This window comes from Dendrobates tinctorius, unplaced genomic scaffold, assembly GCF_039654945.1.
Source record: "Dendrobates tinctorius isolate UK_male_01 unplaced genomic scaffold, ASM3965494v1 ptg000111l, whole genome shotgun sequence".
In the NCBI taxonomy this organism is placed as follows: Eukaryota; Metazoa; Chordata; class Amphibia; order Anura; family Dendrobatidae; genus Dendrobates; species Dendrobates tinctorius.
Genome location: NW_027361779.1, coordinates 5,956,023 through 7,015,205, shown reverse-complemented (window position 1 = coordinate 7,015,205; position 1,059,183 = coordinate 5,956,023). Strand labels below are relative to the sequence as shown.

The window sequence follows — 1,059,183 nt, the reverse complement described above, 5'->3', positions numbered from 1 at the left end:
CATGGACGTAAAATATATAAATTATAGATTGATAACAGGCAATAAGTATAGAGAGACTAGAGATAAATATAGATAAAATAATAAGTCATAGACATTAGACATATAGATAGATTAGAAATAAATAGGTTAAATAAATTATAAACTCATTATACATAGTTTCTAAAAATGTAATTACCAGATAGATAAATAGATAGATATGGGATAGATAGATATTGGATAGATAGATAGATAGATAGAAAGATATGGGATAGATAGATATTGGATAGATAGATATGGGATAGATAGATAGATAGATAGATAGATATGGGATAGATAGATAGATAGATGATAGATATGGGATAGATAGATAGATAGATAAATATTGGATAAATAGATAGATATGGGATAGAAAGATATTGGATAGATAGATAGATAGATAGATAGAAAGATATGGGATAGATAGATATTGGATAGATAGATATGGGATAGATAGATAGATATGGGATAGATAGATAGATAGATGATAGATATGGGATAGATAGATAGATAGATAAATATTGGATAAATAGATAGATATGGGATAGAAAGATAGATAGATAGATAGATAGATAGATATGGGATAGATAGATAGATATGGGATAGATAAATACTGGATAAATAGATAGATAGATAGCTAGATAGATATGGGATAAATAGATAGATAGATATGGGATAGATAGATATGGGATAAATAGATAGATAGACAGATAGATAATGAATAGATAAATAATAAATAGAATAGATGTATAAAAGATAATAGATAGAAAAACATATAATAGGTGGATGAACAGATAATAAATAACTAATAAATAGATAATAAATAGAATAGATAGATTGTGTGGCTAACAGATAGGAGCGGTATGATGTGTTGGTCAGTGCCCAGCACCCAGTGAGAGGTGGTCTGGAGAGAATGACGGCGCCTGGCTGGCAGTGCCCCTGCCCTACGTCAGTGTGCGCTGTACACAGGTGTCCCTCGCCTCAGGTAGACACCTGCCCTCCCCCGATACGCGGAGGACTCACCTGCTGCTCGGTGCCCGGTGGGGAGCGGGGCGGTCGCGGATATTTGGAGCTCAGGAAGCCATTAACTTGTTCCTGTCTCCGCGCTGGACTTAGTATAACTTTATCCCCGGCCGCTCGGTGTATCCTCACTAACTGCCACTCACAGCGTCTAATGCAGCCCATTGGACAGCAAACTCTGTTAGCCGTGTTCTGATTGGCTGTGGACAGAAGTGACGTCAGCAAAGCGGTACACTGCTAGGGGTCCTGGAACGTGACCCGGTGACCTGTCCTTGTAGTATCCAGCGGGCAGGAGAACGGCGTCACACACGGGGGCGGCGGCGAGGAGTGACCCACTACTGAAGGAACTGTTCCCGGGACTCGGGATACAAATGGATTCTCTGACTTTGCCTTGTTTCCTCATTACTGTATCTTCTCATTGACTGAGATAAAGAGATAGATAAATAGATAGATATTTAAATAGATAGATAGATAGCTATGGGATAGATAATAGATAGATAGATAGATAGATAGATAAATAGATAGATAGATAGATATGGGATAGATAATAGATAGATAGATAGATAGATAGATAGATAGATATGGGATAGATAATAGATAGATAGATAGATATGGGATAGATAATAGATAGATAGATAGATATGGGATAGATAATAGATAAATAGATAGATATGGGATAGATAGATAGATAGATAGATAGATATGGGATAGATAATAGATAAATAGATAGATATGGGATAGATAGATAGATAGATAGATAGATATAAGATAGATAGATATGGGATAGATAATAGATAGATAGATAGATAGATAGATAGATAAATAGATAGATATGGGATAGATAGATAGATAGATAGATAGATAGATAGATATGGGATAGATAGATAGATAGATAGATATAAGATAGATAGATATGGGATAGATAATAGATAGATAGATAGATAGATAGATATGGGATAGATAGATAGATATAGGATAGATAGATAGATAGATAGATAGATATGGGATAGATAATAGATAGATAGATAGATAGATAAATAGATAGATATGGGATAGATAATAGATAGATAGATAGATAGATATGGGATAGATAGATAGATAGATTGATAGATAGATAGATAGATATGGGAAAGATAGATAGATAGATAGATATGGGATAGAAAGATAGATATGGGATAGATAGATAGATAGATAGATTTCCAGACAGTGGGTAAATCCTATGATATATGACAGTGATTACTTCCTATCACATTAGTAGTAAATCTTTCCCCTATAGGTAGAGATCTCACATCTCATTACTGACCATTCCATGATCTACTATCATATTGTCTTCTCCTTGTATGTTCAGAGAGTGAATGTTCAGGGATGCATTGCTTCAGGATATATGTTGGAGGAAAATGGCAAACTATTGTGCTTCAGGATGTATTTTGGGGGAGAGATTGCAATACATTGATCCAGATTCAGGCTAGCAGCAATGGCAATAGGTATTGCTTCCAGGAATACTTTGGAAGAGATATGGCAATGTGTTGCTTCAGGGTAAATATTAGGAGAGATGGAGCCATATATATGGATTAAATACAGAGGGAAGACGCATCTGCGGCTTCTACAGAAGGCGACACGAGTGTGCGGGAGACAGAGACAATGATGGAAATCTAGAAGAGAGAAGGACACTATATTAGAATAAAAAGCTAATGAAGTGATAGATAATGAAGAAAGAGAAAAAGAAATAATATAGAGATGAAACTTACAGGTTAAAGATAAATTAGAGATTAAGACAGAGGAGAAAGAGCGGCAGAGAAAGGAAGGCTAGATAATGGAGAGGTATACACACATATATATGTCATAGACAATAGAGCAAAACGTGCCGGATTACCGGAGAGACAGTGGGGCTGAGGCTAATAATGACAGATTCACTATAGATAGCCCCCAGGAATGAGTGGGGTGCAGCCGTGGCCGCAGGCGGGTGACATCTGTGGTCGCAGCTATAACTGTGGAAATGTCGCACGTGTGAGGCAGTAACTGGCGCAGAGCGGCATTGGGGGTCTCTGGCTTCTGGTGGCCGGTGGGGATTACACAGGATGGCGGCTCCTGCAGTCATTCTCCTCCAGTGGGGACACAGCTCACTACCGCTAGCAGGCTGCAGGTGGCGCCAGTTCTCACCCGCCGCAGACGGTCAGTACCGCTGCTACCTCACACACATCACTGAGTCTTATTGGAGATGAGTGAGAGGGACATCAAGGGGGAAGATTCCGGCATGAAATCCGCTCTGTGAGCAAATAATAATGTACTGCCCGAGGATCGCCATCATGAGCCTGTTCACACATGTCTGCAATCCAGCCACGAGAGGAGGATCACATAGAGGAGGCGACTGATGGTAGAGCGACACTGTCAGCCTGATGATGGGAGGAGAGGGCCACTGTCAGCCTGACCATAGGAGGAGAGGGCCACCGTCAGCCTGATGATGGGAGGAGAGGACCACCGTCAGCCTGACCATAGGAGGAGAGGGCCACTGTCAGCATGATGATGGGAGGAGAGGGCCACTGTCAGTCTGATGATGGGAGGAGAGGGCCACTGTCAGCCTGACCATAGGAGGAGAGGACCACCGTCAGCCTGATGATTAGAGTAGAGGACCACCCACAGCCTGATGATTAGAGTAGAGGACCACCGTCAGCCTGATGATGGGAGGAGAGGGCCACTATCAGCCTGATAATGGGAGGAGAGGACCACCATCAGCCTGATGTTGGGAGAGAGGAAGGGCCGCTGTCAGCCTGATAATGGGAGGAGAGGGCCACCGTCAGCCTGATGATGGGAGGAGAGGGCCACCGTCAGCCTGATGATGGGAGGAGAGGGCCACCATAAGCCTGATGTTGGGAGAGAGGAGAGGGCCACTGTCAGCCTGATCATAGGAGGAGAGGGCCACTGTCAGCCTGATCATAGGAGGAGAGGGCCACTATCAGCCTGATCATAGGACGAGAGGACCACCGTCAGCCTGATGATTAGAGTAGAGGGCCACTGTCAGCCTGATGATGGGAGGGCCACTATCAGCCTGATGATTGGAGGAAAGGGCTATGGTCAGTCTAAAAATGGAAGAAGAGGGCCACTATCAGCCTGATAATGGGAGGAGAGGGCCACCATAAGCCTGATGATGGAAGGAGAGGGCCACCGTCAGCCTGATCATGGAAGGAGAGGGCCACCATAAGCCTGATGTTGGGAGAGAGGAGAGAGCCGCTGTCAGCTTGATCATATCATGGGAGGTGAGGGCCACCGTCAGCCTGATCATGGGAGGAGAGGGTCACTGTCAGCCTGATGATGGGAGGAGAGGGCCACTATCAGCCTGATGATTGGAGGAAAGGGCTATGGTCAGCCTAAAAATGGGAGGAGAGGGTCACTATCAGCCTGACCATAGCAGGAGAGGACCACCGTCAGCCTGATGATTGGAGTAGAGGGCCACTGTCAGCCTGATGATGGGAGGAGAGGACCACCGTCAGCCTGATGATTGGAGTAGAGGGCCACTGTCAGCCTGATGATGGGAGGAGAGGGCCACCATCAGAATGATCATGGGAGGAGAGGGCCACTATCAGCCTGATGATTGGAGGAAAGGGCGATGGTCAGTCTAAAAATGGAAGAAGAGGACCACTATCAGCCTGATAATGGGAGGAGAGGGCCACCATAAGCCTGATGATGGAAGGAGAGGGCCACCGTCAGCCTGATCATGGAAGGAGAGGGCCACCATAAGCCTGATGTTGGGAGAGAGGAGAGAGCCGCTGTCAGCTTGATCATGGGAGGAGAGGGCTATGGTCAGTCTAAAAATGAGAGGAGAGGGCCACTATCAGCCTGATAATGGGAGGAGAGGACCACCATCAGCCTGATGATGGGAGGAGAGGGCCACCGTCAGCCTGATCATGGGAGGAGAGGGCCACCATAAGCCTGATGTTGGGAGAGAGGAAGGGCCGCTGTCAGCCTGATAATGGGAGGAGAGCGCCACCGTCAGCCTGATGATGGGAGGAGAGGGCCACCATAAGCCTGACGTTGGGAGAGAGGAGAGGGCCACTGTCAGCCTGATCATAGGAGGAGAGGGCCACTGTCAGCCTGATCATAGGAGGAGAGGGCCACTATCAGCCTGATCATAGGAGGAGAGGATCACCGTCAGCCTGATGATTAGAGTAGAGGGCCACTGTCAGCCTGATGATGGGAGGAGAGGGCCACTATCAGCCTGATGATGGGAGGAGAGGGCCACCGTCAGCATGATCATGGGAGGAGAGGGCCACTATCAGCCTGATGATGGGAGGAGAGGGCCACCGTCAGCATTATCATGGGAGGAGAGGGCCACTATCAGCCTGATGATTGGAGGAAAGGGCTATGGTCAGTCTAAAAATGGAAGAAGAGGGCCACTATCAGCCTGATAATGGGAGGAGAGGGCCACCATAAGCCTGATGATGGAAGGAGAGGGCCACCGTCAGCCTGATAATGGGAAGAGAGGGCCACCATCAGCCTGATGATGGGAGGTGAGGACCACCGTCAGCCTGATGATTGGAGGAAAGGGCTATGGTCAGTCTAAAAATGGAAGAAGAGGGCCACTATCAGCCTGATAATGGGAGGAGAGGGCCACCATAAGCCTGATGATGGAAGGAGAGGGCCACCGTCAGCCTGATCATGGAAGGAGAGGGCCACCATAAGCCTGATGTTGGGAGAGAGGAGAGAGCCGCTGTCAGCTTGATCATGGGAGGAGAGGGCTATAGTCAGTCTAAAAATGAGAGGAGAGGGCCACTATCAGCCTGATAATGGGAAGAGAGGGCCACCATCAGCCTGATGATGGGAGGTGAGGACCACCGTCAGCCTGATCATGGGAGGAGAGGGCCACCGTCAGCCTGATGATGGCACAATCCTTGCCGCTAATATGAGCCATTATTCCAACAATTACAATGGATGGCTGCATTTTTCTTATTTTTAAAGGTCTCCTTACATGGAATGAAATGAGCCAAGACAAAGGTTTATATCAGGACACATATAACAACTCAATTGTGGATTATCTGTTTTTTTTATACTATGCATCCCTATGTATTATATCACAAGATTACAGCACAGAATGATAGCACCATATAACCATACTTTATTATGACGAATATCATAATAAAATAGCACAGTCCAATATTACAAAATATTATCTTAGTAATATAATCTCGCTCTAATCTTCAATTACTGCAATCTATGACTACAATATTATGCCACCAGATTAAAGAAGAAATATTACATTATTGCAATAAAGTACATTACAGTATAACAATATGTTACAAATGACATTCTATCCAGCCTGGCCATATAGCACAAGATTCACACTGCATGAGCAGGTATATGACAGTATGTTGTCCTACAGTGTCCTATACAGTACCACACATACAGCATATTATACAGCGGTATATAACAACAATAGTCCAAAGGGGGTTAATAGGGCACTTCAACAATATACTGTATATACAACTAGTCCCTCATAACACTATGCAAGACAAAGAAGAGATCCCACTATAAAGATCAATTAAAAGGTATATACTTTATTGAAAAAATTACTAAAACCAATGTGAAATAGCAGCAAGATAGCCATGATAGAGGACACCAAATCCCTTAATTATATTGGGCTATAACATCATACAATATGGCATGTTTATATGTAAACACACATGAGCACATGAGATATACAGAACAATACACTATTATTGTAAACAATCACGGGCTCTAAAATAGAGTAATCCCCTAGCACAATGGCTATAATAAACATATTAAATCCTATGCTACATGAATGCGGCGTACCATACAAATGCTGATAAAGCCCTAAAAATGCTGAAAGGCCACAACATAAGACAATCAGATGACTCAGCTCCATTACTAAGGACCATAAATACGGTCTATATTAAACCAAATGAAAAATAAATAATAAAATGGAGCTAAAATAGATATCGACCTGTGGCAAAAGGTGTCCCCATACCCCGACGCGCGTTTCGCCGCCAGCTTCTTCCAGTGGCACAAGGTCCATAAAGCATATTATACAGTGGCACAAGGCCCATACAGCATATTATACAGTGGTACAAGGTCCATACAGCATATTATACAGCGGTACAAGTTTCATACAGCATATTATATAGCAGTACAAGGTCCATACAGCATATTATACAGCGGTACAAGGTCCATGCATCATATTATACAGCAGTACAAGGTCCATACAGCATATTATACAGCGGTACAAGGGCCATACAGCATATTATACAGCAGTACAAGGTCCATACACCATATTATACAGTGGTACAAGGTCCATACAGCATATTATACAGCAGTACAAGGTCCATACAGCATATTATACAGAAGTACAAGGTCCATACAGCATATTATACAGAAGTACAAGGTCCATGCATCATATTATACAGTAGTACAAGGTCCATGCAACATATTATACAGCAGTGCAAGGTCCATACAGCATATTACAAGGTCCATACAGCATATATACAACTAACAGAATGGTTTTTAACAGGGAAAAATGCAAATTACTACATCTGGGCAATAAAAATGAAAAAAAGCATATACAGAATGGGAGGAATAGGGCTAAGCAACAGCACATGTGAAAAAGACTTGGGTATACTAATAGATCACTGTTATGATTGAGTCACCATAGGAGGCAAAAACAGAAATGCTAGCTAAGTCCAGAAAACCAGAGAAGTTGGCAGCTATCGGATTGCAGACCCCTGAACCTATCAACACAACTAGCAGTAGCCGTGGGGGGCTCCTACGATGCCCTAGGCCCCTCGATCACAGCCGGAGGACTACATAGCCTAAAGACAGAAAGGGAAATCTAAACTGCCCCAGAGCAGACCCCAAAGCAAAAGGCAGCCCCCCACATATAATGATGGTGAAACAAGAAGAAAGAACAAAACACAGACAGAAAGATAGACTGAGCAAAGATGGGGCCCAAGCTAGCTTAGATAGGAAAGGACAGGAAGGCTGCTGTCTGCAATCCGTGAAAAACCCTATGAAAATAAGAGCCAACAAACTGACAGTAAAAGAGACCCTGAAGACGCTAGGCTTCAAAAAAGGCTATGTCAGTACTCAGGAATATTCTGAAGACAGAGCAACAGGCAAAAGGAGATTCGGCTCACCCCAGCAGGGAATGGCAGAATCCAGAAAAGCAAGGAAAACAAAACACTAATGCAAAAAGGCAAAGCAGAAATCTTAGCTTTAGATGAGCAGGAATCAGACTGGTTTCCTAGAAGTCCACAGAGAAATCACCCGCAGGCCAGAAGGGCGTCGGCAGCCTTATATCCAGTCATTAACTCCACTCAGCCAGTCATCATCCTCTGTTGTGAGTTCATTTTCCCCTTCATTACTGAGGCCCGAGGAACTCCTTCTTCTGGTTAAGAAAGGTAGTGAGCCTGATTGTCAAACACCTGAGGCTGATGATGAGGACTGGCTGAGTGAAGTTACGGACTGGGTATAAGGTTGCCGACGCCCTTCTGCCCTGCGGGTGATTTCTCTATGGGATCCTTGGAGACCAGTTTGAATTCCTGCTCCTCCAAAGCTAAGTTTGCTGCTCGGCCTTTTGCTTTTGTGCTTTGACTTTGTTTTTGCTTTGTTTTTCTGGATTTCTGCCATTCCCTGCTGGGGTGTGCTGAATTCATTTAGCTCTGTCTTCTGAAAATACCTGAGTGCTGATTCAGTTTTTGAAGCCAAGCTGCTTCAGGGCCTTTTTCATATCAGCTGATTGGCTTATGTCTTTGATAGGGTTTTGGCAGATTGCAGACAGCAGCCTTCCTGTCCTTTCCTATCTAGGTAGTTTTGGGGCCCCGTCTTTGCTCAGTCTATCTTTCTGTCTGTGTTTGTATTTTCATCTTGCTTCACCGTCATTATATGTTGGGGGCTGCCTATTGCTTTGGGGTCTGCTCTGGGGCAGTTTAGATTTCCCCTTTCTTTCTTTAGGCCTATGTATTTCTCGGGCTGTGATCGAGGGGTCTAGGGCATCGTAGGAACCCCCCACGGCTACTGCTAGTTGTGTTGATAGGTTCAGGGGTCTGCAATCTGATAGTTGCCAACTTCTCTGGTTTTCTGGACTTAGCTTGTATTTCTGCTTTTGCCTCCTACGGTGACTCATTCATAACAGAATCACCCGCCTTACCGCAGATTCTAGGGTACTCAATAGCAGGAAAGAATTGTTAAAAAAAAAAAGGGTGTGTATATTTTTTCCTCTATATCTCTGAGGCCGTAGGGGGAATTTTTTTTTTTTCTTTCAATGGAAATAAAGCAATTGTCTGATCGTGTGGAGCAGCTCGCTGCGGAAGTGCGGGGAATTTCCGCCTACCTTGCTCATTCACATGCTGCTGAACCAAAGAATCCTACACCTGATGTATTCTTTGGGGATCGGTCTAAATTTTTGAATTTCAAAAATAATTGTAAATTATTTTTTGCCTTGAAGCCTAACTCGTCAGGGAGCTCCACGCAGCAGGTTAAAATTGTCATCTCTTTGCTGCGTGGCGATCCCCAGGATTGGGCGTTTTCTTTGAAACCAGATGATCCTATTCTGACTAATGTGAACGCATTCTTTCAAGCTTTGGGGTTGTTGTATAACGAACCTAATGCCATTGATCAGGCTGAAAAGACCCTGCTGGCATTGAGCCAGGGTCGTGATTCTGCAGAATTGTACTGTCAAAAATTCCGAAAGTGGGCAGTACTTACTACCTGGAATGATAATGCCTTGGCTGCTCTCTTTCGGAAGGGGTTGTCAGAAGCCGTAAAAGATACTATGGTGGGATTTCCTGTTCCCTCTGGTCTTGCCGATTCTATGTCATTAGCCATTCAGGTTGATCGGCGTTTGCGCGAACGCAAAGCTGTATGAGAGGTGTTGCCACCTGTTGAACAAATGTCTGAACCTATGCAATGTGATAGAGTTTTTTCCAGAGAGCAGCGTAAGGAGTTCAGAAGGCGTAATAAGTTATGTTTTTTCTGTGGAGATGCCTCGCATATTATTTCTGTCTGTCCCAAACGAGCGAAACGCTTTGCACACACATTTTCTGTTGGTGGTGTTCAACCTAAGTTTCTTCTGGCTATTACTCTGATCTGCTCCCTGTCCACATTTTCCGCCAAGGCTTTTGTGGATTCGGGAGCAGCCCTAAACCTAATGGACTTGGATTTTGCTAAACGTTGTGGATTTCCGATGACACCTCTGCAGACGCCTATCCCTTTGAGGGGAATTGATGCTACTCCTTTGGCTAAAAATAAACCCCAGTTTTGGACCCAGGTGGTAATGCGGGTCGCCCCAGACCATCAAGAAAATTGCAGATTTCTGGTGTTGCATAATCTGCATGATACTATTGTTCTGGGGTTTCCCTGGTTACAGATTCATAATCCAGTTTTGGATTGGAAATCTGTGTCTGTGGTGAGTTGGGGTTGTCGGTGTGCCCTTAGTGAGGCTCCGGTGTTTTCCACCTCTCCTCAGTCGCATGATGTTCCTGATTATTTGGCGGACTTTTATGATGTATTTAGTGAGAATGAGTCTGCGTCTCTGCCTCCTCATAGGAGTTATGACTGTGCAATTGAACTGAGCCCGGGGTGTAAATTTCCCAAGGGTCGGCTCTTCAATTTATCTGTACCCAAGCACGAGGCTATGCGATCCTATATTAAGGAGGCGTTGGAGAAGGGTCATATTAGACCATCCTCGTCACCCTTAGGTGCCGGTTTTTTTTTGTAGCCAAAAAGGATGGATCATTAAGACCTGGTATTGATTATCGTGCCCTCAACAAAATTACTGTTAAATATCAGTATCCGTTACCCCTGATTTCTGATCTATTCTCCACAGATAAAGGTGCTTGCTGGTCTACCAAGCTTGACCTCAGGGGGGCGTATAATCTTATTCGCATTAAGCATGGGGATGAATGGAAGACGGCGTTTAATACTCCGAGGGACATTTTGAGTACCTGGTGATGCCTTTTGGGCTCACTAATGCCCCTTCTGTCTTCCAGTGCTTCATGAACGATATTTTCCGAGATTTTGTCGATAAATTTTTGATTATCTATCTGGATGATATTTTGATCTTCTCCAAGGATTGGGATTCTCATGTGGAACATATTCGGACTGTGTTCCGGATCTTGAGGGAGAATTCCCTGTATGTCAAGGGATCTAAATGCCTTTTTGGAGTACAGAGGATTTCTTTTTTGGGATTTATTTTGTCGCCGTCAACTATTGAAATGGACCCGGCCAAGGTACAGGCAATTCACGATTGGGTTCAGCCCACTTCTTTGAAGGCCCTCCAGAAGTTTTTGGGTTTTGCTAATTTTTATAGGAAATTTATAGCAAAATTTTTAGTATTGCCAAGCCATTGACTGATTTGACTAAGAAGGGTGCTGATGTGTTAAATTGGTCTCCGGAGGCTGTTTCTTCCTTTCAGGAGCTGAAGCGAAGATTCACCTCCGCCCCGGTTTTGCGGCAACCTGATGTCTCACTTCCGTTCCAGGTAGAGGTGGATGCTTCTGAGATTGGTGCAGGAGCTGTTTTGTCCCAAAAGGATCCTGTAACATCTAAAATGAATCCCTGTGCTTTCTTTTCCCGAAAGTTCTCTCCATCTGAACGTAACTATGATGTGGGGAATAGGGAACTGTTGGCCATGAAATGGGCATTTGAGGAGTGGAGACATTGGTTGGAGGGAGCTAAGCATCAAGTCGTGGTCCTCACTGACCACAAGAATTTGATTTACCTAGAGTTGGCTAAGCGCTTGAACCCTAGACAGGCTAGTTGGGCCTTGTTTTTTACACGTTTTGATTTTGTGGTTTCTTTTCTTCCTGGAACAAAGAATGTCAAGGCAGACACCCTCTCTAGGAGCTTCCTTGCTGATTCTCCTGTGGTGACCAAGCCTGATACCATCTTAGGCGAAGGGGTAGTTCTTTCTGCCATCTCGCCCGATTTGAGATGTGCTCTGGAAGAGTTCCAGGAGGACAAACCTGAGCGTTGTCCCAGTGGAAAGTTGTAGGTTCCTGACCAGTGGAAGAAGAGAGTGATGTCTGAAGTTCATTGCTCTGCTTTGGCTGGTCATCCAGGTATTTTTGGTACTAGAGATCTGGTGAGTCGTTTTTTTTGGTGGCCCTCCTTGTCTCGTGATGTCAGGAATTTTGTGCAGTCCTGTGGGACGTGCTCCCGGTCTAAATCGTGTTCTCGCTCTAGTGGGTTGTTGATGCCTTTGCCTGTCCCCAAAAGGCCATGGACCCATATTTCAATGGATTTCATCTCTGATATGCCTGTCTCTCAGAGGATGACTGTTATTTGGGTGATTTGTGATAGGTTCTCTAAGATGGTTCATCTTGTACCACTCCCTAAGTTGCCGTCTTCCTCTGAGTTGGTGCCCCTGTTTTTACAACAGGTGGTTCGTTTGCACGGGATTCCTGAGAACATTGTATCTGACAGAGGAGTCCAGTTTGTGTCTAGATTTTGGAGAACTTTCTGTTCCAGACTGGGAATTCAGTTGTCCTTCTCCTCTGCTTTTCACCCTCAGACCAATGGGCAGACAGAAAGAACAAACCAGACCTTGGAGTCATATTTAAGATGTTTTATTTCTGCTGATCAGGATGATTGGGTTTCATTTTTGCCCTTGGCCGAATTTGCTTTGAATAATAGAGCTAGTTCTGCCACTTTGATGTCACCTTTTTTTTTGTAACTTTGGGTTTCATCCTCGATTTTCTTCAGGGCACGTGGAGCCCTCTGTCTGCCCAGGTGTTGACACTGTGGTGGAGAGAATGCACCAGATCTGGGACCAAGTGGTGGATAAGTTATCTCTCTCCCAGGAGAAGGTCCAGCGGTTTTCCAACCGACATAGGACCATTGGTCCCCAGTTTAAGGTTGGTGATATGGTGTGGTTATCATCAAAAAATATTGCTATGAAGGTGGCTTCTCCTAAGTTTAAGCCTAGATTTATTGGACCTTACAAGATTGTGGAGATTGTTAATCCGGTCTCTTTTCGTTTGGCTCTTCCTGTCACATTTAAAATCCATAATGTGTTCCATAAATCTTTGTTGAAGAGGTTTGTTGAACCTGTTGTTCCGGGGGTGGCACCTCCAGACCCTGTATTGGTTGAAGGTAACATGGAGTATGAGGTAGAGAAAGTACTGGATTCCCGTCTGGCTAGACGGAGACTCCAGTATTTGGTTAAGTGGAAGGGTTATGGTCAGGAGGATAATTCCTGGGTCTCTGCCTCTGATATTCATGCCAAACGATTGGTGCGTGCCTTTCATCGGGCTCACCCTGATCGCCCTGGTGGCCTAGTTGAGGGTTCGGTGACCCCTCCTCAAGGGGGAGGTATTGTTGTGAGTTCATTTTCCCCTTCATTACTGAGGCCCGAGGAACTCCCTCTTCTGGTTAAGAAAGGTAGTGAGCCTGATTGTCAAACACCTGAGGCTGATGATGAGGACTGGCTGAGTGGAGTTACGGACTGGATATAAGGTTGCCGACGCCCTTCTAACCCTGCGGGTGATTTCTCTGTGGGATCCTTGGAGACCAGTCTGAATTCCTGCTCCTCCAAAGCTAAGTTTGCTGCTCGGCCTTTTGCTTTTGTGCTTTGACTTTGTTTTTGCTTTGTTTTTCTGGATTTCTGCCATTCCCTGCTGGGGTGTGCTGAATTCATTTAGCTCTGTCTTCTGAAAATACCTGAGTGCTGATTCAGTTTTTGAAGCCTAGCTGCTTCAGGGCCTTTTTCATATCAGCTGGTTGGCTTATGTCTTTGATAGGGTTTTGGCAGATTGCAGACAGCAGCCTTCCTGTCCTTTCCTATCTAGGTAGTTTTGGGGCCCCGTCTTTGCTCAGTCTATCTTTCTGTTTGTGTTTGTATTTTCATCTTGCTTCACCGTCATTATATGTTGGGGGCTGCCTATTGCTTTGGGGTCTCCTCTGGGGCAGTTTAGATTTCCCCTTTCTTTCTTTAGGCCTATGTATTTCTCCGGCTGTGATCGAGGGGTCTAGGGCATCGTAGGAACCCCCCACGGCTACTGCTAGTTGTGTTGATAGGTTCAGGGGTCTGCAATCTGATAGTTGCCAACTTCTCTGGTTTTCTGGACTTAGCTTGTATTTCTGCTTTTGCCTCCTACGGTGACTCATTCATAACAATCCTCATCCCCAGGTGTTTGACAATCAGGCTCACTACCTTTCTTCACCAGAAGAGGGAGTTCCTCGGGCCTCAGTAGTGAAGGGGAAAATGAACTCACAACAGTACCTCCCCCTTGAGGAGGGATCACCGAACCCTCAACCACGCCACCAGGGCGATCAGGGTGAGCCCGATGAAAGGCACGCACCAATCTTTTGGCATGAATATCAGAGGCAGAGACCCAGGAATTATCCTCCTGACCATAACCCTTCCACTTAACCAAATACTGGAGTCTCCGTCTAGCCAGACGGGAATCCAGTACTTTCTCTACCTCATATTCCATGTTAGCTTCAACCAATACAGGGTCTGGAGGTGCAACCCCCGGAACAACAGGTTCAACAAACCTCTTCAACAAAGATTTATGGAACACATTATGGATTTTAAATGTGACAGGAAGAGCCAAACGAAAAGAGACCGGATTAATAATCTCCAAACTCTTGTAAGGTCCAATAAATCTAGGCTTAAACTTAGGAGAAGCCACCTTCATAGCAATATTTTTTGATGCTAACCACACCATATCACCAACCTTAAACTGGGGACCAATGGTCCTATGTCGGTTGGAAAACCGCTGGGCATTTTCCTGGGAGAGAGATAACTTATCCACCACTTGGTCCCAGATCTGGTGCATTCTCTCCACCACAGTGTCAACACCTGGGCAGGCAGAGGGCTCCACCTGCCCTGAAGAAAATCGAGGATGAAACCCAAAGTTACAAAAAAAGGTGACATCAAAGTGGCAGAACTAGCTCTATTATTTAAAGCAAATTCGGCCAAGGGCAAAAATGAAACCCAATCATCCTGATCAGCAGAAATAAAACATCTCAAATATGACTCCAAGGTCTGGTTTGTTCTCTCTGTCTGCCCATTGGTCTGAGGGTGAAAAGCAGAGGAGAAGGACAACTGAATTCCCAGCTTGGAACAGAAAGTTCTCCAAAATCTAGACACAAACTGGACTCCTCTGTCAGATACAATGTTCTCAGGAATCCCGTGCAAGCGAACCACCTGTTGTAAAAACAGGGGCACCAATTCAGAGGAAGACGGCAACTTAGGGAGTGGTACAAGATGAACCATCTTAGAGAACCTATCACAAATCACCCAAATAACAGTCATCCTTTGAGAGACAGGCATATCAGAGATGAAATCCATTGAAATATGGGTCCATGGCCTCTTGGGGACAGGCAAAGGCATCAACAACCCACTAGAGCGAGAACACGATTTAGACCGGGAGCACGTCCCACAGGACTGCACAAAATTCCTGACATCACGAGACAAGGAGGGCCACCAAAAAGACCGACTCACCAGATCTCTAGTACCAAAAATACCTGGATGACCAGCCAAAGCAGAGCAATGAACTTCAGACATCACTCTCCTCTTCCACTGGTCAGGAACATACAACTTTCCACTGGGACAACGCTCAGGTTTGTCCTCCTGGAACTCTTCCAGAGCACGTCTCAAATCGGGCGAGATGGCAGAAAGAACTACCCCTTTGCCTAAGATGGTAGCAGGCTTGGTCACCACAGGAGAATCAGCAAAGAAGCTCCTAGAGAGGGCGTCAGCCTTGACATTCTTAGTTCCAGGAAGAAAAGAAACCACAAAATCAAAACGTGTAAAAAACAAGGCCCACCTAGCCTGTCTAGGGTTCAAGCGCTAAGCCGACTCTAGGTAAATCAAATTCTTGTGGTCAGTGAGGACCAAGACTTGATGCTTAGCTCCCTCCATCCAATGTCTCCACTCCTCAAATGCCCATTTCATGGCTAACAGTTCCCGATTCCCCACATCATAGTTACGTTCAGATGGAGAGAACTTTCGGGAAAAGAAAGCACAGGGATTCATTTTAGATGTTACAGGATCCTTTTGGGACAAAACAGCTCCTGCACCAATCTCAGAAGCATCCACCTCTACCTGGAACGGAAGTGAGACATCAGGTTGCCGCAAAACCGGTGCGGAGGTGAATCTTCGCTTCAGCTCCTGAAAGGAAGAAACAGCCTCCGGAGACCAATTTAACACATTAGCACCCTTCTTAGTCAAATAAGTCAATGGCTTGGCAATACTAGAAAATTTTGCTATAAATTTCCGATAAAAATTAGCAAAACCCAAAAACTTCTGGAGGGCCTTCAAAGAAGTGGGCTGAACCCAATCGTAAATGGCCTGTACCTTGGCCGGGTCCATTTCAATAGTTGACGGGGACAAAATAAATCCCAAAAAAGAAATCCTCTGTACTCCAAAAAGGCATTTAGATCCTTTGACATACAGGGAATTCTCCCTCAAGATCCGGAACACAGTCTGAATATGTTCCACATGAGAATTCCAATCCTTGGAGAAGATCAAAATATCATCCAGATAGATAATCAAAAATTTATCGACAAAATCTCGGAAAATATCGTTCATGAAGCACTGGAAGACAGAAGGGGCATTAGTGAGCCCAAAAGGCATCACCAGGTACTCAAAATGTCCCTCCGGAGTATTAAACGCCGTCTTCCATTCATCCCCATGCTTAATGCGAATAAGATTATACGCCCCCCTGAGGTCAAGCTTGGTAAACCAGCAAGCACCTTTAACTCTGGAGAATAGATCAGAAATCAGGGGTAACGGATACTGATATTTAACAGTAATTTTGTTGAGAGCACGATAATCAATACAAGGTCTTAATGATCCATCCTTTTTGGCTACAAAAAAAAACCCGGCACCTAAGGGTGACGAGGATGGTCTAATATGACCCTTCTCCAACGCCTCCTTAATATAGGGTCGCATAGCCTCGTGCTCGGGTACAGATAAATTGAAGAGCCGACCCTTGGGAAATTTACACCCCGGGCTCAGTTCAATTGCACAGTCATAACTCCTATGAGGAGGTAGAGACGCAGACTCATTCTCACTAAATACATCATAAAAGTCCGCCAAATAATCAGGAACATCATGCGACTGAGGAGAGATGGAAAACACCGGAGCCTCACTAAGGGCACACCGACAACCCCAACTCACCACAGACACAGATTTCCAATCCAAAACTGGATTATGAATTTGTAACCAGGGAAACCCCAGAACAATAGTATCATGCAGATTATGTAACACCAAAAACCTGCAATTTTCTTTATGGTCTGGGGCGACCCGCATTACCACCTGGGTCCAAAACTGAGGTTTATTTTTAGCCAAAGGAGTAGCATCAATCCCCCTCAAAGGGATAGGCGTCTGCAGAGGTCTCATCAGAAATCCACAACGTTTAGCAAAATCCAAGTCCATTAGGTTTAGAGCTGCTCCCGAATCCACAAAAGCCTTGGCGGAAAATGTGGACAGGGAGCAGATCAGAGTAATAGCCAGAAGAAACTTAGGTTGAACACCAACAACAGAAAACATGTGTGCAAAGCGTTTTTCGCGTTTAGGACAGACAGAAATAATATGCGAGGCATCTCCACAGAAAAAACACAACTTATTACGCCTTCTGAACTCCTGACGCTGCTCTCTGGAAAAAACTCTATCACATTGCATAGGTTCAGACATCTGTTCAACAGGTGGCAACACCTCTCGTGCAACTCTGCGTTCGCGCAAACGCCGATCAACCTGAATGGCTAAAGACATAGAATCGTCAAGACCAGAGGGAACAGGAAATCCCACCATAGTATCTTTTACAGCTTCTGACAACCCCTTCCGAAAGAGAGCAGCCAAGGCATTATCATTCCAGGTAGTAAGTACTGCCCACTTTCGGAATTTTTGACAGTACAATTCTGCAGAATCACGACCCTGGTTCAATGCCAGCAGGGTCTTTTCAGCCTGATCAATGGCATTAGGTTCGTCATACAACAACCCCAAGGCCTGAAAAAATGCGTTCACATTAGTCAGAATAGGATCATCTGGTTTCAAAGAAAACGCCCAATCCTGGGGATCGCCACGCAGCAAAGAGATGACAATTTTAACCTGCTGCGCGGAGTTCCCTGACGAGTTAGGCTTCAAGGCAAAAAATAATTTACAATTATTTTTGAAATTCAAAAATTTAGACCAATCCCCAAAAAATACATCAGGTGTAGGAATCTTTGGTTCAGCAGTATGTGAATGAGAAGGTAGGCGGAAATTCCCCGCACTTCCGCAGCGAGCTGCTCCATACGATCAGACAATTGCTTTATCTCCATTGAGAGAAAAAAAAAATTCCCCCTACGGCCTCAGAGATATAGAGGAAAAAATATACACACTTTTTTTTTTTTTAATACAATTCTTTCCTGCAATTGAGTACCCTAGGATCTGCGGTATGGCGGGTGATTCTGTTATGATTGAGTCACCATAGGAGGCAAAAACAGAAATGCTAGCTAAGTCCAGAAAACCAGAGAAGTTGGCAGCTATCGGATTGCAGACCCCTGAACCTATCAACACAACTAGCAGTAGCCGTGGGGGGCTCCTACGATGCCCTAGGCCCCTCGATCACAGCCGGAGGACTACATAGCCTAAAGACAGAAAGGGACATCTAAACTGCCCCAGAGCAGACCCCAAAGCAAAAGGCAGCCCCCCACATATAATGACGGTGAAGCAAGAAGAAAGAACAAAACACAGACAGAAAGATAGACTGAGCAAAGATGGCGCCCAAGCTAGCTTAGATAGGAAAGGACAGGAAGGCTGCTGTCTGCAATCCGTGAAAAACCCTATGAAAATAAGAGCCAACAAACTGACAGTAAAAGAGACCCTGAAGACGCTAGGCTTCAAAAAAGGCTATGTCAGTACTCAGGAATATTCTGAAGACAGAGCAACAGGCAAAAGGAGATTCGGCTCACCCCAGCAGGGAATGGCAGAATCCAGAAAAGCAAGGAAAACAAAACACTAATGCAAAAAGGCAAAGCAGAAATCTTAGCTTTAGATGAGCAGGAATCAGACTGGTTTCCTAGAAGTCCACAGAGAAATCACCCGCAGGCCAGAAGGGCGTCGGCAGCCTTGTATCCAGTCATTAACTCCACTCAGCCAGTCATCATCCTCAGCCCCAGGTGTTTGACAATCAGGCTCACTACCTTTCTTCATCAGAAGAGGGAGTTCCTTGGGCCTCAGTAGTGAAGGGGAAAATGAACTCCCAACAGATCACAGACTGAATATGAGTCAACAGTGTGATGCAGCAGCAAAAAAGGCAAATACAATTCTAGGATGTATTAACAGAAGTATACAGTCTAGATCACGTGAAGTCATTATTGCCCTCTACTCCTCTTTGGTCAGACCTCATCTGGAATACTGTGTCCAGTTTTGAGCGCCACATTTTAAAAAAGACATCAACAAACTGGAGCAAGTTCAGAAAAGAGTGACCAGAATGGTGACCGGTCTGCAAACCCTGTCTTATGACCAAAGGTTGCATGATTTGGGAATGTTTAGCTTGCAAAAGAGAAGACTGAGAGGAGACTTAATAGCTGTCTACAAATATCTCAAGGGCTGTCACATTGTAGAAGGATCATCTTTATTCTCATTTGCACAAGGAAAGACTAGAAGCAATGGGATGAAACTGAATGGGAGGAGACACAGATTAGATATTAGAAAAAACTTTTTGACAGTTAGAGTGATCAATGAGTGGAACAGGCTGCCACGAGAAGTGGTGAGTTCTCCTTCAATGGAAGTCTTCAAACAGAAGCTGACAGACATCTGTCTGGGATGATTTAGTGAATCCTGCTTTGAGCAGGGGGGTTGGACCAGGAGGTCCCTTCCAACTCTACGATTCTATTATACAGCGGCACAAGGCCCATAAAGCACATTATACAGTGGTACAGGCCCATACAGCATATTATACAGCAGTACAAGGTCCATGCAACATATTATAAAGTAGTACAAGGTCCATACAGCATATTATACAGTAGTACAAGGTCCGTGCATCATATTATACAGTAGTACAAGGTCCATGCATCATATTATACAGTAGAACAAGGTCCATACAGCACATTATACAGTGGTACAAGGTCCATACAGCATAGTATAGAGCGGCACAAGGTCCATACATCATATTATACAGCGGCACAAGGTCCCTTCAGATTATACAGCAGTACAAAGTCCATATATCATATTATACAGCGGCACAAGGTCTATACATCATATTATACAGCGGCACAAGGTCTATACATCATATTATACAGTTGCACAAGGTCCATACAGCATATTATACAGCAGTACAAGGTCCATACAGCATATTATACAACTTGCAAAAGAGAAGACTGAGAGGAGACTTAATAGCTGTCTACAAATATCTCAAGGGCTGTCACATTGTTGAAGGATCATCTTTATTCTCATTTGCACAAGGAAAGACTAAAAGCAATGGGATGAAACTGAATGGGAGGAGACATAAATTAGATATTAAAAAAAACTTTTTGACAGAGTGATCAATGAGTGGAACAGGCTGCCACGAGAAGTGGGGAGTTCTCCTTCAATGGAAGTCTTCAAACAGAGGCTGGACAGACATCTGTCTGGGATGATTTAGCGAATCCTGCTTTGAGCAGGGCGTTGGACCAGATGGCCCAGGAGGTCCCTTCCAACTCTACAATTCTATGATTCAGTACAAGGTCCATACAGCATATTATACAGTAGCACAAGGTCAATACATCAAATTATACAGTAGTACAAGGTCCATGCATCATATTATACAGTAGTACAAGGTGCATACATCATATTATACAGTAGTACAAGGTCCATGCATCATATTATACAGTAGTACAAGGTCCATGCATCATATTATACAGTAACATACTGCGCCTGCGCAGTCTGGCTCCAGACAGAATGAGGCATCCAGCGGTGAGGAGTGTGTATGCCGCCGGAAATGGCGGTACACGTACACACTGCATACCGCTATTTCCAGCGTCATACTTACTTGCTTACCTGACCAGGAGGAGCGTTGCCGCGGCGCTTCTCTTCGGCCGGAGACCGTGGAAGGAGTTCGGCCGGAATCGCGCATGCAGATTTGCAGTGTGTCTTCAGCAATATGGCGCTGGACAGCGCTATGGGCATGCGCGTACTCCGGCACCACACTCTTTCCCCGACCTCCAGCAGAACGTGACAGCACTGGAGCACGGGAAAGAAAGATGAGTATAAATGTTTTTTTTGTATGTGTGTAGTTTAATAGGGGTGAAGGGGACCTTACATATCAGGATAAGGGGGGTGAGGGAACCATGCATACCAGGATAGGGGGTGAGGGGACCATGTATACCAGGATTTGGGGGTGAGGGGACAATGCATACCATGAAAGGGTGGTGGGGGGACCATGCATACCAGGATAGGGGGTGAGGGGACCATGCATACCACGAAAGGGGGTGAGAGGACCATGCATACCACGAAAGGGGGGTGAGGGGACCAGACATACCAGGAAAGGGGGGTGAGGGGACCAGACATACCACGAAAGGGGGGTGAGAAGACCATGCATACCACGAAAGGGGGGTGAGGGGACCAGACATACCACGAAAGGGGGGTGAGAAGACCATGCATACCACGAAAGGGGGGTGAGGGGACCAGACATACCACGAAAGGGGGGTGAGGGGACCATGCATACCAGGAAAAGGGAGTGAGGGTACCATGCATACCACGAAAGGGGAGTGAGGGGACCATGCATACCACGAAAGGGGGGTGACGGGACCATGCATACCACGAAAGGGGGGTGAGGGGACCATGCATACCACGAAAGGGGGGTGAGGGGACCATGCAAACCATGAAAGGGGAGTGAGGGGACCATGCATACCACGAAAGGCGGGTGAGGGGACCATGCATACCATAAAAGGGGGTGAGGGAACCATGCATACCATGAAAAGGGGGGCGAGGGGACCATGCATACCAGGATTGGGGGGTGAGGGGACCATGCATACCAGGATAGGGGGTGAGGGGACCATGCAAACCAGGATTGGGGTGTGAGAGGACCATGCATACCAGGATTTGGGGGGTGAGCGGTAGCATGCATACCAGGAATGAGGAGTGAGGGGACCATGCATACCAGGATTGGGGGATAAGAAGACCATGCATACCAGGATTAGGGGGTGAGGACCATGCAAACCAGGATAGGGGGGTGAGAGGACCATGCATACCAGGATAGGGGGGTGAGAGGACCATGCATACCAGGATTGGGGGGTCAGAGGACCATGCATACCAGGAATGGGGGTGAGAGGACCATGCATACCAGGATTGGGGGGTGAGAGGACCATGCATACCAGGATTGAGGGTTGAGGGGGCCATGCATACCAGGATTGGGGGATGAGGGGTACCATGCATACCAGGATAGGGGGGTGAGGGGACCATACATACCAGGATAGGGATAAGGGGGTACCATGCATACCAGGATAGGGATGAGTGGGTACCATGCATACCAGGATTGGGGGGTGAGGGACCATGCATACCAGGATGAGGAATAGGGTGCTATGCATACCAGGATTGGGGGGTGAGGGCACCATGCATACCAGGATAGGGATGAGGGGTGCGATGCATACCAGGATAGGAGGGGGGCAGCACCATACCAGGATAGGGATGAGGGGTGCGATGCATACCAGGATAGGAGGGGGGCAGCACATACCAGGATGGGAGACCATATACCAATAAAAAAGCTCATCACCCGGGCATAGAATGGGTTCATAGCTAGTTATTTATATTCCTGGTGATTGGGGAATTTATTTGTGTTAAGCAGTACAAGGTCCATACAGCATGTTGTACATTAGTACAAGGTCCATACAGCATATTATACAGCAGTACAAGGTCCATACAGCACATTATACAGCAATACAAGGGCCATACAGCATATTATGCAGTGGTACAAGGTCCATACAACATATTATAGAGGAGTACAAGGTCTATACAGCATATTATACAGCGGTACAAGGCCCATACAGCATATTATACAGTAGTACAAGGTCCATACATCATATTATACAGCAGTACAAGGTCCATCCAGCAGATTATACAGCGGTACAAGGGTCATACATCATATTATACAGTAGTACAAAGTCCATACAGCATATTATACAGCAGTACAAGGGCCATACAGCATACTATACAGTAGTACAAGGTCCATACATCATATTATACAGCAGTACAAGGTCCATACATCATATTATACAGCAGTACAAGGTCCATACAGCATTGTTATGAATAGGTCACTGAGGAGCATGGCAGGAACAGGCTAAGCCACCAGAAAACCAGAGAGGTTGGTAACTAAGCGGATTGCAGACCCCTGATCCTATTCACACAACTAGCAGTAGCCGTGGAGCGTACCAACGATGCCCTAGATGCCTCGGCACAGCTGGAGAGTTAACTAAACCTAAAGCAAGAAAGGTGAAATCTAACTACCCCGGAGCAGACCCCAAAAGGAATAGATAGCCCCCAAACATATATTGTCAGTGAGATAAGATGAAACACAAACGCAGGCAGAAAAATAGACTGAGCAAATGATGGGGCCCAAACTGATTAGATAGGATAGGAAAGGAAAGACACTGTCTGCAATCATGCAAAAACCCTGAAAAATCCAACACATCGATGTACAAAAAAACACTGAATTCACACGACTTCGCCCCCACTATATCAGCACTCTGGTATGAACTAGAAGCAAAGCACAAGAGACCAATATAACAGGGGAATGAACAAACTGACACAGTCTGTAACATATGGAGTGATGGTCCAGCGCAGCCCCCAGAGGAGCCAGCTGAACCCGCACAACAAGCAGAGAGAGACAAAAACAGATCAGATGCAAAGGATTAGCAAATGAGCACTTAGCTGAAAAATGCAGGATCATGGCAGGAGACATCAGACCTCAGAATGCACAGGAAGGCAATCACCAGCAGGGATTGAAGAAGTCTGCAGACTTAAATACTGCAATCAGTAACCCCAGACCTCCAATCATCATCATCATCATCATCATCATCATCATCATCAGGTGGCAGACCTCTGTCAATCTGGCAAGCTCCACTACCTCCAGTAACCACCGGAGAGAGCAGGAGGAGCTTTGGATCAGAAGTCTGAGCCAGGGAATTCACAACAGTACCCTCCCTTGAGGAGGGGTCACTGAACCCTCATCCACGCCACCAGACCGATCAGGATGGGCCCGGTGAAAGGCACGAATCAATCTCTTGGCATGGATGTCAGCAGCAGAGACCCATGAATTATCCTCCTAGCCATAACCCTTCCACTTGACCAAGTACTGAAGCCTCCGTCTAGCCAGACGAGAATCCAATATCTTCTCTACCTCATACTCCAAGTTACCCTTAACCAGTACAGGGTCAGTGGGCGCCACCATGGGAACTACTGGCTCCACAAACCTTTTCAACAAAGATTTATGAAAAACGCTATGAATCTTAAACGTAACTGGAAGAGCCAAACGGAAAGAAACGGGGTTAAGGATTTCCAAAATCTTATAAGGTCCAATAAACCTTGGCTTGAATTTTGGAGATGCAACCTTCATGGCAATATTTTTTGAGGACAACCAAACCATATCACCCACTTTAAACCGGGGACCAATGGTCCTATGCTGGTTGGAAAACAGTTGGGCCATTTCCTGAGAGTGGGACAACTTATCCACTACTTGGTCCCAAATCTGCTGTGTGGCGCCCCCCTGGGGTATGGTCGCCACAGTGGCTTTGCCTTCCTCCAGGGGAGGGTAATGCCAGGCTTGGAGGCAATGATGGGTCTCTCTCGCAGTCAATCTATGCATGCAACACAGTTCCACTCCAGGCCAGCAGGGGGAACTCTGAACCGGGATTAAGGGGAGGAGTGCTCTCTGAGGGCCAAGAGGAAGGAGTAATTAGTTAGTCTGCAGAGGGTGAAGTGTGCAGACGTGTGGAAGGAGCGCTGAGATAGAGCGTAGAGGACATGCTCATCTCTGGAGAGAGCGCATGAACTGGAGCCCGGTCTCCACGGTTGTACGGATACTAACGGTCCTGCAACAGACACCAGAGGAGTAGGAGGCTGTAAATGCCCTACTCCCACCTCAGACTTGAGGGCACAACAGCAGCTTGGATAGAGAGCCGGGACTTAGGAGAGAGGAGTCCCCAAGATAGGCTACAGCTGTCTGCCGTGCAAGTGAGGTTCTTGAGAACATCTGTCCGGAGGAACTCCAGTGTAACTCATACTAGGAGATCTTCATATTAAAAGGCGTTAGTAAGGAGACTGCACAGCCCATCTGCTGAGAGAGAATCCCTGAATTGCTTCCAGGCTAGCCTGCTCCAATTCCATCTGTAATCAGGACCTGGACTGCAGTTATCAAGTAAAGGTACAGAAATTGCACCCTGCTGTGTCTTGTCTGCTTCCTACCTTTTCGGCACTGCTACATCTCCGTGCCAACCACATCTACACTGCCCTGGGACTATAGCTTCACCTGTGGGGATCTTTTACATCTTTGCTGCACCATACCATCGTCCAGCGGATCTGCATGCAGCGTCGGCTTAACACCTCCCTTGCCGAGCACCACAGGTGGAGTCACGAACTATTCATCTAACTACATCCCACCATTCACATCTTCCTATTACTTAGGCGCCCAGGGCCACGATCTGGGTCACCGCTGCTGTGACACATCCCACTGATACCGGCCCAGTACCGAGTACCCCACAGCCCTGGGAGGGCGACCCAACTTGGCGTCACAAACAGGATTACGGAACCCGGTACCCCCCCGGGTCCTGTGTGCCATAGACTGTGTTTGTATAAAAGACTGTGTGTGAAATTGGTGCCAATTGCCGCCATTGCCGCGCTGTTTGGCGCGCGCGGGAAGAAGGGGCAGGCCTTCATGGGCGGAGCCTGCCACAGGGCGCGAAGAAGTGAAGTGCCATGCGGGAAAAGAGGACAGCGTGCAAGAAGAGGAGGAGCTGAGGCCTACAGCCTGGAGCATCGGGCCTGCGAAGCGGCCGCCGGTGAGCTCACACAACCCCCGGCCCTGGCTAACGTTAACTAGGGGGGGAAGAGAATGTCCGCGCCGAGCAACAATGCAGCGGCGGATGCCATCGCCAACCCCGCAGCGCCGCAAGGAGGAGCGCCCGCTGCAGCGGTCCCCATAATGCCGCTGTCTATGCCCTACATACCGGGAGCAGCCTGGCAACTGCAGTATTCGGATGAGTCACATACCCTGAGTGAATTTAAAGAGAGACTGTGCAGTTTGTTTAAAGTCTACCCTCTGTCTGAGAACCAGAAAGTGAATATCCTGATTGGACAGCTAATGGGTGCAGCGCAGAGAGAAGTGAAAGCCTGGCAGGACACTGATAAAGAGACTGTTGCAAAGATCCTGGCCAAGTTGAGAAGCACCTTTGACACCCGCAGCTGAAATCAAGATGAGGTTCTTTGGCTGTAAACAGAAGGCGCAGGACAGTATAAGGGATTATGCTCTCAACCTGCAGGAGGCTCTGCGAGCAGTTAAGCAAGTTGACCCTGACAGTGTGAAGGAGGAGGATAAGCTGTTAAAGGAGCAGTTCATTGAAGGACTCCTATCCAGTACCTACAGAGGACAGTTGCGTATCATAACCCTGCAAAACCCTGATCTGGACTTTGCTGATTTTAAGGACAGGGCTATTTGGGTACTGCAGGAATCAACTGACAGCCGCCCAGCGCCCCCTAGGCGCCCAGCGATCACCTAGCATCAGGAAGCAACATCTTTTACTTCCATCCCTGTAGAGGCTGATGCACAGACTCTGGACAAAGATCCAACTGAGGAGCTGCGTCTTCAGGTCCAGGAGTTGACCAAAGGGATGGCTGCACTTACCAAAACTGTGCAGTCCCTGCAGGTGTCCTGCAAGGAAAAGATCCAGCTTGCTTCCAGTCCAGAGGATGTCCCGTGGCTCCGGAGGAGGAGAGCCCCGCCACTTTGAGGGAGGAACAACGATCGCTATGACCAGGACGGACGTCCCATCTGTCGTCGCTGCTACAAGGCTGGTCATCTTGCAAGATTTTGTCCTTTAAACGAGCAACCCCTGGGGCAGAGGGCCAACCCCCAGGAGTAGGATCACAAGGCCCAAGGAACTGGCGAGCCAAGTATGTGGGAGGGAGACCCATCCTTCCTGTGGTGATTGACGGCATCCCCATGAACGCTTTGCTGGACACTGGTTCCCAGGTGACCACTATGCCGTACATTCTTTACAAGAGGTATTGGGCTGATTCAGAGCTTACCCGTGGCCCAACAGATGAATTGACAGTAGTTGCCAGTAATGGTCAGTCTTTACCGCAGATTGGATGTAAAGAAATTACTGTTAAAGTGGGTCGGGTAGAGCTAAAGTCTCAAGGTCTGATAGTTGTTGATATTGATCGACGTGAATGTAACCCCATGATGACTCTTGGTACAAATGTAATTGAAAACTGTCTGTCCGAGGTTATTGTCTTGTTTCAACAGGTGGCTGAGACTGCTGGTTCCAGTGAACAACGAGTCCTGCAGAAGGAGATCCGAGCCCTGATGCAAAGACAACAGGTAGAACTCTCTGGTGGAGAAATTGCTAGTGTCAGAGTGAGTGATCCCTTCCCCATTGCAATACCCCCCAGATGTGAAATGTTGGTTTGGTGTCAGGCAGCTATAGGTCTCAGAGGGAAGGATTACCAGGCATTGGTAGAGCTTGTATATTCTGATAGCCGGCCCACTGTCCTGACAGCCAGAAGGGTGGATGACGTACAAAAGGGGAGAGTACCTGTACGCCTATTGAATTGTGGGGAGGAGGAGGCCACGATACCTCGGTACGCCACAGTTGCTAAGCTGCTCACTGTCAATAACAAGTCTTTGCAGGCAGCAGAGCCCTTGGTCTCATCCGATCAGGTGGGGGACAATGGCTCTGTGAAGCAGATGGAGGAGTGGTGCCAGCAACTGCAGGTGGGAACTGACTCTACGCCCTCCTACCAGAAAAATGGGGTTTACAGAGTGACACAAGAGCATGAGCGGGTATTCAGCAAACACCCACTAGATTTTGGGCAGGCAAAAGGGGTTCAACATCATATCCCCACTGGAGACCATCCACCCATAAAGGAGAAGTACAGACCTATACCCCCAACATAATACCAATGTGCTAAGAGTATGTTGAGAGAGATGAAGGAAGGTGGGGTTATCAGAGACAGTTGAAGCCCATGGGCAGCTCCCATAGTTTTTGTAAAGAAAAAGGATGGTACCATGAGAATGTGTGTTGATTACAGGAAAATTAACAGCATTACACATAAAGATGCCTACCCACTACATAGAATTGAGGAATAATTAGCTGCACTTAAAACTGCTAACTACTTTTCCACCTTAGATCTCACTAGTGGGTATTGGCAGGTTCCTGTGGCAGAGGCAGACAAGGAGAAAGCAGCATTTACCACTCCAGTGGGTCTCTGTGAGTTCAATTATATGCCATTTGGGCTCTGCACAGCCCCAGGAACATTTCAACGGCTGATGGAGTGCTACCTGGGACACATGAACTTTGAGACGGTCCTGTTGTACCTGGATGGTATCATTGTTTTTTCCAAAACCTATGAAGATCATCGGGAACACCTGGCTGAAGTGTTTGAAGCTTTGTCCAATTTTGGCCTGAAGGTGAAGCCCTCCAAGTGCCACCTCCTGAAGCCCAAGGTGCAGTACCTCGGTCATGTGGTCAGTGCAGAAGGTGTGGCACCAGATCCTGATAAGGTCACAGTCATCCGGGACTGGGCGAAGCCCAGCAACCTCCATGAAGTACGCCAATTCCTGGGACTGGTAGGCTACTACCGAAGATTCATCAAAGGCTTTACTGAAAAAGCCACCCCTATGCAAAATCTTCTGGTGGGGCAGTCCAAGAAGACCAAACAGAAAAATTCCACCTTTGAATGGACTGAAGAGTTGGAAAGGTCCTTCACCAGAATGAAGATGGCTCTCACAGGAGATGAAGTTCTGGCCTACCCAGATTATGACAAACCCTTTGTGCTGTACACTGATGCCAGCAACGTGGGACTAGGAGCAGTACTGTAGCAGGTACAGAATGGGAAAGAAATAGTGATCTCCTAAGCCAGCAGGAAGCTGCGCCCCACTGAAAGGAACCCTGACAACTACAGTTCTTTCAAGCTGGAGTTCCTTGCCATAGTCTGGGCTGTCACCGAAAGGTTCAAACATTACCTAGCCTCCGCCAAGTTCACTATCTTCACGGACAATAATCCGTTGACGCACTTGGACACTGCAAAACTAGGTGCACTGGATCAGCGATGGATGGCTCGGCTATCTATGAGTTTACCATCAAGTACCGGGCAGGGCACAAGAATGCCAATGCTGATGTGCTATCCAGAATGCCTAACCTACCCGATGCAGGAGAAGACCCTGAGGCTCTTGAAGAAGTAGAGTTACCTCCCTTCCACCGGCCACTTGCGGCCCAGCGTGCTCAAGGAGTGAGAAACAGACAGTCTGGCTTGAAGGAGGTCACCCTGAATCCATTGCCCCATCATGACTGGGCAGAAACACAAGATAGTGACCCTGCAGTCCACCTGGTGAAGGAGCTACTGTCACAAGCTGACTCACGCCCAGAGTCGGATGCTCCTGAAGAAACCCAGCAGTTGTGGAAGGAGAGAGGCCAGCTGTTCATCTATGAAGGAAAACTGTGTCGGAGGAGTATCAATGCCCGCACTCATGAGCTGGTCTGGCAGGTGATAGTCCCAAAGAGAGAGGCATCAATGGTCCTGGAAGCATACCACAATGGAGCTGGACACTTCGGATGGAAGAAGTTGGAAGCCTTGCTCCGGGAGAGGTTCTACTGGGCTGGTATGAGGAAAGCCATTGAGAGGTGGTGCCGGGAGTGTGGACAATGTAACCTGTGCAGAAAGGATTGAAACAGTCAGAGAGCTCCTCTCCAGCCAATTATCACCAAACAGCCCCTTGAGTTGGTAGACCTGGACCATGTGAAGCTGGTTCCAAGCCGGTCTGGCTACATCTATGCTCTTACCATGGTGGACCATTACTCAAGATTCCTGGTAGTTGTGCCTGTCAAAGATCAGACAGCCAGGACAGCAGCCAGAGCATTCCAACAGCACTTCTGTAGACCACATGGATATCCTGAAAGAGTACTTGCAGATCAAGGTCCAGCTGTCGAGGCAGAAGTGTTCCAGGAATTCTGTAACTTGTGTGGTTGTAAGAAGATCCGGACAACACCTTACCACCCACAGACCAATGGCATGTGTGAGAAGATGAACCAGGTAGTGATTGACCTACTGAAGACTTTGCCCTTGGAGGAGAGGAATCTGTGGCTAGAGAAGTTGCCAGATCTGGTAGACCTCTACAACCATATTCCAGTGAACTCCACCAACTGTACCCCAGCCTACTTAATGAGAGCAAGACCTGGTAAACTGCCTATTGATTTGGACATGGGAGTCCTTACGCCCTAAGTAACATCACCAGATGCTGACTGGGATACAGAAAGACAACAACAGTACAGAAGAGTTCAAGAATGCGTGGAAAAGAGTCTAGCCCAGGCAAGACAAAAGCAGGAAAAGCTTTACAATCAAAATGCACCTGCCGTTCCTTTGTCGCCGGGAGAAAGTCTTAAAAAGGAAGAGAAGATTGCACAAATTGCATAATCAATGGGAAGCTGAACCTTATACCATCCTGCCCTCAAACTTTGATAATACCAAGGTATGCCTTATTAGCAAAGATGAAGGAGAAATCTCAGCAGCAATATCAAGAGATCACATGAAACTATGTCCTGACCTTCTGAAGGAAAGAGTGGAAGAAACAGATAACATCCAACCCATAGAGGAAGAAGAGAAGGTCAGCACAATACTTGGGGAATTCCCTGCGAATTGGACTAAAGTAAATGATGCTATAGTGGTGCCGGTGTTGACGTTTCCCCAATTGGTAGCACAGGAAGACGTGACTCAAGGAAATCCTGAGGATCAGGAAAATCAGGCAGCAGATGCCTGACCAGCAGTGGATCCAGAGAACCTTCGCCCTGCCAGTGGTGAACCTGTTGTGCCCCTGGTGAGTCTAAGAGTTCGTAGACAATCTAGGATCCCTGTGCCATGCAAAACCCCCAGTAGTGTATCCAGTACATTACCCACTACACCAGTATTACGCAGGTCTACCCGCATTACACAAGGGATACCACCCATTAGATATCGTATATAGATAAATGTAAATGTTGAAATTGTATGTGTATATATGTAACTGTTTTTCAAGTTTTGTGCCTACAGGTAACCTGTAAGAGTTTCCTTTACAGTTGCCAATTTTGTTTTATGGACATTGTACCACAGGACTTGTTTGGTCAAAAACTTTCCTGTATATAGTTCACCATTTGCCCAGGAATGGACCATGGACATTGATGCTTGGACTTATCATCATAGGACCATTTTTGAATCTCTTAGTTTTTGTAACTTTTTTATTTTTAACTCTTGTACAATTATTATTGTCTAACTGTTTATATGTTTCATGTTTTTGTTCAGCCCAGGAGTGCTGACTTGCACTAGGGGAGAGTGTGGCGTCCCCCTGGGGTATGGTCGCCACAGTGGCTTTGCCTTCCTCCAGGGGAGGATAATGCCAGGCTTGGAGGCAATGATGGGTCTCTCTCGCAGTCAATCTATGCATGCAACACAGTTCCACTCCAGGCCAGCAGGGGGAACTCTGAACCGGGATTAAGGGGAGGAGTGCTCTCTGAGGGCCAAGAGGAAGGAGTAGTTAGTTAGTCTGCGGACGGTGAAGTGTGCAGATGTGTGGAAGGAGCGCTGAGATAGAGCGTAGAGGACGAGCTCATCTCTGGAGAGAGCGCATGAACTGGAGCCTGGTCTCCACGGTTGTACGGATACTAACGGTCCTGCAACAGACACCAGAGGAGTAGGAGGCTGTAAATGCCCTACTCCCACCTCAGACTTGAGGGCACAACAGCAGCTTGGATGGAGAGCCTGGACTTAGGAGAGAGGAGTCCCCAAGATAGGCTACAGCTGTCTGCCTTGCAAGTGAGGTTCTTGAGAACATCTGTCCGGAGGAACTCCAGTGTAACTCAGTACTAGGAAATCTTCATACTAAAAGGCGCTAGTAAGGAGACTGCACAGCCCATCTGCTGAGAGAGAATCCCTGAATTGCTTCCATGCTAGCCTGCTCCAATTCCATCTGTAATCAGGACCTGGATTACAGTTATCAAGTAAAGGTACAGAAATTGCACCCCGCTGTGTCTTGTCTGCTTCCTACCTTTTCGGCACTGCTACATCTCCGTGCCAACCACATCTACACTGCCCTGGGACTATAGCTTCACCTGTGGGGAGCTTTTACATCTTTGCTGCACCATACCATCAGTCCCAGCGGATCTGCATGCAGCGTCGGCTTAACACCTCCCTTGCCGAGCACCACAGTTGGCGTCACAAACTATTCATCTAACTACATCCCACCATTCACATCTTCCTATTACTTCGGCGCCCAGGGCCACGGTCCAGGTCACCGCTGCTGTGACACATCCCACTGATACCGGCCTGGTACCGAGTACCCCACAGCCCTGGGAGGGCAACCCAGCTGCATTATCTCTACCACAGAATTCACACCTGGGCAGGCAGAAGCTTCCACCTGCCCCGAAGAAAATCGAGGATGAAACTCAAAATTACAAAAGAAAGGAGACATTAAAGTGGCAGAACTAGCCCTATTGTTTAGTGCGAATTAGGCAAATTGCAAAAATGAGACCCAATCATCCTGATCAGCAGATATGAAACATCTCAAATAGGACTCCAAAGTCTGGTTTGTTCTCTCAGTCTGCCCATTGGTCTGAGGATGAAATGCAGAGGAGAAAGACAGCTGAATTCCCAGTTTGGAACAAAAAGCTCTCCAAAATCTGGAAACAAACTGGACTCCTCTGTCCGACTCAATGTTCTCAGGAATCCCGTGCAGACGAATCACTTGATGTAAAAACACGGGCACCAACTCAGAAGAAGATGGCAACTTTGGGAGTTGTACAAGATGGACCATCTTAGAAAATCTATCACAGATCACCCAAATAGTCATTCTCTGAGAGACAGGGAGATCAGAGATAAAATCCATTGAGATATGGGTCCACGGCCTCCTGGGCACTGGCAGGGGCATCAACAAACTACTAGCACGAGAACAGGAGGAGGTGTCGCATTGTATGTTAGAAACGCGTATATCTGCACAGAGATTGAAGCTTCAGAGACTGGAAGTTCTGTGGAAACTGTTTGGGTCAGAATACAAGGACAGAACAATGGAAAGGATACCATTGTAGGCATTTACTACAGGACGCCTGTGCAAGCTGAAGATATGGATGAACTCTTTATGTATCAAATGGCCAAGTTCTCCAAAAAATATGACATAGTTGTAATGGGAGATTTCAACTATCCTGACATTTGTTGGGAATCTCTCTCAGGCAAAACTAACAGGTCAAGGAAATTCTTATCCTCTCTTGCTGACAATTTTATCTTCCAAAAGGTAGGGGAGAAAACAAGGGGAACTGCTACCTTGGATCTAATCCTTATAAGCAGGGAGGAAATGGTTGAGGAGGTAAAAGTGGCTTGGACCATAGGAGGTAGCGACCATGCTATTTTAGAATTTTGGATAACTAGAGGAGGAAGACCTGTGAAGACTCAGACGTCAAGGTTAGATTTCAGAAAGGCAGATTTTGAAGGATTCAGAAAGAGAATTGGAGGGATCCAATGGCTGGATATCCTTAAGGACAAAAATGTCCAGAAAGGATGGGAAATATTGAAAAATTAAATTCTCAAAGCACAATTGTTAACAATTCCGAAAAGAGGGAAGAAAAGGAAGCATTTAAGGAAACCAGGAAGGATGAACACAGAACTTAAGCACATGCTAAAAAGGAAGAAAGAAATGTTTATAAAATGGAAAGAGGGAGGCATATCTAAAGAAGAATATAATACTGTCTGCAGAACTTGCAGGGCACAAATCAGATTATCTAAAGATGACAATGAATTGAGGCTTGCAAGAGATGTCAAAAGCAATAATAAAGGATTTTGGGGATATGTCAAAAGTAAAAGAAAAGTCATATAGGATTTTTACAGGATGAAAATGATGAAATGGTAAGACAGGATGTTGAGAAGGCTGAACTTTTAAATTCCTATTTTGCTTTTTTTTCTCTCAGAAAGGAAATGTAACATCAATTGTTCTTCCCTGTCCTATTAAGGGAATAGAAGAATCCAGGATATCTATAAACAGAAATATAGTGAGGAAACACTTAGCTAACCTAAATGAATTCAAGTCTCTAGGGTCCAGATGAATTACACCCCATAGTACTGAAGGAGATAGCAGAAGAAATTTTTGAACCCCTCTCCGTAATCTTTGAAAATTCTTGGAGACCAGGAGAATTCCCAGAAGACTGGAGAAGAGCAAATGTTGCTCCTACCTTCAAAAAAGGGGAAGAAGGTGGACCCAGGCAACTATAGGCAGACTTCTATACCAGGAAAGATCTTTGAACAAATTATTAAACAACATGTATGCAAGTACCTGGATAAGAATGAAGTGATTAAACAGAGTCAGCATGGGTTTGTAACTAATAAGTCATGTCAGACTGACTTAATTTCCGTCTATGACAGAATCACTGATTGGATGGATCAGGGAAATGCTGTAGATATAGTATATCTTGACTTTAGCAAAGCATTTGACAAAAGTATTTCACACAATCCTTATTGAAAAAATGGCTACGTATGGAATGGACAAGGCAACTGTTAGGTGGATCCATAACTGGCTTAGTGATCGGACCCAGAGTGGTCGTAAATGGCTGCACATCCAGTTGGATGAATGTCTCAAGTGGGGTACCACAGGGCTCTGTCCTGGGCCCTGTATTGTTCAACATCTTTATCAATGATTTAGATGAAGGAATTGAGGGTAAACTGATTAAATTTGCTGATGACACAAAGCTAGGAGGGATAGCTAATACTAGAGAAGAGAGAGAGAGAGGATTCAAAAAGATATAAATAAACTGGAGCAGTGGGCAGCAACTAACAGAATGGTTTTTAACAGGAAAAAATGCAAAGTACTACATCTGGGCAATAAAAATGAAAAAAGCATATACAGAATGGGAGGAATAAGGCTAAGCAACAGCACATGTGAAAAAGACTTGGGTATACTAATAGATCATAAACTAAACATGAGTCAGCATTGTGATGCAGCAGCAAAAAACTCAAATGCAATTCTAGGATGTATTAACAGAAGCATACAGTCTAGATCACGTGAAGTCATTATTGCCCTCCTACTCCTCCTGTGTCCAGTTTTGGGTGCCACATTTTAAAAAAGACATCAACAAACTGGATCAAGTTCAGAAAAGAGCGACCAGAATGGTGACTGGTCTGCAAACCCTGTCTTATGAGTAAAGGTTGCAGGATTTGGGAATGTTTAGCTTTCAGAAGAGAAGACTGAGAGGAGACTTAATAGCTGTCTACAAATATCTCAAGGGCTGTCACATCATAGAAGGATCATCTTTATTCGCATTTGCACAAGAAAAGACTAGGAGCAATGGGATGAAACTGAATGAGAGGAGACACAGATTAGATATTAGGAAAAACTTTTTGACAGTTAGAGTGATCAATGAGTGGAACAGGCTGCCACGAGAGGTGGTGAGTTCTCCTTCAATAGAAGTCTTCAAACAGAGGCTGGACAGACATCTGTCTGGGATGATTTAGCGAATCCTGCTTTGAGCAGGGGGTTGGACCAGATGGCCCAGGAGGTCCCTTCCAACTCTTCGATTCTATGATTCTATGAATAGTTCTTGGACCGAGAACAAGTCCCATAGGACTGCACAAAATTCTTGACATCACGAGATAAGGCAGGCCACCAAAAAGACCGACTCACCAAATCTCTGGTACCAAAGATACCTGGATGACCATCCTATGTGGAGCAATGAATTTCATACATTACTCTTTTCCTCCACTGGTCAGGGACATACAATTTTCCCATAGGGCATCGTTCAGGTTTATCCTCCTGAAATTACTCCAGGGCACGTCTCAAATCAGGAGAGATGGCGGAAAGAACTACACCCTCATTTAGAATGGTAGTAGGCTCGGTCACATCAAGAGAAACCGGAAAGAAACTCCTGGAAAGGGCGTCCACCTTAACATTCTTAGTGCCCGGAAGAAAGGAGACCACAAAATTAAAACACATGAAAAACAAGGCCCACCTAGCCTGTCTATGATTCAAGTGTTTTGCTGATTCAAGATAAATCAAATTCATGTGGTTGGTGAGGACCACAACTTGATGTCTAGCTACCTCCAACCAATGTCTCCACTCTTCAAATGCCCATTTCATGGCCAACAATTCCCGATTCCCCACGTCATAGTTAAGTTCAGATGGGGAAAATTTTCGAGAAAAGAAGGCACAGGAATTCATCTTAGAAGTTACCGGATCTCTTTGGGACAAAATGGCTCCTGCACCAATCTCACAAGCATCTATCTCCACCTGAAATGGGAGTGAGACATCAGGTTGCCGTAGAACCGGAGCAGAAGTGAATCTCTGCTTAAGCTCCTGAAATGCCGAGACTGCCTCTGGAGACCAATTCACCACATCGGCGCCTTTTTTGGTCAAATTAGTCAGTGGTTTAACCATACCAGAAAAATTATAAATTTACGGCAGAAATTAGCAAAACCCAAAAACTTCTGGAGAGCCTTAAAAAGAAGTGGGCTGAACCCAATCATAAATGGCCTGTACCTTGGCAGGGTCCATTTCAATAGCAGACGGGGACAAAATGAATTCCAAAAACAAAATCCTCTGTACACTAAAGAGACACTTCGGTCCCTTAACATACAGAGTATTTACCGTCAAAATCAGGAACACAGTCCGGATATGTTCCACATGAGAATCACAATCACTGGAAAAGATCAAAATATCATCCAGATAAATGATCAAAAACTTATCCACAAAGTCCCGGAAAATATCGTTCATAAAAGATTGGAAGACGGAAGGGGCATTAGTTAGCCCAAAAGGCATCATCAGGTACTCAAAATGTCCCTCCGGGGTATTAAACGCCGTCTTCCATTCATCCCCGTGCTTGATGCGAATAAGATTATACGCCCCCCCTGAGGTCAAGTTTGGTAAACCAACAGGCACTTTTAGCTCTGGAAAATAAATAAAAAATCAGGGGTAACGGGTACTGATATTTAACAGTGATTTTGTTAAGGGAACGATAGTCAATACAAAGCCTTAATGAGCCATCTTTCTTGGCAACAAAAAAAACCCCAGCACATAAAGGTGAAGAGGATGGTCAGATATGACCCTTCTCCAACGACTCCTTGATATAAGATCGCATAGCATCATGTTGACGTACCGATAAGTTGAAAAGCCGACCCTTGGGAAATCTACACCCGGGCATTAACTCCTATGAGGAGCAAAGACACAGACTTACTCTCACTAAATACATCAGAAAAATCAGCCAAATAGTCAGGAATATCATGAGACTGGGGAGAGGTGGAGAAAACAGGAGTGTCACTAAGAACACATTGATAACCCCAACTCACCACAGACACAGGTTTCTAATCCAAAACAGAATTACGGGTTTGCAACCAAGGAAAACCCAGAACAATAGTATCATGCAAATTGTCCAACACTAAAAAATTACAATTCTCTTGGTGGTCCGGGGTGACCCGCATTATCACCTGGGTCCAAAACTGGGGTTTATTCTCTGCCAAAGGAGTAGCATCAGTAGCCCTCAAAGGGATAGGAGTCCGCAGGGGTATCATGGGAAAACCACAACGCTTGGCAAAGTCAAAATCCATCAGATTCAAAGCTGCTCCTGAATCCACAAAAGCCTTAGTAGAAAATGTAGACAAGGAGCAGATCAAGGTAATCGCCAAAAGGAACTTAGGCTGTATACTGCCCACCGCAAATGCGTGAGCAAAACGCTTTTCTCGTTTAGGCCAGACAGAAATAGTATGAGAGGTGTCCACACAAAAAAACACAGCTTATTACGCCCTCTAAACTCCTGATGTTGTGCCCTAGACAAAACCCTATCACATTGCATGGGTTCAGAAGTTCGTTCGAAAGGCGGCACCGCCTCTTGTGTATTTTACGTTCATGTAAACGCCAATCAATTAGAATGGCCAATGACATAGAGTTGTCGAGACCAGAGGGGACAGGAACTCCCACCATAACATCCTTTACGGTTTCTGCCAGACCCTTCCGAAAGAGAGCTGCTAGGGCATCATCATTCCATTTAGTAAGGACCGCCCACTTTTGGAAATTTTGACAATATACCGTAACTCTGCAGAATCCTGTCCCTGGTTCAATGCCAATAAGGTTTTCTCAGCTTCATCAATAGCATTAGGTTCATCATACAACAACCCCAGGGCTTGAAAAAACGCATCCACATTAGCCAGAATAGGGTCTCCGGGTGTCAAAGAAAAAGCCCAATCCTGGGGATCGCCGCACAGCAAGGAGATGACAATTTTAACCAGCTGCACAGAGCTCCCCAATGAGTTAGGTTTCAAAGCAAAAAATAGTTTACAATTATTCTTAAAATTCAAAAATTTAGACCGATCCCCAGAAAACACATCAGGAGTAGGGATTTTTGGTTGAACAGTAGATGATTGAGCGAGATAGGCAGAAATTCCCCGCACTTCAGCAGCGAGCTGCTCAACACGATCGGACAATTGCTTAGTCTCCATTTAGACAAAAAATCCTCCTACGGCCCCACAGAAAAAGAGGAAAAAATATACAAAAAAAATTCTGACACTTTTTTTTTTTTTTTACAATTCTTTCCTTCTTTGGAGTACCCTAGAGTCTACAGTAAGGCTGGTGATTCTGTTATGATTGGGTCACCGAGGAGGATGGCAGGAACAGGCTAAGCCACCAGAAAACCAGAGAAGTTGGTAACTAAGCGGATTGCAGACCCCTGATCCTATCCACACAACTAGCAGTAGCCGTGGAGCGTACCAGTGATGCCCTAGATGCCTCGGCACAGCTGGAGAGCTAACTAAACCTCAAGCAAGAAAGGTGAAATCTAACTGCCCCGGAGCAGACCCCAAAAGGAATAGATAGCCCCCAAACATATATTGTCGGTGAGATAAGATGAAACACAAATGCAGGCAGAAAAATAGACTGAGCAAATGATGGGGCCCAAAGTGACAAGATAGGGTAGGAAAGGAAAGACACTGTCTGCAAGCACACAAAAACCCTGAAAAATCCAACACGTCTGATGTACAAAAAAACACTGAATTCAGAGGACGTCGCCCCTACTATATCAGCACTCTGGTATGAACTAGAAAGCAAAAGAGACCAATATAACAAGGGACTGAACAAACTGACACAGGCTGTAACATATGGAGCGGTGGTCCAGCACAACCCCCAGAGGAGCAAGCTGAACCCGCACAACAAGCAGAGAGAGGCAAAAACAGACCAGATGCAAAGGATTAGTAAATGAGCACTTAGCTGAACAATGAAGGATCAGGGCAGGAGACATCAGACCTCAGTATGCACAGGAAGGCAATCACCAGTAGGGATTGAAGGAAGTCTGCAGACTTAAATACTCCAATCAGTAACCCCAGACCTCCAATCGTCATCATCATCAGGTGGCAGACCTCTGTCAATCTGGCCAGCTCCACGACCTCCAGTAACCACCGGAGGGAGCAGGGGGAGCTTTGGCTCAGAAGTCAGAGCCAAGGAATTCACAACACAGCATTATACAGTAGTACAAGGATGATACAGCATATTATACAGCAGTACAAGGTCCATACAGCATATTATACAGCAGTACAAGGTCCATACATCATATTATACAGTAGTACAAGGTCCATACATCATATTATACAACAGTACAAGGTCCATACAGCAGATTATACAGCGGTACAAGGGCCATACATCATATTATACAGTAGTACAAGGTCCATACATCATATTATACAGCAGTGCAAGGTCCATAAAGCATATTATACAGTAGTACAAGGTACATACAGCGTATTATACAGCAGTATAAGGTCCATACAACATATTATAGAGGAGTACAAGGTCCATACAGCATATTATACAGCAGTACAAGGTCCATACATCATATTATACAGCAGTACAAGGTCCATACAGCAGATTATACAGCGGTACAAGGGCCATACATCATATTATACAGTAGTACAAGGTTCATACAGCATATTTTACAGTAGTACAAGGTCCATACAGCATATTATACAGCAGTACAAGGGCCAAACAGCATATCATACAGTGGTACAAGGTCCATACAACATATTATAGAGGAGTACAAGGTCCATACAGCATATTATACAGCAGTACAAGATCCATACAGCATATTATACAGCAGTACAAGGTCCATACAGCATATTATACAGTGGTACAAGGTCCATACATCATATTATACAGTAGTACAAGGTTCATACAGCATATTATACAGCAGTACAAGGTCCATACAGCATATTTTACAGTTGTACAAGGTCCATACAGCATATTATACAGCAGTATAAGGTCCATACAGCATATTATACAGCAGTACAAGAGCCAAACAGCATATCATACAGTGGTACAAGGTCCATACAGCATATTATACAGCAGTACAAGATCCATACAGCATATTATACAGCAGTACAAGGTCCATACAGCATATTATACAGTGGTACAAGGTCCATACATCATATTATACAGTAGTACAAGGCTCATACAGCATATTATACAGCAGTACAAGGTCCATACATCATATTATACAGCAGTACAAGGTCCATACAGCATATTATACAGTAGTACAAGGTCCATACATCATATTATACAGCAGTACAAGGTCCATACAGCAGATTATACAGCGGTACAAGGGCCATACATCATATTATACAGTAGTACAAGGTTCATACAGCATATTTTACAGTAGTACAAGGTCCATACAGCATATTATACAGCAGTACAAGGGCCAAACAGCATATCATACAGTGGTACAAGGTCCATACAACATATTATAGAGGAGTACAAGGTCCATACAGCATATTATACAGCAGTACAAGATCCATACAGCATATTATACAGCAGTACAAGGTCCATACAGCATATTATACAGTGGTACAAGGTCCATACATCATATTATACAGTAGTACAAGGTTCATACAGCATATTATACAGCAGTACAAGGTCCATACAGCATATTTTACAGTTGTACAAGGTCCATACAGCATATTATACAGCAGTATAAGGTCCATACAGCATATTATACAGCAGTACAAGAGCCAAACAGCATATCATACAGTGGTACAAGGTCCATACAGCATATTATACAGCAGTACAAGATCCATACAGCATATTATACAGCAGTACAAGGTCCATACAGCATATTATACAGTGGTACAAGGTCCATACATCATATTATACAGTAGTACAAGGCTCATACATCATATTATACAGCAGTACAAGGTCCATACATCATATTAGGCCCATACAGTAAAGAATGTAAGCAAAAAAGACCATGACATATAACCAGCACACACTTGTATATCCATCAACATATTATTTTATTAGCATCACAAAAAAGCACTCAAGGGTTAAAAACAATTAAAACCAACAATCCATGCCCATGTCCAATTGGGGACAGCTGTAAATATTAACCTAAGTGCAAAGAATACATATATATAGAATACATTGTCTGGTATACACCTCTCAATTAGAAAATAGCCATGTTTCTATGTATATACACACACATTGCTGTTGAGGGCATCCCCAGAGATAGCAGCAGGTTGGAGTGTGTTTATACTGAGCAGTCGGTTACGTATCCCCACACCTCTCTTTTCCTTCCCGACATCTCTTTTGCACTTTAAGCACGTATATGATGCCTGATTGGCTGTTGATTAATTTTCAGTTTTGACATTTATATTTATTTGTCTCATGATTTTGTCTTATGTTCAGAATATCGTGTGTTCGAGATATGTCGTTTACTTATTGTATATGATACACATTTGTTGCAGTACTTAATGAAGGTCTACTCTGGGACTGAAACGCTGTTTATTTTGGACTGCATTAAAATTTTCATAATCATCAAAAGTTGAGTGCTAAGTTTTCTCTTGATATCGCTCATGGGTTGGGATCCTACTTAGGCACCACTCACAGCAGTGCCACGTTGTATCTTCTATACTGTTCATCCATACTTGTGCAAGCTGTCACCATGTCTTCCGTAACTTTTCCAATCATCCTGATGAGACGAGTCCACTTGGTAGTGACAGGGACAGTCACACTAGTTTGTTACGCACCTTGCCACTGCAGGGCCTGTGGACTTAACGGATAGCACTAATTCTGTATATCCTTTCCTACTGCTTTATATCTATTTGACTCCCCTGATGAATTCCCACCATTGGGGAAGACACGCGTAGGGAGCTTCTGTCTATTTTTCCCCTTATCAGTGGGGGTGTCCACTACAGGATCCACTTGGGGCCTGTCCTTGTTAGGACAGGAGTAACGCTGGGGGGACGACAGGGAGTGTAGGGGAATACTTTACATTAACATTGGTTTTCCCATGTCTCAGCTCCCCATGAGTGGATCGTCTGCCCAGCAGGATATGCCCTGATGCTGGAATGCTATATCTAATACCAATGGTGAGACCAAACCATTTTTTATTGAGCACTGGTTCGCATGAGCACTTTTTTGTAATGTTTTTGTGTGTTATGTCCTTTTAATGGTTCATTAAAGGTTATGTTTTAATTGACTTTATGTGGGATACTCTCTAGGCTGTGTGCAACATTTGACCCCTGAGGGTTTTTTTTGGAATAGTGTCAAAAAGCTCACACTATAGCTGAGTGCATAAGTTACATCTCCCCAGCGATTTCCTAACCCCCCCCCCCCCCCGAGGGAAGCCAGGTGGATGGACCTGGAGAGAGAGTTGTGTCATCAAATCAGCTATGAACTACATTATGTCACATTAACCGAGTACCTTTGTATCAACAGGATACCTCGTGGCTTGAGGGTTTCACTTCGCCCCACCTTGTTCTGTGACTCAGTTGAATATTGTCAGAAATTTGAACACATATTGAATAAGTGTTCATTTGACGTTATGACCTTGACTGTGGAACACTTACAACGGGCAATAGCATCAGCTAAGGACAGGATTGTCAGTATAGAGAACCAATAGGCATCTGCCGGTACAACTGATGAACTTAATTCGTTAAGGGAAAGGATAAAATCCACTACTGACCAGCATAAACGTGATACTGAGACAAGAAAGGGAATCAAGTTCCAGAGGGACTTGGAGGATTATGACAATACCCGGGTTTATCAATGGCAAAATAGGTCTAATCCAAGGTCATATAATCTGAGTTCTGACTTTTCTATCGATCCCTCCACATCAGGTTCGGAATCTGACCGACGGGACCTTCAGAACAGACCAGGACATTTTTTTTTTCCAAAATCATATTTATTGAAATTTTACATAGTTAAACATGAAAACACATCAATTCCGCAAACAGTGCAGAGTAGATTAATAATACATCAAGAAAACAGACATACAAACGTAGGAGGCAAGGAATAAGGGGGGAAAAGGGGGTAGGTACACCTAAGTATACGACTATAAATTACTTAAATCAAACGTCTTAACAGAAACTGATCTGCTAAAGTGCAGGTTCCTGAATATCAAAGTGGCATATAAGCTAGACACATAGCAGGGTTCATCGCGGGCAGGGAATATCAGACCCTGAATCGAAGTAGCACAAGCATCATCACGGTGGATTGAAGGAGAGACTGCTACCAAGCCATGGTTCCCAAATCTGGGACTTTTTCTTTTTAGATGATGCAGATAATACCAGAGCCCTTTCGTTTTGGCAATGAAGGTTCATCTTGTCAATCACAAATTGTATGGTCGGAGTGCTGGCCACTCTCCATTTGGATGCAACTGCCAGTCTAGCGGCTATAAACAAATGTGAGAACACTCCTCTCAACACATACGGGATCTCATCCAAACCGATATACAATAAAACGATACTGGGTTGTAAGGCCATCCGGATCCCAGTTACCTCAGCTATAATGTCCTCTAGGCTAGCCCAAAAATTTAGCAATTTCGGGCACGACCACCACAAGTGGCTAAGTGTCCCCAACATACCGCAGCCTCTCCAACACAATGGGGAGCACTGATGGCCAAAGTGAGCAACTTTAACTGTGTAATAGTACCAGCGTAAGTGGACTTTTTTCAATTGTTCCAGATGGTTTAAACAAGAGGAAACTCTCCAAACCTCTAACACCGCCTCCCGCCACCTATCAGGCGCTAGGGTGACCTGCAAGTCATCCTCCCATTGTCTCATGAATTGCAGTTTAACCTCTGGGTCAGGATCATTCAGGGCTCTATACAAGATAGATACATTGTGAGTACTAGGTCCGAGCACCAGGAAGAGGCCATTTACTGTACAGTCTAGGTTAGAATTAAAGAAGTACGACGGTTGTGTAGTGTGTATAAGATGTCTTAGTTGCAAAAACTGATAAAATCTATGTCGAATATCTGGGTGTTTTGCAACTAGGCGGTGAAACGGCTTAATCGCTGTGCCGTCACACAGCTGATGAAGTGATTTTACCCCAGCCAGTACCCATGGCTGTAAATCTATATACGGGATATGTAATTCTAGCGCCTTCAGTGACACTTCAGTTAACGGGATTTTAATAAGAGTCGGGACCGTCTGTCTCCAAAAATGCAGTGCAGTAGACATGGTTGGTAGAGGGAAATTACAAGGCCGCTGCCCAAAGGCTTCAACCTCTAACATAAATCGGGTGGAGCCTCTAGTCGCATAGAAATTTTCGATTTGCAACCATCTATGATCCTTATCTAACTGCCACCAATCCCGCAGCCCCGCTACCACTGAGGCCTTATAATACGCCATCAAATTTGGCAATCCCATTCCCCCCAGATCATAAGGGTAATACAAAAGGGACTTGGCCACTCGAGGAGTTTTCTGGGCCCATATGTGTTTGTTAAGCGCTGAAGGTTTGTTATAATTTTGCTTGGGACCCTCAAAGGGAGACATCTGAAATAATATAATATCTTGGGGAGAATTTTCATCTTGAAAATATTAATTCTAGCCACCCAGGAGGTCATAAACAGATGTAAGGTGTCCAGCTCAGTCTTTATCTGTCTGAATAAAGCAGTATAGTTCGCCTCTATGATATGTTGAGAGTGTGTAAGCTTTATACCAAGGTAAGGGATACCCTGATAAGTCCAACGAAAGGGAAACTTATTTTCTAATTCAGCTTTGGTGACCAAAGGGACCGCGACAGGGAATACCAGTGATTTGGATGCATTCAATTTGTAATAGGATACTGACGCAAACTCCTCTAGTCTAACAATGACGGCCGAAAACGACCGCTCCAGGTCCACACATTCTATGATGACGTCGTCCGCGTAAAGACTGATCTTGTGAGCAGCCGGGCCCACCATCAAACCTGAGGTATCAGAGTTAAGACGGATTTTCTCCACCAGTGGCTCCATGCATAATGCAAATATAATGGGGGATAGTGGGCATCCCTGTCGCGTCTCGTTAGTGATCAAAAAGGGGGTAGATACAAACCCAGAGGCTAGGACTCTGGCAAATGGGGTGGAATATATGGCTAAAATCGCCGAAAGGATGGGGCCCTCCAAACCAAACTTCCTAAGAACACTTCCCAAATATCCCCAGTGCACTCTATCAAAGGCCTTCTCAGCGTCCAAGGACAGGAATGCACTGGGAAGGCACGACAGTTCCGCCGCCCTAATGAGAGTCAACATTCGGCGGGTACCATCCTTGGTTTCCCGGCCAGCCACAAAACCGACCTGGTCAGGAGAGACAAGAGAGGGGATTATCAAATGAAGGCTGGAGGCTAGCAATTTGGTATATATCTTTAAATCACAATTCAATAAAGCAATGGGTCTAAAATTCCCAGGACTATCAGGGGTCTTACCTGGCTTAGGGAGAGTGGTAATAGTAGCTTCCAAATTAGGGGCAGCAACTTTGCCTGAATCCCGCCAACTTGAAAACAACCTCAATAGATATGGGGCCAGAAGTTCCTGAAAAGTGCGATAATATTCATTTGAAAGTCCATCCGGACCAGGCGCGGTGTGTAGCTTACTGCTTTTAATAGTTTTTTTGATCTCCTCTTTTGTAAATGGGGCGTTTAACAATAATAATTGTTCTTGGGATACACGCGGTAAATTAACTGATTGCAGATATGAATCGATTGCTACCTGAGTAGGTTGACGGGTCTGCGGGTCAGAATTTAAGTTATATAAATGGGAGTAGTACTTTACAAATGTTTCCGCGATGTCAATCGGATTCCTAACCAGACACCCATTCTGATCTTGTAAACCATCTATTCTGGATTTAGCCTCTCGTTTACGTACCCTACGTGCCAGTATTGCTCCCGCCCTATCTCCAGTGGCGTAAAAGTGAGTTTTAAGCTTACGTAAATTACGGGCATAGCCAGAAAGCAAAACCTCCCGCAACTGAAAGCGAACCCCGTATATCTCATCCGACACCGCCTGCGAGGGTGAAGTTTTATTCAGTGATTCCAACTGGTCAAATCTAGCTAAGAGGTCATCCCGAATCCCTCTATTACACTTCAGTATGGAGGCTTGTTGTATGAGATATCCCCGTATAACCACTTTATGCGCAGCCCATAGCGTTTCATCTGAAACTTCCCCATTATCGTTAACATGGAAGTAGTGAGTCAACTCAGTAGAGATACCACACATCACCTTCTCATTTAGTAAAAGAGACGGGTTCAGACGCCACCGAAAAGCAGGGTTCGCATGATGTTTTAACGCTAACTGTAACACAATGGGAGCATGGTCAGACCAGGTAATTAATCCTATGCTGGAGGAGACGCACCTTAGAAGAACCGAAGTATCCACCAGAATATGGTCTATCCCAGTATATGTACGGTGTCGGAAGGAATAAAAGGTATAATCTTTTTCACTGGCGTGGGAGTACCTCCAGAAATCGTGTAGATGATATTCTTTGGCTATGCCTTTCAACTCCCCCTAGGCCGAATGCCACCTCGTGAGCAGTCTAGATCCCTGTCCATGGGAACATTAAAGTCTCCACAGTATATCTTTTCACCCTGCGCCAGACCATCCACTCTATGTAGTACTTTGCGGATAAATGTCTGTTGTGAATGATTTGGGGCGTAGATGACTGTGATAGTGTGCAACTCGCCATTCAATGTGCATATGAGGGACAGAAATCTGCCCGCAGGATCCGCTACCTTCCGAATACAATTGATAGCTAATGTATTTTTAAAGATGATGCATACCCCAGCCTTTTTAGTGTTATTATTAGCAAAGTAAATATTAGAGAACTGTGGGTGACGCAGCCTAAAATTATCAGCTTCTATCAGATGCGTCTCCTGCAGGCAGATAATCTCTGCACCTGATTTTTTCACCTCTTTCCCTAGGATGGACCTCTTACAGGGGGAATTCAACCCCCTAACATTTAAAGACATAATGGTAACACTCATAATTATACATTATAAAACTCGCTATCACACATACATCTTCATTAACCCACATCATCCGCATCTGGGCTCGTGTGTTGGCAACATAGAGAACCACAGTAACCACATTAAAAAGACCCATCTCGGAGGTGCACCTAAAAAACAGGAGACGGGAAACAAAACACAGAGAAAAGTAAAAAAAACTCTAAACACAAAGTCATGCAGCCACTAGGCCAAAGGCCAGGCCAGTCAGGCAGTGAAACGCCTGAATGGTCAGTCCTAGACCGCAGGTAAGTGCCAGCTCAGGGCAGTTCCAAGGTTCACTCCCAAAAAGATGGAAAATAACCGAGAGTTATCTTGGACGGGGTGCAGGAGCAAAAATAAAAAAAGAAAATGGTGACAAAATCCGTAGCACCCTCACAGCAGAGTCCTGCATCCGGACAGCATCTCATCCTCCTCCTCAAGTTTGAATCCAGTCCTGAACAATTTTCTTTCCCATCGGGTTCTGGCGGGGAGCAAAGGAAATCTTCCAATCGGTTAGCTTGTTCTCAGCCTGTTTGGGAGATTGGCAGACCACACCACGACCTTCATAAGATATTATCAGCCTGACAGGATTGAATCCCCATTTGTATCGGATATGAACATCACGTAGTGCTTTACAAACGTGAGCGAATTCTCGCCTCCTTGCCAGCGTGGACGCTGATAAATCGGGGAACACCTGTAACCCTTGGTGTTCAGCAGGGAGCTCAGGGGGTTTCCTCATCCCCTGCATGAAGGCGTCTTTGGTATGTGATAAAACACTCCGGGATCGCCTTTGCTGGGGTCAAAGGTCACGTGCATTCAACATGAAACTCAGGCGCAGAGCTGGGATTCGGGTTTAACTGACCCTGGGTCAGGTTTATTAACGGTGAAAGCAATGCAAAAGGAAATAAAACATAAAACAAATCCTTGCCTGTCCGGCACTAACTAAACAATGGACAACCTAACTACCAACTGGCGGGCTTCTCCCGTCCAGCCAAACCACAGTTGCAGTGGGCACTGCTTCCACTCACGTGTGTCTCTCACACAGACAGGCTCTCTGTGTTCCCAGGCTGAGACACTCACACAACCACCTTGCATCCTTTTATATCCACCTCCCATTATCCATTAGTAAGCAGGTGCGATACTGACCAGACTAGGCCACATAGGAAAGGAATCTGGGCGAGATATACCTGCCCTCATCCACTATTCCCACATGATTCTCACATATCCCTCCCCTCTGCTCAGACCACTCCGGTCGAGCAATGACACCCGCCAAACAGTGCACTTGGGACAGGGCATCTGCGTTTCCCATCTGTACTCCTGGGCGGTGCTCCACCGTAAAAGTGTAGGCCTGCAGGGCAAGGAACCACCGGGTCACCTGGCTATTCCGTTCCTTGTTCAAGTGCATCCACTTGAGAGGGGCATGGTCAGTGATCAGCCTGAACTTTCGGCCCACCAGGTAATATTTGAGGGCCTCTAGAGCCCACTTAATGGCGAGGCACTCTTTTTCTACGACTGCATACCTTTGCTCGTGTTTATTCAGCTTCCTGCTGAGATAGAGGACTGGGTGTTCCACTCTGTCCCTCACTTGTGAGAGTACGGCCCCGATACCGGTATCAGAGGCATCCGTTTGTACCACAAACTCGCTGCGGAAGTCCGGAGTCACCAGTACGGGCTGAGAGCAAAGTGCCCGTTTTAGGCTATGGAAGGCTTCTTCAGCCGCTAAACTCCATTTAATCATGACGGAGTCTTTCCCTTTTGTAAGATCCGTCAGGGGGGTAGCGATGGCTGCAAAATTGGGTATGAACCGGCGATAATAGCCAGCGATCCCCAGGAAGGCTTGCACCTGCTTCTTGTTGACAGGTTGTGGCCAGTCCTGAACCGCCTGAATCTTATCAACCTGGGGTTTAACAACACCCCTCCCAATTACATACCCCAAATACCGGGCTTCTTCTAGCCCGATGTGACATTTCTTGGGGTTCGCGGTTAGACCTGCCTCCCACAGGTCGTCAATCACAGCTTGTACTTTTTGGAGATGAGTCTCCCAGTCCAAGCTGTAAATGGCAATGTCGTCCAAATAGGCCGAAGCGTACTGCCTATGTGGCCTCAGGACTCGATCCATCAGTCTCTGGAAGGTCGCCGGTGCTCCGTGCAGTCCAAACGGCATATAAACATACTGAAATAAACCTTCCGGCGTAGCAAATGCCGTCTTTTCTCTGGCAGCCTCCGCCAGAGGGATCTGCCAATACCCCTTTGTTAGGTCTAGGGTCGTAATATACCGGGCTTTTCCTAACCGATCTATCAACTCGTCGACCCGGGGCATGGGGTACGCATCAAATTTTGAGACCGCATTCAGTTTCCTGAAGTCATTGCAGAACCGGATGGTGCCGTCCGGTTTAGGAATTAGCACAATCGGGCTGGACCAAGCACTGTGCGATTCCTCAATGACACCTAACTCTAACATTGCCTTCACTTCTCGGGAAACGGCTTCACGGCGCGCTTCCGGGATTTGGTAGGGCTTTACGTGAACTGTGACACCAGGTTCCGTTACGATGTCATGTTTTATTAGCGTAGTCTGCCCGGGTTTTTCTGAGAAAAACTTTTGGTTGTGAAGTAGAAACTGCCTGACCTCAGTCTTTTGCCGCTCCGAGAGAGTCTCTGCAACCCGTACCTCCGGTACGGTATGCGAGCAGACAGGACAGGCCAGCTCCGCTGACAAGGCAGACCGATCCTTCCAGGGCTTTATCAGATTTACATGATAAATCTGTTCAGGTTTCCGTTTACCTGCCTGGTATACTTTGTAGTTTACTTCACCAACTCTTTCCTTGATCTCAAAGGGGCCCTGCCACTTTGCCAGGAACTTACTGTCCACTGTGGGGACCAGGATCAACACCCTATCTCCGGGTGCAAACGTGCGGATCTTGGCGCCCCTATCATAGATTCTTTTTTGGGCTCCTTGAGCCTGTATCATGTGTTCTTTGACGATAGGCATAACAGCCGCAATACGGTCCTGCATTTGTGTGACGTGATCTATCACTGTTTTAAACGGAGTGACCTGACCCTCCCAGGTTTCCTTTGCAACGTCTAACAGTCCGCGAGGACGTCGGGCGTACAATAACTCGAAAGGCGAGAATCCCGTGGAAGACTGGGGTACTTCCCTGATGGCAAAAAGCAAATACGGAAGTAAATAGTCCCAGTTCTTCCCATCCTTGTCTATCACCTTTCTCAGCATCTGCTTCAGAGTTTTATTGAACCGTTCGACCAACCCATCTGTTTGAGGGTGATACACGGATGTGCGTAACGGTTCGATTTGTAACAATCGGCAGAGCTCCTTCATTACCCTGGACATAAAGGGGGTCCCCTGGTTGGTGAGTATCTGTTTTGGTATACCGACCCGACTAAACACATGCACCAGTTCCTTGGCAATCGTCTTGGTGGCCGTGTTACGCAAAGGGATGGCCTCCGGGTAACGAGTGGCATAATCCAAGATGAACAGGATATGTTGGTGTCCACGTGCAGACCGTGGAAGGGGCCCAACTAAATCCATCCCAATCCTCTCAAACGGGACTTCAATAATAGGTAGGGGTACCAAAGGGCTACAGAACAGGGGCTTAGGTGCAGAGGCTTGGCAGTCAGGACAAGACTCACAATATACACGGATATCGTGATGCATGCCTGGCCAAACAAAACAGTGTAATATCCTTTCGGTGGTTTTCTGGACTCCCAGGTGACCCCCCATTACATGTCCGTGGGCCAGGTCCAGCACCTGCCGCCGGTAGGGTTTTGGCACGACTAATAGTTGCACCGTATCTTCCCCCTTTTTCTCTATCTGATAGAGTAAATCATTCTCCAGAACCATGTAAGGATATGCCAGCCTAGAGCCAGGTTCTACGGGTACCCCATTTATCACTTTTACATTTGTCCTAGCCTGAGAAAGGGTAGGATCCTTTATTTGCTCACTTTGGAAGTCATCTTTCTGAACTTCTAAATCCGGCAAACGGGGAGGTGGACGGCTGTCAGCCTCCTCCTCTTCCCCGGTCTCCTCCGTATCACCCGCCATGACTGAAAACGGGAACTGCAGACTCTTCCCCCGAGTCTTCCGGGGAGACCTCTTCCCGGGGTTCGGGACCCACACGCGCCCTGGGAGAAGAATCATGTACACTATTACCCGAAGGCATCAACTGATTCTCCCACAATTGCCAGAAGTGGGGAAAATCCCGGCCCAGGATAACATCATGCAATAACGCCGGGACGAGTCCCACTTTATGTTGCACAGACCCATAGGAAGTTGTAATGCATATGACCGTGGTGAGGTACGAACAGGTGTCTCCATGCACACACATTACAGAAAATTTGTCTGATGGTCCAGTCGGGGCTGACACCAGACTGGCCTTTACCAGAGTCACCACACTTCCCGAGTCTAACAATGCCACCACATTTTTGCCATCAACAGTTAAATCACACAAGTGTCTTTCCACATCCTTTTGACCGGCATTCACACTCACTACCCGTGCAACCATAGACATGCGGTTTTTAGAGTCTGTGACGTCGCACTGCATGGGTTCAGTAGTGACCGGACAGTTCGCAGCAATATGTCCCATCTCTTGGCAGCGGAAACACCTAACGGGCCCCTTGCTTAGACCATAGTTCGTTACTCTCGGTCTCGCAGTGCGGGCAGTCCCGTTTTCCTCCCCCACTGTCTTAGTGATTTTTCCATCTCCCCTACTCCCTGGAACAGTCTTACCGGTTCCACGTGGAGATTATGAAGAACGAGGTGGGGTAGCGTCGTCTCGGAGTCCTTCCGCCACGGAGTAACGTTCAACCAGACCCACCAGTTGATCTGCCGTCGTAGGATTTCCATGGCTTACCCACTTCCTCAGGGCTGGCGGTAGAGCTCTCAGGTACTTGTCCATGACGACTCTCTGGATTATCTCTGGCACTGTCAGCACCTCCGGTTGTAGCCACTTCTTCGTCACGTGGATCAGGTCGAACATCTGTGACCGCGGTGGTTTATCCGGCTGATAAGTCCATTGATGCACTCTCTGTGCACGGACAGCGGTCGTCACTCCCAGCCGGGCCAAGATCTTGGCTTTCAGTTTGTCAAAGTCCTGCGCAGCTTCAGGCTCTAAGTCATAATAAGCCTTTTGGGCCTCACCGGAAAGAAACGGGGCAATCAGGCCGGCCGATCTTGGCTTCGGCCATTTTTCTCGCAACGCCGTCCGTTCAAACGTAGTCAGGTATGCCTCGACGTCATCTTCTGTCGTCATCTTCTGCCAGTACGGACTCACGTGAATCACTCTCGACTCGGCTTCCAGGTTAACCTCAGGTAAGCTTGCCAAGCGCTGCGCCACCTGCTGGAGAAGCGAACGATCGGTAACTGTCATGTCCACCAACTCCTTCAGCTGGGCCATCATCACCCGATTAGCTTCTTGCTGGACGGCGGTGGACTGTACCAGTGCTTTCACCACGTCCTCCATGCTCATGCTTGCAACGTGATGCCCGCGTTCTCCACCACAATGTGATAAAACACTCCGGGATTGCCTTTGCTGGGGTCAAAGGTCACGTGCATTCAACATGAAACTCAGGCGCAGAGCTGGGATTCGGGTGTAACTGACCCTGGGTCAGGTTTATTGACGGTGAAAGCAATGCAAAAGGAAATAAAACATAAAACAAATCCTTGCCTGTCCGGCACTAACTAAACAATGGATAACCTAACTACCAACTGGCGGGCTTCTCCCGTCCAGCCAAACCACAGTTGCAGTGGGCACTGCTTCCACTCACGTGTGTCTCTCACACAGACAGGCTCTCTGTGTTCCCAGGCTGAGACACTCACACAACCACCTTGCATTCTTTTATATCCACCTCCCATTATCCATTAGTAAGCAGGTGCGATACTGACCAGACTAGGCCACATAGGAAAGGAACCTGGGCGAGATATACCTGCCCTCATCCACTATTCCCACATGATTCTCACAGGTAGTATAGACGTGGATGCGCGCCAGTGTCTCTGGGCAAGGCTGGGTCCACATGCCGGGCTTTGGGGAGTCTATGTATCCTGTCAATCTGGAAATCCCTGGGGAGCAAGGTTGGGAGTACAGTTTGCATGAATTTAAGCAAAAAGTCAGCCAGATTCTTATCTGGAATGTCCTCCGGTATGCCCCTGACACGCACATTATTACTCCGTGATCTATCTTCCAGATCATACATCTTATCCTGGACCACAGCCATATCCTGTCTCAAAGCTTCGTTCTCATCCACTAGTGCATTTATAGTCTTGGCATATTCAGCCATCTTGCTCTCGACATGAGCAGTTCTCTCCCCCAGGGACAAGACTTCCCCTCTTATCTCCTGCAGTATGTACTGCATGTCTTCCTTTAGGGAAGCACGAATGGAGGCCAAAAAGTCTCTCTTGTCTCCTTTAGTAATAGGAGACAGGAGACAGGTTGCTATGAGTCTCAGAGGCCCCCCTCCCCCCAGAGCCACCAGATGAGTGTGAGGAAGCTGAAGGGGAAGCTGCAGCCATTTTACCTGCAGCATTTGCAGTTTGTCCTCGGGGGAAGAAGTCCGGGAGCTTCGGCGGGGAACTGCGTTTCTGCGCTCTCCCTCGGGTCATCATGTGCCCAGGACCTTCCAGGAGCCGTTACTGTGCACAGGGAGGAGGAGAGGTAATATACAGTGCTGTTATTAGCCGGTTTAAGTCCGGAGAAGCAGGAGCCTGTGAGTTATGTGGCCTCTCTGGTGTGCATGCAGGCCACGCCCCCCACCAGGACATTTTTTAGGACAAAGAAGACGTCGCCCCAGAAGAAGAGGACCCTCCGAGGTCGGCGATTGAAGGGACATAGATCTACCCAGAATGACACGTTCTCAGGTAATAACCCGTTAGTCATCAATATTTCATCTCGGACTCTAAGTATCACAGAACATAGCTTATTACAAAAAGGTTTATCCTATTGTCCCTCCTATAAATTCGATACCTTCACCATGGAATGGACTTACATCGCTTCTATCGGCGTCTAAGGTTATCTATACATTTTTTCATCTACCCCTGACATCATACCATCTGATGCCTCCACTGACCCACCTCAAATTACTATCACTGAACTAGGTTTGCGTAACAAAAGCACCTACAAAAGGGATCACATGCATTACAGAAATTGAGATATGACATGGAAAGTGGTAGGCTACATTATCAATCTAATTTGACTCTATTAGATTTTCAGGCCCTCCAATCCCTTCGCCAAGACGATCGTATTATTATTAAACCCGCAGACAAAGGGGAGCGATCGTTGTTATGGATAAGATAGCCTATACCAATGAGGTTTTTGTCAACTAAATGATAACACGATCTACACCGTATTATCCAGCAACCACACAAATGGGATTAGGGACCTGATCAACTTGACCTTAAGGAATTTTCTATCCAGGGGAGTCACTGACCAGAAAACACAGGAATTTCTAACCAAAAAAGACCCCATAGTTGCTGTATTTTATATACTACTTAAAATTCACAAGAATTTGGAAAACCCCCCTGGTAGACCTATAGTGGCCTCCACTGAGTCTATTCTCTCACCACTGTCTATATTCTTAGAGAAGGTTCTCACTCCATTGACACGTCGAGTACCATCCTTTCTCCTTGACACAGGGGATTTCCTACAAACTATCCATAACCTCGGCCAAATACCCACCACTTCTATACTCGTTTCCTTTGATGTGAAGGATTTATACACGTCTATCCTACATCAACAAAGTATAGCCTGTGTACGACATCTTCTCCTTAGCTCTAACAAAAGCCCTGATGTGATTGAACTATGGTTAGAGCTCCTTACAAAAGTTCTCACCCATAATTACTTCATGTTTGAAGACACCTTCTGTTTACAGACAAGGGGCACCGCGATGGGATTGATTGCAGCACCACCTTACTCAAATAGCTACATGTCTGCGTTTGAGGAGGAAATGGTATATACTGACCCCATCTATAAATCCCATTGTCTTCTTTGGAGAAGATTTATTGACGACATCTTCTGTATTTGGACCGGTACTTTGGATTCTCTGAATCTATTCTTTTCTAAACTCAATTCATCCTGGGCAGGCCTATCTTTCACAATGACCCATAACAATGAATAAGTGAGCTTTCTTGATACCCTTGTACTCAAGGACAAACATGGCAGAATTAGCACTGATTTATACACCAAACCTACCGATCGAAATAGCCTTCTGCACTATAACAGTCTCCACCCTCTATCCATAAAAATATCCATTCCTAGGTCACAGTTCAGACAAGTACAGAGAATTGTCACTGACCCCACTAAGAGTGCACAGAGGATTAATGAGATGCAGATTAAATTTGTAGATCGTGGCTATCCTCCAACACTGCTAGCAGAGGCCAAGAAAGCCTCGGATACACCACGGCGATCGGTCGAGAAACGCATTCCACTGGTACACACATACCATCCTTATGTGCACATTTTACACCGCACGATACGTAAACACTGGAACCTTCCACAGACAGCATATCCCAATGTCAGTGAGTTTCACAAACCCTTTTTTCCATGCTACAAACGTCCCGCCAACATCCAGGACTCACTAGTGCATGCAGATGTTGGCACTCGGACATGACTATCCAAACAGAGGTTCCTCCACACGCCTAAGTTAGGCACGTACCCCTGCCTGCATTGTAATCAGTGCAATAATGTATTAAAGGGAATCTGTCACTTTTTTTGGCTTGCAGCTGCTGGCATAGACATCGGGGCTTATCTACAGCATTACAGAATGCTGTAGATAAGCCTCCGATGTAACCTGAAAGATAAGAAAAACATGTTAGATTATACTCACCGAGGTGGGTGGTCCGGTGGGTGTTGCGGTCCGGTGCCTCCCTTCTTCATGCGATGACGTCCTCTTCTCCCATCCTGTAATGGCTGCGGCACAAGCGCACTGTTCTGCCCTGTTGAGGGCAGACAGAGTCCTGCAGTGCGCAGGCGTCGGGAGAGGTCGGCGCCTGCGCACTGCAGAATTCTGCTCTGCCCTCAACAGAGCAGAGCAGTGTGCTTGCGCCGCAGCCATTACAGGATGGGAGAAGAGGACGTCATTGCATGAAGAAGGGAGGCTTCGGACCGGACTGCAACACCCACCGGACCACCCACCTCGGTGAGTATAATCTAACGTGTTTTTCTTATCTTTCAGGTTACATCGGAGGCTTATATACAGCATTACAGAATGCTGTAGATAAGCCCCCGATGTCTATGCTGGCAGCTGCAAGCCAAAAAAAAGGGTGACAGAGTCCCTTTAAAGGGTGACGCTTTTTACCATCACCACTCAGACAAAAAATATACAGTAAAAGATTATTCCACATGTGACTCATTCTTCGTGATTTATCTAATAAAATGCCCCTGTGGGCTATTATATGTAGGCGAGACAACACAACCTATAAAGGACCGCATCTCAAAACATAAATCTACCATCCGCTCAAAGAATATGTTATCACTGGTTCCGCTTCATTTTATCACCAAGGGGCATACCATAGCCCAATTGACATTTTAGGTGATTGAGCACATTCCTACTCCCAGAAGAGGGGGCACCCGGATCCTAACATTGAAGAGGAGAGAGTCCTATTGGATCCATCAATTACAGACCCTGTCTCCCAAGGGGTTAAATAGAGAGTACGATTTACATTCTTTTATGTGATTTTTTTTCTGCACTGTATCCTCAACATATACCTCTGAGAACCATTGTGGATATCTGAAGTCAATTAATTCCGCATTTGCATACTGTTCCAAAAAATATATATAATATATATCTTTATATGACATGTTCTTTCATTAACTGTATTTATGGGCATTGTATTAATACCTATATCTTTTTCCATACAGAGCCATCTTTACTGAACACACCTTGAAAACTCTCTAACCTGATTCATCACTCTGGACCTCTGGATTCCTACTCCCTGCTCAACTGCTATATAGATTACTAGTTTCTAGGTACATAGCGCTTAATTCTTGTTTTCATATACTGATTTAGCTTACATCTAATCAAATATGGCTGCTGGAACACAAGCCTAACAAATGACATCACTTCTTGTGACACTTCCTGTATGAGCACACAAAAGTCCTGCCCCTTTCCCATTTATGCAGCGTCTCAGAGACACTTCAGTTCACCACAGCAAGCGCTGATGAGCCTTTCACACCGCGTACTGAACTACCACTGGTAAGATACATTGCACTTCTGAATACACTTAACCCTATAATGTTTTCCACTAGTAGCAGTAATAGGCCATATTATTTTCTTAGGGCTGATGCTAATACTGCCTGGGGACACAGTGAGTCTATACATAAGTAAGTATATCTTTGGTTCCAGTTCCCCCATATGTTTTTGTTTTCTCTTACATTAATTGGTCACATTTTTTCTTATATTTTTCGGACATAATATCATTATAGGTAAAGGCTTTACCCTATATGAGAGATTTAAACAATTTCCCATTATCCTATTAGAGGACGTTTTCCTCCTGAATACATCTGGCCATATTTAAGTGCCTTATGCATGAATTTAAGCACCACTGATTTTTACTAATTTTGAGTGCTCTTTATTATCTCCATGCTCATATATATTTCTTCCTTTTACAGATTTTTTATACCCATGTGTTTTGAACACCTTTGACCTGGCATCTGAGTGTGGGCTCCCTCTGGTGGTTACTGCTGGTAATGGAGCTGGTCTGGCTGACAGAAGTCAATCACCTGAGGATGATGATTGGAGGTCAGGTGTTACAGACTGGAGAGATTTAAGTGAGCAACCTTCCCTCAGTTGTTGCCGGTGATTTGGTTTGCTTCCTGAGCATTTTGGAAGTCTGCTTGCCTCCTGCTCCGTCTTGCATCTTTTTTGTCTGCTTGAATCTTTTTTGCATTTTGATTCATTTTCGCTGTTCTCTGATTTTTGCAAGGCTGGTGTGAGTTCAGCCGGGTTTCCTGTTGGGACCTGTGCTGGACTCTGTTTCATATGCTACAGCTTGTGTCAGTCTTTTCTGTATGGCCGGAGTCATGCTGGCGAGGAATACGGGCGAGTGAGAGGCGCTAAAAGCACGCATTAGACACGGACAAATGATTCTCTATGGGGTCACTCACACCAGGCGTATATTTCTCATCCGTATCCTACGTTCCGTGCCAATTGCAGCATGCTGCGATTGTCAGCGTACTACTCCCGTAGTACGCCAATGCAAGTCTATGGGTGCGCAAAAAATACGGATTACACACGGAACACACGTGTGACCTGCGAGCAATACGCAGGTCTTTTGGCTGGTGACAGGAAATGGGCCAATCCATCATCAGGAAGCCTAGACATGCAAATGAGCTCAAAAAGCGCTCCAGACATCCAGGAAGTACGCCTCCACGGAGTACAGCAGCAGCATGGCGTCCACGTACATAAATGTGGAGATGCTCATTGTCCTGGTGCAGGAGCGTCCCGAAATATGGGACACACGCGATGCAAATTATGCTTACCGGACAAGAAAGGAGGCATCATGGAGGCGCATCTGTTGCCAGATGTACCATGACTTTGGTGACAGACCACGTGATGAGTGGCATAAAATTCGTAAGTGCAACCATAAAAACATCATAAACCTTAGTTCGCAAAAAAAAAAGAATCTAGAATCAGCACCCCCCTTCCTGTGCATGTACTTTTAGCCTCATGAGGCTGTTACATTTGGATGGGACACGTGCCTTCACACAGCCATAATTTGGGGTTAGGCCACAAGCTCATCCTCCTAGCCAAAAAAATTAGTTTAAGTGTAGCTAATGAGACCCTGTGTATCTGCCCAATTACATATGCCACCATGGGTAGAACGCACACCCCAGAAGGCCCCATGCCTAGACTACTGTTAGAAAATGTGACCTCTCAAATATGTACATTTGACAATATTTCCTGTCACATTGCAGTAGAAGATGTGATGAAACGCTGGCGAAGCATCCGGGACCAGTTCCGCCGGGAACGCCAGCAGCGGTCCAGGAGTGGGGATGCTGGATATGTCAAAAGAAAGTACATATACTATGACCGGCTGTCCTTCCTCGCCCCAATTCTGGATCTGAGACCGTAAGTACATACCTCACACCACATTACACAAATACATTACACAAATACTTTACAGGTACAAAAATATTGATGTATTTTTGCCTCTGTTCTATTTCATAACAGAACTCAATCCAACCTTACGGATCGAGGAACGGCCTCAGAGGCAGAGCCCATTATAGATCCTGTAGGGGATGAGGTGGCTGGCCCATCTTCTCCCCCTACAAGAAGGATGGCTGAAGATGAGGCATCACAGGACAACACAATGGCTGGCCTACACACAACACCACCAGGACGGTCTGCTGCTGCCACATCACCCATCCTGGAAGAGCCGGGCAACTTGAGCAGCAGCCCAACTGCCCAGATCAGGTCCTCCCCACAGGATGCTCTTACATCACGGCGAACAAGGAGAAGGCGCCAGGTCACTATTCAAGAGAGCAGGACCAATGTGGACACAGGGGTGCTCAATTATTTGTCTAGAGTAACTACAGATGATGGGGAGGAGGCCTATGCACGTAGCCTCACCCTTTATCTCCGTGCCCTTACCCGTGAGGTCCGGCTCCGTATTAGGGGATGTATTCAGATCCTGCTTGATGCAAGCACCCCCCCCCAATACCCCATATGAGGTTTTTGAATTTCTGGAGAGGTGGCAGCTCTCACCACGAAATCTAATGTGCATGAGACCATCCACACAGATGCTTGCTCAAGCAGGGTCCGAACAGCCCCTAATACGTGGGCCAACACCTCAACCCCTTCCTCCCCCTACCCAACCTTCTATTCCGCAGCCCCAAATGTCATCCTCAAGCCAACCCCACCAATATGGCCACTTGTACCCACCCAGTGTTGGAGGCTGGTCCCAACCTGGTTGGGGACGATCTGGCTATCTTGGTGGGTATGAGCCACGTGCCTACCACAGCCAACAAGAAGCCCCTCACCATCATCATTACTCTGGCCAGTATCCCCAACAGTCCCAGGAGGCTGGACAATTCCAGCATCGTGGGCAACAGTATGGCCCCACACAGGGCGATGTTGGCCACAGTGTCCAGCAGCACCCACAGGCTGTTCTTCCACGTTCCCCTTCTCCAACCTATGAGGATTTATGATTCTGATGGGGGGAGATGTCTAGTGAGTTTTAACTGGTGCTCCTAATAAAAAGGAAAAAACAGGTGTTCTCCATCACCAACATAATTTAACATTCACATTTTTAAACAATGTTTTCCAAACATATGAAACAATCCATTATGACAGGCAACGCTACCTCACGTCTTTCAGACAGATATTACATGTGTGTACAAAATAGAATATTTAAACGCGCTATACTGTAAAATGAAAGGATGAAAATACACTACTCACTTGCTAAGGCCTAGGAAAGGCATGCTGGCCTTAGTGAAGTAGTCACCTTTTTTGCTAGTAATCGCTATTAAAAAAATTCAAGGCGACCAGCATTCAGAATATCACGCTCTCTCTATGTCTTAACAAGTGACTTTTGTATTTTCATCCTTTCCAGTATAGCATGCTTAAATATTCTCTGTTCTACAGACAGGTAATATCTGTGTGAAAGCTGTGAGGTAGCCTTGCCTGTCATGGTGGAATCTTTCTATGATTGGAAAACATTATGAGGAAATGTGAGTGTTATCTTGTAGCCTTTATTTTGGTGATGGAGCTCACCTTTTGTTGGCAAATCTAGTTTAATCTAGTCATGCAGCAATGTTGTTATTGCCTAATCTTTGTTGGTGTTTTGCTATGTAATGTTAATTTTAAAAAAAGTTAAAGAAGGCACAAAGGGTCATTTTGCCCATTGCCAAAATTTTCTTATGGCAATATTATGTTTGCCTTTAAGCAAACAAAAAAAAAAAGGAAAAACTAAAAATTTGTCTACTCTAGTTAACGTCTCTGTGTGATTTTTCACTATCCCTCACAACATACTAACAGACACAAACCAATGCAATGAAACACTCATAGAATCATAAGGGCTTGAGTAATATATATTTAGACACAATTAAAGAAACAAATTATAACATAGACACAGCATGCTCTTGCCAAGAAGTTGCCCCCTCTGGTGAGATAAAGTAATTAGTGAAAATATCACGCACTTTTAGGCCAGAGAGCGGTCTACGTTGAGGGTTCATAGGTGGTCTCACCCTGCTCACATTGTCCGGCCTACGCACAACACCATCAGAGGAGGAACAATCATGTATCCTGGTGAAGTTATGCAGAACAACACAGGCTTTCACAACTTCATTCACATTTTGCTCACTCAACTGAATGGCAGACTGGAGTACCCGCCATTTGGCACAAAGAATCCCAAAGGAACACTCCACCAGTCGCCTAGCACGTGATAGGCGCAAGTTAAAAATTCTGCGCCTGTGGTCAAGGTTGCGCCGGGCATATGGCCTCATGACATTGCGCGATAACTGAAAGGCCTCATCTGCCACAAGGACATAAGGGACTGATTCTTTGGGGGAGCCTGGTAGCTGGCGTGGTGGTGGTAGATCCAACTGGTTGGTGTGTAGCCGCCGAGCCATTATGGAAGTATTGAAGACTCTAGAGTCTCCCGTCCTTCCATAGGCCCCAATGTCAACAATTATAAACTTGTATTGAGGGTCTACCAGAGCCAACAATACAACAGAAAAGTATTGTTTATAATTGAAGAATTGGGAGCCAGAGTTCGGTGACTTACGCACCCTGATATGTTTGCCATCCAGGGCCTCAATACAATTTGGAAACTGGCAGTCCTCCTCAAAGTCCCTTGATATCCTTAACCAGTCTTCCATCCTGGGCTCGGGCATGACCACTTGATTGAGTCTTGTCCAGATTTCTGTACATGTAGACCTCACTATGCCTGAAATGGTTGACTTTCCAATGAGAAACTCATGGTGGAGGGTGGCATAAGACAGGCCAGTGGACAGGAAGCTGTAGAACAACAGAAATATTTAAGTTTAGAATGGCTAAAGCAAAAAAAAAATCAGTTACATGCTGACCAAACTTGGTAGGAATTGAGAGAGAATAACACACACATATTTGGTGGCACAATGATATGCAGGACATATTAGATGTAACATTCTGGTGTGTCAGTTGAAACATATTTGGAGTAAGATGAGGGCATTAAACTTTGTCCAAGAAGGCCTAAAAACATAATTTAGCACACACATTATGAACATAGAGAATGTGGTTGTGTAGTACATACCGTATTGTGAGAAGTCGCTCCTCTGCAGATATCGCTTTGCGCATCCTTGTGTCCTGAAAGGTTATCCCAGGGCGCACTGTCTCCAAGACTCGATCAAATGTGGAAATGCTCATGCGACATTACTGGTAAAATTTCTCCGGATGCTCCCGCAGAGAAGAATAGAGGCGGTGAAAATGACCTCTTGTGAGTCGTTGCCTCAAAAGTGGATGGACCCACATGCGTCTCCTCCTCCGCGGATCCACTATCACTGGGTATGGTTGCCCAAAGCGCCGTGACAAAAGCCAGGTAAAGAGAACCTGCTCAGTTGTATTGAATCTCAGACCCTCTGCCATGCTGCACAAAGAACACCAATACACCTCGTGAAAGCAAGGTGACAAATGGACAGAATGGAGGCAGCCACCTGTTTCTGAGTGTCTAAATAGGGTGCAGGCTAATGATTTAAATTGTTTGCAGGCCTCAAAACCGTTAAATGTCCATTTTGCAAGGCTGCGAGAAAATCTCGCCATATGGATTGCATACGGATGCCACACGGATTACATACGGATGCAGACATGCGCAAAATACGTGACCTCACCTTGCTTACGGATGGCCTACGAAGCACTATTTAGGGGTCATTCATCCGTATTACGCATGTAAACTACGGACCGTATTTTGCACAGGTTAGTGTGACTCCAGCCTATCTCTAATCCCCTGTTATATCTGTATCTTTGTTTAGCATCCAGTTCACACCAGAGTTCTGATCTAGTGGGGGAGAGGTCGTGTGGCCTCAGTATTTTTGCATATCAGACGTGTTGGATTTTTCTTAGGGTTTTTTGCATTATTGCAGACAGTATCCTTTTCTGTCCTGTTCTATCTAGACAGTTTGGGCCCCATCATTTGCTTACTCTATTTTCTGCCTGTGTTTTGTGCCTCATCTTGTCTCACCGGCAATATATGTTTGGGGGCTATCTATTCCTTTGGGGTTCTACTCCGGGGCAGTTTAGCTTTCCTATTTGTCTCTTTAGGATTAGTTAATTCTTTGGCTGTGCCGAGGTGTCTAGGGTCGTAGGTACGTCCCACGGCTAATTCTAGTTGTGTTGTCAGCTTTGGGGTCTGCAATCCGCTAAGCTACCATCCTCTCTGGTTATCTGGTTACCTAGCCTATTCACGTGCTATCCTCGGTTACCTAATCATAACACCCATGGTAGTGAATGCTCATTAGATGTAATTAATTCAAAGAAGCAATTTGGTTGGTATCATTGCTTTGAAATGATTACTGACACATATCCCTCACACTCAATATGATATCTCCATCGGGTCAATATACCCACTGATCATTTCACTATACCTTATGAAGGTGTACCACAGTCTACACGGTACATTCACTTACCTGAGATACTTCAATCTAGTATTCATGAGCACTCAGGTTATTTAATATTTTCAGGCTGGTTTCTATCCCTACATATTGGAGTGTGTTTATACTGAGCAGGTATCCCCATACCTCTCTTTTCCTTCCCAACTTCTCTTTCGCGCTTTAAGCACGCATATGATGCCTGATTGGTTGTTGATTAATTTTCAGTTTAGACATTTATATTTATTTGTCTCATGATTTTGTCTTATGTTCAGAGTATCATGTGTTCGAGATATGCCATTTACTTATTGTATATGATATGCATTTGTTGCAGTACTTGATGAAGGTCTACTCTGGGACTGAAACGTTGTTTATTTTGAACTGCATTAAAATTTTCATAATCATCAAAAGTTGAGTGCCAAGTTTTCTCTTGATATTAGGCCCATACAGACCTATTTCACAAACCTAGTATCTTCATTATTCCACAACCCAAAACAACTGTTCATCACATTTAACTCTCTCCTCCGCCCACCACTGCCACTTCCCCTCATCTCTGCCGAGGACTTTGCCACCTACTTCAAAAACAAGATCGAACAAGCAAGGCAAACCTTTACTGTTGCACCACCCCAACCACTCCACATACCAGACTTCTGCCCTTCCCTAATAACCTCCCTCTCCAACATCACTGAAGGAGAGCTTACTCATCTCCCTTCCAAATCACACCTCACCACCTGTGCACATGACCCCATCCCTTCCCACCTGCTCCCCAACCTCATTAGCACGCTCATCCCAGCCCAAACCCATCTATTCAACCTATCACTATCTTGTGGTACCTTCCCATCTGCCTTCAAACATGCCACCATCACACCCATCCTCAAAAAAACAAACCTTGACCCAACTGCTATGCCCAGCTATCGCCCCATATCACTGTTCCTGTTTGCTTCCAAACTCCTTGAACAGCATGTCCATGCTCAACTTTCCTCCCACCTCTCATCTAACTCCCTCCTTGACAACCTCCAATCTGGCTTCCGCCCCCACCACGCCACTGAAACTGCCCTGACCAAAATTACTAATGACTTACTCACAGCTAAAGCTAACAGACAGATCTCCATCCTCCTCCTTCTCGACCTGTCCTCTGCCTTCGACACAGTCGACCACTGCCTACTACTACAGATTCTTACTTCCCTTGGCATCAAAGCCCTTGCCCTGTCCTGGATTGCCTCATACTTTTCTGACCGCACATTTAGTGATTCCCACTCCCACACTACCTTCTCATCCTACTTTCTCTCTGTTGGAGTCCCCCAAGGCTCTGTCCTGGGGCCCCTACTTTTTTCCATCTATACCCTTGGCCTAGGACAACTCATAAAGTTCCATGGCTTCCAGTACCACCTGTATGCAGACGACACTCAGATCTACCTCTCTGGTCCAGATGTCACCTCTCTGCTGTCCAGAATCCTGGAGCGTCTATCAGCCGTATCCTCCTTTTTCACCTCTCGCTTTGTAAAACTCAATATAGACAAAACTGAACTCACTATCTTCCCTACCCGATCTATCTGTTATGGTAAACGGCATCATGCTCTCTCCTGCACCTGAAATCCGCTGCCTCGGAGTAACTCTCGACTCTGCCCTGTCCTTCAAACAACACGTCCAAACTCTTATAAAAAAAATGTCCAAGATGTATTAATACCACCTCAAAAATTATTCATAAACCATATCTACCATTAGTAAATGGCAGAAAAAAAGGCAAAAAGCATGATAATAAAATTTCTTCAAAATGTATTATTTACCCAATACATAAAATAAACAAGGGAATATTCACAAAATGCCATGATAATATACAGACCAGAAACCATATCAGAAAATATGACAGGAAAACACCATAAAACTCATGTAATCAAAAACTTATTGTTTGATAGATAGCAAAAATTATAATAAAATGCTTGATGTAATAGACAGATTATGTGCAAAATTCACAATAAAAAAGTGCTACATGCAAGGAGGTGCCAATAATTGTCTGCTGCAGATAAAATGCTAGCTACCCTATTGAAAAAAGCACAGCCTTTTATTAAATGCACAAAAATCCACTGCTGAGAAAATGGTGTATAGTGCCGAACGAGCATTCACTTATTTCATAGATTTCATATAAATTCCAGTCACCTTTACCTCAGAAAAATAAAGTGGTTAATGCAATAAAATTGATTTTGTGTGCAAAATACGCAGGAAAAGTGCATAAAAAAAGTGCCAATAGTTGCCTGCTGCAAATAAATGCTAGGCACCGTATTGAAAAAGCACAGTCCCATATTCAGTGCACCTACCAAGTCACAACTGAGAGAAAAAAAAAGGTGATTCAGTTTCATTAGGAATGTTCATTCACTTGCTGCATGAAAAACTGCTAGCCACTTAAATCTCATTATGTTGCTGCATATAAAACGCTAGTCATCTAATGATCTCCTGAACTTACATATGTTACAGGTACTGGTCTGGTCTATCACAGCCACCCCGCCAGCGCCGTTTCGCCTCACAGGCTTCTTCAATCAGGGGCATGTTTTATGGTGTTTTCCTGTCATATTTTCTGATATGGTTTTTGGTCTGTGTATTATCATGGCATTTTGTGCATATTCCCTTGTTTATTTTATGTATTGAGAAAATAATAAATTTTGAAGAAATTTTATTATCATGCTTTTTGCCTTTTTTTCTGCCATTTACTAATGGTAGTTATGGTTTACGTCCAAACTCTTGCCACCTCCTTTTGCCTCCAACTCAAAAATATTTCCAGAATCCGTCCCTTACTCTTGTACATGCCCTCATCATCTCCCACCTTGACTACTGCAACACTCTCCTCCGTGGCCTCCCTGCTAACTCTCTTGCACCACTCCAGTCTGTCCTCAACTCTGCTGCCTGGCTAATCCACCTCTCTCCTCGCTACAGCCCTGTCTCTCCCCTCTGCAAATCCCTCCACTGGCTCCCAATTCCCCAAAGAATCCAGTTAAAACTACTAACACTGACCTACAAAGCCATCCACAATCTTTCTCCTCCCTATATCTCTGAACTAATCTCCCAATATCTTCCCTCACGTAACCTTCAATCCTCCCAAGACCTCCTACTCTCCTCCACACTTATTCATTCCTCACACAACCGCCTCCAAGATTTCTCCCGAATGTCCCCAATCCTCTGGAACTCCATGCCTCAACACGTCCGGTTATCAACCACCCTCAAATCCTTCAAACGGAATGTGAAAACCCATCTTTTCAAGAAAGCTTACAGCCTGCAATAACCTTTCTGCCGTCTCACCACCACCCGAGCAGCCGCCTCATCACCACCAGAGCTGCTGCACTCCCTGACCTTCTGTCTCTTCCCCACTATCCCATAGAATATAAGTCCGCAAGGACAGGGTCCTCTCTCTTCTGCACCAGTCTGTCATTGTAAATTGTTTACTGTTAACGATATGTATAATTTTGCATGTAATCCCCTTCCGATGTACAGCACCATGGAATTAATGGTGCTATATAAATAAATAATAATAATATTATACAGCGGTGCAAGGTCCATACAGCATATTATACATTAGTACAAGGACCATACAGCATATTATACAGTAGTACAAGGTCCATACAGCATACTCTACAGCAGTACAAGGTCCAAACATCATATTACACAGCGGTACAAGGTCCATACAGCATATTATACAGCGGTATAAGGTCCATACAGCATATTATACAGCAGTACAAGGTCCATCCATCATATTATACTGTAGTAAAAGGTCCATTCAGCATATTATACAATGGTACAAGGTCCATACAACATATTATAGAGGAGTACAAGGTCCATACAGCATATTATACAGCGATACAAGGTCCATACATCAAATTATACAGTAGTACAAGATCCATAATCATATTATACAGTGGTACAAGGCCCATACAGCATATTATACAGCAGTACTGTCATGATCCCAGTGCAGTTTTTTGATCTGCATGTCAGGGGTTAATGTCTGGAGCTCAGTGCAGGTTTTGACCTGCACACCTCGGGTTAATGATTGTGGCCTCTTTTTGGTTCTGGGAGAGCTTCTTAAACCCCTGGGAAGCTCCAATCCCTGTCAGTTATACTTTTTCCTTTGGCCGAGGGTGGTGACCTCCGTGTGCCTGTTCGTTGATATAGCTTGTTTATATGGTTCTGACCCGGTTCTGTTCCCCGTTGTGAGTTTGCCTGTTGATTTGGTACTGTGCTATCCTCTCTGTGTATGACTCGTTGACTGTTATCTGACTACTCTCTGCTCGCCCCTCTTGTACCTCGCAGCTATCTCTGTGTATGACTCATTGGCTACGTCCTGACTATCCTCCCCTGTCTATGCCCCTTGGTAACTTTGTCTCGCAGTTACCCTGCTAGGAGTTCTCTGGCAGCTCCTAGCTCTCTGGAGCTTAGGCCATGCCCCCAGCAGTCACATGCTTCAGGTCCTGCTGTTCTGAAGTACGCACCTACTCGGTTGCTGTCCGCTCCACAGGTATCTTTGAGCACAGTTCCCTTTACTCAGGACACGTGCACTGGCTCAGTGAGCAAGTTCAGTGCGGTGTTCCTGACATTATAACTGACCTTGAATTTTTTTTCTCTCCTCACTTCTGCAGCATGGACACAATGGGTGCTTTATCTGAGCAGGTGAAATGCTTGACTCAGTTGCTGCAGAAGCTTAGTTTGGAACACCAAGCTCTGGCTCAGTCCCAAAGACAGGTTGAGGACTGAGTTCAGGGGGTGCTTTCCACAGGCTTTCAGCAGGTGGGGAATAGAGATGTCATTTTAGTCCCACCCGAATCCCCGGTTAAATTGCCAGATACGTTTGCTGGTAACAAAGATGAATTCAGAGCATTTAAGGAGGACTGTAAGCTATTTTTCTCTTTGAGACCCCGCTCCTCTGGGCATGAGAAACAGAAGGTGGGGGTGGTTATGTCCCTGCTTAGGGGGTCCCCACAAGCCTGGGCATTTTCGCTTTCCTCTTCTGCCCCAGAGAGAATGTCTGTGGATGCGTTTTTTGAAGCCTTACGGCTTATTTATGATCAGCCTGATAGAGTGCATTTGGCTGAGGACAAGGTGATGAGTGTCTGTCAGGGGGAGCACTCGGCTGAATGGTTCTGTATGGAAATCAGACATTGGGCAGCCGAGATTTCTTGGAGTGATGCCGCCCTTCGAGGGCTGTTCCATAGAGGCCTGTGTGAATGTCTGAAAGATGCCTTGGCACTCCATCCTCCATCTGACTCCCTGGAGGATGCCATGACCCAAGCGGTTCGCATGGATCGCAGACTACAGGCTAGAGTTGTTATGCAACAGGAGACACCATTATTCTTCAGTGGAGATGAGACCCGGACTCTTCCTGTGGCTATGGAGGTGAGCGCTGTCACCTGTGAGAAGGAAAGAAGACGCCGCCGGGAGAAGCAGTTGTGCTTCTATTGTGGGGAATCTGGACACTGGAAGAAGGACTGCCCCTCCTGTCCGTCATCCTCCAAGATGGCGGGAAACGACTAGGTCTGGGTAGTAGTCGAGGAGGCTACCCAGACCTTCAGGTGCAATTTTCCTCACGTGCAAAAATGGTGCTGCAGGTGGAACTGGAACTTGGTAATGGTCTGGTTCAGACTACTGCTTTTGTTGATTGTGGTTCTGCTGTGAACCTGATTGATACCAAAATTATGACTCTTAATAAGATAGGGACAGTCAGGCTTCAGGATCCTGTTAAACTTGTGGCAATTGACTCGTCCCCTCTTACCCAGGACGGTATCTGTTGCAAGTCTGAACTTTTTTCTCTAAAAGTGGGTTCCACTCATGTGGAAAAACTAAGTTGTCTTGTGCTAGATAACTTGCCTGCAGGACTGGTACTGGGGATGCATTGGCTTCAACGCCATAATCCTACCATTGTTTGGGTTACAGGGGAGATCACTCAATGGGGATGCAAGGATAAATGCGGTAACCTGGGACACCTTGTTAACGCTGTTAAATCCGTATCTGTGTCGTCTGTCGGTCTGGAAGGTATTCCAGAGCACCTGAAGGATTTCGAAGACGTTTTTTCCGAAAGTGAGGCTGAGGCACTGCCACCACATAGACCCTGTGTTTGTGCCATTGATTTAATACCCGGAGCCAAGTTACCTAAGGCTCGATTGTTCAATTTGTCTGGGCCTGAGTGCCAAGCCATGAAGGAGTACATAGCTGAGAGTCTCCGCAAAGGGCATATCAGGCCTTCTGTGTCACCTGTGGCAGCAGGATTATTCTTTGTGAAGAAGAAAGATGGTGGTTTACGGCCGTGCCTCGACTTTCGGGAACTGAACAAGATAACGGTTAGGAACACTTACCCGCTTCCCCTCATCCCAGACTTATGTAACCAGTTATCTGGGGTCCAATGGTTCTCCAAGTTAGATCTCCGGGGGGGCCAATAATCTGATAAGGGTTCAGGAAGGGGACGAGTGGAAAACTGCGTTCCTCACATCAGAAGGACTCTTTGAAAACCTGGTAATGCCGTTCGGGTTAACTAATGTGCCCGCTATTTTCCAGAATTTCATCAATGTGGTGTGTTCTGACCTGATAGGCCGTTTTGTTATTATTTATTTGGATGACATGTTGGTGTATTCCCCGGACAGCCAATCTCACTTGCAACATCTACAGACAGTTCTCCAGAAACTCAGGGAGAACCAATTGTTCGCTAAATTGGAAAAATGTTCATTTTTTTGTACAGGAACTGTCTTTTTTGGGGTTGATTGTGTCCTGTGAGGGGTTTCGTATGGATCCTAAGAAGGTGCTGGCGATCGCTGACTGGGTTCACCCTCGAGATCTCAAGGGGCTCCAGCGCTTCTTAGGATTTGCGAACTATTATCGAAGATTCATTAAAGGTTTCTCACAAGTGGTTAAACCACTCACGGATCTTACCCGGAAGGGTGCTGATGTAAAAAATTGGTCTGTACTCGCTAAGGAGTCCTTCTCCTAACATTACCCCCCCTCATAGGGCCCCCTCCTCCCTGAACCCTCCGATCCACCAGCCTGTGCCCGACAGCAGCACAGGTCTCAGACTCGTCAAAAGGCGAGCCTGATCTCCCGGTAGGTGAAACCGAGAACCGGGAGATGCGGACGGTATCAGGGGAGACCAGATCACCAGGTCTCAGGAGGGACACCCGGGAGACAAAGGGAGTTTTAGGAGAAGGCCGCCGTGTATCGGCGGGCGCAGCCACTCTCCATTCGGGAAGGCTATCCCGAGCACATAGGGTGCATGCCGAATGAATTTTTTTACATCCCGAGCCCTGTGTGGCCACCAATAAGAACCGGCCAGTGACTTTGTGGTCTGCATATAGCCACGATGGCCGTCCGCATTGGGCACGTGTGCCCACACGAGAACTTTAGGCCGCTGGCGAGGAGGGACAAAAGTCTCGCCTACCGATTCGCAATCAGACCATTGCGGGGCGCTGTCTTCTTGAGAAGCAGCAGGCAGATGGTGACAACCGCACATGGTCTCTTGCGCCGGACATGTCTCCGAAATGGCGAGAGACACCTTCATGGACTCGGGGGGTAGAACCTCTGGCTCGGGCAGATCCAAAGGCTCAAAAAATTTGGGAGCCGGAGTACCTCTACGTTTGGTGTGAGCACGCTCCAAACCACGCTCCGAAAAACGGAGGTCGATACAGGAGGAGATGGAGATTAGCTCCTCCAGAGTGGAAGGGATCTCTCTAGTGGAGAGAGCATCCTTCACGTGCTCGGCTAGTCCTCTCCAAAAAACTGGGATGAGTGCCTTGTCAGACCAAAGAGGCGTTGCCCATTCCAGCGCCTTGCCCGACAGTAGGGATATAATAAAGGCCACCTTGGCCCGTTCTGTAGGGAATTGCGCAGCCAGCAACTCCAGATGGATTGAGCACTGGCTGATAAAACCCTTTCAGGAGGCGCCATCCCCAGAGTATTTCTCGGGTAACAGGAGGCGGGTAACTGTCGGCGCAAGGGCGGACATGGGCATACGTCCCACCACGTCCGTAAGTGCCTGGACAGCAGCATCCGTGGCCTGTGAAGCTGCAAGGGCCCTCTCAAGGGTAGTCAAGTGAGCCTTGAGTTGTCGCACACATTGCAACAGTTGCTGCTGATCTGCCATTTTTAGCCAGACCCTGGCGTTAGTATTATGTTACGGTGGTGGAACACGTTTAAAAAAATATAAATAAAGCGTGGTCGCCGCCGGGGGTCCAGCGTGTGGCAGGTGTAATAGCCGCTGCTAAATAGGCAGAGCACAAGGACAGTAATGTGCACAGGGAAGAACTGTTAAAACTCACAGAGCTGTACCCAAAACACAAATACAAAAAACGCTGAGTCTGTATTAACTTCACAGACACTCAGCGGCACATGTGCGGTAGCCAGAGCCGGAGTAGTTAAGAACGGCACTACAACCGAATGGACTTACCGTAAGTAGGCGTGTGCACGGCATCGCAACTGCGAACACCAAAAGCGGGCTGCAAGCGCGATATAGCAGGCGCGAAGCAGAACGCTGGCTGCTGCAACAGGTGGAGCTTGAGCGCGCTGGCGCTAGCGCGGACACTGGCTGTATCCCAATCACTCACACAAACGTAATTTCAGAGGGAAGGGGTTTCTTAATAAGTCATTCACCAGTCCAAGCATCCGTCACCATACATACAGCAGCAAGTATAGAAAATACAAGCGCATGGCAGAACAGCCATGCACACTTTTTATAGCGTGCGGGACCTTCCGAAAATCTCCAGAGTCCCGAGCATAACCAATGAAATCAGGAGCAGGACCTGAGCACCTGACTCATGAACTCCAATGAGGGCTCGTCCCGTGAGCATGCTCAGAAGCAGGGAAAAAGGACTTAGCCTCTGGAGACAAATGTGAGAATCTGGGTTGCAGCATAAGCATAGAATGACCCAGATTCCTAGCACTTCTCAGCTATTAAGAAATGTTTCATGTCCGCCCCGGTGTTGGTCCAACCAGACCCATCCAAACCATTCATTGTGGAGGTGGATGCTTCTGAAGTAGGGGTGGGGGCAGTGCTGTCCCAGGGTCCAGCCACCCTTACCAATCTCAGACCCTGTGCCTTCTTCTCCAAAAAGTTCTCTTCAGCCGAGACAAACTATGATGTAGGCAATAGAGAACTTCTTGCGGTCAAGCTGGCGTTTGAAGAATGGAGGCACTTTTTGGAAGGGACGTCTCACCCTATCACGGTTGTCACGGATCACGAAAATTTGGCTTACCTTGAATCTAAGAGCCTTACTCCTAGACAAGCCCATTGGTCACTTTTTTTCAAGATTTCAGCTCTCCATTACTTTTCGACCAGGGTCCAAAAATGTTAAAGCGGATGCCCTGTCCAGAAGTTTTGACCCGGTGTCTCCCCCCGAGCAACCATCCTCCATTCTTCCCCCAGGGGTGGTAGTGGCGGGGGTCTTGTCTGAGTTGGAACAAGAAGTTCTAAGGGCTCAGTCCCTAGCTCCGGCAACCAGGCCAGGGGATAAATTGTTGGTTCCAGAGTTATTGCGGCCTAGACTTCTGCAGGAGTTTCATGAGTCTAGGCTGAGTGCTCATCCAGGTATCACGGCCACTAGAGAGGCAGTAGCCAGGGGTTTTTGGTGGCCTTCACTAAGGTCCGATGTCAAGAAATTTGTTTCTGCTTGTGGAGTGTGCGCCCGTTGCAAAAGCTCACATAACCGGCCGGCTGGGGAACTCATACCTTTACCTGTTCCTGATAGGCCATGGACTCATCTTTCCATGGATTTTATTACCGGCCTTCCACCTTCCAGGGGCAATACCATGATCTGGGTGGTGGTGGATAGGTTTTCTAAACAGGCCCATTTCATTCCCTTGGCAGCATTACCCTCAGCAGAAACATTGTCAAGGTTGTTTGTGCAGCATGTGGTCCGATTGCATGGGGTACCCCTGAATGTGGTGTCTGACAGAGGTGTGCATTTTGTGGCCAAATTTTGGAGGCCGTTCTGTATGAAATTCGGCATCTCACTCTCCTTCTCATCGGCATATCACCCGGAGAGTAATGGTCAGACAGAACGCACCAATCAATCTCTGGAACAAATTCTCAGGTGTCTGACCTCCACCAGACAGGAGCATTGGTGTGATGCGTTACCGTTGGCGGAATTCGCTTTTAACAACCGGGTGAGTCAGTCCACCAACATGTCCCCATTCCTGATTAACTATGGGGTTAATCCGCATTTTGGGGAGTTTTCATGGGTGGATTCCGGTTGTCCAGGGGTAGATGGGTCCGTTCAACGGTTAAAAAACCTCTGGGCTGAAGTCCAGCGTAATATCTCTCGGGCCCAGGGGAGGTACAAATATTTTGCTGACAAAAAGAGAGCCTCGGGAGACATGTTTCAGGTGGGAGAGAAAGTTTAGCTTTCCATACGTAACATCAACTTAAAGGTACCATCAGCTAAGTTGGGACCAAAGTTCATTGGTCCGTACGAGATTATGGAGATAGTCAACCCAGTGGCATATTGGTTGCGTCTCCCCGCCTCCTTAAAAATATCCAATGTGTTCCATAAATCTCTGTTGAAATCCATAGGTTCTGTCAAAGAGGACTCCCAGCCTGTTGTTCCTCCAGTGCTGGTGGAGGGTCAATTGGAGTATGAGGTCGGACATATTGTGGACTCTCGGCAAGTGCGCCGCTCTTTGCAGTATCTGGTCCACTGGAAGGGATATGGACCAGAGGAGCGCTCATGGGTCCCTGCTCGCTCTGTACATGCAAATCGCCTGGTTCGGGCTTTCCATGCCAAGTACCCATGGAAGCTTGGGGGTCCAGAGGCCCCCCGTTGAGAGGGGGGTACTGTCATGATCCCAGTGCATGTTTTTGAGTTGCACGTCAGGGGTTAATGTCTGGAGCTCAGTGCAGTTTTTGACCTGCACACCTCGGGTTAATGATTGTGGCCTCTTTTTGGTTCTGGGAGAGCTTCTTAAACCCCTAGGAAGCTCCAATCCCTGTCAGTTATACTTTTGCCTTTGGCCGAGTGTGGTGACCTCCGTGTGCCTGTGCCTGTTCGTTGTTATAGCTTGTTTATATGGTTCTGACCCGGTTCTTTTCCCCGTTGTGAGTTTGCCTGTTGATTCGGTACTGCGCTATCCTCTCTGTGTATGACTCGTTGCCTGTTATCTGACTACTCTCTGCTCGCCACTCTTGTACCTCGCAGCTATCTCTATGTATGACTCATTGGCTACGTCCTGACTATCCTCCCTGTCTATGCCCCTTGATAACTTTGTCTCGCAGTTACCCTGCTAGGAGTTCTCTGGCAGCTCCTAGCTCTCAGGAGCTTAGGCCACGCCCCCAGCAGTCACGTGCTTCAGGTCCTGCTGTTCTGAAGTACGCACCTACTCGGCTGCTGCCCGCCCCACAGGTATCTTTGAGCACAATTCCCTTTACCCAGGACACGCGCACTGGCTCAGTGAGCAAATTCAGTGCGGTGTTCCTGACATTATAACTGACCTTGAATTTTTTTTTTCTCTCCCCACTTCTGCAGCATGGACACAATGGGTGCTTTATCTGAGCAGGTGAAATGCTTGACTCAGTTGCTGCAGAAGCTTAGTTTGGAACACCAAGCTCTGGCTCAGTCCCAAAGGCAGGTTGAGGACTGAGTTCAGGGGGTGCTTTCCACAGGCTTTCAGCAGGTGGGGAATAGAGATGTCATTTTAGTCCCACCCGAATCCCCGGTTAAATTGCCAGATACGTTTGCTGGTAACAAAGATGAATTCAGAGCATTTAAGGAGGGCTGTAAGCTATTTTTCTCTTTGAGACCCCGCTCCTCTGGGCATGAGAAACAGAAGGTGGGGGTGGTTATGTCCCTGCTTAGGGGGTCCCCACAAGCCTGGGCATTTTCGCTTTCCTCTTCTGCCCCAGAGAGAATGTCTGTGGATGCGTTTTTTGAAGCCTTACGGCTTATTTATAATCAGCCTGATAGAGTGCATTTGGCTGAGGACAAGGTGATGAGTGTCTGTCAGGGGGAGCACTCGGTTGAATGGTTCTGTATGGAATTCAGACATTGGGCAGTCGAAATTTCTTGGAGTGATGCCGCCCTTCGGGGGCTGTTCCATAGAGGCCTGTGTGAATGTCTGAAAGATGCCTTGGCACTCCATCCTCCATCTGACTCCCTGGAGGATGCCATGACCCAAGCGGTTCGTATGGATCACAGACTACAGGCTAGAGGTGTTATGCAACAGGAGACACCATTATTCTTCAGTGGAGATGAGACCCGGACTCTTCCTGTGGCTATGGAGGTGAGCGCTGTCACCTGTGAGAAGGAAAGAAGACGCCGCCGGGAGAAGCAGTTGTGCTTCTATTGTGGGGAATCTGGACACTGGAAGAAGGACTGCCCCTCCTGTCCGTCATCCTCCAAGATGGCGGGAAATGACTAGGTCTGGGTAGTAGTCAAGGAGGCTACCCAGATCTTCAGGTACAATTTTCCTCACGTGCAAAAATGGTGCTGCAGGTGGAACTGGAACTTGGTAATGGTCCGGTTCAGATTACTGCTTTTTTTGATTGTGGTTCTGCTGTGAACCTGATTGATACCAAAATTATGACTCTTAATAAGATAGGGACAGTCAGGCTTCAGGATCCTGTTAAACTTGTGGCAATTGATTCATCCCCTCTTACCCAGGACGGTATCTGTTGCAGGTCTGAACTTTTTTCTCTAAAAGTGGGTTCCACTCATGTGGAAAAACTAAGTTGTCTTGTGCTAGATAACTTGCCTGCAGGACTGGTACTGGGGATGCATTGGCTTCAACGCCATAATCCTACCATTGATTGGGTTACAGGGGAGATCACTCAATGGGGATGCAAGGATAAATGCGGTAACCTGGGACACCTTGTTAACGCTGTTAAATCCGTATCTGTGTCATCTGTCGGTCTGGAAGGTATTCCGGAGTACCTGAAGGATTTCGAAGACGTTTTTTCCGAAAGTGAGGCTGAGGCGCTGCCACCACATAGACCCTGTGTTTGTGCCATTGATTTAATACCCGGAGCCAAGTTACCTAAGGCTCGATTGTTCAATTTGTCTGGGCCTGAGTGCCAAGCCATGAAGGAGTACATAGCTGAGAGTCTCCGCAAAGGGCATATCAGGCCTTCTGTGTCACCTGTGGCAGCAGGATTCTTCTTTGTGAAGAAAGATGGTGGTTTACGGCTGTGCCTCGACTTTCGGGAACTGAACAAGATAACGGTTAGGAACACTTACCCGCTTCCCCTCATCCCAGACTTATGTAACCAGTTATCTGGGGTCCAATGGTTCTCCAAGTTAGATCTCCGGGGGGGCCTATAATCTAATAAGTGTTCTGGAAGGGGACGAGTGGGAAACTGCGTTCCTCACATCAGAAGGACTCTTTGAAAACCTGGTAATGCCGTTCGGGTTAACTAATGCGCCCGCTATTTTCCAGAATTTCATCAATGTGGTGTGTTCTGACCTGATAGGCCGTTTTGTTATTATTTATTTGGATGACATGTTGGTGTATTCCCCGGACAGCCAATCTCACTTGCAACATCTACAGACAGTTCTCCAGAAACTCAGGGAGAACCAATTGTTCGCTAAATTGGAAAAATGTTCATTTTTTTGTACAGGAACTGTCTTTTTTGGGGTTGATTGTGTCCTGTGAGGGGTTTTGTATGGATCCTAAGAAGGTGCTGGCGATCGCTGACTGGGTTCACCCTCGAGATCTCAAGGGGCTCCAGCGCTTCTTAGGATTTGCGAACTATTATCGGAGATTCATTAAAGGTTTCTCACAAGTGGTTAAACCACTCACGGATCTTACCCGGAAGGGCACTGATGTAAAAAATTGGTCTGTACTCGCTAAGGAGTCCTTCTCCTAACATTACCCCCCCCCCTAGGGCCCCCTCCTTCCTGAACCCTCCGATCCACCAGCCTGTGCCCGACAGCAGCACAGGTCTCAGACTCGTCAAAAGGTGAGCCCGATCTCCCGGTAGGTGAAACCGAAGATCGGGAGATGCGGACGGTATCGGGGGAGACCAGATCACCAGGTCTCAGGAGGGACACCCGGGAGACAATGGGAGTTTTAGGAGAAGGCCGCCGTGTATCGGCGGGCGTAGCTACTCTCCATTCGGGAAGGCTATCCCAAGCACATAGGGTGCATGCCCGAATGAATTTTTTTACATCCCGAGCCCTGTGCGGCCACCAATAAGAACCGGCCAGTGACTTTGTGGTCTGCATATAGCCACGATGGCCGTCCGCATTGGGCACGTGTGCCCACGCGAGAACTTTAGGCCGCTGGCGAGGAGGGACAAAAGTCTCGCCTACCGATTCGCAATCAGACCATTGCGGGGCGCTGTCTTCTTGAGAAGCAGCAGGCAGATGGTGACAACCGCACATGGTCTCTTGCGCCGGACATGTCTCTGAATTGGCGCGAGACACCTCCATGGGCTCGGGGGTTAGAACATCTGGCTCGGGCAGATCCAAAGGCTCAAAAAATTTGGGAGCCGGAGTACCTCTACGTTTGGTGTGAGCACGCTCCAAACCACGCTCCGAAAAACGGAGGTCGATACGGGAGGAGATGGAGATTAGCTCCTCCAGAGTGGAAGGGATCTCTATAGTGGAGAGAGCATCCTTCTCCAAAAAACTGGGATGAGTGCCTTGTCAGACCAAACAGGCGTTGCCCATTCCAGCGCCTTGCCCGACAGTAGGGATATAATAAAGGCCACCTTGGCCCGTTCTGTAGGGAATTGCGCAGCCAGCAGCTCCAGATGGATTGAGCACTGGCTGATAAAACCCCTGCAGGAGGCGCCATCCCCAGAGTATTTCTCAGGTAACGGGAGGCGGGTAACTGTCGGCACAAGGGTGGACATGGGCATACGTCCCACCGCGTCCGTAAGTGCCTGGACAGCAGCATCCTGCGAAGCTGCGAGGGCCCTCTCAAGGGTAGTCAAGTGAGCCTCGAGCTGTCGCACGCATTGCAACAGTTAATCATAGAATCATAGAATCATAGAATCGTAGAGTTGGAAGAGACCTCCTGGGCCATCTGGTCCAACCCCCTGCTCAAAGCAGGATTCGCTAAATCATCCCAGTCAGATGTCTGTCCAGCCTCTGTTTGAAGACTTCCATTGAAGGAGAACTCACCACTTCTCGTGGCAGCCTGTTCCACTCATTGATCACTCTAACTGTCAAAAAGTTTTTTCTAATATCTAATCTGTGTCTCCTCCCATTCAGTTTCATCCCATTGCTTCTAGTCTTTCCTTGTGCAAATGAGAATAAAGTTGATCCTTCTACAATGTGACAGCCCTTTAGATATTTGTAGACAGCTATTAAGTCTCCTCTCAGTCTTCTCTTTTGCAAACTAAACATTCCCAAATCCTGCAACCTTTCCTCATAAGACAGGGTTTGCAGACCGGTCACCATTCTGGTCGCTCTTTTCTGAACTTGCTCCAGTTTGTTGATGTCTTTTTTAAAATGTGGTGCCCAAAACTGGACACAATATTCCAGATGAGGTCTGACCAAAGAGGAGTAGAGGGAAATAATGAGTTCACGTGATCTAGACTGTATGCTTCTGTTAATACATCCTAGAATTGCATTTGCCTTTTTTGCTGCTGCATCACACTGTTGACTCATATTCAGTCTGTGATCTATTAGTATACCCAAGTCTTTTTCACATGTGCTGTCACTTAGCCCTATTCCTCCCATTCTATATATGCTTTTTTCATTTTTATTGCCCAGATGTAGTACTTTGCATTTCTCCCTGTTAAAAACCATTCTGTTAGTTGCTGCCCACTTCTCCAGTTTATTTAAATCTTTTTGAATCCTCTCTCTCTCTTCTCTAGTATTAGCTATCCCTCCTAGCTTTGTGTCATCAGCAAATTTAATCAGTTTACCCTCAATTCCTTCATCTAAATCGTTGATAAAGATGTTGAACAATACAGGGCCCAGGACAGAGCCCTGTGGTACCCCACTTGAGACATTCTTCCAACTGGATGTGCAGTTGCTGCTGATCTGCCATTTTTAGCCAGACCCTGGCGTTAGTATTATGTTACGGCGGCGGAACACGTTTAAAAAAATATAAATAAAGCGTGTTCGCCGCCGGGGGTCCACTGTGCGGCAGGTGTAATAACCGCTGCTAAATGGGCAGAGCACAAGGACGGTAATGTGCACAGGGAAGAACTGCACCTGGTGCACGAAAGCAAGCTCTATTAAAACTCACAGAGCTGTACCCAAAACACAAATACAAAAAACGCTGAGTCTGTATTAACTTCACAGACACTCAGCGGCACATGTGCGGTAGCCAGAGCCGGAGTAGTTAAGAACGGCACTACAACCGAATGGACTTACCGTAAGTAGGCGTGTGCACGGCGTCGCAACTGTGAACGCCAAAAGCGGGCTGCAAGCGCGATATAGCAGGCGCGAAGCAGAACGCTGGCTGCTGCAACAGGTGGAGCTTGAGCGCGCTGGCGCTAGCGCGGACACTGGCTGTATCCCAATCACTCACACAAACGTAATTTCAGAGGGAAGGGGTTTCTTAATAAGTCATTCACCAGTCCAAGCATCCGTCACCATACATACAGCAGCAAGTATAGAAAATACAAGCGCATGGCAGAACAGCCATGCACACTTTTTATAGCGTGCAGGACCTTCCGAAAATCTCCAGAGTCCCGAGCATAACCAATGAAATCAGGAGCAGGACCTGAGCACCTGACTCATGAACTCCAATGAGGGCTCGTCCCATGAGCATGCTCAGAAGCAGGGAAAAAGGACTTAGCGTCTGGAGACAAATGTGAGAATCTGGGTTGCAGCATAAGCTTAGAATGACCCAGATTCCTAGCACTTCTCAGCTATTAAGAAATGTTTCATGTCCGCCCCGGTGTTGGTCCAACCAGACCCATCCAAACCATTCATTGTGGAGGTGGATGCTTCTGAAGTAGGGGTGGGGGCAGTGCTGTCCCAGGATCCGGCCACCCTTACCAATCTCAGACCCTGTGCCTTCTTCTCCAAAAAGTTCTCTTCAGCCGAGAGAAACTATGATGTAGGCAATAGAGAACTTCTTGCGGTCAAGCTGGCGTTTGAGGAATGGAGGCACTTTTTGGAAGGGGCATCTCACCCTATCACGGTTGTCACGGATCACAAAAATGTGGCTTACCTTGAATCTGCTAAGAGCCTTACTCCTAGACAAGCCCATTGGTCACTTTTTTTCATGATTTCAATTCTCCATTACTTTTCGACCGGGGTCCAAAAATGTTAAAGCGGATGCCCTGTCAAGAAGTTTTGACCCGGTGTCTCCCCCCGAGCAGCCATCCTCCATTCTTCCCCCAGGGGTGGTAGTGGCGGGGGTCTTGTCTGAGTTGGAACAAGAAATTCTAAGGGCTCAGTCCCTAGCTCCGGCAACCAGGCCAGGGGATAAATTGTTGGTTCCAGAGTTATTGCGGCCTAGACTTCTGCAGGAGTTTCATGAGTCTAGGCTGAGTGCTCATCCAGGTATCACGGCCACTAGAGAGGCAGTAGCCAGGGGTTTTTGGTGGCCTTCACTAAGGTCCGATGTCAAGAAATTTGTTTCTGCTTGTGGTGTGTGTGCCCGTTGCAAAAGCTGGCATAACCGTCCGGCTGGGGAACTCATACCTTTACCTGTTCCTGATAGGCCATGGACTCATCTTTCCATGGATTTTATTACCGGCCTTCCACCTTCCAGGGGCAATACCATGATCTGGGTGGTGGTGGATAGGTTTTCTAAACAGGCCCATTTCATTCCCTTGGCAGCATTACCCTCAGCAGAAACATTGTCAAGGTTGTTTGTACAGCATGTGGTCCGATTGCATGGGGTACCCCTGAATGTGGTGTCTGACAGAGGTGTGCAGTTTGTGGCCAAATTTTGGAGGCCATTCTGTATGAAATTGGGCATCTCACTCCCCTTCTCGTCGGCATATCACCCGGAGAGTAATGGTCAGACAGAACACACCAATCAATCCCTGGAACAAATTCTCAGGTGTCTGACCTCCACCAGACAGGAGCATTGGTGTGATGCGTTACCGTTGGCGGAATTCGCTTTTAACAACCGGGTGAGTCAGTCCACCAATATGTCCCCATTCCTGATTAACTATGGGGTTAATCCGCATTTTGGGGAGTTTTCATGGGTGGATTCCGGTTGTCCAGGGGTAGAGGGCTCCATTCAACGGTTAAAAAACCTCTGGGCTGAAGTCCAGCATAATATCTCTCGGGCCCAGGGGAGGTACAAATATTTTGCTGACAAAAAGAGAGCCTCGGGAGACATGTTTCAGGTGGGAGAGAAAGTTTGGCTTTCCATACGTAACATCAACTTAAAGGTACCATCAGCTAAGTTGGGACCAAAGTTCATTGGTCCGTACGAGATTATGGAGATAGTCAACCCAGTGGCATATAGGTTGCGTCTCCCCGCCTCCTTAAAAATATCCAATGTGTTCCATAAATCTCTGTTGAAATCCATAGGTTCTGTCAAAGAGGACTCCCAGCCTGTTGTTCCTCCAGTGCTGGTCGAGGGTCAACTGGAGTATGAGGTCGGACATATTGTGGACTCTCGGCGGGTGCGCCGCTCTTTGCAGTATCTGGTCCACTGGAAGGGATATGGACCAGGGGAGCGCTCATGGGTCCCTGCTCGCTCTGTACGTGCAGATCGCCTGGTTCGGGCTTTCCATGCCAAGTACCCACGGAAGCTTGGGGGTCCAGATGCCCCCCGTTGAGAGCGGGGTACTGTCATGATCCCAGTGCAGGTTTTTGAGTTGCACGTCAGGGGTTAATGTCTGGAGCTCAGTGCAGTTTTTGACCTGAACACCTCGGGTTAATGATTGTGGCCTCTTTTTGGTTCTGGGAGAGCTTCTTAAACCCCTAGGAAGCTCCAATCCCTGTCAGTTATACTTTTGCCTTTGGCCGAGTGTGGTGACCTCCGTGTGCCTGTGCCTGTTCGTTGTTATAGCTTGTTTATATGGTCTTGACCCGGTTCTGTTCCCCATTGTGAGTTTGCCTGTTGATTCGGTACTGCGCTATCCTCTCTGTGTATGACTCGTTGACTGTTATCTGACTACTCTCTGCTCGCCCCTCTTGTACCTCGCAGCTATCTCTATGTATGACTCATTGGCTACGTCCTGACTATCCTCCCTGTCTATGCCCCTTGGTAACTTTGTCTCGCAGTTACCCTGCTAGGAGTTCTCTTGCAGCTGCTAGCTCTCTGGAGCTTAGGCCACGCCCCCAGCAGTCATGTGCTTCAGGTCCTGCTGTTCTGAAGTACGAACCTACTTGGCTGCTGCCCGCTCCACAGGTATCTTTGAGCACAGTTCCCTTTACTCAGGACATGCGCACTGGCTCAGTGAGCAAGTTCAGTGCGGTGCTCCTGACAAGTACAAGGTCCAAACATCATATTACACATTAGTACAAGGCCCATGCAGGATATTATACAGTGGTACAAGGCCCATACAGCTGTATGTGTCTCGGCTGTTTCACAGTAACAACACATGTGTAGGGAGTGGACTGATCTATGGACCTGTCTGCTAAAGAGGGAAATGTAAGAAGATGATGTATACAATCTTTTATTCTGACTTGAATGTATATGTGTGGGACAACAGCTAGAAATAGGGAAAGATGGTGTAGAACTGGGCTTTGGCCACAAGATGGGGACATAGAGTAGTGAGAAATGGACTCAATAGAAAGCCTTAGGCTAGGGAAACTGCATAGTCATGGTGGGCAGAGTTACCGGACTGGGAAGGGGATTTCCAGAAGGAGAAGATATAAGGAAGGAGAGTCCCAGGGTTAGGGCAGACACCCAGGAGGAAGAGAGAAGCAGGAAGAGCTCAGGAGAGGATGGAGGAAGGAGAAGCTCAGGAAAGGCAGAAGAGAAAGAGATGTTTACCCAGAGAGGGGGGTGGCTCTGAGAGGACAGCTGCAGGACGGGACGGCAGTGACTAACGGAGGTCTGGGGTACAGGACGGCTGGACACTGAAGAGTAAGTGTTACAGCGGGAAGACTCAGTCTGGGGAAGTGCTGTGGCCGTGGGCCTGATGGCAGCCACAATGAGGGAACCTAGGGGTCTTCGCCAAACAACAGCAGAAAGAAGGTGACAGGTACCCAGGCCATGGAGCAGAAGCTGTTGTGTCTGCTGTGTATGTCAAGCGAACACCCAATAAAGTTTGGACCTGATTGAATGGATTTCTGCGTCTGTCTCCCGCCTGTTCCGCAGCCAAAAGGTACCACCCCCAGTCGGCACACGTGCTACAAAGTGGCGTAGTCGGCAGGATCATCACCGCCTAACAAACCAACGCCAGTGGTGAAACCGTGCCGAAGATTCAAAGGACCTGAGCTGAACAGGTTGAAGATTTACCGGAGTGGATTACAAATTAAGACCTGAGCTGAACAGGTTAAAGATTGTGCCTGAGTGGATTACAATTTGTGATTGGAATTGCCGGATTTAATTAGAAGAACTCTGAACAAAAGAACTTTGTGCCCCTGCAGAAATGGCTGTGGCACTTAAGCGCCTGAAAGAACCGGAGGTGTTTGGTGCCACATTGTACTACCGGGGGCAGCTATGCCAAGCCCGCCCCTGGGGGGAGCGGTTTACATCCAGTGACAGCCGCTCCTTCCCACTAAACTCTGAAAAAATGGGTGGAGGGGCCTGCCCATGCTCCTCCCAGGAACGGGAGTGACACCACTTATCAGGCTGGGTGCAGCTGCTTTGCACCACTGAGACTCAGAAGAACGGACATGATGAGATGTTGCAGCTGCCGTGGCAGGGTGGAATGGCAATGGCAGCAGGAAGTCGAGGCCCACCGCATCACCTGTGCCTGGGAATCACAGCCAGCGTACCGGACACTTACCAAGAACGAAGATCCTCGGTCTGAGCTGGAGCTGCTGACACCTGGACCTGCGGAGTGGAGGAAGGAGGCGTGTCCACCTGCAGCACCGGCCGTGCCGAAGCGGCCATTGGAGAAACCGCCGCTGACTTGTCTTGCGAAACCATTGGGCCTGGAGGCCGGTCCTGCCAGATGGCGGGATGAAGAGCAGCAGCGGACACCAGGTGACAGGACCGGAAGCAGCAGAGGACTGGCGGGACCCTTCCCGCGGGTGACGGCTGACGACATCGAGCTAGTCCAGCGTGAGGAGGCCGACGGCATCGTGGAAGCTCCGGTCGCTTGGGCGCCCGAGTCCCCGCAGGAGCTGCACTGCAGCCAGAAAGAGGCCGCGAAGCTGGGGAAGGTGAGCGACTCCCTGCTCTGGCTGGCGGCACCGCAGGCAGCCCCCGCCTCCCCACCCCATCTGGACGCTGGGCCCAAAGTCCCCAATATCGATTCCAAACCTCCCCGCACCGGCCCCGCCCTGTCATACTTTACCAGCCCAAGGTGGTGCGAGGCCTAAGGCCCGCACGCCTGAGTCTCAGCCTCTCTGCCCGGCCTCCGCTCACTCACCGACATCGGCGCCTGACGAATCTGCGGTCTATGCTGGGCCAGCTGACGTCCGCGCCATTGATCACTGTCCTCCTCACCTGGCTTCTCCCCATCCCGCGTCACTGGCGTGGAGCTGGCCTGCAGCCTACACGGGGCTGTCTGTCTGGATTGCCGATATCATCACCCAGAAAAAGAACAAGGAGCGGGAGATTTGGGTGACCCTCCATGAGAAGGGGGAAACTGCCATGTCTGTTCCCCGGAGCCACGGGTGGCTCGTATATATACCAACATTGAGCGGGGCTTCGGATTGATTAAGGAGGCAGAGAATGGCCACAAAATCTACCGTAATGCAGCCTCCATTAAACATGGGAGGTCTCTGCAGATGGGGGACTGGGTGTCCTTCTATAAGGAGTACTGCCCCCTGTGGCTACTATGCGGTAGCTGTGATTGTGTACCCCGAGGAATACGGAACCCCATGAAGGGGAGGTGGACTCCAGGGTCTGGGGTGATAAGGACACTCGTGGCCCAGGGACTGCGAGACATCCCGGGGGCCCCACGGCTGTGGGGTGCCCCTCTGCAGGCGAAGAACATCGGCCGTCAGGAGATGGACCGGAGCACCGTTGATGTTCACGGACTACCAGGACTGCTGCGCACCGTTGCGCAGCTTAGGGTCCTGTTCCGCATCCCCTCGGGGTAAGAACCACTGTTCCTGATGCAGCCGGGATGTGGTGGGGGGTACTTTCCACAAAGGAAGGGGGAGCTCTTGTGATTACAAATATTTTCGTAATAGTTGATAATGTCTACATAAATATTTGGGGTTATTATTATGTCGAGGGTATTAGCAGAAATGCTGAATAGTTAAAAAGGAAAGAGTTAATAGGGATGGTGAAATAAATATTTAAAAGTAGAGGTAATGAGTGTATGCAACGGAAATAATTTGAATGTTGTCAGAAGAGTTGGTTAAATTATTATACTAGAAAATATGTTCAAGAAGAAGGTCCCAAAATGTGAAGAAGTGGAAAATGCTTGCCATGACTAAATTATAAAAGAAGGAGTAAGAGAGTGTGTAATTTGGAACAGACAGCCGTCCACAGGTCAGGTGGAAAAATACCAGGAATGAAGAAAAAGGGAAGGCGGTGACCTGGTAGGCCAGAACCTTGGTCATCCCGCCCTAGAGTGGAACGCAGTTCTGGAATGTGAGAACAGTGGGAGGAGAGCAACCGTTAAGGAGTCCGGGTGCTCCTACCCCAATGAACGAAAATTGCACCTGCGAGTAGCCATCAGCTACTTGGAGTTTGACTACTCCCGGCTCTGCCCAGCACCCCATGTTGAGCTAGAGGGCTCCAGGCGCTGCTTGGGCAAACCTGCCACATGGGCAAAAGAAAGTGGGAAAGGAAAAACGAAGGATACGGGATTGTTGGGGATGACAATGGTCAAAGGAAGGGGGTATATAGGGAGTGGACTGACCTATGGACCTGTCTGATAAAGAGGGAAATGTAAGAAGATGATGTATACAATGTTTTATTCTGACTTGTATGTATGTATGTGGGACAACAGCTAGAATTAGGGAAAGATGGTGTAGTACCGGGTTTTGGCCACAAGATGGGGACATAGAGTAGTGAGAAACAGACTCAATAGCAAGCCTTAGGCTAGGGAAACTGCATAGTCAGTGGAGGGCGGAGTTACGGGACTGGGAAGGGGATTTCCAGAAGGAGGAGATACAAGGAAGGAGCGTCCCAGGGGAAGGGCAGACACCCAGGAGGAAGAGAGAAGCGGGAAGAGTTCAGGAGAGGACGGAGGAAGGAGAATCTCAGGAAAGGCAGAAGAGAAGAGACAATTACTCGGAGAGGGGGGTGGCCCTGAGAGGACAGCTGCAGGACGGGAAGGAAGTGACTAACGGAGGCCTGGGATACAGGACGGCTGGACACTGAAGATTGAGTAAGTGTTACAGCGGGAAGACTTGGTCTGGGGAAGCGCTGTGGCCATGGACCTGACGGCAGCCACAATGAGGGAACCTAGGGGTCTTCGCCGAGCAACAGCAGAAGGAAGGTGACAGCTACCCAGGCCAGGGAGCAAAAGCTGTTGTGTCTGCTGTGGATGTCAAGAGGACACCCAATAAAGTTTGGACTTGATTGAACGGATTTCTGCGTCTGTCTCCCATCTGTTCCCCAGCCGAAAGGGACCAACCTCAGTTGGCACACGTGCTACACATGCATGGAGAGCCTTTTTGTTGTGACTGTCACACAGCCACGACAAATGCATCTGCGGCACCGGACAGCTGATTATCGTGAGCGCTCCAGGTATCCAGGTTACAGAAGCAGCTATTCGGTAAGTGCTAAAACTATTCGGATAACCTCTGATTTGAAGCTATTCGATCAAACCTAACAGCAAAACAAGGTCGATACATCATATTATACAGTAGTGCAAGATAAATACACCATATTATACAGTAGTACAAGGTCCATACACCATATTATACAGTAGTACAAGGTCCATACGTCATATTATAGAGGAGTACAAGGTCCATACACCATACTATACAGTAGTACAAGGTCCATACAGCATATTATACAGCGGTACAAGGTCCATACACCATAGTATACAGTAGTACAAGGTCCACACGTTATATTATACAGCGGTACAAGGTCCATACATCATGTTATACAGTAGTACAAGGTCCATACATTATATTATACAGCGGTAAAAGGTCCATACATCATGTTATACAGTAGTACAAGGTCCATACATTATATTATACAGCGGTACAAGGTCCATACATCATATTATACAGTAGTACAAGGTCCAAACAGCATATTACAGAGCGGTACAAGGTCCATACAGCATATTATACAGTAGTACAAGGGCCATACAGCATAGACTGCAGAGAACTGTGTGTCATAAGCAGTGCCTTCCTGCCTCCCACCAATCTCGTAATAACAAAACACCGACAAGCATGGATGGGTTGAACAGGTCAGTCACAGTTTATTAATAAGCAGAGAGAGGCAAGCACAATTCGCAACGGACTCATAGCTGGAAGCCCCGCCACTGACCGCTGAACAAGGAAGCTGATGAGAGGTTACGAACCTTGCCCCCCTCTACACTACCACTGTGACATAATAACAATAACAACGTGAATCATAACTTTGCACAAAACAAATTTTTTTAATTTTTTTTTTATAAATTTACATTTTAAACAATGGACGTGCTGCCCATCTACAAATCTATATGGGAGGGAGGGTGGGACAAAAGCTTCTAAGGGTCAGTCAGGGAGAAAGAGGAAGTCCCTGACCCTGGAACCTGAATTTTACACCCTTTCCTCCATTTTCCAGTTGGTCAGTTGGGCGTCCTAATTATGGCATCACCTGGGTGGAGTAGTGAAAAGGGGAGGCAGCACTGCACAGAGTTCTTTTCTAACTTAATTACATGGGGGCTCTGCAGTCAGATGCACGTTCCCTATGCAGTACCGTGCCTGCCAGACTGCAGAGACCTATGTGTCATAAGCAGTGCCTTCCCGCCTCCCACCAATCCCGTAATAACAAAACACTGACAAGCATGGATGGGTTGAACAGGTTGGTCACAGTTTATTAATAAGCAGAGAGAGGCAAGTACAATTTGCAACGGACTCATAGCTGGAAGCCCTGTCACTGACCGCTGGGTAAGGAAGCTGATGAGAGGTTACGAACCTTGCCCCCCTCTACACTACCGCCACGGAGGATCATGTGTATGACCTACACAGGACTCCAACCCCCACACAACATCATTAAGGCCTGTTCAACGCCATCCTGCAAATTAGATAAAAATATATCTAGCCCGATATCCATGAGATGAACGCCGTCCGGTATCAGGAAGATTGAGATGTCTTTTTCCAGATTGTGGTGGCGAACTACGATGCCATAGTTTTCTTTGACAAATTTTGCCATCTTTGAGTTGAACTTTCTCCTTGATTTATTGATGATTTTGGGGTCTTTAGCTCCATGCCAGACCGCTCATGGTATTATATACCCAAAATAGACCACTTAAAAATCAATCTTACCAAGATATTGTTAAATTGAAAATTTTTTTTATTATTATTAGTTGGAGACACCAACAAAAAATATAAAAGACAATTTTATTAAAAAAAGCATATAAGAGGAAACAGGCCAACATACACTATTAAATTGTAATAACCATGACCAGGCAATATAGTTTCTCCAAAAAAATCCAATGCTCATGTGCAAACTATTATAAACATACTATACCAATAATATATCAAGTGTCATTATATACTGATTATAAACAATTCCATAAAGTGCATAGTGCATTTCTAAGTATAAAGTAAATCTAAATCATAATAATAACATAAGATAAGTCTCAATCATGATAAGCAAGAGTTACTTTAACCAACCTGGATTCATGTTCTGTATGTGGACGCTGTGACCCCACACTCCAACGCGCGTTTCACACGTTTGCTTCCTCAGGGAGTGAGTATTATGTCCGACGACACCACCACATCTGGTATAAAACAAACAAACCGCTCTATGTCCGTAGACATTATCGTGTAGAGCTAGGCGCCTTTCCTCTTGCCAAAATCATTACCACCAGTATGTAACACCAATATCACCGGCACTTTGGCCGTCTTAGCAATTTTGACCATTTCAGGGAAGATCTGACGCCACCGGAGCCCTCTGATGCCTCACCAGTTGACCTCAAGTTGCGGGAAGTAAAAATTTATTCCACCGGGACGTATTTTGGCTCTTTTGCACGCCCTATAAACAAAAGAATGTCCCAATACCCATACTGTGGGCTTATGACTGCCTGTAAGAGACAAGATGTGTTAGAGCAGGTCTGGTCTTATGTATCTTGCAAAGCATGCAGATTTCCAGCGGCCTAATCTCTGTACTTCGACTTTCACTACACCGGCCCTAGCTGCCTCGGTGGCCGCTGCTATTGTAAATTAATGCATCCCGGAATGTATAATAATAATAATAGTATTCCTTTGGGTTTACGCCAATAGCTTATAGATATTGTTTAAAAATTGGGTGAAACTGATATTTAGTAAGCGGGGACCCGTCTGTGTGTGAGAGAAAGAATCTACTCACGTGTCTTATAACCGTATAGCGTCTGACTATTTTTACTAGGCATATGGGGCAATCTAGCACCTTGACCAAGACCCATGTCCCTCTACCTGTGGGATTACATTTGGATTTTTGCACCCTAATGCGCAAAGCCACGCTACTAATGACATACTGATAGGGAATTTAGATTGTGAGCCCCATCGGGGACAGCGATTATAATGTGTGCAAACTGTAAAGCGCTGCGGAACATATCAGTGCTATATAAAGATAATTTATTATTATTATTGTTATTATTATTATAATGACGAGATGTTCGTAGATTAACCCGCCTACTGATGCTGTTTTTTACTGTGGCACTAGTTCGCTAATGTGTAGCGCCCCGGAAAATGCGATTTCAAACGCTGTAGATATTAGGGCTGACTCGTATTGTGACTTGCATCTCGTTTTGGAGATTGAGATATATCATGCAACAGACTTAAAGAAACTGGGCGACTACATTTCTGACTAGGTTGAAGCCTTTTCCAGCCTTTAAAGGCTTGCTTGATGAAAAAATATTTAGTTATGTCTGCCCATCCCAAAAGCTGAAAGAAAAAGGCTATTTCTGATAAATGCCGTTGTGATAGTGTACCTGACGCGCCTCTACTCTTGAGCTGGTTCAGGAGTTCTACTACCACATCGCATCTTGCCCGATTACATGTATCGACTGATCTTCCTTTAATTAACGAGCACCATTCTTCCCATGCCTTACCATAAACCTGCTAGGTAGCCGGTGTCACTGAGGCGCGGATTAAGAGCATCAGTGATGGCTGTGAGTCGGGGAGGAAGACTTTGAAGGCCTGCCAATCGGAAGATAACAAAGAGTTAGCAATCTTATCATCCACAATAGACGTAACTCTGGCGCGGCACCAGATGTTGTGTCTAAGGCATAATAGTGCTAGGTGGAACAACAGCGCGAGAACCGGTGGGGAAGAAGAGGACATGCTGTTCAAGCGTTTTTCGGTTCCCGTGTGTTTGGTTAAAATTATGATGTTTGTATTTCTTAATTTGTTACCCCAAAGTTTGACTGATGTTACTATAGAAAAAATCTCCAACAGATCTGGGTTGCGGCCCCAGGTGGCTGAGGACCATAGGTCCGGCCAGCTGTTTTGGCACCATTGGTCCTTGTAGATTGCGACAAAACCATTTATGAAATCGCCACCCACCGCCAGACCTAGATCAGTGCTTGGCGTTTCCTGTGACATGACACATGTATGCCCATTGTAGGATTCCAAGAATGACCTCCAGACCAACAAATCCACCTTCAGGGAGCGGTTGAGTCAGATTCAGTGACTTTTTTCGCTTCGAGGAAACTTTCAACCATCTGCATTGTTTTTTGTAATTTATCCGCCAGTAAACGAAAAACCATTTCATTGGTATCTATTTCAATGCCGAGGAAAGGGAGCGCATTACACGGACCAATCATATTTTCGGGCGATAGTGGAACGCCGAAACGCCGAGATATAAACTTAAACTTTTGGAGAAGGAAGGAACAGAGTTTAGAGTCGATGAGTCCAACAGACAAAAACTCATCGATGTAGTGGATTGTTGAATTGCTGCCTGTTTCATGATGCAATACAGAGTCTAGGATGGTACTGAATAGCTCGAAATAGTGACAGGAAATGGAGCAGCCCATCGGTAGGCACCTGTCGAAATAAAACGGCTGGCCCACCTTACAGCCCAACAAGAGAAGGGGTCGGGAGGCGGAAAGCTAATTCTGTCGGATTTTGCCAGCATGGCACCAGGCCCCGCTGTGCGCATGAGTTCAACTGCTCTGTCAAATGAAGCGTAGGTTACGGATGTGTCTTCTGGGGGTATCACATTGTTAACCGAACTGCTTTTTGGGTAAGAAAGATGATGTATTAGCCTATAATTTCAGTGTTCTATTTTGGGGAACAAAGTTTACTTTCAATTGGGCTAGAATTCACATTTGCTGCTCCATAAGCCCAAGCATTTAACCTCTCAGCCATTAGCTTAACTGGTAACAATATCTAAAGGCGAGGTTCTGAAATTTTTGAAAGGCAATGATTTAACTGATTTTTTATGTAAAATCTCGGGAAATTCGCATGTTCTACTTGATGCAAAACATTATAGTACGTATAATACATCATATTATACATTAGTACAAGGTCCATACATCATATTATACAGGAATACAAGGTCCATACAGCATATTAAACAGCGGTACAAGGTCCAGACATCATATTATACAGTAGTACAATGTTAGGAACGGCGGAATGCACTAAATAAATAAATAATAAAGTGCGTTCGCCGCTCGGGGTCCACCGTGCAGTAGGTGTTAAAACCGCTGCTAGACAATGGCAGACGCGCTATATGGTGGTATAAAGCGCATGGGTTCAACGTCACCCAATGTGCGCTGAGCGGACTCTGTTAACTCACAGAGGCGCCGTAACATAAACATAAACACCGAGCCTGTTAGACTCACAGGTCTCAGCGAAATTGCACGCACGGTATCAGGTCACAGGACAGGGTCCAAGACAGGGGACGGTGTCCGTCTAGACCTACCGTGCGTGGTCACAACTGCGTACACCGGTAAGTGCTGCTGAATGCAGCGTGGTGGCAGACACAGCCGCTATGCGATAGTGCCGTGAGAGACGTGACACCACCGGACGCTAGTGTAGAGGTGCGGTGTGCACAGTGGCCTATGGCTTGCCACTGACTGGCACTAACTCTTTCTATAGTTCCCTATCCACATGCGTAATATCAGAGGGAGGGGAATCTTAATAATCAGTCACCAGAATCATACATCCATCACCATTCACACATCAAGCAAGAAGAGTCTATACTTGCGCATGGCCGAGCGGCCATGCGGGCCTTTTATAGCCGTGCACTGCCGGGACCATCCAGATCTCTGAGATGGACCGATCAGATCGGGAGAAGAACCTGAGCATGTGACTCCCGACCTCCAATGGGAGATCGTCTCGTGAGCATGCTCAGTGGAGCGGCAGAGGAACTTAGCCTCAGGAATGACTTGCTGCAGAGCAGCATGTGAGGCTCTGGATCCCTGTTGTGTAGCTGCAGGAATCCGACGTCTAACAGTACAAGGTCTATACATCATACTATAAGGCTATTCAAGGTCCATACATCATATTATAGAGGAGTACAAGGTCCATATGGGTCACCCTCCCAGGGCTGTGGGGTACTCGGTACCGGGCCCGTGTCAGGGAGATGTGTCACAGCAGCGGTGACCCGGTCCGTGGCCCTGGGCGCCCAAATCAATGGTGGTTTGTAGTATAGTTTAGGTGAATAGTTTGTGACGCCACCTGTGGTGTTCGGCAAGTAAAATGTTAAGCCAACGCTGCGTGCAGATCCGCTGGGACTGATGGTGTGATGCAGCAAAGATGGTGTAGCTCCCCACAGGTGGAGCTGTAGTCCCAGGGCAGTGTAGGTGCAATGGATCTGGAGAAGTGCAGGATGGTGTGGATGCTGGAACCCAGAAGTAGCGGTGCTGAAGATGTTAGCACACAAATCAATGGAGGACACCAGAGCTGCAGTTTCAAAACTTTACTCACAGTTCGTGGTACACACTGGTGCCTGCCTCCGTGCCGTGTCCTCCGGGGTAAAGACTCAATCAACCTCCCGGGCAAGTCAGGGCTCTCCTCTCCAACACTCCGCCAACATGTGCCTTTCCTGAATGACTCCGCCAATGCGCCTTGTGGTGTGAAGCACTCCAGTACTAAGTTACCCTGGAATACCTCCTGTCTAGATGTTCCTAGAACTCTACTTGTATCACAGACAGCTGTAACCTGCTCGAGGATGCTCCTGGATCCCGGCTCTCTATCCGTGTTGCTGTTGTGTCCCAAGTCTTGGATGGGAGTAGTGCATTTACAGCCAACTACTCCACCGGTGTCTGCTGCAGAACCATAAGTGTCCATACAACCTCGGGGACCGGGCCCCGGCCTTGCGCTGAGAACCTATAGGAAGGGTTCCAATCCAACCCACTCCTCCTCTCTGTTCTCTTCTCCTTCGTTCCGTACTTGTCTCTCCTTTGTATGGATGCTTAGGTTACAGTTCTATGTCTCTGTTAGCGTGGGTGGTCTGGAGCAGGAACCTCCGGGAGTGGACCCTCTGGACCATGGCACCGAGGGTCCCCGGGCGAGCTGCCAGGTGGAACCGACCCCTATACAGGGACCGTTAGGAGCAGGCCCAGGGGTTCGAGTACCACGGTAGCCGGTACCGAGAGGGGCGGCTCAGGATGGACCAGAGTAAGACTGAGACTGGAGTAGGACGGCAGGAACACTGAAGGCAGGACTGGAGTAGGACAGCAGGAACACTGAAGGCAGGACTGGAGTAGGACAGCAGGAACACTGAAGGCAGGACTGGAGTAGGATGGCAGGAACACTGGAGGCTGTACTGGAGTAGGACGGCAGGAACACTGAAAGCAGGACTGGAGTAGGATGGCAGGAACACTGAAGGCAGGACTGGAGTAGGACAGCAGGAACACTGAAGACAGAACTGTGGAAGAGAACAAGGAACACGGGTAGCAGGACTGAGAAGCTGCTGCGAGGAGCAGCCGACACTGGAACTGCAGGAGCAGAGTGCACATGATGAAGCGAGGCCAGAGTGTTAGGAACACAACGATCAGGCGCCTCCCTCAGGGGGAAGCGGCCTGATATGGCCCTGTCTGGTCAGCCATTGGTCCAAAGGTGCTTCCGGGTCAGGGCACAGCCGAAGCATAAGAAGCAGGAGGGAGGCGTGGCCATGGCCTATGGCGCATAGCATGCAGGGAAGGCATTGGTCGCGAGCCCATCTCAGGTGACCGCCGCGGCCTTCGAGTGGAGAGAGGCTGCGGCGTGGGAGCGGAGGCCGACTGCGGCGTGGGAGCGGAGGCCGGGTGAGTATGGCGGAGCAGTGTTACAGTACCCCCCTAAGCCGCCCTCCCCGGAGGTTAGCAAGAAACCTCCTGAGGATACGGGGAGTATTGATATTCTCCCGAGGCTCCCGGGATCTCTCCTCAGGACCAAAACCCTTCCAATCAACAAGAAAGAAAGCCCTACCTCTAACTAGAGTTGAGCGAAACGGGTCGAAAAATTTCAAAAGTCGCCGACTTTTGGCAAAGTCGGGTTTCATGAAACGAAACCCGACCCTAGGATGAGGTCGGCCACGAGGTCGGCGACTTACGCGCCAAAGTCGCATTTCAAAAGTTTGTTTTGTGCTCTTTTTCAGCCAATCAGGATCCACGGACACTGTGGGCAACGTGATGACATAGGCAGGGGTCACCTCCATCTTTCAGAAGGGCATGCAAGTGATTGGCTTGCTTTGGTGGGCGTCACAGGGGGTATAAAAGGGCGTGCACGCCGACCACCATCTTACTTCTGTCGATCTCAGTATAGGGAGAGGTTGCTGCTGATTCTGTAGGGAGAGCGTTAGGCAGGGAAGAAGACAAAAAAACTGCTTCTGCTGCTAGCGATTTGGCCTGCACAACACACCAGTCACTGTGTGTGCAGTGCAAGGGGAGGCTATATAGTGGTGTATCAGTGGTGTTGGTTGTTGGGCTGCCTTCTAAGGCTTCCTGACATTCCTGCATTGCTGTTTACCCACTGCTCCGCAAACTGCTTTTTTAAAAGCAATCCCAATTTTTTTTTTTTGTCCTCCTGAGAAGAAAAAAAAACTGCTTCTGCTGCTAGCAATTTGGCCTGCACAACACACCAGTCACTGTGTGTGCAGTGCAAGGGGAGGCTATATTATGGTGTATCAGTGGTGTTGGTTGTTGGGCTGCCTTTTAAGGCTTCCTGACAGGCTGGCATTGCTGTTTACCCACTGCTCTGCAAACTGCTTTTTTAAAAGCAATCCAATCTCCCTTATCCTCTAGTCACTTTGGTCACAGCTGTGCCATCGAGCCTGTCACATAGCGCTCAGATATTCATTGGGCCTCACACAATCCAAAAGTGTCCAGTGTCCAAAAGTGTGTGCAGAGATTCAAAATCTCCCTTATCCTATAGTCACTTTGGTCACAGCTGTGCCATCGAGCCTGTCACATAGCGCTCAGATATTCATTGGGCCTCACACAATCCAAAAGTGTCCAGTGTCCAAAAGTGTGTGCAGAGATTCAAAATCTCCCTTATCCTCTAGTCACTTTGGTCACAGCTGTGCCATCGAGCCTGTCACATAGCGCTCAGATATTCATTGGGCCTCACACAATCCAAAAGTGTCCAGTGTCCAAAAGTGTGTGCAGAGATTCAAAATCTCCCTTATCCTCTAGTCACTTTGGTCACAGCTGTGCCATCGAGCCTGTCACATAGCGCTCAGATATTCATTGGGCCTCACACAATCCAAAAGTGTCCAGTGTCCAAAAGTGTGTGCAGAGATTCAAAATCTCCCTTATCCTCTAGTCACTTTGGTCACAGCTGTGCCATCGAGCCTGTCACATAGCGCTCAGATATTCATTGGGCCTCACACAATCCAAAAGTGTCCAGTGTCCAAAAGTGTGTGCAGAGATTCAAAATCTCCCTTATCCTATAGTCACTTTGGTCACAGCTGTGCCATCGAGCCTGTCACATAGCGCTCAGATATTCATTGGGCCTCACACAATCCAAAAGTGTCCAGTGTCCAAAAGTGTGTGCAGAGATTCAAAATCTCCCTTATCCTCTAGTCACTTTGGTCACAGCTGTGCCATCGAGCCTGTCACATAGCGCTCAGATATTCATTGGGCCTCACACAATCCAAAAGTGTCCAGTGTCCAAAAGTGTGTGCAGAGATTCAAAATCTCCCTTATCCTCTAGTCACTTTGGTCACAGCTGTGCCATCGAGCCTGTCACATAGCGCTCAGATATTCATTGGGCCTCACACAATCCAAAAGTGTCCAGTGTCCAAAAGTGTGTGCAGAGATTCAAAATCTCCCTTATCCTCTAGTCACTTTGGTCACAGCTGTGCCATCGAGCCTGTCACATAGCGCTCAGATATTCATTGGGCCTCACACAATCCAAAAGTGTCCAGTGTCCAAAAGTGTGTGCAGAGATTCAAAATCTCCCTTATCCTCTAGTCACTTTGGTCACAGCTGTGCCATCGAGCCTGTCACATAGCGCTCAGATATTCATTGGGCCTCACACAATCCAAAAGTGTCCAGTGTCCAAAAGTGTGTGCAGAGATTCAAAATCTCCCTTATCCTCTAGTCACTTTGGTCACAGCTGTGCCATCGAGCCTGTCACATAGCGCTCAGATATTCATTGGGCCTCACACAATCCAAATGTGTCCAGTGTCCACAAGTGTCTGCAGAAATTCAAAATCTCCCTTATCCTCTAGTCACTTTGGTCACAGCTGTGCCATCGAGCCTGTCACATAGCGCTCAGATATTCATTGGGCCTCACACAATCCAAAAGTGTCCAGTGTCCAAAAGTGTGTGCAGAGATTCAAAATCTCCCTTATCCTCTAGTCACTTTGGTCACAGCTGTGCCATCGAGCCTGTCACATAGCGCTCAGATATTCATTGGGCCTCACACAATCCAAAAGTGTCCAGTGTCCAAAAGTGTGTGCAGAGATTCAAAATCTCCCTTATCCTCTAGTCACTTTGGTCACAGCTGTGCCATCGAGCCTGTCACATAGCGCTCAGATATTCATTGGGCCTCACACAATCCAAAAGTGTCCAGTGTCCAAAAGTGTGTGCAGAAATTCAAAATCTCCCCTGTCCTATAGACACCTTGTTTTACATTACTATATAGTTTGTTGGATTTTGTCTACATTTCTACCAAAAATGAGGAAGGCTGGTGGAAGAGGCCGTGGAATTTGGCGGGGGTTGGCAGCTGGTAATGATGGTGTTGGTGGTGGATCTGATGGTAGTGGCAAGAGCAAAATAGGACCGAATGCAGGAGGTGTTGAGCCTGCGTCGTCTGGCTACATAAGGCCTCGAACGCTTAGTTTTCTAGGAGTTGGCAAACCGCTTTTAAAGCCAGAGCATCAGGAAAAAGTTTTGTCTTACATTGCTGACTCAGCCTCCAGCTCTATCGCCGCCTCTTCTTCAGTTGTAAAAAGTAAAAGCACTGAGTCGTCATTGGAGGCTCATGTTCATGAACCACACCTTTCCTTGTGTCCTTCACCCCAACCAAGATTGAAGGATGACGCAGGCCATACTACTGATTACTCCATGGAGCTGTTTTCACATACCATGCCTGGATTATCAAGTGAAATGGTGAATTACCCAGGCCAAGATGAATCTGACATGGAGTGCACTGATGCACAGCCGCTGATGGATGATTCTGCTGGTACATTCACTCAGAGCACTACATTGTCCTCGCAGTGTACAGAGCCAGATTCTGACCCTGATGAGACTCAGGTGCCCCTTCCCGCACACTATACCACCATACACGGTGACACAGAGGAAGGTGCACATGACATAGAAGAGGAGGTGATGGATGACCCAGTTGTTGACCCAGATTGGCATCCATTGGGGGAAGAGGGTGCTGCTTCCAATAGCTCAGATGAGGAGCATCCACAGCAGACATCGACATCGCAACAGCTGTTATCTGGCAGGCCCGGAGCACTCCAAAGACAGGTTCCAAACATCAAAAGAGTTGCTGGACAGCTTGTCCAGAGGGTCAAAAGATCACAGCGTGCTAGGCCGCAAAATGTCTGCCAAAGTAGGAAGAGTGCAGTGTGGCACTTTTTTGAACAAAATCCTCATGATCAGGCCAAGGTTATCTGTAAGAAGTGCGCAAAGACCTTTAGCCGAGGGAAAAATCTGAAAAATTTGAATACCAGTTGCATGCTTAGACATTTAACCAGCATGCACTTGCAAGCGTGGACACAACACCAAACCTCAAGTGCCACATGTGCAACTGATCACAACGAAGGTAGTCAGCAACGCTACATTGTTTCCCCCACTGTAAGCCCACCGGTTAGCACAGCAGCAAATGTTGAGGTGTCATTGCAATGCCACAGCAGTCAGGGAATCCCACTGTTATATCAACGAAAGACTGATTCTAGGCCATCAGAAAGAACACCAACTCCATCACCATCATCAACCCTCTCTCAGTCCGCCCTGTCCACCGCTACTTCCACCATATGCAGCTCTCAAGTCCAGCTCACCCTCCCAGACACTATGAGTAGGTCAAGAAAGTACTCAGTCTCTCATCCGCGTACACTGGTTTTGAACGCCCACATTGCCAAACTAATCTCGTTTGAGATGATGCCCTTTCGGTTGGTGGAAAGCGCAGCTTTCCGCGAACTCATGGCCTATGCAGTACCACGCTATGACCTACCCAGTTGCCACTTCTTCTCTCGCAAAGCCATCCCAGCCCTCCACCATCATGTGAAAGACCGCATTGTCCATGCACTCAAGCAGTCAGTGAGCGGAAAGGTGCACCTCACAACTGATGCATGGTCCAGTCGGCATGGCCAGGGCCGTTACGTGTCCATCACTGCGCACTGGGTTAATGTGGTGGATGCAGGGTCTACAGGGGACAGCGGTGGTGGGACAGTGCTGCCTAGCCCACGGTATAGGAAACAGTTGGCTGTAGGCGTTCGACCCTCCTCCTCCTCCAGAAGCGAAAGCTCGTCCACAGAGCGCAGTCGTATGAGCACTCCATCTGCAGCTGCCACTGTTGCACACGATGTGTCCCCCTATCGAGCAGCTAGTGGAAAGCGTCAGCAGGCTGTGTTGCAGATGATGTGTTTGGGCGACAGACACACCGCCGAGGTGCTGGCCGAGTACTTTCAGCGACAAACTGAGTCATGGCTGGGCAGTGTACATCTTGAGGCAGGCAAGGTAGTTAGTGATAACGGCCGTAATTTTGTGGCAGCCATAGCCCTTTCAAAACTCAGCCACATACCTTGCTTGGCTCACACCTTGAACCTGGTGGTGCAGTGCTTCCTCAAAAATTATCCGGAGTTAACAGCCCTGCTCCAGAAGGTGCGAAGACTGTGCGCGCACATCCGCCGGTCGTCTGTACACTCCGTTCGTATGCAGAAGCTGCAGCGATTGCTCCACCTTCCCAACCACCGCCTCATTATCGACATTGCAACAAGGTGGAACTCCACCCTGCACATGGTGGAGCGGCTGTGTGAGCAGAGGCAGGCCATAATGCATTTGTGGGAGGATACACGGCCAGGCACTTTGAGAGCAGACATGGAGTTGACAGGTGTGCAGTGGTCGAAGCTGAAAGACCTCTGTAAAGTCCTTCAGTGTTTTGAGGAATGCACACGGCTGGTAAGCGCAGATGACGCCATCCTAAGCATGAGCATCCCACTTATGCGTCTGCTCATGCAAACTTTGACGCACCTTAAGGAGCAGGCTTCTGCAGCCAATGTTGATGAGGAGGAAGAGGAGGAGGGATTCCTTGATGACATTCAGCCATTGTCTGCTCAGGGACCTCTCCTGGAGGAGGTGGAGGAAGAAGAGGAGGAGGAGGATGATGGGGATGATTACTTAGGGGAGGAGGATGCATCTCGTGGGGCAAGTGAAAATGTTGGCGTGGCAAGGTCTGGTACAGGGTTTGTGCGTGACTGGAGGGATGTGGATTTGCCAGAAAGTGCTCCTCCAACCAGCACTCGCACTGCATCACTGACACCGGGAACATTGGCCCACATGTCAGATTATGCCTTGCAGATCCTAAAAAGGGACCCACTCATTGACAAAATGATGAACGATGACGACTACTGGTTGGCCAGCATCCTGGATCCACGCTATAAAGGCAAATTACAAAACATCATGCCACAGGAGAACCTTGACCTAATATTGGCTAATAAACAAGCAACTCTGGTAAATCGGTTGCTTGAGGCATTCCCAGCACACAGCAGCGGTGATGGTTCTCACATGAGCCGTACGGGCCGGGGGCAGCTTGGCAGAGGTGTTCGTGGTGCACACAGCAGAAGTGGCGTTGGAGACAGGGGTTTCATGACAATGTTGTGGACTGATTTTTCAAATACCGCTCACACAACTGGTAATACTGCATCGATGGAAAGTGACAGGAGACAGCAGTTGTCAACTATGGTTACAAACTACTTTTCCTCCCATATCGATGTTCTCCCACACAGGTCATTCCCCTTTGACTATTGGGCTAAACTGGACACCTGGCCTGAATTGGCACAATATGCCTTACAGGAGCTCGCTTGCCCAGCTGCAAGTGTGCTATCGGAAAGAGTCTTCAGTGCAGCTGGATTAATCCTGACAGAAAAAAGGACCCGTCTGTCAACCCAAAATGTGGATGATCTAACCTTCATTAAAATGAACCATGCATGGGTTTCCAAGGATTTTGTCCCACCTTCCCCTGATGACACACAGGGTGACAGAAAAATGGCTTGCTTTGGTCCACCTCTTCCTGGGACTTCACCTATTTCGCCTTTTGCATCAGCTGAATGTCCAACATCAACATATGCCACTTTCTAAAACTCCCTAACTGTGCTGCCTCCCCCCCCATGGCCGGGGTCACCACCTAGCGCACGACACCGTGCGAGAGCCGTTGCCCTAGACAGGTGGGTAGGCCGACTCTTGGGCGCGGGCACTGGCACAGGGTCCCTCATAGTGCAATCAAGTGTCTCTGACGGTGGTGGTGCACACCCGCCGTCAGACACACCGCTGTACTATGAGGGACCCAGTGCCAGTACCGACGCCCACGAGTGGGCCCCCCTTGCTTGGTCAGGGCCCCAGCATTTGCAATCTTTACCTCTCCCTGCTCCTCCGCTGTGTAATCTGGGCCGTCAAATCCATACTGTGCCTGACACCGTCTGAGCCTGCCTCCTGATGTATAGACATATATTTTGAATGTGTACGCTATCCATACATGTTATCTGGGGATACGGTACCCTTTCTAACCTTTGTGCAATCACGTGCAATCCATACTGGGCCTAACACCGTCTGAGCCTGCCTCCTGAGACATATATTTTGAATGTGTACGCTATCCATACATGTTATCCGGGGAAACGGTACCCTTTCTAACCTTTGTGCAATCACGTGCAATCCATACTGGGCCTAACACCGTCTGAGCCTGCCTCCTGAGACATATATTTTGAATGTGTACGCTATCCATACATGTTATCCGGGGATACGGTACCCTTTCTAACCTTTGTGCAATCACGTGCAATCCATACTGGGCCTAACACCGTCTGAGCCTGCCTCCTGATGTATAGACATATATTTTGAATGTGTACGCTATCCATACATGTTATCTGGGGATATGGTACCCTTTCTAACCTTTGTGCAATCACGTGCAATCCATACTGGGCCTAACACCGTCTGAGCCTGCCTCCTGAGACATATATTTTGAATGTGTACGCTATCCATACATGTTATCTGGGGATACGGTACCCTTTCTAACCTTTGTGCAATCACGTGCAATCCATACTGGGCCTAACACCGTCTGAGCCTGCCTCCTGAGACATATATTTTGAATGTGTACGCTATCCATACATGTTATCCGGGGAAACGGTACCCTTTCTAACCTTTGTGCAATCACGTGCAATCCATACTGGGCCTAACACCGTCTGAGCCTGCCTCCTGAGACATATATTTTGAATGTGTACGCTATCCATACATGTTATCCGGGGATACGGTACCCTTTCTAACCTTTGTGCAATCACGTGCAATCCATACTGGGCCTAACACCGTCTGAGCCTGCCTCCTGAGACATACACTCACTGGCCACTTTATTAGGTACACCTGTCCAACTGTGTGTTAAGACTTAATTTCTAATCAGCCAATTACATGGCGGCAACTCAGTGCATTTAGGCATGTAGACATGGTCAAGACAATCTCCTGCAGTTCAAACCGAGCATCAGTATGGGGAAGAAAGGTGATTTGAGTGCCTTTGAACGTGGCATGATTGTTGGTGCCAGAAGGGCTGGTCTGAGTATTTCAGAAACTGCTGATCTACTGGGATTTTCACGCACAACCATCTCTAGGGTTTACAGAGAATGGTCCGAAAAAGAAAAAAAATCCAGTGAGCGGCAGTTCTGTGGCCGGAAATGCCTTGTTGATGCCAGAGGTCAGAGGAGAATGGGCATACTGGTTCGAGCTGATAGAAAGGCAACAGTGACTCAAATTGCCACCCGTTACAACCAAGGTAGGCAGAAGAGCATCTCTGAACGCACAGTGCGTCGAACTTTGAGGCAGATGGGCTACAGCAGCAGAAGACCACACTGGGTACCCACTCCTCTCAGCTAAGAACAGGCATCTGATGGCTACTTTCAGCAGGATAATGCGCCATGTCATAAAGCTCGAATCATCTCAGATTGGTTTCTTGAACATGACAATGAGTTCACTGTACTCAAATGGCCTCCTCAGTCACCAGATCTCAATCCAATAGAGCATCTTTGGGATGTGGTGGAACGGGAGATTCGCATCAGGGATGTGCAGCCGACAAATCTGCGCCAACTGTGTGATGCCATCATGTCAATATGGTCCAAAATCTCTGAGGAATGCTTCCAGCACCTTGTTGAATCTCTGCCACGAAGAATTGAGGCAGTTCTGAAGGCAAAAGGGGGTCCAACCCGTTACTAGCATGGTGTACCTAATAAAGTGGCCAGTGAGTGTATATTTTGAATGTGTACGCTATCCATACATGTTATCCGGGGATACGGTACCCTTTCTAACCTTTGTGCAATCACGTGCAATCCATACTGGGCCTAACACCGTCTGAGCCTGCCTCCTGAGACATATATTTTGAATGTGTACGCTATCCATACATGTTATCCGGGGAAACGGTACCCTTTCTAACCTTTGTGCAATCACGTGCAATCCATACTGGGCCTAACACCGTCTGAGCCTGCCTCCTGAGACATATATTTTGAATGTGTACGCTATCCATACATGTTATCCGGGGATACGGTACCCTTTCTAACCTTTGTGCAATCACGTGCAATCCATACTGGGCCTAACACCGTCTGAGCCTGCCTTCTGATGTATAGACATATATTTTGAATGTGTACGCTATCCATACATGTTGTCCGGGGAAACGGTACCCTTTCTAACCTTTGTGCAATCACGTGCAATCCATACTGGGCCTAACACCGTCTGAGCCTGCCTTCTGATGTATAGACATATATTTTGAATGTGTACGCTATCCATACATGTTATCCGGGGAAACGGTACCCTTTCTAACCTTTGTGCAATCACGTGCAATCCATACTGGGCCTAACACCGTCTGAGCCTGCCTCCTGAGACATATATTTTGAATGTGTACGCTATCCATACATGTTATCCGGGGATACGGTACCCTTTCTAACCTTTGTGCAATCACGTGCAATCCATACTGGGCTTAACACCGTCTGAGCCTGCCTCCTGAGACATATATTTTGAATGTGTACGCTATCCATACATGTTATCCGGGGATACGGTACCCTTTCTAACCTTTGTGCAATCACGTGCAATCCATACTGGGCCTAACACCGTCTGAGCCTGCCTCCTGAGACATATATTTTGAATGTGTACGCTATCCATACATGTTATCCGGGGAAACGGTACCCTTTCTAACCTTTGTGCAATCACGTGCAATCCATACTGGGCCTAACACCGTCTGAGCCTGCCTCCTGAGACATATATTTTGAATGTGTACGCTATCCATACATGTTATCTGGGGATACGGTACCCTTTCTAACCTTTGTGCAATCACGTGCAATCCATACTGGGCCTAACACCGTCTGAGCCTGCCTTCTGATGTATAGACATATATTTTGAATGTGTACGCTATCCATACATGTTGTCCGGGGAAACGGTACCCTTTCTAACCTTTGTGCAATCACGTGCAATCCATACTGGGCCTAACACCGTCTGAGCTTGCCTCCTGATGTATAGACATATATTTTGAATGTGTACGCTATCCATACATGTTATCCAGGGATACGGTACCCTTTCTAACCTTTGTGCAATCACGTGCAATCCATACTGGGCCTAACACCGTCTGAGCCTGCCTACTGATGTATAGACATATATTTTGAATGTGTACGCTATCCATACATGTTATCTGGGGATATGGTACCCTTTCTAACCTTTGTGCAATCACGTGCAATCCATACTGGGCCTAACACCGTCTGAGCCTGCCTCCTGAGACATATATTTTGAATGTGTACGCTATCCATACATGTTATCTGGGGATACGGTACCCTTTCTAACCTTTGTGCAATCACGTGCAATCCATACTGGGCCTAACACCGTCTGAGCCTGCCTCCTGAGACATATATTTTGAATGTGTACGCTATCCATACATGTTATCCGGGGAAACGGTACCCTTTCTAACCTTTGTGCAATCACGTGCAATCCATACTGGGCCTAACACCATCTGAGCCTGCCTCCTGAGACATATATTTTGAATGTGTGTGCTATCCATACATGTTATCCGGGGATACGGTACCCTTTCTAACCTTTGTGCAATCACGTGCAATCCATACTGGGCCTAACACCGTCTGAGCCTGCCTCCTGATGTATAGACATATATTTTGAATGTGTATGCTATCCATACATGTTATCTGGGGATTCGGTACCCTTTCTCACCTTTGTGCAATCACGTGTAATCCATACTGGGCGTGAGAACGGCTGGCGAGCTGTTAAGCAAGCTACAGCACGTGGGGTTTGCACACGTAAGTTTTTCATTTTTTCAGGAATGACGGTTAGGCCTAATTCCGGAACTGCGGTTGACCTGCACTTACTGGGAAATCATTGTTCACGGGTAATAATTGTAATCAGTGATCCCCATCACTAACGTTGTCCAGCGGGTTATCTGCACCTGTAAGCGACAAACGCTGGCCTTTTCAGTGTAGCGCACATGCAGCCACGGACATGTAAGGGCATGACACACCAGTTATTGGCCAATCTCATGTGCCAGAGCCTCACGTGTCCCTCTAGTAAGCCGGACTCAGACCACGGGGCATGACAGAGTCTCGTTCGTTAACGGAATTAAGCTTGCAATGTGTGCATCTGTTCTGTAGCTGGCATGGTTGAGGTTTCCCAGGTGGAGTCGAATTTAACCGTAGGCTCCACTCCTGGTGGTGCCCTTCTGGACATTCCTTTAAGGTTTAAGGTTCAGCTTTGCAACCATACTGCCCACGTAAAACAAACACTTTGCCTTCATGAACGCTGTTTGGAGGGTCATGACTCGTGGGAATAACGCCGCCCAATCAGTTAACCTGCTAGAGAGATCCTTCGTTGCTCCCAAGCATGACATCACATTCCCTAGGAAGAAGGTAATGCCACTGTGGCGACCGTACTCCTGGGGGCGACACAAGTGCACTGATGCCCAGCCACTGCTCGATGAATCTGCTGGTACATTGACCCAGACCACTACATTCCCCTCGCACGCTACACGACCTGAATCTGACCCTGATGAAACTCAGGTTACCCTTCCCATATACAGTTCCATCTTACACGGTGACAAAGAGGAAGCTGCAGATGAAAGTGCAGGTTCGGCCCACCCGCCATCAGACACACCACCGTACTATCAGGGGCCCTGTGCCAGTGCCGTCGCCAACGAGTGGGCCCCCCCTGCTTGCCCAGGATCACAGCACTTGCAAAGTTGAAATACTGTGCAGTGAGATGGAAGATGGGGACGACAAGGAATCCAGACAAGTACAGGGATTCCCTAGCGAGGAGACTTATTTGATTGTTTTCAATGTTGGGACAGCAATTTTTGGGGAGCACTATACTCTGGAGAATGATAGATGGGGCCCACCATACACTGGAACATTCCAAAGGTGGACATCAGACACTGGAGCAGCATTTACAGGGCCCATTATACACTAGAGCATTAGAAATGGGGCCCATTATGTTTGGAGAATTATTTGGGCCCCTAAGACAGTGGAGCTTCATCCATGGGGACCAACACATACTGTAGCATTATGTGGAGCTCATCATATACTGTTTCAAACATTATATGGGACCAATGATTCTGTATGGAGAAATAGATGGGCCTCGTCATGAGATGTAAAAAGTGAGGTATTTTTCATTGTACTATACCGCTATTTCTCTGCCGTATCGGAGCATGATGAGTTGTGGTATGTGTTAAAGGGGCGCTCTTTCGCCCAGGGCACATGAAAACCTGCAGCCAGCCCTCCCCCCCACAACTTTAGCCAAATAACCCCCATTTTTCAGTGCGTAACTTGTATTATGAAGTTAATTAAGGTTGACAAGCTTAAGTAAGAAGAATTGATGCTTTTGGCATTCAAATGGGCACTGTAGGTGTGTTTCCTGTCCTCCTCTCACTGCCGACTTTTATTCCCCATTGACTTACATTGGGTTTCGTGTTTCGGGACGACCCCGACTTTTCCCTATAATCGGACGATCTTGCTCGACCCGACTTTTGGAAAAGTCGGGTTTCACGAAACGAAACGTGACCCTAAAAAACCAAAAGTCGCTCAACTCTACCTCTAACCCTTTTACAGAGAGAATGTCCTGCACTTCAAAAACGTCGTCTGCACCCACCGGCTGAGGACCAGGATCAAGCGAGGAATGGAAGCGATTCAGCACCACAGGTTTCAGGAGAGAGACATGGAAGGTGTTCGGGACCCGGAGCAAAGCAGGTAACCTCAATAGGCGACTTCGTTGATACGTCCAAGAATTTCAAACGGACCAATGCAGCCTGGCCCCAACTTGTAGGAGGGCAGTTTCAACTGGATGAATTTGGATGAGAGCCAGACCTTGTCCCCAACACAATAGGGTGGAGGATCCAATCTCTTCTTGTCGGCAAAATTCTTCATCCGATCAGCGGACTTCTTGAGTGACGTGTTGGTCTCGGCCCAGATCTTGGAAAACTCGGAGGACAAAGCATTGGCCGCGGGTACCTCGGAGGCAGGAGTTATCGGAAGAGGAACACCAGGATGTTTGCCAAAAACAATGAAAATGGAGACTTGGCCGAAGACTCACCAGCATGGTTGTTATAAGCGAACTCTGCCCAGGGGAGTAAGTTGACCCAATCATTCTGGTGGGCGTTGGAGAAGTGCCGTAAGTACCCCGTAAGCGTCTGGTTGGTACGCTCTACCTGTCCATTGGACTGTGGATGGTAGGCCGAGGAGAAGTCGAGGGAAACGTTCATGAGCTTACAAAACGAACGCCAGAACTTGGAGGTAAACTGAACCCCTCGGTCAGACACAATGCGTCGAGGTAATCCGTGAAGTCTGAAGATTTGACGAATGAAGATTTTGGCCAGCTCCGGCGCTGAGGGAAGACCAGGCAAAGGGACGAAGTGAGCCATCTTGGAAAAACGATCCACCACCACCAGGATGACTGTGCCGCCCACAGAGCAGGGTAGGTCGGTGATGAAATCTATGGCGATGTTCTCCCAAGGAACCGTAGGGACGAGCAATGGAAGCAACAAGCCGGACGGAGGTCTCCGTGGCACTTTGTTTCTTGCACAGGATGGAATGGACAAGAAGCCACAAAGTCGAGTACATCTTGGTGAAGCGTGGACCACCAGTAGTGACGCGTGATAAGATCTTCAGGGTCTTCTTAGTTTCGGCATGGCCGGCCAGTTTGGAGGAGTGCCCCCATAGAAGAACCTTTTGCTTGAGATTCTCTGGCACAAGCGTCTTGCCAGGTGGGGGAGTAAGCCAGTTCACCGGAGCCACGGTGATGATCCTAGTAGGATCAATGATGTGCGAAGGTTCCTCCGTGGATTCGTGTGGCTGGAAGACCCTGGACAGGGCGTCGGCTTTGGAATTCTTGTTGCCAGGACGGAATCGGAGCTCGAAATCAAATCGGGCGAAAAATAGGGACCATCTGGCCTGGCGAGGGTTAAGTCTCTGGGCAGACTGGAGATATGCCAGATTCTTGTGGTCCGAGAAGATGACAAAAGGATGGACAGCTCCTTCCAGGAGGTGGCGCCATTCCTCCAAGGCCAACTTGATGGCCAAAAGTTCCCGGTCGCCGATCGAGTAGTTACACTCGGATGGAGAAAAGGCCTTCGAGAAGAAGCCACAAGGGTGCAGGCGACCGGAGGCGGTTCTCTGGGACAGTACCGCCCCGGCACCCGTCGAGGAAGCGTCCACCTCGAGTACAAAAGGTCGATCGCTCTCAGGGCGATGCAGGACCGGAGCTGTGGAGAAAGCCCGTTTTAGGGTCAGAAAGACCTCCTCTGCCTCAGGAGACCAATCCTTGGAAGTAGACCCTTTACAGGTGAGCGCAGAAATGGGTCTTGTGATCACGGAGAAGTGGGAGACAAATTGCCGGTAATAGTTGGCGAACCCGAGGAATCGTTGTATCGTCTTTAATCCGACGGGGCAAGGCCATTTGAGGATGGCAGACAACTTCCCGGGATCCATCCTTAGACCAGCGCCAGAGATAATGAATCCCAGAAACGGCAGAGAGGTCTGTTCAAAGAGACATTTCTCGATCTTCGCATACAGGCGGTTCTCCCAAAGACGCTGAAGCACCAGGCGGACACTCTTTCTGTGGGACGAGAGGTCCGGCGAGAAGACGAGGATGTCGTCTAAGTACACGACCACACAGGAGTACAAGGGATCCTGGAAGATCTCATTGACGAACTCTTGAAAGACTGCAGGAGCATTGCAAAGACCGAAGGGCATGACCAGGTACTCGTAATGGCCATCTCGAGTGTTGAAAGCAGTCTTCCACTCGTCACCTGCACGGATACGGACCAGGTTGTAGGCTCCTCTGAGGTCCAGCTTGGAAAAGACCCGAGCCCCTCTGAGACGGTCAAACAGCTCCGGAATGAGTGGAAGAGGGTACCTGTTCTTGATGGTAATCTCATTCAAGCCCCTATAGTCAATGCATGGCCGTAGAGTTCCGTCCTTCTTTTTGACGAAGAAGAACCCGGCTCCCGCGGGTGAAGAGGATTTCCATATAAAGCCTTTGGCGAGGTTCTCTCGGACGTACTCAGACATGGCGGTGGTCTCTGCGGGAGACAGAGGGTAGATTCTGCCCCTTGGAGGGGTTGAACCGGGAACAAGTTCAATTGGGCAGTCAAACGGGCGGTGTGGGGGGAGGAACTCTGCTTCCTTCTTATCAAAAACATCGGCGTAGGAGCTGTAAGCTGGAGGAAGACCCGGGAGGTCTGGAGGTGACCGAGGAGCGGCCGCCAGGCGGACAGGAGTCAGACAGCGAGCTTGGGACCAGTGCCCCCAGCGGATATCTGCCCAGAAGACCAGTCGAGAACAGGCTGATGAGTCCTTAACCATGGAAGACCGAGTAGAATGGCGTGAGAGAGCTTAGGTAAAACGTAAAAGGCTATCTTCTCTCGATGTAAGGCTCTGACTTGCAACTCCACCCCTTCAGTGACCAAGGTGACGGTCACCTGTAGTGGTTTGCCATCCACAGTGGCAATCTGAATTGGGTTAGATAGAGTGACTACAGGAATTTGGTATTTGTCCACCTCTTCCGGCCGAATGAAGTTACCCGCTGAGCCCGAATCCACGTAGGCCACCTCGGAACCACGCCTCCCTCCTGAAACCAAAAGCACAGAAATCGTAAGGGGTTGAGAGGGATCATCATCACCTAGGAAGGCCTCTCTTACCTGACCTAGGTGGAGTCGTTTCCCTGTCTCTTAGGACAGGTGCGGATATAGTGTGACGAATCACCGCAATAGAGGCACAGACCTTGTGCCCGTCTCTCTCTCTCTGACGCAACTTGGCCAACCTGAGACAATCTATCTGCATGGGCTCACCCGAAGAGAAGGAAGAGGACCCGACCGAACGGGAGCTGGCAGACCGGGTGAAAGGAGAAACTGACCTGGAGGACCGCCTGTCTCTCGCTGACTCCCGAGCTCGCTCCAGAAAGCGCAGACCAATGCGGGTAGCCAGCGAGATAAGGTCCTCTAAGGTGGATGGGGTATCTCGACCTGCAAGTTCATCCTTTATTCTACTAGAAAGACCGCGCCAGAATGCCCCCACCAAAGCCGCGTTATTCCAGCCGAGCTTGGAGGAGATAGTGCGAAAGCGAATAGCGTACTGTCCGACCGTGAGAGAGAGCCATGGTGTAAGTTAAAGAGTGACTCAGTGCGAGAGGCTAACCGACCTGGCTAATCGAAAACCTTACAAAACGTATCCAGGAAAACCGGGAGACTCGAGACGACCGTGTCGTCACGTTCCCAGAGCAGGTTTAACCAAGACAGGGCCTCTCCCTCCAGATGGGACATGATGAAGGCCACTTTGGCCCGATCCGAGGGATATTGCTGCGGCAGCCATTCAAAGTGGAGACTACACTGATTTAAGAACTCCCTACAGAGCTTGGGATCCCCGGTGAAACGAGGCGGCTTGGCGAGGCGGGGCGTCGGGAGAGCAGTAGACGCAGGACGAGGAGTCGGCACTGCAGTGGCAGCCTGGAGGGCCGACAAGCGACTATCAAAGGAGGCCATGTAGGACAAAATGTGGGCTTGAGTATCTTGCTGCTGACCCAGCTCCTGTTGGAGACTGGCCAGCTGAGTGGCATTTCCAGGATCGGCCACCTGTAAAGTCGACAAACGGGTGTCCATCGACTTCATGACTGACATAATGCACTCCTGATTCTCCCGTAGGAATAGCAACTCTTTCTGGGTAGCAGCCGTAGTACAGGCGGGGTCCATGGCCTGATCATACTGTTAGCGTGGGTGGTCTGGAGCAGGAACCTCCGGGAGTGGACCCTCTGGACCGTGGCACCGAGGGTCCCCGGGCGAGCTGCCAGGTGGAACCGACCCCTATACAGGGACCGTTAGGAGCAGGCTCAGGGGTTCGAGTACCACGGTAGCCGGTACCGAGAGGGGCGGCTCAGGATGGACCGGAGTAAGACTGAGACTGGAGTAGGACGGCAGGAACACTGAAGGCAGGACTGGAGTAGGACAGCAGGAACACTGAAGGCAGGACTGGAGTAGGACAGCAGGAACACTGAAGGCAGGACTGGAGTAGGACAACAGGAACACTGGAGGCTGGACTGGAGTAGGACAGCAGGAACACTGAAAGCAGGACTGGAGTAGGATGGCAGGAACACTGAAGGCAGGACTGGAGGAGGACGGCAGGAACACTGAAGGCAGGACTGGAGGAGGACGGCAGGAACACTGAAGACAGAACTGCGGAAGAGAACAAGGAACACGGGTAGCAGGACTGAGAAGCTGCTGCGAGGAGCAGTCGACACTGGAACTGCAGGAGCAGAGTGCACACGATGAAGCGAGGCCAGAGTGTTAGGAAACACAACGATCAGGCGCCTCCCTCAGGGGGAAGCGGTCTGATATGGCCCCGTCTGGTCAGCCATTAGTCCAAAGGTGCTTCCGGGTCAGGGCACAGCCGGAGCATAAGAAGCAGGAGGGAGGCGCGGCAGCGGCCTATGGCGTATGCGCATTGCATGCAGGGAAGGCATCGGTCGCGAGCCCATCTCAGGTGACCGCCGCGGCCTTCGGGTGGAGAGAGGCTGCGGCGTGGGAGCGGAGGCCGACTGCGGCGTGGGAGCGGAGGCCGGGTGAGTATGGCGGAGCGGTGTAACAGTCTCTCTCCTGCTCCTCGGACCCGTCCTCAGACTCTCCTGACTGACTGTCCTTCTCTCCTCTGGGACTCACCCCAGACTGACCTTCTGCCAGACTGAACCTGTAATCCTAAACCTTCCCAATCTTTTATATGAATCTAAACTCCACCCACCTCCCAGCACATCTCGTGTTACAAAGCAAGGACCCAGGAAAGGTGCTCTGCTACCCTCTAAGCATGGAGCTGCAATCTGGTCCTTTGCTGAACTATTCTGTGTGCGGGGGCAGATGTTGGAGTGTGGAAAGGAGTTCCCAACTTACCAGGATGGTGGGGCACTACCCCTTAGGAGAAGGTGCAGTACCTCTGTGGCGACTGAGCCTCAGGGGAGCCACTTACCCCCCCGTTAAACACAGCACCTCTGCGGGCTGCAAGGTAAACACAGCAAACAGCAAAGAAACATACAAAATTTTGCAATGCATAACAAATTTTTCTTATACTAGACTTCCTAGTATAGGAGGTACTCATCTTGAATATTACCAACAATTCTTATTTAACTATCTAAAATTTGTAATTCTAAGTGCAGTTCTCAATTTCAAAGTGCTATTCTCTATAATACATTCCTGTCTCATCTTTCTTTTCTCTCTCTTTCTTCTAGACGTAAGACGCTGACCGCAGATACCTGGTCCGTCACCTGACACTTTCAATTCTTTATTTAAATTACTTATCTCTATATCAGACATTCCAAATTCTTCTATAAAAGGCTATCTCTCAATTTCTAATACTCTTATAAAACACATTATCAAATACTTTTCAAGAAAACAGTGCAAAGATTCTTGTAAGTGCTGGACACCACTCCCAGACGGGATTTCTTGCAGTGTCCATTGAGGTAGACATCATTCTTCGAAAAGTGTCCATGCAGAACATCATCTTCGCAAAGTGTCTATATATGCAAAACCAAGAAAGGGCGCCTAAAGAGGTGCAAACTATGTACAACAAAGTTTTGGATCATACAGCGTCCATGATCTCCTCAGTTCCAATGCAAAGGCTGCCAATCAAAAACTAGGCAACAAAAAGTGCTACCAGCAAAAATAGAACATGATGAACAAAAAGGCACCACTGGTGCAAACTAACCCTCATGGGTAATGAGAATTTTGAGGAGATTTTCTAATTGTGGTCCCCTTCTGGAAGCTGAACTGGAACTGCTACCAGAGGAAAGGTATTCATTGGCAATCTTCAGGTATTGTTCCTCACAAGGGGTCAAGTTATGGAACTTTGATGTAGGCTTCTGGGCTGGTGCTGATGTAGGAGTAGCTGGGTTCCTAGGAGCCGGTACCGGAACAGTCTGGTTGGCAACGGTGGGTAGAGGGGCAGCAATAGGTCGCTTCGGCTTATACATCTCAATAAGCTCCTCTGGAATACAACGTACATTCAGGGCATACCACCCCCTTAGCCCCTCATGCCGGGTAAAGGTTACGTAGTCTCCAGGCCGCAGGTCTCTATCGGGGTGTGCTTTCCTCAGATGCGACTCCACATCCCGCCGACTGAAGAAGAGGTCACTGATTCTCTTGGGGTCTGCAATGAACCCGAAACCTCTCTCCTGGTTCACATTAAGAGCTTGCCCCCATCCCGCTGCATCCAGGGGACCAAAGTGACCAGCACGGGCTCTCTCTTTGTGGTCTAAGTCAGGGCCCAGCACAGCCATCCTTCTCTGCTCCCTCTCCCGGTATTCAGCTGCCAGCTGCCGTAGGGTAGCCCTACAATGGGCCTCGGTCTCTTCTTCCTCCTCCCGGGACCTGCTCTCACCCACTGGGGCCCGCGGTACCACCGTAAGGGGTTCAGATGTCTCCCCCTTGGGACTAGCATCCCGGTCCCAGACGAGGTCCAACATGACCTGTCCCACCGCCACTACGGGCACGCACCCCAGGGCCTTCCCAGATGCAGGGGCTGCAGTCATACCTGGGACCTCCTGGCGGTGCTCCGGTACAGGTCCAAGGCGGTGGGGCATTGCGGGGACATCCACCGGAATGGCAGGTCCGGGTGCTGGCGGTGGTGGAGCAGATGGCGGCTCCGGATCTGCATGGGCTTCAGTAGGGACCTGCATGGCCGCGACAGGTCCTGGCGGGAGCACAGTCTCAGCTCCCGGGGTCTTTGATGGCTTTTCCGGGCGAGCAACACTCATCTGCATGGACAGCGTGGAGGTGTAAACCAACGCTGCCTGAGGACAGTCCGGTGCAGTGGTAGCAGGTACCAGTGGAATGGGTACCGCAGGTGTAGGCCCTGCCGGGGTGTACTGCCGTCTCAGCTTCTCCAAGGCCTCCTGCCTCAGCTGCAGATGGGTGGTCAGTTCGGTGATTTCGTCTTCTAATTGCTGGCAGTTCATTCCGGAGTCAGGGTTGGAGCCATCAGCCATGGCGCCGGGGATATGCACTTCCCCGCGCTCTGCAGGCCTCCTTCCCTCTCTTTCCAAAATGGCTTTCTTCCCCCTGCCTCGGCCCCTTTCCCGCCAAGCCAGTATACGAACCCCTCTGGGGTGTGGGCCATGTAGCCGTCACATCGTAATTCAGGCAGGCGAGGCCCAAGACTCTTCGCGGTCTTTTCCTAGGACCTCCCATCTCTTCACGCCCTTCTTCTCCGCGCCAGCGGCCATTTCTAATGTCCATGTTACAGTCTATCAAATCAGGTCTTCTGCACATTTTCAAAAGCGTAAAGTTCAATTAATCTCAGGCGCACAGAACCCGATGGTGTCGGGTCTCGTCATCCTGTTCGTGACGCCAAGTTGGGTCGCCCTCCCAGGGCTGTGGGGTACTCGGTACCGGGCCGGTGTCAGGGGGATGTGTCACAGCAGTGGTGACCGGGTCCGTGGCCCTGGGCACCCAAATCAATGGTGATTTGTAGTATAGTTTAGGTGAATAGTTCGGGACGCCACCTGTGGTGTTTAGCAAGTAAGATGTTAAGCCAACGCTGCGAGCAGATCCGCTGGGACTGATGGTGTGATGCAGCAAAGATGGTGTAGCTCCCCACAGGTGGAGCTGTAGTCCCAGGGCAGTGTAGGTGCAATGGATCTGGAGAAGTGCAGGATGGTGTGGATGCTGGTACCCAGATGTAGCGGTTCTGAAGGTGTTAGCCCACAATTCAATGGAGGACACCAGAGCTGCAGTTTCAAAGCTTTACTCACAGTTCGAGGTACACACTGGTGCCTGCCTCCGTGCCGTGTCCTCCGGGGTAAAGACTCAATCAACCTAATGGGCAAGTCAGGGCTCTCCTCTCCAACACTCCACCAACATGTGCCTTTCCTGAACGACTCCGCCAATGCACCTTGTGGTGTGAAGCACTCCAGTACTTAGTTACTCTGGAATACCTCCTGTCTAGATGTTCCTAGAACTCTACTTGTATGACAGACAGCTGTAGCCTGCTCGGGGATGCTCCTGGATCCCAGCTCTCTATCCATGTTGCTGTTGTGTCCCAAGTCTTCGATGGGAGTAGTGCATTTACAGCCATCTACTCCACCGGTGTCTGCTGCGGAGCCATAAGTGTCCATACAACCTCGGGGACCGGGCCCCGGCCTTGCACTGGGAACCTATAGGCAGTGTTCCTATCCAACCCACTCCTCCTCTCTGTTCTCTTTTCCTTCGTTCCGTACTTGTCTCTCCTTCATATGGATGCTTAGGTTACAGTTCTACGTCTCTCTCCTTCTCCTCGGACCCATCCTCAGACTCTCCTGACTGACTGTCCTTCTCTCCTCTGGGACTCACCCCAGACTGACCTTCTGTCAGACTGAACCTGTAATTCTAAACCTTCCCAATCTTTTATATGAATCTAAACTCCACCCACCTACCAGCACATCTCGTGTTACGAAGCAAGGACCCACGAAAGGTGCTCTGCTACCCTCTAAGCATGGAGCAGCAATCTGGTCCTTTGCTGAACTATTCTGTGTGTGGGTGCAGGTGTTGGAGTGTGGAAAGGAGTTCCCAACTTACCAGGATGGTGGGGCACTACCCCTTAGGAGAAGGTGCAGTACCTCTGTGTCGACTGAGCCTCAGGGGCGCCACACATACACCATAATATACAGCGGTACAAGGTCCATACATTAAATTTTACAGCGGTACAAGGTCCATACGTCTTATTATACAGCAGTACAAGGTCTATACATCATAATATACAGTAGTACAAGGTCCATACATCATACTGTACAGTAGTACAAGGTCTATACAGCATATTATACAGAAGTACAAGGTCCATTCAGCATATTATACAGCAGTACAAAGTCCATACAGCATATTATACAGCAGTACAAGGTCCATACAGCATATTAAACAGCGGTACAAAGTCCAAACATCATATTATACAGTAGTACAAGGTCCATACATCATACTATACAGTAGTGCAAGGTCCATACATCATATTATAGAGGACTACAAGGTCCATACACCATAGTATACAGTGGTACAAGGTCCATACATCATATTTTACAGCGGTGCAAGGTCCATACATCATATTATACAGTAGTACAAGGTCCATACATCAGGCTATTCAATTCTCCGGCTGTGATCGAGGGGTCTAGGGCATCGTAGGAACCCCCCACGGCTACTGCTAGTTGTGTTGATAGGTTCAGGGGTCTGCAATCCAATAGCTGCCAACCTCTCTGGTTTTCTGGACTTAGCTAGCATTTCTGTTTTTGCCTCCTATGGTGACTCAATCATAACAGAATCACCCGCCATACCGCAGATCCTAGGGTACTCAATAGCAGGAAAGAATTGTGTTTAAAAAAAAAAAAAAAAGTGTGTATATTCTTTCCTCTATATCTCTGAGGCCGTAGGGGGAATTTTTTTTTCTCTCAATGGAGATAAAGCAATTGTCTGATCGTGTGGAGGAGCTCGTTGCGGAAGTGCGGGGAATTTTCGCCTACCTTGCTCGTTCGCATGCTGTTGAACCAAAGATCCCTACGCCTGATGTATTTTTTGGGGATCGATCTAAATTTTTGAGTTTCAAAAATAATTGTAAATTATTTTTTGCCTTGAAGCCTAACTCGTCAGGGAGTTCCGCGCAGCAGGTTAAAATTGTCATCTCTTTGCTGCGTGGCGATCCCCAGGATTGGGCGTTTTCTTTGAAACCAGATGATCCTATTCTGACTAATGTGAACGCATTCTTTCAAGCCTTGGGGTTGTTGTATGACGAACCTAATGCTATTGATCAGGCTGAAAAGACCCTGTTGGCATTAAACCAGGGTCGAGATTCTGCAGAGTTGTACTGTCAAAAGTTCCGAAAGTGGGCGGTCCTTACTACCTGGAATGATAATGCCTTGGCTGCTCTCTTTCGGAAGGGTTTGTCAGAAGCCGTAAAAGATACTATGGTGGGATTTCCTGTTCCCTCTGGTCTGGACGATTCTATGTCATTAGCCATTCAGGTTGATCGGCGTTTACGTGAACGCACGATTGCACGAGAGGTGTTGCCACTGGTAGAACAGACGTCTGAACCTATGCAATGTGATAGAGTTTTGGCTAAGGCGCAATGTCAGAAGTTCAGAAGGCGTAATAAGCTGTGTTTTTTCTGTGGAGATGCCTCGCATATTATTTCTGTTTGTCCTAAACGAGAGAAACGCTTGAACCCTAGACAGGCTAGGTGGGCCTTGTTTTTTACACGTTTTGATTTTGTGGTCTCTTTTCTTCCTGGAACTAAGAATGTCAAGGCAGACGCCCTCTCTAGGAGCTTCTTTGCTGATTCTCCTGTGGTGACCAAGCCTGCTACCATCTTAGGCGAAGGGGTAGTTCTTTCTGCCATCTTGCCTGATTTGAGACTTGCTCTGCAAGAGTTCCAGGAGGACAAACCTGAGCGTTGTCCCAGTGGAAAGTTGTATGTTCCTGACCAGTGGAAGAAGAGAGTGATGTCTGAAGTTCATTGCTCTGCGTTGGCTGGTCATCCAGGTATTTTTGGTACTAGAGATCTGGTGAGTCGCTCTTTTTGGTGGCCCACCTTGTCTCATGATGTCAGGAATTTTGTGCAGTCCTGTGGGACTTGCTCCCGGTCTAAATCTTGTTCTCGCTCTAGTGGGTTGTTGATGCCTTTGCCGGTCCCCAGGAGGCCATGGACCCATATTTCAATGGATTTCATCTCTGATATGCCGGTCTCTCAAAGAATGACTGTTATTTGGGTGATTTGTGATAGGTTCTCTAAGATGGTTCATCTTATACCACTCCCTAAGTTGCCGTCTTCATCTGAGTTGGTGCCCCTGTTTTTGCAACAGGTGGTTCGCTTGCACGGGATTCCTGAGAACATTGTATCTGACAGAGGAGTTCAGTTTGTGTCTAGATTTTGGAGGACTTTCTGTTCCAAGCTGGGAATTCAGTTGTCCTTCTCCTCTGCTTTTCACCCTCAGACCAATGGGCAGACAGAGAGAACAAACCAGACCTTGGAGTCGTATTTGAGATGTTTTATTTCCGTTGATCAGGATGATTGGGTTTCATTGTTGCCCTTGGCCGAATTTGCTTTAAATAATAGAGCTAGTTCTGCCACTTTGATGTCACCTTTTTTTTGTAACTTTGGGTTTCATCCTCGATTTTCTTCAGGGCAGGTGGAGCCTTCTGCCTGCCCAGGTGTTGACACTGTGGTGGAGAGAATGCACCAAATCTGGGACCAAGTGGTGGATAAGTTATCTCTCTCCCAGGAAAAGGCCCAGCGGTTTTCCAATCGACATAGGACCATTGGTCCCCAGTTTAAGATTGGTGATATGGTGTGGTTATCATTAAAAAATATTGCTATGAAGGTGGCTTCTCCTAAGTTTAAGCCTAGATTTATTGGACCTTACAAGATTTGGGAGATTATTAATCCGGTCTCTTTTCGTTTGGCTCTTCCTGTCACATTTAAAATCCATAATGTGTTCCATAAGTCCTTGTTGAAGAGGTTTGTTGAACCAGTTGTTCCTGGGGTGGCACCTCCGGACCCTGTATTGGTTGAAGGTAACATGGAATATGAGGTAGAGAAAATACTGGATTCCTGTCTGGCTAGACGGAGACTCCAGTATTTGGTTAAGTGGAAGGGTTATGGTCAGGAGGATAATTCCTGGGTCTCTGCCTCTGATATTCATGCCAAAAGATTGGTGCGTGCCTTTCATCGGGCTCACCCTGATCGCCCTGGTGGCGTGGTTGAGGGTTCGGTGACCCCTCCTCAAGGGGGAGGTACTGTTGTGAGTTCATTTTCCCCTTCGTCACTGAGGTCTGGTGAACTCCCTATTCTGGTAAAGGAAGGTAATGAGCCTGATTATCAGGCACCTGAGTCTAATGATGATGACTGTCTGAGTGGAGTCACGGACTGGATATAAGGCTGCCGACACCCTTCTGCCCTGCGGGTGATTTCTCTGTGGACTTCTAGGAAACCAGTCTGATTCCTGCTCCTCTAAAGCTAAGTTTTCTGCTTTGCCTTTTAGCATTTGTGTTTTGTTTTTGTTTGCCTTGCTTTTCTGGATTCTGCCATTCCCTGCTGGGGTGAGCTGATTCTCCTTTTGCCGGTTGCTCTGTCTTCAGAATATTCCTGAGTACTGACATAGTCTTTTTGAAGCCTAGCGTCTTCAGGGCCTTTTTCACTCTCAGTCTGTTGGCACTTATTTTCATAGGGTTTTTCACGGATTGCAGACAGCAGCCTTCCTGTCCTTTCCTATCTAGTTAGCTTGGGCCCCGTCTTTGCTCAGTCTATCTTTCTGTCTGTGTTGTGTTCTTTCTTCTTGCTTCACCATCATTATATGTGGGGGCTGCCTTTTGCTTTGGGGTCTGCTCTGGGGCAGTTTAGATTTCCCTTTCTGTCTTTAGGCTATTTAATTCTCCGGCTGTGATCGAGGGGTCTAGGGCATCGTAGGAACCCCCCATGGCTACTGCTAGTTGTGTTGATAGGTTCAGGGGTCTGCAATCCGATAGCTGCCAACCTCTCTGGTTTTCTGGACTTAGCTAGCATTTCTGTTTTTGCCTCCTACGGTGACTCAATCATAACAATACAGTGTGTGGTGTAGTGACCACTGTGTCAGCTAGGGGGCGCTGTGTGGGTGTCCCAGGACAGCCGTATAAGCGTTTCCATTGTCCTAATAGGTGTAGGATACTGAATGATCATAATGATCAGCAGAGGTACTGATGACGGTTCCGTTACAATGTGTCAGGGAAGCCTGTGTGTGGCTGTGTGCAATAGGACCTTTAGTGAGGTCATAGCCATGTGATCACCTGTGGGTGTGGTTATGGACCATATAAGGTACCTAGGTCTGGTCACATGATGGTGAATGCAGAGACCTGATTGGTCCGTTTGGAAGGTCTTGTGTGGCTTCCTGCTTGACAGCACGTCTGGACGCTGTGACTAATGGCGATGTGTGCCTGACAATTCCCTGGGAGAAAGGGATGGACATTTGCAGGGTAGAGCAGCATGCAAGGTAACCCCGAGATGGAACTGCAACTGAGAGACTGTATGGCCTGTTGGTTAGATGAAGCACAGCCTTGTGGACCTTGTAGCACTGTATAATATGCTGTATGGACCTTGGACTACTGTATAATATGATGTATGGACCTTGTACCGCTGTTTAATATGCTGTATGGACCTTGTATTCCTGTATAATATGATGTATGGACCTTATACTACTGTTTAATATGATGCATCGACATCATATTAAACAGTAGTATACGTTCCATACATCATATTATACAGGAATACAAGGTCCTTATAGCGTATTAAACAGCGGTAGAAGGTCCATACATCATATTATACAGTAGTCCAAGTGTAAGGACGTGGCCTGCTTATCCGTTTCTCTGAAATCCTTGCCTTATGTCTGTCGCTCAGTTTCTGCAGATGGAGTCACGAGCCTCAACGGGGGCCATCTTATTTCCTGTGTTGATCTCTCTTGTTCCTGTCTGCTCGGTATATAAGGATGCTCTGTATGATTTCTCATTGCTTGAGTATACTTGTTCTTGGACTTGTTATCAAGCTGGAAGGACTGCTACCTAGCTCGTCTCTTCGTTACCTTGGGATACCCCGCTTGCCTGTGAATCTTGGTCTCACTGTAAAGACTTGTTTCTTGGATCAGCTCTGCACCCACCTCCACTTCAAGGACTGTTTCCTGCTAGCAGGCCTGGCCTGCTCTCCAGGTCTCCGGATCTGGCAACTTGGACTTCATACGTCTCCACGGTCTGTACGTTTGCTCACTGCATTATTATCTTCATCTGCTTTTACCCTGCTGTGTCTTATCTGTAAACCTGCTTGATTCTGATAAATACTACGGAACTGAAAACCTATGAGCTTAGGCCTCTTTTCTGATCCACGTCACCGACCTCCATTGCACGGAGTATATAAAGTTATAACAGAATACTCAAGCCATCAAAGATGGAGATCTCTGGGTCAGATTCTATGGCGGTACGAATGAAGAAACTTTGCTCATTTGTTTCTGGACTTCATGGGGAGCTGCAGGCTATTAAAACAAAGCTGGGGACCTTAGAATCGCAAACCAATCATAACGCGAATGTGGCCGATACGTCTATTCAGGCCTTAGCATCTCGACTTTCAAAAGTAGAGACTGCAGCTGTGGTTGCTGCCCCGGCTCCAATTCCAGCTCCGGGTCCGGGTTTCCCTAAACTCCCACCATTCAGGTTCGGTGGTGAAAGAGAAATTTCGGGGATTTTTGAATCAATGTCAGCTGTATTTCTCTGCACGTGCGGCCCAGTTTTTAACTGATCGAGATAAAGTATTGACTATGATTATGTTGCTAACAATCAAAGCGTTAGCCTGGGCTAATCCGTTAATTGAGACTAATGTATGCCTGAATTCTTTGAATGACTTTACTGCCGCAATGTCTCAAATGTTTGATGACCCCAACCGAAGTTTAACAGCAGAAACCGCATTACTGACACTTCGTCAAGGGAAGCGTCCGGTGGTGGAATATGCAATGGAGTTCCGGAGGTGGGTGCTGGATACTACATGGTGCGATTCTTCAAAGTATGCAGTGTTCAGGAGAGGTTTGTCTGCTTCAATTAAGGATGAACTGGCTCGAGGAGAATCACCTACTAATCTAGCTGACTTTATACATCATTGTATTCGGATTGACATTCGTCTCACTGAACGTCGACAGGAAAAATGGGCTGAGGCTAATCGTAATAACCTCATGTCTTTCCCTTCCTCCACCAGGGAGGCGTCGAGCAAGACTTTATCCCAGACAGAGTCTGAACCTATGCAGGTCGACGCAGTACGGAGAAAACTCATTGATACAAGTAAGGAATATCGTTTCAAGGAAAACTTGTGTTTTTATTGCGGAAAGTTGGGTCATTATATATCGGAGTGCCCTGGGAAAAATCGCAAGTCCGCAGCTGCAGTGACCGAACTTGACTTTTCAGATATTTCTTCGGTAGGTTCTCATTCACACAGTCAGGAAATAATGGCTGCAAATTTTGATTTCCCTGATGATTCATCGGAGGCCTCATCACCTGTGGATATTGCCATACTTTCTGCGAGTTCTACCACAGCCAGGAGAGATTCGCTCTGTTGCATTTCTATCAAGATCTGGGTACATTCCCGCTGGATCACGTGCTCCGCCATGATAGACTCTGGAGCTTGCAGCAATCTCATGGACACTTCCTTTGCTGAGAAACATGGCATTCTTTCACGAAAGAAGGACTCTCCGGTGTTTATGGAGACCGTGGACGGGTCTCCATTGATATCTGGGCCTGTGAAACTCGAAACAGTCCCACTAAAGATCCATATGGGGGCAGATCATTTGGAAAAAATGTCTTTTTTACTGATTTCCTCTCCTAATTTTCCTATTATTTTAGGTCTGCCTTGGTTACGGCTGCGTAATCCTACGATCAATTGGACAACAAAGGAGTTACAATTTCCAAATGAATCAGCAGCGTCCGGAGAGCTGGCTCCAGTGAAAACAGCAGCCGCGGTCGACTCGACACTACCAGTAGAGTATCGGGATTTTAGTGATGTGTGTGACAAGAAAAATGCGGATAAATTACCGCCACATCGGCCATATGATTGCCCCTGGTGCCGCAATTCCATTCGGGAGTATTTATCCACTGTCTGGTCCGGAATTAAAAGCTCTTAAAGAGTACATTGACAAAAATTTAGCTAAAGGGTTTATACGACCATCTTCCTCCCCAGCAGGTGCCCCAATCTTCTTTGTCAAAAAGAAAGATGGTACACTTCGTCCATGCATTGCCTACCGGGAGCTCAACAAAATCACAATCAGGAACTCTTACCCACTTCCACTAATTCCCGAGTTACTTGAGAGAGTTCGACAAGCCAAAATCTTCACTAAATTAGATCTTCATGGAGCATACAATTTAGTACGGATTCGTCCTGGCGACGAGTGGAAAACGGCATTTCGATCACGTTATGGACATTTTGAGTACCTAGTTATGTCTTTTGGCCTCCGTAATGCTCCAGCTACGTTCCAGCACTTGGCAAATGATGTTTTCAGAGACATACTTGATATTTTTGTTGTGATTTACTTGGATGACATTTTAATTTTTTCCAGCAATATCGAGGATCATCAGCGACACGTGAAAATGGTTTTGGATCGTCTACGGCAAAATCATTTATACATTAAACTTGAGAAATGTGAGTTTCACAAAACAGAAATTCAATTTTTGGGATATGTTATTTCTCCCCAGGGTCTCAGCATGGATGTAAGCAAGACGCAAGCCATTCAGGAGTGGCCAACTCCCAAATCAGTGAAGGAGGTACAGCGATTCATTGGATTCGCTAATTTCTACAGACGATTCATTAAAACATTTTCAGCAATCGTTGCACCCATCACTCACTTAACCTGGAAGAAAACACCATTTGTCTGGTCACCTCAAGCTCAAACAGCATTTTCCACATTAAAGTCTAAATTTACGACAGCTCCCGTTCTCGTTTATCCTGACCCAGACAAGGCCTTCATAGTGGAAGTGGACGCCTCGGACTGTGCGGTAGGGGCCATACTCTCGCAAAGGACAGGTGAGAAAGATCTCTTGCATCCGTGTGCCTTTCTCTCTCAAAAGTTATCACCTGCCAAAAGGAATTACGACGTTGGCAACAAAGAACTGTTAGCCATTATAACCGCATTTAAAGAATGGAGACATCTGTTACAAGGAGCATCCCAACAGATTGTTATACTCACGGATCACCGGAATCTCGAATTTATGAGGTCGGCAAGATGTCTAAAACCCAGACAGGCTCGGTGGAATCTTTTCCTTAACCAGTTTGATTTTGTCATCTCCTATAGGCCGGGCTCTCGCAATGGAAAGGCTGATGCACTGTCCAGGATTCATTCAGATGAAGCAACTCCGGCTTCGCCTCCAAGGACCATTCTATCTGAGAAGAACTTTGTAAGTGTCCTACATAATCAAGATCTTTTAACGGAGATAAAGGAGGCTTATGCTGCAGATTCGCTTTTGGGCCTACCCCCCACCCAGGTAAATCTAACTTTCAAGAATGGACTTTGGTTTCAAGGACAGCGTTTGTATGTTCCAGAAACAGTAAAACTGAGTGTCTTAAAACTAATGCATGACTCAAAGTTTGCTGGCCATAGGGGAGTTCAGAAGACTCAGGAATTTCTGTCTCGTTTTTTTTTTGGTGGCCAACCTTTCGGAAAGATGTGCTTCAGTATGTGTTGTCATGTGAGGTATGTGCCAGGTCAAAAGTTCCTCGCTCCTCACCGACAGGACTCTTGCAACCTCTGCCTGTTCCATCTCGTCCTTGGGGGTCTATTTCAATGGACTTTAATGTTGAGTTGCCTCTGTCACAGGGGAAAAACAAAATTCTAGTAGTAGTTGACCGGCTGACTAAAGCTGCTCATTTCATTCCCTGTGCTGGTGTACCAACGGCTAAACAAACAGTGGATCTTGTTGTACAAAATGTTTTTCGTTTGCACGGAGCTCCGGATGAAGTAATATCGGATCGTGGGGTTCAATTTACCTCACGGTTTTGGCAAAGCTTCTGTGCTGCTCTGGACATCAAAGTAAAATTGTCATCTGCTTTTCATCCACAGTCTAACGGCCAAACTGAACGGACCAATCAGACCTTGGAACAATATCTGCGTTGCTATGTGTGCCACCTACAGGACGATTGGGTGAGTTTGCTTCCGTTGGCTGAATTCACATATAATAATTCTCAGAATGCTTCCACCAAATTGTCTCCGTTCTTTGCCAACAAGGGATACCACCCCAGTATTCTTCCTCGACTTCCAATAGACATGTCTGTGCCTGCGGTACCTGACCGCATTTCGTCCTTGCAACACAATTTGGAAGTTCTTAAAGACACTTTAGGTTCAGCACAGGAAAGATACAAGAAGGCAGCAGACAAATTCCGTAAGCCAGCTCCAATGTACAAGGTAGGAGACATGGTTTGGCTCTCAACTAAGAACTTGAAGCTCAGGATCCCAACATCTAAACTGGGGCAAAAATATGATGGCCCATATAAGATCAGCAGTATAGTGAATTCTGTAGCCTGTCGACTCAAGTTGCCTAACTCATTGAAAATTCATCCTGTCTTTCATGTCTCTTTGTTAAAGCCGGCAGTGCCTAACCCTTTTCCCGGACGCACCTCTGCTCCTCCTGACCCAGTTCTCGTTGACGGGTAAGGGGAATTCATCGTGGAAAGGATCTTGGATTCACGGGTTCATAGGAGACGTCTCCAATACTTGGTAAAATGGCAAGGATATTCGGCTGAAGAGAATTCCTGGGAATCAGTGGAGAATGTCCATGCTCCTCACTTAATCAGACTGTTCCACAGCGGATATCCCAATAAGCCAAACTTAAGATCGTCCAGAGGACGTCTTTTAAGGGGAGAGTAATGTAAGGACGTGGCCTGCATATCCGTTTCTCTGAAATCCTTGCCTTATGTCTGTCGCTCAGTTTCTGCTTTGCCCTTAGTTTAGTTCATTTTTGCCCTCATCCAAGATGGAGTCACGAGCCTCAACGGGGGCCATCTTATTTCCTGTGTTGATCTCTCTTGTTCCTGTCTGCTTGGTATATAAGGATGCTCTGTATGATTTCTCATTGCTTGAGTATACTTGTTCTTGGACTTGTTATCAAGCTGGAAGGACTGCTACCTAGCTCGTCTCTTCCTTACCTTGGGATACCCCGCTTGCCTGTGAATCTTAGTCTCACTGTAAAGACTTGTTTCTTGAATCAGCTCTGCACCCACCTCCACTTCAAGAACTGTTTCCTGCTAGCAGGCCTGGCCTGCTCTCCAGGTCTCTGGATCTGGCAACTGGGACTTCATATGTCTCCACGGTCTGTACGTTTGCTCACTGCATTATTATCTTCATCTGCTTTTACCCTGCTGTGTCTTATCTGTAAACCTGCTTGATTCTGATAAATACTATGGAACTGAAAACCTATGAGCTTAGGCCTCTTTTCTGATCCACGTCACCGACCTCCATTGCACGGAGTATATAAAGTTATAACACCAAGGTCCATACAGCATATTATATGGTAGTACAAGGTCTATACAGCATATTATAGAGTGGTACAAGGTCCATTCATCATGTTATACAGTAGTACAAGGTTTAAACAGCATATTATACAGTAGTACAAGGTCCATGCAGTATATTATACAGCGGTATTAGGTCCATACATCATATTATACAGTAGTACAAGGTCCATACATTATATTATACAGTGGTACAAGGTCCATAAAGCATATTATACAGCAGTACAAGGTCCATACAGCATATTATACAGCGGTATAAGGTCCATACATCATATTACTGGGTCCTGCTGTCTCAATTTAGTTTGATTAATGAGAAGAGAGAAAAAAAAAAACACAAAACAATCCTTAGCCTCCTATATATTCAGACATAGCTTGGGGAAGGCATTTATGCAGGGGGCATTTATGCACATGTAATCGAAGTACATGTATGAAAGTACTGGCAGTTATAACATGGCAGTTAGACAGGGCAGGAGACAGGTAAGACATTTATATATATATCTACTCCCTGTACATTTGGAATACAACAAATATATACCATATGCATTTGTGCAAATTATATCCTGGCCGCTGCATTCACACACATCCACCGCCCTGGCATTAACTCTCTACACTCCATCCATATCAGCCCCTCGTTTCTTTCCTCTCCTATGTATAGCACTCACGCTCTTTTCACATTGTTAAATTGCACAGATCCAGTCATTCCCACCATTCAACATAAGAGACGCTCTCACAAATCACTTAACCATCTGCTCAGTCTTTCTGTCCTCCTTCTCCTAGTCGCAGGAGACATTGCTCCCAACCCTGGACCCCATGTTATAGAAAGTCAAACTCCCCAACTGCTACACTCAGAAACCCCTCTAATCTTATTAATATTCCCTGCATGCCATCTGTCTCTCTTAATTGTGCACTTTGTTACACACTGAGCGAGAATTCCAAACTCTCCTTCATTCATGACTTTTTCCTTTCTAATTCTCTTAACCTACTCGCTCTTACTGAAACCTGGATCCAGCAGTCAGACACTACCGCTGCTGCTGCTCTTTCATATGGGGGACAACACTTCTCTCATACCCCAAGATCAGACAATAGAGCAGGTGGAGGCATTGGTCTGCTTCTATCACCAAAATGTACCTTTCAGGTTATCCCTCAACTATCCTCACTAGTCTTCCCTTCTTTTGAGGTCCACGCTGTCAAACTCTACACCCCCTTCTCCATGCGAGTGGCGGTGGTGTATCGTCCTCCCGGCCCCTCCCATCAGTTCCTGGATCGTTTTGCCACTTGGCTTCCACATTTTCTCTCCTGTGACATCCCTACCCTCATCATGGGAGATTTCAACATCCCCATTGCTCTTCCCCTCTCCCCATCTGCTACTCACCTTTTATCTCTAACCTCCTCGTTTGAACTTTTGCAGCTTACTAATTCTCCAATGCATGAAGATGGAAACTTCCTCGACTTGGTCTTCTCTCGGCTTTGTGCAGTGGATGATTTTGCAAACTACCCTCTACCGCTCTCTGTCCACAATCTTCTTTCATTCTCTATCAAGAACTGCCAGACTGCTCAGGTCACCCCCACTGTCCATACTTATAGAAACATACAGGCCATTAACACCCAGAAACTTATGAAGAACTTGCAGTCTTCATTGGCCCCTATCTCCTCCCTCTCATGTCCTGATTATGCACTGAAGCATTACAATGAAACACTTCAAAGTGCCCTGGATGCATTTGCACCCGCTATAAATAGAACACCACAACACAGACGGCGACAACCCTGGCACACCCTACAAACACGTTTCCTGCAGCGGTGCTCCAGGTGTGCCGAACGTCTGTGGAGAAAATCCAATCTACACGAAGATTTCATCCATTATAAGTTTATGCTTAGAACATACAACACTGCCCTTCACCTCTCCAAACAAACCTATTTCAACAACCTCATCACCTCACTGTCCAATAACCCGAAACGTCTCTTTGACACTTTTCATTCTCTACTCAACCCAAGAGTACAGGCCCCAACCACGGAGCTCCGAGCTGACGATCTGGCCAATTACTTCAAAGAAAAAATTGACTAGATCCGACAGGAAATTATCTCACAATCACCTCATACCATGCACTGTCCTCCCTCCCCCACTGCATCTAGCTCACTCTCTGATTTTGAACCTGTCACAGAAGAAGTAAGCGGGCTCCTTGCATCTTCTCGCCCAACCACTTGCATCAGTGACCCATTTCCGTCACATCTCCTCCAGTCCCTTTCCCCTGCTGTCACCCCTCACCTAACTAAAATATTTAACCTCTCTCTCTCTTCTGGTATCTTTCCCTCCTCATTTAAGCATGCCATCATACATCCACTACTTAAAAAACCATCCCTTGACCAAAACTGTGCCGCTAACTATAGACCTGTCTCTAATCTTCCCTTCATCTCTAAACTCCTGGAACGCCTGGTCCACTCCTGTCTTATCCGCTATCTCTCTGATAGCTCTCTTCTCGACCCTCTCCAATCCGGTTTCCGCCCCTTACACTCTACTGAAACTGCCCTCACTAAAGTCTCTAATGATCTACTAACAGCTAAATCAAATGGTCATTACTCCATGCTAATTCTCTTGGATCTCTCTGCAGCATTCGACACTGTGGATCATCAGCTCCTCCTCACTATACTCCGCACCATTGGCCTCAAGGACACCGTTCTCTCTTGGTTCTCCTCCTATCTCTCTGACCGCTCCTTTACTGTATCTTTTGCCAGTTCCTCCTCCTCTCACCTCACCTTCCCCTTACGATTAGTCCCCAATCCCCACAATTTTAAGCATGCCCTGAAAACGCATTTATTCAGACTGGCCTATCGCCTCAACACATTAACCTAATCTATCCCTGTGTGGCACAGCCAAAAGTTTTACCATAACCAGGTTCCCCCGGTACAAGGTGCATACATCATATTATACAGCAGCACAAGGGCCATACAGCATATTATTCAGCAGTGCAAGGTCCATACATCATATTATACAGCAGTACAAGGGCCATACATCATATTACACAGTAGTACAGGGTCCATACATATTATACAGTGGTACAAGGTCAATACATCATATTAAACAGTAGTACAAGGTCCATTTATCATATTATACAGCAGTACAAGGGCCATACAGCATATTATACAGGAGTACAAGGGCCATACAGCATATTATACAGTAGTACAAGGTCCATATATCATATTATACAGTAGTATAAGGTCCATACATCATATTATACAGGAATACAAGGTCCATACAGCATATTACAGTGCTACAAGGTCAATGCATAATATTGTACAGAAGTACAAGGTCCATACATCATATTATACGGTAGTACAAGGTCTATACAGCATATTATACAGCGGTACAAGGTCCATTCATCATGTTATACAGTAGTACAAGGTCTAACCAGCCTATTATACAGTAGTACAAGGTCCATATAGTATATTATACAGCGGTATAAGGTCCATACATCATATTATACAGTAGTACAAGGTCCATACATTATATTATACAGTGGTACAAGGTCCATACATCAAATTATACAGTAGTACAAGATCCATAATCATATTATACAGTAGTACAAGGTCCATACAGCATATTATACAGCGGTACAAGGTCCATACAGCATATTATACAGTAGCACAAAGTCCATACATCAAATTATACAGTAGTACAAGATCCATAATCATATTATACAGTAGTAAAAGTTCCATACAGCATATTATACAGCAGTACAAGGTCCATACACCATATTATACAGTAGTACAAGGTCCATACATTATATTATACAGTAGTAAAAGTTCCATACAGCATATTATACAGCAGTACAAGGTCCATACACCATATTATACAGTAGTACAAGGTCCATACATCATATTATACAGCAGTACAAGGTGCATACATCATATTATATAGTAGTACAGGGTCCATACACAGGGCCGGACTGGGACTAAAATTCAGCCCTGGCATTTGAAGTTACACAGGCCCACTAGTCACATGGTGACTATATAATATCTTTGTACACTTGTAGTTTACAAGAAGTGAGAGGAGATTAACACGACTATATAACATGTAGTCATAGCTGTGCCCAGTATTTCAGCTCAGTCCTATTTATTGCTTTTAGGTACAGTACTCCTCCCAAATCTCTGTCCCCTTTTGTATGCATGATTACAGAATTCCTGGCAGAACTGCTCTCTATTGGGCAACCAGACCCCCTGGTCATAGCCGCCCCTATTATACCTCCCAACTTTTGAAGAAGGGAAAGATGGATAAAGACTGCGGCGCGCTGGGCGCGCCGCTGCAAATTTTGGCCACGCCCAGCCACACCCATTTCACAAATAGTCACACCCATGTCCACACCTAATCGCACCCATTTAGCACTGCTGATCACACTGACTGGTACTGAGGGCACAGTGGCTGGCATTATGGGCACCTGACTGGCACTAAGGAAGAGAGAAAACAGAGAGAGAGAGAAAAAAGAAAACAGAGAGAGCGAGAAAGAAAGGGGAAAGAAAGAAAGAACAGTGAGAGACAAAGAAAGAACAGTGAGAGACAGAGAAAGAACAGAGAGAGAAAGAAAGAGGGGAAAGAAAGAAAGAACAGAGAGAGACAGAGAAAGAACAGAGAAAGAAAGAAGTAAAGAAAAGAAAGAAAGAACAGAGAGAAAGAGAGGAAAGAAAAAGAAAGAAAGAGGGGAAGAAAGAACAGAGAGAGAAAGAAAGAACAGAGAGAGAAAGAAAAAGAGAGAAAGAAAGAAAGATTCTACAAAGATACTATAGCAGCCCGGCTCCCATTGTAGTGCCCACCTGAGCCTCCCGATGCAGGACCTATCATGATCCGCTCACATGGCCGGCATCCCCGATTCCAAGGCGATCCTGCTGTCTGCGCTGTCGGAGGAGGACACGGTGATGGATCTGAAGCATTCCTGGTTCCGTCACAATCTCCTCAAGAAATTATCTCATTTCCGGTCAGCTTCCAGCACATCACTTCAGGTGGAACGTCATGTGTGTGTTTTAAAATGCTCCTCGGGGCTCCGCCGTGTACTCCTGTGTCCGTGGGAAAAGCACGCTTCGTATGCTTTGTACACACTTGGCTCCACTCCGTACATCCCGTACACATATGGCTCCACTCCATACACACACGGCTCCGCTCCGTACACCTCGTACACGTGTGGCTCCTCTCCGTACATCTCGTACACACAGGGCTCCGCTCCGTACACCTCGTATACACACGGCTCCTCTCTGTACACCTCGTACACACGGCTCCTCTCTGTCCACCTCGTACACGTGTGGCTCCTCTCTGTCCACCTCGTACACACAGGGCTCCGCTCCGTACACCTCATACACACACGGCTCCTCTCCGTACACCTCGTACACGCGCGGCTCCACCTCGTACACACACACGGCTCCGCTCCGTACACCTCGTACACACGGCTCCTCTCCGTACACCTCGTACACACGGCTCCTCTCCGTACACCCGCGGCTCCACTCCGTACACCTCGTACACACACGGCTCCACTCCGTACACCTCGTACACACACGGCTCCACTCCGTACACCTCGTACACACACGGCTCCACTCCGTACACCTCGTACACACGCGGCTCCACTCCGTACACCTCGTACACACGCGGCTCCTCTCCGTACACCTCGTACACACACGGCTCCACTCCGTACACCTCGTACACACGGCTCCTCTCCGTACACCTGATACACACGGCTCCTCTCCGTACACCTCGTACACACGGCTCCACTCCGTACACCTCGTACACACACGGCACCGCTCCGTACACCTCATACACACACGGCTCCGCTCCGTACACCTCGTACACACGCGGCTCCTCTCCGTACACCTCGTACACACACGGCTCCACTCCGTACACCTCGTACACACGGCTCCTCTCCGTACACCTGATACACACGGCTCCTCTCTGTACACCTCGTACACACGGCTCCACTCCGTACACCTCGTACACACACGGCACCGCTCCGTACACCTCGTACACACACGGCACCGCTCCGTACACCTCATACACACACGGCTCCGCTCCGTACACCTCGCACACACACGGCTCCGCTCCGTACACCTCGTACACACTGCTCCGCTCTGTACAACTCGTACACCCATGGCTCCGCTCCGTACACCTCGTACACCCATGGCTCCGCTCCGTACACCTCTTACACACACGGCTCCACTCCGTACACCTCGTACACACACGGCTCCGCTCCATACACCTCGTACACACACGGCTCCGCTCCGTACACCTCGTACACACGGCTCCGCTCTGTACACCTCGTACACACACGGCACCGCTCCGTACACCTCATACACACACGGCACCGCTCCGTACACCTCATACACACACGGCTCTGCTCCGTACACCTCGCACACACGCGGCTCCGCTCCGTACACCTCATACACACGCGGCCCCGCTCCGTACACCTCGTACACCCACGGCTCCGCTCCGTACACCTCATACACACACGGCTCCGCTCCGTACACCTCATACACACACAGCTCTGCTACATCCACACTGTAAATCCTGACCCCACACATACTTACCTCAACCAGCACCATGACAACAGCAAAGCAGAGTCTTGCAGACGGTAGAGGCAAGGCTGAGCGCACAGGACCTGTGATGAGGTCACAGGAGGGGCGGAGTCAGGGGTGACATGATCGGGGGTCTGGACAAAGGCTCCTGATCATGTGACCCCCTGACTCCTCCCCTCCTGTGACCTCATCACAGGTCCTGCGAACAGAGCGAGCAGGCAAGCAAGTGCGATGCTGTGAGTGGCTGCGGGGGGGAGGGGATCTCATGCTAAGGCGAGGATGGGGTGCGAGGGGGGGGCGTGGCGGCTTATCTCCCTGCAGTGCGGGAGGAACTTGTAAACTATCACCGCCGTGCCTGCAGAGGGCCGGCGGCAGGAGCAACAGTGGCCGCAGCAGCTGGCAAGCGGCCCGATGACGGCCCACATGACAGCGGCCCAGCGGGAAAATGCCCGGTTGGTTATATTGCCAATCCGGGCCTGTCCATACATCATATTAAACAGTAGTACAAGGTCCATACAGCATATTATACACTTTGCTTGGCATTTTTACATGTGCCTATCGTCTTGGGCTCATGTTAGGACTAATAATATCTATACGGATACGATGCTATTGATTGATGTATGGGGTGTCCTATTATCATCATTGACTCCTTGAGTCCTGTTATTTGGGGCATATCCATTCCATTTAATGGATCGTTAGGAAGTTGGCTGGCATATACTAATTAACCTCCATATCATGGAGTAGTATCCATGGTTTTTATATACATATAAAAAGGCCTTTTTCTTATGTCTCTTAATAATCAGTAGATTAGGTTCTGGATATGGTTGGCTACTATGTTCCCTTTCTTTCCCTTTTGGATCCGTTGGCTTTGCATCTTGATGATCTTTTTACCATACCATTATGCAGCCTACAATTCTTCATTGTCTTTCATGTTGTAATCCCCTCCTTGTGTGTCTGTGCATGTGGTGTTGTTATGTCTGTCCTTTATGTATTGCACTCCCGGGAGCATTGCGCGCCTTATATTATTATTATTGCCTTGCAGATCTTGTGGGCGAGTCTAAATGGGCTGATCGCTTTATGCGCCGCTGTGGATGGACATGGATAGTGCAGCATGCCAATATATGGCGGCTGCGCTCCATGGGAGAGATCCATGCGTTCCACTGGACGCATGCGTGGTGGAGCTTTTTGTCGCTGGGACAGAGCTTTTTATACAGCGCATAGCGCATGCGTGGCGGCCATGTTTTTTCATGTGACCGGGACGCCAGTCTTTTTTTCACTGATTGGATTTGCCAGATGTTAGTGTTTGCTATGATTGCACGTGTTTATCCACCGGGACCTCGGTTAGGTATTTAAAGCGCTGGTACCGTGGTCAGTTACCCTCCCTGACGAAGCCGCACGGGTTGTGGCGATACGCGTGGGGTATGGTCCGCACCCACTTTATAATTCTTTTTGCAGCCTCATTTTCCCATAGTGTTTTGGAGACTGTCTGATGGGGCATTACTGAACATTGGGTTGGTTGTTTTGGCCATTCCTTGCTGTGTGGCCTATTATGGCTTATATGCCTAAACCAGGCAGTATTTAGTACTTTATGCATTTATATGCGGTTATTGCGCAATATTAGGGCCTTGGTCTCCATGAGCCGAGCTATAGGGTGTTGGCTGCGATATTGTGCAGTAGGGTAGGATCACATATGGATTACACATGGGTCATTATATTAGGTTTCATATGTTGTATATGCCATATTCTACTGTTATGTACTATGGGATGCTCACCATGTTTTTATTATGTTTTTAACATGTAACTCTTTTGTACCAATAAATATTTCTTTCCAATTGGTTTAGTGTGCGCTTGTTGCAGTGGTGTCTTTTTCTCTTTTTTCCTTGTACAAAGAAGAGATGGCGGTTCTGGGCCCAAGCATCTTTCAGGAGTATAAGGAGCAGGCTGCTCGCCGAGCACAGTGGAGACAAGAAGCGATGGAGATCGAAAGAGGAAGTAATGCAATGTGGAGTGTAAACCCCACGATCCGGGAGCCTGTACGGATCACCCGGACAGACTTTAAGCCGTTTGATGAGGCTTCCGGAGATGTGGAGGGATTCTTCAAGGACTTTGAGCAGCAGTGTGCTGTAATGGAGGTACCCCATTCTGGCTGGATGTGTTTATTAATGGGACTCCTGAACGGAAGTGCAGCGGAGGTTTACCAAACCATTGACTCCCAGTGGAATCGGGATTATAAGATTGTAAAGTGGACTATTCTGGATTATCATGCTATCACCCCAGAATCACATAGGGCCCAGTTCTGATACCTCCCATGCACCACGGAGGGGGGGTGATTTAGGATGCATGCCCATAAGATGCTCTAGGCACATCGAGATGGCTGGAAGCAGAAAATGTCTTTACTGTGGAAGATGTTATACAGGCTTTCCTTATAGAACAATTTTTTGCCAAGTGCCCTGCAGAATTATGGGAATGGTTGCGGGAGCGGGCACCATGCACCGTGGACAGCGCTGCAGCCCTGGCCGATTAGGCCCTTACTATCCGACTGCAATGGAGGAGGCTTATGGATAATAAACCAAAGCCTGCTCCCATGCCCTGGCCCTCTCAGACTATATCTGTCCTTCCACCAAGACATAGGCTTATGACAATCATGCCTCACAATCCTGGGCACCCACAGTTCTGACCACGACCTGGGGGTATCACCGAGAGGAGATGTTATTGGTGTGGGAAACCTGGGCATTTGCAATCCAGCTGTCCCTCAAGGATTCGGAGGGTGCCCCACACAGCCCCACCTTGTCCAGTGCATCTTGTGCACTCCATCTTGCCTGAGGAAGAGTTACCACCACCCCCACCTGAGATGACCACCGACCCGAGCACCAAAGATACTCCTCCTGGGGTGTACGGACTCTGGCGTTTGTCCCTCAGAAATACAGAGCAATGGCAATGCCACCTGCAGGATGTTTAATTGATGGATACAAAGTGTCGGGATTTAAAGACATGGGGACATTTCTGACTATCACTGACCACCGTGTGGTTCGACCCAAGGCAAATCACCCGGGCAGCATTCCAATAATTGCCAAATGCAAGTGGACTTTATTAGCCCATGTGGCGTGGCGACATTTCGGTTCAAGTGAACCTTTCTCAAGCAGTGGAATAAGTGTACATGGGAAGTATATACAGGAAAATTTCATCATTGTGTAATTTATAAATCATATACAAATTGAGGATAAAACAATACATTTTGAGTTGAGCAAAAGATGCAAATATTAATTTGATAAAAAATGTAAGTGTTACAAAAAAGTGCATAAGAGAAATATACTGTACATATATGATTGTATTGTGCAAATATACACAAGTGATATGATTGAATCAAGAGTTTGTTCCAATTAAATGTGACTCACTCACATATGAATTGTCACAGTGTTTTATTTTCATAAACCACGCCGACATCGGCACCTATGTGGCACTATTGCGCATGTCCTGTCACGTGATCGCCAAACAGCCAATCATACCCCAGCTGGGTCAAAGCACAATCGCGCATGCGCAGTACCCCTCGAATATTTGTGATCTCCATTTTTAAAAAGGGAAAAGTGTAATGGCATACTTGCATATGCGCAGTATCACTTCTCTGTATGTGAGCACCATTTTTACTCTGGGACATAGATTCTGATTTACAATGTAACATTTTCACTATGTCACCAGACTTACCTATCTTTTATTATGTCTATCTATTTTTTGTCAAATTCAAAGAAGCTTTATTGGCATGAATAAATACACATTAGGTTTGCTAAAGCAAGTGTCCATTAGGGAATAGAGACTGTGGGGAGAATGGGAAGGGACTATAGGAAAGCTGGATGGGGTCAAATCCAGGGTGAGGACTATAGAAGTCTATGGCATATCATAGTTCTCTTTCTCCCAGCCACACATACTGCGCTGCTATCTCCAACACACTCTCTTCTTCCCCCAGCAGGATCTATGTTTTCTCTTCCTCCTTCATGGAGCTGAAATCTGGGAAGAGATCGTAGAGTCTCCTAAACTGAGTGTCCCTCACTGCTGAGTATTTGGTGTAATGTAGCAGGTGTTGGCTCTCATCCTCCAAGGCATCCAAGTCACAGTGTGGGCACAGTTGGTCCTCCCTAGGCTTCTAGCTCTCTCTGTGCTTGCCAGATTCAATGGCGAAATTGTGGGCATAGAGTCTATACTTGCTCAGGATCTGGCCTTCTCTGGGGTCTGAGAGTTTCTCCAGATATGGGGCCAGTTTCTAGTCTCTCTGTAGACTCCAGTACATATTCAGCTTCTGTGAGATGATAATATCATTCCCCCATTAATGGACATACCTCTTCTGGCCCTTGTCTATCATCTTCCTAATTCTGGCTTTTGTCAGGCTGCTGCAATTGTTGTTTTGGTCTGGTTTGGTGTGGGCGAGCTGTTCCAGGGGTCCTGGTTTGTGTTGACCACCTATAGGTAGCACGGCTTTATGATGATGGGAGCTTGGCTTGCTACTATGCAAATGAGCCCAGAATGACAGCCCCTGCTTCAGAATTGCTTGGTATAGTGGAAATCTGCCCAGCTCAGCCTGACAGTCACTGTTGGAGGTGCGCCGTTGGTCCTGGAGAAAGTGCTTATAGAATTCTAGATGGAATATTTCTTTAGGGCTGGCATCCCACCATGATCAGTCTGAGTATGTGTGAGGGTGCTCTGCAGAGAGGATTGAGGCAATGATGGCATTGAAGATTTTTAGCCAGACTCTCACTGGCAGCTTTAGATGGTAGTTTCCTTTGTATTGCACAGAAGGTTCTACAGGCCTTGTCTGTTTGAAGCTACCTGGATTTTGAATTCCCAGGCACAGGTAGGTGTATTTGTCCATTCCTGTAAGAGTGTAGTTGTTTAGCATAAATGAAGGGTACAGCTCATATCTTGTCTTTCTCTTTTGGAACACCGTGATGTTGGTTTTCTTTGGGTTGATCAGTAGTGCCCATGTGGAGCTGAATTTCTCAAAGATTTTCAGGCTGTCTTGGAGGACTTTCTCAGTTCATGATAGCAATAATAGGTCATCTGCATATAGCAAGAATTTCACCTGGGTTACCTGGTGTTGTGGAAGCTTCCAGAGCGGTGGCCAGTTCATTCAAGTAAATGTTGAAGAGCTTTGGACTGAGGCTGCAGCCTTGTCTGACTATGTGGCTTTGCTGGAAATTAGCCATTCTTCTACCGCTTACACTCATGCTGCCTCGGTTCTCAGTGTAGGAGCTTTTGATGACATCATAAGTCTTTCCTTCTATTCTGCTCTCCAGCAGTTTCAGGAACAGGCCTGAGTCAAAGGCCTTTTTAAAGTCCACAAAACAGACACATATCTTCCTGTGCTTTGTGTTGCAAACGCGGCTCTGAATGACACTGTGCAGGATGTAGATGTAGTCAGTAGTGCTGTGGTTTGCCTGAACCCTGCTTGGCTTTTGCTGAGGATGTTGTGCTTGGTGAGGAATCTGAGGATACTTTTGTTTAGGATGCTGTTGAACAGTTTTCCAAAGTTGCTGCTGACTCACATGCCTCTGTAGTTGGCAGAGTCGTATCTGTCCTCACTCTTAAGGATGGGTGTAATGAGGCCTTTGATCCAGGTATGAGGGAAGTAGCTGGCACTCCGCACAATATTAAACAATTTAACCAGTGCAGTCTGGATTTCTGGTGAACTGTTACTTCAGCATTTCTGATGGGATTCCATGCAGGCCACGGGCTTTTCTACACCTTATGGAAGAAATTCTTTTTGTAACATAGCGTAATGTAATTGGTGTATCTGGCGGTAGTATGTAGGTGGTGCAGAGGAAGACATTAGACTGAGAGGTAAGGGTACCGTCACATTTAGCGATGCACCTGCGATCCCGACAACGATATGACCCGGTCAGGATTGCTGGTGCATCGCTAAATGGTCGCTAGTGAGCTGCCAAACAGGCAGATCTCACCAGCGATGCAGCAGCAGTCGGCAATCGTTACTTACCTGTCAGACGTGGCAATGAAGACGTCCTCCCGCCCACGTCCACGTGTCGCGTCGGCACCAGCAGGAAGCCCAGCAGGAAGCGGCCGACGAGAAATTGCCCAGGATGTTCTCGTGTGATCAGCGATAGACAGCGGGGGAGCCAGTCGGAGGTATCACACATAGCGATATCGCTAGCAATATCGCTGCTGCATCACAAAATCGGTGACGCTTAAGCAATATCGCTAGTGATCTCGCTTAGTAGGACGGGGCCTTAAGGATGGAGCTGCTGATTTTGATCCACATGTGACTGTCTCCACTCTTCACTGGTTTGATGTACTGGTGGAGCTTCACTTTATAGCAGATCAATATTCCTCCTGAACAGCGGCACTGTTTGATGTTTTTATTTTTCAGGGCAAGGGACAGAGATTTCCCTGTATCAGATAGGTACCAGGGATTTGTTTTTAGTTCAGGTCCATGTTTCCAAGAGGATTTGAGGATTTGAATGTCTATTATGACAGATAGAAGCTGCACTATTGATTTAGAATCATCCAGCAACAATCGTGGTTAAAATGGATATAGCAGACATAAGGTACTGCCACACTAAGTCTGATACTTACCTACGACCCGCTCCCCCGCTGGTTATCGCTGATCACACGAGAACATCCTGGACCACTTCTCGTCATCAGCTTCCTGCTGGGCTTCCTGTGGAGAGACGAGTGACGCGTGGACGCGGGCGGGAGGACGCAGGATCGCCTAGTGTGACAGGTAAGTAGCGACCCCCATCCCCAGCGATGTCGCTGGTGAGATCTGCCTGTGTGGCAGCTCACTAGCGACCACTTAGCGATGTACCAGCGATCCTGACCGCGTCATATCGCTGGTCGGGATCGCTGGTACATCCCTAAGTGTGACAGTACCTATAGAGTGGTTATCTCAGACCTAAGGGACACTGGGAAAGTTGTTATTGTGTCCAGGAGATCAAAGAGTAAGATGTGTTAAGGTACCGTCACACTTAGCGATGCAACAGCGATCCCGACCAGCGATATGACGCGGTCAAGATCGCTGGTGCATCGCTAAGTGGTCACTAGTGAGCTGCCACACAGGTAGATCTCACCAGCGACATAGCAGGGGTCGGGGGTCGCTACTTACCTGTCAGACGAGGCGATCCTGATGTCCTCCCGCCCGTGTCCACGTGTCGCTCGTCTCCACAGCAGGAAGCTGACGATGAGAAACGGCCCAGGACGTTCTCGCACGATCAGCGATAACCAGCGGGGGAGCGGTCGGAGGTAAGTATCAGTCATAGCGATATCTCTAGCAATATCGCTATAACATCACAAAAACCAGTGACGTTATAGAGATATTGCTAGCGTTATCGCTTAGTGTGACAGGCCCTTTAGAGAGTCTCCTGACAGACTAGAATCAGACAAACTTTATAGACTAGCTCTTCCTGGAAACAAGTGCTGTAATCATCAAAGCAGTCAGGACAGCCAGGAGCAATCTTTATTACCTCAAGATAGAAGTGAGAGAGCTACAGCACCACACTCATCCCCCTGCCAACACCTCACTGCATGAGCAAAGTACAGTTCTGCTTAGGTTAAGACACTGTGTGTGAAGAGAAGTTATCTGGGAAGAGATGTTATATGTAAAGAGACTTTTATATATGTTGATGGAGCATTGAATGAAGAGAAGTGATTCTGTGTGATGAAAAGAAGCTTGAATAAAACCCCTGTGATCAACTTCAGCTCAGAACTGTGTCATATCTGTGAGCCTGTAAATCCTTACCATCTCTACTGTGAAGAATTATAATTAATCGTCACCTCAAATAAGATTTTGGAATTCAGAAAGAACTCATACTTTCTTTGTACCTCCTTTATTTACTGAGTGGTGTACAGGCAACATTGGTGACCCGTACAGGGAATCCTGAGAGGGAATAAGACTGTAATTGAGCAGAAGCACAGCAATTGAAACATACAGCAGCACAGCACCTCAACTCAACTCTGCTATACTAATTAAAAAAATCCAGCATAGTAAAAGCACAATAGCAGAACCAGAAGCTTGGGATGTGTAAACATAGAATAACAGTGTCAGTGCGTAGCTTCTGCAGCTAATCTATGAGGAATTGAGTGTGGAAGCAGGACATGTAAAGATGGAAGAACAGATCTCTAAGGCAAGCAACCACATACATCTCTTAACAGCCATTAACAAAAGGATGTGTTAGGAGAGAGAGAAGATGAAGACGTTAAAGGGACAAACCTTCAGGAATTAACCAGTTTATAACTGGTTTGAGGATGAAGGATGGAGGGGAGGTGCCAATCATCAAGAGCGGGAAACTCCTTCCACAGACAGAACTACAGGAATTGAAAGAACAATTCATCGCTTTGAGAGCAGCCGTGCAGGAATCTGCCAAAATTCCTGAATTAGTGGCAGACGATTATAGAACCTCTAGACCACCTAGGTTAGGTAAACCAGGAAGGCAGACATCTCTAACATCGCAAATCACTATAAGGAAATATTTTAAGATCCTTGGACAGATTAGGGAACTTGAACAGAAGTAGAAACTGTCGTATACTAATTTGTTGCACCAGATTGACACAGGATTGCAGAAAGGCTACCGGCCAGACAAGATCGTCGAGGGGATGGTGCAAACTATCAGCCAAGGATTGAACTTGCAAAATTTGCTAGAAATGAAAAGTCACTTGACATTACCATAACTGGAGACGGACTCAGAGTTTGAACAAAATTGAAGAAAGGCTCTGCTACTAAAACTACCAAAATGAATCAGCTGAACTTGTAGACCCCTAGCTGTCAGTCCAAAGATCATCCTGGAAACTCTCTAACATCACTACCGAGAGCAAACCCCAAATTGCCAGCAAAAGAGAAAGCAGCCAGTACTGACTGGGAAGAAGTAATCGGAGAACTCCGAGCTGAGTTGACAAAGGTGAAAAAGTTGATTCGCACCAGGCCAGAGTCTGGACCATTTAGACCCAAGGGTGGGTTCCAAAATAGAAGATATCCTGCTTGTGAGGCTTGCCGGGCATTAAATCACAGTGCTACCTGTGTCTATTGTCTAAGGTATGGTGAAGAAGGACATTATGCCAATGAATGTCAAGTGTCACGATTCTGGGTGTTAAAAGGCAGAAATTTTGCCAGTTTGGGGCAAACTGTAACCATGATATGGGTGAAGCCCCAGAAGCAAACACAAACATCACCAACGCCCAGAACAGCTTTTGAGATAAAATGGCTGCATCAGCACTATCCCCAGGTGTGTGACAGTCTTCAACAGCTGCAAGAGAGAGACAGGGACATCAACTACTTAATGCCCCGTCCAGAAGTCAGACTATGGTTTCCTGGAAAAAGAGGATTCCTCGGTCAGTAAGGATAGCCTCATCAACCTAATTGATGAGAGGTGTTTCATGCAGTGAAAGTTAGATGGACTCCTGGTGAAAGCAATGTGAGACACAGGTTTCCAAGCAAGCTTCCTAAATGAAGAATGGAGAACGTGCCATATGCCACACACCTGCCTTCGTCCATGAACACAACTCTTAGGACCTGTAGCCACATCTCTGGCCGTACCCAAGGTCATGGCTGAAAACATGATTTGTGGAAAAAGTATGGCACAGAACACAATGGACATGAAATAGCTAAAGGTGCGCCTGTGTCCAGCAATCATCCCTACAAACAGAATGGTGTGAGTGAGGTGTGGAGTTTGAGTGGAACCGGGAAGAAAACTCCAGATGAGACTGTTCTGAGAGACTCATCAGAACTTTCCGGGGACTCATCCATGGTGAGACTGTGCTTATGATCCCTACTGGTGGTTTTGTCCAAGTGACAGTGCTGGTGATGAATATGATGGAGCATGAAGTTAGATTGAACCTTAAGACTGTTCTAGGCCACATTGAAACCAATAAGACAATGTATCCAGCCAGTGTGATGCCAGTCCAGGTTGCTACAGTGAATTTTGTTTCCGAACGAAGGATCAAAGTATGCCCCGGGGAGAGAATCACACAACCAACCTCAGGAGTTTGAGACCCTCCAGTACCCCTTGAACACCTCAGTGCCGAAGATCTTGCGTAGCGAAACAGATGTTAAGGGAAGAGTGTCACACGTTTTCATCGAATCCGATTGGATTGGCTTGTAAGAAAGCAAACTGCATATTCCACATGGTAGTCCAGCTATAAGGCATCTGCTTTTCAACTTGAATGATCGTTTTACTATTGGTTCTTGTCCGTTGGAGTGAAGATCGGGTTCTTCTCTTTTTTCCTCCTTTTTTTGAAAGTTGTAATCTAGATTTGGTACCTAGAATTGAAAAATTATTGCCATGATCCAGGACGGGGTTTCGCTTTGGCCCGTCCTGGTCTGACTGGGGGTTAATTGTTCTGCCTCTCCCTGGCAGAGGGCGGCTATTTAATGCTCACTGGACCTAGGTCCGGTGTCAGTTATACTCCTGCCCTCGGCTGAGTTAGTTGACCTTGTGCATACGTGTGTCTTGTGCCTGATATCTTGCTTGCTTGTTTGGTTTTGATCCAGTTCTGCCCCTTGTTACGAGTTCTGCCTGTCCCTCTTGTACTGCGCTACCTCTCGTGTATGACTCTCTGCTTGAGACCCGACTTCTCTCTGCTCGTCCCCTTGGTACCGTGTCGCCCTCTTGTGTATGACCTTTGGCTTTGTCTGACCTCCCATCTGTTTACCCCTCCTGTACCTCGCTGTCCATACTGTCAAGGACCTCCGTTTTGCCCGACTCTGAGTTTTCTGTCTTCTCTGGAGCAGGATGCTAAGCCCCGCCCCCTTGCAGTCACATGACCATAGGTCCTGTGCCGGCTTGCTAAACTTTATCACTCAGGTCCTGTGCACCTATACTTTCTGGCTATCCTGGTCCCCAGGGGTCCCTACAGTGTGGGTGAGTCCCTGCTCAGCGGAGGCTGTACGCTGGCGCTGTCTGGATCCTGATCATTATTAATGATAATAATTGTTGTTCTGGAAGATTTTTTTCATTTTACACATCTCTGTAGTGCAACCTATTGGATCTGTTAACCCCGTGATGTCATTGAACTTTGACATTGTGTCATCTGATCTCTTGTCGCTCATTTTTTGAAATTCAGCGTCCTCTTATAACTATATATACTTGTGATGCCTGTACATCTGTGTGGTATTTCCTGAAAAAGGGGGCATGAGACCCCTGAAACGCGTTGAATAAAGCCACTGTGAATTCAAGATTTCTCTCTCCTGGAATTTATCACTGCGGCAGCGCGGAGTTTTATCTACAAATTCCCACTGAACACGATTTCTTTTCATCCTTGAGAACTTGTGGATCTGCAGCAGCCGCCTGACTATATGCTCTTATCTCATCCTAACCAGGTGAGCAAGTTTCTTGTTATATTTTGTCCTTTGTAACATGGATAAGACCCTATTGCGCTTTTTTGTCTCCCCATTCCTTTGCAATAGGCAGGCACACAGCAGACCAAGCCAGGAAGTACAACAATAATCAGGCACCTCCCATAGGAAGAGGTAGCCTGATATAGCACCTGAGTCCTAGAACTTCCAGGTCAAGTCCTCCAGTATCATAGAGAGGACAACACCAAAGACACAGCTGGGCAGAGCGCGCGTGTGCAGCTAGGAGCGAGAGGTGCACGTGCGCACCCGACGGGACCCTCAGAGTGGCTGCGACACCGGAAGTGGTGACGACGAACCCGGGGGCCCGCCCCCAGGTGTGAGCGGCGTGACAGGTGGTGTGACACATGTCTGTGCCTAAGCCATTGCACTGAGAAGTGAAAGAATATCTGCAAGACCTAATTAAAAGAGGTTGGGTCTAAAAATCGAAGTCTTCCTGTTCCTCTCCTATTGTCTGTGTCAGGAAGAAGGACGGCAAATTGAGGCTTTGTCGTGATTATCGGGAATATAACAGGAAGTCAATTCCTGATTGGCACCCGATACCTAAGATTTAAGACATGCTGGATAGTTTGTCAGGAAGTACCCGGTTCTCTGTCCTTGACCAGAGTAAGGAGTACATCAAGGTTTTGTTGAAGAATCTAGTAGACCCGTGACAGCCTTCATCACACCATGGAGATTTCACTAGTGGATCCATATATCATTTTGGCTCAGATCTGCTCCAGCAGAATTCCAGAGACATAAGGAAGCATGATTAGAGAGGTTAAAGTACTATATCTTCCAACCGTACTTAGATGACAATGTAGTACACAGCAAGACCTTAGCCGAGCATGTTGAAAACGTGAGGTCCATACTCTACTTTTATCATCAACATAGAGTAAAGATAACTCCAAAGAAGTGAGAACTGTTCAAAAGACAATTTCTATGCCTGGGAAAAATAATGTCCAGAGATGGATACATCATGGACCCAGCAGGGGTAATGGTCTTAAAAGACAAACGCCCGTCTAATTTGGAGGAGCCTAGGAAAATGTTTGGATTCCTTTGCTATTACAGAACTTACATAAAGAACTTTTGCCGTATTGCCGCTCTGTTATAACACCTCTTGGAGGGAATAACAAATCCACCCACATCATTGATTCAGAAAAGGAACACGGGAAGGATTTGTGCTAAAGGAAGAAACACAATTTCTGCTCAGCAACCAATTTTCTGGATGTCAGACCACCATTAAGATCCCATCACACACAGCAATCTCGCCAGAGAGATCGCTGATTTTGTGACGCACCAGCGATATCGCTGTGTGTGACAAGGATCAGCGACTGGCCCCCCTGCTGGGTATCGCTGATCATGCTCCATCGTCATGGGCCGTTTTTTGATCATTGGTCTCCCGCTGGCCAGCGCGCATCGCTGCGAGTGGCAGCGAGAGACCAGCGATCAGCGACGCTGGTTTCCAATGTAAACAGTGGGTATCTAAGAGCCGCGCGGCTCTTAGTTACCCGCTGTTTACCTTGGAAACCAGCGTGCACGCTGGTTTCCAGGGTAAACAGCGGGTATCCAAGAGCCGCGCGGCTCTTAGATACCCGCTGTTTAGATTGGAAGCCAGCTTGCGCGCTGGTTCTGATCGCTGGAGGGGCTGTCTAACGATGTCCCAGCGATCCCATCCATGTCGGATCGTTGGTGGGATCGCTGGGACAACGTTATGTATAATGGGGCCCTTACTTGGTAAAACCACCCATAATGGGATATCCTGGTTTCAACCAACCATTTGTCCTGCATTATGAAGTGGGACTTTGAGCTGCCCTGTATCAGCATCAAGATGGTAAATTGAGAGTCATCGACTACAGTTCCAGAACACTGACAGACGCTGAGACAAATTACCTTTTCTGTTCTGCAAAACTGAAGTTCCTGGCATTGAAATGGGCTGTGAACGATTTCAAGATTATCTCTATTACAGGAAAGAGTTTAAAATATACACTGACAACAACCCTCTGATCTACGTCCTCACTACAGCCAAACTGTATGCTACAGGTTACTGATGGGTAGTTGAGCTATCTCACTGTAACTTCAGTATCAAGTACAGTCCAGGAAAATGCAATGCGTATGCAGATGGATTGTTGAGAATGCCGCTAGAGCCTGAAGAGTTCATGCAATAGTGCTCCAAAGAAGTCTGTCTAGAAGCTATTGTGAGCATCACCCAAGCCTTTCAAATCCAGCATGAGGAATGCACATCACTGTGGTGTCTGTTGATGGTGGCAACTACCGTGAAAGTACAGGAACCTGATCACCCCATGTCCATTCAACAGTTATCAAAAGAAGCTATTCGGAATGCACAATGGGAAGATCAATTAATTGGCAAAATTCTACTTTATGTGAAACAAAATCGATTCCCGAGGAAGTGAGAGAGAGTTAAGGAATCACCAGCAGTAATTGTCTTAAAAAATCAACGAAGCTCTACTTCAGTGCAGACAATATCCTTTATTGCAAAAGAAGACAGAGACAACAGATGGTACTACCCGGAAGATATTATTGGTTGATCTTCAAAGATTTCTATGAAGACAATGGAAATCTAGGAATAGAAAGGACTACGAATCCGGTTCATGAACATTTCTTCTGGCTGTATATGCAGAGAGACATCGAGAACACACCTACCCAAGCACCTATGGGCAACATCCAAACAACCTACCCATTTGAGCTGGTTTAAATAGATTTTCTGAATCTTGAGATGTGGAAAGGTGGATATGACTACATCTTAGAGTAAAATGGTCCATCATCACTATTTTGTCAAGTATATGCTACCACCAATAAGTTTGGTAAGACAGCGGCAGAGAAGATTTTTAATGATTTTGCTCTAAAATTTGGGCTCCCAATGACACTACACCATGACCAGAGAAGAGAATTTGATAACTAGCTCTTTGCCAAGTTAGGGAACTATTGTAGGACCAGAGATCTCATACTGCACCCTATGATTCCAAATGCAATGGACAAGTGGAACAATTCCACCATACGTTAATGTTTATGTTTAGAACTTTAACAGCCAAGAAGGATTGGAAGAGTTCTGTATTAAAAGTGGTGCATACTTACAATTGTACGAAGAGCGAAGCAACTGGTTATTCACCATTCTTCCTGTTGTTTGGTCGATCTCCAAGACTACCAATTTATATAATGTTTAATACTCCCAGTTTCAGAGATTTACAAGACGTACCCCTGACTGTTTGGAGATGGAAAGAACGTATGACAGAAGCATACAATATAGCATCAAAGTAGTCACAGAAGGGCAAAACAAGAGCAAAGAATATTATGATCGGAAAGGTCATGGGGGGAACTGACACCTGGAAGTTGTGTGCTAGTGAAAAATGTACGTGAGAAAGGTGGTCTACGAAAACTTTGTTCGTACTGGGAAAACAAGGTGTATGTGATCATCAAGACGAAGTTTATGAAATCAGACTGGAAATCGGAGACAACAAAACAAGAATAGTACATTGGGTTGCTTCTACCCTGTGATTACCTCCCACCACAGTACATGCTGGAAGTGGATCAACGTCAACCAAAACCAACTGAGAGACTACCACAGATTGAAGCTTCTGAGGTGGACAGTGAAATTGAGAGTCCAGATGAAGAAGACCAGAAGTTTGTACTTTGCTTATGGAAAAGAAGTGAAAATGACCATCCTCATTAAAGTGAACAAAGCCCTGAAGTTCCAGAGTTCATACCAAGAAACATAACTGAGGTTAATTTAAGATCTGATGATCAAACACCAGTTACCAAAGATATCGATAGGAACCTAGGGTTAGAGGAATCACCAGACTATACAGAAACGGATGAACTGGCAGAAGAACAAGACCCTACAGATGGCGTTCCAAGAACATTGGCGGAATTAATGGAAATTAATGAGGAAGAAACCCCTGTAACAGAAGAATCTGTAATATCAGAGGAACAACCCTGCAGGAGGACTTCGACAAGAGAAGTAAGATCAGTAATGTTGACCTATGATAAACTAGGTGAACCGAGTAGAGTACAAAGTACTGTCAAGTTGAAACAGGTGGCATCTCCCAGTGATGTACTTCACAAAGCTGCCTAGGGACTGAGTGAAAAGACACTTTGCCTGAACTTAAGCTAAAAGACTTTGTAATATCAAAGAATGATAAAAGTACTTGAAACTAGTTAGCCTTAGCTGGTTGAAGACAGATGAAAAGCTCCAGCTGAAGAGATGCTGATTGTTTAAGTTGTATTATTTCTTGCAGGAGATCTACAAGCAAGAGTTAAGGGGGCTTTACACATAGCGATATTGCTAGCAATATCGCTAAAGCGTCACCGATTTTGTGACGCAGCAGCGATATTGCTATCGATATCGCTACATGTGATACTTACCTCCGACCGGCTCCCCCGCTGGCTATCGCTGATTGCATGAAATCGGCCTGGTCCATTTCTCGTCGTCGGCTTCCTGCTGGCGCCGACGAGTGAGCCATGGACGCAGGCGGGAGACGGACACCATTGCCGCGTCTGAAAGGAAAGTGCGAATGCCGACCGCTGCTGCATCGCTAGTGAGATCTGCCTGTTTGGCAGCTCACTAGCGACCATTTAGCGATGCAACAGCGATCCTGACCGGGTGGTATCATGGTTGGGATCGCTGGTGCATCACTAAATGTAAAGGGGCCTTTAGTAAGGATAAGATTGTAGTTATTGTTTTAAATTGAATGCTAAATGAACAATGTTTAACATATACACAGTGTTACATGACTTTCATCACCTTTTCCAAAAGGACAGTTAATAGAGAATAACTCATAGGGTTGGTTATACCAACTAGAAAGAAGATGAATGACAGAGACGACATTAAACTAGGAGGGAAGAATGCGACAGAAGCTTCACTGTTGATTTAAAATCTTCCAGCAACTATAGATGTTAAAATGGTTATAGCAGAGGGGGCGTGTCTGGGAGCTGCACTGGATGGAAGCATAGAACTTCTGCTCCTGAGCCTGCCCTTATAGAGAGGATTACATGCCCAACTGACATACAAATTGGCTAAAAAGAGAGGGAGGACATCGGCCAGAGTTCCTCTGAAGATAGGGAGGATTCTGCATCATCTTACCTCCTTGAATCATCACGTGAAGAGGGAAGCACATGTCCCTGTGCTATTGAACAGACTCCGGCGCCATCTTGATAAGCTAGATAAACAGCCTGCACTTGTGCTCTCTGGCCTCTGCTGTGAAGAGTGTTGAAGAAGAAGGAGATCCAGGACTCTGATATTAGCTCAGGAGAACACCAGACAGGGGAGGTTAGTGTGGAGAGCTGTGTAAGGAGAAAACACTGACAAGCTGGTGCTGCAGCAACAGGGTCCGAATGCCTGCACTCTGGGGCTGCAAACATGTGCTGAGTTTTCTGCAGTACAGCTAAAGCGCAGAAATAAGGTGGATTCAGGGTTTACCAAAGTAAAATTATCTCCACACGCTGCCTGTTTCTACCCTGACAATCTAAATACACTTGCAGGGACTTTGCTGTGTGCACTATATCACATTTTCCTCTTTCTCCTGCACCTCAGCAAACTCGCTTAATAGACAGCATGCCTCCAAAATCACAAAGGCAGCCATCTGCTAGGGGAAACACAAAGGGTCAGGGGACATGGTCGGACACTCCTGAAGGGGACCTGAGGGGCGCTTCATCGTTCTCAGTGCTGGCCTCACTTAATGACACCGAGGGGGCTTCACAGGACCCTATGTTGGATGCTGATTCCGTAGATGCAGATCTCCAACTACACAACAAATCTCTGGAGCGATATCTCAGGCATCTTCCAACTAAAGAGGATTTCAAGTCCCTGGTGTCCAAGGTGAGGGATGCATGCAGGGCAGAGATTAAGTCCATGCGTCAGGATGTCGAGCTCCTTGCAGATAGAGTGGATGCTGTGGAAACAGAGGACAATGCTACTAGACAATATGTCTCAAAACTGCAGCGCCACATAATTTCATACACTAAAGTGCTGGGTGAGACAAATAAACATTTGGAAGACTTGGACAACAGAGGGCGCTGCAATAACATTAGGGTGAGAGGTATCCCTGAAGCAGCTGGTTCAGAAGATCTGTATACAGTGCTCGAATCCATCTTCAATTCAATACTGGGTCAGACTTCATCCCATAAAATAAAGCTGGATAGAGCACATAGGGCCCTCCGCCCCAAGGGAGCTCAATCTCAGCCCCGAGATGTGATATGCTGCGTCCATGACTTTCAAACAAAAGAGTCCATTATGTCCAAGGCTTGTGCTCTCCATAAACCTGAATTTAATGGAGCCTCTATCCAACTGTATCCTGACTTGTGGATCACCCTTCAAAAGAGAAGACATCTGAAGCCACTTCTCACCGTATTGAAAAATAAAAACCTACAGTATCGCTGGGGGTACCCCTTTTCTTTCATTGCTGTGAGAAATGGATAGTCAACTACCTTATGCTCCTTCAAGGACCTTCCAGCTTTCTGCTCTGATCTGGAGATACCACTCCCCGACCTGACGGACTGGGACTTGGTCATGCCTCCCCCCATATCACCTCCGCCAGTCTGGCAGAATGTTGAGTCCAAGAAGAGAAGCCCTTCTTCCCGGGAGATCACACAACTGGATCCATCTTGAGGAGTTGTGGGTTTTTTTTCTCTTTCCCTGACCTTTTGATTCTTGATGACTCCAATCATATATGCTTCCGCAACCTTTTTTTTCGGAAGCTGGGCTCTGACTGATCCTCCTTCTATATGTCAGTCTAAAGTTTATGGCTATACATCCTCTCTGACATTTTGGTAATTTCTTTTTAGCTGTTCTTCTGTTTTGGACGGTGGGTAAAGGACAGCATAGAATATTTTGTTCTTTAGTGTTTCGCACTTGCGGTGTTTTGGGTGTCTCTTACCACGACTTCCTCACAAAGGGGGGCAGTTCTTTTTTTTTTTTTACTCAGTTCCTTTCTAGAAAAATGACTAGGAAAGGTTGGGTATGCCCACCCTACCCACAGAGGGGAGAGATGAGGAGACAGACTAGCTCTTTCCCTCCTCTCCTCATTTTTTGGTAAAGCTATTGTTGTATTTTTTGGATTCTATCTGTAGTAAATTATTGTACTGTTTTGTCTTTGTCTCCCCTCTTTCCTTTTGTATCTCCTCCTACAGGTTTGTGGGGCATATGATGGTATTCTCTTGCTCTCTCAAAGAATTTTCAGAATTTGATGATCCTCAGATGAGAGAATCGTTCCATAGCATCCTGGGTAAAACGTTGTGTGCATTGTTCTTTTCTCTTTTCTACCAAGATAATGTCTAAAATATTAACACTAAATGTAAAGGGTCTCAACTCTAATACTAAGAGGCGAATGGTCCTCAATGAGTTACGGGTGCATGGTGCAGATATAGCTTTCTTGCAGGAAACCCATTTAAATCTTAGTGGAAATTGCAACTTTGCCAAACATTTATATCCCAAAATTTACTTAGCCTCTCAAGTCAAGAAAAAAGCAGGTGTGGCCATCCTAATTTCTAGAACATGCCCTATACAAATAACATCAGAGATATTGGATCCCCAGGGAAGATATATTATATTATAAGGCACATACAAGGATATACCAATTACGCTATGTAATATATATGTACCTAACACCTTACAAATTTCCTTCCTTAATCGAATATTTTTGAAATTATCCAGACTACCCCCGTCTGCCTGGGTTATTGGAGGGGATTTTAATGTTATTTTTTCAGACACATTAGATAGGCTCTCCATACATAGAATGCAGCCAAACAGATCTCAACGTAGATTATCTGAGGACTTTAGAAAACTAAAGCCCCCGTTACACACTGCGATATCGCTAGCAATATCGCTGTAAAGTCACCGATTTTGTGACGTTGCAGCGATATTGCTAGCGATATCACTGCATGTGATACCTCCGACCGGCTCCCCCGCTGGTTATCGCTGATCGCGCGAGAAGCTCCTGGATCATTTCTCGTCGGCCACTTCCTGCGGCGCTTCCTGCTGTGACGACGAGCGATGCGTGGAGCCGGGCGGGAGGACGCAGGATGGCCGCGTCTGACAGGTAAGTAGCGATTCCCGTCCCCTGCGATGTCGCTGGTGAGATCTGCCTGTGTGGCAGCTCACTAGCGACCACCTAGCGATGCACCAGCAATCCTGACCGCATCATATCGCTGGTCGGGATCGCTGGTGCATCGCTAGGTGTAACGGTACCCTTATACGCAGGTTTGGCCTTTTTGATCTTTGGCATATTAACCATCCCACACAGCAGACCTACACCTTTTTCTCCCCTCTGCACAGTACTTATACTAGAATAGACTTCTTTTTTGGCAATATACAAACACTCAGACTGACATTAGACACAGATATTGGGATAATATTGTGGTCGGATCATGCACCTGTAATGCTCACCCTCACTCAATCCTCAGCACAGACTAAAGTATGCCATTGGAGACCCTGCTTAAGAGACTGCAACATAGAGAGGAGTTGGGGGGGGAAGATAGCTGAATATTTTGACATTAATAAGGAGTCAGTTTCTGATTTTTCGACTGTGTGGGAAGCACGCAAAGGTGTTTTCCGGGGTGACTGTATATTAAAAAGGATTGAGTTCACCAGACGGGCTTGCTTGTTGCCCAGTTGAGGGATCTTGAGGCTAGGCTTGCCGCTACCCCATCCAAAAGAATCTTAAGGGATATTGTCTCTATGTGCTCCCAATTAAAAGACATTATTAACTACAAAGCTGAAAAAATGTTACTTTATAGTAGGCAAAATTACTATGAAAAAGGAAATAAGTCTCACACACTATTGGCGAGACAGCTCAGGGATGACAAAAGTCAGTCTTCAATATATGCTCTCAGAGATGAAAAGGGAGCAATAATATATGACCCTGTTAAAATTGCAAATATGTTCCAGGGATATTTATCTAAACTATACAACTTACCGAGCAATTTGCCACCGGACTCAGATGTGGGGAGGAGAGTTATGCAATCCTTTCTCCAAAAGTGCAATCTTCCTTCACTTACTATAGAAGCTTTGTCTTCTCTTAACGGGGATATCTCGCAGGAGGAGGTTTTGGATGTCCTTCCTCTTCTTCCCAATGGTAAATCCCCCGGTCCAGATGGACTAACGTATTTCTACTATAAAACATAGAGCACCATACTAACCCCGCACTTAGTCAAGTTATTTAACAAATTCTTGACAGGCTTGCCAATTCAACCCACCATGCTTCCCTCTTATATCACCCTTATTCCCAAACCAGGAAGGGACCCTTTAGAATGTATCAATTATAGGCCTATAGCCTTACTTAATGCAGACTTAAAATTTTTTACCAAATTGCTGGCTCTACGGTTGTCTACCCTGCTTCCCCATTTAATTCATAAAGACCAAGTGGGTTTTGTTACATGCAGACAGGGGGGAGATAACACAAGAAAGGTAATCGACCTTATTGAAGTGATCAATAAAACAGAGAAATCAGCACTTTTACTTAGCTTAGATGCTGAAAAGGCTTTTGATCGTCTTGGGTGGCCATTTATGTTTCAAACACTGGCTCATTTTGGCATTTCAGGACCTTTTATAACCACCCTAAAAAGTTTGTACACACCCATCGGCGGCTGTAAAGTTACCCCATGCACTGTCTCAGTCTTTTCCAATTTTTAATGGCACCCGTCAAGGTTGCCCACTCTCTCCATTACTCTTTGTTATGTGTATAGAACCACTAGCTGCGGCTATATGCCTTGACCCGAACATTGTGGGAGTGATGGTCAGAGAGAAAGAATTTAAACTGTCTTTATTTGCTGATGACGTGCTATTAACTCTGACCCAGCCACGTACAACCCTACCCAGTCTGCATTCACTTCTAAAACAGTTTGGCCAGCTCTCGGGTTATAAAATAAATAAAGCAAAAACGGAGGCTTTTCCCCTTAATATTCCAGACAGGTCATTAAGCTCCTTAAAAGGTAATTATAACAACAAATGGCAGGATACTGCCCTGAAATATTTGGGAGTGCAGCTGACCTCTAGATACAACTTATTATTCAAACATAATTACCCCCAATTGTTTTCAGAATGGAAACAAATACTTAATAAATGGAATAATTTACCACTATCCCTATTTGGGAGAATATCAGAGGTTAAAATGGCTATTCTCCATAAGCTACTATATTTATTTGAGACTCTCCCCATTGTGGTCCCTCCTGGAGACCTGAAGGGTATTCAGTCTTCTATCATCCACTTTATCTGGGCCCATAAAAGGCACAGGATCAAAAACCAAATTATGTTAGCTAGCAGAGATAGAGGAGGTTTGGGTGTTCCAGATATTACCAAATATTATTGGGCAACTCATTTGAGATGTATCCCAGCCTGGTCTGCACCTAGAGCATTCTCTAGGTGGATGGAGATTGAGAAGTTGTGCATGGCTCCAATCCACCCCAACTCTTATCTATGGGCAACTACCTCAAATAAACTCGACTCACACACGTTGGGACCAATAGCTTTCACTAAGAGGATTTGGAATACCTGTATGAAAAATTCTCACTGATGTCGAAATGCTCTCCACTAACCTCCTTTTTGTTTAATCCCAAATTACCAGACAGCTTTAGGGGGAACTTGATTAAGTTGTGGTTTGATAAGCGACTTTTTTGTTTTGCTGATATGGTTGATAGTCACTCTAGATCCTTGTTACCTTTTGATAAGATACAATCGGGCTTCAACTTACCTTCAAACTCTTTCTATCAGTATTTACAAATTAGGCATTATATGCAGTCTCTTTACTCTTCCTTAGTAGTCTCCAAACCAACCCGCTTTGAGAGACTCTGCAGGGCAGGAGTATCGACCAAGGGTCTTATATCTGATATCTATAGGATTTTATTAGACCCGTATCCGGAGGCGTCTCCAAGACACTCCTATATGGACAGGTGGAAGGGTTTCTTGGGGGAATCTCTCCAGGTGTGTGGCAGGGGGTCTGGAGAAGAGCAGCTAAGACTTCCACTTGTTATACGTATAAGGAAAACCAGTTTAAATTACTTATGTTTTGGTATCATACTCCTTCGTTATTGCATAAATTTAATCCTAATATATCTGGGCAATGTTGGAGATGCGGTTCTGATGATGGAGACCTAACCCATATTTTTTGGACTTGTTCAATTATACAAGGGTTTTGGAGTAGGGTCAAAACTTTAATCTTCGAAGTTACGGGTCTTCATATTCCATTAGACCCTAAATTCTACTTGCTCGATATCCCCCCATTCCAGATTGGAAGTAGGATTCAGCAGATTCTTTTACATCTGACCACAGCCGCAAGATATTTAATAGCAAGGAAGTAGAGGCTGGCTTATCCTCCGTCACTTAACGAGTTGCATTCCTGCATACAGGACATACGAAGTATGGAACATCTCACTGCTTTAATAAATAATACGTTTGAAAGTTTTGAAGCAATGTGGAATCTGTGGGACGTATACTGGGCTCGGAAGGCTTAGTATCGATATTTACTCAGCAAAATGTGCCATCTTTCCCTGGGATCTTTCCTCCTTCCCTCCCTCATGTTTCACTGTCTTGTCAATTATATTTGTCTCTATTATGTTTGTTAACTGTTTTGCATTGAATGATTACATGCATTGTATCTTGATGTGTTGTCATTCTGTAAATTTCTATTGGAAAATCAATAAATATCCAGTTATATAAAAAAAAATGGTTATAGCAGACAGGGAGCCGTTTTCGTAGCCCCAGTGGATACTGGGAAAGTTGTTATTGTGTCCGGGAGATCCATGAGTAAGATGTGTTAGAGAGTCTCCTGGCAGACTTAAATCAGACAAGCTGCATAGACCAGTTTTTCCTAGGAAGTGATTGCTGTAATCAAAGAATCAGTCAGGACATCCAGGAGCATCTCTATTACCTCAAGATAGAAGTGAAAGAGCTAAAGCAATGGACTCATCCCCATCCCACCCTCACTGCATGAGCAAGGTACAGTTCTGCTTAAGTTAAGACATTGTGTGAAGAGAAGTTATCTATGAAGAGAAGATAGCTGTGAGAAGAAGTTAGCTGTAAAGAGGCTTTCATGAATGTTGATGGAGCATTGAATGAAGAGAAGTGATTCTGTGTGATGAAAAGAAGCTTGGATTCAGCTCAGAACTGTGTTATAGCTGTGTGCCTGTAAACCGTTACCTCCCCTTTACTGTGAAGAATTATAATTAATGGTTACCCTGAGTAAGATTTCACCAGGATTCCAAAACAAAATTATGTTTCCTTTGCATTGCCTCCATATACTGAGTGGCGTACATGCAACACTATACTTTTGAGTCTTTGTATTTTTTTTTACATCCAAAGGTCGAGGTGCTCAGGCCTTGCACGTCACAGCTGCTGATTGTAAGTGAAGTTATATATACAGTTGAAATCAGAATAGACCTTTCCCTTTTTAGGCAAATTAGGATTACCATCATTATTAATATTTGCCAAATGCCAGAATAATGAGAGAGAGAATGTTTTAAGACATTTTTATTACTTACTGCAAAGTCAAAAGTTTGCATACACTTCATTAGTTTTTGGTACCATTGCCGTTAAATTGAATGACTTAGGTCAAATGTTTGGGGTATCCTTCCACAAGCTTCTCACAATAGTTGGTCAAAATTTGGGCTATTCCTCCTGTCAAAATTGGTGTAACATATCCAGGTTTGTAGGTCGCCTTGCTCGCACCTGCCTTTTCAGCTTTGCCCATAAATTTTCAATAGGATTGAGATCAGGGTTTTATGATGGCCACTCCAAAACATTGACTTTGCTATCCTAAAGCCACTTTGTTACCATTGTGGAGGTATGCCCCGGCTCATTTTCCATTTGGAAGACCCAAGCTTTAACTTCCTGGCTGATGTCTTGAGATGTTGTCACAATACATTTTTGGATCTGTCAGATTCTGGATTCTCTGAAATAAACTTTTTTCCTTTCAGGCCATAGGGGGTTAATATCAGTTTTTGCCCTCGGTGGCCGTTGGTGTTACTACATGTTTAGTCTGCTAGTGGAGACCTCTCCCGCTTTCCTATATAAGGTCACCTGGTACACCAGCTGACTGTTGGTAATAACTGGTCATTTGGAAGCCAACCGTGCTGAAGAGAGAAGCTATCTTGAGCACTGCTCTTTGCAGCTGATCTGGAGCAGTGGTTATCCTGCTGGAAGCGGTGTTTGGGTGCCTTACTCTGCGGTCTGGAGCATGACTGCAGAGCAAGCTAAGTGTTGTTGTTTTTCCCTGTCTGTTATTTTCCCTGGTGTCTTATTAGTACAGCGGTGGGACCAGTGTCCACACTTGCCATTTCCCTAGTAAGGGATAGGTGCAGGGCAAGTGAGGGACCTCGGTATCCTGGTTGGCGACAGGTTGAAAGAATCTGTATAGGGAACTTGAGGAGAGTTCAGGGCTCTTCTTTAGGAGAGTGCAGGAGGTGTCCACTTCCCCATTCCCTATTGAAGGGCCCACTGTTGTAATTCTGTCCTCCGGTGTCCCCTTGTTTTGTCTTGTTGTTTGGTGACCGACTGATCATCGGGTCGCATCACGCAGGGCCAGTTGCCCCGTTACAGATGTTGCTTCAGTATTGCCACAATCTTCTTTTCTCATTATGTCATCTATTTTGTGAAGTGCACAAGTCCCTCCTGCAGCAAAACAACCCCACAACATGATGCAGCCACCCTCGTGTTTCTCAGGTGGGATAGTTTTCTTAGGCTTCTAAGCTTTTCCTTTTTCTTCCAAACATAATGATGGTCATTACACCCAAAAAGTTAAATTTTAGTTTCATCAGGCCACAGGAAATGTCTCCAAAAATTAAGGTCTCTGTTCCTGTATGCATTTGCAAACATAAATCTGGCTTTTTATGTTTCTTTTGGAGTAATGGCTTCTTCCTGGCAGAGTGGCCTTTCAGCCCATGTTGATACAGTACTCGTTTCACTGTCGATATTGACACAATCTTACCAGCTTCCGCCATCATCTTCACAAGGTTTTTTGCTTTTGTCCATGGGTTGATATGCACGTCACACCAAAAGAACGCTCATCACTGGGACACAGAAACCGTCATCTTTCACTGGGACATAGAAACCATCTTCTTACTGAGCGGCATGGTGGCTGGACATTCCCATCTTGTTTGTACTTGCATATAATTGTTTGTACAGATGAACAAGGCACCTTCAAGTATCCTGAAATAGTACCCAAGGATGAGCCAGACTTGTGCAAGTCTACAATTCTCTTCCTGAAATCTTGGCTGATTTCTTGAGACTTTCCCATGATGCTACACAAAGAAGCAGTGTGTTTCAGGTGTGCATTAATATGCATCCACAGGTGTGTCTCTAATTAACTCAGATGTTGCCAAAAAAACAGAGACCAAAAAATCAGAAGCTTCCAAACACATGACGTCATCATATGGGCAGTCCAGAATTGTTTAAAGGCATAGTAATCTTAGCACATGTAAGCTTTTGACTTTGCAGTAAATAATAAAAATGCCTAAAAACATTCTCTCATTATTTGTCATTTTGCAAATATTAATAATTATGGTAATCCTCATTGACCTAAAACATGAAAGGTTTAGGCTGTGTGCCCACGATGCGATTTTTAAGCGTTTTTGCCTCGATTTTCGGCGCGAAAACGCTGCGAAAACGTTTAAAAATTTTGTACAGAACGCACCCCATGCATTCCTATGGCATTCCGCACATGCTGTGCTAATGCTGCACTTTTTTCCGCGGCGGAATCGCATCGCGGAAAAAATCGCAGCATGCTCATTCTTTTTTGCAGAATTGCCACGATTCCCCACCCATAGGAATGCATGTGAACCGCTTACTTCCCGCATGTGGCTATGCCCACAATGCGCGAAGTTAAGCGTCTCATATGTGGATGGTACCCACGGTGTGGAGGAGAGGAGACTGTCCTCCAGGCCCTGGGTACCATACCCCTGTAAAAAAAATAAAAAATAAAAAATCGGGGTATATTTACATTCCGGCGTCACGCGCTGCCTTCCCGGGCCTCAGCGTTCCCAGTAGTGCCTTGCGGCAAGGTCCTGTGATGACGTAGTCTCGCGTTACTCTAGCGGTCTCATGAGATCGCCATAGCAACGCGAGACCAACGTCATCACAGGTCTCGCAAGGCATCGCTGGGAGCGTCGCTGAGACTGCGCGGGATGTCGGAAGGTAAATATACCCCATTTTTTTATTATTTTTTATCTCTAGCAATATCGCTGCTGCGTCACAAAATCTGTGACACTTTAGCAATATTGCTAGCGATATCGCTATGTGTAAAACCCCCTTAAGAAGCTGAACTCTGTGCCAAGTGGGCAAATTAGCACCATCGTATGGACATTTCACTTTATGTTTCATTTTTTGCTGGACAAAGGCTACATTTAAGTTTTTCTATGAGGACTGCAATAAATCAGCTGGAATTTTAAATAGATTTGGTTCCTGTGATACCTCAGATCACTCCCAAGGGGTAGCATTGCTACATTTGGCGCTAGAAGTGCAGGCAGCATTCCCAGGGAATATGTGTGACTTCTACAGAAGTGCTGCATGTCTTGGGTGAAAGCGGCTATAAGCCAGGGAGCAACATCAGACAGCATGGAGGTCATGATTAAATACCTTGTACAAGCCCAGCAGCAGCACCAGCTGGCACAACAGGAGACAAGTGTGACGTCCGCCTGCGGGTCTGGGCTGCAGCCAGGCAACACCCCGAGAAACACTGATACCCTTTACCCCTATACAGGGATCTGGATTTATAGCAGAGCCCAGGAGGCGCTGTCTGAATAGGAGCAGTGACCAGAGCAGGACGGTCGCCAGAAAGGTGTTCCAATACAGGACACAAACGTGGAGATATGCGAGTCTAAACCAGTCAGGCAGCAATGGTACAAAAACGGTAGACAGAAGCAGAGTCAGATTCAGGCCGAGAGTCATAAACCAGGAGAGTAGCAGAGGTACAGAATCGTTAGGCAGAAGCAGAGTCAGATTCAGGCCGAGAGTCATAAACCAGGAGAGTAGCAGAGGTACAGAATCGTTAGGCAGAAGGAGAGTCAGATTCAGGCCGAGAGTCATAAACCAGGAGAGTAGCAGAGGTACAGAATCGTTAGGCAGAAGGAGAGTCAGAAGTCCAGGCCAAAGTCAGTCAGTCAGAAAGCAATTCACACAGTAACACACAGGGGAACCAAGAATATATCCGGCGGCTTGCAAGACCAGTCCCAAGGTATTTCAGGGATCAGGTCACCCCTCATAGGTTCCTGGACTGATGATGTCATCAGTACCGCCCCCAGGACCAGGCCAGATGGAGATGCAGTAACCTCTTGATGACTGACAGAGGGGTGGAGCCTGCGTCCACCAGATGCCTGCGCAGGTGCCCTTACTCTGTCAGCACCATAACTCCCGGGCGAGCCATGGCGCCTCCTAGTGACCGCGACAGGAGCAGCAGACCCAGAATTTAACGGCGACGTGACAGACCGGTGCCTCCTAGAGGCTAAAGCCGGGACAGTAGGCTCTGAGCCTGACGTGACAGAACCACGGCCCTGTCCAGTGGCCAAGGCAGGAACAGCCGTCCCTGAGTCTGACGATAAAGTGGCGGTCCGGCGCCTCCTAGAGGCCGCGACCGGAACAGCAGGCCCTAAGTCTGGCGGAAACGTGACAGTACCCCCCCTCCAAGAGGGGCCTCCGGACCCTCAAAACCCGGTTTATCAGGGTGAAGGAGGTGAAACCTTCTAATCAACCCCTTGGCATGAATGTCACTAGCGGGGACCCAGGACCTCTCCTCTGGGCCATAGCCTTTCCAATGAACTAAATATTGCACAGACTTTCTCACTAAACGGGAATCAAGGATGCCCTGGACTTCGTACTCCAAGGCACCCTTGACCAAAACTGGAGGAGGAGGGGACTGGACGGGATGAATTGGGGAGCGGTACACCTTGAGAAGGGATTTGTGGAAAACATTAGGAATTTTAAAAGACTGAGGGAGCCTTAAACGAAAGGCTACCGGGTTAATTACTTCTAATATCTCGTAGGGACCAATAAACCTGGGCCCCAGTTTGGCAGATGGCACCTTAAGCTTAATGTTTCTGGTAGACAGCCAAACTTTGTCCCCAACTCCTAGGTGCGGCCCCGTGGACCTCCGTTTATTTGCGGCCGAAGCCTGCCTGACCTGGGACCCTTTCAAGTTTGTGTTCACCTCCGACCAGATTGTCCTTAAGTGACGTATGGAATTCTCTACTCCCGGAAGCTCCGACATCTTGGCCGAAAATGAACCAAAACGTGGGTGCAAACCATGATTGCAGAAGAACGGGGTGGTTTTGATAGATTCCTGGTACTGGTTATTTAGAGCGAACTCAGCTAATGGGAGATGTTCCGCCCAATCAGACTGATGTTCCGAGACATAGCAGCGAAGATATTGCTCTAGAGCCTGGTTGGTACGCTCCGTTTGACCATTGGTCTCAGGGTGGTAAGCGGAGGAGAAGGATAATTCAATACCAATACGTTTGCAGAATGCTCTCCAGAATTTGGAAACAAACTGGGTACCTCGGTCGGACACGATATTCTCTGGAGCGCCATGCAGCCTTATTACATGAACAATAAACAACTTACTCAGAGTTTCTGAATTAGGTAATCCAGAGAGGGGAACGAAATGACATTGCTTACTGAACCTGTCCACCACCACCCAGATACATGTCTTCCCCTCTGAGGGTGGTAGGTCAGTAATGAAGTCCATGGAGATGTGGGTCCATGGACTCTCTGGAGCGGGCAAGGACTGGAGCCAGCCGGCAGGCCGATTGTGAGGGGACTTGGCGCGAGCACAGATTTCACAAGCTAGTACATAATCCTTGCAGTCCTTAACTACCGTTGGCCACCAAAAACTCCTAGTCACAAGCCTGGCGGTATTATTGACCCCAGGATGGCCTGCCAGGACGGAGTCGTGCGACTCCTTCAGAACTTGTAGGCGAAACGGCACTGGAACAAACAATTTCTGGGGGGGCGTCGAGTCAGGGGCTGGTTCTGGGGACCTACGGATCTCCTCCAGAAGGTCCAGAGACACAGCCGACACAACAATACCATTGGCCAGTATTGGAACTGGCTCCGAGTCCTCAGCCTGTGAGGGGCAGAAACTTCGAGAGAGAGCATCAGCCCTCACATTTTTGGTACCAGGACGAAAGGTTATTAAGAAATCAAACCTAGAGAAGAACAAGGCCCACCTCGCTTGTCTAGGATTTAATCTTTTAGCTGACTCCAGGTAAGTCAGATTCTTGTGATCTGTAATCACAGTGATCTTATGTTTGGCGCCTTCGAGGAAGTGGCGCCATTCCTCGAAGGCCCATTTGATCGCCAATAACTCCCGATTACCTATATCGTAATTCTACTCAGTGGCAGAGAATTTGCGGGAGAAAAAGGCACATGGGCGAAGCTGAGTGAGTGATGCAGTGCCTTGCGACAGCACTGCTCCAACTCCGACCTCAGAGGCGTCCACCTCTACAATAAAAGGGCGGTCCAGATCAGGCTGAACCAAAACTGGGTTGGCAACAAAGCACTCTTTTAACGTAGCAAAAGCCTGAATTGCCTCAGAGTTCCAATTGGTCACGTCTGCCCCTTTTCGGGTTAAATCCGTGAGTGGTTTAGCAATTTCGGAGAAACCCCTGATGAATTTTCGGTAATAATTTGCAAACCCTAAAAATCGCTGCAGCGCTTTTAGCGACTTGGGTTGCACCCAAGTTTTAATAGGTTGGATCTTGGCAGGATCCATACGGAAGCCTGTGCTTGAAACCACATATCCTAAAAATTGTACCTCCTCCGCAAAAAAAACACATTTCTCCAGTTTAGCAAACAGGGAGTGTTCTCGCAGTCTCTGCAGTACAGAGCGAACGTGCTGAGCATGTGTCACAGGGTCAGCAGAATAAATCAAAATGTCATCTAAATACACGACGACATACACCCCACAAATGTCCCTGAAAATGTCATTTACAAAGTGCTGGAACACGGCAGGTGCGTTACTGAGTCCGAAGGGCATTACCAGGTACTCAAAGTGGCCAAGAGGGGTATTAAAGGCTGTTTTCCACTCATCCCCGTCTCTTATGCGGACTAGATTGTATGCCTCCCGGAGGTCCAGTTTAGTAAACCAACGGGCTCCCATTAGCTGATTAAAAAGATCAGGGATGAGTGGAAGCGGGTACTGGTTCTTTACAGTGATTGCATTCAATTCCCGGTAGTCAATGCAGGGTCTGAGACCACCATCTTTCTTTTCTACAAAGAAGAAGCCAGCTCCAACTGGTGAAATGGACGGTCTAATTAACCCCTTTTTTAAGCTATCAGCTATGTACTCGTTCATAGCCTGACGCTCTGGACCTGAGAGATTAAATATTCTCCCTTTTGGGAGACGGGCATCTGGAATCAGATCTATAGGGCAATCATACTTTCTGTGAGGGGGTAGCTTTTCAGATTTTGCAATAGAAAAGACATCCTCAAAATCTCTGAAGGCAAACGGTATGTGGAGGGGTTTAACTTTAACTTGGTTTACTGTTAGCGACATGCAGTTTTCCTGACAGTGTGAACTCCAGCGTATAACATCGCCTAGGTGCCAGTCGATGACTGGGTTATGCTGGCGTAGCCATGGCATCCCCAAAATGACTGCAGCAGACAAATTATCCATCACAAAAAATGACATAACCTCGGTATGCAATGCTCCCACCGACATAGTGATTTTGTCAGTAACAAATTTAACCCCCTCCTGGACAATAGATGTGCCATTAATAGCCGTAGTTTTTATAGGGGCATTAAGTCTTAATAGGGATACACCGAGACTTTTAGCAACCAAAGAATCCATAAAATTCCCTTCAGATCCACAATCCACATATGCGTTCACACACTGGGATTTCTGACCAAAAGAAAGGGCAATAGGCAATAAAACTTTAGCCGCATCTGCGGGCAATACCTGTGCCCCTGGGCAACCATAGCCAGAGTTGCCCAGAGGCCGATGTCTCAGTAGTATGGATCTCTGACGCTCAGCTCTCTCTCTGAAGGCTCCAGACTGCAGCATTCTGGTGCAGGAAGATGAAAGTGCTCCTTCAGGCTGTGCACTGAACCAGGTGTTTAGGCCAGAAACCAGCTCAGTCAGAAGAAGGGAGAGAAAAAAAAAGTTCAGGGAGACTGCTTTTGTATATGCTGGATATATACACAAGAAGCAGTTTTTTTTTATATGGCCGGATATAATGTGACGTCCGCCTGCGGGTCTGGGCTGCAGCCAGGCAACACCCCGAGAAACACTGATACCCTTTACCCCTATACAGGGATCTGGATTTATAGCAGAGCCCAGGAGGCGCTGTCTGAATAGGAGCAGTGACCAGAGCAGGACGGTCGCCAGAAAGGTGTTCCAATACAGGACACAAACGTGGAGATATGCGAGTCTAAACCAGTCAGGCAGCAATGGTACAAAAACGGTAGACAGAAGCAGAGTCAGATTCAGGCCGAGAGTCATAAACCAGGAGAGTAGCAGAGGTACAGAATCGTTAGGCAGAAGGAGAGTCAGATTCAGGCCGAGAGTCATAAACCAGGAGAGTAGCAGAGGTACAGAATCGTTAGGCAGAAGGAGAGTCAGAAGTCCAGGCCAAAGTCAGTCAGTCAGAAAGCAATTCACACAGTAACACACAGGGGAACCAAGAATATATCCGGCGGCTTGCAAGACCAGTCCCAAGGTATTTCAGGGATCAGGTCACCCCTCATAGGTTCCTGGACTGATGATGTCATCAGTACCGCCCCCAGGACCAGGCCAGATGGAGATGCAGTAACCTCTTGATGACTGACAGAGGGGTGGAGCCTGCGTCCACCAGATGCCTGCGCAGGTGCCCTTACTCTGTCAGCACCATAACTCCCGGGCGAGCCATGGCGCCTCCTAGTGACCGCGACAGGAGCAGCAGACCCAGAATTTAACGGCGACGTGACAGACCGGTGCCTCCTAGAGGCTAAAGCCGGGACAGTAGGCTCTGAGCCTGACGTGACAGAACCACGGCCCTGTCCAGTGGCCAAGGCAGGAACAGCCGTCCCTGAGTCTGACGATAAAGTGGCGGTCCGGCGCCTCCTAGAGGCCGCGACCGGAACAGCAGGCCCTAAGTCTGGCGGAAACGTGACAACAAGTAAGCTGCCCATACAACAGTTCCAGCAGCAGCAGAACCAACAACAATAGAAGCATATTGAATTACTCACAGAGGTTGTTTGTGGCATGTCGGCAGCTCTGACTCCAAAGTCAGCTGATGATTTTTCTATTTGAAAGGCAGTGAGGAGGGCCTTGCAGAAAATGATCCCGAGAGACAACATAGAGGCTTTTTTAATTGTTTTTGAAAGGGTCGACAATAGGATGAAACTCCTGCCAGAGCAGTGGGTAGAAGTCTTTAATGGGGGAGCCACAAAAGGCCTACTATGATCTAGCATTTTAAGATGCCAAAGAATATGCAAAATTGAAAATGGAAATAATCGCACGCTTAGGGGTGACAATGTCTGCTTGATCTGCTGCACCTCATCCAAAAGTGTCAGAGTCATCTACCAAAGTGCAGATGGTAGAGTGAGTTGTAATGGACCGTTTTGTGCAATCCCTTCCAGACTTGGGTTGCCCAGGGAGATCTCCGGAATGTGAATGACTTGATCGGACTGGTCGAATGGCACCAGGGCATCAATGGTTCCTTGGGAAGGGGAACCCACTCCATACTGTGGGTCCCATCAGGGATGGAGGCTAAAAAGGGGGTGGGGCGCCCAAAGTCCAAGGGGGCGGCGGAGGTCATGCCGAGGGTCTCATTGGTGAATGTAATTTGTTGGAGATGTCACAGCCCAGGCCATATAGTTGCCTATTGTCCCCTAACCACTGAGCAAATGGACTGTAGGATGCTGGTGTTCATTTTTATTTAGCCATAGCGGTTTCCTCCCATTTCTAGCTTGTTTATTTCCACAGGGTATATATTGTGCACATGTCCTATTCAGGATGCTTATAAAAGAGTCATATACTGTATGCTTTGTGTACTATTATTTTATCTTAGTGGTTGGAAATTCACCTTCCTGAAATTGAGTATCCTTGTAGCTATACATCTTATTATTTTGTGTTCACTATTATCCAAGTGATCCCCCACCTGTACATTTGATACTCGTATGGTCTATTGGTTAAACTTAGGTCTAGAAGTGCCGACGTTTCTGCCTAGGTCATGTACCAGTTGTGAAAGATAATGTTTTTTTATTATTGCCAAAAAACTTTTTCCTCTGCTGTACCTGCAAATTTCTGCACCCCAATTTATATCAGGGTAGTTGAAGTCTCCCATAATAATAACTTCTCAATGTTTTGCTGCCTTATCTATTAGCTTTGTGAGGATATTTTCTACTTCTTACATTATATAGGGTGGGCCATTTATATGGATACACCTACTGTAAATAAAATGGTAATGGTTGGTGACCCAAATCGGTGCGCTGAATTTGCAGAATGGGCAAAACAAAAATTGGAACAGGACCCTCAGTTTACACAGAACATTATGTTCAGTGATGAGGCAAACTTTTTTGGGTGTGCCATTTATATGGATACACCTAAATAAAATGGGAATGGTGACAGTTTTCTTGCGTAGGATGTCTTGCATTGAAATCTGCTGCAATGACCTGGGTACTGCGTTCACCAGACATCAGCACAATTTCTATCTGCTCCTCATGTGTTAACCTCTGCAACATGTCAATAGCTGTAAACAAAGAGAAACTTGTAAATAAATCATGAAAGAATAAAGTTACGTTAAAACCAAGCACACCATTGTTTTTCTTGTGAAATTCTCAGTAAGTTTGATGTGTCACATGCCCCTCTTCCCATTGAAAAAAACAAAGATGGATCCAAAATGGCCAACTACAAAATGATCACCATGGTCACCACCCATCTTGAAAAGTTTTCCCCCTCCCATATACTAATGTGCCACAAACAGCAGATTGATATCATTAACCATTCCCATTTTATTTAGGTGCATCAATATAAATGGCTCACCCTGTACTTGGAGAATAACAAACCCCCATCAGTATTTTATTATTCAGTCTCCAACCCCTTATCTCCACCCATAGGGACTCTACATTTTTCATTGACCTCACATATATTAGTAGCCTGTATGGGTTTTAAGGATGATTTTCATATAAATAAAACCCCACCCTTGTTTATTTGTACAGTCATATCTGAAGAGACTACAGCCCCATAAAAAAACAGTAGTAACAATAGCTTGTTGAAAAGGTTGGCATAATTATTTATTAGAAAGTATCTATATAGAGTTGTCTCAAAAGATTATCTACAAATGCTAAGTAATGGACAATTGAAAGACTGATCGTCAAACAATCTATTCTATTATTTCTAAACAGTTTTTTCGGTGATTACCGTATATACGCCGAGATTTTCAGCCCATTTTTTGGGGCTGAAAGTCCCCCTCTCAGCTTATACTATGCGAGTCATATACACCAGGGGGTCGGCGGGGGAGTGGGGGTGTCAGATCATACTTATTCCCCCTGGCACGTCTCTACAGTCCCCCCCACTTCTCGCACGGTCTCCCTTCCTTCCTTCAGCGGTCACGTGGTACCGCTCATTAAAGTCATGAATATGTCATTTATTTTTATTTGCAGCAGCTGCAGCATATGGGGCATAATGTATGGGGCATCTTATGGGGGCATAATGTATGGAGTATCTTATGGGGGCATAATCTAAGGAGCATTTTATGGGGGCATAATCTATGAAGCACCTTATGGGGCATCTTATGGGGGCATAATCTATGGGGCAACTTATGGGGGCATAATATATGGAGCATTTTATGGGGGCATAATCTATGGGACATTTTATGGGGGAATAATCTATGGAGCATCTTATGAGGGCATAATCTATGGAGCATCTTAAGGGGGCATAATCTATGGAGTATCTTAAGGGGGCATTATCTATGGAGCATCTTATGAGGGCATAATTTATGGAGCAACTTCTGGAGCATTTTATGGGGGCATAATCTATGGAGCATCTTATGGGGGCATAATCTATGGGGCATTTTATGGGGGCATAATCTATGGAGCATTTTATGGGGCCATAACCTTTATGGTGCAGCATATGGGGCATATTATTCTATGTAGCATCTTATGGGGCCATTATTAACCTTTGTGCAGCATTATATGGGGTGCATTTGGAATGGAGCATCTTATGGGGCCATCATGAACTGTATGAAGCATTATGTGGGGCTCCTGATTCAATATTGATATTCAAAAACATTTAACCTACTGATGTCTCAATTAATTTTACTTGTATTGGTATCTATTTTTATTTTTGAAATTTACCAGTAGCTGCTGCATTTTCCACCTTAGGCTTATATGCGAGTCAATAAGTTTTCCCAATTTTTTGTGCCAAATTTAGGGGGGTCGTCTTATACTCGAGTCAGCTTATACACAAGTATATACGTTACTTTGTATCTCCGTTCATCCTGCACCCACACACACAAATGATACACCATTTGAAAGGTAAACTTTCAATCTTGAGCAAGAAAATAGCCAAACAAACCGCACATTCACGATTTGATCACAAAATACAGTTTAAACATTAATTTTCATAAACCGGCAGTAAGGAAAAATTACCTGCAGGTGGCACTACTCTAGCCCAAAGCACACTACCACATAGCTGCTTAGGCCTGTTTCGCACTTCAGCTTTCTGGCGTCAGTCAAAATCCGTCGTCTTGACGGAACGACGGATCCGTCAAAAAGTGTGAAAAACGGATGCAACGGATCAGTTTTTTTGACTGATCCGTCTAGTGGATCCTCCGAAAAATGGATCTGTTTAATCAGTTGCATACGTTTTTTTCATCCGTTTCTTCCGTTTTTTGACGGATCCGTCAAAACTGCAGATTTTAGAATTTAATGGGACACAATTCTGGAGAGAGAGAGAGAGATTTTTGGTGCCAGAAAGGCTTTTGGGGTTAAATTAAAGGAACAGAAATGAAAAAACGGAATCAGACGACAGATCCGTTTTTTGACGGACAGCGACAGATCCACCGCCCATAGGCGTCCATTCTAGCTGATGACAGACGACGACGGATCCGTCACCGTCCGCCTTTTCGACTGAGACAAAAAACGTTCTCAGGGACGTCTTTTTCGGCCGACGGACACCTATTTTCCGATGGATCCATTCCACAACGGACAAAACGGAAGGCCATCCGTCACAATTAGTCACTAATACAAGTCTATGGGGAAAAAAACGGATCCACCAGGCAAATCCGTCGGATTTGTTTTTTTCTGCTAATGATGGATTTTGACTGACGCCAGAAAACTGAAGTGTAAAACAGGCCTTACAGACATCACAAACAAATCAAAATATTTGCCTTGGGGGCTTTCCAGCTGCCAAACTGCTTGCCCAGCCTATTTCAGTCAAATTGGAGGATTGCACACTTCACTGCAGGTGAGTCACATATGCAAACACATTTGGAAACATGCACTGCCTGTTGAATTGCACACTTGCTCTGTTCATACTCCCCCCACACAAGCAAATAATACATCATTTGAAAGGTCAAATGACCTGCAGGTGGCAGCACACTACCCCAAAGCACACTACCACAAAGCTGCTTACAGACATCACAAACAAATCCAAACATTTGCTTTGGGGTCTTTCCAGCTTGCCCAACTGCTTGCCCAGCCTATTTCAGGCACATTGGAGGATTGCACACTTCACTGAAGGTGAGTCACATATGCAAACACATTTGTAAACATGCACTGCTTTTTCGGTGATTACTTCGCCCCATACACACAAATGGCGAGTCACATATGCAAACACATTCGTAAACATGCACTGCTTTTTCACTGATTAATTCACCCCACACACAAATGATACACCATTTGAAAGGTAAACTTGCCCTCTTCAGCAAGAAAAGAGCCAAACAAACCACACGTTCATGATTTTATCAATAAATACAGTTTAAACATTTATTTTCATAAATATGCAGAAACAATGACCTGCAGGTGGCACCTCAACCGAAAAACATTTTTTGGCCTCTACTTATCAAACCAATTTATTGTATTACCAAGCTACATATATAAATACCTGTCTGTGTTCATCATCTAATGAAATACACTTACATTTGACCAGCTTGTTCTTTTTGAAATTGCCTGCTACCGCGACGACCAATGTGCGGAAATTTCGCACGAGCCAAGCTAGTATGTCAAAAACAGAGAAAACGTAACAATCCACTAGTCTTTTTATGAAAATGCAATAATACTTTATTAGATAACAAGTAAAAAACAGGTAGGGAAATGGACATAGATGTGCAACATAGGCAAAAAATGGTCACACATTTGTACATCTCCCTTACTAATTTATACAATCTTCTGCATAAACTTTGTAAATTATTGGGCTACTAGGTAATCCTAACTAAGACAAAGACTATCACACAACATCCTCTTAACGCAATTACTAAGAAAGATGAAATTTCCATATTAATGGTGAAAATTATACCTTAATATCCAGTTATTTATGTGACCTCATCATACACACTTCTTTATATAGTCACAAATTTTCACCACTTTAGGAAAAATTTAGTAACCTGCCCTTCTTCCACTTCCTGCTCACTCGGAATTTCATGATGCCTGCCTATATTGGGGAAGTTTTCACAGACAATTTTCAGCTCATCATAAAAAAATACAGTCAAGACTAAATGATCAAACTCACACTGATCATTCGATCACTATGTTTACACTGAACTGTGACTGGAAACTTTGATGGACCAAAAAAACATGTACTTCTTTGTGGATGAAAACCGAATTATCACTAGGACAACGATCATACTGTCAGAGTGAGTTTCGCAGCAGTCAAATCATTGATCACACACTGTTAGATTTAGTTGATTCAATTTTTTTTATCTAAAAACACTTTGAAGATAGTACTGTGTATTAAAAACTAATTCTGAGCATTGTTATCAACATTATCCAGTGAAAACTGTTGACCCAGTATGCCACATATTCATAGAATTACTTTCATCCAATGATGAAGGTTTTCAACTTTTGATGTTTATTTCCCGACTGATATGAACACTTCCAAATTACTTTCTTCTACAGTCAGTAAAAGTATCCACAACTGGTCTCACAATTACTGTTTCACCCCCTTGATGACTAATTCTGTCTTTAGATCCATTTTTATTACAGTTTCCTTATCTTACCTCTTTATCTTTACCCTTTAATGAATCCTTCCTGTGGCCAGAAAAAAAATGTCCTTTACTTGTTTCTTCAACCTTAACAGTAAGCTTGACAGTACTTTTGGCTTAAATCACAGCAGTGTAAAGTACTGACACTGTAATTAATGCGTCACCACACACACAAAGCACGAGGGATTGCTGTGAAGTGATTTATTTTTTCAAACTTTAATATTATTACGATCTTCCTTTGCTAAATACTTCAACATACTGTTCAAAATGTTAACCTTAACTACAGGCTGACATTTTCACTGTATACATTCAGCTTTTAAAATCAGATACATCCTACTGTTGAGGAATAGACATATTTTTTAAAAAACAGACAACTGCATAATATTAATTACCCAAAACATACTATCTTAATTTTTTACTTTACAAGCAGGAGTGATATTATACTAAAGCTGGACATACATTAGGGGCTGTAAATGGTCCACTTTGAACGACTTGTTCATGATTGGTCTGCGTAGTTAACGTTTTGCATAAGAATGCAAAAAAACGACTAATTGCAACTCAATCTCTTACAATGATCTTACCCGTTTTTTTTTGTTTATGGGATGCAGATATGACATTTGGTTTGACAAAAGCATCTTTCACTGAAAGATAATTGTGAGCGAGCGTGCTTAACCCCTTAACGACCGCTGATACGCCTTTTAACGGCGGCAGTGATGGGTACTTATTTCTCAACGCCGCTATTTAACGGCGCTGAGAAATAAGGTTATAGCCCCCTCCAGCGTCGGAAAATCTCCATGGTCTCGGCTACTGGGGGTAGCTGAGACACCGGAGAACATGATTCCGGTCAGTTTTTACTGTCCCCAGTGTTGCGATCGCCGTTATTCACCGAATAATGGCGACTGCAAAAAAAATCCTATTTCCCATTTATTTCTCTCTTTTCTGATATGATCTAGCACATCAGAGGAGAGAGAAATGGGGTAACCCAAGCCCCCCCCAGTACCTGAAGTGTCTCCTGATCCCTCCAGCTCTGTCCCCCGGCCCTCGGCGTCTTCTTCCAGGAAGAAAATGAGAGAATGAGATCTTCCGGCCGGCACCCGGCAACAATAGGAGATTTCTCCTATTGGTTCATTTTAATCACTGTGAGAGACATTATCACAGTGATCAAAATAAAAAAAATAGTAAATCAAACCTCCCTTTATCACCCCCTGAGTTAGGTAAAAATAATAAAATAAAAAAATATTTATTTATATTTTTCCATTAGGGATAGGGTTGGGGTTGGGGCTATGGTTAGGGTTGGGGCTAGGAATGTGTTGGGGTTACGGTTGTGGTGTGGGGTTACAGTTATGTTGGGGTTATGGTTGGGGTGTTGGTGTTAGAGAGGTGTTGGAGTTGGGGTTAGGGTTGGGATTAGGGTTAGGGGTAGGAATGTGTTAGGTTTGGAATTAGAATTAGGGGGTTTCCACTGTTTAGGTACAGTTGTGGCCAAAAGTATTGACACCCCTGCAATTTTGTCAGATAATACTCAGTTTCTTCCTGAAAATTATTGCAAACACAAATTCTTTGTTATTATTATCTTCGTTTAATTTGTCTTGAAAGAAAAAACACAAAAAGAATTGTCCTAAAGCAAAATTGGATATAAATCCACACCAAACATAAAAAGAGTGTGGACAAAAGTATTGGCACTGTTCGAAAAATCATGTGATGCTTCTCTAATTTGTGTAATTAACAGCACCTGTAACTTACGTGTGGCACCTAACAGGTGTTGGCAATAACTAAATCACACTTGCAGCCAGTTGACATGGATTAAAGTTGACTTAACCTCTGTCCTGTGTCCTTGTGTGTACCACATTGAGCATGGAGAAAAGAAAGAAGACCAAAGAACTGTCTGAGGACTTGAGAAACCAAATTGTGAGGAAGCATGAGCAATCTCAAGGCTACAAGTCCATTTCCAAAGACCTGAATGTTCCTGTGTCTATCGTGCGCAGTATCATCAAGAAGTTTAAAGCCCATGGCACTGTGGCTAACCTCCCTAGATTTGGACGGAAAAGAAAAATTGACAAGAGATTTCAACGCAAGATTGTGCAGATGTTGGATAAAGAACCTCGACTAACATCCAAACAAGTTCAAGCTGCCCTGCAGTCCGAGGGTACAACAGTGTCAACCCATACTATCCGTCAGTGTCTGAATGAAAAGGGACTGTATGGTAGGAGACCCAGGAAGACCCCACTTCTTACCCTGAGACATAAAAAAGCCAGGCTGGAGTTTGCCAAAACTTACCTGAAAAAGCCTAAAACGTTTTGGAAGAATGTTCTCTGGTCAGATGAGACAAAAGTAGAGCTTTTGGGGCAAAGGCATCAACATAGAGTTCACAGGAGAAAAAAGAGGCATTCAAAGAAAAAAAACACGGTCCCTACAGTCAAACACGGCTGAGGTTCCCCGATGTTTTGGGGTTGCTTTGCTGCCTCTGGCACTGGACTGCTTGACCGTGTGCATGGCATTATGAAGTCTGAAGACTACCAACAAATTTTGCAGCATAATTTAGGGCCCAGTGTGAGAAAGCTAGGTCTCCCTCAGAGGTCATGAGTTTTCCAGCGCGACAATAACCCAAAACACACTTCAAAAAGCACTAGAAAATGGTTTGAGAGAAAGCACTGGAGACTTCTAAGGTGGCCAGCAATGAGTCCAGACCTGAATCCCATAGAAAAAACCTGTGGAGAGATCTAAAAATGGCAGTTTGGAGAAGGCACCCTTCTAATATCAGCAGTTTGCCAAAGAAGAATGGTCTAAAATTCCAGCAGAGCATTGTAAGAAACTCATTGGTGGTTACCGGAAGCGGTTGGTCGCAGTTATTTTCGCTAAAGGTTATGCAACCAAGTATTAGGCTGAGGGTGCCAATACTTTTGTCTGGCCCATTTTTGGAGTTTTGCGTGAAATTATCAATGTTTTGCTTTTTGCTTCATTCTCTTTTGTGTTTTTTCATTTAAGACAAATTAAATGAAGATAATAATACCAAAGAATTTGTGTTTGCAATCATTTTCAGGAAGAAACTGAGTATTATCTGACAGAATTGCAGGGGTGTCAATACTTTTGGCCACAACTGTACATCAGGGGGTCTCCAAACATGACATGGCGGCCGCCATTGATTCCAGCCAATTTTTCATTCAAAAATTCAAACAGTGCTCCCTCCCTTCTGAGCCCTGCCATGAGCCCACACAGTGGCTTTCCCCCACATATGGCATATCAGTGTACTCAGGAGAAATTGCAAAACAAATTTAGTGGTCCATTTTCTCTTGTCACCCTTGTGAAAATAAAAAAGTTTGGGTCTAAAGTAAATTTTTTGGGTGAAAAAAGTAAAATGTTTATTTTTTTTCCTTCCACATTGCTTTAGTTCTCATGAAGCACCTGAAGGGTTAATAAACTTCTAGAACATGGTTTTGAGCACCTTGAGGGGTGCAGTTTTTAGAATGGTGTCACTTTTGGGTATTTTCCGTCATATTGACCCCCCAAACTCACTTCAATTGGGAGGTGATCCCTAAAAAAATGGTTTTGTAAATTTTGTTGGAAAAACGAGAAATTGCTGGTAAACTTTTAACTCTTATAAAGAAAATTATGTTTCCAAAATTATGCTGATGTAAAGTAGACATGTGGGAAATATTATTTTTTAACTAATTTGTGCGATATAACACTGATTTAAGGGCACAAAAATTTTAATTTTGAAAATTGCAAAATTTAACATTTTTGCCAAATTTCCATTTTTTCATAAATAAATGCAAGTCATATCAAATAAATTTTACCACTAACATGAAGGAACATATGTCACAAAAAACTTTCTCAGAATCAGTGGGATACGTTGAAACGCTCCAGAGCTACAGCCTCATAAAATGACAGTGGTCAGAAATGGTTGGTCATTAAGTACAAAATTGGCTCTGTCACTAAGGGGTTAAAAACTCTTGTTTCACAGTTATGTTGCACTGTAAACAGTTGTTCGTCAGATGAAATGATCATTTGTGCAGCACAAAAAAATCATTGTTCTCGGCTGTGCATCATGCTGTGTGAATAGGACATACACTGCTGAAAATCAAGGCAGCCTATGTGCACTAAACAATGTGTTACAGACCGGTCACTGCACAAAGTTTACTGCGGTCTGTGTAAAGAGGCTATTAAATGACTACTGTTAGCTTTGTACTGGGCAAGGCGGACTTCCCGGAGTGGACCCTCTGGACCGTGACACCGAGGGACCCCGGACGAGCAACCAGGTGGAACCGACCCCTATACAGGGATCGTTAGGAGCAGATCCAGGGGTTCGAATGCCATGGCAGCCGGAACCAAGAGGGGCGGCTTGGAGTGGAGTGCGGGGACTAACACGGGAAGGCAGGTCTGGAGTAGAACAGTAGATACAAACACGGGTAGGCTGGACTGGAATAGGACTGCAGGTGCGGACACCGACAGGCAGGACTGGAGTAGGACTGCAAGTACAGACACGGGTAGGCTGGACTGGAACAGGACTGCAGGTGCGGACACAGACAGGCAGGACCGGAGTAGGACAGCAGGTACGGACACGGGTAGGCTGGACTGGAACAGGACTGTAGGTGCGGACACGGACAGGCAGGACCGGAGTAGGACAGCAGGTACTGACACGGGTAGGCTGGACTGGAACAGGACTGCAGGTGCAGACACGGACAGGCAGGACCGGAGTAGGACAGCAGGTACTGACACGGGTAGGCTGGACTGGAACAGGACTGCAGGTGCGGACACGGACAGGCAGGACCGGAGTAGGACAGCAGGTATGCAGGACTGCAAGGAAGCACAAGGCAGTGAGAGGGAGTGGAAGCTGCTAGGCAATCCACAGGACCTGGATGGATGTCAGAACAACAACGATCAGGCGCCTCCATTAAGGGAGGGCGGCCTGATATAGCTGCAGATGTTCCCCCATTGGTTCGGCGGTGCTACCGGGTCAGGGCACCGCCGGCAGATAAGATCATAGGCAGAGGGCCGGCCGTGGCCTATGGCGCATGCGCAGAGCACGCAATGATGTCACAGGCCGAGGGTCGGTCAGAGGAGGGCAGCGACGCTGGAGCAGGGGAGAGCAAGGCTGCGGCGCCAGGTAAGAATGAGCGCTCGCGACGGGGGGAGTGGCGCGGCGCATGGCTGGAGGCACGGGGGCCGTGACAACTACCAACCAATAGGTAAAGTTGTTTACCGATCAATGGGTGTTTAGTTCACAGTCTGTGTAAATGGACCCAAAATTTTTAGCTATAAAAGTCAACATACACCCAGCAGTAATCTGCTTTTGGTCAGCATCTGTCATGATGCTTTATGCTACAAATAGGTAAGGATCATCAGTAAATGGACTACTTCAGCCTTTATGCCAGACAAAATGTATAATGTATGACCAACTTAAAACAAGCTAGCCAAAAGAATATTAGATCAGGGACATGTTTAAACACAAAGTAAAGGGAAAAATCGCAGTCTCTTGGAGTTATATTGTAGTATTTGGGCTGTGTAAGGTGGCACCTGGACAGGTTGTGGAAGGGAGGTATGTGTCCTTGAGGTTCCAAGCCTCAATGATGTAGTACCTGGAAAAGCAGACTCCACTACACATAGTGCTGAGAGGTGTTTTAATGGGCCCGGATTATGGGTCCGGGCTTTACGAACAGCTGAGATAGATGGGACAAGGTCTCGGAATGTCTGATTTAAGGCAGCAGGTGCTGTCTCACTCTGCGTGTGCAAGGTGAGCAGGCCTTGTATGTACTATTCAGACCCTACTGGAGTCTGAGATTTAAAGGACTGACATTAAAACCTGTGAGCTGTTCTTTATATGGACTGGTTATTTTGCATTTTTGTTCTGTTATACCTTTTTGTACGAGGCTGTCTTTTTTTTGTTAAACCAGACAATTTATGAACATTTAATAAACCACCCATTTGTTTCACTTGACGAACTGAATCCTGTGTGTGATTGTCACCGCTGCTGTGCATGCCTCCACTGCTGCTGTGCCTGCCGCCGCTGCCCTTCAGTCACTTACCTGGCCCGCTGCGGGTAATGGTCCCTCTTGCTTCTCTCCCGGATCTCGGCGCACTGTTCCTGCACGGTCCCGCCACATCTCCCCTCTGCTTCCGGCCGCTCGCTCCTCCCGGCGTCTGCGCATGCGCCTGGTCCCTTAAAGGGCACCCACACCTTTCTCAAGCATTTTTTTTTTTTCGGATGCCTCAACTCTGTGAAACTCGGTAGCCAATCTGGGTTAGTCAGGGGCTATTTCTGGACACCTCCTCTATGGGGAGGTGCCTGGTTATTCAGTCCATATCCGCTCTATAACTCTGATCTGCGCCTGCTGCCTCATGCGCTCGCATTCTACAGTTTCCCTTTGTACTCTTGCGTTGCCCTGCTTGCTACCACACTCTTGTTCATTAGTGTTCTTCGAGCCCGCTATATACCCTTACTCTCTCCACAGCTACCTCACGCTGCAGCCATCCTGTAGTCCAGTCCTGATGTCCACTTCCAGAGTCCCTCCTGTACACGCCTGTGTCCTGGGATCCGTGTCTCAGGCTTCTGCTCTCTCGAAGCCGCCGCCCTCCCATGGCTCCACTCAGTCTTGCTCCCCATTCTCTGTGTGATCCGCCTCTCTTGGTATCAGCTGCTGTGGTTCTGTGACCTCTGGGCTGGCTCCTGATGATCCCTTTATAGGGGGTCGGCTTCCACTAGGTCTGCTCGCCCAGGGGTAGGTCCGATCCATGGTCCAGAGGGTCAACTCATGCGCTCGCTTCTTTGCAGCATCACAGAATAACCAGGCCATGGACCCCGCCGGTAGCACATTCTCTGCCCAGAAAGAGCTGGCTCACTTGCACAAGAATCAAAAATGCATCATGACTTTCATTCAGACCATGGACTCCCATCTAACCTGGTTACAGGCTTCTGACCTGGTTAATGCCACTCAGCTTGCTGGTCTCCAGCAGGAGCTCACTCAGCAACGGGACACACAGGTTCGCATGCTGAGTTATATGGCCTCAGTTCATGACCGGCTGTATAACCTGCAGACCGCTGCAGCAGTCCCAGCTCAAGCAGCTTCCAGTGACCTTAGCTCGACTTCCCAGTCCCATCCACCGCCGCATTTTGGTAGGTTAGCCAGGTTCAAAGGGGATCCCAAACTCTGCAGGGGTTTTTTTTTGAATCAGTGCCATCTCCTCTTTGAGCTCCTCCCCCAGCAATATCCCACCGATCGGGCCAAAGTAGCTTTTGTAGTATCCCATCTAGAGGGGGGAGGCTTTGGCTTGGGTTAATCCCCTGTGGGAACATGATGATCCCATAGTCTCCCAGTTGGCAGTATTCCTAGATACCTTCCATAGTGTCTTTGAGGAACCCGGACGGTTGCCATCTACGACTGAGTCCCTGTTTAATCTCAATCAGGGTTCCGTCGATGGGTCAGTACGCCATCTGCTTTCATACTCTAGCCTCAGAGTTAGGGTGGAATGAGGGCCTAGTTGGCGCTTTTTGGCGTGGATTGTCAGGCTGGATAAAGGATGAGCTCACAGGGAGTGATACTCCAACCTCCTTGGAGGAGTTAATCTCTTTGGCTACATGCATTGACCTGCGCTTCCAGGAAAGGTCCAGTGAGGAGGCCAGAGAGACCGGGAGACTCCTTCACCTAGGACAGGTAGGGGAGGCCTTCCTTTCTGATTCCTCTCCTCCCCTGACACTGTCTGTCTTACTGATCTTAGAGCAGAGATGCCATTCGGAGGTGGCCTACGTGGATTCGGGCGCGGTGGGCAGTTTCGTCAGTCTTGAGGCTGTTTGGAGACTTCGGATTCCGGTACGGACCCTGGACAGACCACGTTTGATTGAGGCAGTAGATGGGAGACCCCTGCAAGAGGCTGTTACCTTGGTGACCGAAGAAGTTGAATTACAGATTGAAGTGCTACATCAAGAACAGATTACTTTATATGTCTTTCTGAATCTCTTGCACGCTCTGTTGCTTTGGCTACCTTGGCTTAGGCTCCACGAGCCTACCCTCGACTTGCGCTCAGATGTGCTCCGCTGGGGATCTACTTGCCGGGATCGGTGTCTGTAATCCGTGTGTCCAGTTTACGTTCCTCAGCCTACTGCCGTTCCTGTGGGATTAACACAATCATATTGGGCCTATACAGACGTCTTTAATAAGAAGGGGGCTGAGTCTTCCTCCGCATTGCCCCTACGACTGCCCGATTGAACTTGTCCTGGCTCCACACCACCTAGGGGTAGGATTTACCCGCTGTCTCCTGTGGAGACTCGGAGATTCGGGCCACGTCAGAATATACCAAGGAGAACTTGGCCAGAGGATTCATTCGAAAGTCTTCATCCCCTGCAGGAGCAGGATTTTTCTTTGTGAAGAAAAAAGATGGCTCCCTTCGGCCTTGTATTGACTACAGGGTTCTGAATGACATCACAGTCAAGAATCGATACCCCTTGCCTCTAATCCCGGAGCTCTTTGATTGACTGAGGGGGGCTCGAATTTTCACTAAACTTGACCTCCAAGGCGCCTACAACTTGGTCCTAATCTGCTCCGGTGATGAGTGGAAGACCGCCTTTAACACCCGAGATGGTCACTACGAATACCTAGTCATGCCGCTCCTGCCAAGTTTCAAGAAATTGTCAATGACATTTTCTGCACTCTCCTGTACTCCTGTGTTGTGGTGTATCTGGATGACATCCTTGTCTTTTCTTCGGACCTCTCTACCCACAGAAGTGTTCTTCTAGTCTTGCAGTGTCTGAGGAAGAATCATCTGTATGCCAAGCTCAAGAAATGCCTCTTCAAATGAACCTCTCTACCCTTCCTGGGTTATATTATCTCAGACTCCGGTCTAAAGATGGATCCTGAGGTGTCTGCTATCCTCGACTGGCCGCGGCCCTGCAGAGTAAGAGCTATTCAAAGATTTCATGGATTTGCCAATTATTATAGGCAATTCATCCCTCATTTTTCTTCCGTGATCAAACCTATCTCTTCCCTTACCCATAAAGGTACAAGTCCCAAGTCTTAGATTCCGGAGGCAGAGGAGGCCTTCTTACTTCTAAAGCAGTCCTTCGCCTCAGCGCCAGTACTCCATCGTCCTGAGATTAACAAACTATTTATTCTAGAGGTGGACGCTTCTTCCATGGGTGTCGGAGCTGTACTCTCGCAGAGGACCTCCAAGGGTTGGTTGGTTCCTTGTGGATTCTTCTCTAAAATGTTTTCTGCAGCCGAACGCAATTATGCCATTGGGGACCGCGAGTTGCTGGCCATAAAACTAGCTCTGGAGGAATGGCAGTATCTCCTCGAGGGGGCCGTGCATCCATTTGTGATCTTTACTGATCATAAGAATCTGGCCTATCTCCGATCCACACAAAGACTCAATCTTCGAAATGCCAGGTGGTCCCTGTTTTTCATCCATTTTGATTTCAAACTTCACTTCCGGTCGGGCGACAGGAATGACAAAGCGGACGCATTATCGAGGTCATTTCGGCACGACGATATTGAAGAGGAACCAACGCATATTGTGAATCCTGCCAAGGTCATCACTGTGGCTCCTCTGGGTATGACCAGTCTGCCGACGGGAAAGACTTTCGTCGCTTAGGGCGACAGAGAGGGTTACTCTGGGAACATTCATCCAAGTTGGCCGGGCACGCCGGAGTTAAGAAGACTTTTCTTCTCATTGCCCGCTATTACTGTTGGCCCACTATGCATCTGGATGTCAAAGAATTTGTCGCCTCATGTCCATCTTGTGCTAGGAACAAAGTTCCTAGACAATTACCTTCTGGAACCCTGCTTCCTCTCCCAGTGCCATCTGCTCCTTGGCAGCATATAGCCGTGGACTTCATTACCGATCTTCCCAGTTCCTCTGGCTCTACCATCATCCTAGTGGTGGCAGATTGGTTCTCTAAGATGGCTCATTTTGTTCCCTTACCCGGTCTTCCATCCACCCCTGAGTTGGCCAAGATTTTTATTGGAAACATCTTCAGACTCCACGGGTTCCCTCTGCACATCATTTCCGACACAGGAGTTCAATTTACATCCCGCTTCTGGAGAGTTCTGTGCAAATTCATGAAGGTGACTTTGGACTTCTCCTCGGCCTACCACCCTCAGACTAATGGCCAAGTGGAGTGGACTAATCAAGTCTTAGCTACCTATATTCGACACTTTTCTAATACACACCAGGATGACTGGGTCGACCTGCTTCCTTGGGCTGAGTTCGCCTATAATAATCACTCCAGTGAGTCCTCCACCAAGACTCCTTTCTTCATTGTGTTCGGGCAACATCCGGGTATGCGCCTTCCTGTTTCTCTAGCTTCAGGAGTACCAGCGGCCGACTATTTGATTCAGGAATTCTCTCAGATCTGGGAAGGCATCAAAGAGGCGCTCAACAAAGCTTCTGGTAGGATGAAAAGACATGCCTATAAAAGGCGTCTGGATTCTCCTCTTTTCAGTCCCGGTGACAAGTTCAGGCTTTCTGCAAAGTACATTAGACTCAAGCTACCATCGCGCAAGTTGGGTCCTTGCTATATCGGTGCCTTCGAGCTGCTGAGACAAGTCAACCATGTGGTCTACAAGTTGAGATTGCCTGCCTCGCTCCGCATTTCCAATACCTTCCATATGTCTCTGCTCAAACCCGCTAACTTCAACCGCTTTCACTCTTCCTCTGGTGCTTCTTCCCAACCTGTGAGTGCCAAGAATGTATTTGAGGTGAAAGATATTTTGGCCATGAAAAAGATTTGCGGGAAACTCTGCCTCCACCGCTGCTGTGCCTGCCGCCGCTGCCCTTCAGTCACTTACCTGGCCCGCCGTGGGTAACGGTCCCTCTTGCTTCTCTCCCAGGTCTCGGCGACCTGTTCCTGCATGATCCCACCGCATCTCCCCTCTGCTTCTGGCCCCTCGCTCCTCCCAGCGTCTGCGCATACGCCAGGTCCCTTAAAGGGCAGCCGCACCTTTCTCAAGCATTGTTATTTCTTCGGATGCCTCAGTCCTGTGAAACTCGGTAGCCAATCCGGGTTAGTCAGGGGTTATTTCTGGGCACCTCCTCTATGGGGAGGTGCCTGGTTATTCAGTACATATCTGCTCTATAACTCTGGCCTGCGCCTGCTGCCTCGTGCACTCGCGTCACTACAGTTACTGCACTCTCGTTCATTAGTGTTCTTCGAGCCCGCTATATACCCTTACTCTCTCCACAGCTACCTCATGCTGCAGCCGTCCTGTAGTCCAGTCCAGATGTTCACTTCCGGAATCCCTCCTGTACCTGCCTGTGTCCTGGGATCCGTGTCTCTGGCTCCTGTTCTCTCGCAGCCATCACCCTCCTGTGGCTCCACTCAGTCTCGCTCCCCATTCTCTGCTTGAGCCACCCCTCTTAGTATCGGCTGCTGTGGTTCTGTGACCTTTGGGCTTGCTCCGATTCATGTATAGGGGTCGGCTTTCACTAGGTCCGCTCGTCCAGGGGTAGGTCCGTTCCACGGTCCAGAGGGTCCACTCTTGCGCTCGCTTCTTTGCAGCATCACAGTGATTTCTCAGGGGGATGATGTTGAGATGTTTCTGGCAGTGTTTGAGAGGGCGGCTGACTGTGAGAAACTACCATAGGTGCATTGGGCGGACGATCTAGCACCATATCCCCTTAGGGAGCCACAGAAGGCGTACTTTGATCTGGCCCTGCAAGATGACACAAATGTTTGACCTTATGCACCTGGTACAGAAGTGGCTGCAGCCAGAGACTTGTTCCCCAACCCAGATGTTCTAGAGAGTGGTCATGGATCGGTTTATACGCTCTCTTCCTTGGCAAACAGCTCGAGCTCAGTGAGGTTTGATGGAGATCGTTTGTGATGATGACCCTGGACTGCATCAACCCATGAAGACCCCTGCCATCCTCTGAAGTCTAAAGGGAGTTTGTAGCTATATTCCGCGCTGCCGCTTTAGACAAATTCCAGGAGAATGCTGTATGATTGCAGTGGTTTTATTCTACGCGTTTCAGGGGTCTCATGCCCCCTTCATCAGGAAATACCACAAATACATACAGGTATCACATCCTTACAAACCTATTTATGTCTGTGATACCTGTATGTATTTGTGGTATTTCCTGATGAAGGGGGCATGAGACCCCTGAAACGCGTAGAATAAAACCACTGCAATCATACAGCATTCTCCTGGAATTTGTCTAAAGCGGCAGCGCGGAATATAGCTACAAACTCCCTTTGGATTCATCATTTCTTTGGTCACTGAAGACCTGTGGATCTGCAGCAGCCGCTACCTACACGCTCTTATCTCATCCTAACCAGGTGAGCATATTTCATGATATACTGTCTTTTGTAACGTGGATAAGACCCTATTGCGCTTTTTTGTCTCCCCCTTTTTTTGCAATAGTTATCCTCTGAAGTCTGTGTGAGGTCGGTGTCTGATGTTCTCCTGCTGAGCCTGTGCTACGCCTGAGGCCTGAGGAAGAGGCCGCCCTACTATGCCCGTGCCAGACAACCCTGGACTGCATCAACCCGTGATGTCCTCCTTCCTTCGTCTGTTATCCTGAGACGTGTACTCTTCCTTGATGTGCGGAATCGGGAACCTGGCATTATGTTCTGTTTATGTACTTTGTTTTGACTTTGAGTAAACTTTATGTCTATACCTGAAGTTGTGCGGTGTCGTGTCGTTCTGCCTCCTTGTCCACATGCTCAGCTGCCACAGACCCCGGTCGCTACTCTTCCCTAGTCCGGGTAGGCCCGGGTCCCCCCTGTGGTCCAGTGGGTCCACATTCCGTCCCCACCTGGGACGCTCGCCCCACGTCGGCGTGGTCGGTCGACGTGGAGGCGCCGGCTCGGCCGCGAACGTGGTCAGAGTTATTAAAAATGGATACCACAGAGCTAAACATACTACACGTGACAAACTTCTCATTCCATCTAATAGCAATAAGAAAGGAGATCACAGGACCAGATTTATTAACTCCTTCAATTGTGAGTGACACACAATTCCTCAAATCTTAATAAAGCATTGATCAGTGCTTAAAACAGACCACATAATGACTAAAGATATCTCAGATACTCCCCTCATGACAGCCAGAAGGGGTAAAAACCTTAAGGACCACTTGGTGAAGAGCAAAAAACCCCTCTGGTTCTAAAAAAACAGATGGGGAGGTTTCCCATGTGGAAATTGCCTGGCGTGTAACTATACTAATCAAAGAAATAAAGGGAACACAAACAGCCTGTTGCAGTTGGAATAGTGTTCCCTTTATTTTTTGAGCAGTATATAATAATGTCAAACGAGCCAAGTCATTCTTTTCAGCTGATGGCACCCATGAGTTCACAATCACCCACTACATCTCGTGTGCTACCGGCTATGTAATCTACTATGCCCAATGCCCCTGTTCTAAAATATACGTAGGCCTCACATCTAGGGAGTTAAGTGTCAGAACGAGAGAGCATGTAAGGCCGGGGTCACACTTGCGAGTGTGGTGCGAGAGACACGCACGAGTCTCTTGCATCAATACCCGGCACTGCCGCTGGGCACCAAAGTGTGCGGCTGCATGTATTTCTATGCAGCTGCACTCTCCAGTCCCGAGTGCCGACAGCAGTGCCGGGTATTGCGCGAGTTTCTCACATTGTACTCGCAAGTCTGACCCTGGCTTTAGGGACATTCTTGCAGCAGGAGAGGTGGATGATCCTTCGCTATTGAAGGCAGTACCAAAGCATTTCAGATTATACCATAACTCTGATCCTCGGGGCTTCCATGTTAGAGGCATTGGCTGAGTACATGGTGGCATTAGAAGAGGAAATCTGAAACAAATCCTGGCATAACTCGAAGCCAGATGGATTATAGATTTGGACACTATGTCCCCTGACTTAATGAGAATCTAAGTATTGCTTAATTTTTGTACTCTATGCTTTTTAAATTTGTGTGTCTTTATGTTTCGCTGTATTAATTTTGTCTTTTCCAATTCTAGTAGCTCACTCATACTCATTCTTGTCCTTATGGTGCCTTGCGTCAGTGCTTGGGAATTTTGGAACCTTCCATTTGATGTGATCAATCAGGTGTCAGCATTTGGGAAGCAGGATCCTTCTATTGTGATGTGGGTTTTTACACACTATCCATTGGGTGAAGAATAGAAGACCGAACTTGACAAGCTGAAGAGTTTCCCTATCAAGTTTGGGACCTTATAATTAAGGGACTTTGCGTATTAAAATATTTTATGTTTCATACCTTCTGATATTATATCAATCGTTTATTATTATTCTTTATTATTTGACACTGTTATCCTTCTTTATTACTCTTATTTCTCATTTTTCATTATTTGTTTCTCATTTTTACCCCTTTTTTACATTCATTAGTTTTTATTCCCCTGCATTATATGGATATTATTATTCACCCCACTTAGTCCGTCAACCTGTAAAAGTCCTTAAGGGGGCTTCACACATAGCGATATCACTAGCAATATCGCTAAAGCCTCACCGATTTTGTGACGCAGCAGCGATATTGCTAGCGATATCGCTATGTGTGATACTTACCTCCGACCGGCTCCCCCGAGAACGTCAAGGACCGTTTCTCATCAGCTGCTTCCTGCTGGGCTTCCTGCTGGCGCCGACGAGCGACGTGGGCGGAGAATGTCTTCATCGCCGCGTCTGACAGGTAAGTAACGACCGCTGCTGCATCGCTGGTGAGATCTGCCTGTTTGGCAGCTCACTAGCGACCATTTAGCGATGCACCAGCGATCCTGACCGGGTCGTATCATGGTCGGGATCGCTGGTGCATCGCTAATTGTGACGGGACCCTTACACTCATACTCTGTTTTTAAAGGGAACCTGTCACCCCCCAGGGCATTTTTCAGTTAAAGAGCCACCTTCAGCAGCACTAAGGCTGCATTCTGTGAAGGTGGCTCTTCTTTTTCTGACCCCCAGTAATGCCAAAATATTGACTTTTATAATTAGCTCCTCATACCTATGTGTCCCACAGGTATGATGTGTAGGATTTCTGCAGAACCCTGACACCAAAGGAGAGGTCTGAGGAAGCACCCAGGTCTAGTCTAGAATGGTTATAAAAGGTGCTCGGAGAGCACCAGGTAGCTGCCTTACATATATGGTCGATCGAGACATCCGATCTCTCTGCCCACGAGGTTGCCATGGCCCTGGTGGAATGCACCCTCAGCTTGCCAGGAGCCGTTTTGCCCTTTGAGGTGTATGCTAATGAAATGGCCATCCTAATCCACCTCGCTAGCGAGCTTTTTGAAGCCCTAAGGCCCTTTCTGGTGCCCTGATAGGAGATAAACAAGGCATTATCCTTTTTCCTGGGGTCGGTAACCGCAAGGTACTCTAGCAGACATCTCCTAACGTCTAGAGTGTGTAGTTTCCTTTCCTTATCGTTCGTGGGATTAAGGAGGAAGGATGGAAGGACTATCTCCTGAGTTCTATGGAAACTGGAGGCTACTTTAGGCAGGTATGCTGGATCGGGTGTAAGAATTACCCTGTCGTCCCTGAATTGTATGTAGGGAGGAAGTCTAGATAACGCCTGGATGACACTTACTCTACGGGCTGATGTCAACGCTACCAGAAGAGCTACTTTAAGAGACAGGTTTTTTGTGGAGGCTGATGAGATAGGTTCAAACGGGGCCTCCGTCATGGCCGTGAGGACTAGGTTTAGATCCCACGGCATAAACTTATTTTTTACTACTGGTCTGGACCTGCCTGTTGCCTTAATAAACCTATTGATCCAATAGTTATTGGCGATGTAGCAGTTGAAAAGTGCCCCTAGAGCCGACACCTGTACTTTAAGGGTGCTGGTGGAGAGTCCCATGTCCAGACCTCTTTGTAAGAACTCTAAGATCTGTGCTATGGGAATGGACTGCCCAGCTACTACCCCTGATCCCTGAAGGAATCTTTCCAAATCCTGAAGTAGATTTTAGTTGTAATTGGCTTTCTGCTTTTGAGCAGGGTGTTAATTAGGGCTGGGGAGAAACCTTTCTCCTTTAGTAGTGCCCGTTCAAAATCCACGCCGTCAGATGTAGGCCAGCTACCTGAGGATGGTAAACTGGGCCCTGGGATAGGTCTGTGATGTTTGGAAGGACCCAAGGGTCGGACACCGACTTGGTCCTGAGGCATGAGAACCATGCCCTCCTGGGTCAAAACTGGGTGATACTATAATCCTCGCCTTGTCCTTCTTGATTTTCCTCATCACCAGGGGTAGTAGAGACAGGGGAGGGAAGGCGTACACTAGCCCGAAGTCTCATTTGATCAGAAGGGCATCTACTGCCAGAGGGGTCTCCCTGGGATTTAGAGAGCAGAACTGAGGCACCTTCCTGTTCTCTCTGGTGGCGAAGAGGACCACTTCTGGCTTCCCCCATTTTTTTACGATCAGGTCGAAGATGGAGGTTTTTAAGGACCATTCCCCTTGCTTTAGAATGTTGTGGCTTAGGAAGTCTGCTGCGGTGTTTTCTTTTCCATTTACCGTATATACTCGAGTATAAGTCGATCCGAGTATAAGTCGACCCCCCTAATTTTGCCACAAAAAACTGGGAGAACTTATTGACTCGAGTATAAGTCTAGGGTGGGAAATGCTCCATAGATTATTCCCCCATATGCTGCCCCCACAAGAAGCTCCATAGATTGTTCCCCCATATGGTGTCCTCAGAAGAAGCTCCATAGATTATTCCCCCATATGCTGCCCCCACAAGAAGCTCCATAGATTGTTCCCCCATATGGTGTCCTCAGAAGAAGCTCCATAGATTATTCCCCCATATGCTGCCCCCACAAGAAGCTCCATAGATTGTTCCCTCATATGCTGCCCCCACAAGAAGCTCCATATTGTTCCCCCATATGCTGCCCCCATAAGAAGCTCCTTAGATTATTCCCCCATGTGCTGCCGCTGCTGCATGTAAAAATAAAAAAATGACATACTCACCTCTCCGTCGCTGGGTGTCAGATTCTCACCTGTCCTGCGTCCATGGCTGCTCACCGCTATCTGCCACGTCATCAGTCAGTGACGTTCAGACTGCAGGGGGCGCGGCGCGCACTAACCACGTCACCGCGCCCTCTGCTGTCTGAAGTCACTGACCGATGACAGACAGCAGCAAGCAGCCATGGACGCAGGACAGGTGAGTATCGCTGTACTTACCCGTCCTGACGCTGTCTCTTGAGCCCCCAGCTTCTCCGCGCTCTCTCTTCCTGCCTTCAGCGGTCACGTGGTGCAGCTCATTAAAACTCATCAATATGCGCATATTGATGAGTTTTAATGAGCGGCACCACGTGACCGCTGAAGGCAGGAAGAGAGAGCACGGGGAGAAGCTGGGGGCTCAAGACAGCGTCAGGACGGGTAAGTATGACCTGACACATCCGCCCCCTCCGACCCCCTTTGTATATGACTCGAATATAAGTCGAGAGGGGGACTTTCAGCCCAATTTTTTGGGCTGAAAATCTCGACTTATATTCGAGTATATACGGTATGTGCAGAGCTGTTAAAGACAGGAGATGTTGCTCTGCCCATTGGAACAGCTGCTCTGCAATCTTCATCAGGGGCCTGGAACGAGTCCCACCTTGGTGGTTGATGTAAGCCACGGTGACCTGATTGTTGGAGAATATTTGAACATGGTGACCCTGTAGATACATGAAAAGGTTTTTGACTGCCTGCTCTATGGCTGTTAGCTCTTTCAGATTGGAGGACATTTCCAACTGATGGTATTCCCACAGGTCCTGGATCAAGATTTCCCCCATGTGGGCCCCCCAACCAGTAGGGCTTGCGTCTGTGGTGACTACCCGGGTTACGTTATATTCCCAGGGCACCCCTCTGGCTCTGTTTTCATCTAGCCACTACTCCAGGGATTTCAAAGTATGTTGGGACAGAGTCAACCGGCCTTCTAGATAACCGCCCAGGATCTTTTGATGGCGTAAAACCTCGCCCTGTAGGACCCTTGTATGGAACTGGGCCCACCGGACCGCGGGGATGCAGGATGAGAGAGAACCCAGGAGGGACATCGCCTAAGAGACATGGTAGGGCTATTGGAGGCATTCAAGACCTGCTGACGTAGGCGAACTAATTTTTCGGGTGGAAGACGACACTCCTGATTCTGCGAATCTAAGGTTAAGCCCAAGAACTGCTGGACTTTCATGGGCTGTAGACAGGACTTCTTAATGTTTAATAGCCACCCTAACCGTTCCAGAGCTGATTTTGCCTTTTGCAATTGCTCCAGACAATAGACTGCTGTTTTGCCTACAATAAGGAAGTCATCCAGGTAGGGGATTACTAGGATGACTACTTCCCGCAGATGGGCCATAACTTCCGCTATAACCTTAGTGAACACCCAGGGGGCAACTGTTATACCAAAGGGAAGGGCGAAATATTGAAAATGCTGTAACGACCCCTCTAAATCAACCGCCACTCTAAGGAAACGCTGATGAGACGCATAGATGGGTATATGGTAACAAGCGTCTTTTAAATCCAACACCACCATAAAACAATTTTCAAACAGTAATTTTATTGTAGAATTGATCGTTTCCATTTTGAAAGGTCGAATGACCAGGTATCTGTTGAGTGCCCTCAGATTGATTGTGGTCCTGTAAGAATTGTCCGTTTTACGGACCAAAAATAGGGAGGAGTAAAAGCCTTCGCCCTTCTCCGCCTCTGGTGCCTTTATCAGTACTCCCTTATGGCATAGGTCAAGAATTTCGGTCTCTAGGGCAGCCTGTTCCACCAGGGAAGACCTGAGCGGGGTGACCCTAAAACTGTTCCGGGGGACACAGGCAAATTCTAGCCTTAGGCCTGAGGGTACGAACCCCTAGATCCAGTCACTGTTTGAGATCTGCGACCAGGCCGATAGTCTACCTCCCACCGGGGCCTCTAGTCATTGGGGAGGTTTCTTGGTCTCATGGGATACTTCTTGGCGTCCCCCTCCAAACATAAACCTGGTACCTTTTTTCTTTTTATCTTCACATCTGCCCCGGTCCCTGGATGATCTCCTACGGAAAAATCTCTCCCTAGCAAAGGGACGCCTATAGGAAGGGGTGGGCAGGGAAGGGAATTTCTTTTTATCGTCGCCAGCTTTCTCCAGAAGTTCATCCAGGACTGGTCCGAATAGATATCCCCCCTCACACGGGATGAAGCAAAGCCGGGATCTGGCCTGGATATCCCCGGGCCAGCATTTCAGCCATATAGCCCGTCGGGCTGCATTTGATAGCCCTGTGTGTTGTGAGTTCATTTTCTGGTCTGCCAGTTGTGAGTTCTCCTTTCAGGCTCCCTCTGGTGGTAACAGGAGGTAGTGAGGCTGATTTAATCAGTGGAGATCTGCCACCTGATAAGGAGGTTGACGATTGGACCTCAGGAATCTCAGACTGGATTTAAGACAGCCGACGCCCTATTCTGGTGCTGGTGATTCCTTCTGGCTTGTCAGGTCTTGGTTCTCAGCTCTGTTCCAGTCAGCTCAAGCTAAGTTTTTCTGCTAATTTTCACTCTTGATTTTGTTGGTCTATTCAGTTTTTTGTGATCAGCCAGCCCCGGCTGGGGCTGTGCTGAATTTCCACTCTTATTTATCTGTATTTGCCAATTTGCTTTTTGTCCCTTATTAGATTGGCCTCTTTTTGCTCTGTCTCAGAATATTTCAGAGTGCTGATATAGTGGGAGAAGTCTAGTGACTTCAGGGATAATTTTATCAGAAGTGTTGGACATTATTTTTTTAGGGTTTTTGGCAGATTGCAGACAGTGTCTTTCCTTTCCTATCCTTTCTAGTTAGTTTGGGCCCCATCATTTGCTCAGCCTATTTTCCTGCCTGTGTTTGTGTTTTCATCTTGTTTCACCATCAATACATGTGTGGGGGCTGTCTTTCCTTTGGGGTCTGCCCTGGGGCAGTTAGTTTTCCCCTTTTCTTGCTTTAGGCTTATTTAGTCCTCCGGCTGTGACAAAGCGTCTAGGTTCATCGTAGGAATGCTCCACGGCTGCTGCTAGTTGTGTGGTTAGGATCAGGGATCTGCAATCTACATAGTTACCAACCTCTCTGGTTTTCTGTGACTTAACTTGTTTTGTTTTTCCCTTCTCGGTGACCCATTCATAACAGAATCACCAGCCATACCGCAGATTCTAGGGTACTCAAAAGCAGGAGAAAGTTGCTATAAAAGAAGAAAAAAAAGTGTCAGAATTTATTTTTTTTATGTATTTTTTCCTTTTTTTCTGGGGCCATAGGAGGATTTTTTTTTTCCTAATGGAGATTAAGCATTTGTCTGATCATGTGGAGCAACTTGCTGCTGAAGTGCAGGGAATTTCTACCTACCTCATTCAGTCACATGCTGCTGAACCTAACATCCCTACTCCTGATTTGTTTTCTGGGGATCGGTCTAAATTTCTGAATTTTAAGAATAATTGTAAATTATTTCTTGCCTTGAAGCCTAACTCATCGGGGAGCTCTGTGCAGCAGGTTAAAATTGTCATCTCCTTGTTGCGTTGCGATCCCCAGAATTGGGCTTTTTCTCTGACACCTGAAAATCCTATTCTGACTAATGTGGATGTATATTTTTAAGCCTTGGGGTTGTTGTATGATGAACCTAATGCTGTTGATCAAGCTGAGAGAACCCTGTTGGCATTAAACCAGGGTCAGGATTCCGCAGAGTTATACTGTCAAAAATTCCAAAAGTGGGCGGTCCTTACAACATGGAATGATAGTGCATTGGCAGCTCTGTTTCGGAAGGGTTTATCAGAGACCGTAAAAGATGTTATGGTGGGATTTCCTGTTCCCTCTGGTCTGGATGATTCTATGTCATTAGCCATTCAAGTTGATCGGTGTTTACGTGAACGTAAAACTACACAGGAGGCGCTGCCACCTTTTGAACAAACGTCTGAACCTATGCAATGTGATGGGGTTTTGTCTAGGGCGCAACGTCAGGCGTTTAGAAGGCATAATAAGCTGTGTTTTTTCTGTGGTGACGCCTCTCATACTATTTCTGTCTGCCCTAAACGAGAGAAACATTTTGCACACACATTTGCTGTGGGCAGTGTAAAAACTAAGTTCCTTTTGGCAATTACTCTGATCTGCTCCTTATCCACTAAGGCTTTTGTGGATTCAGGAGCAGCGCTGAATCTGATGGATTTGGACTTTGTTAAACGTTGTGGTTTTTCTATGACGCCTCTGTGGACGCCTATTCCTTTGAGGGGTATTGATGCTACTCCTTTGGCGGAGAATAAACCTCAGTTTTGGACCCAGGTGATAATGCGAGTTGCCCCAGACCACCAAGAAAATTGTAAATTTTTGGTGCTGCATGATACTATTGTCCTGGGTTTTCCCTGGTTGCAAACTCATAATCCAGTTTTGGATTGGAAATCTGGGACTGTGGTGAGTTGGGGTTGTCAGTGTGTTCTTAGGGACGCTCCTGTTTTCTCCACCTCTCCTCTTTCTCATGATATTCCTGATTATCTAGCCGATTTTTCTGATGTATTTTGTGACAGTAAGTCTGCGTCTTTGCCTCCTCATAGGAGTTATGACTGTGCAATTGAGTTGATGCCTGGGTGTAAATTTCCCAAGGGTCGGCTTTTCAACTTATCAGTACCCGAACATGATGCTATGTGATCCTATATTAAGGAGTCGTTGGAGAAAGGTCATATTAGACCATCCTCGTCACCTTTAGGTGCTGGGTTTTTTTTTGTGGCCAAGAAAGATGGTTCATTAAGACCGTGTATTGATTATCGTTCCCTTAACAAGATGACGGTTAGGCTGGTTTCACACTTGCGTTTTTTTGCGCTGTATTTTAGCGCTAAAAAACGCATGCGCTTTTTTCCCATATATTTTGCATGGGATGCGCTTATGTGCGCATACACATGCGTTTGTATGCGTTTTTACGCGCATGCGTTTTTTTGTGGTGTGCGCTCGGGCGCACAAAATGCATCCTGTTGCATTTTTTGGGCGTCCGACCTGCCTCAAAAAAACGCATGCGTGCGCAATGCGTTTTTTTTTACAGCAAGACACCCATTGTAAGTCTATGGGTGCGCATACGTGCGCATTGGCATGCTCATGTATGCGTTTTTTTGCGCATGCGTTTTTTGTTGACCATTGGTTAGACAATGGAAATTAGGGGTTTGGGTTAGAGTTAGGGTTAGTTAAGGGGGTTTAGGGTTAGGGTTAGTATGGTTTGGTTAAGGGTTAGGGTTTAGGGTTAGTTAGGGTTTAGGGTTAGTAGGGTTTGGTTAAGGGTTACGGTTAGGGTTAGTATGGTTTGGTTAAGGGTTAGGGTTAGTATGGTTTGGTTAAGGGTTAGGGTTAGTAAAGTCATGGTTTGGGTTAGTGTTAATCCTAACCCTATCTTGATTTTTTTGGGGAGGCCAACTAATGTTGAAAAAAAACGCAAACGCAGTAAAAACGCACTAAAAACGCATTCAAACGCATAAAAACGCTGCGTTTTTTTCATGCATGCGCATAAAAATGCTTGAAAAAACGCAGCATTTGTATGCGTTTTTTCCATGCGTTTTTTTTGCGGTTAAAACGCGCTGCAAAAAAAAGCAAGTGTGAAAGTAGCCTTAAATATCAGTACCCGTTACCTCTGATGTCTGATTTATTCTCCACAGTTAAGAGTGCCTGCTGGTTTACTAAGCTTGACCTCAGGGGGGCGTATAATCTTATTCGCATCAAGCACGGGGATGAATGGAAGACGGCGTTTAATACTCCGGAGGGACATTTTGAGTACCTGGTGATGCCTTTTGGGCTCACTAATGCCCCTTCTGTCTTCCAGTCCTTTATGAATGATATTTTCCGTGACTTTGTGGATAAGTTTTTGATCATCTATCTGGATGATATTTTGATCTTTTCTAGTGATTTGGATTCTCATGTGGAACACGTCTGGACTGTGTTCCAGATTTTGAGGGAAAATTCCCTGTTTGTTAAGGGATCGAAATGCCTCTTTGGTGTACAGAGGATTTCATTTTTGGGATTTATCTTGTCTCCGTCGACTATTGAAATGGACCTGGCCAAGGTACAGGCCATTTATGATTGGGTTCAGCCTACTTCTGTGAAGGCCCTCCAGAAGTTTTTGGGTTTTGCTAATTTCTATCGTAAATTTAAAGGTAATTTTTCTGGTATAGTCAAACCACTGACTGATCTGACCAAGAAGGGCGCTGATGTGCTGAATTGGTCTCCTGAGGCTGTCTCAGCATTTCAGGAGCTTAAGCGGAGATTTACTTCAGCTCCAGTTTTACGGCAACCTGATGTCTCACTTCCATTTCAGGTGGAGGTAGATGCTTCTGAGATTGGTGCAGGAGCTGTTTTGTCCCAAAAAGACCCTGTGACTTCTAAGATGAATCCCTGTGCCATCTTTTCTCGAAAGTTCTCCCCATCTGAACGCAACTATGACGTGGGGAATCGGGAATTGTTGGCCATGAAATGGGCGTTTGAATAGTGGAGACATTGGTGGAGGGAGCTAGACATCAAGTTGTGGTCCTCACCGATCACAAGAATTTGATTTATCTGGAGTCGGCCAAACGCTTGAATCCTAGACAGACTAGATGTCATGTCGGACGCTGTTCACACCACAGCATCCGGCAGGCAGAGGTAGTTCCACCTCCAGCCACTATAGCCTCAGTGGCGCCGGCCTGATCTTCAGGCTCTCGGGGGTTAATCCTGCTGGAGACCAGGTTGGATGGTTAGTCACGCCCACGGTCTTTAAATAGTCATGCTGGCCTATGGGCGTCGCCGATTATAGCTTGTGTTTCATACCAAGTGGTTCCGGTCTGGAGTGGAGGTGTTCGAGAGAGAGAGATTCATATCTGGTGTCGTATGATCCGTCGTTATCCTTTCTCCTTCCCATATTTGTGTTTAGTTGTGCCCTGTTCACATTACTGTTTATTCCTGTGTGTGTGCGGCGCAGTGCAGTTTAAGTTCTCCCTGTCTGTCATTATTTGTGTGGGAGCTTTGGTGGTGACTTCTCACTGGGAGGAGGGTGGAGGGTTAAGTGCAGGGCTGAGCAGGAGATAAGGAAAGGTCGGAGGCTCAGGCATTTGCACCTTCAGCAAAAACCCTGGGTTGAGGGTCAGACAGGGTTTCCCCTAGTAAAGGGACACCACAGGGGCCCCGGGTATTTCAGCCTTAGTTGAACTAAGCCCCCGTGACATTATAATCGGCCCACATTTTTTCAGGAGTCCATGGATCCATTAGATTCCATAACCCGCCAGTTGGCGGCGCTGTCCATACAGGTCTCCGAGTTGAATGGGGCAGTTCAGCAGCAGGGCCTGGTAGTAGCAAGGGTGCAAACGGCATCTGCAGGTATCGGTGCAGAGCCGAAGTTTCCGCTGCCAGAACGATTTTCAGGCGATCGCAGCAAATTTGTCGTATTTCGGGAGGCCTGCAAATTATACTTCCGCATGCGGCCAATATCCTCAGGTAATGAGGCCCAGCGAGTAGGGCTGGTGTTGTCATTACTGAGTGGTGACCCCCAAGCATGGGCATTTTCCTTACCACCTGACTCTGCTACATTTCATTCGGTCGATAATGTTTTTTCTGCCCTCGGGCTCATTTACGATGACCCTGACCGACTGGCTCTAGCGGAATCTAAAATCCGCGCCCTCCGCCAGGGGGAGCGCTTGGCAGAAGACTATTGTTCGGAATTTCGCCGCTGGGCTGTAGACACACAGTGGAATGACCCAGCACTGCAGAGCCAGTTTATTCATGGGGTATCAGGGAGGGTGAAACAAGCCCTCCTGATGTATGAGACTCCGGCATCATTGGAGTCTGCCATGAGTTTGGTGATACGTATTGATCGCCGTTTTCGTCAGGGGGCACAGGAGACGCTACCTCTGGGGGAAAACAGAGGTGCAGGTGTGGTTGAAGTAGATGAGTCCCCTGAACCTATGCAGATTGCTGGCGTGGCACAGGTTCAGCCTCGCGCTCCGGGAGTCCGGAAGTCCGGAGCATGTTTCTACTGTGGTAAAGGAGGTCATTATGTTAACGTTTGCCCGGTACTACCTAAGAGGGTCACACCGGCGGTAAACTGTTAAGCTCAGAGGGTATGGAGGAGACCCAACTGAGCGTATGCATATCCTCCATGATGGTATCTCAATGTATGCTCCCTGCCAAGGTTATTGTCGCCGGCAGAGAGCTACCTATATCAGTGTTTGTGGATAGCGGTTCCGCCACCAATCTCATAGATGAGGAGTTTGCACACACCGCCGGGTTTAAGATTGAAAAACTTCCTCACCCCATACAGGTGGTGACCATTAATGCTGTTCCCCTCCCTCAAGGGGAGATTACTGAGTTTGTGGCAGAGGTGAAACTCCACATTGGGGTCCTACATTTTGAGTCGGTTACATGTAGGGTCCTCCGTAATCTCCCAGCTCAAATGGTCCTGGGTTTTCCATGGCTGTCCAGGCACAACCCGGTAATTGATTGGAAAACTCAGGACATAGTACAATGGAGTGGTTTCTGCCAAGACAATTGCTTGGCCACATGTGTGTCCGCCGTGACGCCCAGCCTGCCGGAGGCTTTGCAGGATTTCGCGGATGTTTTCTCTGAGAAGGGTTGCTCAGAACTGCCTCCACATAGAGCCTATGACTGTGCTATTAGGTTAAAACCCGGGGCCAAATTACCTAAGGCCAGGATGTTTAATATTTCTGGTCCTGAGAGACAAGCTCTGAAAGACTACATCGCGGAGAGTCTGAGCAAAGGTCACATCCGGCCTTCGTCCTCGCCTGTAGCCGCGGGGTTTTTCTTCATTAAGAAGAAAGATGGGGGGTTACGCCCGTGTCTGGATTTCCGAGAGTTAAACCAGATTACTATCCGTGATCCCTACCCAATGCCGTTGATCCCGGATTTGTTCAACCAGGTAGCGGGGGCAAAATGGTTTTCCAAGCTGGACCTCAGGGGGGCGTATAACCTCATAAGGGTCCGTCAGGGGGATGAGTGGAAGACGGCGTTTAACACTCCTGAGGGTCATTTTGAGAGTCTGGTTATGCCGTTTGGGTTGACCACCGCGCCTGCCGTTTTCCAACATTTTATTAATGATGTCTTTGCTCATGTCCTGGGGAGATTTGTGATTGTATACCTGGATGATATCCTCATTTATTCTAGCGATCGGGACACTCATTTGCAGCATGTTAGGCAGGTGTTACAGTTGCTCCGGGAGAACCAGCTCTATGCTAAGCTGGAAAAATGTTTATTTTTTGTCCAGGAGTTGCCCTTTTTGGGATATATTGTGTCCGCAGCTGGTTTTAAAATGGACACCGCTAAGGTGCAAGCGGTGTTGCAATGGGAGAGGCCGGAGAGTCTGAAAGCACTCCAGCGGTTCCTTGGGTTTGCGAATTATTATAGGAAATTTATAAAACACTTTTCGACTGTCGCCAAACCGCTCACGGACATGACAAAAAAGGGTGCCGATCTGGCGAACTGGCCTGAGGTGGCTATACGTGCATTTGAGCGTCTGAAGAATAGTTTTGCTTCAGCCCCCATTCTGGTGCAACCAGACGTGTCTAAACCTTTTGTGGTAGAGGTTGATGCGTCGGAGGTGGGAGTGGGGGCAGTACTGTCTCAAGGCTCGTCCTTGAGCGAGATGCATCCATGCGCCTACTTCTCCAAGAAGTTGTCGCCGGCCGAACGGAATTATGATATCGGCAACAGGGAGTTGTTGGCCATCAAACTGGCTTTTGAGGAATGGCGACACTTCTTGGAGGGGGCGGCTCACCAGGTCACAGTTATCACCGACCATAAGAATCTGCTCTACCTGGAGTCGGCCAAGCGTCTGTCTCCTAGGCAGGCTCGCTGGGCATTGTTTTTTACTCGTTTCAATTTTCTTGTGACGTACCGTCCCGGGGCTAAAAACACCAAGGCGGATGCTTTGTCTAGGTGTTTTCCGGGGGGAGAACCTCGGGAAGAGCCGGTACCCATCCTCCAGAAAGGGGTAGTGGTCTCGGCTCTCACGACTGAGGTAGAGGCGGAGATTGCCGAGGCCCAAGAGGAGGTACCACCAGGACTTCCCGCCAACAAATCATTTGTACCCCTGCATCTTCGGCCTAAGGTGTTGAAGGAACACCACGATTCGGTACTGGCTGGTCACCCAGGGGTGAAGGGCACCTTAGAGCTGGTATCGCGTCGTTTCTGGTGGCCCAAAATCCGGCAGGACGTGGTCTCGTACGTGGCAGCTTGCATCACGTGCGCTAGGGCTAAGTCACCCCGAACCCGTCCTGCTGGCACGCTACAGCCTCTGGGGGTACCCAATAGGCCATGGACAGAAATCTCCATGGATTTTATCACTGACTTGCCAGCCTCGGCAGGGAACACGGTCATCCTGGTGGTGGTTGACCGTTTTTCAAAGATGGCGCATTTTGTGGCGTTGTCCTCTTTGCCCAATGCTAAGACGTTGGCTCAGGTATTTGTGAAGGAGGTGGTCAGACTCCACGGAGTACCGTCTGACATAGTATCTGATAGGGGTACGCAATTTGTGGCGAGGTTTTGGAAAGCTTTTTGCTCAAGGTTGGGGATCAAGTTGTCACATTCATCGGCGTTTCATCCACAGTCTAATGGACAAACTGAGCGCATGAACCAAAATATAGAACAGTATTTACGATGCTTTGTGTCCGACAACCAGGAGGAGTGGTCTACTTTCCTTCCTCTGGCCGAATTCGCATTAAATAATCACCGCCAAGAGTCATCAGGAGAGTCTCCATTCTTTTGTGTGTACGGTCAACATCCTCAGTTTTGTACCTTACGTCAGGGTGACTCCGGGGGTGTCCCGGAGGAGGATCACCTAGGAGCCCAATTGTCATCAGTCTGGAGGCGGGTGAAACAGCGTTTGTTGAGCATGAGTGCCAGGTACAAACGGGTGGCTGACAGTAGACGCGTGCCAGGTCCGGACCTGTGTGTGGGTGAATGGGTGTGGTTAGCTACGAAGAACATAAAACTCAAAATCCCTTCTTTAAAACTGGGTCCAAGGTTTATTGGGCCTTTTAGGATTTCTGCCATCATTAACCCAGTAGCTTATCGGTTGGAACTTCCCGCGGTGTACAAGATACACAACGTGTTTCACAGGGCTTTATTGAAAAAGGTGGTAGGCTTGGTGGACACGACGCCGATGCCACCTCCAGTCATGGTGGATGGCGAGTTAGAGTTCGAGGTCGCCAAGGTAGTGGACTCTCGAGTAGTACGCCGTACTCTTCAGTATTTGGTGCACTGGCGGGGGTATGGTCCAGAGGAGAGGTCTTGGGTTCCAGCCTCAGACATACATGCGGATCGGCTGGTCAGTTCTTTTCACCGTCGTCATCCGGACAAGCCGGGTCCTATGAGTCTTGAGGGCCCTGGGGTCCCTCGTAGAAGACGGGGTACTGTCATGTCGGACGCTGTTCACACCACAGCATCCGGCAGGCAGAGGTAGTTCCACCTCCAGCCACTATAGCCTCAGTGGCGCTGGCCTGATCTTCAGGCTCTCGGGGGTTAATCCTGCTGGAGACCAGGTTGGATGGTTAGTCACGCCCACGGTCTTTAAATAGTCATGCTGGCCTATGGGCGTCGCCGATTATAGCTTGTGTTTCATACCAAGTGGTTCCGGTCTGGAGTGGAGGTGTTCGAGAGAGAGAGATTCATATCTGGTGTCGTATGATCCGTCGTTATCCTTTCTCCTTCCCATATTTGTGTTTAGTTGTGCCCTGTTCACATTACTGTTTATTCCTGTGTGTGTGCGGCGCAGTGCAGTTTAAGTTCTCCCTGTCTGTCATTATTTGTGTGGGAGCTTTGGTGGTGACTTCTCACTGGGAGGAGGGTGGAGGGTTAAGTGCAGGGCTGAGCAGGAGATAAGGAAAGGTCGGAGGCTCAGGCATTTGCACCTTCAGCAAAAACCCTGGGTTGAGGGTCAGACAGGGTTTCCCCTAGTAAAGGGACACCACAGGGGCCCCGGGTATTTCAGCCTTAGTTGAACTAAGCCCCCGTGACACTAGATGGGCCTTGTTTTTCACGCGTTTTAATTTTGTGGTCTCTTTTCTTCCGGGCACTAAGAATGTTAAGGCAGACGCTCTTTCTCGGAGTTCCTTTGCCGATTCTCTTAATGTGACCGAGCCTACTACCATCCTAGGTGAGGGGGTAGTTCTTTCTGCTATTTCGCCCATTTGAGACGCGCCCTGGAGTAATTTCAGGAGGATAAACTTGAGCATTACCCTATGGGAAAATTGTATGTTCCTGACCAGTTGAGAAAGAGAGTGATGTCTGAAATTCATTGCTCCGCATTGGTTGGTCATCCAGGTATTATTGGTACCAGAGATTTGGTGAGTCGGTCTTTTTGGTGGCCCGCCTTATCTCGTGATGTCAGGAATTTTGTACAGTCCTGTGGGACTTGTTCTCGGTCTAAACCCTGCTCTCGTTCTAGTGGGTTGCTGGTGCCCAAGAGGCCATGGACCCATATCTCAATGGATTTTATTTCTGATCTTCCTGTCTCTCAAAGAATGACTGTTATCTGGGTGATTTTTGATAGATTTTCAAAGATGGTCCATCTTGTACCACTCCCAAAGTTGCCATCTTCCGCTGAGTCGGTACCCTTGTTTTTACAACAGGTGGTTCGGTTACATGGGATTCCTGAGAACATTGTGTCCGACAGAGGAGTCCAGTTTGTTTCCAGATTCTGAAAAGCCTTTTGTTCCAATCTGGGAATTCAGTTATCCTTCTCCTCCGCGTTTCATCCCCAGACCAATGGACAGACTGAGAGAACAAACCAGACCTTGGAGTCTTATTTAAGATGTTTTATATCTGCTGATCAGGATGATTGGGTCTCATTTTTGCCCTTGGCCAAATTTGCGCTGAACAATAGAGCTAGTTCTGCCACTTTGATGTCACCCTTTTTCTGTAATTTTGGGTTTCATCCTCGATTCTCTTCAGGGCAAGTGGAATCTTCGTCCTGCCCAGGTGTGGACACTGTGGTTGAGAGAATGCAGCAGATATGGGACCAAGTGGTGGATAAGTTGTAACTCTCTCAGGAAAAGGCCCAGCGATTTTCCAACCGGCATAGGACCATTGGTCCCCGGTTTAAAGTGGGTGATATGGTTTGGTTGTCATCTAAGAATATTCCTATGAAGGTTGCATCTCCAAACTTTAAGCCAAGATTTATTGTACCTTATAAGATTTTGGAGATTCTTAATCCTGTTTCTTTTCGATTGGCTCTTCCAGTTTGCCTGTGTTTGTGTTTTCATCTTGTTTCACCATCAATACATGTGTGGGGGCTGTCTTTCCTTTGGGGTCTGCTCTTGGGCAGTTAGTTTTCCCCTTTTCTTGCTTTAGGCTTATTTAGTCCTCCGGCTGTGACGAAGCATCTAGGTTCATCGTAGAAACGCTCCACGGCTGCTGCTAGTTGTGTGGTTAGGATCAGGGATCTGCAATCTGCATAGTTACCAACCTCACTGGTTTTCTGTGACTTTGCTTGTTTTGTTTTTTCCTCCTCGGTGACCCATTCATAACACCTGCGGCTTTGGCCGCCATCCTTGCGGAATCTGCTGAAGCGTCGGCTAAAAAGGCTGCTGCATCCTGGATGGTAGGTAGGGTTTTCAAGATAGACTCTCTCGAGGCTCTGTCCTCTGTGTTTCCAGCTGGTCCAGCCAGACCATCATAGATTTGGCTGTGCAGGTAGCTGCTACTGCCGGTCTCAGGGCGCCAGCTGACATTTCCCATGTCCCTTTCAAGTAGGAGTCCGCCTTTTTATCTAGTGGATCCTTTAAAGAGACCATGTCATCAAAAGGGATAGCGGATTATTTGTACGCCTTAACCACTGCTGCATCCAATTTCGGGGTTTTGTCCCATTTGTTCACCACGGGGTCCTCAAAGGGATATTGCCATTTAAAAGCTGGTGGTAGGGAACCTTTCCTTTCTGGTTTCTTCCATTCCCTATCGATCAGGTTTTGGACCTTGTCATTTAACGGGAACGACTTACGTTTCCTGGGGTCTAAACCCCCAAACCTTAGGTCCTGCGCTGACCGTTCTGGTTTTGTGTCTGTTACCCCCATGGTAGCCCTGACTGCCTTGAAATGACTGGAGTCTTCCTCTGAAGAGGACGCAGACGCGGAGGTGGAGGGCTCTGAGGAGTCATTTCCTCTAGGGTCAACTGAAGAGCCTGACCCTGAGAAACTTGCCCTCTTTCTTTTCCTAGATGACTCCCCCTGGGGTACGGACTTTAGGGCTTTAACCTCCATCCTGATAATTTCCCTTAGACTTTTAGCGAAGTCAGGGGTTTCTTCCGCCACTGTCTGCCGGATACATGACTAGCACAGCCTTTTAGGGTAGGCGTCCGGCAAGGGGCATTTGCAAAGGGCGCACTCCCTGTTTTTTGCCTTGTCAGCCCATTTCTTCCCCTATAGGAGGAAAACATAAGGGGAACACTGCATTAGGGCATATTCACGAAGATCTCTTACCATGAGCAGAAGGCGTAGGTACCGGATCACGGGGGGGGGCGAGCTGGATCCTTCGGCCTGGAGGAACTTATATGGCCGGATTATCCAGTTCGTTTTTTCTTTTGCTGGAAGCTGGTTTGGGACCTCTCTGAGGTACGTTCCTGCTCTCGGTCCAGCTGGGCCACGGGATCTTCCAGCTCGTTCATTTCTGCACCTGAGCTGAAACTGCTCTGCAGTGCTTCTGTGCCCTTTTATCTTCCCCCCGCAATCCGGGTTCACAGGTGTCATGGCGAGGGGCTAATTCTCCCCCCTTTCCCTCTCCCGACGTCCATGGATACTCCTCCCTGCGTGCAGCCCCCCGCTCATGCTGCTGCACCCGGTGACGCACCGGGGAGAAAAGCCGGCCGGCATCCGACTTCCGGCCCGGCGCTACTGGACCCGCCTCCCACCGACCGCGTCACTTCCGGTCTGAGTGAATGCGCGGGGACGCACAGGCCACCAGCACTATGGCGGTGCCCGACCCCACACAGCGCTCCACGCACGCCACCGAGGCACAGCCGCCCGCCCCCGACCGTGACCTGGACTGAAGGGAGACCACACCTGCAGGACCGGGGTCTGGGGGGATACATACTTACCCGCCGGCGCCGGCCTCGGGCATCCACTGGACCCCGCTCTCACCTGCTACGCACACTGACGTGGAACCCTACCCGGGCCCACCGTGGTACTTCCAGGGGACTCAGCACTGCCCGAGGTAGGAGACCTCCCTGCTACCTGAGTCGGACAGCCGGCCTGGGGATTCCTTCGTTCATGATGGTATGATCTGTAGGGAATCCTGTCCTCCAGGAACAGGAAACCAACTGATGCGTGGGAGAAGTGCCGCTCTTATGTATCTGTAGGATTTCCTGTTCCTGGAGGGCGGATTCCATCTCTCAGGTGGTGCTGTCCTGGACGACCGAATAAAGGCAGGATTTTCCATAAATCTGAAAAAATGTGCCATGGACATTATTCTGACTCATGGATATGTAGAACGTATGGTGCCTGGATAGACCTCTCTTTCTGGGCCCCTTCCGTATCGACCTGTACTCACGTTCATACCGATTAATCAGACAGCTTAACTCAGCCACGATCTCATGTAAGAAGACTCCAGGAAAAGAGGGATGCTTTAACTGAAATTCTTGTATTATGATGAAAGCAGCAGTTAAAAAGGAATATTCTTCAGAGGACATGTAAGAAGATGCATACAGATGGAGGGACGATCACAAAATGGAGAATAAGGGAGGGAACAAACATACATCACAGGACTACAGGGAGAGAGTTGGGACAAAATACAGGGAAAGGCAAACTTCTGCCTAGCAACAGATGATGCAACACAAACAATGCAAATATTAAATGATTTCCCAAGTCGTGGGACATGACACTCCCCGTCTGAAATCCCTGGATTTCACGATGTCCTTAATTCTTCAAAGTCGTTCGAACCTGAAAAACAAGAGAAAAAAAAAACATGTATGCAATAATAAACATCAAACATTTTTAAAGTCCAACTCGTTGTTGTTGACCCGTAGATCACACCGGAAGATAAGTCCAAGTCTATTAAACCCATCTTCGGATTGGGGAAGCCGCAAACATGCCAACTCTTCCACCAACCCAGCAATCCAATGGCAATATTCAAAGTTCAATCCAATGGAAAATGTCAATGTTCAATAAAACTGGGGGATGAGTAGGTATGCTCCCCGCCGTGAGCAACGTCCAGGAGCAATATTCAGTTCATGTGACGTCCTCCTTTGGTTGAAGCAGCACGAGATCAGTGACCGGACGGAAGAAGGTTCGGGTAGAGCCCCCTTTTGTCACCTTAACTTCTGTCTTATGAGTCTTTCCGTCCTCGCTGGGCATGACCTTGGTGATAAGACCCATTGGCGAGTCGTTACGATGAGCCTCTTTGTCTTTTACAACTTCAGCAATTTCTACTGCCAGTACTGCAGCGCAAAGTTCGAGTCTGGGTACAGAGTGTGCAGGCTTCGGAGTTAATTTGGCCTTACCCAGGATGAAACCACAATGCACCTTATTAGCTTCTAAGGTCTTCAGATAAGCTACTGCGGCTATGGCTTCTGTAGATGCATCACAGAAAATATGGACTTCTCTTCTGATTGCAGCCAAAGATGATCTTGGAGAATAACAACGTGGGACTTGGAGTTGCTCTAAGAACTTCAAGGATTTCTTCCATGTCTCCCACCTTTGCTGTTTCTGAGACGGCAGCGGGGTGTCCCAGTGTTCTCGGCAGTGAGCTGTCTTAACAGTATCTTGCCTTGAATAGTGATGGGTGCTACAAACCCGAGAGGATCGTAGATGCTGTTTATGACAGATAGGACTCCTCGTTTGGTAAAGGGTTTGTCACAGGGCGACACTTGGAAGGTGAAGGTGTCCTGTTTGATATCCCACAGTAGACCAAGGCTGCGCTGTGTGGGAGGAACATCAGAACCTAGGTTGAGGTCCTTTAGGTTCATGGCATGGTCCTCAGATGGAAACGCGCTCATTACCTCTTGACTGTTAGATGATCTTGTGGAGTCTGAGGTTTGATGTGGATAGCATTTCCTGTGTCCTGGAGAGTAGGTCAATTGCCTCTTCACTTGTGGGCAAGGACTTGAGCCCGTCGTCTACGTAGAAGTTCTTCTCTACGAATTGACGAGCATTGGATCCGTACTCTCTCTCACCTTCCTGGGCTGTCCGTCTCAGTCCGTATATCACCACAGCAGGTGAAGGACTGTTGCCGAAGACATGGACCTTCATCCGGTAATCTATGACTTGATTGTTGACATTGTTGTCTTTGTGCCATAGGAACCTAAGATAGTTTCTGCTGTCTTCCTTCATGATGAAGCAATGAAACATCTGCTGAATGTCGGCCATTATAGCAACAGGTTCTTGTCTGAAGCGGATCAATACTCCAAGGAGGCTGTTGTTCAGGTTGGGTCCAGTTAGTAGCAGGTTGTTGAGAGAGAGGCCTTCATACTGAGCACTGGAGTCAAACACCACTCTGATCTGGTTAGGCTTGTGAGGGTGATAGACACCAAAGGATGGAAGGTACCAACATTCTTCTCCTTCCTTCAGTGGTGGCGCAGGTTCAGCATGATCTCTGTCAAAGATGTTCTGCATAAAGTCAATGAAATGCTTCTCCATCTCTGGTTTCCTCTTTAGGGTACGTTTTAAGGATGAGAACCTTGCAGTTGCTTGCTGCAGGTTGTTTGGCAACCGCGCTCTTGGGAAACGAAAGGGTAAAGGAGCTACCCAACTGTTGGAGTCATCTTGAACAAATTCTTTGTCCATGACCTTTATGAATTCTTTATCTTCCCTTGTGGGTGCTAACTTGTTGTCTTCACTTGTGGAATCGAACACTGTTGACCCGAGGTTTTCGTCCCAGGGCTGGAGCATGTTCATGTTGTTGAAGGATTCCTGTTGCCTCTTGGTGTTGCTCACTTTCTCTTTCACCCAGTAATGATGTGAACATGGCTGAAAATGAGTGCTGCGACCATTGGGCAAGATGTGTGTTTTGTAAGAGGAGATGTTATTAGGTCTCTTCATCTTGAGTATGCAAACATTGCCTATAATTACCCAGCCTAGATCAAAGCGTTGGGCAAATGGTGCGTCGTGTGGTCCGTTAATTTGCTGACGTACCTTGTGCAGCCGGAGAATGTCTCTGCCAAGCAGAATCAGGATATCTGCGCTGTTGTTGAGGGCTGGTATCTTGTTTGCTATCCCCTTGAGATGTGGGTGATGAAGAGCAGCCTCTGGCGTTGGGATCTCTTCTCGATTGGATGGAATCTGGTTGCACTCGACAAGTGTAGGTAAGGGTATCTCTACGGTGTTTTCGAGGGATGTCGCTATAAGACCACTGGCCCTTCTCCCAGAGACCTCTGTAACACCGCTGCAGGTACTTAAGGTGTAAGGGTAAGCATTTCCCTTTAAGTTAAACATATCAAAGAGTTCTGACCTTGCAAGTGATCGGTTGCTCTGATCATCCAAGAGGACGTACACCTTCACGGCTTTCTCTGGGTGACCGTTGGGATATACGTTCACCAGACAAATCTTCGCACAGGACTTGTCCCAGAGACCTTCTCCGCAGACTTCTGTGCATGAAGAAGATATTGTGGTATGACTTGCAGTTTGAGCTGCGTCCTCCCCGCCATGGCTCGTGGTGAGGGAAGGAGTACGTGTAGAGTCTGGACGGTATGGGTGGAGTGCTTGTACGTGATCCTCACTGTCACACTCCATACACTTAATTGTAGTTTTACAGTCTTTAGCAAGGTGTTCAGTAGAAGCACAACATCTGTAGCATACCCCAAACTTCTTTAGAAGTTCCTTGCATTCTTGGAGCGGTTTCTTCCTGAAGCCGATGCACTTTTTTAAGGGATGTGGCTTCTTGTGGATGGGACACTCACGATTTGGGTTCTCTATCTTTTCACCCTTGTTGTTCTTGCCTGGGGATGATGTTGGTAAGGGAAGAATATCCGTCTTCTTCACTGAAACTGGACTCCTGCGGTTTCTGTCATTCGAGCGTGTGCTCACGTATTTAGAGGGAGGTGAAGCTGGGCCACTGGATTCTCCGTAGGAAAAGCTTGGGTCGTTCTTACGCTCTGCAATGTCTTTTATAAACTCACAGAAGTAGGAGAACGGAGGAAATGACACTTGATGGTCTTTCTTGTATTTTGACCCTATTGTAGTCCACTTCTCTTGTACGGTATCTTGTATGGTAGCTTGGAGATAATGGGGTTTACTCCACGAGCAGTGTCCAGGTAGCTAAGGCCAGGTAGGTGGGTGTCTGCCTTGGCCAGCTGGAGCTCTAACAGCAGGTCACTGAGCTCTAGGAACTTTGAACTGTCCTTGCTTGATATCTTTGGAAAACTCTGTAGTCGCTTGAACAGTGCATCCTCTATGGCTTCTGGACTGCCAAAGTTTCTCTCTAGTCTTTCCCATGCAGCCATGAGACCAGCCGTTGGATTACTGATATGTACAGATCTGAGTCTCTTGACACGCTCTGTGGATTGTGGTCCTAACCATCTGATCAGCAGGTCCAGGTCTTCCACAGCAGTGATGCCGAGGTCACTAGTTACGGTTCTAAAGGCACTTTTCCAACCTCTGTAATTTTCAGGTTGGTCGTCGAACCTTGTGAGACCGGTTTTAGTAAGTTCACGGCGAATCATGTACCTTGCGAAGTCGGACATGTCTGTTCTTTCTGACTTAGGATGCACAATTGTAGGCTGAGCGGTGTTGTACATAGAGGTGGAGACGTCTTGGCCTTGAAACATGGGGAAGTATGGAGTGGCATATGCATTTAGTCCAGCAACTGGTTTGGTGGGTATAGTTTCTGCTACATGTGGAGGTGGCACTGTGTGGTTGTCGAGGGTATAATGACCTGCCGGCATATTGGGTTGCATGTAGGTATTAGCCTGTGGAGTTTGGTGAGATGCAGGGTTTTGGCGCATACTGGAATATGAAGGAAGTTCAAGTTTGGGAGCATTGTACTGACCTTGAATGCAGGATTCTGTAAGTGGATCGGCATCCTGGTGCTCTGGAGAAGCGTCAACACCATCAGGAGTGTTAGTGATGATCTGCGGTTCGCCATCTTGGCTTAGCACGTAGTCTCTTGTGCGTTCGATAGGGTCTTCTGCCTCCATTTCACACAAACTGACGCTGTCTCGTTGACTCCCACTGATAGCCTGCTCGAGTACCTTTAATTCTGCCATGGCTGTTGCATGCTCACATTCCTTCTCTAGAGCTTCCATGCGTGCCGCTTCAGCATCCATTTCTGCTCTCTTTTGTGCAGCAGCTGCATCCATTTCTGCTCTCTTTTGTGCAGAGGCAGCTTGTACCTTAGTAGTTTCAGCCTTAGCACGTCCTCTTATAAGCTGCTCAGTAAGAGTAGAATATTTTGATGAACTTGACCTAGATGAACGTTTTGAGTGCTTACACGATTTGGATGTGCGAGTTGATGCATCTGGTGTTCGTGCGATTCTAGCCTCTATCTTGGCTTTAATGTCACGTACAGTGCAGTCTCTTTCAGAATTAAGCTGCTGGAAACCTTGCAATTCGTTTAAAGTCTCTGGGAGATTCAGTTTCTTCAGGAGAATAATATATTGGTCACTCTTCTCCATATACATTTGGTATGCTGTGCATAATCGTTCTAGGACTCCCTCTGGTGGTAACTCATGAGAAGCAGGCCTTGATGCAGTGTCTATATGACTCAGCACTTTCTTCCATACTGAAGACACATCACTATATAATTCACATTTTGCAGTCTCTAAGTTCTCCATGACTTTCCATGTGGGTTTGACTGTACGTTTTCCCCTTTCGCTAGATGGTGGATGGGGGTCTGGGTCTCATTCCTGTGCTTGTAAGTCTGGTAGGGACATTGTATTCCTTGCTTCAGACATGATTAGATTGCAGGCAGGAAGAGTTGATGATGGGGGTTATACTTCCCACTGTTCAGCAACAGGAAATACACAGACTCTGCACAGAGTTGATACTTTGTATCTAATGCTGGAGCAGCTGCAGGGTCTTGCGTAATGATGGGAGTTATATTCCTCTCTGTTCAGCTGCAGTGTGGCTTCTATGCACGCTGGGGTCTGGCTGGAACTGGGTTACAGTCTATCTGGAAAATGTCCTTTTCCACTGAGATTCAGCACAGACCTTGAGTTACTGTCTCTGAAGGCAGGTTATTCCTTTTTACTATTCTGACTCATGGATATGTAGAACGTATGGTGCCTGGATAGACCTCTCTTTCTGGGCCCCTTCCGTATCGACCTGTACTCACGTTCATACCGATTAATCAGACAGCTTAACTCAGCCACGATCTCATGTAAGAAGACTCCAGGAAAAGAGGGATGCTTTAACTGAAATTCTTGTATTATGATGAAAGCAGCAGGTAAAAAGGAATATTCTTCAGAGGACATGTAAGAAGATGCATACAGATGGAGGGACGATCACAAAATGGAGAATAAGGGAGGGAACAAACATACATCACAGGACTACAGGGAGAGAGTTGGGACAAAATACAGGGAAAGGCAAACTTCTGCCTAGCAACAGATGATGCAACACAAACAATGCAAATATTAAATGATTTCCCAAGTCGTGGGACATGACAGACATGGAGGAAGTTAAATACTTGGGCTATGAAGTAGGCATGGGGGAAATAAAGCCCCAGATAAAGTTGACGCATTCCAGAGTTGGTTACAACCTCTCTCAAAGAAGCAGGAAACCGTGTTCCTGGGCATCATAGGATACTACCGCTGGTTCATCCCTAACTTCACCATAATAGCTGCCCCTCTGACAAACCTCCTTAAATGGACAAAGTCGGCTATCGCTAAGTGGTCTCCAGAAGCTGGTCTTCCAGGGGCAGAAGCTATCACTGTGTAAACAGCCAGTCCTGGTGCCACCGGATTTCTCTAAGGAGTTTGTGGTCTAGAGAGACGTATCAGATGTTGGGCTGGACGATGTCTTATCACAAGAGGTGAATGGGGAAGAGCACCCCATAATGTATCTAAGTCGGAAGCTGTCATCCTGCGAGAATTACTCAAAACTGGAAAAGGAACGTATGGCCATCAAATGGGCTATGAACACGCTAAGGTACTACCTCTTAGTCAGGAAATTCAGGCTTGTTTCAGACCATGCCCCACTGAGGAGGGTGAGGGAGAAGTGGAACAAGCTAGACATTACAGAATTTTGGTGGGGCTATGGTGAACAACTTGTCATTAGTATTGTTATGTTGTAAAACGACATCCCACACATCAATTACAACTAATGCCAGCACAGCACATTGATCTCTGTCCTCTGTGACCTGGGTAAGAGCGGCAAGTGATGATGTGCTCACAGCAGTTGGTTGATGTCCACTGGAGACACCTATCATTTGTTATTAATGACTTTTCAATCATTCAGTTACAATTTTATGTTATCTCAATAAACAAGATCTTATTTTTTTCAACATTGAAGACTACAACTGAGAACTTGAGAAACTGAGTTCACATCAAAGAATGTAAATGTTAATGTATGAGTAGGTCTTTTATAGTTCTGTTGTTTGACGGTAGGAAAACATTTCTTTTGGACATTCCCACCAGCTTTGGAAAAAGGAGTGATTGTACCATTTCCCCCCAGTGACACTGTAAGAACATCCTTTGGGTTAATCTTTTGTCAAAAAAAAACAAGAAAAGACACAGAAAGCAGCTCAAATATGATTACTATTTATTTGCATAAAGTTCCTATGTCACACTCTCATAAATATGCATATTATTTTGGAATCAGCAAAAAAATACCTGGATACAATTTATTTAGGCTTGAGACATTCCCTATGTACTCTGTGCATAACTGCTGTGCTTCTGATTCTCTCAGGATGTGACAATCATGTGCTTTTAGGTATGTTCAACAATTCCAATCTTTTTGCATTCCCAGAACTCAGATATTTCCATACAAATGATGTGAAATTTACTCAAAGCACTAAGTTTGTTTACCCTTCATCCAACTTCAAACTTCTGCAACTGGGTGAACATAAGGTGGGGTTATTCAGAAAAGTGCTATTGTGTAAGGAAAGGAACAACTTGAGGCTTTGTGAAACAATTATAGGCAAAAGAAAGAAAATCAACATAATAAACTGATTAAATTTGTATGGACTTTTTTTCTTTTTTTTAAGAGAACTTGTCATACGGTCAAAAGTAGCCAGTCTTTGCTCTTATTTTAGTTTTCAGATTGTTTAAAATGGGTTATCTAGGACTATATTAGCTTTTTGATTCATAGTAAAAAAAAATCTATCCAACGTAAGCTCAGAACGGACATCAACCACTCCTGCAAGTAATTAAGCTGCTCCATGTCAACAGAGCAGCTCTTCTTTTTCTGGACTGTTCTGTCAATGGGGCGTGACTACCAGCATCATGCCGACTGACTGCTGGCTTTGCACAGTTCAGGCCCCTTCACACATAGTGACTCACCAGCGATCCCGACAACGATATCAACATGTCAGGATCGCTGGTGAGTCGCTACATGATCGCTGCTGAGCTGTCAGACAGACAGCTTCACCAGCGATCAGCACCAGCGACGCCCAGTGCACGGCGTCGCTGTGTACTTTCGTTACCAGCGCGATGATGCAGGGAGCTGGTAACTAAGGTACACATCGGGTTTCTAAGGGACGTGCGTCACTTAGAAACCTGATGTGTACCTTAGTTACCAGCTCCCTGCATCAGCGCGCTGGTAACTAAGGTACACAGAGGGTTTCTAAGCACAGCGCTGTGCTTAGAAACCCTGCATTTACCTTAGTTACCAGCTGATCGCTGGTCTCCCGCCTGTCACACGTAGCGATGCATGCTGGCCAGTGGGAGACCAGCGACCAAAAAAATGTCCAGGGCTTTTCTACAGCGATCAGTGATACCGGCAGGGGGGGCGGTCGCTGATCGCTGTCACACACAGCGATCTCGCTGGTGAGATCGCTGTTACATCACAAAACTTGTGACTCAGCAGCGATCTCGCTAGCGAGATCGCTATATGTGACGGAGCCCTAAGACAGCAAGGAGCCATCTGTTAATCACAACATTGGCAATTACACCCCATCAACAGAGCAGAGTGAAAGAGAAGCCACTGCCTTGATGATGTGACGTTAGCAGGAACTGCACAATTGCCAGTAGGACCGGTCTGTGACCTCTTTGTGCCAGGAGAGATCTCTGCTCTGCAAACCAGACAGGTAATTAGCAGCTACTTACTTATTAGTTCTTAGGCACATGGTAAAAAATTAGTATAGTCCTGAATAACCCCTTACCTGACATATGGTTCTAGAGAAATGGCTTTTTAATTTAGTGCTAATTTTTATAGTCTTTACTTTACTAAGAAGGCGTTGCTCCCACAGTAACCATGTAGAGCGGCCTGAAAACTCGCCCCCCCAAAGAATCCTGTAACACTTCATTCATAAAAATTAGCATTATATAAAAAGGCCTCAGTCTCTATAATCGGATAGTGGGTTAAAAATCAAAGCACAAAGAAAAAGAAAAACCGGCATAAGAGCAAGAGTTGCCCACTTGCCTGGTGACAGGTCCTCTTTACCAATAGCAACAAAGTAAATAAAAAGAAAAAGGCACAACCGATTTATATTACAGTAATTTGCATTGTCCAGGTCATTACGTAAACTGGCCAGATATGGTAACATTTTCAAGAAAATAAAACAAATATTTTCTCTAAATTCAATTTAAGAAATTAGACGATTTATCTATGAATGAAACTGACATAACAGTCAGTCATTGTAGTCGAACCTCCTAACAATCCTATTATTGTTATAACATCATAACCAAAATAGAATTTGTGTCAAAACTACAAAAAAAAAACCGCCTTTATAGATTTCAAGAGTTGGCAAATTAATATGACTTCATTATTGATATTAAATGAAGTCATCAGCAAAAAATGACCATTCAAAAAAAGAACAGCACTTAGTAAGGGGACACTATGGAAACTGCATATCTAGTATCTCAGATCATTGCTGTGTTTGCCAGAAATTATTCTTTATTCACATATACCGAGATGTTCGGTGCACCCTTGGTGTGGCTAAGCAGTTCCGTGCACCTCAACTTCCACTTGCTCTCCTCCCCATTGTCCTTGATTTGCGCTGACTTTAGAGTAGATACAGAAGGGTGAACAGATGGAACACTAGTAGGTGGGAAGGTGCACTGAACTAATTTGGTCAGGTGAAGGGAGCACTGGGCACCTTGTTAGCATGTTTTATGCTAAAAAACTTCCTTTGAAGATAAAATTTGCAATATCACTGTTATAAGAGAAACTGATGACCAATCTGATCTTATCACTTCTTTGCTGCGCTTCAGACCAGTGTAGAAAGTGGACGCTTTGTCATAATTATGTTGGGCAGTGGTACGGAAGAGGCAGCGGTCCAGCCATGGCCTCTGTCCCCTGTGTGCTTCTCACTAGCTGTGCTGCCGGATTTACCGGGGAAGACCTGGTGACACAAATCATTGGAGAAGAACAGCTTCCTGCACCGGTACAAGAAGCCTGGGAAGTGCGACAGTACCCATGGAGGATAGACAACAAGTATTACTCTGCCAATGTGAATATCTGCATTGTACCCAGCACAGCACATGTTACCACTCCGGTGGCAGAGTCCGTCCAGGTTTTCATTGTATACTTTGACAGCACAATGAAATCAGGTCTGGAGAAGGTGTTGTCTTGGCTTCCACTGCTGGAAGACTGGCTGCTGGATGTTATGATCTTGGTGTGTCCAACTCAAGCAAAAAAAACTCGATAATGAAATATGGGATCCAATCTTACAAACATGTAATCGTATGGTCTTGCTTAAAGAAAAGTTGGAGTAATGGTCATCTATTAAAATATCTACAAAACTCCAAAATTATTGTATTTGACAGAAGTTGGAAACTGCCAAAGATAAGATTGTTCAAAAATCATACCAAAGTGTGTGTTGTGTTTCCTATACAGAAGCAATAAGTCAATACTGTAAAGTATGGGAAGTGTACACACAGTTATTGTTGATAGGATCCACTACATAGTGTATTTGGCCACTCATAGTTTGGTAATCATTGAGGCACACATTATTTTAGCTTTTGGCAAGGCTTGGCTTAGAGGGTGTTGTGACCTTAAGAGGACCAGGAGACTGTAGGAATCTATTGCACGTTCTTATCATTGCTACGTAGAAAACTTCATTTGGTAATGTCTCTCCGTAAGATGTTAATAAGTATCTGTAATGCCACTGTAATAATGGCGATCAAAGATCAGTGCTGAAAACGCAGCTAATCAGAAATAGGTTTTTTTTGCTTGGTGATAAGCATCTCTCTAATGTAAACATTACCAGGAATGGTTGATTGCTGTGATTCTACTTGTAGAAGACTCCGTCCATATTAGCGTTATGGCTCCTGTTCATCACGGAGCTATGGCAGCTTTCACCAATCAGTTTGGAAATTGACCCTAATAAATTCCAGCAGATGTCACTGATTTAAAATGGCCGCTTCAAATTTCGTTTTTGAATACGGAAAGGCTAGTTTAGTTTTTATCTACAGAAATAATAGTTCTGGATATTGTGCTATTTTTTCTTTTATAAAAACATCTGAAAACTGGAAAAAGAGCCAATATGGACAGAGTCTAGTTTCTTCCTAAATCATACACTACTGCTGAGAATCATTTACACATAGTAAATAGGACCTAAGCTTCATTCATAGTCATATTATCCATTCCCTAAGTAGTATTAGGGGTAATTATTTATTACACTTTACAATGTACTATTAATGGAAAATAAACCTCGATGATTAAGACACAAAAGGCAACTTCAGTTAAGGCCAATGTGGCTCCGCAATTCCAGTGCGCCTCGATAGATGTACAAGCAGTTTGTGCCGAGATGGAAACTTGACTCCTCACCGGGAAACATCAAGCACTTTCCTTTACAGTTCAGAATGACTTAGCAGCTGTTTTTACACAAAAAAAAGTGTTCCCCTGGTAGAGTGGTAAAGGTCAGGTTACTTCATGACAAGGTCGTTGAGAGCAGCAGAGACCTCAGTGTTCACTTGGGATGACACGCTGGCTGGAATAATGCTGAGATGTAAGTCATACTGCTGGTCCATGCCCAGGTAGCTGTCGCTCATGAGATACAGCGTGTAGATACACCTGACAAAGAGAAGAAAAGGGAGAAGCAAGTCCATATAGCCCTAAGAACTGGTGGCCACGTAGTCTGCAATAGTCCCTGCCACTTACCTTCCAGTATTCTCTGGGGTGTAAAACGCGACGGACACTGTGCTTCTATTTCTCACATATCCCACTCTCTTAAGTGCAACAAGCTCTTTCTTGTCCACCTCTCCCAGGATCAAAAACCAGCCTTCATCCTTTGCCTTGGGGAACTTTGGAGCAATTGCTTTACTGTCTTGCTTGCCCTGAAATGACAGATGATGAATAAAATGAGAGGTTAATAATAAGAATTATTCCAGGTAAATTTCTGTTGAAGAGAAAGTGATCAAATGTTAAGGCCCCGTCACACACAGCGATCTCGCTAGCGAGATCACTGACTTTGTGACACATCAGCGATCTCTCCAGAGAGATCGCTGTGTGTGACGGGGATCAGCGACCGGCCCCCCTGCCGGTTATCGCTGATCGCGCTCGAGCAGCCTGGGCCGGTTTTCGATCGCTGGTCTCCCACTGCCCAGCGTGCATCGCTGCGTGTGGCAGCGAGAAACCACCGATCAGCGACGCTGGTTTCCAATGTAAACGTCGACGTTTACCCGACGTTTACATTAGAAACCAGCGTCGCTGGTCCTGATCGCTGGGGCTGTCTATGTGACAGCTCACCAGCGATCAGCCTAACGACGTCCCAGCGATCCCATCCATGTTGGATCGTTGGTGGGATCGCTGGGACATCGTTATGTGTGACGGGGGCTTAAGTCTCCTATCCTGCACCTCGGCCCCTGGTGGCAGCACCCGATGGACATAGAAGCCTTTAAAACTTACAGGGTGCAGGAATCATTAGGCACATTGCACCACTCACCTCGAGCTTGGCTGTTTAACCTTCTGTATATCTGACTTGAGATTTATGCCCATCTGAGAGCAGAACTACATAGGGGCAGAGACCTTGATTACAGTGATGTGCCACTTAAGGGGCATTTCCACTGAAATATAATTGTGAACGAGCATTGTTAAAAACACTTTTTTCACGATTATCTTGTTGTGTAAACAGGTTGCCAATCACAAGATGAAAGAGCAAAATGCTCGTTCATCAAGTGGAATGTTCTTTTATGCAGCATAAAAGTTTATCGATAGGCAGTCATATTGCATGGCTGGTCGGTCTGTGGAATCCGACCCTCACTGGGCTGCTCGCTGTAATTTTGATAAAATCACTGTTTTCCGTGCTGCAGATCTAACAGTTCTTTAAATGCTGAACTCTGCATAATCCCACCCATATCACTGTTGACAGCTTTCTATGTATACTGTGCATAGGCAGAAAGCTGCCAATCAGTGGTGGGGGCGGAGTTATACAGAGTTCATGAATATGGAGGACTACATGGTAGAAGGCTTAGTAGTCCTTTAATGATTATCTGCTAATGATAAAACAGTGATTTACCAAAACTAAAGCAAGCAGTCCAGTAAGTGACACAAAGCTGGAATCAGGGTCTCTGTCTGCTCAGATTAGGTGGCAAAAAAACTGGTAACAATTTCCCTTTAAATACATTCATTATGCCAAATAATAATTTCTTTTCACATTACAAAACACATACTATATAGACAATTTCCTTAGTATATTAAAAAAAAGATTACTCCAATTAAAGCAAATTTTCAAAATTAAGAAAACTCTACTTAATAGAATGGATTAGGATAAGGATGTGTCTGACGCACTGATGAGCATCGATGGCTCTGTACCTTTCTGTATCCAGCCCGAATCCTGTACAGAGTCACCTGCAGCACATACTCCTGATCCGCATGTAATGAAATCCATTTTTTCTCCTGTGCCCCCGGAATTACGATAGGTACGGCGCGCTCATCGTGTGCTTGTGCTGGTTCCTCCCACCATCCTTTAATGGTCATCTGGACGTCAATCACTGGGAGATTTGACACAAAGTTCCAAGCCTAGAATGAGGCAAGAAGACAGAATAGGAAGACGTTCTACCAGATAAGGACCAGAGACATCACACAGCGCTCATACAGATACTGTAGACTTCATGATCTACTGCGGTGGTGGAACCTTTGTAAGGATTTTCTTGTTTTACCACCATGGAGGTATAATGCCAATCATGTCCTGTATGGGAACACTGCACCTCCCGCTGCCGGTTTTTCACGAAGCAGTTTGCATGCAAGCAATTGTTTACATGCTGATGGAATAAAGCATCTCTAGACTACCCATGTACACACAGCCATATATGTGATATACACCGCTATCGGTGTACATCTTCTGCCAGACTGGGGGACTGTAGAGGGGCAGCGTATATGCTCACACTATTTTTGCAAGTACTAGGAACACCAGCCAAACATTTATCTGAGGATTAATCTTCATCTATTGAATCAGACAAGGACGCCACCATGCATACCATTATTTAATTAGCAGCCAAATCCTCTTCCAGTTAGCAGCCGTTGCAGGCATACTGATGTGGCAAAAGATGCAAATCTCGCAGTAGTACTACTTTTTCTCATTACTACTGCAATTAGCACTTAAATTGATGCTTTAAACCTGCTAATTTCTGGAATAATTCAGAATTTTGATGTTACCTGGGATCGCCTCACAGTAGAGTCGGCAGCAGATTGCAACGCAAATTGAAGTGCTTTTCAGCCAAATAACCATCATCGTATCAGACAGAGCCAATTTGCATTTGGTTTAAAAGATAACAGAATGACAATTTATGCAAATAAATTAGGTAAGTTTACTTCCCAGTTCTCCCCGAGCTAATTAGAACAATGTCCTGATCAGTTTTTTTTTTTATCGCATTCGAAACCTGTTGTGCCCGCAACTTCCATTATGGCAGAAAAGGCTTGCTCCAATTTGTACTAATTACCTTTACCCGGATTCTTTTACTTTTATAGTAATCAAGTTTCTCAAGTGGACAATAAATTTGTCATTAAAATGGTCCTAATTCACAACCAAGTTCAGACAAATCTGGCTTCAATGAATCGGATGACAGGGAAATGGAACAATCAATGGCAGAGTGCCAATATTAATGTCAATGACACATAACAAAACTTTAATTTGTTTTAATAGTTTTATCCAGCTTGGAAAAATATGAAACTTTTGAAATCACTTTATTAGGAGATTGGTCTTAATTCTTGTATACAAATTGCATGTAAATGGCTTCACCACATCTATTTTGTTGTGTTTAGCTGCACTGATATCAGAACATACTCATATGGAGTACAGGTGATGGCTGTGAAAGGGGCAGCACCTGAATCCTCAGAGTGTTGTGCTTATCAGAACAATCCCTTGCAGCAGGCTTATCCCAAGAGTTAATGAGACAAGGTTGATAAGCTGACCTTTCACTGCCATCATCTCTACTCCAGAACAATCCCATGCAGCAGGCTTATCCCAAGATATAGTGAGACACAGGTGCTAAGCTAACCGTTCACTGCCATCATCTGTACTCCAGAACAATCCCTTGCAGCAGGCTTATCCCAAGATATAGTGAGACACAGGTGTTAAGCTGATAATACAGGCAAATAGACTGGGAAAAACAGGGATGTAGAAGTCAGATGCTATTTTATTTTTACAACAATGAAGATAAATCCCTAAATAAAGTGATTTGTAAAGTTTCATATCTTTCTGTGCTGGATAAAATTATTAAATAAAAAAGAAAAGTTTAGTTACTCTTTAATTGTGTTGTCAATTGGAGGAATATAATATGATACCATACAGGGGTCCTATCAATGGCTACACAGAGCAGTTTCATAGACCTACTGTACAGGTTTCAGCCTGAAAAGTGATCCAAGTTGTAATAGTAATGATAGTCTATAACAGTTTAGCAAAATAAAATTATTAAATTGTAGCTTGATCTTCTCTAGATCCAGACACTTTAGCGTGTCATTTATTCTAACAACTGTATGCTTCAAGGACCAAGTGACCTAAAACATAACCATTATTCTGGAAATGTACATTTTTTTCATACACTAAACCATCTAGGAGACAATACTGAAGTGAGGATAGGTGGAAACAGTCATTAACAATTGATTGAAATGCTTCAACTGCATAAACACGTAAAAGGTGTACAATGTACTCCGACACTGAGCATTATACCATAAACACTCGAGGGACAAAGAGGGTCTGGATTAAAATGCTTGCTCCTAATGGAAAGCACATAATAGTCTGTGGAGAAAACATTTCCATGTGTAGGAACAACAGCTTAATGAGTAGAAGCAATATCATATTAAGCACCTAATGAAGTGGATAGCCATAAACCCAGTTCTTTGCTGGTTAACAAGTCTAGTTAAGTATGAATGTCATTTCCATTGGAAATTCAAAGAAATGCATTGGAAATTATTGTATTTCCATTCCAGGTTATTTATATTAGGTCTACCAAATGGAAATCACAGAAGGAGAGTCAAGTGATTTTTTTTCTAACTATGCATGTTCCAGTTTTGTGAGCCCATCTTTAGTTATCTATCAATAAAACAATTTAGACGCAAAAAAATTCATTGTTAGGCTTACTACTCTTTATGGCACATGGACATGGGCATATCATAGCGCCACACAACCTTCAAATTGTACAGAGCTCTACTACAGAACATACTCCGCTTCTGATTTTATAAGGTTACACACAGATTGGAAATGCTCCATGATATGCTTCCAGGAGAAAATCTATCCATAGTGTGGTAACATATGGAGGCTGCATACTTCAGAAGCTAAGCGCTGCGGTAATTTAGGATACCTGTTATTGTCACAGTAGTGTTATTACTCTAGAGAGCATACTTGTGATCTCTTTCTCCCACCGGATTCTAGATGAATAAAATACAAGATTTTTCAGGGAGGTACCCATATAAAACAGAACAGTAGGAGAGTCTAGGTAGGGAATGAAATACAGAGTATCCTGAGCACCCTTACATACATCTCACTTGAAGTGAAGACCATTTCCCTCTAACACTGAAATGGTATCACTTGTACATACACAAGTTTTTCATCATTTTTTTTAATAAGTTTTTTTATGTGCTTAGACCAGAAGTTGAGAGACACAAAAGCATCCCATACTAGTCATTATTATCCAGCTGAAATGTTGGGCCATTTTGACTTTCTGGCTTTTCAACTTTGTCAAAACACAAGATCAATTTGTCCCTGATCGGATGATTTTCCATCACATCCCGCAGATGCTTTCAAATGATATCTAGGGAATTGGGAGGTCACGTCTCTACGATTACTGCTGCCATGAAGTGGTGTACTTGGTCCACAACAATATTCAGATAGATGACATATGTCAAAATAAAATCCACATAAATGTCAGAACCCAAGAACTCCCAACAGGACACAGCCCTGAGCAATCATGGCTTGCATTTGTCCCATAGTGCATCCTGGTGCCATGTCTTCCCCAGTTAAGTGATGTACATGCACCCTGTGGTCCACACAATGTAAAAACAAACTTCTATCTACCAGCCCTAGGTGACCATTTTCATTCCTCCATTGTCCAGTTCTCATGCTCATATACTTATTGTAGGCCCTTTCGGTGGTGAACAGGGGTAATCATCTGCACCCTGACTGGTCTGCAACACATAGCCTCAATATATAGCACTGTGTATTCGTTCACTTTTCTATTCCATCATAGACAGCATTAACTTCTTTAACAATCTGTCCTCCAATATCTCTTCTGTAGGAAGGCTAGCCTACGCTGTCCACATGCATGAATTAGACGTGGACACCCTTGGCGATGTCAAAAGTTCATTAAATATCCTTACATGGACCACTGTTATTATTTTCAGTGGTGCAAACCACAGAATACCAGAAATACCCACAAAACCTGCCAAAGCCACTAAGATCTCTACACATGCCCATTTTTCCCACTTCTAAGATATCAACTTCAAGAACTGATTGTCCACTCGATGCTTAATATTTCCCACCTATCAACGGGTGCCAAAAACACATGATGATCAGCATTACTTTCTTCACCTGTCAATAGTTATTCTGTTATGGTCGATGAGTGACACCGTAAAATAATTACCTGTGAAATATGTGCAGCCGAGAGCTCTTTTTCAACTAAAGAAAAGAACATTTCTTCCTTGCCTCCGCATGCCGCCACCAGCTCTGGAAGACACTCAATAGATCCAGTAACCTCTTCAGAAGTTCTTATCCTTTTTCCTGTATTCCAGTTTCTTAGGGGAAAACATAGCAAATATAGGAAAATGAGCATTAAGAATTAAGTATGAGTATCCACACAGCATCGCTCTCTATCAATAAATACTACCATAAATGTAAGAGTTAAGCTCAAGTACGATAGCTTTCGCTACAATTAGGTAAACTTAGAAACCTATGCCATAAAACTATACTGATTGAGAAAAAACCCTGTAATATTCATGGTCACAAAATTAGGAGCAAAAATAGAGTCCTACAAGAATGAGACCAATAATATTTACAAGGTTTTACAGGCAAAATAATGACAAATGATAAGTGAGCTTTACATGTTAAGTTATATGTTCTATTAATAAGCTCAACCAGGTGAGGTGACCCATCCACAGGTAGTGATGCCGTTGGTACATGACCAGAGCGGTGTGTGAAAGGCGAAAGCTGGCTAATTACTTCAATAGCTAAGCCAGCCTACTTATTGGTCTATTCACTGGCTGTGACAAAGAAGCTCATGTGCACTAGCCCATTGACTCCCACTGGTCAAGGTTCTGTCCATTATAGAAAAGCACACACTAGCCAAAATCACATTAGCATTAATGCAGCTTTAGAGTCCAGACGCTTAAAAGCAGTGTATCAAAGGGGTTGGCTGCTACCTTTGTATAGATGCCCTATCCCTAAGATTGTAATATCTGATCGATGGGGAATGTGAAACCTAATACCCCTGTCGATCAGCTGTTATCGGCACTGGCCAGAATTTCTCGGAAGGCTGCTGGAACACCGCAGCATCGTAAATTCTATATATGCCGCGACTGTGTGCTGCAGATTCACCCACTATTCAAAAGAATAGGGGGTATACCCGGATGTGGCCACTATAGTTTTGATGGAGCAGCTGTGTTCCAGTGGCATCTGAGAACTTTCAGCTGCTGCTGGCAACAGCAGATTAATTGGGGTACATGCGACCCGTCGATCAGATCCTAAGGACAGGCCATCTATAAAAAAGAAGTGGCCAATATCTTCAACTATACTTTTAGCACATAAAAGCATATAGGGAAATGTTCTTTTTCTCATCATTTTTATTTTTTTCTTATTGTATATTTTTAAATGACATTTTGTGTACAGCATTATGGGGGCGAACAATTTGCCTGAGTTGCAAGAAACATTTAGAGGTATGCTTTACAGCAGCGGCATGAAACACAGGAAATAATAGACAGGAGATGTTCACTCATTTTTATAGAAGGGTTATGTTAGCGTGCTTTGTGACCTATGCAGAGGCCACGGGGCAGGGAGGAGGAAGACAATCACCGAATGTGCATGCGGTGATCCTGAATTAGCTAGAAATAAGTGATATTGTCTTTGAAGTTCTGCTTGTGATGACAATGTGACAACTGGCAGAAAAAGCTCCATACAACAGGAAATGTTAGTTTATAACTAGGCTTAGCAGCAAGGATAAAAAGTGCAACATTTCAGGATTTGTTTTTAATATAAAGACTGGAATATAGGGAGAAACATCACCAAAATTAATATTTTATGATTTTTAACATGATAAAAATGTAACCAGTAGGCAATTTTCTGTTGAGTTCTAGGCCATTGAGTTTCCACAAACTTTATTTCACATTCTTACTTAGGGTATGCTACTCCAGTATATTCATAAATATGCTCCATGTTCGCTCTCTTATGTATATAGTTGCTACTTTGCAAATAAAGTTGAAGCTGCAGCTTCAATCAAATGGCCTACTCTTTCCCTAAATGTAACTGCCAGACTATTGCTTTAAAAGTACATACCTGAACAGATAAAGATGGTGTTTCTCAATATTGGGTATAGTGAGGAAACCGGAATCATGTATCCAGCGAGCTTGGACTACCATTTGGACCAGATTTGTGATATTGAGTACTGTAACAAGCCAGCCATGATGAGCGGCAACATCCAACATAGCCTATGGAAAACGATCAATGTGTCTCATATTAAACCTCCACATAGCTATCATTGATTGCTAATATAGAGATTATAAATACATATACATATTTATTTCTAATCTCTATATTAGCAATGATAGTTATATAAATATATATACACACACAGTTGAAACTAGAATCATACATACACTATATAAAAAGACACACATACATGTTTTCATCAATATCTGACATGAAATCAGAATAGACCTTTCCCGTTTTAGGTAAATTAGAATTACCATAATTGTTAATATTTGCCAAATGCCAGAATAATAATCGAGAGAATGTTTTAAGGCATTTTATTACTTACTGCAAAGTCAAAAGTTTACATACATTTAATTAGTATTTGGTACCATTGCCCTTAAACTGAAAGACTTGGGTCAAACGTTTGGGATATCCTTCCACAAGCTTCTCACAATAGTTGTGTGGAATTTGGTCCCATTCCTCCTGACAAACTGGTGTAACTGATCCAGGTTTGTAGGTCATCTTGCTCACACCTGCCTTTTCAGCTTTGCCAATACATTTTCAATAGGTTTTGTGATGGCCACTCCAAAACATTGACTTTGTTATCCTTAAGCCACTTTGTAATTATTTTGGCAGTATGCTTCGGGTCATTGTCCATTTGGAAGACCCATTTCCGCCCAAGCTTCAACTTCCTGGCTGATGTTTTGAGATGTTGCTTCAGTATTGCCACATAATCTTTTCTTCGCATGATGCCATCTATTTTGTAAAGTGCACCGGCCCTTCCTGCAGAAAAGCAACCCCACAACATGATGTTGCCACCCCCGTTTTTCACAGTTGGGATGGTGTTCTTAGGGTTCCAAGATTCTCCCTTTTTCCTACAAACGTAACGATGGTCATTATGCCCAAAAAGTTCAATTTTAGTTTCATCAGACCACAGGACATGTCTCCAAAAATTAAGGTCTTTCTTCCTGTGTGCATTTCCAAACATTAATCTGGCTTTTTATGTTTCTTTTGGACTAATAGCTTCTTCCTGGCAGAGTGGCCTTTCAGCCCATGTTGATACAGTACTCGTTTCACAATCTTACCAACTTCCGCCATCATCTTCACAAGGTCTTTTGCTTTTGTCCTCGGGTTGATGTGCACGTCAACTCTGGGACACAGTACCCGTTACCTTCCTGAGCTGTATTGATGGTTGGACATTCCCATCTTGTTTGTACTTGCATATAATTGTTTGCACAGATGAACGAGACTCCTTCAGGCATCTTGAAATTGTACCCAAGGATGAACCAGACTTGTGCAAGTCCACAATTCTGTTCTTGATATCTTGGCTGATTTCTTTAGACTTTACCATGATGCTACACAAAGAAGCAGTGTGTTTCAGGTGTGCATTAGCCAAAGCTTCCAAACACATGACATCATCATAAAGGGCAGTCCAAAATTGTTTAAATTCATAGCAATATTAGTGTATGTAAACTTTTGACTTTGCAGTAAGTAATAAAAATGATTTAAAACATTCTCTCTCTCATTATTCTGGCATTTGGCAAATATTAATAATTATGGTAATCCTAATTGACCTAAAACAGGAAAGGTTGATTCTGATTCCTTGTGAGATATTGAGAAAAACATGCATATGTGTCTTTTAATATACTATAGTATATGTAAACTTCTAGTTTCAACCGTATATACATACAAATGTATGCATATGAAATATTAGATAGTTATGGAAAAAATGCAGCAGAGTAAGAACGCATTAAAAAACAGAAGTGGTAACAGCTTTTTTTTAACAATTAACAAAATGTAATCTAGATTAAATCAATATTTGGTGTAACCATCCTTTACCTTCAAAACAGCATTAATTCATCTAGGGACACATACACAAAGTTAGGCCGGGAACACACATGCAAGAAACTCGGAAGAGTCTCGCATGTTAATACCCGGCACTGCCGCCGGCACTCAGGAGCAGAGCGAGCGGCTGCATTTATAGCTATGCGGCCACACGCTCTGATCTGAGTGTCGGGTATTAACTTGCGAGACTCGTCCGAGTTTCTCGCGTGTGTGATCCCGGCCGTAGGGTGTTTGTAGGATTACAGTCAAGTGTATAACAAAACCGGTGATAATCATTTGACTATCATTTTGAAATGAAGGGTGAAACAGTCATTAAATTGCCACAGAAACAGCTGTAGGAGGCTAAACACTGGGTGAGGAACAAACTCTGCTACAAAGGTGAGGTTGTAGAAGAGAGTTTCATGTCACAGGTTATAAACCATGGTAGGACTGAGCACAGTGACAAATCACAAGTTATTCGCAAGTTATTCTGCATCTGAAAAAGTCTCCCCCATGCAAAGATTTCAAAGCAGAATGGGATTTCAAGATGCACTGCTAAAGTTCTTTTGCAAATAGAACAAAGGAAATTGGAAACATTGGGGGCTGTACAGTATATGCAGTGGTCAGCGATGAAATACATATTATGCTTATTGCCCTTCAAAATTGGAAGATGTAAAACTGCCATCATTGCAGAGCTGGCACCAACCAGTGGGACCCAGTCACATCCATCTACTGTTTGGAAAACTTTGGCCAAAACTAGTCTGCATGGAAAAAGTGAAGCCAAAAAATTATGTCTTCGAAAAAGGAAAAAAGGGCAAGTGACTCAACTATGCACAAAAAAATAGGAACTGGGGTGCAAAAAATGGTAGCCAGTGCTCTGAACTAATGAGTCATAATTAGAAATATTAGGCTGTAACAGAAGACAGTTTGGTTATTATTATATAATTAGTATTTATTTTCTATGTATTTTTTTCTTTTTTCTCAATTCACACCTTTTCATTTTTGAATCCTTATATTCATTACAATTTGGTTAGCCTGTATTAATATCAGCACTATACAGGCATTCTAAAATTGATTTTCAACGAAAGCACACCAGCCTCATCAGGTCTATTAGATCTTTTTAATACATGAAGTTTGTATTATGAAACCTGTTGACAAATCCAACGTCTAACAGCTGAAAGGATCGGTGTTAGAAAGCTTTACAAGGCACGAGTCATGTGACCACCGCAATGTTTGCAACTGTTATTTGCTTGCAGTATGTTGGCACTATTTACACACTGTGTGCCTCTGAAAGGCAATGCTACTTATGAGAGGCAGTGTATATGGCGGCAGTGCTGTGTGATATTATTTACACAATTGTATGGATATGTTGCCATGTTCGGTACGGTTATTTAAGCCTCATTGTATGTGATGGCTACACATTTGGATTGTGTAGTTACATGTACAGTACACTGAATAGTACAGCACACTACAGAGGGGAAGAGAAGCACTAAACTGGACCCTAACCAAGGAGCCCAAACCAAGGACCGTGCCCCTGCCAGGAGCTGATAGATAATTGGCCACAGACAGTAGACTCTCCTAAAGTGGACTTGTCCAGTCCATGGAGCGGCAGGAAAACTCATCCTCATGATGGCGATCATGATGTACATTGCCGCCTATCTGAAAAGGAGCTTTAGTGTTTAGCTGAGCTTTATACCATCTTAGTGAAGCGACAGAAATAAAATCTGGACTCTCCTTAAAGGAAACATAACATCTACAATATCATGTGAACACTATCTGCACAAATCCTCCTGACGATAAGGCAGACAGAACATAGCCATCCCCTGCGCTTTACTTCCCAGCGCTATTAATCGTAGCATTGAGTCCAATGTTTTACAGACAAGCACGAGGCTGTGGACTTAAGACAAACTAAACACCCAAAGCTTCTTCCAACAAAGGACGTGTTTACACACAGCTTCAATTAAATTAGAGAAATTCTCAAGAAGTGCAGAATTGGGGATGTAAAGGACGCACTACAACACCGATCAGCTCTCGCCGCCTTATTATTACTGCCGGAGAAATACATACAGAAGATAGTGGGAATACATAACATTAATAATCACAAATCTGATCATACACACTCGTGTATTAAAGCATTTAGCGAAAAAAGTGTGTGGGAGGGAACATTAAGTGGGTTGTGGAAGGAGCGAGCAATGGTAAACACAGCAGTAACGGAAGGTAAACTGGACTTTTCCATCCCCTCCACAGTATACACATTACATCATTAACATGCACTCTTCACAACATTACATTTTAGATTAGAAGTTTATATGTATTTTAGGCTCAGATTGTTTCTCTTTTTTACGTTCAGTCAGGACCACATTATTTATATTGGACCATCATAGATTTCAGTTAAAATTGTCATCCACCAATGCTAGAAATATGTAAAAAAATAGATGCAAAAAATAGCAAAATACATAAACTAAAGGATTAATCCTATCTTCTTAGATGGGTAAATATGCATAGTGCTGGTAAAAACGACTGTGCTCTCTGCTAAGAGGAGCAGCTATGGGCTGAACAGGCGCAGTCCTTACAGAATGTCTTCCACCCGAGGATGGCGATGGAGGGCGCTGTTGGCTCCTAGTCCCTCCCAGCCTCAGTACCATTGCGCTCCTTATGCTGCAGAGGCATAGCGCTCATACATAGCAACAATGGCATCATTCAGGTCTGCAGCATAATGACAGGTCACGCTGCTGGCCTGAACTGTCAATCACACAGTAGCGAATGGCCCCACAGCAAACAAATTGTCGGGAGGTTGGAGCATGACGTGTTCCTGAAGCAAGACAATTGGACCAACCCTTTAACAGCACCCACCTGCTCTTTCCCCTGTAAATCAAGCGCTGACGCTTAATAGTCATCCCTATCTTTGTTAAAAAGCTTATGCCACATGACCGCTGCAGCCAATCAGTGTCCTCAGCAGTGCGAATGTTATCATGGCTCTCACTGCTGAGCAATGACGTAATTAGCATGTCATGTGACCACAGTGACAACTTGATCTATGTTCTGGAACTTGTTGATAAAAAAGGCAATTTTATGTTATATATATCATAGTTTCATTATTTGAAGATAAACTATTAGCTCTCTGGATCTCTGTTTTATTAAATACTTGTATACCGCTTTAAAGCCACTGTCACACGTTCAGAATTTGGTCAGCATTTTATTTAAGTATTTGTAAGCCAAAACCAGGAGAGGAACAATTAGAGGAAAAGTATAATAGAACCACGTCCTCACTTCTGGATTTATCACCCAATCCTGATTTTGGCTTACAAATATTGATGTAAAATACCGACCAAATACTGATAGTGTGAACATGGGCTAAATAAAATCCCCACCCCCTTTTGCGTCTGCTCAATGGCCCCACGGTGAAACAATGTACGGTGCGGCACACATCTTGGCGCAGGGAGCTTTGCTGGTGCTGCACAGCTGTCAAAGCAGGATGGCTGCACAGCTCCAGGGATCCCTCCGCCTCTTCTGTGAGACACTGGTGACGGCACCTATGGGATGACATCATCACATACACATATCATGTACAAGGTGGGGGTTGCAGACAGCAAATAATAAATTGAAGTTGGAGGTATGGAGAACAAATAATGATGAATTGAGCGTCGGAGACAGCGAATTATAATGAATTGAGGGTGGGGCAAGTACCATAAATTATGATATATTGAGACTGGGGAACAACAAATGATGAGGAATTGAGGGTGGGGCAGCAAATAATGATAAATTGAGTGTTGGGGAGAGCAAATGATGCTGTATTGAGTGTGGGAGAGACCTAATGATGATGAATTGAGGGTGCGGGAGAGCAGTTGATAATGAATAGAGGATAGGGGTGGGAGAGAGAGGACATGACATAATGAATTGGGGCGGAGAGTGGAATGGAAGTATAATGAATTGGGGGAGCAGGAGGTACAAAATGGGGGTGCTGAAGATGCAGGTGTTTGACTCGTATTGAATTGGGGAAAGAGTACAGGTGCTAATTAATTTATATATTTATTGGGTGGGGAAAGTGGCTATTTATTGTTAGTGGGAGAGCAGTTATGGATTACAATTTATAATTGGAATGGTGGGTTGTATAATAACTAATTATAAAATAATGGTGAGTGCATGTCTGTATTCAGCTACGTAGTGTAGAAGTTGGGGAACAAGTGGGAATGTGCTCTAGATAACTGTGTGTTGTTTTCTGGAGAGACGAGTCCTCGCTGAAAGAACTGATGACGGTCTGCACTGGATGAAGAAGAATAGAGAAGATGAAAGGCTTCAACTAGAGATGTCACCGGTGAGTTGGTGTGTTACCTGTATACTGACACTATACACTATATACAGAGCTCCTGTGTATAATGGCACAAATGGTAATATTAGTGTTGTGTTTTTATATTTATGATTAGTATTGTAGTATTCAGTAACTAAGTGGTGATAATATGTGGTCTTGTCATGATGTGGTGGTATTTGTTCCTTGTATGTGGTATTATTCGGTTACTATGCCAATAATGTCTGTAAAGCGCTGTGGAATTAATGGTGCTATATAAATGAGTAAAATAAATATGTTGTGGTAATATGTGGTCTGGTCATGATGTGACAGTGTTTGTTCATTGTACGTGGTATTACACAGTTACTATGTGGTGGTAATATGTGGTCTGCTATCTCAGAATTTGAAATATCGGTCTTCACTGAATACTGATTTTACTGAGAGTGAAAGAGAAAAGAAAGTAGTAGACTTTTCTGATAAGATATATTACAAATTTGCTAACTTTCATGTGTTTTATTAATTTATGAAATAAAAATTATAAAGACAGTTACATTTTCAATATTCAGTGCCAATTAATGTATTAATAATAAATCTTTATAGCAGTCAGGGTTCCATTTTTTCCAACCCCTTACATATTTTGGCTGCCCGCAACCACCACTAGGGGGAGATGAGCAGACTATTGATTATTATTATTATTATTATTATTTATTGTTATAGCGCCATTTATTGATATGGAATCCCTTAATAAATGGCACACTGTAAGCTGATAATTTGCCTCTAAGGGTCTCGGTACATTTAGCGATGCACCAGTGATCCCGACAACGATACAACTTGGTCAGGATCGCTGGTGCAGATCTCACCAGCGACACAGCAACGATCGAGGCGATGCTCGGCGGTCGCTCCTGTCACACGACAGCGATGATGACGACTTCCGCCTGCGTCCATGCGCCGCTAGTCGGCACCAGCGGGACGCCAACAAGGAGAAAATGGCCTAGGATGTTCGAGCGTGATCAGCAATATCCAGCAGGGGGGGGGTCGTAGGTACGTGTCACATGTAGCGAGATCGCTAGCGATATCGCTGTTGCGTCACAAAATCGGTGACACTTTAGCGTTATCGCTAGCGATATCGCTATGTGTAAAAGGCCCTTTATGCTTCCCACCTTTGTGAGATGTACTTGGACCTCTGTATCAGAAGTCTTCGGGTTACTAGTTTTCTTTATATTTCATATACCATATGTAGAAATAAACAAATCCGGACCAGTCCTGTATCTAGGTGCCCACATTCGTTTGTGAACAGAGGTGCGGTTGGTGGTCACTTAAATTTCTACTGCCACGTGAAGCTACCTATTATTTTTTTCCCACACTTTGGACAAAAACATGCTAATTTCCAAATAGAGGGAAATTAAGTTCCTTGTATGCATTCTGCGGTCTATTAACGCCAGTCCGCCTGCAGCTGAGCCTTGCTCTCTGTGCAGCCTCCAGCTAGCCGGACAGTAGCAGGGAAGCTAATTGGGAATCAAACACAAGTTCACGACACTCCCCGCTGTTCATTAGGACACCGGCTGATACCAGAACTGATCAAGCCTCGCAGTAGTACATCAGCGGGTCTCCCTTGACAACTGAAATCAACAGTTTTTCTTAGGAATGAGGGTAACAACAGGCGAGTTATTTACAATGCATCAATGAACGAGCTGATGGGTTTTTTTTTTTACTTACCAGATAGTCTCTCCGTATAGAAACATATATTTTTATCCAAATCTAGCAAATTACATTTGAGCATTCTACTTTAATCTACAATTTTGGGCTCTTTCAATTTTCGATAGAATAAAGGTTACTTTTTACATATCTCATCCTAGCAGCAAATCCCTTATGTAATAGGTAATTCTCTTTCAGTGGCGGCTTTTGTTCTTAATTAACGTCGGTGGTAACAGAATCATTGGTGAGTAAGTCTCTTATAATGCCATAGGGCTAAGTTTATTAACCTGGGATTTCAGGCAGGGTTTTGGAGTGCTTTTAACCCTTCATCTAAATCTACCAGTTGCTACAAATTTACCAGCACATTTTGACTTATTCAAGAATGCAACATACAGAACTACCACGTAGTAAAAGATGAAGAACAGCACTGACTGTGCTTATTCTTCACAGATCCATTGGCAGCATCTCATCCAAACATTTCTATATGGAAAATATTTCAATATGAATTAAGCCGAGATGCCTAATTAGAACATTTGGCTGCTAGAATCAGACAGTAAGGGTGCCTTGTCTTAGAAGCGTTCAGACAGTTCAGGGGATGTATACTCCACTGTATCTGACCAATCACATAAAAGGGAAAGTATCATCCATACATTATTATTAATTGAAATTATATACTGGTTAATGGCATATGGAAATCCACAATACACTGGAGATGTCCATTGGAGACTGAGCTTCTTAACTATGCTCTGTGCAGAGGTCCTTGTGCAGAGAGGAGTGATGTGAGCTGTGCCCATCATCTATTGCTAAACACTACCAATCACCAGTTTGTGGGTGCCTATTTTAAGTAAAACCAACTTTGGCATCATGACTCCAGATATTCACCCATTATGGACTACCTTCCAATTCCTCCTGATGAAATAGTATGAATGGCGAAACACGTCGAGGTTACAGCACTTTTGTAGCTGAAGTGACAATTTCCATCACCCAATATTGGTTTGAGGACACAGGTGTATACCTATATGTTAGTTGGATTAAGCACAATTTGCACTTTATTTTATGCATGGACACTTCCTCCATTGTGTAGTTGTTTGAGCTCTTAGGAATATTGGGGGTTATACACTACCGTTCAAAAGTTTGGGGTCACCCAGACAATTTTGTGTTTTCCATGAAAACACATACTTTTATTAATCAAATGAGTTGCCAAATGAATTTAAAATCTAGTCTGTTATGAATGAGTCACCGAAGGAGGAAAAAACAAAAATACAAGCTAAGTCCAGAAAACCGGAGAGGTTGGTAGCTATCGGATTGCAGACCCCTGATCCTATCCACAACAACTAACAGTAGCCGTGGGGGGTTCCTACGATGCCCTAGACCCCTCGATCACAGCCGGAGAACTAAATAGGCCTAAAGAAAGAAAGGGGAAATCTAAACTGCCCCAGAGCAGACCCCAAAGCAATAGGCAGCCCCCAACATATAATGACGGTGAAGCAAGATGAAAACACTAACACAGATAGAAAGATAGGTTGAGCAAACGATGGGGCCCAAGCTAACTAAAGGACAGGATAGAAAAGCTGCTGTCTGCAATCCGTAAAAAACCCTACCAAAAAAATGTCCCAACCGTCTGATAGGAAAAACAGGCCCTGAAGTTGCTAGGACTTCAAAAAGACTATATCAGCACTCAGGTAAATTCTGAAGACAGAGCAAAGAGACAAACTGATCAGAGACAAAAATGGAACTCAGCACACCCCCGACCGGGGATGGCTGAACTCCAAAAAACAAGGTAAACAAAACAAAACGTAAGTTCAATAGCAGAGCAAAAACTTATCTTTGGGAAGCAGGAATCAGACTGGTCTCCAAGAATCCAGCAGAGAAATCACCAGCGACTGAGAAGGGAGTCGGCTGCCTTATATCCAGTCAGAATTTCCTGTTACCCAGTCATCATCTACCAGATCAGGTGTTTGGTAATCAGCCTCACTACCTTCCTTCACCAGAAGAGGGAGTTCATCAGACATCGATGGTGAAGGGGAAAATGAACTCACAACACTAGTCCAGACATTGACAAGATTAGAAAAAAAGATTTTTATTTGAAGTAATAATTTTCTCCTTCAAACTTTGCTTTCATCAAAGAATGCTCCCTTTGCAGCAATTACAGCATTGCAGACCTTTGGCATTCTAGCAGTTAATTTGCTGAGATAATCTGGAGAAATTTTACCCCATGCTTCCAGAAGCCCCTCCCACAAGTTGGTTTGGCTCGATGTGCACTTTTTGCATACTGTGCAATCAAGCTGCTCCCACAACAGCTCAATGGGGTTGAGATCTGGTGACTGTACTGCCCACTCCATTACAGATGGAATACCAGCTGCCTGCTTCTTCCCTAAATTGTTCTTGCATAATTTCGAAGTGTTCTTTGGGTCATTGTCTTGTTGTAGGATGAAATTGGCTCCAATCAAGCGCTGTCCACAGGGTATGGCATGGCATTGCAAAATGGAGTGATAGCCTTCCTTATTCAAAATCCCTTTTACCTTGTACAAATCTTCCTCTTTACCAGCACCAAAGCAACCCCAGAGCATCACATTACCTCCACCATGCTTGACAGATGGCGTCAGGCACTCTTCCAGCATCTTTTCAGTTGTTCTGCATCTCGCAAATGTTCGTCTGTGTGATCCAAACACCTCAAACTTGGATTTGTCTGTCCATAAAACTTTTTTCCAATCTTCCTCTGTCCAATGTCTGTGTTCTTTTTCCCATGTTAATCAGGTTTTTAGCTTCTCTTATCAGCCAAACTGTTTTCAGCTGTGCTAGCTTACTTGCACAAGGGTTTTCAAGGGTATTCTAACCATCCATTATCCTTCTTACACAGTTAGCAAACACAAAGTACCATAAAACACTGGAGTGATGGTTGTTGGAAAAGGGCCTATATACACCTATGAAGATATTCCATTACAAATGAGACATTTGCAGCTAGTATAGTCATTTATCACATTATTATTATTATTATTATTTATTGTTATAGCGCCATTTATTCCATGGCGCTTTACATGTGAGGAGGGGTATACATAAAAACAAGTACAATAATCTTAAACAATACAAGTCATAACTGGTACAGGAGGAGAGAGGACCCTGCCCGCGAGGGCTCACAATCTTCAAGGGATGGGTGGTAATACAGTAGGCGAGGGTAGAGCTGGTCGTGCAGCGGTTTGGTCGATCGGTGGTTACTGCAGGTTATAGGCTTGTCGGAAGAGGTGGGTCTTCAGGCTCTTTTTGAAGGTTTCGATGGTAGGTGAGAGTCTGATATGTTGTGGTAGAGAGTTCCAGAGTAGGGGTGATGCGCGAGAGAAATCTTGTATGCGATTGTGGGAAGAGGAGATAAGAGGGGAGTAGAGAAGGAGATCTTGTGAGGATCGGAGGTTGCGTGCAGGAAAGTACCGGGAGACGAGGTCACAGATGTATGGAGGAGACAAGTTGTGGATGGCTTTGTATGTCATGGTTAGGGTTTTGTAATGGAGTCTCTGGGCAATTGGGAGCCAGTGAAGGGATTGACAGAGGGGAGAAGCTGGGGAATAGCGGGGGGACAGGTGGATTAGTCAGGCAGCAGAGTTTAGAATAGATTGGAGGGGTGCGAGAGTGTTTGAGGGGAGGCCACAGAGCATGAGGTTGCAGTAGTCAAGGCGAGAGATGATGAGGGCATGGACTAGGGTTTTTGCAGATTCTTGGGTGAGGAATGAACGGATGCGTAAAATATTTTTGAGTTGAAGTCGGCATGAAGTGGAAAGGGTTTGGATATGTGGTTTGAAGGAGAGATCAGCGTCAAGGATTACTCCGAGGCAGCGAGCTTGTGGGACTGGGGAGAGTGGGCAGTCATTTACTGTAATTGATAGGTTCGTAGGGGGGGTCACGTGAGATGGGGGAAAGATGATGAATTCTGTTTTGTCCATGTTGAGTTTCAGATATCTAGTGGAGAAGAAGGATGAAATAGTGGACAGACATTGAGGGATTCTGGTTAGTAGGGAGGTGATATCTGGTCCAGAGATGTAGATCTGTGTGTCATCAGCATAAAGATGATACTGAAAGCCATGAGATTCTATGAGCTGTCCCAGGCCAAAGGTGTAAATAGAGAACAGCAGGGGCCCAAGGACTGAACCTTGTGGGACTCCGACAGATAGGGGGCGAGGTGAGGTGGTGTGTGAGTGGGAGACGCTGAATGTCCGGTCTGTTAGGTATGATGAGATCCAGGAGAGGGCCAAGTCTGTGATGCCGAGGGATGAGAGGGTCTGTAATAATAGGGAATGGTCCACTGTGTCAAAGGCAGCCGACAGGTCCAGGAGGAGGAGGACAGAGTAGTGTCGCTTGCTCTTGGCAGTTAAGAGGTCATTGGTGACCTTAGTAAGGGCTGTTTCAGTGGAGTGGTGTGACCGGAAGCCAGATTGTAAGCGGTCGAAGAGGGAGCAAGAAGAGAGATGGGAGGACAGTTCAAGGTAGACGTGTTGTTCCAGTAGCTTGGAGGCGTATGGGAGAAGTGATATAGGGCGATAGCTAGATACAGAGGATGGGTCAAGAGAGGGCTTTTTGAGGATAGGTGTGATGGAGGCATGTTTAAAGCTTGAGGGGAAAACACCAGTTGTTAGTGATAGGTTGAAGAGATGGGTTAGGGTTGGGATGAAGACTGTGGTGAGGTTTGGGATGAAGTGGGATGGGATCGGGTCGAGTGCACAGGTGGTGAGATGTGATCTTGAGAGTAGAGTGGAGACAATGTATTAACAATGTATGTAACAATTAACAATTAACAATGTATGGAGTGTATTTCTGAACCATTTAATGTTAACTTCATTGGAAAAAATTGTGCTTTTCTTTCAAAAATTACCCTAAACTTTTGAACAGTAGTATATATTTACCTGACTATATATTGGGCAGGACAGACATTGGCTTAATGTTGTTGGATGCTCTGCCATCTTTTTTCAGGTACACTGCCACTGGGTACTTATTTTAGTCAGGACTACCTAGGGGTGAGCAGGGGCGCCATAACTTGCATGATCTATTAAGGGTGCCAACTTCAGCGGTCAGGCAGGGCTCATCTTTAGGGTGTACCACTGATGGAAAATGTTAGGACACACATCCGCCTGATTTTGCTTTTAGCCATGTTTTCTATGTGAGGTATTAATTGGTCACCACATAGATATATGTATAAGTATCTGTTGGCTAGGAATTACTAAGTTTATTTCCTTTTTCTTTTAATAGTATTAATAAAGGTATAATTTGCATTAATAGGGATTTATTCATCTAGTTAGAAACTGACTGCAGATATAGTCATGGAGGGTTCTAAGATCCCAAACTCACAAATTCACACTTTCACTATAGAGTATGGATCCTTTAAAAGTATTTTAGGGACAGGTTATTTTTAGAGATGGGCGAAACCGAACAGTAAAGTTCAGCGACCGTGCCGAATACCTACTGTTCGGGTACGGACACCTGATACGCACTTCACCAGGAAGTCCGTGTTACTGTTCGGGTTCGGCTGCCCGAACACCGGGTGTTTGTCGTGCTGTCAAGTGTGGTAAACACCGTTTCTGATTGGCGGTGAAATTATCCCAGCCAGTCAGAGAGCCACTGTTCCCATGCTGTCAAAAGACAGTGTGAGTGCTCAGCTGTGATCGGAAGTATAAAGGTTACATCCAGTCACTGCCGTCAGCTGATGGGACTACTCCTCCCATCATCCGACACCTGCTACTACTAAATACAGTGAGAGTAGGAGCGGCGGATGTGAGTTTTCATTAGCCGCTCCTTCGCTGTAAATAATATAAAAAAAAGGCGTAGGTTTCCCTGTATTTTTTCTAACCAGCCAGACAAAACTCACAGCTGGGGGCTGCAACTTTCCCACTTGTCCTGTAACGGTGGCAAGTGGGGTTCATGTCACCTTTGTATTGTCAGGTGACATCAAGCCCACGGCTTAGTAATGGAGAGGCATCTATAAGACACCCATCCATTACTAATCCTATAGTTGTATGGTAAATAAAGACACAGCCAGAATAAAGTCCTTTATTAGAAATAAGACTAAACACAGTTTTCTATTTTTATTTAAATGCCTAATTCCTGCAAAGCCCTCGTTCTCCTGTAATAAAAGTAAAATAAAAAAACAACAATATACCATACCTGTCCGCCGTTCTGTCCCATGCCATAATCCATGTCTGGAGAATAAACCGTTTTCAACCTGGACGGTGCCAATATGTGACCGTCCAGGCTGAAAACCACTGGTGACTGAACTGATGCGAGTGCAGCCTCAGAGACCAGTGGTGACATCATTGAGGTTACGTCCGGTCACTGAGGCTCCATTGCCAGACAGGCTGAACTGCCATGACCTTGTGACATCCCCACTAGCACCTCAACGAGATCACCGCAGTTCAGCCCGGCTAGGAACACAGCTTCAGTGACGTCACCACCGGTCTCTGAGGCTACACTTGCAGCAGTTCAGTCACCAGTGGTTTTCAGCCTGGACAGTAGCATATTGGCACCGTCCAGGTTGAAAACTGTTTATCCCCGAGACATGGATTACTCCATGGGACAGAACGATGGACAGGTATGGCATATTGTTGTTTTTTTATTTTACTTTTATTACAGGAGAACGAGGGCTTTACTGGAATTAGGCGTTTAAATAAAAATGGAAAACTGTGTTTAGTGTTATTTCCAATGAAGGACTTTATTCTGGTTGTGTCTTTATTTACCATACAACTATAGGAATACAAATGGATGGGAGTCTTATAGATGCCTCTCCATTACTAAGCCGTGGCCTTGATGTCACCACTGACAATACAAAGGTGACATCAACCCCACAAATATGAACCCCACTTGCAACCGCTATAGGGCAAAAGGGAAGAGCCAGACAAGGCGCCATAATTGGCACATCTGCAGCTGCGGGCTGCTATTTTTAGGCTGGGGGGGCTATACACTGTGTTCCAAATTATTATGCAAATGATATTTTTCTTTGATTTTCCTAAATAGTCAGTACAAATGACAGTCAGTCTAATAAAAGTCATCACCCGTTAGAGTATACATCAAATTTTATTGAAGAAACCTCCCAATGATAACAGTATAATCTCCAAAATGAATAAAAACTCAAATTGCACTGTTCCAAATTATTAGGCACAGTAGAATTTCTAAACATTTGATCTGTTTTAAAGAACTGAAAATGTTCATTTGTGGAATTTGCAGCATTAGGAGGTCACATTCACTGAACAAAAAAGCTATTTAACTCCAAAACATCCTAACAGGCCAAGTTACATGCTATCATAGGAACCCTTCTGTGACATCACCTTCACAATTCTTGCATCCATTGAACTTGGGAGTTTTTGGAGAGTTTCTGCTTGGATTTCTTTGCATGAAGTCGTAATAGCCTCCCAGATTTGCTGTTTTGATGTGAACTGCCTCCCTCATAGATCTTTTGCTTGATGATACTCCAAAGGTTCTCTACAGGGTTGAGGTCAGGGGAAGATGGTGGCCACACCATGAGTTTATCTCCTTTTATGCCCATAGCAGTCAATGACTCAGAGGTATTCTTTGCAGCATGAGATGGTGCATTGTCATGCATGAAGATGATTTTGCTCCTGAAGGCACGTTTCTGCTTTTTATACCATGGAAGACAGCTGTCAGTCAGAAACTCTATATACAGTACTTTGTAGAGGTCATTTTCAAACCTTCAGGAACCTTAAAGAGCCCTACAAGCTGTTTCCCCATGATTCCGGCCCAAAACATGACTCCTCCTCCTCCTTGCTGAAGTCGCAGCCTTGTTGGGACATAGTGGCCATCCACCAACCATCCATCTGGACCATCCAGGGTTGCTCGACACTCATCAGTAAACAAGACTGTATGAAAAATAGTCTTCATGTATCTCTGGACCCACTGCTACAATTTCTGCTTGTGAACACTTTTTAGGGGTGGCCAAATAGTAGGTTTATGCACCACAGCAAGCCTTTGAAGGATCCTACACCATGAGGTTCGAGGGACTCCAGAGGCACCAGCAGCTTTAAATATCTGTTTGCTGGTTTGTAATGGCTTTTTAGCAGCTGCTCTCTTAATCCGATGAACTTGCCTGGCAGAAACCTTCCTCATTCTGCCTTTATCAGCACAAACATGTCTGTGCTCAGAATCAACCACAAATCTCTTAACAGTACGATGGTCACGTTTAAATTTTTGGGAAATATCTAATGTTTTCATCTCTTGACCAAGGCATTGCACTATTTGATGCTTTTCAGCAGCAGAGAGGTCCTTTTTCTTTCCTAAATTCCTTGAAACCTGTGCCCTGCTTAATAATGTGGAACATCATTCTTAAGTAGTTTTCCTTTAATTGGGCTCACCTGGTAAACTAATTATCACAGGAATTTGAGATTGATTTCAGTGATCCAAAGAGCCCTGATACACAATAACATCTATGAGTTTATTTGAAAAACAAAAAATTACATCTTTATGACACTTAAATCCAATTTGCATAATAATTTGGAACGCAGTGTATACATGGCCCTTTACTAGCCTGAGAATACCAGCCCCAAGTTGTCTGTTTTAGCGAGGTTGGTAGTCAAAAATGAAGGGGGGACCCCATGCCGTTTTGTTTATTTAAATAATTTAAAAAACAGCATGGGGACCCCTCTATTCTTGATAACTAGCCATGCTGAAGCTGACAGCTGTGGGTTGCAGCCCCCAGCTGTGAGTTTTATCTGGCTGGTTAGCAAAAATATGGGGGGAAACCCAAGCCGTTTTTTAAAATTATTTATTTACAGCGCAGGAGCGGCTGATGAATATTTCCATCGGCGCTCCTGCTCTCTATTTATAAAAGTGTTTACTATACGGTGACTCAACCTTGAAAGGAATTCTTAAAAGGGAAGGTTTACTGTTGAACATTATTCTGGTCTGCAGTAAATAGATTAAAGAGTACCCATCATTTTACTTACTTTCAGAAATCAATGAATATAAGTGAAAATAGAAAACTTTATAATATATCTTATTAGAGACATCTGCTTCTTTCTCCACCTGGACTGATCTTTCATTTAAAAATTCTCACTTTACGGGTAAAATGTATCTTCAGTGAATACATATTTCCCCATTATGGAGATAGGATATGACAGTTGGTGCTCACAAAGTTTTATGGAGAACTGTAACTGTTGCATTAATTTCTTAACTAAAATAGACCGCCACATACTAGTGATAGGTGCTCTTTAATGGTGGGTCATGTGCTATCTACAGGTAAGTGTAAACTTTAATTATAGTCACGTGGGGCTAAAGTAAAAACTGCATTTTTTTATACACATATAATGATGTAAAAAAAATAAACGAATAAAAGTCACCAAGATTTAATAAAAAAAAGTTTAACAAGCACCAGGATATTCCCTCATGACACATTCCCTGTAAAGTCTCATGCACATGGATATATTACAGTTCCATGTTGAATGCAGCTGTAATTCTCATTTGGGTGTGCCTCAGGGGAGAATATCTCTGGAATATGGCCTTGTTGGGGCACTATTAAGTAACACAGACCCTAGGGAGTTCCACACAGAGTCCTTGAACGTCCTGCCATGGCTACAGGAGGAATGCTAAATAAACTGATGCAATACTTAAAGGGATAGTCCACTATCTCTTTATTTAAAAACCATGTTGAGGACTTAATAAGTGGCCAGTCTCTTTAATTATGATAGTGAATACACAGTAGTCCTCTAAGTGGATACCTTTTATTACTAAAATCTAGTATTTTGTGTATACATCAGTACCATTATGCGTGACCATACCTTCAGGCCTATAGGGTTAATCTGTGGCAACATTTGCAGCATGTTCCTTTATGGCTCCATTCTAAATATGAAATGTCTTTGGGGGTCACAAGATAACATTAATCTTAGGCGGCAGCCTCCATAGTAAACGGCTCCAGTTATTGCTTTTGGACATGTTTGGCTCGGTATATTAGCATTTATCACTCACACCTTCGCAGTCCAATGCTTTGTGTTGCATGTATGTGTTTATCTAACTTACAAGCGATATTTTGATTTTCATTAATGAGGTTAATTATTAATGTGTTTGTGCAATTCATCTTCCAGGTTATTTTATAACCCGAGAGTCAAGTGTTTAAAATTACATCAGGTTTCCATCAGCAATCCGCCTGCATTTGTTTCCCTTGTATAGCTGGAGGGCATGACCAGAACATCATTTTCCTTTAAAGAGCTGCTGCTGGTTTGAGGCCTTTAAACTTTGTGTATCAGCGGAGATTTGCAAGATTTCACTTTTCAACAGTATGACTGCCAATGACAAATGGCTGAGCGGGGTTTGTTCTCCAGGGATTAATCTGGCCATTTATACTCCAACCATAAGATTAAAAATCAAAATTCCCCAACTTTATGTGAAGTGTAGTTGAAGGAGTCAAATCCTGTGAAAATGCAGCCACCAGCTACCACTGATTTGGCTAGCCAGGCATGTTTCTGCACAGCGATTACCGTAGGGTAGATTAAGTATGACATGGTGGACAGTCAGATGAATGGGTGACTAAGTAACAAAAGGACTGCAAGAACAACAGCTCTCCACTGTGACTCAAAGTGGGGTGTACGAAGAATTCTGTACCTTTTTGAGACAGCCCCTTTAAGTTCTCACAAGTTCCTAGTGATATCCTAATTTGGTAACAAACATCAAAAGGAGATTGTTTTCCCTTCTTTATGCCCCCAAAGTTTCAGAAAAAATTGTGATTCATCCTTATGCAATTGCCATTGTTGGATGCAGGATGCCTGGGAAGCTTCTGTATGCTACCATTCCCCATCGTTGACATATATATGGAGCTACAAGCAAAAATGTTCCTACATATAGTATCTGAAGGAGAATGCCAAAATTTCAGCTGGATCCCCCAGTAGGATGAAAGCTGCTTGACCAGCTTCTGTCAATACCACCATTCCCCATCTTAGACATATATATGGAGCTACGAGCAAAAATGTTCCTACATATAGTATCTGAAGGAAAATGCCAACATTTCAGCTGGATCGCCCTGTAGGAGATCAGAAACTTGCAAGTGCTTGAATGGGAGCCTAATTGTGACACTAACAACATTACCATGAGACCTTAGACAAAGCCTTCCAAACTAGACAATGAGTTGTGGCCACATCTTTACATCTACTGAGCTGCCATTTCATTGGCCCATATTAGATGAGAAGACTGAAGATCTATCAAATAGAAATTTGGGATAACTGTGCAGTAGGGAGCCATTCTTGCCATGGAAAAAGATTAATTTGTACATATTACATTCAAAGTAAATTGTAATTTTCATTCAATTTATGGTGGACCAACCTTAGATATGATCTGTTACCAAATGTCAAATGACAAGACTACGTAACCCCAGGGCCTGTGGAAATGTTTGATGTTTCCTATGGAGTGTGGGGGTGAGGCAGGATGCAGATTCTCTATCAGAAATTAGAAGGTCACTTTTTAAAAAAAATCATTGGAATTTAATTTAATTAACATAAAACATAAAATAATTCTGTCTAAAGTCTAGTACTACATTCTATGGATACTACATTTAAGGGTATGACCTACAAATTGTTCAGCTGTGATATACAGATGTAGCCATATTTAATTTAACAGATTACACAGCAGTGGTATTTCTGGATGCAAAAAAGTGTAATGTTACACCTAACCTGATATCAATCAATGGCTTGGGCAATGGTACATTATCTTACATGACCTTCTGGGAGCAAGTTTTCAAGATGGTGAGTTATTTGTCAAATTATATTTGACTCCATCTGTAGATAACTTGTGACTGTGTACAAACAAATAAGTGCAACAAATAATTCTACATAACTGTTATTGACTTTATTTAGCAAATCAAAAAAGAAAAAAAGAGAATGGCACTAAGAAACAGTCTACTTACAGGTGGAGTGGATGGACTCTGAGTCAGCGACACTTTGCAGGGTGAAAGCTCGATAGTGAAGGTGCTTGCTTGAAGATGCACACATGAGGCAATCAAAAAAATAAGAAAAAAAAGAAGCACACGCCGTTTACCGTATCATAAAAAACCTAAGCCCTTTATTTTAGAAAAGCATACATGGACAAGGTTTGTGAGGGCAGGATAAGTGCAGGCATGAAACAGGACTACGGGTCCATTGAAGCGTGTTTAACGCAAAACGGCCGTAGTCCTGTTTCTTGCCTGCATTTATCCTTCCCTCACAAACCTTGTCCATGTATGCTTTTCTAAAATAAAGGACTTAGGTTTTTTATGATATGGTAAACGGAGTGTGCTGCTTTTTTTTCTTGTTTTTTGGATTGACTTTATTTATATAGCAACAACATATAGTACAGTGATGTACACAGATTGCAATCACTTTCAGGAGCCCCTGTTAAATAGTATTTTACCCAATCCACTTTCTTAATAGATTAGACAGCTGATGTACAAAATCCATCCACAGTATAGAAAACAAGGCTGTGGCTATATGGGGGTGCAGAGGTAGCAGTCACACCCAGTCACTGGGGCATCAGGAGAAGCATAGGTCCCTTTGCCACATAACAAGACAGCAGTATTATAGATGAACCATGGCAGATGAGGTGCCCTAATAAGATATATCTATTTTTTTATTTAGCTAACTTAGCGCCAATTATTCCACAGCGCTTTACAGACACCATCATCGCTGTCTCCACTGGGGTTCGCAATCTTCATTACCCAGCAGTATGTTTCTGGGGTGTGTGAGAAACCCATGCAATCGTAGGAAGAACAAACCAACTGTAACGGGAATGGTGGAATCACTGTGCCATGGTCAGAGGGGAGCCTGGAGGGCCGTAAATAGGTGAACACCTGACTGTTCGCTAGAGCCCCTGATGGTGGGATTATACTTGACTCCAGATGTATACCAGGTGCTACATCAGGACAAACCTCGGATGCATGGCAGCTGACTTCCAAGGGGCAGGAAACTTGAACGGCCTAGAAGGGAAGATTCAGCTGGTACAGGAAGGCATGGCAGGAACACAGGAGCAGCATGTGCTGGTGGGCACAGCTGGTGCACAGGGAGGCACTGGCAGGTGCAAGCAGATGCGGCTGTAATACAGGTGGGCACGGCAAGTGAAGGCAAGTACGGGTGACATACAGGTGGGCATGGCAAGTGCAGGCAGGTACGGCTGATTTAAAGGACCGCATGACAGGTGCAGGCTGGTACGGCTGGAATACAGACAGGCAGGCAAATGCTGGCGGGCACAGCTGATATACTGGCAGGCAAGTGATGACGGACATGGATGAACTACAGGAACAAAAGGCAAGTATGGGCAGACAAATACAGGACAGGTAAAACTGACTGGCGGGAACAAGGGACCTTAGAACTAGCAAGCATGCAGTCATCTGACATTACATGTTGCTTAGGCACCTCCCATCAGGTCGATTTGCCTTAAATAATAAATGTCTACTGGTTGGGGACACTTTAGCACGGCGTGCGCTGTCCCCCTAATAAGAGGGGAGTGCGCGTGCCCTATGCACAGTGCTCAAGGATCTGCGAGCAATGTGCAGACCCAGGGCAGCAGCCAGAGGGGAAGAAGGTGCAAGATGGGTGTCATGGCGGTGAGTGAGTCTGCGTCTCTGCCAGGGAAGGGGAGAAACATGCAGGGATGCCAGCGCTACACAAACACCTTGTAGATGTTGTCCTTAGTGGGATTTGAACCTAGGACCAAAACGCTGAAAAAAACAGTGATAATCACTGAGCCTGTATATTAGTTGTGACTAGTCTGATGACATTGTGTGCACCTTGTACATCAGTCCCGCAGGCAGAGTTGTGCATCATACAGTAGTTTTATGTCTTGAGACACAACTGATGAATTTGGATTCCAATTTGGCTCCCAAGTGAAAACATAGAATCACTATTGGCATTAGTTTCCCTTTTATGTTACTGTATCACACAGATCAGTACACATACAGTGAAGAACAAAAGGATAACAATGTTTAGAACTTTTGACTTTCATGCTCCATATCTCACATCCACTACTGCTTTGATTGTGGAACTACCATTATTTTAAAGACAATCATCTTTGCTATCTCATACATAAATCTGACTTGCAACTATTTAGCATATGATTAGTTATGCAGATTCTTGTCATATCACTGCATTGTTACTGTTTGGCTCCTGGTGGTGGAAAAATATTTTTCTTCCTGAATATTACAAAATACAACCTGTTCTCACATTCACTAAAAGCTCAGTGTATTATTAGATTGATTTTCGTGTGAAAGGACATTGGTTTGAATCGAGGAGCAGCCATGAAGACGATTTCCCAAGAAAAGAATAACAGCATTATCCAGTTCATTGAAAGCAGTCTCCTGGCCAAGAGAATTGCCAAACTGCATCATGTGAGTTCCATGACAGTTGAAAGAATACAAAATGAAGTCCGCCCATCCATCCATTCAGAAGTCAAAAGATGGACGTCCAGGCAAAATATCGGAGTCAACAAATCGGATCATTCCAAGGTCTATCAGTTCTGGCGCAACAAACACGGCAGTGGAGGTGGTTCGTATGCCTCATAATAGTGAGATCACAGATATTGATGCAAGCACCGTGCAACGCACATTACACAAGTCAGGAATGGTGGCCCGAAAAAAAGATGAAGAAGTCTTAACTTCTATATTGTTATAAGGAGCGTCGGTTCGAGTTTGCAAACAAGTACAAAAAGTGGAGATTTAAAGATTTGAAACTGGTGATTTGGAGCGATGACACGAAAGTCAATAGACTAGGCTCTGATAGGTTCAAATGGGTGAGAAAAAAACAAGGGAAAAAGAGGCTATTGGATTGAGTAATTGAAAGAAAAGTCAAGTTCGGTGGAGGAAGCTTGATGATATGGGGTTATTTCACAGCTAAAGGCATTGGATACTTGGCCAGGATTGATGGTGGTCTCAATTCTCAAATATGTGACTATCCTACAAGATGAGTTACTTCATACACTAGAGTACTATGGGTATGAAAAGGAAGACACAGTGTTCCAACAGGACAACAAGAAGCATACGTCGAGACTGGCGAAGAAATAGTTTAGTGACAATTAATTAGGTGCTGGGATGGACTCACAGTCCTCAGACCTCAACCCAATCAAATACTTGTGGGTAGAATTGAATGAAAAACTGTATATATACTCAAGTGAGTCGACCAGTATTGTACCAACTTTGGGAACGTGTAGAAGAGACCTGAGATCAAATTTCGGTCTATACACGTTTGAATCAGATCAAGAGCATGCCCAGAATGATTCAGGCAGTGATGAAAGCCAAAGGTGAATTTGCAAAATAGTAACAAAATAATAAAAATTGAAATTTAGATCTTTAGGAGCAAAACAGTAACAATGCAGTGACATGATAAGCATCTGCATAACTAATCATATGCTAAATATTTGAAAGTTAAATTTAAGTACGATAAACAGAAGATGATTGTCTATAAAATGATGGCAGTCTCAAGTTCAAAGCAGAAGTGGATAATGAGATATGGAGCCTGAAAGTAAAAAGTTCAAGACATTGACACCCTTTTGCTCTTCACAGTATGTGAATGTAGCCTGAGGGTACCGTTACACATAACGATGTCCCAGCGATCCCACCAACGATCCGACGTGGATGGGATCGCTGGGACATAGTTAGCTGATCGCTGGTGAGCTGTCACATAGACAGCCCCTCCAGCGATCAGGACCAGCGAGCACGCTGGTCACCAAAGTAAACATTGGGTTTCTAAGGGCCCCGCGGCCCTTAGAAACCCGATGTTTACGTTGGTAACCAGCGTTCAACGTCGCTCATCGCTGGCTCCCGCTGCCACAAGCAGCGATGCGCGCTGGCCAGCGGGAGACCAGCGATGAAAAAACGGGCCAGAACGATCCAGCACGATCATCGATACCCCGCGGGGGGGCCGATCACTGCTGGATGTCACACACAGCGATCTCGCTGGAGTGTAATTGGCCCTTTACATGTGCTCTATGGCTCCCAAACACATCAGATTGCTGATGTGCAAACAATTGTTCGGCTGACACCTATATCTCTTGATTCCCCCATACACTGCATTTTTCATGAGAGTGCCGCTGTCTGAATAATCTGGTGGCAGCTTATCTCCAAGTGAACAAAATGATCGGCTGTTGGAAATCCAGCTCACTCCCAACATGATCTGTCATGGGAGAGTAAAAGGGCACCCATACACATTAGACTAATGGCAGCTCTGGGCACTAAACAAAATATCAGCAGAGCGACACAATAAAGTACAACGATGCATTGGCAATAAATCACAATGTAGTCAATGTCGGACATCAGTCAATAACGTCCTCTAGAAGTGAAAATCTACATCTCCCACTATATAACACAATATATGTTTCTATAATAATTTCCCGTGCAACAGTTGTTCCTAAGATCAGCTGTGGTGTAACAAACCTAATTAATGAAAAAGTCATTTCCAGGCGCTATGTGGGGCTGTAAGAGCTTCAAGTATACCAGCCAGTGCCGAGTTAATCAAAATGCTAATGCGGGATGAATTAAAGTTGTGATTAACATTTCCCAGCTAATGCTTAAGTGAAATGATCACACCAAATGGGTTAAGCACTAATCATGTTATCCACTCCCATACAACAAAAAGGTGGGTGGGTGGCGATGACTTGCTGCTTTCATGCCTCCTCTACTTGGATGTGCATCTTAATGCAGTTTAGTCAAAAGGCTTTAAAATATACACAATTTATGGGCATTTTACAGATCCAATGAATCCTCTGCAGACGCCGGCAGAGCCCAATACTAACTTGTAGTGAGATAAATAAAATAATGATCCTTGCTGGTCTACAACATCCCAACATTATAGTGAACTGCTAGCTGCTCATTTCCTCTGTTGCTCTGGGTTCACCCATCGGTCAGCGGAGGGGTGAGAGCAGAGATTTACTATAGCCTTAACTTCACAAAAATGTAACCTCTGCTCACCAACCGTAACTAATAAGCAAATTGCTTCAAGCAGGTATTAAATGAAACGCTTAGATAAATTATATAATTTAACAACTATTCCATAGCTTGTGCGTCTACACGTGTGCATTTGTCATGAGATGGACATTTATTATTGATACAGCCACGGTACATCAATGTGGTGGTCTGCCCTTTCTTCTATCTAGAACCATTGTGAAGGCTTTGGGGTACTTTTTCTGGGAGTATGTGGACTCAGAATCCATCTAGAAAAACATCACAAAGATTCAGTCTGTACTTTGGTAAATGGAACGTTGAAACTCTTTTAGATGTAAATGTTCAAGTCATTCTGCGGGGTAAACAAATAGCGGAGTACATGCCGTTCCACAGACTACCACATAGCGGATCAAAGGAATGAATGAGCAATCTCGCCTATCTCTCTACAGTGTCACGTTCTCTATTCAGGCTGTTACCGTAGCTTCCAAAGGAAAAAATAATTGCAATTTTTAGGTTTTAGTAGAAAACATAGCTTTAGTCCATGGTCCCTCATACAGAATATAATAAAAAAAATTGTGTTTAAATGTGTTTTTCCCTTTTGTTTTAAGGCTATGTTCCCAAGATGACTATTTCGTGAGTGTTTGCTGTTGCAGGTTTTCTGCACCAGTAAAGGTGCTTTCACATTGCATTCAGACTCCCGTTCAGTGGCCATGTTGGGTTTACATCTGAACCCTTCCTAAAACGGCATCTGGACATATGAGTAGATGAGGCCATAGACTATAATGGTGCCGACAGAGAGAACGTGTGGTCTTCACTTGCATCATTTTCAGGTGGACACACTGGAGGTTGACACTCAGACGTATCAGGATGTCCATCTCCAGTAGTTGTCCTTACTACCGAAAGTGATGCAACGCAGAGCGCATGTTCACTCTCCCCGGCACCAGCGCATGTTCACTCTGCCGACACCATTATAGTCTAAGGCCCCGTTGGCACATGAGTCTGAATCCCGTTTTGTAGGGGGTCGGAATTAAGCCCCGACGGCGCCAGTGAATAGGTGCCTGAGCGCAATGTGAATTTGGCAATTTGGTTATGAGAGAAACGCTAACAGAATCGTCTGGTGGCTTATCTGCCATTGAACAAAACGATTGGCATTTGGAAATTCAACTTCAATTCATTATGCTATTTGTGCCTTTTTTAAGTCTATTTGACATGTGTTCCCATGTTTTGGTTTTCTGCTTTGCAGAGTCTTGCAATTCCAGATGTTTTAGCTTGATACATCAATTTTGATTTTTGAAAAATTCGCTAAATTTGGTCCAACTCCACTCAGGACCTCCCCTTTTCTTTATTTGAGTATGTCAAAATTTCGATGCCATTTTTGTGACTTTTGGCACCAAAACACTTAATTAAAAAGTAGTTCAAGACAGAAGAAAGACTATTTTTACATTGTGCCGAATTCATGAATCACATGCTCCATTTTGATAACTCTGACACAAGAAACGGCAAGTAATACCACAATACAAAATAGGAAAGTGACTTAAAAAATGCAAATTATAAATTGGATCCCAAATGTTTTTTTGGCGCAGATTTGACCCTATGCAGATATATTTTAAATGAATTATTTCAGGCCCCCCAAGAAGCCTGTAGAGAAAAAGTTCACCAAAAGGGAGTGTTCACACATACCATACATGCTGCATTCTTACGTCTGCTTTTTATTTACATGCACTCTGCAGATGTTTGTACCAAACACACAATAACAGTCTATTTGGATTACTTCATTCTTTGTAAGCATTTTCCCTTTATTTGATGTGTGTTCGTGCAGATCTGAAGCAGCGCCTTTTTAATACATTTTTTTAGTACCGAAAATATTTAATTCTGTACTTAAAAAATGCAATTGCACTTTTACAGTAACAAGTATTTTTTTTAGATTCCGCATAGAAGTCTATAGAGAAAAAATGCCACAAAAAAAACCGCCTCCCCAAAAAACGCTCCATACCATGGTGTCTTGAGATGCCCTGTGGGCAGGAGTTTTCAGCAAATTACATCAACTTTGCTTGGACACTTAAAGGCAGTAGAGATTCTGCACAAAAGACGGAGGGGAAAGAACAGTATCATACATGTCTATGATGTAGTTCGCTCAGGTGAGGATTACCGTCGGTCAGGCCAGGTACTGCAATTTGAGCACAGCCGTGTTTCAAAGATGTATAAAACTGGCCTAAGGCCCACTAAAAAAAAATTCTACCAGCACCAATTAATGATAGGAGACTCCTAACCATGAATCTTTCTATCAATGTACGACAGTTGTGTGAAATAATTGTGCATTGCATGTTCAACCTTACTAATAATGCTGCACAGAAGGGTCAAGTGAAAAGACAGCCATGTGAATGTTTTTACCACTTCAGTGTCCATTGGCTTCCTGGACTGCGGGATTTTTTTGGCACTTCAAATTCAGGTTAATTGACACTGTTTCTACATAGTACAGTACCATAAACATGTTCTTCTTCTGAGTAATAATTCTCAAATCAGTAATTCTCCTTCAATAAATGTCAATACATTTTTATATTGCTGATTTTCCCTGCAACTGCAGCTGGTATATTTGCCCCATTCAAGGCTTATGCGCGCCGAGTTTGTCAGGATCAAGACATTTCAGGACATGCCAGTGTCTTTTAAGTTGTTATCCGAACACTTTTTGCAAACAAATGCACAGCAAGTCATTTTTAAATACGAATGTGTAAGTTCATTCTGGTGTAGTCGAGTGAAAAAATGTTGTCAGCACTTACCCTTACGGGGAAAATTCAGCCTGAGTCTGATAAGACCCAACACCTACTGCTCCCTCTGGGCACCCAGCCATCGCATGATCGCTTTCTCCAGAGTATGAAGTGTTGTTAGCATGTCCTATACTCTATACGCTTGTTCAGAACTGTGTATACAGAGCTCAGGAAGGCAGAAATGATAATAAACCACCTCTGTATTCTTTATGTGGAGTCTGGCTGTGCCTGACAGCAGGCTCCTGCAGCTCATCAATCACATGCAGCTCCTTATGTTATAATGACATTTAAAACATAAAAACTAAACGCACTCACATTTAGTATTTGCTTAACTGTACTAACCCTTAAAACATAAGTAAAATGTAATTGATGCTGCACTGATAAGTGATAACCATTGTGAAATTGCTGATTTCTTTGACTTGACATAATAATAATAATAATTGCATTTATATAGCGCTAACATAATTCTGCAGCACTTAACTATTAAGTGGGGGCATGTACATACAATAAAGACAAGGTAATACATAGTCCAACAGTTATGGGAGGAGTGAGGGCCCCGCTCGCAAGCTTAGTAAGAAACGATGCTGCTAGGCACCTGGTGGGACTGTTGCTGAAGCGCCCACCTGATGCTCACCATGTATCATGCAGATCTATTGCTAATACTAGCCGCATCATACCCTCCCCACTGCAACAGGCCCACATCAGGTCTTGGAGATCAGCTAAACAGATAGGCTGAGGACATCCCCTGTAATGCCAAAATAGGCTTGTTGCGTAAGGGGTTAAATGACTGAAAACTGATCACTTAATATTCACACGTACCTACTGAGCAGAGAGTAATGTATTCCGTATAAGAATTTATACATATTTGCCACATATCTGTGATTTAGCAGATATACGGTATGTATAATTTATATCCCATAATTCTGCTAGCATAGCAAAATAGGAAGATTTACCTTTATCTAGTGCACAAATTAAATCTAAGAAAAAAGGTACAGTAAAAAAATATCCCCCTACAAAGACAAAAATCTGCATCAGTTTGTACCATTAGGTGAAGCATGAGTCCAGGAAGCTTGGGTTTCAATAAAAGGTAATATTTTGCACAATAATTTTAAAATGTAAACTAATTTATACTGAGAAATCAAAATTTGTCAAACACCAAGGCTAAGTATTTTAAAGAAATACCTAGACTCAGATGACAGATACATCCCACATTATGTAATGTCTGTTAATGGGACATGAGAATGCATTTGTTCCACCCCGGATTAGGAAGAGTTCCTAATCACCAAGTGCTGAAATAATGAACACAAAAACGTAGGTTTACAGCATACAATCGTCAGCAGTGTGAACAGGCACTGATTTCCAGTGTAGAATATATTATAAGCCATAATTATACAATATGTAGCATTTCCTCTGAACTACAAAATAAATTGAAATTTGGTGTTAACATTTTTCTGACTTTGAGCTATAAGTTTTCTACAACTAGAAGTTAGTTTGATTTAATCTTATATTCTGACATATATGAGGTACCTTTGATATCAGAGGACATATCTATACCTACAGACACCTATATAGAAATGTTTGAGTTCACAATAGATGCAAAAAGAGAACACTTACCTGACACACTCTTATGGCTTGATCCAGGACCGTTTTGGTGTCCGTGGCGTAGTCCGGACAAGGTAATGCTGCCCTACTGAAATGGGCTTGTAGCAGCAGATGTGTTTTAGTGTGTGCGCTGTCCATGGAATGTGGGTTCACTTCAATTGGAAGATGTTTCGCCAGCTCGCTGTTCATCTGGTCTTCATTGTGTCTGACGGGTAGATCAGTGTACTCTTCAGCATCCTACAAAAGCAAAAAGTCAGGTAAATATGTGCCTTACTCAAAATATGCAGAGTTTACACTTATAGGCGTTTTACAGGAAGATTCAAATAATTACGAGCTGATCTACAATACCTGGAAGTGGCATCTAAATAGTGGGACAGATCTATGGCGTTCCGCTCTATACATTGCTTATATCCAAGTGCTGGTGGAACAGATATCAGCTGTTTGGTGGGGGGGTGCCGGACGTCTATTGATCTGATATTGGTGACTTATATGGTATGTGCACACAATGTCTTTTTTAGATGGACTCTACCTGGGACCTGAAAACACGCAAACCCCCCCCCCCCCCAAATAATGAACATGTTGTCCCGTCTTATGTAATTTCTGTTACCTGCTTCAGGCTTTGAAAGCTGTTGAAAAGCTTAGAATTCGCAACTATGTTATATAGGGAAATATAAAAAAAATGCCAACAGCAAAAAAATGTCCTAAAAGGCGTCTTCTGCGTTACAACCTGTGCGGGTACACCGGCGTCTATAAGATGCGGTGTGCACATGCTCTACCTCTTATATAAATCACAAGATTACAGTCAGGGATACTATTGTTATTATCAGAACCTACCTTTTAATTTGTATTCAGATACTGTAGATGCCATAATTATACTTCGGTTATTTATGTGTAGGTGCAAATGTCAGCAAGTTGTCATTGCCATCACTGTACTCAGCACCTGTCCTGTTTTCCTATAGTTCCCAATCCTTTGTGTCCTAGTAGCCTTTGGCTCAGTAGTGACTGCTACCTCCAGGCCCATAATGCCATGCTACCACCCTAGAGTATCCAGACAAAGAAGAATGCTACAGACTAACACAATGTTTTCCAGATTTTCTACCAAATGATGGTAAATAACAATCCATGCAGAATATGTAATTGCGTGTTTAAGTGATTAGCGATTGCTTGATGCTGTAAATATCAGGTATAAGAAGTCCAGTAGTACGCATGGCATGAAGATGGGTTATAAAGCATCAGCGCAGCAGCAGCGTTACAATGTGGTGCGTGATGGTAACATATCTTTTTTCTGTCAGTAGTAAACAGTTTTTCTCACACTTTACATTAAAGACTCCTCTGGGCATTAGTACCTAGCAGGAGGCTTGCTAAATGAGTTACTGAGTTGTACCACCATATGGCTGATTTTGTGCTCCATTGTGCACGGGATGAACTGGGAGCTCCCCACATTTCTCTATGAAATGACTACCTGCATTTATACAGACAGACAGGCAGAAGAACAGACATTGTAAATCTGTACACCCAATGAGGTGTCTATCGCAGCCATTCCTAATCTTGTCTATATTTTATCTTTATCATGTAGTCTGTAGCCAAATGTCCTCCATGTTTTATATTGTAATAAAAATAATAATAATCTTTATTTTTATATAGCGCTAACATATTCCGCAGCGCTTTACAGACATTATCACACAATCTAAATTCCCTATCAGTATGTCTTTGGAGTGTGGGAGGAAACCCACACAAACTCCTTACAGATGTTGTCCTTGGTGGGATTTGAACCCAGAATTCCAGTGTTGCCCCATATTATATAATCCTGCATTTACAGAAGATAGGCTAAATGTCTGTGTTAAAAGCAAAAACAATTGCTCCAATACTAATTTTGCATTGATTGCATTTGATACACTACCAATTTTGCAAGTTTTCCCAAAAACAAAGTATGTTTTTATCGTAAGTACTCTTCAACTGTGAGAGACAGAATCTAAAAATAAAAAACAGAAAATCACATTGTATAATTTTTAAATCGTTTAATTGCATTTTACTGCATGAAATAAGTATTTGATCACCCACAAACCATCAAGAATTGTGGCTCTCACAGACCTGTTAGTTTTCTTTTAAGAAGCCCTTCTACTCTGCACTAATTACCTGTACTAATTGCACTTGTTTGAACTCATTACCTGTATAAAAGACACCTGTCCACACAATCAATCAAACTCCATCCTCTCCACCATGGTCAAGACAAAAGATCTATCTAAGGCCACCAGGGACAAAATTGTAGACCTGCACAAGGCCGGGATGGGGTATAGGAAAATAGGCAAGCAGCTGGTGAGAAGGCAACAACTGTTGGCACAAAATGGAAGAAACACAAGATGACTGCCAATCTTCCTCGGTCTGGAGATCCATGCAAAATCTCGCCTTGTGGGGTGAGAATCATTATAGGAAAGGTCAGGAATCAGCCCAGAATTACATGGGAGGTCCTAGTAAGCAACCTGAAGAGAGCTGGGACCATAGTCTCAAATATTACCTTTAATAACACACTACAACTTTGTGGATTAAAATCCTGCAGGAAAAGGTCCCCTGCACATGTCAGCACATGTCCGGGCCCGTTGGAAGTTCACCAATGACCATCTGGATGATCCAGAGGAGGCATAGGAGAAGGTCATGTGGTCAGATGAGACCAAAATGGAACTTTTTGGTGTTAACTCCACTCACTGTGTTTGGAGGAAGAAGGATGAGTACAACCCCAAGAACACCATCTCAACCATGAAGCATGGTGGGAGAAGCATCATATTTTCTGCAAAGGGGACAGGTGCTTTTCTGCAGAGGGGACAGGATGACTGCATCGTATTGAAGGGAGGATGGTTGGGTCATCAGCAAGAGCATTGAAGATAGGTTGTGGCTGGGTCTTCCAGCATGACAATGACCTTGACCTGAAACCCACAGCCAGGGCAACTAAGGAGTGGCTGAATAAGAAGCATTTCAAAATCCTGGAGTGGCCTAGCCAGTCTCCAGACCTAAACCCAATAGAACATTTTTGGAGGGAGCTGAAACTCAATGAAAGATCTCGAGAAGATCTGTATGGAGGAGTGGGCCAAAATCCCTGCTGCCGTGTGTGCAAACTTGGTCGAAAACTTCAGGAAACATCTGACCACTGTAATTGCAAACAAAGGTTTCTGTACTAAATATTAGGTTCTGTTTTTCTATGGTATCAAATACTTATTTCAAACAATAAAATGAAAATTAATTATGCAAAAATCATACGACGTGATTTTCTGGATTTTTTAAATATTCTGTCACTCACAGTTGAAGTGTACCTACAATAAAAGTTACAGATCTCTCCATTCTTTGTAGGTGGGAAAACTTGCAAAATTGTAATTGTATTAAATACTTATTTCCCCCACTATATATACTTACATGGAAAAATATGAGCATTATAGATATATATGTACACCCTTTAAAGGGATTTTGTTAGCGCAGAATGGCTGTTTAAACCCAGTACAGCAGCTTGGTGCTTTATAGCGGGGCCAATCATTTATATACACCTTCTCACCTCTGCTTGGTTTTCATCTATGTACTCCATGGTCCAGATCTGATGCGAACATGCCACTACTAGACTCAGAAGACTATTTTGATATTGGACCATGGGCGGACCTACCGCCCGTGCAGCCTGTTCATTGCACGGGGGCCCCAGGTGAGAGGGGGCCCCTCCAGCACCGCATGGCTAATTCATGGCTCCCAAGTTCCAACCGTCCCGATTCCCGCACTGCACTGAGCTGCCACGCCCCCCCATCCACCGACGCCATGCTTGCCATCCCAGATAGATGCACCGCAGCCTGCAATGATGTGGCTTGGCTGTGTGTGTTCTGTGCGCAGAGGACATGTGAGAGGGGAGGAGTCAGGGGTCACATGATCAGGGGCCTCCATGTCTATGTGGCTCGGCTGTGTGTGTTCTGTGCACACAGGACCTGTGAGAGGGGAGGAGTCAGGGGTCACATGATCAGGGGCCTGTCTGCCTCTGTGTCTGTCTGCACTCTGCAGGACCCTGCTGTGCTGGTTGTCATGGTGCTGGCTGGATGAGGTAAAGTCTCTGTGTGGGGTAAGGAGGGTTTTACAGTGTGGCTGCAGCAGAGCCATGTGTGTTCTAGGTGTACGGAGCGGAGCCGTGTGTGTACGAGGTGTACGGAGCAGAGCCGCATGTGTATGAGGTGTACAGAGCGGAGTCGTGTGTGTACGAGGTGTACGAAACGGAGCCGCGTGTTTATGAGGTGTACAGAGCAGAGCTGCTTGTGTACAAGATGTACGGAGTGGAGCTGTGTGTGTGTACGAGGTGTACAGAGGAGCCGTGTGTTTATGAGGTGTACGGAGCGGAGCCATGTGTGTACAAGGTGTACGGAGCGGAGCCGTGTATGAGGTGTACGGATTGGAGCTGTGTGTGTACTAGGTGTATGGAGCAGAGCCACATGTGTATGAGGTGTACAGAGCGGAGCCGCGCGTGTAGGAGGTGTACGGAGTGGAGCCACGCGTGTACGGAGTGGAGCCGCACGTGTACGAGGTGTACGGAGTGGAACCGTGTGTACGAGGTGTACGGAGTGTAGCCGCGTGTGTATGAGGTGTACAGAGCGGAGCCACGTGTGTACGAGGTGTACGCAGCAGAATCGCATATGTACGAGGTGTATGGAGTGGAGTCGCATGTGTACGAGGTGTACGGAGTGGAGCTGCATGTGTACAAGGTGTACAGAGCGTAGCCGCATGTGTATGAGGTGTACAGAGCGGAGCAAGGCGTGTATGGGGCGTACGGAGCGGAGCCGCGTGTGTACAGGGCGTATGGAGCAGAGTCGCGTGTATACGGAGCGGAGCCACACGCGTACGAGGTGTACGGAGCTGAGTCGGGTGTGTACTTGGTGTACAGAGCGGAGCCGCATGTGTATGGGGTATGCGGAGCCGTGTGTGTATGGAGTGGAGCCATATGTGTACTGGATGTACGGAGAGGAGCCAAGTGTGTACGAGGCATACAAAGTGGGCTTTTCCCACAGACACAAGAGTACACGGCAGAGCCCCGAGGAACACTTTAAAACTCGCACATGACGTTCCACCGGAAGTGATGTGCTGGAAGCTGACCGGAAATTAGGTAATTTCATGAGGAGATTGTGACAGAACCAGGAATGCTTCAGATCCATCACCATGTCCTCCTCCGACAGCGCAGACAGCAGGGTCGCCTTGGAATAAGGGATGCCGGCCATGTGAGCGGATCATGATATGTCCTGCACCGGGAAGCTCAGGTGGACATTACAATGGGAGCCGGGCTGCTATAGTATCTTTACAGAATCTTCCTTTCTCTGTTCTTTCTTTCTCTCTGTTTCTTTCTCATTCTCTGTTCTGTCTTTCCCTCTCTGTTCTTTCTTTCTCTCTCTAATCTTTCTTTTTTTTCTTTCTCTCTCTCTATTCTTTCGTTCTCTTTCTGTTCTTTCTTTCCCCTCTTTCTTTATTTTTCTCTCTGTTCTTTCTTTCTTTTTTCCTCTCTTTCTTTTTCTTTCTCTCTCTCTATTCTTTCTTTCCCCTTTCTTTCTTTCGCTCTCCCTCTGTTCTTTTTTTCTGTCCCCTCTTTCTTTCTCTCTCTGTTCTTTCTTTCCCCTTTCTTTCTCTCTTTCTGTTCTTTTTTCTGTCCCCATTTTCTTTCTCTGTGTTCTTTATTTCTTTTTCTCTGTTTACCTGCGGATTAGGCTGCGGTTTCCATTTTACATAGAGTAAAATGGTACTGTACAACGCAGCAGATTCTGCGGCGGACCCACAGGGCCAGAAACACTGCAGATCTGCAGCAAAATCCGCAATATGTGCATATAGCCTTATCCGCTGGTAAACCGCAGGTCTTTTGACCTGAAATTTACCTGCGGATTTTACAAAATCCGCGGGGAGAAATCCGCAGCACCTAAAAACTACGTGTGCACATACCCTAAATGCTGCAGCTAAGGAATGTGCGGACAGTGGATGGATCCTCTTGGTCTGGCCTGCCCTGCCTGCTCCAGGTAAGAGTACCAGAGCTGAGCAGGACTGAGGGACTGGGACCAAGGTAGGCATGATTTTGGGGGGCTCCTGGTGGAGAACTGAATCATGGCAGGCATGATTTTTGGGGGCTCCGTCCTAGGGGAGAACTGAAGCATGACCTGGCTGCTCATGAATGGGGGGCCCCTGGCCTGGGGAGAAGGGAAGCATGGCCTGGCTGCTCATGAATGGGGGCCCCTGGCCTGGGGAGAAGGGAAGCATGGCCTGGCTGCTCATGAATGTGGGGGCCCCTGGCCTGGGGAGAACTTGTAGCATGGCCTGGCTGCTCATGAATGGGGGGGCCACTGACCTGGTGAGAAGCATGGTCTGGCTGCTCATGAATGGGGGGGCCCCTGGCCTGGGGAGAACTTGAAGCATGGCCTGGCTGCTCATGAATGGGGGGGCCCTGGCCTGGGGAGAAGCATGGTCTGGCTGCTCATGAATGGGGGGGCCCCTGGCCTGGGGAGAACTTGAAGCATGGCCTGGCTGCTCATGAATGGGGGGGCCCTGGCCTGGGGAGAAGCATGGCCTGGCTGCTCATGAATTGGGGGGCCCCTGGCCTGGGGAGAAGCATGGCCTTGGCTGCTCATGAATGGGGGGCCCCTGGGGAGAAGCATGACTGCTCATGGATGGGGGGCCCCTGGGGGAGATGCTTGGCTGCTCATGAATGGGGCAGCTAATGGGGGGAGAAGAAACATGAATCGGGTGGCCCACATAGGGAGAGAAGCAGCATAAACTGGGGGGGCACATGGGGAGAAGCAGCATTAACTGGGGGGGCACATAGGGAGAGAAGCACTATGCCAAAAGTAGACCGCATATGGGGGAGAGCATTATGAAACAAAGGGAAACGGGGGTGACTATATATATTACCTGGAGGCTGTCTTGAGCTACATGTGTTATTTAGAGGCTATGCTGGGCTGTATATATTACCTGGAGGCTGTGGTGGCCTGTATATATTACCTGAAGGTTGTGCTGGGCTGTATATATTAACTGGAGGCTGTGCTGGGCTGAATATATTACCTGGAGTGGAGGCTATGCTGGGCTGTATATATCACCTGGAGGCTGTGCTGGGCTGTATATATTACCTGGAGTCTGTGCTGGGCACGGTATATATTAGCTGAAGGCTGTTGCTGGACTGTATGTATTAACTGGAGCCTCTGCTGGGTTGTATATGTTATTTGGATGCTGTGCTGGGCTGTATATATTAACTGAAGGCTATGCTGGGCTGTATACCATATTTTATTTGGAGGCTGTGCTGGGCTGTATATATTAACAACTAGAGGCAATGCTGGGCTAGTGGGCTATAAATGTAATTTGGAGGCTGTGCTGGCCTGTATATATAATTTGGAGGCTGCAACTGGCAATTAATACAGCCCAGCAGCACCCTACAGATATTATATCCAGCCCTGCATAGCCTCAATATTAGATAACAAATAACTCTGTTGCCCTATGAAGGGCGGGGGGCCCGAAATATTTCTTGCACAGGGGCCCACTACAGTCTGTGTCCGCCCCTGTGTTGGACACCGGCACTATGTGCAGTCTGCGGCTGCACAGTGCTATATTCAGCAAGCTAAGGAATAGAGGGGCCTGACATCCTTCTAGCCTGTCTGTCATTAGACTTTTCAGAACTTCATTTTACAGTTGACCTTCTATAGCAGGGTTCCCCAACTCCAGTCCTCAAGGCCCACCAACAGATCATGTTTTCAGGATTTCCTTTGTATTGCACAGGTAAAGCAATTATCACCTGAGCAATACTAAGGAAATTCTGAAAACATGATCTGTAGGTGGGCCTTGAGGACTGGAGTTGGGGGAACCCTGTTCTATAGGATCGTTCCCCTCTTTAATCATTGAGCCTTAGGCAATCGCATCACTGTTTATGATTCACCATTTGAACTTTCTTAGACAACATTTGTTAGGCACTAAACATGCCAGTCATGCTACTGCAGTGCAGTACAGCGCAACCTCCTCCAGGGGGTGCTGGTGAGGGAAGGGAGGTTGCACAGACAGCGTAGCAACACTGAGCAGTAGAAAAAGAGCCACCAGGTGGCGAAAGAGTGGTCAGACGTGCCGTGTCAGAAACTGTCAGGAGCAGAGGAACCAGAGTTCACAGCAATACACGTGGTCAGAAACAAGCCAGGGGATCAGCAACGGTCAAAATCGGATAAGACAAAGACAAAAGACAGAAGAAGGTCCGAATGCAAGCCAAGTCAAAACCAGGGAGTCAATAAACTTACAAGGAAACACTGAGTCCGGACAGACAGAAGGAATAAACAGACACGTGGCAAGTCAGGGTATACCAGAGTCAGGTACACATGCCGAAGGCAGAACTATAGCTAACACCGCCTGCAGGATGCAGAGGAGCTAAATAGCAAACCTGATACCAGACTGAGGCTGAGAAAAGTTAACCCCTGAAATGGATCATGACAATGCCTTTATGTCACAATTTTGGTCCTTAGGAAGCTGCTCAAAGTACTATGCTTGTCCATTTTCTTGACAAAATACAGTAACTTTAATACCTGACAGTTCATTTGATGCCCCATATATTTCACCCTTCATAGGGAACTGGTCATCTTAAAAATGTTATTAACCTGTAGATATGTGGTTAATCTGCAGGTAAATAGCATTTTGTCCAGCGCCCCAACTTAAAGGGAACCTGTCACCTGTTTTGGCCGCTATAAGATGCGGTCACTGCCTTTCAGGGCTTATCTACAGCATTCTATATTGCTGTAGATAAGCCCCCAGTCCTACCTGCAAGATAAGAAAAATAAGTTTTATTATAATCACCCGTGGGGGTGGTCCGATGCGGTCCGGTCCAATGGGTGTTGCAGGTCCTTGACCAATGGCTCTCATCTTCTTGCGACGCCACCCTCCTGCTTGCTTCGTTTCCAGCATCGCGCTTCTGCGCAGGCGTACTTCTCTACCCTGTTGAGGGCAGAGCAAAGTACTGCAGTGCAAAGGCACAGAGAAAGGTCAGAAGGCCCAGCGCCTGTGCACTGCAGTACTTTACTCAGCCCTCAACAGGGAAGAGAAGTACGCCTGCGCAGAAGCACGATGCTGGTGAGTCATGAAGCAAGCAGGAGGGCGGCGTCGCAAGAAGATGAGAGGTGCTAAACCCTGACCTGCGACAAACATTGGACCGGACCGTATCGAACCACGCCCCCCGGGTGAGTATCTTTCAGATGGGATCTGGGGCTTAGCTACAGCATTATAGAATTAAGGAGATAAGCCCTGAAAGGCAGTGGCTGTATCTTATAGCGGCCAAAACAGGTTCCTTTTAAAGTAACACTGATGGAAGGAAATTATCTTAATTCCTACTGAAAGGCCCATTTTCCAGTCACAGGGTTGGTACAGACATGGCTTCAGTCACCACAGCACTGACTGACACGGGCTTTGCATTAGGGTTGGCTGTCATTCCCTATACACAGATCAGTGCTGGCACCACCCCGCTAAAACCCAAATGTTTCCGGGCAGAATAAAGTTCAACTCCTCCAGGCAGTGGGCCTCTAAGTGCGGGCAGCTGGGCAGGTTCAGAATGCTATTAGCCTGCAGATTAACCCCATTAATAGTGCCAGGTTCACTTTAAGGCAAGGATCACACAGGAGAGAAACACGTCCAAGTCTCGCATGTTAATACCCGGCACTGCCGCCGGCACTCGGATCAGAGCGTGCAGCCACATAGTAATACATGCAGCCCCACGCTCCGCTCCTGAGTGCTGGCGGCAGTGTCGGGGATTAACATGCGAGTCTCGGATGAGTTTCTCGCATATGTGATCCCGGCCTAACAAGTGTGATGCGATTGTCAAGATATAATGTTATTTATTTGAACTGTCAATAGTCTTAGGTTATGTGTACACAGTGCATTTTTGATGTTTTCGCTATGGAACCTAGCAGTGGTGCCATAAGAGAGATAACCGGAGCTGATCAGCTGATGAACGCCGGTGAACTCTCTCATGGCAGCTCAGTGATACACTGCAGGAGCGATCACCTCCTGTGAGTGTATTGCCGGCTATCTTTGAAAGCAGTCACATCAGTCACTGCTCTCATAGTGATCAGGATTGTTGCGGGACATTATGGATTATCTTCTCTGCAGACAGGTGAAAAATATTGTGGTTTATTATTTTATTGTTGTTGCAGAAAACATTGGCTTCGGTGGATTAGGCGTTAGGTGAGTATGGTTTAATTAAGGTTCATTAAAGGAGTCTGTGTTATTATTTCAAATAAAGGACTTTATTCTGGGTGCCTGTGTTTTAAACAATATCTCTATGGGGTTACTAATGAATAGGTGTCTTATAGACACCTTTCCATTACTAACCTGTGGGCTTGATATCACCAGACATTACAAAGGTGACATCAACCCCACAATCATGAACCCCACTTGCCACCTCTACAGGGAAAGCGGGAAGAGCGAGGCTAAGCGCCAGATTTGATGCATATTATAGATGCGCCTTTTCTGGTGCGGCTGAGAGCTGATATTTTTAGTCCAGGCTCAGGGCCAATAACCATGGCACCAGCCTAGGCTATTAATATCAGCCCATAGCTTTCTGCCTAGCCTATGCTGGTGAGATTTTATAGGGGAACCATATGTCATTTTTTTCTGGGGTCCCCCTGTAAACTAGCCAGTAAAGGCTAAGCAAACAGCTGTGACCAGATATTAGTAGCCTAGCCTGGGAACCTTTATGGCTATTGGCTCCTTCCCAGAATATAAACATCAGCCCTCAGCTTTCCCTCTGCTGGTTATTAAAATTACGTGGGAGCCCACGTAATTTTTTTTTTCATTTTTTTCTTCTTTAAAATTAACAGTTGCTGTCTGGTTACAGCCTATTTATATTCATTCTGTTAAGGCTCCTACATAGGCTGGTGACAATGTGTGTGTTTGTATGTGTGTTTATTTATCAGCTTAGTAATGAGGGTGTCGGGCTGACACCTTTTTCTTACTAAGCCTAGGTGATAGTGACAGCTGCTGACATGCCCTAATCCCATTACCCTAAAGCCCCCGTTACACACTGCGATATCGCTAGCAATATCGCTGTAAAGTCACCGATTTTGTGACGTAGCAGCGATATTGCTAGCGATATCGCTGCATGTGATACTTACCTCCGACCGGCTCCCCCGCTGGTTATCGCTGATTGCGCGAGAAGCTCCTGGACCATTCCTCGTCGGCCACTTCCTGCTGGGCTTCCTGTGGCGCCGACGAGCGAGGCGTGGAGCCGTGTGGGAGGACGCAGGATCGCCGCGTCTGACAGGTAAGTAGCGATCCCCGTCCCCAGTGATGTCGCTGGTGAGATCTGCCTGTGTGGCAGCTCACTAGCGACCACCTAGCGATGCACCAGCGATCCTGACCACGTCATATCGCTGGTCCATCGCTAGGTGTAACGGTACCCTAAAGGTACACTGCATCAGCATGAAAAAGGTGGAGTTGAACCAAGAAATTACATCACAAATTTTAAAAAAAAATATCTTTAGCTAAAAAGAAAGCCTTCATTATTGTACAGAAGCTCATGCAAAACCGCCTACAAAAATGCAGCAAAAACACGCGTTTTTGACGCAGCATTTTTCCTGCCAAGAGATGATAATAATAATAAATTTTATTTCTGTAGCGCCAACATATTCCGCACCACTTTACATTTCAGAGGGGACTTGTACAGACGATAGACATTACAGCATAACAATAATCACATAGATCATAAGAGATACCAAGAAGAATGAGAGCCCTGCTCGCAAGCTTACAATCTATGAGGAAAAAAGGGAGACACGAAAGGTGGGGGGGTAACAATTGCCCTGATTATTTGGACTATAATGTTAAGTGTGTAACAGTACAGACACAGAGGGCTAATAGATGCATAAAGCATGTGGGAACATGATGCAGGGAACCTGGTTATGGTAAAATTTTGACTGTGTCACACAGGGATAGTTAGGTTAATGTGATGAGGCGGTAGGCCAGTGTGAATAAAAACGTTTTTAGGGCACGCTTAAAATTGTAGGGATTCAGGACTAATCGTATTGACCTGGGGAGTGCATTTCAAAGAATTGGCGCAGCACGTGTATAGTCTTGGAGACGGGAGTGGGAGGTTCTGATTATTGAGGATGCTAACCTCAGGTCATCAGCAGAACGGAGGGCACGGGTAGGGTGGTAGACTGAAACGAGAGAGGAGATGTAGGGTGGTGCTGAGCCATGGAGAGCTTTGTGGGTAAGAGTAATAAGTTTGTACTGGATTCTGGAGTGGATGGGTAGCCAGTGTAAGGACTGACACAAGGTAGAGGCATCGGTGTAACGATTGGCGAGAAATATAATCCTGGCTGCGGCATTCAAGACAGATTGGAGGGGGGAGAGTTTGGTAAGAGGGAGACCGATTAGAAGAGAGTTACAATAGTCTAGACGAGAATGAATAAGAGAAACAGTAAGTTTTTGCGGAATCAAAAGTAAGACAAGGTCGAATTCTAGAAATGTTTTTGAGGTGCAGATAACAAGAGCGAGCCAGTGATTGGATGTGGGGGGCGAATCAAAGTTCGGAGTCAAGTATGACCCCAAGATAGCAGGCATGTTGCAGGGGAGTAATAGTGGAACCACACACAGAAATAGCAATGTCGGGTATAGGTACATTAGTAGAGGGAGGAAACACAAGGAGTTCAGTCTTTGACAGGTTCAGTTTCAGATATAGTGAGGACATGATGTTAGACACAGCATTTACACAATCGCTGGTGTTATCTAAAAAGGCAGGCATGATATCAGGAGAAGTGTATAATTGGGTCTCATCAGCATAGAGATGGTACTGGAACCCAAATCTACCGATTGTTTGACCAATAGGGGCAGTATACAAAGAGAAGAGGAGGGGGCCTAGGACTGATCCTTGAGGAACCCTAACAATAAGTGGAAGATGAGAGGAGGAGGAACCAGCAAAAGATACAGTAAAGGAGCGGTCAGAGAGATAGGAGGAAAACCCGGAGAGAACGGTGTCCTTGATGCCAATGGAGCGGGGCATGGTGAGGAGGAGCTGATGATCCACAGTGTCGAATGCTGCAGAGAGATCCAAGAGAATTAGCATGGAGTAGTGACCATTAGATTCAGCTGTTAGTAAATCATTAGAGACTTTAGTGAGGGCAGTTTCAGTAGAGTGTAGAGAGCGGAAACCGGATTGGAGAGGGTTGAGAAGCGAGTTATCAGAGAGATAGCGGCTCAGATGGGAGTGGACCAGGCGCTCCAGGAGTTTAGAGATGAAGGGAAAATTAGAGAAAGGTCTATAGTTAATGGCACAGTTGTGGTCGAGGGATGGTTTTTTTAAGTAGTGGATGTATGATGGCATGCTTAAATGAGGAGGGAAAGATAGCAGAAAAGAGGGGTTAAATATGTTAGTTAGGTGAGTGGTGACAGCAGAGGAAAGGGACTGGAGCAGATGTGATGGAAATGGGTCACTGGTGCAAGTGGTTGGGCGAGAAGATGCAAGGAGCCTGCTTACTTCTTCTGTGACTGGTTCAAAATCAGAGAGTGAGTTAGATGCAGTGGGGGAGGGAGGACAGTGCATGGTATGAGGTGATTGGGAGATAATTTCCTGTCGAATCTGGTCAATTTTTTCTTTGAAGTAATTGGCCAGATCGTCAGCTCGAAGCTCCGTGGTTGGGGCCTGCACTCTTAGGTTGAGCAGGGAATGAGAAGTGTCAAAGAGATGTTTAGGGTTATTGGATAGTGAGGTGATGAGGGTGTTGAAATAGGTTTGTTTGGAGAGGTGAAGGGCAGTGTTTTATGTTCTAAGCATAAACTTATAATGGATGAAATCTTCGTGTAGACAAGATTTTCTCCACAAACGTTTGGCGCACCTGGAGCACTGCTGCAGGAAACGTGTTTGCAGTGTGTGCCAGGGTTGTCGCTGTCTATGCCATGTTGGTCTGTGTGAAGGAGGTGCAAATGCATCCAGGGCACTTTGAAGTGTTTCATTGTAATGCTTCAGTGCAGAATCAGGACATGAGAGGGAGGAAATAGGGGCCAATGATGACTGCAAGTTCTTCATAAGTTTCTGGGCCTGTTAATGGCCTGTATGTTTCTATAAATATGGACAGTGGAGGTGACCTAAGCGGCCTGGCAGTTCTTGATAGAGAATGAAAGAAGGTTGTGGTCAGAGAGCTGGAGAGGGGAGTTTGTGAAATCATCCACTGCACAAAGTCGAGAGAAGACCAAGTCGAGGGAGTTTCCGTCTTCATGCGTTGGAGAACTAGTAAGCTGTGAAAGGCCAAACGAGGAGGTTAGAGATAAAAGATGAGTAGCAGATGGGGAGAGGGGAAGAGCAATGGGGATGTTGAAATCGCCCATGATGATGGTGGGGATGTCACAGGAGAGAAAATGTGGAAGCCAAGTGGCAAAATGATCCAGGAACTGATGGGAGGAGCTGGGAGGACGATACACCACCGCCACTCGCATGGAGAAGGGGGTGTAAAGTCTGACGGCATGGACCTCAAAAGAAGGGAAGACAAGTGAGGGTAGTTGAGGGATAACCTGAAAGGTACATTTTGGTGATAGGAGCAGACCAACGCCTCCACCTGCTCTTTTGTCTGATCTTGGGGTATGAGAAAAGTGTAGTCCCCCATATGAAAGAGCAGCAGCAGCGGTAGTGTCTGACTGCTGGATCCAGGTTTCAGTAAGAGCCAGAAGGTTCAGAGAATTTGAAAGGAAGAAGTCATGGATGAAGGAGAGTTTATTACACACAGAGAGAATTCCAAAGGGCACAATTAAGAGAGACAGAAGGCATGCAGGGAATATTAATAAGATTAGAGGGGTTTCTGAGTGTAGCAGTTGGGGATTTGACTTTCTATAACATGGGGGACCAGGGTTGGGAGCAATATCTCCTGCGAATAGGAGGAGGATAGAAAGAGTGAGCAGATGGTTAAGTGATTTGTGAGAGCGTCTCTGATGTTGAATGGTGGGACTTATTGGATCTGTGCAATTTATCAATGTGAAAAGAGCATGAGTGATATACATAGGAGAGGAAAGGAGTGAGGGGCTGATATGGATGGAGTGTAGAGAGTTAATGCTAGGGCGGTGGATGTGTGTGAATGCAGCGGCCAGGATATAAATTACACAAATACATATGGTATATATTTATTGTAATCCAGAAGTACAGGGAATAGATGTATATAAATGTCTTACCTGTCTCCTGCCATGTTATAACTGCCTCATACTTTGATAAAATGTACTTCAATTAAATGTGCATAAATGCCTTCCCCAAGGTATGTCTGAATATATAGGAGGCCGAGGCTTAGATCTTTTTTTTTCTCTCTCTTCTCGTTAATCAAACTAAACTAAGATAGTAGGGCCCAGTAAATATAGTGGTCAGATAACCAGTGTCCTGGCCTACATGCATCATAAACCACTTTGAAAAGTTTCTTGACCTCACAACATAAGGGGACAAGCTGATTAAGTTGAAATAACTATATACCAGATATAAGCTTGCATACTTGAAAATACATATATAGCATTCAGGATTAAATGCTTGCTGACATTGAATGGAGTGGAGGCACACAGGAGTTGATTCACAGCAGAGATTGAAAAAGCAGGTTACCAGATATAAGCTTGCATAGTTGAAAAGACATATATAGCATTCAGGATTAAATGCTTGCTGACATTGAATGGAGTGGAGGCACACAGGAGTTGATTCACAGCAGAGATTGAAAAAGCAGGTTACCAGATTTAAGCTTGCATAGTTGAAAAGACATATATAGCATTCAGGATTAAATGCTTGCTGACATTGAATGGAGTGGAGGCACACAGGAGTTGATTCACAGCAGATGCAGAGATGCAGAAACCTTGCAAAAATTTCTGCAAGCAAATACTCAACGTACGCACATAGACTTAGGTTGCTTTCACACCTTGCAAAATCATTGTGACTCTACATAGTTTTTGCTGCTTTTCTGAAATCATGAAGGCTTAATGTTACAGCTGACCGATGCTCATATCAGAATAAAGACAAAAGCATATTATGCTAATCAGTCAATTGACAATGTAGTTGCTCTGAACTTTATGGCTGTTATACAGTCATATGTTAAAGTTTGGGCACCCCTATTAATGTTAACCTTTTTTCTTTATAACAATTTTGTTTTTTGCAACAGCTATTTCAGTTTCACATATCTAATAACTGATGGACTCAGTTATATTTCTGGATTCAAATGAGGTTTATTGTACTAACAGAAAATGTGCAATCTGCATTTAAACAAAATTTAACCGGTGCAAAAGTATCGGCACCTCAACATAAAAGTGACATTAATATCTCGTAGATCCTCCTTTTGCAAAAATAACAGCCTCTAGTCACTTCCTGTAGCTATTAATGAGTTCCTGGATCCTGGATGAAGATATTTGTGACCATTCCTGTTTACAAAACAATTCCAGTTCAGTTAAGTTTGATGGTCGCCGAGGATGGACAGCCAGCTTCAAATCATCCCACAGATGTTCAATGATATTCAGGTCTGGGGACTGGGATGGCCATTCCAGAACATTGTAATTGTTCCTCTGCATGAATGCCTGAGTAGATTTGGAGCGGTGTTTTGGATCATTGTCTTGCTGAAATATCCATCCCCTGCGTAACTTCATCACTGATTCTTGCACATTATTGTCAAGAATCTGCTGATACTGAGTGGAATCCATGCGACCCTCAACTTTACCAAGATTCCCGATGCCGACATTGGCCACACAGCCCCAAAGCATGATGAAACCTCCACCAAATTTTACTGTGGGTAGCAAGTGTTTTTCTTGGAATGCTGTGTTTTTTAGCCTCCATGCATAACGCCTTTTTGTATGACCAAACAACTCAATCTTTGTTTCATCAGTCCACAGGACCTTCTTCCAAAATTTAACTGGCTTGTCCAAATGTGCTTTTGCATACCTCAGGCGACTCTGTTTGTGGCGTGCTTGCAGAAACGGCTTCTTTCGCATCACTCTCCCATACAGCTTCTCCTTGTGCAAAGTGCGCTGTAAGTGCTGTTACTAGTGGTTCAGCCGCTCGACCCTTATTCACATTCACGCCACTTGGCAAGTGAAAAAGTTTTAAATACTAGAGTAGAGACTGTCCCACAAGGGTTGCCGTGACGTGGCGGGATGGCTTGTACATTATTTTGATCAAAATTATGTTTACTAAATACCCTTATTATTATTACCTTTATGCATTATTTGCAGTATATTTTTTACTTTTAGTTCAGGATATTTGTGTTTTTTGCTTTTTGTTTTCTCTGGTTAATGGTCATGTGTTAATATGCACTTACATTGTGCATACACATTAACTTACTTTTCTCAGTTCAGATTTGTTTTTTATACAGTGACACCATCTGCAGCAAGATGATGCTGCAGGTCTTTGGAGGTGGTCTGTGGATTGTCCTTGACTGTTCTCACCATTCTTCTCTGCCTTTCTGATATTTTTCTTGGCCTGCCACTTGTGGGCTTAACAAGAACTGTTAGACACAAATGCCTCAGTGACATCCTACGTGTCACAAAAACAGAGATAAACTGTGCTCCCCCTAGAAGAAGAGACACCCACTCCAACAGATATGCATGCAAGACAAACTCCGAGTCAACAGGTGAATGAAGTAAAAAATCTTACAATATTTATTCAAATATGTAGAAAAACATCATATCAAAAATATGTTAAATAAAATGACAGCAACACGAGGTAGACACAGCTCAACCCAGGGTAATACCTATTCCCAAGATGCCTTATATAACAGAGAATCCATGCGGTGTATACATAGGTATATAAATAGCAAGTGCAGTTATAAACCGACATGTCACATAAGAGCAATGCCCAAGAAGACACCATAAGGTATGGATGGATAGCGATCGCGTAAAGACAGCATGTATAAGCGCGATGTCTTATCGAAATGTAGGCAGGAGCGGGATGACCCCAGGGCCAGGTGAGGGAAAGCCCGATGCGCGTTTCGCGTGAAGAGACCACGCTTTCTCAAGGGAAGTCAAGAAAGCGTGGGTATTACCCTGGGTTGAGCTGTGTCTACCTCGTGGTGCTGTCATTTTATTTACCATATTTTTGATATGATGTTTTTCTACATATTTGAATAAAGATTGTAAGATTTTTTACTTCATTCACCTGTTGAATCGGAGTTTCTCTTGCATGCTTAACAAGAACTGTACCTGTGTTCTTCCATTTCCTTACTATGTTCCTCACAGTGGAAACTGACAGGTTAAATCTCTGAGACAACTTTTTGTATCCTTCCCCTGAAAAGCTATGTTGAATAATCTTTGTTTTCAGATCATTTGAGAGTTGTTTTGAGGAGCCCATGATGCCACTCTTCATAGGAGAATCAAATAGGAGAACTACTTGCAAGTGACCACCTTAAATACCTTTTCTCATGATTTGATACACCTGGCTATGAAGTTCAAAGATCAATGAGGTTACAAAACCAATTTAGTGCTTCAGGAAGTCAGTAAAAAGTAGTTAGGAGTGTTCATATCAAGAAAATGATAAGGGTGCCCATACTTTTGCACTGGTCAAATTTTGTTTAAATGCAGATTGCACATTTTCTGTTAGTACAATAAACCTCATTTGAATCCTGAAATATAACTGAGTCCATCAGTTATTAGATTTATGAAACTGAAATAGCTGTTGCAAAAACCAAAATTGTTATAAAGAAAAAAGGTTAACATTAATAGGGGTGCCCAAACTTTAACATATGACTGTATATATATATATATATATATATATATATATATATTTTCACTGCTCAAAAAAATAAGGAGAACACTAAAATACCACATCTTAGATATCTCTGAATGAAATATTACCGTTGCAAATTTTTATTCATTGCAAAGTGGAATGTGTTCAGGCCAATAAAACATAACAATTATCAATGTAAATCAAAATGAATATCCATGGAGGTCTGGATTTGGAACGATACTCAAAGTCAAAGTGGAAAATCAAATTACAGGCTGATCCAACTTCAGTGGAAATGCCTTATGACTGGAGATGAGCGAATTTGTTCGGCTTTGGTTCTAAATACAAACGGCATCGAATATTGTTTTTGCAATATTGACGAACACAGCCGAACGTCATTAGAGTCAATGGGAGTAGAAATTAGCAAATATCTTCGGATCCTATCATTAAACATACATTTTGCACGAATAGTGTTTGAATATGGCTCGAATCTGTCAAAATCAAATTCAGGGACAACGCCTGGGCATGCTCAAATGAAGCTGCAGATGGTCTCCTTAGGGATCTTCTCCTAGACCTGGATTAAAGCATCAGTGTGTGGCCTCCACGTACCTGTATGACCTCCCTACTGTAAAACACCTGGGCATGCTCCTGATGAGGCGGCGGATGGTCTGCTGAAGGATCTCCTCCCAGGCCTGGACTAAAGCATCCGCCAACTCCTGGACAGTCTGTGATGCAACGTGACATTGGTGGACGGAGCGAGATATGATGTTCCAGATGTGCTCAATTGGATTCAGGTCTGGGGAACAGGCGGGCCAGTCCATAGTTTCAATACCTTCATCTTGCAGCAATTGCTGACACACTCCAGCCACATGAGGTCTGGCATTGTCCTGCATTAGGAGGAACCCAGGGCCAACCGCACCAGCATATGGTCTCAAAAAGGGTCTGAAGATCTCATCTCGGTACTTAATGGCAGTCAGGCTACCTCTGGCGAGCACATGGAGGGCTGTGCGGCCCTCCAAAAAAATGCTACCCCACACCATTACTGACCCACTGCAAAACCGGTCATGCTGAAGGATGTTGCAGGCAACAGATCGCTCTCCATGGCCTCTCCAGACTCTGTCATGTCTGTCACATGTGCTCAGTGTGAACGTTTCATCGGTGAAGAGCACAGGGCGCCAGTGGCGAATTTGCTAATCCTGGTGTTCTGTGGCAAATGCCAAGCATCCTGCACGGTGTTGGGCTGTGAGCACAACCCCAATCTGTGGACGTTGGGCCCTCAGACCATCCTCATGGAGTCGGTTTCTAACCGTTTGTGCAGACAAATGCACATTTGTGGTCTGTTGGAGGTCATTTTCCAGGGCTCTGGCAGTGCTCCTCCTCCGCGGAGGTAGCGGTCCTGCTCCTGGGTTGTTGCCCTCCTACGGCCCCCTCCACATCTCCTGGTGTACTGGCCTGTCTCCTGGTAGCGTCTCCAGCCTCGGGACACTATGCTGACAGACACAACAAACCTTCTTGCCACAGCTCGCATTGATGTGTCATCCTGGATGAGCTCCACTGCCTGAGCCACTTGTGTGGCTTGTAGAGTCCGTCTCATGCTACAAGTGTGAAAGCACAACCAACATTCAAAAGTGCCCAAAACATCAGCCAGAAAGCATTGGTACTCTGATGTGGTCTGTGGTCCCCACCTGCAGAACCACTCCTTTATTGAGGGTATCTTGATAATTGCCAATAATTTCCATCTGTTGTCTATTTCATTTGCACAACAGCATGTGAAATTGATTGTCAATTAGTGTTGCTTCCTAAGTGGACAGTTTGATTTACTTGGAGTTGTATTCTGTTGTTGTAAGCATTCCCTTTATTTTTTGAGCAGTGTTATATATATATATATATATATATATATATAAAACATATAAGCAACATATAAGCAAGATAATGGAGACAGGACACAAGCTGAAAAAGGGAAAAATTTGTGGTTTTAATAGCTCATAAGGGTGATGTTTTGGTTAATGATGAGAACATCTTTTTATATAGTGCATGTGAACTTCTGGTTTCAACTGTATACACACACACACTCTTCAACATTAAAATTGCAACATCAAGAAGGAAAAGTCATGGAAGTATGGCGATCACAAGATCCATAACCATGTTAATATTATGCAGATGATGAAAACTTTTAAAACATCTTGATTGGTTTAGTGCAGAAATACACATGCTTGCATACTTTAGATAGATGGAAAACAAGTATGTGGGAAGGTGTATATAAATGATTGGTCACGCTTTTGGGTACTGAGCCCCTGTACTTGGGTTGAACAGTGATTTTGTACTGACAGAGTCCTTTTAAAGATATACAGATGGGAAATTTAGATTGTGAACCAAATTGGAACAGTGGTGATGTGTTTAAAGTGCTGTGGGAATAATGGTGCTATATTAGTAAGTAAAATAAATAAAATATATTTTCAACCCCAATTATTCAACACTTGTAAAAAATTAGGTAACAAGAAATGATATGTAGGTAGGTACACGTACAGAAAGAAACATGTGGAATCAGACTGCTGTATTGGTAAAGAATGTGTGGTTGTCAAATTGGACTAGTAAAACAAGTGTGCAAAAATAGACATGATGAGTTAAAGGTCTACATTTTCTCTATTTGTTTTTTCATCAAACATTCATGCCACTTTCCAAAAATGATGTAATAAGAACTGCTAAGTAGGTACACTTTCAAAAAGCCAGGACCCACAACAGCGCTCTGTATTGGTGTGACTTAACTGATCTAAAACTTGACTAGTAAAATAGTTGTGCAAAAAAAATGTGTCGCGCACATCTTATGAGGTAGACAATCGGAATAAACGTCTTGATTTCGGGGAATTTTCATTCAGATTTTAAAAAACTGTTTTCCCCAATAACAAAAAGAATTGCATAAAAAAACTAAAATTCAGTACTGTCACTTGTGACAAGTATGTACACTCCAACTAACATTGATTTCAGATATTTCTGTAAGAACTATTGTACTGGCTTGCTAATGCATTAAGGAAAAAAATGAATACCATAATTGTAATTCCAATGCAACAGGAAAGATGTTACTTACACCATATCTCTAATCAATCACGCCGATTCTGGCATTGCTGCTGCTGGCATTCATCTTCACTGCTGGAGTTGCACAACACATTACTGTCTGGAGTATTTATCTAATGATTTAGGGGTATATATATATATATATATATATATATATATATTTATTTCTGAGCTGTAATATCTCATATCCTCTCACCATCCTAAATCACTTTAAAATATCTGCTGCATTCCCTGCCTCAGCTTTTATACATAATATGATACACCCTTCTGATTGGCTGCGCTATGCTATGTGATATCTATAAGGCATTATGCGGAAGCCCTCATAGTTGTGCGTGTGGTCATATGAATCTTCTGTGGTGAATGCAACATTCTGTCATGTGTAGAAAGCTGGTGGACAGTTTTTTGTTGATCCACATCGAATTGCAACTAGATAAAATTCGGCGGCAACAGTAAATTTTATTCAAATCTACACAAATTTTATTCGCTTTGAACTGGTTGGCTAATTCCAAATATATATATATATTTATTATTCGCACTTATATAGTTCTATATTATTCTGCAGCGCTTTACATACATTATCATACATATATAATATATGGGATTGCTCTTTAATTCTATAAACTACTGACAACATGTTTTCGAATGTCCAAGCAATACATTTTGTATTTACTTTCAGAAAATTAGAAATGGCCAAACTAACAAAAAATTGCAGTGCTTGCAGACCTCAAATAATGCTAAGAAAACAAGTTCATAATCACTTAGAAACAACTATACTAATGTTTTAACTCAGGAAGAGTTCAGAAATCAATATTTTGTGGAATAACCATGATCTTTAATCACAGCTTTCATGCATCTTGGTATGCTTTCCACCAGTCTTTCACACTGCTTTTGGTTGACCTTATTCCACTCCTGGTGAAAAAAATGTAAGCAGCTCTTTGGTTTGTTTTGTTATATACACACACACCTATATATACAGTGAGGAAAAAAGTATTTAGTCAGCCACCAATTGTGCAAGTTCTCCCACTTAAAAAGATGAGAGAGGCCTGTAATTGACATTACAGGTAGACTACAACTATGAGAGTCAAATGAGAAAACAAATCCAGAAAATCACATTGTCTCATTTGGCAAAATTTATTTTGCAAATTATGGTGGAAAATAAGTATTTGGTCATTAACAAAGTTTCATCTCAATATTTTGTTATATATCCTTTGTTGGCAATGACAGAGATCAAACGATTTCTGTAAGTCTTCACAAGGTTGGCACACACTGTTGGTGGTATGTTGGCCCATTCTTCCTTGCACATCTCCTCTAGAGCAGTGATGTTTTGGGCCTGTCGCTGGGCAACACAGACTTTCAAATGCCTCAAAGGTTTTCTATGGGGTTGAGATCTAGAGACAAACTAGGCCACTCCAGGACCTTCATATGCTTCTTACGAAGCCATTCCTTCGTTGCGCTGGTGGTGTGCTTGGGATCATTATCATACTGAAAGACCGATCCACGTTTCATCGTTAATGCCCTTGCTGATGGAAGGAGGTTGGAACTCAAAATCTCACGATACGTGGCTCCATTCATTCTTTCAGGAGAGCAAGCCTCCTATATATATATATATATATATATATATATATATATACACAGTGGGGAAAAAAAGTATTTAGTCAGTCAGCAATAGTGCAAGTTCCACCACTTAAAAAGATGAGAGGCGTCTGTAATTTACATCATAGGTAGACCTCAACTATGGGAGACAAACTGAGAAAAAAAAATCCAGAAAATCACATTGTCTGTTTTTTTTTTCATTTTATTTGCATATTATGGTGGAAAATAAGTATTTGGTCAGAAACAAGCAATCAAGATTTCTGGCTCTCACAGACCTGTAACTTCTTCTTTAAGAGTCTCCTCTTTCCTCCACTCATTACCTGTAGTAATGGCACCTGTTTAAACTTGTTATCAGTATAAAAAGACACCTGTGCACACCCTCAAACAGTCTGACTCCAAACTCCACTATGGTGAAGACCAAAGAGCTGTCAAAGGACACCAGAAACAAAATTGTAGCCCTGCACCAGGCTGGGAAGACTGAATCTGCAATAGCCAACCAGCTTGGAGTGAAGAAATCAACTGTGGGAGCAATAATTAGAAAATGGAAGACATACAAGACCACTGATAATCTCCCTCGATCTGGTGCTCCACGCAAAATCCCACCCCGTGGGGTCAGAATGATCACAAGAACGGTGAGCAAAAATCCCAGAACCACGAGGGGGGACCTAGTGAATGAACTGCAGAGAGCTGGGACCAATGTAACAAGGCCTACCATAAGTAACACACTACGCCACCATGGACTCAGATCCTGCAGTGCCAGACGTGTCCCACTGCTTAAGCCTGTACATGTCCGGGCCCGTCTGAAGTTTGCTAGAGAGCATTTGGATGATCCAGAGGAGTTTTGGGAGAATGACCTATGGTCTGATGAAACCAAACTGGAACTGTTTGGTAGAAACACAACTTGTCGTGTTGGAGGAAAAAGAATACTGAGTTGCATCCATCAAACACCATACCTACTGTAAAGCATGGTGGTGGAAACATCATGCTTTGGGGCTGTTTCTCTGCAAAGGGGCCAGGACGACTGATCCGGGTACATGAAAGAATGAATGGGGCCATGTATCGTGAGATTTTGAGTGCAAACCTCCTTCCATCAGCGAGGGCATTGAAGATGAAACGTGGCTGGGTCTTTCAACATGACAATGATCCAAAGCACACCGCCAGGGCAACGAAGGAGTGGCTTCGTAAGAAGCATTTCAAGGTCCTGGAGTGGCCTAGCCAGTCTCCAGATCTCAACCCTATAGAAAACCTTTGGAGGGAGTTGAAAGTCCGTGTTGCCAAGCGAAAAGCCAAAAACATCACTGCTCTAGAGGAGATCTGCATGGAGGAACAACAGTGTGTGGCAACCTTGTGAAGACTTACAGAAAATGTTTGACCTCTGTCATTGCCAACAAAGGATATATCACAAAGTATTGAGATGAAATTTTGTTTCTGACCAAATACTTATTTTCCACCATAATATGCAAATAAAATGAAAAAAAAAACAGACAATGTGATTTTCTGGATCTTTTTTTCTCAGTTTGTCTCCCATAGTTGAGGTCTACCTATGATGTAAATTACAGACGCCTCTCATCTTTTTAAGTGGTGGAACTTGCACTATTGCTTACTGACTAAATACTTTTTTTCCCCACTGTATATATAACGCAAGAAGACGGAAATTCCCTTGATTTGGTCTTCTCTCGGCTTTGTGCAGTGGATGATTTTGCAAACTCCCCTCTCCCGCTCTCTGACCACAACCTTCTTTCATTCTCTATCAAGAACTGCCAGGCTGCTCAGGTCACCACCACTGTCCAGACTTATAGAAACATACAGGCCATTAACACCCAGAAACTTATGAAGAACTTGCAGTCTTCATTGGCCCCAATCTCCTCCCTCTCATGTCCTGATTCTGCATTGAAGCATTACAATGAAACACTTCAAAGTGCCCTGGATGAATTTGCTCCTCCTATAAATAGAACACCACAACGCAGACGGCGACAACCCTGGCACACTGTGCAAACATGTTTCCTGCAGCGCTGCTCCAGGTGCGCCGAACGTCTGTGGAAAAAATCCAATCTACACGAAGATTTCATCCATTTTAAGTTTATGCTTAGAACATACAACACTGCCCTTCACCTCTCCAAACAAGCCTATTTCAACACCCTCATCACGTCACTATCCAATAACCCTAAACGTCTCTTTGATACTTTTCATTCTCTACTCAACCCAAGAGTACAGGCCCCAACCACGGAGCTCCGAGCTGACGATCTGGCCAATTACTTCAAAGAAAAAATTGACCAGATTCGACAGGAAATTATCTCCCAATCACCTCATACCATGCACTGTCCTCCCTCCCCCACTGCATCTAACTCACTCTCTGATTTTGAACCAGTCACAGAAGAAGTAAGCAGGCTCCTTGCATCTTCTCGCCCAACCACTTGCACCAGTGACCCATTTCCATCACATCTGCTCCAGTCCCTTTCCCCTGCTGTCACCCCTCACCTAACTAAAATATTTAACCTCTCTCTCTCTTCTGGTATTTTTCCCTCATCATTTAAGCATGCTATCATACATCCACTACTTAAAAAACCATCCCTCGACCAAAACTGTGCCGCTAACTATAGACCTGTCTCTAATCTTCCCTTCATCTCTAAACTCCTGGAACGCCTGGTCCACTCCTGTCTGATCCGCTATCTCTCTGATAACTCTCTTCTCGACCCTCTCCAATCTGGTTTCCGCTCTTTACACTCTACTGAAACTGCCCTCACTAAAGTCTCTAATGATCTACTAACAGTTAAATCAAATGGTTATTACTCCATGCTAAATTCTCTTGGATCTCTCTGCAGCATTCGACACTGTGGATCATCAACTCCTCCTCACTATGCTCCGTTCCATTGGCCTCAAGGACACCGTTCTCTCATGGTTCTCCTCCTATCTCTCCGACCGCTCCTTTACGGTATCTTTTGCCGGTTCCTCCTCCTCTCACCTTCCCCTTACTGTTGGGGTTCCTCAAGGATCGGTTCTAGGCCCCCTCCTCTTCTCCTTGTACACTGCCCCTATTGGTCAAACAATCAGTAGATTTGGTTTCCAGTACCATCTCTATGCTGACGACACCCAATTATACGCTTCTTCTCCTGACATCACGCCAGCCTTTCTAGAAAACACCGGCGATTGTCTAAACGCTGTGTCTAATATCATGTCCTCACTATATCTGAAACTGAACCTGTCAAAGACTGAACTCCTGGTGTTTCCTCCCTCTTCTAATGTACCTATACCCGACATTGCCATTTCTGTGTGTGGTTCCACTATTACTCCCCAGCAACAGGCCCGCTGTCTTGGGGTCATACTTGATTCCGAGCTTTCCTTTGCCCCCCACATTCGATCACTGGCTCGCTCTTGTCATCTGCACCTCAAAAACATTTCTAGAATCCGACCTTTTCTTACTTTTGACTCTGCAAAAACTCTTACTGTTTCTCTTATTCACTCTCGTCTCGACTATTGTAACTCTCTTCTAATCGGTCTCCCTCTTACCAAACTCTCCCCTCTCCAATCTGTCTTGAATGCTGCAGCCAGGATCATATTCCTCACCAATCGTTACACCGATGCCTCTACCTTGTGCCAGTCATTACACTGGCTACCCATCCACTCCAGAATCCAGTACAAACTTATTGCCCTCACCCACAAAGCCCTCCATAGCTCAGCACCACCTTACATCTCCTCCCTTGTTTCAGTATACCACCCTACCCGCACCCTCCATTCTGCTGATGACCTGAGGTTAGCATCCTCAATAGTCAGAACCTCCCACTCCCGTCTCCAAGACTTTACACGTGCTGCGCCAATTCTTTGGAATGCACTTCCCAGGTCAATACGATTAGTCCCCAATCCCCACTATTTTAAGCGTGCCCTGAAAACGCATTTATTCAGACTGGCCTATCGCCTCAACATATTAACCTAATCTATCCCTGTGTGGCACAGCCAAAAGTTTTACCATAACCAGGTTCCCCGCATCATGTTCCCACATGCTTTATGCATCCATCAGCCCTCTGTGTCTGTACTGTTACACACTTAACATTATGGCTGGTCCAAACAATCAGGGCAACTGTTACCACCCACCTTTCGTGTCTCCCTTTTTCCCTCATAGACTGTAAGCTTGCGAGCAGGGCCCTCATTCCTCTTGGTATTTTGTTATAATCTACTGTATGTGATTATTGTTATGCTGTAATGTCTATTGTCTGTACAAATCCCCTCTGAAATGTAAAGTGCTGCGGAATATGTCGGCGCTATAGAAATAAAATTTATTATTATTATATTCAGACATAGCCTGGGGAGGCATTTATACAGGGGTGACGTTTATGTACATTTATTCTAAGTACATTTTTTCAAAGTACTTCTTGCAGTTAAACAAACCTATTCCCAGTACATTTGGATTGCAACAAATATTCACCATATGCATTTGTATAATTTATATCCTGGTTGCTGCATTCACTCACATCCACCGTCCTTGCACTAACTCTTTACACTCCATTCATATCGGCCCCTCTGTCCTCTCCAATGTATAGCACTCACACTCTTTTCACATTGCTAAATAGCACAGATCCATTCAGTCCCACCATCCAACACAAGAGACGCTCTCACAAATCACTTAACCATCTGCTCTCTCTCTCTATCCTCCTTCTCCTAGTCGCAGGAGATATCTCTCCCAACCCCGGCCCCTCATGTTATAGCAGGTCGAACCTCCAAACTGCTACACTCAGAAACCCCTCTAATCTTATTACTATTCCCTGCATGTCTTCTGTCTCTCTTAATTGTGCCCGTTGGAATTCTTGCTCAGTGTGTAATAAACTCTCCTTCATCCATGACTTCTTCCTTTCTAATTGTCTTAACCTTCTGGCTCTTACTGAAACCTGGATCCAGCAGTCAGACACCACCGCTGCTGCTGCTCTTTCATATAGTGGACTACACTTCTCTCATACCCCAAGATCGGACAACAGAGCAGGTGGAGGAATTGGTCTGCTTCCATCAACCAAATGTACCTTTCAGGCTATACCTCAAGTACCTTCACATGTCTTCCCTTCTTTTGAGGTCCATGCTGTCAGACTCCTTCTCCATGTGAGTGGTGGTGGTGTCATTGGCCCCTACCTCCTCCCTCATGTCCTGATTCTGCACTGAAGTATCATAATGAAACACTGCAAAGTGCCCTGGATGAAGCTGCATCTCCTATACATAAAACAACTCTGCACAGATGGTGACAACCCTGGCACATGCTTAAACACGTTTCCTACAGAGGTGCTCCAGGTGCGCCGAATGCCTGTGGAGAAAATCCAATCTACCCGAAGATTTCATCCATTATAAGTTTATGCTTTAAACATACAAAACTGCCCTTCACCTCTCCAAACAAACCTATTTCAACACCCTCATCACCTCACTATCCAATAACCCTAAACATCTCTTTGACACTTTTCATTCCTTACTCAATCCAAGAGTGCAGGCCCCAACCACGGATCTACGAACTGATGATCTAGCCAATTACTTCAAAGAAAAAATTGACCATATCCAACAGGAAATTTTCTCTCAATTCCCTCATACCATGCACTGTCCTCCCTCCCCCACTGCATCTAGCTCAATCTCTGATTTTGAACCAGTCACAGAAGAAGTGATCAGGCTCCTTGCATCTTCTCGCCTTACTACTTGCGCCAGTGACCCTATTCCCTCACACCTCCTCCAGTCCCTTTCCCCTGCTGTTACCACTCACCTAACAAAAATTTTCAACCTTTCGCTCTCTCTTGTTATCTTTCCCTCCTTATTTAAGTTTCAGCTTTGCAACCATACTCCTCCAGAACCCAAAGACTTTGGTTTCCTGGACGCTGCTCGGCGGGTCATGGGAATAACGCTGCCGAATCGTCAGTAGGCATCATTTATGGTCGGAACTACGACGGTATCTGATCATCTTCGAACCTCTGACTTTCGTTATTGATTAATGAAAACATTCTTGGCAATTGCTTTCGCTTTGGTTCGTCTTGTGCCGATCCAAGAACTTCACCTATAGCGGCGCAATACAAATACCCCTGGCCGTCTCTGTTAATCATGGCCCCAGTTCTGACAACAAAATAGAACCGGAGTCCTATTCCATTATTCCTAGCTGGAGTAGTCAGGCGTGCCTGCCTGCTTTGAACACTCTAATTTTTTCTAAGTAAACTCTTCGGGCCCCCGGGACACTTAATCAAGAGCATCAGGGAGGCAGCCCAAGGCAAAGGGGCTGGGACTGGCGGTAGCATGACTTGCGGTGGACCGCCAGCTTGATCTCAAGATCCAACTACAAGCTTTTTAACTGCAGCACCTTTAGTGTACGCTACTGGAGCTGGAATTACCATGGCTGCTGGCAGCAGACTTGCCCTCCAATAGATCCCCGTTAAGCATGCTATCATACATCCATTACTCAAAAAATCATTCCTCAACCAAAACTGTGCTGCTAACTATAGACCTATCTGTAATCATCCCTTCATCTGTAAACTTTGATTGTCCCCTTACCATTGGAGTTCCTCAAGGATCAGTCCTAGGCCCCCTCCTCTTCTCTTTGTATACTGCCCCTATTGGACAATCAGCAGATTTGGTTTTATGTACAATCTCTATACTGATGACACCCAAATATACACCTCTTCTCCTGACATCACGCCTGCCTTTTTAGAAAACACCAGTGATTGTCTTACCGCTGTCTCCATCATCATGTCCTCCCTCTATCTGAAACTGAACCTGTCAAAAACTGAACTCCTTGTGTTTCCTCCCTCTACTAACCTACCTATGCCTGACATTGCCATTTCCGTGTGTGGTTCTACCATTACTCCCCAGCAACACGCCCGCTGTCTTGGGGTCATACCTGATTCACAGCTTTCATTCGCCCACATCTGATCACTGGCTCGCTCTTGTCATCTGAACCTCAAAATCCTTTCTAGAATTCAACCCTTTCTTACTTTCGACTCTTCAAAAATTCTTACTGCTTCTCTTATTCATTCTCATCTGGACTATTGTAATTCTCTACTAATCGGTCTTCCTCTCACCAAACTCTCCCCTCTCCAATCTGTCGAATGTTGCAGCCAGGATCACATTCCTCACCAAACGTTACAACAATGCCTCTATCTTGTGCCAGTCATTACACTGGTTACCCACTCCAGAATTCAGTATAAAGTTATTACCCTCCCCCACAAAGCAGTCCACGGCTCAGCACCACCTTACATCTCCTCCCACGTCTCAGTCTACCACTCTACCCGTGCCCTCCATTCTGCTAATGACCTGAGGTTAACATTCTCAATAATCAGAACCTCCCACTCCTGTCTCCAAGACCTTTCATGTGCTGCGCCAATTTTTTGGAATGCACTATCCAGGTTAATTCAATTAATCCCACATACTCACAGTTTTAAGCGTGCCCAAAAAATGTATTTCTTCAGACTGGCCTACCGCCCCAACACATTAATCTAACAATCCCTGTGTTTCCCATTCAAAATTTTTACCATAACCAGGTTCCTTGCATCATGTTCTCATACACCTTATGCATTTAATAGCCCTCTGTGTCTGTACTTTTACGTATTCTGGCTGATAACAGGTTCATGCAGCATTACATGAACACCCGATTTCCTACATTATGGCTGGTTCGAACAACGAAAGCAATTGTTACCTTCCATGTCTCCCCTATTTCCTCATAGATTTTTAGCTTGCGAGCAGTGTCTTCATTCCTCTTAGTATCTGTTGATCTATGTGTTTATTGTTATGCTTAATGTCTACTGTCTGTACATGTCCCCTCTAAAATGTAAAGTGCTGCGGAATATGTTGGTGCTATAGAAATAAAATTATTATTATTATTAATAATAATTTGTGTACACAGATCAGTCGTCCTGGTCCCTTTGCAGAGAAACAGCCCCAAAGCATGATGTTGCCACCCCCATGCTTAACAGTAGGTATGGTGTTCTTTGGATGCAACTCAACATTCTGTCCCCTCCAAACACGAGTTTTGTTTCTACCAAACAGTTCTACTTTGGTTTCATCAGACCATATGACATTTTCTCAATACTCTTCTGGATAATCCGAATGCTCTCTAGCAAACTTCAGACTGGACGGATATGTACTGGCTTAAGCAGGGGGACATATCTGGCACTGCAGGATCTGAGTCCCTGGCGGCGTAGTGTGTTACTGATGGTAGCCTTTGTTACGGTGGTCCCAGATCTATGCAGGTCATTCACTAGGTACCCCCGTGTGGTTCTGGGATTTTTGCTCACCGTTCTTTTGATCATTTTGACTCCACGGGGTGAAATCTTGTGTGGAGCCCCAGATCCAGGGAGATTATTAGTAGTCTTGTATGTCTTCCATTTTCTTATTATTGCTCCCATAGATGATTTCATCACACCAAGCTGCTTGCCTATTGCAGATTCAATCTTCCTAGCCTGGTGCAGGGCTATAATTTTGTTTCTGGTGTCCTTCGTCAGATCTTCGGTCTTCACCATAGTGGAGTTTGGAGTGTGACTGTTTGAGGTTGTGGTCAGGTGTTTTTTATACTTATAAGTTCAAACAGGTGCCATTACTATAGGTAATGAGTGGAGGACAAAGGAGCCTCTTAAAGAATAAGTTACAGGTCTGTGAGAGCCAGAAATCGTGCATATTTTTAGGTGACCAAATACTTGTTTTCCACCATAATTTGCTAAATAAATCTTGCCAAATTAGACAAGGTGATTTTCTGGATTTGCTTTCTCATTTTGACTCTCATAGCTGTGGTTTACCTATGATGTCAATTACAGGCCTCTCTCATCTTTTTAAGTGAAAGAACTTGCACAATTGGCGGCTAACTACTTTTTCCCCCCGCTGTATTGTGAGGCAGTGAGGGGCATTGTATGTGAGGGTTGATATGTATCCCCCAGAATGCACATAGAAGCATTTTGAGCAGCTGGAGTGTATTGCAGTCACAGAAATAGCTGTGGTTGCAGGGCAGGATAAAAGTAAGTTTGGTCCTGGATAAGCTATTTGCCCAAGGTAGATTTAAGAAAACCCAGCATGTGCTTTCATTTTTGGAGTGAACTACAGGATGGCAGTGGGGCAGTTCACTCCCTCCAGCGGGGTCTCAAAAGTGGCCCTTGGCCAAAGATCCCATTAAAAAACCTGCGGCAAAGGTTTGGGTGTGTCAGTATTTGTTTGCAAGCTACAGAGCAGATGGCTCTGCAAATCTGGCTTGTGTGAAGTGAACACAGGGCCAAGGTAAGAAAGACGCCTGGCACCCCTCAGCGTGACATGGCATTGCAGTCGACCACGCAAATAGTCTCGGATACGGACTGTCTTGACACCCCGGCTGCAATCCGGAGGATATCGTTTGCTTTTTATATGTGAGTTGTTTTGGACAGTAACCCCTTCACGACCTTCGCCATATTAGTAATTGCGTATGTGGTGTCTCCCCCTTTGATTTGGGCTCTAGCACTGATCCCACATCTTTTCTGGCATGTCAGCTGTTTTGAACAGCTGACATGTGCCCGGAACAGTCACGGGTGGAATCGCAATCCACCCGCGGCTGTTAACCCATTAAATGCCAGTGTCAAACTCTGACAGCGTCATTTAGAGCGTGCTTACAGCAATGGAGCCAGAAATCCATCCTTCAGTGACCCCATCACGTGATCGCGAGTCACCAATGGGTCGGCATGACAACCAGAGGTTTCCTGCAGACCTCTATGGTTGTCAATGCCAGAGTGCAATGAGCGCCGATTATCGTCTGTATGTAGCAGAGCCAATCAGGTTATGGCAGCTTCTAGTCTCCCATGGAGATTATTGACGCATACCAAAAGTAAAAAAAATGTTTTTAAAAATATTTAAAAAAAAACATAAAAGTTCAAATCACTCCCCTTTTGCCCCATTCAAAATAAAACAGTAGAAAAAAATCAAATATACACACATATCGCTGTGTTCAGAATCGCCTGATCTATCAATATAAAAAAAAAAATTAACCTGATTGCTAAAAGGCGTAACGAGAAAAAAAATTTATAACGTCAGAATTACGTTTTTTTTGGTCGCCACAACATTGCATTAAAATGCAATAACTGGTGATGAAAAGATCGTAATTGCACCAAAATGGTATCATTAAAACCATCAGCATGACATGCAAAAAGTAAGCCCTCACCCAACCTGAGATCACAAAAAGTGGAGATGCTAGCTACAGGTCTCGGAAAATGACACATTTTTTTTTCTTAACAAACTTTGGATTTTTGTTCACCACTTAAAAAAAAGAACCTAGACATGTTTGGTGTCTATGAACTCGTAGTGACCTGGAGAATCATAATGACAGGTCATTTTTAGTATTTAGTGAACATGGTAAAAAAAAAAAAAAAAAACAAACAGTGGTAGAATTGCACTTTTTTGCAATTTCACCACACTTGGAATTTTTTTCCCTGTTTTTGAGTACACGATATGGTGAAACCAATGGTCTCATTCAAAAGTACAACTCGTCCTGCAAAAACAAGCCCTCACATGGACATATTGACGGAAAGATAAAAAAGTTATGGATCTGGGTAGAAGGGGAGCGAAAATCAGAAATGCAAAAACGAAAAAGGGCTGAGGTGCGAAGGGGTTAAAGATACTTGCTTTGAACTTTACTTTATATATATATATATATATATACACTCACTGGCCACTTTATTAGGTACACCATGCTAGTAAGGGGTTGGACCCCCTTTTGCCTTCAGAACTGCCTCAATTCTTCGTGGCAGAGATTCAACAAGGTGCTGGAAGCATTCCTCAGAGATTTTGGACCATATTGACATGATGGCATCACACAGTTGGCGCAGATTTGTCGGCTGCACATCCCTGATGCGAATCTCCCGTTCCACCACATCCCAAAGATGCTCTATTGGATTGAGATCTGGTGACTGAGGAGGCCATTTGAGTACAGTAAACTCATTGTCATGTTCAAGAAACCAATCTGAGATGATTCGAGCTTTATGACATGGCGCATTATCCTGCTGAAAGTAGCCATCAGATGTTGGGTACATTGTGGTCATAAAGGGATGGACATGGTCAGCAACAATACTCAGGTAGGCTGTGGCGTTGCAACGATGCTCAATTGGTACCAAGGGGCCCAAAGAGTGCCCAGAAAAAATTCCCCACACCATGACACCACCACCACCAGCCTGAACCGTTGATACAAGGCAGGATGGATCCATGCTTTCATGTTGTTTACGCCAAATTCTGACCCTACCATCCGAATGTCGCTGCAGAAATCGAGACTCATCAGACCAGGCAACGTTTTTCCAATCTTCTACTGGCCAATTTCGATGAGCTTGTGCAAATTGTAGCCTCAGTTTCCTGTTCTTAGCTGAGAGGAGTGGTACCCAGTGTGGTCTTCTGCTGCTGTAGCCCATCTGCCTCAAAGTTCGACGCACTGTGCGTTCAGAGATGCTCTTCTGCCTACCTTGGTTGTAACGGGTGGCAATTTGAGTCACTGTTGCCTTTCTATCAGCTCGAACCAGTCTGCCCATTCTCCTCTGACCTCTGGCATCAACATGGCATTTCCGGCCACAGAACTGCCGCTCACTGGATTTTTTTTCTTTTTCGGACCATTCTCTGTAAACCCTAGAGATGGTTGTGCGTGAAAATCCCAGTAGATCAGCAGTTTCTGAAATTCTCAGACCAGCCCTTCTGGCACCAACAATCATGCCACGTTCAAAGGCACTCAAATCACCTTTCTTCCCCATACTGATGCTCGGTTTGAACTGCAGGAGATTGTCTTGACCATGTCTACATGCCTAAATGCACTGAGTTGCCGCCATGTGATTGGCTGATTAGAAATTAAGTCTTAACACACAGTTGGACAGGTGTACCTAATAAAGTGGCCAGTGAGTGTATATATATATATACACAGTACAGACCAAAAGTTTGGCCACACCTTCTCATTCAAAGAGTTTTCTTTCTTTTGATGACTGACAATTGTAGATTCACTCTGAAGGTATCAAAACTATGAATTAAACACATGTGGAATTATATAATTAACAAAAAAGTGTGAAACAACTGAAAATATGTCTTATATTCTAGGTTCTTCAAAGTAGCCACCTTTTGCTTTGATTACTGCTTTGCACACTCTTGGCATTCTCTTGATGAGCTTTAAGAGGTAGTCACCGGAAATGGTCTTCCAACAGTCCTGAAGGAGTTCCCAGAGATGCTTAGCACTTGTTGGCCCTTTTGCCTTCACTCTGCGGTCCAGCTCACCCCAAACCATCTCGATTGGGTTCAGGTCTGGTGACTGTGGAGGCCAGGTCATCTGGCATAGCACATCACTCTCCTTCTTGGTCAAATAGCCCTTACACAGCCTGGAGGTTTGTTTGGGGTCATTGTCCTGTTGAAACATAAATGATGGTCCAACTAAACGCAAACCGGATGGAATAGCATGCCGCTGCAAGATGCTTTGGTAGCCATGGTGGTTCAGTATGCCTTCAATTTTGAATAAATCCCCAACAGTGTCACCAGCAAAGCCCCCCCACCATCACACCTTCTCCCTCCATACTTCACGGTGGGAACCAGGCATGTAGAGTCCATCCGTTCACCTTTTGTGCGTCGCACAAAGACATGGTGGTTGGAACCAATGATCTCAAATTTGGACTCATCAGACCAAAGCACAGATTTCCACTGGTCTAATGTCCATTCCTTGTGTTCTTTAGCCAAAACAAGTCTCTTCTGCTTGTTGCCTGTCCAGTTGTTTCCTAGCAGCTATTTTACCATGAAGGCCTGCTCCACAAAGTCTCCTCTTAACAGTTGTTGTAGAGATGTGTCTGCTGCTAGAACTCTGTGTGGCATTGACCTGGTCTCTAATCTGAGCTGCTGTTAACCTGCGATTTCTGAGGCTGGTGACTCGGATGAACTTATCCTCCGCAGCAGTGGTGACTCTTGGTCTTCCTTTCCTGGGGCGGTCCTCATGTGAGCCAGTTTCTTTGTAGCGCTTGATGGTTTTTGCCACTGCACTTGGGGACACTTTCAAAGTTTTCCCAATTTTTCAGACTGACTGACCTTCATTTCTTAAAGTAATGATGGCCAATCGTTTTTCTTTACTTAGCTGCTTTTTTCTTGCCATAATACAAATTCTAACAGTCTATTTAGTAGGACTATCAGCTGTGTATCCACCAGACTTCTGCACAGCACAATTGATGGTCCCAACCCCATTTATAAGGCAAGAAATCCCACTTATTAAGCCTGACAGGGCACACCTGTGAAGTGAAAACCATTTCCGGTGACAACCTCTTGAAGCTCATCAAGAGAATGCCAAGAGTGTGCCAAGCAGTAATCAAAGCAAAAGGTGGCTACTTTGAAGAACCCAGAATATAAGACATATTTTCAGTTGTTTCACAGTTTTTTGTTATTTATATAATTCGACAATCCACATGTGTAAATTCATAGTTTTGATGCCTTCAGAGTGAATCTACAATTGTCAGTCATGAAAATAAAGAAAACTCTTTGAATGAGAAGGAGTGTCCAAACTTTGGTCTGTACTGTATATATAGCAAACTTTGTTTATTTAGCTCCAACATATACACATCCATGTACATGTTATTTTCGAGAGGAGTACAACGTATAAATTTCAGACAGTCGCAATACAAGATACAATTCATTGGAATTCTACCACACAACGTAAAAAGACAATTGTTTTTTACACAAATCATTTGGTCACATTAACAAGCTCCGGCTTCTTCCGTTTAGTTAGTATTTTCACACTGAACCGAGTTTGGATTAATTTCCTGTTTGAGACTCTTAAATGCAAATTGTTAATTTTCTTATCTTCATGCACACAGCAATTAAGGGAAATTGAGAAAAGCAAGTGAAGCTTTGATTCAGCTTGGAGCGGAGATGAATGGAGGGCAGAGGGGTCAGCAGAGTCCATTATATTCTTATGTGAAATGCTGGTGCGACTGCCCCATCCTTGTTTGTTTAGTGGAGGCTGGATGGACTACTAACTGCAAATCTGTGCCTGTGATTTGACCAGGCGGCCCGGCATAAAGCTGTCTCCCCGTTGCAAATGTTAAATGACAGTGATTGACAATCTTACGATGAAGTCTGCCTGTAACCCCCTGCTACTGTTTTCAGATTGCAGCAGAAAAGACGGAATAAAGAAACATTCTTCATAATCACATCAAATGGGCCCTGCTGTTCACTCAATATTTTTCATTTTCGTTTCCCTTTTCATTACAAACTACAATCTGTTCTGCAAATGCCATGGACTCGACAGTAGCAGCAAAAAGAAGAATGAATTTATCTAAGCACATTCTGCCTGTGTGCCGTCTGTATAGATCCAATAAAACTGGACACAATATGCAACGTGTATATAAATAGCAAGGTAACAATGGCTACTCTCACATTATATTCTAGACACAAAAAAAATACTAAATAAGTAAGGCACAAAACAATGGCGCGTGATATTCTAATTAGTAGGGAAATATTTTGCTGAAAATCTGTGGGGAATACTTGCAAATGTACAGCAACTACAGACCTACAGATAGGTAATAATGACCCTAGTTTGAGGATATTCTTCAAAACGTGGCTGAAATGTCACTGAAATACAATGAAGCCAAAACTATTGTCGTGCTTAGAAAAAATTACCACTAATTAGGTGAGGTTGGCCACCATCGATACTGCTGCATACATCCAATGCTACAGGACTGGATACATGGCATGTTGTTATGGAAGAAGGAGGACCATAAGAGGTGCCATGAACATCTAACATCCTAGTATTACATACCCTTATAACTGATGCCAGGCTAAAGCTGGGCATACACGACACACTTGGCCCAAGATCGATGCGTGCCACTGCCACATCACAAAATACTGCAAGTGAATGGGGTCGCAATGTCCTCCAAGGAACTGCAGCCATGACAAGCAAGTCGCTAGAAGTCGGAACCAGTTGGATTTTTTTCAATATATAATATATTTTCCAATATTCACGTGCTACACTTATAAGGTGTTAAAGGGAACCTGTCAGTAGGATTGTGCTCAGCAACCTACAGACAGTGTCAGGTCGGCGTCGTTATAGTGATTAAAATGATACCTTTGTTGATTAAATCAGTCTTGTGGTTGTTGTTTAATCTATACTTTCAATTTTCAGTTACTGATATGCTCGTGCCCAGGGGCGGCCTGTGGGGGGGGTCTTCATGTGGTGCTCTGCTTAGGTATTCATAATAATATTCATAATGAAGACTTCTGACAGGTCACTGATGCCTTAGTGACCTGCCCCCTATTTTACATACTGTATATCTTATTGTTTGGGAAAAAAAATTACAATCAATCAGGCGGCGCCTGTGCTGTATCAATGTCGGATCTATACTATCCATATATTCATTTTATTTAGTAATATACATTTCTAGAGAAAAAAATCTTCCTCAAAATCACGCTGGCCACACCTACACAGTAGAACAATTCGGAACAAGATAGATTCTACTGCGCAGGAGCAAAGGGCACCATCTTGGTGGAGACCATTTTTTTTCCTCTATCGTGTTCCAAATTATGCTACTGCGCAGGTGTGGCCGGCGCCATTTGTATGAAGGCTTATTGTTTTGCATGACAAGCTGTAGTTTTCATGAGTGTCATTTTTAGGTGAATACAATTTATTGATCACTTTAAGGCCTCTTTCACACATTCAGTATGTTATCAGTATTTTACAGCAGTATCTGTAAGCCAAAACCAGGAGTGGAACAATTAGAGGAAAAGTATAATAGAAACACATCACCACTTCTGGATTTATCACCCACTCCTGGTTTTAACTTACTGATACTGATGGAAAATACTGACCAAATACAGAACTTGTGAATGTGGCCTTAAATTAATTGTTTGTTAGGATGGATAAACAAAATCCAGCAATTTACTACTTTTCAACAAGAAAATGACTTTTTTCTTACTTGCTTCTTATTCTGAGAGCTATAACTTTTTTATTCTTTAGTTTACAGAGCTGTATGAGGACATGTTTTTGCATAACAAGTTGTAATATTTATGGTACCATATTTGAATGCATAAAACTTTTTGATCACTTTTTATTAAGTTTTTTCTTTTGGCCTGATGAACAAAAATGAAAAAGTTGCCATTTTTTCTAATTTTTTTAATTGGTGTTCAAGGTGTGGGCTAAATAATGATATAGTGTTATAATATGTGTCATTGCGAACACAATGACACCAAGGATGTCATTTTTTTAGCTATGTTTATTTTTCTCCAGATGAAGACATTTTTGGAGGAAAAAATGTTGAATTTGGAGAGGGTGCTTCTGCCCGGTGAATCTCTGGAACTTTACAGGAAAAAAGTGCCCCAGTCCCGGCGTGCTGTACATCACACTCACTTGTAGGCCACAGGTCTCCAGGTATCCATCCTCAGGAGCCGATGCACACAATTTAGGGGACACCAAGTTCATTGCAACAAGTCAACGTTTACCAGTCAGTTCAAGTTCATCAGGGTTTAAAACCTGGTATAGGGAACAGCACTTCATGTTCCTTACTTTCTTAGCACAACACATCTTCAGCCCTACCATTCGTTCCTCCTTGAGCATCCCTTCGCCCACTGGCTCTGTTAGCCCCAGGGAAATCCCTTCCCATTCAGCAGTGCACCCGGAAATCCTTTACCTTCCGTCTTGACCAGTTCCTGTCCATCTTCGTCTCTACACCAAAGGACACGATGTGCTGCCCGACAGCCCCTATGCCAGACCTTGGGCTCCAGGCATGACAGGAGAGTCCACTTGGGATTCTAGTATGGCGTCCCACTGCCTTGAATGGTAGACACATGCTGACCCTAGCAGGCCACTGGACTTGAGCTTGGACTTGCCATTACATTTCTCTATCACCTGACACTAACAGGAAATGCCCACCTTTTATTACCACTAGTCCCCACCCTCTGAGCTAGTTCTATCCATTAAGTAAATTCTATCCTATAGACTAAACCTATTGCCCTTATCTTATCTACAATATTGCTAAGCCACATTACTATATTAACAGTACTCATTCTAACATTGTGCTAACCCTGTGCTTACGCTGTACTATGCACTACTCACATTATACATTAACATTTTACATTCTTAGACGCTGCACATTACCCTCACACAATATAGCAGACGCACCTCACCATTTATATTACATATAAAACCACATAACGCTGTACACATAGTGCGACTATTGTCTTCAGGGGTAGAAATGCAGCAGAAGAGTCCACTCCAGGACTGAGAATGCATCGCACTATCCTAGTCCATGTGCTGCATTTAATGTAGGGAAAAACTTAAGCAACTGGCACTATTTTAACTGCTACAAAGATAAGTTTCCACATCTGTTACACTCTGCTGTCAATGGTTCAATGAGCAGCAAGGAGATGACAGACTCTCTTTAAGAAATTAGCCTAACAGCAGAAAATGTTATGAAAGAAAAGAAAAAATAACCATTATTCACCTGTTAAGATCCGTGTCACTCCAGTGTTTCTAGTGGTGTAATAATGCTGAGCATTAAATCCATGGCAATTCAGCGGTTAATCAATGGCCCCATGTCTTGTGCCATAAATGCTGTCATCACAGCTGAGGCGAGTGATTAGTTGCAGTGGTCATAAGGCTGTACAGATCGTCATCGCTTCACGTAAACTGCGGGGACCAGAATGTTGTCCATGGAGCAGTTGTTATGTTTCTTGCTGTTAAGATCATTTTTATAAACTCCCACACCATCCCTCCTATATCACAGATATATGTTATATCTTAGTGTTTTCCTGCCAGGCAGCCTATTGGTAGTGCCTTAAAGAGGAATTGTCACCTATAGAAATATAGTCGATCCTGTTGTATCCGTTTTTATTAACTAAATTATTTAAAATGGTGGACGCCAACATGGTTTATGAATTTTACAAAATAAGCAAAAATACTTATTTTTATTCCTAACCTTTTCTACATCCTTTTATCACAAAAAATGCACATCCTGCCACAAAAATTGCAGGCGTACATAATTTCACTTCAGAGCTGACTGGAATACACTCAGGTCAATTTTGCAACGTTTTAAAAAGTCGCAACTGGTGAATCAACTAAAAATATCTCGAAACCTCAAACCCTGTCTAAAAAAAAACCCAAAGCAGGTGAACACATATAAAACAGTCGTTATAAAAGAATCAAATTAAAAGATTAATAATGCGCAACTTAAAAACTGGCAATACTAAAAATTAGACAAATTAAAAGAAGTCAAAGCAATTAGTTAATTAAGCCTGGTTTCTTTTTGTAGAGGTAAAACGTGCATGCCAGTCAAGGGGATTTCTACTGTAGGAGCCATATACAAACAGGAAGTCAACCAGGTCTTATCAATGCATTTGGAAATTGTCTAAGGGCCTATACAGCTAAACCTCATAACATTGTGCTAGTAAGTAACCTTTTAAAGACAGCATCATATATTTTAACATATAGAAGACCTGGTGGGGATGAGGCTTTTTTGGGCCTGACTGTCATGGAGTCCATTGTCTCTCTGCAATTGCATCGTGGGTATCGAGGCTTACAAAAAGGAGCTCCAATCCCATAATGATGGAGACTGCTCTCAGCAGAATTATTTGGCACTTTCTGATGGTGTCAGGGATTGTCCATGGAGCAGTGGTGAGTTGCAACTTTCTGCCACTCCAGGGACAACCTCTGACATCAATGCCTGCTGAAGGGCATAATATAACATGCAAATATTGTGTCTTTGACCCTTTATGGTGATGACTGAATTTTGCACATTCCTGAAAGTGAAAAAGAATTCTGATGAGATTTGTCTCCATCTTTATGTGTTTGGAAGTTTAATTGGACCAGGGACACTTTTGGTCTCTAAGAGATGAGACCCAACATTTGTAAGTGTGCTGTGACCTAAATCCTTGATAATTTACCAGGGGAGCACTGCCCCTCTGTTAAATTAGTACCCCAGTAGATTTCTATTATGGAATCTTATTTTTTTTGCAGCAGAGTGTGAACTGTATATTACAAGTGACCCTGTGGCAGATCGTGAGGTCACACCTTCTGGCCCATGAAATCCCTGCATTCACCTAAAGCGCTGTGCAAGAACTACATTCTGTCAGCACCATTACCATATGGTGCAGAGCAGAAGAACTTAAAGAGTAACAATCCTTTCATTTTAAAATATTGTCTGCGCAGATGAAAATAATCATTTGATAAATGAATTCCTCGTATGTGGTACAGAATTATTACTATGTGAAGTCAAGGTTACAGCAATGACAAAGTATGTTAACAAACTGTGGTCAAAAAAATGTTGGCCAAAATTTTGCAAAAATTGGGGCAATATAACCCCCTCAATGGTTTATTCTGGTAAGAATAAGCTATCACCTACAAACAGGATAGGTGATAATGTCTAGATGGACAGCGTGCATGCAGATCATTGCGCCATTAATTTTCATTAGGCAACCAACGATAGCAGAGAACAGCTCCTTCAACACTTGCACTAGAGACTCCTAATCCAGAGCCTCTATTGCCACTGATGTCAAATTGGACGGCAAGACTAGCACAGGAATAAAATAGACAGGTGACATTTTATGGTCCTTCTCACAGTGCTAAGCTTTGTAGCATGGCACAGGAATGAGCCTTCCAATCAATGGAAGCAGCACTAGTTTTTGAGCTCCCACCACAAGAATAGTTAAGAGTTATCCTCAGTATTAAGCACTGTTAGTTTTAGGATAATATGTATAACATAATATCTATTTTTCACGACAAATCTACAAATAGGGCCAAAATTCATCCAGTGCTGTTAAAGTCATATGCCACCTCCTCGCAAGTATAAACGTAACGGTAGGCTTTTTCCAAGGTCATGCATACATGCCGATGCCGTCATATTTTCCGTCCTTGCCTCATTGTCCACAGACTCGGCAGTGTGCATTGTTAGGTGACTTTGTGAAATCTCTGCTAGAAAACTCTCAGTTTAGATTTTAGTCCAGTTACAATCAAAAGAGCCAACACTTTCGCAGATGGCTTCATGGCATGTGCGCAGGGTTTACGCAAGCTCAGATTTATGTGGGGAAAACAAATAGGAGCATTGGGAAAGCTCTCTCCCCCACACAGGAGCAGAGCACATGGCGAACAGCTGGGAGTTAGAGCTCCTTAAATAACAGTAACCATACTTTGCTACATTTCTCAGTGGTAATAAAAACGGTAGCACAGAAGGTATTGGCACTAAGTAGTTTGGATTTTCTTACAATGGTGGATTTTGTGATTCAAAGTTCATATGAAACAATTAAAAGACAAATACAAGATAGAGCATTAGACTTGATAGAAGACAAATTTCTTTTACCATCATATTCTGGTCAACGGTGTACATAGTGTTTTACTATTGTGCTTCATTATCAGCGCTATATTTACAGTGACCAAATATTTAGCAAAGTGGAGAAAAAAGAGGAAAAAAAAATGTAGTTATAGAAGTGCTCACATGGCTTCATTTACATTCATATAGATAATATTCTCACTATCTATACAAGATAGATAGATAGATAGAGTTTTTCTCACTGTGCTAGTGTAAATCTCACCGAGGTCACGGCAGTTTAACCCGGCTGGGAATGCAGCCTCAGTGACCGGACGTAACCTCAATGACGTCACCGCCGGTCACTGAGGCTGTGCTCGCAAAAGCTCATTCACCAGTGGTTCTTGGCCTGGACAGTCGCATCTTGTCACCGTCCAGGTTGAAAACGGTTTATCCCCCAGACATGGATTACGGCGTGTGACAGAACGACGGATAGGTATGGTATATTGTTGTTTTTTCTTTTTGTTTTATTACAGAAGTCGAGGGCTTCAGTGGAATTAGGCGTTAGGTGAGTATAATTGTGCTTGTTATTTTAAAATTAAAAAGGTAAAGTGTGTTTTGTTTTATTTCAAATAAAATATTTTATTCTTCCTGTGTCTTTATTTACCATGTAACTATAGGATTAGTAATGGATACGTGTCTTACATGGGCTTGATGTCACCGGACAATACAAAGGTGACATCAACCCCACAAATCTTAACCCCACTTCCCATTGCTACAAAGCAAGTGAAAAGAGTCGGGAAAAGTACCAGAATTGGCAAATTTAAAAGATGTGCCTTTTCTTAGCAGCTGCGGGCTGCTATTTTTAAGCTGGGGGGCAATATCCATGGCCCCTTACCAGCTTGACAATACCAGCCCCCAGATGTCTGCTTTAGAAAGGCTGGTTGTCAAATATGAGGGGGACCCCCACACCATTTTTTTTTAAATTATACGGCGTGGGGACCCCTCTATTCTAGATAACCAGCCTTGCTGTAGCTGACAGCTGAGGGTTGCAACCCCCAGCTGTGAATTTTGTCTGGCTGGTTATCAAAAATACAGGGGAACCCATGCTGTTTTTTTTTTTTTTTTATTATATTTATTTACAGCGCAGGAGCTGGCTAATGAATACTCCAATCAGCCGCTCCTGCTCTCGCTGTTATTAGAGGCAGTAGGTGTCGGATGATGGGATTAGTAGTCCCATCAGCTGACACAAGTGACCGGAGATAAACATTATACCTCCAATTACAGCTGAGCGCTCATGCTGTCTTTTGACAGCGTGGAACCGCGGCTCTCTAACTGGTGGGGATGATTTTACCGCCGATCAGAAGTGGTGTTTGCTGCGCTGTCATGCACATGACTGCACGACAAACAAACACCCGGTGTTCAGTTAGACAAACTCGAACAGTAACACGGACTTCCTGGTGAAGTCCGTGTTCGGGCCCGAACAGTAGGTGTTTGGTACGGACGCCGAACATTACTGTTCGGGTTCGCCCATCTCTTTCTTATTATATTTAGAAAAAATTGGAAGCAGCACACCATCTCAAGTGAAAAAAGGGTATTGTTTAATACATGCATGCATGATGGGCTATTAAACAAAACCCCTTTTTTCACTTGAGATAGTGTGCTTCTCCCAATTTTTTCTAAATATAATAAGGATAGACAGATAGATAATTAGATAGATATGGAACGTAGGATAGGTATATAGACAGACAGATAGGTGATAGGTAGATAGATAACAGATACGAAACATAAGATAGATAGTATAGATAGATATGGGACATATGATAGATAGATAGATATGAGATAGATTGATATGAGATACAGTACATACCGTACGGTAGATAGATAGATATGAGATAGATAGATAGATATCGAACATAGGATAGATGGATAGATAGATAGATAGATATGGTATAGATAGATAGATAGATAGATAGATAGATATGGCAGTTTGGGTGTTTAGGAGCATGCACACTGGGATTGTGTTGGAAGGGAAGCTTTCCCAAAACCAAGATAGTGGACTTGAGTTCCTAAGCTGCCGAGAAACACTATTGATTCCCTCTTATTTTACAATGACTGGGAGGAGAGCAGACATGTTTTAACTAATTGAAAATGCTGTTTGCGAGGTTTACTTTTACATCGTGCTCGGTGAGCCATTATTTTAATATATTTAGCACTTGTGTACCATGTTAATGTACAATTGCACATTACTATGTGTGAAAATTTTGCACGGGCCAATCTAGTTGCACATTATTATGAATATACACAATATGTAAAAAATGGATTTACTGTAATAGCATATGCCACATGGGAGTCACAAACTGAATGAACGATAATGGAATTGTACGTAAGATTTGAAAATTTGAATGTACGGTGGCTTATGTACTAATTGGTCACTATATTTCTATGCACCTGATGATTGTATTCACTTGCTTGAGAAAGATCCTGTGATGAGACCAAAATGTCGCCACATGGACTAATTAAGTCCACACTTTTGCCTATTAATGGAGTGCTGCCTCTTTTTATCTTTATACATATGACGGATTATGGGATTGTTGGTCCAGGAGGCTTGCACCATGAATTTTTTTGCATGTTGTGCTACTTCCTTTATCTCTATGTACATGGATAGAAGTTATTTTGGAGTGTGGTACCTCAACAAAACACTTTCAAGCATGAAGAGAGCAGATCTTCATGCAAATATAAAATGAGCTACATTGATTAAAAAAGTAGTATAGGATACAATATTAGAAAACAATGTCCCACTAAATCAGTGCCTCACTTATCCACAGGTTGTATCTGCCAATAATAAACCTAAGCTGCAATACCAGATACCACACATGGAGAATAGAGCCTGTAAGGATTCACCTTGACACCACTATTTCTTGTAGTCCTAGCAACATATGAAATACACTCCTTAACATTGAGCTTACAAGACCAAAAAGGAAAAGTCATGGAAATCCCAGGATACACAGACATGTTAATGATAAACAAATGATAAAAAAAATAGAAACACAACGTTCAAAACGTCTCGAATTATTCAGTTTGAAGAATAAATGCCACACTGTATGTGATGTCAGGGAGCACATGGCACACGGTGTGAGCAGCCTGTGTGTCCTTAATGTACGGCTTCATGGGATTTCTCCCATCAAGCACATCAATGGCGTCATTGGTAGCAATTGCAAAGGGAGCAGTTAGCGGATCTTGATGAAGTGCATTCAGCGTGGCAGAACAGTCCTCAGACAATCTTTAATGGGGTTGTCCACTGCTCGGACAACTCTTTCTCAATTATTCTATTCCCCCATGGAAAATAAAAACAGCTTTGTACTCGCCTCCATTGCCAGCGTCATTCCAGCGATGCATCTCTGGAGGCTCACATGATGGGAAGTCACAAGCCTTGCAGCCAATCAGCAGCTGCTAATAGTCCACTTCAGTGTCACTTCCTATGGAAACTGATTGTAATGATCCATTTTTGGATTCGTGGCAGCTCTGGTTCCACTATGATTTAAATGTAGCTTTTTTCCTTTAAGACCAGCGGGGATTAATGTCAGTTTTCCTTGCTGGCAGCTTCCTAAAACTGAGTTGCTAGGTCAACTGATGTGGCTGGTGACCACTCCCACCATCCTTTGAATGGTCACCTGATGCATGAGCTGATTGTCGGTGATAGAGCATTCTATGTTGACCAAGCCTGGAGTAAGGAGCTCTCTGGTTGCAGTGGTGCTTCTGCTGGTTTCATGAGTTTGTGATCCCAGTGCCTTTCTTCTGCTGTGCGGTGCCTTGCAGCAGAGGAAGTTGTAAAGCTAAGTTGTGTTATTACCTCATCAGTCTTGTGTTAGTACAACATAGGGGACAGTGACAATCTGCAGTGGTGATGCTAGCGCCCTTGTCAGCCAGTGCACCAGCCAGGGCAGTGTGAGGTGACAGCGAGGGACGAGGTTCCTGATGATGGTGGGGTGAAGGACCCAATTAGGGTGTTATGGGAGTGCAGGGTCAGGCTCAGGTTTGAGCAGGAGGTGACTGTTCCTCATTTCCCTATTGGTAGGGCATTCCTCTCCCCTTTACCATCCCCGTTGTGTGTGTGTTGTCTGCTAACCAACCCCCAGTAGGGTTGATAGATATCATGATACTGATATCTGGAAGAAAAGCAAGCGGCTGCTTCTCTCTGTCTGACTTCCTCTAGATGTCAGTTTCATCTGGAAAAAGTGAGAGTGAAGTGGCCCATTAGCAAATGTCGATTGGCTGCAGGGTTCATGTGACATAAGATCATGCGAACTGCTGGAGGACTGGTGCTGATATAGAAGATATTTTATTGTACATGTGGAGATATAGCAACTGACAAGGGGTTGTGTGAGTAGTGGACAACTCCTTTAATAACCTTACTGGTAGCATGCAAAAAAAACGTGGAAGTGTGTGTATTTCTGTGCACGGCGCTCATACTCGATACTGAATAACATAGTAAATGCTTTGAACACTTGGTTTCTATTTTTTCCATCATTTGCCTATTAATAACATGTCTATTGATCCTGTAGTTTCCATAATTCCACAACTTTTCCGTCTTGGTGTCGGAATTTCAATCTTGAGGCGTATATATTATCTAGTTGAATTGATCAGAAAGATTCACATGACCCTTGTTCAGCCCATGGCCTCCTGCTTACCAATGGCATATTTTCTGATTAGCAGTTATGATGCGCTCAGAAGGAGATTCACATGGCTACCAACTTGGCCGCTGAGCCAGAGTCTTGAAAATCTTTAGCTCAATTCCATTATCTGATCATCCTTAATAGAACTACAACTGAAAAAGAGATGCTTGGTCAGGCTCAGAAGGTCCCATCCAGAACAGACCAACAGCTGGACAGGCCTGCTGTGGGGGTACAGTACATGTAAAGAGAGCTCACACTTCCTCAACCACTGTTTTATTACCATATAGGAGAAATGTTCTTCATTCAGAGTGACTCGTAAAAGAAATAGGCCGTGGATGGCAAGCGGTCACTGCTTCCACAGTAGGCTAGGCTTCAAGTTGCGGCTAGTACATTAATATTCAGTGGAAATGAGAAACCTGTGTACATAAACATATCAACACATCGCTCAGCCTGTAACAATAGCTCCAGTTGAAGAAATTATGCACGCTCTCATAGGCTTACATGCAACTTTCCTTTACATATTATGCTGCCATACAACATTCAGATGACATGGGAACCTCTGTTCTGACTATCAATAGCTGTATAATAGTACTAAACACTAATAATGCATAAAATATCAAACAATCGGAATCAAATGGTCTAAACTCCAACTGTTAATATCGAGCTTTCACAGCACCGGTTATGAAATATATTTTGTCTAAGACCATGTTCACATCTCTGTTCAATTTCTGATTTAAGAGATCCTTTTTTCGATGGAAAGTCATAAGAAAAACTATCACAAATAAAAACAAATCATCAAAAAGTTAAACCACTTGCTTCGAGTTGACATAGGCTATGCTCTGTTACCAAAGGATCCAACTATTTTAGAGAGCTCTATTTTCCTTCTGAGCACTTGAAGAGGTTGTCCCATATACAGCACTTATACAAAGGATAGATGTTAAATCTATGATTGAGGAGTTATGGCTGCTGAGACTCTCGTGGGAGTCTCTCGCATGAAAACCTGGCACTGCCGCCGGCACTCGGACCGGAGAATGCGGCTACATGTATTTCTATTTTCTAGCCGCACGTGTTTTCATGCGAGAGGCTCACACGAAAATCGTGAGTATGAGCCCTTAGATGGGTTTTTCCATGAACTAAAGTTAATTTTAATCAATAGATCTTGGAATAATAAAAAGTTCCACAAATGGATGTGTTTAAATAAAATGTGCTGTGCTCAGATAATCTTATAAATGTGCCCCTGCTGTGTACTGTGTAATGGCTGTGTCTGACTGTGAAGGAACATGGTCGAATCATACCACATCTCCTGGGCAGGAACAGAGTATACAAAGATAAAACATTTCCCTGCCTGTTTATAAACAGTATGTTACTTCAAAGAAAGAACCAGCTGTGTTCCCATGCTGTAGTGTCTGTGTGGTACTTGCAGGTACGCAGGATGCAGTGACGAGTCGCGAGACGGTTTGGTGCTTTTTATAATAACGTTTATAGGCCTAGAGGTAACTATCCTCAGTCACAGCCTGACCGACCAAAAGGGGTAACAGGGGTTGCCCTCGCAGGGGCTCTATACAAGCAAACACAAACGGGGTAGAACACCACTACATCCGGCAATAGCCGGTCACTATAAGGCCGCGGTATGGCCGACTACGGGTCCTTAATTATATAGTCAACTTAGCCGTCCAGACATCCCTCGCCATTCGGGATGGTGGTCTTTTGGCGTAGCAGTTGATGGGCCCAGTTGCTGAGGCGTTGACAAAGTCTTCGAGCGCTCCGGTGCTCTGATGACACTGGAGCACCACAGGCCCCGGCGGAGTCCTTGGACGGATGGGCCGCAGCCCCCAGACTAGGACAAGCGGCAGCGATGTGGGGTGGCGAGGGGCAGGCCACCTGCGCAGCTAACAGCTGCGACAGGGAATCCGCGGCAAGCAGAGGCTCGGCCCCTGCCGCGGACCGGAGCTGGACAGTGGTGGCTGCCGACGGCAATGGACTTGCCGCAACCACGGGTGAGGGCAGAGCGGCTGTGGGCGGCGGGAGACAGGCCGCAGCCGCGGGCTGGAGTGAGGCGGCAGCGGCCGCTGGGGTCCACGGGCAGGCTGCAGCCGCGGGCAGGAGCGAGACGGCAACGGCCGCTGGTGACCGCGGGCAGGCCGCAGGCAGGAGGAAGGTGGCGGCCGCTGGTCGTCGCGGGGCAGCGGTTCTCGGACGGTCGTCTCGGCGCCGTCCCACTGATGTCCAGGGGAAGTATCTCTCCTGTCTCTGGCGTCCATCCTGGCTCGGGTGAGTCGCTCTGGCTCTCAGTCGCTCCCACGATCTCCTGCTCCTTCTGTCTCGTTCTGTTGACTCACCGTGACTCGCGTTCCCTGCCCCTTTTATATTGGCTCCTCCCCCAGTCCACCTGTCAGTCTCCACGGTCCGTCCCTGAACTCTGTCCCCCGGAAACAGTTTCCCCCGGAACCCAGGTGACGGTCCCCTATGTTCCGACCCTTACACTCGATGGGGACCCTCTCTCCCACATCTTTATACTGTTTTGCATCCTCACCTGCCCAGTAGCTGTGCTATGATCAGACCATGTTCCTCCACTGTCAGATTCAGCCATCACACAGTACACAGCAAGGGCACATTTATAAGATTATCTCAGCACAGGAACATTTTAATGCATTCAGTTGTGGAATTTATTATTATTATAAGATCTATTGATTAAAATGTACAGTACTTTTGTTTGTGGAACTCCTTTAAGAATTAAAATGAAGCTTTAGTGAGCATGTGCGACCAAAGCTCCACTAAAGGAGTTGTCCAGTACATTCATATTGATGGCCTATTCTCTGGACAGGTCATCAATATTAGATCAATGGGTGTGTAACACTCAGCACCCCCACCAATAAGCTTTTTCCAATGTCGGCTGGATGTGATTAGTTGCAGAGTGGAACACAACAGCTTTGTTAACTACACAGTGGCTACAGGAGGTACTGCAAATTCACTCCCATTCATTCTTATGCGGCGGATGTGCAGTCTCCAATCACAGCCAAAATACAGTTTGCAGAGTTTTACTGGAAACCCCTAACAGTTTATTACCAATATAGGCACATAATTGACAGGTGTTGGAACAGTGCTTCACAGTAAAAGTATTCAGACCCTTTACTCAGACACTCTTATTTAAGTCACATGCTGTCCATTTGCTTGTGAACCTCCATGAGATGGTTCTACTCCTGCATTGGAGTCCAGCTGTGTTTAATTATACTGATAGGACTAGATTTTTAAAGGCACACACCTGTCTATATGAGACCTCACAGCTCACAGTGCATGTCAGACCAAATGAGAATCATGAGGGCAAAGGAACTGGCCAAGGAGGTCAGAGACAGAATTGTGGCAAGGCACAGATCTGGGCATGGTTACAAAAGAATTTCTGTAGTACTCAAGGTTTAGAGCACAGTGGACTCCATAATCCTTAAATGGAAGAAGTTTGGGACCACCAGAAGTCTTCCTAGACCTGGCCGTCCAGCCAAACTGAGCAATCATGGGAGAAGAACCTTGATGTGAGAGGTAAAAAAGAACCCCAAGATCACTGTGGCTGAGCTCCACAGATGCAGTAGGGAGATGGGAGAAAGTTCCACAAAGTCAACTATCACTGCAGCCCTCCAACACTTGGGCCTTTATGGCAGAGTGGCCCGACGGAAGCCTTTCCTCAGTGCAAGACATATGAAAGTCCACACAGAGTTTGCTAAAAAAACACATGAAGGAATTCCAGACTATGAGAAATAAGATTCTCTGCTCTGATAAGACGAAGATAGACCTTTTTGGTGAGAATTCTAAGCAGTATGTGTGGAGAAAACCCAGCACTGCTCATCTCCTGCCCAATACAATCCCAACAGTGAAACATAATAATGGCAGCATCATGCTATGGGGGTGTTTTTCAGCTGCAGGGACAAAACGATTGGTGGCCATTGATGGAAACATGAATCCGGCCAAGTACAGAGATATCCTGGATGTTAAACCTCTTCCAGAGTGCTCTGGACCTCAGACTTGGTCGAAGGTTCACCTTCCAACAAGACAATGACCCTAAGCACACAGTTAAAATAACAAAGGAGTGGCTTCAGAACAACTCTGTGACCATTCTTGACTGACCCAGCCAGAGCCCTGACCTAAACCAAATTGAGCATCTCTGGAGAGACCAGAAAATGGCTGTCCACCAACGTTCACCATGCAACCTGATGGAACTGGAGAGGATCTGCAAGGAAGAATGGCAGAGGATCCCCAAATCCAGGTGTGAAAAACTTGTTGCATCATTCCCAAGAAGACTCATGGCTGTACTAGCTCAAAAGGGTGCTTCTACTCAAAACTGAGCCAAGGGTCCGAATACTTATGTCCATGTCATATTTCAGTTTTCATTTTTTAATAAATTTGCAAACATTTCTACATTTCTGTTTTTTTCAGTCAAGATGGGGTGCAGAGTGTACATTAATGATAAAAATGAACTTTTTTTAATTTACCAAATGGCTGCAACAAAACAAAGTGAAAAATTTAAAGGGGTCTGAATACTTTCCATATCCACTGTATGTTGTTGAAGGGAATCTGTCAGCAGGTTTTTGCTATGTAATCCGAAGACAGGAGGAGATAGGGACTGAGACACAGATTTCAGGGATGTTTCACTTGTTAAAGTATGTGCTGTTGTTTACTAACTGTGAAAGAATTATCAATAAGAGATTAACATTGCTGGACTAGATGGCAACTAAGCACCTCATGGTCTAGGGACTTTGTACGTGGAGAGTCTGGTGTGGGCGGGGTTAGCCTTCTTAGCTCTGCTGCATTGCTTGATCTAAAAACTCTAATGGTGTGAGAATGGCTGTACCCAGAAATCTAAGTGATACATAGTTGGATTCAGCTTCTGTTTGCCAACATCAGGCTGCTCTCAGATGAAGTAACAAAAAGCTACTGACAAATTCCCTTTATTAGGACAGCCCTAAGCCCCGACGAGTTTGTCAGACAGAATAAATGAAGGATATAAATAAAGACATTCCTTTTGTATCTATCATGCCTTGACTTCAACATTAAGAAAAAAAAGTTTCTCTCCACCATCTTTCAGAAAAGATGAAAAACCTACTGAAAAAAGTCAATCTAAAGATAACTGAGATTGAAAATACCCATTGAAATCTGTATGTGCTTAAATAATAGCATTTTTAGCCATTTTTCTGCTTCACTGATGGTACAGAAAATTAAAAAGTACAACGCAAATGTGAATTGGTAATTTCTGGCCTCTGTAGGTCATCTGTTGGTATGGCATTATATTCAGTTCCACTATATACTCTCAGTAGCAAAATCTGAACCTAAAGGAAAACTTCATAGTTTGCTTGTGTACTGCAACTGACTCACCGGAAAGCTACAAGAATTCTGTTGATATTCCTACGGTAGATAAAGAGTGAGCGACATCAAGCAGCAGCAACGCAGCGGCTAAGGGAATGCCAGGGAATGGCACAATTCCCAATATAAAGGCAGTGAAACTCAAAAAGTGAAGATCATTTCACTAACATATAACATTACCAAACATGGCAATATATAGGAGTTTTATGAGCGACGGGTACGAAATTACATTTTTTTTTTAGCTTATTAGGTCCCTTTAAACCCAAATACACAAAAATTGTTGCTTTTGGCAAAGATAGGTTAGACCACATGCTGCATGAGATTCCTCTGTTACACAGTAGAGCCTATATGTCTGTTGTATTTCCCCATCCTCCATAGAGGACCCTTTATAGTGTGTTAAACCATCACTACCAATAAAAGGGTGGTATTCTACCAGCGGTTTGACCACAGAATGTTAGAACTGCTTTGTAAGATTAGTCTTATTTACCTATGAAGCCTCAGTGAGCATACAGACATAACCTAGTCAATATTTAGATTTTAGCAAATCACGGCATATTGTTCACGGCCTAACTTTAAAGAAACCCCCATTATTGTCCTGCTCCTGTGACTGTGCTGTATTTACTAACCCAAAGCCAACACGACGTGAAGGCAAAATGAATACAAATGACTTCCACTGGAACATGCAGGACTTTATTATCATTACAGCTTTTGTGAAAACAACACTTGATAACCAGTGTGAAACTCAGGTCAGGGGCAGTCAAACAGGTCAGTGATCACTTACAAATTGTGAAGGGCATAGGTTTCCCCAATTCACCTTTTTACTTAAATCACTATGGCAAACATAGTGGATGGCATTCTTGGCGATCAAGGGTCAAGAGCTCAGGGACCTTTGCCACTGTCTACAGAGTAATAAGAGGTCACTCGCTGCTACCAACACGCTGTGTGCAATTTCAATTATGATTAATGGGCCTTACAATTTATTTTATAATACTTGAAAATACACAAAATTAATCTAGAAAGAGCTCAACAAGTAGAAACAAAATCAGCACTCATAATGACCAGTAATTCACTTTCGTAGAAATAAATAAAAAGCTATAGCTCTATTCAGATGTCCATTTTTGCGTATCAGTGTTAGGCTACTTTTAGATTTGTGTTAGGAGGCGCAGCGCAGGGCCGCCGCTAAGCTCGGCCCCGGCCGTGCCTCCTCCGGTCAGCTCCTCCTATGGGTGCATACCCTATATTTAGCGCTGGGTATGCTGGCCGTGCGCTGGTATGATTTTGCCGGGGCGTGCGCCCTTTAGGCGCTGCGCCGACGTGCGCCAAACGCACCGTGTTGCATTTTTGTGCGCTCCGCGCAGCACCAAAAGGGTGCACGCACCGGCAAAATCATACCAGTGCACGGCCAGCGTACCCAACGCTAAATATAGGGTACGCTGGTTGCATGCAGCGTTATGCGCCCAGAGGAGGAGCTGACCGGAGGAGGCTCAGCCGGGGGGCGGAGCTTAGCGGCGGCCCTGCGCCTCCTAACGCAAGTCTGAAAGTAGCCTTATACGTGTTTTTCGCAGACACCACTTGTGCCTTTGACAGTCTACGGGCCATTCACATGTCTGTGATTTTCCATGGACTGAGTGGTCAGTGCATAATTGCAGAGACATGTCTGTTTTTGATCTGAGAGTTAGATCAGAATTGACAATGCAAGTGTATGGGTCTGTGAAAAAAAGCAGAAATTATTAATGTAATCATAGAAAATCATAGAACGTTAGGGTTGGACGGACCTCTGGGGTCATCGTGTCCAATGCCCTGCTCAATATGCAGCATAGGATTCGCTACATCAGCCTCTGTTTGAAGACTTCCATTGAAAGTGACCTCACCAAATGACATCTAAGTGCAGTCTGATTTTCAAAGTCTGTCAGTTCACGGTCTCCTCGTAGGTGTGAAAAACAGATGTCAGAATGAGGCATAACTCACCTTCTGCGGGTCCAACACCGTATGACCGCCACTTCCCCCTATGTCTGTAATTGTCAGTGCGGTCGTTACGTCCACACCGCTGAAGTCAATAACTAAGCTCTGTGGCTATCAGCATCTTGTGCTGGCAACTCAGGCACAGCCACTGAGCTCAGTTATTGGTTGCAGCGCTGGTAATATGACTGCAGCACTGTAGACACCGGCATCAGAAGGAGAAACTGAGTGGTGGACCGGGGAGGGAAAGGTGTTTTTCATTTTTTAAACCAACTGCAGTCGGGGATATGGAAAAACTCCTTTAATTGTTTGTATCTGGAATATGATTAACAATCACAAAAGTATTCTACAATATACAGTGGGGCAAAAAAGAATTTAGTCAGTCAGCAATAGTGCAAGTTCCACCACTTAAAAAGATGAGAGGCGTCTGTAATTTACTTCATAGGTAGACCTCAACTATGGGAGACAAACTGAGAAAAAAAAATCCAGAAAATCACATTGTCTGTTTTTTTTTTTCATTTTATTTGCATATTATGGTGGAAAATAAGTATTTGGTCAGAAACAAAATTTCATCTCAATACTTTGTGATATATCCTTTGTTGGCAATGACAGAGGTCAAACGTTTTCTGTAAGTCTTCACAAGGTTGCCACACACTGTTGTTGGTATGTTGGCCCATTCCTCCATGCAGATCTCCTCTAGAGCAGTGATGTTTTTGGCTTTTCGCTTGGCAACATGGACTTTCAACTCCCTCCAAAGGTTTTCTATAGGGTTGAGATCTGGACACTGGCTAGGCCACTCCAGGACCTTGAAATGCTTCTTACGAAGCCACTCCTTCGTTGCCCTGGCGGTGTGCTTTGGATCATTGTCATGTTGAAAGACCCAGCCACGTTTCATATTCAATGCCCTTGCTGATGGAAGGAGGTTTGCACTCAAAATCTCACGATACATGGCCCCATTCATTCTTTCATGTACCCGGATCAGTCGTCCTGGCCCCTTTGCAGAGAAACAGCCCCAAAGCATGATGTTTCCACCACCATGCTTTACAGTAGGTATGGTGTTTGATGGATGCAACTCAGTATTCTTTTTCCTCCAAACACGACAAGTTGTGTTTCTACCAAACAGTTCCAGTTTGGTTTCATCAGACCATAGGACATTCTCCCAAAACTCCTCTGGATCATCCAAATGCTCTCTAGCAAACTTCAGACGGGCCCGGACATGTACAGGCTTAAGCAGTGGGACACGTCTGGCACTGCAGGATCTGAGTCCATGGTGGCGTAGTGTGTTACTTATGGTAGGCCTTGTTACATTGGTCCCAGCTCTCTGCAGTTCATTCACTAGGTCCCCCCGCGTGGTTCTGGGATTTTTGCTCACCGTTCTTGTGATCATTCTGACCCCACGGGGTGGGATTTTGCGTGGAGCACCAGATCGAGCGAGATTATCAGTGGTCTTGTATGTCTTCCATTTTCTAATTATTGCTCCCACAGTTGATTTCTTCACTCCAAGCTGGTTGGCTATTGCAGATTCAGTCTTCCCAGCCTGGTGCAGGGCTACAATTTTGTTTCTGGTGTCCTTTGACAGCTCTTTGGTCTTCACCATAGTGGAGTTTGGAGTCAGACTGTTTGAGGGTGTGCACAGGTGTCTTTTTATACTGATAACAAGTTTAAACAGGTGCCATTACTACAGGTAATGAGTGGAGGAAAGAGGAGACTCTTAAAGAAGTTACAGGTCTGTGAGAGCCAGAAATCTTGATTGCTTGTTTCTGACCAAATACTTATTTTCCACCATAATATGCAAATAAAATGAAAAAAAAACAGACAATGTGATTTTCTGGATTTTTTTTTCTCAGTTTGTCTCCCATAGTTGAGGTCTACCTATGATGTAAATTACAGACGCCTCTCATCTTTTTAAGTGGTGGAACTTGCACTATTGCTGACTGACTAAATACTTTTTTGCCCCACTGTAAGTTATAGGATTATTTCATTAGCAAATGCCTATTATTTAAATATTTCTGTGAATTTCTTACAAGCAATTTTAGGCCTCGTAAGGAAATTTAGAGTATAGCATTTCAGCAACCAAAATGTACAGCAACAATCCATGGCAAATGATTACATGAAACGGCAGCACATAAAGGCCTTACAGTGCAATATTAAGGGCCCTTACAGCCTCCATATGTAGTCATACAGGCTGCCTTACGCTAAGCTCCCACAGTGAGATATTGACACAAATATCGCAACATCAGCAAAGTGGATGGGATTTGTAGTAATCTTATGACCACTGTGCTTTTTATTGCGTTTTGGAAATCCGCAACTTTAGTTTTTCTTGCGCGTACACTTAGTTTTATGTGTGGAATTTTCCCCATAGAATTGTATAAGATGCAGAAAATCTGCAGGTAAAAACGCAGATGTATTTTAAATGCGATTCCATTGCACTACAACACCTGTAATCTGAACATGACTTTCAAAGTCAAATACCAGAATATATCAAAAACAAAGAAGATTTATTTAAAACATGGCATATCAAAATGAGTTAAAATGTTAGAAAAACGCATATGCAATGGCATGTAAAAGTTTGGGAAAATGAAATGATCTCTAAAAGGCCTAATGTTAAAGATGAAACATTTCCTTTATATTTTAGGTAAAAAAAAGTATAGATATATTTTCATCTTTTACATTTTAAAAAATTATAAAATGGAAATGGGCAAAAGCAAAAGTTTGGGCATCCTGAATGGTTAGTACCTAGTAGCACCCCGGTTTGTATCACGGCTGGTAAACGCTTTTTGTAGCCAGCCAAGAGTCTTCCATTTCTTCTTGGAGGAATTTTCATCCATTCTTCCTTGGAAAATTTTTCCAGTTCTGTGAGATTCCTGCCTCATCTTGCATGCACTGCTATTTTGAGGTCTAGACACAGATTTTCAATGATTCAGCTTGGGCCTTTTGAGGTAGTCTATTGTGGATTTTGATGTGTGTTTAGGATCATTATTCATTTGTAGAAGCCATTCTCTTTTTGTGCTTGCATCAAGAATTTTTTGAAATTTCATTGAATCCATTCTTTCCTCTACCTGTGAAAAGTTCCCAGTGTCATTGGCTGCAACACAAACCCAAAGCATGATTGATCCACCCCATGCTTAATGGTTGACGAGTTGTTCCTGAAATTCTGTGCCCTTTTATTTCCACACATACCTTTGATCAATGTGGCCAAAGAGCCACCTCACTGATTGACAGGACTTGTTTTCAAAATGCTTGTTTAGATGTTCTTTTGCATATTTCTGACACTGAATTTTATGATGAGTACCCAGGAGAGGATTTCTTCTGATGACTCTTCCATGATGGTCATATTTGTGCTTGTATCTCTGTACTGTAGAACAATATACCACAACGTCAAAGTCTGCTAAATCTTTCTGAAGGTCTCTTGCAATCAAGTGGGGGTTCCGATTTGCCTCTCCATCAATTCTAAAGGCCCCGTCACATACAGCGATATCGCCAGCGAGATTGCTGATTTTGTGACGCCACAGCGATCTCGCCAGCGACATCGCTGTGTGTGACATGGATCAACGACTGGCCCCCCCTGCCGGGTATCGCTGATCGCGCTCCATCGTCCTGGGCTGTTTTTTAATCGTTGGTCTCCCGCTGGCCACTGCGCATTGCTGCGTGTGGCAGTGAGAGACCAGCGATCAGCAACGCTGGTTTCCAAGGTAAACAGCGGGTATCTAAGAGCCACGCGGCTCTTGGATACCCGTTGTTTACCCTGGAAACCAGCGTGCACGCTGGTTTCCAGGGTAAACAGCGGGTAACTAAGAGCCGCGCGGCTCTTAGATACCCGCTGTTTACATTGGAAACCAGATTGCTCGCTGGTCCTGATTGCTGGAGGGACTGTCTATGTGACAGCTCATAAGCGATCAGCTAACGATGTCCCAGCGATCCCATCCACGTTGGATCGTTGGTGGGATCGCTGGGACATTGATACGTGTAACGAGGCCTTAAGAGCAGCTATCACTGAAATTTTGCTTGGTCTTTTAGACCTTATCTTGACCTCCACTTTTCCTGTTAACTGCCATTTTTTAATTACATTTTGAACTGAGGAAAGGGCAACTTGAAAACGCTTTGCTATCTTCTTATGTCCATATCCTGAGCTTTATAGACCCCCTACCATTTTCATTTTCAGAGTGCTAGGCTGCTGCTTAGCAGAGCCCATGGCTGCTGTTTTTTGGCACAAAGTTAGAGGAGGAGGTTGGGTTTTTATAGAGCTGAGAAATTTGCATCATTTGGCCTTTCCCAATGAAGATAGTGAACAAGCCATAAACCTAACAGGTTAATTAAGGTATGAAACCTTGGTCAAAGTTCCCTGAGCACACAAATCTCCAAGGATGCCCAAACTTTTTCACTGACCCATTTTCCTTTTTGTAATTTTTAAAATGTAAAAGATGAATATATATATATATATATATACTGTATATATACACTCACTGGCCACTTTATTAGGTACACCTGTCCAACTGTGTGTTAAGACTTAATTTCTAATCAGCCAATCACATGGCGGCAACTCAGTGCATTTAGGCATGTAGACATGGTCAAGACAATCTCCTGCAGTTCAAACCGAGCATCAGTATGGGGAAGAAAGGTGATTTGAGTGCCTTTGAACGTGGCATGATTGTTGGTGCCAGAAGGGCTGGTCTGAGAATTTCAGAAACTGCTGATCTACTGGGATTTTCACACACAACCATCTCTAGGGTTTACAGAGAATGGTCCGAAAAAGAAAAAAAATCCAGTGAGCGGCAGTTCTGTGGCCGGAAATGCCATGTTGATGCCAGAGGTCAGAGGAGAATGGGCAGACTGGTTCGAGCTGATAGAAAGGCAACAGTGACTCAAATTGCCACCCGTTACAACCAAGGTAGGCAGAAGAGCATCTCTGAACGCACAGTGCGTCGAACTTTGAGGCAGATGGGCTACAGCAGCAGAAGACCACACTGGGTACCACTCCTCTCAGCTAAGAACAGGAAACTGAGGCTACAATTTGCACAAGCTCATCGAAATTGGACAGTAGAAGATTGGAAAAACGTTGCCTGGTCTGATGAGTCTCGATTTCTGCTGCGACATTCGGATGGTAGGGTCAGAATTTGGCGTAAACAACATGAAAGCATGGATCCATCCTGCCTTGTATCAACGGTTCAGGCTGGTGGTGGTGGTGTCATGGTGTGGGGAATTTTTTCTGGGCACTCTTTGGGCCCCTTGGTACCAATTGAGCATCGTTGCAACGCCACAGCCTACCTGAGTATTGTTGCTGACCATGTCCATCCCTTTATGACCACAATGTACCCAACATCTGATGGCTACTTTCAGCAGGATAATGCGCCATGTCATAAAGCTCGAATCATCTCAGATTGGTTTCTTGAACATGACAATGAGTTTACTGTACTCAAATGGCCTCCTCAGTCACCAGATCTCAATCCAATAGAGCATCTTTGGGATGTGGTGGAACGGGAGATTCGCAACAGGGATGTGCAGCCGACAAATCTGCGCCAACTGTGTGATGCCATCATGTCAATATGGTCCAAAATCTCTGAGGAATGCTTCCAGCACCTTGTTGAATCTCTGCCACGAAGAATTGAGGCAGTTCTGAAGGCAAAAGGGGGTCCAACCCCTTACTAGCATGGTGTACCTAATAAAGTGGCCAGTGAGTGTATATCCTATAATACAAAGGAAATGTGTCAGCTTTAACTTAGGGATCATTTCATCTTCAACTTGCTTAACTTTTCACAATAACAGTAATTTTGACCAGGGGAGCCCAAACTTTTACATAATACTGTAAATACAGCATTCAAAAATGCAAGTCACCTAAATTACCAAATACAGTGGGGAAAATAAGTGATACACTGCCGATTTTGCAAGTTTTCCCACCTACAAAGAATGGAGAGATCTGTAATTTTTAATCGTGGGTACAATTCAACTGTGAGAGACAGCATCTTAAAAAAATCCAGAAAATCACACAGTATGATTTTTACATAATTAGCATTTTATTGCTTGAAATAAGTATTTGATACAATAGAAAACATGGATTTTTGTGAGTATTCACCGTAAAATCCTTTTCTCCGAAACGCTCATTGGGGGACACAGGTACTGTGTATGCTACTGCCGTCTGGAGGCTGACACTAAGTATACAAAAAAAAGTTAGCTCCTCCTCCGCCGCATACACCCTCGCCCCGATTGCGGGTGGAAACCAGTTTAGTGCAATAGCAGTAGGAGAACACAAAAAACAATCTAGCCTTAAAGCAGAATACCATATGTCTGAAAAAAGGACCACCCTAATTTTTTTTTTAAAAAAGGAATCATACTAACTAAATAAACAAGAGCCAACTGGCTAATAGGGTGGGTGCTGTGTCCCCCAATGAGCGTCTCGGAGAAAAGGATTTTACGGTGAGTACTCACAGAAATCCATGTTTCTCCTTCGTCTCATTGGGGGACACAGGTACTGTGGGACGTCCCAAAGCAGTCCCTGGGTGGGAGATTGACTCACCGATCCAAGCCACATGCACCTCCTGCTAAAGGTGCGCCACTGCTGCTTGGAGAATTCTTCTACCCAGGCTCGCATCTGACGAAGCCTGAGTATGCACATTGTAATGTTTAGAAAAAGTGTGCAGGCTGGACCAGGTTGCTGCTTTGCATACCTGCTCTGCCGAAGCCTGGTGCCGAAGCGCCCAAGAGGCGCCCACTGCCCGAGTGGAGTGCGCTCTGATCCCTGCAGGAATTGGTGCGCCTCTAATCCGATAAGCCTCTTGAATAGTTAGGCGTATCCATCTGGCTATGGTCGACTTTGAAGCTGCGAGTCCCTTCCTGCGCCCTTCGGGGATACCAAACAGCGAGTCTGTCTGGCAAAAGGGTGCCGTCTGCGACACATATCTTCTGAGCGCTCTCACTAGGTCCAATGTGTGGAGTGCCCTTTTTACCTGATGTACTGGCGCTGGGCAAAATGAAGGCAGGACAATGTCCTCAATGTGACACGAGTGACAAAACCTTCAGCAGAAATGGGGGAGCTGGTCTAAGAACTGCTTTATCCTTGTAGAAGGTAAGAAACGGTGCTCTACAAGATAGGGCTGCCAACTCCGAGACCCGCCTAATAGAAGTTAAGGCTACCAAGAATGCGACCTTCCTGGAAAGGTATGACAACGAAATTTCTCATAACGGCTCAAAAGGAGCTTCCTGCAGGACACTCAGGACCAGTTTAAGGTCTCAGGAGTCCAGGGGCGCTCTATAGGGGGGTACCAAATGTGAGACCCCTTGAATGAATGTCTTGACCTGCATGTTGGTAGCGATTCTTCGCTGGAAAAGGACGGACAGGGCCGATATCTGTCTCTTAAGGGAGCTCAGGGCTAACCCTGAGTCTAGGCCTGACTGAAGAAAAACCAGGATGTTGGGAATCGAAAAAGACAGTGGAGCAACCTCGTGCTCTCGACACCAACCAAAGAAAACCTTCCAAGTGTGATGGTAAATTCTCGCCGAGGCAGGCTTCCGGGCGCTAACCATTGTAGAAACCACTTCACGCCCTATCCCCGCTTGGGTCAGGATCCAAGATTCAATGGCCACGCCGTCAAACACAGGGCTCCTGAGTTCGGATGGAAGATCGGCCCCTGAGACAGTAAGTCTGGCCATTCTGGCAGCCGCCAAGGAACGTCCGCGAGAAGCTGCACTAGATCCGCGTACCATGCCCGACGGGGCCAGTCTGGGGCCAGCAGAATTGCCAGAACCCTCTCTGTTTTGATCTTCCTGATGACCCTCGGATGTAGTGGCAGCGGGGGAAACAGGTACGGGAGGCGAAACTGGTTCCATGGTAGAACCAACGCACCCACTGAGATCGCTCGCTGGTCTTGAGACCGAGCGACAAACACAGCTACTTTGGCGTTTACCCTGGAGGCCATCAGATGCACGTCCGGTGTCCCCCACGGTTGGCAAATCTGCTGGAAGACCTCTGGGTGCAGGGACCATTCCTCGGACTTGACACCCTGCCGGCTTAGGAAGTCCGCTGCCCAATTTTCCACGCCTGGTATGTGGACTGCCGAAATCACCGAGTGATTCCCCTCGGCCCAGCGTAGTACATGCGCTATCTCGCGCATGGTTGCCCTGCTGCGCGTGCCCCCGATTATTCACGTACGCCACTGCTGTGGCGTTGTCCGACTGTATCCGGACAGGACGTCCTGCTAGGAAGTGCTGGAAATGTTGCAGTGCCAACCGTACTGCTCGTATCTCCAACAAGTTGATCGGGAGGCGTGCCTCCTGTTGCGACCATCGCTGCCGAGTCGTGTGATGGCGGAAAACTGCTCCCCAACCGAGGAGGCTCGCATCGGTTGTGATCACCAACCACTGATTAGGGGGAAAAGGCTTCCCCTGAAGAAGAGAGGAGTCGCGCGTCCACCACTGCAGTGACCGCTTGACTTGAGTGGACAACCTGCACTGATGATCGAGCGTGAATGGACTCTTGTCCCAGGATGCCAGGAGAGCATGCTGCATGGGACGAAGATGAAATTGGGCAAACGGAATTGCTTCCATTGCCGCCACCATCTTCCCTATGACCCTCATCCCGAACCGAGTGGTGTGATGGCCTGGCTGTTGAAGTTTCTGAACTCCCTGCCGGAGCGCTAGCGCCTTGTCCTGAGGGAGAACTACCAACCCTCGGGAGGTGTCGAAAAACATCCCTAGGAACGAAATCCTCTGAGCTGGAACAAGGGATGACTTCTTCTTGTTGACTAACCATCCCAGGCGGGATAGGGTATCCAGCGTGATGCTGACATTTTCCTCGCATGCCCGAAAAGACGGACCTTTCACCAAAAGGTCGTCCAAGTACGGCAAGACCACTATGCCCCGAGAGTGTAGAATGGACATGACGACTGCCATTACCTTCGTGAATACTCTGGGGGCGGTGGCCAACCCAAAGGGCAGAGCTACAAATTGGAAATGCCGACCCTCGTTTGCGAACCGTATGAACCTCTGATGCGGAGGAAAAATAGGGACGTGCAGGTAAGCATCCTGGACGTCGATCGAGGCCAAGTATTCTCCCTGCTCCATGGTCGATATAACTGAGCGGAGGGACTCCATTCGAAAGTGTCTGATTCTGATGAACCTGTTCAGGAGCTTTAGGTCCAGCACCGGCCTTACAGTCCCGTCCTTCTTGGGGACCGCGAACAGGTTGGAATAAAAATCTTGAGCTCTCTCGCACTCTGGTACAGGGACAATGACCCCGTTGTGGTGAAGTACCTCGATGGCCCCTAGTAATGCCTCTGCCCGGGATTCCGCTTTGGGAAGCCGGGAAAGAAAAAAATCGCCTTGGAGGATGACTGACAAATTCTATTTTGTACCCGGACGACACTAATTCCGCCACCCATGCGTCGCGTGCTACCGCGACCCAGACGTGGCAGAACCGGAGTGGACGGCCGCCCACTCTGACGTCTTCGGGTAACGGATGCCCCGAGTCATTTAGCTGAGGGCTTCTGGGACCTGGCCCCCCTTGATCTGGGCAGGCGGCCTCGCATCCTGCCCAGCGGGTTGGCTCTATACGTGACCTGACAATCCTTGTCTTGGTTGTAGCGCGCTGGGGCGGAGGAACTGGCCGCTGCCATCCACCCGGGGCTGCGAAATGCCCGAAAGCGTGCCTGCGGCTGACGAAATGGTAGTTTAACTTTCTGCTGTGGGAGAAAACTGCTTTTTCCCCCTGTAGCATCTGATATGAGCTTGTCTAATCTCTCCACAAATAGGCTGCTACCCTGATAAGGCAGGGAAGTCAAGGATTTTTTGGAAATCGAATCAGCCCGCCATAGCCTTAACCACAGGGCTCTCCTAATGGCGACTGCATTTGCCGCCGCTAGTGCTGCGCAATTAGCCGCATCTAAGGATGCATTGATTAAATAGTCACCCGCCATTGCGATCTAACCAGCTATTTCAGATACTTCCGTCGGCAGGTCCCTATCCTGCAGGACCTTATTTAAAGAATCTGACCAAGACATCATGGCCTTGGCTTACCCATGTTGCCGCGAAAGAAGGAGAGAGCGCTGATCCTGATGCTTCATATGCCGAGCGGGCCAAGCTCTCTATGAAGCGATCCGTGGGGTCCTTAATGGAAGAAACAATAGGCACTGACAACAAAGTCTTTGAAGCCAGGCGTGACACTGGGGGATCCACAACCGGAGATTCCGCCCATCTCTTACAGAGCTCTGGTGCAAACGGATATCTCGTTTCTAACGTTTTCTGGCCCGAGAAACGCTTGTCTGGACGTTCGCTGTGACGCTGCACTATGTCCTCGAACTCTGGGTGAGTGCTAAACACTCTATGCGGTCGCCTGGCCTTCTTAAAGGATACCTTATGACCTGAGCTTAGGGAGACGTCCTCCTCAATACCCAAAGTCTGATTGACAGCTTCGATGAGACTGTCTACTGTCTCCCGACACCCCGGGGTATCCAGGTCCAGGGATTCCTCCACGTCATAATCTGAGCTCTGCTCACTCCCAGAGGATGGTGACGGTGAACGAGACGCCGCACTCACGGATGCCAAAGCACAAGAGGGGCCCGGAGACGCAGTGTGGGTTCTCTTCCTATGCATCTGCCTAGAGAGAGTGCGGCCCCTGCAGGCCGGAGGCTCTTGTGAGGCGGATGAACCCTCCCAGACAGGCGAGCCGTCGTCTCTGCCCCTATCAGGGGTCTTGAAGGGTCTCGATCGCCTTTGTAAGTGGAGCCATGGACCGCGAGAGTGATAACGCCCATTCCGGGGGATCCAGGAGGGGCGGACTCCTGGGCGCGTTCGGAGTTACAGGCTGCACATAGCTTAACAGTCTGCGCGCGTTGGAACATAGCCCCACAGGAAACGCATGCGTCATAAAGGAACGTGTGCGTCTTTCCTTTTCCGGACACATTGCTGCTTGGGCCCAATCTATGAGATTCTGGAGATTCTGAGGGGAAAGGAGGAGGAGGAGGGTAACCTTTCATTGCTCGTAGCGTGGCCTCCAGGGACGGGGTCGCACTTACCCTGCTCCTGCGTCCCTCCGCGCTCCTGCCCTGCCTCTGCTGCGCTCTTCCACCTCTGAGTAGGCGGCGATGATGCTCTCCTGGTCGCGGCCTACCCTTTACTGACGCCGGGGCCTCAATTTGTCCGGCGCCCGCCCTAGCCACGGGGGGCGGCGCCGGATATGACGTCATGCCGGGGGGTGGAACTTCCACCCGCGGCCTAGGCCGAAGCCGCGGGCTAAATTAGCCACTGCCCGCCCGTGCACTGGTGGCCCCGCTATCCCGACGATCCCGTCGGCTCCCCCTTGAAGCGCTCTCCTTCACCACCGCTGGGGCATTTTCCTAACGCGGCCCTCCACGCAGGTATAGGGAGAGAGGAGAGGGGGAGGCGAGAAGGGGAGGCGAGGAGGAGAAGAGGAGGGAGAGGAATGGAGACTGCTGGATCACAGCCCTAGCCCAAAAACCTGCCACCTATGGCCGCACTGCTGACCTGGAGCCTCTCGCTGCCCAGGGGCCCTCCCCAGCCATCCTTACCTGCCATCAGCAGAGGCCATGAGGTAATCCATTTTGGACGGTGCAGGCACCCTAGCTCCATCCGCCTTGTAGGGGCGAGGAGAGGGACCGTCCGCCGCCATGCAGCACCGCCGTCGTGCGTTGGTGGAGCAGTGGGGGCCGCACAGACTAGTCTTGTGCCTCTGTGCAAGCCCATGGTTTCAATACCTAGAGGTGGACAGGGCTAAGTCTGGCATAATGTCCCACGATGCGGGAAAGGATAAGTGGAGGGACACTCACACGTGCTCGCCCGTTGATGGTTTGGGGAAATCGGATACTTTTAATAGGATGCGTTGCCCCTGTCTTATCTTCATAAAATAAAAAAGAAAAATAGGTGTCCGGGGTAAAGTCCCAGAGATGTCCCTCGGTGCGGGAAAGGATACACGGAGACGATACTCAACGCGTGCTCGCCCGTTGATGGTTTGGGGAGATCGGACCCTTTCAATAGGGTCCGTCGCCGCTGTCTTATCTTCATGGGAAAAAAGGGAAAAAAAAAAAAAAAAGGAGTCTGGAGAAACCCGGACATGTGTGCCTCCAAAGACACTAAGCATAAAACTGGTTTCTGCCCGCAATCGCGTGAGGGTGTATGCGGCGGAGGAGGAGCTAACTTTTTTTTTGTATACTTAGTGTCAACCTCCAGACGGCAGTAGCATACACAGTACCTGTGCCCCCCAATGAGACGAAGGAGAAAACAGAACTTAATATTTGGTACAGAAACCTTTGTTTGCAATTACAGTGATCACACGTTTCCTGTAGTTCTTGACCAAGTTCGCACACACAATGCAGCAGGGATTTTGGCCCACACCTCCATAAAGATCTCCTCCAGATCTTTCAGGTTTCGGGGCTGTCGCTGGGTTTGAGCTCCCTCCAAAGATTTTCTATTGGATTCAGGTCTGGAGACTGGTTAGGCCACTCCAGGACCTTGAAATGCTTCTTACGGAGCCACTCCTTATAGTTGCCCTGGTTGTGTGTTGCGGGTCATTGTTATGCTGGAAGACCCAGCCACGACTGATCTTCAATACTTTTACTGAGGAAAGGAGGTTGTTGGATAAAATCTCACTATACATGACCTCATCCATCCTCCATTCAATACGTTGTCCTGTAATCTTTGAGGAAAAGCACTCCAAAGTATGATGTTTTCCACACCATACTTCATTAGTTGGCATGGTGTTCTTGGGGTTTTACTCATCCTTCTTCTTCCTCCAAAGACAGCGAGTGGAGTTGATACCAAAAAGTTCTATTTTTGTTTCATCTTACAACATGACCTTCTCCAATGCCTCCTCTGGATCATCCAGATAGTCATTGGCAAACTTCAAACAGGCCTGGACATGTGCTGGCATGAGCAAGGGGACCTTGCGTGCCCTGCAGGATTTTAGTCCATGGCGGCATAGTGTGATACTAACGGTAATGTTTCAGACTGTGGTCCCAGCTATTTTCAGGTCATTGACTAGGTCATCCCATATAGTTCTGGGTTGATTCCTGACCTTTCTCAAAATCATCCTTACCCCACAAGGCGAGATCTTGCATGGAGCCCAGTCGGAGGAAAATTGGCAGTCATCTTGTGTTTCTTCCATTTTCTAATAATTGCGGCAACAGTTGTTACCTTCTCACCAGGCTGCTTGCCTATTGTTCTTTAGCCCATCCCAGCCTTGTGCAGGTCTACAGTTTTGTCCTTTGTGTCTTTAGATATCTCTTTTGTCTTGGCCATAGTTGAAAGGATGGAGTATCATTCATTGAGTGTGTCAACAAGTGTCTGTTTTACAGGTAATAAGTTCAAACACGTCCAAGTAATACAAGTGAATAGGAGGGCTTCTTAAAGAAAAACTAACAGGTCTGTGAGAGACACAATTCTTGCTGGTTGGTAGGTGATCAAATACCGCACTTATTTCATGCAATACAATGCAATTTAATTATATAAAAATCATACAATGTGATTTTCAGGTTTTTTTTTTTTATTTTTAGATTCTGTTTGTCACAGTTGAAGTGTACCTGTTACAGACCTCTCAATTCCATGTAGGTCAGAAAAATCGGCAGTGTATCAAATACCTATTTTCCCCACTGTATATATTTCCTATTAAATACATGTGTACATATATATAACATTATGGACTGTATGTCCAAGGGGTGAATAAACTTCATTTGGCCAATGTGTAAACTTTCAAAGACTTTTTTGCAGCAAGATTTTGGTGCCAGATGTTTTCCAAGATCCCATTTGGATTTTAGCTACTTAGATTTGCAATCATGTTTTTATACATCGAACTGAGCTTCTGTTTCCCCTGTAATCGGAAAATTAACTAGCTTTGTAGCATCTTCCTTGATCTGCCACCCGTGCCCCGAGGATTACAGACTCCACCTGAGCTTGTTTTACAAGCATAACAGAAAAAATTAATCTCTGCTGGCAGCGCTCCCACTGGGACCCTAATGAATAATGATATCCCTCTCTAGCTGCCCTCTCAGTCCGACAGAAAAGCCACTCTAACCTAGAAATGTAGGGGCTGCTGAAACCAATCCAGCTGTGGATTAGCAGTCCGTCAAGCATCCATCTGGTCTTCATGACAGGATACAAAAGGCAGGCTCACATAGCTGCATCCAGTACAATGCTATAACCAATGACATCATAAAACACGGAGTATGGTCGTGAAATCACAGATCAGCCTAACACAACACACGTATATAGAAAATCGGGTACTGCCTAGTTGGAACTGTGCCATCGATAAACGAGCCAAAAAGGTAATAATATTAGAATCATCGCGGGATGACATTTCCCACCTTTTCTGCCAAAGTGACTTTTTCCATATGCAACTAACAACTTACACTCTTTGCAGATAATGTTTAATAAGAATATTTAATTGACTATATCACATATGCCTGTGCCATGCATCAAGGTATATAAGCCAAATCAGAGGGGTAATCTGCAATTCTGTGGGTTGTTTGCACCCTTAGCGGCACTACAGTGGGTGAAGAATGCTCAATTTCAGGGGTCAGCAATCTGACACAAATCTGAAAACATTTTTTGACGCTCTATGAAACTGACCCTAATGTACGTGTTTGAAGGAAATGAGATTGTGTGAAAGATGGCAATGTCTGTGCAGCGCTGGGGAAGATGTTGGTGCCATATAAGCATGGAAATAAACGACATACTTGGGTGATCACTGTACTCAGCTTTAAATAACACATGACAATCTCTGCATACTCTGTACCCCGACGCGCTGGTGATGCTCGGCTAAGTGAAAAACTCTGATTTTTGTTTTATATTCCCAGCAGGGTTTCGATCAGGTTTTCTAAACTACAAAATTGCATGCGAAAACGTACTGTCTTATTTCATGGCTACAGTATACACAGAGAGCTCGTACATACATCCCATTTCATTTTCTGAATGTTCAGCTATATGTTATTTTTTTTACTAGTCACACCAAAATGTAAACTCTCTGCGTTTTACGCATTCCACAGATGAGTATAACGATGGCCTCTGATTAGCAACATGCTGCCTTTGGGTAGTTGTATACTAGCCTGCTTCCACAGGTCATTCTGCCTTCAGAACAATCTGCAATAGATAGTCAAAGTACACATAGGCTGCCATTGATCTCGGCAGCGCAGGTCCTATTTACACAACATGATGTGCTGCCGAAAAAGATGACCTGTTATGTAGCTAAAAAAGGTAATTTCACCCAATGAAGGAGCGTTTTACTAGTTCATCGGGTTATCAGCAGCCAGCACAGACTGCACAATAATGGTGAAACAAGTGATGTAAATGGCCTCTAATTATTTACAGCAGTGGATTCTAGGGGGGTGTATAACACAGTACAAGTACACAGAGGTCACTGGAATTACTAGTAGCTGTTTAGCTATTGGATTATTGTCATGGCCGGAAATACTGCTTATTTATACCTGGGTGCTCTCAGCGCCATTGGGACGTGATGTGGGGCACAGCGTAGGACACCCTAAGACTCATGCCATTAGGATTTAGTCTCTAGTGGTGATTGCCACAGAACCAAGGAGGGTAAAGGCCCTTTTACATTTAGCGATGCACCAGCGATCCGACCCGGTCAGGATCGCTGGTGCATCGCTAAATGATCGCTAGTGAGCTGCCATACAGACACACCTCACAGCGATGCAGCAGCGACGCAGCGCACGATACTCACCTTTCACACACAGCGATCCTGACGTCCTCCCGCCCGCCTCCACGCGTCGCTCGTCGTCACAGCAGGAAGCTGACGACGAGAAATGGAGCCGGACATTCTCGTGCGATCAGTGATGGACAGCGGGGGAGCGGTCGGAGGTAAGTATCACACATAGCGATATTGCTATAACGTCACAAAATCGGTGACGTTATAGCGATATCGCTAGCGATATCGCTATGTGTAAAACCCCCTTAAGTGTATGAAGTGGTCTGGATTGTGTCTGCATGTATTAACAAATCTCTAATCAGGGGTCTGAACAAATTTCGGGTTCTGGGATCTAATTAATTTAAGGCTCTACACCAAGTTCTTCTAGACTGCTCAACAGTTTTTTTAAGCTGGTTCTAAAATATTAAAAGAAAGCATATTGCCTTACTAACCGAACTGCCCCCGCTATTCTTCTATTATCCTAGGCTGAGCACACTGCTTCCTCATCCACATGACACCCAGTGGTGCAATTACTGCTCACAACAGAGACTGGCTGCAGCGGTCTCAGGGAGTGGAGGAAGCCCAGTGACAGGCTGAAGTGGAAGAGGAGCGGTGGTGGATCGGTAATGTGAGTATGACGTCTGTGATTTTAGAAGCTGCTGCATTTTTAATTTTTTTACATTTTTCAGGGGCGAAAAACATACAATGCTGGATTTAAAGGGGTTGTCCAGGCTTGGAACAATAGTCTGCCGTCATTCTATGTGACTTGCCGACTAGCGTCATTTGGCTCCTCTCAATTCACTTCCATAGAAAGAAGCTGAATGAGTCTAGTCGACACGTGACTGCAACAATGGAAACTGCATACATAAAGACATGTGACCGCCAACTAACATGGGGAAAAACAGTGAGCGCTTCGCATGCTGCATACTTTTGTCCCAATCCTGGACAAGCCCATTAAATACATTTTGGGGACTGGTGTTTGAATTAAACTGTGGACTAGGCTCTTGATTACCGTAACTCATAGCTTAAGTCAGACCTCTGATTTCACGAAAGGGTTAGCCTTAGGGTCTGAACTAGATTAGCGTTCTGGTCTGAATATTTTCCTTTGTCTGAGAATATGTTGGCACAATCTAAATAAAATAGTCACATTATTATTATCTGTGCCGGGTCTAAGTTCAGGTAGAGATCTAGACAGGGACTGTCTGTCTGCAGTCTCCAACATCATGTCTGCTCTCTATCTGAAACTCAACCTCTCCAAAACTGAACTTCTTCTGCTCCCGCCATCTACTAACCTCCCTAAATCTGACATTTCCCTCTCTGTGGGTGGCACCATAATAACACCCCGACAGCAGGCGCGATGTCTGGGTGTTATGTTTGACTCCGATCTCTCCTTCACCTCCCATATACAATCTCTTGCCCACTCGTGCAGCTTACACCTAAAGAACATCTCTAGAATCCGCCCTTTTCTCACAATGGGAACGACAAAAACTCTCACTGTCGCCCTGATCCACTCCCGCCTGGACTACTGTAATGCTCTATTAATTGGCCTCCCTCTCACTCGACTCTCCCCTCTCCAGTCTATCCTTAATGCAGCAGCCAGGGTTGTCCATCTGGCTAATCGTTACTCAGACGCGTCCGCTCTTCGCCAGTCGTTACACTGGCTGCCAATTCATTACAGGGTACAATTCAAAGTACTTGTTCTCACCCACAAAGCTCTCCACAGTGCGGCACCCCTTTACATCTCCTCCCTCATTTCTGTCTATCAGCCTAACCGACCGCTGCTCTCTGCAAATGACTTTCGACTAACCTCTGCCCTAATTCGTACCTCCCACTCCCGACTATAAGACTTCTCCCGTGCTGCGCCAATCCTCTGGAATGCTCTACCCCAAGATATTAGGACCATCCACAATTTGCATAGTTTTAGGCGCTCGCTCAAAACACATTTGTTCAGAGCGGCCTATCACATTCAGTAATCAAAGTCATTTTATGTTTGTGTGTGTGTAGCCCATTCACTATCTCCAAATAACCCCCACCCCCTGAAGATGGCTGGACCATCATTGTAAATACATCATTGTAAATACAAACCTGTGCTTTGTATCTCCCCCACCTCATTGTAGATTGTAAGCTCCCACAAGCAGGGTCGTCTTATTTCGCTTTAATTATTGTATTGTCAACGTTGTTACTTATGACTGTTGTGTTTGAAACTGTTCAACTGTAAAGCGCTGTGGAATATGATGGCGCTATAGAAATAAAGATTATTATTATTATTATTATTATTATTATTATATACTCAAGGATCTGAATTAATTTAGGGGTCTGGTAACTAAATAATTCTTTGGTCAAGTCTGGGTTTTTTAATTAATTTTGGGGTCAAAATGTATTTAGGGGTGAGTTTATGTACTAAGACTGCAGATAAGACAGGGGATAGAACAATGAATTAATTTTTCTATGTATCAATACTGGCAATAAAGACATTGCGCTCATATTTCTCTACTTTAATTTAAGAAAAGATCCATGCTCACTTTTTTGAAAGAGAAATGTGGATGTTCTGGATCAGAAATATGCAGTGTTACACGTCCTCCCATTGGAAGGGCAACCAGTTTCCACTTTCCATTTTGGAATACGCACAAGTTTACGGGTATAATGGGAATATTCACTGTGCATTGAACTGGCCAAGGGAGCTAAAGACGGAAAGCTGGAAAGGCAACAGCCAAGATTCAAGGCATCTGATGTGCCCCCTAGTGGCTACTACAGGCTATTACAGATAAGGCTTGACACATGCCAGCAGGATCACATATTTACATCTGCACCACAGCTGGAATTGGCATTGTGCACTTTCTTTAGTGCTTTAAGATAACACAGTACATTAACACGTAGATCTAAGGAAAAGCACAGATAAAATGTTGCTTTATCACAATGACTTATGCCAGTGACAAACAAAAATCTGGCAGACATCGTAAAACTGCAAATAAACCTTTACGACTTAAATATTACCATGCTCCAAAAAACTCATTTTTCTACATTTATGAGTGCTTAGCTAGCCTGTGAGATTTTATATTAGCACAGCCGTGAAAAAAACCCCTCTGTTTTAAGCTAAAATGGCAGAATCAAAAAATTATACAAAAAAACCCCAACAACCAATCAGCTGTTCTCAGCAACCGGACATAAACAGCGGGGGAGCTGACTTGCACAGCGCCATCAGCTGTTTAGTGGCCACTGCCAGGTACTGCACATTCAATTCCATAGGCGCTCATCTGCAACCCAGGCAGCAGCCACTAAACATTGTACAAAAACGTTCTATTTGGCTTTGAGAAAGGTTTACATCTGGCTATTGCTGAAAATATCTGATCAGTGAGGGATAACCTAAGGATATGTCATCAATGTCAAAGCATATAAGAGTCCACGTTATTCTCTTTTATTTTCTATTCATAACACATATCCACTATGCAGGGAGTTCCTTGTGCAGAAAATGTATGAGAGCCTGAAAAGAGCCACTGCAACCTGCAGAGCCTTTCCTGGGAGTGTGGTGAGGGTGCCGGCAGCTGGACTCACCAACTTAATGATTTGCTCTTACTCCTAGTGGAGCTGCTACCTGCAGCGCCCTCTGGGAACTGGAAACCAGTGGAATATAAGATCTATATCTTTATCTGAACAGAGATAACAGCATTAAATGATTACAATTATTATAAAAAAAACAACAACCTACTGTTTAAATCTGGCTATGTTAAATGTATTTTTAAAAATTGTTGGTGTTTTTTTTTTTAATTTTTCATATCATGATTTAAATATACAAAAAAACAATAAAAATGGAAATTTTTAATTTTCACAATGGCCACTGAGGCTACTCACACTTAATGTTGTTTCCGGAAAGTACATTAGCGGCAATATACTGACTCAGGACCTATCTTTTGCATTGAAGCATCTAATCAGCGTGTGCAAAGTTCATTGTGAAGGGAAGGGGAGCTGAGAAACCCCTTATGGTGAATGAAGGCTACCGTGATATCATCTGTATATAAAGGTGTTACATGACATTCTAATCCAGCCTAAGATGATATTGAGACTTCTGAAAAGTTTTCTCACACAGCCAAACCAGATCTCACACTTTGCACTGACTATGGGCAGTACCCTGAAACACAGTGTCTGCAAATTGAGATTTTGGTTTTGGCTTTTATCCTAAGACATGTGTCAAGGCTCGTTAAAGGGTCGACATTGACTTCTAGGGCTGCTACTTTCAATAGGTGGCAATAAAGCTCCAGTTCTCTTCCTCTCTGAGGAGACAATTTGCATATTTCCCAGAGGAGCATTGCAGCTTAAAAGTCTCCTCATCTTGGCATGCTTGACAATGTCCGCAAGGAGAAACAATATTCCTTGGATCCTGTACAGAACAGGAATTCTAAGCCTAAAATAGCCCCCCGTGGACAATGTAAAAATTGAGAAATTTCTTTTTTTTTTTTTAATGAAAACTACAGATTGTGATATGAAATATAAACAATTCCGAAAAATTTTTAACAATAAATTTGATACAGAAGCATAATTTAAATAATAGATTACTAGCTTGGCCCGTGCAAAATTTTCGCACATTGGTCGTCGGGGGCGCAGGCAATTTCAGAAAAAGCAAGCTGGTCAAATGTAAATGTATTTCATGAGCTGATGAACACAGACAGATATTTATATATGTAGATTGGTAATGCAATAAATTGGTTTGATAAGTAGAGGCCAAAAAATGTTTTCCGGTTGAGGTGCCACCTGCAGGTCATTGTGTCTTTCTGCAGGTTCATGAAAATGAATGTTTCAACTGTATTTAGTGATAAAATCGTGGATGTGTGGTTTGTTTGGCTGTTTTCTTGCTGAAGGGGGCAAGTTTACCTTTCAAATGGTGTATCATGTGTGGGTGGGGCGAAATAATCACAGGATCAACAATGCAGAACAGCTGCACTAAAAATAGGCTGAACTAGATGGACATAAGGTCTTCCTTCAGCCTTCAAAACTATGTTACTATGTAAAAAGAAGTGCATGTTTACAAATGTGTTGGTAGTGTGCTTTGGGGTACTGTGGTGCTACCTGCAGGTCATGTTTCCTTATTGCAGGTTTATAAAAATTAATGTTTAAACTGTATTTAGTGATAAAATCGTGGATGTGTGGTTTGTTTGCCTGTTTTCTTGCTGAAGGGGGCAAGTTTACCTTTCAAATGGTGTATCATGTGTGTTTGTGGGGCGAAGTAATCCCCGAAAAAGCAGTACATGTTTACAAATGTGTTGGTAGTGTGCTTTGGGGTACTGTGGTGCCACCTGCAGGTCATTTTTCCTTATTGCAGGTTTATGAAAATTAATGTTTAAACTGTATTTTGTGATCAAATTGTGGATGTGTGGTTTGTTTGGCTATTTTCTTGCTCAAGGGGGCAAATTTACCTTTCAAATGGTGTATCATTTGTGTGTGTGGGTGCAGTATGAACGGGGATACAAAGGAATCACCGACAAACAGTGTTTAGAAATAATAGAATACATTTTCTGATGATACCTTCCTTATAATGGTTAGTATAATATGCAGTTGTGCTCAAAAGTTTACATATCCCGGCAGAAGTTTTGCTTTCTTGGCCTTTTTTAAAGACAATATAAATGATAACACCAAAACTTTTCTCCATTCATGGTTAGAGGTTGGGTGAAGTAATTTATTGTCAAACTATTGACAACCCAAAACATCCAAATGACCCTGATCAAAGTTCATATAATAAAATACTTGAAGAGGTCATGTTGCCTTATGCTGAAGAGGATATTCTCTTAAAATGTGTGTTTCAACAAGACAACGACCCTAAACACATCAGTAAACTAGCAAAATCTTGGTTCCAGTCCACCAAAATTGAGGTTATGAGTAGCCAGCCCAATCCCCAGACCTTAATCGAACAGAACACTTGTGAAGTGTCATAAAAAATGCCATTTCTGAGCATTCAGAGGTAGGCGCAGTCGGGCGCAGCGCTCTGTAAAAAAAAGAATTAAAATAAAAAATAGTTATATACTCACCTTCCGACGTCCCGTGATCTCCACTCCATGCGCCCGGCCTCGCGGTCCCAGTAATGCTTTGTGCCTTAGACCGGAGATGACGTCACTCTCGTGAGAGCGCAACGTCATCAGCGGTGTTTCGCGCAATGCACTACTGGGACCGCGAGGCCGGGTGCGTGGAGTGGAGATCGCGGGCCGTCGGAAGGTGAGTATATAACTATTTTTTATTTTAACAGAGACCAGGCATACCAGGAAAGGGGGGTGATGGGACCATGCATACCAGGAAAGGGGGGTTAGGGTGACCATACATACCAGCAAAGGGGGGTGAGGGAACCATGCATACCAGCAAAGGGGGGAGGGGGACCATGCATACCAGCAAAGGGGGGGAGGGGGACCATGCATACCAGGATAGGGGGGTGAGGTTGACCATGCATAAAAGGATAGGGGGGTGATGTTGACCATGCATACCAGGAAAGGGGGGAGAGGGTGACCATGCATACCAGGATAGGGGGGTGAGGGTGACCATGCATACCAGGATAGGGGGGTGAGGTTGACCATGCATACTAGGATAGGGAGGGTGAGGGTGACCATGCATACCAGGATAGGGGGGTGAGGGTGACCATGCATACCAGGATAGGGGGGTGAGGGTGACCATGCAAACCAGGAAAGGGGGGTGAAGGGGACCATGCATACCAGGAAAGGGGGGTGAGGGGGACCATGCATACCAGGAAAGGGGGGTGAGGGGACCATGCTTACTAGGAAAGGGAGGTGAGGGGACCATGCATACCAGGAAAGGGAGGTGAGGGGACTATGCATACCAGGAAAGGGGGGTGAGGGGACCATGCATGCCAGAAAAGGGAGGTGAGAGGACCATGCATACCAGGAGGGGGGTGAGGGAGACCATGCATACCAGGAAAGGAGCGTGAGGGGACCATGCTTACCAGGAAAGAGGAGTGAGAGGACCATGAATACCAGGATTGGGGGGTGAGAGGACCATGCATTCCAGGATTGGAGGGTGAGGGGACCATGCTTACCAGGATAGAGGGTGAGGGGTACCATGCACATCAGGATTGAGGGGTGAGAGAGGACCATGCATATCAGGATTGGGGGGTGAGGGGACCATGCATACCAGGATAGAGGGGGAGGGGTACCATGCATATCAGGATTGGGGGGTGAGAGGACCATGCATATCAGGATTGGGGGGTGCATTATTGCATTATTATTAAAACTTCATAAATAAGCTACATACATATTCTAAAATACCCGATGCGTTAGAATCGGGCCACCATCTAATATACATATATATATATATATATATATATATACATACAGTGGGGCAAAAAAGTATTTAGTCAGTCAGCAATAGTGCAAGTTCCACCACTTAAAAAGATGAGAGGCGTCTGTAATTTACATCATAGGTAGACCTCAACTATGGGAGACAAACTGAGAAAAAAAAATCCAGAAAATCACATTGTCTGTTTTTTTTTTCATTTTATTTGCATATTATGGTGGAAAATAAGTATTTGGTCAGAAACAAAATTTCATCTCAATACTTTGTGATATATCCTTTGTTGGCAATGACAGAGGTCAAACGTTTTCTGTAAGTCTTCACAAGGTTGCCACACACTGTTGTTGGTATGTTGGCCCATTCCTCCATGCAGATCTCTTCTAGAGCAGTGATGTTTTTGGCTTTTCGCTTGGCAACACGGACTTTCAACTCCCTCCAAAGGTTTTCTATAGGGTTGAGATCTGGACACTGGCTAGGCCACTCCAGGACCTTGAAATGCTTCTTACGAAGCCACTCCTTCGTTGCCCTGGCGGTGTGCTTTGGATCATTGTCATGTTGAAAGACCCAGCCACGTTTCATCTTCAATGCCCTTGCTGATGGAAGGAGGTTTGCACTCAAAATCTCACGATACATGGCCCCATTCATTCTTTCATGTACCCGGATCAGTCGTCCTGGCCCCTTTGCAGAGAAACAGCCCCAAAGCATGATGCTTCCACCACCATGCTTTACAGTAGGTATGGTGTTTGATGGATGCAACTCAGTATTCTTTTTCCTCCAAACACGACAAGTTGTGTTTCTACCAAACAGTTCCAGTTTGGTTTCATCAGACCATAGGACATTCTCCCAAAACTCCTCTGGATCATCCAAATGCTCTCTAGCAAACTTCAGACGGACCCGGACATGTACAGGCTTAAGCAGTGGGACACGTCTGGCACTGCAGGATCTGAGTCCATGGTGGCGTAGTGTGTTACTTATGGTAGGCCTTGTTACATTGGTCCCAGCTCTCTGCAGTTCATTCACTAGGTCCCCCCGCGTGGTTCTGGGATTTTTGCTCACCGTTCTTGTGATCATTCTGACCCCACGGGGTGGGATTTTGCGTGGAGCACCAGATCGAGGGAGATTATCAGTGGTCTTGTATGTCTTCCATTTTCTAATTATTGCTCCCACAGTTGATTTCTTCACTCCAAGCTGGTTGGCTATTGCAGATTCAGTCTTCCCAGCCTGGTGCAGGGCTACAATTTTGTTTCTGGTGTCCTTTGACAGCTCTTTGGTCTTCACCATAGTGGAGTTTGGAGTCAGACTGTTTGAGGGTGTGCACAGGTGTCTTTTTATACTGATAACAAGTTTAAACAGGTGCCATTACTACAGGTTTATGAGTGGAGGAAAGAGGAGACTCTTAAAGAAGAAGTTACAGGTCTGTGAGAGCCAGAAATCTTGATTGCTTGTTTCTGACCAAATACTTATTTTCCACCATAATATGCAAATAAAATGAAAAAAAAACAGACAATGTGATTTTCTGGATTTTTTTTTCTCAGTTTGTCTCCCATAGTTGAGGTCTACCTATGATGTAAATTACAGACGCCGCTCATCTTTTTAAGTGGTGGAACTTGCACTATTACTGACTGACTAAATACTTTTTTTCCCCACTGTATATGTGTGTGTTATGGAACAGATAATGCATATTCAGGTTTGTGTCGGTATTGGTATGTGTTTTCATCATTCTAGTGCTGGTGTATTACATTATTAGCCAATTTCCCCTTGACATATAAAGTAATTAGCACATTCACCCTATGCTGTGTTATTCCCTGTTGCCAAAACTGTTAAATGCCTCCATAAGTGAAGAGAAAGCATTAGCAGTGGACAGATGTAATGTTATGGCATGACAATGGAGGTGTTGGAGCAATTGGCTTAATTAGAAAGCTCATTAATTTGCAAAAAAAAAAATCTTCAAAATCCCATGTTTTTTCTTTTATGAACCTCAGGCCTTTAGGAACCTTCAATTTACACCTTTAAGGGGGAGACCTAGAAAAGTAACTTAATTACAAAATATGTCTACTTTTCCATCAGTGCCAAAAATACATGATATTTTAGTAGGCAAAGCTCGAATAGATCACAACCAGCAGGCAACACAATATTACAGGCGGTGGACCAAATATTTCAGCAGCCAAATTACTTTATATGTATAAACAGAGACAACAGAATATGTATGTATGCAACCACATACTTACGGGTTTACTGGCCTTATACCAGTAAAATGTATTCAGATCAACAGGCAGATTAGCATACTTGAATAACCATATGGGATGACATATGACAACCCCTTGAACAGGCAAAGAGAGCAACACTCCACCTTCCAAAAATGAGTGCTGGTCCAGAAAACCTCTTTGATTTTATTGGTCATCTGGTATGACCCAATGGAGCCATATGAGAAGACCACTATAGTTGTTCCCCTGGTGAGCTGATGTTATTGCCAGGGGAAGACATGGTTAGGAAATTTTTCATCTGCAGCAGTTGGTAATGCAGTCTTATATTTCGGGCATGTACGCCCTTGCTCTGCTAGAGCGGCTCTTTATGCCGGCACATAGACCCGCACCTAGAGGAACACATGTCCGATTAAGACAGGGGTTACCATCCTTTAAGAAACAACAGCTGCACAATATGATAAAATAATGGTCACATAAAAAGCATCATGAGGGATTAGAATTTAAAACCCCACACATTTGAACTCTTATGTACTTACTGTCAGAACAGATAACAAGTCTTCAACAGAACACTCGGGCTTCAGTCTGTCCCTAAACATCCGAACAGTTTGGTGTTTCAAATAATAATATGAAGCAATCTGTCCATAGGTTTGGGGCTCAATTGTACGATTGTCCTTAAATAAAAATAAAAAAACAATAATACACTTTGGATACGTAATGATGGAGTTTTTATGTTAATAAAGTGGATTTGTCACCAGATTTCACTATGCAAATTGCATATGTTATGAAATAAAATAATCTTAAGTCCAAGTACCTTCAGTCTCCAGCCACCCAGCCCAACTGTCAGCTGCAACCTGTACTGAGCAGTGTGAGATGTCAGCAACTGGAGCGACACTGAGGAGCTGTCAGCTAGGCTACATGGGCAGAAAAGGAGTGTAAACTTCCACAAAGGATTATACAGCCACTCTTGACATGGATTTTCATAGTAAATTCAGCAGCCTTATCAGGTCTAAGATCTATTTAATAATTTATGCACTTTGAATTTTGATCTCTGGGCACAGACTCACTTTAAAATTTGGAAACAAAATTAAATGAAAGAATGCACATAAAGAAAAAAATAAAGTGTAATTTTGCCTTTTTTTCTACTTCCATACCAGAAAAAAAAGATGCTGTGTGACATTCAAATATTTTACAAGGTTATTTTTTTATAATATATTATTACATTTATGTTTATACCAACATAGGTCTTAGCCACTGAAGTGCAGTGTTACCAAAGCCTCCTTCACACGTCCGTGTTTCTGGTACGTGTGGTATCTGCTTTTTTCATAGATACCACACATACCCATTATAACCTAAGGTGCTGTGCACATGTCTGTGTTTTTACATGGACCGTGTTGTCTGTGCAAATGTCATCGGAGACATGTCTGCTTTTTCCCAGTAGTATGGATGACAAGGGTATATACAACAAATATGAACCTAGCACTCAACTTAAAGGTATTTGTAAGGCGGTTTATTGTAGTATACGAAAAAAGACGTTTCGGTCAATGTGACCTTCTTCAGTTAGTGTGGTATATAGATTGTGTAGAGCTTATAGGCATCTATCAGAAAGGACGATGGTGCTTTAGGCATTGAGGAGAATGATCTCTCTAAGGTAATGAGCTTGTCAGTATATAGGAGAGGGGCAAACGTGCCTCCAGATGCGGTGTCCATCTGGAGGCACGTTTGCCCCTCTCCTATATACTGACAAGCTCATTACCTTAGAGAGCTCATTCTCCTCAATGCCTAAAGCACCATCGTCCTTTCTGATAGATGCCTATAAGCTCTACACAATCTATATACCACACTAACTGAAGAAGGTCACATTGACCGAAACGTCTTTTTTCGTGTACTACAATAAACCGCCTTACAAATACCTTTAAGTTGAGTGCTAGGTTCATATTTGTTGCTTTAACGGTTTGGGAACCTAACCTTAGCACCATCTTGAGTTGTGCTCACGGTGTTCTTTCTATAAGGGTATATACAAGTCCATAGATCCATGAAAAACATGTACTGTAGCTAGATGCCATCTGTGTTTAACTTTTTAGATTTCAGGCCCAAAAATGGTCTTTGAGGGCATTTATGCATGAAGGGATGTTGCATAAAATGTATCCCCAAATCATAAAAAAGCAGCAACATGCCTTCATGCATAAATGCCCTCAAAGACCATTTTTGGGCATGAAATTTGGTAACAAGAAATATTTTTTAACCACTGACAAATTTTTGTCTTAGCCTGGGAAGGGGGGGGGGGATTTTCATGCTTGTAGAAGTCCATATCCTTTACTTCTTAGGCTGGCCACCTCTGATAGAAGATAGAAGGGGGCATGCTGCAATCCAACAACAACATGTCTGACCTTTCTCCTGGGATCTGTCGGGTTATTCCCAAACAAATCGTTTATCAGACAGAAAATGCTACGTTGGTCCAACCTTGATCTAATGTGCGTGGGTAGCCAAAGCTAGGAGGCAACAGTGCTTTTTTAGGGCAGGGTTCCCCAACTCCAGTCCTCAAGGCCCACCAACAGATCATGTTTTCAGGATTTCCTTTGTATTACACAGGTGAAGAAATTATCACCTGAGCAATTCTAAGGAAATCCTGAAAACATGATCTGGTGGGCCTTGAGGACTGGAGTTGGGGAACCATGCTTTAGGGAATACCAGTGTTGCGATTTTTGGACAGTCCAATCGGCATGAAAACAGGAATCAGATAACACAAGTTTTAGATGACATTGTGCTTAAATGGTCAATATAACAGTATATTAAAATTATCTAACAGCTTCTTGTTGTTTTCAACCCTTCTATAAAGTCAGAATCATTTTAAGTTTGGCACTGTTTTCTCATGCACAGCTGTCTTGTGCTACATCACAGTTTAACACCTTTGTTGGCTCCTTATTTTACTGCACAAATTGCCTAACTTTAATTTGTACCTCAGAGACATATCAAGCCCATTATGTCTCTCTGTGCTGCTAACATCCGTCTTACTGTATAGTACTGTGTCTTCAAATGCTCCTAATTAGGCACGGACTTCCACATATGCCTGTCACTGCACTTACCTCCACTCGCCTTTAAATGGTTTGGTAGAAAAAAAGGTTTTAAAAAATAATACAAAACATTAAAAAAAAATAGAAAGAAATCATTCAGGTTCAAAAACAGAAATAAATGGAATTAGTTGCACTTAACTATGACTTCCTCACCTCCATACTAATATGTAAAAAAAATACTATTGGGAAGAAAAAATTCTGATCTTTAACAAAAAAACAACTTGCAAAAAGCAACTCAGTGAGGATGACAATAGTCATTATAACAATAAATCTACAATTAAAGCACACAATGTCTATGTGTTCTAGAGAGAGGAAGAATTTTATCACCATCACCTATGATACATTCACGTGAGATTTTCACGCAAATGGTAATAGATTGCTGCCCATTAGGCGTTACATAATGCTATGTTGACAGGTTTCATTCTATTTGCTGTAATGGACCTGGGATATACAAGGTCCTGAATGTCACTATCCATAAATTTCCCTTAGGCCTGGTTCATACCTCCTGATATTTCCGATATCTTAAAAAGACCAGAGATGTCAGTGTCTGTGTGTGTAATACTTGCGGCACACGTGTGGCAAACGTGTCCCACATCAGTACCACATGCATAGGCGCCTGAGATGCAGCAGTACAGTAAGCGCTGTTGCCCGGCGTCGGGTGCTGAAGACGGCTCTCTTCATTCTCCCCTGCTCTGCCGGCAATCAGCGTGAGCAGAGGAGAATGATCAGTTAGATCCAACTGATAACAGCGACAAGAGGCGGTGGCTGATGGGACTATTAGGGTGTGTGCACACGTTGCGGATTCCCCGGCAGTTTTTGCTGTGGTGTACAGTACCTTTATTTTCAATGGAAAACAAAAACCACAGTGCACATGCTGCGGATTTTTCCGCGCCGATTTGCTGCGGTTTCAAATCCGCAGCATGTCACTTCTTTGTGCGGAATCTGCAGCGGTTTCACACCTGCTCCATTGCACAGATGTCAAACCGCAGGGAAAAACCGCAGGCTAATCCACTGATAAACCGCAGGTCTTTGGACCTGCGGATTTACCTGCTGATTTTGCGAAATCCGCGCAGAAAATTCCGCAGCAGAATCCGCAACGTATGCACACACCCTTACTCCCATCAGCCTACACCTGCTGCTGCTAATAACAGACCCCATATTTTTTAAAATTGTTTATTTAAATAATTTAAAAAATAGCGTAAGGACCCCTCTATTCTTGATAAACAGCCTTGCTAACGCTGACAACTGAGGGTTGCAGCCCCCAGCTGTAAGTTGTGCCTGGCTGGTTATCAAAAATACAGTGGAAACCACTACTGATTTTTTATTTATTTACAGCGCAGTCGGCAGCTGTCTCTCACTCGACTCTCCCCTCTCCAGTCTATCCTTAATGCAGCAGCCAGGGTTGTCCATCTGGCTAATCGTTACTCAGACGCGTCCGCTCTTCGCCAGTCGTTACACTGGCTGCCAATTCATTACAGGGTACAATTCAAAGTACTTGTTCTCACCCACAAAGCTCTCCACAGTGCAGCACCCCCTTACATCTCCTCCCTCATTTCTGTCTATCAGCCTAACCGACCGCTGCGCTCTGCAAATGACTTTCGACTAACCTCTGCCCTAATCCGTACCTCCCACTCCCGACTCCAAGACTTCTCCCGTGCTGCGCCAATCCTCTGGAATGCTCTACCCCAAGATATTAGGATCATCCACAATTTGCATAGTTTTAGGCGCTCGCTCAAAACGCATTTGTTCAGAGCGGCCTATCACATTCAGTAATCAAAGTCATGTTATGTTTGTGTGTGTGTAGCCCATTCACTATCTCCATCTAACCCCCACCCCCTGAAGATGGCTGGACCGTCATTGTAAATACATCATTGTAAATACAAACCTATGCTTTGTATCTCCCCCACCTCATTGTAGATTGTAAGCTCCACAAGCAGGGTCGTCTTATTTCGCTTTAATTATTGTATTGTTAACGTTGTTACTTATGACTGTTGTGTTTGAAACTGTTCAACTGTAAAGCGCTGCGGAATATGTTGGCGCTATATAAATAAAGATTATTATTATTATTTATTAATACGCCCATCAACCCCGCCTACTCTCACTGCTATTAGCGGCAGCAGGTGTAAGCTGATGGGAGTAATAGTCCCATCAGCCACCGACTGCTGTCGTTATCAGTTGAATATAACTCTCATCAGTCTCCCCTGCTCGCACTGATCACTGGCAGAGCAGGGGAGAAAGATGCGAGCCGTCTTCAGAACCCAATGTTTGGGAACAGAGCTAACTGTACCGCTGCTTCTCAGGTGCCAGTACGTGTCACGTGGATGACATCCCTGTGTATCCACGTGCACGTGTGTGGGATGTTTTGGAGCCCTTGCTGCTGGTAAAAAAAACGGGCATGTCAGCGTGTTTTGCCCACAGACACAAGGTGCGTGGAAACACACTGAGGTGCACAGATCCAAACATTGGTTTACTTGTGTAAGTGTCTCCAGCACGTGTGAAAACTGTCACCACATGTACAGGAGACATGGACATCTGAAAGAGGCCTTATTGTGTTTTCTAGTCCAATCTATTCTCTCATCCTAAGGAATTGCACTATCCACTTTTAGCCATTTGAGGAATCAATTTTTTTTTCAATTAAGGTTTTTCCAAATTACTATTTTGAGGAGACTTTCCTGTGCACAATCTCTGAAAATATTTAATAAAAAAAACTACACAGTTTTACATTTCATTTATCATAATATTGTTGTAAATCTCTCTGCCAGGCAAATCAGACAAATCCAGATTTCGAGTTCACACTATAAGACCGATCCCACAAATATATAAACACATTCCACCAGTTTTGATGCACGACATGTATAGAAGCTGAGCTGGATTTACAAGAAAAATGCATTCCTCAATAATCAATGCCATATCAGTTCAGATGTTGTGTGGTGTCCTGCAGGTCAGGCTCATTCCGTTATAACATGCCACAATCACGCCTATCCTTAAAAAGCCAACCCTCGATCTAACAGCCACATCCAGCTATCGCCCAATATCGCTGCTCCCATTCCCTTCTAAACTCCTGGAGTAGCATGTCCACACTGAACTTTCCTCCCACCTTTCACCTAACTTGCTCTTTGACAATCTACAATTTGGTTTCCGCCCCCATCATTCCACTGAGACAGCCCTGACCAAAATTACCAACGACCTACATACAGCCAAAGCTAACGGACAATACTCTATACTCCTGCTTCTAGACCTGTCCTCTGCTTTCGACACAGTTGACCACTGCCTCCTACTACAGATCCTCTCCTCCTTTGGCATTAAATACCTCGCCTTATCATGGATCTCCTCATACCTTTCCAACAGCACATTTAGCGTCTCCCACACTACCTCCTCATCCCACCCTCTCTCTGTTGGAGTCCCCCAAGGCTCTGTTCTAGGACCCCTACTCTTCTCAATCTACACACTTGGCCTGGGGCAACTAATAAAGTCCCACGGATTCCAGTACCAGCTATATGCCGATGATACTCAGATCTACCTCTCTGGCCCAGACATCACCTCTCTGCTCTCCAGAATCCCAGAGTGTCTATCAGCCATATCCTCCTTCTTCTCCTCTCGCTTCCTCAAACTCAATGTGGACAAATCTGAACTGATCATCTTTCCCCCATCTCACAGATCTTCCTTACCTGGCCTTTCTATAACAATTGACAACATCACGCTTTCCCCTGTACCGGAGGTCCGCTGCCTCAAGTAACCCTTGACTCTGCCCTGTCCTTAAAACCGCACATCCAAGCTCTCTCCACCTCAAGCTCAAAAATATTTCCAGAATCCGTCCCTTCCTCAACCCTCAATCTACTAAAATGCTTGTGCATGCCCTCATCATCTCCCGCCTCGACTATTGCAACATCCTTTTCTGTGGCCTCCCTGCTAACACCCTTGCACCTCTCCAGTCCATACTCAACTCTGCCACCCGACTAATTTATCTCTCTCCTCGCTACTCCTCCGCTTCTCCCCTCTGCAGATCTCTTCACTGGCTCCCATTCCCTCAGCGTATGCAATTCAAATTACTAATACTGACCTACAAGGCCATCTACAACTGGTCTCCTCCATACATCTCTGAACTAATCTCCCGATACCTTCCCTCACGTAATCTCCAGTCCTCCCAAGACCTCCTTCTCTCCTCCACACTTATTCGCTCCTCACCCAACCTCCTCCAAGACTTCTCCCGAATAGCCCCCATCCTCTGGAATTCCCTGCCCCAACACGTCCGGCTATCAACCATACTCGGATCCTTCAGACGGAACCTGAAAACCCACCTTTTCAAGAAAGCCTACAGCCTGCAATGATCCACGCTGCCTCCTCACCACTACTGGAGCTACCGCCTCACCATCACTGGAGCTTCTGCAACCCCCAACCTACTGTCTCCTTCCCCAGGATCCTGTAGCATGTAAGTCCGAAAGGGCAGGGTCCTCTCTCCCCTCTATATCAGTCTGTGATTGTTAGTTTGTTTACTCTAAGTGATATCTGTAATTTGTGTGTAACCCCTTCTCATGTACAGCACCATGGAAAAAATAGTGCTTTATAAATAAATAATAATATAACGGAGCGTAGACTCAATACCAGACACAATCAATGGCTAGGTGTGGCACGCTTTGTGAAAAAGCAGCCATGCTTTTCAAATCCCGTACAACATCTTAAACACATGAGTAGTTTTCTAGATTGTATCCTATGAGTGGCTTTGGATTTGCATCAATAGCTTACATCAGTCGACCCACAGCAATAAAAGACCACCAATCCGCAAAATATTTGCCGATTGATGGTTGTTTAATAGCCTTTTTGCACAGGCAAACTGCGTTCCAGATGTGCACAGATTGATCAGTAACAGATTGATCAGTGTGGACAGGCAATCATTGTTCTCGGCAGCACAGGTTCTATTTACACAGGACAATGTGCTGCCGACATTGATGATCTTTTAACCAAGCCAAAAGATCATTGAACCTGACAAATGTGCATTTTGCTAGTCTGATTGTCAGCCTATTTAAAGGTACTGTCACACTTAGCGATGCACCAGCGATCCCGACCAGCGATATGACGCGGTCGGGGGTCGTTACTTACCTGTCAAACGAGGCGATCCTGACGTCCTCCCGCCCGCGTCCATGCGTCGCTCGTCGGCGCCACAGGAAGCCCAGCAGGAAGCTGACGACGAGAAACGGTCCAGGACGTTCTTGCGCGATCAGCGATAATCAGCGGGGGAGGGGGTCGGAGGTAAGTATCAGACATAGCGATATCGCTAGCAATATCGCTGCTACGTCACAAAAAACAGTGATGTTATAGCGATATTGCTAATGATATCGCTTAGTGTGACAGGCCCTTAAGTTGGCTGATTATCATGAAGTGTTCCTAGGAACCTTTAGAATTCTTGTTATTCTCTTTATATTAAACTCTGATTATTGATATTAACAAGTAGTTGTTTTCTTTTCTTTGGAGACTGCCTTGTCCTTAATAGTCATTCATAAACTGCACATTTCAAAAATCCCTGTATGAAGCTAATAAGAACAATGCAAGTAGCCAGTACTGATGGGTATGTAGTGCTCCTCACCTCTGCAATCTTCATACAGTATGAATATTCCAGGTCAATGAGCGATTTCTCCACGAGATTTGAAAGGAATTTATTCATAGATTCATGTCCAACATCCTCCAAATTGTAGTAGCTAGTACACAAGAAAAAAAAAAAACAGTCAGCCAATGGCAGTAACGTTCCGTGCCTATAAATACACTTTTGTACATTAGAGTTTCATAGTGCATAAAAACAAACAAAAAAGACAACAAAAACAGCCAAAAATTGACTCCACATCATAAAGTTGTAAGTACAATAGTTTTTAATTACGGCTGGAGAATTGACACAATGCCGGATCATGCTAACTGCATTGAATCATTCGGTCATTACGCCCTCCTTGCTGTAAACAGACAGCTTGCCATTTTTATCAGCATGTTATTTCATTTAATCCACAATGAAAGCCAGTTTTACAATAATTGACTTGTCAGGAGCGGTAATTTATAAAGCTGGGCTCTGCCAGCCTCCCAGATATTGGTCTCAAGCAACATACAAGCGGGGCTGAATATTTACAATGCTGTTAACAGGTGCTGAGTTGTTTAATGACTCTAATAGCCAGAAGCGTACTGAGAAAGCCAGCGGGATCACAATTACAGGCTGTTTGAATACAACAATTACTCGTCCCTTGAGAGGTGTGAAAGTCAAAGGCAGTTTCATACTAACAGCATCTAGCACATGGGCGAGACAGGCAAACTTCTATTAGTATTCCATGGGCGGGGGGAATACCAGAAAATATGGAAGAGGAGAAAATGGAAGCAACTTTTAAAAATACAGAAAATTAATTTTCCTATTGTAGCAGCACAGAATCTTCTCCACATCAAAAGCCATGCTCAGACCACGACTTAAATGACATTTCAGCATATCGTGTCACCACTAGTGATGAGCGAGTATACTCGTTGCTCTGGATTTCCTGAGCATGCTCGGGTGTCTCTGAGTATTTTGGCATGCTCGGAGATTTAGTTTTCGTCGTCTCAGCTGCAGGATTTGCGGCTGCTGGACAGCCTGAATACATGTGGAGATTCCCTAACAAGCAGGCATTCTTGACATGTATTCAGCCTGTCTAGCAGTCGCAAATCAAGCAGCTGCGTCTCCAGAAACTAAATCTCCGAGCACGCCAAAATACTCAGAGGTCACCCGAGCATGCTCGGAAAAACCCGAGAAACGAGTATACCTGCTCATCACTAGTTACCACAATACCACTATATACTGTACATTAGTAGCCATCATCCGCTAACATGTATAGGCAGGGCTGGTTTCACAAAAGTTGTGGCCCTTGGCAAAATTCAAAGTGTGGCCCCTCTGGCATCTACTGCCTCTGAAAAATCTTAGCTCCTGTGCCCCCTCCACAGATATGAATCCCTTCCCATGACAGAAGTGGCTAAATAGTGCCATCACTGTTCATCAGCAAAAGGATCACCAAGGCCTGTGACAGGCTGCAGCGGTCAGGTGAACTGAACAGCACATCATCATAAAACCATCCTATGACGCGCTATTCAAGTCATCTGACCGCTATAGTCAGTCTTAGACCTCAGCGATTCTGTTGCTTGTGAACAGTGATGTCATCACATTTAGCCCGGACAACCTCTTTAACCCCTTCCAGTATTAGAACGTGAATTAACATCCTGGGAAGGGATCAATATCTGTGGAGGGGGCACAGGAGCTGAGATTCTTTCAGAGGTAGTAGATGTCGGCGGGGCCCCACTTTGAATTTTGCCAAGGCAATAACTTGTGTAAAACCAGCCCTGTCTATACATGTTAGAGGATGATGGTAACTAATGTATGTAGTGATAGTGTGGTGACATGATATGCTAAAATGGAATTTGGGAAGTGATCCACATGTGTGGAGGATGCACAGTAACCGAGATTCTTCCAGAGGCAGCAGATGCCGGCTGGAATATAGCTGGAATCTGTCTCTAACAGCAGCAGCCGGAGCCAACAGCGGCATTTAAATAGAACAAGCAGCGATTCTTGCAAGCATCGACTTCCATTGGCTCCCCTTCAACGCGACAGCACGACAGCAGGGAATTAATCAGATACCATGGCAGTCACGGTCACGGTTACTGCCATCTTGGTACTCTTATGCAGCTCAGCCAAAGAAGACCATGCACTGCTATATTTTAGAAGGCAAGTTCAAGTCTCCAAAGGAAAATAATAAATATTGTAAAAAGTCATAAAAAATATGGTATATAAATATATACATTTTTTTTCCCATCGCTTAAATAAGAAAAAAAAATTGATGCAGGTTTGGTATAGCTGTAATCAGACTGACATGGACAATCATGTTTCCAGGTGATTTTTACCTCACAATAAATTTTGTAAAAGCAAAACCCCAAGACAATGACAAATTGCATTTTTTTTCACTATGTCATTGCAATCAGAATTTTGTTCTTGTTTGTTTTGTTAATTTACAGCATTTATAAAATATTCTATTTATATGCTATGGAGCAGATTTACCATTAAATTTGCACCTTTTTGGAGTGATTTCCTTTTTTGTTGTTTTCTTTTTTGCCCAATAGATTATCTGTTTTTCTGCCCTTTTCTATTTTGTTCACTAATGTGGGTGTGGTGAGCCAATTCCACATATTTTTTCATCTAATTCATCATTTGCAACTTTTTAAAAAATTTCAGTTGAAGATTAAAATTGGCACAAATAGGGCAAATTAGGACAGCACCTACCATAAGTCATTGGAGGAAAAGTTACATAGGTACGCCAAAAAGAGGACGATCCCTAGTCCTTGACAAATTCAAAGAAATAAAAAAGCATCAACAGCCTCCGCAATAGAAAAAAGGAACTTATTCTTTATTGATACATCACAACATACAGGGAGAGAGCGACGTTTTGACCCCAGTAAATAGACTTATCTGTTAATTGGGGTCAAAACGTACTTTAACAGGGGTGAACTGTCGCTATCGCTTTATATTTTGTGATGAATCAAAAAAGAACTTCGTTTTGTCTTTTTTGGCACTTTTCCAAGATTTATTTGAAGACTAATATGCATCATTTTAAGGATCAGGAGACTGTTAACCCTAAAAATAATGTAAAAAAAGGTATCTTTGATTTTTTTTTTTTTTTTTTTTTTTGCACAAACTCAAAGAAAGATAAGACTAAAAAATAATTTTAAAACAAAGCACAAAAAGAATTGGGGCTTACGCCTCTATACCTTTTCTCAAGTGGTAATAATTGACTGGAGAAATTTAAGAAATAGTATGCTAACACTTAAAAAATAATTGTTTATGATCTCCCTGATATCTGAAAATCATTGAGAGGATTCACTTAATGTGCGCAGGAATGTTTTTGATAAAGCTAAAAATGGTGCTACGGTGGCAAGCAACCTAAATTCAGTTCGACATGAATAAATAGAATCCTGAGAAATATTCTAGACACAGCTAATATGCAAAAATGGAAGGACATGGAAACGCACTGTTGGAAAGCCTACCACAATAGATCTAAGCTGTCCAGAAAAATCTAATGATTTGTTGCCTCTATTATTCCATCAAGTAGCAAACATGTCAGCTATTTCTCACTTGGTCTAAATTGATGTAAGAAGAATATCTGTAAAACTGAAGCGGAGTAGGGAGAAAATGTAAATTAAAAATTGATGCCAAAGACCACATTAAATAAATAAATAATTTTGAAGGTCCGTGAATAAGAATGAGACTTCTCTAATGCATCCTATTAAACCAGTACGTATGGCGCCTAAGATGTCACATGGCAAAACAACACTCTGTTTTAGCCTATGACCACAAAATGCATCAACACAAATTTACAGAGCAGAATTTTTTAAAAAAAAGCTTTTAAAAATGAAGTAAAGTCACTCCACAGCACATGACACCATCACAGGAGAACAAATACGAGATTTCATGTTTTGTAATTAACACTTTGTTTCACCATCTAATGTAACTGCTATTACACCAGCGCAGTGCAGACGGTATGGTGATTGCGATGCCTTTTTCACATTAGCTTTTTGGTCACAGTTTTATCAGTGTTTGGATGTTTTACTGTGTACATACAGCAACCATTATCTGCATCATCAACCACATTGAGAATACAGGGAAGTACTGACATGACCAAAGCTGAGAGGTCATACAGGGCAGTACTGAAGGGAACCTGGCAGCAGGTTTTTTGACGCCAAACTAATGTCATTCCTGTCAAGTCCCTGTACCGTAAGTCCATACCTTTGTTTTATAAGTCCATGCCTCCATTTCCTAGAAATCCATTGGCAAATTTTTATGAAAACGAGCCACAAGTGCAGTGGGCTTGGCCGAGCACTTTCTGCTCCCAGGCCCCTCTCCTTCTTTCCCTGTCCTTTGCCGGCCCTCCTTTCTGTGGTTGACAGATTAATCTTCTCAGTGACCTGTTACTCCACCAGAGACCTCACAGACTACCGTCAACCCTGGGGGTGCCACATGCACAGAACGGGAATAAAGGCACTTGAATGAGATCTTGAGTGAGGGTGCATCTCACGGAGAGACTTTGTATGTATGAGTCCAATGGGTGGTCCTAGTCAGTGCTTGCCAGCTATGTCTGCATACACAGTCATGCAAGGAAGACTGTCAATCATTAGTAGGACCGCCCACTGGGCACATCCATACAAACACCAGGGATTTTAATGAATAAAATGCAGGTTTTACTGTAACTTTTCCAACAAAAATGTCTATCAATCTGATCAGCTCCTCCTGGTCCATAGCATCTTGCCAGTAGATGAGATAACATTTTCAATATTACAGGTTCCCTTTAAAGCCCAATTACTCAGGTCAATGTTCAGCTGAACAATGTTCATAAGAATACCTGAATCACTACTTTAATTAAATGTGAGCAGCAATCAGCCCCCAAAAAACATTAAAATAATGTTTATCAGCTAATGGCCTCCTAACAATGTTGCAAATTGTATGGGGACGGACAATAGTACTTACAATCAGTTGTCCCAATACAGTGTGCACATTCACAATAATTCCCACTAGGGAAGATTAGCACACACCAATGGAGGTTGCTATAATGTGAGCCAGTACTCATCACAGGCAAATTACGGTACCTGCCAAAGTAAATGGGGCTGAAGTCAGATCTGAGCATGTGTTTTTCTAAGAAGTTTGAACAGTGACCTATGACGGAAATGAACATTCAGATGACAGTTTTCTTGTATATGTTCAGATTGCAGTTAAAGTGCCACAACATTGAATGAATGCCACATACAGATTTGTTCCACACTGCATATTTCATTCACTTAAATAATACCCTAGCACACGGCAAACAAGTTGCAAATTTTCAAGGAAAATATGTTTGCTCCCCATGTTTGCGAACGTTTCTTTACAAATGGCAATGAAATGCTGAACGTTTTCTTAGTTTCTTGTGTAACTGGACAAAGCGTGCGGGTTGGAAAAAAGGAACTGTAAGTGTCTTTGGGAGAAGGACTGGTGTCAGTGACTACATTTAGTGTTCCCAGCTGAAGAGCACGTTGTAGATTCTATATACGGAATAGGGAAAAATTAATATGGTATCATTTACCCCGTGATAAGACCTCATTCACACATCTGTGTTGCACACACATGTTCTATCAGCACATACTTATTATAATCTATGGTGCAATTCATGGGACCATGTTTTTCCATGGATCATGTGTCCTTACAAAACTCATGGAGACATGTCTGTTTATTTCCAGTATATCGGATGAAAATTGCCAATACAAGTCTATGGATCTGTGAAAATTTGTGGAATGCCAAAACAGCACACGGATGGCATCAGTGTAGGCAGGGCCGGACTTGCCATCTGACAATTCTGCTACATTGTTAACAGAATCGGTGTTCTCAAGACACCCATACTTTTAAGAATTGTGATGGAGCACAAAGTAGCTGATTCCATCACTTGCCCCAGCAGGCCTTGGGTATCATTAGAAATATTGGTCTTGTAGTAAAACTTGCTTTCCTCCATCCAGGGTAATATTAGTAATATATTCCATCTGGTGCTTGGGGATGGGGACAGCATGGGCCTGTGTGATTTCAAATGCCAGGGCTGAATTTCAGCCCCAGTCCGTACCTGAGTGTACGGTCCGTGTGCTGTCCGTATTTAACATTGCAAAGGATAGGAGAAGCTTTGTAATTTATTTATCCATCTGTGAAAAAAACTGATGACCACACTGATGGTAAAAACAGACCCACTGACTATACTCTGATGGTAAAAAATGGACACACGGATTGTACTCTGATTAGGCTGATGGTAAAAATTGGACACATGGAAAGTACACTGATGGTAAAAACAGAATGACTGACTATACTTTGATGGTAAAAAACAGACACATGGACTGTACACTGATGATAAAAAATGGACACATGGACAGTACACTAATGACCACACTGTTGGTAAAAACAGACCCACGGACTGTACACTGATGACACTGATGGTAAAAAATGGACACAAGGACTATACACTGATGACACTGATGGTAAAAAATGGACACACCGACTGTACAGTGATTACGCTGAAGGTAAAAACTGGACACATGGACAGTACACGGATGGTAAAAACGGACACACGGACTGTACACTGATGATAAAAAATGGACACATGGACAGTACACTAATGACCACACTGATGGTAAAAACAGACCCACGGACTGTAAACTGATGACACTGATGGTAAAAACTGGACACAAGGACTGTGCACTGATGACACTGATGGTAAAAAATGGACACACCGACTGTACTGTGATAACGCTGAAGGTAAAAACTGGACACATGGACTGTACACTAATGACCACACTGATGGTAAAAACGGACCCATGGACCGTACACTGATGGTAAAAAATTGACACATGGACTGTACAGTGATGACACTGATGTCAAAATATGGACACATGGACTGTACAGTGATGACACTGATGGTAAAAACGGACCCACAGACTGTATACTGATGACAATGATGGTAAAAAATGGACACATGGACTGTACAGTGATGACACTGATGGTAAAAAAATGGACACATGGTTTCTACACTGATATTAAAAAATGGACAGACAAACGGGCTGTACACTGATGGTAAAAAATTTACACACGGAATGTACACTGATGGTAAGAAATGGACACACGGACTGTACACTGATGTCAGCAGTGTTTTGGATCAGTGTGTCATCAGTACCATTTATGACGATGGTGTTTAAACACAGATGTGTGAATGAGGCCTAATATACATTACTGCCCAAAGTCTGGAATAAGAAGAATACTGTTGCACAGCACTATAACTTACACCATTGTTACCTACTGGTAATTGCTGTAGTCACCCAGGCTTAGGGGAACAATCTACTTATACTAGATCGCACCAGAAAGTTGTCAAGACTACATGACAAGTAAATGAACTTTTCCTAACAAGCCAATCTTGCAGTGACTTAATGGAATCACTGTTACGGAGCTTTCCTCCTGTGAGCCTCATTAGCAGCCTATTCAGAAGTGGCGCTCCGACATTCCGATAGATGCGGCCACCTGCCAGCAGCCACACCCTACAAATCAGACGCTCAATTACTCACTTAAGGAGCCATTGCACAGACAATGCGGCACTGTGGCTCAACACATTTGGAAAACAACCAACAAAGCAGGGAGCACAAACAGGGATATGTCATGTGTCACTCAAATCCCCTTATTAGAGGAAAAGCATACCATCACCAGACATGTAGCCCCTAGATGACTGCACACACAGGACAAAACAATATAAATATAACACAAATTGATTGCTAGGTTCACAGAATTTTTTTGCTATTATTTTGTATCAAATGTATATTAATTGGCATTTTCATTTCAACAGTGCATGCTACATGTAGATTGTGTATTTCTTGTCATCAATTTGTTTTTATTTTGGATTATTTTTGTAGGTATCATATAATTGGATGTTAGGCATTATAAAACAGGCTTGTTAGGCTGGTTTCACATTTGCGTTTTTTAGCGCTGGAAAAAAACGCACACCTGCGCATGTGTTTTTTCCCCTATATTTAACATGGGTGCGCATACCTGCGCACTGGTCAGCGCATGTATGCGATTTTCATGCGCTGCGTTTTTTTGGGGTGTGCATTGGGATTTTCCAGACGCAGCATGTTGCATTTTTTGGCCCTGCAAAAAAGCGCATGCGCACATATGCGCACGTTTTGCGCTACAAATGGCCATTATAGCCTAAGGATGCGCATATGTGCGCACTGGCATGCTCATGTATGCGTTTTTTTGCATATGCGTTTTTTTTTTTAAACCATGGAATTTAGGGGTTTGGGTTAGAGTTAGGGTTAGTTAAGGGGGTTTAGGGTTAGGGTTATGGTCAGGGTCAGGGTTAGGGTTAAGTATGGTTTTGTTAAGGATTAGGGTCATGGTTAGGGTCAGGATTAGGGTTAAGTATGGTTTTGTTAAGGGTTAGGGTCAGGGTTAGGGTTAGGGTCAGGGTTAGGGTTAGGGTCAGGGTCAGGATTAGGGTTAAGTATGGTTTTGTTAAGGATTAGGGTCAGGGTTAGGGTCAGGATTAGGGTTAAGTATGGTTTGGTTAAGGGTTAGGGTCAGGGTTAGGGTCAGGGTTAGGGTTAGGGTCAGGATTAGGGTTAAGTATGGTTTTGTTAAGGATTAGGGTCAGGGTTAGGGTCAGGATTAGGGTTAAGTATGGTTTTGTTAAGGGTTAGGGTCAGGGTTAGGGTCAGGGTTAGGGTCAGGATTAGGGTTAAGTATGGTTTGGTTAAGGGTTAGGGTCAGGGTTAGGGTTAGGGTTAAGTATGGTTTTGTTAAGGGTTAGGGTCAGGGTTAGGGTTAGGGTCAGGGTTAGGGTCAGGGTTAGGGTTAGGGTCAGGGTTAGGGTTAGTTAGGGTTTAGGGTTTGGGTTAGGGTTAAGTATGATTTGGTTAAGGGTTAGGGTCAGGGTTAGGGTTAGGGTTAGGGTCAGGGTTAGGGTCAGGGTTAGTAAAGTCATGGTTTGGGTAGTGTGAGGGGCCACCTAAAAATGTTGGAAAAAAACGCAAACGCGGTAAAAACGCGCTAAAAACGCATACAAACGCATAAAAACGCTGCGTTTTTTTCATGCATGCTCATAAAAATGCTTGAAAAAAACGCAGCAGTTGTATGCTTATGTATGCGTTTTTTCAATGCGTTTTTTTGCGGGAAAAACGCGCTGCAAAAAAAAGCAAGTGTGAAACTAGCCTAAGGCATCTATTTTTAATTCGTTTGTTTAAGGAAATGAGTCACTACGATGAACCCCACAAACCACATATATTGGTCTGCAGGTCTTGAAATGTTAATCCACTGGCACTTTTCTATCTTCTATTGGTTCCTACATTCTAGCGTAATTAGCATTTTCATTCATATGCAAAGGAGGTGCTAAGTGCTGTGGGCGTGGCAGAGCACTTCCAGAGCTGCTGCCTCTCCAGGTTGTTTATCTGCTCAGTGCCAGTCTTGTTAGCTTATTGATATCACACTTAGCAAGGAAATCAGCTACCAATCAAGCCAAAGCTGCTGGTGTTGGGCAGGAAAACAACCTAAGGAAGGCAGTGGCTCCTTAAATGCTCTGTCACACCAAAGGAACTTCATACCTCATTTGCAAATAAATAAAAATGACAGCTGCTTGATAATGTAGCAACAGATAGAAGATATAAAGGTATGAACGGAATTACATTTCAAAGACTTGCATGCCCATATATGGCATTTGGGGATGTTTTGATCTTGCTGACAGATTCTCTTTCACGTTATGTTCATTTGTTGCATTTTTTAATGCAAATTTTAAGCTGCGTTTTTCAGCACCAGCAAAGGCTATGAAATTTGAGAAATCTCATGCACGCACACACATTGAATTTTTTTTTTTACCATCAGATTTGGAAAACTGCTGCATTTTTTAAATTTTCAGCATTTTTGCAGCGCTTTTTTCACCCATAGAAAGCAACGAGTAAGTGCAAAAATGCAGCAAAAATCAAAGGTATCAGGTTTTGCTGCGTTTTTGGTGGAAAAACCGCAAAGTTCATGATTTTTTGGGGGGCACTAAACTTTATCAGCATGCACAAGAGACAAAAAAACGCAGCAAATACGCAGCAAAACATGCATTTTGTAAGCAGCTTCTTTACTGGCAAGAGAGCAGCTTTTGCAAGCAGAAAAAAAGCAGCAAAAACACAACGTGTGAACATAGGATAAAAAAGAAATACAAAAGTAATGGTCACGTTACAAGTCAGATTAGCAACTATGTATATTGCATGGTGACTTCACCTTGGATGCAATACTTCATAGCAAGATATCTGTTAGACTTGCATACCACTTTTTTCTGTTGTTTTCATATTAAATTTTACAAAGATATTCTCAGAATTAAATTTGAAACTTGCAGAGCTAAGTAATTGTCACGCACAGTGTAGGACAGACTAAGAGCAACACAAAGGGAAAAGGGGAAGGGGGGCCCAACACTAGGGAAGCGGGGAGTGGAGACCCCTAGGCAGCTCTAATGTCACTCTGTCTGCCCTAAGAGACCCTAAATAGGTTCCGCACCTATCGCCGAGCAGGATACCTAGTCCCTGTCAGACCCTGGCGGTAAGCCCTGCTTAGGGATGGAAGGGGTAATGCTGGTCGAACCCCACTAACACTAAAGACAGCCTGGATACACAAAACAAAGGGAAACTTTTCTCTAGTAGACTCAGAGAGAAACACCGTCATTCTTCTAACTCCAAAGAGGATGCTAGCCGATTGCTGCAGCTCCAAGCCTCAACAGGGAAGTGCAAGTAGAAAATAACACCCGCAACTCCCAACAGGAAGTTGGGAGTTGATTTGTTCACAACTATACTAGATGTGAATAAGTTCATGCGGAACTTGACTGTTAAAAAACACTTTATGAATGATTCACAAACAACAATGAATGAAGAAGGAGAATGTGATGACAACACTCAGACAATAACTAATGAATTTTTACATATGAACTTTCAGGAGCAGGTGTCATTGGTAACTTTACAAGATTTGGATACAGAAAAAAATAGAGAGATGGAATATGTTAATCAGTCATTAAATTTTTCCACAAAAAATCCCTATTTCTATCCGGTCCACGCGAGATCTGAGTGTATGGACCGATTCCAAGATATAGTGGAAAAGGAATTGCAAATTTTGTTTAATCAAAAAAATAGTAAATTTAAAAATCTATCTGGCAAGCAATTTATAGCCCTAAGAGAATTAAAATCAATGACAGATATTGTTATAAAAATGTCAGATAAAGGTGGGGTAGTTGTGGTTCTAGATTCTAAAGATTATTATGATAAAATGATTGAGTTATTGTCAGATGAATTGACATACAGGAAACTGGATTATAACCCTTTAGAACAATTTAGGGATAAAACTAATCAAATTATCATGGAAGGTTTGGGGTTAGGAGTCATTACTAAAAAACAGGCAGAATATCTGCAAGTGAAAAAACCGGTGCTTCCAATTATATATGGAGTACCCAAAATACACAAAGGCTGTGGCATTCCTCCTATGCGACCGATTGTCTCGGGCATCGGTTCAGCACATGAGCATTTGTCACAATGGGTTGACACATTGTTGCAACCCCTTGTACAGAGGATGCCTGGCTATATTAGAGATTCCAAACAGGTGTTACAAATGTTTTCTAACAAGATGTGGTTGTCATCATATTCATGGCTTAGTTGTGATGTAGTATCATTATATACATGTATCCCTCATGATTTAGCAATAAGAGCTTTGCAATTTCATTTAAAAAGGTTTAGTAACTACTCTATGGATCTAATTAATTATATTTTGCAAGTAGTAATATTTTTGATGTCACATAATTTTTTCTCCTTCAACCAGTGTTATTATTTACAGTTGAAGGGAGTAGCCATGGGAGCCAAATTTTCACCGTCCCTTGCAAATCTGGTTATGTCGTATTGGGAATATGAATTTATTTTCTCAGATTCCAATCCTTTTTATGGACAGGTGGCATGGTATGGCAGATATATCGATGATACCCTATTAATTTGGGATGGAGATGTATCTGCCATACCTGCCTTTATGCTATATCTAAACTCTAACCAATACAATATTAAATTTACGCATGAACATAATATTGAACATATATCTTTTTTGGATTTGGATTTATTTGGTGTTGAGGGGGAAATAATCTCTACGAAAACACATCATAAACCCTATAGTGGGAATACCATCTTACATGCGACTAGCAGTCACAATAAACATACCCTCAAAGCAATACCAGTAGGAGAACTCACAAGGGTTAAACGTAATTGTAGTGAAGAGAGTAATCTAGATAGTGAACTGGAACATGTAAAGAAAAAATTAAAAAATCGCATGTATCCGGATTGGTCTTTAAATCGAGCACAACAAATAGTAAAAAATAAAAAACGTAATAAAATGATTTTTTCTGGTGGCAATGCAAATGAGACAGTTATTGGAAAAAAACCGTATATTTGTTTTCAGTTTAGTCGCCAATTTCCACAAATCAAGGGAATCATTAATAGATATTTGCCCATTTTATATGAAGATAGTAAATTGGCAGATATATTAAAGCCAGGTATTAATATAGTATCGAGAAGAGCTCCTACATTGGGAGACAAATTATCACCTAATTTATTTTCTCTCAATAATAAAACTAATAAAACCTGGTTAACCTGCAATGGTTTTTTCAGATGTGGAGCTACAAAATGCAAAACATGTAGATATGCAAATGTCACAAAAAAATTTTCTGATGCGGCAAATAAAGTGCAATATACCATAAAACAATATATCAATTGTAATTCAACTAATGTAATATACAAGATAGATTGCACTATTTGCAAATTATCATATATAGGGTGCACATCTAGAAAAATGAAGATGCGCATTAGGGAACATCTACATGATATTGAGAATACGAATAACATGAATCGTAATATATCAGTTGTGTCGCAGCATTTCATTAGGCACCATGCTAGAAATACCTCGAGTTTTAAAGTGCAAGGAATAGAACAGGTTAAAATTCCTTTCCGCGGCGGAGATTCAAAGCGACGCCTGTTAACAAGAGAGGCTTTTTGGATTTATCACCTAGATGTCCGATCCCCGAATGGTTTAAATAAACGAAATGACCTAATGCTTCATTATTGTTGAAAAGATAAATATTTCTCTTTTGCAACATGTGTTTTAATTTATTTTGTACATTGCTATGTAATTTTAATGAGTTAATTGTCATGTGATTGTATTTGTGCATGTCATTGGATCAAATGTAGTATATATGCAGCTGAGATCAGTGTATCTCTATGGCTCTGACAAAGATCTTACAGATCGAAACGCGTTGCCGTGTCCGTGTGTATGGCATTTACTATGAAGATGACATAATTTTAATGTTGAAATAAAGAAGAAATTTTTTACACGCAGCTGGAACTAATTGCTTTTTTCTATTGATTACACGTCAGTCCAGACGGAGCTCCGAGGTCTGCGGTGAACACTTGGTGAGCTGGCTTTTGTTTGTTTTCAAGTTATAAACACCCAGATCCAGGTGACACCATTAAGGCCGGGGTAGGTGGCCACTAGTCTGCAAGGTCAACCGCTGAGGCTGTCTGCAGCCAGATGCAGTGCGACTGTCTGCAGCCTCTGACACACCCGTGACAGTAGTGTCCTATAGAAGTCTATTGGTGCTTTATTACAGCTCTGTGCAGAGTTACAATAATGGCCATACACATACTGCCTAATACTTTATCAAAACAGATGGTTCCCAAGAAAGACATAGAAATGGGCGATAAATGACTGAGCTCCAAAGACTAGCATTTCATTCAAACAACTGGGGTGACGAGGAGTAGGGTAATCAGAACTCCATTCCGGGTAATCACGGGGCCCCGAATAATGGGACTACATCAATCATAAACTTATCAGCTATTTTGTTAATCCCTTGAAACCTTTAAGCTATTTTTACCTTTTATCCTACAAAAAAAACAAATTACGGTGAGCAGTTTACAAAACATCTGATAAAAACAATGATTATAAGCCTCATGAAAGTAACATACACAGAACAGAAGCTGATCTGCCGTGCTCTACAGGTCTGCTCTGCACTCTGCTTGTGGCAGCTACCAGATGTATTAATATCTTACATAAAGAACTTAGTTCAATTGTAGTCACAGATCAAACAGGTTGGTATTATCAAAGCATATCATTTCAACGGATAAAACGAGGGATAATACATATACTATGTTGCAGAACAGACTCAAAAAATGGCAAAATTGTCATTTATGGCAATAGCATATCTACTGAAGTGGATTGGAAAATGAATCTCACCATTCCTATAGAATGTAAGTCCGCAAGGACAGGGTCCTCTCCCATCTTTACCAGTCTGTCACTGTAAATTTGTTTACTCTTAATGATATCTATAACTTTGTATGCAACCCCCTTCTCATGTACAGCACCATGGAATTAATGGCACTATATAAGTAAATAATAATAATAATTCAATAAACAAAAATAAGTAAAATAAGTAAAAAAACTTTCACCTTGGGTTCATCAAAAGTCGGCGGAAGAAATAGGTCCATGTGATATAATCCATTGCGTCCTGCTTTGAAGTAATGGTTCCAGCTGCAATCTCTGCATTTAAATGGTCAGACAGGACTTCCAGCAAACTGCAAAAAAGGAACACATAAAACATACCTGAGTAACGCTAATTAATAATACCAAACATGCATCCACTTCTAAACACAGCTCAAGTTGTAAGACAGAAGTCATAGTCTATCTAGATTGAATCTCTCTACCTAGAATTTTTTTAACCACTTTTTACTCATTTTATGGAATTTTCTTTATACTTAAAAGTAATTGCTTTAAAAATTGTGGTGTTGCCCTTGGAAACAGACAACACTTTATCTCCACTTGTCGTCAGACATGTGACTGACAAGCTTAACACTATCATTAAAGTCATCTGAGCTTCCAACATCCACTCCTCTCTGAAGGCAAAACACCATCAGAAATAGAAATATAGGTTTTAATAATAGTAGGCTGTCATTTTCAGTATTCATCAGGGGAGTTCTTCACTTTCAAGCTCTCTAATGAATTCACTTTTCAAGTATTTAATTTTCTATGGATTTTTGTGGTGAATCCAGAAAGGCACATTGTATACATTTCATCGACTACTACTGTAACCAAAAGAAAAATAAGGAATAAAGATAATCCTAAAATATTAGTAATGTATATATTTACACATCTATCTGTACATATATATTTATCTATATATACACACAGAGAGAAAGCTGCGAAAGTATTCAATCTCCTAAGATTTTTAACTATTTTGTTACATTACCTTACATACCAGATTGATAAACCATGGTATATTCTCCTTCATGCTGCCATGTCCTGATCCATCTGCTTTCATCCACAGGTACGTCTGAATCGGCTTAATCCAGAATACCCACTGTACCCCTGAACCCTCATGCATTCCTCACCCTCTGTTTTTAACTGGCACGTCTGTACTATGTTTTTTCCCCTGACTTTAATTCCATGTATCATACTTCAAACTTACTGTATGCATATTGATATGCCCATGCTCCTCACACCTAGTGTTATCCTTCCATCTTATTCTGCCTTTTTCTCCAACTTTGATGCTAGTCAAATGTCCTATTAACTGCAATCTGTTAATTGCTCCATGCTGTGAACTGTCCTCCAGCCCCCTTCTTCACCTCCCTCTCTCCCTCACCTGGCTTTATTTCATGGACATTTGAATGGTATAAGTTGAACAGAGCAGGTCAGATATAACCTTGGTCAGATGTGACATCATTTGAAGTGTGACATCTTTAAAGTGTTACATGAGAAATATACCAGAAATAGTCCAAAAATCGGTCAGACAGTAAGACTACCACTGCTTTCTTATTTTACCTTTTTTTTCCCCCTGCTCTTTAACCATGCTCACATTTGCCATCACCGTTTTTGCTCCACTCATCTTCACTCTCCTTCGCTATCCCCAAACCCCTGCACCCTTGAACCAAATAACTATCTCCCCTTCTCTCACCCCCCCACCTCGCTATATCTGCAGACATACTCCCTAACCTCAGACCTCTCCTACTAAAATACAATACAAGACGATCACTTTCCTTCACCCACCTGCTTTCCCTTTCTCTGCTTCTCACTGATGGTGACTTATCCCCCTATCCTGCCCCCCCATACATCCACTAGTCCTCAACCCTATCTTTCTCAAACTACCGCAATCCCTCACACTTAAAACCTGTGCCACTGACCCCCACCCCCGCACCCTCTTTCTGGAGCACTTTTGGAATGCTTGCTCCATTTGCAACAAGCTCCATGTGATCCACAACCTCTTTACCTCCCGCAACCTTTCCTTCCTGGCCCTCACTGAGACCTGGCTGACACGGCCTCCCCGGCCGCACTGAGTAATGGCGGCCTCCACTTTACCCACACTCCTCGCCCTGGCAACAGACATGGTGGAGGATTGGGTTTCCTCCTTTCTAAAAACTGCTCCTTCAACCCTATCCACCCCCCACCCTCCCTTATCCCTTCTTTCGAGGTTCACTCTGTCCATATTTACTCTCCCTCTAATCTCCAAATGGCTGTCATATACCGACCACCGGGCTCAGCCACTGCCTTCATCGACCAATTCTCTACCTGGCTCCTCCACTTTCTCTCTGCTGACATCCCCACCATCATCATGGGGGACTTCAACATCCCCATTGACACCCACCAGCCTCCAAGCTCCTGTCACTTACATCATCCTTTGGACTAAGGCCTCTTTCACACTTCAGTTATTTGCATCAGTTGTAATCCGCCAAAAAGGCAGACTAGCGGATCCGTTCTCAACTGATGTGAACGGATGGCACAGGATCCGTTTTTAGACGGATCCTGAAAATGAGGAAATTGAAAGGAACCGCTGGCCGGGAAGGAAGGGGAGAGGGAGGGAGAGGGAGAGAGGGAGGGAGGGAGGGAGAGAGAGAGAGAGAGAGAGAGAGAGAGAGAGAGAGAGAGAGAGAGAGAGAGAGAGAGAGAGAGAGAGAAAGAGAGAGAGGGAGAGTGGGAGAGAGGGAGAGAGAGGGAGAGAGAGAGAGAGATTTTTTTTGTCCGGCAACCAGACAGATTTTGGGGTTAATTCAGTATCTGGAGGATCCGCCGGCAAAAAAAACGTTGCAAGCTCCGTTTGGAAATCTTTGAGGATGATGACGGACACTAAGATTCTGGCGGATCCTCAAAAAAACGGATGCAACGGACGGCAATCAGTCAGGATCCGCCAATAATGAAAGTCAATGGGGAAAAAAACGGATCCGCACAGAAAAATGGCGGATCCGTTTTTTTTCAAAATTGGCGGATCTTGACTGATTGTCAAAAACGGAAGTGTGAAAGAGGCCTTACCTCAGTGGTCCTCCACAGACACCTCACACAGATGGACATACATTAAACCTCATCTTCACCCGCCTCTGTTCCCTATCTAATCTCACAACCTCTCCCTTCCCCCCATCTACTCACCTCATCCTTGTCCTTCTCACCTGCCCATGTCCAGCCACTAGCACATCCTCACAGAAACCTCGCACACCTAGACATTCACAGACTCTCAGACTCTCTTCTACCTCTATCCTCCATATCTTCACTCCACAACACGGACAGTGCCACCGCTTTCTACAACGCCACCCTCACATCAGCCATAGACTCAGTTGCCCCTCTCATGCATAGCAAAGTGTGACAAATCAATAGGCAACCCTGGCACAACAACCTCACCAAAAACTTCGACAAGCATCCAGGGTCGCAGAGCGGCGTTGGAAGAAAACACGCCTGCCAGACGACTTCACTGCTTTCAAACAAGCTACACTTGCCTTTAAATCAGCCCTCACCTCTGCTAAACAGACCTATTTCACAAACCTTGTATCTTCATTATACCACAACCAAAAACTGTTCAGAACATTTAACGCTCTCCTCCGCCCACCACTGCCACCTCCAACTCCCCTCATCTCTACTGAGAACTTTGCCACCTACTTCAATAACAAGATCGACCAAACAAGGCAAACCTTTACAGTTCCACCAACCCAACCACTCCACATACCAGACCTCTGCCCTTCCCTAATAACCTCCCTCTCCAACATCACTGAAGGAGAGCTTACTCATCTCCTTTCCAAATCACGCCTCACCACCTGTGCACTTGACCCCATCCCTTCCCACCTGCTCCCCAACCTCACTAACATGATCATTCCAGCCCTAACCCATCTCTTCAACCTATCCCTATCTTCTGGTACCTTCCCCTCTGCCTTCAAACATGCCACCATAACACCCATCCTCAAAAAATCAAACCTTGACCCAACTGCTATGCCCAGCTATCGCCCCATATCACTGCTCCCGTTTGCTTCCAAACTCCTTGAACAGCATGTCCATGCTCAACTTTCCTCCCACCTCTCATCAAACTCCCTCCTTGACATCCTCCAATCTGGCTTCCGCCCCCACCACTCCACTGAAACTGCCCTGACCAAAATTACTAATGACTTACTCACAGCCAAAGCTAACAGACAGTTCTCCATCCTCCTCCTTCTCGACCTGTCCTCTGCCTTTGACACAGTTGACCACTGCCTACTGCTACAGATTCTTTCTTCCCTTGGCATCAAAGACCTTGCCCTCTCCTGGATTTCCTCATACCTCTCTGACCGCATATTCAGCGTTTCCCACTCCCACACTACCTCCTCATCCCGCCCTCTCTCTGTTGGAGTCCCCAAAGGCTCTGTCCTGGGGCCCCTACTTTTTTCCATCTATACTCTTGGCCTAGGACAACTCAAAGTCCTATGGCTTCCAGTACCACCTGTATGCGGACAACACTCAAATCTACCTCTCTGGCCCAGATGTCACCTCTTTGCTGTCCAGAATTCTGTAGTGTCTATCAGCCATATCCTCCTTTTTCACCTCTCGCTTCCTAAACTCAATGTAGACAAAACTGAACTCATTATCTTTCCTCCATCTCACGTATCTTCCCTACCCGATCTATTTATTATGGTAAACGGCATCACGCTCTCTCCCGCATCTGAAATCCGCTGCCTCGGAGTAACTCTCGACTCTGCCCTGTCCTTCAAATCACAAGTCCAAACTCTTGCCACCTCCTGTTGCCTCCAACTCAAAAATATTTCCAGAATCCGTCCCTTCCTCAGCCCTCAATCTACTAAAACTCTTGTACATGCCCACATCATCTCCCGCCTTGACTACTGCAACTCTCTCCTCTGTGGCCTCCCTGCTATCTCTCTTGCACCACTCCAGTCTGTCCTCAACTCTGCTGCCCGACTAAGCCACCTCTCTCCTCGCTACTCCCGTTTCTCCCCTCTGCAAATCCCTCCACTGGCTCCTAATTCACCAACGAATCCAGTTCAAACTACTAAAACTGACCTACAAAGCCATCCACAACCTTTCCCCTCCCTATATCTCTGAACTAATCTCCCAATATCTTCCCTCACGTAATCTTCGATCCTCCCAAGACCTCCTACTCTCCTCCACACTTATTCGTTCCTCACACAACCGCCTCCAAGATTTCTCCTGACTATCCCCTATCCTCTGGAATTCCATGCCTCAACAGGTCCGATTATCCACCACCCTCGGATCCTTCAAACGGAACCTGAAAACCCATGTTTTCAGGAAAGATTACAGCCTGCAATAACCATTCTGCCACCTCTCCACCGCCCGAGCTGCCGCCTCATCACCACCAGAGCTGCTGCACCACCGACCTTCTATCTCTTCCTCACTATCCCGTAGAATGTAAGTCCGCAAGGACAGGGTCCTCTCTCCTCTGTACCAGTTTGTCATTGTAAATTTGTTTACTGTTAACGATATCTATAACTTTGTAACCCCCCTTCTCATGTACAGCACCATGGAATTAATGACGCTATATAAATAAATAATAATAATAATAATACCTGTGTTTAAATATTTTTGTAATCTGATTTGTGATGCATCAGCACTAGTGATATGCGAGCGTGCTTGGATAAGGTGTTATGTTTGATTACTATGTTCGAGTCGCCGTGGCTGCATGTCTTGTGGCTGTTCAACAGCTGCCACACATGCAGAGACTGCCTAATATACAAGCAATCCTTGCATGTGTTGCAACTGTGGAACAGCCACGAGACATGCAGCCGTGTAATCTAAAACATAGTATTCATACATGCCGAAGATACTCTATTAACACACGAGCATGCTTGGATATCACCTTATCCGAGCACGCTTGCAGATCACTGTTCAGCACTAAATAGTCTAGGTTGGTAAAGTGAAGTGAGAAAAAAATATAGGCATAAATTAAATTTATGGAATCAAATAACTAAAAGTCGGCATGTGCATATGTGTTCACCCCTTTTGCAATAAAGTCCCTTAAAAATTTCTGTTGTAAGCAAATACCTTCATAAGTCCCATGCTTAGTGAAAGTAAGTCCACCTGTGTGTAATCTGAGTGTCACATGGTCTGTCAGTAAATACACACCTTTTCTGAAAGGCCACAGAGGATGCAACAAGAAGCACCACTATCCAAACAATACAATGAAGACCAAGGAGATCTCCAAACAAGTCAGGGAGAAGGTTGTTGAGAAGTACAAGTGAGGGTTGGGTTTAAAAAAAAAACAACAATCTTTGATGATCAAATCAATTATCATCAAATGGAAAGAACATGGTACCACAACAAAACTGCCAAGAGAGGGCCGCTCACCAAAACTCTCAGCCCGGGCAAGGAAAGCATTAATCAGAGAGGCAGCACACATACCAAAGGTAACTCTGAAAGAGCTTCAGAGTTCCCAAACAGAGACTTGAGTATCTTTCCAAATAACACAATTAGCTATACACTACATAAAGGTGGCTTTTATGGTACAGTGGGCAGAAAAAAGCCTTAACTTACACACAAAAAGTCTTGTTTGCAAAAAGACATGTGGGAGACTCCCCAAATATATGGAGGAAGGTGCTGTGATCAGGTGAGACAAAAATTAAATTTTTTGGACACAAAGGTAAATGCTATGTTTGGAGCCAAACCAACACAGCTCATCACCCTAAGAACACCACTCCCACAGTGAAACATGGTGGTGGCAGCATCATGCTGTGGGAGTTTTCCGGCAGCAGGGACAGGGAAAATGGTCTGAGTTGGAAGGAAGATGGATGGTGCAAAATACAGGGATATTCTTCAGCAAAACCTGTTTCAGTCTGTTAGTGATTTGAGACTGGAACGGAGGTTCACCTTTGAACAAGGGAATGATCCAAAGCATACTGCTAAAGCAACACTCGGTGGTTTAAGGGGAAATGTGTAAATGCTTTGGAGTGGCCTAGTCAAAGCCCAGACCTTAATCCAATTGAGAATCTGTGGTCACACTTGAAGATTGCTGTTCAGCAGAGGAAACCATCAAACTTGAAGGAGACGGAGCAGTTTTGCCTTGAGGAATGTGCAAAAATACGAGTGGCAAGATGTGGAGAGCTCAGAGACTTATCCAAAGCGATTTTACACAAAAGGAGGCTCTACAAAGTACTGATTTAAGGGGGGTGGGGGTTGAATACTTACACACACTGAAGTTTTCAGTTATTTTGACCTATTTGTTTGCTTCACAATAAAAAGAAAACCAAATGTTCACAGTTGTAGGCATGTTCTTTACATGAACTTTACATGAACTGATGCAAACCCTCAAAAAAACCTGTGAAATTCCAGGTTGTAAGGTAGCAAAATACGAAAAATGCCAAAAGGGTGAGTACTTTTGCAAGCCACTGTGTATATATAGTAGGGAAAATAAGTATTTGATACACTGCCAATTTTGCAAATTTTCCCACCTCCAAAGAATGGAGAGGTCTGTAATCACCTGGACCAGTACAAGCACCAGGCGGGCGCAAAACGGCTGTAGTCCACAAGATCTCCTGCACTCTCGAACATTTGAGCAATAAAGGACTTTCTATCTTTAACCCCTTTTTTTGATTTTTAGTTTTTGTTTTTCGCTCCCCTTCTTTCCAGAGCCATAACTTTTTTATTTTTCCGTCAATATGGCCATGTGGTGGCTTATTTTTTGTGGGAAGAGTTGTGCTTTTGAACGACACCATTAGTTTTAACATGTCGTGTACTCGAAAACAGGAAAAAAATTCCAAGTGCGGTGAAATTGCAAAAAAAGTGCAATCCCACACTTGATTTTTGTTTGGCTCTTTTGGTAGGTTCACTAAATGCTAAAACTGACCTGCCATTAAGATTCTCCAGGTCATTACGAGTTCATAGACACCAAACATGTCTAGGTTCTCTTTTATCTTAATTGGGAAAAAAATTCCAAAGTTTGCTAAGATCAAACGCTTGCTCTACGCATCTCTTCTTGTGTAGAGCAAGACAGGGAGGGGGAGCAGTTGAATAAGCCCCGCCCATCAGACCGGACCGCGGCAGTTTACATACATCTGAACCGATATAAACAAGGCATTTATGCATGAAGGGTGCGTTGGCAGGGGGAAGCAAAAGTACTAAGAGAATCCTTATGTGACACACAATTGAATTATATCATTATATGATATCTCAAAAAAGGGGTGACAGATTCCCTTTAAATCCGATCTCATTGCTGGCCACTTCAGAACTCTCCAGTGCTTTGTTTTCATCCATTTATGGGGGCGTCTTGCAGTGAGGTCCTCGGGGGGTATCACGTCATAGAGTTTCATTTCATTCAAATGTCGATACTGGTTCACCCTACATCACAGCTTGAATTTCCATCAAACTTAATTGGGGTTGCTTATCCACCATTCAGACTATCCTGCATTGCAACATTTCATTAATTGTTCTCTGCTGTCCACATGCAGGGAGATTAGCTACAGTGCCATGGGGTGTAAACTTCTTCTTGATTACGTTGTGCACTGCGGACAAAAAAACATGAAGATCTCTGGAGATGGACTTGTAACCTTGAGATTGTTAATATTTTTCAACAATTTTGGTTCTCAAGTCCACAGACAATTCTCTTCTTTTTCTGTTCTCCATGCTTAGTGTGGCACACACAGACACACAATACAAAGATTGAGCCAACTTCTCCCATTTTTATCTGGTTTCAGGTGTGATTTTCATATTGCCCACACCTGTTACTTGCCACGGGTGAGTTTGAATGAGCATCACATTCTTGTAACATATTTGTTTAGCCTTCATTTGGGAAGAGTGCCAACAATTTAGTTTGGTCCATTTAGGGGGTTTTGTGTGAAATTATATCAAATTTGCCTTTTTTCCTCTTTTTTGTGTTTTTCCAATATTTACAAAGGAAATGAAAGTGTGTATAACAGAATGTGTAATTGCAATAATTTTCTGGGAGAAATATTTCACTGTCTTTAACAATTTCAAGGGAGTCAACACTTTCAGGCATGACTATCTATCTATCTTTCCTTACCTGGATTCAACAGGGAATGGTTCATACAGGAACTTCTTGTAGAAATCTTTCTTTATATCATGGACCAGGATGACCGCTTTTCCTTGATCATCAAACTGAGGTCTCCCAGCTCGGCCCATCATCTGCAGCACATCTAATAACAAAGCAATACCTAACCTGTAAATGTGACTGTGACATATATCAATTGGAAGAACTATACAACTAAACATACACATATCTGAATCATTCAGTATAGCCTTTAGCTGTGACTTAGTATGAACTGGGGCAATGCTAACAATATGACAGAAAGGGAATGTCAGTCAGTTTGAAAGACACTGCACAGTAATAATGTAAGATCACAAAATTCATTAATATGATGTTCTCACATGTTTGTATCATATAGAAAGGTGACTTCGCTACATTTTCCATTCAATATTATGTCAGGTTGTGTATGATCTGTATCCAAGATACATTGTACATATTTGAAAGGAGTGTATCGGCACAAACTGACATTTCAAACCCAGCACAGGTGCTCAAAGCACCGCTGGCATGGACAAGCATTTAAGTGTGTACTCTCACCAACTTGTGGCGCCTATAAAGACAAAGCTGTCAATCAAGGAAGTGGAGGGTGGGGATGGGTACAAAACAAGTAGGAGGGAAGGTGCACTGAGCACTTATGCTTGGTTTGAACAGTAATTTTATGCTGCCAGACTACCTTTAACTTAGCAATATATGGCACGATTACCATTATGCGTGTAATAAAATACATGTGCCTACATACAGCCAGTATATAGAGATGCAGTTCTCCTGTACCATTATTTAGGGCGAGGAGCCCCGATGTAATTTCTCAGTTATGCTTGTTACGATACCTGTGATCGGGTAATCCACATATCTTCTTGTTTTACCATCATAGAATTCAGTGCCCTTCACGATAACAAGGTGAGCTGGGAAATTAACACCCCATGCCAATGTGCTGGTTGCAATAAGAACCTGTGAGATGTGGAAACACAATGTAAGAAAAATAAACGCTTGCTATCAAGTCAATGTCAGGCCAATCTCTGGAAGTGACATACTTGGATCTTGCAGTTCACAAACAGCTCCTCCACTGTTTTACGATCCCTTTCATGTAAGCCGGCATGATGCATTCCAATTCCAAACGCAAGCGTGAGCTTCAAGTTGGAATCCCTCAGCGTGGCAATGATATCATCCATCTGTGCCAAACGCAGGAGAAGGGGGCACAGGTTTAGACAGCGATGGGAAAAAAAATCATCTATCCCACATTTATCAAAATCACATTCTTATCTTACCAAGCTCTTCAAGTGGTCTCTAAGTAGACATAAAGGTTAACAGGAATGGGTTAAAACATTACTAAAAGGGTAAAGACTTTTGCAAAACCATGAGTCAGGTTTTTTTATATACTGGTATCATTGGCTCTTTGCACTACACCCATGAGGAATATGACTGATCCATTTTCTGCCAAGTTTTTATTTCCCAACACATTCCAGCACAGCAGACTCTGCTACTGGGAAACGATGGAAACAAATCTGACACTCTCTACTACTACTCACACTTGTGAATTTGAGAAAGACCTGGGCTTGGGTCGAAACATTAAGAAATCAATTGGATAAAAAAAATGTTTAACTCTTCTGTCATTTATCACTGTGGTGAACTTGTGTGCAGAATAATAAAAAGTATATATTTTGAAGGAACCCTCACGAGTGTGGCTGTATATTATTTGCCTTAGTACTTGGGTCTGATCCCAGTCTAGCCAGCATGGCTACCTTATTTTGAGTGCGTATCTTTAAGAATATACATTGCTCCATAATGCAGGTGGGTGGGGTCATACTGCAACTTTTTGTGACTTGCTTACTGCCCCAGCCTATGGGTTTGTATGGTGACCCTACCTGTTCACTTTCATTAATCTACAATGTAGCAACAGCACAAACGATCTTAGGCCACATGTCGTGCACTGGGGCCAATGTTGCTGTTTAACCCCAGACTAAAAATATTATGTATTTTTTAAATCAGATAACTTTTTATTGATATACACACAACATAAAACCAAGCTACCCTACGCAGTTCGCTACTACACACGCCATTGCAGCAAGGTTCCTTCTCCATGGGCATTCAGTTCTGACGAAGGTCCCTAGCAGGACCGAAAACGTTCAACCATTATGAATGCAAAATAAAATAAAAAGGAACTCAATTCTCATAAAGGAATTTTTCTCTTTCTTTTATTTCATCGGAGTGCCAAGTTTAATAGATTGTGGAAAATAATGGTGCTATATAAGCAATTAAAATAAATAAATATCAAGTGTAGGAAGTAGGGTTGCGCTTGCTGCTTGCCAACCTACCTTCACTAAACACGAGAAATGACACCTGACCCCTTGTATAATCTGATGGCCCAGTATTCTTAGTTGCTCTGGTTGACCCAAGTCATGAAGATGCAGTAACTGTGCGCCTAGGTATTACATACACCCAAGGGACCAGGATGGTGACTAAATCGGAGTCTTTATCTCTTGACAATGTTTCCAATTTGATTCTAGCTTGTTTCCTTCTGCCAGAGCAAGTCACAAAATAGATCTCGCATCTTATAGAAAAATGAGGTCGATATTCAAATTAGGACATTATGTAACACATACAGAAGTTACAGCATACGGATGACTTTCACAAGATCCCCCTTGCCGAGAAAGACAATCAACACCATGTGAGTATCTTTGTCTTACACCTAATTACCATTGGGTAGAACTACATACTTTCTTTCCTTGTCCCATCCCCTTTCTTGGGGTTCCAGAGTAATCTTTCTCTTCTGGGAGGCGCGGTACTAATTAAGGAACGTGCCTCTGACAGTGGGGCCCATATGAGTAAGGCTAGATAAATACAGTTCAGTGCCCAATTCCCCCCTCCCACCCCTCCCCCAGGTGATGCACTAATTGGGATGCCCAGCTGTTTAATGGTTTTAAAGGGGAAGAGTCCTACAGCCACACCTACAGGGGTTAAATCCAGGTGCCCGGGTCAGTACCTTCCTTTTTCCTCCAGCTGACCTCTGGAAGCTTTTGTGCCACCCTCCCACCCTTTTAGATGTCAATAGTGTATAAACTGCCATACTGATTTGCGGATATATGTATATGTGAATATACACTCACTGGCCACTTTATTAGGTACACCTGTCCAACTGTGTGTTAAGACTTAATTTCTAATCAGCCAATCACATGGCGGCAACTCAGTGCATTTAGGCATGTAGACATGGTCAAGACAATCTCCTGCAGTTCAAAACGAGCATCAGTATGGGGAAGAAAGGTGATTTGAGTGCCTTTGAACGTGGCATGATTGTTGGTGCCAGAAGGGCTGGTCTGAGTATTTCAGAAACTGCTGATCTACTGGGATTTTCACGCACAACCAGCTCTAGGGTTTACAGAGAATGGTCCGAAAAAGAAAAAAAATCCAGTGAGCGGCAGTTCTGTGGGCGGAAATGCCTTGTTGATGCCAGAGGTCAGAGGAGAATGGGCATACTGGTTCGAGCTGATAGAAAGGCAACAGTGACTCAAATTGCCACCCGTTACAACCAAGGTAGGCAGAAGAGCATCTCTGAACGCACAGTGCGTCGAACTTTGAGGCAGATGGGCTACAGCAGCAGAAGACCACACTGGGTACCACTCCTCTCAGCTAAGAACAGGAAACTGAGGCTACAATTTGCACAAGCTCATCGAAATTGGACAGTAGAAGATTGGAAAAACGTTGCCTGGTCTGATGAGTCTCGATTTCTGCTGCGACATTCGGATGGTAGGGTCAGAATTTGGCGTAAACAACATGAAAGCATGGATCCATCCAGCCTTGTATCAACGGTTCAGGCTGGTGGTGGTGGTGTCATGGTGTGGGGAATTTTTTCTGGGCACTCTTTGGGCCCCTTGGTACCAATTGAGCATCGTTGCAACGCCACAGCCTACCTGAGTATTGTTGCTGACCATGTCCATCCCTTTATGACCACAATGTACCCAACATCTGATGGCTACTTTCAGCAGGATAATGCGCCATGTCATAAAGCTCGAATCATCTCAGATTGGTTTCTTGAACATGACAATGAGTTCACTGTACTCAAATGGCCTCCTCAGTCACCAGATCTCAATCCAATAGAGCATCTTTGGGATGTGGTGGAACGGGAGATTCGCATCAGGGATGTGCAGCCGACAAATCTGCACCAACTGTGTGATGCCATCATGTCAATATGGTCCAAAATCTCTGAGGAATGCTTCCAGCACCTTGTTGAATCTCTGCCACGAAGAATTGAGGCAGTTCTGAAGGCAAAAGGGGGTCCAACCCGTTACTAGCATGGTGTACCTAATAAAGTGGCCAGTGAGTGTATATATATATATATATATATATATATATACAGTGGGGCAAAAAAGTATTTAGTCAGTCAGCAATAGTGCAAGTTCCACCACTTAAAAAGATGAGAGGCGTCTGTAATTTACATCATAGGTAGACCTCAACTATGGGAGACAAACTGAGAAAACAAAATCAAGAAAATCACATTGTCTGTTTTTTTTTCATTTTATTTGCATATTATGGTGGAAAATAAGTATTTGGTCAGAAACAAAATTTCATCTCAATACTTTGTGATATATCCTTTGTTGGCAATGACAGAGGTCAAACGTTTTCTGAAAGTCTTCACAAGGTTGCCACACACTGTTGTTGGTATGTTGGCCCATTCCTCCATGCAGATCTCCTCTAGAGCAGTGATGTTTTTGGCTTTTCGCTTGGCAACACGGACTTTCAACTCCCTCCAAAGGTTTTCTATAGGGTTGAGATCTGGAGACTGGCTAGGCCACTCCAGGACCTTGAAATGCTTCTTACGAAGCCACTCCTTCGTTGCCCTGGCGGTGTGCTTTGGATCATTGTCATGTTGAAAGACCCAGCCACGTTTCATCATCAATGCCCTTGCTGATGGAAGGAGGTTTGCACTCAAAATCTCACGATACATGGCCCCATTCATTCTTTCATGTACCCGGATCAGTCGTCCTGGCCCCTTTGCAGAGAAACAGCCCCAAAGCATGATGTTTCCACCACCATGCTTTACAGTAGGTATGGTGTTTGATGGATGCAACTCAGTATTCTTTTTCCTCCAAACACGACAAGTTGGGTTTCTACCAAACAGTTCCAGTTTGGTTTCATCAGACCATAGGACATTCTCCCAAAACTCCTCTGGATCATCCAAATGCTCTCTAGCAAACTTCAGACGGGCCCGGACATGTACAGGCTTAAGCAGTGGGACACGTCTGGCACTGCAGGATCTGAGTCCATGGTGGCGTAGTGTGTTACTTATGGTAGGCCTTGTTACATTGGTCCCAGCTCTCTGCAGTTCATTCACTAGGTCCCCCCGCGTGGTTCTGGGATTTTTGCTCACCGTTCTTGTGATCATTCTGACCCCACGGGGTGGGATTTTGCATGGAGCACCAGATCGAGGGAGATTATCAATGGTCTTGTATGTCTTCCATTTTCTAATTATTGCTCCCACAGTTGATTTCTTCACTCCAAGCTGGTTGGCTATTACAGATTCAGTCTTCCCAGCCTGGTGCAGGGCTACAATTTTGTTTCTGGTGTCCTTTGACAGCTCTTTGGTCTTCACCATAGTGGAGTTTGGAGTCAGACTGTTTGAGGGTGTGCACAGGTGTCTTTTTATACTGATAACAAGTTTAAACAGGTGCCATTACTACAGGTAATGAGTGGAGGAAAGAGGAGACTCTTAAAGAAGAAGTTACAGGTCTGTGAGAGCCAGAAATCTTGATTGCTTGTTTCTGACCAAATACTTATATTCCACCATAATATGCAAATAAAATGAAAAAAAAACAGACAATGTGATTTTCTGGATTTTTTTTTCTCAGTTTGTCTCCCATAGTTGAGGTCTACCTATGATGTAAATTACAGACGCCTCTCATCTTTTTAAGTGGTGGAACTTGCACTATTGCTGACTGACTAAATACTTTTTTGCCCCACTGTATATATATATATATAAAAAATTAGGCAAAGGTTCGTAACTGCTCATTGACCAGCTCGCCTGTTGATCGTGGACAGGACCTCGGCAATGAGTCCATTAAGAAATGTAATTGCCTTTCTCTGATTATGTAATTAATAAACTTTGACCATCCTGTTTCAACCCATCTAGGCCTGGCTGCGTTTTATTGCGGGACTGGTGGGAGGGGGGAAGGCACTGTTTAAGACACATGGGTCTCCACAGTCTTATTTTTCCTCCTGCTATTTTTTTTATATACAAACCCCATGTATATTTAGGCCTTTATAGTATCCCAAATAACAAAGATTGTTGCAGCGCTTCCACGCTTCCAATGGGATTGAAGAACTCTGTACAACTCTATAAAAAAACTACCTAGTTACTGTTACCCAAAAAAGGATTTACACTCCATAGGTTTACACCTCATGGGTTCATATGAGCCATTTTGTAACCTCTGATGAATTGGCTGCAAAGTATATACGGTAACTCACAGATGTTACCAGATGCAGAAGTGACTCTAACACTCAGAATGTGAGGTGGGAGCCACTGCCACCTAGATATAGCACTCATGGTGCCTATCCCAGTTTGGGTAGAGATAGTTATTAAGAAGACAATAAGGGCAGATATATGTATATTGCTATTAAAATCAAATTTACTCTGTATACAGTACACCATAGGGCCACACATCATACCTCTTGGTCTATATTAATTTGCTCACAAGTAAAAAGGACCTTTCTATGGACCATAATACTAACGCCCCTTGCGTGTGTGGAATAAACAAGATGAGAACAGTGTCCCATTTAAGCACTTTTAAAAAATTAAGCTGGCTGTATACCACATGAGTGTCAGAGGACCTCATTATAGTCCGCTGAAACTGAGTTCCAAAAATCCAGCACACTTTAGTGGTTTTGTTCATGCCCCTGACATTCCAGGCCTCTGCATCTGGATATTGTGCAACGTCTCCAAATTGTCATTTTTTTACTGAGCAGACTCACATTAAGGATTGTTCTCTTAAGGTCCCTGGACAGAGGGGGGAAGTGACTGTATGCTCTACTCTACTCACTCTTTCAGTCCAATCTGTGACCCATTCATTAATTTTGCACACAACTGGTCTGATATGGCGTATGTCCTCCTTTAAACTTAACAGTAATAGCTAAGAGAACATTCCTCAACATAGGCTCCAGGACAAAAAGATCTGCCAACCTCTCTGTTACTGAAACACATACCTGGATGTGAGGATGCTGAATGGCTGCAGGACTCACGTGGCATAACAATGTCACACGAGACCTAATGCTGTCATTGCTGGAATAGTGCTGGCACCGGAGGGAGTATAGACTGTTGTTATTTTATATGGGGGAACATAGTAATTGAGAAGGGCTTGTTCATCTAGTGAACAACCCCTTTAATCTCTGAAATGTATGTTATTCTAATACATCCTGATGAAAGGGGACCTGTTAGACAATCATATAAGAATAGGTGAGACTTAGGGCGCCGTCACACATAGCGACACACCAGCGATTCCGACAACGATATGACCTTGTCAGGAACGCTGGTGTGTCGCTACATCATCGCTGGTGAGCTGCCAAACAGGCAGCTTCACCAGCGATCAGCACCAGCGACATGGGGGTAACAAGCGACGCACGTTGCTTAGTTACCCACTGTGTACTTTAGTTACCAGCGTGCTGGTGCAGGGAGCTGGTAACCAAGGTACACATCGGGTTTCTAAGCGGCGCGCGGCACTTAGAAACCCGATATGTACCTTGGTTACCAGCTCCCTGCACCAGCGCGCTGGTAACTAAGGTACACATCGGGTTTCTAAGCGCTGCGCGCCGCTTAGGAACCCTCTGTTTACCTTGGTTACCAGCTCCTGCTCACTGATCGTTGGTCTCCCGCCTGTCACACGCAGCGATGCGTGCTGGCCAGCGGGAGACCAGCAATCAAAAAAATGTCCTGGCCATTCCAGGACGATCAGCGATAACCGGCAGGGGGGCTGGTCGCTGGTAAGTGTCACACACAGCGATCTCGCTGTGTGACGGGGGCTTTAGTCCTAGGTGAACTGTTTGCCCCAGAAGAATGGAAAGCAAGGTGGAGTAAAGCAGCTAAAACATCTGCATGCTCAATTTACAAAGAAAATCAATATGAGCTTTCAATACCCTACGTTAATTCCATAAATTCAACCAATTTCTCTCAAAAATGTGCTGCAGATGGCACCTGCCCCAGTGTTTTTGGTCATGCTTTCTGATTAAAAAATTAAAGACAGAGATGTCATAGCTAATTTTGGATGCAGTGGGCTCTCGTCTTTCCATAAAACCTAAATTCTATTTACTCAACAATGCAAAAATAACTGGGCCGGAAAATATTTGAAACTACTCTTACACATTACAATGGTGGCAAGGTGTTTGATAGTTAAGAAATGGACACAGAGAACCGATCCTTTCCTCGTAGAAATATTCACCCACACACAGGATGGAAGAGCCATGGAATATTTTCCTGCAATGCAGGGTTATTACAAGTTACCTAAATGCAATATGGAATTTGTGCAATGTTTATTGGGTTTTGTAGGACGACGAATCTGCCAACCCGTGGTTTAAATGGAAAATGTCAAATTATAAAAAATTAGAGCTTAAATTTACATTGATTAATATGCTCTTACTAAATGGATTAAAACATCACCTCCTGATTTATCTATCCCCACCCACGTACTCCTGTCTTGTTTATTATGTGTCTTCTACTAGTTTTATATCATATATTATAATATATTGTGTATGCTGTACATACTGTATATTATCCTGTATGTAATGGTTGATTAGAAAAACTTGGATTACAACGGTCAACCATTACACTGTTTCCTCTAAAGGTTTCTTTTCTTATGTTAGCTCTTTCAAGATATGAGCTCCAATATAATGTACCGTATGTTTTTATACATCTTCTTTTCTGATGTTCTTGTTATCCTATGAGAAATGTTTTAAAAATACAGTTATATAAAAATAGTCTGTTGAAACAATATTTCTGATTTTCATTACTAACACAAAGGCAAAGACATATTGGTTCTCATCTTCTAATATATTATAATGTTAGGATCAAATAGTTTACAAGGGTGATGACAGAGAAGATCGAAAACTAAATTTTGCCTTCTTGTTAGCTTGGACAAATGCTAAAATACATGGTCTAAACCTTAAACCATAACTCCTATATGACGAAATAAAGCAAACGCACCACAATTTATTGCCTTTCTCTACTATTATGCAATATGACAAATAATAATAAAAGACCCCATTTATTAAAATTTGTAATAATAATATTTAATCAATTTTGTGGCAATTTTTGGAACACTTCTTCTAAAAAGAAATACTTCTCTCTTTTTCACTTAGCTTCTTCCAGAAATGGCGCAATTCAATTGATAAATTTCCCCTACAGAATCTCGACAACATCTACTAAACCACGGCCAAAGAAATCTTTAATCTTTACTCGATTGGATCCTTCTTTTTCTTTAAAATTTACAGCATTTGTTATGTGCAAAAAAACAATAACAACAACGACTTTTCTGGATGGAAGGGTCGCACAGGGGGTGCAATAAAACAATTTAAGATTTTTCAAGCTTAGGGCCTGAGAGCTTGCATTTGATTTTTCCCCACAATTTTATAGCAATACAGCAACACCATTTTTCATTTAATACTCCGCTCAGATATACTGTTTCTATAACAAATTAATAGTGAATCTCTTTTTTTCCCCTGGCTTGCTGCCTAGCATGGGTTTGATGCCCCGTGGTGCAGTTAGTCATGTTCTGCTAAGCAAAGTAATTTAGCTGGGAAAAAGGATAGAGCCCTTTGCAGGAGAATGTACTAATATACTGTCAGGCGAGCAGCTGGAAGTCCTGGTCACTTCTCACTGACCTCCCTCTAACTTTCACATAAATCACTTCAGCAAACAAAACTATTTTACCTATTGGCACAAAGCTCGGGGCTTACATTTCTCGTGGCGAATCACATTGACTTTTTTTTCGTTCTATGATGCTCTTTTCCTGCTGCAAATGTTTTGTAGGTTTGATTGTTTCTATTATACATAAATATGAAATATTGTTTTACCTCCACTTTCATCATGCACTCATTTACATCTTTATCAACAGGTGTGAGGACGAGCATTTATTGAACACATTTCTAATAAATGTTTAAAATGTATTAATCGGTCGAGATTTCCCAATATGTGGTGTACTAATAACTACTTCTTATTATATGAATTACTTGTTCCATTTACTATATGGCCTCATGCTTACACAAGAAGGCTGGGTGGTCCACATCAGATGGCCATAAGCTAGAGATTTAGATTATTATTATTATTATTATTATTTATTGTTATAGCGCCATTTATTCCATGGCGCTTTACATGTGAGGAGGGGTATACATAAAAACAAGTACAATAATCTTAAACAATACAAGTCATAACTGGTACAGGAGGAGAGAGGACCCTGCCCGCGAGGGCTCACAATCTTCAAGGGATGGGTGATAATACAGTAGGCGAGGGTAGAGCTGGTCGTGCAGCGGTTTGGTCGATCGGTGGTTACTGCAGGTTATAGGCTTGTCGGAAGAGGTGGGTCTTCAGGCTCTTTTTGAAGGTTTCGATGGTAGGTGAGAGTCTGATATGTTGTGGTAGAGAGTTCCAGAGTAGGGGTGATGCGCGAGAGAAATCTTGTATGCGATTGTGGGAAGAGGAGATAAGAGGGGAGTAAAGAAGGAGATCTTGTGAGGATCGGAGGTTGCGTGCAGGAAAGTACCGGGAGACGAGGTCACAGATGTATGGAGGAGACAGGTTGTGGATTGCTTTGTATGTCATGGTTAGGGTTTTGTAATGGAGTCTCTGGGCAATTGGGAGCCAGTGAAGGGATTGACAGAGGGGAGAAGCTGGGGAATAGCGGGGGGACAGGTGGATTAGTCGGGCAGCAGAGTTTAGAATAGATTGGAGGGGTGCGAGAGTGTTTGAGGGGAGGCCACAGAGCATGAGGTTGCAGTAGTCAAGGCGAGAGATGATGAGGGCATGGACTAGGGTTTTTGCAGATTCTTGGGTGAGGAATGAACGGATGCGTGAAATATTTTTGAGTTGAAGTCGGCAGGAAGTGGAAAGGGTTTGGATATGTGGTTTGAAGGAGAGATCAGCGTCAAGGATTACTCCGAGGCAGCGAGCTTGTGGGACTGGGGAGAGTGGGCAGTCATTTACTGTAATTGATAGGTTCGTAGGGGGGGTCACGTGAGATGGGGGAAAGATGATGAATTCTGTTTTGTCCATGTTGAGTTTCAGATATCTAGTGGAGAAGAAGGATGAAATAGTGGACAGACATTGAGGGATTCTGGTTAGTAGGGAGGTGATATCTGGTCCAGAGATGTAGATCTGTGTGTCATCAGCATAAAGATGATACTGAAAGCCATGAGATTCTATGAGCTGTCCCAGGCCAAAGGTGTAGCTAGAGAACAGCAGGGGCCCAAGGACTGAACCTTGTGGGACTCCGACAGATAGGGGGCGAGGTGAGGAGGTGGTGTGTGAGTGGGAGACGCTGAATGTCCGGTCTGTTAGGTATGATGAGATCCAGGAGAGGGCCAAGTCTGTGATGCCGAGGGATGAGAAGGTCTGTAATAATAGGGAATGGTCCACTGTGTCAAAGGCAGCCGACAGGTCCAGGAGGAGGAGGACAGAGTAGTGTCGCTTGCTCTTGGCAGTTAAGAGGTCATTGGTGACCTTAGTAAGGGCAGTTTCAGTGGAGTGGTGTGACCGGAAGCCAGATTGTAAGCGGTCGAAGAGGGAGCAAGAAGAGAGATGGGAGGACAGTTCAAGGTAGACGTGTTGTTCCAGTAGCTTGGAGGCGTATGGGAGAAGTGATATAGGGCGATAGCTAGATACAGAGGATGGGTCAAGAGAGGGCTTTTTGAGGATAGGTGTGATGGAGGCATGTTTAAAGCTTGAGGGGAAAACACCAGTTGTTAGTGACAGGTTGAAGAGATGGGTTAGGGTTGGGATGAAGACTGTGGTGAGGTTTGGGATGAAGTGGGATGGGATCGGGTCGAGTGCACAGGTGGTGAGATGTGATCTTGAGAGTAGAGTGGAGAGTCGATCTTCTGTAATGGTGGAGAAGTTGGTTTTGAAGGTGGAGGGCTGGGAAGTCGGGAGGAAGGGCTCTGGGGGTTGTTGACCAAAACTGTCCCTGATGTTATCAATTTTCTGCTTGAAAAATGAGGCAAAGTCTTCAGCTGAGATGAGTGGGGAGGGAGGAGGTGCTGGGGGCGGAGGAGAGAATTGAAGGTGTTGAATAACTGTTTAGGGTTGTGAGACAGGGAGGATATGAGAGATGAGAAGTAGGTTTGTTTAGCTGTGGCGAGTGTGGTCTTGAAAGTAGTGAGGGACTGTTTGAATGCGATGAAGTGCTTGTTGACCATTTTAACTCTTTGCGAACAACTCACACCTTTTTGCGACATGAAAAAGAGTGTCAGGAGCAGGAAGATATCTCCTAAAATGTTCATCTGCTGTTGGATGTTCGATAACTGTGTCTATGTCAAAAGACAGATCGGCATCCCATCAACGGAAGCCCAGGCCAGGCCACAGACTATATCAATTATCAATTGGTGATTTGCTGTTCTAACCTAAGATTAAAAAAATGGCATCAGCAGGATACTTCTGGCAGCTTTGAAGTACATTTCAAGCTCTTCATTATGAGGGAAATCCACCCTAAAGTTATGTTTCAGCACATCATTTGAAGATTACAATTGTAGAGTCTATAGCTCCCCATACACATTAGTTTAATGTTGGTTGAAGCCGCCGATAACAACAGGTCAGCCAACAAATAGTCTGTTGTCGGTGAAGTTATAATTGTGGCATGTCTCATTTTCAACTGCCAATCCTACTGCTCTCCCTGTGAGATATGCCACTGACAGACATGTTTCATAGAGAACACAGGTACGCTCCTGTATATGGAAGATATAGTCAAGATAACTGCTTACTGTACGTTCAAAAAACTGTCGTAGAGCCGACAGCAATAAAATGTGTACAGTTGTGGCCAAAAGTATTGACACCCCTGAAATTCTGTCAGATAATACTGAGTTTCTTCCTGAAAATGACTGCAAACACAAATTCTTTGGTATTATTATCTTCATTTAATTTGTCTTAAATGAAAAAACACAAAAAGAATTGTCCTAAAGCCAAATTGGATATAATTCCACACCAAACATAAAAAAGAGGGTGGACAAAAGTATTGGCACTGTTCGAAAAATCATATGATGCTTCTCTAATTTGTGTAATTAATAGCACCTGTAACTTACCTGTGGCACCTAACAGGTGTTGGCAATAACTATATCACACTTGCAGCCAGTTGACATGGATTAAAGTTGACTCAACCTCTGCCCTGTGTCCTTGTGTGTACCACATTGAGCATGGAGAAAAGAAAGAAGACCAAAGAACTGTCTGAGGACTTGAGAAACCAAATTGTGAGGAAGCATGAGCAATCTCAAGGCTACAAGTCCATCTCCAAAGACCTGAATGTTCCTGTGTCTACCGTGCACAGTGTCATCAAGAAGTTTAAAGCCCATGGCACTGTGGCAAACCTCCCTAGATGTGGATGGAAAAGAAATATTGACAAGAGATTTCAACGCAAGATTGTGCGAATGTTGGATAAAGAACCTTGACTAACATCCAAACAAGTTCAAGCTGCCCTGCAGTCCGAGGGTACAACAGTGTCAACCCGTACTATCCATCGGCGTCTGAATGAAAAGGGACTGTATTGTAGGAGACCCAGGAGGAAGACCCCACTTCTTACCCCGAGACATAAAAAAGCCAGGCTGGAGTTTGCGAAAACTTACCTGAAAAAGCCTAAAACGTTTTGGAAGAATGTTCTCTGGTCAGATGAGACAAAAGTAGAGCTTTTTGGGCAAAGGCATCAACAGAGAGTTTACAGGAGAAAAAAAGAGGCATTCAAAGAAAAGAATACGGTCCCTACAGTCAAACATGGCGGAGGTTCCCTGATGTTTTGGAGTTGCTTTGCTGCCTCTGGCACTGGACTGCTTGACCGTGTGCATGGCATTATGAAGTCTGAAGACTACCAACAAATTTTGCAGCATAATGTAGGGCCCAGTGTGAGAAAGCTGGGTCTCCCTCAGAGGTCATGGGTCTTCCAGCTGGACAATGACCCAAAACACACTTCAAAAAGCACTAGAAAATGGTTTGAGAGAAAGCAGTGGAGACTTCTAAGGTGGCCAGCAATGAGTCCAGACCTGAATCCCATAGAACACCTGTGGAGAGATCTAAAAATGGCAGTTTGGAGAAGGCACCCTTCAAATATCAGGGACCTGGAGCAGTTTGCCAAAGAAGAATGGTCTAAAATTCCAGCAGAGCATTGTAAGAAGCTCATTGATGGTTACCGGAATCGGTTGGTCGCAGTTATTTTGGCTAAAGGTTGTGCAACCAAGTATTAGGCTGAGGGTGCCAATACTTTTGTCTGGCCCATTTTTGGAGTTTTGTGTGAAATGATCAATGTTTTGCTTTTTGCTTCATTCTCTTTTGTGTTTTTTTAATTTAAGACAAATTAAATGAAGATAATAATACCAAAGAATTTGTGTTTGCAATCATTTTCAGGAAGAAACTGAGTATTCTCTGACAGAATTGCAGGGGTGTCAATACTTTTGGCCACAACTGTATTTATGAATTTGGTCCGCCACCTATTATCAAAATTATAGTGCAGTAAAAAATTTGCTTCAGCACCCAGAATACTATCACAGCACTCCAGATTCTAAACAAAAGGCCAATTACTAGGACTTTGAGGTCGATGTTGTCTTAGATATTTCCAGTAAATTAAATAACCTATCGGCCCCTATAATCAAGCAAGCAAACAACCCTATAATCAAGCTGGCATAGAATTCATTGTTATCGGCAGCACACTCTCTGGTGTAGGGACTATGCTGCTAGCTACATGATGCTGAATTGGGAAAAGGGTATCGCATTAACGATTTTTTTCCATCCGTTTTCGTTAGACTGTGCCAAAATCAGTCTGTCTAATTGTACCTTTCTGGTTTAATGGTTGCATAGAGCGTTACTTGCCTTGTTTGGAAACTTAGTCACAAACTTCACTGACGTAATTGTCGACAGAGGACTAACATGTGATTTCTTTTCATCTTATTGCCTCATTGGCGATTAACAATAAGTTAAACCAGTTTATATTATCTATCAAACCTATCCGAATCCAGTTTGTCTACACAAGATGGGCACGACAACTTCCGCAAAATGCCATTGATGCAATTATCCGAATGCTCTCTTTTGGCCTATAATATGGTCTTGTCCCCCCAATATCCTCTTTTTGAATTAATCTTTTTAGGTTGCTGTACATTCTATTGTCAATTCCTTTAGTGTGTGAACCTAAACTGGCGTTATTTGGGTTGTTAGACAAAGAACACAGGCAACATGAAACTCAAGTCTTTCTCAGGGAAACCTTATTCTTGGCTAGGAAAACAACTGAATTTGAAGATGACACAAACCTTAAAGAGCTGTAGAACGCTATCTGAGATAATTGACACAGATTTCTTTCTCTTTCCTGCATTTGCACCTACTTTCCTCATGATCTCAATGTCAAAAATAAGTTGAAATAAAATGAAGAAAAATAAATACAGAAATTTAATAAAATCTACTAAAAACATAATTTATCAATGGAATGGGAATAATCAGATCCTCATTGTGATTTTCAATAAAGACATTGAATCAAAGATTATTTTTGCCCCTCAAGGAAAGACTATGCTTTACCATTTGTGAAAAACACAGTTTAGCAGTCTTTAATATACAATAAAAAAAGATTTCTTACACTTAGAAGTTGCTAATGTTTCCTTCATGACAGATCTTCATCTCTTCAAAGCATAGTAGATGTAAACCCCACTCGTTGGAGCATGTGTAAAATGTTGAGCCATTTGCGCATGGTTGGGAGACCTGCTTCCCAATGTGTTAGAATTTATTGGTGCCTTTGTTAAGGATGGGATTCCATCTTAGTAGATACATTGCCCTGTGTCTGATGTGGGGTATAACTCAGCTCGATGATGACAATGCTGGCTCCAAAACAAAAGACCAGACCAGATTGGACAAGAATGAGCTAACAGATTGTGCAGCCTAGTTCTGTCCCTTTGAGTGTGATATATTGTTTCAAGATGCTAAGTGCACAGACTTCTCTTTTGGAGCGGATCTGTGGTCGCCGCTGTTGGTTTTACTCTTTAGTTTTACAGAACACTATTAGTGTTCTAATTTCGGGGCACATCAGATTCTTACCATATGCTACTGAGTAATGCCCCTTGATTGCCTGCAATGCCCAGTGACAGAGAGCTGTGCCAAGAAACACAGGTCTTTAACATGGAGATTTACTAACATCACATCTGCTACAGATGTTAAATGAAGTAAAAACTTCTTTCTTATAATTAAGTGTTCACTTTTTATGAGGCACTTTTCTGTCATAAAACCCCAGTTCTCAGGAGAGCTCCGGCATGTTGGCGTTCCATGCTAGCTGCAAACACTGGCAATAAAACAGAATTAATATATTAAGCAAGCTGCTCTGGTAGATCAGCACTTGGATATGTGACATTATTGGCAACCAGTGACTTTTATAGTTAACAGCAAGGCATAAAAACAATTAGGAAAGGCTGTTATATAATGTCAAGGTGTATTAGTATTTTCGTTATCAATTAAGACCTTTACAAGGAACACGTGGAAGTCATTTAATTTTATGTTTTATTAATGTGAGGCTAAACTAGTGCGGTTTGTGATTGAAGATACATTTCTACAGTCACCTGCACTATTCACACTGTCAGGACTCCCCTTCTTCCCTTGTTCTAGTGGTCGTCACTGTGGTTGTGACGTAACTTCAATTATAAAATTTGCATAGTTGAGGACACATGCCGATTAGATTCTTCATCCACTTCCCTCAAGAGAAAGAAAACCCAGACAGGTTGCAAACTGGAACGTGACTGTTGGTTGGCAAAATTTAAGCCACTGGAGTAGGCGAAAGAGGTGAAACCTGACACTGTGCATGATGCACACCATCAAGATATTGCGATCTTCAGTGACTGCAGAAATTTATATTCAGCCAGGGAAAAGTATTGTCTCACAAAGTCAGGCTCTTATTAAAACTAAGTTGATCAATGACATTACGATTTGTCTTACCTTAAGCAATTAACTAGTATTACCTTTGGGCCCTGCATTTAGCCATTCATTTAAAGAGGATGTCTCATAAACAACATTTATCACACTATTCCATAAAATAAATGATAAAAGTATGATTGCTTGGGGTCCTCTTGCTAAGACGCTTCTGAGTGGCAAACTGGGGGCTCAAGGTCCAATATGTTAATAAACAGGAAGAAGCATGAGTGACAACCATTCCTACAGACACTGAATATAGCAATGTTTTCACATGTTTACGTCTGCTTCATTCATGCAGGGGACTTTCGGACCCTGTTCTTGTGTTTAGTGTGGATACCAGTGTTGCACCACCCATTGATTACAGTTATCACCTACAGTGCTTTGAAAAAGTATTAACTCTTGAACTTTTCCATATTTTTTTCACATTACATCCACAAACGTAGATGTAGGTTATTGGGATTTTATATGATATACCAACACAAAGTAGTAAGTATTTGTGAAGTATATCGAAAATGACACATGGTTTTCAAATATTTTTAAAATATAAATATTGATTTTTTTTTAATACCCTAATCCTACTTTTCATCTCTCAACAACTTTACCCCTGACCTGTCTGGTGTGTGCCTTGGTTTTCATGATGCTGTTTAATCCCTATTATTCTCAAACAAACCTCTGCAGTTTAAATTATTTATGTGACTTCAGGAGGCAATTGGTCACTCAAGATTTTATATAGGGGTATCATACTACAGGGAGCTGAATAAAAATGCACATCACAATTTTCAGATTTATATTTTTAAAATAATTAGAAAACAATCTATTATTTCCTTTACCCTTCATAAATACATGCTACTTTGTGTTGGTATATCACACAAAATTCCATTAAAACACATATAAGTTTGTGGGTGCAATATGAAAAATTGTGGAAAAATTTAGGAGTTATGAATACTTTTTCAAGGCACTGTATACATTTTGTTTTTTGAAAACCACCTTAAGTGGCTGATAAAGGGAATGTGAAAATTACATGGCAGCCAATAAAATGTATCCAATGTACTAAAAGAAGACCCACTATAAAGGCTGGGGTCAGACTTGTAAGAAACTTGCACGTCAATACCCGGCACTGCTGCCGGCACTAGGGATCGGAGCATTCAGCTGCTGAACGCTCCGATCCGAGTACCGGCGGCAGTGACGGGTATTGATGTGCGAGTTTCTCGCAAGTCTAACCCCGGCCTCACACAACAACACTCTGTCCTGACTAACATGGGGTTTTGAGTAGGGACCATCCATGGTGTCCATATGAAAAGAGTATAGGAAATTGGTCCATTTGTAATAAGCTGCCTGTATGCATTTTAAGTTAATGGCTATAGTATAGAAGCTTCTTTACAGGAGGGGGAGGACTGGGAGCTTGCATCGCATCCAAATGAAAACCACTTTGGGCTGAGTTCATTGATCCACAGGTGGGTGCATGAATATGCTGGTGAGCACAGCAAATGTCCACAAGAAGAAAAAGTTCGTTCAGCACACCGGCATAAATGAAAAAAACTTTATTAGGCTAATATGCCATATTAAAATGCAAAAAAACACCTGACGCGTTTCCGGTGCACAAAGGCACCCTTAGTCATAGGTAAATAAAAACAATATGCATAGAAAAATATATACAGGTTACAAACCAATCACAAAGCTTGCAATTAATTACAAAAAGTGGCAACACATGAAAGGAAAAGTGAACGGTTCCTTGCAATGATACAGATCACTCGAGAATTGAAGTTCCCAAGAGAAAAAAAAAAAAAGAAAAAGAAAAAGGTACAATAATATAAATGGATATATCTAAAAGTAATTAAATAACTCCAAGGTAATCTTCTAATGGAAAATGGATTTTCTGCGCAGAAATGAATGATTCCATGCGAAAGGTGTGAATGAGTGCCTATGGACAATATAAAGTTAGTCAGAATCAAAAAGAATTTTTTTTATTTTTTTATTTTTTTTCTTACACCTCAAAAATAATTTATAGATGCGCAGGAATGAGTGGTTCCATGCAAAAGGTATAAATAGGCACCTACAAACAATATATGGAATTAATAACAATCAAATGGAGTTTTTTGCACGTATAATAAAATATTTCATGCAGAGAGTATGAATGAGTGCTTGCGAACAATATAAAGAATTAGTCAAAAAAAAAAAAAAATGGAAAAAAGTTTTTTTGGACTTGAAAAATAAGTTATAGATACGCAGGAATAAAATGTTCCATGCAAGATGTGTGAATAAGTGCCTACAAGCAATATATAAACTTGATGACGATCAAATGGAATTTTTAGCACATAAATAAAAAATAAGCTGTAAACACGTAGCAATCAATGGTGGAACTATTGCAGAATGCTTGATAAACATATAAATAAAATAAGAACTATGAGATAAATTCTATGCTTTCCTGGTATAATAAAATAAATACGCAAAATAAACTAAATACAGATCACTGTAAAATTATTTTTTTAAATTTGTTTTTATTTACCTATGACTAAGGGTGCCTTTGTGCACCGGAAACGCGTCAGGTGTTTTTTGCATTTTAATATGGCATATTAGCCTAACAAAGTTTTTTTCATTTATGCCGGTGTGCTGAACGAACTTTTTCTTCTTGTGAAGCTTCTTTACAGTTAGTCTAACAGCCAGCTATAGGAAATTCACATTTTCACACCCTATATACCAAGAGAAGTTTAAAGTCTGGATAGAACAACATGATCCTTCTATTTCTGAGGCATTTATTCAAGGATGTTAATGTTCTCCTATCTAAATGGATATTTAATTGCATATTTTGAAATAGTTTCTTTATTTGAACGGACGTAACTTTTATGCCTTCCTAGTAGCACAGCATTCACATTCCTCTCACAATATTCAAGAGAAAAGAAACCAGCTATTCAGGCAAGTTAATATAGTACTCCATGGAATACAAAATTCATCATTTATGATCAGAAATATACTCAAATAGAAAGCATTGATGCTAATGATTGCACATGCACAGCTGTAAGGAGAAAAAACTTTCACTATTGTTAGGTCCAGCATGGGTGCAGGCAGAAACACAAAACTGAAATATGCTGCAACGGTACATCTAAAAACAATTAATAAGATGCCTTTGCTTTGTTACATCTATGAACTTTTCAGTGGTTCACGTTTTTTTTTTTCAATAAAACATCAGAAGAAAACTGTCCTCGAAAGTCAAGTGCTTCACCCACAGTTTCCTGAAAATCTTTTCAAGTAGTTAGCCATGCATGACCTTATAGTAGTTGTGGTGTAAGTACATTCCTGCATGCTGATATGTGCTGAGGCCCCCACTGATCCTAGAAATGAAGGGGCAGAAGCGATACACGATGCATCTCATTGGCTGTGTATGGCTCCTCCCTCTGAGTGCACCAGTGAAGGGACTCATATACTTCTCATAAAGCCAAACATCACTAACCCAATTTCTCAATCGAGCAGTGTTATACATAGTCAATGGAGCAAATCTCTTATGTGAGTGCTGCAACCCCTTCGATTTCACTGTTGATCGGAGGCTTATAATCTGGACCCTCAATGATCAGTCTTTGTGACTATGACATGTTAACCAGTTCTAGATCAGACCATTTACCCCCATTCCTAATCAAGGTACATTTTTGTTTTTTTTCATACATGCTGTTTAAAGAGCTGTAACAAAATCTTGGTTTGGATAGTCAGCTTTTGCATCTTTTTTCATGATACAAGGGAATGTCACTGTCTTTTTTGGTGGGGCTGATATGGGGCAATATTGGTAGGGAAATAAGTGTCTGTTTTTCCCATTCATTTACATTTTTTATGACCACAAAGAATTACTAAAATACAAAATTAATTGTTACAGAAGTATATCAGATTCTTTATTTTTTTTCCTTTTTACATAGGTGGGGCAGTGATTTGGATTGAAAATAGCATTTTTATATATACAGCGGTGAAAATAAGTATTTGATACACTGCCGATTTTGCAAGTTTTCCCATCTACAAAGAATGGGAGAGGTCTGTAATTTTTATTGTAGGTACAGCACACTTCAACTGTGAGAGACAGAATCTAAAAATAAAAACGATAAAATCACATTATATGATCTTGATATAATTAAATTGCATTTTATTACATTAAATAAGTATTCGATCCCCTATCAAACAGCAAGAATTCTGGCTCTCACAGACCTGTTAATTTTTCTTTAAGAAGCCCTCGTACTCTGCACTCATTTTCTGTATTAATTGTATCTTCTTGAAACTGTTACTTGTATAAAAGACACCTGTCCACATAATCAATCACACTCCAACTTCTCCACCAAGGCCAAGACCAAAGAGCAGGAGTGCCTCCATAAAAAGCATTTCAAGATCGAGGAGTGGCCTAGCCAGTCTCCAGACCTGAACCCAAAGAATATTTTTGGAAGGAGCTGAAACTAAATATTGCCCAGCAACAGCCCCGTAACATGAACGATCTGGAAAAGATCTGTATGGAGGAGTGGGCCAAAATCGCTGCTGCCGTGTGTGCAAACTTGGTCAAGAACTACAGGAAATGTCTGACCTCTGTAATTGCAAACAAAGGTTTCTGTACCAAATATTAAGTTCTGTTTTTCAATTGTATCAAATACTTATTTCAAGCATAAAATGGAAATTAATTTTGTAAAAATCATACAATGGGATTTTTGGAATTTTTTAAAAAAATTCTGCCTCTCACAGTTGAAGTGTACCCATAATAAAAAATTACAGACCTCTCCATTCTTTTTTCGTGGGAAAACGTGCAAAATCGGCAGTGTATCAAATACTTATTTTCCCCACTGAATATATATACTTGTAAATGGGGATAGTAAATTAGTGAAAAAATGACAGTGACATAAAAATGAATCCTAATGTAGCATTAAAAAAAACACACAAAAAATACTTAATTATCCAAACTGAGAAAAATGTTCACAGCTCTTTAAACCACATGGATGAATAAAAACACAGTATACACACAGGGCTTGTTCAGGTTGTGTATACAGCAATAGAGATGGCACAGACAGTGATAAACTTTCTGTGCCTTATTTATGGGGACCTAGCTGTTTCTGACAGTCACATTCCCACTCACGCAGCTACACGATCAAGTGTAGAGAAGGAGCCAGACTGGCTGGAAATTTAAAGTTTATAAGTGGTCTGGAAATGGTTAAAGAATAACTGTTGCTTTATTTTTTCATAATTCAATATTACAGATGGAAATGAGGAAATTTGAAATACGGTGTATCTTATTAGAGAAATTTGCTTCTTTCTCCTCTCGGATTGATCTTTCATTCTGAATTCATGGGTATAATATGTATTCCATGAAAACAGATTTTCCTTTTAATCAGATAGATGACATTTGTGTTTCTAAAATGACATAACGAGGGAGTTGGAAGGAGAAAGGAGCTATAGACAGACACAGACACTCTGCTGCAAATTCTCCAAGACGTCAGTTACACTTCTCCATAGAACTGTATGAGCACCAAGTGTCACGTATGTCACTAATGAGAGAGGGTGTATTTACCGAAGACTGCTTTTCCCCGTGAATTGAGAGTTTTCAAAATGCAAGATCCAGGGGGAGAAAGAAGTTTACTGATCTGGCAAGTATTTGCAAAGTTTTTATTTTCATGTGTGCGACTGATTTATGAAAAAAAATTCTGATGACCGTTGCTATTTTGAGGTTTTTTGAATATGGAGGTTGTCTCTAAAAGGAACAACATTGACATTTGCAAGTTTCAAAATTTTCAGACAATAATAATATTTCAATCTGACATTACAAAGCTGCAAATTTTATCTCAAAATGGAAGAAAATACCTAAGAACTGACTCATGGGAGTAGGCAAGGATTTTTAAGCCAGTACTGAGAAATAAACACAGAGGGCGCCACTATCCACTTAATGACCAAGCCAATTTTTACAATTCTGACCACTGTCATGTTATGAGGTTATAGCTCGGGAATGCTTCAACGGATCCCACCGATTCTAAGTCCCTTAGATACCCGATGTGTACCTTAGTTATCAGCTCCCTGCATCAGCGCGCTGGTAACTAACGTACACAGCGACACTGCGCGCTCGGCGTTGCAGTGCTGATCGCTGGTGAAGCTGTCTGTTTGACAGCTCACCAGCGATCATGTAGCGACTCACCAGCGATCCTGACACGTTGAAATCGTTGTCGGGATCGCTGGTGATTCGCTATGTGTGACTCCAGCTTTAGGGGCTACTTTAGTCGCACATTTGTGGATTTGGAATGGCATCCATACATTTTAGAGCATCAGTGATGTACTCAGGACTTGTCAGAGATCTGCGAGCAGATCTACTGGTTGCATATCCACGCTCTAGATCATACACAGTGATTAAGAGACCCTTCTAATATTTCATTGGGCATGTTATCGGTTATTGCTGAACTAGACAACCCCTTTTAGAGATATAAACAATACAATCTTGTATTTGAACTCATTATATGAACATCAAATAGTATTTTCTCTCAATCCTTTAGGAACAGTGTTTCATTAACACACATCTAAATAAGAAAAGTGATAGTTTCTGGACTCAGTCTTGCCCCACTAAAGATGAACAGACGATCTGCCTTTATAATTAGTGTGAGTTCCTCTATTATCACAATTTATAAGATATAGTTACGTTAACCATATTAGTAAGAAAATACTTCTTGTGGGAATATTCAAGCAGTATTAGAATACAGGAAATGATAAGTACATACCTCCCTTTCATCCATATTGAGCCACTGCTTGGGGTCATTTTCTGTTGCTAGAAATGCAATCAAATCGATAGCAGTGAGTCGGGTTTGACGTCTGGATGACACAAAGATGAGGACAGGCTTTGCAGGAGAGTGACTTCTTATAGCTGTAAGAATGAAAAAGTAGCAAACTGTTTAACGGTTTGTGTGACCATATGTAGGTAAGGTAGGAGTGAGGGCAACCGACCGGGGGTGGTGGTCCGTTACTTGCCACAGACAGACTTGAGACAGAGACAAGATCATGTTCAACAGGTCTTCTTTATTGATCGTCCTTCCACGACCCACAGCACCTCACAGCAACGGCACGTTAATTTCCGCAGCCTTGCACGGCAGCTACTCAACAATCCCTATAGCCGCACACAGCAGCTGTTTGTCAATCTTCACAGCCACTGCTCGGCAATCCCCTCAGCCACACACAGTAACTACTTGACAATCTCGACAGCCGCACACAGCAGCTGCTCGTCACTCTCCACAGCCGCACACAGCAGCTGCTCGTCACTCTCCACAGCCGCACACAGCAGCCGCTCGTCACTCTCCACAGCCGCACACAGCAGCCGCTCGTCACTCTCCATAGCCGCACACAGCAGCCGCTCGTCACTCTCTACAGCCGCACACAGCAGCCGCTCGTCACTCTCCACAACCGCACACAGCAGCCGCTCGTCACTCTCCATAGCCGCACACAGCAGCCGCTCGTCACTCTCTACAGCCGCACACAGCAGCCGCTCGTCACTCTCCACAGCCGCACACAGCAGCCGCTCGTTACTCTCCACAGCCGCACACAGCAGCCGCTCGTCACTCTCCACAGCCGCACACAGCAGCCGCTCGTCACTCTCCACAGCCGCACACAGCAGCTGCTCGTCACTCTCCACAGCCGCACACAGCAGCCGCTCGTCACTCTCCACAGCCGCACACAGCAGCCGCTCGTCACTCTCCACAGCCGCACACAGCAGCCGCTCGTCACTCTCCACAGCCGCACATAGCAGCCGCTCGTCACTCTCTACAGCCGCACACAGCAGCCGCTCGTTACTCTCCACAGCCGCACACAGCAGCCGCTCGTTACTCTCCACAGCCGCACACAGCAGCCGCTCGTCACTCTCCACAGCCGCACACAGCAGCTGCTCGTCACTCCACAGCCGCACACAGCAGCCGCTCGTCACTCTCCGCAGCCGCACACAGCAGCCGCTCGTCACTCTCCACAGCCGCACACAGCAGCCGCTCGTCACTCTCCACAGCCGCACACAGCAGCTGCTCGTCACTCTCCACAGCCGCACACAGCAGCTGCTCGTCACTCTCCACAGCCGCACACAGCAGCCGCTCGTCACTCTCCACAGCCGCACACAGCAGCCGCTCGTCACTCTCCACAGCCGCACACAGCAGCCGCTCGTCACTCTCCATAGCCGCACACAGCAGCCGCTCGTCACTCTCTACAGCCGCACACAGCAGCCGCTCGTTACTCTCCACAGCCGCACACAGCAGCCGCTCGTTACTCTCCACAGCCGCACACAGCAGCCGCTCGTCACTCTCCACAGCCGCACACAGCAGCCGCTCGTCACTCTCTACAGCCGTACACAGCGGCCGCTCGTTACTCTCCACAGCCGCACACAGCAGCCGCTCGTCACTCTCTACAGCCGCACACAGCAGCCGCTCGTCACTCTCTACAGCCGCACACAGCAGCCGCTCGTCACTCTCCACAGTCGCACACAGCAGCTGCTCGTCACTCTCCACAGCCTAACACAGCAGCTGCTCGTCACTCTCTACAGCCGCACACAGCAGCTGCTCGTCACTCTCCACAGCCGCACACAGCAGCTGCTCGTCACTCTCCACAGCCGCACACAGCAGCTGCTCGTCACTCTCCACAGCCGCACACAGCAGCCGCTCGTCACTCTCTACAGCCGCTCGTCACTCTCCACAGCCGCACACAGCAGCCGCTCGTCACTCTCCACAGCCGCACACAGCAGCTGCTCGTCACTCTCCACAGCCGCACACAGCAGCTGCTCGTCACTCTCCACAGCCGCACACAGCAGCTGCTCGTCACTCTCCACAGCCGCACACAGCAGCAGCTCGTCACTCTCCACAGCCGCACACAGCAGCCGCTCGTCACTCTCCACAGCCGCACACAGCAGCCGCTCGTCACTCTCCACAGCCGCACACAGCAGCCGCTCGTCACTCTCCACAGCCGCACACAGCAGCCGCTCGTCACTCTCTACAGCCGTACACAGCGGCCGCTCGTTACTCTCCACAGCCGCACACAGCAGCCGCTCGTCACTCTCTACAGCCGCACACAGCAGCCGCTCGTCACTCTCTACAGCCGCACACAGCAGCCGCTCGTCACTCTCCACAGTCGCACACAGCAGCTGCTCGTCACTCTCCACAGCCTAACACAGCAGCTGCTCGTCACTCTCTACAGCCGCACACAGCAGCTGCTCGTCACTCTCCACAGCCGCACACAGCAGCTGCTCGTCACTCTCCACAGCCGCACACAGCAGCTGCTCGTCACTCTCCACAGCCGCACACAGCAGCTGCTCGTCACTCTCCACAGCCGCACACAGCAGCCGCTCGTCACTCTCTACAGCCGCTCGTCACTCTCCACAGCCGCACACAGCAGCCGCTCGTCACTCTCCACAGCCGCACACAGCAGCTGCTCGTCACTCTCCACAGCCGCACACAGCAGCTGCTCGTCACTCTCCACAGCCGCACACAGCAGCTGCTCGTCACTCTCCAGAGCCGCACACAGCAGCCGCTCAACGATTCCCTCAGCTACACACAGTAGCTGCTTGACTTCGTACACAGGCCCGGGTACCTTCACTTTCTTTCGTTGACAAATTGACGTCCCACGCAGCTCTGTCACTGTGGCTGCCCTAGGCCTATCACCACAGCGTTTCACCAGTCCGAGTCCGTTCGATTTAGTGGTACCCCAGGCTATCCCTGTCTGCGGCCTCTCTTTGCTCTCCGTCTGTGGCCTTTGCTGTCCCTGTCTGCGGCTAATCCTGTCAGGGCCACCCCCCCGTAACTGGCACAACTGTCAGTCCTCTCAGGAACTTCCTTTCTCCTCAGCCGTGCTTCTTGTTTCCTGTGCTCCCTTCGCTGAATGACTCTTCCAGAACCTTCTCTCCCTCTTTTATGCACTTCTGCTCTGGTAACCCCGCCCACCATGACTCAACCGTTTTCTTAGCCAATGGCTGTTGTTCAGTCCTAACCTCACAGCTCTCCATTGCCCTATAATGGTCAAAATCCAATACTACAGCCCTCCTTCCTATCTCCAGCTGTTTCCCCTCTTTTACTACAACAGTCTACCTTCTATACACTACACCTCCGCCCTTCTTGTACAGACAGGTCCGTACGTCAGTCCACCTTTCCTACACTTCCTTACCTCCAAGAATATATTTCTGCTAAAACATTTGACTAAGCTGAATGCTTAAGAGGAATCAAGCTTCCCTTTGCTCATTTCCAAAATGTATTTTGCCACATTGATAAACAGCTATACTACAAACCACTGAGAGAATATAAATGTGTGTGCATGTCTGTATGTATATATATATATATATACACATAAACAGTGGGAGAAATAAGTATTTCATCTTTTACTGATTTTGTAAGTTTGCCCACTGACAAAGATATGAACAGTCTATGATTTTCAGGGTAGGTTAATTTCAACATTGAGACATAGAATATCAAAAATAAAATCCAGAAAATCACATTGTATAAATTATATAAATATATTAGCATTTTGCAGTGAGAAATAAGTGTTTGATCCCACTGGGAAACAAGACTTAATACTTGGAGAAAAACCCTCGCTGGCAAGCACAGCAGTCAGACGTTTTTGTAGTTGATAATGAGGTTTGCGCACGTGCCAGGAGGAATTTTGGTCCACTCCTCTTTGCAGATCATCTCTAAATCATTAAGATTTTGAGGCTGACGCTTGGAAACTCAGAGCTTCAACTCCCTCCATAAGTTTCCTATGGGCTTAAGGTCTGGAGACTGGCTAGGCCACTCTATGACCTTAATGTGCTTCTTTTTTGAGCCACTCCTTTGTTGCCTTGGCTGTATGTTTTGGGTCATTGTCTTGCTGGAACACCCAGCCATGACCTATTTGTAATGTCCTGGCGGAGGGAAGAAGGTTGTCATTCAGGATTTTACTGTACATGGCTCGATCCATTCTCCCATTGATGCGGTGAAGTAGACCTGTGCCATTAGCAGAGAAACACCCCAAAAACATGTTTCCACCTCCATGCTTGACAGGGGGGACAGTGTTCTTTGGGTCATAGGCAGCATTTCTATTCCTCCAAATACGGCGAGTTGAGTTAATGCCAAAGAGCTCAATTTTTGTCTCATGTGACTACAGCACCTTCTCCTAATCACTCACAGAATGATCCAGGTGTTCATTGGCAAACTTCAGACGGGCCTGTACATGTGCCTTCTTGAGCAGAGGGATCTTGCGGACAGTGCAGGATTTTAAACCTTTACGGCGTAATGTGTTACCAATGGTTTTCTTGGTGACTGTGGTGCCAGCTGCCTTGAGATCATTAACAAGTTCCCCTTGTGCAGCTTTAGATGAAGGAATTGAGGGTAAACTGATTAAATTTGCTGATGACACAAAGCTAGGAGGGATAGCTAATACTAGAGAAAAGAGAGAGAGGATTCAAAAAGATATAAATAAACTGGAGAAGTGGGCAGCAACTAACAGAATGGTTTTTAACAGGGAAAAATGCAAAGTACTACATCTGGGCAATAAAAATGAAAAAAGCATATAAAGAATGGGAGGAATAGGGCTAAGCGACAGCACATGTGAAAAAGACTTGGGTATACTAATAGATCACAGACTGAATATGAGTCAACAGTGTGATGCAGCAGCAAAAAAGGCAAATGCAATTCTAGGATGTATTAACAGAAGCATACAGTCTAGATCACGTGAAGTCATTATTTCCCTCTACTCCTCTTTGGTCAGACCTCATCTGGAATATTGTGTCCAGATTTGGGCACCACATTTTAAAAAAGACATCAACAAACTGGAGCAAGTTCAGAAAAGAGCGACCAGAATTGTGACCGGTCTGCAAACCCTGTCTTATGAGGAAAGGTTGCAGGATTTGGGAATGTTTAGTTTGCAAAAGAGAAGACTGAGAGGAGACTTAATAGCTGTCTACAAATATCTAAAGGGCTGTCACATTGTAGAAGGATCAACTTTATTCTCATTTGCACAAGGAAAGACTAGAAGCAATGGGATGAAACTGAATGGGAGGAGACACAGATTAGATATTAGAAAAAACTTTTTGACAGTTAGAGTGATCAATGAGTGGAACAAGCTGCCGCGAGAAGTGGTGAGTTCTCTTTCAATGGAAGTCTTCAAACAGAGGCTGGACAGACATCTGACTGGGATGATTTAGCGAATCCTGCTTTGAGCAGGGGGTTGGACCAGATGGCCCAGGAGGTCCCTTCCAACTCTACGATTCTATGATCTCTCACCTTCCTCATGATCAAGGATACACCACGAGGTGAGATTTTGCATAGTGCTCCAGATCGATGTCGATCGTTAGTCCTTTTGTATTTCTTCCATTTTCTTTACTATTGCACCAACTATTGTCTCCTCACCTAGCGTCTTACTTATGGTTTTGTAGCACATTCCAGTTTTGTGCAGGTCTATGATTACCGTATTTTTCCGACCATAAGACGCACTTTTTCCCCAAAAAATTTTGGGGGAAAGTGGGGGGTGCGTCTTATGGTCGCAATACACGGTACTAACCTGGTGGCTGGTGGCAGCGGGCTGTGCTCCGGTGCAGGGGCGGCGGCTCCGCCGGCATTTCTTCGCAGCCCGGAGGCCTCCGCACTTCCCTTGCTGGCCGCCGCCATGTTGCGGTGGCCTCCGGGAGCATGGACGCTGGGAATTTGGCCGCCGGTCCGGGGACTGCGCATGCGCAGCTTCAGATCTCGTCCCGAGATCTCGGGGGACGAGATCTCGTTGCCGAGATTTGAATCTCGTCCCCCGAGATCTTGGGACGAGATCTGATCCCGCGCATGCGCCGTCCCCGGACCGGCGGCCATCTTTTGCGGCGTCCATGCTCCCAGAGGCCACCGCAACATGGCGGCGGCCTGCAAGGGAAGTGCCCCTGCACCGGAGCACAGCCCGCTGCCACCACCGCACCGCAGAGCGCCGCCCGATGCCACCACCGCAGAGCCCACCTGCCCCAGCACAGCTGCCCCTGCCTCAGCACAGCTGCCCCAGCACTGCTGCCCCTGCCCCAGTACAGCTGCCCCTGCCTCAGCACAGCTGCCCCAGCACTGCTGCCCCTGCCCCAGCACAGCTGCCCCTGCCCCAGCATTGCTGCCCCTGCCCCAGCACAGCTGCCCCAGCACTGCTGCCCCTGCCCCAGCACTGCTGCCCCAGCCCAGCTGCCCCAGCGCAGCTGCCCCTACCCCAGCGCAGCTGCCCCAGCACAACCAACCTGCCCCAGCACAGAGCCGCCACCGCACGAGCCTGGACCACTGAATGACTCCTGTGACTACTTCTCCACCTGTGCCGGATCCCTTCCCAGGTAAGCTGAATTCGGACTGTAAGACGGACCCCCATTTGATACATTATTTTTTTTTCCCCTATTTTCCTACTGAAAATTGGGGTGCGTCTTATGGTCCGGTGTGTCTTATAGTCCGAAAAATACGGTATATGATAAATATGATATGATTAGAGTCTGACTGATTAATTGAGTGTGTGGACAGGAGTCTTTTCTAAAGGTGACGATGTAAGACAGCTGTCTTTAATGCAGGCAACCAGTTGAAATAGCTTAGTTACTCACCGATAACGGTGTTTCTCGGAACCCATGACAGCACCACGGAGAGAGGGGATCCGCCCTTCAGGGACAGGAACCTACAGATAAAAAGGGCGGTACCTTTCCTCCACCTCCAGTTGGTTACAGAGCATCAGAGGGTCTCCAGGTTAGTTAGACAACAGAAAAATATGCACAACATTATAATATTGCTTATTATCAGAAGCACCGTGCCTAAACGGAAACACCCTACTAACAGTAAAATGTGCTCACCACACTCGTGAAGGGGAATAAGTGGGTGCTGTCATGGGTTCCGAGAAACACCGTTATCGGTGAGTAACTAAGCTATTCTCTCTCAGCCATGGCAGCACCACGGAGAGAATTATAGAGATTGGTATCTTAGGGAGGGACCACCGCCTGAAGGACCCTTCTCCCGAAGGTCAGGTCAGACGTAGAGGCTAGATCTAATCTATAGTGCCTGAAAAAGGTCGAAGGTGATGACCAGGTGGCCGCCTTACAGATTTGTTCTATTGATACCTCAGATCTTTCAGCCCATGAGGTCGTCATCGCTCTTGTGGAATGGGCTCTCAACCCTTCCGGGATGGTATTTTCACTGGATGAATATGCCAGGGCAATCGCATCCCTTATGCACCTTGCCAGGGTACTCTTAGATGCTTTGAGTCCCTTCCGAGGTCCCTGAAAACACACAAAGAGAGAGCCTTCCTTCTTATATTTCTTGGTGGCCTCTAGATACTGTACTAGGCACCTCTTCACGTCTAAAGTGTGGAATTTTTCTTCTCCCTTCTTTTTAGGATTTGGGCAGAATGAAGGAAGGACTACCTCTTGGGACCTATGGAAGTGTGATGACGCTTTCAGTAGATAGGCCGGGTCAGGCTTTAAAATGACCCTATCATCTAGAATCTTTGTGAAAGGTGGCCCTACTGATAAAGCTTGCATATCGCTCACTCTGCGAGCTGATGTTAGCGCCAAAAGAAGCACTGTTATTAACGACAGGATTCTTAGGGATGCTGAGTGAATAGGTTCGAATGGAGGGCCTGTTAGTGTGGATAGTACAAGATTTAGGTCCCATGATGGTAATCTTTGATTAGCTATCGGCCTGGATCTGGATACGGCCTTAATAATCTGTCACCTAAGGATTACCTACCACATCATGGATATAAAGGCGCCCAAGGCCGCTACTTGTACCTTTAATGTGTTGACTGCTAGACCCTGTTCTAGGCCCTTTTGTAGAAATTCTAGGATTTTATCAATGTGAACCCCGTCCTGAACCTTTACCCCCGAAGTGGATAAGAATTTTTTTCCACGTTCTCCCGTAGGTTCTCAACGTAACCGGTTTCCTACTTTTTTGTAATGTGGTTATCAGGTTCTCTGAAAACCCTCTGTCTCTCATCAGTGCCCTCTCAATTTCCATGCTGTTAAATGGAGCCTCCCTGCCAGAGGGTGTAACACTGGGCCCTGCGATAGCAGGTCCGGGAGATCCGGTAGGATCCATGGGTCGGTTACCGAGAATATTTTTTGCCAGGAGAACCAGGTTCTTTTGGGCCAGAAGGGGGCTATTAAAATCATTCTTGCCCCATCCTCCCTGACTTTTCTTAGCACTGCTGGGATCAGCATGATCGGGGGAAAGGCATATGTTAGGCCCTATGTCCATGGGAGTATGAAGGCGTCCAGAGCTAGAGGATTCCCCCTGGGGTCTATGGAGCAGAAAGTTTCCACTTTTTTGTTTCTGAAGTCGGCGAACAGATTTATGTCCGGGGCCCCCCACATTTTTACAATCTGTCGAAAAACGGACCGCTTTAGGACCCATTCCCCTTGTCGTAATTGGGTGCGACTCAGAAAGTCTGCCCTTTGATTCTCCGTGCCCCGGATGTGTAGTGCTGACAGAGATAGCAGGTTTGCCTCTGCTAATTTGAAGACTCTGGAGGATGTGTCCATTAGGGCTTGGGACCTGGTTCCCCCCTGATGATTTATATATGCTATTGTGACTCGATTGTCCGAAAATATGCGGACATGATGACCCCAGAGCAGGGGTAAGAAGTGTGTTAATGCGTAGCCCACTGCTAAGAGCTCTTACAGGTTCGAGGAGGCTTCTAATTTTTGAACTCCCCACGCACCCTGGGCCACTTCGTTGTTCATGTGTGCTCCCCACCCCGTCGGACTGGCGTCTGTGGTAACTATGTGTGTTATTTTTGTTACCCAGGGGATCCCTTTGGAAAGGTTGTCTTGGCTTTTTCACCAGGTTAGGGAATGAGTAGTTTTTGAATTTAGGGTAATACGACCCTCTAGGTGTCCCCCTACTGCAGACTAGTTGGCTAGTACATCCCACTGTAGATCTCTCTGTGTAACTGAGCCCATTGGACTGCTGGCAGGCAGGTGGAGAGAGAACCTAGTTGTGACATCGCTTTTCTTAATGTCATGGAGGGATTTTGGATGGCTCTTGTTACAATTTGAGCGATTTTCTCCTTCTTGCGGTCTGGGAGGCGGCACTCTTGAATGTTTGAGTCCAATGTTAGACCCAAGAATTCCTGTACTCTGCTGGGCTCCAATCTTGATTTTTTTAGATTTAGGAGCCAGCCCAAGCCCTGCAGAGTGTCCATCACCCTGTCCCTCTGTTCCCAGCATTTTTGAGCCGAGCTGCTTGCTATTAAAAAATAGTCCAGATACGGGATTATTATTATGTCTTGCTCCCTTATATGGGCCATCATCTCTGCCACTATTTTGGTAAATACCTGTGGAGCTACAGATATTCCGAATGGCAAGGCTCTGTACTGGAGTTCTCTTATCTCGCCCTTTATCGAGACGGCTAACCTGAGATATTTCCTGGAGTTTTTGTGAATGGGGACGTGATAATCATGAAGCAGTTCGGGAACAGGATTTTGGTGGTGGACCTGATTGACTCCATTTTGAAGCTTTGATTTTTTTTTTTTTTTTAAATTTATAATTGTCCGAAACGTGCCGTCTGGCTTGGTCACCAGGAAAAAGAGGGGAGTAAAACCCCCTGCCCCTTCCCTGCAGGGGAACCTCCTGAAGGACTCCTTTTTCTACCACGCTTAGGACTTCGTTTTCTAGGGCTTCCTGCTCTTGCATACTGGATCTTAGCGGAGTCATTACATACTTTTGAGGCGGGAGGGAGAGAAAGTCTATCCTTAGGCCCTCCTGGATTAGGGGTTTACTATCCATGGGTTGTTTGAGATTCTTTTCCAGGCTGAGAGAAAAAGGTTTAACCTTCCCCCCACCCTGAGCAAACTGTCACCTAGAGGGCTTTTTGTCTCAGGACAAGTTGCCGAAGAGGAACCCTCTCTCTCTTCTCTTGTCATCCCACTTTTGCTCTCTCGGTGGTCTCCGCTGAGGAAACTTTCTATTCCGAAAGGGCCTCTTAAATGCTGCCGGCCCTAAATTTGGGAACTCTTTCTTCTTGCCTTGCTTTCTGGAGGATGTCATCTAACGTCTCCCCAAAAAGGAATTTTCCTTCACATGGGATTGAGCACAGTTTCATCTTGGTCTGTAGGTCGCCCGGCCAGCTTTTAAGTCATAATGTACTACGTGCTGCATTTGAGAGTGCTTTGGACAATAACCGGACTGAGTCTGCCGATGAGTCCGCTAGGAAGGCAGCCGCTCCCCTTATTACTGGGATAGAGTCTAGGATTTTATCCCTTAGCGTATCTTCTCTTAGTTGCTTTTCTAGTTGGTCCACCCAAATCATTAGGGCTCTCGAAGTACATGTTGCCGCTATGGCTGGCCTGAGGTTACCTCCAGCTGACTCCCATGCACCTTTAAGAAAGGTATCTGCCTTTTTATCTAGGGGATCCCTGAGGGTGCCCATGTCCTCAAAGGGGAGGGCGAATTTTTTTTTTTTTTTTGAGGCCTTTGCGACAGCTACATCGAGCTTCGGGGCTTTATCCCAAGATGTAGATGCCTCTTCCTCAAAGGGATATTTCCTTTTAAGTGAAGGGACCGTGGTGTTTTTCCTGTCTGGTTTATCCCATTCTTTTTTGATTAGACCCGCACATTTTCATTTAGCGGGAACACTCTCCGCTTTTTCTGGCCCAGTCCCCCGAACATTATGTCCTGGACTCTTTTATCGGGCCTAGGGTCCAGCACCCCCATGGTAGACCTTACCGCTTTCACTAGTTTGTCTACCTCGTCTAGGGGGAAGCAGTGACGCCCCTCTGTTTCCTCGTCTGAGGATGAGGAACTGGAATCTGAGGTTTTTGACATGATTTCTCCCGACGTCGAGGAATCCGACTGAGAAGTCACTATTGTGTCTTTCTTTTTTGATTTGTCCCTATGCTTAGGGATGTAAGGGCACTCTGAACCTCCAACTTTATTGCGGCTCCTATGTCAGAGGCCAAATCCGGAGTTTCCTAACAGAGGATTTCTTTTGTACATGACTCCGTTTTTTTCTCCCAAGAAATAGGTAGGGGACTAGCACAAGTGGGGCACACCCTGTTCTTTTTCCCCTTCTTTCCCTAGTAAGGGAAATGGATTTTTAATACAATGGGGAACATTGAAGAGTCAGGTCCTGAATAGGCTGCTCTCCTGGTGGCGATTTGCTCCTTGCAGCTGACGTGCTACGCTGCGTGTAGTGACTACTGGAACGACCATCCGTACTTAGTTCCTTTTGACGATGATGGTGGTGCTGCTGCTGCTAAAGCTGCTGCCTGGCTTGCTGCTCCTGTTGCTGGTCACTATGCCCTTCAGGATCACTTCCAGCCAGGAGCGCTTGTGCAGCCACCATTTTAAATTTCCCGGCTGAGACGTCACCGCTCCCATCCTGCACCGCGGTCCCCGGGAGAGCGCTCCTGCGCATGCGCCGGTTCTCGGGACCCGGAAGCCGGCTTCTACTTCCGGGGCGGCCGCCATCTTGGTACACCTCTGTACCCTGGCGCCGCCCGCATGTTTGCAGGGTCCCCGCGAACCCCGACTTCCTCTCCGGAGCGGAGGCTCCGGCGTCACTCCCGCCCGCTCACCCGGCAGCCCGCATTGGCCCCAGCAGTGGCGGCTTCGGGCACCGCACCCTCCCGAGGCAGGGGCCTCCCCGCTGCCATCCCAGACCGGCCCCAGATCCTGGACACACGAAAGGTACCGTCCTGTGGGTCCCCCGTCAGGGACAGGAACCCAACTGGAGGTGGAGGAGAGGTACCGCCCTTTTTATCTGTAGGTTCCTGTCCCTGAAGGGCGGATCCCCTCTCTCCGTGGTGCTGTCATGGGTGAGAGAGAAAGGAGTGTCTAAATAGTCTGTAGGAGGCAGAACTCTTAATGGTTGGTAAGGGATCAAATACTTCTTTCTAACTGCAAATTGTTTATGGGAGAAGCAATACCATACCTGCCCTGGACGGGGAGAAATCAATAAATAGTTAACACATGGCACACATTTTTTATCTAACCATGCCAGCAAGGTTTGGTAAATTTGGTTTACCATTAACATATTGCATCATTTCAGGTTTTGACATTTCTCGGGCACTTACTGTTGAAACAGTGCAGTACATTATCCTTTTTTCTAAGAAGGTGGCTCTCAGGAAATTCTTACGATGGTTATATTACTGAACACATAAATGGATTTGACATTTTTACGGCTAATGCAGATGTTTGTCTCTAGGCAGCACGAGGAACAAGGGGTACAAAATTCCACCATTTAGAGAGTAAATACTTATGCTGCGCCTAGGGGAAAGTCAATAATGAAATAGACTGGCCATCTGATAAGGACGTTCCAGGGTAACTAATCAGAAGGTGTCTAATACAAAGATTACGGCTCCTGAATTATAGGAGATTGCCGGTTTATGCTACAAATGAGCCTGTGGAGATGGCAGGAATACATCATCATTATATACACATACAGCCGGGAAGAATCTGGAGACACAAGATGTAATGGCTTCTTTCTCCCCCTAGAACAGGTGCGATTAAACAGCTACAGCCTGATTTATTGTTCATTAGTGGGTTTTACATAGCGTTTTCTGTAGCCCATAAATAACGGAAATAGTCAGGACCAGTCGAAAATTGCCATCAATACTTCGGGTCTGTCACAAGGCTAATTAGAAAAGCTAAATAGTCATTTCACAGGCCACTACAGGCCTTGATGTAAATTTTATTTCGAAGAATGAGATATCACAAATACCACACAAATACCTAAACAGGAACCAATCCATCTGTGGTTAAAGCGTTTAGCGCAAACCAAATTCAAGAGACATTTTTATTAATCTACGCTGTGCAGTGTGCTGGAAAGGGTTGTTGGTCTATTAATAAATGATAAGGAAAACTAATCATAGTAACAGTTTTAAGCAATAAAATTCTGGCAAAAATGCGCTCTGATAAACTTTGAAGTTTACATATGTACCAGCACTGAATGTGTTATCTGTTCATTCTTTCTGTACACATTTCTTAATGTGGGGAATACCAGTCTGACAATCTCGCAAAGAAAGTAAAGCAAACTAGCAGCTTATCTCTATATATAAAGTGAATGTATATATGTGTGTGTGTGTATCACCAGCCAACTGATCAGATCAGCTGTCATGTGCCGGAAAAGGTGCAGGCTCATTGCCGGAGCCCGCACCAAACAGGGAGAGGCGTCCAATGTTGGATATATCCGTCATTGGACGTTAAGGTGTTAAGCAGCTTTTTAAATAGTCTTAATTTAAAATGCCCTACCACTTGGTTGCTGTAGAATCTGTGCAATTCTTTCATACACCCGACTGTGCTCCTGCTTTTGACATAGATCCGACAGCACAGTGCTCCTGGCTGCTGTTTGCTTCTTTTTCTCTCACAAATGCACAAAATATGGATCAGATATGGGGAAGTAGGTTGTGCACAACAAAGCCAGTTTTATTAAAGAGGAAGGAGAGGGCCACAATAGAGTATTTAGAAATGGGAAGACATAGGTTGTATGATATCAGAAATTAGAGAGCGGAAAACAAACCCATACAGGCAGCATCAAATGCATGTAACAACTAAATGCTGTTACAAAACATGGTCATGTATGCAATTATTTGACCCAAGGCAATGGCATTTTGAAATTTTATTTTTGATGATTATGTCATTTGTAAGGAGTTTGTGGTTTTTTCACCATAATGGATTGTATGTATAATTTTAAAACATCTAGGTGTTTTCTAATAAAAGATTACTGCTGTGGATGAGCCAGTCTATCTTCATGATATTCCTGAAAACTCTACAGCTATTAAAGCATCAAATGCTGAAAGTTCACTGGAATATCAAAGGAGCGAACAGACTCATCACGTGTTCACAAGGGCAAGTCTGAGAACTCAAACATACTTGTGGTTCAACTCTTCAGCCCCCACTTCTTGTTAATGTTAAAGGGAACCTGTCAGCAGGATTGTGCACAGTAACCTACAGTGTCAGGTTGGTGCCATTATACTGATTAAAATGATACCTTGGTTGATGAAATCCGTCTTGTGGTTGTTTAATCTTTATTTTCAGTTCTGAGTTAATGATATGTTTGTGCTTCGAGGCGGGCTTTGGGCGGGGGCTTCATGTGGTGCTCTGATTAGGTATTCATAATGCAGACTGCTGACAGGTCACATTAATCAGTATAATGGTGCCGACCTGGCACTGTGTGTAGGTTACTGTGCACAATCTTGCTGACAGGTTCCCTTTAAGCACTTACACGTTGAATTGCAAGGGCCTCAGACATGCATTAAAAGCCTAGTAGATGAAATCAGTTACAATGCTGACAACCTTATTTTATCGTTTAGACCCTTACCTTGGAAAGCAGGTTTGTTCATGCTAGCCATACGAGGGCAATAATGTTGTCCAGGGAAGCCCTGAATATGGACTTCCAAAGGAACTGGTCGCACAGATGGACGAAAGTTAAACAGCCCCATCTAAAAAAAAAAGGAAATATATTATGTTAGAGGCTATAGAAAGCTTTGCATATTTTTTCTGTGAACTGTATATTATAATGTGATAGAAAGCTTATAATAAAGATGTTTAACTATTTTTCAAAAGCAGCTTTCATGTATTATAATACATTGAAAGCTGCTTGATCCAGTTAGTCTCAATGATGACAACTGGCGCTGTCTAGTCATTCTCAGCCTCTTTTTCTCCATTTCTGAGTGCTCAGCTAAGCTCCAATCTGATTTTCTTAAATTTGAGCTTAGATAAGCATTCAGATGGGGAGGACGAGAGGCTGGAGGCTGACCAGGAGATGATCCTGCAAGTTTTTAAGCTTGAGACTGAATGGATTCATCCAGCCTAAACTGTGCTGAACTACATGCACTCTGCTGAGCACAAATAGTTAAACATTTTTAATGCACTAAACATACAAAGCGGAACATAGTTTTTAAAAAGAATGTTCTTCCTTAAATTCCAGTTAAAAACCAATAGGTGTTGATGGCACAGAAGTCAACTGAATATTGTTTTATTACTGATTTCAATAGAGGGTACATTCTGTAAGCTCCTATATCTCTCCCTCGTGGTGTCTGCATGCAGCTATATTTTTTTCATTTAATTCCCATCTCCACGATCCTATCCCAATATGTAGTAGGTGTAATAATAGTAAGAATAATAACAAATACCACCAGTTAGAAATGTAGTATAGTTTTTCTGATTCACTGTCTTTTTATTCATGTGCAGGGCTCTGCAGGACCTTATGTATCCATGGTTAAGACCACTAGCAACTCGCTAACTAACTGTCACCATATCAGTTCCAGAAACATATAATTATACATGGCAAATGTGACCTAGGACAAAAGGCTCAGAGAGAAGCTGCAGAACCAGGCTCTCCCCTCCAAAATGCTGGGCTGCTGCTGGCATCTGCTCCAGTTTATTTATTTTACCCGCTTTTGTAGCGCCTACATATTCTACAGCTCTTTATTGACAATATCATCACTGTTCCCAGTGAGATTCACAATTTAATTCCCTATCCCTATGTCTTTAAAGTATGGGAGGAAACCGGAGAACCCAGAGGAAACCCATGCAAACACGGGGAGAACATACAAACTCCTTGCAGATGTTGTCCTTGGCGGGATTTGAACCCAGGTCCCCAGCGTTGCAAGGCTGCAGTGCTAACCGCCCTATTGAATAGTCATATAAAATGTTCATGTAAAAGCTGATTAATACATTTATATTGACTGTCTTATCTATCTCTATATCTCTATATATAAAAATCAATGTGTGTGTATCACCAACCAATCACTAAGCATCTCTTATTTCACCAGAGCTGGTTAAAAGTAGCTGAGCTGTGATTGGTTGCTATGCGCAAGTTTTCCCATTTGACAACACTTCAGAAGACACTGACATGGTGGGAGAAATCTAGCATCCCCAGGAACAGAAGCTCCAGCCATCGTCTGTCCCCCAGAAAGGAGCAGTGAGTACATGACAGAAATGAATCCCCCCCTCCCGTGTGGTATCATTAAGTGACACACATGAATGTAGGAAAGTGCACATATTAAATGTCATGTGGATTTAATATTTTCTCACAGACACTTTTATGCATTATTGATGTGTTACTGTGCTCTGATGCTGTGAGTTTTTTTAAAGTGCTACTTTCCTCATAATTCACCTGAATACACCCATATAACACGTAATGCTTTTCCCATAACAACCCATTAAATATGATACTATATTGCATACAGATTCTGTACATCCATGAGCAACTCAGCCGGACAAATTATAAGTTGACGGTGCATAAAAATGTGTATGTAGGTTTCTCTACTGTACTAATGTATAAGGTTTGTGCCTGTCCATTGGTGAAAAGTGTGACTGTGATATTTATGTTGGCAGATAAGTGAGATTATCAGCCTGATCAGTAGAAAACCTGGGATCTAAAGGCCTCTTTACATTTAGCGATGCACCAGCAATCCTGACCACGATACGACCCGGTCAGGATCGCTGGTGCATCGCTAAATGGTCGCTAGTGAGCTGCCAAACAGGCAGATCTCACTAGCGATGCAGCAGCGGTCGGCGGTCGCATTTACGCTTCAGACGCGGCGAGTGTCCGTCTTCCGCCTGCCTCCATGGCTCGCTAGTCAGCGCCAGCAGGAAGCCGATGACGAGAAATGGACCAGGCCGATCTCACGCGATCAGCCATAGCCAGCGGGGGAGCCGGTCGGAGGTAAGTATCACATGTAGCGATATCGCTAACAATATCGCTGCTGCGTCACAAAATCGGTGACGCTTTAGCGATAGTGCTAGCGATATCGCTATGTGTAAAGCCCCCTTTAGTGAACCATGTTTCTGTGCAATTTCACTATTCTACTTTTACTGGCTTTGACGGGATGATGTGGAATATTAGGGGTAGTAGTCCGGTAGCTCTGGCTGACGGGATGATGTGGGATATTATAGTGAATGTGGCTATCTGGAGTGGGTGGGGCTATACACTCATCTTTATATATAGATATAATCATTATAATTTGTTATACCTAACTGTAGTTAGTTACTATGCCCGGGCAGCGCCGAGCTCTTCAGCTAGTATTGTATATTTGTAGTTTCACATTAAGGTCCTGATTTATCAGCTCTAGTGATTTTCTTCAGTCTGAGCCTTGCCACAAATCTTACTACAGTCAGGGACTGTAGTGGCTTGAGAATATCCCAAATTCACAACATTTTTGCCAAAATTTTGCAGCTTTTCAAAACTTTTTACACCAGAAATCTGGCATATAAGCTTTGATGAATCAAACCCTAAATGTAAAATTACTGCCATGATGCATTACGCTTCTGCAGTAAGCAAAGTCTACCTACCTGGCCAATACCCAACCAATCTGCGAGATCTCTGGCATTTGCAAGAGCAGTTGATAAACCAACAACTCGCACTGTCTTCTCAGTATGTGAAGAGATAAAGTTAGTCCGAGACACAATGACTTCCAGTACGGGTCCTCTCTCATCCCCTAAAAATAATAAAATGTGGCAGTGGTAAATGGAGTAGGTACAACGCAAATGGTAAAGTTGTTGATACCTTGTTTTCAGTACTACTCACCAAGCAAATGGATTTCATCAATGATTAAAATGGAAACCTTCTGCACATAACTTCTGTTCTGCCAACTCCTACTTACACCGTCCCACTTCTCTGGGGTAGTGACGATCAGGTCGGCTTCCGCTATGACTCTCATATCAGGAGTGACATCTCCAGTCAGCTCTACAACTCTGTTAATGGGAAAATATGTCTGCTTAGTTCAATAATGAATATCACAAAATAATATCGCCTAGAAAATAGGCACTTCCAAATACAAATAAGTCCTAAGGAAAAAGATAGGAAGCTTAATGCCATAAAATCAGTGAAATTTTATTATGTCACAAAATTTTAAAAAACATTACAGAAATAATCTGATACAAATGGGGGCAACAGATGCAAAAGAAAGGCCATAGTACAGGTACACAGGGTTTCCAAAATTACATATATATCTGGATCCTATTATTTAATCAATAAACAATGTGATGTAAGAGGAATCTTGCAATAAGGTAAATGAAGCCTACACAATAAGGCTTCCAATATAAATTTTCTTAAATTAATTCATATTCCAGGTAAGTTGGTATATCATGAACAATAAAACATAACCTAGGGTGACAAGTCTGGAGATCGGGTCACGATTTTGGGTTTTCAGATGGACCTTACCTGATCATCCGTTCTTTATAGAAGCGTTTAAAGATAAGTACAGCGGTCTCAGTTTCTATAGTGGTATCATAAATGGATACAATTTGCTCATGAGGTGATTTTATGCTTATGCATTTGACCGATGCTGTACATATGCTGTGCTAATTTATATACGGGCTGGATATATGTCTATTAAGTAATATTAATTCTGATGACATAAAGGCCTGGTCGGCACACAATTACAAATATACAAGGCTCATATGGTCGGAGATTCCAGGTTTTGAAACACCTGGACAAGAAATACGTTAATGTCCAGGGCCATATGGTACCTTATTTAGTACAAAACGGTTTGTTTTTAATAGAACACTGCACAATTGCACTTTGGCACATGTTTGTTTTGAATTGATGTATGGTTTTTAAAGAATCATTAAAGGTTATGTTTTATTGTTCATGATATACCAATTTGCTACCTCTAAATATCTGACATTGGTTTGAGACACCCCCGCTATATAATATTCCAGGTAAGCAATAAGGATCCTAAATAAAAAACCCATAAAGTAAAAAGCCAGCTAAATCCTTATCTATGATGGCTATAATATATATCAGCTGCATAAGTGCATAGTGCAGTATGAGCAAGCATGCCACATGAAGCGGCGTATGTAATTAGCCAGATAGAGAGAGGAAAGTAGCTGCTGCTAAACAAATACCGTACCTTGGTGGTCGTGGCACCCCTGACGCGCGTTTCACGGCTGTGCTTCTTCTAAAGTGAGTGTCTGTGGGAACCTTGTTACGACTTTTACTTCCTCTAGCTAGTCAAGTTCAATCGTCTTCTCGGCTCTCCGCCAGGGTCTTGGCGGACCCTCGCGTGGCCAATCCAAGGACCTCACTAAACCATCCAATCGGTAGTAGCGACGGGCGGTGTGTACAAAGGGCAGGGACTAAAATCCACACTCCCTTTAAAAGAAGCATAGCCGCGAAACGCGCGATAAGGATTTAGCTGGCTTTTTACAAGCATGAACAGAAATGAAAAAAATTATAGCTATTACTATTATTAATGTTTGCTTATTTTTCCAGTTCCATGAAAGGAAGATAAATAGTTAAATAGAGCCCTATAGAGTAATTTGAAGACATACAGTCGTTAGGCTAATCAAACATTTCTTAATGATGTCAGTATACAGTGTCTTGCGAAAGTATTCATCCCCCTTGGCATTTTTTTTTTTTGTGTTTTGCTACCTCACAACCTGGAATTTCACTGTTTTTAAGGGTTTACGTCAGTTCATGATAATTATATGATACAACTTTGAACATTTGGTTTTCTTTTTATTGTGAAGCAAACAACAAAAAGGACAAAATAACTGAAAACTTCCGTGTGCATAACTATTCACTACCCTATAGTCTGTACTGTACTTTGCAGAGCCTCCTTTTGCAGCAATTACACCTGCAATTCACTTTGGATAATTCTCTATGAGCTTTCCACATCTTGCCACTGGGATTTTTGCCCATTCCCCAAGGCAAAACTGATCTGTTTCATTCAAGTTAGTGGTTTCCCCTGTAAACAGCAATCTTCAAGTCTGACAATTCTCAACTGCATTAAGGTCTGGGCTTTGACTAAGACACTCTAAAACATTTAAAAGTTTCCTCTTAAACCACTCGAGTGTTGCTTAAGCAGTATGCTTTGGGTCATTGTCTTGTTGGATGGTGAACCTCCAGTCTCAAATCACTGACAGACTGAAATAGATTTTGCTCAAGAATATCGCTGTATTTCACGCTATCCATCTTCCCTTAGACTCAGACCATTTTCCCTGTCCCTGCTGCCAAAAAATATCCCCCTCTCATGATGCTGCCACCACGTTTCACTGTGGGGATGATGTTCTTGGGGTTATGAGCTGTATTGGTTTGGAGCCAGACATAGTGTTAACTTTGGTGACCAAAAAGATAAATTTTTGTCTCTGACCACATCACCTTCCTCCATACTTTGTGGAGTCTCTCACATGTCATTTAACAAACTCAAAACAAGCCTTACAATTTTTGTGCATAAGCAAAGGCTTAAAGTGTCTCTTAATAAATCAGGCGCCTCTGACTCCAACACGCGCCCTGATCAGTGATACACTACTGTAATGTATATTGTGGGGAAAATAAGTATTTGGTACAGTGTTGATTTTGCATGTATTCCAACCTACAAAGAATGGAGAGGTCTGCAATTTTTATTGCAGGTATATGTCAACTGTGAGAGGCAGAATCTTGAAATAAAAAACATAAAATCACATTGTATGATTTTTAAATAATTAAATTGCATTTTATTGCATAAAATCACCTACCACCAGCAAGAATTCTGGCTCTCACAGACCTGTAAGTTTTTCTTTGGGAAGTCCTCCTACTCTGCACTCATTACCTGTAATAACTGCACCTCTCTGAAATCATTAACTGTATAAAAGACACCTGTCCATACACTCAATCACACTCCAACCTCTTCACCATGGCCAAGACCAAAGAGCTGTCTAAGGACACCTGGACAAAATTGTATACCTGCAAAAAGCCGGGATGGGCGCGAGCAGTGGAGAATGAAGAGAGAGGTCTTCAGCACCCAGCGCAGGGGAACAGCACAAACCGTAGTGTTGAATCCTAGGTGCCGGTATTTGTCACACGGATGTCATCCGTGTGTGTGTTACCAGTGTGCGGGATGTTTTGCAGACAGTGCTGCTGTTTAAAAACAAAGTAAAAGAAATCTTGTGGATATTACCTGCACTGCTGAATAAGACTCGATCCAGACATAATAGATGAAGGATGGTGGTTTATTTTCTTCCTGAAGACGAAGTAACTATATACATTGAAACGCGTAGAATAAACCACCATCATTCATCTATCACATCTAGATTGATGTCTTATTCAGCAGCGCGGGTAATATCCACAAGATTTCTTTTACTTTGGTTCTGAAACTGTCACTTGCTTACCCGTGGATCTGCTGCAGCTGATATTCTCGCTTTACCAAAGGACTCATCAGGTTAGTAGAATCCGAGCATAAATGGACTCATCAGGTTAGTAGAATCTGAGCGTATATTGCTAATATCCATCGGATAAGACCCTATTTGCACTGATTTTTCCTACAGTTCTATCGTTGGTTGTTAATAAACAGACATGTCAGCGTGTTTTGCCCATGGACACACTGAGGTGCACAGACCCATTCACTTACGTGTGTAAATGTCTTTGGTACGTATGAAAGCTACCAACACACGTACTGGACCCAGGGACGTCTGAAAAAGCCCTAAAGATGTTTCTGGGAAAGTTCAGGAACCAGCCCAGAAAAACACTGCAGGACCTGGTGAATAAACTGAAGAAAGCTGGGACCACAATCTCAACCATTACGTTAGTAACACGCTACACTTTCATGGATTAAAACCCTGCAGGACACGCAACGTCCACCTACTCAGGCCAGCACATGTACAGGCCCATTTGAAGTTCAATAATGACCATTTGAGTGATCCAATGGAGGCGTTGGAGAAGGTCATGTGATCAGATGAGAACAAAATAGAAATTTTTGGTATCAAATCCACTCGCCATGTTTGGAGGAAAAAGAAGGATGAGTACAACCCCAAAAACACCATCCTAACCGTGAAGCATTGTTGGAGAAACAACACACTTTGGGGGTGCTTTTCTACAAAGGGGAAAGGCCAACTGTACCGTATTAAAGGGAGGATGGATGAGCTCATGTATCACGGGATTTTGGCTATCAACCTCTTTCGCTCAGTAAGAGCATTGAAGATGGGTCGTGGCTGGGTCTTCCAGCAAGACAATGATGCAAAACACACAGCCAGGGCAACTAAGGAGCGGCCCCTTAAGAAGCATTTCGAGGTCCTGGAGTGGCCTAGCCAGTCTCCAAACCTGAATCCAATAAAAAATCTTTGGCGACAGCTGTAACTGAATGTTGCCCAGAAAAGACCCCAAAACCTGAAAGATCTGCAGAAGATCTGTATGAAGGAGGTTGCCAAAATCCGTGCTGCAGTGTGTGCAAATTTGGTCAATAACTACAGGAAATGTTTGACCTCTGTAATGGCAAACAAAGGTTTCTGTGCCAAATATTAAATTCTGTTTTTCTATTGCATCAAATACTTATTTTGCAAAATAAAATTCTTATTAGTTATGTAAAAATCTTACAGTGTGATTGCCTGGATTTTATTTTTAGATTCTACTATAAAAAATACAGACCTCTCTATTCTTTGTAGGTGGGAAAATTAGCAAAAACAGCAGTGAATCAAAAACTTATTTTCCCCAGTGTATGTATTGTAGTTTATCATTATATGCTATTGATACACAATTGGAGTATATCCTAATATTTCTGAAGATATCGATATAAAACAAGATGAAAATAATGTTGATTACAATAGTATATCCAAAGTCTGTGGGATTCAGAGAGAGAGAGAGAAACACCCCTTTAGGTATACATTTAGGAGGATAGAAACACAGTAAAACAAACGTATAAAAATACTCTGTTGTAAAAAAGTAACAGTAAACAGCACGTGCTAGTAAATGATGATAACAAAACAGGGTATTTGGTTGATAAGTTTTTTGCAAAAAATGTATTCTAAGCCGCTCTACCAAACGTCAAGGTATACCCATATCAGAGCATTTAAAAACCTGATCATGTGTACAGTACCTATATGAGCAGGATTCAGGCAGGTAATGTCCGATACAACAGAGTATTTGTATACGTTTGTTATACTGTGTTTTTCTGTGTTTCGGTCTTTTGGTGGTATGAACACTGTCATACAGACTTGTTCGCTGTGTGCATGGCCTATGCGTTTGTGTCATTTAGGAGGATAGGCTGGTTTAATCACAGACAGTAAGGACAAGACCCCGCGTACAGTCCGGCCACTGCGCACCAAAATATAATTAGCAGAAAACTTCAAATGGTGATTAAAGAACCACAAAGTGGATTTCTTCACTGAAGGTATCAATTTCATATGTATTACAGCACCACCTCAGCTTTGTCTTCACATTACAAAATTGTGCTGACTAGTTCTCGCTAGTATGGTGCCCATAAGTAAATCTTCCCCACTGGGTTTCACTGAGCATTGGATATACAGTATAAAAGCTTGTCAGCAACCCCAGCCGTCAGATACTCATCACTAATCTTATGGATAGGTGATAAGTTATGGCAGGAAAACGACTTAAATGATCTATTACTTACTTTTTGCCAAGTTTTTCTTCAATCCGCACTTTCCAGTCCTCCATTCTTTCACGGACTAGGGCCTTCAATGGAGCTATATAGACTGCCTATGAATGCAAGATAAATGAAAAAAACTTACATTACATATTTTACGAATTAATAAATACAATAATACATAATAATACAGCAAATGGCCAAAAAAAACGTAATAGCTAGCCGGAGCCCCAAAATAATCAGTAGCTATAACAAAGAGGGGAATTTTCTAAAGAAATTCATTAAATATAACCTTTATTGATATAGTTTAAAACTTAACCATAGACAATCAAAACATACAACTGATCCCAAAATAATAGGGTCGTGTGACTTAGATACCTTCACAGCTGAAAAGAGGAGAAAACTCCCTGTAGGCAGCAATTCTAGGCATGAGCAATCAGTAGGTGATTGGAATATATACCACGAGGTAGCTCTCAGTAACCACAAATGGAACAAAAAACAACAGAGAGGCTATAAAGTTGCACAATTAGTTATAATTAAAGTGTGAAAAGCGCAGGTAGGCCCATGTGTTTAGTTTAAAACAGCTAAAATGTGTTATAGAGTCATAGTCATGTTAAGGGTGGATAAACTTTTGCACAATTAACTAGTATGCAATAAATGGAATTCTCTCACCCATAATTAAGCAGATGTCCAACTCCAGAAAAAGCCATGTATTACAGCCCATCAGGACATAGAGACCAGTGTCTGCCTCATATAGCTGTCCATTCTTAAGGGCCACACGGGAAATTGGAGTGAGACATAAGACCACCTCCTGACGCGTTTCGTCCCGCTAAGGGATTCATTAGGGGATTCTGTAGTCTACTAAGGAGGTCCATGCATCCTCTCACCTCCTGTGATGAAGCCTAAGTGCAGGACTCCCTTTACAATAACCATGCGATTCCCGATGTCCAGACTCTCACAGAGTCATTTCCGTTAGTCAGTGCGCTTGTCCAAGGCAGTGACTGATGGAGAATTGCGTTCTCATGGCTGCTTCCTCCCACCGGAACGCAACAAAATACTTTCGGTTTCCGCCTAGCTCACAAGAATGTGCCAACAACATCATTTCCCATTTTTGGAAAGCAGGTTTAGTAGCTTTGGACCGCACGCTTTCTTTATAACAGTACACATTCATTTCAATGCTGGCCAGACGCCATCCTGATCTCACCCATCAAAATACACAGGGCACAAAGCAAATCAGCCCCCAAAATCATCACTTTGGCAGTAAGGGGCATTCAGCTTCTACAGTATACTCATACCATGTGAGGGAGGAAGAACAAAAATTGCTTGCCAAAAGTCTGGAATAAAGGTAATAAAGTGTGTCTCACTATTGCCAGAAAACTGAAGAACAAATCAAAGATTCATAAATAAATCATGAGATGATAAAATTCTCTGGAGCGCAAATTCAGTTGAGCTTAAAAGTTTAAGATTACGTAGGCAGTTTTCGCAGGGTTGACAAAAATAACCACTGTTCAATGAGCAAAAAAGACAATATATAATTCCAATAGAGCAGTGAATTGACACAATTGAATTAAAAGGTCATAATTTAATATATTATAGCTGGTGGAGTAAAATTTGGAAAAAACAAAAAGTGAAGGTATTGTATCTAAGTCACAAGACCCTATTATTTGGGGATCAGTTGTATGTTTTGTGCGTCTATGGTTACGCTTTAAACTATATCAATAAAGATTATATTTTATGAATTTCTTTACAAAATGCCTCTCTTTGCTACAATATCACATACCATACAACCTACTGATACATGGTGGCAACAGGGAGGCACAGGTAACTAAATGTGACAGAATTCTGGTGTACATAACATGTGCCTCAATTATAAAGGATTTTAGACACTTTTTGCTCCATAAATGGAATCTGTCACCAGGTTTTTGCTGTGAAGTCTGAGAATAGGGACAGAGACCACAATTCCGGCGATGCGTCACTTCCTACTACTATTTTGACACAATCACTGTTTTCTGTGCTGCAGATCTAGCGGTTCTCTGAATGCTAAGCTCTGTATAACCCCGCCCACACCACTGATTGGCTGCATTTTCTGTACACTGACAGTTTCTAATTGATGGTTCGGATGGGGTAACACAGAACAGTTGACTAGGAGGCACGAGGCAGTCCTAGTGGAGGAGTGATAATCTCCTGCTAATAAAACACGGATATTCATGAACCAGCAGCACATCACAGTAAGTGATACATTGCTGGAATCAGGGTATCAGCCCCCAGATCATGGTGCTCTCTGATTACATTGCAAAAACTGCTGACAGATCTCCTTTAATAGACATGTAGAAGAGACAATAAAATGAAAGGTGTTTGTAAAATATGCACAATTTATTTAAGGTGTGCTCTGTTTTTAGTCAAACTAAGACAAACCAAAATAGAGTGTAAAATGTACCAGAGTTACCGTGCAGCATGAGTGTGATAAATGTGGGCCATTTTAAGGCTGTCTTGTCTAAATTCATGCTAATTATTACACAGGACTAGGAAATCTGCCCCACACGATAATATTTTACATTTGAACTTCAGCTTATCTCTGACCTTGGATGCTGGATACTTGTTGAAGACTCTGAAGATGGCCAACTCGGCAGCGACGGTTTTCCCAGAACCTGTCGGAGCCCCGAGCAGAACGTTTGTGTCCGTGTGGTAAAGAGTGTGAAAGATCTGAGTCTGAACGGGGTTGAAATGTGTAAACTTGTAAAGGATTTCATATTCTCTATGTCCCAAGGCAGAGACTGGCAAGGGCTGCAAATCCAGCAATTCTGCAACAGAATAATCAGTAATGAGGGGACAGATTTACTTTACATAAGGTGCAACAAATGTGTACTTGTCTGGTGCGCAAGAGGGTAGTTTTATCTGCTCCATATCAACTAGTTCTCCGAATGCTGAGCTCTGTATAACCCCAAACCACAACACTGACTGGAAACTTTCTGGATGCACTGTGCATAGGCAGAAAGATGCCAATTAGTCGTGAGAGTGGTGTTAAGACCTTCACGACTTTTGACGTAAATTTACCTCAGAGGTCATTTCCCTGCCTTTGATGTGAGCTTGCAAGCTGAGTCCACATCTTTCCCCGCAAATTATGACCATTTTCCTTGAGGTTGTTAACCAGTTAAATCCCGCAGTCAATCACTGACTGCGGGATTTAGCAAGTGCTGTCCGGAAGCACGCTATTCATCCAGCCCTTCTGCGCCCGTCACATGATCACGGGACGCCGATGGGTTGTCATGACAGTCAGGGGTTTGCTGATGATCTTTGTGCCTGTCATTACGATCCACCTGATGAGCCGCTATGTATAGCACAAGTGATCAGACGATGCAGCTTGCAAAGGAATATTAAATTCAGTGAAAAGTAAAAAAAAAATAAATAATAATAATAATTTTAAAAAATATGAAAAAAAACACAAGTTCAAATCACCCCATTTTTGCCTCATTAAATAAAGCAATTGAAAAAACTAAATACACATATTTCATATGGCTGCGTTCATAAAAATCCGATCTATCAAAATATAAACAAATCAATCTGATCTGTAAATGGCGTAACGAGAAAAAAAAACAAAACGCCAGTATTATGTTTCCTTGGCAGAAGCAACATTGCAATAACATGCAATAAGAGGTGATCAAAAGTTCATGTCTACCCCAAAATGGTATCAATAAATTGGTCAGTTCATGGTGCAAAAGATAAGCCCTCCCACAGCCCCATTTCCCGAAAAAAGGAAAACTCTACGGGTCTCAAAAAACGGCGACATGAGCAAGATGAAATTTCAGAATTTTTTTTCACCACTTGGAAAAAAAAACATATACATGTTTGGTATCTGCATACCCGTAATGACCTAGAGAATCATATTTCCAGGTTAGTTTTATCACATAGTGAATATGGTAATTTAAAAAAAAAATAATAATTGTGGAATTGCACTTTGAATTTTGTTCTGGCTTTCCAGTACATCACATGATAACATGAATGGCGTCATTCAAAAGTACAACTTGTCTCCCAAAAAACAAGTCCTAATACAGCTATGGATGTGGAAAAATTAAAAAAAAAATACGGCTCTTGGAATAAGGGGAGGAAAAAACAAAGCAAAAATGGAAAATTGAAAGGTCATGAAGGGGTTAAACAGAGCTCATGAATATGGTGGACTACATGGCAGCACGTTTACAAGTCATCTAGTGATAATATCCTGCTTATCAAACAAAGATTTTATAAAAACGACCTTATTTTCGGTGGGTCACAGAGGCAGGAGCCGGCTTCTGCAGCTAACTCCTGTGTGGCCACTGCTAAAAAGAGATGAATATTCACTGCATTCCACGCCCATGGGCATGGAGGGCAATGAATATTAATTTCTCTTTAATGGCATCTTGGTGTGATGGGTCCCCATCACGGTCCTGGTATGACTTGTCACATCCTTTCCTTGTCCTGGTATGATTGACCCCCACTCCTATCCTGGTATGCATGGAACCATCAGAAAACAGTCAAAAAACAAACCATTACAATTACCTTCCCGGCGCTCCCTCGCAGCATCCTGCTCCGATGCCAGCAGCTGCTTTAATGCTTGTAAGCAGCACATGGCAGGGACGTTATGCGCTGCTTGCAAGCCGAAGGGCAGCTGCCAGAATACTGAATGCTCTGCGCGCCGGGACTGTGTGCACGCAAAGCAGTGAGTATTCATTGCTCTCTAGAGAGCACAGTGTCAGTCGGAGACTTCTTGCTGCTGCCGGCGGTCAAGTGAGCTGATACTTAAGAGAAATGAATATTCACCCCATTCCATGAATATTCATTTCTCTTAAGTATTGGCACACGTGAACGTGCGGCAGCTGCAGGCAGGAAGTCTCCGTCTGACACTGCGCTCACTAGAGAGCAATGAATACTCAAAGCTTTGAACAAACACAGTCCCGGCGTGAGAACACTGTGTATTCCGGCAGCTGCCTATTGGCTTGCAAGCAGCACATGACGTCCCTGCCATGCGCTGCTTACAAGCATAAAGCAGTTGCTGGCATCGGAATAGGATGCTGCACGCGAGCGCAAGGAAGGTAAGTGTAATTATTTTTTTTAATGTTTTCCAATGGGGTCATGCATACCAGGATGGGGGTGGGGGCCAATCATACCAGGATAAGGATGGAACCATGCATACCAGGACCAGGATGGGGGCCAATCATACCAGGTTAAGGATGGGGCCCTGCATACCAGGATAGAGATGGGGGTGATCATTCCTGCCAGAATAAGGATGAGGGGAACCATTCCTACCAGGATAGGGATAAGGGGTCATGCATACCAAACTAGGGGTGAGGAGACATGCATACCAGGATAGGGATAAGGGGGCCATGCACACCAGGATAGGGATGAGGGAGCCATGCATACCAGGGTAGGGATGAGGGGGCCATGCATACCAGGGTAGGGATGAGGGGGCCATGCATACCAGGGTAGGGATGAGGGGGGCCATGCATACCAGGGTAGGGATGAGGGGGGCCATGCTTACCAGGATAGGGGATATTAAGTACAGAATTGACCACATTTTTGCTTCAAATATTTTTTCTCTAATTTCCTCCTCTAAAACCTAGGTGCGTCTTATGGTCCAGAGCGTCTTATAGTCTGAAAAATATGGTACATTAAGCAGCCCAGTAACTGATTGATCGCTGGAATCAGGGTCTCTGCCCCTACATTATGCTGCTCTTAGATTACGTAGCAAATTCCATTTAAGCATGTGAGCATCAGAAAACTCCCATGCTTCAAGTGCTGTTTTAACTGCTGAAAGTATAAATACACATATACAAATACACGGTTCTATAATTTATTTGATTGAAACAAAAACTACAATGAAAACATTGGAATAATTCAAACATCACCCGCAATGGGTCTGATCTCCCTCAGTTTCGACAAGAATCTTTAAAATTGTGAAACAATGGCAAAACTAATGCTTTTTATGATCTGTGAGCCCACTGGAGTCCAAAATGTTCAATGGTCACAATAATTACGTATATGGTGAAAAAACTAATATATTGCGTGCATACAATGCTGAAGAATCCTATACAAGAAATTCCTACCTGTGTGTGGAGGATGCCTCTCTGGCAATATAAGGTGCTGGAAATTGATTATGCACACAGCTTCAGCTCCCAGCCATCGATCAGAAACAGCTCTGATATAATACTGGGAAGGTAAAGGTTCAAAGATGGGGATTGTGAAGACCAGAAATTGCTGTTCTTTGATGACGACCTGTTGGAAGGAAAATAATCTTCAGAAACACAATTGATCAGCCCCAACCATGAAAAGGGTCTGTGAGATCTCCGGAGATGCCTGTCCTGGTAAGTACCTGTGCTCATTGAGAAATAACAATTCTGGGGGATCTTATTTCCAAATCTGCTGCACTGTTTCTGTTAATTCTCTCGGAGATACAAGGCGGCATCTCTTTTAAGAACTCTATATGCTTTTCCTCTAATATTTCTCTTGGAAGTGCACCAATACCCTAACAACAGTAATAATTATCAATGTGTCCCAACTCATTCTCAACAATGTGAAATTGTGTAGACACAGTCTCTGGGGGAGTAGAACGGTAATGCCCAGTTGTCAATATATTAACGTTGCCAGGAGGAATACTGGAGCACCGGCACAACACAGAGGTTCCAGGAAACCTACTCTACAATTAATGTTGCCTTTCAGCTCTGATGACAGACATGTCAGGAAAGATGACAAGTGGTCTTTTAAAAAAAATAATTAAATTCACTTAAAAAAAACATGGGTAAATGCAACAGTAGAGAAATTTAGTGAAATTTGGAAATGAATTATTGGAATACTTTAGCAAAACTATATGACTTTTGGGAAGGTCGCCAAGACTGTTCTGGTTTCTTCTTATATATAAATACATATAATATCCCTGACCTAGTTGATTCTCGGATCCTAGGCACGTGGTAAACTGAAAGTTTACTGTTGCCAATATACGGTAAGAACGTTTTTCAAACAAAATTAATTGGTTGATGGCATTCATCCAAGCCGCGATACATTTTTTTTTCCAATTTCTGGTTACTAATTTTCTTTGCACACAAGGTATTCAAGACACAGCCTCCTTGTTGCATTAGTCCATTATAGCTACTAACTTAAATAAGCGCACTTGTAAAGGGGCAGAAACACACGGAAGACAATAAACCCTGTAAAGCCACAAAACATTTCATCAATACCTCCCAGGGGAAAAGTTGCAATGCTACATCGACAGTAATGGGAAATCTCTGTACCTGTTTCTTTTGAAGTAGAAAGTATTCTGAATGGTAAATATGGTCATTAGCAGGATCTTCAACCCAAATCCACCACGGTTCTCCAACAGTTCCATGCACCTAGAGGCAAAACGAAGAGTTGAACGTAAAGGGGCAATAAAAGGTTGCCCAAATAATTCCTGGTTTATGGTTCACATGCACAGTAATGAGCTAATGATACGTGTTATTAATTTAGTATAACTGCACATTAATGGGTAGAATCATAACGTGAATACCCTTAACATCACTGGTTTTAGTATACGTTCTAAATTTATCTTTATAATGGTTAGAACAATATTTTTAGGCTTAGCTCAAAATGCATAGGATACACATTGCGTTAAAAACAACCAGTTGCCACGAAGTCAAAGGGTCCAAATTTTGTTCTTATTTTTCTGTAGCTGCACCCTTGAGTATGCCATTTTTTAATCCACCAGATAGGGTCCCATTGTATTTAGTGCTAGTGTTACCAAAAATACGTGGCTTACAGGATTCCCTAGGGGCATATCTTTAGGAAACTGTCATGATCCAGGCCGGGGTCTGTTTCTTGTTATTCTCTCCCCGGTCTGGTCATGCGGGGGTTAACCTTCTTTGCCTCGTTTTGGGTTCTGTGTGGCTATTTCAGTCTGCTGTGGCTTGCAGATCAACATCAGTGATAGTTCATGCTCCCAGGCTAGAGCAGCTGACCCCTTGATACAATGTTTAGTCCTCTGCCTGTTTACTCTGTTTCCATGACTTCCCTTTCCTGCCACCCCGCTTGTTTTAGTGTTGGCTCCCTATGTTTGGACCTCTTGGTATGTGACCTGGCTTGTCTTCTGACCTGATTGACTGTCTCACATCTCGGTTATCTCTGCTCCAGTGTTGCTCTGACTTCTGGCTTGTATTTGCGTGACCTCTGGTACTTCTTTTCCTGACTGTTTCTGACTTGGCTCGTCTGACCACTCTTTCACCACCTGGTGGCGCCTGTGCTGCTGCTCAATGGTACTTTGCTGTGTGCACAACCTCTCTTCCTTCACCAGCATCCCCTGGTGGAGGTTGCGCTATACTGCACTACAGCAGCATTACAGTTACCCTGTGAGAACCGCCCTCTTATAAAGACCACTAAAAATTAGCACTAAACTGGAGCTGTATGCAGATCAAAGAAAACCCTAGCATACTTAAAGGGAACCTCTCAGCAGGATTGGGCACAGTGACCTACACACAGTATCAGGTCGGCGCCGTTATACTGATCAAAACGATACCTTGGTTGATAAAATCCGTCTTGTGGTTGTTCTTTAATCTTTATTTTCAATTTTGTGTTAATGATATGCTCGTTCCCTAAGGCGAGGTTCATTTTTGTGGTGCTCTGATTATATTTTCATAATGAAGACTGCTGACAGGTCACTGATCCCTCACTGACCTACCCCCTAGCATTTGAAGTCAATTTCGCCATTAGCATAATGGTGTTTTTTTCTATACAAAATTATTTTCTGATTAACTTACAGTGGCATGTAAAAGTTTGGGCACCCGTAGTAAAAATTATGTAATTGTGAACAGTTAATTAACTTGACAATGAAATGCTCTCCAAAAGGCCTAAAGTTGAAGATAACACATTTCCTTTGTATTTTAGAAAAAACAAATCATATTTTACGTTATAAAAATTACAAAAAGGAAAGTGGGCCGATGCAAAAGTTTAGGTATCTTTCATGGTTATTACTTAGTAGCATCCCGTTTTGAATGTATCACAGCTTGTAAACATTTTTTGTAGCCAGCCAAAAGTCTTTCAATTCTTGTTTGAGGGTGTGACAATCTGAGGTTGTGTAATAATCACCTAGACAGGTTACCAATGCAATTATTTTTTATTCCTTACATCCATAGTCTTACAGCAATTCCAGGTAGATGGTCACAATGTAATGTCACTAGACCACAAGATCCCATCCTGGGGCCGATAGTTTCACTGCCCACGTACCAGGCGATACCCAAAGTCTTCCAACTTTTGATTGGCTCGCAACTTTTGTATCTCCAGCCAGTATAGTCTATAGTGACAGTTAATGCTCCATAACATGACCGAAGCACGTCTCCCGAACCAACTGGCAACAACAGTCCTTCATATAGTTCCTCACATCCGGACAATAGATATCATGACTATAGCACATTTATCAAGCTCCAGCCAGCAACCACATATAGTACAGGTATAGTCCCAACCGGGCTTCTCCAAATGTCTTTATGGGTTCAGTGATGGGCAGACCTGTATTCAAGCAGATGGAACTATGGTTGCTTGGGCTGTTCCTGAAGAGGGTGTCTTTACAGAGAGAGCCACAAATCCACAGCTCCCATCCAGACCTTCTTCCACAGAATTGGGGGGAGGTGATCCTTCATTGTTCGATTGTTTAACTAATCTGCATGTTTATGCTCAGTTGTGTATGTTAAGGGCCTGTCACACTAAGCGATATCGCTAGCAATATCGCTATAACATCACTGTTTTTTGTGACGTAGCAGTGATATTGCTAGCGATATCGCTATGTCTGATACTTACCTCCGACCGCTCCCCCGCTGGTTATCGCTGATCGCGCGAGAACGTCCTGGACTGTTTCTCGTCAGGCGCTTCCTGCTGGTCTTCCTGCTGTGGAGACGAGCGACGCGTGGACGCGGGCGGGAGGACGTCAGGATCGCCTAGTGTGACAGGTAAGTAGCGACCCCCGACCCCTGCGATGTCGCTGGTGAGATCTGCCTGTGCGGCAGCTCACTAGTGACCACTTAGCGATGTACCAGCGATCCTGACCGCGTCATATCGCTGGTCGGGATCGCTGGTACATCGCTAAGTGTGACAGCACCTTTAGCAAACTGCAGTGGGCAGATGTAATATGTAATCAGCAGGCATTTACAAAATAACATACAACAAAAGTCATCATACAGTCTCATATGAAACAATGGCTCAATTGAGGCCTCTGAGACATTATCAAGAGTAGCCCGCAAGTCTTCCTTTGCTTATGATCACCGAATGCAAACACTGATTCCAGAGGCTGAACACTTAGTGGACTTAAACTAGCGAGCAAGCAAAGTTCTAATAAAACACAACAATAAGTTGGATGTAGCAAGTGTTTCATGCTGGAAAAAGTCTGCATCCTTTAGAGTTGTGGACTTTGCTCTACGTCCATTGGTCCAATAGTCTTTAGTAAGAGACCAGCTCCTCACAGAGGGATTTTCATTGATTCTTCCTTGGAAAATACTTCCAGTTCTGAGAGATTCCTGGGTTGTATTGCATGCTCTGTTATTTTGAGTTCTATGCCAGATTTTCAATGATGTTCAGATCAGGGGACTGTGAAGGCCATTGCAAAACCATCAGCTTGTGCTTTTTAAGTTGTGTATTATGGAGTTTGACGTGTGTTTAGCATCATTATCCATTTGTAGAAGCCATCCTTTTTTCAACTTTAGCTTTTTTTTAAAGATGATGTTATGTTTGCATTAAGAATTTGTTGAAATTTCATTGAATCCATTGTTCCCTCTACTCATGAAATGTTCCTTGTGCCATTGGCTGCAACACAACTCCAAATCATGATTGATCCATCCCCATGCTTAATCGTTGGTATATATTGGAGATATTCTTTTCCGGAAATTCTGTGGCTTTTTTCTCCACACATACCTTTGATCATTGTGGCCAAAGAGTGCTATTTTATCCTCATCGATCCACAGGACTTGTTTCCAAAATGTATCAGGCTTGTTTAGATGTTTTTTGCATACTTCTTACGCTGAATTTTATGGTAAGGATGCAGAAGAGGTTTTCTTCTGATGGCTCTTCCATGAAGGCCTAATTTATGCTGGTGTCCACGAACAGTGGAACATTGTACCACAACTAGAGTCTAAATCTTTCTGAATATCTTTTGCAGTCAAGCGGGGGTTCTCATTTGCCTCTCTAGCAATCCTATGAGCTGCTCTCACTGAAATTTTGCTCTACCAGACCTTATCTTGACCTCCTCTGTTCCTGTTAACTGTCATTTCTTAATTACCTTTTGAACTAAGGAATGAGCAACTTGAAAACACTTTGATATATTCTTATAGCCTGATTCTGCTTTGTGGACCTTCACCATTTTCAGAGTGCTAGGCAGCCACTTAGAAGAACCCATGGTTGCTGATTTTTGGCACAAGGTAGAGAAGGCTGGGTTTCTAAGAAGCTGGGAAATTCACATCACCAGTCTTTCCCAGTTAAGATAGTGAACAAACCATAACTGAAATCTCCAAATATATATATATTTTTTTGCCTAAAATACAAAGGAAATGTATAATCTTCAACTTAAGGCCTTTTAGAGATCATTTTATCTTCAACTTGCTTAAAAACTGTTCACAATAACAGTAATTTTGACCAGGGGTGCACAAATTATATATAGTGTTATAAACTATTCTACTTTACTGGGATAATGACTTTTGGGTTTTCATTGGCTGTAAGCCATAATCATCAACATTACCAGAAATAAACACTTGAAATAGATCACTCTGTTTGTAATGACTCTATATAATAAATTAATTTAATTTTTTTTATTGAATGACTGAAAAAAATTAACTTTATGATGATATTCTAATTTTGTAAGAAGCATCTGTAAGTCATCTATTGACCAAACTTTCTCCCGTAACCCATATTCAGATGCACACTTGGCCGATCATACATACCGTATATACTCGTGTATAAGCCGAGATTTTCAGCCCATTTTTTTTGGGCTGAAAGTCCTGCTCTCAGCTTATATGCGAGTCATATACTGGGAGGGGTGGGGGGGGTCGGAGACCATACTCACCTCTCCTGGCACTTCTCTGCAGCCCCTGCGTCTCCCTCTGCCATCTGCTTACTGCATTCAGCGGTCACGTGGTACCGCTCATTAAACTCATGAATATGTGCATATTTAATGAGCGGTACCACGTGACCAGCTGAATGCAGGAAGCAGACGGCAGAGGTAGAAGCAGGGGCTGCTACTGCAGAGAAGACCTTGCGGCTAGGAGGGGTGAGAATGACGGGGGCAGAGTGATCTTCACCTGTCCCCGTTCCACGTCGTGCACCGCTGTGTCTCCGGGTCCTCCTGCTGTGACGGCAGAGGGCGTGATGACGTAGTCAGTGTGCGCCCTCTGCTGTCAATGCAGAGATCCGGGAGACACAGTGGTGCACGGCTTGGAACAGGGACAGGTGAATATCGCCACTGCCAGGGGCTCAGGACACCGGCACCTGGCCCCCAGCGACGGAGAGGTGAGTATGTCATTTCTTTTTTATTGCAGCAGCAGAAAATAAGGGGTATTTATGGAGCATCTTATGGGGCAGCATTAACCCTTGTGGAGCAGCATATGGGGGGTATTTATGGGGCAGCATTAACCCTTGTGGAGCAGCATATGGGGGGTATTTAGTGGGCAGCATTAACCCTTGTGGAGCAGCATATTGGGGGTATTTATGGGGCAGCATTAACCCTTGTGCAGCAGCATATGGGGGTATTTATGGAGCATCTTCTTGGGCCAGCATTAACCCTTGTGCAGCAGCATATGGGGGGGTTTATCTATGGAGCATCTTCTTGGACCACCTTTAACCCTAGGCTTATATGCGAGTCAATAAGTTTTCCCAGTTTTTTGTGGCAAAATTAGGGGGGTCGGCTTATACACGAGTATACACGGTAAGTTATCTGATGATCGAACTCTCTCTCCTGAAACCCATATTCAGATGCACACTTGGCCGATTATACAAAGTCATCTGATGATCGAACTCTCTCTCCTGAGCCCTCTTATAAACATTTGGCAGAGCATGTGTCATCTTTTGACTGAACACTCTCTCCAACATACCGCCATTTAAATGACATAAATGTTAACCTGGTAAATATATGCAATCACTTCCACAGAATAGTGGTGCTAATAGAATTAATAAGATCAGATGCACGCTAATCAGTCACACGACGGCACACTTTTGATTTTCCTTATACCAATGTTTTACGTACTGATTTTATCAGCACAGTATAAATATGATCTTAATGACTAAACCCGGGATTTCTTAAGTAACGTTACATCTCATTCAGCACACAATAAAAACATGCTCTCTTGTTCTATATTTATCATTATTTTAGAAAACGCCACACATTTGTCAAATTGTAGTGTCTTTTATCACTTAACATCTTTGAGCAAGGAAAACTCCCTGCTACACACCAATAATCTGCAATCTTTAATGTTACTTAGAAACACAGCGATAATCTTGTTTCTTTAAAACTAGATGGGATAAATAAATGTACAAGCAGGTTCAGGCAGGAAAAAAAATGAGATTAATTGCAAGCTAGATCCTATCTAACAACATTTCATTTCCCTCATTTCTTGTGTCGCCTGAGCGATGCACTGTATTATGAGACAAATGAAGATTACTTCATAAAACTTAAATCAACATTTATAGTATTTCTCACTCAACGGTGACACCGAGGTAACTAATGTACTATGCAAGCATTAATCTCCCAATGTAATAAGGAAAATACATACAAATATATTCAGCACTAGCTTGGGGACTTAAGACGCAGGCTTATCACAGTAACTTTTTAATATTAACTTTCAAAGAAAAACGTATCTGGCTGGATCGTCCTTGAGATGGAAAAACCAGACAGGATAATGAACATGTAGCACATAAAGGCTGCACTGGAGATAAAGACCTACGGGGTGTTGACCTTGTGAACTGTTTGGGTCACCACATACTGGGTGACCGAGTGCGTCCCATCATGTTCAGTCTATGTTTTACAAAAGATTGGCAAGTCAGTGAGCTGACCTAAAGGTTAAATCCAACAGCAGGCATTAATGAGCTTTGTACTACTGCCGAACATGACAAAACTGTAACCACATCATCACTTGGGGAGACATTATCTTCCCTTTGTTTCCTTTTTCGGCCTTGTTATTTTTCTATCATGTTCCATTAATGAATTAAACATCTGTTTAGTCGAATTACATAATGAATTTTAAGCCATTAAATTGGTACATCTATCATGACCATCATTTAAAACAAGCCAAAGCCTTCAAGTCTGTAGTATTCATTAAACAATTATATACACACACACACACACAAACACACATATATGTGTAGACATACACACACATAAATATTCTATGTGTTGTATAATATACAATAATAAAATCATTAATTCTAAAAGGACGCAGTGATTTAGTCTGGTTTATGAATTCATGTATACCCTATCTTATACCCTAGAGATTAAATTAAGCCCATCAATCCCACAATACAAAAGTAATATTTTACTACATTAGAGAAAGCTGATTAAAAACAACAAAAACAAAGACATAGTTAAAAAAAAGTCATGAGGTGGGGGTAACAGGAAGATATATTGTGTCATAGTATTACAACATCATAATATATTTATGATATACAGTTGAAACCAGAAGTTTACATGCACTATATAAAAAGACAAAAATGCATGTTTTTATCAATATCTGACATGAAATATGAATAAACCTTTCCTGTTTTAGGTCAATTAGGATTACCATAATTATTAATATTTTCCAAATGCCAGAGTAATGAGAGAGAGAGAGAATGTTTTAAGGCATTTTTATTACTTAATGCAAAGTCAAAAGTTTACATACATTTCATTAGTATTTGGTACCATTGCCCTTCAACTGAATGACTTGGGTCTAATGTTTGGGATATCCTTCCACAAGCTTCTCACAATAGTTGGTCGGAATCTGGGCTTATTTCTCCTGATAAAATTGGTGTAACATATCCAGGTTTGTAGGTCGCCTTGCTCGCTCCTGCCTTTTCAGCTTTGCCCACAAGTTTTCAATAGGATTGAGATCAGGGCTTTGTGATGGTCACTCCAAAACATTGACTTTTTTATTCTTAAGCCACTTTATTACCATTTTGGCAGTATGCTTCGGGTCATTGTCCATTTGGAAAGCTTTAACTTCCTGGCTGATGTCTTGAGATGTTGCTTCAGTATTGCCACATAATCTTCTTTTCTCATGATGCTATCTATTTCGTGAAGTGCACCAGTCCCTCCTGCAGCAAAACAACCCCACAACATGATGCTGCCACCCCTGTGTTTCACAGTTGGGATTATGCTCTTATGCTTCCAAGATTCTCCATTTTTCATCCAAAAGTAACAATGGTTGCTATACCCAAAAAGTTTAATTTTAGTTTCATCAGACAATAGGGCACGTCTCCAAAAATTAAGGTCTTTGCTCCTTTGTGCATTTGCAAACACTAACCTGGCTTTTTTATGTTTCTTTTGGATTAATGTCTTTTTCCTGGCAGAATGGCCTTTCAGCCATGTTGATACAGTACTCGTTTCACTGTGGATATTGATACAATCTTACCAGCTTCCATCATCATCTTCACAAGGTCCTTTGCTTTTGTCCTTTGGATGATATGCACATGTCAGACCAAAGCAAGTTCATCTCTGGGACACAGAACCCGTCTCCTTCCTGAGCAGTATGATGGTTGGACATTCCCATCTTGCTTGTACTTGCATGTAATTGTTTGTACAGATGAACAAGGCACCCTCAGGTATCTTAAAATTGTATCCAAGGATGAGCCAGACTTGTGCAAGTCCACAATTCTCTTCCTGACATCTTGGCTGATTTCTTGAGACTTTCCCACTACACTACACAAAGAAGCAGTGTGTTTCAGGTGTGCATTAGGCTGAGTTCACACGTGGCTTTTTTTCGCGTTTCCGCGGCGGTTTTAACCATGCGATTTTGCCGCGAAAACGCTAAAAATAAGCATCCCATGCATTCCTATGGGATTCCGCAATGCTGTGCTAATGCTGCGGTTTTTACCGCGGCGGAATCGCTTTGTGGGAAAAAACGCAGCATGCTCATTAATTTTGCGGAATCGCGGCGATCCCGCACCCATAGGAATGCATTGTTCTGCTTACTTTCCGCATGTGGCTGTGCACACCATGCGAAAAGTAAGCAGAACATTTGCGGATGGTACCCACGGTCCGGAGGAGAGGAGACTGTCCTCCGGTCTTTGGGTACCATATCCCTGTAAAAAATAGAATTTAAAATAAAAAATATTGTTATTCTCACCTTCCGACGTCCCGCGCAGCCTTCCCGCCTCTCTCCACGCTCCCGGTCCCAGTAAGCCTTTGCGAGCGATGACATCCGTTCTCGCGGGATCGCGAAGTCTCGCGGTCATTCGTGCGACGTCATCGCGATCCCGCGAGAACAGACGTCATAGCGGTAATTGTCGCAAAGGATTACTGGGACCGGGAGCGTGGAAAGAGGCGGGAAGGCTGCGCGGGACGTCGGAAGGTGAGAATAACAATATTTTTTTTTTTACATTCTATCTTTTACTATTGAGGCCGCATAGGCGGCCTCAATAGTAAAAAGTTGGTCACACTCGTCAAACACTATGTTTGACGAGTGTGACCAACCTGTCAATCAGTTCTCCAAGCGATGCTCCAGATCGCTTGGAAAACGCTAGCAATTCTGCAAGCTAATTACGCTTGCAAAATGCTAGTTTTTTCACGGGAAAATCGCGGGAATTTAAAATGCGATTTTCCCACGGAATGGAATTCCGGAATTCTCGTGATAATTTCCGCGAGAGTTCCGCTACATGTGAATCCAGCCTTAAGATACATCTCTAACTCAGATGTTGCTAAAAAACAAAAGCTGAATCTGAAGCTTCCAAACACATGACATCATCATATGGGCAGTCCAGAATTCTTTAAAGGCATAGTAATCTTAGTGTATGTAAACTTTTGACTTTGCAGTATGTAATAAAAATGCCTTAAAACATTCCCTCTCTCATTATTCTGGCATTTGGCAAATATTCATAATTATGGTAATCCTAATTGACCTAAAACGAGAAAGGTTTATTCTGATTTCATGTCAGATATTGAGAAAAACATGCATGTGTGTCTTTTTGTCTAGTGTATGTAAACTTTTGGATTCAACTGTAGGTATGAAATAGATATGAAACATAGTTATATATTTATGAAATGATATGTTGCTTTTTTATTTTACTTATATCCATTTATTAAAATTCCATTGCCATAAATACTATTCACTATAATATCAAGTGTTTATGAAATAATATATGCATACTATATTTAATTTATTATATCTATTATATCTATTTTGCCCTCTAGAAAATATTTATATATATATATATATATATATATATATATATATATATATATATATATATATATATAATGAAAAAGACATGGATGTAAAAGAGTCTGTTACATGCTGACCCCATCAGTTCCAAGGAACACAGTCGAAAGAGGTCTAATAGATATAATAATTTAAATATATATGTATTATTTCATAAACACTTGACATTATAGTAGTAAATAATAAATATGTATGGCAATGGAATTCTAATAAAATATTGTGGGTCTAAACAAGAAAAAAAACTAGTTGGAGCATATCAGCAAACAATGGTTAAATAACAGATGATGTTTATATAGATATCCAAATGGAACATATTGGATTAAATACCAACCCATCAAAACACTGACACACACCTTCTGCTGCCCAACATTGCACTCCAATGTGATTTTCCCAGTTTGCGTCTTGAGGGAGTGGGGAGATGAAAGACATTTACACAAACACACACATACAGAATGTGTAGACTTACACACCTTCACATATATAAGATTTATTTATTACGAAAAATAATAAATTATTGATACTAAAAAGACACAGTTCTAATGTCTAGTGATCTAGTTTAGTTTAGGAGTTATTATTCATACCATGTGAAATTATTCACAAGGATGGTGTACCGGAGCCTGGGAAGAAGCGGTACAGTTCGAGCTGTTTTCAGGTGTCGGTTGCTGGAGGCAGCTCTCATCACTGCTGCCTGGTCTCCCTGTGATCAGCGGGGAAGTGAAAGTTCTCACGCTAGCGGTGACATCAGTGAGGTGAACGGAGTTCATTGGTTATGAACCCTGCTCACCTTATTCACTTCATCGCAAGACGCTGATGCTGCGCTATCACATGCAGCTCAGTATCTCTGCTGGATGGCAGTCTGAACGTTCGCATCATGCCACCATTCAGCCTGGCATCTGGCTGAAGCAAAGCTAGACTCGTCAAGGGACAAATGAATTATCTTCACATTGGACAGGTGAGCTATATGGTTTTTTATTATTTTCTACAGAGGACATGGGCTTCAATGAATTTTAGGTATAACTATGTAAACAAATGTGTAAAACAGGGTGTTGAGTTTTATTTCAAATTAAGCATTTTATTCTTGCTGTGTGTTTATTTCCAAAGTTACTATGGGGTTAGTAATGGGGGAGTCTAATAGACACCTCTCCATTACTAACCCCTAGTTTGATGTCAGCTTCCAATACAAAGCTGACATCAACCCCAACCCTATTACCCCACTTGCCACCGACATAGGGCAATTGGGAAGAGAAAGGCTAAGCGTCAGATTTGGGGCATTTTATGGATGTGCCATTTCTGGGATGGCTAAGCACTGATGTTGGTTGGCTGGGAGGGCAATATCTCTGGCCCCTTCCCAGGCTATTACTATTAATCCACAGCTGTCTATTTAGCCTTTCCTGGTTTGAATTTATAGAAAGACGCTACACCATTTTTTCCCAGGGACCCCTGTAGATTCACCAGTAAAGGCTAAAGAAATAGCTGTGAGCTGTTATTAATAGCCTGGAAAGCTTTTAGGATATTGTGCCTTTCCCAGATTATTAACATCAGCCCCCAGCCATGGGCTTTCCCTCTGCCAGTTATGAAAATTATGCGGGAGCCGTCGCCATTTTTATTTAATTCTTAATTTTACACAGAATGTACTCAGCGGGTGCTGAATACAGCTCCCATCATTGTTGTATGGTCAGGCTGATTTCAGGGAGACCAAGCGACAATTATTAGAGCTGCTTTCAGCACCCGTAGCCTGGGATCAGTGCTAACTGTACTGCTTTTCTCAGGCACTGGCATGTGTCACACGGACGACACATGGATGTGAAACACAGACAGCAAATAGATACATGAATTTCACATATGTAAATACAAATGCAACACAGACACAAACCACAGATCTCACCAGTACAGTTTTTTCCTGTATAGCATTCACCTGGATGTGTGAAGGAGGCCTAAACTTTTACCCCAGGACCAGACAGAGTTGCTTTAACCCCTTACTTCCGTCGGACAGTATAGCATGTCCGATGGCAGTATCCCCCACTTTGATGTGGGCTCTGGAGATGAGCTCACCTCAAAACCGGGACATGTCAGCTGATTTGAACAGCTGACATGTGCCCGCAATAGTCGTGGATGGAATCGCGATCTGCCTGTGGCTATTAACTAGTTAAATGCCCCTGTAAATCGCTGACAGTGGCATTTAAAAAGCGCTTCCGGCCAAATAATCTGGCCACAAAAGTGAAGACTGCTCTGGCCCGGCTGCTACTAAGGACCAGACAGGACAAACCTTATTGCTCTACTGACCACTGAAGCAGGTATTGGAAACAGCAGTCACATGGGTACTGGAATGTCATTGCTGCGGACATAGTAAACAGGCAAATAGCACCAAAATAGTATTTTTATTATTTCTTAGCATTTCTCTCAGATTTCAGAAAACCCCTTCAATAACCATTTGTTTATTTTCTATTAGTGGAGCTAGAGGATATTCTAACCCTTCAATGAGAAAGTATAAATTAAGAAGAAATAGGTTGAAGTGCATACACTGGAATATTGTGACACGAGATAAGATAACAATTATTTTCTATATACAGGTAGAGAGCTTTTTAGACGTGACGCTATTACCTGATCGTTCCACTTAAAGTCTGGATTGATACTTAATCGAACTCTAAGAACTGTGCGGGTAATTGGTTGGATAGATGCTTCCATTGTAATGGATGGAATCTGATGGACGCACTGTTTCACCTTTAGCCCGATGTTCACATGATGCAACATGTGACCTAAAAAAAGGTACATTAGGTTAAAAACGTTTGCATATACAGGAACACTAATGCAATCAGACTTGTAAATCAGCTTTTAGACGAGCATATTACAGCTTGCAAGCTTTGCATTGTGCTGTACAAATGACTGACTTTTTTGACCCGGCATGTTCTAATGTTTTGTAATACTTAACTGGAATTAGTACAGTGCGGTTTTAGTATTAGCAACTCTGAATAATAAGTGTTAACCCAATCAATGATTTCCACACGCCAAAGTTAAAAATAGCTCCTAAATAATAGATATATTAAAATGGTAATATTTATGAACATTTATGACATGGGTTGTACATGTTTCTAATTTTCCCAAACAAATGAGGCAAGTCTGGAACATACAGAAGTGATTTCATTACTGAGAATCTAACCTAAATACTAAAGTGGGGAGTTAGAGAAAAACTTTCTGTGGCAAGGGGACAAAATGTCTCCTATGTCGTGTATGCTGTATTTTCACTTACATAAAGAAAATTAGTTTTACACTCTATCATGATCCTATACATAGGTCTACGGCAGTTTTTTCAGGTTCAAGGTTTTTTGTATGGAATTAGGGTATTCTGAGGGTGGTGAATTAAAAAATCCCATTACTTTTGCTGAATTGGTTCTAGTTTTTGAGATAATTCATCCATGAAAATAATGCACTCCCTCGATGTGACTTGTGTGTGATAACAAATACAATAGCTTTTGGCTCTCTAACCGTGTCTTAAGATAATGAAATATTCCGTATATCTAATTATTTTTTACTTGAATTTGTAGGCTTAAAATGCTAACAAAGCGACTTTTTTAAGACAGAATTCTACTGTAATTTAGTAATTAACTATAAAATACCTCAGAAACTAGGACCGATATGGCAAAACCAGTGTCATATTCTTAATCAGCACCATAAAGTTAAAACCGTTCTGACATTGTTGGCACCAAAATGACTGTACACCAGTGTAATCATCTCTTGAGGATATTCCACTAATGACACGTGCACACATCGCAGATTGGGGGTGCGGATTCTGCACAGCAAATCCGCAGCAATTTACGGGACCATACATATAAACGGATTTTTCTAAATCTTGTCACAAGGTGTAGAAAAAAAAGTATGCACAAAAGTGATAGCATGCTGCAGATGTCAAATGTGCAGCATGCTCATTATGGGGATTTTCATTGCAGATTTCAACATATTCAACCCTTGGTAAGTAGAGCAAGAAGAAATCAGCAGCCGAATCTGCCATGAATTCTACATGTGTTGTGTAACGACTGGCGCTAAACAATGACTAAAGAGGTCCACATGAGAAACCACTTACCGTAAGCATTGGTTCTATCGATCCCTATGGATCTATGGCTCGCTCATCTACCCCCAGAATGTCCGATACAACGGAAAGCTTAAATCTCCAGGAAGAAACCGTGAAGTTCTTCATAAATGGTCATTACTGGATAATAGCAATGGAAAACTCGAATTTCCATTGAAGTCTAGCAGTAAGTTTAAAAGCCAGCCAAAATATGGTTGGCCAATTTGTGTGAAACGATTTTCTCAGAAGTTTGAGGAAATCTACATTGGTAATTAGAGGGAAACGTACAGTACCACAGAGAAAGAGGTTTTTTCCAGTAAAATGTCTTTTTGGGGGGAATGTTGAGCCTGGAATACGTTAAGCCATATGGGCAAGAGGATTTTTTGTTCTTTTGTTACAACACTAGAATGAGGACTGGTAAAAATGAATAATGATCATAAGAGAAAATATAATGATTTATGGGAGAACAAATCATCACAGAAACAATACAGATTCAGAATGAAAAGTGCCACTTATGGCAAATAATGATTTTAGTACACTATGCTTAAAGGGATTATCCAGTTGAAAAAAACCATCCTTAGATGATAACTTGCTGATGCGGCACCTGAACAGATCAATACATTGAGGAATTTTTATGTCTGTTTGAAAATGGTGAATAGTATAGGTAATGGGGTGCTCACCACAATAAAGTAGGTGCTCAGGGGTAAAGAGAAAATACTAGTAGAAAAGATAACCCCGGCACACTCATATGAATTTCAAGAGAAAAATGCACATAGCTGCTAATAATTTTTTATTCAGAATTTTGAGCGGACCAAAAAATGAATGAAAAATACAGATAAAATTATCCAACGTTTCGGCTCGCAGGCCTTTGTCAAGGAATTATCTGTAAATAGATAGAAGACAAATGGGTCCTAAATGCTGACTGGATCTATGTTCAATAGTGACCCATAAGAGTCACCTACTATTCCATGAGTACATATCCTGAACGTCAGGGGAAAGTGCGGTAACGTGGTGCGCTGTGAATTAAATGAAAAAGTAGAAAAAGACATTGATATACTTAAATATGGGAGCTACACCAAAAAAAATTATCAATAGTATAGGTAATGGGGTGCTCACCACAATAAAGTAGGTGCTCAGGGGTAAAGAGAAAATACTAATAGAAAAGATAACCCCGACACACTCATATGAATTTCAAGAGAAAAATGCACATAGCTGCTAATAATTTTTTATTCAGAATTTTGAGCGGACCAAAAAATGAATGAAAAATCCGAAACGTTGGATAATTTTATCTGTATTTTTCATTCATTTTTTGGTCCGCTCAAAATTCTGAATAAAAAATTATTAGCAGCTATGTGCATTTTTCTCTTGAAATTCATATGAGTGTGCCAGGGTTATCTTTTCTACTTGTTTGAAAATGGTGTGCAGGTCAGATGTCCAACTGGCGCTCTATTCACTCTCTACAGGCCTGCCAGAAAATAGTCAAGTACAAAGCTGCTAGCCCTATAGGGAATGAATGAAGATGCAGCTCGAGCATGCACGCTGCAAGTCTATTCTAGTAGGGATAAAAGTACCTTGTTTTGCCAATCAGCGCAGGTCCTAGTAGACGGACCCTGAACCAATCATCACCTACCATGGTGTAAATGTTCAAATAGCAGAATCCTTTGGATGTAGGTAACAGATCATAATTTGGTGTACGTAAAATAAATCCATGCAAGGGTTTCTGTGTAATAGGTGATGTTGATTACACAGAGAATGATTTGTAAGCCCACATACTACCACTTATATTGCTATGCCCCCTACAGTACTACCACTTATATTGCTATGCCCCCTACTACCACTTATATTGCTATGCCCCCTACTACCACTTATATTGCTATGCCCCCTACTACCACTTAGGCTACTTTCACATTAGCGTTTTTTAGCGCTGCACTTCGTGCGCAATAGAAACGCATGCAAAAAACGCATCATGCTTTTTCTAGGCGCATACGTTTCTAGCCATGTTAACTCTTAAAACGCATGCGATTTTAAACGCAGGCGTGTGCATGTCCATGCGCACGCCTGCGTTCCCATAGACTGTAATGTGTTATTTTGGCGCATTCCGTGCACATTCCATGCGCATGCGTTTTCCCATAGACTGTAATGTTTTATTTTGGCGCATTCCGTGCGCATGCATTTTTTTTTACACAGGTTGGACGGACCAAAAATGCCACAGGTTGCGTCTGGCGTGCCTAGGCGTACACTACAAAAAAACGCATGCGCACGAAAACGCATGCGAACGCGTGCAAACGCTAGACCATGCGCCCCCATGTTAAACATAGAGGTGCATGGCGCATGCGCATGAACGCGCGCGATGCGCTAAAAAACACTAATGTGAAACCAGCCTTATATTGCTATGCCCCCTACTACCACTTATATTGCTATGCTACCTAATAGCACTTATATTGCTATGTCCCCCTACTACCACTTATATTGCTATGCCACCTAATAGCACTTATATTGCTATGCCACCTACTACCACTCAAATTGCTATGCCCCCTACTACCACTTATTTAGATGTCATGGCACAAAAACATTGTAGCTGACTCTGAATAATCTATTTATGACAACATATAGTCACACAACATAAAAAAAACATTTGTAGTATGTATTGGTGAAGTAATAGGTACTGTGGTTCTCCAAATATTTAGTGCCAATATGTGCTATAGATACAGTACCTTGCGAAAGTATTCGGCCCCCTGGAACTTTTCAACCTTTTCCCACATATCATGCTTTAAACATAAAGATACCAAATATACATTTTTGGTGAAGAATCAACAAGTGGAAAACAATTGTGAAGTTGAACGAAATTTATTGGTTATTTTAAATTTTTGTGGAAATTCAAAAACTGAAAAGTGGGGCGTGCAATATTATTTGGCCCCTTTACTTTCAGTGCAGCAAACTCACTACAGAAGTTCATTGTGGATCCAATGAATGATCCAATGTTGTCCTAAATGACTAATGATGATAAATATAATCCACTTGTGTGTAATCAAGTCTTCGTATAAATGCACTTGCTCTGTGATAGTCTCATGGTTCTGCTTGAAGCACAGAGAACATCATGAAGACCAAGGAACACAACAGGCAAGTCCGTGATACTGTTTGTAGAGAAGTTTAAAGCCAGATTTGGATGCAAAAAGATTTCCAAAACTTTAAACATCCCAAGGAGCACTGTGCAAGCGATCATATTGAAATGGAAGAAGTATCATACCATTGCAAATCTACCAAGACCCGGCCGTCCCTCTAAACTTTCATCTCAAACAAGGAGAAGATGCAGCCAAGAGGCCCATGATCAGTCTGAATGAACTGCAGAGATCTACAGCTGAGATGGGACAGTCTGTCCATAGGACAACAATCAGTCGTACACTGCACAAATCTGGCCTTTATGGAAGAGTGGCAAGAAGAAAGCCATTTCTCAAAGATATCCATAAAAAGTGTCGTTTAAAGTTTGCAACAAGCCACCTGGGAGACCCAACAAAGAAGGTGCTCTGGTTAGATGAAACCAAAATTGAACTTTTTGGCAACAATGCCAAACGATATGTTTAGCAAAAAGGCAACAGAGCTCATCACCCTGAACACACCATCCCCACTGTCAAACATGGTGGTGGCAGCATCATGGTTTGGGGCTGCTTTTCTTCAGCACGGCCAGGGAGATGGTTAAAATTGATGGGAAGATGGATAGAGCCAAATACAGGACCATTCTTGAAGAAAACCTGTTGGAGTCTGCAAAAGACCGGAGACTGGGACGGAGATTTGTCTTCCAACAAGACAATGATCCCAAACATAAAGCAAAATCTACAATGGAATGGTTCACAAATAAACGTATCCAGATGTTAGAATGGCCAAGTCAAAGTCCAGACCTGAATCCAATCGAGAATCTGTGGAAAGAGCTGAAAACTGCTGTTCACAAACGATCTCCATCAAACCTCACTGAGCTCGAGCTGTTTGCCAAGGAAGAATGGGCAAGAATTTCAGTTTCTCGATGTACAAAACTGATAGAGACATACACCAACCAATAAATTTCGTTCAACTTCACAATTGTGTCCCACTTGTTGATTCTTCACCAAAAATTTACATTTGATATCTTTATGTTTGAAGCATGGATATGTGGGAAAAGGTTGAAAAGTTCCAGGGTGCCGAATACTTTCGCAACACACTGTATTTAGTATGTTGAGTACTCTATTATATGCACTTATTAATGTAAATCAGTTTAATTTTTTTTTTACCAATCTCATCTTTCTGCATATCTTTCAGCTTATCAATGGTTAGTTTCTTCTCCTCCAGCTTTGTTAGCACAGAAGGTGGAAGAATAGAGAATTGCCTAAGAGGGCTCGCCCAGCCCCAGAGACGCTTGTCAATGACTTTGCTAAGGTTTAGAAGTCTGTAAGTCATGGCTGGCCATCTTTTCCTGAGGGCGATCTCAAAAAGAGCTCTTACAATTCGGGCAGCGTTCTGAAAAAAACCCAAAACACATAAATGTCAATACATGCAAAACAATTCCTTAAAGGAACTTAGCTTTTTCTTATTTTTACATCAGTATAAAATACTACTGGAAAATATTGCCAGGAAAATCTAACATTTTAAAACGTCTAATAAGATCCAACATATTTTTGAATATTTAATCATTTTAATATTACCTGTGCAACATATGCCGAATCAGAGATGAGGGAAAAATTGTCAATTTCTCCACGTCCAATGTATGTTTGAAGAATGATGTTTACTTTTCCATAGCCATTTTCCACTCCACCAGCAACCGGCAGTGGACAATAACTATCAATTAAGTGCTCTAATTCTTCACTCTCTTCTTCACGAACCTACCATAGAAAAATAACACATTAAATATGAAGCGTAAAAAAGCTATAAAAGGCTGAATAAGCGAGAAACTGTTGCAACCAATTAAGGTCTCTTCCATTTCCAGAGCAAGGAATTGTAACACATTTTTAGTGTCATGTATGTGTTGTTAACCCTCTGAAGCGCTTGGTGGTAATCTATTTGTCTATGATAGATGAAAATGGCAGGTTTTTATATTCTGGTCATATGCAACCAAATGTGATAATAACAAGCCTCACAGCTTGGTGAGACATCGAATTGTTAGTGTTGTAATAAAACGCACCTGACAAATGGGTGTTAATATGTGAAGAGGAGAAAGGTGACACTGGAAACTGAAAAGGGGGCAGCGGAAGATATTGAAACAAAGTCAGTGCAAAAAGCGTGCCCACAAACCGTAATCATCTATCCACCTCATGAGGGCCTCACACGAGAATAAAACTGACCTGGCAGAACATTTATTTTGTGCGAAATGAAAAAAAAAAAGAAGTCCATGAGTGGCAAGGTGGTTCAGTGGTTACCACCACTGTCGCACTGGGGTCATGGGTTCAAATCCCACCGAGGACAATATTTGTAAGGAGTTTGTATCTTCTCCCCGTGTTTGCGTGGGTTTCCTCCGGCTACTTCGGATTCCTCAAACACTCCAAAGATATACGGATAAGGACTGTAGATTATGAGCCCCAATGGGGACAGTGATGATAGTATCTGTAAAGTACTATGGAACTAATGGTGCTATAACGGCAAGGAAAATAAATAAAATTCAAGCACGTTACGTAGGTCATGTGTCAATGGTGTACACAATGAAGGAAGGCATACAGTGGATATCACAGTGCACCCATGTGTCATAGTGTGCAAATGTATATAGTTATTGTGTACACGGGTTTCACTGTGTGTATGTCAATGTGATTTACCATTTATATTTGACTGTGAATACGTGGACGTGTGTTTTTGTGTAAATGTGTATGTTCCAGAGGGCTCAGATTGGCCCACAGGGGGGGGGACAAGTGAATCTCCTGGTGGGACACTGTATAAAATGGGCCCTGCACCCATATATGTGAGCAGCAGTTGGCATAATAACCATGATGCATTATGGACAGACAAGGGCAGCATGTAATCATTAATAGAATAAACTGCCCAGTTTATCATTACACAAAAGCATTGGTAAATATGTCTATAAGGGTCAGGCTAATACTGCATGTCACTGAACAATGGACTCCTGTAGGTACCGTCACTGGTGGGCTCTTGGCACACCAGACCGCCACTGTGTTACAGTGTATATGGTTTTTTGTGTGTATATACTGAATTTACTATGGCTGTGAAATAACACCCCTTCTTTACAAAGACTTGGATGTGACCCTACACCGGGGAACTGAGATCATCATATTGGCTTCTCAAAATCTGAACTTGGATCAATAGGAAACTTTCGTCAAACAGAAATATCCAGGTTATGGTCCAGCATGAAACAAGAACATTTCAACCAGCAGAAAAATACATAGTTAAAAAGACAATTTTTTCATATAGTCAAGCAACACTAGAGTTTTTACACTTTTTTTTTTACTATCCCCATTACAATAAATGTAGAGAGCCATTGAGAATTACTATTACAAAAATATTTTTAATCCTAATAATCTTCACAGTAGGTAAGAAATGGGATTAGAGAACCACCGAGACAATTACTTGATAAAATTATATCTCCACATATTTCACAGTCGTGGACCTTTACAAAAATACATATAATTATTACTCGCTTCCACCCAATATCTCTGTCAAAGCAATTTCGCTCATAAGGCTGCAGAGAAAATTGGTCTCCTGTAACTAAAGCGACCTAATTGAAAGTATATTAATAATGACACAATTACATTTTATTATTCATCACTATTATTAAGGCTGTCATTGACACAGAAAAAATTGCTATGCTAAACAAATTGGCCTGCTAACCCCACTGTCCTGCAAATGATGAGATTTCATTTCAATTTGACCAAAGGAAAATGTCTATCCATCCAGATTAGAACAATCTTGAATTAACTTGGAATGTATTCATTACCGCTATAATGCCGGTATGCAGCCGGTGGTCAGTGGAAATCATACATGCGTATGTTCAGAATCCAAGTGCTACGATGCAAAGTAGCCAATTGTCATGCAAATAAAAGTCGCTCCCTTGAAATTGAAACTGATATATGTTGGCATAACTTCCTATTTGAGTGGAGACGCCACCGGACGCACAATGGCTGCGCAGATCCTGCTACACTCATGCATCGAGACATGCACCGATATTGCTGATACTGTCTCTGCAGACTAAATAACTGCACAATTGGCTTATAGGAGACCACCCTGTAGAGCGAGCAGAAAAAACGGCTGACTGCTATGTATGAATAAATCGTGCTCAATAAAAAGGAAGCAAAAGAGGACTATAGTTCAAAAAATATAAGGACAATCAAAAAACTTTATGTTGAAGTACCCCATAACAAAAAATAAAAATAACCAATGTATGCAAAAAACATACTATATAGATACGCAAACAATATACTTTAGTGACAAAAAGTACCAGTACTACTGTGTGTAGTAATATTAGTGGCAGTAGTACAACTATACTAACAGCTTTGAAAGAGAATCACCAGGTTTTTGCTACCCCATCCAAGAGCAGCATGATACAGAGAAAAATACCCCAATTCCAGTGATGTATCACTTACCAGGCTGCCAATCTGTGGTGGGGGCGGGATTATATAGGGCTCATGAAGATGAAGGACTCTCTGGCAGCAGGGTTACGTGTCCTCTAATGATGATCTTCTGATAAAACACTGATTTTATAAAAACTACACTAAGCAGCCCAGTAAGTGATACATCATTGGAATCAGGGTCACTGTCTGTTCATCATTATGCTGTCTGATTAGGTGGCAAAAACTTGATGACAGTTTCCCTTGAAGTGTTTAGCAATAACAAATCTTAGTAACATAAAACAGGTTTACTGGATCTCCAAGATAAAAACTGTACATTGTGCAAACAAATTATAAAGGTGTAAAAAATAGAATTAGACTTACCGGTAATTCGGTTTCTAGGAACCTTCCATGACAGCCACCTTGGAGGTTGTCTCCCCGCCCTAATAGGGGACAGGAACACAAAGAGGTTAAATAACCCTCCCCTTCCTGCTACCTCAGTGTTTTTTCTGAATGTACTAGCATGAATAGTTACCGCCAGTAGAGCAGGAATCATCAGGTAAACATATTATATAGGGAGGGAAATTAGTGCTGTCGTGGAAGGTTCCTAGAAACCGAATTACCGGTAAGTCTAATTCTATTTTCTCTAGTCACCTTCCACGACAGCCACCTTGGAGTTATGCCAACGTTAATTTTTTTAGGGAGGGACTACGGCTTGCAGGACGCGTCTGCCGAACGTCAGATCGCTATAGAAATCCAGTCTATAGTGTCTGGTAAAGGTGTGCACAGAGGACCAGGTGGCAGCTCTGCATATCTGCTCCGACGACGTGTTTCCTCTTGCTGCCCAGGATGTAGCGATTGATCGAGTGGAGTGGGCTTTCAACGACTCGGGAGGAGAGAGATGTCTTGAAGAATATGCAAGGGAGATGGACTGCTTGATCCAACCAGCTATCATGTTCTTTGCTGCTTTCTTCCCCTTATTTCTTCCTGAATACTGAAGGAACAGGTTCTGATCGATTCTCCAATCCTTGGTTACTCCGAGGTAGTGGAGAACCACTCTGCGGACATCCAAGGTATGAAATTTTTCTTCCTTCGTTATTAGAAGGATTTAGGCAAAATGAGGGCAACACGATCTCCTGACTTCTATGAAAGTCTGACACCACTTTGGGCATAAAGGAGGGGTCTAGACGCAGTACTTTACTGTCGGAGTTGAGTAAGAGGTAAGGTTCCTGCACTGATAGGGCCTGTAGCTCCCCCACCCGTCTAGCCGATGTGATCGCCACCAGAAACACTGTTTTGAGTGTGAGAATTTTTAATGGAATTTCTGACAGGGGCTCAAACGGGGCCTGCGTCAGGCTATTGAGTACTAAATTCAGATCCCAGGGGGGAAACTGACTAGGGAGCAAAGGGCGGATCCTGCCTGCCACGGTCATGATCTGCTTGACCCAGCGGTGTTTGGCTAGGTCTTGGTCAAAAAAACAACTAAGGGCAGATACCTGTACTTTTAACATACTTGGAGTGAGCCCTAGATCTAACCCTTTCTGCAGGAAATCTAGTACCTGGGCAATATTTGGATGAGCGGGGTCAGGGGCCCCTGGAAGGCACCAGGAGGAAAATTTTTTCCATATTTTGCCATAAATTGCATCTGTTACCGGCTTTCTACTTTTTTTGAAGGGTCCAGATTACCTCATCCAACAACCCTTTGACCTTCAGAATGTTGGCCTCAATAACCAAGCTGCTAGACATAACTTGGCTGGGTTCGGGTGTAGTAATGGACCCTGAAAAAGGAGGTCGGGCTTTTGGGGTAGAAGCAAGGGACCTTCCTGGGTCATGTCCAACAGAGCGCTGTACCAGCTTCGTCCTGGCCACATAGGAGCCACCAGGATTGTCGTGACTCTGTCTGTTCTGATCTTTTGTAACGTTCTTGCCGACATCGGGATTGGGGGAAAGGCGTAGGCCAGTCTGAAGACCCATGGATGGGCAAATGCATCCATCCCCCGGGCTCCGTACGTGGAACTGAGGGAGAAATAGGTCGCCGCTTTTGTATTTTGCACACTCGCGAATAGGTCGACTACTGGGTCTCCCCATCTCGAAGCTAGAGCCTGGAAGACCTCTTGGTTCAGACACCATTCTCCTGGATGGACGACCTTCCTGCTCAGGAAGTCTGCCTGGATGTTTTCCGACCCTTTCAGGTGTACCGTGGAAATGGATAACAGGTGCTTCTCTGCCCAGAGGAAGATCCTTGTTGCTACCTTCTTTAGACTGGCGTACCTCGTGCCCCCCTGGTGTCTGAGATATGCCACCGTGGTCACGTTGTCGGAGTATATCCGAACATGATGATTCTTGACAAGGGCTGATGCGGCCTTCAGTGACTCTTCCACTGCCGTCAACTCCCTTAGGTTCGAAGATCCGGATCTTATGTTCTGGGGCCACTGCCCCTGGAAGTATGAATCCTCGACCACGGCTCCCCAGCCTATCAGACTAGCATCGGTACATACTATTTTTAGAGGAAGCTGATCCCAGCTTACTCCCCACCTCAGGTTTCGGTAACTCAGCCACCACCAGAGGGCCGATTTTACATGTCCTGGAAGTGGAACCCTTTTTGATAGGTTGTTTGGGTACTTCCTCGTGTTTATCAGGACGTATGACTGGAGGACTCGCTTGTGAGCTTGTGCCCAGGATACCGCCTGAATGCACGCTGTCAGGGAACCCAGGATAGACATGGCGTCTCTCAGCGTCGGTGCCCTTTGGTCTCTGAACCGGATTATTCTCTGCCGAAGGTCTGCTTGACGATCTTCAGGAAGAAAGGACGTCCTCTTCTCTGAATCCAATAGGATCCCCAGGAATTTTTTCCTCGGGGAATGATAGAGTGCCGACTTCTGGAGATTCGGTATCCACCCTAGGGTTTCGAGTATCTGTAGGGTTCTTGATACGTCCTGGTTCAGCCGGGCTACCGATGGAGCGATGATCAGCAGATCGTCTAGATATGGCACAATGCATATTCCCTGAAGCTGAATGGAGATGATTGCTTCTTTCATGACCTTCGTGAACACCCCTTTTGCTGGGGATACCCCAAACGGCAGGGCATTGAACAGAAGGTGGCTGATTCCTTGGTCGTGGGAGACCGCGAACCTCAGGAACTTCCGGTGATCTGGATGAATGGGAACGTGATAATACTCATCCCTTAGATCTATTGTAGCCATCTGCCAGCCTCGTCCAATAAGAGGGATCGCTGATTTCACTGACTCCATCCTGAACCTTCGTTACTTGATGAAGTGGTTCAGGGGCTTCAGATTTATGATAAGCCTGTGCTTTCCTGAGGATTTCTTTATCAGGAACAGGCGAGAGTAATGTCCTCTGCTCACCTCTTGTGGAGGTACATACGAGACCACTCCTTCCCGTAGCAGCTCTTCTATTTGAAGCAACGGGACTTTTTGCAGACTTGGGGACTGTGCCGGGGTAATTCTCAGGGCATGTGGGGAGGGTGCTCGAACTCCAGATTAAGCCCAAATTGTATAGTGTGCAGGACCCACTGGTTCGAGGTCGTGGCCTGCCATTGGGCGAGAAACTGCGTGAGTCGACCCCCGACCCGGGAGTCACTGCTTCTCCGGGGGCTGCTGCTGTTGGGGCACAAGGATGTTTCTTCCTTTACCCCCTTTCGGGTAGCTCCATCGACCCGTCTTGCCCTTCCCTCTAAATGCCTTCTGAGAGGTCTGTTCTCTTGAGGGACGAAAAAACCGCCTTTTGGTGGATTTCTGTTCCGGCAGTGACTTATTCTTGTTGGAAGCCTTCTCAAGGATATCATCCAGGACAGGCCCAAATACGTGGCGCCCCTGGAAGGGGATGGCACAGAGTTTCGTCTTGGAGGGGATGTCGCCACCCCAAGACTTCAGCGACAAGGCTCTTCTGGCCGAGTTGGAAAGGACTAGGGACCTTGCTGCCAACCGCACCGTTTCTCCTGAAGAATCAGCTAAATAACCTGTTGCCTTTTGGAGCATTGACAGGGAGTCTAAGATTTCCTCTCTTGGGGTACCCCCCGATAGATGGTCTTCCAATGTACGTAGCCAGAAAAACAAAGATATGGCTACGCAGGTGGATGCAGTATTTGCTTTGAGCAGGTTCGTAGAAGCTTCCCAGGACTTTTTGAGGTGGCTTTCTATTTTGCGATCCATCGGATCCTTCAATTGGGAAGCATCCTCAAAGGACAAGGACGTCTTCTTAGTGACTTTAGACACTTGGACGTCTATCTTAGGGATCTCCCAATTAGAACTATCACCCTCTAGGGGAAACCGACTTTTTAGCTCAGAGGGCACCATGAGTGCCTTCTCGGGGGAGGACCACTCCTGAGCTATTAGGTCCTGTATCACCTCATGAACCGGGAAACCCTTTCTACCTCTGGGTTTCAACCCTGCAAACATCTCATCCTGGACTGAGAGCTTGACCTCCTCCTCCTCCAGTCCCATGGTATTTCTTACCATGGAGACTAACGCCTCCATATCCTCAGAGGAGAAATAGTATTTTTTTGCATCATGACTGGAGGTGGATGTGGAGCCCTCATTTTCCCAAATATCCTCCGATCCTGAGGAACGGACTTCTCCCGAGTCTGAGTCGGCTTCCATAGGTGCCCTTTTCCTTTTTTTTTGGGTAGGGCCCTGGGCCACCGGGGTCTGGGCTGCCATGGAGGTCTGAACCTCCTGCCTAATGAGAGTTTTTATGCTGTCAAACAGGGAGGGTTGCTCGGTAAGCAGGTTATTTTGCATACAAGGTTGACATAACTTCTTTTTGTAGTCAGAAGGAAACCTGGCACCACATATACCACACTTGCGGGGGTTTCTGGGGGCAGAGGCCTTGTCTTCCTGCAAGAAGAAGAGAAGGCTTACTCAGACCTGTGCCACCAACTTTTTGACAGGCAAGGGACCGGCCCTGCTATTCACTGTAGGAGGGGGAACGCTGGGCTCCGCAGATGCTGCAGTTGAGGACTTCTCACCAACCATGTCTGCACACATGGCTGCCCAGCTTCGTGAGTACATAGGGGCTCCGCTCGCTGGCCACGGCAGCCCCTTGTGACCTCTTCATGCCCCGATAGGGGACAGGAAAAACACTGAGGTAGCAGGAAGGGGAGGGTTATTTAACCTCTTTGTGTTCCTGTCCCCTATTAGGGCGGGGAGACAATGTCCAAGGTGGCTGTCGTGGAAGGTGACTAGAGAAAAGTGCACTGTAAGATAAACTTTGCCCATAGCACCATAATAAAAACACAAATGGCACCTTAGAGAGAATGATTATGTAAGCTACATTTTTGGGAAGTGTTGTGCTTGTTACTATGACTGAAACAAATAGCAGTGTTTAAAGGGGTTTTCTCATGTTCTTTATTTAGGGGTGCACCATTCCCCCACCTCTTGACTTCCTTCAAGCTGGCGGAGGGGTAGTAAGCTTCTGATAATTGAAAGTTCAAGCCAGTTGTTTGGTTTGATTGCTGGCCTGAACTGTGTGAAGTATGGCCCTGCAATGAGATGCAGCTTTGTCTCTGCATATTCCAGGGAAGTGCAGGGGGATTGAAGCTGGATGGATCCACCTCTAAATTAGAGTTGGTATGAGCATAATCCTTGCCAAGGATACTAGCACCATAAGCAGAGGTGAATGAGGAATGTAGTGGTAGTCGGTAACCTAGACATTGGGAAATAAACTGTAGAATTAAAGATCACACCCACGAGTACTAAGAGAACTAAGTAATGTAATAGATAAGCCATTATTGCTTATATTTAGGGACTCTATAGCGATGGGGTCTGTTCCACAGGATTGGCACATAGCAAATGTGGCACCAATATTCAAAAAGGGCTCTAAAAGTGAACCTGGAAATTATAGGCCAAGTAAGTCTAACCTCTATTGTTGATAAAATATCTGAAGGGTTTCTGAGGGATGTTATTCTGGATTATCTCAATGAGAATAACTGTTTAACGCCATATCAGCATGGGTTTATCGCTCCTGTCAAACCAATCTAATCAGTTTTTATGAAGAGGTAAGCTACTGACTAGACCAAGGTGAGTCATTGGATGTGGTATATCTTGATTTTTCTAAAGCCTTTGATACCATGCCACACAAGAGGTTGGTACACAAAATGAGAATGCTGGGTCTGGGGGAAAATGTGTGTAAGTGGGTAAGTAACTGGCTTAGTGATAGAAAGCAGAGGGTGGTTATAAATGGTATATTCTCTAACTGGGTCGCTTTGACCAGTGGGGTACCACAGGGGTCGGTGTTGGGACCTATTCTCATCAATATATTTATTAATGATCTCGTAGAAGGTTTACACAGTAATATATCGATATTTGCAGATGATACAAAACTATGTAAAGCAGTCAATACAAAAGAAGATAGTATTCTGCTACAGATGGATCTGGATAAGTTGGAAACTTGGGCCGAAAGGTGGCAGATGCAGTTTAACAATGATAAATGTCAGGTCATACACATGGAAAGAAGGAATCAATATCACCATTACACACTGAACGGGAAACCACTGGGTAAATCTGACATGGAGAAGGACTTGGGGATCCTAGTTAATGATAAACTTACCTGGAGCAGCCAGTGCCAGGCAGCGGCTGCCAAGGCAAACAGGATCAGGGGATACTTTAAAAGAGGTCTGGATACACATGATGAGAGCATTATACTGCCTCTGTACAAATCCCTGGTTAGACCACACATGGAGTACTTTGTACAGTTTGGGGCACCGATGCTGAGGACAGGAAGGATAAAATGGAACTAGAGCGAGTACAAAGGAGGGCAACAAAGTTAATAAAGGGGATGGGGGAACTACAATACCCTGAGAGATTGGCAAAATTAGGATTATTTAGTCTAGAAAAAAGACGACTGAGGGGCGATCTAATAACCATGAATAAGTATATAAGGAGGCAATACAAATATCTCTCCAAGGATGTTTATACCAAGGAAGGTGACGGTCACAACGGGGCATTCTCTGCGTCTGCAGGAGAGAAGGTTTTCCACCAACATAGAAGAATATTCCTTACTGTTGGGGCAGTGAGAAACTGGAATTCCTTGCCTAAGGTTGTGATGGCAAACTCAATCAAGGGGTTCAAGAGAGGTCTGGATGTCTTCTTAGAGCATAACAATATTGTATCTTGCACATTAGGTTTTTTAGAAGGACGTAGATCTGGGTATTTATTTTGACGGAATATAGGCTGAACTGGATGGCCACATGTCTTTTTTTGGCCTTGCTAACTATGTTACTATGTTATACCATTCTTGAGAACAGAGAGGATGTTTAATAAGGTACTTTATATGAGAATATAAATAAGATAGACAACCCCTCGCTCTCCTTTAAAGATCATTTAAAGAACTGCTTCTATAAAAGTACAAATCATAATTATTCTCCAGGAACCCTGAAACATAATGGAATGTGTAATATAAATGCCATAAAAAGACTACAGTATTGTATATTAAGTGGACTTTCCTATAAATTTGGGTTCTTGTCCCGAAATGGACATCATTGTGAGCAGGGGAAATGTCACAACCAAATAATATTTTGAAAAATAAAATAGCTCTAATGTCATCTTCATCATCTGCTGTTTTATCTTCCAATTGTTCATTGATCTGATTTTTAAATGGGTATTTTACACAGGGATGATGAGATGTTACATTGTGTTACAGAGCACTTTATACTTTTCTGCCAGCATCGCTTTTACAGTGGTTTCACAGAATATTTTCCAAAAACAACATCAAATTTGTTGTTGCAAAGTACACTTTCTTGAATGGAAGTGCTAAATACACTACAAACAGTATTATTATGCTTTGCTTAAAGTTTGCCATTAATTCCACAGCCCTTTACAGACTTCATTGTCACTGTCCCCATTGGGGCTCACAATCTAAACTTCCTATCAGTATGTCTTTGGAGTGTGGGAGGAAAGTGGATTAACCAGAGGAAACCCAAGCAAACATGGGGAGAACATACAATAGTGGTGTTTATCACAGCTGTGAATGGTTTTTGCCCTTGCCGTTTTATTCCCCTAATACAGCATTGTTTGTGTGTTGCTAAGTGTTTTCATATATGCTCGGGAGGAAAAGAAAAAACTGAATAAAATGCACAAGTGAATAAATAATAGGCTACAAATAATATTCATAATAAATGTGAAATATGCCCAAAAATTATCCCCAAAAAAACCCTGTGCAAACCTATTCCAACTTTACATCCTAAGACCAAAAAGTTACCTATTTTTATCATGTATACTCACCCTACCTGGTGCCCTCCATTTGTTTCCAGCTGCCTCTTCTGCTCAATTTGGCAGACGTTCCCTTCTGCTTCCAAGATGGCCATTACAGTGGCTTATGAAGTGCATTGGTAAGTGTAAATCATGACTTCTATGCCGTTCTTATTTCATTGAATAAGAGTATGGTTTAGTCCCATGCCACTAAGGTGACCATCTTGTAGGCCTGAGAAACTCAACACGCCAATCTGAACAGAAGAGGCAGAAAGAGCAAAACAGGTTATTGTGACTATATAAGCGTAATGCACAGTCAATTATTTCTAGTCCCACATTGGAGGGATGCTTTAAGGACACCTTAATTCCTTTTGATACTATAAAAAAGGGAAGGGTGGGGGGTGACAGGTTAAAGACAATGTAAGAAATAATCAGATTTCACAAAACGTTAGCAAAGGTAAACCATGGCAGGTAAAGCAAGAAATCTAGTGGCACAATCAATAAAGAAATCAAATTCTAGTGTAAAATGATGATGGATTATGTACTATTGTAAGAGACTGTAGCGGTAAATGCATTTACTTTGTTCTTTGAATATTAAACATTTCACCATCGGGAAGCATCCAACAGATCGGTACTGTAGCCGTAATTAACAAGTCAATGTATTGACAGTTTACTGAAGGAAAAATTCCCAGCTCGGCTTCAAGTTTCTCCAGGGACCAATTACTATAAAAACATCTATCGGACATATTGCAGCATGGCTGGAATGAAGCGCTCGTCATTGAAGCAAATCAACACAGACAACTGTTCCACACCACGTCTATATAAGTGACAGCTGTAAAAGACACGTTACAAAACGTCTGCCGCTTATCAGCAATATCTTACCTTGATCTGCTCAAATTCTTCAGCTTTAGATACAATGGATAAAATATCGCCTTCAGTTTTGTGAGCATCAAATAATTCATTGAATGTCTGCCAAATAAAAAAAGGGCAAAAGTGAAACGACAAAGACCACATTCAACGCATTTTATTTATGAGCGATGACCATACAAATGAGAACATCACTAGTAAGACGCATTAAGACTCTGAGAGAAGACCAGAAATGGGCTCTGTGGGTAATGTGAGAGAATTTGTAAGAAATACGAGGGGCGCCTGAAAACTTTGAGGCCCACCCATGAAATCTTTTTTGCATGGTCTTGTTTTGCAATGCAATATGTTATTTAGTTAGTTGAATGGTCTCATGAACAATCTGGATTTATTTTGTTTTTTTTGGTTTCCGTTACAGCATTTTAAAGTTGGGTCGCAAGGCTGAAATATGGAAGAGGAGAAGTTGGCAAAGTTCACACATCGGCTGCTGCAATTCACTCCTGTGGTTTCCAACTGCTTCAGCACCCACCCTATTCCCCTGATTTGGCTCCCTCGGACTATCATCTATTCCCACAGATGAAAAAGCACCTTGGTGGAAGGTGGAATTGCAGCCATTGCAACAGCCAATGTGTGAACTTTGCCAACTTCTCCATTTCCATATTACAGCCTTGCGCCCAACTTTAAAATGCTGTAACGGAAACAAAAAAAAACCAAAATAAATCCAGATTGCTCATGAGACCATTCAACTAACTAAATAACATAAGTATCAAAAAAGTCCACAAATGTAAGGTTCAATACATAACATAAGAAAAACCATCAGTGCACAATTGGACATAAACGTCTCATGCACCGCAAAGAACCAGAGAAACCAATAGGTCCGTTAAAAAATTCATGCTTTATTAATACAAGTTTATTTCCATATATGAAAAAAAGGACCAATTGTTACAAATAATAAACATGGTGCCAATCTAAAAGACCATACAAGCATTGCAAAATAGCACCAAAAGAATAAAAGGGCGTATTGCATTAAACCACTTAAATCAAGTTGCCCAAAATAGGTGTATAAAGGCAGAAGCTCTCTTGATGCAATACAGCATATATACCTGGATAAAAGATTTTAACCTTAGTAAATTTCCATGCAATTGCCTAGCAAAAAAAGGAGCTTAGAGTTATCCGTATTACCTTAGTTAAATATCAGTGGTGTACACGAGTGGATAAAGTGCTGCAGTGCTAGTAAGTTTGAAGGAACTTACTAGCACTGCAGCACTTTATCCACTCGTGTACACCACTGATATTTAACTAAGGTAATACGGATAACTCTAAGCTCCTTTTTTTGCTAGGCAATTGCATGGAAATTTACTAAGGTTAAAATCTTTTATCCAGGTATATATGCTGTATTGCATCAAGAGAGCTTCTGCCTTTATACACCTATTTTGGGCAACTTGATTTAAGTGGTTTAATGCAATACGCCATTTTATTTTTTTGGTGCTATTTTGCAATGCTTGTATGGTCTTTTAGATTGGCACCATGTTTATTATTTGTAACAATTGGTCCTTTTTTTCATATATGGAAATAAACTTGTATTAATAAAGCATGAATTTTTTAACGGACCTATTGGTTTCTCTGGTTCTTTGCGATGCATGAGACGTTTATGTCCAATTGTGCACTGATGGTTTTTCTTAACTAAATAACATGTTGCATTGCAAAACAAGACCATGCAAAAAAGATTTCATGGGTGGGCCTCGAATTTTTCAGGCGCCCCTCGTAACTCTTTTTAAGTCCAAAATTAAGTACCACTATTTATGTACATTTCTACTTTTCGTTATCCACTCCACTTCTCTATTCCTACCCATTTTGGCTTCCCTTTTTTTCTGATTTTAATCAAGTCAAAATACTTTTTTTTTTCTTTCTGAGAAACAATCACAGCAGACACTCAATTTCCAAATTTGTCCTTAAACCATTTTGCTTGACTTGGAATGGATCCAGTTGACTCTGGCACACACATGCTGAGCACAAGCCAAGGTACTTGAATGGCATGATTCATCTCCTTACCGCAAAGCTCCACTTCTGCCTGCACATTAGGACCTCCGCCAGTCATTCTGGCAGCACTCTCGCACCACAGCTCAACTTCATAGCACTTTATACATGTCGCAAAGCACCACATAGGTCCTTGTTTGACACGACTACCAGACCCACAACAGGACTTTTCGCGGCCAGTTCCGCTTTTCAGAATGCAGCTGTAGAGTGCCTAATCTAAACACTGTATACTGGCAAAAAAATATTTAGTACCTCAATGGTATTATATTTAATGTAAAAGTGGCTGGAGGTTCTTCCCAGATCTGTAGATGAAAAGAATCCAGTTCTCTCTTCAAAGCGAATCATACGGGCTTTGTCAAGTCTCCGTCCCACTTCAATTACCAGTTGTTCTCGGTGCTTCTCCAATAAGGGATCCATCTATTGGCAAATCCAGAAAGAACGACATTTCCGTTATGAATGCTAGAGAGTTTAATTACATCCACGGACTGAATATTGACTGAAAAACAACATACAATTTAAAAACACATAGGCCCCAAATCTTCAAGACTGGCGTTTTGTATATATTCTAAGAAACGTACTCCAACTGGGGACAGGAGTCGATTTTTGGTACAATTTCTGCCATTTTTGTGGCATAAATTATTTTTCATTTTTCCTAAGGTTGGTGGAGCTACCCGGGGGGTGTCGAAAAGGGATGAAAACTTGTAAAATTATTACTGCGACTGGGAGTTGCCCAAAAGTCTTACAACATTGTTAATCGGTTTTACAATAGAATTCTGGTGAACAGTGTTTGATGAACAGTGGAAATAGTTGTCATATTATATGTGTTATTCTACACATGTATGTTTCATTTGGGCTCAGTCATGGTTTGACATCATTGTTGGATCATAGACGTAACGGAGAGAGTTAAAATTTGCAGAAGATTGCTGCTTGTTTGGCTACAACCATTTCAACCACAAAGGCCTAAACAAACTGAACTAAACTAAATGAGCTAAAAGCAGGGCTGTTATCATGTCAGAAAAGAAAAGCAAATATTTATCCTGGCATTACTGGCTGGAGAATTGGGGTTAGATATTCATAAGAAATGGATTTCCTACCTGAAACACCTTATGACTAATGCCGTATACTAATGGGTTTGCTCTCATCCGTACAAAAAGATAAGTGTAACTCAGCCACTTCACTGCTTCCTCCACATTGGTTACTGTTCCGAGGGCGATCTGCAAGAAATAATGACACATATGATCTGGCTCATTAGTGGGAAGGCAGACTCTTCTGTGGGCAACTACAGTTTATACACATGCTCTTCTTCTCAGAAGTAGATATAGATCATATTTTGAACGGTTTTGGAAGGAAGGAAGGAAGGAAAAGAAGTAAAGAAGGAAGGAAGGGAAGGAAAGAAGGAAGGAGAGGAAGGAAGGAAGGAAGGAAGGAAGGAAGGAAAGGAAGGAAAGGAAGGAAGGAGAGGAAGGAAGGAAGGAAGGAAGGAAGGAAGGAAGGAAGGAAGGAAGGAAGGAAGGAAGGAAGGAAGGAAGGAAAGAAAGAAAGAAAGAAAGAAAGGAAGAATGAAAAATAAAGAAAATAAGAGAAAGAAACAAAGAAAATTAGAAAGGAAGAATGAAAAATAAAGAAAATTAGAAAGGAAGAAAGTAATAATGAAAAAGACAGATAAAGAAAGAAAGAAAGGGAACAAATGGGAGAAAGAAAGAAAAAGAATAAAAAACAAAAGGAAAAAGAAGGAAAGAAAAAAAAAGGAATGGAGGGAAGGAATGAAGGAAAAAAAACATGAAACAGAAAGAAAGAAAGATGAAAAAGAAAGGAAAAAAGAAGGAAAAAGAAAAAAGGAAGGAAGGAGGATAGGAAGGCAGACAGGAAAGCAGGAATGGAGGAGAAATGGCACAAGATGCGTAAAGATATGAGATAAAAGGGGCAATCAATATTAGATAGATGTAGAACAGATAAATCAAATGATAGATAATAAAATAGATATAATAGACACAAGATAGTTGCAGACAGAAAGACATACAGATAGATAGATAGATAGATAGATAGATAAATATGGGATAGATAGAACGATTGATGAAGGGGGATATATATTACATAGGCATAGATAAGTCACATAATTAATAAACAGAAAACAGATACGATATATGGAATCTTATAATAAAAAGAATGATCATTTTCTTCTGCGACCACGAGTAATAAGGAAGCATTCATATTATACAAGTTGTGATGGTCATGTAACATAATAAGAAATAGACATTCCATCTACTCTCTGCACAGTCATACTTGTGAGATTATCATTAGACCAAGTGAAAACAAAGGATTAGGTAAAACGTTGCACGCGTCTACAGTCTGCTCTTATTCTGACTGTGTATTGAACCAAAATTCAATTACTTGCAGTAAGGTAAATGTAACACCATCACTTCATTAGTCAAATGTAATACTGTGTATAATGCACGAGATAATAAATAATTGTATCTTTTTATTCATTTTTTCCTGGTAAAATTATTATAAAATATTATATTTGCAACTATGCCTTTCTATCTGTTGCTAAGGGCTTCTCATAATAATTATACCATGCTATTTCTGTTATCAGCCTAAGGTAAAGGACAGTCTGCAGCCTTCTGAACCAGAAAGATTTCCTTTTGATTGAATTTGTATGGATAATAATTATGTTGTGGTCACTAATAAACATTTTCTTATGTTAATAAAAAATGTAATTGCAGGTTTCCTAACATTCATGTAATTACCCATATAATGTAACAGGGTCAAGTACAGGATTCTAATAGAAACCACACTGTAGACATCTCAGAGAGGGGATATAAGGCAGCAGATACAGAAATTATCCCTAACATCTCTAAGATTAATAGAAATTAAAATGGGCAAAGGAAACAGAAGCAACGTAAATTAACTAGAATGGCGCTGTGAACCTTAAGCATGTGTATAGAATGTCATAGTAAAATAAAAACAATAAAAGAAAGAATACAAAGAAATCCCTGTTTATGGTAGATCGGACCCCTTGAATAATTCACTTCATCGCGGTCTGCATCTGAAATCCAGGTTCCACACTTTGCAATCTGCCACCAAATCCTGAATTCAATGCTGCTTTTAGAAACTATTTATCTCGAGGATATTCCCAGTAACAAAAACAATTGCCTTGTTAGGGCCATAAAATGCACAAAAAATAATAATTCCTAAAAAGCATTAAAAAAAAAAATTCCAATTTTTTTGTGTGTGTTTTCCTGTGGAAAGTAGAATACTAAATAAAATTACCTAACAATCAATATTTGTTGCTTAGATTTCTCTGTTTTCTAAAATGCAATTTAAAAGCAAATTACAGCACACTAATGAAAATTCACCAACAAAAAGTAATTAACCTGCTGACGACTTATTACGTTGGTGGGTTTATCAAAGCTTTATTGGTCCTCACTACATGGCATCATATGAAACATATTGCAGGTGACCCACTAGCCGTAGCCTTTACTGTTTACACCGGGCATTGGGCTTGTACATATTGGTTTGGTTTTGGAAAACCATTATGTGTGTGTGTGCTCACACGTGGCGTTTTTGGGCGCCGTTTTACTTGCGTTCCCCCGCCACAAAACAAAATCACTGAAATAATTGACCTTGATGCTTCAAGTCCACAAGGAAAAAGTAAGTAATATCTGTATGATTTTTCAAGAACTAGAAAAAAATTTGAACCAAAATGAAATTACTTTTTCAAAAGTTTCAATTGACCAAAAACATCTGGGGACTGAAAATCCTGTCCAGAATGACAAATGTACAAAAAAAGCAACAAATGATCACATATAAAATAGACATTAAAAAGAAAGTGAAAGTAAAATAATAAGGAATGAAACTAGATAAAAAAGGAGAAAATGCAATAATGACTTGTAGCCTGGCTGCTCAATACAGGATCTTGTGAAGCCTAAGCACTAATCCTTGGAACAAGTTGATCTCCAGGGCTAGAATAGGAAGCAGACGGCCAAGATTTTGAAGAATAAGCCACCAGGTCTACACACACACGTCCATTTGTCTACCTTGGCTTTGGGCTACATAAGGAGCCTGCTGAGGATTCCAGTATATGTTTCCCATTTATCTTTTTATAACGCACCAACTGAAAGTAGAAGGCATCATATATCAGCAAATACACTTCTTTATTTCTTCAAATGACTTGCTAAGTCTGCCAACAATCCCCACAACTGTTACACATAAAAATAATGGAAACCTCTTGCCTAATGCTATCTCTAGATATAGCCAGGAAAGTGCAACATTAAAGTGGCAAATAAAAAGAAATGGTTAATGGCTCATCTGTAACCAGCTCGAAACCAAGAAGTCTTTAAAAACTTTGAGAGGCAACATGAAACAAGTCTATTGGCACCGGGGTCGCATTCACTCGATCTCATCCATTGTGATTTCCCTTCTAAGACAGTTGTAAAAAGAGCCCTTCGCTGGCCATATGTGATCTCCAATCATAAAAGATATGGCCAGAGCTTTTCAGATCTTAGATGGTAAGGGAGATATTTATATACACATAGGTGATAACTTTTAGGCATTGCTGACATTTACATTTCCCAGGCCATCCACATCATATCCCTCCTTCACAACTACAAAACAGACATTTAAAAGGTAGCCAAATCCAAGATACCTGTGCATTCAATTAGTGGCCAAACAAGAAAAACACTTTGTCACTGATCATAACAAAAAGTCTACACGGTATAAAATACCAAATTCTGGGTGAAACAAGAGAAAAATAGTGTGAGAAAAAGGCTAAGATCAACCGAAGAGAGCACACAAACTATCAGATAAATAGAAGGGAGAAACTTTCCTCAAAATAACACACATATGATCAAACTATTTTAACCCTTATTCCCACCCTGCTCCAAAGACCTTTCCCTCGACACACATGCAACAAAAAGAAGCAAAAAAAGTATACCAGTATACCCAAGGCAGAGAAATAACTGTATGTGAATGTAAAAATCAAATCAATAGAGTACAACACAGACAGTCCCAGAGGTCTCCAGGCGTAGAGCAGAAGGAGCAGGTGAACTACTCAAGGAAGGGCACAGTCTAAAAATCACGATAGGGTGCAATACATTTGTCCCAATTGACAATATTACTTTCAATATGGAAACACACACAAACAAAGTGGTGTGCACACACACAAAACTTCCTTCTCAATCTTTAATAATCTTTAATAAACAACAAAAGAAAGAAGGCCTCATATGATTAAAAACATTTAAAAACACATATAAACAACCCCCGAAAAATATTGTGAATGGATAAAAAGCACTAGCCTGTAATGTATTTCTTCCAATGCTCCTGAAGAAGCTGCTGCCTCAACAAAACATGTGGGACCACTGTATTTTATGCAGTCTACCTTTCCTTTTATCCAACAACACAAAAGTTGAGGTACACAAATAGCGCCCAATACATCAGGTTTTGATGAGGAGATATCCACAAGTACACCTACGTGTTCATCGCTGTGCACCAGCTATGAAAAGACAACATTGTGCACTATAATTTCCACCATTTTCTAGAATAGATTATAGTACACTTGTCCCCTCCTGCTAATTTGATCACATTTTGTTATTTTTTTTAAAGTGACAAGAGAAACATAAAACCACAAACACTAATGAGTAACTACGTGTATGACAATATTTGCCACATAAATTGAAATTTCATGACCTGACAATGGCATTCTATATCAGAGCCATACTCTAATTCAAGAAGCTCTTTAGGATGAACTATTCTTTCAGCAATGTTAGTAAAGGCAGACTGCATGGCTAGGGGGCTTGATATTAAAACTACTGCGGCAATGAGGCTGATTGAAAAACCTGAACTGAATGATTAAAGGAAGCCTGTCACCGTGATAATGCAGTCCGATCTGCAGGCATCTAGTGACAGATCAGGGGGAGATAAACAGGTTGCAATATAGCTTGGTAAGAATAGATTCAGTATAACCTGTGACTTTATCCTTTAAAAACCTGTTCTTTCTGGGATTGTCACTGCAGTGGGCGGTCCTATCAGTGACTTTATACAAGTGTGTACACGGAGACAGCTGTCAATCACTGATGAGACCGCCCACTGGACCAAAAATCCTAGAAAGAGCAAAGGGTTAAAGGATAAAAACAGATTATACTGAATCTTTTCTTACAAAGCCATATTAAAAACTGCTGAGCTCCGCCTGCTCTATATCATGGTGCCTGCACACTGGACTGCAATTTCTTAGTAACCGGTTCCCTTTCAGAGGTGAATCCCAACACATTTGCCCATATAGTGTAGATTTCTTAAAAATGGCCTAAAAATGTTGAATAAATCTATGAATTTGCCAGAAATGTTGCCCACTGGTTTATAAAGGTGTGCAATATATTTCCAAAAATGTTCTCGCATGTTAGCCAGAAGTGTTTCTGACTAATGTAGATAAAGCTGCCATATGGTATAACGAAATTCTTCATTCTAAATGACTCTATTATATGGTGCTACAGATGATCCGCAGCACGGGCCGCCCAACGTCTGTGCACTAAACTGGGCATCGCCCTTCTCCTGCCGCTAGACCGCCGTCTTCAGTGCAGGAGTGCGAGTATACTTAGTTCAGTGCTACCTCCAGCACAGGTTTCGGATGGTTATGTAACAGAGTGTTAAGAATAATGATTACACTCCAGCGTCCTGCACCACAAACATTTTCCTGTGAAGGTGCAGGAACGTTTTCATGGACTAATAGAAGTCTTACAAAAATGGTTGTGTGAATAGTTCCTTTAAGATCCATAAGTCGCAGACGAAAATTACCATCCTGTAACTTTTATTGACTACAAAAATTCACATATTAGTTCAGGTATATTAGTGGCATCAGGACCTGTTTTCTTTTAGTCATCTGCTTATAACTGATGAAAATCTCCCTTGTCATCAGACTTCTTATCCCTTTTCTGGGATGAAAATCAATAAATGTTCCATCAAACGATGTGATCCGGCCCCAGAACTGCGTATGAGCCTGTCTGGCATATAAACTGCTAAGCCAACCTGGTGGGATCGATTTCATTGAATAAATTACGTTCAGTTCCGCCAAATCATCCATATGCTCTGTATACAAAGAAACAAACATAAGATTTATCATACACCCCTTCTCTTCTTCACAAATGTAACCCATATATACCCGAGGCATATCTGGGCTGTGGGGAGAAGTCCATAACCTCACTATAAGGGCAATATCTAATTCTCTAGATTTCCTTCTAAATGTCCTTTCGTTCCCAATAGGGAAAACATCTGATTACATCTCCACTTTAGCAAAAAACTGGAAACAACCCCAAGTCCCATCAATGATCGCCCTATATTCACTCATTAAGGATGTTAGAAATATGGGATATCTCGCAGCTTTACTTTTACATAGAGGCGGTGCTTTCACTGTCACTGGGTCTCCATGAGACATGATCTATATGCAATGCATAGGCTAATATAAAGCAGCATATAGTATCCGCATCAGTGAGTATCCGCTCCATATGTAATGACAACAGGGAAGGGACGATGTAAAGGCAGAATAAACTAAGCACATAGCCTTGTAGGGGATTTAGCTCCTACACAGATCCCATCTTTAGGCTGGGGTCACACGGTTGTTGATTCTCTCATGCCAGAGTGTCACTTTACTGTGATACGATTTTCTCGGTGTGGAGAAGACAGAGAACTTAATTTCACCATCTTCTCCACTGTCTCTGTGTGCATATATTGAACTGCACTCGGATGATACCCGATGTCTTACTTGCAACCATAGACTTGAATGGGTGCACATGATCTGATTCTTGGATGCACTCGCAGCATGCTGCCATTGTTTTCTCATGCCCTATAGTAGAACATTGGGCTATCATCAGATAGCATTCGGCCGTGTTATACCCCCAAGGTTAACAATAAATGAAAAAGTCAGTTCACTCATGGAACAAGGATCCCTGATGTGTGATGTAGTGTGAAAAGAGTTTATATGCAGGAAAAATGTAAAAATTCAGCAGAGGGGTCCTTAAAATAAAATACACGCCTGAGTGAGAACCCTAAGGGCACTAGAAAAGGGGTCCTTAAAATAACATCTTTATTGAAGAGCCTATAGAACCAATGTGGAATGGCATACGTGTTCCTGGCACAGCATCCTTAATCACTGTATACCTGGTGTTCCATCCTGCAGAAACTGATGTGCAATCCAATATGCCAATTAGGGGTGCTCGGTGCACTACTGGTGTGGCCAAGAAGCTTTAGGGTGAGAGGCGCGGGAAAGAGTTGTGTATGCGTGAGCAAGGTCACGGCGCCCTTCATGATGTTAGGCCCTATCCCGTGCTTGTGCATGACCTTTCTGGGCCTCATCAGGGCCAGAAGCGCCGGCTTAGTGTTAGAGGGGATTGCAATGCATAGTGGTGGGGATCAGAAGATGCAACAAGGAACGGATGGGTGATGGTGAGGTGAGCATTAAAGAGTTTAAGGAGTTTTCTTAATTTTTTACATCTCATCTTTATCATACTCCACAGCATAATGAGGGACATTACATTTACAGAGAATAACTTCTCTGTGCATCGAATTTCCCTGGAAACTCTGTATGAGCAGGGGAATTCTAATTTTTGATTTTCAAGGGAATTTTAATTGCTTGATCGGGTCCAGTCTCTAAGATTGGATAAATCCAGAGACGTGGAGGTATTTTATACTAATACCTGACTTCAGCGGCTCTACAAGTGAGGTACAACCAGTGAAAGCCCAAGTGGCACTCCTTCCCCCTGAGCGCTGCCGTGCGCCCCGTAGAGAACGGCTCCATGTGCAGGATTTACAGCAGGGAATTGTGCAGCCAATCCTGATGTGTTAGCAGGAATAACGCTGCACATTGTGGCTTTTTACATGTGGTTTTGGTGCAGATTTTCCCCACTCATTATTAGAGATTAGCGAATTTGTTCGGCTTTTGTCCCCGAAGCTGATTTTGACATATTCGGGCCAAATCCGAACACTATTTGTGCCGAATGCATGTCTTATGTCCGAACACATTCGGTAATTTCTGCTCCCATTGACTCTAATGACGTTCGGCTGTGTTCAGCAAATATTGCAAAAACAATATTCGATGCTGATCGTATTCGGAACTGAATCCGAACAAATTCTCTCACCTCTACTCATTATTATGGGAGACATCTGCAGCAAAAACGCTAAAAGAATTGACATGCTGCAAATTTACATCGGCTTCAAATCTACAAGGAAGAAAATAAGCGAGGTGTGCGCGAGACTTCAGGAATCTTATTAGGCAATGCGTCAGGTTTTGTGACAAAACTGCACAGAAAGAAAAAAGCGTCAAAAACGCAACATGTGCACTTACCTTTAGACCATAAGGTATTGCCATACTCAGCAGACAGTGGGGGAACAGATTGAGGGGTGTTTTATTTCCTATTACTCCTTGGGACAAACACATTTTAGCCACTACTAAATACGAATACAGTTTTAAGCATTTTTTGTATTTCTTTTTTATATAAAATCGCATGAAGGTGTCTGCACAAAGGGCTTAGTGACATTTTGCCAATGTGCCAGGTGTCTATGTTAGAAAATATATAACCATGGGGGATACCAGCTTTTTCATTTTGTAATGTAGATTTTATCTGTATGTGTCAAAAGGGGGAAAAATTAACATCAGATGCGCACGATGTCAAAGAACCCCTGCAAGTGAAAAGGTTAAAGTGGGATCTGCTTGCATTTTCGGGTCTTTGCTGTCGATGAGCCGTTGTATTGTCTGGCAACTAAATAACTTGTTAAAATCTTAAATCAGTCATGGCGCTAAGCTTCATTTGTTGGTTTTCACAGTTGTTTTAGGCAGAGCCTCTGAAATCACTTTCACAGTGTAATTCTTTCAGCAGATCAAGCTACTTAAACAAATACCGGGAGCAGATAATCTATACATTGCTGACCCAAAGAGAACCCAGAGAGAACAGACATCTCAGCATCTTTGGTCTGAGGATGCCATCTGGTGGCGACACACAAAATGAAATCTTAGGTATTTGGCGCCATCATGTGGTCACTCTGCATATCTAGCTCACATAGATACTGACATAATTCCATCTATTTCAGATGAATGTAAAACAGATACACAGGTCACAGTATACTTTATAACAACCGCAGAAATATATCTACATAGACATTTAGGCCACAATAAACCTTTCATATATCTGTGAATGAGACTTTACAAACAGCAGCACTGGCAGCAGCATTGGCTAATGTCATTTATCAATGATTTCCCCATCACAAATAAAACGCACAATCACATACCTCCCAACTTTTAGAAAGAGGGACACACAGTGTGGCTGCAGCAATGGTTATTTTATGATAAACCAGCGCCCTAATGTCTCCCACTCCTCTATATGCACCCACAATAATACTGCCCCTAGGAAAGCTCAGTAGTGTTCCCACACAGTATGGGCCGCTTTCAAGGCCCCCACAGTGCTCCGTGCACAATAAGATGTCCCCGCGCATAGTATAATGCCCATTACACTGTATGACGCCATCACTAAACCACCCGTCACACACACACAGCTCTGCTACACCAACACATACACACTCACCGCTGCCACACACAGTTCTGCTGGACACACGCTCAGCTCTGCCACACACAGTTCTGCTGGACACACACTCACCTCTGCCACACACAGTTCTGTTGGACACACGCTCAGCTCTGCCACACACAGTTCTGTTGGACACACACTCACCTCTGCCACACACAGTTCTGTTGGACACACACTCACCTCTGCCACACACAGTTCTGTTGGACACACACTCACCGCTGCCACACACAGTTCTGTTGGACACACACTCAGCTCTGCCACACACAGTTCTGCTGGACACACGCTCAGCTCTGCCACACACAGTTCTGCTGGACACACGCTCAGCTCTGCCATACACAGTTCTGTTGGACACACACTCACCGCTGCCACACACAGTTCTGTTGGACACACGCTCAGCACTGTCACACACAGGTCTGTTGGACACACACTCAGCTCTGCCACACACAGTTCTGTTGGACACACGCTCAGCTCTGCCATACACAGTTCTGTTGGACACACACTCACCGCTGCCATACACAGTTCTGTTGGACACACACTCAGCTCTGCCACACACAGTTCTGCTGGACACACACTCACCGCTGCCATACACAGTTCTGCTGGACACACACTCACCGCTGCCACACACAGTTCTGTTGGACACACGCTCAGCTCTGCCACACACAGTTCTGTTGGACACACGCTCAGCTCTGCCATACACAGTTCTGTTGGACACACACTCACCGCTGCCATACACAGTTCTGTTGGACACACACTCAGCTCTGCCACACACAGTTCTGCTGGACACACACTCACCGCTGCCATACACAGTTCTGCTGGACACACACTCACCGCTGCCACACACAGTTCTGTTGGACACACACTCAGCTCTGCCACACACAGTTCTGTTGGACACACGCTCAGCTCTGCCATACACAGTTCTGTTGGACACACACTCACCGCTGCCATACACAGTTCTGTTGGACACACACTCAGCTCTGCCACACACAGTTCTGCTGGACACACACTCACCGCTGCCATACACAGTTCTGCTGGACACACACTCACCGCTGCCACACACAGTTCTGTTGGACACACGCTCAGCTCTGCCATACACAGTTCTGTTGGACACACGCTCAGCTCTGCCACACACAGTTCTGTTGGACACACACTCAGCTCTGCCACACACAGTTCTGCTGGACACACGCTCAGCTCTGTCACACACAGTTCTGTTGGACACACACTCAGCTCTGCCACACACAGTTCTGCTGGACACACGCTCAGCTCTGCCACACACAGTTCTGTTGGACACACACTCACCGCTGCCACACACAGTTCTGTTGGACACATGCTCAGCTCTGCCACACACAGTTCTGCTGGACACACGCTCAGCTCTGTCACACACAGTTCTGTTGGACACACACTCAGCTCTGCCACACACAGTTCTGCTGGACACACGCTCAGCTCTGCCATACACAGTTCTGTTGGACACACGCTCAGCACTGTCACACACAGTTCTGTTGGACACACACTCAGCTCTGCCACACACAGTTCTGTTGGACACACACTCACCGCTGCCATACACAGTTCTGTTGGACACACACTCACCGCTGCCACATACAGTTCTGTTGGACACACGCTCAGCACTGTCACACACAGTTCTGTTGGACACACACTCAGCTCTGCCACACACAGTTCTGCTGGACACACGCTCAGCTCTGCCACACACAGTTCTGTTGGACACACACTCACCGCTGCCACACACAGTTCTGTTGGACACATGCTCAGCTCTGCCACACACAGTTCTGTTGGACACACGCTCAGCTCTACCATACACAGTTCTGCTGGACACACGCTCAGCTCTGCCATACACAGTTCTGTTGGACACACGCTCAGCACTGTCACACACAGTTCTGTTGGACACACACTCAGCTCTGCCACACACAGTTCTGTTGGACACACACTCACCGCTGCCATACACAGTTCTGTTGGACACACACTCACCGCTGCCACACACAGTTCTGTTGGACACACGCTCAGCACTGTCACACACAGTTCTGTTGGACACACACTCAGCTCTGCCACACACAGTTCTGCTGGACACACGCTCAGCTCTGCCACACACAGTTCTGTTGGACACACACTCACCGCTGCCACACACAGTTCTGTTGGACACACACTCACCGCTGCCACACACAGTTCTGTTGGACACATGCTCAGCTCTGCCACACACAGTTCTGTTGGACACACGCTCAGCTCTACCATACACAGTTCTGCTGGACACACGCTCAGCTCTGCCATACACAGTTCTGTTGGACACACACTCACCGCTGCCACACACAGTTCTGTTGGACACACGCTCAGCACTGTCACACACAGTTCTGTTGGACACACACTCAGCTCTGCCACACACAGTTCTGCTGGACACACGCTCAGCTCTGCCACACACAGTTCTGTTGGACACACACTCACCGCTGCCATACACAGTTCTGTTGGACACACACTCACCGCTGCCACACACAGTTCTGTTGGACACACGCTCAGCACTGTCACACACAGTTCTGTTGGACACACACTCAGCTCTGCCACACACAGTTCTGCTGGACACACGCTCAGCTCTGCCACCCACAGTTCTGTTGGACACACACTCACTGCTGCCACACACACAGTTCTGTTGGACACACACTCACCGCTGCCACACACAGTTCTGTTGGACACACGCTCAGCTTTGCCACACAGTTCTGTTGGACACATGCTCAGCTCTGCCACACACTGTTCTGTTGGAAACACGCTCAGCTCTGCCATACACAGTTCTGTTGGACACACGCTCAGCTCTGCCACACACAGTTCTGTTGGACACACGCTCAGCTCTGCCATACACAGTTCTGTTGGACACACGCTCAGCTCTGCCACACACAGTTCTGTTGTACACACGCTCAGCTCTGCCATACACAATTCTGTTGGACACACGCTCAGCTCTGCCACACACAGTTCTGTTGGACACACGCTCAGCTCTGCCACACACAGTTCTGCTGGACACACGCTCAGCTCTGCCACACACAGTTCTGTTGGACACACACTCACCGCTGCCACACACAATTCTGTTGGACACACGCTCAGCTCTGCCACACACAGTTCTGTTGGACACACGCTCAGCTCTGCCACACACAGTTCTGCTGGACACACGCTCAGCTCTGCCACACACAGTTCTGTTGGACACACACTCACCGCTGCCACACACAGTTCTGTTGGACACACGCTCAGCTCTGCCACACACAGTTCTGTTGGACACACGCTCAGCTCTGCCACACACAGTTCTGTTGGACACACGCTCAGCTCTGCCACACACAGTTCTGTTGGACACACACTCACCGCTGCCACACACAGTTCTGTTGGACACACGCTCAGCACTGTCACACACAGTTCTGTTGGACACACACTCAGCTCTGCCACACACAGTTCTGCTGGACACACGCTCAGCTCTGCCACACACAGTTCTGTTGGACACACGCTCAGCTCTGCCACACACAGTTCTGTTGGACACACGCTCAGCACTGTCACACACAGTTCTGTTGGACACACACTCAGCTCTGCCACACACAGTTCAGCTGGACACACGCTCAGCTCTGCCACACACAGTTCTGTTGGACACACACTCACCGCTGCCACACACAGTTCTGTTGGACACACGCTCAGCTCTGCCACACAGTTCTGTTGGACACATGCTCAGCTCTGCCACACACAGTTCTGTTGGACACACGCTCAGCTCTGCCATACACAGTTCTGTTGGACACACGCTCAGCTCTGCCACACACAGTTCTGTTGTACACACGCTCAGCTCTGCCACACACAGTTCTGTTGGACACACGCTCAGCTCTGCCACACACAGTTCTGTTGGACACACGTTCAGCTCTGCCACACACAGTTCTGTTGGACACACACTCAGCTCTGTCACACACAGTTCTGTCGGACACTCACTCAGCTCTGCTAGACACTTGCCTCTGTGTGAAGTGACCCAAAGTTTCTGGCAAGAACTTCATTCTTTATTTAGACTGAATAGTGGAAGAATCATGTGTTGGCTCATACTTCATCATTACATTCAATTACATATGTGCCGTTAGAACTTGGATATGGCTGAAGTCAGAACACCTCCGACCTCCCGGGACAGCCCCCAACATTTGGGACAGTTCCACTAGATCCGGGGAGGTCGGAAGGTATGTAATCACGGCATTACCCATGATGCCACTCCTGCTTGGTGAGCATTCCCTCATGTACAGTATCTGTTGGCAGTACATGTGAGGATGCTACAGGCCTACGAATTAATCCAACACCAGAGAGTCACCCACTCGCCTTCTGCTCCCTCAGTACTGGAAAGGAATCTCAGTACCTTTATGTGCACCCGGGAGAAGCAGAGGTCAATGCAGGATAAGACATTGTGTGTTTCCAACAGAGAACTTACTTATTGCAGAATTTTTGCTATTTGCTCTGTTTTCAAATTTATGACCAGACCAAATGTAACAAATTTCACTTTATGTGGTAATAACTCTGAAACGCTTCAAAGGATCTCACTTCTATGTCCACTGGAAAAGGCCACTAGAATAATGCCAGCTCCTTACACCACTGATTCTTAATTTTTGCTTTTCATGACATATTGTACTTCATGATAGTGGTAAAATTTGTTCTATATGACTTTTGCCTATTTGTGAAAAAATCAGAAATTAGGCAAATATTTTGAAAATTTTGTAATTTTCAAACTGTTAATTTTTATGCCCTTAAGCTAGAGAGTTATGCCACACAAAATCTATTTATATAATTGCCTTGTAATGTTTTCATTTCCTGTTCTGTCCAGATGTCACCGTATCCCAGAATTCCAAGCAGAGGACGTTCACCAACCGCCATATTGGGACACCCAAGTGATGGGTGTCTCAATATGGAAACTGCTGCTGGTACCAACCTATTGCGCGGTACCACCAGCGGAACACCGTCGCACCACACATACTCTATACGCCGGACACAGCGCCCGCTCACACTCTCACGCAGCCTCTTGCGTAGTACCACGAGCGGAACACCGTCGCACGAATTCTGCGCAGGCGCAGTGAATCATTCAGATGATCCTGGCGGCAGATGCGCGACGTGTCTACAGGCAGAGGAAGCCAGTCACATTAAAGGGGTTTTCCCACGAACAAAAGTTCATTTTAAAAATTGTCTGTGTCTGACCATGTACGGAGCATATCACATCTCCTGGGCAGTGAGGAAGAAGACAATACTGACATTACAGCAGGGGATCACAGAGGATTCATTTTGTGAGGTAAAATATTTCCGTGACTGTTTTTAAACAATATTTTACCTCACAATGTATCATCTGTGATCTCCTACTGTAATGTCAGTATTGCCTTTTGCTTCCTCCCCTGCCCAGGAGCTGTGGTATGTCCTGTCCACGGTCAGACACAGGGGTGATAGACACAGAGCACTGGGGAGAGTCAGCTCAAATGGGACAGCACATGAGGGGAGAACACAGCATAGGAAGGAGAGAGACAGCAGGCAAGGGGGATAGCACATGGGGTAGACAGGTCAAAGAAGAGAGCAGACGGGAGAAGTCAGCACATGGGGAAGGAGAGAGTGGATAGGTGGGTGCGCACATGGGGGGGGGGGGGAAGATTCTTAACGCTGCAAAGCCTGCCCCCATTGTAACATTACCGCCCTCCCGATGTGATAGCATCGGGCCTCCATCTAGTAATTAATAAATAACATTTAATACATGTCTAATTTACATCAGCACAGTTTTTGAAGCATCATGTTTTGGTAAGGAAGTCAGAAGGTATAAAATTTGACCAGTTATTTCTCATGTTTCCAACAAGATTTACAAAACCATTTTTTTAGGGACCACCTCACATTTGAAGTGACTTTGAAGAACCTATATGAAAACTAGCCAACATTGACACCATTCTAAAAACTGCACCCCTCAAGGTGCTCAAAACCACATTCAAGAAGTTTATTAACCCTTCAGGTGCTTCACAGGAACTACAGCAATGTGGAAGGAAAAAAATGAACATTTGACTTTTTTCATAAAAATTTTACTTTACAACCAAATGTTTTTATTTTTACAAGGGTAACAGGATAAAACGGACACCAAAAATTGTGCAATTTCTCCTCAGTACGCGGATACCCCGTATGTGGGGAAAAAAACTACTTTTTGAACAGGAGCAAAAAAGAAGACATGAAAAAACAGGGATCTCTATAGAATAATAAATAATCTTTATTTTTTTATATAGCGCCAACATATTCCGCAACGCTTTACTAACACAAAAATTATAACATACAACACTTGTTGCATATTATACTTTTTGTGTTAAAACATTTCCTATTATCCTTGAGAGATCTCTGTTTACGCATATCTTCTTTTTTACTACTATTCATGTATAACATATATGAATTAGGTTGATCTCATCATATTTACTGGTGGTGTCCACCATAGTGTTGTTTGGAAAACTACTGTTTAGGCACCCGGCAGAGCTCGGAAGGGAAGGAGCACCCTTTGACTTTTTGAATGCAAAATATGCTGGAATCATTAGGAGACGTCATGTTTCAAGAGCCCCTTATATGCCTTATAAACAGTGGAAACACCTCACAAGTTACGTCATTCTGGAAACTCAAGGTATGTACCTACCGAAAAAAAAGGGTTTTCCCCATTTTTTATTTTTTTTTTTTATTTTCACAAGGGTAACAGGAGAAATTGCACCATAAAATTTGTTGTGCAATTTTTCCTGAGTACACCAATAGCCTATATGTGGTCAAAAACTACTTTTGAGGCACAATGCAAAGCTCAGAAGAGAAGGAGCACCACAATTTAGTGCAGATTTTATTTTTATGGCTTGCAGGTGCCATGACCCACTGGGAGAGCACCTGAGATGCCGGAATCCCTCTATAAGTGACTCCATTTTACAAACTACACCTCTCAATGAATTCATCTATGGGTGCAGTGATCATATTGACACCATGGGTGTGTCACAGAATCTTATACCATTGGACAGTGAAGAAAAAATAATTAAATTTTTTTCACAAAAATGTATTTTTAGCCCAAATTTTATATTAACACAAGGGGAAATGTGTAATTCACTAGATTTCTTTTGGAGGGTGAGGAGCCATAGTCCTTTCCCAGAGCGTTTGTACTGCCAGTAAGGCCTCTTTCACACTTCCGTTTTTGACAATCAGTCAATATCCGCCAAGTTTTGAAAAAAACGGATCCGCAATTTTTTTTGCGGATCCGTTTTTTTCCCCATTGAGTTGCATTATTGGCGGATCTTGACTGATTGTCATCCGTTGGAGCCGTTTTTGTGAGGAACCGCCAGCATGCCTGGACGGACCCTGCAACGTTTTTTTTTGTGGTTGGATCCGCATTTTCCAGTGCGCATGCCCGAAGAAAGGAAGTCAGGGAGAAAATTAACCCTGAAATCCTTTCTGGTGGAGGAAAATCTCTCTGTTTCTCTCTCTCTCCTTCCGCTAACGGTTCCTTTAAATTTCCTCATACTGCGGATCCGTCAAAAAACGGATCCTGTGGCATCCGTTCACATCAGTTAGGAACGGATCCGCTTGTCCGCCTTTTTGGTGGATTTTAACTGACACAAAAAACTGAAGTGTGAAAGAGGCCTAAGGTGGAAGCCCTATATATTTCTGTTAACAGATGAGAGACCTGACTGGGGACTTTCTTTTTTTTTGTGGACTGAGTTGTAGATTTATTGGAAACATTTTACATAATGTTTGGGATCACATTCATCCGGCGCTCTATGCTGAAAACTTATATTGGGCTTTTAATTTAAATCTCTGAATAACATGATTCAGATGAAACCCACGAGTGATCCATTCGCCATAATGAGTCAGCAGTTACCGCATTTTTCGGACTATAAGACACATTTTCTCCAAATATTTTGGGAGGAAAATGGGGAGTGCGTCTTATAGTCCGAACGCAGGCTTACCGGGGGGAGTTTGCGGCAATGGTGCAGCAGCGGAACCGGCGGCGGCAGAGGTGTGGCGATGCTAAGGTTCCGTGTCGGCGGTGCGGAGTGCATTGTTGGTTTCCCTGCGGCCATCTTCCTGAAGCTGTGGGCCGCCAGAGGCGGCATGTGAGCAGATTGAGATATCGGCGGCCCTCGGCATCAGGAAAATAGCCAATGTAGGCCGCGCGTGCGCAAATTGAGATCTCGGCGACCATTTTCCTGAAGCCAAGGGCTGCCGAGATCTCAATCTGCAAATGCATGGCCTCAGGAAGATGTTGATGCACTCGGCTCTGCTCCCCGTGGACACCAGGCAGCGGCGGACCCTGCTCCATGCTCTGCCTCACCACCGACACCAGACCTGCAGAATCGCACTCCGGGACTGCAGCATTGCCCCACTTCTGCCGCCGCCAGCTTCCTGAGGAAGGGACCATGCCTCCTGGGACCCCGCTCTACCACCACCAGCCCTCAGGAAAGATACCTTAAATTCGGACAATAAGACAGATCCCCATCTTAAAAAAAAAAAATTTCTGCTATTTTCCACCACAAAATTTGGCGTGCGTCTTATGGTCCGAAAAATATGGTACTCTCAACTCTGTCTGGCCTCTGTTCAGCGTTGTCCTTCTTTTCAGCGGTGCACAAAACTGTGGAGGATTGCACTTTTATGCACTCTGGATCATAGGTCCACAATGCCTCCATCTGCCTCATTATAAGGAACCTTATGCCCGGGATTCAGTATGAATCATGTATTTTAGAAATTCAGACAGAAACTTCGATAACAGCGCTCTGCGCAGAGTAAGTGTGAGCCCAGCCTTACTGCGATCTTTGGGAGGCAAAATGAACAAAACAGCAGGTGAATTGGTGTTATTTTTTAGTTAATTCCTCATGCAGTGTAAGTGATTAGGCGACTTTATTCTTCGGGTCGGCGCCATTACAGCGATACCAGATTTATATTGGTCTTTTATGTTTGGCTGTTGTCACACACTAAAAGATGCATCGCAATATTTTGAGAGTTATATTATTTCCATGTTTCTGCTGACAGAGTCATGTAAAGGCTTGTTTTTTGTGGGACAAGTTTTATATTCTGATTTTTGGGAGGAAAAAAAAACAGCAATACAGGATTTTTTTTCAGTTTTTTTATACTGTTCGGTGTGTGGTCTTATTGGTAAGGCAGGTTTATTCTTCGGGTCAGTACGATTACAGTGATACCCATTGATATAATTTTTTTCATGTTTAAAGATTTGTTTTTCCATTCTGAGGGCTATAACTTTTTTATTTTCCCGCTGATGGAGCTGTATGGCGGCTTGTTTTTTGTGGGACAAGATGACATTTTCAGTGATACCATTTTTACATTCGTCTTTTTGATTGAGTTTTATTTCACTTTTTGTTTGGTGGCATAATGAAAAAGCATCGTTTTTTGCTTCGTTTTTTAAAGTGTTCACTGAAGAGGTTAACTAGTTGGACAGTTTTATACGCCGGGTCAATCCCGACGCAGCAATACCAAATGTGTGTACTTTTTTGTACATTTCATAAAAATATTTATTTATGGGTTAATCTATATTTTAATTATTATTTAGTGATTTTTAAAAATTCTTTTTTTTTTTCAATTTTTTACTTGGTCCCACTATGGGACATTCACTTTTTGCAGTCTGATTGCAGTTACAATGCAGTAGAATTGTTATGCTTTACAAGTATCAGTGCTGCACTGACACAACTTAGTAAGATCATGCTCTACGCATGATCTTACTAAGTTGCTAGCTCTGCTGACCCGGATGTTGTCATGAGGACATCGGGTCACTGCGGCAATGATCGGCCCCTTGTGATGACGCCGCTCCCTCTCCCTGCCTTCTAATGCTGAAATTGATATCGATCGCAGTACTCAGAGGGTTAAACTGCTGGGGATGGTGTGGGCACCACTCCTGGCAGTGAGCGCCGGATGTCAGCTGTCAAGTCAGCTGAATACCTGGCGGCGATCGTCTTCAGCGTGCAAAATCGCCTGGACGTATCCATACGTCTAAAGTCGTGAAGGGGTTAACCTGCAGATAATAGGGTTAATCTGAAGGCTGACAGTGTTTCAATGTTGTCCAACTGCTTTACTGAAAATGCAAATACTAGGAGAAAATGACTATTTCTCCCAGGAACCACTGGTTTTCAGACAAAGGCGTGCAAGAGAAGAAAAAGAGCTTTTATTAAACTCACCTGTGGGACGGTCCGTTCCGAGGGCTGTCGCTGTTCTTTCTCCGACGCTTCCCTTCTTCTTGCGATGCCGTCATCCTTCTTGCTTTATGTGGATGATGCGTCCCAACGTCATCCACAGAGTGTTCCTCAGCATCGCGCTTCCTGCGCAGGCGTACTTCTCTGACCTGGCTAGAGCTTTTTGACCTTTCCTGGTACCTGCGGTAATTGTCAGGGCAGAGAGGTAGCCCTGATCAGGAGTGCGATACCAGGGAGATTGTGGATGAGGTAGGGATGCGTCAGCCACACGAAGCAAGAAGGACGGCATTGCAAGAAGAAGTTAGGTGCTGGACCAAGACTATCAACACCCATCGGACCAGACCTCCCTGCAGGCGAGTATAATAAAAGCTCTTCTTCTTCTTTTGCAGGCCAGGTTGGGACTTACAGTGCCTTGCGAAAGTATTCGGCCCCCTGGAACTTTTCAACCTATTCCCACATATCATGCTTCAAACATAAAGATACCAAATGTAAATTTTTGGTAAAGAATCAACAACAAGTGGAACACAATTGTGAAGTTGAACCAAAATTATTGGTTACCATATATATTCGAATATAAGCCGAGATTTTCAGCCCATTTTTTTGGGCTGAAAGTCCCCCACTCGGCTTATATTCGAGTCATATACACCATTGGGTCAGAGGGGGGGGGCGGGGGTGTCAGGTCATACTTACCCGTCCTGGCGCTGTCTCTTCAGCCCCCAGATTCTCCGCGATCTCCCTTCCTTCCTTCAGCGGTCACATGGTACCGCTCATTAAACTCATTAATATGTGCATATTCATGAGTTTTAATGAGCGGTACACGTGACCGCTGAAGGCAGGAAGGTAGATCGCGGAGAAGCTGGGGGCTGAAGAGACAGCGCCAGGACGGGTAAGTATAGCGATACTCACCTGTCCAGCATCCATGGCTGCTTGGTGCTGTCTGACACGTCATCTGTCAGTGACAGTCAGACAGCAGAGGGCGCGGTGACGTGGTTAGTGCACGCCACGTCACTGACAGATGACGTGCCAGACAGCAGCAAGCAGCGATGGACCGGGAGACAGGTGAAAATCTCAGGTGCCAGCAGTGACACCGGCACCTGACACCCAGCGATGGAGAGGTGAGTATGTCTTTTTTTTATTTTTAAATGCAGCAGCAGCGGCAGCATATGGGGGCATAATCTATGGAGCATCTTATGGGGGCAACATATCGGGGAATAATCTATGGAGCATCTTATGGGGCAACATATCGGGGAATAATCTATGGAGCATCTTATGGGGGCAGCATATGAGGGAATAATCTATGGAGCATCTTATGGGGACAGCATATGGGGGCATAATCTGTGGAGCATCTTATGGGGGCAGCATATGGGGGAATAATCTATGGAGCATCTTATGGGGCAGCATATGGGGGCATAATCTATCGAGCATCTTATGGGGGCAGCATATGGGGGCATAATCTATAGAGCATTTTATGGGGGCATAATCTATGGAACATCTTATGGGGCCATAACCCTTATGGAGCAGCATATGGGGCATATTATTCTATGGAGCATCTTATGGGGCCATTATTAACCTTTCTGCAGCATTATATGGGGTGTATTTTGTATGGAACATCTTATGGGGCCCATCATGAACTTTATGGAACATTATGTGGGGCTCCTGATTCAATATGGATATTCAAAAACGCTTAACCTACTGATGTCTCAATTAATTTTACTTTTATTGGTATCTATTTTTATTTTTTAAATTCACCAGTAGCTGCTGCATTTTCCACCCTAGGTTTATACTGGAGTCAATGAGTTTTCCCAGTTTTTTGTGGCAAAATTAGGGGAGTCGGCTTATACTCGGATCGGCTTATACTTGATTATATACAGTATTTTAATTTTTTGTGGAAATTCAAAAACTGAAAAGTGGGGCGTGCAATATTATTCAGCCCCTTTCCTTTCAGTGCAGCAAACTCAGTCCAAAAATTCATTGTGGATCTCTGAATGATCCAATGTTGTCCTAAATGACTAATGATGATAAATATAATCCACCTGTGTGTAATCAAGTCTCTGTATAAATGCACCTGCTCTGTGATAATCTCAGGGTTCTGTTTGATGCACAGAGAGCATCATGAAGACCAAGGGGCACAACAGGCAGGTGATACTGTTGTAGAGAAGTTTAAAGCCGGATTTGGATACAAAATGACTTCCAAAACTTTAAACATCCCAAGGAGCACTGTGCAAGCGATCATATTGAAATGGAAGGAGTATCATACCACTGCAAATCAACCAAGACCCGGCCGTCCGTCTAAACTTTCATCTCAAACAAGGAGAAAACTGATCAGAGATGCAGCCAAGAGGCCCATGATCACTCTGGATGAACTGCAGAGAGCTACAGCGGAAGTGGGACAGTCTGTCCATAGGACAACAATCAGTCGCACACTGCACAAATCCGACCTTTATGGAAGAGTGGCAAGAAGAAAGCCATTTCTCATAGATATCCATAAAAATTGTCGTTTAAAGTTTGAAACAAGCCACCTGGGAAACACACCAAACATGTGGAAGAAGGTGCTATGGTCAGATGAAACCAAAATCTAACTTTTTGGCAATAGTGCCAAATGATGTTTGGCGTAAAGGCAACACAGCTCATCACCCTGAACACACCATCCCCAATGTCAAACAAGGTGGTGGCAGCATCATGGTTTGGGCCTGCTTTTCTAAAGCAGGGACAGGGAAAATAGTTAAAATTGATGGGAAGATGGATGGAGTCAAGTACAGGACCATTCTTGAAGAAAACCTGTTGGAGTCTGCAAAAGATCCGAGACTGGGATGGACATTTGTCTTCCAACAAGACAATGATCCCAAACATAAAGCAAAATCTACAATGGAATGGTTCACAAATAAATGTTTCCAGGTGTTAGAATGGCCAAGTCAAAGTCCAGACCTGAATCCAATCGAGAATCTGTGGTAAGAGCTGAAAACTGCTGTTCACAAACGATCTCCATCAAACCTCATTGAGCTCGAGCTGTTTGCCAAGGAAGAATGGGCAAGAATTTCAGTCTCTCGATGTACAAAACGGATAGAGACATACCCCAAACAACTTGCAGCTGTAGTCGCAGTAAAAGGTGGCGCAACAAAGTATTAAGTTAAAGGGGCCGAATAATATTACACGCCCCACTTTTCAGTTTTTGACTTTCCACAAAAATTTAAAATAACCAATAAATTTTGTTCAACTTCACAAATGTGTCCCACTTGTTGATTCTTCACCAAAAATTTACATTTGGTATCTTTATGTTTGAAGCATGATATGTGGGAAAAGGTTGAAAAGTTCCAGGGGGCCGAATACTTTCGCAAGACACTGTATATACAACATTATAGAATGCCATATGTTAATGTTTATACCTGAAAGGCGATGACTGTATCTCATATCTGTCTAACCTGGTGACAGGTTCGCTTTAATAAGCGACTCGGTGAAGTTTACAGGGGCCTAATCTAGGGATTCCACTTTTTACAGGAACAGGAAACCATCATGGTAAGTGATACGTAATACTAAAATAAAAACGTATTGTTGTCAAACGATAATGAAAAAAAGTTTAGCATTTACCTCTGCATTCAAATTATCTGAAAGGCTTTCAAGAAATTGACTTTCAATTGGATTTTGCTGCGTAAGCAGAGTCAGGTAATGGCTGAGCTTATCATGCGTTGTGATAATGGTGCCTTCTCCAAATTTATCAAACTGTGGCCGTCCAGCTCGTCCAAAGATTTGCATGACATCCAGAATTCCCAGATCCACAAATGATCCTCTTTTAGCATCATATATTTGTGTCCCCTGTAATGAAATAAAAGATTTATAATTGTGTAACCCACCACAACAGCCCAGCTATCATACTGATCTATACAGTTGTGGCCAAAAGTATTGACACCCTGCAATTCTGTCAGATAATACTCAGTTTCTTCCTGAAAATGATTGCAATCACAAATTCTTTGGTATTATTATCTTCATTGAATCTGTCTTAAATTAAAAAACACAAAAGAGAATGAAGCAAAAAGCAAAACATTGATCATTTCACACAAAACTCCAAAAATGGGCCAGACAAAAGTATTGGCACCCTCAGCCTAATACTTGGTTGCACAACCTTTAGCCAAAATAACTGCGACCAACCGCTTCCGGTAACCATCAATGAGTTTCTTACAATGATCTGCTGGAATTTTAGACCATTCTTCTTTGGCAAATTGCTCCAGGTCCCTGATATTAGAAGGGTGCCTTCTCCAAACTGCCATTTTTAGATCTCTCCACAGGTGTTCTATGGGATTCAGGTCTGGACTCATTGCTGGCCACCTTAGAAGTCCCCAGTGCTTTCTCTCAAACCATTTTCTAGTGCTTTTTGAAGTGTGTTTTGGGTTATTGTCCTACTGGAAGACCCATGACCTCTGAGGTAGACCCAGCTTTCTCACACTGGGCCCTACATTATGCTGCAAAATTTGTTGGTAGTCTTCAGACTTCATAATGCCATTCACACGGTCAAGCAGTCCAGTGCCAGAGGCAGCAAAGCAACCCCAAAACATCAGGGAACCTCAGCCATGTTTGACTGTAGGGACCATGTTTTTTTCTTTGAATGCCTCTTTTTTTCTCCTGTAAACTCTATGTTGATGCCTTTGCCCAAAAAGCTCTACTTTTGTCTCATCTGACCAGAGAACATTCTTCCAAAACATTTTAGGCTTTTTCAGGTAAGTTTTGGCAAACTCCAGCCTGGCTTTTTTATGTCTCGGGGTTAGAAGTGGGGTCTTCCTGGGTCTCCTACTATACAGTCCCTTTTCATTCAGACGCCGACGGATAGTACGGGTTGACACTGTTGTACCCTCGGACTGCAGGGAAGCTTGAACTTGTTTGGATGTTAGTCGAGGTTCTTTATCCAACATCCGCACAATCTTGCGTTGAAATCTCTTGTCAATTTTTCTTTTCCGTCCACATCTAGGGAGGTTAGCCACAGTGTCATGGGCTTTAAACTTCTTGATGACACTGCGCACGGTAGACACAGGAACATTCAGGTCTTTGGAGATGGACTTGTAGTCTTGAGATTGCTCATGCTTCCTCACAATTTGGTTTCTCAAGTCCTCAGACAGTTCTTTGGTCTTCTTTCTTTTCTCCATGCTCAATGTGGTACACACAAGGACACAGGACAGAGGTTGAGTCAACTTCAATCCATGTCAACTGGCTGCAAGTGTGATTTAGTTATTGCCAACACCTGTTAGGTGCCACAGGTAAGTTACAGGTGCTGTTAATTACACAAATTAGAGAAGCATCACATGATTTTTCGAACAGTGCCAATACTTTTGTCCACCCTCTTTTTTATGTTTGGTGTGGAATTATATCCAATTTGGCTTTAGGACAATTCTTTTTGTGTTTTTTCATTTAAGACAAATTAAATGAAGATAATAATACCAAAGAATTTGTGTTTGCAATCATTTTCAGGAAGAAACTGAGTATTATCTGACAAAATTGCAGGGGTGTCAATACTTTTGGCCACAACTGTACATGGAGACAGTCGGTCTTAATCACTGGTCTGCGTAAAGGACATTTTTGGAGTGATTTGATCGAAATGTATTAAAAGCCAGGTGCGAAGTGCAAAGTCGCACATTTTCATCTATTTTTCTTAACAAGTTTGGCCCAAACTCTACTTCTGTAGACCACACATTTTTCTTGTTGCTTTTCACATGGTAACACTCCAGCGTTTACCTCTTACACCAGTTTTGTGATTGTAAGTCCATATGCTGACTTATTTGTAATACATAATAATGCCTTTAATGTGGAATACAGTTGGGCTATGACCATATCACAGTTCAAGAAAATGTCCACACTGTAAGGCCGATCAGTAGGGAACTGACAATTTCCGTATGCAGATGCTTTTGGCGAGTTTCAGGAAAAACAAGCAGCATGTATACAGGTAACTGTGCAGACCTGACTTCACGGTTGTAAGGGCTCGCTCACACGAGCGTATAACCCGGCGAAGTGCTGTCCGATGTTTTATCTGATAGCACTCGGCCCAATGTTATACTATGGGGCAGTGTCGAGTAGAGAAAATTGGCATGAGAAAAAAAAAATTGCAGCATGATGCAAAAGCATCCGACAGCACAGGGCTACAAAAAGTTTTTTGTTCAGGATCCAAGGTTTTTTTGATGGAGCTGAATTCAAAAATCCCATTTTTTTGCTGAATTGAATTCTAGTTTTTGAGATAATTCATCCATGAAATTAATGCATTCCCCCGATGTGACTTGTTTCAACTTTTTGAAACCAGAATTCTACGGTAATTAATTATCTATGAATTATCTCAGATACTAGAGCCAATCTGACAAAAACGAAGTCATATTCCTAATCAGTACCATAAACTTAACATAAAACCGTTCAGACATCGTTGGCATCAAAATCACTGTATACCAGTGTAACCGGACCATGGGTACCCATATAAGTCTATGTGTGCCTGTAAAACATTAGGCTGCACTTGAATGTCATTTGAGTGCAGTACGATTTACGTGGACAGAGACAATGGAGAAATTTAATTCTCCGCATCTGTGCTGCTATTCTCGCATTAGAGAATTTACGGCCATCTGACCGCAGCCAAAATGATAGCAAGTAGCAAATGTTTGTGAGTTAGGCAATTTGATACATTTTTAGGACAGTTTCAAACCAGCGTCTGAAAAAAACAACACGTATGAGAAGCACAGACATCTGAATGAGGCCATAAAGATGCAAGTTGCAGGCTGAACAAAGGTAAAAAGCGTCCAACTAAAAGTTGAAGGCCTCATTAAGGGTGGTTTCACATTAGCGTTTCAGGGCGCAGCGACGGCCTGCGCACGGCTGCCGCTAAGCCCCACCTCCTCCGGTAGCTCCGCCTGCATCCCCAGTGATAAAGATAGGGGACGCAGGACGCATGCAGCGTCATACGCCGGTAGGCGGAGCTACCGGAGGAGGCACGGCAGGGGCGGGGCTTAGCGGCGGCCGTGCGCAGGCCGTCGCTGCACCCTGAAACGCTAATGTGAAACCACCCTAAGACGTCTGTGTTGCACGTATGTGTTGTATCCATTCTTTCCAGATAGAACATGTACGCATTATTATCTATGGCACTATTCACATGATCGTGTTTTTCAAGTACTATGTGTTCGTGCAAAACACAAGGAGACGTGTCCTTTTTTTTTCCAGAACGGATGAAAATGGCCAATACAAGTCTATGGGTCACTGATAACACATGGATGGAAGACACTGATGATACACTGATGACAGTGATGGTAAACAAGAACACACTGATGATACACTGATTGAAGATACTGAAGACACACTGATGGTAAACATTGACACATGGATCATACACTAATGGAAAACACTGATGACACACTGATGGTAAACAAGAAAACACTGATGACACAATGATGGTAAACAAGAAAACACTAATGACACACTGATGGTAAACAAGAAAACACAGATGACACACTGATGGTAAACAAGAAAGCACTGATGATACACTGATGAAAAACACCGGTGATACACTAATGACACACTGATGCCAAACAAGAACACACTGATGATACACTGATTGAAGATACTGAAGACACACTGATGGTAAACATTGACACATGGATCATACACTAATGGAAAACACTGATGATACACAGATGGTAAACAAGAAAACACTGATGACACACTGATGTACACAAGAAAACACTGATGACACACTGATGGTACACAAGAAAGCACTGATGACACACTGAGGGTACACAAGAAAGCACTGATGACACACTGAGGGTACACAAGAAAGCACTGATGACACACTGAGGGTACACAAGAAAACACTGATGACACACTGAAGGTACACAAGAAAGCACTGATGACACACTGAGGGTACACAAGAAAACACTGATGACACACTGAGGGTACACAAGAAAGCACTGATGACACACTGAGGGTACACAAGAAAACACTGATGACACACTGAGGGTACACAAGAAAGCACTGATGACACACTGAGGGTACACAAGAAAGCACGGATGACACACTGATTGAAGATACTGAAGACACACTGATGGTAAACATTGACACATGGAACATACACTAATGGAAAACACTGATGACACACTGATGGTAAACAAGAAAACACAGATGACACACTGATGGTAAACAAGAAAACACAGATGACACACTGATGGTAAACAAGAAAACACTGATGACACACTGATGGTACACAAGAAAGCACTGATGACACACTGATGGTAGACAAGAAAACACTGATGACACACTGATGGTAAACAAGAAAACACTGATGACACACTGATGGTAAACAAGAAAACACTGATGACACACTGATGGTACACAAGAAAGCACTGATGACACACTGAGGGTACACAAGAAAACACTGATGATACACTGATGGAAAACACCGGTGATACACTAATGATACACTGATGCCAAACAAGAACACACTGATGATACACTGATTGAAGATACTGAAGACACACTGATGGTAAACAAGAAAACACTGATGACACACTGATGTACACAAGAAAACACAGATGACACACTGATGGTAAACAAGAAAACACTGATGATACACTGATGTACACAAGAAAACACAGATGACACACTGATGGTAAACAAGAAAACACTGATGATACACTGATGTACACAAGAAAACACTGATGACACACTGATGGTAAACAAGAAAACACTGATGACACACTGATGTACACAAGAAAACACTGATGACACACTGATGGTAAACAAGAAAACACTGATGACACACTGATGGTACACAAGAAAGCACTGATGACACACTGAGGGTACACAAGAAAACACTGATGATACACTTATGGTAAACATTGACACATGAATGATAAACTAATGAAAAAAACCCTCATGACACATTGATGGTAAACAAGAAAATACTGATAATACATTGATGGAAGACACTGATACATGGATGATACACTGAAGGAAAACACTGATGACACTGATGGTAAACAAGAACACACTGATGACACACATGGAAAATACTGATGACACACTGATGAAAAACACTGATGACACTGATGGTAAACAAGAACACATTGATAACACACTGGTGGAAGACAAGAAAACACTGATGATACACTGATGGAAAACACTGATGACACACTGATGGTACACAAGAAAACACTGATGACACACTGATGGTAAACAAGAAAACACTGATGACACACTGATGGTACACAAGAAAACACTGATGACACACTGATGGTAAACAAGAAAACACTGATGACACACTGATGGTACACAAGAAAACACTGATGACACACTGAGGGTACACAAGAAAACACTGATGATACACTTATGGTAAACATTGACACATGAATGATACACTAATGAAAAAAACCCTCATGACACATTGATGGTAAACAAGAAAATACTGATAATACATTGATGGAAGACACTGATACATGGATGATACACTGATGGAAAACAAGAACACACTGATGACACATGGAAAATACTGATGACACACTGATGAAAAACACTCATGACACTGATGGTAAACAAGAACACATTGATAACACACTGGTGGAAGACACTGATGACACACTGATGGTAGACAAGAAAACACTGATGATACACTGATGGAAAACACTGATGACACACTGATGGTAAACAAGAAAACACTGATGACACACTGATGGTAAACAAGAAAACACTGATGACACACTGATGGTACACAAGAAAACACTGATGACACACTGATGGTAAACAAGAAAGCACTGATGACACACTGATGGTACACAAGAAAACACTGATGACACACTGATGGTAAACAAGAAAGCACTGATGATACACTGATGGTACACAAGAAAACACTGATGACACACTGATGGTACACAAGAAAGCACTGATGACACACTGATGGTACACAAGAAAGCACTGATGACACACTGATGGTACACAAGAAAACACTGATGACACACTGATGGTACACAAGAAAGCACTGATGACACACTGAGGGTACACAAGAAAACACTGATGATACACTTATGGTAAACATTGACACATGAATGATAAACTAATGAAAAAAACCCTCATGACACATTGATGGTAAACAAGAAAATACTGATAATACATTGATGGAAGACACTGATACATGGATGATACACTGAAGGAAAACACTGATGACACTGATGGTAAACAAGAACACACTGATGACACACATGGAAAATACTGATGACACACTGATGAAAAACACTGATGACACTGATGGTAAACAAGAACACATTGATAACACACTGGTGGAAGACAAGAAAACACTGATGATACACTGATGGAAAACACTGATGACACACTGATGGTACACAAGAAAACACTGATGACACACTGATGGTAAACAAGAAAACACTGATGACACACTGATGGTACACAAGAAAACACTGATGACACACTGATGGTAAACAAGAAAACACTGATGACACACTGATGGTACACAAGAAAACACTGATGACACACTGAGGGTACACAAGAAAACACTGATGATACACTTATGGTAAACATTGACACATGAATGATACACTAATGAAAAAAACCCTCATGACACATTGATGGTAAACAAGAAAATACTGATAATACATTGATGGAAGACACTGATACATGGATGATACACTGATGGAAAACAAGAACACACTGATGACACATGGAAAATACTGATGACACACTGATGAAAAACACTCATGACACTGATGGTAAACAAGAACACATTGATAACACACTGGTGGAAGACACTGATGACACACTGATGGTAGACAAGAAAACACTGATGATACACTGATGGAAAACACTGATGACACACTGATGGTAAACAAGAAAACACTGATGACACACTGATGGTAAACAAGAAAACACTGATGACACACTGATGGTACACAAGAAAACACTGATGACACACTGATGGTAGACAAGAAAACACTGATGATACACTGATGGAAAACACTGATGACACACTGATGGTAAACAAGAAAACACTGATGACACACTGATGGTAAACAAGAAAACACTGATGACACACTGATGGTACACAAGAAAACACTGATGACACACTGATGGTAAACAAGAAAGCACTGATGACACACTGATGGTACACAAGAAAACACTGATGACACACTGATGGTAAACAAGAAAGCACTGATGATACACTGATGGTACACAAGAAAACACTGATGACACACTGATGGTACACAAGAAAGCACTGATGACACACTGATGGTACACAAGAAAGCACTGATGACACACTGATGGTACACAAGAAAACACTGATGACACACTGATGGTACACAAGAAAGCACTGATGACACACTGAGGGTACACAAGAAAACACTGATGATACACTTATGGTAAACATTGACACATGAATGATAAACTAATGAAAAAAACCCTCATGACACATTGATGGTAAACAAGAAAATACTGATAATACATTGATGGAAGACACTGATACATGGATGATACACTGAAGGAAAACACTGATGACACTGATGGTAAACAAGAACACACTGATGACACACATGGAAAATACTGATGACACACTGATGAAAAACACTGATGACACTGATGGTAAACAAGAACACATTGATAACACACTGGTGGAAGACAAGAAAACACTGATGATACACTGATGGAAAACACTGATGACACACTGATGGTACACAAGAAAACACTGATGACACACTGATGGTAAACAAGAAAACACTGATGACACACTGATGGTACACAAGAAAACACTGATGACACACTGATGGTAAACAAGAAAACACTGATGACACACTGATGGTACACAAGAAAACACTGATGACACACTGAGGGTACACAAGAAAACACTGATGATACACTTATGGTAAACATTGACACATGAATGATACACTAATGAAAAAAACCCTCATGACACATTGATGGTAAACAAGAAAATACTGATAATACATTGATGGAAGACACTGATACATGGATGATACACTGATGGAAAACAAGAACACACTGATGACACATGGAAAATACTGATGACACACTGATGAAAAACACTCATGACACTGATGGTAAACAAGAACACATTGATAACACACTGGTGGAAGACACTGATGACACACTGATGGTAGACAAGAAAACACTGATGATACACTGATGGAAAACACTGATGACACACTGATGGTAAACAAGAAAACACTGATGACACACTGATGGTAAACAAGAAAACACTGATGACACACTGATGGTACACAAGAAAACACTGATGACACACTGATGGTAGACAAGAAAACACTGATGATACACTGATGGAAAACACTGATGACACACTGATGGTAAACAAGAAAACACTGATGACACACTGATGGTAAACAAGAAAACACTGATGACACACTGATGGTAAACAAGAAAACACTGATGACACACTGATGGTACACAAGAAAACACTGATGACACACTGATGGTAAACAAGAAAGCACTGATGACACACTGATGGTACACAAGAAAACACTGATGACACACTGATGGTACACAAGAAAGCACTGATGACACACTGATGGTACACAAGAAAGCACTGATGACACACTGATGGTACACAAGAAAACACTGATGACACACTGATGGTACACAAGAAAGCACTGATGACACACTGAGGGTACACAGAAAAACACTGATGATACACTTATGGTAAACATTGACACATGAATGATACACTAATGAAAAAAACCCTCATGACACATTGATGGTAAACAAGAAAATACTGATAATACATTGATGGAAGACACTGATACATGGATGATACACTGATGGAAAACACTGATGACACTGATGGTAAACAATAACACACTGATGACGCACATGGAAAATACTGATGAAAAACACTGATGACAATGATGGTAAACAAGAGCACATTGATAACACACTGGTGGAAGACACTGATGACACACTGATGGTAGACAAGAAAACACTGATGATACACTGATGGAAAACACTGATGACACACTGATGGTAGACAAGAAAACACTGATGACACACTGATGGTAGACAAGAAAACACTGATGACACACTGATGGTAAACAAGAAAACACAGATGACACACTGATGGTAAACAAGAACACATTGATAACACACATGGAAAATACTGATGATACACTGATGGAAAACACTGCTGGCACTGATGGTAAACAAGAAAACACTGATGATACACTGATGACACTGGTACCATTTTTCATGTTTAAATACAGTTGCGGCCTAATAAGACACCTAGGAAGCTTATCAGTTCAGGTCACCAGACCAAATTTAGTGTCATAACAAGACTTGTATCTTAAACATGGTCACCCAAATGTCCCTATATGGTTGAAAAGCAATGTCTGACTTTCATTTATTCATTTTCATAGAGTTTTGATCTATTATTCCTTTTGTCAGATTCAAATTATTTCTGTCACCATTGTGGGTTCTTCTGTCATTAAACGAGGGGTACCAACAATCTTGACCACGTGCGTAATCATACCCTCCCTAATTTGTATTTTGCTAAGAATAAATACATTTAAAGGAGTTGAAACTTTTTTAAAAAAATGCATGTATTTTGGTCAAACAATAAGTTTTGCAATTGAGTTTCATTACAAATTCTGCACCATTTGGCTTTTACAGGCTCTTTGTTTCTCTGCCATAAAGCAGCTGAGGGGAGGTAAGAAAAAAAGATTAAAAAAAAGTTACAGACTCGCAGCAAGGGCTTGTTCACATGATTTTATTTTCAGTCCTACTGGGAGAACCCGGACAGCACTAGAATCAATATTATTCAATGGGGCCGTGCAGATGAGCAAATATTTTCACTGTCTGAATCGGAGTGTGGAAAAAATTGCAGCATGCACTAGTAACTTCCATGCATTGGATGAGACTCGTCCATTAAAGTCTATGGGTGCGTGAAAAAACTGGCTGCCATGCAGAGCCAGAGGAGAGCATCTGATTTGTATGCACACATTGCTATCCTATAACATAGGAAACTGTAAATGATTATTAGCTGCTGCTATAAACGGATTGTATACAGACGGCAAGGGGAAGAAATATGGTCCCACTTTTCTGGATCAAAGTATGAGCGATTTCTTACACGCTTGTGTGAACCTACTCTTAGCAGGAGCTCGCTGACGTGTTCTCAGTTAACTAAATCATCAGCCAGTAATAGACTGAAGTTACAGAAGACAAACATTGAAACTCAATGGCAAAATGATTTTTATCCCAAGTGCATGCATTTCAGCAAGGAAAAAGAAACATGGGCCCCAAAGGTGGACAACCCCTTTACTTCTTTTAATCCTTTCTCACAACTATGATCCTCATGCGCTTTCTCAGCTCTTTTCTGTACCTTTTCCAGCTCCAAGGCATTCTCTCTATGAACTGATGCCCAGAACTGAACTGCTTTTTCCAGATGAGGCGGCGCTAATGCTTTGTAAAGTGTCAGTATTGCGTCTTTGTTCTGAGAGTTCATGTTTTTCTGTGATATCTGACCTTCAACGTGGATTTACCCTCTAAATCGCAAAAAGCTGTGGAATACGTTGGCGCTAGGTGAAGATTATTATTATTTGGTGTAACTAAAAAAAAAAGAAAGTATGCATTTTTTACTTTTGTTGATGTGTTGCAACTTTACTGAATTTTGCAGTAGTGATCCGCCAGATAAGCCCTGTCCGGTTTAATAAATGGCCGCATAATAAATATAAAACAAATAATAATAGATAAGGATAGCTAAAATAGTTTGGTCTTATCATGTGTGACATAATAAGTACGGAAAAAGGCAAAACTAATAATAAAGCTGCAAAAAAAGAAGGCAAATCAGAGTACCCTTTCCATTTGTGCCTTCCTAGCGATGTCATTTTCCCAATTGTACAGAAGCGAGGGTAGGCTTTTATTTAAGGCTTCAGAGAGCCTTTTAAGCCTATGACGCTCTGTTCTACAATTCCTAGGGCAGTATTTGTCTTTTTTACATGCAGACAAGTTGTAGGTTGCTATTCAATTAAATGGAGCACAAGAGGTTTAACCCAACGGGTCATTTGCATTGTGCACTTCCCCCGGCAAACTGCCTGTCCCTAGACGGTGCTTGTACAGAAGTGATCTGCCAGGTCTGACTGCGGGTGATTTCCCCTGCTGCGGCTCGGGAATGGGAAGATACCTGGCAGCGCTTTGTGATATGGCTTTATTATCCACTGATGAATACAGAGAAGGGCCGGACTATGCAAAGCACTGACTGCTAGAAATTACAGCTGGAGAGAACCTGGACATATTAACAAAAAAATGTATCATTGCTTCAATTGTTCTAATTTCGCGGCACACAATGTTACTCCGGTCTGCAGAATAATCTCTTACCTTAATGATAACAGCGTGAGCAGGGAGATTGACACCCCAGGCTAATGTGGCTGTACAAACCAGGACTTTGATATGTCCCTGAGAAAAGAGGTTCTCCACCAAACTCCTATCTTGCCGCAGCATGCCTGCATGATGAATACTAAATCCATCTGGAAACAACTCTCTTAGCTGCTTATTTCTAGACCTTTGCACCTGTAGAAGACAAAAGCATTTGGTAAATGACTGATTAGTTCATAATGAAAAGACATTCATGTGTGGCGGAAATATGCAATCACAGAACTGACGCAGGCACCTTCTTTTCATATTCTAAATACTTCCATTGTTTGCATTGAGGCTAACTACAAAGTATGGCAAATGCAGACATCCCTTTGTTCCATCCCTAACTACGGAGAAATATTCGTACCACACATTAGTGTTATACCGCTGACTCCATGTCGAAGCTTCTTGGCTGTGCATGGTTTTAATTCACACATACTGTCAAATTATGAAAGACCGACAACTAAGCCATACAAATATACAGTCATATGTAAAAGTTTGGGCACCCCTATTAATGTTAACCTTTTTTCTTTATAACAGTTTTGGTTTTTGCAACAGCTATTTCAGTTTCATATATCTAATAACTGATGGACTCAGTTATATTTCTGGATTCAAATGAGGTTTATTGTACTAACAGAAAATGTGCAATCTGCATTTAAACAAAATTTGACCGGTGCAAAAGTATGGGCACCCTTATCATTTTCTTGATTTGAACACTCCTAACTACTTTTTACTGACTTCCTGAAGCACTAAATTGGTTTTGTAACCTCATTGAGCTTTGAACTTCATAGCCAGGTGTATCAAATCATGAGAAAAGGTATTTAAAGTGGCCACTTGCAAGTAGTTCTCCTATTTGATTCTCCTATGAAGAGTGGCATCATGGGCTCCTCAAAACAACTCTCAAATGATCTGAAAACAAAGATTATTCAGCATAGCTTTTCATGGGAAGGATACAAAAAGTTGTCTCAGAGATTTAACCTGTCAGTTTCCACTGTGAGGAACATAGTAAGGAAATGGAAGAACACAGGTACAGTTCTTGTTAAGCTCAGAAGTGGCAGGCCAAGAAAACTATCAGAAAGGCAGAGAAGAAGAATGGTGAGAACAGTCAAGGACAATCCACAGACCACCTCCAAAGACCTGCAGCATCATCTTGCTGCAGATGGTGTCACTGTGCATCGGTCAACAATACAGCGCATGCATAACGCCTTTTTGTATGACCAAACAACTCAATCTTTGTTTCATCAGTCCACAGGACCTTCTTCCAAAATGTAACTGGCTTGTCCAAATGTGCTTTTGCATACCTCAGGTGACTCTGTTTGTGGTGTGCTTGCAGAAACGGCTTCTTTCGCATCACTCTCCCATACAGCTTCTCCTTGTGCAAAGTGCGCTGTATTGTTGACCGATGCACAGTGACACCATCTGCAGCAAGATGATGCTGCAGGTCTTTGGAGGTGGTCTGTGGATTGTCCTTGACTGTTCTCACCATTCTTCTTCTCTGCCTTTCTGATATTTTTCTTGGCCTGCCACTTCTGGGCTTAACAAGAACTGTACCTGTGTTCTTCCATTTCCTTACGATGTTCCTCACAGTGGAAACTGACAGGTTAAATCTCTGAGACAACTTTTTGTATCCTTCCCCTGAAAAGCTATGTTGAATAATCTTTGTTTTCAGATCATTTGAGAGTTGTTTTGAGGAGCCCATGATGCCACTCTTCATAGGAGAATCAAATAGAACTACTTGCAAGTGGCCACTTTAAATAACTTTTCTCATGATTTGATACACCTGGCTATGAAGTTCAAAGCTCAATGAGGTTACAAAACCAATGTAGTGCTTCAGGAAGTCAGTAAAAAGTAGTTAGGAGTGTTCAAATCAAGAAAATGATAAGGGTGCCCATACTTTTGCACCGGTCAAATTTTGTTTAAATGCAGATTGCACATTTTCTGTTAGTACAATAAACCTCATTTGAATCCAGAAATATAACTGAGTATCAGTTATTAGATATATGAAACTGAAATACCTGTTGCAAAAACCAAAATTGTTATAAAGAAAAAAGGTTAACATTAATAGGGGTGCCCAAACTTTTACATATGACTGTACATTCAGTCTGACATATAACTGACACTTCCGGAGAGGGAAAACAGTCTCAAACGCCAGGTTTATTTGCAGTGACTTTTTTTTTTTATTAGAACACATTTTTTTTTCAAGGCAGTGATTTTTGCAGACTTCCCGAAAGTTTCATGCCAATCTACAACACGGAAAACTAAAGGCCCCATACACAGACTACTGTTGGCAAACCCCAGCAATATTGACAATCTATCGTGTATATGGGCACCAGCCAACTGATGGTTGGAGGAAATGTCGAACGGCCATGTCCATTTTCGCATTGCCGATCACCTTGTTCTCCTGAAGATAGCCTGCCCATGGCCTTCTCATAGAGCGCACAGGAGCGATCAGCCAAGTAAGCGCTCCTGTGTATGGGAGAGACAGTTGAGAAGGCTGTCAGCCAAACCATTCAACTGGCAGGTTATCTAGTGTGTATGGCCGGCTGAACACTTCAGGACCAATAAAGCTGATCAACATTGTGATTGTGGGCAAATTATGAAGACAGAGGTTATAAACCAATGTCAACTCATGGTGAAAGTATAGATAAGTAATAAAGTGAGACAGCAGTAATTGGTAAGACTGCTGTTGGACGCATACATTATTTAGTGTAGGGATTCATCTGAATGTTTCCTTGGTAGCTATGCTTACACAATTTGACCAACACAAGGAACTACACATGTAGGCAGAATTAACAAAGTCCAAGTTTGGACCTTGATATGTAGAATAGCTGTGATTTTCCTGACCTGAACAGCATCATAGCCATATAGAGTAGTGTTCAAGATAACAGCAGTCCAATATGACTAACCAGATTAGTCAGTTTTTTGTTTTTTTTAAATTCGTTTATTGAACTCAAAGCAAGAAAGGATGTAATGTACAGCAGACATATTTGCTTGTGGTTATGAATTATACAGAGCATAATCACTCTTATTAATGTACAAGTAATACATGCATAATCCCTCAAGCATACACAAAGAGCAACGGCCTATATATTGTAAACACATATATCAGTCATATCCCACAGGCCTCTGTCATGTCGCTTAGATAATGCAGATCGATTATAAATTCCTAAACTAAACTACAACTATATCAACTATTTACCAATTTGCAGCCTACTATCCTTCACCATAGTGTCTCACACGCAATGTCTCCATTCTATAGTGTAAGATGAGAAGAATTCCACTTCTCCCAGATCTTTTCAAATTTACCCGGGCATCCCCTGTTCTGATATAATGTGCGCTCGTATGGAATAATCATATTTACTAGATCAATCCAGGTTCTGAGAGAGGGACATGAATTACCCATCCACCGTAATGCCAATACTTTCCGTGCCATGAACAGCGTTTCACGTAGAAATATCCCAACATGGTGACCCCAAACCTCCTCCTCCCATACCCCAAACAAGCAGACCAGTGGCTCCAGAGGGACAGGAGTTTGCACCAGTTATGACAAGCATAGCGTCACCTCTTTCCAGTACTGTAGGGTAGTGGGACATTGCCATATCATGTGAATAAAGTCCGCATCTGGTGCATGACAACGCAAGCATTCTGACAATTTGAATCGACCCATCCTAAAAAGTTTTATCGGAGTCAAATACGATTGGTTTATTATATACAGCTGTATCATTCTATTATTAATAGATGGTGATACTCCGATCGGAGACTCCAGGATCTCTTCCCACTCCTCTCCCTGCATATTAGGGATGAGTCTATCCCACTTCCCTTTAACTGAGCTTATGGCAGACTCTGCTCCCACCGACAACATGTATGTATATAAAGAGGAGATAAGAGCCTGGGGACCCTGTGAGTTAAGTATTCCTATCAATGGTAGGGATGAAATGGCACGGCCCACACCCACACACCTCATGTGCGACCGAAGAGCAGATCTTAGTTGTAAATAACGGAAAAATTGAGATCTCGGGACACCACGCTTAGCCTGTATCCGTTCGAAAGACATTAAGGTCCCATGATCGTACAGGTCTCCTATCAGGGAGACATTATGTTGAATCCAAAAGTCAGTGGACGGGTGATTTAGTAATATCGGAAAATAGGCGTTTTAGCTATGATATCCCGAAATCCAATCACTTTTTTGATCTGTCTCCATACTAATCGTGCCAGACGGAGCAGGGGCAGTAGACGAGGGACACCAGGCCTCTCCAGCTCCAGGAAACCCAGTGGACAATCAGTTCTTGCAGCGTGAAGTAAGTGACTTTCAGAATTAGGGAGATCATTACCCGGCATCCATCTACTGAGAGCTTTAGCCTGTCCAGCCAAATAATATAGAAAGAAATCTGGTAGCGCCGCCCCGCCTCCCTTTTTAGGCCTTTGTAGAGAGGACAATTTAAGTTTGGGTCTGGTTTTCCCCCATATCAAAGATGTGACCTGGGAATTAAGATTCACAAAAAAGGACTTGGGTACCATTACAGCACTGTGCTGAAGGGAATAGCTGAGTTTGGGAAGTAATATCATTTTAATCAGGTTGATACGTCCAGCCACAGACAGGGGTAATTTGCTCCAGGTTGCAAATTTAACTCTAACCAGTTCCAGCAATGGGTAGATATTAAGTTTTAAGTCGAGCGTGCTGTTATGGGATATATGAATTCCTAAATATTTAAAACTAGATACAATAGACAGCGAGGAAAGAGCCTCAAGTCGGGGCATCGGGGCATGGGACAGGGGTAGTAGGGCAGACTTTTCCCAATTTATATATAAACCCGAGTATTTACTGAATCTGTCTATGGTGGCAATCACTTGGGGCAAAGTTTCCTCCGCCTCATCAATAAATATCACCATATCATCTGCGTATAAACCTATGGCATCCACCCGACCCGCTATATCTATACCCCTAATGCCAGGGGAAGACCTCATACGTATTGCCAATGCCTCAATCGCAAGGGCGAAGAGGGCCGGGGAAGGGGGGCACCCCTGACGGGTCCCCCTGTGTAATGAAAAGGACTCAGATATGGAATTGTTCACAATAATACAGGCTTTAGGTTTCATATATAGTGTCTTAACCCATTTTATGAACTTATCACCGAAGCCATACCTCTGTAGGCATGCGGAGAGGAAAGGCCACTCAAGAGAGTCAAAAGCCTTAGCAGCATCTAACGATGCCAGTGCCCATTTATTGTCTGGTGTTAAGGAACTATATTGAACTATTGACTGGACTCTTCTGATATTAATTGAAGTGCTCTTACCAGGCATAAAGCCTGTCTGATCAGGATGTATAAGATTCAGTATAATCGAATTTAATCTGGTGGCTAGAATCTTAGTAAAGATTTTATAGTCCACATTTACTAACGATATGGGACGATAGGATACACATTCCAAAGGGTCCTTCCCCTCCTTCCTGAGCACTATGATATTTGCCTCGTAAAAGGATTCAGGCATAGATTCCCCCTCCCATATTCCCCGAAATACCTTTTTCAAAAGTGGCATTAATATGTCCCAGTATTTTCTATACAATTCAATAGGGAACCCGTCCGGCCCAGGGGCCTTCCCAGAGGCCATGTCCGTTATGGCACTGTAAATTCAGCGTCCATAAAGGCTTGCTGATCAGGATCTAAGGTACGAAATGTTACATCCGACAAGTAATCCAAACACTTCAGACTATCAGAGCCGCTTTTAGATTCATATAATGAATTATAATAATTACAAAGCAGCCAAGAATCTCCTCAGTTGAAGACACCAACGAGCCATCCGACCCACGGATCTGCAATATTGTGTTAGAGGTATTATATTGGCGCACCAGATAGGCCAAAAGCCTACTTGCTTGGTTTCAGTTCAAAATTGGCGATCAAAGAATAATTTGCGCTTAGATTTAGTATCTATATGCTGGACGTATAATCGCTGGGCCGCCAACCACTCAATCCTATTGCCACTGGTTTGGTTGGATATGTATGCAGTCTCTGAGTCCTTCAATCGCCTCTCCACCACCCCATCCTCTCTTGAGGTTTGCCGCTTAATATAAGAGATTGTGGAGGACAAACAGCCCCTCAGATATGCCTTAAGGGCATCCCAAAATATATTAATATCCTGAGGTTCCTGGTGAGATAAAATGAAACAATGCAGTTGCTCAATTGTTACTATTGTTACTATAATAGTTACTATCAATTTCAGCCAGAAAGGGTTCAACTTCCAAACTATCCTGTTATTTAATTGCCCATATTTGAGTCTGAGGATGACCGGGCTGTGGTCTGAGATCCCCCTACCACCATGCTCCACACTATCCACCCACATCGCCAGACCACCGGTTCCGAATATGTAATCTATGCGCGATAGGGAGCGCTTAGTGGATGAGTGGCAGGTATACTCTCTCAACTCAGGGTGCCGCACTCTCCTCAAATCCAACCACCCGCTGCCCTCCATAAACAACATTTGGGTTGTTGTCGGCGAAGGAGCCCCCTTGGCCACTCCATCATCCAATCTCAATTTGTCGAGACAATTGTTCATAACCATATTAAAGTCCCCCATACAGATAACATCCGCGTCCGGATAATTTAGGGCGACACTCACCGCCTTTTGAAGGATGGACAAATTAGCCGGAGGCGCATTATAAACACATAAAATTACATATTTCCTGGCATTTATTGATGCATATACAAAGACAAATCGTCCCTCAGGATCCCTTCCAGGTCACCCTGGCCTCCCATCTAACATCTCTGTGTACCAGCAGTGAAACCCCTCTCGAGTAGCTTGTATGGAATGCATGAACAGACCATTGTACCCAAGGCTTCTGCACGCACCGGGCTGTATCCCTTGTCAGATGCGTCTCCACCAAGGCCACAATGTGAGGGCGGTAATGTCTAATCTGCGAGAAGACTTTGATCTTTTTTCGTGGGGTTTTGATACCTCTCACACTCCATGTCATAAATATCATTTCAGACCCCATATTTACTCCGCTGGACATGGCCTACATCAATACCCGAGTAAAATTTAGAGACACCACACGTAAACTGAAAATGCTGCTGGCTGCGAATTGTATCTAGAGAACAAATATAACCACTACAAAAAAACATCAAAGTGGAAAAACAAACAATACGGGAGCAAAGTCCTGCTCTCCTAACACGAAATAAACACGGGGATACCATCACTGGGCTCAGTGTACGGTATTGTTGGTAATCCGGATGCCCATGGAAGTAGCTCCAATCAGACTGTTAATAATAGAATAAAAGAAAGGATTCTAATTAACGGTAAAAAACATTAGGATTCCTTTGCAGCAGACCCTCTGTGGGACCGCAACCACTCAGCCACCTCCGCCGGATCTGTAAAAAAAATAGAAGAACCCTCGTGGACCACCCGAAGCTTGGCTGGATAGATCATTGAATACACAACATTCCTCTCCCGGAGCCGCTTCTTGATTTCCATGAATTGTGCTCGTTGTTTCTGGAGTTCCATGGAGAAATCTGTAAAAATCGAGATCGTAGCATTGTTGAACTTTATGGGACTTTTCTGTCGAGCCAGACGTAGGATCATCTCTCTGTCCCTACAGTTGAGGAGATGTGCCAGAAAAGGTCTAGGTGGGGCTCCAGGAGGAAGAGGCTTGTAGGGACCCTATGAGCCCTTTCAACAGGAAATGTTGGGGAGAATTCGTCTCCTAAAGAATTTTTGAGCCACTCTTCCAGAAACTGTTCCAGATGTTGACCTTCCGAGCGTTCCGGCAGACCGATAACTCGGATGTTGTTCCGACGCATTCTATTCTCCAGGTCGTCTGCTTTTTGCTTCCATGCGTTCACCGAGCCTGTCGCTTTCGTAAGCTTGGCTTCCATGGGCGCAATGGTGTCCTCCAACTTGGACACCCTTATCTCCACCTCCGTAATGCGCCCCCTCATGGCATGCATATCTTGCCGAAGACGCCCCACCTCGGTATACACGTCCTCTATTTTCCCCGTCAGTGATGTCTTAGTTAAGGAGATGGCCTGCATCAGTTGCTCAGATGTCTGCTTGAGGGTTAATTCCTCCTGCTCCTCTTCACCCTCAGAGGGGCGATTTTTACGCTGAGTCTGTGAGGGGTTATTTCTGAGGGACCGGTTCATATCAGAGTGGTCAGGTCTAGCAAATTCTTTCAATTTTTGAGCTGCTCCTGCCCCCCTGGAGCGGTTCATCCTCAGTAGAAATATGACACAGCCGGGTAGCAGAGATAGTGTGTCCAGGAGACCCCCAGATCCAAGTTATGCACAGCAGATTTATAATATTATAAGCATCCCAAGGGCGGCACAAAGCAGAGGGGCCACACAGGAGAATGGATCCTGGCTCTGAGGAACAACCAAGAGGCCCTGTGGCCGGGGAGGAATCCACAGCGCCCGCAGCGAAAGCAGCCAGGGACGAGTCCAAAGGACCCTGGAGTAATAGCACCGATCAGTTGGGCGATTTAGCAGAGGGGAGTGCGGGGCCCAATCTTTCAGAGCACTCACCGCTACTCCCCTTTAGATTCTCAGGATATTTGCTCACCGTCCTGCTCAGCACTGTGAGGAGGGAGCCAGCGCCGTGTCTCTCACAGCAGAGCAAGCGCTTCTGAAAACGGCCGCCTCCTCGTTCAGGCCCCGTCGGCCAACCCAGCCATCAATGCCGTCAGCCACCGAAATTTGGCCTCCCGCGGGGGCCCCGAGATGCACCGCAGGATAGGGGGGTCCGACACCGGCAAGTCCGCTGCGGCACCACGGGTCCGCCAACAGGATGGACTCAGGATATGAGGAGCTCTCCACGAACGCGTCTTCTCCTGGCCACTACATAGCCACGCCCCATTAGTCACTGTTTTTGGTTTAAATTATATTACCTCATGTCAAACAAATTACCAGTTGGTGCAGAAGATTCTAAGAAAACCAACAGACCCAGCAATGATGATCTGCATGTTTTTAGTCTATGTATTAGAATAATTTTTGAAAGAGGGAGTGTTCAAAATAATAGCAGTATGGAGATCAATTAGTGAGGTCAATCATTCTGTGAAGAAACAGGTATGAATCAGGTGGCCCTCTTTTAAGAGTGGAGCCAGTACATCAGCGTACTTTGATGAAAAAGTTGATTGAAGAGGGTAAAACTTTTAAAGAAGTGCAGACAATGATGGGCTGTTCAGCTAAAATGATCTCCAATGCTTTACAATGGAAAGCCAAACCAAAGAGACGTGGAAGAAAACGGAAGACTTCCATTTGAATGGATGGAAGAATAGCCAGAATGGCAAAGGCTCAGCCAATGATCAGCTCCAGGATGATCAAAGACAGTCTCAAGTTACCTGTGAGTACTGAGACAGACGACGCCTGTGGGAAGTTAATCTCTTAGTAAGACGTCCCTGCAAAGTCCCTCTGTTAAAAAAAGACATGTACTAAAGCAGATATAGTTTGACAAAGAACACAACTACTGGCCTAAAGAGAAATGGAGAAACATTTTGTGGGCTGATTAAATTAAAATTTTTCTATTTGGGTCCAAGGGCCGCAGACAGTTCGTCAGACGACTCCTAACTCCTCATTCAAGCCACAGTACACTCTGAGGAACGTGAAGAATGGTGGGGCAAGCATCATGATATGGGCATTTTTCTTTTACTATGGCTCCGGACCTATTTACCGCATATCAGGGATCATGGACCAGTTTACATTTAATAAAATACTTGAAGAGGTTATGTTGTCTTATGCTGAAGAGGATAAGCCCTTAAAATGTGTGTTTCAACAAGTCAAGGACCCTAAATACACCAGTAAACTAGCAAAATATTGGTTCCAGTCCACCAGTCCATCTTGGTTCCAGTCCAGGTTATGAGTAGCCAGCCAAATCCCCAGACCTTAATCCGATAGAACACTTGTGAAGTGACATAAAAACTGCCATTTCTGAGGCAAAGCCAACAAATGCCAAAAACTGTGGGATATAGTCCAAGCATCCTGTACTGGAATAACAGTTGACAGGTGCCAGAAGTTGGTTGACTCTATGCAACATAGATGTGAAGCAGTTCTAAAAAACTGTGGGTATACAACTAAATATTAGGTTAGTGATTCAGACGAATGCTAAAATCCTCAAAAAATAGTACATATTGTGAGTTTGTAAAGACAAATGCAGACACTGCAATTTTTTCAAACAGCACAATGTTCATTTTTTGCTATTTTCTGTAAAGTAGTTATTATTATTTATTTATATAGCACCATTGATTCCATGGTGCTGTACATGAGAAGGGGTTACATACAAATTACAGATATCACTTACAGTAAACACACTAACAATGACAGTCTGATACAGAGGGGAGAGAGGACCCTGCCCTTTCGGGCTTACATGCTACAGGATGGTGGGGAAGGAGACAGTAGGTTGGTGGGTTACAGCAGTTCCAGTGTTGGTTGAGGTGATATCACCGGTAGTGGTGAGAGAGAAGGAGGTTGCGGGGTCATTGCAGGCTGTAGGCTTTCTTGAAGAGGTGGGTTTTCAGGTTCCGTCTGAAGGATCCAAATGTGGTTGATAGTCGGACTTGTTGGGGCAAAGAATTCCAGAGAATAGGGGCTATTCGGGAGAAGTCTTGGAGGCGGTTGGGTGAGGAGCGAATACGTGTGGCGGAGAGAAGGAGGTCTTGGGAGGACTGGAGATTACGTGAGGGAAGGTATCGGGAGATTAGTTCAGAGACATATGGGGGAGACAGGTTATAGATGGCCTTGTAGGTCAGTATTAGTAATTTGAACTGGATACGCTGTTAAAAAAATATATGCATTTCTCTGCATGTTTTGAATGAGAAAACAGTGTGCAATGTTCCCAATGCCTAGAAATAAAAACTAGTATAAAAATGTTGTGATTAACTGATGTTTTTGAACACACTGCTATTATTTTAAACACTAATAGCCAGAACATCACAGTGCAAACTCAGAATGTGTTTCATTGATGTCTGAATTCAGCTTTAAAGCACTGAGTATTGGAATATAATCCTGATATTCAACATATGCATATATCTTGGCATCTCTTGAGGCTTCAGACACCAAGGCCTGTTTCACACTTCAGTTTTTCACAATCAGTCAAGATCCGCCGATTTGCAAAAAAAACGGATCCGCCATTTTTATTGGCGGATCCGTTTTTTTCCCCATTGACTTTCATTATCGGCGGATTTTGACTGATGATCGCCCGTTGCGTCCGTATTTGTGCGGATCCGCCAAAATTTTGGCGTCCGCTGAGATCACCGAACGGACCATGCAACTTTTTTTTGCTGTCCGGATCCACATTTTCCCCTTTTAACCCTGAATCAAGTCTCGCTGCTGCATGAAAATTCTCTCTCTCTCTCTCCTGCTGTACTCCCGCGACTTCAGCCATTATCGCGCGATACCTTCACTGCTGTACTCCCACGACTTCAGCCCTTGTCGCGTGATACCTTCACTGCTGTACTCCCGCGACTTCATCGCGCGATGCCTTCATATCGCAGCCATGGACCCCCGCTCCAACATGCAGGTACTCTGCTATATCGCGCCGAAACGCTCTCTGCGAGGGTTCCTTTAGATTTTAACCATCGGCGGATCCGTACATCTGCCATTCCGGTGACACCCGTTCCTGTCAGTCCGCCTGCGGATCCGTTTTCCGCTATTTTGGCGAATTTACACTGACAAGAAAAACTGATGTGTGAAACAGGCCTAAGCAGGGCCTTCTATTGTAAAGGTAATAATGTTCAGTCTAGGAACCCATATATTGTGCTCAAAAGTTTACATACTCCGGCAGAACTTTTGCTTTCTTGGCCTTTTTTCATAGAATATGAATGATAGCAACAAAACTTTTTCTCCACTCAAACTATTGACAACCCAAAACATCCAAATGACCCTGATCAAAAGTTCACATACCCTGGTGATTTTGGCCCGATAACATGCACAGAAGTTGACACAAATGGGTTTGAATGGCTTCTAAAACAGGTGACCTGTTTGCTTGTAATCAGTGTGTGTGCATAAAAGTTGAGTAAGTTTCTAGGATCCAAACAGACTCTAGCATCTTTCACCCAGCCACTGACGTTTCTGGATTGGGAGTCATTGGGAAAGCAAAAGAATTCTACGGATCTACAGGAAAAGGTAGTTGAACTGTATAAAACAGGAAAGTGATACAAACAGATATCCAAGGAATTGATAATACCAGTCAGCAGCATTCAAACTGTGATTAACAAATGGAAAATCAGGTGCTCTGTACAAACAAAACCACGGTCAGGTAGACCAACAAAAATTTCATCCACAACTGCCAGGAAAATTGTTCGGCATGCTAAGAAATACCCACAAGTAACATCAGCTGAAATACTGGACTCTCTGAAAACTAGCAGGGTGGCTGTTTCAAGATGCACAATAAGGAGACACTTAAAGAAAAATGGGCTGCATGGTTGAGTCACCAAAAGAAAGCCATTACTGCGCAAATGCCACAAAGTATCTTACCTACAATACGCAAAACAGCACAGAGACAAGCCTAAAAACTTCTGGAACAAGGTAATTTGGAGTGATGAGACCAAAATTGAACTTTTTGGCAACAACTGTAAACATTACATTTGGAGAGAGGTCAGCAAGGCCTATGATAAAAGGAACACCATTACTAATGTAAATTACGGAGGTGGATCGCGTGTTTTGGGAATGGGGGTATGTGAGCTACAAGGCACAGGAAACTTGGTCAAAGTTGAAGGAAAGATGAATGCAGCACAATATCAGCAAATACTCAAGGCAAATTTGCAATCATCAGCCCGGAAGCTGCGAATGGGACGTACTTGGACGCTCCAACATGACAACGATCCAAAACACAAGGCCAAGTCGACCTGTCATTGATTACAGCAGAACAAAGTGAAGGTTCTGGAGTGGCCAGCTCAGTTTCCTGACTTCAAAATCATTGAGCCACTCTGGGGAGGTCTCAAGAGTGCAGTTCATGCCAGACAGCCCATGAATTTACAGGAACTGGAGGATTATTGCCAAAAAGAGTGGGGCAGCTGTACCATCTGAGAAAATAAAGAACCTCATCCACAACTACCACAAAAGACTTCAAGCTGTCATTGATGTTAGAGGGGGCAATACATAGTATTAAGAAATGGGGTTTGTGAACTTTTGATCAGGGTCATTTGGATGTCTTGGGTTGTCATTATGATTTAAAAAGAGAAAATAAATATAAATGGTTTCACCCAACCACTAACCATGAGTAGAGAAAACATTTTGGTGTTATCATTCATATTCCTCATATTCCCTGAAAAAAGGCCAAGAAAGCAAAAATTCTTCCTGGGGTATGTGAACTTTTGAGCACAACTGTATGAGGTGGCCATTATATGGTAAGTATAAACTGTCATTGTAAAAGAAAAATCTAAGCATGCTATTGTAAGACCGCTGGATAAAGAATGGCAAGTAAATGCACCCTTGGATGAACCACATACATTCACTGAAAGCACAGAACTGCTGAAAACGTATTTAGCATTCAAGTCAGTTTGCACACAATATAATTGATGGGACCTAGTGTTCTGATATTATGTGCCACATCCTTCAACTTATAAAATACATTGGACGCTGATTTGTAAACAATCGCAGAAGCAGTCCTCATCGTTGTATTTCAATATTCTACATTGTCTGGAAGTAATTGAAAAACAGTGCATTAACATTTCTTGTCAACTGCTCAGTGGATATTCATTGTAGCATGAATTTTCAATCTTATGTGTAGGATTAACAGAAAAATATGGGCAATCTATTAAGAGTGGCTTGGCTGCAGAAGTCCTTCTAAATTGTAGAACTGAACTCAAAGTGACCACACAGTATCTTTATCACAGAGGTAAAGGAAGACAATGATCATTCCCCCAAAACAGTCTCTGCCTGACATTTATAATAGATACCAACTATGTAAAGCTTAAGAAATAATTCACATAAACATCCGCTTTTTATAAGCAAAAAAAAAAAAAAATCTAAGGATAAAGTCCATATTTCTACGCTAACAGTATGGGAGCGCTGTTGTGCATTTGCATAAAGAAAGTACACTCATTCACAGTGGTGAAAATTGGAACGGCAAGTATCCAAAGTGCAATGCAAAGAAATTCAAGACTCAGTGTAGATGGCAAATTTCTCATTCCATACATCCGGACAACATTATGGTGAAATCAGATTTAAACTCTGCCGCACAATAACAGATCTACTAGAAAATGGAGCTGCTTGTCGGGGAAACTTCAGTAGCAACAATCATCAATCATCTTTAGTCATTGTGTGTATCTAATACAACTTGTGCTGAGATAAGCACCGGCTGAGAGCGGCTGACCGTCCTCCTCCCAAAGAGCAAGCTATTAAACTCACTTCTCATATGCCGTTTTTATTGTGGATTTCTTTGTAGTCACTGGGAAAATATGGCTTACATGCAGTGGTGGGATTCAAATTTTTAACAACAGGTTCTGTGTTTGTTTGTAGGAAAACCACACCCATTTTAAGCCACACTCATTATTAAGCCACACCCATTTACACGCACTTTTTCCTCAAACATATACAAGTAGGGGCGCAGTCAAGGAGCTGTTCCCTATAAGCAGCACAGGTCCCCAATAGGCAGGCACAGGTCCCCAATAGGCAGCATTGTCCCCTATAGGCAGCATTGTCCCCTATAGGCAGCACGGATCCCCAGTAGGCAGCACACGTCCCCAAAAGGCAGCATTGTTCCCTAATAGGCAGCACAGGTCCCCAATAGGCAGCATTGGTCCCCAATAGGCAGCACAGGTCCCCAATAGGCAGCACAGGTCCCCAATACACAGCACAGGTCCTCAATACACAGCACAGGTCCCTAATAGATAGCACAGGTCCCTATAGGCAACACAGGTCCCCAATAGGCAGCACAGGTCCCCAATAAGCAGCACAGGTCCCCAATAGGCAGCATTGTTCCCTATAGGCACCTCACATCCCCAATAGGCAGCACAGGTCCCCAAAAGGCAGGCACAGGTCCCCAATAGGCAGCACAGTGCTGCACAGGTCCCCAATAGGCAGCACAGTGCTGCACAGGTCCCCAATAGGCAGCACAGTGCTGCACAGATCCCCAATAGGCAGGCACAGGTCCTCTGTCCCTTCTGTCCAACTCAGACTCCTCTGTTCCCTCTGTCCACCCCAGACTCCTGTGTCCCCTCTGTACTCCTCTGTCCACCCCAAACTCCTGTGTCCCCTCTGTACTCCTCTGTCCACCCCAGACTCCTGTGTCCCCTCTGTACTCCTCTGTCCACCCCAAACTACTGTGTCTACCCCAGACTCCTCTGTTCTCCTCTGTCCACCCCAGATTTCTGTGTCCCCTCTGTAATCCTCTGTCTACCCCAGACTCCTGTGTCCTCTGTCCACCCCAAACTCCTGTGTCCCCTCTGTACTCCTCTGTCCACCCCAAACTCCTCTGTTCTCCTCTGTCCACCCCAGACTTGTGTCCCCTCTGTACTCCTTTGTCCACCCCAGACTCCTGTGTCCCTCTGTACTCCTCTGTCCACCCCAGACTCCTCTGCCCCCTCTAGTCCTCTCTGGACTCCTTTCTCTTCCTCAGACTCCTCAGTCCCCTCTGGACTCATCTGACCCCTCTAGTCCTCTGTCCCTTCTGTCCCCTCCGGACTTCTCTCTCTCCCCCCAGACCTCTCTGTCCCCGAGACTCCACTGCCCCCCCCCAGACTCAGCGTGTTCCGTCACGACGTGTACCTGAGCACCTGACCGCGTCCTCACAGCACCACACGCTCTCTGGGCACTTGCTGTGACCAGCACACAGGCACATTGCTGCTTCCTGGCATGAGCTCCCAATCTGTAATAAAGGAGGCTCCGTCCCAGAATGTGACATCATCCCTCACAGTAGAAGCCTTGTTCTAGACATAGTACAGCTATGACGGCAGAAAGCCAGCTGAGAGAGAGACTGAATTGTGTGAGATTGTTGAAAGCCCCTGGAACTACAGGACAGATCCAATAGCAACTGAACAGTAAATAGAGCTTAGGCCTCTTTCACACTTCAGTCTTTTGACATCAGTTCCAAGCAGTTAAAGTGTGAAAAAAACAGATCCGTTGCAGATTTGCAAAAAACTGATGCAAAGGATCCGCTTTTTGGACGGATCCATCGCAGCAGCAAGTGTATGAAATTTAAAGGAACAGAACTCTGGAAAAGGAGAGGGAGGGAGAGAGAGATCCGTCGCAATCAGCATTTTCGACGCAGACAAAAAACATTCCAAAGTCTCTCTATTCCAGACAGCGGACGCCAAAATTCCGACGGATCCGTCAAATGACGTATGGAACGGACGACCATCCGTCGCAATCCGTTGCTAATGCAAGTCTATGAGAAAAAAACGGTTTCCGCCAAAAAAATGGCGGATCCGTTTTTTCTCAAAAGGGCGGATGTTGACTGGCGCCAAATGACTGAAGTGTGAAAGAGACCTTAAAGGTCATCCTTAGGGTATGTGCACACGTAGTTTTTAATCTCTGCGGATTTTGTAGAGAAAACCGCAGGAAATCCGCAGGACAAAGTGCTGCGGTTTTTCTGCGGTTTATCTGCAGATTATCTGCGTTTTTTCTGCGGTTTTGCCCTGCGGTTTTACACCTCATAATGGATGAGGTGTAAAACCGCAGCGTTTCTGCACCAAACAATTGACATGCTGCGGATTGTAAACCGCAGCAAAACCGCGCGGAAAAAAACGCAGCATGTGCACAGCTTTTTTTTATTTCCATAGGAAATAAAGGTACTGTACAACGCAGCAAAATCTGCTGCGTTTCTGCAGAGCCAAAAATGCTGCGGAAACGCAGCAGAATCCGCAGCGTGTGCACATACCCTTAGAGCTTAGAAGGTGATATGTGCAAAACAGGGAGATTTAAAAATGGATTCTATTTTTACAAATTAATAAACATTATTAAAAGACCACATTGTGATTTTGGTAATAACCCTTTAAACCTTTAGATAGTACAGTAATAACTCTATTCAGAATGTAGTTTAGGAGAGTAATGAAAATGAGGGTGTGGTAGTTCAAGTCACTTGGTGGTACACAAAAGTAGAAAACTGGGACACTTGCACTTTAATTCTTCAGTTGGTTTATATGGCAGCATAAACCAACAAGAAGGGGAAAGTAAATACAGCCCTTTATGCAAAAACAGGAAAACAACAAAGAAAACAGAATGCTATAACAGAGTCCATACGTTGCGGGTAACATCTCGCTCTGGAGCAACACAGGTTCAGTCTTTCCTCCAGAAGAAATAAACCACTGGAGAAACATCTCTTCAGTCTTGCTGAACCCAGACTGCCTCTGAAGCCCAACTATTTAAGCACTGACTCCTTCTCCAATGTCACTGAACACCTGACTGTGACTTCACACAGGTCCTATCAGCACATGGCCGTGCCGGCTCTACAGGTGGAGATAAGGTGGGCAACCTCCCACCCGCTCTATGGTTGTTCACATAACAACCAGCCCATTTATGCAACTTAGCTTAAACCACGCAACAAATAGTGTGTACTGGAGGAAAATACTCTGAGTTTTACAGCACTGACGCCATTAAGCATAGTGATACATATCTCCCCTCCAGTACTTTACCAGTGAATTTGTCACAAGGGCTACAGAAAAATAAACACACTAATGGATTTGATTGTTCTGCAGTTTGCTATGCACTGTGCTACATAGAGGCTGTAGAATTCCATCTGTCAAAAACTTTAAAGGCATAGACTACAGCAAAATTGTTTTACAAAAAGAAATACTTTAAAGTAATATATAAAAAAAAAATAATAAAATAAAACATAGTGGTCAACATTTCCTTATACTTTAACATTTATAGTGAAGCATTGTGTCTGTAGACCACTGGTTGCTTTCTGCAAGACACAGATGACTTCCTTTATTCATCAGGAGAATTAAAAAGGTTAACATTCAGTATCTAAAAATACTGTTCATGCAAAAATTAGATAAAATGTTCTGGTGAAATTTTAGAAGTAATGTTTGAAGATAAGTTCAACTTCCTTTGGGCACAGCTGCATCCTAATGAGCACATAACATACCGATAAGGAATTTTTATTGTGAGCCCCTATGAGGACAATGAAGATAATGTCTGTAAATCGCTATGGAATATGTTGGTGCTATTTAAGCAAGCATACCAAAGAATAAGAAAACAATCTCTATCAATGATGTCTAAAGCTGCTTATCTTCTAGGGTTATTGGATGAGGTGATGCTCCTGAAATGGCTTCTCAACTATCTCATTAATACCCTGGATATCATGCCAAACATATATATTTTCAAGAATTGTCATGTGATTAATACATAATAAAAAAAAGCAATCAAACCAAAGAATTCTTTGGGTAAAATTGATTTTTGAAACATTATGTTGCGTATGTGTGCAGAAAAGTTTTCGGGTTAACTCCAGCGCATAAAACGTCAAGCCTGATAATTGTGAATTCAGTCACATACCTAGTTGTAGAGTTGATCTAAGGAAAATTAAACTAAAAGTTCAACTTGTCACAACATGATAAAGTACCTGCGAACATCACAACTACAAACGTAGCAGGTTTCTGATTGCACTTAAAATTTGTGCTGCCCAGTATTATAACTTGAGAGAGGTTGAGGTCTGACTGTTTCAAATACATGTGAGGGCCTCTGGGAAACAGAGAGGGATATCCAAATTCTGGAAACTGAAGAATTTTATGTTTTGATTTCCAGTAGAGAAGAGAAAAGCTGGGGTTCGTCTGCGCTAGATCACAAGGAACCAACCGAAGATGCAAGCAAACCTTTATTCACATTCAAGCCAACGCGTTTCATGGCCTCCTGGCCACTTCATCAGGGCAGCAATGTTTTTTTATTTTTTGCTTGCTTTGATCTACGGGAAAGCTAATAACTTGGCTAATGCTCAGCAAGTAAATATACATAATCCCTGTTGTAAGAAACGAAGAATGCATTTTATATAGTGTCATCCATGGAAAAGTTTCAATAAATGGACATGCTATAATGCATTCATCAACGCAAGTTGGCTATTTATATGATCATCCTGCCCCTCCTACATTAACCTACTGATAACATATCCCTGCAAAATTGTACCAAAAACCAAACCACATAGTCATAACCACGGTCATCTTAAAGCAACACCTCATCTAGACATTACTATGTCATGTTGTAAGACAGTCCAAGTATCAAAAAAGCATACATTTTATGAGAGGTGTCAACAACAACAAAAAATCTCCATACAGATGACAGACACGACCATTCGTTATAACAAATACCAGACAATTTACAGTACAACATGAGAATTAGAATTTCAAACCTTACTGGCACGTGGCAGAAAAAAAAGCAGAACAAAATCTACAAGTAAGGATTTTGACGGAATGGGGACAAAAGAACAGGCAACGCATATATATTATATATATATATATATATACTGTATATAAATAAATATATATATATTTTTTTTATATTTAGTTTTTTTAATAGTGGCGCCCACCCTGATGCATGTTTTGGTATGTTACCTTCATCATGGTAACATATCAAAACCCTCATCGCTACTTCCTCTAGGAGGTCGTGTTACATGTGTAATTCCATCCATTTTGCTTACTTTACATTTTTGGTACGACTGCTGGAACTTATAATAATGCAAGTTGATGCTATATACCACTGGGCACTTACAATTTGTGATACAACATATATAACATAATTATTCCTATTGGTCTTCACTGCAGCAGGTGACTTGATGTTTGTTCATGATATACATACACACCACAGGTCTCGTATTTGATATATCAATTTTACTATTTTGTATGATCTCATATGTGGTGAGATGTGTATACCTCTCTCTTTTATTCTTTTGTATTTCTATTGCACACCACTAATTAACTGTAATAAAGTGTTATAATATCACTATATACGTCTTATGTAATTTTTTACTTGGTTTTCTTCTGTAGGTATGTGTAGATTTTGTCATAATTTCATAAAGTCCACTAAGTACAAATGTTGTGGAAATAAAACTCATACTCCAAGTCCAACAATTACTAGTACACTAGAATTTGCCTCAACCATATTCTTTTCGAACATTTCAGTGATCTGCGTTATAGGATATAATTTTATTTTAAGTTCCAGAAATACTGAAGGTAAAAGAAAACCAACCTGCTTTTAACATTTAATCCCTGCGCTGACACAGTACAATTGTATTTTAACAATAGCAAAACCACAAATATCGTTCTCCTATTGTTAAGCCGACCGCAGTCCAGACGAAAAAGTAAGGCACACATGCAAAATAGGGAAAACTTATATTAATGGCTCCAGACTTAACACCTTGCAATTTTCACAACGGAGATAAAATGATGTCAAAATGTGACAAAAAATGATAGGTGCAATGATCCAAGAAATGGAAGCAAGCAAGACTGAACTGCAGGTGAGAATTCATTCGAAGAATCTAAAATAAGGATTACAAAAGAAGCTTAGAGCTATTACAAACAATGACTTCACAAATATAAGGAACAAATGGCATTCTGCTAAATCATTACAGACTACGACAAAGGGGAGCAATGGGGACACATCCCTGAATTATTTCTAAAACATCCACTCATACTGAAAATTACAACTAGTAATCAGATCCATTAAATCCTAGGAGAAATAATATAGCTTTTTTAAATTGTTTGTAACATACATAATTCCTAGTACTCATACCCTACCTCATTATTGTGTCACTTTCCTTATCGGATAGAAATGGTGCCCACATTGACAACAGCCATAACAAATGAAAGGTGAGAATAGGTATAGAGCTTCTCCAGAAGTATGCCCCCATATAGGCATAAGTCACCCATACAACTCAATGCTAGAAAAAAATGTTATTAAAGAATGCCTCTGTATGGAATAGCATGACGGGCAAATACCTGTCCATCACAGACCAAAAAACAATATTTTAGCTCCCTCAGTAGGACCCTAGTGCTATGTTTGATATATGCAGTACCTGAAGCTTTCACAGACTTTATTGGAGAGGTCCCAAACTTCTGCATTCCAATGCTTCCTAAACCTATAGGTCAAGTAGTTGCTGTAATTCAGCGAACAGAGGTCAAGGATCATGAGGTGAGATCGAAATCAATCAGGCATTTATTACATATCACATCGACACATTAACTTTTTACTTGGAAATAAACCTATAATGACAGATTGCTTATAGAAATAATAAAGAAGTACCCTCCTCCTTAACTATTTATGTGCTCATGTTGGTCACTGAAATCTAAATGCATTGGAAAATTTGTATTTTCTGTTTGTAGCATTATTCAAGAGAAATCTTCAATTTTATCAACATGGAAATGAGGTGTCAGGTGCTCAGTCCCACCCAGAGCACCTAGCGAAAGTCTGCTTTTTCCAAGTCATTTACATTCTTAGCGCCTACCTCCCTACAGTAAAGAAAATAAATATTTGATACAATGCTGATTTTGCAAGTTTTCCCACCTTCAAAGAATGAAGAGGTCTGTAATTTTTTATCATAGGTAAATTTCTACTGTGTGAGACAAAATCTTTAAAAAAAATCAGTATTTAATTTGCATTTTATTCCATGAAATGAGTATTTGATTAAACAGAAAAACAGAAATTAATATTTGGTAGTGAAACATTTGTTTGCAATTACAGAGGTCAGATGTTTCCTGTAGTTCTTGACCAAGTTTGCACACACGGCAGCAGGGATTTTGGCCCACTCCTCCATGAAGATTTTCTAGATTTCGGGGCTGTCTCTGGGTAACATTGAGTTTCAGCTCCATCCAAATATTTTCTATTGGGTTTAAGTCTAGAGACTGGCTAGGTCACTCCAGGACTTTGAAATGCTCCTATAATGCCCTATGTATTTCAGGTCATTGTCATGCTGGAAGACCCACCATGATCCATCTTCAATGCTCTTACTGAGGGAAGGAGGTTGATGGTCAAGATTTCACAATACAGGACTCCATCCATCCTCCCTTCAATATGGTGCAGTCATCCTGTCCCCTTTCAAGAAGAGCACCCACAAAGTATGATGTTTTGCCCATTATGCATCATGGTTTAGACGGTGTTCTTGAGGTTGTACTCATCCTTCTTCTTACTCAAAACACCGCGAGTGGAGTTGATACCAAAAAGTTCTATTTTTGTCTCATCTGGCCACATGACCGTCTCCCATGCCTCCTCTGGAATAAACCAGATGCTCATTGGTAAACTTCAAACGGGCTTGAACATGTACTGGTGTGAGCAGCGGGCCTTTGCATGCCATATAGAATTTTAATCCAAAACAGCACAGTGTGTTACTAACGGTTATGTTTGAGACTGTGGTACCAGCTCTCTTCAGGTCATTGACCAGGTCCTCCCATATAGTTCTCAGCTGATTGATGACGTTTCTCAGAATTATACTTACCCCACGAGATTAGATTCTGCATCGAGCCCCAGACCGAGAATGATTGACAGTCATCTTGTGTTTCTCCCATTTTGTAATAATTGTGCCAACAGCTATTGTCTTTTCAACAAGCTGCTAGCCTATTGTCCTGCAGCCTATCACAGCCTTGTGCATGTCTACAAATTTGTCCTTGGTGTCCTTAGATAGATCTTTGGTCTTGGACATGTTGGAGAGGCTGGTGTGTGATTGAGTGTGTGGACAAGTGTATATTATACAGGTAACGAGTTCACAGTTCACACAGGTGCAATTAATACAGGCAATGAGTGCAGAGTACGAGGGCCTCTTAAAGAAATACTAACAGGTCTGTGAGAGCCAGAATTCTTGCTGGTTGGTAGGTGATCAAATACTTATTCCGTGCAATAAAATGCAATTTAGTTACTGTATTTAAAAATCATACAATGTGTTTTTCTGTTTATTTTTTATTATTATTTTTAGATTCTGTCTCTCACAGTTGAAATGTACCTACAATAAAAATTACAGATATTTCTATTCTTTTTAGGTGTGAAAACTTGCAAAATCGGCAGGGTATCAAATATTTATTTTCCCCACTGTATGTTGATTGATAGCTGACGTCAGACACTGGGACTGTAATCTCATACCTGCTCACATTGATGTGGGCGCCTACACAGTAAAGCCCCCTTCACACATAGCGAGATCGCTAGTGATATCGCTAAAGCGTCACCGATTTTGTGATGCAACAGCAATATCGCTAGAGATCTCGCTACATGTGACACGTACCTGTGACCCGCCCCCCGCTGGATATCGCTGATCGCGCGAGATTGTCCTGATCCATTTCTCAACGCCGGCTTCCTGCTGGCACCGACGAGTGACGCATGGACACGGGCGGAAGATGTCATCAGTAGAGTTGAGCAACTTTGGTCGGATCAACTCTATGGATTGAGCGGATGACATTCATCCAATCAATGCCGACTTTTATTCCCCATTGACTTGGATTGGGGTCGGGTTTCGGACGAAACTCCGACTTTTTTTTGCCCTAGTTGAACCAGTTTCATCTGAAACAAATTTTGTTTCATGAAACCCGATCCGACCAAAGTCGCTCAACTCTAGTCATCAGAGCTGCGTGTGACAGGTAAGTAACAACCACTGACCGCTGCTGCATCGCTGGTGAGATCTGCCTGTTTGGCAGCTCACTAGCGACCATTTAGCGATGCACCAGCGATCCTGACCAGGTCGTATTGTTGTCAGGATCGCTGGTGCATCGCTAAATGTAACGGTACCTTAAGATGTTCTTATATGAGCATGGCTTCTGGGCATGTGCTGCCCATCAATGCTGCATATCAGCAGGAGCAAAGTGATGTGAGCAGGCGTAAGGTTTCCTGGCTGGCGCCTGACAGATTCCCCTTAATAGCAAGATAATGGCATTAGAGATATGGGCAACGAACTATAGCTGACAGCCAGAACGACCCCTGGTAAGAATCCATTCTGCTAATCTCCAGCCAGAGTACCTAAAGTGTTAATGACATTGTGCTATTTATATGCTTTCGATATATATAGGCTTTTTCTATAAAGTTTCATAATTATTAACAGTGCACTATATCACAAAAAAATTATAATGGAGAGAACTAGCTGATGTTACATAGGAAACAATCTAAGAGTTCACCGTAGAATTTGTGCTTCATATGTCATTTTTAGATAATTTAAGCGGATCAAAGTGACCTGGCATTTATTGTAATGTACAGTACAATGCTTCAGCTCATGTTTTAAGAATCTGGTTTGCTAGGCACTCTCTTATCACTCAAAGGGTAGGTCACCCTGAACTGATTACGTTTGTACTTTAAAGGTCTTTCAAATTTAAATATAAACTACGGTAATCTCCGCATTGAGATACTAAATATTATTAGTGCTCAAGATTAATTTACCCAGGTGAAAAGAAAAAAAAAATCAAAAAAGAATAGCAAAGCATAATTTAACAATGGCATTGTGTAAACTTCTTTTATAACATTTGTAATACCTTAATGACAAAAGGGCAGCCGAAATGCAAAAGATGAGAACAAAGACATAGTGTAGGGTATCCATGATATTATGCAGGTACCCGAGTTAAAAAGTGTAAGAACAAAAATAGTTAACTGTAATAAATATAAGATTATATATATCATCTAAGTATAAGTGCCCAAACTTGTTAGAGACCCCACACTGGGATCCTTATGTTCATTTTTATTACAAACATATTATTCCATAATTTATTCCAATATAATATAAAGTTGGATTGATGGATTTCTTGCACCTATGCAATGTTTCCCATTTTTGGTCGATCCTGTAAGATTAACCTAACAAATATAATCCCTGTTCCTTATATGGATGGAATATCACCAGATTTTTCCATTCATGGTGATATTGACTTTTTGGTACATAGATGACCACCATGGCTATGTGATGTGTTTTTCAACTATATCAACAAAGAGTCAAAAAGTGCTGATGCAAAAACATTTTATCAACAGAGGACATGACCCATTGTATTGCACAGTCATTACTGTAGGGTGGCTGTTAGATATACAATGGGGAAAAAAGCATTTAGTCAGCCACCAATTGTGCAAGTTCTCCCACTTAAAAAGATGAGAGAGGCCTGTAATTGACATCATAGGTAGACCACAACTATGAGAGTCAAAATAAGAAAAAAATCCAGAAAATCACCTTGTCTGATTTGGCAAGATTTATTTTTCAAATTATGGTGGAAAATAAGTATTTGGTACTTGAAGTAACGACTCAAGCCGCAGTCCTCTCTGAATCTCTCCAACATTTTTGAATGGCCTTTTCTTAACAATCCTTTCAAGGCTGAGGTTATCCCAGTTGCTTGTGCACCTTTTTCTACCACACTTTTTCCTTCCACTCAACTTTCCATTAATATGCTTAGATACAGCACTCTGTGAACAGCCAGCTTCTTTATCAATGACCTTTTGTGGCTTACCCTCTTCGTGGAGTGTGTCAATGACTGCCTTCTGGACATCTGTTAAGTCAGCAGTCTTCCCCATGATTGTGGAGCCTACTGAAGCAGTCCAAGGGACCTTTTTAAATGCTTAGGAAGCCTTTGCAGGTGTTTTTTTGCTAATTATTCTAATTTACTGAGATAATGACTTTTGGGTTTTCATTGGCTGTAAGCCATAATCATCAACATTAACAGAAATAAACACTTGAAATAGATCACTCTGTTTGTAATGACTCTATTTAATTTGTGAGTTTCACTTTTTGTATTGAAGATCTGAAATAAATGAACTTTTTGATGATACTCTAATTTTGTGAAAAGTACTTGTAGGTTCAAGACCCAAACATTTTGTTCAGAACATACGTATTTTGAACATTACACCAGATTTTCACAAAGTGTCTTATACAGATTTTAAAAGCAAAGTAGGACAAAAGAGAGAAAGAAAGAAAGAAAGAAAGAAAGAAAGAAAGAAAGTGGACTCTGACAAGTGAGAATTAGAAAAAAAAATCCCTTTACGAAATGGTCTTGTCGGTTGTAAGATTGTTATTAAATTATTTTATCTGATCAGAACCTTGTCAAGCCTTTTCTCCGCTTGAAAATACTTCTGTGGCAATTTATCTTAAATGTCCTTGAGTGCCTGGAGGTGTACTGAGGTATATAAGGTCTGCTACCAGAGTCCTAATTAAAATTGATTTTTTTCCCCATATCCCAGAGGTTTCTTATATGCCAAATGGTTGACCTTTTTCTGACATGTACACATGCATGATCTGCAAACAGTGATATCTGGCCACGCCGAATCCTAGATACCAAGAGAATCTCAGAGTTAAGCTTTTGGAAAAAATAAACTTTAACCTAGCCAGGGTTTGATTTATTATTTAAAGCCTCAGTTTTTATGGAAGTAGTACTCATGCTAGAGCATTTCCATAAACTTCTAGTAGCAGTTAAAGTATGCTGAGGGGGAAGTGAATGCATTACGTTAAGACTCAAGCCCCTAGTACACTTGAGAATTGTGACAAGTGTCAACGATAACCATCAGCATCAGGAGACACATTGAGATTCATCTCCTAATTGCCAAGCACAGCCTCTTACACAAAATGAGAATCTGTTAATGTTTGGTTTTAATTTACATTATTTAGTTGATGTTGTGAGGCTGGGAAGCCAGAGTTGAACTTTGTAAAATCTGCTAATTTACTTGTACGGTGATCACAGTGCCTGCATATTAAAGTTGACGCTATGTTGAATTCCTATTGAAAATGTGTAATTATAAATATATTCCAATAAACGTTGAGGGGGTAAGCGCTTTTGTATTACACTGGCAGTAAATTGTTCTCTAAGCATTGTGTGAGCTGCTTGAGAGTAATTACACTAGTAATCAAGGAGACTGACAATAAGCTTAATATTTCCACAGCCTTTTAAAAATATCTATTCTAAAATTAAAGACTTAAAGGAAAATTATACAAAAATACAACCAGAATAAATACATGAAAAAGACAAGAGATGTGCTCTGTTACTTGCGATATGCAAAGTCTCCAGATACAATCTTGTAATGTTTACAAAGTTATTACACCAAAATACAGCTGAAGACGCATCACTGTTCATCTTCAGAAACAGCTTTTCCGATAAGATGTAGCGCTGCACCTTATGTCAGGAATGTGACTGAGGTAGAGAGATGCTGAATATTTGTGTTGGCAATAAAGCATCCAAAGGAAAAATACTCCTTACTCTTCACATTACTGATTGTGATGAAGACCTTCTCGTCATGCACTAAATGGGCAACAATAAAGGGAATCTATCCGTAGGATTACTTCTCCTAAATCCTTTATTTAGATTGGCACACTGAATAAGATTTAAGCCCCCGTTACACACTGCGATATCGCTAGCAATATCGCTGTAAAGTCACCGATTTTGTGACGTTGCAGCGATATTGCTAGCGATATCGCTGCATGTGATACTTACCTCCGACCCGCTCCCCCGCTGGTTATCGCTGATCGCGTGAGAAGCTCCTGAATCATTCCTCGTCGGCCACGACGCGTGGAGCCGGGCGGGAGGACGCAGGATCGCCTCGTCTGACAGGTAAGTAGCGATCCCCGACCCCAGCTATGTCGCTGGTGAGATCTGCCTGTGTGGCAGCTCACTAGCGACCACCTAGCGATGCACCAGTGATCCTGACCGCGTCATATCGCTGGTCGGGATCGCTGGTGCATCGCTAGGTGTAACGGTACCCTTACCTATGGGCCACACTCAGATCTCCACAGGAATCTGCCTTCATAGCTTAATAAATGAAAGTGTGAGACAAGTAATGCCTGACACTGTGAGATTGGGGACCTCCGGAGTGAACCCTTAGGACCGCGACGACGAACCTCCCTCGGGCGAGCTGAACCAGGTGGACCACCCCCTATATAGGGAGCGTTAGGGGCAGACCCAAGGGAGACTATCGCCGCGGAAGCTGATACCTGGGAACAGCCGGGTAAGCAAGCAGGCAGGGAAATACAGGCGACCAGATAAGAGATGACGACGGCCACAGGGATGGCTGCTGAGACTGCGGGAATGGTGGTGGACGGCATACGAGACTGGCAATGGCGGGAGGCAAGAACCAGTACAGGACAAGACACAGGAGCAGGAGGATGGAAGCAGGAACGGACTGGATCTAGGAGGGAACACAGGAAAGTCACAAACAGGAAGAACAGCGGTGGCCACGGAGAGGTAGACAGCGCAGGAACGAAGAGGAATGTAGCGTGTGGACCCGATACCACAAATGATAGTCAGGCAGTGAGCATAGGGTGAGACTGCCTGATATAGGACATGCTAGAGAACTTCCGGGTCAGAGTGCAGCTGAACCATGGGACCAGGAGATAGGACGCCAGGTCTAGGGGCGTATCTAGCAGTACGCCTGTGTGAAGGAGCAGGAGCCGGCCGCAGGAAAGATGATTGACAGGTGCCAGCAAAGGGGGTGGAGCGAGAGGAGCGGACACGCCGGAGAGGCCCAGACGGAGTGGAGGCACGGGAGGCGGCGGGGACCGAAGGCGCCGCAAGCGGTGGAGCCATGGCATCAGCAGATGGAGACCCGGGCAGAGGTAGCAGAGACAGCAGCGGTCGGGACAGCGGCCGCAGACGCCGCAGAGCGGACCAGAGCCAGGAAGGATGTGTGCGTGACAGACACTTTGCTCTTCGGATTTCACTATAGAGCAAAGTGTGATTACAAATAACACAATACAGCAGAACTGATGTTTGACTCATTAAACATTTGCAGCAGCAGTAGTCTTCTCACAGTGCATTAGATCTCTTGCACTGCCCATCCTCTCACACTGACTGCCTGTGAAATGGAAGCTGAAGCACTATAACAGGAAAAATGCAGACTAGATGTGAATGCAAATGTCTTTGTAATGAGACAAAGCTTAGTTCTGCTGTACTATGTTAGTTATCATCACACACAGCTCTGCAGTGAGATCAGGAGAATAGACTGCCAGTCATTGCATGGTAATGTCCCCTTTCTGTCACTCATTGCACATTGCTAATGGCCATTTAAAATAAGCTCTGGAGGCAGATTCTCAGGGAGTTTTTAACAGTACATTTATATATAAACTAGCTGAAGAGCCCGGCGTTGCCTGAGCATAGTAACCAACTGTGGTTAGTTATAACAAAATATAATGATTATATTGCACATAAAAACATTTCACATCATATATTCAACACTACAGATTTGCAACACAAATTAGCTAAACGATTACCCAAGTATCCTCTCCTGTGTGATACTTTCTGCTGAGCAGTGTATCTAATCCTATCATGTGTTACTGACTGCTCAGCCGTGTATCTAATCCTATCCTGTGTGATACTGACTGCTGAGCAGTGTATCTAATCCTATTCTGTGTGATACCGTCTGCTGAGCCGTGTATCTAACCCTATCCTGTGTGATACTGACTGCTGAGCTGTGTACCTAATCCTATCGTGTGTTACTGACTGCTCAGCCATGTATCTAATCCTATCCTGTGTGATACTGTCTGCTGAGCCGTGTATCTAATAGACGATAACACTATAGAAATGATAAGAATAATAGGCCTCAGTTACCACAACTGTCTATAAAGAAAACTGTTGCTGATAGCAACCAATCACAGCTCATTTTTCATCTCTTAAACAGCTCTGGGACAGCGTGGCGAGTTTTGAGTGGCGACTTTTATGTGGCGAGGTTGGTGTATGTGTGGTGAAATGTGTGCTGAGGGTGGTATATGTGTTGAAGCACGTGGTAGTGTGTGGCGCATTTTGTGTGTGTGTTCATATCCCCATGTGTGGTGAGTATCCCATGTCAGGGCCCCACCTTAGCAACTGTACGGTATATACTCTTTGGCGCCATCGCTCTCATTCTTTAAGTCCCCCTTGTTCACATCTGGCAGCTGTCAATTTGCCTCCAACACTTTTCCTTTCACTTTTTCCCCATTATGTAGATAGGGGCCAAATTGCTTGGTGAATTGGAACGCGCGGGGTTAAAATTTCACCTCACAACATAGCCTATGATGCTCTCGGGGTCCAGACGTCTGACTGTGCAAAATTTTGTGGCTGTAGCTACGACGGTGCAGATGCCAATATATATACACTTTTTCCCCATTATGTAGATAGGGGCAAAATTGTTTGGTGAATTGGAACGCGCGAGGTTAAAATTTCGCCTCACAACATAGCCTATGACGCTCTCGGGGTCCAGACATGTGACTGTGCCAAATTTTGTGGCTGTAGCTGCGACGGTGCGGATGCCAATCCCGGACATACACACACACATATATACACACACACCCACATTGAGCTTTATATATTAGATAAAGGTGGATTACTCTGGAGTAAGACATCGGATCGCAGGTATCAAGGTATCATTTTATTCAGCTTTCTATGATCTGCATGTTCACATACATGGATTAGGAGGGTCACTCCTAATGACAGCTTCCCCTAAAAAAAAGATTGAATTGTCATAACTCGATTTAAATCAACAGGGGTTTTCAGATATCAGAATTAAATGTCATAAGATAATTAAAGACCTATTCTAACTGATAAATCCAGTGCTGCTGCTTTGGTGCAGCCCATCATTTCTTGATCTCTGCAGTAACCCCAGGTCAAAATTACTGTTATTGTGAACTGTTAAGCAAGTAGAGGATGAAATGATCTCTAAAAGGGCTAAAGTTAAAAATGAACACTTTTCACACACAAACACACACACACACAAACAATATATATATATATATTCACATTTTAAAGTTTAAGATTTGCAAAAAAGAAAACTGGGTGATACAATAGTTGGGGCACCCTGCATGGTTAGCATCTAGTAGCACCCTTTTGCAGATATCACAGCTTGTAAGTGCTTTTTGTAACAAACTCAGATTCTTTCAATTCTTGTACGAGGCATTTTCATCCATTCTTCCATGGAAAATTCTTCCAGTTCTGTGAGATTCCTGGGTTGTCTTACATGCAATGCTGTTTTGTGGTCTAGCCACAGATTTTCAATGATGTTCAGATCAGATGACTGTGAGGGCCATTGTAAAACCTTCAGCTTGCATGTTTTGAGGTAGTCTATTGTGGATTTTGATGTCCGTTTAGGATCAATATCCATTTGTAGAAACCATCCCTCTTATCAACTTCAGCTTTTTACAGATGGTGCTATGTTTGCATCAAGAATTTGTTGAAATTTCATTGAATTCATTCTTCCCTCTACCTGTGAAATGTTCACCGTACCATTAGCTGCAACACAACCCAAAAGCATGAATGATGCACCCCCATTCTTAATGTTTGGCGAGATGTTTTTTTTTCTGAAATTGTCCCCTTTTATCTCCACACATACCTTTGATCATTGTGGGCAAAGGGTTGTATTTTAATCTCATCGGCCAACAGGACTTGTGTCCAAAATGCCTTAGATTTGTTTAGATGTTCTATTGCATACTTGTGATGCTGAATTTTATGGAGAGGTTTTCTTCTGATAACTCTTTCATGAAGGAGATCTGGTTTGCTTCGAATTGAGGAAAGAGCAACTTGAACATGCTTTGCTATCTTCTTATAGCCTTCTCCTGCTTGGTTGGCCTCCACCATTTTAATTTTCAGAGTGCTAGGCAGCTGATTGGAAGAACCCATGGCTGTTGGTTTTGGGCACAAGGTTAAAGGAGGTTGGGTTATTATAAAGCTGGGACATTTGCATCACCTGGCCTTTCCTGACAATGATAAGAGAACAAGCCATAACCCCAACATGCTAACTAAGGTCTGAAACCTTGGTCAAAGTTATCTGAGCACATAAATCTCGAATGGTGTCCAAACATTTGCAATGGACCAGTTTCCTTATTGTAATTTTTAAAATGTAAAAAAGGCAATATTTTTATTTATTTATAAAGTAAATGTCTCATCTTTAACTTTAGCCCTTTTAGAGATCATTTCATCTTCAACTTGCATAACTGTTCTGCTGTAGGTAACCAAGTCTCATGGACTTGCAGAGAATATACCTATGTTAGACTCCACTAATTTTACATCAACATCACGTTTTTTTCTGCTGTCAAAAAATCTCCACCTCTCACTGACTGTCACACATTTTCCTCTATGTTGATCTCTTTTAATCCACAATCCAAGATAGATACTTCAACCAATTACATCCTTACTGACAAACAAACAAAACCCTTTACAAATAGTACTTCTTTACTAAACTGATCCTTAAAGGGAAGCGGTCATGTCATTTGTAGCATCTGAACTATCCCCAGTGTGTTGTTAGTGATGTAATGTGCGTCATTAACACGTTTTTTTCCAAGAAAATTGCCGCTGTAATTCTTATAAAAAAATTGCTTTATATAGTTATATCTTACCTGCTCGTTTAGTCATAGGGACGTGCTTCATTGCGTTCAGTCAGGGCTGTCCCCGCCTACGCAATTTGAATCGTGTCCTGTGGTTATCGTTGACGTCACTGTACATCCTGCGCTTATGCAGTTTATTGTGTTGCCGTGCTTACGCAGTGTGTATTGGGGAGCTGTGCTTGCGCAGTGTGTATGGGGAGCCGCGCATGCGGCGTGATGAGCGGTACCCCGCGCATGTGCACTGAAGCTGTTTGTAGTTCCAGCTTCACTGATCGGCAGTTGAGATAAGTGGTAATATCACACCGTTAGAACGAGCTATGTGTTCTCAAATGCTTTAAACAAGAGCAGCTTCGCCTCTGCAGTATCGGTTGAGTGCAGATGCACGGACGTGGGCTGGATCAAAATCTGGCAGTGGACTCCAGGGGTCCTGGCCAGTTACAAATGCAGTGTGCAGGTTCAGCCACCACTGCTAGACTGCAACAGTGGTTGGTAACCTAGGCAACACAAACTAAATACAACACCAAGTTTCACACCACTTTTCTTTACTACTATTGTTAAAGGACCATTGATCTCACCCGGTAAGGTCCTCCAAAGTACAGGATAACAAAGGTCTTAATAATATCACCTCCTTCACTTTGAGGGCATAAGTTTTTTTTACCTCACTTCAAAAGAAATACAAAGTGATATCCATTGAAATTTTCCAATACTTTTAGGTAAACGCTTAATCTCCATTCTCCTTAAAGGATACCTTTCAGGTCGAATAATGCTATTAACTTGTAGATTTAAGGTTAATCTGCCGGATAATAGTGTTATGAAGTTGCCTGGCTGCTATACAGAAAGCATGGCACCCGGGAGAAAATGAACCTTATTCATTCCAGGAGCTGCTGGCTTTCAGTCATACAGGCGTGCCAGTCACTGCCCACAGTAGTGTGAGAACTGAATGATAGCCAGCTTTGCACTGATGAACTGCACCGTGATCTGTCAGTCTAAAGGCCCTGTCACACTAAGCGACTTACCAGCGATCCCAACACCGATATCAAGGTGTCAGGATCGCTGGTGAATCGCTATGTGATCGCTGGTGAGCTGTCACACAGACAGCTTCACCAGCGATCAGCACAGCGATGCCGAGCGCCCGGCATCGCTTGCCATCCCTGTAAAAATAGAATCAAAACAAAAAATATAGTTATTCTCACCTTCCGATGTCCCGCGCAGTCTTCTGGCCTCTCTCCACGCTCCGGTCCTAGTGATCCTTTGCACGAATGACCGCGAGATGTCACGGTCTCGAGGGATAACAAAGTCTCGCGGTCATTCGTGCAAAGGATCACTGGGACCGGAGCGTGGAAAGAGGCCGTAAGACTGCGCGGGACATCGGAAGGTGAGAATAACTATATTTTTTTTATTATTTTTTACACCTGATCGCTGGTCTCCCGCCTGTCACACACAGCGATGCGTGCTGGCCAGCGGGAGACCAGCGACCAAAGAAATGTCCAGAGATTTCTTCCAGCGATCAGCGATACCGGCAGGGGGGCCGCTCGCTGATCGCTGTCACACATAGCGATCTCGCTGGTGAGATCGCTGTTACGTCACAAAAGTTGTGACTCAGCAGCGATCTCGCTACCGAGATCGCTTAGTGAGATGGGGCCTTTAGTGTCGTAACGTGAGTGTAGCCAATTTAGCATGCCAGTAATGACTGATATCACCAGTTTACAAAGTACCTTTCACATGCAGAAAAGAAATTTACCTACCGATAATGGGGTAATCTAGAAGTAAATGGCATTTAAATTCAGTTTAGCTGACTCACTAGAGTAGAGGCCATAGCGAACATTAAAGAAGCACGCCCATCAAAGTTTTCATCCTCTTGACATAATGCAATTATTGTATTACCATATACAGCACTGTGTATTTACAGCTGCTCATTTTGCCTTTCTACCCTGTTAATTTTATATGCTTCATAATTAGCAAGGGTCAAATTGTTTTTTCCCCCTCTCCCTTCCCTGACTGGTTTTGATTTTTTTGACCATAAAATAATTTCTGAAGATCAACCTGAAGAACCAACATTTTCCATATGCTAATTTATATATTTTTTAAACAACATATGATGACCTACAATTGTAACAGATGGTCGCTGTTTTGATTCTCGCTTGACGGCTGTTCTATGTCTCCTTTTTAGCAATGTTATTTTTTTGTTGAAAATGTTCTAAAAATGCTGCAGTCACCAATACTTATAAAACTATGAATTTTACTTTTGATATTAACCTGCAGATATAAGGTTAATCTGCGGGAAATAGTGCTCTGAAGCCGTGTAGCCGCCGCACTGGAATCCTGGCTGCTAGGAGGAAATTAACTTTATTCCTCCCGGCAGCCTGTCTTTCAATCATAGAGGCACGGGCTCATTTGTCATTCAGTATACAGTGAGCAGCAGCTGAAATTATGCCCCCGCACTGACTGACAGCCGGATTCACAGTATCAGTACAGAACTGGCTGTCAGTCAGTGCCTGGACATGGTTTCAGCCATCGCTCACTATGTACTAAGGAGTAGCTAAAGCCACGCCTGCATGAATAAAAGCCCGAGGCTGCCAGGAGGAATAAAGTGCATTTCCTTATGGCAGCCGGGATTTCAGTGCACGGCTTCAGAACGCTATTAACCAGCAGATTAATCCCACATATGCAGGTTAATAGCATTATTTTGCATGACAGGTTCTCTTTAACATTTTCCATTTTATTATATGTACTACATAATCTATTGGTAAATACAATTTCCATCTGAATGAACGATCAGTCCAGGAGGAGAAAAAATAATTTCTCTAATAAGATTGTAAAACCTTTAGTAAGACCTACCTACAGAGCTTACTGCTGGGATTACACAGACATTCACAGGAAAGCTGACTGCCATGGCTCCCAGCAGACATTAATCCTCTCTGCATCATAGGGGAGGAGCAGCAGAGGAAGGGACTAATTGGCTGAGCAAGTTGAAGAAAGGTGGAGCTATCAGGAGACAAAGAGATGTGTGCATTCCTCCATGTCAGGCATGAGAATCTGATCCTGGAGAGCAGGGGACGGAGGCACAGAGTGAGTGCTATTAGTCTGGCCGCTCAGTGTGTGAAGAGAGAAGATAATCCTGCAACCGAACAACATCTGCAGACCAGCCAGGTTCCCAGGAGACGTCCACCACGGCTTCTGCAAGCACGCCAACATCAGAAGCTACAGGGCCCCAACGTTGGACTGTGCTACTGGCATTGCAGCAGCCATTATTGGGTTAAGTGTTATTAGTTAGGAGTGTGTCTGCTAACACTTAAAGGGAAAGTGTCATCATTAACGTTCAAGTCTACTGGAAAGTACATTTTGAACCGGTATCATATATTGTGTCATATTATATGTTTTGCTGCTTCTTGTTATGTCCTCTGAATTTAATACCAATTATCCCTCTGGAAATTACCTGTTAATTGTTTCAACCTCATCTCTTGTGGTAGTATACACAGCATGGACAGTGGTTTCCCAAGTCGACCACTGGGAGAAGAAGACCCTCCTTCATCACACTGGAGCTCCAAGCAAGATTCGGATGAAGGCACTGTGCCATACTGATTTGAGAATTACCGGACACCCTGCCAGCAGAGGCAGCTTAAAGGGGTGTTACAAGATATATTACATTTTACATTTTCATGTGTACTATTGATTTATGAAAAAAAAAACGTTTACTCTTCAAATTATTTACTTCAACAAAACCTAAACTAAGTAGCTCCTAGTATGACTATCCGATCATAAAAGTGACAAACATTATAGCAGTGGGTAGCCAGTGCTAGACCGAAGGTGGATGAGTACCTGCTGAGTTTGTTACTTTAGGTAGTTTACACAGCTTAGGGCCAACTTTACTAAAAATGGACAATCCGTTAACCTTTTTTGAATAAAGATTACTGTTTTATATGAAGAACTTGCTGCACTGCTTGTTTCTTGACATCTTAAAGAAGTTCAGTCTCTGTATAGCCTTAGGCAGTATCAAAAAGCAAAAAAATGTTCTAAAATATACAGAATAACAAGCAGAAAAATGTTTGTTTTAATAAAAAAAATAGTCTCTTTCTCAAATATTACATACTTGTACAGTGGTATGTAAAAGTTTGGGCACCCCTGGTCAAAATTACTATTATTGTGAACTGTTAAGCAATTTGAAGATGAAATGATCTCGAAAAGGCCGAAAGCTAAAGATCACACATTTCCTTTGAATTGTAGGCTATATATCTATATAGTCATTTTTTACATTTTAACAATTACAAAAAGGAAAACAGGTCAATTTAAAACTTTAAGTATCCTTGGTGATTTGTGTGCTCAGATAACTTTGACCAAGTTTTCCGACCTTAATTAGCATGGTAGGGTTACGGCTTGTTCACTGTTATTGTTAGAAAAGACCAGGAAAAACAGCAGCTATCGGTTCTTTTAAGCAGCTGCCTAGCACTATGAAGATGAAAATGGTGGATGTCCACAAAGCAGGAGAAAGCTATTAAAAAATAGCAAATGATTTTCAATTTGCCCTTTCCTCAGTTCAAAATGTAACTAGGAAATGGCAGTTAACAGGAACAGTGGAGGTCAAGACAAGGTCTGGAAGACCAAGCACAATTTCTGTGATAGCTGCTCATGAGATAGCTCAAGAGTTAAATCAGAACTCCTGTTTGACTGCAAAAGACCTTCAGAAAGATTTAGCAGACTCTGGAGCTGTGGTACTTTGAACAGTAGAACAGAGACACCTGCACAAATATGGCCTTTGTGGAAGAATCATCAGAAGAAAACCTCTCCTGCATCCTCATCCCAAAATTCAGTGTCAGAAGCATGCAAAAAAACATCTACACAAGCCTGATGCAAAATGAGAACAAGTCCTGTGGACTTATGAGGTTAAAATATTACTTTAGCCAGAATGATCAAAGCTATGTGTGGGAAAAAAGGGCACAAGATTTCAGGAAAATAATATCTCAGCAACCATTAAGCATGTGGGTGAATGAATCATGCTTTGAGCTTGTGTTGCAGCCAATGACAAGGGGAACATTTCATGTGTAGAGGGAAGAATGGATTCAATTAAATATCAACAAATTCTTTGTTAGGAACGGCGGAACGCACTAAATAAAAATAATAATAAAGTGCGTTCGCCGCTCGGGGTCCACCGTGCAGTAGGTGATATGATATACCGTATATACTTGAGTATAAGCCGACCCGAGTATAAGCCGACCCCCCTAATTTTGCCACAAAAAACTGGGAAAACTTATTGACTCGAGTATAAGCCTAGGGTGGGAAATGCTCCATAGATTATTCCCCCATATGCTGCCCCCATAAGAAGCTCCATAGATTGTTCCCCCATATGCTGCCCCCATTAGAAGCTCCATATTGTTCCCCCATATACTGCCCCCATAAGAAGCTCCATATTGTTCCCCCATATGCTGCCCCCATTAGAAGCTCCATATTGTTCCCCCATATACTGCCCCCATTAGAAGCTCCATATTGTTCCCCCATATACTGCCCCCATTAGAAGCTCCATAGATTATTCCCCCATGTGCTGCCCCCATTAGAAGCTCCTTAAGATTATTTCCCCATGTGCTGCCGCTGCTGCAGCATGTAAAAATAAAAAAAATGACATACTCACCTCTCCGTCGCTGGGTGTCAGATACTCACCTGTCCTGCGTCCATGGCTGCTCACCGCTATCTGCCACGTCATCAGTCAGTGACGTTCAGACTGCAGGGGGCGCGGCGCGCACTAATCACGTCACCGCGCCCTCTGCTGTCTGAAGTCACTGACCGATGACAGACAGCAGCAAGCAGCCATGGACGCAGGACAGGTGAGTATCGCTATACTTACCCGTCCTGACGCTGTGTCTTGAGCCCCCAGCTTCTCCACGCTCTCTCTTCCTGCCTTCAGCGGTCATGTGATACCGCTCATTAAAACTCATGAATATGCGCATATTCATGAGTTTTAATGAGCGGCACCACGTGACCGCTGAAGGCAGGAAGAGAGAGCATGGGGAGAAGCTGGGGGCTCAAGAGACAGCGTCAGGACGGGTAAGTATGACCTGACACCCACGCCCCCCCTCCCCCTCTGACCCCACGGTGTATATGACTCGAATATAAGCCGAGAGGGGGACTTTCAGCCCAAAAAAAGGGGCTGAAAATCTCGGCTTATATTCGAGTATATACGGTAACCGCTGCTAAGTGGTGGCAGGAGCAATATGGCGGAAATGCGCACAGGGTTAAACTTCACCCAGGTGCGCATAGCAACCTCAGTTAATTCACAGAGATGCTAAATAAGTACAAACACAAAAGACAGAGCCTGTTGAGGTCACAGTGCTCAGTAAAAACGCACACATGGTATCAGGTCACAGGAGTAGCCCAAGACGGCGGCACTACGTCCATCTAGACCTACCGTGTGCGAAGCGTCGCAACTGCGGATGCAGAGGGGCTGCTACTGCAGCGTGGCATGGACACTGCCGCTAAACGACAAGGCACAAGCGCAATGTCAGACGCTAGCAGCTGTGGATGTTGCAGCAGAGGAGCGTTGGCGCTGATTCTAACTCAGTCCCTAACCACATACGTAATATCAGAGGGAAGGGGTTTTTAATGAGTCATTCACCAGAATCATACATCCGTCCTCATACACACAGCAGCAAGTAAGTCTATACTAGCGCATGGCGGAACAGCCATGCACGCCTTTTATAGTAGCCGGGACCTTCCGCAAGCTTCCAGATCTCTGAGATTGACCAATGAGATCTGGAGCAGGACCTGAGCACATGAGCATGCTCAGTAGGAGGACAGAAGGACTAAAGGGCCTGTCACACTAAGCGATATCGCAAGCAATATCGCTATAACGTCACTGGTTTTTGTGACGTAGCAGTGATATTGCTAGCGATATCGCTATGTCTGATACTTACCTCCGACCGGCTCCCCCGCTGATTATCGCTGATCGCGCGAGAACGTCCTGGACCGTTTCTCGTCGTCAGCTTCCTGCTGGGCTTCCTGTGGCGCTGACGAGCGACGCGTGGACGCAGGCGGGAGGACGTCTTCATCGCCTCGTCTGACAGGTAAGTAACGACCCCCGACCGCTGCTATGTTGCTGGTGAGATCTGCCTGTGTGGCAGCTCACTAGCGATCACTTAGCAATGCACCAGCGATTCTGACCGTGTCATATCGCTGGTCGGGATCGCTGGTGCATCGCTAAGGGTACCGTTACACCTAGCGATGCACCAGCGATCCCGACCAGCGATATGACGCGGTCAGGATCGCTGGTGCATCGCTAGGTGGTCGCTAGCAAACTGCCACACAGGCAGATCTCACCAGCGACATCGCTGGGGACGGGGATCGCTACTTACCTGTCAGACGCGGCGATCCTGCGTCCTCCCGCCCGTCTCCACGCGTCACTCGTCGGCGCCACAGGAAGCCCAGCAGGAAGTGCCCAACGAGGAATGATCCAGGAGCTTCTCGCGCGACCAACGATGAGCAGCGGGGGAGCCGGTCGGAGGTAAGTATCACATGCAGCGATATCGCTAGCAATATCGCTGAAACGTCACAAAATCGGTGACTTTACAGCGATATTGCTAGCGATATCGCAGTGTGTAACGGGGGCTTAAGTGTGACAGTACCTTTAGCCTCAGGAGAGATTTGCTGTAAGGCAATCTCCTCTGCAGTAGATAAACAGCAGGAGACTGCAGAATGTGAGGGTCTGGTTCCCTGCGGAGTAAACGCAGAAATCCGACGCCTAACATTCTTGATGCAAACATAGCACCATCTGTAAAGCTGAAGTTGAAAAGAGAATGGCTTGTACAAATGGATAATGATCCTAAACAAATATCAAAATCCACAACAGGCTACCTCGAAGGGTGCAAACTGAACGTTTTAGAATGGCCCTCACAGTCCCCTAATGTGAACATCATTGAAAATCTGTGGCTAGACCTCTAAATAGAAATGCATGCAAGACGACCCAGGAATCTCACAGAACTGGAAACATTTTCCACGGAAGAATGGATAAAAATCCCTCAACAAAGAACTGAAAGACTCTTGGTTGGCTGCAAAAAGCATTTACAAGCTCTGATATTTTCAAAAGGGGGTGCTACTAGGTGATAACCATGCAGGGTGCCTGAATTTTTGCATTGGCACATGTCCCTTTTTATAATTTTTAAAATGTAAAAAATGACAATATACAGCTCTGGCAAAAATTAGTAGACCAGCACATCTAAACCCTGTCAACACCAGCCCAATCTCCATATCTGAACCCCACTGAAAACCTCTGGAATGTAATCAAGAGGATGATGGATGATCACATGCCATCAAACAAAGAAGAACTGCTTTAATTTCTGTGCCAGGAGCAGTGAGAAAGACTGGTGGAAAGCATGCCAAGACGCATGAAAGCCGTGATTAAAAATCATGGTTATTCCACAAAATATTGATTCCTGAACTCTTCCTGAGATAAAACATTAGTATTGTTGATTCTAAATGATTATGAACTTGTTTTCTTAGCATTATTTGAGGTCTGATAGCACTGGTTCTTTTATTTAATTATGACCATTTCTCCTTTTTAGAAAAAAAATACAAAATGTATTGCTTGGGAATTCAGAGACATGTTGTCAGAAGTTTATAGAATAAAAGAACAATTTACATTTTACTCAAAAATATACCTATAAAGAGAAAAATCAGACAAACTGAAAATTTTGCAGTGGTCTCTTATTTTTTTTATCAGAGCTGTATATACGGTATATTTGCCTAAAATACAAAGGAAATGTTTCATATTTAATGTTAGGCCTTTAAAGATCATTTCATTTTCAACTTGCTTAACTGTTCACAATACCAGTAAAATTGACTAGAGGTGCCCAAACTTTTACATGCCACTATATGTGGCATACTGAGTGCAGGTATGAGATGCCGGCTGGGTTACATAGCTGACAGCAGCATGTAACTGCATTGTTGGAGTCAGTCCCCTTCCCATTGGGGTGGTTTGATCTCTTATGGCCGGAGTCACACCACCGTATAACACGACTAAGTGCTATCCGATGTTTTATCGGATAGCACTCGGCCCAATGTTATACTATGGGACAGAGTAGATCAGCGATTATTTTCTCATGCCGATTCGGAACAAGATAACAATCGTAGCACGCTGTGATTTGCAGCAAGACTCGGCTCACTCGCACTCGTTCAATTCTGAAACACCGGACAACACTCTGATGTCATCTTAGTGTTGTCTGATATACTCCGAGACAGGCAATGGAGTAGATGGAGAAACTACTTTTTCTGTCTCCTCCGCACCTGTGCGGTGATACTCTTGTGTGAGAGAATCGGAGCACAGTAGTATGAAATATGGCTGCCGCTCACAGAAGAGCAGGAGCCGAGTGTCATTAGTATATCGCATCCGATGCCATACGCAAGTGTTACTCTAGCCTAAAAGTGCCTGTGACACACATCTCTATGGTTAGACTGTAAGCCCCCATGAGCTTCCCAGTAACAATTTTGTGTAGTGCAATGACTCAGGTCAGAGATCACTTCAAAGGAGATCACTAAAGCGACAACTGCAGTGTATGGCAGTACACTTTACATGCAGGCAGGCGATTACAGGTTTGAGTCCCCTAGAAGGACTAAAAAAATGAATGAATATAAACAACAACAAATACAAGCCTCATAAGGCTCAATACACAAAAAAAGTCGAAAAAAATTGCTTCTGATGACACGATTCCGTTTTGTCTTCAGTAGTCTTTACCCTGGTAATAAATTTATTTCCATTTTAATAAAACATATGGTAATTTAATGGATGCAGTCAAAGCTAGAATTCATCCAACAAAAAACAAGATTACATAAGACTACGTCAACAGAAAAAATCTAAGGTTCTTGAGAAATAAGGGTGAAAATGGCTGCGGCATGAGGGATTAGAAATAGTCTAGTTTTAAGGATCTATAATCTAGGAAGCTGATCAGGGCACTCTTGACCTTGGGTGGGGGGTTTGTGAGATTGCATTTTCATTTTTGTCTGCTAACCGACGATACTTTATAGCCATGCAAAAAAAGATGCGATCAGCCGACAAGCGTTTACTGGTTAATTGCTGGCCATGTTAGCATGGGGAATTAGGAAGAGAAATTAACATTTCTATGAAGATTTATTTAGTAATGGAATGTGATCTTTTACAGCCCATTTGATGTCCACAAACAAGTAATGAAATAAAAAAAAAAAAATCTGGGAACCGGCACATTTTGACATACATTTTCTTTAACTTGACATGATGGTCGAAAATAGCCCAAGTCCCCTGGCAAATTTCATGATAATCTTAGAAATGTTTAACACAAGACATTTAAGGAAATCAAGCAGCGTGTGTGTATTTTATTTCGACTCTGTTGAGTGTTTTTGTAGAAATTCGGGGGCAATCCTCAAGTGAAAAGAAAATCTACATAGACACTAAAGAGTTGCAGAAGAAAATCAATCAAGTCTCCAGAAGAAGAGCGGAAATAATCAATGCTGCTCGTTTACAGTACCATTTATGATGGTAAATAACATTCTCTGCAGATTCTTCTAAATTTGACATAACTGCATCAAATTAAAAAAATTGTGCACATGCAATTAAGGGTTGCAGCGTATACTGAGACAGATACATTCCTGACTCCACTGACTATAAACAACACAATTAATAATGCCTGGTAAATGCTATAGGTGATGGATACTGAAAAGACAACGGATACATTACAGAGACTCTGTAACCACATTTATCGCATGATAAAGGCTAGCTTCACCCTGTGACATGCAACAAATGACTCTTTTCTGGGCATGACAGGTGAGAGTAGCCCCTGCAATACTAGTTCAGCTATCTATTCTTATATCTCTTGCAAGGCTGAATTATAGGAATTGATTCCAGATCCTGAAGAACACAAGGACAGTGTCGCAAGAGGTTGGCTAAGGTCAGATGGGATCATTAGAAGTAGACAACAGTAAGCAGCTCTTGGCCTGGAATAACATTGTCAGGCTGGATTCCTTTTAAGCACTGAACATTGCGGATGTTCAAGATGAGCAGCGCCATGATTGAGTATTGATGAACACTAGAACAGAGCAGTATAGGTTGAGGCTTCGCTCTTCTCACAAACGACTACTTGTGATAGAAGAAGTTTATCACTAATCTTTTTTCTATTGACGCTGGTCTATGATTGTTACAATCACTTGCCTCAGTACGAATCCCCATTCAGTCGTCATTTTTCAAGTATGTGTTCTATCTGTGCTTTTCCCAGGTAGAACACATACTTAATCAAGTCTACAGTGCTGTTTACATGTCCGTGGCTTTTTTTCGGACAGTGTCAATGTGACGATATGTAACGACCCAACGGGGGGGTCGGTCAGCGGTCGGCACAACACACACACACAATGGGAAGGAAATGGGGAGAGGAAGGCTCTACTGATAGTTAATGAGGGATGGACACCTCCTACTCAAACCTGAGCCTGTCCCTTTACTCCCCTAATGCCCTAAGTGGATCCTTCACCCCCACCGCCATCAGGAACCTTGTCCCTCGCTGTCACCTAGCACTGCCATGGCTAGTGTACTGGCCGGCAAGGGCGCTAGCATCACCACTGCAGATGGGACAACAAAGGAGACCATGACAAACATGAGACAGATAAGGAAAAAACACCAAAGTTAGCTTAATAGCCTCCTCTGCTGCAAAGCACTGCACAGAAGAAAGGCACCCAGAAAACGAACTCCACAAAACCAGCTGATACACCTCAACAGCCAGAGAGCTCATTACTCCAGGCTTGGTCACTGTAGATTGCTCTATCATCGACAGTCAGCTGATGTATCAGGTGACCATTTAAAGGATGCTGGGAGTGGTCATCACCCACATCAGCTGATCTAGCAACTATGCAGTTTCCGCAAGCTGCCAGCAAGGGAAACTGACAATAACCCTGCTGGTCTTCAAGGAAAAAAGCTACATTTAAATCATAGTGGAACCAGAGCTGCCACCAATCCAAAAATGGATTGTGACAGTCATGGATCAAAGTCACCTATTCAAATCTTTGAGTTCTTGAAAATCACATCTATCCGCCTGGCCACACCAAGGGCGCACCAAGTGCCTGTACTTGGTTTGGACAGTCAATCCGTGTCAACAGTCGGTAAGGCTGCGTTAACATGATGAGTTTTGAAATTGATGATTTTCTGAACCATTTCTGCACCTTTTAGGTGAATTAGGTTACTTGCGTTTTTTCATTGCGTTTGATGCTGTGGTTGTTAGCTGTTTTTGTTATGTCGTGTTTTAAATAAAGCTGCTTTATGTTTGATACTTCCTGGTATTTGGCTTTGACAAAACTTTATAGATACAATCATGTGTGGATTAAATGAATTTTCAGTGCATTTCCGCTGCACAAATGCCCTAAAAGCACATGTGCATTCCTTACCTGCAAATTTCTCACATCTAATGCAAATTTATGGGAAAAATCTATATGTGGCGCCCCTGAGGATCCAGTCGCCAAAGAGGTACCGTACCTCATCCAGAGGTGTGGTAACCCACCCTGAGGTAAGGAGGGATCACCACCCAGGACTCCTAACACTCGCACCCAACACACACTAGTTTAGTCAGGGCAGCTGGGTGTACCCTTCGGGAGGATGGCCTCATCCCAGACTGGCTAGGAAAGGGTGTTGGGGAGTTAGTGTGGAAGGTAGGTAGAGTGGGAGGAGCTTAGGTAGTGGAGTGATTGTGGGCATCCAATCAGAGAGAGAAAGGTGACAGTTGGTGGGTGGAGCTAGTCTGAGGTAAATAGATCTTTCCAGAGTGGTCAGTCAGTGGCAGGACAGTGGAAGAGCAGGATTGACGTGAGAGGACTGAGGGTCACAGAATCGAGAAACATCTTGACTACACTATTAGACAGGAAAGAAGGGGTCCTTGGGGCATGGGCAGTGCAATAAGCCACCCGTGGGGCCCGCATCCCAGAAGGGAAGGACCGGGGTGGGGGGAGCCAGCCACTGAAGCTAGTGGAGAACTACAAGGCTCAGCTAGAAAGCCAGAGGCTGAGGTAACTTTAACTGCCTCAGCAACAACCACAAACATTCCTCTAAAAGGCAGCAGTAGGGATAAAGGACCCCGGGGCCTGACCAACGTTGCCCGGTGTGATCCGTGGCTGCCGGCTTGGGACACTGCTTGTGAAGGCGCAGGGCAGTAAAGAAGGGAGAGATCAGCGCAGAGACACGGCCTAGAGAGTAGACACAAGGAGGAGTCTTGAAAAGGTGTTCCTGATCTAACTGGGGGTTTTCCGGACCCCTCCCTCGGAGGACACAGTACCAAGTGGGCTACCGCATGCAGGAACTGTGAGTAAATACCTTGAAACTGCACCCAACTGTGTCCTTGGTGTAATTTACAAATCGCTTGCTATACACACTGCATTCACCATCACCGTCACCGGCTCACAAGCAACGGCTCAACTGCCCTGGGACACAGCTCTGCCCGTGGAGAGCTTCACCATCTGGATCACAGCGTCGGCTACCCTAGCCGAGTACCACGGGTGGCGTCACGATTCCCTTTTCCCAATTAATTATCCTACCATCGTCCCCCTCATTTGAACTTCCATTTTCTTTATTGGACACCCAGGGCCACGGACCGGATCACCATCACCACCGTGACACACTTCCCCTTTCAAAGAGCCTGACCGGACCGGTACCGAGTGACCCCCAGCCCTGTGGGGCGTTCTATGTACATAAAACTAACCGTTCCCGCAAGAGAAATTGACATGTTGAGGATGTGAAACCCACACTGCAGGTCAGCTTATACTGTGTAAAAAAACACAGTGGGCATGAGATTTACATTAATCCCTCTTACTTGGCTGGAACTGTAATACACTGCATTTTATGCACAGTGAATATACGCAGCCTCGAAAACTCATGGTGGGCACACAGCCTTAAAGGGATTTTCCAGTTTCAGAAAATGCAGTTTACTTTAAAACAACAACTGTTCTTTACCCACCCTCCAAGGGTCTGGCACTTAGTCTGCTGCTGTTTCCAGTGTCTGCCAATAACTGAGCTCCACAGCAAGGCCACTAACAGCCGCTGAGCTCACAGATTGGCTGCAGCACTGCTAACATATCAGCGCTGCAGACAATAACATACACTAGGAGCAGAGGCAGAGGGCAGAGGTGTTTTCAGAAAAACAGAAACACCTTTAAAGAAAACAAAAAGCTATTTACTGTTTTCTAACATTGCCCCATAGATCACACTGTCATAGAAGATTAATTTAAAGAGTCAGCTTTTCTTTCAGCTGTTTATGGATTTGGAGAAGCTTCATGTTTGTGAAGGACAAACTGAAATGTTTTTACTTTTCAGAAAATGTGATTTCTTTTTTTCACTTTTATATAAGTACCGGTAATACTTTTCCCTCCAGAACTGCTACCATAGAAACAACATAACTGTCTACATGTGATATTCTTAGCAGTATGCAATATCATGCAACGATAATATTCAAGTCCCCAAAAATCCAATATATCAAATTTCTGATTGATGTTTCAAAAGCACATTCTTTTTTTTTTTTTTTTTTTTTACTATACACGATATAACTGATTTTTCAAAATGGCAGCAAAATTATATTCTTCTACTTTTTTTGTTGACCACAGCACACAAGCTATGGTCACCCTATGAGTCTGAAAGAGAAGTGTAACAAATCAGACCAAGGTACGCCGACGACCAATCCCGCTTCGTATTTGATGGATATTTCATTGACATTTCTGTAGAAAACACACAACTGTAAGGGTAGCATTGATTCTACCAGCAGAGGCTTAGGCTGTGCTTCCGACCTCAAGGCTCAGACATTGCAAAGGCTCAGCATGTCTGACATTTCAAATGCTAAAACCACGGGGACGTTTCATCAGATTGCAAATGTTAGTTTTTAAAATAAACATTTATTTTACGTTTTTTTTTAATGTTCTTCTTTCTATATGCACGACGGCTTTTAAAACAAACTACAACCTAGTAACAAGTTGAACAGAAAATGGTGTGAAAAAGGAAAAATGCATACAAAGCCAAGCTAGATTCATCTAGTCGATATATATAATTATGCACTTTTCCAATCCTATCTACTGTATAGTCTGCGACTGAATCTGCATGTAAATACAGAGCTCTCAGACCCAAGGCCATATTTCTAAATATATATATTTCATTTGCCTGTTTTATGCTTATTGGGAAAAGAGAGTCAATATCTGCCAGTGGAACAACACTTCTGTGCTGTTAGGTGCCTAAGGAGATAACGAGAGCTAACGAGGAGCTAGTAAGGAGCTAGCGAGATCGCTGTGTGTGACGGGGATCAGCGACCTGCCCCCCTGCCGGGTATCGCAGATCGCGCTCCATTGTCCTGGGCCGTTTTTTGATCGCTGGTCTCCCGCTGGCCAGCGCGCATCGCTGCGTGTAGCAGCGAGAGACCAGCGATCAGCGACGCTGGTTTCCAATGTAAACAGCGGGTATCCAAGAGCCGCGCAGCTCTTAGATACCCAATGTTTACATTGGAAACCAGCTTGTTCGCTGGTTCTGATCGCTGGAGGGGCTGTCTATGTGACAGCTCACCAGCAATCAGCCTAACGATGTCCCAGCGATCCCATCCATGTCGGATCATTGGTGGGATCGCTGGGACATCGTTATGTGTAACGGGGCCTTAAGATTTCCTCTATCTGAAAATCAACAAGAGAGATCATCCATCCATCCATCCAATTACCCCCCATCTAAATAAAGATGTTTATTTAAGTAAAAGATATGTCATAAAACTAAACATTATTCTGTAAAAAAAAACACTAATCCAGCTCCAATGGACACTGTTGGCCTTTAGCCTTCATGCTGAAATGACAAGCCATAAATCCATGTGATCACTGGTGCCAATGAGTGGCCTCAGTGATGATGGTAGCGTGTACAGCATGAGGCCATGGATTTACCACAGCAGTCACATGAATATATGACTTGCATAGGGATTTCACTCTTCAGTAGTCGCCAGGTCCACACAGGCACAAAGCTTCATGGCGCACATAGGAAGATTTATTAGACTTTGTAAAGTTTCACATAAAAGAAAACAAAGAGCCTTTCCTCCAGCATAAAGACAAAATAAAAACAAACAGAAAGTAATCCGTCCATGTGGAAGCAAGGGCTCACCTCTTCAGACAACTCTCCAGCTCTTAAAGACACCAAAGGTTTCCTCCTTTTAATATAGCTGTACCACCTCCTGGATTGGAGGAGAGGAATGACCACCAGTCCCTCACAGCTTTGCCAGTCCTTCCTAAAACCCGGCCCCAAAATCTGGGCCCATTAACCTCTTCACGCCACAGCCCATTTTTGTCTTTGTGTTTTTGCTCCCCTGCTTCCCAAAGCCAACTCTTTTTTTATTTTTCCACCAATATGGCCATGTGGGGGTTTGTTTTTTTGCGGGACGAGTTGTACTTTTGAATGACACCATAGGTTTCACTATATCGTGTACTGAAAAATGGGGAAAAAAATACCAATTGCGGCGAAACTGCAAAAAAGTGCAATTCTACAACTGTTTTTTGGAGTTGTTCTTTACCATGTTCACCAAATCCTAAAACTGAACATTAAGATTCTCCCGGTCAGTACGAGTTTGTAGATGCCAAACATGTATAGGTTGTTTTTTTCATTTCAGTGTTGAAAAAAAATTCAAAGTTTGTTAAAAAAAAAAAATGCGCCATTTTCCGAGATCTATAGCATCTCCACTTTTCATGATCTGGGGTTGGGTAAGGGCATATTTTTTGCATGCAGAGCAGATGTTTTTACGGATAGCACATTGGTGCAGATATAATCTTTTGATCGCCCATTATTGCATTTTAATTACAATGTTGTGGCAACAAAAAAAAACATAATTCTGGCGTTTTGACTTTTTTTTATTTGCTACGCCCTTTACTGATTTGCTTAAAAATTCTTTTTATATCTTGATAGATCGGGCGATTCTGAATACAGCGATACCTAATATACTGTATGTTTTTTTTAATTGTTTGATTTTGAATGGGGCGAACGGGGGGTGATTTGAAATTTTATTTTTTTAATATTTTTTTAAAATTTATTTATTACTTTACCCTTGCTTCAATAGTCTACATGGGAGACTAGAAGCTGCGATCATCCGATTGCTTGTGCGACAGAAAGCAGGGCTTCAGATCTGTGGCCCACAAGATGCACTATGCCCTCGCCCATATGCCGCCACTGGCAGTGTCCCAATATTAACACTATCTGCATCCTCAAGATGCAGACAGCGGTGAATACACTGATGGAGAATGGAGCTGCCAGTTCCTTCTTCCATCAGCAAGTGCGACTGAGACACCGTTACATTGCGTCTGCTGTACGTACAGTAGGTGCACCAGAGACTTGAGCAGAGCGCTGGGGGAACAGGAGTGAGGTGAGTATGTATTGTGTTTTTTATATATATATGGAATGTTTGCATGTATATAGTGGGCTATATGGGGTTCCATAGTGAATTTAGTGGGCTATGTCAGGACTCATATTGTATATAGAGAAGCTATGTGGGGGCTCATACTGTATATACTGTAGGTGTCTATGTGGGGGATCATACTGTATATAAGGACAATGTGATGGCTCACACAGTATATAGGAGGCTATGTGGAGGCTCATACTGTATATAAGAGGCTATGGGGACTCAGGACTGTGTGTTGGCTCTTAAGGTATATAGGGGCTGTGTGTGGGCTCAAACGGTATATAGGGGCTATGTGATGGCTCACACTGTATATGAGAGGCTATGTGGGGTATAACACTGTATATGGGAGGCTATGTGGGGGCTCATACTATATATAGTTGGCTGTGTGAGGGCTCATACTGTATATTGGAGGTTATGGGTTGGCTCATACTGTACACATAGAGGCTATGTGGATGCTCACACTATTTAGGAGGTTGTGTGTGGGTACACATGATTTATAGCTGAGCTGTGTTCAAGCTCAAACTGTATACAAGAGGCTATGGGGGTTCATATTACAAAGGGGCTGTGTGTGGGCTCATATGATAGTGAGGCTGTGTTTGGGCTTATACAGTATATAGGGGGATGTGAGCATGCTTAATTCTGCTCAATATTAATCACTACAATTAATATTAATATAAAATATTGAGCATAACTAATTTTAGGCTATTGGTACAGCCCTCCACAACACTCACAGTCTCTCATGTGGCCCCAGGGAAAATTAATTTCCCACTCCTGTTCTAGAACCACCATTAATTCTCAAAAGTCTTTTTCTGTCGTTATTGAATACAGGTTACACCATTGTAGAAGTAGAAGATGACAGTTGGTGCTCGGAAAGTTCAGAGGAGATCTGTAACTGTGGTTTTAGGAGAACTTGCAGCAGAGTGTATATGTCTGCCTATAGTTCCTCCCCATCTACAGTTGTGGCCAAAAGTATTGACACCCCTGCAATTTTGTCAGATAATACTCAGTTTCTTCCTGAAAATGATTGCAAACACAAATTCTTTGGTATTATCTTCATTTAATTTGTCTTAAATGAAAAAACACAAAAGAGAATGAAGCAAAAAGCAAAACATTGATCATTTCACACAAAACTCCAAAAATGGGCCAGACAAAAGTATTGGCACCCTCAGCCTAATATTTGGTTACACAACCTTTAGCTAAAAATAACTGCGACCAACCGCTTCCGGTAACCATCAATGAGTTTCTTACAATGCTCTGCTGGAATTTTAGACCATTCTTCTTTGGCAAACTGCTCCAGGTCCCTGATATTAGAAGGGTGCCTTCTCCAAACTGCCATTTTTAGATCTCTCCACAGGTGTTCTATGGGATTCAAGTCTGGACTCATTGCTGGCCACCTTAGAAGTCTCCAGTGCTTTCTCTCAAACCATTTTCTAGTGCTTTTTGAAGTGTGTTGTGGGTCATTGTCCTGCTGGAAGACCCATGACCTCTGAGGGAGACCCAGCTTTCTCACACTGGGCCCTACATTATGCTGCAAAATTTGTTGGTAGTCTTCAGACTTCGTAATGCCATGCACATGGTCAAGCAGTCCAGTGCCAGAGGCAGCAAAGCAACCCCAAAACATCAGGGAATCACCGCCATGTTTGACTGTAGGGACCGTGTTCTTTTCTTTGAATGCCTCTTTTTTTCGCCTGTAAACTCTATGTTGATACCTTTGGCCAAAAAGCTCTTTTGTCTCAACTGACCAGAAAACATTCTTCCAAAACGTTTTAGGCTTTTTCAGGTAAGTTTTTGCAAACTCCAGCCTGGCTTTTTTATGTCTCTGGGTAAGAAGTGGGGTCTTCCTGGGTCTCCTACCATACAGTCCCTTTTCATTCAGACGCCGACGGATAGTACGGGTTGACACTGTTGTACCCTCGGACTGCAGAGCAACTTGAACTTGTTTGGATGTTAGTCGAGGTTCTTTATCCAACATACGCACAATCTTGCGTTGAAATCTCTTGTCAGTTTTTCTTTTCCGTCCACATCTAGGGAGGTTAGCCACAGTGCCATGGGCTTTAAACTTCTTGATGACACTGCGCACGGTAGACACAGGAACATTCAATGGAAAAAAGTTTTTTATGGTTCCAGCACACGATGTGAAAAAATTAAGAAAAGCCTTTATTTAATCCATAATTAAAAAAATGCAATTCCAGTGATGATAAAAGCATGTGTAGGCTTACGCATTTCGGATCATATTTGACCCCTAATCATAGCATAAAATACTGAATAAATGTTGCACTTATCAAGGAAAGGCAACCAGAGAAGGCTGCCTTGAGTAACACCCACCAAAATCAGCTGTGAAACTGACATCACTAATTCAAAGTTAACAATAGTACCTCACTGGTTTAACCCTATGATGCACTCATCTTATACAGACATATTACAATGTGAATTCTCACTTAATAATAATCTGATGATTAAACCAAAAACAAACAAACTTCAGCCTCCCTAGTAGCTGGGATTAAAGGCACATACCACCGCACCCGGCAAAGGAAAAAAAAAAAATAAAAAAAAAAATTCCAAAGCACTTACTTGCAGGCTATTCAATTCTCCCTTATGTTCATGCAAAAAATGTTTAGAAGCCCCCGAAAGACTACGGGTAGTAATATTATTGATGTCATAAATGTGTTCAGACAATCTTTTTCTTATGCTACGACTTGTGGATCCTACATACTGTTTTCTGCATGTCGTGCAAAAGATGATATACAGTGCCTACAAGTAGTATTCAACCCCCTGCAGATTTAGCAGGTTTGATAAGATGCAAATAAGTTAGAGCCTTCAAACTTCACACAAGAGCAGGATTTATTAACAGATGCATAAATCTTACAAACCAAAAAGTTTTGTTGCTCAGTTAAATTTTAATAAATTTTAAACATACAAGTGTGGGTCAATTATTATTCAACCCCTAGGTTTAATATTTTGTGGAATAACCCTTGTTTGCAATTACAGCTAATAATCGTCTTTTATAAGACCTGATCAGGCCGGCACAGGTCTCTGGAGTTATCTTGGCCCACTCCTCCATGCAGATCTTCTCCAAGTTATCTAGGTTCTTTGGGTGTCTCATGTGGACTTTAATCTTGAGCTCCTTCCACAAGTTTTCAATTGGGTTAAGGTCAGGAGACTGACTAGGCCACTCCAACACCTTGATTTTTTGCCTCTTGAACCAGGCCTTGGTTTTCTTGGCTGTGTGCTTTGGGTCGTTGTCTTGTTGAAAGATGAAATGACGACCCATCTTAAGATCCTTGATGGAGGAGCGGAGGTTCTTGGCCAAAATCTCCAGGTAGGCCGTGCTATCCATCTTCCCATGGATGCGGACCAGATGGCCAGGCCCCTTGGCTGAGAAACAGCCCCACAGCATGATGCTGCCACCACCATGCTTGACTGTAGGGATGGTATTCTTGGGGTCGCATGCAGTGCCATCCAGTCTCCAAACGTCACGTGTGTGGTTGGCACCAAAGATCTCAATCTTGGTCTCATCAGACCAGAGAACCTTGAACCAGTCTGTCTCAGAGTCCTCCAAGTGATCATGAGCAAACTGTAGATGAGCCTTGACATGACGCTTTGAAAGTAAAGGTACCTTACGGGCTTGTCTGGAACGGAGACCATTGCGGTGGAGTACGTTACTTATGGTATTGACTGAAACCAATGTCCCCACTGCCATGAGATCTTCCCGGAGGTCCTTCCTTGTTGTCCTTGGGTTAGCCTTGACTCTTCGGACAAGCCTGGCCTCGGCACGGGAGGAAACTTTCAAAGGCTGTCCAGGCCGTGGAAGGCTAACAGTAGTTCCATAAGCCTTCCACTTCCGGATGATGCTCCCAACAGTGGAGACAGGTAGGCAAAACTCCTTGGAAAGGGTTTTGTACCCCTTGCCAGCCTTGTGACCCTCCACGATCTTGTCTCTGATGGCCTTGGAATGCTCCTTTTTCTTTCCCATGTTGACCATGTATGAGTGCTGTTCACAAGTTTGGGGAGGGTCTTAAATAGTCAGAAAAGGCTGGAAAAAGAGATAATTAATCCAAACATGTGAAGCTCATTGTTCTTTGTGCCTGAAATACTTCTTAATACTTTAGGGGAACCAAACAGAATTCTGGTGGTTTGAGGGGTTGAATAATAAATGACCCTCTGAATAAACTTTTCACAATTTAAAAAAAAATTAAACAAAGAAATAACATTCTTTTTTGCTGCAGTGCATTTCACACTTCCAGGCTGATCTACAGTCCAAATGTCACAATGCCAAGTTAATTCCGAATGTGTAAACCTGCTAAATCTGCAGGGGGTTGAATACTACTTGTAGGCACTGTAAACACAGTAATCAGTGGCACAATTCATAAAAGTTTTGAGCTTAAATACTTGACCCTCATTACTTATAACAGACTTATTATTATTTATCATGAATTTGCATAAACAACATAACTTCTGCCCGCATCTAAATGAACCTTTAGTAGATAACTATGTACAACCTATTTTATCTTGTTCTCACTGAGTTCACTAGGAGAGATTATGTTTCCTATCGTCAAAGATTTTTTGGGGACAAATTTGCAACCATTTTTCAAAATTTCCCTAAGTGTACTATCAGTAGTTAATAATGGTAGATGTTTACGAACAACATTAATTACTTTGTAATAATTACTATGATACGTAGTAGAAAAAATCATTTCATTAGAAAAATCTTTCTTATCTGATTTTTTCGACTGGAATAAATATTGATCTCTGCTTTTTTCATTGGCTTTAGTTTCAGCTTTTTTAACCATTTTAAGATTATAACCCCTGTGTTGTAACCTTTTTTTAATATTATCACATTCTTCCTTATACTTGCTGTCATCGGTACAACACCTATGGGCTCTGATAAATTCCCCTGTGGGGATATTCCTAATCACATGTTGTGGATGTTGACTAAAAGCATGAAAAATCGAATTTCCTGAAATTTTTTTACGAAAAAGCTGACAATCTACTTTTTTCTTCAGACTATCACCACCCAATTGTATGTCGAGAAAGGAAATCATATCCCTATTGGTATCTACTACGAAAGACAGATTTAGATTATCATTAATATAATCTTTAAAACTGGACACTAGGTCATCTGGTCCTTTCCACACTATCAAAATATCATCTATGAATCGTAAATATTGTTCTATATAATCTGAATAAGGATTAAATTCAGAATAAATAAATTTCGACTCCCACCAGTTCATGTACAGATTAGCCAGGGATGGGGAGAATTTAGCTCCCATAGAACAACCCTGACACTGTACATAGAACTGGCGGGAGAATCTAAAGTAGTTGTTTTGAAGCAAAAATAGAGTAACATCTAAAATATATTCTTTCATTACATCAGAATAATTGGAATATATATTTAGTTGATCTGTCAATGCTTGCATAGCTAAATCATGTGGAATGCAAGAATACAGTGTTTTAACATCACAAGTCATCCACATGAAATTCTCATCCCAATTCTGATTTAACATTACTGATAGCACATGTTTGCTGTCTTTCAAATAACTAGGTGACATAACTACCAATGGTTGCAATCTCTCATCTAACCAAGAACCTAGTCTTTCCAATAATGAATCCACACCTGACACTATAGGTCTGAAAGGAGGAGGAAAAAGCCCTTTATGGGTTTTAGGTAGGGCATGAAAAATGGGAATTTTGGGATTTACTGGTAATAAGAATTCTTTTTGTTTTAAATTAAGAATGCCTAGATCAAATCCTTCTTGTAAAATTTTTTCCAATTTAATTTTTATAGTTTCCGTTGGATCTCCATCTATTTTCTTGTAAGCATGACTTTCATTTAAAATACTATTAACCGCTCTTACATATAGGGTCTTATCCAATATTACCACTGATCCCCCCTTATCAGCATTCTTCACTACAATGTTTGGATTATTTTGTATGTTTTTTAGAGCTTTTCTTTCTCCCTTAGATAAATTATCCCCCTTGTTATTATCAGAAAATATAGATTTTAATTCCCGTTCCACAGAGAGCTGAAATTCATCCATAATGGGGACTCTTGATTGTAAGGGATAAAAATCCACATTTGGCACTCTAGAGACCACACTATTGTCACTGACAAAATTGTCCCTTTGTGAAGAATCAGATAAGGAATTAAGTTCAGTCAAGGCAAATTGTTCTCTGAAGGTAAGTCCTGCATATTCATTGACTGGTAAGAGAGGAGTGTTGATTTCAGTAGCTGATTGATCCTGATCAAAAAAATGTTTCTTGATAGTTAATCTTCTCACAAATTTGTTGACATCCAAAATTGTAGAAAGGAACATTCAGGTCTTTGGAGATGGACTTGTAGCCTTGAAATGGCTCACGCTTCCTCACAATTTGGTTTCTCGAGTCCTCAGACAGTTCTTTGGTCTTCTTTCTTTTCTCCAAGCTCAATGTGGTACACACAAGGACACAGGACAGAGGTTGAGTCAACTTTAATCCATGTCAACTGGCTGCAAGTGTAATTTAGTTATTGCCAACACCTGTTAGGTGCCACAGGTAAGTTACAGGTGCTGTTAATTACACAAATTAGAGAAGCATAACATGATTTTTCGAACAGTGCCAATACTTTTATCCACCCTCTTTTTTATGTTTGGTGTGGAATTATATCCAATTTGGCTTTAGGACAATTCTTTTTGTGCTTTTTCATTTAAGACAAATTAAATGAAGATACTAATAACAAAGAATTTGTGTTTGCAATAATTTTCAGGAAGAAACTGAGTATTATCTGAAAAAATTGCAGGGGTGTTAATACTTTTGGCCACAACTGTATAGAATTTTAGATGCAACAACGACCATCTCCTATCTCAGTAATGTGAGTTACTGAATTACAATTTTACTCATGAATTAAGAGTGAAAGATGAATCCAGGGAGGGAAAAAGAAGCAGATTTCTCTGATAAGGTGTATTACTAAGTGTAGGAATTCACTCACTCTGGTAGGCATTAGGCATCGGTCACACAGGCAATGCAGTTTTGGTTCAGACAAGTGTAGTTTTTAATGCTTTCCACAAGTTGTGCAACACCAAAACAACAAAATCATAAACATAAATCCCTAGCCTTGTGCAGGCGCTAACTCCACAAAACGGATCCTGGTTACTCATACACAGCTGAGCTAACCCCAGCTTGGTCAAACAAAAGAGCTATTGTCCAAAGCAAACAGTGATACTTGAGGTTTTCTGCACACAGCCTGTGCAGATTCTTCTTATAGGGATTCTGGCATGTCTATCTTTTTGGCTTCAAGACACATCCAGTCTGGTCAGCTTTCCTTTGCTGCCTTATATGAGCACCCAGCACTGATCAAAGCCTATAGATCTGGAATTTAATGTTGGCCTTCCTGGCATTGCTACAAAAGATTCTTATAGTCATGTGTACCACTGATTTATGAAATATACTCCACTCTTGACCTTACTCGTTACAGCAGTTCTGTCACCATATTTCACAAGATAACATTACTATATCAGTAAATTACTATATTACTTGACCTTACAATGATGCAGTGTTTAGTTTTGAAAATCCTTGTCCAAATTGCCATATATTCCTCGCTCCTGCTGCTAAGATCTCACATTGCTCACTACAAGCTGCATCTGTCAGTCAGGCTGGGTGTGTGATCAAAGATTGCATACACTTGGACTCATCAACTATTTCATACTTCAGCTGTATTCGTTAAGATATCCTCGCAATATGAAGATTAGGCCATTTTCACACTATCAGTAATTGGTCAGTATTTTACCTCAGTATTTGTAAGCCAAAACAAGGAGGGGAACAGTCATAAGAAAAGTAAAATAGAAACACGTCACCACTTCTGCATTTTTGCCCACTCCTGATTTTGCCTTACAAATGCTGATGTAAACTGCTGACCAAATAGGAAACATTTGAACGTGGCCTTACATAGTCACTCTGACATGGATTTCCATATTAAGTTCACCAGTCTCATCAGGTCTATGAAATATATTTTTTTTAATGTTTAACTTACAGCTCTCTATGGCGATTGAAGCTTGGTAACTTGAACCACAAAGTGTTCAGGTCTTGTGGGCATAATATGGATGCCAACCTTCACTCAAATTATAGCCATGTGAGGATTTCAATTGTGTGACAAGAGAAAGAGAAGAGATAACAATCATTGAAGGTAAAATCCAAATGAATGAGGATCAAATTAGTAACCCAATCTACTATTTTTTCCATGACCTGTTTGATAACTGAAGATTGGAAAATAAAAGGTAAAACATACCAACTGTTATTAGCCTTTTAAGGTTTTGGCATAGCAAATGTGCAAGGGCAAGTTAACATATGCTAACCGCTGGTTACCGAGCCGCTAACGATACTTACAATTGAGTATATTCATCAAACAAGGGATATAATCACAAGTGAGATAAGCCCACTTCACACTGTTATTTTATTGGGCCAATTTATCAAACATTGAGCTACTCTAGACAATGATGGATCAGGGCTACGGGATAATATTGCGCACAATAAGATATTATCTCATGTGAGATATTACCATCTGTTTGATGAATGTATTGTAAGAATAACATTTGGATATTCATCCTTTACCACTCATGTTTTTAGCACTTAGAGGTCTACACAGTCCCCTGGCTACAGTAGGGGGATTTACACAGGTTGAGCGTAATAAGCTGTCATTAGAGCCAATAATCATTGAACAATGCCCATTACAGCATATAAGTGGTACAGACATGCACAGCAAGGACTGACGCCTGCCAGGATACCCACACCATGCTGCCATGCTGTATTGCTTTTATTAAGAAAATGAATAATAACTGGAAATCATAGATTTTCTCTCCCAAAATCTGCAGTGATAAAGTCGATAATCTAGGGCAATTAAAGCAAAAAAAAAAAAAAGATAATCTTTGATGTCCACTAAAATACTGTATCTTATTAACGGGCCCTCATTTACCAGATGACCCAGTCACTCCTCTTCACTGATGGCCGTGTTCCCCACTGGGCAATTTCCTTCTCTTTCGGCATGTGACCATTTTAACCAATCAGCCTTGACGCTCTGTTCGAACTGGGAGACAGAGCTAGGAAACAATTTCCTTCCGCACAGTTGGCACATCAACCCTGCAATTAATCAGTGGCCACTGACTAACAGCAGTAGACAAGTGATGTGATCGCTGGAAGAGGAAATGGGTAGACCGGCAGGAGACATAGCCAGATATGAGCAGGGCCGGCGTCAGCACCCGGCACACCTGGGCAAGTGTCGGGGTCATGATGAAGCGGGGGGGCTCACTCACTGTCGGGGACACCTGAGTGCTATGGGAGCCCAATACCAGCGCCCGCAAGTGGGCCCCCCGAAGCTTGGAGCAGCATGGAGAGGTGGGTGATGATGCAGATGGAAAAAACCCCACTATGTTTGAAACTATCAAATTAACCCAGCAAGGGACCTCAGTAAAGAAAGGCAAAACATAGAGTAGATCCACCAATTTTCAAGTAGAAAAAAAAATGGTTTATTGGTTGTACTCACAAACAAAATGTAAAAGGCGCCTGTCACGGGTTTACCATGTCAGAAAGGAGCCAGAAGACCGCAGTGTCTGATTGTTCCTACTCCTGCGCTGAAAACAAGGACTTCACCTTCTTTTTAAACTAAGGAAAATTCTTTTGGCAATACAGGGGTTAATTTGCTCTGTTGAGAGCTATCGCTCTCAGCTGAGCACTGTTATCCGCTCCTGAATGACACACATTGTCAGACCTAGCTTATGCTGCATAGGTGTGTGGATAGTAGCTGGTGGTTGTAAGAGTTGATGGTTGTAAGAGTTGGCATTTGCTGGATTTATCTGTGACTGTTGCTTGGTTCAGTAAGTGTGAAAATTCCCTTTCTTCTCCTACTTTGATTTTACCCCATCCCATTTATTTGTATGTCTGGTATTTTCTGTTTTTTCTGTTCGTGTTACCTTGTTCATCTGGTTGGTGTACTATCATGCACTACCCCCATCTTCCCTGAGTGGGGGAAGGGTACAGACGGAGGGAAGATTCAGGAGATAAGGAAAGGTACGTGGCCCCAGCATCTTCACCTTCAGAAGTAACCCGGGTAATAGGGCGAGCTAGGGTGCCTCCAAGCATTAGGGATTGGGAAGGAGCCACTGGTCCCGGGTCACCTGACAACAGAGTCGTGACAGCGGCTTTCAGAAAACATAAAATTCGAGCGGACACAAGTGATTTTACATCAAATTTATTACTCCTGTACTGTAAAATAGGTTGTTATGCCCACAAGTGACACACATGATTCGTGGGACCCACTGTACCACAGACCGGACCTACCACTGAAGCCTCTAGTGGTGAGTTCATGCAAGTGTCGCCAGGTGCCATTCCAGGGTGGCGTCCAGTAGTAGCGCTAACAACAAGGGTTTATGCCGTTAATCTAGGTTTCTAGACAGGTAAGAACGTCTACTGAAAAGTTCAGACTGTGCAGACAGGATGGCCACTTGGGACAATTCAGACTGTGCAAGCAGGACATGCTCTAAAGTTAGGTACAGACACACAGGTCTCGAGTAACAGTTCTGGTACCGTCGATACAGCCACAGTGTACAAATACCGCAGATGCGGTTTCATGTTACGGATACTGCCAATGCGATTACAGGAAACAAGGTGAACCTATACTGGACTAACGGGACACAGGATAGGGACGGGGAACCTGTCAACATAGAGTTGCACACATAAAACCACCTAGCCATAATTATAGGGGTTGCTCAGGCACCTCCCAATTGTGCAGGGTGCCTTTTATAGAAGATGCTTCTCAGTAATTGGCTGGGAGACACCTTGCAGAACACATTACTAAATGCCTTCCAGCTGTTAGCACGGGGCATTTACCATGTGTGAGCGCTGTCCCTTTAAGAGCAATGAAGCACGCGCACTAGGCATGCCACTGAGACACAGTGCGGCGTGGACAGGAGCAGACAGAGTAGCCGGGACTACACCGGAGAGCTGGGGTGATGAGTATACCGGCATCCATGCATGGAGGGAGAAGGGAACACCATGCAGGGGCGCTGGTTATAGCGCTACATATTTGGTGAAATTCACTTTCAGCTTCACAATTATCTGCCATTATAGTGCAGTGGGTTTAATTCCAGATTTTTCTTATTCTGGGGGGCTACAGGACTAGTCTTGGGTTATTCGTAGAAGGTCTGCAGGACTATATAGATTGAAGTGGCAAGACTTTCTCTTCCATTTATTAAAAGAAAGATTCCTCTGGAACACCATAGTACTTTAGTGTAAAACAAGGGTCAATGCAGTTTCTATTCATCCTGCGTGTCATTAGTGCAGCAAAGACCTGCTCAAGGGTTTCCTTTAAAACTCCTTGACGAGTTTGACAAATCCAAGGTTTTCTTGAAGATGCTTTGTGAAACGCCTGCTTTATTTCTCCTAAAATGTCCTTGGCTAACTTTTTTTTGTCCTCTCCTAAGCTCTCTTTCGACATTTTTAGCATTTGTTTACTTTTTTCCAGTGCTTGTGTGGCATTTTTTGGATGTTTTTCCAACTCCATTCAACATCGAAAAGACCGCTAGCAGTTTATCAAGCAATGACAAAATGCTAAAAAAAACACCGTGCCATCTTCACCGCTTATGCTGAGCCTTCACATTGACTTTTATTATTAGATATGAAGTGTGTCTAGAGTGAAAGATTCTTGAGGAATGGTTAGCTCACTTCTTTTAACAGAAGTGGTTAAAAGACTGAACATGTGAACAGCAAGTTGTTTTTACATAGAAATACATCTGTTTATTCTTTTGAGAATTTAGTTAGCTCTTTTAAAGACAGGTTTCGGAGCAGACCAGGCTGGAAAAAATGTCTTACGCACATAGCCTAATAGACAGAGTGTGCCCCTCCCTGCTCAGGGGTCCTACAGAGGCAGTTTGTGTGCCCCGCTTACTGGCAGTAGGTGTGCCCTGCGCAAATGCAGTTTGTGTGCCCGGCACACAGGTAGTATGTGTGTGTCAGCCCAGGCAGTATGTGTCCCCATGCACAGGCCATACAGTTGTACTCAAAAGTTTACATACTCCGGCAGAATTTTTGGTTTCTTGGCCTATGAATGATAACACCAAACCTCTTTCTCCACTCATGGTTAGTGATTGGGAGAAGCCATTTATTGACAAACTACTGTATTTTCTCTTATTAAATCATTGAGCCACTCTGGGGAGATCTTTAGCACACAATTCATGCTGGCCAGCCCAGGAATTTACAGGAACTGGAGGCTTTTTGCCAAGAAGAAGGGGGCAGTTTTATCATCTGAGAAAATAAAGAACCTCATCCACAACTACCACAAAAGATTTCAAGCTGTCATTGATGTTAGTGGGGCCAAAACACTGTATGAAGAAAAGGGGTGTGTTAACTTTTGATCAGGGTCATTTAGATGTTTTGGGTTGTCATTACGATTTAAAAAGAGAAAACACAGTAGTTTGACAATAAATGGCTTCACCCAACCACTAACCATGAGTGGAGAAAAAGGTTTTGGTGTTATCATTCATATTCGCTGAAAAAAGGCCAAGAAAGCAAAAATTCTGTCGGGGTATGTAAACTTTTGAGTACAACTGTATGTGTGCCAATACAAGGGCAGTATGTGTGTCCCTTGGTAGTTTATTTGGTGTAAAACCTGTATGCACATCTATACCTGTATAGTTCCACACTGATAAATTCTGGTGACCAATTTCACACACAGAGAATGGAAGACTTGTTGTGATGTCTTCTTTCATTTGCTGTACTAGACGATTTCCACTCGGAGTACTACAGAGTGGCTGGCACATATCTCATTATTGGGAATATTGATTAGTAACTTTGTACGGAGACCTGATTAAGAGAGACATATTGAGCATTGCCATAGACAATTTCAAGCCTTCCTGTTGATTGTCCATTAATCTTGGTAAACTTTCCAAATCACTAGAGGTGACTGCTCTCCTGTTATCATCTATATTGAGCTTGGAAAATGAACAGACATCAAAAGTTCAATCAAGGCCACAGTCGCTCCTGCTAAACGCAGCTAAAATATATGAGGTAAAAATATTGTAAGTAAAACCGGCAAACCTATATGTCACTCTGAACAGGGAATAAATCCACTGCCGCCGTGTGAATATGATTAAGGCTAATTTCACACTTGCTTTTTTTTGCAGCGCGTTTTTCCCGCAAAAAAACGCATTAAAAAAACACATACAAACGCATACAAATGCTGCGTTTTTTTCAAGCATTTTTATGAGCATGCATGAAAAAAACGCAGCGTTTTTATGCGTTTGTATGCGTTTTTACCGCGTTTGCGTTTTTTTCCAACATTAGGTGGCCCCTCACACTAGCCCAAACCATGACTTTACTAACCCTAACCCTGACCCTAACCCTGACCCTAACCCTTAACCAAACCATACTAACCCTAACCCTGACCCTAACCCTTAACCAAACCATACTAACCCTAACCCTAACCCCTAGCTAACCCTAACCCTAGCCCTAAACCCCCTTAACTAACCCTAACTCTAACCCAAACCCCTAAATTCCATTGTCCAACTAATGGTAAAAAAAAAAAACGCATGCGCAAAAAAACGCATACATAAGCATGCCAATGCGCACATATGCGCACCCATAGACTTATAATGGGTGTATTGCTGTAAAAAAAACGCATTGCGTGCGCATGCGTTTTTTTGAGGCAAGTCAGACGCCCAAAAAATGCAACAGGATGCATTTTGTGCGCCCGAGCGCATACCGCAAAAAAACGCATGCGCGGAAAAACGCATGCAAACGCATGTGTATGCGCACATAAGCGCATCCCATGCAAAGTATAGGAGAAAAAAACCGCATGCGTTTTTTAGCGCTAAAATACCGCGAAAAAAAACGCAAGTGTGAAACCAGCCTTACCTGCGCATTTCTATTTTAGACGACATTAGGCAGAATAAGTCGTAGTCTCCACAACAAACAGCGTTATTCATCAATATGCTAGGAAAGTGGATTAAAGCAAACTGCAACTGACAATTAGCTTGCGTCCTCCTGAAGAGTTTCATTTAGCATCGATTTCTACATTCAATAACGGTGAATAGCCCAAAAATAGCTGTCACATATTACATCGTGAAATGATTAAGCTGTTTCACCACTAAAAGGTGCAGTCAATATTTGGACCATTAAGATGCAGATTATTTTTCTTTTTGCGTTTCATCATTCAGATAATTATGTTTTTCAATTTTTCTATTTGCATAAATTTATGAAATCTTTTTTTTTTGTAGAATGAAAATGACACTATATTGATGATACGACCATTCTCGATAAGTATTCCAAGAGCCATTTTTTATGGTAGCACTGAAAGTGCCACCATAGCCTGCAGCGACTCTGGACTTCTCTCATTGAGCACATTTGGTCTTTGGTCGGCAGTAGCAAAGGGAGCTGCCAGCAGCGGATGTTGATGATTTGCATGCCCAAGAGCAATCAACATGGCACAATGTTCCTCAGACAACCATGGATAATATCACTGATAACATGACAAGTGAGTAAAGCCTCCTTCATACATAGCGAGATTGCTAGCGATATCGCTAAAGCGTCACCAATTTTGTGAAGCAACAGCGATATCGGTAGCGATCTTGCTACATATGACTTACCACCGACCCGACTCCCCACTGGATATCGCTGATCGCGCAAGAGCGGGATGGTCCAATTCTCGTCGACGGCTTCCTGCTGGCGCCAACGAGCGACTCCATGGACGCGGGCGGAAGAAGTCACTCTCGCTGCGTGTGACAGGTAAGTATCGACCGCCGACCTCTGCTGCATCGCTGGTGAGATCTGCCTGTTTGGTAGCTCACTAGCGACCTTTTAGCGATGCACCAGCGATTCTGACCGGGTCGTATCGTTGTCGGGATCGCTGGTGCATCGCTAAATGTAACGGGACCTTTAGGGTCCCGTCACACACAGCAAGATCGCTAGCGAGATCGCTGATTTTGTGACGCATCAGCGATCTCTCCAGCGATATCGGTGTGTGACGGGGATCAGCGACCGGCCCCCCTGCCAGGTATTGCTGATCGTGCACGATCGTCCTGGGCCATTTTTTGATTGTTGGTCTCCCGCTGGCCATCACGCATTACTGCGTGTGGCAGCGAGAGATCAGCGATGCTGGATTCCAATGTAAACAGCAGGTTTCCAAGAGCCGCGTGGCTCTTAGATAACCGCTGTTTACATTGGAAACCAGCTTGCTCGCTGGTCCTGATCGCTGGAGGGGCTGTCTATGTGACAGCTCACCAGCGATCAGCCTAACGATGTCCCAGCAATCCCATCCATGTCGGATCGTTGGTGGGATCGTTGGTGGGATCGCTGGGACATCGTTATCTGTAACGGGGCCTTTAGTGTGGGGATTTTGGTGTGTGGCGCTGACACTCAATCTTAAATAAATCCAGATGTTTTGAACATTTTGTTTCTATAATTCCTTATCTGCATATCAGTAACATTTCTTATAGATCCTGTGATATTCACTATCCCCAAACTTTTCCTTCTTTGTGCAATAATTTCAATGCTGACAAGTATATGAAGTAAATAGTAAGAAAACATGGTCTCCTATAAACAGCTACCATGACAAGCAAGGAGAGTCTTCAGCAGGGCTCCAACTGTCATAACAATCCATCGGCACCCAGAGCTCGCTCACATCATGGGGGCTGATAGGTAATCAGGCATAAATAATCTAGGTTTTAGGGGTATTATTTCCTTTCAAGGACACTACCAGCTATCTCCGAGCTGCTACTGCGCAGGCAACGCCATCTTGGTGGAGGAATTTTTTTTCTTCTCTAGCAAGATGGCGCCGCCGATGCTTGCGTAGTAGCAGCTATCGGATCACAGCTGCTACTGTGCAGGCGCGGCGGGCGTCATTTTTAAATTGATTTACTTTTTTCTAGCTGAATAACATGATGAGCGTACAGCTGCATCTCACACAATTAGAATATCATCAAAAAGTTAATTTATTTCAGTTCTTTAATACAAAAAGTGAAACTCATATTAGATAGTAATTACAAACAGAGTGATGTATTTCAAGTGTTTATTTTTCTTAATTTTGACGATTATGGCTTACAGCCAATGAAAACTCAAATGTCATTATCTCAGTAAATTAGAATACTTTATAACACATAAGTGAGTAAAATAAATAAATAAACACCAGCCTCAAAACATTATTTTAAAATCTGAAATGCTGGCCTACTGAAATGTGTATTCAGTAAATGCGCTCAATACTTGTCCGGGCTCCTTTTGCATCAATTACTGCATCAATGCGGCGTGGCATGGAGGCGATCAGCCGGTGGCACTGCTGAGGTGTTATGGAAGCCCAGGTTGCTTTGATAGCAGCCTTCAGCTTGTCTGCATTGTTGGGTCTGGTGTCTCTCATCTTCCTCTTGACAATGCCCTCATAGATTCTCTATGGAGTTAAAGTCAGGCGAGTTTGCCGGCCAATTAAGCACAGTGATACTGTTGTTTTTAAACCAGTATTGGTACTTTTGGCAGAGTGGATAGGTGTCAAGTCCTGCTGGAGAATGAAATTTCCAACTACAAAAAGCTTGTCGGCAGAGGGAAGCAAGAAGTGCTTTAAAATTTCCTGGTAGACAGCAGCACTGACTTTGGTCTTGATAAAATACAGTGGACCTACACCAGCAGATGACATGGCTCCCCAAACCATCATTGATTGTGGATAGTTCACACTAGTCCTGGTGTTCACACATTTATTTTTCCCTTTCAAAAACAGTGTGTGTCATTTTTTTTTTTTTTTTTTTAAGTCTGTCACATTTTTCATATGCATTACTCTGGGCATTTCCCAAGTCCTAGGTAAAAGCTAATGGAGAAAATTATCAGAAAAAAAAATAGACAGAGAATGCTATGTCTTCACAAAAAAAGTTACTGATAGCAAAAAAAAGAAAACCATGGTACATGTAGATTTTTCAATATTTTTTTCTATTAAAAATACCACCTATAAGACAGGTTATCACAGAGTGATAAACCACCCTTACGGCAATACATTCTGATCTGATTCTGGCCTGTGCACTGCATACCTAAAAGATGTAGACTGATACGCTCATCATCCAGTAGTAAACTGCTCAGTTTCATACAACGTAGGAAAAACTAAGAATATGTTCATAAGGTAAAACATAATTTTACTTTGCCCAACATAAAATCGTTCATGTAATAATCAACTAAATATCCTCTTGATACATAAAGGTTAAAACCTTTCGCAACTGCAATTACACAAATATCGATTTCCATTAATGAATTGTATGTATTTTTAAACAGCTTGCATACTGCCTCGCAAACACGCCATATGATAACTAAATGTAGGGATCCAGGTTAAGCATCTTTTTTTTAACATGGATCACTGCAAGGGAAATTAGAAAAATAATTTGCTATTACTAGCCTGGAAAGAACATAAACCCAAGAGTCTTTTCCAATACTTGGCTTTTGATGAAGGTCATAAAGCTAAAGTCAGTCAATAAACAGTTCAGAAATGACTGCTCTTTATCTATACATGGCTCCTGTATGCCTTATAGATTACAGATTGTAGCCTTAAGCCTATTTCACAAGTCTAACATTTACTGTCCCAATACAGACAGCGAAATCCAGAAATGTCCCGGGTCTCCTGAGCTGAAAAGCCTGAAATACTACTATGAGGTGGAAGAGTTTAGGTAAGAGTCCTGCAACTGGTCTGGACATCGCAGTCTGCACCGCAAATGTCGTGTGTTAAATCTGGACTCAATGAGAGGGAAAACATTTTTCTTGGAAATATTAGGGAATTATTCTTCTCAAATATGCTGCAATCTAATCAAACTCAGCGCCTGGAATTGAAACTCAATGCAAAAAGGACATGACACAATATAAAATGCATCTTGTGTAACAAGGGCAGCGCGGTTTCTGGAAAAGGACCCTTTAAAACCCCTTAAGGACCACCAATACAACTAAAAACTGACCTGCGCTATCAGAGACTAGCATTCTCCGACAGGTGACAATTCAGCAATTGTCAGCTGTACTCTATAGATGACAACTTGCTGCATCAGCCTTGACTTGCACAGCGCTGAGGAATATATTAGCGCTATATAAATAAAAATAATTATTATAACATGATCAGTGTTGGCACCAGACATGGCCGTTTAACCCCTTAAATACTGCTGTTAATAGTGGCTACGTCATCTAGAATGTTAACAGAGTGTGGGCGCTCCTTCTATACCCTCATCGGCACCCTGAGATCTTGATCGTGTGGTCCTGATGTTTGCCATGGCAATTCATGGCCAAATAATGGCCTAAAAGTCTTCCACCTATAGCGGTCTGTTCAGAACTTAGAAACATTTAGGTGGTAAAAATACATTTTCTCATTCTTGTCATGTCACTTTGAATTAATTCCTGAAAAGCACCTGTAGGGTTAATAAACTACCTGACAGCAATTTTGTCTACATTGAGGGGTGCTCTTTTTAAAATGGTATCACTTTTGGGGATGCCAATGTATAGGACCCCAAAGTCACATCAAAACTGAACAGGTCCCTAAAAAAAAGTTTTGTAAATTTCCTTAAAAAAAATTCTGCTACATTTTTAAACCTTTTAAAATTTGAACAAAATAAAACAACAGTTTATAAATGGGGCTGATGTAAAGCAGACATGAGGGAAATGCTAGTTACTATTGTTTTTGTGTGGTGTGAATATCCGGATTAAAGGGATTTAATCCGGATAATCATACAAAGTTTGAAAACTGTAAATTTTTTGAAATTTTTGTCAAGTTTCTGATATTTTTATGTGTAAACACAAAACATATCAATCTAAGTTTACCGAATATCAACCTATCATAAAGTACAATGTGTCATGAAAAAACAATCACCAAATGAATCGGATATGTTGAAGCATACCTAGTGATTGCTACATAAAGTAATAGTGGTCAGATTAAAAAAAAATTGGCCTGGTCATTAAGGGGTTAAGTAAGCCTAAACAATCCTTTAAAATATGCATCTATAGGAAGAAGCAACTAAAAAGGTATTATATAATGCTCAGATTGAATAATAATAAAAAAGCAATAATAACCAAAGTGATCGCGCTGCCACTCATGTTCTGATCCTGACTAGTCCCTTTGCTGGTCTCTTCTTCCTGGTGCAGCAATGTCATTCCATCACATCAATATGTGACCAAGGAAGCCAATATGCAACGTAGACACAGGACACCTATCAGGTCTTTCGAACTAGTGACACCCTAGTATATCCCTGTCCCCTGGACTACCCCAGATGGTGGAGATGCTGGGGTCTTGTACCTAGCTATGCTCCTAACTTAACCCTTATTTGATTCCTCCCCCACCGAGGGAGCTGAGTGGCTGAAGCGTATAGGAAAATAATAACCAGAGAGACAGGGGTAAACAGAGATAAAAGAAAACTACAATCATATGTATACACAAAACAACAGAGTGGGAAACAGGGGAGGTATAAGCAGGGCAAATGTGAGAGAAAAAGGATAAACATGTAAATCAACTCCACGCAGCAAACTCCAGAAAAACTCTCTTACCGCCAATCCCAAACAACAAACTTTTTCAGTCAACACCAAACCAGGAAGTAGAACCATCACTGCCAATTCTCAAATTTAGATATTAAAATTCCAGCAGTTGAACAATTCCTTTAAGTCCTGTTGTGAACCAGACATGAAACATGCTATTCCAGTACATTCCACAGATGTCTCACTGGATTGAGCCCTGGGGAATTTGGACATTAGGTCAACACCATTTTGTCAAGTTCTTTTACCGATTCTGGAATATTTTTTGTAGTGAGCTATATTATTCTCGTGAAAAAGGTCATTGAACTTATGCACTGGCACTGCCATGAAAACTTGGTCTGCATCAATGCTTAGTTAGGTAGAACATATCAAAGTAACTTCTACACGAATTCCATGTACTGAGTTTGAGCACACTGCCCCTGCCAACTTTTCTTCCCACAAAGCATAATGGTGGCAAGTCTTCCCCAGGTAAGTGGGGTATAAACATGGCCATTCAAAATCAAAACTATGAAAACAGGCCATCTCATTAATTGAGCCATGGTCTAGTTCTGATAGGAACTTAAGTTCCTTTCCTAAGAGCCATCGTAAGACCTGCCCCTTATGCAGAAAGTTGGGAGCAGCTGTTTTGACATCTTTCTATTGTAGCCAGAATTAGTGTTAGAGTCACTTAGTACTATGGTAGCACTTTTATGGGATCAGACCAGATGGGCTTTGCTACTGACATCAATCAATGGGCATGGATCCTGTTTCTAGTTCATCATGTGTCCTTTCAATCCAAAAAAGCACAATACAGTATATAAGAAGTTGTAACGAAATCATATAAATATTCTAGTCTGCGGCACTCCTCATGTTTTTCTAGAGCTATACTATAGGTCATCCCCCAAAAGCAATGTCAACAAACGAAATGTATCCCGTAAGGCATGCTTCCTTATTTACAAGTCCAATTCATGAAGCTACCCTTAAACTCTAACGGTCTGTTTTCCTTTCGGACAGCGTATATGTGGTTATCACAGCAGTCGTACGCTCTGTTCTTTGCGATAGTAATAAGCACTCTCTTGGTCAGATTTTCATAAGTCAGACGCCTGCAGGTAGATGAAAATGACAAATTTAATGCAATGAAGTATTACAGCTTCACTAGACTGTTCAGAACAAATGGGATTATGAGCACAAAAGCCAAGTCTTTTGCAATGGTAATATTTAGATGTCAGGCTGATAATTACGGTACATAGCATATCTTTTTTTTACTGTTACAGAGATCGGGAGAATGTTCTTTAGCAATATATGACCTAACAGAGTTATATTATAATGATTTGTGGTCCTCTGCAATTAAAATGTTCTAGACTTCTAAGACTTTTTTCTTCTTATGAAAGGTGGTCTACTTGTGTTTCCAAACAAGCCCTAATGTGGGCATTCAGTGATACATGCAGTAACAGGCAGACAAGATACATTGCCGATTTCACAAGTTTTCCCACCTACAAAGAATAGAGTGGTCTGTCATTTTATCGTAGGTACACTTCAACTGTGAGAGGCAGAATCTTAAAAAAAAAATCCAGAAAGTCCATAAAGCACAGTCCTCCAGACTGAGAGGCGTTACGAAGAGCTACTCTCCATGGCTCATAGCTCAGGGTGGGATCCTATAATAGAATATTTCAACATTTGTATTCTTAAGTCAGGCAACTTTAAGACCTTCCTGGTAGTAAAATCTGATTTGATATAATTGGTACACTTTAAATGAATCGGATATTTCGGGATCTCTGCCACAGAGGACAGAGTTTCTGTTAAACTTGTTGCATAATCTTTTAACCATTCCCAAGAGAGCAGTTATCTGCCAAATCTACACAGTAAATGATCACAGGGAACACGAGAGTTACTAGTCAAATTATAGACTAGAACATTTGATAGCTTAGCGCCACTGCGTCGGAAAAGTACTTTGAATTACACTAATACTGGAAAACTATCTGAAAGGGTTAGCACATTACATAATTAAATCTTAAAAGCACAAAAGTACTTATCTGCACCCAAGAACAACTTAAAATTTTACACTTATTATACAGCAGGTTGAGAATGAGACAGCTTTACTTATATTTTTTTTTTCAATTTAAATGTAACTGTTCAAGTATTCACAAAATGTTCATGAGTCTTACAAGTCTCAGCAATGATATGGACGTGATCAATGAGCTGAAGGGAAATTTCATCTAGAACAAAGGTTTCCTATACAATCTTTTACATAAATATATAGCTTCTATAACATTTCCACCAACTATCTCCAGATATTAATTAAGATGCATACAAAAACATGTGGATGAAACGAATGTATCTCCTTGGATCTAATACTATTAAGGTACATGAACACGCTGGCTTTTATAGATTCCGGCGTACGCACCAAGGTGTTTCATGAAAACGCAGGCAGTGCTTTTCCTGAACTGTCTTCTTTTACCACTACGAGTTATTTTTTTGGCTTGTGGGTATCATCTAGCAAGTGACTTCCAAGCATACGGCACTTGAAGAATCGCTTCTTTTACCCACTTCAAGTCTTTACAAATGTGAAATGGTTAAAAGACAATCAATCAAAGGACTGAACATGTGCATGGCAAGACGTTTTCACATTCTAATGCATATACACATAAAAGAGAAAACACCAGCACCATGGAACATGTGGTTTTATCCGCTAAATATCGCACTGATCATGTATCAGCTATAAACTGTGTGCTCAACCAAGATGAAGACATCTGTATAAAAAAATTAAGAAAGTGGTGGCACTCACCGGTTATTTTAAAAGTCCAAGATTTATTCATCACTAAATCACTAAATAGAGTGGCACATGTACCGGACAACGGTCCTTTTGCGCCTGTCTGCACTTCAATGGGTCCAAGGATAGAATCTATCCTCTCCCTTGCTAAAATTTTTAGCGATGTGAATAAATCTTGGACTTTTAAACTTAACCGGTGAGTGCCATCACTTTCTTCAATTTTTATTGTAACGTACAGTGGGTACGGAGAGTATTCAGACCCATTTAAATTCTTTACTCTTTGTTTCATTGCAGCCATTTGGTAAATTCAAAAAAGTTCCTTTATTTCTCATTAATGTACACTCTGCACTCCATCTTGACTGAAAACAAACAGAAATGTAGAAATCTTTGCAAATTTATTAAAAAAGAAAAACTGAAATATCACATGGTCATAAGTATTGAGACCCTTTGCTCAGTATTGAGTAGAAGCACCCTTTTGAGCTAGTACAGCCATGAGTCTTCTTGAGAATGATGTAACAAGTTTTTCACACCTGGATTTGGGGATCCTCTGCCATTCTTCCTTGCAGATGCTCTCTAGTTCCATCAAGTTGGATGGTGAACGTTGATGGACAGCCATTTTAGGTCACAGAGTTGTTCTGAAGCCACTCCTTTGTTATTTTAGCTGTGTGCTTATAGTCATTGTCTTGTTGGAAAGTGAACCTTCAGCCAAGTCTGAGGTCCAGAGCACTCTGGAAGAGGTTTTCATTCAGGAAGTCTCTGTACTTGGTCACATTCATGTTTACTTCAATTGCAACCAGTTTTACTGTCCCTGCAGCTGAAAAACACCCCCATAGCATGATGCTGCCACCACCATGTTTCACTGTTGGGATTGTATAGGGCAGGTGATGAGCAGTGCCTGGTTTTCTCCTCACATACCGCTTAGAATTATCACCATAAAGTTCTACCTTCATCTCATCACACCAGAGAATCTTATTTCTGATAGTCTGGGAGTCCTTCATGTGTTTTTTAGCAAATTCTATGTGGGCTTTGATATGTCTGGCACTGAGGAGAGGCTTCCGTTGGGCCACTCTGCTATAAAGGCCATACTGGTGGAAGGCTGTAGTGATAGTTGACTTTGTGGAACTTTCTCCCATCTCCCTACTGCATCTGTGGAGCTCAGCCACAGTGATTTTGGGGTTTTTCTTACCTCTCTCACGAAGGCTCTTCTCCCATGATTCTCAGTTTGGCTGGACAGCCAGGTCTAGGAAGACTTCTGGTGGACCCAAACTTCTTTAATTTAAGGATTATGGAGGCCACTGTGCTCTTAGGTACCTTGAATACAGCAGAAATTCTTTTGCAACATTAGCCAGATCTGTGCCTTGCCACAATTCTGTCTCTGAGCTCCTTGGCCAGTTCTTTTAACCTCATGATTATCATTTGGTCTGATACGCAGTGAGCTCTTATATAGACAGGTGTGTACCTTTACAAATCAAGTCCTTTCAGTTTAATTAAATATAGCTGGACCCCAATGAAGGAGTAGAACCATCTCAAGGAGGATCACAAGGAAATGTACAGGAGGTGACTTAAATATGTGTCTGAGCAAAGGGTCTGAATAATTATGACCATGTGACATTTCAGTTTTTAATAAATTTGCAAAAATTTCTACATTTCGCTTTTTTTTCAGTCAATATGGGGTGTAGAGTATGAGAAAAAAATGAACTTTTTTGAATTTACCAAATGGCTGCAATGAAACAAAGAGTGAAAAATTTGAAGGGGTATGAATACTTTCCGTACCAACGGTATATGTTCATTGTTTGTCACGTATATTGAGCACTTTTTCAGGGTGTTATCGAGTGTACCCGTCTGAGAATTAATCCGTGTGCACACACCCTAACACTGACATGATGAATAAACGCCTGTGTGTAGCATTTCATTGCTTTATCAAGTTGTATCACAGGTATCATAAGCAGCAAGAACGAAGACAAACACCAGCACTTTCACTCAAGACTGAATGGATCCAAAAGAAAAACATTAAAATGGATCTTAGAAGAAACCCGCACACCCCGAGTAGGCAATTTTTTTGGGGTATAAAAAAAAACAACAAAAAAAAAACCTTATAACTATAAGGCAGTACGACACAGGGCATGCTGATTAGGTTTCCCAAGATTGAATATACTGGCTACAGAACTAAAAATGGATTAAAAGTCTTCAATTAGTGAACAATTTCAAATCAAAATTGATTATGTAAAATTTTCTGAAATTGAGTCTCTTTATCCAAATGGGATACTAAGTGACATTCAGCTAAATGGAGATGCAGCAGAAGTGTCAAATTAGACAAAAGTAGGTCTATTTCAGTTAAAATGAACGTCTTCTAAAGAAACACCGGTCTACAAGCCTTCCACTCTACTGAACCTGGCCCATCCAAGTATTATATCGATGCTCAGTGATGACAAGCATGTGTTCAAGGGATCATGAATAAGACTGTTTAAAGTTGAAACGCGTTGATTGTCTCAGACACTGGTGTGTTCAGGTATCTGCTGTGAAAACATTTGTTGAGAAGTTTTTTCTTATTTGTAGTTGTCCAATTAATTTTGTACCATTTTAAGCCACTTCGCCATGAGCTGGAGATTTTTTCATTTGTGCTGGCAAGCATGTGTTGTTACATGTATCCTGTGCTGGCTTCTGCGGGGGAAAGGAGAGATCTGGACGGCGCAACTCTTGTGGGTCACAGATGATTACTGGAGGTTAAGAGGCTGATCCTAAGGTGAGCAAATTGGTTTTAGGCCATATTGCCAGGTGCAAAAACCTTGCTTTTTTTCCAGGTGCCAAACCACAGTGTGCCAAGAATTTGCTCTGATTACTGCATTTTTGCTGCATTTCTCCCCTTTTTTACTCGGTTATGATGCAGAATTAAAGCATTGTTTAGGAGGTAAAGTTTTTTTTTTGTTTTTATTTATTTTTCTTTAAATATAAAAGTGATAGGATTCTGAAGTTAAAAAAGAAACTGTTTTTTTTACATGCATTCGTTAGGCTTCCCAAAGAAGCCTCTAGGAGAAAAAATGCATGAAAAAACGCACAGAAAGAGTGTTTTTAAAAGCACATTGCGCATGAAGGTGCATCACATCCGCTAATATGGCCTTAAATGGAACTGTCTTGGTGAGGCAATTTGCTTCAATAATTCTAGGTCAGGTCAGGTTCACATGTAGCCAAAATGTCGCTATTATCCTCTTTGCTTTTTGTGCAGTAAATACGTTGCAATTAATAGTCAAAGGGGTTGTGATTTCATGAAAACTCATGCCCACTCTGCACATAAAAGAATCCTGACAGACAATATCTGCTGTACGATCTATAGGCAGCAGGTATCAGACACTGAATGTATGATTTCAGTCATGCACTCATATGTTTGACTCTGAAATCCTGCTGCATTTCAAGAGAAAAACAGATTGTAAATGTCACTGGGGACAGAGCCAAATGCGGGAAGAGTCGGAAAGGCCGGTCCCAGCTGCTTCTTCCTGCCCATTGCCATTGATTGACAGACCTCTCCCGATATAAGCATACAGGGAGAATCAGTCAATCAAGAGGAGCTGGCAGGAAGAGGCTGCCAGTGACTGGCCTTTCTGATTTGTCTTACATGAGCTGATTGGACAGCACGTAGAAGCTGTCAGGTTCCCTTTAAAGATGTTTTGAACTGTTACATTTTAAAGCACAGAATCTTAGTGCCTAGTTCCTATGCTAAATAACACATTAGAAAATGCTGCTTCAAATTTGCTCCAAAAACATATAAAAATAGGTGAAAAAAGCATTAAAAACCTACAATAATCATGGCAGATTGCACGAACGGTACGTATTTCGGTGCGAACACCTGCCAAAAAAAAGCAATGGAAAAAAGCTGAGTTTATGAATATGGGATGTGTTACATCAATCTTTTCTCCCACGGTTTAATTTCAATTAAATTTATCCCACTTACTATTCTGAAGCCTTCAGAAGAATAGCAGCATCTCCTAAATCCAGACAAGTGTTCTCTTACAAGACCAAGATGTTTACTATGATTGAAACGTTGTCTCAGCATGGAGGAAAAATCCTTCCTTTGCCTTGACGCAGCAAATCACAAAATATGCATGGCCAAAAATAAAAATATCTTCACAGATATTAGTGGATACAGCTAGGACAACTGGTAGGGCTTTTATATATTTGCCCAACCTTCACCAAACCACTCCGAAGTGCTGATCAGTGGAGGATGCAAATGTGGGGCTTGGCTGCATCAGGAGAGCCCATTTTGATTGTGCTATGGGATTTCTGGAGTCTTGGTGTATACCTATGGACAGTCAGATTTCTTTCCATAGACATTATGGGATATTTTAATAAGAAAAGCAGAACCGATTTGCTACCCCGCTATTATTACTACCTATGAAGTGTTATACTATAATATCAAGGCTAAAAACAGAATTGGTTTACAATATACCAACATAGACTATTTCGTCTTAGCTTGCTCTCAATTTCACACACGGAGAGTTTGACTTTAGTCCAAACACAACTCATAAACTTTCTGCCATGTTTTTCCGATAAATCAATTCAGCAGAATGAGATTTTGCTGCCTGGCTTATTTGAAGCTTGTGTGTGAAAATTTATATGGTCCATAACTCTACATGTAGGCCAGATATCTTGTCTGTTGGTTTGGACCTGTCAGCAGCATAATGACAGATTAGTAGGAGTTCAAAATTGTGTAGGCTGTATAGGAGGGGCAATAAAATTCTCTGCCATCTCTGTGGATGATCAAATTTTATAGCCTGAAAATAAACCGATTAACATGTAGTAAACATCCGACAATGTTATAAGGTTCAGGCTAGGGATGCCCTGAATCTAAATTTTAACACTTGGATGAATATTATGTTCTCCTAGTGAATACTAAGCATATATCTCAGACTGAAATATCAGCATCCTCTAGAGGGATAAAAGATCGAAAACGGCATCTGGTAATCATTACACTTGGAGTGTACAAAATAAAAGGATACAGGGATACTTTCCCTGGACTTCACTGTAACCATATATCTATGTGTGATGTGTATGTAAATATATATATAGCTTACCAGATTTCTGATTTTGTTTTTTGTCAACAGAGCTGTAGGATTTTTAATAGCACCACTAAATTCAAGAAACAATTGGAGGTTTTGTTCTTAGTGTACACTGAGCAGTAAACATGGCATGTTATCTTCATTCTGGAGGTCAGTACGATTTAGTTTGTGCCAAATTCATACACTTTTTATTATTTACTAAGTATAAAGAAACTAAATAACCTTTTTTAAAATAAAGAAATGGTTTGTGTCACCATTTCTTTTCTAGTCTATTGAGCTACTTTTTTTTGTGGGGCGAAAGTTTTTATTGATAGCCTTATTCTGCCACTTATTTTTCCGCGAAGCGATTTAGCTGCGGAAAAATACGCAGCATTAGCATAGCATGTGCGGAATGCCATTGAATTCAATAGCTTGCTTATTTTATGCGTTTTTGCGGCGAAAAAAACGCGGCAAAAACACAAAATCCGCAAAAAATCTGCACGTAGGTACATAGCCTGGAAGTTCATACTTTTTCAGCAGTCGCAATACCACATTTTTTCTGTTTTCTGCATTTGTGGTGAACCCCCCTTCTGTCTAATTGCGCAAATCCTTCCAAAGCTATTGACCACTAGAGGTGAGCGAATTTGTTCGGATTCGGTTCTGAATACGATCGGAATCGAATATTGTTTTGGCAATATTCATTGAACACAGCCGAACGTCATTAGAGTCAATGGGAGTAGAAATTTCCGAATATGTTCAGAACCGATCATAAGACATACATGCGGCATGAATAGTGTTCGAATATGGCTCAAATATGTCAAAATCAGCTTCAGGGACAAAAGCCAAACTAATTTGCTCATCTTGATTGACCACAGCATCTAAAGAGTTAACCTGTCACAACTGGCATCAGCACATATTGTAGCTAATACAGACAGTTGTCAGTTGCATTATACCAGAACCAAACAGGTACTGAGCTCCGGTGCCCACTAGATACATAGATGCATGTGCATCCAACTTGTCTTGCATGTATGGCAGAGATATGGAAGTGGTGAAACATAATGTAAGAGCTTCCATAAACTATTGATCTCACACTTTACCGCCACAATTACACTATCAGTATTTGGTCAGTATTTTACATCGGTAATTGTAAGCCAAATTCAGGACTGGGTGAAAAATGCAGAAGTGGTGACGTGTTTCAATTATACTTTTCCTCTGATTGTTCCACTCCTGGTTTTGGCTTACAAATACTGATGTCAAATACTGAACGTGTGGTGAAGTCATACATAGAAGCTGGAGTGTGGCTATACTTACAATTTCATGATGTTTGCTTCACCTGTAATAATGGCATTGCCAAAAACTGCAAAACCACAGCATTTTGGGTATGTATTGCTATTTGGATTGGTTGCAACCACCGTGCAGGCTCATACTGGGCACTAAATTGTTGTTGACTAAATTCACAACCATTTTTTTTCCAATGCAACACAGTGAATCATTAATAACAAATTACACTCCTCAATATTAAAACTGCAACACCAAAAAGGAAGAGTTGCAGAATTATGGAAATCATAGGATCGGCAGACTTTTTAATTAAATGCAGATGATGAAAAAATGGAACAAAAATTTCAAAACATCTCAATTTATTCAGTAACGAGTATGGACCCCATATGCTCCTGGTGGTAGGACTGGCATGACAGTCTCTTGTGAAAGCCTCTTTATGACATTGCCCATGTGGCCTGCAGATGAAGACCAGAGGTTGGAATGGAGGTTTATTCTCTTCAGTGATAAGTACATCTTTTATCTTTGATGCGACTATAGCCTGAGATTAGTTTGGAGACCACATGGGCAATGCCATGACGAGGCTTTCACTAGGGAATGTTACACCGCTCCAACTCCCAAGTTTATGGAGTGGGCTGGTATAATGTATGGTAAATAGTAAGACCCCTCTAGTTTTCATTCTGGGTACACTGAAAGCTTGGTATATTTCAATTTGGTGGTGGAACCAGTGGCACGGTCAGTTCTCTAAAGTGTCCCAAGAACCATTTTTTTTTAAACAGGACAACACCAGGCCACATGTTGCTCGTGTGTTTCTGTGAACAATAAGCAAGGCCTTCTGTGCCATCATACCCACAGAGGATTTACACTGAGCACATCTTGGACATCATTGGCCAAAAGCGCCACCAGCAGTGCATTCAGCGTGGCAGAAGATTCCTCGCATAAACATCAATAACTTCATGGACAGTATACCAAGGAGTGGAAGTGCCTGTATTTCTGTGTGTGGCGTTCATACTCGATTCTGGATAAAGGACATGTTTTCAAAATTTTGTTTCTGGTTTTTCATCTTATGCATATCATTATCATATCTATCAATCCTATGATTTTCGTAATTTAACAACTTTTCCTTCATGGTGAGCAATCTCAATGGTGAGGATAGTACTTCGACCTCCGGTAACTTGGAACGTTTCAAATGTTCTGAAAAAAATTCTGTATTGTTAATAATGTGCAAGTTCAAGTTTAGAAAAAGAGAAAAGACAAGTATGCCCTACTGGATCAAGTAGCATGTAAGCCGTAAGTAAATGAACTGGTAAAGGACATTCAATGAGTGCTTGACTTTTTACCGCTCATGAAACAAGCACCAAAAGGCAAAATCGTCCTTGTGAAATGAACAGACAGTTATGCACTCCTAACGTTTAAATGAGGGAAGAATCTAAATATCCTTGGTTTTTTATAGAGGAGAAAAATGCCACTAATCAAGAAAGATATATGACTTTTTATCTGGCCAGAATTTCCAGTTCCACTTCAAATAGTGTTAGATATCTAAACATTTCTGCAGCAAGATTAAAAAGGGTGATTGGCTAAAGTTACATTTTTATGCTTTGAAAGTCTTTTTACACTTCCAGCTTTTGAATTCTATATAGCTAAAAAAAAAAGCACAGCTAAAAAAGCCATATTTAGCGGGAATTTGATGACAAGCTTAAAATAAAATGTAACATTGAGGAAAAAGTCTTCTATGATTTCCTATAAAGAATAAAAATATCATTGCATGATCTAGGGTCAAATTTAGAAAATGCAAATGACAAATATAAAGAAAAACAAGCATCGATGCCATAGCCATACACATAAAATAAAGAAATATAAAGAACATTTTCACTTATTCTAAAATTTTAAGCCCCATTTTCGTGAAATCAGTTTGCTAGTAGTCACGGAGATAACATGGTGCAGAGAGCATGAGTGATAATTGTACAGCTATACTGGCTGCAGGTTCAGTTCTCTCTCACAGCAGGAAGTCCAAGCACAATCCTAACTACTGTTCAGAAGCAGAATTCCATTTAGTCTGCAGTCAATCTGCTTTTACCCAATCACTTTTTGCTCTTATCTTCTATATCCTCAGTATAAGGCCTCATTCATGATTAAGGCTAGTTTCACACTAGCGTTTCACTGACCTGCGTCGGTCTGCGCACGGCCACGTTTGGCGCAGGTCGGCGCAACGTCAAAAGGACGCATGCGCCGTCAAATGCATACCTGCGCACAGCCTGCGTACCCAATGCTAAAGATAAGGTATGCAGATTGCATGCAGCGTCATGCGCCCATAGGCGGAGCGGCCGGGAGCGGAGCTTGGCGGCCGTGCGCAGACCGACGCAGGTCAATGAAACGCTAGTGTGAAACTAGCCTTACATACACACATTTTCACAGATAAAATACATACCCGTTATTATGTGTGGGCATGTTCACATTTCAGTTCTTTTTTTTTTTTTTTTTTTGCAGAGGGATTGCCAACATAAAAATAGGCATCCCTTCTTTTTCGGTCTATTATTGATTGGCTGCTCCATCTGTACTACTAATGAATACTGTTGAAAGAAGCAAAAACGGGATGTGTAAAGAGCCGGACAGCATCACAAATCAGAAGCATTTAATATCACGCAAGTACATTTTAGTCATCCCTAAAGTTTTAACTGTTCACACACCATTGTATGGTGGATGTTGACAGTCAACATCGATGAGATATCGCTCTGCTTATGACAACCTCATGCTCTAGAGCAGTTTTTCTAGAAAAAGAGTAGATATACAATAAGAGAAGATCCACCATTATTATGAGAACTAGGGTTAGAAGTATGTCATTATAATCAAATGGCAATTCAGAATAAGCAAAAAGTATAACTGGGGATAAAAAACAGAAGTTTTTTGGTGTATTAAAGTACCAAATTGGAGAAATTAAGATAGGCACTTAATCCAATTCCCATGCCGTAACTACGCGGCAGACCTAAGTGTTGTTCCTACTAAGAAACGCAAGGTGCAGGTTACTCGCCATTGAGTACACAGAAAAAAAAAACACAAATTGTGAACTTATTAAGTAAACACTGTATAACCCTGCTTACATACAATTAGGTCCATAAATATTTGGACAGTGACACAAGTTTTGGCATTTTAGCTCTTTACGAAAACATATTCAAAATACAGATATATAACCAAAAATAAGAAACACGCCACTTCTGGCTTGTAGTTGCCCAAGTACAATCCTAACCAGTTGTATAGTATAGTAAAATGTAAAACTTGGCACTCAGATGAATCATTGATTGTAGAGTTTACTAAGTGAATGCAATCCAACAAATTAGTTGTTTCGGTCTACACACCGGACATTCATCAGTAAACGGATTGCCTAGGGAAAAACATGTAAAAAAGGACAAGCGCAGAGGTATGTGAGCGAAATCCACCACTTTCCAAATAAACTCTACGTTAAATCATTCATTTGAGTGCCAAGTTTTATATTTCATAGTTGTGTAATCAATATGGGCTTAAAGTGTAGACCCCCAGCTTTAATTTGAGGGAATTTACAACCTACTTGGAGTAAGGGTTTAGGAATTTCAGCACTTTAATATGTAGCTGTCTTTTTTCAAGGAATCAAAGGTAATTGGAGAATTATCTCAAAAACTCTTTAATGGGCTGCATGGGCAATTCCCTCAGTAATGTGGGGCGCCACCTAGGGCCGTCGGTTACTCGGTACCGGGCCGGTGTCTTAAAGGGATGTGTAGCGGCAGCAGTGACCTGGTCTGTGGCCCTGAGTGTCCTTGTAAAATAAGAACTGATGAGGAATAAACTCTATGTGTAGATAAGTTTGTGACGCCACCTGTGGTTTCTGGTCAGAGGTGACCAGCGCTGCAGTGCAGATCCTCTGAGACCGATGGTGTGATGCAGCAGAGTTGGAATAGCTCTCCACAGGCAGAGCTTTTGTCCCAGGGCAGCTGTGATGCAAAAGATGTTGTATTTGATAAGGATAGATGTAGCAGAGATGGATAGATGGATAGGTGATGCAGGAAGAATTAGAGGACACAGCTGGGTTCAGTTCCAAAGCTTTACTCACAGTTCTTGTGTACACAAATACCCACTTGGCGCTGCGTGCTCCACGTGAGGGGTCCAGCAAACTCCCAGGCAGATGAAGAACACCTTTCCAGAACTCCCTTCAGTGTGTTCCTTTCCTGGCCGTCTCCCTGTGTTGATTTCCTCCCTCAAGCCAGCAGACTCGGATCTTGTCGGGAATAACCTCTAGGTCCCCGGATCCTATGTGTCTGCCTTTTCAGGGAATAATTATGGATTTGGCTGCAGCAGTTGCAATGCTCATAGCCTCTGGTTGATCTAGCTGGGTCCGTTGTTCACTCCACTAGTTTTAGGGCCAGTCCCTATATTGCGACCTGATCCCTCTGTCACGATCCATTTTTGGATCTGTCAAGATTCTGGATTCTCTTTTATAAACTTTTTCTCTTTAAGGCCATTGGGGGTTAATGTCATTTTTGCCCCCGGTGGCCGCTGGTGTTACTACAACTGTAGTTGGTCTGCTGATGGGTTTTTTCCCCCGGCGGCTGCTGGTGTTACTGCATGGTGATTAATTATCTATGCAGATGGGTGCCACTCCTTCTTCCCTTTATAAGGCCACCTGGTGCTCTAGATCACTGTTGGTAATACTGGTCATTTGCTAATCAACCTTGGTGAAGACTGGACCTACCTGGTGCAGAGGGGGTTCAGCTTATCTGGAGCAGTGGTGTTGCTGCTGGATGCTGATTGGGTGCCTTACTCTGCTGCTTGGAGCATTGGCAGCAGATAAAGCTAAGTATTGTTTTTTTAGTTGCTTTAACCCCGTGATGTCTGTTTTATCTTTCCTTTCGAGTTATTGGTGCAGTTCACTTTATTCCCTGTCTCACCTCCTGGAGAGGGGGTTGGGGGTTTAGCTCAGGGCTAAACAGGAGATAGGGACAGGTCGGGGACTTGGGCCTCACTACCATCAAGTGCACCCCCAAGTTAAGGAAAGTCAGGGCACCCCTTTAGCTGGAGGGGAAGTGCAGGGGCCCAGGTTCCTCGTCCCCTGTTTTCCCACTACTGCCCCGTGACACCCTCCACCCAACGTTAGCCGGTGTGGAACGAGCCCCACGGACAGTATGGTCGCTGCCGGTGCCTCTAGGATCCCTTCCCTCTTCAGGGATCTTCCTTCTGTCTCTTTCCTTCCCTGCAGCTCCTCCTGACCAGGAGCTGCTTCACACATGTCCTTCCACTTCCTCCCCTCAGGACGGACTCCACACTAAACTCTCTTCTACGGCTCTCATCCTACTAGCTCCGCCCACCTCCCAACACCCTTTACCACCCAGGCAGAGTTGAGATCATCCTCCCGTAGGGTACATCCAGATGCCCTGCTGCTATAGGGTGTGTGTTGGATGCAGATGTTAGAGTCCTGTCGGGTGCCTCCATCTTACCTAGGAAGTGGGATACCACACCTCTGGGTGAGGTGCAGTACCTCTGTGGCAACTGAACCCTCAGGGGCACCACAAAGGCATTATGGATTAAGCAGGTAAAAGGTCTGCAGCCAATTCCAAGAGTGGAATTTGCATTTGGATGTTGTTGCCCTGAACTCACAACATGCGGTCAAAAGAGCTCTTAATAGAAGTGAAACAAACCATCATTAGGCTGAAAAAGGGAAGAAATGCATCAAAGAGATATAGAACTAAAAAAAGTCTGGACGTCCATGGAAGATAACAGTTGTGGATGATCGCAGAAATCTTTCCATGGTGAAGAAAAACAGGGCTGTGGAGTCAGAGTCGTGAAGTCGGTGCCCATTTTGGTGGAGTCGGTATAAAATGGACCAACTCAAAAAATATATAAATTGGTACAGTAGTTCAATGTGAATATGAAGAGGTAAGTTCCGGACTGGACCAAGGAAATGCAGTGGACGTGGTGTACATGGACTTTTCAAAAGCTTTTGATATGGTGCCACACAAAAGGTTGATACATAAAATGAGAACACATGGGGATAGGGTAAAATGTATGTAAGTGGGTTAAGAGCTGGCTCAGGGATAGGAAACAAACGGTGGTTATTAATGGAGCACACTCGGACTGGGTCATGGCTAGCAATGGGGTACCACAAGAATCAGTATTGGGCCCGCTTCTTTTAAACATATTTACTAATGACTAGGAGGCATAGAGAGTAGAATTTCAATATTTGCAGATGACACTAAACTCTGCAGGGTAATCAATACAGGGGAGGACAATTTTATATTACAGGAGGATTTATGTAAACTAGAAGCTTGGGCTGATAAATGGCAAATGAGCTTTAATGGGGATAAATGTAAGGTCATGCACTTGGGTAGAACAAACAAGATGTATAATTATGTGCTTAATTGTAAAACACTGGGCAAAACTGTCACTGAAAAAGACCTGGGTGTATGGGTGGATGACAAACTCACATTTAGTGGCCAGAGTCAGGCAGCTGCTGCAAAGGCAAATAAAATAATGAGATGCATTAAAAGAGGCATAGATGCTCATGAGGAGAACATAATTTTACCTCTATATAAGTCACTAGCGCGACAACACTTGCAATACGAAGACAGGTTATTACACTTGGGGTTGTTTAGTTTGGAAATACGAAGGCTTAGGGGTGATCTTATTACAATGTATAAATATATGAGGGGACAGTACAAAGACCTTTCTAATGACCTTTTTACTCTTATACCTGTGACGGGGACAAGGGGGCATCCTCTACGTCTGGAGGAAAGAAGGTTTAAGCATAATCACAGATGCAGATTCTTTACTGTAAGATCAGTGAGACTATGGAACTCTCTGCCATATGATGTTATAATGAGTGATTCCCTACTAAAATTTAAGAAGAGTCTGGGCGCCTTTCTTGAAAAGTATAATATTACAGGTTATATACAGTACAATATACTAGTTTCCTTGATATTGCGTTGATCCAGGGAGCTTGTCTGATTGCCGTATGTGCAGTCGGGAAGGAATTTTTTTCCCCAATGTGAAGCTTACTGTTTGCCACATGGATTTTTTTTGCCTTCCTCTGGATCAGCATGTTAGGGCAGGTTAGGATAGGATATGGGTTGAACTAGATGGACTTAAAGTCTTCCTTCAACCTTAATAACTATGTTACTATGTAATGTAGTGTGTGATGTTAATTTTTGTTATAACAATTTGGGAAAATTTACGAAATCTCCTATAAATATATGCTCTGTTCCTTGCCCTGATGAAGTGGCTGTGTTTGCCACGAAACGCATAGGCTTATTAAAGAAGTTTTTTATTATATGGACTGCCAAAGGTGCGTTTTTTTTCTGGTCAGCGCGGTTTATTCAGCCCGGCTCTTTTTTCAACTTTGGATTTGTTTCATTTACTACCAGCGGGATACCAGCGACGACCGGACCTTTATGAGTGATTCCCAGTTTGTTGTGACTCACACAACTTCAACAGGTGAGTCTAACTGATTGGGCTTGCTTGCTATTGTGGTTCTTCAAGACGATACACCCTATGTGCGCTTTCCATCTTTGTTTTTTCTGTTCCTAAGGATCTCGGCTTTTAGCTGGGATGAATTTGTGCTGCACTTTATATACATGCTCAGTAGTGAGGCAATGATGTGGGGTCGGAGGTGAGATGAATCTGTGCTGCACTTCATGTACATGCTCAGTATTGACCAGGGCTGTGGGGTCGGACGTGAGATGAATCTGTGCTGCACTTTATGTACATGCTCAGTAGTGACCAGTGCTGTGGGGTCGGAGGTGAGATGAATCTGTGCTGCACTTTATGTACATGCTCAGTAGTGAGGCAGTGCTGTGGGGTCGGAGATGAGAAGAATCTGTGCTGCACTTTATGAACATGCTAAGCAGTGACCAGTACTGTGGGGTCGGAGGTGAGATGAATCTGTGCTGCACTTTATGTACATGCTCAGTAGTGAGGCCGGGCTGTGGGGTCGGAGGTGAGATGAATCTGTGCTGCACTTCATGTACATGCTCAGTAGTGAGGCAGTGCTGTGGGGTCGAAGATGAGAAGAATCTGTGCTGCACTTTATGTACATGCTAAGTAGTGACCAGTACTGTGGGGTCAGAGGTGAGATGAATCTGTGCTGCACTTTATGTACATGCTAAGTAGTGACCAGTACTGTGGGGTCAGAGGTGAGATGAATCTGTGCTGCACTTTATGTACATGCTCAGTAGTGACCAGTGCTGTGGGGTCGGAGGTGAGATGAATCTGTGCAGTACTTAATGTACATGCTCTGTATTGGGGCAGCGTTGTGGGGTCGGAGGTGAGATGAATCTGTGCTGCACTTTATGTACATGCTCAGTAGTGACCAGTGCTGTGGGGTCGGAGGTGAGATGAATCTGTGCTGCACTTTATGTACATGCTCAGTAGTGAGGCAGTGCTGTGGGGTCGGAGATGAGAAGAATCTGTGCTGTACTTTATGAACATGCTAAGTAGTGACCAGTACTGTGGGGTAGGAGGTGAGATGAATCTGTGCTGCACTTTATGTACATGCTCAGTAGTGACCAGGGCTGTGGGGTCGGAGGTGAGATGAATCTATGCTGCACTTTATGTACATGCTCAGTAGTGAGGCAGTGTTGTGGGGTCGGAGGTGAGATGAATCTGTGCTGCACTTCATGTACATGCTCAATAGTGACCAGGGCTGTGGGGTCGGAGGTGAGATGAATCTGTGCTGCACTTCATGTACATGCTCAGTAGTGAGGCAGTGCTGTGGGGTCGGAGGTGAGATGAATCTGTGCTGCACTTCATGTACATGCTCAGTAGTGAGGCAGTGCTGTGGGGTCGGAGATGAGAAGAATCTGTGGTGCACTTTATGTACATGCTAAGTAGTGACCAGTACTGTGGGGTCAGAGGTGAGATGAATCTGTGCTGCACTTTATGTACATGCTCAGTAGTGACCAGTGCTGTGGGGTCGGAGGTGAGATGAATCTGTGCTGCACTTTATGCACATTCTCAGTATTGGGGCAGTGCTGTGTGGTCAGAGGTGAGATGAATCTGTGCTGCACTTTATGTACATACTCAGTAGTGGGGCAGTGCTGTGGGGTCGGAGGTGAGAAGAATCTGTGCTGCACTTTATGTACATGCTCAGTAGTGACCAGTGCTGTGGGGTCGGAGGTGAGATGAATCTGTGCTGCACTTTATGTACATTCTCAGTATTGGGGCAGTGCTGTGTGGTCAGAGGTGAGATGAATCTGTGCTGCACTTTATGTACATACTCAGTAGTGGGGCAGTGCTGTGGGGTCGGAGGTGAGAAGAATCTGTGCTGCACTTTATGTACATGCTCAGTAGTGACCAGTGCTGTGGGGTCGGAGTTTGAGAGGGAAGTCAGAGAAATTGAGGAGTCTGAGTTGAAGGTTTGGCCCTGAAGAAAAACACCTTCACAACATTCACCCAAGTGAAGAAAACTCTCCAGGAAATGTTTAATTATCTAAGTCTACCATTAAGAGAATACTTCATATACTTCATGAGAACATTAATCAGCCTTACAAATAGAAAGGCCAGATTAGACTATGCCAAAAAAAAATCTAAAGAAGCCAGCCTAGTTCTGGAAAAGCTAGTTCTTTGGACAGATGAAACTTAAGACCAACCTGTACCAGAATAATGAGAAGACTAAAGTATGAATGCTTGAAACGGCTCATGATCCAAAGCACACCAAATCCTTTATAAAACATGGTGGAGGCATGTGATGGCATGGGCATGCATGGCTTCCAATTCCACTGAGTCACTAGTATCTATTGATGACGTGACTTAAGACAGAAGCAGTCGAATGAATTCTGAAGTGTACAGGGCTATACTTTCTGGTCAGATTAATTGAGCATGCCTTTCACATGCTTAAAGGGAGTCTGTCACCACATTTGACCTATCTAAACTATTAATATGGGCACACAGGTTATAGACTGCTGAAAAGAGTGATAACCCCCTTCACACATAAAATACTCCACCTTCATGTAAAATAATCTCTGGAGGCAGAGTTAACTTCCAGTCAGGCTCCTCCTCAGAACTTGGAGGAGGTCATTTACATAAAACGATAAAAGATAATGTGTCAATAACAAGGCATCTGATATGAGACATAAAGGATGACCTTTTTCAGCAGTCTAAAACCTGTATGACCATATTAAAAGTTTAGATAGGTCAAATTGGGTGACCGATTACGGTACCTTTAAAACCAAACTCACAAACAAGCAATAACTGAAGTCAGCTCCAGTAAAAGGCTGGCAAAGCATCACAAAGGAGGAAAGTAAACCCAGCGTTTGGTGACATCCATGGCTTCCACAAGTAATTTGTCCAATTACTTTTAAGCCCTTGAAATGAGGAGACTTTGTAGAAAAATGGTTGCAATTCTTAAATGCTTCACAGAATATTTTTGTTCAATTTCTTTAATTAAACCTGAAAGTCTACACTTCAGTTGCATCTTAGTTGTTTCATTTTAAATCTAAAATAGTAGCCTGCAGAGCCCAAATCACAAAGATTCAGTCACTGTCCAAATATTTCTGGACCTAACTGTATATAACCCTAGGGATGTACATAAAATTGGTGCAACCTCATGAGCCGCACAGAGCCCCAAGACATAAAGAGACCCACTTCCAGATCCAAAGTATCACACAGCTTCTGCCACAGACACATAAAGGGGCCCATGTACTGTCCTTGAACAATGACCCTCTTTAATCTGTGTCTGCCACTGTATAACCCCCATTGCCCTCTGGTGATGCTGACCATTCCTATCACAATCCATTTTTACATTATTGTTTAGTGTTTACTTAATGAAGCCTTTTGATACATGTACTTTGATTTACCTTACACCCATTATTGCTTGTAGGTATTGGTGTAGAAAAGGTAGATCCTTTGTTTAGGAGATTTCCTCTAAAGAGATGCTTCATGGAATGACAAATAATAATTGAACGTTATGCGCGACGCTCAGGATCTGCTTAGTATCATCACTTAGCTATGCCGGTGTTGTTCCCTTTTCCATTTTGTCTAGGCTGCTATTTAGTTAAAATGACACTGTTTTAACATAGGCTTCAAATCACTTTATTTTTGGTTAAAAGCTTTGTGACGTGGTTGTACTCAAGGTTACATACTCGAGATGACAGCAAGCTATTGTTGCTTCAAAAACGTCACATTTCTACCTCTAAAATCACAGCCGTAAATTAAGCATCACATCGCGACTGGATTGGGCTGCGTTACATTTACCATTCATAATACCTGACCTTCTGTTGAGCTGTATATGATTAAGACTGCAGAGCGCTGACCTTTACTGTTCTGCCATGAACACTTATAAAGCAAGCAGCGAAGGCCAGCATGTAATGCGTTCGTGTTTCTGACATTGGCCTCGTAGTGGCCAGCTAACATTTCTGGAACTGCTGTTTTCTCTCAGGACTGCAAACCGCTGCTGAATGGCAATGCATCGCTTAAAGGCGACATTCACACAGCAGCAAGGAAAGAAAACTACCCAGATTTACGGAACAACTGCGGCTTTTATGTTAAATTAAATTCCCTTGGAAGCATCCAATTAAATATTGTCATGTTGAAAAATGGCTTAGTGGTCCGCCTAAAATTGCAGAAACACGTCCAAAATTGATCTGAGTGTCGGATCAAAATCGGCAATGAAAGTCTACGTATCCGTGAAAAAAAAAAATCGGACAGCACTCAAATGTTGTTTTTCATGGACTGCTAGGTAGGAGAAAATAGATACATTGTTTTTCTCATCTGAGAAAAACTGATGACACAAAATCACTGATGAAAGTAGGACAGTGAAATGTGGAAAAAAAACAGATGTCTGAATGAGCCCTTAGTTAGTAGATTACTTCAGAGTCCTCTATCCTATCCTATTTAGTTCTTAGTACTTAATCTGTCACCAAATTTCACAATACAATGTGCATAAACTATTAAAGAAATCGTTCAGACCTGATGAGGCCAATGTTTTTATGTTGAAAATCCATATACAGGGCCGGCCCGAGAGATTACGGCGTTCTAGGCGAAACTATTTTGCTGCGCCCCTACTATTCTTGGCAGTAGATGAAAACTTGGGATAAAAATTTAGGAGCAAAATTAACCACAACAACAATGATTAATTAATTCTCTCCTAACTCTTTAATCTTCTGAGAAGTTGTATAGGACAAATATATACAAAGTAATCAATAACACAAAACAAAAACGACCATAGGTAATTAAAATTTTTGTTTCCTTGTCTTTTTTTTTGAAAAGGATGACACTAAGTCACCGAGATTAATTTGTTTAGCAACTTCAGATTCTATCGAAATTGTTGCCAACTCAACCAACCTCTCTTGCGTCATATTTGCCCTTAAATATGTACACTTTTCTTTCCATCCCTAAAACTTTTTGCCTTTTGAAAAGATTCTTTATAATTTTTTCTATTTTTTCTCTGGCGCCCCCTTTGGGTCGGCGCCCTAGGCGGCCGCCTAGTTCGCCTATACGTTCGGGCCGGCCCTGTCCATAAAGGAAGAATTAGGCTGCAGTCACACTACAGCGAGATACGGCCGAGTCTCGCAGGTTAAAACCAAGCTCTGGCACCGGCACTCCAGAGCGGAGCATGGAGCTCCATGTATTGCTGTGCGGCTGCATGCTCTGCTCCGGAGTGTCGGCGCCAGAGCTTGGTTTTAACCTGCGAGACTCGGCCGTATCTCGCTGTGTGTGATCCTGACCTAATTCTTTCTGAACGTTTTGCTGTCTGTTTGTTCGATCTTTTAAAAGAGAGAGATGAGAGAGTGAGAGAAACATGAGAAAGAGAGTAGACAGAGAGAGATTTTACCATATATGTCTGTGTTCTTTTGATTAGAATGTCCACCAGATCAATGTATTGCTGGTGAAAAGAAGACACGGTCATTAGTGATCTGTACTTTCCAAGAATCATTCCACTACCAGAGTCCAGGAAGCGGGACTGAGTGTGCGTCTCTACTAGAACAGGACACTTTAGGTTATTAAAAGGGTATGAAAAAATGTAATATCTAGACTCAAAAAATTACTCCAATTGAAAAAATGTTTTCGTTTTACATGTGACCCTGCAGTTACACCAACTCCCCGGTGTTCTGCTCAAAGCTGAATTCTGAAGTTTATGTTGTATGGACTGAACCAACAGCCTAGTATGTACAGTCATGGCTGAAAGTGTTGGCATCCTTGAAATTGTTTCAGAAAATGAAGTATTTATCCCAGAAAACTATTGCAACTACACATATTTTGTTATACACATTTCATTCCTTTGTGTGTATTAGAAGAACACAAAAAAAAAACAGGAAAAAAGTCAAATTGGACAGAATATCACACAAACCCCCAAAAATGGTCTGGATAAAATTGTTGACACCCTCAACTTAATATTTGGTTGCACACCCTTTGGAATAAATAACGGCAATCAATTGCATCCTACAACCATCAACAAGCTTCTTACACCTCTAAAATGGAATTTTGGACGACTCTTCTTTTGTAAACTGCTCCAAGACTCTCATATTTGAAGGATGTCTTATCATAACAATAATTTTAAGATCTCTCCAAAGACGTTCAATGGGATTTAGATCCAGGAACATTGCTGGCAACTTCAGAACTCTCCAGCGCTTTGTTTCCATCCATTTCTGGTTGCTTCTTGATATATGTTTGGGGTCATTGCTCACCTGGAAAGATGACCTAGGATGCAAGCCCAGCTTTCTGACACTGGGCACTACATTGCGACCCAAATCCTTTGATATTCAGATTTTGCCATGACTTGCACACAGTCAAGGCACCCAGTGCCAGAGGCAGAAAAACAACCCCAAAACATCTTTGAACCTCCACCATATTTGAATGTAGGTACTGTGTTCTTTTCTTTGTAGGCCTCATTCCATTTTTGACAAACAGTAGAACGATGATCTTTAAAAAAAAGCTCTATCTTGGTCTTATCTATCCACAATACACTTTCCCAGAAGGATTTTGGCTAACTCACATACATTTTTGCAAACTGTAGTACAGCTTTTTATGTCTCCGTGTCAGCAGTGCCATTGCGCTTCATTTCATTGAACTGTTGACGGATAGTTCACGCTGACACTGCTGGACCCTGAGCCTGCAGGACAGCTTTAATTTTTTGGGAACTTGATTGGGGAAACGTGTATGAAAAAACTTTTTGACAGTGAGGGTGATCAATGAGTGGAACAGGCTGTCATGAGAGGTGGTGAGTTCTCCTTCAATGGAAGTCTTCAAACAGAGGCTGGACAGACATCTGTCTGAGACGGTTTAGTGAATCCTGCATTGAACAGGGGGTTGGACAGGTTTACCCTGAAGGTCCCTTCCAACTCTAACATGATTCTATGCTCCTTGAGATTGTTGATATTTATTAACAATTTTGTTTTTTGATTACTCAAGATAGTTCTCTTTTCTTTCAGTTCTCCAAGCTTAGTGTGGCACACACATACACACAATGTAAAGATTGAGTCAACTTATTTTTTTATCTGGTTTCAGGAGTAATTTTCATATTGGCCACACCTGATACTTGCCACAAGAGAGTTTGAATGAGCATCAGATACTTGAAACAAGTTGTTTACCCACAATTATGGAAATGGGCCAACAATTTTGTCAGGTCCATTTTTGGGGTTTAATGTGATATTTTGTCAAATTTGCCTTTTTTCTCAGTTTTTTTGTGCTGTTCGAATAGACACAAAATAAACAAACATATGTATAACAAAATGTATATAACTGCAATAGTTTTCTGTGAGAAATACTTCATTTTCTGGAACAATGTCAATGGTGCCAAAACTTTTGGCCATGACTGTATGTGTGGGAGTCTACAAGTTTGGATCAAGACCCTGGGTAAGTCCATCAATTGCGGTGTAACCCAGACATCTGAATTTAGCCTAGAAGCAGGAACTCATTAGAATTCTTAATTCCGATGGGCTACACATACACTTAAAGGGATTGACCAACGAACAAAGTACATTTTAATCAATAGATCTTGAAATAATAGTAAGTTCCACAATTGGATGTGCAAAAAAAAATATTCCTGTGCTGATATAATCCTTTAAATGTGCAACTGTTATATGCTGTTATTTGCGGTGTACGACCATGTACAGCTGCTCCACTTCATGGTCGGCACATAATATAGGTCCTGGCCAGAGAGGGGGGGAAATAAGTCAATCATGATGAATGAGAATATACAGTTAGGTCCATATATATTTGGACAGAGACAACATTTTTCTAATTATGATTCTAGACATTACCACAATGAATTTTAAACAAAACAATTCAGATGCAGTTGAAGTTCAGACTTTCAGCTTTCATTTGAGGGTATCCACATTAAAATTGGATGAAGGGTTTAGGAGTTTCAGCTCTTTAACATGTGCCACTCTGTTTTTAAAGGGACCAAAAGTAATTGGACATATTAAATAATTGTAACTCAAATGTTCATTTCTAGTACATGTTTGAAAACCCTTTGTTGGCAATGACTGCCTGAAGTCTTGAACTCATGGACATCACCAGACGCCGTGTTTCCTTCTTTTTGATGCTCTGCCAGGCCTTCACTGCGGTGGTTTTCAGTTGCTGTTTGTGGGCCTTTCTTTCTGAAGTTTAGTCTTCAACAAGTGAAATGCATGTTCAATTGGGTTGAGATCAGGTGACTGACTTGGCCATTCAAGAATATTCCACTTCTTTGCTTTAATAAACTCCTGAGTTGCTTTGGCTTTATGTTTTGGGTCATTGTCCATCTGTAGTATGAAACAACGACCAATCAGTTTGGCAGCATTTGGCTGGATCTGAGCACACAGTATGGATCTGAATACCTCAGAATTCATTCGGCTGCTTCTGTCCTGTGTCACATCATCAATAAACACTAGTGACCTAGTGCCACTGGCAGCCATGCATGCCCAAGCCATGACACTGCCTCCGCCGTGTTTTACAGATGATGTGGTACGTTTTGGATAATGAGCTGTACCATGCCTTCGCCATACTTTTCTCTTTCCATCATTCTGGTAGAGGTTGATCTTGGTTTCATCTGTCCAAAGAATGTTCTTCCAGAACTGTGCTGGCTTTTTTAGATGTTTTTTAGCAAAGTCCAGTCTAGCCTTTTTATTCTTGATGCTTATGAGTGGCTTGCACCGTGCAGTGCACCCTCTGTATTTACTTTCATGCAGTCTTCTCTTTATGGTAGATTTGGATATTGATACGCCTACCTCCTGGAGAGTGTTGTTCACTTGGTTGGCTGTTGTGAAGGGGTTTCTCTTCACCATGGAGACTATTCTGCGATCATCCACCACTGTTGTCTTCTGTGGGTGCCCAGGTATTTTTGCATTGATGAGTTCACCAGTGCTTTCTTTCTCAGGATGTACCAAACTGTAGATTTTGCCACTCCTAATGTTGTAGTAATTTCTCGGATGCGTTTTTTCTGTTTTTGCAGCTTAAGGATGGCTTGTTTCACCTGCATGGAGAGCTCCTTTGACCGCATGTTTCCTTTACAGCAAAACCTTCCAAATGCAAGCACCACACCTCAAATCAACTCCAGGCCTTTTATCTGCTTAATTGAGAATGACATAACGAAGGGATTGCCCACACCTGTCCATGAAATAGCCTTGGACTCAATTGCCCAATTACTTTTGCTCCCTTTAAAAACAGGGTGGCACATGTTAAGGAGCTGAAACTCCTAAACCTTTCATCCAATTTTAATGTGGATACCCTCAAATGAAAGCTGAAAGTCTGAACTTCAACTGCATCTGAATTGTTTTGTTTAAAATTCATTGTGGTAATGTCTAGAACCAAAATTAGAAAAATGTTGTCTCTGTCCAAATACACTCACTGGCCACTTTATTAGGTACACCATGCTAGTAACGGGTTGGACCCCCTTTTGCCTTCAGAACTGCCTCAATTCTTCGTGGCAGAGATTCAACAAGGTGCTGGAAGCATTCCTCAGAGATTTTGGACCATATTGACATGATGGCATCACACAGTTGGCGCAGATTTGTCGGCTGCACATCCCTGATGCGAATCTCCCGTTCCACCACATCCCAAAGATGCTCTATTGGATTGAGATCTGGTGACTGAGGAGGCCATTTGAGTACAGTGAACTCATTGTCATGTTCAAGATACCAATCTGAGATGATTCGAGCTTTATGACATGGCGCATTATCCTGCTGAAAGTAGCCATCAGATGTTGGGTACATTGTGGTCATAAAGGGATGGACATGGTCAGCAACAATACTCAGGTAGGCTGTGGCGTTGCAACAATGCTCAATTGGTACCAAGGGGCCCAAAGAGTGCCAAGAAAAAATTCCCCACACCATGACACCACCACCACCAGCCTGAACCGTTGATACAAGGCAGGATGGATCCATGCTTTCATGTTGTTTACGCCAAATTCTGACCCTACCATCCGAATGTCGCAGCAGAAATCGAGACTCATCAGACCAGGCAACGTTTTTCCAATCTTCTACTGTCCAATTTCGATGAGCTTGTGCAAATTGTAGCCTCAGTTTCCTGTTCTTAGCTGAGAGGAGTGGTACCCGGTGTGGTCTTCTGCTGCTGTAGCCCATCTGCCTCAAAGTTCGACGCACTGTGCGTTCAGAGATGCTCTTCTGCCTACCTTGGTTGTAACGGGTGGCAATTTGAGTCACTGTTGCCTTTCTATCAGCTCGAACCAGTCTGCCCATTCTCCTCTGACCTCTGGCATCAACAAGGCATTTCCGGCCACAGAACTGCCGCTCACTGGATTTTTTTTCTTTTTCGGACCATTCTCTGTAAACCCTAGAGATGGTTGTGCGTGAAAATCCCAGTAGATCAGCAGTTTCTGAAATACTCAGACCAGCCCTTCTGGCACCAACAATCATGCCACGTTCAAAGGCACTCAAATCACCTTTCTTCCCCATACTGATGCTCGGTTTGAACTGCAGGAGATTGTCTTGACCATGTCTACATGCCTAAATGCACTGAGTTGCCGCCATGTGATTGGCAGATTAGAAATTAAGTCTTAACACACAGTTGGACAGGTGTACCTAATAAAGTGGCCAGTGAGTGTATATATATGTTTCTGCCATATCTCCAGTCTTCTAAGTTCATCATAAATCAAGTCAGTGATGCTGTAGTAGCTTCAGCAGCCACTGAGGTCATCTGTCACTGTCCCCTTTAGGACCGGTGACATCAGAGAAACACTCTTGTGACAAAAAAAGACAGGGAATTGTGTTACCTTCAAAGACAGTAGCTGTGACTTATGCTTCCCTCCTTGGCCAGGAGCTCTGGTATGTGCCAACCATGAACTGGAGCAGCTCTGCACTGGCAGACATAGCCATAACACAGTACACAGCAGGGGCATATTTATAAGATTATCTCAGCACAGGGACATGTTTATTACACATCCAAAGGTGAAACTTATTTTTATTATTCCAAGATATATAAATTAAAATGTTCATGGGAAAACCTATTGAAATTGGCCTTTGGTAAATAGGAGATTTATGGTCATAAAAAGTTTAACTGCTGAGCAAACGAGAGTGGTTATTTCAGAGTTAAAAATTTGAAAAAAAAGATGGTGACTCTTTTATCACGAAAAATAAATGGCTGGAAAAATTCTGATATGCAGTTACATTGAAGTTAATCTTTAAAATCTATCTCCAAGAGCTATTTCTGAGAGTTTATGAACTTTGTCTCACCAGTGGATGCTCTGAACTATGCCATCTGTAGCTAGCACACCTCAGATTACATCTATCTACTGACCTGGTATCAAAGCTATGATATGAGACACACGAGCTCGGGCTGAGTCGAGTTTCCCAAATCCTGCAGATTTCAAGACTGACTAACTGTTAACACATTTCACTTTGACCATCAGTAAAGTTTATAACAGAAATATCTGACCTTCTAGAACTAGAACGCAAATATGAAAATTGGTTCCAGTATCCCAATTTCAATTTACAGTAGAGGCTTTTATATGCAGTTAATGAGAGGCTCGTTAAGATTAGAGCAAATATTGGGCTCATGCCACTAGACGATCTAATGATTTCCCTTAATGTAAAAGTGATCAATTACATTTTTAGCTAGATGCTATGAGAATTGTTATTACTATTAATGTAGCAATCAATTCAAGTAGAATGAGCCCAACTATTGGACACACATCCTGTTTCTATTCTGTACATTTTACACGGAAAGGTGATTCATTGAAAAAAATGTACCTGTCCTATTTGTAAAGTAAATTAAAAAAGATTACTTAATTATTTGCTGAGGAAGACATCAGCGCTTTATCAGTAAAAAAAAATCAATACTTGTTTCAGTCAATAACATTGCAGGATTTCCAACCTCAGAACCAATTTTCATCTTCATCTAATGACAAAAGAAGTGAAGTTACATGCATGGAATAAATACAAATACTGTAAGAAGAAAGTACCAGGTGCACAAGAAGAAGGCCTGGAAAAAGCAAAAGCAAAAATGTGCTTTAACCCCTTCACCCCCAAGGGTGGTTTGCATGTTCATGACCGGGCCAATTTTTACAATTCTGACCACTGTACCTTTATGAGGTCATAACTCTGGAACGCTTCCATTGATCCCAGTGATTCTGACATTGTTTTCTCGTGACATATTGTACTTCATGTTAGTGGTAAAATTTCATTCAAATAACTTGCGTTTATTTGTGAAAAAAATGGAAATTTGGCAAAAATTTTGAAAATTTCGCAATTTTCCAACTTTGAATTTTTATGCCCTTAAATCACAGAAATACGGCACACAAAAAACTTGATAAGTAACATTTCCCACATGTTTACTTTACATCAGCACAATTTTGGAACCAAAACTTTTTTTTGTTAGGAAGTTATAAGGGTTAAAAGTTGACCAGCGATTTCTCATTTTTACAACACCATTTTATTTTTAGGACCACATCACATTTGAAGCCACTTTGAGGGGTCTATATGATAGAAAATACCCAAAAGTGACACCATTCTAAAAACTGAACCCCTTAAGGTGCTCAAAACCACATTCAAGAAGTTTATTAACCCATTAGGTGCGTCACAGGAATTTTTTTGAATATTTAAAAAGAAATGAACATCTAACTTTTTTTCACAAAAAAAATACTTCAGGTTCAATTTTTTTTATTTTACCAAGGGTAACAGGAGAAATTAGACTGCAAAAGTTATTGTGCAATTTGTCCTGAGTACGCTGATACCTGATTTGTGGGGGGGAACGACTGTTTCGGTGCATGCAGAGCTCAGAATGGAAGGAGCGCCGTTTGACTTTTTCAATGCAAAATTGGCTGGAATTCAGATCGGACGCCATGTCACGTTTGGAGAGTCCCTGATGTACCTAAACAGTGGAAACCCCCTACAAGTGACCCCATTTTGGAAACTAGACCCCCCAAGGAACTTATCTAGATATGTGGTGAGAACTTTGAACCCACAAGGGCTTTACAGAAGTTTATAACGTACAGCGGTACAATTAAAAAATCATATTTTTTCCACAAAAATGATCTTTTCACCCCAATTTTTATTTTCCCAAGGGTAACAGGACCCTAAAAGTTATTGTGCAATTTGTCCTGAGTACGCTGATACCCCACATGTGGGGGTAAACCACTATTTGGGCGCATGGCAGAGCTCGGAAGGGAAGCAATGCCATTTGACGTTTTTGGCTGGAATTGAGATCGGACACCATGTCGCGTTTGGAAAACCCCTGATGTACCAAAACAGTGGAAACCCCCCACAAATGACACCATTTTGGAAACTAGACCCCCTAAGGAACTTATCTAGATGTGTGGTGAGAACTTTGAACCCCCATGGGCTTCACAGAAGTTTATAACATACAGCCATACAATTAAAAAATCATATTTTTTCCACAAAAATGATCTTTTCACCCTCAATTCTTATTTTTCCAAGGGTAACAGGACCCTAAAAGTTATTGTGCAATTTGTCCTGAGTACGCTGATACCCCACATGTGGGGGTAAACCACTATTTGGGCGCATGGCAGAGCTCGGAAGGGAAGCAATGCCATTTGACGTTTTTGGCTGGAATTGAGATCGGACACCATGTCGCATTTGGAAAACCCCTGATGTACCAAAACAGTGGAAACCCCCCACAAATGACACCATTTTGGAAACTAGACCCCCTAAGGAACTTATCTAGATGTGTGGTGAGAACTTTGAACCCCCATGGGCTTCACAGAAGTTTATAACATACAGCCATACAATTAAAAAATCATATTTTTTCCACAAAAATGATCTTTTCACCCTCAATTCTTATTTTTCCAAGGGTAACAGGACCCTAAAAGTTATTGTGCAATTTGTCCTGAGTACGCTGATACCCCACATGTGGGGGTAAACCACTATTTGGGCGCATGGCAGAGCTCGGAAGGGAAGCAGCGCCATTTGACGTTTTTGGCTGGAATTGAGATCGGACACCATGTCGCATTTGGAAAACCCCTGATGTACCAAAACAGTGGAAATCCCCCACAAATGACACCATTTTGGAAACTAGACCCCCTAAGGAACTTATCTAGATGTGTGGTTAGAACTTTGAACCCCCATGGGCTTCACAGAAGTTTATAACATAAAGCCATACAGTTAAAAAATCATATTTTTTCCACAAAAATGATCTTTTCACCCTCAATTCTTATTTTTCCAAGGATAACAGGACCGTAAAAGTTATTGTGCAATTTGTTCTGAGTACGCTGATACCCCACATGTGGGGGTAAACCACTATTTGGGCGCATGGCAGAGCTCGGAAGGGAAGCAGCGCCATTTGACGTTTTTGGCTGGAATTGAGATCGGACACCATGTCGCGTTTGGAAAACTCCTAATGTACCTAAACAGTGGAAACCCCCCACAAATGACACCATTTTGGAAACTAGACCCCCCAAGGAACTTATCTAGATGTGTGGTGAGCACTTTGACCCCCCCAGTGCTTCACAGAAGTTTATAACGCTCGGGCGTGAAAATAAAAAATTCGTATTTTTTCCACAAACATGATCTTTTAGTCACCATTTTTTTATTTTCCCAAGGGTACCAGGAGAAATTGAACCCCAAAAGTTGTTGTCCAATTTGTCCTGAGTATGCTGATACCCCATATGTGGGTGAAAACTACTGTATGGGCACACGTCGGGGCTCGGAAGGGAAGTAGTGACGTTTTGGTATGCAGACTTTGATGGAATGGTCTGCGGGTGTCATGTTGCCTTTGGAGAGCCCCTAATGTACCTAAACAGTGGAAACCCCCCACAAATGACCCCATTTTGAAAACTAGACCCACTAAGGAACTTATCTAGATGTGAGGTGAGCACTTTGAACCCCCAAGGTCTTCACAGAAGTTTATAATGCCAGGGCATGAAAATAAAAAAATCGTATTTTTTCCAGAAACATGATCAATTAGTCCGCAATTTTTTCATTTTCCCAAGGATAACAGGAGAAATTGGACCCCAAAAGTTGTTGTCCAATTTGGCCTGAGTACGCTGACACCCCATATGTGGGAGAAAACTACTGTATGGACACACGTCGGGGCTCGGAAGGGAAGCAGTGACGTTTTGGAATGCAGACTTTGATGGAATGGTCTGCGGGTGTCATGTGCGTTTGGAGAGCCCCTGATGTACCTAAACTATTGAAACTCCCCACAAGTGACCCCATTTTGGACACTAGACCCCCCACGGAACTTATCTAGATGTGTGGTGAGCACTTTGAACCCCCAAGTGCTTCACAGAAGTTTATAACACTCGGACGTGAAAATAAAAAATAATTTTTTTCCACAAAAATGATATTTTTGCCCCCAATTTTTTATTTTCCTAAGGGTAACAGGAGAAATTGGACCCCAAAAATTGTTTTGCAATTTGTCCTGAGTAGGCTGATACCCTACATGTGGGGCTAAAACACTGTTTGGGCGCATGGCAGAGCTTGGAAGGGAAGGAGCACCATTTGACTTTTTCAACTCAGAATTGGCTGGAATTGAGATCAGACGCCATGTTGCATTTGGAGAGCCCCTGATGTGCCCAAACAGTGGAAACCCCCAATTATAACTCCAACCCTAACCCCAACACACCCCTAACCCTAATCTGAGCCCTAGCCCTAGCCCTAGCCCTAACCCTAGCCCTAACCCTAACCCTAACCCTAGCCCTAAGGCTGTGTGCACACGCTGCGGATTTTGCTGCGGTTCCGCAGCGGTTTTGGCTGCTGCGGACCCCAGTACCATGATTCCCTATGGGAATCAAAAACCGCAGTGCAGACGGTGCGGAATTTTCCGCGCGGATTATCTGCGGTTTTCAATCCGCAGAAAGAATTGACATGTCAATTCTTTCTGCGGATTCTCCTGCGGTTTGCCATCTCCTCTATTGAGGAGATGAAAAACCGCAGGACAAAACCGCAGAGCAATCTGCAGGTAAAACCGCAGGTCTTTTGACCTGCGGTTTCACCTGCGGATTTTACAAAATCCGCGCGGATGAATCCGCACCTAATCCGCAGCGTGTGCACACAGCCTTACCCTAACGGGAAAATGGAGATAAATACTTTTTTTTAGTTTTATTATTTTTCCCTAACTAAGGGGGTGATAACGGGGGGTTGATTTACTATTTATGGTGGTTTTTATTTTTGGCGGCTGTCACACGCTAAAAGACGCTTTTTATTGTAAAAATAGTTTTTGCATCAACACATTTTGAGAGCTATAATTTTTCCGTATTTTGACCCACTGAGTCATGTGTGGTCTTATTTTTTGCGGGATGAGTTGACGTTTTTATTGGTACCATTTTCGGGCACGTGACATTTTTTGATCGCTTTTTATTCCTATTTTTGGGACGCAGAATGAACAAAAACCAGCGTTTCATGAATTTCTTTTGGGGGGGTGCGTTTACACCGTTCCGCGTGCGGTAAAATTGATAAGGCGGTTTTATTCTTCGGGTCAGTACGGTTACAGCGATACCTCATTTAGGTCGTTTTTTTATGTTTTTGTCGGTTTTATGCAATGAAAACTATTTTATATAAAAAATAATTATTTTTGCATCGCTTTATTCTGTGAGCTATAACTTTTTTATTTTTTCGCTGATGATGCTGTGTGGTGGCTCGTTTTTTGCGGGACAAGATGACGTTTTCAGCGGTACCATGGATATTTATATGCGTCTTTTTGATCGCGCGTTATTACACTTTTTGTTTGGCGGTATGATAATAAATCATTATTTTTTGCTTCGTTTTTTATTTTTATTTTTTAAGGGGTTCGCTAAAAGGGTTAACTAATGGGACAGTTTTATAGGGCGGGTCATTACCGACGCGGCGATACCTAATATGTGTACTTTTATTGGGTTTTTTTTTATTATTTTCAAAAAATGAATTTATTGGGGAATATTTTTTTTTTTTTTACTAATTTATTTGGCGATTTTTTTAAATTTATTTTTACATTTTTTTTTATTTTTTTTTTTACTTTATTACATAGTCCCAGGTGGGACATCACTGTCCTGTGACAGATCGCTGATCTGTCACATCACAGATCACTGTGACAGATCAGCAATCTGTCACAGGCATTGAAGCAGACTTCCTCTTGCCTGCGCTTTGCAGGCACTGAGGAAGCCAGCTTCCTCAGGTCCCCGAAGGCCCCCGTCGCCATCTTGGATTCGGGGGCCTGGAGGATAGGAGCCCCCCGCAGCAGCGCTGCACATTGCGCTGCCGTGGGGGGCTCAGGGAAGCATGGAGGGAGCCCCCTCCCTGCCGATGCTTCCCTTTAACTCCCGGTACACCGCGATCATGTTTGATCGCGGTGTGCAAGGGGTTAATGTGTCGGGGGCGGTCCGTGACCGCCCCTGACACATAGTGCCGGGTGTCAGCTGTGATAATCAGCTGACACCCGGCCGCGATCAGCGGCGCTCACCACGTGGGCGCCGCTGATCGCGGTAGACGTACTATCCCGTCCACGGTCATACGGGCCCGGGTACCGTGGACGGGATAGTACGTCGGATGTCAGGAAGGGGTTAATGACTAACACCTATATTAGGAAGCTAATTGGAGCAGTAATGACTAGGTTTACGGTATAATCACATGATACGGATACACTGCAGATTTTCCAAGAAAAGAATATGCTCGTTATTATTGGATTAATAGCAAAATGGATAAGACTGCACCAAACCTCATCTATACACTGTTATAAAAATACAGGCTTAAGCTGGTAATGGAAATTGAACTTGGTGTGGATTTTAACTCTGCAGCATGTAAATTAAAGGGAATCTGTCAGCAGTTTTTTGTTACCACATCTGTGAGCAGGATGATGTAGGGGAAGAAATCCTAATTCCAGCGATGTATCACTTAGCTTACTGGGTGCAGCAATTGTGATGCAAGCAGTGTTTTCTCTGCTGCAGATCTAGCAGTTCTCTAAATGCTGAGCTCTGTATAACCCCGCCCACACCACTGATTGGCAGCTTTCTTTGTGCACTATATATTGACAGAAAGTTACTAATTACTGATGAGCAAGTATACTTGTTGCTCGGGTTTTCCTGAGCATGCTTGGGTGTCCTCCGAGTATTTTGGCGTGCTCGGAGATTTAGTTTCTGTCGACGCAGCTGCATGATTTACAGCTGCTAGCCAGCCTGAATACATGTGGGAATTGCCTGCCTGTTAGGAAATCCCCCACATGTATTCAGGCTGTCAAGCAGCCGCAAATCATGCAGCTATTTCGACACATACTAAATCTCCGAGCACGCCAAAATACTCGGAGGACACCTGAGCATGCTTGGGAAAACCCGAGCAACAAGTATACTTGCTTATCACTGTTATTAATCAATGATGGGGACAGGATTACACAGAACAGTTGACTGGGAGGCATGAGTCACCTAAGCCTTTGGTGATAATCTCCTGCTGATAAAACACTGACTGTATTGAAACAAGCAACACGGCCCAGTAAGCGTCACATCGAGGGCCCCCATCAGGGCATTACTGACCTTACTGGCATATGAGGCTCCAGTGGCAGAGAAAAACTCTCACGGTGCTAGCGGGTACGTCACCAAGGTCACCGCAGATCAGCCCAGCTGGGAATGGAGACTCACTAAATCGGATGTAACCTCTATGACGTCACCACCAGTCTCAGAGGCTGCGCTCACAGCAGCTCAGTCACCAGTGGTTCTCAGCTGTGACGGTCGCATCTTGGCACCGAACGTCCAGGTTGAAAACTATTTATCTTCTAGACATAAATTACGGCATGGGACAGAACAACAGACAAGTATGGTATTTTAATAGAACAGATAATATCATACCTGCTATAAGTTATTTAATCAAAACGTCATAATTAATGGGCAACTCCGAAATACCATTGGAACCTACATAGAATACCGGAGTCATAATACCCCTAAAGGAGACTAATTTGTGAAAGAAAGTCTCACTTATCTCTTCACAAAACAATTATTTTATTGAACATTTTACACAAAGACAATATACAAACTCTGATAGAATGAGTCTATATCAAAGGTGAAGACACATAAGAAAAGCATATCAGGTATGGATTACATGCACATATATAGCGCACATGAAGCTATCCTAAATGGTTTGTCATTATTGGATGCGCAAAAGGTATAAAAATTCAAAGCGGGTACTTTTTTACATATTATCATATATCATGCCCATACTGGGGACCGCAACAAAGTTATATAAGTATCTCTCAATTCCCAAATGGAAGTTAACCAGTAAGTATCCATAGAATTCCCACAGTGGCCATAGCGGAAAGTGAAAAATTATATAAGTAATCTATACCCAGGTGCTGCCATCCACGGGCCAAAATTACACTAAAGTGCCATTTCTAGTGCCATAATGTGCGTAACCTTACCCATGTGGGATCCTGATAAGCATCACTGATGCCCGACGCGTTTCGCCCTACTGGGCTTCTTCAGGGGGCTGTGTGGGTGCTATTTTAGTCCACAGGCATCCTTTATATAAGGAGGTGGGAGCTGAAGAAATGTAGCGCGCGCCATGTTTGAAAAGTACTGCATGCGCAGGAGATCTTTTATCTCCCGTCGCGTCACTACTGGTCTTCCCGGAACCCGGCGCGCATCTGCACAGCGGCTGTTGCCATTGCTGCGCAGACACACAGCGGGGCCGTATTGAAGACTGAAGCGACGCGGCACATGACCACTGCGCATGTGTGAAGGGCCAAAGAAGCTGCTTAATAAGACCCTATAATCGTCACTGAGCTTACAACTCCGCAATAGAAAGTTAAAAACATTTATATATTAAAGGGCCCAGCAATATTTACCCACATAGTGCAATCCAGATTCAACAGTAACTAAATTAAGCGGCGATAACTGTCTATATAAGTTTAACCCCTTTCCGAACTTTTAAGCTTGGGAAGAAAGTATGTAGGAGTCACATATTACCAGACAGTGCATACAAAAATGGTTATCACAATTTTACCAACCAGGGAAAAATATTTTATAATGTATGCAATCCAATCAACACATGGGGATAAATTTTAACCCCATACTGTGGTATATAGAAAATATAGTGCCATATCACACATAAACTGGTATATCAATATGGTTCCACGGGTTACATTAATGGCAAATTAGCTCCAAGGCCTCATACACATCTTCGATAGTTCTTTTCCATTTCTTCATTTCCCAGTAGATACAGTCATATAACAATCACAGAGCGTATTAGAAGATGACAGCCTCATATAGATAACTAATAAAACAAGGAAATAAAAATAATATAAAAAACATGCACAAGACATGCAGGTTAACATTAAAAACAGAAAAGGAGGATAACTAGAGGAACGGTGTAAGGCTATGTGCCCACGGTGCGTGTTAAAACGCACACCAAAACTGGACTCCTTCCAAGAAATCGCGCTGTTTTTTCCACGCAATTTCCCCGCGATTATGATTGCGATTTTGCCGCGATTTTCGTGTGCGATTTTCAAGCACTTTCCAAGCGATTTGAAGCATCGCTTGGAAAGTGATTGACAGGTTGGTCACACTCGGCAAACATAGTGTTTGACAAGTGTGACCAGGTTTTTACTATTGAGGCCGCCTATGCGGCATCAGTAGTAAAAGATAGAATGTTAAAATGCTAAAAAAAATAAAAAAATCGGGGTATATTTACCTTCCGACGTCCCGCGCTGCATTCCCGGGCCACAGCGTTCCCAGTAATGCCTTGCGAGACCTGTGATAACGGTGGTCTCGCGTTGCTATAGCGATCTCGCGAGATCGCTAGAGTCACGCGAGACAACGTCATCACTGGACCGTGCCGCAAGGCATTACTGGGAACGCTTAGGCCGGGAATGCAGCGCGGGACGCCGGAAGGTAAATATACCCTGATTTTTTATTTTTAATTCTTATTTTTTACAGGGGTATGGTGCCCAGGGCCTGGAGGACAGTCTCCTCTCCTCCACACCGTGGGTACCAACCGCACATGAGACGCTTAACTTCCCGCATGGTGGGCATAGCCACATGCGGGAAGTAAGCGATTCTCATGCATTCCTATGGGTGCGGAATAGCGGCAATTCTTTGCGATTCCGTACAAAAGAATGAGCATGCTGCGATTTTTTTCTGCGATGCGATTCCGCCGCGGAAAAAAGCGCAGCGTTAGCACAGCATGTGCGGAATGCCATAGGAATGCATGGGGGGCGTTCTGTGCACGATTTTTAAACGTTTTCGCAGCATTTTCGAGCCGAAAATCGCGGCAAAAACACTTAAAAATCGCTATGTGGGCACACAGGCTAAAGGATCGTTGCTCATTGAGCCCTGATGGAGACATTGTGCCCAGAGTCACTATCCACCAGCACCTCCAGTTGTGCCAATGCTTTTTTAAAATTTCCCTCTCTGGCACCGCAGTAGATCCGATCTATACCACGGACCAGGAGACCTGCTGGGTTTGAGTCATGGCACAACTTGAAGTGCCTGGGGATTGCCTTCAAGCACGAAATGTCCTGAGATTCCTTTGATGCCACTATGTCAAAGTATGGTATTTTGTTGTTTTTTTATTTTACTTTTATTACAGGAAAACGAGAGCTTCGCTGGAATTAGGCATTTAAGTAAAAACGGAAAAATGTTAAGTCTTCTTTCAAATTAAGGACTTTATTCTGGCTGTGTCTTTATTTACAATATAACTATAGGATTAGTAATGGATGGGTGTCTTATAGATGCCTCGCCATTACTAAGCTGTGGGCTTGATGTCACCTGACAATACAAAGGTGACATCAACCCCACAAATATGAACCCCACTTGCCACCGCTACAAGGCAAGAGAGAAGAGCCGAGCATAGCGCCAGAATTGGCGCATCTAATAGATGTGCCTTTTCTGGGCAGCTGTGAGCTTGTGGGCTGCTATTTTTATGCTACAGGGGGGCCTATAAATGGCCCCTTACCAGCCTGGGAGTAAAAGCCCCCTACTGTCTGCTTTAGCAAGGTTGGTTGTCATAAATGGGGGGGAACCCCGCGCTGTTTTTTTTTTTAAATTACCGTATATACTCAAGTATAAGCCGAGATTTTCAGCCCATTTTTTTGGGCTGAAAGTCCCCCTCTCGGCTTATACGCAAGTCATATACCGGGGGTGGGCGGGGGAGGGGGAGCGGGGGTCAGAGACCATACTCACCCCCTCCTGGCACATCTCTGCAGTCCCTGCTTCTCCTTCTGCCGTCTGCGTCATGCGTTCAGCTGTCACGTGGTACCACTTATTAAACTCATGAATATGTGCATATTTATGAGTTTTTTCCAAATAGAAAAGGGTCGCACTCTGCGGGATAGTTGTGAATATTTATTGACACATAATTACATGTCACGTTGGGGATGTGATAGTGAGAGTGTCAAAAGGCTGACCAACCTTTTGACACTCTCACTATCACATCCCCGACGTGACATGTAATTATGTGTCAATAAATATTCACAACTATCCCGCAGAGTGCGACCCTTTTCTATTTGGAAAATACTAGTTGATTGCTACGAGGTCAAGCACCCGGGAACCCTGGATGTGAGCTCACTGCCTGCTGCAAACCACGGATCCAAGCACGGTAACAGACTTGCCGCCCTCTTCTTTTGTATTATAATATTTATGAGTTTAATGAGCAGTACCACGTGACCAGCTGAATGCAGGAAGCAGACAGAGGGAGAAGCAGGGGCTGCCGCTGCAGAGAAGACTGTGCGCCAGGAGGGGGTGAGTATGACAGGGGCAGAGTGATATTCACCTGTCCCGGATCCATCACCGTGCACCGCTGTGTCTCTGGGTCCTCCTGCTATGACGGCAGAGGGCGCGATGACGTAGTCAGTGCGCACCCTCTGCTGTCAATGCAGAGACCTGGGAGACACAGCGGTGGAACAGGGATTGGTAAATATCGCCGATGCCGGGGGCTCAGGACACCGGCACCTGGCCAGCAGCGACGGAGAGGTGAGTATGTAATTTTTTTTTATTGCAGCAGCAAATAAGGGGTATTTATGGAGCATCTTATGGGGCAGCATTAACCCTTGTGCAGCAGCATAATGGGGGGTATTTATGGAGCATCGTATGGAGCAGCATTAACCTTTGTCCAGCAGCATATGGGGGTATTTATGGAGCATCTTATGGGGCAGCATTAACCCTTGTGCAGCAGCATATGGGGGGTATTTTTGGAGCATCTTACGGGGCAGCATTAACCCTTGTACAGCAGCATATTATGGGGGGGTATTTATGGAGCATCTTATGGGGCAGCATTAACCCTTGTGAAGCAGCATATGGGGAGTATTTATGGAGCATCTTCTTGGGCCAGCACTAACCCTTGTGCAGCAGCATATGGGGGGGTTTAATCTATGGAGCATCTTCTTGGACCACCATTAACCCTAGGCTTATATGCGAGTCAATACGTTTTCCCAGTTTTTTGTGGCAAAATTAGGGGGGTTCGGCTTATACACGAGTATATACGGTATTTATTTATTTAAATAATTAAGAATCAGCATGGGGACCCCTCTATTCTTGATAACTAGCCTTGCTGAAGCTGACAGCTGAGGGTTGCAGCCCCCAGCTGTGAGTTTTTTCTGGCTGTTTAGTAAAAATACAGGGGAACCCGCGCCATTTTTTAATTATTTATTTACAGCGCTGCAGAGGCAAATACTCCCATCCGCCCCTCCTGCTCTCACTGTAATTAGTGGTAGCAGTTGTCGGATGATGGGATCAGTAGTCCCATCAGCTGACACCAGTGAGCGAAGGTAAGCTTTATACCTCTGATCACAGCTGAGAGCTCACACTTTCTTTTGACAGTGCGGGAACCGCAGCTCTTACCGGCAGGGATGATTTCACCGCCGATCAGAAGTGGTGTTTGCCGCGCTGCCATGCACATGACAGCGCTATAAACACCCGGTGTTCGGGCAGCCGAACCCGAACAGTAATACAGACTTCCCGGTGTTCAGTGCGGACGACGAACTTTACTGTTTGGGTTCGCCCATCTATATTTGTAATAGGAGTGTGTGTAAACAGGCACCTTGAAACAGCAGAGTCAATTATGAGTCAGAGTGTAAGAGATGATTCACTTTAGGGTTAATGCAGCAAAGCCCAGGAGAAATGAAGATTTTGGATTATCTGGAGGCACTCCGGGACCTACAGTGCCTTGCAAAAGTATTCGGCCCCCGGAACTTTTCAACCTTTTCCCACATATCATGCTTCAAACATAAAGATACCAAATGAAAATTTTGGGTGAAGAATCAACAACAAGTGGGACACAATTGTGACATTGAACGAAATTTATTGGTTATTTTAAATGAAAAGTGGGGCATGCAATATTATTTGGCATGAGTGTGCCTTATTAGAAGGGAAAGCCTGTAAAAACATGGTTTTATAAAAATGGCTAATTGGCTGCAGTGGTTATGTGAAATTACAAAGACACATGCCTGTTGCGAGATTAATCAGTGGAATGGTGCAGATGATCCGGGATGTATTAAGATATTGTCAAGTAGTGAACAACTTCTTTAAATTCTCCTATTCATCCTTTGCATGAGGCCCAACCAGGCTTCAAGCCTTCTTTCAACTCTGTTGCACCTGTAGGGTTTGCTGCTCAGCCACAGATTGTAACCATGAAAGCACCAGCCACACTGTCCTATAAGCTAACTACGATGTCCCCATGCCAATTACATTGCCTGGGAAGGCTAAAAGGACCAATAAAACCAACAAGTCTTTAGTGATCCCTATTACTCAACAACGGCATGAAAGCCACTAGGCCCCTTCTGCTATCTACAGCGGACCTGACCCTTGTGTAAGACCTGCCTGTGCTTATGTTTTGCAGGCTTTCCTCACATCTGCTTTCCCGTTTCAGTAGCAACGAACTAAGTAATCACCAACATACATTACCTAAAAAGGGGAAAACAGAGATGGCGCAACAATACCTTACAAGACTGGGGAATATTAGGAATTATTATTTTTGGGCTCAAGCCATATTCTGAGAGCCAGATTATTTACCATACTTTTCTGTCAACAGAGCTGTGTGAGCACTTCATTTTTGTGGGATAAATTGATGTTTTCATTTGTAATATTTTAATGCAGATGTCACTTTTTGACTGCTTTTTATTCACATTTTTGTGAGGTGAGATGAACAGAAAACAACAACTCAAGCATAGTATTGTTTCTATAGTTTTTCCGATTCTCTTGGATGAAAAAAAAAGAAACTGATGAAGATTTCAATTTCTCAAGCTTCTACGTCACGTCACCACTTCTGTATTTATCACCCACTCCTGGTTTTGGATTACAGATACTGATGTAAAATACTGACCAAATACTGAATGTGGCCTGAATAATTACAGACATTCTTAACAATAAAAGATCATTGTCCTTCTTTCTAGTTTTGACGCAGTAAAGCAATTTTAACAGGCAATTGTTTCTTTAATTTTTGTTTTAAAAATTTTGGTTACGGTAATTTTTTTGACATGTTTTCCATCCCACTAGGGGACGTGGACATGTATGAGCCTGTTGATTCATATGCAGCATATTATGCCTGTCGGCACCTCAGTGAGCGGTGTTCCTTTACATGTACTGGAAGATGTCAGATCTCGGTGCCATGGTGAGGTTGATGGGGGAACAGAGGGACCCCACTACCCACGTTTACATATGTAGATGATGCAGTTGCTATTGATTGGGGTTAAAATGGCAGGGATGGGAGTTATCAGCGAGAGCCAGGCTGTCAGTCAATCTTCTTTCCTCTACATGTTGTAGATGCCTCATGATTACAGGCAGAGACGTAAAAAGATCATTAGACAAATCTCTGAACAGAGCCCTAAGACATTCATTTTCTGAGTAGCCATATAAATAATCAATGTAGAGATATTTTTTGTCCTTCTGAAGGAAAGTCATTTGTAGCTTTATGCCAGGAATCATTGCCATATCTCTGCACCATTCTGTTTGTTATCCCAAGTATATTGCAAAAAATAAAATGTCAATGTTAAACAGAAGCTAAATGTTTTTTTTTTTAAGAATATTTAAAATAAAAATGACTAGCGTTTTATGCACAAAAGTAACTCCACTAGACACTGAAAAATGCGAATTTCCACATTTTGGGATTTTTGAAGAAAATAATATTTATGCTGATGCACTGGTATTATACGCCTGCATTTATTTCCATATATGTCCGTCAACAATAACACAAGATCTAAAGAGATATGAATCCAAAGAGCTGTATAAAGAAAGCTTGGTGTCCTCCGCTCCAGAAATCCAGCAGGGGGCTCCCTTTACACAAGATGGGATACATTACCATCCGCGTTACAGTTCGGCGTAATGATGAGAGTAAAATCTAAAATGGACCATTAGTATTTTCATCTGCAGAGAACAGCTGCTGTCTTTTCATGTTCCGTCCCTCCCAAAGATGTCTGCGTGATACGATTTTAAGCTACAGACAACGAGGTATTGGATTTTTCATACAGGTAAACGCTGCCTAATTTATGTAAGCATCCGGTCATCCGCAGATGTCAGAGCAGTGCAAATTTCCGGTGCTAAGCAGCAAAACCTCATGGTGATCACAAGATGTGCATGCGCTCGTCTTCATCACTGGATAACAAGGACCCTCTAATGCACTCTAACCATCGAGCAGCCCACACTGTTCACACTAGCGCTCCAAGGCTGACATTCAGGTATTAGTGCCTCCCCAATGATGGGCATGTCGTGTTCTGTATCAGCCTCTCATGGTAGATGGTGATGCCACGCACCGCCACAGACAAGGATGACACGCAATATTCTCAACAGCAAAAAACCTCCAAAACTAACAATATCTATAAGTAAAGCCTGCCATGTACTCAATACACCTGACAGTCGAGTATTTGGCTGATTGCTACTTACCCCTTAACCCAGGTACAGACTCGGGCTGAAATTCAGCCCTGGCATTTAAAATCACACAGGCCCATGCTATCCCCATCCCCAAGCACCAGATGGGATATATTACTAATATTACCCTGGATGGAGGAAAGGAAGATTTTCTACAAGACAAATATTTCTAAAGATTCCTGTGGCCTGCTGGGGTAGTCAGAGAGTTTGTGCTCCGTCACAAATCTTAGCAGTATGGGAGTCTTCATAACACCGAATCTGTTAACATAGCAAACAAAGCGGCACATGACCAGACAGGCCCTTCTGGCATTTGCCAAAATTGCCAGATGGCCAGTCCAGCCCTGCCTTAATCCACCAACTAACAAGCCTGGCCAAGCACAGGCATTCATTTCAATAGGGAGAAGGGGACACGCTCCTGCCAGACCCTTACTTTATGTCACGGTTAGGTTTCCATTCATATTAGGTTATCGTCAGCATATGAATACATTAACTCAATGTGTATAGAGAGTTTTAGGCCTCACGCGGCAGCAGACGTATTGTACCCTAAGGGCCAAATACTACTAAAGGCACTGTATTATGTCTCCATAGAATTTAGGAGATGTGCAAAGATGAAGGACATAAAGGCACATAAGACATAGAGACACATTTATACACAGTCCACCTCAGAAGTAACGTCACACCCTGACACTTAAAGGGGTTATCTACTTTCAGGAAAGTTGTAAACATCTAAAATACCAAACATAGCAGATATTCACCCTCCCCAGCTACCCGCCTTCATTCCTGTCTCCTTGTTTTAGTTGCAGAAGTGAAGTCATGTTGACAGTGCGACTCACCGCTGTAGCTAATCAATGAGTTCAGCGGCTTTGCCAACGCGGACAGCACAGGCCGCCAAACTCACTGACTAGCTACAGCAGTGGTGCATGCTGTCAACATAACATCACCGCTATAGTCGAAACACTGAGACCGCTGAAGCAGTAGCATTATTTTCGACATTTTACAGCATTTGGGTTCATTTTTCAGAACAATCACTGGACTACCCCTTTAAGTGGTGGGCTGCAGCAGAAATTCAATTATGTTTTTTTTTTAAGCGGGCATAGTTTACTTAAAAGAGTTGTCCACTACTATGACAACCCCTTCTTGATCTAAATGTTTGTCCCTATAAAATAATAAAGCCTATACTCACCTCCCATGCTGGAGCTGTTCCCGCAGTGTCAGTACTCATGGTCCCCGGGCTTTCGTGCGGTTATGACATGTGACACCGGCACCCAACAATCAGCGCTGGCGTCACTGTACCCACCTTCGGACAAATCGAACATGAAGAGGCAGTCCAGGCTGCAGCTGATCTTTGACTTCCTCTTCATGTTCAATACAACAGGAGGCAGGGACATTGATGGCAGCGCTAATTGTGTGTCAGCGGCATGTGTCACAACAACTGCATGGAAGCCCTGGGACCGTGAGTGCTAACACTGGGAAACAGCGCCAGCACGGGAGGGGAGTATAGGCATTATTATTTTATCATGGCTAAGCGAGGGATATAAGAAGTTGTCCAAATAACTATAAAGAGGCATGACTAACCTACTGCAGAAGTAGTAAAAACAGTTGCTTTTGTAGTAATCGAAAGAGCGATTCAATTCCAGTAAAGTCACAGATGAAGAAAGACTGTAAAGATCTCCGGCTGATCCAGTGATTTACTACAAAACTAAGACATTGATGTCCTTAATGCAGAAATAAAACAACACTCAGATTACTTCCTAATCTCATAATCTTTAGCCTTAAGGACCAAACATGCACCAATGTCAAGCTAAGTTATTTCGTCAAATGCTGTACACACAACACGCAAACCCTTGACTTGTGCACATGCGTCAGCCATTTACTAGACCTAGGAACACATGCACCACTTTCACAGGAGACCAATAACATATACAACACCAACAACCTGAATATCCGCCCCCTATGAAACACAGGTGCCACCTATAGCGCATACCACAGAAGAGCCATTAGCACAGCACGTACACGCTGGATCCCAGCTGCACATGTATTGGAAACATACCGATACGCCACTCACAGATGGCACACCTACCTGCCACACACTCACCAGGACTCTTACTTCTAACAGCTGAATCCTGGCAGAATCTCTACAGATTGCGACAAAAACCCAACCTCAAGACTTGTACTGTCCTGCTCAATTCACAACTAAGCCAGGTCCAATTCAGATTGTGTTAAATTAGCACCAAACTCTTAGATAATCTTGTTAAAATGATTTTCTGGTTTCTAAAAATCCCTGTCCCTTTCCTGCGGGAGTTTAAAAAAAAAACAACTGAGGCTCCACAGCTGCTCTTGGTACCTGTTATTGACTGCAGCGGTGATGTCACATGGATAGCGCTGTAGCCAATATCTAAGTGCAGAGGTTGTTAGCAGCTCGTGCCACCTCCTTAGGCACAGCCGATTTGATGTCAGTGCCGCAGACAATAACAGACACTGAGAGTAGTGGCAGTGATTAAATGAATATGATTTTTTTTTAACCCAACTACAGAATGGGAGAAGGGGTTTTCCAAAACCAGAAAACCACTTTAGAACGCCAGTTCCTTAGACAGTGTTAGCTTTCTAGTCTTACTATGGAAGGTTACGCCCTCCCACCCCTTGGCGTCTATGTGCTGCTGTACATGCAGCATGTCTGCCCTGCTGACAATATATCTCTGTGTGAATGGCCAATTCCGACCATCCATTCGGATACTGATAATGATATGATATGTATGTGAACAGCCACCTACGGCTCACGCCTTCGCCAGCCCAGTGCAGCACACCCCTAGAGCAGATACATACTACCAGCAGGTAGAGTTGGCAGAAGCGGTGGTGAGGTTGATCCAACATTCCTGGTCTTTAATTGATGGATTATTGTAAACTGATTTACGGTCTCACATTTACGGTAGTTTATATTTAAGAAGTCTTTCTGTTTGGTCTGTAATTTCCCCATGTGAAATACAGAATGCAGCAGAGTGAGGTTTTAATAAAAGTTTGATTTGCATGAAATTTTAATAAAATTGCCAACCGCAGAGATAAAACAGCTGACTGTAACAGGTAGGGAAGCTGGAGAGAATAATGTGCATGCATATCTAATGAGACATTTATACAAAGAGTAATTAGCCTGCACAATTCCCACTTTATTACTCATGCCTCTATGTGTCTATTTCCCAGCACATCACACACGAGGCTTACATGTAAATAATTGACGCTTCATTGCCAATTCTTCCTCAAGCACTTGTTTCCGCACTTAGCTATCCACGGGTCATCGCTCAGAGAATGGGCCAGATCATGGACATTAGCCGGATAACCGTAGATCACCTTACACTACACACCACAACGTGTGAGAGCCATTGTACGTTATTTCGGACCCAAAGGTAGTTGGCGAGTCAGCCATTATTGGCAAATCGAGCCCAGCGTTCTCCTCAGGAAACCACTGAGTGCAGTGTAGGTATCACAGGCTGGATCTTAAATGGAAAACGTGCCGAAAATGTTATGGGTATTCCGTGCCTCACATTACACAGCAGAGCTGTATTGTGCTGCCATTTTTGCACGTGGCACAATGCATTAGGCAGGTAGTTTAGAAATGATCTAATCGGGCACTCTAGAAACCATTCCATTTAGTTTAATGTATGAATTGGAGCATGAAATGACAAAAAGAAGCAATTTTCCTCTGCACATTCATATTCCTAAATCGCAGAAATGTGTTATCTACATTATATTTTTTTCCACTTAGATCCTCTGAGTATTTTACTCTCGGCTTAAAAAGTATAAAAGGGAGATGCGGCAGACAAGGGTTAACAATAGGAGAGGATGTACAATACAATGGCTAATAGTGCGCAGCCACTGATATTTCATTGTGCTCCGTAATCCAGGGCTACAATGGATTTTACAACACTCTGAAGTGCAGCTTGAACTGATCCTCCCATCGAGCACATGTAAATCACATTACACTGTATGGATAAGATATCACACGTAATATCAATGACAAATCCAATGCATGGTCACCAATGCAACAGCAAAATATGATGGGCTCCTGAAGGTTTAATCTCTTAGACAACATGACCTAGGTGTTTTTGTTTTTAGCCAAAATCCCTGCTGTATAGACAGAAATATAATATACTGCATGCTGGCTGCTTGTTAGTGCATATCAGCTTAAAGGGAACCTATCAAGGGAAAAAAAAACATATCAACTGGTATATAAGGGGTTAATCTGCAGGTTAATAGCATTCTGAAGCTGCCCAGCACACGCACTGAGAGCCTCACTGCCAGGAGCAGTCTCAAATTTACAGTCATAGGGGTGGGCCGGTGCGACTTTAATCACTACACAGTGCATTATAGAGCGGCGGCTGAAACCATGACCCAGCACTAACAGCTGGCTCAGCATTAGAGCCGTATGTTAGCCAGTGCTAGTGGCGCGTTTACAGCCACCAATCACTATATACTGAGCGGTAACTGAACCCATGCCGGCACAACCCCTATGACTGAAAGCCCAAGGCTGCCGGGAAAAATTAAGGTAATTTCCTCCCGACAGAGGGGTTTCAGTCCTGGCGCCTGGCAGCTCCAGAACACTATTAACCTGCAGGTTAACCCTATATCTCCAACACAGCTCTGGCAAAAATTAAGAGACCACATCATAACCCTGTCATGGGCAGCCTATTCTCCAGACCTGAACCCCAATGAAAACCTCTGGAATTTAATCAAGAGGATGATGGATAGTCACAGGCCATCAAGCAAAGAAGAACTGCTTACATTTTTGCACCTGGAGCAGTGTGAAAGACTGGTGGCAAGCATGCCAAGACGCATGAAAGCTGTGATTAAAAATCATGGTTATTCCACAAAATATTCATTTCTGAACTCTTCCTGAGTTAAAACATTAGTATTGTTGTTTGTAAATGATTATGAACTTGTTTTCTTTTATTTGAAGTCTGAAAGAACTGTTTTTTTTTTTTTAATTTTGACCATTTTTCTTTGTCAGAAAAATACTGTAATACAAAATATCTTGCCGGGAAATTCGGAGACATGTTGTCAAAAGTTCATAGACTACAAGAACTATTTACATTTTACTAAAAAATATACCTATAAAGAGAAAAATCAGACAAACTGAACATTTGAAAGTGGTCTCTTAATTTTTGCCAGAGCTGTATATATATATATATATATATATATATATATATATATATATATATATATATATGATGGGTTCCCTAGGTTTGACATTTGACATCTGTTGTAGGGTACACCCCTCTCCTGCATACTAGCTTCTTACTTGATTTGTCACTTCAAAACAGCGGCATTGATGTACTGCTGGCTCAGTATTAGGTCTTGTTCAGATGTCTATGTTTGTACGTATGTGTCCCATCCGAGTTTTTCACAGATAAAACACGTACTCTTTATAATCTATGCTGCTATTCACATGTCCATTTATGTTTGGCAGCACTGATGAAAAGTACCTATACAAGCCTATGAGTGAATGAAAACCACAGACAACACAGAGATGGTATCCGTGTGCTGTCCATGTTTAACACTGGAATGAACAGGACAAGCTTTGTAATTTATTTATTTATCCATATGTGAGAAACACTGATGTCTGAATGAGGCCTAAGAGGAAGCTTGGTCTAGTTGCCCACGATCGGGGGGGAAAGTGAGCTCCAGCAATCCCGGCCAGCTTCGGCATTACAAGCTCTACTGGAAACCGGTTGTAGGCAGTGCTGATGTTCGGCCACCGCTGCTATACGGCAGAGGTGGCTGGGTACACTAAGCAACAAGCTATAATTAAGTAGCAAATTACTCCTTCTTGAGAACGTATCTAGCACTTTGCAAATGCTCTCATCTGAGAAGATGGGAATTATCTTTTAAAGGCTATGTGCACTTTTAAATGCATGGTATATTACAAAAGTTATGGTATGGCCAAACAAGATGCAATACGCATGCCCAGGTACACTTCTCTGCAGTAGACACGCCATTCCCTCCCCAATATTTGCACCTAGAAGCAGTGATGTTTGGTAGTCTGGTCACATTGTCTTCTCATCTATTTTGGGTCCACAAAATAAGAAAAGTCACTGCTCATGTGACCATCACCCTGTGCCTAAATTTGCAAAGTTCATATGGACTTCTCTAGCTGCTGAAGCCTGCTTCATATTACAAATATCTAAGATATCGTCCCGACCCTGAACAGAGCGTGGAGCTTTGATATAATATAGACAGCAAGAAAGACAGTCACCGTGAGTCTAGGTGTATCCTTATCATGATGTTTATGTCCGCAGCCTTCTGTCACCGGTCATCCACAAGAAGACGCAATGTCCAGGAGTTAGACCCTACATTGTATTTATGCAGAGCATCTATGACATCGTTAAGGGTTCCATCTGATACTTGAAAATGGGATTAAGATGGAACCTCATAGAGCCATGGAGTGCAATGACACCACGCAGCCCAAAAAGTCTTGTTTGTGCTCTTTTTCCAATGGAGTCTGTTTTTTCAGATGGGCAATGTAGACTGCATTTATCGATGATAGCCACTGACATACTCAGAAACACTGGGTCTTACACTCATTCTGGCTGCATGGATTTTCTTTAATCTATTACTTATCTTGGGGTCAAGAAATACTGGAAAAACATAATGGCACTACATTTTTTGCTATGTAAGTCAAGCAACAGTGACCCCGATTCATTAAAGAGAATCTGTCAGTAGGATTTTGCCATGTAATCTGAGAGCAGCAAGATTTAGTGTCAGAGAGCCTGATTCCAGCGATATATCATTTACTGGACGGCTTGATGCAGCTTTTATAGAATCCCTTTTTTTCTCTTGGGCAGATCTAGCAGTACTCAGGATGCTGAACGGGGTATATCCCTACCCACCACTGATGGGCAGCTTCCTGTGTACACAGAGTATTTTCAGCAATCTGCCAATCCATGATGGGGCTGGGTTACACAGATTAGCTAGATTTCCTGGCATGCAACTCCCAGTCCGGCAGTGATAAACTCCTGCTGATAAAATACTGATTGCATTGGAACTACAGCACTCATCCTAAGTGACACATCCCTGGAAACAGGGTCTCTGCTCTTACATTATGCTGCTCTCAGATTAGGCTGGTTTCACATTAGCGCTTTTGTGCGCAGCGCATCGTGCGCATGCGCACTGCACACCTATGTTTAAAATGACGTGTGCATGGTCTTGCGTTTTCGTGCACATGCGTTTTTTTGTCTTTCGCGCCAGGCGCGCCAGACGCAACATGTTGCATTTTTTGGTCCGCTCTGTCTCGTCAAAAAAACGCATGCGCACGGAATGCGCAAAAACAACACATTGAAGTCTACGGTAACGCATGCGTGCGCATGGTCTTGCACACGCTTGCATTTTTTTGCACATGCGTTTTTGAGGTAAACAAGTCTGGAATGTGGTCTAGACAATGGAAAAAATGTCACAACTAAAAACGCATGCGCATAAAAACCGCAAAAGCATGCAAAAACGCATGTAAACCGCAAGCAACGCTGCGGTTTTTTGACGCATCAGCGTACGCATGACGCTAAAAAACGCGCGTTTGTTTTGCGTTTGCGTGCATTTTTCTTTGCGTTTTTTATGTGCTGCGCAAAAAAACGCTAATGTGAAACTAGCCTTAAATATCAAAAACCTGGTGACAGATTACCTTTCGGACAGGTGTAAAGATTTCAGCTCATCTTATCAGTGGTGTGCGACTCCCCAGAAATATTACTACAAAAACTGGTTTAACATTTTTGGCGTAAGAAAGGCAGGTCCTTAAATTAAATTGGACAGGCGGGTGTAGCCACGTCCTGCACTGGCACCTCGCTAGCTTCTCTCATTCAGCTACTTGGAGCTGGCATGATAATGCAGAAAGTCGTAAAATATTTAATTTTGAACTATTTAAAGTGTATAACAGAAGATTTCTGGCACAAACACCTACACCTATGCTCTTTGTGGAGTCTGTGGCTGTGGGGGTATTTAAATGACAGAGAGTGAATCAGTATTTTGAAGCCATGAATGTAGTTGTCCCACGTTTTTTTTTTATAGGTGACAGGGCTTGCCCATATTTTAGCAGTGGTAGTAAAAACAGAGGGACTGCTGTGATGACTGACAGGTCTCTCGCCATGTACAGACCTAGGGAAAGACCTGTCAGTCAGATGTAGCAGAGTGGGGAGAAGTTGATCAGGGGCCGCATCAGACTAGTCAGCCGAGACAAATAGTCCTAAATGGCTGTACTCCGAAATGCCGCAGCGCGCCAGAGTAAGGCGACTTGCGTTATGAGGCGGAGCGCAGGGCCGCCGCTAAGCTCCGCCCCCGGCTGCAACTCCTCCGGTCAGAACCTCCTATGGGCGCATGACGCTGCATGCGACCGGCGTACCAGAGCACGGCCAGCGTACCCAACGATAAATATAGGGTACGCAGGTCGCATGCAGCGTCATGCGCCCATAGGAGGAGCTGACCGGACGAGGCGCGGCCGGGGACGGAGCTTAGCGGCGGCCCTGCGCCTCATAACGCAAGTCTGAAAGTAGCCTAACACATGCATGACTGCAATCACACACCACTCTCTAGCTCATGCTGACCTTAACAGAACTTTTTCAGTAAAAATTCACATTTGATGTTAAAGTTAAAAGCAAACTATATAGCAATAAATAGCAAAAAATACAAAAAGACCAAAACACACTTCATTGAAAACTAAACTGTATAATATAAGATATTAGGTAATACAATGCAGTATTTGTCAACTGGTTAAGAAAATGACAAACAATAGAAAAAACTGTAATACAGATGAACTTACATGGCCGACCATTGGGCATTACCTCCCTGGGAAAGAAATGGCACCAGGATGTGTCGGGAGAAGGAGGCACTGCAAGTATCAGAGCAATGTCCACTGCTGTCATCAAATGATTGCAAGGGACACCAAACACCGTAAAAAGTGAGGAAATGCTAACATACATACGTATATGACCAGTTCTTAATAGCCGAAAGATATATGTTATACTGAAAAAATAAATTACAAGGAGTGAAAAAAGAAACAACTGAGGGTAAGAATAACATTTAATAATTTTATTTGGATTAACTTTTGTTATTAGGCAGAATTTCAGCATTCCTGGGAAATAAAGGAGCTTCACAATCAACAACTACTGAATTCATACTACAGCAATACGAACACAATGGGGCAATATTGTCTAATTTTTAGACATTGCAAACTTTGTCTCACAATGCGTCAGTGTTTCATGCTGTTATCAAACTATTAGTCGGCTACCTTTGGGTAACTAATTTGCACCACACGTTTGGGGCACGTTTCTGCGAGGCCACACGTCCATGTCAGACAAGGTGCAGAAAGTTTCTAAAACTCATAAGTAATATGGACTAGAAAAGACAGTTTTTGGTGCATTTAGCTAAATAAATCACTCCCAATATTATCTTTTGGAGCGTTACTTGAAATTTCAAACGTTTTTAACAATAAACTGTAAAATTAAGTATTTCAAAAACAGACGCTAGATTGCAACACATGATACAAATAACATCCAAGTGCAGCAACAATACAGGGAACGGAAGGACTACTGTACAGAATGGACCAAAAAGCTGTCTGTGTGTCCTTCACATGAACACACACAGGGGAATAAGCAATAATGGGTACAGAGGCAGCCATTGCCCTTCCTCTCTGAGAGGCCACATTGCTCTGAGATAACATTATACAATAGTTGACTTATGCATCAAGGTCCATGTGCAGAAAGTTAAGTAAGAAACTGAGTAAGGCAAATGTTAGTGATCCAGCTAACAGACATGTAGTTTGGCCAAAAAATATTTGGACAGTGACAGCAATTTCATAATCTAGCCTCTGTACACCAGTACCATGGATGTGAAACAAAGCAATCAAGATGTGACTGAAGCGCAGACTTTCAGCTTTAATGTTAAGGAATTTTGTAAAAGTAGTTGCCACTAGAGCCATTTATTATTGTCACCCTATATTCCCCAGGTTCAAAAGTATTTAAGTAATCCAAAATTATTATCAATATAAGCATCATTTTCACCACTTAGATGGCAAAACATTGCAATGAATGACTATGTGGGATCCAGAATGCATGGACATCACCAAATACTGAGTTTCCTCCTTTGAGATGCTGTGTTATGCCTTCGTTTTTGGTTCTTTCTATTTTCAGCTTGGTCTCCAGTATGTGAAAAGCATGCTCAATCCCCGGTGAGGTCTGGTAGTTGATTCGGCCACTGAAGGATACTCCATTACCTTAGAGCTTAGAGGCGAGTATAGACTTCTTGCTGTTTTTTACATGGGGAAATAACGGAATTGAGGGGGTTGTCCAAGTAGTGGGCAACTGCTTTAAACGTCTTACATCTTTTTCCATGCATTTTGATGCTGCTGAGCTCACCAATGCATTTCTTTCTCTTAAGGAAGGTTTTCCAAGACCTTTATTATTTTTGTCTATGGGGTCTAAGAACTAACACGCAGGTAGTTTCTCACTAACTGACTGTTCTGCACGGGCACAATCTCTACTGGCTCATTTGGCGAGTCTGCTGCTTTAATTCACCATTTGGCAACAGAGCATCTCTTGCTCTTCTGGACTGTTCTGTCGAATGAGCGTCACTGCAGACGTCTTGCAGATTGACACCCAACTCTCCTACAATTAGGCATAAGGGAGCTGGAATCCATCAGCATGACATCGGTAGAGACATCCTGTTCACACAGCAGAGTGGAAGAGAAGGTGCTACTCTGTCGATGTGGCATCACCGGAAGCAGGGGAATTGTTGTCAGAGATTGGAGCTGGGCAGAACAGACAGGTGGTTAGCAATTGCCTACTTGCTAGTTCTTAGACCCATAACAAAAAAATAGTAGTCCTGGAAAAGCCCATTAACGATGTACCAAATTCTTGATTTATTGCAAAAAAAAGGGGGAGACAAAAAAGCGCAATAGGGTCTTATCCACGTTACAAAAGACAGTATATCATGAAATATGCTCACCTGGTTAGGATGAGATAAGAGCGTGTAGGTAGCGGCTGCAGCAGATCCACAGGTCTTCAGCGACCAAAGAAATCATGAATCCAAAGGGAGTTTGTAGCTATATTCCGCGCTGCCGCTTTAGACAAATTCCAGGAGAATGCTGTATGATTGCAGTGGTTTTATGAAACGCGTAGAATAAAACCACTGCAATCATACAGCATTCTCCTGGAATTTGTCTAAAGCGGCAGCGCGGAATATAGCTACAAACTCCCTTTGGATTCATAAATTCTTGATTTAGTCATTCCTAAAGTCTCTGATAACTCTCCGACAGGTTTGCGTTATTATTCTTCAGTCTAAAGCTGGCCTCCTTCACTTGCATTGACATTTCTTTGGACCATATACTAAAAGCTCCCATTAGCTACCAAATGCGAATTCAACACTTGTCAGCTCCAGACCTTTTATCTCCTTTAAGCAGTACATTTTCTTGTCTATGCGGTGTAGCATATACTATTGTCAATTAACTAATATGTTATTATTTGTAGGTCTTGATTATACCAGTTTAAGTTAAATTAGTGCTATTTCAGGGCTATTTAGTCTTTCCCTGGGATTTGGTTCCCCAATTCAGCTCACATTTTCCTTGATGGTCCTGAAGAATTAAGTTGAACCCCCAGAAAGGTATTGAGCTTTGTCTGTTCTTTAACTGGAATGTTAACTAGTATGTGCACCTTAACTCTACAATTGCCCCAGTGGATTATATTAGATGTAGTAATGGTTGCAGAATGGGATAACTGATGGCTCGGTCCTCCTATTGCAAAGCCCACTTATATCCAGCGGTTGGAATTGGTAGGCAGTGTCTTTGGTAAGGACAACTCTTCTTTCAAGGAGCACAAAAATAGTGCCCACATATTATAACTGTTGCAATGATGGTCAGATTAGTTAATTTAGAAGAATGCTATAGCTGCAATGACTTCACCCAAACTACATACCCTAGTTATGTCTGGATCTACCTATTCTTTACATCGCAAATGATAGAACCAAATCCAGCCAAACCTACAGGACCTTCTTATTTGTGGGTAAAAAGCTTGCTTTACGAATATTCAGTTACATAATAGGGCATATACATCAATTATAATATGTCAACTTAATAATGCAACACAATCAAAAACATCCAATCTTGTGCTGAGCACGTGTGACTTCTTAAAGGGAATCTGTCACCAATTTTTTCAACTATCAGCTGCCAGCAACGCCATCAAGGGCTTAACTACAGCATTCAGTAATGCTGTAGATACCGTAAGCCCCGATGTAACCTGAAAGAGAAGAAAAACTAGTTATATTATACTCACCTAGGGGCGGTCCGGGTCCGGTTTTGGTCCGATTGGTGTTGCGGTCCGGCGCCTCCCATCTTCTAACGATGACGTCCTCATCTTCGCTTCCCATTGCGGCTCCTGTGCAGGCGTACTGCTCTGCCCTACTGAGGGCAGAGCAGAATACTGCAGTGCGTAGCACCGGGAAAGAGGTCAGAGAGGTCAGGCGCCTGCGCACTGCAGGACTCTGCTCTGCCCTCAACAGGGCAGAACAGTACGCCTGCAAAGGATCCGCGATGGGAAGAAAAGAAGAGGACGTCATCATTAGAAGATGGGACGTGCCGGACCAGACCGCAACACCCATCGGACCAAAACTGGACCCAGACCGCCCCTGGGTGAGTATAATATAACTCGTTTTTCTTCTCTTTCAGGTTACATTGGGGGCTTATCTACAGCATTTCAGAATGCTGTAGATAAGCCCCTGATGGCAGTGCCGGCAGCTGATAGTCGAAAAAATAGGTGACAGATTCCCTTTAATGATCTATGGATTTTCTTACATGAATCGACTGGCAGTAATCCCCACTTTAAGGGGTTGTGCCACAATCAAAGTATATTATAATCAATAAAACTCAGAATAAAAATAAGTTCAACAGCTGGATGCAAAAAAATGTTCTTGTGCTGTCATAAACTTATGTTACCCATGATATGTAATATGTAATGGCTGTGTTGGATCATACAAGAACATGGTTGGTACATACCACAATTCCTGGCCAGAGAAGGAAACAAAAGAGTACACAAACAGGACAGCATAGGGTTGCAGCTGATTATTAATGTTAGGCAAAACATTTCCTTGGCCGTTTTATCACAGGAGGAAGGGTTTCTGATGTCTCTCCAGTGCTCTGAGCTCATTCTAAAAAAAGTCAGTGACACATGAGATCTCCAACAGCCAAAACTCTCACCTCACTGACTGGATTTATGATCAACTCATTAGAATGAAAAAGTGGTAGAAATATTCGCTCATGTTATAAAACAAGCAGTGAAATGATTAACCTCACAGAAAGCCGCAGCTGCAAGCCACTTCTATGTTGTCTTTGTAGTCACTTACTCTCCCTCCCCTGACCTAGAATTGTGGTATGTGTCGACCATGTTCCTGCATGGTCAGATGCAGCCAGTACACAGCAGGGGCACATTTATAAGATTATCTCAGCACAGGAACATTTTTTAACACATTCAACTTTGGAACTTATTATTGCAATGTGTATTAATTAACAGATCTTTTTTTTCGTGGGAAACTCCTTAAAGTATACAAACAATTTTTGTTTTCGTAGTTTCACTTTTTTATCCCCTGCTTCAGAAAGCCATTACTCTTTTCATTTTCCACCAACTTAGACATAGGGCTTGTTTTTTGCAGGACAAGTTGTAGTTTAAAATACACTATTCATTTGACCACACAGAGTAAAGGGAAATGGGCAAAAAAATCCCAAGTGCGGTGAGATGGTGAAACAAATACAATTACACAATTGTTTTTGGGGGGTTTTATTTTTACAGAGCAGTAAAGATGATATGACAACCTGATTCTCCTTGTCAGTATGATTACAGTCATAGAAAACTTGTTTTCCCCTATTTTAGAGGCTTAAAAAAATTCAGAACTTTGTCATAAAATAAAATAACTTTAATTTGTGCTGCCATTTTTTGAGATATAAACCTTTTTAAATTTTACAGGTGTGTGAGGGCTCGTTTTCTCATGGCAGTGATTGTATTAATATTATTAATTTGATACTTTAACATACAATATTTTAATCTCCTAATATTGCATTTTCTCGTGGTGTTGTAGTAACTGTGATTCTGGCACACCATTTTTTTTCCCCATCTTTAAAGTGTTTACCAACTGGGTTAGTTAATTTTATATTTCGATAGACTGGACAGCATGAACAATTGATCCATATTTCATTTTAGGAAAAAAACAAAACAATTTATTCTATAGAAAACTAACCTTATTCTATTCTATGTAACAAAGAGAAATCCTTCTATTAATAATCTCCAAGTCTCTGATGATTGCAATACATTATAGTGACACAACACTATCCAGTTTGTCTATGCTTCATATACAGCTGCAATCTGCATGCATCTACATTTCCCCATCTAACTTGGTTCATAAGCTTTAAAAGCATTATGGACATCACTAACACTTCCGCTTCCCTCTGCCATGTCATCAGTAAGTCGGAGAGCAGAGTCTAGACGCCGATGTCACACGGAAATACATAATGCCCAATATTCCTAATTAACTAACGAGAGAATTCTTGGGCATTAAACAAGTCTTCCAAACGATTCCCTAATAGGAATGCCTTCCAATCCAGCCGTCTCACTGTAAAATCTTCTCAAGCTGTTCCTTCAAAATATTAACTGGAACTGCCAGAGCTGGCATCGGATAGTGCCCATTTCTCCCCCTGACTGTGCAAACCGCGAGATACTCCGTGTTAACCTGATAAAGCCCGGGACTGCATTGATGCAACGGCTTGATGTTCCTAAAATGACTGAACCAGGGCGTAACAAGCCAGTAGAGCTCTCTGCACTAGAATGGAGCAATCGACCATTTATTAATTAGGGATCAGAAAGCTCCTAGAGAAGCAATGAGGGGTTAAAGAGGTGCTCTGCAATGAGGCTTTCTGAATTAATCAAATGCCCATATGAAATATTTATACAAGCTGTAGGCATTTTTTAACGCTCTGTGGACATTTTTTTAAATCCCACCTGGGTTTTATCCTGCAATTCTAAGACTAGAGAAACAGATACAAGAAGCCTTGTTCTTCAAGGATATTGTATAGCGACATTAATTCATCTCTGAGATCTGTAACCTGCAGCCTTTGATTTAATTGTAAAGTACCATCCAGTATTGCATCTACAAGGCGATTCCCCCGGTCACTTCACCTCCTTCCATAATGGGTTTGCATGGCAATGAGCTCAGATCGCAGTCTAGAGCAGCGACAATGATCATACGGTGTAGCAGATACGCCACCGGCTAGCAGATATTCCAGCTTTTTGAAGGACAGACACCTAATTTTAGAGCAACATTATCATTTGTTTCTGCTGCTAAGCAATTTTTCCAGCAGTAACTACGAGCTACATCGCTTCCCACTCACACGAAGTGCAGTGCTGTTGACTATTAAACTGTTAGAAGCCGAGCTCGGGTCTTAGAGATCAGATAGCAAGTAAATTGGTGTGAGGCGAGCGAACAGCACAACACGGGAAAAAAAACAGTAAAGGACAAATAGAAATACACAATACCTAAAAGGCAGAAGGATCAAATTGAAACAAAAAAAAAGTAAAAAGAAGTGAGACAGAACCTGTATTCAAGGAACGGACAGAAAATAATACAGAAAGAAACATCCATGAAGAATAAAAAACTGGAAAGGGGAAAATATAACAGCTGAATACTGGTAAATCCTAAATATAATATGATGAAAAGGGAGAAGAAACATCCATTTGATAATAACAGAAACAAAAATTTGGTAGTAGAAAATTCCACATAAAAACTATATCCAGACGTAAGACATATCCATGAAAATGTTGTTGATTGATTCTGATCGCGGTTCATGCTACAAATATGAAATTAAGATGGTTTGCATTGTGAAAGTTCCTTCAATGAAAGGATGAACATTTACATAAAAAAATTACTACTACTATATCACTGGAGGAAAAACATTAAATTCAACCTTGAATGCTCAGAACAATTGAAATGACATAATTCTGGCCCCATAAACAGCAACATAATGCCTCTAACAGGTCAAACTGGCATGTGGGCGCTATATGCCGCTCCTATTGTGACAATGAACTGAACTAAAAGCATCAGCATCCCTGAGATTCCCCATTAACACTCTAATGGATCATTAAATACATGTGTCCCCTGTCAACGATGCCAGTTTATGTACCATAACCTTTTTTTATGTTTCCATTGATATTGTATATATATAAAACAAAAAAAAACAACAACTTTCTTCTCACCCCTCAATGGGGGTGGTCCTTGTTGTCCTTTCTCACTCTCGGGTCCTCTACCAGAGGCCTGGGAGTGTGAGGGTTCTGCGCAGGATCTTAGTTGTTCCCAGTATTGCGCTTTTCTGGACAGAGAGCTCAGATGTTGCTCCTGGGATCTGTTGGAGCCATTCTTACAACTTAGTGGGTCACTGCTCCCTTAATTCCTATATTTACACACACGGACTTGTTTTTTGTGGAACGAGCTGTAGATCTAAAGAACACCATTTATTTTACCATAATATATACTGAAAAACAGAAACATTTTTCCAAGTGGAGTGAAACAGTGGGAAAAAAAAGCCATTTTGCCATTGTTTTTTTTGCCTCTATCTCATACATTGTTCGGTGCAAATGGACTCTCATCACAATTCTCCAAATTACTGTGACTCGGGGTGATATGAAACTTGAAAGTATTTTTCTTTTTTAATAGAGTAGTGAAAAAAATTCAGAGGTCTGCAGAAGAAAATAAAAAAATACATACAGCTCTGGCAAAAATTAAGAGACCACAGCAACCTTTTATTTTTGTCTGATTTTTCTCTTTATAGGTATATGTTTGTGTAAAATGTAAATTGCTCTTTTATTCTATAAGGCTATGTGCACACGCTGCGGTTTTTGCTGCGGTTCGGCTGCGGTTTTGGCCCTGCGGAACCGCAGCAGTTCCGCAGACATGGTACAGTACCATGTAACCCTATGGGTTTTCAAAACCGCAGTGCTCAAGCTGCGGGTTTTTCCGCGCGGTTTTGCTGCGGTTTACAAACCGCAGCATGTCAATTATTTCTGCGGATTCCGCTGCGGTTTCACACCTGTAACATAGTAGAGGTGTGAAACCGCAGGGCAAAACCGCAGGTCACTTTACCTGCGGTTTTACCTGCGGTTCCGCGGGAAAAAACCCGCAGGTGATTCCACAGTGTGTGCACATAGCCTAAGGCTATGTGCACACGCTGCGGTTTTTGCTGCGGATCCACTGCGGTTTTGGCCGGAGCGGATCTGCAGCAGTTCTGCAGACAGTGTACAGTAGCATGTTAGTCTATGTGATTTACAATCTGCTGTGCACATGCTGCGGATTTTTAACTGCGGAAAAGCTGCGGTTTTGAATCCGCAGAAATAAATGACATGTGACTTCTTTTCTGCAGATTCTGCTGCGGTTTACCATCTCCTCCATTGTAGAGGTGATAAACCCCAGGCCAATCCGCAGGTCATTTTACCTGCGGTTCCACAGATAAAAATCTGCATACCAATCCGCAGTGTGTGCACATAGCTTAAACTACTGACAACATGTCTTCAAATTTCCAAGCACTAAATTTTGCATTTATTTTCAGAAAATGAGAAATGGTCAAAATAACAAAAAAATGTAGTGCTTGCATACCTCAAATGCTGCTAAGAAAACAAGTTCACAATCATTTAGAAACAACAATACTAATGTTTAACTCAGGAAGAGTTCAGAAATCAATACTTTGTGGAATAACCATGACTTTTAATCACAGGTTTCATGCGTCTTGGCATGCTTTCCACCAGTCTTTCACACTGCTTTTGGGTGACCTTATGCCACTCCTGGTAAAAAAAAATTTAAGCAATTCTTCTTTGTTTAATGGCTTGTGACTATCCATCATCCTCTTGATTACATTCCAGAGGTTTTCAATGGGGTTCAGGTCTGGAGATTGCGCTGACATGACAGGGATTTGATGTGGCGGTCCTTCATCCACTCATTGATTGACCTAGCTGTGTGGCATGGCGCATTGTCCTGCCGGAAAAAAACAGTCCTCAGAGTTGGGGAACATTGCCTGAACAGAAGAAATCAACTGTTTTTCCAGTTTAACCTTGTATGCGGCTTGATTCATACATCCTTCGCAAAGATTATCCTGCCCAATTCCAGCCTTGCTGAAGCATCCCCAGATCATCACTGATCCTCCAACAAATTTCACAGTGGGTGCAAGACACTGTGGCTTGTACGCTTCTCCAGGTCTCCGTCTAACCATTAGACCAGGTGTTGGGCAAAGCTGAAAATTAGACTCATCAGACAAGAGTACCTTGCTCCAGTCCTCTATGGTCCAATCCTTATGGTCTTTGGCAAACTTCAGCCTGGCTCTCCTTTGCCTCTCATTGATGAAAGGCTTTTTTTCTAGCTTTACATGACTTGACCCATTGCCTTTAAGAGCCTGTTATGAACTGTTCTTGCCATGCACTTCACTCAAGCTGCTATTTGTCATCCCTTTTGTAGGTCACTTGATGTCATCCTGCGGTTGATGAGTGACATTCGAATAAGATGACGGTCATCCCGTTCAGTGGTAAGTCATTTTCCCCCTTTGCCGGTCTGTAGCTTTGTTGTCCCCAATGTCTGCTGCTTGACCTCATTGTAATGGACTGCCGTCTTAGAAATTTTAAGGATGGAGGCAACATGATGCTCACTATATCCCTCTGCTAGTAAAGCCAGAATTAAGCCCTTCTTTTCCTCACACAAGACTTTTCTTTTCAACTCCTTTGGCATGGTAAAAGTTATTTTTTCAATCATATTACTTTTGGGATATTACTAGCACTTGTTTTGCCATCCAGCTTGTCCTGTTGCAAGAGGATTGTGAACAACACAGCAGGGTTTTTTATACTTTCCTTGATTAAATAAGATTTGGTTCAGGTGATCACCTAATCAGAAGCACATTAAGTAGAATGAGGTGTACTCTGGTTGGAATTCGACTGACAATGGAATGGAATGGCTGTCAGACATATAAAGAAGCTGATTTTATAAAACTGTGCAGTGGTCTCTTAATTTTTGCCAGAGCTGTATATTCTGGCTGTTCCTTTAGCTTGTAAGCAGTGCACGATGTTCCTGCCATACGCTGCTTACAAACAAAAAGCAGCTGCTGGCACTGGAACAAGACAACTCAAGGGAGCGCAGAAATGTAACTTTAATTTTTTTCTTTTGAATGTTTGTCTGATGGGTTATGTATACCTGGACGGGGATGGGGGCCCTGCATACCAGGATGGGGATGGGGGCCAATCTTACCATGATAAAAATGGGGCCATGCATACCAGGACTGAGGTGGAGGCCCTTCACACCAGGATGGGGATGAGGGGGCCATGCAAAACAGGGTGGGATGAAAGGGGCCAAGAATTCCAGGATAAGGATGAGGGGGCCCATGCATACCAGGATCGGGATAAGGGGGCCATGTATGCCATGATAGGGATGAGGGGACCATGCACACCAGGATGGGGATGAGAGGGGCCATGCATACCAGGATAAGGATGAGGGTGCCATGTATACTAGGATGGGGATGAGGGGAACATATATACCAGAATAGGGGATATTAAGTACAGAATTGACAATATTTTTTGCTTCAATTTTTCTTTTCTAATTTCCGCCTCTAAACCTTAGGTGTGTCTTATGGTCTGGTGCGTCTTATAATCCGAAAAAAATGGTAATATAGGAGTTTCACTTTTTGTATTGAAGAACTGAAATAAATTAACTTTTTGATGATATTCTAATTTTGTGAGAAGCACTTGTATTTTGGTTTTGTCGCCTTGCTTTGAGACTCTTAGTATTTTTATTTTCTCATCTATAGAAATGTGCAAGGACTCATATCTTTTGCGGCTAGCTAACATTTTTTTCTTTTATACCAATTTGGAATAGATACAACGTTTGATCGTTTTTTAAATTCACTTTTTAGGGAGGCGTGGTGTCCATAATAATATAGTTTTAGCATTTTTATTTGATTCTTTTTATGGCATTTAACGTATGGGTTAATTATTTTATATTTTGATAGATTTAGATTTTTAGATTGATTTGTAAGGGTGTAAAAGAGGAGCAATTTGAACTGTTATATTTTCTTTCCTTTTTCTTAATGTAAAAAAAAAATGTTTTACTTTATTCCTTAGTCCCCTAAGGGGACTTAGACCTGCGATCATTTTATCGATTATACCATATACTCAAATATAGCACTATATAGTGTAAATTGTGGCCTATCATGAAGCTTTGCCTGTGGCAGAGCGTCACAGGATTACCAAGATTGCAGCTGGCCTCAAATGTTATGGTAACCCTTAGATGCTGATGGGAGTCAAGCACTGGCAATCGATCCATTTAAATGCCACTGTCAGAGATTGATGAACGCATACTGTAGCAACAGCGATCAGATCTCAGCTCCATCCAATGCTATTAGACTTGGATGTTAGTTTTCCAACCTAGCTGACAGTGTCGGACTGGGAGGCCAAGGGACCACCAGTAACATCAGCTCCAGGGCCCCCCCTCTCATCTGCATGCAAATGACTTTATCCTCATTCACAAAATTCTATAGCAATAAATTGGCTTGATTATTAAATTAAAAAGATGCCACCTTTGTCTGTACATACTGTAGTGAATGAAGTGTATGGTGCCAAATACTGTTCATATAAAAGGGTGGTGGCCAACTCCAGCATGGGGGCCCACCGAATGTTTCTCCTGTTCTCCTGTGGGCCAGTCCAAGCCTGCTAGCTGACATCTGCCGCATGTGGAGGGAACACTGAGGCCCCTCTACACATGCTGACCCCTACACTAATGTAAAAAAATGAAAACTTGTGCTAAAGGGTTAAAATTGCTCTTCAGCTACAGAAAAAAATATTACAACTTTAATTGCAAAAATGGTGCAGTAAAGCCGTTCTCTCAACCCATAAATATATATATATATATATACACACACACACACACGGTATATATATTTATATCTGAACAAAGAAAAAAATTGATTAACAGTCATCCAGATTCTTCACTGACAAGCTAAATTTGTGCAAAATAAATATTTTCACCATAAAATGAACAATAAGCGTTAAACTGTATTAACAGGAGCTGAATGTAGTTGACTCTTAGGAATACAAATAGAGTGCTCAGTCAAGCGATTAGGTATCAATATTTTAGCCAAGAGGCAGAGAAGGATGTTCACTGAATTTACCATGAGTATATGTCCCACTTTCAGGATTTTAATAAGTCATGAACTAAAATATGCCATTTACACACATTCAAGGTAACGTGAACTCTCTAGTGTTTGCTAGAACTGTTTTTCCTAACAGCTAAAATATAAGAATGAGAAAAATATTTGAAACAGTGAAATAGACTAAGCCAATGACAAGTAACTGTTTAATAGAATTTCTTTATGTTTAAAGGGAATCTGTTTACCTCATCTAAAAAAGTATAATGTAGGAAAAGAGACCCTGATTCCAACAATGTATAATTTATTTACCTGGGTGCAATAGTTGTGACACATTCAGTGTTCTTAGATGCAGCATACAGCAGTGCTCAGAAAGCAAATCCCGCCTTAACAACAGTGTGTACACGGTCTATTGACTGTGAGCTGCTGAGAGGAGGGGCGGATTTGGATGACTTGGAACAAGACTGCTGGTACAAGCAATGATAATGTCCTAGTGATAAAACCTTCATTGTAAGTTATCAACAGCGCACAGCTTAATAAATGACACATCATTGGAATTTGTGTATCAAACCCTAACTTGTGCTGTGTTCAGATTACGGTACATAGCAAAAATCTGAGGAAATATTCCCTTTAAGTAATATATTTTGTTAAAGGAAACCTGTCAATAGATTCATATTGTTGGAACCGCAGGGAGCAGGAATCAGAGCCTGGATGTGCCATTGAAGCCAGGTATATCATTCTCTGAAAAGCTGTGGTGTCCGGCGATGAAAGGTGACACTAGTCTGGCGCCGTCAGCCAGTTTCTCCCCGCCCTGTTCCAGTTGATTGACAGGTCAATGTACACACGAGACCTGAAAATCATCTAGAAGGTTGCGGGGAGAAGCTGGCAGAAGTCTCTGCCTATGGCTTCCAATTGGCTTTTCAGACTACCCTTGGTCTGAAACCCTGCAGCGTATCAGAGAAAAATATAATTGGCCACAATAATAATGCCACTAGGCTTTGATACATGCTGCCTGTGGATTGCAACAGGTTCACTTTAATAATGAGATATCACTTTTAGGCGAAAGGACCATCAGCTCAAAGAAACTGGCTAAGCACATGCTTAAATGTCACCTCACTCTGCATAATCTTATCGTTCTTAATGCACCTAAAAAACAATCAGGTTGTACACTGACGAGCATAGGGGTAATAATGTTTTGAACTTTTGACTTTCAGTCTATCTCACCTTCTACTACTGCATGTAACGTGAGACTACCATCCTTTTATAAACAAACATCTGGGCTACTTCATACATAAATTTGACTTGCGAATATTTGGCATATGATTAGTTATGCAGATTCTTCTCATCTTACTGCATTCTTACCGTTTTGCTCCTAAAACTCTAAATTGTAATTGTTATTATTTTGACAGTATTTAGTAAATCCGCCTTTGGCTTTCAACTCTGCCTAAATCCTTCTGGGCATGCTCAAGATCAGATTGAAGCATGTCTCAACCAAAATCTGATCCCAGGTTTCTTCTGCACATTCCCAAAGTTGGTGCAAACTAGTCGAGTCACTTGGGTATGTATACAGTTTTTCTTCAACTCTACTTCTTTGTAATTTAACGATGTCTTTACCAATCTCGATGTATGCTTTGGGTCGCTGTCCTGCTTGAACACTATGTTGTCCATTTCATATCCATACTGTCAGGATCCTGTCAGCGTCGGCAAACTGACACGGCTGAGCAGGGTGACTTACCCACACTACTGGAGGGCCCGGGGTACGATACTGCAGTGAAAGTTCAAGCAGACAGGACCTGCGACACTGAAAGTAGTAAGGAGTATAAGGACCTACGATCATGTGACTGCAGGGGGCGGGGCTTAGCGTCCTACTGCTGCAGATGATGCAATATACTTACTGCAGAGATACTGTAGTAGAGGAGAGGGAAACGCAGGTAAGACAAGCAGAGGTCATACACGGAGAGGGCAGTGCGGTACTAGAGGGACAAGCAGAGAATAGTCAAGTCACAGGCAGAGAGTCATACACAGAGAGGGTAGCGCAGTACAAGAGGGACAGGCAGAACTCGTAACAGGGTCGGAACCGGATCAAAACCAAACAAGCAACAAGTTAACAGGCACAAGGCACACGTACGCAAGAGGTCAACTAACTCAGCCGAGGGCAGGAGTATAACGGACACCGGACTTAGGTCGAGTGGCCACTAAATAGCCGCCCTCTGCCAGAGAGAGGCAGAAACAATTAACCCCTGTCTGACCAGGACGGACCAAAAACAAAACCCCGTCCTGGATCATGACACATACTATTCGAGTGTATGAAGTACTTAATCTTGTAGGATACTCACATATAGCTCAGCATTGAGACCACTATCTGTCCTGGTCAGGTATCCAATGCCTTTGGCTGTAAAACAACCCCATATCATCAGGCTTCCTCCACTGAACTTGACAGTTCCTACAATTTCTCCATCTATTTGCCTCTTTTTCCCTTGTTTTTCCAGACCCATTTGCACCCATCATAGCCTAGTCTATTGACTTTTCTCTTATTGTTCCAAATCACTGGGTTTTTAATCTTCTACTGTCCACTTTTTGTACTCTAGCCAACACTTCTTATGACTATATTAAATTCGAGGCTTCTTCACCTATTTTTGGGCCACCATTACAGACTTGTGTAACGTGCATCGCACGGATCTTGCATGGACGTCTGTGATCTCACTATTATGAAGCATAAGAGTCACCTCCACTGACGTGTTTGTCGAGCCAGAAATGATGGACCTTGTGATGAGCCAACTTGTTGACACCCATATTTTGCCTGGACATCCACCTGTAGTCTTCTGAATGGATGGACGGACTTCATTTCGTATTCTTACAATTGTCATGGCACTCACATGATGCAGTTTGACAATTTTTTTGGTCGAGAGACCGCTATTGATGAGATGGATGATGTTTTTCCTTTTTTGGGAAATCTTCTTCATAGCTGCTTCCTGATTCTAACAAGTGACCTTTAACTTGGGAATCAACCTCATAACACACTGATTTATTAGGAAAGTGAGAACAGGTTGTAAATTGTAGTATACAAGAAGAAAAAGATTTTTTCACCACCAGGAGCAAAACAATAACAATACACTGACATGACACGAATCTGCATAACTAATCATATGCTAATTAGTTGCAAGATGATTGTCTAGAAAATGATGGTAGTCTGACGTTTGAAGCTGTAGTGGATGGTGAGATATGGAGCCTGAAAGTCAAAAGTTCAAAACATGGTTACCCTTTTGCTCGTCAATGTGTACTCCAAGACTTACTGTATTTGGTGTTGTGCCAGTGGGCCATTAACCAAGGCATACAGATTGTAGATGATAAAATTACATAATTAGTATGTTGTCAAAATATGTCAGACCCCTTTAGATAAGTCTATCTGTACCATAGCTAAACAATTAAAGGGGTTGTCTACAATTACGTTTTATTTTTTCCACAGGCTTGCTTTGCACGAAAATAACAAAATCAGCCTTACTTATCCCTTGCCAATGTAGCAATGCCTTTCTGTGATGCTGCTGGTCTATGTTTACATAGTTGAAGCCATGATGTTCCCTCCATGGCTTGTGACCTGTGCACGGAATCAGTGGGTTCAGTAGTCTTGTGCGTCCAAAAATTTGCTGCAGTGATCATGTGCAACACACAGTACATCATTTATGTAGAAGGGGAGAAGCGGTGCTGGAGCATCAAGGGATAGGAAAGACTGGTTATTTTTAGAGACAACACGCTAGTAATATAAATAAATAACCTCTTTAATCTTTATAAAAAATGGCACTGGCATACTTGACCTTGGATCACGTACTTGACGTGTTCTCAAAGTGTTCCTCCCCAACTCCTAATGCTTCATTCAAATTTTATAGAATGTAAAAAATTCAAGATTGCAAATATTTCCTATATTGGACCAGGTCCTACCCATCTCAGATATTTTGTATACTGACAGTGGATGTATTATGTACTAGCACAAATGGAATGAATGAGAACTGAAATGAACATATATAGTACACAAAATGACCAAATTGCCACAAATCATCAATGACACAGTGTGCACACAGTGCTACATCTGGTGTTTAGTGCACTGGTGAACTTCACATCTTCTGACCTATGTGTAACATGTATGCTCAATATCAAAACGTAACCTTCAGTTGTCTTCTACCTGCGTCCTCCCAGTTTACGCTACTAAAGACATGTAGTGAATCATAGGACTTTTAGTATTACAACGGTTATAGAGTTACACTGAGACCAACAGAAAAGTATTGTGCAACGTTCTTCTAAGTCCCCAGCTTGGGCCCACTTTCCGTCTCATTCCATAGGATGGGTCCCATCTACTCAGTCACACTCTGCAGGAACAATCATGGCTACCCTCTTGTATGCCAGCCTCCAGGTTAAAGTGTTTTCCTTCAAAAGATGGCTCCATCCTTTACATATAATGGGAGGCTGTGCTGCAGATTACCACATGGGTAGGCCTCGGCTCATGTGCCACATGACTTCTACTGCAAAACATCTTTGTAACTTCCCATCTCTGTGCTCGCTCCATTCCATGAAAGGGAATGTCACCAAGTTTTTCCTTTTCCAATAATCTTTATTCGTTTTATAAATTTTTATGAAGGGAGTGGATAAAGGGTAAGGAACAGTAGGGAAGGAAAGCAAAGTGGTAGGAAGGAAAAGGTCAAATATAACTAGGGAAGAGAGGGGAAAAAGGGTAGAGGAAGTAAAAAGAAACCCCTCTAAAGATAGGGGAAAGACAGGCAGACTGCAAGGCTGCAGCGCTAACCACTGAGCCACAGTGCTGCCCTTAATGTAATGACCTATAATGTAACTTTAAAATAATTACATAAAGATCTGGTTGTTAGAGGAAAGGGTTCCCTCTAGAAAGAGATGGTCTTCTTGAGAGGTTTAACTTTCGTATCTGATTTCATAGTGATATTGGTCCAATGCATGCCGTGCCGTGTACACTGTTCATTTGGATGAGCTTAACAATATTTCAAGCACCTTTTCATAATAAGCTGTATCGAATTACACAACAAGAATAACACTATGTTTGGCCGTTATGACTTGTATCCTACGTTTTCCCCTCTGCAGGCTTCATCTCTTAATTTGCTCTTAGTCGGTCAGAGGATACTAGCTGCTGTGATTTCTCATACATATCACAGCCCACAGAGAAGGATTTGTGTTCTTTATTCCCTTATTCCAGAAGAAAAAGAAGCAGCACAGAGGGCATTTTACAACATTATTGAGCAGTGTAGATGAGAATTGAGCTCTGGATTAGGTAAAAGACTTGTCAGAAAGCTCTATCTTTGTCTCTCTTGACTTGTGTCCTCACTCTGCTTCTCTCTCCTCCTCTTCCCTTGCTTCCTCATAGAATTTATTAGTCTGTGTAACCTGAAATATTGCTGTTGTGCTGGGTACATGAGCTGTTTTTGCAGAGTAGCTGACAAGTTCATGAGGCGAGGCCTAGGGTGGAAAAATGTCTCATAAGTGGAAAAAAACAAGCACAATTCTCCTATCGTTTCTTCTATATACATGTACTATTGATATCTGCAAACTTTGTTGAAAATACAGTTCCCTTTAAAAGAAACTGTTTTGCATCCTAAAGCCCAACATTATGAAAAATATAGCAAAAGAGCATTATAAAACAGGCAAACACAATGTAAACTGAGAAAAAGGCAGTTTTTACACAAGCAAATTAGTGGTTGAACCTCTGCCCTAAATCTATATTAATCAAGACCTGATGGATAGCCCTTTGGGTTTAGTAGAACAAGGCTGCATCAATGGAGGACACCTAATGCTAGCTCTTGTGAAACAAATGTTTCTCTACATTGATTCTCTATTTGCTGTAGGGCCGCTTCTGTTCTATGTAGAATTAAGGATGCTTCATTATAACATATTAGATAAGGGAATCTGCGTTGTAGAAGAGCTTCATAGTAGGACCACCCATGGCACGTGGATTTTCCAACTTTCCATAATAAACATTTATGTTTCAGTTACTGATCGCAGACAACATATCAGTAAAGCACTGATGTAAAAGAAAAAATAACAGAATAACAAAAATAATTGTTTTACTTAATGGAAATGACAAGACAAACCACGTAGCACAAGTCATTTCTAATAAAATGAATGCAATGACTCATACTGTGATGCTAGGTAACGGCACAGGCAGTGCTACAATGCACTGCTGCCAAAACATTTCCGTTTTGCAAACTTTCAGCTTCACGCTACTTACTTTCAATTATAAACGTACAAATCATATGCACAAATTAAAATTCAGAGTATTTGTCTCCAACAATTGAGAATTTTATTTAAGAACAGATGTTTGGACTGGGTCCAAGCTAATGTACATTGCAAAAGCTGGCGCACAAAGCAGTGGGATGGCGCAATAATAAATCTGGCAATTGTTTTCTAAACTGCAGGATGATAAATACCTGGCACAACAGAATACAATGTATCCGCGGCCCTATTAGATAAGTGCAATTCATTAGCGGTTCTGAATGACCTCTTTACATTTTGGTAATTTGTAGGAAAGATTATTCACTTATGGCAATTTAGATTCGGTTACTTTTTTTACATAATACTAAGGGAAGAAAAAAATTACTTTTAAAAGAGGAGAAAAAACTGCTTTAAAAGATCTAAGATGTGAGTGATTCAACTAATGTACAGTGCTGAGAATATGTAGGCGCTAAACCGATAATTCAATGGTCACTGCGCAGTTAAAGGGGTTGTCCAGGTTTGGCATGAAAGTCTGCAGTGAACTTGAGAATCATCAATAATAGTAAATTGATCAAAACCATGCACGTCTAGTCGGAATGTGGCCGGAAGAATACATATTCCATATTTGTGGTCACATGACTGCCCGCTCCTGGCACCAGCAACAGAGAATCCCGTCAGCATGCACTGTGCGCGATGTGAAGATTAACAAGTCTGCAGTCACATAGAGTGATTGCAGGCTGTCGTGCCAAACCTGGACAACCCCTTTAGGCTTAAGTTCACAAGGCCTTATGAGAAATGTTTGTCTGTATTGTCATTCATATACTTATGCCCATGTGGAAAAACATCCGCCCAGATTGGTTACTATTGATCTGTGCGGTCCATTTTCTACGCAGAGTGCACAAGGATTGAAAAAATGTTTTTGTGAATGTACCCTAAGGCTAAGTTCACACGTTGGCTTTTCACTGCGTTTCTTAATGCAAATTTTAAGCTGCGTTTTACAGTACCAGCAAAGGCTATGAGATTTCAGAAATCTCATGCATCATCTCATGTTTTTTTTCGTGACTGATTTGGCAAACTGCAGTAAGTCACTTCTTTCAGCATTTCGTCACCCATAGAAAAGTAAGTGAAAAAATGTAGCAAAAAATGCAGATATTAGGATTTGCAGAGTTTTTGGTGCAAAAACCTTAAGGAAGTTGCATGAATTTGTTTGGGGGGGCGCTAAACTTTATTAGCATGCACAAGAGACAACAAAAAGGCAGCAAAATATGCAGCAAAACCTTTTTGCAAACAGCTTCTTTACCGCCAAGAGAGGTTTTTTCTGCAGAAAAAACGCAGCAAAAAATGCATATGTGAGCTTAGCCTTAGGCTGCATCCAGATGTCCGTTTTTCAATCATGTCTTCACTTCGGCATTTTCATGGATAGGAAAAGGAACATATGATATATGGAGCTGTTCACATGTCCATGTTTTTTGTGGACCATGTATACACAAAAAAATCACAGACATGTCCACTTTTGATCTGAACCACTTATCAAAATTACCCATACAAGTCTTTATGTCCATGGAAACAATGGGCAGCACACATTGCCATCTGTGTGCAATCTGTGTGCTGTCTGGTCTGAATACTGCATTGGGTAGGAGAAGCTTTACAGCTTATTTTTTGCCATATGTGAAAACTCACTGATGGCAAGAACTGACATACTGACCAAACAATGCTGAAAACCGGATTCAAAACACTGAAATCAGACTGCTTTCTGCATATGAGAAAAATCACTGACATCTGAATGATGCTTAAAGAGCCGTAAAGCACGTTTCAAAACAGTGCAATAGAAAACAGCAATTGCTGGGATTTCAGCCTATGCCTCCACAGACAAACAGAGCAATGATAGTTAAACTGTGACAGCGAAATGTTTTCATGAGTACAAAGAATGACGCTTTATTTTCACGAAAAATGGAGGGGCGGCACTCTGTCTAAGGAAGCAGTATGGTAATGAGCGAGTCACATGCCGACTAGACGTGCGTAGCCTTGCTCAATGCAAGTGTAGTGAGAGAGGCCTGCCACATCTAGTTGGAATGTGGCCGTAAGCATGCAAATCGCATTCCTGTAGTCATGTGACCGCCCGCTCCTGGCGCCGGCACCGGAGATTCCTCACAGTATGTGACGATTCACACGTCTGCAGGCACAAAGCGTGACTGCAGACTTGTAGCCGAAGGGCAATAAATCTTTTTCCAGCCTAACAGGAATGCTTGGACTTTCAGGAGGAATATCTTGTCCAGGATGCAATAATTAGACGATCAGTGCTACAAAATTTAGCCGACATGTCAAATGGTGTAAAAAAAAAAAAAAAAAAGGAAGGCTTCAATTTTTGAGGAATACAAACACAGCAGTAATATATATGCAGCTTAGTTTCCACACTAATTCCATACCTAATGGATTAAAATGAAAACTATTTTCCAACCGAAAAGGACAAAATTAAAATATGACTTTTTCCTTAACATGCATGAAATACAGTCACAGAATTACGCATATATTTTCATGTAGTAATCATGTTTTCTTTCTAAGTGAAATTCTGCAATTTCTCATGGGAAATAAGCAAATTAAAGACACAGACGCTTGGAAGCATCTCATTCACAGAATACAATTACCTGGTTCAGCAATGCATTCTGAGCCATAACAATGCTCTAGTCCCCCAGCAAGTCTTACAGAGCAAAGCCGCTATGATTTCAGTTCCTTTAAAGGGGTAGTACAGGACTAAAAATACATTGCTGCCTCCTACTTAAATCAATGCCACAGGTTGTTTGTGGTTCTGTAGTTATTCACGTCAGTGGAGATGAGTTGCTATGCTAAACTAGACTACAGACAGAGGTAATGTTGTCATTTCTGCCATGCCGAAAGCAAGTGAAACAAAGGTAGGCAGGGGTAGTCTAATAGGGCGTCACTGAAGGATTGTGCAATTTATCGATTTAAAGTAATGAGAATATGGAAACATTTTGCAATTATATTTTACAACAACCGGTAGAGTTGGTTTAAACATTTAATAATCACTAGGGTTTGGAGGACAAATGTGTAGTAGGCGCAAATCAATCAACGAAGGTCCATCTGACAACCAACATGTTAAACATAAGGGGACCAAAGAATGACAGTCCATTCACTGTCTATGGCACAGAGGAAAATAGCTTAGTACAGCGCCCAGCTTTCTTTCAAAACCAAAACTTCAATACAGCTTACCTGGGGAAAAAAAAACTTATTGTGTTAATTAAAAGGGTTGTCCCATGTCAACACACCTTTGCCCACATGCGCTGCCTCCCCCACCACAGCTAATTGGCTGCAGCAGTGACGTCATGTTGACAGAACTGCAGAAAATCATTGAGCTTAACAGCTCTGCCAATCATAAAATGTTAGAGTTGGAAAGGACCTCCAAGGCCATGGAGTCCTACCCCCTGTTCTATGCAGGATTCACTAAACCATCTCAGATGTCTGTCCAGCCTCTGTTTGAAGACTTCCATTGAAGGAGAACTCACCACCTCCCGTGACAGCCTGTTCCACTCATTGACCACCATCACTGTTAAAAAGTTTTTTCTAATATCTTAGGCTAGTTGCACACTAGCGTATGGAGGAGCTGCGGACAGCTGCGGGCTTCCTCCGTGAAGCTTCGACCCCGGCCGCACCTCCTCCGGTCAGCTCCGCCTCTGTCGGCATGCAGGCTGCTGCGGCCTGCGTACCCCTATCCTTAGCATTGGGTACGAAGGCCGTGCCGATGAATGCTGATTCCTGCGCATGCATCTTTTTAACGGTGCAGAGACCGCACCAAAATGCAACATGCTGCGGCGTTTGGCGCAGGTCTCCGCACTGTCAAAAAGACGAATGCGCAGGAATCAGCATTCATCGGCACGGCCTGCGTACCCAATGCTAAGGATAGGGTATGCAGGCCGCAGCAGCCCGCATGCCGACAGAAGCGGAGCTGACCGGAGGAGGTGCGGCCGGGGGCAGAGCTTCGCGGAGGAAGCCCGCAGCCGTCCGCAGCTCCTCCATAAGCTAGTGTGCAACTAGCCTAATTTGTATCTTCTCCCTCTCTGCTTCATTCCATTGCTTCTCATGTTTCCATGTGCAATTGAGAATAAAGATGATCCCTCTAAACCGTGAAAGTCCTTTAGATATTTGTAGACAGCTATTAAGTCTCCTAGCTGAACATTCCCAGATCCTTTAACTGTTCCTTGTAGGATAGTTTGCAGTCCGCTCACCATCTTGGTAGTTCTTCTCTGATATTGCTCCAGTTTTACTAAGTCTTTTTTTAAAAAATGTTGTACCCAAAACTGGACACAGTATTCTAGATGAGGCCTGACCAAGGAGGAGTAGAAGGGGATAATTATTTCACGTGATCTAGACTCTATGCTTCTGTTAATACATCCCAGACTGAGCTTACATTTTTTGCTGCTGCATCACAATGTGCAGTCTGTGATCTATTAGTATACCCAAGTCTTTTTCACACATGCTGTTACTTAGTTTTATTCCTCCCATTCTCTAGATGTCATTTTCGTTTTTCTTGCCCAGATGTAGAATGTGGAAGGCACAAGCCATTGAACTCAATAAAGGCATAGCATTGTTGACATGATGTTACCACTGCAACAAATCAGAGACAAAGGCAGGGACAAAAAAACAGATTTTAGTTGCTTTTTTCCACACATAATTGAGCTTATGGGCAAAAGTTTGCTGAAAGGAGGCAACTCCTTGTGAGGCAGTGACCGGTGTCAAATGCGAGAGTCGCTATGTGTCCCCCGGGATGCACAAATAAGCACAATAAGGCTGCAGGAGTGCATTTCAGTCACAGGCATAGCTGTGAATTCAATGCAGAATAAAAGTGAGTGTTGGTCTTGGGCAAGCTATTTGTCCAAGGCAGATTTAGGAAAACCTGCCATGGGCTTTTATTTTTCAAACAAACTATAGGAAGGTAGTGGGGCTGTCTGCTTCCTCCCCCAGCCTGGGTTTTCCATGTGGCCTACGGCCACAGGTTCTTTGGTAGAAACCCCCTGCAGCAGTTGGTTGGGTGTGTTAGTGTGGAGCTTGCAAGGTGCAGAGCAGATGGCTCTGCAAAAGCTCAGCCTGTGTGAGGGAACACAGCACAAAGCAGAGCAAACTCCTGGCACCCCCCAGCATTATACGGTGGTGCAGTCGCCCTCGGCAACCGGCCGAATTTACAGACTGTCTTGTTTCCCGGCTGCGATTCGGAGGATACCGTTTGTTTTGTTTGCAAGTTTTGGACATTAAACCTACGTTTACTCTGAAATTTCCTGGATCACTGCCTCTTCACTGCACAGTGAGGACACCGCTGCACTACACACTGTAAATGAAACATGGTCTTGGTTACCCAATCCCTCTCCCCAAAAATCATATTTAGCAACATAACAGAAACAAAGATAACAGTGCTGAAAGAGTTAAACTGGATTCTGCTAAATATGTAATTTTACATTAACATGCTTATATGGCTAAACTGGCAGGAGAGATAAGAAAATATACTCAATCTTTAATCAGGCTAGAGATACAAGTGGCACTAAGTAGGGCATGAAGCCCCATGCTAATTGCAACCTCTCAGATGAAAACACATTCAACTCTACAAACCAAAAGCAAAGTGAAAAAAAAAAGAACTTGAGCGTATTTGTCCCTCACTTTTCTGGAGCAGCAAAGAGTTAAATTGTTCCACAAAAACATGTTTTATCTAGGGAATACAATTTGCAAGTTTAAGAAGTTCAAGAATAAGATAGAAGTGGATTATTCAGCTCCTACCTGCTTTTCAGCGTGACCATAATCAGATCCTTGGTTTGGCAAAAAATATAAAATGTGCCCATTGTTTTTTGCTAGCTCCCTCAAGGCCATTGCTGTCCGCACTGTAGAATTTCTGGCATGAACAAAAACCATTACCTTCAGAGAAAAAAAACACAAATATTAATAGAAATAAGAACAGCCCGTGCAGCTTAGTCATTTACTGAGCAAAACATTGTGTGATCTGCAGCTGAAATTATCTGCATAGAAAAGGCACTTTATACATTCGGTACAATACAAGTAGATTCAATGTGTAAACATTAATAATAAGAGAATAGAAGGAACCTGAAGCCTGGCCAAGTGTGACTGCGTTATTTGACCGCACACGGGATGAGACACACCGAGAGCTGGGTAATAAAACAGTCCTCTGGGGAAATGTACAGATGTGCGCACTTGTCATTTTGGTGTGGGAGCGCTGCATTGTTTTGCAGGTATTTGACCTGAATAATGTGTTCTTCACCATTTCCAGCATCATGTTTGACAGGGAGGATAGCAAGTGTTGTAAAAGACTGAGCATGTAAAAATACACGCCATAAATATTCACGCCATTTCTGTTTGTATCACTACATAGAGGACAATAGTAAAACAGCCTTAATTTAAGAAATTTTTCATGTGCTTGAGAGAGCAGCACCTACACAATATCTGGGCAGAGATGTCGGGCACACCATATTTCTTCGGCAAGATGGCAGATCTTCTGTGCTTCGCTTCTTCCATAGTGAGCTGCACAGACTATCCTACCCCTGGCGAACAGAGGACTCAATACTTCTTTATAGTCACTGTCACCCCAATACGAAGCATATACAGAGACCAACATAACAAAATTCTCTCTCTCTGGTGATGCAGTCTTCTAGTCACATGACCGCTGCAGCCAATCACAGCCTTCAGCGATCATGCTAACACAGCAGATATCACCTCCGTAACCAGCACAGCCCTTCAAAGTGGTCTGCACTGGATCTACTGGGTTGCTGGATGGCGATTATGCCTTTTTTTATTGGTTTAAAAACAGTCCATGACTAATAAAAAAAATTTTTAGCATCAGACTACCATTTTAAGTGTCACAGTTGCAACAACCTATGGGTATGCGACCACATAGTCTTTTGTTATATTGTGACGTAGTATTGAGCTATGCAACAACTGCTATAGCCATCACTGTGAAGCCTAAATTTTAATATTTGAATTATTGCACATTTTTTGGCATTACAAAAACATGACACAAAAGAAACAACTTAAGTGAGCACTGCTGAAATCAAGACCAGCAGAATAAACCACTATAATTTGGAAGCCTGCTGCCTGGTAAGCATGGTTGCCGAGGTTAACCCTCTGTTCCTAATGGTTGCCTAGAAATGCTTCCAGATCGTCACGATTCTGCTGAGTTCCTTACATGGGTAATAAGTGCATAGAAGAGCACATCCGTTTACTACTGTTCACATGTTTGCTGCTTCTAATTTGTTTTAATGCATGCAATGCATGGTTTCTATGTGAACACTCTAAAGACAAAGGTCCAAATTCGTCAAAACAAGTATGCCTGCATCCTGGTGCAAATTGCTTTGAAAAGCAAAAATTTTGTCACTTTTGGCATTTGCTTCACAGTAGGTATGGTGTTCTTTGGACGATACTCAGCATTATGCCTCATCCAAACACGACGAGTTTTGTTTCTATCAAACAGTTCTACTTTGGTTACATCAGACCATACGACATTCTCCCAATACTCTTCTGGATAATCCAAATTATCTCATTTAAAACTTCAGACGGGCCCGGACATGTACTGACTTAAGCAGGGGGACACGTCTAGCACTGCAGGGTCTGAGTCCCTGGTGGCTTAGTGTGTTACTGATAATAGCCTTTGTTACGGTGGTCCCTGTTCTATGAAGGTCATTCACTAGGTCCCCCCCGTGTGGTTCTGGGATTTTTGCTTACGGTTCTTGTGATCATTTTGACCCCACGGGGTGAGATCTTGCTCCCCCGATTGAGGGAGATTATCAATGGTCTTGTATGTCTTCCATTTTCTTATTATTGCTCCCACAGTTGATTTCATCACACCAAGCTGCTTGCCTATTGCAGATTCAGTCTTTTCAGTCTGGTGCAGGGCTACAATTTTGTTTCTGGTGTCCTTTGACAGCTCTTTGTTCTTCACCACAGTAGAGTTTGGAGTATGACTGTTTGAGGTTGTGGAAAGGTGTCTTTTATTCTGATAACAGGTGCCATTACTACAGGTAATGAGTGGAGGACAGAGGAGCCTCTTAAAGAAGAAGTTACAGTTCTGTGAGAGCCAGAAATCTTACATGTTTTTAGGTGACCAAATACTTAATTTCAACCATAATTTGAAAAATAAATTTTTGCCAAATCAGACAAGGTGATTTTCTGTATTTTTGTCATTTTGACTCTCATTGTTGTGGTCTACCTATGATGTCAATTACAGGTCTCTCTCGTCTTTTTAAGTGGGAGGACTTGCACAATTGGTAGCTGACTAAATACTTTTTTCCACCACTGTAATTGAGAACAAGGAAAAGGGAAATAAATATCCAACATGATAAAATACAGAAAAAGAAGATGATGTAAAAATTGCCCAAAAATGTAAAATTCTGTAACGAAACTGCATAGGTTCAGTCCCTCTGTCCTTGTTCACATTTACGTCACTTGACAAGTGGAAAGGTTTTAAATACAAGAGTTAGGACTGTCCCACAAGGGTTGCCTTGACACGTCGGGATGGCTTGTACATTCTTTTGATCAAAATTATGTTTACTAAATACCCTTATTATTATTACTACCTTCATGCAATTTTTGCAATTTATTTTAGGATATATGTTTTTTTGTTTTCTGTAGGTAAAAATTGTATGCATCAAAATGACCAACCAAAAGAAAAGGTACCGTATGTGCAAATAGGTTCAAGTAAAAGAACAAAAATATATTAACTAAGTACCCTAATGTTATTTTCAAGCTTTATTGCTATTTATTTATTTACTGCAGGGTATTTGCTCATTTTGTTTTTATCTTGGGTTTTGACTGTGTGAACACTCGCTTACACGCTACATGCATACCAACTTATATTCCAGGTAATTTCTTTCGGTTTTTGTCTCAAGTAAAAAGGTAGGTACCAAGGTTTATAGCAAAAGTAAACAAACAATAAAGGATAAGCAAATAGTTATAGTGGTGCAAATACTTTATCAAATAGTCCCACTCGAAAAGTAAACATATAGCATTCAAGGGAATGCAAATAACAGGACCAATAAATTAAGAGAAAAATACACATGCAGGATCACCCACCAACGCCCGACGGATTGGTCGTTTTGATACATACAATTTTTGTCTTTGCACTTTCATTACAGAATTTCATCTTGGGGCAATTTTTACATCTCTTACCCTTTTAGGGAAAACCAGCAAACAAAAAGACAGTTTTAGCTAATTCATTCAAAAGTTGATGAATTTTCGCTATAAATATGTAAATGGTGCATCCAAATTACAAATTGGGAAGTTTTCTTGTCCTGGGAAAATACAGCCATAAAGGAATCTAACTATTGTAGGCAACAACAAAACACTTTCAAAGTAAGGTTTAAAGTGAGGTTTGTTTTAATGATGTAAACAATGGTTTAATTTGCACTGCAGTTTGGTTTAATGAGGTATAAAAAAAAGAGGTTTAGCTTTGTGCATCAAGTTTTTCGACTGTTTTGGATTCCTGGGCCGTATGCTCAGTGAGTAAAATTATGCATCATTATTCTCTTAGATCTACAGAAAATGTTCTACTCAAAATCCATGGAAATGAAAGGAATGAACACATTGGAAGAACGTTTATGTACAAGTCATTATATTGCAATAAAATCATTGTTTAGGCGTTAGGGATGTTTAAAACAACACTTTGTGCTTTACTTCTACTCCTCAGTTATGCTCTTAATATAGTCTCGGGTTTACACTTGGAATCACAGAAGCTGCAAAAACCAAAAGCTTTTCAGTTCATTTTACAACTGTTTCTTCCAACCCATTACTGCCTATATAAAATATATTACAAAGAGCTGGGGCACAGGCTCCAATCAATATCTCTATACAGTTTTGATGAGAAAGCAACACAAACCTTTTTTTAAATAAATTTAACATTTTAAATTTCTGCAATGCAAACCTTAAAGGGTTATTCCCAGAATCGGACTATTTTTTATTAAGAAAGCACAATAAATGCTTACTTATTGTTAATATATAGACTAAACCCAACACAATGTTTCTTTGTGCTACCTTTTTTAATTTCTATCTGCCCCTTGGTGCATCCAGCTTCCCGTAACAGAATGGCAGTCTTAAGGTACTGTCACACTTAGCGATGTACCAGCGATCCCGACCAGCGATATGACGCGGTCAGGATCGCTGGTGCATCGCTAAGTGGTCGCTAGTGAGCTGCCACACAGCCAGATCTCACCAGCGACATCGCAGGGGTCGGGGGTCGCTACTTACCTGTCAGACGAGGCGATCCTGAAGTCCTCCCGCCCGCGTCCACGCTCGTCTCTCCACAGCAGGAAGCCCAGCAGGAAGCTGACGAAGAGAAACGGCCCAGGACATTCTCGCGCGATCAGCGATAATCAGCGGGGGAGCAGTCGGAGGTAAGTATCAGACATAGCGATATCGCTAGCAATATCGCTGCTACATCACAAAAAACAGTGATGTTATAGCGATATTGCTAGCGATATCGCTTAGTGTGACAGGCCCTTTATTCTTATGTACTAAAACTACATTTTCCAGCAGCACTTGCTTTTCCGAAGTACTGCAGACCCAACCCCTCTCCTGTGAGCTCCTGACTAGCCTGGCATTTCTGAGTTATCAAGTCAGTCTAATTGTAAAATTCACCTTAAGCTTCTGTGCACTTTCCCTGTCTGACCGATTTTATCGTCTGCCATTTACCATACATCAGCATGGTTTTCTGGGTGATTTCGAAGATAGCAAAGCTCAATAATTAGACCCACATAAATGTAATAATTTGTGTAGACTGTCAATATCTGGCCTCTGGAGAGGAAAACTACAACCCAATACTTACGGTAATTTGTAATAGTCTGTGACATTTATCAATTTATTCATATTCATTGGAGCTGCTATAAAGTAAACTCACCCTGCTCCATACCTCCCATATGGTGAAACCAGGAACATATTTTAAACAGAAGAAAAAACTACAACATTGCAAATATAAACACAATATTTCTTTTACATAAGCACATTTAATTAATGAAACTAAAATTGAATATGTGATAATTTCCCTACAGATTTCTGTTTCGAGTCTTGTTTCAGAAAAAAATCTCATTATTTTGCAATATGAAAGTCTGTACTTCTTAGCTGCCACCATGCAAGAATATTTAAGATAATTTAACAACATTATCTGTACAGGAAAACTGAGATCCATGGTTCTTATACTATGTGAGCAAGGATCCCCATTATTTTGTCTGGAAATCACAAAGCATGCTGGGGTTTGACAAGCTCCCAATTGTAAGAAATAGAATTACTTGCAGCAATCATATGATCCGTTTGAAGGGCGAAATCCATCAGACTGGTGCTCAACTTAAAGGTTAGGATAACCCCAATTCAAATTGTGGGTGCCCCAGGGGCAAGATGGTCACGGCTGTCAGCGATGCACCCAAATGAGATTCTGGCAACTACTAAAATTAATCAAAATGCTTACTTTCACTGCAGAGAATGCATTAATCAGCACCCACTGAAATATAAAGTATTTCAATACCCTAACTGTAGACCCAGACACGTGCTTGAGGAAGGTCTTGGATTCTCGTTAACAGGACGAGATCGTCTAAATATTCCTAACCACATTAAAAGGGCCTTGTCTAAAACAGGCAGTCCTTCTAGCTTAGCCTGTAAAAAGTTTCAAAGAAAATGTTAGTAGTCTCATACATTGAGAGCTCTAAAAAAACAACATAAAAAATGAGGATGCCTCTAAAATGTAACTTTTATTTGTGCAATTAAAAGCTAAACACAGAAGTCTGACAAAGCACTCATTTATCACTGCTGGCACAGGGCGGTAAACTCCTTAACAAAAAGGGTCATGATTAATTATATACTTAAGAATAAATAAAAGAACGGGTCTTCTAGCCAGGCCCTCATGTGCAAGGCTGTATTACAGCTCCATACTGGACTCGTTTTCGTTTTTGGCAGATTCAGAGAAGAAAAAATGCTTTCCATGTGTTAGAGAGGTATTATGTATCAAGGGGAGAATATTTTGTAACATGGCACCTAACTGGGGAACAATGCATCAGAACATCATGAACACCTGGCCCTGCAACGTGAAGCTGGAATGATTCCTTGACGCCACCATTGCCATGTGTCCGAGCCAAAAGGTGTATGTATAGTAATCACGGTGAAAAGAGCATACTGTGTCAAGGGGATATTGCTCCCATACTGTTTAGTAGGTCGCTTTCTGTTATAAATCTGTCTAAGGGTCTCCGAGCTGATTTAGTATGGTGTCGGCCATCACCACGATAACTGTGGATGCATAAGATGCAGACAGACATCTTTAAAATCCAACATTCTCAAGAAGTAAGGAGACAGTTCAGCTGTCCCTAAGCTGAAGTCAGGATTGGCCAGTAACCTATACAAAAAAGGAGATGAAATAATCCAAAATTTTAGGAGTAGGTTGTCTTACTTTAGTGTCAATCACATAAATTAAACAGGATAAGCTTTTAGTTCCTCAAATGCATGAATATATTTAAAACTATAAACTGAGCTGTTACTTACCCTATGCTCAGCGCACTGTGTCTCCGACACTGCCCTTGTCTTTGTTCACAGGCTACAGTGGTGACATCACTACAATAAATTGAACGTTCAGCCAATCACTGGTTGCAGCAATGATTCTGATATACACACAATCAGCTACTGAGCCCAGTGATTGGCTGAAGCGGTCACATATACTGTAGTTGTGACATCACCCCTGCATCGCTGAATCTGAGGAGGGTAAGTTTTTTGTTTTATATTTTCCAGCCCTTGGGAGACTAAAAGTTTATCCAGGACAACCACTTAGAGTTTTGATAATCTCCGAGTATAACAGGGATTTCCAACCTATAACGGATATGTCGCTCATGGCAGTCTGCTAGCTTGGTATATTAGCATTTAGATCTAGCAAGTAGCTATGAAGAGCAGGTCTCCAAATAATGATTTTTATGAGTATACCTGCAGAAAAGAACAGATCTGTATGGGCATATGAGAACTTTGGAGTGGAGAGATAATTTAAGTGTGGTAAGATGGAGATAGAATGATAATACCAGTCAGAAGAGGTGCATAAAGAGATTTTGTGGTGGGAGTGTTTGAAGCAAAAAACAGAATGACGGTAACGTAGGAACCCAGTGGCGTAACTAGAATCCGATGGGCACTAGTGCAAAATTTGGACCTGCCATCCCCCCTCACACAAACCCACACTTTCCCACCCCAGCACATTGGACAGAGGCCCTTGTAGTGTTCAAAATACTAAAAGAACATACAAATTGCCCCTCTACCCAATTATGTAGTAATGTCTCCCATCTTGGGCTCTTCCTGGTATATATATCTCACATCCTGGTATATGTACCCCATTCTGCTGCTGTTCTTTAGTGCATAGAAAAAATAAATAAATTAATCCACTTACCTTCCCTCTGCTGCCTTGCCGTGTGACGTCCTCTTCTGAAGCCGGAAGCTGACTTCAGTGTGCAAGCGATGGGTGCACAAGACATCACTGCCATGGGCTCCTAGTCACGTGCATGCAGACGTTAGCTGCTAGCCTCTGATCAGCGGCAGCGTGTATTGCAGAGCACAGACCCGACCCCTGTTTTGCAATACACTTTCGCTGAATGTGCATCCGAGGATGCACATTCAGCTGAAATTTGCGCTAGCGTCATAGGGCTCCATATCTGCTCATGTCCAGCTGTGGTCGCAACCTCTGTGACCACAACTGTTAAGCCCATGTAGGACCCATAGGTGTAACAATACATTCTTAGTTTTATTTCTGTGAGGAAGCTTTGGCTGTTATGTCGGTAATAGGTGATCTGGGTGTCACTACTGTGTGGAGGTGGAAGACTCGCTCTCAGAGCTGAATGTAGCTCTCAAGGTAAGAGATGTTGGAAAACACTTAACTATACTAAACTGTTCCTGAAATGAGAATAGAACTCAAAAAGTGTCACAGCAGTAAAATGTTACATAGAACATCCTAAAACTGATTAACAAGCAATGCAATCTGAGCAAACATCAGCAGTGATGTTAACTATGGTCCATTACACTTCATGGCTGGTTTTCTTCTATAGTGGAATGCGGACACATTTTGTAAAGCAAAAAAGGGCTACCTTTAATATTGACCCCCTGACACAAGAGAAAAGTAATCAGGGTCCATTCAGTAGTTTTCTTTTACCAAGTGCTTGGAACAGATTTCTCCAGACCTCTGAAGTCAATATTCTTCATCACTTAGGTTGTGTCCATACCAATCTATTCTCTATGTAAGATCAGCATAATTAAATCCATTTGCATCTCATTTAAAATCCCAGAAAAATAACAGTAAAGCATGTTTCATCCCCAAAGTCTCAATGCACCTTGATTCAAACAGTTCACCTATTTTTTTCCCATATGAGTGAATTATACGTTCCCTTCATTACATAGAAGGTAAGCCTCTTGCTCTCTAATTCAGAGACTGCAGGAACTTAGTTCTAATCTGCCATTATTGTGAGCAATGATAGATTAAGTGCTGGGTTTCTATCAAAAGAAATGTGCATCATTTCCACGCAAAATAGGCACTTATTACCATAAAAAAAGTGACAAAGCAGTATACATTTGTGTGATCGACCATTCCATTTACATGTACTGTAAATTTTATTCTTGCCCAAAATAGTAAAGAGAAAATAACAAAAATAAATATGACATTGGAGGTTTTATTTAATAAAAAAAAAATACTTTTCTTTAACCTCTAATTTCCAAAGGCAATAAAGCTGTCCAATATTTTTAGGAAACTTAAAAAAACAACAGCAGCAACATGTAGTACAAATTCCCAGGTACCAATAAATCCTGGTGCTTTGAAGGATTTCCAGCATGTTATGTCCAGTAATAGCCATGAAGGATTTGTGGGGAGAACAGGGTTAACTACTTGTTGTCCATTGTTGATCAGTGATTATTGTAAGGTAATAATCTGGTAATAATTCCTTAAAGGGAACATGTCAGAAACCTTTACAAACCCTACATCCACAAAACATCTATAGTTTGTTCTCCAAGATGTTTGGAACAACCTCCCTGCTAAGTTCCTTCACAAAATGCCGTATGAGCAAGTGTACCCAGAAGAATTAATCATTCGATGCTGTTTTGAAGGAAAACACAGCGATCACACCAAATACTGATTTAACCTCAATTTCTCTTTAGATCATTCACTTAGCATTTAGCTGTTAAAAATATATAATTACAACCTCTATTCTTGAACGCATTCCTATGTTTATATGTGTGTGTGTGTGTGTGTATATATATACACTCACTGGCCACTTTATTAGGTACACCTGTCCAACTGTGTGTTAAGACTTAATTTCTAATCAGCCAATCACATGGCGGCAACTCAGTGCATTTAGGCATGTAGACATGGTCAAGACAATCTCCTGCAGTTCAAACCGAGCATCAGTATGGGGAAGAAAGGTGATTTGAGTGCCTTTGAACGTGGCATGATTGTTGGTGCCAGAAGGGCTGGTCTGAGTATTTCAGAAACTGCTGATCTACTGGGATTTTCACGCACAACCATCTCTAGGGTTTACAGAGAATGGTCCGAAAAAGAAAAAAAATCCAGTGAGCGGCAGTTCTGTGGCCGGAAATGCCTTGTTGATGCCAGAGGTCAGAGGAGAATGGGCAGACTGGTTCGAGCTGATAGAAAGGCAACAGTGACTCAAATTGCCACCCGTTACAACCAAGGTAGGCAGAAGAGCATCTCTGAACGCACAGTGCGTCGAACTTTGAGGCAGATGGGCTACAGCAGCAGAAGACCACACTGGGTACCACTCCTCTCAGCTAAGAACAGGCATCTGATGGCTACTTTCAGCAGGATAATGCGCCATGTCATAAAGCTCGAATCATCTCAGATTGGTTTCTTGAACATGACAATGAGTTCACTGTACTCAAATGGCCTCCTCAGTCACCAGATCTCAATCCAATAGAGCATCTTTGGGATGTGGTGGAACGGGAGATTCGCATCAGGGATGTGCAGCCGACAAATCTGCGCCAACTGTGTGATGCCATCATGTCAATATGGTCCAAAATCTCTGAGGAATGCTTCCAGCACCTTGTTGAATCTCTGCCACGAAGAATTGAGGCAGTTCTGAAGGCAAAAGGGGGTCCAACCCGTTACTAGCATGGTGTACCTAATAAAGTGGCCAGTGAGTGTATATCTACTGTATATACACATATATACACACACATATATACAGAACTGATGAACATAGGAATGCTAGGGTTAAATGCTAGCTTTACAGGATCTGATTATTTGCACATGCTTATAACCAGGCTAGGTGTTCATCTTAGTCAGCTGGGGTGGAGCTGACCACAGTGGATCTGTGTTGGTGCTCAAGAGAGGTAGAAGCCAGAGTCTCTCTAAGAGACTACACAGGCCATGTGCATGAAGCTGCAAGCATAACTGGTAGCTATGAACGATAGCGGTTTTGCTTGACTTTGATTGGGACTAGCTCAGTAGTCAGGGTCTCTGATGTTTAGTTAGTGCCTGGACAAGGATAGAAATTTATGTTTATGGTTTTGTATGGTATTGTGTAACCAGTGATAAATAAATGTTACATTGTTTTGATACAAGAATCCGGTACCTGTGTGAACGCTACCTACTGCCTACCTGAGAGCATGAAACACTACAATTGGTGGATGAAATGCGGCTGTGAAGTTCCAGAGAGCACAGGCGATTGCAGTGTTAAAACTGAATGTCCCGGATAAAGCCAGCTACAGCACTGAAAACATGGATAAACTTGTTAAGCAACTGATCCAGGCTAATATGCGGCAGCTCCAGCAGTGGCGGCAGCAGTAGGAGCTGTGACAGCAGCAGGACCAACAAGAAACCAATAGACTTGTGATACAGCAGTTTCAACAGCAGGAACAGCATCAGCAGCATCATCAGCAGCTGATGGCTCACTTGACAGACACTTTCTGAGACAGGAAAATAGCACCTCCTGCCAGCCAAAATGAAGGTAGCCATGTGAGGTGAACAGTACAGGAGGCCTTGCACCAAATTACTCAGTAGGACGATGTTGAGGCATTGCTGGCTGTATTTGAAAGGGTGGCAGAAAAGTAGAAACTGCCCCCAGAACAACGGGCAGATGTCCTAGCTCCACACCTTACTGAGGAACTGCAAAAAGCGTAGTATGACATTTGAATGAAGAATGTCAAAGAGTACAACTAGCTGAAGGTGGAGATTTAGGCAAGCTTGGGAGTAACAGAGTCAGGCAGAGAGCAATGAATGCACCTCTGGTGCTACCAAAGGGACAAGCCTCCCCGGACCCAGTTGTTTAACCTGTTACACCTGGTCCAGAAATGGCTGCAACCTGTGACCTGTTCTCCAGCACAAATACATAGTAACATAGTAACATAGTAATTAAGGTTGAAGGGAGACTTTAAGTCCATCTAGTTCAACCCATATCCTATCCTAACTTGCCCTAACATGTTGATCCAGAGGAAGGCAAAAAAACCCCATGTGGCAAACAGTAAGCTTCACATTGGGGAGAAAAATTCCTTCCCGACTCCACATACGGCAATCAGACTAGCTCCCTGGATCAACGCAATATCAAGGAAACTAGTGTATATACCCTGTAATATTATACTTTTCAAGAAAGGCATCCAGTCCCCTCTTAAATTTTAGTAGGGAATCACTCATTACAACATCATATGGCAGAGAGTTCCATAGTCTCACTGCTCTTACAGTAAAGAATCCGCGTCTGTGATTATGCTTAAACCTTCTTTCCTCCAGACGTAGAGGATGCCCCCTTGTCCCCGTCACAGGTCTAAGAGTAAAAAGATCATTAGAAAGGTCTTGGTATTGTCCCCGCATATATTTATACATTGTAATAAGATCACCCCTAAGCCTTCGATTCTCCAAACTAAATAACCCCAAGTGTAATAACCTGTCTTGGTATTGCAGACCCCCCAGTTCCCTAATAACCTTGGTCGCTCTTCTCTGCACCCGCTCCAGTTCAGCTATGTCTTTCTTATACACCGGAGACCAGAACTGTACACAGTATTCTAAGTGTGGTCGCACTAGTGACTTATATAGAGGTAAAATTATGTTCTCCACATGAGCATCTATGCCTCTTTTAATGCATCCCACTGATTCACTGAATCTCAAGTCACACACTTACCACAGTTCGCACTTACGCTCAGGTCACACTCAGCTCGTTCACACTCGCTCAGGCAGAGTGTGAACGAGAGCTGGTAGACAGACAGGTTCACTCACAACATAAATCCGTACAAAACTGGGTTGCCCAGGCAGAGCCCCAAAACGTAGATGAGAGAGTGATACTTGGCTGTTGGGAACTCCATGAGCAGTCAAGGAGGCCTGAAGCCACCTTACAAAAAGACCCAAAGGAAGGGGCCCAAGATCAGCTCTAAGGGGCACCCAAGGTCTAAGGAGAAGTCAAGAGCCGGGTTCAAGAGGTACATCGACCAAAATTGTCTGTTGGAGGTGTCGTGCCCCAGATTATATATCAGCAAAATGTCCCTTGACCTTGGAGACAATGGATTGCAGTGTAGATCGGGGCTACTCCTGCTTTGCTTACCCTGCCTGCAGGGATATCTGGACTCAGGGAGTTTGGTGACTCTGGCAAAGTCCAAACTTCTGCATATGCTAGTCCCTGGGAAAGGGTGGGGGTAAGGTGTATCCATGGAGACACAAAGAGCTATCACATGGCCAAGGTCGACATACTCATAGGACTGTGGTTCAGTCTCCTATCAAGTGGGAGTGGTCAATAACTTGTATGATATTGTTATTAGTCAAGATTTTCCTTTGCTCTGGGACTTATGGGCTAAAGCTGTAGCATCCAGTAGTCCAGTAACTTCCATTCACTGTATTCGCTAGAAAGTAGAATGGAAAAGCATCCCCTGAAGCCAATATCCTTGACCTGGAGGAGTCCCACCCAGGACAACTTTGGGGACAGCCCAGCTCAGGGGCTTAACAGTAAAAGGTGCTTTAGAAAATGTAAATGGGGACCCTCAGGATACGGGACCCGATAGTCGGTTTCCATATATAATTTTTGTTGTGTCATGGGAACAAAGTGAAGGGATAAGTGAAAGAGCACTGCCTCAATGCCCAAGAGGTAAAAATCAGGAGGTATATTCGGTCGGCTCAAGTGAGGAAATGTAAGCCTGGGAATCGGGTACTTGCGTTAGTGCCCATAGAGGAGAGTAAGTTCCTTACCCAGTGGCAGGGACCCTATAGGGTGGTGGAAAATGTGATAGAGGTCAACTATAAAGTACAACGATCAGGGAAGAAGAAGGTATTTTTCAAATATTATGGCAACCTACTAAAACCGTGGAAGAGTATTTACCCGTTCAAAACCTCTTGCTGGTTGGTCCAGTCAGAAGCCAATATTGTGGGTGTCGAAGTAGCAGCAAAGTCCAAAAATAAGTATGACCAAAAATCGGTAACCAAAAATAGGGGCATAACTTATATTTACACCAAAATCGTGTTAAGAAAAATACAACTCATCCTGCAAAATAGCTCCAAATAAATCTTTGCCCCATTTGAAGAACAGCATAGCTGTGACTTAAGAGTAACTAGAGTTTCAAGACATTTTTTCATATTGGCAGGGACTTTAATTGCCTACTGTAATGGTGCTGCAGTGCAGTACAGTGCAATCTCCATCAGGGGGTGCTGGTGAGGTAAAAGAGATTGCACACACAGCGCAGTACCACTGAGCAGAAGCACAGGTGCCACCTGGTGGCGATAGAGAGGTCAGACGAGCCGAGTCAGAAACCGAGAGGGAACGAAATACCAGAGGTCACAGCAATACCCGTAGTCAAATACAAGTCAGAAGTCAGAACCAGAGGGGAGCAGAGGTAACAGAGAAGTGAGACAGTCAAACAGGTCAGAAGACAAGCCGGGTCACATACCAAGAGGTCCAAACATAGGGAGCGAACACTAAGGCAAGTGGGGAGGCAGGAAAGGGAAGTCACGGGATCAGAGTACATGGGTAGAGGACAAAGCACAGTATCAAGAGGTCAGCTGTTCTAGCCTGGGAGCTTGAACTATCACTGACATTGGTCTGCAGGACACAGTAGACTCAAATAGCCCAACAGAACCCAAAACGAGGCAGAGAAGGTTAACTCCCACACGACCAGACAGGGGAGAGAATAAAAAGAAACAAACCCCGGCCTGGATCATGACACCTACATTTTGGAGGGGGCGCTGAGACGCTAACCGATTGGCCAATATTCACCCCCCAGTAAGCTACTCAATATATAGAAGCGCATCATATCACATAGCTCTTGTCTGCATTTGCACCTAGGGAGGAGTTTGGATTAAGTAGAAAGCTTTATTAACCTATAATTTTTATTGAATTCGTATCCCGCTCTGTGAGCACAATCAGACAGGAGTTGTGTGACCTTGTTTACTGAGCAGCGCGCTACTGTCTCCGAAGCTGTGCACTCTTCAGGGGTCTATGGTATAATCTGTGGGTCTCTCAGGACTCGCACCTGCACCAATCTGCAGGCAATCAAAGCACCTAGAAAATATGAAAAAAAAACTTTCTGAAAGTTTAGTTATTCTTTAGGAACTAGGCAAAAATGAATGATTTGAGCAACAGAACTACTTCCTTGACACTGTGATGCATTTGTCCTTTAGCTCAGTTCCACATACTGTGTACACTATCGTTCCAAATTTTGGAGTCACCCAGACAATTTTGTTTTCCATGAAAACTCATACTTTTATTAAATCAAATGAGGTTCGAAAAAAAGATTTTTATTTGAAATAATAATTTTAAACTTCAAACTTTGCTTTCGTCAAAGAATGCTCCCTTTGCAGCAATTACAGCATTGCAGATCTTTGGCATTCTAGCAGTTAATTTGCTGAGGCAATCTGGAGAAATTTCACCCCATGCTACCAGAAGCCCCTCCCACAAGTTGGTTTGGCTTGAGGGGCACTTTTTGTGTACCATACGGTCAAGCTGCTCCCACAACAGCTCAATTTAGTTGAGATCTGATGACTGCGCTGGTCACTCCATTACAGATAGAATACCAGCTGCCTGCTTCTTCCCTAAATAGTCCTTGCATAATTTGGAGGTGTGCTTTGAGTCATTGTCCGGTTGTAGGATAAAATTGGCTCCAATCAAGCGCTGTCCACAGGGTATGGCATGGCATTGCAAAATGGAGTGATAGCCTTCCTTATTTAAAATCCCTTTTACATTGTACAAATCTCCCACTTTACCCTCACCAAAGCAACCCCAGACCATCACATTACCTCCACCATGCTTGACAGATGGCTTCAGGCACTCTTCCAGCATTGTTTCAGTTGTTCTGCATTACACAAATGTTCTTCTGTGTGATCCAAACACCTCAAACTTGGATTCGTCTGTCCATAACACATATTTCCAATCTTCCTCTGTCCAATGTCTGTGTTCTTTTTCCCATATTAATCTTTTCCTTTTATTAGCCAGTCTCAGATATGTCTTTTTCTTTGCCACTCTGCCCTGAAGGCCAGCATCCCGGAGTCGCCTCCACCCTGCAGACGCTACAACTGGTGTTTTGTGTGTACTATATAATGAGGCTGCCAGTTGAGGACCTGTGAGGCGTCGATTTATCAAATGACAGATTCTAAAGTACTTGTCTTGTTGCCCAGTTGTGCAGCGGGGCCTCCCACTTCTCTTTCTACTCTGGTTAGGGCCTGTTTGTGCTCTCCTCTGAAGGGAGTAGTACACACCGCTGTAGGAAATCTTCAGTTTCTTAGCAATTTCTCGCATGGAATAGTCTTCAATTCTAAGAACAAGAATAGACTGTCGAGTTTCACATGAAAGTTCTTTTTTCTGGCCATTTTGAGGTTTTAATGGAACCAACAAATGTAATGCTCCAAGGTCAGGTTTATAGCTTCTCTAATCAACAAAACTGTTTTCAGTTATGCTAACATACTTGCATCCATTAGCCTTCTTACACAGTTAGCAAACAACACAAAGTACCATAAGAACACTGGAGTGATGGTTTTTGGAAATGGGCCTCTATACACCTATGAAATGCGCCTTCTATACACCTATGAACATATTGCATTACAAACCAGACGTTTGCAGCTAGAATTGTCATTTACCACATTAACAATGTATAGAGTATATTTCTGAATCATTTAGTGTTCGCTTCATTGGAAAAAACTGTGCTTTTCTTTAAAAATAAGGACATTTCTAAGTGACCCTAAACTTTTACACGGTAGTATATACCGTATATACTTGTGTATAAGCTGAGATTTTCAGCCCATTTTTTGGGCTGAAAGTCCCCCCCCTCTCGGCTTATACACGAGTCATATACCAAGGGTCTGCGGGGGAGGGGGAGCGGGGGAGTCAGATCATATTGAAACCCCCCTCTTGGTGCATCTCTGCAGCCCCCCGCTTCTCCCACGGTCTCCCTTCCTTCCTTCAGCGGTCATGTGGTGCCGCTCATTAAATTAATCAATATGCGCATATTCATAACTTTAATGAGGGGTACCACCTGATCACTGAAGGAAGGAAGGGAGAGCGTGGGAGAAGCGGGGGGGGCTGCAGATATCATGCCAGGAGGGGGTAAGTATATGCAGTATTCACCTGTCCCCGGTCCAACGCTGCTCGCAGCTGTCTGCCGGGTCATCTGTCAGTGACGTTCGGCAGCAGAGGGCGCGGTGACGTAGCTAGTGCGCGCCCTTTGCCTGAACAGTCACTGACAGAGGACGCGGCAGACAGCCGCGAGCAGCGATGAACTTGGGGACAGGTGAATATCTCAGGTGCCGGGGCCTGAGCCAGCGGTGACACCGGCACCTGGCCCCCAGCGACGGAGAGGTGAGTATGTCTTATTTTTTTATTTTCAGCAGCGGCATATGGGGGGCATAATCTATGGAGCATCTTATAGGGGCAAAATCTATGGAGCATCTTATGGGGGCTTAATCTATGGAGCATCTTATGGGGGCTTAATCTATGGAGCATCTTATGGGGCCATAGCCTTTATGGAGCAGCATATCTATGGAGCATCTTATGGGGCCATTATTAGCCTTTGTGCAGCATTATATTGGGCGTATTTTGTATGGAGCATCTTATGGGGCCATCATGAACTGTATGGAGCATTATATGGGGCTCCAGATTCAATATGGATATTCAAAAACATTTAACCTACTAATGCCTCAATTAATTTTACTTTTATTGGTATCTATTTTTGTTTTTGAAATTTACCAGTAGCTGCTGCATTTTCCACCCTAGGCTTATACGCGAGTCAATAAGTTTTCCCAGTTTTTTGTAGCAAAATTAGGGGGGGTCGGCTTATACTAGGGTATATAAAGTGTGTGTGTGTGTGTATATATATATATATATATATATATATATATATATATATATATACACACACACACACACACACACACACTATATATATATGACTTTAGAAAAGAAATAGTGACCTGATCACAGCGAATCTAAAACCACCAAACCAACGTGCAGGGTGACGCATTGTAAGTGACTAATGTTGCCATATGATAAAGTACAGATTAAATAATAATTTGATGGAAATGCACAGAAGCACTGCGGTCTCTTTTCCAGGCAACATTTCATTTGCTTCACATAGCGATTACACAGCCTGAGCAGTTTCAGATACTTCGAGAACTTACACAGTCTCTATGGACTTTCAATAATACAGTATGCATATTACTGGTTACCAGAAGATAAAACTGGCGTGTTTCTTTAGTCAAGCGTTTAAAGAAGTAAAACTATTTATATAACATGTATTTTTTAGGCACAAGCTGCAGTTTTTATGAGTATCTGACATTTTTATGAAACATTTAAAGGACATCCAAAGTCAAAATTTGATTTTTCTTACACATGAAGCATTAGTGTAAAATGGTCTGTTCTACCAGGAATGCTCATTTCATCGCAGTAAATGATTGAAAAATAAATCTAGATTGCTTAAAGGTACACACACCAAAGAAGCAGGAAAGCATGTTTAAAAAAAATAAGCTCTGTACCTTGTTTTGTTGCTGTATTGCTCCTGAAACACAACATGAATTTTAAAATGAGGGAAAATAAAATATAACTTTCATTAACCCAGCCATTTCCTTTCATCCTCTAATTAGATAGAATGCGGTATGGACAATGTGTGACCCTGGATGAGCAAATATCAGGGTCAGTCGATTTATGGAAGGCTTAGAAATGATACCGAGCCTTACTATAATGATTACTCATACTCAGCCCTCGTGGGGTGCACTGACATTGTGCAAGCATTTGTCTGATCTAATATCAGGGCAGCACAGTGGCTCAGTGGTTAGCACTGCAGCTTTGCAGCGCTGGGATCCAGGGATCAAATCCCACCAAGGACAACATCTGTAAGGGCTTTTGGCATGCTCTATGTGGGTTTCCTTTGAGTACTCCAGTTTTCTACGAAACTCCAAAGACATAATGATAGGGAATCTAGATTGTGAGTCCCAATGGGGACAGTAAAAACTGTCCTATGTTGGTGCTACATAAGCAAGCATAAATAATGAAATAGTATGGGAACCATTAATAGGCCATAAACTGCCATGGTGAACTACATCTATCTCTGTGACTGACATCTTATACAAGCCTTATCCCTGTACATCTAAAATACTAAGAAACCACCACCCTTCATGGATGGGTGACAGGCGCAGCTGATTGGTGTTATACCATTTTTTCTGCTCATTTACAGACGTATTTTTTTTTATTAGGGCCGTATTTGGCTTTCATGCACGCCCCCTACTGGTAAGTCAGACATCGAAATGAGACCTTAGACTGTGTTGAACATACGTGTTTCATGATTGTTTTTCACAAATACCACAACAGGTACCCATTATAGTCTATGGTGCTGTTCACATATCTATGTTTTTTCACGGACTGTGTGTCTGTTGCTTAAGTTAGGTACAGAATTTTTTTTTACTGTATTATGGCTGAAAAGAGCCAATACAAGTCTATAAGTCAGGAAAAAAACACATACAGCACACGGATGGCATCCATGTGTGGCATCCGTGTGTTCGCTGTAGTTTACATTATAAAGGATAGGAGACGTTTTGTAATTTATTTATCTAGCCATAAAAAACACCAATAAAACTGTGCACAGCACAACTCCGGCATAGCGGCAGCGACCAGGGACTGCACATCCGCTCACTCATTGATTTTATTGGGGGGGTGGATGTGCAGTGCCCAGTTGTGGCCACTACATAGCAGCTCCTCAAGTGAGCAGTTAGGGCTGCCGCCAACGAGGAACAGCTGACCGGCCGGGGTGCCAGGTGTCGTACCCCCCCACCTATCAGACATAAATGGCCTATCCGAAGGACAAACGACCAATGTTAAAAAGTAGGGGACAACCTCTTTAATAACTTTCATTACAAATGTTAACATCTTTTTAGACAGTAATTGATTTCCCAAATTTGATGCTTGGAGAGCAGTTTCTTTCTCAGCCATCAAGTATCCCTTTTGATCATACTGCACTATGGATCTGATACAAAAGTATATAATTGCATTTCTTTTACAATAAAGTGGAAAGATCAATGTGTGTGAACATCGCAGTCTGTCCTTGATTATTTCACTATTTGCTAATAACCGAGCTTGCTTCCTTTTCCCCTCTCTCCTGCAAGGCACAGCATTTGGTCTCATAGGTTTCTTTTTATCTTTATATGTGAAACGCATTTCCCTTCTGGCCTTATTATAAAGCCAATTTTCCATCTACCAACTGCAGTTTTTTTTCCTTATAAACAGACATGTACACAATAAAGACTTTTTTTCTCCCATCAAGTCATTGTGGCAAAAAAGTAATACCATAATCATGGTATACCAAATAGTGTAGATAGATATTACAATGGAATAATTTGAAAGCGACATCAATGGAACCTGAGAGGTAGCATATTAACTAATATTCTGGATTTCTGCACAATTCCAACAAATTCATTGTTCTTTTATGAGTAGAATATCTCTATTATAGCATGCAGGGCTGAATGCCACAATCTTTTTATTCCATGGACTCATAAGGAATATTAAAAGGGAATGTGACAGTAATATATGCTCGTGGATTTATGGCCATGCAGCTCTTTGAAAAGTAAATCATTTGTCACCATTTTATCTTCCATCTGTTGCTGCATTTTCAAGTGATTAGCATTTGAATTCAAATATAAATAAGGCTTAAAGTGCTCTTGTCCTAACAGAGCACTTAACGAGAATTTGCTTCTAGATCTTGTTTCCCCATCAAGCACCAGCCTCTTTAGTTTGATAGCTCAATGTCTTTGTGAGATCAGACAAGAGAAAGGAAATTAGTCACCGATCAATAAAGTTAAAGAGGCTGTTGCGGCAAGGGGTAACAAGCTTTGAAAGCAATGACTCCTTAAGTGCCATGTCAAGCCCAGAGCACTTAACACCTCATTTGTGTAAAAATGAAAACACTAATTACTCAGGAATGCAGCAACAGATAAAAGTTAGAAAACATGTAATTTTAAAGACCTACATACAAATATATTGGGGTTATTTGGGAGGATGATCTTACGGACAGATTCCATTTAAGATAAGAAAAACTCCCATGTGTCTCTTTTCTTAAATCAAAGTCACAAGGGCATACATGCATGGGCCAATAGCATCTATGAGTGCTATATAAAATATCTATTTAATAGATCAGTAGTACAGTGTATGGCTTGAACCTGACATTTTTTTAAATCAAAGGTATTCTGCTTAGAATCATAGAATCATAGAATCGTAGAGTTGGAAGGGACCTCCTGGGCCATCTGGTCCAACCCCCTGCTCAAAGCAGGATTCGCTAAATCATCCCAGTCAGATGTCTATCCAGCCTCTGTTTGAAGACTTCCATTGAAGGAGAACTCACCACTTCTCGTGGCAGCCTGTTCCACTCATTGATCACTCTAACTGTCAAAAAGTTTTTTCTAATATCTAATCTGTGTCTCCTCCCATTCAGTTTCATCCCATTGCTTCTAGTCTTTCCTTGTGCAAATGAGAATAAAGTTGATCCTTCTACAATGTGACAGCCCTTTAGATATTTGTAGACAGCTATTAAGTCTCCTCTCAGTCTTCTCTTTTGCAAACTAAACATTCCCAAATCCTGCAACCTTTCCTCATAAGACAGGGTTTGCAGACCAGTCACCATTCTGGTCGCTCTTTTCTGAACTTGCTCCAGTTTGTTGATGTCTTTTTTAAAATGTGGTGCCCAAAACTGGACACAATATTCCAGATGAGATCTGACCAAAGAGGAGTAGAGGGAAATAATGACTTCACGTGATCTAGACTGTATGCTTCTGTTAATACATCCTAGAATTGCATTTGCCTTTTTTGCTGCTGCATCACACTGTTGACTCATATTCAGTCTGTGATCTATTAGTATACCCAAGTCTATTTCACATGTGCTGTCACTTAGCCCTATTCCTCCCATTCTATATATGCTTTTTTCATTTTTATTGCCCAGATGTAGTACTTTGCATTTCTCCCTGTTAAAAACCATTCTGTTAGTTGCTGCCCACTTCTCCAGTTTATTTAAATCTTTTTGAATCCTCTCTCTCTCTTCTCTAGTATTAGCTATCCCTCCTAGCTTTGCGTCATCAGCAAATTTAATCAGTTTACCTTCAATTCCTTCATCTAAATCGTTGATAAAGATGTTGAACAATACAGGGCCCAGGACAGAGCCCTGTGGTACCCCACTTGAGACATTCTTCCAACTGGATGTGCAGCCATTTACGACCACTCTTTGGGTCCGATCACTAAGCCAGTTATGAATCCACCTAACAGTTGCCTTGTCCATTCCATACTTAGTCATTTTTTCAATAAGGATTGTATGAGAGACTTTGTCAAATGCTTTGCTGAAGTCAAGATATACTATATCTACAGCATTTCCTTGATCCACCCAATCAGTGATACCGTCATAGAAGGAAATTAAGTTAGTCTGACATGACTTATTAGTTACAAACCCATGCTGACTCTGTTTAATCACTTCATTCTTATCCAGGTATTGACATACATGTTGTTTAATAATTTGTTCAAAGATCTTTCCTGGTATAGAAGTCAGAGTCACCGGCCTATAGTTGCCTGGGTCCACCTTCTTCCCCTTTTTGAACATAGGAACAACATTTGCTCTTCTCCAGTCTTCTGGCACTTCTCCTGTTCTCCAAGAATTTTCAAAGATTATGGAGAGGGGTTCAAGAATTTCTTCTGCTATCTCCTTCAGTACTCTGGGGTGTAATTCATCTGGACCTGGAGACTTGAATTAATTTAGGTTAGCTAAGTGTTTCCTCACAATCTTTCTGTTTATAGATATCCTGGATTCTTCTATTCCCTTAATAGGACAGTGAATAACAGTTGATGTTACATTTCCTTTCTGAGAGAAAACAGATGCAAAATAGGAATTTAAAAGTTCAGCCTTCTCAACATCCTGTCTTACCATTTCATCATTTTCATCCTGTAAAAATCCTATAGCATCTTTGACTTTTCTTTTACTGTTGACATATCCCCAAAATCCTTTATTATTGCTTTTGACATCTCTTGCAAGCCTCAATTCATTTTCAGCTTTAGCTAATCTGATTTGTGCCCTGCAGGTTCTGCAGACAGCATTATATTCTTCTTTAGATATGCCTCCCTCTTTCCATTTTATAAACATTTTTTTCTTCCTTTTTAGCATGTGCTTAAGTTCTGTGTTCATCCATCCTGGTTTCCTTAAATGCTTCCTATTCTTCCCTCTTTTCGGAATTGTTAACAATTGTGCTTTGAGAATTTCATTTTTCAAGATTTCCCATCCTTCCTGGACATTTTTGTCTTTAAGGATATCCAGCCATTGGATCCCTCCAATTCTCTTTCTGAATCCCTTAAAATCTGCCTTTCTGAAATCTAACCTTGACGTCTGAGTCTTCACAGGTCTTCCGCCTCTAGTTATCCAAAATTCTAAAATAGCATGGTCGCTACCTCCTAGGGTCCCAGCCACTTTTACCTCCTCAACCATTTCCTCCCTGTTTATAAGGATTAGATCCAAGGTAGCAGTTCCCCTTGTTTTCTCCCCTACCTTTTAGAAGATAAAGTTGTCAGCAAGAGAGGATAAGAATTTCCTTGACCTGTTAGTTTTGGATGAGAGAGATTCCCAACAAATGTCTGGATAGTTGAAATCTCCCATGACAACTATGTCATATTTTTTGGAGAACTTGGCCATTTGATGCATAAAGAGTTCATCCATATCTTCTGCTTGCACAGGCGGCCTGTAGTAAATGCCTACAATGGTGTCCTTTCCATTGTTCTGTCCTTGTATTCTTACCCAAACAGTTTCCACAGAACTCCCAGTCTCTGAAGCTTCAATCTCTGTGCAGATATACGCGTTTCTAACATACAATGCAACACCCCCTCCTCGTTTATCAAGTCTGTTTCTTGCAAATAAGTTGTATCCTTCTAGTCTTGTATTCCAATCATGTGTATTGTCCCACCAAGTTTCAGTGATTCCAATGACATCATATTTCTTTTCCTGTGTTAGTAGTTCCAATTCTCCTTGTTTGTTGCCCATGCTTTGTGCATTAGTATAGAAACATTTTAGTTTGTGATTGGTTTCTCTTTCTCCAATATTTTTATTAATTAGATTCTTTCGTCTTTGTTCTTCCTTTCCACTTCTTAGCTAAATAGTAATCCTTGTGTTAAATGGACGGCATAGGTCGCCAAAATACGAGATGTTCTTACGATGGAACCAGTTCTATCATGACTACATGCATAAAGTAATGTTACTGTAAATGAAGAATCTAAATTTCTTGGATATGCATTGCATTGTGGACTGTAATTCACAGCACCAGAGGACAAGGCTTTGGAAAGGTAAAATAATTTATGATAGTTACACCATTTCCTGGTTTGGAGTTGAAGGAAAAGTTTGGTGTTAGTAGCGAGTGTTTGTAGTGATTTGCAGATGATATCTGAGATGAGCTGGTTTGTGTGTTTTCTCCCTATCCTTTCCCACTTGGATTGTCCCTCCTACACCTCCACCCCCCCCCCCCCCCGTTTTCCCACTCGGTTGTTTTGTGAGTATTTGTATGATTGTAGTTTTCTTTTTTCCCTGTCTTGCTTGTGTTATCCTATACAATTGTCACACTCCTCCCTGGGTGAGGGAGGGAACAGATAAGTGTTAACATAGGAGCATAGTAAGGTACAAGACCCTGGCTTCTTCACCATCAGGAGTTTTCTGGGGGACAGGGATAGTCCCATTGTCCCTGGCAAAACCATTACAGCACACTTGTGAATCCTCTCATTCCGTGCACTGCGTGCTGTAAGGATTCTCCGCTGTTGGGTGTCATGTGGTCGCAAGTATGCGATATGCATACTCACAACCACATTTCACTCGCAAGTGCATACAAGTTTCTTGAATGAGGCAGGAAACAGTCTAGTCAGAATGTGGCTGGGAGTATGCATATTGCTTCCGGCGCTGAGAATCCTCTCCACACGATGTGAGGATTCACAAGTCTGCAGTCATATACAGTGACTGGAGAATTGTAGTTTAAGGCTGGGTTCACACGTAGCGGAATTCCCGCGGAAGTTACCGCGAGAATTCCAGAATTCCATTCCGCGGGAAAATCACATTTTAAATTCCTGCGATTTTCCAGCGAAAAACTAGCATTTTGCAAGCGTAATTAGCTTGCAGAATGCTAGCGTTTTCCAAGCGACCTGTAGCATCGCTTGGAGAACTGAATGACAGGTTGGTCACATTCGTCAAACATAGTGTTTCACGAGTGTGACCAACTTTTTACTATTGAGGCAGCCTATGCAGCATCAGTAGTAGAAAGATCTGTTAAAAATAATAAAAATAAAAAATCGGGTTATATTCAACTTCCAACGTCCCGCGCAGCGTCCCCAGGCCTCCGTGATGCTCCGACAGGTCCCGTTCCCAGTGATGCATTGCGGCAATGACCTGTGATGACGTCGCAGACAGCGTCGTCAGCAAAGGTCATTGTCACAATGCATCACTGGGAACGGGACTTGCCGCATGTATCGCTGAAGCCTGGGGACGCTGCGCGGGACATCAGAAGGTGAATATAACCCGATTTTTTTATTTTAATTCTATTTTTTACAGGGAAATGGTACCCACAGCCCGGAGGACAGTCTCCTCTCCTCCGGAACGTGGGTACCATCCGCAAATCTTTTGCTTACCTTTCGCATGGTGGGCACAGCCACATGCGGAAAGTAAGCAGAACAATGCATTCCTATGTGGGCAGAATCGCCGCGATTTCGCAAATTAATGAGCATGCTGCGGATTTTTCTGCGATGCGATTCTGCCGTGGGAAAATCCGCAGCATTAGCACAGCATTGCGGAATCCAATAGGAATGCATGGGATGCTTTTTTTGGCGCTTTCGCTGCAAAATCACGCTGTAAAAACCGCCGCGAAAAAGCGAAAAAACCTGAACGTGTGAAAGCAGCCTAAGACTGATCAGCTTCTTTAATTTCAATGTTTGAGGAAAAATACACCAAAATGCAGACGTAGTGCGTGAAAAATTAGGTGAACTATTTTCATTTCCATGAAAGCAATAAGTTGCAGGAAGGTGCTGCTAATCAAATGCCCTTGAGTAATTTATCATTACCAAGTGTGAAAACTTTTACATAAGCAGACCTATTTTGCAGTTTACTGGTCTGTAGCATTCAGGCATGTGCCGACAATGCCATGGAGTAAAGACATCAGCAATGATCTTAGAAAGGCAATATTTTCAGCCCATCAATCTGGTAAGGATTAGTGATGGGTGAACCCATGGATGTTTGGGCCTGGCGGGTTTAGCCGAACATCTAAAAAAAAAAGTTTGATTTGAGTACCAGAAAGGTACCTGAACCCGCACCCCATTAAGATGAACATCCATCGTTTGTCACACTGTCATCTGCATGACAGCGCGGAAATCACGGGCTCTGATACACTCCCAATGTAACCTTAAGGCCCTGTCACACATAGCGAGATCGTTAGCGAGATCGCTGAAACGTCACAGGTTTTGTGACGCAACAGCGATCTCGCTACGTGTGACATATAGTGCCGACCGGCCCCCCCCCGCTGTATATCGCTGATCGTGCTCGAATGTCCTACGCCATTTTTTGATCACTGGCGTCCCGCTGGCAAGCATGCATCACTGTGTTTGACGTCGACGAGCGACCTCTTTGGCGACGCAGAATTCAGGGACGCAGGCATGAGTCGTCAGAATAGCTGCTGTGTGACAAGGTCCCAACGACCGCCGAGGTCATTATACGGATCGCCGTATCGTTGCTGCGTCGTTGAGTAGATCTGCCTGTTTAACAGCTTACTAGCGACCATGTAGCGATGTACCAGTAATCCTTACCAGGTCGTATCGTTGCCGGGATTGCTGGAGCGTCGCTATGTGTAACGGGACCCTTAGTTCACAGTCTCCAGGTGTTCAAAGTTTCAGCGCCTCGCAGCTGCCAGGAGACCTGGTGGCTGTGAACTCTGCTAACCTGAAAGATTATCTGAGTTCAAGCCACCGGGTGTCATGATAGCTCCATTACCTAACTGTTGAATGCCGAAGTGCCAGGCTCATGGGCATTAATCAGTCTGGCACTTGCAAAGCAAGAGAAACAGTTGGTATGATGTGACCTTACTGTTTTTGTTAATAAATAAAAAAAAATTGGCTGCTTTACATCAAAAAAATCTATAAAATGTTCCTTTGTTTTCATAGGATGTTAAAAGGTTTAAAATTGTAGTAGTGATTTTTTATTTTTTTAGGAATTAATGTAAAGTGGCATGACAGGAAAGAGAAATTTTACCACCTAAATGTTGCTAACTTCAAAACAGGTCACCATAGACGGCAGACTCTTAGGCCGTTATTTGGCTGTAAATTGCCCTGGAAACCGTCAGGACCACACAATCACGGTCTCAAGGTGCCGATTGGATTAAAGAGGAGCCCCCACACTCTGTTAACCATCTAAATGTCGCAGTCACTATTAACAGCAGCATCCAAGGGGTTACACAACTATGGTTGATGCAAATACTGATCCTAGCTGATGCATCAGGGTGTCAGCTGCGGCATTTCCACCTGTCGGGGAATGCTGTTCACTTCTATCTGAGGTCAGTTTTAAGGCGTACTGGTGGTTGCTAAGGGGTTAAGCAACGTCGTAAGGAAGAGTGGCCCGAAATTCCTCCAGAATGATGTGAGACACTGATAAAGTCATACAGAAAATCAATACTTATAGTTATTTCTGCTAATGATGGATTTAACAGTTACAGATTCATGGGGTGAACATACTTTTTCACATGCTATTTCTACATTTTGGCAGATGTTGTCAAACACACAATGTCAGTGTAATTTATCATGTGATGTTATTCATATGAGGTTGTATATACCTCATTTCCAGACCTATTAAGGAAAATATCTTTTTTTATTATGTCCCGATACGTAAAACTACGTTTTTCTTATATTTGTATATCGTAAAAAAATAAAACCTTTTACTCGCAGAACATAAGAATGCAGCCTTTTTCAAAAAAAGGAATTGTATCAAGGTATCAAGGGGAAGACTTGTGTAAATGACACGCACATTACAGATATTCATTCTGCAGTCTTTCTCCATTACATCTAAGTGAGCATGGCCATATCACTTTAGCGTGAACCATAGAGAACATCACTTTAACAAATATAGGCAGTGAAGCATGGCTCCTTTGTTTCTGCAAAAATTTCCAATAAAGCATATCAATCTTCCGAGCTGAATTGAGCGTACTGATGTTGCTTTAACAAACTGATGTTAATTTCCCAATCTAACCTTTTGTGTTGAACCTAGTGGAGCGGGCTACACAGCAGCGCTTGTTTTAGCATCATTACGTAGAATGAAATTAAACTATATTTTGGTTTGGCAGAATGTAATCTTTCCTGTTCAGTAGCAGCAGAAAATAGAGTGATAACAGAAGAATTGATAAATTGCACATTCACAACAAAGAAAACGCGAATCCTAGGAATAAATATTAGTAAATACAGAATAATATCAGTCTATGGAATGGGCTGTCACATAAGGGTGGGTGATGTCACGGTTAGCTAAATGATCATGTCTACTTAAAGGTAGGATCAGTCTGACGCGATTTCTCACCCAGATTCAGCAAAGTGACTATGCCACAAATCTGGAGCGAAATACTTTAAATAAATAGCTCGAAAATTTTTGTGCAACAATTTTGAGAGTTTTGGTGTTTTCATGCCATTTTTCGGCCAAATTAGTAAAACTGTGGATGATGGGAGTGGTGATTACGACTTTTATAATTCATGACGAACTGTGAAAGAAATGAATCAGGCATGTCCGTCTCCAACATGTCCTATCAACAACTCCGGTCTTGATGAATCAGGAGCTATGACTGCCCTCATTTTGCTACTGGTGTGAAAGGTAAGTCTCATGGCGAGAACGATATTGGTACCAGAACCACTGATGGGATCCTGTTAATGTTGAAAAGAGAGATTGTACAGCAGAAGGGAAGTCAGGGATAAATATAGCGCTCTAAAGTATCTGTCCGAAGTCTGTCAGTGACATGACAAAAGGCCTATACACCCTGGGATAACGTTGGGTACGTCTGCTGTCTGATTTCAGGGAAAACAAGGATGAGGCATAATGTTTTAATAAGTATAATCCTTCCAGGATATAAACCACTGTCAAAAGCGACTGGCACAGAGGTTAGTCCCTCTTTTCTACTAAATAAATTCAATTTTTTAGGGAGGTCGGGATACATGGCCAACTTTCATATTTGTGTTACAAATATTATCACTAGGTATTCCGTTTCACGAAGACTAATTAAAAAATAACGAGAGATAAAAATCTGCTCTAAAAGCAAATTTGTCTCTTAGGTTTGTAAACAATGGGGATATGTGAAGATAGTTGCATATAAACCACTTTTTACTTTTTGGAGAATATGTGGCGGCTACAGTCTTAATTTCTGTGACTATTATGTAATGTGTAAAAAAGCCTAAAGCAAAACAAACAGCAAAGTTCTAATATGAGATAATATACAGCGGTGGAACTCATTACTCTGACTTGTCATAGCAGCTCAGGTCCCAGAGTCATCAATATTGTGCCTTAGGCAACTATCTACATCCTGATGATCCTGTTAGGAGAAACGCGTTGAGGTTTTGCCTATCCATCATCTAAATGTGTGTCATGTCGGCGGTCTCGGCTGCACCCGCTCCCGCCCCTCCTCCAGCGGCAACCGCCGCCACCTCCTCCTACCGGCGTCCTCGTCGCGGCGCGCTCCCACGCTCTGCCTCCCCTCCTGTCACGGCACCGCGCTCCTTCCTTAGGGCGCGCGCACCAGCGTCCCCTCTTCCGCCTACGGGGGGTGGCGCCGGGGGCGGCACGTACCGCCCGCTTCCGGACCCTAGGGTATTTCTGGCGCGCTCTCTACGCACAGGACGCCTGAGTGTTGCTGTACGCTCGCCACGCTGCGCTTTGGCCCCCTTCCTATAGTGCCGCCTGTTTCCTGTCTGTCTTCCCCGTGGCTTCCAGCCCCCGGCTCTGCATCCTTGTTCCCAGTGTTCGTTCACCCTGCATGACCGCTCTGTTCTCCCTTCTGGTACCCCCTTGTGTGCTTCCTCCCGGTCCTCTCCCCTCTAGTACCTGCTCCCTGTCTGTCTACCCATCCAGTAGTCCTGTTTGGTCCTCTACCTCTCAGTCCAGTACTCCTGCCTACGGGCGCCTCTTGTCCTTGAGCCGCCCCTCCTGGTACCGGCTGTCGCGGTTCTGTCCTCGGTAGTCTTGCCCCAAACGATCCCTGTATAGGGGTCGGTCTTCACCTGGAGCGCTCGACCCCCGGGGCTCCAGATCCGCGACCCAGAGGGTCCACTCTCGGACGTCCTTTTCCGAAAAACGTCACAGTACACTCAGGCCATGGACCCCGCCGGTGCCACGGCTGCCACGCAGAAGGAACTGTTGTTCCTGCGTGAAAATCAGGCCCGAATCATGTCTTTTATGAAGTCCATGGACACCCGTTTGTCCGCTATGCAGACCTCTGACCCCGGGCATGCTCCCCTCCTAGCCAGCCTGCAGCAGGAGCTCGCGCAGCAGCGCGATGCCCAGTCCCACGTTTTGGGGTATATGGCGTCCATCGATGACCGACTGCTTGCCTTGCAGTCCGCTGCGGTCGTCTCTAACCCTCCCAGGGACGCCGTCTCCTCCCCGCCCCCCCGCCTGGGTAAGCCTCCCAGATATGGTGGAGATCCTAAACTTTGTCGGGGCTTTTTAAACCAGTGCAGACTGCACTTCGAGCTGTTGCCCCAACAATATCCCACGGATCGCGCCAAGGTGGCGTTCATAGTATCCCACCTCAAGGGAGAAGCCCTGTCCTGGGTGAACCCTCTATGGGAGAGGGATGATCCCGTCGTAGCGAATATCCAGAACTTCCTGGAAACATTTCGTAGGGTGTTTGACGAACCCGGCCGCTTGGCTTCTACCACAGAAGCTCTCTTTAATCTCCGCCAAGGGTCGCTTACTGTGGGGCAGTACGCCATCCGTTTTCGGACGTTGTCGGCTGAACTCGGATGGAATAACGAGGCACTTGTGGGTGCCTTCTGGAGAGGCCTTTCCAGCAAGATTAAAGACGAGCTAGCCGGTCGGGATACCCCCACCTCTCTGGAGGACCTTATAGCCCTGGCTACGCGCATAGACCTCCGTTTTTTGGAGCGCTCGCGGGAATCGGTTAGAGAACGCAGACCCTTCAGGCTATATCAAGCGCCCATTCCACGCTCTGCTGCTCCCTCTACTAGCAGCGTCCCCGAGCCCATGCAAGTAGATCGGGTCAGGTTGACTGAGCAGCGTCGCCGAGAAAGGATGACTAACGGGCTCTGCCTGTACTGTGGTGGGGCTAATCACTTCATCCGCACTTGTCCTGAGAGGCCGGGAAACGCCTCCACCTAGGTCAGGTAAGAGAGGTCTCCCTAGGTGATCATAATTCCTCTCTGCCTCTTACCCTTTCAGCCTTAATTGTTTCAGGACGGGAGCGCAGATCTGTGGAGGCGTATGTGGACTCGGGTGCGGCTGGCAATTTCATCCGGCAGCTAGAGGTGGACCAACTTCAGATTCCGGTGGTTATCCTAAAAGACCCACGGGCTATCACCTCCGTCGATGGAACACCCCTTCCCGGGATCGTTACCAGGATCACGACCGAAGTGGACTTACAAATTGGAGCGCTTCATTTTGAAAAGATAGCCTTCTATGTGCTGCCTAAATTGTCTCACGCTGTCCTCCTCGGATTACCCTGGCTTCGGCTGCACGAGCCAGTTGTCGACTGGCGCTCAGGGGAGATCCTCCGCTGGGGTCAATCCTGCCACACTCGTTGTTTGCAATCCGTCCTCCATCCTCGTCTCCTGCCTACGCCGACCAATCTCACGGGTCTCCCCGCACCGTACTACGCGTACGCCGACGTTTTCAGAAAAAAAGAAGCGGAGTCTCTGCCTCCGCATCGGGCCTATGACTGCCCTATCAACTTGCTTCCTGGAGCCACTCCGCCCAGGGGGAGGACGTATCCCCTATCTCCAGCAGAGACCTCGGCCATGACTGAATACATCCGGGAGAACTTCGCGAAGGGGTTCATCCGAAAGTCCTCGTCCCCAGCTGGTGCAGGCTTCTTCTTTGTTCGGAAGAAAGACGGATCTCTTAGACCATGTATCGACTACCGGGGCCTGAACAATATTACAGTTAAGAATCGATACCCACTTCCACTTATCCCAGAACTCTTCGACCGGCTGAGAGGGGCTCGAATCTTCACGAAGCTGGACCTGCGGGGAGCCTACAATTTGATCCGGATTCACGCAGGCGACGAATGGAAGACGGCCTTCAATACCCGTGATGGTCATTATGAGTATTTAGTCATGCCGTTTGGTCTCTGCAATGCTCCAGCTGTCTTCCAGGAGTTCGTTAACGAGGTGTTTCGGGACCTTCTGTACACTTGCGTAATAGTGTATTTAGACGATATCCTCATCTTCTCGCCTGACCTTTCCTCCCATCGGAGAAGCATACGCATGGTCCTGCACCATCTCCGGGAGAATCACCTCTACGCCAAGATTGAGAAGTGTCTCTTCGAGCAGACCTCGTTACCCTTCTTGGGTCATGTCATCACAGATTCCGGTCTGAAGATGGATCCCGAGAAACTCTCGGCGGTACTCAAGTGGCCCCGTCCTGTCGGAATCAAAGCCATCCAGTGTTTCCTCGGATTCGCGAATTATTACCGACAGTTCGTGCCGCATTTTTCCTTGTTGACCAAACCTATCTCGGCCTTGACTCGCAAAGGAACTAAGCCTGATCACTGGCCCTCCGAGGCGGAAGATGCCTTTCTGGCGCTGAAACGCTCCTTTGCAGCAGCACCGGTCCTACATCGGCCGGTGGCCAGTAGGCCTTTTGTTCTTGAAGTGGACGCCTCTTCCACCGGAGCTGGGGCGGTCCTCTCCCAGCGAGTTCCCCCTGGACGTCTGGTTCCCTGCGGGTTCTTTTCCAAGTCCTTTTCCCCAGCAGAGTGCAACTACTCCATCGGAGATCGGGAGTTGCTGGCCATCAAGATGGCTCTGGAAGAGTGGCGGTACCTGCTCGAGGGGGCTGTGCACCCCTTTACCATCTTCACGGACCACAAGAATTTGGCCTATCTGCAGTCCGCCCAAAGGCTCAATTCCAGACAAGCCAGATGGGCCTTGTATTTTTCTCGATTCGACTTCCAGCTTCACTTCCGGCCCGGTAATAAGAACACCAAAGCAGATGCACTTTCCAGATCTCTACAGTCGCCAGAAGAGGACGAGAACCCCTCGTATATTATCGAGCCTGCCAAAGTGATCACCGTGGCCCCGATGAACTTTTCTACTCCTCCACCAGGCAAGACCTTCGTGCCTCAAAATAAACGTCTGGAGGTGTTGCGCTGGAGGCACTCCTCCAAGGTTGCGGGGCACGTGGGGTCCAAGAAAACTCTATCGCTACTCTCACGTTATTACTGGTGGGCCACCCTTCGCCAAGACGTGGCAGATTTTGTTGCCTCTTGCCCAACCTGTGCGCAGAACAAGGTTCCAAGAACTCTGCCCTCCGGTCTTCTCCATCCGTTGCCGGTGCCGAAGCCCCCTTGGCAGCAAATTGCCATGGACTTTATAACCGATTTGCCCTGCTCAGCTGGTTGCACCACCATCTTAGTCGTGGCGGACCGCTTCTCTAAGATGGCTCATTTTATCCCCCTGGCCGGGCTGCCCTCTGCTCCGAAGTTGGCCGAGATCTTCATCCATCAGATCTTCAGGTTGCATGGTCTTCCCCTACGGATTGTGTCTGATCGAGGGGTCCAGTTTACTTCTCGCTTCTGGAGGGCTCTATGTCAGCTTATGGGTACGTCCCTCGACTTCTCTGCCTATCACCCGCAGACCAATGGGCAGGTAGAACGGGTTAACCAGGACCTAACAACTTACCTGCGCCACTTCTCCAATGCCCACCAGGATAACTGGGTCTCTCTTCTACCCTGGGCGGAATTCGCCCATAATAACCACCCCAGTGAGTCGACCACCAAAACTCCGTTCTTTGTGGTTTCTGGTCGCAATCCTGGTGTTCCACTACCCTTTGTCGCCTCTTCAGGAGTTCCCGCAGCTGATGCCCTCGCCACTGAATTTTCGAAAATTTGGAAAGAGACCAGAGAGGCTCTTGTGAAGACCAGTGCCCGAATCAAAAGACATGCAGACAAGAGACGGAGGGACCTTCCCCCATACCACCCTGGTGATAAGGTCTGGCTCTCAACCAAGCACATCCGCTTGAAAGTTCCTTCCTATAAGCTGTGTCCTCGTTACATCGGTCCCTTCGAGGTACTAGAACGCATCAATGAAGTGTCTTACAAACTGAGGTTGCCGGCTTCACTCCGAGTCCCTAACGCCTTTCACGTCTCGCTCTTGAAACCTGTAGTTTTGAATCGGTTCCAACCGACCTTCATTGCCCCTCCTTTACCTATTGGGTCGGATGACATCTTTGAAGTAAAGGATATTTTAGCCATGAAGAGAGTCAGGGGGAGGACTTTCTTTCTCATTGAGTGGAAGGGATTTGGTCCTGAGGAGAGGTCTTGGGAGCCTCAAAAGAATATCAACGCTCCTCTAATACTAAAGAAGTTTCTGGCCAATCTCAGAAAGGGGGGATGTAAAGAGGGGGGTACTGTCATGTCGGCGGTCTCGGCTGCACCCGCTCCCGCCCCTCCTCCAGCGGCAACCGCCGCCACCTCCTCCTACCGGCGTCCTCGTCGCGGCGCGCTCCCACGCTCTGCCTCCCCTCCTGTCACGGCACAGCGCTCCTTCCTTAGGGCGCGCGCGCGCACCAGCGTCCCCTCTTCCGCCTACGGGGGTGGCGCCGGGGGCGGCACGTACCGCCCGCTTCCGGACCCTAGGGTATTTCTGGCGCGCTCTCTATGCAGAGGACGCCTGAGTGTTGCTGTGCGCTCGCCACGCTGCGCTTTGGCCCCCTTCCTATAGTGCCGCCTGTTTCCTGTCTGTCTTCCCCGTGGCTTCCAGCCCCCGGCTCTGCATCCTTGTTCCCAGTGTTCGTTCACCCTGCATGACCGCTCTGTTCTCCCTTCTGGTACCCCCTTGTGTGCTTCCTCCCGGTCCTCTCCCCTCTAGTACCTGCTCCCTGTCTGTCTACCCATCCAGTAGTCCTGTTTGGTCCTCTACCTCTCAGTCCAGTACTCCTGCCTACGGGCGCCTCTTGTCCTTGAGCCGCCCCTCCTGGTACCGGCTGTCGCGGTTCTGTCCTCGGTAGTCTTGCCCCAAACGATCCCTGTATAGGGATCGGTCTTCACCTGGAGCGCTCGACCCCCGGGGCTCCAGATCCGCGACCCAGAGGGTCCACTCTCGGACGTCCTTTTCCGAAAAACGTCACAATATGAGTACCCTTCTTTTTGTTATCAACAAATTGTGTATACATACTGTTTAATATGGATCATGTGTATAGGTTTGGCTTCTAGAACTATCACTGTTATTACCCTGCTGTTCTATCCAAAGCCATAATAGGGCATTTTCAGGGCAAGTCGTCGTGGAGCGGGGGCGCCATTCCGCTGACCAGTAGGGTGCCAACCTCCGCAGACAGGAAGGTGTTTAGCACAGGGAACAGGAAGTTAGGTACTCCAAATTGCACTTGTCACTTTATGTCCAGTCTTTTTTGCACTATTTTTGCACTTTTTTCTATTGTTGCCTACCCAACTACCTTTTGGCAAACCCTATACAATGAGCGGCGGGGCTTGCAACCTATGATGACATCAGTGTCGCCATGGCAACCATTATGACATCATAATGAGGGGCGGGGCTTGATACGCACACACTGTTACCCCATTATGTAGATAGGTGCATTATGACATCATAATGAGGGGCGGGGCTTGACACGCACACACTTTTTCCCCATTATGTAGACAGGGGCAAAATTGTTTGGTGAATTGGAACGCGCGGGGTTAAAATTTCGCCTCACAACATAGCCTAGGACGCTCTCAGGGTCCAGACGCGTGACTGTGCCAAATTCTGTGGCTGTAGCTGCGACGGTGCGGATGCCAATCCCGGACATATACAAACATACACACATACATACACACATACATACTTTGAGCTTTATATATTAGATGTGGCTATGCGGAATGGGTGGGGCTCTACACTCAGCTTTATATATAAAGATATAATCATTATAATTTGTTATAACTAACAGTAGTTAGTTACTATGCCCGGGCAGTGCCGGGCTCTTCAGCTAGTTTGGTATAAACTCCAGTGGAGAACAAATTTTCATGAATACTTGCCTTCTTCCAATAAGTGGAGTTTCTTAAGCAGTTTTAAACCCTCTCTTCCAAGATGTTATTTTTTGGGGGGATCTACATTAAATGTTTTTTGGTTGTTTTTTTTTGTTTTTTTTTTAAACAAAGTGGCACAGTGCTTGAAGGATATCAATTATTTTCTTGACAAGATTTCAGATCTGAAGTATGAGGGTAGACTCTCGAAAATCTTAGACATAACAGGTGAGGAATTTTATCTCATCACAAGGTAAATTCATGAAGACAATTCTGCTCATGGCTGACTGTCCATGATTTGTTCCAGTCTGTTTGGAACATTGTTAAACAGATACAATTCATAAATCTGACCCATGCCAATTTCCATAGCTAACCTCGCCCACTCATGGAAAGCATTTGAAAGAGGTAGACATTCACATAAAAGTCAATTAATTTTGTAAAATTGACGTGAAACAAATTTTTTGATATTTTTGATATAAAAACAAAACTCGTGAAAAGCCTCAAAAAATTTCTGCCAAACAGTCTGAATATGAATACATCCGAGTCGACCCTTAACCTTTCCTGAACTGTGTTAAAGGGAACTTGTGAGCTTCAAAATGCTCTGCAACCTAAAGCAGGCAGGTTATAGAGCAGGAGGAGCTGAATGAATAGTTTTGTAGCAAAAAGATTATATACTATATAGGTAAATCCTTACTAACTTTTTGGTTATGAGTCCAGTGGGTGGTCCAAATAAGAGATTGCCAGCTATCACTGTATGCATGTTTATACTGTCAAAGGCTGTCAATCACTGATTAATACCACCCCCTTGACTCCTAAGTCCAGAGTAACCAAGGAACTAAATATTTACTTATCTTTTCCCACAAAACAAGACATCAATCTATTCAGCTTCTCTTGCTCTATTAAATTATGCCAGCAGATCAGACAACACATTCAATGTAACAATTCCCTTTAAGAAATACATTTTGTCATGACAGCACATTAACACAATTTGTGTCATCCAGTATAAAAAAAGGATACGTTAATATATGCATTTTTTTAAAAAATAACTGTATATGTGTGACAGATGGTCGACAGAAGATTTCAGTTGAGGCATGCGTTGGACGTATGCTTTTTTTATGTTTGTTTAACATCTTGTGGCATGAATGGAGGGGATATGTTGGCTTTAACAAATTAAGAAAGGATACATCTGTATTTATACTGTTGGAACTTGTCATGAAAAGAAATTCTCAGATTTGATAATTTTTACTACTTATAGGGGACGTCAATTAAATCTTCTAATATTCCAAGTATTGCAAATATTTTATCCATGTAATTGTGACCAAATATCCATTTTCATCGAGAATCACACCTTCCCGGATGTGACAATCTTGCTTAGGGAGGAACTGAGGAAAACTTTCCGACATATTGTAATTTAATGGCTGTCATAATCTGCTCCACATTGGAAAGAGAATGTTATTACATTTATTACATGTCAGTAACGTAAGTCAGGATTATTAGGTCTAAAACTACACTACATTAAAAAAAAAATCATAATTTTGATGTAAAATGTGTTCTTCATAAGAAGAAATATAAATGTATCATTTACAAGACTGAATTGACAGCAAAGTAAAAGGTTATGTATATATATATATATATATATATATATATATTATCTTCACAAACATACTGTATCGGTAAATCATCAATTGATTAGTAAAAATATTTCATTCAAAATATTTTTTTCATGCAATATAAAATTAGTCATTTACCATTTTAAACGTACTTGCAGGATATCACGGGTTGGGCAGACATCCAGTCCTATTAACACATTGTCTGTGAACACCGCTTATAGCGCAATCCAGAAATGCAAATTAAAGGTCTATCATGCAAAGAGGAAGCCATTAATCAACACAATCTAGAAACGCTACCACCTTCTCTGGCCCAAAGCTCATTTAAAATGGACTAAGGCAAAATGGTTAACTGTTCTGTGGTCAGATAAACCAAAATGTGAAATTCTATATGGAAACCATGGACCAGTGTCCTGTAGACTTCAGAGGAGTGGAAGGAACCATCCAGCTTGTTATCAATGCAGGGTCCAAAAGTCTGCATTAGTGGCTATGGCATGGGCAGGTTGTACATCTTGAAAGCCAATGCTTAGAATTATGTAGAGGTTTTAGAACAACATATTCTTCCATCCAGACAACATCTATTTAGGAGAAGGCCTTCCTTGTTCAGACAAGAGAATGCCAAACCACATACTGCATCTCTCTCAACACCATGGCTTCACAGAAGAAAAGTTCTTGGAATAAACCGGACACCTGCAGTCCAAACCAGTCACCAATAGAAAACATTAGGAATATCAGGAAATGAAAATTTCAGCAAAGAAGTCACAGGCCAGTTGAACAGCTAGAATCACACATCAAAAAAGAATGGGCCAATATTTCTCTCCCAAAACTCCAGTAATTGGTCTCCTCACTTCCCAAAAGTTTAACCCCTTCACCCCACAGCCAATTTCCATTTTTGCATTTTCGTTTTTTCTTCCCCTTCGTCCTTGAGCCATAACTCTTATTTTTCTGTCCACATTGACATGTGAGGGCTTGTTTATAGTGGGAGGGACGAGTTGTACTTTTGAATGTCACCATTCTGTCACGGGTGTATCATGTGTGACAGACAGTCACCCTGGATCCGGCTGTAGAAGGTCTTTGCATTTAAATCAAACACCTTCTTGATTTTGGCATGTCTGTTATGGAACGATATCCTTCTCCCTCCACCTTCTGCTGCTAATCACACACCTGGAACACAAACAAAGCACAGAATGAAAAATGTGCAAAAATACCTTGCAGTAAGACATATAATAGTAGTCAGCAAGTGCTGATAAAAAGATGACAACAAATACAGGGTATTTAGTCGATACTTTTTTTTGCAAAAAAATGTATGCCAAGCTGCTCCACCATGTCAAGGTAACCCCTATTGAAGCAGTCCCTATCCCTATATAGGGGTTACCTTGACGTAATGGAGAAGCTTGGCATACATTTTTTTTTGCAAAAAAAGTATCGACTAAATACCCTGTATTTGTTGTCATCTTTTTATCAGCACTTGCTGACTACTATTATATGTCTTACTGCAAGGTATTTTTGCACAATTTTCATTCTGTGCTTTGTTTGTGTTTCAGTCAGTGGGTGGTGTGAACACTGTCCCACCGACTTGTTCACATTTGTGCATGTCACATGTGTTTTTAATCACACACCTGGGCTGAAGGTTTAAATACATTCAATTGCTGCATTATGGTGGGGGTGTTAGCTCTTACATGCCTCAGTCTTGTTGGAGGTTCTAGCAATATGCTTGTTTCTTTCCCTGAGGACCCTTGGAGTATTGCTGGTAAGACCTCAGTGTTGTCTTCTCAAGCTAAGTGTTCCCCGAATCCATCTTTCCTCTCTGTCTTTAGTTTTAGTGGGGACTGACTAGTGCTTGTCGCTCCTTCCCTATGTAAGGCCGAGGGTTTGGAAAACCCTTCCCTATTCCCTTTGTTGTGCACTTATCCTTCACCCAGCGTGACACATTCAATTTACCACATAGTGTACTGGCAAATGGGGAAAAAAATTCCAAGTGCGGTAAAATTCTGAAAAAACACAATTCTGACATTGTTTTAGGGGAATAATTTTTATGGTGTGCATTTTGTGGTAAAAATTACCATGCAATATGATTCTCTTCATCAATACAATTACGGCGATACCAAACATATTCATTTTTTTTTAATTATTTTACTGGTTAAAAAAAAAAAATCAGACGTTTGCACACTAAATTTTTTGGGGGTTGTGTTGTAATTTTCCGAGACTGGTAACATTCTTATTAAGATTATTTTTCGGGTGATGGAGCTGTGTGATGGCTTACGTTATGCGGGGGGAGAAGACGTCTTTATTAGTATCATTTTGGTATAGATATGACTTTTTGATTGCGTGTTACAGCCCTTCTTGTGGAATTGCAGCAACCAAAAAAAAAAAAAAAATCACAAATTTGGCACTCTTGAATTTTTACCACTGACAATATTTAGCGATCAGATTAATAGTTTTTATATTTTGATAGATAGGGCTTTTCTGAATACAGTAAAACCACATATATGCATTATTTTTAATATTTTTATTTTCAATAGGGGGGAAAAGAAGGGTGATTTGAACTTTTAGGGTTTTTTCTTTATATTTCTTTCATATTTTATTTTTTTTACTTTTTACTGTTCTTGTTAGCCTCTTAAAGGGACTTGAAGATTTGATCGTCTGATTGCTTGTTCATATATAAGAAATCACGATCTCCTTATGAAGCTTGCCACAGGCATGGGCAATGACAGTCAGGGAGTCATCAGCTAAATCCCGGCTGTCACAACAACCCGTTGGCGACCCATGATCACGTGATGGGCGTGCCAATGGACTGAGATAATGACATGCATGTACATCGATGCGTGTTGAATGCTGCTATCAGATTGAAAGCATCATTTAACAAGTTCATAATTGCAGGTGGAGCACTGCTCCATCCGCAAATGTTAGGGGCAGGTCCTAGTTGTAATACACAGCCATCACCGGCCGGGTGTGGGTCGGGCTTGCTGCGTGAGCCCACAACATACCGACATGTCAATAGTTGTATGGCTGATCTGTCATGGGGGGTGTAAAACTCCTGTAAAAAGAAAAGGTGATGCTACACAATGGTAGATGTGGTCCTGTCCCCAATTTTTTTTTTTTTAGATGTGTTGCTGCCATCAATTTTTAAACGAGCTAATTTTTTTCAAATAAAATTGAAAAATATCTACCTTTTAACTTAATATATGCATCCTATGCTTTTGGTGTCATATAAGAGATTCCCAAATCATTGCATTTTTGTTTTCTTTGCATTTTACACAGCATTCCAACTGTTTTGAAATTGGGCTTGCACAACTGCGGCATTTAAGAGGATGAGTGTAGTAGTCTATGAATAACAGAGATTGTAGGGGGAGAGAGCGAGAGGTGCCTGGAGCAGTGACAGACTCCGTGTGATTGATCAGCTAGCTCTTTTTTCTCATGCTGCATTTGAATTACAATTACACTTCTTTTTCTTCATTGTTACTGCACTAAAAAAAGCAAGCAAGCCCATTTTTTTTACATAAACAGTGTGCCTGAATTTTTGCATTTCTTGTGCAATCCTTTTTGATAGTTGTTTTTTATTAATATAAAAGAAAATTCCACCAAATCCAGATCTTTAACTGCTACTGTCTATGTGGCAAAGTGCAATGTTTTTGTTTTTTTATAACATATTCTTTACTAGTCAAATATTACATCTGTACATGACACAACAAACACCATTATGTGCATGTTGTTGCATGTGCTGGCTTTTTGTACGCATACCTACCTATTTTTGGGAGGATAGTTGAATTAAACAAAAAATAAAATTTTTGTAATAAATGTAGACATTTTGCTTGATGTCACTTGACAATACAACAGTGACACCAACCTCACAAATATGAACCCTACTTCCCACCGCTATAGGGCAAAGCGCCAGAATTGGCGCACATAATAGATGTGCCTTTTCTGGGCAGCTGTGGGCTGCTATTTTTAGGCTGTGGGGAGCCAAAATTCATGGCCCATTAGCAGCCTGAGAATACCAGCCCCCAGCTATCTGCTTTAGCTTAACTGGTTGTATAAAATGGGGGGACCGCAACCCGTTTTTAATATTATTTATATAAATAATTAAAAAATACGGCATGGGGAACCCTTTAGTCTGTTAACCAGCCTTGATGAAGCTGACAGCTGAGGGATGCAGCCCCCAACTCTTTTACCTGGCTTGTTATCAAAAGTGCAGGGGAAACCACGCTGTTTTTTTTAAAATTACTTATTAACAGTGCATGTGCCGGCTGATGAATACTCCAATCAGCAGCTCCTGCTCTTACTGTTATTAGCGGCAGCAGATGTCGGCTTATGGGAGCAGTAGTCTCATCAGCTGACATCAATGACTGGAGGTAAACTTTATTCCTCCGAGTTGACAGCATGGGAAACGCGGCTATCTAACCAGTTTTGGTGATGATTTTACTGCCAATCAGAAGCGATGTTTGCGGCGCTGTCATGCATGACAGCGACAAACACAAGGTGCTGGGGAGGGCTGAACTCGAACAGTAACACAGACTTCCTGGTGAAGTCAGTGTTTGGTGTCAGTGCCCGAACAGTAGGTGTTAGGCCTGGTTCACATTGCGTTAATGGCCCTACGTTCAACGGGATCCATTACATAGCGGCACTAACGCTATGTAACGGATGCGTTAACGCACCCATTGGCCGCGGTGATACTAACGCATCCAAACGCATGCCAAAATCGGCATGATGTGTTACTTCGGGGGTGCGTCATGAAGTAACGCATCATGCATGTGACAATATATCTTTCTGTGGTAATTTCCTGAATAAGATGCCATGAGCTTTGAAACGCGTTGAATAAACCACCAGAGTGTATTACCAATATATCTGGTTCCGTCTTTTGTTACAGCAACTTGGATTTTTATCCACACTTTATGTACTATGAAGGAGTTAGGTTTGTATCACAGCAAACATCGCCCCTCGTCGTGAATTTGACGAGTGCCCTGCTCACAATGATGGAGCTGGGTGAAAATGGCACGAGAATGTCAAAAGCTGCTAAATTTTTGCACAGCCTTGAGTTGCGAGAAAATACTGCCATCAAAGCTTTCATGAATTTGGCCCTATATCTTTATCTGCAAAAGTGACATGGAGAGGGAAAAGGAGAAAATTTGGGAAAAAAATGAAGAGGTCCTGCGAGCTTCAAAGAGGGGAATGCTTCTACCATGGGGACAAGCTTTCTCCAGTTACACCCCTTATGAGGATGAATTCTAGTAAAAAAAAAGTGTATGAAGAGCTGTATGTGTAACTACCCTGCTTGAATCGCTGCATGGCTTCCCATCTCCCACTCACCAACTTGCTCATTGCTCCAGGCCATGCTGTGATTTCTGTCTGCTGCCAGCTCCATGTTCTGTGCCTCATGTCTCCTCTCTGCTCTGTGTATGTATGGCTGTGTATATAGGGGGCGGCACCAGAACGCTCTAGTTCTTATGGAATCAGTGTGCACCTGCCTGATGGGTCCCTGGCCAATCACCAAGAGCCCTCTAGTATTTAGGGCAGCTGCTCCCAATGGACTCTGCCTGTGCAATGTGTTCAGTCAGTTAGTTTCTTGCTGCTGAGTAAGCCAGGCCATGTCCTATGTCTCGCCTTCTCTGGATGCTTTACTCCTAGCTTTTCCTAGTACCTCTCTGTCCGCCCTCAAGTAAGCAGAATATCCTGGTCCCTGTGCTGTTACTCCTTGTCTTGGTCTAAGCCTTGCTTTGTATTTGAGTATACTTCGGTCCTTGTACCTTGTATCGTATTGTTTCCCTGTCTGAACTCTGTCCTAACTTTGTCTCCCTGTCTCCTTGTCTGTGGCTTCTTTCCTTGCTGTGTCTTTCCTTGTCCTCCCTATCTGTGCTCTGCCTGCTCTGCACCCATGCGAGCTCTGCCTCCTCTGAACCCTTGCAAGCTCTGCCTGCTCTGTACCCTTGCAAGCTCTGCCTGCTCTGTACCCTTGCAAGCTCTGCCTGCTCTGTACCCTTGCAAGCTCTGCCTGCTCTGTACCCTTGTGGCTCTGTATGTACTCCGCACCCTTGCGGCCCTCCTCCTGTGTGAACAGGTCCAAATCTGTTATGTCCTACTCCACTCCTTCCTATCTGTACCCGTACCTGCACCTCCTGTGTGAAGAGGTCCAAACCTGTTCCGCCATACACTCCTCTCCTTCCAGCCTGCTCCAGTACCTGCACCTGCTGTGTGAACAGGTCTCTATCTGTTCCTTCACACACCACACCTGCCCTGTGTCTCAGCCGTGCCTGCCTGCCCTGTGTCTCAGTCGTGCCAGCGTGCCCTGTGTCTCAGTCGTGCCAGCCTGCCCTGTGTCTCAGTCGTGCCAGCCTGCCCTGTGTCTCAGCCATGCCTGCCTGGGTACCAGCCGTGCCTGCTGTGCCTACCTGCCTGTCAGTCGCACCTGTCCAAGTGTCTTGTCCCCGAGTGGGAACAGCAGCCACAGCCAGACACCACCTTGGAGTGGCACCTGCCTGCCACACAAGCCTGACATCACCATCAGAGGCTTCAGTGAAGACCGAGATAGCTGTCGTAGTCACGCCCATTCCAGGGTAGTCTGGTTTGTGGCACAGTGGGGCCACAACCCCCTGGCTCGCACCAATTAGCCAAGACGTGAGTGTGACAGTATGCATAAAGTTTAACTACAGTGCCTACAAGTAGTATTCAACCCCCTGCAGATTTAGCAGGTTTGATAAGATGCAAATAAGTTAGAGCCTTCAAACTTCACACAAGAGCAGGATTTATTAACAGTTGCATAAATCTTACAAACCAAAAAGTTATGTTGCTCAGTTAAATTTGAATAAATTTTAAACATAAAAGTGTGGGTCAATTATTATTCAACCCCTAGGTTTAATATTTTGTGGAATAACCCTTGTTTGCAATTACAGCTAATAATCGTCTTTTATAAGACCTGATCAGGCCGGCACAGGTCTCTGGAGTTATCTTGGCCCACTCCTCCATGCAGATCTTCTCCAAGTTATCTAGGTTCTTTGGGTGTCTCATGTGGACTTTAATCTTGAGCTCCTTCCACAAGTTTTCAATTGGGTTAAGGTCAGGAGACTGACTAGGCCACTCCAACACCTTGATTTTTTGCCTCTTGAACCAGGCCTTGGTTTTCTTGGCTGTGTGCTTTGGGTCGTTGTCTTGTTGGAAGATGAAATGACGACCCATCTTAAGATCCTTGATGGAGGAGCGGAGGTTCTTGGCCAAAATCTCCAGGTAGGCCGTGCTATCCATCTTCCCATGGATGCGGACCAGATGGCCAGGCCCCTTGGCTGAGAAACAGCCTCGCAGCATGATGCTGCCACCACCATGCTTGACTGTAGGGATGGTATTCTTGGGGTCGTATGCAGTGCCATCCAGTCTCCAAACGTCACGTGTGTGGTTGGCACCAAAGATCTCGATCTTGGTCTCATCAGACCAGAGAACCTTGAACCAGTCTGTCTCAGAGTCCTCCAAGTGATCATGAGCAAACTGTAGACGAGCCTTGACATGACGCTTTGAAAGTAAAGGTACCTTACGGGCTCGTCTGGAACGGAGACCATTACGGTGGAGTACGTTACTTATGGTATTGACTGAAACCAATGTCCCCACTGCCATGAGATCTTCCCGGAGCTCCTTCCTTGTTGTCCTTGGGTTAGCCTTGACTCTTCGGACAAGCCTGGCCTCGGCACGGGAGGAAACTTTCAAAGGCTGTCCAGGCCGTGGAAGGCTAACAGTAGTTCCATAAGCCTTCCACTTCCGGATGATGCTCCCAACAGTGGAGACAGGTAGGCCCAACTCCTTGGAAAGGGTTTTGTACCCCTTGCCAGCCTTGTGACCCTCCACGATCTTGTCTCTGATGGCCTTGGAATGCTCCTTTGTCTTTCCCATGTTGACCATGTATGAGTGCTGTTCACAAGTTTGGGGAGGGTCTTAAATAGTCAGAAAAGGCTGGAAAAAAAGATAATTAATCCAAACATGTGAAGCTCATTGTTCTTTGTGCCTGAAATACTTCTTAATACTTTAGGGGAACCAAACAGAATTCTGGTGGTTTGAGGGGTTTAATAATAAATGACCCTCTGAATAAACTTTTCACAATTTACAAAAAAATTAAACAAAGAAATAACATTCTTTTTTGCTGCAGTGCATTTCACACTTCCAGGCTGATCTACAGTCCAAATGTCACAATGCCAAGTTAATTCCGAATGTGTAAACCTGCTAAATCTGCAGGGGGTTGAATACTACTTGTAGGCACTGTATGTATACTTATGGCTATATATTTGCATTAGAAGGAATACCCACCAGCAGGTGGAAGATATCATTGAAGGGTAAAATACATTTACACACTAAACACAGAGAGGCTGCTGATCAGCCAAAATATTGGAAAACCTTTACTGATGATCAAGTGTAGAATACACATATAAATTACTACTCTTCCGTAATGCTTTTATTCACTAAACAGACATCCTATTCATCAATAATATTGGAGAAATCTATGATGCATCTGCCATTTACTCAATACACTAGCATCATGTTTTAATCCCTGATAGATTACTATTAGTTTCAGTGTCTCGGATGCATGGCTGAATAGATCACAAAGACAGCTGCTTATTATTCATGCTCGAACACTCAGCCAAGCTATTTGGGTCACACTCTGTGAAAGGTTTTATGAGTTTTACCTAGAATTACCTTCATAATCAATATATGTGCATTATCCCAATGAGCGCACTTCACAGTTAACATAACAGCCATTCATCATGTTGTGTGTCCATCAGCAAAGAATACATTCACAGCTATTTACGTGGGCAACATAATTTGCGAAAATTGGACAAACTACGCTAAATACATACAGTGCTAATGTATCTTAGTAATTGATGTATTTAAACAATTATGTGTTTTTATATAAATAGAGGCTTTTACAAAGCAAGTTGTTACTACAGAATACTACTTTTCCCACTCCAAGTGATATTTTCTTATAGACATTGCTAAATTCAAAGGCATCAAAGGGAATTCTGTCAAACAGACCCATCACAGAACTGACAATCTGAAGGTATAGAGAGCAGTTCAAAGGATCTCAACTGTAGAGTGCCAGCGCAAGAAGAACTGGCATCCAGGGACTGTTGTCTTCATGGTTGCCTGCGGTTTAAAGACCTCTTCGAGACAATTGTCTCGAAGATCATTGAGAACAAATGGTATTTTATTTTCTTAGCACATAATGAATAGCGATAGACTGCAGTAAACTGATCAAACTCCTGGGATTTTAGCCAATGGCTAAAATAAAGGGGCTGAAGATATGTGAAGACCACCCTGCCTTACACTTACGTTGACTGAGACGAGCACTCCGCTCTTTTGAGTTTAAGATGACAGAGAGGTCTGTGGCAGCTCTTTTAGTTCTTTTGGCTACCATTAGTCACATTTGGAAGAAGTTATGTTGAGCTACCTTTGTCAGAGCATGGGCATGTTCACCAAGGTCAGGAATATTGTTCATTCTACAGGTGGATTTGCACACATCTACAACAGTTTACAGTACCAGGCATGCAGATGAGGTTTTAACAAATCTCTACCACTTTCTCTAAAACTTTCTGCAAGGAAATTTATCTATGGTGTGGCGTTTAATCAATTCTTGTTAAAGAAAAGGCATAGATTTGTTGTGGATTTTGTTGAAATGAAGTAAATGTTGAATGCAGTAAAATAAACAATCACATTCTAGTGCTGGGGTTTTACAGTGGATTACCTGTGAATCCACAGCACAATCTTTAGGTGCGGATAATTATCTTGAAACGGTCACATACATTTGTGTTTACAAGTTTGTGACCCCCATCAGAGTTTTTGATATTTCTGCAAAAATCTGACCTAAAACCATCAGATTTTCACATAAGTCCTAAAAGTATATAAACAGACCCAAATCAAACAAATTAGTAAAACAATATTAGATTTACAGATTGTGTACAAATGGAGAAAATTCAAGATCATCATTACCTGGCTCAGGAGTGGTCAACAAACAAGATCACTCCAAGAACATACTATGCGAGGCCACAAGGAAAATTAAAGAAGTCACTAAGAAAATAAAGGCCTCTCTCATATTGGCTATTGTTAATGTTCATGAGACCACCTTAAAGAAAACATTAAATACCATGATGAGCGCAAAAGGATTTCAAGCCACAGTTTTCCAAAAAGAACACTGTTGGTCATTTCCAGTCTACTAAAGATCACCTGGACAAGGCAGAAGGCTTATGGGACAAAGTTTTGTAAATGAGACCAAAATGGAGCTTTTTGGTTTAAATGTGAATCAGCATGTTTGGAGAAACAAAAAACATTGCATTACATATAAAAACATTACACCATCTGTGAAACATGGTGGTGGTAATATTATAGCTTGAGCCTGTTTTGCTGTATCTGGGCTAGAATAGGGCACTATCAATAATAAATTCTGCATATTGTTAGCAAATGTTAAAAGGAAAATGTGAGAACATCTGTCCATGAGCTGATTTTCAAAAGAACACAGTTCATGCAGCCAGACAATAACCTAAACACGTAATTATGCAAAAAAAAAAAAATTAAAGAAAAATAGAGTTAAAGTTTTGGAGTGGCCAAGTCATAGTCACAATGCTATACTCATATTGTGGAAGGACCTGAAGTGAGCAGTTGATACAGAAAACCTGCCAACATAACAGTTGCCGCTGACTTGTATTAACAACAATTGGTTAAAATTCCTCCAAGCCGAAGTGCAAGACTAATCAATGATTTCAGGAACAGTCTAGAGGCAGGTTTTGCTGTATAAGAACACAACACAACATATACTGAAGGCAAAGATTTACATATTTATGATACTCACAGAAAAGAAATATTGAATGCATTTCCTCAATTAAAATGACAGTCTAATAGTGGTGACTCAATTTGTTTGATTTGGTTCTTGTAATTCTTCTTGGAATTGTATGAAAATGTTGTGCAATTTTAGAATAAATTGATGCAGAAATATGAAAAATACTGAAGGGTTACCAAAACCTTCAAGCGGCACTCTATATCAATGTATCTTCATCAGAGGTTGAAGAAAAGAGACCAGTCAGGGATCAGAGAAATCCTGAAAGATGATGTCAAGTTGAGTATTGGTTGTTTTTTTTTCAGCTGCGGATTTTAACAGATTTTAGCAGACTGACCTTTGCAAACCTACCCCAAAGTTGGACATGGCTGAGATATATGGAACTAATGGGTTTATAAAACTCCATTTACAAGCATTATACTGGTAGTTAGAAACTTTGGCAGGCATTCCACACTTATACCTTCATCAAATTTACAGCCTGTAGCCTTATCTGATTTGTATCCCTGTTTATAGGTTTATTCTTTCTAATTAGCAAAATATATGTTGATCATTGTAATAGAGTGTTTTTACATACATGAGATTATTTTGAATAAAAATATAGTAATAACATTCCGCTTTTCGTGTGGGTCCCCCCTGTTCTGCTGGCCGGCAGGTATAGCAAAGGAACAGTGGTGTACGAAGAAGAAAGTACGACCAGTTACAAAATATAAACAGTATTCTTTATGTGGTATCCATTTTAATGGATACAGAATAAAAAAAAAGTTTAGTTTTTATAAGTGATTGTACCTGCTTCTTCTTACACCACATTTTCCTTTGTCATATATACTCTTCTCCGTCACTGACTGCTTGTTGTTAATGCCAAATTCACATGACCGTGTGATAGATCTGTCCAGTCGTGTAGAGAGCAGACATTTCAGGCCACTACTAACATCATGAACAGGCACATGTTCTATATGTCATTTGTTACAATGTAACTCACCCTACTCTGATGGTACATGCTGTTATTGTTCACATATATATTACTCATATGAATTGTGTCTTTGATGGTTGTCTTTGTGCTGATGGTGTGTAGAATGTTCTGGGCGAAGACAGCACAAGAACAAAGGCCCAAAACAGACAAGCATTTTAAATGCTATTCGTAATGAAGGGAACGCTGTGGAGTAAGCTGCCCCTAATTAAGATACCTCTTAGTGAATTAGGCACATCTTATAACGGTTGTATGCTTTTGTCACAAATTTTACTCCAGTCATGGGCTGGAGTACTGTTCCTGCGTAATTTGTGCCACTTTAGAGGCATAAACTAGAACACATTTGCCAGGTATAATTTGTCATGACCCCGTCCATCTCCAGCTCCGCCAATTTTGTTGGAGCTGGATGATGATGGCATAGAAAGGTCAAAAGTCACAAGATGTGCCCAAATATGGAGACATTTCAAGACATTTCATGCAATAATTCTGTCAAAAACACCTTCATGAATCAGGGCCATAATGTATGGTTGTGTAAATTAGCTGCAATGTCATAGTGTTCGGCAATTATGTTTAATGTGGCTATTTTTTACAATTCATCACTGTAACACTTCTACTGTAAAGTATTTAAAGGAAATCCCATCTTTCAGTTTAAAAGGACACAATGTATCCTGCTTCGTATCAGCAGCATACGGAGAAACTGTGCCACATGCTCGAAAAACATCCATTGTTATTATATACTGCTCCTGAAAAGAAGGGATATTTAACCTAACAATCTCAGAAGCCGTGCCTCACGCTCAGTCCCAAATCTGCTCCTTGGGTGTAAGATTAGTAGCAGTATAATCACATATTATGCTATAACAATGTTCTGACAGTGTAAAAGACCCAGAAGTCATATAAAACAGTAAATGAAAAACAAACAGCAGGCTGGGTCGTTAAAGGAGGCGAGAGGAGAAACAGAAAACTTGGCTCCGGCAAAGCCAATGCAGTTTCTCTGTGCATAAACACAATGTTAGCAAATGCAGACATTGCAGAGTGCTAAAATTACATTTTTAAAATTTCCACTTATTTTTGCATCCTGTTTATCTTCCTACAGAGCTGAAGATCTATGACGTGAAAGGTATCAATCACTATGAGCTTGGGTCACCTTGCATTGAGTTTAAATTAAGACCTCACTCAAACAACTGTGATTTTTCTCTTACATGAGAAAAAAACGGATTGATTTCCATTCATATCCATCTATAGACTAGAGATGAGAGCATACATTCGTAGAGGACTGAGTTGGAGTAGAATTTCCTGAAACTTGCAAATTCAAACATTTTTAGATAGGATTAGTGGTTCACAAAGGAAAAAATGTCCCCTTCACCATCAGAGAGCGGGCTAATGTCTGTGTGGCCGTGGATGCCTCCTCACAACCCATAACACCCTTCAGCTATGACATCTTATGGATTATCATATGTTGTACAATGGTGGTCAGTTTGAACGCCAATTGTTTTCTATCTCCAGAGTCACTGGGCAAGTGTTTCTCTCTTGTAGAATGCAAACTTTTATAGTCACCAGGGTCCTCTCAATCTCATCCACCTCTCATGTAGAGTGTAAGCTCTGATGATCATTGGGGTCCTCTCTCTCTCTCTCAAGAGTGTAAATTCTTATGGTAGCAAGGATTCTCTACCTTTCTCTCTTTTGGTCAGCAGGGTTCTCACTCTCTCCTGTAAAGTGTAAGCTCTTATGGTCAGCAGGGTTCTCGCTCTCTCCTGTAAAGTGTAAGCTCTTATGCTCAGCAGGGTTCTCGCTCTCTCCTGTAAAGTGTAAGCTCTTATGCTCAGCAGGGTTCTCGCTCTCTCCTGTAAAGTGTAAGCTCTTATGGTCAGCAGGGTTCTCGCTCTCTACTGTAGAGTGTAAGCTCTTATGCTCAGCAGGATTCTCGCTCTCTCTTGTAGAGTGTAAGCTTGTATGGTCAGCAGGGTTCTCGCTCTCTCCTGTAGAGTGTAAGCTCTTATGGTCAGCAGGGTTCTCGCTCTCTCCTGTAGAGTGAAAGCTTGTATGGTCAGCAGGGTTCTTGCTCTCTCCTGTAAAGTGTAAGCTCTTATGCTCAGCAGGGTTCTCGCTCTCTCCTGTAGAGTGTAAGCTCTTATGGTCAGCAGGGTTCTCGCTCTCTCCTGTAGAGTGTAAGCTCTTATGGTCATCAGGGTTCTCGCTCTCTCCTGTAGAGTGTAAGCTCTTATGGTCAGCAGGGTTCTCGCTCTCTCCTGTAAAGTGTAAGCTCTTATGTTCAGCAGGGTTCTCGCTCTCTCCTGTAAAGTGTAAGCTCTTATGGTCAGCAGGGTTCTCGCTCTCTACTGTAAAGTGTAAGCTCTTATGGTCAGCAGGGTTCTCGCTCTCTACTGTAGAGTGTAAGCTCTTATGCTCAGCAGGATTCTCGCTCTCTCTTGTAGAGTGCAAGCTTGTATGGTCAGCAGGGTTCTCGCTCTCTCCTGTAGAGTGTAAGCTCTTATGCTCAGCAGCGTTCTCGCTCTCTCCTGTAGAGTGTAAGCTCTTATGGTCATCAGGGTTCTCGCTCTCTCCTGTAGAGTGTAAGCTCTTATGGTCAGCAGGGTTCTCGCTCTCTCCTGTAAAGTGTAAGCTCTTATGCTCAGCAGGGTTCTCGCTCTCTCCTGTAAAGTGTAAGCTCTTATGGTCAGCAGGGTTCTCGCTCTCTACTGTAAAGTGTAAGATCTTATGCTCAGCAGGGTTCTCGCTCTCTCCTGTAAAGTGTAAGCTCTTATGGTCAGCAGGGTTCTCGCTCTCTACTGTAGAGTGTAAGCTCTTATGCTCAGCAGGATTCTCGCTCTCTCTTGTAGAGTGTAAGCTTGTATGGTCAGCAGGGTTCTCGCTCTCTCCTGTAGAGTGTAAGCTCTTATGGTCAGCAGGGTTCTCGCTCTCTCCTGTAGAGTGAAAGCTTGTATGGTCAGCAGGGTTCTTGCTCTCTCCTGTAAAGTGTAAGCTCTTATGCTCAGCAGGGTTCTCGCTCTCTCCTGTAGAGTGTAAGCTCTTATGGTCAGCAGGGTTCTCGCTCTCTCCTGTAGAGTGTAAGCTCTTATGGTCAGCAGGGTTCTCGCTCTCTCCTGTAGAGTGAAAGCTTGTATGGTCAGCGGGGTCCTTTCTCCTGTAGAGTGTAAGCTCTTATGCTCAGCAGGGTTCTCGCTCTTTCCTGTAGAGTGTAAGCTCTTATGGTCAGCAGGGTTCTCGCTCTCTCCTGTAGAGTGAAAGCTATTATGGTCAGCAGGGTTCTTGTTCTTTCCTGTAGGGTGTAAGCTCTTTTGCTCACCTAGGTTCTTGCACTCTCTTCTCCTCCACATGTATTTTCCAAACAATTACAAATTTTCCAATATTGAGAAAAGCAGAAATTTCTTCGCCCTGAATACAATTTTTGGAGAACATTTAGCAAATCAAATTTTAAAAGATCATCTCATCTCTACTATAGATGATTATTGGTCAGTTTGATCTGTGACTTAGAACAAAATTGCACATCTCCTTTTTTTATTTTTTGTGGGCAGGTAAACAGGAACCATAGATTATATTGGGCATGTTATACATATGAAAACGACAAGCAGAACATGAGCATGAAACATGGATGTCTGGGTGTCTAAATGAGGCCTACAGTTGATTAGAAGATCTTTGTCCCATTATAATATAGCTGAAAATATATACAAGAAAAAACAATTTTCAATTTCTGAAACGTGACACAGAGTTAAGAAAGCAAATATGATTTATCCTTAAAGTCCGGTCTGCAAACGGTTTTCCCAGTTTAATATCTGTCTCTTGTAATATATTCACTGCAAACAACATTAAGCATTAGCTTCCCGTTACAAATAGCCCCAATAGATAAAACCTTTGTAGCTGGATGTTATTTATGTGATTGCTCGCGTGTCTTTTATGATACTGATACATTGCAGTCTCACTTTATGGCATCTAATATGAATATGCTCGTAGGTGTACAAATGGGGTTATTCAAAACCTTGCAATCAGGAGTGTGAGAGATTAAGAGAAAATGCTCGCTCTAAGAATCAATCCTAAAAGTCTACGCTGGAGAAGTCTATCAAAAACCCCAAGTCTAAGTAAGCTATCTATTATTATTAATATTATCCATCTTTGTAAGTTACACAGGAGGAGATGGCACACTGGGAGGAAGAATGATAAAGCTGCACATGCATTTGGTAATTCAAAGTGAAGCCTACAAATGAGACGTCTCATTAGCTGGAGCAGATGGATAAAAATTAAAGGCTGAATCGCCAACTTTTAATTTCCCAGTAGCCAGGAAGAGCTTGGAGTCTTGCAGAGTACGACTGTTGAAAAACCAACATGAAAAGATTTTCTCCATCTGTCATAACACATGCCGGAGTGAAATACAACTACCTCCCACTGTCCTTTCTTCTGCAAATGGCAAGGATATGCGGAATGTGTATTAAACACATGAATATAGAACTGTACCCATATATAATCATTTAAGCTGGTTGTACATCAAGACACTTGGCATTTAAGCAAGGAAAATTAAGATATCATGCTTAGCTTCTAGAATACTCTGCCACGATCACTGTCTGCTTGGTGCGACCAGAGCCATGGAACAAAACCGCTAAGATGTAGTGGCATATCTAAGTGTTTGAAATGAAACTAATCACTTCTTGACATCTCCCCAAGGCAGATTTGGAAGGAGCGGATTAACTTGGTGGACATAAGCCGTCAATTATTTGCTGCTACGTATTGCTTCTGCATGTTAGGTTACTACTTTATTGTTAAACACTACAGCGTTATTCTAGCCCTACTCTTCTACAGCTCACCTTGGAAATATTATTTTTTTAATATGCTTTACTTTTATAGTGCTATCATATTCTGCAGCGCTTTACATACACTGTCATTGCTGTCCCCGATGGGGCTTACAATCTACATTCCCAATCAGTATGTCTTTGTAGTGTGGGAGGAAACCGGTGGAAACTCACGCAGGTGTTGTCCTTGGTGGGATCTGAACCCAGGACCCCGACGCTGAAGGGCTACAGTGCTAACCACTGAGCCAGCATGCTGTCCTTTCTTTTCACCTTGCTAATGTAATTATAGAAATATAAAATGTATGCAAACATTAATACATAAGCAGTGGTACGTAATTAGCTCTCCATAATATATACATCCATTCTTAATAGCAAAAAACAAATCTTCTACAATTTCTACTTGATACAATGTCTAGAACAAAAGATTACACCCAATAATGACTTGTTTCATACCTGTCTTTATCTCACGTACGGTTATCCTCCGAGGTACTAATTATTTTCTTCGCTTCAAATGTTATGTTTACTTTATTCACAGATAAAATCTAGAGAAAGTTTACCAACTTTTTACATAAAGATATGTTCTCCTCTTTACATTTTATGTTGACTTAAGATATCCCGAGATGGATGGCACGAAATGTGTAAAGGGGCCTTTACACATAGCAATATCACTAGCGATATCGCTAAAGCGTCACCGATTTTGTGACACAGCAGCGATATTGCTAGTGATATCGCTATGTGTGATACTTACCTCCGACCGGATCCCCCGCTGTCTGTTGCTGATCGCACGAGATTGTGCAGCTCCATTTCTCGTCGGGTGCTTCCTGCTGGGCTTCCTGCTGGCGCCGACGAGCGACGCGTGGACACGGGCGGGAGGACGTCAGGATCGCCGCGTCTGAAAGGTAAGTAACGACCGCTGCTGCGTCGCTACATCGCTGTGAGATCTGCCTGTTTGTCAGCTCACTAGCGACCATGTAGCGAAGCACCAGCGATCCTGACCGGGTGGTATCGTTGTTGGGATCGCTGGTGCGTCACTAAATGTTAAGGGGCCTTAACTCACAGTGTTCCAGCCACAACAAAACGCATTTTTTTCTTCCAAACATGGTAATTTTATGGTAGTTATCTTAGAATATCCAAAGTCAAAGAAAGGGAAGAATTATCTTTACAGTTTATAATTTACCATGCTCGGATCCGCACTTCTAGATGGCCTGTGTTTAAGACCAGAGTGGTGTCTATATTACGCCTAAAAGCTTCAAGTAAGCCTATACACAGCCCATTGGTACAACCGATAAAGCTGCATTCCACTCATTCACTTGGCGGCCACGAGAGCGACACGGCGCTCATTACCAGCGCCTTTCAGTTTTCATTGTTTGGATAAATCACCTGATGAATCTCAGAACTATGAGCGAAAACAAGTCAGGACAATCCGCAAATACACAAAGCCAAGTGATTTGATGCACTCTTGCTTTTTGGGTCATTTATTTATGGTTTCCATTCTATTATCTTTGGCGTCTAGATCTTTGACACAGTCATTTGTGTTAACGGCATTATAGGGCAGGGGATGGGAACCTTTTTTCTGCCAAGTTCCATTTGTATATTTATACCATCCCCCGGGAAGGGGTCAGTAAACATGAAGCGGAATCGCCACATCATTTTTGTTAGGGTGCCAACCTCCACAGTCAGTAAGAGCTTTTCGGGGCTTCATAGGAGCTGTTTACATTTCTTTTTCTTGTCCTTCCTGAGGACATACTCTTTTGCTACTATAAGGGCCTGAGCACAGGTCACAGATTTGTCACTTTTTTTCTGTGCAGCATGGTCATAAAACCCAAAAGGTTTCCTGATGCCAGTAGAGTGATTGAGAAACCTGACCTCTCTTGCACACTTGCTTATTTTTTACTTGCATATTTTCTATAGATTTAAGTCTGCAGCATGTCAATTCTTTCAAAGTTTTTTCCTAAGATTTCATCCATAGTAGTAAGTGTGGAAAAATATCTGTAATAAAAAGTCATGTAAAAATACAACAAAAATGCAGCAAAATGCACTTACAGTGGCTTGTGAAAGTACTCACCCCCTTGGCAGTTTTGTGTTTTAACACCTCACAACCTGGATTTTTTTTTTGCATCAGTTCATGTAAAGAACATGCCTACAACTGTGAATATTTAGTTTCCTTTTTATTGTGAAGCAAACAACAAGAAGGATAACTAAAAACTTCATTGTGCATAACTATTCCCCCCCCCCAAAGTCAGTACTTTGTGGAGTCTATTTTTGCAGCAATTTGAAAGTTGCTTTGGATAAATCTCTATTAGTTTTCGACATGTTGCCATTGGAAGTTTTTCACATTCCTCAAGGAAAAACTTCTCCAGCTCCTTCAAGTTACATGGTTTCCTCTGGTGAACAGAAATTTTCAGGTCTGACCCACAGATTCTCAATTGGATTATGATCTGGGCTTTGACTAGGCCACTCCAAAACACGCTTTCCTTCAAACCACTCGAATGTTGATTTAGCAGTATGCTGTGTGCCATTGTCTTGTTGGAAGGTGTATCTTTGTCCCAGTCTCAAATCACTGACAGACTGAAACAGATTTTGCTCAAGAATATCCCTGTATTTTGCACCATCCTTCTTCCCCTTGACTCGGACCATTTTCCCTCCTGTCAATGCTGCCAAAAAACATCCCTACAGCATGATGCTGCCTCCACGTTTCACTGTGGGGATGATGTTCTTGGGGGATGAGCTGTGTTGGTTTGGTGCCAGACAAAATTTATCTTGGTGGACAAAAAGTTCAATTTTGGTCTCATCTTCCTCCATAAATTTGGTAGCTGACATTACACAGCCGACATCAACCCCAAACACTATTATCCCAATTGTCACCACACCAGGGTAATCGGGTAGAACCGAGGCTAAGTGCCAGAATTGGTGCATCTAATGGATGCCATAGAGCTATGTTAACATTCATCTAAATCTTATTTTTGCTGTATATTGAGCCCTGGTTTTTTACCAGTTTTTATCTTTAGCAATAATTCTTCAGTTTTAATGCATACTTAATCAGAATACCTTTTTAATGTGGTTTGTTAAGATATAGTTGGCTTCCAACCAACAAAGGTAAAGAGAATGTCCTTTGTTGGTTGGGCCATTATACTTTTATTCTTCTGACTGTATAGAACAGAAAGGAAGACTTTGTTATTACATGCAGACGAATCCAGAGAAAAAGAAAAACTACAGTATATAACAGGGTACATGTTCCTTTACAATAGAAGTCTATGGGAGATGCATACCAATGTAAGCTTATAAGGTTTGCATCGGGAGATCCTCCTGACATACAGTATATCTCCAAGAGGCAATACAGAGCATATTGTGAAAAGACACATACTGTATGGCGTCTGAAAGACCACACATCTCCAACTACAGATAATTCTGCGCAAAAATTGATCAAACAGGAGGTGCATTTTGAAATGTATGAGATGAGCGTTTTGACTTGGTAGCACACATATTGTAACTCAAAATGTAACTATAAAGTAACTCAACTTTAATAGTAACCTAATAAATGCTGTATTATGGTGGTGTAAGGTGAATATGCTGAGAGTATATGGTACCACATGGTTATCATACTTTTGTAAAACAAGAAAGAGATATATTGATATAGTGCCTGATAAAATCGGCACATTAATGAGTAGCGATGGAGACACTGTGAGAACAGTACACAAGAGATAATCCTAGTTATAAATCAAAAGCAGGGGGGCTGGCCATACAGTGCAAAAGACAAAAGACTGGACATGGAATAGATCAGGGAAAAAATGCATATAAGCATTAATTGTATGCTCTGTTGTGCAACATTTTCACCCTGGGAATTTAAACTGAACGGGCTAGGACTGAAGCCCAGAGGAATTGGAGCAATGGGAGTGCTAATCTATCAGAAATGCCCCTGCCCCTCCTCGCTGTAAGCGTGTAGCTAAAGATAAAACCATAAGGAGCACATTTTCTGGGTTGTAACAATAGAAAGGTCAAACATTCTTTGAAGTGTTAATTTAGATTGCACCTTCAAGGTTTTGTACAGACTTTTTTTTTTTACATTAGTTTGCATGTAAACATGAGATCCTGCATATATCGCCCGTTTTTACGGCTGGGTTCATACTGGAGCTTTTACATTACTCTTTTTTATCCATTTAAGAAGCAGTAAATGGGAAGAAACTGATCAGTTCAATACCCCCATGTTTTCAATGGGTGGCTGAAATGCAGATCTGCTGCACTGAGTTTCCATTTTTTTTTTAATGGAAAAATGGTGCAGCTTGCTGTGTTTTTGTTTCCCTGGATAAAAACAAACTACTGTAAACTAGGCAGGCTAAACGGATCAAAGTCTCTGGAAAAGAGAATTAAAGAGAATCTGACAACTGATACGTGCTGCCCAATCCATTGATAGCATGTATCACTCTGGCTGCATGAATTCAGTAATATATATTTAACTGCGGCTTTTCAGATAAAAACATAGCTTAATAGTCACCGGGGACTCAGCAGCATGGGAGACTAGTCAGACAAGCGGGTCACCAGTAGATTCTCCCAGGAAGCATAGTGGGGGGGTATGACGCCACAGCTCAACAAGTATTAGACTTCCTTCTGGTGTGGTTAATTGAGGCACACCCCACAGAGGATTCATTTTGTGATGTAAAATATTTCACTGTCTGTTTTTAAACAATATTTTAGCTCACAAAAAGAATCCTCTGGGATCTCCTGCTGTAATGTCAGTATTGTCTTTTGCTTCCTCCCCTGCCCAGGAGCTGTGGTATGTTCTGTACATGGTCAGACATAGGGGTGAGAGAGCACAGGGGGGAGACAGCTCAAATGGGACAGCACATGAGGGAAGAACACAGCACAGGAAGGAGAGACAGCAGACAAGGGGGATAGCATATGGGGTAGACGAGTCAAAGAAGAGAGCACAGACGGGAGAAGTCAGCACATGGGGAAAGAGAGAGTGGATAGGTGGGTGAGCACATGAGGGGGGAGAGATTCTCAACGCTACAAAGCCTGCCCCCAGCGTGACATTACCACCCTCCCAATGCGATAGCATCGGGCCTCCATCTAGTTACAGCATAACAATAGACAAATAGATCAAAACAATCAAAACAGATACCAAGAGGAATGAAGGCGTTATTCGCAGAAAACAGTCCATTTTGTCAAGGTCTTCGGAAAGCAGGGTTTTGAATTCTTATCTCTGTTCTCCTGAACGATCTTCTAAGATAATTTATAGATACATCAGAGTACATTTTATAATGGCACATATTTCCTGCATGAGAAACAGTTGTCGACCCATAGCCTTTCAACTGAGGTTTCAGCTGACAGTGGTTTTGCACCAAGGATAGGGATACATGGCAACATGTATCGCGTAACACAGAGACCACAGAGCCATATTGCAGCTAATGATTCGGTGTTACATTGCCATTTGCAACCTAACGCATCTGAGATACAGAGTAGCAAATGTTTGCAAACATGCTCAATTTTCTGTGGCTGGATGCAAGTTGCACAGTACTCACTCACCATAGACTTCAATGTAAGTTTCATGCACCTGCAAGTTGTGACTTGGCTGGTGATCTAGCTGGTTTCTTCTACAACAAACCAATAGTACTAAAACTGTGGATTGACAAAGTGGCAGACAAGTTGCACAAATATTTTTGGTGACGTGACTTGTTTGAGAATTGCTGTCAAGTGCATCAAGTTGCCATGTAGCTTCCATGTTATGGCCCATGCAGACTTCTGTGGGTACAGGTCCAATCACAGACTGCAATGCACAGACTGGCTGCAGATCAGCCAACCGGAGCATGGCGGCTTCATATATTTCTACAAGGCTGTCAGGCTCAGGTATGTCCGTGCCTTGCAGTTCGTGATCGGACCAAGATCCATGGATGTCTGCATAAGTCCTTAAAAAACAAATAGAGGTAAAAATGTCAGACAATTGTCAAAAATCTTACGGCTTTATAATGCATTTATTCCGTACTCCAATCCATTGTCTCTTGGTGATCAGACATGTGGTCTATAAACACTACGAACACTCATTAGCGATATATTTTATTTGTTTTTAGATCTTACATCTGATAGTCTTTTACGTTAACCACATATGCTGCAATTTCTCATAACTGATAGTGTGACAACAAGTTTGATGGTTTTATCTAGTCAATACCATATATTCTATGGTTTCAAAACTGTGGTAGGATGTAAATCTTTGACGATAGCCAATAAGTGCCGTCATGTGAAGAATGATAAATGACCTCTTCTATTTCAGTCAGCTGCCAATAAAGAGGCGTCTCTGCCCCTATGTCATAAATGCAAGGTAGTTTCTACTTTAAGTATGATCTAATTAATGGCACTACACTGAGTGGGATACAATTGTAAAGGGTGGACATGAATATCTCACCAGTTCTGTATTTTCATGATTTGCTGTTACACGCAGGAGAAATATGCATTACAAATATGTAAATGAAAGTGAACTACCGCCACTGACATCTATAATAGGCCTTTTACAGTGTAAAATCCAATGCAAAGCAGCAGTCGCATTCAGTTCATTTTAATGCTCCACTAAAGAACCTGGCACTAAATTAACTTGCAGCCATGGCCTTGTCCTGCCTTTAAAATAATGCTTTACTAAGTACTCCACATAGAGAATAAATCAAGGGAGATACCTGCTGCTTTCCTCTGCAGTCCAGTTAAGTGCTCTGCTGTGGCCTGCCTGTTGGCCGCTCATTTCGCACTACTGTTTTTCCACTACATTTCTACTTAATAGTATCATATTTATTCATTATGAAAGGTGACTACAAGGATTTGGCCTTCCTGCAAGATTACTTTTCTCGAAATGCTCTGCCACAGGCTATATCTACTAATGCATGTAGCACAGGCATACAGTAGTAATACAAATCACACACTCATAAGAAATATCATCATGTTACCTACAGAAAAGCTATGAACAGATTGCAGTATATACAAGTGAGCAAACTCAATGTTTTAACCAGCTGGAGACCTTGCCATTTACTCCCGTTCCAGACCAGGCATATTTTCAGTTTTTCCTGCATGTATGGTTTAAAGAGCTGTAACATTTTTTCCTGTTTGGATATGCAAGTAATTGTTGCATCTTTTCACATGATACGTGGAACCTAATTTTTACGTTATTGGCACACTCCATTTTTTGATAAAAAAGGACAAGTGAAATACATTTTAAAATTTGTTTCCCTTCCCGCAACAATTAAGTATATACAGCAGACATGTTGTTTTGTTTTCTTTTCTAACAAGAGCACGGCTGTTAAATGCGATTTGGATTGACAGCAACTTTTTACAAAAATGTTTCCTGTTTTTTATATATTTACACAATTTATTACATTGAAGTTATTTTACATATCATACCTCACCATAAGGTCATTGTGCTCCATCCTCCTTACACCCAGAGATCACATGACGGAGGAGAAAACGCAGATAGAATTTTTTACACTGTAAACATATCACTTGTCCAGCTACAGAAAAGGCAAACATGGTAACAAGCTGTGTCTGCCTTCTATATGGGGAGTTCAGATGGGTCCAGAAGTAGTTAAAGAGCAACTGCAGCCTTCATCACAATTTCATTTCAACTTTCTTAAGTTTGTCTACTTTAGGCTGCGTTCACACGTTCAGGTTTTTTCGCGTTTTCGCGGCTGTTTTTACCACACGATTTTGCCGCGAAAACGAAAAAAAACAGCATCCCATGGAATCCTATGGGATTCAGCAATGCTGTGCCAATGCTGCGGATTTTCCCGCCGCGGAATCGCATTGGTGAAAAATCCGCAGCATGCTCATTAATTTTGCGGAATCGCGGCAATTCCGCCCACATAGGAATGCATTGTTCTGCTTACTTTCCGCATGTGGCTGTGCCCACCATGCGAAAAGTAAGCAGAGCATTTGTGGATGGTACCCACGGTCAGGAGGAGAGGAGATTCTCCTCTGGGCTGTGGGTACCATATCCCTGTAAAAAAAATAGAATTAAAATAAAAAAATCGGGTTATATTCACCTTCCGATGTCTCGCGCAGCGTCCCCAGGCTTCAACGATACACGCAACAGGTCCTGTTCTCAGTAATGCATTGCGATGACCTTTGCTGCCGTTGCGGTCTCGCGATACTGTAGCGAGACCGCAACGTCATCAAAGGTCATTGCCGAAATGCATCACTGGGAACAGGACCTGCCGGAGCATCGCGGAGGCCTGGGGACGCTGTGCGGGACGTCGGAAGGTGAATATAACTCGATTTTTTATTTTTTTTTACTATTTTTAACATTAGATCTTTTTACTACTGATGCTGCATAGGCGGCCTCAATAGTAAAAAGTTGGTCACACTCGTCAAACACTATGTTTGACGAGTGTGACCAACCTGTCAATCAGTTCTCCAAGTGATGCTACAGATCGCTTGGAAAACGCTAGCATTCTGCAAGCTAATTACGCTTGCAAATCGCTAGTTTTTCCACGGGAAAATCACGGGAATTTAAAATGCAATTTTCCTGCGGAATGGAATTCCGGAATTCTCGCGGTAACTTCCGCGGTAATTCCGCTACATGTGAACTTAGTCTTAAGATTACTTCTGCAAGGAAATCCTGTCAGTAGGATAAACCCTCCTAAGCTGTCTATAAGGGCAAGTAGGTAATAGGAAGCTGAATAATATACCTTGATTTGCGAACTGATGTCTTATTCCAGAAAAATCAGTGTAAATGAGCTGTTCAGGACTATGGGCCAGACACTGATCTGCATGAGAATCTGACTACACAGCTTTTTATAAATGAGAGGGGCGTTACCGTTGTGAGTCATGTAAGTAACTCTACCGCTGACCGCAAGAAAATGCAACATGTTGCGTTCGGCGCAGTGTCAAACGGAGGAATTATGCAGCCCTCCGCAGCTCTGCCCAACGCAAATGTGAAACCATCCTTAACCACTCTGCTCCTTATTTTCAGCCCTTATCGCTTAATCAACAGCTTCACCCTCATAGTATGATGTCCACAGTCACCACCTCGCAAAACGATGCCTTTAACACACAGTATGCTGTCCCTGCAGTATGATACCTCCAGTTAACACCTTCAACTCCCCACCCAGTATGATGGCCCCTATAGTATGAAACCCCCACACCGTATGATGTCCCCACCCAGTATGGTTCCTATACAGTCACCAACACTGTAAGAACCCTCATGCAGTTTGATGACACCACAGCAACCCAAATAGTATGAAGTCCTTCACAAATGTATGTCCCTGTCAAGGTCCTGTCAGCGCCGGCGAACTGCCACTGCTGAACAGGGTGACTCACCCACACTGCGGGAGGGCCCGGGGTCAGATACTGCAGGGAACGCTCAGGCAGACAGGACCTGGGATGCTGAAAGTAGCAAGCAGTGAATGACCTACGATCATGTGACCGCAGGGGGCGGGGCTTAGCGTCCTGCAGGAGATGAATGCAGGATTCTACTACAGGGATTCTCAAGTCAGACAAACGGGGGGGGTCATGCACGGAGAGGGCGGCGCGGTACCAGAGGGATAAGCAGAGAGTAGTCAGAATGTAAGCAATGAGTCATACATGGAGATAGTAGCACAGTACAAGAGGGGCAATCAGAGAATAGTCAGGACCTAGGCAATGAGTCAGAAACCAGAGAAGCAGATGCACAGTACAGAATCAAGAGACAAACACACAACAGGGGACAGAACTGGGTCAGAACCATATAAGCAAGCTAGAAGACAATCAGAAAGCACAGGCACACAGGAGTCACCACACTCGGCCAAAGGCAAAAGTATAACTGACGGGGATTGGAGTTTCCCAGGGCTATAAGAAGCTCTCCTTGAACCAAAGAGAGGCCACAATAATTAACCCCAGGTGTGCAGGTCAAAGCCTGCACTGGTCTCAAGACATTAACCCCTGATGTGCAGGTCAAAACCTGCACTGGGATCATGACAGTCCCCCTGCTTTCCACACAATATGATCCCCCACAGCCTGTCAAGCATTTATGATCCCCCCACAGCCCTCCCCAGAGTATGATGGCCACCATAAACAGTATGATGCCCCACAGTCTTCCAAACAGAAAGATCGTCCCCTTAGCCCTCCAACATATACACACAATATGAATGCCCCCATAGACCTTCACACAGTATGATGGCTCCAACAACCCTCCAAACAGTGTGATTCCCTACAGCCCCTCAACACAATATTATGCTCTCAGAGCCCTGCCACACACACCATGATGGCTTTCACAGCTCCCACAGTGACAGACACAGTATGATGTCCCCACAGTTTTCCCCCACAAGAGCAATGTAAAACGTATGAAATGAGAATCCCCGCTGCAGGTGTGATCAAGTGACATCATCCCACCTGCTGCAATGAGTCTCAGATGCATGGGCTGAATGAAAGCTATAGATTCCTGTTCCACCATTAGATGTACCTGTATCTGTATCCTGAAAATGAAGGTACCATTTGGTACAGACATGGCAACAAAAGGGTTAAAATTTGTAACCCGGGGCACAGATCTGGCATATAGTTTCTTGTAAGTATTCTGTTTTGCATATACAGTATATAGCGATATATAAATATGGAGCTACAGGCTATAACAGCCTTAATGAGGAATCTAAAAAGATCTCAGTTTGTAGATGATTAGTGATATCCTGATAATGGTAAGCTATATGAGGGTGATATTTGACAGAAAAAGAGCACAACAGTGCCAACACCTCCATTAATACTGTAGTGTATACGGCTCATCTGCTCTAACAGGGCACTGTTGAGGACATGACACAGGCAGATAGCGCACACGGCTGGTTTGAAATAGTATTGATTCCGTTACATAGGCCTTGCTTTTTGCTGGTTGGTGTAATTTACTCATGAGTATCCAAGAAAAAGAAGGCTCAAGTGGTGTGTAGTAAGCCACAAGGGAATACGTTGTGCCATCACTTCATAGCTACTCCAATTGTGGGAACACAGCGTAGAGCTAATATTTTGCAAATATACACAGCTTAAATGCCGAGTTTAAAAAGGATTATCATGTTTCTGCAAATAAAGCCTATTCCATCCACAATAAAAAGTTATAAAATTTATTAAAAAGCTTAGTTTATTCATTCCTCTTTATGTCAAGTTCTTTGTTCATTCCTGATCATGTGATGACCCTATCACAAATAATAATACACAATGTTGAATATCCTTGTGATTATCACTGGATAAGTACATCGCCTAGAAGTCAGTAATCAATTCTCATTATATTAAAAATGATTCTTAAAACTGTGACTAGTTAATACAATCCAAAGAAAGTATTATTCATTCAGTTGTAAGAAGCAGGTATATACCGTATATACTCGTGTATAAGCCGACCCCCCCCAATTTTGCTACAAAAAACTGTGAAAACGTATTGACTCGAGTATAAGCCGAGGGTGGGAAATGCAACATGCTCCATATTAATATATGCCCCATATAATGCTGCACAAAGGTTAATGGTGGCCCATAACATGCTCCATATTAATATATGCCCCATATACTAATGCTGCACAAAGGTTATTGGTGGCCCATAACATGCTCCATATTAATATATATGCCTCATATAATGCTGCACAAAGGTTATTGGTGGCCCATAACATGCTCCATATATGCCCCATATAATTATAATGCTGCTGCTGTGATTTAAAAAAAAATGACATACTCACCTCTCCTTATGGCAGCTTTATGGCATGGCTGGCTCATCCTCCCCCAGTGCTACTCACCCTTCTGGCGTCTGAATATCCGGCTCTGCTACATCTCAGTCCCGGCGTCTGTATCTCCCTTCCTGTCTTCTTCCTGTGCGGTCACATGGTACCGCTCATTAAAGTCATTAATATGTGGCTCCACCCTTATGAGAGTGGAGACACGTCCATATTCATGACTTTAATGAACGGTACCATGTGACCGCACAGGAGGAAGACAGGAAGGGAGATAGAGATGCCGGGACTGAGATGTAGCAGAGCCGGACATGCAGACACCAGGAGGGTTGAGTATCACGTCTCCTGCTCCCCCTGCCTAGCTGGCTTTCAGGTGTATGACTCGTGTATAAGCCGAGAGGGTCTTTTTCAGCCCAAAAAAGGGGCTGAAAAACTCGGCTTATACACGAGTATATACAGTAATTATAATCTGCTTCTAAATAAGAAAATGTGCACACCCCTAAATTCACTGGATGTTAGTGGATGGCTAGGTTCTGTCATTACTGCCCAAGGAATAAAGCACATGTCAAATCCAAGAGAAGGAACCGCACATCCAACCTAATGTGCAGTTAAAGCGTCATTAAGCCTGAAGAAGAACAAACGTGTCTGAAATGTTGCCACTGTTTCTCCATTGAAGCCCTGATGATGCAATAAGAAACTTACAATTAAACTAAGTCTGAAGTTCGGTTCCGTTCCTTGGATTTGACGTCTGTTTCTAAATAGGAGACTGGGGACACAGCCTTAAAGGTGTAAATTCCTTTTTAGCATGTTTTGTCCGGATGTTTTGAGAGCTCAGAAAAAAGTCCTGGAAAATCAAATACATTCACATGAAACTGGACTTAGCATCTCTTAGAAACTCCAATAAGTAAAGACCTATAACTGCAAATGGTAAATATAAGCAATACAGTAATAATGATTGGATTGTTAAGTTCTGCAGCTTACCTGACCTTTTATATAATAAAAAAAAAATAATTAAATTAACTTCATTTTATTCGCTTTGCTAAAATTTAACAAGAAAACACAGATGATGATCTCTCCAGGATTTGTTATATTCTACGTAAATGGTTCCTCCTACCTGTCGACCAGCTCTAATTTCTTTAAGAACATTCTCGTAGCAGACTTCTTCCATGTCATGGAGTTGTTGTGTCTAAAAAAATTGAAACACAAACATTTACATGCTGAAAGTTTAACTAAAAATTTAGTGAATTATACACTTAACTAATTCTGTGGCAAAGACCTTCAGAAAGTTATGGAATTACGGTACATTGTTTTACTGTTCAGGGACACCTGCACAAATATGGCCTTCATATAAAAGTCATCAGAAGAAGACCTCTCCTGCGTCCTCACCATAAAATTCAGAGTCAGAAGTATGCAAAAAACATCTAAAAAAGCCTGAAGCATTTTGGAAACAAGCCTTGTGGTCCGATGAGGTTAAAATAGAACTATTTGGCCACAATGATCAAACATATGCATGAAGAAAAAAGAGCACAGAATTTCAGGAAAAGAACATTTCGTCAATGGAACATGGAACATTTCACAAGTAGAGGGAAGAATGGATTCAATGAAATTTTAACAAATTCTTGATGCATACTTAACACCATCTGCAAAAGCTGAAGTTGATAAGAGAATACCTTCTACAAATGGATAATGACCCTAAACACACATCAAAATCTACAACAGACTACCTTAAAAGGAGCAGGCTGTAGGTTTCACAATTGCCATCACAGTTTCCTGATCTGAACAACATTCTAAATTCTATGGCTAGACCTCAAAATAGCAGTGTATGCAAGACGACCCAGGAAATTCACGGAACTGGAATAATTTTCCAAGAACTGAAAGACTCTTGGCTGGCTTACAAAAATCGTTTACAAGTTGTGATACTTTCAAAAGGGAGTGAAACTAGGTACTAACCGTGCAAGGTGACCAAACGTTTACACTGGCGCATTTTCCTTTTTGTAATTTTTAATATGTAAAAGATGAAAATATACATTTTTTTGCCTAAAATACAAAGAGAATGTCACAACTCTGTTGCCGTGTGTCCCAGGTCGAGGTACTCCATCCCTGTCCCTAACTCTAGGGGCGCCCTAGCTCGCCCTGTTTCCCAAATTACTTCTGATGGTGAAGATGCCAGGGCACGTACCTTACCTTAGCTCCTTAATCCGCCTTGCCTTCATCCACCCAGGGAAGAGGGGAGTGGTAGTGAACCATAATACACCAACCAGATTAACAAAGTAATACAAATAGGGGTAACGAAAAATACCTAACATACAAATGTAGGTCATAAGAAAAGAGAACAAGAAGGCGCAATAGAACAGTGCACACACCATGCATAATAAGTGAAAACAACTTTATTGCAAACAAAAAGTGCTAGACAACGTTAAACACACTTAAAACATGAGTAAAAAAGGGTGCAGACGTGATAAAGACTCACTATTAGAGTACAATTATAGATGGCCTGAATGAGGTAAATAACCTCTAAATCATAGCGATACCATCCCAATACATAGCAATAATAAGCGGCAAGCACATAGTAGGTGTTTGATGCCAGAACCTTATATACATACATCCTGATCAATAATATTAGTATGTTTGAATCTGCATCAAGAGACTGCAAGATTCTAGACAAGTGGGAAAATAATTATCAATGGAATATCAGCAAGTTCTTAATGCTGCCCACATGAGAACAACATGCCAAGCCTAATGCATACTTGCCTCTGGATGAGGTAAGGGAGAGCCTGTGCATCTTGCGACCCAAAGCGTGTCGCTAGTCCATTTAGCTTCATCAGGTGAAGTCGGTATAACATGAGTCATGTCTCGTATTTATATAAGTAAGTGCACTTACTGTTGGTTCCATGATCGCAAACACCTGAGGCGGCAATCAGAAAACATACATCCTGGCAGTCAGAAGAGGAAGAGCACAGCGCATGCGCAGTAAATCAGTATGAGTGCCAAACGTTTAGGCCGTGTGTACTTGTGGGTACCCGTATACCATCTCACAAGTGGTAGAGCTTGGGGTTCCCTCCTATATCATGCATGATGTTTTAGTTTGATTAGTGTTTTATTAGCCATGTCTTTTCTTTCAGGTTTTTGATATCTTTTTACATTTCATTATCTATATCACTATTCTCCTATTCTTTGATTATAATTATTACTTTATATATTTTTGTAAATTTTTCAGTATTTTTATGCATATTTAATGCTTTATTTGGATATTTTTGTCCTCGCCACATCTCTCACCCTCGTGTGGAGATGTGCCCAGGGATTGGTATCGGTGTGAATTGTATTGGAATGGGAACTATTACAGCTGTCATTTGGTCTGGTAGGACTATTACAGCAAGTGCACTGGTCTTATCTGGCTGGTGTAACGTATTTACCTTTTTACGGTCCACTTGGAACGCATGACCGCATATTGCACGGGCCGTCGGGTGATGGATGGCTTTATGACGCACTTGCATGACATGTGCAGGCGCATTGATGACTTCCGCCCGGTGGTAGGCAAGTACACACAGCCTAAACATTTGGCACACATACTGATTTACTGTGCAGGCGCTGCACTTTTCCTCTTCTGACTGCCAGGATGTATGTTTTCTGATTGCCGCCTCAGGTGTTTGCGATCATAGAAACAACAGTAAGTACACTTATTTATATAAATAAGAGACATGACTGATGTTATACCGACTTTTCCTGACGAAGCTAAATGGACTAGTGACACGCGTTGGGACGCGGAACGCACGGGTTCTCCCTTACCTCACTCAGTGGCAAGTATAAATGAGGCTTTGCTTGTTGTTTTCATATGGGCAGCATGAAGCACTTGGTGATATTCCATTGATAATTGTTTCTCCACTTTGTCTAGAATCTTGCAGTCTCTTGATGAGGATTCAAACATACTGTTAGTATTGATAAGGATGTACGTATATAAGGTTCTGGCATAAAACACCTACTATGTGCTTGTCACTTATTATTTATATGTATTGGGATGATATCTCGGTCTATGATTTAGAGGTTATTTACTTCATTCAGCCCGTCTATAATTGCACTCTAATCGTAAGTCTTTATTATGTCTACATGCTTTTCTATACTCATGTTTTAAGCGTTTTTAACGTTGTCTAGAAGTTTTTGCTTCCAATAAAGTTGTTTTCACTTATTATGCATGGTGTGTGCACTGTTCTATTGCGTCTTCTAGTTCTCTTTTCTTATGACCCACGTACTCAGGCATATTGGTTGCACCCCTTTGTATTTATCTTTTACTATTAGCGGTGCCCGCTTATTTGCTGTTTCCATAACGCACAAATGCACTCACACATACAGCAGAGGAATGCACAGGGGAGTGGAGGATGGGGTTAAACCAAAGTAGGAGAAGAAAGGGAAATATCACACACTCAAAACTTAGCAACAATCAGCGATAAACCCACCAACCGCCTTCTCCTATAAACAAACAACCTTCAGCCATGCAGCACATGCTTGCTCTGATAATAAGAAGTGCTAGCTAGGGATTAATTTATATGGGAGATGGGAGTGGCTAACAGTGCACAGCTGAGAGCCTAAAGGCCCTTTTACATTTAGCGATGCACCAGCAATCCCGACCACGATACGACCGGTCAGGAACGCTAGTGCATCGCTAAATGGTCGCTAGTGAGCTGCCAAATAGGCAGATCACACCAGCGATGTTGTGATGCTCGGCGGTCATACTTATCTTTCAGACGAAGCGATGACGGCGGTCTTCTGCCCGCGTCCATAGCTCGCTCGTCGGCGCCAGCAGGAAGCCGACGACGAGAAATGGACGTGGACGATCTTGCGCGATCAGCGATAGCCAGCGGGGGAGCCGGTCGGAGGCAAGTATCACATGTAGCGATATCGCTATGTGTAAAGCCCCCTTAAGGCTCCAGGAGCTCCCAACTGAGCAGATTAACTAACCCCTGCACTGCTAAAAGAAATTTAGGATGTTTAATAAGAAGGTGAAGTGCTTCTAAATAGTGCAGGAGTAGGAGAAATCAGATGCTGCAGACTTCTAGCTTCTCTCTGACGCGGTAAACCCATGACAAGGAGTGTGTCATCTTTAACTTTAGGCCTTCTAGAGATGATTTCAACTTCAAGTTGCTTAATTGTCCACAATTACAGTAATTTTGATCAGGTGTGCCCAAACTTTTAAATACCACTGTATATGGGAACCCCAAAGATGGAAAAACAGTGCCCTATTAGTACATGCTTGTCACGTTTCCGCCAGACTTAGGGCCTGCTGTTCCGGTCGCGGCCTCTAGGAGGCGCCGGACCGCCACTTTATCGTCAGACTCAGGGACGGCTGTTCGCCGGATATATTCTTGGTTCCCCTGTGTGTTACTGTGTGAATTGCTTTCTGACTGACTGACTGACTTTGGCCTGGACTTCTGACTCTCCTTCTGCCTAACGATTCTGTACCTCTGCGACTCTCCTGGTTTATGACTTTCGGCCTGAATCTGACTCTGCTTCTGCCTAACGATTCTGTACCTCTGCTACTCTCCTGGTTTATGACTCTCGGCCTGAATCTGACTCTGCTTCTGTCTACCGTTTTTGTACCATTGCTGCCCGACTGGTTTAGACTCGCATATCTCCACGTTTGTGTCCTGTATTGGAACACCTTTCTGGCGACCGTCCTGCTCTGGTCACTGCTCCTATTCAGACAGCGCCTCCTGGGCTCTGCTATAAATCCAGATCCCTGTATAGGGGTAAAGGGTATCAGTGATTCTCGGGGTGTTGCCTGGCTGCAGCCCAGACCCGCAGGCGGACGTCACATTATATCCGGCCATATAAAAAAAAACTGCTTCTTGTGTATATATCCAGCATATACAAAAGCAGTCTCCCTGAACTTTTTTTTTCTCTCCCTTCTTCTGACTGAGCTGATTTCTGGCCTAAACACCTGGTTCAGTGCACAGCCTGAAGGAGCACTTTCATCTTCCTGCCCCAGTATGCTGCAGTCTGGAGCCTTCAGAGAGAGAGCTGAGCGTCAGAGATCCATACTACTGAGACATCGGCCTCTGGGCAACTCTGGCTATGGTTGCCCAGGGGCACAGGTATTGCCCGCAGATGCGGCTAAAGTTTTATTGCCTATTGCCCTTTCTTTTGGTCAGAAATCTCAGTGTGTGAACGCATATGTGGATTGTGGATCTGAAGGGAATTTTATGGATTCTTTGGTTGCTAAAAGTCTCGGTGTACCCCTATTAAGACTTAATGCCCCTATAAAAACTACGGCTATTAATGGCACATCTATTGTCCAGGAGGGGGTTAAATTTGTTACTGACAAAATCACTATGTCGGTGGGAGCATTGCATACCGAGGTTATGTCATTTTTTGTGATGGATAATTTGTCTGCTGCAGTCATTTTGGGGATGCCATGGCTACGCCAGCATAATCCAGTCATCGACTGGCACCTAGGCGATGTTATACGCTGGAGTTCACACTGTCAGGAAAACTGCATGTCGCTAACAGTAAACAAAGTTAAAGTTAAACCCCTCCACATACCGTTTGCCTTCAGAGATTTTGAGGATGTCTTTTCTATTGCAAAATCTGAAAAGCTACCCCCTCACAGAAAGTATGATTGCCCTATAGATCTGATTCCAGATGCCCGTCTCCCAAAAGGGAGAATATTTAATCTCTCAGGTCCAGAGCGTCAGGCTATGAACGAGTACATAGCTGATAGCTTAAAAAAGGGGTTTATTAGACCGTCCATTTCACCAGTTGGAGCTGGCTTCTTCTTTGTAGAAAAGAAAGATGGTGGTCTCAGACCCTGCATTGACTACCGGGAATTGAATGCAATCACTATAAAGAACCAGTACCCGCTTCCACTCATCCCTGATCTTTTTAATCAGCTAATGGGAGCCCGTTGGTTTACTAAACTGGACCTCCGGGGGCCATACAATCTAGTCCGCATAAGAGACGGGGATGAGTGGAAAACAGCCTTTAATACCCCTCTTGGCCACTTTGAGTACCTGGTAATGCCCTTCGGACTCAGTAACGCACCTGCCGTGTTCCAGCACTTTGTAAATGACATTTTCAGGGACATTTGTGGGGTGTATGTCGTCGTGTATTTAGATGACATTTTGATTTATTCTGCTGACCCTGTGACACATGCTCAGCACGTTCGCTCTGTACTGCAGAGACTGCGAGAACACTCCCTGTTTGCTAAACTGGAGAAATGTGTTTTTTTTGCGGAGGAGGTACAATTTTTAGGATATGTGGTTTCAAGCACAGGCTTCCGTATGGATCCTGCCAAGATCCAACCTATTAAAACTTGGGTGCAACCCAAGTCGCTAAAAGCGCTGCAGCGATTTTTAGGGTTTGCAAATTATTACCGAAAATTCATCAGGGGTTTCTCCGAAATTGCTAAACCACTCACGGATTTGACCCGAAAAGGGGCAGACGTGACCAATTGGAACCCTGAGGCAATTCAGGCTTTTGCTACGTTAAAAGAGTGCTTTGTAGCCAACCCTGTTTTGGTTCAGCCTGATTTGGACCGCCCGTTTATTGTAGAGGTGGACGCCTCTGAGGTCGGAGTGGGAGCAGTGCTGTCGCAAGGCACTGCATCACTCACTCAGCTTCGCCCATGTGCCTTTTTCTCCCGCAAATTCTCTGCCACTGAGAAGAATTACGATATAGGTAATCGGGAGTTATTGGCGATCAAATGGGCCTTCGAGGAATGGCGCCACTTCCTCGAAGGCGCCAAACATAAGATCACTGTGATTACAGATCACAAGAATCTGACTTACCTGGAGTCAGCAAAAAGATTAAATCCTAGACAAGCGAGGTGGGCCTTGTTCTTCTCTAGGTTTGATTTCTTAATAACCTTTCGTCCTGGTACCAAAAATGTGAGGGCTGATGCTCTCTCTCGAAGTTTCTGCCCCTCACAGGCTGAGGACTCGGAGCCAGTTCCAATACTGGCCAATGGTATTGTTGTGTCGGCTGTGTCTCTGGACCTTCTGGAGGAGATCCGTAGGTCCCCAGAACCAGCCCCTGACTCGACGCCCCCCCAGAAATTGTTTGTTCCAGCGCCGTTTCGCCTACAAGTTCTGAAGGAGTCGCACGACTCCGTCCTGGCAGGCCATCCTGGGGTCAATAATACCGCCAGACTTGTGACTAGGAGTTTTTGGTGGCCAACGGTAGTTAAGGACTGCAAGGATTATGTACTAGCTTGTGAAATCTGTGCTCGCGCCAAGTCCCCTCACAATCGGCCTGCCGGCTGGCTCCAGTCCTTGCCTGCTCCAGAGAGTCCATGGACCCACATCTCCATGGACTTCATTACTGACCTACCACCCTCAGAGGGGAAGACATGTATCTGGGTGGTGGTGGACAGGTTCAGTAAGCAATGTCATTTTGTTCCCCTCTCTGGATTACCTAATTCAGAAACTCTGAGTAAGTTGTTTATTGTTCATGTAATAAGGCTGCATGGCGCTCCAGAGAATATCGTGTCCGACCGAGGTACCCAGTTTGTTTCCAAATTCTGGAGAGCATTCTGCAAACGTATTGGTATTGAATTATCCTTCTCCTCCGCTTACCACCCTGAGACCAATGGTCAAACGGAGCGTACCAACCAGGCTCTAGAGCAATATCTTCGCTGCTATGTCTCGGAACATCAGTCTGATTGGGCGGAACATCTCCCATTAGCTGAGTTCGCTCTAAATAACCAGTACCAGGAATCTATCAAAACCACCCCGTTCTTCTGCAATCATGGTTTGCACCCACGTTTTGGTTCATTTTCGGCCAAGATGTCGGAGCTTCCGGGAGTAGAGAATTCCATACGTCACTTAAGGACAATCTGGTCGGAGGTGAACACAAACTTGAAAGGGTCCCAGGTCAGGCAGGCTTCGGCCGCAAATAAACGGAGGTCCACGGGGCCGCACCTAGGAGTTGGGGACAAAGTTTGGCTGTCTACCAGAAACATTAAGCTTAAGGTGCCATCTGCCAAACTGGGGCCCAGGTTTATTGGTCCCTACGAGATATTAGAAGTAATTAACCCGGTAGCCTTTCGTTTAAGGCTCCCTCAGTCTTTTAAAATTCCTAATGTTTTCCACAAATCCCTTCTCAAGGTGTACCGCTCCCCAATTCATCCCGTCCAGTCCCCTCCTCCTCCAGTTTTGGTCAAGGGTGCCTTGGAGTACGAAGTCCAGGGCATCCTTGATTCCCGTTTAGTGAGAAAGTCTGTGCAATATTTAGTTCATTGGAAAGGCTATGGCCCAGAGGAGAGGTCCTGGGTCCCCGCTAGTGACATTCATGCCAAGGGGTTGATTAGAAGGTTTCACCTCCTTCACCCTGATAAACCGGGTTTTGAGGGTCCGGAGGCCCCTCTTGGAGGGGGGGGTACTGTCACGTTTCCGCCAGACTTAGGGCCTGCTGTTCCGGTCGCGGCCTCTAGGAGGCGCCGGATTGCCACTTTATCGTCAGACTCAGGGACGGCTGTTCCTGCCTCGGCCACTGGACAGGGCCGTGGTTCTGTCACGTCAGGCTCAGAGCCTACTGTCCCGGCTTTAGCCTCTAGGAGGCGCCGGTCTGTCACGTCGCCGTTAAATTCTGGGTCTGCTGCTCCTGTCACGGTCACTAGGAGGCGCCATGGCTCGCCCGGGAGTTATGGTGCTGACAGAGTAAGGGCACCTGCGCAGGCATCTAGTGGACGCAGGCTCCACCCCTCTGTCAGTCATCAAGAGGTTACTGCATCTCCATCTGGCCTGGTCCTGGGGGCGGTACTGATGACATCATCAGTCCAGGAACCTATGAGGGGTGACCTGATCCCTGAAATACCTTGGGACTGGTCTTGCAAGCCGCCGGATATATTCTTGGTTCCCCTGTGTGTTACTGTGTGAATTGCTTTCTGACTGACTGACTTTGGCCTGGACTTCTGACTCTCCTTCTGCCTAACGATTCTGTACCTCTGCGACTCTCCTGGTTTATGACTTTCGGCCTGAATCTGACTCTGCTTCTGCCTAACGATTCTGTACCTCTGCTACTCTCCTGGTTTATGACTCTCGGCCTGAATCTGACTCTGCTTCTGTCTACCGTTTTTGTACCATTGCTGCCCGACTGGTTTAGACTCGCATATCTCCACGTTTGTGTCCTGTATTGGAACACCTTTCTGGCGACCGTCCTGCTCTGGTCACTGCTCCTATTCAGACAGCGCCTCCTGGGCTCTGCTATAAATCCAGATCCCTGTATAGGGGTAAAGGGTATCAGTGTTTCTCGGGGTGTTGCCTGGCTGCAGCCCAGACCCGCAGGCGGACGTCACAATGCTCAACTCTGCTCTTGCACTGTGGGCCACTTTCCTCTTTGACATGGAAACTACAAGTAATAAGCTATCAGACAGTGACAATAAAGTATGTGAACTGAGGGTTGTAGTCACACAGAATAGCTTTGCAGGTCACATGTTCACTCTGATGTATACGGTGCCAGTCACTGTGCACCATGATAGCACACTTGGATTTGCAGTGGTTAATTTCCAGGATCCAAAGAATGAAAAGGCAGCCACAGTAAACAATAGCCTTCAAAGTTAGAGAAATTGTCCACTATTTTTACATTGATGACCTGTCCTTAGGATACGTCATCAATGTCTAATCATTTGGAGTCGGTGGTGGCAGCAGTCAGCCAGAAGTGCTTGCTTGCGGACTTGCTTGTCTTTTGATAGCATCTGCGGCGGGGTACTACACATCCGCCTTATAGTGATTTATTGGCGCATTTCCAGGAGAAACAATAGACAAGCAGTATAATGAAGATGTCTTATTAAAGGTACTCTGCTTTATTTCTCCTTTAATGCTATCATAAGAAACACATAGGAGTATAAATTAAGGAATACATGAATAACAACCAGGGATGGCCCCTAAATGTAGAAGTGATCTCAAGGTTCACGTATCAAACTACTGAGAGGCTAACCTTAACAAGAAATAAATAATGACAACAAACATGGCAGAACCAACTGTACTGTACATTTATTTTTTTTTCTCTTTATGGTATCCATTAGCTTTTATTGAATATCATTCTCATCGCAACTGAAATATAGCATTAAATATGACACATGCTTAAAATCTAGGGATTGTGAAAAGCTTCATAGGGTTGTAATGCTTAGGGAAATATGTATGCTCACTTATAAGGGTTGTCTAATGCGATTCTCAGAAAACAGCACATAATTTAATGCATGATGAGCAAAAGTGAATTTCCATAACTAAACAAGTAAAATGCCATTCTGGCATATTAAAAGAAGTAAACATCCCCAATGAATAGCAATAATACCCATTCTCATATACAGTATTTCAAATGCCACACTACACAGACCTTATCATGCACCAGCAGAGGACTATGGTAATTGATTTATATGCTGCATAGCTGTCTTATTGTCAGCTATAGTGTTATTCATTAGAATATTCTTAATCAGTTTTGGAATTGCATGTTGTGATCATCAGCATCAATGTTTTCAGTTGTCGCTGTTAAGTACATTTTGCGAGAAAGCTGCCATATGCTTGCAAATTTAGCTTAAAGGGAAAAAAATTACGATGGTGGAAAGTAATATTCAGGCCAAATGAATATTCGAAACAGTTATTGCATAATGGCAAATATCACGAAAAGAACTAAAGCAAAAATCATGATAATGGTAGTTGAGAGTGTTAAGTACATTATGTAGAGTAAATGTTTTAAATAAGAAAATGGCAGAAAATTGCTCCAGAAGAAAAAAGTTCCCTGGCCTCATAAATGCAACCATATACAACTCTGGCAAAAATTAAGAGACCACTGCACAGTTTTATAAAAAATCAGCTTCTCTACATGTCTGACAGCCATTCCATTCCAGAGTCAGTTGAATTCCAACCAGAGTACACCTCATTCTACTTAATATGCTTCTGATTAGGTGATCACCTGAACCAAATCTTATTTAACGAAGGAAAGTATAAAAAGTGACGTGACGGTCCGGCGCCTCCTAGTGGCCGAGGCCAGAGCAGCAGTCCCCGAGTCTGGCGGCGACGTGCCAGTCCGGCGCTTCCTAGTGGCTGAAGCTGGAACAGCAGGCCCTGAGTCTGACAGCAACATGACAGTACCCCCCCTCCAAGAGGGGCCTCCGGACCCTCAAAACTCGGTTTGTCAGGGTGAAGGAGGTGAAACCTTCTAATTAACCCCTTGGCATGGATGTCACTAGTGGGGACCCAGGACCACTCCTCTGGACCGTAGCCCTTCCAATGCACCAAATATTGCACGGACCCTCTCCCCAAACGGGAATCATGGATACCCTGGACTTCGTACTCTAAGGCACCCTTGACCAAAACTGGAGGAGGAGGGGAGTGGACGGGATGAATTGGGGAGCGGTACATCTTGAGGAGGGATTTGTGGAAAACATTGGGTATTTTAAAGGACTGAGGGAGCTTTAAACGAAAGGCTACCGGGTTAATTACCTCTAATATCTCATAGGGACCAATAAACCTGGGACCCAGTTTGGCAGATGGCACCTTAAGCTTAATGTTCTTGGTAGACAGCCAAACTTTGTCCCCAACTCCTAGGTGCAGCCCCGTGGACCGCCGTCTATTTGCAGCCGAAGCCTGCCTGACCTGGGACCCTTTCAAGTTTGTGCTCACCTCCGGCCAGATCGCCCTTAAGTGACGTATGGATTTCTCTACCCTCGGGAGCTCCAACATCTTGGCCGAAAATGAACCAAAACGTGGGTGCAAACCATGATTGCAGAAGAACGGGGTGGTTTTACTGGATTCCTGGTATTGGTTATTTATGGCGAATTCGGCTAACGGGAGATGTTCCACCCAATTGGACTGATGTTCCGAGACACAGCAGCGGAGATACTGCTCTAGAGCCTGGTTGGTACGCTCAGTTTGACCATTGGTCTCAGGGTGGTAAGCGGAGAAGGATAATTCAACGCCAATGCGTTTGCAGAATGCCCTCCAGAATTTAGAAACTAACTGGGTACCTCGGTCGGACACGATATTCACCGGAGCGCCATGCAGTCATATTACATGAATAATGAACAACTTACTCAAAGTTTCTGAATTAGCTAGTCCAGACAGGGGAACAAAATGGCATTGCTTACTTAACCTGTCCGCCACCACTCAAATACATGTCTTCCCTTCTGAGGGCGGCAGGTCAGTAATGAAGTCCATGGAGATTTGGGTCCATGGACTCTCTGGGGCGGGCAAGGACTGGAGCCAGCCGGCAGGCCGATTATGGGGGGACTTGGCACGAGCACAGATTTCGCAAGCTAGTACGTAATCTTTACAGTCCTTAACTACCGTCGGCCACCAAAAATTCCTAGTCACTAGTCTGACGGTATTATTGACCCCAGGATGGCCTGCCAGGACAGAGTCATGTGACTCCTTCAGAACTTGTAGACAAAACGGGGCTGGAACGAACAATTTCAGGGGGGCGTCGTGTCAGGGGCTGGATCTGAGGACCTACGGATCTCCTCCAGAAAGTCCAGAGACACTGCCGACACAACGATCCCATTGGCCAGTATTAGAACGGGTTCCAAGTCCTCGGCCTGTGAGGGGCAGAAACTTCGAGAGAGGGCATCAGCCCTTACATTTTTAGTCCCTGGACGAAACGTGATCATAAAGTTAAACCTTGAGAAGAATAAAGCCCACCTAGCCTGCCTAGGATTCAGTTGTTTAGCTGACTCCAAGTAGGTCAGGTTCTTGTGATCTGTGATCACTGTAATCTTGTGTTTAGCACCTTCGAGGAAGTGGTGCCATTCCTCGAAGGCCCATTTTATGGCCAACAATTCCCGATTCCCTATATCCTAATTTTTCTCAGTAGAAGAGAATTTTTGGGAAAAGAAGGCGCACGGACGGAGTTGAGTGAGGGAGGCAGTGCCTTGGGAAAGCACTGCCCCTACTTCAACCTCAGAGGCATCGACCTCTACCACAAAGGGGCAGTCTAGATCAGGCTGGATTAATATCGGGTTGGCAGAAAAACAATCCTTTAAAACAGAAAATGCCCGAAGTGCCTCAGGCTTCCAATTAACCATATCTGCCCCCTTCCGGGTCAAGTCCGTGAGCGGTTTGGCGATCTCCGAGAAACCTTTGATAAATTTACGGTAGTAATTTGTAAACCCCAAGAATCGCTGCAGCGCTTTTAGAGTTTTGGGTTGCACCCATTCTCTAATGGGTCGGATCTTGGCAGGAGCCATGCGGAACCCCTTAGCAGAAATTATGTTCCCCCAATATTGTACCTCCTCAGCCATAAAAACACACTTTTCCAGCTTGGAAAATAGAGAATGTTCTCGAAGTCTCTGGAGCACAGAACAGACATGTTACGCGTGTGTTAAAACATCAGCAGAGTGCATCAGGATGTCATCTAAATAAACCACTACATATACCCCACAGATATCCCTCAAGATATCATTCACAAAGTTTTGGAACACGGCAGGTGCGTTACTTAACCCGAACGGCATAACAAGATACTCAAAATGGCCAAGGGGTGTGTTAAACGCGGTTTTCCACTCATCTCCCTCTCTTATGCGGACAAGATTGTAAGCTCCCCGGAGATCAAGCTTAGTAAATCAACGGGCTCCCAGTAGCTGATTAAAAAGATCAGGGATGAGTGGAAGCGGATACTGATTCTTTACAGTAATAGCGTTCAGCTCACGATAATCAATGCAAGGTCTGAGTCCACCATCTTTTTTTTCTACAAAGAAAAACCCAGCCCCTACAGGTGAGGTGGATGGTCTAATAAAGCCTTTTCGTAGGCTGTCTGCTATGTTGTCATTCATGGCTACACGCTCTGGACCAGAGATTAAATATTCTCCCCTTAGGGAGACGGGAATCTGGGACCAAGTCTATAGGACAGTCATACTCTCTAAGAGGAGGTAATTTCTCAGACTCCACTATGGAAAAGACATCCTCATAGTCTCTCCCTGTATGCATATGGTATAAAGGGTGTTTTAATTTTAGTTTGGTTCACTGACAGCAACATACAGTTATTCTGACACTGTGGACTCCAGCGCACGATATCACCTAGGTGCCAGTCAATAACAGGATTATGCTGGCGCAACCATGGCATACCTAAAACAACTGCATGTGATAAATTGTGAATAACAAAAAACGACATCTGTTCGGTGCGTAATGTCCCCACTGACATAGCAATTTCTGTAGTGACAAATTCCACTCCACCCTGGATAATAGATGTACCATTAATCGCAGTGGTTTGAACAGGGGCATTAAGCCTTAGCAGAGGTACACCAAGATTCCTTGCAAGCAAAAAATCCATAAAGTTGCCTGCAGACCCACAATCCACATAAGCTTTTACACACAGAGTTTTCTTAGAAAATGAGAGAGAGGCGGGTAACAAAACTTTAGCCGCATTTGCGGGCAATACCTGAGCCCCAGGGCAGGTTTGACCAGAGCTGCCCACGGGCCGATGTCCCAGGAATGTGGATTTCTGACGCCCAGCATTTCCCTTGAAGCTTCCAGGCTGCAGCACGATGGTATAGGAAAATGGGAGTGTTCCTTCAGGCTGTGCACTGAAGCAGGTGTTAGGCCAAGAAATCAGCTCAGGCAGGAGAAGAAGGGAAAAAAAAAAGTTCAGGAGACTGCTTTTATATATGATGGACACACATACAAAAAGCAGTCTTTTTGGGCCGGATATAACGTGACGTCCGTCTGCGAATCTGGGCTGCAGTAGGAACAGCGCCCCAAGTAACCCCGAGACCCTTAACCCCTATACAGGGATCTGGAATTGTAGCAAGGCCCAGGGGGTAGATGTCTAGGGAAGCAGTGGACCAGAGCAGAGCGGTCGTCAAGGGGATAAAACTAAAAACCCGTAATCGTGGTCCGGAGGCAGGAGTCGGAGGCCGGCGGGCAGCAGAGGTACAAAATCAGCAGGCAGAAGAAAGGTCTAAAGTCCGGGCTAAGGTCAGTAAAAAAACCCAGTAGGGCAGCAAAGGTACAAAATCAGCAGGCAGAAGAAGGGTCAAGAATCCAAGCTAAGGTCAGCGTCAAAAATCGGGAGAGGCGCAGAGGTACAAAAACGGCAGGCAATAGAATGGTCAGAAATCCAGGCTGAGGTCAGAGTTAACTAAAGCAAATCACACAGTAGCACGCAGGGGAACCAAGAATATATCCGGCGGCTTGCAAGACCAGTCCCAAGGTATTTGAGGGATCAGGTCATCCCTCACAGGTTCCCGGACTGATGATGTCATTAGGACCGCCCCCAGGACTAGGCCAGATGGTGATGCAGTAACCCCCTGACTGACAGAGGGGCGGAGCCTGCGCCCACCAGATGCCTGCGCAGGAGCCCCTTCTCTGTCACCACCATCACTCACGGGCAAACCACGGCGCCTCCCAGTGGCCGAGGCAGGAACAGCTGTCCCCGAGTCTGACGGCGAAGTGACGGTCCAGCACCTCCTAGTGGCCGAGACCGGAACAGCAGGCCCCGAGTCTGACGGTGACGTGACAGACCGGCGCCTCCTAGTGGCCGAGGCCGGAACAGCAGGCCCCGAGTCTGGCGGCGACGTGCCAGTCCGGCGCCTCCTAGTGGCTGAAGCCGGAACAGCAGGCCCAGAGTCTGTCAGCGACGTGACAGTCCGGCGCCTCCTAGTGGCTGAAGCCGGAACAGCAGGCCCTGAGTCTGACAGCGACATGACAGTGAGTTGAACAGCCACACAGCGCATTGGCTGCTCACTTCCCTCCTCTCTCAGCTTTTGACAAGCTGCTGTAATAAATATTGAAAAATCACCAGCTGGCCCCTACCATCAATGCCCCCAGATCAGTTCTATTATCTACGACTCTTTCTGTACCAAGCTGTGTGCTTCCTCAAATGCATAGTTTCTCCATCCAAGTGAGGCTAAGTGTTGCCAAAACCTAAAATCAGATTTTAAGCAGCTGGAATGGGGGCTTTAGTCAAGGTAAAGGGAATTATGAACTGTTCCAAGTATCAGCCAATCTTGCATCAAAACATTCAGACCTCTGCTAAAAAGCTGAAGATTAATTTCACTTTCAGCATGATAATGACCTCAAGCATCTTCTAAATTAGTGTTTCCCAAACTCCAGTTCTCACGGACCCCAAAAGATTATATTTTCTGGAATTCCTTATTATTGCACAGGTGATGGAATTAGTATCAATGCATCAGAAATTGCCACAGGAGCTCTCCCCTGTGCAATACTAAGAAAATCCTGAAAACATGAACTGTTGGGGGCCATGAGGACCGGAGTTTGGGAACCATTGCTCTAAATTAACATAGGAATGGCTTCACCAGAAGAAGATCAAAGATTTGGAAAAGCTCTTTGGTTGATCTCAAGAGGGCTGTATATAGAAAAATTCCAGGTGTGCCAGACTTCTACCCCAAAAGACTGAATGCTGTCATAAATTCAAAGGGTACTTCAACAAAAATATTATTTTATGGGTGTGCATATTTATTCAACCACATTATTATAGTTATTTTTCTATTTCCCAATTAAAATGTTTCAGTTTATTTTTCAATTCAACTGCACAGAATATAGATGACTTAAAAGGTGGAAAAAGTTATGAAATAATTATTCTTGTTTGTATGGTTTTTTTTCTACAAGACAAAACCTTGACATTTTTCTTATTCAAAGTTTTTATTGTTTTATAATACACAACAAAAACAAACATATCAACAGGTTCAAAAGAACACATCATATGGAATAGTAACTACTGAAAAAGAGAACTGTGTAGTAACATGAAAACAAACAATTCTAAACAGTATCAACAGTAGTTTGCAAAAGACAATTGACAACCTGTTAAACTAAATAACAAGAAGGAGAAGAGAAAAGAGAAGAAATGTTTATAGGGACCATGAGGACAAATAACTAAGGCAGACGGAGTATGAACTATGATACCGGCATTTTAAATATCGGAAAAGGATAAGATAGCAATTTTCTTAGCATATTTTGGTACATCGATGAGGATAAGAAGGATTCCCAATGAAACCATTTTGCAGCCACTTTGTTAGCTGCCTCTTGTGTATGGGCTACCATTTCTCTAGGGAAGGCCGGTCTAAGAACTTCCAATGTTGTGGAATTACCACCTTAGCAGCCTGAAGAAGGTGCCTCAATAACGATTTCTTAAAGGCATTCTTAGGCATGGGAAACAAATAGTAGAATTGCTTCCGGGCTTTTAGGAATTGACACCCACGTCATTTCTTTAATCGCTTTAAGAACACCTTCCCAGAAGGCCGCAAAGGCCGGGCACGCCCACCATATATGCGACATCAAACCCACATGGGCCCCACATCGCCAGCACAAGTTGGATACTCCTGGGAACCATTTATGTAAGACTGAAGGAACACGATACCATCTAGATACTATTTTATAATTAGTTTCCTGAGCTTTAGTGGATATATTAGATTTTATGAGAGAGATAGAAACATTTATATGATTGTTCTCTTGTAAAGGATTGATGGCGCTCCCTTTCCCACACCTTACAAAAAAGGGGGAACATATTTGGATCACTATTTAATAGAAGCTTATAGATACTGGAGATTGCATGCACAGGATTAGTGGGAGCCATACATAGGGATTCAAAGAAAGGTGGCGCACCCATTCTAAATGATTTGCAAATGTAGAGCTAAAATGCCCTAGTTGAAACATTCAAAAGAATATCTCGCATTCTGTGGACGATCACCTAAAATATCTGAGAGGGGAAGCAATACACCCTCAGGGGCCACATGATACGCAAGGGCTTTTTCTTGGAGCTACCCAGAACAAGACTTGAGGAGACACCGGATGGGAATTTTGGGTTATCTGTTATTGGGGATAACGTTCCTAACAGGTCAATTACAATTCCATTTATACTGGGAATGTGAACAGTTTAGAGTGTTTGCCTGAGACTAAATGGAATAGGGATGTTATGTCGGGCCAAAATAGGTCAAGTCCATGGTAGAGTGGAAACTGATGTATGACAAGACTCATAGGCCATACAGACCCACAGTTTAGATTCTCTACAGTGCACAGTATCTAAGATTCTTGCATGTGCGGACGCCAGATAGTATTTTCGGCAGTCCGGCAAACCTATACCCAAAAATCCTTTGGAAGCACCAAAACTGTATTACGAATTCTTGGGCGTCCCATCGACCAAAGAAATTGACTGAATTTACGTTGGACCCTCATCCAGAAGGAGGATGGAATATATATTGGGACAGTTTGTAGTAAATGCAAAAGTCTAGGCAATACAGTCATTTTGAAGATGTTAACCCAGCCAAACCAGGAGAACTCTCCACGGTTCCGCGAATTAAGATCCCCAAAACCTTGACATTTTTCAACATGGGTGTGTAAACTTTTCATATCCACTGTATGTCTAATTGCCTAATTAATATATGGACATGTGTTTTGTAATACTCCATAGCAGAAAGCAGGGCATGCTTGGTTGTCATTGGACACCTCGTTTAAACAAGGTCAACTTTCAAAGATATAATTAAGCAACCAACTACATGTCTTTATCAAGCTACTCATTTTAATTTGTAATGTACAGCCAAATCGAAATCTGTAAGGATAATTAAGGAGAGGCAATGGCAATTTTTATAGACAGGCACTTGATACAATTAATGAAGGTTAAAATATGCACATTGCAATAAGCACCATATGGCAAACTATCCTTTTGTGTATAAACTTGAAACTGCTCCCCACAGTTAGCAGGTATCTCACTTTACAGAAATGCGGATGAGGAGTCTACTTAACCCTTGACATTATTTCAGAAATTGCATATAAAACAGTGGTTGGGTTTCCAGGACAAACTGATGGCACAACGGGACAAATGAAGAGCAGAATGTAAGTGGTTTATAGGAAGCAAGTACTGTTGGAAGTGCAATAATATCAAGACTAATGAGACTTGCAATGTGTATGTGACAGGGGCGAAGAAACTTCATAAAAGAAAATGAGACAAGAATGTAATCAGATGCAATTGCGCTTTGAAGCCAAGTCATTTTATAGCGTACCTGTTTCTTAGTGTGATATTGCACAGGCTGATTTACCAATTATTTAGAATAGTTTGGGTAAATGACTCTTGCAATAGCTTAGAAAATATTTTATTCTTCAAAATATCATAAAAATAAATAATAACAAGACGATAACAATGGAACATAAAAATAACAGCATCTGAAATAAGGCTGTGAACCTGACCCAAGTAGTTGACGATATAAGCAAATGGGTATCCTTAATGTGTCCACACATTTTGATTATAAGCTCTTATGAAATACCATTCTTTTCGTTATGTCATTACTTGAAGAATATTTGTTTTAAAAAAATAAAAAAGAAGGTTCAACAATCTAAATCTCAAATATGCCACAATCAGAAACTAATCATTTCTAAAGGTGATGGTATCTTTTCAAAAAAGAGCAATTCCTCACCCAATTTCTTAATAATAGGTGTAATCAATATACAACATATACTGCATATACTGCATTCAGCATGTGTTCAGGAAAATGGTGTCCAACCAACATTGCATTAACCGCTGTAAAGTCAAACTGGGGAAGAGGACCAGCCTATAAATAAAGAACAACACAGCTCTGCCGCAAAACAGCACAGCTCTGCCGCAAAACAGCACAGCTCTGCCGCAAAACAGCACAGCTCTGCCGCAAAACAGCACAGCGCTGCCGCAAAACAGCACAGCTCTGCCGCAAAATAGCACAGCTCTGCCGCAAAACAGCACAGCTCTGCCGCACAACAGCACAGCGCTGACGTAGACCAGCCACATCCTCATTGTTAAAGGGAACCAGTCACCTGAGTCATGCGTCCGAAATCATAGGCAGCATGGACCAAAGCCCAACTGCACAATTATAGCAATCATGTAGCCAGACTCTGATTCATGCTGCTCATAATGTCAGCAGCATGATTCAAGTGAAAAGTTCCCTTTAAGCTAAAGCTTACAAATGATTATTATCCCTTTGGTGTGTAGAGTTTACCTCCACATAACAACTCATTTACATATTAGGAGAAATGTGGATTTCTCTGGAATAAAACACTGGATTACAGCTATCAATATATCATATTATTCAGCTTCCTACGTCCTACATGTCCATATAGACAGCTTAGAGGGTTAATCCTACTGACAGGTTCCCTTTAAGAGTCATTGATTTCCTATTTAGCAGATAGTTTTTATTCGGTTAACAAAACCAGTAACAATATTAACCTACAAACAAAGAACCCCCCACCCTGTTTTATTCCACACCTCCACCCCCAACTTGATCCCAGATGGGCAGGAAGCAGTTCAGGTTTTCAATTTTGACGGTAATGCAGATCACACAAAGCTGCAGGTATCTTTAGGGTGTGTGCACAGTACACGTTGCGGATTCTGCTGCGGGTCTGCAGTGGTCTTTTGACCTGTGGTTTTACCTGCGGATTTACACAAATCTGCGCGGAAAATTCTGCAGGACAATCTGCAGCGGGTTCACACACACTTAGTGTTAAAGTGTGAATATATTATAGGTTCTGGGATTCTGGGCAGATCGGTGGTGCACAGGTCCTGAAGGTGTACAAGTGTAATTGCTAAGGGTCTCATGATTCCAATCACAATACTTTGCACAAAATTGTAAGGCCTACAACCTATTAAACATTCTCAAAACCTTTAATTACTGTTTAACCTATAGGCCTAATTAACACTTTTCACTTCTACTCTTTAGCAATCAAAGCTTAGGATCTTGTCATTTGTTTTGGTTTAATAAGCTACTGAATTTGTAAATTATTCTTAAATATATTTGCATACAATTTACATTAAAATCATTAAATCAATAAAAGAGTGAAAAAACTGTTGTATACTGTATTTTTTTTAAGCTGAACACTATAAATGAGTTGTCAAAATACCGTTGCATCTTTATGCTGCAATTATCTCCAAACAAACTATATCTGCGACAGAATTTTACAGCGACTTTCTTTCTGCGTTCTGCATGGCCTAATCTACTGGCTATGTGCTGTTAAAGCGAGTCTTTCACCGGGTGTTTGCTACGCTATCTCGGAGCAGCATTATGCACAGACAACATCTCTCACTTCAAGGATGTATCACTTACTGGGTTGCTTGTTGTAGTTTTGATTCATGCTCTGCATGCTGAACTCTGTATAATCACATCCACACCACCGATTGGCAGCCTGTTGCATACACTGTGCATAGGCAGAAAGCTGCCAATAAGCAGTGGGGGCAAGATTATACAGCGCTCATGAATATGGAGGACTACATGACAGCAGTTTTACTAGTCCTCTAGTGATGATCTCATGCTTACAAAACTATGATTTTATAAAAACTGCAGCAAGCAGCCCAGTTTTTGACACATCAATGCAATAAAGGTCTCTGCCCCTACATTATACTGCTCACAGATTAGGGAGCAAATAACTGGGGTCAGATTTGCTTTAACTCTTGGGTGCTGTATATGTGAACTCTCCAATATTGGACATGCAGATACAGGGATACCAATTATGTGCATCTTCGCTATTAAATTCATCATGTATATTAATAAATATTATTCTCATTAATGTGTTTTTCGGGCATTGATTTCTACACTTTTTGCTCATTGTTATTACAGATGTAACAGCGTTTTCACAGAAAAAAAAAGGATGCATTTCCAAACTTTGATAGCAGAGTTACATTTAATTACACAATTTTTTTAACTTAACATTTCAACTTGCCTTGTTGGTTGACTTTATTCCAATGAATGTCTGCCCAAGAGGAACAGGCCGGAATCGCCCATCAAAGTAGAAAAGGCCAATGTAAGGATTGACATGAAGAAAAGTAGCAACGTCCAAGTAGTTGGGTAAAGTAGCAGAAAGACCCAAGATCCTTATCATACTTTGTGTAGATTCCACCTTAAACAAAGACAACAGAATAGGTTAATATATGTAAGAAATACATTTACAACTACGGTAATTTTACTGCATTTATGAAAATACTAGACTTCTTTTCTCAATGTTCCTTTATGAGCTGAGTGACCTACGAACCTGCAAGACTTTTTGTTTCCAATTATAATTTCATAAAAAAATACTGTAAGCGACAAGTAAAGAAAAACTTAGATTTATTATACATGAGCATTTCTTCGGGACCACAGTATTATGGCTAAACTAAAGTATAAATATCGGCCAACCAGCTGAACGATGTTTACGGAAAGTGAAAATGTAAAAATTATTCTTTTTTTTTTTACACAGACATATACAGTATATATTTATATACTTACCTTGTAATGTCTTCACATCCTGTTCCGTCCAGATGTGTCCAGATCCCAGAATTCCAAGCAGCGAAAGTTCACCAACCGCCATATTGGCACACCCAAGTGATGGGTGTCTCAATATGGAAACTGCTGGTGGTATCAGCCTCTTGCGCGGTACCACCAGCGGAACACCGTCACACCACAATCATACACTCACTGTATATGCCACAAGCACCACACACACACACACTGTATATGCCTTACGTACCACACACACACACTGTATACACACCACACACACACACTGTATATGCCGTACGCACCACACATACACACACTCTATATGCCGTATACAGCCTCTTGCGCGGTACCACTAGCGAAACACCGTCGCAAACACACCGCTGCCGGGATTAGCCGAATGATTCACTGACCGCTGCCATCTTTGTACAGGAGGAGCGCATGCACAGTTTTAATGTGATCGCCGCTATCTGTCTGCACAAAGATGGCGGCTGTCTGATTTACTGCACCTGCGCAAATTCAGAACAGGCGCAGTGAATCATTCGGCTGATCCCGGCGGCAGATGTGTGACATGTCTACAGGCAGAGGAAGCCGGTCACATTAAAGGCGTTTTCCCACGAACGAAACTTAATTTTAAAAATCGTCTGTCTGACCATGTACGGAGCATACCACATCTCCTGAGCAGGGGAGGAAGCAAAAGACAATACTGACATTACAGCAAGGGATCACAGAGGATTCATTCTGTGAGGTAAAATATTTCACTGACTGCTTTTTAACAATATTTTACCTCACAAAATGTATCATCTGCGATCTCCTGCTGAAATGTCAGTATAGTCGCTTGCTTCCTCCCCTGCACAGGAGCTGTGGTATGTTCTGTACACAGTCAGACACAGGGGTGAGAGAGACAGAGCACAGGGGGGGGAGACAGCTCCAACGGGACAGCACATGAGGGGAGAACACAGCATAGGAAGGAGAGAGACAGCAGGCAAGGGGGATAGCATATAGGGTAGACAGGTCAAAGAAGAGAGCACAGACGGGAGAAGTCAGCACATGGGGAAAGAGAGAGTGGATAGGTGGGTGAGCACATGGGGGAGAGATTCTTAACGCTGCAAAGCCTGCCCCCATCGTGACATTACCGCCCCCTCCCAATGTGATAGCATCGGGCCTCTATCTAGCAATTTTTATTCAATGCAACATAAGTAGGTAAAATAAGAAGACCAGAGCTCCCATGTGACCAACCCCATTCAGCATGCACACACACTTTCTCAAGGCCTTCTCAAAGTGTCAGTGCAGGTGAAACAGAGTTGGCAAGATCCTCCCGTTTTACCTGTTTACGCTGCATTGAAAAGAGATACACGAAGAATAATGAGTGACGCTGTGTTTTCCATGTTTAGTGGAATAAACTGGAACTAGAAGAGGTGCATTAGAAGAGGTCTGGGGACACGAGATGAAAACCTAATTCTCCCTCTGTACAAATCACTCGTCAGACCACACTTGGAGTATTGTGTGCAATTTTTGGACGCCGGTGCTCAAGAAAGACATTACTGAACTTGAAAGGGTTCAAAGGCGGGCTACTAAAATGATAAATGGAGTTGGTTCACTACAATACCCAGAAAGGTTATCAAAATTAGGTCTATTTACTCTAGAAAAGAGAAGACTTAGGGGAGACCTAATATATATGTACAAGTATATCAGAGGGCAATACAGAGATCTCTCCAATGAACTGTTTGTACCAAGGACTGTGACAAGAACAAGGGGGCATTCTCTTTGTTTGGAGGAAAGACAATTTCTGCACCAGCATAGAAGAGGGTTCTTCACGGTAAGAGCAGTGAGGCTCTGGAATCCTCTTCCTGAGGAAGTGGTGATGGCCAACTCACTGAATGAATTTAAGAAAGGAATAGATGCTTTTCTTGTGAGTAACAGTATAGAAGGTTACGAATAACATAATATTATAGGTAGATGGTTGACCCAGCTTAGGGGAAGGAATTTTTTTCCCTATGGAGAAAATTGGCTTCTACTCTGTGGGTTTTTTGCCTTCTCCAGGATCAACAATGCAGAACAGCTGCACTAAAAATAGGCTGAACTAGATGGACATAAGGTCTTCCTTCAGCCTTCAAAACTATGTTACTATGTTATCTTTTGAACTGAGCACTATCATCTAAAGGGGGTTTTACACATAGCGATATCGCTAGCAATATCGCTAAAACGTCACTGGTTTTGTGACGTTATAGCGATATTGCTAGCGATATCGCTATGTGTGATACTTACCTCCGACCGGCTCCCCCGCTGTCCATCGCTGATCGCGCGAGATCGGGCGGCTCCATTTCTCGTCGTCTGCTTCCTGCTGTGACGACGAGCGTCGCCTGGAGGTGGGCGGGAGGACGTCTTCATCGCTGTGTGTGAAAGGTGAGTATCGTGCGCTGCGTCGCTGCTGCATCGCTATGAGATCTTTCTGTGTGAAAGCTCACTAGCGATCATTTAGCGATGCACCAGCGATCCTGACCGAGTCGGATCGCTGGTCGGATCGCTGGTGCATCGCTAAATGTAAAAGGGCCTTTAGAAGGCCAGCGAACATAAAAACCGTAGGCAGATCATTGTGGAATTTACCCATACAGTTATGGGACTGTGTATCCGCAGTGCTGGTGAGTCCTTCTTTTGTTATGGATATCAAAAGTGCAGTTTTTGATCATTCACACTACATACCAAGACAGTTGTGAATATGCACAAGTACCATATTTTTCAGGCTGTAAGACATACTCTTTTCTTCAAAATATTTGGAGGAAAGTGAAGGGTGTGTATTACAGTCCAGATGTACCTGCTGTGGATGGGGAGGTGGAGGAGCGGCGGCAGAGCTACGGGTCACAGGAGGCAGGAGCCAGCTACTGTGGCTAACACCTGTTCTCGTTGATAAGTAGAAATGAATATTCACAGCTGTCCATTCCCATGGGAGTGGAGAGCAGTGAATAATCATTCCCTTTAGTAGTGGGCACACATGATCGCCTGGCAGCTGCAGGAAGCCGGCTGCTGCGACTACTGTGCCCGCTATTAAAGATCAATGAATATTCACTGCTCCACAGGCCTATAGTCCCGGGCACAGGGAGCAGTGAGTATACCGGCAGCTGTCCCCTGCTTGTAGGCAGCGCATGATGATACTGTCATGCTTGTTTAGATAAAATGATCACCTGCTATGAGCGCCACCCGCTGGGTAGTGCTCATAGCTTGCAGATATGAAAAGTATGAAATATTTGCTCATAAGCGTTAATCTGCATGGCTTGCAGCGATCAGCAGCTGCAACATTAAAAGGAAAGACTTCACAGGTCTTGTTCTATTATGACAGCTATTAGTCTCCTTCTATTATAGAAGCTATTAGTCTCTTCCTTCTACTATAGAAGCTATTAGTCTCCTCCTATTGTAGAAGCGATTAGTCTCCTCTTTCTATAGTGGAAGCTAGTCGTTTCCTCCTTCTAAAGTGGAATCTATTAGTCTCCTCTGTCTATTGTAGAAGCCATTACCATCCTTCTTCTATTAAGGAAGTTATTAGCCTCCTCCTGTTATTGTAGAAGCTATTATTCTCCTCCTATTGTGGAAGCTATTAATCTCCTCTATCTCTTGTGGAAGCGATTAGTCTCCTCCTTCTATTGTAGAAGCTATTAGTCTCCTAATTTTCAAGCTACTGTACTAGTCTCTTTCTGTAGTGGAACTATTCGTCTCCTACTTCTACTGTAGAACCTATTAGTCTCCACCTTCAATAGCGGACGCTATCGGCCTCCTTCTATTGTAGAAGCTATTAGTCTCCTCCTGCTATTGTAGAAGCAATTATTCTCTTTCTTGAATTGTGGAAACTATTAGTCTCATCCTTCTATTGTGTTAACTATTAGTCTCATTCTAATGTGAAAGTTATTATTCTCCTTTTATTGTGGAAAACTATTAGTCTCCTCCTTCTATTATAGAAGCGATTAGTCTCCTATTATAGAAGCCATTAGTCTCCTCCTTCTATTATAGAAGCGATTAGTCTCCTCCTTCTATTATAGAAGCCATTAGTCTCCTCCTTCTATTATAGAAGCCAATAGTCTCCTCCTTCTATTATAGAAGCGATTAGTCTCCTCCTTCTATTATAGAAGCGATTTGTCTCCTCCTTCTATTATAGAAGTGATTAGTCTCCTCCTTCTATTATAGAAGCGATTAGTCTCCTCCTTCTATTATAGAAGCGATTAGTCTCCTCCTTCTATTATAGAAGCGATTAGTCTCCTCCTTCTATTATAGAAGCGATTAGTCTCCTCCTTCTATTATAGAAGCGATTAGTCTCCTCCTTCTATTATAGAAGCGATTAGTCTCCTCCTATTATAGAAGCGATTAGTCTCCTCCTATTATAGAAGCGATTAGTCTCCTCCTATTATAGAAGCGATTAGTCTCCTCCTTCTATTATAGAAGCGATTAGTCTCCTCCTTCTATTATAGAAGCGATTAGTCTCCTCCTTCTATTATAGAAGCCATTAGTCTCCTCCTTCTATTATAGAAGCCATTAGTCTCCTCCTATTATAGAAGCCATTAGTCTCCTCCTTCTATTATAGAAGCCAATAGTCTCCTCCTTCTATTATAGAAGCGATTAGTCTCCTCCTTCTATTATAGAAGCGATTTGTCTCCTCCTTCTATTATAGAAGCGATTAGTCTCCTCCTTCTATAATAGAAGCGATTAGTCTCCTCCTTCTATTATAGAAGCGATTAGTCTCCTCCTTCTATTATAGAAGCGATTAGTCTCCTCCTTCTATTATAGAAGCGATTAGTCTCCTCCTATTATAGAAGCGATTAGTCTCCTCCTTCTATTATAGAAGCGATTAGTCTCCTCCTTCTATTATAGAAGCCATTAGTCTCCTCCTTCTATTATAGAAGCCATTAGTCTCCTCCTTCTATTATAGAAGCCATTAGTCTCCTCCTTCTATTATAGAAGCCATTAGTCTCCTCCTTCTATTATAGAAGCCATTAGTCTCCTCCTTCTATTATAGAAGCCATTAGTCTCCTCCTTCTATTATAGAAGCGATATGTCTCCTCCTTCTATTATAGAAGCGATTAGTCTCCTATTATAGAAGCGATTAGTCTCCTCCTTCTGTTATAGAAGCGATTAGTCTCCTCCTTCTGTTATAGAAGCGATTAGTCTCCTCCTTCTGTTATAGAAGCGATTAGTCTCCTCCTTCTGTTATAGAAGCGATTAGTCTCCTCCTTCTGTTATAGAAGCGATTAGTCTCCTCCTTCTATTATAGAAGTGATTACTCTCCTCCTATTATAGAAGCGATTAGTCTCCTCCTTCTATTATAGAAGCGATTAGTCTCCTCCTTGTGTTATAGAAGCGATTAGTCTCCCCCTTCTGTTATAGAAGCGATTAGTCTCCTCCTTCTACTGTAGAAGTGATTATTCTTCTGCTTCTATTGTGGAAGCTGTTAGTCTGATCTTTTCAGGCAGCCCTCTCTCTAGACAAGTGAGCCATATCAATCAAGATAGAGGAGAAGGCCATGAGATGCTTTTTCAGGGAATATAACGGTCCATTGTGATCTGGGCTATGTCAACGTGATTCAAGTACTGTAATGTGAATGAAATAAGAGCAAAAACTGGACACTTGACTCTGTGACAGGTTTTCTTTAAAGGGTTATTGCTATCTTCAAATATTGAAAATATCAGATAGCTTTTTTTTAAACAAGCACTTAACATTTTGGAGCTTATGAAAATTTTCAGCCATTCTTAAGATATTAACACTTCATTTGTATCTAGACTGCGCTGAAGATGGTCAGGATTTGGAAGTAACACTACGCTCCAGCACTCTGGGCCAGCTTCATAACAGCGCTTACAAGATCAGTAGAAAAGAGCTAGCAAGCACTGTACATGTTCTCATGTCTAGTCAGTTGCCAAGACAACTAGCTATAAAACTAGAGAAAGAAACAGTGAAAATATTTGCTACAAATTTTAATAAGCAGTAAAATGTAAAAAAAAAAAGTTTGTATTTACAAGGCCAATCTGCCAATATCCATTTGTAAAAAAAAAAAAAACCTTTACAGTAATTCTCCCATTTTGCAGCTTTGGTAAAGCTTTTACTTTTTCCAGATTGGAAACAAAAAAGGTGAAAGACAAAGCCCCCATTCACATTAAACAGAAGTCGGCCACACCAGAACCTGCAGACCATTTAATGTGAATGGGGTGCAGCACAACAGATGAAGTCTGAGGAGAGAAGTCGGGCAGTTTTATCAAAGCTTTATGGTCTTTTTTTTTTTACTCTTTTACAGAAAACATGCAAATTACATTTTGCAAAGAAAACCAAAAGAGCCTTTTTTGGTATCATCACAACAAATTAAACCTATACACTTTATTGTTAATTGCAGAGCAGCTTTTCAAGAGTCAATTTTCCAAAATTAAGAAATAGTTGCAGGTGAAAGTACAGTCTCTATTACTATAGAAAATGTCAAGCACAGCAGCAACTGTTGACAGCAATTTGGCCAATTAGACAACATGATGATTTTTTTTATTTTTCTTATGAGAATTTCCACCCCAAAATGTATACATAGTAAAATATTAGCAAATGTCATGGTCAAGATCATGGTTAGGATTCTTGACTCATTTTTTCATTATCAAATGTGGCTTTGGGGTAAACAAAGCGTCTATGTCTAATGGCCAAGTACTCCTTCTATGCCCTTATACAAATGCTTGCCCGTCTCTGCTAAGCATGTATAGTGGGGAAAATAAGTATTTGATACACTGCCGATTTTTGCAAATTTTCCCACCTACAAAGAATGGAGAGGTCTGTAATTTTTATCATAGGTACACTTCAACTGTGAGAGACAGACTATAAAGATAAAAAATAGTAAATCACATTGTATTCTTATTATATAATTATATTGCATTTAAATGTATAAAGTATTTGATACAATAGAAAAACAGAACTTAAATATTTGGTACAGAAACCTTTGTTTGCAATTATAGAGGTCAAACTTTTCCTGAAGTTCTTGACCAAGTTTGCACACACTGCAGCAGGGATGTTGGCCCACTCCTCCATACAGATCTTCTCCAGATCTTTCATGTTACGGGGCTGTTGCTGGATAACACTGAGTTTCAGCTCCCTCCAAAGATTTTCTATTGGGTTCAGGATTGGAGATTGGCTAGGCCACTCCAGGACCTTGAAATGCTTCTTACAGAGCCACTCTTTAGTTGCCCTGGCTGTGGGTTTCGGGTCATTGTCATGCTGGAAGACCCAGTCACGAACAATCTTCAATGTATCACTGAGGTAAGGAGGCTGTTGGCCATTTTTCCTTCAATACGGTGCAGTGTCCTGTCCCCTTTGCAGAAAAGTACCCCCAAAGTATGATGTTCCCTCACTATGCTTCAAGGTTGGGATGGTGTTCTTGGGGTTGTACTCATCCTTCTTCTTCCTCCAAACATGGCGAGTGAAGTTGATACCAAAATGTTCTATTTTGATCTCATTTCACCACATAACCTTCTTCAATGCCTCCTCTGGATCATCCAGATGGTCACTGGTAAACTTCAAATGGGCCTGGATACATGCTGGCGTGAGCAGGGGGACCTTCATTGACCAGGTCCCTCCTGTGTAGATCTGGGCTGATTCCTGACCTTTCTCAGAATCATCCTTACCCCACGAGGCGAGATCTTACATGGAGCCCCAAACTGTGGAAGATTGACAGTCATCTTGTGTTTCTTCCACTTTCTAATAATTGTGATAACAGTTGTTCCTTCTCAACAAGCTGCTTGCTTATTGTCCTATAGCCCTTCCCAGCCTTGTACAGATGTACAAATTGTCCCTGGTGTCCTTAGACAGCTCTTTGGTCTTAGCCATGGTGGAGGGGTTGTAGAGTGATTAATTGTGTGGACAGGTGTCGTTTATACAGGTAACGAGTTCAAACAAGTGAAATGAATACTGTACAGGTAATGAGTGCAGAGTAGGAGGGCTTCTTAAAAGAAAACTAACACGTATGCGAGAGACAGAATTCTTGGTTTGTGGGTGATCAAATACTTATTTCATACAATAAATTGCAATTTATTTATTTAAAAATCATACAATGTGATGTTATGTTTTTTATTTTTAGATTCTGCCTCTCACAGCTGAAGTGTACCTATGATAAAAATTACAGACCTCTCCCATTCTTTGTAGGTGGGAAAACTTGCAAAATCGGGAGTGTATCAAATACTTATTTTTCCCACTGTATGTGTATTCGATGTGGAAAGAGAAAAAAAAAACACTACCAGACATGTCTGATGGAGGCCTATTTGCCTTGAGAACCAAAGGACTAGGATTATTAGAATGCAACATACCTGACTCTACTTTGCTCTAAAGTTTTCCAGTGGTGGACAACCCAAAACACCGTAAAATGTCAATTAGTTGTGCCAATCTTAGCAAGTCCAACCAGCATTCAAATATGGCTACCTTTACACCACTTCACACTAATAGTCTAGAGGCCTACAAACTAATCTAAAGTAAAGTGTATATATACATATACACACACAAACATACAGTGCCTTGAAAAAATATTCACACCAAGTGAACTTTTAAATATTTATTATCTGTGAAGTGTAAGGGGAAATGATTTATGGTTTTCAAAATATTTAAAAAAAAAAAAAGGTAAATCTGAAAATTGTGACCTGTGTGTAATTTATTCACAGCATAAATGCACATGTTCTGTCAAGTCCTCAGAGGATTCTATTAGAACATTAGGGATCAAAAAGCATCATGAAAACAAAGGAACACACCAGATAGATCAGGGATAAAGTTGTGAAGAAGTGTAAAGAGGGTTAAAAAATAGCCCAAGCTCTGATTATCTCACAGAGCAGTGTTCAACCAATCATACAAAAATGGAATGATTATGAAATAACTGCAAACCTACCAACACAAGGTCTTCCATGTAAACTGACATTACAAGCAAGGATAATCCTAATTAGAGAAGCAGCCAAGAGTCACATGATCAATCTGGAGGAGCAGCAGAGATCCACTACTCAGGTGGGAGAATCTGTCCACATTTAAACTATTAGTAGTATACTTCACAAATCTGGCCTTTAAGGAAGAGTGGAAAGAAGAACTCCATAAGATGTCACATGTGCAGTTTGAAAAAGCCATGTAAGGGAAAAAGCTAGCATGTGGAAGAAGGTGCCCTTGTCAAAGGAGACCAAAGTGGAACTTTTTGGGCTAAATGCTAAAGCACATCAACTTGCTAATACCATCCCCACCGTCAAATATGGTGGTGGCGTCATCCTGTTGTGGGGATGATTTTCTTCAACCAGGACAGTGAAGCTGGACAGAGTTGATGGAGAAAAGAATGGACCTAATTACAGAGGAATCCTGGAGGAAAATCTGTTTAAGATGCAAAACGTGAGACTGGGGAGTAGGTTCACCTTCCAGCAGAACAATTACCTTAAATATACTGCCAGAGCTACAATGGAATTATTCAGATCAAAGCATATTATGGCCCAGTCACAGTCCAGACCTACATCCCATTGAGAATATGTGGCAAGACTTGAAAATTGGAGCATTGGAGCGAGGTGCCAGATTACAATATACAACTTGTATAATCCAAGAACCAAATCAAATTCTAAAAGTGCTGAGGATGAAATCAAAAGTACCTGTTTGTGGAAGATTCCTCAGAGCCACAGCAAGGATCCACTCAGTGTCCCCTCACCCCAACGCGCATTTCACTGCCAGCTTCTTCTGCTGGATGAATCGCTTCATCCTCAGCACTTTTAGAATTTGATTTGGTTCTTGGATGATACGCGTTGTTTAGTGCAATCTGGCAGCTCGCTCCAATGCCATGTCCATCTGAGTATATAGGTATAGGAAGTAACAATAGGTGTGTAGTGGATTCTAACACCCTATATTTAACTTCATGTACTGTTTCTCTAAACTTATCTCATTAGAGGTTTATGTCTTGGTTGTCACTTGTGCACTGCACCTAGTATACATAGTTATAATGTAGTTATGTGAGACCATGTGGTAGAGTCGACATTTTTCACTGAACCACTGCATTGGGGTTATTGCACGTCATTTTTTCTCATACCCCATTTATAAGTACATTTTCTCATATTCTGAGTTTTTTCCATATTTGACCATCTCAGCATCCCCTATACAGCATTTTTGATTTTTTAGTGATATGTTTAAGTATATTTCAATAAAATATTGCTTTTTAATTCATGGATCTCTTCACTACTCAGCTGTATTCGACTCATGGCTCAGGTTAATTTGTGTTTCATTTAGATTAAGCAGTAAGTGATCTAAGTATTATGTGACTGAAATCCATACAACCCCAAGGGCTTGCTCACACGAGCGAATAAGTCGGATGAGTGCAATTCGATCCAAAAATCGGATTGCACTCGGCCCAGTGTTATTCTATGGGGCAGTGTACATCTACGATTATTTGCTCATGCCGGTTGGGCATATGAAAACAATCACAGCATGCTGCGAATGGCTGTGAGAATCGAATCGCACGCACACATACACAAACATAGGTGCTTGTGAAACGTGGCACTGCACCCGGATGTCACAGAGTGCAGTGCGATTCCCACGGACGTCGGTAATGGAGGAGATGGAGTCTCCTCTGCACCTGTGCTCTAATTCTTTCTTGCGAGAGGATCAGAGCACTGACTCTCGGCTCATGCTTGCAGCAGAGCTGGAACCTAGTGATGAGCGGACGTGCTCGGATAATGTCTGAATTGCCTATTTGTTACGCAATCCCCACGTGTTGTCTAACAACCGCAACTCATGCAGCTGCAGAGACTCGAACATGATATACGAGCACGCCCAGATGCTGGGATAAGACGGTATCGGAGCACATTCGCTCATCACTACTGGAGCCGAGTGTCAATGCATATGCTAGTGTGATTCCAGCCTAAAGAAGAATTCAGTAGTTCCAGATAGAAAGCAAGACTGAACTTGAAACAAAAACAAAACAAACTTTCCTATACCGCACAGGGAAATATCTTTAGGTTGCATATGAACATCAGCGTGTATACACAAAGCAGTTGGATGCCTCAAATATGATTTAGCTGAAATACATCTCTGGCATGTTTTCACCTTTTTATTTTGTGCACATCTCGTTGATATAAATGAGGCACAGTACTTCAAACGTACTGATGCCTTCTTTAGAAGTGATCTGCCCACCCCAATATCTTTCCTGCCTATGTTATATAGGCAGCTGACGGCGCGCTAAGATGCTATGAAATGGACATTGCAATTCAGCCTTGTTTTGACAGATATAAAATAACAAGCAGACCTCATGCTGCTCTGCTGAAACAACAGAATGGGGATGATCAATGTGTCCAGCTCTCTACTCCGTAAGAATGCTATCAATCTAAAGCATATCTGTACGCGCACAGATACTATCAGATGCCTATTACAAATATAACCAGCAAAAAAGAATTCTACACAGTGACAAGAAGTATGAGAATATATTATTTTGTGAGCCTTTTTTGCAACTTAAGAACAACATAATTTCTATCATATCCTGGAAAATGCAGCAAAACAAAGCAATGCTTAGCCCGAGGACGTGCAGAAATGTCGAGTCCTTAGACAGACAATTCAGATTGTGGTGTAAACAGCGGACAGAAAACAGCTTTAACAACTTGCGGTAAAATTTGTGACTTTTCTTCCCACTCGTCACAGGTGAAAAAAGAAGGGATGGGAATTCATATGTCTATGTGCCGGCCACAACTGGTCCAGGGCTTGGAAACAGCAGAATGGGCTGAGCTGTGCTGTAACTGCCATAGAAGTGAATGGGAGATATGAAAACAGCATGCACCAAAAAGTAGCCAAAAGGAAGAAAAAGAAAAGCACAAGACATCTAGTGAAGATTCTCTATCTCCTCTGAGGCCATGTGCACACGATGCAGATTTGCAGCGTTTCCGCAGCGGATTTTACCGCGCAGAAACGTTGCATATCCGCATTGTGATGTACAGTACCTTTAAAATGAATGAAAAAAAAAACGCTGTGCAGACGCTGCGGATTTTTCTGCGCGGTTTTCCTGCGGTACAAAATCCGCAGCATGTTACTTCTTTTGTGCGGTTTTCCATCTCCCCAGTCACCAAATCCGCAGGGGGAAAACCGCAATGGAAGACCGCACAAAAACCGCATGAAAACCGCGTGAAAAATGGAAGAAATCCGCAGGAAAAATGCAGGTCATTTGACCTGCGGTTTTCTTCCATTCTGCACGGAAAAATCTGCAGGGCTCAAAACTCCGTCTGCACTCAGCCTAAATTATTCCAGAATCCAAAAATGGACACCGAGAAGGCTTTTTTCATTAGCAATTAAGTTCTTTATATGAAAAAAGTACAACACAGCAATTACGGAAATCATCTAGACGTGCAACTTGTATGGCTAAAATCCATCAGAACAGTTCATAAATGCAAAAACGTAGCAATCCATGGAGACTCACATGATGGCAAGTGAGCGTGAACACAAACAGGTGTGGTGCTTCTGGGGCATCACCCCCTTTCTCAGTCATGGGCAGTGATCTCAGCATTTTTTGATATGGAAATGAAGCAGCACAGTAATGTAGTTATAGGAACTATTATGATAGTTATGGAAATAGCTTAGAACAACCACCACAGCGGTTTTAGAACTTGCACACAGACCAAGATAATCCCAGCTTTGCTATATGAAGTAGATATGCACATAATCCCTTTAATGGTCTGATTTTGAAATCACAAAGGATGTGCTGCAAATATGGCAATATACACCTTATTAAAAAAACTACAAATACAGTAATTACAAAATTTAAATACAGTTAAGCGGGGAAAAAAACACATCAAATACTGTTTGGACAGAGATGTGTCGCGACTCTGTTGTTGGGTGACCCAGGACCAGGGGTTCCTTCCCTGTCACTAATGCTAGGGGTGCCCTAGCTCGCCCTGTTCCCCAGATTACTTCTGGTGGTGAAGACGCTGGAGCCACGTACCTTGCAGTACCCCTAACAGTTAGCATGCATCTTCAGGGTGTTGAGGAGACATATCTGGTCACTTGGGATGATCTAGTCTCAGTCATTTTTTAGTGACCCCTTACTTACTATTGCTGCAGTGTTTCATTAATGGTTTTAGATCTACAGTCCAGATTGCAGCATGTACTAGTCACCCGCAGTGGTGTAATATGCAATGGGTTGTTCTGAAGGAAATAGCCCAGAGTGCTGAACTAGAAAGCATTTCAAAGAAAGAGTTAAGGACCCTATAAGTGCTGTTCAGAATGCAGTGATACATGATAAGTCCAAGAGCTCCAGATAGGAGGTCTTATGAATGTTCCTATAACCTCCCTAATTAACAGCCACCATATAACTATCAAACGCTGTTCTACATCCAGCTACACAACTATGAGTGGATTTAGAAAAGGGGTTAGAATATCAGGATCGGGAAGGGGGAGGGACCGAGAGCCAAAACCTGCCTCTGCAAACTAGCAGATGAGGAAGCGGAGTCTGACACTGACACATGAACATGACTGTCAGGCATTGATGGAGGCAGAGACATATGGCTTGTTAGATATTAGTGATGTCCCTAACCCCTCTGCTGAGTATTTTGTAGATGATTCCAGAGCTTGGATCAATGATCAAGGACGATTCATCACCGGGTATGCAGTAGTCCACAATGAAAACCTCAAAAAGAGGAAAAAATCCTCCAAAAAATTGAGATACAAACCAGACAGGCCTAAATGCATCTGTACTAATCCAGGGTGCAGCGGACCCAAGTAAAATGGCAGCGGCACAGGTGCATAAATACCAAATGAAACAGCCAGCCTACAATCAGGGATTGGCCGTGTGGTACACCAGCGCAGAAGAAATGATCCGCATGTGGCAGTGTTCACACATGCCATTTTACTTGGGTCCACTGCACCCTGTATTAGTGCAGATGCATTTAGGCCTGTCTGGTTAGTAGTCCACAATGGTAAGGCAGTAATACAACAACCACTCTCCTCCAGCTGCTCTACGCCAGAGGCTGAGCTGAAGTCACTAGCTGCAGCGTGTAATCTGGGAAAAGGTAACAAGATTCATGTATTTTCGGGCTTGAGATATGTTTTAAAGGGTCACACATGACTTTGGCACCATTTGGCGAAGTGGTAATTTTCTGGTTCCTGATGGCAAACCTATGAGGCGGTAGAGCAGCTACTCACAACACTCACCCTTCCCCAAAAGGCAGCTATCAGCAGCACACACGGGAACAAACTCAGCTTGCAGTAGGGATTGCCTTGGCCAACCAGGTGGCTAAAGAAGCAGCACAACTACTTCTGACAGGTATGTTGGCCATAGCAGACATGGCCCCGCTAGGGGGACTCAGTAAGCGAAAGTGTGGGAAGCCCCCATTTGACAGAGGAGACTGTCACCGCACCGGCCCCAGCGGCCGTTGATCGCAAACTACTGCAGGCTTTCCAGACCCAGACCCCCCTACATGGACAGAGCACATGGGTTTAAGCTGGTGCTAAGCAGTCATTTTCAGGGGTATGGCAGGTTATCTCCAGGATTTGCCTCCCACGCTGCCTGTTCTCCATGATGGCTGCCCTAGCATATTTCCCCGATGCAAAGGGTGTTATGTGTGCATTGATTCTACAAAACTGGTGTGTCCCAGGGTTCCCGATTGCTGCTACAAAGTACGTTTCACTTGTGCTAAACATAACCCTGGTAGACCTATTCAAGTCCCACAGAAATGCACACCAAAACCAGATTACCCATTTCAGAGACTGCAGGTGGACTACATACAGCTACCTAAGGTGGGTACTTATGAATACGTCCTGGTATGCATGGATATCTTCCCAAGATCATCTGAAGCTTAGGATATGACCAACGTAAAAAAAAAGAATTGATCAGTGAGGCAATTTGTAGATATGGGGTGCACAGAACCATAGAAAATGACAGAGGAACACACTTTACTCAAGAACTGATGAAACGGATTATGGAAACTTTTGGAATAGGGCAGGCTTTACATGTTCCGCAGAACCATAAAGTAGTGGGAAGGTGGAACGCCTAAATGATACTCTGAAATAAAATTCCAGAAGTGCCTGGAAGAAACACACTGGTCCTGGATAGTTTGCTTTTCATTGCATTCAGTGAGGACTGCCCCAAGGGGTAGAGAGAAGCTGTTTCCCTGTATGAAATACTGTATGGTAGTGTCCCTAATACAGGGTTGTATTTCCCGCAGCAGCTGCAGGTGTCCTACAGATCCCTCGCTGAATATGTCTTGAGGTTGCATAAACATTTGACTATTATTACTCATAACTGTGTTCTTTCCTCCATCCCAGACCCCTACATAAGTGGCACACACACACTGGTATTACTAGTGTATGTAACTGCTAGAACTGGAATATTTGTTATGACGACACTATGTAAAGAGACGTAAGATCAGACATCATAGATCGTCAGATATCACATCTGCAAAATATCACCGTGCTCCTCCAGTAGTCATATATGACCAGATTTACAAACAAGGAATCTGTCAGTGAACAGGATTCGTCCCCTATAACAGCATGGGGAAGTAGCTGAAGGATAAATTGTCTGTAATAATAAAAAGGGAGGAATTGTTATGGTAAATATTTAGGCTGAGTGCAGACGGACTTTTTGGCCCTGTGGATTTTTCTGCGCAGAATGGAAGAAATCCGCAGGTCAAATGACCTGCATTTTTCCTACGGATTTCTTCCATTTTTCCTGCGGTTTTCCACTGCGGTTTTTGTGCGGTTTTCCACTGCGGTTTTCCCCCTGCGGATTTGGTGACAGGGGAGATGGAAAACCTCACAAAAGAAGTAACATGCTGCGGATTTTGTACCGCAGGAAAACCGCGCGGAAAAATCCGCAGCGTCTGCACAGCGGTTTTTTTTTCATTGATTTTAAGGCTACTGTACTTCACAATGCGGATATGCAACGTTTCTGCGCGGTAAAATCCGCTGCGGATACACTGCAAATCTGCATCGTGTGCACACAGCCTTATACTTTGCTTTGATTATTATTTAGACAATTGAATCTACTTGTATATCTTAGATCATTTGGATTTTAGTATTAGCTTTATAAGTGTTATTCATAAAAGCAATATCACAGGGTGTTCTCTCTGATATAGAGAGGTCTGGGTTAAACATTTCTTTGTCTCTGAAAGTATAGTAAACTGGTTAGAACTGGATAGAACAGAATTTTGAAAGAATCCATAATGTACAATATTGTTTTTCCCAACTTAAATATTTTCCGTCTTAGGTAATGTAAGCCATTCCCACTTTTCTTACCTCTGTGCTTGTAATAAAAACTTGTTACTGGGCTTATGAGATCACACAAGCCTGTACACGAACAGACCCTGCTCTGGTGCCCTTGTCTCCGATCGATCAACTGACTCCCTGATTTGATCAAAACTGGCAGCCTTTTGAGTTTCTCCTAAAACTTTCCATACAGGTTTCCACTACACTAGCTACAGCCTTAATATCGGAGTGCCATTTCTCACAAATGCTCTTCTTGGATGAATGGGAAAACTTTTCTCAGAAAAGCTACACAATTTTGTAGAAAGCTTTCCCAGAAGAGTAGAAGCTATTTTACCTGTGGATTACCTCCATATTACTACCAATGTATTGAGAATGGGATGTCACAAAAGCTCCTGTAGGTGCAATGTTTAGATGCCCCATTAATTTTGTCCAAATAGCGTATTTACAAAATTGCCATTGGGATACAACACTGAGTCACTTCTCATGGACAAGCCTTTAGTAAGGGTAGTCAAGGAGTCCGAGGTCAAGAGCCAGGAGGGTGCGTCATAAACAGATAGAATAAACAAAAGCGTAGTCAGGTCCCAGGCCAGAGGCAAGGTCCAAATGCGTCAAAGCAAAAGGGGTAATACAAAAGGTAGTTAATACGCAAATCCAAGGTCCGGCAACAGAAGATTAGAATGTCTGAACTGAACACAGAGCACAAAGCACAGAGAACACACCACACTGAGCTGAAAGCTACAACTGGTAACTATCTGGAACTGACAGTTTAGTTAAGTAGCTAATCACTTTGAACAGGGAACACCTGATGGAAACTCAGCACCTCCTAGTATCAGATTGGACAGATGAGCTGTCAATCAAGAAACCAACAGCTCAGCACGCCTGTGCAATAGATTGGATGACTGAGTGGTCAGTCACTAAATATTTTTAAATTATAACCATACTGATACTATAGCCATGTGTCAAAAGAAAACACAACATATTCTGCCCTATAGCAGACACAGGTAGTCAATAAAGAGAAATATGTAACAAAAAACAACCATCCATTTATGTGGCTATAAATGTATATTTTATCGTTCTATTTCTATGCATCTGTTGTCCGACAACATTGTTTTACGCTTCACTATGTTATATAAATACCATGAAAATGAAATATTACATTCTTGTTTGCTTGAGGGAATGAAAAAAAATCTTGAAGTAATTGCAAATCCATGGATCATAGGTGACAGTCTTGTACCAAAGCTTTCAGCACATTTTCTCAGAAAGCTTCATTTAGAGTCTTAGAAGAGAAAGAAACAACCACTGGCAATTCTAAAATAAAATGTTCATCACTGAGCATTACAAATGGAAAATTTACAAAAGGTGATCCCGAAAATGAAAAGCTAAAAGGGATTATTTTCTCTTTAACCTGCACGGTCATTCTGCTGACATCAATCATTGGTTGTAAATTACAAACCTATCATCTTTTATTCTTCACACTGACGCCAGAAAGTTTAAGAGTGACTTCAATGTGTGAGCACACGGTACTAAGCAGAAAAAGTGGCAGATATAACACAACGAAATTACATCATCTGACGGTCACAAAATAAAAGGATTCAATATATAATTATGGCTATTACAGATCAGCATATATTTATACACACCAGATATGGTTCTATTCTGGACTAGAAATTCACTATAACACATGCACACGGTCAATACCAGCAGGTTTTTGCTATGCAATCTGAGAGCTGCATGGTGCAGGGGCAGAGTCACTGATTCAATTGATGTGTCACTTGTTAGACAGTATGCTGTTACTTTGATGCAATCCCTATTTTCTTTGCTGCAGTTCTAGCAGTTCTCAGCTTGACGAAAAGCTGCTAATGAATGGGGGCATGGTTACACAGAGCAGTTAACAAGGAGGCAGGAGACCCCTAGTTCAGTAGTGATACTTTCCTGCTGATAAAACATAGGATTTTATTGAAACCACAACAACACACAGCCTAGTACGTAACGCATCACTGGCTTCAGGCTCTCAGATTATATAGCAAAAAACGGGTGACAGATTCCCTTTGACAGGCTGGGTGCTCTCAAATTTAACACCTTCGTTACCTTGGACAAATTAAGTATGTCACGGTCAGCTGGTACTTACCGACCTTGGACGTACTGAGCATTATGCATGCGCGCGATCGCCGCCTGGTGATCAGCTGATATCATAGCTGATACCAGGCACCCACTGCCAGGAATGGTGACCGCACCACTCCTGCAGTTTAACCTCCTAAACGCTGCAATCGATAGCGATCGCAGCATTTAGAAGGCAGGCAGAAAGAGGGGGCTCTATCTGCCCTCCGATTAGCACCCCTGTAACGTCATCGCGAGGGCCCGATCGTTGCTATGGTGACTAGAGTTGAGCGAAACAGGTCGGTCAGATTCAAAAGTCGCCAACTTTCGCCAAAGTCGGGTTTCATGAAACGAAACCCGACCACAGTGTGAAGTTGGCCATACGGTCGGCGACCTAAGCGCCTAAGTCGGGTTTCGCCGAATGCTTGCACGTGACTTTTTTCAGCCAATGAGAGAAGCGTAGCGGGAGCGTAGCTGGAGTGGGAGTGGGAGAGAGGGAGAGAGAGAGAGGGAGAGGGAGAGAGAGAGAGGGAGAGGGAGAGAGAGAAGAGAGAGAGATGTCGCCGCCTCTAGGGTTAAAATTCATGCCAGGTGTGTTTACACTCCTCCACTCACTGCCGACTTTTCTCCCCATTGACTTGCATTGGGTTTCGTGTTTCACGACTTTTCCCTATAGTCGGCCGATTTCGTTCGACTAGTCTTTTGAGAAAGTCGGGTTTCATGAAACCCGACTCGACCCTAAAAAAGGCAAAGTCGCTCATCTCTATTGGTGACCCAATGTTGTCATGGTGACATCCGGATCACGGGGCAATGGCAAGCTCCTCAGACCATGCGCAGGTGCTTGTGTCAGTGAAGCACTGAGAGTTATAATCCATCGCACTGCTCCTGTATTGCAATGGAGTAGAACAACAAGATTACTGAATGTAAAAGTAAAAAAGAAAAATTTGTAAAAGTATTTTAAAAAAAATTCAAAAAATGATTAAAAAAATGTATTGTACTGATAAATTTCTCTTTTTATGTAAAAAGAAAAGAAATACAATTTTTTTAAAAAAAGTACACGTTTGGTATCGCTGTGTCCAGAACGACATGACCCATAAAGCTGTCCCACTAGTTACCGTAATCCCTTCAGTAAATACCGTAAAAAAAAAAAAAAAAACGGGACAAAAAAATTATAATTTTTCATTGCTGAACATAATGTGGAATAAAATGTGATGAAAAAGACGAATGTAAATAAAAATAGTATCACGGAAACCATCATCTTAACCTGCAAAAAACAATCCACCATACAGCTCCATCAGTGGAAACAAAAAAGTTCTCTCTCTTAGAATGAAGGTATGCATAAATAACTATTTTTTGTAATAAAAAGCGTCTTTTAGTGGGTGACAGCAGCAAAACATAAAAACCCGCTATTAGAGATGAGTGACTTTGCCTTTTTTAGGGTCGAGTCGGGTTTCATGAAACCCGACTTTCTCAAAAGTCGAGTCGAACGAAATCGGCCGACTACAGGGAAAAGTCGGAAAAAGTTGTGAAACACGAAACCCAATGCAAGTCAATGGGGAGAAAAGTCGGCAGTGAGTGGAGGACTGTAAACACACCAGGCATGAATTTTAACCCTAGAGGAGGCGAAATCTCTCTCTCTTCTCTCTCTCTCTGTGCCTCTCCCTCTCCAGCTACGCTTCTCTCATTGGCTGAAAAAAGTCACGTGCAAGCATTCGGCGAAACCCGACTTTGGCGCTTGGGTCGCCGACCGCATGGCCAACTTCACACTGTGGTCAGGTTTCGTTTCATGAAACCCGACTTTGGCGAAAGTCGGCGACTTTTGAATCTGACCAACCTGTTTCGCTCAACTCTACCCGCTATAGATCTGGTATCGCTGTAATCGCACCGACCCGTAGAATAAAGTCGCCTAATCAATTATATCGCATGAAGAATGGTGTAAAAAATAAATAAAACCAATTTTTCATCTGCTGTTTTGTTCATTCTGCCTCCTAAAGATCGCAAATTTATCCTGCGCACTGCACTGAGCGCTTACAGCGGCGTTTCCAAGTATCTCTGAAAAACGGCATTCAGATGGAAACTCCGTTGAAAGATTCCCTATAATGAGGCAGATCGAAGCACTGTGGACGTTTTCTGACCTATGAACTGGCGGTGTCATCCACAGTTTTGTGCACTTCTGAAAAGAAGGACATTCTTTAACAGAGGCTAGACAGATTCCATAGTAAGTCTGCTGCCTCATTATAGTGAATAGATCTCTCAGGACTTTCATCTGAATCACGTCACTCAGATTTAGATGGAAACCCCAATGCAAGTGCTCAGCGTAGAGCGCCGAACAAAATGTGATTCGAAACGTCCCAAAAGAAAATGTTCACAATAAAATATTCAACTCAGTTCACAAAAAAAGCAAGCCCCCAACTCAGGTTTGTCATTTGTTAATGGAAATATAGCAGGCTTCCACATTACTGGTAGTATAATGACTCTGGAAAAGCTAAATGGCTCCTCGCCTCTCGAAAGAAATTTAGCAAATTCTGCACTCCCAAGTTCAAATGCCTCTCTCCCTTCTGAGCCCCACAGTGTACCAAAACCACATATAATGTCTAAATGTTTGGCATTTCTGAAGTGATGAGAACTTGCCTAATTTATGGGTCTCCAGAAGCATGAGCTGGCCATACCATACTGGCGACTGCAACTACTGGTCACTACAGCGGCAGTTTGCAATTTTCACTTGGCAACATTCATTGCTGCTTGTTTCTGGAAAACACCCATGTATTCAAAATTGTCACTACACCTGTAGAAAGAGTCCCAAAGGGGTAAAATTTCCAAAATGGGGTCACTTGAGGTGCTCTGTATATAAAGTTCGCAAACTATTCTAGGAAAATCTGTGCTCCAGGAGGCAAATAGTGCTCCGTCCCTCCCGAGTCTCGCCGTATGGCTAAGCAGTACTGTGCAGCCACACATGGGGTATTGCCACGTTCAGTAGAAATTGTGGGATAAATTATGGCTCCATTTTTACCAATTTATTGGGTAAAAATGTAAAATCTAGGGCTAAAACTAAATTTTTTCACAGCAAAATGGTATAAAATTGGGTGAGGCAAATGTGTCAATATGATCACTGCACCCCTAGATGAACTCATTTGGGAGTGTAGTTTGTAAAATGAGTTCACATATGGAGGGATTTCTGCTGTTCTGGCACTTCAGTGCTCTGCCAATGTGATATAGTGCTGTTCTGCCCTCTGAACATAGGGCAAATGATGTTTGTATTATGTGCTGGTTTAGTTAGCATCATCTAGTGGTGGCTGAATTTATAGCTGTCTTAAATAGCTTTTTCAGCTTGTGTCTTTAACAGTGGTGCATTGTGGGATTGAAGCAATGTATTCTGGGATTTAGAAGATGGTATTTTCTTCTGTGTATTTCATGGGACGCATGTGTTTATTTGTCCTCTTGTAACTCCTCTACTTGAGTTCGTTATCCGGATAAAGCATATCTGGTAAGATTAATATCTTTTCTTGCAATGCAGTGTTGTACAGAGATGTTATTAACTGTATAGCAGCTAGTGCTCAGTAGATGCAATTAGACACCTGTGTATCAATCACACTGTATACTTCCTGTAATTGTGTTAGCTATGTGATCATCTGCCCAATAGTTACCCATGTCGTTTGTATTCTTTATAATTTTATCGCATGTTCTATACTCCACCAATAAACAATTTAGACCACAGAGAACTGCTTACTTTGGAAGATATAAGGTGGTTTATGCTGTATGCTAGAATGCACACCGTGTCAACGTGTATGAAGGCAGAACAAGCGCCCTCAAACCATTCTGCAAAATTTGAACTCCAATATGGTACCTCTTCAATTCTGAGCTTTGCAATGTGCCTCAAAAGTAGTATTCCCCCATATCTGGCATATTGGCGTACTTAGGAGAAATTGCACCATACAATTTGTTGTGCAAATTCTCCTGTTACCCTTGTGAAAATAAAAAAATGGGGCTAAAATAAATTTTTTGTGGGTAAAATGTGATTTTTTTTACATTTTCGAAGCTCAACATTATAAACTTCTCTGAAGCATCTGGAGGTTCAAGATGCTCTCGACACATGTAAATACGTTCCTTGAGGAGTCTAGTTTACAAAATGGGGTCACTTGTGGGGGGTTTCCACTGTTTAGGCACATCAGGGGCTCTCCAAACTGGATAGGGTGTTCACTAATGAGTCCAGCAAATTTTACAGTGAAAAAGTCAAAATGATGCTCCTTCCCTTCTGAGCCCTGCCGTGCCCCCAAACAGTAGCTTTCTCCCTCATATGGGGTATTGGCGTAATCAGGAGAAATTGCAATTGTATGGTGCAAATTCTTCTGCTACCCTTATGAAAATGCAATATTTGGGGCTAAAAACATTTTTGTGGTGAAGATGTGATTTTTTTATTTACACGGCTCAACGTTAGAAACATTTGTGAAGCATCTGAGGGTTCAATGTGCTCAACCCACATTTAGATCAGTTCCCTGAGGGGTCATTTTGTCCAGTAATTGTTCAAGCAAATTTTGCATTCAAAAGTCAAACATCACAACTTCCATTCTGAGCTCTGCCGTGTGCCCAAACAGTAGCTTTCTCCACATATGGGGTGTCGGCATGCTCAGCAGAAATTGCACAACAAATTTTGAGGTCCATTTTTTCCGGTTACCCTTGCAAAAACAAAAATATTGGGGTCTAAAGTAAATTTTTTCTAACAAAAATGTAAACATTCATTTTTTTTAATTCCACATTCCAAAACTTCCTATGAGGCACCTGAAGGATTAATAAACTTCTTGAATGTGGTTTTGAGCACCTTTATGGGTGCAGTTTTTAGAATGGTGTCACTTTAGGGTATTTTCTGTCATATAGACCCCTCAAAGTCACTTCAAATGTGACTTGATCCCTAAAAAAAAATGGTTTTGTAAATTAAATTTTGTTAGAAAAAGGAGAAATGGCTTTAACCCTTCCTAAAAAAAAAATAGTTTAAAAAATTGTGCTAATGTACAGTAGACATGTGGGAAATTATATTTATTATTTTTGTGACATCTCTCTGATTTAAAGACATAAGAATTCAAAGTTTGAATATTTTCAAATTTCCCAAATTTTTGCCAAATTTCCATTTTTTTTCACAAATAAACACAAGTTATAGTGAATAAATTGTAAATCTATCTTGAAATACAATATGTCACGAAAAATCAATCTCAGAATTACCAGGATCCGCTGAAGCGTTCCAAAGTTGTTGTATCATAAAGTGACACTGGTCAGAATTGGAAAAATTGGCCCCGTCATTAACGTGTAAACCACCTTAGGGGTAAAGGGGTTAAGAATTTCTGAAAGTCCTGAAATGATGGACCATCTTGGCCATACAATTGAGACACTGCGCAACAATAACTTGTATAAAGGCTTTTTTTCCCAATCAGAGATAGAGCTGAAATCTGCTTACCTGTCGTAATGTCCTTGCCACTAAACTCTCCAACACTGGGCCTCTATCTTCATGAAGCAAATGAACTTCATCTAAAATCAACAGTCTCACGAGCTGAGATAAGGCCACATCTCCAACACTCTTTCTGGTAACAACATCCCATTTCTCTGGGGTGGTCACAAGCATCTGCATGATAACAAAAAGCAAATATGATGGTCAGGAAAAGAACAGAGATCACTGATAAGCAAGAGTTAAAAGAATTCATTGTAAAGGCCCCGTCACACTAAGCGACTCACCAGCAATCCCGACACCGATATGAAGGTGTCAGGATCGCTGGTAAGTCGCTATGTGATCGCTGGTGAGCTGTCACACAGACAGCTTCACCAGCGATCAGCACAGCGATGCCGAACGCCCGGCATCGCTGGCCATCCTGTAAAAAATAGATTAAAAATAAAAAATATATAGTTATTCTCACCTTCCGACGTCCCGTTCAGCCATCCTGCCTCTCTCCACGCTTTGGTCCCAGTGATCCTTTGCACGAATGACCGTGAGAAGTCACGGTCTCGCGGGATAACAAAGTCTCGCGGTCATTCGTGCAAAGGATCACTGGGACCGGAGCGTGGAGAGAGGCGGGATGGCTGAACGGGACATCGGAAGGTGAGAATAACTATATTTTTTATTTTTTTTTATTATTTTTTAACACCTGATCGCTGGTCTCCCGCTGTCACACACAGCGATGCGTGCTGGCCAGCGGGAGACCAGCGACCAAAGAAATGTCCAGAGGTTTCTTCCAGCGATCAGCGATACTGGCAGGGGGGCCGCTCGCTGATCGCTGTCACACACAGCGATCTCGCTGGTGAGATCGCTGTTACGTCACAAAAGTTGTGACTCAGCAGCGATCTCGCTACCGAGATTGCTTAGTGAGACGGGGCCTTAACAGCATGGCTCTATATTCTGAAGAAAACGTACATTAGAAGGGTTTGTCCAAGTGGCAAAACACTATCACATATGTATCAGGTAGCATAAATTTGAGGTTTGTGTGTAAAGGTACCGTTACACTTAGCGAAGCACCAGCGATCCCGACAACGATATGGATCGCTGGTGCATTGCTAAGTGGTCGCTAGTGAGCTGCCACACAGGCAGATCTCACCAGCGACATCGCTGGGGTCGGGGGTCGCTACTTACCTGTCAGACACGGCGATCCTGACGTCCTCCCACCCGCGTCCATGCGTCGCTCGTCGGCGCCACAGGAAGCCCAGCAGGAAGCGCCCGACGAGAAATGATCCAGGACCTTCTCGCGCGACCAGCGATAATCAGTGGGGGAGCCGGTCGGAGGTAAGTATCACATGTAGTGATATCGCTAGCAATATTGCTGCTACGTCACAAAATCGGTGACTTTACATCGATACTGCTAGCGATATTGCAGTGTGTAATGGGGGCTTTAGTCAGAGTGGGAACAACTCTTTTCACGACCTCTGATGAATAAGGCAGACCCCTGAGTGGGGACCTCTTTTAATATTGTCTTATGTGCTGAGATGAAGACATGAGAGATGGTATTTCAAAACATCAAAAATATACAAGTAACGACGCTGTTTCTATTGCAAAAGAAACATGGGTAAGCTAACACTTGAAAGACTGCCATCACTGCTAAGTAGAGCAGCAATGGGGCACTAATTACTAATTAGAAGTACAAAAGAAATCAGTGGAAAAACCATATACAATTCTGAGACCAGATAAACTAAATATTTCTTATTCTTTAAAATCCAAAGTGGCAGATGAATTCTGACAGTCATAGCAATAAAACACATTTCTGACATAGGCAAAATGTGTAATGGATCAATGACAATAAAAGCATATACTGTAATTTATAGCAGCGGTCCCAAACCTTTTTTTTTTACCATGAAAGCCAAATTCATCTCAGAGATGGTTGCAAGTCAAATCCAGCTTTCACACCCCCCCCCCCCCCCCCCCAGTAATGGCAATCAGAACCCACTATGACCCAAGTGATGATAGCCAAAAAATTTTCACAAAAACTTAGACCTTGTGTAGTATTCCTGTACAGGCAGCATACTTACACCCAAGGATTCCAACTTTACCCCCCTTCATTATTCCTGTATTAGGCACACTCACCACATTATTGCATCCAGCTTCATGTACCTAGTCTGACTATTAGTATCATCTTATCTCCAGCTTCCCATATTTATCACCTCCTTTGCCCTCCGCTAGTATATCCACATCCAGATCTGCTCTTCTGAGCAGGGTTACTTACAAAATTAAGTACAGGGTGGGCCATTTATATGGATACACCTAAATATAATGGTAATGGTTGGTGACCCAAATCAGCGCGATGAATTTGCAGAATGGGCAAAACAAAAATTGGAACAGGACCCTCAGTTTACACAGAACATTATGTTCAGTGATGAGGCAAACTTTTTTGGGTGGGCCATTTATATGGATACACCTAAATAAAATGGGAATGGTGACAGTTTTCTTGCATAGGATGTCTTGCATTGAAATCTGCTGCAATGATCCGGGTACTGCGTTCACCAGGCAGCAACACAATTTCTATCCGCTCCTCACATGTTAACCTCTGCGACATGTCAATGGCTGTAAACAAAGAGAACTTGCAAATAACTCATGAAAGAATAGTTACCTTAAAACCAAGCACACCATTGTTTTTCTTGTGAAATTCTCAATAAGTTTGATGTGTCACATGACCCTCTTCCCGTTGGAAAAAATAAAGTTGGATCTAAAATGGCAGCCATGGTCACCACCCATCTTGAAAATTTTTCCCCCTCCCATATACTAATGTGCCACAAACAGGAAGTTGATATCACCACCCATGCTATTTAGGTGTATTCATATAAATGGCCCACCCTGTAGTATCTGGAGACCTGCTAACAGTTTGCCTGATTTAGTGCTAATACACTAAGTTGGCAGAGAACATCATGGGCCTGCGAGCCACATGTGGCTCCCTAATCATAGGTTGGGGATCCCTCCTCTATAGGCTGTACATAATTTAATTGTTTTTCCCATCAGGTTTATGTTGCTTACGGGAATAGTATTACGGTATATATTTTATTGCTAAAGCAAAAAAAAATAACCTGCCTTTACTCATGTAGAAAAATAATTTTAAAAAATTAGAGTTCTCAGTATACGATACATTTTAATGGCTCCTGTAAAAATGGATGCTAGAGTGCTATTGAAAAGAGAGCCTTTAGTACAAATGAAATAAATATACATTTTATATAAAAAAAAAATCATTTTTGCAGTACTCATGTTAGTATATGAGCCAGTATAATGTGTGATGACACATTATATTTCATTATATACAAGAAGAGAAAAAGGAGTACAAACACCCGTTTAAAATTTATCAAAAAACTTTTTTCTATTATTATAATATTATAAAGACACCATATTCAAATACTTTAAAAAGATTATATGGACAAAAATTCAAAATGAAGTACACAAACAGAATTAAGCTCTGAGACAAGCACAGATTATGTATGGACTGGGAATTTTGAGACCTAAAATGATCACCGTGGCATAATAGAATACTATAATATACACTGCTCAAAAAAATAAAGGGAACGCATAAACAACAGAATATAACTCCAAGTAAATCGAACTTCTGTGAAATCAAACTGTCCACTTTGGAAGCAACACTGACTGACAGTCAATTTCACATGCTGTTGTGCAAATGGAATAGACAACAGATGGAAATTATTGGCAATTATCAAGACACCCTCAATAAAGGAGTGGTTCTGCAGGTGGGGACCACAGACCACATCTCAGTACCAATGCTTTCTGGCTGATGTTTTGGTCACTTTTGAATGTTGGTTGTGCTTTCACACTCGTGGTAGCATGAGACGGACTCTACAACCCACACAAGTGGCTCAGGTAGTGCAGCTCATCCAGATGAGATCCTCAGACCCCTTGTGAGACCATTTGCTGGTGCAGTTGGCCCTGGGTTCCTTCTAATGTAGGACAATGCCAGACCTCATGTGGCTGGAGTGTGTCAGCAGTTCCTGCAAGATGAAGGCATTGAAGCTATGGACTGGCCAGCCTGTTCCCCAGACCTGACTCCGATTGAGCACATCTGGAACATCATCTCTCGCTCTATCCACCAACGTCACGTTGCACCACAGACTTTCCAGGAGTTGGCAGATGCTTTAGCCCAGGTCTGGAAGGGGATCCCGCAGGAGACCATCCGCCTCCTCATCAAGAGCATGCCCAGACATTGTAGGGAGGTCATACAGGCACGTGGAGGCCACACACACTACTGAGCATCTTTTTCTTGTCATGAGGCATTTCCACTGAAGTTGGATCAGCCTGTAATTTGATTTTCCACTTTGATTTTGAGTATCATTCCAAATCCAGACCTCCATGGGATATTCATTTTGATTTACATTGATAACTGTTATGTTTTATTGTTCTGAACACATTCCACTGTGCAATGAATAAAAATATTTGGAATATTTCATTCAGAGATATCTAGGATGTGGTATTTTAGTGTTCTCTTTATTTTTTGAGCAGTGGATATAAATATTGTAGCTGTACTAGGCTCTGACAACCAAGATCAAAGTACCACACTAAAAGCGCAGCTAAAATTAAAGCAGACTGCCACTATTGCTACAATATAGTAAAACACCAATATTAATTATTCAGTGTTATAGTCCTAGCAAAAGAGGTCTTATCTATATAAATCCCTGTGTGCCGTCAGACCACGCAGCCCCAATGCGCGTTTCGCGTGGGCTTCCTCAGGGGGCTATTTATTAGGCTATTCACATGTTTATGTTTGCCCTTTTTTTGCCCAATAAAGGTCTGTGTTAGGCCATGTTCACACGTTCAGTATTTGATCAGCATTATACATCCGTTTTTTGAAAGCCAAAACCAGGAGTGGAACAATCAGTGGAAAAGAGTAATAGAAACACGTCACCACTTCTGATTTTGGTTTACAAATACTGATGTAAAATACTGACCAAATACTTAAGGTGTGAATATGGCCTTATTTTGGTCCGACCTGTAGACCCAACTCAGTCATTCAAGTGAATAGGTCTGGAAAAAAACGGAAAGCATATGGATGCCATCCATGTTCTGTACTTTCTTTTGTCTCTGACTGGTAGGAGAATCTTGAGAACCTTCATTAGTTTATTTTAGCATATGAGAAACTCAGATGACTGATTCATTGGACCTTTCCATAACTAATAAAACTATGATCCAGCAGACTGATGAAAAAAAAACAGTCCATTACATTGGGAAGAGAAAAAAGTTACAGGGGAATTAGGCCTTAAAAGAAATGTAAAAGTATTTATAATAGGAGAATTGGGTTTGCATCTTTTAATCTTCGCTGCTTCCTGTTAACACTAGTTTGACTTTTCGTTCCTTTACGTAGATGTCATAAGGCTAATTGGGTCAGAATATTACTAGCTAACTAAATGTGGTCCATCAACAGCACGGCTTTCCAGAAAACTGGGCCTAACTGCTGCAGATGGAACAGATATCATTTGGAAATTAACCACGTCAGCCATTGAGATTAGCAGCTGTACTCCGACACAAGACTAATTAGCAAACTGTAATGGAATACATTTAGCAATGCATATTACAATTTTCAAGGTGTGAAAAACAAGTAATCCCAGCTATTTAAGTAATTTGTTGGCGCTATGCTGCATTTACTGAATAATATTCATGACCTGAACATAAAATACAGGAAGATAAAACTTGTTTTCTGATTCATTTTCTATTAAATGCAAATGGCTGACCAATAATAATACAGGCATACATCTGGTGTAATTTACCGCATGAAAAGAGTATTAAGATCTAAATAGATAACTGAATAGAATGTTAGACATTATCCATGACACCAGCTTTATTTCTAATTAGATTACTAATAATACAAATAATGTTAAAAAATTGTAAAAAATAAAAAAAATGGGGAAATGTAATTTGTTTTACAATCCACATACCACTGTACAACAAAGGTGGGGTTGGGTACTGACGTGTAGACATAAGGCGTAGCTCGTATAAGTCTTCCATTCCATGCCATGCCAATGGTAAACACTGAAGTCAGACAGGTAAAATTCTTCCCAGCTATACTCGGTATCATACCTTTTCACATGGATCTTACATTGTGGACAGTGATATTATCTTCATATTTAGAAAAAAATTCTGTAGACCATTGTAGATTCAGCTATATGCGGCAAGATAAGCTTAGAGACTATAGATGATTGGCTATACAAAGAAGATGGCTGTAGGCTCTTTGGGAATACAATTACTCCCTTAGAAGACCAACACTTGGCCATACCCATATATACTCATGTAGTTAGGAATGACTGATGTATATGCGTATCTCCTGTTAGGACAAAAGGATAGGGCCTGTTGACATTCTTTGCCCCCCACAGTCGACATTTGCCAAAAGGAGAACTCTAGGCTGATCAACCGATTGCACCAACATCCAATTAATATATACAATCACACAAAAAGCAATATATATGTCCCAAGCTTGTGATAAAAATCTGTGTGTTGGCTTTGAGGATAGTGAGGTTTGAAACACAGAAAATGTACATGCTATGTAATTTAGCCTATTGGGGTTACGTAATAGCAACATTACATAGCCTACTTTGTGGCCGAGCTGTTGTGGCTCCTAGAAGTTTCCATTTCATAAAAAAGCACTTAAATGAGAACTGCAGTTTCAACAAACTTTGCATAAATCAACAGTATAAGCTAATATAAGAATCTTTATAAGACATCTTATGAGAAAAATCTGCTTATTTCTATGGTTATGAGCAGCTTATTTACTTCTACTCTGAAAAAGTGCCATCAGACTGTCAACATAGTGAGGTGTCAGGTTACACAGCCTACTATACTCTATGGAGAGGAGATTGGAAGGAGCAAAGTGAGAAAAAAGGCAATGGCAATCAACGAAAGAATGTGCTGAGCTTTCTAACAAGGCTTTTACCTCAACAGAGAGCTAGATTCACGTCTACAATGATAAGTACAGCTGTGTAATTTCCTACATAATGCTGCGTCTGTATGTGCCAAATTCCATCTGTGTCTTTCAGCAGCTTTTTGCCACTTCTAAGAGCAGCAAAATATAGCGACTGAGACCCTGATTCCAGCAATGCTGCAATTTTGATGAAATCACTGTTTAATATGCAAAATATTATCATTAGAGGACTAGTAAACCTGCTGTTACCAACTACACCCCCAGCAATTGTTAGCTTTATGCCTGTGACAGTGGTGTAGATGGTAAAGATGAGCGGATTGCTTTGCGCAACCATGGTCCAGAAGCTGCACAAATTTCCTGTCCTTCCAGTATTCTGAGCTCGTCTGATTTGCTGTACTGCAACCTCGTCACCTGTGCGCTGCACAGCACACACGTCGTCAAACCAGGCCGACGAAACAAATCACTCAACGTGAAAGGTCCGGAAAATTGCACAGCTCCTGTTTACGGTCAGAAAACATTGACCTAGAAAAATGGGGGGCTGCATACAAAAAATTGCTAGATCTGCAACAGATAAAACAGTGATTTTTATAAAAACTGCAGAAAACAGTAAAATAAATGATATATCGCTGGAACCAAGATCCCCGTCCCTACATCATGGGGTGGCATAAACCTGCCACAGATTCCCTTTAAAGGTGAGTTGGCACCTATAGCAAAATCAGAAATGTGACAAACCTTGCCATGTTGACAGCCACCTCTCTGTGACCCATTTAATGTTTGTGTATGAAGAGAACATTATTGTATGGCGTATTTTATACATGTTTGTACGGAGTGTAGATAATTAGAAGTGGTGTCCACATAGGTTTTACCATATAACAGGGAATTCAAAGATATAGATAGAAAAATAAATGCATTTTTTATTAAGATATAGAAATGACAGATCATGTGTAATAAAACTAACTAGTGAAAGACATTTCCATCTTGGATTTCTACAAGGGCACAGCAAAAGAAAATGGACTAACAATACATACTTTTGCTGTCAGACTAAATTTTTCTCAGCGCATGAAACCTTTTTTCCACGTCTAAACTCTGTTAGAATTATTATTAGGTTTTGCTACAGGTTTATCTTTCCCATAGGGAAAAGTGTAGACGAGAAGCATTTACATTTTAAATCTCGCTGAAGGTTACATTTAGAAGCATTACACTGCTTTCCAAAAAAACAAATAAATATGCATTTTACTCGTTAAAATTACAAACATTAGCATCCGCACCGTGCATATTTAAATGAGAATAGAGTGGGTCAGAATCAACTTAAAGCTGAATGATATACCGTATTCAGAAATTAGTCCAGGCAAACATTGCTATATTTATCCATTAGGGCTATTATCGATATGGACATGTATGATGAGACATTATTAACAATTTAAGAGCCATATGGGCACACTGCATGTAACAGATGTTGTGGTAAACAGTATTTTTGCATGGAAGGGGTTGTCCACTTTTAAGAAATTGCCCACAGATGTGTCTGGAACATGACTATCTGTCAGCGTCAATCCCGTCAAAATAAAAAGGTGCTCAAATATAAGTTCTTAATAATCATTCGCTGAACATATGTGAAAGATTGTTATTAGAGGTGTACGACACCTTTTGCTACTTCTGTTGAAATTCAACAATATTGTGGAACAATGGGGATTTAGTGCCAGAAAACTAGTGTAAAAGCTTTGAAAAGTTGAGAGGGCAAGATGGAGCATGGCCACTCCTGCCAGTCAAGATCATCAACAGTGCCAGCATTTTGTACGCCAGAAATGCTACTAATAGAATTTCTAGCCCAGCGCACCGAGACGCACGCCACTCAGAGCTGTGCATGATTACAACTAACACAGTACAGCAGAACTGAACTTTGTCTCATTACAAACACAACAAGCAAATTTGCGGCTATCCTCTCATAGAGATGTCAGTGCTGCTGTACTGCCCTTCCCCTATACTTGCTGCCTGGGAGATGGAAGCTGGAGCGCTGTGAGAGGACTACAGCTGCAAATGTTTTTGTACAGAGACCAACTTCACTTCTGCTGTACTGTGTTAGTTCTCATCTCACTGCAGAGCTGTGTGATTATGAGAACAGAATGTCAGACATTACATGTCTCACACTTGCAAGGGTGCTTTCACACTGCGCTTATCTCCACATTTGTCACTCCCATCGGGGCTTTCGTCCATATACCCCTGAAAAACAGAATTAGGGAGCAAATGCCGACTGGGCCATAGACTATAATGATGTCTGTAGAGTGAACATGTGCTGTGTCATGCGTCATTTTCAGGCTAATACGTCTGAGTGTCCGCCTCCAGTAGGCGTACACGCCCCAAAATTATGGACATTAGAGTGCATGTTCACACTACCAGCATCATTATTGTCTATAGCCCCATTGACGCATACGTCCGAATTTACTGATTGGACATAATTTCTTAGCATGTTTATATCAGCGGACCGAGCTGAATGATTCTCACTGAATGGTGTTAGAGATGGTGTATTATTCTTGGCAGCATGATTGGACATAAAATTTCTGTAATTCGCATGCACTTTGCTTAAACTGTAATATGCGGTGTTTCTTGACCAGCAAAAATACACAGCGTCAACCACGCCGCCAATACTCTCCATGGGAACTTAGTCCCTGAGTGTTCTGTGCCTAGAAGCCAGGGCTGTGGAGTCGGTACGCCAAACCTCCGACTCAAACTCCTCAATTTCCATGACTCCATCTCCGATTCCAACTCCAACTCCCTCATACCAGGGCTGTGGCGTCGGTAAGTCAAACCTCCGACTCCGAAATTTCCATGACACCGCCTCCGACTCAAACTCCGACTCCACCAAAATGGGCTCCGACGCCATGACTCTGACTCCACAGCCCTGCTAGAAGCTTAAAATTAGATTGAGTTAGGTTTCATGTGTGTATATAAAAGGACTAATAAATATGAAGTGGCACAGATCGCAATTGGCCATCTTGTGACCGCAACAACTGACTGACTGACTGGAAGTTAGCGGTAACAGTCACAAGCTCTCAGTATAAGCTTATGAGAGACTTGTTATGGTTCTCATAGACTTACACTGAGTTGTGACTTCTGGCTTGCTCGTGCTCAGCAAACACTGAAGACGACCGAAGCGGCACTGAAAACATAAGACGATGACGGCTGGTAAGTATATTACTAGTGGCAAGTAACTTACAACAGTGATACCCTTCAGGCGGGGAAATACAAAAAAAATGCTGGAATTGTGCTTTAAAAATCAGAAGCATCAAACATCAAGATTACAGGTGAAATAATCACTTGTGGCCTTCTCCAGAGTTCCCCTTCGCAAGGACATTTCCTTGTGACAGGACATCCTAGCTCGCGCTTGCTACTTATATTGGGCTGATGCACCTATTAAAGACAATTCATTTTGGACCTTTCCAGTACAATCAAGTGTCTTCATCTAAGTTACATCCAATTTACCTGCCTTCTCATTAAATGGATATTATACGGATGGCAGTGATAATTAACAAAGATCACAGAGAAAATAAAATATTTTACTCTGATATAGTATAGATAAAATGACCGCAGGAACAAATGTCAACCTTTTAAAGCTAATGTAACTTTTTAAAGTCCTAATGGTATCTTTATAGGTCTAATTTATAGTTACCCATTGAAACAGCAAATACATGACACACCTGGGAAATATGCACAACCTTTATACTGAATCGCATGAAATGGATAATTCTAATACTAATCAACATGAAAAATCCAACCAGGGAATTCTAGAAGGCAAAGCTTCAGCATTACTGATGCATAAAAACTGATGTACCATTTCAGCATTTCAAAGTTTAATCTGATAACGCCATAGAAAAAAGGAAACTGCCGTTGGGGTAGAGAAATTAAACAGCTCATTTTCCCTAATATACGAGGAACAGGAACTGGAATCTGATTTTGGCAGCCAAACTCAATACTAATGAAAGTGTAAATCAACATTAAAAAGTACAGTAAATTTGCACAATATTTTATAGCACTAACTTTAGAGTATTTTCTCCAAACTAAAGTGCAGTTAGTGCAAGGAAATGAGGTTTGGAAAATTATCTGTGTGGATTTTTGTATCTGCTGGCACTTCTAAATGGGCAGCATGCTATACCAATATTACGCAGATTTGATCACAGATTTGCTGCAAATTTATTTTCAGCAAATATTCTGTGAATAAATGGAACTATAACTATTTAAAGGAACCCGTCAGCCCTTTTGTGCTATGCAATCTGATAGCAGCATTAGGTAGGGACAGAGACCCAGATTCTAGTGATGTATCACTTAGTGTCCTAAGCGCAGTAGTTGTGATAGAAGCACAGTTTTATCTGCTGCATAAGTAGCAGAGTTCAGTTGTCGAGCTGTGTATAACCCCATCCACGTCACAGCATTCTGTGTACATTGTATAGTGACAGAGAGCTGCTAATCAGGGCTGGGGGACAGGTTGGACTAGGAGGCATCAGACCACAAACACTGATTGAATTAAAAGAGCAAATACACAGTATAGTAAGTGACACATCACTGAAATCAGTGTCTCTGCTTCTACATCATGATGCTCTTAGATTACATAGCAAAAACTGTTACAGTTTTCCCTTTTACTGTCATTACTCAAAGTAAAGGCCCTTATACAAATTAGAAAACGTTGGCCAAACTGGGTTGACCATCTGATTTGTAAGACGGCCTTTTGAGAGATGAGTAAAAGACCAATCCCCTTCTGTTCTCAGAAGAAATAACACACTGCCAGACTCCTCTAGATTCCATTAGGCTATGTGCACACGCTGCGGTTTTTGCTGCGGATCCACTGCGGTTTTGGCCGCTGCGGATCTGCAGACAGTGTACAGTATAATGTAAGTCTATGGGATTTACATTCTGCTGTGCACATGCTGCGGATTTTTAACTGCGGAAAAGCTGCGGTTTTGAATCCGCAGAAAGAAATGACATGTGACTTCTGCGGATTCTGCTGTGGTTTACCATCTCCTCCACTGTAGAGGTGATAAACCGCAGGGCTAAACCACAGGCCAATCCGCAGGTCATTTTACCTGCGGTTCCGCAGACTAATCCGCAGCGTGTGCACTTAGCCTAAGGTAGGAAGTTAGTCTGATAAAAGCCCTGGTGGTTATTGTGAAAATAGCAACAGTTCAAGTATTTAAATTTTAATTCAGACTATGATCTGTAGAAAAAATGTAAAATAAAAAATGGTCAAATTGTTTTTAAAAACATAAAAACTGATTTAAATGACAGGTCATTTTCTGATAATAGCTTCCCTTATGTGGTTGCTATGTTCTGACGTCAACATGCCGCTGTCTGGAAATAGTTCAACAACAGTAATCAGAGCAAGCTCCGGTCGCTGCTCTTACCGGCAGATGCTGCCTGTGCAACACAGCTGGTGTCTGCGGTGTATGGGGAAGGCGCAGCTCCTCAGCCCAATTTGTATTTGGTAACCGATGTATGCCCTATGCCTGGAACGGTTTAAAACTTAAACAAAACCATTTCTACAATAAATGCTCCTTTAATAGAGTGACTCCTGCATTGGAAACATGGAAGTATTAATTTTGATGGTCAGCATTTAGTGCCACAGTGAAAAAACACAGCACACGTCAGGAATAATAGCTTAACATCAGGGTTAGCTGCTAGATCGCTTGGCTGTTTTTTGTGCAAAAGCTGCATGCGATAACCAAAATAATGTGATAAAACCAAGAAAAATAACTTTTTGGCCTACATCTGATTAAAATTTGATTTTCTTTTTTTACAATTTACAGTCTTACAATTAGCTGAACCTTGTTCCTCTATGCATTTTATTTATTTCTTTACATTTTTATTATGCATTGCTTATATAGCGGCATCATATTCCTCGGTGCTTTACATACATTATCATCACTGTCCCTATCGCGGCTCACAATCTGGATTCCCTATCGGTATGTCTTTGGAATGTGGGAGGAAATTGGAGAACCCTAGTGGAAACCCACGCAAACACGGGGAGAACATACAAACTCCTTGTAGAAGTCGTCTTTGGTGGGATTTGAATAATTAGTGTGCGTGATCAACACAATAATAACACGTTATGGGCTCTGGTTTATTAACAATGGCATTGTGTATGTGTTGGGTGGAGTAAGAAGAGCACATGACTTAATGAATGAGATGCATCTTAGAATTGGCGTGCACCTCTGCGCACATCTCCAGAACCTTACTCCAACCAGAGACTGGAGTAAGAATTTGGGTGTAAGGTAGACTATGTGTAGTAATTACTTGGATGGCCGGGTTTTACCATGGCTCTGTCTCGCCCCCAACTCTACCTATTGTAGTGGAGCTGGTTGGGACAGGTGTGAAAATGCAATAAGCCACAAAAAGTTTGTGTAATTTCGTGTTGCCAAAACATTTTGCAACTTTTCTGTATTTTACGCCAAAAAATGAACAAATTCTTTAACGTATTGGCTCCTTCGATTTTAGATATGGTTGACCTTGACAGACACTTGCCTTTACGCAGCTGCCCAAACTATGTAACATTTCACATTTTCCTAAGATCACAAAAGACTTTAACATCATTCAGATTGCAGGAGTTTGCAATTTATCAGCTGCTGATAGAAAAATTGGAGAGGTTAATTGGCCGTCATTCACATTTATTTTGGGAACTAAAGCGACCGCACTGCCAGTTCCTTTCAAATACTAAGCTGATTACATTCTCACAAAAAAATGAGAAAAATGATGTGGTAAGTGTCCACAGTAACACTTCAACAATGCACCTTACAATAAATTTCCCCGCAAAGACACTGAACGTTGTTTCTAAAGAAAATCTATGTCTGGCTACTCATGAACGGTTCCGCAGAATAAAGAGATTGTGTTTAATCACTTTACTGGTCCTGGAACATTGCTTTCAAAATCAAGTCTGCGGCTTCAAGTACTAGAATACAAAACCCTGCTTTCCAAAATCACTAGTCATTACACTGGTTTATATTAGGGACTGCTACTTACACAAAATACATGGATTCGGCCTTATTTAGTCTGTTCAAGGCAAATGTCTGCCACACCTATCGAGTGCAGATAACAGGGTCCAAATCCAGCAATTATCATATATATGGTACATGATGTACAACCTGTCAACTACATTATAATCATTCCTACAAAACAGGTGCCATAAACAGGAAAACACTCTCTTCTACAACAAAGACATGACACAGAAGTATATAGTATTTCTCACAAATGGTAACCAATTACTCCCCAGGCACAGAGATTCTGGAAATAGCTGTTCCCACCACTACAGTTCTACTAAGTATAAGGGGTACATTGAGTAAAAAACAGCAACTTAAATAGGTACTGCATTCTCAGTTATGGCATATTTTCAGAATATGCTATACATTTCAGGAAGATGAAGATCCAATTTCTGGGATCCGCACCGGCCTCGAGAAGGGGCCCCTATTTTCAGTGTCCATGAATACAGCGGTGGCTGAGTGGCCCTCACTACTCACTTATGGGTATTTCAAAAATAATCAAGCAAGTGTGACGTGATTATTTTTGAATCTTACACATTAGTGAATGGACGACCTTTACTTTCTTCGCCTGGGGTTAATCCATCAATGGAAAACCTCAGTTTTAAATGAAATACTAACAGTTTAGGGTCAACTAGGGCTGGGCGATCAAATAATTTTCATCAATTCGCTGTTGGAGATAAGCTCGAATGTGATTTTTGCTTAGCTTGAAAATTTGACTTTAGCTTGGCCATCCCCTTTCCGTTATCCCCGTTTTGTTTAGCGTGTCTTGTTACATTTCTGTCTCAGGCTCCATGGAGTGGGGGAGGGGACAGACCAGGGATTAACAGGAGCATAGTGAGGTCGGAGACTCAGGTCTCTCAAACATCAAGAGTACCCCCGGGGCAGGGAGAGTTAGGGTGCCAGTTCCAGGGACAGTTTGAGTCCCCCCTCCCCTACTTAAGACTGTCATAGCGGGACAGTTGTCTGTGCTGTGCATGAGGGAAGGGGGTAAGGGTTACACACTTGGGATCCCCCTTCTGTATGTTTACCTTCTGTGTCTTCTCACCCCTGTTCCTTGCCCTCCATAAACTGCAGAAAAGTTTGTTTCTGACCCATTGCCGTTCTCCTCCATCCCCACTTCCCCTTTGTGGCAGACTAGTGCTAACAACCCAAAAAAAGTAATATGACGTCATTATGATCTGAAATCTACTACAGCTATAAACAGGAGCAGATTTGTGCTATGATGTACCTCACTTTCAGGTGGAGATTATAATGCATTTAATGGCTGCAGATGACACACCTTCCTAATCCCCATACACACAAAAAATAGTCTAGATTATAATTGAAAATCATTTTCAGCTTTTAAAAAAATAAAAATTCAGATGCGCACATTACACATAAAGGGAACTTTTTTGTTATGTCTACCATGCTCAAACAACGGTTAGCAGTGGACACCAAAGGACATGGATACACAACATACAATATAGTCAGTATAAAACTATTTGAAATAAATTGTCAAAATACCCCACTTATCTAACAAGCTAATATTACAAAATGACAAACAGAGGTGTAAGCCCCAAAATTATTTCATATGTTTAAAATTAGACAAAGTCTCAGAAATAAAAAAAATTATCTAAAAGCAACACAGAAAACATCAGAAAAGGAAAATAATTTGAAAAGAAGTTTTAGCACCATGTATACCTTCCAACATAGTATGAAACTATCAAAACTATTCTGTATAGAAAAGTACTATAACTAAGTAAACTGAGGGACAACCGCTTTGAAATATATTGCAGCCATCAGGGCTATGGAATTAGTAAGCCAAACCACCAACTCCAACTCCTCAATTTCCCCCGGAAGAAGCAAAGGGTGAAACGCGAGTCGGGGCGCAGGGGGAACACTGTCAGACCACCCGCACATTCTCATGCTAAACAAGACAAGGTAATGCCATCCTTTCAACTTATGTATTATACTGGTTATATTGAGACTGAGATATATATGCACTTTTGATTGGGAAACCAGCACGGTGGTTGCGTTCGGCACTTATTTAACCACTTCTGGTATTTACCCTAAATTACTTTAGGCCTAAATTCACAAATTGTACTATTCTGTTGAGATATATATATATATATATATATATATATATATATATATATATATATATATATACACAGTATAATAATATATATATACAGTATATATACTTCCTTTTGGAAGTGCTTTGAGCAGCAAGGTGGTGTGCTGGTGAAAGGGGAAAAAAAAAAAAAAAAAACTCTTTTAAATCTTCTTCCTGAGCGAGTGTGAACGAGCTGAGTGTGACCTGAGCGTAAGTGCGAACTGTGGTAAGTGTGTGACTTGAAATTCAGTGAAGAGGTATTTGGAAAACCTATAACAAATACCTGTGTGAGTTGCTGAATTGTAAGTTGCTGAGTGCTTTCTACCTGTTCAATTTTTGCGGGGCTTTGGGGGCTTGTTTAACCTATATTTTCTCTCTTCAGGGTTAATCTCTAATAAACTATATTGCATTTAAATCTTGAGGTGTAACTATATTCACAAGGGGTTAATTAAGGGTGGGAGTTCATACAGTAATTAAGGGTTTATAAGGGGCAGCTGGTTGGGGCTCAACTCCTTTTGGAAGTGCATTGAGCAGCAAGGTGGTGTGCTGGTGAAAGGGGAAAAAAAAACAAAAAAAAAACCTCTTAAATCTTCTTCCTGAGCGAGTGTGAACGAGCTGAGTGTGACCTGAGTGTAAGTGCGAACTGTGGTAAGTGTGTGACTTGAAATTCAGTGACTTTAGATTCAGGGAGTTTCCAAGGGAGGTCTTACTGAATTGCTGTTATATTAATACTTTTTTTGTTTTTTTAATTTATTTTTGCTTATCTTATTGTCTGGTGCAATCCCCATTAGGATGTGCTCCACTATTGCCAATGCCATCCAGTGCACGTCTTGCCGCATGTATGAAATCCTTGAACAGCCGGTCGAGGGTGCATACTGCTGTGCAAGATGTGAGCACGTTGTGCATTTGGAAGCCCAGATACTGGATCTAAATGTGCAGCTGGCAACACTGAGATCCATAGACAATATGGAAAGGAGTCTTCTGCTCACTGAGCAGACGCTCAATGGGATAGATGAGGGGGGGGATGCTAGGTTGGAGCTGCAGGACAATGAAGCAGCTAGCTGGGTGACAGTTAGAAGGCGGGGTAGAGGGAAGAGCACCAGGGAGGCTAGTCCTGATCTGGCACACCCCAATAAGTTTGCTAAGTTGGCAGATGAGGGGAGTGTTGGTGCAGGAGTAGCACTGCTGCAGCAAGGCATGTCCTCTGAAAGCCGGAGGAGTGTCTGCTCCAGTAAGGGGGGAAATAGGAGAGCAGGGCAGGCCAGACAGGTTCTGGTAGTGGGAGACTCAATTGTTAGGGGAACAGATAGGGCAATCTGTCACAAAGACAGGGATCGTCGAACGGTGTGCTGCCTACCTGGCGCTCGAGTCCGACACATCGCTGATCGGGTTAACAGATTACTGGGAGGGGCTGGAGAGGATCCAGCGGTCATGGTGCACATTGGCACAAATGACAAAGTTAGAGGTAGGTGGAAGGTCCTTAAAGATGATTTCAGGGAATTAGGCTGTAAGCTTAAAGCAAGGACCTCCAAGGTGGTATTTTCGGAAATACTTCCTGTACCACGTGCCACGCCAGAGAGGCAACGGGAGATTAGGGAGGTTAATAAGTGGCTCAGGAATTGGTGTAGGAAGGAGGGGTTTGGGTTCTTGCAGAACTGGGCCGACTTCTCAGTTGGCTACAGGTTCTACGCTAGGGACGGGCTGCACCTCAATGGGGAGGGTGCAGCTGTGCTGGGGGAGAAAATGGCTAGAAGGTTGGAGACGGGGGGGGAGGGTATTCCTTTTATAGGAGGGGAAGACAGTGCAGATAGAGACCTGGCCACAAATAATGACATTGGGGGTGGGGGTGGCATGGGGGGTGGGGTTAGAACAGTTAATAATTTAAGAAAGAATAGAGGTACAGAGGGATACATAAAGTGCATGTATACTAATGCCAGAAGTCTCGCCAACAAAATGGAGGAATTGGAGTTAATGTTGTTGGAACATAATTATGACATGGTGGGGATATCTGAGACATGGCTGGATGAGAGCCATGACTGGGCTGTTAATTTACAGGGCTATAGTCTGTTCAGAAATGACCGTACAAATAAGCGAGGGGGAGGCGTGTGTTTATATGTAAAATCATCCTTAAAACCCATCCTTCGTGATAATATATATGAATCTAATGAAAATGTAGAGTCCCTGTGGGTAGAGATAAGGGGAGGGGGGAAAAACACGGGTATTACATACCTGGTAATGTGTTTTTTCATGAGACATGACGGCACCACGAGAGAGGGGATCCGCCCAGCGAGGACAGGAAACCTTCAAGATAAAAGGGGCGGCTCCTCTCTCCGCATCAGTTGTTTTACAGAGCACGAGAGGAACTCCGCAGGTTAGTGTACACATAAATAATACAACTTTAACGCTGATAAATTTCCGACACCAAGGGAGTGTATAATACTAATAATGCACCCAACTAATGACGTGATCAAATAGGGAGGGAATATAAGGGTGCCGTCATGTCTCATGAAAAAACACATTACCAGGTATGTAATACCCGTGTTTTTCCATTCTACATGACGGCACCACGAGAGAGTTACAGAGATTTGTATTCTCTTTAGGGGGGGATCACTGCTTGTAACACTCTTCTCCCGAATGTGAGATCAGAGGTAGCAGATAGGTCTAATCTATAATGTCTGAAAAAGGTAGATGGAGAGGACCAAGTGGCCGCCTTACAGATCTGGTCGATGGAGGCGTCCGCTCTCTCCGCCCAGGACGTTGCCATGGCCCTCGTGGAATGGGCTTTTAGGCCCTCTGGAACAGCCCTACCTGCACTACTATATGCTAGTATGATGGCCTCTCTCACCCATCTAGCTATAGTTTGCTTAGAGGCTTTAAGGCCCTTCCTTGCCCCCTGATATGAAACAAACAGGGCCCTCTGTTTCCTCCAGGGTTTTGTCATCTCCAAATATTGTAGGATACATCTCCTAACATCTAAGCAATGTAGCCTCTCCTCCTTCTTGTTACCGGGGTTAGAACAAAAGGATGGCAAGACTATTTCTTGAGCTCTGTGGAATTTCGACACTACCTTAGGGAGGTATGCTGGGTCTAATCTTAAGACAACTCTATCGTCCATAACCTGAGTGTACGGCGGGTCTGCTGACAGTGCGTGTAAGTCCCCCACCCTACGTGCCGATGTAAGCGCTACTAATAAGGCTGTTTTTAAAGTTAACACTTTATCTGATGTCACGTCTAGTGGTTCAAATGGACTTTCTGTTAGAGATGATAGGACTAAGTTTAGATCCCAGGGAGGAGGTTTAGGAGATGGGACAGAGTTGGCTCTAGTACAGGCCCGGATAAACCTGGCCACCCATCTATCATTTGCTAGGTCATAATTGAATAATGCTGCCAGTGCTGAAACGTGTACTTTGAGGGTGCTGACAGCTAAGCCCAAGTCTAAACCCCTTTGCAGAAACTCTAGTACTGCCCTCACAGGTACTTCCCCCTCCTGCATTGGGCCCGAGGTGGACAAAAATTTTCTCCATATTCTCCAGTATATTTTTGTAGTCACTGGCTTTCTGCTACTGATTAGGGTGGAAATTAACCTTTGTGAAAACCCTTTTTTCTCTAACAGCGACCTTTCAAATTCCAGGCTGTCAAATGCAACCTGGAGTTCGGAGGGTGATTGAAGGGACCCTGTGTTAGGAGGTCGTGGTCCTCTGGGAGTACCCACGGGTCCGTCACTGACATCACTCTTAGCCAGTAGAACCATGGTCTTTTTGGCCAAAAGGGAGCTATCATAATTACTCTGGCTCGGTCCTCCCTGATCTTCTTCAGGACTAATGGAATGAGGCATATCGGGGGGAAGGCGTACAGGAGACCTGATGTCCATTTTATCCTGAAGGCGTCTACCGCCAGTGGCATGTCTGCTGGACTTAGAGAGCAGAACTTTTGAACCTTTCTGTTGGTTTTTGAGGCGAAGAGATCTATTATGGGTTTCCCCCACATAAGCATAATCCGTTGAAAAATGGACTCTTTTAGACACCATTCGCCTTGCTTCAACCGGTTCCTGCTCAGAAAGTCTGCCTTCAAGTTGTCCACACCTCGGATATGCAGGGCCGATAATGAGAGAAACTGACGTTCTGCTAGAGTCAGGATTCTTCCCGCTATCTTCATTAATGACCGAGAACGGGTGCCCCCCTGATGGTTCACATATGCTACTGCTGTCCGATTGTCTGATAGGACTTTCACGTGATGTCCTGTCAGGTGTGTCAGTAAACCTTCCAACGCCCTTTCGATGGCTAACAGCTCCCACTCGTTTGAGGATAGATCTCTTTCGTCCTGAGCCCAAGGATCTTGAAGCCATAGGGTGTCTAGATGGGCTCCCCAGCCCCAAGGGCTGGCATCTGTCGTGATTACTCTGGAGGCTGTGTATGTCCAGGGTACTCCCCTTGGAGAGGACTCTATCTGTAACCACCACCTGAGTGACTGGAGTACAGGGTCCGGGATGGTGAGTTTTTGCTCTAACTGCCCCTGAAGCCTCAGATCGTTTTGTAACACGCACCACTGAAGTTCCCTTGTGTGAAACTGAGCCCATTTTATTGCTGGTATGCAGGAAGTTAGGGATCCCAACACTGACATGGCTTTCCTCAGAGTCATTACTGGCTTTCTTAATGTTGTCCTGATTAGGTTTTTGATTTTTCCTTCTTTTTCCTCTGGAAGGCGACATTCCTGCACCACTGAGTCTATTGTTAGGCCCAAAAAATTCTGGATCATTGTTGGTTCCAGTTTGGATTTTTTGAGGTTCAGTTGCCAACCCAGAGTCTGAAGTGTCTCCATCACTATCTTGACTTGTTCCTGACAGTGAGAGAAATCTCTCCCCACTATCAGGAAGTCGTCCAGATATGGTATTACCAGGGCATCTTTTTCCCTGAGATGTGCCGAGACCTCCGCAATTAATTTCGTGAAGACCCGGGGGGCTATTGCTACCCCAAAGGGCAGAGCCCTGTATTGGAAGTGATGCCACTGAGATTTTATCTGGACTGCCACCCTGAGATATTTGCGGTCTTGCTGCCGGATCGGGACATGATAGTAAGCGTCCTTGAGATCCAGGACCGCCATGTAACACCGAGGAAAGAGGAGTTTCACTGCAGATCTTATGGTTTCCATCTTGAATGATGGGACTATCAAATATCTGTTGAGGCTTTTCAGGTTTATAATTGTCCTCCAGGAATTGTCTGGTTTCTTTATTAGAAATAGGGGGGAGTAAAAGCCTTCCTTTTTTTCTTTTTCCGGAACTTCTTCCAGTACGAGTTTCTGTATGAGTGACAATACCTCCTCTTCCAGACTCTCTTGTCTTTCTTGAGAAGATTGCACTGGAGTCTGAATGAATTTTTGTGGTGGCCAATGGTGGAACTTTAATTCCAGACCTGACCCCACTATCTGTCGGATCCAGGTGCTGGATGAGATTCTCTCCCAGGCTGGGAGGAAGTGAGAGAGCCTTCCCCCCACCTGAGAAGGACCGTCACTGGGAGGGCTTTTTGGCTTCCCTGGAGGGCTTACCGAAATAGAAGCCTCTCCCTCCTCTGTATCGCCTGTCAGAATTGTTTTTGTCTCGATCTCTGAATTGTTGCTTTCTGAATTTTCGGCCCCTCTGAAAGGAGCGCCGAAACGCCTGAAATGGTTGTTTTGGAAAATTTTTCTTTGTATCACCCGCTTTTTCCAATACGTCATCCAACGCTGGTCCGAACAAGAAATTTCCCTCGCATGGCAGAGAGCACAGTTTCATCTTTGCCTGAGTGTCCCCCGGCCAGCATTTTAGCCATACTGCGCGCCGTCCTACATTGGTTAAGGCTGCTGACTTTGCTGCTAGTCTGGCCGAGTCTGCAGAAGCCTCTGCGAGAAAGTCTGCCGCCGCTCTAATAGCCGGTAATGCTTCCAGAATTGACTCTCTGGGCACTCCATGTTCTAGTTGATCCTCCAAGTTGTCTACCCATATCTTTAGAGACCTAGCCACACACGTAGCTGAGATAGCTGGTCTTAGTGCCCCAGCCGAGGTTTCCCAGGCTGTCTTAAGGCAACTGTCAGTCTTTCGGTCCAGCGGTTCTTTCAGAAACCCCAGATCCTCAAAGGGTAGGGAGGTTTTCCTGGCGACTTTTGATATCGCTACGTCGATTTTGGGAGCTCTATCCCAGGATGAGGATGCCTCTTCCTCAAAGGGATACCTCCTCTTCAGAGAATTAGATATCTGGGACTTTTTCTCTGGTTTTTCCCATTCGCGTTTTATGAGCTCTTCTATTTGCTCATTAATAGGGAAGGTCTTACGCTTTTTCTTTTGTAGTCCACTGAACATAAGTTCTTGGGCTGTCTTTTTTGCTCGCTCCTCTACCAGACCCATGGTAGATCTGATTGCTTTAATAAGTTCATCCGTAGATTCTACTGGGAACGTATCTTCCCCATCTGAGCTACTATCTGAATAGTGCGTTTTATCTGAGTCCTCCTCTGATCCTGTATAGTCTTCTTGAGAGACCCCTGAGGGGCTGGATCTATCCCTAGTTTTCCTATCTGCATCCGCAGTTTGCAATGCACTTACTGACTTACAAACCTCGGTTTGAATTAGGGACCTCAGACTATCCGAAAATGAGGGAGTCTCCTCCGCTATAGTTTTGTTAATACACTCCTGGCATAACTTTTTATTCCAGGCTGTTCCTACGGGACTTTTGCATAAAGCACATTCTTTATTCTTAGATTTTCCCCTACTTTTCCTAGGGACTTCCTATACTCCACCCCGCCAGTGTATGTAAGAGAGGGAGGAGAAGGAAGAGAGGAGACAAGAGAAAGAGAACAGACATTAGAGTACTGGACTTTCTCGTAGTTCACTCACCACTCGGACGCTTTCATAAACGGGTACCGGATCTGGAGGCTGACTGGTCTTCTCTCTGTCTCCCAAGGAGACTAGGGACCCCTCCTTCTTGCATTGACGATCCGCCCGTGCGCTGCCCGAGCGGCTTCCACTGCTGCTGCGGCGTGTCTGGCTCTTTTCGTGTGAGCGTGACCGCCTTGCTTCCTGGCGTGGTTGTATATGCTCTGGTGAGGGGCTCTCCATCCTGCCGTATATGCTATCTTGTGCTGAGAGCAGTCACACCCTACCATATAATGGTGTAGTGACGCCTGCCGCTACTGGTTTAAATAGCAGCCCCCAGCTTCCAGGTGCTTAGCAGGAGCCACTTAATGAGAGCAGTCACCTTCCGCCTAAGAGGGAAGGTTATTCCCGCTTTTTTTTTTTTTTTTTTTCTAATTGGACCGCCTGGTCCCCGCGCCCTGCTTGCGCCCTGTGTGCGCGCGCGCGCGCCACCGCCTGTGCCCGCGCGTCCCCAGTAACTGCGCACACCCTCCTGTGTCTCTGCTGAGCGCGCCAGTACTACTTCCGGGTCGCCGCTTACCACTTCCGGTTTAGCGTCGGCTTCCTCCCAGCAAGGCCCCGCCATGCGTGCTCCCATGCGCGCATCCTTGCCGCCCCGGTGTGCTCAGCGGCGCGATCCCGGGTTGCCCGGTGAGCGCCTGGGCCCCATACCGGCCATCTGCTCCCTCTTACCTGAGGAGAAGAGGATGGGCGACCACTATACCACCAACGCATCCACCAGGTAAACCTTCCCCTGAATCTTGCAGGGACTGGCGTCGGGTCTCAACAGGGTGGGTACACCAACGTGGCACCCCCGAGGAGCAATATCTTCGCCCAGACACCGATGTGTCGCATGGGCTGCATGGCCACCGTACGTCGACAGGGAGGGAACACGAAAAGTGGCCTCCGTGGACGTTTTACGGGGTATCTTTACCTCTTGGAGGGTACACCACCTGTGGCCTCCAAGGTATCCAGCTTCACCCGGGCATCTGCCCCATGGGCTGTGGCCATGCACTCGCTCAGGGGGGACATAGGAATATATGACCCCCGAGGCGACTACCGGTACCTGGTATCAGGTGTAGCAGACCGGCGCCTGCTATTTGATCACCCGATCCAGGCCCAGGCATCCTCTTCTTTCTTCCATCAAGAGGTTTTCATCTTGAGGGTTTCCCATCGAGGACAGGAAACCAACTGATGCGGAGAGAGGAGCCGCCCCTTTTATCTTGAAGGTTTCCTGTCCTCGCTGGGCGGATCCCCTCTCTCGTGGTGCCGTCATGTAGAATGGAAAAATAATAAATTACTGATAGGGGTTTGTTATAAATCTCCAAAAATAATGGAAGCTACAGAGAATATCATCATAAAGCAAATAGATGAAGCAGCGACTCAAGGAGAAGTCATTATTATGGGGGACTTCAACTACCCTGAAATACATTGGGGAACCGAAACCTGCAGTTCCAGCAAAGGTAATAGGTTTTTGACTACTATGAGAGACCATTACCTTTCACAACTGGTTCAGGACCCAACAAGAGGGGGGGCACTGCTAGACCTAATATTAACCAACAGGCCAGACCGCATATCAAATGTAAGGGTTGAGGGTCACTTGGGTAATAGTGATCACAAATTAATAAGTTTTCATGTATCCTTTAATAAGATGTGTAGTAGAGGGGTTACAAGGACACTAAACTTCAGGAAGGCAAATTTCCAACGGATGAGAGATGATCTTGGTGCAATTAACTGGGACGATATCCTGAGACATAAAAATACACAAAGAAAATGGGAGATGTTTATTAGCATCCTGAATAGGACCTGTGCACAATATATACCGTATGGGAATAAACATGCGAGGAATAGGAAGAAACCACTATGGCTAAATAGAGCTGTAAGGGGCGCAATAAGAGATAAAAATAAAGCATTTAGAGAATTAAAGCAAGTAGGTAGTGATGAGGCATTAAATAAATACAGAAGATTAAATAAATTCTGTAAAAAGCAAATCAAGACAGCAAAGATTGAGACAGAGAGACTCATTGCCAGAGAAAGTAAAAATAATCCCAAAATATTCTTTAACTACATAAATAGTAAGAAGCTAAAAAATGATAGTGTTGGTCCCCTTAAAAATAGTCTGGGTGAAATGGTGGATGAGGATGAGGAAAAAGCCAATATGCTAAATGACTTTTTTTCAACAGTATTTACACAAGAAAATCCCATGACGGATAACATGATCAGGGATAAAAATTCTCCATTAAATGTCACCTGCTTAACCCAGCAGGAAGTACGGCGGCGTCTACAAATCACTAAAATTGACAAATCCCCGGGCCCGGATGGGATACACCCCCGAGTACTGCAGGAATTAAGCACAGTCATAGATAGACCACTATTTTTAATCTTTAAAGATTCCATAATAACAGGGTCTGTACCACAGGACTGGCGTATAGCAAATGTGGTGCCAATATTCAAAAAGGGGACAAAAACTGAACTTGGAAATTATAGGCCAGTAAGTTTAACCTCAACTGTGGGTAAAATCCTGGAGGGTTTTCTAAGAGATACTATACTGGAGTATCTGGAGAAGAATAACCTTATGACCCAATATCAACATGGGTTTACAAGAGACCGTTCCTGTCAGACTAATCTGATAAGCTTTTATGAAGAGGTAAGTTCCAGACTGGACCAAGGGAATGCAGTGGACGTGGTGTACATGGACTTTTCAAAAGCTTTTGATACGGTGCCACACAAAAGGTTGATACATAAAATGAGAACAATGGGGATAGGGGAAAATATGTGTAGGTGGGTTAAGAGCTGGCTCAGGGATAGGAAACAAAGGGTAGTTATTAATGGAGCACACTCGGACTGGGTCACGGTTAGCAGTGGGGTACCACAGGGGTCAGTTTTGGGCCCGCTTCTTTTTAACATATTTATTAATGACCTTGTAGGGGGCATAGAGAGTAGAATTTCAATATTTGCAGATGACACTAAACTCTGCAGGGTAATTAATACAGAGGAGGACAATTTTATATTACAGGAGGATTTATGTAAACTAGAAGCTTGGGCTGATAAATGGCAAATGAGCTTTAATGGGGATAAATGTAAGGTCATGCACTTGGGTAGAACGAACAAGTTGTATAATTATGTGCTTAATTGTAAAACACTGGGCAAAACAGTCACTGAAAAAGACCTGGGTGTATGGGTGGACGACAAACTCACATTTAGTGGCCAGAGTCAAGCAGCTGCTGCAAAGGCAAATAAAATAATGGGATGCATTAAAAGAGGCATAGATGCTCATGAGGAGAACATAATTTTACCTCTATGTAAGTCACTAGTGCGACCACACTTAAAATACTGTGTACAGTTCTGGTCTCCGGTGTATAAGAAAGACATAGCTGAACTGGAGCGGGTGCAGAGAAGAGCGACCAAGGTTATTAGGGAACTAGGGGGTCTGCAATACCAAGACAGGTTATTACACTTTGGGTTATTTAGTTTGGAGAATCGAAGGCTTAGGGGTGATCTTATTACAATGTATAAATATATGTGGGGACAATACAAAGACCTTTCTAATGATCTTTTTACTCTTAGACCTGTGACGGAGACAAGGGGGCATCCTCTACGTCTGGAGGAAAGAAGGTTTAAGCATACTCACAGGCGCGGATTCTTTACTGTAAGAGCAGTGAGACTATGGAACTCTCTGCCATATGATGTTGTAATGAGTGATTCCCAACTAAAATTTAAGAAGGGACTGGATGCCTTTCTTGAAAAGTATAATATTACAGGGTATATACACTAGTTTCCTTGATATTGCGTTGATCCAGGGAGCTAGTCTGATTGCCGTATGTGGAGTCGGGAAGGAATTTTTTTCCCCAATGTGAAGCTTACTGTTGCCACATGGGGTTTTTTTGCCTTCCTCTGGATCAACATGTTAGGGCAAGTTAGGATAGGATATGGGTTGAACTAGATGGACTTAAAGTCTCCCTTCAACCTTAATTACTATGTTACTATGTTACTAATATCATTGATGCCTTGGGCACTTGTTTGACCTTCTTTGGTATTTACCCTTCCTTCCTATTATATTAGGCCTAAATTAATATTTTTTGCATTGGTTTATTTCTTGGTATTGATTCTTGGTTTCACCCCTTTTGGGGTATGTTTTGTGTAATTATGAAAATGTGGCGTTTAGCTTGGTTTTAATTTTTTTCAAATACCATATATACTCGTGTATAAGCCGACCCGTGTATAAGCCAACCCCCCTAAATTTGCCACAAAACTGGGAAAACTTATTGACTCGTGTATAAGCCTAGGGTGGAAAATGCAGCAGCTACTGGTAAATTTCAAAAATAAAAATGGATACCAATAAAAGTAAAACTGATTGAGACATATGTAGGTTAAATGTTTTTGAATAATCATATTGAATTAGGAGCCCCATATAATGCTCCATACAGTCCAAGATGGCCCCATAAGATGCTCCATACAAAATACACCCCACATAATGCTGCACAAAGGTTATAATGCCCCATATGCTGCCCCATAAAGGTTATGGCCCCATAAGATATTCTATAGATTATGCCCCCATAAAATGCTCCATAGATTATGGCCCATATGCTGCCCCATAAGATGCTCCATAGATTATGCCCCCATATGCTGCTCCATAGATTAAGTCCCAATATGCTGCTCCATAGATTACGCCCCCATATGCTGCTCCATAGATTACGCCCCCTTATGCTGCTCCATAGATTATGCCCCATATTCTGCTCCATAGATTACGCCCCCATATGCTGCTCCATAGATTATGCCCCATATGCTGCTCCATAGTTTATGTCTCCATATGCTGCTCCATAGTTTATGTCTCCATATGATGCTCCATAGATTATGCCCTCATACGCTGCTCCATAGATTATGCCCCCATATGCTGCTTCATAGATTACGCCCCCTTATGCTGCTCCATAGATTATGCCCCATATGCTGCTCCATAGATTACGCCCCCATATGCTGCTCCATAGATTATGCCCCATATGCTGCTCCATAGTTTATGTCCCCATATGATGCTCCATAGATTATGCCCTCATACGCTGCTCCATAGATTATGCCCCCATATGCTGCTCCATAGATTATGCCCCCATATGCTGCTCCATAGATTATGCCCCCATATGCTGCTCCATAGTTTATGCCCCCATATACTGCTCCACAGTTTATGCTCCATATGCTGCTCCATAGATTATGCCCCCATATGCTGCTCCATAGTTTATGCCCCCATATGCTGCTCCATAGTTTATGCCCACATATGCTGCTCCATGGTTTATGCCCCCATATATTGCTTCTGCTGCCGCTGCAAATAAAAAAAAAAGTGACACACTCACCTCTCATCGCTGGGGGCCCAGTGTCGGTGTTCTGAGCAAGCGGTAACAGGTTCTGATGTCACCGCTGGCTCAGGACCGACGATATTTACCGATCCCTGGTCCATGGCTGCGCGCTGCTCTGTCCTCTCCTCCTCTGCGTCCTGTCAGTGACGTTCAGGCAGAGGGCGCGGCGCGCACTAACTACATCACCGCGCCCTCTGACCTGAACATCACAGACAGGGGACGCGGAGGAGAGGACAGAGCAGCGCGCAGCCATGGACCAGAGACAGGTGAATATAGCTTATACTTACCCTCTCCTGGCGCAGTCTCTGCAGCCCCCCTGCTTCTCCCGGTCTCAGGCTCCTTCCTTCAGGGGTCAGGTGGTACCGCTCATTAAAGTAATAAATATGCGCATATTCATGACTAATGAGCGGTACCATATGACCGTTGAAGGAAGGAGCCTGAGACCGGGAGAAGCATGGGGGCTGCAGAGACCGTGCCAGGAGGGGGTAACGCCGACCCCCTGGTATGATTTGCGTATAAGCCGAGAGGAGGACTTTCAGCCCAAAAAATGGGCTGATAATCTCGGCTTATACGCGAGTATATACAGTAAATATTAAATTTTTAATTTATTTACGGTTCACTTAGTATAAAGCTTAAGTAGAAGACTAGGATTGTCACAATAGGCAAAGTGTTGTGAATAGTGCTGCTAAAAGGTGCTTACTCATGTGGGATAACTAGTGCTTCCTGCTGTGGCCCCATAAATACAGGCTTTTCTGAGTGAGGTAATTCAGACTTCAGCCTAAGAGAGTTATTCACACTAAACATGTAGGGTCCCAGTAGCATGAGACCACCTTGTCGTTGGTTGCTGGGCATGCATGAATTGGCCAAATTATGTGTTAAGCGTCTCAATTTTTTCTGATTATCCAAAGCAGCATTGCTATTCATATTTCATATATTCCATGTCTACATGTTTTAGTACAACAGAGCGCAACTTTTATTGTAAAATTCTAGATCCTTAGATCAGGAATAGAACAGACATTGATCGGTCATTTCAAAACGTTCCCAAATTCTTATGGAAACATTTACAGCACATCCTGCACTGAACTACAGAACCAAATTTATTCTATATTTCAAGAGTCAGTCCATTTTATACAGACTACAACTGTGACTCCACCAAAATGGACACCGACTCCAACTCCACAGTTCTGGAAGCCATGAGCAAACTAAAATAACATACCATAAAAGAACTAATACTACGCAGAACGTTTTAGATGTGAGCAGTAAAATTTCTCTTTAATGTTACAAACTACTTCAGCCTCCATCATCTGATCAATCCAAATTCCATTAAAAGGGTTGTCCGGTCACATCATATTAATGGCCCATCCACAGGACAGTTCATCTACATGAAATAGGTGGGCGTCTGTCACCCGGTTCCTATACTGATCAGCTGTGATTTGTTGCAGAGAATCGGGAACTAAAGGACACCTCTGTATACAGTACGTCAAACTGCATACAATCTTTGTGCTGTATTGCAACATTCAAAATGTACAAAATAAGCCAAAGGTCCCAATGATACCAGTTTTGGATGAGGGCCTTGGTGCTCAAAAGGGAGGATATGTTGGTCCATGTTTCTTTTATTCACTTATACAGAACCATTGATTTCCACTTTATAGACATCACCATCACTGTCCAAAGCAAAATAAATACAAAAAAAGGAGAGAAACAAAACACAGACAAGCACAGCTAATGTACTGAATGTGATGTTGTATTGGGTTCAGAAGGTTAAAAAAGGAAAATTGAGAAACATTTTAATTTTAATAAGGATTTCCATTACAGATAATGAGGCCCAAACATCATTTTAGTTCACCTGGTGAGGCCAGGATATTATTTTGGTCTCTCTGATGAGGCCCCAACAGAAGACGTTTGAGAAGTCTAGTGTCATAGATTACAATCCAAACTTATCACTCTCACCCACATAGCTCTCATTGTATATCTCCTCCCTCCTCCTGTTTATCACCCTATCCTTCCTCTGAAAACAATTTGAGACTATTCTCCACTTTATCACTATTCCAACACTATTCCTACTCCATCTTAAGGACATTTCTCATGCTGCACTAGTTCTCTGGAATACACTATCCCAGACAATCAGATTTATTCCCATCATTTAGTTCCATAACACAACTTTTTAGGCAACTTGACTCCAGCTGATTTTTGACCATTTTCTCAGAACTTCATCCCTGCCACACCTTAGGCACCCTTATTCACTTCATATTCTGTTTCCTTCTGGGACTATCCAATTTGGTGGAACAGACATTTGATTGAACCGTTGTACAAAACTAAAGCTTCTACCTTCCTTTTGTGAGCAGGGTCCTTGGCGATTTCATTTGGATTGCTAATAATTTTGTTACTTTAACATGTCTAACTTTCTATACGTACCGTCTGAAATGCAATGCGTTGTGGCATATGCTGGTGCTACATAAAGACCATTATCATTATTATCATGCCTCGGAAAAGCACGGCTCTGTTAGGTTGTTGAGCACTGCATTTTTACAATAAATGTACAATTACATAGAGAAATGAAAATGCTTTTAACACATTTCTAATGGCAGATGCAAGTCTAAGCATGAGTGGCTCCAATGAGTTCTGTCAATATTGGTATAGAAAGAAATGAGACTTAAAAGCAAATAAATAGGCTTAGCGACTGTAATAATTCATTTTACAGCGTGTACTGTGCTTCTAGCTGGTGAGCATACGACTTTATGCACACAACAGTTGCATATACTCCAAGGAGACGCCAATTGAGAGAAGCAATTTCAGCAGTAGGGTCGTATTAACTGTACTGCAAAGTAATATCACAAGAACACCTGCTCCGTGGCTCTTCCTAGGGTAAAAACAGTCTGTTTGGAGTCAGTGCAAATCACATTTTTAATAGCTGGACTGCAGATGGGATAGAACAGCTTGTGTGCCTTGAGAAATCCAGCTTCTCAATATTGTAAAATAGATAATTAACTAACCACATGTAAGTTTAAATAATGGCGCAAGTGTTTTAAATGGAAAATTGATCCCAGAACATTACACAGCATTTCTTTTGTCGTTAATCACTCTGCTAATTATGCTTATGCTAACCTCTGATATAACAATGTCAACCCTCATTGTTGCCAATGGCTCCTTTAATCAGATGTGTAATCTCCAGAGATGTCTAGCTTAACTTGTTGGTATAACCCAGAACAACATTTCCGTACAGATGTGGGTTTTTTTTTGGCTCTTTCTTCTCTTTAATGTTTCCTTCAACAGAAAAAGATGATTGGCACAATGCATGAAGCATATATGTGTTATTGTAAAGCAAGAAGCGTTTTGGATTCAAATCCAGTTAATTATATTTAGGTCAAGGATGACAGGTTTCAATTACAGATCCAGAATGTAAAAATTAATTGGAAAGCCTCCACATACAAAGATAATTTGACACCGTGCAACTGATTGGGAATACACCGTTGCAAGACCAAAAAGGAGTTTCATTTACAGTCTTATCGCATATCAAAACGCTCAAGACTGGCAATAATAAACCAGGTATTAAAAAGCATCAAAATAATGGATTCTAAAAGTTTGTATGGAGAAAAAAAGAAACGTGTAATAGCAAACAATGTGCACATAAAGAACCTACCTGTAAGTGCTATGTCTGGAGGGACTCGGGTCATCTAGTGAAGATAGTGGTGGAACATGGACTGCTTAGGGCTCCACACCACGTACCTGAAGGCACTTTGCAAACCGCCATGTATTGTGTGCCTAAGGCAACATATTCTCCCCTCGAGGAGGAGAGCTCTCTAATATGGCATCTTATTGAGCTTTCATTCTCACAGATATGTATTTTTGTATATTTAGTAAACCACACAATTAAGAAGAAAATAGCAGCTTTCATAGGTCTAAAAAAATTCCACAATTTCATTTGAAAAGATTAAAAAGAAGCAAAGAGGCATGCAAAGGACTTGGAAAGAATGGACGATAACCGTTTTGCGTTAGGTAAGCGCTTCTCTCTGATCCTCAATCCAGCCCTCAACTACATTTATATACAGAGGATAGAACAAGCCTCGCGGAAGTTTTAATGACCAGTGAGTGCTGCAATTTTATTAATTCCTTGTATAAGATACAGAAACACTTGGCTCTTTTAGCTTCTGACAAATTACAACAGAGAGTCATATGCTTTTGGGGAAACTTCTTGCTTCCAATATGCAGCAGTTCTGAAAATGGAACAAGCAACTACCAAATTTTTATGGCATAAACTTTTCATTTTCCATAATGTTTCACAATATTACTCCTTTAAGTTCTATTTTTGCTATGATACATTTTTTGATCCCAGTGGATAGTGGGTAGAACACGTTCATTTGACTTTTTCTGCATCTTCCATTTACCCTTGAATGTGTGAGGGTCCAGGGGATATGCCAGCAAATGACAACTGGCATACTCACAGTGGACCCAGGAATAAATGAGTATAGAAATACATACACATGTTCAATAAATGGAATAAAATCAGGACTATGCCTATTTGATGTAGCATAGGTAATTATTAAAGGATAATGTAGGCAGCACGGTGGCTCAGTGGATAGCACTGCAGCCTTGCAGCGCTGGAGTCCTGGGTTTGAATCCCACCAAGGACAACTTCTGCAAAGAGTTTGTATGTTCTCCCCGTGTTTGCGTCGGTTTCCTCCTCCGGCTACACTGGTTTCCTCCCACACTCAAAAGACATAATAATAGGGAATTTAGATTGTGAGCCCCATCGGGGACAGCTATGATAATGTGTAAAGCGCTGCGGAATATGTTAGCGCTATATAAAGATTATTATTATTATAAACTTTAAAGAATGCTTTGAATAGAGCTGTTCTAATGCATAAGCCACTTTTGCGTTGCCTGAAATTTCATTCTATTTTTCCTCTTTATATTGTTACCCTAATCACAACTACATGTCTCATTATGCAGAGGCAGTAAGTCTCATCACACTGCAGTTGCTTTGCTCTGAGTGGTATCTAATGGCAGCAATAATACATTAGTAACATAGAGCTGCTGTCCCCTCTCACACTGCAGAGCCGCATTGTATTTTAAGTGATGTCGTTTCACACTATTCTCTCCTGACTGCTGCTAGTGACAGGTTTCTTCCTGTCAGTTATTATTACAAGCAGGAGGAAGGGGAGAGCAGTGTGAAGCTGCATGATATAAAGATTCTGTAAAAATTTTGTACACAGCACAAACAGCATACACAATGTGAGTCAACAGTTGTTTATAGCTGATCATAGAATGGATTCTCAAAACAAATTACATCTTCAGCTTAATGGGTTACATACGCAGAAACATAGACATAGAGTTGGGGACAGAGAGGTGTCACAGAGCTGCCAGGAGAAAATGTCATAGAGGAGTTTACAGGAAGTCAGAATCTGACCACCTGCCAAATCAGGAAAATATGAACTGGGCTAATAGGCTGAAGATCACATGACCTAGCTGTCCATAACGATAGGTTCAAAAACTGTGACTGCCACTGTGTTAGAATAAAAAAATTATGTTTCTAGAATATGGCTGAGGATTTATCATTTAATAGGAGTGCTACTTTAGAATTATTAGGAGCTGATCCATACCAGTATATTTCAGGTTTATAATATTTTAGCATTACCAACAACAGTAAATGATGAGATCATTCCATAGCCTTATTAAAAGTGCATTAGGCACATGAAATATGTTCATGTCACTATTTTTTAATTACAATTATCTTTAAGTAATCAAATATCAGACCAATAATAATGCATAAGACAATGCAATCATAGTTTTCATCCAAGCTCTTTAGGAAATTAGAACGTCAATAAGTTCAAATACATGGTTTATCTTTTCTCAAGCGCTTTACTTATCTTAAAAAAAAATAAACAATGTGAGCAGGGTTTTCTCTACACCTTAGAACATAGCTCTATTTTACTTATTTATTTTGGTGGTGGAGGGGGTCAAGCAGCATTATTGTCTACTTTTCAACATAATGAGTGCATTTAAAGGGGGTATTCGGGACTTTACAACTAAAAAATGTGCCTAAGCACTAACAGGCGGGTAATTGCTATTTACCTGTCTGATGTGAACGGAGCTGTTCTTCCCGACACAGAGTGGTCACTGACTGCTCTTGCCAGTGATTAAGAAGTCTCTGCTGACGTCACATCTACAGAGCAGAGGCTTCTTTTCTGGTCCGCTCTGTAGGCAGGACAGGACTTCCAAGGTCATACTGTTACGATCCATTTCTTGGATCTGTGTCAGATCTGGATATCCTCATATATAACCATTTTTCCTTTCAGGCCATCGGGGGTTAATATTAGTTTTTGGCCCCGGTGGCCGCTAGTGTTACTACAACTTTAGTTAGTCTGTTGGTGGGTTTTTTCCTCCGGTGGCCACTGGAGATACTGCATGGTGATTAATTATCTTTGCAGGTGGGTGCCACTCCCACCTCCCTTTATTAAGCCACCTGGTGCTGCAACTCACTGTTGGTGATATTGTTCCTCTTTGGAGACCAACCAAGCTGGAGTTTAGGAGCTGACGGAGTTCTGTGTGCTTCAGTTGTATGCTGTTTTCAAGTGGCTTACTCTGCTGTCCTGGAGCATTGCAGCAGAGCAAGCTAAGTCTCGTCTTTTAGTTTATTTCACCCCGAGGTGTCTGTATTATCTTTTCTTTGGTATTTGGTGCAGTTTACTTTATTCCCTGTCTCACCTCCTGGGGAGGGGGTTGGGGGTTTAGCTCAGGGCTAAACAGGAGATAGGGACAGGTCGGGGACTTGGGCCTCACTACCATCAAGTGTACCCCCAAGTTAAGGAAAGTCAGGGCACCCCCTTAGCCTGAGGGGCAGTTCAGGGGCCTTGGTTCCACGTCTCCTGTTTTCCCCCTACTGCTCCGTGACATTATCACCAACCCTCCCATTTTTTCTGGTGAGCCATGGCCCAAATGCAGGCCTTTGGCACACTGCTGCAGTCCCTCACTGATGAGCTTAAGGTGCTGCGGGGTGAAGTGGTGCAGCAGCTGCAGCAGTTAGTGGGGTTCTGGGCCTCGGCTCAGGTTTATGCTCAACCAGAACCCAAGATATCTATCCCTGACAGGTTTTCTGGAGAGAGAGAAAAATTTCTTGTTTTTCAGGAGGCCTGTAAATTATATTTCAGGTTCTGTCGATGTTCATCAGGGACTGAGGAACAGCGTGTGCAGATTATTGTCTCCCTTCTTAAGGGTGATCCCCAATCCTGGGCCTTCTCCCTGCCGACCGATTCACCATCGTTACGGTCGGTGGACGGGTTTTTTGTGGCTCTGGAGCTGGTGTATGGAGATACTTATGGCGTCTCCCTGGCGGAATCCCGACTCCGTAAAATCAAGCAGGGGGGCCGGCCAGCTGAGGAGTATTGCTCAGAGTTTAGGAGGTGGGCCACAGATACTCAGTGGAATGACTCTGCCCTTAGCAGTCATTTTGTGCAGGGCCTGTCCCCAAGGTTGCAGGATACTCTTGTACAGTACGCCGCCCCCAGGCCGCTAGAGGCCGCCATGTCACTTGCCATCCGGGTGGATAGATGCCTCAGGGAGAGACATACACCATATGTGCCCCCTATAGTCCTTGCTAGGGAGGAGGACACACCCGAGCAGTTAGAGGACCGGAGTAGTTGATTCCAAAAAGGGGTTGCCTGCGATTCGCCGTGGTGTGGGGGCATGTTTTTTTTGTGGGCAACATGGCCATTTTATAGGAATCTGCCCAGCGAGCGCCAAATCTTCGGTAGAACCTAATAAGCCGCATCCCCCTGGTCATGAGGAGGGAGGTGACCAGGGAGTGTATATTTCCTCCATTTTGCCCTCTCAGAGTACTCTATCATCTGAAGTGGTGGTTGGAGGGGTACCTGAGGGCATACCGGTGTTTGTGGACAGTGGAGCGTGAGTCAATTTGGTGGACGCTCACTTTATCCAGACTCATGGCCTATAGTGTAGGATGCTGGCCAAACCCCTAAGCGTCCAGGCCACTGACTCTGTCCCACTGAGCCAGGGGAGGTTAACCCAAGTCGTAGAAAAAATACATCTGCGTATAGGGACTCAGCATGAAGAGTCCCTGTCATGCAACGTCTTGGGGGGTATGCCATCACCTATCATTTTAGGCCTCCCTTGGTTAAAGAAACACAACCCGGTGATAAATTGGCGGTCTGGGGAAGTTGTCAGCTGGGGGCAGTCACATGTGGGCTGCTGCCCGGGGGCTACTGTCTCCACCGTCTTGCTACAACCGTTCCCTTCTTCCCCAGTGGGGGCTGTTGTGAGTTCATTTTTCCCTTCACCATTGAGGTCTGATGAACTCCCTCCTCTGGTGAAGGAAGGTAGTGAGACTGATTACTAAACACCTGGGCAGCTAGATGATAACTGATAACTGGGTGGCTGGAATTGAGGACTGGATATAAGGCTGCCGACTCCCTTCTTCCTGGCTGGTGATTTTCCTGCTGGATTCTTGGAGTCCAGTCTGATTCCTGCGTCTCAAAGCTAAGTTTTTCTGCTCTGCTTTGTACTCTTCAGTTTTGTTTTTGTTTTGCCTTGTTTTTTGGGAGTTCTGCCATCCCCGGCCGGGGGTGAGCTGAATTCCATTTTTGTCTCTGATCTGTTGATCTTTTGCTCTGTCTTCAGAAGATACCTGAGTGCTGATATAGTCTTTTGAAGCCTAGCGACTTCAGGGCCTGTTTTTCCCATCAGTCGGTTGGCTCATTTTGATAGGGTTTTTGCGGCTGGCAGACAGCAGCTTTCCTATCCTGTCCTATGTAGTTAGCTTGGGCCCCATCATTTGCTCAACCTATCTTTCTATCTGTGTTGGTGTTTTCATCTTGCTTCACCTTCATTATATGTTGGGGGCTGCCTATTGCTTTGGGGTCTGCTCTGGGGCAGTTTAGTTTTTCCCCTTTCTGTTTTTAGGCTATGTAGCTCTCCGGCTGTGATCGAGGGGTCTAGGGCACCGTAGGAACCCCCCACGGCTACTGCTAGTTGATGTGGATAGGTTCAGGGGTCTGCAATCCGATAGCTGCCAACCTCTCTGGTTTTTCTGGACTTAGCTGGTATTTTGTTTTTTCCTCCTTCGGTGACTCATCATAACAGGGGGCATCAGAGGTGCTGCCCGGGAGTAGGGACCAGTCTCAACCCTCACCATTTGCCAACCCTGAGAGTCCTCGTAGGAGGAGGGCGTGGTTCCCTCTGAAAATCGTGGGGGTGTGAGTATGGTGACACAGGGGGACGCCTCTGTTGTCAGTCCTTCGAAGAGTTCATCATTTTGTGGCAAACGCATTAGTGGTAATAAACGTTCAGGTCCGGACCTGTGTGAGAACGAGTTTGTATGGGTGTCAACCAATCACATCCCGTGGAAGTGTGCTGCTGGATTCTGGAATTATCGAGCTATCGGTCCTTATCGGGTGTCTGCCATTCTCGGCCCAGCGACCTACCAGCTGGAGTTACCCTCTGTTATGCCCATACACAATTCGTTCCCCAGGTCGGAGCTCTGGAGATGCTTGTCGCCTCCAGAGCATATATACAACCGCATTTGCCATAAACCTGTGAGTCAGGTGGTTACCTAGATGAACTCAACTGTGTCCAGGCGTCCTCATCATAGGTTGGTTTTTTTGGTGAGGCGCTATGTTGAGGGTCCAGAGGCCCTTCTTTGAGGGAGGGGTACTGTCATGATCCATTTCTTGGATCTGTGTCAGATCCGGATATCCTCATATATAACCCTTTTTCCTTTCAGGCCATCGGGGGTTAATATCAGTTTTTGCCCCCCGGTGGCCGCTGGTGTTACAATTTTAGTAGTCTGCTGGTGGGTTTTTCCCCCCGGTGGCCGATGGAGTTACTGCATGGTGATTATCTTTGCAGGTGGGTGCCACTCCCACCTCCCTTTATTAAGCCACCTGGTCCTGCAACTCACTGTTGGTGATATCGTTCCTCTTTGGAGACCAACCGAGCTGGAGTTCAGGAGCTGACAGAGTTCTGTGTGCTTCAGTTGTATGCTGTTTTCAAGTGGCTTAAGGTACTGTCACACTTAGCGATGTACCAGCGATCTCGACCAGCAATATGACGCGGTCAGGATCGCTGGTGCATCGCTAAGTGGTCGCTAGTGAGCTGCCACACAGGCAGATCTCACCAGGGACATCGCTGGGGTCGGGGGTCGCTACTTACCTGTCACACTAGGCGATCCTGCTTCCTCCCGCCCGGCTCCACGCCCGTCTCTCCGCAGGAAGCTGACGACGAGAAGCGGTCCTTAACGTTCTCGCACGATCAGTGATAACCAGCGGGGGAGCGGGTTGTAGGTAAGTATCACACACAGCGATATCGCTAGCAATATCGCTATAACGTCACAAGTTATAGCGATATTGCTAGCGATGTCGCTTAGTGTGACAGTACCTTTACTCTGCTGTCCTGGAGAATTGCAGCAGAGCAAGCTAAGTCTCACCTTTTAGTTTATTTCACCCTGAGGTGTCTGTATTATCTTTTCTTCGGTATTTGGTGCAGTTTAATTTATCTCACCTCTTGGGGAGGGGGTTGGGGGTTTAGCTCAGGGCTAAACAAAAGATAGGGACAGGTCGGGTACTTGGGCCTCCCTACCATCAAGTGTACCCCCAAGTTCAGGAAAGTCAGGACACCCCCTTAGCCTGAGGGGCAGTTCAGGGGCCCTGGTTCAACGTCTCCTGTTTTCCCCCTACTGCCCCATGACACATACTGGTTGACAGCTAGATCACAGCTGCCTAAGTGGGGAAGCCGGCTGCCAATCAGAATGACCTTGGAAGTGACGCCCCATCGCATCACCAGAGACAGGTGAATCCCCGGCAGGAGTGGTCTGTGAACGTTCTGTGCTGGAGAAGAAGGGCGTTTTACTTTTACAGTTGTGGCCAAAAGTATTGACACCCCTGCAATTCTGTCAGATAATACTCAGTTTCTTCCTAAAAATGATTGCAAACACAAATTCTTTGGTATTATCTTCATTTAATTTGTCTTAAATAAAAAAACACAAAAAGAATTGTCCTAAAGCCAAATTGGATATATTTCCACACCAAACATAAAAAAGAGGGTGGACAAAAGTATTGGCACTGTTCGAAAAATCATGTGATGCTTCTCTAATTTGTGTAATTAACAGCACCTGTAACTTACCTGTGGCACCTAACAGGTGTTGGCAATAACTAAATCACACTTGCAGCCAGTTGACATGGATTAAAGTTGACTCAACCTCTGTCCTGTGTCCTTGCGTGTACCACATTGAGCATGCAGAAAAGAAAGAAGACCAAAGAACTGTCTGAGGACTTGAGAAACCAAATTGTGAGGAAGCATGAGCAATCTCAAGGCTACAAGTCCATCTCCAAAGACCTGAATGTTCCTGTGTCTACGGTGCGCAGTGTCATCAAGAAGTTTAAAGCCCATGGCACTGTGGCTAACCTCCCTAGATGTGGATGGAAAAGAAAAATTGACAAGAGATTTCAACGCAAGATTGTGCGGATGTTGGATAAAGAACCTCGACCAACATCCAAACAAGTTCAAGCTGCCCTGCTGACCGAGGTTACAACAGTGTCAACCCGTACTATCTGTCGGCGTCTGAATGAAAAGGGACTGTATTGTAGGAGACCCAGGGAAGACCCCACTTCTTACCCTGAGACATAAAAAAGCCAGGCTGGAGTTTGCCAAAACTTACCTGAAAAAGCCTAAAACGTTTTGGAAGAATGTTCTCTGGTCAGATGAGACAAAAGTAGAGCTTTTTGGGCAAAGGCATCAACATAGAGTTTACAGGAGAAAAAAAGAGGCATTCAAAGAAAAGAACACTGTCCCTACAGTCAAACATGGCAGAGGTTCTCTGATGTTTTGGGGTTGCTTTGCTGCCTCTGGCACTGGACTGCTTGACCGTGTGCATGGCATTATGAAGTCAGAAGACTACCAACAAATTTTGCAGCATAATGTAGGGTTTATTGTGAGAAAGCTGGGTCTCCCTCAGAGGTCATGGGTCTTCCAGCAGGACAATGACCAAAAACACACTTCAAAAAGCACTAGAAAATGGTTTGAGAGAAAGCACTGGAGATTTCTAAAGTGGCCAGCAATGAGTCCAGACCTGAATCCCATAGAACAGCTGTGGAGAGATCTAAAAATGGCAGTTTGGAAAAGGCACCCTTCAAATATCAGGGACCTGGAGCAGTTTGCCAAAGAAGGATGGTCTAAAATTCCAACAGAGCATTGTAAGAAACTCATTGATGGTTACCGGAAGCGGTTGGTCGCAGTTATTTTGGCTAAAGGTTGTGCAACCAAGAATTAGGCTGAGGGTGCAAAATACTTTTGTCTGGCCCATTTTTGGAGTTTTGTGTGAAATGATTAATGTTTTGCTTTTTGCTTCATTCTCTTTTGTGTTTTTTCATTTAAGACAAATTAAATGAAGATAATAATACCAAAGAATTTGTGTTTGCAATCATTTTGAGAAAGAAACTGAGTATTATCTGACAGAATTTCAGGGGTGTCAATACTTTTGGCCACAACTGTATATAGCGTTAACATATTCCGCAGCGCTTTACAGTTTGCACACATTACCATCACTGTCCCCGGAGTACCCCGGAGGAAACCCACGCAAACACGGTGAGAACATACAAACTCCTTGCAGATGGTGTCATTGGTGGGATTCGAACCCAGGACTTCAGCACTGCAAGGCTGCAGTGCTCTCCACTGAGCCACCGTGCTTAGGTACATTTTTTGTGCTTTTGCAAAGTCCTGGATACACCCTTTAAGAATAATTATATTAATTTTAAAATATTGCAGAGGCTGTACCCTACAAAGTGACTAATACTAATAGCTCGGGTTAGTCAGCTTGTCTCCCATAGAGTAGTAGTTTACTGTGTAGATTTAAAAAAAAAAAACTCTACAAACTCCTGTTAAGCCTAAGGCCTGTATCACATTTCCGTTTGCTTCCAGTCAAAATCCGCCGTTTTGCAAAAAAAAAACGGATCCACCATTTCTTTTGGCGGATCTGTTTTTTTTCCCATTGACTTGCATCAGCGGTGGATTTTGACGGATGGTCATCCGTTGGATCCGTTTTTTGACGGACCCGCCAAAATTTTGGCGTCCGCTGACTTGAGTGGATGGGCAATGAAACGCTTTTTGTCTGCACGGATCCGCATTTTTACACTGAGCAAAATTTAACCCTAAATCCCGTTCTGGCGGCAGAAAATCTCTCTCTCTCTCGGCTGTGGTTCCTTTAAATTTCCAACATCAGCGGATCCGTCAAAACAACGGTCCGGTGGCATACGTTGGTGTCACAACAGAGACGGATCCGTCTTTTGCATTTTTCACAGATTGCAGCTGACCAAATAAAACGGAAGTGTAAAAGAGGCCTAAGTGAGAATGCCACTCGGAACAATTCAGAAACTACATAAAGCACACGCCGCATTACTAACCAATAATTCTATTATAAAAAGTTCCTAGCCTAAGTTGTGTATGTATGGTGAAATCTCTAGAAAAGACCATCTCCTTGAGAACACGGTCACCAAATCTGGACTGGATTTCCTGTGACAGACCTTCTGCTCTGCTGCATAGTCATCAATGTACTAATTTTCTTTAACAAGACCACCTCCCCCGTGAATACTTTGTTCAATGCAATACTGTGAGAGATTTTATGTTAAATGGCACTGGGATCCCAGTTCAGCATTAAAAATGTCTGTGCAAATTGCAACACAGTGAGGGAGGTTTCCAAAAATGCTATCTAATAGACGATGTCTGGTAGACCAAGGTATCAATCAACACAACTATCTTTCCATCTAAGGCTACTTTTACACTTGCCGTTGTTTTTGCGGCCCGTTATTGTGGGCTGTATCGCCGCAAAAAAGGCTGTCTTCTGCAATAACGGACCGCAAAAAAGTTTGCGGATCGCCGTGTTTTTTTTTTCTAACCCTGTGTAAAATAGTTTTGGGGAAAAAAAAGGGCGGTCCGCAAAACCGGAAGTCATGGTGCGCTGCAAAAAATAACTTCCGTTTGTTTTTGCGGCCCCATTGATTTACAATGGGGGCCCTGTCCGTACGCCGTCTAAAAGATCGAGCAAGCTTGATATTTTATCATGGACGCAAAAACAGCCCTCACGGCTGTAAAGCGCACTGTGGAATTTTTGCGGGCCGACTTTGCTGCCCCATAGAAATCTATTGCGGGCCGCAAAATCGGTCAGCAAAAACACGGTAAGTGTAAAAGCAGCCTTAGACTCCTGAAGACAGCAACTCAGGTAAACAGGCATACCGGTAGAAGGTAAAATTAGCAGGTAGTTCGCAGTTTACAAACATGCAACAGACCAGAAAATCTATCTGAGCAGTGTGCTATGAAGCCAGAGATAACACCTTAGAAGAACATGCCTTTTTTCATACTAATTTCTAATGAACCATCACTCTACAGAAGAATACACAGCAGGCGCAGATGTTATTCTGAATTTTTTCACCGCTAAATCAAAGATAATTGGACTTCTGAGTACCTTTAAACTGTACTCTGGGAAAAGGGTCTTGCTTAGTACATCATTTGCATTAACGATAAGGACTGATTTTATTTGGCAGAGTTTATAGTGCCCTTCTTAGCATTTACTAAAGGGTAAATAGGGTCAATTCTGTCCTAAGAAGTAAATTCTTTGCACAATCTATTCTTGGACCTTGAAATGTCAAAGTATGGTGCAAACAATGAATGACTGAACCAGACAAGCAACAAAAGTATAAACAGAGTTCACCTCAATACAGAATTATAAAACCTATGAAGATTTCCAATAAAAGACCAGTACTGTCTGGTTTTTATAAAGGTACTGCCCCAAAAGGACAATTACTGTTTATCACCCATTGAGATGGACACATATTGAAATATGTCAAGACACTCCACATGACTTAGGTGTCGCGGAACAGTGTCTAGTAGAGGTGGAGTACAATTACTCAGGATAAGTTAGAGGTATAGCCATCACGGTCCAAAACAAAAAGTGTATATGATAAGAAGAATAGGGTAGGAAGATGAGTAGGGAACACTGGAGTCTCGTCAACAGGTCAGAATCAGTCAAAGGAGAAAAAAATGGAAAGGCTACCCGATGCCCTCTTTATGTTATGGTAGTACATGTAACATACAATGGTATCAATTACAAGAAAATAACAAAGGATCAAAGTCAGAAGATAAAAAATTATTACTACAAAATATTACAACGATAACTTGGCATAAAACCATATATCATTGCCTTTTAATAAACAAAGGCCAGTAACAGATCTGTTGTAGGCTGGAAAAGAACAAACCTGCCACTAAGGACCAATTCATCATTGTTATTTCTCCAGTTTTCTGGAGTAAATGCTCTTTATTAATCGCTGTAGTATTTGCGTCTTACTGTCTATACATTTGGCACCACTTTTTTAACCCCTTAGTGATCACCAAGACATCTTTTTACTGACCTGCGTTATAAGAGACTAGCATCCACCGACAAGTGACAATCCAGCAGCTGTCGGCTGTGCACTATAGCGGACAACTTGTCGCATCAGAAACAATTAGTGTTGGTACCGACTATAGTTGTTAAACTCCTTACAGGCTGCTGTCAATAATGACCATGGCATCTAGATGGTTAACAGAGTGTGGCTTCCCCCTCTTCATCCTCATCGGCACCCTGAGATCTTGATCATGTGGTCCTGATGTTTGCCATGGTAATTCATGGCCAAATAATGGCCTTAAAGTCTTCCAGCTACAGTGGCCTGTTCAGAAGTTAGACACATTTAGGTGGCAAAAATGAATTTCTTCATTCCTGTTATGCCACGTTGCAATAATTCCTGAAAAGCACCCGAAGAGTTAATAAACTACCTCACAGCAGTTTTCAATATGTTGAGGGGTGCTGTTTTTAAAATGGTATCACTTTGGGGGGATTCCTATATATATGAACCCCAAAGTCACTTCAAATCTTAATAGGTCCCTAAAAAAATAAATTATGTAAATTTCCTCGAAAAAAAATGAAAAATGGCTACTGCATTTTTAAACCTTCTAAAATGCGAACAAAATAAAAGAACATTTTACAAGTGGTGCTGATGTAAAGCAGACATGAGGGAAATGTTATTTATTAATGTCTTTATGCAGTATGACTCTCTGGACTAAAGGGATAATCATTCAAAGTTTGAAAATTGCTAATTTAAATTATTTGTAAAATTTCAGCTATTTTTTTATAAATAAATGCAGAAAAACTGACATAAATTTACCATTATCGTGAATTGCAAATGTGCCACGAAAAAAATATACGGCACAATGAAGGGACAGAAACCCTGATTCCAACGATGTCTCACTTGGCTTACTGGGCGCAGCAGTTGTGATAGAATCACACTTTTACTGCTACAGATCTAGCAGTGTTCACAGAATGCTGAGCCTTGTGTAACTCCAACCACACTACTAAATGGCAGCTTTCTGTGCACACTGCATATTGACAGAAAGCTGCTAATCAGTTCTGGGGGGTGTGATTGGACCAGGAGGCACCAGACACCTAGTCCTCTAGTGATAATCTCCTGCTAATAACACATTGATTATACTGAAACTGCAAAACATAGCCCAGTAAGTAACACATCGCTGAAATCAGGCTCTCAGCCCCTACAACAAGCTGCTCTCGAGATTAGATAGAAAAAACTGCTAAAAGATTCCCTTTAACAAATTAGCTTATCCAGATGTTGTAGACAGATCCATGGAATGCGACTCTTCCTAACTAGTGCATTTTTGGGCACATTTCCCTCCAGTGGCATAGTTTTTATTTTGTCACAGTTGAAGACTACTGTGCGACATTTTAAAGGATTGTATTAACAAGTAAAAGAGGATTTCCGCATGGACGTACTTCCAGTCTATGTAATGTTGTTAAGCACAGTGGACTGCACACAGACGGTACAGTGACTAATGTTAGGCTATGTGCTAAAGCACAAGGGCTATTTTCCACACAATCGTCAGTAGCATATGGCTATAAATCATACCTTGGGCTAGTCTAGTACAATTTACAAACCACACTAGTGCATGTGAATAGTAAGCCGTTTCTATACTTATCTGCTATGCCTAGAAGCACAAGGAAAAGCACATGGAGCCAGTCATGACCGCAATTTGTGGATATGACTGACCCGAGTTTTAGTACAGCCATGTTAAATCAGCTTTATAATTATATATTACAAAGTGGCACAAAATCATATCCTAAAATAAAGAAAAAATGGACAGCCCCTTTAAGAAATAGGACAGATAGGGAGACATTGGACTCAGCAGTATACAGTTTCTAAATGCTGCTTAAAGCAGCACTCTAGCGTGTTTTCAGCCCTGGAGTGGTGCTTCTAATCTAAGGTCCCCGTCCATAGTCTTATACTTAACCCCCACCATCTTCACCATTTATAGGCGCCGCTCAGGTGTCACAAGCTCTCAATGCAAGTCTATGAGAAACAGAAAGAGTCCTTCATAGTCTTGCTTTGAAAAGTGACGTTCAGTTCACTCCAGCAACCACTTGGACGATCCGGCAGGTCACAGACTGCTGGAGATCAACTGGAGTGGCGGTGATTAGAGATGAGCGACTTTGCCTTTTTTAGGGTCGAGTCGGGTTTCATGAAACCCAACTTTCTCAAAAGTCGAGTCGAACAAAATCGGCCGACTATCGTGAATAGTCGATGGTCCGACTGAAACACGAAACCCAATGCAGGTCAATGGGGAAGCAAAGTCGGCAGGGAGTGGAGGACAGTAAACACACCTACATGCCGGACCTCTCTCTCTCTTTCCCCGGACGCTGCACATGTTATCTCGTTGCCCACAGTGTACATCCTTGCTCAGTGGCTGAAAAAAGTCACGTGCAAGCATTCTGGGAAATCCGAATTTGGCGCTCGGGTCGGCGACCGCATGGCCGACCCCACGCTATGGTCGGGTTTTGCTTGGCGAAAGTCGGCGACTTTTGAATTTGACCGACCCGTTTCGCTCAACTCTAGCGGTGATAGAAGGTGAAGATGTAGGTGGTCAAGTTATGAAAGTAGGGGCAGGAACATTACGTTAGAGGCACCACTCCAGTGGTAAAATAAAGAAAAACACAACGGAGTGATGCTTGTCAAGACTCAGATCGAAAGCCTGCTTACCACACTTAGAGAATGACTGTCAGCTTTTCGAGAATGGAAGAAAGACATAGACTGGGATATTGTAAAACCATTGTCTTTAAAAAGTTCCATCTTTCAAAGATAGTATGGAGCAATTAATCATTTTCATACGTATAAACAGACTGCGCTGCGGAACCTGAAAGTTCCTATGGCTTCAGGATTTCAGACCTACTTCTGTCTTTATTTTTGTAGTTGGCACTTCCTACAGAATATTGTTGTTGGTTCCAAAATCCAATTACTGTAATTTAACTAATTAGTTTGACTACTAAAAAAGTAAATGTTATAAAGAAGTAATGTTTAATTATCTTTGCTAATAAGTTTGAGGTAGCTTAATGTAGAAAAAGATTCCCCGCTGTCTTTTAATCTAGCTTTAAACGGCTTCTTGGATTAGAAAACTTATTGAACCGACTAACATCATAACTTCAATTACTTAGACGGCATTTCTGAACACGAGAAACGCACATTTTTCCTACAATAATGATGCCAAGAAAAGGCTGGTATGTGACCAACAATAAACAGAACCATGACAGAAAAAAAATCTGACTTTCACTCAGCCTCTAAAGATAGCAACTAGAGCCGAGCATATAAATTTGGAGGACCCTGGTCTGGCAGCCACGTCAGTATTCTGTGGCCACTAGACGGGAGCCCTGGGTATCGCCTCCTCCCTAAAAGCATCTGCGGCTTTTTATTTGCCTGCCTGTGTTCATCATCCTGCAGCGATGGTATCTCACCAAGCTGAATATTCACAAAAAGAAATCTGGATACGGGCATGTAGGAGGAGGTTCACTGGGCTCCTACCCAACAGCCATGGAGCACTGACCTGGACCAAGGGTCCTGCAAATTAATTTGCTCATGTCTAATAGAAACACAAGAAAAGCTCCGATATTCCATGTACTATTATTAGCTTTGTAGGTTTGGCATAGTTGAATGGAAATGAGCAATAGTCACTGCCAAATGTATGAAGCTGCGCCTTATAACCAATTGGGATGCAGCAATTTCTCCGCAATCAGCTGATCACTAAAGTGGTCGTTTAGTTGTATCCCCACTGATCTAATATTGGTCTATCCCAATGATGACCCATCAGTATCAGAATCCGAGAAAACCTATTTATATCAAGTATCTGCTAGTAACATAAATTTTACCCATTCATTATTGTGAATATAGCCTAAAAATAAATGTCTCATTATACTGTAATGCAAGGTTTAACCCTGCCATTAAAGCACCACTCTAGCAATTTTTTTTATTTCAGCCACTAATGTAAGTTTCCTGACCCTACCTGTCTTCAGCTGTTCCCGATGCTGCTGTGGTCCAGTGCCGCCATCTTGTGACCACAACTTCTGATTGACCGGAAGTCAGAGGTAAAGGTCACAAGCTCTCAATGGAAGTCTGCGAAAGCCTCGGTCGGGCTCTTACAGACTTACATTGAGAAGTGACCTCCGGATTGCCCAGCAAACACTGGAACAATTCGGTGGATCACAACCTGTAAAAGACGTCCGGAGCAGCAAAAAAAAAAAAGTGGTGTTTTAAGGGTTGTGAATATACAGTGGGTTGAAGGGTGTGGGGAAAACAGAACATTAGCCCTTCCTGTTATTTGTATAAGTAATTTACTTTATTTTACACTGCAGTACGTGATAATACAAGCATTGCAAATCCGAGATACTTTTTGCATTGGGATGTAAAGTGAAGGCGGGTGTACCTGACATAGGGCAATGTGCATCAATCATGGCCCTTAGCAGTGATTACAGAAGGTGTAGCCAGACTCTTTTGGGATAAGATGCTGTCCAGATGATTGTAATCTGATTAATATTATATAGTTTGCAATCCCAATAAAACATATATCTGCCCAGAAAGCTTCAACTGTTTGGGACAACACTAGAATGGTAGAAATGCTAAGAAAAGACAGAAATTAATAACTTCTTAAGATCACTTCCTTAAAAGGTAGTCCACTACTTATGCATTGATGACCTATCCTTGGGATAAGTCATCAATGCCTAATTGGTGGGGGTCCTACACCCGGCACCCCCACCGATCAGCTGTCATTGGTTACCATGGCCACCGGGCAAAGATACTCACTTGCTGAGCTGGCCGCCTTCTGACAGTGGACAAGGCAGGGCACGTCACATAAGCCTCCTTTTCAAATCAACAGGAGGTGGATGTGTAGTACCCTGAGGCGGTCACCATCAGAAGATGGAATATATATCAATAAACACATGAAGGGCATGATCAGCTCACTTATCCACAAGTGCGCAGAATCCAAAATCAAAAAGGAAAGACAGCAGATAAATAGAGGTTGATTCAGCACTTCAGATAAAACGCTAAATTTTATTCCTTCATTAAAAACGTGTCAAAAGAGAGTCCATATCATCAATTATTCGGCTAAATCATCCCGCTCTGTTCAAAACCCCCTTTTTCACGCGTGGTGATTCCGCAGGTGTCCATTGAACCATGCGGAATCACCACATCCTATACACAGACTGTGATACTTATCTTGCGGAGACCGAGCGTCTCCGCAAGATAAATAGACATGCTGCGGTCTATAAAGACGTGCCACATATGCGTATATGCGCCTTTTTACGCATAGTGGAGATGGGATTTCATAAAATCCCCTCCACTATGCTGAAACATCTGGATGCTGCGGATTGGACGCTGCGGCTGTACGCAGCGTCCAATCCACAACAAATATGCCATGTGGAAACATACACTTAAGGTCCAGGTTGACGCGTTTCGAAGTAACACTATTTACTCATAAACTGATGAGAAAATGGAGCAAAATCTTTAGCCAAATAATTGAAGATGTGGACTCTCTTTTAACACATGTTTTTAATGAAGGAATAACATTTTTCATTATATCTGAAGTGCTGGATCAACCTATATCTCCATAAATGAATACGTATTGATTTTTGAAAATTATTATTTCACTAGCTGAAGAGCCCGACGCTGCCCGGGCATAGTAACTACGGTTAGTTATAACAAATTATAATGATTATAAATATATATATATATATATATATATATATATATATATATATTTATATATATGTGTATAGCCCCGCCCACTCCACATAGCCACACTCACTATAATATCCCACATCATCCCGTCAGCCAGTGCTTCCGGACTACTACCCCTAATATCCCACATCGTCCCATCAGCCAGAGCCACCGGACTACTACCCCTAATATCCCACATCATCCTGTCAGCCAGAGCCACAGGACAACTACCACTAATATCCCACATCATCCCGTCACATCCGCCGGACTACTACCCCTAATATCCCACATCATCCTGTCAGCCTGAGCCACCGGACAACTACCACTAATATCCCACATCATCCCGTCACAGCCGCCGGACTACTACCCCTAATATCCCATATCATCCCGTCAGCCAGAGCCACCGGACTACTACCCCTAATATGGTACATCATCCCGTCAGCCTGGGGTCAGAACCAGAGCTGTGAGTGGAACGGTCCTAACTTCCATACCGGGGATCCCTTTAAGAAAGCCTGGGATCAGAATCAGAGCGCTGAGTCGATTTGCCCTGACTTGCATACCAATGGTCCCTTTAATAGAACCCTGGGGTCAGAATCAGAGCGCTGAGGGATTTGCCCTAACTTCTGTACAGGAGATCCCTTTAAGAGATCCTGGGGTCAGTACCAGAGCTTTTGAAGGCAATTGCCCTGACTTCCATACCAGGGATCCCTTTAAGAGAGGACTGGGGTCAGTCCCAAAGTGCAGATTGGAATTGCCCTCACTTCCATACCGGGGATCCCTTTAAGAGTGGCCTTGGGTCAGAACCAGAGCGCTAAGTGGATTTGCCCTAACTTCCATACCGGGGATCCCATTAAGAAAGCCTGGGATCAGAACCAAAGCGCTGGATGGATTTGCCCTGTCTTGCATACCAATGATCCCTTTAATAGAACCCTGGGGTCAGAATCAGAGCGCTGAGGGATTTGCCCTAACTTCCGTACAGGAGATCCCTTTAAGAGAGCCTGGGGTCAGTACCAGAGCATTTGAAGGCAATTACCCTGACTTCCATACCGAGGATCCCTTTAAGAGAGGCATGGGGTCAGAACCAAAGCACTGGATGGATTTGCCCTGCCTTCCTTACCGGAGATCCCTTTAAGAAAGGCTTGGGGTAAGTACCAAAACGCTGAGTGGATTTTCCCTAACTTGCATACCAATGATCCACGGGAGGGGGGATTCATTTCTGTCATGTGCTCTGTGCTCCTTTCTGGGGGCAGACAATGGCTGGGAGCTTATGTTTCCGGGGATGCTAGATTTCTCCCACCCGGTCACTGTCTGCTGAGGTGTTGTCATGCAGTGAGAAAGCTGTTGATCATAGCAATCAATCAGAGCTGAGCTTCTTTTGAACAGCTCTGGAGAAATGAAAGATGCTTCGTGATTGGTTGGTGACACACACATACATACTATCATCTATATGTATAAAAATGAATGTAAGATAAAAAAAAGTAGCAGGTAGGATGGTGGACACCTAAATAATAAGCAACATGGAGGAATATAATTATTATTATGGATAATGCAAAGCCCTTTCACACAAATATGTTTCTTCATAAGGATGCTACTATTCTTCTTGCTAACTCCAAGCTGAACAACAGAAATCAGTATGATTTCTTGGTAAACAAATTCTGGCTACTGCACCAAAAATCCTGAATTAGCGTAAAAAGTCTGGTAACTGCCACCAACATGCCACCATATATAGACAACCAAAAGAAAAGGTGTCTAAATCCACCAATAAAATTACTTCATTATTTTATTGTTATTCATAAAAGACTGTATAAAATATGTAGACATAACTAAACAACCATAAATATGACAAATGCGTTACAGAGAGACTGTTGACCGCAACAGCCCCCGGAAGAAGCTCACGCGAAACATGCGTAGGGGCGCATTGTGTGGTGGTCTTGACAGCAAATGGGTGAGCAATGACTTTAAGGTTATGACCTGAGGACGATTAGCAGGGGATTACTTTGCAATTCACACCCCACAGGGGGATTATTTTACCTATGCTGATTAGCATCCTTGGGGCCTATGGAGCATAATGGCACTGGCTTTAGATATGATAATCCGGTTTGCTGTTAGCAGCCCTGCACATAGTTGCACCTTAAGCTGGAGTCACACATAGCAACTTACCAGCGATCCCGACAACGATATCAACGTGTCAGGATCGCTGGTAAGTCGCTATGTGATCGCTGGTGAGCTGTCACACAGACAGTTTCACCAGCGATCAGCACGCCGACGCAGAGGTGAAGAGCGAGCCCGGGAGCAGCGGACAAGTGTGCCTGCTGATCCAATCCTCCATCAGCAGAGGGCGAGCCTGCATCCCCGGCCTCTCCTGGCGACGTACTGCAGCTTCCTGGTCCCCAGCGTGCGGCGGCAGCAAACTTAAGGTACACACTCCGCGAGCTCCTGGTCCCCAGCGTGAGGCGGCGGCACCTGTAACTCACTGGTAACTAACGTACACATCGGGTATCCAAGGGACGCGCGTCCCTTGGATACCCGATGTGTACGTTAGATACCAGCTAATCGCTGGTCTCCCGCCTGTCACACACAGCGATGTATTCTCTCTGTAACGCATTTGTCATATTTATGGTTGTTTATTTATGTCTACGTATTTTATACAGTCTTTTGTGAATAACAATAAAAAAATGAAGTAATTTTATTGGTGGATTTAGACTCCTTTTCTTTTGGTTGTCTATGTACAGTTGTGGCCAAAATAATTGACACCCCTGCAATTTTGTCAGATAATACTCCGTTTCTTCCTGAAAATGATTGCAATCACAAATTCTTTGGTATTATTATCTTCAATTAATTTGTCTTAAATGAAAAAACACAAAAGAGAATGAAGCAAAAAGGAAAACATTGATCATTTCACACAAAACTCCAAAAATGTGCCAGACAAAAGTATTGGCACTCTCAGCCTAATACTTGGTTGCACAACCTTTAGCCAAAATAACTGCGACCAACCGCTTCCGGTAACCATCAATGAGTTTCTTACAATGCTCTGGTGGAATTTTAGACCATTCTTCTTTGGCAAACTGCTCCAGGTCCCTGATATTTGAAGGGTGCCTTCTCCAAACTGCCATTTTTAGATCTCTCCACAGGTGTTCTATGGGATTCAGGTCTGGACTCATGCTGGCCACCTTAGAAGTCTCCAGTGCTTTCTCTCAAACCATTTTCTAGTGTTTTTTGAAGTGTGTTTTTGGGTCATTGTCCTGCTGGAAGACCCATGACCTCTGAGGGAGACCCAGCTTTCTCACACTGGGCCCTACATTATGCTGCAAAATTTGTTGGTAGTCTTTAGACTTCATAATGCCAGGCACACAGTCAAGCAGTCCAGTGCCAGAGGCAGCAAAGCAACCCCAAAACATCAGGGAACCTCCGCCATGTTTAACTGTAAGGACTATGTTTTTTTTCTTTGAATGCCTCTTTTTTTTCTCCTATGTTGATGTCTTTGCCCAAAAAGCTCTACTTTTGTCTCATCTGACCAGAGAACATTCTTCCAAAATGTTTTAGGCTTTTTCAGGTAAGTTTTGGCAAACTCCAGCCTGGGCTTTTTATGTCTCAGGGTAAGAAGTGGGGTCTTCCTGGGTCTCCTACCATACAGTCCCTTTTCATTCAGACGCTGACGTGTAGTACGGGTTGATACTGTTGTACCCTCGGACTGCAGGGCAGCTTGAACTTGTTTGGATGTTAGTCGAGGTTCTTTATCCTACATCCGCATAATCTTGCGTTGAAATCTCTTGTCAATTTTTCTTTTCCGTCCACATCTAGGGAGGTTAGCCACAGTGCCATGGGCTTTAAACTTCTTGATGACACTGCGCACGGTAGACACAGGAACATTCAGGTCTTTGGAGATGGACTTGTAGCCTTGAGATTGCTCATGCTTCCTCACAATTTGGTTTCTCAAGTCCTCAGACAGTTCTTTGGTCTTCTTTCTTTTCTCCATGCTCAATGTGGTACACACAAGGACACAGGACAGAGGTTGAGTCAACTTTAATCCATGTCAACTGGCTGCAAGTGTGATTTAGTTATTGCCAACACCTGTTAGGTGCCACAGGTAAGTTACAGGTGCTGTTAATTACACAAATTAGAGAAGCATCACATGATTTTTCGAACAGTGCCAATACTTTTGTCCACCCTCTTTTTTACGTTTGGTGTGAAAATATATCCAATTTGGCTTTAGGACAATTCTATTTGTGTCTTTTCATTTCAAATTAAATGAAGATAATAATACCAAAGAATTTGTGTTTGCAATAATTTTCAGGAAGAAACTGAGTATTATCTGACAAAATTGCAGGGGTGTCAATACTTTTGGCCACAACTGTATGTATTGGAGTTTTCCATGGGCTAATGCTCGCGTGTGGTGTAGATTATTAAGCATTCAGCATTATTTGTGATGATTTCTGCTACTGGGATTTTGTATTATCAACATGCCGCCATAGTATACAAAGTCTGGTTACTGCCACCAGCATGCTGCCATAGTACACAAAGTCTGGTTAGTGCCACCAATATGCCGCCATAGTATACAAAGTCTGGATGCTGCCACTAGCATGCTGCCATAGTATAAAAAGTCTAGTTACTGCCACCAGCATGCTGCGATAGTATACAAAGTATGGTAACTGCCACCAGCATGCCGCCATAGTATACAAAGTCTAGCTACTGCCACCAATATGCCGCCATAGTATACAAAGTCTGGTTGCTGCCACCAAACATGCCACTATAGTATACAAGGTCTGGATACTGCCACCAACATGCCGCCATAGTATACAAAGTCTGGTTACTGCCACCAAATATGCCGCTATAGTATACAAGGTCTGGTTACGGCCACCAACATGCCACCATAGTATAGAAGGTCTGGTTACTGCCACCAACATGCCGCCATAGTATACAAAGTCTGGTTACTGCCACCAAACATGCCGCTATAGTATACAAGGTCTGGTTACTGCCACCAACATGCCGCTATAGTATACGAAGTCTGGCTACTGCCACCAAACATGCCACCATAGTATACAAAGTCTGGCTACTGCCACAAACATGCCACCATAGTATACAAGATCTGGTTACTTCCACTAGTATGCTGCCATAGTATACAAAGTCTGGCTTCTGCCATGAAACATGCCACCATAGTATACAAAGTCTGGCTACTGCCACCATAGTATACAAGATCTGGTTACTGCCACTAACATGCCGCCATGGTATACAAAGTCAGGTTACTGCCACCAAACATACCGCTATACTATACAAGGTCTGGTTACTGCCACCAACATGCCGCCATAGTATACAAAGTCTGGTTACTGCCACCAAACATGCCACCATAGTATACAAGGTCTGGTTACTGCCACCAACATGCCGCCATAGTATACAAAGTCTGGTTACTGCCATCAAACATGCCACCAACCATAGCATACAAGGTCTGGATACTGCCACCATAGTATACAAGGTCTGGCTACTGCCACTAACATGCCGACAAAATACAAAGTCTGGTTACTGCCACCAAACATGCCGCTATAGTATACAAGGTCTGGTTACTGCCACCAACATGCCGCTATAGTATACAAAGTCTGGCTACTGCCACCAAACATGCCACCATAGTATACAAAGTCTGGCTACTGCCACAAACATGCCACCATAGTATACAAGATCTGGTTACTTCCACTAGTATGCTGCCATAGTATACAAAGTCTGGCTACTGCCATGAAACATGCCACCATAGTATACAAAGTCTGGCTACTGCCACCATAGTATACAAGATCTGGTTACTGCCACTAACATGCCGCCATGGTATACAAAGTCAGGTTACTGCCACCAAACATACCACTATACTATACAAGGTCTGGTTACTGCCACCAACATGCCGCCATAGTATACAAAGTTTGGTTACTGCCACCAAACATGCCACCATAGTATACAAGGTCTGGTTACTGCCACCAACATGCCACCATAGTATACAAGGTCTGGTTACTGCCACCAACATGCCGCCATAGTCTACAAAGTCTGGTTACTGCCACCAAATATGCAGCTATAGTATACAAGGTCTGGTTACTGCCACCAACATGCCACCATAATATACAAGGTCTGGTTACTGCCACCAACATGCTACCATAGTATACAAAGTTTGGTTACTGCCAAAAAACAACCACCATAGTATACAAGGTCTGGTTACTGCCACCAACATGCCACCATGGTATACAATGTCTGGCTACCGCCACCAACATACCGCCATAGTACAAAGTCTGGTTACTGCCACCAACATGCCACTATAGTATACAAAGTCTGGTTACTGCCACCAATATTCCGCCATAGTATACAAGGTCAGGTTACTGCCACCAACATGCCTCCATAGTATACAAGGTCTGGTTACTGCCACCAATATGCCACCATAGTATACAAGGTCAAGTTACTGCCACCAACATGCCTCCATAGTATACAAGGTCTGGTTACTGCCACCATCATGCCTCCATAGTATACAAGGTCTGGTTACTGCCACCAATATGCCATCATAGTATACAAGGTCTGGTTACTGCCACCACACACAGCTTCTGAAATTGATTATAAATGAAGACACATGACTCCTCAATAATTATTGCACATGCTTGTCAAAGGCAACTGTACAGATGGTGATGTTATTCCTAAAAGTTGTTTAAAGTCAGTGCCGACTTCCAGAAAATATTTGCACCAATGCTTCAGACCCCTGCAGCGCTTCACAAAATTAATTACCATTATTAATCAGGACTAAGAAACAGAATACTTTACTGCAAATATCACAAAGCCGCTTTGAGATGTCTAGAGATTGAGCATAATTTAAGTGATATTTCCCTACAGACATATTTTTCCATTTGCCAGATGGAGAACGTATGAGGCCATGTTACCCACCTGCAGGGGCCACTGTTGGGCTTATCCGCAATATTTGTCTGCTGCGGATGGATCAATGATCTGAATGAATTACCAAGATCTTCTACACTTCTGTACCCTCCTTTAGCACCGTTATGGTGGCAGCAAACTGATGTTTATTGCTTCTACTTCTATGTGTAAAATCAGAATTGTCTAGCAATAAAGAAAAACTTGAGCACAGACAGGAGTTATTTGCTTTGGAGGAGTCCGGAGACATAAACAATGCAAATGTTCATTGCGGCTAGGAAAAAAAAAAGAAAAAAATCCTGGCCCCTACCTGTCTAGTAAAAGTCTACTGCTAACAGTAAAAAGAAGAAATGTAATTTCTATTATCTGTAACCTGTAAAAAATCCCAACAATTCGAGCATAAACTAAAGTGCCGTGCAATGGCTTCCACGCCAAGCGCTGCTTTATGGTTTGCTCTAAATCCCCCCAAAAAACACTAAAAGCAAAAAGCCCATGATGCTGGTAGCAAGGTAAATGTCAGATTCTCCGTTTGCACTTCCACTACATAAAGTGACTGCTTCTGATCATAAAAGCCCTTATACAGATGCAGCCCTGGTATAATCCTTCTTCCCGAGGACCTGCACAGGCTCAGGAGGATGATTTAGTATGTGCAGTCATGTGGCCACAGCAATTATACGGGCCCCAAATACCGGCGCCGTGAAGCAGAAACCACTAGTGGCCCAATATGGAGGTCAGGCCACCGGAGACCCCAATGTCAGGAATAGAGTTTTCTTTCAGTGCAGAAATAAAAAGAAAGAATCCGGCTCTGTTACAGGCACAATGTGTGCGCTTCCATTCTCAGCACACTTTCTTAAAGCCGTGTCAGTGCCATGTCAGAAGTGCTGGCGCTCTAAACATGGCCGCGACATTTCTAATCATTGCACTCATCTAGGAGACTAAGTATCAAGAACTATTATTTCATTTTATTAACAGCAGATTGCGGCTGGGAGTTGAACGCTCACGACTCAATATTACAGTCCATCAGCTGACAAAACCCATCAGCACGGTCATCCATATTACTCAGAGGTCCTGAAGCGGCCTGCCATCCTCAGCACTGCTCACCTTATTCAAGCCTGACACCCTTATCATGGTCTCTGTCTCACCATTCACTTCTACTTTGTCATCGCCGCTACAATTAATCATCTGTAATCTTTTGGACGCCACAATCTACTCAGCCTTCTAAGCTTTTTCTTCCATTCCAGAACAGCAATCCCAAGTGAGCGGGGAAAGCAGTGAAGCCTTGTGCGTGTATTACAGAGTGAAAAGCCTCAGCAACATAAGCCCAGAAAACAAAAAACAAGAAGGAAAAGCACAGAATCTCAAGCATTAACCCCATCGTGAAAGGCAATCCTTCTGACCCTACTGGTTTATTACTCATTGCACTAAGCCGCGTGCGAACGACCATTCGACAGTCCCACACACACATTGGTATGGCAGAACAGTACACAGAGTAAGCACATAATCCGCCCCATTGTCTTCGCAAGCACAAAAGGATACAACACATTTACATTGAAATAGATGTTCTAGACGGGTGGCTTATGTTAGCCTTAATGTTAATCAGATCATCTATAAATTCTATAAATCAGAAGCAACAGGGGGTTTGTGTAAATTAAAATGTTGTTATTGGAGTGCGCCACAACATATGGCCCATTTGGATGGGACGATCATGGCCTGTTAACAAGCACCAGTCAATTGACACTTGTCAATCATTGCCCCTGTACAGGCCTTTTTACACTGGCCAGCGAAAAATGATGGGAACAGAACGTTAAAGGCAATCTATCAGCAGGATTTGCTATATAATCTGAGAGCAGCAAGAAGTATGGACTGAGCGCCTGATTCCAGGGATATGCTAATTATAAGGCTGTGTGTTGCTGCTTCAATAAAATCAAAAATTTATCAGCAGTTTTTTTGTCATTGTACAGTGTACACAGTATATAGGTATGTCCATGACATACATTGCCGGTCACTCTTCCCACAGATAGTGCTCGCTATATCTATCATCTGCTCATGGCCGAATAAGGAACAAAAATAGTTTCTTTCCTGCTTGTTAAGGAATGGACAGACCTTCTGCTTAAGCACGCAGTATAGGCGCATGTGCAATATATTGCTGCAGATTACAGTGACACAGAGGAGTCGATATAGCAGAAACCACCATGGTTACTTACCGGTAGCCGGTTTTTCCAGAACCCATGACAGCACACCTGAGGGATCCGCCCCGCCAGGACAGGAACCTACTGAGATATAAGGGGCGGCACCTCTCCCCCGCTTCAGTTGGTTACAGAGCATTGAGAGGACTTCCCGGTTAGTTACTTAGTTTGGCAGCACGGTGGCTCAGTGGATAGCACTGCAGTCTTGCAGAGCTGAGGTCCTGGGTTCAAATCCCACCAAGGACAACATCTACAAAGAGTTTGTATGTTCTCTCCATGTTTGCGTGGGTTTCCTCCGGGCACTCCGGTTTCCTCCCACAATCCAAAGACATACTGATAGGGAATTTAGATTGTGAGCCCCATTTCGGGGACAGTGATGATAATGTGTGCAAAACTATAAAGTGCTGCGGAATATGTTAGCGCTATATAAAAATAAAGATTATTATTATTATTACATGTTAATCCAACACCACATCAGACAAATGCACCCTACTTAAACGTGCACACCCATATGGTGAAAAAGGGGGGAATATACGGGTGCTGTCATGGGTTCTGGAAAAACCGGCTACCGGTAAGTAACCCTTCACCCATGACAGCACACCTGAGAGATTTTTGGAGACTTCAAAACACCTTAGGGAGGGACCACCACTTGCGCACCCTTCTACCAAAGGTTAAGTCAGCAGAGGAGGATAGATTTAATCTACAGTGTTTAAAGAAGGTTGAGGGTGAGGCCCAGGTAGCGGCCTTACAAATTTGATCAATCGATACCTCTGCCTTTTCAGCCCAGGAGGTCGCCACGGCTCTGGTAGAATGAGCCTTGATGCCGTCAGGAATCGGAACACCACTAGCTGTGTAGGCTACACTAATGCCCTCCCTAATTCATCTGGCAATAGTCCCTTTTGAAACCCCATAGCCTTTCCTGGCACCCTGAGAGGCCACGAACAGGGATCGGAACCTCCTCCACTGGCTGGTGACAGATATGTATTCTAGCAGGGCTCTCTTAACGTGCAGACTATGGAATTTTTCCTCCCCCAAATTCTTTGGATTATTGCAGAAGGATGGGAGGATAATCTACTGACCTCGATGGAAATCTGATGCTACCTTAGGCAGATAAGCGGGGTCTGTTCTTAATATAACACTATCCTGAAAAACCTGTGTATAGGGAGGATTTACCGAGAGAGCCTGCAAATCGCTTACTCTACGGGCCGATGTAATGGCCACTAAAATGATCGTCTTTAGAGTCTGGTATTTTACGGGCAGCTGATGTAAAGGCTCAGTATGGTTCTTTTGTAAGGGCCTCTAGTACCAGGTTTAAATCCCACGGGGCTATTCTAGGTATTGGAATAGACCTAGACCTATGGAAGGATTTGATAAACCTGGCTACCCACCTATTTGCTGCCTAGTTGCAATTATAGAGCGCTCCTAGTGCAGATACCTGGACTTTAAGAGTGTTTACCGCTAACCCCAGCTGCAGCCCTGATTGTAAAAACTCCAAGATGGCATTAATCGGGGGTTCTTGTTCTAATGGCTTACCTAGGAACTGCAGGAATTTATTCCATGTTCTGCCGTAGATATTGGTTGTCACCGGTTTTCTACTCTTTAGCAGGGTGGCCACCAACCTGGGAGAGAATCCTCTATCCCTTAAAAGTGACCTTTTAAATTCCACGCCATCAGATGGAATCCTTTGACCTGAGCGTGGAATATTGGGCCCTGAGCTAGTAGGTCTGGAATTTCTGGCAGAACCCATGGATCGGAGAGGGACATCATTCGCAGCAGAGGAAACCAGGGCCTTTTTGGCCAAAATGGAGCTATTAGAATCACCCTGGCTTGATCATTCCTGATCTTCTTGACAACCATTGGGATCAGAGCCACTGGGGGGGAACGCATAGGCTAGTCTGAAGTCCCACGGAATCTGCAATGAGTCCACTGCCCATGGGTTTTCCCTTAGGTTTAGTGAGCAAAACCTCTCTGTCTGTTGTACTTGTTGGCAAAGAGGTCTATCACCAGTTTCCCCCAAAGCCGTGTTATTTTTTAAAAAATGGACCGATTTAGAGCCTACTCTCCTTGTCTCAGAGTATTGCGGCTCAGGAAGTCGGCCTCTATGTTTTCTGCCCCTTTTATATGCAAGGCTGTTAAGGAGTGTAGGAGTTGCTCCGCTCTGCCAAGAATGTCGCTCGCTGCCTTCATTAGGGAGTGTGATCTTGTCCCCCCTTGGTGGTTGATGTAAGCTACCGTTACCTTGTTGTCCGACATAATGTGGACATTGCGACCCCTGAGTAGGGGAATGAAGTGGTTTAGGGCTTCCTTCACTGCCCACAGTTCTCTCAGATTGGAAGATGCCCCAATTTCTTGACGCCCCCAGGAACCCTGGGCTACATGACCCCTTAGGTGTGCCCTCCACCCCGAGGAGCTTGCATCTATTAGTATTACGTCGGTCGTCTGTCTGTCCCAGGGCAATCCCGAAGCCAAGTTTGTACTATCCAGTCACCAGTTGAGTCTCTGGTTTCTAAGGAAAGCTCCAGTCTTCCTTCTAAACGCCCTCTCAGCGATCTTTGTGCTGATAGTATCTGCCACTGGAGCTGACGGGTGTGAAATTGAGCCCACCTGAGTGGGTCGCCCTCCCAGGGCTGTGGGGTACTCGGTACCGGGCCGGTGTCAGTGGGTGTGTCACAGCAGCGGTGACCCGGTCCGTGGCCCTGGACGCCCAAGTAATGGGGGAATTTGCATTGTAATTAGTTTGAATGAATAGTTCGTGATGCCACCTGTGGTGTTCGGCAATTAAGGTGTTAAGCCGACGCTGCTTGCAGATCCTCTGGGGCTGGTGGTATGTGGCAGCCAAGATGGTGAAGCTCCCCACAGGTGGAGCTGTAGCCCCAAGGCAGTGTAGGTGTAAGGGATGAGGAGAAGCGCAGGCAGTGTAGGAGCTGGTACCCAGATGTAGTGGTGCTGAAGGTGTAGGCGCGATAATGAATGGAGGACACCGGGGCTTGTAGTTCCAAAGCTTTACTCACAGTCTGTAGTGCACACAGGTGCCTGCCTCCGGGCCGTGTCCTCCGGGTCAGAGACTCAGTCAAACTCCAGGCAAGATGGTAGAGGCTCCCCTCCAACACTCCGCCAACATGTACCTTTCTGAACGTCTCCTCTATAGCACCTTAAAGTGTGAAGATCTCCTAGTACTGAGTTACACTGGAGTTCCTCTCATCAGATGTTCCCAAGAACTCTACTTGTACGGCAGACAGCTATAGCCTGCTTTGGGGACTCCCTTCTCCTGAGTCCCGGCTCTCTATCCAACTGCTGTTGTGCCCCAAGTCTTAGATGGGAGTAGTGCATTTACAGCCAACTACTCCACCGGTGTCTGCTGCAGAACCATAAGTGTCCATACAACCTCGGGGACCGGGCCCCGGCCTTGCGCTTAGAACCTATAGGCAGGGTGCTTCCTTCCAACCCACGTCCTCTCTGTTCTATTCTCCTTCGTTCCATACTATTCTCTCTCTCTTATGGATGCTTAGGTTACAGATCAGTGTCCTTCTTCCTTCTTTCATTTCCCGTGCCAGCTGGCTCAGATCACTGAGGCAGCTGCAGCACTCCTTCCTCTATCCCTTCTTCCAGGGATCCCCACTCCTCTCCGAGTGGCTCTCCTCCTCCGACTTCCCTCATCGACTCCCCTAAGGGACTGCCTTCGCAGACTGACCTCTAATTCTAAACCTTCCCGGTCTTTTATATGTTATAACTCCACCCTCCTCCCAGCACGTCCAGTGTTCCAAGCAGGGAACCACCAGAGGTGCTCTGCTACTCTCTAAGCACTGAGCCGCAATGTGGTTGTGCAGAACTACCCTGGTGTGTGGGGTGTGAGTGTTGGAGCGTGGAAAGGAGTTCCCACCCTACCTGGATGGTGGGGCACTACACCTTAGGAGAAGGTGCAGTACCTCTGTGGCGACTGAGCCTCAGGGGCGCCACATGACCGCCGGAATACAGGCCGTCAGTGTACCCTAGCAGAGACATTGCATTTCTCAAAGTCATATAAGGTTTGTCTCGGGCAGCCAAAGTCATGTTCTGTACCTTCTCTATTTTGGTATCCGGAAGCAGACACGCTTGCTGTTCCGAATCCAGGATAAACCCTAGGAATGTCTGTTTTCTTAGGGGCTGTAGTTTTGATTTTTTGAAAATGTATTATCCACCCTAATTCCTGTAGGGTGTCGGTCACCCGGCTCAACTGTGCCGTGCAGTGGTCCTCTGAGCTGCCCACTATAAGGAAATCGTCCAAGTAGGGTATTATGACCGTATCGTGAATTCGGAGGAAGGCTGTTACCTCCGCTATGACCTTGGTGATAACCCTCGGGGCTATAGATATGCCAAATGGAAGAGCTCTGAATTGGAAATGCCTGAGTGTGCCCTGGATATAGAGAGCCACTCTCAAGTATTTTTGGTAACCTGGATGGATAGGGATGTGATAATATACATCCTTCAAATTGACTACGGCCATAAAACAATCTTTATGTAGCAGCTTTATGGCCGTAGCCACCGATTCCATCTTGAAGGTTTGATTCCTTATCCACCGATTGAGATCTCTGAGGTTTATGATCGTCCTGAATGATTGATCTGGTTTCTTTAGCAGAAAAAGGGGGGAATAGAATCCCCTTCCTTCCTGTGTGTTTGGGACTTCGGAAAGGACCTGCTTGTCTATTAGGCTCAGATCTCTGATTCCAAAGCCGACTGTTCTTCGACCGTCTTCCTGATGGGGGTAATGACAAACACGGCTTTTCGCTGGTGAACAAAGGGGATTCTCAGGCCTTCTTTTAAGATGCCTAGGATCCAGGTATTGGAAGAGATCTTTTCCCGGGCCTGGAAAAAGAGTGCCAATCTCCCCCCTACAGGAACGCTGGCGTCATTGTGGAGATTTCTTTGAAGTGGAGGTGCCTCCACCGAACATAAATCACGACTCCTTTTTCCTTTTATCTTCCCATCTCCTTCTTCCGGCCGGAGGACGACCCCTATTGAATCATCCTCTCTGAAAGGGCTGTCTCCTCTGTCAGGAACCTGGGGAAGCCTTTCTTCCTATCGCTCGCCTTTTCCAGGATATGATCTAAGTTCTTCCCGAATAACAATCGACCATCACAGGGAAGAGAGCACAGTTTAGCTTTCGATTGCTGGTCACCTGGACAGCCTTTAAGCCACAATGCACGTCTGGCGGCATTTGATAACCCTGCCACCCTAGCTGTTAGCCTCATAGAGTCTGCCGAGATGTCTTCCAAAAAAGCTGCTGCCCCATGCAGGAGATACATATCTGCCAATATCTTTTCTCATGGGACCTTTGACGCTAGCCTCTCATCTAACTGCTGCAGCCAAATCATCAGGGAACGAGCCGTGCAGGTGCCTGCTATGGCCGGCTTTAATCCTCCCGCTGTTGCTTCCCATGCATGCCTTAAACAGGAATCCGCTTTTTTGTCTAGCGGGTCCCTGAGAACCCCTGAGTCTTCCAGAGGCAGGGACGATTTTTTGGAGGATCTGGACACCGCTGCGTCAATCTTTAGGACTTTGTGCATTATCTCCGCATCTTTGTGCTCAAAGGGGTATCTTCTCTTAGAGGCGGAGGGAAGAGCCCCTGATCTCTCGGGTTTCCTCCATTCTCTCTCAATAATCGCTTGGATCTTTTCATTTACTGGAAAGGTCCGCTTTTTCCTCTCTTGATGTCCTCCAAACATGACGTCCTCTAGGGATTTAGCCGCTTTCTCTTCCTGTTGTCCTAATGGCCTTTAGGAGAGCATCTGTGTCTTCAACAGGAAAACATGGCTTACCCCCCCGTGTCACTGTCTGAGGAGGATGGCTGTTTGGACTGAGATGAGGCCGAAGAGGAATTTGAGGGAGAACTAGGGGGATTATTTTTACCTTTTCTCCCTTTTTTCAGCAAGGTCTTAATTGAACCCTCCATTTCTGACCTAAGGGCCGATATAAGGTTGGCTGCGAAACTAGGCGCTGCTTCTGCCATGGTTCGCTGAATGCGACTGGCGCAGAGGTCTTTCTGCCAGTCTCTTGCTAGGGGAGTTTTACATATGGCACAGTCCCTATTATTTTTCCTACTTCCCGCTTTTTTAGGTCTTTCCTACGGGGGCAAACATACAACAGGGAACCCCTATTAACATAATGCTAACATTCACGAAGATCACTCACCACCCCGCAATCAAGGGTGCCGGATTCGGAGGCTGCGTTGGAGAACGTGACCTGTGCTCTTTGGACCTTGAGGAGTCCCCCGACCTGCGGCTGGGGCGACTGCTGCTTGAATGGCTTCCATGTTTACGGCTAGAGGGCTGTGAGGGAGGCAGAGACATTGAATGCTCCTGTTCTGCCGCTGTTCCTCGCTTAAATGACGTGCCTCCGTCCTGGTGGGTGTCTCCTCCCCTCCCCCCTGCGATCACCGGCTGACCGCTTCAGAAAGCCGGCCGGCGTCGCACCCGGCGCCATGACACCATCGCCCTTTGCTGACGTCAGCCGGCGCACCCATGCTCCTCTGCGCCGCTGACGTCAGTGGCCGGAAGGTGCCCGCAGCTCTCCCCTGCTAGCTGTTCCGGGGATCGAGGTCACGGGCCTGCGCGAGGGGAGGGAGGCGCAGCGGGGTGTCCAGTAGCCACCGGGATCCCCGCCTGCGCCCACACGAACCCAGAGCCCGAGGGGTCACTGGGGACCGTGCCTCCAGCACCCGACGGCCGGCGCTACATGTGAGACACCTGTTCTTCCCACGCCGGGACGGGCCTGGGACTCTTTTTTTTTTTTTTCTTCTTTTTCAGGTACCGCCACAGTGGGATTCCCTCCAGGACAGGAACCCAACTGAAGCGGGGGAGAGGTGCCGCCTCTTATATCTCAGCAGGTTCCTGTCCTGGCAGGGCAGATCCCTCAGGTGTGCTGTCATGGGTGAAGGGAAAAAGTTATTGTCTTTGCAATGTAAAGTGCACATGTGACCAGGGCTGCCACTAGGAATTTCGAGGCCCCATACCGGCAATATTTTCGGTGCCCCCTTGAGACTATGGCCTGGGCCCTGTTGGACGCGGGCCCCCAGTCCCCACTAGCCTCCCCCTGGGCCCTCAGTTACTACTGGCCTCCCATCGACCTGCTGTGATGGGAAGGACAATGAAGGTTGTTATGTCAAAAAAGTATGATGAGAAATTGTAATGCCTCACTTTAAGTCTTCACCATCACTGTTGGGCATAAGCATGAGTCCTGTGCCAATACAAAAGGAGATCTCGCAGCTCAGGACTATGGAGCCACAGACACTTCTCGGCCATCGTGGGAGGTCATCTTATGGCACCGCATTATGGAGCTTTTCTCCCTTTACACAGAGGGTCACAGCTCTATACACTTGGGAAGTTGTAAGGTGACATAATACAGCCATGTGCCAGAGGTTTAAAATTGTACTACTTAGTCCAGAACATAAGCACGATTATCAGCATGGCCTTATACTTTGCTCCTAATTTTCTTCTATCGCTCACTTGTGCAGTAAATAGCTGCTATGTTCTCCAAGCACTTACTACCATCGCTTAGTAAAAGGTAATCAAATCACATTATGTCTCCGCAATGGGAAGATAGGGAGCAATTTAAAGAACAAATAATCCAATAAATATTGAGATAAGCATTAGGCACACAAAACTGTTAATACATCCTGCCTGTATCAATAGCGCAAAGTACATACACATGAGACATCAAAGATCAAATCGCTGGACCTGGTCCACTCATGTGGTGCACAAGCGTCATTCTAAGGTGAAAAGTCCACAAGCTATATTAGAGCCACAAATCTGAGTTTTCAGGCACAGCCATGAAGTAGCACTCCTGGGAAAGTTTTCAACTTTTTAGTACTTTGTAGTATAGTGTCAATATACTTACATATTGCCTCAATTTCTTGTTATTAGCACTGTTATGATCTCCAATGGCACCAAGCGACCTGCGCAGAAACTAGCTAGGTCGCACAGCATCTTCTGTGCTGAATGGAAGTCAATTTTCTCCTACAAGACTCAAACAATGCTATCATAAGAACACATAATAAAGTAACTGATCGATATAAATTTACATATGGATCAAATGGTGCAGGTGATTATACAAGAATATTAACCTAATTTACATTTTCACGGTAGTGGTAGTGCTAAAATTTGCCATTGTATCTTAAAGTGAATTTGTCATCAGAAAATGATCTATTGATGAAATCAGATTTTTGTGCTAATTGTATAATTATTTTTTAATTTTTGGAAATGTTCTTTTTCTCATATCACAATTTTTATTGAAAATGGAAAATTGAAATCTTTCAATTTCACACTGGCGACTGGGACTTTTTTAGACTCTAACTTCATGTTGTTTCAGGAAACAACATATGTACATAGTTATAGTGACATCTATTGTCACTACTGGATCCTTTTTTAATCACAGTGTGGGGTTTTACTTGTCATTGCAATCCTGCCTTTGATGATAGGAAGCCTTGCTGAAAACTGTTATAGAAAGAATAGGAAAAAGGAGTTTAAAAAAATCCATAGTGTCCGGTGTGAAAATTGCAAGATAACTAATTTTAGGGGTTTTTATTAAAGATCATGATATGAAGAAAAACATTGCTAAAATTGTTTAACAATCCATGCAACATAAAAAGCCCGATTTAAATGATAGGTTATTTTCTAGCAAAACATTCTGTTAGGGCCTGCGGAACGCACCAAATAATATAAAAGGAGATATGAAATGTGTTCGCAGCCCGGGGTCCACCGTGCAGAGATGGAACCAGCTGCTGAGTAATGGCGGAACTAGATGGTGGATGAACGCTAGCTCACACATGGGTTAACTTCACCCAGTGTGAATGGAAGCAAACTCTGTTGCTCCACAGAGCCGCTAAAACAAACGCCGGAGCCTGTTGATCTAACAGAGATTGGCTGAGTGAGCGCTAATTAGCGGTCACAGAGCTCTGTTCTAGAGCACAGGACTAAAGCTCCTCTAGACCATCAGCGCTCGGCGACGCGGTGCCAGCAAAAGATAGATAGATATATATATATATATATATATATATATATACACGCGCCAAGGGCGCACAGTACCGCTTCGGCGGCCACCACTAACCACCCAGGGTGGGGAGAAAAGCGCTAGAGGTGTGCACGGCGTCGCACTGGCGGTTACTGCTACGTACGACAGTGCCCTGAGCAGGAAGGCACAGTCGGACACTAGACAGTGCAGATGACTGGGATGCACTGTGGCATATAGCTTAGCCACTGACAGGCACTGACTCTAACCTCTAAGCCCTAACAACAGTCACAACCAAGCGTACAGGTTTCATAATGAGTCAGTCACCAGATACATGCATCCATCATCATTCACACCATAAGCCATCAGAGTCTATACTAGCGCATGGCCGAGTGGGCATGCGACTCTTTTATAGCGACGTCCTTCCGGAACCTTCCGAGTAGTGGGCCAATCCGAGCAGGAACGGGACCTGCACATGTGACCTCCGACCTCCAATGAGAGGTGGTCAAACGGGCATGCTCAGTAAGCAAAAGACAGGACTTAGTCCCAGAAGCGTCTACTTGCTGCTGACTCAAGCATGGAGCTATATAGCAGAGCCAGAATGAGCAACCAGATGCCTAGAATCAGCCTGGGCAAGACGCCTGGACCGATGTCTCTGCTGAGCAGGAATCTCTGCGGCTGCAGAGGAATGGGAGACCGCAGAGGATATGGCTTGAGATTCCCCTCTGTGCAGTGGGGGAAACTCGACGCCTAACACATTCCCTTTTAAGCATATAAAACGTAGGCCCAAGAAATGTAATAAAGTGCTGAAAATTGTGGGTCCAACCTCTTGGATATTGATTTACAAAAGTTATGTGCACACACCGCAAAAGTAAATAACAAAATGACCATAATGCACAGCAAGGTCAAAGCGACTATAACGTTGGTACACAGTGAGTGTGTAACGCTGATCCCACTGTGCCACGGGCCGGGCTTACCCTGGAGGGGCGTGACTAAGCGGCTACCTGGTTTACACTAGACCCTCTGATGGTGAGGATAGGCTGTGGCACAGGTAGTTGCCAAGTACCTCTCCAGGGCAGTCCTTGGGTCTGCAGCAGCTGACCAAGGGTCATAGGCAAGGGTGCGCAGTACAGGAGGGCAAAGACAAGGCATGGTCAGACAGTCCAAGGTTGGGGCAGGCAGCACAGGGTCAGTATGAATAGCCGGAGCCAGGAGCGAACAGGTCAGACAGAACAGGAAACTAGGAGGAGTCTATAAACGAAGAGCAGAATACAGTAACAGGTATACAAGAGAGTAACGGGACAGGAACAAATGTTCTGGCAAGGAGTCATGAGAGGAGCCGCCAGAAATAGAGCCTGCTGACACAGGACTGGCCGGGGAACCTAATCTCTGCAGGACACAGCAGGGTTAAATTCCTACAGAGACCGAACACGCCCCTCTAAGACTAGATGGATACACTACACAGGTGCAGCAGATTCAGTGGAGCATCAAGACATGTAGAGAAAACTGCATGGTGAGCTGCAGGTTAACAGCGTTCTGATGCTGCTGGTGCCTGCACGTAGCCAAACATGATCTTTATTCTCCCCACCAGCATTCGGTATTCAGTCATGGAGGAGGCGCCAGTGCTGGTTCAGTCACGCTTGGTGTATACAGAGCGGCCACTGTAAATGCACCCCTGGCTCTCACTGACAGCCGACCGCAATTTAGAGCTAGTGTCATTCAGGGCCAGGGGCGCGGTAACAGCTGTATACACAGAGCGTGACTGAACCGGCATGGCCCCCATGACGGAATACTGAATGGAAGGGGATGGGGGAAATAAAGAGCATGTTCTCCCCGCTACATTCGGTTGCATGCAGGCGCCATCAGTATCATAATGCTGATAACCTGCAGATTAACCCCATATCTACAGGTTAACTGCGGTTTTTCACGGTGACAGGTTCCCTTTAACTCCCATAAATAGAGTGGTCACCATGCAATAGCAGGAACCGCCAGATGTAAATCAGCAAGTGGGCATCCTGGGAAACCCTGTTCACTGCACATATGAGGGTTCCAGCACAGGGAGTGACACTTGTTAGAAGTGTATGGCGTATTTTGTGTATAACACACAGATACGGTAATTAAGATACTCCCCTAAGAATTACATGGAAAATATCAAGAGTTAGAAAAAGAAGTATATATCTAAAGAAAAGTTAAGACAGAATATGCAGGGGAGCAGGAAACTGCAAACACTCAGACTGTTGAGTACATTATCAGCTGTGGATTTAAGACAAAATGAGCAGTTAATACATATTTTATGAGTCCTCCATGTGAACTAAATCTCTCATTTGTAGCTAAAAACGGATGAGCCAAAGCATTTGCATTTCATTGCCACCCCAAAGAGGTCACCTGAGTAACGAAATAATGTCAGTAGTCAAATTCTTCTAAATATCTTCAGTAATGGAAAAATATCCAGTGATATATGTAGGTACACTAGAGGTTTTAATTCAAGATCAGTGAAAAGACAATGAATGCCGCAGATGCCCGTGCATTGCAATACCGTCTCACAAGAGCAGAACATGCTAGAAATATATATGTATGCAAACACATTCTGATTACATTGTAAAAAGGAATAAACAACTATCAATGTGCAAGGTCTGCTCTACACCCATACATGCAGCTTGTGGGATTTTTCTATCTAAAGAAATACAGAAATGCTCTACAAATAGGAGAAAACAGGGCAGATTTGATATGGATTTCACACCACAAATTCAGAGCAATTACTGTACATTTGTTTTGAGTTTGAAAATGACATTTGCATGTACAAAGTATTCATACTCCATGAACTTTTCAATTAGACTCACAAACTTGAATGCATTTTATATGAAATTATATGTGATATACCAACAAAAAGTAGCAAGCATTTGTAAAGTAGAAAGGAAATGATACATTGTTTTCTAATTATTTTAAAAACAAATACGAAAATTGTGGTGTGCATTTCTATTCAGCCCCCCAGAGTCAACACTTTGAGCAGTAGTTTTTCTGTAATTACTGTTTGGAGTAGGTCTCTACCAGATTTGTACATCTAGATGCCGAAATTTTTGCACATTCTTCATTGCCAAACTAGCTCTAGTTCAGTGACATTGCATGGAGAGAATCTGCGAACAGCAATTTTCAAATCTCGCCACAGATTCTCAATGGGATTTAGGTCTGGGCTGTGTCTCAAATCTTTTGCAGACTCTTAACAAATTTTCCTCCAGGATCACCATGCATTTAGCTCCATCCATCTTTCCATCAACACTGACCAGCTTCCCTATCCCTCCTGAAGAAAAGCATCTGCACAGCATGTGCTGCTGCTACCGTGTTTCACAGTAGGGGTGGTGTTTTCAGGGTGTAGTGCATTGTTAGTTTTCCGCTACACACAGCATTTTGCAATTAGACCAAAACGTTCTACTTTGATCTCATCTGACCAGAGCACCTTTTTCCACATACTAGCTGTGTCCTTTTTCAAACTGCAAATGTGACTTCTTGTGGCTTGCTTTAAAAATGTCTTTGTTCTTGAAACCTTTCAGTAAAGCCAGATTTGTAGCATATATGACATAGTTATCCTGTGGACAGATTCTTCCACCTGAGCTGTGGATCTCTGCAGCTCGTCCAGAGCGCCCATAGGCCTCTCCTTGCCTGAGATGTCAGTTTAGGTGGACGGTCATGTCTTGGTAGGTTTGCAGTTGTGCCATAATCATTCCATTTTTGGATGACGGATTGAACAGTGCTCTGTGAGATGTAAAAACCTTACTTTACTCTTCTCCACAACTTTAGCCCAGAATTGTGTGGTGTGTTCCTCGTTTCTCATGGTGCTGTTTAATCCCTAATGTTCTCAAACAAACCACTGAGGCCTTCAAAGAATAGCTGAGAATAGCTGTAGTTATGCTGAGAATAAATGACACACAGGTGGACTCAATTTACTAATTATGTGACTTTTGGGGGCAGAGCTCCTTCATCTGTCCCATCTACTGAGAATCATATCAGTGACAACTGTCATCTTTTATTTCAGCATTGTAAAAATCTGTCTTCACTGAATACAAACTTTACCTGGGAATTTTAAAAAATTTCAAGTGAGCACTTCGAAACAGTGTTTTGAGAAATCAGTGGGGAGTCTCAGGATCCAGACTGCTACTGATCTGAAGGACTTTTAATTGCATACAATATATTAAACATTTTTTTTCCAAATGTGGTTACTCTAACTGTTCAGTGATTGAACAAAGAACAGTATTTTAGTTCCTTGTAGTTGATCACTTCTTTTTATGTGAACATAAAAATGATCATTAGCAATAAATCCACTTGTGTAAATGGTATTGATTTTAATGGAAACAAAGGTAAGACAGACAATTACACAAGTGACTGCCAGAACAGTAATGTGTCAACTATTCAACATCTAAATGAAAGTGTTGCAAATGACTTACCATATGGATGATTGTCACTTGTTAGGGACTGGCGGAACGCACCTAATTACATAAACATAGAGACTAGGTGTGCTAGCAGTCCGGGGTCCACCGTGCAGAGGTGTTAACTGCTGCTCGACAATAACGGACAGTGTATGGCCAAACTCACGCGGGTTAAATTCACCCGGTGTGTACTAAGGCAGATTCTGTTACTTCACAGAGACTACGAGTAGGAGAGCGCAAGTGTGAGGTCACAGGACGCTGCCCCAAAACACGGGGTCAGCGCCCCTCTAGACCCACTTGCGCACGGAACCGCTCCTGCGGTGCCAGGGGTAGACCCTTAAGGAATGCTGTACCCTGTTAACAATCACAGGGTGCAGCAGACAGTTGCTGACCGCACAAAGTGTGTACAGCGCCGCACTGGCAGACACCACTAAGCAGCCTAAGCTTACAGGTGGAAAGCGCACTATCTGCGCACGGCGCCGCTCTAACGGACGCTGCGGTAATGCGGTACTGAGGTGCAGTGTGCTGAATGGCGCCCTCAGGTGCTAATATGCAAGAGGAGCTGAGGGCACTGCGGCGCTAGGCAGTGCCAGTACTCAGTGCCGACTCTAAAACCCTAAACCCTACAGACAAGCGTATGAAAGGGAGGGGAATCATAATGAGTCATTCACCAGTCTCAGACATCCATCTTCATACACACAACTTTAGCAACAAGTTTCTATATTAGCGCATGGCCAAACCTTTTATAGCTGCAGCCTTCCGGGACATTCCTAGAGGTCCAAGCGGAGCAGCAATAGGACCTGAGCATGTGACCTCCGACCTCCAATGAGAGGTCGTACCCCGGGCATGCTCAGTAGGGGAAAAGCAGGAGTTCGTCCCAGGGGCGTCTACCTTGCTGCTGACTCACGCATGATACAATAGCAGAGCCAGAAGGAGCAACCAGACACCTAGCATTAGCCTGGGCAAGGCGTTGGGACCAACGTCTTTGCTGAACAGTCTCCTCTCCGGATGGAGAGGAATGAGAGACAGCAGAAGGCAAGGCTCGAGTTCCCTCCTGTACAGAGGCAGGAACCCGATACCTAACATCACTCATCATTGACAATTTATCTCTATATGGAAAAGGACCTCTGCAAGAAAGCTGAACTTAGCCTGCACAAAGGAAAAATACAGAGGGGAAAAAGTTTGTGAGCCACCAATTGTGCAAGTTCTCCCACTTAGAAAGATGAGAGAGGCCTGTAATTGACATCATAGGTAGACTACAACTATGAGAGTCAAAATGAGAAAACAAATCCATAAAATAACCTTATCTGATTTGGCAAGATTTATTTTGCAAATTATGGTGGAAAATAAGTATTTGGTCATTAACAAAAGTTCATCTCAATATTTTGTTACATATCCTTTGTTGGCAATGACAGAGGTCAAACAATTTCTGTAAGTCTTCACAAGGTTGCACACACTGTTGGTGGTATGTTGGCCCATTCATCCATGCAGATCACCTCTAGAGCAGTGATGTTTTGGGCCTGTCGCTGGGAAACACAGACTTTCAAATACCTCCAAAGGTTTTCTATGGGGTTGAGATCTGGAGACTGGCTAGGCCACTCCAGGACCTTCATATACTTCTTACGAAGTTACTCCTTTCATTGCCATGGCGGTGTGCTTGGGATCATTATCATGCTGAAAGACCCATCCACATTTCATCTTCAATGCCCTTGCTGATGGAAGGGGGTTTGCACTCAAAATCTCACAATACATGGCTCCATTCATTCTTTCATGTACACGAACAGTCGTCCTGGTCCCTTTGCAGAGAAACAGCCCCAAAGCACGATGCTGCCACCCCCATGCTTCACAGTAGGTATGGTGCTCTTTGGATGAAACTCAGCATTCTGTCTTCTCCAAACACTTTTATACTGATAACAGGTTCAAACAGTTGCCATTACTACAGGTAATGAGTGGAGGATAGAGTCTCTTAAAGAAGAAGTTACAGGTCTGTGAGAGCCAGAAATCTTGCACGTTTGTAGGTGACCAAATACTTATTTTCCACCATAATTTGCAAAATAAATCTTGCCAAATCAGATAAGGTGATCGGCTGTATTTATTTTCTCATTTTTACTCTCATACTTGTGGGTCTACCTATGATGTCAGTTACAGGCCTCTCTCATCTTTTTAAGTGGGAGAACTTGCACAATTGGTGGCTGACTAAATACTTTTTTCCACACAGTTTAGTATAATCAGAACCAAGCAACAGAGCCACTTCTGGCATTGAACTTTAAACCGCCACTCCAGCATTTTTTTTTTTACTTTACTGCTGGAGTAGTGTCACTAATGTATGTTCCCTGCCCCTAGCAATATACTTACTACACGCTGTCTTCTTTTAGTACCCGAGCATGCTCGGATAACACCTTATCGGACCACGTTCGCTCAACACTAGTACTGACGGTGGTTCTGATTTTTAACACATGCAGGATTCATTAAGTGCTTCATAGCTATGTTAAAACTGAAATCATCCTCAAAACTTGGTTTTTAGATTATGAGAAGGATTTGATTGAGTTTATGATCAGTTTATGTTCTAAAAACTCAGTGGAAATTTGGGATTTTTTTGGGAGCAGAAATTGAGCACACACTCTAAATCCATCTCAAAACTTGGTTCTGATGATGTAATAATGTACTGACAGTAGTTCTGGTGATGTATTCATGTAAGTACACCTTTAAAAAAAAATGTATGATCCTTGGGATTGGTTCAGTATGACAATGTAAACCTTTGGACCAAAACTGTTGTGCAACACTGTCATACAATGCACACAAAACGTTTTAGTGACAGCAGGGTTACACACAGCTTAACAACTGAGCTCTGCTAAAAATGCAGCTAAAAAAACCTGATATTATCATTATTGCTGCAGACAGTAAATTAAGTAATATATCACTGGGGTCAGGGTTTGTGCCCTTATCTCATGCTGCGGTCAAATTGCATAGCAAAAATTGCTCACCGATTAGACTTAATAGTTTTTCATAGTCACTGATAAACTCCAGGCAACAGTTGTGCCAGAAACCTCTGAAAAGGCCATATAAATGAGGAAGCTTTTGTATTTTTCAGAGTTACTTGTGAAGTGAGATATCATAAAGATTCAAGGTGTAAACAGGCTGCTGATCATCAGCCTGAAAAATCATCCTTCTCGGCAGCACAATGTCCTGTGCAAATATAAAATGTGGTGCCTTGAACAATCCAAAAAGTCAGATCTTAGTAATTATATCACCACGCCTCGTAATACCCCCTAGTCCCTAATACCACTTCTTTCAATAGAACAGATGAAAGTGTTTTTCTTTTCAATGCTTAGGAGTAGTAAATCCCTATAAGCTCAGGTGTGGAGGACTTGGAAAACTCCATTCTGGTTAGGTTAGTGCTGCAATAGAGACAGAACGTCCAGACCTGTGGTGATATTTTGTTGGTCCTTCCCCTTTTTCATGCTTGAAACATCACCACAGGGGCAGGTTCAGTCATTAATATAGCATTTCTGCTGAGCCTAAATGAAATGTCTACAGCTTAATGGACTTGCTACACCGTGGTGAGATTGGGGATAGTTCTTTTGGTGAAGTTATAAAAGAGATACACGTAAAGCTGACTAAAGGAACATTGAAAAATAAAAAGAACACTGGGGTACCAGCTTCAATTGTTGGATGCCATGAACAATGGCAGCTTATGCGCACAAAATTATCTCCTCAGAATCGGACACAGACAAAAGAGGTCTACTGCGCAAAAACAGTATATCGGCCCTTTTGCTGACAAATAGCTCATCATAATGCCTGCTTTGAAGGTGGAAGTGGGTCCCCTTAATTTTTGGGCCCCTGTGTGGCTTCACAGGTTGCACCAATGGAGTGTCCACCCCTGGAGCGATTACTGATCCTTCTGTGTGCATAAGACATGCAGTCTAAACAGGCTAGTAAGACCACTAATCAGCAAACAAGTTGCTAATCGGCGACTGTTTAACGAGTCAAGTCAGATGTCCCCGCACTCTCACCACACAACGCTTTCTTCGGGAACCTGTTCAAGTGTCGAATACAAAATTCCTTATGAAATCAATCTCTGTATTTTTATGAACCTCAGTCTCAAGTGATTGACACAGAATGTAGCAAGGAGAATGAAGCTTGGCAAAAACAAATGCTCCATCCATGTATATTATATGCATTAGCGATCAACAGAAAAAACAGGGAGAAAGTCAATGAATATGGTAACTTGCTGCAGAAGTGAGGACGGGCACTTGCTGTTCCAACCATTCACTCCTTAACCCCAGCTCCATAGGATTAACGGAAAACATATGGACATGTAAAATATACGAGCTCCATGTAACTGTCAGCATTAAGACCACATGGAGATCTAATTAACGGTTTAAGCCAGATATTAATGAAGGAGAAGAATGCGCTAATTCTGCTGGCTGAAGGTAAAAAGTAATTGAAATCACATCTAAAAGGCTTAAAACAGATTAAGAAGTTGATCAGCAGGAAGTGCCGCGATAAACTAAGAAACAAAACCTGCCAAGAGAAGACATGCTTAGACACTCTTCATCTGAGCGCCACGTTGGAACAAAAAAACTATTCAGTTCTTCAGCTATCTTGCTTCACTGCAAATATAAAAAGATCATCAGCTCAAACAAATGATATTTCAAGAAATAAAAAAAAAAAAAACTCAGACTGCAATTTCGTGGGGAAATGAGATGGCTATTTTATGCATGCTGGAAATTAAAGCCTCATTATGCTAAAAAGAAGCAGAGAAAGAATGTGGAAGGGAAAAAAAAAATGTCTCCTAATATAGATTCCTAAAGTTTTAGCGCCCTAATCCTGGTTTTATAAGAGATTTCCCTTCAGATGAACACATTTAGATGTGGGTAAGCAGAAGGTTAGCTGAAAGTCATGCTTTATTGAAGAACAAGCACTGAAGGCCTGAATCGGATTAGCATTTGAAGTACCATAGCGGTCTTTGTGCAGAGAGAACATTGCACTGATAAAAAAAAAAAATAAAAAATCATATAATACAGTATCCACTCCATAGAGAATTTAGCAGCTTTATGCCGTCACCATTTTTCACCAAGTGCTCCATGGCAGAAATATTCTATACATCATTGAAATGGAACACGCTACAAGAGCAAATTCCCGTCTACAAATATCACAATGACAATGTCATTACACTCCATCAGAGAGAAATAATTAGGAAAGTTTCTAAAGGGCACAGATTCTCGGTACTGATACCAGGTAACAAAACGGAGTTATTTGCTCCTTGGGCATTGTACCTATTATGAGACCGGGATATATTCCATTTTCGAGTAATATTAATACCCTAATGGCATAAGCGCAGTCAGAGCCACTCACTTGCTAAACTTTAAAAAATCATACCCCTCAGCATGGAGCAAATTCTCTGAAAGCTAGTACACTGGGATTTATTTTTGAAAGCGGGAAATGGCCTTGTTTGGCGCTGGAGAGAGGCTGCATTTATTAACGGTGCGCCTACTCTTGAGCGCTGTTTAGCAATTTTAGACCTGTAAGGGAATAAAACATGCACGGACCATTGCATTAGGAGACGGGAGTCGGGAAACCTTTCTCCCATAAAGTACAAAATAGATTCCATTTTCTAGCAGGCAATTTTGCATGCTGCCACCGCGCCATAAAAAATGTAAAAGCTCTTCACTCAATTGAGTATAATGAAATTTACCAAATAGCACAAAATGAAATAGGAAGGTTGTTCTGGTGAAATGTCTTCCGTCTGCTTACGTGTGTGATTTGTTTCATAATACAGGAGCCATAAAAGTTGGCAGTAAACTACAGTTTGTTCATTTTTAATAAACAGATATTTGGAGCTAAAACAATGGACCCGACTCCATCCGTCCTCACGCAAAACGGCAGAAAATCCGACTCTTATTACATGGGAAATATATTGCTGTGCTCTGATAAATGTGTTTTTTTTTTCCCTTCTCCAACCTGAAAATGAATGCCTCAGCAAAGAGAGTTATGAAACAAGCACAGCAAGAACAAAAGCGGAATTTTTAAATTAGTCCCATTGTGTCGATGTATTGTAACCTTTAGTCTAGGAGATTACATGGCACCCGGAGATTTCTGACACAACATGTACAAAGACAAACTAATTCAACTGAGAAGCCCAGAAATAAAGTACGGTAAATACAAGATTTTAGGACAATACATGGAACATTCTCTATGAGCGCACGTGCTTAACAAAGTCAACAATGGAGACCCTTTATGTTTTAAACCTGAAAAAAGACTGAATCGCTTTAGAATCTATTCTTATCTGAGTAGGAACAATAACATTAATGTGAGCTAAATTTAATAGAGGCTTACAACGTCAGGGAAAACGTGATATTATAATATTACACAAAAAGAATTGTGCACGTTTTAGGCAGGTGTGGGAAAAAATGCTGAAGAGTTAATGGTTTATTGTTTTTATCAATTAACAAAATGCAAAGAGAATGAACAAAAGAAAAATGTGAATCGTCAATATGTGATGTGACCGCCTTCAAGTAGAATAAAAGCATCAGTTCTTCTAGGTACACTAGCACATTAGTCCTTGGCAGAACTCAACAGGGAGGTTGCTCGAAACATCTTGGAGATCCAACCACAGGCCACTCTGTGGATGTAGGCTTCCGCATATCTTTCTATTTCTTCATGTTTTTCCAGACACATTCAATAAGGTTGAGATCAGGGCTCTATGAGAGCTATATAATCACTTCAAGAACTCCTTGTTCTTCTTTCCCCTTAGGATAGTTCTTAAATGACATTGGCTGTATGTGTGAGGAAATTATTGTGCTGTAAAATATATTAGGAGCCAACCAAATGCTGCCCTAATGGCACTGCATGATGGAGCAGTAACTGCCTGTATTTCTCAGCATTGAGGACACTATCAATCCTGACCAAATCCCCAACTTAATTTGTAGGAAATACAATCTCAAACTTACAGGGAACTTCCACCATGATTCACTGTTGCCTGCAGACACTCCTTATTGTACAGCTCTCCAGCTATTCATCAGACAAATTGACTTTCGGCAAAGCCAAACATTTGGCACCTGCTAACAATTTTTTGTGCACCCCAATTCACTTGGCCTTCTTTTCATGTTTCATGTATTTTGGCAGCAATTATTATATGCACACCACAACTGGTCAGAGTTCTCCGAACAGTAGCGCGGACCTAAAAGGATTTTTGTGGAGTAGTTCCACGCTGCTGAGTTTATAGAGAAGTCAGTCCAGATGAGGTAATAGAATAACTGTGGTTTATTACACGCGTTTAAATGTTTAAAATTACTTCATCATCAGGAAATAACCACATAATGTGGCTGTCATACATATCAGGTTAGTATACTCTGATTGGGATCATACTGAGTCTATCGGATAAGACCCTAATTTGCCCATTTTTCCCCCACAGCTTTACCCCAAATAGCAGCTACACCGCCAGCTCAGAACAGGAAGTAACATCTCCTGACTTTGAGCCCCTGAAATGCGGAGGCTTTGCTAAAAAATGGTTGTAACTCCTAAACGTTTCACAGGATATTTTTGTTCAATCCCTTTTAAATACACCTGAAAGTTTACATTTCAATTGCATCCCAGTTGTTTCATTTAAAATAAATAGTGGTATGCAGGGCCCATATCACAAAGATTCTGTCACAGTCCAAATATTTCTGGACATAATTGTATAACAAGTAAAATTTTTGTGAATCCTTGAATCAAACAGAATTCTGCATAGCACATACTGTATCTAATACAGTGCAAGAAGAATAATTAAAAGAAACCAATTAGCTGAAAATGGGCAAAAAATTAAAGGAGTTTCTCAAAATCTTATCAAAGTTTTAGGAAACAATTAAGATACACAAATAGATCCTACTAAAAGATAAAGCACTTTGTAACATTAACAAATAATACAAGAGTCTCATTGCTTACTTTGTGAAGCTCATCACCTAAGGCATCAATGTTATTGCTGTTTATAAAGATGTTTTATTATATCTGGCCCTTGAAAATGAGATCTCCTGCCAATAGAACAGCTCTATACAAGATATTTGTACATGTCAGCAGGCTAAGCAGAAAATTTCTCAGCTCTCAGAAAATTTAAGCGCACGTGGATTTATTTACTTTGTAGCATAAACTAAATTTTTAATAAGTAGTTGTTTAAAGACATCCTTGATATTTTAGGGTTATTTTTGCTTTACCTTAGCTGCCTAGTTTTATTTATAATAAATTACATAAAAATAAATATATATTAATTGTAAGAAAACTGGAGGTAAGATTCTGGATGGCAGGTATGTGTCACCGAGGTGGCTGCCCTCAGTGATCCAAGTCCCGGGAGATAGTGCACCAGTAACAACAGGTTACTGAGACGGTTTTATTTTTGACTGGATTCTGGGTTTTAGAAGCGACCAAATGAGCCTGGGTGGGAAAGGTCGCTCTAATACTCCAGGCCAGGTCTTAAAGGTCTAATAAAAGACAGCTGGATTAGCTCAATACTTGCTGTTATGCTGAGACTAGAGAAATACAATTCATGGTGGATAATCTGCTAGAGTCTGAGAAATACCCATTTCAGCAAGTTGGTTGAGACCGTTTGATTTGTTTTGCCTTACCCAAAAGATAGAACTGCTTTGTTAACAACAACTAGAGAGCTGAACATATAAACGCCAATATACTGTATATACTGTAATGCAGTGGCTTTCACAACAATGCGGTAAAGAGGCAGTGATCCAGGATAGTCAAACTTAAACATCTTTATTTTGGCAGCTTATAAAAAAATAACTCAAACTTTATACTCCGGTTCACAGCCGGATCGTCCATAACAGCCTGTATCAAATCTGCTGCCGGGGGCGACTGTACCGATGTATCACTTGTGGGTGAGTGAATGGCTTTGCTTTCCCTGGCTTTGGCCTGGCAAAATTAGATATAAATTGTCGGTAATAACTAATGATGCCGAGGAACACTCTTACGTGTTTTGTAGTAAGAGGCTGAGGCCAGTTTTGAATGGCCTCAATTTTGTTTACTTGGGGCTTGATAACCCCATGGCCAATAACGTATCCCAAGTACTGAGATTCCTTAAGACCTATTGCGCATTTTTGGGGGTTCGCCTTCAAGCCTGTGGCTCTGAGCAAATACACTACCGTTTGCGCCTGGGACAAGTGAGTATGCTAGTCGGTACTAAAAATAATATCCATATACGGCAACGCATACTTCCAATAGGGCTCTAAAACTATGTCCATCAGCCTTTGGAACGTGACTTGGGCGCCATGTAACCCAAAATGACATAGTGATAGAGACCTTTCGATGTTATGAAAGTGGTCATTTCTTTCGCCGACTCAGTCAGAGGCACCTGCCAGTAACCCTTGGTCAGATTGAGAGTTGTGAAGTACTGGCCTGCCCCAGTATGTCAATCAGCTTGTCCACCCAAGACACTGGATAAAGATCAAATTTTGACACTGCTTTCAAAAATCGTTACAAAATCGTAACAATCTGCCTGGCTTCAAATTCAGCACAATGGGGCTAGCCTACTCACTTTTGGACTCCTCAATAACTCCTAGCTGGAGCATTTGTTTCACCTCAGCCGTTATGGCTTGCCTCCAGCACATGGTAAGATTTCATTCATACCCTTACCTGAAGCTCGGTGATAATTTCATGTTGGATTACAGATGTTCGGCCGGGCAGCTCGGAGAATACATCCGTATTCTGCTGCATCAATTTCCAAGCCTCCCGTCGCTGATGTTTAGAGATAGCGTCGCTTATCTTTTCCTCTCTCCCGACCTCCTCCTGGTCAGTTTTGGCGGGGTCCACAGACAATAAAAATAGAGTCTAGAGTCGCATCCTTAATCATACATTCACCGTCTTTCCATGCTTTTAGCAGGTTTACACAATATAAATGTTTGGGTTTCCTCTCCCCAGGCTGATATACTTTGTAATTCACTTTCAACTTCATATGCCCTAGCCACTTGGCCATGAGTTTACTTTCTGCCGTGGGCACTAAGACTAATACCTGATCCCCTTTTTTAAAGAACCTGACTGTGACTGCCTGGGCATCCAGAAGGTGTTCCTTTACTATAGGCATCAGCCCCGCGATCCTGTCCTGCATACTCGCCAAGTGCTCCATTATGCTTTTATTGGGAGTAGGCTCCTGTTCCCAAGTCTCTTTGGCTATGCAGGCCCCTGGGATAGTTAAGATATAAAAGTTCGAATGGAGAGAACCTCGTTGAAGACTGCGGTACCTCTCGAACAGCAAACATTAAATAGGCCGGTAACATATCCCAATCCTACCCATCTTTGGAGACCACTTTCTTTAGCATAGATTTAAGGGTTTTGTTAAATCTTTCCACTAAATCATCTGTCTGTGGGTGATACACCGACTTGCGTAATTGTTTTATCTGGAGCAATTTACACAATTCCTTTATAACCTTGGACATAAAAGGAGACCCCTGATCCCTAAGGACTTCTTTAGGTTGCCCAAGGCGGCAGAACATTGTAAATAGCTCCCGGGCAATAAGTTTAGCGGAGGTGTGATGAAGCGGAATGGTCTCCAGGTAAAGAGTAGCATAGTCTACTACAACTAATATGTGTTGATTTCCATGGGCTAACTTTACTATGGGCCCTACCAGATCCATAGCAAGGAACCTCTATAATAGTCAGGGGAGTCAATAGACTAAAGAAAGTTTGCGGTGTGTGTGGTCAGCTGACACTCTGGCCATGACTCACGAAACCTCTGCATAAATTCATGGCCTAAAGAACCGTTGAAGAATATGCTCTTGTGTATTTTTAACTGCTAGGTGACCACCCTGCATGTGTTTGTAGGCCATCCCGAGCACCATTGGGTGGTATGATTGGGGCACTACCAACTGTTCAACTACTTTGTGCCGAATGTTGTCAACCTGATATTCAAACTCCTGGCTGACCGCCATACAAGGAAAAAACGCTGCTGTCCCCAATTGCTGAGCTACCCCATTTACCTCTATCACCCTTTCCCGTGCCTGGGTCAGAATGGGATCCTGGAGATAAGCTGTCCCAAATGTTCCCTGGGATACTTCCAGATCCGGGATTGATGTGTTCTCCTCGACCTGAGATGACCTCTACATCCGGTATCCCTGACTTGGGATCTTCGGGTTCTGCACCCAGACCGATCTTTATCCTGTGAGGATTAATTTAACTCTTCCACAAAAACCAGAACAGGGACAAGTCTCTTCCCAACACAGTCCCGTAAGAATGTTTAACCTCCCCACATAGAGTGGAAAAGGTAATCTCCACCGTCGAATACTCCCGGAGTTCGCCGTGCATACAAATGACCAAGACTTTCCCTCCAATGGGCTCTAACCAAGAGATCAGAGACCCATGAACGAGTGTCACTAGGCTCCCTGAGTCCTAGACAGCCTCCGTCCGGTGTCCAGTGGCACGCACCTGGCAGAGAAGGGGTTCACGAGCTGGACCAACAGCGTTTGCGGTGTAGACTATCAACAATCGGTGAGTAAACCCTCAGTCCAAGGGTTCAGCAGTCAGAAGACAGTTGGCAGCCCTGTGTCCTGGCCCTTGGCACCACCAGCACCTGCTAGTCATGGCACCGATAGTCCATGAGACCAGTTTAGGGGTAACTGGTCTCCTGACACCCACACTTTGAGGTACCTCTTCAGTATGGGCTTTGTTCTGACTGACCCCAGCAAAGGATCATGTGCCTTTCCAAGTTCCTGGGATGGCAGGGGCCAGTGTGATACCCGCAGTGGGGCAGAGCTCTATACAAATTTCAAATTCCTGGGTGGCAGTATAACGCTCTATCAGGCTAACTACCTGATCAAGGTTGTCCGGGTCCCCTTGTTCCACCCAGTACAGGCTGTAGGATTACTGGCAGAGTTCGCACCAAACTACTAGCCTCTCTAGAATTTGGGATGGGCTCAGGTTCTCAAGCTGGAGCTATTTTTTGACTAATGGCAATAAGTCATAAGCCTGAGATCTAGAGGGTCGAGTCTCGACAAAAAAACACTTATACTCACTGTGCCTGTACAGAAGTATTAATCCAAAATCGAGCAAGGATCTCACCTTTCAGTTTCCCATAGTTCTGGGAATCCTCCCGACTGAGGTCAAAATAAGGCTTCTCGGTGGAAGGAACGGGGTCATAACTTCAGCCTGAGAAATTGGTAAGCTCTCTAGCTTCGTTGTGTGATCAAACACAGTGAGGAAAGCGTTCATGTCGTCCTCCGGACTTATCTTCCTTTGTGCTGACCTGGCTTTGTCCCGAGCCTCAGGATGAACAAGGGTCGGCGGTGGAGGTGTCTTTCGCATGGATGCAATCTGTTGCATAATCATGTTGTTAGTCTGCTGATGCTGATACAGATCCTGCTGTTGCAGCTGCTGGTGGTGCTCTTGCTGTTGCAAGTCTGAAGTCTAAATGAAGTAAATTACCCTCAAAACAGACAAAATATTCAAGTCCAGTGGCTAAAGCTGCACTGAGAGAACCCCAATAGAGCAAATGCAAAAGACCCTAAACAATGGGGTCAGTTGAGCTATAGGTATAAATATGAGGACTATAGCATATGGTAAAAGCCATTTAGGGGTAAAAGAAAGCAGCAAAAAAGCCTGTAGGTGGATGCGGAGATACAAATACCCGGTCACAGCATGGTGTGTGGAGAGAGAAACCCCACGCGTATCGCCACTAAGCGTGGCTTCCTCAGGCTTTTTCCCCTGAGGAAGCCAAGCTTAGTGGTGATACACGTGGGGTTCTTCTCTCCACACAGTGCTATAGTCCTTATATTTAAACCTATAGCTCAATTGACCCCATTGTTAAGGGTCTTTTGAATTTGCTCTATTGGGGCTCTTTCAGTGCAGCTTTAGCCACTGGAATTGAATATTTTGTCTGTTTTGGGGGTAATTTACTTCATTTAGACTATTGGCTGATTGTAATTTTTTCAATGTTGCGTTATTTTTTATACGTCTGGTGCACACAGTGGAGATAGCTGCAAGGTACCTAAGCAGTCCTTCGGGTGTTATGGTTTATACCTTCAATAGTTTTTTTAATTGTTTTTAACATGTGGTATGTACCTTGTTTATGTGATCCTGTGTAATCATGATTTAATAAAATGTATTTGTACACACTTCTTTTTTCTTGAGTATTAACATAGTCATCTTTTAAGTGTGGGGCTAGTGAGCCCTAGTATTATTTTGTGGTGCCCTCAGACCACTTTTATGCTGTTGCAGCTGAAACTGCAGCTGCTCCAGTTGTTACCTCTGCTGCTGCTGGTGCTGCTCCTGCTGTTGTCGCTGAAACTGCAGCTGCTGCTGTTGGGTGAGGACCACCTGCTTTATTATTTTAGCTCCATCATATTGTCCACTAACCTGATTTGTAAATCTGCAGGCTTAATCACGGACATGCTTTATAAGGGGAAGCTGAAGTCTCCTCAAAGGCCACATCCTTTCCTGCAAGCAGGGGGTGGCAGAATGTAAAAAAAAATTTAGTTTATTTTCTTCTGCACCTTCAAATTGAGGACAGAAGCGCAAGTAGTTTGAAAGACTCCTCCTCCCCCAAGAAGCATTGAATTTCACATCAGTAGCAGAGATCTGGATTCACTGCAAGCTTATCACATATCATGTACCAGTATAAATACGTAGTGACATACGACCTGTCGGGGATCTGAAATGTAAACTATGCTTGACTACCAGGTTTACTAGTCCTCTAATCATAATCTCCTGCTGATAAAACAATGATTTTATCAGGACTACAGCAAGCAGTCCAGTAAGTGACATAACTCGCTGGAATCAGGGTCTCTGTATCTACATTATGCTGCTCTCAGACTGCGACAAAAACCTAGGGACAGATTACCTTTAAGAGCTCATTCATATGACCATTTTCTCAGTCCGAGTGCTGTCCGAGAAAAAAACGGTTTGAACTCAAACCAATGTTATTTAATGGGGCAGAGCAGTTGCATGTGAAAAAAAAATTACAGCTTGCACAGTTGCACAGATTTCTTCCATAAATCGGTTGCCATACAAATCCACAGTATAGCACCCGATTTTTAAGGATACATTGCAATTATGTAACATAGGGAACTGTAAATGGTCTTGTAAAATATTAATAGTTGCTGTAAAAATAACGGATTGTACACAGATTGTACATAGATGACAAGTGAAAATAAGTTGTCTGATTTTTCGGGATGAAACTAAACAATTTTGTATAGACTCAAATGAATTGACCCTAAAGAGGGAAAACAAGATGTATGATTTCTACCAATACTTCAAATAATCACTGTGAAATGATGACAGGCTGAGTGGTCGGAGATTGCTGTATTTCCGAAAGATTCCTCTCATATGCATAATAGGGTGAAGTATAAGGAATCCAGGAAAGCTGGACATCCCGATCATAGTATAGTTTGCTCAGGGGTTTGGTAATTCCTGTTTTGGGGTCTGGATTGGTACGGAATGATAGGCAGGTCTGGTAATGTAATGGGGCCTGTCATGGTCTCCGTAACCCCCAGTCTTGCTGTTGGGCTAATCTAGTACTAGGTTTAGAAAAGGTGTGCAGAGAGTGCACTTTAGTGGGAAGATGTTGGGTCGTGACACTCTGCCTCTGAGGACTCCTTGCCTCCAGATGGTGATACTGGTGGGCAACACATGCTCTTTTTGGGTGGTTGGTGGTAGTAGACCACCTGTATAGTCAGGAAAGCCAATAACTACATAGTGCTCAGCTAAGCAGGGGTTAATTCATGCTTTAAGGCTTTATATAGTGTACACCAACACAAAAAAATTAGAAACGAAGAGAAGCCATGTGTAAACCAAACCTCTGTGTAGCGGTCTCTGGCTGCATTGATCCCATCTCAGCCTTCCGCTACGCAGCTAATCTTCCCCGAAACGCGCACAACATGGAAAAATCTTTTAAGAGTTCCATAAATGTCAAGGCTTGCTGTGGTGTGGATTTTAGCTCAGGGGTTTACCTGAAGTCAGCAAATCTGTCTGCAGTTTAATTAATATACTTAGGAAAAACATTGCCCAGTTTCTATGGAAAAAACAAACAAACAAGGAAAGAAAACTTGTACTTGAAAGCATATTTGGGTTATATATATTTAAATTATTTAAATTCTCCAATGTAAGGTCACAGATGTCTGTAAATTAATAATAGAAACATTACATTTGGAGAAAAAAAAAGGAATAAAGTGTGTTTTGGGATGAGACCATATAAACTCCATCTGCTACAATGAGTAGCTACAATCATTTATGCAACACTAAAATTACCAGTCATTTTGTGCGGTTTTTTACCAGTATCATTTTTCACAAGTGGACCAGATCATCATTCCCCTTATTAATACATTGCAAATACAACTCCGATGAGGCAAATCAATGAGGTGAAAGGCATAAAGCAAATGTCATCCATTTCACCTTAGCTGAACTTACCTGGGTACGTAAAATTTCACCTTTTGACAACTGCATATCACCAGTCAGCTCTTTCACCGTGATACCCAGTGGCTCCAGACGCTTGCTGAAGTAATTTGTCATCTCAGCTGCCAGGGCCTTCATAGGAGCAACATACACAATCTGTACAAAAAAACGGACACCAAGTTGATGAATGAGCCCAACTCACAATGTCATCTGTCCCAAAGCAAGCAGCACAAATCACAATTTTGTTGTGAAATATGATTCGCGGCACTTACAGTGAAAAATCTTAATCGTGATATATGAAAAGTCGTTCTCTTCCCGGGATAAGTGTGCAGCTGTTTAGAGGACAATGGATTTTGCTTATATTGCCTCATCACTTCGAAAATTGGTTCTGCATCAAAGCTAAATGCATTTTCATAGCTTTTCACATGGGTAATAAGATTTTCAGGACACAAACACGAATTGCTGTAATAGTAATGAACTAAATTAAGCAGCATTCTTTGTGTGAATTACGAATGACTAATACCCTTGAAATACTTTTTCTTTCTTTACTAGTAAGAGACAACAGAACAGTGACTCTACATGGGATATCCGCTGCCATTCAAAGGAGGATTCCACCCAAAACCCAGGAATCGGAGCAGAATGCATTTTATGCCTGATTTAGTCTTGTCCTTGTTTTACATTACGAAGATGTGCGAAGAGGATTTACACTCCACGTTACTATAACTGCTTCATCACAATAGACAATGACATAAATTAAAGCGAGCATTACAGTCTCTCCACAGAAGAATCTATAAATAAGGAATGGGCTGCATCCATGCATTTTATTGCTTCCTGGGCAATTTGGTGCGGTCTGCTTGGTGTGCAGTGGTAGTCTAAAGGTACTGTCACACTTAGCGATGCACCAGCGATCCCGACCAGCGATATGACACAGTCAGGATCGCTGGTACATCGCTAAGTGGTCGCTAGTGAGCTGCCACACAGGCAGATCTCACCAGCGACATCGCAGGGGTCGGGGGTCGCTACTTACCTGTCAGACGAGGCGATCCTGACGTCCTCCCACCTGCGTCCACGCGTCGCTCATCGTCACAGCAGGAAACCCAGCAGGAAGCTGACGACGACAAACGGTCAAGGACGTTCTCGCGCGATCAGCAATAACCAGCGGGGGAGCCGGTCGGAGGTAAGTATCAGACATAGCGATATTGCTAGCAATATCGCTATAACGTCACAAAAACCAATGACGTTATAGCGATATTGCTAGCGATATCACTTAGTGTGACAGGCCCTTAGGGCACCCATACTCCTTACAAGGCTGCTGGACGAACAATGATTCTTCTGATCATTAGGCAAGCAGCTATCTGCCCCGATTCTCCCATAGTCTTCCTATATGCTCTGTGAGAGCGCGGCTGACAGACATATCTGGAGATGGCTTACTCTGGAGAACAAAGAGCAGTGGTAGTCCAAAATCAGACACGCTGGATGCTCATGACCCGTCAGGCAGTGAGAGGTATTATATGTGAGGGACAGTATGTATCCCCCAGGATGCGCATGGAAGCCTATTAGGCCGCTGGAGTGCATTGCAGTCACAGATATAGCTGTGGTTGCAATGAAGAACAAAATGAAGTTTAGTCTTGGATAAGCTATTTGCACAAGGCAGACTTAAGAAAACCCGGCATGGGCTTATGCTTTTGGAGTGAACTACAGGATGGTAGTGGGGCGGTTCACTCCCTCCAGGCCGGGTCTTACTAGTAGCCCATGGTCACAGGTTCCATTTAAAAACCTTGCAGCAAAGGTTTGAGTGTGTCAGTCTTGGTTTGCAAACCTCAGAGCAGGTGGCTCTGTAAGATCCGGCTTGTGTGAAATAACATAGAGCCAAGGGAAGCAAAAAGACCTGGCACCCCTCAGCGTGACACAGCGGTGCAGTCGCCCATGGCAAACGGTCTTGGATACGGATACTGTCTTGATGCACTAGCTGCGATCCGGAGGATACCACTTGCTTTCCATTTGTGAGTTTCTTTTTAACATTAAAACATTTGCTTTGAACTTTTATATGGTCTCTGCCTATCTGTTGCACTGCACCAACCCCGCTGCATTACACCACCAACAATCATCGGTCGCCTTAACTTCTTCCTTCTTTTGGACTTACCAGCACTGATTATGGTGAAAGGGTGGGCAGTGTAACCGACTACACTACGGACAGTGTACATTGATAATCTGAGACCCTCACCCCGGTTATCGACACTGAAACCATCTACAGCTTAGGAAGGATTAGACAACCACTAAAGTGTACATATAATAATGTGAGACACTCCCTCTTGGTATCAGCCTTGGTACATCCTAGAGCTTAGAAAGGGTTAGACTACCACTACAATGTACATATAATAATCTGAGACGCTCCCTCCTGTATTGGCACTGGAACATCCTAGAGCTTAGGAAGGGTTAGACTACCACTACAGTGTACTTATAATAGTCTGAGATACTCCATCTTTTTATTAGTATTGGCACATTTTAGAGCAGACCTGGGCAAAGTGCGGCCCATTGGCCCGCAGACCAAAATAGACGAAGAGCACTCCTCCCTCACCCTGTTTTTCTTTTTCATGTGTATGGGATATTTGAATGTACATAGGAGGCTATGTGAGGGGCACACGATGTATATAAAAGTCTATGTGATAGCTCATGCTGTATATAGGAGGCTATATAGGGGCTCATACTGTACATAGGAGGCTAAGTGGGGGTTCACACTGTATAAAGGAGTCTATTTGGGGGCTCATACTATAAATAACAAGCTATGGGGGGCTCATACTGTGTATAAGAGGATATGTGGAGGCTCATACTGTATATAGGAGGTTATGTGGGGGGCTCATACGTTATATGGGGGGGCTATGTGCGGCTCATAATGTATATGGGGGATGTTAACATTAATATTGAGCAGAATTAATTTCAAAACATTGGTTCGGCTCTCCACTACAGTCACGGTCTTTCATGTGGCGCACTTGCTAAAATTAATTAACTACTCCTGCTCTAGATCATAGGTAGTGCTTGACTACCACAGTATACTGCACATACATTAGTCTTAGACACCTTTTTCCATTATCAGCGCCGCTACATCTAAGAGCATGAGGGAATGTTATTGTTGTTATTGGCAGCATAATAAGGCAAAAGGAGGTGCATTCACTGTACATTCCCAAGCAGTTTTTTACATTGTATACAAAAATGGAGCTTCATGAGTTTGGCTCTATATGGCTATTTTTCATTAAAAGTTATCCCACAAAACTTTGTAACGAAGGGACGAAAGAACTAATCAATGGCTGCAGCTCCAATTAAAATAGATCTTTCACTGGATTTCACTTCAAACATGATTAAGTAGATCCCTAGGCCCTGGAGGGACTGGCGTACTTTCTTTTAAAATCTATGTCAGAATGGTTGAATAATCTTTTTTGATTGTTTCTCTGTCTAATAATAAAATTAGCATTTTATATGGACAACTGTAGTTTGATGCATACATTACTCATATTTTTCTTGTGATTGCATAACCAATCTGACATGAATGATCAAAGTAAATTTACTAGCTCATTAAGTCGAAATAGACCTACTTAATAATGTTTAGAGTTTGTATTGTGAAAATTGGTGCTTTAAAGCCACAGTGCTCATTTGGGAGTGCTGCTATGAAGTTGAAGTAGAAATACCATATGACTTCTGTCCCTTTCTTATTTAGACCAGTGGGGGACACAGATTGAACCCCCCAGCAATCACAATAAATCTTGCAGAAACATCGCTGCTCACGCCTGCCCTACTGTGGCAGAGCCGAAAGCATAAGTGAGCATGCGCCGACACACATCATGGCTCATGTGCCGGATGCGGGAGAATTTCAAAAGGTTTTTGGTAGGCATACAGGGAGAGTCAGGGGGTTATATATGCATTTATGGAATGCAGCACTGGCGCTGAATAAGGTGATCATTTTAGTTGATATATGACAAAACTGGTAACCGGTTCCCTATAACCATGCATTGTTATCAGACACACTTGAGCAATGCATGTATATGGTTTCTTGTACAGCTATGGCTTACCTTAAAGTCGTCCTTTTTAATGACTCCTTGATGAATATTTTGACGAATTACATGCAAAACTGTTAGCATGGCAATGTTTGTTTTGCCGGCTCCAGTTGGTGCACAGATGAGCATATTTTCATTGGTGTTATAAGCGGTTTCAAAAACTATGGACTGGATACGGTTCAGCCGTTTGACGCCCTTGAAGACCAGCTGTCCAATCTGATAGGGGAAAATATACAGAAAAGTAAGAGATAAATAATATTCCATCACAAATTGAACGATACAAGACAGCAGTTCAGTATAAATCTCAGGAATGGAGCTGCTGAAAGTGTGAAAAATAGGATGAGGAGATAATCCATGTTGCAAATCCAATTAAATGAGTTTAATATGACATTAAGCCTCAACAAAAAAAAAAGTTATGCTAATTGTATTAAAATATAATCATATGCTAAGCTGGTCGTGTGTGTGCTCGCAACTCTACAGGAAATGTGAAAGAATCAGAACTTCACTCAATTTTCTATGGTTGTCAAGTTGGTGGGCAGATAGGAACAGCTTACATAGCAATAATCTGTACATAGAAAACCAGCACCAAGTCATCTGCAAGTAATGGCTAGTATAGAAAGGAAAATGCATTAATCTCATGTAATGTGAACAAACACCAAATGTCATTATTTAATGAAGCACTCCCATCAAAGTTTTTATCCTCTTAACATATTGCAATTATCATATTATATGGCACTGTGTACTTACTATTGCTCATTTTGCATTTCTACCCAGCTAATTCTTCTCTTTTCTTTGCACTATGTAGAAACGGGAAGTATCTTGTCTATTCCCACTACAACTCCTGACCCAACTGCCAGAGATTTTAGCAGTGACTAATGAGTCATACAGAGAACATTGACCTTCTGTTTCTACATAGAGCTTAGAAGGATTCAGCTAGTCAAAATTAAATGGGTAGTAAGACAAAATGAGCAATTGTAAGTACACAGTGCGATATAATATGAGGATTACAATATATTAAATTGAATCTGTCACCACATTTGAACTATATAAACTATTGATATTTACAGCTGGGGGCTGGTATTCTCAGGCTGGTAAGGGGCCATGGATATTGCCCACCCCCCCAGCCTAAAAATAGCAGCCCGCAGCTGCCCAGAAAAGGCACATCTATTAGATGCGCCAATTCAGGTGCTTTGCCCGGCTCTTCTGACTTGCCCTGTAGCGGTGGCAAGTGGGGTTCATATTTGTGGGATTGATGTCACCTTTGTATTGTCAGATCACATCAAGCTCATGGCGGATTGGCAAAAATGGGGGGACCGCACGCTGTTTTTTAAATTATTTATCTAAATAATTAAAAAACAGCATGGAGACCGCTCTATTCTTGATAACCAGCCTTGCTGAAGCTAACAGCTGAGGGTTGCAGCCCCCAGCTGTGAGTTTTGCCTGACTTGTTATAGAGAAAACAGGGGAACCCAAGCAGGATTTTTATTTATTTATAGAGCAGGCAGCATTTGATGAATACGCCCATCAGCCACTCCTGCTATCACTGTAATTAGCGGCAGCAGGTGTAGGCTGATGGGAGTAATAGTCCCATCAGCCGCCGCCTGTTCTCATTCTTATCACTTGATTATAACTCATCATTCTCCCCTGCTTGCGCTGATCCCCGGCAGAGTAGGGTAGAATGATGAGAGCCGTCTTCAGAATGTGTCAAACAGATGACATCCCAGTGTGTCATCCATGCGTAGAATGTTTTGCGGCCCGTGGTTGCCGGGAAAAAACGGACATATCTACGTGTGGGTCACACGAACACATAGTCCGTGGAAATATACTGACATGTGCACAGCAACATAGATTTCAATGTGTCTACGTGTGTAAGTGTTTCCAGTACGTGTGAAAACTGTTACAACACGTATCTGAGACATTGACATCTGAAGGAGGCCTTGTAAAGTGTCTCTTTCTGAAGAAAGCGCTGGGAACCTGTGAGTTCTGCTTTTCCCCAAACACATTATGTGTTTAACAGCTTAAGTATTTAGCATGAAGGGAGAGCTGTCAATCATTCTGTGTGGATGAACAAGAATATTACTGCTATAACGACTGAATGAATACTTTTGTAAAGGCGTCATAAATAATAGATACAAATCAGCCAAACCCGCACGCTCCGCTCCCAAGTCCCGGTGGCACTGCCGGGTATTACCATGCAAGACTCGGCCGTGTTTCTCGCAAGTGAGTATGAGCTCTTAAGGTAACACTTTATGCAGGACGGTGAATAGCATCAAATTTTAAATATGAAACAAAGGCAGAATTGTTGTTTTTCTCCCATTCCTCCCCCATAAAGACTTAATAACATTTAAAAATAAGTTATATGCATCCTGAAATAGTGCCATGGACAATTACAACTCACGTTGAAAAATAAAAGACTTTCACATGGTAAGGAAAACATAAATAAATAAATGGAAACATTTAAAAAAGCTGCAACAAAACAACGAGAGAAAAAAGGCTCATAAATGTCAGCATAAATGTCCAAAAGAGGCCTGTCTTGAATAAACTATCCTAGAAAACAAGCTGCATATTATATTAAAAATGTGACACATACGTCTCTCATAGTATATTATAGTAAATGTGTATATATTTATACACATACACAAATTCATCTTTGAGTATGAGCCACTAGAGAACAACTGGTAATAAAATTAAATAAAATATGTTCCATAAAGTACCATGTAAGGCTGTCTGCTAATCCCCTATTCATCGTGTATTTTCAAGCTACAAGGTAAAAGAATCTGAAAAATCCAATTCACAGTAAGAAATTCAGTTCTAAAGAGTCAATGGTGACCATTCAATATAAAGAGTCGGAACTTTCCTGGTTCTCGCATAATGGTGTAGGATGCCCTGCTGTTAACATGAAGTCATTCAATACATTGCACTGAGAAGCATCGCAACAGAATCATAATCATCTCATACAGGAGGAATGTGGAAGAAAACAAAAATCGGAATAAAAAAATAAATACTTTCTTACCATCAGTACCTTTATCAAAAGAAACAACATGTTAGGACATTAAATATATTTTAAAAATTTAAAAAACGGTTAATCTTTTATCTGTACATTGCGCTGCATTGTTTTGTTATCCGTTTTATACATGAAAAGCTAAAAACAAATCATGGAAAAAAAAAAAATAAATACAAATACAGTTTCCTATGTCATTACCTGCGATGGATCCATAAAAAAACAGTAGGCACCAGGATGGTGTCAGTATGGCATCCATTTTTCTTACTACCCCACTGACTTGCATCGGTCCGTGTGTGCCCAGATAGGAGAACAGTGATCGCACAAGAGGTGATCGCTACAATATGGATGGCACTGTTTGAGGGCAGTGGCCATGGTGGCCACAGTATGTGGCACAGTATAAGACCATTGCGGCTTGAACAGTTATGAGGACAATGAGGCACTATAAAACAAGCCTCATTGGGCAGCACGGTGGCTCACTGGATGAATCCCACCACGGACAACATCTGTAAGGTGTTTGTATGTTCTCCCCGTGTTTGCGTAGGTTTCCTCCGGGTACTCCGGTTTTCCTCCCACACTCCAAAGACATACTGATAGGGAATTTAGATTGTGAGCCCCATCGGTGACAGTGATGATAATGTATGCAAACTGTAAAGCACTGCGGAATATGTTAGCTCTATATAAAAATAAAGCTTATTATTGTTATTATTATTTGATTCAGAACCAAGCTTTCAGGAGAAAGCGTGTAATTTATGTTTTTAGGACCCTGCAGTTGACATTACCTACTTACGATCTGGTCCATTTCGGACAAAGATTTTTTTTTTTTTCCGTGGTTCCATTGTTGCATTACTGGAGCCATAATATACTTCACATATATATTTTTCACATTATAAGGCAAAAATTTTTTCCCCAAAATTTTTTGGGAAAATGGGAATGCGTCTTATAATCCGAAGGTAGCTTATCGGCTGCGGTGGAGCGGGGTCCCAGGGTCGCTGCTAAGGAAGCTTCTGGCGGTGGCAGGAGTATGGCGATGCTGCGTGTCCAATGCCAGTTGGAGGGAGAGTTTTCAATGTGGTAGACTCCCGAGAGAACAGCCGCCGGAGGTGGCACATGCAAAGATTGAGATAACGGCACCGAGATCTCGTCTCCCAAAATCTCACATGTGCATTTTCTCAGAGTCCACTGCATTGAATAGCATGTAAAGTGTGGGGGCTCCGGGGCTTTCACAAATTGTCAGCGGAGACTCTGCACCGCCGAACACCACCCTTCTTCCAGTCTGGAGCCCGTAGCATCGCCCCATTCCTACCTCTGCTGAATCCCAGCTCCTAATACACTGGGGCCAGCAGCATCTCCGCCGCCAGCGACCCTGCCACTGGGACCCGGCTCCACCGCCTCCCAGGTAAGCTGCCGTGAAACAGGATTAGACGGACCACCATTTTATTAAAAAACAATCTGCTGTACGAAGGCTTGTTTTTTTTTCTGGGATCAGATATACTTATTGGTTATACCATTTTGGGGTACATATAACTTATTACGAAACTAACTGTTTATGGTGAGAGAAATGACAAAAGCAGGAATTCTGCAGTATTTTCATTGTATTTTTTTTAAGTTTTAAAGAACCTCTCCAGCAGGTTTTTTTTTTATTTTGGTGCTGGAATAGTGCTACTAATGTAAGGTCACTACCCCAATATTATAATCACCACCAGCTAATTCTGGCGTAGCTCCGGACCAGCGGCGCCATCTTGTGACAGCAGCTTTTGACTGACCAGAAGTCAGAGGTAACGGTCACAAGCTCTCAGGGTAAGTCTATGAGAGTCTTATTCTGGTACTCATAGACTTGCATTGTAAAGCGACCTCTGGCTCGTGCAGCAAACACTGGAGAAATCAGAAAGGTCACAAGCTGCTGTAGACCGAACGGAGTGGCGTGGATAAAAGATGAAGATGGCGGCTGCTCAGTATAAGACTAGTATCAGCAACATTAGTAGCACCACTCCACTGCTGCAATAAAAAACAAAATGCTGGAGTGGTGCTTTAAATTTCGCTCTATTCACATCCCACATCACATCCCACACACAAAGTGGTAACTGTAATTTGTCGATGACTCTGATTGCGGCTATACCAAATTTATATCGGTTTACTAATGCTTTACTACTTTTGTACTATATGTGAACAGTTTGCATTTTTGCAAGACACATTTGGTACATATGACTTTTGATTACAGTACTTTTAGTTACACTTTTTAGGATGTGGAGTGTACAGAACAAAAAAATTCTGGAATAGTTTTTTTTTTTTAATAAACACTTCACTATTCAGTTTAACTGACATGTTAACATTATTGCTCAAGTCAATAAGATAATGACAATACCCAATGTATGTATTTTTTTTTTGTGCATTTTACCATAGAGGAAAACATATCTGGCTGAGCACATACAGCCAGTGTCTGATACATGCTGTGCGTGGATTAGGCAGAAGGAATCAGCTGCCGGGTTCACTTTAATCTACCTTTTCCTCTTCAGGAGGTTCTGCAACAGTGAAGGTGACCTGTACGGTACACAGAAGGGTCATCGCATATTTGTTATGCTGCACGCTTGTAACAGAAACCACACCACAGTGCCAATTCAGTCTGTTGTTTTGATAGAATCTTTGATGGAAGTTCCTAATGCTGGTATCATCATGGCTAAATAAATGAATAATCAAATAAGAACTACAAGTTCCACTTACAGTAAGATTATCGGGTAAACAAGTATTTTTTGGAACGCTCATTTCACAATATCCTGCAGTCTGAACAGGCGAATGAGCAAAACTCTAAGCAGGATTCGCACCGGTGGGAACAACGGCAGCCTATGTGCACTGAATGATCAATTACCGATCAATCAGTGATCATCTGAAGCTGGGTCGGCCTGTGTTATTAAAATACTCCATCGTCAATCAGCTGATCAGCGGTTGTTTAGCGCCCCAGGTCAACCCGTGGAAATGCACACGAACCCTAAGGCCGCGTTCACATGATCAGTATTTGGGCAGTAAGTACTTGGAAGCCAAAACCAGGAGTGGAACAATCAAAGGAAAAATATAATAGAAACACGTCACCACTTCTGGATTTATCACCCACTCCAGGTTTTGGCTCATAAATACTGATGTAAAAAACTGGCCAAATACTCAATGTGAACGTGGCCTAAGGCCGGTTTCACACATTTGACATTCCCGGTTCAAGTATGGTCCTCATGTCCAAAATAGCCACAGGTCTCCCAAAGTCAAGAGCCTCATTGAAACATATAAAGCTATCATCAGGTCAGGAGACGCATGGCCACCCCAGACCTTAAGGTCTTTCCTTGGATCATGTAAAATCGACCTAAGGAAAACATAAACTACTCAAGGACATTAATAATGCCTGTAGAATTCTGGTAAAATAAGAAGATAAAAAACCCCTGCGCCCCATTTAGAACTTAAAGCCCCCGTTACACATAACGATGTGCCAGCGATCCCACCAATTATCCGACATGATGGGATCGCTGGGACATCGTTAGGCTGATCACTGGTGAGCTGTCACAAGACAGCCCCAGCGATCAGGCCAGCGACGCTGGACGCTGGTTTCTAATGTAAACATCGGGTATCCAGTAGCCACGCGACTCCTGGATACCCGCTGTTTACCTTGGAAACCGGCGTACACGCTGTTTTCCAAGGTAAACATCGGGTAGCTAAGAGCCGCGCGACTCCTGGATACCCGATGTTTACATTAGAAACCAGCGTCACGGATTGCTGGTCTCTGGCTGCCACACGCAGCGATGCGTGCTGGGCAGCGGGAGACCAGCGATCGAAAAACGGCCCAGGCCGATGCTGCACGATCAGCGATAACCGGCAGGGGGGGCCGGTCGCTGATCCCCGTCACACACAGCGATCTCGCTGTGGCGTCACAAAATCAGCGATCTCGCTAGAGGCTTTAATTCTTCTGCCACTATTATTTTTAGTCACCGCACAATTTACACTTTTTAATTAGCCATTATTAATGATTACATGCACCTCTGAGCTCAGAAACAAACAAAAGGATAAGGTTTCCAAGCCAACCGTTAACATTTTATCACTGCGGCTACATACAGCTGCTTCAATATATATTTTACGTGCTCTGCAGAGGTGGTAATTAGAAGACTAGGAACAAATAATTATTTAATCCATCTCCAAGCCATCCCAGAATGTTTACTGATACAATTGGTAAGGTTTCATTAACAATGAGATACCGGGCAGAACTGAGGCTGCAGCTGCACAATTCTCCACTCAATTCTACCATAATGGTCAGAGATTAAAACTTTTCTTAACCAAAATGAAGCCTTTCAGTGATATCACGCTCTCTTCAGAGAATTGTAAGCACACATAATAAACCATGATTTTCTGAGAACGTAATTTAAATGTCCTTTTATGCTGAAGTGACAGAACCATAATTTCCGGCTTGATGTTGAAACATCTAAAATATCATATGCTTCTAGCTACACTGCCAGAGGAAAAATACCTTAAACAGACCGGTAAATGTCATCTGTAATTATGTAATAATGCAGCAGTTTGCTGTAAATAGTTCATAAATATTTTTGCAGAAATGCGTGTTATGTGTACTTTGTGTAAATTACACTGGTGCTCCGCTGGGTTTTTTTCTTATACTGGTTTTATCTTCACTGAACAATAAAAGAAAACAAGAACCATCTAGGAAATAGGTTGTACTCAAATCATCAGATCATGTCTACATGCCCTCACAAACAGTAGACTAATGACAGTTGAACCTACCAATATCAATGTTTTCTGGCGGACACTCTAATGTGTACGGGAGACCTAGACAGTTTTTGTTGGGGGGGAAAGTCCAATGTCGGACTTCTGTTTAATAGTTCTCCCAAAGATAAGCTGCCCCAGACATGGCTGGAAACGGCTCTCGTTGAGAACCCGATGAACGCGGACCAAGATGACCGTCAGCTGACCGATCAATAGCCATCTCATGTATATCGGTAGCCTGTAGGCTTTAACCTAAGGCGTCTATCTCAAAATTAATGCAAATGGCGGATGGATGAGTTGGACCTTTACAAAAAAGCCTTTTAAATCTCATTAGCTCTCATCTTTGGAAAAGAAGAAAGAGACAAGTGGACAGAGGGTGATAACATCTAGTACAAGGTGGCATGGGGTGAGAATGATGCTCATCTAGTTGGGTTGTGTGCATCACACCAATGAAAACCCTTAGTGAATAAGCTGTTGCTGTCGCGTCTGCAAATAAAAGATGTCCTTCCTCTGCATGTAAATTGAAGAGTAGTAGAAAGGCTGACATTTGGATGACCATGCTGCTGAATAGATACAAGGGTTCCACGCATATACAGTAGATGAGCTTCAAATAGTCTTTATTATGGCGTTTTGGGGCTGTTCAGATCCCTTTCTAAAATAAAACTACAAACCTAGATTTATAGCTTTACTTGGAAAAGGGACCTCTTTATACCTGAAATTCATAATAAACACTACCTGAAGCACATCTATATGCATGGAACCCTTGTATCTTTTCAGCAGCACGGTCATCTAAATGTCAACCTTTCTACTTTTCTTAAATCTCATTGCTTAGGAAATGCTCTACTTTTTTGCCGGATCTCACCCTTTCTCTTCTTTATAACTTTCTTCATTCTTACAGTTCTAATGAGACTGCCTTACAGTCTATGTTCTCTTAGGCCATGACAGCCAACATAAAAAGGGAAACAAAAGTAAATGACGATCATAGGAGCGCAGTTTGTAGTTTACCATAACGCGTTTTGACGAAGACCCATCTTTATCGGGGGGGGGGGGGGGTGTGTGTTCATGAGTGGAGATGAGGGTTATTGTGGGGATGGGGGTTAATGCGTAGAGATGGGGGTTAATGTGGGAATGGGGGTTAATGAGTGGAGATGGGGGTTAATGTGTGGGGGTTAATGAGTGGAGATGGGATTAATGTGGGGATGGGGGTTAATGAGTGGGGGGGTTAATGAGTGGAGATGGGGGTTAATGAGTGGAGATGGGATTAATGTGGGGATGGGGGTTAATGAGTGGGGTTAATGTGTGGAGATGGGGGTTAATGAGTGGGGGTTAATGTGTGGAGATAGGGGTTAATGAGTGGGGGGTTAATGTGTGGGGGTTAATGAGTGGAGATGGGATTAATGCAGGGGGTTAATGAGTGGGGGATTAATGTGGGGACTGGAGTTAATGAGTGGAGATGGGGGATTAATGAGTGGAAATGGGGGTTAATGTGTGGAGGGGTTAATGAGTGGGGATGGGGGTTAATGTGTGGGGGGATTTGGGAGTAGGGACGAGGGGTTATTGAGTGGGGATGGGTGTACTTAATGTGGGTGGGGGGATTTGGGAGTAGGGACGAGGGGTTATTGAGTGGGGATGGGGGGTACTTAATGTGTGTGGGGGATTGGGGATGGGGGGATTTGGAGTGGGGATGGTATTTAATGTATGTGAGGAGATTTGAGGACACAAAATGAAGAGTATGTATGAGGAAACAGTATGGGGGATGGGTGCAGACAGTAAGGGGTGCGAACGGGTGAATGCATGTGGACACAGTATGGAGAGTCGGGGATATGTGTGAGCAGACAGTATAGAGAGTGAGGGGGTAAATATATGAGGAGACAGTATGAGGAAGGAGGGGGAATAGTGTGAGGAGACAGTATATTGCAGATATTTGTATTTAGGGGCATTATAATGACACTTCTATCTTTAAGGGCGTCGTGTGGGGATTTGCTGCAGAAGACCGGAGAAGATGGAAGTCTGCAGAGATGAGATGTGGATGAGAAAACTCATCATGGGGTCTGGACAAGAAGAAGAAAAGAACGACTGCAGAGATGACGTCATCTATAAGGTACCTGGATGTAAATGTTATTTGTGATACTGACTAATTCTCATGTTTTTATTCGTTAGGAACATTAAAGGGGTTCTACAGGTTTGTACGGAGTCTGCAGTCATTCTATGTGACTGCAGACTTCTGAATTCTCACAGTGCTCACTGCACACTGTCAGGATTCTCTCGTGCCGGTAATTTACATACATACGGTCACATGCTGACTAGACACGTGTGGCCTCACTCAGTGAAAATGAACGGAGCAAGGCCGGGCACGTCTAGTCGGAATGTGGCCAGTATATAAATCACATACTTGTGCTGACATGACTGTATATCGGCAAGGGAGAATCCTAAATGTGTGCAGGGCATTAGTTGTGAGAATTCAGAAGCTGCAATGTCAGGATTCAGCTCTGCAGGTTCCAGTACTCATCACATGGACACTTCACTCATATGCGATTTTCATAGTTATGGTCTTGTGACAACGAGCTTCTCTTCCTGCTTTCAGTTTTTTACTGAACATTGAGAGCATTAGGGAGAGCAGCTCGTGGGTACATGGCTAAGTGTGCAAGTCGCATATGTACTTGGGGGGGGGGGGGTTTGGGGCGCCGAACCAAATTCTTGCCCCGGGTGCCAGAAAGCCTAGATACGCCTCTGACCTAAAGAAATCACACTGAGACTCTCTGCCACTCTGTCTTACAGGCAGTATACTTACATCCTTCCTTGCATCCACCTTACCCCCATTCGGTATTCTCACATCAGGCCCTCCAACCACACTATCGTACTGCAAGCACTAGAGATGAGTGACTTTGCCTTTTTTAGGATCATGAAACCCGACTTTCTCAAAAGTCGAGTCGAACGAAATCGGCCGACTATCGTGGAAAGTCGAAGGTCCGACTGAAACACGAAACCCAATGCAAGTCAATGGGGAAGCAAAGTCGGCAGGGAGTGAAGGACAGTAAAAATACCTATATGCCAGACCGCTTTTTTAAAATGCGCGAAAACTCTCTCTCTCCCTCCTCTCCACTGCACATGTCATCTCGTTGCCCACAGTGTACGTCCTTGCTCAGTGGCTGAAAAAAGTCACGTGGAAGCATTCTGGGAAATCCGACTTTGGCACTCGTTTTGCCAACCGCATGGCCGACTTCACGCTGTGGTCGGGTTTCGGTCGGCGAAACCCGACTTTGCCATAAGTCGGTGACTTATGAATCTGGCCGACCTGTTTCGCTCAACTCTAGCAAGCACCTCTCTATATTGTGAGGTATCATCCAATCTACAGTTTACTATATTTATAGCTCTACCCCCTAGTATATGCATATCCAGATCTGCTCTTCTGTGTGCGGTTACACAGAAAAGTCACCATCTTGGATCCCGCTCTTCACAGCTGTTTGCTAAACTTGGCCATAACCCACCAGGATGGCAGACAATCGTAGGCAACAAATCATAGGCCCACGAGCCACAAATCATAGGTCCACAAGCCACAAATCATAGGCCCACGAGCTACAAGTTAGAGACTCCTGAACTAGAGATTGTGGCAGCCAATAATGACTTCTGTGAAAGCTGCCTCCCCACCTGTGCCGCAAAAACAACTAAAGGGTCCTCACTAGTGAGTCCAGCCTCACAGTTTGATAATCACCGATCAAAGAAATGGAAAATAAGAAAAGGAGTAATGATCCAAAAAGCATACATGTATACTTTCACTTCTCTCCAACTAGCAGTTAGGCTGGGTTCACATCGCGTTAGGGCAATCCATTTAACGGGTCCGTTACTAAGCGGCACTAACGCAATGTAACAGATCTGTTACTAAGCGGCACTAACGCAATGTAACGGATCCGTTAACGCACCCATTGACACCCATTGACTTCTCTCAAACTGAACATGGACAAAACAGAATTCATCATCTTTCCCCCATCTCACTCAACCCCTCCACCAGACCTATCCATCATTGTCAACGGCTGCTCTCTTTCCCCAGTCCCGTACGCTCGGTGCCTTGGGGTGATCCTCGACTCTGCGCTCTCTTTCAAACCACATATCCAAGCCCTCACCTCCTCCTGCCGCCTCAAACTCAAAAATATTACTTCCCGGATCCGCTCATTCCTCAACCACGAAACCACAAAAACACTAGTGCATGCTCTTATCATCTCCCGCCTCGACTACTGCAACCTCCTACTCTCTGGCCTCCCCTCTAGCACTCTGGCTCCGCTCCAGTCCATCCTACACTCTGCTGCCCGACTAATCCACCTGTCTCCCCGCTATTCCCCAGCCACCCCCTATGCCAGGCCCTTCATTGGCATCCTATCGCCCAGAGGCTCCAATTCAAAACCCTAACCATGACATACAAAGCCATCCACAACCTGTCTCCTCCATACATCTGTGACATGGTCTCTAGGTACCTACCCGCATGCAACCTTCGATCATCTCAAGATCTCCTTCTCTACTCCCCCCTTATCTCTTCTTCCCACAACCGCATACCGCATACAAGACTTCTCCCGTGCTTCCCCCATACTCTGGAACTCCCTGCCGCAACACATCAGACTCTCACCATCAACAGAAACCTTCAAGAAGAACCTGAAGACTCACCTATTCCGACAAGCCTACAGCCTGCAATGATCCTCGGTCTACTGAACCACAGCACGACCTGCTCTACCCTCTCCTACTGTATACTCACCCATCCCTGTAGACTGTGAGCCCTCGCAGGCAGGGTCCCCTCTCCTTATGTACTTGTGTGTCCCTTGTCTTACACATGTTTACTATACTTGTCTATATTTCCCCTTTTCACATGTAAAGCGCCATGGAATAAATGGCGCTATATAAATGCATAATAATAATAATAATAATTACGGTGTTAGAGTAACGCATCCTAATGCATGCCATAATAGGCATTCGTTAGTGATGGTCCATTATTTTGTGACGCACCTTCGAACGCTGTCTACTGCGTTTTCGGATACGTTACGGCGAACGCACGCACAGCGAACGGAAGCGTTCGCGCTGCATTGAATTCTATTACTAACGCAGGCCTACGCAATGCAACCATGCGTTAACGCGATCGCAAAAAAATAATAAATTTGGGGCTCATAGTTAGCGCATCCGTTTAACACATCCGTTAAATGGATTGCCCTAACGCGATGTGAACCCTGCCTCAGATATAGGCAGCTGTACTGAATATGGTTAGGAGGCAGCTTGCTGCTGAATGGATCTTCCCTCCACTAAAAGCAGATCAGTAAGCAAACTTCCAACCTATTGTCCTCTCTCCAAAATGGAAGGAAAGATTTTTATTTTTAGGTTAATTAATAATGACATATCATAGAACATTATTTTAAAGGAATTATCCAGGACTATGTTATTTTTTTTTACGGCGGGCCTAAGAACCAACAGGCAAGTACCGCAGTTGCATGTTGTGCCCTGTGCAGATCTCTGCCAGCACAGATCAGTCACTGAACGTACCTGTCAGTGATTCTGTGGCTTCTGCTAACGTCACATCGACATAAACCACCTTCACTTTGCTCTACCGACTGCTGATGTCATGGTCATTGATAGCCAGCTCCCAGCTGCATAACTGCAGGAGGCCGGCTGTCAATCAGCATGAGGTCGCCAGTCACACCCTGTCGACAGAGCAGCTTGGAAGAAGAGCTGATGGAACAGCCTAAGAGCCGACAGGAGAGGTCAATTAACGTGCTGAGCCGCACCGGATAGAGCAGTTGGAAATAACCTGTCGGTTAGTACAAAAAGAAAAAATGTAGTCGTGGATAAACCCTTCAACTGCCAGCAATCTGGTTTATGAGTAGCACACTTTATTTACGACACGATGATCCAATCTACTTGTAACTTTCTGATATAATCACTGTCATTACATAACCCGGCTGTTCTAAAAACACTATTTGGGATGGACTACATTAGTGTGCGCAGGCTTTTGTAAAATTATAATTTATGCAATAAAACATTCAGCAGAACAAAAATGAACCATGTCATGAATCTAGAGTTCAAACATAGGTGAGAAAGTAAAGACATACACTGAAGAGAAGCTGAAAATTCTGCAGCATCCTGAGTAATCACAGCTAGCACACAAAGCCACAGACAAAAAGTACAGACTTCGTGTTTTAACAACTCAGACCCTTAAAAGCATCGGAAAGATGTTGTGTGTTTTTTTCCCAAGGGACGGCGCTGACCTTTCCTATCTGAAGTCTAATCCCTTTAGGTCTCAGCACTTTTAGAAATTGTAATATCCTAGAAATACACCAACGCGCTGTATTAATTGGGAGAAAGGAGACCAAGTGTAGCATAATGCACATGTCGCACTGATAAGCCCTTGTAGTCCCAGGTGAAACTTTTTTAATTGCCATCTTTTTATATTGTCAGAACCAAAAACCGAGCACAACATCACATTTTTCATTGTCAAGTAACTAGTAAAGGTTGTTGCCTAACGGACTGTTTGTGCATTCCAAAAACTGTGCGGCACGTCTCCAAAGCGCGGCAATCCCTAGTGTCTGCGATGTTACTCCATGCCTCAACTTCACTGGAGTTTACAAATATCTGGCTATGTGTTGTGCAAATCCACTCGGATAAAAGGATTTTCTTCTGTGCACCAAAGAAAGGTTGGCTTGTTTAAAACGTATCACAATCCAGCTTTGTTAAACTAAACATTTCAAGCAAGACGAGAGAGGCTGGAAAATGGAACACTTACTTTTAGCAGGACTTGGAAGAATTTGCCGGACATATACAGTAATAAAAGCTTGCCATCTACAAGACTTATATACTCAGCCTATTATGGTGGTATACACTGTTACGGGACTATTTGCTAATTTAAGTAGAAAAACACAATAGCTGGAAAAAGCAAGATAATAAAAAGCGGCATTTCTTCACAGTTTATAATCTGTCACTCTGTAATTGGTATTGTCTACGAAATATAAAGTTTGTTAGGAGCAAAAATAAATAAAATATATATGGATACTTAAAAGGAGGAATAAAATACAATAAAAATCTGGCAATTACAGTTGCTCCATTAAACCTTGGCTTTATTGTGCTGATAAACAGCATTTTATTTGTTTGTGGGTTTAATTAGTTCTTTTTAAACTTCGAAGAAAACTTATTAAAGAAGTCAGCGCTCATAACATTCTATATTCACAACGGGCTGCAAAAATATCTACCAGTATCAGACCATATATCAGAATCATATATTCTTTATAGGTAATGAAAAACTCAATAACACAAAAAGGGATGTGGAGAACAATAAATGATGTAGAGGCAGAAAGCCTAATTCCAGTGATGTGTCATTTACAAGGCTGTGTATTGCTGTTACAATAAAAACAGTGTTTTATCAGCAGGAGATTATCACTAAAAATACAGCTCTGGCAAAAATTAAGAGACCACCACATCAGAACCATGTCATGGGCAGTCCATTCTCCAGACCTGAACCCTATTGAAAACCTCTGGAATGTAATGAAGAGGATGATGGATGGTCACAAGCCATCAAACAAAGAAGAACTGCTTACATTTTTGTGCCAGAAGCAGTGTGAAAGGCTGGTGGCAAGCATGCCAAGATGCATGAAAGCTGTGATTAAAAATCATGGTTATTCCACATTATATTGATTTCTGAACTCTTCCTGAGTTAAAACATTATTATTGTTGTCTCTAAATGATTATGAATTTGTTTTCTTTGCATTATTTGAGGTCTGAAAGCACTGTTGTTTCTTTTTTAATTTGGACCATTTTTGTCAGAAAAAAAATACAAAATTTATTGCTTAGAAATTTGAAGACATGTTGTCAGAAGTTTATAGACTAAAAGAACAATTTACATTTTACTCAAAAATATACCTATAAAGAGAAAAATCAGACAAACTGAACATTTTGCAGTGGTCTCTTAAGTTTTGCCAGAGCTGTAGGTGCCTGGTGCCTTTTAAGCAACTCCTCTGTGTAACCATAAGCCCACCAATGATTGGAAGCTTTCTGCCAATGCCCAAAGTACAGACACAGAAACACAGAAAGTACACAGAAAGTTGCCAAAAAGTGAAGTAGGCGTTGTAAGCACTGCTAGATCTACAGCAGAGAAAACACGTATATTACTTACCGGTAATGTGTTTTTTCGGAACCCATGACAGCCAACGAGAGAGGAGATCCACCCTTCAAAACAGGAAATCTTCAAGAAAAAAAAAGCGGTGCCTCTCTCTGCATCAGTGGATTACAGAGCATGAGAGGACCTCCAAGATTAGTGCACACAACATAAAAAGCCAACTTTAATACTATATGCACTTTCCCCACACATGACTGAATTAAACCACCCTCAAGGTGAACCTTAGTTAAGAGAATAAAAAGTGGGAATATAAGCGTGCTGTCATGGGTTCTGAAAAAAACACATTACCAGTAGGCATTATACGTGTTTTTCTGTCACCCATGACCGCACAGAGAGATTTACAGAGAACCTGTGCAATCTAGTGAGGAACTACAGCTTGAAGAACCCTTCTTCCAAACGTGAGGTCAGAGGAGGCGGACAGATCCAGTCTATAGTGCCTATAGAAAGAAGAAGGAGAGGACTAAGATGTAGCCTTGCTCGATGGACACTTCTGCCCAGGAGGCCGCCATTGCTCTTGTAATGTGGCTTTTGAGGTTTTCAGGTACCGCTCTACCCGCCTCTGTGTAGGCTATCCCGATGGCTTCCCTTATCCACCTTGACAGTGTACCTTTGGAAACCTTGGAACCCTTTCTGGCCCCCTGGAAGGAGACGAAATAGCCCTATCCTTCCTCCATGATTCTGTGGCTGCTATATATTGTAATACGGCCCTCCTGACGTCTAATGAGTGAAATCTTTCCTCTTTCGGATTTGTAAGGACCGGACAAAAGGATGGTAATGTTACCACCTGAGATCTGTGAAACTTTGATACAACCTTAGGTAGGAAGGCCCGGTCAGGCTTCAAGATTATCCTAAGGTAAAGGGGAAATCTGCAGATAGAGCTTGCAAGTCACTCACCCCACGTGCCGATGTCAAGGCTTCCAGAAGTATGGTTTTTAAGGTAATCAATTTTGTGGAGCTTGAACTCAGTGGCTCAAAAGGAGATCTTGTCAAGGCCTCAAGCACTAAGTTCAGGTCCCAAGGTGGAACTCTTGACAGAGAGACTGGCTTAGCCCTATGATATGCCTTTATAAATCTTGTTACCACTCTGTTCCCTGACAAGTTGCCGTTGCATAGTGCTCCCAGGGCTGACACCTGAACCTTTAGGGTACTGATTGAGAGCCCTCGTTTTAGCCTCTTCTGGAGGAACCTGAGGATCTCTTTGACGGGCAACTTTCTTCCTAAAGCTAAACCAGTGGGTGATAGGAATTTCCTCCAGGTCCTACCATAAATCTTTGTAGTCACTAGTTTCCTACAGTCCAGAAGGGTGGAAACTAGGCCTGAGGAGAATCCCTACCCTTTAATAACGACCACTAAAGTTCCAGGCTGTTAAATGTAGGCCCTTCACTTGAAAATGGAATATAGGCCCCTGAGATAGAAGGTCTGAGGTCTCCGGGAGAATCTAGGGCTCTGTGAGAGACATCCATCTGAGCCAAAAGAACTAGAGTCCCTTGGGCCAGAAGGGAGCTATGAGGATCACTCTCTCTCCCTCTTCCCTGATCTTCCTCAACACCGCTGGGATCAGACAGACTGGAGGAAAGGCATATGCTAGATCAAAGTCCCAGTTGATCAGAAAAGCGTCTACACTGTGAGGGTTCTCTCTCGGGTTCAGAGAACAAAACTTACGGACTTTCCGATTTATCCTGGCGGCAAATAAAAATCGATTTCTGGATGACCCCATCTGATTGAAAACTGATGCTTTTAGGGACCATTCTCCCTAACGTAGCTGCCAGCAGCTAATAAAGTCTACCTTGACATTCTCCTTCCCTTTGATGTGTAGGGCAGACGACTGAATATTTGCTTCTGCCTGCGTGAAGATTCATCCTGAAATTCGCATCAAAATTCTGGAGCAAGTACATCCCTGATGGTTGACATATGCCACCGCGAAATGGTAGTCTAAAAGCACCCTTACATGTTGGCTTTGCAGGGATGGTAAAAACTTCTATAGTGCTCTCTCCACTGCCAAAAGCTCCCACACATTCGAGGACTCCTTTTCGGCTGGTGACCAATTCCCCTGGACTATCTGGTCATCTAGATGGACCCCTCACTGTTGTGAGTTCATTTTCCCCTTCGTCACTGAGGTCTGGTGAACTCCCTATTCTGTTAAAGGAAGGTAATGAGCCTGATTATCAGGCACCTGAGCCTAATGAGGATGACTGGCTGAGTGGAGTCACGGACTGGATACAAGGCTGCCGACGCCCTTCTGCCCTGCGGGTGATTTCTCTGTGGACCTCTAGGACACCAGTTTGATTCCTGCTCCTCTAAAGCTAAGTTCTCTGCTTTGCCTGTTAGCATTTGTGTTTGATTGTTGTTTTCCTTGCTTTTCTGTATTCTGCCATTCCCTGCTGGGGTGAGCTGAATCTCCTTTTGCCTGTAGCTCTGTCTTCAGAATATTCCTGAGTACTGACATAGCTTTTTAGAAGCCTAGCATCTTCAGGGCCTTTTTCACTGTCAGTTTGTTGGCTCTTATTTCCATAGGGTTTTTCACAGATTGCAGACAGCAGCCTTCCTGTCCTTTTCTATCTAGTTAGTTTGGGCCCCGTCTTTGCTCTGTCTATTTTTCTGTCTGTGTTAGTGTTTTCATCTTGCTTCACCGTCATTATATGTTGGGGGCTGCCTATTGCTTTGGGGTCTGCTCTGGGGCAGTTTAGATTTCCCCTTTCTTTCTTTAGGCCTATTTAATTCCCCGGCTGTGATCGAGGGGTCTAGGGCATCGTAGGAACCCCCCACGGCTACTGCTAGTTGTGTTGATAGGTTCAGGGGTCTGCAATCCGATAGCTGCCAACTTCTCTGGTTTTCTGGACTTAGCTAGCATTTCTGTTTTTGCCTCCTACGGTGACTCAATCATAACACCTCACCCTCTGGGACTGGCATCTATGGTAACACCTTGGAGATGTTGGGAACCCAAGGGACACCTAACTGGGCTGAGTCTATTCTCTTCCACCAGTGAAGGGAGTGTATCACCTGCTGAGAAAGTACCAGACGGCTTTCTAGGTTCCCTCATAAGGTTCTTGTGTGCTCTAGGATGAACCATTGTAATTCTCTTGAATGAGATTGGGCTCACTTCACCACTGGGATACAAGAGGTGAGAGCTCCACAGGGACATTGATCCTCTGAGGGTCATTGCTGTTTTCTGTATTGCCAGTGACACAAGACCAATTATTTTTTCTTGCTTCTGCATTGGTATGCACCACTCCTGGTGGTCGGAGTCTAGGATGAGCCCTAAAGAAGGTCTGTGATCTTTCTGGGTTCATTCTTGATTTTTCCCGATTTAAAAGCCATACTAACCTCTTCAAGGTATCGCATATTGCGCTCACTTGATGCCGACAGTGACTGTATGAATTCCCCACTATGAAGAAGTCATCTAGATAAAGAATGACCAGTTTGTTCTTTTGCCCTGAGGTGGGCCATGACTTCTGATATCAACTTTGTGAATACCCAGGGCGTTATTCCCAGGTCAAAGGGCCCTGTACTGGAAGTGCCAAGTGACCCCCTATTGTCACTGCAACCTTGAGAAATTTCTGGAAGCTCCTGTGTATTGGCACATGATAATATGCATCTTTTAGATTGAGCACCAGCATATAACACTGCACGCAGAGAAGACTCACTGCTAATTTTATTAATTCCATTTTGAATGTGAGGACCTTCAAAAACCTGTTCAAATTTCTCAGGTTGATTATAACCTTGTAAGAACCATCTGGTTTCTTTATCAAGAATAGTGGCAAATAGACACCTTTCCCCCACTCCTTCGAAGGAATCTCTAGCAGAGTGTTTTTGCTCAGTAGGGTCACGAGTTCCACCTCCCACCCTCGCTGTTCCAGTGAAGATGCCCTTGGGGATGTTACAAATTTCTCTGGGGGATGCGTGAGGAATTCCATCTTTAGGCCTGATTTCACAATCCTGAGGACCCAGGGACTGGAGTAAATCTTTTCCCAGGCTGGAAGGAAGGGAGAGAGCCTCCCACCCACCAGGGGGGGGCTTCTGCTCTCCCATTGGGAGAAACTGCCAAACAGGAATCTTTTATATCTTTTGGACCTATCATCCCATCTCCCTTGCTCTCTGAATGGTCACCTCCGGAAATTCCTTTCTCTGAAAAGGCTGCTTACAGGCAGAAATGGGGGTCTGTGGAAACTACTTCTTATAATTTGATTTTTCCAATATAACATCCAGGGTGGTGCCAATTAGAAAGCCTCCTTCACATGGCAGAGAGCACAACTTTCTTTTTGCTTGTATGTCCCCTGGCCAGGACTTTAACCAGACGGCTCTGAGCCCAGAGTTGGATAAGGCTGCAGCCCTGGTCGCCGATCTGGCAGAGTCTGCTGAGGCGTCTGACAGGGATGCTGATGCTCCTTTAATAACCAGGAGTACAGCTAAGATGGAATCTTGAGGAGTGTCATTCTTTAGCTGGTCCTCTAACTTGCCCAACCAGACCATCAGAGAATTGCTGCAATGGCCGGTCTTAATGCTCCTGCAGCCGCCGACTCCCATGTACCTTTCAAGAAGGTATCAACCTTCCTATCCAGAGGGTCCTTTAATAACTCTGCATCCTCAAGGGGTAGAGAGGATTCCCTTGAGGTTATGGAAACAGCCACATCTAATCTGTGTGCCTTGTCCCAGAACATTGTTGCCTCCTCCTCAAAGGGGTGCTTCCTCTTAAAGGCAGATGGAAGAGGGCCCTTCTTTTATAGTTTTTCCCACTCTTTAGAAAAACGGTCCAGTATCCGCTCATTAATGGGAAGGTTTTTACATCTCTTTTGGTCCAGAGTCCCAAACGTTATGTCTTGGACAGATTTTTTAGCCTTCTGTTTGACTAACCCCATCATGGCTCTAACTGTTTTTACAAGGTTATCTAATACGTCCAATGTAAAGCACTCAAAGAGGAGATCCCAAAAAGCGAAAAAAAAAAACCCACCTGGCTTCCGCGCTGCTATACTTCAACCCTCAAATGGAGGAAATCCAGTCGATTCTAGGAGTAGGTTCCAATATCAATGCTTTATTTCATGGTACATACAAAGACAACGCGTTTCGAGGTCCATTCCATGACCTCTTCCTCAGGTCGGTTGAAGTATAGCAGCGCGGGAACCAGGTGTTTTTTTTTTTCCCTTTTTGGGATCTCCTCTTTGAGTAATGGAAGCAGACGTTGTCTGTCTACACCCTCCTGCTGCAGCTTCATTATATGGGATTGAGCGTATTTAGTAGCTGTGGTATTACACAACCTCTGAGGGTGAGTAACCTGTACAATTCAAATTTTACTCATTATATCTGGTAAAGCCCTATGGGTGCGCTTTTGTGGTTTCTTTTATCTCCAATGGAAAGCAATGACCAGTCCCTGTGTCACTCTCTGACGAGGAGTCCGAGGCAGATTCCTTCAAAACGCTCTTGTCTGAGTATGAAGACAAAACCGGAGATCTTTTATGGCTTCGAGACATCTTCCCTGAATGGGATATGGCTTCAAGGGAGCACTGCACCTCTGCTTTAATGAGGGACCTAAGGCTGGCCGAGAAGTTAGGAGACTCTTCCAACACTGTTAGCTCAATACAGGACTGACAACTTCTTTGGCCAGGCTTTCGCTAATCCCTGACAACATAGAGGACAGGTTCTACTTGACTTTATGGTGCATTTTCTAGGGACATCCTTTAGATATAGAGAAGAAGAGGAAAGGGATAGAGAAAGAGAACACCTCATTAACAGGCTGAACTTTCTTATAGATCACTCACCACTCAGAGGATCAAAGGAAGGTACCAGAGCTGGCGGCAGGATGTTATCCGAAATCTCTTCTCTGGAGAAAACGGATTCTTCAATCCTGCTGGAGCTGTACTGACTGGACCTGAAATCCTTGGAATCCGTGGTCCTGCGTACTACACTGGAGTGACCACTTCTCTCTGGACGTGGTTGCTGACTACTCCGGGGATGCTTCTACTGAGATTGGAGCATGGAATGCTGCTGCTGAACAGGGGGCTGTTGTGGCTCCACTGGGACCCAAGCTCCCCTGCCCGACCAGTGATCTTCTTAAGTACCACATGCCCAGGATCTGCTGGCCGGCATGCTCCTGCAGCTTCCGGTCCCGCTCACAGGAAGCTTAGTTCCGGGTGCAAAGTCCCGGAACGCATCATCAGGGTGCGACTTCTAATGTACATCTCAGTGACTGTGCATCCAGGATGCACGGTTGCTAGACCCCATCCTGTGATGGCGCCGCAACCCACGCTCCATCAGACAGACAAGACCCCATCAGTCCCCCCATGGCACTTCCAGGCTCCTGGCGTCGTCATGGCAGAGACTGTGTTGTGCCTCACAGGAACACCGGACGGCCCAGGTCTGGGGACGCATCCATTCTTCTCCCTTCGTCAAGAAGGCTTCCCCCCTCGAGATCAGAAAACCACTGATGCGGAGAGAGGTACCGCCCATTTTATCTTGAGGGTTTCTTGTTCTCAAAGGCGGATCCCCTAGCTCATTGGTGCTGTCATGGGCGACAGAGCAACAGTGAATTTATCAAAAAGACAGTTGCAGGCCAGCAAGTGACAAATCACTGTAATCAGTATCTCAGCTCCCACCTCATGCTGTTCTCAGATTACATAGCAAAATCCTGGTGACAAATTTCCTTTAGTTTAAAAGAAAGTATTGGCATCTCTTAATAACATTGTGTTTTATTGAGAAAAATCACTTTTTACAATTCAGATTCTGTGATGGAATTAATTAACACAATATTAAATGGTTGGTCCAGAAATACAATACCGATGACCTATACGTTGAGTACATCATAAATATAAGATTGATTGGGGTCCAACACCCGGCTTCCCTATCAATCTGCTATTGGTAGGACATGTGGCAGTCAGAAGCAGAGTTGACCTGCAGTAGCCAAGAATGGTCACGATACAATGTATGGAGCTGTGGTTTTCTGGATCAGTGAAATGTGTTTTTTCACAAGGGAATCTTTGAACATATAATCAGTGGGTTGTCAGGTAATAGACCACCACTGGTCTGATATTTATGATCTCTACTAAGGAAAGGTCATGAAAATAGTATTCCAAATGAACCTCTTTAAGCCAAATTGTCCTCCAAGAGTCGTCTTTTTTTTAAATCAGAAATAGGTGGGAATAGAACCCCTTCTTTCTTTTCCTTAAGGGAACTTCTTCCAGTACGCGCTATTCAAATAACGATATTATTTCGTTGTCAAGGACCTTCTGTTTTTGTTGAGAAGGTTGCACCGGGTTCTCTATATATCTTTGTGGCGGCAGATTGTGGAAATTAAACTCTAAGCCCAATCCAACAATCTGCAGAATCCAGGCACTGGACGAAATCCCTTCCCAGGCTGAGAGGAAATGAGAGCGCCTCCCTCCCACCAGGGAAAAAGTCATTGAGGGGGCTTCTTGGTCTCTCTTGATGGTTTCCCAAACTAGAAACCTCTCCCTCCCATGGACTGCTTGTCTGGTCTGTCCCGTTCTCTGTATGTCTGTCTCCTGGACCTGCGACCCCTCCGAAAGGATCGCCGAAAGAATGGAAAGGGAGGTTTCAGAAAACCTTTCTTCTTATCCCCTGTCTTTTCTAGTAATTCATCTAGTGATGGCCCAAACAAAAATTTTGCTTTGCAAGGAAGAGAGCAGAGCTTGACCTTGGCCTGCATATCTCCAGGCCAGCACTTCAGCCAGACTGCCCGATGTCCAGCATTGGCCATTGCCACTTATCTGGCTGCCAATCTTGCGGAGTCTGCTGAAGTATCAGCTAAAAAAAAACCTGCTGCTGCTTTAATGGTGGGAACAGCTTCTAGAATGGTTTCTCTTGGGACTCGCTGCTTTAGCTGTTCCTCAAGGTTATCCAGCCAAACCTTCAAAGACACAGCCACACATGTAGCTGCAATGGCTGGCCTTTGTGCTCCTGCCGAGGACTCCCAGGCTGCTCTAAGGAAACTGCTTTTCTATCCAGCAGTTTCTTCAATGAGCCCAAATCTTCAAACAGGAGAGATTTCTGAAACTGCCATGTCCAGTCTTGGGGCTTTATCTCAGGAGGAGGATGCCTCCTCATCAAATGGGTATTTCCTCTTAAGGGAGGTAAACCCCTGTGTCTTTCTGTCTCGCCTTTCCCATTCTTTTTAATGAGGCTCTGTAATTGTTTAATTACAGGAAAGGCCCTACGTTTCTTCTTCTGTAGGCCGCTAAACATAAGGTCCTGAGCCAACCTCTTCATTTTTTCATCCACTAGCCCCATAGTGGACCGTACTGCTTTTACAGTTAGGTCCATATATATTTGGACAGAGACAACTTTTTGCATTGATGAGTTCACCAGTGCTTTCTTTCTTTCTCAGGATGTACCAAACTGTAGATTTTGCCACTCCTAATGTTGTAGCAATTTCTCGGATGGTTTTTTTCTGTTTTTGCAGCTTAAGGATGGGCTTGGTCCACCTGCATGGAGAGCTCCTTTGACCGCATATTTCCTTCACAGCAAAACCTTCCAAATGCAAGCACCACACCTCAAATCAACTCCGGGCCTTTGCTTAATTGAGAATGACATAACGAAGGGATTGCCCACACCTGTCCATGAAATAGCCTTGGAGTCAATTGTCCAATTACTTTTGGTCCCTTTAAAAACAGGGTGGCACATGTTAAGGAGCTGAATCTCCTAAACCCTTCATCCAATTTTAATGTGGACAACCTCAAATGAAAGCTGAAAGTCTGAACTTCAACTGGATCTGAATTGTTTTGTTTAAAACTCAATGTGGTAATGTCTAGAACCAAAATTAGAAAAATGTTGTCTCTGTACAAATACATATGGACCTAACTGTATCAATTTATCCGTTGCTTCAACTGGAAAACCGATCTCTTCCTCTGAACTGCTATCGGAGAACTCCGTTTGAGCCAAATCCTCTGGCTCTGCTACCGTAGACCCCTCCTGTGATGTAAAAGATGGTCTGGATCTCGCTTTCCCCTTACTGCCACTGTCTGTCGGGGTGTGCAGGGCGCTAACTGACCTACGCACTTCAGACCGGATTAAGAACCTCAGACTGGCTGAAAAACTAGGGGATTCCTCTGAAATCATCCGCTCTATACAGCCCTGGCATAACTTTTTAGCCCAGGTCGCTCCTAGTTGTCGTTCACACAGAGGGCACTGCCTATTCTTCAGTTTAGCCTTACTATTCCTAGGGACTCTCTGCTCTCCATCACACCAAAACAAAGAGAGAGAGAGAGAGAACGGGAGAGACACAGGAAGAGAGAAAGAAAAACCAGACATTAGCATACTGTACTTTCTAGTAGCTCACTCACCACTCGTACCCTTTATACGGGTACCGGATCTGGAGGTTGAATGATGTCAGTAATATCTCCTCCAGAGACTATGGACTCCTCCTTCCTAGGGCCATGATGATCTGCCCGTAAACTACCCAAGTGGCCCTCACTGCTACTGCAGCGTAGCTGCTGGTGATCTTGCTTCCTTCAATCATCAGGGCGCGATGGGTGCTTCTCCTCAGGCATCTGGGGCAGCTCATGCATCTCCTGCTGCGCTGGATGTAGCTGCTCCGGTGAAAGAGATTTTATTTTGCCAGCTCCCTGCTTGCTCGTGGTCGTTTTAAATGCTCCTGGGAACCGCCGACCAGCTGCTAAGGAAAGGTACCACCCCTTCCTGTGTGCCTCCTGGTCCTGCGTGTCACCAGAATGCGACTTTCGGTGCGCGGCCCCAGCATTCAACTTCCGGTTTGCGCCGCGTTGACTTCCAGTATGGGCTTTCTGCAATAACGTCCTGCACACATGCGCTCCGACCACGCTCCTGCCAATGGAGATTCCTGCCTCCGAAGCATGGCGAAGGAGCTGTAGCGACTGTGAGGAGCCCATGAGAGAAGGGTAAGTGCAGGAAATCTCAGCCCTGCATACTGTTCCCCAGCTTCACCGTACAGCCCCACTGCAGAAGCTGTCCTCACTTGTGCTGTCAGAAAAACAAGGCCTGGACACTCCACTCTGCATCCAGCTTTAATCACTCAGGGATGAGCAGGGAAAAAATTTGGCCTCCGTGGCGGTACCGAAACTCTGGCTGCGGCCGTATCAGGCCTAAAACTGCCCAAAGTCGACCGCCCCAGGCATTCTTGTCCACCGACTTTACCCTGGTACCGATGTGCTCCCGAGCTGCGTGGCCTGGCATAAAGCCTCCCCACGCTCGCTCAGGGAGGGCACGAAAACATGGCCTCTGAGATGCTACCAGCACCTGACGGATGCAGCACACCCATGCCTGCCAAACCCATCCGCATCAGGCATCCTCATCCATTTCCCTGACTTCATCTTGAGGGTCCCCCATCATTAAAAGGAAACTGATGCAGAGAGAGGAGCCTCTCTTTTTATCTTGATGGGCAGCACGGTGGCTCAGTGGTTAGCATTGCAGCACTGGAGTCCTGGGTTAAAATCCCACCAAGGTCAACATCTGCAAGGAGTTTGTATGTTCGCCCTGTGTTTGCGTGGGTTTCCTCCGGGTTCTCCGGTTTGATCCCACATTCCAAAGACATACTGATAGGGAATTTGGATTGTGAGCCCCATCAGGGACAGTGATGATAATGTGTGTGTAAACTGTAAAAGTGCTGCGGAATATATTAGCACTATATAAACATAAAGATTATTCTTTTTATTCCTGTCCTTGAAGGGCAGATCCCCTCTCTCGTGGTGCCATCATAGGTGACTGAAAAAAATTCTTATTTTCTGAACGCTGAATGGTCTTCAAATCTTGAAATTGTAAACCAAAGCTGTGTTACATAATCACAAAGATTTATTATCTGACGACTGAATGTATAAATTGCTTTATTCGTGCATGTAGTGAATCCATCTCTGGCTTTTTTTTTTCTTTTTTAAACAAGTTGAAAATTAATCCTCTAATGTAAATTTAATAATTTCCTACATCTATGGGAAATAAGAAAGAAAGTAATGGGGGAAAAACAGATCCGAGCATTTGCCACCTTTATTGCGTCGGAGGGATTATATGAGTTTTTCTATTTTATCTTTATTTAATGATAATTTTGTTTGTTTGTTTTCCGTGGTATCGTGGGATATAATTTCTTACTAACTGTTCTGCTATACAAAGGAGAGAGAAATAGTTTCCATTAAAAAGCTACAAACCAGCAGCGAATCTCCAGGGAAAACAAATGACAGCCAATAACCGCCAGAAAACTACTCAATGTAAAATGTAGAGGGCGAAACGTCAGAAGCTTCAAAAGCGTCATGTGAAAGTCAAGTAAGTTTTTTCCCCCTTCTCTTCAAGATTTGCAATGTTCATGATGTGATATATGATAAGCAGCTTGCAGCTCATGATGAACAGCAACGATAAGTGAATTTTGAAGAAAAAAAAAAAAGAAAAAGAAAAACCCGAGAGGCGAAACGCATCAAAGCAATCAAGACCAAAAAGTTATTGTGTCGGGAGAGCAGTAGCGGCAAACCTCAAGTATACAGACGGCTGGAAAGAGGAGATAAAGAATATGGTAGGGTAATTTATCTCTCTTTATTCCCCAGGTACTTCTCCCTGATGAGGATTTTTATTGTTCACAAAGATTACCAACACTGCAGGCACGGATCATGCATTTTAGGGACCACCACATATCGCTTTTATTTTAGAAATCTGGGATAAAAACAGAAAATAATATGCGGCGAGCGGATGCCTTGGACATGTTTAATGAGTCACTCTAATAGTTGAGAATAAATAGAATAGTAATAGAATTTTTTTCTCCCTTTATCTGAAGAGAATGTGAGAATCTGCCTGATTACATACTTTGTATTCCGTTTTGCAAGGCGCAGCTCCATGTTTGCTATGCAAATTAAGCGAAAATTGGATTTCAAAACAAATTCTCCAAATGCTGAACATGCTTATTATATTTATTAAAAATATTAATACTGTGCTTCACGCAAACATGATTCAAGGTATTCAAGACTAGGAACAAAACGGCAAAGTGGGTAAGAAAAAAAAAATGCTATAACTATTAGCAGAAGAGAAAACAACAGCTAAAGCCTGATTTTATTAGCGTTTTATCTGTAATCAGCCATATTCAATAAATGGAAATAATAGCTCTGAATTTAATACAGCAACTATCAGAAGGAAAATGTGGCTACTCCAACCGTATGTGCCCATTTGTCCCAATCACAGAGAAAATAGCATTAAGTCTTTTCATCTAGGCAACCACAGCTCTACAAAGCTGAAAATATTTATTTCATATATTGTAGCAAATAGAGCCCCCTTCCACTTTCTAAGCCAGAGATTCCCAACCTTTTATAGCGCCATTGCCGAATATGACGGATGAATGAATATTAAAAAGGGAAAGAAAGAAAAAAAAAAAAACAACCAATCGTATCAGTCCCCTCACCTGTGTGTCATCTATGGAAATCGGTCCACTGGCCAAAATGAAAAATGGTGCCGTTAGGCTAACAGTCCAGCTGGTGATGAGATCCCCAACATTGCTGAGGAGCAAGATGACAGCGCTGTCTCTTCTGGAAGTGCTCCATTTGTACTAGAGTTCCTGACAGTGACAAATAAATGCAATTCTACCATAACAACCAACACTCGTCAAGACTCTCTCTGTAATGCACCATGATTTACAATAGGTGGCAGGATGTACTACGGCCATGGAAGGCTGAATTTGTGAGCTAAAAGATGCCCTCTCATGCACGGTGACATTCAGGTGCATTCATAGCTCTATGGACTAAGGTAGACAATGTAGAAAAGAACCAGAAGCATAATGTCATCACATTGGTAGAAGTGTCCAAAAACAATAGAAGAGGGGACTCCGATTCTTTGAAAAGTGACTACTGGACCTGTTTTGCACCTGTGGAAAGGAGGTCCCTACGTGACCAGGACTAGTAGGAAGACCTCTGAAACCAGCTCCGTCAAAAGCTTTCATTATAAGGACAGAGGTATTGTTATGGAAATATATATGTATTTCATATAGATCTCACTTACCTGCTATAGGCTATATACTCATGTACCCTGCTATAGGCTATATACTGCTATATACTCAGATATACTGCACACAGATGCATACTCACAGTTAGAACCTTGTAAAATGACCTACTGCCCCCCCATGAAAGAGTCTGGGGAGCAGATGGTATCTTATGATAGCATTGTCTTGTGATATTTGTCCCAGACATAGAAAGAGGAAGTTTAGGCCAGATGTGCCAGCCGATACCAGAACATGCTGACACTGTAGAAACAATAGGCTGTAAATTATATATTGCTAGAATCAGCTTTTTGGTAAACTCTTCCATATATGTTCATGTATTCAAACTGACCAATTACACTAGAAGGTCAGCCTTTATGTTAATGAGTAGCCACTCCTTTTCTGTACAACTGATAAAACCAAGTATATTCAATAAACTTCCAGAGTTTTGCTGGGAGGTATTGCTGCCACCCAAGTCTGGCATCTTTCCTTCTTTGAGTGCTCAGTAAGACTCTGTCTAATTTGGGCAGGCCACAGTACGCACAGGGGTAAATTTACCCAACTATAAATTTCCACATCAGTATAATACAGAAGAGATTGAGCAACCAACAAGATATTGTGCTAAATGGGCAGCACATTCCATTTCTTCCCACAAACTTGCAAGGAACCACGACTACAGTAGGATTCACAGCTACCTGAAGACAATCATTATTATACTGCACTCTAGCTTTATCCCTTTAGCAAACAACTTGCCCTTCTGTTACAGCCAAATAAGTCACATTTTGACTCATCGGTCCAAAGCCCCTGCTGCCATTTTTTCTGCATAGATTTAATTGGCCTTGTTTCCATGTCAAAGGTATGATTTATGTCTGCCATTTTTCCATTAAAACCACTTCTAGCCAGACTTCTCTAAACATGGAAACAAAGATTGAATCCCTAGCAAATAATGCTTATAGTAATTTAAATAATTATATAATAATAATAATAATCTTTATTTATAAAGCGTGAACATATTCCGCAGTGCTTTACAGTTTAACATTATATAGTCCAAAAAGACAAGGAAATTAAGCACAGAATCTGGACTCCGCTATAACGGAGATACCATAAAAAGAGGCGCAAAATTAACAAAAGTACAATACTTTATTAGAAGTGGTTAAAAAGACAAACACTAAATTAAAAAATGCCAATACGATGCATGGTGATGAGTGGCACCACCAGATGGCAGGCAAAAGCAAAATATAATCCTAATACTGATGAACAGTGTAGTCAAAATGAATAACGCAACTAGGCACCAACTTTAATAAAAATTGTATCCAGAGGAAAGAAAAACCATTTAGCTATACTTCTATATCTCTACAAATTATGGCTACAGTGCCTGCAATACACACTGGATAAAGTGCAGGAACATAGGTGTGGAAACCATTAAATGCCACATTGACATAATGAGTGTGATAAAAATAACAGCATGGTGCCACTTCCCCTGCGTGCGTTTCAGTGGTATGCCTTCTTCAGGGGGATACCATTTTTACTAATGTTGGTGCTTAGTTGCGTTTGTCTTTTTAACCACTTCTATTAAAGTACTGTACTTTTGTTCATTTTACGTCACTTTTTATAAGACTTCTCTAAACAGTAGATGAGTGTAGGTGTGTCTCGGTAGTTGCTTCCAGTTCAGACCTGACAGCACTTTCGGACATGTTCCTATATAGTAGGGAAGTAAGCAGGACTGTGTCTGACATCATGTGCTGCACTAACATTCTCAGGCTAACCACTGCATGTACAGTTTTCAATGTTGTTCATTTCTTGGTGTCTTCTGTTGAGTTCATTCAAAAACTGTGTGCACTTGTACCTAGAAGAACTGATGTGTGGATTACTCATCTGGTATGAACCTGTGAGTTCACATTCTCAGGCTTCATAAGATGGCCAATGCCGCATGAGTATTCAGCTAGTTGGCATCCTTACTGCTAATATGCATTGGTGCCAGCTCTGCTTGGATAGTATGACATATGACAATTTCTTATCCACATCAGATGCACCTTAATATATACCTGCCATTTCGTTACTGGAGCTTCCGTGTACGGGGAAGTCCCAGTAACTTGCCGCAGCCTGCGCGGAAGATACATGAAGCCAATGCCCATAAAAGGGCAGGGCACTCAAGTGTAGCGACGGCAGTCAGAATGCGCAGGCGCGAGATTTCCAGTGGCACACCTGACATCACAGGGACGGTGACGATGTGGGAGGAGAAAGATAGGATAATGAAGCGAATGGGCAGCGTTATCTTCCAGAGCCTGGAAGAACTAATTTACATGAAGCGATAAAAGCCGATTTTTCCACAACAATGGAATACAGGTATGACATTTTCAGCAGTCTGTAACCTGTATGCCCATATTAATATGACAGATTCCCTTCAATACTGGACGTTGAAGGACTAAGAGAACCAAATATCCCCCTCTTAAGAACTACTGTACATCGGCTGTTCTATCTAAGCTGCAATTGGCAAAATGCCACCAAAAGCTTTATTAATAGAATGAAAATGGCATTTGTTTAATAAAAGTATCATATTAAAAAAAGATATTTTTAAATTCCAGCATAAAAGGGTGGAACGGTTCAGTGAATTGTAAAAAAATAAATAAATTTACGGTTGCTGAACTGCGGCCATGAAAAATAAAGAGGCGAAAAAATGTGCCTCCATAGGAAGCAATGAAAACATATTTTATATTGCATTTTATTATCCTAGGTGACAAAGCTATTTCAAGATTTCATATCAAGCTTCTTTTATTATTCTATACTGGTTACAGCTGCTTTCTACTATTTTTTGTAGTACAAGTTGCTGGCAAAGATTTGCATTTGGGACTTAGTGTCAAACCCGCAGAAAATTAAGAGAGTCAAAACAAGAAGCCCCTGAGTTCAATTTCTTTGCCACCAGCCGGGCCTTTCAGAACTTAAGAGTTTGTGATCAATTCCTTTACATTTCTTTCTCAATGAACCGTGCAATCCGACAGTCCCAAGCATAGAGCGCTACTAGCTTTGCTTGAGGCTCTCTTAGTTCACACGGCAGGGAAACCGAGAACTACAGCGTGACCCCATTGTGTTGTTGAAAAAGCAAGAAAAAAAAAAGACTGCAGGTGGCATGCAGTTCAACTGACTGTGAAGTGGACCAACACAAGAGAATTCAGGATTGGATTCTAGAATACAAGGCAGGTCAGCTTCATAAAGTCACTGCTCACTGTCATACATGCTTCACGTACAGTGCCCTTACAAGACATCCATCACCAGGGATATGCCTCCCACTTTGTGGCCTTTTGCTATAATTTTGAATTATATCACTATTTTATATGCTAGTCCTCTCAATAATAAGCTCTGATTGACAGCTGCCAAGGATAGCCAGAGCTCATAAATATTGAAAACTTCATAGCAGGGGCTAATCATTGAGAGGACTAACAGAGCTGCAGCAGGTAAAACAGTATTTGATAAAACCACAGCAAAATGGATTCTGCCAAAAAACAGTCAGAAAAGGCGCTAAAAAAAGTGAAAGAATTAACATATGTCCAGCAATGTAACAACAACTTGCTGTGCACGTGTTCAGTCTATAGCAACTTCTTTTAACATCTTCAAAGCTTAGAAAGCCATGAAGAAACTGAAAGGAGTGACCTGACCAGTCTTCAGGTGGCTTCAACTTATAAACTGACAATATCTTATATGCAAATTTTAGGGACGAAAAAAAAAGATGCCAGCAGCAAAGCCATCTCAACAGTAAAAAAAGAAGGCGCACTTCAAGAAAAACTCTGCCAGTATTTACATGATACGTCTTTAGTTTGTGGGTATAAGATGCCATATGCACATATCCCTAGACTTATGGTCTCTCGCCTACTTAATGCTGCCTGTATATGGGGCAGTAAAAATCTGATGACAGGTTAAATTCATCACTCACTGGTATTCTGCCGCCATGTTTGAGGCTACATATATTGCATATAAGCTGTTTGCTACAGTCATGACCTCAAAGTGAATTTCTTGGCAATCACAAATGTTTCATCGCAGGTCTTCCTTTTATAAACTATAGCAGATTTACATCTCAAAACAAGACAGATTCTGAAGAAATCAGAGCCACCCTAGTTGTCAGTCACTAACTTGAATAGTTGTTGTTAAAATACAGCATTTTTTGGCAGAAATGTGCCAACACTGTAAACCCTTTTTTTCTGTTTTCACAGTTTCATAAGTCAACTTTCATATAATAGTAATGTCAAGACTATGTTGACGGGTGTCCCAGGATCAGGGGCTCCGTCCCTGTCCTTAACGCTAGGGGCGCCCTAGCTCACCCTGTTCCACGGATTTCTTCTGATGGTGAAGATGCCGTGCCACATACCTTGCCTTAGCTCCTGAATCAGCCCTCAGTCTGTACCCTACCCCCACCTAGGAAAGAGGTGAGAAGTAGTGTACCATAGTACACCAACCAGACTAACAAGGTAATACGAACAGGGATAACAGAAACTACCAAACATACAAATATACACACAAAAACAAATGAGGAATGCAATGGGGAGTGGAGGATGGGGCTAAATCTAAGTAGGAGAAGTAAAGGAATTATTACACACTCAAAACCTAGCAACTGTCACAGATAAACCCACCAAACACCTTCACCAATAATAACCACCAACAACCTCCAGCAATGCAATATAAGGTTTCTGACAAATATTGCTAGCCAGTGTCCAGATTATATAGGAGATGGGAGTGGCTGGCAGTGAACAGCTGAGCCTTAATGCAGGAAAGCTTCTAGGAGCTCTCAACTGAGCAGATTAACCCCTGCACTGCTAAAAGAAACTTATACCATTTAATATGAAGGTGAAGTCCTTCTAATCAGTGCAGGAGTTGGAAAAATCAGACACTGCAGTCTTCTGGCTCCTCTCTGTCTTGGTAAATCCATGAAAAGTAGTGTATCTGCGTGCATGCAAATCCATTCCTTATTTAACAGAACTGGTCTGAATATCCCACAATCATATTTGAGCTGACTGGTGTAAGTTCTAGGATATTTTGTTTTTAGAGCTAATTAAAAGGGTACTTCTGGCTCATGCACAAAAATAACCAAGCAGGCTTCCTACAAATAAGTATGATGTAAAAGTGCTACTTCATTCCTAAAAACATGGATTTTTGTGATAACTCACTGTAAAATCCTTTCCTCCGAGAAGCTCATTGGGGGACAGATACTGTGGGTGTATGCTTCTGCTGCTAGGAGGCTGACACTAAGTGAAAAAAAAGAGGTTAGCTCCTCCGCCGTATACACCCTCGCCCCTATTGTGGGCGGAAATCAGTTTGGTGCCAAAGCAGTAGGAGTACAACAAAATCAGCTTTAATACAGGTACAACATGTCCAAAACACCACCCTTATATCAAATTAGTAAATGCATATAAATTTAAACAAAACGAGCCAACTGGCTAATAGGGTGGGTGCTGTGTCCCCCAATGAGCGTCTTGGAGAAAAGGATTTTACGGTGAGTTATCACAAAAATCTGTGTTTCTCCTTCGCCTCATTGGGGGACATAGATACTGTGGGACGTCCTAAAGCAGTCCCCGGGTGGGAGATTGACTCACCGATCCAAGCTACATGCACCTCTTGTTTAAAGGTGCACCACCGCTGCTTGGATAATCCTTCTACCCAGGCTCGCATCCGCTGAGGCCTGAGCATGAATATTATGTTTGGCAAATGTGTGCAGGCTGGACCAGGTTGCTGCCTTGCAAACCTGTTCCGTCGAAACCTGGTGCCGAAGCGCCCAACAGGTGCCCACTGCCCGAGTAGAGTGCGCTCTGATCCCTGCTGAAATTGGCGTGCCTCTAATGCGGTAGTACTCCTGAATAGTCAAACGAATCCATCTGGCTATGGTCGATTTTGAGGCAGCGAGTCCCTTACTGCACCCTTCGGGGAGCACGAACAGCGTTGTCCGTCTGACGAAAGGGTGCCGTCCTCGACACGTACCTCCGGAGGGCTCTTACCAGGTCTAACGTGTGAAGAGCCTTTTCCACGGTGCACCGGTGCTGGACAAAATGAAGGCAAGACAACATCTTCATTAATGTGAAAAGAGGACACGACTTTCAGCAGAAAAGGAGGGGCTGGTCTGAGCACCACCTTATCTTTATGGAAAGTGAGGAACGGGGCTTGGCAGGATAGGGCTGCCAGTTCTGAAACCCGCCTGATAGAAGTGATGGCCACTAGGAACACCACTTTCCAGGAAAGGTACCTCAAGGAGATATCCTGAAGCTGTTCAAATGGAGCTTCATGCAGAACACTTAGGACCAGGTTAAGGTCCCAAGCATCCATAGGTGCCTTATAGGGAGGTACCAAGTGACTCCCTGGATGAAAGTCTTCACCTGCAGATTGGTAGCAATTCTTCGCTGGAACAGTACGGATAAGGCCAATATTTGTCTCCTGAGGGAACTTGGGGCTAAGCCCGAGTCTAGGCCCGACTGGAGAAAAGTCAAGATGTTGGGGATCGAGAATCTCAGCGGAGAAACACTGCGGCCTCGACACCAAGCAAAGAACACCTTCCAGGTGTGGTGGTAAATTCGTGCTGAAGCAGGCTTCCGGACGCTAATCATTGTAGCGACCACCTTGCTCCCAAACCCTGCCTGGGTTAGAATCCAAGATTCACCAGGTGGCAAATCGGCCCTTGAGAAAGTAGATCTGGGCGCTCTGGCAGGCGCCAAGGAACGCCGGCGAGCAGCTGCATTAGATCTGCGTACCACGCTCGCCGGGGCCAGTCTGGGGCCAGCAGAATCGCCGGAACCCCTTCCGTCTTGATCTTTTTGATGACCCTCGAAAGTAGTGGCAGCGGGGGAAATAGATATGGGAGGCGAAACTGGTTCCATGGCAGAACCAACTCGTGCACAGCGATTGCCTGCGGGTCCCTGGCCCGAGCGACATATGTGGGCACCTTGGTGTTCACTCTGGATGCCATCAGGTCCACTTCCGGAGTTCCCCACAGCTGACAAATCTGTCGGAAGACTTTGGGATGTAGAGACCACTCTAAGGACGCAAGACCCTGCCGGCTGAGAAAGTCTGCTGCCCAGTTTTCCACGCCCGGGATGTGGACAGCCGAAATCACCGAGTGGTTTGCTTCGGCCCACTACAGAACGTGCCCCATCTCGCGCATGGTTGCTCTGCTGCGGGTGCCCCCTTGGTGATTTATGTAAGCCACCGCCGTGGCATTGTCCGATTGAATCCGGACAGGGCGGCCTGCTAGAAAGTGATGAAACTTTTGCAGAGCCAGCCGAATTGCTCGTATCTCCAATAAGTTGATCGGGAGGCATGCCTCCTGTGGCGACCACCGTCCCTGGGTCGTGTAGTGGCGAAATACCACTCCCCAGCCAAGGAGACTGGCATCGGTTGTCATCACCAACCAATTGTCTGGGGGGAAAGGTTTCCCCTGGGTCAGAGAGGAACTGGTTAACCACCATCCAAGCGACTGCCTCACTTGAAAGGACAGTCGGCACTGCCGATCGAGCGTGAAGGGATTCTTGTCCCAAGCTGACAAAAGGGCATGCTGCAGGGGGCGAAGATGGAACTGGGCGAACAGTACCACTTCCATTGCTGCCACCATTTTCCCTAGGCTCCTCATCCCGGATAGGATGGTATGAGGGACTGGTTGACGAAATGTCCGGACTCCCTCCCGGAGCGCTAGCACCTTTTCCTGAGGGAGAATTACCAACCCTCGGTGAGTGTCGAGAATCATTCCTAGGAAGGAGATCTTTTGAGCTGGCACAAGGGATGACTTCGCATTGACCAACCACCCTAAGCGGGCAAGAGTATCTAGCGTGATGTTGACATTTTCCTCGCATGCCCGTATTGAAGGGCCTTTGACCAAGAGGTCGTCCAGATAAGGCAAGACGACTATGCCTCGAGAATGCAGTATGGCCATGACAACTGCCATAACCTTTATGAACACTCTGGGAGCCGTGGCTAGCCCGAAGGGTAGTGCTAGGAACTGAAAATGTAGATCGCTGATGGCAAAGCGTAGAAACCTCTGATGAGGAAAAATGGGAATATGCAGATATGCGTCCTGGATATCTATTGAGGCCAAGTATTCTCCCTGCTCCAAGGCCGATATGACTGATCGGAGAGACGCCATCCGGAAATGCCTGATCCTGATGAATTTGTTCAGAAGCTTCAGGTCCAAAACAGGCCTGACAGACCCGTCCTTTTTGGGAACCGCAAAAAAGGTTGGAATGGAACCCATGATTTTTTTCGTGTTCCGGCACTGGAACAATGACTCCGTTGTGCTGGAGCGATTTGATAGCTCCCAATAGAGGCCTTGCCTGGGCATCCACCCTGGGAAGCCGGGAAAGAAAAAAACATCTTGGAGAGTATCTGACAAATTTTATTTTGTAACCTGAGGCCACAAATCCTTTACTCATGCGTCGTAAGCGACATTGACCCAGACGTGGAAAAACCAGAGTAGGCGTCAGCCCACCTTGCTGGTGTCGTCTGGTAAAGGCCTCGAGTCATTTGGCCGACTATCTTTGGGATCTGGATTCCCTCGATCTGGGCTGCTGAGTACGCATTCTCCCTAATGGGTTGGCTCTATATGAGACCTGCCACTCCCTATCCTGGTTGGGGCGGCCTAAGGCGGCAGAATTGGCCGCTGTAGTCCACCCAGTGTTGTGAAAGGCCTGAAAACGTGCCTGAAATGGGTGACGAAAAAGCGGTTTGACCTTTTGTTGAGGGAGAAACCTGCTCTTTCCTCCTGTGGAGTCGGAGATAAGTTGATCCAACTTCTCCCCAAATAGGCGGCCGCACTGATAAGGCAGGGAAGTCAAGGACTTCTTAGAAGAATTGGCTCGCCATGTCCTTAACCATAGGGCTCTTCTGATAGAAATTGCATTAGCGGCAGCAAGTGCTGAGCAATTGGCCGCATCCAAAGACGCATTGATTACATAGTCTCCGGCCATCGCCATCTGACCTGCGACCTCCGAAATCTCTGCAGGTAGATCCTGCTCCTGCGCGACCTTGTTTAATGTTTCTGACCATGATATCATAGCCTTGGCTACCCAAGTTGCTGCGAATGTGGGAGCGAGTGCTGACCCTGACACCTCATATACTGAGCGAGCAGGGTCTTAGTGGCTAGGCGCGAAACCGGAGGATCCACCATCGGGGATTCCATCCATCTTTTACGGAGGTCCGGAGCAAACGGATACCTTGTATCGAGTGCCTTTTGACCCAAGAAATGCCTGTCTGGACGTTCTCTGTGCCGCTGCACTATGTCCTCAAACTCCGGGTGAGAGGAAAATAATTCTGTGCGGTCGCCTCACTCGCTTAAATGCCACTTTATGCCCCGCAGTCACTGCGGGATCATCCTCGATCCCAGGGTCTGATTGACGGCTTCTATGAGGCTGTCCACTGTTTCACGTGACCCTGGAGTGTTCAGGTCAAGGGGCTCGTCTGAGTCGCAATCTGAGGTCGGCTTGTTATCAACCACTGGTGACGGGGAGCAAGAAGCAGAGCTTACGGATGCCAAGGCACCGGATGGACTGGGAGACACCGTGTGGATTTGTTTCCTCAGGGTCGGCCTGGAGTGAGAGCGGCCCCTGCAGGCCGGAGGCTTTTGTGAGGTGGAGGTTCCCTCTAAGGCCGGCGAGCCATTGTCCCTGCCCCTATCTGGGGCTTGAAGGGACTCTATTGCTCTCGTAAGCGACGCCATGGACTGTGACAGTGATAGGGCCCACTCCGGGGGATTTGACACATTGGTCACAGTCGCAGGGGAGGGCTCCTGGGCGCGTTCGGATTCGCAGGCTTCGCATAATCGCTTGCTCTGCGCCCGCAGAAACGCAACCCGACAAGAGATGCATGCAGCGTAAAAGAACGTGTGCGTCTTTGCTTTTTTGGACATGCTGTATCTGTCCGCTGCTGCGGATGTGGGAAGGAGGTAGCACCTCGTTTTCCCTGTAGCACTTTCCCAGTCCTGCACCCCCCCCCCCCCCGTCCTGGCTGCTTCCTTGAAATCGCGCACCACTAGCTGTGGGAGTGAGCCAGCATGTAAAACCGCTTTAGGGGCGGTGCTTCCGTTCTGCGGCCTAGCCGCGCTCCGAAGCCGGGGCCTAAATTTCTGCGCCGCCGACCAATTCGGGCGGGCCGCCGGAAGTGACGCGGCCCCAGGTGCGGGACTTCCGGCTGTGGCCTAGCTCCGGCTGAAGCCGCGGCCTCAATTTTTCCCCTACCCGACCGGGGGGCACGGTACACAAAAAATATGACGCCATTAACTGTGCGGCGCCGCCTGACGGATCCAGCCACCCTCAGCCTTGCATGGCCGGTGGCTTCCGCCAGCTGGGGCTCCAGCCCTGAGATCTTTGCAGGAGCCCTCCCAGACCCTCTCCTCACCAATGATCTTCTTCAGCCTGAGCGCAGGTATGTGAGGGGTCCTTGATAAAATAGGACGGTGCAGGCACCCTAGCTCCATCTAACCCCTTCAGGGGGTGAGGAGAGGGACCGTCCGCCATCTTGCAGCACCGCAGTCTAAGCATTGGTGGAGCAGTGGGGGCCGCACGGACTAGTCTTGTGCCTCTGTACAGCCCATGGTTTCAATACCTAGGGGTGGTCAGAGCTAAGTCCGGCATTGAGTCCCACGACGTGGGAGAGGATACGTGGAGGGACACTCGCATGTGCTCGCCCATTGTTGGTTTGGGGAAATCGGACCATTTCAATAGGATCCGTTGCCCCTGTCACATCTTCATGGGAAAAGACGAAAAAAGTCTGGAGAAAAAAAAACAGACGTGTGCCTCCACGGACACTAAGCAACAAAATTGATTTCCGCCCGCAATAGGGGTGAGGGTGTAAACAGCGGAGGAGGAGCTAACCTCTTTTTTTCACTTAGTGTCAGCCTCCTAGCGGCAGAAGCATACACCCACAGTATCTGTGTCCCCCAATGAGGCGAAGGAGAAAGGTTGTTTCTTTAACAGCATAATTAAAAGGACCCTTAAAAGGGGTTTCTGGCGGGAACAAGTTATCACATCTTCACAGGATAGGTGATAACTTATTGATGTGTAAAAGTCTGACTGCTCGGACCTCCACCAATCGAGAAAATGGGGAACTTTTATTTAATTAGAATGGAGAGGCAGTTTGCATGTGTGGCCTATGCTCCCTTTACTCCCTATGGAGCTGTGGAGTGCTGAGATCTGTTTTTTTTCCAGCAGCCCATTAGAAAATGAATGGAGTGTAGGTTGGAGTATTGACATTGCCACTCCATTTTTGTAATAGGGTGTAAGGGATCAGTGTTCTTTGATTGCCATTATTATACACACAGGCAACGTCTCTGGGTCCAAACAAGCAGAGGTTTATTCAGTTCACAAACTCCAGCAGTCTCCAAAGAAAAGCAGCCATTTTCCAGCATAAGGGTAAAATAAAAAACAGTTTGTACAGCAGTAAGGGTTCAACCGTTTAGTTACAAGTCCAACTCTCTCCAGATAAAACATATCTCAGAGTCCTTCCCACCTCCCACACACAGAACCGTGAATAAGTCAACGCAGCTGCCTTTTAAATGTTTTTTTTTTGTCTGTAATCGTGATAAGATCTCATCCTTGCTCTCAGTTTCTGTCATGTATCTCCAACCTAGAGACCCCAATAGGACATATCGTGCACAGAATTAGGTACATCACATTGGAAGAGGAACATGTGACTGTCCCGGGAATATTATAGTCCTGCTGTGCACTGTGGATCTACATCCTGACTTTGGTCTCCACTAGGGATGAGTGGACTTGTGGAAGTTCCGGTTCTAGTACCTGACTGAACTTTAATCAAGTTCAGTTTGGATACCAGGATTGTACCTGAACTTGAACCCGAACTCACTCTCTCTCAGACTCACGAACTGTAAAACGAACTTCCAGGAGAAGTCTGTGTTCGGAGTTCAGCACCAGACACTAGATGTCCATTACGAACCCTGAACTTTACAGTTATTTCACATTGCAATGCTAAGTTCCTCTTGGTTTACCAGAGGGCACTAAACTTGGGATCATGATGTTTCTTAAATTAGGAGTTTGCTTGTAGCACAATGAGGGAGGGTCTTTGAACATAGTTTTTAACAGTGATTCTTGTGTAGTATATGGTGAAGTTTTTTACCAATTTTTCTCAGTACCTCATGCTGTGTGTTGTAGATCAACACACGAAGTACACGATTATTTTCCTTTTTCTGCTAAATGTTTTAGCACATGCATGTTTGTTTTAGCAAATTTAGTACCTCTGTTATGCCTCCTGGAAATATATGAATACATTGAAAATAGGTATTAGACCTACCGGTAATGATGTTTCCAGGAGTCCATCCTGACAGCACCATGGAGGACGTCCTCCTCCTCCTTACAGGGACAGGAAAAGCACACGAGAGGTTAAAAGGTCATGTCCCACCCCCTTTCCCTCAGTGATTTAACAAGTACCACAAGGTGGATGATGCTAGTAACAGTTTAATGAAACAATCATATTTACAGCATATGACATATCGTAAGATAACATAGTATAACGTAACAGGGAGGGAACTACCCGTGCTGTCAGGATGGACTCCTGGAAACATCATTACCGGTAGGTCTAATACCTATTTTCCAGGACGTCCACCTGACAGCACCATGGAGAGTACCAAAGCACCTCCTCAGGGTGGGATTACCGCCTGGAGAACTTTCCTCCCAAATGCGGTCTGTTGATCAGATAACACATCAAGCTTGTAGTGCTTGCAGAATGTATTAAGGTTGGCCCAGGTTGCTGCTCTACAGATTTGATCAACCGAGGCCCCCGCCCGTTCCGCCCATGAGGCCGATACCGCCCTCATAGAGTGGGCCTTTATGGAAACTGGCGGGCTGGCGCCTTCGGCTTGGTAGGCGTCAGAGATTACTGAGGTAATCCAGCGCGCGATGGACGCCTTAGAGGCCTTTTTCCCTTTATTTTTACCCCCAAAAAGGATGAACAGGTTTGGGTCGATGCGCCAGCTATTGGTGGCCTCTAGATAGTCTAGAACTGCACGCCTCACGTCCAGCGAGTGAAGACGCTGTTCCTTTTTATTACGGGGATTGTCACAGAACAATGGTAACACTACCTCTTGGTTTAGATTCTTTGCGGAGGCTACCTTTGGGGTAAATGCCGGATCTAACCTTAGGATTATATGGTCATCTCTTATCTGAAGATATGTGTCCTTAGTGGACAGGGCCTGGATCTCCCCTATTCTTTTGGCCGTGGTAATGGCTACTAGGAAGGCCGTTTTACGAGTGAGAGCAGGGATGGATATTTTCTCGCTGAGGGTGTAGGGTTCTGTACAGAGGAACCTGAGTACCAGGCCCAGGTCCCAAGGCGGGGTGAGCTGCCTAATCGTGGGGCGCAGGCGCTGCGTGGCTCTTATAAATCTGATTACCCAGGGATGTGAAGCTAGCTGGTAGTCGAAGAAGGCGCTCAAGGCTGAAATCTGGACTTTCAGAGTGCTGGGCTTAAGGCCTTTATTAAAACCTGCCTGCAGGAAATTTAGTATACTAGGGAGGTCGGGGGTGCCCGCCCCGAGATCGGACCTGCCACCTTCCAGACAGAATCTTTTCCATATCTTTTGGTAGATTGCGGATGTCACCGGCTTTCTACTGGCCTGTAGGGTGGATATGACCTGATCCGACAATCCCTTTGCCTTTAGGATGTCCCGCTCAGGATCCAGGCCGATAGGTGGAGTCTTGCTGGGTTTGGGTGGTAGATCGGGCCCTGGTGGATGATGTCCTTCCACAGGGGTAGCTCGACTGGGTTTCCTACTGCCATGGCTCCTAGAAGGGGAAACCAGCTTCTCTTTGGCCAGTATGGGACGATCAGCATCACTCTTGCGTGGTCTTCGCGTATCTTCCTGAGCACTGCCGGTATGAGAGCTAGTGGTGGGAATGCATAAGCGAGGGATTCTCCCCAAGTCTGGCTCAGAGCATCTACGCCTTCCGGCTGGTCCGTCGGATTCAGGGAATAGAATCTGGGGACCTTCGAGTTTTTTCGGCTTGCGAAAAGATCTATACTGGGGGTCCCCCAACGCTGACAGAGATGGTCGAAGATCTCTTCGTTCAGTTCCCACTCTGTCGGGTGGATCCGTTGTCTGCTCAAGTAGTCTGCAACTTCGTTCTGAGAGCCTTCTAGGTGTACTGCGGTCACAGATCGGACTGATTGCTCCGCCCACGCGAATATCCTTCCCGCTAGGGCCTGTAGCGGTTGATGTCTGGGTCCTCCCTGGTGCTTCAGGAATGCCACTGTTGTCATATTGTCGGATAGTATGCGGACGTGACGATTCTTTAGTACCGACTGGTTTCTCCGCAACGCTTCCCAGACCGCGAAGAGCTCTCTGAAGTTGGAGGATCTGGACCTGATGTCTACTGGCCATCTCCCCTGGAAGATCTTCCCTTCTATGTGGGCTCCCCAGCCCCACGCGCTGGCGTCTGTGGTGACTACCACATATGGAGAGGTTGTCCAAAGTACGCCCATCTGAAGGTTTCTGGACTGTGTCCACCACCGAAGGGACTCCCTTACACGTTCTGGCAGCCTTAGGGGTCTGTCTAGCGATGCCTGACTTCTGTCCCACCTCGCGAGGATCTCCTTCTGTAATGCTCTCGAGTGGAATTGGGCCCATCGGACACACTGAATGCAGGCCGTCATGAGGCCCAAGACCTCCATTGCCTCTCTTATGGAGCATTGACGTCTCAACAGGTCTCTGGTTCTGGCTTGAATGGTCCTCTGCTTCTGCTCGGGTAGTCAGGATATTCTGTCGGCTGAGTCTAGAAGGACTCCAAGAAATACTTTCCTGGTCTCTGGTCTGAGGTCCGACTTCTCCCAATTGATCACCCAGCCAAGGAACTCCATTACAGTAATTGCTCGGTTTGTGTCACGAATGAGCTTTTCTTTGGATCTTGCCACCAGTAGGAAGTCGTCCAGATATGGGATGATCACGATACCCTGATCTCTCAGGTAGGCCACCACTTCTATCACCAGCTTTGTAAAGATTCTGGGAGCTGAGGCCAACCCAAATGGAAGACACTGGAACTGGAAGTGGCAGGTCCGGGCCGGTAAACTGACCGCGAACCTTAGTAACCTCTGGGATGAGGGATGGATAGGGACCTGGTAGTAAGCCTTTTTTAGGTCTAGGGTACACATGACGGCGTCCCTGTCTATTAGGGGGATTGCGGATCGGATCGTTTCCATCCGGAATCTTTTGTACCTGACCCAGGAATTTAGCGGTTTCAGGTTTATGATGGTACGAGCCTCGCCCGATGGCTTTGTGATTGAAAATAGGGAAGAGTAGTGCCCTCTTCCTCTTTCTGTGGGGGGAACTGGTACTATGACCTTTGAGTCTACCATGTCCTGTAGATCCGTCCACATTGCGGAGTCCTCCAGGACAATGGTGGGGGTAATATATCTCTCGGGGGGAGGAGAATAAAGTTCTATGCTGTAGCCTTCCGCGATGGTTCTGAGGACCCATTGATTGTGGGTGACTCGGGACCAGTTTGTTGCGAAGTCTTCCCCCAATACCTATGGCGTCATTGCCTCCTCGATCTTGATGTTGACGTGAATGGGTGACTCTTGTTCCTCCCACCTTGGCTGAAGGAGCTCCTATAGGAGCTTCTATTGGACCTTGCCCGACCTCTGAATTCGGTCTGTCTGCTAGAAAAGGAGCCTCTCCGAAAGGGCTGGGGCCGCCTGGGTTTTTCCTCTGGGAAACCTTTATTTTTATCGGACACCAGCTCTAGAATGTTATCTAGGGCTGGCCCGAATACTCTTAGGCCCGAGAAAGGGATGGAGCATAGCTTAGTTTTAGAAGCACTGTCCCCCGACCAGGATTTTAGCCAGACTGCTCTTCGGGCCGCATTAGAGAGGGAGCTGTTTCTGGCTGCAAGCCTTACTGATTCGGCCGACGTATCCGATAGGAACGCCGTGGCCGATTTCATGAGAGGAAGAGAAGCTAGGATCTCTGATCTAGGGGTCCTGTTGGTTAGGCCTTCCTCCAACTGCCCCATCCACAAAAACATAGACCTGGCCACCGAGGTGGCTGCTATGTTGGCTCTAATAAGAGCCGCTGACGTCTCCCATGCTCTCTTTAACAAGACGTCCGCTTTCCTATCCATCGGGTCTCGGAGACCTGATGAGTCTTCAAATGGAATGGCCATTTTTTTGGTAACCTTAGCGACCGGGACATCTATTTTAGGGACTTCTCCCCATGCCCGGGTTTCCTCGGGATCAAAAGGCAGTCTATTTTTAAAGTCTCGGGAGAGTATCAACCGACGCTCTGCCTCCTTCCACTCCTCCTGGACCATCGCTTTGATGTGTTCACTTACGGGGAACACTACCTGTTTCCTGGCCACTAGTCCTCCAAACATTAAGTCCTGTCTGGACTGCGGTTTAGGGACTTCTTCTATTTGCATAGTGTTCCTGACTGCCTGGACCAACTCGTCCGTGTCCTCCAGTCTGAACAGGTACTTTCTGCTCTGATCCTGTCTATCCCCCAGGATCTCGCCTTCTTCCTCCTGATCTGAGTCCCGGAAGTCAGACTCCTCACTAGGGCTTGCTTCCGACTCTGGGTCTGCCTCCCACCTTGGACGTTTGCGACTCGGCCCTGGGCTGGGGGACTGACGACGAGCGCAGCTGGCTGTAGAGGCCCGGACTTCCTCCCTTATCAGCGATCTCATTTCGGCAAGGAGGGATGGCTGTTCCTCGCCTATGACCCTTGAGGTACAGGGTCCGCACAAGGTCTTGTTATAGGTGTCTGGCAGCTTTACCCTGCATATGGGGCATCGGACTGATTTGGAGGTGGCTTTGGCCGGGTCCTTCACCCCCGAGGGGGATTCAGCCGGGGTTCCCTTCTCCTAATAATACAGAAGGGGCTCTACTTAGATCTGGGTTGTGGGGATGGATGGGGGAGGGTGGTCTGCGCTATGCGCACTTACCCCTCCACCTGCTGGAGCATTTCCTTCCATCCTGGCGCGGGGTTCTGTAGAGCGCTGTGGGCCTGCGAAGCGTGCGCTGTGGGCCTCTGAAGCGCGCGCTGTGCTGTAGCGCGCTCTGTGGACTCCGTAGCACGCTCTGTGGACCTCGGCGGCGCGCGCTGAGATTCAAGGCCGGCGTGTGACGTCACCGGATGTGACGCGCGACCTCTCGCGATAGGCCGCCTCTCCACTTCCTGCCGGGCCCTGCGCGCGGCCCCCGCCTTGTTGGAGCCGTCGCTCTTCTCTCGGCGCCGACCGCGCCGATCTCCTGTCGGTGCCCCCCCGGCCTGTCGCTGCGGGGAGCCGACCTCCGCCTGCTGCGGCGGTCTGCTGCTCCTGCCACGGGGCCCCGCCGTTGCTCGATATGGCGGCCTGCCGGAGGCCTCTCTCCTGCCTCCCGGCCTCCATTCTTTCGTCGGTGCCCGTTCGGCCAGCCGCCTACGGGGAACCGACCATCGCCTGTATGGCGGTCCGTGCTGGAGCCGAGAGCCTCCCCTAGGGAGGAACGGCTCCCTCCAGGAGCGTCGTCCTGCTCCTGGCCTTTGGGGCAGAGGGACTCCCCCTCGGAGAGTTTCGGCCCCGGGACCTCTTGACAGGGGAAGGCTTGGACTGGCCGCACGATCCCCTGAGCCCCTCCGGTAAGTCTCTCGTGTGTCCCTCCATGCAGGGACAGGAAAAAACACTGAGGGAAAGGGGGTGGGACATGACCTTTTAACCTCTCGTGTGCTTTTCCTGTCCCTGTAAGGAGGAGGAGGACGTCCTCCATGGTGCTGTCAGGTGGACATCCTGGAAAATGGGAATACCAATCCATTTAAAAAAGGGGCATGTTCCTACACAGTTTCTCAGTAATCGGTACTCACAATGCGCACACACACACTGGATAGATCTTCTTTAACCCCTGGAGACAGGTTTTGTTTTTTTTTTACTATGACGATAATGGAAAAAGAAGAATTTCAATATGAACTTTCAACATGTGAGATGTCTCAAATACTTCAAGCAGATATTAAGATTAACATACAGTAGTCTGTGGGGAAGAACATTTTCCTTTTAGTTTTACAACCCCTATGTTTTATTTCTCTGTGTCCAGAGGAGTGATTCTATTCCCATGTGTATAAATACGCACACACGTTTTTTTTTTTAATAAAGGCAACACCATTTCCCTAGCTGATAAAACTACTTATAACGTACTATGTACGTAGTGAAAATAAAGAAGAATTCCTAGCCACAAACTGAGAAATATAGATGTTCTAGATGCTGTAAGAAATCCTCATTTTACAGCTATGAATATTTGATAGGTTGGTGTGGAGGGAATATAAAAAAAATGGTGACACCTGGTAAATTTGCCTAAAACAATATCCGAGACGAAAATGATTTGGAGATTATTATTTCTCCATTCATGGTTGAAACTGACTTTTTCCATAAATATGACAGCCTTTCCACTTAAAAGCTCTGTGATTCGGCTGCAAGGAACAATTCCTAGAAGACTTTCAGCTTTAAGTAATAGACAGTTCAAAGGCTTAGTTCTTGCTGTCCAACCACACTACCGGAACCAATGCTTTGTGATATTCTTTACGGCATCTCAAAAACGAGCAAGTCAAAAGTCAACTAATTGTCCTATGGCGAGTACCAGGAGACGACAAGTGCAGAAACATTTATACAGATCTTGGGGAGAATTATGGCCGCAGAAGCATATTTCTATTAACTGTTAAGCTTTCCATCGGACGGTATAAACATGGTAATTTATGCACTAATGTGTCTAACTTCACCCGGCCATGCTTACTTGGTAAAATTATAAAAGCAACAAAACATTACTGAAAGAAAGAGCTTTATTGATTTTGTAATAATTCCTATGCATTAAGCTGAGAAATCCACTTTTTATTTTGGTCATTAATTATGTACTGTAAGTAAAAGGAAATGGAAATGGCATGTAACAAAGAAATAAATCCTACCTCAAGAACCCACTTTAGGTAAAAAGCTTGAGCCATTTATCAGGGATAGTGATTCTCAGGAGTGATTTTTTTCTTCTGCCTTATGCAAACTCAACCTGCCTAAAAGCAGTCAATGAGACACTTGGAAGTATATTAAAAAAGACGTGGCACGTAAGGATGGAATTCCTATATGGCTGGAGTCTGGGTTCAACGCTAAGAGCCTACGGTAGCAAGCTGTAATGATTGGCAATATTACAAAGAACAGACATTTTTACAATACAAGAACAGAAATGTATAAAATGAACAGAAATTGTAACTGCTTAGCTCTGTGTTATCTGCTTTCATAGCGATCCCCTAAGTCGAATGGATAAGATCTTTCCAGAATGCTCTGTTGTCTTTTAGACTTCAGAATCCTCAACAGTTCGTTCAGGACTTTTGCTATTATATATGCAAGTAGCCTCTTAACCGAAAGAAAGGGCAGGGTCTCCAGTGCAAATGTACAAAACGCCTAAAAGTCAACAACCCTTTAAAACCCCCACACAGGTCTCATAAGATATAAAGGTGCTGATGGATTTACCTTTCAACCTGTTGCTACTTTCTCCAAAAAAATTAGTGGTTTACCATAATTTGCATGGAATTAAGCGCTATGGGCATGAGAGAGCACTTAAAGACACTATGGTTCCCAAAATTGTTTCTCTACCTAGTACCAGCCTCTTAACTATGGGTACCGTTACACTTAGCGATGCACCAGCGATCCCGACAACGATATGGATCGTTGGTGCATCGCTAAGTGGTCGCTAGTGAGCTGCCACACAGGCAGATCTCACCAGCGACATAGCAGGGGTCGGGGGTCGCTACTTACCTGTCAGAAGCGGCGATCCTGACTGTTGTGAGCTCATTTTCGGATTTACCTCTGGCTTCTGGTGAGGGTTATGGAGCTGGCTGTGCTGACAGAGGAGTAGTGAGTTCTCTATCTGGACTCCCTCTGTTGGTGAAGGGAGGTAATGAAGCTGATCTAAATGGCAGAGACCAGTTACCTGAGGAAGAGGACTGTGATTGGACATCAGGAATTTCTGATTAGATTTAAGGCAGCCGACTCCCTAGTTTCTTGCTGGTGATTTCTCCTGACTGTGGCTTCTGGTTTCCAGTTTGGTTCCTGCCTTCTTAAAGCTAAGTTTTCTCTGCTATTGTTCATGAGTTTTTGTCTGGTTTACTTAGTTTTTGTGTTCAGCCAGCCCTGGCTGGGACTGGGCTGAATCCCCATTTTGTCTCTGATCAGTTGATCTCTTTTGCTCTGTCTTCAGAATATACCTGAGTGCTGATATAGGGAATTGAAGTCTAGCGACTTCAGGGCCTTTTTCTATCAGACGTGTTGGACATTTTTTGGCAGGGTTTTTTGCGTGATTGCAGACAGCAGCTTTTCTTTCCTGTCCTTTCTAGTTAGTGAGGGCCCCATCGTTTGCTCAGCCTATCTTTCGATCTGTGTTTGTGTTTTCATCTTGTTTCACCGACAATACATGTTGAGGGCTGTTTATTGTTTTGGGGTCTGCTCAGGGGCAGTTTAGATTTTCCCTTTCTTTCTTTAGGCTTATTTAGTTCTCCGGCCGTGACGAGGCGTCTATGACCACCGTAGGCATGCTCCACGGCTACTGCTAGTTGTTGTGGAAAGGATCAGGGGTCTGCAATCCGCTAGTCACCAACCTCTCCTGTTTTCTGGGCTTAGCTTGCTTTTTGTTTTTTCCTCCTCGGTGACTCATTCATAACACCTGACGTCCTCCCGCCCACCTCCAAGCGTCGCTTATCGGCGCCACAGGAAGCCCAGCAGGAAGCGCCCGACGAGAAATGGTCCAGGACGTTCTCACGCGATCAGCGATGAGTAGCGGGGGAGCCGGTCGGAGGTAGGTATCAGACATAGCGATATCGCTAGTAATATCGCTGCTACGTCACAAAATCGGTGACGTTACAGCAATATTGCTAGCGATATCGCTATGTGTAACGGGGGCTTTACTGTCTGATTGATGTCAGTCACAGAATTCAGCCAGTGAACTATCAATAATACTAAAGATGTTGTTGGTGGGCCTGGAAACAATTTCAAGAGGCAGAGGTTTCAGGAAGTGCTCTGTCAGGCCTAGAGCACATAAAGGGTCATTTACATTTGAATTTAAAAGCTAATCTCATAGGAATGTAGCATCAGACAGAAGATATAAAAGTGTTGATGTCTTTACATTACATAAATCTACATGTCCATATATGTGATTTGGAGAGCGGATTAATCTTACTGACAGATTCCCTTGAAAGAGAACCAGTCAGCGCTCACTATCACTCGCCCTGCCCAGATGACTGGAAGAGAGTGGGTTGATGGAAAAACACAACTTAATTTTCTCCCTGCAGCCATTGGTGTCTAAAATATTATTTACCTGAAGATTACAATTGTAAGAATAGGTTCCCTTTAAAGAACTTTGCCACATGACTCAGGACTTGAAGCCAAAGCAAAACTCCATTTGCAGACATGTGTTTTGGCTTTTTTTTGCCAAGTAGGAGAGCTGGTTTGTTAGACCCATGTTAATGCTTTTCACCTATGTGGTAAAGTTTCTATTGGTGATGGGCTTCACATTAGTGTAGGGAGACTAAGGGTACCGTTACACTTAGCGATGCACCAGCGATCCCGACAACGATATGGATCGTTGGTGCATCGCTAAGTGGTCGCTAGTGAGCTGCCACACAGGCAGATCTCACCAGCGACATAGCAGGGGTCGGGGGTCGCTACTTACCTGTCAGAAGCGGCGATCCTGACTGTTGTGAGCTCATTTTCGGATTTACCTCTGGCTTCTGGTGAGGGTTATGGAGCTGGCTGTGCTGACAGAGGAGTAGTGAGTTCTCTATCTGGACTCCCTCTGTTGGTGAAGGGAGGTAATGAAGCTGATCTAAATGGCAGAGACCAGTTACCTGAGGAAGAGGACTGTGATTGGACATCAGGAATTTCTGATTAGATTTAAGGCAGCCGACTCCCTAGTTTCTTGCTGGTGATTTCTCCTGACTGTGGCTTCTGGTTTCCAGTTTGGTTCCTGCCTTCTTAAAGCTAAGTTTTCTCTGCTATTGTTCATGAGTTTTTGTCTGGTTTACTTAGTTTTTGTGTTCAGCCAGCCCTGGCTGGGACTGGGCTGAATCCCCATTTTGTCTCTGATCAGTTGATCTCTTTTGCTCTGTCTTCAGAATATACCTGAGTGCTGATATAGGGAATTGAAGTCTAGCGACTTCAGGGCCTTTTTCTATCAGACGTGTTGGACATTTTTTGGCAGGGTTTTTTGCGTGATTGCAGACAGCAGCTTTTCTTTCCTGTCCTTTCTAGTTAGTGAGGGCCCCATCGTTTGCTCAGCCTATCTTTCGATCTGTGTTTGTGTTTTCATCTTGTTTCACCGACAATACATGTTGAGGGCTGTTTATTGTTTTGGGGTCTGCTCAGGGGCAGTTTAGATTTTCCCTTTCTTTCTTTAGGCTTATTTAGTTCTCCGGCCGTGACGAGGCGTCTATGACCACCGTAGGCATGCTCCACGGCTACTGCTAGTTGTTGTGGAAAGGATCAGGGGTCTGCAATCCGCTAGTCACCAACCTCTCCTGTTTTCTGGGCTTAGCTTGCTTTTTGTTTTTTCCTCCTCGGTGACTCATTCATAACACCTGACGTCCTCCCGCCCACCTCCAAGCGTCGCTTATCGGCGCCACAGGAAGCCCAGCAGGAAGCGCCCGACGAGAAATGGTCCAGGACGTTCTCACGCGATCAGCGATGAGTAGCGGGGGAGCCGGTCGGAGGTAGGTATCAGACATAGCGATATCGCTAGTAATATCGCTGCTACGTCACAAAATCGGTGACGTTACAGCAATATTGCTAGCGATATCGCTATGTGTAACGGGGGCTTTACTGTCTGATTGATGTCAGTCACAGAATTCAGCCAGTGAACTATCAATAATACTAAAGATGTTGTTGGTGGGCCTGGAAACAATTTCAAGAGGCAGAGGTTTCAGGAAGTGCTCTGTCAGGCCTAGAGCACATAAAGGGTCATTTACATTTGAATTTAAAAGCTAATCTCATAGGAATGTAGCATCAGACAGAAGATATAAAAGTGTTGATGTCTTTACATTACATAAATCTACATGTCCATATATGTGATTTGGAGAGCGGATTAATCTTACTGACAGATTCCCTTGAAAGAGAACCAGTCAGCGCTCACTATCACTCGCCCTGCCCAGATGACTGGAAGAGAGTGGGTTGATGGAAAAACACAACTTAATTTTCTCCCTGCAGCCATTGGTGTCTAAAATATTATTTACCTGAAGATTACAATTGTAAGAATAGGTTCCCTTTAAAGAACTTTGCCACATGACTCAGGACTTGAAGCCAAAGCAAAACTCCATTTGCAGACATGTGTTTTGGCTTTTTTTTGCCAAGTAGGAGAGCTGGTTTGTTAGACCCATGTTAATGCTTTTCACCTATGTGGTAAAGTTTCTATTGGTGATGGGCTTCACATTAGTGTAGGGAGACTAAGGGTACCGTTACACTTAGCGATGCACCAGCGATCCCGACAACGATATGGATCGCTGGTGCATCGCTAAGTGGTCGCTAGTGAGCTGCCATACAGGCAGATCTCACCAGCGACATAGCAGCGGTCGGCAGTCGCTACTTACCTGTCAGACGCGGCGATCCTGACATCCTTCCGCCCGCCTCCACGCCTCGCTTGTCGGCGCCACAGGAAGCGCAGCAGGAAGTGGCTGACGAGAAATGGTCCAGGGAGTTCTCGCGCGACCAACAATGAGCAGCGGGGGAGCCGGTAGGAGGCAAGTATCACATGCAGCGATATCGCTAGCAATATTGCTGCTACGTCACAAAATCGGTGACTTTACAGCGATATTGCTAGCGATATCGCAGTGTGTAACGGGGGCTTTACAGACCAAGCAATGATCCCTCGGAACATAAGATATACTTTTTAGGATTGCTACTAACAATAAGTGGCACTGTAGAACCTGTCCTTTTACTCTGTGGAAAGGATATTTGCATATATAAATTCCGAGGGGATGATTGCATGGTAAGTCTGTGTTTTCTACAACGAGAAACTTTACTCCTTAGATTTTTTTTTTTATTGTAAATATCTAAGTCTTTTATTATGACCAAAAAATTATTATGACAATACATTTACTGGCTACATACACTTTAGTAGAAAGGCACTGTATATCAAAACATTTTATATCTCAATACATGCATAGTTTCTATTATCTATTTCTTCATTTTTTTAATCAAAATATATATATTTTTTAAATCTGTTTGGTAATGTGGGGTCAACAAACTATGGAGACGACTCATTATATATGGAGTAAAACCTTAATAAATTGCAGTATTTTTGCACAACTTGGCACAAAAATATTGTGACTTTTGGTGTTTACAAGCCAGTCCTGGCCAGAAACATCAATATGGGAGTGGCATGGGGTACTGACCGCCGATAAAGTTCATCCTAAACTACGCCACTAGAGTGGCATAACATTCTTGAAGTGTAGTTAGCCCCTGGGACTGGCATACATTTCTCGTGGTACCAGATGCTGTGTATCAGACGCGATGGTTACAGTAGGTGGACAGGTTGTTTAATGAATCAGGTGAGGGTACTCTACCGAAAGCTTCATTAAGACTGGTGTGCACTCCCTATGTCTTTTTATCTAGAGCTAAGGAACACAGGATCATAAGTATATTTTGGGAGGGGACCTCTCTCCTTTGATCTCATTGTTAGTATGTGTAACTACTCATGAAGTAAAATACCATTTACAATGACCCACCAGCGGCATGATACACCCGTTGTTCGGTAAACTTCTACCGATCGGCAGTCGTTTGAATCCCTGTTTACACGTTCCAAAGCAAACGATGGACACTGAACGATCTATACTAGATTGCTCAGTGTGCATAAGTTGTCTTTGTTCTCGCCAAGAACCATGATCTCTTTTGCTGCATAAAAGATCATTTCACCGGATGAACAAGAGTTTTGCTCATTCATTGGGTGATCGGCATCTTGTTTACATGGCAAAATAATTGTGAAACCAGTGTCTTTAACAATGGCTCATGCACAATAATCTTACAGTGTGTAAATGCCCCTTACGTGTTGTGAAAAATTTTGCATCGGTATAAAGAGTCACATATGGTACACATCAGGTACCAGAGTCGCCAAAAATATTTGTGAGTACAGCACAAAGCCGGGGACATTGCCTATGCATTAATATTAATTATGAAAAAAAATGACTTCACCCTTAAACCCTTTGGTTTAGGATTCTCTATTTAGCGAGCAGTCAGAGCAATTCACTCGTTTATCATTTGCTGTATGCAGGCACCATTTTAGGTGATATCACAGGCAGCAGAATTCTGTGACACGTCCTTGTTCATAAACCTTAATGGGATTAATCTCCATGGATAAAAGTGCACTATCCTAGAGAACAACAAACCAAATAGAGAATTTCAGCCAGGAAGGTTTAATGTTGAATATTAATTGCCAAGGTAAGAGGAAAAAGAAAAACAATCATGCCAACAGTCAAGTCATATCAATAGGACACAATAAATCCTAATCCCGGTATCAAACAGTATGCACACATAAGTACTTCCAAAGCTCGTAATTAATTTATAAGACACAGTTGGTTTTGTGCAGCAAAAAAAATTCGACCCTCGATGGGTTCTAATGAAATTTTAATTAATTTTGTAATGATATTTTTTTAAGAAAGTAAAAGTTGTATGCAGGCAGAAAGTATTCAACTCTAAAGGTAACAAACAGGCTACTCACTAAGGCTGAGATCACACTGGTGTTCGGAACTGCAATATTCTCTGTAGTCATTGGTACAGACAAATGACACTCAAGGAGGAGATGGATTTGACCCATGGCACCAGACAGACCTCAATTATTGTAATGAGTTTTGTCGGGTTTCCATTATGGTGTGCTTAATTTTTACTGAAAAAAATAGTGCAGGATGCTGCATTTTTCCTTTAGATAAAAAAACGGAACTTGTCACGAAACCTCGGTGGCTCCAAGGCAAGAATGAACTTAGGCTAAGCAAGTGATTCTATACTGTAAATATACATCTCGCTTTGTTGGTCTTTACCCTTGATGTATAGGCAGAAGAGTTCCATGTAGGTGCATATAACGCCCATTGACTCACAATATAAAACATGACCAATCTTTGGCACACATTGGTGTACATGTAAGAACATTTCAGGGATGTGAAAACATTAGTAAATCGAGTTTGCTGAGGGTCCATGGCAGAGAGGAATGTCGGCTGAGCAATGTATGCAAATTTCCCAAAGAAGCATTGCATGCTAAGCCTTCTCACACTTGCATGCCAAGCACGTCACTCTCCACAAGCAGAAAAGGTACCCCTTGGATTCCTAACTGAGCAATGTATTAATGCCATTATAGGTCTCACATTCCTGCTATAGAGCCTAGGAGCATCTCCAACCTCTGAACCACTTCTAGTTATTCTACTGGTTTCCCAATCAAATAAACAGTCTTATGAAAAATTAGACTGTACTACTAAACACTTATTGGGTTAATAGCGAGTCTAACATTGTAAGTATGGGCTACAAGCTAAAGTTTGAATTATCTGCTAAACAGTACATTCAGACAAACATAGTTTTGGTTTGTGTGAACCAGGGCAAGACTGCGCAACTGTTGAGAGTTGTAACGAAGCACAAAGTTGCTGACTCCGTCACTTACCCCAGCAGGCCACAGGAATCATTAGAAATATTGGTTTTGTAGTACATCTTGCTTTCTTCCATCCAGTGTAATATTAGTAACATATCCCATTTAGTGCTTGGGGACAGGAACAGCATGGCCCTGTGTGATTTCAAATGCCAGGGCTGAATTTCAGCCCCAGTCCGTATCTGGTGTGAACATATGAAGAATGTATAGCAAACATACCAAATATTGGCCTATTTATAAATTCACATGGGATATATTTCACACAGACCCAATGTTAGCTTATGCACAAATTCACATGGGATATATTTCACACAGACCCAATGTTAGCTTATGCACGAATTCACATGGGATATATTTCACACAGACCCAATGTTAGCTTATGTACGATTTCACATGGGATATATTTCACAAGGACTCAATAATGCTCTATATATTAATTCACATAGGCTATATTTCGTCCAGACCAAATCTTAAGCTATGTACTAATTCACATGAGCTATATTACACTCAAAGCCAATGTTACCCTATGTACTTATTTTCATGGGATATGTTTTACAATGTCCCAATGTAGGCCTATGAACTAATTCCTAATGCACATGGATTATACAGTATTTCACAAGGATGCAAGGCTGGCCTATGTATTAATTTTCATGGCCTATATTTCATACAGACCCAAAGTTAGCCTATGGACAAATTCCCATGGGCTACATTTCACACGGAGCCAATGTTAGCCTATGGACTAGTTCGCATGAGCTATATTTAACAAGGACCCAGTGTTGGTATATGTATTAATTCACATGAACTTCAATTTCAGGAAGGACCTAATGTTGGCCTATGTATTAATTCACGTGGGCTATTTTGTACTCTTCAATGCATGTAAATAGCAAGCAGCCCTTGCATCCATCCATTACATGAATGTGCACATAGAGAAAGTCACATCTGCAATTTGCAGACATGACTGGTCGGGTCAGTTCAGTGGACGATATCAGACTAGTCTAAAGCTACCAACTCATTGAAGCCCCTAAAAGTGATGAAGTATTGTACTGTAATGGGGACAACCAATCAAATAAAAGCATTTCTTAAATCATTAGCATAGCAGTGATCCACAATCATTCTAATCTGGAGACCCATATTCAACTCCAAGAAAGGGTTACGAACCCCATCCAGACCTCTTTCCATGGAGTAGTGGCATCCTGCTCCCATTAAAGTAGCGACATACAAAGCCCCCATTACCAGCGTCATGACAAGCAGTATTCTTAACATTCAGGGGTTCCCCCACCTTACCCAGATTCAGTATTCTCGCATCATGCACTCCTACCATGCTACCAAAGAGTAGTTATTAATGGTGCATACTCAGATTGGGCCAGGGTTACTAGTGGGGTACCACAGGGTTCTGTATTGGGACCCCTACTATTTAATATATTTATTAATGATCTAGTGGATGGCTTACACAGTAAAATATCAGTATTTGCAGATGATACAAAACTATGTAAGGTAGTTAACACAAAGGAGGACAGTTTGCAACTACAGACAGATTTGAGTAAATTGGAGAATTGGGCTGAAAAATGGCAAATGAGGTTTAACACAGATAAGTGTAAGGTTATGCACATGGGAAGGAGAAACAGATGCTACAATTACTTACTAAATGGGAAACTGCTGGGGAAATCAGACATGGAAAAGGACTTAGGCATCTTAGTCAATAAGAAGCTAAATTGGAGTGCCCAGTGTCAGGCAGCTGCCACCAAAGCAAATAGGGTCATGGGATGCATTAGAAGAGGTCAGGGGACAGGAGATGAAAACATAATTCTCCCTCTGTACAAATCACTCATCAGACCACACTTGGAGTATTGTGTGCAATTTTGGACGCCGGTGCTCAAGAAAGACATTACTGAACTTGAAAGGGTTCAAAGGCGGGCTACTAAAATGATAAATGGAGTTGGTTCACTACAATACCCAGAAAGGTTATCAAAATTAGGTCTATTTATTCTAGAAAAGAGAAGACTTAGGGGAGACCTAATATATATGTACAAGTATATCAGACGGCAATACAGAGATCTCTCCAATGAACTGTTTGTACCAAGGACTGTGACAAGAACAAGGGGGCATTCTCTTCGTTTGGAGGAAAGACAATTTCTGCACCAGCATAGAAGAGGGTTCTTCACGGTAAGAGCAGTGAGGCCCTGGAATTCTCTTCCTGAGGAAGTGGTGATGGCCAACTCACTGAATGAATTTAAGAAAGGAATGGATGCTTTTCTTGTGAGTAACAGTATAGAAGGTTACGAATAACATAATATTATAGGTAGATGGTTGACCCAGATTAGGGGAAGGAATTTTTTTCCCTATGGAGAAAATTGGCTTCTACTCTGTGGGTTTTTTGCCTTCCCCAGGATCAACAATGCAGAACAGCTGCACTAAAAATAGGCTGAACTAGATGGACATAAGGTCTTCCTTCAGTCTTCAAAACTATGTTACTATGTTACCATGCCCAGCTTCAAGCACCCCCTCTATCTGGCAGCATTAGCCTATCTCCAGATTACTATACTTAATTTATCTCTGAACCCCCAAGATTAGTATATGCACATCCAGTTCTTCTCTTCTGCTCCTCATGCACCATACTGGCAGACAACCGCGAGCCACAAATCAAGGGCTCGCAAGCCACAGGTTGTGGATCCCTGCATTATAGCATGGTTAATGACACATTGAAATATCTAAAAATTGTGACTCGTTAAGACATATAGCTAGGGTTCCATACACTAATGTCTAATACAGAGAGCAAGGTATCCTTGCAGGTTGCCAAAACTTATACACAAAGCCCTCTCTCTGGGCTAATCCTCACCTCATGCGTAAGCATTGTGAAAGCTGACCTCCAGTTGGCAAAAGGCTTAAGATCTATGAACCGCTCCTGTAGATTTCAATACATTCAACACGTTATATAGATAAATGAGATTTATGCTTTAGATTGGCTCAAATTCTCAAACTTGAGTGAAATGTATTTTTAAGTTAATAATACTAATAAACTAATCTAAAACATTTGATTAAATCATGTTTCTAATGACTGATATATTCAGTGGGAGTAGTAAGCTGCTTAAACATTAGTTTACCGATTCATCAAGAATGGCGAGCTGCACGCTGATCTTGACGAAGAGTCTCGCTGCGGTAAGATGTGCCAAATATGAAGGCTTCCGTGTGGCAGCATCAAACGAGAACAGCAGCACATTTCTGTCATAATCTCCTCTACTTTTGTTATGTTACATTTTTCAAAAAGTTGGCGGAGATGGCGGAAAACGCCTAAGAAATGGTTTACGTCAAATTTCTGGAGTGCAACGTTTGATGAATGGGTGTGTGCCAATCAGAGCAGATAGGCAACACGATGCCCAACAAAAACCAGCACGAGTATTTACAACAAATATTTAAGAACAACTGTAAAATATCATAAAAAAGCCCATAATAACATACTTAATGCAACAAACCTACCTTACTCGCTCAGGAAGGGTAGTGGATAGCGAGACAGACAGACCTAGTTTAGCTTTGCACCAACAGTTTACCCTTATAGATTGGGTTTAATGATGACGAGAATGTGGGTCAGCAGGAATAACAACAGGCCTCCTGAGACATCATAAAAGCGGTATTATGAAGAAGACGGCACTAACCTACTAATTTGGCTTGACGTCTGTGTATGAGCAGATTCCTTGCACACACAAAGCAATTTCAGGGTGATTCGGAAAATGTGCTAGGCAATCTCCTGTCCATGTATGATATTCTGCTCCCTGCTCCTAATCAATTGTTTGCAAATGAATTCAGAAGCGGAAATTTGATAGAGAAAAGGCTATTGCAGATGTTTCGTCCGCTCACATACAGTCCTATACTGTCATTTTCAAGCTCAAGGACATTTTAGTAAAGCTTGTGAATGAAGAAAGCGAAAAGCACAGTGCTGAATCATTACACACTGTATAGATTTCAGAACTTTCTTTTATTCATAAAATAAAAAAAAGATTAAACAGCAATATTAAAGGTTTAATACCTATTAAACCTAAAATATTGTTGTTTATTTATTCTATTTGGTTTAATTTTTTTCAGCATAGAGAAAACCATTGTGCACACCAGGGCCGGACTGGGACTAAAATTCAGCCCTGGCATTTGAAGTTACACAGGCCCACTAGTCACATGGTGACTATATAATATCTTTGTACACTTGTAGTTTACAAGAAGTGAGAGGAGATTAACACGACTATATAACATGTAGTCACAGCTGTGTCCAGTATTTCAGCTCAGTCCTATTTATTGCTTTTAGGTACAGTCCCCTTTTGTATGCATGATTACAGAATTCCTGGCAGAACTGCTCTCTATTGGGCAACCAGACCCCCTGGTCATAGCCGCCCCTATCATACCTCCCAACTTTTGAAGAAGGGAAAGATGGACAAAGACTGCGGCGCGCACAGCGCGCCACTGCAAATTTTGGCCACGCCCAGCCACACCCATTTCACAACTAGTCACACCCATGTCCACACCTAATCGCACCCATTTAGCACTGCTGATCACACTGACTGGTACTGAGGGCACAGTGGCTGGCATTATGGGCACACTGACTGGCACTAAGGAAGAGAGAAAACAGAGAAAGAGAGAAAAAAGAAAACAGAGAGAACGAGAAAGAAAGGGGAAAGAAAGAAAGAACAGTGAGAGACAAAGAAAGAACAGAGAGAGACAGAGAAAGAACAGAGAGAAAGAGAAAGAACAGAGAGAAAGAAGTAAAGAAAAGAAAGAAAGAACAGAGAGAAAGAGAGGAAAGAAAAAGAAAGAAAGAGGGGAAGAAGGAACAGAGAGAGAAAAAAAAAAGAACAGAGAGAGAAAGAAAATGAGGGAAAGACAGAACAGAGAGAGAAAGAACAGAGAAAGAAAGAAAAAGAGAGAAAGAAATAAAGAAAGATTCTACAAAGATACTATAGCAGCCCGGCTCCCATTGTAGTGCCCACCTGAGCCTCCCGGTGCAGGACATATCATGATCCGCTCACATGGCCGACATCCCCGATTCCAAGGCGATCCTCCTGTCTGCGCTGTCGGAGGAGGACACGTGATGGATCTGAAGCATTCCTAGTTCCGTCACAATCTCCTCAAGAAATTATCTAATTTCCGGTCAGCTTCCAGCACATGACTCCTCGGGGCTCCGCCGTGTACTCCTGTGTCCGTGGGAAAAGCCCGCTTTGTATGCTTTGTACACACTTGGCTCCGCTCCGTACATCCCGTACACGCGCGGCTCCGCTCCGTACATCCCGTACACGCGCGGCTCCGCTCCGTACACCTCGTACACGCGCGGCTCCGCTCCGTACACCTCGTACACGCGCGGCTCCGCTCCGTACACCTCGTACACGCGCGGCTCCGCTCCGTACACCTCGTACACGCGCGGCTCCGCTCCGTACACCTCGTACACGCGCGGCTCCGCTCCGTACACCTCGTACACACACAGCTCTGCTACATCCACACTGTAAATCCTGACCCCACACATACTTACCTCAACCAGCACCATGACAACAGCAAAGCAGAATCTTGCAGACGGTAGAGGCAAGGCTGAGCGCACAGGACCTGTGATGAGGTCACAGGAGGGGCGGAGTCAGGGGTGACATGTTCGGGGGTCTGGACAAAGGCTCCTGATCATGTGACCCCCCCTGACTCCTCCCCTCCTGTGACCTCATCACAGGTCCTGCGAACAGAGCGAGCAGGCAAGCGAGTGCGACGCTGTGAGTGGCTGCGGGGGGGGGGGAGGAGGTCTCATGCTAAGGCGAGGATGGGGTGCGTGGGGGGGGGCGTGGCGGCTTATCTCCCTGCAGTGGGGGAGGAACTTGAAACTATCACCGCCATGCCCGCAGAGGGCCAGCGGCAGGAGCAACAGTGGCCGCAGCAGCTGGCAAGCGGCCAGATGATCAGGCGCTGCCGCCCGCGGCCCACGTGACAGCGGCCCAGCGGGAAAATGCCCGGTTGGTTATATTGCCAATCCGGGCCTGGTGCACACCATTGTTTTATGAACCCGCAGATGTAGACTATTTATTTACAGTCCCATTCATACCCATGAGGGCATCATACATTTTTCTGGGAGGAGTTTTTTGGGAGATTTTATAAAAAGGGAAAAAAGGCTACTTAGAAAACACAAAGAAGGAAAACATATTTCTGTGTTTCCTAATATGTGAGTTGTGATACCTATACCAGGACAAGACAGCTTGTCAGTGCCCCATTTTATTTTTTTTACATATACTCCTGCCTAATGTTCTAGGAGTCTCCCAAACACTGCCAAAAACTGGTCTGACCTATAAAGGCATGGACTCCAGAGATGCTCTGAAGATGTCTGGTTTTGTCTAGCACCAAAGTGTTAGAAGCAAATTAAACACATATTTATTAATGACATTAATATCATTCCCTGGGAGTAAGCACAATAGGCCCAGAGCAAGCGCAACAGGCCCAGAGAGCAAGCGCAACAGGACCAAAGCAAGCGCAACAAGGCCCAGAGTAAGCGCAAAAGACCCAGAGCAAGCGCAACAGATCCAGAGCCAGCTATGAAGGGGGACTATGAATAAATATTGCTAATTTAAGGTATTATGGTGTCAAACCCAACTGAATTTTATCTGCAGATAATAATAGTAATGTAAATAACCACACAAACCTCATCTAAGTCTTTAATGAAGATAGGTTTCTCTTCCAAACCAATAGGCATTGGTTCAGTGACGGGGATCTTAACTTCTTCATACATTTTGTTGTTTTCTCTTTGGATACCTTCTGGCAAAAGCAGCTAAAAATAGTAAATATATCATTCCATTAGTCAAATAGTCTTTTTACAAATTGAGGTAGAAAAAATAGTGTAAAAAAATGATACAGGAGCTGTAAACATGCCTTTGCTCCACCGACAAACGCAGATGTTTTCATGGCTTCAGCATACGAGTCATAAACATGTGGAAACACAAATCTTTCACCATAGTCCCTTTCTCTTCCCAGAATGGGCACAATCCGGGCATTCAAAAGTGCCTGTTCCCTGTAGAAAAAAAAAGAACCATAATAAAGGAATTGTGAGCAACACAAACTATGGCTGGGTCTGGAACAATGAATAAAAGATTGCATATAAAAAAAGAATAAAAGTACACAGAAAATATGTGCTGGAAAAAAATAAACCTTGAGAAAAAAATAAAAAAGAACATTTTTCAGCACCTGCAAGCCACACAGATTTCAGCTGTGGCCTGATAATAAACTGATCTTTCTGCACCGAGTTACAATTTTGCTCAAAGGAGAATACATCTGAAGAGGTAGAAAAGCCCAAACAAAATGCAATGTGAGCCGGCAAACCCTATTATGTGAGCATTTTTAGCTGCTTGGCAAACTCCAGGATATTCAGAGATTCACAATGAGACAGAAAGCTAGTGAATGATATTAAGGCAGAAGTATATTTTTGCATAGAATGAGGTCTCTGGAGTGACCCTAACAAGATCAAGCGCAGGGAAGAGGTGGAAGTTTATGCAGCAGTCTGGTGTCAGTGTCACAGTCAATTTAGCAATTCACCTGCTTTAAGACAAAGAGGTCAGCGAGCGAGTATGAAAACGCGCTCCCAATACCAATTGCTGCAAATTATAGGCATAATTTGTAGGCATTGGCAACTCAATAACCGCGGGAGACGCTCTTATTTACAGTGCTGTTGTCCCCACTCTCCGACACATAACAATGTAGAGATCACACGTTTTATGGGCTCAATATTTAAAAAGCCAACAAGGCTAGGGTTTTTTTTTCCTTCACTGCAGCAATGCAACGCCTTATTTGCTTTCCCTTTTTTCCCTATATTTCAAGATGACAACATAGAAAATAGCTACCATTAATCTCCAGAGGAAAAACCAGATAGTTTCAATGCATTTAGTACAGACTTCATAAATCTTAAACTAGTGGTGTGTACAGAGCACCTAAGGAAGATAGCTTACCTCCTTAATCTGCATTTCTAAACCGCGTGAAAGCGACCAAGCAGATTCTAATTAAGCAGATCACTGCTTCCTTATCCTGGAAAATTAGGTTTTCAGAGAGGAAAAAAAAAACATTCTATACTTGTGCTAAGACGTGACCTGAAGTTGAAATCGTATAATCTCCAAAAGCTGAACTTAAAGAAAATAAATGATTAGGATACCTTAAAGTACCAATTACAGCTGAAGCATTTTTCAGCTTTTGGCATTTATTACCTTTGCATCCGCAGTTCCTTCGGATCAAAGCCTATTAGTCCTTCACCAGAAATCTCTCCTTCGTCGCCTACTCGCTTTTCTCGCTTGGCATGGCGTTTTTCTTCTCGACGATATTGCCTCATGAGCTGCTTTTCCTGTTCGGACTGGACAGTGACTTGACAGCCATAGTTGGGTTTTCCGCCATCAGTAGCATTTTTTTTGTGGAATTCTAACGAACAAAAATACACACATTCAGTAAACTATGGAAAATAATATTAAACAATTCAGACTTAATGTAATTTTTAGATTAAAAAAAAATGTCCGACAATGAACTTTATTGAAAGGCTAACCTGCCCAGTTATACATTCATACATCTACAGTGACCTCTCATTTCATAACCATTCAGGAGCTTACAGGGAGTCTGTCACCCCGAAAAGCCAAATCAAACCATTAACACATTCATACTCATACTTGTAGTGTAGATTTTACTTATTGTGCTTTATATAAAAACGGTTTTATTAGATATGCAAATTAGGGGGCTTCGGTGTGCTCTTGGCGGGGCCAAAGCCTCAGTGCACCAAGTCCGCCACCTAAATTACAATCCTCCACAACTACCCTTGTGTTAATTAACAGCACTCACTCTGGAGAGCTGCATGAATGGAGTTCTCAGTCCTGCACACACTGACGGAGCCATGAACACAAAAAGTATCATTGTGTGCAGGTGCGATACTGGGTGATGAAGGAGGCCTAATTGTCAATGTATTCATTAATAAGCACATTTTCCACACAGAGTAAGGGTTCATCTCGGTCCGATCATGGATCACAATGCACAGCCCAGGCCTGGCCAATCTCATATAAATATATGAAACTGTCATGTTCCGGTGGGGAAACCCATGGTCAGTCCAAGCATTGTGGTCTGTGATCGGACCGAGATCCACTGACATCTGGATGAGCACAAAGAGTGACAATTGTGGGGAAAAGTGGGCCCCGAAATTACATAAAAAAGAAAGCTTTAAAGCACTGTTTTTGTTTTTTTTGAGTCACATTTCAGATAATCTTTAGATACACATGTTTTTCCATCATTCATAACGGCACCACGAGAGAGGGGATCCGCCCTTCAAGGACAGGAAACCTTCAAGATAAAAGGGGCGGCTGCTCTCTCCGCATCAGTTGGTTTCCTGTCCTAGATGGGGAACCCTCAAAATGAAGACTCTTGAAGATTCCTGAAGAAAGAAGAGGATGCCTGGGCCTGGGTCGGATGGTTACTGGCAGGCACGGTTCTGCTACATCCGTCACCAGGTACTGGTAGTCGCCTCGGGGGCCATGTATTCCCATGCCCCTACTGAGCGAATGCATGGCCACAGCCCGTTAGAAGATGCCTGGGTGAAGTTTAGAGCCTCGGAGGCCACATGGCGTGTACCCTCCCTGATGCCGACATGTCCCATGGAAGTCCTCGGAGGCAACTTTTTGTGCACCCTCCCTGTTGAAGTATGGTGGTCATGCAGCCTTGTGAGGCACATCGGTGCCCGGGCAAGATTAAAACTCCTCGGAGGCTATGTTTGGGTACCCTCCCTGTTGAGCCAGGCGCTAAGGAACAGTCCTGATGAAGAAATACCTGCAATCGGTGGTGGCAGTGCTGATGCTTCTCCCGGTGAGACCAGGCCGCAGGTATGACGAGCGACAGCAGGGTTCTCAGATCCGATATCGCGTCCTTGCAGCGCTGTGATGAGGGTCATGGCATCGAAACGCCGGGAACAGGTCGCAGGTACGCACCGGAAGTGTTCAGAGCGTGTACCGGAAGTGACCCGGACACGCACCGGAAGTTAAAACCGGGTGCGCGCAGTGAGTATGCCTGGGACCAGAGGAAGCGTACAAGGGGGAGCGCAGGAGTATGAAGACCCGGGGACACGAGCAGATCCTTAGGGAACACGCACTGGACAGCACGTACCGGAAGTGGTTGCCAGGTGCGCGCGCACGACCCTCGAGCCGGTATACCCCGAGGTAGAAGATCAGGTGCGCACTGGATGTGGTTGCCAGGTGCGCACACACATAAGACAGTGCACATGCGTGGGGATTAGAGCAGGAATCGCAAGAGGCCGGCAGGTGCAGGATCAACCAGGTGATCCATTAATCAAAAAAAATAAATAAAAAGGGGGACATAATGCTGTTATTTAAAGGCAGCAGGAAGTGCTGGCAGGCGTCACCAGGCTATTGGGTTGAATGTGACTGCTCTAGTCAGGAAGCAGCAACAGCAGCAGCTAAGCAGCTTGTGGGATGGAGAGCCTTTCTCCAGAGCACTTGCAGCCACGCCAGGAGGTGCAGGAGAGGCGGTCTCACTCAAATGAGAAGAGCCAGATGCGCCGCAGCAGCAGTGGGAGCCGCTCTGGTAGCGCACGGGCGGATCATCACGGTTCCAAAAAGGAGGGGTCCATAGTCTCTTTGGGAGACAGTGAGAAGACCAGTCAGCCTCCAGATCCAATACCCGTTCTGTGAAGCGTCCGAGTGGTGAGTGAGCTTCGAGAAAGTCCAGCACGCTAATGTCTGTTCTATTTCTCTTTCTCTCTTGTCTCCTCTCTCCCATCTTTTTACATACATTGGTGGGGTGGAGTATAGGAGGTCCCTAAAAAGCATAGATCAAAATCTAAGAATAAGGAATGTCCCTTATGCAATAGTTCCTTAGGAGCATCCTGGAATAAAAGATTGTGCCAGGACTGTATTAATAAAACAGTAGCGGAAGAGACACCCTCTTTCGCTGATAACCTGAGATCCCTGATTCAGTCAGAAGTCAGTAAATCAGTAAGGGCTGGATCTCATCCAGCACCTGGATCCGGCAAATTGTGGGGTCAGGTCTGGTGTTAAGGTTCCACCACTGGCCGCCACGAAGGTACATTCAGACTCCAGTACAGTCCTCTCAAGAAAAGCAAGACAGTCTGGAAGGGGAAGCAATCTCGCTCCTAGACAAACATGTCCTGGAAAAGGTTCCGGTAGAGGAAAGAAAGGAAAGTTTTTACTCCTCCCTATTTCTTATAAAAAAAACCAGACAATTCCTGGAGGACAATTATAAATCTAAAAGGCCTCAACAAGTACCTGATAATCCTATCATTCAAGATGGAAACAATAAGATCGGCAGTAAAGATCCTCTTTCCTCAGTGCTATATGGCAGTCCTGGACCTCAAGGACGCTTATTACCACGTCCCGATCCGACAACAGGATCGCAAGTTCCTCAGGGTGGCGGTCCAGATGAGGTCTCAGTGGCGTCACTTTCAGTACAGGGCTCTGCCCTTTGGGGTAGCAATAGCCCCCCGAGTTTTCACGAAATTAATTGCAGAGGTCACAGCGCATCTCAGAGAAAAAGATACTCTGGTGATACCATATCTGGATGACTTCTTGATAGTGGGAAGAAATCTCTCACACTATCAAGAACAAGTCAAAATAGTGATGGAGACACTTCAGATGCTGGGGTGGCAGCTGAACCTCAAAAAATCCAAACTATAACCAGCAATGATACAGAATTTCTTGGGGTTAACAGTAGACTCGGTGGAGCAGGAGTGTTGCCTCCCAGAGGAGAAAGAAGAAAAGATCAAAAAACTAATCGTAACAACAATAAAAAAAAACAGAAGTGACTCTGAGAAGGGCCATGTCGGTGTTGGGGTCCCTAACCTCCTGCATACCGGCGGTGAAATGGGCCTAGTTCCACACAAGGGACTACAATGGTGTGTGCTACAAAACGACCTGAGACTTCAGGGACAGTTAGAGCAGAAGCTCACACTCCCGACCCAGTACTCCAGTCACTCAGGTGGTGGTTACAGATAGAGTCACCTCTGAGAGGAGTACCCTGGACATACACAGCCTCCAGGGTAGTCACAATGGACGCCAGTCCTTGGGGGTGGGGAGCCCATCTAGATCCCTGGGCCCAGGAGGAAACAAATCTATCCTCAAACGATTGGGAACTTCTAGCAATCGAAAGGGCACTAGAAGGGTTGTTGATACACCTACAGTCATATGTAAAAGTTTGGGCACCCCTATTAATGTTAACCTTTTTTCTTTATAACAATTTTGGTTTTTGCAACAGCTATTTCAGTTTCACATATCTAATAACTGATGGACTCAGTTATATTTCTGGATTCAATTAGGTTTATTGTACTAACAGAAAATGTGCAATCTGCATTTAAACAAAATTTGACCGGTGCAAAAGTATGGGCACCCTTATCATTTTCTTGATTTGACCACTCCTAACTACTTTTTACTGACTTCCTGAAGCACTAAATTGGTTTTGTAACCTCATTGAGCTTTGAACTTCATAGCCAGGTGTATCAAATCATGAGAAAAGGTATTTAAGGTGGCCACTTGCAAGTAGTTCTCCTATTTGATTCTCCTATGAAGAGTGGCATCATGGGCTCCTCAAAACAACGCTCAAATGATCTGAAAACAAAGATTATTCAACATAGCTTTTCAGGGGAAGGATACAAAAAGTTGTCTCAGAGATTTAACCTGTCAGTTTCCACTGTGAGGAACATAGTAAGGAAATGGAAGAACACAGGTACAGTTCTTGTTAAGCCCAGAAGTGGCAGGCCAAGAAAAATAACAGAAAGGCAGAGAAGAAGAATAGTGAGAACAGTCAAGGACAATCCACAGACCACCTCCAAAGACCTGCAGCATCATCTTGCTGCAGATGGTGTCACTGTGCATCGGTCAACAATACAGCGCACTTTGCACAAGGAGAAGCTGTATGGGAGAGTGATGCGAAAGAAGCCGTTTCTGCAAGCACGCCACAAACAGAGTCGCCTGAGGTATGCAAAAGCACATTTGGACAAGCCAGTTACATTTTGGAAGAAGGTCCTGTGGACTGATGAAACAAAGATTGAGTTGTTTGGTCATACAAAAAGGCGTTATGCATGGAGGCTAAAAACAACAGCATTCCAAGAAAAACACTTGCTACCCACAGTAAAATTTGGTGGAGGTTCCATCATGCTTTGGGGCTGTGTGGCCAATGCCGGCACCGGGAATCTTGTTAAAGTTGAGGGTCGCATGGATTCAACTCAGTATCAGCAGATTCTTGACAATAATGTGCAAGAATCAGGTACGAAGTTGAAGTTACGCAGGGGATGGATATTTCAGCAAGACAATGATCCTAAGCACCGCTCCAAATCTACTCAGGCATTCATGCAGAGGAACAATTACAATGTTCTGGAATGGCCAACCCAGTCCCCAGACCTGAATATCATTGAACATAAGTGGGATGATTTGAAGCGGGCTGTCCATGCTCGGCGACCATCAAACTTAACTGATCTGGAATTGTTTTGTAAACAGGAATGGTCACAAATACCTTCATCCAGGATCCAGGAACTCATTAATAGCTACAGGAAGCGACTAGAGGCTGCTATTTTTCCAAAAGGAGGATCTACGAAATATTAATGTCACTTTTATGTTGAGGTGCCCATACTTTTGCACCGCTCAAATTTTGTTTAAATGCAGATTGCACATTTTCTGTTAGTACAATAAACCTCATTTGAATCCAGAAATATAACTGAGTCCATCAGTTATTAGATATATGAAATAGCTGTTGCAAAAACCAAAATTGTTATAAAGAAAAAAGGTTAACATTAATAGGGGTGCCCATGATGGAAAAACACAGGTATTACATACCTAGTAATGTGTTTTTTCATGAGACATGACGGCACCCTTATATACCCTCCCTACTGATCACATCATTAGTTGGGTGCATTATTAGCATTATACACTCCCTTGGGTGTTGGAAATTTAGTAGTATAAAGGATGTATTATTTATCTGTACACTAACCTACGGAGTTCCTCTCGTGCTCTGTAAAACAACTGATGCGGAGAGTGGAGTCACCCGTTTTATCTTGAAGGTTTCCTGTCCTTGAAGGGCGGATCCCCCATCTCGTGGTGCCGTCATGTCTCATGACAAAACACATTACTAGGTATGTAATACCTCTGTTTTATGTACTTATATTTCAAAGAAAAAAATTATATGATAGTATAAATATAGATTTAAAAATATAATTTAGAATGTAGATTTCCAAATTTCCGCCAAACAATTACGAATTATTCATATGTGCATAGAACACCATTGGCCATATATTCCTGCCATGAAAAAGATAAAACAATAAATGAAGCTATATGGCAGAAAGATGAAAATAACAACTGGCAATGCACTCGCTCATGAATGCATGGAGAAAAACGACACATGAAGATCTCTGAAAACAACATTTGCTTGGGCGGAGAGCAATGAGAATGAAGAGGCAGCTAAGGGGTGCAACATTAGAGGGTGGTGAGCAGGAAAGGGGAAAAAAGAGCCAAGCACTGCCTTGCACAACAGCTTTTTATGAAGAATGAAACCAGCAGAGATACAATATAGTTCATGGACAAGCAGAAGTCAAAGAGTAGAGTCAAAGGAGAACAAATACAAGAGCAAGAGATAAAAGCGTTCTTCCCATTTGCAGGTCAAAGTGGCATAACCTTCTCCCGCTCTGGCATCAATTACGGTAAATTGTTAGAATTACTTTTTGATAATTACAGACTGTACAGGGCTAGCCTTGGAAATACATTTAGAAGCAATACAAACAATTCACCTTTCTTTAGCAATGTGAATAAAGGGCTAGAGATGTGAAAGAAACATGACAAGAACTCGAGAGGCCAAGAACAAAATAAAATAAGATAGATTGAAAGGCTGAGGAAAGGTGAGTCAGAAGAATGGCAGAAGGAAGAAGAAAATGTACGATCAAATTAGTGTAAAGGAGGTAGTGAATCTCCGCCTGAAGGGTAAAACCGAAAGACGACAGCTTTATTAAGACAAAGGATAACTGACGGCAATGGGTAGAAAGGCATCCTAATGGGAAATCAAGAGGACATGATATACTGTAGCCCTGATAGCTGCAGATTGATTGTTGACACGAGTTGGCAGACGGAAACAGGTTTCCTTAACCGTAATCCAAATGCAAAGCAGCCTTCATCCATTACAGAAAGGCATACAAAGCACATCTGATTGATCATCTGGCCACACTAAAACTAAGTTAACTTCTTGCAGCCTTTAGGAATAGCTCTCTGACAAACACAAAGGCTGAAATACATGCAGTAGAAACATTTTCTTTTACATAGTACGATGCCCCAACGGTGACATCAACCTTTGGTGAATGTACTCTTGAGCACACTAATTCTTCACTGTCCATATCCTTGCACACTATGCGGACAAAACTACTTGGACACGTATACATTACACCTACAGGAGCGTTTTTGACATCCTATTTTAAACCCACAGGCATTAATAACAGGTTAGAGCTTCAACTCTTTTGGGAAGACTTTCTACAAGATATCGGACAGTGTCTGATTTTTTTCCAATTCATCCAGAAGATTACTAATGAGGTCAGACAGTAAATAACATATTGTCGTTTTATCTACTATAAGGCAGTACAAATAGTAATTAAAGAGGACATATCCACACTATATCACAGCAAAAACTTGTTTTACACATAATACAACTACACTGCAGAATGCAGCAGCCCCCATGGTAAAGGCGAGAGCAGCACACGTGCAAAATACTGATGTGCAACCATCACACTACTAACAATTTATAGTATTATAGGGCATGAATAGGGCATCAGTCACACAGATGACTATAGTGCACAGTATCTGGCTTTTAGTGACGCCCATACTATTATATCTTTTACTGTGTTTTGTTTTTGATTTTAGAGAAGGGACTCACAAGACAATGAATTGTTGTGCAATTTCTCTAGGAGGAAATAGAAAGCTAGGAGGGATAGCTAATACTAGAGAAGAGAGAGAGAGGATTCAAAAAGATTTAAATAAACTGGAGAAGTGGGCAGCAACTAACAGAATGGTTTTTAACAGGGAGAAATGCAAAGTACTACATCTGGGCAATAAAAATGAAAAAAGCATATATAGAATGGGAGGAATAGGGCCAAGTGACAGCACATGTGAAAAAGACTTGGGTATACTAATAGATCACAGACTGAATATGAGTCAACAGTGTGATGCAGCAGCAAAAAAGGCAAATGCAATTCTAGGATGTATTAACAGAAGCATACAGTCTAGATCACGTGAAGTCATTATTTCCCTCTACTCCTCTTTGGTCAGACCTCATCTGGAATATTGTGTCCAGTTTTGGGCACCACATTTTAAAAAAGACATCAACAAACTGGAGCAAGTTCAGAAAAGAGCGACCAGAATGGTGACCGGTCTGCAAACCCTGTCTTATGAGGAAAGGTTGCAGGATTTGGGAATGTTTAGTTTGCAAAAGAGAAGACTGAGAGGAGACTTAATAGCTGTCTACAAATATCTAAAGGGCTGTCACATTGTAGAAGGATCAACTTTATTCTCATTTGCACAAGGAAAGACTAGAAGCAATGGGATGAAACTGAATGGGAAGAGACACAGATTAGATATTAGAAAAAACTTTTTGACAGTTAGAGTGATCAATGAGTGGAACAGGCTGCCACGAGAAGTGGTGAGTTCTCCTTCAATGGAAGTCTTCAAACAGAGGCTGGACAGACATCTGACTGGGATGATTTAGCGAATCCTGCTTTGAGCAGGGGGTTGGACCAGATGGCCCAGGAGGTCCCTTCCAATTCTACGATTCTATGATTCTCCTGAACATGCAAGGCAGAGCTCGAAAGGAAAGGAGCGACATTTGACTTTTTGAATGTAAAATTTGCTGGAATAATTAGCGGACGCCATGTCGAGTTTAGAGAGCCCCTGATGTGCCTAAACAGTGGAAACCCCCACAAGTGACACCATTTTGGAAACTAGACCCCTCAGGGAACTTATCTAGATGTACGGCGAGCACCTTGAAACCCAAGTGCTTCACAGAAGTTTATAACATTGAGCCAAGAAAAAAAAAAAAACACACTTTTCCCATAAAAATGTTTTTTAGCTCCAAATTTTGTAATTGCATAAGGGTAAAAAAAGAGAAAATGGACCACAAAATGAGTAGTGCAACTTCTCCTGAGTTCACCGATACCTCATATGTGGTCGAAAACTACTTTTGAGGTACAGTGCAAAGCTCAGAAGGGAAGTAGCATCATATTACAGTGCAGATTTTGCTCCACTTGTTTTAGGGTGCCATGTCACATTGGCAGAGTCCCTGAGGTGCCAGAAAAGCAGAACGCCTCATAAGTGACCCCATTTTACAAACTAAACCTCTTTATGAATTCATCTAGGGGTGCAGTGATCATATTGAAGCCCCCCGGGGTGTCACAGAATTTTATACCATTGGGCAGTGAAGAAAAAATAATTAACATTTTTACCACCAAAATTGTGTTAACCCCCCAAAAAATTTTCATACTAGCAAATGGGTAAAAATGGCACTAAAATGTGTCCCACAATTTCTGCTGAATGTAGAAATACCCCATATATGACTGTACAGCACTACTTAGCCATACAGAGCGACTCGGTAGGAACGGAGTGCTATTTCCCTCTTAGAATGCAGATTTTCCTAGAATAGTTTGCATACTCCATAGAGAGAGCCCCTAAGTGCTAGAAAAGCAGAATTTCCCCTTGAGTAACCCCATTTTGGAAATTTTAACCCTTTGAGAATTAATCTACAGGTGTAGTGATGATTTTGATTCCATGGGTGTTTTCCAGACACAAACAGTAGCAGATGTTGCTGAGTGAAAATTGCAAAATGCCGTTGTAGTGACCAGTACGTTATGTCCAGCTCATGCTTCTGGAGACAGGCACCTATAAATTAGGCGGGCTCTCATCACTACAGAAATGCCAAACATGTAGGCACTATAGGGAGCCATGTGGTTTAGATACACTGGGGCTCAGAAGAAAGGGGACATTTGGATTTGGGAGCGGAGAATTTGCTGAATTTCTTTTGGGGGGTGAGGAGCCATTTTGCTTTTCCAGAGCCTTTATGCTACCAGTAATATGGATGCCCACTTTACGTTAACAGATGACAGGCCTGGGTGGGGACTTACTTTTTTTGTGGATTTAGTTGAAGCTTTTATTGGGAACATAACATTTGGGATTACATTTATCCTGCGCTCTGCGCTGAGCACTTATTTTAATGATCCACTCACTATAGGATCCACTCACTATAATGAGGCAGCAGAGTTACTCTAGATTCCATCTGGTCTCTGTTCAGCATTGTCTTTCTTTTCAGAAGTGCACAAAAATGTGGTGGACCTCACTTTTATGCGTGACTAAAAAGACGGAAACCTCCAGATCACAGGTGCTTTGGCATCCACAGTGCAGCCATTTTCTCATTATTGGGAAATCGACCAACGAGGGTTCCATCTGAATCACGTATTTCAGAGATTTACACAGAAACCCCGATGTAAGCACCCAGAGCAGAGCACAGGATAAAAGTGCGCCGAGCCATACTGCAATCTTTGGAAGGCAGAATGGAAAAAATTAACAGCGAGTGAAATATTGGTTTTATTTATTTTTTACTCCGTTCCTCATGCAGTATAAGTGACATAGCGACTTTATTCTTCAGATTATAGCCATACCAGATGTATATCGGATTTTTATTTCTGGCGGCTGTCACACACTAAAATAAGTTTTTTATTGCGAAACTAGTTTTTGCATCCCCATATTATGAGAGCTATAATTTTTCCATATTTCGTCCGAAAGAGTGACGTGATGGCTTGTTTTTTGCAGGACGAGTGGACGTTGTTATTGATACCATTTTCGGGCACATGACTTTTTTGATCGCTTTCTATTCTTATTGTTGGGAGGTACAATGAACAAAAAACAGCAATTCAGGAATTATGTTTTGGAACTTTTTTTTTACCACACGTTCCGCGTCTGGTAAAATTAATAAGGCAGCTTTATTCTTCAAGTCAGTAAGATTACAGTAATACCCCATTTATATTTTTTTTTTATGTTTTGGCGCTTTTACACAATGACAAAAAAAAAAATTTACATTTGTCTTTTTGATCGCGTTTTATTTATTTCTTTTACTCATTTATATAGCGCTATTAATTCCACAGCAGTTTACAAACATTATCCCTAATCCCTATCAGTATGTCTTTGGGGGAGGAAACCGGAGTACCTGGAGGAAACCCAAGCAAAACACGGGGAGAACATTTTATTGTACTTGTTTTTCAGCGGTATGATAATAAAGCGTTGTTTTTTGCTTCGTTTTGTTTTTTTTCTTACTGTGTTCACTGAAGTGGATAATTAGTGGGACAGTTTTATAGAACAGGTCATTCTTGTCACGGCAATAGCAAATATGTGAACTTTTATTTGTCTTGTTTTGTTTTTTTACATAAATAAATGCATTTATTGGATTAATATTTTTTCTATTTTTTGTTCTATAGTTGGGTTTTTAAAAAAAAATATTTTAACAGTTTTTAATAACTACCGTATATACTAGTGTATAAGCTGACATTTTCAGCCCATTTTTTGGGGCTAAAAGTCCCCCTCTCGGCTTATACACGAGTCATATACCTAGGGGTCGGCGGGGGAGGGGGAGCAGGGGTGTCAGAGATCATACTTACCCCCCTGGGGGCGGTGTCTGCAGCCCCCCCGCTTCTCCACGGTCTCCCTTCATGCCGGTCAAGTGGTACCGCTCATGAAACTCATGTATATGCGCATTTCAAGTGACCACCGACAGTATCAAGTGGTATCAAGTGACCACTGAAGGCAGGAAGGGAGACAGTGGAGAAGCGGGGCTGCAGAGACCGCGCCAGGAGGTGGTAAGTATAGCGATATTCACCTGTCGGGGTCCATCGCTGCTCACCGCTATCTGCTGCATCTTGTGTCATTGACGTTTAGGCAGCAGAGGGCGCAGTGATGTGGTTAGTGCGCGATGCGCCCTCTGCTGGCTGAACAGTCACTGACACAGGAAGCGGCAGACAGCGATGAGCAGCGATGGACCAGGTGAATATCTCAGGTGCCGGGTCTTGAGCAGGAGAGGTGAGGCATTTTTTGCAGCAGCAGCATATGGGGCATAATATATAAAGCATATTATGGGGGCAGCAATTGGGGGCATAGTCTATGGAGCAGCATATGGGGGCATAATCTACATTGTCCCAGGATGGGACATTACTGTATAGAAACAGATCGCTGATCTAATACTCTGCAATGCTTCTGCACTGAAAAACCAGCTGAGAATGGTGAGTAATATACCTGGTGGGGATAATATGTACCAATAAAAAAATGGAAATAAAATTACTGTATTAAAATCGCCTTTATTATACAAGTTGGCACAACATAAAAAATATATACATATATTATAATGCAATATTAATATAAAAGGCAATTAAACCGCTTTTAATGGGATCTTGCAAATGGAAGTAATAGATCCACAATTGTAACAAGGTAATACCTATACCTCAGGAGTCTGATGCAGGAGGAGATTAGAAGGCAAAAGGTTAGCAGCAATAAAGTGCAAAGACTGCAAGCAAGTGCAAATGTGTGTGGATATTTACTATTGCAAAAAATAGTCCAAAAAGTGCAAATTGCATGAACCTGTAATAAAATAATAAAAGTGAGCATAAACACAAAATAAATATCTAAAGGTGTGCAAAATATGCAAAAAGTGCAAAATAAGCAAAAAAAAGTGCAAACTGCAGATGAACCAGTATATATGGTAGTATAAAATTTGCAGAGGGCAAAGTATATGCAATATGCAGGATGTTACAGGATGAAATTGCTACAAATAATAATAAATATCGATGTGGGAATCACCACACACACAAAAAAATGCACTGACAGCCAAGCCTCGGAAGTAACGCTGATAATAGCGGTATAAAATTATACAGTTGTGGCCAAAAGTATTGACACCCCTGCAATTCTGTCAGATAATACTCAGTTTCTCCCTGAAAATGATTGCAAACACAAATTCTTTGGTATTATCTTCATTTAATTTGTCTTAAATGAAAAAACACAAAAAGAATTGTCCTAAAGCCAAAAGTATTGGCACTGTTCGAAAAATCATGTGATGCTTCTCTAATTTGTGTAATTAACAGCACCTGTAACTTACCTGTGGCACCTAACAGGTGTTGACAATAAGTAAATCACACTTGCAGCCAGTTGACATGGATTAAAGTTGACTCAACCTCTGTCCTGTGTCCTTGTGTGTACCACATTGAGCATGGAGAAAAGAAAGAAGACCAAAGAACTGTCTGAGGACTTGAGAAACCAAATTGTGAGGAAGCATGAGCAATCTCAAGGCTACAAGTCCATCTCCAAGACCTGAATGTTCCTGTGTCTACAGTGCGCAGTATCATCAAGAAGTTTAAAGCACATGGCACTGTGGCTAACCTCCCTAGATGTGGACGGAAAAGAAAAATTGACAAGAGATTTCAATGCAAGATTATGCGGATGTTGGATAAAGAACCTCGACTAACATCCAAACAAGTTCAAGCTGCCCTGCAGTCCGAGGGCACAACAGTGTCAACCCATACTATCCGTCGGCGTCTGAATGAAAAGGGACTGTATGGTAGGAGACCCAGGAAGACCCCACTTCTTACTCCGAGACATAAAAAAGCCAGGCTGGAGTTTGACAAAACTTACCTGAAAAAGCCTAAAATGTTTTGGAAGAATGTTCTCTGGTCAGATGAGACAAAAGTAGAGCTTTTTGGGCAAAGGCATCAACATAGAGTTTACAGGAGAAAAAAAGAGGCATTCAAAGAAAAAAACACGGTCCCTACAGTCAAACATGGCGGAAGTTCCCTGATGTTTTGGGGTTACTTTGCTGCCTCTGGCATTGGACTGCTTGACCGTGTGCATGGCGTTATGAAGTCAGAAGACTACCAACAAATTTTGCAGAATAATGTAGGGCCCAGTGTGAGAAAGCTGGGTCTCCCTCAGAGGTCATGGGTCTTCCAGCAGGACAATGACCCAAAACACACTTCAAAAAGCACTAGAAAATGGTTTGAGAGAAAGCACTGGAGACTTCTAAGGTGGCCAGCAATGAGTCCAGACCTGAATCCCATAGAACACCTGTGGAGAGATCTAAAAATGGCAGTTTGGAGAAGGCACCATTCAAATATCAGGGACCTGGAGCAGTTTGCCAAAGAAGAATGGTCTAAAATTCCAGCAGAGCATTGTAAGAAACTCATTGATGGTTACCGGAAGCGGTTGGTCGCAGTTATTTTGGCTAAAGGTTGTGCAACCAAGTATTACGCTGAGGGGGCCAATACTTTTGTCTGGCCCATTTTTGGAGTTGTGTGTGAAATGATCAATGTTTTGCTTTTTGCTTCATTCTCTTTTGTGGTTTTTCATTTAAGACAAATTAAATGAAGATAATAATACCAAAGAATTTGTGATTGCAATCATTTTCAGGAAGAAACTGAGTATTATCTGACAGAATTGCAGGGGTGTCAATACTTTTGGACACAACTGTACCTGCTAGCTCAAGACAAATGAGGGAAGCGGTGTGCCAGTGTAACGCGCCCCGATGCTAGTTTCGGAAGTCTCCTCCCTGTGCGATGCCCCGCAATGTCACTGTCACTATTGACAGCGGCATCAGAGGGTTTAAATGCCTGCGATCGGGATTAGCACCGGTCGTGGGCATTGCGAATGGGTGTCAGCTCTCACACAGAGTTGACACCCACTCCCAATCACGGAGGCGCACAGCACGAGTCGCCACGATCGTGGCACCGTAGAAATCCCTTTGCGGGATCGCAGCTCCTGTAGAGCAGTATATGGTCGGCGCATATCGGGAAGGGGTTAAGAGTCTGTTCATAATGAGTTTCTGACATGTTTTGGCACAGAAATTTATTTTTTTATTCTACATGTTTTTTGTTTTTTTTCTCCAGTTTCTCTTGCGGATTTTTATGCAGTGTTTGGCTAGGTTTTAGCTGTGTAAATGTGAAGAAAAAAAAAAAAAAAAAAAGTACCCTGGTAAACTCCATTACCATGATGAATATTTGGAGAGTTTTTGATGTTGCAGATTTGCAGCATCATTTCTGCATCCATTAAAGGGAACCTGTCACCAGGTTAGACTGATATGAGATACGGCCACCACTTTTCAGGGTGGATTTCCAGCATTCTATAATACTGTATATACAGTGCCTTGCGAAAATATTCGGCCCCATGGAACTTTTCAACCTTTTTCCACATATCATGCTTCAAACATAAAGATACCAAATGTAAATTTTTGGTGAAGAATCAACAACAAGTGGGACACAATTGTGAAGTTGAACAAAATTTATTGGTTATTTTAAATTTTTGTGGAAATTCAAAAACTGAAAAGTGGGACGTGCAATATTATTCAGCCCCTTTACTTTCAGTGCAGTAAACTCACTCCAGAAATTCATTTTGGATCTCTGAATGATCCAATGTTGTCCTAAATGACTAATGATGATAAATATAATCCACCTGTGTGCAATCAAGTCTCCGTATAAATGCACCTGCTCTGTGATAGCCTCAGGGTATGTGCACAAGTAGTGAAATCTGCTGCGTTTCCGCAGCGGTTTTGGCTCTGCAGAAACGCAGCAGATTCTGCTGCGTTGTTCAGTACCTTTATTTTCAATGCAAAAAAACGCAGTGCACATGCTGCGGATTTTTCCGCGCGGTTTTGCTGCGGTTTACAATCCGCAGCATGTCAATTGTTTGGTGCAGAAACGCTGCAGTTTTACACCTCATCCATTATGAGGTGTAAAACCGCAGGCAAAACCGCAGATAAACCGCAGGACTTTTGTCCTGCGGATTTACCTGCGGTTTTCTCTCCAAAATCCGCACACCCAAAAAACTACGTGTGCACATACCCTCAGGGTTCTGTTTGATGCACAGAGAACATCATGAAGACCAAGGAACACAACAGGCAGGTCTGTGATACTGTTGTGGAGAAGTTTAAAGCCAGATTTGGATACAAAATGATTTCCAAACCTTTAAACATCCCAAGGAGCACTGTGCAAGCGATCATATTGAAATGGAAAGAGTATCATACCACTGCAAATCTACCAAAACCCAGCCGTCCCTCTAAACTTTCATATTACACAAGGAGAAGAATGATCAGAGATGCAGCCAAGAGGCCCATGATCACTCTGGATGAACTGCAGAGATCTACAGCTGAGGTGGGACAGTCTGTCCATAGGACAACAATTAGTCGTACACTGCACAAATCTGGCCTTTATGGAAGAGTTGCAAGAAGAAAGCCATTTCTACAAGATATCCATAAAGCGTTGTTTAAAGTTTGCAACAAGCCACCTGGGAGACACACCAAACATGTGGAAGAAGGTGCTCTGGTCAGATGAAACCAAATCGAACTTTTTGGCAATAATGCCAAACAATATGTTTGGCGTAAAGGCAACACAGCGCATCACCCTGAACACACCATCCCCACTGTCATACATGGTGGTGGCAGCATCATGGTTTGGGGCTGCTTTTCTTCAGCAGGGACAGGGAAGATGGTTAAAATTGATGGAAAGATGGATGGAGCCAAATACAGGACCATTCTTGAAGAAAACCTGTTGGAGTCTGCAAAAGACCTGAGACTGGGACGGAAATTTGTCTTCCAACAAGACAATGATCCCAAACATAAAGCAAAATCTACAATGGAATGGTTAACAAATAAACGTATCCAGGTGTTAGAATGGCCAAGTCAAAGTCCAGACCTGAATCCAATCAAGAATCTGTGGAAAGAGCTGAAAACTGCTGTTCACAAACGATCTCCATTAACCCCTTCACCCCCAAGGGTGGTTTGCACGTTCATGACCGGGCCAATTTTTACAATTCTGACCACTGTACCTTTATGAGGTCATAACTCTGGAACGCTACCATGGATCCCGGTGATTCTGACATTGTTTTCTCATGACATATTGTACTTCATGTTAGTGGTAAAATTTCATTCAAATAACTTGCGTTTATTTGTGAGAAAAACGGAAATTTGGCGAAAATTTCGCAATTTTCCAACTTTGAATTTTTATGCCCTTAAATCACAGAGATACGGCACACAAAAAACTTGATAACTAACATTTCCCACATGTTTACTTTACATCAGCACAATTTTGGAACCAAAATTGTTTTTTGTTAGGAAGTTATAAGGGTTAAAAGTTGACCAGCGATTTCTCATTTTTACAACACCATTTTATTTTTAGGACCACATCACATTTGAAGCCACTTTGAGGGGTCTATATGATAGAAAATACCCAAAAGTGACACCATTCTAAAAACTGCACCCCTTAAGGTGCTCAAAACCACATTCAAGAAGTTTATTAACCCTTTAGGTGCGTCACAGGAATTTTTTTGAATATTTAAAAAAAATGAACATCTAACTTTTTTCATAAAAAAAATACTTCAGGTTCAATTTTTTTTATTTTACCAAGGGTAACAGGAGAAATTGGACTGCAAAAGTTATTGTGCAATTTGTCCTGAGTACGCTGATACCTGATATTTGGGGGGGGAACGACTGTTTCGGCGCATGGCAGAGCTCAGAATGCAAGATTGGCTGGAATTCAGATTGGACGCCATGTCACGTTTGGAGAGTCCCTGATGTACCTAATCAGTGGAAACCCCCTACAAGTGACCCCATTTTGGAAACTAGACCTCCCCCAGGAACGTATCTAGATATGTGGTGAGAACTTTGAACCCACAAGGGCTTTACAGAAGTTTATAACGTACAGCGGTACAATTAAAAAATCATATTTTTTCCACAAAAATGATCTTTTCACCCCAATTTTTATTTTCCCAAGGGTAATAGGACCCTAAAAGTTATTGTGCAATTTGTCCAGAGTACGCTGATACTCCACATGTGGGGATAAACCACTATTTGGGCGCATGGCAGAGCTCGGAAGGGAAGCAGCGCCATTTGACGCTTTTGGCTGGAATTGAGATCGGACACCATGTCGCGATTGGAAAACCCCTGATGTACCTAAACAGTGGAAACCCCCCACAAATGACACCATTTTGGAAACTAGACCCCCTAAGGAACTTATCTAGATGTGTGGTGAGAACTTTGAACCCCCAAGGGCTTCACAGAAGTTTATAACATAAAGCCGTACAATTAAAAAATCATATTTTTTCCACAAAAATGATCTTTTCACCCTCAATTCTTATTTTTCCAAGGGTAACAGCACCCTAAAAGTTATTGTGCAATTTGTCCTGAGTACGCTGATACCCCACATGTGGGGGTAAACCACTATTTGGGTGCATGGCAGAGCTCGGAAGGGAAGCAGCGCCATTTGACGTTTTTGGCTGGAATTGAGATCGGACACCATGTCGCGATTGGAAAACCCCTGATGTACCTAAACAGTGGAAACCCCCCACAAATGACACCATTTTGTAAACTAGACCCCCCAAGGAACTTATCTAGATGTGTGGTGAGCACTTTGAACCCCCCAGTGCTTCACAGAAGTTTATAACGCCCGGGCGTGAAAATAAAAAATTTGTATTTTTTCCACAAACATGATCTTTTAGTCACCATTTTTTTTTATTTTCCCAAGGGTAACAGGAGAAATTGGACCCCAAAAGTTGTTGTCCAATTTGTCCTGAGTATGCTGATACCCCATATGTGGGAGAAAACTACTGTATGGGCACACGTCGGGGCTCGGAAGGGAAGTAGTGACGTTTTGGAATGCAGACTTTGATGGAATGGTCTGCGGGTGTCATGTGCGTTTGGAGAGCCCCTGATGTACCTAAACTATTGAAACTCTCCACAAGTGACCCCATTTTGGACACTAGACCCCCCCACGGAACTTATCTAGATGTGTGGTGAGCACTTTGAACCCCCAAGTGCTTCACAGAAGTTTATAACGCTCGGACGTGAAAATAAAAAAATCATTTTTTTCCACAAAAAATGATATTTTTGCCCCCAATTTTTTATTTTCCTAAGGGTAACAGGAGAAATTGGACCCCAAAAATTGTTTTGCAATTTGTCCTGAGTAGGCTGATACCCTACATGTTGGGGGTAAAACACTGTTTGGGCGCATGGCAGAGCTTGGAAGGGAAGGAGCACCATATGACTTTTTCAACTCAGAATTGGCTGGAATTGAGATCAGACGCAATGTTGCATTTGGAGAGCCCCTGATGTGCCCAAACAGTGGAAACCCCCAATTCTAACTCCAACCCGAACCCCAACACACCCCTAACCCTAATCTCAGCCCTAACCCTAACCCTAGCCCAAGCCCTAACCCTAACCCTAGCCCTAACCCTAACGGAAAAATGGAAATAAATACATTTTTTTTAATTTTATTATTTTTCCCTAACTAAGGGGGTGATAACAGGGGGTTTGATTTACTATTTATGGCGGTTTTTATGTTTGGCAGCTGTCGCATGCTAAAAGACGCTTTTTATTGTAAAAATAGTTTTTGCATCACCACATATTGAGAGCTATAATTTTTCCGTATTTTGACCCACCGAGTCATGTGAGGTCTTATTTTTTGCGGGACGAGTTGACGTTTTTATCGGTACCATTTTCGGGCACGTGACATTTTTTGATCGCTTTTTATTCCGATTTTTGGGACGCAGAATGAACAAAAACCAGCGTTCCATGAATTTCTTTTGGGGGAGTGCGTTTACACCGTTCCACGTGCGGTAAAATTGATAAAGCGGTTTTATTCTTCGGTTCAGTACGGTTACAGCGATACCTCATTTAGGTCGTTTTTTTATGTTTTGTCGGTTTTATGCAATGAAAACTATTTTATATAAAAAATAATTATTTTTGTATCGCTTTATTCTGCGAGCTATAACTTTTTTATTTTTTCGCTGACGATGCTGTGTTGCGGCTCGTTTTTTGCGGGACAAGATGACGTTTTCAGCGGTACCATGGATATTTATATGCGTCTTTTTGATCGCGCGTTATTACACTTTTTGTTTGGCGGTATGATAATAAATCATTATTTTTTGCTTCATTTTTTATTTTTATTTTTTAAGGGGTTCGCTAAAGGGGTTAACTAATGGGACAGTTTTATAGGGCGGGTCGTTATGGACGCGGCGATACCTAATATGTGTACTTTTGTTTTGGTTTTTTTTTATTTTCAAAAAATGAATTTATTGGGGAATTTTTTTTTTTTTTTTTACTAATTTATTTAGCGATTTTTTTAAAATTATTTTTACACTTTTTTTTTATTTTTTTTTACTTTATTACATAGTCCCAGGTGGGACATCACTGTCCTGTGACAGATCGCTGATCTGTCACATCACAGATCACTGTGACAGATCAGCGATCTGTCACAGGCAGTGCCGAAGGCTTCCTCATGCCTGCGCTTTGCAGGCACTGAGGAAGCCAGCTTCCTGCAGGCCCCCGAAGGCCCCCGTCGCCATCTTGGATTCGGGGGCCTGCAGGAAAGGAGCCCCCCCGCAGCAGCGCTGCACATTGCGCTGCCGTGGGGGGCTCAGGGAAGCACGGAGGGAGCCCCCTCCCTGCCGATGCTTCCCTTTAACTCCCGGTACACCGCGATCGTGTTTGATCGAGGTGTGCAAGGGGTTAACGTGTCGGGGGCGGTCCATGACCGCCCCTGACACATTGTGCCGGGTGTCAGCTGTGATAATCAGCTGACACCCGGCCACGATCAGCGGCGCTCACCACGTGGGCGCCGCTGATCGCTGAGACGTACTATCCCGTCCATGGGCATAGGGGCCCAGGTCCCATGGACGGGATAGTACGTCGGATGGCAGGAAGGGGTTAAAACTCACATAGCTCGAGCTGTTTGCCAAGGAAGAATGGGCAAGAATTTCAGTCTCTCGATGTATAAAACTGATAGAGAAATACCCCAAGCAACTTGCAGCTGTAAGCGCAGCAAAAGGTGGCGCAAAAAAGTATTACGTTAAAGGGGCCGAATAATATTGCACGCCCCACTTTTCAGTTTTTGAATTTCCACAAAAAGTTAAAATAACCAATAAATTTCGTTCAACTTCATAACTGTGTCCCACTTGTTGTTGATTCTTCACCAAAAATTTACTTTTGGTATCTTTATGTTTGAAGCATCATATGTGGGAAAAGGTTAAAAAGTTCCAGGGGGCCGAATACTTTTGCAAGGCACTGTAAGCTCCTAACCTGACCTGCAAGACAAGAAAAAGGGCTTTTATTTATACTCACCTGCGGGGCAGTCCAGTCTGAGGGCTGTCAGGACAGAGAAGTACGCCGGGGAGTCTGTGTGGATGATGTAGGGAGGGCTGTCAGGACAGAGAAGTACGCCGGGGAGACTGTGTGGATGATGTAGGGAGGGCTGTCAGGACAGAGAAGTACGCCGGGGAGACTGTGTGGATGATGTAGGGAGGGTTGTCAGGACAGAGAAGTACGCCGGGGAGACTGTGTGGATGATGTAGGGAGGGTTGTCAGGACAGAGAAGTACGCCGGGGAGACTGTGTGGATGATGTAGGGATGCTTTATCCACACAAAGCAAGAAGGAGGATGGCATCGAAAGAAGATGGGAGGCGCTGGACCAAAACAATCGACGCCCCTCGGACCTGCCCCCTGCAGGAGAGTATAATAAATTGTCTTTTTCTTTTCTTGCAGGTCAGGTTGAGGGCAGAAATACAGCCTTATAGAATGCGGCATATCGGGCCTGAAAAGTGGTGGTTTACGTAAAATATGTTACTTGCTTTTTTTTAAAAAAAAAAAACGCACAGTAAAAAACTCACCAAAAAACAATTGTGGGAACTTAGGCTTATACCCATATTTGTAATTAAAACTGCATTAAAAAAACACACTAAAAAACTGTAAAATATCACATCAAATAGAGTTAAAAAAAACAAGCAAGTTCCTACAAACAAATGCACCAAAAGCAGTATCTTTTAAAAGCAATTTTCATGTAATACATGGCCATTTTTTTCTTTGTATATCTTCCTACCTTGAAAATTATATTGATCATCATTTTGCCAGTTAAGGGATTTAGCCACAATTTTTTGCCTGTGCTGCAAGAGAACTTTCATCAATGTAAATCCTTCAGGCCCAAGTAGTTCGAAGAGCTGCAAAACAAAGTACGGTAATATAAATTAACAAGCGTTATTTTAAAATATCATAACTCTTGTGTTATATATTATATCAGCTCTGTAAGCAAAAACATAAAGGGCAGTTCCATGCTGAGAAGGAATATTTTCAAAATTTTCAAATATTTTGGAAATAGTTAATTTTTTGTAAGGTGGTACTTCATTACACAAGGCATAAGGTGGCAACACTGTTTCTTTCAAATTCCATATATTTGCAAGATAGAAGTGGGTTGCATGTGAACACCTACTGTTCTTACTGGAATCATACAGGGGATGAAGCCGCATGGGTTGCGGCGATACGCGTGGGGTATGATCCTGGGTGTAGCACCCACTTGGTTATAGCTGTATTTTCACTGCGACCTTATTATTGGTTGCTCTGGAGTAATTTTTGTGTGGTACATTTGAATATTAGATTGTGGGCATTGGCCATATTGCTGTTCGCTTATTATGGCCTGTGTGCCCTAACCAGTGAATATTTAGGGACACATGCATGGAATTATTTCATGCAGTGATTGTGCAATATTAGGGCCCTTGGTCTCCATGAGCAGGTTTATGGGGTGGTTGTTGTGATTAATTGCAGTGAGGTTGGACCACATGGTTGATATACAGGTTATTACAGCATAATCTATAAGTGTGATATGCCATACTTCACTGTTATATATTGTGGGATGCTTCATATGTTTTTATTATGTTTTTAATTGTATTGCTTCATCAATAAAACATTGTTTTTGTACTGGTTCAGTGTGCGCTATTTGCAGTGGTTCTTTTTTTTCTCTTCTCCCATCTTCTAATGGTGACATCCTCTTCTTTTCTTCCCGTTGTGGCTCCTGCGCAGGCGCACTGCTCTGCCCTGTGTGCAGGCACCGGGAGAGGTCAGAGAGGACTGTGCAGGTTAATAGCATTGTGGACCTGCACGGCACCCCCACTTAGACCCCCGCTGCAAGGAGGAATTTAACTTTACTCCTCCCCACAGCGTTCCGGTTTCAGCATGGGGGTGGCGTGGGTTCAGTCACCACTCTGTGGCAGCGGGGCTCTACGTGCCGCCACCCGGCAGGTTTACAATGTGGTTATCCTGCAGATTAACCCTATATCTGAAGGCAATAGCTTCTTTTGAAGTGACAAATTTCTTTTAAAAGACATGTAATCTATTAGTAAGGCATACATTTTTATAACCATACACTCCTAAAAAAAAACTGGAAGCTACTATAGGGGTTTATGGTTTCTCTGTAACACATTGAAGCTTACATGAATACACCGTCAGTTGTGTTACATAGCAAGCTCCAAAACACCTGCTCAAGAAATGAAGGCACCATTGAGACGAAACCAGCATTATCCATCCAACTATGTTTTACCTTCCGTGATTTACATAAAACTACCCGTAGGTGGCGCGGTTATAGGACTATTATCCTGATCAAGGATCATCTATATGGGCTGAACCAAGCAAAGACAGGATTAAATCGGAGAACCGATCTACACGAGTGAACATGCTCACTGCCGAATAATGCCGAGCAGCAGAGGCAACCGGTCTGACGGTGCTTACTCCGAGTCACAAGAGAAGGAAGAGACATAGGTGTAATGTTATGTTCACATCACATTTTCTGCCACACGTCACTGGCACCATCATTGCTTCCATCCAAAGTTCTAAACAAAGGATTCAGGTGTATCCAGCAACAGGGTCATCAACTTTAATGAAGCATTAAGGAACGAATTTGCAGTGGACCACATTTTTGTCCCCACCTGAAAAAGGTGGATTAACTATACTCATTAAAGTCAATGGATACGCCTGAATCCCATTTTTCAGTGCTTCAACCAGAAACCCCGACAGACATGTGGCATGTACACGACAGTATACTATTAACTATTCACACCTCATATACAAGTGCAGTACATATTTCCATCTTCTACAACACCTACTATAGGTTGTTACTGAGACCTCATAACAAGAATCTGACTGATTACTGAGAAAACCCTAATGTGTTATCGCCGTCACATTGATCCAGGTTTCCTATTATTTCGGGGCCCCTCAGTACAACGCTACGCCTCCCAGTAATAAAGACACAAAAGTTCCTTTTACCCGACAGGGCACATACCACAGACTACTTTGTGGGCATTTGCATTTTCTCTCCTATGACAGAGTTTCTGTAGAATAGATGCAGTTATTTGCATTTTTAGTACCAAGGGGACCGAACGTCGGAATTTGATGCACAAAAAAAGAAAAATAGTTCCAGAATCAGTGGAGCAGAGCAGGCTGGAGTAGGAGGTACTCCTTTAAAAAAAAAATCCAGTGAAAGATCATTTAATTGTAAAGTACTGCAGAATAAATTAGTGCTATAAAATACATATATGTATGTATTATTTTTAAATGCTAAGCACACATATAAAATACTCAGATGCTTCTATGTAGTACTAAATCTGTGTAAACCACAAAGGCCCAGCAGCATCTAGCAGGTCACCTGTATATATGTGGAGCACCAGTTATACAGCAATATTATTATTAAATACATTCCTTAGTAGGTAAATGTGTTTGATTATAGGTATTACTGCCGGGTATAGTGGTGTTGTAATAGGTTTTATTGTAAAAGGCTTTTAAAGGACAGATATTTTTACTTGGTACAAGTTACACATATACTAGTATACATAGTTATCATTTATACGTGCGTACATGTATTATTGCTTCTGATCGCTGGGGGGGGCTCCTGCAGTCAGGCCCCCAACAATAGGATGCGGATAACCTTACAAACCCCTAGCGTCTGACAGCATCTCGAGAACAGAGCTCTTCTGTCTGAATGGCGCAGAGGTTACTTCCATTGGTGGCCACGTGCTGTACTCTGCTCCATTCTTTGCTCCGCAGAGTCCTGTTCTCACGATTACTGGAGGTCCCGGTGGTTGGATTTCCTTCAGTCCATAAATTATCCTTTATCTTGGTGTTAGGGTATAACTTAAAGGGAACCTGGGCCCAATCCACGATCAGGATGTATCAGGCACTGGATACATTATTTCAGCCATGTATGTTTACCTGGCTGCGGCATTTCCAAGAACAACAAGGTCTATAGCTGCTTGGGACTGAGGTGCACAGGAGACTGGTCAGATAACTGGATCCTTGGTGGCTTGTTCTCACCAGCTGCCCTGAAGTGACAGGTCTCTCCCTGTGTGCATATATGGGGAAATACCTGTCACTCCAGGGCTTCCGGACGGGAGAAGGTGCTGAAGACCAACCAGCTTGTCCAACTAGTCTCCGGTGCGGCACAGTCCATGGTGGTTATTGAACCAGTTTTCCTCTGGTACATCACAGTGTTAAACATATATGGTTGAGATCAAGCAGCCAATGCCTGATATATGCTGCCCGTGGTCCAAGCAGATTGTATCAACTGTCAAGTTTACTTTAAAACTTGGTAAAATACTTTTAATTGATAAACTTCACACAAAAGTACTTTAATCATTGATAAAGAAAAACAGCCCCATTTATGGATACCAAGTATATCAATTCAATATCCATGCAGGGAAACGTACAAGACGACTGCTACACTTGGGCTTCATATTTATTAAGCATCTTCACTTCAGAAAAGTATAACAGTTCTTTCAAGTTCTTAAACATGATAAGCATATAATCTGCATTAATCTTCTAATTAATGCTAGAAATAGCCATGTCACAAGACAGTTTTACCAGCATAGCGGTAATAAATATTCAAGAACATGCTCACCAAAACAAAAAATGAAGTAGAAAGTCAAATATGATTGAAACCATATTTTAAGACTCCCAGCTATATGATCATTGCTGCAAAACAAAACATCATAAAAAATATTCAGAATTTGAACAGCTACATATCTGCTGTAGCAGTGCCAGATAGGCTAGGGTTAAATCCTTGCTCTGCATTCTTTGATTAGTGCACCTAGCCAGGCTCTGCATATAACCAGACTAGGTGTTCACCTCAGTCAGTTGGGGGGAAGCTGACCAGAGTGGATTTGTGTTGGAGCTGAAGAGAGAAACAAGCCAAAATCCCTCTCTGATAAGAGATCGCACAGGCCACGTGCACAAAACTGCAAGTATAAGTGATTGCTATGGATGATAGCTGTTTTGTTACTAGATCATAGGAGTCTGAAGTAGCTAGGGTCTGAGTAGTTTAGCTAGAGTTTCGGCAAGACTTGAGATTTAGGTTTATGGTTTTGTATGGTACTATGCAACCTGTGAAAAGTAAATGTCACATTGTTTTGATACAAGAATCCGGTGCCTGTGTGCACGTTGCCTTATGCCGACCAGAGAGTGAATCCCTTCACTGCATATGTCACAATTTGATTTTTGAAAACTATAACAAAAAAACAATTACCGGTAAAAGGATTTTCCAAGAAATACATAAATCAACCATCCATGCCTAATTACTGAGTGAATCACTTATCAAGAGAAGGGGGTCCCAATTACTCATTCCTCCTCACTCACTTGATTGAATGGAGTGACTGGGTCTCCTATGACTGCTGCCAGTCAAATGTCTACGAGTCTGACAGAGGTAGCAGAGCACTTGGCAATATCCATCAGTCCTACAGTCATTAATGGAATTGAAATCTAGCATCCAAGATCTAATTGGAACAAGTGTGCATAAAGGGATACGTAACAATCACTAATAAGACCACACACTTGACCTCTGAGCCAAGAATGAGAGGATTTCAAGAAAAAATCAAATTCTACAAAATATTTATCCCTAAAGAGAATCTGTCGGCAGGATTTCACACTCCAAATTATTTATATTTGCAAGTAGCTCTTTAAAATGCAAGTCCAACAATACCTTTAAATGGTCAGTCTGTTCCTCCATTATCGAGAAATCAGCGTCTACTGATATGTCAATGAGGCTGAAGAACTATTTGTAGATCTGAAGCCTCTGTCAATCCAGCTCTATTCATCGTCCAGAACCACTTCTTCAAGCTTGACTGGTGGTTCCTTTGCCTGATGTCATACAGCATAGAAGCGGTAAGTCAAGCAGGAAGAGGAATAGAGCTGGAGTGACAGAGGTTTCAGATCTACCCACATCCATTTGAATAGCAAGACAATTACTGATTTCTCAATAACAGAGGAATAGACTAGCCATGGAAAGGAATTCCTGGACTTGTCTTTGAAAGTGCTACATGCACATACAAATCATTTGGGGGATGAAATCCTGTTGACAGATTCTTTTTTAAAGAGTTGTCCCCCTTTGGTAATTTTTTTTTTTTAACTTAAATGCATTAAGTCGGGGCTAAAAATAAGTGTTGCATTTAGGTTTCATTTAAAATGTTGCACCGCATGGCTTTCACAGGCTCTTAATTTCCCTGATCTTTCAACTTTGATGTGATCGGTGTTCACAAATCAGCTGAAAGGAGCTGAAAAGGGAGAGACAAATAAAAAGAGGGTCAAAACAAGCATACTTGCAGATTCTCAGTTTCCTCATTCTACAGCCAGCTACAGACAGTGTGACACAGAGGTTACAGAAGGCAAATGGTACAAACTTTGTAATGAAACATAATTTTAGCCCTAAATACATGAATTTAAAGGGAACTTGTCAGCAGTTTTGGCCGCTATAAGATGCAACTACCACCTTTCAGGGCTTATCTACAGCATTCTATAATGCTGTACATAAGCCCCCGGACTGACCTGAAAGATAAGAAAAATATGTTTTATTATACTCACCCGGGGGGCAGTCGGGTGCGGACCAGTCAGATGGGTATCGCAGATCCGGGTCCGGCGCCTCCCATCTTCTTGCTCATTGACTCCGCGGCATCGCGCTCCTGCGCAGGTGTACTTCTCTGCCCTGTTGAGGGCAGAGCTACATCCTGCAGTGCGCTGGGCCTCTCTGACCTTTCCCAGCGCCTGCGCTGCAAAAAGTTTTAAATAATGTATATGTTTGTAGGATTTTATGTTTTTGTACACGTTGCGGATTTGCTGCGGATTTAAATCCGCAGCATGTCACTTCTTTGCGCGGATTCCGCAGTGGTTTGGCACCTGCTCTATGACAGGTGTCAAACCGCAGGGGAAAACCGCAGATAGACCGCAGGTCATTTAGACAAATCTGTGCGGAAAAATCCGCAGCAGAATCTGCATCGTGTGCACACACCCTTAGGAGTCGAAATCGGATGTGTTTTAGTTTGAAATAAAAATCATTCTTTAATCAGAATATCGAGTTCCATCATCATCCTTCAGTAGAGCATATTGCTAGGAAAAACATTTACAAAGACTATGAGAAATAAGATTCTTTGGTTTGATGAGACGAAGATAGAACTTTTTGGTGAGAATTCTAAGTGGTATGTGTGGCGAAAACCAGGCACTGTTCATCACCTGCCCAATACAATCCCAACAGTGAAACATGGTGGTGGCACCATCATGCTATGGGCGTGTTTTTCAGCTGCAGGGACAGGGCAACTGGTTGCAATTGAAGGAAACATGAATGCGGTCAAGTACTGAGATATCCTGGATGAAAACCTGTTCCAGAGTGCTCTGGACCTCAGACTTGGCGGAAGGTTCACCTTCCAACAACACAATGATCCTAAGCACACAGCTAAAATAATAAAGGTGTGGCTTCAGGACAACTCTGTGACCATTCTTGACTGGCCCAGTCAGAGCCCTGACCTAAACTCAACTGAGCATCTCTGGAGAGACATGAAAATGACTGCCCACCAACATTCACCATCCAACCTGATGTAACTGGAGAGGATCTGCAAGGAAGAATAGGAGAGGATCCCCAAATCCAGTTGTGAAAAACTTGTTGCATCATTCCCAAGAAGACTCATGGCTGTACTAGCTAAAAAGGGAGCTTCTACTCAATAATGAGCAAAGGATCTGAATACTTATGACCATGTGATATTTCAGTTTTTCTTTTTCTAATAAATTTCCAAAAATGTCTACAGTTGTTTTATTTTTCAGTCAAGATGGGGTGCAGAGTGTACATTAATGAGAAAAAAATACCGTAAATATTTTGAATTCAAAAACAGCAATGAAAAAAAGAGTGAAAAATTTAAAGGGGTCTGAAAACTTTCTGTACCCACTGTGTATGTAAATATATATATATATATATACACATACATACACGAGTGTGTGTGTATGTGTGTATGTGTATATATATATATATATATATATATATATATATATATATATATATATATATATATATACATACATATACCAAACATTCAGATATTCAGATATACCGATATACCAATTAACCTTTGAGAAGGGAGATGCTAATGGTGAAAAAGCTCAGGAAATTATTGAAAGCGAGAGATGCTGTGAGGAGTGCTCATTTGCGAGAACGTCCTCCATTCTACCTACATTTATGTTAAGCCGGTAAATTACTTGTCAGCGCTACTCTGAGACCTCCAATATAACCAATTATGAAACAAATATGCCCAATAATGGGGAGAACAGGCAGTACTTGCAGCACAACAGTCAATCAGATGTGTTATTTGCTGTTTTCATGGATGCATTGAACCTAAAAGCTTTCTAATTATGAATCTCTTATCCGATGGACAATTGAGATAGATGCTTACTGTTCGGTTTGGTTACTACTTCCTTTAAAAGGATGACAAGTAACTAAAAATATATACTGAATGAACACGGACGTAATTGAAATGGACAAAAGAGCAAATGCTGAACAAGACACAGCACAAACCCATTAAGAATAAAAGTAGACACATTCCCCCATAAATGCGGAAGGGCGAAAAGGGGAGCGCCACAGGCATAAATTTCACTATAGCTGGAAAGTAAAATTAAATGGGCATTCGAGGACTCAGATTTTCATTTGTAATTTGTAGTTAAAGAATAACTAGTTTGTAATGGACTTTCATATTTCACTGCTCGTATAATTCCAACCAGATCACAGGGGGTCAGGGTCCTGACCCCATCAATTGCTCAAAAACTACCCCAAGGGGTGTGCAGCTCAGTAGATAGGAGCACACAGCTCATGGCTGAACGTGCCCAAAGTGAAGCATGTGCCTCACAGGTGTACTCCAAGCTGTGTGCGCATTTTCTGGGTTTCACGCTTCTTGGGGGATTTGACCGATCTGTACGGGTCTCAGAACCTGGAGCCCCACCACCGATCTGCTTTTAATTGTAAGTGCAAAGAAATCTGAAAATTCAGCACAAAAAAACTCCACAAAATGATAAAATTAAATAAGTTACTACTACACCACCCTTTTTTCTTGGTGCTTATGTTTTCAATAGAGATTTGGGCTGCATGGTGATACAGTGGTTATCAACGTAGCTTCGCAATTCTGCAGCCCTGGAAACAAATGCCAACGGGGACAACCTAGCAAAGCAACAGTGCTAACCACTCAGCCACCCTTTTATAAATACACTTCCATTCTTTCACTGACGAGACGCACAGTCATTGTGGAACATCACTTCCACCACACTGCATGTGAATAATATCTCAATGTCAGATTCTGATTATAGATTTCCCGCGGCAGAACATAAATTAATACTAAACTCATTATGGCAAAACTCATTTTTCACTTGGCATCAGAAGATCAGCATCGATGAAATGAAAGAGTGAAGTTCTCTACTCTGATACGTGAGAACATAATGTCTACCACGGAAAAGAAAGACATGGGAAGAAGTGCAAAGTGGTTTAACGGATCCTCACAGCTCTGAAGAAGTCGGTAAAGTGGACAGTTAATTGGGTCAGTTTATCTTCTCAGGGTAACAAACTCCTTCTGTGGAATGTTTTTCTCCAAGGTAAAATCTGGAGACACTTTGGTTCAGGAACATCACATCAACCTTAGTTTTTTGTGAGATAAACGGCATATACACTCACGTGACAAAAGTGATAGGAAGACGCTGCAACGAGATACGTAACCAGGCTACAGCCTGGGGAACGAGATAACAAATCCAATTGATTTCTTAATAGTTTTAGTCAAGATAAATTTACTTCTAATCGCCTCCTGACATTCACCAAATGGTGTAATCTGTCTGAGTCCAATGTTTTACCTTTTGGATAAAAAAAAAAACGGACAACTGTAACTGTAAATCTAACAAGTGAGAGATGAAGATTAAACGTCGCAAATAAAAAATCAGGTTTAGTGCAAGCTGGCATGTTCTTCAGGCAGTCTACCTCATAAAGAGCAATACAATATAACATACCGGTAATGGAAAAGAAACCAGATGGAATCAACGGATAAAGCCTCGCCTCTATCTCTACACGCTCACATGTCACTTTTCAGAGCCCACTGATAACGTATCTTTAGAAGTTGGAAAAACTAGAAAATAACATGAGCAGAGGCACAAATACATGAGAAGACATATATTACTCTACCTATAAGTAGCTTTCCTTACACAACCTTGGGTGCCCGAGATCTGAAGCACCACTTACAAGTTTAGATCTTACACTATACAAAGAAACTTTGCCGTCTTGTACAAGAGATCATGGAGCTTCGAGATCATCAAGGGCATACAAAAACATAATCCGATGAAATACAGATTGGAAAATAGAAAAATATTCAGGATTGAGAGTCCTCAGTAGTTGATACTTTTTAATGGCTAACTGAAAACATGGTAACACATTGCAAGCTTTCGAGACTACTCAGGTCTCTTCATCAGGCTAGACTAATACAAAATCTGAAGTCACATATTTATGCACAATACAGCCTAGAAAAAATGCAATAGATAAGACAAGTGACGTGAAGCAGAACTATCAATATGGGAGAGGGAGAAACATAAATATTGGACCAGTACATAGATAAGGAGTCCGGATGTTTTATGGTCCTCTGATTGGGGTCTAGTTCTGTGTTGTGATGCCCCCACGAGGTTTTAAAAGGAAATTCCTTAGTTGATGTAAAAGACATTGGTGTACTTAATTATTTGTACTAAATATCCAACTGGGGGTCTGTATGTGGGGGAGACAGGGCAAAAGCTTAGAACAAGGATGAATGCTCATCGTCACACAATAAGAGAAAAAAGAATGGATCTACCTGTGGCAAAACATTTCTGTATCCCTGATCACAGCAACGTGGATATGAAATTACTGGTATTGAAAGGTAACTTCAATTCTCAGAGAGAGAGACGAGTTTGGGAGTACAAATTTATGACGAATTTTGACACTCTCAGTGCTGGAATGAATGTGTCGCATGGATTTATGTCTTTTTACATCAACTAAGGAATTTCCTTTTAAAACCTCGTGGGGGCATCACAACACAGAACTAGACCCCAATCAGAGGACCATAAAACATCCGAACTCCTTATCTATGTACTGGTCCAATATTTATGTTTCTCCCTCTCCCATATTGATAGTTCTGCTTCACGTCACTTGTCTCATCTATTGCATTTTTTCTAGGCTGTATTGTGCATAAATATGTGACTTCAGATTTTGTATTAGTCTAGCCTGATGAAGAGACCTGAGTAGTCTGGAAAGCTTGCAATGTGTTACCATCTTTTCAGTTAGCCATTAAAAGGTATCAACTACTGAGGACTCTCAATCCTGAATATTTTTCTATCTACTGGCTAACACGGTACAAAGATATACATCTTTCCTGTATCAGATTGGAAAATATGTACTTTGTAAAGAGCGAGAAACCACATCATGTTCGCCTTGTACATGCCAGGAATACTGTAGACATGTAGTAAAGAATAGTATACGGTTGGTCAATACAGGGGCGCATACCTTTATGTGTAAACTGAGCATAAGATTTCTATAAATCTCATCCACTTGGCTGAAACTGTAATATGATGCACTGTGTGCACACGGAAATACGGAGAAGAAACAATGCACCAAATACTAATAGTGGAAATTTAGCCTTAAAGTCACAACATATTACTATTTTAGCAGTTAAATGTCTAAATAGTAGATAAGGGAAAAAAACTATATGTTATATATACACCTATTATATATATTTATATATATATATATATATATATATATATATATATATATATATATACACACACACATATATATATATATATATATATATATATATATACTAGCTGCTGGCCAGATTCTAAAGCATCGGGTACTCTAGAATATGGCCAGCGGCAGATTAAAATAAAAAATGTGATATACTTACCATCCGACGGCCTCCGGAATCTGTCCCTCCTCTCCACGCTGCCGGCATCTTCCGTTCCCAGTACTGCTTTGCGCCAAAGACTCGCGAGAGCACGACGTCATCAGTGGTATTTCGCGCAAAGCACTACTGGGAACGGAAGATGCCGGCAGCGTGAAGAGGAGGGACAGATTCTGGGGGTCGTCAGAAGGTGAGTAGATCACTATTTTTTAATTTTAATTCTATTTTTTACACGTTTATGGTACCGAGGGTCTGAAGGAGTCTCTTCTCCTCCGAACCCTGGGTACCAGCTAGCGCCGGGCATCTCTGGCTGCGTCGCCGCTGACGCCCGTGCGCCCGGAGATGACCCGCGGCAACCGCTGATCTCCCGACCGCACGGTAGCGGTGGCGTGCGTCCTGCTAATTGCGGACTGCGCCTGTTGCTGATTGGTAACGGCCGCAAGGCCACAACCAATCAGCGCAGCGGGATTTCGGTTACAGAAATGATAAGGCGTATATATATATATATATATATATATATATATATATATATATATATATATATATATATAAATAATAATTTTGTCAAGCCTACACCTTTTCCTACGGCAGCTTTTACTAACAAAATTATTTCAGAAGTTTGATAACCTTTTGCATTGTGCGTTGACATTTACTGAAATGGAATACTGGTAAAATTGCTTTGATCAATTTAATATAGATTCTAACCTTCATTAGACAGGAATTTATTTTTATTCTTTTGCTTTATAGTGGTGCCATAAATAAAAATATACCAAAATAGAGCTCTGGAAAATAAAAATCGGAACAAATGTCAATATCTGGATGCTGAAGCTGGCCTCTCAGGGATTCTGCCTGGGATCTCTTTTAAGAAAAGCTTGTATTAATAGTTTATTGAACCACCAGTCCGCACAGCAGGGCTCGACTTTCACTGTTCATTTAAATCTTTTTTTTTCCCACTTCCCCCAGCGGGCTAGCTCCAGCGAGGATGGACATTGGAAAATCAAAAAAACAACACACATTTTCTCAGTGGCTTGCAGTTCAGCCTTGCCAACATTATCTACTTCTGAGTGCAATGTTACCGTACTTTATATACATTACTTTGAAATTCATTCTTTTTTTTAATCAGATTCTTTTTATAAACCATTTTTCAAATAATTACAACCATGAGGAATATCGCCCCATCATATACAAAACCAGAAAAGATAATAACCCCGTTCCCCTCCCTTCCGAAACACAAGTCCTGGAACTGTTTGTATATAGGAAGATTAAAGAGTATCTTCTGTATACCGTATTAACACTTCCGTATATGCAAATAAGGCCAAGAGTAATTCCTCTGATTCAGAGTGTAAGCACATGCTATTTCCCATCCAGCAAATGTCCACTTCCACTGTTTATTACAAGCCTAGAAAGGAAAAAGTTTAGGATAGGGAGGCGAAAATATTTTCCAACAGAAGGGTTCCCATCGATAAACCAGGAGTCTCGATCTAAGGATCCCAGATATTGTCAAATTGAAATACATTCTTACAATGTAGGTATGTTTCATTATTTCATATCCCCACTGCCATTTTTCATTTTTTAGCTTTTATGTTTAACTCTTCTTCTAAACGTCCTAACTTTTCTAATTTTTCTGCTGACATAGATATATTATGAAGCCTTGTGTCTGCAGGACACAGTTTGTAAGTACGGTACATCATTCATTTTATCATGCAAAGCACTGGAAAACTAAGGCTAAACTAACATTCCTAAAGCACATATTTTGGGACTATAAGATGCCATTTTTTTTCCCATAAAATTTGGGAAGAAAATGGGGGTGCGTCTTATGGTCTGAATGTAGCTTACTGGGGTAGAAGGGGTGGAGCAGGGTCAAAGGAGGAGGTCACTGCTGCAGGAAGCTGGTGACGGCAGGAGTGGGACAATGCTGGGCCCCGGGCTAAGAAGAGGTGTTGTCCTAGAGGTGCGAGGCTGCAGGCCCCGGGCTGTCAAGAGTGGGAGAAGAGGGTTGCATTCACAATCCAACCAAATGGGCAGCACTTTGAACACATTTTATGAGTGGTCATAAACCAAGCACACCATTGTTTTTCTTGTGAAATTCTCAATAAGCTTGATGTGTCACATGACCCTCTTCCCATTGGAATAAAGTTGGATCCAAAATGGCCGACTTCAAAATGGCTGCCATGGTCTCCACCCATCATGAAGTTTCCCCCCTCCCATATACTAATGTGCCACAAACAGGAAGTTGATATCAACCAACCATTCCCATTTTATTTAGATGTATCCATATAAATGGCCCACCCTGTACACTGAAGAGAGCCTCATTCATGCACGGTCACCTCTCCGCACATCAAATCTTTTCTGGAGTCAGGAGACCCCCTTTCTGCTAATATCTGGGTGTTCCAGAGAAGGCCACATAGTGAACCATAGGTACTTATCTATCACTGCTCTGCACTACACCTCTACACTGCGTCAGGGACTATACATGTCAGAAGCCACCAGGCACATACAAACATGTCTATGCTGCACAGAATATAGCCACCGGCCGCAGGTTACACACTCCTATTTTAGAGAACTCAATCCTGCATTTTATTTGCTTGTTCTACATGCAGCAATACTAAGGAATGGCATCATGATGAAAGTAACGGGGGGTGTCCATGGATGCATAATACAGGAAACATATACTAGGCATGGTGTGGCCACAGCTTCCCAGCTCCTGAGCCCAATCCATACTTGTGGACACAATGTAGAATGGACTACTGCGCCCTATATCAGTAAAACAAATATGGGGGGCTGGAAGCACATTTCAAACTACCACATACAGTTCACATAAAAATAATTAGAACATATTCATAGCAGCAAAACAGGTGGAAAACAAATCACCTTTGGTCTCATATCGCATGCAAATTAGCTGGCAAGTGTCCACTGGGTGTGGCCTTCTGAGGAGAGTCCAGGTATTTTTGAACTATTTCCCTTGATGGCTAGTTTTACTGATTACCCTATGCCTGAGCCATGCGGTCAGGAGAGCAGTTAGAATGAGTTTAAAGGGAATTTGTCACTAGGATTAATCCTCTTAAGCAGGAGGCTTAATAAGCAACTGTTTCATAGTTGACCGTCACTAAGATAATAACTTTATTAATGCCTACCAAAAAAGCAGACACTATATGTGTAAATGTATAATGACTAGCGTTCTGTAGCTTACTCCAGTAACATACAGGGTCTTATCGCCACTATTCTTCCTGCCATTACTACAAATCCTGCTCTATATTATCCTTCGCTTAATTAAGTTTTAACGGAGGCTGGAAAAATTGCAAATCACAATTGTATGCAAAATCAATGCACTTAAATCTTAGCATAGACCCTACTGAGAAATCTGATTATTCACAAAGCCACCCGGGAAATAGGATTATGCATCACACATGCTAAACCCACCAAATTGAAGTTTAAAAACATTCTGATTCCTCTGCATTTTCAGGCTCTATTAAGAGTTTATTAGATTAGTAGCTTCCAGACCTCAATGTATTCTTACACAATATAGTTTGTTTTTTTATACAAGCTTTATCCATTAATTAAAGAAACAAAAAAAATCCTTGACTAATAAAAGCACAGAATTTTCAGACCTGCACAGCAACTCATTCAGGTGGGTTACTTGTGTGATGCCAATATGGTTAACGTATACCTGACACTATCACTTTATTTATGACCGCCAGTACGTCTTTTTACTGACCTGAGATATAGGAGACTAGCATCCCCATACAGGTGACAATCCAGCAGCTGTCGGCTATACACTATAGCTGACTACTTGCTGCATTACCCACGATCAGTGTTGGCAGCGTCCAAATCTGTTTAACCCCTTAGTCAATAGTGACTACATCATTTAAATGGTTAAAAGAGTGTGGGGGCTCCCTCTTTATCCCCATTGGCACCCTGAAATTATGATTGTCCTTAAATTGCCATGGCAAACATCAGGACCACACAAATAGCGGCCTTAGGGTATATGCACACACTGCGGAATCACCTGCGGGTTTTTCCCCGCGGAACCGCAGGTAAAGTGACCTGTGGTTTTCCTGCGGTTTGGCCTGCGGTTTTGCCCTGCGGTTTCACACCTCTACTATGTTAAAGGTGTGAAACCGCAGCGAATACGCAGAAACAATTGACATGCTGCGGTTTATAAACCTCAGCAAAACCGCGCGGAAAAAAACGCAGCGTGAGCACTGCGGTTTTGAAAAGCCATAGGGTTACATGGTACTGTACCATGTCTGCGGAACTGCTGCGGATCCGCAGGGCCAAAACCGCAGCGGAACCGCAGCAAAAACCGCAGCGTGTGCACATAGCCTTAGAGTCTCCCGGCTATAGCGACCCGTTCAGAAGTTAGTGGCATTTAGGTGGTAAAAATACACATTTTCATTCCTGTATTGTCACTTTGCATTAATACTTGAAAATCACCTGAAGGGTTAATAAACTACCTGACAGTAGTTTTCAGTATCTCAGGGGATGCTGTTTTTAAAATGGTATCACTTTGATTTTTTTTTCCAATATATAGGACCCCTAAAGTCATTTCAAACCTGGAAAGGTCCCTAAAGAAATAAATTTTGTACATTTTCTTGAAAAATTACTGCTCCATTTTTAAACCTCCTAAAATGCTAACAAAATAAAGTATCATTTTAAAAATGGTGCTGATGTAAAGCAGGCATGTGGGAAATGTTATCTATTAATCTTTTTCTGTGGTATGACTCTCTGGATTAAGGGGATAATCATTCAACGTTTGAAAATTGCAATCTTGTTTACACTTTTTTCAAATTTCGGATTTTTTTTATAAATAAACACAAAACCTATCAACCTAAATTTACCATTATCGTAACTTATCATGTGTCACGTAAAAACAATCTCAAAATCACTGGGATTTGTTGAAGCGTTCCAGAGTTATTACCACATAAAGTGACATTGGGTCAGAATTAAAAAATTGGCTCCGTCACTAAGGGGTTGAATAAAGACAGAGATCATCATTGGGAAGTACGGTAGTTCACATTACGTTGATTGCCCAGACAAGCAATTGTGCCGATGCAATGTCAAGGGGCTGATCTGGTCAGATATGCAGTGTGGGCCTGTGATCCCCCTTTAACAGCGCATCCTCCACAGATCCCACATGGTATGCTATGTGAGGACAGTGAAGAAAGCGACACCAGTGACTGAGCAACGGAGCTTCTTAAATACCTACAGTAGTGATGAGGAATTCCCGAGGATTAATGTTTCTCCTCACGTTATTCATAAAGCCCATCAACCTTCAGAATGTACAGCACCAACTGGAGTTTGCTGAAGGATGATGGGGATTGTAGCCATATTCAGAATAAACATCCCTGGGAGTGTGACTAGTCTACCACCTCCTTCCTCTTTCCGAACACACCCATATATACAGTAGTGGGTGTATTCTTAAGAATGAGGGGGGTGGTAGTTACAATATGACTACCTACCCAGTCATCCTTAGGAATACACATGTATACAGTACATGGATGTATTCCTAATAATAAGGGGGGCGGTGGTCAAAATGTCACTACCACCTCTGTCATCCTTAGCAATACAGTACGTGGGTGTATTACTACTAAGGATGAGGGGGGGGTGGTAGTCAAACAGGGACTGTACTGTACAGTAACTGGACAAAATCTTTACTGTATTTTAATATGACAATAACCCCCAGTCATCTTTAAGAATGCATACAGACATACGATAGGTGTATTTTGAAAATAGTGGGGGCCATAGTCAAATTTAATATATCGTAAACACTGCCCCAGCACTGTATTCCCCATAATAGTATGTCCTCCACAGATCCCCCCTAACAGTGGGTCCTCCAAAGATCCCCATAAGTGTGTCCTCCACAGATCCACATAAATGTGTCCTCCACAGATCCCCATAACAGTGTGCTGTTGTGAGTTCATTTTCCCCTTCACCGTTGATGTCTGATGAACTCCCTCTTCTGGTGAAGGAAGGTAGTGAGGCTGATTACCAAACACCTGATCTGGTAGATGATGGCTGGGTAACAGGAACTGCTGACTGGATATAAGGCAGCCGACGCCCTTCTGAGTCGCTGGTGATTTCTCTGCTGGATTCTTGGAGACCAGTCTGATTCCTGCTTCCCAAAGATAAGTTTTTGCTCTGCTATTGAACTTATTAGTTTTGTTTACCTTGTTTTTTGGAGTTCAGCCATCCCCGGTCGGGGGTGTGCTGAGTTCCATTTTTGTCTCTGATCAGTTTGTCTCTTTGCTCTGTCTTCAGAATTTACCTGAGTGCTGATATAGTCATTTTGAAGTCCTAGCGACTTCAAGGCCTGTTTTTCCTATCAGACAGTTGGGTCATTTTTCGGTAGGGTTTTTTGCGGATTGCAGACAGCAGCTTTTCTATCCTGTCCTTTTTAGTTAGCTTGTGCCCCATCGTTTGCTCAACCTATCTTTCTATCTGTGTTAGTGTTTTCATCTTGCTTCACCGTCATTATATGTTGGGGGCTGCCTATTGCTTTGGGGTCTGCTCTGGGGCAGTTTAGTTTTCCCCTTTCTTTCTTTAGGCCTATTTAGTTCTCCGGCTGTGATCGAGGGGTCTAGGGCATCATAGGAACCCCCCACGGCTACTGTTAGTTGTTGTGGATAGGATCAGGGGTCTGCAATCCGATAGCTACTAACCTCTCCGGTTTTCTGGACCTAGCTTGTATTTTTGTTTTTTCCTCCTTCGGTGACTCATTCATAACAGAATCAAAAATGGAACTCAGCACACCCCCGACTGGGGATGGCTGAACTCCAAAAAACAAGGTAAACAAAACAATACTAATAAGTTCAATAGCAGAGCAAAAACTTATCTTTGGGAAGCAGGAATCAGACTGGTCTCCAAGAATCCAGCAGAGAAATCACCAGCGACTCAGAAGGGCGTCGGCTGCCTTATATCCAGTCAGCAGTTCCTGTTACCCAGTCATCATCTACCAGATCAGGTGTTTGGTAATCAGCCTCACTACCTTCCTTCACCAGAAGAGGGAGTTCATCAGACATCGACGGTGAAGGGGAAAATGAACTCACAACAGTGTGCCCTCTACAGATCCCCATAAATGTGTCCTCCACAGATCCCCCATAACAGTGTGCCCTCCACAGATCCCCCATAAATGTGTCCTCCACAGATCTTCTTTTAATAGTGTGTCCTCCACAGATCCCCCTTTATCAGTTGTCCTCCACAGATCCCACATGGTATGCTATGTGAGGACAGTGAAGAAAGCGACACCAGTGACTGTGAGCAACTGAGCTTCTTAAATACCTACAGTAGTGATGAGGAATTCCTGGGGCTCCCTGACAACTAGGAAAGTGTTGTACCTGAGGATTAAAGTTTCTCCTTAATTTTTCATAAATATTGTTCATGTTTCTTACAAGGCTGATGTTGACTGCTGTTGAGTCTACATTGCTAAAATAATATTATTATTTTATATTTTAGACTCCAGGGCTGTGGAGTCGGAGTAGTGGAGTCAGAGTCAGTGTCCATTTCAGTGGTTTCGATATAAATTGGACCGACTCAGACTACTGAATTATACAATAAGGGTATGTGCACACGTAGTTTTTTGGTGGTGCGGATTTTGTAGTAAAATCCGCAGATAAATCCACAGGACTAAAGTCCTGCGGTTTATCTGTGGATTTGCCTGCGGTTTTGCCCTGCGGTTTCACACCGCATAATGGATGAGGTGTGAAACTGCAGCGTTTCTGCACAAAAGAATTGACATGCTGCAGATTGTAAACCGCAGCAAAACCTCAGCATGTGCACAGCGTTTTTCAGTTCACCATTGAAAACAATGGTACTGTACAACGCACCTAAATCTGCTGCGGACCCGCAGGGCCAAAACTGCTGCGGATCCGCAGCAGAATCCGCACCGTGTGCACATGGCCTAAATTGGGTTCAGTAGTTCAGTGCAGGATGTGCAGTAAATGTTTCCATAATAATTTGGGAAAGTTATGAAATTTCCTATAAATGTCTGTTATGTTCCTGATCTAAGGATCTTGGCTTGTAGCTGAGATGAATTTGTGCTGCACTTTATGTACATACTCAGTAGTGATCAGTGTTATGGGGTAGGGAGTCAGAAGTCTGGGAAATTGAGGAGTCTCAGCCAGAGTCGGAGTCTGACGTTTGGCTCGCAGACTCCATAGCCCTGCCTGTGGAGAGATCTTAAAATTGCTGTTGGGAGAAGACATCCTTCAAATATGAGACACCTGGAGTAGTTTGCAAAAGAAGAGAGGTCGAAAATTCCAGCTGAGAGATGTAAGAAGCTTGTTGATGGTCATGGGAAGCGATTGTCTGCAGTTATTTATTCCAAAGGGTGTGCAGCCAAATATTAAGCTGAGTTTTCCAACAATTTTGTCCGGCCCATTTTTGTGGTTATGTGTGAAATTATGTCCATTTTGCCTTTTTTCTCTGTTTTTTTTTTTGTGTTGTTCCAATACACACAAAGGAAATAAAAATGTGTAATTGCCATAATTTTCTGAGAAAAACACTTCATTTTCTGGAACAATTTAAAGGGTGCCAACACTTTCGGCCATGACTGAATATGAACTAAAATCATCACCAAGCTTCGGATGGTAAGGTACAGCAGTAAAGAAACGGAGAAGCCATGCTGTAGATTGAAATGAACCTTTCCAGTCTGTCATTCACCAAACTTACCGTATGTTTATTGTACTCATACCCAAACCTTTTTTTCACATGTACAGTGCCCTGGAATAAATGGCAATATAAAATAACAAAAAAAAATCTAATATATAGAATTTATATTAAATACAATCTATCTATATATTGTAAGACAGCGCTTACTGAGTGTGTTGTGGGACACTCGCTTGGCAACGGGATTAAAGCACGTCGGCACATTTTTCTCACACAAACAGTCTATCTGGTATATTTCCAGAGCATAAACCGCACCACAAACAGTTCATTATATACATCAACGGAACATAATAACCACCGACAGTCTGATCCAGTTGCAGATACTTCTTCCCCCTTGCTGGAGTTACGTTCCTGGAGCTCCTGCTCCACACACTGACTCCTGTCAGTCCTCTCTCCTGGGGAAGCTGTCCTACTGGGTTCACCGTCCTTGTGACCGGGGCACTCCCGACAGTTCAGACCCTCAGAAGAACGGTAGCTTCCCGAAGCAGTGCCGTCACGGACTGTGCACATACGGCCTCTCCATATGCTTTTCAGGAAGTCCACTCCTAGGGCCTTCCAACACACAGGCCTTCAGGTCCAAGACCTCTCCATGTGCTATTCAGGAAGCTAGGACCTTCCAACACGCAGGCCATCTAGGACCTTACACACTGACCATTCAGGTGCACACACACTAACCATGTGACCAAAACCTTGGTCATATTATGTAGCTGTAAACAACCCCATAGGTGGGCGGTGTATGTGTGGTTAATCAGTCTCGCCCAGCTCTCTGACTAACCCTGTAAGCCCCCCTAGTAAACTTCGTCCTTAGCCCTGATTTCCCGCTTTCTCCCTCCACAGCCCCGTTCTCTTCCTTCACAGCCCTTCTCTCACCCGTCCACAGCCCCGTTCTCTTCCTTCACAGCCCTGCTCTCCTGCCTTCTCCCTCTACAGCCCCGCTGTCTTCCTTCCTTCACATCCCCGCTCTCCATGCACCGCACGCGGTGACGCCGGGACCAGGAGAGAGAGGTTTGCAGATTGTTCGGCCAGAGTGGGCGGAGCTAGAGCGGAGCTGCAGCGCATGTGATTGGGCGGCTTGCAGGGGCGTGGCCTAGTGTGGGTGGTCGGAGTGGGCGGAGCTTGTCAGAGTGGGCGGAGCTAGAGCGGAGCTGCAACGCGTGTGATTGGGCTGCCTGCGGGGGCATGGCCTAGCGCTGTAGTAGGCCTCAGTATAAGCCAGTGACTAAAATTAGGCCGGGAAGCTGCAGGGGAGAGGGGGGATAGCGCAGTTGGCGATGGGGAGCGCTGACTGAGCCGGGACAGGGCTGGGAGGGTGCTGGCACTATTTGGCCCCTGTCCTGAAGACTGTCTTCCTCCACAGCCCTGCTCTCCATGCACTGTCCTGCTGTATCCGTCCTCAGCCCCGCTCTCCATCCACGTCCCATGCTGCTGCTTCGTGATTGGTTGGTGTCCTACTCTGCTGCTTCGTGATTGGTTGGTGATACACACACACACATTCAGATTTATATATAGAGATCGTCAAAAGACTGGACCAATCCACCCCAAGTTTGACACATAAATCAAGTATTTCAGAAAGTTTTGCACCATGTTTCGGAGTTCTAAACCTACCAATAAAGACCTTCACAAAAAAAAAAGAAAGAAATGAATCACAAATGCAGATCCCTGAACCAATCTGCCCCAGTTTGAACATGGGTAAATCAGCCACTATGGAAAGTGTTACAACAGGTTTCAGCTCTCTATTTAGACATACCTAAATGACAATTCGGCACCAAATTTGGCACATAGGTAGATCAGACACTCCGGATGGTACCAGACCAGTTTTTCAGCTATGCTGTGCCTACCATTCATGATATTGGCCATTTGAGAAAAGCGGAACACAAATGCAAATATTAATTTATAGCCAAACAACTGGACCAATAGATAAATCAGGAACTTCGGAAGGTTCTACTTTGGCCTTCAACTCTATGTCCTATTATTATTAACACAGTTACAAAAAAATATAGTATAAAAGCATTCAAGATATTCACCCTAAGAAAGCAAACACAAAAACTACCGTAACATTAATTTACAGCCAATCGACTAAATAAATTTGTCCAGATTTGTAATGTAGGTAAACCAAACACTTCAGAAGATTTTTCACTAAGTTTCTCTAGGACCTACCATTTCTTGAGATATTTGCCAAAACAAGGAACATGCAAATATTTACAGTCAAACAACTGGACCAATCTATCCAAACTTTGCCGTAGAAGTAAATTAGCAATTTCGGAAGGTTTTACTCCAGGTTTCAGCTAATTTCTACTATTTTTCTTGAGTTAATTTGCTAGAAAATGGGAATACGAAAGCAAAAAATACTAATTTACCGCTAAACAACATGACCAATCTGTATAAAATTAGTCATATAGGTAGATTGGGTGCTTCCAAACTTTCAAAAACAAATTTCACCTCTCTTGAACCTGACGTTCTCAAGATAGTCTCCAAATAATATAAAACACAAACCCCAAAGCAAATATTTATTTACAGCCAAACATCTGAACCAATCTATCCAAAATTTGCCACATAAGTAAATCATGCACTTTGGAAGGTTTTAACTCTCTTGGACTGATCAGTTGGCTTTGTTTAACCATACATAATAAGCTGAACCAAAAGATGGTGGTGAAGCCAGATAAAATACCAGTAGTAATAGTTTTACGCCTTGTACTTCAAATCTTTCTTTGCTTTTTTCTCCCCAATGATCCCTTGTAAATCTGCTTTGTGTCATGGTGTTCCTAAAGACTTCTCCAATAGTTACCTCTAGGTGAATGCAGTACTTTGTATCGTATGGGAGTATATAATACGGTGCTGCAATACAGAGTCCATTCGCACAGTGTCGCCATGAGCATGAGCACCAACTAGTATTTTTTTAAATATCCAATACTGCTGTCAATTTTTCTTAAGTGCCATATCAGTATTCATTATTCTTCACAAGTATACTATAGCAGATATGGGAACATATGATGAAGAAGGCACTTCAAAGAAATTAAAAGAGAGCAACACACAAGGCTTCTGAGGCCTGATCTAAACACTCGCACAAGAAGCCCCCTCGGGAGGCCACATATAAGCCTTGTGATTACTGATAGATACACGGAGAGGAAGACTGTCTTGCGGTTTCCTTTCAAATCAATTTACTTGTCTAATATGTACTGAAACAAGTTATAAGCTTCAATAATAACACTTTATCCCACTGAAATTACAACCGAGAAATTGCTTCTCTGCAGCGATGCAATCAAACCCAGCGTATGCCCTCAGCATAGGTAACCTGTCAATTAATGTGCTCACTTGTGAAAGCGAAATGTCGAGTGAGCTTTTAAATTCTCAAGTACCTGCTTTTAACCTTATGTACAGCCCACTGAATTAATTATAGCATACAGAAATAAATAATCCTCCCATTACAAGCAGTCTTAATTAAGTTGTAAAGTGACCTTGGCTTTGGCATTGTAAAAGTAGTTAACAAATAAGGTGCCTCAAAAGAAAAAGCTATTAATTACTCCCAAAGCTATTACCTCCAAGAAAGAGCACCAACAGTATTTTCTTAAGATGAAGATAAAGCACAACCATGCGGTCCATCCACATAACAAGAAATCCACCAATGCAGCTTATAATTAAACATAAAATGGGTTTACTGGGTGCCGAAACTATAATTCATTTTGATGTCCATTTTTTATCTCTACTCTGATTCCAAGAAACATAAAGCAGGGCGCACCGACACTGCCGTGTTCATTTCCAATCCAGATTACAAGGAGTAATGATGTAGAGAGAAAAACCAGGCTACGTGACCATACAAAGTGATTACATTACATCTTCAGCCACTTAACATAAGCAAGGCCCTGATGTCCTGTATAATATTTCCTATTTTTTTCATGTACAGGTGAAACAACTATAACTTTTTAGTGTTATTAAGTTGTTAAATTGAACTTAGACCTACCTGTAGGACAAATAAGGCGTAAGCTTCAATTTACCTTTTCTTTCTGCCTTCAGCAATACTGACCTTTATGTTACGAAAAATAAGCATAAATATAATATACAGTTTGTGCTCAAAAGTTAACATATCCTGGCAGAATTTTTGCTTTCTTGGCCTTTTAGCAGAGAATATGGATGACACCAAAACTTTTCCTCCACTCATGGTTAGTGATTGAGTGAAACCATTTATTGTCAAACTACTGTGTTTTCTCTTTTTAAATCATAATGACAACCCAAAACATCCAAATGACCCTTGATCATAAGTTCACATACCCTGGTGATTTTGGCCTGATAACATGCACAGAAGTTGACACAAATGGGTTTGAATGGCTACTAAAGGTAACATCCTCACCTCTGACAACTGCCAGGAAAATTGTTCAGATTGCAAAGAAAAACCCACAAATAACATCAGCTGAAATACTGGACTCTCTGAAAACTAGCGGTGTGGCTGTATCAAGATGCACAATAAGGAGGCACTTGAAGAAAAATGGGCTGCATGGAGGAGTCGCCAGAAGAAAGCCAAATGACCCTAATCAAAAGTTCACATACCTCATTTCTTAATACTGTGTATTGCCCCCTCTAACATCATTGACAGCTGGAAGTCTTTTGTGGTAGCTGTGGATGAGGTTCTTTAATTTCTCAGATGGTAAAGCTGCCCACTCTTCTTGGCAAAAAGCCTCCAGTTCCTGTAATGTCCTGGGCTGTCGAACATGAACTGCGCGCTTAAGATCTTCCCAGAGAGGCTCAATGATATAGGTCAAAAGACTGAGATGGCCACTCCAGAACATTCACTTTGTTCTGCTGTAGTCAATGACGGGTCGACTTGGCCTTGTGTTTTGGATTGTTGTCAGGTTAGAACATCTAAGTAAGTCCCATGCGCAGCTTCTGGGCTGACTGCAAATTTGCCTCCAGTATTTGCTGATAACATGCTGCATTCATCTTTCCTTCAACTCTGACCAAGTTTCCTGTGCTTTTATAGCTCACACATCTCCAAAACATCAGTGATCCACCTCCGAGCTTTACAGTAACAATGGTGTTCCTTTCATAATAGGCCTTGTTGACCTCTCTCCAAATGTAATGTTTATGGTTGTGGCCAAAAAGTACAATTTTGGTCTCATCACTCCAAATTACCTTGTTACAGAAGTTTTGAGGCTTGTCTCTGTGCTGTTTTGTGTATTGTAGGCGACATACTTTGCAGCATTTGCACAGTAATGGCTTTCTTCTAGCAACTTGACTATGCAGCCCATTTTTCTTCAAGTGCCTCCTTATTGTGCATCTTGAAATAGCCACACCGCTAGTTTTCAGAGAGTCCAGTATTTGAACTATGTTTGGCATTTTCTCCATGGGTGTCTTTCTAGCCGGAACCAATACATGATTACATATATATGTATGCATAAAAAGACAGAAACAATCAAAAAGAAAGTCTAGCAGAGTGTGCCTCTTAAAAAATCAGAAGCCTTGTACTCCACCCAGCCTCACATTAGAAATGGCATGTGCAGTGCTAGAAATATCAGAATCAATGAGACCGATTCATCAAGACTGGCGTGAACAATGAAGAGGTGCACGCCTCTTTATGAATCAGGAGCGCCAAGAGAGTGATGTATGTGTTAGGCGTCGGGTTCCTGTCGCTGCACAGCGGGAATCCCGAGCATTGCTTCCGGCGGTCTCCAAATCCTCTTCAGCAGACTCGTCGGTCCCGGCGCTCTGCCCAGACTAGCTCTGCGGGTTTGGTTGCTGCTGCCACCTCTGGTCCAGCTATAGCAACGCATGCTGGTCAGCAGCGAGCTACTCCAGGGACTAAGTCCTCCATTCGGTCCACTGAGCATGGCTGTGGGACGATCTCCCATTGGAGATCGGAGGTCACGTGCTCAGGTCCTTCTCCAGCTTGGATTGGACCATCAGGAAGGTCCCAGAAGGACGCTGCTATAAAAGGGTTGCATGGCCGCTCGGCCATGCGCTAGTATAGACTGCATTACCAGACTATGAGGAGTGAGTGTTGTATGCATGTATGAATATCTCTGTTGAATGACTCGTTAAGAAACCCCTACCCTTGGTACGCATGTGTTGTGGAGCCTAGCCTGTTAAGCGCCCAGGCTTAGGTGTAGGTAGAGGCAGAGTCTGAAACTGGCATCAGTGTCCATCGGTGGCTCTGCACACCATGGTGCACGTGCTCGACACTCCACCATAGTCAGTGTCTATAGTGGGGTCCGCAGGTGCGACGCAGCGCGCTGAGAAGGTCTAGAGGGACTCTGACCCAGTGTCCTTAGGGCAGAGTTCTGTGACCGCATTCTGTGCGCTCCGTTGCCGAGCTCTGTGAGCTAAACAGGCTCTGGCATTTATGTTCTGCGGTGGTGCGGCTCTGTGAGGTAACAGAGTTCCCCCTGTACACACCGGGTGACGTTCTTCCTTTATACCGCCATATAGGGTCCACCATTACCTAGCAGCAGCATACCACGTCTGCACGGTGGACCCCGGGTGGCGATCGCACTTTTTCATATTGTATATTTAGTGCGATCCGCAACCCTAACAGTATATCTCTGTGTGAACTTCGCCATAAATCCTACTCTTCCCCCTGCTAGAGAAAGATTTATGGCGTACTGAACACTGCAGCTCATCATGAATTTGAAAACTGGCAGCCATTACATCCCAGTCTCACTCTCACTCCAGTTACGTTGATTTCGGTGGAGTTGGGATAAACTGGCGTGAAATTTTGCAACTTTTAAAAGCTTTATGCCAAAATTCGGGTGTGAAATCTTTGTTTAGTCAGGTAGGGTAAGTGCAGAATTTCATTTTCTGTAGAAGGACTTCTAGGGCCCCAGAAGAAAAGCTACTCAAGTTTTTTGTTTTGTTTTTTTCATAATGTGCTCAAGAAAATAACTATAATATTGGAATGGCTAAGAAATCTGCAGTATTGGGGTGGAGCATTTTTGCTTTGCAGCGCTAGGGTCTCGAGTTCAAATTCCACCATGGACAACATCTGCAAGAAGTTGATATGTTCTCCCCAAGTTGGCATGGATTTCCTCCATTTTCCTCCAAAAAGACATACAGTGACTTAAGAAAGTATTCGGCCCCATGGAACTTTTCAACTTTTTCCCACATATCATGCTTCAAACAAAGATACCAAAATGTAAAATTTTGGTGAAGAATCAACAACAAGTGGGACACAATTGTGAAGTTGAACAAAATTTATTGGTTATTTTAAATTTTTGTGGAAAGTCAAAAACTGAAAAGTGGTGCGTGCAATATTATTCGGCCCCTTTACTTTCAGTGCAGCACACTCACTCCAGAAGTTCATTGTGGATCTCTGAATCATCGAATGTTGTCCTAAATGACTAATGATGATACATATAATCCACCTGTGTGTAATCAAGTCTCCATATAAATGCACCTGCTCTGTGATAGTTTCAGGGTTCTGTTTGAAGCACAGAGAGCATCATGAAGACCAAAGAATCATAGAATCATAGAATCATAGAATCGTAGAGTTGGAAGGGACCTCCTGGGCCATCTGGTCCAACCCCCTGCTCAAAGCAGGATTCGCTAAATCATCCCAGTTAGATGTCTGTCCAGCCTTTGTTTGAAGACTTCCATTGAAGGAGAACTCACCACTTCTCGTGGCAGCCTGTTCCACTCATTGATCACTCTAACTGTCAAAAAGTTTTTTCTAATATCTAATCTGTGTCTCCTCCCATTCAGCTTCATCCCATTGCTTCTAGTCTTTCCTTGTGCAAATGAGAATAAAGTTGATCCTTCTACAATGTGACAGCCCTTTAGATATTTGTAGACAGCTATTAAGTCTCCTCTCAGTCTTCTCTTTTGCAAACTAAACATTCCCAAATCCTGCAACCTTTCCTCATAAGACAGGGTTTGCAGACCGGTCACCATTCTGGTCGCTCTTTTCTGAACTTGCTCCAGTTTGTTGATGTCTTTTTTAAAATGTGGTGCCCAAAATTGGACACAATATTCCAGATGAGGTCTGACCAAAGAGGAGTAGAGGGAAATAATTACTTCACGTGATCTAGACTGTATGCTTCTGTTAATACATCCTAGAATTGCATTTGCCTTTTTTGCTGCTGCATCACACTGTTGACTCATATTCAGTCTGTGATCTATTAGTATACCCAAGTCTTTTTCACATGTGCTGTCACTTAGCCCTATTCCTCCCATTCTATATATGCTTTTTTCATTTTTATTGCCCAGATGTAGTACTTTGCATTTCTCCCTGTTAAAAACCATTCTGTTAGTTGCTGCCCACTTCTCCAGTTTATTTAAATCTTTTTGAATCCTCTCTCTCTCTTCTCTAGTATTAGCTATCCCTCCTAGCTTTGTGTCATCAGCAAATTTAATCAGTTTACCCTCAATTCCTTCATCTAAATCGTTGATAAAGATGTTGAACAATACAGGGCCCAGGACAGAGCCCTGTGGTACCCCACTTGAGACATTCTTCCAACTGGATGTGCAGCCATTTACGACCACTCTTTGGGTCCGATCACTAAGCCAGTTATGAATCCACCTAACAGTTGCCTTGTCCATTCCATACTTAGTCATTTTTTCAATAAGGATTGTATGAGAGACTTTGTCAAATGCTTTGCTGAAGTCAAGATATACTATATCTACAGCATTTCCTTGATCCACCCAATCAGTAATACCATCATAGAACGAAATTAAATTAGTCTGACATGACTTATTAGTTACAAACCCATGCTGACTCTGTTTAATCACTTCATTCTTATCCAGGTATTGACATACATGTTGTTTAATAATTTGTTCAAAGATCTTTCCTGGTATAGAAGTCAGACTCACCGGCCTATAGTTGCCTGGGTCCACCTTCTTCCCCTTTTTGAAGATAGGAACAACATTTGCTCTTCTCCAGTCTTCTGGCACTTCTCCTGTTCTCCAAGAATTTTCAAAGATTATGGAGAGGGGTTCAAAAATTTCTTCTGCTATCTCCTTCAGTACTCTGGGGTGTAATTCATCTGGACCTGGAGACTTGAATACATTTAGGTTAGCTAAGTGTTTCCTCACTATCTTTCTGTTTATAGATATCCTGGATTCTTCTATTCCCTTAATAGGACAGTGAATAACAGTTGATGTTACATTTCCTTTCTGAGAGAAAACAGATGCAAAATAGGAATTTAAAAGTTCAGCCTTCTCAACATCCTGTCTTACCATTTCATCATTTTCATCCTGTAAAAATCCTATAGCATCTTTGACTTTTCTTTTACTTTTGACATATCCCCAAAATCCTTTATTATTGCTTTTGACATCTCTTGCAAGCCTCAATTCATTTTCAGCTTTAGCTAATCTGATTTGTGCCTTGCAGGTTCTGCAGACAGCATTATATTCTTCTTTAGATATGCCTCCTTCTTTCCATTTTATAAACATTTTTTGCTTCCTTTTTAGCATGTGCTTAAGTTCTGTGTTCATCCATCCTGGTTTCCTTAAATGCTTCCTATTCTTCCCTCTTTTCGGAATTGTTAACAACTGTGCTTTGAGAATTTCATTTTTCAAGATTTCCCATCCTTCCTGGACATTTTTGTCTTTAAGGATATCCAGCCATTGGATCCCTCCAATTCTCTTTCTGAATCCCTTAAAATCTGCCTTTCTGAAATCTAACCTTGACGTCTGAGTCTTCACAGGTCTTCCGCCTCTAGTTATCCAAAATTCTAAAATAGCATGGTCGCTACCTCCTAGGGTCCCAGCCACTTTTACCTCCTCAACCATTTCCTCCCTGTTTATAAGGATTAGATCCAAGGTAGCAGTTCCCCTTGTTTTCTCCTTTACCTTTTGGAAGATAAAGTTGTCAGCAAGAGAGGATAAGAATTTCCTTGACCTGTTAGTTTTGCCTGAGAGAGATTCCCAACAAATGTCTGGATAGTTGAAATCTCCCATGACAACTATGTCATATTTTTTGGAGAACTTGGCCATTTGATGCATAAAGAGTTCATCCATATCTTCAGCTTGCACAGGCGGCCTGTAGTAAATGCCTACAATGGTGTCCTTTCCATTGTTCTGTCCTTGTATTCTTACCCAGACAGTTTCCACAGAACTCCCAGTCTCTGAAGCTTCAATCTCTGTGCAGATATACGCATTTCTAACATACAATGCGACACCCCCTCCTCGTTTATCAAGTCTGTTTCTTGCAAATAAGTTGTATCCTTCTAGTCTTGTATTCCAATCATGTGTATTGTCCCACCAAGTTTCAGTGATTCCAATGACATCATATTTCTTTTCCTGTGTTAGTAGTTCCAATTCTCCTTGTTTGTTGCCCATGCTTTGTGCATTAGTATAGAAACATTTTAGTTTGTGATTGGTTTCCCTTTCTCCAATATTTTTTTTAATTAGATTCTTTCGTCTTTGTTCTTCCTTTCCACTTCTAATAGCAGAGTTCTCAGTAGCATTTGTCAGGTGTATGGCTTTTTCTGGTCTTTTGCTTCCCTTCCCATGTTGTTCTAGTTTAAAGCTCTCCTTACAAGTGTAGCAAGGCGACTTCCAAATACCTGCTTTCCAGTCTTCGTAAGGTGCACCCCATCTCTAGCAAGTAGTCCATCGTATAAGTAGTTCACTCCGTGATCCAGAAATCCAAATCGTTGCTGACGGCACCATCGACGTAGCCAGTTGTTCACCTGCAGAATCTTATTCCACCTCCTTGTTCCATGGCCATCCACTGGGAGGATGGAAGAGAAGACCACCTGCGCTCCCAGTTCTTTCACTTTCTTGCCTAAGTCTTCAAAGTCTCTGCAGATGGTTTCCAGGTCGTTTCTTGCGGTGTCATTTGTCCCCACATGTAGTAGCAGGAATGGGTAGTCATCTGTAGGTCTGAAGAGTCCTGATATCCTGTCAGACACATCTTTAATTTTTGCACCTGGAAGACAGCACATTTCTCTTGAAGTTATATCCGGTCTGCAGATAGCGGCCTCTGTTCCTCTCAACAGGGAATCCCCCATGACCACCACTCTCCGTTTCTTCTTCACAACATTTTTCTTTCTCCATCCAGGAGGACTCTGAAGGCGTACAAGGTTGCTGTTTGTTGGCAAAGTCTTATCCTGATGTATTTCTTCATCGTTTTCCTGCGTGAGAGCCTGGTACTGGTTTCTGAGCAGTATGGGTGCTGACTGCCTCCTGATCCTCCTGCTTCTCTGGGTCACATGTCTCCATTCCTCTGTTTCTTCAGGTGCACTTCGAATTTCTTCTCTTTCTGTAACATGAAGAGATAATTCTGCTCTGTCCAAGAACTCTTCACCTTCCTTAATGATCTTCAACGTAGCTAACCTCTCTTCGAGATTTTGCAACTTTTCCTCCAACAGGGTCACAAGCTTGCATTTGTGGCATGTGAAGTTTGGCTTTTCCACTGGTAAATCTGTGAACATGTAGCAAGAAATGCAGCTCACCAAATGGCTCCTGGCCTCTTCCATCTTGAGATTTCTTAAAAAGATGAAAGATGAGCCAAAATTCGCGCGCTGACAGGCGCGCGGTTTCTCCGATTTCCTCTTTTCAGCTGCAACGGCCAAAACCCAGTGATCGTTGAGCTCGCGGAGACTCTTCACTTATCCCAGAAGGCACTGGGAATATGCAAATGATCTCCTCAAGACTCTTCCCCTGGTTTCTCCGATTTCCTCTTTTCAGCTGCAACGGCCAAAACCCAGTGATCGTTGAGCTCGCGGAGACTCTTCACTTATCCCAGAAGGCACTGGGAATATGCAAATGATCTCCTCAAGACTCTTCCCCTGGTTTCTCCGATTTCCTCTTTTCAGCTGCAACGGCCAAAACCCAGTGATCGTTGAGCTCGCGGAGACTCTTCACTTATCCCAGAAGGCAGTGGGAATATGCAAATGATCTCCTCAAGACTCTTCCCCTGGTTTCTCCGATTTCCTCTTTTCAGCTGCAACGGCCAAAACCCAGTGATCGTTGAGCTCGCGGAGACTCTTCACTTATCCCAGAAGGCACTGGGAATATGCAAATGATCTCCTCAAGACTCTTCCCCTGGTTTCTCCGATTTCCTCTTTTCAGCTGCAACGGCCAAAACCCAGTGATCGTTGAGCTCGCGGAGACTCTTCACTTATCCCAGAAGGCACTGGGAATATGCAAATGATCTCCTCAAGACTCTTCCCCTGGTTTCTCCGATTTCCTCTTTTCAGCTGCAACGGCCAAAACCCAGTGATCGTTGAGCTCGCGGAGACTCTTCACTTATCCCAGAAGGCACTGGGAATATGCAAATGATCTCCTCAAGACTCTTCCCCTGGTTTCTCCGATTTCCTCTTTTCAGCTGCAACGGCCAAAACCCAGTGATCGTTGAGCTCGCGGAGACTCTTCACTTATCCCAGAAGGCACTGGGAATATGCAAATGATCTCCTCAAGACTCTTCCCCTGGTTTCTCCGATTTCCTCTTTTCAGCTGCAACGGCCAAAACCCAGTGATCGTTGAGCTCGCGGAGACTCTTCACTTATCCCAGAAGGCACTGGGAATATGCAAATGATCTCCTCAAGACTCTTCCCCTGGTTTCTCCGATTTCCTCTTTTCAGCTGCAACGGCCAAAACCCAGTGATCGTTGAGCTCGCGGAGACTCTTCACTTATCCCAGAAGGCACTGGGAATATGCAAATGATCTCCTCAAGACTCTTCCCCTGGTTTCTCCGATTTCCTGTTTTCAGCTGCAACGGCCAAAACCCAGTGATCGTTGAGCTCGCGGAGACTCTTCACTTATCCCAGAAGGCACTGGGAATATGCAAATGATCTCCTCAAGACTCTTCCCCTGGTTTCTCCGATTTCCTCTTTTCAGCTGCAACGGCCAAAACCCAGTGATCGTTGAGCTCGCGGAGACTCTTCACTTATCCCAGAAGGCACTGGGAATATGCAAATGATCTCCTCAAGACTCTTCCCCTGGTTTCTCCGATTTCCTCTTTTCAGCTGCAACGGCCAAAACCCAGTGATCGTTGAGCTCGCGGAGACTCTTCACTTATCCCAGAAGGCACTGGGAATATGCAAATGATCTCCTCAAGACTCTTCCCCTGGTTTCCACAACAGGCAGGTCCGTGATACTGTTGTGGACAAGTTTAAAGCCAGATTTGGATACAAAATGATTTCCAAAACTAACGTCCCAAGGAGCACTGTGCAAGAGATCATATTGAAATGGAAGGAGTATCATACCACTGCAAATCTACCAAGACCCGGCCGTCCCGCTAAATTTTCATCTCAAACAAGGAGAAGAATGATCAGAGATGCAGCCAAGAGGCCCATGATCACTCTGGATGAACTGCAGAGATCTACAGCTGAGGTGAGACAGTCTGTCCATAGGACAACAATTAGTCGTACACTGCACAAATCTGGCCTTTATGGAAGAGTGACAAGAAGAAAGCCATTTCTCAAAGATATCCATAAAAAGTGTTGTTTAAAGTTTGCAACAAGCCACCTGGGAGACACACCAAACATTTGGAAGAAGGCGCTCTGGTGAGATGAAACCAAAATCGAACGTTTTGGCAGCAATGCCAAACAATATGTTTGGAGTAAAGGCAACACAGCTCATCACCCGGAACACACCATCCCCACTGTCAAACATGGTGGTAGCAGCATCATGGTTTGGGCCTGCTTTTCTTCAGCAGGGACAGGGAAGATGGTTAAAATTGATGGGAAGATGGATGGAGCCAAATACAGGACCATTCTTGAAGAAAATCTGTTGGCGTCTGCAAAAGACCTGAGACTGGGACAGAGATTTGTCTACCAACAAGACAATGATCCCAAATATAAAGCAAAATCTACATTGGAATGGTTCACAAATAAATGTATCCAGGTGTTAGAATAGCCAAGTCAAAGTCCAGACCTGAATGCAATCGAGAATCTGTGGAAAGAGCTGAAAACTGATGTTCACAAACGATCTCCATCAAACCTCACTGAGCTTGAGCTGTTTGCCAAGGAAGTGTGGGCAAGAATTTCAGTCTCTCAATGTACAAAACTGATAGAGACATACCCCAAGCGACATGCAGCTGTAATCGCAGTAAAAGGTGGCACAACAAAGTATTAAGTTAAAGGGGCCGAATAATATTGCACGCCCCACTTTTCAGTTTTTGAATTTCCACAAACATTTAAAATAACCAATAAATTTCGTTCAACTTCACAATTGTGTCCCACTTGTTATTGACGCTTCACCAAAAATTTACATTTGGTATCTTTATGTTTGAAGCATGATATGTGGGAAAAGGTTGAAAAGTCCCAGGGGGACGAATACTTTCGCAAGGCACTGTAACACTAAGGAATTTAGATTGTGAGCCAAAGTTGTGAAGTGATGATACCATCTGCTAAACAATATGGAATATGATGGTGCTAAACAGTTTTTGTGTCAATGCTTCCAACCTAGAAGATGCTAATCCCACAATTTTATTTATAAACATATCCCATAGCACTTTACAATTAAACGAGTCAATATGCTCATATATATATATATATATATATATATATATATATATATATATATATATATATATATTATAAAGTATTATTATATAGCTTTTTCTCATACACCCTGATCTTCCCGATAATAAAATACAGGCAATGTAGTGCACAAATTTCCCTTCTTATAATTTCGATATTCCCTTGGTCCAACAGAGATCTTCGCGGGATAGCTTTCAATGCATAGCTACATCTGCAGCAGCACACTTAACTGGTATTTTCTTTTGCTCTCATGTGTATTGTGTACTAAAGTGAAATGTAAAAAGACCCTAAAATCCAATGTTTCTTGAAGAGGCTTCAAAAGCTGAATGATTTATGCAGTGTCTCTGGGGATCAATGGAACAAGTGCCTAAATTAAAAAGGCTTTGTTTTCTGACACATCAGAATAGAAAGGGAACACATAAGCAATTACATTCAATTATAAGCTACATTTCACTTACACGTTTTATAGTATTGTTTCATTACTTTCAGGGTTCTGCACAGTCATTTGCTACGATTCCATCTTTTCTTAATACTTCTTAATTAGATAATAGTTGATATGGTCTCATTTAATGCCATTTTCATTTCATGTCTAGTCTGTCCAGCAGATGTGTTCAAAGTAGTGGAAACGTTATGTTTTCCATTCTTTTATGTCAATTTCCTGGGGAAAAATGGTGACTGGCAAGGTGATCGGAAAAAGGTGGGTGGGGGACTGACAAGATTTCTACCCCCGGAACACTGTGTTACAGTTCCCGCAAATATTATGTTTAGACAATGGGGTTATATTTAAAGCCACGTCTCCTAACAGCTAGAGGCTGGGACCAGGAGCCCGAGTTGGGAAAAAGTTGGCTGTGTCCCCAAACTGCATTTCATCTCATAGATTTGAGTTGTTGCCTCATAAAGACTACCCCTGTCCATACAGCACAAAACGGCTCCGGGCGGACTCTAGCTGTCCTTACATTGCAAAATGATGCCCGCACACTTGAATGGCAGCCATGTAATACCAAACTTCACCTGCAGGGAGAACAAAGCTTGGCTGTGGCTTTCATTTGTCAAAAGCAAGCCAAATTAAATAGCTACAATCAGCAAGTTGTCTCCAATAAGTAACCAGTTTTAAGAAAAGTTACTTCTTTAAAAAGGGAACTCTGCTGTTCAGAATTTCTTTGTCAGTGTAGAGACAAGTGGTGGAACAAGCTTTGAAATCCAGGCAAAGATTTCATATTTCACCCCCATACTGCCCCAAACTACGGGCAATAGCTGACATCATTACAGGAGCTTGTGATATATTGGGGACACACAATTTGTATAACAATAGCATTAAACAAGGAAGAAATATGGTGACTAGTCCTGCAAATTCAGTTAAGAAACACACACGTGCTCCACCTACATATACATTACAAACCAGTATAAGCCATACACACAAATTCTGCACACACATGGTACCTCAATGCCCTCTGCCACATTACTCAGCCATGCTTGTACAACCATTAGGCTTTACACCAAGTGATAAGGTGCATACTCCATTGTCGATCCATGTATACTAGCAGTGATCTGCAAGGGAAGACGAGCCAGGGTGCACCATTCTTGGTGTTGGGGGGTAGGCAGCAATGACTGTTATCACCTATCCAGTGTAGAGAGGACAATCGATTCTGGCCAAAATAGCCATTCAATAATGGTAGTGCCCTGTTCTAGCAATCCGCACACATGCTAGTTTCATGCATTGTACACCTGCACACACTACAGTTTCAAACACTGTATACCTACACAACCCACTTTCACACATTGTACACCTGTACTTCCTACCAGACACATTCCAGTTTCAAACACTGTACGTCTGCACACACGAGCATACATAATCCAGTTTAACACACTGTACACCTGCACACACTCCAAGCTTGCACGCACACACACTGCACAGACTGCCATCTGCCTGTACTAAGGGTATGAGCACACGTTGCAGATTCGTATGCGGATTTTTCCGCGCAGAATCTGCAGAATCCGCAGGTCAAAATGTCTGCGTTTTACCTGCAGATTTCGCCTGCATTTTTACACCAGCGGATTCCTAGAATGGAAGAGGTGTAAAAAGGCTACAGAATCCGCACAAAGAACTGACATTGGCAGAAAATAAACCGCTGCGTTTCCGCGCTGAACTTTCCGCAGCATGTGCACAGCGGTTTTTGTTTTCCATAGAATAACATGGTATTGTACATCCCTTGGAAAACTGCTGCAGATGCACAGATGAATCCGCAACGTGTGCACATACCCTAAGGCTATGTGCCCACGTTGCATCTTTTTAACGTTTCTGCTGCGGAAATGCTTAAAAAAATGCATCCCTATGCAATCCTATGGGATTCCGCAGTTGCTGTGTCAATGCTGCGGATTTTACCTCTGTGGAACCGCATAGCGGTAAAATCCGCAACATGTTCATTATTTCTGCAGAATCGCAGCGATTCCGCCGCCATAGGATTGCATTGAAACGCTCACTTTACTATGCCCACCATGTGTAAAGTGAGCGCTTTATGTGCGGATGGTACCCAGGGTCTGGAGGAGAGGAAACTCTCCTCCATGCCCTGGGTACCATATCCCTGTAAAAAATAGAATTGAAATAAAAAACAGGGGTATACTTACCCTCTGATGACCCCCGGAATCCTCCCGCCGATCAGCCACGCTGCCGGCATCTTCCGTTCCCAGGGATGCACTGTGCGAATGACCTCTGATGATGCTGCGGTCTCACGAGGCTGAGAGGCGGGAGAATTCCAGGGGCCGACAGAAGGTAAGTATATCCCTATTTTTTAGTTTTTTTATTATTTTTTACTACTCATGCTATAGGCAGCATCAACAGTAAAAAGCTGCTCACACTAGTCAAGCGCTGTGCTTGACAAGTGTGACCAACCTGTCAATCACTTTTCCAAGCGATGCTTCAAATCGCTTGGAAAAGCACAAGCTGTAAGCTAAAAGCGCTTGCAAAATGCTTGTGCTTTGTGCGAAAACGCATGCGAATTCCGCATATGTTTTACCCGCGGCGGGGATTTGCGGAAATGCTGCGAACATTTCCGCGGCATTTCTGCAACGTGGGCACTTAGCCTTTAGGTTCTTGTGCACACTCATCACTCATGTGCCAACTACAGATACAGTCATACATTACAATCTAGAGAATTACAAAGATCTGCTAAAAGGTGGAGGGGCAGCTGTAAGGGGGAGACAAGGCAGGGTTGTGAGTAAGGTGCACATCTGCGGTGCGGTATAGAATACCAATTCCTGTAACCTCCACTGTGTACACGGCACCGAAAAGCTCCTAGGAGGCAGCAGTAATGACTGAGCAGTACTCGTCGGTTCCTTCAGTGTTTCCTGAAGAGAGGTGTCATTATTCATATGTAATTTTGGTAAAGAGGTTTCCGTTCAGCCGGTCCTTACTGTGCACACGCATAGTGTTGCACACAATGATACCTGTGTGATGTGCTCCTGCAGTTCTCGGCTTGTGCCCATCACAGTGGCTACCACTCTCTACAGCCAATGAGCCCTTTTCTGCAGTGCAGAGGGAGAGCTCATCGGTTTGCACTGTATAACAATGATTTTACATCACAGACCGGCCGAAATGAAGGTTTGGCATCTTCCCAATGGGGGGATTTCTTGAGTTTTGTTGTTTCCTCTACTTTTTTATTTTTCTGCTGGCACAGATGTACAAGGGCTCGTCTGTTAAAGAGGAGTTGTAGTTTTCAATCACACAGTTCATTTTACCATTCAAAGTACTTTAAAATAGGAAAAATATTTAAAAACCCAAACCACGCTATTGTGTTTTTAAGCCATTCAATGTGCTTTAAAATGACCTAGCAACACGATTCTCGAGGTCAGTACAATTACAGCAATACCAAACTTGCACAGCTTTTTTATTTAAGTGGTGAAAAAAAACGTAAGACATTTGTAAAAAAAAAAAAAAAAAAAGAAAATGTATCGCCATTTTCCAAGATGTGTAACCTTTTTATTTTTACATCAATAAAGGTGTGTGAGGGCCTTTTTCTTTAGGGAGAACTGGCATTTTTACTATTGCATAGGTACGACATGCGATTGCTTTTCATTGTACATTCGGGCAAAGTTGTGGCAACTGAAAACCGCAGATATGAGATTTCATTTTTTGTTATCGAATTTACTGATTAGGTTACATTGATATTCTGATAGACAAAAGTTTTACCGATGCAGCAACACCACTTGTTTATTCTTTCAATTTATTTCTCATGGGGGAAACTGGGATATTTCAAATTTTTTATTTTTTTACTATATTTTTTATTCCGTTAAGGGGACTTGAACCTGTGAGATGTCCCTAACATCTTGCACCCACACAATTAGCTAGACTAACAGCTTTCTTTGTATGTGTGTGGATAGGGACGCCTGTCAGCCTAGCTGTGTAGGTAAGGGTCACCAGTAGTGATCTGCGGCTGCTAGACAGCCTGAATACATGCGGGGCTGCCTGTTTGTTAGGATATCCCCACATGTATTCAGCCTGTCTAGCAGTCGCAAATCATGCAGCTGCCTCGACAGAAACTAAATCTCTGAGCACGCCAAAATTCCCGGAGATCACCCGAGCAATGAGTATACTCGCTCATCACTAGTCATCAGTCGGGACTTGCCTGTTAGACTAGTCACGTTATTCCCTGCCTGCAGAGAATCAATCACAGATATTTAGACCTCACTAACCAGTCGCGCGTTCATTTCTGCCCATTCAGCAGAAATCAGCTGTTTCCCTTTAAAGATGATCGGTCACTGATTCTCGTTGTTCCAGAGTATTCCCTTCTTTTATTTAAATTCACCATGATACTGTATGTTTCCAGAGTAGAGGCTTTATTCATTTAGTGCTTTTATGGTCTTTATGAAATAGCCGTTGCTCACAGGGTAATTACGCTATGTACAGCAGCCTATAGACACATCCCCAACCCCACTTCCCCGAGAATACAGCCAGATAGGTAACCTTTGTAGCTAGAGATGAGTGAACTCGAACAGTACAGTTCAGGGTGTGTCCGATGCCGAACAAACTTCTCCTGAAAGTCCGTTTTACTGTTAGGGGGAGAGAGAGTTTCCAGCTCCAAAGTTCGGGTCACCATTGATTTCTATGGGGTTCAAGTTTGGACATAGTTCTGGTACCCGAACCGAACTTTGGACGAACTCGAACTTCCACTGGTCCTTCCCAGTACAGACCATGAAAAAGTTGCAATAAAACGGCTCATATTTCTGGAGCTGCACGGCGGATTAAATAAAACAGCAGCATACCCTTGGGGAAGTGGGGATGAAATAAAAGCAAAACCTGGCCACTTTTGAACTGGCGAGAGGTCTTTAAGCAGAAGCCATTTTACAGTTTGCTTTTTTTTTTGCATTTTGAGCTAAAGGGCGATTTTTCAATAAACTAAATAATCTGTTCAGGTCTGCATAATCTTTTCCAATTATAAAACTAAATATACTATACACACTGGAATATAAAAATATTAAAAATAGCATCAAATAATCCTGAACACAACTACAATGTAAAATGGACTCTAGCAAGAAAAATAAAGCTGGCCAGGCATATTAAGTGTTATGCCAGAGTCACACTGGCGTATGGCATCAGATGCGATATGCTAATGATCCTCGACTCCAGCTCTGCTGCGAGAGGGAGCCGAGTGTCATGCTACTGCACTCCATCTCCTCTGCTGGTGTCGGCAGGAATTGCACTGCGCTTGGGTGATATCAGAGTGCAGTGCGACGTTTCACTCGCACCTATAGACTTGTATGGGTGCGAGTGAGCCAAGTCTCGTGCCAATCGCAGTACACTGTCGAATCGGCATGAGAAAATAATCGCAGATCTGAGCTGCCCCATAGAATAACACTGGGTTGAATAACGTGCAATGTTTTATCGCATAGCACCCGGCCGTGTTATACCGTAGTGTGACTCCGGCCTTACCGGCACACTCAACTAAATTTTTGAAGAGAAAAGCAGAACTCCAGTGCCTTATTTGCCTCCTCCATTGAAAGAATATGCATGCTCAATGAAGCAAAGGTTCAATGATTTGCAGGAAAGCCTGATAATGTTCAGGCACAGAGATGGGAGCGGCACAGAGAAATGCCACTTAAGGTACTGTCACACTTAGCGATGCCCCAGCGATCCCGACCAGCGATATGACGCGGTCAGGATCGCTGGTGCATCACTAAGTGGTCGCTAGTGAGCTGTCACACAGGCAGATCTCACCAGCGACATCACTGGGGTCGGGGGTCACTACTTACCTGTCAGACGAGGCGATCCTGCGTCCTCCCGCCCGAATCCACGCGTCGCTCGTCTCCACAGTAGGAAGCTGACAACGAGAAACGGTCCAGGACGTTCTCGCGCGATCAACGGGGGAGCGGTCGTAGGCAAGTATCAGACACAGCGATATCGCTAGCAATATCGCTATAACGTCACAAAAAACAGTGACGTTATTGTTACAGGCCCTTTAGGCTAAAGGCTCATTCAGATGTGTGCTGTCCAATTTTTGATCGTATAGCACATGGACAGCACACTGACCGATGTTATTCAATAGGGCTGTTCATATGAACACTTTTTTTTCTCGGCCCGACTGTCCAGGAAACTGATAAGACTCAAATGCTACTCAAGTCTAGTCAAGTCTGTCTGTGGGTGTTTAAGAAAAAAGTGGATTGCACGCAGAACATCCAAGCGGCAGCCGATTTTTACAAATACATTGTTATTACAAAGAAACTGTATTTGATCAAGTATGTGTTTTAGCGTAGATGTATCAAAACGGATTGCGCACTGTTAACATACGGACATCACATGGACGGAAAACACAAACACACAGATGGTACATGGATGAAAATCGGAAAAAAAAATGTCGAATTTTCTGCATGAAACTGACGCAATTGCTCATACGCTCGTCTGAAGGGGCCCTAAAGTCGGATTCACCCATCTATATTTCGCAGTCTGAAAACGGGCCATGACGCATGGATCAGCTGCGTGTCTCTCACACATCTGTATTTTGCAGTCTGAAGACGGACCATGATGCACGGATCAGCTGCGTCTCTCACACATCTGTATTTCGCAGTCTGAAGACGGACCATGATGCACGGATCAGCTGCGTGTCTCTCACCCATCTATATTTCGCAGTCTGAAGACGGACCATGATGCACGGATCAGCTGCGTGTCTCTCACACATCTGTATTTTGCAGTCTGAAGACGGAGCATGACGCATGGATCAGCTGCGTCTCTCACACATCTGTATTTCGCAGTCTGAAGACGGACCATGATGCACGGATCAGCTGCGTGTCTCTCACCCATCTATATTTCGCAGTCTGAAGACGGACCATGATGCACGGATCAGCTGCGTGTCTCTCACACATCTGTATTTTGCAGTCTGAAGACGGACCAGTTTATTTCACTTATATACAAGTGCTTCTCACAAAATTAGAATATCAAAAAGTTAATTTCAGTAATTCAATACAAAAAGTGAAACTCTCATTATATAGAGTCATTACAAACAGAGTGATGTATTTCAAGTGTTTATTTCTCTTAATGTTGATGATTATGGCTTACAGCCAACAAAATGCCAAAAGTCATTATCTCAGTAAATTAGAATACTTTATAACACCAGCTTGAAAAATGATTTTAAAATCTGAAATGTTGGCCTACTGAAATGTATGTTCAGTAAATGCACTCAATACTTGGTTGGGGCTCCTTTTGCATCAATTACTGCCTCAATGTGGTGTGGCTTGGAGGCGATCAGCCTGTGGCACTGCTGAGGTGTCATAGAAGCCCAGGTTGCTTTGATAGCAGCCTTCAGTTCATCTGCATTGTTGGGTCTTGTGTCTATCATCTTCCTCTTGACAATACCCCATAGATTCTCTATGGGGTTAAGATCAGGCAAGTTTGCTGGCCAATCAAGCACAGTGATACTGTTGTTTTTAAACCAGGTATTGGTACTTTTGGCAGAGTGGATAGGTGCCAAGTCCTGCTGGAGAATGACATTTCCATCTCCAAAAAGGTTGTCGGCAGAGGGAAGCAAGAAGTGCTCTAATATTTCCTGGTAGACAGCTGCGCTGACTTTGGTCTTGATAAAACGCAGTGGACCTACACCAGCAGATGACATGGCTCCCCAAACCATCACTGATTGTGGAAAATTCCTACTAGACCTCAAGCAGCTTGGATTGTGTGCCTCTCCACTATTCCTCCAGACTCAGAGACCTAGAATTCCAAATGAAATGCAAACTTTACTTTCATCTGAAAACAACACCTTGGACCACTGAGCAATAGTCCAGTTAATTTTTTCCTTGGCCCAGGTAAGACGCTTCTGACGTTGTCTATTTGTCATGACTGGCTTGACACAAGGAATGCGACACTTGTAGCTCATGTCCTGGAAACGTCTGGGTGTGGTGGCTCTTGAATAAATTACTCCAGCAGCAGTCCACTCCTTGTGAATCTTGTGAATTGTAAGGAAAAAAGTATACTGAACATTTGGATAACATTTTCTGATCTTGATTGTCTCATGGAAAAAACAGCATCCAGACAAGAGAACACTTGATTTTTGGGGGTTTGTTTTTGCTTGACAATGGAAGTGAATGGAACCACAATCTAATTGCATGTTCCAGCAGTTCAAATAAACTAAATGATCTAGATCACCCTTTCCAAAATAATTCCAGTTAGTGGGGAAGCCCCAAAAGCACGACACTGCACGGCGTTTTGAGAAAATACTTCCAAGAGGGGTAAATGGATCCAGCTTTAAGCATGTATTTTTAAAACATCAAATTTTATTAAATCCACTAAAAAGGTGAAAAAGTATACATATTTCCAAAAGGCTAAAATAAATACTCTTCATAAAAAAAACAACGCGTTTCGAACACTATAATAGATTTGGTATATGGTGAGTGAATCAAGGCTGAAGGCGTCATACCTCCACTTATACACAAGTGGGCTGTCCAGCACAGGTGGAATATGCATGCATAATTAAATATACTGCTGACCACCTAGTATAATGAACAAATTCACCTCACCTTTTTGCAAAGTATATATACTTTTTCACTTTTTAATGGATTAAATAAAATATGACTTTTTTTGTAATATATATATTATATGCACACACACACGGGAAGCTGGATTCTTTACCTTTATTGGACATATTCTAGAAGTACGGTATCTATCTTTTGGAGTATGTCAGATCCCTCAAATGTATAGGAAAAACATGCCATAAACCTAGCTTCATGTATCTCCTGATGTGATTAATCCTGGGTGTATACATCAATATGCAGTTAACTCTGTTAAAGTATCTCATACTATTCTTATTGAAAAAATGACCATGTATGGGATTGACAAGGCTACGGTTGATGGATTCATAACTGGCTCATTGATCGTACTCAAAGAGTGAAAAAGACTTGGATATACTAATAGATCACAGACTACACACGAGTCAACAGTGTGATGCAGCAGCAAAAAAGGCAAACACAGTTCTAGGATGTATTAAGAGAATCACAGAGTCTAGATCACATGACGAAATTATCCCACAATACTCCTCCTTGGTCAGGCCTCATCTGGAATACTGTGTTCAGGGCACATTTTTTAAAAAAGTAATTGAAAAACTTGAGCAAATTTAGAGAAGAGCTACCAAAATGGTGAGCAGACTACAAACTATGTCCTACAAGGAACGGTTAAGGAATCTGGAAATGTTTAGCTTGCAAAAAAGAAGGTTAAGACAAGACTTAATAGCTGTCTACAAATATCTGACGGGATGCCATAGTGTAGAGGGATCATCCTTATTTTCATTCGCACATGAAAACACGAGAAGCAATGAAATCTGTCTGATATGGTTTACTGAATCTTACATTGAGCAGGGGGTTGGACACAATGACCCTAATATGGTTTAGTGAATCTTACATTGAGAAGGGGTTGGACAAAATGACCCTGGAGGTCCCTTCCAACACTACCTTTCTATGATTCTACACTAGCACTGGATTTATATAGCCATAATTTTATCAATTGTCTGGTATACGTGTATACTTTTGAATATGATGGAAATAGCTCTCAAATATGGGTAGAAATACCTGCCTTTACATTTTTTTTGCATTAAGCAAACACTACGACACAGCTAAAACTGTATAAGTGCCAATTTTTTATGCTGTATGAAAAAGAGCGCTGACTGGTATCTCTTTGAACTGGTGCCTAAAATGCTAAAAACACAGTCGCTATATGAAATGAAGCCAACGTAGTAAAATACTACGATTGTATTTTGTCATAAAACTGGGTGCACTGGGTTCCCAATTACACTTTGTCCAATAAAACTGGCTGGTGATACTGTAAAACATCTATTACAGTAGCATTTAGCGCTCCAGCAGCTTTTACGTGATGCACACAAGTTGCTCTTCTGTGTGCTGTTATCTTAATAGATTCTGACTGCTTTTTAGCCCTCAAGGGCTCTATTCTGCAGCGTTTTATATACATGTAAAACTGCTGTTTATCTATTATTGTTAATGGGAAGCATCCGGAATAAAGTAACTGCAGTTACACAGCATTACGTATTCTATTTTAGAGCAATTTTGGGTTTTTGATTAATCTGGGACAAACCAAACTGCTGATTGGGAGATAAGAGGGATAATTGATCCAGAGGGAAACTTGTCCATCACAAAGACTTGAATTTTGCTCTATAAAAATAGCTATTCACAGATGTTGCCAGTGTTCCAACTGGTTCCCTGGCTTCCATTGGACTTTCTAAAGACACATACATATGCTTTTATTCCATCAGTTGTTATAACAAACAATAAAAGCCAGGCAAAGCTGAGTGGCAATAGAGTACCAATTAAAGGGATTACATATATAATTAAAGCCTAAAGCCCCCGTCTCACATAGCGAGATTGCTAGCGAGATCGCTGAAGCGTCACAGATTTTGTGACGCAAAAACGACCTCGCCAGCGATCTCGCTACATGTGACACGCAGCGGCGTCTGCCCCCGCTGGATATCGCTGATCGTGCCCGAATGTCCTGGGCCATTTTTTCGTCATCGGCATCCCGCTGGCCAAAATGCGCTGTTTGACGCCGACAAGCGACCTCGTTGGCGACGCAGAACTCAGGGGCGCAGGCGGGAATCGTTTGAAAAGCTGCTGTGTGACAAGGTACCAACAACCGGCGAGGTCGTTATATGGATCGCCGGATCGTTGTTGCGTCACTGAAGAGATCTGCCTGTTTGGCAGCTTACTAGCGACCATTTAGCGACGCACCAGCGATCCTTACTAAGTGAAACGGGACCCTATGACACAAGCAGATATTGCTTTCAAATAAATACCCCAATAATCATTATTCACTTATAGAAACCCCTGCTGCCTAAGCAGCACCTCCTCGCTGCTGCCGATGCTCTTTGTTTGCAATCTACAGCTGTCATGTCTACAATGTGATCACTGCTGCCAATCAATGACCTTAGTGGTCTGGTGCTGTCTACTTTGGGATCACCTCTGAGCCAAGTGATTAGTTGCAGTGATGACATATTGTAGACAACACAAACAGTCCATTTAATATAAAATAAAAAATGTAGGACATAAAAAAATCTGCTACCTACATGCTGTGCAGAGTCCTGGCACCGCTCTGCCTCAGGAGAGGACAATCAGTTTGCAATTTAAACGGGTTGTCTGTGTAGTTGTATGCATACAGTACCAGTCAAAAGTTTGGATACATCTGTTCATATAATAGTTATCCTTTTTCTTATTTGAATGTGAACATCACAGATTCAGGCTGAAAGCATCCAAACCACAAATGAACACATAGAAACAAGGAGCAAAGAAACTGATGTGACGAAAACCAAAATATACAGTTAGGTCCATATATATTTGGACAGAGACATTTTTCTAATTTTGCTTCTAGACATTACCACAGTGAATTTTAAACAAAACAATTCAGATGCAGTTGAAGTTCAGACTTTCAGCTTTCATTTGAGGCTATCCACATTAAAATTGGATGAAGGGTTTAGGAGTTTCAGCTCCTTAACATGTGCCACCCTGTTTTTAAAGGGACCAAAAGTAATTGGACAATTGACTCCAAGGCTATTTCATGGACAGGTGTGGGCAATCCCTTTGTTATGTCATTCTCAATTAAGCAGATAAAAGGCCTGGAGTTGATTTAAGGTGTGGTGCTTGCATTTGGAAGGTTTTGCTGTGAAGGAAACATGCGATCAAAGGAGCTCTCCATGCAGGTGAAACAAGCCATCCTTAAGCTGCAAAAACAGAAAAAACCCAGCCGAGAAATTGCTACAACATTAGGAGGGCAAAATCTACAGTTTGGTACATCCTGAGAAAGAAAGAAAGCACTGGTGAACTCATCAATGCAAAAAGACCTGGGCGCCCACGGAAGACAACAGTGGTGGATGATCGCAGAATAATCTCCATGGTGAAGAGAAACAGCTTCACAACAGCCAACCAAGTGAACAACACTCTCCGGGAGGTAGGCGTATCAATATCCAAATCTACCATAAAGAGAAGACTGCATGAAAGTAAATACAGAGGGTTCACTGCACGGTGCAAGCCACTCATAAGCATCAAGAATAAAAAGGCTAGACTGGACTTTGCTAAAAAACATCTAAAAAAGCCAGCACAGTTCTGGAAGAACATTCTTTGGACAGATGAAACCAAGATCAACCTCTACCAGAATGATGGAAAGAGAAAAGTATGACAAAGGCGTGGTACAGCTCATGATCCAAAGCATACCACATCATCTGTAAAACACGACGGAGGCAGTGTGATGGCTTGGGCATGCATGGCTGCCAGTGGCACTGGGTCACTAGTGTTTATTGATGATGTGACATAGGACAGAAGCAGCCGAATGAATTCTGAGGTATTCAGAGCCATACTGTGTGCTCAGATCCAGCCAAATGCAGCCAAACTGATTAGTCGTCGTTTCATACTACAGATGGACAATGACCCAAAACATAAAGCCAAAGCAACCCAGGAGTTTATTAAAGCAAAGAAGTGGAATATTCTTGAATGGCCAAGTCAGTCACCTGATCTCAACCCAATTGAGCATGCATTTCACTTGTTAAAGACTAAACTTCAGACAGAAAGGCCCACAAACAAACAGCAACTGAAAACCACCGCAGTGAAGGTCTGGCAGAGCATCAAAAAGGAGGAAACACAGCGTCTGGTGATGTCCATGAGTTCAAGACTTCAGGCAGTCATTGCCAACAAAGGGTTTTCAACCAAGTAAAAGAAATAAACATTTTATTTACAATCATTTAATCTGTCCAATTACTTTTGGTCCCTTTAAAAACAGGGTGGCACATGGTAAGGAGCTGAAACTCCTAAACCCTTCATCCAATTTTAATGTGGATACCCTCAAATGAAAGCTGAAAGTCTGAACTTCAACTGCATCTGAATTGTTTTGTTTAAAAGTCATTGTGGTAATGTCTAGAACCAAAATTAGAAAAATGTTGTCTCTGTCCAAATATATATGGACCTAACTGTATGTTAAACACTCAAACAGCAACATCAGGTAGGCACCTAGAATAGCTGCCAAAGAACAGGTGTGCCTTGTCAACAGTATTTGTGGAATCACCAGTCTTCAGAAAGTGTTTGTGACCATTAGATATGATTTGCAGAGGCAGTGCTGGCACACAGTTTATACAGTACTGAGCACTGTTCCACAACTGTCCCAGAATATGGCAAGAACGACTCAACTAAGTAAATAAAAACCACAGTCCATCATTAGTTTACGACATAAAGGTCAGTCAGTCTGGAAAATTGTTAGACCCCCTGATGGTTTCAATTCAAATGCTGTTCTGAAAACCATTATGAGAGACTTGGCTATCATGGGAACTACGCTAGGGAAGGAAGACGAAGAATTACTTCTGTTACAGAGGATAAGTTCATCAAAGTTACCAGCCTCATAGAATGCAAATAGACTCCACTTCAGATAAAAATCCTCATAAATAAGTAAAAGACATCTAGACGCAGAAACATCTCAACATCAACTGTCTAGAGGAGATAGCGAAAAGCAGGTCTTTATTTGTGAACATATTGAAAAGATATCAATAATAAGTACCAAAACATAGAGAGATTTATTTGGGCCAATCAACACAAGGTTTGGATATTAGATAAGGGAAAATCTGTACCGTGGTCTGATGAGTGAAGATTTGAAAATTTTGGCATCAATCGCTGTGTCTTTTCATAAAATGAACATGATTTCTACATGTGTGGAGCACACTGTGAAGCATGAAGCGAGGAGTGAAGGTGTGGGGATGCTTTGTTGTTGACACGATTGGTGATTTATTACAAATTCATGGCAAACTTATTTATTTTACTCATTTATATAGTGCCATTAAACTCCTTGCAGATGTTGTCCTTGGTGGGATTTGAACCCAGGACCCAAGCTCCGCAAGGCTGCAGTGCTCACCAGTAACCACTGTGCCACTTAGGCTTCTTTCACACATCCGGTTTTTGTAATCCGGCACGATGCGGCGAAATTTTTCATAACCGGATCCAGCACCGGATCCGGTTTTGTCCCATAAGCTTTCATGGTCGCCGCATCGTGCCGGATGGTTATGCGTCGTGTCCGGTTGTTGCCGGACACGGCAAAAATTAGCCGTCCGGCATCTGCAAAAAACGTTCTCTGCAACGTTTTTTGTCAGCGCCGGACGGGCTTTTTCCACAGCGCATGCCCGGACTCTGTGAATGTTAACCCCACAAGTGCCCGGCGAGAGAGAGATCTCTCTCTGTCACCCAGACACTTGTGAGAGATCTCTCTCGCCGGGCACTTGTGGGGTTAACACTCACAGTGTCTGGGTGAGAGAGATCTCTCTGTGGGGTTAACCCCACAAGTGCCCGGCGAGAGAGAGAGATTCTCTCGCCTGGACACTAAGTGTTAACCCCCCATGTCTCTCTCTCCACCCCCTCTCCTCTCCTCTCCCCTCTCCTCTGTCTCCTCTCCTCCTCTCCCCTCACCTCCCTTTCAGCAGCTGTCTCTCAGCGGCTGTCTCTATCCACCTCCTCCTGCGGCTCCTTAAAATCCTGTCCGAGCCGTATGTCTCGCCGCATACACATCCGGTGTCACGGCTGCAGGTCGGATCCGGCGGCCCGGCTTTTCGCCGCACGCCGCCGGACCCCACACACCGGATGTGTGAAAGTAGCCTTATCCATCACAGTACAGTATTCTACAAGTCATCCCATCTGGTTTGTACTTAATGGGGCCATCAATTTTGTTGCAACTGGTCAACTACCTAAAACACAACGAAGAATTTGAGGGCTGGAGTGCTGTGGAATATAACATTGTCTCAAATTAAGAAGGTTTGGGATGAGTAGGACTACAAAGACAAAGCAGAGAAAACAAATGCTCAGCACTACTAGGAAAGCCATAAAGGCTGTTGGAAAGGCATTTCCAGGCGGCGAGTACATGACTACGGTAATCTGCTTGAGCGAATGCCAAGGGTGTGTAATACTCTCTTCACTGTCATCAGACTAAAAGGGGGGTACATGCAGAATATAAGGCTTAACACATATTCTGGTTTGATACCTATGTGTTTCTATAGTCCTTTTTTTACATATTTGTCCCTTCATGGTTTTGCTGCCTTTAGTCTAAATATATAATGTGCACATTCTAATAGGAACAAGGAAATCCATTGCATGAACAGATGTGTCTAAACTATTTACTTTTACCATATTATATAGATATATAATATTTATCAGAAACATTGTCCTTGTTAACACTTTCTTCAGATATAATAAGAAGGTAAGGAGATCATTTTCTGGCATTGCTAAAATTCAGTAGAAATAGTTTTTTTTTGCCACTATAAAATATGAAGCAGCAAACTTTGGGAAAACCAACATTGTCAGTCTTGAACTTTGACAACTAGCACCCATGATGATCAGCTGTTCTTGGTGTCGATGGCCGAAACTGCTCAATTGCAGAGCTGCTCTTTCTTCTGATAGTGGCTGTGGCAGCTTACTACACATCTGCCTCCTACTGATTTGAATAGGAGGCTGATGTGTACTACCCGGCTGCGGTCACTATCAGAAGATGGAACAGCTCCGCAATCGAGCAGTTCAGGCAGCAGCCGCCGACACTGAGTATAGCTGGTCGGCAGGGATGCAAGGTGTCGGACCCCGACTGATCAGATAATGATGACCTATACTAAGTAGTGGACAACCTCTTTAACTTTCCTCTCATATAGTCAGGAGAAACAATGTTCTGTACTTAAATAAACAAAGTACTGACTTCCAATAATGTATAAAGTCCTTGAAACTAGATGAAGACTGTGCAATATAAAATCTCAAAGACAAGTCAGGAACAAACAAAGTATGGCTGTTCAACTGCATTCACAAAAAAATTGCTTAAGCAGACTGTACCATGGAAGACAACCACTGACAATTCAACAACATCCCGAAAAAAGATCAATTTGTGCAAAAACGTATCATAATGATAATTGTTGAATGTAAATGGACCTTAATAGCTTTGTTGAATCGACAAAAACAAGAATGAGGCTAAGAACTGATGTGCGTAAGATTGTCTGCCCTCAGTAGTTACTCTTAATGATTTAGTAATATCCTATGAAAGCAACATTTATACTGGGACCGTATGCTTGATGAATTGGGTACAATGGCCGAGCAGCTGCACACTTACATGAGATTACTATGTGCCAAGCACCAGCTGGAGTGCTGAAAAGGACATGTCCATTGACCTCTGAAATAAGCTACACTTTATCATCTGACTAACAAATCTGTGAGGTGTGGGTGTTAGATATACACTTTTTGTCTGAATGTATATTGTCAAATTTAAAAGGGATCTGTCAGTAGGATCAACTTTCCTCAGCCGAAAGTTGAATAAAATGATACTTTGATATGATGTTTTATTCCTGAGAAATCCAAGTTGAACAAGAACAAATGACTCAGCAAAAAAGGACCTGGGGAGTAAATGCAGAGACTTTGGAAAATGAAGGAACTGGAAGGGTGGGTCGTCATCTCGTCCATCCTCCCAGTGGATGGTCATGGACCAATGAGATTGAACAGGATTCCACAGGTGAACAACTTGGCTACATCGATGGTGCCGTAAGCAACGTTTTGGGCTTCTTGACCATGGAGTAAATTACCTGTATGATGGACTACTTGCTAGAGATGGGTTGCATGTTATGAAAAAGGAAAACACATATTTGGTAGACACCTTGCTACACTCATCAGGAGAGCTTTAACCCTTCACCCCAAAGCCTGTTTTCATCTTCCTAACCGGGACAATTTTTACAATTCTGACCACTGTCATTTTATGAGGTCATAACTCTAGAACGCTTCAATGGATCCCACTGATTATGAGATTGTTTTCTTGTGACATTTTACTTCATGATAGTGGTAAAAATTTATTTTATATGACTTGCATTTATTTATGGAAAAAAACGGAAATTTGGCGAAAATTTTGAATATTTCGGAATTTTCAACTTTTAAGCCTTTAAATCGGAGGGTTATATCACACAAAATAGTTAATAAATAACATTTCCCACATGTCTACTTTACATCAGAACAATTTTTTAAACAAGCTTTGTTAGGAAGTTAAAAGGATTAAAAGTTGACCAGCGATTTCTCATTTTTACGAAAAAATTTGCAAAAACAATTTTTTTAGGGACCACTTCACATTTGAAGTTACTTTCAGGGACCTATATGACAGAAAATACCCAAAAGTGTCACCATTCTAAAAACTGCACCCCTCAAGGTACTCAAAACTACATTCAAGAAGTTTATTAACCCTTCAGGTGCTTCACAGGAATTTTTGGAATGTGGAAGGAAAAAATAAACATTTACTTTTCTTTCACAAAAATGTTCCTTTAGACCTAATTTTTTTTACTTTTGGAAGGGTAACAGGAGAAAATGGACCATACATTTTCGTTTTCAATTTCTCCTGAGTGCGCAGATATCCAATACATGGAGGAAAACAATTGTTTGGGTGCACGGCAGGGCTTGGAGGGGAAGGAGCGACATTTGACTTTTTGAATGTAAAATTTGCTGGAATAATTAACGGATGCTATGTCACGTTTGGAGAGCCCCTGATGTGCCTAGACAGTGGAAACCCCCACAAGTGACACCATTTTGGAAACTAGACCCCTCAGGGAACTTACTGTATATAGATGTGTATTGAGCACCTTGAGCCCACAGGTGCTTCACAGAAGTTTATTACATTAAGACGTGAAAATAAAAAAAAAATCACTTATTTCCTGCAAAAATCTATTTTAGCTCCAAATCTCGTATTTTCAAAAGGGTAACAGGAGAAAATGGACCACAAAATTTGTTGTGCAATTGCTCCTGAGTTCACAGATATCCCATATGTTGAAAACTACTTTTGAGGCACAGTGCAAAGCTCAGAAAAAAAGGAGCACCATATCACAGTGCAGATTTAGCTGCACTTGTTTGAGGGTGCCATGTTACATTGGCAGAGCCCGTGAGGTGCCAACACAGTAGAAACCAGTATAAGTGACCCCATTTTACAAACTAAACCTCTCAAATTCATCTAGAGCTGCAGGGATTATATTGACACCACATGTGTGTCACAGACTTTTATACCATTGGGCAGTGAAGATAAAATAATTTACATTTTTACCACCAAGATTGTGTTTTAGCCCCAAGTTTTACATTTTCATACTGGAAAAGGGGTAAAAATGGAAAATGTGTCCAACAATTTCTACTGAATGTGGCAATACCCCATAAGTGGCTGCGAATTACTACTTAGCCATACGGAGAGACTCGGGAGGGACAGAACACAGTTTGCTTCGTGGAGCGCAGATTTTTCTAGAATAGTTTACGGATTCCATATATAGTCCGCACACAAGAAAATGGAATGCGGCACAGCCCTTGTATACTCCGTGATAACAAGTACCGCACAAACTACTACTACTGAGAGACACCTATCTCAAATAGACCGGGTGCACATCTACAAAAAGTCCATAGTTTTGCAGCATACATATGTGAAAAAAAGAGAGTAGATGGCACTCAACGTCTTAAAATTCCAATGCTTCGGACATCTTAAAATAGCAGAGGCAGGAGAGTTATTGTGCTGGATCCTGCCTCTGCTATTTTAAAATGTACGAATAAAGCATTGGAATTTTAAGACGGTGAGTGCCATCTACTCTCTTTTTTTCATATATGATTCCATATAAAGAGCCCCTAAGTGCTAGAAAAGCAGAATCCCCCTTCAAGAGACCCAATTTTGGAAATTATAACCCATTGGGAATTTATCTACCGATGTAGTGACGATTTTGACTCCATAGGAGTTTTCCAGAAACAGGCAGCAGTGGATGTTGCTGGATGAAAACTGCAAACTGCCATTGCAGTGACTAGTACATTATGCACAGCTCATGCTTCTGGAGACTCATCACTACAGAAATGTCAAACATGTGGGCGCTATATGTGGTTTAAGCACACTGGGGCTCAGAAGAGAGGGGGTGGCATTTGGTTTTGGGAGTGGAGAATTTGCTGAATTTCTTTTGGGGGGTGAGGAGCCATTTTGCTTTTCCAGAGCCTTTGTGCTACCAGTAACGTGGAAGCCCCTATACTTCCGTTAACAGATAATGGACCTCAGTGGGGGGCTTGCTTTCTTTGTGGATGTAGTTGAAGCTTTTATTGGGAACAATGTACATATGTGCATTTATGATCATATTTGCCCGACGCTCTACGCTAAGCACTTACATTGGGGTTTCCATCTAAATCTCCGAGTGACGTGACAGATGAAACCCCCGATGGGGATCCATTCACTATAATAAGGCAGCAGAGTTACTCTGGACTCCACCCTGGCCTCTGTTCAGCGGTGTCTTTTGCAGAAGTGCACAAAACTGTGGCGGACGGCACTTTTATGCAATCCCAAAAAGACGGACACCTCCGGATCACAGGTTCATATGGTGATCACAGTGCCACCATCCGCCTCTTATAGGGAATATTCCGCGGGGGTTTTGTCTGAATCATGTATTTCAGAGATTTACACAGAAACCCGATGTAAGAGCTCAACGCAGAGCGCAGGATAAATGTGCGCTAAGCCTTACTGTGATCTTTGGGAGGCAGAATGGAAAAAATAAAAGCATGGGAATAATTGGCTTTATTTATTTTTTATGCCGTTCCTCGTGCGGTATAAGTGATTAGGCAACTTTATTCTTTGGGTCAATGCGATTACAGCGATGCCAGATTTATATCGGGTTTTTATGCTTGGCTGCTGTCACACACGAAGAAACTCTTTTTAATGCGAAAACTAGTTTTTGCATCACAATATTATGAGAGCTATAATTTTTCCATATTTCGGTCGACAGTCATGTTATGGCTTGTTTTTTTGTGCTACGAGCTGACGTTTTTCTTGGTACCATTTTCAGGTACATGACATTTTTTGATTGCTTTCTATTCTGATTTTTTGGAGACAGAATGAACAAAAACCAGCAATTCAGGAAATGCTTTTTTTTATTTTTTTTTTTTAATACCGTTCTGCGTGTGTTCAAATTGGTAAGGCAGTTTTTTTCATTACGTCAGTACGATTACAGCGATGCCCAATTTATGTTTTTCTTATGTTTTGGCTCTTTTATACAATAAAAACTATTTTACACAAAAAATAATTATTTTTGCATTTCTTTATTCTAAGAGCTATAACTTTTTTTATTTTTCTACTGATGGAGCTGTATGTTTTCCGGGACAAGATGAAGTTTTCAGCGGTACCATTTTTATTTACATTTGTCTTTTTGATCGCGTTTTATTGCACTTTTTGTTTGGCGGTATGATGATAAAGAATTGTTTTACGCCTTGGTTTTTATTTATTTTTTTACGGTGTTCACTGAAGGAATTAACTTTTGGAATAGTTTAATAGAGCAGGTTGTTACGGATGTGGCGATACCAAATATGTGTACTTTTATTATTTTTTATTTACATAAATAAATGTATTTATTGGAAAAATACAAAATATTTGTTTATTTTTTTTTTCTTTTTTTGTGGATTTCTAAAATTTTCTTTGACACTTTAAATTTTTTTTATTTACATTGTCCCAGCATGGGACATTACTGTATAACATCAGATAGCAGAACTGATGTTCTGCAATGCATCTGCACTGCAGGGCATTAGACCAGGATCTCACAGGCAGGGAGGAGGTGTCTCAGGTCCTGCTCTAAACAGGCACTGACACGCCACCTTCCCTGAAGGATCCCGCGGCCATCTTGCATCCGGGATTATCCATGGAGACCATCAGAACAACGTGATCACATCGCATTGTCCTGATGGAAGTGCTCAGGGAGCCCCCTCCCTGCGCGATGCCCTTCTATGTCACTGTCACTACTGACAGCAGATTCAGAGGGGTTAAATGGACTTTGCTGCATGTTGTCAGCTGTCACATACAACTGACACCTCAGTGTCAGGCCGTGTCATCGGTGCGCCAAACTAGAGCAGTACTAGTATGGAGCATGTCGGGAAGAGGTTAAACTAGAGCAATATAGGATGGGAAATATACAGCCAGGAAAAAGTATGCAGCTAATGAATTCTTTTGAGAGTGGAAATAAAGAACAAAGACAACAAATTCTGAATGAAAATAGAGGAGCAAGAGAAACTGATTACAAACTAAAATGTGTCTAAACAAATGCTCAGAGCATGGGAAACAAACAAGGATAATTGGAGCTGCTAACACGGGAAGAGAGATATGATGTCATAGGCATCATTGAAACTTGGTGGGATGATTGGAATACAAATCTTAAAGGCTACAACTTATTTACTAGAAACAGGATTAACAAGAGGGGAGGAGGTGTTGCATTGCATGTTAGGCAAACGTATAACTCCACTGAGATCCAAGCTTAAGAGAATGGTAGCTCTGCAGAAACTGTTAGAGTAAGAATACAAAAAGACATGAAAAGAAAGGACAATATTGTAGGTGTTAACTATAGGTCTCCTGGACAAAATGAAGATATGGATGAACTATTTTTACAATATATGTCTCTGTTATAAAAAAAAAAAAAAAAGTACAACATAGTGATCATGGTTGATTTTAACTAGCTAGATATTTGTTGGGAATCTCATGCAAAAGTAAAGGGTCCAGAAAATTATTATCTTCTTTTTCTGACAACTTTATCTTTCAAAACGTAGATGAGAGAACAAGAGGATCTGCAATCTTGGACCTAATTCTTACCAACAGGGAAGAAATGGTTGTAGAAGAAAAGGTGGCCAGAAATTTAGGAAGCAGCGATCATGCGATATTCAAATTTTGGATTACAAGAGGAGGAAGACAGGGAGGACTCAGACTTTAAGGCTGGACTTGAGAAAGGCAGATTTTAATGGACTCAGAAAGAGGGTAGGAAAATTCCAATGTTTGGAAGTTCTAAAGGACAAAAATGTCCAAGGATGGGAGATTTTGCCAACTGAAATTCTCACTGCATAATCTGTAACAATCCTGAAAAGAAGGAAGAATTTAAAGACACAAGTATGGATGAACACAAAGCTTGAACACTTCATAAAAAGGAAAAAAAGAAGTGTATATTAAATGGAAAGAGAGGCATATCTAAAGAATATAATGCTGTCTGCAGGGAATGCAGGGCAAGTGTAAGAAGAGCTAAAGACAGTAACAAAGTGAGTCTTGCAAGGGAGACCAAAAGCAATAAAAAAGGATTTTGAGGATATGTCAAAATCAAAACAAAAGTAAAAAATGCTATTGGATTTTTACAGAATGAAAAGGGTGGATAAGAATACAGTAATTAACCAGAGCGAGCATGGGTTTGTACTAAACAAGTCATGCCAGACCAATCTAATTTCCTTCTATGACGGAATCACTCACTGGGTGGATCAGTGAAATGCGGTAGATATAGTATGTCTCGATTTCAGCAAAGCATTTCATAAAGTATCTCATACTATCCTTATTGAAAAAATGACCATGTATGGGATTGACAAGGCTACGGTGGATTCATAATAGATCACAGACTGTACATGAGTTAACAGCGTGATGCAGCAGCAAAAAAGGCAAACAGTTCTAGGATGTATTAATCGAAGCATAGAGTCTAGATCACAGCTAGATCACGTGAAGTAATTATCACCCTCTACTCCTCCTTGGTCAGGCCTAATCTGGAATACTGTATCCAGTTTTGGGCATCACATTTTAAAAAATACATTGAAAAACTGGACCAATTCAGAGAAGAGCAGAGGATGTTGAGTGAACTGCAAATTATGTCCAAATGTGCAAAAAATGAAGGCTAAGAGGAGACTTAAAAGCTGTCTACAAATATCTGAAGGGATGTCACAGTGTAGAGGAATCATCCTTATTCTCATTTGCACATGGAAACACGAGAAGCAATGGAATGAAACTGAATGAGAGAAGATACAGATTAGATATTAGAAAATACTTTTGACGGTGATGGTGATCAATGAGTGGAACAGGCTGCCATGAGAGGTGGCGAGTTCTCCTTCAATGAAAGTTTTAAAACAGAGGGTGGACAGACATCTGTCTGAGATGGTTTAGTGAATCCTGCATTGAGCAAGGGTTTGGACATGATGACCCTGGCGGTCCCTTCCAACTCTAATATTCTATGATTCTAAAGTTTTCTTAATAAACAAATGAGCTCTTAGATTTATGGGCTGGACATAGATCTCACTGAGAATCTGACTTCAGAGCCTATCTTAAATAAAATGGGGTGTTACAAGAGTGAGACATGTAATCACTGTTAGTCCGCTTTCATCAGCTACATGACAGTTCCACACTGGTAACACCACCTTTCAAATAAAATAAAGTCTGGAGGAAGATTTTCAGGGAGATCAGTGCCCTGCCCATAGATCCTAACAGCTTATTTAAATATTAAGAAAAACATGGATTTCTTGGGACTAAAACACTAGATCACAAATATCAATATATCATTTTGTTAAACTTTCTCTGACCTGCATGCTCATATTCATGACTTAGAAGGGTTTATTCTACTGGCAGATTCCCTTTAAGGGTAAATTCACACTAGGTGTTTTTTTCTGCAGCAAAACCTGATCTTTTGGCAGGAAAAAAGCAGCAGAAAAAAGCAGGTTCTGCTTGTTTTTTGTTTCATTTTTTGCTGTGTTTTTGGCATGCTAGATTTGTCTCTTGTGCGTGCTGATAAAGTTTAGTGCAAAAAAAAAAGTCCTATTTTACAGAATCAGGTTTTGGCACAAAAGAAAAGCAGCAAAACCTAATACCTGCGTTTTTGCAGCGTATTTTCAGAGATTTTTTACCACACATTCATGTCAAAGGGTGAAAAATGCTGAAAAAACGCTGAAAAAAGTGAAAAGTGACATGCTCTTTTGTGCAAAAAAACACGCAAAGCACAAAATACTGATGACAAAAAAACCAAGGTGTGTGCATGAGATTTCTGATATCTCATAGACATAGCTGGTACTGTAAAACGAAGCTGAACATTTGCATTAAAAAAACGCTGAAAAAACGCCAGGTATGAACTTACTCGAAAGTTTGGGCGTGAACTAGAAACTCACTTCTCTTAAAATTATCTAACTAGCTCATAAGGCAAAAACGTATTTTCGCCATAATAGACTTAAAACTTTTCTTTTTTTAAACAATTATTTTCTAAATAAAACATTAATCTTTTTTTTATACAAGTAAAGAGAAGGGCGGATCGATTCTCAGGACTTCGATCCGTCAAACAAGCCAGTAGTCTCTGGCCTCTGGACAGCAGGCTCATAAATATCTTACCTTCCGGGATCCGTGGCAAGTCTTTTCATTAGAAAGGAATGGCGGAACGTCATGTATATATCACGCCGCAATGATGATGTCACAATAGCCCGGCTTATAAGATCTCGGAAGGTAAGGGATTTACTAGCCTCCCGTCCAGCTGTCATGGACTCCAGACCACACTGGTTGGCTGGAGTCATGCAAATCAATCTGCCGATATCTAGGAAATATACATATACAGGAAGTATACTATAAAATTCATAAATCTAACTTGTCAGGCATAATCTAGTCCCAAAACAGCTAGACAATTCACTGAAAAATTAATTAAGGGTCTGTTAAAATACAATCTTTATTTAGTGTCCTTAAAAGAGAGGTAGCCCGAGCGCCATCAGATTTACAAACAATAACATTTTTTATTATACATCGTTATTGTTTGTAAATTTGATGGTGAATTGTCTATTAGAAATATTTTGGGGAATATTTTTATTCATTTCCAGTGAAGTGATTCACAATACATCTGGACACAAGAAGGACAAGTGCCTTGCCTGAAATGGATCTCACGGAAAGCTCAATAAAAGCTTATACTGAATGCTGGATCCACCTCAGTTCTTTGTGAAAAAGAGTTCAAGGAGAAAGTGAATTTGTAGGTGTAAAGTAATTTACCATTACTCAGGTTAAAAATTACAATAAAATTAGACTGTAATGCATGCAAGATCAATAGAAAGTAGTTTTACATATACATACAAAACTGTTCAAAACTGCTTGATGAATCGGTGCCATTATTTTTTTGTCTATTGAATGTCAGATTATTTGTCCATGATATCACACTGGATATAGACTACAATGTAAGCTCTAGATCTACATGTTCCTTGCTATGCACTTCATTCTTTCTGCACTTTCAGCATTGCTACACAGAACACTGGATTTTGAGTTCAGCCATGTTCGAGGCATTGGAATCTTCTCCCCTGCGGAGAACAGGTCACCTGAAACATAATCTGTTAATTGTGCTCAACAATAGGGACATACATAGTAGATGGAAGTACCTACCTTTTTCCTAAATTCCAGCACACTTACATAGGCTGGAATTAATATATCTCCATGGAATGAATAACATCTTTAGGATATTCAGCCTAGAATACGGTGTAATATACAAGTGCTACACTAGTTACCTCTCACACCAGGAGGAATTTGGCTCCATCGGGTAGTGGAGCTAGAATAAGCACTTCATTTATCAAATGAATATATGTGTCTGTCTTTTGCACTAGCACCTTGAGTTGTGCAGCCCGTTCAGCTTGATTATTTTAATAATTATTAATAAAAGTTAATTTTTATCCCAATTGCTATATCTCACCCTAATTTTCTGGTGGGACACCATATTATTGCTACCTACAGCAATATTTATTACAACTCTTACTTGTAGATGGAAAAATCTTACACTTTTACTATATTATTTGGCTATTTTTACTTGCTAGGTGGGTTGTATTGTATCATTCTGCAGTCCATATGGTGTTTTTGTGTGGTTTTGCATGGTTGTACAATCTTTGTACTAGGGTGTGTCATTTATATCTTTATTTTATTACATCTTATCTGCTTCTGGCTGAGGTCCTAGTTTTTGTGTATGGAAAATAAAGAAAATGTCACGGGTTTTCCATGACAGAAAGAGGCCAGAAGACAGCGGTGTCTGATTTCTCCTACTCCTGCACTGATATAAGCACTTCACTCTCATATTAAACAGTGTAGTTTTCTTAGAGCAGTGCAGGGCTTAATCTATTTAGCCCATGGCGGACTCTGACAGCTTTGGGCCCCTGTGCAAGTATTGTGTCTGGGCCCCCTCCCTGCCTGGCATGCTGCTTATGATGAGGGCAATTTGGCTCTGAGCAATAAGCCAGATTACCCTCATTATCAAAGCCCTGGTTAAGATTTGGTTCTGATGGCTCCAGTGCAGTCAGACTTGCAGTCAGGTAACAACTAGTGCCCGCTGTCAGTGAATAGAACACTGCAGACATGGCTGAAACTCAAGTTGGCACATGACCGCAAGTGTTCAAAGCGCCTCCTTGTGGTTATGTGATAACTGCTGGAATCGGCAAAGCTCGACCATGTGTATATTATACAACATTAAATGTCTGGTATCGGGTAGTATACTACAAATAAAAGTATGGAATAGTGTAGTAGACTATACTACTCCATACAACAGTATCCTGTAAAAGACATACTACAGGGAGAGCCCGCAAACAGCTCTCCCTATACACAATATTTGCTACCACATAGCCTCTGTAAGGTAGCGCTTGTCATTCGGGTAGGGGATACTTGCTAGGTAGCCGATAAATCAGGTCCGGCACAGGTTTCTCAACATAACTCAGTCCGTTCGGTTTATTATGCAGCATAAACCAAAGCACTATGCAACAGAAAGTTCATATCCAAACAGCATAACGTCCATGACAGAGCTCCGCTCGGTTATCCCTGTGGTCACACAGGCTTTGTTATGTCAGGTACTCAGGCTCTCTAGCCTCACCGTTATTTCCCCTCTCCGGGTTACCGCATAGCTGCTTCTCAGTCCTGACGTTCATTCCCTGTCCTGGGAACTCTGACACATGCAGCCATGACAGTGTCCCCACGTGCACTCAGAAAGGCAGACATCTTCCTAGCAGTCGGTCTGACGAGACCTTCCATACGGACCAACCGGGTCCAAGCATTCACTCATGTGACCTACCCTGGTCACCTTATATGTCCGTAGCCACGCCCACCGGATCACATGGCTATGACCTCATCAAGGTCCTAAAACCATTCACATACATACACTTTACTATGGCGATCTAGACACACTCCCCTGGGTGGGTTTGTAGGTGATTGATCCCACCCGTCTCACCAATCACCTGAAGGCTTCTCCCTAACACATTGGTACAGAAGATCAGCAGTAGCTCTGCTGATCAGCACATAATCAAGCCTCCATCCCAAGGCCACCCACCTTGGAATACATAAAGGTCTTTTAGCACCCTACTTCTGTTACCACACTGGATGTGCCTGTACACCCTTCTTGGGACACCCACAGAGCCCCCCCGTAGCAGACACAGTGGTCACTACACCACATACCTCCCCCTCTGTTCAAGCTTGTTGGGTTGAACACACAATATCACCCCGGGATCTCAAGACCGGGCACCCATGTCACCTTGCCCCACAGGTCGAGAGAACCATCTCCGTCTGTTTTGTCTGTCATATGGCCTCATATGTACATTAGGCCTCCCCCGCCCCCAGCGGTCAGAATATCGGCCTTGGTCTTTGGCATTCCAGTCACAGTCTGTCTGTGTCATCAGACACTGTTTAGTTTCCATCCTCTCCCTGTCTGTTCCGTTCCCCGACCGGCTCTCCCGGTTGGTGCGGTCATAAGTCTTAGTCAAGCCTACTGTCTGGCCTGAGTCTGACTCATTCAGTGTCTCACGGTCTCTCAGTCTCGTACTGCCCGTCGAAAGGCCACTTGCAGACTTTTGATGTCCTGGCGTTGTTGACATTCTTTGGCCACCTGCCATGTCACTATTTGGAGGGACCCTTCGGGTCTTTACATCTTGGGTTGAAGGCGGCCACCCCTGATGTTCCGCACCTCTTTATTTATCTGCAGTCGGTCCAGCCTCAACTGCTCAATCTCTTGCAGGTACACCACCCGATACTCCAAGAGCATCCAAAAGTTTCTCAGGCTTTCCATGGAGCCAACCACCATGACGAGAATCACGCCCTCTTCACCTGATACCTGGACTTCATCATCCGGAGGGATCCTCACCATCGCCACACCGGAGATATTTACAAGGTCTTGCATTACCTTCCCGAGTCTTCCAATGATTCTCCCAATCAGACCTTTGGGTACGGGAATTATATCTTCTCCCAAGCCCAGCCGTTACTTTGCTTCCTTTGCTAACTCTAGGCGTCGAGCAGCCTTCATATTACTCTGCCTAAACATCTGCTTAGCGTGGAGACATTGCAGATGCATATTTTTCAGGACAGCTACCCGGTTTGCGGTGTCTTCCCTGGCTGATATTATCACCAACTGTCGAGTCTCAGGTGCCCAGTGCACCTTACACACTTTGACCGCTCTTTTAAAAGCCTCATGTACACCTTCCTCAGTACAGGCTTCTTGCATGTCTTCGGGCACGTCAATCACAGACTTGAAGGTTGTGGTCCTGCTCTCTTCCTGGACAGAAGGCTCTGGGTTTACCACAAAGACTTCCCTTACTACAGTTGTCCCGACAGGGTGAGTATCTTCTTCAGCCCTTGGCTCCAACTCTTCATGAAATTCAGCCTTTTCGCGACCCGTTGCCAAGATGGGTACTGGCAGTTCCGTCTTGTTATCACGCGCGCTCGGCCGCTGTACGTCTTCGTCCAACTTCCTCTCCCGTAGAAGACCTCTTACAGTTTCTGTTAGTACTCCTACCTCTTCTCTGAGGGTCTTATTCAGACCTTGCCACGTTGCCAGGTGATCTTTGAGCTCGGAGACTTCCTTCTCTAGCTCTTCTAGTCTGTGCTCCCTTTCTCTCTCAGAGCCACAGTCACCCCCAGAGACTGAGTCACCCCGATCATCAGAGTGAACCCTCCAGTTACCCTCTGACCGTGTGTCCGCTCCAGTCGTCTCATCTCTCTGTCCACCATCCGTCATGTCACGAAACGTCAGGTCCGCAAGTTGGGCAGATGTACCCCTTTTTCCGGTCACTTCTTCAACTGACTTGTCCACTTTAGGACGCGTCACCGTCTGAATGTCTGCTAGCCCCACATTAGAAACTTCTCCATCCCACCGCCATATATCATCAAACAAGACAAAGTCCCGGCCCCTCTCAAAGGCATACACTAAGTCGGGTGGTATCCCGCCACCTTGGCACGCAACGCTTTTGGACCCCTCAAACATTACTCTGTCTACCGCATAGTTCACCATGACCCCATGTTTGCAGCGAACCTGGACCTTTTTCTCGGTCAGACAGAAAATGAGAGGAGTTCCTGTCAGAGTCACCTGACTCTTTGAGTCCAACCGCCCAGAGACTCCTTCCCGGTGCAACATCACGGTACACACCTGCGGCCCGTTGTTATCCGGTAAGAACGTCCCACATTCTGAAAGTCATACACTCACACTCCCGTTCCCCAGACATGTCCACTGAGGTAACCAGTGCTGCCCCTTCTGGAAACTCGGCCCTTTTCTAGACCACCCCGATTTGGGTCACCACCCCCTTTGGGACTCCCCCCCCTTTTGGGTTACCACCCCGATTTGGGTCACCGCCCCCTTTCGGGATTTCCCCATGTCCTTTCTACAGGTCTCCTTAGACCACAGTTCACACCAAAAGAGTCTTTTACAATACCACACCAGCTCCTGCTGGCACAGCTCCTGCTGTCACCGATCACCGACACCTCCGGCTGCCGCTCACACACAGCTGCTGGTGTCATCTTCATAACCCTGCCGAGTTACAGCAAGCCGCTTGTCACCTTCGTAACCCCGCCGAGTTACAGCAAGCCGCTTGTCACCATCTTGACCCCAATGAGCCACCGCAAGCTGACTTGAAAGGGAAAAGAAAAAAAACACCACACAAAAGCACACGTGTCCTGTCTGTGTGCTATTCAGGACGTCAGTCTCCTCCTGAGACCGTCCAATACACAGGGCAAACCGGGTGCTATTCAGGGAGCCGACCCTCCTCCCAGGGTTTCCCAACACACTGGCCTCACCAGGTCCAGGGGCTCAGCTGGTGCTCTTCAGGACATATGTCTCCGCCTGAGACTGTCCAACACTCACCTCACCAGGTCCAAGGTCATAGCATGTGCTCCAGGGATCCGATTCTTCTCCCAGAACCTCCCAACACTGACCTTTGACCTTCCAGGACCTTGCACACTGAACCCTCCAGGTATACAGTCTTTCTCACTGACCCCGGTCAGTACACCACAGACTCCTGTCTGTTACCTGCTGACATCAGCCACACAGGTTCTCGGACGCCTCTTCTCCTCAGGGGTATCCACAATTTATCCAGTCTCTTTTCTCTGACCCCGGTCAGTATGCCACATGGTTTTCACGACAGTCATCTGCCGGCCACGCAGGTTCACGGACCCCTCTACCGCAGAGGTGTCCTATAAATCTCTTTCACTGACCCCGGTCAGTACATCACACGGTTTTCAAGACCGTCCGCCCTCCTGGCTCATCGTTGCCAGCACTGCAACATGTGCTTTTGGAAACCGTTGCCCTTAGCAAATGAATTTTGCAAACCTCGTCTGTTGCCCCTAGCAACAAGGCTACAACACTGCCCTTCGCATTCTCCACCAATTGTAAGGTAGCGCTTATCATTCGGGTAGGGGATACTTGCTAGGCAGCCGATAAATCAGGTCCGAAACAGGTTTCTCAACATAACTCAGTCGGTTCGGTTTATTATGCAGCATAAACCAAAGCAATATGTAACAGAAAGTTCATATCCAAACAGCATAACATCCATGACAGAGCTCCGCTCTGTTATCCCTGTGGTCACACAGGCTTTGTTATGTCCGGTACGCAGGCTCTCTAGCCTCAGTTATTTCCCCTGTCCGGGTTACCTCATAACTGCTTCTCAGTCCTGATGTTCATTCCCTCTTCTGGGAACTCTCAGACACATGCAGCCATGACAGTGTCCCCACATGCACTCAGGAAGGCAGACACATCTTCCTAGCAGTCGGTCTGACGAGACCTTTCATACGGACCAACCAGGTCCAAGCATTCACTCATGTGACCTACCCTGGTCACCTTATATGGTCCGTAGCCACGTCCACAGGATCACATGGCTATGACCTCATCGCAAGTCCTACAACTATTCACATACATACACTTTACTATGGCGTTCTAGACACACTCCCCTGGGTGGGTTTGTAGGTGATTGATCCCACCTGTCTCACCAATCACCTGAAGGCTTCTCCCTAACACATTGGAACAGAAGATCAGCAGTAGCTCTGCTGATCAGCACATAATCAAGCCTTCATCCCAAGACCACCCACCTTTGGATACATAACGGTCCTTTAGCACCCTACTCCTGTTACCACACTGGATGTGCCTGTACACCCGTCCTGGGACACCCACACAGCGCCCCCTAGTGGACACAGTGGTCACTACACCACACCTCCTATATACAGTATGAGCACCCACATAGTTTCCCTATGTAGGGCATGATCTCTCACATAGCCTTTGATATACACTGTGAGCTCTCACATAGCCTCCTATATACACCTTGAGCCCTCACAGAGCCCCGTATATAAAGCAGGAGCCCTGAAATTCTCCTATATAGAGCAGGAGCCCTCACAGAGTCTCCTATATACAGCAAGAGTCCTATATACAGCAGGAGCCCTCAGAGTGCCCCCTATATACAGCAGGAGCCCACACAGAGCCCCCTATATACAGCAGGAGCCCTCACAGTCTCCTATATACAGCAGGAGCCCTCACAGAGCCTCAATATGTAAAACAGGAGCCCTCACAGAGTCTCCAATATACAGCAGGAGCCCTCACAGAGCCTCAATATATACAGCAGGAGATCTCACGGAGTCTCCTATATACAGCAGGAGCCCTCACAGAGTCCCTTTTATACAGCAGGAGCCCTCACAGAGCATCAGCATATACAGAATATACAGAAGGAGCCCTCACAGAGCCCCCGATATACAGTATGAGCCATCATATATCCACTATATAAAGGAACAAATCACACACAAAAAAAAAAAAAAAAAAAAAACATACTCACCTCGCTCCCATTCCTCGGCGCTCTGCTCCAGTCTTAGTCTTTGCTGTGTGCGCTGACTCTCCGCACAGCAGAAGTGATGTAGTTACATCATTGCGTCTGCTGTCTCAGTCACACACACTGACTGTTGTAAGGAATCGGTGGTTCTGTCCTCCACCATTATATTCATCGCTATGCGCATCCTGAAGATGTAGACGACGGTGAAATCTGGATGCAGGTCGGCCATATGGTGCGACCCGCGGACAGTGTTTTCGGGCATTTGGCTATCACAGATAGCCCGGTCCGATTTCCACATTTTGCCCAGGTCTGTTATATATGAGCCATATACTAATCTGTGTACTGGGTGTTATGTACTATACTATGTGCACAAGTACAGTGTTACACACACTGACCAGGCTGCAGGACCTCACATTATAATGTATATCTGATATATAATGCAGGATGTCCTGGAGCTGGGCTCAGAGACACACTCTGCAGTCTCTGAGGATCACTGTGAGTTATTGCTGCAGATTGAGCTTACATACAGATCGGGAGACGCTGGAGTCGGTGACCCCACTGACAGAGCGACTCGATCTGTATGTAAGCGTAAGATGGTGTAACACATCTCACAGTGCAGATAGAGCCTCTGCAGAAAGCAGATAAGAAAGCAGGAATCTGATGAAGCCCCGCCACATACCTCCTCCTGCCCCGGCCCCCTGGCTCTGCTGACCTCATCTCTTCTCTACGGCAGAGTGAAACAGGCGCATAGGTGACGGCAGATCAGCAGACACACAGCCTGCAGCATCTGTAATACGTGGCCTGCCGGTACTTGTACACATCTAATACAGTGCCGTCACACTTCTACTGAAGCAGCAGAAAGCTGGGCCCCTGGCAATACGGCCCTGCTTACAGGGCCCCCCCTTCAGCCCTCTACCTCCAAGCCCTGGTGCAGCTACACTGGTTGAAACGGCGGTAGGTGCGCTCCTGTATTTTAGCTGACAACCCCTGGAAGCTTACCTGCTTGATGCTCTCTGCTGTTCAGTGTTGGCCACTCCCCTCTCCTATATATACTGGCCTCTAGCAAGCAAGCATTGGCAGAGTTAGCTTCAAGCTGCATTGTTTTTTGAGCTGGAGTTTTGTTGTTTGAGGTGTTTGGTGGATTTATCTAAAGATTCTTGCTCGGATTTGGCTGTGTGCAAATCCTCTTCTCCTACTTTGATATTCTGTTCCTTCAGTCTCCGGTGTTCCCCCCTGTTGTTCGTGAGTGCATATTCATATGATTGGCATTTTCCTTTATTCCTGTATGTATTCCCTTATTAGTCTAATTGGTGTGTTTCCATATACTACTTGTACTACTTCCTAGTTCCCAGGGTGGGTAAAGGGAACAGACTAAGGGTGGGTTAAGGAGCTCAGCAAGATACGTGGAAGTAATCCGGGGAGCAGGGATAGCTAAGGCGTTCTTTAGAACTAAGGACAGGGAAGGAGACCCTGGCCCTGGGATACCCAACAGAGCTGTGACAAAAGATAAAAAAACAGAAAGAACAGAACCTTGTGCAATAGGTTTCGAAAAATAAGTTTGGAAAAAGATGTAACCAAGGGTGCTCACCTTTTAAGTGTTGTTTAAAATTCAACTAAAGTACTCCATGTTTTTTACATGTACTACTAATTTATTTTATTTTCTTACTGCACGGTATCTATTTATTGCTTATATACTAGGTTTTGTCTGATAATGCCTACTTAATCTGCACCTTGAAATTATAACTACGGTATACTAACAGGAATGCCAGCCCATGGTTTTCATTTGCTTGAGTTTCTTGGATTGGAATATTTGGGGTAGGGGGTGCTTCCCTTTGGGCTGGGTACCTTTTCTATTTAGCCTTCCACAGGCAGGTGCAAAATACATTCAAGTCCAGATCCTACTTTGCCCTCCATCTGGTTTGAGGCCTCTTGGTATATAGCGAGGATTAACTAGAGTTAGGGACCACCTTGAATTAGGTACATCTTGTTGCAGTGAGATGGATTTTATTATCTTTTGATAAAAATAGTGTCAAATGTCCAAGAAGAAAGAAGAAAATTCGGCACCACTGCCGCCACCTTGTTGTGCACTATAGTGCGGTACAAACACACATCTGGGCTGCACGCCAGCTACCCACAGAACGGGTGCTCAATCCAAAGAAAAACATGCATGGCTACGTAGTATGAAAAAGAACAAAAGGGATGGCACTCACCGATCTGAAGAAGTGAATTTATTTTCAGATAAAAAGCATAGGCTCAGGAGAGAGGTGTGGACAGTGCACAGTCCACAGTCCACAGATCTCTCCCGAGCCTATGCTTTTTATCTGAAAATAAATTCACTTCTTCAGATCGGTGAGTGCCATCCCTTTTGTTCTTTTTCATACTACGTAAAAATAGTGTCAACTAAGTTCCCCATATTTTTCACATATATAACTGCATCTTATTTACTTTACTGCAGAGTATCTGTTTATTGCTTTTTTTTCCCCCAAATTGCATCTCACCCCATTACGCGGTAGGAGGAACAGTACTGACTGATAATACCTTGCGTGTTTTCCTTTTCATCAAACAAAAAATTTGCATATAGTAGAAAAAGACGCTAAACTGGCACTCTCACACCCACAAAATGTATCATGAGACGAGAGGTAGCGTAAAAGATGCCATCTTATTTATACAGTTCTTTAAAAGACTTTGTCTCTTTTGCTTTAATTGGCATTCTTATATACACTCAGAACTCTGCTTTTAATCTGTATGGTGGTGCCCACTCTTCCAACTTTCAAGGATACTGTAAAATGGACATTTTATGGTAGCAGAAGAACCGATGAACTCTAGGCAGTAGAATAAACACTCAATAGACCTATCTGTATGAGAATAAAACCAGAATGTGACTCCCACTATTAACAGGTCAGGTGAGCTGCATCTGACCAGGGTACATGATAGTCTAAAAGAAGTTGTCTCATGAACGGTAACAAAAAAAAAAAAAAAAGGCCAGTGATCACATTAATTATATCTTCTCGTACCCCCCTCGCTGCTGTTATACATTTTCACTGCTCAAAACACAATTTTACTAAAAAAAAAAAACTATCCATGAAGTGAGGTAAAGTGATGCGAGAGCAGTTTTAGGTTCTGGTTCACAAATGGTTGTCTTGATCAAAGAACACAACTAACTTTCATATGTCCCCCGCCATTTATTTTTACAATACTTTTACATAGCCAGTCCGTTCTTCCATTAGTAAGAAATCACCACATGAAGTGATATGCAAATTGGGATGAAGGGTTATGGTAGACCTAAGCCTCTGTCACTCCAGCTCTATTCCACTCATCACCACCTCCTGTTCGACTGACTGTTCCTTTGCCTGATGTCAAACAGCATGGAGGCTGTAAGTCAAGCAGGAGGAGGCGACTCAGAGGGGAAAAGAGCTGGAGTGACAGAGGCTTCAGATCCACAGACTTACATGTCAAATAAAAAGCTAATTTCTAAGAAATAGATTGGCCATATAAAGGTATTACTTTATCTTTGAAAGAACTAAATGCATATATATATATATATATATATATATATATATTTGTAGAATGAAATGCTGCTGACAGATTCCATTTAATAATGCAACATACATTGATATTCTAGAGACTGGAGTGCACCCAGTTTTCTGGCAACAATCTACACTTCATCCAAAAATGAACAATACAACTTTGCAAGATTGAAAGGCATTACATTAAAACCTTCCAAAGTACACTGATAAATTCTCAAAAATGTTTCATCAGTATGCATAATGCAAATGACTGCAATGCACACCGAGAAGGAAAGGTTAGTGCATCCTCGATAATACATTAGAGCAATCATAGTCACAGCAGACGTAATTGGTTTATGGCGCTTCCACGCCATATAATAAATGTGGAGCAGGTATCTTATGCACACGTAGGCTCCTGTACAACAGATCTACCTAGTCTTATGATGGTTTTATAAAATACGGCAAGAATACATACCGAATTTTTAAAGTGGCACTTTCCCTTGTAGCTAAAAAAAAATCTTAGCAAAAGAGATTACTCTGTGATCCCTTGAGGCAAAACCATGCATGGCATAAGGGAACTTTTAATTTCCAGGCAGTATGTTTACATGTTGGGGATTTGCTGCAGACACTGCACAGCAAGACTGCAAGTGTCAATGGTTGGGTCCATACTATGTGCTCAGTTTTGGGTGTTATGCTCAGGAGGTACACACTCGACAGTGGGCAAAGTCAGGATCGATGCCGAGGTATGACTCTAGCACAGATACTCACTGTAAAAAGGTATACACCACTAGATTCACAGACTGTACACATAAAATCACTGCTTATTAGTATCAATTTAAAATACAAAAAAGACCAATAAAAACAAAACACAAAAAGAAAATCCCCAGTCAAAAGACACTATATCCAAGATGTTATACACTATATCCATAGCTGTTGATAGAGGTGGGAGGGCAGTCACCCTGTGCTATACCCCGATCTCTACACGTTGCATCCTCCTGGATGCAAATGGCGCCCCCGCTCCAATTAAGTATGTACTTCTGAAAAGCCTATTTTGAAGATTAACGCATCGAGTGCTGCATACTCTGCATTTTTTATCATATCATACTGTTCTGGTATATATGTTCTATGGGTCTTACATCTCTAGGAGTAACAGTTGGTTCATATTTCAGTTTTGTGTTGTTACCTGTTGCATTACTTTGTTGTTTCTCAGCACCTTAGTACGATCATGGTATGATCAGGCACTTATGGATACCCTCCACATGAGGAATCACATCTACTGATTATTGGGATTTTTTTTTTCTTTGAGAGCATCTATATATTAAACATATATAGGGACCCGTTGAAGCGCTCGAGCAGCGCGAAACGGCCGTTGTCAGCCTTTCTTGCACTCCTTATGTCACTCCCCCGACTTGACATGTTTATGATATGTCAATAAATCAGTGAAACTTCCATCTCGATGAGTGCGACCTTTTCTCTTTGCATGGATTCCCAGGATTGACTGTTTCCAGGTCTGGCACCCGAGATTCCCAGCTGCTGGGCTTCTGTATGCCGCACATCATTTGAAGTCACACGGTAACAGCGGTGCCGTCCGCTTTTTATCTTGAGTTTTGTGATTAAACATATATATGTTCCTTGATCATACCTATGCTGCACATGTCAGCTTGAACTATAGTCCAGTGGACAAGGCTCGAATATCCGTTTAGAGATGTTTTGAGGTTGGCTTTCTCTTTCTTATTATCATGTCACATCAGTAGGGCCTTACAGGGACCCTCAGGGAGAGCTGTAGTGGTGCGGGTGCCAACCTCCGTTGACAGGTAGGGACGAGATCAGGGTATAGCATAGGGGTCCCTGCCCGTCCACCTGTATCAGCAGCCTTGTTAATCATGGATATAGTATCTTTTCACTGGGGATTTTCTTTTTGTGTTCTTTTTAATGTTTTTTTTATTGGATTTTAAATTGATGGTATACACTTCTCTTTGCAGTCGCCCTCTGCACTGGAAAGGGCAGTATGCTGTGCTTGTTGTTCTCTTAGTTAAAGAAAGGCTGTGTCGGCCCATACTATCCAGACACAAGCCAAACGAACACACTTTCACCCTTCCTTACTATGAAAAGGTGACAATATGTCTGGAAAAGCTTATAAAGACTTACCTGTATACTATAGGCTAGGTGTTCAAATGTAGTGTGGTCTTAGTCTTACTGCTGATTCCCCTGTGGTCTTATGCAGCACCTTAGAAAAGATTTGCCATAAATATGTGTTTTTTACCTAAGGTAAGTGTGGCTATTCTCCTGAATCTGGTGTGTTTTGTTTATTTTTTTTCATGCACGTCTCCGTTGCTAAACATGGTTATCTTCCTGGTGTCTAAATCTAATCTGGTTAGCCAAAGGGCCATGGTTCTTAACCCCTTAATGTCCAATGACATGCACAGTCCGCCATTAGACATCTCCCCTGCTTTGATGAGGGCTCCGGCGCTGAGCCCGCATTAAAGCTGGGACATGTCAGCTGTTTTGAACAGCTGACATGTGCCCGCAATAGGCGCGAGCGGAATCGCCATCCGCCCGTGCGGAATCGCTATCCGCCCGCGCCTATTAACTAGTTAAATCCCGCTGTCAAAGCTGACAGCGGGCATTTAAATAGCACTTCTGGCCACCAAACTTTGGCCCTGAGGAAGTGGCAGATTTGCCACGAAACGCGTTGGCACAATAAAGCTTTGAAGAATAATCCTGTCCTTGTGTGGTCAGCGTGGATACATTGAAAAAAACGGTCTTTTTTTTTTTTCCTCCTTTGTGACTCTAGACTAGTTTGCAGACAGATGCCTGATTTCCCTAGGTGATGCCTTTATGAAATACATGTGTGACCACAATTTCACCTAGAGATAACCAATGAGGGGATTCTAGAAACAGGACCTGCAGGTACTGACTGCTTTTTAGAAAAAGGCAGTTTTAAGAAAAAAGGTTGTCTTTATGAGTTAATATCTTTAAACAATACAAGTAACCAAAAAACCATAAATGTGTGGAGGTCTCTTCCAAAAATCTGAGTCAACAAGGGACACGATCCAGTGGTCATGAACAAAAAACAAAAGTATCTTGCAGGAATGTAAAAATATGAAATAGAATAATGAATTTAAAGGGGTTATCCGGGAGTCTTATTATTGTGTTTGGGCCTAAGAACTAACAGGCAGGTATTTGCTAACTACCTGCCTGTTCTGCACGGGATGATCTCTGCTTACTTAGTGAATCCCCTGCTTGCTTTCACCTCTTGACAACAGAACAGCACCTTCTCTTCCGCTTTGTCAATGGGGCATCACGCTGAATAAAAGCCGGCTCCCTGGAGTTGGGTAGCGGGGAGCTGGCTTTCATTCAGCATAACATTAGTAGAGACGCCCTCTCAACAGAGCAAAGCAGAAAAGATGCTGCTTTGTCGATGTGACGTCAGGGGAAGCCGCAGAATCGCCGGCAGGTGAAGTCTGTATCTGCTCTGAGCCAAAGAGATCGGAGCTGGCAGAACAGGCAGATAGGTACCAAACATATGTATGTTATATCTTAGCGTCTTATGAAAAAATAATAAAAGTCCATGATCTTCCCTTTAAAGGGGCATTTACACTGCACAATTAATTGTGATGGATAATAGCGAAGGGTAAACGAGCTTCTGATCATTTTTGACAGGCTCAACAGATCATCGTTATCGGCAGCATATTGTCCTGTGCTGCAGAGAACACTGGCAGCCTATGCACACTGAATGAATATGTTCAGTGCATATCTAAAGCGATATCGGCCTGTTGTGAAAAAACTTGTATACCATGGCTCACTGTCGAATATTTACTGATAAATGCCGCAAAAGAGTTAACTGTAATGGCTCCCTCAAAAGCTATCTGTAGAATTTCTCCTAACAAGGAATTTCTCCTGGCAATTTCCCTACCGTGCACACCAGTCAATCATTACGTGGCTTCATCTGATCAGTTTACGATGCAGAGTAGTATGAAGTGCCATGTAAACTTTCACCTTCCTCAATCATTGCAGAGCTCACACCAGCAGATATATTGCTATATAGTGTAGCTAGCAGGTATGGTACACATAATAAAACTAGAGCCATTACAACTCACTTTATTAACAATCTCATGAAGTTGACTTACCAGGTCAACAAGTTATTATACTTGAGACTCTTCAAATTTATTAATGTAATTTGCAAAGTCTAATGTTCCCCAATTCTTGACAGTTTCTCAGATAGATATTTTAAAATGAGCTAGGCAGAAGCCTAAGCACCAACATTTGCATTTCACTTGCATGCTGTAATATATCATATCTTGCTGTAAAATGACACGGAGTCACACACTCCAAGAGGCATAATGCTAGGCTGGAAAATGCGCCAAGCAATAATAACAACACCTTAAGCAAGTCATCCAAGACGAATCTCGGCACAAACTATTCTGTGAGTTACTTATCTTGTGTACCATAGAAGAAGACGTTATTGATTAGACAGTAAGCCTGTCAGACAACGCTCAGCGCGATCAATTGCTCCATGTATTTAGCAAAAAAAAATGTAAATTCTTTAAAAGGCTTAAAGACAGAATTCCCATCAGATTGTTAAAAGTGTCACTGCAGACTGAAGTAGGAATATATTAAAAAGAAGCATAAAAAATGCCTTAACACAATGTTCCTACTGTTTTAATTAGCTACAGGATAATTCACATGTAGATCTCATCTCCCGAGATCTTGGTGCCGAGCTCTCCATCTGCGCATGCTCCGCCCCCGGCAGCCATTTTCCCGGAGGCCACCGCATAAGAAACCATGCAACTGCGGGGGCTCTGGCCTTTCACAAAATGTTGGCGGAGCCCACTCAGCACGGAACACCCACAGCAGCACACCGCACATCCGGACACCCCCTCATACCAGCCTGCGGCCTTCAGCATCACCCCACTCCTGCATCCTCCAGCAGAGACTCTGGGACACCGCTTCACCGCAGCCATAACCCTCGGTAAGCAATAAGACGCAATGATTATAAGAAGCACCACCATTTTATTAAAAAAAGTTTTTTTCCTATTTTCTCCTCAAAATTTGGGGTGCGTCTTATAATGCGAAGCATCTTATAATCCTCAAAATACGGTACTTGTTATTACAAATCCTATGTTCTCAAGCATGGAGGGATTTATCATTTTATAGTTTAATGCTCATTGACTGGGTTACTGCAGTCTATCAGCAGTGAGCAGTCTGCTAGGCAGGAAGTGCAGCGCTTCCAAGATTTTTCTATAGAGCTTGCAAGCACTGCTATGAAGCTGACCAACTGTCCAAATCACAGGATCTGCCCAGCTCCAGTTCTGCAGAGGCAAAGCTGCCTCTGCTTGAAGATTCAGAGTCAGCACGGTGCCAGCAAGCGATGCAATGATGCTGCTGGTCCGAACTGTCATTCAGTCAGCAGTGCTCTGCCGAAATAAAGAAGCTGGAAGGCAGTGGAACAGTGCGCTCCTGGAAACAACTGAGACAACAACAAATTTGAGGGAAAAGACAAATATTCCCGAAGCAATTATTAGGGAAATATGCTCCTTTCTTTAGAGACATGCTATGATTGTTCTGCTAATTTATACGGGAAAACAGATCTCAGTTGACTGGACAGAGCCTCTAGTAGACTGGGCAGAGACTCTAGCAGACTGGGCAGAGACTCTAGCAGACTGGGCAGAGACTCTAGCACACTGGGCAGAGACTCTAGCACACTGGGCAGAGACTCTAGCACACTGGGCAGAGACTCTAGCACACTGGGCAGAGACTCTAGCACACTGGGCAGAGACTCTAGCACACTGGGCAGAGACTCTAGCACACTGGGCAGAGACTCTAGCACACTGGGCAGAGACTCTAGCACACTGGGCAGAGACTCTAGCAGACTGGGCAGAGACTCTAGCAGACTGGGCAGAGACTCTAGCAGACTGGGCAGAGCCTCTAGCAGACTGGGCAGAGCTTTAGTAGACTGGGCAGAGCTTTAGTAGACTGGGCAGAGCCTCTAGTAGACTGGGCAGAGTCTCTAGTAGACTGGGCAGTCTCTAGCAGACTGGGCAGAGCTTTAGTAGACTGGGAAGATTCTCTAGTAGACTGGGCAGAGTCTCTAGTAGACTGGGCAGAGTCTCTAGTAGACGGGGGCAGAGTCTCTAGTAGACTGGGCAGAGCCTCTAGTAGACTGGGCAGAGCCTCTAGTAGACTGGGCAGAGCCTCTAGTAGACTGGGTAGAGCCTCTAGTAGACTAATCGTTTATAAGAAGATTGAGCAGGGTCTCTAGTAGACAGGGCAGAGCCTCTAGTAGACTAGGCAGAGCCTCTAGTAGACTAATCGTTTATAAGAAATAGCTTTGCAGTACCAGTTGGCTTGGTAATGAAAGCAATTGATAGCAGTAGAGGTTTGATAGCAATTATGAATTATAGCACCTCCAAAAATCTAAAATCTCTGCATAATGTGAATATGGCAGTCTTTTTCTTTTGAGTTTCCAAGGCCATAACTTTCTGATGTTAGGAAGAAGGAACTTCTTATCATTTCTCTCTCAAATAAAGCCTAGCAGTCTATGACTGTAAGGAGAGTGACCTTACAGCCATTCCTGGAAATGTTGTATACATGCGTATAGCCCACATCGCCTGCATCACAGCACCTGTATGTAAGGAGACTAGCTTTACAGATGATGTTTATAACTCTAAATGCATGCTGTCCACAGTGCCTATATGTAAGGAGAGTGGCCTTACAGACCATGTCTATAACTTTTCCTATATGCCTATTGTCCACACTGACTGCATCACAACACCTGAATTTAAGGAAATGACCTTACAGTCCGTGTCTGGAAAGTTTCCTATTGTGCACAGTTCATTTATGTAAGGAGACTGGTCTTACAGTCCATGACCATAACTTTGCTGATATGCATATTGCCCCCAGTACCTGCATATATGGAGAATCGCCTTACAGACCATACCTGGTACGTTTCCTAGGTGAATATTGTCCACAGTACCTGTATGTATGGAGACTGGTCTTACAACCTTAAAAGGGGTTATACGGGACTATGTTATTTTTTTTTACTATGGGCCTAAGAACTAACAGGAGGGTAACTGCTAACAGTGGACTGCTTCTGCAGGCGATTCTGCTGCTTCACATCAAGACAGCAACTCTTCCTCCTCTGAAATGCTCTGTCGACGGGGCGTGATTGCCAACATCATGCTGATTAACAGACAGCTTTCCTCAGTTAGACAGTGGGGAGTGAGTCACAGGAAAAATGAAAGCGGAACAGCATCCAATCTTGAAAAAGACCACGATATGGTCGAAACGTTGTATTAATGGCTGATTAAACTATTTCTTCACCTGGATTGGATGCTGTTCCACTTTCATTTTTCCTGTAAGTTATGGTCCCTATTGGGTCCTGGGACTCTTGGAACGTGCATCCTAGTGAACATTCTGTGTGCTGTTGGCTGAAATTGCTGTCTCTAGTGTGGAGTGAGTTGTCAATCAGCATGACAATGGCAGCAATGCACCGTCAACAGAGCAGAGCAGAAGAAAAGAAGCTGCTCTGTCACCATGACATCAGTGGAATGCACGGACCTGCCAGCAGGAGCAATCCATAATCGCACTGTGCCAACAGAGATCGGCGGTGGGCAGAACATGCAGGTAGTCAACAAATACTTGCCGTTATTTCTAAGGCCCATTGTGAAAAAATAAAATGGTCCCCAATAACCCCTTTAATACAGCCTTACCCACCAGACCAAACAAGAATATTTACAATGAGAATTAATGCTTGTGAAAAACTCACTGTATACTTGTACTTTAGTATGGCCTTTTCAGCACTACAGTGGCGGTTGATTATCACTTACCCTTAGAATGTGGATGCTGCTCTCATTTTATTTTGTTTTTTTGTCTTCTATTCTGCTTTTGATAAATGTGCACAAAAATGTTACCGTGAAGGACATGTTGGAGGCTGAAGCGAACTGATGAACTAAAGTTCCCATTCAAATACCAAAGAAATAAACAGAATCTACCTGCTGATTCTACACGATCATTTTTTTTTAATTAACGTGCAAAATTTAGGGTGTCAGTAACGTTGCATATGTTATTAGGAAAAAAGTTATAGAATATGGGGCATGTAGATCCTTCTTATGGAAGTTATTAAAATGTGTCAAGCAAACAACAGTGAAAAGAAACACAACTAGAAGTTTTATTGTGGAACCCATGAATCTTCTACCTAGAAAATTGTGTTCAGATCACTGGGAGGGAGTAAGAATAAAAAAGCCAAATTAAAAACAAAGAATTCAATCTGAACCAACTCTGAGAATCTGATGGTATTAATCTCTTTGTGCAGAAAAAAAATGTCTTAAAAAGAGCCTTTTTTTTAATGTTTTAAATGTCTTAAAAAACTGATCACTAGCAAAAATTTATCAGCTCTGAAAAAGACATTTACAAACCTCATTCTGAAGCTCATCGCTGCTTTTCGAAGAGGCCAGCATCTCGAATATCGTGTTGCACAAATCTTCCACCGTGTGACCGCCAACAGAACTCTGGACAACATATTTTTCAACTTCTTCGTAGAGCAAAGAGCCATCGTCTTCACTGCTGCTGACTTTTTGTGTGGCTCGGGATGGATCTAGATAGCCGTCTTTAAGGCCATTTTGAAGTTTCAAGAAGTTAAAGCTTAGATTATCGTCAGTCTCAAGTTCACCGTTTAAAGGCATGTCTTCTGTCTCCTCCAGCTCGTACATTTCTAGAGAGAACTTCACATTTCTCCCAAATGATGCTGTATCTCTTGCAGAGTCCTCCTGAACCATCGGTGTAAGTTTCTGACGCTGCTCATCAGTCAATAATGACACGATTTTATAGGAGGCGTCACAGGCTGCTGCTGCACATGTCGATGGAAATGGGCCAAACATCTGTTTAATAGCTTTAGTAGCTTCTTGATTGACACAATCCTTGTCATAAAAAGTCCTGAAAAGGAACACGGCTCCACTTTCGATTGCTTCTTGCCCATGGTCTGTTCCAACTGTAAGAAGACAAGGCAATGGTTTTGGCATACCGCATGTGTTTGATTTAAATCGCCTCTAAATAAATGTGTGCTATCTCCCCCTGTAATAGCTTAAACCTTTCACTCCAAATCATAAGCACTACAATAAAAATGACAACCTGGGAGAATTACAGCCCCCAAAGTCACCCTTATGTAAATATATAAGACTGAATTATTGAACCAAGGATCAGTAGATTGAAAGTCACTGGCTGCAGAACAATCAAGTGAGCTTCTCCTCTACTCTGACTAGCCAGGTGAAAAATTACCAAGTTGAATTCACAGCACATCATGAATTTCAAAGAATTTGTCTTTAACAAAAAGTAATTTACCGATCCGTTTTGCAGCCTGTAATATTTCTTTTAGGCCCTCGTTTATTGCTTCATGCTCCTTGTCCACAATGCCAGTGACAAATTGAGTTATTTTCCTCCAAGTAAGGTCAGATTCCAAAACTTGCTCACGCAACTTCGATCTTTTGTTCTGCAAAATGAATGCAGTATGAGTAGAAGAAATGTATCTGAAACAACTAAATGTCACAATCAAAGAAAGCAGGAGTGCGCCTCCAAATAACTATTAACGAATATTAGCAAATACAGGCAGAGGTTTTTTCTCCTTCTTTGTTCCGAACTAAAATGAAAGGTCAAAAATATTTGAGCCGTAGTAAAACCAACAAGAACTTTCGAGATGAAACAAGATGTCACGTGATTAATATTATAGCACTTTCGTTCTGGAACATGGCATAAAATAATAAAAGGGGCATAACGGCTACTACTTTATCGCAATTCCCTTGCCCATTATTTGTGTTGATCCTTGACAATCCTTAAAAAGAATTGGTTTGTAGGATCATACCATCTAAGGCCGGTTTCACACTAGCGCATTTTCAGCGCGCGCACGGCCGGGGGTAGCTCCGCCCCCGAGCCGGCTCTCTGCCCGGCGTGCCCGCCCCTTGCCTGTAGCGCCGCCTCCTAGCGGACGGCGGCGCCTGCGATCGGCGCACCCTATCTTTAGCATAGGGTGCGCCGATCGTGCGCAGGCCGTGCGCTAGTTGCGCTTTGACCTGCGCTGCGCACTTTTGACGGTGCGCCGTGCGCGCCAAAATCCGAAAAGTTTGATTTTGGCGCGCACGGCGCACCGTCAAAAGTGCGCAGCGCAGGTCAAAGCGCAACTAGCGCACGGCCTGCGCACGATCGGCGCACCCTATGCTAAAGATAGGGTGCGCCGATCGCAGGCGCCGCTGTCCGCTAGGAGGCGGCGCTACAAGGAAGGGGCGGGCACGCCGGGCAGAGAGCCGGATCGGGGGCGGAGCTACCCCCGGCCGTGCGCGCGCTGAAAATGCGCTAGTGTGAAACCGGCCTAAGCCATCTATATGGTCATGTAGGTCATAGGGAGTTGAATAAAATGATACTTTCTTATCTGCCATCTAATGTCTTATTCCAGAGAAATCCACATTTTTCTTAATGTAAATTAGCTGTTAACATCTAGCAAAATGACGGCGGCGCCTGCGAAGTGGCAACTATCGCAACGCGATAGATGCTACTGTGCAGACAAGGCCGCCGGCCTTTGATCAAGATTATTTTTTGTTTTTCCCCACAATACTATATGACTAATTCATAAATGAATATATTGCATATTCTCCAATACATCATGCTACAGCAAAGGCGCTGCCGCAATGCTTGCATGATGTTAATTTTTTTTCCCACACAATATTATATGCAGTATGTAAAATAAGGGTCAGATCACTGAGGGATCAGTGACCGGTTATAAGCCATACAGATGCATATGTAAGCAGAACACCACATAAAGCCACCCACCACAGTCCCGCCCCAGAGCATGAGAATCTCAGTAACTGAAAACTACAAAGAAAGATTAAACAACAACCATAAGACGGACTTCATCAACCAAGGTATAATTTTACTCAGTATAACGGCGCCGACCTGACACTGTCTGTAGTTTACTGAGCAGTATCCTGCTGACAGGTTCACTTTAAGATCTATGGGCTGGACACAGATCTCCCTAAGAATCTGCCTCCAGAGCTCACTTTATATTTAATGGGGCTCTACCACTGTGAAACATGACAGTCTGCTCTCCTGAACTCACTGCTGACCTGTGTGTGATTACAGCTCACACAGTACTGAGCACAATCCTGATGACAGGTTCACTTTATGGTCTATGGGCTGGACACAAGTCTCCCTCAGAATCTGCTTCCAGAGCTCATTTTCTATTTAACTGGGCTCTACCACTGTGAGACATGACAGTGTGCTCTCCTGAACTCACTGCTGACCTGTGTGTGATTACAGCTCACATAGTACTGAGCACAATCCTGATGACAAGTTCACTTTAACAGCTTTTTCATACATTAATAAAAATGTGGATTTTTCTGGAATAAGACAACAGATCACTTTATTCAATTTTCTACGATCTGCATGTCCATATAGAAAGACAATTTTTCATTTTTTGCCTCCTGAATAAGTTAATTTGCATAACGTTTACCATTTTTTTCTGGCTACAAAACTATTTAAGGTCTTGTTTTTTGCAGAATACAGGCATATATAGTATGGTTGGCTTGACGCTATATGATTTTTTTACAGCACAATGGATTTCTGCCAATGTGTTGCACATTGATCGCTATTTGTGTTAATAGATGTTATTACTTCTTTGTTTTGGGCATCACAAGAACATGGACAGCTCTTAAAGGGAAATCGTCTTAAGCCGGCTAAATGGTCATGTTGGTCTTAGGAAGCTGATACCTGCAGTCTGATGTCTAAAGCTGGAGTCACACATAGCGACTCACCAGCGATCCCGACAATGATATCAACGTGTCAGGATCGCTGGTGAGTCGCTATGTGATCGCTGGTGAGCTGTCACACAGACATCTTCACCAGCGATCAGCACAGCGACGCCGAGCGCGCGGCGTCGCTGTGTACGTTAGTTACCAGCGCGCTGATGCAGGGAGCTGGTAACTAACGTACACATCGGGTATCTAAGGGACGCACGTCCCTTGGATACCCGATGTGTACATTAGTTACCAGCTCCCTGCATCAGCGCGCTGGTAACTAACGTACACATCGGGTTTCTAAGGGACGCACGTCCCTTGGATACCCGATGTGTACTTTAGTTACTAGCTGATCGCTGGTCTCCCGCCTGTCACACGCAGCGATGCGTGCTGGCCAGCGGGAGACCAGCGATGGAAGAAATGTCCAGAGATTTCCAAGAGCAATCAGCGATATCGGCAGGGGGGCCGGTCGCTGATCGCTGTCACACACAGCGATCTCGCTGGTGAGATCGCTGTTGTGTCACAAAACTTGTGACTCAGCAGCGATCCGCTAGCGAGATCGCTATGTGTGATGGGGCCTTTACTCCAGAGATACCCATGTGTTCTGATAGGTAAATAAATTGTTAAAGGCCATGGGCAGGACACTAATCAGCATGAGAATCTGCTTCCGGAGCTTATTTATTTTAAATGAAAGGGGCATTACCATTGTGAGACAATTAACAGGAGAACTGAACTTTATCTTCTTATAAACACATTTTCTGCAGATCTCACAGCTCTGCTGTATTGCAACTATATTGCAACCCTGTCTGCCTGTGAGATGGAAGCTGAAATATTGAGAGGAACCTAAAGATGTGTCAGTTATAATAACACACAGCTCTGCAGTGACATCAAAAGAGCACAGAGAAGTCATCACCTCTCACACTGGAAACATTTATTAAACTGCCTTAAACTCAAACTGGTTTATAAATTTTTGGTGTCTTTAGTCTTGTCTAAACTTTACATTACCTCCTGGTCGGCTAACGTTAAACAATCTTTTTTGCACTATTATACTGGAGTAACTTGACATATTTCAAACAATTCAGCATTCAGCCATTTTCTGTTTTTTTTTTTTTTTTTTTCCTCCCGTTCTTCTAAGAGCCATAACCTTTTTTATTTTTCTGTCCACTTAACTGTATGAGGGCTCATATTTTTACAGGACAAGATATACTTTTGAATGACACCATTCTTTTTATCATATGAGGGACTGGAAAGCGGAAAAAATATTCCAAGTACGTTGAAATAGCAAAAAAAAGTGCAATTTCACAATTGCTTTGGGGGATTTGTAATTACCATGTTCAATATATGTTAAAAATGACCTTGCAATATGATTCTCCAGGTCAGTATGATTCCAAAGATGCCAAACATGCATAGGTTTTTTTATTTTTTATTTAAGTGATAAAAACAAAATCACAAACAAGTAAGAAATTTTGGTTGTGTCGCCATTTTCAGAGACCTGAAACTTTCAATTTTCAGGATCTGGGGCTGAGTCAGGACTTGTTTTATGCACCCCGACCTGACGTTTTTACTAATACTATTTTGGAGTAGATATAATGTTTTGATCGCCTCTTATTGCACTTTATTGCAATGTTGTGACAGCAAAAAAAACCCTAATTCTGGTGTTTTCAATTCATATTCTCATTACTACATTTACCGATCGGATTACCGTATATACTCGTGTATAAGCCGAGATTTTCAGCCCATTTTTTTGGGCTGAAAGTCCCTCTCTCAGCTTATAAACGAGTCATATACGGGGGTCGGCGGGGGGGTGTCAGAGACCATACTCCCCCCTCCTGGCACGGTCTCTGCAGCCCCCCTGCTTCCCCCATGATCTCAGTGTCCCAGCCGTTCCTGCATTCAGCGGTCACGTGGTACCGCTCATTAACCCCTTCACCCCCAAGGGTGGTTTGCACGTTCATGACCGGGCCAATTTTTACAATTCTGACCACTGTACCTTTATGAGGTCATAACTCTGGAACGCTTCCATTGATCCCGGTGATTCTGACATTGTTTTCTCGTGACATATTGTACTTCATGTTAGTGGTAAAATTTCATTCAAATAACTTGCGTTTATTTGTGAAAAAAATGGAAATTTGGCAAAAATTTTGAAAATTTCGCAATTTTCCAACTTTGAATTTTTATGCCCTTAAATCACAGAGATACGGCACACAAAAAACTTGATAAGTAACATTTCCCACATGTTTACTTTACATCAGCACAATTTTGCAACCAAAATTTTTTTTTGTTAGGAAGTTATAAGGGTTAAAAGTTGACCAGCGATTTCTCATTTTTACAACACCATTTTATTTTTAGGACCACATCACATTTGAAGCCACTTTGAGGGGTCTATATGATAGAAAATACCCAAAAGTGACACCATTCTAAAAACTGAACCCCTTAAGGTGCTCAAAACCACATTCAAGAAGTTTATTAACCCATTAGGTGCGTCACAGGAATTTTTTTGAATATTTAAAAAGAAATGAACATCTAACTTTTTTTCACAAAAAAAATACTTCAGGTTCAATTTTTTTTATTTTACCAAGGGTAACAGGAGAAATTGGACTGCAAAAGTTATTGTGCAATTTGTCCTGAGTACGCTGATACCTGATTTGTGGGGGGGAACTACTGTTTCGGCGCATGGCAGAGCTCAGAATGGAAGGAGCGCCGTTTGACTTTTTCAATGCAAAATTGGCTGGAATTCAGATCGGACGCCATGTCACGTTTGGAGAGTCCCTGATGTACCTAAACAGTGGAAACCCCCTACAAGTGACCCCATTTTGGAAACTAGACCCCCCAAGGAACTTATCTAGATATGTGGTGAGAACTTTGAACCCACAAGGGCTTTACAGAAGTTTATAACGTACAGCGGTACAATTAAAAAATCATATTTTTTCCACAAAAATGATCTTTTTACCCCAATTTTTATTTTCCCAAGGGTAACAGGACCCTAAAAGTTATTGTGCAATTTGTCCTGAGTACGCTGATACCCCACATGTGGGGGTAAACCACTATTTGGGCGCATGGCAGAGCTCGGAAGGGAAGCAATGCCATTTGACGTTTTTGGCTGGAATTGAGATCGGACACCATGTCGCGTTTGGAAAACCCCTGATGTACCAAAACAGTGGAAACCCCCCACAAATGACACCATTTTGGAAACTAGACCCCCTAAGGAACTTATCTAGATGTGTGGTGAGAACTTTGAACCCCCATGGGCTTCACAGAAGTTTATAACATACAGCCATACAATTAAAAAATCATATTTTTTCCACAAAAATGATCTTTTCACCCTCAATTCTTATTTTTCCAAGGGTAACAGGACCCTAAAAGTTATTGTGCAATTTGTTCTGAGTACGCTGATACCCCACATGTGGGGGTAAACCACTATTTGGGCGCATGGCAGAGCTCGGAAGGGAAGCAGCGCCATTTGACGTTTTTGGCTGGAATTGAGATCGGACACCATGTCGCGTTTGGAAAACTCCTGATGTACCAAAACAGTGGAAACCCCCCACAAATGACACCATTTTGGAAACTAGACCCCCTAAGGAACTTATCTAGATGTGTGGTGAGCACTTTGACCCCCCCAGTGCTTCACAGAAGTTTATAATGCCCGGGTGTGAAAATAAATAATTCGTATTTTTTCCACAAACATGATCTTTTAGTCACCATTTTTTTATTTTCCAAAGGGTACCAGGAGAAATTGGACCCCAAAAGTTGTTGTCCAATTTGTCCTGAGTATGCTGATACCCCATATGTGGGAGAAAACTACTGTATGGGCACACGTCGGGGCTCGGAAGGGAAGTAGTGACGTTTTGGAATGCAGACTTTGATGGAATGGTCTGCGGGTGTCATGTTGCCTTTGGAGAGCCCCTAATGTACCTAAACAGTGGAAACCCCCCACAAATGACACCATTTTGTAAACTAGACCCCCCAAGGAACTTATCTAGATGTGTGGTGAGCACTTTGAACCCCCCAGTGCTTCACAGAAGTTTATAACGCCCGGGCGTGAAAATAAAAAATTCGTATTTTTTCCCACAAACATGATCTTTTAGTCACCATTTTTTTATTTTCCCAAGGGTACCAGGAGAAATTGGACCCCAAAAGTTGTTGTCCAATTTGTCCTGAGTATGCTGATACCCCAAATGTGGGTGAAAACTACTGTATGGGCACACGTCGGGGTTCGGAAGGGAAGTAGTGACGTTTTGGTATGCAGACTTTGATGGAATGGTCTGCGAGTGTCATGTTGCCTTTGGAGAGCCCCTAATGTACCTAAACAGTGGAAACCCCCGACAAATGACCCCATTTTGAAAACTAGACCCACTAAGGAACTTATCTAGATGTGAGGTGAGCACTTTGAACCCCCAAGGGCTTCACAGAAGTTTATAATGCCAGGGCATGAAAATAAAAAAAATCGTATTTTTTCCACAAACATGATCAATTAGTCCCCAATTTTTTCATTTTCCCAAGGGTAACAGGAGAAATTGGACCCCAAAAGTTGTTGTCCAATTTGGCCTGAGTACGCTGACACCCCATATGTGGGAGAAAACTACTGTATGGACACACGTCGGGGCTCGGAAGGGAAGCAGTGACGTTTTGGAATGCAGACTTTGATGGAATGGTCTGCGGGTGTCATGTGCGTTTGGAGAGCCCCTGATGTACCTAAACTATTGAAACTCCCCACAAGTGACCCCATTTTGGACACTAGACCCCCCACGGAACTTATCTAGATGTGTGGTGAGCACTTTGAACCCCCAAGTGCTTCACAGAAGTTTATAACACTCGGACGTGAAAATAAAAAAATCATTTTTTTCCACAAAAATGATATTTTTGCCCCCAATTTTTTATTTTCCTAAGGGTAACAGGAGAAATTGGACCCCAAAAATTGTTTTGCAATTTGTCCTGAGTAGGCTGATACCCTACATGTGGGGGTAAAACACTGTTTGGGCGCATGGCAGAGCTTGGAAGGGAAGGAGCACCATTTGACTTTTTCAACTCAGAATTGGCTGGAATTGAGATCAGACGCCATGTTGCATTTGGAGAGCCCCTGATGTGCCCAAACAGTGGAAACCCCCAATTATAACTCCAACCCTAACCCCAACACACCCCTAACCCTAATCTGAGCCCTAACCCTAGCCCTAACCCTAGCCCTAACCCTAACCCTAAGGCTGTGTGCACACGCTGCGGATTTTGCTGCGGTTCCGCAGCGGTTTTGGCTGCTGCGGACCCCAGTACCATGATTCCCTATGGGAATCAAAAACCGCAGTGCAGACGGTGCGGAATTTTCCGCGCGGATTATCTGCGGTTTTCAATCCGCAGAAAGAATTGACATGTCAATTCTTTCTGCGGATTCTCCTGCGGTTTGCCATCTCCTCTAATGAGGAGATGAAAAACCGCAGGACAAAACCGCAGAGCAATCTGCAGGTAAAACCGCAGGTCTTTTGACCTGCGGTTTCACCTGCGGATTTTACAGAATCCGCACCTAATCCGCAGCGTGTGCACACAGCCTTACCCTAACGGGAAAATGGAGATAAATACTTTTTTTTTAGTTTTATTATTTTTCCCTAACTAAGGGGGTGATAACGGGGGGTTTGACTTACTATTTATGGCGGTTTTTATGTTTGGCGGCTGTCACACGCTAAAAGACGCTTTTTATTGTAAAATAGTTTTTGCATCACCACATTTTGAGAGCTATAATTTTTCCGGATTTTGACCCACTGAGTCATGTGAGGTCTTATTTTTTGCGGGACGAGTTGACGTTTTTATTGGTACCATTTTCGGGCACGTGACATTTTTTGATCGCTTTTTATTCCTATTTTTGGGACGCAGAATGAACAAAAACCAGCGTTTCATGAATTTCTTTTGGGGGGGTGCGTTTACACCGTTCCGCGTGCGGTAAAATTGATAAAGCGGTTTTATTCTTCGGGTCAGTACGGTTACAGCGATACCTCATTTAGGTCGTTTTTTTATGCTTTTGTCGGTTTTATGCAATGAAAACTATTTTATATAAAAAATAATTATTTTTGCATCGCTTTATTCTGTGAGCTATAACTTTTTTATTTTTTCGCTGATGATGCTGTGTGGCGGCTCGTTTTTTGCGGGACAAGATGACGTTTTCAGCGGTACCATGGATATTTATATGCGTCTTTTTGATCGCGCGTTATTACACTTTTTGTTTGGCGGTATGATAATAAATCATTATTTTTTGCTTCATTTTTTATTTTTTAAGGGGTTAGCTAAAAGGGTTAACTAATGGGACAGTTTTATAGGGCGGGTCATTACGGACGCGGCGATACCTAATATGTGTACTTTTATTGTTTTTTTTTTATTATTTTCAAAAAATGAATTTATTGGGGAATATTTTTTTTTTTTTTTTACTAATTTATTTGGCGATTTTTTTTAATTTATTTTTACATTTTTTTTTAATTTTTTTTTTACTTTATTACATAGTCCCAGGTGGGACATCACTGTCCTGTGACAGATCGCTGATCTGTCACATCACAGATCACTGTGACAGATCAGCAATCTGTCACAGGCATTGAAGCAGACTTCCTCTTGCCTGTGCCTTGCAGGCACTGAGGAAGCCAGCTTCCTCAGGTCCCCGAAGGCCCCCGTCGCCATCTTGGATTTGGGGGCCTGGAGGATAGGAGCCCCCCGCAGCAGCGCTGCACATTGCGCTGCCGTGGGGGGCTCAGGGAGGCACGGAGGGAGCCCCCTCCCTGCCGATGCTTCCCTTTAACTCCCGGTACACCGCGATCATGTTTGATCGCGGTGTGCAAGGGGTTAACGTGTCGGGGGCGGTCCGTGACCGCCCCTGACACATAGTGCCGGGTGTCAGCTGTGATAATCAGCTGACACCCGGCCGCGATTAGCGGCGCTCACCACTTGGGCGCCGCTGATCGCGGTAGACGTACTATCCCGTCCACGGTCATACGGGCCCGGGTACCGTGGACGGGATAGTACGTCGGATGTCAGGAAGGGGTTAAACTCATGAATATGCACATATTTAATGAGCCGTACCACATGAATGCTGAATGCAAGAACAGCCTGGGACGCCGACATCATGCTGGAAGCAGGGGCTCTGGGCTGAAGAGACCGGGCGCCAGGAGGGGGCTGGTGAGTATGACGGGGGAGCAGAACAATACTTACTGCTCCCTGTTCCATCCGGTCCTCTGGCTGTGACTTAGCAGAGGGCGCGGTGACGTAGTCAGTGCGCGCCCTCTGCTAACGTCACTGCACAGGACCCGGAGACAGCAATGGAACCGGGAACGGTAAATATAGCCAGTGCGGGGGCCCTGATCCAGCGGCTACACCGGCAGCTGAAGAGACCGGGCGCCAGGAGGGGGCTGGTGAGTATGACGGGGGAGCAGAACAATATTTAATGCTCCCTGTTCCATCCGGTCCTCTGGCTGTGACTTAGCAGAGGGCGCGGTGACGTAGTCAGTGCGCGCCCTCTGCTAACGTCACTGCACAGGACCCAGAGACAGCAATGGAACCGGGAACGGTAAATATAGCCAGTGCGGGGGCCCTGATCCAGCGGCTACACCGGCAGCTGGCCCCCAGCGACAGAGAGGTGAGTATGTCTTTTTTTTTTTTTCATAGCAGCAGCGGCAGCAGCTTATGGAGGGGGGGGTATTTTGTGTATGGAGCATCTTGGGCCACCATTAACCCTTGTGCATCATATGGGGGGTATTTTGTGTATGGAGCATCTTGGGCCACCATTAACCCTTGTGCATCATATGGGGGGTATTTTGTGGATGGAGCATCTTGGGCCACCATTAATCCCTGTGCATCATAAGGGGGGTATTTATGTATGAAGCATCTTGGGCCACCATTAACCCTTGTGCAGCATATGGGGGTATTTTATGTATGGAGCATCTTGGGCCACCATTAACCCTTGTGCAGCATATGGGGGGTATTTTATGTATGGAGCATCTTGGGCCACCATTAACCCCTGTGCATCATATGGGCGGTATTTTATGAATGGAGCTTCTACTTGGGCCATCATTAACCCTTGTGCAGCATATGGGGGGTATTTTATGTATGGAGCATCTACCTGGGACACCATTAACCCTTGTGCAGCAATATATGGGGGTATTTATCCTTGGAGCATCTTGTTGGGCCATCATTAACCCTTTTGCAGCATTTTATGGGGGTATTTATCTATGGAGCATCTTTTTGGACCACCATTATCCCTTGTGCAGCACCACCCTCGGCTTATACGAGTCAATAAGTTTTCCCAGTTTTTTATGGCAAAATTAGGGGGGTGTCGGCTTATACGCGGGTCGGCTTATACAGGAGTATATACGGTAATTTGCTTATATTTTGATAGATTGAACTTTTTCAAATGCCTGCGATATCAAACTTGTATCTGGTAACCAGCTTTTCCAATCTCTGCTCTGAATCCACTCCTGTGTCTCCATTCAATGTCAGCAAGCAGTTAATCCTGAATGCTATCTATGTGTTTTCAACTATGCAAGCTTATATCTGGTATATAGTTTTTTTTTGTTTTTTTTTAAACTTACTCTGCTTGTCCCCTTATGTTGTGAGGTCAAGAAACTTTTCAAAGTGCTTTATGATCCATGTAGTGCTGGACATGTGTTTATTTGACCACAACACTTTATTGGGTCCTGGTGTCTCAATTTAGTGTGATTGATTAATGAGAAGAGAGAGCAAAAAAAAAAAAAAAAATCTTAGCCTTAACCTCCTATATATTCAGACCTAGCTAAGGGGAGCATTTATGCAGGGGTGGCATTTATGCACATGTAATCGAAGTACATGTATCAAAGTACTACTGGCAGTTATAACATGGCAGTTAGACAGGGAAGGAGACAGGCAAGACATTTAAATCATTTATATATATCTACTCCCTGTACATTTGGAATACAACAAATATATACCATATGCATTTGTGTAATTTATATCCTGGCCGCTGCATTCACACACATCCACCGCCCTGGCATTAACTCTCTACACTCCATCCATATCGGCCCCTCGCTTCTTTCCTCTCCTATGTATAGCACTCACGCTCTTTTCACATTGTTAAATTGCACAGATCCAGTCAGTCCCACCATTCAACATAAGAGACGCTCTCACAAATCATTTAACCATCTGCTCACTCTTTCTATCCTCCTTCTCCTAGTCGCAGGAGACATTGCTCCCAACCCTGGTCCCCCATGTTATAGAAAGTCAAACCCCCGGATTGCTACACTCAGAAACCCCTCTAATCTTATTAATATTCCCTGCATGCCATCTGTCTCTCTTAATTGTGCACTTTGGAATTGTCGCTCAGTGTGTAACAAGCTCTCCTTCATTCATGACTTCTTCCTTTCTAATTCTTTTAACCTCCTGGCTCTTACTGAAACCTGGATCCAGCAGTCAGACACTACCACTGCTGCTGCTCTTTCATACGGGGGGATACACTTCTCTCATACCCCAAGATCAGACAATAGAGCAGGTGGAGGCGTTGGTCTGCTCCTATCACCAAAATGTACCTTTCAGGTTATCCCTCAACTACCCTCACTAGTCTTCCCTTCTTTTGAGGTCCATGCCGTCAGACTCTACACCCCCTTCTCCATGCGAGTGGCGGTGGTGTATCGTCCTCCCGGCCCCTCCCATCAGTTCCTGGATCATTTTGCCACTTGGCTTCCACATTTTCTCTCCTACCCTCATCATGGGAGATTTCAACATCCCCATTGCTCTTCCCCTCTCATCATCTGCTACTCAACTTTTATCTCTAACCTCCTCATTTGGCCTTTCACAGCTTACTAATTCTCCAACGCATGAAGACGGTAACTCCCTCGACTTGGTCTTCTCTCGGCTTTGTGCAGTGGATGATTTTGCAAACTCCCCTCTCTCTGACCACAATCTTCTTTCATTCTCTATCAAGAACTGCCAGGTCACCCCCACTGTCCAGACTTATAGAAACATACAGGCCATTAACACCCAGAAACTTATGAAGAACTTACAGTCTTCATTGGCCCCTATCTCCTCCCTCTCATGTCCTGATTCTGCATTGAAGCATTACAATGAAACACTCCAAAGTGCCCTGGATGAATTTGTACCCCCTATAAAAAGAACACCACAACGCAGACGGCGACAACCCTGGCACACGGTGCAAACACGTTTCCTGCAGCGGTGCTCCAGGTGCGCCGAACGTCTGTGGAGAAAATCCAATCTACACGAAGATTTCATCCATTTTAAGTTTATGCTTAGAACATACAACACTGCCCTTCACCTCTCCAAACAAACCTATTTCAACACCCTCATCACCTCACTGTCCAATAACCCGAAACGTCTCTTTGACACTTTTCATTCTCTACTCAACCCAAGAGTACAGGCCCCAGCCACGGAGCTCCGAGCTGACGATCTGGCCAATTACTTCAAAGAAAAAATTGACCAGATTCGATAGGAAATTATCTCCCAGTCACCTCATACCATGCACTGTCCTCCCTCCCCCACTGCATCTAGCTCACTCTCTGATTTTGAACCAGTCACAGAAGAAGAAGTAAGCAGGCTCCTTGCATCTTCTCGCCCAACCACTTGCACCAGTGACCCATTTCCGTCACATCTCCTCCAGTCCCTTTCCCCTGCTGTCACCCCTCACCTAACTAAAATATTTAACCTCTCTCTTCTGGTATTTTTCCCTCCTCATTTAAGCATGCCATCATACATCCACTACTTAAAAAAACATCCCTCGACCAAAAGTGTGCCGCTAACTATAGACCTGTCTCTAATCTTCCCTTCATCTCTAAACTCCTGGAATGCCTGGTCCACTCCCGTCTTATCCGCTATCTCTCAGAAAACTGTTCTCGACCCTCTCCAATCCGGTTTCCGCTCTTTACACTCCACTGAAACTGCCCTCACTAAAGTCTCTAATGATCTGCTAACAGCTAAATCAAATGGTCATTACTCCATGCTAATTCTCTTGGATCTCTCTGCATCATTCGACACTGTGGATCATCAGCTCCTCCTCACTATGCTCCGTTCCATTGGCCTCAAGGACACCGTTCTCTCCTGGTTCTCCTCCTATCTCTCCGACCGCTCCTTTACTGTATCTTTTGCCCGTTCCTCCTCCTCTCACCTTCCCCTTACTGTTGGGGTCCCCCAAGGATCGGTTCTAGGCCCCCTCCTCTTCTCCTTGTACACTGCCCCTATTGGTCAAACAATCAGTAGATTTGGTTTCCAGTACCATCTCTATGCTGATGACACTCAATTATACGCTTCTTCTCCTGACATCACGCCAGCCTTTCTAGAAAACACCGGCGATTGTCTAAACGCTGTGTCTAATATCATGTCCTCACTATATCTGAAACTGAACCTGTCAAAGACTGAACTCCTGGTGTTTCCTCCCTCTACTAATGTACCTATACCCGACATTGCTATTTCTGTGGGTGGTTCCACTATTACTCCCCAGCAACAGGCCCGCTGTCTTGGGGTCATACTTGATTCCGAGCTTTCCTTTGCCCCCCACATTCGATCACTGGCTCGCTCTTGTCATCTGCACCTCAAAAACATTTCTAGAATTCGACCTTTTCTTACTTTTGAGTCTGCAAAAACTCTTACTGTTTCTCTTATTCATTCTCGTCTCGACTATTGTAACTCTCTTCTAATCGGTCTCCCTCTTACCAAACTCTCCCCTCTCCAATCTGTCTTGAATGCTGCAGCCAGGATCATATTCCTCACCAATCGTTACACCGATGCCTCTACCTTGTGCCAGTCATTACACTGGCTACCCATCCACTCCAGAATTCAGTATAAACTTATTACCCTCACCCACAAAGCCCTCCATGGCCCAGCACCACCCTACATCTCCTCCCTTGTTTCAGTATACCACCCTACCCACACCCTCCGTTCTGCTGATGACCTGAGGTTAGCATCTTCAATAGTCAGAACCTCCCACTCCCGTCTCCAAGACTTTACACGTGCCGCGCCAATTCTTTGGAATGCACTTCCCAGGTCAATACGATTAGTCCCCAATCCCCACAATTTTAAGCGTGCCCTGAAAACGCATTTATTCAGACTGGCCTATCGCCTCAACACATTAACCTAATCTATCCCTGTGTGGCACAGCCAAAAGTTTTACCATAACCAGATTTCCCGCATCATGTTCCCACATGCTTTATGCATCCATTAGCCCTCTGTGTCTGTACTGTTACACACTTAACATTATGGCTGGTCCATACAATCAGGGCAACTGTTACCACCCACCTTTCGTGTCTACCTCTTTCCTCATAGACTGTAAGCTTGAGAGCAGGGCCCTCTTTCCTCTTGGTATTTGTTATAATCTACTGTATGTGATTATTATTAGGCTGTAATGTCTATTGTCTGTACAAATCCCCTCTGAAATGTAAAGTGCTGCGGAATATGTCGGCGCTATAAAAATAAAATGTATTATTATTATTATTATTATTATTTGTTTTTGTTAAATGTTAAAAACATTTTTTTTACTTTTTAATGAATTTAATAGTCCCCTTAGTGGACTTGAAGCTGCGATTGACTGATTGCTTGTGCTATAAGTAGCAGTGCATCAGCAATACTATGTATAGTGAAAATCCCAATCTTTTAGGAATGCTAACTAAACTCTGTCTTTCACAGAAGTATTGTAATGACAAGCGCGGTGATCTTCAGTAGACCACCGGCTGTCATGACAACCCATCGGCACCCACGGTTCACATTAAATGGGTGCCAATGGACGGAAAAATGAAGCGCATCCGTCTAGTGAATGTTAAATCCCGATGTCACAGTTCAAAGTCATGTTGGGCCTAGCACATCATGCTGCGCGAACCGACACTCACTCATAAAATGCTATGTCCGTCATTGGGTTCTAAGGGGTTGAAGGTTTTGCCGCCTTCGTGGCCTTTCAGAAAAGGTGTGTCTATACTGACCGACCACGTGACACTTAGATTGCACACAGGTGGACTTCCTTTTATTAACCATATGATCTATGAAGATAATTGCTTAAACCAGAAATTTTGGGGGGCTTCACAGCAAAAGTGATGCATTTATACCTACATGACAATTTTTATTTTATCCAATTTAGTGCTGATGCATCATACACAAATCGGACTACAGAAATATTTAAACACAGGTTGTAATGTAACAAAATAGGTAAAAAAGCAAAGGGGGGGTGTTGAATACTTTCAAGTGACTGTAGGGTGAATTCACACATTTTGGTCTGATGGTAATAGTATGAAGAGTGATGCACATGCTGGGAGCTGGTCTCTTGCCCCAAGGCCAACAGACTCAGACATACATGAGGCTAGCAAGTTCGAGTCACGAGATCTAGTCCGGACATCCGTGAAACATAAATGTGTGAACCTCACCAAAGGGTCACATAGGTTTGATGCCTACCTAATTTACTCTACTTTGTTTGATTCACAGGTCATACATATAAAAAAGCATGAAACAACCCTTGTAAAAAATACAGATTTAGAGGGGATCTCTAGTCTACAGATTCATATTTTGAAATGTACATGCAACTGAAATTCAGTGCTTAGGCTGCGATTTTAGACGAAGGTATGCACAGCTCGCTAATAGACAAGATGCTGGAATACAGCTCTCAAAGATCACACCACAAGTCCTGCCAGTAATTGGATCAAACACACTTTAACACTGAGTGCGCTTAGGGATTTTTCATATTTACAAACTACAGTTTGTGGGGACATTGGTAAAACAGCTTTAGATGTTGTGTACCACAATGTACAAAGCATTCGACTATCATGAGTCATTCTGAATGTTTAGCACTTTGCGTCCTGGATAAAACATTTTACCATCAGGTCTGTCGAGTCTCCCCTGTAATCATCTTGTCTGGTGACATTTGAAAAGGAGCGCAGCGCTCCTGTGAGACGAGGTAAAACCATCTCTTTCTTATTCAGTGATCCATAGGATGAAAAATAGGATTTTGCTGCAACTTGTAACACCTAAAATGAAAAAAAAAGTGGATAATGTTTGATAAGAAGTTAAAAAACCCACAAAGATGAAAGAAAACAAACAAATAACTGTAGTTTCAATAAACTGCGACAAAACATAAAACGCAAGTAACGTTTTCAATGCAATATAAAAAGATGACTACAAAGGTATGTTCACACTGTGTAATCATAGAGCTGATTTTCCATTCTGTGCTCTGTATACTAGTACCAGCATGGTGGATGAGATCTCATCAGATATAATCATCTGCAGCATAAATTGGAAGGCGCTGCGGAAAAAATGAAGCATGTCCTCTGCGGAAAACACAGAAAACAACTAAATGTGCACATACCCTAAAACTTCAACAGAAATGTTTAAAAAAACTTTAATTAAAGTTGAGCAAACAGTTTTACATGCCCCTGGTCAAGTCAGTAGTCCATGGATCCCTGGTGTCTCTTCAGATTAGTGGGCCCGATGTGGCGCCATTATTGCAGCATGAAGTAGAAATTTCACAGTGAGCCTACTAATCAGAAGAGGCATTGGGGATGCTGGCAGTGTTTCACATGCCTCTATTCTGGTGTCCAATGACTACAGACATGGCCGCGAGACCAAGGCCCTAGTAATCTTTTTGTTCACTTCTAATCAAGTGAAGTTGGTATAAAATGGAACGACTCCGACTCCAATAATATATACGGTAATAAATTGTGTACAGTAGTACAATGCAGGATGTGCTGTTAACATTTTCATAAGAATTTGGGCAGTTATGAAATATCTTTTCCTTTCCTGATTTAAGGATCTCAGCCTTTAGTGGAGATGAATCTGTGCTGCACTTTATGCACATGCTCAGTAGTGAGGCAGTGCTGTGGGGTCGGAGGTGAGATGAATCTGTGCTGCACTTTATGCACATGCTCAGTAGTGACCAGTGCTGTGGGGTCGGAGGTGAGATGAATCTGTGCTGCACTTTATGCACATGCTCAGTAGTGAGGCAGTGCTTTGAGGTCGGAGGTGAGATGAATCTGTGCTGCACTTTATGCACATGCTCAGTAGTGTGGCAGTGCTGTGGGGTCGGAGGTGAGATGAATCTGTGCTGCACTTTATGCACATGCTCAGTAGTGAGGCAGTGCTGTGGGGTCGGAGGTGAGATGAATCTGTGCTGCACTTTATGCACATGCTCAGTAGTGAGGCAGTGCTTTGAGGTCGGAGGTGAGATGAATCTGTGCTGCACTTTATGCACATGCTCAGTAGTGACCAGTGCTGTGGGGTCGGAGGTGAGATGAATCTGTGCTGCACTTTATGCACATGCTCAGTAGTGAGGCAGTGCTGTGGGGTCGGAGGTGAGATGAATCTGTGCTGCACTTTATGCACATGCTCAGTAGTGAGGCAGTGCTTTGAGGTCGGAGGTGAGATGAATCTGTGCTGCACTTTATGCACATGCTCAGTAGTGACCAGTGCTGTGGGGTCGGAGGTGAGATGAATCTGTGCTGCACTTTATGCACATGCTCAGTAGTGAGGCAGTGCTTTGAGGTCGGAGGTGAGATGAATCTGTGCTGCACTTTATGCACATGCTCAGTAGTGACCAGTGCTGTGGGGTCGGAGGTGAGATGAATCTGTGCTGCACTTTATGCACATGCTCAGTAGTGAGGCAGTGGTGTGATGTCGGAGGTGAGATGAATCTGTGCTGCACTTTATGTACATGCTCAGTAGTGAGGCAGTGCTGTGGGGTCAGAGGTGATATGAATCTGTGCTGCACTTTATGCACATGCTCAGTAATGAGGCAGTGCTTTGGGGTCGGAGGTGAGATGAGGCATTGGGGATGCTGGCAGTGTTTCACATGACTCTATTCTGGTGTCCAATGACTACCGACATGGCCGCGAGACCAAGGAACTAGTAATCTTTTTGCTCACTTCTAATCAAGGTGTTGGAGTTGGTATAAAATGGAACGACTCCGACTCCAATAATATATACGGTAATAAATTGTGTACAGTAGTACAATGCAGGATGTGCTGTAAACGTTTTCATAAGAATTTGGGCAGTTCTGAAATATCTTTTCCTTTCCTGATTTAAGGATCTCAGCCTTTAGTGGAGATGAATCTGTGCTGCACTTTAAGCACATGCTCAGTAGTGAGGCAGTGCTGTGGGGTCGGAGGTGAGATGAATCTGTGCTGCACCTTATGCACATGCTCAGTAGTGAGGCAGTGCTGTGGGGTCGGAGGTGAGATGAATCTGTGCTGCACTTTATACACATGCTCAGTAGTGAGGCAGTGCTGTGGGGTCGGAGGTGAGATGAATCTGTGCTGCACTTTATGCACATGCTCAGTAGTGAGGCAGTGCTGTGGGGTCAGAGGTGAGATGAATCTGTGCTGCACTTTATGCACATGCTCAGTAGTGACCAGTGCTGTGGGGTCGGAGGTGAGATGAATCTGTGCTGCACTTTATGCACATGCTCAGTAGTGAGGCAGTGCTTTGAGGTCGGAGGTGAGATGAATCTGTGCTGCACTTTATGCACATGCTCAGTAGTGAGGCAGAGCTGTGGGGTCGGAGGTGAGATGAATCTGTGCTGCACTTTATGCACATGCTCAGTAGTGAGGCAGTGCTGTGGGGTCGGAGGTGAGATGAATCTGTGCTGCACTTTATGCACATGCTCAGTAGTGAGGCAGTGCTTTGAGGTCGGAGGTGAGATGAATCTGTGCTGCACTTTATGCACATGCTCAGTAGTGACCAGTGCTGTGGGGTCGGAGGTGAGATGAATCTGTGCTGCACTTTATGCACATGCTCAGTAGTGAGGCAGTGCTTTGAGGTCGGAGGTGAGATGAATCTGTGCTGCACTTTATGCACATGCTCAGTAGTGAGGCAGTGCTGTGGGGTCGGAGGTGAGATGAATCTGTGCTGCACTTTATGCACATGCTCAGTAGTGAGGCAGTGCTGTGGGGTCGGAGGTGAGATGTATCTGTGCTGCACTTTATGCACATGCTCAGTAGTGACCAGTGCTGTGGGGTCAGAGGTGAGATGAATCTGTGCTGCACTTTATGCACATGCTCAGTAGTGAGGCAGTGGTGTGATGTCGGAGGTGAGATGAATCTGTGCTGCACTTTATGTACATGCTCAGTAGTGAGGCAGTGCTGTGGGGTCAGAGGTGATATGAATCTGTGCTGCACTTTATGTACATGCTCAGTAGTGAGGCAGCGCTGTGGGGTCGGAGGTGATATGAATCTGTGCTGCACTTTATGCACATGCTCAGTAATGAGGCAGTGCTTTGGGGTCGGAGGTGAGATGAGGCATTGGGGATGCTGGCAGTGTTTCACATGACTCTATTCTGGTGTCCAATGACTACCGACATGGCCGCGAGACCAAGGAACTAGTAATCTTTTTGCTCACTTCTAATCAAGGTGTTGGAGTTGGTATAAAATGGAACGACTCCGACTCCAATAATATATACGGTAATAAATTGTGTACAGTAGTACAATGCAGGATGTGCTGTAAACGTTTTCATAAGAATTTGGGCAGTTCTGAAATATCTTTTCCTTTCCTGATTTAAGGATCTCAGCCTTTAGTGGAGATGAATCTGTGCTGCACTTTAAGCACATGCTCAGTAGTGAGGCAGTGCTGTGGGGTCGGAGGTGAGATGAATCTGTGCTGCACTTTATGCACATGCTCAGTAGTGAGGCAGTGCTGTGTGGTCGGAGGTGAGATGAATCTGTGCTGCACCTTATGCACATGCTCAGTAGTGAGGCAGTGCTGTGGGGTCGGAGGTGAGATGAATCTGTGCTGCACTTTATACACATGCTCAGTAGTGAGGCAGTGCTGTGGGGTCGGAGGTGAGATGAATCTGTGCTGCACTTTATGCACATGCTCAGTAGTGACCAGTGCTGTGGGGTCGGAGGTGAGATGAATCTGTGCTGCACTTTATGCACATGCTCAGTAGTGAGGCAGTGCTGTGGGGTCGGAGGTAAGATGAATCTGTGCTGCACTTTATGCACATGCTCAGTAATGAGGCAGTGCTTTGAGTTCGGAGGTGAGATGAATCTGTGCTGCACTTTATGCACATGCTCAGTAGTGAGGCAGTGCTGTGGGGTCGGAGGTGAGATGAATCTGTGCTGCACTTTATGCACATGCTCAGTAGTGAGGCAGTGCTGTGGGGTTGGAGGTAAGATGAATCTGTGCTGCACTTTATGCACATGCTCAGTAGTGAGGCAGTGGTGTGATGTCGGAGGTGAGATGAATCTGTGCTGCACTTTATGTACATGCTCAGTAGTGAGGCAGTGCTGTGGGGTCAGAGGTGATATGAATCTGTGCTGCACTTTATGTACATGCTCAGTAGTGAGGCAGTGCTGTGGGGTCGGAGGTGATATGAATCTGTGCTGCACTTTATATACATGCTCAGCAGTGCTGTGGGGTAGGAGGTGAGATGAATCTGTGCTGCACTTTATGTACATACTCAGTAGTGAGGCAGCGCTGTGGGGTCGGAGGTGAGATGAATCTGTGCTGCACTTTATGTACATGCTCAGTAGTGAGGCAGTGCTGTGGGGTCGGAGGTGAGATGAATCTGTGCTGCACTTTATATACATGCTCAGTAGTGACCAGTGCTGTGGGGTCGGAGGTGAGATGAATCTGTGCTGCACTTTACTTACATGCTCAGTAGTGAGGCAGTGCTGTGGGGTCGGAGGTGAGATGAATCTGTGCTGCACTTTACTTACATGCTCAGTAGTGAGGCAGTGCTGTGGGGTCGGAGGGGAGATGAATCTGTGCTGCACTTTATGCACATGCTCAGTAGTGACCAGTGCTGTGGGGTCAGAGGTGATATGAATCTGTGCTGCACTTTATGTACATGCTCAGCAGTGCTGTGGGGTAGGAGGTGAGATGAATCTGTGCTGCACTTTACTTACATGCTCAGTAGTGACCAGTGCTGTGGGGTAGGAGGTGAGATGAATCTGTGCTGCACTTTATGTACATGCTCAGTAGTGAGGCAGTGCTGTGGGGTCGGAGGTGAGATGAATCTGTGCTGTACTTTATGCACATGCTCAGTAGTGACCAGTGCTGTGGGGTCAGAGGTGATATGAATCTGTGCTGCACTTTATGTACATGTTCAACAGTGCTGTGGGGTAGGAGGTGAGATGAATCTGTGCTGAACTTTATGTACATACTCAGTAGTGAGGCAGCGCTGTGGGGTCGGAGGTGAGATGAATCTGTGCTGCACTTTAGGTACATGCTCAGTAGTGAGGCAGTGTTATGGAGTTGTAGGTGAGATGAATCTGTTCTGCACTTTATGTACATGCTCAGTAGTGAGGCAGTGTTGTGGAGTTGTAGGTGAGATGAATCTGTGCTGCACTTTATGTACATGCTCAGTAGTGACCAGTGCTGTGGGGTCGGAGGTGAGATGAATCTGTGCTGCACTTAATGCACATGCTCAGTAGTGACCAGTGTTGTGGAGTTGTAGGTGAGATGAATCTGTGCTGCACTTAATGCACATGCTCAGTAGTTACCAGTACTGTGGGGTCGGAGGTGAGATGAATCTGTGCTGCACTTTATGTACATGCTCAGTAGTGAGGCAGTGTTGTGGGGTCGGAGGTGAGATGAATCTGTGCTGCACTTTATGTACATGCTCAGTAGTGAGGCAGTGTTGTGGAGTTGTAGGTGAGATGAATCTGTGCCGCACTTTATGTACATGCTCAGTAGTGACCAGTGCTGTGGGGTCGGAGGTGAGATGAATCTGTGCTGCACTTAATGCATATGCTCAGTAGTGAGGCAGTGTTGTGGAGTTGTAGGTGAGATGAATCTGTGCTGCACTTAATGCACATGCTCAGTAGTGACCAGTGTTGTGGAGTTGTAGGTGAGATGAATCTGTGCTGCACTTAATGCACATGCTCAGTAGTTACCAGTACTGTGGGGTCGGAGGTGAGATGAATCTGTGCTGCACTTTATGTACATGCTCAGTAGTGAGGCAGTGTTGTGGGGTCGGAGGTGAGAAGAATCTGTGCTGCACTTTATGTACATGCTCAGTAGTGAGGCAGTGTTGTGGGGTCGGAGGTGAGATGAATCTGTGCTGCACTTTATGTACATGCTCAGTAGTGGGGCCGGGCTGTGGGGTCGGACTCAAGGAAATTGAGAAGTCATTTATTTGGCTTACCGACTCCACTGCTTCTAACACTTCATTCCTGGCTTTTTTTGTGTCCTCATGAAAACACCTTTTGTGAAATTACCTGGGCTTTACTTAAGCTAGTCAGACATCTACATCCATTTTTGTACATGTGCCAGCAAAAATACAAAGTGGATTATAATTGTTTAGTCCATGAAACCAATTCATCTACAATCATTTGTAACTTTCGTTATTGCTAAAGGGCCAGCCCTGGATTAGGTGTCTGGAATGGCACGGAAATGCAGGATGCGCTTTTTGGCAAGCAGTTTTGCTAAAGTCTGTGATGGAGTCTCCAACGCTGATGTCAACATATTGTAATAGAAGGAAGTGACAAGAAATATGCAAACAAGGCATGTAATGATGCCAAGAGAAAATCTTGCAAATTAGCTACCTTCTAATCCATGCTCCAATGCTGGGCACTGCCAATAATCCTCCTCGCTGGGCTGCTGACATGTATCAATACAGAACATGGCACCAGCCCCAATCTAGGAATGCTGTGAGATACCCTCTTGCAGCATGGCAGTCATGCCCAGCACCGTCACTGTCAATAACGAGGGTAATATAATTGGGCAATCTGTGGATAGGAAGTTATTAGGGAGTCTGAAGGCTTTTTTCCCTTTAATACATCACACAGCGGCTTCCAGAGATCGGCTGACACGGAGATACATTTATAACGTGAAACCTTGAAGAGCTTCACATTTTAGCTGACAAACAAGCGTGAGAAAAGTTTGTGGCCTGTAGTAAAGGCTGGACTTTTTGGCAACTGAGGCAGTGGTGATGCATGTGTTGTCAGCGCGGAGAAGAGGGGAAATGAAAGGTTAGTGACAGAGTGAAGGGTGGTAAAATTGGATTTCAGTTTTTGTCATATTAAGCTTCTGGCAGCTGGATTTAATCCAGCACGAAGAGAGAAAAGACTGAAATATGAGCCATGACCTGTAAAGGTGAAAAGAAGAAAAACATGGGAGGTTTTCTAGTATTAATTCAGTATGAACAGGAAAAGAGACAGGAAAATGCAGATGTCTCTGAAGGAGAATGTCCGTCCGATATTAGGCCTCGGAAAGCCGTCTGCTGAGACGTGGAAATTTCACTAAGGCCAAATATCTATTTCTGTGAATGTAAGCACCAATATGAAAAAGACTGTGGTAAGCCATCCCCTCAGCCTGCCTATGTATGCGCTACGCCCTAATTCACATGGCTCATTGTGCATTCAGCCGACATTACTGAATTGCACCAACTCTTCCCAATAGCTAAAAAGAGGTTGTCTAACAGTGTGAAATGCGCAAATTTGCAAAGTACTTGTAAAAACAATTGTTAAAAAAATCCTCTTTGTTTCTAATTTTCATTTCTATTGTTTGCTGCTCATTGTCTAGGTTACCGACTACCTCTGTAAAATATGAGAGGTGGCTGGTCTCCTAGGCAAAGAACACAGCGCTTACAAGCTCTTTGCTATAGAGCTTATAATCACTGATATCATGATTGCCGGATCTGGCCATCTTCTGTGCTATTGCTGCAGAGGTAAGGCTGTCTACTTGCACCTTGGAAAGCCGTGTGAATGTTGGTCCTCATGGGCAGTTCATCAACAAGCAGGAATTTGAGAGGCATGGCGAGTGGAGTACTCCTATTCAGAAAGATGAGAACAACCCCCTGTAAGAAATCTCATCCACGTGATGCAAAAACAATCTGCAGCAGAATTTCACCCTTTGCAATGTGAAGAGGTAAATGTAGTATCTCTGAGGATTTAGCAGTGCCGTTCTACTGCAGACCACTAGCAGAAGATATGTCCCGTGTACACACATCGTACATTTTTTCTAATTTTTTTCGATAAAAGTATCTGTTCTCCTTAACAGTGCGAAATATACAGTAGTTATGTGAAAAAGTGTTTGCCCCTTCCTGATTTCCTATTCTTTTGCATGTTCGTCACACTTAAATGTTTCAGATCACCAAACAAATTTAAATAATCAAAAGTAACACAAGTAAACACAAAATGCAGTTTTTAAATGAAGGTCTTTATTATCATGGTAAAAAGAAATTCAACCCTACAGGGCTGTCGAAAATTGATTTGCCCCCCCCTCCAAATCATAAATTAACTGTAGTTTATCACATCTTCGGGGGGCTCAGTTCAAATTCCCTAGACACATGCAGGCCTGATTATTGCCACACCTGTTCTCAATCAAGAAATCACTTAAAATAGGACCTGCCTGACAAAGTGAAGAAGACTAAAAGATACTCAAAAGCTAGACATCATACCGCGATCCAAAAATTCTGGAACAAATGAGGAACAAAGTCATTGAGAGCTACGGAGTCTGGAAAAGGTTACAAAGCCATTACTAAAGCTTTGGGACTCCATTGAATCACAGTGAGAGCCATTATCCTCAAATGGCGAAAACATGGAACAATGGTGAACCTTCCCAGGAGTGGCTGACTGATTAAAATTACCCCAAGAGAGCAGCGATGACTCATCCAAGAGGTCACAAAACCTCACAACAACATCCAAAGAACGGCAGGCCCAGCTCGTCTCATTTAAGATCAGTGTTTATGACTCCACTGTAAGAAAGAGGCTAGTAAAAAATGGCCTGCATGGCAGAGCTCCAAGACGAAAACCACTACTGAGCAATAAGAACATAAAGGCTCGTCTCAGTTTTACCAGAAAACATCTTGATGATTCCCAAGACTCTTGGTAGCATACTCTATGGACTGATGAGACAAAAGTTGAATTTTTTGGAAGGTCTATGTCCTATTACATCTGGCGTAGAAGCAACACAGTATTTCAGAAAAAGGACATCATACTAACAGTAAAATATGGTGATGGTAGTGTGATGGTCTGGGGCTGGGTTACTGCCTCAGGACCTGAAAGACTTGCTTTGGTAAATGGAATGAGGAATTCTGCCGTCTACCAAAAAATCATGAATGAGAATGTCCGGCCATCTGTTTGTGACCTCAAGCTGAAGCACACTTGGGTTACGCAAAAGGACAATGATCCAAAACACACCAGCAAGATCACCTCTGAATGGTTTAAGAAAAACAAAATTAAGGCTTTGGAGTGGCCTAGTCAAAGTCTTGATCTTAATTCAATTGTGGCATTATCTCAAAAAGGCGGTTCATGCTCAGAAACCCTCCAAGGTGGCTGAATTACAACAATTCTGCAAAGATGAGTGGGACAAAATTCCTCCAAAGTGATGTAAAAGAATCATTGTCAGTTATCATAAACGATAGATTGCAGTTGTTGCTACTAAGGGGGGCCCAACCAGTTATTAGGTTTAGGGGGCAATCACTTTTTCACACAGGGCCCTTCAGGTTTGGTTTTCTTTTTCCCTTAATAATGAAGACTTTCATTTAAAAACTGCATTTTGTGTTGACTTGTGTTATCTTTGTTTAATATTAAAATTGGTTTGGCGATCTGAAACATTTAAGTGTTACAAACATGCAAAAGAATAGAAAATTAGGAAGGGGGCAAACACTTTCACACAACTGTATAAAGAAACATAATAAACCACCAGGGTACTGATATATATAGAAATTACAATGCAAGCAGTACCACCATGCTGTGTTAGTGCAAACCATCACGGTTTTCAAGCTGTTTGCTATTGGCCACATGATTCTACAGGTAAACAGAAAAGTTACCCACAAAACAGCACAGCAAACTGCTACATACCTGTAAAATCATGTGGGCTGATTAGAGGTAATACTCCATGTTGACCCCTTATACAGAACATAGGACATAATGCCATATATTAGCTCTATCTACATCAGCGTCCCCCCCCCATATCACCAAATTAGGAAATAGCCATTGTCCTCCAGCTAGATGACAATGTTCAGGTGTAAATACAGAAAAGACAACCTTCGTCTATATGTCCTACGTGGGCATACGTACACAATAAAGTACACAGAGATTCACGTGTGGCCAGAAATATATTCTTGATTTGACTTGTATGGCCATTGTGTATGATTACATTTCAAGTGAGAAATTGTATCTGGCAGTAGACAATCTGCTGCAACAGCCAAAATTGGAGATAACTCCAAAGTCAGGTGTTTATCTATCAGATGATAAAGTGAAAGCAACTGAGGTATCTCAGCAGTTAGCCAGAAGGAGGTGGCTCCATCTGTAAATCCAATTGTGCCTCAGTGTTTTGATTTTGGCATGTCAATAGGTTTTTTTGACATCTAGAAGCCTAATGAAGACCCCAGGGTCTGCCTTCTGTGTGCATCTATTAGTTCCTGCCAGACAGAGCCTTACACTGACACATATACAGTCCAACTCATCGTTATTGGAACCCATGAAGTTTAAGGACATAATTTGTAATATTTTGTGAAAAAAATGAATCAAATGAAACATTTTTTTGTATAGAGCATTTGTGATAAATACAAGAGAAAATAATACACAATAATTTAAAACCTAAAACAATGGGAGGGAAAAACAGAAAAACCTAAAGCTTGCTGTGGCACTGGTATTGGCATCCTTGACATTGAATTAGTATGGAAACACATTTTGACTCGCCTGTGGTCAATCACAAATGGGAATCAACTGTGATTAATAGTTGATGCCCAAGTGACATGAATTAGCCAATGAATGATGACTTCAGTGTTTTAAAAAGCCACATGATAGGCCCTATTCCTTTGTAGCAATGGTGAAGACAAAGGAGCTGTCTGAGGACATCAGAACTGCTATTATTAGCAAACACAAGACTTCCAAAGGGTATAAGGCCATTGCCAAAGACCTTGGTATCCTAGTTTTAATAGTGAGCAAAGTTACTAAGAAGTTTACTGAGCATGGAACCATCAAGAACCACCCTGGAGGTGGGGGAGAGGAAAATTAAGAAGACATGTCTTCGAAGGTTGATGCAAACGTGCTCACCAGAGGTAGCCTGACTGCCATTAGGTACCGAGATGAGATCTTCAGACCCCTTGTGAGACCATATGCTGGTGTGCTTGGCCTTGGGTTCCTCCTAATGCAGGACAATGCCAGACCTCATGTGGCTGGAGTGTGTCAGCAGTTCCTGCAAGATGAAGGCATTGAAGCTATGGACTGGCCCGCCCGTTCCCCAGACCTGAATCTGATTGAGCACATCTGGGACATCATGTCTCGCTCCATCCACCAACGTCACATTGCACCACAGACTGTCCAGGAGTTGGCGGATGCTTTAGTCAAGGCCTGGGAGAACACTCAGGAGACCATCCGCCACCTCATCAGGAGCATGCCCAGGCGTTGTACAGTAGGGAGGTCATACAGGCAATACTGAGCCTCATTTTGACTTGTTTTAAGGACACTACATTCCACTTTAATTTTGTGTGTGACTCCAAATCCAGGCCTCCATTGGTTAATAAATTTGCTTTCCATTGATGATTTTTGTGTGATTTTGTTGTCAGCACATTCACCTTTGTACAGAACTAGTATTCAATAAGAATATTTCAGCCATTCAGGTCTGGGATGCGTTATTTGAGTGTTCCCTTTATTTTTTGAGCAGTGTATATCTTTCCATTCATATGTGTACTTTTCAAAAATAATGTCAAGTGAATGGGATGTGTGACTTTGCCCCATTTACATATTATAATGATTGTCTATGTTTAATGACATGTATTATGACTGTACATCCTCACTCCTCCTGCTTGTGGAGCATTATCTGTTTGTGATATTTTTCTTACAGGAAAAACGAAATTTTGAAATAGAAAAAATCCTGACGATATAACTTTGGTACATTTCCATATATTTCTGAAGATATTGTACAGTCGATTAAAAAAATGAAGGGGTGCCAATAATGATGAGCACATTACAAATACAGGACTTGTTTGTTTGTTCAACTCCCACTGCAACTTGTTAAAAAACAACATACTGCACTGTATTCATTTTCCCTGGGTCCATCAGCGAGTTTCTGCTGCTGCCGTCACACTAACCGCGCAGAAGCCAATCAGAGAGCTCAGCAGCTCTGAAGGGGGCGCTTTGTCTACACTGGCAAAACCTTTGAGCTCACCGATTGGCTGATACACCGCCGACGTGACATCAGTGCCACAGTCAACACCAGGGGCAATGGCGGATACTATCATGGGGAAGGCAAGTACAGCGCACTTTGTTATTAATTTTTTTATCAAACTGTGCCATTATCTGAAAGGGAACAAGCGCTTTAACCCCTTAACGACCAGGGGTATTTTTGGTTTTACATTTTCATTTTTCCCTCCCCTTCTTTCCAGAGCCATAACTTTTTTATTTTTGTGAGGGTTTTCTTTTTTTTTTTGCGGGACGAGTTGTACTTTTAAATGACATCATTGGTTTTACCATATCGTGTACTCGAAAACGGGAAAAAAATTCCAAGTGCGGTGAAATTGCAAAAAAAGTGCAATCCCACACTTGTTTTTTGCTTGACTTTTTTGTTAGGTTCACTAGATGCTAAATCTGACCTGCCATTATGATTCTCCAGGTCATTACGAGTTCATAGACACCAAACATGTCTATGTCCTCCTTTATCTAAGTGATGAAAAAAAATTCCAAACTTTGCTAAAGAAAAAAAAAAAAAAAAAAAAAATTTGCGCAATTTTCCGAGACCTGTAGCGTCTCCACTTTTCATGATCTGGGGTCGGGTGAGGGCTTATTTTTTCCGTGCCGGACTGACGTTTTTAATGATACCACTTTTGTGCAGATATATTCTTTTGATCGCCCGTTATTACATTTTAATGCAATGTCTTGGTGACCAAAAAAACGTACTTCTGGCGTTTTTACTTTTTTTCTCGCTACGCCGTTTAGCGATCGGGTTAATGCTTTTTTTTATTGATAGATCGGGCAATTCTGAATGCGGCGATACCTAACATGTGTATGTGGGATTTTTTTTTACTGTTTTATTTTGATTGGGGCGAAAGGGGGGTGATTTGAACTTTTAGGTTTTTTTAATTTTTTTTATTTTTAAACATTTTTTTTTTTTTGGCATGCTTCAATAGCCTCCATAGGAGGCTAGAAGCTTGCGCAACCCGATCGGCTCTGCTACATATGGGCGATGAGCAGATCGCCCATATGTAGATTAACTGCTGTGCTTTCAGTGCCGACCACCGGGTGGCGCTGAAAGCCATATGCCTGGAACAACCATAGAGGTCTCATAGAGACCTCTGGTTGTCCAGGCAACATGACGCCGACCCCCGATCACGTGACGGGGTCGGCGATGAGGTCATTTCCGGCCCGGCGGCCGGAAATGCTATTTAAATGCCCGCTGTCAGCTTTGACAGCGGCATTTAACTAGTTAATAGGCGTGGGCGGACGGCGATTCCACTCGCGCCTATTGCGGGCACATGTCAGCTGTTCATAACAGCTGACACGTCCCGGCTTTGATGCGGGCTCAGCGCCGGAGCCCTCATCAAAGCAGGGGAAATGTCTGATGACGGACTGTGTGCGTCATTGGACATTAAGGGGTTAAAGTAGTTTGTTCTGTGAAAAGACGTAATAGTTCATTTATTTACCATAGATTTGTCTGTGAAATGGTCAGAGAACCTATGTCCTGGCTTAATTCTTTGGTTTTGCTGTAGTCTCTTGCAGCTTGCACAAAAAGGCATAGCCTTACTGAGCTGTGCATTTCATCTACTGTACAGTGGCATGTAAAAGTTTTGTTATTGTGAACAATTAAGCAAGTTAAAGAAGAAATGATCCCTAAAAGGCCTAAAGTTAAAATTAAAGCTAAAGACATATTTCCTTTGTATTTTAGGCAAGAATATCTATTTTTTTTAGGAAATTACAAAAAGTAAAATGGGCCAATGCAAAGTTTGTGAACCCTGCAAGGTTAGTACTTAGTATCACCCCCTTTTGAAAGTATCAGAGCTTGTAAACGCTTTTTATAGCCAGCCAAGTCTTTCAATTCTTGTTTGAGAGATTTTCATGCATTATTCCTTGGAAAATTCTTCCCGTTCCATGAGATTCCTGGGTTGTCTTGCATGAACTGCTATTTTGAGGTCTAGTCCCAGATTTTCAGATCAGGGGACTGTGAGGGCCATTGTAAAACCTTCAGTTTGCACCTTTAGAGGTAGTCTACAGTGGATTTTGAAGTGTGTTTAGGGTCATTATCCATTTGTACAAGCCATCCTCTTTTCAAATTCATCTTTCTTTACAGATTATGTTTTGCTTGCACCAGAAAATTATTAAAATGTAATTGAATCCATTCTTCCCGTGAAATGTACCTTGTGCCATTGGCTGCAACACAACCCCAAAGCATGATTGATCCACCACCATGCATAATGGTTGGCGAGATGTTCTTTTCCTGAAATTCTGTGCCCTTTTATCTCCATACATACCTTTGATCATTGTGGAACAAGAGTTCTATTTTAGCCTTGTCGGTCCACAGGGCTTGTTTTGATGTTATTTTGCATAATTCTGATGCTAAATTTTAAGGTGAGGACGCAGGAGAGGTTTTCTTGTGATGACTCTTCCATGAAGGCCATTTTTGTGAAGGTGTCTCTGAACAGTAGAATAATGTACCACAACTTGAGTCTGCTAAATCTTTGTGAAGGTCTTTTGCAGTAAAGCAGGGATTCTGATTTGCCTAACATACCTACAAGCAGTTTTCACTGACATTTTGCTTTGTCTTCCAGACTTTATCTTGACCTCCCACTGTTCCTGTTAACTTCCATTTCTTATTGACATTTCAAACAGAGGAAAGGGCAACTTGAAAATGCTTTGCTATGTTCTTATAGCTTTGTGGGCTTCCACCATTTTCAGAGTGCTAGGCAGCTACTTAGAAGAACTTATGGCTGCTGTTCTTTGGCACAAGGTTAGAAGAGGCTGGGTTTTTATAAAGCTGGGAAATTTGTATCACCTGGCCTTTCCTAACAATGATAGTGAACGGGCTATAACCATAACAGGCTAATTAAGGTCTGAAACCTTAGTGAAACTTATATGAACACACAAATCTCCAAGTGCGCCCAAACATTTGCATTGACCCATTAACTTTTTTGTAATTTTTAAAAAGAAAAAATTTACTCCATGTATTTGTCAGTGCTTTTCACGGATCGCACTCGTACCTATGATAGTCTATGGTGTATTTCACATGTCCGATTATTTCCTTGGACAGAGTGGTCCGCAGACACCATACAGCCTTGTCTGATACTGTTGGACCAAACTCGCCAGTGCAAGTCTATGTGGGTCACTGGATAAGTTGAGCGCTCCTTTTTTGACAGACTGTTTGAAAAGAGAAGCTGGAGAAAACTTCATTTTTATGTTTTTTTAATCCAAGATAAAACTTTGGATGAAACTGTGATGACACCGAAAAGAAACACTCATGAAACTCAGACTTTTTTTTTTTTTTACAACGTAAACATGTAATTAAAGGGTAATTTCAAACTAAAATGTTATCCTGTATCTATGGGATCGTTTGCAGATTACAGATGATCCCAACAGCGCTGCCTTGGAATCCCAAGAAGGATCTCTGCAGTCTGTTCTGCAAGGAGCACATAAGTGGCCTCTGCTCCATTTATCGCCTATGGGATCGCAAGTCTAGTTGGATTTGGGGTGCAGCTGGCTGGAGATAAGCGCTCAAGATCACACCCTCAGGGGCCGTGCAGAAGACACGTCAGGAATCGCTCCCCAATCTCTGGAGCTTTGCTAACCTGAAGGGAATTTTTCTCAGAGTTTTGAGATATTGTCGAAGCGCTCCTTCCACTTTCTTTTCTGCCTTTTTCAGCATTTGAGGAGTCTTTTTACATTTTTGAAAACCATTAATCAATTAAGAAAATGCTGTCGCATTTTGAAGCCAATACGATGACAAAAACGCTCAAAAGGCGCCGACGAAGCAGAAATCAGAGCCTGGCTCCGCAGATTTCACCAGCATTAGAACGTCAAGCGCTTTTCCCACACAAGCTGACAGAACCAACCTTCCATCACTTCGCTGGCGCTTCTTTCACTATTTTTAGATGCAGATTCACCAAAAACCTGGCAGAAGGCAGAGTGTGCACCCCCTAACAAGGACTGTCCCCGCAGACGCCAGGGTGGCATCCACTACTGCAGCCGGCCACGCCGCTGTCCAGCAGAGCTCAGGGACGCGCCTCACGGTGGCTGACACCCAGCTTTCCCCGTGCCGGCCAGGCGTCTCCCCAGGAATCAGCACACTGTGGGCGCACTACTACACCCAGCAGGGTAGAGGCTCTGGGACGTCTGGGCAGGACGCCTGCAGCAGGCACAGCTGGGAGCGCACCCTATGGAAGGCAGACAGCACACTGTCAGGTATCAGAGGAGGCGTGTGACAGCTACGTGCCGTCATGGCGGCTCACCACGTCTACCCCGTGTGTTCTCACACAGTACACTAGCAGTATGGTCGGGCAGTGCACACACGGTGCCGGTCCGCTCACTCACCTGGGCTGGCTCACACGGTGAATGACAGCTGCGCCTGACCAATGGCAACGCTCTTCCGCGGCCAGTAATACGCAGCTCATTGGCCGGCAGTGGAAGGGTGACGCCGTAGGCAAGCAATGCGGGCTCCTATTGGTCGGCTCGGCTTCCCTGACCCCGACGCGATTTGTTGACGTCATATCCATGCGCCCATACACGAGTGCTGGCGGCAAGTTCCTGGTCTTCATTAGGTCCCTGTGACGTCAGCAATCACGTGATTGTCCTATGGTTTCTGAGGTTTCGTTCTTGCTGCCGGCGGTGAACGGGACGCTGGTGATGACACACTTGCATTACGGTCGTGGCATTCCTTGTATGTTGCTTTGGAGGCACAAACATTGCGGCGGAGATTACAGGGGCTCTCCACTACAATCACCAGGGAGAGATGGTCCTGTCAGCCACCTGCAGTCTCACAGCAGTAATACGGTACCATATGACGTCATACCAGGTGACGCTGTGGAGGGCGCAGACAGCCGGAAATGCTGTTTGTTCGTCATCTCTTGTACTGGAGAAAGAGGCCTGCGAGCCTCGAAACGCGTTGTTGGAGATGTCACTGGTAACACGTGGCCGCGCCTCACACCTGCACTGCTATGTATAGCTAAAATCACCATCTCCTATGAATGCCAGACACTGTTTCGCATGAACATTGTAGTGACAAGCACGAGAAGACCGCCAGCTCTCGTGACAACCCATCGGCGCCCTGCTGTCACATCACAAGCACTCCGATGGGAGTGTGGAATAGCGCTCTCCTTCCAGCGCATGTTAAATGCTACTTTCAGAGATTGACGGCGGAATTGAACTGGACAGCCACAGCCGAAAGTCCACTCCACCATCGGCTGTTAGAGGCACATGATGGCTGATTAAATCAGCTGTCATGTGCAGAGAAAGATGAGGGTTAAAGGAAACTTTCTATGAAATGCTTTAGCGTTTCTGAGCATAATTTACCTGGCTGCAACTTATATTGCCAGCCAGTCACGTAGGAGACAGCACTAGGCCAGCAATAGAGCTGGAGTGATAGAGGCTTCAGATTCACCATAGTTATTTGCATGTCAATTCATAAGCTTATTTCTCAGTAACAGATGTTGCATCTACCCTGGGCACAGTCGGCAGGGGGGAGCAGTTGAGCCACCTGATGCAGCGGACATATGGGTTTCCCCAGTGGCTGCATTTAGCCTCCCACTGGACTGACAGCCAGCTCAGAGAAAGTTCAGCACGCCGACTCCCAGTGATCAATTGCACTCAATCACTAGTACAACTGAAGCAGGGTCAGGGTGACGTCAGCAGCGTGATCAGGTTATGTGATCACATTACTGACATCACTTGCTGGCGCTGCAGAGGCGCAAACAACATTAAGTGTTCCAGTGAAGCTGAAGCAACAAGAAAGGAAAGAAAGACCACAAAAATGCACACCACCGATATATATAATAATAACAAGAAAAGCTTTATTGACAACAATATCAATTTAAAAACATGTAAAAACAAAAAGAATACAATTCCCCTGTTAGTCCTGATCAATACAATAATGAATTGAGTCTCATGCATATATCATCAGCATAAATAAAGGAACAAAAAAAGGAAAAACATCCACAATAAGGTGTATCCATATGATAGATGTAAATATATAATTACATCAACGAGCACCTAATGGCGCACAATCCTGATCAAATCACCCTAATGCTGGAGACTCAAACAATAAAATAGCCTTCACGTGGAAAAATACCATGGCTCACATGTCAATCACAGCTGAAGTGCCACATAGTCTGGTAGAATGTATAGCATCCTCAATACTTGAGATCTCAAGTCTCCAGCATTAGGGCGATTTGATCAGTCAAATGTCCAAGGCAACACATCTAGACTCATCATCCACAATAGCCATTAGAACAATGAAAAAGTATTTTTTATAATTTAAGTACTCTGCTCCACTTACAGCTGGTTTCATAATATTAATGTGTTTGCCATCCACAGCCCCCACACAGGAAAATTACAAATTTCATGGAATTTGGAACATTTTCAATCCAGCTTTCACTTGTGGGTTGGGGGGGAAATTCTTGTCACAGAATGCCAACTAAAGCACGACATCCGGTTATTTTATTCCACTTCTGACATAAAGCACAGGTGTCTACAATAATCCCAGAAAGGATGGATATTCCAATCCTGAATTGGAAATGTAACAATAACAACGTCTCTCCAGTAGCCAGGAATCTGCGGAAAAGAAAATGAGAAACAAAAATCAGTACACCGCTTAGGGATAGGGAAGGTTTGGTTTATTTGTGACAGGAGTTTCTTTTTCTACACTATACCTCAGGGTGACCAAGAAACGTTCCACAGCAGGAATTGGTCGACGGAGCTGTGTGTCCTGCCTGGCGATGGATCCTTGGACACGTAGCAGTAAGTCATGGAAGCTCTGTTGTGACATTCTCGTGTAGTCAAAAAACTTCGGGTTTTGCTGCGGCTCTGTGTACAAAGAGTGGTAGGCTCCACGCGTCTCTTGGAGTTCAAAGATGGGGTGTTGCCAATAGCGACAACGTCTTCTCCATCTTTCTCTTTGTTCTTGACAAGCAAAGGCAGCAGCCAACTTCAGTTGTAAATCCAGATCTTCTAGGAAGCTGTCCAGGACAAGATCCATCGTGCTTCGAGATACAGCAGCCAAAGACAAGGATTTCCTCAGTGCAGTTTGTCTATATATATATATTTATTATAGAAATCCCATGAGACACGCCTACTGGGTGTCTGACGTCAAGGAAAAGCTACTGGAAAACATTGGAAATTTCTAATGCATGCGCATAAACAACGCAAATGCATGCAAAAACACATACACACATGCAAACAGCGTTTTTTGGCATCATGCATAAGATGATGCGGATAAAAAATGCTGTGCAAACATGCATTTGCATGCGGATGATACGCTACGGACTCAGACGCAAATGTGATCCTAGCCCAACCGTGTACCATCACTGACTGATAGCTGGCTCAGGACATAGTGAGCGGCGGCTGTAACCGGGTACCATCACTGACTGTAGCTGGCTCAGTACATAGTGAGCGGCGGCTGTAACCGGGTACCATCACTGACTGTAGCTGGCTCAGTACATAGCGGCTGCTGTAACCGGGTACCATCACTGACTGTAGCTGGCTCAGTACATAGTGAGCGGCGGCTGTAACCGTGTACCATCATTGACTGATAGCTGGCTCAGTACATAGCGGCGGCTGTAACCTTGCAACATCACTGACTGATAGCCGGCTCAGTACATAGTGAGCGGCTGCTGTAACCGGGTACCATCACTGACTGTAGCTGGCTCAGTACATAGTGAGCGGCGGCTGTAACCGTGTACCATCACTGACAGCCAGCTCAGTACATAGTGAGCAGCGGCTGTAACCGGGTACCATCACTGACTGTAGCTGGCTCAGTACATAGTGAGCGGCGGCTGTAACCGGGTACCATCACTGACTGATAGCCAGCTCAGTACATAGTGAGCGGCTGCTGTAACCGGGTACCATCATTGACTGTAGCTGGCTCAGTACATAGTGAGCGGCGGCTGTAACCGTGTACCATCACTGACAGCCAGCTCAGTACATAGTGAGCGGCGGCTGTAACCGGGTACCATCACTGACTGTAGCTGGCTCAGTACATAGTGAGCGGCGGCTGTAACCGGGTACCATCACTGACTGATAGCCAGCTCAGTACATAGTGAGCGGCGGCTGTAACCGGGTACCATCACTGACTGTAGCTGGCTCAGTACATAGCGGCTGCTGTAACCGGGTACCATCACTGACTGTAGCTGGCTCAGTACATAGTGAGCGGCGGCTGTAACCGGGTACCATCACTGACTGTAGCTGGCTCAGTAAAAAGTGAGCGGCGGCTGTAACCGGGTACCATCACTGACTAGCTAGCTCAGTACATAGTGAGCGGCGGCTGTAACCGTGCACCATCACTGACTGATAGCCGGCTCAGTACATAGTGAGCGACTGCTGTAACTGGGTACCATCACTGACTGTAGCTGGCTCAGTACATAGTGAGCGGCGGCTGTAACCGTGTACCATCACTGACTGATAGCTGGCTCAGTACATAGCGGCGGCTGTAACCTTGCACCATCACTGATAGCCGGCTCAGTACATAGTGAGCGGCGGCTGTAACCGGGTACCATCACTGTAGCTGGCTCAGTACATAGTGAGCGGCGGCTGTAACCGTGTACCAACACTGACAGCCAGCTCAGTACATAGTGAGCGGCGGCTGTAACCGTGTACCATCACTGACTGATAGCTGGCTCAGTACATAGCGGCGGCTGTAACCTTGCACCATCACTGACTGATAGCCGGCTCAGTACATAGTGAGCGGCGGCTGTAACCGGGTACCATCACTGACTGTAGCTGGCTCAGTACATAGTGAGCGGCGGCTGTAACCGGGTACCATCACTGACTGATAGCCAGCTCAGTACATAGTGAGCGGCTGCTGTAACCGGGTACCATCACTGACTGTAGCTGGCTCAGTACATAGTGAGCGGCGGCTGTAACCGTGTACCATCACTGACAGCCAGCTCAGTACATAGTGAGCGGCGGCTGTAACCGGGTACCATCACTGACTGTAGCTGGCTCAGTACATAGTGAGCGGCGGCTGTAACCGGGTACCATCACTGACTGATAGCCAGCTCAGTACATAGTGAGCGGCGGCTGTAACCAGGTACCAGAGCGGCGGCTGTAACCAGGTACCATCACTGACTGTAGCTGGCTCAGTACATAGTGAGCGGCGGCTGTAACCGGGTACCATCACTGACTGATAGCCAGCTCAGTACATAGTGAGCGGCTGCTGTAACCGGGTACCATCACTGACTGTAGCTGGCTCAGTACATAGTGAGCGGCGGCTGTAACCGGGTACCATCACTGACTGTAGCTGGCTCAGTACATAGCAGCTGCTGTAACCGGGTACCATCACTGACTGTAGCTGGTTCAGTAAATAGTGAGCGGCGGCTGTTACCGTGCACCATCACTGACTGATAGCCGGCTCAGTACATAGTGAGCGACTGCTGTAACCGGGTACCATCACTGACTGTAGCTGGCTCAGTACATAGTGAGCGGCGGCTGTAACCGTGTACCATCACTGACTGATAGCTGGCTCAGTACATAGCGGCGGCTGTAACCTTGCACCATCACTGACTGATAGCCGGCTCAGTACATAGTGAGCGGCGGCTGTAACCGTGTACCATCACTGACAGCCAGCTCAGTACATAGTGAGCGGTGGCTGTAACCGGGTACCATCACTGACTCTAGCTGGCTCAGTACATAGTGAGCGGCGGCTGTAATCGTGTACCATCACTGACTGATAGCTGGCTCAGTACATAGTGAGCGGCGGCTGTAACCGGGTACCATCACTGACTGATAGCTGGCTCAGTACATAGTGAGCGGCGGCTGTAACCGGGTACCATCACTGACTGTAGCTGGCTCAGTACATAGTGAGCGGCTGCTGTAACCGGGTACCATCACTGACTGTAGCTGGCTCAGTACATAGTGAGCGGTGGCTGTAACCGTGAACCATCACTGATAGCCGGCTCAGTACATAGTGAGCGGTGGCTGTAACCGAGAACCATCACTGACTGATAGCCGGCTCAGTACATAGTGAGCGGTGGCTGTAACTGTGCACCATTACTGACTGATAGCCGGCTCTGTACTGATGCACTGCTGAGCTTGTTGTCAGTCAGTTCCGGGGCCTATGTATTGAGTGGTGACTGAAGCCGCACCGGATGATCCTGTATGACAAAACTGGAGGCCTCTGGGACGAATAAAGTTCAAATTAACCCCATATCTGTAGGATTACTAGCATTTTGGGAGCTTTAAAGTGATTGTTCCCTCAATGTGTCGACTAAAATACTAGCATACTTGAGCACCAGCACAGATGTCATAACATTGTTTCTGGCACAAGAAAAGCCCGTTATCATCAAACTGTACTATGAAGGCTGCAGATCATCAATGTCCTCTGATAGTCTGCAGCACTTATGTCACATAAACAATGTCATGAGAATGCTCGGGACACAACGCTCAGAGCGGAGGAGTCATCAGTCCAGCTCGTAAAAATGCCCTTTTATTTTATTGCGCAAACTAGGAGCATTCAGAAGGAGTTGTCTTTTAAAGAACAATCCCTATAATGTGGATACAAAACGTTTTGTCTGATCATTGCTATATTTTTTAGTATAGTCTGCCGGCTGTCTTTATCAAACTGTTGTCCATTCTTGCTATGGTCACTTCATGTTTACATGTTTCAAGTTGATTGGTGTAACAAGTAAAGCAAAACTTGGCACAACCTGCCAGTGTTCTACGATTTGGGTGAGGACATTCATTATATATGGACTGGTGTTTTTTTTTTTTTGTGCCAGGGCTGCTTTTTGGTCCCAGTCCAGCCCTGCATGCTATCCTTATTGACAAAATGGAAATCACTCCCTCTCTTACTATTTCAGCAATAAAAGTGATTATCCTCCCAAAAATGTTATATCTTTTTGAAACTTTACCCATATCGGTCCCACTCAGAGATTTACATGCTTTTCAAGCAGTCACTTTAAATTTCATATGGACTCCAGTGCTGCAAGGCTGCAGTGCTATCCTCTGAGCCACCGTGCTGCGAATGGACCCATCTATTCCTTCCTTTTGCTGGTGTTGTATCCTGTTCTATATATAACATTTTTTGAGACTGTCCACTGATTAAACCGTTCTGGGTGATAGTCCAACTTCTCAATAACACATTCATGACCAAGCCTATTTTGACCTTAATGACCTGGCCATTTTTTGCAATTCTGACCAGTGTCCCTTTATGAGGTAATGACTCTGGAACGCTTCAACGCATCTTAGCGATTCTGAGATTGTTTTTTCGTGACACATTGGGCTTCATGTTAGTGGTAAATTTTTGTCAATAATTTTTGCATTTATTAGTGAAAAAATCAGAAATTTGGCGAAAATTTTGAAAATTCCGCAATTTTCAAATTTTGAATTTTTATTCTGTTAAACTAGAGAGTAATGTGACACAAAATAGTTACTAAATAACATTTCCCACATGTCTACTTTACATCAACACAATTTTGGAAGCAAATGTTTTTTTTGTTAGGAAGTAATAAGGGTTAAAAGTTGACCAGCGATTTCTCATTTTTACAACACAATTTACAAAACCATTATTTTTAGGGACCACCTCACATTTGAAGACAGGTGAGGGGTCTATACGGCAGAAAATACCCAAAAGTGACACCATTCTAAAGACTGCACCTCTCAAGCTACTCAAAACTACATTCTACCTTTTTTCCAGCTTCTGAGCATGCCCACGGGACGAGCTCGCATTGGAGTTCAGGAGTCAGGTGCTCAGGTCCTGCTCCTGATTCCATTGGTTTAGCTCAGGGCTCTGAAGATTTCCGGCAGGTCCCGTACGCTATAAAAAGTGCGCATGGCCGTTATGCCATGCGCTAGTATTTTCATACCGCTGCTATGTGTATGGTGACGGATGCTTGGATTGGTGACTGACTCATTAAGAAACCCCTGCCCTCTGATAATACATCTGTGTGTGTCAGTGGTTTTCAGTCAGTACCTGTGCTAGCGCTAGCGCGCACAAGCTCCATCTTTCCAGCAGCTTAGCGTCCTGCATCACGCTTGCAATATTTGCGGTTGCAGCTTGTCCAGGCGTGCGCAGTTGCGACGCTGAGCACACGTGTATACGGTAAGTCCACTCGGTTGTAGTGATCTTATTTAACTACTCTGGTTTCCGGCTACCGCACGTGTGCCGCTGAGATCCTGTGCTGTTAACAGGCTCAGCGATACTATTTTGGTATTATTTTCCCTGCATCTCTGTGTCCCTTAACAGAGCTTGCCTTTTTGCTTCTGGGTGTGTTAGAACCCTGTGCATATTTGTGCTCTGCCTCTCTCAGCAGCGGTTTTACCATCCACCGCACGGTGGACCCCGAGTGGCGAAGGCACTTTAATTATTTATTTTTTTAGTGCCTTCCACCACTCCTAACATACATGGCCCCATTCATTCTTTCATGTACAAGGATCAGTTGTCCTGGTCCTTTTGCAGAGAAACAGCCTCAAAGCATTATGTTGCCACCCCCATGCTTCACAGTATGTATGTACAGTATAGTGCTCTTTGGATGCAACTCAGCATATTGTCTCCTCCAAACACGACGAGTTTTGTTTCTACCAAACAGTTCTACTTTGGTTTCATCAGACCATATGACATTCTCCCAATACGCTTCTGGATAATCCAAATTCTCTATCAAACTTCAGACAGGCCCAGACATGTACTGGCTTAAGCAGGGGGACACGTCCGTGTTTCCAGTACGTGTGGTATTCGTTTTTTCACGGAGGCCACATGTACACAATATAACCTGTGGGGCTGCTCATTTGCCCATGTTTTTAGTGTCTGTGCATATTACAAGGAAACATGTCTGGTTTTTCCCAGCAGAACGGATGCCAAGGGCCAATAAAGGTCTATGGGTCTGTGAAAAACACGGATGGCATCAGTGTACAATCCGTGTTCAGTACATGTACAGTCCTCCTACTCATTGTTATTGGCACCCATAAAATTTAAGGACATAATGTTGAATATCTCCTGACAAAAATGAATCAAGTGAAAGTTTTTGTGTATAAAGCACTCGTGTTAAAGATAAAAGAGCAAATAGTAAACAATAATATAAAATAAAAAGCAATGGGAGAGAATAACAGAAAAACCTAAAGCTTGCTGTGACACTGGTATTGGCACTCTTTACTTTAAATTAGTATATAAACACATTTTGACTCACCTGTGGTAAATCACAAATTAGAATTACTTGTGATTAATGGTTGGTGCCCAAGTGACATGAATTAGCCAATGAATGATGACTTCAGTGGTTTAAAAAGCCACATGATAGGCCCTATTCCTTTGTCACAATGGTGAAGACAAAGGAGCTTTCTGAGGACATCAGAACTGCTATTATTGGCAAACACAAGACTTCCAAAGGGTATAAAGTTGCAAAGAAGTTTGCCGAGCATGGAACCATCAAGAACCACCCTGGATGTGGGGAAAAGAGGAAAATTAAGAAGAGATGTCTTTGAAGGTTGGTGCAAATAGTGGAAAAAGTACCAAAGACCTGAAGGCCAATGTGGAACGACTGATCTTTGCTAAAGAATACCTTGAAAAATCACAATCCCTCTTGGAAAATGCTCTGTGGACGGATGGAACAAAAAAAGAGCTTTATGGCAATGCAAAGCAATAGTGTGTTTACAGACGGCACAATAAAGCTCATAAGGAAAAGAACACCCTACCAACAGGTAGGTGTTGTGAGTTCATTCTCTGGTTCACCAGTTGTGAGTTCCCCTTCCAGACTCCCTCTGGTGGTAACAGGAGGTAGTGAGGCTGATTTGATCGGTGGAAATCTGCCACCTGAGAATGAGGATGACGATTGGACCTCAGGATTCTCAGATTGGATTTAAGACAGCCGACGCCCTATTCAGTTGCTGGTGATTCCTTCTGGCTTGTCAGCTCTTGGTTTTCAGCTCTGTTCCAGTCATCTAAAGCTAAGTTTTTCTGCTAATGTTCACACTTGATTTTGTTGGTCTATTCAGTCTTTTGTGTGGTCAGCCAGCCCCGGCTGGGGGCTGTGCTGAATTTCCACTCTTATTTATCAGTATTTTGCCAATTGGCTTTTTGTCCCTTACTAGTTCGGTCTCTTTTTGCTCTGTCTCAGAATATTTCAGAGTGCTGATATAGTGGGAGAAGTCCAGTGACTTCAGGGTTAATTTTGCTATCAGAAGTGTTGCACATTATTTTTGTAGGGTTTTTTGCAGGTTGCAGACAGTGTCTTTCCTTTCCTGTCTAGTTAGTTTGGGCCCCATCATTTGCTCAGCCTATTTTCCTGCCTGTGTTTGTGCCTTCATCTTGTTTCACCGTCAATACATGTGTGTGGGCTATTTATTCCTTTGGGGTCTGCTCTGGGGCAGTTAGTTTTCCTTTTTCTTGCTTTAGGCTTATTTAATCCTCCGGCCGTGACGAGGCGTCTAGGAACATTGTAGGCACGCTCCACGACTACTGCTAGTTGTGTGGTAGGATCAGAGATCTGCATAGTTACCAACCTCTCTGGTTTTCTGTGACTTAGCTAGTTTTGCTTTTTTCTCCTCGGTGACCCATTCATAACAGGCATGGTGGAGGATCAATAATGCTGTGGGGTTGCTTTGCTGTGTCAGGTACTGGAGGCCTGTTCCTTTGTCACAATGGTGAAGACCAAGAAGCTGTCTGAGGACATCAGAACTGCTATTATTAGCAAACACAAGACTTCCAAATGGTTTAAGGCCATCTCCAAAGACCTTGGTATCCCAGTTTCAACAGTGTGCAATGTTATTAAGAAGTTTGCCAAGCATTGGACCATCAACAACCTTACTGTAGGTGGGGGAAAGAGGAAAATTAACAAGAGATGTCTTTGAATGTTGGTGTGAATGGTGGAAAAAACACCACATCAAACATCCAAAGACCTGAAGGCCAACCTGGAACAATCTGGGCTCATGGTTTCCACAAGTACCGTAGTACTGCTAGAAATGCATGTAAACCACACATGACTTTATCAATAAAGTTTTATCAAAACCAAAAATCAGGAAGTATAAAAAACAAAGCAACTTAATCAAAAACCTGGCATATGAAAGAGATAGAAACCCCAAGCATCAAAAACGCAATAAAATCGCATGTAAAAGATGCACTCAAAAACGCAGTAAGGGTATGTGCACACATTGCGAATTTGCTGCGTATCCGCAGCGGATTTGCTGCTGCGGATCTGATGCAGGTTGGTTAGTGATTTACAGTTCAATGTAAATCTATGGAAAAAAATGCTGTGCACATGCTGTGGAGAAATCTGCTCAGAAGCGCAGCTGTTTTTTTCTGCAGCATGTCAATTCTTTGGGCAGATTCCGCAGCGTTTTTACACCCATTCCATTTAAGGAATCCGCAGGTTTAAAAACGCTTGCCAAATCCGAACAAAATCCGCAGGAAAAACGCCCAGCAATCCACAACGTGGGCACATACCCTAAAAAACCTAACCTACGTTAGCTAATACGTGCAGAAATGCTTCTCATGGTAAATTAGCATTAAAGGTGCTTTCCAGTTTTGAAAAAGCAAATTGTACTTTGCTCACCCTCCCCAGGTCCCACGCTGGATCTACGCAGGTACAGTTATTTTATTTTTGTACTGAAGTACAGTGATTAAAAATGGCAGTTCTGGCTTTTATAATTTACTTTTTCCTTTACAATGTTTCACTCCAACAAACTTTATTGTGTCACTTGGAGAATATTCCATCAAACATCGATATAACCTCCAGGGTCTGGAACATGGCAACTTGCAGGGTTGGTGTTAACGGCAGGCAAACTAGGCATTTGGGGTGTTCATTATACTATATAGAGGACTATGGGGAGCGTATAATACTACATGGAGGTGTTTGGGAAGTGTATTATACTGTATGGAGGGCTATGCTGGACATTATACTTTGTCGAGGACTATGGGGCACATTATACTATATGGAAGACTATTGGGTACACATTATACTATATGAAGGACTATGAGGTGCATTATATTATGTGGAGGACTATGGTGTTTATTATACTAAATGATCAAAATGCTGCCTATTTATCAGGTGATTGGATTGTTTATGCCGGGACAGAAATCATTGTTCTCAGCAGCAAATGGCCCAGTGAAGACATCAGATATGCTGCTAATAACACTATAATGTATGGGGACAGATTGATCTAAAAGGTTAGCAATCGAGATCAATATAAAACATAACTTTTAATGTTAAGAAATGATAAAAGCTACCAAAAGATAAAGTGAAAATGCAACTATAGCTCACTCAATCTAATTGTCACAGACTGGAGTTGAGCGAACCGGGTCGGCCAAATTCAGAATCCGCCGACTTTTGCTAAAGTCGGGTTTCACCGATGGAAACCCGACCATAGCGTGAGGTCGGCCATGAGGTCGCCAACTTGAGCGCCAAAGTCACGTTTCCCACAATCCTTCCAGCGCCTATTTTCAGCCAATCATGAAGGACGCACACTGTGGGCAACGCGAATATGTCGGCAGCGGCCCCCACCATGTTAGAGAAGGGCATGCAAGTGATTGGCTGGCTTTGTGTGGTGTCACAGTGCCTATAAAAGGCCGTGACCGCCGACCGCCATCTTACTTCTGTCGATCTTAGCATAGGGAGAGGTTGCTGCTGATCATTCTCAATAGGGAGAGTGTTTAGGCAGGGACAAAGTGAAAAAAATTGCTTGTGCTGATAGCGAATGTCACTGTAAAACACAACTGTATAGTGTGCAGTGACAGGGGAGCATATATTTGTGTGCAGCAGCTCTGTTGGTTATTAGGCTGCCTTATAGGGCTCCCTGATAGCTGCATTGCTGTTTGCACACTGCTGTGCAGAGTGCTTTTTTGAAAGCAAAAATATTGTTATTCCTTTTTTCTGCACAGTTACCAATCCTTCATTTTTTCACACTTTTTTGTGCAGCAGCTCTGTTGGTGATTAGGCTGCCTTATAAGGCTCCCTGATAGCTGCATTGCTGTTTGCACACTGCTGTGCAGACTGCTTTTTTAAAAGCAAAAATCCTTTTATTCCTTTTTTTCTGCACAGTAGATACTGAGCGTACATTTTTTCACACACCGTATAGAGGGTACGCTCCTCACACACTACCGTGTACCGACTGGTATCACGGACAAATACATGCTATATGTGTGTGACTCCATAAAAAATACACGGAGATTAACATTTTTCCATACATACACCATATAGAGGAGTCCGATTATCAAACAGTATCGGATATCTGGTGTTCTTATTACACAGAGTCAGCATGTGTGTGTGACACTCCATAAATACTGTACATATACGGACATTTCCATTTCTTTATACACCGTATTGAGCAGTTCGATTGTCAAACAGTATCAGATATCTGGTGTTCTTATTACGGTCACATCTACACAGAGTCAGCGTGTGTTTGACACTCCATAAATACATTTACAGACATTTCCATTTCTTTATACACCGTATTGAGCAGTCTGATTGTCAAACAGTATCGGATATCTGGTGTTCTTATTACTGTCACATATACACAGAGTCAGCGTGTGTGTATGACACTCCATAAATACATATACGGACATTTACATTTCTTTATACACCGTATTGAGCAGTCCGATTGTCAAACAGTATCGGATATCTGGTGTTCTTATTACTGTCACATCTACACAGAGTCAGCGTGTGTGTGACACTCCATAAATACATATACGGACATTTCCATTTCTTTATACACCGTTTTGAGCAGTCCGATTGTCAAACAGTATCGGATATCTGGTGTTCTTATTACGGTCGCATCTACACAGAGTCAGCGTGTGTGTGACACTCCATAAATACATATACGGACATTTCCATTTCTTTATACACCGTATTGAGCAGTCCGATTGTCAAACAGTATCGGATATCTGGTGTTCTTATTACTGTCACATATACACAGAGTCAGCGTGTGTGTGTGAGACACTCCATAAATACAAATACGGACATTTCCATTTCTTTATACACCGTATTGAGCAGTCCGATTGTCAAACGGTATCGGATATCTGGTGTTCTTATTACGGTCACATCTACACAGAGTCAGCATGTGTGTGTGTCATTCCGTAAATACATATACGGAGATTGACAGTTTCACCAACAGCGTATACAGCTGTACACCTCTGATACAGTACCGTATATCTGCTTGTTGGATTACGGTGAAATACATACTGGGAGAGCGTCTGTGGCTCACAAAATATATACAGAGATTTCCCTTCTTACATACACCTTACACAGCTGTACGCTACTCATACAGTACCATTTCTCTGCTGGTATTTTTGGTACATTTTGCCAAACATGAGGAAGTCTGGTGGAAGAGGCAGCGGGCGGGGGGGCGCAGCTGGTACTGATGGTGGTGGTGGTGGTGCATTGGCTGGTTCTGGCAAAAGCACAATAGCAGCTAAGGCAGGAGGTGTTGAGCCTGCGTCATCGTCTGGCACAAGAAGGACTTTAAGGTTCCCTTTCCTGCGAGTAGGTAAACCGCTTTTAAAGCCATAGCATCAGGAACAGGTTTTGGCTTACATTGCCGAAACAGCCTCCATCTCTATTGCCTCCTCTTCTGAAGTTACAAAAACTGCAAGCACAGAGTCGTCAGTGCAGGCCTCTGGTCAGGAACAACACCTTTCGTTGTGTCCTTCACCCACACCAAAAGTGAAGGATGCTGCAGCACACACTTCAGATTACTCCATGGAGCTCTTTTCACATACCATTCCTGGGTTATCAAGTCAAATCCTGAATTCCCCAGTCCAAGATGAATCTGACATGGAGTGCACTGATGCACAGCCACTGCTAGATGAATCTGCTGGTACATTCACCCACAGCACTACATTGCCCTCGCAGTCTACTGAGCCCGAATCAGACCCTGATGAAACTCAGGTGCCCCTTCCTGCATACTATACCACCTTACATGGTGACACAGAGGAAGGTGCAGATGACATTGAAGATGAGGTCATGGATGACCCAGTTGTTGACCCGAACTGGCATTCATTGGGGGAAGAGGGTGTTGGTGACAATAGGTCAGAACATGAGAAGGATCCGTAGCAGGCATCGTCATCGCAGCCGCGATTATCCGGCAGGCCCGTAGTTGTCAAAAAACTTGGCAAGAAAACTAAAAGAGTTGCAGGACAGCTTGGCCAGATGGTCAAATTAGCACAGCGTGCAAGCCCTGAAAATTTTGTACCATAGTAGGAAGAGTACAGTGTGGCACTTTTTTGAACAAAATCCTACTGATGACGCAAAGGTTATCTGTAAGAAGTGCCGAAGGACCTTTAGCAGAGGGAAAAATCTAAGAAATTTGAATATCAGTTGCATGCTTAGACATTTAACCAACATTCACTTGCAAGCGTGGACGGACTACAAAAGCTCAGGTAGCACGTGTGCACCTGCTCCGACTGAAGTTATCCGGCAACGCTCCATCGCTTCCCCCACTGTAAGGCCACCGCTAAGCACACCACCATCAAGAAATGTTGAGGTGTCGTCGCTAGGCCAAACCAGTCAGGCAATCACAATATTTTCGCGAGGAAACACTGAATCTAGGCCATCAACACCCTCACCATCACCAACCCCTTCTCAGTCCGTCATGTCCAATGCTAGTTCCCCCATATGCAGCTCTCAAGTCCAGCTCACCCTACCAGACACTCTGAGTAGGACAAGAAAGTACTCATTCTCTCATCCGTGTACACTGGCTTTGAACGCCTACATTGCCAAACTGATCTCATTAGAGATGATGCCCTTCTGTTTGGTAGAAAGCGAAGCTTTCCGAGAGCTCATGGCCTACGCTGTCCCACGCTATGACCTACCCAGTCAGCACTTTTCTCAAAAAGCCATCCCTGCCCTCCACCGGCATGTGAAAGACCGCATTGTCCATGCGCTAAAACAATCAGTGAGTGGAAAGGTGCACCTCACAACAGATGCATGGACCAGTAGCATGGCCAGGGCAATTATGTGTCCATCACTGCGCACTGGGCTAATGTGGTGGATGCAGGCTCCACAGGGGACAACGGCGGTGGAACAGTGCTGCCTAGCCCACGGTATAGGAAACAGTTGGCTGTAGGCATTCGAGCCTCCTCTTCCAGAAGCGAAAGCTCATCGACAGAGCGCAGTCGCACGAGCACTCCATCCACATCTGTCAGTGTTGCACACGAGGTATCCCACTATCGAACAGCTAGTGGTAAGCAGCAGCAGGCTGTTTTAAAAATGATGTGTTTGGGTGACAGTAGACACACCGCGGAGGTACTGGCCGAGTACTTGCATCGACAAACTGAGTCATGGCTGGGCAGTCTACATCTTGAGCCAGGCAAGGTAGTGATAATGGGCGGAATTTTGTGGCAGCCATAGCCCTTTCAAAACTCACACACATACGTTGCCTGGCTCACACATTGAACCTGGTGGTGCAGTGCTTCCTAAATAATTATCCGGAGTTAACAGCCCTGCTCCATAAGGTGCGAAGACTGTGCTCGCACATCCATTGCTCAAACGTCCACTCCAGTCGTATGCAGAAGCTGCAGCGATCACTCAACGTCTCCAAGCATCGCCTAATCATAGACGTTGCTACAAGATGGAACTCCACTATGCACATGGTTGAGAGGCTGTGCGAACAGAGGCGGGCTGTAATGCATTTGTGGGAGGATACACGGGCAGGCAGTTTGAGGGCAGACATCGAATTGTCGGGTGTGCAGTGGTCAAAGCTGAAAGACCTCTGTAAAGTCCTTCGGTGTTTTGAGGAATGCACACGGCTGGTAAGCGCAGACGACGCCATCAAAAAATGAATACCACTTATGCGTCTGCTCATGCAAACTTTGACGCACATCAGGGATCAGGCGTCTGCAGCTGAGGAGCAACAGAAGGAGGATGACAGTCAGCCATTGTCTGTTCAGGTAACTCCTGGACAAGGTGGAGGACGATGAGGGGGATGGTTCTTTTGGGGAGGAGGATGCTTCTCAGGGGGCAAGAGAACATGTGGGCGTGCCAAGGTCAGGTACAGGGTTTGTGCGTGACTGGAGGGATGTGGATTTGCCAGAAAGCAGTGCAGCATTGACCTGGAACATTGGCCCACATGTAATAATAATCTTTATATTGCGCTAACATATTCTGCAGCGCTTTACAGTTTGCACAGATTTTCATCACTGTCCCCGATGGGGCTCACAATCTAAAATTCCCTATCAGTATGTCTTTGGGAGGAAACCAGAGTGCCCAGAGGAAACCCACGCAAACACGGGGAGAACATACAAACTCCCTGCAGATGTTGCCCTTGGTGGGATTCGAACCCAGGACCCCAGCGCCGCAAGGCTGCAGCGCTAACCACTGAGCCACCGTGCTGCCCATGTGTGACTATGCCTTGCGGATCCTAAAAATGGACCCCCGCATTGCCAAAATGATGAGGGATGACGACTACTGGTTGGCCAGCATCCTCGATCCATGCTATAAAGGCAAATTACACAACATCATGCCACAGGAGAACCTAGAGCTAACATTGGCTAACAAGCAACTCTGGTAAACCGGTTGTTTAAGGCATTCCCAGCACACAGCAGCGGAGCTGGTTCTCCCACGAGCCGTATTGGGCAAAATGGAAGAGGTGTTCGTGGTGCACACAGCCGAACTGGCGTTGGAGACAGGAGTTTCCTGACCATGTTGTGGTCTGATTTCTCAAGTCCCGCGCACATGACAGCTAATACAGAATCGATTGCAAGTGACAGGAGACAGCAGTTGTCTACTATGGTTACAAACTACTTTTCCTCCCATATCGATGTTCTCCCTCACAGGTCATTCCCCTTTGACTAATGGGCCTCTAAACTGGACGCCTGGCCTGAATTGGCACAATATGCCTTACAGGAGCTCGCTTACCCTGCTGCTAGTGTGTTATCTGAAAGAGTCTTCAGTGCTGCTGGATCAATCCTGACAGAAAAAAGGACCCGTCTGTCGACCCAAAATGTTGATGATCTAACCTTCATTAAAATGAACCATGCATGGGTTTTAAATGATTTTTTCCACCCTCCCCTGATAACATATAGGTTGCCAGAAAAAAGGCTCGCTTTTGTCCTCCTCTTCCTCTGACTTCTCCAATTCCTCCATTTGCAGCAGCTGAAAGTCCAGCCTACACATCAACATATGCCATTTTTAAACCACCTGAAATGGGCTGCCCCCCCACCCCAGGCCCGGGGTCAGCACCTGCCACACCCAGGCAAGTGCTGTTGCCCTGAACAGGTGTGTGGCCTAACCCTTGGGCGACGACACTGGCACAGGGCCTCTCATAGTACAATAAAGTGTCTCTGACGGTGAGGGGGCCCACTCGCCGTCAGACACACTGGCGTACTATGAGGGGCCCAGTGCCAGTACCGGCGCCCACGAGTGGGTCCCCCCTGCTTGCTCAGGGACACAGCACTTGCAATACTTACCTCTCCCTGCTCCACTGCTGTGTAGTCTGGCCAGTTAAATCCGTCACAGGGATGGCCACTTCAAATTTGGTGTACTGATCGATGATGGTTAAGATGTTGCTATGTCCTGTCCTGCTGGCCTCTACCTTCAGATTTCCAATGGCTACCATTTTTAATGGACGTCAACTCCCAATCGGACGCAATGGTGCTTTATGATCACCTTTCACATTTTTCATAGTCACAGACGTGTGACATTCCTGCCACCATTTTTCAATGTGTCCTGTCATGCCAATCCAATACAATCCCCTACGGCCTGTAGCTTGTGTGTTTTGCACTCCAAAGTGACCAGACAGATCATGATAGGCAGTGAGGACCATGTCTACAGCTCTCCCTGTCCTGTGATCACAATTTGATGGAGACGAGTTACGGTGATGGGATCGACGCAACTGCGATACAGAAACCCTTTCTTCACTAATTTGCGTTTTAGCTGTATCCACAGTTAAAGTTATTGAGGGTCAGCTTCGCCTCTGCGAATTCTCCCAGGAGGTTTTCCCGTGATTACAAATTCAAAAACGTCTAAAATCACTCGACTTTACGTCTGTACTTTTATCCATCTACCTTCCTCTAGCGGAGAGTCTGGACTGCAGACTGACACTGAAATATAAACGAATATTTCAAAGTACTCCAACACTGTAAATGGTGTACGTTTCGAATACATTTCCCTTTGTCTCATTTTTATATTCGAGTGTAATCAATACTGAGCCTGTGAGAGTTTGTGTCTTACTCTGGTAAAATATAAGGAGATTTAAAATGACACCAACACTGTATGCAGCTGACCGATTGTAAAACATTACCCTTTTTCAAGTTTTTATATTCTTGTGTAATCCATATTGAGCCTGTGAATGTCTGTCTGTAACTCCAGAAATATATTTGTGGATTTAAGATTAACCCAACACTGTATACAGCTGTACGCTTGTGATACCTTACCCATTTACTGCTTTTTATACAGTGTTCTAATCCATACTGGGCCAGTGAGAGTCTGTTTCTGACTCTGGAAATATCTACCGAGATTTACAATTACCCCAACACTGTATGCAGCTGTACGCTTCTGATCCATTACCCTTTTACTGCTTTTTATATTGCGTAATCCATGCTGACTCTGAGAGCGTTTGTCTGCTTCCTGAAAAAAAATAAGGAGATTTACAATGTTTAAACAATACTATATGTACCTTGTATCTGGTGATACAGTAATCTTTTTCTACTTTTTATATTCTTGGCTAATGCATACTGGGACTGAGAGCATCTGTGTCTGTCTCATGAAATGTCTACGGAGATTTAGGATGTTTAAACTATACTATATATATACCTTGTATCTGGTCATACTGTACCATTTTTCAACTTGTTACATTGTTGTCAAATCCATACTGAGCGTGTGAGCATATGTGTCTGCCTCCTGAAATACATACGGAAATTTTTTTGCATTTCAAGTAGACTATATATACCTTGTATCTGTTGATCCAGTACCCTTTGTGCCCGAAATTCATCCTCCACCCACCACTCAAAGTGCATCATTGTCACCTGGAACATTGGCACACATGTGTGATTATTTCTTGCGGATCTTTTTATATTATGATGTGATCCATACTGAGCCTGTGAGAGGCTGTGTGTTACTCTTGAAATATATATGTAGATCGCAAATGACCCCAACACTGTATATAGCCGTACGCTTGGGATCCATTCCCCTTTTACTGCTTTTTAAATTGTTGTGTAATCCATACTGGTCCTCAGCGTCTGTGTCTGCCTCCTGAAATAAATACGGAGATTTTGAATGTTGAAACTATACTATATATACCTTTGATCTGGTGATACTGTACCCTTTTTCTACTTTTTAGTTTGTTGTCGAATCCATACTGGCCATGACAGTGTCTGTGTCTGCCTCCTCAAATATATACGTAGATTTATAATGTTGAAACTATACAATATATCCCTGTTATCTGGTGTTAAAATGAAACGCCACGCAGGGCCGGAGTTACTCAGTACCGGGCCTTTCAGGCTCTTTTAAGGGGGAAGTATGTCACAGTGGTGATTGGGACCCGGTCCGTGGCCCTGGGTGTCCAATAAAGAAGATGACAGTTCAGATGAGGGGGAAGATGCTATGATAATTAATTTGGAAAAGGGGGATCGTGACACCACCCGTGGTACTCGGCTAGGGTAGCCGACGCTGCAATACAGATCCTCAGGCAAGATGATGAAGCTCTCCACGGGCAGAGCTGTATCCCAAGGCAGTTGAGATGGTGTTTGTGAGCCGTTGACGGTGATGGTGAGTGTAGCATGGCGAGTTGTAAAAGTCACCAAGGAAGCAAAAGAGAGAAAAAGCACCACTGCATAACAACGCACACTGACCCCATGTATACTTAGAAGTTTATTAATGCAAAAGAGTTATACATAAAAACATATAAAAAAACACACACAGGCATCCCACAATATACAATAATAGAGTATAAAGCACAAAATCATGTATAATATAACTACCTATCATGACTGATCCAACCACATAATGCATCAATAACCTACTGTTGGGCTCATGGGGACCATTAAGTCCTGAGACTATTCAGTAATTAACACATAAATCCATCCCTACTAACTGATATGGATATATAGGCCATGATAAGCCACCAAAATAATCCCAACGATGCTAAAACACCCTATAACACCCTATCCAAAAATTGCCAAATCAACACATATGCATCCCTAAAATAGGGTAATATCCCAGGATGGACAAACAGAACAATATGAATATAACCTCAGCAGGTTAGAGACCATAGTAAAGATCAGAGTAAGTGGGCGCCCTGCCCAGAACCATACCCCACGCGTATCGCTGCAACAGGTGCAGCTTCGTCAGGGGAAGTGAAAGAGCCATGGTCCAAGGGGCTTTAAATACCTTGTTAAAGTCCAAAATGGGAGTATGCGCGCACCGGTAAAAATCACCTTCAATCACAGAACATGGCGACTGCCAAAAGACCGGCGTCCCGGTCACATGGCCAAAATAATAATGGCCACCGCGCATGCGCAGTGCTGAGCGCCTCAGCTCGATGGAGCAGCCCCAATGCGCCTGCGTCCAGTGGAACGCATAAGGCAAAATGCCTGCGTCCAACCGGACAGGCGCCAATTAACATGAGGCGCCTCAGAATTATCTGATATTAGTCCTTATGAAATAAAGCGCGCGTCGCTCCCGGGAACATTGTACATAAAGGACATGGAACAAATACATAAACATATACACAAGAGAAAAAGAGGACACCAGACAACACATACACATGAAAAAAAATAAAAAAAATAATAATAAAAATAAGGCAATTACAACACCAGACAGAACATACATATAAGAGATGACCCCATGACAATGAATTTATATAGATGAAGGCCAATTGTAATCAAGAACTCTCTTCACCACTGATGCCTGATGACCAAGGATACCCACATCAAGGTCATATGTTTATATGACCCAAATTGGGGGAGCAATATATAGAAACCCCCCCCCCAAGGTAGGGACACCCATCTAATCGGACATGCCCCACCACAAAATGGCAATGATCCTCCTTATCAACCAACCAAGACTATATCCCAATGTTGGTCACTCCAACAATCAGTACCACCAATGTGACACCCTAAATATGATCCCCATGAGCCCTATTTGATAAATATGAGCATCCATCAAAAGAGAATCAATTGATCTATCCAAAGAGTAGACCTCAAGATCTATGAAATTATTCAAAAAATGAAAAGCCCTAATGACATAAATATACATAACGAAAAAATCACTTGCTAATTTTATTAGTCAATATATACAAATATTCCATAGGATGAATATCCCATTTATCCAATGATTCAAGTCCAATATATCAGGGTTTGCCAGCCATATAAGCAAAAGGAAATAGAATTGAGATCAAATACACCCATGACACGAATCCAATCAGACCATAGAGGGACCATAGTTCCTATTCATACCGATTTCCAAAGAAGATAATCACCTAAGGGAAGAGAAAAAGAGAGGGCATGATGAATATTCAACCCAGGAACCCCGTAAAGAGGAGCTCCTCATTCAAGCCCCCTGGGCTTAACGAATTCAAATTAAAGATCCATCGTGACTCCAGTTGTAATAGTCGTTTCCTGGGTGAGCCCCCTCTAATCGACACTGATATTTTCTCCAATCCCACCACCCTGGCATTGGTGACCTTCCCAGCATGGTGGGTCAGAAAATGGGCTGCCACGGACGTCAGGGCCTTACCCTTTGCATAGTCAACCCGCGCCAAATTGATTGTTGAAAAATGTTTCTGTATTCTTCGACGTAACTCCTGGGAGGTCTGCCCAACATACACCTGGTGACATGGACAAATCAACGCATAGATCACACAACTGGTTTTACAATTGATGTATGACCTTAGCCCATGTCTAATCCCATCCCCTGGATTAACAAAATAATCTCTAGTGGGAGGCATGAAGGGGCAAACATTACAGTCACCACACGCAAAGGAACCCCTAAGTGTTATTCCCCTACCCAACCAAATGGTGGGTCTCGTGTAGTGACTCTTAGTTAGGATATCCTTGAAATTTGGAGCCCTTCTTGCTGTTACACATGGGCGCTCCGGCACCAAAGCGGCCGTTTGTAGGTCCGTTGTGAGAATATCCCAATGCCTCCCAAGTATTCCTCTCACCTGTGGCCATTGACTATTGTATTGCGTGATGAACCGGGGCCCCGATTCCCGCGCCTTAATACGTGTGGTCAAAAGCGAGTCCTGTGTACATCTATTTGCTCGTTGATATGCTCGCAAAATGCTGCCCTTAGGATAGTTTCTCTTCTTGAAACGTTTCGTGAGGCATGAAGCCTCCTCCCGGAACACCTCATCCGATGTGCAATTTCTCCGCGTTCTTAAAAATTGCCCCACAAGTATTCCATTTCTAGTGTGGGCTGGATGGAAACTTGTATAATGCAATAGACTGTTTGTGGCCGTGGGTTTCCTAAACAATCTCGTGGCAA

The 1,059,183-nt window shown here is 43.7% G+C and overlaps 1 protein-coding gene across 3 annotated transcripts; it reads right to left on the bottom strand.

Annotated features, from left to right (window-relative positions):
• Positions 1 to 211,685: 211,685 nt before the first annotated feature.
• On the bottom strand, positions 211,686 to 1,036,773 carry ASCC3 (activating signal cointegrator 1 complex subunit 3). Of its 3 annotated transcripts, XM_073589496.1 has the most exons (42): positions 1,036,163 to 1,036,770; positions 1,019,579 to 1,019,728; positions 1,003,336 to 1,003,483; positions 1,002,414 to 1,002,985; positions 923,945 to 924,062; positions 902,238 to 902,445; positions 900,916 to 901,054; positions 900,689 to 900,814; positions 838,642 to 838,842; positions 834,593 to 834,733; positions 747,385 to 747,549; positions 723,115 to 723,291; positions 701,616 to 701,687; positions 634,778 to 634,912; positions 489,325 to 489,516; positions 477,553 to 477,777; positions 454,319 to 454,438; positions 453,477 to 453,641; positions 451,206 to 451,292; positions 439,273 to 439,449; positions 438,862 to 439,087; positions 433,138 to 433,292; positions 420,415 to 420,513; positions 419,233 to 419,401; positions 415,736 to 415,956; positions 413,183 to 413,268; positions 407,383 to 407,549; positions 407,148 to 407,293; positions 404,170 to 404,290; positions 389,644 to 389,786; positions 366,846 to 366,983; positions 366,642 to 366,762; positions 365,794 to 365,926; positions 356,969 to 357,094; positions 342,507 to 342,618; positions 334,391 to 334,525; positions 253,225 to 253,449; positions 224,028 to 224,179; positions 222,124 to 222,274; positions 217,859 to 218,065; positions 216,206 to 216,381; positions 211,686 to 216,118 (listed from the first exon to the last, which is right to left on the bottom strand). In XM_073589496.1, the coding sequence occupies exons 2-42, from the start codon at positions 1,019,666 to 1,019,668 to the stop codon at positions 215,971 to 215,973; spliced, it is 6,615 nt and encodes a 2,204-aa protein (XP_073445597.1). In that variant the 5' UTR covers positions 1,019,669 to 1,019,728; positions 1,036,163 to 1,036,770; the 3' UTR covers positions 211,686 to 215,970. The 3 variants fall into 3 exon arrangements, with proteins under 3 accessions (XP_073445597.1, XP_073445599.1, XP_073445598.1); XM_073589498.1 differs by lacking the exons at positions 211,686 to 216,118; positions 216,206 to 216,381; positions 217,859 to 218,065; ... (23 more) ...; positions 477,553 to 477,777; positions 489,325 to 489,516 and adding an exon at positions 593,929 to 595,006 and having other exon boundaries at positions 1,036,163 to 1,036,771; XM_073589497.1 differs by lacking the exons at positions 211,686 to 216,118; positions 216,206 to 216,381; positions 217,859 to 218,065; ... (23 more) ...; positions 477,553 to 477,777; positions 489,325 to 489,516 and adding an exon at positions 627,057 to 628,243 and having other exon boundaries at positions 1,036,163 to 1,036,773.
• Positions 1,036,774 to 1,059,183: the final 22,410 nt, after the last annotated feature.

What these genes read in the sequence shown, in the direction of transcription:
- ASCC3 (XM_073589496.1), bottom strand. Translation starts at nt 1,019,668, where the DNA reads ATGGTTTTACCTCGTCTCACAGGAGCGCTGCGCTCCTTTTCAAATGTC. An exon ending in TCAATATGGATGAAAGGGAG is followed by an intron (nt 366,984 to 389,643) that starts GTATGTACTTAT and finishes CGTTTGGCACAG; the next exon opens with ATGGATGATATCATTGCCAC. An exon ending in CACCATCTTTATCTGTTCAG is followed by an intron (nt 222,275 to 224,027) that starts GTATGTACTTTT and finishes TTTTCCCCTAAG; the next exon opens with AAACTGGAATACAGGAAAAA.